The 1,135,283-nt window shown below is 39.7% G+C and overlaps 10 protein-coding genes and 5 long non-coding RNA genes across 41 annotated transcripts; 7 read left to right on the forward strand and 8 right to left on the reverse strand.

Annotated features, from left to right (window-relative positions):
• The first annotated feature begins 1,464 nt into the window (after positions 1-1,464).
• On the forward strand, positions 1,465-58,976 carry LOC309699461 (ras/Rap GTPase-activating protein SynGAP-like). 4 transcript variants are annotated; one of them, XM_082522474.1, is made up of 20 exons: positions 1,465-2,625; positions 8,010-8,116; positions 19,958-20,046; positions 20,212-20,333; positions 25,013-25,166; positions 26,763-26,861; positions 26,981-27,241; positions 27,338-27,673; positions 31,023-31,167; positions 31,962-32,106; positions 32,493-32,729; positions 36,000-36,201; positions 37,032-37,222; positions 39,299-39,503; positions 39,901-40,479; positions 43,857-44,375; positions 44,470-44,631; positions 47,511-47,722; positions 52,268-52,340; positions 55,210-58,976. In XM_082522474.1, exons 2-20 carry the CDS (start codon positions 8,014-8,016, stop codon positions 55,234-55,236), a joined length of 3,861 nt encoding a protein of 1,286 aa, XP_082378600.1. In that variant the 5' UTR covers positions 1,465-2,625; positions 8,010-8,013; the 3' UTR covers positions 55,237-58,976. The 4 variants fall into 4 exon arrangements, with proteins under 4 accessions (XP_082378600.1, XP_082378601.1, XP_082378602.1 ...); XM_082522475.1 differs by having other exon boundaries at positions 27,002-27,241; XM_082522476.1 differs by lacking the exon at positions 52,268-52,340.
• A 5,764-nt stretch (positions 58,977-64,740) lies between these two features.
• Positions 64,741-68,995, reverse strand: LOC309699588 (relaxin-3 receptor 1-like). The gene is made up of 2 exons (XM_082522669.1): positions 68,902-68,995; positions 64,741-66,845 (listed from the first exon to the last, which is right to left on the reverse strand). Exon 2 carries the CDS (start codon positions 66,716-66,718, stop codon positions 65,513-65,515), a length of 1,206 nt encoding a protein of 401 aa, XP_082378795.1. The 5' UTR covers positions 66,719-66,845; positions 68,902-68,995; the 3' UTR covers positions 64,741-65,512.
• A 3,925-nt stretch (positions 68,996-72,920) lies between these two features.
• On the reverse strand, positions 72,921-74,434 carry LOC309698222 (uncharacterized protein; the record flags this gene model as incomplete). The annotated part of the gene is made up of 4 exons (XM_082520521.1): positions 72,921-73,634; positions 73,739-73,818; positions 73,935-74,024; positions 74,335-74,434. Coding segments are annotated over 4 exons (567 nt in total), but the record flags the coding sequence as incomplete, so codon positions are not given.
• A 226-nt stretch (positions 74,435-74,660) lies between these two features.
• Positions 74,661-76,477, reverse strand: LOC309698798. The gene is made up of 3 exons (XR_014274185.1): positions 75,985-76,477; positions 74,851-75,046; positions 74,661-74,681 (listed from the first exon to the last, which is right to left on the reverse strand). It is a non-coding gene; the product is annotated as an uncharacterized lncRNA (long non-coding RNA).
• Positions 76,478-79,766: 3,289 nt separating this feature from the next.
• Positions 79,767-103,646, forward strand: LOC309699016 (zinc finger protein 516-like). 8 transcript variants are annotated; one of them, XM_082521832.1, is made up of 6 exons: positions 79,767-80,224; positions 87,770-87,810; positions 94,948-96,460; positions 97,352-98,641; positions 99,022-99,086; positions 100,513-103,646. In XM_082521832.1, exons 3-6 carry the CDS (start codon positions 95,128-95,130, stop codon positions 100,561-100,563), a joined length of 2,739 nt encoding a protein of 912 aa, XP_082377958.1. In that variant the 5' UTR covers positions 79,767-80,224; positions 87,770-87,810; positions 94,948-95,127; the 3' UTR covers positions 100,564-103,646. The 8 variants fall into 8 exon arrangements, with proteins under 8 accessions (XP_082377958.1, XP_082377957.1, XP_082377959.1 ...); XM_082521833.1 differs by lacking the exon at positions 79,767-80,224 and adding an exon at positions 80,231-80,564; XM_082521834.1 differs by lacking the exon at positions 79,767-80,224 and adding an exon at positions 80,580-80,712.
• Positions 103,647-162,111: 58,465 nt separating this feature from the next.
• On the reverse strand, positions 162,112-212,366 carry LOC309698081 (teashirt homolog 1-like). 3 transcript variants are annotated; one of them, XM_082520355.1, is made up of 3 exons: positions 212,350-212,366; positions 192,670-193,277; positions 162,112-166,694 (listed from the first exon to the last, which is right to left on the reverse strand). In XM_082520355.1, the coding sequence occupies exons 2-3, from the start codon at positions 192,707-192,709 to the stop codon at positions 163,345-163,347; spliced, it is 3,390 nt and encodes a 1,129-aa protein (XP_082376481.1). In that variant the 5' UTR covers positions 192,710-193,277; positions 212,350-212,366; the 3' UTR covers positions 162,112-163,344. The 3 variants fall into 3 exon arrangements, with proteins under 3 accessions (XP_082376481.1, XP_082376479.1, XP_082376480.1); XM_082520353.1 differs by lacking the exon at positions 212,350-212,366 and adding an exon at positions 193,447-194,127; XM_082520354.1 differs by lacking the exon at positions 212,350-212,366 and adding an exon at positions 193,777-194,126.
• LOC309698082 lies at positions 194,277-210,261 on the forward strand. Its single transcript, XR_014274008.1, has 3 exons — positions 194,277-194,971; positions 196,536-196,619; positions 210,048-210,261. It is a non-coding gene; the product is annotated as an uncharacterized lncRNA (long non-coding RNA).
• Positions 212,367-241,308: 28,942 nt separating the features above from the next.
• Positions 241,309-337,603, reverse strand: LOC309699465. 2 transcript variants are annotated; one of them, XR_014274358.1, is made up of 3 exons: positions 337,539-337,603; positions 333,353-333,429; positions 241,309-241,393 (listed from the first exon to the last, which is right to left on the reverse strand). It is a non-coding gene; the product is annotated as an uncharacterized lncRNA (long non-coding RNA). The 2 variants fall into 2 exon arrangements; XR_014274359.1 differs by lacking the exon at positions 337,539-337,603 and adding an exon at positions 333,619-333,685.
• An 831-nt stretch (positions 337,604-338,434) lies between these two features.
• On the forward strand, positions 338,435-376,423 carry LOC309699464. Of its 2 annotated transcripts, none has more exons than XR_014274356.1 (4): positions 338,435-339,348; positions 340,264-340,350; positions 342,237-342,328; positions 376,335-376,423. It is a non-coding gene; the product is annotated as an uncharacterized lncRNA (long non-coding RNA). The 2 variants fall into 2 exon arrangements; XR_014274357.1 differs by lacking the exon at positions 340,264-340,350 and adding an exon at positions 362,043-362,248 and having other exon boundaries at positions 376,335-376,388.
• csmd3b (CUB and Sushi multiple domains 3b) lies at positions 342,547-747,073 on the reverse strand. 4 transcript variants are annotated; one of them, XM_082522479.1, is made up of 72 exons: positions 745,619-747,073; positions 660,556-660,778; positions 623,463-623,575; positions 586,247-586,444; positions 528,504-528,711; positions 504,068-504,180; positions 487,921-487,998; positions 483,945-484,032; positions 483,673-483,797; positions 469,050-469,171; positions 460,015-460,118; positions 458,979-459,091; positions 441,197-441,379; positions 440,568-440,894; positions 437,984-438,178; positions 435,539-435,677; positions 434,957-435,144; positions 433,830-434,018; positions 429,280-429,396; positions 428,690-428,905; positions 425,547-425,735; positions 418,405-418,505; positions 418,154-418,222; positions 417,856-418,012; positions 415,928-416,119; positions 413,623-413,749; positions 413,310-413,512; positions 412,793-412,984; positions 412,316-412,454; positions 411,542-411,729; positions 408,663-408,781; positions 408,387-408,462; positions 408,164-408,280; positions 404,891-405,004; positions 404,700-404,795; positions 404,217-404,420; positions 403,767-403,891; positions 403,124-403,220; positions 399,601-399,705; positions 399,404-399,522; positions 398,855-398,924; positions 398,176-398,292; positions 397,762-397,971; positions 396,031-396,219; positions 395,127-395,304; positions 391,925-392,070; positions 388,055-388,135; positions 386,482-386,595; positions 386,166-386,354; positions 385,800-385,958; positions 383,426-383,614; positions 380,974-381,159; positions 380,612-380,806; positions 379,760-379,933; positions 376,327-376,500; positions 369,796-369,969; positions 368,822-369,007; positions 368,324-368,497; positions 364,143-364,325; positions 363,818-363,994; positions 361,986-362,165; positions 358,956-359,129; positions 358,617-358,790; positions 354,451-354,524; positions 353,393-353,504; positions 353,117-353,296; positions 351,824-351,883; positions 350,761-350,919; positions 349,601-349,737; positions 349,016-349,103; positions 348,388-348,523; positions 342,547-347,739 (listed from the first exon to the last, which is right to left on the reverse strand). In XM_082522479.1, the coding sequence occupies exons 1-72, from the start codon at positions 745,866-745,868 to the stop codon at positions 347,580-347,582; spliced, it is 10,917 nt and encodes a 3,638-aa protein (XP_082378605.1). In that variant the 5' UTR covers positions 745,869-747,073; the 3' UTR covers positions 342,547-347,579. The 4 variants fall into 4 exon arrangements, with proteins under 4 accessions (XP_082378605.1, XP_082378604.1, XP_082378606.1 ...); XM_082522478.1 differs by having other exon boundaries at positions 369,784-369,969; XM_082522480.1 differs by lacking the exon at positions 487,921-487,998 and having other exon boundaries at positions 369,784-369,969.
• Positions 580,711-583,590, forward strand: LOC309699463 (uncharacterized protein). 4 transcript variants are annotated; one of them, XM_082522483.1, is made up of 4 exons: positions 580,711-581,011; positions 581,839-581,889; positions 582,148-582,243; positions 582,810-583,590. In XM_082522483.1, exons 1-4 carry the CDS (start codon positions 580,913-580,915, stop codon positions 583,125-583,127), a joined length of 564 nt encoding a protein of 187 aa, XP_082378609.1. In that variant the 5' UTR covers positions 580,711-580,912; the 3' UTR covers positions 583,128-583,590. The 4 variants fall into 4 exon arrangements, 2 of the variants coding, with proteins under 2 accessions (XP_082378609.1, XP_082378608.1); XR_014274354.1 differs by having other exon boundaries at positions 580,713-581,011; positions 581,839-581,893; XM_082522482.1 differs by lacking the exon at positions 580,711-581,011 and adding an exon at positions 581,109-581,375.
• A 14,344-nt stretch (positions 747,074-761,417) lies between the features above and the next one.
• Positions 761,418-763,382, forward strand: LOC309698437 (uncharacterized protein). The gene is made up of 2 exons (XM_082520886.1): positions 761,418-761,926; positions 762,816-763,382. The coding sequence occupies exons 1-2, from the start codon at positions 761,667-761,669 to the stop codon at positions 763,084-763,086; spliced, it is 531 nt and encodes a 176-aa protein (XP_082377012.1). The 5' UTR covers positions 761,418-761,666; the 3' UTR covers positions 763,087-763,382.
• Positions 763,383-763,425: 43 nt separating this feature from the next.
• On the reverse strand, positions 763,426-765,026 carry LOC309698439. The gene is made up of 2 exons (XR_014274102.1): positions 764,529-765,026; positions 763,426-763,690 (listed from the first exon to the last, which is right to left on the reverse strand). It is a non-coding gene; the product is annotated as an uncharacterized lncRNA (long non-coding RNA).
• A 103,325-nt stretch (positions 765,027-868,351) lies between these two features.
• On the forward strand, positions 868,352-873,393 carry LOC309698083 (uncharacterized protein; the record flags this gene model as incomplete). The annotated part of the gene is made up of 2 exons (XM_082520356.1): positions 868,352-870,374; positions 870,405-873,393. The coding sequence occupies 2 exons, from the start codon at positions 868,352-868,354 to the stop codon at positions 872,531-872,533; spliced, it is 4,152 nt and encodes a 1,383-aa protein (XP_082376482.1). The 3' UTR covers positions 872,534-873,393.
• A 66,925-nt stretch (positions 873,394-940,318) lies between these two features.
• Positions 940,319-1,065,491, reverse strand: trps1 (trichorhinophalangeal syndrome I). 7 transcript variants are annotated; one of them, XM_082520884.1, is made up of 12 exons: positions 1,064,496-1,064,975; positions 1,044,317-1,044,843; positions 1,034,132-1,034,169; positions 1,012,397-1,013,113; positions 1,011,920-1,012,035; positions 1,005,816-1,006,428; positions 1,005,366-1,005,580; positions 1,004,683-1,004,893; positions 1,004,316-1,004,556; positions 997,111-997,900; positions 951,760-951,882; positions 940,319-947,741 (listed from the first exon to the last, which is right to left on the reverse strand). In XM_082520884.1, the coding sequence occupies exons 4-12, from the start codon at positions 1,013,109-1,013,111 to the stop codon at positions 946,128-946,130; spliced, it is 4,638 nt and encodes a 1,545-aa protein (XP_082377010.1). In that variant the 5' UTR covers positions 1,013,112-1,013,113; positions 1,034,132-1,034,169; positions 1,044,317-1,044,843; positions 1,064,496-1,064,975; the 3' UTR covers positions 940,319-946,127. The 7 variants fall into 7 exon arrangements, with proteins under 7 accessions (XP_082377010.1, XP_082377007.1, XP_082377008.1 ...); XM_082520881.1 differs by lacking the exons at positions 1,034,132-1,034,169; positions 1,064,496-1,064,975 and adding an exon at positions 1,065,027-1,065,491; XM_082520882.1 differs by lacking the exon at positions 1,034,132-1,034,169 and having other exon boundaries at positions 1,064,621-1,064,975.
• Positions 1,065,492-1,135,283: the final 69,792 nt, after the last annotated feature.

Genomic DNA, 1,135,283 nt, shown 5'->3' on the forward strand with positions numbered 1-1,135,283 from the left:
GCCATGTCATTGGCTTATTAGATGTTTGCTTTGACAAGCAGTTGAGTAGATGTAACTAATGAGTCTATATTGTAAGTTTCTGGATGTGAAACAAGTCAATACAAATTTAAGAAGCTGGGGACAAAATCAACAAACCTCACCCAGTCCCCATCTTTCTGCTGTCCAGTGGTTAGCAGTTAAACAGCCCAAATTTACACTCTCTGTACACGAAGAAGAAAAAAAAGACTGAATTGAGTTGCTAAAACTCCTCTCCATTTCAGTGATGAACCATTGTCTGGACACTGAGCTACTAAAAAAAAAATCAAACACTGGAAAATACCACCTTTATTTGGCTAACTGAATCCTAAAATTTGGCATAAACAGGCACTGAGCTGCTCAGCTTATCTGTCCTGTGGAGTGCTCCTCAGCCTGTGGAGGCTATTGCATAATTTGTTGAGACTATTTGTGAAGCTTTCCAATTTTGGGAAAATAATGCTGTAATCAGGATTCTCTACATTTTAGATTTTAGCCTGATGTCTTAACATCTTAACTCTGCATGTCCTCCTTCACTACATGAACATCCTTTGAGGTCTTCCTCTTTTCCTCCTGCCTGGCAGCTCCAGAGTGAACATCCTTTGACTAATATATCCACCATCCCTCCTCTGTATATGATCAAACCATCTCAGCCTCGCCTCTCTAACTTTGTCCCTGAGCTGGCATGTGAGCATTGTTAAAGGCTTCTTAAAATTCAAACCTCTCCTTTTAATATGTTGCTTCTTTGAGCAGACACCTCCGTGCTATGTGAATCATCAGTAGCCAGATTAACACTGGGTTACAGGTTAATTTGGGAATGTGTTGTGTTTAATTGCTGTTCAATTACATCTTTTTGGGGGGTTTCTGTAAAGATTGGACACTAATGCACCAAATCATCTAGTCAGTTGTTGTAGTGCTTACGCCAGATGCCACAGGTGAAATTAAGTTACCACAAACCAATTTCCACAGTCCCTGAGGGCTCTCTCAGTCTTTTTGCCTTCTGAGCTGCACCGATTCAGTAAAATGTTTTTTTACAGGACTCGTCACAGCAGCTATTAAAGCAAAAAATAAATAAATAAAATAAGTTCATTGAAACATTTTCAGATGCAAAAACTTGAAGTGCAGCATCCCTACTCTCGTGTGAGCCCCACTGCAAACACTAACTCTGCATATTCAAGAAGTAACTCCGCTGAACTTTCCAACTCGTACCGTTTTCGTCGATAACAGGCGGAACAGTGGGCTGCCGACCGTCATCGTTTCGTTGCGTTTTGTGGCGATTGCAAACTCCAGAGATGGTGCAGCGCAGGGCGGACTCTGCTGCCTCTGGAGGCGGTGGTTTCGCTGTATGCCTATCTTACGCTCTATCTCCGCCCTCTGGGGAGAGACTCCTCCGTTTACCGAGCACCTTTTTACGCGCACTGGCGTTAAATTACAATTAGGGGCTGACGGACTGCAGGAGCGCAAAGGACACCGCGTCAATTTGGTACCGGATTCCCCCTCATTTTTTCCTCCTCGTAATCAATTTCTGGATTATGGGGACGTCGCTGAGCCACGCAGGGTTATCTACAGACGCTTTCCAAGATTAGCTAGAAACATGGAGCACGCCAGAAACAATGTGCATGAATCAGACTTTGTTCCAGTGCTGCTACACATTTCAGTGATCTCGCCTGTAAATACGCCAGGATATTTATTTTAATGCTTCTGTGCGTTTCTTTTTCTTTTAGTGCGCGCAATGTGCAGCACCGTGGTTGTTGCTGCTGCTTAGAGTTGGCATAGCCCCACAGACATCAACCTTAATAATCATTCTTTTAAATGTAAGTGATGCGCAGACCTCCGTGGCTTTAACCGTAACCAATCCGCCGTTTTTAACGTAAATACAAGCGACAAATGATGAAATAATTGGCTGTGTTGATCGGTAGACACAAATGCGTTAACAGGAGTTCACGTTATCCACAGATTTGAAAAATAAAAAAAATAAAAAATTAAATAAAAGAAAAAACCGCGACGCAGGGGCTGTTTGGAGTCACATGCGCCCGGGACAAACAATTAAGATGACAAAAACGCTCCCCAGTAGAGATTGTCTTTATTGCCGAGGAAGCCGCATTCTTATCACATCACAGTTTCTGGATCGTAATAGAGTTGGAGGACAGGGAGCAGCAGAGGGAGAAGAGAGGGAGGAGAAGCAGATGAGAGCTGCCGAGCCGCACACCGGAGCCGCTGCTGAGGGGCAGGATTTGGCTTCAGTGGTGGACTGAGCTGAAGTTGAAGGGATCCCTATGACAGTCGGCTTCACGTTTCCCCCCGAAGCCTTCGCTCTGGACAGAAGCACGTATGGACACATTGCAGCACAGGTGAGGGACAAGAGGAGCTCTGCCAGTTGGCCTCATGATTAAAACACAACTCTCTCTCAAAGAGGACAGCATCGGGCTTTCATTTGGAAACCGTCTCTCAGGTCTGCACAAACTGATTCTACCTTCATCCCAAAAAGAAAGTAAACCTGCAACCTCAGCCTCCCGCTCCCCCACTCCCAAGTGCCCTGCAAAGCCCACCGGATACAGTCTGCATCCACAGATGTAACTAAGATTTCTTCTTAAGGAAGTCCTATAATTTTGGGTAAGTGTTATTCTCAAGTGTGGACAGATGGAAAATGTCATGTTGTGGAACTTAGGGATCTGTGTGAATGCACAGTATTTCATTGATCTCCCTGTGAAGTATTCACCTAGTGTTAGTGACAGCTGGTATGGTGATGCTAGCCCACCTCACAGCCTGCATATCTTCAGCAAAGACAGGAGGGTCTGCACCAGCTGTTCATACAGAAGTGAAACTCAGCAGACCTGCACACAGCAGGCAGGTGTCCTGGTTCAGCCTGTCTCACTGAACTCGTTTTTAAGGTCATGCTTTACAGGATGCGTGACCTGTGAAGGGTTCAGCCAAGGTGTGACATCACGCCTGATGTAAAACAGTTTTACACAAAACCTGGCGCTGTATATGTGTGTATTTTTGCTTTTTCAGTTTATTGTTAGAAATTCTTCTCAAAATATTAAAGCTGTTCAGGTGATTTTAAGTAAATGACTGTAAACTCCCCCCCCCCCCCCCCCCCCCAAAAAAAAAAAAACAAAAAACGTGCCACCCTCACCCTCTGGTTTGGATTAGAGAAAATTTGCAGAAAATTTTCCTATTTGTGGATTTTTTTTCATAGAGCATATCTAAAATATTCGCCAATTATTTTCATTAAGACGATAGCTTAAGGTATGTTTGGTGTTTTTAAGTGTTTTTGAGGGGGGTCTCAAGTATTTGCGTATTTCAGGTATTCAATGGCAGTTGTGGTCCCTAACCGCTGGTATTCACAGCGGTTAGGGACTACTCAAAGTATAAGCTAAGGCTAAAGCGCTACATGTAGTACACCACCTTCTAAATTAGCAACATGCTGTCAGTATCCCTAGTACCCACTTATTGTGCCACCACAGACTGTATATAAAAGCTCAGTGTTGCCTCCTGGTTGTTAGTGATCTGTCGCGATGCCTGAGCATTTTTGCCATCACTACCCTGGTGGTATGAACACGAGGAGTGAGCGGTGGATCTGGCTGAGAAATTGGAGAAACGCTCCATGCTAATTTGGTAGCAACTTGTCATTCACAAGCCCTAAGGCATGCGCTGCTTTATCCTCCATTCTAATAGAGGCATTGTTTGGAGCAGAAGAACATCATGTTTATTCATTAATAGGTAAAAGTCTTAACTGAGCCAGTGTGCTCATTGGAAAAATATTTACTGTAGTCAAAGATCAAGAGAGACAAAAGGTTCTATTCCCATTGACTTCTATATAACCAGATGTTCTTGCTGAGTCTCCCCCTGCTGGCTTCACTTCACAGACCCAGAGACTGTGTCCATCTTTTGTATACAGTCTATGGTTTGCACGTACAAACTTCTCAGTGTCTGCTATGTTGTTTGTAGGGAACAAGACTAAATATGACAGTAGTTTTGCCCAGGAAGCCTCCTGATTGGTAGAAAGAAAATCATTCATAACATGTAATGTAGAAAAAAAAACTATTCATAAGTGTTTAAATGTCATAGCTCATGTTTTTAGAGATTTTCCCCAGAGGCACTTTTTTTTTTCTTTTTGCAGTACTAATGCATCTCAGCTGCATTCAACACTTTGTGCCCCACGCTAAGAAAAACAAGATTCATTAATTTACTTTATTTTAAGGGGAACTTCCATCTTAATCAATGCACAAACCTGCTGCTCTCTCTTGGCAGTCAGCTACTTCAGAGTCAGCGAGACTTTGCTTGCACTAATTTCACTGACACCTGTAGTTTCTTAATGAGCTATCTGTGGGTGTTGCACATTGAACACCTGCATGGACTGTGGAGAGGATGCAGGTTATCCATAATGATAGTTTAAAGAGCTCAGTCTTTATTTTTTTAAAAGATAGAAAAAAACAAAATCATTTAACTGGGTTATTTTAGCCCTGTCAGGTAGTCAGTTTACTATGACAACAAGAACTTTGGCAAGGTTTCGTTTCGTTACATAACAGCACTGGTGTTAGTGAATATCTATTATTAGGCCAAAATGGCTTTTGCCAGCAAGTGTCCCAGTTTCACTGGACTTTGTACTGGGTTCAGTATGTGTAGTTGGGAGCAATAGATGATTTGCCAAACTACGCATGAGTGATTTCATTTATTGCTGGTATTCCTCCATCTCTACTGGCAACGGATTGATGTTGGGACAGTGAATGACCACCATCTTCATGGTCCATTATGTCACACCGTCTCTGCACTCAGTAGGCTCTTTTTAAACCGTTCCCCATCCTAACCAAAAAGCATACTGTAGTGGAGACAGCAGTGCTTCAGTTAATGAAATGTCTAAGGCTGCACACTTGATGGAACAAGATAAGTTTGGCTCAGTCTGACTCATTGTCCCTCGCAGGATTTCCTCATCCTCCTCCATATGAAATGGGTATCTTCATAAGAAACGCCTATCTCCTACATCTCCTCCAGAAATTATTTTGTTAGTTTAGCTGAAATAGAAAGGCGTGAATCACGGACGTCTATTAATCTTTCTCAATTTCTCATGAACTGTTGAGAATCTGGACTCCTTGCCACTCTGTCACAGTTGTCAGCTGGGAGCCCGGCAGCCGGCAAAGAGCTGATTCTGCTCCAGTACCAAGTTTCCGTCGTAATTCTGCTGTTCTTCAGCCATCTTCAATACAATGCACAGAGGGGGCTTCTTCTTGCTGCCAAGGACAGCAAGGCTTTGACAGTCTAGCTGAATGTTCTCTGAAAAAAAAAAGAAAAGTTGGGAGTCTTGTCAATGAGATCCTGTCCTGCAATTTTCTCAAATTGTTTTCTTTTGCCTCAGGCCATGGATTTATTTCTCATCCTCTTCTTTTTTTCAGCCAGCTAACAGAAAAAAGTGGAGATATTTTTGTAGTTCTGGTAATTCTTTCCTATCCTGAGCCTCTCCTCCAACTTAACACAGTCTGACAACGTAATACCTTATAATACTCATCAGTTTGCTCTCGCAGAGCTGCCCCTCAACTCTGTCCCCACATTTTTCTCCTCTTAATCTCTTCTCTTACAGCCACTGGAGGCATGCTATAGTCACACTAGGGGAAACAGTAGTTGGAAACTGCGACACGACAACTTATTGCAACCGTGTGCAATCGCCTGCAATATTGTTGCCTTTGCAATGGTTGCTCTGAAGACGTTGACCAGTCTGCGACCAGTCTTCAAAGTGACTTTGTTACATCAAGGGTGGGAAGGAAATAGCAATGAGATGGACTCAGTCTGCTTTCAATTTGCAGTTGAATGAGGTCAAGTTGGCAATTAAATGCAATCTGTTTGTGATAATGGGGTAATTAACTTGGTGAAGATTTGAAACAGACATGTAGAAATTCATGTAGAAACACATAAAGTAGCTGTGAACTGACACAGGTGCTCAGCAACATTGTGTTCTGGATATATTCCTATATAAAAACAATCAGCTGGCAACCAGTTTTGTCCCCTATTGCACAGCTGCTCATCGGCTCACACTGACTCACATTGATTGCAACACATTGCCAATCTATTCAAGTCATTTTTATTTATATAGCGCCAAATCACAACAGCAGTTGCCTTAAAGTGTTTTATATTGTGTGGTAGACCCTATAAATAGTACAGAGAAAACATAGAGAACCCCAACAATCATATGATCCCCTATAAACAAGCGCTTTGGCGACAGTGGGAAGGAAAAACTCCTTTTTAACAAGAAGAAAGCTCCAGCAGAACCAGGTTCAGGGAGCGGCGGCCATCTGCTGCGACCGGTTGGCGGTGAGGACGTGCTGTGGAAGAGAGCCAGAGATCAATAATAACTGATAATTAAATGCAGAGAGGTGTATAAACACAGTGAGTGAGAAAGGTCTGTGCTTATAGATTAAACGGTGATTATCTGCAAACGTTTGACAATCTGAGAGTGATTGCAGTCAGATCAAAATTATTCAGAAACAGGTTGCCTCACCTTGCAATCCAACGTGGTCACCCAGGGATCGAGGTTGTTGCACGGTGGTCCGTTAGTAACTGCAACTGCATGCAACTGGGTGCCGAATGTAGAAAAAATGCAACGCAATCACTAAAGAACCAGAGATTTATTTTTGGTTGCCATTCTGTTTTTGCTCTAGTGTGACTAAAGCCATAACCCACCTCAGATTTCTGTGGGTAGTCTCCCTTGTTAGCATCTCATACAGCTGTATTTTACGAATCAGTCAGATGCCCTGATTAGGACTCTCCTGATGTCATAGAATATTTATTTAAAGCTTTCAAAATGACTGCAAAAATCTCACCTGTAATGTGAGTTTTATTTTAAGAACCAGGAATTTAAAAAAAAAATTAAAAAAAAGTGTGCTAACCCCATCCACTCACTTTTTTTTTTTAATCTCTTGGATGACAAACTGTCACTGTACAGAAAAGTGTAGCTTCAGGGCTTTTTTTCTTTCACATCCATCTGCTTAAGGTGGGTTCGGCTAAAATTGTGTGTTTAAGCTTCTTTCTCTGTGTAATTTGGAGGTCAACCCTGCTCCGGTAAGCATCTTAAATTGAGTATAATGCGAAAATCTGAAGCCTTCATTTGTTAAATACTGAAAATATGATGTGTAATATCAAGTATTTTTTAACCTTTTAAACAAAACAAAAAAGCACATTAGCATATTCATTGATACTTGATTTTTTTTTTTAAGAGGCAGCTACCGTAAATGTCCTTTTAGGGAATTTAAAAGCAGGAAATTGAACTTTTTGTTGGAGAAATCATATCACAAACAAATCATCATTCAAAGCAGGATATTTTTATACTTCTTCCACCACACCTGGAGGGGATCCATGTCTGTAGGAACGCTTATCAATTAATCATGGAAGCTGCTTGTGGCTCTGCAGCATCGTGACATTTAGCTAGCAGATCTAAAAAAAAAGGGCAGATCTGATGGGGTGGATGAAGAAGAAGCTCATGCCGTGCTTTGCAGCCCAAAAACTGATATCTTTTTAATGACATGGACAAGTTTGTGTGTTCGCATGCTCCACAGCAGCCCCAGATGGTACCTCTCATATTACTGCATTTGAGTCATACAGCTAAACATCTGTTTCTTTTCTTTTTTTCCTGAAAGATAATTTCCCGCTGCTGTTTGTCTACAGCAACATTTTATCAACAGAAACCTCAAAGACATTCATACCATGCAGATGAAGAACGATTCCACCTACTGCACAGTAAAAAGTCATTTCAACTCCACGTTCAGCGCTGTTTACTACTATCTATAAAATTACATTTCTCTTTCATTTGATTTGTACAGTTTGACACATTCTCTCTATTAATGTTGCTTTACCGTTATTTTCAGGCACAATAACAGGTTCACGTTTTTTCCTCTGGTTGTTTTTAAAACTTTTTGTCATTGTTGTGTTTTTGGGGGTTGGGGGATTGTTAGTTCACTGATGTCAAAAACTAAAGGGAAAACTCTACTTGTGTCTGTGCCATATAGCTGCATGGACACATCTTCAAAGACGTGGCTGCCCCATCAGAGTCAGTTTGGGTTGGTTGGTCAAGCGGAGGCTTGCTGTGGTGGTGGACCTGGAGTTTTAACCCCAAGTGAGTCAGTTTAGCCGAGACCCAGTCAAAGTCTCCTTTTTTTCTCCGTCGTCAGCTTTGCGTATTGTCATTTCTTAGCCTCTTCTCCAGTCTGTCATGGTCCAGTAAGGTTTTTATCTGTTATATATGTTTTTCTATGTCCCCCCTCCTCCCCCTTAGTCTTCTGTTCTTTCTGAAATGCATCAACACTGCTGTTGCTAGTGGTTAATGAAGGGTTTAACATGCACTAGCCTCAGATATGCCGCCCTGCTTTTTTTTTTTTCCTTTTCCCTCCTCTGCCATGGTTTCCCAATCCTTTTCAGCATTATAAAGATTTACAAAAGTACCTCAGCACATTGATGATTTCATTTTTTATTTTTTTAAACCACTCGATCCTCCACTGGAGCGTCACTCACCGTCAGAGCCGCGCTCCGAGTTTTATTTTGACATCCTCTAGGTTTGATAGCGCCATTTGCCTTTTTACTCGGCTTTGATTCATTCCTCCTTCCTCCTCACTGTGCTCCCTTTACCTCCCCAGATGAAAGCAGTCATTTCTTTTCCCTTCAGGGACGGGGAGAGAAATCATTTTATTAGTCGGCGCAGTGTGTAAAGCTGTTGTCTTTGCTTTCGACATTAAGGCCTACAAAAAAACATGTTAGAAACAAAACAAACAAGGGGCGGTCAGAGGCGACTGTAGGGGGGATGGTTTTTGAGAATCGCCTCATTTTTGATGTGTGCTTTCACGAAATAATATAATATCTTAGCGGGGTCGATATCAAGAGCGGTATCCACATTGCTTCTTGATCTTCGTTCTCAGCTCTTTAATTTGGATCTGCTCATCTACAAGCATAGCATTAGAGCTTCTAAATACATTAGCAAAAACGGAGGTAGTTGGATAGAGAGCAGTGCACAAGCTGCGAACATGTTCCTATGGTAACTAGGCCACACTTCCCCTGGCTAGTACGTGTACACACACACACACACACACACACACACACACACACACACACACACACACACACACACACACAGGGAGGAACAAGGCAGGAGAGAGACAGAAAACACACACGTGATGGAGAGCAACTTTAGATTGTTTATTCGGGTTACTGTTCTTGTGTCTTCCTCCGCTCAGAGGCCATTTTTATACAGTACTGTCTTGGCCTTCAGAAGTAGCGGTTACACTGCAGAATACTCAGTGTTTCTCCAGAAATATCTGCCAGTTTTCAAGCCGATCGCAGGTTCTTCCCCGTGGCTCCCTCGCTCCCATACTGCCCCTGCTTCCTCAACCCCTCCACCCACCTCTCCTCTCTCATCCTGCAGCTCTTCTGTGCGTTTTACTTCTCCTTGATTACAGTGCTGCTTCTAAACTTAGAAGCAGAGTGGCTCCGAAGAGTCAGAGGTGTCGCTTTTCTACTTAGAATAAAGCCAGCTGTCCACATTTTTGTGAGGCGTGTTGAATTTAAAGCATCTCGGTCTTTTGGGTGTATGTGCTGGGCTCATGAAACCGAGCTAGTAAGACCGTCATCTTTGGGTCCTCGCTCAAAAGGGTTTTTAAGTCTCCTAAACAGCCCTAATGTTTTCTCACTTCAAATTTAAATGCAGCGGGCACTTCAGGACTTTATACTTTATCTGATTCTCTAAATGCCAGCAGTTTATACCTCTCTGCGCTCGCCATCTCCCGTGTCATTCTGTGTTTGGTAAATCACTGCTCACACTTAAACCGTGTCAAACCTCCTGGGGCAAGGCTGCCGGGCTGTCAAAGAGCCACGGAGTTGATGCTGCGAGGTTTTGCTTCTGTCAGTCATGCAGGATGATTGTTTGGACAGCTTGCTGTAAATGAATGGCCTTAACTTTCTACACTCATTACACCGTCTGCGTTTGCTTTTCAGCACCTGTGACGCTGCTCGAATTCACAATGGTGGATGAACCATGGGTCGTACTTGGCGTTTAGATGTTAAACTCTGGCTCTGAAGAGTCAGTTCATACAAATGAACACAAAATAAATTAAAATACATTAAAATACATTTCTCACTTGCTTCTTGTGTTAATGAGCCGTGCAAGCAGTTTTCTTATATTTCTCTATTTCTTCTTATAGATTATAGTGAATGCCTTTATGCCCATGGCCTATTCAGTTGCCTATTTTTTCTGGAAAAAGCCATAAATACTACTGGATTAAACACTATAGTCTGACACTTGAAACAAGAGTGTAATGAAGTGATTAAAAAAAACAAAGTGAAGTTTTTCTGCCATCATGAACAAAGTTGCGTTTACTTTCATCATACGGGCGCAGAGAGAATCTCAGATACATCAACACTTTGACTCGTTCTTAAATTACACACTTTAATGAGGCTGCATGTTTCAAATGTGATTTTAATCCTTTTTAGTTTATATTTGACCAGTTTACTAGTTTAAACAAAAAAAAATCGACATAATTGTATTAGAATGTTGTTTTCTCACTAGAATCACAAACCCTTGCCCTAAACTGTGATGTAGAGGGAGATGCATTTCACCAGTTGAACATTTGAATACACTTTTTAAAAAGTTTATTTTTAAAAACATCTCTAAAATCTTTCGTAACAAATTTCTAAGCGTTGTGGTATAAAGAACTTTTGTTCTGTTCTTAATCAAGATGGTCCCACACTGCTTCAATAATCCTGAGGTTCAGGCTCTGGGGAGATTTTGATCTGCATGTTGGATCAAAATCTGACAGCACTTTTTTGGGTGCCATCAATTTTAATAAGATCCCCAACACCGCTGGCTTAAATGCAGTCCCAAACCATGACAGAGCCTCCACCTTTTTACACAGGACTGTAGACACTCATTGTTGCGCCTTTTCTGAGCTCTTCTGTTTGTATTGATGTAGATTTGAACCACTCCATCAGACCTGTTCTCGTGGATTTTCAGTCCAGTTGTTGTCAAATTTGGCACACCTCAGCCTTTTTTCCTGGTTTCCCTTCTTTAAGAATGGATTCTTCACAGCCATCGTTTCACTGAGACCATGTCTGATGAGGCTTCGGTGAACAGTACATGGCTCAATTGGAAGGTCCAGATCTATGTCTCAGATCTGCTAAAGATTAGGGTTTTTTGTTTTTTTTTTAGGCCTGACAGTTCTTCTTTTGTCCTCTTTGTCCAGTTATCTGAATTGATTTATGGACACACTGCACACCATTCTGACACACACCAAGTTTTCAGATAATGGCTCTCTGAGAATCACCTTGTTGGTGAAAATTGATGCTTGTCAAACTTGACATTTTTCTTATATTCGCCTAAGACGTGTTTAAAAAGAAAAAAAAAGGCTAATTGTAACAAAGTGCGTAAAGATACAATTTAAAATAGGTTCTTTTAAGTTTGTTTCAACACAACATTGGTTCATTTCTTGAGTCAGATGCCTTCTAAACGCCAACAAAAAAATAATTAATCTGAAAATGGTCAGGTGTCAAAAGAGAAACTTTAAAAAAACTACGACAAAGTTAAAATGTAAAGAAATGAGGGATGGCTCAAGACTTATGCACTGTACTGAATATGCTTGTGTATGTGCAAATCTCACTGTAACCTGGATTAAAGGTTATCACTGATGTAGCTGGAAAATCCAATATGCATATAAATGTACGGGACATGCAACGACATCCAGACTGTTTCTTCCTTGGAGCCTGTCCCAGCTGTCATAGAGCCAGGATACTTCATGAAGGGCTAACTCAGAATGACAGGCAAGCGCACGCTCTCACATCCCCACCTACGGCCAGTACAGATTCACAAGTTCACCTGTCATGCATGTCTTAGGGAGGAGGCACCCACACAGGCGCAGGGAGAACATAGAAATGCCACACAGAAAGACCTCAGCCAATCAGCATGCTCACCCTGTAATAAAATACCAGCCAGCTGTTTCACTGAATTATGAAGTTGTGTATCATATTATAGACAATCTAAACCATTTCAGAGCTTATGATAGTGAAAGTCATGACCTGTCTAAAGGGTTAACTGTCAGACATTGTAAAACATATATTTGGTTATTATAAGTTATTAAATGTACAAAACTTCTATTCACTTGAACTTAATATCCAGTAGGGCTGCACGATTTTGCATAAAATGAGAATCACGATTTTTTTTTGGCTTAGAATTGAGATCACGATTCTCTCACGATTTTCTTTTCCAGTATAAATATTTGTTGCACTTATTAACTGCACATCAACTTCGTAACAGTTGAGACTGAACATAAAAACAATAAATAAACATAAAAACAACAAATGTCTCACGTTTTGTGGTTGCCGCAAAATGTTGTACTGCTTGAAATTCCGTCTCCACCGTTGCTCGACGCTGCGTGTATAGAGCAGGTAGTGCAACAATAGAAAAATAGTTGTGGGACGGCACTGTGTAGCGTTTGTCTAGGGTGTTGATCATTTTCCTAAATCCCTCGTTTTGCACAGTGTTGATGGGAGCCATATCTTTGGTCAGGTGATAAGTGATAGCCTCCGTAATTTCTTTGTGCCTGCGGGAGTTCGACGGGTATAGGGAAGCGCTGTATAAATTTCCCGTTATTGATGTTTGGGTGGTTGACCGGGACGGATTTTCTCCTGTCACTTTCTCGTCATCCCTGACGTGCTCTCCGTTGTTTTTTCCCTGCTAATTTTAGCATCACACGGCACAGCTTCTGTATCACGTGGTATAAGGCTCCGCCCTTGTCATTTGTCAAGCAGGAAGAGTGAGCGCTTGTTTTCATGCAGATTACGTCCCGGATCAAAATGCGGTGCAATCGTTGTCGTCGTCTTTTTTTTAAATCGTTGTCATTTGGAAATGAGATCGCACATAAGTATGAATCGAGATCGCGATTTTCTAACGATTAATCGTGCAGCCCGAATAGACAGTGATGAAATCTTAATCCATAGTTTGCTGAGCCTATTGTTACATTACCATTAGGGTAGGATTAACTGCCGCTACCTTGACAGTTTGGCTTACTTTATGGGTACTCGGAGCTGTCATAAAAAGAGCAACTTCCCATGGCATAATCACGGGTTGGTTGTTGACATGGCAGTATTTACTCGTTGGAATATGGCAATTACGGAGACTTCCATATGACATGAAAACAACATCTGCCCCAGCAGGCCTGGTCTGTGAGTCACCGGAGCCTCCTTGTTGTCATATGCTTCAGACCACACATAACGAGATTTGGTGCGTGTGAACTGGAAACACTGTCACTCCGGGACAAACCGGACGCCGACATCGTGGAAAGACGTAGGCCTCAAAGGCCGTCTAACATAGCAGCATGAATGTGGATTTTTATCCTGCTTGAAAATAGAGATGCAGTAACAAGAGAGAGAGAGCAACTCTCCCTGAAGGCCAAGAGCTATACTATTTTATGTTTTTATTACAGCATGCTCACCGTGGCCTGTTATGCTGATATTGTGACGTTGTAGGGCGTCATATTGAAAAAATAAAAAGTGTGTTGCACAGCTCTCTCCAAGCCCTTCCATATGACATATTACTTGATATGGTTTCAAGAAATGCTTTTTTTCAAGGTGACCTTCATTGGGTGCTAACAATGAAGGTCAAGCTTAGCCAACCTAGGTACTCGTGTCCCCTAAGACCTGGTATATTGTTGTGAAGTTAAAAAATTGCGGGGACTGCTAACAAACAAACAAACAGAAGCGATTATGTACTGTACTATGTCAGAGGGAGAAACTATGGAAAGGTGTTAAAAGTAAAAGCACTTTAATTGTCTTAAACTGATTTTTAAAAACTTTTATAACAAAGAGGACGCCGTTTTATAAACCTATTGACTTTATTTAACCTACATAAATCGAGCACAATATGTTTTCTGCATTGTGTTTACATTCGACTAAATAACCCTGAAACCTACATTTTCCTCTGCTATGGTCTGTGGGAATTTGAGCCATACTTTTACTTGTTTATTTATTTCTTTTTGAGTCATAGTTGTGCGCTTCAGAGACACAAACTCTAAAATAACATTATGAGCGAATAAAACTGCGAGGGGCTATTAACAGCTTTTATAATATGTGTGAAAACCTGCTCACGTTGAGTCTTAGGACTGTCTTTTTTTTTTCTTTTTTTGTTTGATTACAGCCAAAATCCAAGAACTAATTATGGTATTATTTTAGGTAAAGACTCAGTTTTTTGCTTGATACTGATTGAATACCTCATCTCAGGGTACCTGCAGATCTGATACCAGCCTTCAGCTAACATGCTAGCACTATGCCTCTCATTACACTGATTGCTGTGAAGATTTGAGCTCCACAGACTGTAATTACTGCAGCTGCCTTTGGTGATCCTCTGAATTTTCTTTTTTCTTCATCTAAGGGAAGTGACTACTAAACTCTGACAGTCCCCTAACTTTTCATGCAGGTATCATCATCAGAAATAGAAAGGTTTATGATCAAATACCTTTAAAACTAATGAGCTTCACTGTATATTGGAGTTAGCTCTAATTAGCAGCGAGTAAGTTGTGTGTGTGTCTGTGTGTATCCCATCCTCTATTTAGGCTAAAAGCAAGAAAACAGATTAAGTGAGGGGAAAACAGTTGTCTAGTGTCTAATTAGAGTTCTCATTATAGCTAATATTATCATCCTAGGATGCAAACATCTGACAAGATAGCATTGTCATTATGAGTGAAAGCGTGCTAATGTTAGTGTTTACCTCAAATCACCTTCTGTGGAGAATTAGAGGCTCTGGCATGGCTGCAGCCCCTCAGTCTTGTTGAGCACCAGTAATGCTACGGTCCAGTGTTTTTTGAAGTGTCCTATTATGTAAGGTGGCATGAGACGCAGGATTAGTGAGGTTGCCTGTTGTGACGGCATCATTGGTTCAGCTAATGCTTATTTGGTAGATTTGGTGAACTGGTGGGTTATTAGTGTTTTTTGTAGATTTCACAAGTGTGTTTTCTGGAATCAACAGAGTTTTGATCTTTTTTTTTTTTTTTTTTTGTAGACATCTGCAGAAAAATCATAATTGTTAAATTGCTGTCGTGATCAGTCAGTTTCAAGGATAACTCATTATTATATACATCAGCTTTCGCACCTGATTGAGGATGGGGGGGGGGGATTATTACCTGAAAATGATTTTATTCAAATGATTCTATAAAAGCAAAGTTTCCAGATATGTATTAATAGAGATATACATGCTAAAGGTTGAGTATGTTTCTCCAACACCCACTCACAGTCTTCCTCTTTCTGTTTTCTCTCTCTGTATCACAGTTAGCTAGAGGCTGTTGCCACCCACGCACTCAGTCCTGACAGCAATTTACATTCAGAATAGCCGATGCGAACGTATCCATGTGTTCTGATATGTCACGTTTCCTTAGATCACTGCATGCTGCAAGTGACTTTCTCAGTGGCAGGTGAAAATACAACCTAAATATTTGTCTGCTTGGTCATTTGATCCATTTGCTCTCGCGCTGAGACACGAGGCAGAGTTGGGATTCAGCCCCACAACGATCGAGGAAGATTTCCGCTCCCGCCCATCCCTCGTGGTCGGGCCGACAGGTCTGAGCATTTTTCTCACGCGTCTGTCGGGAGAAACAGATGCGTTGTGCTGCGTGTTGGTGTGTTTCATCATCTTTACTGTGCAGTTGTGTGCCCGTATCTTCTGCAGTTCAAGTAGAAGCCCTTGGAGTTGTTTCCATGGATACCAAACAATTAGCTGGGATTCAGAATAGAACCTGGAGAGTCGCCTATTTAGAGGCTTTGGGAGTGAGGAAATCATAGGATGACAGAGTGTCTTGATTCTGCATTGCAAAGGGAAGAAAAAAGGGCTCCCGTGGGTAATGGGTAACTTCTAAAGGAAAAATAAATAAATAAATAAAATGCTCCAGCAGATCAATCAGAGACAAAAATAGAACAGCAGAGCGACTGTGAACATGAAACACGATCACGTTTCCTTATGTGCTGTGAAACATATGGACGCTCTGAAGCTAGCTTAAAAGAATGCATGCATATAAAAGGGAATATGACCGTATTGCACAACCTGGGCTCACTTGCGGGCCGTATTGTAGCTTTTGACAGAGGTGGGACCAAGTCATTGTTTTGCAAGTCTCAAGTAAGTCTCAAGTCTTTATCCTCAAGTCTCAAGTCAAGTCTCAAGTAATGTCAGGCAAGTCAGAGTCGAGTCTCAAGTCACTGGTGTAAAAGTCCGAGTCAAGTCACAAGTCTGAAATTTTGAATTTCAAGTCCTTTCGAGTCTTTAAAAAAAACAAACGAAAAAATAATGTTGCAGTTATATGCTAAATGTAAATATTAGACCATGTAATTTTAAAATCTGTGTTTTTCTCAACACATACAAAATAGTGAACTTAGAAAATATACACAAATTGTGAAATTGCACCTCTTTAAAATGCAGCTCAATTAAACTTAGCTCCAAGAATAATTTTCACCGACAGTTCTGAGATACGCTGCATGTTATTCTTGGATGCGGTTGTAGGACCAGCTTTAAAATCGCATGACAAAAATATCATACACATTAAAAAAAACTGTATCACCAACGTAGCCTGGAAAACATTTGCTAGTTAGATGAAGTCAGCTATCTCATCTTAGCATATTTATATGCATATTTATAATCATACGGTTCTTGGAGTGAGTGCATACACTCATGAAGTTTAGTAACTTCAGGTCACTGCAACAAGCCCAGGTACAGTTTACCGACGGATGGGTGCAGGACCTTGAAATGCACCGTGTAGAACGAAAGACCATCGTACGTATCATAAGTTTACCAGTCTCACAAATCGTCTTCATAAATACACATTCATTAACCGTTTATTAATAGGACCTTTGAGCTCAACGGTAATTAATTAGTAGTGGAAATAATTTCTGGTAGCATCACAGAAATGTAGCAGTGACAATAATATTGTATGCTGTAATCGTACTGGGCAATTAGTGATACAAAAAACCTGTTTTATCCTGTGAATAAAAGTATATGTTTTTGTCAATGTACCATAATAACAGAAGCGAAACGCAATATTGTGTCAGGATAATTTACTATTTATGCACAATAAATAAAGGAGCATAGCGCGACCATTTCTGTTCAGCGCCAGACTTGCTTGTAACCTATATCACCAATTATGTTAAGAAAAATGACGCATTAACTACAACAGCAGACTGACCTTCGTGTAAATGCTTGGAGCAGACTAACCTGTGAGCTGGAGTGTTCTAGGACGTTATATTTGATCTTTGAATGGCTGCAATCCAGTCGCATCTTTGTTACTTTGGAAACATGGCTCGAACAATTTCTCTTCCACGACGTAATCCGATAACAACCGATCTCTTTACTCGTCGGCTTCCCGTGGCTGTCATGCGACCGGCTATTGCAGTTAATAATACAACAGCTTCTTGACATTTTTGTGTTTCTTTTTATCGCTGTGTGACTGATTTTAATTGAAAGCCTGCGTGCGCTAGTACCGCTTGCCACGAGTTCCCAGAATCCTTTGCGGTTCTACCCGTGAATGACGTCACATTTTCAATCTCTATATAATATGCATGTTAAATTTTATATTTGGGGTGAAATATCAAGTCTTTTCAAGTAAACCGGTTCAAGTCCAATTCAAGTCCCAAGTCATTGGTGTAAAAGTCCAAGTCAAGTCACAAGTCTTAGAACATTTTTTCAAGTCAAGTCTAAAGTCATAAAATTAATGACTCGAGTCTGACTCGAGTCCAAGTCATGTGACTCGAGTCCACACCTCTGGCTTTTGACATGGCACATTCCCACTTGTGAAAGGCTGAACAGTGTGTAGCTGAAAATGTGATTGCTTTTTAAAAAACAAAACTTTTTTTTAAGAAAAACCTTCATTCTTGGGGACATGAGGAAAGGCTAAATATAGATTGTGCTCCCATAGGTTTGCACATAAAGGTACACAAGCAGCCTATTATCTGAAGACATATATATAAAGTGATATCATATGTATGATGTGATTGTTGCAATAGCCAGGAGGTGATTAGCATCTGCTTGACTCAGAGAGAGGGAAACATGCTAGCTTTATTCTGCCTTAAAATAGCTTTGAAGATGTTAGCGAAGTTGGCGAAGGTACATTTGGGATCAGATTAACAAAATATAGATTAAGTAATTTGTTTACATTTTAAAAACTGAATGTTGTGGTTTCTATTGATGTTTATGTTCCAGAGTATTTGCTAGCTATGGCCTGTAACCTTAGACTAGAGCGACCTTGTTTTATTTCTTTTAGCTAAAGCTAAACAGTTATAGGCCATTGCCTGATATTTACTTACAGATAGGGCAGTCAAGACATTAGATTTTCTATGTATGATTACAGTGGCCAATGGAATTAAAGATGGTGACATTATCATGTTAACTATAGAAAATGTGTTACAGGAACAGCTAGGTACTAGCTAGGTTAGCTAGATGTAATTTGATTGAGATTCTGCAGTCAGTAAAAGAAAGAGCAAATAGAGGAAATATTGGAAAGTCTGGTTGTTCTTCATTGCCTCATTGCTTGGCTGTTTTTGTGCACAGCTGGGATTCTCGATCTGTGTCCTTGACTGGCTTTTTTTTTTTTTTTAATGCTGCATCACATTTTATGGTGGGTGGTAAGGTGTTATATCATTAATTATAATCTCTGGAGAGAGTGCATTTATTTGTGGTGCTAAAACCAATATCATATAGCTCCATATAGTCCTAATGGTAAACTGGTATTAGTTGGACATAAGTAAAGGAAAAAGTTGACGCATCTTAATTTAACCAGTTTAATCTGACCGTGTCAGCAAACACAGAAACATTTTGGCCTTGCGGTCTGATGAAATCCAACAAACTGGTTATTGATTTTGTGTTATGTGAGTGTTATCGTGAGATCAGTGTTCCAGTTTTTCCCACAGTTACTATTTTAACTTGGTGTTTGAGGAACTTGAACAGTTAATGAATACCTCTCTTAGATTTCTGTCGTTCATATTTAAAGATGGGGATAATGTGGGATGGATATATTCGTACTCTGTGACCCTCACGCTCCTCTGCGCTGGAATTGCCTTCCAGGTCACCACATAGACACACACACACACTCGTGCAGAGAAAGTCTCAAAGATAGATCCATCACCATGTTTACTCAGTTGCTACTAGCCTAAAGTCAAACCAAGACCATGGGTTTCAAGATGACTCATCAGAGTGTGGGTCTTCCTCCGAATATAGTTCTCACATCAGGGTTTCTTTTTCTTTTTTTGCGTCATTTTCCACTGGCATTAGATATAAAAAGTTTTCCCTTCTGATGACGAATATCTGTTTGGGCATGCAGTTTTTTTTCAGACACTGTGTTGTTATTTGTGTTTTTCTCGGGGGGCTGTAGATGTATGTTCTTGTTGCTGGTGTTCTTCAGCTTGAACTTCTCTGTGCTGGTATCTGGCCTGCTAATAATGTGTGTTCTGTCAGTGTTTTCTGATGATGTTTTCCTTTCTTGATGGGACTGAAGTGGCAGCTGCAAGGTAATGACGCAAGCTATGAGTAGGAAGTTTGTTGTGAAAGCAGTAAAACATTTCTAACTAATGGAAAACTAACTGTATTGTGACCTCAGAGAGAATGAAACAAAATGTAACAATAAAGAGCTGGCTGCCAGATTGTACTAGCTGGAGTTGCCTTAACATTGGTTGACATAAATATTGAACTGAATGTGTATGTAAATACAACCCAATTTAAAGACACAATAAGTGATAAATTTAAATGGCTTGAACTAAGTAGATGTAAGTTTAAAATTACAAAATTCTTACTGGTTTCAATCCCTGATATCCCCACAAAGTCTCAGCGTTTAATAATTATTGTGTTCGAGTTATGCTCCTGCATTTTTGAAGGTTTCAGTCTTTTCCATTTCTTATTTGTTTAACTCTGTTATTCTTGCTGCTTTTGTTTGGCACTTTTTCTTCATAGACCAATCTCGCAGGGCAAGTTTTGCCTCTGCAAGACAGTCAAGCATGGAAACTCCTCCCAATACGACCCCACAGCCTTTCAGACAGCCGGTAAGTACAATAAAACCATACAATGCACGCTCAAGTATGTGATGTAAGCTTTATGCTTGTGTAGAAAACCCCATAGGGTAGCTAGCTCCTCTGTAAACTTCCCACTGTAAAACCATAACTTATTTTCCTCCTGTTTTTTTTTTTTTTTTTTTTTTTAATTTTTAGAGCTTTCTCAATCGAAGGTTGAAGGGTTCCATCAAGAGGGCAAAAAGTCAGCCCAAACTTGACCGGACCAGCAGCTTCAGACAGATGATTTTGCCCCGGTTTCGTAGTGCTGACCAAGAAAGGTAAGTAATCATAATATATATTTCCAGTTTGTGATCTGTCCATTGCTCTCCATTCCAGATTTTAAATATTATTACCTCAGAGCGACGATGTGCTCACAGTTCATCCAATATTCATAATGAAAAGTCAGAGGAGGCCATGGCTGCAGTTTGAAAGAGAATTTTTGATATGGTAATGGTCTGTAATCCAGAGACAAAAGGCAACCTGGAAAGTTACTGCTTTGCCATTTCACTGATTTTATGACAAAAACAAAAGATAAAAAAAAAGATTAGAGCATGAATTTGAATGCTGAAGGAAGTTAAAGTATGCAGAAGATACACAGACAAACCGCAACTGAATATAAAGAACCAGAGGCTGTAAACATTAACATTGTTTTCTGCTAGCTGATGTAAGCTGGAAAAATTAGACTGCAGATATCGCCAGCAGGTGTGGAATTAGTAACGTCCTGGTTATAACGAGCTCAATTGTATCATAGCCATCACTAAGATAGTGGATACAGTCCATTTATGCACCGAGCTTGGGAGCTAAACCATCAGCAATCAGAATCTGTTCTTTCTTGGGTGTCTGACAATCCTGTTTTTGTGCACTGTGTGTTATTTCAGTGGCTACTTCACATCACAATGGCAAAACCTCTTAACTTTTTTCCTGAAAGCCGTGAGGTTTTTTTTCCCCTTCTTTTCATTGAGTTGCTAATGTCAGTAGAGTAGAGAGGCAATCAGTTAAGATTGCCTGTTACAAGCCGACTGACAAGCTGATTCATTTCAGTAAACTCAGGGATTTTGTTGTTACAGCCCTACTTACTCTGGTATGAATGACCAGTTGCCAAAATGTTAGCAAGCTCTGACCAACAGAAAATACATTTTATTGTCAGGCGCCTGGTCCGAACACTCATCCAGAACCATTCGTCTGTAAATGATTAATCTATACGGACCTTTTTTGCAGCAAACATCTGACTTATCACAGCTGGAGAAGTCGGTGTTATTTCCAGTAAGATTAACTTTGACTCTTTTCTATTCAAGTGTGCCACTTATTAATTTTCATTTTTTTGTATTTGCACTTTTCCAGCTGTGATGTCTGCTGTGAAAAAGGCCTATGGAGGACAACAGATCAATAAAAGAAAAAAGTAACGGGTCTGCACGCTGGCTTTAAAGCTTCCAAATATAGCTTAGGCAACATGGGTAAAAAAGGGACTGTTTTAACTTTAATGGTGACAAAAAGTGTATAAACACTGAACTGGCTACATCAATGCTGACATCATTATTTGGCTATTCTATGATAGGTCTCTATGCATGATAATATTAAATCCATTATCACTGATTGAAATGCTCTTTTCTTCTCTTAGGGCGTTTCTTTAAACGGTGTCTTTAAATCAACCGTACCTGCGCTTCGGATTATTACTCACATGTCATGCTCACATGCAATCATTAAGATTTGTGTTACCGTGATTAGAGATATGCATTAATCCTTTCATCACAAATCTATTTTGTGCTTTTAAAGGGACACGTTTGTCCTCAAGTGGCTCAAGCAGAATGTGTATGAATCTCCGAGGAGCTCATGACAGCCTTCGCTCCCACTGTAGCTCCTTATCAGCCACAAAAGCAGAGCCCCGTTGAAAGAAGGACGCTGCCTTTAGTGATACCGTCACAGATGGTTTTAGCCAGTGACGAAAGATCTTCATTTGAGTGATATTAATAGAAGAGCAGTCTATCCAATCATTGCAACGATGCTCTCTGAGCTGCGATTTATTACAGATGAACAGAAAATAAATAGGGGGTGAAGGCTTGTATTATCACAACACGGAAAAGGTTTGTTACTTCAGTTTGTTTTATGTCTGCACAAAAAGATTAAACAATAGCAGCTTAATTAGATGCACATTTATTTAAATATGTACTCATACTCATGTATTTTTTATTGAGATGTCTGTATGAGAAGCCTGCTCATATATACAATTAGAATCACTGGTTTTCATCAGCACAAAGTCAGGAAAATAGAGCTGAAATGAGTGTAGTGTTGAAATCCGTTGGGCATTGCAGTGGAGACACTAGTGTGATTTTTCTTGTCGGGATGCAATAGCTTGCAGCTCTAGAGGCTTTCACCGCAGCTTTTTCTTGTTTTGCATTCTGAACTGAGGTCACATCCCGATGGATTCTCGCTTGCATTGTGATCAAAATTTTATGCAGTCCTCACACAATCCAGTCACGATGCACATATGGGAAGTACAAAGATGTAGAGAGGGAGAAGGTAAAAATCTAATGCTGACACTACACTTTGCCCTCACTACAGGAGATGCTGTAACAGACGCATTTAGGGCAGGTGTGGCTGACCGATCCTGGAAGTAATCAGTGTGTCATTTTTGCAAAGCGCGTAGAAATCCTCTGTTGTAAAATTCAGATTGCCGGTTCAGATGTTAAAGCAAGTTTTGCATTAACCCGAGGGTTTCTGTGGGGGCAGCAGTGAAGGAGGAGGAGGTGGTGGCGGGAGCTAAACGGCGATGGGGTTAAAGTCTGCCTTGGTCGATCTGCCTTTCCCCTCTAACCACAGCCGTTCACCGCTGCCTCAGACAGCTGCCTTCACAGCCTGCTCCGCGTTCTGCCCACACACGCTTAATTCACTCAGTAGTGTTAAGTTGACTTTGCAATAAACCCACAGCATTCAACTTCACACTCTAGCTTTCCAACGCAGCTGCTCGGCCTTTGCTGCCAAGTCGGTTTACCATGTCCTGCGTTCTGCGATGGCACCGTCAGCTCCCTTAACATGATGATTCACTCGTCTTCTGATCAGTATTAAAATGCAGCCTTAAATTTCTCTTCTCCTTTTACTGCATCATTATCCATTCAGTCAGGACCAGGATAGTCAGAAGATTGTTACTTCCTGTTGCAGTAATTTATATTTATAGCAGCGTGATTCTGCTCTGGGATCATCATAAGGGTATATAATGTGCATGGACCAGTTACTGCTACTCCAGGCATCAGTTACTACAGATATGACATTGATTAGGCCAGATACAACATGAAAGAAAAGCTGGGATGTAGGTGGGTTGTAAAGTGGCTTGCAGATGTGTAGTAACTGCAATAACAGCTATCAAATGAAATGTGTGTGACCTGCGTAACTGATGCTGCGCTAAGTATGTGCATTCAAAGCACCACTACATGCTGAGTCATACTTTTGGTGCAATTAGACCCCATATTCTTTTGCTAATCGTACTTTAAAGTTAATTTTGAAAAGCTTCCATTGTGAGAAATTTGCTTGATCACTTTCTGACCAAGGTTTGTTCACAAATACATTATTTTTCCCCATTCTTTTTTAAAAGATCCCTGTCTACATCAAAATGCAAATGCCACAACAACATACTTGATGTGGCGATATAACCTTAACCGTACAGAAATGTTTATCAGTCAAAAGCCTACAAACAGTGACACAATACTACGATATCTAAGAGGAAAAAAAGGTGATAAAGGAACACACCTTTAAAAATCGCAAGACTAAATCTCAGTTTTCACTAGCTGGTTAACGTTGCTTTGGCTTGCAGGAACATCTAAAGCTCAAAAACATTCAAAATCACTGTATTTTTCTTATTTCTTGCATGGAGTATATAAAGGGTTAATGACCGAGCCTTCGAGGATTTTGTTTGTTAGGAGAACAGCTAGGTGTTTGCTTAATAAGATTTTATAAACACTGTATGTTCCTTTTTTTTCTTTCATTAAAGCCAGTTTTGGAAAACATTATAGGAATAGGCTGACATTTTGGGTAATCTATTTCCATATCTTTGGAATCAGCCGTTAATTCCAGTTCTCGTCTAACTAGAAAGCGAGGAGTGTTATTTTTAATTACAGAATTTAAAAATAAAATTTTTAACCATTCAGTCTAAACTGAGCCTCCAGTCGTGACTATAGAGCAGCCCATAGCCCTCTACATCTCTAATGTCTGTCTGCCAGCAAATCAATTTAATGGTTCTCATTCAGTCTCTGTTTGCTGCAGCCTGAAAAGCTACAGTTAAACCAAAAGGACAGGCGCCCACTCACTAGTTGAGATGGTAACACACACAGCAAGTTAAACAATAGTTTATATTTAGGTTTCCTCCTTTTCCCATTACTGTGAGCAACAAAATCCCTTTCCTTGCTCCATTTTTTCCCAGTTCTGTTGCCTGTTAAAGACAGCTTCTTTCACATTTCTGCGTTCAGTTCCACCACTTTTTCTGTTCTTTGACAGAGCTGCCCTCTTCAAAGGTTATTCCATGATCAAGCCATAATCCTCCCTGCGTTTTTATACCTGCACTAGAGTGCACACTGCTGAGCTGCTTCTCAGCACTTGAATTTACATTACTAGACGGTAATATCGACCTTTAAATTCAGTTTTTGTTACTGTAGTTTAGTTAAAGGTATATTTGCATTTTCAGACGACACCACGAGCTGGGCTGGTATAGGCCGTTTCCTAATACACATTATGAGTCACATGAGCAAAGTCAATACACCAAACTGAAAACGCAAGAACTGAAAATCTGGTGTGGTTTACTTTTTCCATAAACTCATTATAAAAGGATCACAACTAAAATAATTGTGTTGAAATTGCAGGAGTGACACATGAGGATGTTTGAGCTACAGTGACTCATATTGTGTGAAAACACCACCATAATCACATCTGAATTCTGAAAGTAAGTCAATATCTTCCTCTTCTTCTCTAGGACTCGCTTGATGCAGAGCTTCAAAGAATCCCACTCCCATGAGTCCCTCCTTTCTCCTAGCAGTGCCGCAGAGGCTTTGGACCTAGTTTTGGATGAAGACGCCATAATCAAACCCGTCCATTCTAGCATTTTAGGACAAGAGTACTGCTTTGAGGTGCGTTGCGGTTGTTTAACCTTTTCCCTCTCCGTGGTTTCACCTCCCTGCTGCTGGATTTGTTTTATCTCACTGTATTTATGTTGCAATTCAGGTGCCACTACAAAGCCACTTCACACCTCACTTGAAAAATAAATGAGGGGACCCAGTGGTTTATGGAATTAGTGCTTTAATAATTGAGTTAATTATATAAAATTGGAAACTGAGAATTGATAGAGTTTGGTCTGTTCGGAGTTACCAAAAAGCACAAAAAAAAGAAGTAATTTGAAGACACAGGACCAGATTTACTAACTGGACTAAGTACCTCGAGGCTGCAAAAATGTGCCAATGGAGTGTAAGGTTCTGCAAGTGATCTATAAGCATGGGCAGCAAATACTTTTCACAAGTGACCCGATGCGATATATGATGTAAGAGCAGCACAAATTAGTGAGTCAGAAATGATCAGATCTGCGCAAGTTTTTCTCTCCATCAACAGCATGCCAGTTCAGCTGCAGGAGAATCGATATGTTTTGATACGAGGGCTAACTTTACTATTAGAAAGTGATGGAGACTGTGTAAGATGTAGCATCTGTTTATGGATAAATCAGACAGCCTAGATGTTAGACCTCAGCTTAGATAGCAGAACGTACTCAGAGAAAAGACTGCTTCATTATAGACGTATAAACCTGAAATCAGCATATAGCAGCTGACCTTCGTGTAGAACCCGAACACATATTATTTACCTTATGGTCTTGGCCACTCTAGATGTTTATAAAGCTGCTAATAATGTGCAAGTAAGACCATGTGGGGGTGCAGCTATGTATTAAAAAGCCAAATATAGGCAGTTTTTGCAAAATCCCAAATTAGAATTAGTGAAACCTGATTGACATAGTTGTCTTTATTTCAGTTTGTTATGTAATAAAACTGTTACTAGAGAGAAGTAAAAAAAAAATAATATAAGAAAATGACACAAAAGTCCATTTGTGATGTTGCAGAGCTCAGTGTGTGCGCATGCAGAGACTTTTATGTACTTTGGGCTAATCTTAGTGTAGAAATGTGGCTAAAAACCTGAAACACTGAGAGGTAACTAGGCAGAACAACACAGCTGGCGTACTCAGGTGTCCCCTGTAGAGGTGGGATGCAGAGGAACTCTGGCCATGAGGTGAGCCACTTTTCTGAAGAGCATGAGGGGGATCAAGGACAGGCCTTCCAACAAGTTATCAAGTCACTCAGAGGCGACTGAGCAAAGCAGCAAAAGGCTTTGGAAGAAGAGGAAGGACTCTAACTGGGCTAAGAAATGTCTGCCATGGGGGGTAAAAGCAGAACGGGCATATACCTGGGGTGCCAGGTATTGCAGTTGAGCTTTCTGGTGGTGTCATGGCGCTGTCAGTGGAACACCAGTGAAAGAGGGTGCCCAACTGGTGGCCTTGACAATGTTTTTTGCCCCTTTCTCGATGACAAATACTGTTACAGATTCCAACAAAAAGTCCTATGAGCTGAACTAAGTTAATTGAAAAACACTAAAGATGATCAAAAATAAAAATCATTGTTAACTATAGTTTTCTAAGGAATCTTTCTTGATCATGAACGCAAAAAAGTGATATGTTTTATCCACAGGTAACGACTAGTTCAGGGACAAAATGTTTTGCCTGCCGTTCAGCTTCAGAAAGAGACAAATGGATCGAAAACCTGCAACGAGCTATCAAGCCCAACAAGGTAGATTCAGTAGAACAGATTATATTTCATCCTAGTATTACACTCTCACTGAAAAGGATCGACTACATTGCAACATTATGAGACAGTTTTAAGTAAGGACTGTTATAATGCAGTAACAGAACTCCTCGTTTCACTTCCAGGATAACAGCAGACGGGTGGATAATGTCCTCAAGTTGTGGATCATCGAAGCGCGAGACCTTCCAGCTAAGAAACGCTATTATTGTGAGCTGTGTCTGGATGACATGCTGTATGCACGCACCACCAGCAAGCCCCGCACCGACACCGTCTTCTGGGGCGAGCATTTTGAATTTAACAATTTGCCTACCATTCGTAGCCTTCGTTTGCACCTCTACAAGGAAACGGACAAAAAAAGACGCAAGGTAACGGAAGTGTCTCGTGAAGTCATTTTTAATGCTTTTCGCCTAAACATTTGCAATAAATACGTGAAATAAACATGTTTTTTCTTAAAAATCTAGGAAAAAAGCACATACATTGGCCTTGTTAGCATCCCCATATCCAGCATCACCGGCAGGCAGTTCGTCGAGCAGTGGTACCCGGTGATTCAGTCCAGTGTTCTGGCCAAAAGTGGCGGTGTTGGAAGTACCAAAGTTATCAACGCCTCACTACGCATCAAGTCTCGCTACCAGACAATGAACATCCTCCCGATGGAGCTGTACAAGGAGTTTGCGGAGTACATTACCAACAACTACCGAACACTGTGTGGGGTTCTGGAGCCTCTGTTGAGTGTGAAGAGCAAAGAGGAGGTGGCATTTGCACTGGTGCACATCCTTCAAAGCACGGGGAAGACAAAGGTAAAGAGAGGTCAAATTATGGCTTGTTGGTGTATCTTAAATAATTTATTTTCTTGTCTCCCTCTTTTCTGTTTGATTTGTGTTTTTTAATTTGCAAGAATTTTACAGAAGTACGGTTAGGTCCAAAGGTTTCTGGACAGTGGCACATTTTATTGTGTTTTTTCCTCTTTACAACAGCTCAGTGGATTTTAAATCAATCAACAATCAAGACTGCAGACTTCGAGCTTTAATTCAAGGGATTTTATAAAAAAAAAAGATTTAAATGAACAATTTAGGAATTACAGATATTACAGTGTGTTTGTGTGTACAGTGTCTATTTATGTCTGTCTCCACGTTGGGTGAGTGCTGAGTAAGTGCATATGAGAGCATGAGGGTGGGAATGGATGTCTGTATCTGTGTGTGCCTGTTGGTTTGTGTCTATGTGTTAGGTTGGGTATCAGACGCCACCTCTCTGGGGACATCTCAGGCCCTCCAAGGTATGGAGGCCTATCTCCCCCCACCACTTCCCCTGCCAGTTGCAGATGCCCTCAGACATCGGTGCATTGGTGGTTCTTTGTGTCCGGGGATGGGCGTCCAGGTACCCACCGGCTCACTCCTGGTGGCTGCTTGTCGGGGCCTGGAGCCTGGGGCTCGCTCTGGCTCCTTCGGGGGTGGGGTGCCCTCGGCCTCTCGGCCTGGGGCTCGGTCACTCTGGCACAGCTGGCTGCCGGCGGAGCTCACGGGCACGTCACTGCAACCCCCCCTGGCTTCTGCTCCGCGGTTGCTGAGCGACCCCTCATCTGGGGCTCTCCTCAGCTCTTTCCAGGATAGTGGCACGGTTGCCCCTCCCTTGGTCTCCTTTGCTCTTGGGGCCTCTGGATGTCTGGAGTCTTGATCTCCTCCATGCGTGCTTCATGCCCAGGAGGACGGGGCTGTGGCCCCCCACACCCTCTAGCAGATCATTACATGAAGGAACCTTTTAAATACAAGCGCGCTCATGCTCACAGGTGTACACACGGGTGCTCACACACACAAACTACACCCTTTTTGGCTCCTACCTCAAAGCACACTGTGCTTATTTACTTTAGTTGTTACGTGTGTTAGAAGCTCCAAAAATGAGCAAGCATAAGGATTTGAGCAAGTTTGACAAACTGTGGCCAAACTGTTTTGGCTAGATGAGTGGGTCAGAGCATTTCCAGAGCTGCAGCACTTGTGAGGTGTTCCTAGTCTGCAGTGGTCAATATCTACAGAAGTGGGCCAAGAAAGAACAGTGATGAACCAGCGGCAGGTTCATGGGCAGCCAAGGGTCAGTTATTTGTAATGTTAATGTTGATGTTGGTTCTGATAATACATTTCTAGGATACACTGTATAACCACAGACCAGTCAGGGTACCCATGCTGACCCCTGTCCACTGTTGAAACGCCAACAATGGGCATGTTAGCATCAGAACTCGACCACGGAGCAATGGAAGAGCGTGCCCTGGTCTGATGAGTCATGTGTTCTTTCACCTCATGTGTATGACCAGGTGCGTGTGGTCTTTTACCTGGCCAGCTGAAGCAATGTGATGCTTTAGGCCAGGGGTCAGCAACCAAAGAGCCATTTGGGCCCGGTTTCCACGCAAAACAAAACACTGGGAGCCGCAAATACTTTTTGACATCTAAAATGAAGATCCTGTATATATTGTTTTTTACCTTTATGCTTTGTGTGAACAAATAAAGAGTGTTGCTTATGAAATCTATGAAGTGCTAAAGAGAAAATTACATTTTATTTATGCAATGAACACATTTTGAACTCTTAAAGAAATATAATAAAAAGGAAAGACACCCAGCTGAACTAAAATGATCCATGTAGCAAAGAAAAACTTGTGTACTGCCACCCTTATATCGCCTTTGAGCTTTTGGAGCGTAGCAGAGCCTTGACCTCAATTAAAAAAATAATTGGTGTAAAGCACTCTGCTACTAAAAAATTGAAAAATAAATATTTGCAAAATTCTGCATAAATATTTATTTATTTACTTATATTTATTTTACATGGTAAATGTGTGTGGCGAGGCTTAGTTTGCAGTGCCGCTGCATGGGAGTCGGACGCACCTGAGCGGCACCCGCAATCACGCCTCGCCACCTTAAAGTCTGTGCTCTCTTTGCTGTTGTGTTGTTGGGCTGTGAGCTGAAAAGCTACAGCCGGCTTTATGCGTACAGCAACCGTGTGTGAAAAGTGGTCAATAAAGAGATGCTGAAAAGCATGTTCATGGAAACATCGTCGGGTCTGCCGTGATATGTTTACAATGGGACTTCTGCTCCTGAACCTCTGCGCACAGTGAAGTCACTTTCATCTTTACGCAGGACTGTAAGCTGTCATCTGTGAGGCGTGAGCGGTGTTTGTTTTTAACATAGTTCGCGGTGGAGCTGCTGACATAATGTGGATCCAAAGATCCATAATTGGCCTACCTGGGGTTGAAAGTCTCAGTAAATGCACAGCGTTTCGGCGGGTACACCGGCTTCCGCGAGTGTGACGCTTATTTTGAGCGACGAAAAATAATAAAATATAATTTTATTTTTATATTTCAGTATCACAATAATCTTCCAATTTAGAACTACACGTTTAAAAAGAACTAATACAAAAAATACACTTCAGCTAAATACTTGTCATTTATTTTCCCAAACCACGCGGAGCCGCAGTATAAGGACTAAAGAGCCGCAGGTTGCCGACCCCTGCTTTAGGCAATGTTCTGGTGGAAAACCTTGGGTCGTCCCATCCACGTGGATGTACCGCCTACCTAAGCATTGTTGCAGACCATGTACACTCTTTCAAGGAAATGGTATTTCTTGATGGCTCTTTCAGTAGGATGTGCACCCTGCCACAAAGCAACAATGGTTCAGGAATGGTTTGAGGTGTTCACCTAGCCTCAAAAGATCCAAGATCTGTGGGTGTGTGCTGGAGAAATAAGGACAATCCATGGAGGCCCCATCTCGCTACCTAAAGGACTGAAAGGATCTGTTGCTAATATCTTGGTGCCAGATTTCACAGCACACCTTTAGGGGTCTAGCGAAATCTATGCTTCAATGGGTTAAGGCAGTTTTGACAGTAAAATGGGGACCAACACAATATTAGGCAGGTGGTCATAATGTTATGCCTGCTTGGCATATGAGGCATTTTCAGAGCCTAAAAAGTAATTAGATCATTAATTGACAAGCAATACTTTTGTTAAACTCCTTGAATTAAAGCTTAATTTTCAATGCATGCACAGTATGATTGTTTGATTTCAGATCTGCTGTGGTGGTGTACAGAGGCAAAACTACGAAACAAAAGTGTCTTATAGACTTAACTGTATGTGTACTCAGCTGCACTGTAAGTGTAATCTCTTCTCAGGAGTTCCTGTCAGACATGGCGATGTGTGAGGTGGATCGATTCATGGAGCGAGAGCACTTGATCTTTCGGGAAAACACACTCGCTACAAAGGCCGTGGAAGAGTACCTCAAACTGATAGGTCACAGATACCTCAAGGAGGCTATAGGTAAGGCTGCTTTATCAGTGCCCTGCTGACTGAATGAAGGTGTGTGTGCTTGAAGCTCTAAGTAAATACCTTTTTACTTCTTACTAAAATAGGCCAAGTTCATGCATAAGTAGCATCTGGCATTTAGTGTAACCGATTGTGCCATTGTTTGATGTTGTGCTTGTTTTTGTGACATGCACAATTACTCCCGTTTGTCGTGGCTCAATTTCAGAAATGCAGTCTCTATGAAAAATAGTCTGTCGCATCAGCAGAGACAAATTATATTTTAATAGGATTTCTGTGGCACAACATTAAATGCAAATGTCTTTTTTGTTAGCTTACATCTCAAAATACAAATGAATGGGGTGTCCGGTGTAAGACAAGTGTAACTAATGCAAGTCTAGTTAGACTAGCTGATTTTCTTTTTATAAAAACTAGCTAAAATCAAACACATTTAGACATCTCCACTTTCATCCTATTTTTCATTATTTAAATGAAGAATGGTGAGAATTTAAGCTGTGCATCTCTGTGTGTGCGTGCAGCACCACTTTTATTAATCCTTGAAATAAAACAATCTGTAAAGTAAAAACTATGCATATTTTATATTTATGTTTTTAAGATTCAGCCATTATTAAAGCAGTGTTATATTCACAGTTTTACATTTATTTACTTTAGTTGCGCCATTTTCTAGGGAAAAGGAAACAAATGTACAGTATGTGCAGTTGTGTGCAGGTTCAGTTGTCATTGCGGCTTCTTTTTGTATATAGTTTTTTTTTTCCTATAAAAGTAAAGACTACGTAATCTACATTTTGTAGGTGACTTTATTCGAGCCTTATATGAGTCTGAGGAGAACTGCGAGGTGGACCCCATGCGTGTCCCACCATCAGTCCTCGCTGACCATCAAGCCAACCTTCGAATGTGCTGCGAGCTCCTACTCTGCAAGATTATCAACTCTCTCTGGTCAGTCTTGTGCCCTCAGAAAGCTCTGTATGTGCAGAACTGTTCTCATTGCATATTAATTGGTGCCTGAAAGTAACAGAGGACTGAAACTTTCAGTCTGCCGTACATTTTGCCCAGACGAGTCATGTTCTCAATTTCCTTGAAAGCTGCAGAATTAAGTAGAAGTCAGTTAAAAAGGATATTAAACATTTTTTAAACTGAGGAAAAGAAACTGAATTATTAAAATAAACCCTGAACAAATACATTGTTTTGAGCAAGGAAAACTGCTCTTTTCTGTATGTTTTAAGTCTCCTGACCTTGAATTCCCAAGGGTTTCGCATAAGCTATAGCATTTTGTCTTGCTGTTCTCCCTGACAGTGGGAAATAAAATCATGTTCTTGTTTCAGCATATTTCCCCGGGAGCTGAAAGAAGTTTTTGCCTCATGGAGAGCCAGATGTGCTGAGCGCGGAAGAGAGGATCTCGCTGACAGCCTCATCAGCTCCTCTCTGTTTCTTCGCTTCATGTGCCCAGCCATCATGTCACCCTCCCTGTTCAACTTAATGCAGGAGTATCCCGCTGAACGCACGTCCCGCACACTCACGCTCATAGCCAAGGTGATGCAGAACCTGGCCAGCTTCAGCAAGTGAGTGTCTGTATTCACCTGCCCTCTTACGCCAGCTGTGACGTTACACTCATTTGATTCAGTTCAGTTTTAAATCTGCAGGCGTCTGACACTTGTGCTAGGTGGGATGGGTGTCACAGACTGACATCACGCAAATAGAGATTTGCAGTTTTGACTGCCAGGTTATAAGCTGTTACTCACCGACGTTGAACTCTGAGCCACCGCTCTGCACTCAAAGAATTGTCTTGAACATCATAACGAATTCCCCTGGTGTAACTAGGCCCCTGTGATTAGGACATCAAAATCGCACACAGTGGTAATTTATTTGACGGCTTTAAAGAACTGTTTAGGATGTGCTCTCAAGGTCACACCTGTTATACCAAAAATAACTTTTAAGATGAAACTCAGGCTTATTCTTAATTATCCCTTCTAACAGTTACAGACCTGAAACAATTAACTGATTAAACTTAACCTTCTGGATGGGCACTTTTTTGTCAAACAAGTTACAGAAAAAAAATCTAAACAACACTCTGATAAAAGAGACTCACTTTGGTGACACTGAGATGATGAAAGTAATTTCTTCCAGTCATACTCTGAGTTTTTAACTCCACACGTACATATAATAAAACATCAAAAGTAGCCAATCACATTTTATATAAAAGAGTATCTTTGAAGAGACCTTAGTTATGAACTAATCCAGTACAAATATTTTCAGGTGAACTTGATCAGAAAATTGCAGGCCATTAATTTGGAGTGTCTTAAAGTGCACACTAGGATTCCTGTTATAAGTTTTTAAAGTGTGTGTGCAACATATTCATATAACAATAAAAATCCACCCTTTTCTCCTCCTCACTTGCCTCCATAATTTTCTTCAAAACTGCTTTGATCCTTCGCTCATACCGAGAGTGCTAGCTTGTGGCTGCCTTAGCTAAAGCTAATGCTCTGGATAGCATTAGCTTTAGCTGCTTTGCCTTCATTAGTGTCTTTAAGATGTCTAAGTTCACCGGGGGTTTGATTAGGTGTGTAATTATGTTTGTTGTTTTGAACATTTTTATGATGATCCCTCGCTGTTTACTTGCTTACTGAACTTCTCGCTCAGAGTGAAGAACGTGCTAATGGCTACAGCCAAACTGTAACAACACCTGGCTGCTTATAGCATGTGGCTGTGGGTGTGTGAGCGACTATTTGCCTGCTGTGCTTTGTTGTGCATCCATGAAACAGGCAGGCTCGTAATACGACATACGTAAGGCTGACCAGTCTGGACCGAGCGTACTGAAAATCAGACGATCAAGCAGAATATCTTCAGTTCTTGTACTTATTAAAATTTGATGCCAGCAACATGGTTTAAACAAAGCTGGATCAGAACACTTTTGTAATAAGATACAAAGTAAAATCATTTAACAGTAGTGTTTGTTGAGTTAAAATAAGAATTTAGGTATTTAATATGTCTACTGTATAAAATGTTTTAAAAGGTTCAGAGAAACAAGGGAAATCTCCTTCTGTGAGGTTTAAGGTCACCAACTAATGCAACATTAAAAACTGTGATTCTGTCACTACACTCAACAACCAGGGATGTCAAATTCATTTTATATCGTGCGCCACATACAGCACACTTTCATTCAAGACCAGTAAAACTCCCCTTTCTGTCAGTGTAATGAAGTTTAACTACAGATTTAATCCCTGATATATCTTGATATAAGAACAAGCACTGCAATTTCAACAGCACATCTCAGTTTTTCTACACGATAACGAGATGCTGCTGTAGTAAATTAAAATAAATCAGTATGCTTGTTTGGGCTTAAAATGTAAGAAATAAATATGAAAAATTACAGAAAAAGCTTTAGTAGTTAATTCCCCAGACTGCCCTATAATTATGAAACAGAAAATTTAAAAATCACTTAAAAGAAAAAAAAGTGGACACACTGTAAAATACAAAATAAAACAAAAGACCTCCGGGAAATTTTTTATTTAAATTTTTGGACTTTTCTCTCATTTAATTTTTTACCTCTACTAAATCACTCTGAGACCCTGGGATGGTCTCTATCAGTGGATAAAGCTGTAAAACCTATTAAAATACATGTAAAAGTCCAAAATTTATGCTTTCCTTGACATTTTCCATCAGTGCCCAGTGGGCTGGATTTCAGCCTGTGCTGGGCCAATTCTGGCCCTCGGGCCTTATGTTTGATACCCCTGCTCTAAACATCTATGCATCCACAAACACATGTTAGCTCTTTCCCGCTTGGTTGCCTATTAAGGGTAACCCTTTTTTTTCTTTCCTGAAGGGAGGGGTTTCCGGCCCACTTCCAGAACTTCCAGTTTACTTACTGAAGCTACGCTCGGAAAAACTCGGAACCAATTGCAATGGTCGTTAAACCACATCTTTATTGATACACATGTTGAGGTGTCTTAATCCGTCATTAACTGCACCAATTAAAGGGAAAACATAAATGAGACAAAGAAGAAAACTGTCATGTGGTCTGATTAAAAACTTTTTTTTGGAGACTATGAAAGAAGCCAAAAGAGAGAGTCTTGGTTTTGGTATAAAGTTAAAAAGCCAGCATCCGTGATGGTATGGGGGTGAAATAGTACACTTCTGTAAAAGCTTCCTGAATGCTACATGCAGCTTTTGGGAGCAAACCCATGCTACCATTCAGATATAATCTTTTTAGGGAAGGTCTAGTTTTTGTTTGTTTGAATATTATTAATTTTTTTTTTTTTACAATAAGACAATGACAAAACACATTAAGCATGTATTAGAGCATTAGAGCAGCATGGCTCTGTAGTACAAGAATCCAGTTGCAAAACCGGTGATTGCAGTCCAGACTCGTCACCCGCTGAGAACATTTGATGCATTTCAAAATGAAAAATGCTACAAAGGTGCTCTGACTTGCTGAGCAGCTGAATTCCTACATCAAGCAAGAATAGGAAAATGGTTAGCAAATGCTCACAGTGTGCCGTTATAAGAAAAAAGTGATGCAATGTAGTGGTAAACATACCCCTGTCCTGGCTCTTTTGACACATGTTGCAAACATAAAATACAACATTTGCATTTATTTAAACATTAGAGTTAAGTGATTTGCGCATTATTTGGTGCAGCGTGCTGTAACACACTCATAATATCAGAATTACAGAACAACAAGAAAGTCAACGAGCCTTTTGAGTGTATTTCATATAAAACTGTAACAGCTCAAACCCTACGCTTTAGATCCGCTAACAGAGCGCGCAGCGTGTTTCCAAATTCATCTCTTGTCTTCACGTGTCCTACAAATGTTGCCTGTGATGTGTGTGCAGATTTGGACCCAAGGAGGAATACATGTATTTCATGAATGAGTTCCTGGAAATGGAGTGGGGCTCCATGCAGCAGTTTCTCTATGAGATTTCCAATTTGGACACTGGAGGAAACGCAGGAGGGTTCGAGGGCTACATTGACCTCGGAAGAGAGTTATCCATGCTCCACAGCTTACTGTGGGAAGTCATGGGCCAGCTTAGCAAGGTAGGTGGAATAACTCGATGAGTTCAAATAAACATTTGGTGTCTGTTTGAAAGTTGTTGTTAGTGGAAAGTGAACCATAGTTTTCTGACAAACACAGGAGAGCAATCAGCTTTCTAAAAACTGAGATATAATTGGTTTTATAATTAAACTCCAACTTCCTCTCACAGTCCACAGACATGCATCGGGTTAAGTGAACTGGCCATATGTGTGAATATGAGCATGAATTGTTGTCTATCTTTGTGTGTTAGCCCTACAAGACTTGTCATCTGTCCACCTCTCGCCCTGTGGTGGCCCTCTGAATCCGTAAACATGTCAGGAATTCTGCAATGCTCAATTTCCTGATAGTTAGCTAGCTGAATGGAGCTGTCAATAAGACCCCTGAGTGAAAGGATGCAAGTTATAAATGAAAGCTGGAACACACGATTAAAAACCCCCAAAAGACTGATGTGATGTGTGGACTGACTGCATGTTTAATAAAGTAGAATATGAGTCAGTTTCATTGAATCTCTAATAAATATTTATTATAGCTTTAAGATATTTGTATGGCAATTTCCTGTCTCTGCGCCCTTTTTTAAAATCACTCCCTGTCAAGCCTTCACCAGCAGTATAATGAATTAAAACCTAGCTCATCAATACACAAGATAATTCCTTTTACCTTTTTATCTCGTCTTTTTTCCGGTTGGATCTTTCTCCCAGTTGGCAGTGCTGCTAAAACATGGTCAATAAAATAGCCTGCAGCGGGAAAATAAAAAAAGAGTGTGGGAACTGCTGTTTGCAACCATTTGAGCTTTTTGTCTATTCTTGATTTTGAAAACCTGTCCGTTCTGCAGGATGCTATACTCAAACTTGGACCCCTGCCTCGACTGCTGAACGACATCAGCGTCGCTCTGAGGAACCCGCAGCTTCACATGCCGACAAATCACCAGCCGGACCGACCGAAGGACAGACTCTTCTCCCGCCCGTCCTTCAATCGTCTTATGTCCTCTGATTTCCAAAGTCTTATGATGCGTGACTTAAACAGGTACCTTCTTGTGTTTGTGTTTTTTCTTGCCAGCGATTCTGGACATGAAAATATATTTGCATACACCCAAAGGGAACAAAGCCACAGCAGGATCAGTCCCCGCTGTGACTCTATCAAGACAATATATATTATGCTCACTCAACCCACATAAAGACAGTTTCACAAGGGTGTAATTAGCGACAACACATAAAAAGGCCAAGAATACATAATAAGAGAGTTTTTATTAGCTCAGGACTACACGGGTGTATTTCTAAGAGCCTCTAATGCTAATGCTAATGCACCTCTTCAGGCTTTTAAAGTATTTTATCAATCAGTAAATGTGGGCACCATCTGTTCCCAGACTCTCCTGCCTAAGCTTTTTTCCCTGTGTGCTTTCATTCATGCTAGCGCTGTCAGATTGTCAAGAGACTGTTGTGCCATGACTGCCTGTCTAAATGGCCCTTTAACGTGAATAACAGTGATTACATTTTGTGGCGCATATTTTGTGTTTGTTAAACGCAAAGTGCAGTCATGTGAAAAGAACATTTGCACATGACTGTGCAATAAGTACTGCTACTTACACAGGAGGGTAAGTAGCAGTCAGCTGCTGCTAATCAGAGGTACCTGATTGACTGATTATCAGCAAGTGTGATCAGCTTTATGAAAGTTTGTTGGTCTGGAGCATTCAGGTGTGTGTTAAACGCAATGCTGGAAACTTATTTTTAGTTTCTCTGCACAAAGAACAAAACAAAAAGTTACATCTTAGTGTCTACAGGCCTCAGTTAGCATGTCAAATGTTAAAATTCATGACAGTACAATTAGAAAAAGATTGAGCAAGAACAAGAAAATGTCCTTTTGACTGATGAGACCAGAATGAGATGTTTAAATGTAATGCACAGCCCCACATTTGGAGAAAACCAAACACAGCATCTCTGCAAAAAGAACCTCATACCAACTGTTAAGCACGACAGTGGAGTGGTGATGATTTGGGTTTGTCCTGTGGACACATGTCCTGGGCACCTTGCAGTCAGTGAATCAACCATGAACTCGTCTGTATACCAAAATATTCTAGATTTGAAAACGAAATTGGGTCATGCAACATAACAATGAACACTAAGCAGAGCAGTGAATCTCTAAGAGAGTCCAGACCTTAATCAGACTGAAATGCTGTGATGAGACCTTAAAAGAGCCGTGCATGAAGAAATGCCTGCAAACTTCAAAAGAGTGGGCCCAAATTCCTCCACAATGACTGCAATTAAATTCACCTTACCAAACATTTTATTTGTTAGGGACGAGACCAGAACTAAAACTGTAAAAATTCATTTAAAATCTGCTCATTGCAAATTTAAGAGGACAGTGATGAAACACCTGGAAAGTCAACATCAGGAATGACACACCTGCCGGCGTTAACTCCAAGAGGTATCACACTGACAGAAATCATTCGTCGGATTAGATAATTGTTTTTTTTTCTATAGTGTATACTGTACTCTCATAGTTGTAATGCATGACTTGCTACAAGGCCTCTAGTGTCTAGTAGGAAAATAAAATCAGTCCGCCAAAATCGAAAACTAAGACTTTTCCCATAAATACTCCCTACGTATACAGTTTTTATTTATTTATTTTTTTTGTACTTCAGATGGGGTGTGGAAATTATGGTTATAGAGTTCATTTTGTGTGTCACCCATTCTACCCTGCTGGATCACTCACTACTGAAAAACGCACTTTTATTTAGTTTCAAATGTGCGATTTCAAATTCGACTGCTACACTTTGGAAAAAATTTAAGCTATTTATCTGATTATTCAGATTTATTTATTTATATATATATATATATATATATATATATATATATATATATATATATATATATATATATATCTCAGTTTAAATCAATACAAGCAATAAACAGGGGTTACAATATTAAAATACCTCCTTTGTATCAAGGAAAAAAAATTGCCAGCTCTGCAGTTGCTGGACTGCTGAACTGCTCTACCACCTGAGCCAAAGCCACATGACAATCAAATGGGATAATCGAAGATAATGAGCAGAAATATCTTGATGGAGCTCTTTGGTAAGGTGTCTGTTTATTTTTTCTTTAGTTCAATAGACATCTCTCGCCTGCCGTCCCCCACTACTGGAGTGTCAGCTGTAGAATCCCTCACGTCTAACCTGAACATGAGGCGGCACGCTGAACGCGACCTTCGTTCGTCGAGGGAAGTGTTCTATGTGACCCGCCCACCCCTGGCTCGATCAAGCCCTGCGTACTGCACGAGCAGCTCGGACATCACAGAACCTGATCCGAAGGTACTGTGGGTCAGTCACCTTGCATGTGTGATAAATTTCAAAAATCTTTTTTTTCATGGATGCCAGACTGCCACACTTGTTCATACCACCCAGGATAAACAACAAACCACTAATGACTCTATTAGAGTCTGAGAAATTCAGACCCTGTTAACAGTCAGTGGCGTCCCATGTCGGACAACAAATTGGTTGGTTGTTCGTTATTTAAAAGGGACAGTCCACATTAGTAACCATATCTATGAGCTTCAGATTGGTCCCAGAGCTGTTTTTCCCATCTTGACAGATGGTCATCCTAAAAACAACATATAGGCATATATTTTCTTTGCCATGAGCCAAAAAAAGCTATTTATTAGTATCTATGCTTCTCTTTGGTGCTGTATTGTTTTCTTCTGTCTCTCAGGTCCACAGTGTAAACAAAAGTGTGTCTATGATGGACCTTCAGGACTCTCGTATGAACAGCATTTCCAACCTGAACTCCGTGGGAGACATGCTCACCTCCTCTCAGGCCTCCATCGCAGGTCTCGGCCACAGCTTTGGGAACCTCGGCGGTCCTCTTCGTATGGGCGGGCATTTGCCGAGTGGTTCAGCGGGCTCTGGTCTGAGAATAAGCCAGATGGGTCATGTAGGGGGCCCGACCGAATCCATCTCTCAGCAACAGCAGCAGGCAGCAGCAGCTATGCACTTCCCCCTGTCTTTCCAGAACCCACTATTCCATCTGGCCGCCCAGAACTCCCCGGCTCAGTCGGCCCAGCCTCCCCCTCCTCTTCTCCTCGCCCCTGAGCCTGAGAATGGCCATCACGACTACCCACCGGCCTTTGGCAACAGTGCTTTCTCTCGCAGCGAGGACTTGTCCGCCCTGCGGTCACAGAGCAGTCTGGTACAGCCGAGCATCGTCCACTCACACAGCTACAGTGATGATTTCACCCGGCAGAATCAGAGCAATGACTATGCCTGGCACCAGCTGTCGCTGCAGGTTCAGGTAGGAGTCTAATTTTTCCTGACACATAGAATAAGAAAGTTTGATGTTTCTTTGGGTTTCATAAATAACAGCAAAACATATACAGTTAGGCTCATATGTATAGGGACAGTGACTACATTTTTGCAGTTTGCTTCTGAAGACAGCTACAGTGGATTTTAAATTAAACAATCCATAATACGTGATTTAAGTCCAGAGTTTGGGCTTTAATTCAAGGGATTTAACAAATGTATGTCATTAACTGTTTAGGAATTTGCAGCCATTTCTATACATCAAAAAAATTAGACTGGAAAATTTTTAAATATGAGGATTTTTTTTGAGTTTTCAAAAATTATATGGTGGCTCATCTGATGCTTTTTGATTTTTCTGATCTCATATGAAGCAAATCTCTTAGAGGACTTACTATTTAAGCTGCTTTAGCCTGACAACAGTTGTATCTGCAAGCCACTTTGCAACCTCCTCCTTTCATGCCATCTTTATCTGTTGTCATCAGTGTTTTCATTGTTTTACATGCATGTTTTGCGTCTGCTCTCCTTGGAGATGTCAGAGTAGATTTAAAGCATTAAATAGTACTGCACCCCTTTGTTTCTTAAAATAATATATTAATTAAAAAAATTATATTATAAAAGTTATATAAACAATGCATTTATGCTGGCTATTTTTGTTAAAACGGGTATCATTTTGTGTTGTAATACAGCAATGTGCAAATGTCTGGAGTAACACTTTGTTTCTTTATATTTTTGCTTCCAAGGAGCCAGACTTTCATTTTTTTTTTCACTTTTTCTCAAAAATGGTCTTGAACGGTACTTCATCAGGCTTTCTTTGGACTTTGAAAATGGTCAGGTACAAGGACTGAACTGAAAATGAGTGAAAAAGAAACCGGAGGAGTGTTTTGTTTGGTTTTTGTGATTCACTTAACTCTAAACTATGAATCATTAAGGCATAAAAAGGCACCTTACTCAAGGGATAAACCAGTGTTTTCTACACACAACATATAACTTAGCAAAAAAATAATTTAAATGTTATATTTTGCCATTTTGTTACTTTGTTTTTATAGACACATCATTTGTTCCCTGTATTTAAATCAGTGAAAAATGCCAAAGATAACGCAATTTGTCAGGCCCAAAAGCAAAATATTTTTGCAACAACAAGGTGATTCCCAAAGACTGATTAGCTGTAACCTTGGCATATCTTAGCTTGGTGTGCAGTGCGTCCTTAAAAAAAATCTGAGGAAACTGAACAAGAGGACAACAGAAAAAGAAGCGGTAGGCCTAAAAAATTATTTGCAAAAAATGAACAGTATCTGAAGAAACGGGGAAAATATCCAGCAGAGAGCTAACACAGGACCTGAAGGAAGTATCTGGGCCTTCAGTTTAACTACTGTTCATCAGAAATAGTTTCAGTGGAAGGGTGACTGTGAAGAAGCCATTATTAAAGAAAGGAAACATGGAAAAAAGACTTCGGTATGCCAGATTACACAACTGGACTGAAAATCAATGACAACAGGTCCGATTGAGTAAAAAATTTGTAATTTTTTGGTTCAAGTTATCGTCATTATATATGGACGAGCTCAGGGGAGTGACAACCATGAGGGTCTACAGTCATCTGTAAAACATGGTGGAGGCTCTGTCATGGTTTGAGGCTACATTTCTGCCACTGGTGTTGCAGATTTGGTTAAAATTGATAGACATGCAATGTTATCTGGGAACCAGCCTTATTTTTCAGCATGATCCCAAATGCACTGCCAATGCAGTAAAAGCATACCTGGATAGAAAAACTCACAATGGCACACTGTCAGTCATGGATCTTGGCATAAAACAGAATAAAAGGCAGCAGATATCCAAAAAGAGCCGTGAATGTCCATCAAGAAACCTGGAGAACTATTCATGCCGATTACTTAAAGAAATTATAATAAAGCTTTGTCAGTTAGTTAAGGCTGCATTGAAGAATAACCATGGTCATACCGAACACTGACTTTTAAGCTCATTAGAATTATATAGCAGTTTTTACCTCATATATTGCATTTCCATGTATTTCCATGTTTGAATAAATGCTTCGCCAATTTCCCACTTTCCTAGCAAATATAGAGCAACAGGAGGTGATTCAGAACAGTTGCACAAGTTTTTTTGTTTTTTTTTTAATTCCCTAAATATATGATTTAAAATATCACTACTGCGTCTTTTGCATGTTGTGATGAGGACGGCCACAGCCAAGCTCTGTTAAAAAAGATCTGTATTGTTTTGGTTGTTTTTTTTGTAATTCCCAGCCAAATTGCCTAACATACTTGCCATTTATTCTTAGTGTGAGTTTAACACCTCGACTGAGTCACTGAATTCAGATTAGCAGTTGGAGTCCATTAGGTCCTCCTTGCACTTTTGTTTTCGCTGTGTTGAGACTGGTTGTCAGATTGCATATAAAGCTCAAATGTTTTTTTGTTTTGTTTTTTTAAATGGCCCTTTCCTGAGCTGCATGATATGCAAATGCGACAGAAACCTAAGGGTACTTGACAGGCTACAGACAACGCACTGAAGTATCATTCACTCGCCTGCTCTGCTGAACTTTATAGAGCGCTTGACATCCATCACACACTGTGTCCTCATTTCGACGAAGCTGGATACTCGCGGTCGGTCAATAGGGCAGGAAAAAGTGTTGAAATGCAGATACTACGCGGGTAGTTATTAATCAGTCTGTGTCGTAAGATTGAAAACTTGAGTTAAAGCAATTAAGTTAAACTGCCATTTGTTTAATAGAGTTTAGAGATTCTCGCATTTTACAAAAAATGTAAATGAAACGGCTTGTAGTGAACTTTTTGGCTTTTTGGGGCTGTTGATCCATCACAGTGACAAGTTTACTATGACATCTGTGTAAAATGATAGCGTTTAATGACGGTGTCATGTAGTTGAGCTATTTCTGTCCTGATGCGTGGGCTTTAATGGAACAAACATCACAAGCCTCCTGCGTATTAATGCAGATGGTGTAATCAGGAGAGTGCTTTATGAATTCATTACCTTTCCTTCTATCCATCTATCTGTTTATTCATATGCATACGTCTGATGTTTTAGCACTAAATGGCTATTCATGACCATCCACACCTCTCGGGTTAACTGGGGCGGGTGTGTTTATGTCTCCAGTGTCAGAACGAAACATCAGCTTTTGGTGGTTATATACTCACCTGAAGGCCGAACCCAGAAACCCTGGGTTTCAATTAATATGTGTGGCACTGAGGTAGTAGCCATTAAATACAGAGCAAAGTAAAGGTTAAAGACAGGCTGATGTCCAATCAGCTGCTTTTGTGTTTTCACATGCACCTCTGTTCAATAAGTCAGAAAGGTTGAGTGAGTATTATTAATTATTTGCCTTTAATTCTCCTCTTCTCTTAGGAGTCTCTTCAGCAGCAGCACCTGATGGGCGTCACATCTCAGACACCCACAGGCACAGGCACGCCTGCATCTTTGGCCACGCCTCCCACCACAGTCCATCCTGTCCGCCAGACATCCATCGCCGCCCAGCACCTCAAGTCCCAGCGGTCCATTAACACCCCGGCCACTTCCACGCCTCCAAAGGTCCGTCCTCAGAGCAGAAACCTCCTCCTTAACTCTTCTGAAACAAACTCGAGCGGCAGTCAGCCAAAATCCCGGCAGGCTCAGCAGCAGCCACAACAGCAGCAGCAGCAGACGCAGCAGCCGACGGTGCAGACGCAGCAGGACGGGCAGCTGTCGGTGACAGACAGTCCGGCTCCTGGGCTCCCGTACCAGACGAGCTCCGCCAAAGAGAACCAAGTCCCGCCGGCAGGCGCAGAGGAGGCAACGGACACGCCCACAAAAAGCACCAAGAAGCCTCAGCAGTCACAGCTGCAGCCGCCACAGCAGCATCTGCTCAAGCCAGTCGTCAATAAGCAGGTGAGTTTCAAAACAACAAAAATATACACAAGAATCACTGTTAAATGTCATGGGACAGAATCTAACTACTTAGACCAATACGTGCTTGTTTCAGGGTTCTCAGTCCACTTTGAACACCCCGTCCCTGAATGAGCGGACGGTTGCCTGGGTGTCCAACATGCCACATCTCTCTGCTGACATCGAGAGCCTGCGGCCGGACCGTGAGGGCCAACTCAAAGAGTACTCAAAGAGTATGGATGAGTCACGGCTGGAAAGGGTTAGCAATTTTTCCCCCCCCTACACCTCTTCAAATAATACACATAACGTTTGCACCTTTCGTCCACACGTAAATGGCGTTTTCGGTCACTGAAAACGGAGATTTTTAAAAACTCCGGCCAGGGTGGATATTTTTGAAAACTCAGTTTTTGCATTTACGTGTGGATGAGAAAAACAGAAAACGCAGCATCAAAGGTGTGCACCTTTTTTGACGTCACACTGTGCGCCACGTTATTGTTTTAGTGAAATGAATTTCTACAATACTGTTACTGTTAATTGTACTCTCTGCAGTTTTTAAATGCTTACATATACACACAGTTACTGTCCCTCCACACATACCACTCGGTTCTGCTTCTATGCTCCATCCTTGTTTACTATTTCCCACCGAGGCTTCTAGACTTCTGATTGGCCAACATTTCTACACGGTTAGGAATATATCACCACCTGTTGCTTTGGCATGTTCCTAGCAGCGTTTTCCTTCATTTCTGCGTTTACGTGTGGACGGGATTATTTTTTTAAAACGAAAACGGAAAATCTCCGTTTTCAAAAATACCCGTGTACGTGTGGACGTAGCCTCAGTTAATGCAATGTGTTTAGGCTCTGTGGCTGCAAACCAGCACAAATTATCACCCTTCCACCACTTGACAGCTGGTATGAGGTGTTTTGTGCTGGTGTTTGGTTCCTGCAAAACGTGGTGCTGGTCATTATGGCCAGACATCTGCACTTTGGTCTGGTCTGTCCAAAGGGTTTTGTTGTGAAAGTATTTTGGTTTATTCTTTCTAGAGAAAACAGGCTTTCTTCTGGCAACCCTTCCAAACAAACCGTACTTGTTCAGTCGTTTTCAAATTTTATTGTCATAAACTTTAACATCTAACAGGATAACTGCGGCCTGTAAAGTCTGAGATGTATCTCTCGGATTTTTTGTCATTTCACTGAGCATTTTGCCATTTGACCTTGGGATGAAATAGCTGGGACGTCCACTCGGAGGAAGATTGTGGCATTGTGTTTACTAATACCTGAATGCCCCAGACCAGCAAACTGCCAGAACTTCTGCTTTTCTAGAAGAGCTCACAGTTGTTGAAGATCAGTTAATCAAGTGCATTTGATTAGCAGCACCTGCCCTCTGCTTACCCTCTTAGTTCCTATAGAAGCTTTAAAGATGTACTTAGTTTTTTATAGGGCTGTAAAGGTGTCATCCTTGTGTAGCCATGAATCACTTTGATCACTGCTGTCACATTCTGACCACTTGTGCATCTGCGATGTGTGTTGGATCTCCTTCATTGTGTCTGATCAGGATCCTTTAACTGAAGTTTAATTTAGAAGAAGCAGCTGTGCAGATTCAAATTTCTTATAAAGAAATTTTGGGGCGACCGTGGCTCAGGGGGTTGGGAAGCGCATCTGTAACCGGAAGGTCACCGGGCTCTCTGTCCTGGTCGTTGTGTCCTTGGGCAAGACGCTTTACCCTACTGCCTACTGGTGTTGGCCAGAGGGGCTGATGGCGCGATATGGCAGCCTCGCTTCTGTTAGTCTGCCCCAGGGCAGCTGTGGCTACAACCGTAGCTTGCCTCCACCAGTGTGTGAATGCGAGAGTGAATGAATAGTGGCATTGTAAAGCGCTTTGGGTGCCTTGAAAAGCGCTATCCAATCCATTATTATTATTATCATTATTATTATTATAAAGCATGGTGATGACTGAATATTGTGTTGCTGTGTTTAAAAAATAAAACAAACACAAAAAATGCAAATTCTTTTTTTTTTAAAGTCAATGAATGCGGGAGGACTGTCGTATGCTGGCATCTGTCACAGCTGAGGTCGTCAACCAAATGTTCTCCCTCAGATGCCTCATAATGTTTAGGATACTGCGTTGACAGATTGGCCCTGAGGGTACAAATTGTACAATCAGAATCAGAATCAGAATACTTTATTGATCCCTGGGGGAAATTATTTTTTGTTACAGTGCTCCATTTTAAACCAACATTAAGACAAGACAGACAATACGCTAACTAAGAATAGTACAATATATACATATATATACATACATACATACATAAGTCACTTATAAATAAATATTTGGAAAAGAAACATGTGTAGTTGTAGCAGCAAACAGTGTGTTAAGTGGATGCGTTGTACAGGGAGATGGCCACAGGCAGGAATGATTTCCTGTGTCGTTCAGTGGTGCTTTTCAGTAATCTCAGTCTCTCACTGAACGAGCTCCTGTGACTGACCAACATGTCATGGAGTGGGTGGGAGGTGTTATCCAACATTGTCTTTATCTTGGACAGCATCCGCAACACAGTAAAAATCAACAAAAAGACAGACTGGTGTGTGAGGATCTTTCATTTCTGTGTGGATCAGTTGAATCAGACTGATGCAGAATTTGATATTTGCTCTGTGCACAAGTTTGAGTTCCCTTGTGAAATCACACATATGCACAAATGGTCAGAACAGGACTTGTAAAAATAGCAGCCACGCTGGAAGCAGCCCAGAGGTGCACAAGGAGATGACCTCAAATGGAAGATTGGCTAAATATAAAAAGAGTGCAGTTGATTTTTATACATATGCATGCTTCTCTTGCCTCCAGATTGGAGCTTTAACACAATTATGCAGGGGTATTGGCAGAAAGCATTTTGTATAATGAATAACTCCCACACTTGCGCCTATTTTAGAAACAATGCAGTGCTTAAGAGACTGAAACTGGTGCACATTAAAGCCCAACACTACTCCACTTCACATTTATCCCACTTGTTGCTCAGCATAAAAGAGAACTGAACAACAAAGTGTCGTCTCCATGGATAAAATCACTCATCATTCAGGATTTTTTTTTTTCGGAATACCAATAATGACATGAGTGAAGTGCAATTATTTCATTCATTCTTTCAGGTTAGAGAATACGAAGAAGAAATTCACTCGTTAAAGGAGCGACTGAAGATGTCTCATCGCAAACTTGAAGAATATGAGCAGCGACTTCTGTCGCAGGAACAACAGACCAACAAGATCCTGCAGCAGTATCAGAACCGCCTGGAAGACAGCGAGCGCCGCCTGAAGCAGCAGCAAATGGAGAAGGACTCTCAAATCAAAGGCATCATCAACAGGTGATTAGTGTGGCGTTCAAGCTCAGGCTGGTAGACGTGAGGCTGTGCCAGTTACTGCCGGGCTTCATCGTGCTAATGAGATTTATCACACTGATATACATTTTTTTTAGTTGGCTCGCACACCAAAACTTTAAGTCAACACTAAGTTTCAAAATAATGCCCAACATCACAATAAAATATCTAACTGTAAAGTGGAGTGCGATGAAACAGAAATGGTGCTTTTAGCATGGGTTACACTCAACACTCATGGGACCTGGTCAGATAAAGACTTCTGTCATTAGCAGTCCATTTTGTTTAAAAGCACTGCGAGCTGTAGACTGAAGCTCTAAAAGGTGGTTAAAAGATGGTCACCAGCTTCTCTAGGTTTCCAGAAATTGCCTCTAGCTGTTCTGAAGCTCAGAATAACACCGCTCGGCTGAGTGGAGGAAGCAGCATTAAATGCCATTCGAAACTAAACTCAAAGACCTTCACAAACTATGACTAAATATTAAGTACTGAAATGCAGCTTGCGTCATGCCACATGTATCATTGTTCAGCATTTTGGGAAACGTTCTCTTTCTTTCTTGCAGAGAGTTTAGAGAGAAGATTGGAGACAGTTAGCATTAGCTTAACCGTAGCGTTAGCATTAGTTTTTAGATTTCTGTTGGTTTTTTTTTTATAGGATTCAGAGGATTTCACTATGTATTTCTTACTTACTCACTTACTTTTGAAAACTCTTTACGCCAAGCTAAACGCCCCCTGCTTTGACTCTGTGGAATTTTTGTGTAAAATCAACTGATCGTCACCTTTTGTGTATTCATCCACCTATTTTTACGCATGTTACACAGCACATACAGTGGATACTGCACTGTGCAAATGTTTTGAGGCGCTGCTCATTTCTTTATATTTTGCCTGGAAAAATGGTAAATAGATGTAGCAATTAACAGAGTTAATATAATTTTAACCCCCCCGCCCCTTTATTCTTCAACACAGCCTGAACCCCTTGATGCAGCTTTCATGTCATTTCTTTAAGTAGTCTTCATGAATAGTTCTACAGTCTTCTTGAAGGACATTCAGAGCTCTTCTTTGGATGTTGGCTGCTTTTTTTGTTCTGTTTTCTGTCAACATGATCCCACACTGCTTTATAATGTTAAGGTCCAGGCTCTGGGGAGGCCCATCCATGACTGATAGCATTCCACTGTGTATTTTTCTATCCAGGTAGGCTTTTACTGCATTGGCAGTGTGTTTGGGATCATTGTCATGCTAATAAATGAAGCTGTTGCTGTTATGATGTCCAGATAGTATTGCATGGCACCTCAAAACTAATATTACCTATCTCAGTTTTCATGCGATCTCTAATAACACTATCTTAAATTCTGAATATTTATAGATGACTGTAAACATTTATCTCAAATTTGAAATTTACATTCATCACTCCTTAAGACCTGTTGCCATACCTCAGCCTTTTCTTCCTGCTTACCTTCCTTAAGAATGGCTTCTTGACAGCCACTCTTCTATTCAGATTATTTATGATGAGGCTTGAGTGAACAAACATCTCTCACTTCCTTTGTCAGTTTTTTGCTGGATTTTTTTTTCCGTATGTCTTAAGGATGAGACTTTCAGATACTGTTCATCTGCTGTAGATGTTTTTTAGGCCTGACGTCTCTTTTTTTTTGTCAAGGAGATATCAAGGAGAGATTTTCCTCAAAGCTCTTTTAGGAATCACCATTGTGGTTCAACGATAATATTCTATGCCTCTCAAACGGTGCAATCTTTGGCATTTTTCATAAATTCAACAGAAAAAAATGAGAACACACTGCTAGTAACAACGTTCCTGAAGAAACCATTTCAAATTGGTTCTTTGATAAGTTGTCTATGATGTGTAGACACAACACTCATTCATCCCTTGAGTTTCTATGTTTCAGTTATGCTTGAATAAAGATCACTTTTTAAAAAATCAAGAAAGTCGGCCTCCTTCAAAGCGAAAGATAAAGAAATGAGGGTTCACTCAAGCCTTATGCACAGTATGGTATAATCACAAGTATTCTTCTTTTAGCTGCTCCCATTAGGATTAGCCACAGTGGATCATCTGCCTCCATCTCATCCCAGCACTCTGCATGTCCTCCTCAGCTACATCCATGAACTTCCTCTGTGGTCTTCCTCTTTTCCTCCTGCCTGGCATCTCCATAGTCAGCGTCTCTTATCCGATGGATCTACAATCCTCCCTCTGCACATGTCCAACCATGTCAGTCTTGCCTCTTTGGAAAGCTCAACCCGAGCTATCCTTCTGAAGTAGTCATTTCCAATCTTGTCCATTCTGGTCCTTTCCAATGAAAATCTTATCTTCAGCTGTTCCACCTCCACCACTTGTCTTATAGTTAGTGCCACCAACTCCAAGCCTCCTCTCAGCCTAGCTTCAACAACTCTTTCCCATATCTTCATGGTATGGCTCATGAGCTTTATTCCACCCCCTGTAGTTATTACATCTCTTCTCATCGCCCTTGTTCTTTAAAACTGGTTCTAGTGCATGTCTTCTACATTCCTTAGACATCTCATGTGCTAAAATCGAGTTAACCACTCTGGTCACTCTTCATCCAACACTGTGCAGGATTCTTCCTTCTTCAACTTCCATCACTTAATCTTTGTCTTTACTCACTTCCTCTTCTCGATTGTGTGTCAACCTACACACTGCCATCCGATGCTCCCCTGACACCACCTTGCAGAGTTGTATCTGTTTCACATTGCACCTTCTGCATAAGATGTAGTCCACCTATGTACACGCCACTCTTATACATACATGCTGTATATTCACAAGTATGCAAGGCTGAAATTTTGGGAGCACTGCATGAAACAAAATGCATTAAAGAACGAAGGAAACAGATTTATTATAGATGTGCCACTAGTGCATTAGACTAAAACATCCCATCTGTGCGAGTGGTTAGACTTTAATGGTCCGTTCCCACCTAATGTGTCATTCGTCACAAAAACTGCAGGAAAATTAAAAAAACTAACAGCGAGGGAGACCGTTCATATTGGCTGTGCATAACCTGTAATCGGAGGTTTATTCACCAATCAGCAGCTGGCTCTATTTAATAAGTCCAAGAAAGGGTATGAAGAGTGTAGTGTAGTGTAGTACTTAAAAAAGAAAAAAATATATATGTAAAAATTACACACTTGTCCTGTGGGTGGCCTAGTATCTTTCAAGCTTTTATCCTCTACCAGAGGCCTGCGCAGTATCTTAGCTGTTCCTAGGACTGCGCTCTTCTGGACAGAGATCTCGGATGTTGTTCCTGGGATCTGCTGGAGCCACTCGCCCAGTTTGGGAGTCACTACACCGAGTGCTCCGATTACTACTAGGACCACTGTTACTTTCACCCTCCACATCTTCTCAAGCTCCTCTCTCAGCCCTTGGTATTTCTCAGGCTTCTCATGTTCCTTCTTCCTGATGTTGCTAACACTTAGTATGACTACATCTATCCGGCTGCTATATATCAGCAGTAAAAGACTGATGGGGTATTGGTGAATGCCATAACTTCAGAACGAGGTGACATTAGAGTTTAAAACTGAAACCATAGGTGCATCTACTAAAACTCATTATTATTCTGAGTTTGATTCTCAGTGTTCTCAAATTTAAGGACAGAGGTCAAGTTTTCTAATAATCTTGTGAGTTTGATGAAGAAAAAGGTAGGATTTTGAAATTGATATCATAATTGCATCTACCAGGGGGCTGAGGAGAAGCACTGAGAGCTGCCAGTATTTTCTTTAATTTTGTTTTTGCAGTTTTCCACCATTTGAGATGTGACTCGCATACACAGCATCATTATTGTTCTTGTTTTATTTTTGTTTTTCTCCTTTCTCCACATTGGTTAAATGGCATCAGACTTTTGTTTCCACAGGGTACCGTTTACTTGCTGAGTAGAGTCGAGATAATCTCAAACCTTCAAACACAAAGCAAATTAGGCATAATTCCCAAATGTGGTACATTTAAATATAACTAATGCCAGAAACTTCACACCCATTAAACTAGAATATCAATGTAAACACTTCTGGTGTGGTTATGTGTCAAGTTATTTAACACTCATTGATTTTACTGTAGTAAGTATTAAAAGGAGGAGGAAACCAGGCCAGAATAACAAAGATGATAGCTTTGGGGCAAATACTACTTGGAATGAAGTTGAGTTTATAACTAATGAGATGCTGGTGTACCACAATAAATTCCTTTCTGAAAGCTACATTTTTACAAAATGCACAAAGCTAACATGTCATCTCATTGGGTTGAAACCATATGAAAAGATGGGTGTACACTTAACCGTCTTAAACACACTCATTTCACAAATTCTCTATCTCCGCAGTTGAATGTGAACTTCCTCAGTAGCTGAATCAGAGCCTCCGGAGGCTCTGATTCAGCTTCAGGCAGCTCTGAGGATGGCTGAATGTGCCCACAAACATGTCAAGACCTTAATATCATCATATGGCCGCATAATCCTACAGTAAAAATGAAGAACACCGGCTTCATTATTCTATTTTTGTCAACCGGTATGTTTGTTTCTATTTCCCTGTTGTCAGACTCATGGCTGTGGAAGATGAGCTGAGAGGGGGTGCCATTCCTGATATTAAGCCTCGAATCCTCACAGACCAGGTTTGTGCCTGTGTCTACCTCTTTTATCATCCCTATTCGCTAATCCAGTCATGTCCTAAAACACTTTTGCTTCATTCTTGCATCACATCCAGAGCATTTGCCGCAAAGCCAGTGCAGGGGAAAAGTTTGCAGCTGTCATACACGCCGCTTATCCCCATCTTTCAAAAGTACATATGTCACATCTGAAATCACATCTTACCATTTACTGCACACGCCTGAAGGGGGAATGGCGCTGATTCTCAAAATCAACACCTGGGGTTTATGTACTGAGTGTGTCTATGTGAAGGAATAGCACGTCTTCAACACAGAAACCGAATGTTATTTACCACAAAAACACGCATTCATCATTAGAAAACCTTGACTGTGACTCACCAGCAGCATCACAGTAATCCTTCAGGGCTTGGTTTCATGAATGCACCATGTGGGCTGAATGGTGACGCAGGTGAAGAGGCTGCGCGCGGCTGCTGAGTTAGTGCCGAAATGTGCTGTACTTAAAAATATACTGTCACCTTCTTTTGAAGCTCTCGGTGTCAGGAGCAAACAGTAAAAATAGCCTCTCGAAAATACAGACCACACATAGAAATCTTCAATGGGCCTGCTGTGAGATTGTAAATGTTTTTACACCAGACTTCTCAAACAAATGTGAGTGAGTGATGAGGAAAAACAATCAAACCTTGCAACCAAATTTAGACCCTAGTAAAACAGTTTCATTTGGGCTAAGCGCTAAGTAGGATTAGTCTTTTAGCTCAAAGTGCTGTCATGGGGTAAATACTCACTGAAGAAGAATAAATGTGTTGAGAAATGTTATTCCTTCAGATCGGGGGAGTTGTGCTAATTACGATGAGCCTCCTCATGACCGAAACTGAAATTTAAACAAATGGTTTAAGACATGTTTGTCTGCCTTCTTCAAAGGAATTAGATGGAAAAAAAATCTTTATAGAAGATTTGAAACTGCTGCTAGCAAACGTTAGCTTAGCTTAACACCAAGACTGGAAACTGGGGGGAAAAAAGCTACTCTGGCCTTTTCCAAGGTGTCTTTCATGCACCTCAGAAGCCTCATTATTGATGTATTAACAGCAGATTTGGATTAAAGCTAATATCAAACTAAAAAAAAATCTATGAAACTGAGCCTGCATTGTTTTGGTTTACTCTAGATTAAAAGTGAATAGTAGGTTATGTGTTGGTCTGGAACCTCTGCTGGTTGTTTTGCAATAGTTGCTTTCAGTCCAAACCTCTCTGGTGGCTACAGTCTTGTGCAAAATCTTGAGTCACCCCTCAGTTCTTTATGAGGTTTTTTTTGACATACACAATTTGTGCCAATTTCTTCAGTTAAATCTACAAAAAATGGCAATGAAAACACAGTTTGATGGGCATAAAACAGTATTTTTATACCAACAAGGTGATTGCAAAAGAGCTATTAGCTGAAATCTTGGCATGATGTGTAGTGTGGAGGGGGAAAAAACAAGTGTCAGGCCTAAAAAAAAAACCTACCTACAGCAGATGAACAGTAAGTCATGTCTTGTAGAAACAGGAAAAATCCAGCAAAGACCTGACAAGACCTGAGAGATGCATCTGGCCCTTCAGCTGATTCATCAGGCATTTGAAGCCTTATTAGAAATGATGTCTATGGAAGGATGGCCACCCAAGAGGCCATTCTTAAGGAAGGGAAATGGGTAGAAAAGACTGAGGTATGACAAATTACACAAGAACTGGATTGAAAGTGATCATCAATGTTTACAGAGGCGGTCAGAAGAGAGGTACAACAGTCTGTGTCTACAGCTAGTTGTGTTGGGGATCTTTTCAAATTTGATGGAATCATTAGTGCAGAAAAATATTAATTTTGATCTACCGTGCAATATCATCTGGAAGTCATCTGATTGGCAGCGGCTTTATTTTTCAGCACTGCCAATGCAGTAAATTCATACCTGGATAGAACAACAATAAAACACCCTCAGTCACTGATTGGCCTCCACAGAGCTTGAACCTCAACATCACTGAAGCAATGTGAGATCATCTTGAAGATGAACAGAACAAAAGTCAGCCAACATCCCAAAAAGATCTTTGAATGTCCTTCACGCAGGCTGGAGAACAATTCCTGAAGACTACTTAAGAAACTACAAGATAGCTGACTACAAGAGTTCAGGCTGTGCTGAAAAATGAAGGTGGTCATTACCAAGTGTTGACTTTAAAGATCATTAGAACTGTACATTCTGTTTTTGGTTTATGTCCATTTAATAAGTTTAATAAGTTTGCACCTTTTCTCAATTTTTCTAGCAAAATATAAAGAAATGAATGGTGGCTCAAGATGTGTTTGCACAGTACTGCACCTGACTGTGACTGCCAACTGTGGAGTGCAACCTGTGAACTAAATAGCCTGGAAGTCTTTTTCCCTGTATTTGCATTCTCATCACTAATAGGAGGTCTGAAGTGCTGTATTGACCTGAGAGCAGCTGATACCATAACATAACCTCTTGTTATAGCAGATGGCCAGTAGCAAGTTAGGGGTAATTGCTAACCAACATTTTATATTTTGCTTTGGCAACTCTTGTGCATTAAATATAAGTACTTACTTTGTGTTAACGACCTAATAATAATCGAGTACATTGAGTTATAAAGACTGACAGTGACTCTGAAAAAGTCTCTGCACTGTGAAAGCACCTACTGCCTACCAGCTAACAGATTTTGACAGAACCACAGTAGCTGTTACCAGTCTTTGTGCTAAACAAAGCTAACCAGCTTTTTATATGCTATACAAACATGTGTGGTATCAGTTTTGTCATCTAACTCTCAGCTGGAAATCCTATTTCCCACCCTCATGAAGATTTAAATGAAGAAAAGTAGTAATTTGACCCTTTTTCTCTCCCTTTAGTCTATCAGCCAGGGATATGGATCCTGACTGCCAGTTCCAAAGTGACCAGAGTTCATGATGGTCACTTCAGTGTAAGAAGACTGACTCAGACCCTTCTCTAACAACCCCCATCAAGACAAAGCTCTGCAGTGGATCCAGCAGGACTACTGGAGGCGTCAACTCACATTCTTAAATAAATAATGACAAAAAAAAAAAATATTGCACATATTCAAACTTAGCCTGTACCAGAACTTGACAATCAGCTTAGCACGAGGACCAATGTGGGAAGTGAATCTTCTTATGAGCCAGTGCCACAACAATGGCAATACTATACCTACTGAGTTTCTTTATTTAATCGGGAAAAAAGTAAGAAGAGGTGTGCAAAACTCTGGGGGATAAAGATGTGCTCACGGTGTTCCCTCCTACACGCAGCACGGTTTCTTCTCGCTAAGGTGGCTGCAGACAAAATGTAAAATAGGCTTTTTATAAGCACAATATCCCTTCATGGTGACGCCTGTGACGAGCGACAGGCGTCGAATCATTTGCCAGCTGTTATCCTCTGATGCAGGGCCCAAGCAAAGACATATTTTACTATTTGGCTCTGGTGAAATCATATAGTAAAATATTGTCATTGCAAAAGTATTTTCACTAAAAAAAGAAAAAGAAAAGGTGGTTATCATGATTTTTTGCATCCTTTTTAGTCCATGCATTCCATCTAAAAAGATGCCAAACAAGTCCTACAGTCACCTTAAGTGTTTAAGTACAATCTGAATCTTCTCGTTGGTTTACTTTGTCCTGGCACGCAGTGTAAAGCCTTGACTTTCAGTGTACAGAAAAATTATTTCGTAAAGCTACTAAAATCTTTGCAATAACGGCGAATACTTTACAAAAATAAGCTTAAATTAACTTTATAGTATTATTAATAGTGATAATTGTGATAAACTACAGTAAATCTAACATTTCAAAACAGTGCTACAAAGTGTTTCAACGCAGCATTAAAGAAAAATTATGGGAGAATGTAAACATTTGGTTTAAAGATGCACTTCACCAGTTTTATACAGTGTGAGAGAACTAGTTAGCCTTCTTGGTGTGGCTGATCAGAGAAAGTGATCCTGTCAGTGATGCCATCTGTGCTTGAACCAAGTCCTGTGCTACGGAGCAAGTTAAGCATACCCAGGATATCTGGCTTCACTTACCCTAACATTTGCAGTCAGGCTCAGCGGTCACATCAAGGTGGTTATCAACTTAATAAGTTCACCCAGAGTTTATCCGTCTAGCTACGTTTACGTTAAAGGGGTGGCATTAGCAGCCATGAGACCACTAGCAGCAGAGCGACTGATTTTACAAAAGTAAGCAAAACTATAATATTAGAAAAATATGAAGAGCTAAACACAATACAGATGTAAAGCAACAGAGCTGCAGACAAAACAGTAGAAAGGCGCTGTAGAGTAGTGTTAAAAGCAGTGCATGAATGTGTGTACGCTTTAAGTGCTTTTTTTAGTGAGGCTGGAAAGACCTGCTGTATTTAGAAAGTTGAACCTATCTGAAGCAGTATCAGTGCTCTGTCACTGAGTCACAGGGAAATCTGATAGATACGCCATTAAATCAATATTGTTGCTTACAGGATGGTTTTAGCTTTTATTCCTGCAGCTGGTGTTCAAGGGTCTAAGAGCAACAAATATTAAAATATAATTTGGTATAAAGTCCACAAGTACAAATAGGTGCTCTGAGGGATCTTCCAGGAATAGTGAATTGGTTGATACTTTACTGATTTTGTATTTGTTGATCTCTGATCTCAAAGATAACCTGCTCTGGACTGCAGGTCAGCAGCAGAAGTTGCCAAGGTGATGTACACGGGTTAAAAGTCTAGCGCCTTTTGTAATAATGAAATCCAGGGCAAAGCCTCAAGTTACCTGGATGAGGCTAAATCCTGCTTTGAAACACAGGTCTTTGAAGACTCCCAGGGTTTGTGCTACAAACTGGGACTGGGGACATGACAGTTTTTCCTTCCTAATAACTACCTAACTCCCCTGGCCAAGGCCGATGCCTTAGTTTAACATTTTAAAGAAAGTGATCTATAACTTAATGGTCCAAAGGTTAACCTCTCCCCACGTTTAATAAAGACGGAAACAGCCTAAAGGTCTGGGACGTTTGTTGTGCTAACTTCCAGCAGATCCTAAGTCATGTTACTACTTAATTTCTTGTTGTTTATGATATGTTTTCAGAAATGTCTTGAAAAGATAACACTAACACAGCTCGTCACAGTTTTCCTGACCTCATAGGAACTTAATTGCTTACCTTAATTGCCTGTGTGCTCTTTTCAAGTAGAACTGCAATAATGAGCAATTCAGTGAACTAACAAAATTAACCAGCAACCGTTTTCATGATGAGATTATCAAACAGTGTTAGGCTGATGCTTCTCTTACAAAGTAAACTGGATTTATTTTGGGTTTTTCTTTTTGCTCTTAGCGATGCAAAATGTCCATTTGAAAGCATCACCTTAGGCTTTAGGAATATTTCATTGAGCATAGTGGTTCTAACTTGGCCTAAACCAGCCTATCATGCCTGGTATTTTTTTTTTATGTGTATCTTTTTTTTAATGTGGTTTTTTTGTGTTGATTTTGCTGCTTGACACTTTGTAACCCTGGTTTGAAAAGTGAAATATAAATAAAGAAAATTTAACAAACATGGTCTTAAAACGAGACGTGCACCCGGACGCAAATCTTATATAACAAGTAGTGAGTTACTCATCTGTTGTGTTTAATGTCTCTGAAGCATAGGTGTGCAACAGTTCTGCATGTGCTTTTTAAATGCAAGGACGAGCAAGTCGGTTTGCTGTCAGATATACTGATGTACAAAAAACAAAATTTACAAAAAAAGAAAACTACTTTGACACGGCTTTCTAATTGGAAGGCATCTTTTTTAATCCAACCTGCTGACTCTTCTGCTTTTTTCCAGAAGAGTGTGGCATTCAGCCTTTTGCATTATACAACATGGGAGTATAGTGAGAAATGGTCAGAAATCCGAGAAACGAGAGAGGACACAGTGAAACCAACTGAACAATAAGACGTTTACAAGCAGGGATATGTAGTATATGTGCATAGGATTTGACTGCCTTACAGTCTGTGCCACAGGGCCCAAAATAACAATGCCAATACAAAAAAGCTGTAAACTTTGTATATTAAATGTCTTTTTCTTTTTGTAGTCAGGTGATGAATTAATAAGCAGTGTGTTGGTTAACTCTGTATGTTAGAAACATTTACATTGCAAATTTCATGGTTGATATCATTTATCCTAACCTCTTTGCCTTTAAAAAGACATTTTATTTCAAGATAAATATCAATGATACAAAGTTAAATGTTTATGTTACCAGAACTGTATAAAATAGCTTCATGTATATCTATTCTTATATGTAAAATGTATTCGAATCAAGGGTAGGCCTTCAGGCATGTTGAAGTTGTGGTTTAAAAAAAGAATTTGATTCTTATATTATTCTAACTCTTAATGCTGCAATCCAGAAACTGCAGCGCTGCGGCTGCGTTCGTGGGACGACAGCTGATTAAGTTCATTTTTGCTCCAGATGAAATACGACAAGAGATTCGTCTTAATAGCTCGCCTACTTTGTGTAACCAAACTAGCAGTGGTGCTTTCAACAAATGCTGGATTGCAGTTTTAAGCAGTCTTCTTTTGGAAATATACGTTTATTTATCTGGCCTGCATTGCAATACAGTATTTTGAAATGTTATACTGCACTTCTGTTTTCACTTTACAAGAAGCTGCAATCCATAATCTGCGAAAAATGTTTTTAAAGAATATATATATATATATATATATATATATATATATATATATATATATATATATATATATATATATATAATGGTATACCCATGTATTATTGAAAACTTTCTCTGTATTAGCTGCAGTGGTACAGTGTGCTACCTCTGAAATCCTCCCCTCATCTCCCTTTGAAATTTAAGGTTGTTTTTCTGTTTCGTAACGTTACCTGAGAGGGTACTTTATTCCATTAAGCTAAAAATCCTCCTTTTATTTTAAAGCTACTGCTAACAAACTAGTTATAATTTTGCTTGTTTAATTGCTTAATTCTATTTTTGGATTTCCTGTATGAAACCGTTGCCATCGCAGGACCGTTTCTAAAGTCTGTCCTGTTTGCTATTGTATTTAAGTGCCATTAGCATTGCAGTCATACTAATGTTTTTTGAATCGTGGGATGAGATTGAGCGTGTTCCAGGTATTTGACTCTCAGGTGTTATGAGGAACACAGAGATTTGACGCACAGAATAGCGAACTACAAATTTCAACGCCGAAGCAACACAAAGTTCAAAGAGCGCATTAAATGAGGGGTTTGTGCTAACGCTAAAGCAACCGCTCTGCTTTTATCTGGGCTGGCTCTCTGCTCTCATCTCATTCTTACAAATAGTTTAATTTACACCTTCCCTTTTAGCGTTTGTTACATAAGAGGAAGAGGAGTTTATTTTCTTGGTCCAAATAAAAAAAATGTGACAAATGCCCCACTGTAACAAGACTTGATGAGGAATATTATATAAGATGCTACTGAAGAAGTGCTTTATCTTTACATAATCATGACATATTTTAGACGTCGTATGAACCTTTGTTGACCCAAGGGAGAATAACTGCCGCTTTGCTGCAGCTACACAAGATAATAAATGACAATAAATGAGATTATATATGTTGTATATTTTAAATAAGGGTACTTAACATCAACATATTTATGTTTCTAAAATGGATGTATAGCATTTTAGAATGAAGCAAAATATTTTTCTTGGCAGCTATTATTCTGCACAATTGACCTAATGTGTCACAAATATAGAGTCAGTGGGATTTCTGACTTGAATTAGGCCTAGTGGATGTAATACCTTAATTTACTTGACATTTCTTTTGAAATAAGCCATGCCCCATTGATAAGCCATACCCTCCAGTCCCCTGATGTTGTGTGGTGGATGTTTAATGTTGGTAGTTTTATTTATAATGGTAGTTATTGTAGGTATGATTGCGCTTGTAATTATTATTATTATTAGTGTAAGTATACTTGATTGATATGATTTGTTTTGTTTGAACAAAGGGAATGTATTCATTTTTCAGGTGATTTTTCTGAGTGATTTAAATAAATTATTAAATCCCTAATCAAGAATCTGTTATTTAAAGTACTTGAGTAAGTTACTTTTAAACTGAACTGTAACACGTTTGATCCCAACCATCTTAATGGGGAATCTTCTTAACACATGAAAGTTGCCCATGGAGTTCCACATGGTTCTATGCTGGGACCACTCCTTTTTACATTATGCATACATTCCTTAGGCAGTAATATCTGAAATGTTGCATATATTTTCTTTGCTAGCCAGATGATACCCAATTTTATTTATCTGTTAAGGCAGATAATGCAAATTGGTTAATTAAATTATGGTGTCTTGAAAATGTAAAGGCCTGGATGGCCACTAATTTCCTACTTCTAAATTTAGACAAAAACGAGGTTACGGTATTTGACCCTAAAAACTTCATAAACATGGTGGTTTATATACCACTGCTGCATGTCATTAAGCGGTATCTTCTCTGTGGATGTTTTATTCAGTCTCCCCGTGCTTTTTTTTTCTCTTCTCTTTTCCCTGAAACTGGTTCTACCAGAAGTTTCTTTCTGTTGATGAGTTTTTCTTTCCCACCGTCACCAAGTGTTTCTCCTAGGAGATTGTCTGATTTTTGGGGTTTTCTCTCCAAAACTGCAGTTTTTACTTTAGAAAATTTATTGAAGCAACTGTTGTTGTTGTTTGGTGCTACATAAAAAACCCCGAATTCACATCTGATATGTATACTGAAATTGACTGTGCGCTCAGTTTGGAGAATTGTAAGATTCAATATCTAAGAACCATAAAAGCACATTTGAAAAGACAGAAAAGTCACTGTGAGACTTTTATGGGGACAGCCTGGGGTACATTTTCTGAGCTTTTCAGTAAAGCAGTTGATTAAAAATCCACACGCACAGCCCCAGATCATTCTTAGTCTCCCACTCATTGTGGAGGAGGTGCCAGTCCTCTGTCTGAATCCATTTCTTGTCTTAAATAAGCAAAATTAAGATTCAGTAAATGAACTTGACAGCTGTACCAATCAATATTTCATAGTAAAAACAGTCGAAATGTCTAAGTGAAATGTGAAAGAGGTCATCCAGAAGGACAAACCCACAGAGAATATCAACCAATAGCTCTACTCTCTATTGAACAGCTTTACTGTTTTGGTTCACTCTCAGCAGCCGTGTTGCTTCTAAAAAGAGCCAAATATTTCACCAGGAGAGTCCAAACACAGAGTTACATGGAGAATTAATATAAACATAAGAAAAACGATATCAAACCCCTGATAATTTTGGATGCTGCTGAATGTGTGTGCTAAACATGTTTTTTGTGGCATCTTTAGAGGGCGATAAAATTCCAGATGGTTTCATCTTGTTTTGATGCCCTAAAGTAGTCAAGTAAGGAGCTAAATGAATAAACAAATGCTTCTCTTAAAGAAAAAGTGTTACAAATTAGGAAGCGCACTTATTCCGTTATTGGGAAAACTGGGTTCTCTTATACAACACAAAGACTGGTGGTGCCAGGCAATCAATGAAGTTCTAAAAAAATGAAAAATAGTATTGTACAAATGAATTTTTGTATGAATTAAACAAATATAACATATCAATTAGCTTTTCAGCTGAAGGAGGTACTAGGCAGACCCAGCTGCTGCTTTTTATTTTCAGTCTTTGTGCTAAGCCAACTGCCTGCAGCTGTGGTATGACACAGTATAAGATAATTACAATGAGAGTTCAGTGTTTTATTTGGTGCAATACCACAATAACAACATTTTAGTTTCGCATTCAGCAAAGTCATAAAATCTTCCAATGTTGACAAGCTTGGCCTCAAAGTCGATCTATATTTACTGATGCTACTCAAGCTGCTATAATACCTCCCAAATGTATACCTCTTAATGCTTTAAACTTTCAGATATACTGCCAGAAGCTTCGCCAGCTTCTTTGTCATTACAAAGGAATAAAGACCAAACTATTTTCAGTCAAAATGCACTACAACAGAACTTGTCCTCTGCAAACTCGCAGATTCCTTGTGTCACAACTAGGCTAATCATAATCCATCCCCTCAAGTAACAACCTGGCTTAGCATTTTCCCTTGTCATTTCAATGGCTGAGTGGGTAATGGGATGTCAGCTGCTCTCCATCAGAGATCTGCATGATGCCAAAGGACTGCAGATAACCAAATGTCTGGTACCCTGCAAGAAAATGAAGGTGAATCAGTTTCACAGCTTCTGCTGCTCTTTCGGTTTCCTCTCAGCAACTCCTTCACAAGTCCCGTTGGCTTGTAATATATTTATGCTAATTATTGCCACACTTATATGTCTGCAGAAGCCCACACCTTCATGGTGAATTGAGTCATGTTTTTCAATGTCAATAAAGCTCATTTAAATGTGAAAACACAGAGAGATCTCCTTTTTTTATGATGACTTCTCTATGCATCGTTAAAAACTGACAGAAATAATTCGTGCATAAGCTACTTATCGGGGTAAGTTGCTTTATAAAATACAATTAAAACCATGAGGATTTCTGAGGCCATTCTTGAGGATTAGCTAAATGCAGAAGGTAATGGACTCAATGTAGCATCTTAAGGGAATAGCTCGATATTTCAGTATTCTCCTGCTTTCTTGTCCTTACATTAAAATCACTCTCGTGTCTGTGTGTTAAACGTAAATCAGGAGAAAGTGGACAATTAGGAGGAGGAGAAATGCAGCTAGCCAGGCTCAGTCTGAAAGAAATAAAATCCACACCTCTAATGCCTCAGTCACATTAAAGTAAAAACAAAAAAAGGATGGTAACTTCCTCGCAACTGAGAGAAAAAATAAAGTGTTGGTTGCCTAGCGATTGCACATTTCACCTGGTGTCAGGCAACTTGTTTCCAAGGAATCGTGAAGTGAGGCCATGGTCCAACTCAGACTGACCAAAATCACTGTCAGACAGATTGACAAAGGTTTTCCAATAACTTCAATTCAGTTCAGTTTTATTTATATAGCACCAAATCCCAACAACAGTTGCCCCAAGGCATCTAAACAGGGTGCTCAACTCAGCTAGTTGCAGACTGGTGGTTTTCTGGTTATACTCCTATATAACAGCAAGGTTTCCCAGTGCCTATGCCATTTTGCTCTTAACTTGCCATCCTGTAACAACTAAGTCACTATTTGTGGAGGACATGTCTGTGCAGGTTCTCTGTCATCCAGGTCATAGTACTCTAAGGAGCTTGCGAAGACTTCTTTAACTTAAACAAGTCCAGTCACTTTCAATCCAAGCTCCCCCTTTGAGCTTGAAGGTCTGGCTCTGAGTGGCAGCAGTTAATGTGAATTTCTGTTAAAGGTAGATTTCGCTATGTAGACATCGACAGATGGCAACAGATTTCTGATTTTTGCAGATTTATCTCACTTAATCACCGCATTATCACAAACAGATTGCACGTAGATGCCAACTTGACCCCATTTGGCCCATTTAATTGCAAAGTGATATCAGACATGAATCGGTCTTACTACCCCCTTTATCAACATGTTGAACACCAAAGTTGCTTTAAAGAGCCAACTGTCTGCAACTGGTCATGCACCTAGTCCCCATCTTTGAAAGCAAGTACACTGCACATGGTTGCAAACATTGTTGTCATGCTGCATTGTTCAACTGCTGTCTTCCACAGAGTGACCGTAACACTATTACTGCATTATTCCTTACTTGTTTAATCAACACTTTTCTTCATTAGTAAAACAGGCCGTTACTTTTATTAAGCTAACCTGTTACATGTTAAAGAGACAAGACAGTAAATTAGCATATTTTCCTATCTTTGAAAAAAGTATTTTTTTAAAAATACTAAATTTATATTTTCACTGGATAACAGCCTCCTCTGAAATGTGAATGTTAGTATGCTGTGAGTTTGGGCCTCATCTGGTTTTAAAGATAAAACAATAGTGCCATCTAGTGGCGTACTCCAGTGTCAGACTGCTTTATGACCACTAATCACATATATTCATTTTTATCCTTCTTTCGAGAGAGTGAGGAAGTGAGACACAGAAATCAGCCATATTTGACAGGTGAACTGAAAAACAAAAGAGCAAATTTCTCCTGGGATATACACATTTCACCCAGAAACAAAGCACAGAATGTGCAAAAATGGCCAAGATGATTGGCCTACAAATTCCCCCACACTACAGTCAGTAGTGTGTCAGTTTTTGAGTATAGGATGTGCTGGAAAAACAAGCCTGCTCCCATCACCTTACAAGATCTGCCATGTGTGATTTCTTTGCATGTGTGGAATGGATGGGTTGTTACTGACATCTGGTGTGAATTTGATGTAAATCTCATATTTAGAAATATATTAGAAAACCTAGAAAACTGGTGATGTGCTCAATATTTTGTTTCCCCACCTCATCATTTGGACCACTTGAGTGAAGAGCAAACACACAATACAAACTCACGAGTTTAAGATTAAGATGGATTTTATTTTTTATTTGTATTCAAACAAATGACTCGCACAGTGTAAAACCAACACAGTCACAATTTTGACTAACTGTTCCAAATACATCTACACGTAAGATTTAAACTATTGTATAGTGTTTTAAGAAATAGTACAAGCAACTGGAAGATGCAAGTGAAAAGAAATTGGACAAGACACTAGAAAGAGCCATTCTTAGAGCAATTACCGTGTGATTGCTGAAAGCTGTTGCAGGTGGCGGTTTTACATGCTAAAAAAGGGCAAGAGTTGCTTGACATTTTAAGCGTGGAATCACGTCTCAACCCTATATGAGAGTGTAGTTGCATATACAGCTGAGCAGTTTTCATTTTAGTAGATTAAGCAATCAACCTGGCAAAGCAATGTAGGCAGTGGAAGGATCTCCTCCCTTTTTGCCTTAATTACATAGTGATAGTTACATGACAGGAAAGTGGGGAGACAGTACACAGGTTACAGGCTGCAAATGGTCTGGTGGCGGAAGCCGGGAAGGACCCAGCCCCCACACATGGGGCGTGCACTCTACCAGGACCTCTTTTAATTAGATTTATACTGAATTAGTGAATACATTTTTACAAAGTGTTACAGACTAAAGCACAAAGCTTCATGCAGACACAAAAGCTTCGGTGCAGCTTTAGTATCACAGCATATCTCAAATATGTATCTTGCACAATCTTAGATGGGAAACCTTCGTATTGCACACTGAAACCTCGGAAAGCATCCATCCTTGTTCCATCGTGTTTCATAAAGGTGTAAGTGTTTCTGTGACCTCACAGCGTGGAGGTTACAGTTGGCAGTGTTGACAGAGGGACGTATCTCCTCGTGTCAGTTTGGGACGTGTGGCTGAAAATGCTGTTGACTGGAATACCCAGCTGGCCTGCTTGCCCTGACCCCGCCTCAGAATTTATACCATAGGGCACCTTGGACGTAATGGCTAAACTTAATTTGAAAAGCACATTAAGGAGAGCCGCACGGTACTCTTTTCTAACCAGGCAGTAGATGATGGGGTTGAAGCAGCTGCTGGTGAAAGCCAGACAGTTGGCCAGAGGGAAAAAGTACGCTTGAGCCGAGTAGAACGAGGGGCTGATATCAACCACGTCAAAATGAATCAGGGCTCTCCAAACCGTGAGGATGTTGTATGGGAACCAGCAGGCCCAGAAGGAGAACACCACCACTGCCACCGACTTTGAAATATCAGTCTTTCGCCGAGAGTTGCCGCCTTTCAGTTTATGCCGACAGAGGAAGCGCATCAGAAGCAGGTAGGAGAGGATGATAATGGTGTAGGGCAGCAGAAATCCCAGCACAACTCGCAGGAGGTGGTTTACTTCGAGCCATGTTGTAACAGGGAAACGGAGCAGGCATATTGTGTCGTTGCCAAGGCCCACATTTTTCAGTTCTGCAAACACAGCTCGGGGTACGGCCAAAATGAGCGCTCCGGCCCAAATAAAAGCTGTGGCCAGCGGGAAAGTCCAGGATCTGCTGCAGAAGGAAGCGCCTGGTTTGAGAGCAGTTGCCACATAGCAGTAACGAGTCAAACTCATAGCTGTGAGGAAAAAGCAACTAGCAAACACATTCAGCCCAGTGAATAAGGACACGGCCTTACATGTGCCCAAGCCAAAGGGCCAGCTATAGTCCAGCGCAGTATCAACAGCCCAAAATGGTAACGCCAGCGAAAACATTAGCTGAGCCACAGCTAAGTTAAAAACAAAGAAATTGATATTGCCTGTGGTGATGGTGTGAGTAGAGTAGAGGAGGAACATTACTAACAAGTTCCCCAGTATTCCAGCTGTAGCCACAATAAAGTAGACCACAGAGATGACAATCCTTAGCCAGTGGGGAGGATTAGGAAACTCCAGCCAGTTGTAAATACTCATATTTTGAAAAATCAGCTCAGAGTTGTTACAGAATGTGCCTGAACCGCAACTGCTCATGATGCTTTTGTAGAGCTCAAGTCTGTGCAAGTCAATGTTTGACATTTTGTCAAAGTGAAGGTGAAGTTTGTCCTGAAGATGGCGAGATGTGTCCGCTTGTCCTCTTTTTAACTACAATAAATTAAAAATGTAAGTCTTGGCAGTCTGTTTATTAGATGACAATCATCGGTCCCTGCAAGGAAAGAGGAAGTTATTACTGCATAATAGGCGCTGGAGTTTATGAGCAAATAAGTAGATTAGCTCTGTCAGATAAACAAATTACACTAAAGTGTTAGCCACAGAGTTCAGAAAAGCCCCAGAATTAGTTTGTAATGGCGCAGTTATTCTTGTATGAAATAAAAGTTATTTTTGACAACAGCCAAATAGATTCACATTGCTTATATTCCCGATAAGTGCTCGATTTATTAGTAAATCACTTATCAGTTATCTTGGAGATAACAGATGTGTTGCAAGTGTTGCTTGATGAAGAAATATTCCTTTTGAATTTTACAAGTTTTAAGCTGCAGCATGAGATGACCTCAATATGTGAATATACTGGGACCCTGAGACGGTCAAAGCCGGAAAAGCCCCTCGGATGAACAAGGATTTCTTTTTAAACAAAAATAAGTTCTTATTTTTTTCAAGCGCAGTAATTTTTTTTCATTTCATTATGTAACAGATCAACAGATCTCCTGGAGACCTGTTATTTGTGAGCGAAAAGGAAAACATAAGAATCGAAATGTTTTTTTACATTAAAATACACTCCTGGATTTAATTTTTTGTTGTTGTTTAGTTTTAGAGTGAATTTCTTATCGCTTTAGAGGAATTAATTGTTCGAGTACTTTAATTACATAGACATATATACGAGTACATTATCATCTAAAAACATTTTCACTTGAAAAATCATGGCATCAACCTGCAGAGGTAAACTGTCTCGCATGCACAGGGGTTTTTTCCAAGTTCAGAAACGTATGTTCTGTGTAGCTTGATTTCACACTAATCTACAGGCTGTAGCATGTGATCTGTGTTGGCAAACCTTACAGAGCATCGCTATCAGTGTTATACGGGGTAAAATAAATATTTTCACATTTGCATCTAAACATTTTAAAAACGTAAGTTTATTAATTTTTTTTAAGTTTTCTTGATAACCAGAACATTTTTCACCACAGGGGACTTTAAAAACAAAAACATCTGCCATCTTTTAAACGGTCCCATTTACAAGCTGCGGGGCGAACACAACGTGTTTCTATGCTTTTTAAAACATTATCCTTTTTTTGTAATGTGTGTATTGCTACACGACATCTCTTCATTCTCCTCTTTCCATTTTTTGTCTGCCAACACCGGATTTCCAATCTTTCTATGTGTTTCATTCGATCTAATATGTTATATCAGGGTAGATAATCATATTGGTAAATAGTGTGAAGAATTAATGAAAGTGTTCGCTATATATATATATACAAAAAATTATTTTACTTACATTATAATCAACTTGGATTTGCTTTTTGTCGATTAAAATATGATCATTGAACTGTGAGTTTTAGTTGCTACAGTTTCTGTCGCCCTCTTGGCTAAATCTGTCTTTAAAAATAAACTTTTAATGTCAGTGAGACTTTTGATGGCTACATAAATAATATCTAACAGCCACTTTGCCCAGAAAAAGCTTTCACTTTTTGATAGGAATGGTCCTTCTTGCTCAAAATGACACGACATCATTCATAAGAGATTTGTTTGAAAGATTTTCGTTCAATCAAGCGTTTAAATTCATTAAGTTTTGGGGGGGAAATGCCGGGAAATACTTTTTGGCACAACACTGGAAGGTTGTCAAGTCGAAAACGAGGAAAAGTTAGTTACCTTACCGATAACTAACGTTTAACAGTGTGACTGTAGCTTCGGTCTTTCTCCATGAGCGTTGGTTTTACATGTGAACATAGCCGAAGCCACAGCACAGCCGTCCTTTAACGTGTGTGAACGGGGATTTGTAATCAGCTGGCTGATGTGAGTAAGCAGGAGAGAAGCAGACAGATGTAACGCGTTTCCCTGTTCTTGTGAGGACTTTACTTTTAAAGAAAAGTTAGAAACACTGGCACAGTGCCAAGCTTACATTTATATCCCACCTTGCAACTGAAAAGGGTATAATAAAACACAAAGACTGTGTCTTTGATTACGGTAATAATCCAGTTCAGCTTGTTATAAAGTTTTTTACCCACGACTTCATAAATAGAAATAAAATTTACATAATTATATCTTACCCGACTATCAAAAGGTGGCAGGTCTTCAGCGGGTTTTTGTAGCCTCTGTTGCATCGTGTCAGACAACAGCAAGAATGTCCATGCAACCCACTCTGAGTGCATGCAGCTCCACCCCATTCTGTCTTTCAGTTTGCATATTCAGAATCAGCTAAAAAGTTCGAAACACTAAGAAACGTCCCTTCCACGCGAAGTCACACTGCAGAAGCTCCACATATACCTAAATGGACATAAATTACCCTGATTCTAGGTGGAGCAAAGAATATTCTTTAAGATGATAGGATAAACCACTGAGTCTTCACCAACTTGCATATATATGCAAGTGTATCATAGTAGATACACTTACACTTTAGTATTTATAGTACTTACTTATTGAGTAATTGTTTTTTGACTGGTTTCAAAAGACATTGATTGTAAAGTAAAGAAGCAAGAACTGAGACATGCTTATAAACTTGAATTATTTTTTTCTTACACTGTCTTTTAATTTGTAAATTGATTTATTAATTTTACTACAAAAACTTCTGAATAACAGATTTTATAAAACATAAAATCCACATTTAGATTTCTTGAGGAAAAAAGTAATAACATTTCAATTATTCAGTTCTTGCTTTACTACATTTTAGCATTTAGACATTTGTTACTTGCTATTCTTTTCTAAAGCAACAGTATATAGACCATACGGTAGTTCTTGATTTAGCTCCAAAAGGCTACAGTTTTCCTGTAAATTTCTTCCACAGAATCCTATAACTTTGAATGATTAATCTTCCTCTAAGGATCTTTGCCAGGCGGCTACAGGTAACAATGTGTTTGACATATTGATTATGAGCACAAGATTATGAACACAAAAGTACAACAGCATTAATTTGTATTCTTGTTTTTTCTTCTATTTATATCCGAGTCATTGCTTGGAGATTAGATTGAGCAGCCGAGATGACTCTTTGTTACAAATTGTTGATAGTGGAAGGGACATCAGCAGTGACCTACGAAATGAGATTAGGTGGGAAAAAGCGGAAGAGTGGGGAAATTGATTTATGCTGCTCTGTCTAAGCTGAGGCATCGCCATAAACTGGCTGAACAAAACAAGCAGCTCTCAGTGTTCCTGTTTTTACTGCCAGCAACAGGTTTTCAGGAACTGCATGCTAGTTCCAGCCTGTGTACTTTCCTCAGTGACCGGTCTTTATCTTAATAGTGCGACAAAAGAAGAGGATTCTGAGCTGTGTGAGAACTTTGCAAACAATATTTTGAAAAAACTGAAATAGCAGATTAGTTATTGTCCAGGGCTTGTCTATAATAATCTCCAAAGCTGTGCAGTTATTATGTTCTGTGTTCTTATTAAACTGCATTAAACACAAATGTTGAAAACATTGGGTTATGGTTTTGTGAAAGATTATATGCTGTGCTATCATTTGAGCTTTAGCTGTTAGATGGTCTTTGTTAACATTTACCAGAGCCAGGCTAAAAGTTTCATCCTGTTTGCAGACATTGCACCAAGCTAAGCTTAAGCAATCCCCTGAAATTTCCGGATAATTTCCTGCAGATCTTGTATCATCGGAAGAATGTGAGTATTTCCAAATCTGAAAATATTTATCTAACTGAGTGTTTCAGGCGGGCCTCCAAAGCAGTAACTAAACATGGTAATAAATCACTCTTCCCAGTGTCAAACAAACAAAACAGATACCCAGATGTGATAAATACACTTAAATGTAGTTCAATGGGATTTACTTATTAATTCCCACAGTTGCCACAGTGGTGCCATAAATCTAGGACTATTTAAGTGTATGGATCCCACCTACACCACAATGGTGTGTCCATCTCTGAGCGTGCCAGCTGAGTTGCCTCAGGGAGCACAAAGGTCTGTGGGCAGAATGAGACATGGCTTTGTCGCCACCCTGTGTAAAAATGAGAAAACAGCAGATAACTTGAGTCTAAATGTAAATGAGAGCGTGATTGAGTGAGTCCCCTAGTGTCAAATGCCTGAGCCAGCAACATGCAGCCTGACCACATTTACTTTGAGGCTTCAATAGCCTGCAGATTTTGCAGATTATTACTTTTACTTGAGGTTGTTTTTCTATTTCTTTAGTATTTAATGAGATATAGTAATCCTATTGATGGCAATAAATGCAAAGTATACCAAGAAAAAAAAATCAAATTAAAAACGAAACTTGAGGTATTGTAGTGACCATAAAAAGTTGTTTTAGTGATCAGATAGTAGGATAAAAAAAAGGAATAAAAAGCACCATGTAAGGTAAGTGCAGTTTATTAACATTCAAATTCAGTGATACTAAATCAATACGTTTGAAAATGAAAGCAATGGGCAGCTTGGAGATTCTTACATAATTAAAATGAAATGCACACGGTATTCACTAAATTGTTGCTGTTCTACTGGGACCAGTGCATGTGGCTAAAACCTACAAAACAGCCCCAAAATAACTGCTTGTAAACAGTGGTGGTCCTATTTGGCGTCCTGGGCGAACACTCCCCTTTCCACGGGTTGTGTGTGAGACTTTAAATCATCAAACTTCTTATATATATTGTTTGTTTACTTGCACTGCTGTAACTGGAGCCTCGTCGTCTTGTCTCTATATACTGGACTGTATGTAGCGGAGATGACAATAAAGTTTACTTTGACTTCAGCAGCAAGCAGGCGCACCGAGGGCTCTCGCGCTCACTTTTCGTGTATAGAATTTCGAAAAAACATCGGTGCAAATTATAAGTCTGTATCACAATGTCTGGTGTTTTCGTGTTTGTTAGTTTGTTTTTATTTAGTTTTATTTTGGTTGGTTATAAGATGCTGCTCCAGCCGGTCTGAGAATCCACCGCCGCTCCGCCCTCTCCTCCCTGTGCCGCAAGCAGCAGGCGCACCTCGCAAACGGAGGGCGCCCTTACTCCCAGCAAATGGGCGGCAGAAAACCGATTGGTGCCTATACCATTCCCAATATGCGCTGGCAGGACATCGGGGCAGCATGGGTCCGAGCAATTTTTTTATTTTTATTTTTTGCCGATGCACGTGATTCCGCCCCCCACCACGATGCCGCCCCGGGCAACCGCCCGTGTCGCCCGTATCAAACACCGCTACTGCTTGTAAAGTTATGTTTCTGTTAAAACTGTTTGAAAAAGAGAAATCGATTCACCTTTATAGTAATGTTTGCAGTTGTATGTTGTGGTGACTATAACTCAGATAGTCTAGCCTATCACTGGGGAGCCTAGACTATGAGAAATGCCTCTGATAGTGTGAACAAAGTCGTGGAAAGACACATTATAGCATAAAAAACAAACTGAATATTTTACACCTTCCCATAGCTTAAGTTTTCATTTTTCATGTCTGTCAGTCACTCATATGAGCCATCCATTAATAATCAATGCCTATGTTAACATATATAGATGTACATATACTGCATAGTAGATTTACACAATATGAAATAAGTAGCAGTAGTAGTACTTTAAGCAACTTGATGACTGGAAATAAAAGCAGTCTTTTTGCACCCCCAAGTGGCCAAATGAAATAAGGTTGGGATGAAAACATCAAGGAGTTACTGAAATATGTCCTCACTTTCAGTATGACAGATATGCTGCAGAATATGGCCTCTGAAAATATGCTTCACTGCCATAGATCCCAATACTGCTGGAACTGGCATGACAGAGAGTTTGTTTCTTACGTCATCTATTTAAAGGATTTCAAAAGGTAACTCATTTGTGAAAATCTCTGACATTTGGCCCACATGTTCACACTCAGAAATTAAAGTACAGAAATGTACCTATAAGAGTACAATGGCTTGTCACTGGGGTGGTACCCTCTAAGGTACCGTTCTGTACCCTAAACTGTGGGTACTGATTTGTACCCTTGTAATTTGTACCTTTTACACGTCAAACCTGTACTTTAAAGGGCAAAGTTGTACCCTTAGTATAAAGTACAAAAAAGAACCCTTAAAAGGAGTACAAAAATGTCTTTCTAAAGGTTCAGTATCTACACACAGATTTCCTATATTTTTCCTCTCAAGATTTGAAAAATTGAAGATACAAAGTCAAAAATACTTGTCACATTTATTACCTTCTTAAATACATTGCTTAACTGTTACATACAAACTGTTATCAACACAGTATGTGTCATAAGCTGCAACATCAATTTCCTGTCCAGGTTTTAGCAACGTCCATTCACTATCAACTCTAACACTGTATGAATGAAAATGGTTGTCATATAACAGAGGAATGAGAATTTTTCCACAAAAGACCCACATTGTGTCAATATTAACACAACACCTGTTCTCTGTGTTTCCTATACACATGTCGTCTGAAAGATTCATATTTTTTGAAGGAAGAACAGCAGTCACTGAGTCCACAGGTTATATCAAAATTGGCATCACCTATGTGCTGAATAAGCTTTGTCAAACTAAAGGTTCTTCTGCCACATTTGGAGCACTGATATGGCTGAGGCATGGTGGTCAATACAGAAGATTTATTTGTCTGGTGACTGTGATTGGTAGAGGCCGGTCCTCACCCTCATCTATTTTCACAATGTACTTTTGGAGAAAAATCAGGGTGTTCTTCAGATGTTTTGGGTAAGCAAGGTTGAAGACAAAATACAAGCAGAAAGAAGAGATGATTGCTTCAAAAATACACGAGCTTCTGCACACTTCACTGCCATCCAACTTCACAATGTTTGGAGCGCTTCTGGAGAACACTGGTTTCCAGTCTTCATAAAGTAGCTGAACAGTTGGATAGGGGGTTTTAGGATAAACCTTTGAAGTCAAAAGAGAAGGTAGAGGAAAGCAATATCTTAGTCTCTTAACAAAAGATACATTTGTTTTCCTTTTATATAGACTAAATATTTTAATACACACACCTCTCCAAGTATGACAAAGAGATCCAGTTTCTCCTTGAAGACGTATGGCAGGAATAAAAGTGCAGCCCTTGTGTCAAGATCTGCCAAAAAAACAACAAAACACAAGATCACCCATGCATTTTATCTGGCATTTCCAGTTACCTATAAAAATTATATAAAATGGAAGCCTTGAAGTTAAAAAAAAAAAAGCAAATACCTGGTAGGTCATCAGTGAGAGCCTCCTCTCTTGCATCAAGGTAGAGCTGGTAGAGTGGGGTTTTCCCTCGTGTAACGTCAATCACCTTTGCTGCAACACATGAGAGCCCTTCACGAAATCGCTGGCTTACATTACCCGTTGTTGGTTAATTAATTTTCAGTACAAAATAACAGTGTATGAAAATGAAATAATCTAAAGTTGATATTAATTATGTATGGTGCTGCATAATTATTTTTTTATAGAATTTAACAACAATACTGTAAGAAGTTACATGAACATAAAAAAAAAAAGGAAAGAGGGACAGATGAAGAAAACAAGGTCAAGGGCAAATAAAATTTACTACTATAAACATGTTAAATGTGACAGCTATTTCCAAGTTCAATTCAGCTTTCTGACTTACACCAGTAGGCATCCCTAAGAAGGGGTACTTCTTCAACACATCCTCCACAGGCATACCATTTGCAATTTCTTTCTGCCGCCAAGCAAACGTTTGCTGCATATGGTTATGAACCACCATGGTATCTGGTTGCATCTTCTGATATTGGCACTGTAAGACCTTTAAGTGGGCGTCTATGGATAATAAATCCTCTCCTTGGACGCATGGTCCCTTGAAAGAAAGCAAGAGTGAGAAGAGAAAGTCAAAACAGATTAGAAACCCAACATAAGACTAAATATACAATTAGAGCTGACACGATCTGTGCATCACAAAGAACTCGTATCGGTTAAAGTCTCAAAGTATTTTCATTGCTGTGAAAACAGTTAAGTGTTTGTTTTTATTGCATGAATTGAAGTATAAAACACTACAGTAACAATACATATGGTAGAAACAATGATCATATTAACTAAATCCTAAAAGTGCATAACGGCCAACATGTATGTTTCAGACATACTAACTTCATTATAAATAAGAAAATACCTTATTGAAGTTGACGAAGTAGATGGTTGCCAGTCTTCTGGAGAGACAGTCTGTAGAGTCAGCGTCACTGAAGATTCCTTCATCCTTGACACAAATTGGTTGAATTTAACCTGCTTTTTGAAGGATCCTTGGAAAAGGTATGCAACCATAGTCTCAGTAAGACCGCAGTCAACTGTGTCACCATCAACCTCATTGTCTGCAAGATAAATGGTAGTACAAACTCTAAATTCCATGTAAGAATATTTATCACCACATTTTTACATGGGTAAAAACCGTATATCACACACATTAAAACCTTTTGTAATACTTCTTTCAGTTCAAAGAAATATTCATTAAAAAAAAAAAAGTAAATTAAATAAAATAAACCAAATCTTTAGAGTGAATCCTCTCGATATGCAAAGTTTTCATTTTTAAATTTAGATGTTTGTTTGGGACTACTGGACACAGGAGAGCAGAGTCTGAGCATGCTTTTGTGCCCTTTCAAGTTTGGAAGAAAAAAAAAGACTAGAATGCTGTAATTTGTTAATATTCACTACTAAGGTGACTCCTTTCTCCAGATTTCCGACAGTTTCTGCCGTCTGTTCTTTCAGACCGATTACTTATAGCGATAACACCCGGAGGACCGTATTACAAGCTCAGATTACATGCTGAAAAAGTTCCCACATTGCTTAAAACACGACTATCAAACCCCAGCTGCGACACCCTTGTTATATTTTAAACAAGTGCGGCGTCAAGATATTTCCTTTAGACGTTATATTCAGCCGCCCATGTGTGTTGATGGCCTTGGAATGGATGTAAAAACGTGATTTTATTAAACCATTAATACACTAACGGTAAACTGCATTCAGCTACCAGGGAATCAAATTTCGCGCCGTTCCGCTGCGCAGGGGTTACCGAACCTATAGACTGTGGCTGAACCACATATATAAGTTCAAACTTATACAAATACTATGTGTACACATTTTTCAGAACTGTGACCTCAACTTTACACATGAAACGTTTGTAAAAACGTTTGTAAAAAGACATAATTTGAGCTAAGAGAGTGCCGAAACTAGCTAAATTGCTAATATACGTTAAGCTAGGCTAAACCAATAATTAGTAATTATGCTACATTTTTCTTTAAATAAAACTTACCTCTGAAACGCTGAGCTTCAGCTTCGGTGACATCTAAGCCCCACTCTTGTATTTTTGTTAAGAGTTCCTCGGACAAGTTCGTAATTCATCTCCCTCCGTTGATAAAACAAAATGGCACCTGCTGCATTTACAGAAAGTTCTAGAATCCACCAGCTATTCGTTGAGTTTCTTCTTCTACTTTTTGTTTGATGTTGTGAGGATGGGCTCAACTCGCACTCCGAGTTCAATAAGGGTGCTTTTTTTTAAGGGTGCTTTTTGTCAAAAATAATAAAAATAAAAAAACTCTAATCAAAAAGTGCTTAATCAACCTGTACTTTATCTTTTGAAAGAATGGGTACAAATAAGTACTTTTCACAATTAAGGAACATGTATGTACCTTTCAGACACTAAAAAAGGTACAGATAGTTACCCCGAGGTCCAATATTTGTCCTTAGACTGTATTAATGTCATTTTTGTACCTTGGGGCACAGTAATGTACCCCTTCCGTACCCCTATTTCTGACTGTGTTCTAAACAAGCTGCTGTGCTGTACAGTCAAGGCATGGTAAAAATTTAGCAGACTTTCACTAAACAGTATGTCTAAATAAACACATTACTGTTCAGCTTATGGATTTGTCACATTCTTCTAGCAGAATAAAGAAGAAAAACATGCAATAATAAAGTTTTTGCCCCCAAAGTAGCACCTGCATCAACTGTCTGCCTCTATTAATTAGTAGGCCTACTCTTAATTTTACAGTGATCAAAACACCTGGATAAGTAGTAGGAAAGTAACGTGGTATGTTTACTCAAGTCCTTCACTAAAGTAGAGGTTCAAATTACTTTTATGTTGTGCTTCTCTCTGCTTCCCCACTGACATTTGCATTAACTCTATCATTAGAAACAGATTGATGATTTCCGATTGATGTTTCTTTCACGTCTTTTCACTCTGTGAGTCTATACACCATTGCTGTATTTAATCAAACTCAAAAAGACTGCTAGCTGCTAAAATCTCCAGTTGTTCACAGATGGCTCCTCCTCTCTGAGCCTGGTTCCTGTTAAAAGTGAGTTTTTCCTTCCCACAGTTGCCAAGTGCTTGCTCATAGGGGTTCGTGTAATTGTTGGGGTTTCTTTCTGGTGTTGTAGGGTCTTTACCTTACAATATAAAGTACATTAAGGTGGCTCGTGTTCTAAATTGGTGCTATGTAAATAAAATGTAATAGAACGACTGTATATGCAAATATTAGCATTTAAAATCTATACCATTTATTTGAGGAAGTTTTTAATTTATATGCTTCTAATATACTTTAAATCAGGGGCGATTTTAGCCCATTTTTGGGGGTGCTTCAGCATCCCCAAAATGAATCAAAGCACCCCAAAGATTTCTTACTTTTTTTGACAATATTTGTTGTTTGTGTGACACACTGCTAAAAATATAAAAAGCATACAGTACTTGGTTGAGACATAACATTTTAACAACAAAAGTATAGAACCCCCCTCCCAAAATGGTTTGTTCCAGCTCGCCTCTCCCCTACTCTGGCTCTAGCACCGTTGCTGCCAGAGCGATGGTGGTTGAGACGCTGCGGAGCGGAGGTGTTAGTGCCTGGCTTAAAACAGGACATATTAGCTGTATTTAACCTTCAGTTACTCTTTATATAGTTAGGTAGGAGTCAGAACATGTTTCTTTTTAGCTGAAAAACATTACACCCAGGTAACCTGGGTGTAAAAAAACTTGTTTTCAGGCGATGTTTGCTACCCTACAACAAGTCCTACACTGTAGTAAAATCAGCGACATTTGACCGTCCTGTTGCTCCCATTGAAATGTATGCAGGCTATTTAAAACCTAAAACTTAAAATTGTCCGTAGCCTACTGTTTTTACCACTGTCCTGTTTTAAATGGATACTAACTAGCTAACTGACCGAATGCCCATTAACCTTAGAACTCCTGTTGTGTGTGAATGTGTGTGTGAATGGGTGGATGACTGGATGTGTATTTATATCTTTTATTAGATGTTCACGTGGTTTGGTTATTTTCCTTTTGGTTGAAAGTAAACTGAGAGAGGACTTTTTGTTAGTGATCTTAATAGTATTTTTTCATATTAATGTAATTTTTCATCTAATTGAATACAATCTATTTGTGTATGATTTTCAGTCCAAAGAGGGAGAGAGGAAAGAGATGAATGTGAGGAGAAAGTACAAGGTCAGGAAGAACCAGGTAAGAAAACAGACAGGGAACAGTGACAGGCAAAACAGAAACTATTAAAATGGCCTGTATTTATATAGCGCTTTAGTAGTCCCTAAGGACCCCAAAGCGCTTTACATATTCAGTCATCCACCCATTCACACACTGGTGATGGTAAGCTACATTGTAGCCACAGCCACCCTGGGGCGCACTGACAGAGGCGAGGTTGCCGGACACTGGCGCCACCGGGCCCTCTGACCACCACCAGTAGGCAACTGGTGAAGTGTCTTGCCCAAGGACACAACGACCGAGACTGTCCAAGCTGGGGCTCGAACCGGCAACCTTCCGATTACAAGGCGAACTGCCAACTCTTGAGCCACGATCTGCCATTGCAAACTGACAAAGAGAAAAAACCTATATTAAAGCTGCTATACAGAATCTGCAAAACAAACTGGTTTGAAACATTTTTGACCCTCTTTAACAACATTCCAACATAACATTATAATTGATCGGGGAGATTAAAATTAATAATATATTTTTATGTGGTTCAGACACAACTCTACTAAAACCTCAGTCAGTAATGGGTAGACCAACTTTTGGACCGTCCAGTTGTCTGTATGACTGCCGCAGTACGTGCGCCACATTTGCACACTATCAGAAAGTGCCAAACGGTGCCCTGGTGGTGTGAGGAGCTGTAAAGAGAAGCAGAGTGCTCTGTTTATATTCTAAAAATGTTTCAAGCCAGCTTGTTTCAAAGATTCTGTACCGCAACTTTAAATGTTTTCCAAAAGCACACATACACTTATCAGTGTTTCTTAAACTTTTTACAGCGTGTACCACCTGATAAAAATGTCAAGCTCTCCCTAGTACCACTATGAAAGAATGAAACCCATAAATCTCACGACACAAAATTAGTATTATTAAATTAGTAAAATTAGTGTCTGCAGTAAAGATTTTTATTTGTAATAATTTATTCTGTTTTGGGAGTGTTTTTTTATGTATCTGTATTATATTATACATACACATTAAAAGTGAATCTCTGTCCAAAAAATGCACTCAGTTTGCTTTTTACTCACTATGTGCATAATTCATTATTCTCCCCCAGTAATTAAGGTTAGGATATGTATTTTTTTTTATTCCAATCCATTCTTCTTTTGCAGCATTTAAATAACCTTTATCAGATTTGATGGTTTTGTTACAGACTTTTCAAAAAAAGTGTTTTGCTTTTCTTTCACAAATGTGGGGATTAAATTGTGTTAAAATGTACAAAACAGTGATGTCATGTTTTGAGACGAGGACCCAGGGACAGGGAGACTTGATGAATTTAAGAATTATATGATTTATCTTGCCTGGCTGGGCAGCTCTCTGGGTGCTCAGCACCCCCCAAAGCTCTAATCCTAGAATCGCCTCTGCTTTAAATCATATAACGTGTGAACTAATAAGCCATTAAAATAGGATTTAAAGTTTTTTGCTTATATGAAAAGTCTATATATTATTTATTTTATTATTATTATTATTATTGCAACTATTGTTGCAAAACATCGCAAAACAATAATCCAAACCGTAAACTCCTCGTTTCTACTCAAGGTGGCATTAGTGAAGTGGCGGTGTGGGCACACTTTTACCTCCATTTGGGCCGCAAACACGAGCTCGACCTCACTCAATGTTCCGCACGCGCGCGCACCGGTCACCTCTCAGCAGTCAGGCTCAGCTGCAGTGAATGGAAGCGAGGCGCGCGCACGCAGAGATCACTCGCCCTTGCTTGTTATTAACGTTAATAACGTTATCTCTCGCGTCACTCATGTCCCCGGCGACGACGACGGCCGCCGCAGCAGCCGAGGAGCGGAACGGGAACCGCGGTTCAGGTGCACCGCTGTGATTGAAATACGCGGAAGTTTTGACACCACCGAGCAGAAAGGAGATGAGCACACCGCTCAAAGGATAGCCCCCCTCCGCCTCCCTCCTCCTCCGCTCCCCTCCCTTCGGTTTGTGGACAAGTGTTTATCCGCTGCGAGGCGAGAGCTCGGTCCGTGATGGGATTCCTTCAGGAGCGACCTGCCGCCTATCGTTAACCCCTCTGGAGGTAAGGAGTGAAGCCAAACGACGGTTAACTAACAAAAGAGACCCGGTGGGGTGTCGGACGGGAGCAGCTTATACGAGAAGTGCTCCGTTTTGAGTTTGTGCTGGCGAAAGTTGACTACAACATCCCCGTCGGTTAGTTGGCAACTAAATATGGATGTCAGTTATTTGTAACGCACTCGGGAGAAGTCGTGTGTCCCGTGAAGCGAGGCTGTTTCCTACATGTAGCGACTTGACACCCCCTCCCTGCCAGCTCCACACATTATCGCTTCTTTAACCATTACCATCATCTCCGGTGCTGTTCGGACACAGCTGTGAAGGCGGTCGACGCACGCAAACTTGTGGTGAGTAAGTGAACGCAAACGGGACAGACAACAAGGCTGCCATTGTACCGGATCAGCGGCGGATTAACGGAATTCCTTTTCTCTGCTCTGCACTGTCTGAATGGCCTCCAGCCTCTCTCTCAGCCTGCCCGCCTGCCTTCGTGTCACAGTGGGTCTAACATCTTGATTTCTAACCACTCTCACCCCTTGCACTTGTTAGAAACAGTGAGCTAAAACACCCACCGAGCCTCCACACCACAGAGGCCTCAGTGAAACATGTGGATGGGCCACTTAAACTGTATTGTTATCAGGAGAGGACTGATGAGTAGGGTCCAAAAGTCAAAAAAATGGTGTGTGTTTTGCTTCTTTTGTCTGACCATTAGTACCAAACAAAGCAAAAGAAACAAAAAATAGCGCATAATAATCTATAACAAAATATAATTGAAACTTTTAACCTTTTATAAAGATTGAGGCTGATTTAGCACTCAAACTGGATTTCAGCTGGGCTAAGCAGGAGGAGCGGTCCCAATTTTTGTCAGAAAGGGCTAGGAGGGTGTTGTTTGTCTACCCCTGCCTCAAAAAGCTCTTGTCTTATGACTGATCATGCACAGCATAGCACTGAATGATAAAGATTGTTATGTGGGTGCTTAAAAGTCTTATTTACATCCCACAGAGAGTAATATTGGTTTGTCTTTTATAGTACTCACAGGCAACAAACAAATCCAGGTCTAGATTTTAATTTTAATTTTTTAATATGTTTTACTCCCCCCCTCCCTCTTTGCACTTGCACATCATGCACCATCTCCAGCCCTCCCCTCCTCCCCTAGAGTAACCAGCCAACATGTGGGGAGGTAATCCCAGCTATTAGGGTAATCTCCTCAGCATGGCGATCAATAGGGGAGGGTGTGCGACAACTACCAGACAAGACTAGTGGGGGGGACAAAATTTGTGCTAAAGAAAAAATGATTTAATCATCTAGATTAGGTCAGGAGGCCGGGGGTCTGGACAGAGGCTTGTTGCTGGAAGGGGGAGGGGTGCAGACAGCGCAGGCAGGAGGATGTGAGGGGTCAGGCCATCTCCACTTTGGGCAGCACCCATTGTGATAGTGGGCTGAAAGTAGGGATGCAGTGATTGGGAAATTCTGTGTGGAAATTGTGTTGAAAATAAGACACTGCCCATGCTAATGTTTTTATGTAATAACCTGTTTTGTGGTTGCAAAACAAAGGCAATTGTTATTGTAAGTGAAAATAAGCACAAACACAAGTTTTAAAATGGGTGGTAATAATCATTTCAATTTCCTTTCTTTTTAGTGGGCAGCACTTTAATCTGGGGTGAATGTCAATGACCTCATCAAATGAAAATGAAGCTTCTTAGTCTTTAAATTATTTTTACAAACCTCAGTTTACAATAAAAAAAAATCCCTGAAACCATTAAACCGTTGTTCCCTGTGAATCCAGCATGAAGCAGTAAATACTCAGCATGTTTTCATGTTTCTGCTTTGTGTCTCAGTGACACCAAAAGAGAAATAAGATGACAACCTCCTCGAATCTACAAAAAAACAAACAACAAACTTCAGTTGTAGTTTTTGTTTGATTGTTTTTTTTTGCATTCAGCGACTGATTGAAGTGGCTGCGTTACCAGTTGGTCGCCCACAGGCTGAGTGTGCAACATCCTCAACCTCTGGGTGGCCACTTTCGATCATAAGGCTATTCCTGGAGACAGGCAACCCGTCTCCAATAATTTGCCGTCTAATTGCCAACACTGATGAGGGAAACTCCCATTCAACACGTGTCTTTGCAATAGGGCACCCGACGCAACTAGTTGTATTCAGGTTATAATTGTAATTTTTCAGATTGATCACAAACTGCCTACCTAACCCAGTCTTTGAAACAGCCATTTCAAAGGCAGTAAAATTCCAAGTTCACTGCACCTGGTCTCAGTACTTTTGGTCGTGCGGCAAACACTTCAACCAGTTTCCTGTAGCGTTGTTAAAAAAAAGTCATATTAACACAAATGGCCAAACATGAGCTGCAGTGCTGCTGTTGATCACAACCTCTGTTATCACTTACTGTTTTCATACAGACACTCTCCGCCCCAAATGTTTTAAGCAATCCAGATCATGCAGTCATGTAACCTTAAACCATCTTTGAAAGATTTCCTCGTCCCTGAGGGAAAAGTGGCTTTAGTCAATTTATTTCTCAGTGTAACATCTATAGTAGGTGTAACAATCTTTCAGTTATGTTTAACATACATGCAAATCACAGTGGAGTTAGTTTTTTCAGAATGAAACAACTAAAACCCCCTAAAAAAGAAAACAAGTTCTGAGTGGGTTAAATACAGGAAACTGAGCTTTACACTTAGACGTAAAAACATCTGCACTGTTCAGTGGGCCAAATGTCTGCAGCGGGTGAATCTGTGGCTAAAAGGCGTACGCGTTCTTGCTGAGTGTGCATCCTCTCTTTTGATGTGATTACCTAACAGCACATCATACAGATGGATCACATGCTGCATTCAGAGCATGTGGTGGTGGTCACATTACCTGGGCCTTATGTAAACAGATGAGAAACATCATCCTACAGAAAATCTTTAGGGACAAGCTTAAGCATTTAAAATTTAAGCAAGTAAATCTACTCAAATTGCTATTTTTTCCTAAACAAAAAAAGAGAATTATAAATGTAAAATATTTAAACATGCTTTTTCTTTTCTTTTCTAAAGTTCAAAGTTTTAACTTTTATAACGTGTTTGCTAATTTTTCGACACCAAATTAATTAATCAGGAAATTTGTCTTCTAATTACAAATGAAAAATATTCATATTTATGTTAAAAAAATTCTGAAAATGTAAATGTAAAACAAATTGAATTTTCTTTAGGAGCTTATTGTGATCAGTTCTTTGGGCAACACTAATTTAGCTACTGCGTCATTTTTTACAAAACCACAAAGCAGCGTTTCTTTATTTTAGCACAATTAAGAATTGAATGGGCGGAGAACATTTATAGTTTTTGATGATTCCTATAGGTTCCTCAATAAAGAAAAGAAAGAAGAACATGGCCTTTAAGTCTCCGGTGGAGGAACTGGAGTGCAGACACTGGCAGATGGAAGATGGGAGGGATGAGTAAGGCGTTCACAGATCCCTTCTGTTTGGTCCCATTGAGACCAATGAGACGAGATTGGATGGGTCTGGAGGAATCAGGTTACTATCGGCTCATTCTATTCCAAAGAAGTGGTGGTGTAAAAGATGCAATACCCCTATGGGAAACCTAATCCAGACCCTCCTGCCAGCTGTCATTCTTTTGCTCCAGGGTAAAATCGCTAAGCAGGTATCCCCTTACGCTTTTTCAATCCTTACCTTAATCATCAGGAAACGGGAAATTACACACACATGTCGTTACAAATCATTATCTACTACGTAACTTGAGAATTATGATCTTTTACGCAGATAGAGATCAACATTAGATGTCAGGAAAAAGCAAAACCAAAGCAACTTAAAGTACGTTTGATTAGAAATATCAGCTTTAGCATTTTGTATTTATTTTAGTTAAAATTATGTCAAATTTCTTTCTGATTTGCAGGGGAGTGATTCAGCCTCCTCAGCCTCTGATGCACTTTTTGCATGCAGACATTAATTCTGACTGCAAACCTGTCATAAAAATAATATTTACTGTACAGTTAAAGTGGCTGTGTCCATTATTTGGGCTCAATCTTCATTAGTCTGAGGATCAACTCAAGCTAAAGTTTATCTCCAATTTAAGATGCATAAGATTACAGTGACAGCCTCCTTTTTGATGAACCTATTAGTCAGTCACCAGAAAAATAACTAGAATATGATGATAATCATAAATAGGCTTAACAAAACAATAATACTTTTACATAATTTAAATCAACAAAACATTTTCTAATAAGTGTTCTGATTTACTGCTTCTCTTGGCCTTATTCTGTAGGCTTAATCTCCTTTAATCTGCTGTCATTTCTTTTACTTAGTGGCTTGACTCGCATTTAGGTGACAATGAAATCAGTGTCTTCGAATTTACACCTATGGACAGGAGGCCGAACGATGAGAGGAAGGCCGATAAAGTAAAACCAGAGTGATAGAGACATAAAGGGAGACAGTCGGAGTGAGTTTGAGTTGACCTTGCCATGATAATCTAATCCCTGTCGAGAGTGCTTTTTTTAGAGAGCAAGTTAATGCCAGCAGATTATACTCCAGTGTCTCCCACACTAGCCAATCCGAACCGAAAAGAGAGTGGGTACACAGTGGATCCTCAGGCCTACCATGGAGGATAAATCAACAGTAATAATAACCTATAGTAATTGAAAATAGCCCTAAAAATGACAACTCTTCATCTTTGCTTTTCTGCTCTTTAGTGGAGCTGCTCAGGTAGTTTCTGATGTCTGCATGAGACCACTGTGTATTTCTGCAGCAGGTAAAACCGCTGCCGTCTTTTCTCTGTCATGCCACGGATGCCCCCTTTTGTGCACAAAGGGGCATCCATGATAAAAGCCACTCATTGAGCAGCTCATCTCATGCAATGAAGAGTAATCCCTGTATATGTTGTGTAACCAAGTGGAGAGTTGCCCAAGGAGGGGGATGGGCACGAATGTGCGCAAGTTTGTCCGTGCTTGTGACTGTTGAGCTCATGGCTGTCTAATCTTTTAGGTACATTAGGCTGGTCGCCCACAGCGCCTTGCGGCCTCACTGTTTTTGTGCAATTAAGTCATTCTAGGAACGCCATAGGCCCTGAATAATAACAGGAGTTGCTTGTGAGCTGTAAAAGGATAATCCAGCTGTGGTGGGATGGAGAGTTGTCTGGAAGGACTGAGCTGTGTACTTTTATCAATGTGTGTTGATCTTGTTTTGCCAGTTTTTTCAAGACTTCACTCTAATGAGGTTGTTCTGTGGTCACTAGGTTATTCTAAGACCTCTACTGCTGCATTCAGGCCACGCTGGCAGGATGGGAAGAAGCATGCCTGTATTACTCTGAGAAAGTCATTGTTAGCTCTGCAGTCACACCACGCAAGTGGAAAAATATCTTGACATTTAACATTTTTATGATGACACATATTTCTTTATATTTTTATAGAAGGTATTTGACTGAAGGATAGAAGGAAGGCTTTTTTTTAAAACACACTGATATTTCTTTTGTTAACTGGACGAGTTTGTATTCAAGGCAATATATCTGATGTCCAGTTGCTGACTTGTATTGTATAGTTGCTACACATGAAGTCATGCTTGCACCTGGAGTTTGTGTTGAGCCCACAAAACCTGTAAGAAATTATCTTAAACTAACCAGAGAAAAAAATGGTGAATTGACGAGTCTAAAAGACAGAAGACACCCTGACACAAAACTGACATACACCTGCTTGTTTCATACATCAGAGTACTGCACAACAGCGCCGGTTAGCATGGCTATCATCTGTTTACTTGTTCCCCTTCTCAGAGAGCGAGAGAGAGAGAGAAACGGGTAGTGAACTGGGACCTGCTGTTGAACATTAATAAAATAAATAATACATTTAATCCACTAGTATTTCTGGCATTAACTTGGAAGGGCAGCAATATTTAAATGTCTACTCAACTATTTATTGTTTTTTAACATTGACATTCAAAGTAAAAAATTATTATATCAATTAACCAGAAGCTGGCCCTTTTTGCTTTGAAGAGTAGGTAATCATAAAAGATCGATAAAAGATGGGCGTAGCTGCTGTGACATCACCTGATCTAAAGCCTTGAGCGTTTCTGCTGTCGCTTTCTTGGTTGCAGAAACTAAGATGGCTCGAGAAGGGGCGGGTCTGACTGTGAGACCACATGCTCAATGACTTGTGATTGACAGCTGCGAGTGTGCGAGTGTGTGGTTTCATACTTCCATTTTGAACCATCGTATGATCAAGATCTACAAATTTTGTGAATTTGATTATTCAGTATATCCGACAGTGAGTGAGTGCATAAAAAGGGCAGGAAATTGTCTACAGAGGTCAAGTAAGAAATCCCCTTTCACGTAGATTTCTATGGGATTGAAGGCCATTAATTAAAAGTAAAGTGAGTAAAGTAATTAATCTTTACAGATCATTGAGTTTCAGTTGTGCCTACTATAGATATATCTATGCCAGAAATGTAAATGGTAAATGGTAAATGGCCTGCATTTGTATAGCGCTTTTCTAGTCCATAGGACCCCAAAGCGCTTTACACTACATTCAGTCATCCACCCATTCACACACACATTCACACACTGGCGATGTAGAAGTCAGTAGCAATACCAGTAGAATTACATGATTCCCGATACCCAACTCCTTTATTAAAAAAAACACTTGAACATTACAAAATTACATTATCTGTAAATAAAAGCAGTACAGAACAAGAAATGTTAAGATTTTACTTTGATAACAGGAAATGGACTGAAATGTGAGTAGCTTAACTTTAAAAGGTAAAATTAGTTAAATCATTAGCCATTATAGTTAACTTCACAACAGCAGTTCTTGCTTTTAAAAACAAAATGGTAATATGTATTTCAGGAGAACATGATACTTTGCATATTTAAATGCTGAACTGAAACTCGGTCGCCTTTCATTCTGTGAACTGGTCTAGATGTCGGGCTTTTAGGTTCTTCTCTTAACTATTTTCTTGCTTGTTCTAAAAATCACAGTAGCATCATTGAACATTGGCTTTTGTGAATCAATAATCACTCCCCGATCATCCTCCTTGCAAATGCAAAGTATTTCCATATCTGACTCTTGCTGCCTTTCTTTGCCTTTCTTATCATCGGGTTGGGGTGCAGCTATTGCAGCAGCTGCACGAGTCACCATCTTCCACATGTAGTGTTTGCTATGCTTGTGGGCGTCCTCCTTCTTCTTCAGCATGTAAGAATAGAACATTTTGTAGGTTTAAACCGCCCCACACTTTCAGAATTTTCGTAATGAAAGATGTGATAATTATCAGTTCTGAGGATATCTCTGGTCCACTAGGACTTGATGTGGCAAGCTCGACTTTGCTTTTAATTTGTTGTGAAATATCCCTTGTGCAACACTGTATTTCCTGTAATCCGCTAACAACTGACACAAGATTAATCATACTGTCAGGAATGACTGATGGGCAGAAAGGTTTTTCTTAAATTTATTGTACTGTCCATCTGGATAAGTTAAAGATGGGAACAATATGATAGAAAATATCCTGAATATAGACTCAGACTATATTTGCAGCAAAGATAACGTGTAATATTTTCATTTGTGTTTGCAGTTGGTGGACAGGATTACTGGACACAAAACGGTAGATGCAAGGTGAGGCTTAGCGAGTCACTGTGGCTTTGAACACTAGCATAAGGACAGTCACATGCCATCTCCAGTCAGGGGTATGTTGGCACAGGTTTGTGGATGTGAATATTTGGATGACTTCAGCACATGCACACACACACTTGCACTGTGTGCACATATGCATGCACACAGTCATGGGGTATACACACAGCAATGATTTTTCACATCTCTCACTAGTTTGCAAATACAGAAATGCGCAGACGTCAGCTGTTGTGGACACTTCTTTATTGCAAAAGGAAAAATTGGTATTTGAGGCTTTTTTAGGTGTTTTTAAAGATTAGATGGGAGACTTCCAGTCCACAGCAGCAACCGGGCACACAGTCAGTGCGCAAACATGCAACGCTGTGGATATTTTCATGCGAGTACACACGCACATCGCAGAACGCAGGCTCTCAGCATCAGTGCCCTGACCATAGGGAGTTTGTGCTGAGCTGGTTGGGACGTCAGGATGAATCAGTGTGCGGACAGCTGACTGGACGTGCCTATTCATCAGCCAGAGAAAAGAGAGTGAAAAATGGAGCGAGGGATTCTAAAAGAAATGAGTTAAGCCCCAGAGCAACATGTTTGGCTATCTGCATTACTTTACAGATCCTCCAATGGGCTTTGACTGTTGTATGGGATAAAGGCTGAAGAGGTGGAAAAGATAGCCGAGTACAGGAAGGAGAGGAGGGGGTAAGACAAGGGGAGTTTTCACGATTATTTTTGTTGTGTACACATGCAGTAGTAGGACACTGCAGATGCAAATATTAGCACTCACTAAGCAGATAGGCTGCTTTGACAAAGGCATAAGCTCATACTGTAGAGGCGGCTACCTCCTTTCTGATGGCCCGTTTATTCCCATCTGTTGCCCTCAGCTCTCTGACTTTATCCCCATTGTGTTAACTCATTACATTCGCCTTAACCATAACCCCTTAATTGCCACCTTCCAGTTTCTCTCCCATATCCTCCCCCCTCTTGGAGACAGTGTGCCACATTGCCCGTGCGTTAATCTGATAGCGTCTGCCTACCAAACACCTGCCATGTCCAGAAAAAACCCTCCTAAACTCCTCCAGATTCTGGGTTCAGCACCCATTGTAGCGTGAGCGGATCAGCACACATGATAGCAAGCAGGCAGGCACGCATTTAGACAGATGCAGATGCACATACAGCAGATAATTAGACGAACAACCTCACCTCCTGGAAATCATGCTGGAGTCAGTGTTTTTGCTTTAGCCTTTATGAGTATGTGTACCTATTTTTCCCCCTTGCATTCAAAGAAAGACGAGACAAACAAACGTTGTCTTTTGTCTCGCCTCTTCGCCCATTTGAAGACAGTGATGGGTAGGCCCAGGCCTCCTCGGTTTAACAATAACTCTCTCGACCCCCTAATGAGGGGTGGAGGGCCAGACATGAGGCGATGTGACAGTTCTGGTGCGGCTGACACAATAGCAGGTTTTTCTTTTGACTGCCTGGCTGAGCTAGAGTACCTTCTTTCACTAAAAACAGCCAAACAAATGGTCGTCGTTGCCTGAGGAACATGTTTAGCTACATCAGGCTGCCTCTGCCATGCACTGTTCGTTATGTAGAGCACCACAGCTGCTTGTATGTTTGTCATTTTTTGAGGTCTTGATAAGAAGTCTCTAAAGGAGCTTCTCACATCAAACTCATTTTCCTGGCAGACAAGATCATTTATCTCTAAAATGATGAAAGATTTATCGCTAGATTCCAATTTTCTTTAAGCAATTCTGATTTTTCTCTAAGCTTGACCTGCTGATAGAGACTTTTGTCAATTTGGTGTTTCTTTCTAAGAACTGTCAGCATATACAAGCAAAAACCTGGTTTTCTTCAATGCAGAATATCATATTTTGTAGTAAAATAAGACTGAATAAGGCTGAGAGGGAGCTAGCAGAGTTAAAGATGCACAAATTGCTTTTATAGGCAAAGTTAGAGAGGAAAGGTTGAGATGGTTTGAACTTGGGCATCCCCAAACCTCTCCAATAAACAACAGAAAGAGATACAAATAATTAAATGAGAATGAGTGGCTTTACAGGCACCTTTACCTGACATGTTTTACCCCACCAGCCAAAGCAGGTGCAGCAGATGTATATACAACAAAACAAATATCAGGTACATCATTTCCCAGTGTCTTTATAACTTCACCAGATGACACAAAAGGGCAGATGTCCTGTTTTTTTACCCATCTCCATAATTTTCCTGGTAACTACTTTGATTCTTGCTTTGGTGAACTTGATGACTATGATGAAATATATTCGCCTACATGTGCATTATGGAAAAAAACACTGAAGTTGTTCTAAAGTTTATGAGGTCAATTCATAGAACAACAAACTTATTTTTCCCCCCAGTGTTTCCCTGGAAGTGATCATGTTTTGTTTTGTTTGTTTTTTTTAAAAAGGGGAGAATCTTGTATCTCACGAGTTGGTCGTTCAGATAAAAAAGAAAAAAACAGTTCCCTATATGAGTAGAAAAAGAAACATGTTGCGAACATGAGCAGCTGACCTGTTCAAGATGAGTCTCAAAGCATATATTGGACAGGCTGTTCTAGAGCTGGGCGATATATCGAGTTTTTAAAAAATATCGATATATTTTTATACGAGATATAAGATGTGACAATATCCTTTATATCGATATAGTCTATGTTACGTTATAATTATACTTGTGGAGCCGCAAGTTTGCCTCTCTTTCGTCCACTTTTGTCTTTACGCAACGTTACTCGGCCTCGCCTCTCCTTCACTCAACACAACTCCCCCTCCTCCCCCATCGCTTCACCTGCAGGAAGCGACAAGATGGACACGGAAAATCTGCGTTAACGAGTTACTGCGCATCGCCCCGTGTGTGGGGCTGGACCGCGTCAACGTGTTAGCTAGCTAACCACGCTAACGAGCTAACCACGCTAACGCCCAGAGGGGCTGCACGGCCTAAAACCCTTTCATTCTCTCAAAAGTTGACAGCGCGCCTTTTGTATGAATTCTGGTTGTGCTTGATGGCTGCGAACCGATTTTATGTGGTACACGGCGCTCAGCAATCTGTCAAAATGTTTTAGTACGACTTTGGTAAGCTACGGAGCTGCACCGCTTGATGGATTGTCGGAGCATTACGGCTACCGAGGAGCTTCGCGGAGTGATACGTACTGTGCTTCAGCGTAATATTACCGTATTGTGTGTGTATAAGGACCATAAATGGCACCTGTTAAGAGACGTGGTTACGAAGCGGATTTCAAACTCCAGGCTATCAGTCACTAGGGTTGCCAACCGTCCCTTAAAATACGGAATCGTCCCGTATTTCGAAACAAAAGTACACGTCCCGTATTGAGCTAATAAGGGACGCACTTTGTCCCGTAATACAGTGAGAATCAAAAGTAGTCTATAAATGTTTATGGAATTAACACTTTGTTTGAAAACACAATTCCCAGCCCCTCTCCTGCTTTGTGACCAATGAGCTGACAGCACACTTATGAGAATTCGAGTATGACAATTCAGATTACCGCTCATCTCATTGGTCGAGGAAAGGTCGCTTGCGGAGAAAATACCGGAAGACAACAGATGACCACAACAAGAAGCATGGCCAACAGGGGAACAAACGCCGACACTGCGGTGCACGTCTCGGATGACAGTACACCTAAAGCTGGGCAGACACTGTGCGATTTTTTTCAGTCACGTTATTCAGCTCCTGCTCAAACTGCACGATTGACTCGCAGGGGTTAGAAGTTCGTATGCCACGATGTACTCTCACACTATACCGCCCGATGCTCTGATGCGACCTGAGTGCTCACACTGTGCCTCCATAACATGAAGGTTATAACAGAAAATCTGTCGCTCGCTCTCTCTGTCTTTCACTCACACAGACACACCACCACATCAACTTTGCTAAATTGCTAATGAAAAACATTGATCAGGCAGCTGTGATTGAGCAGCAGTGTAAATCCAACTATTTTCACGGTTGTTGTGGTCGTGATAATTTTGTGATGCCACATCGAAAAGGCTCGGATGAGCTTTCCAAAGTTGTGCCTCCATCGCTTGTGTCCAGATCACACGCTGCACAGCCGTGCTGCAACGTCTTTTTCACCAACGTTTACGTTTGCGCGTGAGCAGTGTGAGCGGCTGTGGTGAGACCCTCACGAGCGATTGATGATCGGGAGCTGGTCGTGAGGTGTTAATCACTTCTCGTTACCCCACGTATACTACACGACGCACGATGAAGGCCAAAATCGGTCCGATCACTCAAAAATCGGCTCAAAATGGGCCAAAAATCGCACAGTGTGAGCCCAGCGTTAGAGCAGCAATGTTTGTTCCCCTCAGAGAAAGGGAAGAATGGGAAAAGGAAAACACCTGGCTGGAAAAAGTTAATATGGGCATGTGCAATGAATATCAGCGCTATGTGGCCAGAAGTGTGATAATATAATTTATTTTGTGTAATAAACAACTGCAAGGATAGATGATTACAACAAATTGATGACTAATACATAAAAGTAATACATAGATGAATAATGATGATGAGTTAAGATGCGTAATCATGGGAACAAGCGGGTTTACAAACAGGAGCAGCTGATTAGCATTAGAAAAGCTGAAATAATACCTCAACTGAAGCCAATTGTACTAAATGCACTAAATGTGCACTGTTACAAGAATATTTTTCGTTCTATTGTTTTCTATTATTTTAAGTTAAGCAGGACAGAGTTCTTTTAAAGAAAGATTTACTTATATTCTCAAAAGTTAAGCATGACAGGCTTCTGTTTAAGAAAGAGACCTGTTTTACTGTGTTAATGTTGTCATTTTGAGCTAAAAATAAATGGCTAAATGATCATTTGTTTCCCATGTGTTCATATCACAAAGAATAGAATATGCATCTACTTAAATCAACTTCAAGTCAAATGGTTAAAAAAATAATTTCACACACAAAAAAAGAGCTAGAAAATTCACCACACTGGGAAGGGTGAAGACAACTGGGTCGCCCGGCCCTGGCCACGAGGTGTCCCTTATTTATTTTTCAGGGAGTTGGCAACCCTGTCAGTCACACAGGAGAAGTTGGGAACAGAGCAGCTGTGAAATCTGTCTATGTTATTATGCTCAGCGTCTTTTAGTTTACATTCTGACTGCACAATTGTGAGCTTTTTGTTATGCACAAAAACAACATTGTTTTCTTTTATTTATGGAGCATTATTATTTAATAAATGCTCATAATTTATTTTTGAGTAAATTTTATGTACATCTACTCTATGTTAATAAAAGTGCCTGTGTGACATCTGGGACACAGCTTTGACTAAGAACTCTCTTTTTGTTCTTACTTTATGGCTTAAAAAAAAAAATATCGAGATATATATCTTATATCGCCATCCAGCTAAAAAATATCGAGATATGAAATTTGGGTCATATCGCCCAGCCCGAGGCTGTTCCAAAAAAATGTGCTGCAAACATAAAAAGTTCAATTTTATGGTTATTTTATGTATTATATGATAATATTTAGCTAATGTGTTAAATTAACCCTTTTAAATACCATTTCCTATAACTTCACGGTCACCAACATTTCTATCTGCTACTGAATCTTGTTTGATTCACCACTAAATATATGATTATGAATCAGCATCGCAGGCCATGCAAAAATGACCCAGTATGTGCTGATTAGCCTTGTGTTCGTGTTGCCAAAGTTTTTTGGAGTTTTGATAAAACATTACTGTCCGAGGCAAGCTATTTTAAGATTAAAAAAAAAAAATCATCATCCTTGAAAAAAAAAAAAAAAAAGCCAAAAATATAGGTATAAACCAGGTCAGGGATCTGGACAAATGCTACATCACTATACCTGCAGTCTCAACAATGATTTGTGTGTAAAACCTTAAAGATTTAGATTATTTTGATACTAAAAGTTACAAATATACATTCTTACCTTTTTACTTACAATCTTGCATCAGCACTCAGCCCAGAATCCGTGCTCTGTATGTGCGAGTAAGTGAGTTTCTAAAATGAAGTTTGTTGATAATGGATTATTGATCGTGAATTAGAGTGGATGGCCCCTGGGGGCTCATCCTGGCCGGCCAGGAATGAATACATCTCTTCATGCTTCACCTCACACACTCAATTTCGGCATAAGCAACCAAAGGTCTGACAGACACACGCATGTTGAGACACTGACCCGTGGTCTAATAGGTACAGACAGCCGTCGTTCATCCAGTAAAGGACAAAGGTTATTCCAAAATCTCCGTGATGCAAATTGCCTCAGTGAGCTCTCACCCTCTCTTAGCACAGAGTAAAACAACCTTAATGTGAATCAACAACTGCTTGATCTTAAACAGTTTTTAAACCAAAATATTATTCAGTTATTCAGTCATCAGTTTATTCTATTTAAAGATATGAAATTAAACCAGGGGTGTCTACTCTCACTGCAGTGCTTTTTTATATGTTGCAAATCTCTTGTTGGTATAGATTGTTATACAATCTGGTTTATAAGATAGTGAGTCACAAATGCTGTGGCCACTGTCACATTCACTTTTAAGCTTTAATAGTTTTTCTGTGTGGCTTCTCAGTTCTGAAGAATTAAAGTTTTCCTTTTTTTCTTTTTGGACATCAGCTGCTTTTTCACTCATTTTCAGTCCTTGTACCTGACCATGTTTATTCATCTGTTAGGCCACTTAACACTGAGCTCACATAAAAACCAATGTTGTGTCAACTTGGACAAAAAAGCAACTATTGCATTAAATTGTATCTTTAGACACTTTGTTACCAGCAGCCTGTCATGGAATCATATGAAGTGTTCCTACTTCTTTAGTTGAATTTATGAAAAAAATACATAAAACGCTATTTTTGCACCATTTTGGTGATTTTGGAACGGCTATTACCCGAAAACCTGGCATGTCTCAGCATGCTGTGCAGTGCAGACCTCGAAAACTATCTACAGCAGAAGAATACTAAAGAATTAAGGTGGTCATACCAAGGATTAACTTCCAAGCTCGTTGTCTTTGTGCAATCTCTGTTTTTTCCTTAAATACTGTATTTTCATTTATGTTTTCATATTATTTTAAAGCCATTTGGACAGACTTTTTTTAACTGGCTTTTTTCTGAATTTTGGTAGTTAATTTAATTATCATGGGACTCATTTCAGTTTCTTTTTTTCCAGGTATCATAAAAACAGCATGCCATTTGATGAAGGAACTTCTCTTCAGAGATCGGGATTGGATACTAAAGCTGTGATGTTTGGCAAGTTTTTGTTACCTGTGCTGAGAACTCAATAAGTTTTGGAAGAATAACTTTTCTAGAGTTTCAAAGAGGATTTATTAAACAGCTGTGGTGATTCTTGATGACCGGTGGTCTTGGAAAAGTGATGGAGACAGAAGAAAGGGAGGATGTTTCACAAAAACACACAGCTAAAGTGGAGGCAGAGGATGAGGTAACCCCATGCCACACCTGCGGGGTGTGTGGTCGCAGTTTTCCACTTCTAAGCTCTCTATCTCAGCACATGAGAAGACACACTCGGGAGAAGCCTTACAAGTGTCCCTACTGTGAGCACAGGACAGCTCAGAAGGGCAGCCTAAAGGCCCATATTAGAAGCCATAAATTGGGCCTTTTGAGCCAAAACCTCAGTGACAGGGAGGGGGATGGAGATGAAGGGCAAAAAGAGGATGCTGATATAACTGACCCTCCTGAGCTCAGCAGCCCACCTGATAAAGCTCATAACATTAATGGAAAGGTCAAGAAGAAAACAACCAAGAAAAAGGTTAAAGATGGTGTCGAGGTTAGCGATGGAGGTGATGACGGACCTTTTTCCTGCACCATTTGTGGCCAGGTTTTCCCTCAGGTATTACTCCTCAAGTCCCACATGAAAAGGCACCGTGGCTCTCAGGATCACGGTTGCCGGATATGTGGACGACGCTTTCGCCAAGCGTGGTTCCTCCAAAGTCACATGCGCATTCATCGAGTGAAAGCCCAGCTAAGGGGCAGCAAAAGCAACGAACCGCCTGCCACCATCAACGGGGTTCCTCAGGACCCAGCATTACTGACGAATGAAGAGTGCCTCTATGAGCTCTGTGCAGGCTGCGGTAACTTCTTCAATGACCGCAGGACACTGCAGATACATGAAAAGTTGCATAAACTGAACCACACCCGCACTCAGATGCAGAATCCAACACAAGGAAATGTGGAGTCCTCCGAGGTGCAAGATGCTAAGAGGCAGTTTTTGGAAAGCCTGAACCTCATTTCTGCTGGACCCAGGGAAAGCCCTGCAGAAGTGAAGCCGGGCAGTCGAATTCCTGAGCTGGATCCAATTTGTAGTTACCAGTCATGGCAGTTAGCTACAAGAGGACGGCTAGTGGAGGCTACAGAAAAATGTCTGGGATGGGAGGAGAGATTAGCTGATGCGGAAGTGGCATATGACATAGAAAAAGGCGAGTACGTCCCCTTGAAGCAAGAGAAGAAGAGAAAGCCAAATGACACAGCCGGCTCCAATCTTAAGAAGAGGAAGGGTGACGCAGGCCTTGATCACAAAGGTGGTGACAAAAAGATTAGCCAGAAGGACTCTATTCTGCTGAATGGACTTGGTCAAGCATTTTATGAAGCACTACAGACTAAAAACGTTAAAGATGTTCACTCCTCATCTAAACAGACGAAGAACATCAAGAGCCTAGACCAGGAAGGTGAGCCGAATACACCACAACACACCATAATACATTATCCACGACAGAGCTTAGACAAGAGTTTATATTCGTTGATCAGACTTAGAACAGTTTTGTACTTTTACCATTTATAAGCATCAAAGCATCAATTAAGGGCTGTATTTTATACAAATTGATTTCTGAAAGGTAAATGAAACTACAACTCTAGTACAAAAATGAGTTAAATTGGCAATATATTGTGTAAAGGAGAGATCACTAGCGAATTTCTAAATGGATTACAGCAGCAGTAATTGCCCTTTTTTACACAAGAATGTCTGTAAACATACAAACGCAGTAAGGTTACCTTACCTAATATTTTTAAGGGACTCTTAATATATAAATCTCAGCATTAATAATTGTTTTATTGTCTTAACAAATCTTTAAAAAACTGTTTTGGTTGGATTTGTAGATTCAGATTTAGATTTATTAATTGTGTGTCAGGGGTGGGACAAAATATCAATATGGAAAATTTTATGTAACAGCTTCTATTTGTGTACAATATCTTTAGACTAATGACAAATTTCTTTATTACTATTAAAACGTGCTGATGCTATGTTCTACCAGTCTGACTTACCACAATGACTGTCAATACTCATCATGGCAGCACCAGTAATCATGAAATAAAGCTAATAGGGCCAATATTAGCTGTTTGCTAATATTTTGGCATCTGCATTTATAATGACCAATAAATAAACACAATTTACATTTAATAATAGCACAATACATAATTCTATCTTTTTGTCTAATTAGGGGTGTTTTTTCCTTCCTTAGCTAGATGTGTGATCCTTCTGTCTTTATTATACAGTCTTTTTGTATATGTAAAAAAAACTGACCTCATCTGTTATGAATGTCCCCTTCTGTTTTTACCTGCAGATAAAAAGAAATATTTCTGCGAGCACTGTGATTTCCACACTGTTGACACCGCGCTACTCAGGTCTCACCTGCACACGCAGCACCAGGACTTCCTGAGTTCCTACAGCAAACAGAGCACCAATTTGGACATAAGCAGAAGTGGTTCCAAAGCCTCAAGATACATGGACTACCTCAGAAGCAGGAGCATCCTGCTCAGTCAGCCATATTGGAATCCATATTCATGTTCTCCAAGCCAGGAGTTAGTAGAGTCAAACATTAAAATGGAAAAGACAAATGGCTCAGAGGTGAAAGAGCAGGGACATGCTACTGGCGATGCTAGCAGCCTCCTCAATCTTTCTTCTTTACCCATAACTGATGTTAGTTTTTCAGTAAAAACACAGGGCCTGGTGAGACATCAGTGCCCATACTGCTCCCACACCACCAACTACCCAGAAGTACTGTGGATCCATCAGCGTGTTGCCCACAGGGTGGATGGCAGCAGTACCATGGCACCCAAGTGGGCACCTAGCATTAATAGTCTCAAGAGTTTAAAGGCAGGTGCTTCTCAGTGGAGACGCACAGGGCCGCCACCCTTCCTCGAAGGCAAGGACTGTCCAGCTTTGCCTACTCCAAGAACGCAGCGCACACAGCCTCCCGGGGTCACAAACCATGGCAGCAGCAGCAGCAGCAATAAGCAGTCGTCCCACAAGAATCAATCAAGCACCCTGAAGTCCAAGCATCAGTCAAAGGACTCACGACCTTCAGATGCGACACAGTCTAGTGGCAAGGTTGGACTCCAAAATCAAAAGAAGGAGCATAACCGAACAGTGGGGGGTGGATCTAAAGGCTCCAGCACCCAAGCTACTTCGTCAAACAGCATTGTGAACAGCATTGTGAACAGCAAGAGTCTCCAGAGCTTGCAGCCTACCAGCAGCCCAAAACAAAGAGGCAACAGAGCCACTGTGGAGGGGAACTTCCCACAGGAGGGTTTGGGTTTTATGCTGGCAAGAAATCGCAGTGGGAATTCTTCTTCTTCCTCTAACACAGATAAGCTCCACTCTCGCAGGCATTCAAGTGACTTTTCTTCAGGTCCCAAAGGTTCTGATCTCTGGGCTGCCATGAATATGTGGGGGCTACACGGAAGCAAAGCATATTTAGATACACTCCGAATATCTCAGGGAAAGAGTGAATCAACAGGAGAAACGCCAACGGACATCGATATTTTAAGTATCCTGAAAAACTACAGTCCACATGATCTGGCAGCTCTCTATCAGCACTGGGGCTTTGTTGATCCCAGGCTTGTTTCACAGGGTAAGGAGGAAGCTTTGCTTTCTGCTTTATTTGCTGTAAATGATCAAAGAACTGAGTACTGTTTAGATCAGGGGTGGGGAGCTCCAGGCCTCAAGGGCCGGTGTCCTGCAGGTTTTAGATGTGTCCTTAATGCAACAGAGATAATTTAAATGGTTAAATTACCTCCTCAGTATGTCTTCATGTTCTCCAGAGGCCTGGTAATGAACTAATGATATCTAAAACCTGCAGGACACTGGCCCTTGAGGCCTGGAGTTCCCCCACCCCTGGTTTAGATGGAGGCCTAACGTTTTAGGAAATAGGATTTCTATTATAAAAATCTACTGCTTTCAGAATGAGAAACAGATGTTTCAATGCTCTTTCACTACTTTCTACTTTCACAGCAACGATGCAGTTAAATGGAAACTTTGGAAATGAAGTCCATTCCTCGTCTGAAGCTTCCAAACAGGTATGTTTTTGATTTTACTGATAATTTCTAGATTTGTATTTCAGGCAAAAAGAATTGTGAATTAAAATAATCTTTGCATCTTTCATTTTAAAATCTTTAAGACTTTTCGAATCATTGATGATCATAATCGGTTATACAACTAGGTTGGTGGATATATACTTATAAAGTATATAAATATGGTTTAAAAATGGAAAAAATAGCATTTTGTGCTCCAAACCAATTATATCTGAAAACATAAGCCTACCTTTACATCATTATTGATTAACTTTGTGTTTATGTTTTTAAAATCCTGTCAGTTATCTGCTGCAGGGCAGTGTTTCTCTTTATATTTGTATCACAGTTCAAAGCTTAACTACAGTTTCATCTTAAAGGTAACTCAAGCCAGTTAACCGTAGATCAGTTATCTCACTTTCCAGAGTGAAGTACAGCATAAAGTCCCTGCTCACCCCGTGTACAGTATGTCTTTACCAACTGCGTGTTCCTGCTCTGTGTCTGTACTTCGTCTGTGTCTGAGCACAGTCTGTCATTTCTGCGCACACGTGCGTCTGCGTATTGTCTTGTATCTACGTGCGTGGCTGTCAGCTCCCACAACCTGGCTGTCTCTTCCTTCTCGTTTCCGTAACAGAAGCTGACAGGGATGAGGCAAACAAATAATAAAAAAACATTGTTGTCCCCCTCAGGGTAAAATTCGCACAGCATCTCCATATGGTGTGTCATCAGCCTGTCAGTCAGGCCTACCCTGATGCTACCTACAACTGTTCTTGCTTTCTCCTATTCCCCCTAGAGTAATGTGTGGGCAACTTTTTGAACACGAGTGATGGGCACTGTCTGTCTTCAGGGTTGAGGATTTCTAAGCCAGACAACAGTTGTATGTGAGGTGTAAAACAATACTGGAGAAACATGACTTTGTGAAAGATTTTTAAAAATTTCTATTTCTCCATATCTTATACAGCGTTTGTGCATCGCTCATTTCCATCTTTGTGAGGACACTCATAGACCTTTGTCTTAACTAAAGGGCTAAAGCCGACCCACCGGTTCTCAAACTGTGGGTAAAGCTACTGCAGGGGTGAGGGGTGTGGGCAGAATTTAATGAAAATGAAGTTGAGATAATGAATGATTTATTGCAGGGACTATGGACTGGTTCCTATATAAAGCTTTTCTACTCTACCTGAGCATTTAAAGTGCTTTATACAACTTGCTTCATTCATTCAGGCACTTTTTTCCATGCTTAAGTGCTTTTTTACTAACATTCACACACATTCATACTCCATTGGAGGCATCAGAGTAACTTGGACCAGTCGCACCACCAACCTTCTGATCAGTAGTTGACCTGCTCTACCTCCTGAGCTACAGCCACCCTCAAAAACAAACCAGTTGAAAACCTGTGCCAGTGCTAACTAGTGTTACTCACACTTGTCTTCTGCAGATGAACAGCCACTCCACTTCATCCTCAGGGTCTCTGCATAAAGGAACGTAACGAAACATTGTGCTTCTCTTGGCTGCAAAGTTCTAACTGCTGAAAAAAGAGAGGCCTGCTGTTCTTCAAAGGAACTAGCCATAACTCCTGGAGAGCACAGAGGCTCTGGAATCTGCACAATATATGCAAAGCAATGCGGTGGACTTGTTTGATTTTGTATTATGACTGTTTGATTTGAAGTGTTAAGCATGTTACGAGTGTAGATATGATAGTTAAATAAACACATATGATGTGTTTTTGATTATTTTATTTGGTGAAAATGAGGCAAATGTTCAGGATTATTGTACAAAACAACAGGAAAGCATTGTAGAAGTACCACAGCCAGGTGGAAATTAAATGTAGAGCCACAACTATGTGGCTAAACAGATGTTCTCTTGGCTTTAGGCCCAGATATCTGCTTGTTTTTGGTTACAAAAAGTAGATCCTTGCAGAGCAATACAACATACCAAATCTTACAACTCATAATTCCACTAAAACAGCTGTGATGCAAATACATGTTTTTAACTGCTGTATATCAGTGTCGAGTTTAAGTTTGTTGTTTTGTTTCATGTACAAATGTCTTCTTTTTTAAGTTTTTAATTTTCTTGGTTGAGTATGTGATTTTTGTTGCAGATAACATGGTGTCACTTGTGTTTTCAGCCCACAATTTAAATAATAATAATAATAATAATAATAATAATAATTTAAAAACCGCAAACAGCTTTTGAGTCAACGTTTTGAGTTTGCCAGTTTTCATTTGGTCAAAAGTTATTTGTCACTATGCACCATCTCAAGAGTAGTCTGGGCAAATTCAAAGGACTCTCCTTTAAAATGCAAGTGTTGACCCAAGGCCTTAGTCACACAGGCCTAGAGACCCCTTTGCAAACCCCTGGCAGACTTTTGGTACCCTAACAGCTGGTGAGTCGTTCCTGGAGGTTGCTGAGTGAGATGTGTCGCGAGGAGGGTGCTGCACCAAAAATCTTCTTGTCATTGCTTTGGTCATTAGCATATTAATGCTATCACTCATTGTTTACACTGGAAATGTTGATTTGTATGCTAGCACTTGTCAACTTGTCACTTTAACCAAGACATTTCAGAAGGCACAACTCTTACTTTAAAGGTAAATGTTCTACATTGTCCAGTTTGCACTTTTTCCACTTCTCTTTTTTAAATATTTTTTGGCCTTTTTACAGCTTTCTTTGAAAGGGTACAGTGAAGAATGACAGGAAAGCAGAGGAGCGAGAGCAGGGAAGGCACAGGCCACAGGTCAGATTCAAACCCAGGCTGGCTGCTCTCAGCCATGCGGCATATGGGCACCTCACTACTCCCACTTTTCATTGTTTGACTGACACTCGACACAAGTAGTTGGCGACTGTTTGCAACATCTTCTGTATAAACTGCAGGGGATCACAGCAATCGAGAGACCAAAGCAATAACAAGGTTTTTGTTGCGGCACCTTTTTGATGACCAATATCAACAAGCAGCCACCCGCCTGGTGATGTGGACGCCAGTAAATGCGATACCTCGAGAATGAGGAGACGTAGGAGCTTCAAATTAATAACACACAGGTGTCTCTACTAAAAATCTCTGACAGGGTTAATCACTGCCTGGTCTTTAAGGCTCTGCTATTTTATTATATATGATTTTTTTTTTTTCAGTGTTCAAAACTTTATATTTTGAACCCTACCCAAACCTTTTCTCCAGTTTTACACATTCCTCATGTAGTTTCACCAGTCCAGTCCACTTAAAATCAAAGTGGGCTGTATGTGGCCCACAGTGTAAAAAGACTTTGACATCCCTGCTCTAAGGTTTTAGCAGATGTTTTCACAGAACAACAAGCAACCCATTTTTCCCTAGCAACTGATGGTTGAAAGGTGGTTGCCAAACGGTCGCTATCCCTGTGTGACCAGGGCCTAAGACAGAAATAGTGCTTTTTTTTCCTGTCAGTTTGGAATCAGTATTTCTCCTAAGGTCAGATATGTAATTCAGTTGCTTCAGGCACAGCAATGCCATCGAGTCCTCTAGCTCTGCTTCAGGTTAACAAACTGCTCCGTTGTAGTTTACAGTAACTTCAGCAGACCAGTGAAACAGCACAACCAGAAACGGTGCCCTAGTGTTTATCTTGTATTTTGTTAATGAAAAGTCGTTGGCCATTTTCCAAACTTTAGGTCCAGGATTGATGTGAAAAATGAGCACTCGCGCTCGTCATTGAAGCCAGTCTTCAAAAAGGGTCTCAGAACAACCAGTGAACAATGAAAAGTGCTGCCATGTTTTTATTTTTATTTTAAATCCAAGTTTAAAATTTAAATGCAACAATTTGCTCTTATGTTTTCAATTAGAGCGCAGACATCTGCACTTCTTTTGGCATTATTCTAGTGATGTAGCCATTTAATGCTGTGATTTATTTCTTTTAGAAGTAGAACTTTTAGCAATGAGCATTTCTACTGATCCAAAACTCACCTCAGTCTCCAGTTGTTTTCATGTGTTTCATTGTTTGCAGATTTTAGTATGTTTACATTTCAATTCCTCCTTCTCAGTGTATTCATATCCCATAGAGACGTAGTCTATGCATTTAACTAAAAGCCATCAACTTATGGATTCTTGGGCGATCTTAAGAATCCATAATTATGAAAGCACTGACTGTGTGGAGAGATTTTTCTTCTTTTTGATAAATATTGTAAATGATAGTTTTATTTAATGGTCTTTGTTTGTTTGCTATGAGTCGGATTTCAACAATTAAAAGTATTTGATATTTGTAGTAGCAGAACATGTTAAAAACATGTTGAATTTTCGTCACCTTTGAGGTCAGGGTCAGCGGGGTGTGATGCTCCCACAGCAGGTATCACTGAGCCTGTGTTTTGCAACGACCCTGTAACTGTAACTCCTGTTTGGCATAAAGAGGCAGGAAGCACTGAGAGAGGGATATTTACGCAAGTCTGAACTCTTATGCAAACCTCCAGCTTACAGTTGAGCTCTCGCTGGGTTCATTTTTGTGACTATGTAAACATGTTTCATAGTTATTATGTTGGTTCAGAATTTATATTTTCGACAGATCAACAATTTTTGTCTGACTGTAAAATTCAAATAAAGTTGGTTGATGCCGATCTGCGATGGCGTTGGATTTTTTTTCTCCATCACACATCATCTTCATTCAGAAGCCTCACGTCACTGTGTCACGTTCCTTCTCAGCAGTTTAACAGACTCAGCTCTCTTCTTCTAGTTTGCACAATATATATTCGAATAAAGTACAAAGCATTTCTTCTGCTCTAATAAACAAAATGACAAAACTAAATAAAAATTGGGGTCATTCTTGCTGCAGTGTATCACTTCTACCAGCAGGTGGCAGACAATGTCAACAAATGAAGGAGTTGAAAGCCGCTTTTGTTTACTCATGGCTCTTGGATAAGTGGCTTTATACCTTATTTCTTCTACACTGTTTAACAAGTAACTCTTTCTCCTATTTGCAGTGAGACTTCCTTTATATGCTGTCTGTGTGTACAACTCACAGCAAAGAAATCACGACGACCGCTGATGAATTAAACCTTTCTCCCCATCATCCACCTTTGTGGTCTTATAAAAACACAGTTACAGCAGATCTTTTAGATTTAAACTCAAACTCCTCGTGCAACTTTCAGCAGCTCTTCCTTTTTTGTGTGTCAATTATAAAAATTCACAAACGTACATCAAAGCATAATTTTTAAGTCGGGGCGTGTGTGCCGCTGACCTGGTCTGACAGAGGAGAAAATAACAACTGAATAAAGGCATTACTTGCACTGACTCTTGTGCAGCATATTGACGAGACATGAGCACAACTGTGCGTCTGCGTGTACACTGTGTGTGCCTGTGTGTCCTTGTCACAATGTGTTTGTCAGCGGGTCGTGTTGAATCTTGGTGCAGTGACAGCATCAGTTTGCTGCCTGAGAGACATCAGAGATCATGTTTGCAGAGCCACCAGCAAGGGGGCTGAGAGCTGGTGCCGGCCACAGGGACTGGGAGTAGATAATGTCAGGCAGCTCGGAGCAGGAGAAATGCAGTGGCATATGTTGTCTGACAGGGAAACGCCTGGATGTTGTCGGGCAGAGAGGGGGAGACGGTTTGGTGGCCAATGGGAGTGACAGCTGTCAGGAAGTGCTTTCTGTGTGTGTGAGAGCTACTGCTAAGAGAACCTAAGAGCTTTAGTCCTTCTAACTGAGTGTTTTCATTATAGGAAGTGCCTAAAAATGCTCTTTTGGGTGGATTAAAGGTCAGAATTTGCTCACTTGAATTTGGTTAGTTTGAAATTAAAGCTTGAAATCAGACTTGACGTCAGCTCTGTAGAAAAACATCACAATCTTGATATCATACGAAAGTTATGAGGCTTTGAGTTCTCTGATTTCATGAAGAAAAGTCTCACACATTATAATACATGAAAATAATTAAAACAATGATAAGCCACTGGGAGATTAGAGAAAAGATTCCTCTTCTATAAAATTGTAAAATTGGTAAGCAGATAATAAATACTGTCGTGAACTCCGCTGGCAAATGCTCTGCTTAAGGATAATAAAAGGTAAGATTTAATTAGTGTGTGAAAGGTGACAGCTGGGTGTGATTATTTAAACAATCAAAGTTTGATTTTAGGGTTTAAATTAAGTGCAATCAGTGTAAGCACAGAAGCAAGATGTTTCTTAAACATGCTGCTTTTTTTGGTTAGAAAATCTCAACCCTATACACACAAAGCCATAACCGGCTATTTTCAGTGATTGGACTTTAGGTCGCTAAACAGAAATTACAAACGTAATCTAAGGGGGTCACAAGATAATGTAGGACTTTAGGACTAATCCTTGGTCCCAAAATCTCCTGAAAGAGAAAATTAGGAAAGAAAGTTAGAGATGTAAAGCTAAGATGGTGTGGTGTGATGCGCAAGAGGAGGGATAGTGGACGTTGAAGATGGAGCTGTGAGGCAGGAGGAAGATCACAGAGAAGATCCACCTTTTCCTTTGACAGTAGTAAAGTGTTACACAGAAATTTAGCAAGCATTTTTAAAACTGTTATTTCAACTTTATTTTGTATTTAACAAAACCAAACCACAGTTTTACCTGTTCAAGCCTCTTAAATCACTAAAATTAAACAGCCACAGTTTTCTATTCATGCCACGGAAAATAAATAAATGAATGAGCAAAGAAATAAATAATATTTACAACCGCTGATCTCGGCCTTATGTCGCAAACGACAGACATGTTGCATTTTACACCGTTTTTGTCACATCTTCTGCCATCTATTTGATTTTGAAACCTTTGCATGCGCTTCATGAAGCTCTGCGTTGGCTTTCTGGTTGTGGATGTTGCCATATTTCCATATAAAAGCAGGTTTTAATTTGGCCTTACAGTGCATTGCTGTGCCTCAGTTTTACATACTGAGACCCCACTGTGACAGTAATGACTAGGCAGCGGGCTAAAATACTGAGCGCTGCCTCAGACAGGTGGACACTACCGATAAGGAGATTTCCCAGCAGCCTCAGCAGGTGGTTGTAAATGTTCTGTACACCCTGATTGTTAGATCATGTGACCCGGGTCAGATATGTGATTCCTACCTGAATGCGTGCAGTCCGACTCGGTTGACGAGAAGCATCCACTAAATTGTAATAAGAAAAAAAGAAATTAATAACACAGTTCTTTGTAAACTTCTTTCACATATTAAACATGTCCCAAATATTCAGAGAGAATCCAGTCAGTCAATGAAAAAAAAAAATGTAAATATGGAAAAAAAGGTGCATCAATTTCCATTAAGCTGGAAAGTGTTTTAAGGTAATCTACACCTTTATGAGTTTAGATTTGCAGATATGCATATGAGAAAAACTGCTTATAAGATGTAAGCTTGAAGTGAGGAGTGTAGAAGCTGCTCAGTTTATATATATATATATATATATAAAAACACCCAGCACGCCCCTGCGGGCGGTTTATCCTTCAAGCTCGGGTCCTCTACCAGAGGCCTGGGAGCTTGAGGGTCCTGCGCAGTATCTTAGCTGTTCCCAGGACTGCGCTCTTCTGGACAGAGATCTCCGATGTTGTTCCCGGGATCTGCTGGAGCCACTCGCCTAGCTTGGGAGTCACCGCACCTAGTGCTCCGATTACCACGGGGACCACTGTTACCTTCACCCTCCACATCCTCTCGAGCTCTTCTCTGAGCCCTTGGTATTTCTCCAGCTTCTCGTGTTCCTTCTTCCTGATATTGCTGTCATTCGGAACCGCTACATCGATCACTACGGCCGTCTTCTTCTGTTTGTCTACCACCACTATGTCCGGTTGGTTAGCCACCACCATTTTGTCCGTCTGTATCTGGAAGTCCCACAGGATCTTAGCTCGGTCATTCTCCACCACCCTTGGGGGCATCTCCCATTTTGACCTCGGGACTTCCAGGTTATACTCGGCACAGATGTTCCTGTACACTATGCCGGCCACTTGGTTATGGCGTTCCATGTATGCCTTGCCTGCTAGCATCTTGCACCCTGCTGTTATGTGCTGGATTGTCTCTGGGGCATCTTTACACAGCCTGCACCTGGGGTCTTGCCTGGTGTGATAGACCCCAGCCTCTATGGATCTTGTGCTCAGAGCTTGTTCTTGTGCTGCCATGATTAGTGCCTCTGTGCTGTCTTTCAGTCCAGCTTTGTCCAGCCACTGGTAGGATTTCTGGATATCAGTCACCTCCTCTATCTGCCGGTGGTACATATATATATATATATAAATTATTATTTTTTTATTTTTTTTAAAGTGAGGCGTAATAGCTAAACCAAAAGAAATCAATGAAGCAGTTAATATCTCAGCCTAGCATAAGAAAGTTGTGATGCATCAATGCAAAGGATGGCAGGACACACCAAGATGAAAGCTGTGTTGAGGCTGGCTGCTTTCTTTGTGCCTCCCAAGTTGGTATCTTACAGGATAATACAGAGGAGACTCAGTAATGACCCTGGTATTGGAGGTAAATCCACTACAGAATGACTTCAAACAAAGAAAATCTGCCTTTCAGTGTGGCCCAGTCAGAGCTAAGCACTTTAACCCAATAATGATGCTGTGCAGTGACCTCAAGATGTAGCCGTTTCCCCTGGAAGTCCTAAAATTATGGCTAAGCTCGAGCAGTTTGGTAAAGGAGGGTCTAAATCGGAGGGTTGGTTTTTTTTTTGCCACATAAGCTTTTAAATAAATACATATTACTATAATTTTTGGCTTGTTATTAGCTTAATTCTGTTGTGTTTCTTTCTTCATGACACTGACAAAGATTAGGTCATATGTTATGACCGTTTCATGCAGGAATCCTGGTGATTTTAAGTGGTTTGTTTACATCAGGAGGTTTTTACAGGAGTATGAACTTTAAGTTTACAGTGTTCTTAATCAACAAGGAAATCCTCAACTGTCTGCAAACACAAGACCTCAAATACAGTGAAATACAAGTTATTTGGGCCATGATATGAAGCTATTCTATATGTAGTAAAGACAGCGTGTGACAGGCCAGGTAGAGACACACAGGACAGAAGAAGGCATATCCATCAGATTAACACACAGTAATGTCTTCCTGGTCTGGCTCCCAGCATCAGTGATTTATCAATGCAAAGCTAATAGCATCAATATGAATCTAACTAAAAATCAATATTTCATTATCTAATTGTTAGTGGGAATGAAGAAGGATGATTGCAGGAGATGGCGTTTGAGAGCATCTGGAGTTCACAGAGACATCTGGAGGACAAACTCGAGCAGTAACTGCACACTTAGTTATGACACACTTCCAAAGGGTAGGGGGTGAAAAAAAAATGAATGTATGTGCCTTTAATGTAGTAAAACACTAACAACAAACAGGGAAAAATCCAATGATTTGTTGCAAAATGCTACCGCAAGGTTAAAACAGAGTCACCACCTTACATTTCATCAAACAGATCCCCGCCTCATCCCCACACATACACCCACAAGCTGCAGTCTGAACCATCCATTAAAAATACTGAAATCAAACCAACACAATCATCTCGGACCTCCTACATCCATCACTCCTGGCAAATGGGGGTGTGCTGGCAAAAGTCAATATGATGCAATTTGGTAACAAAGATGCATAAAATGAATCAGCTTAATCCTTTCAGTCACTCTGACACAAGGACGTCACATCTTTAAGACCACTGTTTCACTAACCTCATTAATTGCTTAAAATTGTTTCTGCTTGTTTCCACTAATCAGGTTCGATTTGCAAAGTGAGCACTGCAGTTACCATCTCAGAGGGTAAAGAGCATCCCAGCACCTTTAACTTACGATTACTGGAAAAACACTTTTTCACATTGTCACCTAATTTCATAAAAAAAAAAAAAGAAAATAAAGAAAGACCCAAACATCTACAGACACAAAATATAAATAGCTATTCTAGAACTGTTTGGAGGGTACACGCATGCATAGGAGGTGCCCACTATAAGGGCACCCCCTATGCATGCACGCACAACGCCTCAGAGTGTACACAAATGTCTCGGACCCTCGCATATTTGCCACTGGAGAAAGTAGACCACTGGCATAAGGCTGTCAGTTCCAGACCCCCAACACAGAGCAGTACCTCCTTACATGGTCCTGTTTTACTTTGAAAAAATAAACCTAATTCTTATGTGGTCCGGTGTACAAGCCTTTGTCAGGGAGTTTAGTGTTTAACTCTCTGTACATATACATTAATACACATTTTCGTGTTGTGTGATGGGGAATCATTTGTTGTTTTGCAGATCTTTAAACGATTCTCTTAAACGAAAAACATCCCTGAGTTTCTGGTTTTTGCCCTCCAGCTTCTCTTTTCATTTTTATTTCTCTGTGTCAACACGGGAAAAATAAAGAGAAACATTATCTAACCTGTGGCAGCGCTTTTGGGTTTTACCCATCAGAGCTACAGTCATTCGTCTGCAAGCATTTAGCTGCAGAGAAAGCGCGGCTAAAGATGAAACCCGGCAATGTATTTATTCTAAAGACGGGAACGAAAAAGAATCTGAGAAAAGGAAACAAATATGCATTTTTCTCTTCACCCTGTCCACAACCATGTCGTAAATGTAAGTGGTGCATTCGTGTGCCGTGAAACTGCTTTGGAAATTAATTCCATCGTGTTCTTGAACCGCAGTGCCATGTAATCCAGCATCTCGCAGTACATTTATGAATGTGCTTTCTTCAGCAGTAAGTGCAAAAGTATGAGGGTAAGATGCACTTTAAAGTCAGGGCCAAAAGAAAATTAAGGCAGAGTTGAGTGTTATGTGAGATACTGAAAGAAAGGAAGATTTCACATCTTTGCCCACACATACCAGAGATACAAATAAATAAATAGGACTTTAGGTTTGTGACAATATGTTGTTATTTTAGGGGAAAATGTCTGTAAGCTTCTTTTCATATTTTGCATAAAGAGCTAGGTTTAATAGCAGGACTTAGTGGTGGGCATATCGATCCAAATTATCGACAGTATCAATAACAATGCTGGTATTGGTATCGATTCAATCCCCGCTCGATAGCATCCACCCGAACATGCACAACATAGTACACATAAAAAATGTCTGGATTTTTTTTTTGTGTGTTGACTGTCACATCCACTTTATTTATAGCATACAGCACATTTAAACAACAGAAGCAGACCCAAAATGCTTTAGATAAAGGCATAGTTACATTCCAGCTCTCCTGTTTGAAAATGCATGAGAAGCTGACACGTGTGTTTTGTTGTGTTGACTAAGAAATTTGGAAAGAAAAAAAAAATCACAGTGTCATCAAAAAGTAGACAGAATTTGGCAAATTGATGATGATAAATAATGACACACTGCTATCCCCTACATAAGCTGCCTTTATGAGTTAAAGGTATCGGTACTGGTATTGTATTGTATTTACAGTATTTACAAATTTGCAGTATTGCACAGCATTAGCAGAAATACCAGAAAATTAAAAAGGTCATGATTCAGAGCGCGCACACAAACTTTCACTGGTCACATCCTTTAATGTTTCAGAACAGCAGACTATGGATTTCTCATACAACTTGGATGTGAAGATATTGTCAGGCTTTCTTTGGTTTTTCTCTTTTATGGATACTATTTACTACATCTGAGGTTTCTTTTTGAAAATGCCTAGTAAAGCTGCTCTGCCATCTCTGTCACCTCAAGAAATCCTGGAACAGTGCTGCATTGGCTGTGCATCATTTGGCCCCTTAAAGGAACAGTAGGAGGAGCAATAGCATCTGTCGCCAAATAAAGAGTAACCTGACTGTGTTATGAATATGAGAGCTGCATTATGCAAGACCTTGAAGATATCACAGCCATATACTGCAGTTGTTAAAAAGACCGAGAGGATATTATCTCCACGGTGCCAAAATAAATCTCTGAGCTAAAGGTATTATTTGTTATGTCAAAGAGCTCGCCGTGCGGCGACACTTGTTAATGCTTTGTAATTTATGAAATGGTTATTTACAGGCTTTGAATCTGTAGAGCAGAGTGAAAAGAGGGGTTTTGGTTTAATTGCTGTGGAGCGGAGTACATGACAAGGCCCAGGAACTGGAAAGAAGCCAGACCCCTCCACTGTCGGGCACTAATAACACATCACGATGACAGAGATGCGCCTCCTCACTACCTTGCTGTATCGATCTCCCATCTTGCTGTTAATAGTCCTGTTAAACACCAGCTCTCGGCTCTTTACTGTGTCCAAGCCCACTTAACAATGAAATTCCCCTTCTCCTTTTAAAATTCCTCAAAGGCAGAGAAACATCTGGGGGGCAGAACTGTTGGATTAGATGCAGAAAAACCTCCTTTTTATTTTTATTTTTAAATTAATCTGCATGATACAGATCAAGGAATAGAGCTGATGTGTCAATCAAACAGTTAAGACGCTGACCATAGTACTCAGAACTGAAAGGCAAATAGGCAGCACAACAGTGGATTGACAATGTCAGGTCGTGAAATGGTTGGTTGCTCATCCACTTTAATCCAGACTGAACATTAGACTGAAAACTATATATCTTAATGCCTTTACTGACTCTCTGACACCTAATTTAAATTTCTTGATTTCTTCATTTGGTTACTTGAGACTGACTCCAGAAGTCCACATTTTTGCACAGCACTGTGCTTTGTTGGCGATAGCTCCCTTTTTAAATACTAAATCTGACACGTGGCTCTGAAACATGCCCAGGCTTGTCTTGTTGTTGTTCACAGGGGGGAAGGAAAAACAAACAAACAAACAAAAAAAAACATAAACACATGGCGTTGCTATAGCAATGTGATATTGCACTTTTATATCACATAAAAAATTTATATTGTGGACAATATGATACGACAGAGCCCTACAGACCACGGTGACAGTCGTTAAGATGCTCTTCTAGGTCTGTTGTGCTACCATTTATGCGTTCAGCTGCTAGTGAGGGGAGGGGTCGAATGTCTGCAGTGACACTGAAGTTTTGTGCCAAGAGGAGGCAAAATAGCACACTGTTTTATTATTGCAAGTAGGTCTCTCATCAGATTTTAGACTCTTGTCATCAATTTTAGTTTTTTGACAATGCTAATATTCACTCTTTAAATTTTATTAAAGCTTAACATTCTGCATTAATAGAGGTTTAGCTGCTAGCTGTCTTCTATGCCTCCCTTTGGTTAATTTGACTGACCTAACTGGACCGTTTTATGAGGTGCTGGTGCCTTTTGGAGCGTTTCTAATGCAACAAAGTAACTCAAGATTGCATTGACAACCTGTTCGAGGAATTTGTGCATCCCCTTTACTTTGTGAAAACTACTAATACTCTACCTCCAACAAACCAAGGTGATGATGGTCATGGGTTCAAAAGCAGACATTTCATTTTCCAAACAGCATTAACTCTTTATTTAGCACCATCTAGCATGTTTTGTCTGAGCTTACAGTTGCCTCCTTGTTATAAATATTCAGAAAAAAAGAGGAAGTAATGGACCCTGATACTGTGCCAAGTGGAGCTTTAAATAAGTATCGCTACAGTTCTCTTATGGTAGGATTAAAAAAAGAAAAATCATCCAGGCAAGAATCTCTAATGTATGGTAAACGAACATGTTTAAGCAGTAAACAATGCATTAGGTAATTGCAGATGTGGGAAGAGATGGAGGAGTGAGTCAAGGCAAACAATTGCTCCCCATGTAGAGCAGACGTCCAGAGGGAGCCCGAGTCTTTAGTCAAGGACTTGTGTTTTATTAGTTGAATGATATAAAACATGACAAAATGCCTACTCAAAGACTATCAAAGATTTTCCACCCTTCCCTTGGGGACCATGTATATAGGGCAAGAGCTCCACGCATCTCTTTCAGTTTGCCTCTCTCGCTCACGTGTAGGCATCTTCGGAAACGCACAAAAAAACCTCTCCCGTCGACAACCAACATTCGCATTTGTAACAACGCGTGTGAGAAAACAACATTTTACAAAAGCTCATTCAGCAGGAGTCTGTCTAGTTTGTGGAAATGAGCTTTTTTGTAATATTACCTTAAAATTCTGTCCTTTTAAATGCAGTTATAATAATAACTCCCTTTAATCTCACTTTAACTAAACTATGCAAATAGCTCAGATCGTAATTCAAACTCAGTCACGATGGTGCCAACCACCAAAGAAGAGGTAAAAGCAATTTGTCACAGTTTGCCAACCCTTTGTCACAAACCCACATTAGACAAAAAAAAGGGAAAAAAGAAAAGAAAAACACAGTCTGCTCGTGTCTGCGGTGAACATGCTGAGATAAGAAAGACAAAAACTGATACAGTGAGCATACGTGTGTTTGAACTTTGAAACTTTCTTGATGGTTTGTTCTCTCTCCTGCTGTAGCACAACTCCAGTTTAGCAGAAGAAACAACATTTGAGTAACTAAACAGGAGCATAAGTGCGGTGTTTGTTGTTTTTGATTTCGCTGATGCCTCAGGAAGGAATTTCTAGCTTTGGTGGTGAAGCTTTGAAGAAGAGTTTTCTTAAAGGTGTGCAATGTTTTTCTTGTCTCCAAACAGCATTTGATTTTTATTTATCCTGCTAATGTCACGTATCCAAGACACACACACAAAATTTACCGCACACACTCAGAGACATAGTTAGACATCAGAGAAATATTATGTTTACTGGGCCAGGCTGTGGGATTATAAATGTTCGTATATTCATATAAAACAGATGGAAAAGTCGACTAAAACTGCTCTTTGGTGTATGTGTTTATCCTTTCATAGCCGTCAATATCTCAAAAAAACCTGGTACACCGATTTTAATGGTGATCACGAACAGAGACATCCTTGGTTTGAGTGTGGTCTCATTTCTCTGCTGTCAGTTGTGGAATAAAAGGAAATGCCCAAGAGAATTAAAAATGCTGTGTATACCAGCTGGATTATAATATTCAGATTTATTTAGTCGTCCGGGCTGATTTTAATTATATAATTTTCCTCAGAGGATGAGCATCTAGCAAGCATTCCACTGACCACAACCAAGAGACTCATCTTTACTTAATGAAAACTCATTAAGTAAATTCTGATTTAAGATCATTTTCTGATTGACTGGACCGAATCAGGAGCTTTTTAGAAATGGAGCTAGTGAAGAGTTTGCGAAACGCATTAACACCCATCACATATATCAGAAGGCCGGGTATATTAGCCAATATTAGCTATTTATCGATATCTGAAATTAAAAACGGGCTGATAAATGGAAACTTTTAAGAAGTAGAGATGGGAGGATCGCCCTTCAACCATGATATGAGTGTTGATGCTGCATCGTTTGTCTACAAGAAGCCAGTTAGGAACTTGGAGTGGCACAAACACAGCAATCAGCTGACCCAAGCAGAGTTGGGACTCGCGACATTAAAACCAGATATTTTTAAACTGTACTGCAATATTATGCTTATAACGACCCACACCCACACTAACAAACTATAGGGCAAATGGTCTTTGGTCGGTTAAATTCAGTTTGTTAAGTGTTAGTTGTGTGCGTTTCCTGTTTGCCATGATGGTACAGCTTAGTTTGTGACAAACTTGACTTTACTTCTGATACAGACCTAGTTTTGCCAGAGCCACAGTCAGTCATTTAGGTGTACGTAGCCACTGCGATGTGTCGATTATGAAGCCTTTAACTTTGAGTTTTTACTCTTGCCATCTTAGAACCTTTTCCGACCGAAATATTTTGTTTAGTGTGACTTTAAACAAGTGATTGAGCCTGTAAAGCATTAGGAAAGTGATTAATGAGGTCTTTCCCCCTCTGACTTTAAGAACTGGAAGTCTTGTGGCAGCCCCCTGGTGGCAAGAAAAAGAATGCAGCTTTAAGCTACTTCTGCACTGGCCGCACTGACATCTTTGATATACAGGGTGTGGATTAAAAATACAAGTGAACTGAGGAAAGTCTTAATCATTAATATTTGTTGTGGTATAAAAAGTGGTGCAATCATTTATTAATGCATCACGCAAGTTAAACAGATAAAAAAAAAATATAGACAAAGACAAATCATTATATAACTCTAAATTATTCTATTAAAAAAAACCCTAGAAGCAATTTGTAATGTCCATAATACAGAAAAACAAGCTTGTTTGGAAATTAAATGATAAATATGACTGTTAAAAAAAAAAGAGTCCACATATTGTGTGTGTTTACTACGTCGCCCGCAAAGGCAGCCTCTTGACTTTGCTATAAAAATGGTGCTGAACTTACCTTTTCAGAGTATTGCACAATAAAATGACATTTTTCCCGCCGATGTGCGTTATTCATCACCGAGGTGATTTCTGGCTGTAAAACTGGTGCTCTGACTCCGTTCATGTCGTGTTGCCAAATGATTCATAAACTGTGCTGAGCCTGCAATTTGCTGAAATGTGAACATTTTTCCTGCTGAAATGTTCAACATCATAGCTCTGTTCTGAATTATAGCATTCCTGAAGGTGGCAATCATGTTGTGACATTAGTCATCCTAATTTGACCACAAAAAAAAGAGAAAAAAGTGGGGGGAAAAGGAGAAAGGACAGAATGACGACACAAGTCTCTTACAAACATGAAGAAAAATTGTATTGTAGTTCCTGCAAACTTCTTTACAAATACACTTGCACTTTAAGCAAATAAAACACACATTTTTCTGCTTGTCTCATAAAAAGTAAACTCTCCCCGACTGCAACAAAAAAATCTTTATCTTTGGAGTAAAACTGCATTTCAATCAGTACCAAAGCTGCAGCAGGTGTAGATGATCTTTGTTTCTTTATTGAGTTATTTGAAAAGACTCAACGGAGAGATGAAAGATAAAGTGAAAAGAAGTGTTTCTCCCAGTGAGGGCCCCTGAGGCTCAGCACTCGGATCCCTCACCGCTACACAGGACTCGTCATGCTTGTCATGTCAATGTTCCTGAAGGTCGCTTCATCTAAAAGGCTGGGAGGGACTGAGGTGAAGAAATATTCACATGTGGAGCCCTCGCTGTAAGCTAGAGCCTTTCTTGTACAGTCATTATTTTGATCTTTTAAATAAACATTTGATTAGATGAGAGTGCGAGAACATGTTCCAAACATTACCGAATGAAGGCCGCTTCATCTAAACGCACAGTGGCCACTTCGGCAGCAAAAGCTGCAACTGTTGTCTCAGGTTGCCTTAACTGTAACTGTGACATTTTTAATTCACAGTTAGATTTCTTCATGTTGTCTGTAACTCTCCTCCAGGGCCATAGATACCAGAGTGGCAGAGACACCCTCTGGTGTGTCTATGGATGCTTCTATAAGTTTGTGTTTGGGAGAGAATGACAAAGAAAGAAGATGATTTTTATTATAGTGAAGTATTTTTAGAACATCTGTTTAGTGACCCATCCACACAAGTTTTTTGGGACTGACCGGTTCTTCCACAGATACGGTGGCTGTGAGAGATCAAACAGCAAACTGAAAAATGCAGCAAAAAGCACAACAAACACAACAAAATGTGAATAAAATCCATTTCCATTTTCTATTCCTGTTGTATTTCATTCAAAGTTTCTTGTTTCTAAGCATTTTTCTATTTCCTTTCTTAAGTGGCAGAGCATTTGACCTCTCAGGGCCACCGTACATCGAAACAATTTGCACACAATCAGACTATATGCACACATTGCAAATAATACAAATAATACATTAAAAAAATGTACCCTACAGAGCTCTATGGCTCAGTACAGAAACAACAAATACCAATTAGCACATTTATTCAGTCAAGAAAACATCAAAACATTAAAGGTTTTAAATCAAGCTAAAAGAAAAGTCAAACAGTAAAATGCGTTTTTCTACTGTGGTATCACAACCCATAGTGTTTTCATTAAAGTAGTTTACCAGAGCGTCAGGTTAGTAAGAACAGGTAAATCAGCAGATGGGCTTTCAGTGTTCCCTTCTTCCTAAATGGAGGAAGCTAATATCAGCTACTGTCTCTGTCACAGTGCTGTAAAAAAAGATTCTTTTTAAAATAATGTGTTGAGATATAGGCTTTATTGCAGATGTGTGTTTTGGGTTAACATATCCAAAACAAAGCAGTGTTTTGTGTTTTCCTTCTGTGTGATAATTCCATTTAGATATGCTCATCATCTCTCTTTGGAATAATTCACATGGATCTAACACTGAAGGAAATGTGTTCTCACATTGTTGCAGTTCCTGCTGGTCACCAACAGAGGCTGGTAAAGGTCACGGGTGGCTGAATGCCCTTCAGAGCACATACTGATACTGTTGAGCATATTAAGGTAATGTGATATTTACAGTCTGTTGTGTGTCCTGTGCTGGTTCCAGTCTCTCTTCATCTTTCCTTCAATTGTTTCCAAATTAATTGCTTTCCTGCCCCCTGAATACCCTTCTCTCTAGTCTGCCTCTCTGGCCTGTCTCTCTTTTCTTTTTCTTCTCAACCCCCCTACCCCGCCTTCTTCCCCATACGCATTTCCTCTGGCCCCGAGTCAGGCAGGGCAGCTGCAAAAGGCCTCACCAATGCAGGCTGATGAGAAGTGACAGCTCTCTGTATCACTCCCTGGCACTGACAACTGACAGATGGATACCACTCACACACACTGCAGGGGAAAAGAAAGAGAAAGACAGAGAGAGGGAGAGAGAACACAGAGGTCGAAGAAGAGGAAAGCACCAAGAAGGATGATTCTCCAATATTATTCTCTTTTCATGGAGCTGCTGTGTGATTGAGTGCTGGGTAGAATAACAAGCTTGTGCCATGCCAACCTGAAGCTCTTTTCCCCTTCCGGGCACAAACATAAACACGTCCACATGCATTCTCACACATGCAGTGAAATCATTAGAATAAAACTAAATAGACAATTTACTTCTACTGTACTTAAAAAAAAAAATACATTGATTTACGATTTGAAAATCATGAGAATGCTACTAAATGGAGGCGTTCCTGCGGTGCAGTCCTGCTATTTTATATTTATTCTGTTTGCTTCAGTTAAAAGAAAGAAGAAAAAAAAAGAAACCCTTTGTTTTCTCGATCGCTCGCATACCATATGTTTAACATGTTGCTTGATTGACGCCAACACATTGTGAATGTGAATATATACAGTTTCCCTTCCTGACACACTGAGGGAACTGTATGCATCCATCACAGCGTCGTACGTATCTGATGCCACAAACAAAAACAAGTTGCATGATGAGATTTTGAGCTGTTTGACACAAAACCCAGACAGAATTTTTATCCTCTGCATTGATGTTTCTTCAATTACAAACAAGAGTACAGAAAAAAAAGTGTTAGAAATTTGTGTGAATTATTATGTGCCAGAATGTAAGACACTGTAAATTAGCAGAATCAGCTTCTGTGCATACTGCATGGATAATGTCCTTTACATATTTAAATACAAGGAATTTAATATTTTATGTGTTATGTGTAGTATCAGTGAAAAATGTGTTGAGTATTCCATAGTTTCATAGAATTTTTACACTAAATGTTTCCACACTATACCAAGGGTTATTTTTTATGTATACTATAAGACTGTGAAGACAAAATGAGCTTCAGCAGCTTTAGAGGTAGAGTGAGGAGCTCATTCAGGAGAGGTTTAAAGAAGAGCTGCTACTCCTCCCAACAGAAAGGAGCTAGCTGAGGGGGATTCAGCTTTCCCAGCATGTCCAACTGGGAGGAGGCCCCGGGATAAATCCCGGACACTCAGGAGAGATTACAGCTCTTGGCTTGCTTGGGAACACCCTCGGTGTGCTTAGATTGCTGCCCCCTCGACCCAGACTGGGATAAGCATCAGAGGACGGGTGGATGGATGCTCATCTGTGACTATTTGCTGACCTTCTCTGCCTTACTTTTTACAAATCTCTTTTAAATTTTTCACTGTGGGTTTAAAGACGGAGAGTAGACTGTACATAAAAGATGGAGAAAGCCTCTGGGTCTGAAAGGGCCTGTTTTAACTACTTTCTGACCTGATTGTCGCACGATAACTCGCAAAATTAAAAAGGAAATTGATCAACAGTTGAATAAAAAAAAAAATATGTTAGTGAATTTCCTTCCCTTAAAAAAGGATTTTTAGTGATTTTAAGGGCAGTTGTACCTACGTGTCTGATTAGCGGCTGAATTGTTTTAAAAGAAGTCATACAGTCAAGTATAAACAGGATATCTGCTGTAAATAATGCTGCATGTGTTCAGTATGAAAATGTGAAAGTGGTATGTCCACTGCTGGGACGTAAACAAACAATCCTTTTCACAGTTTTCATGAAAAAAAGGCAGCGTGCTAGCAAAAGTTGCAAAACAAATCTATTTTCACCTCAGCTGTTGGGCTTGGTCCTATTCACAGGAGAATCAATAGCCAGGAAGTCGCCATGCTCGTGACTGACTCCACTGTGCAGAAAAGTAGAGAGTGAGAAAAGGATATGTTGCAGGAAAGGAAATCCCAGGGGAATTAAGCTAAGTAGGCACGCATCAAAATGGACAATGAAACTAGAAAATAACAACACGTAGAGAGCTGCTCGGCTGTATTTCCCGTGTCTGCTCTCGGCGACACGGTTTACCTTAAAAATCCAGCACGTTTCCTCAAACACCAGAGAGGCCTCCTCTCAGACGTGTCACTGCCGTAAATCACCTTCTTCTCTAAAATCAAATTTTACACTTGACTATAAGAGCCACGTGGAGAGATTTGGCGAAGTTGGGATTCAGCGTGCCCAGATTTGATTTTAAGTTGGCACATACTAAGCATCCGCTCTGAGTCTGATTGAACTAATAAGCTTGTGCCTGAAACCTTAAGTGACACTCTAAAATAGCAACAGTGTCAAAGTCTCAAACGGGCGACGCCACACCAAGGCGATGATGACACGAGCATTGTGTATAGGAGGTGAAGAGTATGGTAATGTTGTCAGTGCACCCCGAGGCTTCAGAGCCATCACGGAGCAAAACAAGAACCTCAGCGATACGCTGTCTCGTTACTGGCTGGCACATATTCTGTCAGTCTTCCTAACGCCAGACTGCTGCTCTGATTACTTCCTCTCCACTTCCTACATCTCTTGCAGGCTGTTTGACCTTTTGTAATTACGTAAAATGATATTTATTTTGCTTCTTCTGGAGGGTAAAATCTCCCATACACGAAAGCTTGTGATCATGATAGCTTGAGTCTCATGTGATCACCGTAACTGCAGTCTCCCATGAGCATGATTGCTAGTCTGCTGATAGCTGAAGGCAGCTTGTTTTCTTGGAAAGAGCGAGGCCTGATGAGTTTGATTGTCAGCCAGTAGAAGGACTTAAGAGCCAGGGGACTCTTTGGCTGTCTGGAAACCCCAAAAACATTCAAACAATATGCAGTCAGATTACTGCTTGAGTTTTTTTGCTCTTGTGTCGATGACAGAATTGTGCTCTTTCAGAGAATATTTTTTACATCCTGCCTGCCACATTGTAAAGTGGAGAGCGCCACAAATAACAACCAAAAAAAACTTTAAAAGCAAAGCACGATGTACAAGAACTGGAATAATAACGTGAACACATGGATGCTCTGTAGCCAACAGCAGCTTGTGAAACACTGTATTGTGTCAGAATAATGCATCAATCCAGCAACTTTGAAACCACAGTTGTTCTTCTCTTTTAAATTATTTGGCAATACAGCAGGAGGTTGTGTTGTCACAGCATTAAAACCACCGACAGGAGAAGCGGATAATGCCGATCGTCTTCAAGAATTCAGTTCTTGCAGGGAACCCTTTGGGTCTTGGCTTTCATGCGGACGTTCCTTTGACATGTTGCACACTAAGGCGCATCCCCTATGGCCTTGGATGCCCACGTCTCTGTGCCAGACACTACAAGCAACCCAAGAGGTCCTGTGTTCATGCAGCAATAGAGGCAGAGCTGTTCTGGCTGCGCGGAGGCATCAATACGATATTAAGCAGCTAGCTTTTAAACACTCGTGTGTCCCGCTTTTCTGGTTAAACGTTATTTAGTGGCAGCATCAAAATAATCCCAATCAGAATAAAAAGAAATCAACCCCTCCAGTAGATATCACAAGACCAAATGCAACTGCTGCCAGAAAGATTCTTTTTTTCCAGAATAGAGGTGGAGCTATGTTAAATTGTGTTAAAGCTGCAACCACATCTGTATTTGCCATCCAACTTGTAGCTACTCATGGGATATTTTCTCTTTTTCAGACATTCTCAGTAAACCCTAGAGGAGATGGCTGTGTGAGAAAATCTCAGTAAATCAGCAGCTCACCATGACCCTGTCTAAGAGTTGAAATTAGCCAATCAGATTGATCGGCTAATTAGATATTTGCTTAAGAAGCAGTTGAACAGATGTACCTAATAAAGTGGCCGTAGTCGCCCAGTGCTGCCTAATAAAAATGGCCACGTCCTTGCAAGAGTTATTGCATCAAGCCTGTAAGTTTTTCAAGAAGATTATGCATGCATAGAAACAAAGGAATCGAAATAAAGGTGTACAAGATTGCGCGGCGAGTCTGCTTTTTGATTTATGTACACTTGGTGAGTCAGAAAATAATAATAATGCAGACACTACTTTATTTTTCTCCATTAAGAAAAAATAATACAAGTATCCGCAGCAAAAACATTAAAATCTTGACATTTTTAGTCTCTCCCATACATTCACGCATACGTGTGAGAACAATGAAAAAAAAAATCTGCCATTAACTTAATCACAAAAGGTCACGTTGTTGAATGGGAAACAGATTAAATTAGCATAGTGTTAGATGTGGAAAATGATTTCCGGCAAATAAAACTGCAGCACAATTATAATATGTTAATTACTTATTTCATTAAGGAAGTTGATTGCAGTGCACAGAAGAAATCATGCGGGCAGAGACACCTGGAAAGAGGTGATGAAGCTTGAAACCAGCCTCTCTCGCTGCCTTGTCCCTCCACTCTGACTCCTCTCGTTTCCTGCCGCCATCCTTGTCATCAGCTCTCATCTATCCTCGCTTTGGCTTTTTACGCACGCATTAATTGCCTGAATGTGCCACACAAAAATGCTTCAAAGGGCACAGGACTTCTCATTTGTTCATCAAAGGGAAGATGATGAGTAGTGTGAGATCATATGACCTACCCACAATGCTCCTCAAGGGAAGCGGGCGGCAGATGCAGTGTGTGAGCCAGTGAAAACACGGGGAAAAAGGAAAGCAAGGGAAACATTTAGCAATCAGCCTTATAATAACAAGGAATTGTTTGTAGTAGCAGAGAATATGATCTGTGGCTTTGTGAGTATTGTCTAAACATAAAATGGGAAAATCAGAGCTGTAATTGAAGCCTTACGGAATTTTTGTGTTGTAAAAACTGTTTAATCTTGTAATCAAATTAGGGATTTATTACTGCTGTAACAACCTTTGTGCGAATTTAACGGGCGGCTGTCAGTGTTTGTTTTAACACTACAGATAACAATATAAATTGTACTTGAAAGGGGATTGTTGATGCCTACATAACATGTTGGAATAAATGAGGATTTCCGTTTTTGAGAGCAGTTCTCTATGATTGTTTCCTGGTACAGCTCAGCATAAGCACAGTAAAGTAAAGTTGGTGCATACTGAAGACTAGCCATAACAAAGCACTAGATGAAACATCAAGCCCCGGCATGTATTTTCTTTCTTTAAAACCCCAAATTTGGTAAACAAACCTACAAATGTAAGGCTAGCAAAAAAAACAACCCTTTTCTAAAGAAATTCAACTGAAATTCCAACAAATTTGATTAAAGTCAAACAGTTGAGTTAGTTTAGTTTTGCCACAACACCACAGTGGATTTGAAATCGAACAGTCGTGATGCTCACAGGCTCAAAAATAATATACATTTACATCACAGACAGAGAAGCAGTTTCATGGCCAGGTAATATTTCATGATTAATGAAGAAAGCAAAATATCTCAAGCTTACTCAAAGTGTTGAACTGGTATTTTATAGCTTTAATTTAACTGTAATTTTAAATATGAAACCCAAAGACAAGTGAAATTGAGGGAGAACATCGGGGTGGCAGAACTTTAAGAATGGCCCAATCAACAATCTTATAAAGAAGGAAAGCACGGGCCGGCTCTGCAACATAAAAAGGACTGAAAGACCACAGAAGACGACTTAAGTACCGGACAGAATTATTTCTCTGGTAACAAAAAAACTTAACAGCACCTAACCAAGTCAAGAACACTTTCAAGGAGGTAGGTGTGTCATTGACAATGTCAAGGTGTATAATCAAGAACAGATTGGACAGATGAAACCAAGGTGAACGTGTGGCCAAATGAAATGAAAGAAAAAAGTATGGAGAAGGACAAACAGCTCATGATCTAAAGCAGAGTGCATTAACATAGTGGAGGTAAGGTAATGGCCAGTCTTCCTGTTAAAAGGGAGTTTTTCCTTCCCACCGCTGCCAAAGCTCATAGGGGGTCATATGATTGCTGGTTTTTCTCTGTATATATTATTGTAGGGTCTACCTTAAAATATAAAGCACCTTGAGGCGACTGTTGTTGGGATTTGGCGCTGTACGAATAAAAGTGAATTGAATTGAAGTATGGCATGGGCATGTATGACTGTCAGTGGAACAAAGCCACGACTGTTTATCAGTGTTATGATGATTAAAGTGGGACGATCAATTATGAAGTGTACAGGGCTATACTCTCTGTTCAGACAGAAATCGGCTACATCAGATCAGATGGCACTTCAGTGCAAATGGATAATGACCCAAAGCATGCAAAAGTTTCTCAAAGCAAAGAAATGGGACTTAATGGCCAAGTCAGTCACGTGATCTCACCTCAGTACCTCAGCTTTTCAGTTAATGATGATAAAACTGAAAGCAGAGAAACCCACAAACAAGCAACAACTGAAGGCGGCGGCAGTAAAGGCTAGCAGAGCCTCTCACGGGAGGAAACGCAGCATCTGGTGATGTCTCTGGGTTCCAGACTTCAGGCAGTCACTGACTGCAAACAGTTTTTACTGAAGAATTAAAAACAGTCCTGATCATTAGAATTATGATGGCTTGTCCACTAATTGAGCCTCGTAAAAAGGAGTGTGTATAAAAATGACTGTAAGATTTTGTTAAAACCCTTGAAACTGAAAACTAGGCTGAAAGTCTGCACTTGGATCTCATGTTGATTGTTTGATTGAAAATCTACTGTAATGGTGTACAAAACAAACAAACAAAAAAGAAAAAAAAGTACAAAGTTGTGTAATTGTCCAACAAACTATGGACCCTACTGTACATCTATTAGTACCTGTAGTACTACTATAAATAATCGGCAACAGTTGTGTGTTTCTAACAAATATGGTCTGGTCCTTGGACATTGGCCCACTATAATTACCATACATACAAATGAAGGGAAATCATTATTGATAATTGTAATTGATATAGTGCACATCAGAAAGTCAGACACATTAGTATGCAGAAGATGACTAAAAGCTTGATGAGCTCTAAATAAGCAGCAGATGACCATAAGTACTTATAAAACTGAAGACAGCTGCAGCAGCAGTCTGAAGGATAAAACAGCTTGTCTGTTAGTTATTATGAATAATAAACAAACTGACTCATGACCTGTGTTTTGAGAATACTTTGCTAACTTCCCAGGAAACAAATACTAATGGAACATGATCACATACAGTTGTCTGCAATATTCATGTTCACATCCCCAAAGCTAGTATGCACTAAAAAGCCACATAAAATAAAGAAAAAGTTCCAAACAGCAGGGACAGATAGCTGTGTGCGCCACAAGAACATAATACAAACGCAAATATTACACACAGCGCACACAGACATCAAAGACAAACACATCCCATGTGCAGATCTTAAAGAGTGTACTGTACCTTTGTCACCAGCCCCAAAGCTTTATGTTACTGCAAACAAGCGCTATGTGACCGAGGCCTAGACATGACGTCACCAAGCAACAAACACGTACCTTGATGAGGAGAAGCAGTGCAGTAAATCCTGCAAGGTGATCTGACAAGATGAGATATCCCAATTTGCAGTAAAACTCTACATCCGGCATGAAGTGCTCACTGAGGCCATTGGGTGATTTCATAAATAGAAACCCAGAATAAACCTTAAGGCAGGGGTGTCAAACTCAAATACACAGTGGGCCAAAATTCAAAACTGGAACAAAGTCGCGGGCCAACGTTAATATTTATTGAAAAAAATCTTCCTCCAGATATAACAAGGAACCTTTTCTTAAAGACTCAAATAAGTTTTGCTGAAAAACTGAATATGGAATAAGCAACGCTTAATACTGAACGATATAGAACTTATATAAACATATATAACTTAATATTGCACACATGCAAAATTGAAATTCCAATTAAATAACATATCACTGGAATGCATTTCTTAAATAAAAATTGTATTTGCAGCCTTCTGATTTAAATTTTAGCAGTAAACTTTTTCCCCAGGCTAATAATAAATGTAAAAATAAAATAACAATAATAAACCACTTAACTAATAAAAATATCATTAAACGTGAAACCATTCAAGCCCATGTCTGGGAGTAGCAAGACAAATTGCACAAAGAAAATGGTAATTATAGCTCAGTTTGCTACACACTGATCTACTCTGATGCGTCCAAGCCAGATACCTGGCATCTCTTCTTGGATGCTAGTTCCTCAATGTCTGGGCTCAGGCTCTGAGCTGAGGAAATCCTCAGGATCGAGTGAAGGTGTTCATCGGTCAGACGTCTCCTGTGAGATGTTTTGGCCATCTTCATTGAGGAGAATAGTTGCTCACATAGGTAAGTGCTGCCGAACATGGAGAGCATCTGAGCAGCGTGGGTGCGGAGCCCAGGCATTGTGTCAGGGATGAAATGTGGAAATTGTGAAGCGCCCACAGCATCATACTTTGATTTCAGCGTGTCACTACACTGGAGTTCAATCAGCTCCATTTGGAGGTTTGTTGGTGCTTTTGCCACGTCAACTGCAAAAGGATTACTGAGCAGTTCAAATCGACATTTCTGGGCGTCAAAGTCGGCAAACCGCCGGGTAAACTCAGTACTGAGTACACAGAGTTTTTCAGCAAACTGTACGCATGGGAACACAGCAGTAGAGATTTGCATGTTCATCGTTTGGCAGCAGGGAAAATGGCCCAGGTTTCCTTGTAGCATCTGATTCTGCCACAGGCACAATTTCGTTTTAAAAGCCCTCACTGCAGCGTACATATCTGTGATGATACGCCCCCGTCCCTGAAGCTGCAGGTTCAGCGCATCGAGATGGCTCGTGATATCACACATAAAGGCCAGCTCACACAGAAACTCTTGCTCCCTGAGCTCAGCTGTGTCTTGCCCTTTGCTTTCCAGAAACTGAAATATTTCCTCGCGTAGCTCGAAACATCTGTTCAGTACTTTCCCTCGGCTTAACCACCTCATCTCCGTGTGATACGGCACGTCTTCCGAACCACACTCCTCAAGAAAAGATTTGAATTGGCGGTGATTCAGGCCTTTGGCTCTTATAAAGTTAATTACTCGTGTTACTGCGGTCATAACATGTTCCATCTTTAGGGCTTTGCCACAAAGTGATTCTTGATGTATGATGCAGTGATAAACAGTCAGCTCACCTGCACAGTTCTCCGCTCGCATCTTCTCCCGTACCCTGCCCACCAGTCCACTCCTTTGACCACACTGGTGCACCATCTGTCGTTAACCCCACAAGTTTTTCCCATGGCAACTTCATTTCAGTTAGACATTTGGAAACCTCTTCAAATATTTCCTTCCCTGTGGTTGTTCCATGCATTGATTTTAATCCTCAAAGTTCTTCCGTAACACAGAGAGTTGAGTCCACACCACGGATGAAGACTGAAAGCTGGGCAGTATCAGAGGCGTCGCTGCTCTCATCCACAGCGAGGGAGAATGCAACGAAACTGTTTCCCTTCTCCATCAGCTGGTTATTTAGATTGTTGGCAAGTTCACGTGTGATCGGCTACTGTGTTTCTGCTCAGGCTAACATTTGAAAATGCTTGCTTTTTCTCTGGGCACACAACGTCGCAAACTTTCATCATACAACTTTTCACAAACTCTCCCTCACTGAAGGGCCGGGCTGATTTTGCGATCTCTGCTGCCACAACAAAACTAGCCTTTACAGCAGCCTCACTTTGTGATATGGCTTTTTTGAACATAGTCTGTTGTGAAACAAAACTTCTTTTCATCTCTTCTGCTTTCCGGCGCCTTTGAGTCATGTCCAGGTCCTTGTACTTCTCTTGGTGTTTCGTTTCATAGTGTCGTCTAATGTTGTACTCCTTGGTTAAAGCCACATGAGCTCCACATACAAGACAAACAGGTCTGTCTTTTACATAGGTAAACAGATATTCTGTCTCCCACCTGTCCAGGAAGCTCCTGTTTTCGTTCTTTCTTTTCGCCATTTTGGGAGAGGTAGCGCGGCAGTATTCGCGCGGTTGCTATGACTACAGTCAACAGAGGAGAGGGCGTTAATTGGTCCTGTCCTGACTGACGCGCCAAAACGCCAACAGAGCATTCTGGGAGTTGTAGTATTAGCAGTACATGCGCTGCTTAAGACCGGCGGGCCAGCTCTAATAGTAATTTGGTATGGCCTCGCGGGCCAAATGTAATTAGGCTGCGGGCCAGAGTTCATCCTGTTTGGTGGTAGATTTGTTTAAGAGTGCTACATTTCAGATTCAGCACACACAGCAGTTTAGAAAGTGCACAAGGCAAAGGAGTGGGCGGAGCTTTGACATGGCAGCCAAAGGTGCGTTCAATATATGTTACAGCCTGGAGACATTGTCAGGTGATCAATCTAGTTGTCTACCTAACTGCACCGTAGCATTGATATGCTAATTTTTTCACGTTTCAACTAAATTCTTGTTGATGCTTCAATGTGAGCAGAAATGTTCAAATGTGGTCGGGTGTAAAGTGACAACGAATTCTCAAGTGCATCTTTGTTCTTGTTTGAATCTTTATCACCAACATTTCAGCTTGAATGTGACGTGAGTGAGCAGCACAGGGTTGATTATGCGATGGCCACCAGTGTTGGTCAAGTTACTTCAAGGAAGTTATTAGTTACTAATTACTGATTACTACTCCAAGAAAGTAATCCCGTTACTTTACTGATTACTTCTTTTCAAAAGTAATTAGTTACTTTATTACTTAGTTTCTTTTAAAAAAAACATGGTACACAACCTGAATACGTAATAAAGTAACAGACCTTTCAGCCCAATTCTATTTTTCTGCATAATCCATCATATAAACTGAATCAAATGGAAAAGTCTCTTATTAAAAATTGTTTTATTAGTTTGAATCTTTTAACTTTATTCACATTGCATCAAGCAAAAATTAAATTATATGCAACTGTCTTTAACTTGAAGAAATTTGTTTAACATTTAAACCTATTTTCTGTATATTCCAACACATAAAATAAAATAATTTTTTGTGTTTACACTCACTTTAACAAATAGATGCAAGTAAAACACAGCACAAAATAAATAAAATCAAAGATTCAGCAGCACTAAGTCCTGTCGATCTTAAGTCTATTTTCACCTATTTAGCAGGAGTGGGGCCGGTGGAGGTTCGCTCGGTGCCGCAGCGGTCATGTCAGTGAGGGGTTCTGGGGGTTTCTCTGTGAATTTCACATTCCTTTGGCAGCGTGCTCGGTGCTTGCTCAGATTTGAAGCGTAATTTTTCACTGTAGAAAGAAGTTTTCTTCCCACGCAGAGTGTACAGCGGACGCTAATGTTTTTGTCACTTTTACAGAATCAAACTCAAAGTAACGTCAGCACTTCCAAGCTTTAAACGCTGTATAGTCGTACTCTCTCCCGCACTCCATATTATCCATTGTTGATCTGCACACGTCTGTTGCTGCCATGGACATGCATGCGCTTAAGTCATTGTCATGAGACACTCTCACAAACAAAATCACAGTTTAGTAATGCAGCATGCTTACGGAAAAGCAAGGGTAATCTACTTACTTTTTTGCAATAGTAATCCCTTACTTTACTCGTGACTTAAAAAAAGTAATCGGATTATGATGGCCACATAGTGGTTGGAGACTGTGGCACAACCAAAATTATTGCAACGATGCGCAATGAAGTTGTAATCCTGTTGCTGGGATAAAGTTTACAACCATGCGTCGTCAGATATCGCCTTCTTTAGTGCATCAACATGGTGAAAAATGGCAGCTGGATGAAGTCAGTCTGCTAACAGTTTGTATGGTTGAATAAATTAAATCTATCTGAGGTGTGACAGGAACTATAATAAATCTTTGTGCAAATCTGTCACTGTCTACATGCACAGAAATTCCTATTTACAGCTTACATTCATAGTCCAGCTTGATCGTTGTAGATTTGAAACAGAAATTTAGAAATTCCTCCACAAAAATTGACGTAGTTGCTGCAGGATCGGAATTTAACTGCAAACCTTGCTTTAACACAGGAATATAACCAGAGTATAACCAGTCGGCAACCAGGAGAGTTGAGTCTTCTGAAAATAGATATACTGCAATGCGTTTATAAATTAGACAGTAATTATTCACTTTTGCCAATTTCTGGTCGCCTCCACCCAGGCAACCAGTGATCAAAAGTGGTGCTCAGAGGTTGCGTGTGGGCAATTGGTTGCCATGACTACTTGTAGTTGGCCTATGGCAGCAAAAAATTCACTGCAATCACTGGAAAAGCACAGATTTTTACTGCTTGCAAGTACGTTGCTGTGCAATTTTTACAACAGTTTGACTGAAGCTTTAAAAAAATACATTAAAAAGGTATAAAGATATTTTTCAGTTTTAAGGTTTTTTTAAAAAAAATAAGTGAAATATCTGAAAACCACACAATGCAATTTTAAAAAGCAGTATCCGTGGTTGTGTTACAAATCCACGCCGCATTGCTTGCAGTTTTAGATACCAAACTAACAGTAATGCAACTCTACAGCAGTCATGAGGTATAGGAAGCAGGGTGTAGAGTTTCATGGCTCCATCTGCCGTGTAGCCTGTAGCTGCTTATGATGTTTGGTCTTGGTTCTATACTTAATGCTGGGTGGACACATCCGCTGCTTCCACATAGCCCCTGGTCTATAAATCATTCTACAAAGCGCTTAAATTTTGCTAAATTGGATACATTTCTGGCATAATTTATTATCTAATCAGTGGCTAGAAAAGTTTAAGCTGATCTCAAAGCCCTTTGCTTGATTGAGAGACTGACACATCTTGTGTGAGTTACAGAAAGACTGGGAGAGGATGGCGACGCTAAAAGACACTTGCCTCTGACAAGTGGCAAATGGAGAGGATTAACATAAGCCAATGAGCTACAGAATGAATATATGTTCAAACCTCATTTGAAGTGGCATCTGTGACATTGGCATGCCAATTTAGAGAGAATTCAATCTTCTGGCATCAACTCTCCAAAAGTGTGATTGGACTTGTGAAGAGCCCAATTTGTTTCTAAATATGTGCAGTCAGGCCTCTTTGTGATTACGATACCATATCTGTATCTATTCTTGAGCTTCAGCTGTATTCTCAACTCCATCAGCACTCAAATTAGCCTTTCTTATCAAGTATTTGAGGGAAGATTAGAACATAATACAGTCTATCATTTTGAGAGGCAGGGTTAATGTTTGCCGGGATATTTGAGAGGTTATCAGCTGTCAGTACAAATTGCTAGAAAGTTGATGAAGTCTGTGTTTCATTTGTGACCAGCAGCTAATCCAATGTACCAGACTTGTATTCTGGGATGAATTATTTTTGATGAGGCTGCCATTCCTTTTTTTTGTCAATTTCATGCATGTTTATACAGTCCATAATGTAACTGTCACTGCGCAAGTTTTTCCGACTTGTCCTGAAGGGTTCTGCTTGAGAGTTTTCTTCCAAACGTTTACAGCACGTTATCCTCATCATTGATGCTAAACACCATCGTAATTTTGTTACACGTTTGATTTGGTAATCTCCTTTTTCTTGCCAGGAGTTTGTTTAAATAAATTTATATTTACAATTTATTAGGTACACCTGTTTACAGTAACGGCACGTTTAATGCAAATTTCTAATCGGTTGATCGTTTAATAGCAACTCATTTAAGTATGTAGATTTAACCAAACTATGATGAAATATAGCATCATCCTTCCCATTAATGGTCAAAATGAATGGGGAAGAAAGGTGATTTAAGTGGCTGCGGTTTCTGGATGGTGCCAATATTTCAGAAACTGATGATGTTCTGGAATTTTCCTGCCCTCTTGAGGTTTTTCCAAAACTGACAAACAGAAAATATCCAGTGAGCGGCAAAGGGCCTTGTTGACCCATATGGAAAAGATATATATATAAATCTTATAAAGTTTGTATCTGTCTTGTGTGAAACTTGTATGAAAAGCATATAAGAGTGAAAACAGATATAAGATCCCTTGAAAAATTATATAATGAAACTTGTATGTTTTGGATACTTACTAAAACAATGTATGAAAGTAATGAGAAAGTGGCCACTTTCATGAGAAAATCATGTAAGCCTTATATGATTTACTCATGAAAGTGGCCACTTTCATGAGTAATCACATATAAGTTTTTACTATTTCTTTTCCATATGGGGGATCTCAGAGGTCATGGGTGAATGGTCAGACTGCTTCATGCTCAAAGGAGTAACAGTAACTCTAATAACCATGACTTTAAAACAGATGGTCTCCAGCAGCAGAAGACCACACCAGGACCACACCACTGCCATCGGCTAAGAACAGGAAGCTGAGGCTAAAATTCACAAAGTTGGACAAGAGAAGACTTGATTCATTTTACCTGGTCTGATCTGATTACAATGGTAGTTAGAATTTGCTGTGGAGAACATGAATATATGGATCCATCCTGCCTTATATCAATACTTCTGGTTGAGTGGAATGCTGGGGGTGGAATAGTGTGGCCATATTCACTTGGCACAAATTTCCACCTTTGGGATGTGGCGAAACGGAAGATTCAAATCATGAATGTGTAGCCGACAAATCTGCAGCAACGGTGTGATGCTATCGTGCCAATATGCACCAAAATCTCAGAGGAATGTTTCCAGCACCTTGCTGAATCTATGCCACAAAGTTTTGAGGCAGTTCTGAAGGCAAAACTGGATTCAACTGAGTAAGCAATAAAACAACTGCCTCCACTGGCATAGAAAATGTGTTTCCCATTATTTCTAACTATAGTCTTTATGTGATCTGCATAAATAGAATTTAACCACATACTTGGGTTTTAGAAGATGTTCAAGACTATTGGAAGCTCTTGGACGGTTTCTGCTTATGCCTTAGAAATCATCTGCACATTTTTAGTCACCTTTACCAGTTTTTACCCAGTATTTCAAAAAGCAAAATGACAGTCTTTTATGAGACAGATCTTCAGCATCCCCTAATTTTAAGCAAGAAAGTAAATAAGTCTACTTCCCAGAAGGTCAGACTGCTCCTTCAACAAATATGGCTTCACACTGGTTCTTAAAGGCACCTCTCAAAAAAGAATAATATCAGCTAAACAAAAAACAGAAAACATAATAAGTAATATTTCTTTAGAACTATAATTAAAAATCTGTGTGGTGCTATTAAGGTTTATTGCATTATAATGTGAGGTGTTTCTATTATTTAGCCTTCTCTCATTAATACATAAATGGTGCTCAATATGCTCAAAAGAAGAAAAACCTCACAGGCGATATCGTCTATTCGAAAGCATTTTCTAATTAGGGGAATGAGTTAAAATCGTATAAATCACTTCATTTCAAATTCTCTAACCGGCCATCTGCTGTTTGCCTGAACCTTCTCCTGTTTCAAAGCACCAGTTTTACGACTCAGATATTTTAGGAAGCCGCTGAAGATCCTGCGCGTGCCTCACGGTTTGATTATTGTGATGAATGATTATCATCTGTCTTGTTCTCACAGGGCAGCAGAGTATAGGAATGACCAGTTTCTTAGACTATTATCTTTCATCTGTTTGTGCAAATGGCCCTTTAATGCTTCAGAGACGTGTCTGAATAAAATTAGAATAACTGGATGTGAAAGAGGAGGTTCACTCTGGTGAGGCCTGCTGCTTAAAACAAATTGCGTGTGTGTGTGTGTGACTGTAGACGGGACTCATGTGTGTGTGTGTTATGTGTGCAGGGGAGCTTGTGTATGCCCTGTCGCATGATAAATGTTCTCTCTCTTATAATCTATGTGCTTCAAAATATGATGTATGTGAGGATGAACTTTGAATTATAACCTAAAGAGTGACTCATTAATCTTCTGACTTTGGTGGGGAGTGGACCAGAGGAATCCATTTTGCGTGTTTATGTTTTATGAATAATGCAATATTGCAGCTGGCCAGTTGGATCTAGGCAATGACGTTCAGACACATAGAAGTCGACGTGGAGGCAAACAGCTCTGTTTGCTGGAATGAAAAGGAGGTGAGTGCACGTTAGCATTCAGGAGGAAGGTCAACAGATCCTGTTGGGGTTTTACTCTGTGTGATACATGATCCACGTCTCCTGGAGATATAGTTACAACCAGCCTGCCCATTCTATCCGCGTCTACTTCCATCTAATTTGTTTTGTTACGTTTTTAATCTTTTTCTAGTTTATTTCCCCACTTTTTTGTTCTTTTGGTGGTTTTCATATATGAAGGCACTGTTGAACTTGAAGTAAACAGCTTGTTATTCTCAGTATCTTCCTCCAAAGAGACTCCACTATACCAGCACTGCAGGAAAACGACTAAAGAGTTTGATGAGAATAAGTGAGGATTGTGGATCAGAAGTACCTGGCTGAGAGCCTTAACGTTAACATTCCCAGGATGGGCATGTCCAGTAAGTTTTAAATCAGTTAAAATTATGGGATTTATAAACGTCGGGGAATTTCAGCTTATAACTGGCTTTAGGTGTTAAATTAGATCCAAAAGGTTTGTCTACAAGCCACATCACATCTTTTAAGGCAGACTTTAGCATTTTCATCATATTTTTTTCTTAAATGTACATACATGCATAAACATAATAATAATGAATACTAAACTTTAAACGAGAAATCAAGATGAAAGGAACAAAGAATCAGTCAATGAGAAAAACAGTTAATGTGCTAGTTGAGAAAAAATCATGACTCAAGAGTCGTCGCATGCTTTTAAATGCTGCTGCTGTCCTTTAGATCATGTAGGTTTTTCCAGTGTAACTCAAGCTTTGCTATGTCACTTTTTTCCATCATACCATCTTCCTGGCCTGCAGGAGTTCAAGTTAAGTAGAGCGAAAGGTTTAAGCTAACAGTTAAAATTCACACTTACAGTTTTTGAGGTAATCTGAACAAAAGGCTTCCAGTATTTCACCAGTTTTCGAGCAGCACCTTTACCTTTAAAGATTCAGTTTTATTGCAGTGAAAAGGTTGCTGTTAGCTACTTGTATTGTAACAGCTTTATTTATCTGTAATTTTGTGGATTTAAGTAAAAAAAACAAAAACATTACGTGATCTGAAGATTGAAAGGATCAAGACTGAAGCATAGAGCTGTAAACATTTCCTTCCTTCATTTTTTTTCCTTCCCACAGCTACTGATTTGTCATTTAGCTTGACGTGCACGATGGCTGATCTCCACCTTTGTCAATAATCTGTTCTTCACTTATCACCAGAAACTCCTCAGACTTATTCACACAACGAGACAGGAAAAGGAACCTGTGGAAAAAACAATAACAATTTAAGAAATGTATTAAATCTGATTAAGATCAGTTGAAATTTGCAACCTAGATATTTTTAAGTCAATCAAAATAAGTATTTAATGTGTCAGATTTGAGAAAATAGTGAAAAATGGGGGAGATTATATTAAAGGATGCTCAGTTTACTGATATTTGACAAGTCCTGAGAACTCAGAGGTTGTCAGTGTCGCATATTTTATAATTTTTGATTTAAAATGTTAAATGATGATTAGTACAGCCACGGCACTTTGGCACAGGCGGTAACTGCGATTTTGCAGATTTTTTTTTCAGTGAGCACTTCCAGCCTAACTGTACAATGAAATAGTACTCTGCTGAGATCATTTTTAACAGAAATACGCCTTGTTAGAATTTCCACAGCCATTTATGCATCTTCTGGGTCAATTATTGTTTTCCATAGGGATGCAGGATTGTCCGTGCTGCTATTCCAGATAGTCATTTAGGTCCCGAGTCCCTCGTGGTGTTCTCAACCGCAGTGACAAAATCCTTTTCACAAGGAAATGTAAAAACCCAACAACTTATCAGGTGAACCCAGACACAATGTAAGAGGTGATTTAGTCTGAGCAGGCTACATGTCACCAGGGCTTTCTTTGTTTCCCTGAGGTCTGATTTGAACTTAAATTGCTTCTGTGAAGACCTGGCTTGGCTTCTCATTATGTTGCCCCTCCTACTGCTCTAACATTAGGGAGCCCCATGTGCTGCGGTGTACTGTGTTCTCAAATGGTAATGCCCTCATTCTTTACCGCCATTACTACTGTATAACCATCTGTCAAACTGCTGTGGAGGGTTTTTAAAGTCTTATTTTCCAAGTAACAAACACACAAGAAAGAAGAGAGAAACTCAGTTCTTTATAACTGAAAACATGTTATTGCATATGTTAGAAACATTTTACACAATTAAAAATAAGAATAAGCTAAATGTAATGTAGGTCATTTTTCCCACCCTATAATAAAGACCTATCCACAGACACGGTCGAACGCTGCCTCTTAGGATAAAAAAAATATATTTAGATTTTTAATAATTAAATATTACAGTTTAAATGTCAAATATTAAAATATGATGCCTATATTAATATTATATTTAAAAATATTAAACCCTTTAATTTAATATATAACATTTTGATAAATATGCTTATACCATTTACAGTTTCTTCCCATGAATTCGATCAGATCAATATCATTCATATCTGTCTGCTTAATATGTTGATTAATTAAAAATCAACATCTGGAGAAAACTGATAAACACCCTGACTCTGTCCAAAGCTAATAAAATCACCTACCAGAAATTAATACTGAAAAGACTATAATTATATTATATAATTTTTGTGTTTTCTGCAAACGATTCCTCAGAATGATGCTACTGACCCAAGTGACACAGGCTAATAAAATAATTAGGACTACTATTTTGGATGAAAAATGCAGTAATATGGTGTTTTTCAGCTGCTGTAGGCATGACTGATGAAAGTCAATGGACGCTCTAAAATTTGTTGGTTTTCCGAAATTTGAACAGCTAGGAAGCTTGCACAAATAAAAAAGTTGCTGCCCGGCTGGAGCAGCAGTGCACACTATGCAATATCATAGCATAAAACATGGATGTGGTTTCTGGGTTGGAAAAACTGAGCCAATATGGAAGCACCTTAAATTTGCATTCTGTCTGAAGTCCAACAGACGTCGATAGCTATAGTTGCAAAATGACTTACACTCCTGTGTAGACTTCTACAAACACTTTCGTGCTGAATTTATGTGTTCAGTCACTTATTCGGGGTCATAAACAACAACAACAAAATTAAGTATATGTTGTAAATCTTCAATTCAATATTTATATAGCGCCAAATCACAACAACAGTCATCTCAAGGCGCTTTATATTATAGACCTTACAAAAATACATACAGAGGAAAACCCCCAAAATCAAATGACCCCCTATGAGCAAGTACTTTGGCGATAGTGGGAAGGAGAAACTCCCTTTTAACAGGAAGAAAGCTCCAGCAGAACCAGGCTCAGGGAAGGGCGGCCATCTGCTGTGACCGGTTGGGGTGAGAGACACAGATAAAAGACATGCTGTGGAAATCTTGGTCCTACTATGTAATAAAATTCTCCAGTCATCGTGTAATTGACAAGGTGGTTAGCCAATGAGCACAGGTTTTCACCTTCAGACCCGTCCAAATGCCAATCTCAATGCTCATAGAAAATGAAACCAGCGAGCTTCTATCAGCATTATCCATATATAAGTGAACACAAACATGTAACTGCTTAATTGCTACTTGTGTTGACACAAGTAGCAATTAAGTAACATAATCATTTTACATTACATTGTTTAACTTTGTTAAACTTTGGAATATTTATTTTACTGTATTACAGTTCATATTTTTCTAAATTTCACATTCATACTGTATTGCTTTTTAAAAGTCATATTTATACTTTTTTGTATTTTTGTATTAATAATGTACTCTGAATCTGATTCTGAAAAGTTTTAAATGAACACATTTTCCACGTGCTGACTTTTCCTTGGATAGAAACGGAAGTTGGTCCACCTGAAAAGCACATAAACCACTATGTTAAATATTGTATTTAATAAAATGTAATGGAGCTCTGGGAGTGCATCCTCTGCCCATTAACCACACCCGCGGTTACATTTAATGTTGTTTTTTCTTTGCTTAGGCTCTGCCAAGTTTCATAAAACCCAGCTTGCTATTTCCTCTTTAGTCTTGCTGACAGACAAACAGCACCTATCACATATCTCCACCTTGGTTCGTGCCTTGGGGAAGGAAAAAAGAAAGTAAGTAGGTATCCAAGGGAAATCATTTAATGCATGCATGTTAACTTTTCTCTGGACTTGATTCTCTGCCTCTCATTTGTCTGTGAAAAGAATGACCACTGCTCCTATTATAGAGCTTAAATTCTTTTTGTGTGCCTGTGATAATATCCGCACACCTGTACACACATATGATGAAGAGCTGTGCAGCTGGCTGACCCATCACAGCCATCTGAAACAAGATAGAGAAGGATATAGCAGGCAGAGGAGCATACAGTAACAAACTCGTAACTGCTGGCAGAGTGCCTCTCACCCTTCTTGTGAGCAGCCAGGCAGCAATAACCAGATGCATCAAGCACACATTACATCCCTGTACCCTGTGTATTTACTCTGCCATCCAGCCAGAAAGATTAGTTTAGCTGGAGAGTTGATTTATGGACGACAGAAAGTAATCCCTTCTCGTCCTGCGCGCTATAGTCGTGCCTCCTTCTTTGCCTCTGCGCTGAGCTTACACAGTCTGAAAGCCCTTGATACCGTGTTCACCCTAAGGTGTAATGTTTGATAATATAACTACTGCTTCTGTCACCCAGAACCCCCCAACCCCATCCACACCCACAGCAGAGCCTCCACCCCCCACAAATATATTACAGCCCCACAATGCTTTGAGATTTATGAGGGAGTTGTGGCACAGGAGCGAGAGAGAGGGAGATAGAGAAAGAGAAAGGAGGAGGAGAGAGAATATGCATTGATTGAAAGCCCGAGATAGTCCCATCCAATCCTGCCCCAAAGAACATCAGTTATTTTGCATCCTGACACAGCGATTGATAACTCGTAAATGTGTGTGGGGATGACAAATGCAGATGGAAACTGACTCTGACAAAAATGATAACAGCATTGGTCTCGAGGGGGTGATGGAGGTGGAGGTGGGATGCTTCTTAAAATATTTAATAATTGATACGGAGGCAGTGAGATGCTGTTTGACCCTGGAGGAGTGTGAATGTCATCAAAAAATTGCCAAGACTTTGAAGTGAAATACATTAATGATCTCTCTGTGTGTGTGTGTGTGTGTGTGTGTGTGTGTGTGTGTGTGTGTGTGTGTGTGTGTGTGTGTGTGTGTGTGTGTGTTTCCGTGATGTGCATTTGTATCTATATGCATTTACAGAAGAGGGTTACAGGTTTAGGCCTGTATGGCCACTGAACTGTATAATATTTGTATATGAAGCAATAATATTTCCCCTGAATCTGACTAAATCCACAGACTCTGTCTCATGTAGAAAATTTTACTTTTAAAAAAAGGAAAAAAAGGCCGTGAACATAACACAGGTACTGTTTATCCATCCAAGCCATCTTATCCAGTCCAGGGTCTCTGGAGGACTAAAGGCTATCCCAGCTGTCATAGGGCAACAGGCAGGGTACACCTTAGGCTTAACCTGAGGGCTAACATAACAAGCCAGACAACCATCCACTCTCACAGTCAACTGTGAATCACCACTTAACCTAAACCTATGCATGTCTTTGGACTGTGGGAGGCACAGATTATGTTCCTCATTAAAAAATAATTAAGAAAACCACTCAATAGCGATGTACAGTCATGATAAAGGGAAACTACAGACTCTTTTAATTCTAAGGTAATAAAAAAATCTTATGAGGAACAAAACCTAAACCAAAGGAGGAGTGTGTAAAAAATTAAGTACACCCTATGATTCGATAGCATGTAGAACCATCTTCAGGAGCAATCCGGTTGTTCAGTGATGACACGACGAATCCTACTTCCGGGCCTAAAGTAGTCTGTGTTTAATATGGCTTTTGTGTTGTTAACATGTTTAATGTTTTGTACTTTCTCTTATTTGATCTCAAAAAGCTCCTAAAACAGTCAGTGATCCCTGTTGACCTCCCTTGGCTTTTATTACCGCTAATCATTTATTTAAGCTCAGTTTTTAAAACCTTAGGATGTAACTACAGCCCAGCCCATGCAGCAGTATATGAATGACTAACCTCGTATTGTGGATGGATTATCTCAGTTGTTCTCCTGGCTGAAGTTTGGTCCTTTTACAGCATCCTGCCATGCGATTACAGTTCCTGACGACCGAGAACACTCACGTTAACTTTTATCGAGTGGAAAAAAGTTAGCTTGTTTATATTATGCTAACATAGCCGTGTCGCTAGCGGTCACGTAGCACATCATTATATACCAGCTAGCCCAACTTCAGTAACCCTACAAACGTCACTGCTGTTTAGTTTCCTGTCTTCATTTATGCTGGAAGTGATAGCAGAGCTGTACGTTTTAATTTGTTTCCAAAACCCCGCAGTCAGGACATGCTATATTGTATTTAGATAGAAGCTAGCGAGCTAACTTCCTGCTAACTTCTAACTCCGTTAAATGTCATAAATTCCGTTTTCATGGATGCCTGGATGTTAAACTCAATTGTTACACCTGGTAGAGCAGAACGCTGATCATTTTATTAAAGATGAAAGACTTTAGACAGTTTTTCAACTCTCAGTAATGCCATAGTGATCGTTTGATATATGGACCTGCAGCGGAGTTTAGACCCAGACACGGCTAGTGACGTCAGACTGAACAACCGGATAACTTCTGTAATGGTTTTCTCTATATCTTTGTCAGTCTCTCACACCATTACGGAGGAATTTTGGACACTATTCTTTACAATGGCCTCATATGTGACTCTACTCTGGTATACAGAGGAGTTAATGGTTGACACGGTGACTACAAGGTGCCCAGGTAAAAAAAAAAAAAAACCCAGTCCAAATCATCACTCCTCCTGGTAATCCTTTCAAACAAGCCATACCTGTTCAGTCTTTTTCTAACTGTTCTGTCATGAACTGGAACATTTAACATGATAACTCAGGTCTGTGGAGTCTGAGAAGTAGCTCTTGGGCTGATTTTCGCAATATTTCATTGCACCGTCTGACCTTGGGTTGGATTTGCTGGGACGTCCACTCCTGGGAAGATCGGTAACTGACTTGAATGTCCCACTTGTGAATAATCTTTCTCACTGTAGAATAATGGACTTTAAATGATTTGGAAATGACCAGATAACCCTTCTTTGACTGACAGACAGCAATGATTTCTTTTCTCAGATTATTCCAAATGTTCCTGCTTGGCATTTTCTTAACACACACATGAATACTCCAGACCAGGAAAGAAACAACACTGACGATCAGGTTATCGAGTACATTTGATTAGCAGCTACTTACCATCTCAACTCCTGTGGAAGCAGTAAGGGCGTTTTTTACACAATGCTTCCACGTTTTGACTTAATTTTTGTCCATGTAAGAACCAGATGATTCTTTTCTAATATGTTAAACCTTACGTATAATTGAAAGAGGATTTATGGCCTTGTTTATGATTTCAGTGTTGCCTAATTTTCGAGGTATTTTAAAATTAAGGGCCTTTAAATTACTGACGCTTAGAGGAGGAGCGCTTTATGGTCAGCATAAAATTAAAACTCACACACAGCTCAGAGTAATTGGTGAAAAAAAAAACACGATCTACTGCTTGCGGCTATGGATTCTTTTATTACAACATATATTACGATATAAAAAATGTACCGTGCTTTGGATCAGAGCCAAACCTGAATGTCTCAGGACCATATGGTAAGTTGCAAACCCCTGTGGTGGACACAGTGGGAAGCAGAGCGGTTTCGTCAACATCAACCTTGTTCCCACTGTTCTAAACAAGCCTAAAAATCTTTCTCATGTCTCATTTGGTATTAAGACAAATCAGTCTCAAAGGAAGAGTATGTGAAGCATTTCAATCCTCTTACACTAGTCTGATGTCTGAAAAGAAACAGACAGTTAAGAGGTTCCAATTAACAAAGTGCATGAGATTAAGGATCGCTCTTGGTAAAGTCTGTTATACAGACTCAGTGATGAAAGAGACATGGATAAATAACATCATAGGTTTATTTATTTTAGCTTATTAATGCAAGAGAAGATACCTGAAAAGAGAAAACGAATGTGGCTGTTTAGGCTTCATTTAGAACTTTCAGCCAGATTGATGAACTGCTAAGCGGGACCACTGGGAAAGGCCAAAGGACCAAAGTAGTCAAAACCCATTTGCAAAATCACACAGTAAGAGACTGCAAACAAAATTACCACAAAGAAATGTAAGACACAGATCCATCCATCCGTGGACAAGAAAAAGATAAATGGTAGCAATAGGCAGGCAATAAAGCCAGAGAGGACACAAAAAAGCCACATCTTTGCATCGGTTTTACACCAGTATGAGTCGTGCACAGCATCTTGCCTAGTTTAGGGGATGTTAGTGGGGTTCATGCAATACTGTACACACCATCCACTAATGGACGAGAAGTCACTGGGTCCGCCCCCCCCCCCGGGAATGCAGGTATTGAGCACTTTCCTCCAAATGCCATCACTTTATTAAATGAACTTCTCTAAAAAGCCGCACTAACATTCTGATTAAGGTTGGACTGATGTTCCTCAGAAGTTAGTTCAAGCTCCCTCTTTTTTTCTTTTTTTTTTTTAAATACGTTTGACAACGCCTACCTCCTGAAAGAGGGGTGAGGAGCCCGGAGAAGCAAAGGAGAAGGAGACGACAGGAGCAGAATGTGAAGAGACATTAAAACATTTCAAATGAAAGGTGCGTCAGAAGAGCTTGTCAGTGCATTACCTCCAAGATTAAAGGGGTCTCGGTGTCTTCTGTCGGGTTCAAGGGAGACTGCATAAGGATTTGGCTCAGACTCTTAAATACCTCTGTCGACTAAGATTCAAACAAACACTTCCACAATAATTACATGTTGACTTTTCTTCGTTTCCAGCAGAGAAGGTAAAACATTTTAAAATGAAACTCCTACATTGTCAGCATAAGCACTCGCTGGTGTTTATTCAAGCTGAGAATTTTTAACGCTATTATTCACTGATTAGGGCACATGGCAGAGAAAATCGTAAAATAATGCCATCACAGTTAGAAGCCTTCTGAGAGTTCAGGAGGAATAAGTCATTTAGTTCAGGTATTAGTTAGGAAATGAATGTGCCATTGGTTGTCATCAGGAAACAGGCAGCCATGCCAAAACTCTTTCTTGACGGTATCCTCGAGGGTTGACATTTTGCGCTCATATGGAATTTTTCTTTTAGCTCTTTTATGGTTTAATACATGCACAAATGTCCTAGAAGTTACTTATACTGAACTATACACCCAAAGAAGCTGTCACGCTGCTGTTTCTTGCCTCTTGTCTCAAACCAAAGCCTTCATCTGGCCATTACCTCCGACATTCAGCTGGAAATTAGTAAACGAACACTTTAAAATCTGTGGCATTTTAAAGCAAAACACATTCACCCTGTGTTCTCTAAACCAGCGAGGAGCCCGACTGGAAGCCGTGGACTGCTGGTGTTCTTAATAGCAGTAGCTGTCAACACAGACAGGGTGGCTGAACTCTAGATGTGCCTGTCAGACATTCAAGCAGCTGTGACCGGTGCTGCTGAATGCAAACATGAGTGGCCATTTGTATGAATTTGGCAGGCTGAGATGTGACTGTCAAAACTGTGTGTAGACACATGTGGTACCTGTCTTACCAGTGGAGGAAAGTTCTTTGTACAGAAATGCTAAGAAATCCTGATTGAATGTCAAAATATTTTGACAGTGTCTCGACCCTCGAAACGGGAGTTTGACAAAGCGGTATGAACCCGGTGTCCATTTGCTCGCTTGATCTAGAGCCTTCAACCACATTACATCCTGAGCAAACTGAATACAACTATGCGACGCCACTGAAGCTTCGAAACACGTTAATGAGCAGATGTTTGTTTCTGAGGCGAGCCTCTCTCGAAAATACATTTGTAGTGTTGTTATGCACAGCTAAATTCTTTCTCAGCTATGATTCCATAGTAAAATATTGACTTGCTGGATTTCTTTAACCGATTTTAGAGTGTCACATTTATGACAGTCAGTAAACAAAGCACAGAGCAAGGTTTACATCCAGAATCTGTGACTGTAACAGCACTTTAGGAAAGGTTCAAGAAACCTGGCTTTGAGTTGGTATTGAGTATTAAGTTCATGCATTGTGGACCGTATCCGACTAAACTGCACGATACTCTCCCTCCAACCATTCAGTTCAGTTTGAATCCATTTTATTTATATAGCACCCATTCATAACAACAACTAGCTCAAGGCGCTAAACATTGCAAGGTATAATCTCTGCAATATTAGAAGAAAAAAAAAAGAAAATCTGCAGATCCCCTTTGAGCAAGTGGTTGGCGATGGTAGTGAAGAAAAACTCCCTTTTACCAGGAGGTGGCCTCCAGCATCTCTCTGGAAATGGGAAAGAGAAAACAAGACGGAGGAGCAAACACAAACTATGTGAGATAAAGGGAAAATTTGCTGTTGTCATTATAAGCACATAGGGGAAGAAAAGAACATTTCATAGGAAGTCCTGCAGCAGACTGAGCTTATTCAGGGCCATCTGATCCAGCTGTAACTACAAGTTTTATCAAAAAGGAAAGCTTCTTAAAAGCAGAGACTGTCTCCCAATCTAAACTGGGAGCTGGTTTCACAGGAAAAAAGCTGAAGTCTTGTAAGCTACCAAACATCACCCAAAAAGCAAAACATGCAACATAGCCAACGCACAGCCTTTGCAGACAGTGGCGTCGATTAAGAAAAAACTGGTAGGAAAATAAATTCTTACGAATGTTAGTTCAGTATTTATTTGGAAAGCCAGACTTAAAAGAATGCAGTTCTGACTTGCAGTGACTTACATCTGATTTCGAAAACACGTTCCTCTTTCTTTGAGCAAATATCCACTGCCTAGATTGTTGCTATGGCAATCATAAAGTGCATATTGGGCAGCTTTTACCACTGCCTGCCACAACACAAAGTCTCCTCTTTCATGTAACTTTCTTGCACACAATAATTTGTTGTAATCTTACACTTCCAATACTATAATTCAAATTCTTCTGACACATCTGGAACAGAGCTGCTATGTGGCCTCGGCAGATCACTCACAGCCCATACAGGTTTAAAAACAATTACTCAACCTCTAATGCAGATGGCACATTGCTGCCTGCAATGCCTAGCTGTGAGAAGCCGTTGAATTATATTTGCTTTGACTTTCTTGTCAGCCACAAGTACAAACACACTCCTGTTGTGTTTGAGGTTAATAAAACAGAGTGCTCTATGCGAATAAAGCCCCAAAACAATTCACGGGAGACATTAATTTAAATGCTTTAATAAGAAAGACAACAGAATATTCCAAATGTCAAGGTTTTGGAAAAACCTTCCAGAACAAATGGACATATCTCTCCTACAGTAATGAAAAATGGCAGCATATAATAACCCAGAGTAAAGCTAAGCTACTTAATGTAAATTCTGCCCTGGAGAAGGAAACAGTGCTCTCTCTAGTTGACCGCTGCAAGGACGTACGTACACGCATCACAATGAAGACAAAGAGAAAGGCAGAATTAGTATGAAAAACTGTGAAGACTGAAAGAGAAATGGCTGAAAATTGATTTCAAGTTCTGTCAGTGACGGCGAAGAAAACCGTGCGCGGAAAAAACAACATCTCTCACCAACTGCCTTGAGAAAACAAAACTGTGCCATTAAAAATATAATAGGATTATCGTTTCTGTTTGTTTGTCACGGTGGATCAGGAAAATTAGAGTTAAGAGAAGAGCTTAGAGCCACATTGTTATCACCACTTCAGAAAACGAGGCGCAGACACAGACCATTTGCATATTCATTTACTGCTTTTGAAATTCACCTTTTTAATTAGTCTGTGTGTAACAATCACTTAATATCTGCAAACACCTTGACACGGAGAGCCACCGCAAACAACGTCCTCAGCTGCCGAGCGCTTAACGCGGGATCATCAAACAGCGGGCTGGTGTCTGTTCGAGTGATGCCTGAGTGGGAGGAAAAGAAATGAAAAAGAGAGGAAAAAATAAAAGTCAATGAGATGAAGGCTAACAGTCACTCTCAAGGTTGTGGGAGCTGTGCTTGTTTGTTTTGCTGTTTAACTTAAAAACAAAAAGAAGAAGAAGGAGTGAGAGAAAAAGCTTCTGAACAGAAAGTTGTACCGAGAGCACCGAGTCAAATCAGCCGAGTGTGTTGTCTTGTTGGTTGTTATTTTTGTTGGTTTTCCAGCAGGCAGGGTCTTCAGAGGATGACACAGAGAACCTTCTTATGCGTGCGCCTGCCACACCGCTGCTGTCTTTGGTTCCCTCTTGTCATAATTACCTGGAGAACAATGAGGGTGCGACTCTGAGAACTGACCATTGTGTGCAGATATTTCTAATTATGTGAAGATGACATGAAGAATTTTTTATTTTATTTTTTTCCATCACGATGCTCGATCACAGCTAAAGGAAAAAACAAGCAAGAAAATGTGTGAGACTGAACAATCGTATGATGCCTTCAAATGGCAAAGTGAAAATGTAAAAGAAGTTAGTTTTTTAAAGATCTGAGCTTTCAAATATCTCTTAAGTAATGCTAAGAGGTATGAGAGGGTCAAGTTTCCCTTTAAGAAGCATATTAATGTCTGCATGCATTCATGTATTCTTCCCCTTGCTTCTTGAATGTGTCTGTTGGATTAAAGCAGACACATTAACTCTTCACTCTGCACCTGTTCTTCTTATAGAAAATTAAGTCACACTTTGATTTTTATGCAAAAGCCCAACGCAAACACTTAAACAAATCTACTTACATTAAAAGAAAACTTGAATAGCAAACTCATTATTCCTATTTGCTTCCATTTGTTCTCATTTACTTTTAAAACTGTTAACCTCTGCACAAAATTTACTCTCTATTTAATTTCACTTTTATCCTTCATTGAATGAAGACTTGGAAGAAGAGGCAGAGGTCAAAAGAGATACTATAATAACATTTAAATCTATAAAAAGATCAAAAACTGTAAGATTATTGAAGCCTTCATAGTTATTGAACTTTATTAGCAACAAAGATCAGGTGAGAATGTGAGCATAAATGGTTGTTTGTCTCAATGTGTTAGCAACAGATTGGTGATCTGTCCAGGTATCCTTCCTCTCACCCGATGACTGTTGGGGTAGGCTTCAACCCCAATGAGACCCTGAATTGGATAAGTGGAAGACGATGATCGATGTTGTAATCGTATCATCAGATCCGTCTTCTGGACAGTTGGGTGAAAAGAGGTACTGAGCTGTCAACTGATCACCACCTGGTGGAACGCCTGGCAGAGGCCCCAGTCCGCAAGATCTTCAGCTCCTACCGTCAGCAGAGTTTCAACAGCATTTCGAAGGAAACTTGGACATTGTTGCATGGATATCAGGACCTCTGGATTGGCAGACCGTGGTGGTGGTTCCCATCTTCAAGAAGAGGGACCGGAGGATGTTCTTTCTATTATAATATTTATTGGGTTTTTTTTCCCACATTTACCCAAACCCTAAGTGCTTACTCAGCAAGCTTATGAGCACACAGTGTCCTCACTTGTTCAAAATTCTGTTGTATTTAAAGGAGACAGCTGTTCAGTGTTTCTGCTAAGGCCTTAGCCTTTAGTTTGCACAAAAGACCAAATAGCTTTGAGAAAAATGAGACAAACCAGAGAATGTAAAAGCCGTGTAATGTGAATTGTGTTTGTTGTGGGAGTAAGTCACAACTTTAACGCTGAAGATGAACACTCGATGTTTCTTGTTTGCATTTTTTCACATTTCACCATCACTCGGTGAGCAGTTGGTTAATGCGGCAGACAAGTTGGTCAAGTTGGTGTCGTCCATACAAACTGCAGGCGGCCACACAAAACTGGTGGTGACCTAAACAATCACAGAGGTTTCTGGAGCAGAATAGAGTCTCCAGGAGGGTGGCTGACAAGTCTCAGGACCTGCCACATTTAGTTTTGAGTCTGTTTTTAACCAGTCAGAAGTAGCATCAGTAATAGATGCACTTTGGAGATAAGATAAACTAACTTATCTGCTCTACCCTTGTGTCCAAATACGGTCATGTGTGAGTAAAAAAAAGTGAAAAACAACAGCTGATATCCAGGTGAATACACATGTAATTTAGCAACATAATCAATTTGACTGTTGGCTCAATCAATGAATAAATAAAACTATAAAGGTAAAAGATTTACACACTAAATCTAGTGCATCATCATCATCAGTGAATCCACTGCACTGTAGAAGAAGCTGGCGTTAACATTTACTTTCAGTCATTGTGAAGCTGACAGCTGCCAGTCAAGCCTCTCTGATGTCTCTCAGTACTGCAGCTTTAGTGGCTGTTGGCGTTCTGCTGATCATAAGCAGTAACAGATGTACAGCTAATGAATGGGGTGTTCGGACAGACTCTCTCTTGATGTTAAACAAAGCTCTGTAATGTGATGCCGGACTCGTCGCAAATTGATACCCGCCGCTAAACTGGCAAAGAAAGGCAAGTTAGGCAGGCTCACAGCCAAATGCAGCTGGGCAGCGACTGTGTTCAAAACGAATCTTTAAGGCACTTCCTTCATTCTCAGTTGCGGCAAACTTTCCTCCCAAAGGCAAAAAACCTTTTTGATCTTTAAGAAACAACATATAATCAAGAGTAGCTCCCATGCTGTATATGCACTATTACACCTCTTAGCATGATTGTGGTTAGCTCATATTTCAGTCTGCGTTCTGCATTTTTCAGAGAGGTTTAGGAACAAATAAGTAAGAATCCAGTTAGATTGTCTTTTGGTCCACATTTAATTCTTTACAAACAAAAACACATTACATTCGTATTAAATATTTGAAATCTTAGATAAAACGATCTCTGACTAAAACTTAAAAATATATCTGGGACAACAGTGAACAGAAATCCAAAATCACATTTCCTTAAAACAAGTGAGACATTGTCCTCTCACTTTGTGTCTTTAAATAATTCAAAATGAAAAATGAAAAACGATTTGAGATCACTTTCCTTTCCCATCACTCACACAGATGGCAGCCTGGCTTCCCTGACTGGCAGATGACATGACAGATGTTATTTCATTTCTCTGCTTCTGTTTGGACAGAGAATAATAATTGGATCTGTTTAATGGCACTCTCTCAATTTTTCTCCGTTATAGCTCCATTTTGTTTTCAAACTGCTGCCGATTTCTTGCTTTTTAGCAGTAAACACTACGCCGCTGGCAGGAGGCGGACTACTTTAACAAGCGACTTAAATGTTTCAATGTAATTTACTCTCACTTTAATATTTCTACAGAAGGACGACGCAGCTAAAAAGATGGATAGGGCCCGAGTGTTTGTCAGAACTTTACCTGTGCGCCGTTCAGTGCTGAAATTATTTAACTAGCTGAGGAAGGAAAAAAAAGGCAACAAAAAAAACTTTTCCTTCCCCAGCTGTCACTGTGGAAAGACACAGTGTGGCATCACGTTGGGTTTTCTGGACATCCCTGCGGCACTGGCAGAGCGCAGCCACTTCACTCTACGCTCGGTAACCAAACCTGTTTTATTCTTAGGGTACCTAGCACTTTCTGACACATTTGATGTGTTTGCATGTCTCTGTATGATGTGTGTGTACATAAATAACACAACTCTGAATATCTGTGTGCAGTAAGGAGGGCTGTGGGGAGGAGGTGGGGTGGTGGGGGGCATGTGGATGTTCCTTCTGCAGTGCTGTCTTGTTGCCGCATTTCTTGCTGACAGGTCTGATCAGAACGTGATGACAGCCTATGATTGTCAAAATGCCTGTCGCTGAGTGGCAGATCGGCTTTGGCTCTGCCTTATTTCCCACTTCCCTTCCCCCTGGTTTTGTCACATCTCTTTCCCAGCACTGGGGTTGGCTTAACTCAGAGTGAAGGTAAGAAGAGTTGCGTACAGGCAGCATGAGGAACTCAATCTCTGCGTGTTGTGTTAGGGCCATTGTAGATGTCATACGTTAATACTCCCACGGCGGTGGAGAAGGAAGCCAGATACCTGACAGTGTGGGAGTTAAACCAGGAGTTGGAGAGCAGAGTTTGGTGAGTATCTTGACAAACAAAGCAGAGCTGCTCCGTGCATTGTGTCTTGGACAGGTGTGACAAGAGCAATAACTGTAGTTTCCCCAAGAAGAATGCTTGAAACCGCACTCTTCAAATTATGCACCAGCAGATACAATTTTTAATAACCTTCATATTTTAGTTAGAAGATAAGACAAGATGAATCTCCAAAATGAAAACCCACAAAAGTAACAGGACTTTATCTTGCATGCAGCAAGACTTTGGTTTCGTTTTAAGAACAAGAATTTGTTTGTCTGTGTTACACAGAGCGTAATTCCTGAACACTGAATTGAAATAATGTTTGCATTATGCATAAAGGCAAAGTTCAAGTGAGAATCGATCAGTTTCAAAACAGTGTGGGTCTCGTATTAGATCAAAAAGCTTTGAATTAAGCTTTTTGGTAAATCTAAGGTTAATAATTTTCATTCAGCAAAATAACATTTTCCACAGTGCATGAGGCTGAGCAGGAGTCATGTTTGAGAAGCTGAGTGAAATAAAAAAGAACGGCTCATGACTGCAGCTGACTTGACTGGAAGCAACAACACACAATAGTCCTATTATACCAACAAATTATTAAAATAAAATAAAATAAAAAGATTTATTCACAGGTAAGTATACAGATAGCGTATCAGTTACACCTGCATTCATTTTGATAAAAGTGCAAGATTCACTTTTTATTGTATTAACTGAGCACTGATCATTAAATGTGTTAAAATTATAATTATATATATATATATATATATATATATATATATATATATATATATATCTGTATCAGGAGCAGTGTTGGTCAAGTTACTTGAAAAAAGTAATCAGTAACTAATTACTGATTACTTCCCCCCAAATGTAATCCCGTTACTTTACTGATGACTTATTTTCAGAAGTAATTAGTTACTTAGTTACTTTTTAAAGCATGATTTATCCCCTAAATTTGTTTAACATTTAAACCTATTTTCTGCACATTCCAGCACATAAAATAAAACAGCTTTTTGTGTTTACACTCAGTCTTTCAAATAAATGCAAGTGAAACACAGCAGAAAATAAATAAAATCAAAGATTCAGCGGTCCTGTTGCTCTATTTTCACCTGTATAGCAGGAGTGTGGCAGGCGGAGGTGTACCCTGGTGCAGGTGTGCCGTGGTCAGTGGAAGAATCCGCGAGTTTCTCTGTGAATTTTTCCCATTATGTGGCAGCGCACTCTGTGCTTGCTCGGAAGTTTTGGGGGAGTTTTCGCTGTAAAAAGAAGTTTTCTTCCCACGCAGTGAACAGCGGACGCTAATGTTTTTGTCACTTTTTACGAAATCAAACTCAAAGTAAGGTCAGGTACTTCCAGGCATTAAACGCTGCACAGTCATATGCTCTCCCGCACTCGATATATTATCCATTGTTAATCTGCACACAGCTGTTGCCATGAACGTCGCACTCGCTTACGTCACAGTAACGCAGTAACGCAGCGTGCTTACGGGAAAGTAACAGTAATCTAATTACCTTTTTTGCAATAGTAATCCCTTACTTTACTCTTTACTTGAAAAAAGTAATTGGCCCATCTCTGATCAGGAGTGGTTGAAGGCAATGTGGATCTTCCACTTACTGCAAATGCCTCTTAAGGTTCCACAGTCCTCTGTTAATGTGGCTAACTCTGGAGTATTAATAAAAAAAGAGATCTGATCCACAAAACTGTATTATGTTATGCATCATTACATGAAATCTGTAGTAATTTGGCAATTATTTGTGATGAAAAAATTGCAAATGTGCTGATGTGTACGTGCACACAAATTCACATTTATACTTACATTCAGAGTCCGGCCAGAACCTCATAGAAATTACTCCACAAATAGTGACGTAGTTGCTGCAAAATGGCATTGACTACGACTTTTCTACTATAACTGACCACTCAGGGGACTTTTTAACTACAAGCCTCATTCCTCATTCACACACACTTTTGTGCGAGCACTTTATTCTACATATAAACACTTTGACTAACATTCGCTCGCTTGCACTCTGATGGATGCTTTGGGAGGAACTCGGGGTTCAGTATCTTACCTCCGTTCAGTATCTGACCTTCCGATTGGTGGATGACCCACTCTACCACCTGAGCCACAGCTTCCCCAAATAAAGCAGAAAACAACAAGTTGAGAGGAGTCCGCTATTGCAAAGACACGCACTGTAGAAGATTGGTGCTCTGAATGTGATGTGTTGGCTGTCTGTCTCCATTTATAATTGGAAGTTTTTGCAATAATTTGCAAACCTTCGCCAATCTGTCTGATTGTGATTACAGTCAATCAGAGCACGATTGTGTGGAGACATCCCGCCAGATGACCAGTGCAAGCACCTTGTGGTCACCTAGTGGTGACAAAAAGGTTGAGGGCGAGGCAAGCTCAACCTCAACCAACTAGTTAGTTACCTCGACCACTTGTAGCTGGTCCCTGAATGCAAGAAATTGAATAAAATCGCAGAGCAACCACTGATTTGTGATAGCTGTGAGGAGGTTGCCATCCTGTTCATTTTCTATTGTGACAACTCCACAGATCTGATTATATTATTTATCTCTGTCTCTCTTCTACAGCGTGTCTTTCGTTCTGTCTTCCTTCTCTCACACCCAACTGGCCGCAGCAGATGGCTGCCCCTCCCTAAGCCCGGTTTCTTCCTGTTATAAGAAAGTTTTTCCTTCCCACTGTTGCCAAGTGCTTGCTCAAAGGGGTCTGTCTGATTGTTGGGGTTTTCTCTGTAGTGTTGTAGGACATTTACCTTAAATTATAAAGGCCTTGAGGTGACTGCTGTTGTGATTAGGTGCTATATAAATAAAGCAGAATTAAACCAAATGTAGAATGAAATAGCGAGGCATTTATATTGTCCTTCTCTACTAACTACTTAAAGTGCTTCCCTCTCCAGGCCAAATTCAAGCACTCACAAAAAATAGAAAAAACAAGGTGGTGACGGCTGAAATGCCAAACACACGTCTTTAGTCCACAAACCAATAGGTGATGTTACAATGGTTACATCTTGTGGAGGCTATTGTTGCATAGAAACCACTAAAAAATAAGAAGCAAAAATAAATGGTGTGAGAGTCAAACACATCAACAGTTAAGCTAATCACTTAATTTGATTTAAACGAGGTAAAAGCAAGCCATGAGACTGCAAACTCGCTTAAAAATGGAAACCACACTGATATGTTTACAGTCACAGTGTCCCCAGATTGCAGCAGTGCTGTTTATAGAGTTCATATCACATGATAGACATCTCAAATTCGATCTCTCGTTTGACTTATAATGGCCTCAGATTAAATCTGCCCTTATGCAGCCAGTCCTCTTTGCTAAAACAGCTATGTGGGTGTGCTCAGCTCCCCAAACTAGCTCATCGTATAATTCAGTTTAGTGCAATGTCCACGCTCGTCACCGCTCTTCCACCGCCCACCCCCTCCCTTCAGTTCCCTGTCACTCTCATTTCTGCTGCGATCATGGTTGTTGGATAACTGTTAATTAAAGAGATGTCAAACACTTGCCAGTGATAGCAACTTAATTTGGGGCTAGAAAATAAAAACAGAGATATAACATATGTAGTGCCTTTAAAAGAGTAAAAGAGAGAATGGGGGAGGCCTGGTTTGACTTTGCAGGAAGTTGGTTGTGTTGCGGATCCAGGACATGAGTTACCCTCGGTGGAGATGTTAGGCAAGGCAAAAGTGACAGGCCAACATCCATCCGCCTCCTCAACTTGTCTATTTATATGTATATTCATATTCATGAGCTATTGGACCATGCGCTGTTGGCGATGCATTTAGCTTTATTGGAAAAACTGAATCTCAGTCCTTCCCCCTGGCAACTGACAGAGAAAGATTGCAGTGCCCAAGTGACAAAGGACTGGCAGGGCCTGGTACTAAATCATGATATTGACGTGGGCAATGAAAGCAGAATCTCAACTGTGGACTTGCAAAAATGCCTCAATATCACTTTGGGCATTAAGTGGATTGTTACTTATTCTATTAACACATCTTCTAAAGACTTGTAAGTCTTTGGGCAGCGTTTTGAAGACAGGGGAGAGGAACACAGATGACATGATAATTTATTATGACCCCTGTGCTTCAAGACTCTTTCAAACTTTTACCTCTGTGTCGCTACAGACAGGAGCAGTCTGTCTTGAGAACAGAGTGCATATTCATCTGATGAGATGACTGTTAACCTTTAAGTCAGCCAATAATTTTAAAACACAGCAAAACTAAGACTTTCAAATTATCAGTGTCTGCTGGAATAAAAGGCAGCCTGACATCTGTAACACAGAGGAAATGCTAAAGCTGCGTTTGAAGCACCAACTCAGCTGTACCCAGTCAAGAGGAAGATAGGAAGAAAAAAAACTAAATATAGTTGTTGCTTTTAAAATAGAAAGGACTATTAGGAGAAAAAGACTGCAGTAACATTTGAAAAATACAAAAAATAAATATATATGTATATTCAGCTCAGTGTTATAAGGTTTATGTGTCAAGACGTGATAAATAAAAATCCTCTGGTCACCCCATAATTCAGTAGCTTGCACCACCTTTAGCAGCAATAACTTGAACTAAAGTTTTCTGTATGACTTGAATGAAATGTTGACCAACTCTTCTCTACAACTTTGCTTTGGTTCATTCAGGTTTGTGGGGATTCGTTAATGCATATCTGACTTTCAATCAGGTTGAGGTCTGGACTCTGACTGGGTCACTGGAAAACCTCAAATCGCTTTTTTTCAGCGTTTCTGTTGTAGATTTGCTGCTGTCCTTGGGATCACTGTCGTGTGTCACGACTTTGCTTTAGCCCTCAGAAAGAATGCCTCACATTTGATTCCAGACTCAATGATGGGAAGGTGCCCAGGTCGGGTGGCAACAAAAAAACCCAAGAAAAAAACCAACATAAAATGCCCAAATCATCACCACTCCACCACCATGCTTGACAGTTGACTGTTTGGTTTTCTGCAGACGTTGCCGTGTGCATTATCACCAAACATCCCCACTTTGGTCCCATCCGTTCAAAGGACCTTGTTCCCGAAGTCTTGTAGTTTGTATCGATGAAGCTTTGCAAACCCAAACTGTGCTGCCATGTTCTTTTTAGTGAGAAGAGGCTTCCCCTTAACAACCTTTCAAAAGAAGCTCTGCTTGTTCAGTCTCTTTCTAATTGTACTTTCATGAACGTTAACAGTTGACATGCTAACTGAGGCCTGTAGAGTCTGAGATGTATGTCTTGGGTTTTTTGCAGTTTTTCTGAGCATTGGACATTCTGACCCTGAGGTGACTTTGCTGCGACAGCTACTGGGATAATTGACAGCTGTCCTGAATGTTTTCCACCATAATTTTTTGCAGTGATGAATGATGGACTTTAAATTGTTTGTAAATAATGACTCCCAGATAGATGGGTAACAATTGCTTTTCTGCAATCACTGAGAAGTTCTTTTCTCCTTGGCATTGTGTTAAAAGATATAATACAAATAAAATAATCTACTTTTATAGAGATGCACACTCTTCAAGTGCATTTGATAGCAGGACCTTGCTACTATCCTAATGTTTCACAAATTACTTCTGCATTTTGACTTAATTTTTGTTAATTAAATAGTGTCATGGTATAACGTGTCCAATATAAGATTGTTTATCTGATCTTATATTTACATCATTTTAAGACCTGGCATGGACTGGATGATTCTTCTTCTTATGTTCTGACACATAAAACGATTGTAGATACATCAAACTAACTCCCCCAAATATACCAATAACAACAACTTCGAGGTTTTCCAGTGACTGAGCAGAGCAGGCGTCACTGAGTCAGTGACAATAGCACTCCAGCACTCCAGAACGTGATCAGTGCTGACACACGCCCTACTGTGTCTCTAACTTGAAAGCAGTCCAGCTCAGAGTGAGTCATTAAAATGCCAGAGGGCACAGGTAAAAAAACACTGTTATTTTTGATAAAAATGCTCAAACAAATCTCACATGATGATGCAGTCAAATCATAATCTTACTTACTTAAAGCAAGGGAACCTCTTTTTCATTTACATGTATGTTTTTGAACATTCCCGAAACACAAATATCCTTCGCTTTGTAATTTTATGCAAAAAGAATATTTAATTTGCATGCAAAACATGAAAGATTATCTTTTTTTGTCTGAGAAAGATGACTTTGAAGCTCATAATCATTACTTGAAGCTGATTCTTGCACTTCTCTTATTGATTTGTGGCTTCTCTCTCTCCCCAGATCTGCGCCTCCCCTCTCTCTTCCCCCAGTTTCCTGCACTTCCTCCCTCAGTTCTTCAAGCCTCTGACAGTAGCGCTGCACATATAGACACTGCTGCCTTTGCATAATGTGGATGCATCGTCTGTAGGTCGAATGAAGCTCCTTCGACATGTGTCAGAAGCTTACCGTGTACGCTTGGACTAATGATGGCACAACGGCCAGCCCACTGCCCCCCAGCATATGCCCACTCTCACTTGTGTGTTTGAGTGTGCGTGCGCGCAGGGGGTGGCAGGGTTCGTCATGCTGATTAAAAGCAACCCCCCCCTCACAAAGCTCCTCAGAAAAAGACAGCAGGGAACATGAACCACTGTCAGGTTGGCCCAGATGAGGACACAGGATCCATGTCACCTGAATTTACCGGCCTAATATGACAGCCAAGTTGTGATCCCTTGTCTGGGACATGTCACGTTTGCAGAGTTTGCTCTTATTCTCATGCAAATGATGTCAGGTTTGGACAGAATGTGAATGAGACTCGTCACACTGTCCAAGGGTCTAAACCCAACCGCATGACAGTGGTTTCCCGCTCAACTCAAGATGAAATAAATACGACATTTGACATTCAAACCTGGCAACCCAACCCAGGAATAGTTCAAAATAATGAGGAATTTGTGAGAGCAACCACAGCACCGCGAGTGTAACCTATTTACTTTTTCTGAGGTGCTAAATGGCACATATTTAAATTCCAGCACAAACACGCGCACAATCTGCTGCCTCAAGATTTCTCTGAGAAAAACACTTACACAGATTCACCCTTTATTCACATACGTTGGCACAGACTCAGGTCTTTAATTACATAATATAAAGTAATTTTTAATATGCTGAAAGAACTGACACTGTAATAAATATAAAGCAGGTAGACGCGCACTATCTCTGGTCACAAAGACATCTCAAAAACTGGAAAGTTCCTGTGGAGCACTCGCTCAAAAATTAAACTATGGAGTGGAGAAATGATAGGATTCCCCCTTAGTGACACACCTATATATAAATATCTTTAGCGATGGTGCGGTGCATCACACCTGTGGGCTTTACATCACTGGAAAAAAAGCTTTGATAGATCCTAAAAGACACTCCATCCATTCAGAACGCTGGCAGCCGTCATTATTCTCAAAAGAATCGACTTTGTCACTTCTCCATTCTTCAAGAGCCTCTCGCTCGGCCTGATGAATTATGTCGTCTGTATCTTCCAAAACAAGGCTCATTCCTGACAGGTACACAACACTTTACAAGATGCTTTTGACTGCCTGCAGAACTCAGCGGGGACAAACTTGTCAACAAGCAATCAAGATTCAACTCTCTGTCCATGATGAGATGTCTCTGGTGATTTTAAACCTTCAGCTTCACTTCAAATTTGGCATCGAGACTTAATGTTTTTACAAAAATTTAAGGTGCTATATTGTTCTGCTGTCAGGATAGCTGCGGCGGAAAGAAATAAGTCTGACACCTCAGGTGTATGTATTTGTTACTTGAGAAAAATAGTTTGGTTTTGATTGACATCTTACAACTTTCAAGTTGAGTTTGGTTCATCGCTTAGGCTGTAAGTAATACATTTTTAGGCTACTAAGATAGAGTGCAACACCTGAAACGACTTTAACAAACAATATTTTTAAGGGACACTCTGCAATTTAAAGGGTGGCTCAGTGTGTATTTATGAGTACAGTTTTTTAGGGGCTGGATTGACAGGAATGATCAAATACTTATTGATCCATTACCAATATTTATCATTTTTACCAACGAGAAGGAAAAACTATAAGAAAAAAACATACTTAGCTGCAAGGTAACCAAATTGGTTTCTGTATTTAATAAATATATTAGTAATGAATTATAAAAAGTTACATGAACTGTTTCAACTTCTCATTAAAAACTCTTTAAACACGGTCACCTTCAAATGTTATCCAAAAATGGGACATGCTAGTATAGGTCTCCTTTAATTATTACAGCATTTAGGAGCACAGGCAGAATAAACTTGATGGATTTTCTCTCCTCTTTGTGTGCTTTTAATTAAGATATTATAAGTTGTTATATATATATGTAATGAATGAATATATATATATATATATATATATATATATATATATATATATATATATATATATATATATATATACACACACATATAAAAACACCCAGCACGCCCCTGCGGGCGGTTTATCCTTCAAGCTCGGGTCCTCTACCAGAGGCCTGGGAGCTTGAGGGTCCTGCGCAGTATCTTAGCTGTTCCCAGGACTGCGCTCTTCTGGACAGAGATCTCCGATGTTGTTCCCGGGATCTGCTGGAGCCACTCGCCTAGCTTGGGAGTCACCGCACCTAGTGCTCCGATTACCACGGGGACCACCGTTACCTTCACCCTCCACATCCTCTCGAGCTCTTCTCTGAGCCCTTGGTATTTCTCCAGCTTCTCGTGTTCCTTCTTCCTGATATTGCTGTCATTCGGAACCGCTACATCGATCACTACGGCCGCCTTCTTCTGTTTGTCTACCACCACTATGTCCGGTTGGTTAGCCACCACTATTTTGTCCGTCTGTATCTGGAATATATATATATATATATATATGAAATAAAACAAAACTACTGCTGTTTATAATCCTAAAATTAAAGAAAATAAAAAATCATGTGGTTTTACTAACTGTAGCCTCACAGCAGAAACTGCTTAAATGAAAGCACATTGTCCGCTTTGCCACGGTGCTGTAGCAGAGAGATTTTCACCCCTATGTTTCATTATAGCGAGCGTGCATTTTGAAAGCGAGGTGCTGCTGTACAGGTTGCTCAGGGAGCACCGAGAGGGGATGGAAGAGGACGAGGTTAATTCGCCAAACCCTCGCTGTCGGCACGAGTACACATGTATGCGTGTCACAAGGATTCAAAGGCCGCCCGCGCCGTCGCTCCCTGACATGTAATTCTTCATGGATGTACAGATGTTGCTACTCAGTACCAGAACAGCTTACTGCGACTTGAAGCGTTCTGTTTCGATTATTATAAATGGATAACAGCCTGCATCATGACGCCTGTTGTCATAAACAGCCTTTTGTTTAACATCAGATTTGCGCTGCTGTCTTGTGAGCCTCTGTTCGTCTGATAATGGTGATGACACGGAGCCAATTTATTTTGTGTCTTTTTTTTTTTAAGCAAACAAGAGTCATGCAAGAACAAACAGAACACTGACTGCCTGACAAAGTCATACGTGGAGCTTTTGTATAAGTTGTGACAAGAGAAAGACGGTTTGTGTGAGAGGACATATACGAAGCGACATGTCAGAGCTGTATGTTGACAACATAATAATGAATGTACCGAGTGAGTGATGCTGGAGAGGACAGTTTTCACAAGTTGCTCTACTACTGATCTCCTAAGGAAGTTTAGATTAAAATTATGGAAGCATAGTGTGTATTTTATTTATAATTATACAATGTAACTATCATTTCACAAATCTCTTAATGAGTTATATATGCATATGTAGCTTTAAAAGGATTTCATTCTCTGAGTTACATAAAAGAAGAGACAGATTTTTTTACACCTATTCATCTGCTTTTATTTATTATAATTATTCTGTGGCGTTCAATAATACAATATTTGTGATTGAAGTTCATCAGGCATCATATCAGCTCTCTGTAGGTCCATCTGTTGTAAACTATCAAATGTATTATGTACAGATATACAGATATAACTAATCATTCTGACACGGTGATCTCCCTTTAAAAAAAATGCAGTGTTTGATTGACTCATCCATCCACCCCAACCTCCTCCTCTTCTTAAACTTAATTTAGACTTCCCTGTTGAATCTAGAGTTCACAATGTAGCTTATGCAAGTGGTCGACACTGTTGCCAGCATTTAAACCTGTGCAAGCTGTAATGACATTTCAAGGGTAGGACATGTCAGGTAATAGCATTTCAGAGTGTTTGTGTTTATGATGCAACTATGGCACAGATTGAACGCAGAAGCATAAATTCACTGTTATGCAGACTTTTTTGCTTTAAATGTCGTCACTACAAACAGAAGACATCTTTGTCACTGGTAACAGTTCACGTTACAATTAAACATTAAGCTATTATTTGATATAAGCTGCTTGAACAAATGACACATGGGATTGTTTCTTGTGTTGCAGGATTTGTCAAATAGTAACAGTGAAATATTTAACAAGTAATTTTTTCTCTTTTTTGAAATATTTACTTTTTTTTTTTTAACCCAGAGGAAACTTCAGTGCATAAAGTTTCCTGGACATTTCTGTCGAGTCAGTCGTATCTACGCACATTAGCTGATCTTTTGAGAATTGTACTTCAGCACATTGCTGTTACGTGAGACTTTATTGCTTGTGACTCTGCTCCGTATTTATCACTGCTGCGTCTTATGTTTCCTTGCCACACAGAACACGCTGCAAGGCACTGGAACGCTATTGTTTCTTGGGAGAAATGCCTCGGGCTAGTGTTCAAGAGCAGCGCAGGGTGGGAGCGTGTCGACTTAAATACCTTCAGTGAAGACATGTCATGGCCTCTTTTATCAGGTGTCTCACTAGCTGAACTATAAAGCTCGGCTCTGTGTTAAACCATTAAGTTAAATCCTGTTTTCTATGACAATGTTTTGTTCACTTGCTTGTGAAAAGGATTATTCTGTTTGAAATTGCTCATAGACATTTACTGACTAGAATTGAAAAACCTTACATCAATTTAATCCTATATGAAGTATACCATCGTAACAAGGCATGTATTAAATTTGTATGCAAGTTTTTATTCAGTGGCTTTTTGGACCAACAGTGTGTAAAGTGGTAAACAATATATTTTTCTTCAGTGACAAACAAGATTTTCATTTACATTTGGTTTAATTCTCTGAACAGCTGCTTGTATATACGGTAATGGATGGGCTCAACAAGAATATGAAACGTTACGTTAGAGGAGAAGTTCGGTCATTATTGACACAGAATGTTAGAAACCTGTTTTTTTGTTGTTATAGTAGTTCTAAGTTAACCGAAACAATGCCCAAAGGTTACAAAAAACTAACTTAAACACACTTTTGAAGATTTGTCAAAAAATGTATCACTGGAAAAAAAAAATGTGGCTCACTTTCTTCAGTTTGAATCAGCAGCGGACAAAACCTACACTGCTTACCCAATTCAGTCTGGCCCCATCTTTAAAAATCAGGAACTGAGCATAAAAAAAATATTGACCCTGCAACATGACTGATAACACTGCATCCTTGAAACCTGTTGTAGAGAGCTTAAGATGTCTGGAGCAAGATTTCAGAAGTCTTATAAGTTTATTGTAAGCCACACTGTGCGACACAGCCCTACGACATGTCTAACTTATCTCCTCCTTAACAGGAGAGCCAATCTGAATAAAACGTATAGACATATAGATGTTAATAATTCCTGTATGTGTGACAGTGCATGTATAAAACAGATTTATTATAAATTCCACTTTTTTCAATTCTCATTTTCATTCCCCGGGGATCACGTTTAAGTGTCAATGTGAAAAAAAAATGGTGGGTTTTTATTAGTTTTTTCAATAAAAGAAATGAACCAGACTACAGGACACTGTAGTTTGGTTCATTTGGTTCATTTCACTGAGCTTCTTTCACTGACAAAAAATGAAAATGCAATTCTGTGCAACTGGAAAGAAGTATAAATAATTAAATGAAAATGAGTTGCTGTACACCCGCCTTTACTATAGGTGACATATTTTACCCTTACAAACAAAAACCAGATGGAAAATATTTATATAACAAAATAACTGGTTTGATCAGTGGCTCATTCCAAACAGCTGGCTCTGAGCTCTGTACAGCTTCAGCCTTGGTTAGCATCTTTAAAATGTCCACGTTTAGCTTAGTTAAGTATATGAGTAGGTCTGTTGTTACAAATATTCCCTACATTTTACATTGATGAACTATTTGTTAACATAATTATTAGCTTTCGCCACTGTTTCCAGCTTGTAACAGGAAATGATCCAGGCCTAAATACTAAAAATGACCCATTTCCAGTCCCTGGACTTTACTTTAGCTTTTGCTAACTCACCACAACTAGATTTTCATTTTTGTTGGAATCACCAATATTTTTTTTAATTTCCATCTATTCATCTATTTCGATTTTAAACAATTGCTGTTTTTGAGCTGCTTTGCTGCATTTGTATTGGTTGGTGAGAATATGTAAGCCATAACACCAGTCGTACTACTTTTAGACACCGCGGTTAGAATTTTGTTCCTGGCTATCTTTGGTTGCAAGTCTGTTACAAAAGCCAACTGTCAACCTCTCTCATCAAAGAGCTATTATTTTGAAGCCATCCCATATGGAAAAGATATATATAAATCTTATAAAGTTTGTATCTGTCTTGTGTGAAATTTGTATGAAAAGCATACAAGAGTGAAAACACATAAGATCCCTTGAAAAATTATATAATGAAACTTGTTTGTTTTGGATACTTACTAAAACAATATATGAAAGCAATGAGAAAGTGGCCACTTTCATGAGTAAATCATATAAGTTTTTACTATTTCTTTTCCATATGGGATAACAAAGGTCTTATTTGGATTTTGTCCTGCTCGAAATTCCCTGGACAAACACGGATGTGTTTTGATGAGCATATTAGGTTTAAAAATTAAATTGATGGAACTTCAATGTATAAGTTCAGCAAAAATAGTGAAAAAATGTTTGTAGAGTCATGTTTATCTGTGTTATACTCTTCTGAAAATCACTCAGACAACACTGCATCTTATTCCAGGACATGGAATTTATTTTACAACTGAGAATAAAAGAATGCCATTCTGAATAACTGGGTTGATGACAAAACCTGGAAATTAGTCACTGAAGAATGTTTTTTTTAAATGTTATATACATTTCCAAGCATCAGAACAGATGCCAGTAAGTTCTGTCACGTTATGTAGACCACACCTAGGGACTTACTGGTTACTGAAAAAAGGACGTCGTGGTCCAACACGATCCTGTAGCTTTATACAGCCTCCCTCCCTCACATTTGTGTAGAAAATAACATTGTAAAAATGCACACAGTACAAATAATGCAGAACTTTAAAGAGCAAGATATGCTGACATACATGTATACATACTTGCTGATTATTTATACAGTAAGTTTTAAACTTCATTAACTTTACAACTGTAGCTTCACAATGATAAAATTGGTAGCCTTCAAAAGCAAATACTGTACACGTTGAAACAACCAGGAAATGATATTTTACTAGATAAACAAATATCCTAAATATTTTGCAAAACTTACTGTGATTTGATGGCAAACCGAACAATTTTATGATCAGCTCCCCAAAATGTTTGTCGAGGGCATAAAAACTAAAAAGAGTAATGTGTTGTCCTTTTTACTCGTACAATTCTTCATCAGTTGACACTTAAAGTGCTGAAATCACCTTAACATTTTAAAACACTCTTATTCTTTCCCAATATACCTTTACATAAACAGCTGTATCCAAAATTTGCTAAACGGGTATTTCAGTTTTGTTGTCATGACTGAAATTTTCATAAGACATAATACACTCACTGGTTTACATGAAAACATGCACAAACTGTCTCATAAATAATATGCAAGTCGTGTTGAAATATATTTATCTTAGAAAATGATTCTGAAACAGTGATCGAAATAAGAGCATGGTTTAGTTGTAAAACAACAGGTGGACCATTTTTAAAGGCTCAGATAAGATGCAGTGCATTAGGAAAGCAACAATCTGTCAGTGACTATGTAGTGCCATTGCTACTTTAATTTGTCACCCAAAAAATTCACTGTTTACTGTATGGCCTAGAGCCTCTGTAGTGCAGGCTCCTGCCATGTTTTATTAGCTGAAAAATTACCGTGTGCGGTATTAAAGCTCCTGCGATTTTCATGTGTTGTAAAAATACAGCTTTGGCACTATCTGTTACGACAGATTGTAGCTTAGAGTCATAGTGCAACAGTTATCTATCATGCTATCGGCTTTATTTGACTTCATTGTTTATCGAACTTTTCCAGCTCTTTCACGAAGATGAGATGAGCCTCTGGTGATTTTCCGTGTGTTTTGCAAAGATGCAATTTGATTGCATGTTTGCTCACAAATGTCCGATTGCAAAGTTTGCACTGATATATTGAGGCAGTGTCCTCTTCTGTGAGTCCAGGTGAACTAAAAGTCTTGTCCTCTATTCTGCTGACGGCCTGCTGCTCTATTAAGTCTATGGAGAGCTTCGAAAGGTCTTTTAGGGTAAAACCAAGGTGGGACTCCAAATGGTGAATATAGGACGAAGGAGTCCTGAATTGGGAAGCACAGTCACTGCACAAAAACAGAGGCTGGCCAGAGTCCATGTTTTTTAGGAACTTTGTTCCCCCTGTCCGCTTTAACTGGTATTTTACATTGGCCAGCCAATGTGAGATAGTAGTCATTGAGAGACCAGTGAATTTACAGATGTGGACCCGTTCCTGGGGTCCTAAGTCACTAATTACAAACTTTCCTTCCGGGGTTTCTCTAAGACTGGAGGCAAACTGGGCCTGAAGAATCAGGAGGTGTTGGGGATTCCAGTTTGACTGTCTGCCTTTCCGTCTTTGAATGGGAGATAGCTCTTCCATGCCATCCTCCAAAGTACAGCCATCGATATCGGATTTATCTGAGATGGAAGATGGGGTTGTAGACTTTGGTGTTAAACGACCCGTCAGATTTTTCACCATGTCTGAAATGTCCATCAAAGCATTTTCTCTTAGAGGTGGCGATGATGTCTGAGAGAAATCTTTGAAGACCGGCCTGGTGTTGTTTACATTGCTGTTAGGTGTCGCAAGAGTCCCCTTAGCTGTGCTTCCATTGCTGTTTTTGGATTTTGTCAAGTCGATGGGCTGATCATCATTGACGTCGTCATCATTGTGGTAGTGACTCATAGGATCTGTTTGCTTAATCTGGGCAGAGTTGTTGATCTTATAAAGCATTGCAAATGGGTCTACAAAGGGTGTGGACACTTTTGCCGCTTTCCCCAAGTGGTTGTTCATGACGGACTGCAAAGCACTAAGAGGGTTAACAAGGGATTGTTCTGGTGAATGATCAGTGATGATGCTCAGGTTACTGCAGCCATTGCTTACTGTCTTTTTGGGCGAATCCGCTTCAGTTTTTATTTTTATATTTATTTTACTCTCTGTTTGCTCTCTTTCTTTGCCCTTTAGCTCATTCCGATCCTCCAATTCACTGTCCTTCAGTATCTTTGAGAGGTTTTCAGGATATGGTGAAGCCTGTTTGTCCTTAGGATTTAGCACTGGTGACTTTGCAGATCTACACTTATTCTCTACAGGTTTTTCCTCTTTCTCATTCTTCACTAAGCTTTTCCCTGTAACTTTTTCCACTAGCTCTTCCATGGCCAGCACATTGCTCTTGTGACTTGGGGGTGGAGAGGGGCTATTTGGGGAATGGATCAGAGAGCCTAACTCAGAGGACATTACCTTCAAACTAGTGCTACTGAACAAAGGTTGAACCTGTGCACATGAGGGCAAAGGCTTCAGAGATCCATGGAGCTGATAGGCAGCGTGAATGCTGGGGTATCCACCCCAGGTTGGTGTACCTGTTTGGGCCTTACTGATAGCACTTGAAACTGTGTTCTCTAAAGACTTCAGGATGTCCAGCCCACCTTTAGGTGTTTCTTCTAAATCTTCTTCTGTAAGGTACTGGTATGACCTGGCCCTTTCAGGTTTGTCTGTTTTTTCAGGGAGGTCTTCTTTTTCTTCTTTTATTTGTCTCTCTGGTTCCCTAACTTCAGTTTTCTCGTCCTCTGTATCTTCATCTTTCTTTTCTTCGTTTTTCTCCTCAGGGCTGGAGGGCTGCAATGGGGAGTCAGGGTGTGGCTTACCATTGGGCGGCGGGAGCCGTGTGGTAGTGGGAGGCAAGGGAATCGACTGTATTTTCTCTTCAATCACAGGATCAAAAACTAGCTGCTTCCCCTTTTTAGATGCTGTATTTGTGACTTTAAGAAAGTGTCCCGTGACCATCATGTGGGCTGTCAGTTGTTGCAAGGTGTCATGCGAACTGCCACATTCCATGCATTTGAGAATTTGTGCCTTTCGTGCCTCAAACTGCCAAGTATAACTAGCACCATTTTGGTAACCGTATCGATTATTAGGAGTGACATAAGGATTGGCCAGTTTTTGGTCTTTTGGAGATTCTCCCAGGTGTATGCCAGATGAGACGGACTCTGGTGAGCTCGGCGACATCAAGTCTTGAAACGCTCTTTTTTTGGTTGGGGGGACCAGTTTTGAGGTGAGGGCTGGCATTGGTTCTTTTAGAGGCACTTTTTGATAGTGTTTTGTTTTGATCATGTGAACACTAAGGTCTTGCAGTGATTCAAAAGAGTGGCCACAGTACATGCATTTCAGAACTTTCTGGGCATCTTCTTTGCCTTCCATCTCCAGCAAGGAACGTTTTCGTGGCTTGGACCACTTCTTGCTTCGATCATCCTCTGCATCTTTGTTGTCATCTCGGTAGTGGCCAGTCTCGTTCATATGTACAGTTAGGCCTACCAAAGTATCATAGGCAGCACTACAGTCCTTACACCTAAACTTGCTAGCTCCAGTAAACACTGGGCCATACAGCTTGTTGTTTTGCCTATAAAGCTGCACGGTGCTGAAAAGGCTGGGCTCAGGAAGGAGTTGATACGGATTATACTGCAAAGTTTTAGCCAAGGCTGCTTGATGCCAATCATATGCTACTCCTGTACTGCCAGAGCTTACACTGATGCCACTGTTGCCGTTACTCGACACTGTTCTTGCAATGGTACTGCTGGTGGTAATATTTGTTGTTACTGAAGTGTTGTTACTGCTACATCTGTTCTTTACATGGACATTTCCCGGGCTATGACTGTTCAGGAATCCATTGCTCCCTTTGTGATTGCTCCCACTGCCATTGCTTGCTGAAATACTGTTTCCTTGTTTATTTTTAAGCATGTCCAGAGCAACATTGGACCAAGAGGCATCCGAGATCAGGTTTGCATAGACGGCTTTCATCTTTTCCAGACTGTCCTGTAGTGAAAGGCCATTGATGGATTCACTACCTTCCCCCAGCTTCTCCTCCACCCTGTCCGGATCACCTAAGGAGGGGGTAGTCTTAAGGTCCACCAGCTGATCACTGGTAGTGCTGAGGGGAGAAGCATACCCAGCATCTGGGTTAGTGCCATTGCTGAGTGGAGAGTTCTGGCAGCTATAACGATCTCTTGCGTCTTCCTCATCATTGAAAAAATAGTCTGCATCTTGACCATCCAGGGAAAGGCCATCATCCAGAAGATGTTCCTCTTCATCGGCTTTGCCACCCTTGAATTCATCTTCAGGTCCATAAGCTGGAAAACAAAGCAAGGAGGAAAACCGAGATTAGATACAAATGTCTTAGCAAATCAATACACTTGAACACAAGAATACACCTCTGGCCCTCCCTATATGCAGGTGGTGAATGCAATAATCCTTAAGAGATTTTTGTCAATAGTCCCTGTAGAGGACAAAGATATAATAAAGTGGCAAACATCCATGTCTTGACAATGACAGATAGTCCTCTTCACTGCACTGCCAAATGGAACTGTTGAACACTACAACCTATCTTGGGCAAGGAGCAGACATGACTCAAGAAATTTATCCACCAAGTTTAAAAAAAGCAAAAACATAGAAAAGAAATTGAATTAGGCAGAGAAGATTATATATATTCTGTGGTAGTACTCCACAATGGAAAAGACACGCTTTTGCTAATCATATAACAAACGAAAGGAAAAAGTGTGCAAGGCCTCACAGTTTAAGATTTAAAGTATTCTGTTCTTTTCTTTATTATATGTCTTACATAAACACACACTGGAACAATGGTGGCTAATCATACCAAACATGAACAAAGTTTACAATGACGAGGTGCATATAATAAGAAGTAACACCTGAGAGCTGAAGCTTCAGAGGGCTTTAAATGCTCTGCTGCAGACAGCTTTTATACTCCTAGCTCTGCATGACATCAAAAAGGGGGTGTATCCCTAATAAGGTCATCTCAGCCACACAGTTGATTTTGAGTAATAGTACCGAGTCATAGTAACATAGAACCTTGAGGTGACTCTTGTGATTTGGCACTATATAAATACATATATATACACTTCTGTTTGTGAGTGGCAGCCAATAATAAGAAAGCTTGCTTAAAGAGGGTGGGGAAAGGAGCCAATATCACTTATTTTAGAGAGCGAATCAAAACAGGGTGTGCACCAAAGTTAGTCTAGCACGGTTAAAAGAAAATATGTGAGGGAAAAACTGAGCAAAGAGGCGGAGAATCTCGACTGTGCATAAAAACAGCCAAGCAACGATGCAATCAAAAACAATCAGAAATTCCAATATTTCCAATGTTTTGATCTGATTTTTATTTATAAAAGTCCACAACAAATTATTTTTGATCCTTTTCCAGTAAACCTCTCCGTTTGAGAGGGGAATACTCCAGGTCAGTGCAGTCACACGAGTAGGGGAACAACCTGGTCCATCATTTATTTGCTACAATGACAATGAATTATGGAAATGATCTATTTCCATAATTACAAAACCACAGTAATCCAATGAATGGAGAGAGTCTGACATATTCAAGTTTAAAACAAAACAAAACAGGGAAAATAAACTAAGATAGATAAATGACTTTTTAGTGAATGTTCATTTAGAAGTTCTTTTTAAAAAACATTACAGCATTCGTGCAAATATTACAGCTTATCCACTTAATTTAGATGCCAAACAGCACAAAGCCCACAGCAACATAGTCTTCATTGTCTATTTTGTTGCTGTTCAGCAACCACAGATCTATTCCTGACTTTAATTTGTTCAGTTCTTCCAACATGCCGCACATACTATGGATTCACAAGTAAGAGATAGTGGAGTAAAATGCCAGCTGCATCAGCCTTGCCAAGCCATGGTTGGCTGAAGTCAACTTGGCATCGGCTGTGGAAGTCCTCACAGCGTGATGCTAGGAAATGGCCAGTGGACATGACAAGCCGTGTTGTTACTGCCTGTGCTCCCTGAGTACTCACAGCATCAAGTGTGCCATTTTAAAAGAGGAAAGAAAAAATTATAGTATCAATGGAAATGGCTGCCTTCTCCCGCCAAATAACTGCCCATAACTCAGCTTGGAGGGAAAAAAGTGATATGTGAATTAAAATTCACTTTTTATTGTCTTTGTCTAAAAAAATAATAAGGAAAAACAGGGAGGTAGATTAAAAGGGGAACATTACACCGAGGCAGGGAAGAATCTAGGGTTAAATATGCTAAGGCACCTTTTCCAATCCATCCCTCGTAAGATGCTTGTCTGAGATGCCAGAATCAGTCTCCAGTGAGGAGGCAGATGTGCTGTCAGCTTCAAACAGCGTGTAGCTCTCTATCCCATAATCGGAATGGACATAATACCTGATGTTTGTGAGGTGCCAGTTACTGCTGTCTGGGAAAAGCTGGAGGTCCTACAGCTGCCCGGTGTGTGTGTGTGTGAGAAACAGTGCATGATCAAAATACATTCTTCCTCTTGCTCCCAACTGTGTGCTCTTAATTGTCCACAGGATATACTGAAGTATTTTTTTTCATTTAATCACTAAAAGAAGAATTAAACATTTTCCCAAAGCAGCTGCACAGACTTCTTTGAACTCTTCCTTTTCTCCCTAACAAGCTGCAGCCTGCTGCATTGAAATAAATGCAAAAGTGAACCCATTCAAAGTTGTGAAAGTAGTTAAAGACAAATCAGCAGACCAAGTGAGAGAAACCTGACAGCAGTACACACACACACACACACACACACACACACACACACACACACACACATAGAAGGCACACCACCACTAAATTCTTCCCTTTCCCTGCTATCCTCCGTATGTTGCCTTGACAGGCATCAGTGTCAGGAGTGTGTCAGTGTCAGCCTGAGGTGTCAGTGTCCACACAAACAAGCCTGAGAAGAGGTGGGAGGGGAAAGTAACAACAACAAACACAAGTCAGCCACATTTTTTTTCTCCCCCCCCCCCCCTTTGCTCAAGCCTGCTCCTTCACCATCTGTGTCAGTAAAGCTGCGGGTGCCACCGCCGGCTAATAAGGCAATCAGAGATGGAAAAGATGCTGACATGGCGGCTTTCGAGCGTCACTCAGAACAAAAGAGGAAACGGGGAGGGAGGGAGGGAGAGAGGGATAGGGAGGGGATTAAAACGGGGGGGTGGGGGGGAGGGGAGGGGAAGGGGGGGGGGGGGGGGAGTGTCTGTTGTGGTTGTCAGTCAAAAACGTAAGCCCACTTTGTGCTGTCAGTGAGGATAGGGAAAAGAGGGGAAGTTTTGAAAAGAGAGGAGAAAAAAAAAGATGTGTTTAGGCCAGCGAACAAGAGGTGTGTGTGTGTGTGTATGTGTACGTGCATTTATGCGTGTGCATATCTGACAGGGGAAAAAAATGACAGCGAAACAAGTTAACAGCAAAGCAGATAGGTGAGAGAGGTGTGAGAAATCAGCTTCTGCCATTTCTGTCATTGTGTGTGCGTGTTTGCCTAAGCTAGGTGTGGCTGATCAGTTTTATGTGTGCACGCGTGTTTGTGTGTGTCACAAGTGTCACAGTGTGTCAGGTGCAAGCAGAGATGCAATGTGGCTAGTGGGGGGAAAGCGAAGCCATCTGTGTCTGGAGAGGAGCCTGTCACTATTGTTGTGCCCGAAGTCCAGGATTTCCTGCTGTAGACAGGTGACACCACAGTAGGACATCCCCCAGTCTCACAAACACACACACACACACACACAATGCAAACCTGCACTCCTCTGCCAAAACTACATGCCTGCCTAAAGCCAATACGCTCGTGTGAGGTCCACAATTGAAAAACCTCATATTTTTTAATGCAAGTTTGAAACACAAAGTTATAACAAGGCTGAATAAACACTTAAGTATAGTTTTGGTGACCGTTGCCATGTTTGGATACATCACTCAAATATATCTAAAACCCAAGACTGTGCACACATAAGCATTACAGCTATGGCTAAAGAAGCTTCATGCTAAAAGTTAAACAATTTTGATATTACACTTAACGTAGTCTTACTTTTTACTCTTCTTTAACTTAACCTCATAGTTTAAAAACATCTTTTTATCTTTTTATCAATCTATAATAAAACTAACTCCCTAACCGGCTGTTAAGTAACTTGAGTGCGACACAACACTGCCACAGCCAGCGTAGCTCTTCTTTCCCTCCTCAGTCAGTTGTACATACACACAACACACGCTGCACACACTTTCCCTTTAAACCTTCTTCATTTATTCATGTTGTCTCAGAGAAGAGGGCAATCCCGGCTCTCATTTGCAGTGCTAATGTCCAATTCCGCCAGCTTTCAGCCTCCTGATTTACCCTACGTGGCGGAGTGCTGCACTCGCAGCAGGGCGGCCGCCGAGGCTCCCTCACAGCGTCTAGCGGCCCTTCAAAACAGGAGCTCTGGCGTGGCAGTCTTATTTCTCTCTCCCGTTTCGCTTTGTCACCGGCCCCTCCATTCCCTGCCACTCACCTCTGATGGCTTTGGACAGGCCTGATCAGTGTGTGTCATTGACCTGTACGTTGTGCATGAGTGTGTGCGTGTTTCAGCAGAGAGAAGGCTGTAAATAAAATGACATTATTATTTCCTCTGTCCTATCATGTAGAAAAGCCAATTATGGTAATGCTTAGTATGTCAGGCAATCTCTGTCTCTCTCTCGGCTCTCTCCCATCCTTGTTCATTCCTGAGATTTTTTTTCTGTCTGGGGTAGCTGCCGCTGTGGTTTCATAGGACCTGACACTCTCTGTGGACTAGCCTGCGGACAATGCTGTGGTAAACTCACACAGACCAAAAGTCTCTCTCAGCCCAACTTGGTTTCTGTCAACGTACTTAAATTTCTTTATACAATTTTCACAAAAAGGTGGAACCCAAAAACGAGTTGATCGTCACTACATTAACTTTCTGCGTAGTAACCTGTTTCTCTCTGATTATTATATCTCCTTTGTACATGTGATAAAGGAAACTTCACTGGGTTAAACTCAAGGGCATGTTTGACATTACAGCCAGTTCGTGACACCAGGTCCAGGCGCGAGCTGTAATATAACCCACAGCTTCCTCGGCCAGGCACGTAAAAAGCTTACCTAACAGCACCCCTCGGTTCCACCCTCCCCTAACCCACATAGAATAGTCCACCATATGGCACAATAGCTCAGGGGCTTCTAATAGCTCATGTGTTGTACAAATCCACCTTCTCAGCTTCCACAGCTCTGCTGGTTGGGGAAAACAAAGCAACCCATCCGGTCTGCTCTTCACGCTGATGGCCGTATGGGCAAACGGCAATTGTTGTGGTTGTCAGCCACAGCAATATCAGATGAGCTACAGTCCTGAAAAAATAAATGAACACTTCTGGCTTGGCTTTCACATGTCTCAAAAGATTTAAGCCTGAATGGATGCTTTCAAAAATGATGCCCCGCGTATTTTTCTTGGCCACTAACTTTCCCAAAAAAGGTAATAACTAAATTAAATCAGTGCTTCGTTTTCAGGGTATGCTGAACCCAGGATCACAAAGAACTTGCCACTTTGCTTCTGTAGATACAGGCGAGCTTCTGTCTTCTGTTTCTCTTAATGTAATCTGAGACCAACACAGTGATGTTGAGATCAGCTTCTACAGGGGCCAGACCATCTGTTGCAGGTGTCTGCGCTCTTCTTGCAGTTATGGATGTTTTTGGGGGGGTCACCACTTCTGCAGCATGACTAGTCGACTGATAAGACGGCTGCCTGACCCTGCATGATGAACCTAACCCTTTCCAAACAGTTTGCAGTTACTCACGATGCTAAAAGCCTTTTTAAATCATAGCCAGTGCCTTTTAACTAGAGTTTTACTCATTTGACATAATAGATCAGTGATGGATTAAAAGAAAAAAAAAAAAAGAAACAAATGTGAAGAACAACATTGCCAGTTTTCTTGAATTTCTACACCCGTCTTTGTTTTCATTTTGTGCTCCTTATTTGTTCAGCTTTTCCGAGAGCCAGTTTTTTGACGTGCCGCGACACCGACTGTGGTCTATAAATCACCTTTTCCTCGGACTGTCAGTGCCTGCTTGTTCTAAGAGGAAACAACAGCCATTAGATCATTGCCGCCACAGATTAAAGCCCTCTGTGCTCAAGTTTTCTGCCAACCCCCTCCCTCCAAACCCTACACACACCTAACCATCGAACACTGCTCCGGTGCTACACACACATTTCGAACCATCTGGTTTGTTTTCAGGCAAAGTACGGATAAAGCATTACTAATGCTAATTAAAGATGATGTGAGTGAGATTTACTCCACGTATGCCAAGAACCGTTTTAATGTAGGCTGTATCAGACAGATGCCGTTTGCTAAACAGACTCTTTTTGAGAAAACATTATCAATTCCTCTACCGTTTTTTTCCCCTCTGCCATTTTTATTCTCTTCACATAAACAAGCTTCATTTTAAATTGTAACCTCGTGAAAATGAAAATACCTGTATTGTCTTAATCTTCTGTTGCAGTGCACACCTCTGGGGAACGCGCAATATCTTTAATCTCCTGCAGGTGTTCAATTTTTGTTTAATCGGGGGTGGCCGCTGCTTTGACAAAGAGGCGTTCTGTTTAAATCTAAAACGAAGGAATGAAGCACAAAACCAACAGGCTCGTGAAATAACAGAGCTCCGTCTTTTCCTCATAGATGCCGTCTTTTGAATTCACCTGCATTGCCCCTGACAGCAAAGCTTCCCCCGACTAAACAACAGCTGCTACCATTGCCTAGCAACAACCAGTTGATGGATGACCCCAAAGATGGATAATTACCATAAATCACTATGGTTGTGTGGAGAACAGAGGCAGAAAATCACTGCAGGAAAAAAACAGGATGAAACACAGTTTAAAGTAGTGTGCCCAGTGTTTAGGTTAACTCTCCTAAATTTGTCAAACAAGGTTGTTGATGAGCTCTTCTGCGGGCAAGAACTGGTTGGCGACTGGGAAGTTTCACCAAATCAGAGGCAGCACTGGCTCCGGTGTGCTTCTTAAAAGTTTTTTTTTTTTGACAGAGAATATATGAATAAGGGCTGTAAAATGAACCCTGACGATATGACTCATGGGACAAAACCTGTCCTGAAAGAGCGCTGACAAACAAAGTGGGCTGAGGAAGGAAGAAAGGAAACAGCGGACAAAGAATGATAGCAACGGCGAGTTTAAGTGCAACAATGAAGATGAGGGGAGCTCGAGGAGAAGAAGCAACAGGAAGAAGTCTTTATTTATGTATTCTGTATATCTGAGTGTGTGTGCAAGTGACAGAGGTAGACAGTGAGGCACAGGGAGAGGGAGAAAAACAGCTAGAATTTAAAAAAAAAAATGAAAGAAACCAAAAGGGCACAGGGCCAAAACAGGGTCACCACCTAACCAGTTTGGTCTAGCTGAGTCCGGTTGCACAATATGCCATCAATCAACCTTCGCTGTGCTGTCAGCCCTCCCCTCAATTTACAGAGGCCATCCACTTTGTACACTGCTAAGAAACAAAACACGAAGAAGGAACAGAAACACAGAGGAAAAAATGCACACACACTTCCATGAATCTGATCTTTCAGTCTCTGCAGAGAATAAAGGAGAAGAAGCACCCTAATGGCTCAGTAACACAAAAACATGTTCTCAAAGATATGTAGGGAAGTGACAAACCTGCAGGGGTAGTTGGTGATTTAATGTAGCCAATAAGCTAACCTTACACAGGTAGCACACTGCTAACATGCTAGCACTTATTTCACAATTACTCTAGCCTCTGTACTGGGCTACTTTACTGCATCCCTTGCATTTTATTTGCTAAAATGTTCGCAATTTCATTAAAACAAGACACTCTTGCTAAAGAGACAAAATGCCCAAGCAGTTTATTTGAAATATAAAGTATCTGTACCATTGACGGGTGTCTAACAGTGCATTCATTTACTCTTTGGATGGTTCTGAGTTGGGATGTTATGGATTCAAGAAAGAAGATCAACACATAAAAGCTATAATGGGTACATGATAAACAAACATATTTTGTATAATCTATGTAAAGGTGCGTGAACAGCAGAAAAGGGGCTAAGCTAAGGCCGGTAGATTAGAATTGATTAGAAATTAAATGTTAGCAAAAGAACGCACGTGCTGTATGTGAATTTGCACAATTAATCTAAAGCTTGTAATTTATAAGTGAGATCCTAGCAAGTCATGCACCAATTTTTTATTTGTTTAACTACATGACTTAACAGAGAATTCACATGAAATTTCCTAATTGGGAACTTTTTAGCATTATTTGAATTCCAAATGAATGCATTTAAAGATGCACCACTTGATTGGTCAGTGACTTCTCAGCCAGGACCGGTGATAACCTTTCATATGTCCGATTATGAGCTGGTCTGATTCATGCTGGTTGACATGGGTTTTGTTCTATAAATGTGTTGCACCTGCTTTGGTTTGATAAGGTGAAATGTGTCAGATAAAGGTGGCGCACAGCGACTAATTTTCAGTTAATCGTCTGTACCTCTTTCCAGCTGCAGAGCACTTTTTTTCCCAGTTTCCCTAACAGGAGATCCTGCACCTTAGTGTAGTTTAGGGCGATTTGTAAAGTTTATTAATTTAGTTGATTTTTGATTGCGTATGCTGTTTATATCTGAGAAAGAAAATCTAGTTGAGCAAAAATCAATAATAGCAATTCAGATAAAACAGAATCTGTACATCTCTAAAATCTAAAATTCTCATTGTGTTTGATGCATAAAGTAAAATTGGACACAGAAATAGTAGAAAGAAAACCCCCCTAATTGTGACCAATATATTGAAAATAACTCAATTTGTCTTTTATAGTGCTGTGTGAGCTGAGCTTGAAACTTTTTAACAGTCTAGTATAAGACAGTGAGGCGACTCACACAGATTTTATTTTGTCTGCCTGCATCACAATATTTCATCAGCTCTTTTCTGCCCTTGTCTACGTCTCTGCAACGCGCTCAGAACACAATAATGCAGAGGGCTTTGTAAGAACCAGACCTAAGAGACCTACATATAGACTTACATATCCCTTCCCAACATGCGAACAGACAGACAAAGAAATTATAACTTTAAAAACCCCTAAAGTCACTTTAGGGAATTTAATTAGGACGGCAAACCCTCAGGGCAGGAGGCTGCTCAGGACAGCCAAATGTCCCCAAACATTTTAGTGCTTTTAACTGCATGTGTCACCAGGGAAATTCCAGCAATTGTGCACCATCAAAACCGTTATCCTTTATGCATCGCCACATTTTTTTCTTCGTTCTGTCTGCTCGAGTGACGAGTTCTTAGCTGAAGTCTGGCGCTCCATTAAACAAAGTTCCACTGTTTCATTTCAACACTAGTTTAGGACTTAAGCATGATGAATAGCATAGACGCGTAACAAAAAATATATAACAAAAGAAAAAGCTGAAGCACACAGCAGTTTACAGGGTGTATGTGTGGACCCCCCCCACTTCCTGATGACCATAGCAATAAAGCGAGAAAAGACAAAATGATATGGGGGGGGGGGCAGAGAAAGGGTCCCTGGAGAAAGTCAGTAAATTATGTAGTGGGCTTTCAAAGTGGACTAGTATTAGTGGCCATCTCACCCTAATTGTGCCTGTGCGAGTATGCATGCATGCCCGTGTGTGTGTGTGTATGTGTGTGTGTACAATGGTTATGAACGGCTTCACAGTCCGAGAGAGAGAAGCAGGAAGAGAGGAAGCAATCCTTCAACAGAGCACAATATCAGACTGCGGACAGACAACGAACGGCTGGAAGGTTCTGGAAAGGAGAGAAAAGCCTGCCTCCCTCGCATTTCAGCTCCCAGCGCCGCCTCCCAAAGTGCCCTCCATCTAACACTAACACACTCATACACACACACATAAATGGCACCATAACTCTATATCCGCAATCAATCTCCGCTATGAAGACGCATCCATCTTCAGTAATGTTAATGGGAGGGTTTTGGGGGTTGGAGGGGGTGGAGGACAGGGGTAAAACAGAGGGTATGTGACTGCAGAGCTTACCTCAGAGCAGCGTGAGGTAATATGGCCTGTGTTTGTGTGTCTGTATGTGTGTGTGTGTAATAGAGACAGGGCAAATGAAAAAAAAGTGAGAAAAGAGCTGTGCATTTGCGCATAGTGTATTTGTCTGCGTGTCAGGAGGTCAGGTGTGTGCGTCAGTATGTGTGGGAGAGTGACTGATGGCTGTCAGCTTGCATCTGGCAGAGAAAATAAATTAGGCTTATGAAGACAAATGAACAGGCTATGGAAAGAGTAAAAGGAGGTGGAGGGGGGATCAGGACAGATAGAGAGAGAGAGAGGGAAGGGAAAAGGGAAGGAGTGGAGAGGGAGACATAATGAAGGAGAAAAAATGGGTTATTGTGTGTATGCGGTGGCACAGATATGAAAGGAAGGAGATGAAGCTGCATTGCCAGCTAAGAGAGTTCCTTTCGGCAGCCAATGAGCGTTCATTAAGAAGAACGGGTCTGCTGCTGGCAACAGGAGAAGCTTTGGCTGGGGCTTCTTTGGCTGCGAGGAAAACATATATGTGGGTGTATGTGTGGGTATGTGTGTTTGTACATTCGCTTCCAAACACGTTATAAAATATAGATTCTCCCCCCCCCTCTTTTAGTTGTGTTTTCAAAGTCTTGTCGTTCTTTAAACACGACCAAACAATGTGTTTATAATCCACAAAGCAGCTTGAGTATAATATGCGATCAGTGGGTTTGCATCTGAGCTGGAAGTGCCTCTCAGTGTGCGTTTCCTCCGCTTGCGTGTTGGTGTCAGCATGCATCCATGTGTGTTCTATCTCCGTAGATTTGTCAGTGTCTACCCCATGACACACTCCCCTCGTTGCGAGTGGAGGAGAGCTCTTGGGGGGGCTTTGTCATGAGGCGGTCTGTTCTTTTCCTGAGGTCTGGCGCCCCTCGTTTGATAAATGACACATGTCATTCTGTCAGCCCCTGCCATCCGGGCTGGGAGGCCCCAAGCTGATGTATGGCCGCCTAGGCTAAAGGAAATCAGAGTGTTTTGGCAGCACCCTGAGAACACGGCCTCTTATACTGAGTCTACTTTTGTGTCTGTGCGAGTGTGTTTATGTGTGTTTGTGCCTGTCTGTCTGTGATACTGAAAGCATGTTTAATTGTATGTGTGTGTGTGCACGCCTAATAGTGTGTGCATGCTCTCAACCTGTCAGGAGGACGGGTAGAAGGAGACAAATCATCGGCATGGCCGCCCCAGCTGTTCCCCAAATTTGGTGTGAGGAGGAGAGCGAGGGAGAGGGGGAAAAAAATCCTGCCATTTGAGTTTTAAACGGCTGATGCTTCCCAGAAACGGGAATGAGTGAGAGGACAAGTGGAGCTAAGCGCACATACACACACACACGCCCAACACACAAACTGAATCAAAACTCAAGCCGGTCCCAGCAGGAAGCGGCAGACAGTCAAGAGAGGCTTCTGGTGCAAACAAACATGCCCATATACACACATATAAACACACGAAGACAAACTTTGCACAAGGCATTTGCGACTGTCGGGCAAGCAAAAAATCGGAATTTCACTCCAGTTCTCGGTTTTTAAAGTAAAGCATCCTTAACTTTCACTGTAATTCCCCGTCCGTCTAGATTTTATCCTCAAAATGTCTTCGGATCCAGAGATAATCTTCGAAACTACGCACTAGGTGGTCACACAGGCACGCAAACGTTTCCCTGGAGGAGGAGGACGGTCCCACCTGGAGGTTGTGAACTCTGTATGACCCTGTTTGATAGGGTGCGGGCCAAACTCTGTCCTCCCCCTCTCTCCCACAGAAAAGAAGCGGGAGGAGAAGAAGAAGGAGAAGAGAAAAAAAAAACTGCGTCATTAAGCAGTGAGTGATGAGTGGCAGCCATGGGTGACATCCTCCCCTCTTTCTCTCCCCTCCGCTACCCAACTGCTTTCACTGTCTCTCCGACTCTGTTTTTTCTTCTTCATTGCCTTGATACTTTTCTCTCTCGCTTTATTCACCTCTCTCCATCCCTCAACCCCTCAAGTCATTTCTCTTTCACTCCTCTGTTGCTTTGCCTCCTCTTTTTCCACTCCCTCATATCCCTCCCCCCTCTTTCCTCTCTGGTTCTTTTTTGTCTACTGTCAGTCTCCTTTTCTCCTCTTTTTTTTTCACCCCTTTATGCCCCTCCTGCTATTGCTTCTTTTTCTGTCCCCCCTCCCTTTCCCTTCACACACACAGACACACAAGCACATGCACAATAGTGCCTCGCTCTGTCCTGTCTAGCTCTCTGGCCATGGTCTTGTAGACACTCAGCTCCTCCATACATAATAGATCCCAAATATCCAGAGGAGGGGTGCACATTTCCACCCGCTCAGGATTGTGCCATCAGAAGTGCTTCAAAAGTAGGTCTACTGTGTGGCATTGTAAAGCTAATGCTATCTTTTTAAAGCACAGTTTAAAGCATGAATACAAATATTGTTTTAAGCTAACTTCTCCAAAGACAGGCTTCCCTCTCAAAGTGAAAGTTTAGACATACGATAACCAGCACGAGCGTCACGTCATGTATTGTTGCTATGATGCCAGGTCTCTCTTGGAAATGAGATTTTTAATCTCAATGAGATTTTTTACCTGGATAAATAAAGGATTAATAAAATTAAATGCGCTCCTGCAACTGCTGTGATGTTTTAACAGTAGATTTCACTCCGAAATAGACATGGACACATGCTACCTCGACATGACTTTCACCTTTTTATTTTGTTTTTATGAAATCAGCAGAGACTGGTGTGTTGCTCAGTAAAAGTCTGAGCTCACTGAAGATCAGTGAAAATGGGTTTCACAAATGCACTATGTTCTCTTTAAAAAAAAAAAAACAGGGAGTCAGTATCCAAGTACAAATCTCCTTAACTGAAATTCAGTGGTTTCCCCAACAGCCAGCTAATCACGTCTGTCTGGCTGGCTGGCTGACTATATAAATACTGAGGGGAGGGGAGAGTCTAATGAGGTAACGGGGTAATTGACTGACCTTGATGTACGTGATGTTAATCAGCTCAGGCCATTCTGCTCCATGATCCTGTTTAGTTTGAGGAAGTTTAATTAAACATCCCGGACACGCACAGTACCGCACTCTACTAAGAAGAGAGGTTTCTATTCTCTCGACTGGCACAAAAAAAAGCATCTAATGTTTAAGTTTTACACCAACTGCACTGTGGTCATTTCACCTTTGCAGTCTTGAGTAACGTATTTCAGACTCATACAACCAAAAGAAGTACACATTTGCTCCAGTATTGCTGTTTTAGTGCTTTTTATGCAGTGATAAGAGATTTTAAAAATTCATCCCTTTTTCCTTTTTGGACTTGGAAAGGACATTTTTGCGCCGACTGACAAAGAAACTAAAGGCCAAATTAATCAATACTGAAAATCTGAGTGTGCAGCGTACTGAATCCAAATTTTCCATTTCTCAACCCAAATTCAATTTAGCTTCTAGTATTAGATTTACAATGTGCTACATTTTCAGCAATCAAGTATTCTGGTTTGTGAAGTATATTTAAGCTGATGGCTGCCGTCCACTCAGATGTCTTATTGTTGGGACTTTGATCCCAGTTAATACGACGGTATTTTCTTACAGCGCTCGGTCTATTTTCAGCTCAGTTCAGAAAAAAATGGAAGGTGCAAAATATGAGGAATGGAGTGATAGACTTAGAAGATGGAGAGGAAAAAAGTGTGTCACATTTACCTAGAAATGACTCACACTCACAGACACTATAAAACTGGGAATGTGGCCATTCTTGGACTTTTGGATTCGAGCGCCAAAAATACTGTAATTATTCAGGAAGATGACAGCTATATTACACAGACCTTCACAAAGGTGAAACAGCAGGCAGCAGCCAAATCATACGGTAAGACGGAAGACAGGATTTGATTCTGTTAAATCAAATTAACTTACATATTAATTAAAAGGCAAAGAACAAACTTTAAATTGCCATGTGGCAAACATATTACACTTGTGTAAGCAGCTACTACGTCCAAAAAGCCTAAATATGCTTTTATGAAAATTTGAAATACTCAGGAAAAATCCCAGATAAATTTATTATGTTACCAAATTCCAGCAAATAAAAAACTTTCAGTCAGTTACAAGGTGAATAATGTGCAGACATCCAGGAGTTTTGAGTTTGCACCCAGGCTTATGGATATTAGCTAAAATGTTATGTTCAAACATTAAGTTAGCCCCCCTCTGTACTCACAGGTAACTTTGTAACACATCAGTAAACCCACAAAACACTGAGGAAAAAACATCCAGCATGCCACACACACACAGCTAACCAGATGTGTTACTCGAGGGTAAAAAAAAAAAAAGTTAGTCGCGACATCGTTCCAGCCTAAAAGTTCTGAAGAGTTAGTCCAAATGTGTGTGAGGGGACATTTTGTGGTTGAGAGAAAGACTTTGACTTATTTTTAAAAAATTGGGAACAAAACTAACCTCACTTATAATTCAGTCTGTGTGTCTGCAACAAACGCACTAGCAAATAAACACGCAATATTTATTTATATAACACGATTTACAGGTTAATGCCAGAAAGAGCTTCACAGAAGGAATACACAGCCTGTAACAGTGGAAGCAAAAATAACAGCAATGATATTAAAATAAGAGTAAAATCAGAGTCATGCAAAAATTTAAGAGGCAAAAAATTTTTTATTGAAACTTTTGTTGATGGAATCCAATAGTCTCTGTTATTTTTTATTTTCTCATAAGTTTCACAGTTTTTATATTTATGCACTCCTGGTGTGAGATTTATTTATTCCCCAGTCAAGAAAATATATATTTATATATATATATATTAAAAAACAACAACAAAATGGGGTAAAGGGGAAGTCAGCCTGGCGTACCTGATAAAAAAAAAAATGGAAACATCTTCCCATAACATTCAATAAAGTAACATTATATAATCCTCATGTTCGGCGCCTCGGGTTAGTACTTCATAAATAAGTTTCAGAAGCAACTCCAGCAGACAGCACGTCGGTCATTTTTCTGTGTTTATGCCAAAGTTCAGTGTCGGTGCAGACGCACCACGCAAGCGTTGCTCAATGTCAACATGTTCTCTGGCTTGTTACTCTGACATAGCGGCAAGTCCTGTCATCGTGCACCATCGTGACGAGAGAGACGAGAGGCAGATGGACCAGAGGCAGACAGGTAAACAGGTCATCGCTGGGATCATCGCTCGAGCAGGCTCGCGCGCGGAGACGGGTGATCAGAAACAGATGCTTGGGTGGACATCCAGCCAGTGAGCTAGACAGACAGTCGGTCTGGCGCGTGAGGGAGTGACTGACGAAAGAGACACAGTGACACGGGAGGCTGTGCGAGAGGCCTCCCGCTGTTCTTTTTGAGACAGACGACTTAGAGGGACAGCTTATACCCCCTGCGACTGTCACCGTCTGAGACAGCACAGCGGCACTGGGGAGGAATTTTCTGGAGGTAACATGTGGTGTTGTTGAATCGACCGGGATACTGAAACATTATATCCCCTTTCAACTGCCCGTCAAGTGTTGCGCTGAAGCTGATGACTGTTAAGCGATTACTTTGCGTGACCCCAAGCAATTTGTGGTCACTGGGATCCTTTTAAATGAAAGGAGCAGATAAAAACGAATCGTACCAAACCAACAAAATACGCTTTGATTTTTTTTCCCCTTCTTCCCTGAACAACATGCTTTATGGAAAGACTGTCTGCTTAATAGGAACTGCTCTTGGAAAATATGTGATAGTCATGTGTTTAGACTTCAAAGAACATGACACAAGTCTTCACTGCCCTGTGACTTTTGGATTTTTGTAACTCACAAGTGTGACTGCAGGATGTTGCTGAAATTAGAATGTTGAGAAGAAGACGTATAAAAAAAACAGCCTCTTGAAATATGAGAACAAGGCCAGCGGGCCTGAAAGAGGAAAGTATTACACTCTCCTTTTCAGATGTCGAGTTCATGTTCTTGTAACCAGTTCACTGACTCTTGAGCATCCGGTGAGAGAGAGCGATAGATGAGGGCGAGAGACAGGGAGGAAGATGAAAGAAAATATGAGCGGGGTAGAGGAGAATTGAGTCAGTAAGATAGAGATTGATGACAGATAGGAAGATGAGAAAAGGCTTATAGGGAGAGAGAGAAGAGGGCCAGGAACCCCCCCCCCCCTTCCCCCCCAAAAAACCAAAAAAAAAGTCCCACACAGCAGATAGACGGAAAGACGGAGGGAGTAGCTGAGATAAAGATGAAGGGGTAAAGGGGAGGAAAGAGGGATGGCAGTGACACCACACAAGGCTACGGCGTGACCTTCCTCAGCGCCCGCTCTCAAGGACAAAGTGTCATCTGTTAACTGTATCCTTACCCAGATAGCTTATCTGCAGTAAACTAGTGTCCAAAAAAAAATCATATTCATTGCTTCTCAACCCACGTTATCAGTTACATAAACTCTCCTTGGGGGGATAGAAATTTCCACCCCCTGACTGTTGTCCACTTGCACTGGCTGCCGCTTGGACATGCTGAGGCCAGTGTTTATCAACTGCTATAAAAACAAGTAACCTGCCTTCTGGTGATATACAGCACTGGGTCTTGCCAGCTTTACTCTACCTGACAGAGGAAACGAGAAACCTAACCACAAGCTTGTGCGCATATGTTTATTTGATGTAGTGATTTTTACAGGGGGGTCTGATTATGCTCCCACTCCTGACCAATCTTCTGCCGGCCTTTATTGTTCGCTTTGAAGAACTGATTCCACTACGCTTTGCAGCTGTGGTTGCATTTTTGCTTTACAGACTCACATGGAGTTTTCTTTGCCTTTCCTGGAATGGCTAACACCTTGAAACATACTGATATAGCCGGTGCTAACAGCACCCTCTGAAACAGCAGCACACTGCTGTGTGGCAAAGTTAAACAGCAAGATGGAAATATAACTCACTATTATTATTTTGTTGGCTTCAAATGTCTGTAAATACCACAATGTATTTACTTTACAGTTATATATCAAAGAGAGGAGGCACAAGTGCTCCCACTGTGCCGGAGCAGGATATGTTTAGTATTTTTACTACACCCTGGGGTATCTGAGAACAAAGCAGTTTTCTATCATTCTCATATTAGGACTCTTGAAATACTTTTAGACTAAAAACAGCTTCACCAGAGAGAAAGTCATTTATGAAAAGAACAGTGAATTACGTTTGCAGTAAGGTTTTATTCATGTGCTTTCTTTCCAAATTGAGCTAGAATGATGGAAAAGCCATGCAGCCAACTTCATGCAACTATTGCAAAGGCAGGACTGCCACTTGCATTACGCTAATAAATTGATATATTTTGTTATTTCCAACTGAATGTTGCTTTTGAACCTTCTCATGTCCCAGAGCTCTCTTTAGTTAGTAAATGCCCGTCTGAGGTTCAGTCTTTTCTGTGTTTAGCTTCTGCTTATTGTCCCTGTCCCTTGTCACCTCCGTCGCTTCCCTGCCAAAAAGACTCTTTTTCCCCGTTTTAGCTGTAGTCAAGCCCCCAAGTTGTTTCATATGCAGTGAAAGACATTGAGACTGATGAGCAACCAACCAAAGTGCCGATGGTGTCATCGCTCTATCAGCCATAAACCAAAACCGTGCTCATTGCCCATCCATAAGAAGGCAACGCAAGCACAGTTATACTGACCTGCTAAATTATCTTGAAATACGTGAAGGGAGTAAAAGCATTCGTTTGTCTATTTTATTCTTAAACGCGTACTTGCCTCTAAGGTTAAAATGCATCTGCCTAACAGCAGCAGAGAACGCGTATGTGCTGACGTGCATGTCTTGCAGTATAGTGGAGGCACATATAATCAGCAGCTAATAACAACACATTGGGAGTCGCTGCCCCAACATAAATCAATGTGCAAAATAATTGCTAATACACTGGGTATTGATTAGAGTGCCAGCCAATGCATTCATTTTCTGGGGCGACTGTGGCTAAGCGCTAACGCAGTGACAAGGGTAAAGCGCTATTTCTCAAAAAGGCGCACAGACGGACAGCCGGGCAGGAAAAAAATGACTACAGGGCCTCTGCAGTAATTCTTAATTGACACCTGTCAGAGCGATGGCAGCAGTCACAGCTGCTGCTGCAGGAGAGCGTCTCCCCAAGTCTTGTTCATCTGTCACTTTTAATACCTTTTCTTCAGACCCTCTGTTGTCTTCTTCCCCTCTCCCACCCGCCCCTCTTAAACCCAGATGTTCAAGGCTGCTTAACAGAAGCAACTCTACTTCAAGGCCACACAGCGCAGCCGTCCGGTGGTCGCTCTCTCACCTAAACACTGTTGTTTTTATTGAATGTTGCGACTCAGACAAAGCCCTTACAGAAGCTAGCCTTGGCAGTAGGGCTGCACGATTTTGCATAAAATGAGAATCACGATTTTTTGGCTTAGAATTGAGATCACGATTCTCTCACGATTTTCTTTTCCAGTATAAATATTTGTTGCACTTATTAACTGCACATCAACTTCGTAACAGTTGAGACTGAACATAAAAACAATAAATAAACATAAAAACAACAAATGTCTCACGTTTTGTGGTTGCCGCAAAATGTTGTACTGCTTGAAAACTGCTTGAAATTCCGTGTCCACCGTTGCTCGACGCTGCGTGTATAGAGCAGGTGGTGCAACAATAGGAAAATAGTTGCGGGACGGCACTGTGTAGCGTTTGTCTAGGGTGTTGATCATTTCCCTAAATCCCTCTTTTTGCACAGTGTTGATGGGAGCCATATCTTTGGTCAGGTGATAAGTGATAGCCTCCGTAATTTCTTTGTGCCTGCGGGAGTTCGACGGGTATAGGGAAGCGCTGTATAAGGTTCCCGTTATTGATGTTTGGGTGGTTGACCGGGACGGATTTTCTCCTGTCACTTTCTCGTCATCCCTGACGTGCTCTCCGTTGTTTTTTTCCCTGCTAATGTTAGCATCACACGGCACAGCTTCTGTATCACGTGGTATAAGGCTCCGCCCTTGTCATTTGTCAAGCAGGAAGAGTGAGCGCTTGTTTTCATGCAGATTACGTCCCGGATCAAAATGCGGTGCAATCGTCGTCGTCTTTTGGAAATGAGATCGCACATAAGTATGAATCGAGATCGCGATTTTCTAACGATTAATCGTGCAGCCCTACTTGGCAGCCATATTGAAACTCTTCGGGACAGTTATTTTGATTACCTTTCATTTTAGTGGTTACAGAGACATAAAACTGCCTGCATAGAATCACCCCCAAAACATCTTGTACTGTGCTATTGTCAAATTCTCTTATAAGATCTCTGGATCACATCAGTTTTTCACTCTTACCACAGCTGACTGAGTACTAAGAATAGTTTTCACTGCGGTCATGTATCTCCAGTTTTATCTCTCGCGCGATCGCCTAATTACAGCAACAGGCACCGCCATCGTGGCAATTTCCAGTATATTAAGGAGAGATGAAAGGAAAACGTTGTTGCAAAGCAATTTCCAAGATCGCCGTAGCAAAATGCAAAAGACGAATCAGATCTATAAAGCCTCGTCACTCCAGTGTTCCAGCAAGCATTATCAATCAATCACTGATGCAACATGCGTTCATGCTAAAGCAGTTCTGCTTTGAGCTAGAAAATATGAGGAAACAGAGAAACAGACACACAAAGCACACAAATCACAATGTGTATACTATAGTGGAGGCAGACAGGTGCTCCCCAGAGTCCACACTGACCTCTGAGTGTACCCTGGACCTCCCATCGTCCTGTATTTAGTCACGACTGGCCATTTTTCTTTCAGTTTTTTTGTTTCGCATCCATTTTGCGTCGTCTACGCTCGGCCTAATAATTCTTTTTGCCTGCTTCTTTAATTATCAGCGTTATTGGAGGTAGTGACAGAGCACAACTGAGTTTGGTGTTTGTGTAGAACAAAGTAAGTGCAGCTGGCCTCTCTCTGGGGGTTTGACAACCCACCAGTTCTTCAGTGCTGTGCTGTGGTTATTTTCAGTTGGCCTCAGTTACATTTACTAACTGGATCTCCTAGTTTCTTAAAGTAAATGTGCAAATAAAAGAACCGATTGTGTCAAATGAATAAATTAGGGAATGATTTTAATTTCAAACAAATGCAAAATAAAAAAGTTGTTTTCAGTCGCTGGTGGTGGATTTTCTTTCTGATACACGAGAGTTCACTGAATGTTCTGCATTGCTGATTGAATAAATGTACCAGAAGATGTAATCTTGAAATTATACTGACTATTTTCTGAGAGAAAATTAGTAACAGGGGAAAGAAAATAGTGGGCAATAAGAGCAATTCAAGTAAGTTGCAGCTCTGTCCATAAATCCTGATTGTCACAGTGAAGCAGAGGTTATGAACGGCCTGGAGATTTCTTGCGATGGTTTGAAAAAGCGGCTGTGAAGTCTCTGAACTGAAAGATGGCAGTGTCATCACTGTAATATTTAGCAGCCAATCATGTATAGACGGGATGGGAATGACACCCTGATAAACAAGAGTTAACTTGGTAAAAGGCTAGATTCATCCGGATAGGTTTGATTTCCTAAACCAAGCGACCAAAGGAAGAAAAATATTAATAGTCACACCTATTCTCTTGTGTGAAAGTCATATGTTTGATCTGTGCCTCCAGGACTCCCATCTTGCATCAGCTGTTTTTGGATTCACTGGTTGCTTCTGAGGATATACACAGACGTTATCTCTGCTTGTCCACTCGCTCAGCTTTTTTCCCTTTTTCTCAGTTAGCAGGAAAACGCTTCCTTCATATGTATGCTTCACAATAATTAGCAACCGGCGCCCTAAAACCCCCTCGGGTCCAGTCATGTGAACGGATTCCTTCTTATTATTCCTCTTCCTAATGTTTTATATCCCCACTGTAAATTGTGGCTTTTTGTTTTGCAGCTGTTTTGAATCGTAGCCAAGGTATCTTTACGAATCCAAAACAGGCGCCGAAACAACAAATAAGCGCAGGATGTGTTTCGGCGAGGCAGAGGGGGTTTCATTCTTGTAACGACGACCTTGTTTTCCTTTTATTTCTTTGTCACGGCTCCTCGTGTTTGCGCTTGAGCGAGAACCCAGGTTTTCCTGCTTCCTCTGAACCTCATTAAGCTCGGGGATAGTTTTACCTCGCGCCCGCGGCTCTGAATGCCTTTACGTCTTCACTCGGTTGGCGAGGCTAATTCCCACATATTTTCAATTCAACCCTCTTTTCCATAAGAGCAGTCATCGATCTTCATTTGTCACTTAACCTCCACGAAGATGAGGACAGAGAGCGGAGTTGTGTGAGTGTGCGTATTAGTGTGTGTCTTTGATTTCCTGACACCACATGCAAATGAAACTAGAGTGCGGGATAGCAAATATATCCAGCGACTCCTTCAGTCAATGTCACCTGTTAATGACACTTTACCTACACTGCATTATCACAGGATCTGAATATTTCACACACACACACACACACACACACACACACACACACACACACACAGGGCTGAGCAAACTCCTCATCTTGCCCAGTGATGCAGATTGGTTCACACACACATTCACAGCAAGAAACACACTTTTCACTCCACATATGTTTTTCCCCCTCTCAGCACTGCTTCAAACCCTGACAAATGTCATTAAATCCATTATCAGAAGCATCCCGATAAAACTAACATAAGGTTCTAATAGTCATCATTTTGTGCTTGTTTCTCAGCTGACAGACGCCGTGAGCTAAATTCCTGCAGAGGAATACAATGCCAAGTAGCAACAACAAAATGTATTAACGCTGCTCGGCTAGGAACTTTGTTCCTGCTCTGTCAAACAAACCAAAAGGCTGTTAGCAGAAAGATCAGAGGGAAAGGCAGAGCATTAAGAAAATCTTCTCACACTCGCGGAAAGCCGCATTCACGTTAAACTATTAAAAGGCCTCTAACGCCTACCGCATGGCTACTTGAGTCGAGTTACCCACGATCAGAGCAACGGCTTCTTTGTCACCGGCGCGTTTTTGATTGTCACGTGATGCTCCAGGCAAACTCGGAGCCACCTCAGCTGTTGTTGAGTTTACACTTGAACAACTGAGGTGGGCACATGAGAAGCGGGTGATTCCGAGTTGATTTTTATCAAGGCAGCTTGCAGACTTGACACCTTGCTGAATTTGTCAGCAGTAATCGGTGGACCTGTCACTGATCTGTCAGCTACCTGGATAATTAGGGACCACAGCTAACGATGCCGTCAAGGAGAAGAGAAGCCCCACCCCCCACCCCCCGAGTCATAATTAAGAGACTCCTTTTGAGGCAGAGATAGTGGCAGCATAGGGCAATCTATTTAGGAGAGAAGAAGGCAGCCGCTGATGTCAGTGAAGACGCTCACAGGGCTAGGCAATGTGTGTGCATCTTGGCTTGTTGTGGCTTCGGTGTAGCTGAATGCTGCACGGTGCTTTAATTAAACATGTGTAGAGCTAAGCTACAAAGAAATCATTAAAATGTAGCAGTGAAGTTAGTTTACAGCGCACGTCGAATGATGCATATTTAAAAAAAGGAAAGAAAAAAAAAAGAACAGCATCCACAGTCTGTGATTATAACCTGAGTGATTTATGTTTAGAGTGCTAAACTTCTAATTAGCTACACAGTCAAACCTACTCAGTTACCTTACAAATTTATCAGGAGAGCAAGAAAGGAAAACCAATTACTGTCTTCTGAAAGGGCCACGCAGCCATGTTTAACAGCGTAGCAGCATCTTTCTCTCTCATCGTGACCTGCACTAATTCTGTCAGCACAGGAACTGATCGCTCGGCTGTCAGAGGAGATGAGGATCAGGATCAGGATCAAATCTTTCGAAACTTGGGCTTTTAACTGCGAACAGGAACTGAAAACAGGGCACGCGTGAGTATATAGACATTTATGGAGCTGCATCCTGCTCAGCTCACAGTGGATTGGTCACTTCACAGTGTGCTCCCTCTTCCTCTTTCTCTTTTACTTCAGCCAGTAAAAGTGAGCGTGGTGCGGGGTACGTAATCAAGACGATCCTTTCGTCCTTATTTTTTTCTTTTCTTGAAGCTAGACCTTTTTAAATCCCGAGGAATACATCTAACACGGTGTCACACTGTAATCACGCTCACGTGTTGAATGATTGGTTGACAGATTCATTACTTAGAGTGACAGTGTTTGATTTAAGATATCGCGGTTGGCAAACTAGAAGCAGGATGAGACATGCGGCAATACCATTAATTTTCAAGCAGCAATCAAACCTGTGACCTCTGCATCGAGGCAAATCTGGAGTTATGGCTTCTCTGTAAATGTTATATAAAGTATCGCCTATCTGCTAATTAAACTAAACGCTGGTTATCTTGGTCTAGTATATAGAACGTGCTGTCATTTTTGAAGACAACCTTGCTACTAAACAGTCTAAGAGGTCCTTTTCTTTAAAGAGTGGCACGAGCTTAAGTTAATGTCAGAGTCTGTAGCATTGATTGTGTGCTTTTAAACCTTTTATGGTTTAGCTAACCATCTCGACTCATCGGTTAATCTGCAAAATGTCCAAAAATACAAAGGAAAATGCGACCAAACGAGGCAAAACCCAAAGATGTTGGATTTCCTGTGATAAACAAGAGTCAAGATCCGGTCAGTGTTGGATATTTTTCTTGTTTGATAAGCAACTAAACTCGCTGGTGACGTTTAAATTGTTGGGTAATGGTTTCAGGCCCGACTTTAATTGCACTTAAATTAAAGCAACACTGGCACAATGGCAACACATGCACTCTTTGCAGCTGTTTTACCTTAAGCTAGCATGGGCAAAGTCAGCAAACTGTTCGTATAAAGATTTAAAAAGAAAAACCACACAGGTTGCTCTTTTAGTGTGGTTTATTTTTACAAATCAATCTCTCACCACACTTGTTTATTCTCATCCTTGATTATTGTTACTTCACATCGCTGCATTGTTTAGCTTCCATTAATTACTCAAGGAATGCATGTACATAGCTGCACTTTGGTGAAAGGAGATGGAAAAAAGAAAAGGGAAAAAGAAAGAAAGAAAGAATGAAAATGACGACAAATGACTGCAGCAAAAGTCTCTACTGCTCAAATTGCTCTGCACTGAACTCAACTGCCAAAACTAACAGATGCAGTAATGCGGTTCCAAATGAAAGAACACTGATGTATTGTCACTGGTCATAAACTAGATAGGGTACAGCGCCATTACAGGGTCTAAAATCATCACTGTGACTGATGAAACAGAGCCCATTTGAAATGGCATACAAAGAGCTATTGAAACCCTGTCTCCCGCTCTCTCTCTCTGAGGAGCATATGCAACATTTTGTTTCAGTGCAACTCTAAAGTGACAAATCTGGGTTGTGGAAATATCTGGTAATGCATTATAAAAATAGCCTGTGTTTATAGGTGTGTACACCGTTTTACTGAGGAAACAGTCTCACGCAGGCACACGCACATCAGCGGAGGTGTTAAAAGTTTTTGGATTGACCATATGTCAAGTACTGGAAATAATGTCGAGACAAAGCCTGCCAAGTTAGGATTGACCATTACTGCCTGTGATGTATGTGTCTGTCAGAAAAAGCAGACAATCGAATCAATATTCAAAAGCTGAGCAGGAATGGGGCCACTTCAGAGCTCAGCCAAATGACCAGAAGAGTCTGGAAAAGACAAAACATAACCCCCCCCCCCCATGTTTTCTGCTCTCCTATGGGGGGTTTTCGCTAGCAAAGCTGTGGCAGAGGTATATAAACCGCCACTATTCATTTTCACCATGCAGGCTTGTTCTTCAAACACATTTCTCTCTATCATCACTAAAGCCTCGCGTCAATTAGAAATTACAGCCCCACCGAGTTCAAAGTCTTCCCGTCACAACCTTGATTAAGTCTGCTTAACCTCACATTTCCACTGCCTGCTTAACATTCTACAGCTGTTTTATTCGGCTTTGGTCATTACTGCATGAACTTCAAAGGCTCCTCTTTCCCCCGTCATTTGGAAATGCATGTCAATCACAGCCGTCTCTCGCAGGGACATCAAATGGAATCAGGCAAACATGCGACTCTCTCGCAGAGCAGCTCACGTCTGGTCAACTTAATGACAACACGTAGGCCGGACTGTCAAAAGCCAGGCTGTTAAAGTGGAATTTACTTCACTGATCTTTCCCTTTTCTCAAATGAAAACAGGACTTTTGGCACTTCACAGTACACCTTCCTCTAAATCACATTAAGCTATGTTTATAGAGTGCGATTACAGTTTTCCATCTCATATTTAGGAAGCTAATACACAGCCTGCCAAAACTGGAAAAGTTAATTAGCAATTGTTAGTTTGATTATACTAAACTTGCATTTTTATACCACACTGAATCAATCAGATTCCTCTGATGACTTCCAGAACAACTTCTCCTCACTTTTCTATCCATGCTTAATATCAGATGCACTCAAGTTAAACAGCATTTCCTGTTTCTGCAGGATGAACACGAGGTCAGGTCTGAAGTGACCATAGGAGTTCACCCTGTGATCTTGCTACGCCCCAGCACCCCTCCTCCCTTGTTCCCTCCCCCTTGGGGTATTAAACGCAAAGTATTTATCCCGCTTGAGAACTTTTCTTTCAATTTGTCTTTTCTTTGCTCCTCTGCGGGGGCCAAAAAGTTATCCTTTGAGGGAGTCCAGCTGCCGGGCGCATGCGTGTCTCTATGGTGAATGATTTACTGATGTTTATCAGGAATGAATAGATCAAAGGCAGTCGCATGACAGGCGATCAATCAAGCATCAAATCAAGGATGGCAATCCCAGAGCGGAACACAAGCTGAAAATACGCTACTTTCCCTTTCCCCCCTCTTTCTTTCTTTTTCTTTTCTTTCTTGTTTTTTTTTTTCTGACACTAACGCATCAAGCACGTAAGCCTGTAAAAATGAGATAAGATGAGCTTTTGTTTGGAGAACTTGGATGCTGGCAACCTAGTGGAGGATCAGATTTAAAGCTTGAAACTAAAGTGCAGCTCAGCGCATTTGCTTCTAACGGGAAAAGTTGGCACTGAATAATGGCTGCTTAAACTAAGGACACGCTACCGTTCCCAATAGAGATCGGAGATTACGCTCTAGGTTATTTAAATAAACTTTATTTTGGGTTGAGTGTTGAAAACTGCGCAGATTAAACTTCACATTTGTTTTGCTTCACTCTGAGCTACAATTCACCGATAAGCCACGGACGTCAGGTCTTTGAGCGCTTATATCGTGTCCTGCATCAGGCCTTTGGAGCTACTGCGTGAACTTGTCCGGGGTACACACATCTGTGCCGATCCCTGGCTTTGTATCCTACCCGGGGAGGGAGCGAAGTGTGCGTGCTGGAGCCTTTCTGATGTGGGGGGTGGGAGTGTTCGGTTGCAGAGCCGGGGCTTACCTGCTGACCGCCGCGGTGCTTGCTGCTTTCTCCTCGGCATGCTGCTGCGAGACTTTCCGCTGGACTTTTCATGCAGAGATCAAAATAGCGGACGAGCTGGAGAGGAAACCGGCGCAAGGCGACGAAATCAGAGCCAGCAGCGGTTCATTGGGCTCTTCGGCTGGGGACGATGCTGAAGAAATGTTTCTGAGATTTATTTTGATCGTTGTTATTATCGGGCTGTCCGGCGAGGAAAACGATGCGGATCGTTTAGAGAAGAAAAAAGAAAAAAGAAAGAAAATCAAAAGGAAAAAATGGGGGCTCGTCCTTTAACTTCTGCCAGAAGAACTCATCGCAGGCTGGCGTGCTGAAAACTAGCAGAAAGCTCCGTGCGGATCTCAGTCTGTCGGGCAGGGATTATATGGGAGAGCTGCCTGAAGCCAGTCGCCTCGTTTCCATCAAAAATACGTTCGCCCCGCTGGCTGGACAATTTCATCCCCCAGTAAACAACAAGAGTGAAGAAAACGGAGATCCGGCTCGTGCGTATTAACTCACACTCCGCGGTGAAGATGAGTCCAAAACTGCGATCTCTCCCTCCGTCCAGGTGCCACAGCTCCGGTCTCCTCCAGCTACAGGAGGAAATCAGGAGGGGAGAAAAAAGGAGAGGAAAGAGTGACACGTTAGGCGGGCTGGGTGTATGTCAATCAGTCAAGTGTGAGCGTGTGGAAACCCCGGAGCAATCAACTCACATCCCATCTCCCTGAAAGCACCCACTGGATAAAGAAACAGGCTACTCACATACGCTTACCGCCCGACTGTCAACACGGACACTTGACGAATTTGTCACAAAGTCATCACAGAAAAAAAAAAGATAGAAAGAGGAAAAAAGCGAGCAGATTCCGGGTCTCAGCTGTTATTATTCCCTGATTTTTATTTATTGTTATTATTTATTTTAAAGGCGCAAGGAGGAGCGTCCCCGGATATTTCTCCGCAGTGAAATGTGCGCACATTGGTGATGCGTGGTGCGTTCCGACAGCTCCCACTGATAGACAGACACATCCAGCTGCCTTTCCGGCCTCTCCTTTACTCCACCCCTCCACAAGCGTCACCCTGACAGTCAGAGCCCACCTGTCAATCTGCGGCTGTTAATTGTTCACTGGGACGGCTTTCATTTCAACGCCCTGCTGTCCCCAAGAAAGGTGCGTCCTGTTCCTGGACACACGAGGAGGCGATGTGCAACCTCGTTTCCAGACAATAGAAATGAGAGGTGCCTGGAAAAGTAAGAAAAGTGTGTGTGTGTGTGTGTGTGTGTGTGTGTGTGTGTGTGTGTGTGTGTGTGTGTGTGTGTGTGTGTGTATGTTTGTGTGAGAGAGATATTTGATGTAACAGTCACTGCTACACAAACTTACAGCCAAATAAAGTTTTAAGTGAAATGAGGACTCGGGGCATATCTTTTACCTACAGAAAATACATTTGTTGATTATTTTTGAAGCACCAGGCAGATGTTATTGATCCTACATAATAAAGAAGATATTTGCCAGGCCAGGCTAACCGTTAGATTTGCAACTTCAAGCATCAAACACACAATAATTCAACTACAAGCTGCTTGGAATCTGGAGGGTTTTTTTTCTAATAATGTATAAGAATATAAATTTCTTTCAACGTTTTACTTGGAGAACAGGAAAAAATAATGTTTGCACTTGAGTTTTCAGCTAGATAAGATGCTGCTGCAGCATTTCCTTTGTCAGTTTTTGGTCTCAAAGTTTTGCAAAAACAAAACCAAAAAAATGTGGATATTTTTGGTGACCTCTTTAGGGGGACAAAGAAGGCTGAAGATCGATTCGTTACACCTTTTTAAAGTGGGGCTTCTGGTGAGGGAAGGGGAGGGGCTCTGAATCCGCAAGAGGCTCCATTAATAGCCTACACTCCATCCTAACTATTATCCACCATAAAGTGTTTATAAAGAGCACACAATCTCGGCTAGTGTTATTTCTAATGAGGCATCATGGTATAGCCGACTGATGCGGCAAGCGCCGAGGAGCACGGTGAAGGAGAGGAGGAAAAGTCTGAAATTTGCTTTACACTGAGCCCGATAGAGGGTGCGGTGATAATCACAGCATAACTTGGATGCCATGAAATCTGGCACAGACTGTGTGCGCTCCGTCTGCAGCCAGGCGTCGGACTTATTATTCATCCAGCTACACCGGCTTCAGTTCAGGCTGTAAAGCAGAGGGTTTGGACCGGATCAAGGAAGAAACTGGATTTAAAAAAAACCCCAAAACAAATCTCCCAGCCGTTCCACTCCCGCTTTGACTAATTCCGGGTGAGTTTCCTAATTTATCCTTCAGGTAATTTGGCGTTTTCACAGTGACCGGGTAGTAAGTATGGATCACGAACAGCAGAGAAGTTTTCTGCTTCTCGACTGACGAGTTTATTTTGGAGCAAGCCTCCTATCTGTCTGCAGAACTCCTAATCTGCGCAGGGAACACGTCTGAGGTGGCTTATTATATGGTAAAAGAAATACCAAGTACCGCCCCAACATCTGTCTGTCCCTGCCTGGCTGCTGATTGATGGAACAGACTTACGTCACTAATATTTCCATCTCAGAGTCTGCGGACAGACAGGAGAGCTGCTTTTCTCCATCTTATGGTGCTTTTCATATAAAGCTAACACAGCTGTGGAATATAAATACACACACACACACACACATTTCTGTTTATTTAGACTGATTAGTAGGTTTCATTTCCTACATTTTTGAACGTGAACACACATTTACTGGAAAACAAATGTAATGATTTAATATCTATTGTTTTGTAGTATATGTTATCCTCATTATAATAATTCTGATTGTTGCCATTAACTAACTAGTAAACATCTTACCTTTGCTTATTCTTATATATGTTTATGCTGCATTGCTGTGTTTTGTGATGAAGCTATTAATGCAGTAATATAGAACCAGTTTGGCTGCATAGCCACCGCCACAAACTAATCCACTGCTAAAAAACAGTAATAAGCATCAATACTAGTATAATGAAAAACAAAAGTTTGATCAGTTTTACATTTTCAGATATATGCTGAACTTTAAAATGCTACAAAGAGGTCACGGAAATCTAATCTGAATTGAGTCAATAATGATGAAATATGAAATAGAAAGAATGTAATAGTTGTTTAAAAATTTTTTTTAATAGATTAATTGACATTAACTTTTGATCTTTTGCATCTGTAAGAATTTTGCGGAGGGGCAGCAAAAGGCTTAGAGAGGAGACGGCCGTGCAAGAGCTGATCTGAGGCCGGGGTGGGGACGTGTGGTTCAGGGAAAAGGGCACAGAGCCATCTCAGCACTTAAAACATCCCTGCACATGCACTGAGACGCTGCAGTATTGTTTCTTTTCCCATCTTTTTCTCTTATTCCCTCATCTTGTTTGAGGACGCGTATACGTTAGTGACCTTGGAGCTGAATTTCAACAGCCTGTTGAAACACACACACGCGCGTTTTAATAAATGCCCCTCTCCGTGTAACCTCTCACCTAACATATAGGGCGTTAGGTGTACAAGTGAAAGTCGGTGTCTTGCGATTTGGAGATTGTGATCCAAACTGCTCGCTATAGTAGATCCTCTAACTGTGATTCAGCCACTCGTGTCCATGTGTGCGAACGAGAATTGCCAAACACAGAAACAGTTGTTTCCCGCCTCCCACCCCCAACTTGTACACACAAAGCACCTTCCTCCACTTAACTACAGCTCACTGACAGCACGATGACATGTCACGCGTTTTCTGCATGGAGATAGCCTCTCAGAGCTGTGAGAACATCCATGCAGCCTCTGTGTATATCTACATACGTTATAGTTTTTGCTTCCTTTTGTCTCCTTCCTTTTCCTCTTTCTAGGTCTGACATGATGATGCAAAGCAAAGCTGTTTATACAGTCTAGCGGATCACAATGCAAACAAGTCCTGCGGGTTGTCAAATCAGGTGAGGCACTTTGAAAACACTGATAGTCTCAGATGACCAAATAATGCCAAACGCAATTATTTTGCCGAGCGAATGCTGTTACTTTTAATAACGACTGTGTTGTTGCTCTAGCTGCAGTCAAAAGTAATCTGTGAATTATATGCCGGACTGGCGTATACATAAAGAACACTGAGGAAAAAGTAGGAAATTATATGTGTATTTGTTTACTGTTTCCAGGCAGTGTAATGGTCATTTTTAAATTCAGTTTATACTATTGATAAGAGAGCTCAACAGCAGGGCTCTGTTACTATTTAGACCTAGTTTTGTACGCCGTCTAATACATTTTTGTAGAATCTAAAGTTGTTAAAAAAGTGAATAAATCCACTTATGCCTTGAGGTTTGTTCTTTCACATTTTGATCAAATTTGTGCACAGTACCCTCGTACTTGGCACTCAAACACACAACACAGTAAACATCCATTCATCCATCCATTGTCTTCCACTTATCCTCTTAGTTTCTCCCTCTTTCATCTTTTCCTTCAGTACTATTTCAACTCTTGTGCTCCATTTGTTATCATCTTTGTCATCGTAGTCAGCATCTTAGAGAGCATTGTTGGGGGAAAAAAATCGAAATGAAATAAATAAATAAAAATATGTGTTTAGGCCACACACGGTTTGTTTACTTTTACTTTGGGGAGGGTGGGCAGTGTCAGTTTGTATTTGCGTAGGCAAACTGTGCCACTTTAGTTTACAGTTTGTTTGATTTTTGTTTTAAATGGGAAACTTTATACAAAAAAAAAAACTTTATACAAAAAGTATAACTTTTATATATCTGAGAGATAAAAAATTTTTTTGTAAATGTCTTTAGTACTTCAAGAAGGAATTGTTGTAATTTTTTCCCATTTGATGAATTACACAATGGACCACACCAACCGTTAGTTTAATAATAAGCTAAATGATAGTTAACACACCAGAACTATAAATGTATATCAGCGGATAAATTATTAATACTAAAAAGGTTTTGAGACTAACATAATCTGCAGGATTGCTTTATTCACATTTTAGAAACATATCTGTTACCCTTAGGCATTCATTTGTGCTTTTATTCTGAAAAATCTATGCTTATCATTTCAGTTTAAGGATCTATTTTATGTAATCATGCTAATGGCAAAGATTATTGGAAAAAAAAAATCCTGCTGGAAAAAAGCATGAATTTAATGCCTTCCTCTTAATATTTATAAATAATTAATGTGGCGTTGCATATTTTTGGCCTGTGGCTAACCGTTCAAGCTTTTTGCAGCCAAAGACCTCTGATGTCAAAAGGTTTGGGCTCTGCTGGCATACAAGTATGATAAGTGCACTGCAGATTTGCTGTTGGGGGTGTTGTTACTGTCTGCAGGGCACACTGCTGGACTCATAAACGCATTTATAGTGGACTGAAATAGGGTGTAATCTTTGCTTTTAGAATCGTTCAAATAAGTTAAGATTTCGAATGTTGAAAGCTCACGGCTTATGATAATACCTCTCCTCATAATCTTGAATAATCTTCAATCAATGAAGGGTCCTATCAGATTCCCGACAATCATTGACAGCCCGAATATAAGAATATATAATAAAAAATTAATAAAGAACAGGCTCTAACTTTGACACGAGATATATCTCCACATCTATCAGATAAGACTGCATAATTAAAATGCCAAGTGTGAGTATGGAGTGAAGGAGAGGGTTTTTTTTTTTTATATTTTTGATATAGAGATTTACTTTTTCCATGACTTGTTTAAAGTGAAGAGTTTAAAAAAATGTGTTGCTGTAGTTTTGACAATGCAATTAAAGGTTTGTAATCCCCACCTGGGCTTTTTTTTTTTTTGATTCTGTCAGTTTGGACGAAGAACGTGATGAAGTGCGGTGCAGCGGTGACAGATGCAAGTTTATTAAAGGATTGGAGTCTCGGAGGGATTCGAGGTGTTATTTTACAGCATGCAGAACCTGAACTGAGCCGCTTCAGGGTGTTTACATTAGCTGTGGCGGAAACAAAGTATGAGCAAAGTAAATGCAGAGCATCAGGATGCCCCCCCCCCAAAAAAAAAGAAAAAAAAAACCCTATTTAAACGCTACACACCACCACGGGTCAAACGTTACTCAGGCAAACGGTGTAAACGACGAGATTTCCCACTTCCTCAAACAACCTTGCTAAAAATCCGTCCCAACTTGGCTGAATAAAGTGACATATTTCACATTTCAAAATACCAGCCTCTCTGACACGCACATTCCTTCCCTCTCCTCCTCCCTTGCCTTTTGTTTTCCTTGACACGTGCGCGCCAATTAGCATTTTTCAGCCATTAAGGAGGAAAGAGAAGCAGCCAAATGTTTGTCTCTCCCAGCTCTTTTTCCGACAAGAGTTTTCGAATGTCAGTGAGGGAGGGGGGAGAAAAAAGAACATTCAGACAGAATGTGGAATATTATCCTCAGTGTTAACATTATCTTCTTCACATAACAATTACCAGTAGCTTTGTCTGGGAAACTGGTGTGACAACGCAACCAATTGGATTTACGAGAGCAGTCGTCAGTCCACATTTAGAGCAATTTAAAATGATTTTCAGCGAGAGTACACAAGCAGTCGGGATTACTTTCATCTCCAGTGACGTCATGTAAACCTGTATAACATTTCGTTTTGTGAATTTTTTTATATTTTGACTTCTAAGCACAATGAGCTCCTTTCAACCGCGTGCGGTAAAACGTAAAGCAGTCTGCAAGAACTACATCTTAATGCTAACTCGGGCAGTAAGACGATAGATAGATAGAAATCGAGCATTTTTGTCATCAGGTCCTCTCGTGTGTCAAATTAGGGCGTCCTAATCTTTTCCTTTTACTCTTGAATTTAAATCTGCAAATCTCATATTGCACACATCCCTCGCTGCGGGGCTTTCGGCTGCTAAAATCTGTCACCGCAGCTGGTGTGTCGTACATTAAGGGAGAAAATGCTCTTAAAAAGGTGCTTTTCTGACATTAACATGACTTGTGTGCATAGCGCCGGTCGATCTGTGTAGTTTGAGGCATATATTTATGAATAGGAACCTTTAATTAGGGCTTGTGTTTCCTCCCTAGTCACATTGAGGGATGGTCCTCGCCGACATTCATTAATGATAATCACCAAGAGCGATGGCATAGCTACAGGCCAAGTCTCAGGGGAGCCGACACTTGAAAAGAAGCATTAAATTACACAGAGGGACTCTTTAATTGCAAAAAGGAAAATATATAGCCATCATTGTTAAATATGATCTTTTGTAAGCCTTTACTGGTTCAAGGATTTGTCCCAGGGTTTTCTTATCCTCACATTCGTTTAAACGAATCTAGGGCCACAGTTTAGCCGTAATACGTCACAGAACCTTCGCGCATCGAGATGTTTGCCTCGGTTTTATGTATCGCAAACAAAGCACCAGCTGTAAATAAATCTACAGCAAAACCTGAAATCTCAGCAAACCTGCACGTGGAGACGTACAAATCTCAAAGATGATTAATGCAAAAACATCTACGTTGTGTTTTTGAAAGTGCCTGAAATTGTACATGGGCTTTCGCTACTTAAACGTGTCTGCGATTCAAGCGGAGCGTGTGAGCAGTGGAAACCGGCTGTCAGGGAGGCAAATAAAGGAGAAAAAGTGTTTCTGTTCCCAGATTCTGTCGTTTGGCAATAAAATGGTCTTGATATAAATAAATAAATAAAAGTTATGCATGAACACACACACACACACGCATACTCATACACACCCAAACTCCTGACCTAATTGCTCAGTCTCATTCAACTAATTAATCACAGCTGACTTAACATGGTGACAAGGTTAGGTAGGTGACATTCTCCAAAAAATCCTGTCTTTCTGTCTCCTCTGTTGCTTTTTTCCTTTTTACCCTTATTTATTAACCATTTCACCCCTTCTCTCAGATTTTTTTAAACAGGTCCATCTTTTTAAATTTTTTTGTCCTTTTCACTTCTATCCTTCTTTCCATCTTCCTGCCCTTTGTGTAGTTTTTGTCTCTTTCTGTCCTTCCTATCTCTGCCCCCCCTCACCATCAAATCATGTCTAGTAAAGGAGTAAATGGGAGAGCATAACTTGGCCCACATCTATTTTTACCTGTTATTGAAGGTGGATGTGTGGGGGGCCCTAGCAGAGGTGAGAGTGGGCATGCTCGGGAAAGAGGCGTGTGTGAGTGTGTGTGTGTTGGTGGTGGTGGGGGGTTAGGGGCGGGGTCACAATGCTCCATTAATCAAAAAGAATGACACTCATGTCGTCCGTGACAACCATCCTGCCACCCGTACGTCTCTTCCCCTCCTCCTCCATCCCACTCAAACAGGACAACTTTAGTAATGGGGAGGGCGAGAAAGAAGAAGTAGAAGAAGAAGAGAATGAGAGGGGGGGCTGGGGTGGGCAAACTTTATTAATCAAGCATCTCAGATTAATTGTTATGAAGTGTCACCCATAAATTCTCCATTTGGATTTAATAATCTTGGAGGTAGACTTAACAATCTCTGTCGTGATTTGAGTTTTATTGAAGAGGCTGCAGAGAGAGAGAGGGGGAGAGACAGAGCGAGAGAGAGAGATGCAGTGACACAAATAGCTTCTCAGCGGACAGTCCCTCTCCGCATGACAGTTATGAAATACAATTATCAGCAAGATCTGCTTAAGAATTCATCAACTGCACCCTGCCTTCCAAGGAGAGAAGGGGAAAAAATATCCTACATACAAAGCAAGTCTTAACTGATAAGTCTTCTCTTTTCCCTGCAGCCCTTAAACTATCATTTCAATTCCTCTGTCTCAGACATGTTAAGTCACTGTAAAGGTATGGTACACGTGTGTCTTTGAAAGCTCCCCGAGCCTTATATAAAGCATAAATCACCAGGTAATCAGGGACTACGGTAAATGACACACCGCACGCAAACCGGCATGATAGCGAGCATCTCGTTTGAAATGTACAACCCGTTGGTTTGCGTCAGGGTCAATATTAGCAGTTAATCTGTGCGTGCGGTGAAAACATACTGTCAGTGAATTGTACAACACACTGTCAGCTCTCAAAAGTAACGGAATCATAAAAAGGCAAATGATTTCAATCAGCTGTCGTCTAATTGCAGTCGCATCTTTTGAAACGGATGAAGAACGGCCACTATGTAGGTTGACAGTATGCATAAAATTAGCATAGCTTTGCATATTGCAATTCCATTAGTGGTAGTGTTATTGGAGGCTTGGGCTTTCCTTCTTATTGCACAGTGGCATTGTCTTAAAGGGACACGGGCAGGATGATAGTAAAAGATAAGAATCATTAGGACTCAAAGCGGAGCTAATTTCTACATCAAAGAGCAGAATCTCGCATGATAACGTCGTCCGATACGAGGAAGGTGTTTTATAAGAAAAGCGCTCTGACAAAAGACAGATCTGAGAAATGGAAAGGGGCTCTGTCTTTGCTCAGAATATTAATGGTAAGTCTTTCTGTGACCGTTTTTGGAAAATGCCGGTGAAGCTTGTTAAACATGTGCCTTTAACTACACTTTCCCCTGCGCGAGATATCGTCCTGATCAATGATGCCTCGCCCGTGTGAAAAATGACTATAGCTGGATTCACGGTAAATGTTTTAGCTATCAACACTCCTTCATGGCCAATCCCTCACTGACACTACATCCTGGCGGCAGCCTGGTTAAATCCAAGCCCGTCTTCTCCCATCAGTGATTGCAGTCGTCAGCCGGTGATGTGTGGCTCCTGAGCGATGGCGTCGCTTCTGGCTCATCGGTTTCGGTGAGTTGCGAGCGCTAATTCAGCGAGGTGGCAGAGAAATTTTCTAATAATTTTGTGACACTGGAGCACCGCAAGAGGCCAGACCACAGACAGTTTGTTTACACTCACTTCGATAATGTAATTAAGACCAGAGTAAAGCAACACAAATTACTACAACTACCATGTGAACTTTTTTTAATTATATGAATTAAAGTCATAATCAGGGAGCATCAAACTCAATTAAGAGAGCTCGATTGCATGTCAGTCTCTTCCATCACTCATGTCAGTTTAAGTCTTTATTAAGCCAAGGAAAGCAGTTTGTTTAAAGCGATGCAAGGATTCTTGAGGAAAGAGCCAACATTTTGCTTCTTGAGCTTAGCAATCTGACAATTCACAGACTAGCCATATTGTTCTGCAGAGACGTACAGTGGCCGTGCATTAGTCACTGATATATGTGTAAATATACTGCTTGTTTAAAACTGCAGCTACTGTAGGCACAACCAGGTGGGTACCATTAAGCACACCCAGCTCTTTAATGTGCATTTAACCCTAAAAGAAAGGAAATGCCACAAATGCACACCAAGAAAACAAATACTGTCACGGCTGGCGGAGTGAGCCGTGTGGTGTGGAGGAAAGGGAGGACCCAAAATGCAGCAGTGACTGATGATACGAGTGATGTTTATTTACAAAGTGACAATGGCAGAAACAGGCAGTGAGGCATGACAAAACAACTGAAGAAACCTAAACTGGGAGAACTAAATGACAAACCTGAGACCATACAAAAGGGGTGCGGGGCAGAGAGACGCAGAGACAGGAACACCATAGAACGCAGACGAGCCGACAATGAACACAGACCGACACCCACTAAATATACACACACACAAGGTAATCAGGTAATCACACACAGGAGGGAAGAACAGCTGAACCTAATACACATGAGGACCGGAGGACACAAGCTGAACACAATGACAACAGACACAGACCTTCAAAATAGAACAGGAAATCCAGAACATGAGCCTTCAAAGTAAAGCAGGAACACACAGACTGATTTACAACACAACACGGGGACATGAACAGAGCACCAAGGACAGACACAGGTAGGGCTGAATACACACACACCAAACTACAGGTTCAACCCTAAACCAATACAAAATCAGAATAAACACAAAGCACAAAAATGAACTTCAAGGAAACACAAAACGCTGGGCCAAAATGACCCAGGACCATGACAAATACAATGTGTCTTTTATACAATTAAATGATTGAATACAATTTTTCTGCATGCAAAACCTTAATGCTGTTCATGTCCATGCAGTTCATGCGTCTTCCACTCAAGCAGAAAGCCCCAAACATGCCATTAGGGCTGGGCCATATCATACCATTCACGGTAATACCGGTATAATGTTGGGTAATGGTAAGAAAATGAAATATCGCAATAGAATATGGGTAAAACACGCATGCGCAGTGCCTTTGTTTTCATACGCACATGGCGGAAAAAGCATGGCGGTGACAGAGAATGAGAAGGGCGAAAGCGGATCGTTGGATGAACCAGAATTGGTTTGTAAAAATGCTGCAAGTTCAGTGGTGTGGAGCTGGTTTAGCTATCGTCCGTATGATACACAATAAAGCAATATTTTTGGTAGAGCATGCTAGCAGGCCGTCGTTATTACCGTGTTTTTTGGAAAATACGGCACACTTAAAATCAATCTTTTGATTTTTCTGAAAATCAACAATGCCCCTTATAATCAGGGGTGCACATAAGTGGTCGCTGTCAAAAAAAAAAAGACGCGCACCAGATAAGAAGGTGCAACGCGCGTTTGCGTACATAAGATTTTCTGGAGGAGGACAGACATTTGTTTAGAACTCTTAAAGATGTCGAAGCAAGCTCCTTTAAGCAATTACTTTGGTGTTCCTCCACCTCCAAAGAAATGTCAGAAGGAGTCCGAACCGCGAAAGAAGTGCGTATTCTCGGAAAAGTGGTTGCAGCATGTGAGCTGGCTTCAAACAAATGATGAACGCACAGAGATGTGGTGCAGAATATGCTGTGAAAATCCCACTCTAGCGGACAACAACAGTGCCTTTTATATGTACGGAAACGCGCATTGCAACTTCTTATCTGGTGCGCGTCTTTTATTTTGACAGCGAATGCGCACCTGCGGACCACTTATGTGCAGCCCTGCTTATAATCCCGTGTTGTTTATGTATGAATTCTGGTTGTGTTTACTGACCTCGAAACGATTTTATGTGGTACACGGCGCTCAAAAATCTGTCAAATGTTTCAGTACGACTTTGCTAAGCTACGAACCCGCACCGCTTGATGGACTGTCGGAGCATTACAGCTATCGTAGGCAGGAGTCTCGCGGAGTGATACGTACTGTGCGTCAACATAATATTACTGTATTGTGTGTGTATAACCTCTTTTTAAGTTTTGTGGATATTATACATGGTTATGCTGAGGATATGTCGGCCGATTTCCACCGGAAATGCCTTTTGGTTAAACTGTCAGCGAGAAATTTGCATTTGCACTGTTAAATTTTTATATAACTTTAATCCACATAAAAACAGCTGCTTGTTTAAGTGAAAATACATTGATGGGTTTTTTTGCACTAATAAAGTTGAGGAGTTGTAAAGTATTTTGTCTAGTGTCAATTATATCATCAGTTATATCGTTATCGCAAATTTTCAAATGTATATCGTGATAAATATTTTTGGTCATATTGCCCTGCTCTAGATGCCATGGTGGTATTTTTTTCACTTAAAACAAACATTTTGAGAAATTAATATATAACAAGCTTTGTTTTCATTTACAAATACCTTTTTTTGGTCAAATTTGAGATTTCTAAGACAGCGGTCCCCAATCTGTTTTGCGCCACGGACTGGTTTATGTCATTTAAGCATTTAAGGTGCTTAAATACAAATACAAAAAAATAAAACCAGTACCGGTACCAAAAAAAAAAAAAGATTTATTCAGAAAACGGGAAAAGATCCAGGGAAACTGAGTTAATGATAAAAATAATAAATAAATAAAGATAAAAACTGATAAAAATCCCAAAAACCATAAATTTCACACCCGAGCCTCAACTCTCGCGGCCCGGTACCAAACGAATCACAGATCAGTACCTGTCCGTGGCCCGGGGGTTGGGGACCACTGTTCTAAGATCTTGATTGGCTGGTGCTTTGACTCATTGTGTGCTGGAGCATACTGTATACTGGTTTCACATGTGCTCGTGTGGTGTGACGTCGTAGGTGCTGGCCCTGGCACTTCATGCATGCAGTATGCAGGTCTCCCAAGACAAATAGCAGGATCCTGTGATGTTGGCATGGGCCCAAACTTTATTAAATATATACATTAATATATTATATAATAATATATTCCTTTTCTGAGCAAAGCATAAACCTGGTTTATGTTATAGAAAAGGTGTGCGGCAATCCGTTTCACCATCTTTTCCTAAAACTGTAAAAACTGCAAATACAATCAAAGGCTTTGCTTGCTACCATTAGCATTTGTGTTTCTGATTAAAATAACAATGTCTGTGAATGCTTACTGAAGTAGTCATGCTAATCCAAAACAGCGCTTTTCCCGTTTCACTACATGCTCTTTTTGTTTTGTTTTAACCCAAACCCCGAATTCCAGGTTGTTTTTGTGTACAAACTGTAAACCAAACCTCAGCTACTGCACTGCCAAAGGAAAAGGGCTGTCATCAGATCAGAAAATGCTTTGATGTGTGATTTGTTCTGTATTTTCTGTGTGTTTTCCACCATTTCCTCTTTGGTATGTTTACCAATCAGCTATTAAAGCGTTGAACTTTGTCACGTTTTGTGTTTTGCCCACAGTTTTTGAAATCATTTAATGTTTTCTCCCACCTGGAAATCACTCATAAAATCGGATCGTGAGATACACTTCCTAGTGAATAAAAAATTAAATAAAGGATCAAGTCTCCTCTTCTATGCCTACTTTCTTCATTGCGTCTGCCCCGGTGGTCAAGGACACCCGTATCAGTGGACGCCAGGGTAGGCCCCATCCATCAGAGAGCTACGTGTAATGGAATCAACCGGTGACAATGATCATCAGCACTGCAAACAATGGCCCATAAACATCAACTGACAAGTGGTCAAATGTGAGAAAAGCGAGATGGGGGGGCTGGGCGAGTGTTTGAAGGTTTGTATATGTGTGCGCACCCACACATGTGAGTCTTTCAGACACACACACACAGACAAGGAGAGATGGAGAGGGACTGTAACATAAGGTGAGGCTACTGTAGAGTAGCAGAGAAATGGTGAGGAGGAGAATTCCCCCAGGGGATGATGTGGCGGACCAACCCACTACCTCTGAAAACAAGAGTCCCCCCTTGGGTGGGAGTTCAAACATTTCTCTACCTACTTCCTACTTTCTCTTTATTTTTCTTCTCTCTTCTTTAAGATTAGTTTTCCTGGGAGTTTTATCAGATTGCTTGCAGCGGTGAGGGTCAGGAGAAGAGAGATGGCTCTACTATACACGTTTTTTTGTTTTCTTTAATGACAATTCTCAAAAATACTTCCAGCCAAAGGCTTAAAAATCGCCTGTTCTTAATACGTGGCAAATCATTACTTTCCTTTCTCCCTCAGTCAGCGTTAAATAAAACCCAATTAGAGAGGCAGAGGATTTCAAAGAAAGCAGAATGTTTTCTTTTTTTTTTACTCTATTCATCTTAAGTTTCCATCACAAAAAAAAGTAGTTGCTTTTGTCAGACGGGGTGTTTCGTCACTCCTTTTTTTTGTCAGCTGGTTTCTCACTCTGTAATACTCTCTCTCTCTCACACACACACACACACACACCACTTTAATTAGCCACCATTTGTCTCAGCTTTCCCTCTTTTTCTCTGTTTATTCAAACGTCAGGAATGACACTGGCCAATTAACGCAGTATGAAATAGTTTAGCCCTCTGCAACACTTGGAACAGTACAAACCAAGTGAGATATTTGCACCGAGCTCAAGGACTGGTGCGCTGTGAGAGCTGAGGTGTAAGGAGGGGGATCGCTACAGTCGCATTTGGCAAAGACATTTTTGTTGTTTTTCTTTTTATAATCTAGCAGGAGGGTCATTATTGTTTGTATAATTTTATTTCAGACTTTCAAAACAAAAGACGACTTTGTTATTGGCACAAAGCGCGTGCAAAGTTTGAAAGCGTGGATCACTATTTCGTGTTTTGTCATTAGCGGCAGGCTAAATTGACCCTGAGATTGCCTCACTCTTCAAAAAAACCCAACAAAATCCTGAAATCTAGGGCAACAGCTGGATAATGGGTGCTGCAGTGATTTACTAATTGTCTTCCGGACTCAGATTAATAATTGGCAAAGCTTTAGCTGAAGTGCACATCTAAGTAGTCTTGTACTTGTATCTTCAGAAAAAAAAAAAAGCACAAAAGGCAGCTGAGACGATATCATTACCGCTCTTTCCAAATTGAAACAGTCATCGAGAGCGTCTTTAAAATGTCTCCGGAAGCTTTCTTTTTCTTTTTTTTTGTCGAGTGCAAATGACATCTCGCTCATTTTGCTGTTGGCTACATGACTGATGTGTTGAATAAGACAGTCCGTTTTGATGCTTTTGAAGGATCCCGGTTTGAAGTATATGATTCTGAAGTGCCAGCATATGCTTAGCGAGATAAGTAATTTGACACACAGACATCACAGCCCGCAAATCTTTCGTCTGGCTGCCTTGAGTGTCCACGTCGGGCGCTTTTTCAAGAACACTTTACAACTGTCACAACTGACTGTCACCGTGCAAACGACACACGCAAACGAACTCATTTTGAACACAGATTAAGACAGCTGTCATATCAAAAAAAAAAAAGTATAAATCCGAGCTAAAAATAACATTAATTTGATCTCTAGCGGTTTTTAAAAATTAATTTGCTATTTAGGAACCAAAGCTTCCTCCTTTTTAGCATCAGTTTGTTCATTAAAGTAATTAAATTAACTACTTATCCTCGGGATTGATGCTAGATATAAGGCGGCAGTCATTGAAAGCAACACAGCAATAACACAGCCACTCAGATAGTCTTCCCCTGCTGCTTTTCCTTTCTCTCTCTCTCTTTTAGAATAAGACACATTTGACAGAGTCACCTACCCTAACATAAATAGACAAACACTGAATACTACTAGACACAGCACATAGCATGCATACACATAAACATGTGCACATTCATGCACACGCCAGCCGGTGGGGTCAGAGCTGCAAACGGAGTAGCTGACATTGTGGCACATCTTTGGCAGCGTTGTGCAGGTGTCGTCTGCACACAGGCTTCTGAATAAATGGATTTGAAATGATTTACCGAGGGTATCTGCCACCTGAGCACAGTCACACACACCCATGCACGGCTCCCCACATATACACCTGCTGCTACACACACACACAGCACAAACTTCTAGCCTCTCTCACTGTTCATATGGAGACGCTGACGCAAAGGCGCAAACCAAAACCAAGAGGGGAAACGAGAGAAATCTGGCACAGTGGCATCCTTTTGTATCCTTACTCACTGAATATCTGAGGCGTGTGGATATGTTAAGATGCAGTTTGCTTTCATTTGCTTTCAGACGTGATGGAAACTGTTGCTGAGGTCACACTGACAATAGCCAATCCCCCGACCACTTGCTCAACTAGCGCCATCAGCAAAATTAGCAGGTGAAATGCCCGCTTACATTCTAACAGGAAGAGACGCTCCTACAGAAGAAGCAGCGTGTAGGATGAATGGCTTAGGGCGAAACATCTGGATCACAGCAGCTGTTCTCACCTACAAACCGCTTGCAGTCGCCCGGGAGAAAAGAACACCTCTTTGTTTTGGGGATAAAATGCAGTTCATGTAAGTTCATGAATACACGGTGTGAGCATCCTGTGGGCATGTAAAGTACTAAGCCTGTGCATGGCATAATGCAGTGGTTCCCAAACTATTGCTAGGCCCCCTTTGTTTTACAAGAAAAATGTTCGCGCCCCCCCCCCCCCCCCCCCGTGCGCACACGCACGCACAAACACATCCTCCAACCACACACACCCATATTTTGCTCCACTGCAGTTTATTTCACACCTCAAACATTTAGTAAACAATTAAGTAAATAAGTAAATAGAAGTAATCTGCAATAAATTACAGGTAGTAAGAAAATAAACTACTAACTCTTTTACGCTACGTCTGCACCTACACGGGTGTTTTTGAAAACGCAGCTGTTTCGTCCACACGTAAACGCACACAACGTCAAAGGTACGTCACGCTGTGCGCCACGTTATTGTTTACATGAGATGAATTGCATAATGGCAGATATTCAGATTAACAGTGACAGTATTTTGTCTCTATCAACAAGTTTTACACGCACTCAGTTACTATTTAGAGTGTCAGAATGGGTAAGAACACCTCTTCCACCCTTGTGGTCAACACCGGTGCCCCTCAGGGGTGTGTTCTGAGCCCTCTGCTATACACTCTCTTCACCCATGACTGTATTTCCTCCTGCGCGTCCAATCTCATTGTTAAGTTTGCAGATGACACTACAGTGCTCGGACTTATATCCAACAATGATGAGACAAACTATAGGACAGAGGTGCAAAAACTAGAGTCATGGTGCCACGACAATAACTTGGTCTTAAACACCAAAAAGACCAAGGAGATCATTGTAGATTTCCGGAAGAGGGGTCATAACAACCATCTGCCTCTCTTCATTGGCAGTGAGGCGGTGGAGAGGGTGAGCAGTTTTAAATTCTTGGGGGTAACTGTGACCGAGGACCTGTCCTGGGGCAACCATATCACCTCAGTTGTACGGAAGGCCCAACAGCGCCTCTACTACCTGAGGAGACTGCGGAGCGCACACATTCCCAGATCTCTGATGTTGAACTTCTACAACTGTGCCATCAGCAGCGTTCTGACGTATGGATTTCTAGTGTGGTTCCCCAGCTGCACCAAGGCCGATCAGCAAGCACTCCAGCGGGTGGTGAAAGAAGCTGGCAGAATTATTGGAACAAGTCTGCCAGAGATCAGTAATATCTTCCCCACTCGCTGTCTGAGGAGGGTGCACAGTATCCTGCGGGACCAACATCACCCTGCGCGCCACCTTTTCCATCTGCTGCCCTCAGGGAGAAGGTACAGGTCTATACAGGCCAGAACATCCAGACTGGCCAACAGCCTGTATCCACAGGCTGTGAGGCTCCTGAACTCTCTGCCCCCCTCTCACGGACAATAACCATATCCAACTTCTTAATAGCAATGAACTGGTCTGCATTGGTGCATCATATCTTTATTCTCTTCCCCCTCCTGCCCCCTCCCCCCTCTTTCTTAAATAGATAACTATCATATCTGATATCATATCTCACAGTACAATAATATTGAATGGGTTGCATTGTTGTATTTTGTCATGTTTCTCAGGTCTTTGTCTGAATTTCTACGAACATTATTGCTAAGGATTGTCTTATTGCATTGGAGTCACACTGGGTTAAATATGTACACTTGGGTTTTAAGGGGTATTTATTATTTTCTTCTTTTTTTTGGGTTGTATGGAAGCCCCAAACGCAATTTCATTGTTCTTGACAATGACAATAAATAAATAAATAAATACTATTTAGAAAGGCAGAGAAGTCACGGTGTAATTATTTTACGTGTAGTTGTTCTTTTCCTGTGTAATAATATTTAACATTGCTATCAATACATTTCTTAAAAAATGCCTCTCTGTGCAAAATGGGTTCAAAAACATAAACAGCTGTCGGATACTGTTTGTCCGGGATTTGAACCGAGGGAACAAATCGTGGCAGGATCAGCCTGATGTTATTTGTATCCCGCTGTAACTTTACTGTATAAAGAGCTAACATCTCCAACATGTCAGGAGTAGTTAGTCTTTACGAGAAGTTTTTGTGAACTAAAAATCAAGAATGTGGGACACTGTTTGTCTGTGATTTGAACAGCCCAGTGCTGCTCCCGACACAGGGAAAACCAAATCTGCAGGGGAGACCTACCTTGGCACTTGTGCAGGTTAAGCCAAAGGGAAAATTTGCTTCACCATATTTTCTAGTCTTTGGCTTAGAATGAAGTTGGTTTGGAAACATATTCAGCGATGCTTCATCGCATGCTTTGCGTTTGTGTGGGCACCCTGTCAAAAACCTGTCCATTATGCTAGCAGTGTCCAAGCGTTGTTTTTCTTTTTCTTCCCCCTTTTCATACCCCCCCCCCCCCCCTGCAATGGCTCTGTGCCCCCCCTAGGCGGGCCCCACACTTTGGGAAGGTCTGGCATAATGGATAAACTATAACCACATACCTAGCTCCAAACCTGGCATTAAAAGATGAAAATCTTTGCGCTGCTGTATTCAGTCTATTCAGTATCCAGTCTATTCAATAAAAAATTAAATATAGCAATCAAAATTTTAATTCTCTACCCTGTGAAAATCAAAAAAATCCCTTTCCGATTGTGGATTACACATCTGTCATTTGGGGGTAAGCAGCAATCCAACACTAACGCCTACGTGACACAGTATTTGGTCTGCTGTGTGGAGGTGAGTGAGATTTGAACTGTGTCCTTGACCATTAAATTATAGACCTACATGTATATATTCATATAATTCTATCGTTTAAATTCTAAAAACGCAGCCTGTTTCTAATTCAGTGAATAAATAACGTGAATGAAAAGAGACAAAATACCTGTGCAAGCCCAACCACTGGGCTAGCATCCCAAACAGCCTTTCATTACCATGTGTAGACCAAGTTTTCTCCGGTAGAAAACTAATACAAAGGATGTCACATGTTAGAAAAAAATGCAGTTAGGTTATTTTAACATTTTGCTAAAACATTTTTTGACAATATGCAAAGAAAAGTCTGTCTAAGATATGTGAAAAATTATATCTCTATTTTCACATGAAACACGTGAGACATCTAGTAAGACATTAACCACATAGCAACGGTTAAGTGACTACTTTGTTTTTGTACAACTAGCCTCTGAAACATATGAAAAAAAAATGCTACAAGAACTATTGTGTGTCAGACAAACCAACAGGTGTAGTAGGTGAAGCAGGCGTTGAATCCACCAAGTCTCTTTTCGGTTTGTTACTTGCAGACGATACAAAGCAATGCTCTGTTGCAGGCACGCAGACGGTTAACATTCTAGATGTCCAGCTCTGATGGGAGACGCGTCCCCAACAGATGGGCAAAAAGAGTAAAGAGAAAAACAACAAAGTCAAGAGGGTAAAAACGGAGACATCAGAGAGATACATCATCATCCCACCTCTCTGACACTCTGTAGGGCTTGACCTTACCAGGCTGCTGGGTTGTCAGAGTGGCCTAATCAAGTAGTAGGCAGGGCCGCCAGACCTGCCCTGGTCGGAGAACACGCACAACCCTGACTTGATGAGTCCAGTCTGTGATACATGCGTGAGGGAGCATTTAAAAGTGGCGTTTTTACCTTTTTTCATTTTCACACAAACATCACAGCTGAGATGTAGGTCAAACAGCAACAGCATACACATCCAGAGTGACAGTAAAGTACTACAGAGTATTAAATACAATACTTGATGTGCCAGAGAGCCACTTGATAAATAAAGAGTTCTGCCTTTACAGATTGTGTTATACTGTTTTTGCTACATTTCACTCTGAGAAAAAAAACTGCAGGGCTGAGCGAAATCAAACTCTCTCTAACGCAAAAGTGCATGCAGTATTTTTTAACCCATAAGCCTTTATCTATCTATCCATATATATGTCTACTCAGTTATATCTTGATAATGGCAACGTATTTTACACAGACGCACATAACTTCAGATTTTTTTTAGACGGTGGAATTAATTCCATTGCTCCTCACAAAATCTAATTTAAAGGTGATGACTAAGAACATGAATATCATTAGAGGCGTATTAAAAAATATTATTGACCTTTCTGCGGCTGTGCGAGTGGACATCAAACCCAACTTTTTAACATCTCTCCCAAGCAGAGTGTTATTATCATATGCCGGTCTTAATAAATTATTTCTGTCACACTGTAAAATAAGTAAAAAAAAAAAATTAAGCACAACTCTACAGTTTTATGAGCCTGTAAAGGTGAAGGCCATGCATATTAAGTTTTTCATGCACCGTGAACTTTGGAGGTATGCTACAATAGGTTACATAATTAATTTCTGCAGGAAAGCTTGAGCCATATATTTCAACATTTTTTCCCCTTATGCTTAAAGGGTGATGCTGCCACAGACGGGGGATACTGTAAAACTGGGAGAATCACCGTGGTCGTCATGTATCGAGGTTCAAAGTTCAGTTTTGCTGACTCCTATGCAGAAAATTACCACAGAAAAAGACAAACGAACAGATATAAGATGAATAAGTTTACGATAAAGTATTTAAAGACGCTGTGAAAAACAAATGGTGCTAAAGTTTTCATTTCTTTTCATATCAAGAGCTTGTTTTCACCATGAGAGATTTTTAACGCATTCATAAACATCAAGTTACACTCACCATCCTTACAAATGTGCACCTGCACACACTATTTGTACTCAGTTGTAAACCGTACAACCACATGATGAATCCACCTCAGTCGGTGCAGAAGGTGATTGTTGGCTCTGAGCGCTTGTCACTTTGTGGTTGTGCGGTTGTACTAATGCAATCATCTGGTTTACTGATGGGGTAAATTTCCACCTTCGTGACATCCGCTGAAATCATTTTGCTTCATTTCTCGTGATAATTGCTTTGTGGTGCACTTTTTCCTATTAGCAGCACCTGCTTTTACTCATTTATTCCTCGCTAAGATTTCCACTTGAGGAATGACAATGTCAGGCTTTAAGAGCCATGCGAGGTGTTTAACAAGCTCTAAATATCAGTTAACATATGAAATGCTGAATATGACTATCGTTCTAGATTAGTTTGGTGCTACTATAATATATACACTCAGAAAAAGCCTTTGATGATGTGGCCAAACGCACAGTGCAACAAAGGCCATAAATACGACCTTTTATTGGCTAAATTTCACTGAACTAGGAAAGCCTAAGTAATCAGTTTTATATCGGTTCAATTTGAGGTTCGCAGCAGATGAGAAATTGCTTTAGACCAGCAAAGACTTTTATGAGAGCAAAGTAATTTATTTAAGAACTTCAACCTGAAAAAAAAAAATCACAATAATAAGTCAACGCTTTGGTCCAGTATACTTGTTACTTGCATATTTCAAACAATACCATTCTCACAGTTTGTAACCATCATGGTTTCCACACTGAATCACACAAAAGCGTCCAGTTTAGTTTCGCTGAACAGCGTACAGAGCCGAGGCTTTGGGGCTCTAAGCACCGGCATCCTGTTGTGATTTTCATTTGAGTCACAGTGTGGCAGATTGGTTAATTTGATAAGCTCACGCTCGCTCCCTCAATCACTCTCTCGCATATATTTCCCGTTTTAAACTTCATCAATGAATGCCACACTGATGCTTGTCTTATCTACATCATTAGTAAATTCTTTTAGATCCAGCTGTTTTGTGACTGCTTGTGTTCGACTTTTTTAATCTTGCCGTTTTTAAATTGATCAGTATAATTCAAAAGTGCAATTTATTATTTATTTAAAAGTAAAGTTCAGATGTTTTCGGTTGTTTGCTTTATTGAACCATATTGCTAAAATGAGACGCAGGTATTTTTCAGGCCTTTCACTCTTTGACTCTTAACCACTGGTTCCAAAATACTTTCTCTAAACTCCTGGTCCACTTGATCATGTAACAGCACTGTAGGTTCATCTCCAGGTCATTGCTTTTAATTATTGCACCCTTATTTCTTTTTTCTTTTTTTAATTTCTCATACTTTTTATTGCCAGCTGTTGTGACAAACTGTTCTACATACTGCTATACCCATGAGCCTCTGCAGGCACTTCTATATGCCCAGGACACCTGTCATAGTAGCAAATCAAAGCAAATTCATACACTCTTTCATTGGTCCTGGGAACAAACCACCTGCACAAGCTCCAAAAAACCATCTTTAAGTAACCATCAGTCCACAGGAGAACTGTTGCAGGCTGCCTTGTATACAGTCAGGTTGCACAAACACAGCAACTTTTGATTTTGCAAAGAGGCAGGCTTAAAGTGTTGTCACAAAAAAGCTTGCTTTTACATATAAACAGGATAGTTGTCATTAAAGTTTGATTTTTATATAGTCAGGATTTCTCAAATTTATCAGAGGACCCACATACAGTGAATCTTCATTTCTTAAATTTAAGATGTCTCATCAACTCCCTCGACCACTCGAGTCCAACATGGTGAGATCTGCCAATTTAGGAGACTCAATCCCTGCGCTAAAAATGTGTTATTTTCAGCTTAATTCCAGTGATATTATAATTTTGTTTATTTTTCCAAATTATTCTTTCTGTATTTAGTGAGGAGTCAAACAAAATTCTGCTGCAGTGACTGTTAAGTGATGTATGGGTGACATACATTAAGTGTGATACAATGGAAATGGAAACCGTAAAAAACCGTTTAAAAAAAATCAAAAGAACTAGGATTTAAATTCTTTTTTAAAAAGATGCTAATAATTGCTGGACGGATGATGACGTTCCTGCACAGTTTCATGCAGACTGACCCGCCTGGAGGAGACAACATACCTATAGATATACAGTGGGGCAAAAAAGTATTTAGTCAGCCACCGATTGTACAAGTTCCCCCACTTAAAATGATGACAGAGGTCAGTAATTTGCACCAGAGGTACACTACTGTGAGAGACAGAATGTGAAAAAAAAAAAATCCATGAATCCACATGGTAGGATTTGTAAAGAATTTATTTGTAAATCAGGGTGGAAAATAAGTATTTGGTCAATAACAAAAATACAACTACTATATTACTATATTACTTTGTAACATAACCTTTGTTGGCAATAACAGAGGTCAAACGTTTACTATAGGTCTTTACCAGGTTTGCACACACAGTAGCTGGTATTTTGGCCCATTCCTCCATGCAGATCTTCTCGAGAGCAGTGATGTTTTGGGGCTGTCGCTGAGCAACACGGACTTTCAACTCCCACCACAGATTTTCTATGGGGTTGAGGTCTGGAGACTGGCTAGGCCACTCCAGGACTTTCAAATGCTTCTTACGGAGCCACTCCTTTGTTGCCCGGGCGGTGTGTTTTGGATCATTGTCATGTTGGAAGACCCAGCCTCGTTTCATCTTCAAAGTTCTCACTGATGGAAGGAGGTTTTGGCTCAAAATCTCACGATACATGGCCCCATTCATTCTGTCCTTAACACGGATCAGTCGTCCTGTCCCCTTGGCAGAAAAACAGCCCCATAGCATGATGTTTCCACCCCCATGCTTCACAGTAGGTATGGTGTTCTTGGGATGCAACTCAGTATTCTCCTTCCTCCAAACACGACGAGTTGAGTTTATACCAAAAAGTTCTACTTTGGTTTCATCTGACCACATGACTTTCTCCCAATCCTCTGCTGTATCATCCATGTGCTCTCTGGCAAACTTCAGACGGGCCTGGACATGCACTGGCTTCAGCAGCGGAACACGTCTGGCACTGCGGGATTTGATTCCCTGCCGTTGTAGTGTGTTACTGATGGTGACCTTTGTTACTTTGGTCCCAGCTCTCTGCAGGTCATTCACCAGGTCCCCCCGTGTGGTTCTGGGATCTTTGCTCACCGTTCTCATGATCATTTTGACCCCACGGGATGAGATCTTGCGTGGAGCCCCAGATCGAGGGAGATTATCAGTGGTCTTGTATGTCTTCCATTTTCTGATGATTGCTCCCACAGTTGATTTTTTTCACACCAAGCTGCTTGCCTATTGTAGATTCACTCTTCCCAGTCTGGTGCAGGTCTACAATACTTTTCCTGGTGTCCTTCGAAAGCTCTTTGGTCTTGGCCATGGTGGAGTTTGGAGTCTGACTGTTTGAGGCTGTGGACAGGTGTCTTTCATACAGATGATGAGTTCAAACAGGTGCCATTCATACAGGTAACGAGTGGGGGACAGAAAAGCTTCTTACAGGAGACGTTACAGGTCTGTGAGAGCCAGAGATTTTCCTTGTTTGAGGTGACCAAATACTTATTTTCCACCCTAATTTACGAATAAATTCTTTACAAATCCTACCATGTGGATTCATGGATTTTTTTTTCACATTCTGTCTCTCACAGTTGAAGTGTACCTCTGGTGCAAATTACTGACCTCTGTCATCATTTTAAGTGGGGGAACTTGCACAATCGGTGGCTGACTAAATACTTTTTTGCCCCACTGTACATGCATACATACACGGTGATCCTTATCATGAGGTAGGTGTTGTAAGAAGTCAGTTGACGGTTATACTGAATCCCAGTAAAACTGGCAAATCAGGGCAATGTCAGAAAGAATGAGGCTGGAGTCAGTTTGTATGTATCACACACTGGATCTTCACCTTTTAGAGACTTTACTGTTGGAAAACGTGAGAAGCTTCCAGAGATTCTTTCCATTGCTTTGTTGCAACGGTCATTTCCAAATCCCTTTCCTGAGTAGATTTTAGAAACAGATTGATTCTGCTTACCAAGTAACTGATTATTAAAAAAAGGAGATTAAGGAGATTCTCAAAGGCTTAGAATGAAACATACTTTGTAAAGAAAGGTGACTCTTCAGGTAAATTTTAAAGGAGGGTGTGTTGTGCTAAAGTCACACTAGAGAAGTGGTTGGAGACATCGGCCTAACCAAAATTATTGTGACCCTGTGCATTGAATTCTCACTGCTTTAAAGATGGAGAACAGGTCTACAAAATTCTTCTAAAATAATGACACAGTTGCTACAGGACAGTAAACTGCAATAAGAGCTCAGCAGCCTTACATTTATATAGGAAAATAACCACAATACAACCAGTTGAGTTCAGTCCCCTTTTGGAAAGAGGTGTCCTAGACAAGTTCAGCTTATTGGCGCATGCTGACTCAAAGTGATTGCAAAATGTTGGCAATGGAGAAAGACAACATGACTGCAGTCAGTCTTAATTGGATCATCCCATATGGAAAAGAAATAGTAAAAACTTATCAAAGACTTGCATAAGATGTGGCCTACTTCATATAGTGAATCATATACTGTAAGGCTTATATGATTTACTCATGGAAGTGGCCACTTTCTCATTACTTTCATATATTGTTTTAGTAAAGTATGCAAAACATACAAGTTTCATTTATATAACTTTTCAAGGATCTTATATGTGTTTTTACTCTTGTATGCTTTTCATACAAGTTTCACACAAGACAGATACAAATTTTATAAGATTTATATATATCTTTTCCATATGGGATGATTCGTTGAATCTGTTTGTTTGGAGACGGGTTGCCTCCCACCAGGCAACCTGTGTGCTCACAAAGAGAGTGTTGCATGATCAACCTCAGGGCAACTATTTGCAATTGTTTGCTGAATGCAAAAATGCTATTTTTACTATGTTATTTTACCCATTAGTTTTAGCAAAGCTACTAACCTGGAAAAATCAGGGTAAAAATGTGACTGTGGCAAATTCCCTTTATTTTATAGTAAAGGAAATATTTTATTCACAAAAAGAGCTTTTATGTTACTTATACAATTCTGTTTCTCAACATCAAAAGCACCATCCAAAATGGACTTAGGACTGAATGGTTGGGACAAACTGGAAAAAGAAGAACGGTTTCTTGCCATTAATGCCATTTCCTTTCAGAATTCCATGTTCTTCACAGACTTAGTCGCTCTTTAAAAGAGAACTGGTGCCTCTCATCACTAAATATTGCAGCAGCTAGTTCATGAAGACACCTTTTCCAAAGGACACCCTGTGTGCAGCTCTGTGATGACAGAGAAAATGGCAGCATTTGATGCTTCCATGGAAGAACTGCAAGCACACCGGCTACTGATCACCTAAAACTGTCTAAGGTATCAAATATCAGATATGACTGTGTGGACAAGACTGTAATCATAATGGAAATCTTATGGGTCCAGGTTTACTCGAGCGTCTTACAGAAGAACATTTATTTCAGAAAGCTCGACCACAGAGAAAGTCTGCACACACTGTCCGCTCTGAAAGCCATAACAAGCCATTCATGTGTATTGTACATTAATCTCCATTCAACTACAATCACTATAACAGGCAAAAACTGTTTTTAATATTATGTTGGACAAATAAGTAATCCCTGTTTGTTACAATGACACGTTTTCACTCGCTGGGCATTGAGAAAGCTAGTTATTCTCACCCACCTCTGAGTGTCTCAGGTGTGAAGTTTTACAATAGTCGTATATTTCAAATGCCTCAGCCTACTATCATCAGCTCTGCAATACAGACAATGCTGGAAACAGGCACTGCTGCTCTATGGAATCAGCCTCGACAGCTGAATGACGTCAATACGAGAAGCCAGCATTTCTCTGTACTTGACCCCTTACCAGCTAGTGTGAGCCGACACCAATATTGCTCGCTGTTGCCACTCAACTCATGACAGCTGAATGGACACAGAGGGAAAGTTTGGTTCTGTTTCTCGCTCTTCCTTATCTGCCTCTTACAACAGAAAAAACAAGCAAATCCCATGCACTTGGGGAGAAAACGACACGCAACAATGGCATCCACCAATAGCGCTGTCAAACAACGCCATCTCTCTCGGATGTTAAAAGCTTTAAGAGCTGAGGCCTCTGTGACATCCATAGCCTCGGGATGTCAAAGATGGTTGAAGACTTGAGAGCAGGCCTCTTTTTTAAAAATACTGTGTGTGGGTGTGTGAGTGTGCACGTCTCCGAGCAGCAAAAGTGACATTTGAGGGGCACTTTACAGAAGCCAGCGGTTGCTAGGGATCTTCTGTATCACCTAAAGAGCCTTTGTCAGTCATTGGAAAGCTGTCACCTTTCGGGGGGCCGATACGGTAGGGGGAGCCGGCTGACAGGTAGGAATTAATGAGAGGTGTATGACAGCAGACCTCGGTGCTCTGGTGTATGTGTGTGTCTGTGTGTGTCCACATGTGTGTGACTGAGGTCCTTTGTCTCAAGAGGATGAACCACCGTCTTTGTCATCCTGATAGAGAAAGAGGGGAGAGAGGATGTTCAAGAGAGACAAAAAGAAGATTCAAAAGATGCTGTTGATATTTCCAGATGGATAAACATGTAATCCCGTTTCAATAGCCGCTCACTAACACACATACTGATGCGGGAGTCTCATAATAAACACCTGTGTACAAGTTCAAACTGTGCATGGAAGGAGTGGCCCAGCACGTTGGCACCTTTGGTCACTTCTGCCTCCACGGCTACACGTACGACTACAAGTTCACATCCTCGCAGAACAATTTAAGATGCTCTTCAAACGTGGTGCCAAATTACATTCACTTTTACAACCATGTGTATCTGTCTGCTGTTGTGTGTGTGCGGGTTGATGTAATAATCTGTGTTCCTTTCCACATTACACAGTTCTCCATCGCAGTAAATGAGTTCTGTCAATGTTTCTGCATCTCAATTACACAACTGAAATAATAGGCAGCGGTGTGGCTAAGGAGGAGGAGGAGTGCAGGGGCAGCTCATCCACAGAGCTGAGAGATCAAACGCTCTCTTGATGACACTTGGTGACTTCCTCTTGCTTAGCAAGATGCAACATGGCCATTACTATTTATAAATCACTGGTATTTTTAAAATCACAGAGAATAAATGTGTGTTGATACAGCGACTAGGCACAACTCAGTGATAAAGTGAGCAATGACAGATGCTGAAAGCCAGTGATAAGTCACTGTCCACGAGCTAGTGCATGTGTCTGGTTATGTGTTAAGATGTATCTTGAATGTATCTTGAATAAAAATCAACAACCCATGCAAATCACTGTATTTGAGTCAAATAACTATTTTAAATCAGAATATGAAGCGGTAATGGTAAGTATAGCAAAAATGCAGTTTTACACTCAGTGTAGACTATTTGATCACAGCCCACAAGCTATTCTTGAAAGCTGCTTGCAATAGCTTGTTTTACCTTTTAGAAGTTTTTTCTTTTTAATCTTTAATTTTGGTTGGCAAATAGCCTTTAAGTTTCATTCGTAGCACACATGAGTAAAATAACACAAACTGTTTCTTTTTTCATATGTTTTTATATCTGGATGGGAAAAAACATCACACACAGGTAATATTTCATTAGAGTCAATTTAGCTGTGGTGATGCCATGCATTTGCTGTGGCATCATTTTGATAAGCTTATGCAGCGTCACAAACTTTAAGTTTCGCCAAAATCTCCCAGTGTTCATTTTGGACTGCTTCTCCAGCACATCCTAAAGATGCTCAGAGGGGTTAAGGTCTGGACCACAGGCAAATAAAACATCGACATCTTTTAGTAGGTCAGAAAGAATAAAGTCAATGCAGAAGAGCCTTAAACCTGCAGTCTTTCTGTAATGGCCGCCAGATGGCAATAGCTGTGGTTGCAAAAAAAACCCAAAAACCTCCTGGTCCTATGAAAGTGTATGGTAACATTTTTGTATATAGTGTCAGAATAAACTGAATTTTTATACCAAAGCTAGATGAAATCACGTTCTACAACAGCTGCTGTTGCTAGCACTGCTAAGGTTAGCCAGAATGAAAGCTAATGTGACGTCAGCATGTTTGCAGTGTTACGCATGATACAAAGTAGCGCACATTTCAGTAAGTAACATGTTTAACAGTTTTATATAACTCTTTAAAAACGCAAACAAAAATATTTGTTTGCCAGTCTGTAACTTGGTCCATTAGCATATGCTAAGTTAATGCTAAGTTGCTAAGTAATAATACGTTTTTAATGTTGTTTTTAGCGTTTTGGCTTAGCTCAGTGTATACATCTATTTCTTTTTTTTTTTTACCAAAGCAAGTGTGTTATAGTCCCATCAGTTTTGAGTATTAAATACTTTTTGTATCTAATATTTAGTAAGATCACAACTGAACATCAGCAAAATACTAATGACAAGAAGCGTCCATGAGCTTGTCTGACTCAATCTTAAAAAATCCGCAAAACTAAAAACAGAACCTTTATTACACTGAAATTTGGGTTCATAATAATTTTCATTTGTGTTTTAAACTATTTTAACATTCTTTAGTGATGAAAGCAAAAGCCAGTCTGAAACATGTCAAGGACGGAGTATAATTATCTTGCTACAAGGCCCGACTGAACTTGAGCAGCTAAAGAAAACATCAAATTTATTTGAACTCTCAGACATTTGACTAAAGAAGAGGATGTGTGAAATCAACTGAGACTGAGAAATAAACATTTTGAGACCGATCTTTGTATTGGAAATCTGACAACCAAAGTCAGCAGGCCAGAGAGACGAGCCCAAGGACACCTGAAAGTGAATAAAAAGAAAGATATGTGTGTTAATGTGTATGTGTTTTCATGTGAGCCAGAAAATTCTGATAGGAAGATGTTGATTTAAATAACTGACTCTCTGAGGATCTGACATAAAACTGCAAAAAGAAGAAAGCAATGGGGAAAAAAGTGAAAAAGATGGGGGGGGCAGCCTTCACCAAGTGAGTTTATCAGCTTGGCACCTGCTACTGGAACATTCTTGATGAACCAAAGGTTGTCTTCATTAAGCACATTAATATTCATGACGCATGGTAATTTTGACACAGAAAAGGTCTTGGTAACCTTTTCGCGTGTGAAGAAATTTTTTTACTTCTCAAGGAAATTACAGTCCGGCAATGACTTAATTAACGCTCGCTTTCTTGGCCACGGTTTGAGGGCCTGTCAGTTTGGTGCAGCGCTGGCTGTCAGGCATGCCGAGGGCTCGGGGAGAGAAGGATTGAAGGAGAGGAAAAGACAGGGAAGGAGAAGAGAGAGGAGAAAAAGAGCAGACAGATGAAGTCAACATGCACTCATCTTGCCCACAGAACATGGTAATAGGTTTGCTTGTTGCCTTCAGATTTACTTTTTCCCCTCTCTTTATCTTGCCTATCCTGACTTTTGGACTTGCTGATATACGACAACCAGGACTTGACCAAAATAGATGAGACAAAAAAAGAAACACATACAAACGTGTGAACTATTTGAAACTGAGATTAAACAATCCGAAAACAGTAGTGCTGCCATTTGTAAATGAGATTAATCTATCACTCTTGATTTTTCCTTTAATTAAAACCAGCCGTGCAAGACTCGTGCACCTCTTTGCTGTTATGACTGACACGACAATCAAACTATAGAACTGCCTAATGGCTGACAATTTTACAGCCATATTAATGCTCATTTTCTCTCTTTCTTTCCCACCCACCAATCCACCAACGCAGCGACACACACACACCTTACAAAGTACACAAACTACTTTCCAATATAGTGAATCATTGCATGTCCTGCTCTAACATCGGGGCAGTAAAAAATGTGAACATAAGGTAGCATTTCCTTTATCATGTCCCATAAAAATAGCAATTTGCCCAAGCCCTTGTAGCACAATATGGAAGGCGGTGTGTTTGGCTGATAATGTTGAGATGACAGATCGTTCCATACAGGGAGGTTTCTCTGCTGTCTGCCTGCCCTGCGCAATAAATCGCATGGCGGGACCAAAAGAGGGAGAGCGAGGGAGAGCGCATTTGGAAATGAAAGAAGAGCGCGGGAGGGGTGTGGAGGGTGGCGACAATGAGAGGCGATGAGCTGGGTCAGGGATGTTGCGGAGGGTAAACAGCAACAGTACAGAGACATTCTTTAAAAATTAAATGTTTGTGGGATTTTCCTCCTCCTTTCCCGTTATCTATCGCCAGCAACGTCATCATCTGACCTTCCCGGCGCTGACTAACTAAAGACACTGATGTTCATTACTGGTTCATTGACCAGCAATTGAGATTGGAATGAAAAAATAAATAATTAAATCACACAAGCAAGCTTTACATGCATATTTTATAAGATCCACAGTCAAACACAGTAACAGCTTATCACATGCGTTGTTTAGATGACAATGAATCATCTCAACGATGAATTTATTGTCACTCTGCACATACTTCATGCATCACTTAATATATTAATCTATTTCAAATAAATGCCCAGGGCTCCTGTGTGCATTTGTGGATGTGACAGTTTGTTGAATATGTAAATGCTGTTGAGTCAGATCCTGGGACTGATAAAGTAGCTCTGTCAATGTGTGTGTGAGTTACACTTTTTTTTTTTTTTGCTCAAGATATGTGGATGTGTGTGTCTCTTCTGCTGTACTTTGTTGCTTTGATCATGCTCACTCAGCTCATTGCTCACAGCAGACGTTGCCTTAAGGTGTGTGTGCTTGTGTAAACAACTGTGTCCTAACTACGTCCTCTCCCCCCTTCCAAGTTCAGTTTATTTGTGGCAGCGCTAAAAAGTACATCTCCCTACCTAACCTGCTGCGGTCTCTACAAGACTGACACAGTGTTCATGTATATCATTTGATTTGTGCACATAGATTCAAAAGAATACAAACGTATTAAAAAAATGTATTCTGATGGATGTCATTTTTGCAGACTCTAATCAGTCAAACTGCCCAGTCAACAGACCTTAATTAAAATAAATGAATTTAATTCATGTTGTTATAGCTTCTTTTTCTGCTGCTTCAGTTTCCACTCAAACCGGATCAATCGAGGCCCAGGTTGACAATGACATGTTAGTCATTGTCAACCTGGGCCCCTATTGGTCTGGTATGGAAATCTCTTTGTTGATAATATTATATTTGGCAAAGAACACAGGATTCCCTTCCTGACGCAACCATTCATTCGGATCTTGGCTATGGCTGGTATGGGAAACAAGCAGTTAGCAGTAGCGGGTCCATTCCACTGCAGGGCAACCTGAACGTGGCAAATAAAGCTGATGACTGACTGATGACTTTATAGTCAGTTTACTTATTTATAGATATTAAATATATTTTAGCCAATTTTTGTTGTCTATGTTAATCCAATCCACACATATTCACATTTTGAATTTAACAGCAACAAAATGTTTCTTTGTCTCTCTAGGGATAAGTCCACACCCCTCCCTCTCAGAACTGGTATATGTGTAGATGTATTATGACTCATATATTTGGGTAATGTTCAGGCCTGATATGCTGAACCAAGGAGTTGTAGCTGATAGCTGTCTGCTAGGCCCCGCCTCCTGAAATTCAAGCAACTAAAATGAATCTCTCGACTGTGCTTGCTGGTTCCTTTTGGAGTCTTTTAATTGAATTATCTGACAAATAATGTGATTTGTTGTGTGGTACAGACAACCCAAGAAGTTTGTGCTTCAGTTTTTGTGAAAGAAATTCAAGTATTATTAGTCTGATAGCACAGGTAGTTACTAAGTAGCGGACTTAGCAACGATCTGTGGTTGTTTGCTATATGACAGGCGTGGGGTGAATGGTCAACATTTTAAACCACTAGACCATTTAGAATCACTAAAAACATTCATTTATTTTCCTTTTTGGAAACTAGCAACCTGTGTGTAGTAACATCCTCAAAGTTGACATGATGTAAAGTGCTCTAAGAAAAATTAGCCATCCATTGCTAGCTTATGTTGGTGTGCCGGATTTTGCAAAAAATTACTTGCAGGTAATTGAGGTAAAGCATCAGCCTCAACCGTGCACTCGAACATACAACATCAACTGCTACGGCTGTTCCTAAACAGAATGGTCTGCAGACATTTGCTGTTTGTGGGACGGATACAGTACATTAGTTTAAGGGTTACTAGCCTATGAAGACAAATAACACAGAACAACAAGTGCAGTATCTGCCTTTGTGCCTTTTTCAAATGTGATACTCAACCTTTCATCTGTCCTGCATGCTGTCTTCCTCCTTCTTCATCCCTCCTTCCCTCTCTCTCCGCCTTGTATCTGTCTGCCATTAGGCAGATAGTTGCCGGTCTCATCTGTATCATGTCTCCGACCGTCCCCATAGGAGTACCACACAGTTGCTTGCTTAAGGATTCAGGAGCCACAGCCCCGTCCCACTCACCGATCCCATGGATCAAACTGACACTTGGTCAGCATCAGCACATTATGAACTATGGCCACCTGCCACCGCAGACACATTGTTCCCTCTGTAGTAATGTGAAGAATATAGAGGGGACTGGTGAACTCGGCCTGCTGACAGCTTATTCTCTCTCTTATCTCCTCTGCGGTGTGTGTCTGTGAAAAGTGGACGGTAGGACTGCATTGAAATGTGAGGGTGTGGATCATCCTGTAGGCATGAGTTACCTTTCTTGCATACTGACATTTAGCCAGAATTCAAATGTTTAAACTGGGGCGTAAGTGAGTTTTACTTGCGCTGCCTTTCAAAAAAACAAAGCAGATGATCTCTTAACATCATAGCTGGTCATTTTTAACAAAATCCAGGGTATTTAGATCTCTTCTGCAGAAACTAGGGCTTAAATTTGCACGGTTGACCCAGGTTAACAAAACACATAAAGCAAAGAAACTGAAGGTACAGATTTCTACTTCAGGTTCTTTGGATTTTGATCATAATGATGTTACACTGACACAGATCCAATGCTTTTCTTGTATTTATTATCTTTTTTTTTTTTTTTTTTTTTTTTTTTAAAAAAGGCACACATAGTCGCCCAGCAAAACAAACGTATTCCTGCTTCTGCTGAAAATTAAAAAGGTTTCAGTGTACCAAACTCTCCATGGCTCCCTGTTAGGTATGTCTCACCCTTCTTCAGACTCCAGATCCCATTGACACCCTTCATGTATGACCAGGTGGCACCCATCCACTGAATAATGAAAAAGGTGATTAAAGTGACTGATGTCTGGCCATCCATTCTCCCAAGTCTCCTCTTTAATGCAGCCATTACGCCCTTGTGTCCAAACTTAGCTCATCAAATGGCCTCATTTATGGTGAACTGAAAGTGTGCAGTATATTGAACCAAGACTGAGGAGCACTTGACATCATCTACACATGGTTTTACTTTACACTTTAGAATTAATCTGACAGTGACACTGCGAACATGCAGTCAGATGCTGGAGAATTACAAGGATCATATATTTTTGTGTAACACCTGAACTTAGACTTAATTTTTTAAATCACAGATACTGCATATACTCTCCTAGCATGTTGTTATCTGTTGCTGGTATTCATATTTGGCATCTTCTGACTTTTCCACTTCTTGCCATGCAGGTGTTAAAAATAACTAGATTTAGCATTTAATTTATTATGCCTATAACCTGTGCTAATGATAACAATAAGCACAGAAAACAGTTTCCATGGTTTATGTGCCAAGTGTACTGTTTAGTTCCCACTGAGGGTGATTTGAGGTTTTTTGCTCCTGATCTGCTCTGGTTTTCTCGTGCAGCACTCTCACTACTCTCTGCACGATTCTTGGGATGAATCCTGTTTTGAGTGATGGATCATCAGGTTGTGATCAGATGAAACCTTCACATATTGCCTGTTTGATGTTCAGACTCCCTCATTAGAGGGGAACAAACTGCTGCAGTGCCTGATCAAAATGTGCCTGTTTGGAATGGGCCAAATGAAGCTTGCAGCTGTGTGAAAGTCGCTAAAATAGACCAAATAAAATGATGGCCCAAACGCAGCCGGGTCTAGACTTAAAATGCCATCAGACCTGTGTAAATTTTGTCTTGAGTTATGGCCACAAACAGCTGCTTTACGAAGTCTTTAACCCCTATATTCTAATCACTTCATTTCTGAGTGCAAGTAAACAAAAAAGTCCAGTACTAAATAGTACTGTGCAAAAATCTAGTCACCCCAGATTTCTTTATATTGTGCTTCCAAGGAGTTGGAAGCCTGGCTGGGTGAGTGGTGTGGACACCTGATTTTATGAACATGATAACTGGAGAACTCTTGATGTGAAGCTCTATGAAAAGGGCTGCACATAAGTGGTCTGCAGGAGCGCATTCGCTGTCAAAATAAAAGACGCGCACCAGATAAGAAGTTGCAACGCGTGTTTGCATACATAAGATTTTCAGGAGGACAGACATTCGTTTAGAACTCTTAAAGATGTCGAAGAAGCAAGCTCCTTTAAGCAGTTACTTAGGTGTTCCTCCACCTCCAAAGAATTGTCAGAGGAGTCCAAACCGCAAAAGAAGCGCGTATTCTCGGAAAAGTGGTTGCAGGAGGTGAGCTGGCTTCAAACAAATGATGAACGCACAGAGATGTGGTGCAGAATATGCCATGAAAATCCCACTCTAGCGGACAAAACCAGTGCCTTTTATATGTATGCAAACGCGCGTTGCAACTTCTTATCTGGTGCGCGTCTTTTATTTTGACAGCGAATGCGCACCTGCGGACCACTTATGTGCACCCCTGTCTATAAACATCTTGTGACTTTAATAACTTAAGAAGGAAGTAGGGATTTTCAAATTTATCCCCTAGGTACATCTAGATGCTGAGGTGTAGCAATGGCAGCAATCGGTCCAGAGAAAGGAGTCCAGAGAACGCTTGAGCAAAAGTTCTCCAAGCTTTCTGAAGGTCTTAAAAAATGTTTTTCTTTGGATTTTTTTAGTCCTATTCTTATACCTGACCATTTACAAAGAATTTATTCATTTTTGTTATACCACAGACATTATTCAAGCAAAAAAAAAAAAAAACAGAACTCATCGGATGAACCAGTGTTGTGTCTACAGATAAAAGACAATTCAGCAGATAACCAATTTTAAATGACATCTTTAGCTACTTTATTTCCTGCTTGTAGATGCACTTGTCTGTTTAAGGCTTTGTCACATGTTAATAGTGAACATCTCAATTATCCATTTACACATTGCTTTCTCTATTAAGTATTCTGTACTAGTTCGAATATTTAATTTCATTCATTAATTTAGTTTTCTTCCTGCAGAGTCACTCAAGCCATGAGACGACCAGCAGTGTGATTGTAAGATTATATTATGTAATTTAATTATTTATCTAAAACTTTAACTGCTCTCAGTTTACTGCAGCTTTCTGTGTCAACAAGAGCTGAATATCATTGTTTTGGAGTGGATGGGTTTATGGGATAGATTTCAGATGTTACTTCAAAGCGGGGTTCCTTATGTTCTTTTGCAGGAATCTATTGTTTGTGTCCTCCTTGATTGCTTAGAGCTTCCTCTGTTTTCTCAACTTTTAGTATTTGCTTGCATCCCCTTTGTGTAGACTTGTGCACACCTGCCCTCACTTTCTCTTTTATCTCTCTTAAAAAAAAAAAAAAGTATTCTGTTGTGAAGTAAGGCACCTTTTTCTTCTTTTGGTGTGGATATTTCTTTTAACCGCATTGCCCAAGATTTGACTAAACTTGACGTCAGAGATCCCAGAAACATCCAGCTGGGTTTCTGGGATGGGATGTACAAGAAAGTCACCATTGCTGCTCAAAGGCTAGACAGCAGACTGCAGTTTGGGCCCAGTGTCTTCTGTCACCTCTTCTTTTTTTAATTCCATTAAGTTTTCTTTTTCATTTTTTTCACTATTCTGTGTTGTGAAGTAAGGCATGTGTGTAGATTTCTTTTTACCTTATACCCAAAGTTATAACAACAATCAAGCAGCTTGGGAAGGGGGACGTTGCCAGATCTGTTGGTGTCGTGGTGTGGCACAGGCTTTGGCTCTTGCCAAATTAATTTATCAAACTTATATGCACAAATGGCCTACATGCATTAATCATGACCATTATCAACATTACATTTAATGGTGACGTCCTCTGCATTTAATTATACCATGTTGTGTGCGTTTCCACTGTTTCCTTTAAGAATATCAGATTGCAGCATTAAATCTAGCTACAGTTTAACTTAACACGTGCTTAAATAAAGTGTGTCCTTGGAGTTGGTAGCTTAATAAACAAAAAAAGGAAGAAATTGTTTGTTCACAGGTCAATGTATAGTACTTCACACAGGCGTCTAACATTTGGGCATTTACTGATTCATTACAGCAGCAGGATACAGTTAAAGTTTAGACTCAGACTACGTGCACACTAGTGCGTTTTTATTTGAAAATGCATCGCTTTCTCTCCGTTTTGGCCTCCCACCCACACTGAGACGGAGTTTTCGCTGAAGGAAAACGCAGCGTTTTGGAAACGCTCTCGAAAGCGCCTACATTTCAAAACGGTGCTTTCGCGTCGCAGTGTGGACAGCGAAAACGGAGACTTTCTAAAACGATGATACGTGTTAGTCATATGATGCAGTCATGTGACCAATTAAAATAAGATAGCAGAGGGCATGATACAGCAGTGTTTTGTTTGCTTTGAATTTTGACAGCCATATTAAAGATTAATATCAGTACATGCTCCAGATAGCTTTCCTTCAAATTCTTTAACTCTCACTCGCTTTTGCAACTTTGTACTTTTGTGTTACTCGCAACAACAACTCCACCCCATTGTTAGTCCATTTATAAAACTCGGTCCTTTTCCTCAACATTTTGCCGCAACGTTTCAAAGAGCCGGAAAGTAAATAAGCGGCAAACAGAAATGAGGCAGATCAAATCTTCTTGCGTTTCACACATTCACAGGACTGGAACGTAAGCGTTTCGGCTGTTTCAATGTGGACGCGCAACTCTGTGAAAACGACTGAAAACGTTAGTGTGGACAATTTTGCAAAGAGGAGTGGGCCAAATATCACAAAAGCTTGATTGCACCTCTTATTGCCAAAGGTGGCACAACCAGTTTGGTTTAAGGACAATTACTTTTTCACACAGGGCCAGGCAGGTTTGGATAGACTGACTGAATGAAAAACTGAATTTTGTACATGCTCGGGTTATCTTTGTCTAATTATAATATTAGTGTGAAGATCTGAAACACGTGAATGTGACAAATATCCAAAAGATATAAAATCAGTAAGACAGCTATTACTTTAGTCTTGTGCATGTAATTTCTCACACATCGTGCCTACTTACGTTTCTCAGTGCTATACTGTATGAATGCATTTTAACTTCCCATTTGCTCTTGTTGGAAACATAACTCACAAATATGTTTTTTACTTAAAAGATTTTTTACTAAACAGCAGCCAGTAGTGTCTTTTTAGGAATTATTTTTAGTGGCTAACGTTGCACTTTAGTAAATATTTTTATAGCAACAGAACGGTGTATAAGGAATTAGCTTAAAATATGCTCTAGAACCAATGTGCTTTGTAATCTGTGTGGCTCATTTGTTCATTTTTAACAGCTCTCGGTCAGTATAAATACACTACACAGGCTTTGGTCTTTTCATGGGATTTTATGTCAACAAGAAAAATGCTCGCTACCACACAGTAGTATTACTGTCATCTGGCATGTCAGTCCTGTCTGTCAAAAGTAGTGCCTAAGTGGAAGGGGGACCCAAACGTGTCACTAACACTCGGGCATTACAGACAGCTAAATGCGCTAATGGCCTAGCTAATGCAGTGGTATTCACCAGTGGGTTGACCACGTACACACTTCATGCATATACACAAGGAGACCATATGCATGAAGTGATCCCTCACTCACTCTCACCCCTTCTGTCATTCAGTCACAGCGCAGGTACACGGATATTCACTCAGACATTAACACTCAAAAAGGAAAACGGTCAAAAGCACCCACATAGGGCATGTCCTCTCAGCAATTCTGTCACTCACAAAAAGCAGTATAAGGTGGGACATTAAGAGGTGAGTGAGTCTGCAGCATTTTGTCAAATAGTTATTCGGGCTTCTTCTTTAGTCGTCTTTTATGTTCTGAAAGATTTAAAGGAGAGAGAGAGGAGCTGCCCACTTACAGTATGTGAAGCTGGAGCTGTGTACCTGCTGTTTACACGCTTACTCAGATCTCACTTTGATTTGGAAACTGATTTTCAGAAAACCTGAAAGAAAAAATCAAAAGACTAATGAGGAAACAAATGATTGGGACTGTAGTTACTGAAGTATTGTTTACAATGAACTTTTCTAAATGTGTGACAGATCATTTTAGCGTCGTGTTAAAGATTAAGGTTTAAGTTTACATACAGCTTTTTTCCCCTCCCAACAAAAATAATTCAGGAACCAGAGTGATCCTAAAGCAGATGGTCTGAAATCTGTCTTTTAGTCCTGCTGCCACTGTAATGTTAGTGAACTTCAACTAGTTCAGTGGAGGAATTAATATACACAAAATCTCCCAGACTCTTCTGTGTAACTCTTTGGACACAGAAGAGTAAGGTCAAATCGTACCCTGTTGTTATGGCAGTGCAACAGCACAACTGACTGAACAGGTTTCCTGGTTTGGCTATTACATTGGAGATAACTGGTTTTTGGTGGACAGAGGTGGGGCACGTATTATATAGCCACTATCTTTGGTGTTGCAGAATTCAAATGATGAATCTTTCCCTTACAATGTCTCTGACCCTTATCTGTTCTCTGCTTCCCCATAGGAAGCTCGTTACTGAGAGACTCGGTATTCCCTGTCATGCTTGTTAGCCCTACATTACGAGTGAAAGGAGCAGGGACAGGAAGCCTCTGCTATAACTGATACATATACCCGTGAATAAACACACACTCAAAATCACATTCAAAGCTAAGATTTATAACTTGCCCAAAATTAGGGGAAGCCTGCCACACATGCAGACGACTCAGTCGTAAGTTCTGCCATTTAACAGTTACCTGTCGCTGCTGCTGCTCTAAATACAGCTCGCTCTCGGTCAGCTTGCCTGGTTAAGTGAAGATGAAGAGAACTTCCCTGCCAGGTACTGCAGATCAAGACTTGACATCTATGTATTTGTAACAAGGTTCTACCTACATCATCTCTCTGTGGGACACTGTACACTCTCGTAGAAAGACGGTAACACTGATGCAAGGCTTTGAAAGCAGCAATTAGCACTCTTGGTGGTCCGCACTGTTTTTCTTTTTTCCCTTCTTACCTTACCCATTCTCTTCTTTAACTTCCCCTGGGAATTGCTGTTAAGGGATACAATTAATTTTTTGACACAAATATGAAAGTGTTAATTCACCTGTGATAATTAGAGCTATTCTTACCGCATGTTGATGAATGTAAAAATGCAGTGTTTATTTATTAATTAATTTCCGCCCCGCCGTCAGAATGAGAGCTCTCATAATTGTGTGATCTTGACTTAAGAAGGAAGTCTCAAAGGAAATAGATTATAGACCTGCCCAGCAGTAATGAAACATTGTCAAAAAAATGCTCAGAAAAGTTACAGCATCTTCACTTTGATGTTCCTTTTTTAATATCTGTCTGAAGAGCGTTTGATGGTAAGGCTTGTCTTGACGTATCGTGGCTCTCATGAATTCTGTGGAGCACAGCGGTGAGGTGTATGACTAACAGCTATAACATCTTTAGTTTTCTCCTCGAGAACATGTTACGGTATCAGTATGTTACCATTACCTCGTTAGGCGAGGTAGTCGTAAAATTACACATGCTTTCACGGTGTGCAAAGTGCATAAGACTTGCAAAAGAATGCTAATTACATTAATCAAATTAATCACATCACAAAGTATTTCTACTTTTATTCTCAAATCAAGGTCCAGGCAGCCTGTGGTGCAGTGACTCTTAAGGGTCAACAGAACAGAAATGAATCCTAAAACTGCATTAAGTGCAAATACACTCCGCTGATATTCTGTTAGACACACCTTGCTAGTCAGACACCATTTAACCTTCAGAACTGCTTTAATGTTATGTGGCACAGATTCAACAGGGTGCTGAAAACAATGTCATGATGGCATAACGCAGTTGCTGCAGATTTGCTGGAAGCAATCATCAGAAGATGGGTACACTGTGGTCATAAGAGGATGGACACAGTCAGCAACTATGCTCAGGTAGACTTTAGCATTGTTTCCTGTTACGCGAGTAAATTTATGGAATAACAACAGTAATGTTTTGAAGTTAAATGGAACTTTCATCATGTTCAAATGTTAATTAAGAAGTTTATTGATATTTCACTTATTTGAAATTAAAGTAATTATGAAATACTATGTTCTGTTGTATTGTCAATTTGTGGTTGGCGAAAAATATATTATTAGTATGAGAGGTAGGGGTGTATAAGCTGCCTACACCCTTTCTGCCTGAAATAAATCAACTGAATGTCGCAGTAGAAATCTTGACGCATCACACCAGGTAAGATTTGTCTGTTGTCCAACTTTGGTGAGTTGTAGCCTCAGTTTCCTGTTCATAGCTGACAGCTGAGTGGCACCCAGTGTGGTCCTCTGCTGCTGTAGGCCTTCTGGTTAGACGTGTTGGGCATTCAGAGATGCTCTTCTGCATATTTTCGTTGTAATAAGTGGTTTTTTTGACTTACTGTTGTCTTCCTATAAGCTTGAAGCAGTCTGGGTATTCTCCTCTTACCCTCCGACATTAACGAGGCATTTTTACTCACAGAACTGCAGGTCACTCACATTTTCTCTTTTCTCACTACTCTCTGATGGTTGTAGAGAAGCGGTCTCCAACCTTTTTTGCGCCACGGACCAGTTTATGCCCGACAATATTTTCACGGACCGGCCTTTAATGTGTCGTGGATAAATACAACAAAATAAAACTAGTACCGGTACTGAAAAAAAGAAGATTTATTCATAACACACGTGAAAAGACCCAGGAAAACCGAGTTAACGATCAAAACGATAACAAAATAACACTGAAAACCGATAAAACCCCTGAAAACCATACATTTCACACCTGAGCCTCAATTCTCGCGGCCCGGTACCAAACGACTCACGGACCGGTACTGGTCCGAGGCCCGGGGTTGGCTTTGTAGCTGGTTAACTGGTGAGAAGGACAAAACATTCAGTCCACATCAGTGAGCGACACTGAGCCTTAACCTGCTGAATCAGTGTTGGGATTATGAGGTGGCTCCTGGAAATGTTTCTCCCTCACAAGGTTTGGTGTTCTGTTGCTATGTTTAGATTATTTTATTGAAAAAAAAAATCATCATAAGTTGTCACTTGTGGTCACTCATGACCCGAATCTTCAACGGCAACGTGGCAAAAGTGTTTTATTTTGGTTTTCTCTCTTCATCAAATCAGTTTACTGTGGCAGCAATTTCCTTTGGTATTGCTTCTGGATTTTATTACTGATCCTCCTTCAAAACGTCGTTTTTTCTACACAGTTGACAGCTGTTAAGTTGATGCATCAAGTGTTCAACCAAAATAATCATCTGATGCTGTAGGATGAGCTAAGTCAGCATCACTAATTAAGATTTTGTAAGCAAAACAGCACAAAATCACTCACTTTACAGTTTGATTCACATGAGCTTCAAGTTGAAAGTAGTTTGCAAACGCAGAAAAGATTTTGACTGAAGGAAAATCACAGATGTAGCTTAAAACCTTAATGATGGCTGAAATTCCACGTCGCCTTCTCAGTTTCAGGGTCACGAGATTTCCATTCGGCTGCGACTTTTGGGGACACGTCGACAGATGAGCTTTTTTAGTAGCATCCCTGCTTTTTCTGCTAAGAGAAATGGCAGTGAATGTAATGCCTGCATGACCTCACAAACTGAGCTAATCAATGTGTTGACCTAGCCCAGCTATGAGCAGGAACATCACAGTCTGGCTACTACCAGACCATAAGATTGCAGATCCAAGGGGTTAATCTATGCTTTGAGGGAGGAGTGGAAATCCATATAATTACTGGATTGTATGCTATAGCTAAAGCATGTCACACTGTGCTACTTTATTTATCCAAGTAAAAAAAAAAGAAAAGAAATCTCACCGAGATTAAAAGTCTCTCCTTCAAGAGAGACCTGACTAACTGGATAAAGGATACTTTATCTGGCTGGCTGCTGGATAAAGAAAATGAATCTCCTCAACATATCAGCCCACATCGCTGTATCCCACTTGATATACGGTCATATTCACACGAAAAGAACACGCCATTTTTTTTTCTTGATCACATAATTTGGGCCTACAATTTGGGCCTACAAAAGGCTGGGAGAAAAACATACGCGGTAACTTATCACCCTCAACAAAGGGTGATCTTAAGCATTTTTGGCTCAGTCAGTCAAGACAATCACTGTCCAGCCGGGCCCGTCCCGCTCCATCTTGCCTGGCAGACACATAAAGGCAGCCATCTTAAATCACGTCTCACGGCGCACATCTAATGACTACTGAGCCCCTGCATATTTCAACATTAATTCATTAGAGGCGGGGATTGGGGGGGAGGGAGGGAGGAGGGGGTGGAATCAGCAGCAGCAGGGAGAATCCTCGGCGCACTCTGATTAAGGCCGTTATGTTTTATAGAAGCCATTTTTCAATGCCTCCTCTGACAGCACTTGAGGTTATTAAATTGTGGGCTTCAACGAAGGAGTGAGAGAGGGAAGGAGTAAGTGGGAAGGAGAAGGAGGAGAGCGAGAGAGATCATGGGAGGAAGAAAAGGGGGAAAGACAGATGGAGGCTGGAGAGAGAGAGAAAGAACGATTAACAATAGCACGGAGACAGGTTGCCAGGTCTCCTTTGGCTGCTGATAAAGTGAACTTCTCGTGATTTGTTTGTGTGTTACCTGTGGTTTCTGGGGTTATCTATATCTCATAGCGACTAGATTACCGAGTGTGTGTTGTACTGTACATAGAACGTGGCTATTTTCTCTCTGTCAGATGTGATACAGGGATTGGATGAAGATAAGCTACATATGGAGGAAGCTGTTATGTCCACTGAATGACCTTGAAACAGTTCTCAGTGGAGTCTATGATAGGTTTACATACTTTAGTGTTTTTTGCTTGGAGTCAATAATGTAGATGTACATACACTCACCTTATCAGTTATATTTAGCAGGTGCTGGGTTGGACTCTGCCTTCAGAAGTGCTTTGATTCTTCGTGGCATAGATTCGACAAGGTACCTGAAATATTCCTCAGAGATTTTGGTCCATGTTGACATGATAGCATCACCCAGTTGATACAGATTCCTTGGATGAAAATCCATGATATGAATCCCCCGTTTCACCACATCGCAAAGGTGCGCCATCGGATTGAGATCTGGTAACCGTGGAGACCATTTGAGTGCAGGGAACTCATTGACATGTTCATGGAACCAGTTTGAGATAATTTGTGCCAATGATGTGTTATCCAGCCATCAGATGATCGGTATAAAAAAGCATGGTCATGGTCAGCAACAATATTCAACTAGGCCATGGCATTTAAACAATGCTTGGTTGTTTCAAAGAAGCCCAAAGAGTGCCATGAAAACACCCCCACATGTCACAAAAGCAGCAGCTCCATGCTTGCTCGTTCTTTACACCAAGTTCTAACGCTACCATCTGAAAGTCACAGCGGAAACAGACTCATTGAACCAGGCGATATTTTTCAAATCTTCTGTTGTCCAATTTCGGTGAACCCGTGCAAATTGTTTCCAATTCTTGGCAGATGTGAGTCTGCTGCTGAAGCCCATATGGATCGAAGTGCTGTACATTCATAGACGCTTTTCTGGATACTGTGGTAACAGGTAGTTATTTGAGATACTGTTGTCTTCCTATCAGCTGAAAGCAGCCAGACCATTCTCCTCTGACCTCAAACAAAGAATTTCCACCCAGACCATTCTCAATCATGCCATGCTCAAAGTAGAGTACTTATTTCCTTATTCTAAGCAGGTTGCCTTGACCGTGTTTACATACCTAAATGCATTGAGGTGCTGCCATGTGATTGGCTAAGTAGATATCTGTGTTAACAAACAGCTGAAGGACAGTGATATACATGACAGTGGGTACACCATTTCTGGAGAAGAACAATCTAAGGAGCTAGTCATTTGTTTTACACGTCACATTTTAACTAACAGAATTTGTTCCGCCGCCAAAAGTTTAAGATAATCAAGGAAGGCTGTAGGTGAAAATACTGCTGTGGGAAAACTGACAAACAAATGGTGCTTTTATTTAATTACCCCAAAAAACACCGTAGCAAAACAAAGAAACAATGGAGCAATAGAATATTATCTCTGTTAGATTTCTACATTCAAGCTAGCAAAGACTTTTTTTGTGCGACCTCTTCTTCCCACACGCCCTCCCCTTGCTCAAATTAATAGGCAGTTGCAGTTCCTCATCAGCCAGTATCTCCTTCAGTTTTTCCAAATAGCTGCTCAGTGCCAGGGTTGTCAAGAAATTGAGTCATCACATCCTGGCAGCTGCTGCTTTCCTCTCGCACACTCGCTTATACAAAGGACATGTATGAATGTATTACATAAGCACTGATATAAAACAAGATGTACAGGGACATAAAGTACGCCATTTTTATAGTATGATAAACAAATAGTCCTTTCTGGATGTTAGCAGTTTATTTTTAGTGATAATGGAACAGTGTTGTAGAAACACAGACCCAGAGACAAAGCACGTCATTAGACACAAAGTCTAATGAAGACATAGGCATCTGCTCAGAAGAGCCCACAAAGTTCCCCCTGAAAATTAAACGAGTAGCTTATGACTTACTCTATCATTTATGCCCTTCAAACGTTGAAAGTTAAGGTAAATTTGATGTGAATTCTCGATTAAAATGTCTCTAAATCCTCTTCAAACTACCTCCACACATCAATGCAATGGCATTTATTTGTGCTCTGCTCACTCTTAACTTACCAGACAATAATAATCCTTTTTCTCCCTTTTTCTTGTAAAAAAAAAAAAAAGTATTGGACAGTTGAGAAAGATTATTGTTCATATATTAAAAGAAAAATCCCCCAATTCAATTCACTCAGTCTTTGTGCACATAGTGTTCGGTGAGTACAGAAGCACAAACAGCAAGTGTGCTTGTTTAAATCTTTATTGTCCCTGTGCGCATTATTGTACAACTCTGGGACTGTGCAGTAAAAAGACAGTCTTATCTGCGGTACTCTATGCAGTCACTCTCATAAGTAGAGGCGTATAAACGCTTACAATGACACACATACGCACAGCGGCACCATGTTACAGTACTATGTCCTTATCCCTGCTTTATCCCTGTCATCTGTGACAGTTAAACAATGTATCTGCTTGGGGCCCACCAGCAAGGATATAAATGGTTTCATTCCCAAAACACAGGGCTGTGAATTGTAAAGGGAGCAAATGGTCCAATATGATCTCGAAATGAAAGTGCACTCACTCAGAAGCGTTTCATTACACCGCTAAAATCGAACTCAACAACTCCATCACTTCTAATTCTTAAAAAATAGTATCACTGTAAAATAAATGGGCTAGTGTTCCATTACTATAGCATTTAATCTGAAATCTTATTATGAAATCTGGCTAGAAAGCAGGGTGACACTTAAAGTTGGTCTTTTTTTGATTTCGATCCCTGTAAATGAGGACAGTGTAGTAAGAGAGATGGATATGAGTTTAGTGAGAAGGCTGAAGAGGATGAGGACAGTCAGGAAGGTAGGAAGTGTTATATGGTGCAATTAGAGGGAAGACGATTAAAGACGCGGCGTGAAGAAGCGGACAGAGATTATATTCAGATTTCTGCCTTCTCATAAAATAGATGCATTGCGAGCCAATTTTATAAAATTAAAAAAACAGTGAAAATAAACACAGACAGAGCTGTATACTGTACATCAGCGTCCAGTAAAGCGCAAAAGATTAAAAACTCATCAAAAACAGTGGGCTGGAAAGTGAGGAGGCTGAGGGAAGAATGAATGAGACCACCTAATGAGATTGAATGTTTGTACAGCTGGGAGGCAGAGAGGATAGCGAGAGTAGAAGAGAGGGGGGGAAATAAAAGGCAATACAGAGTGTCAGGGAAAGAAAAAGGCTCTTACAGGCTAAATGACGCCTGATTCCCTGGATATTTGGGCTCCCTCTGGGGAACATATAGTTGTTGCCTGGCACTGACAATTTGAGAGGCTTCAGAAGGAAACAAAAAAAGACACTGAATAAGGTAGATGAACATACAGGCTTTTCTCAGTGGTGCAGACTGAGTGACAGCCCTAAAAACCATCATTTAAACACAATCCCATAAAATCACCATTTTCAGTTTGCAGGCTGCTGATGCAGAAAGCAAACTGTTGCAGTCCTGAAATATATTAAATTCGCAAATATTCACATGGAAAAAAAAAAAGTTTCTCAACACAGAGAAATATCGGTCCAACTCAAAAACCAACGCCGGGCACCCAAAAGCAGCAGAACAGGCAAAAATTGTTGGACAGGACCAATTTGAACACATGTAAGCTTTTAATAAACGACAATGCCAGATTTTCAACGGAGATAGCCAAAATTTATAAAGGACAGAATTTCAAATCTATCTTCAGTTTGGTGTTTGCCAGAAAGCCTGGTTGGAAATCTGCCTGTCACAATCCTGCTGGAATTGTCATCTGAAGTAAGAAAACAAATAAAAAAACCAATATGTACTACCTACTGTGCAGATTTTACTTTAGATTTCAGCAAATAAAAAGATGGAACGTGAAACTGGAGCTCTTTTTTTCTTCTTCTTTTTTTTTTTTTTTTTTTCACAAAAGCCACAAACATCTAACATCTTCAAGTGATGTATTTCCAAGACACATTGGTGGCGATGAGGATCAAAAGAAAGAGTCGAACCGAGTGACATACACGTGCGGCATAATAAAAATTCATTGAATCTACTCCACAGGCCGAAATGGATGGTGGCAGCGAGGCCATATTGCATCTGTGCAGATGGGGTCAGGGGTCATGTAAAGTTGTTTGAGAAGGCACTGCGCTTTCATGCATCATGTAGCAGATAAAGATTTTGGGGGCTGAGAGCGAGCCAGTGGAGGGTGGGGCCGGCTCACTGCAAACAACAGCAAACACTCTGCTTCCCTGAATTCACTACCAGCCTGTGTTTATGCTCAGGTTTCCAAACAGTAATTTGAGAGTTTGATAGATTTCATTTTTTAAAATAGGAATTTTTGTTATTTTATCACAATTGTGAGAATCTCATATGCAGCATTAATCCGCCTGCTTGTGAAAAGAGCTTTAGCAAACAAGGCGGAACCCCAAATCTTCAGCATTAGGATTGCAGTCAAATCATGTTCTATAATTTAATCAGCCTTTTTTAAAATGATATGATATAATATTATATTTTATTTTAGCCATGGTAGCACTATAGCTCTATTTAAATTCAGTGTTTGCCTTGCAGTCACTTGGCTATCCTGGACCAAACTGAAATATCTATTTAAAGTGCTTCATATGAAAGTAGTGTATGGACTTACTTTCCCAGGTAAGTACCCAGGACCAAGACTTGTTGAGGTCCTGGGTATCATTCACCTGTCTCTCCTCTCATGGATGGACTCCAGCTTCACTGTTTACTTCAGCTCTGTAGTCTCTGTGAGCTCAGCAGTGGTACACAACCCAGCTGTCCGTGTGCAGGTTCTGGTTGTAGGTGATGCAAGGGGATCCTCCAGCTGTAGCCTGAGATGGGGAAGCTGAGTTCTATCCACGGGAAGAACCTGAGATAAGATGGAGAAACGAGTTAGCCACTGGTTTTAGCTAGTGGATCAGTCGTTCTTCACAAGTACAAAAAAAAATAACAACTGTATTTCTATTTGATGGTTTCCCTGGGCATTCACGGTGCCCAAGGAATGAACCCCATTCGGTACATTTATGTTCCCCAAATGACTTCAGTAATTACAGTGAAAGCATTAATCACATTTTCACTTTGGTTTTTTGTACATATTGTCAAAATTAAGTACTTTCCCTCCAGTCTCTTAAGCCTTGACAGTAACAAAGATATATACAGTAAAATAAATACTATAACTGCTGAATAAAAAGCATATTGCTGTTCCAGACAAACCTCCACTGATGCTTTGATGCAAGGTTTCTGAAAGGCTTGAATATAGAAATACAAAAAATGGTAGCAGTTTATATGTTGACCAATTAAAGGACACAAATAATGTTTAATTAAAATATAACTTACATATACCAGTAATATATCAATATATATTTATATTTTGACTGAAGCTGTTCAGGGTAACTGTGAAAGAAAAACTATGCCACTGCTTTTTACTATTTTGAGAATGAAGCCTACTGCATTTACGCAGGAAAGGAGTGAGACAGAGAACCACTGGCATCTCAAGCTGCAAAGCCATTCGTTTGACTTCCTCACTTTTTTATTCAAATGGCCCTGACCTATTTGTTGTTTGATGCCAGCCCTTATTTCATATGATCAACCAACAAGCCGAGAGCGATTGTTCCAGCACAAATGGCATGGACTTGACATGGGCCCAAAAGCGTTCATATACCTCTCTGGCCTGAGGCCACAGTTTGTCATAACACAGGGAATTATGTATTATGCCTGCGCCTGGTGATGACATCACAATAGCAGGATGAAATATAAGCTCTGATATGGCCAGCTGATTGTGGAGAGCTGCGAGGGCTTTCATTAAAAACAGCATATCGCTCATAAAAAGATTAGAGCTGGACAGCTGTTTCCTGATAGTATGAGACTTCTGTAGTGGCTTCATCATAAGCAGGCACACCTGAAAAATATAAAATGCTCCAACGCTGTGCGCACTATGTTGTTCTGCTGTGCAAACAAACAACAGCATAGACTAAGTAAGACGGAACATTTTTGAAATATCAATTATACTTTTAAGAAACATTTACCAGCACTGTCATGCTTGAAAATTACAGTATTAAATACAGAGTTCTGTCATTTAATAAGGATGTAAAATATAATCAGTGGCGAATGCAAACTACATTTATGTAAGTACTGAATGCCAAATTTATGTTCTATATGCATTTAGTCTTATATATCTAGGGGCCAATATTAAACCTTTTATTGTTTAATATTGTTTTGACAAGACTTAGAATACAAAAAAGACTATCATATGCATTTCACTGAATATAAATATGATAATTATGTCATGTTATGAAAAAATTAAAGTTTCTCATTCCATAATGGCTAAACATTATAGTTCATATCTATATGAAATACTGAAAAGGGCTTAAGTTGACACATATTAGTTAAACTTTGGTATCATCGCTCTAATTTAAATGTATCCACTTGGTCAATTATATCATAATTAAACTGGCCGTGTGATGGACAGTGGTCTGTCTACAGTGTGCCCGCCTCTCACACTGTGACAGCTGGTCATCGACACATCCACCCAGCACCCAGAGGTGGGTAAGTGGTTGGCTCTTATATACTTAGAATGTTTCCTTAAAGCGACTCAAAACACACATAAATAAAAATATTGATGCTGCCCTATGTTGCAAGGTTGCCCACCACTGCTTTTAATAGACAGAGTGTTTAGCAATAACCCATTTTTATGTTTTGTGTTCTGAGTGCCAGCTAATATTAATGAATATTGATCACTATAGATCTCTGAAGCATTATTTGAGGATTAATCATCCTGTTATCAAAGTCAGACAGGCTGTTTATGCATGAATAGATCAGTGGTACCAAATTTGATAGTGAAACTTATTATAAGGGATTTTTGGGGGGCTAGAATTCCTGAGCTAAGATAAAGGTCAAATTTGACCCAGAATATTTCCCACTATTATTTATATTTAGCCAGAAGCTAAATATGAAAAGAAAAGAGAAGAAAAGAGACAGACGAATGTTTGTCCCATACTTGCTTTTAACGTGGTTCTCTTTTTGCCACTGCTTAATTCTGTACAACCTCCACGGTGAGCTGTACATAATAGAACAAATATGTTATGTGGCAATGCAGCAGACAAACAAGAGGAAAACAGCGAACGCTGATTGTTTAAGAATAAGGGAGGTGTACAGGTGCCATTTCTAATTTGGTGGGAGAAGTCGTAGGAGGACGGCCTTGAGGAGCACAAAGCAGCTGGAATCAGCCTCATAAACTCACACTACATCAAAGGCTTTTCTGCTTGCTTCATCAAAGGTGTCTTCGTTGCTTGGCTCTCACTGTCTGCGAGCACACTGAGTGTGTCACTCTTGGTATGAGTTTCAGGAAATCTTGGCATGAAAGAAAAATTTACTCTTGCATCTTAGAAAAATGATATTCCTCTAACACAACAATGTTTACATAAGGAAATGAAAAATGAAAGAAGGCAGTCACATACTCATCCACGCTCCTGTGTTTTATTTTTCTTATGGATAAAGAAGAAATATCTCTGACTTTGTCAGGGGGAATGCAGTGGAATATGACATTTAAACATGAACGTGAGCAGTCAGTTCAGTCTCTGACAAGTGTGTTAGACATGAATGTAAATCACCTTCACATACGTTTTCCTTGTGCATGCAATAACAGGGTAACAAAAAGTACGCAGTGCGATAACAGCATCGCAGACACCACCTCAGATGAGCGCCGGTGGAGGTAAAGTACATTCTTTTACATTCTGGAGACAAAAATAAATCAGCTGGTTTCATCACAATGATCAAAACACTGTCCAGTTTAAAGTATGTCACAGTCAGCCAGCATTTTGAGTGGCTAAAGCACAACAAATATATTACCGGTATATGCAAGCTTTGTTTCACAATTTCCCCACTCTGGATAATGTCAGAACAATCAGCCATTGTCTGAAATTAGCCTTTGTAACATACTGCAAACCATAGGGAGTAGTCTGGTTCAGTCATACTGCTGAAAATAATCAGTTTTGTGTAGATATGGGCAGAGCATGCAAGAGGCAGGACATCTATTTCAGTTAATTCTAACCAACATGCTAGAATTGATCAACTTGTAAATATGCTGTACTGTATGTACGATTTTTCAGAGTGAGCTCTATCTCGTGATAATTTCTTATCCCAAGTGTGTACACAACAAAACTACTGCACAATGAAGGTGTTAATAGATGCATAAACTTCCTGTTTTTAGGTAAACATTGACTATTAACACTTCAATCAGCGTTTGTAACCTTTTTGTCCTAGCAGGTTTGGGCATCAAACAACCACAATTACAAAGATAAACTGAGAAAATGCGTCGGAAGAGAAGAATAAATTGCCTGTGCAGATAGTAGGAGACTGACCAAAACTGAGAACAATGATAAGGCATACAAAGTCAGAAGCCAGAGATGTGGCCATTACAGGTGTGCTCATCAGTGAGGGTAGCACATGTCGAATAGAGAAAAGAAAGTTCCCTCTGGAAGACAATGGCTTTGGACAGGCACACAATAGCTTCATTAGAGGGTTCACATTATCAGGTCATGGGAGATAAAGGGGAAATATCAGAGCAGACACATTCGAATGATGCCCGCCGCCAAAGCCTGCCAACTTGGCGCGTGTGAGCCTCAGCTGTGACGAAGGCTGATTTTTTTGTTTGTAATTTGATGCTCCTGAAGTTGGCAGTGATGGGGAAATGGTCAAATGAGTAGAGTGTGAAGGGGGAAAAAGGGGAGCGGATTAATGGTTACTCTATGGCGTTGTTACATTCCATCGTAATACCATCCTCCTTCATTGTCCTTTTATCAACTTCCTCTCACAGCCCTGATGGAAGGTTACAGGTTGTAAACAGCATAGCTGAAAACAGACCAGTTTGCGAAGGGGACAAAAGTTGCATTAACAAAACCAATTCCCCAGAACAAACAACCTTTTTTTATGTAATTTAGGGGAAATTTTATCTCTCTGATGAGTCCAAGTGCCATTTTTTACCCATAAGCGACAAAAAAAGACAAACAGCGAAGGATTACCAGCTGTCAGTGCCTTCGAAAATAATTAGACCAGGTGGAAACCCGCAAACATCACCATTAGCAGCCAACGTGAACCTTTTCTGTATTTGCACTAACCGCTAGCTATCGATCCCACAGATCAATCACTGCTGCTGGTGACCAGGCTCTTTGTCAGACTTGTTCACCAGTATCAAGGGAGCCGAGCTGTCATACAACGCTTACAATCAATTAACAAAATAAGCCTCTTGACCCCCAGGAAGCGCTCCGCGAGCAGTGTGAAGGAAAGCAATCTGACCCCTGCGGAGGAGGTGAGAGAGGAAACATCTCCAAAGATTGTCGCTTTTATTTTGTAGAAACCTGCGAGGGAGTAAAAAGAGTGGAAACGTGAAAGAGTGTGAAAAGATTTCCTGGCTCGGCTGCAAAAGAGTAGGTACGCAAAGCATGTCACCTCAAAATATATCGCCGTTATCTCTTACAGATCACTTCTCAAGGGAAAGATTTTACTACCTCGTAAACAATTTGCAGCAACTATATTTTGTCTTCTATTAGTATGATATGTTAAGTGCAACCTATGGGCATCATGACCAATGATGGACAACTCTCAGCCAGTTTTTGTGCATTAGTAGCTCAGCAATGCTACCACTTTAGCCCTTTCAGCACTTACTAATCAAAGGACAAAAAGACACTTTAGTAGTGAAATTCTTAAGATTGCTTTGGACTGATTTGTATGTCTAACCCAGGAACATTAAATCAAGCAAGGCTAGCGTATTAATGTTACTGCTACATTGCACTGGAAATTTAGTTTGCCAGGTTCTGAAGGTGACACCGTTAAGCAGATAAAACACCCCAACTGTGAATTCAGGCCAGTGGAGATACATCAGTGAAGTGTCCCCTAAACTCTGCCCAAGAATATCCCTAATTCCCCAGCTCACCTGCATTTCCACATTCTGACTTTTTCTCTTACGGGTTTTCGCTTCTTCTATATACTATATATGTCTGCATACAGTATCCTTCAGAGCACGCACACACACTCACAGGTGCCTTTCCCTTGAGCAGGAAACAGCCTACAAGGTTGCAGCCCCTCCATGGATGTGCCCATGTCATGGACAAAACGTATTCTAATTTCAGCCAAGTTCGCTGTCACCTGTGTGGTGGTAATAAATCTTGTCTGGTGACAAAAATAGATGCCCATTTTAAGTAGAAATTGACATTAAACAAAATCAGCAGATGAAGAAAGAATACCTTTTCTAAAAAGAATAGTGTGAGATGTTGAAAATTAGAATTAAGCAAATCAGGATCACAAGAAAAGGTGTGCCACAAGTCGTTAAGGAGGCAACAGTGCCTTTTAGGTTTGATGATTTTAACAGTGCCAGAGGTGGTTGGAGGTGGCAGGAATTTGCACAAAGCCTCTGCGCCAATGCCCTTAGAAAATCAGGCTCAATAAAAATAAACCGAGGCACGAGCGGTCTCCTGTGAAGTAACGGTCCTGAGATTGTCGGCAAAGTTTGACACATTACTTTCCAAACCGGTAATCTCCGATCGAGCAGGTCATGCTGCAGCTCTAAATTAGCTTTCACCTCAAACTGAGATCACACCAAAAGTCTCAACTCTGCAACATTTCTTTGTTTGAAGCTTTGTTATCATTCATGTGTATCCTTATTGGAGGTAATGTGCAACGGATAGCAGCGTTTTAGTGTGATAACAATACATAAATGGAGTATGACAGTCCCATCTTCAAACTTTGCGAGACACACTCCATGCAAATGAGCCTTTAGTCATGTGTTATTTCAACTCTAAATTTTCAAGACAAATCTAGTTCTTGTTTTACATCACGTTTGACTTGGATAAAAAAAATATGTTTAGCAGCTATTCCTAGTGTGTTTCATCATCAAAGACTCCTTGTTGGGCTTTCTTCTTACCTCTTACCATTTCTACTAGACTTGCAACTATTCATCATTCACTCATTATACTGTATTTTATTCTGTAACATCTGTAATTTTTGCTATCTGTGGTCTGAGCCCAATCCCAAATTTTTACAGCTGGTACAAATATAAAACTTAACAATTTGTCCGTTAAAAGGAAATCCTGGAAGGAAACCGCTCCTCCTGATTTATTTATTATTTATGATTATACCTCAGTGGTCCTAACCGTTGAGTTGCCAGATTGTATGACACATTTATATACATGTGGAGGAAATTCTGAACTTATTCAAGGCCAACATGTTATCTCAGTCCTTTGGCTTCTTTTAATTGATCTTCAACTGGCATGTTATGTTGTCTCGTTTATAGTTTCTGATAACGATCTGATAGTGAAGTTCTTATTTCAGGCTTTTCATGGAATTGATTTTTATACATTCGAAATGATGCCTTTACATTTTTACCTTATATGCAGACGAGTTTCCAGCAAACATGTTTGTCTCGTCCCAGTGTCGCTTTGAACTCCAAAGCCATCTTTTTGCCCTTTTACTAACAGCGAGACACAGGTCCTCTCGCGTTGACTGAGTTATTACACCGCGAGCTACTTAGGAGGCGTGTGTGAAACAGCTACAAGTCAGTCTTAAGTGAAACCCCTCGAATGGTTCAATCAGTCGAGTTTATCATTCAGACAGCCTAATGCAGCAAGCCTTTCGCCATTTACTGTATTTGTCATCTATGATATTCATCTGGTTATAAATGGAGCTGTCATGATAATGCTATGAAGGATCACGCTAACCCCCATTTACCAATCTCTTCGTCAAATCCCAAAGGGTGGAGCTTTGATTACTCCAGCAATTAGCGATGTCAGCCTCCTCTATGAATTAAGTATTCAGGTTTGTGTTTTCAAACCAATTAGCCTACTCTCTTGCTATGACTTGTTGATTAATTATAGATATTTAGTTAGGAAAGGAGACATTAATTATTAATCAAAATTGAATTATGTGGCATAATTAACCACAAAAACTTTTCTATTTTTTTCCCCCCCACCCATCTCCATATGCTTTTATTTATATAATCTCAGACTGTTTGTGACGCGTGACAAAACTGAAAAGGCTATGTGACCTTGGCTTATGTGAAAAGGCGCTGAAAGCATTAACAAGGTGCTAATAGCTTTTGTGGGAGTGTTTGCTGTACTGTCAGCAAGTTGGTGTAAGTGCTCAGCGTTAACGCTCACTTTCAAATCCAAAATCAATGGGCTCTTAGAAACCTGTTGTACTGATGCACTGGAAGACTCTATTCATCACCCGTTTATGGCTACATGCTATGAAGTGAGGTAATGGCATTTATGGGTATTTACAGGTGACATGTTGAGTCCTTAAATGTTATTTATTGTGTCTGTCACTCTGCTGCTATTGTAGCCCGTGTCCTTGCGCAGATGATATAACAAATATCTGCTCATATTGAAGTAAAGGTGTAATTTATTGCAAGGTCATCAGGGTCACTGCTGTGCTTTACTAGCAAACAACAGAATGTATCACAACCTTTTGTTGGAACAACAGGCCAGAGTTACTTCACCATGTAATTAGCACTGACTGACAGGCTATTAAATATGAAGTTTGTGACTGAAATGCTGTGAAATATTGATGTTGACCTGTTTGTTGCCGGGCAGATCTGCTGTTGTTGTCTTCATCACGCAATACCGGGAATGACCGACTCTGAACAAAGGGCTCCTTCGGTTGGTGAAACGTGACCTGCAAGTCTTTGTCAAATCTGATGCCGTATGGAAAGGTACGGCAACCAGCTGGTAAAACAAGTGTGAAACAAGGCTTCCACATTTCTTTTGCATCTGCGAAAAATAACTGCACCGGTAACTGCACTTTTAGCAGATTTCCAACTTTGTGATTGATGTAGTTGGTGTAGTTCCACACCATCAGCATAACGCTGTAAGGAGAACATAAGGAAGAAAGACTGTGGCATTAGTTGCAGTTTTGCTCAATTTCTGTGTGTATTGATGCATTTCATAGCACATTTCAGTAACCAAAGAGACTGTGATGAGATAAGGAGATTACTGCACTTATCATAATCACCACTGAACGCCTCTGAATTTGCATGAACATACAGTTTATTGCTTTGGGATAAGGCTTACAATAGCAGCAGCATATTTGTTCATAACCACAGGTAAATCTGAATGACAGCTGTAAAATGTAGCAGTTAATGGAATGCTAAATTCACTCACAATGCCTCAGGAAATGCAGATTCACCAAGCTTCTTTAGTTAATAAATTAAACGGATATCTGATAAAGCTTAGAGCACATGCACAAAAAACAACATTAAAGCACCTACATTCATATGGACCATAATGGAACAAAGCGATCGCTAATATGGATGTACTACATTTACATACACACACAGTCCTGTGATAGACTGTTGGCCTGTACAGGGTGGAGAACTTGAGACCCTGAATTGGATGAGCAGATGAAAATGGATGGACATACTCAAGATAACCTACAGAAATGGAGAAGAAAGGTTATTTAAGTGATTTTGATTGTGACGTGGCTGTTTGGGACAGACAGTGGTCTGAGTATTTCCCAAACTGCTGATCTACTGGGATTTTCTCTCATAACCATCTCAAGGATTTACAGAGGTTGCTGTGTAAAGTTCCTACTGGAACATTCAGGAGTTGGAAACAGAATTTGGCATAAACAACATGAAAACTAACTCCATCATGACTTGCATCAATGGTTCAAGTTGCTGCTGGTGGTGTAATGGTGTGGCTGTTGTTCCTACCTCTTGTTGCTGACCATGTCCATCCTGTTCATGACCACAGTGTGCCCATCTTATGATGGTTGATCCCAGCAGAATAACACACTATGTCACAAAGCTCATTAAGAGGAGACCTTTAGTGCAATCTGCAGCTGCGATGCTACCAAAACCTCAGCTCGTTTATGAATGTGTGATCAAAAATTAAAGCAGTTTCTGTGTATATAAACTTCGTAGAAAAAGTGAGAACATTTGTGTTTGTTCAGGGATTTCTTTGTTGTAACAGTGCCTCTTGTAATAAATCTTAAACTGTTGGAAAGCCTGTTTATTTCCCCCTAAATGGTTCCACATTAGAAAGGAAAACGCATTTGTAGGTTGAGCAGGCAGGTAGGCAGAGTTGAATATATGGGCTGGAGCAATGAAAACCTTGACAAATCTGGTCTGGAACTGAAAACTATCCTCCAAGATGACAATGCTCGCCACACAGAGTCTGGTTTCACAGAGACTATCTGCAAAATCTGGGAGTGGAGAGGATGGACTGACTTCAACCACGCTGAACATTGTGGGATCAGTTTGCCAGGTGACCCACACATCCACATTGGCTGACTTGTGACGAATACTGTTTGAAGAATAGGATTCCATCCCACAACAGTCTACGACCAAGATGGTGACAAACATGAGGAGAAGGTGCTCTCTCTCCATATGCGTGTGTCTGTGTTGTCAGGCTAGAATACATTGAAATTAAAACTTCTTTTTTTTTACTATATAACATCAGACAGCTAAATTAACTGACTAGAAGTGCCTCCATTACTGCAAATCTTGGTAATGAAAGATATTGCATTTATCCATTCATATCTTTCTGTTTTTTATGCATAAAGTAGCTACAAATCACCCACGCTGCCATACTCCCATAAAGCACAATATTTCCTGAAAAGACCAAGTTTTGTCTTTGAAACTGTCTGAGATAGATATACCCTCTCTGTAATGAAAATGTTCGGTCAAGCCAATTAAAGCCAAGCCATTTTGTCTTTGTGTCTTCCCTTCCTCCACAATTAATTAAACATGGTCATAAAAGGAATATTCTCGTGGTCTGAATAGCTGAAACAGGCCTCCAGTGGTCATGCACTAAGGTTGAATTACTATGTTGTCAATGGGCCTATTATGTGAGAATAAGGTTTGAGCTTGTTCCCTTTTGCAAATGTCTTTGTGCGATAAAATTATGAATGCTGCATGAAAATGACTGACTCCAGTGAATGTTACAAGACGTGGATATGAATAGTACTGAAACCTTTTCAGTGTTTTCCCATTTTAATAATCGGATCTTGCTGCACATTCTAACAGAGATGTGCCTTTTTCTCCGTCTCATTCATTAATCACATATTTCTGTTTAACTTTTTGTTCTTTTATTCTGTTGTATTTTGTTGTTACTGGACTGTGCAGGTAATGTGGGGTAGCATATTATAGTTTACTTTTTTAATTGCCACAAGAAAAGGAGGTTAAAATACAAAAATTAATCTCCCACGTCAAATAACAGCATTTAACTAATACCATTATTTCTAGATTATTTACGCTGAAACTACATTGCAATATTCTGAATGTGCCAATAAAATAGGATGAGCTTTGTTATAAACTACATGACAGAACATAGCCCTATAAAGTATTATTGTGATATATCACTTAAACTACTCTGAATGTGAGCAATCTTATCAAAAACTCCTAAAGATGCACAATTAAGTGGTACTGTGTGCGTGTGTAAATCCAATATTTGGGATCTACAACAAAACTAGATGGAAACTCTGAACTTTTTTTAGGTGCCACCTATTTAGTATAGCTCATTGTTTAACACTATGACATGGGTTTAACTAATGGCAAACCCACATGAGATTTCAGGATACCCGAGTAATGCATTTTTCATGATTGAGGATATAAGAAGTGTCCTTGAATGTGGATGTGTCACACTAAGGGCTGAGTTAGTCATCCCGCCCAATGAGCCAGAGCATCTACTGATGGATCGGTGATATTTTTGGCTTTTGTCACAAAGTCTGTCTTTTGAAATTGTACCCATCTTTAATTTAAACATCTGACACAACTCATATAACCTACAGTGGTACTTAGTTATAACAGTAATAGCATAATGCCTTGAAATGAAGTAGAAACATTAAAAAAAAAAAAAGAGCATTCATCTTATGTAGGAACCCGAGTCCCATTGTTAAGCTTTTGATGCCTTTTGCATTTCTAGATAGAGCAGTGCAGACGCTAACTTATCACCTTTTAATTTTAATAATAAGCATCAGGTGCCCTACGTGGACAGCAGTGCAGACCTCCTAGTTTCACCACAGGGCTACTTATTATTATTAACATCATTTGTCTCGATCTCTTGCTGGTTCAACAGACACTGTGAGGATGACATGTTAATAAATGACCCTGGGTACCTCTTTGGCATAGGTCTGTTCCTCACCTGCCCCTTCAGCCTCATCAGCAATACACATGCGCACGTGCATAGACAGTAGACTCACAAACATTCAATCCCCAACGGGAAGAGCGGGTGGTGATTTGTTTTCCTGAAGGTCCCTACTCTGTCTATTGTTGTTTGTAGTGAAGGGGACAAATTCAATTCATTCTTATGACAAGAACGCTGTGATACACAAGGATAAAGAGAGAGAAGGGGGGTAAAGGTAGGAAGATGTGACTGTCCAGGTGGAAACAAAAAAAGAAAATGGGGAAAAACACAAATATTTCCAGCAAAACAAAGTAGAGCACAATAGTTGAGCAGTTGTACTTGTGAGATGTGATGTGAAAAAATGGTGCATCTGCTTTTTTTCTGCCTTTCTGATTTAAACTTTCAACAATCAATACCACCATTTAGATTAAACTTGATTGTCAACCTCTCCCGCAATTTCTAGCAATCGAGCATAGACTTTACTACTACGACTGACTTCAAAGCACAGAAATCTAAATTTGCCCTGACAATTGTTAAATGTGATACTTATATAGAACCTTTTCTACTCTAATTGAATAGTTTCTACTACAAACTTAAATATTTTCATGAGATTAATTTCTTGTTATTGCTTTTGTCTACAATCTTGCCTCAAAAGGCAGCAGTTGCTTTCAATGTAATGTTTATATCTGTAGCTAGCACTAGCTAGCTCTGCCAACTGCTAACTAAGCTCTCAATACCTCAAAAAGTTGAATCTGTTCATCCGGACGTAGCGTTTTCAATGGGAGAAACGTTTTGTCACTCATCCAAGTCCCCTCACAGCTATTGTTCATTCAGTGGGCTGGTTTCAGTTATTGTGCAACTGTATTGTTTATGAGGTCGGGGAAACCTGCAGTCCGCTGAGGCTGTAGAAGTGACTTGGATGAGTGACGAAACATTTCTCCCATTGAAAATGCTGTGACCAGATGAACAGAATCAACCTCTTAGGATTTACTTACCTGGACAATTGAGCATGCATCAAGACTGTCAGGGTCCTGGGTCTCCTGACCCAGCGTTTTAGTTCTTTGTGATTTTTGTATTATTGTACTTGGTGTGAGTTTCTAGTTTCGATCCCTTGCCCTTCATGTTTCTCTATGTCCCCTCTGTTCTGTGTAAGTCTGTGTCTGCATGTTTGAGTTCCCCTCTGTGCCTCTCGGTTCTTAGAGTCCTCTGCCTTATGGTTTATGTCTCTGTGTTTCTTAGTTGCTGTCTCCACTGTGTCAAGTTCGCGTCTCTGTGTGATCCTTCCTGTTTTACTTTGAAGGTCCGTGTCTTATGTGAATGTGTCCTGCCTTGCTTGTCTCGTCAGTTCTAATTTCCCCCAGCTGTGCTCTCCTTCTGTGTCTCATTCTCCTCGTTACTTCCCAGTGTATTTAGACCCTGTGTTTCTCTGTGTCAGTGTTGCGTCGTACCCTCAACAAGCTGTGTGTGTTTTGCCTCCGTGTTACCAGTGTTTTGTTTCCAGTTCCAGTTCAGTGTTTTCTGCTTCAGTGTTTTAGTCCACCAGCGTTTTTGTTTGTCTTTTGATGCCTTTAGTTAGTAAGAGGGTTTCCAGCAATAAAGCTGCGCTTTAAGTTGAACTTCTGTGTCTGATAGTGATGGGTCGTTCGCGAACGAAATGGCTCTTAGAGCCGGCTCTTTGACGTGAACGACGCGAGCCGGCTCCTTATCGCGAGCCGTCACGTGTTTTTTTTTTTCTCTCAGCCTCTCTCTCGCACTTTTTTTCCGCTTCACTCTGCACGCGAGCCTTGTGCTTTATGCTGGGCAGAGGGGGGAGGGGCGGTAGTTACACTCAGTAGCACAGGAACAGAGCCAGAGAGAGAGAAAGAGAGGCAGGGACAACAACATTAGAAAGGTATAGTAATCATCCACAACTATTTTCAGTTGCAGATGATAAAGGATTGAGAAAGTTTATTCATGCAGGTCCATATGACAGAGAATATGCATGTTCTTTTAGTTTTCATATTATAATTTATATTTAATTGTGTTGTGGTTTGCAGTGTTTTGTGTTCTTTTCACTTTAAATTTGTGAAAGGAAAAAGCTGAAAATTTAAATAGTTAAAACTTGAAATGTGAATAGTTGATTTTTGTATTATATGATTTATTTATTACATTTTATGTGGAGTGAATAAATAAAAGTATATTTACGGTGGCCCCTAGAGACAAAGCACATACAAACTTCAAATCACGTACGAACTCTGAAGCATGTACAAACTCCAAAACACGTAAAAACACGTACAAACTCCAAAACACGTAAAAACACGTACAAACTCCGAAGCACGTAAAAACTCAGAAGCACATAAAAACTCAAAACACGTACAAAAGACAACAGAAGTGCTCCAGGATGCTGGGCGCAGTGTTGAGCCTTTGTTATCTTGTGGCTACACAAGCCAGCAAGTACCAACGACCGGATTTGGTGTGTGGTAATAACAGGTAAATGAACTTTTTTTTAAATTATTTGAATATATATATGAGTGCCTGTGTATAAATACACAAACAATACACACATGCTTTCAATTGTGTAATTTAAGTGATCTAGTAGCTCGGCTTTGGAAGTTCAGTTCATGCTAGAAATGTGTTTTGGAGTTTGTACGTGTTTTGTCTCTAGGGGCCACCGCATATATTTATATATAAACATATATAAATAAAACCACTTGTTTTTATGTTAGTAATTCCTTTTGTGCATAATTTTATATTATTGTTAATAATAAATTAATTAAAGCAACAAAACAACCTGAAGAGCCGGTTCGGAGCCGAAAGAGCCGGCTCTTTTTAGTGAGCCGAACCGAAAGAGCCGGATCTCTAAAAAGAGCCGGAAATCCCATCACTAGTGTCTGAGTCCTGCATTTTGGATCCACCACTCCTGCTTGCACGCCTGCCACACAGCCAACCATGACAAAGACATAAGCTCTCAAGAATTTGAATGTTTCTGAATACGTTGTTTTACACCACAGGCAGCGGACATATTTTAAAACCATTAAATAGTTGGGGAAACATTCACTTTGTCTGAATAAAGGATGCCAAAAGTTAAAACAAAACAAAAAATAGAGCATCAAATTTTCAGTTGTACTTAAAGTAGATGTAAACTCTCAGGGTGGGTTTTGGATTGCGCAGCTTGAAATTTCCTGGACTAGTCTGGATGAGTAATCTTACATTAAAAGACAGATATACAACAAAATATTAAAGGTCTGCCATGGCAGAAAGTAAAAAACTTGGCCCTTGAAGTGGCTCATCATTCGCTGTTTAGACTTTGGATTTAATACATGTTCACTAAGAAGGAATCACATGCACTTATACAGACATCTGAAAACACATCACAAACTGCAATACAATGATTGCATGAAGGCCAGGAAAAACAGTGCAGTGGTTGCTAAGCTGAATCATCCAACAACAACTTAGATGTCCATAAAAACAAGCCTGTACAGCTGCTCACTGTATGCATGCAGTTCACAAAGACGCACTGAAGTTGCCAACACAATTGTATTCCACTTGGCCAAAGATAAATATAAAATAAACACACTGAGTAATGAAGGCCTGAAGAAACACACTGGACAAAAGATCTGGTCTACCCTTTTTATCTAAAGTGACAAAACCTGAGCTGTACACAAGACATTGCAGGGGAAAGGTAGGGGGTGATTCAGTACTTGGCTAAAGTTTTCATCACATCCATCATGCAGGTACAATGAATAATGTGAAAGACTTTTATTTAGCTGAAAAAACATATTTTTCTGCAAGTGAATTTTAATTAACAGAAATGAAGCACATTGCAAAGGTGAAAGCAGTCCCCTGTGAATTAAATTTTGTGTCACATTTTGGTGCAACTTTTCAATTAAAAATCTTTTCAGATTTTCCTAAATTAATTTATTACGGAGCACCTATTTTATTTCTCTACAAATATTTGTGCATTAGTGGGAATGGTACACAACATAGATGTGAATCCAGTGTTATGTATACGTAAAAGTGGGCCGACAACATTTTATCAGTACAACGAAAAAAATAATCGTGACAAAAAATTGGGATCTCAATACTGATTGAATTTTGGCCATGCAGCACTGTAAATGACGATGATTAAGCTGTATGCTCGTTTATATCATGTAAGTTGCCAAACCGAAGCGGTGTGGGCAGCTAATCTCTGCGCAGACACACTAGTTCGATGCTGAATTAGCTGATCTAACTTCAGCTCTCCTTTCTGCAAAGACACTATAAAGAGCAAAACCTTAAAAACACACAAGAATAAATAACAGATCGCAAACTCTTCAGTTGTGAATATTGGAGAGTCGTTGTCTTTGGTGGACATGATAGTTGTTTCAAATGGTCTGTGATTGGAAAGAGGTGCTGGAGAACAAATGTGCATGCACCATCTACAGAGTGCAAGAATGTAAAAACTAACCTAGTAAAAACACAAAGCAGTGTCACTAAAATCATTTCACACTTTACTGCTTTCATGTTGGTTATTATAAAAAGTTAGTTAAGAAAATAACTTTACTGTCATCAAACTTATTTCACACATCAGCATTGTGATGAATATACACTAATTAGACTGGGAAAAAGCACCTCACATCCCATCCCGCCCCCAAGTAACTAGATTAACAAATAAGTTATTAATTCTTTTAAAAAAAAAAACAAACCAGATTTTGAAAGCCAAGTGTTGGCAGGTGTGAAAGTCTTTCAAGTCGTACCTATGAAAAACTCTTCCGATGCCTTCCTTGTGAACTGTTACATTAATAACCCTGCACTCGTATTCAAATGTTCTGTCAAGACCTAAAGAAAGATTGAGTGCCTTTGCCATTGTGAGGCTAAGATTGAAGACATGTCCCACTGACATTGTTAAAAGTTTATGAAAATATATGAATCCTCAAATGTCACTGGCTGCTAGAGCTCCCAACTTCTACATAGTTTTAGTACAGAATCAGTCTTTTAATCAAAATGATGGAATACTAGTGGGGTGGATTCAGGGATGTGAATAAAACAAGTAGTCGAGGGTCGATGTAGAGTGTGTGCCTGTTTCTCTTGATAGCGGTGCGGGTCAAACAATAGATCTTACTACACACACACACACAATACAAAGAGATGTCTGATTCTGCTCGTGGCTTATGTGCATATGTAGGGACCAGATTTTCAAATTAGCATGATATGGTTCTGACAGAGCGTCAACCCTCTGTCAAATAAAGACATATGGTGTCACATCTGCATGCAAAGCCTTGCATATGCTGCACACATCACATCCCTTTAACCTGTGAGCATAAACATGAGGGTAACTAAATGGTAACGTCTACGGCGTTTGCATTCACAGTGAGTAAACACTTTGAATTCCTATTATTCAGCAAATCTCATCATAAAGGATTAAAATGAAAAATAAGGATTTAGGAGGTTTATCTAATTATTTAAAAAGATAAATTCCTATTAGTTATCAGCTCTGTGTTCTGACTTTTATAACGGATGCAGGCTTATCGAACTTTTGTGATAAATCCAGGTACAACCTAAGGGTGGGAAAACAAATTGTACCATTTATACATAAATTATTTTTAAGGACCATTGATTTAATAAAGTCCCACAAACTGCTTTAGATACAGTGAGTTTAAATCTGCAGGATTACACCCTTTGTTTAAACGCTTTTGAGGTAAATGGCTAAGCTAAACTCTGTATCTTGTGTCTCACTGAGCGAACACACATTCTCTCCCTATAATAAGCAAAACACAGGAGAGCCTTTACCCACAGGATCCAAAGGAGTCTGATGCCAACCATCACCGGAGAGCCCAAAAGTTCGCCTGCTCTTTCCAAGCCTGAAGGGTGAGCTGCTTTGGCAGCACAAGGGCAACCTGCACAATATTGGGCAGGTGGTTTTAATGTTGATTAGCATAAGTACACAATTACATTGGGATGAAGTTTATGTTGTGTGTTGTATCCCAATGAGATCATATTCGAGCTTCACTGAGTTTTACAGATTTTTGATGGGGATATAGTGAGGAATGTAGCTTTAAGGCATCTTATTTTTAAATCCTATGACTTGCTGATGATACAACTAAAATAGTGAGGTTGTTTACACTAAGCATTGAGTGGGTACACAACTTCAATCTCTGGAGACATACAGAAGGAGTAGAAGTGAATCTAAAACCCAAAGTTACCAGGTGGACGTATTGTGGCTCGCAGTCTGTTGGGAGCTCGTGATATGGAGCTCTATTGTTGGACTGGGAGAATGATTGAGTGCCGCGGGCCTACAGCAGTTGTCCTGTCTGTTCTGTTGCCACTCTATTCCATCATAGGCACTTTTGGCCTTAAGGGAGTCTCCAGAGAAAATGGGTGCTGACCTTGTGCACCTGTGCTTTCCTTGATCCTGTGGGAGGCTCACTAACCCAGGAGTTTGCAGTTTCTGTCCTCTACTTGTTTCTTTTAATTCAGATTGTAATTGAGAGCAAGGACAAAGCGTTTTTATAGAGAGCTCGCTCCACTTTTAGAAATGAAGAGAGGGGGCTTTCCAGGGGGGATGCAAATCCAGGCACGTTAAAAAGCTGACGCGTCTTTCTTAAGCTTCATTGTGACTGCGAATAAATCTAGTGTTTCATCACATCCTTTTTCAAGCTTTCATTATAGTGTGGGTGTTCTTGATGAGTTGCAAACTGGAAATTATCCAGAGTCGGAGCATCACCATGAAATGTCAGTCCATTATGGCCTGTCACTCAGTGCAGACAGATAAATTACTTTGCTGTCAATCTGGCCATCAAATTAAACAAACTGTAAGTTTAATCAATCGCAAACCGGAAGATGGTAAATAAATAAATAAATAAAAATAATAAAAAGTCTTTGATTTTTTTTTGCCAGGGTCTGAGAACATCAGATGTTTGATGCATTTTTTTTAACACTCAGCTCCTTTATAACTGCCCTCATTTGCATGCAATGGTACTCAACCATCCCAATTAGAGCGACAAAGAAGGGAGTAATTGCAGATTAAAAACTAGAATGCTATATGTAATCACATGGATCAAAACACAATTAGAACTTCATCTCAACCTGTTATAGCACGCTGACGAGCACCCCCCCCCCCCCCATCCTTTGCTCATCTTAATACTTTAAATCATATAAGGGACGGTCGTTTGCCGACGGACAGATGAAAACACCTCTTGCGCCCAACAGTAAATTAATCGCACTAATTATTCACCACGAGGAGACATTTAATGCAAGCCTTTGGAGAAACGAAAGCTGGGCACTCAAATCCTCTCATTTGTAATTGGCTGTCTACTTCAATAATTGATTGGAACAAATGTGAAATGGATGAGAGGGTCTAAGTGTTCTCCATCACATGCTTTCTGGTTCAGCGAGTTCACAGGCGACTGCTTAAAAAGGAGTCCCACTGCACAGATTTACCTGATTTTTTTTTCCTTTTTGATTTTTTTATGATCTGATTCAGCATGTAAGTGGAGGTAGCAGCAACGAGTCCTTTGCTTAATAAAGGCTTTCAAAAGACAGTTTGCCCTGATGTACGCGGGTAATGCTGTAGGCACTGAAGTCAAATGCCATCAATACAGAGACAATAAAACAGTCTATTATTGTAGCGCTAGACTAGACATTAAGGCTCTCATTTTCACAAGCTTGTCGTAAGCTACTCTCCCACATCCCCACATACCTTATCAACTACAATTGACTCTGTGCACCTTTGAAGCAATAAAATCACCTTAAAATATGCAAATTACTCATCTTATTTCTTTTATTGTTTCTGGAAAACAGAGAAAGCAATTAGCAAGAATAACCTTGCTAATGTTTTGTATAATCAGTAGCATCCTGATGCTATTTTAGGGTACTATACAATCATAGGTGGTTAGCACTGTGGCCTCCCAGCAAGAATGTCCTGGGTTTGAAAGCACCAGTCCAGCTGGGGCTTCTCTGTATGGAGTTCTCCCCATGTGGGTGTGCTTTCAGAGTACTCCTGTTTCCTCCAGCAGTTCAAAGATTAGGTTAAAATTGGTGATTTATGGCCATAGATGTGAATGGTCGTCTGTCTCTTTCTGTTAGCCATGTGATATATCAACAATCTGTCCCTCGACAGTCTCGCCCTATGATAGCTGAGATGGGCTCCAGCGCCCGCAAACCCTGAATTGCACAAGCGGATGGATGGATGGCAATCAAAAAAGGGTTACTCCCCCTTATTTAGAGGTGTTAATGCATAAATACTTTCAGCAGGAATAGCAGAGCTACCCTACACGAATGCTCGGCTGCGGAGCCTTGAATAAACTCTTAGTTGGTGAGATTAGATTCCTATTTGCTACACCCATTTTTGTGTGTATGTGCCTGCGTGTCTGTTTTTTCCATTTGTGTCAAGACGTCTTTACGACCATGGAAGATGAAGACATGAAATGAAATCCAACATGCCCAGTGGGGCCCTGAGGCAGAAAAATGAATCAATGACGCTAAGCAACAACGCTTAAGGGGGCATGTGGGATGTTGTTCTCCTTTCACTGTCTTGTTGAAGACAACAAAAACACATTGCTACAATGTGCAGCAAAAACACGAGCAGATTCGCATAATATGCATTTGCATAGTTTAATTGCAGTAATACGCAAAAAATATGGGGAGTTTGATATAATAATTTAACATTGTGAAATTAGGAAAAAAAGAAAACATGCTTTTATTTTGGGAGTAACATTTTTGGTAGGTAGGTGACATTTTTATTTATTAACAACATTGGGTCATAACTTTTCTGCTTCGTGTATCTTAAAAACAAAGCGGTATCTACTATTAAACATTAGTCATTAGATTAATATGATTTATATTAATCAACTGTTAAATTTCTGATTAATCTTATAGGACTTATATATATATATATATATAATTTAGTTTAGTATTTTTTCATAATGCTCCTGTTTTCTTTACTGCAGTGGATTTTCATCCCTTTCGAGCTCAAACTCACTCCATATTCATGTCAATAATTAAAAGAGAGCCTGTGGTCAAAAAGATCCAGTTAGAGGAAGTAAAAGTTCTAAAAAGGCTTCTTTAGATGTACCTACAGGGAGTTGGCCCTCCATCATTCTCCCCATGGCTTTCATGATGGTTTATCCGAGGCACTTCACTTCACTGCCATCTACAACACCTCTTGCCACCCCTGTCTGCACCCACAGACCTTCCGTGTTTGGGGCTGTTGCTTATCCTTGTAAGATGGTGAATTCATAGTGAAATAAACCCGTTCTGTGGCTTGACCCTTTATTTCCCACCATATTGAAGAGTTCAGTAATTCACATACATCCAACGAATACATGATGTCTCCGAAGTTAACGAGTAATCATGTTATATAACTGTATTATTGCGATTAGGGCTTTTGCAATAACTGTGAATGATTACCATCTCCTATCAGTTGTCCCGTGACCTCAAATTATTTCTGTGACCTTTATGTAGTCCTTACTCGGTGTCCAAAAACACAGATTTCAATTTTGAATAACGCAGACTGACTTCTTCCGGGCCAAAGACTATCTTGCACATGTCGTCTTAGTTCTATTTCTGCTCTCGCTCGCCTCTCACTGTACAAGAGGACAAGATCCTGTCACAATAAAACCTGATGGGAAAGAGAAAGCAGGTGCTGAAATGATCCCCTTTCATGTTGAATAATTACACCAACACCCATCCACCTCCCACCACCAGTTCCTCAGCAAATCCTCCCCACAAACCTCTGCTGTTGCTTGCTGTAGTGGGTCCCATCCACCTGCCAAGGGCTAAACACTAGTCCATCCATCACTGCACCACTTGACAAATACATTCCATAATAGAAGTTTATTTTTTATGGGAGGCTGAATCAGAGGCCTTCCCATGCATACAAAAATGTGTCAAAGTTATTTATGGGACCTGCTGAGAGGCACAATATGTCATATCAAACTCCTATTTTCCCTTTCCTACCACCACAACGCCTGTCAATATCACTGCAGCTATCAATAATGTGGAACACCGGCAGAGATAAAGCCCCATGGAGCTGCGGGTCAGATGGAAGAACATCCTCCCCTGCTGCTTAAGGAACACACACATGCACGTGTTGTGGCAAAGTCGCACGAAGATGGCAGATTTCTTTGAACGTGCTAAATTCACTCATACAGAGCATGTGAACTGCACACACTGACTGCTATGATGTTACCAACTGAAACCAAAAAACTATAAAAGTGAGATAATCTGATTCGGTGTAATTAATGGATTAAAGGTTAAAGTCAGCACGCTAAACACGATTAGTGAGCAGGTTTGAATCACAAATAAGAGCAATAATTCTCCAGACTTTGGATTTGACAGCAGACTGGACCAAGGATTTAAAACAGGTAGATTTTAAATTTCGAAAGCGAGATTTATCATTAATGATGTAATGTGTACATATAGAAAAGCAAAAGAAACAAAAAAATTAACATTATTATATTGCTTACACTACATTACTTCATCTTGAAGTTATATAAAAATATGTTTTTAATTAATTTAAAGAACATTTTATTGTAGTTTTGTATTTTCTAATACCTTTCTGTAGAATTTCTTGTTTCACTTTAGCATTTATCATTTGAAAACATTTAGTTTTAGTTTAATTTTTACTACTTTCACTGTTAGTTTTAGTCCTTTTTTTATTAATATTGTATGGAGGGCATATGAAAGAATAAGTAAAATCAGTACAGCTATTGCAAAAAAACACAGAACATTTTAAAAGCAGTTTACTCACAGTCCTGTAGACATTCAGAGTCTCAATAAATATACTCATCAATGCCTCATCAAAACAGTTGTAATGAAGATTTTACCAGTCTAACAAATACTAAATCTAATAAGTTTTTAGTTTTCATTTTTACTTTAGTTGGCGGTTTTTTTTTAATATCTAGTTTTAGTTGTTAGTTTAGTTTAATTAACTATAACAACCATGGTTCAGACTAAACTAACATCACTGCAGCATTTTAAAACTTTGTTTAACTCTCTGTCAGCATGCTCTGAATAAAATGTTTTTTTTATTTTTATTTACTGACAACAGACAATAATTTAAACTTTGGAGCATCTTTTACTTTTCATACAGTCGGGTGTAGTCATAGCATTTCCTGCAATCGCAAAGACAAATCCTTCCCTATTCCTTGTAAATGTGACCACAGGGCTTATAACAACCATAATAATTAATCACACGTGGACTAATCTTAACAAGGTAAAACTAACTATTTAGATCCAACGTGTGCAAGAATATTAGCCTTAGATCAAAAGTTACACAAATAATGGCAGCTGGCAGAGCTGCAAAGAGCCACATTTGCCAAGAACACAATGGAATTCAATGCATTGACAACCTCATCTGTCTCAAGGTGTCCAAGTAAATTCATCCGCTAATGCACGCTCCAATTGCATTCCCAATTCAAGTTGAGCAACGTATTAATTGAAATCGAACACTGTGTACCATTTCACCTTGGACGCTTTATGTTAACAGCAAGGTCCAATAGTGTCACTATGTTAATGATACTACTAGATCACTAATGAACAGCTTTGCTGAGCTTGGTGGAACAGGGAACAGGCTTAAGGGAGTAAAACAGGAAACGGTGGGAGATCCATATGTTTTTGTTTACCGCCAAAACGTTAGCAGGAATAATAAATCGGTGTAGAAATCACAGAGTTAACTGGTGATGCTGCAATATCACAATATGTTGCCCTCGGTAACAACTACATCACAATGCTGTGATTCTTTCAACATAATGAACCATCACATCTTTATAACTGAGGTAACATTAACCAAGAAAGGCAATAAAGCAGGCATTATATATTTGTTTATTGCACTTTGGTGTCAGCGAGTGTGTGTACGTGTGTGTGTTAATTCATTAATTAATTCAATATTATTAACATGTCAATGCAGTTAATTAGATCTCTCATTTACTCTTTTTCTGAAATTTCAAAACGGTGGGGAAATCCATCGACAATGTAATTCATATTGACCATGTAGGAAGCTAAACGATATGCTGCCACATTCATTTTTTCCCCATCTTCAATATTGGATACACAGTGAGGGAAATCCTACCGATATTATGTGCTGCACATTCGCAGGTGTCTCTTCTTGTATTAAGCAGGACACATTTTCTCATATGGTGCTATGGAGTAATGAATTTAAAGATGATTAAATGATTTTAACATTGTCCTGAAATATTATTTAATTAATGTAACACTGTTATGGGTCCCTAAAGAAGATGATCAAGGAATAAGAGGTATGTGACTCATTCTCTAAGCTTTTACATGTTACATGTTGCTCTGCTTTGTTGCTGCAGAAAAATTCTTCTTTAAAAAAAATATAAAACTACAAAATACCAGGATGCTATATGTTAACACGGTATAAGCAAAAACAAAATGCAATTGTTGTTCCTTCTGATTTACTCAAATATTTTCCTAAATTCACATACAGCCCCTTTTGGCAAACAACTGTGCATCATTTGACATACGGTTGGGTTTGATTTTCACTCTATTCTAGTGGAAAGTTGCGGAGTGAGCTTCTGGGAATGACTGCTTTTCCACACAGGGCCTGAGGCCTGTCAGTCATCTTGACAGACATGTCCTTTCATTGTGGAAAAAAAAAAACCCCAAATAGGGTCCCCAGATAAAAGCTGACAAACCAATCAAAAACATACAGAAATCAGACTCTTCAACTTGAGAACTGTCAGTCACAGTGATTGGCAAGCTTTACAGGTGACTCCTTGCCAGCCAGCAAAAGGAATGTCTGCTTCAGATCATAATTCCTGAGAAAGAAAAAGCAACTGGTTTTCTCTTCTGATGTTTTTAATGACTCATTTTCAGTTAAAAGTTTAAGATGTGCAGAAGTTTAAATTTAAATTTGCGGACCCTACTGTGGTCATGAATAAAATCACGTGCATAATCACCTTAATTAATGCAACCACTGCGTCTTCACTCTAAAAAAAACTATGTAGATAAAAGCACTTAAGATGTGAAGGGAACTAAGGAGTTAGCCCTATGGGCAGTGAGCCAACATAATCCACTGTGAAAATGTTGAACTGCTAGTCAAAAGAAGATAACATTAGTTTCCAAATTAAAAGCTCACCTGAAGTTCAATTCTTACACCTTACAGAAGTGTGAATGAGCTATGGCCTTTGTGACGCTTTCTCTCTGTAATAACATCCGAGTGGCTTACATGGCATATTAATTAGATCACTGGGAGTTAAATGTAGATCTCTTTGTACATACTGCTTAAACATACTTCTTTAAACTGCCCGGACTAATTTCTTTCTGCACTTTGATCCCTAACAACTTGTAGGACGTGCCGAAGGATATCTAATAGGAGTGCAGAGATACTAGGTATGTTTCTGAATGTGGTTCCATGCTTCTGTGTCTCTATGATGAAAAATATGTGACGTAATTAAAGTTATGTTATTACAACCTAAAACCCAGCCTCACTGCAGAGCAGAAATATTGTAGATTACCCAATTAAAACATTGCTTTCATAATAGTAGTGTTTCTAAACACAAACCTATCTTTTCAGGCTAGACACAAGTAACTAAAGTGAGCTGCTTGAGGTACACATTTGAAAGAAAAGGTCACACAGCTTTTGAGGTATCAGATATACTGCAAAAGACCTTGGAATTTATCAGTCCACAGGAAGTAAAACTTCTTCAAATATAGGAAAATGCATGGCCATGCAAAAATCTCTGCGACTAATGAAATGTGTTATCCATGTTTTCAGATATGTTTTACAGATAAATGACACAAAATTTGAACTCTGGCAGATATCCAGAACATTACGTTTGTAGGAATAAAAGGCACCTCATACCAACACTGAAACTTCATCTAAACTGTGAAACGTGCAGGAGGGAGTGTCATGATCTGGTCTCCAGGACACATGGCAATGAAAAATGAATTCAAACTTGTATCAAGGAATTTTAGACGATGATGTCAGGGCTGCAGTTCGTGACTTGAAGCATAGGAAGGGCTGGGTGAGGCAGAGAGACGATGACCCAAAACTCACTAATTCAACAAATGGGTGGCTGAAAAAGAAGAAAATTCATCTTTTGGAATTGAAGAGTCCTAACCTTAACCCTGCAGAGATGCTGTGGCATCACATGCACTGTCTATTTTAATGTGGGTACAGATTTGGACTAGAAACCGAATATTTTCCAAACATTCCTATTATAGACATCAGCAGGCTAATGGGCAATTTTATATAGAAATAAAAAAATTCGCAAAGAATAAAAAAAAAAACAAAAAACGACATTGCTGTTCTGTCCCCCTTTTTGCTGCATTTTCACTTTAAATAAGTTCAAATAACAGTCCCACTTAACAGTTAAGTGGGACTGTTAAGTAGTGTGCCCCAATGCAGGGAGGCTAAAGAGTTAAACAAGGCAGGCAAAATGGGGTGAATCAAAGAGTCACACTGTTAATGATAAAAGACGGCTGCTAACGATAAAATGTTAAACATCAGATGACAAAACTTTTTCAGCCCCCTGATGAAGTTCCCTGGTAGGGGGGCTCAGCTTTTTCCCTGAAGCCTCATGTTAGCAAGCAGCTCGTATAATGATCCACAAATCCCCCCACAGTGATCGTGACAGACCACGGCCTTCACTTGCTTTTATGTGCTAATCCTTAAAACATGCTTGAAAGAAACAAAACATCTGATGATGGGGCCGAGTCAACTTTTCCACTGATTATCCGGGCAAGGATGTGTGCGGAGTTGGTCTGTAACAGCTTGACACGAGCTGGGTTGCAGCGAAGCTGGAGTCACAGTATAAAATGAAGTCATGCTGAAGGAAGAGAAGTGCACGTCAAGCTCATTTTGCTCTCCGTCTAATGCTGTCTGGGCCTATGTAGTGTGCAGTGACACTCAAACAGCTTTAAATGAGCAGTGAAGCCTTGAGTGTTGATGTGTTATGCCATTTGCCGTTTGCTTCATTTATAACTTATGATATTACTCTTGGTAATGGCGCAGGCCCCTTTGCCAAACATAATGAAACGTGATCAGTAAAAAGAACCTCAAAGTTGGCTGTCGTTTCTGTCTCTGTAAATAAATTTAAGGAAGTTGCAGGAAATCAGATGCTTAAATTTCTTGATCTTACTGCAAATGTGTAACTTTTTCTGAGGCAAATTTCCAAACGGCTAAGTGGAATCTAGCTTTAAAACATTAATCAATAAACTTCAATTAGCATCAGCTGAACATTACAGTATCTGCTACTTTGCAGAGGGCAGACTGTCGGGTAACAGCTTGGTAAATAAAGCCTCTTCCGATAAGTTTCTCTCCTCGTGTTGTTGCGCATAAATCAACACCAAAAATACAGCCAGTTAAAGTGATGCGTTCGAGCCATTTAAGGAGGGGAAATTGATATATATTTTTTAAAAAAACATAATAGTGAGACAGACGTCTTAATAGCCACACAGATATGTTACTTTTTTATATATATGATCAACTTTACACTATGAGGACAAATGGAAATGCAGGGTCACCTGCAGTTTGATCATGCTGTACACTGTACAAAAAAATGCAAATTTACTTTTTATTTACATTTTTTTGCTTTGGCCACTACTTCTTACGATGACACCGAATATATGTGGAAACTCTCCACTGTAAACTTGATCGGCAAAATAAAAACAAGCATCTGTCGCAGCAAGTAGAAATGTCCAACATTTTAATTTTCTGTTGAGATTGTATCTATTAAAAATGTATTTTCCAATAAATTGTACTTAAATGTGTCAAACTGTTGCCATTGCTTGAATTGCTGTTGTTTATTAATGATAAATACTCACTTGTAGTGCATTTGTAAATGAGTAAACCTCTGTAAGTTATCGCCACAGGTTAAAAGCAGATAAGTTGCCAGCATCACCAAGACTAACCAGGTCACATCCCTGTGTGTGGCTGCTGCTTTGCCCTCATAGCTGAGAGGTCAAAAACTTCAATACATTTTTTTTGACAAGGTTTTGAGAGATACTTACATAGAGTGAAGTTAAGATAACAAACACTGGAAACATTGGAAAGTGGTCGCTCCTGATCGTGCCATTACTGGGCTGTTTTTGGAGGGACAAGCAATGACATTAATATTTTGTCTGGCTTTTCTTTAGTGTTCAACTGTTTAAGGAAACAATGATTCATTGCTTGCTCCACTCTTCTGTGCTGCTTTGTGAGTGATCTTTGCAGTAATATGAAGCATCAGGCACAATTTGTGGGCCACTTTCAACAGTAAATGTTTGCGTAACTATTAAATCATGAAAACAGGGATTTAAGTAATGAACTGAATACCAAAGGCCTGCTAAGGTTCTGTGTAATTCCTCTGTTGTACTGCCACCACACATCTTTAAGTGGTACTGTACAGCAGCAGGTGCAATGCAAAGCTATTTTGTCCTGAAGCATTAAGCTGTATTTCATTGCTCATACAGCATTACAATTACTTTGATGTTGACCTCATTGCAGCTGTTTATGTTTACAAGCTTTTTCACGAACACAGTTTTACAACACACTTTATTTACTGCAGCTACAGCGGGTTTAATGTATGTTGTCTCATAAAAAACACACAATAAAAGTAGCAGCACATTTACTATTACTCTCTGGTGACTACTCAGTCTTGTCACACATACAGAAGCCCACACAACAAAGAGCTGTTTATATTAAGGCAATGTGTGTTTAGCGGTGATATGTGAATTTATTCTTCACTGCACCAGAGCGATGCAAATGGGGTTTTTGTACAATTTTGTGCGCTTTGAAATCAAAATAAAGAAGGACTTACAACAACCTGAGCAATTTTAGAAAACTGCATGCATTTTTTTGTTTGTTAGTTTTGCTTGAAATACTTTGATACATAATTGTAGGATCGCAGCTTCGCCAAATAGAATACCTCACTCAAATCCATATGTGTTTTATCAGTTCAACTAATGCTCATAAAATCCCTAAAAAGACAATTGTCATCACTATTTTATCTGCCTGGAAAAAAAATGTCAAACATCAGCACTATTGGGAAAGCAAGCAGAGTGAAAATCCTGAGTCCTTTGCTAATCAGAATTTCCATTTCCTATCATTTGGGAGTTCTTGATGCAGGATAGCCTATGCTTTTATCCCAGGTGGAGGTTTAATTTGAAGTGAGGCATGGAAATTAAAAAGCCAGCTTATGTCTGCCTGTCAATCAATCGTTATTTCATATGGGAAGCTCTTTCGCTTAGGCGCTGACAAGAGTGAGCCTATTTGATCTGGGCTTTAAAGAGAGGAAAAAGCCCGGATAGCCATCAGAAATCATTTGCTTCTCAGCAGGACGTTCGAGTGCTATCTTGACAGGACACAATCATACTTGGCTTAATGCAGCATCTATCTTGTTAATCTTTTTTACCATTATAACTCATTTTTGAGTTCAGATTTTTTTCAATCAAAACTTGTTAAAGAGCTTTAAGTTTTTGCTTAAATGAGAGAAGTTTAAGACTCTAGTAGTAGCCAAACCTAAATGTGCGACATAATTAAAGTTATAGCAGTTTTATATTCATTCAATCAGCCCTAAATGCATTGAAGATACACTTATAGGCATAGGTTAAAGTGAACCAGAATGATGTTTCAGCACTTTCAAAAAAGGAGTAATTAAATCCAACAGGCAGATTAATACTTTAAAATCAGCTAATTTTTCATGTGCTACAGACTGGCTCTGCTTCTAGCTCAATACATGGAGATACTTGGTCAGCGAAAAGTAAATGACATCCTGGACCCTCTTACATCCTCAACACATCCCTTTTTTCCATTCAAATCCTTTTGAACAAATGTAAAGCTGGAGTGCTAGCTAGTTAGCATTGCGTCTAGCATCTCGCTAGCTAGCTAGCTAATGAAAAAGATTTAAGATAAACAACTTGCCTGAAATTGTTATTAAAATGGAAAACAATTTCAAATACAACTATTCAAGTATCTAAAGTATCAACAAAGACAAAGTGGCTGTTTTCAGGAGAAGAAGAAAATGTTCTTTCAATTATATATAAAATGATTGAAAGAAAGACAGGACACACAAGGAAGATGAGAGATTATATTTAAGCGTAATGACTGCTTAAGCTTCTTTCCAAGTAGTGAAACATCTTGCAAAATAAACTGAAGTGTAATAATTTTGTGTTGTTCAAAGGGTTCAATTTAATACAGGTAAAACTGGTGAGTTTGCAATACTGTCCTAAAGTTTACAAAAAGTTGGTGCTGTTAGGGTATATCAGGAGTAGTGGGTATCAATGTATATTCAAGGTGATTGTAGAAAAGTAAATCTAGCTTTTATACTATCAAGGGATTGTAGACCAGCTGCTCTAATATCAGCTTGAATTCAACTGGCTAAATTCACAAAGAGCAGCGAACATTAGAGCAGCAGCATTACAGGTCAGCTGATCACAGCTTGTACACAAAGAAAAATCTACTGGAGCTCATACTGGTTTTTATGTGACTTCATTTTAAGTGATTCATCACCTCACGCTCCACCGCTACACCAGATCTTGGGTTCCCCCACCTGCCAAATACCAGAACCCTGCCAAATCCCACTTTATGCCTGGCTTATAGGTGTGCAGCCGTGTTATTCAAGCTTGTCTTATCCCAAAGCATGCCGCCTTGACACACTCAATATTGGACACACCACTAAGGACAGGCTCTGGGGGCTGAGCTAGAGAAAGTGACTTTTACTTCATTGTGTTTCTAACGTGATATCGTTTCCACAGTTCTCCAAGGGTCAAATATTAAATTTGGTTTCATGATACAAATACAATGTACTTGATTTTTTTTTCCAGTCCTGGCATTTTAAAATAAAAATGACTTTAAATTTGTCTTAAAAGCCAGTCTTCAAACCCTGTTGTTAGGATCGTTTGTCTTTACAAGTCATCCTGTGACATCCGTCCATTCTTCCATTTTCTTAACCATTTACCCACTTCAGGGAAAGGGGTCATGTGAGGCCATACAAGTCAAATTAAAACTCAAGTAACTGCTATATGTCATTATTAATATAAAATAAAAATATTCACCCTGCTCTGAATCTACATAGCTCATCTGTAGTGGTGAAAAAACCCCACACCGAAAACAGTCAAATATTTTAAATGTTCATCTGTACTTAAGTGTCATGCTGAGGTCAAGTCTGAAAAGATGGGAAGAAGTACACATCCTTTGAGATCACTAGCACACAACTGCCTCAGAAATGGAATTGCCATAATCGTCATCCACATAAAACATGCATTAAAGAGTATTTAAGAGTCAGCCTACGTCAGTATCATAAAGAGCAAATCCACTTTGAAATATTACTTTGGTCAAGTAAGTGCACTACATCTACAACCAAGAAGAGGATAGGAAATCATTTGAGCAAAAATTGCGATCCCCCCCCCCAACAAAAAAAAAAGAGACAGTTTTAAATCCAGTATTTGTACAGGAAAAGTTTTTCACTTGCAGAGCATAATATATGTACAGAGAAAGGATGAGCAAATTGTACTTGTAATTATTGTATACTACAATGCTCGAGCACATTTAGAGCTCTCATGTGAACTAACAGGCGCCTGCATGATTGGGAATGATGTATGGCTCAAATTAATTATTCGGATTAGATTGTTAAGTCTATACCAGTGAACGTTCACTAACGTCTGTCGCATGAACAAACAAGAGACTGTCTTTCCCCTTAAATGTTCCTTGTCATATGTCGCAGTCAAGTGAAGCAGCATGACTCAGGCTTGTAGACAGACTTGTTTTATATCTAAACCAAATTCACAAAAGAGTAGAGGAAAAATATTTTGAGCTCATTTTCATATTAAATATTGAAGGCACGACACAGTTAGTCAAATAGCACTGAGTAGAAGAAAGAGTTAAACCGTGTCCGTTAAACCTTTTGTATTCTTATGTTTGATTAGCTCCCCTGCAGACTTCTGATTGGAAATATTAAGCATATTAATTTAATTAAAAATATGCTATAGTAGTCTTGTAAAAGCTGCAGTTAGTTAATAATATTCCTAATTTTTCAATAATAGTTCATAATTATCATATAATATCCCTGCTATTCTTTTCAGAAATCACACCCTGCACACAACCTGTAAGGCTGAACAACTTACTGTTTACAGAATTTCTACCTTTTAAGAAATCACAATACCTGCCTGCCTGTCTTTGCAGTATACACAGTCTTTACTTCACAGAAGCAGTGTCCAAACTCGTGGATGCATTTTTCACGCTCATCTATTTACATTAAAAATTCAGAAGATTAACATTGATTTAAAAGAGAAAAAAAATAATAAAGCAAACAGGACTTGCTATGGATCATTACATTGAAATAATTATAAATCTTCCTGGACTTTTTTCGTTCTAAACTACCCATGGTAGCACTACATTAGCTAATTCAGAACAGCTGTTTAGCTCTTCAGCAAGGACATCTTGTAACAATTTGTCATTTTTATTTCAGTCATTTCTTTATATTCTTTTATTCTTCTCTACAATGCAATGCATCATCTATTGCCAATCCTTTGTGTGTTGCCAAGGTTGCATCTTAATCCCAGGTTACAGACCAAGCGGTGGCCACACCTCTAAAAGGTATATGTCGGCTAAAAGATGACGCTCCATTTAAAAATCACAACAGCGTCATTCCATTTAAACTCAGTTTAATTGCTGGACAGGTACTTAAACGAGATTTAAATGAACGCAGACAGATTAACAGGGACGCTAATGATGTGATGAGGGCTTTTGTCCTTTCTACCCATGTTAAATTTTTCCTTGCATGGGAAGCGCGATGCACAGTTGCAACATGGGAAACTGACAGTACTCTCTGGTACCAGCTGCGATCTACTCCACAGTGCCCTGGGCTACAAAAATGTTAATTGGGCTTCTAATGTGCAATTTTGCAGGCCATAATCTGTAAATATCGCTTAACATCAGTGAAATAAATAAATCAAGCAGAACGACATCTACAACCTCTCTGCCCCAGTTGTCCTTAATAGGCATAGTACTGGTTGCTCCTTGTGCACATTTGCTAAAAAAAGGAATAAAAACTTCTGTTATTATCAAATCATAAAAACAGTTTTTCCTAAACCAATAAATAATATTCACAATGCAACTAAAATAACTACATGTATTTAACTTCTAAAAAAACATATAAACTGTTTTAACCTATTGGAAATACACTAAAGAAAACCCAGACAAATCAAACCAATGTTTGGAAAACCTACAGCTTTTCACAGTCGCTTAAGTGACATTAATGGTACACTCAATAATCATTATTTATTAGTTTAAAAGGAAAATCCATGCACACAAAAAACAGTCTTCTTGTAATTATCCAAAGTTAAGGGTAATAGAGCCTTGGAATATATGCAGACAGACATGCATTATTTTGACAGTAATGCACTAAAATGGCCTATCAACAGCAACAACTGTTCATCTCCCGGAGACAACCTATGCGGCTTATTGCTGTACATTAGGACCTTAAAACACTTCCAGAATCCCATTAATACATCTCATTGCATGAAATTTCCATTTGATTTGTATTCAGAATTTTAGATGACCAGTAGAGCACCAGAAAACCCTCATTATTTCATATTCAATCAATCACTCATCGGCGAGCGCCCGTATTATGCCAGTTTTGGCAGTGTGTGGTTTCATCTTGATTATGGAGATTGGCATTAAAATCAGAGGAACAATGCGGCCTCCTCGCGCATGGCCGTTCTTGAACATGTCACAATTTCATTACTATTGACAAGCTGCATTATAATGTACTTATGTGTCTTGTGCATCTTTATCGGGTTTGAGTCAAATGCTCGAGGCACTTTGAGTCTTCTCATATGTCACCTTATCATGAATGCTGAAGATTCTTCAGTGGCTTTCAAAAACATGCAAAAATAACTGGCAATAGAGAAAGACTTTTAAAAATGTATTAATTTAACCCTTGGAGGAACAATTTAAAATATGATTTTACTTTTTTTTTTTTTTTTCCTCTTCTTAATGCCGCCATTTATACCCTTGAATGTGGATGAAAAGTGAGAACAGTAACAAAGAATTAATATGAATATGACAGTTCTTCAGGTCCGGATTCGTCAGGTTCTTTGATGTCTTCTATAGGGAGAACCAACACTGTTGCTTGGGTTGCTCGGTAAAAAAAAGATAAAACTATATAGGCTATATAGCACTCTGTATCTACTGTGACTGTGTGACTAAGGTCTTAGAAACAACCATCTAAGTTATCGTCTCCTTCTTCAGATTGGTGCATTTCCTAGGTGCTTTAATTGTTGTTTGTAAAAAAGACATTCAGCGTCGCTCGAAAGACGTCATTTAAACTCTTTGCCATGTTACAGCTGTTCCCAAACAGCTGGATCCGCACTTGAACTTTGAATGGAGTGACTGATGAATCAGACGTGCGACAATAAAGGTTATCGTAGTGAACAGTGTCGGTACCGGAAACAACACATCACCATACCGAAAGCGCCGCTGTCACACCGCAGGAATCTTGGCGTGGAGGTGGTGGGGAATGGGTTGCCTTCGTGGTCACAAACTTTTTCAATTTCACTGTCAATTTCCTGGGTAATTACTGGTGCTTTTGATGGACTTTTTATGACACCGGCTCCCCTCCTGCGAGACGCTGTACGTGCTCAGCCGCAACAGGAAGAGGGGGGGAGAAATTTCCCACTTTTGACACCAATTTCCACCTCCCATAAGTGGACCTCGTCACCCCTGATGACCCCTGTAGCAGCAGAATGAATCTGGCCAGTGATGCCAGCTGCACTTTATCTGCACCACTAGGCTGAGCACGGGGTCGACCGGGTTGACCTCGGTGTGCATGCGTTGTTGTGTGTTGCTGTGCGTTTTTCAGTGCAAGGGCTAAGTTTGGGAACTCACACAGCAGTTTTATGTGAACTAAATGTTAAAGTGTTCCAAACTGTACGGCTGGTCAGTAAAAAAACAGAAAAAGAAAGTCCACTGATAATATCTATGATGTATAAATAACAGATAAAAAGGAGCACTTAAACGACTATTTCCTCTTAATCTTTCCAGATCAGCAAGCTTGACAAATCAGCCAACAAGAAAAGGGGGCCAGCACTGAGGGCTTATTGGCCAACACTGTCTAGATGGCACTCCGTCTAAGGAGATCAGAACACCAAGCACATCTCCCGCGAGATCGACGGGCCGACAAACAGATGAGCCCACAGGCCGAGGGTCACAGATCATTAAAAGCCATCTATCAGCGGCTTTCAAGGCCCCTAATTCCCCCAAATCGAATATTTCCATGTAAATATGTCAAAACAGGAATGAAATTAGCGTGGTAGTTTATTGACTGTGATAAAATCTGAAAAGCACCACTGCACATAATTACATACTTGTCAGAGCCATAAAAATTAGCTTTATTATCAATGGAATGGTTTTGTACAACTTCATTTAGGTCCGATATCTTCCAGATGGGGCTGCTCTCTGCACTTCAGCAGTTTTAATGCACCCCACTCACACACACAGACACACAGTCCCACACACACTCGCTCACGCCATCGTCTTTTTCATCCTTTTATTCCCATGCCGAAGGAATGGGGGAAAAAAAGGAAGTGAAAGAGGAGCTAATGTCTGAGGCAGAGTTGAAGGCCACATCAGCTGTGTTTGATAGCACAAGTTTTTGATCTCATTAATGATACTGGCCTCCATTCTGAACCTAATCGCACGCAAATCAAAAAATTACTGATGTTTAAGATGCCGAGGGTAAAAGGGCGTCTCTTTCATTCCATTTGAGAGATGAAGGCCTTCAACAAGAGGGAGTATTTCAACATATTCTCTCATTGTGCAACTTGTGAATTGCACTGGTACTCCGAGTGTCTCGGGCAGTCTGTTTCTCCTGCGTTTTACTTCTTGCACCCCCACGGCTGGCTCAGTAAAGTTTCTCTAGCGTGTCAGTCTGCTCCACTAACAATTTTAACCCCATCTTTTATTTAGCTTTTCATTATTATTTGTTGCCATTGTCCCGTCTTCTCCTAACTCCATTATCATATCAATTATCATCTCAGTCACACATCCCGATTTCCACTCATATCACATTTACATCAAGTCGATAATGCATCCCTCTTGCTAAATTATTTAGTTAACAACTTGAACTAGAAGCGGGTGATTTATATTTTAAACAGACACCTATTCTTAATGGCAGCTTCTGTTTAATCCTTTAGTAGAGTTGACTTGCTGCAATTTTGTCTCTCTCGACGTGCACATTTTTTCTCTCTCTCAGAGAGCGAACCATTTGCCATTTAGTCAGAAGGCACACACACAGCTACTCATCGAGGTCAAATATACAACGCCTTTTTAAAAAAGTTTCCTATTTATTTACACATATTGTAGCAAATCAAAGGACAGAACTTGTCCACACCAAGTGAGTCATTGTCATTTAGAGAAAGAGTGTTTCGTGCAAAGTAGGGTAAACCTATACTCACTGGCTATGTTGCTAGGTACACCTGTTTAAATTGAGACCAAATGGAGCATCAGAATGGGGAATAAAGTTAATTTAAGCGACTCTGAATGTGGTATGGATGTGGTACGGGCTAATGGGAAGGCGACAGTAACTCAAATAACCACTCAATACAACCAACAGCCTAGTGCGTCATGTCGCTCAAATCTTCCTGAGCTGGTTTCTTGAACATGACCATGAGTTTAATATACTCAGTTAAGGGGATTTGGGATGTTTTAACAGGTGATTCACAGCCAAAAAAATCTGCAGCAACTGTGTGATGCTAACATATCAACACATATCAATCATGCTTTATCTGTGCCATGAAGAATTAAGACCGTTCTGTAGGTAAAAAGGGGCTCCAATCTCTTAACAGAAAAGTGTACGAATAAAGCAATCACTGAGTGCATGCGTCTGGTAAGGCTTCATGTTTTCATGTAATTGTAAGTCCAGTGTCAGAATTTTAAAAGCAAACAGGGAAAAATGTTATGTTTCGGATTTCAGACCCAAAAGCAAGACACAGAAAACAAGCTAGTGAGATAAAGAACAATTGAACACTAGCTAGTAAACCAACAGAAGAAAATCCAACAAGCAAACAAAGCAAAAAACCCCAAAAGGTAGCAAAAATATACAAACAAATACAGACACATGAGGAGGCAAGCTGTGAAGGAAGATGGAGCAAGTGTTGGTGAACAGGTAGGATGACAGAGTGACTGACAACTGACACTGGAGAAAGAAAGGACTATAAATACATGAGTTGCTGGTGATGAATCTGGACAGGTGAACATACTTTTCATCCATTTCTAACAATTTCTATTTTAATAATGTTCAATCTTCACCCAACATGTTCATAAAAAACATATAAAATGTTATATAAATATGTAAATATTATAAAATAAAGTATGCAAAGTTGTGTTTAAGCTCAAATAAGGAGCAACCGTGTACATCCTATAGGTACTTACTACTTGGTTGAATTACAGCTTCCTCTTTCTTAACTCCTCCGAAGCGCAAAGATGCATACAGCTTACATACAAACACAAGACACACTTGTCTTGTTTGTGCATGTTTCGCTGCTAAAAACAACCCCATCAGAATATCACCTCTCTGAGATATTAAGTGGCCCAAGTGCTGATACAACTGTTAAGGAAATCACCCTTATGTCGAGCTCCTTTGAGAAATAGCGCCTTTGCACGGGGAATTCGTTTGATGGAGGTATCTCATTACCTTTTTAAAAGATAGAAAAAAAGCCCAGCAACCTAGAAATAGTGATTATTAGACGTTAATGCGTCTCCCTGGTTGCGTATCCCTGGCATTCAAAATTCAATAGCTTAACCTCGTCCTAATGAATGTATTAATGATGTTTGTGCTCTTGAGAGTGACTTTCCAGGTTGTTTGCAGACACAAGAGTGTTTTAAAATGAATTCTCCATTCTAATATACTTTTGTTAATGCCTCTCCTGTGTGCTGTGATAACTTCTTTAAAGCCTCTCAAATTGCTACAAGTAATGTAGCAGAACTTTCACAGGAAGTGCGACATTTAAAGGTCAGGCTTTAAGTTTAAGAATCTAATGGTAATATAAATGCTCAGACTTTTATGATCAGCCTACTTAATATATTTAGGTTTTCGGAAAAGCTCTAGTCACATCTAAATTACACATCTAAATTAGGCATGCAAACTAATGTATTACAGCTGATGATCACAATTACATGATTAATAAAGTCATTTTTATTAATGGGGTTACTGTTGTTTTATTGCTCTCAGCCTGTATTTTCCTTACACGTCCAATAAATATCAGTGATCACGATCCTTTGCACAAAAACACCCTAACCCTGAGTGTAGAGCATTTTTGGTTTTTTTGCTTAGTGGTCCCCCAACAATCTGAAAACTGAAAATAATTAACTTTAAAATACTGCATCACTTGTCAGTGTCTCTTCCTCAAAATGTGGGCGTTACCATATCAATGGTATCAATAATGAAGGAGAACCAAACTCTGAAGAAGCTGGTTAATCTAACCTGGCGACAAAAAGCTTCTTAGCAGCACTTTAACAATGAGATGGTAAATGGCCTGTATTTGTATAGCGCTTTTACTTCGTCCCTAAGGACCCCAAAGCGCTTTACACTACATTCAGTCATCCACACACTGGTGATGGCAGCTACATTGTAGCCACAGCCACCCTGGGGCGCACTGACAGAGGCGAGGCTGCTGGACACTGGTGCCACCTCTGACCACAACCAGTAGGCAACGGGTGAAGTGACTTGCCCAAGGACACAACGACGAGACTGTCGGAGCCGAGGCTCGAACCGGCAACCTTCTGATTACAAGACGAACTGCCAACTCTTGAGCCACGATCGCCCATCAGATCAGACATTAATATTGAAGTCATGTGTATGTGGCTTTAGGATCCCTGAAGAGTTTCAGTTTTTGTCTCGTCTGGACACAAGGGTCTTTTACAATTTTTTAAAATATCATTTTTTAAGGATATCCTAACTAATTTATTAAAGAGGAATAGCCAATAAGAGTGTTGGCTAAAGGGAGGCCTTGGTCACAGAAACCTAGAGACTGGCTGGAGACCCCCTGGCAACCTCTGGTCATTAGGGAATAAAGTGTATTGGCAGACTGGTTGGCTAGTAGTTGCTGGATAATGCTGGGCAAACTTGGGTAAAACTTGAGCACAGTGTGGATCAAACTGAAACTGAAGAATATTTGCTTGCAAAGTAAAAGCTGTTCCTTAATGCAATGCAGTCCAGTGCATTTTTCTGTTTGTACCACACTTTTCACAATTCGACCACTGCTTGGTGAGCAGTATGCAAATGTTTGCAGGCATGTCAGTATCTACCATGCAAACTGTTGGACACCATAGCAACCTGCTAGCAACCAAAACAACGACATGGATGGGGTTTTTCCCGGGGATTGACTGGGGGTCTGTTCACTTTTCAGTCTTGAACTGAGGAGATACATCAATGACTAGTGCTAGATAAATATGACTTTTTTGAACTGTAAAGTTGCAGAAGAATGTCCCCCCTAAACTGTGCAATAATGCTATATATGTAGTAGTGCTTTTAGTATTATGCACTACCCTGCTTACTTTGCATAAAGCCCATAGAAAAGGTTATCATACGTGGAAACAGTTTTCAGAGTACAAAACTGGCTCATGATAATTGCAGGTGCCCAGTTATTTATACTCTACAGGATCTTCTTCACTGACCGAGGGGCCCCAGAGATTACGATTTGCATTCTCTTTGGGACAATGAAATATATTAAATCTAAACTTTAAAAATAAAAAGAGAGAGAAAGAGAACATTTAAATGTAAACCCAGTGTAAATATACCACCTATCTCAGTCATATACAGCGTCTGTTGCTGATAACAAGCACAACGTTGATGGTACAATAACAAGGCTTGACGTGAATGTCGAACCTTTCATGGAACACATCTCTCCAGCTTCTGGGAATAACAGCATGGAAGTAACCTCCTAATAAACCTCCCTTTCTCCTGTAGACAACAATCACAACAACATCTATCTCTAATTTATGCCACTTCTACGAGAGTCAAGTAACCAGAAACTATACGCATCAAAGTCATACAGTAGCAGAAATCATTAGACGAGGAAACACTGGAGATAATTTTAGTCTCTGCTTTATATAGTAAGCAATGAGAAGCCAGCATGCCTCTACAGTCATTAGTCACAGAGGAGGGGGATTACTAATACTATCACTTGATTTGACTAATGTTCCTATTTGAAAGGGTTCTTCCACTTGTTTGTCCTTCGCAACAGTGACAGAGAGCTGAAACAAACATCTATCCACTGCGCTGTTTCTGTAGTCACCCTCTATTTCAGATGACCATTTCCCCAGATCCTTCTGCTCCCACTTGTCTAATTACCATAGAAGTATTTTTTCAAACACCCCCTCCATCTTTCCCGAAGGAGACCACATGCAACTATAATTGCCTCCCTCATTAGTTATGTTTTCACAAGACGGGATAGGGGGCAATTAATTTTATCACTTAATTTTGTCACCGTTATTTCCACCGCCTTAGTACTGATGTGTCCACCGCGGCCGGAGCCATTTTTCAGGAAAATTAATTGACGAAGCAGTAAAATTTATCAACATATCACCAGATTAGGCGACAAATTGATGCAATGAGGGAATCAATTGTGTTTCTGTCATCGGGGTAAAACAGCACAACCCAGAGCAGAGCTGGACCAGCTAGACCACTGTGAGAGTGACTTCTGTGGCAGGTGCTGTGATTTATGTTTTTATTTAGACAGGGGGCATAAATCAGAATGAGTTACAAGTATGTGCTACCTCCCCCTGATAATCGCACAACCCGCTGCACAAAGCACATGCAGCACATACAAAGTTGAGACGCAGACACCGACACGAGAGCGAACAAAGATAAAATCAAAGACATCCACAAAAAACAACAGAAAAAAATCAATAAGAAAGAATAAGGCAAAGAATGCTGAATAGATCAACAGCAGCAAAAACAAATACTAGTGAAGGATGAAAAATGTGTATTAGGGAACATTTTGGAATGAAGAATAAAGAATGGCTGCTATTAGCGTTGTCGCCACTCTGGAATTTTTAACTTAAAAAATATTGATGCCATTGGGTAAAAAAAAAAAAAAAAGAATTGCCACAACACCCGGGGGTATGAATTGTCCTCGATAAAAGATAAAGACAGTGCTGTAACATGACATGTGATGAGAAGCAGGCACACTGCGTGAGTGACCCACTGAATGAGAGGAGGCCGGGCTCTCTGGGCAGTGCGTTGTTCGAGTCAACTTGACAGAAAGCACGGCTTGTCACAGTAATGATGCAAGTTAAAAAGTTTCAAATACTCTAAGATCAATATGTTTGGATCAATGGACAACCCTGCCACAATTATTCTTCTTTGAAAACAGATGCATTATTGGCACTCGATCTAGGCTACAATTAATTCTTATTTTCTTCATTAATTAAGACAAATGGTGAAAGCACCCTTCGCGATGGCCAGGAAATGTAAGAAGTCATGTTTTAAAGGCTTGTTTTGTCTGATCAACAGTTCGAAACGTGGTTCATGTGTCCATCATCTGAATACAGAGAGTCACATGCACACCATTCCTAATGCCTCAGCTCTGTGCTTTGTCCTAAAAGAGAAAAGAGCATAAAAGCAGGTAGTAAGGAATATTTTTAAGGTAGATCAAGGTCATGAAACCTATGCTCATTAGGGTAAATAAAAGGAATAAAGAAGAATATCTGAAGCATTTAAACATTTTCAAGTCCACTGTGCGACCCTGTCTCTACATGTCTGTAAAACGCTTTTGGGGTTGTGACCCTCCAGTTGAGAAACAGTATCCTGCTGTAGCACGTGGCCCCACGGTGTGCTCTGTATTTAATCAGCGAAACATCAATGAAACTGTTTTTGTGACAGTTAGTCTATCAAAAACATTCAGCTGATCTCATTCAATACATCAGCATGCGGAGAGAACAATTTGAGGACAAAATGAGCAGAGCGGCATCACCTACTGTTCCGTCCTCTCAGGAGTGCACACATTTTGTCCTCAGCAGAGGAAAGAGCACGACACATGAGAGAGAGAGGAGAAGATAAAAAAAAAAAAACAGTATAACACAGCGTCTAGAGGAGCAAGCATGAGAATTGCTTGGGCGCCGGGACTGTCATGTCTGTATAAACAGGCATTGATTTTTCTGTCCAGCCCTGGCACCTTAGCCATTTATTCTCAGCTTTGTGGCTGGGGCCCAGCGGGGGTGGAGAAATTCTGTTACAGTCCAGTTGGGCCCTTGAGGCCTGTGTGTGAGAATAGATTTCACCTGTAAACGAGGAGAGGGACTGGAGCCACTTAACAAGGGCAGCTTGTGTCACCAGAGGGCAGGATGGGTGAAGTCACACTGGGTGGATAATGCTGCAGAGAGACAGCGAGAATGAAAGGCAAAAAGAAAGCAGAAAGAAGGACGTGATTGATACTGCTGAAGACGAAGAAAGAGGAAAAGGTGTTTTTATAGAAGAAGAGAAAGAAAAAGGATAAATAAGTGAAGATATTTACAAAGGACAAACATGATTTTACATCAAATTTTCCACGTGACATGATAAATAAAAGCCATCTCTATCCTGCAGGGTGCAGTTCTCAATAATACTTCAGTGAGGGAATAAGACGCTTGTTATCCAAGTCAGCACAATTTTTAATTATTCTATCTCATTATTAAATATATTGTTTCATTTGTATAGTATGGCAATACTTGCTTCTGGCTCTTTCTCTACTATCCAGACCAATTCAGTTCTATTTATAGCTGCAGCTCACCAAAACAATCATCTCTCAATGTAAAGGTTTTTATTAGTGCTGACTTTTATTTTCTTTTTAGGGGTGATATTCAACAATAAAGAAGACGTCTTTGTTAGTTTCTTTTTGTAACTTACTGGAATGTTGACATTCATTGGGCTATAGATGAATTTCACAATGTTTTTTTGAGTTTTTACTACCCAGTCCAATTCACTTTGAAAAACTGCAGCCCTAGATACAGCATCATACCCTGATTGCATACATCCCCCAAACATTACAACCCAGTCCTCTACATTCATTGAAAGAAACCACGCTGACTTAACACATTTATTTCATCCACCTTTTGATTTACCACCTGCTCGGAGAGTCCAACTTACACGAGCTGGGACGCTGAATTTATTTTATGTGTTCTGCCTTTTTTCCAACTTGGAGTGCATGTGGGAATTGTGGTGCAAACTTGTTAGGCAGGGAGCCACATAAGAAAAATGAAAGTACTTTTGTATACCTGGCAGTTCTGCAGAAGTCAAGAAAGAGCAAAAATCCAGGACACTGAGTTTGCTACATTTAGGAAAAAGGTCACTTACTTTGTAACTTTAGATGTTAAGGGATTTAATACAGATTTTATTTTCCAAAAATGACTAACACAGTCAAATACATGGATTAACCTCAGTTTCATGGGGTTATTTTGACTAAATACATCAGACTGTCTTTTATGGATAAATGGATACATGTTGGGTACAATATATACAGGTCTTGCATTCCTGATTGTTTTCGTTGTTCTCTCAGTTCACGTTTATGCGTTTTGTGTGAGAGGACATCTGTCATGTGTTATGCCAATATTCCTGGCCTTTGACTCATATTAGCAGGTTGCAATGCAGTATATTTTCAATTAGGATTTAAGCTTGATAAAGTACTATTGACAAGAGTGAATTGATTTTGTTGTAACTCTCTCCTTTCACCATTGTCCGATTGATTAACTTGTTTTGATGTCGGACAGCACCGTATACCTCTGCTCTCCAATTGCTGCTACATCTGTACTGTTATCTGCACAAAACTGAAGAATAAACCAACAAAAGAAGAAGGAAGCTAAATATTACACCAGGAAGAACATGCTGAGGCAGGAGGAAGTGATAACAGCTTTAAAACATTACGTTTTGTTATATGAAAAGTTATCATGTTTTCCTCAAAATTGAATCGTGATGCAAAGTACGTGCTATCATTGGGATCGCCGCTTGAATTGAAACAAATTCCTTTGACTCATTCAGGCTTTTCAAAATGTACCTGTCGGCATAGTTTCACATTTATAACAAAAACTCAAAAAAAGTCCTGCATTCGTTTTTGCGTTAGTGGAAACAGGCAGCTTCAACATCACGGGAACCTGTAATTGAGAGGAATTAAAGACAAACAGTGAGTTTTAACTCTCGTGTAGGCCCGCACACACACATCAGCTGCTCTGTGAAGTTTCAGCAGAGAGTGACAGTAATGATAGTGTGTGAAGGTTAACTCCAAGAGAAACCGAAGCGCTCCCGCTGAATGGGAAGGAGAGGGGCAGATTTGAAAAGTACTTATTAGTCAAACTGGGTAACGCCGCCGCCTGCAAAGTATAATCAAATCAGTCTATACACCTAGTTCCAACATAGCATCTGAGATGCAACCGGCTCTGCAACCTTGACAGGAGGGTTATTTTTACTGATATGTTGCCTGCCTATTGTCTTGTGCATGTATTGAAAATGGCGGCGTCAACAAAAGGAAATAAATACAATGAAGGATGAATGCGCTCAGGAGGGTGTCGCTGGGAAGGAGGGATACAAGAAGCAATTATGAACATGCGTTCCTTGTGTTTTTATTTCTCTGCCCTCGAGTTAAGCACCCAATTGTTTGTGGAATACATAGACTGCCATGCAATTTTAATGACCCCCAGCACGCGTATATTTCCTGATTCACTTCTCATCGGCCCCCGATTTTTATTTAGAACCAAAAAATACTCCCGACTTGTCTCCTTTGTGATCAATACGTGGTGTCTTGGAATGAGGCAACCGGTTTTAATATGATTTTATGAGATCAGATAGCTCCCTTTGATCCCCGCCACGATTCGTCTGATCTCCTATATCCGACAGGCTCCAGTGTTCATATGCATATTACATCTAGGAACACGGGGAATGGAGAAGAAATATGTGATAGGAAAAACAACACTGTGTTTTCAAGGATGTGTTTGTTAACCAGAATTAATAGAAAAACCTCCAGGTGTTATTGTTGTTGTTGGTTGGTGCTGGTGTTTTGTTTTAGCTGGCACTGCTGCTTGTGAGAAGTGCACATCAAGCAAATTAACACTTGCAGCTTTGTCCTTAATTGCACATATGAGAAAAGCAGTGGCTTAGGGAATGTTGTATGTAAATAAGGTTTTATTTTGTTTTGTTTGCTGCTGGTGTTTCATCAAAAAAAGAAGTAAAAAAACAAAACAACAACAACAAAACCACTTAGTTCCTGTATTTAATAATTTTGGGTATTCAGTGTATAATAGGACATTAAAACCTGACCAGCACTCATACTTCACAAGGAAACTTTATAAACAAAAGATCAATGACTACGTTTAATTGAATTATTTGATGAACAGCATTGTTCATATTTTGCAAGATACAATTAAAACACACAGATCCACAGCACTGATAATGGCTTTGTGTGTATCCATTAAACTAGGGATGTCTAACCTGAACCTAATGTGAATTATACTACGAGTCCTAGTACAAATACTACAGCTCAAGGTCCTAATAGCATATTCAAAAAAGCTCTTTAAACCACATGAAACGGCTCATTTAAGCCATTAATCCCAATACAATCCAGTACAGAAATCAGTATCCCAGGATATGTGGTGCATACAGTAGCGACTAACAAATGTTACCACAGCCCCCCCAAAAATCAACTCATAATAATCCATCGAGGTGACTGTAGCTCAGGTGGTAGAGCAGGTCAACTACTAATTGGAAGGTTGGTGGTTCAATTCCTGTCTGCTCCAGTTTGCATTCCATATATCTTTGAGCAACCCCACAAATGTGACAATATGTTAGTGTTTGTGTGAATAAGCCGAGCGCTTTGAGTGCTCAGACAGAGTACAAAAGTACTATATAAGAACCAGTCCATTTACCACACCAACAGAACTACATGTCTCCAGTCTTGTGTGTCTTTTCTAGTTCAGCGTTACCAGCAACTCTGCACACAGATCAGAATTTATTCACGGCGATGAACTGGAACGTACATTCACAGCCACTTTATTAGGGACACCAGGTCAATCACCAATCTGATGCAGGTCTAACACAGAGAGACAGACACACTCACATTCACACCTGTGGGCAAGTTATTATTGTAGGGTCTTTATCATACCTTCACACCTTAAAGTGAGGTGACTGTTGTTGTGATTTGGTGCTATATAAATAAAATGTAATTTACTTTGGAATTAACCTAACCCCAGTAACTGCATATCATGCAAACATGGAAAGGACCCAGCCAGATGGTGAAGTCCAACTCACGAGCTTCTCAGAGTGAGGTAGAACCTCACCGCTGTGCTGCCCCTGCAATATTCAATAGCTGTGAACAATATGAAAGCACGGCTCCATGGTTCAGGCTGATTCCGGCTACGCACACATCATGTCACAAATGACAAAGGGTGGCCTCCACAGTCACCAGATCTCAACCCAACAGAACACCTTTGGGATGTGGTGGAACAGGAGATTTCCTTTTGTAATCTTTTATAACACATCCCCTCAAATTTTGCTCATAAACAACTTTTGCCTATTGACCATAAAATATATGTTTCCAAAAAGGTTATACCATTATTTAATAATCGCAATTCAGGAGTGAAAATGACAGCCTTTCGGTCTGTCATTAAGTGCATTCACTGAACGATGTATCATTTCTGTGTTCACACAAATGCACATGTTTAACTTCAGGAAAGGCTGTGTGGGAAACTGCTAGTGGTAATAAGGAGGTGATAGCATCAAAGCTTGCCACACTTAAAAAAAACACTACAATGAAGAAATAGTAAATATCCCTCGGCCACATAGTTCAGATACTTAATTGCCTTCCCAAGCTCGAGTGCAGTAAATAATTAAATTTTAATTTCTGCTCTCGCCATTGTATTTCCCTAGCTCGTGTTCAGGTGAATATCTGGATTATTTGTTCATTATAATCACTTATTGTCTCAGAGGTTTGCAATTACGTTGAAGGTGCAAACCAGATCCGTCATCGTCACAAATACCTCCGAGCAAGATCTCAAATCATGTCACCAAATGAAACAGATACATAAAATTTACTAATTTTACATAAATCCATAAACTGCGACCTCTTGTGTTACCCATATTTAATGATGTGTGCACAGGAGTGACGTGGACTATCATTACCAGGTTATGAAACCTGTCGTATGCACCGAGGCAGTTTTATGAATGTATACGATAGCTGTCGTTAAATGTCATTTGTTATTTTGTTCAGGTTTAATGTGAGGTTTCAGATGTGTCTTTTTTATGATAGCTTGACATTTGAAGTTTGAAATGTGGATGCATTTTGCTTTTTTGTAAGAGAGCCTTGATCAAAGATGTGCACCCTGTCTCCAGTACAAGCAGAGAGAAAAACATTTTACGACCACTACTGAACGCTTTATTATGAATGGACCTTAACTTGTACCTAATTCATCAACTGGGTCATCAGATGTGTTCATTTGTCTTGTTAACAGCTTGGCAATAATATAAAATGAAGTAACAGACACACGCTCTGTGGATCTGAATCAACCTCACTCTATGTATTGTGGCCACAACTCTTTGAATTGAGGTGTTTTCAGTCCCAGTGCCACAGGTGTATAACATCAAGCACCTAGCCATGCAGTCTGCCTTTACAAATATTTGTGAAAGAATGGGTCGTCTTTAAGAGCTGACTTAAGGTGTTTTATGATTTAACATAAACCCTGGTGAAATTCTTTCAGCGTTACAATACTTTAAACAGTACCATGATGCACCGTATGAATTTTCACATTGTTATTATCTATAGTAAAGCAACGTTTGGATTTTTACAAAGAAAAAATTTGGACTCACTGAGTAAATATAAACCTTTCCACATGATGGGGGAAATGACATTTCTTTCATCAATCATATTTTCACTAGTTGTTATGTTTCATGTTATTACAGATGGGATCTGTCATCAACACCTCCTCGTCTAACCAGATGACTAATGTAGATATTCAAGTGTTGTGTTAAATGTCTTTGCCACTACAGTTGGCTTACATTTGTTGGATAATGTAAGTAAGTTGGATCAGGAATTTCTACCTATGATCTCTGTTAATAAAACAGTGTCCATGTTAATTATATAAACATTCTAACAAACCAGTACTTCTAAAGTAGTAGACACAGTGGAAGCCATGATGCAGTGTTTACATGAAGCATAATTCACAACGCGTCACACGATTTATTAACTGAATTTCAGACTACTGTGCTTTATGTCATGTCCGCTGTCATATCATCATCAACATTATGTTTGAAATAGACTGACCAACTAGGGAACACATCTTCCCCTCTCCTTTTCTATTAGCGCTAGCAAAATTTGAAATGAAGAGTCATTCATCTAGATCCAGCAGCAAACAAAATCAAATAAATCAACACTTTGCCCAAATATAAAAATATTTGTGCTGTGGGCAGATAATTAATGACCACAGCTGCTCTAATTAAAAGCCATCTGAGTTCCATTAATCTTGGTTGTTCGGTCCCGTCGTTTCTCAAAGTGGACAGCCACGCCTTTCCTAAGCAATGCCCATTGTCCTTGGACTTATTTTTCAGGTGATATGGAAGGCCATTGTTGCTTTATTAGGATCACGAAGAAACATGAAAGCATAATCATTTATGGATTCCGAAGTGGGCACAAAGAAAATCTCGCTTATCTCCCTCCAGTTTGGATTTAATATCGTGTGGAAACTGAGCATTGTAGGGACTAAAGCGTTGCTTCAAATAAGACAAATTTAAAGAAAAAGATTTTTCTTTTCTTGTGGACAGGTTAAAAAAAAGGTTAAAAAAAAAAGAACTGATCAATTAGTAAATATAATTGATCTTCATCTCACTCAGATCTACTGTCAGCATGAACACTGTATCCATGAAAATGCTCATAAATACTTCTGGAAACATAAACAGCATGGCACACAGGATAACTTAAGCCTCTACCTGTTTTGAACGGTGAAACTTTGGTAGAGGTCGATGGATATATGTTGAGATTCAATGACATTCAAGTGATTCAAGTAGCATTTATTTCTGAAAGCGTTAATAGATCAGTTCAACTGCAGAAAATCCTTTAACTAATATAAAGCCTAAAAATTATGTTAATACCGAATATTTAAGTCATACGTACCTCCTACAGAGGAACAATGTTTTATTGAAATTCAGCTAATTTGTTTCCCCAGTTAGCAGTTCATTACCTTTCCGGAGTGAAAAAAGGGAAATTTGCCAACAGATTACTATAACTCTGCAAGACAAACACTTTGGAGAGAAGGACTGTGGATTTGTCCCTCAGCACCTCGACTTAAATTGACTTGAAGTCAATGGGATGTGGAAGGAAAACCTGTCTGCAGCGTTAGAGTGCACCTGGACAATATTTCAAAAACATAATTTAAGTTAACTATAGGACAAAAGTGCGACTGAATGCTTGCTGATAGTGCCGTTGATCCTAGAATTCTGCACTACTGTTTGAACAAATCCAGACTGGATTCTAGCTTGTGCAACAGTAACGTTTCAGCTCTAATAAGTTTTCCTTTTTAAATCTAGGATTCGCCTCGCCAATAAAAGGTGCAAAATTACACTTTAAAAAAAAATTGAGTGATTTTAAATATAACCCATATGATTATACAGCAGTTATATGTTTAAGTTAAATGTTAGGTGTGTAATCACAGCTGAAAAATGTTCAATTTCTTGAGTCATATATATAAGATACCGTCATGCGGTCACTGGGAACAAGGCTGTCTGAAGTACACCGCTTCACTTTACCTACCACACACACTGTTCTTAAAAAACAACCCAATATTATCTGTGTTATTGCTTCTTTCAAACTCTTTCCCCCCCCCCTCCATCCTTAATTATTCATTTGCTCATATGCTTTGTGCAGTACATAAAATTGTTGATGGTAATCACAGGGGCAATGGCCATTAAGCCCTAATGTGGCTAATGTTTGCCTAATCAAAGTTTTATGGACGGCAATAACTTTGAAAGAACATTTTTTTAATTATCCTTTAATTTGAGACATGATATTGGTGCAATTTCTCATTGCTACAAAGACCAAAACAATAACAACCCCCAGGGGAAACATTATTGTTCTACACATTAAAGGTATGAAGGCAGGGGAAAGCACAAGACCCTTTTTTTTTCTTTTACTTTTTTTTTTTTTAAGCGAACATTCTTCAGCACTTGCAGGAAAATTCATCTGCAGCTCAATTAGCATTGGTAATTGAAAAAACACTGGAAAAGACTGATTCATCATGATGATGGATTTTTTTTAGGTCTCGCGCTATATTTTAATTTAGTGTAATCTCTTAGAATTGACTTTCATTAATGCTGTGACATTTAGAAACACCAAAGGAGAGGAGTCACGATGACAAGTGTTTTCAACGAGGTTTTTTGTGCATATTCTGCTATTGTGATTTGAAAAACCGTCTTTGAATTGATGGGTAAAACGCTTGTGAAGTGTGAAGGGTGAAAATGTAATTTTTGTCACAATGAAGAAGTCTACATCTTGTTATCTTGCTTCTACCTCCCTAAAATCCCTTTTCTCCCCACTTTCTTTGTGGAGCATACAGTATTTACTTTTTTTTGCAGCCCTCGCCACCCAAGTACAGACATTTGAGTGAGTTTATTAGTTCAAAAGGATTATTATTCTAATGTGAAAATGGAACTAATGGTGTGCCAGATGCTTTTTGCACAATTATCTGAGAAAACAAGTCTCAAGACAAGTCATGTGTTATTATTTGGTCATTTCTCAGAGACCCTTCAAAATTGCCCAATTATGTTCTATTAAGGCAAGGCCAACCCTGTCAATCAATGAAGCAGCATTTGCCCCTGCCTTCAAAGACAGTCCACTCAACATTTAATGGCTCTCAGAAGTTTGCAGTGCAGCTACATGAAAATGTTGCTCAGACCAATAAAGTTTGTTTTTCTCCAACAGGCCAGAATGTGTTGCTCTGGTTATTGGCATAGATTTTCTTGCTTTATTTTCTTTTGAAAAGGAGACAAAAGGACATTGAACAACTGGTTTCTATTCATACACATGCCTATGAATGAAATGAAAAAAAGCCCTTTGTGGAAAAAAACCCCTTTGCTACATAATGTACACTAAGAACGCCAACATTAATAGTCATGTGAAAATGACAGTTTACATAGGTTTCTTTGTCCTGTGAAAAACAAAGTGCGTCCCATGATTCATTCGCTTATAGAACCATCTTTAGCAACCATAACATTAATAATCAATAACAATAGCAATTAATGATCATTAGTAATTGCTATGTATGACTTTACCAAGTTTCCACAGCACTGTGGGGGAATTCTGGGCACTTCTTTATGCACCGCTCTTATAAGAGCTTTCAGTGACGTTGAGGTCTAGACCTTGTAACAACGTTATTCTTTTATTTTTCAGCCATCGTGGTTTTTATTTGCTGGGGATCAAAGTCCTGTTAAATTTAAGCCAAGCTTTAGCTGTCGGGCAGATCGCCTCACATGTGACTTTTGAATAGTTTCAACTGAACTTACAGACTGAAAAGTGCCCTGTGGCAAGCCTAAAGCATCATCCCATCATGCTGATATGCTACGTTTGGTTTTCACCAAACATGGCACTGCACATTCTGGCAAAACGACTCCACTTGTCTTGTGTCTTTTTCAGATGCATATTTGCGGCCATGTTTTTTAGAGATAAGAGTTTCTTATGGTAACTGTTACAAAAAGACTCTGAGCATTAGTCTCACCTTCGTATGAGGACGTTCTAGCCTTTCAATTGTGTGGACATTATGTTAACAAACGTAATATTGTACACAAGAAAAGGTGGACAAACTTTGGCGTTTATAGAGGTGGTTCAGTTAATCAAGTGCATTTGATACCCAGCACTTGGCTGTTACTTACCTTCTTACTTGTACTTTGTTTTTCACAGGACTAAATAGACCTTTTTCACAAGGTAGCATTTTTAACTACAAACTGGATTAAAGTGAAGTTTTTGTCACAAAAAAAAAAAGAATTATGCTGTAAACATTTAACAGAGACATTCTAGTGGGCTACGTGGAATAATTGCATGAAACTGGATGCTTGCTCTCTTCTAATAATGAATTACATATGAAACATTTTGTCATGATTTGAGCAACTAACAATTTTCTGGTGTCTGTGTTGTATTTTCCTATGCATGTATAGAATATGAATCAAATGAGACACTGTGATGCTAAACATACACACCACTCTCCACAGATACGCAAGAAGGTGGGATCACAGTAAAACCGGGCTCAACCACTCAACTGTGGGACGATAGGTCGGCGAGAAAAAAAAAAAAAAAGAGGCCCTACCAGTCTCTGAAAGTGCAATGCAAAGATGTTTCACTTTAATGATTGCAATGATTCGTTCTTACTAATATTTTTGTACTCCATCATCATCATGGCTCAGTCATTAACTACTGTGTCTTTTATATATTCCATGCATCAATCCCTCAGCACGACGTACATCTCCCGTCAAACCAAGACTGGTAGACTGCACCACCTACAGTTTCTAATTAAGCAGCTAAGAGACAGACTACTCTGGGATGAGTCATGAATTAGGTGTATGTTGTTGAAACTCAGCAATAAGACACCATATAAAATAAAGCTTCAGCTATTTTTGGTTTGGCTTAAATTTTTGATGTCCTGCCACTGTTGTGCCCAAAAGTCTCATCATCCCCTGCTGTTCCCAGTTTGCTAAAACTTGTGCTAGGTCAGCTCCAAACACATGCACCGCCACTGGGAATTTCTGGCAATCCGCTTGTCACATTTGAGCAAAACATCTGTTGTTTTACTGGCCTGGCCAAACCCATTCTGTCGGAGCGAATTAGGGAAATGGGAAACAGTGTCACCCATGAATCTGACACCATTGCCGTATTGGCTTTTAGCACGCATGCAGAATAGACTCGATTGGAGTTGAGAATACGACACGCTCAAACAGTGCACTTAACATTTTTTCCAATTTCCATCACAACTAGCATTCTAAAAATACCAGGTGAATAGCGGGGAGGTTGGGATACGATAAATAAAGCTTCTGTGACGTGGCCCAGCGCTGCAATCAATCTCATCTCCCAGCATCCCCTTCTCTCCGTTTCTCTCTTTGTTTTCATATCTCAGTGTCCCTCCCTCTTCGTCCTACATCTCCCTCCTCTCTGTCTAACTCTATCTTGCTTGAGAGCTAGCATATGTCTCCAATCATTTCCTCCCAGCCCCCCACCCCTTTGCCTCTGCCTTCCCCCTAGATTTCCTCTCTTCCCCTCCGTTTCTTCCCCAGTTACTCCTTCATCTCTCCCAGTTTGACTCGAGCGGTGACTGGTGCAGTTATCAATCACGGAAGCCAAGCCTTGTCAGTGACGACTGAACCCAGAGGCGCCCCTCTCCCCTCACTCTCTCTCCCTCTCTTTATCTGTCTCGGTCTCCTTCCTTTAACAAATTTGTTCCAGTTAATAAGCCCTCCCAAATGACCCCCTCTTCCTAATTAAGCACAGGCAGCATGTAGGGAAATATGATACTTAATTAATGATGAGATAAACTCTCTCCCAAGGCCCTGTCAGAAAACCATGACACCATGTTTGGCGGTTTGAAATCAAATTAATATGCCGAAAGACAGAGAAGAATAACTGATGAGAGATTTCACTCTACCTTTTCCAATTCTTCATCACCATTCATTCATCCAAATTCCAAGCAAGAAAATTCCACGCATCCAACCAAGTAATTCCACAGTGTGTTATTAGGTACACTCAACATTTTTATCAGTGCTTTTTTTGTTTTGTTTTTTTGTAGCTGTAAAGCAAACTGCTCAAAGCAGTTTTTTTTAAAGCTATATCAGCTCAGGTTTAGAGGAGCAAGTGGAGCAGTTTAAATCTTTGAGTAAAAAAATGCACAGTTAAATTCAAAAGTTGTGTTCATGCACTACGTGTTGACATCTGTGGAGAAGATACATGTAAGGGGAAAACCTTGTTTTTTTAAAGTACCATACAGTAGGCAACATGCATATATGTATCCATATGGCTACAAGTGTTCTACTCTGTCCTTAGACGCTAAAGAAAAAGAAGAAAACCCACAAGCAAAGGAGAAACTACACTTGGAAGATGGTGACTAGTGCAGCAGGTGTGTTAGCTCTGCAGTAACTTCTAGATAAGAAAGGTAGTATGGAAGTGCTTTGCACTGTTATCCATTAATACACATGACCTTTAGATTTTTTTGTGAGAGAGCCAGGTCCATACTTTAAAATTGGCTAAGATTGCGACAATGCTTAAGCTAGCATAATTTAACAGATGTCATACCTAATAGTAAGTTTTGTAGGCCACTTAAGTCTGTCCTTCTAGCAAAATACAGTGTTAATATTTTACATGAAACAGACTTTTACCACCATGTTAGTGACTCAAAATTAAATGTAATTAAATGTTTGTAATAATGGAGTTTAAATGTATATAGGTTAATAATTTTGTATATGAGTGGGTTGGTTTTGTTGCTATTTTTTTATTATTTTTATGATGGCATTAAGTTGTTATTGTAAATTGTGTAACTTTACCGGTATTGGTGCAAAATCTATGATGTTGTGGTCTCCCGAACCTTTATTTTTGTTCTAATTAGTAAATTACGCTGCACTATAAACATAGTGAGTAATTTTCCCTTTCTGCCCTCAGATTTTAATGCCTTCTCAGGTCACTTATTAATGAACTCCGTTTCCCACCTTTCTCTCTTCCTGTCTTTGTATTCCACCTGTCCTGTGCATGTCTACTTATAAGCTTCATTTGGTCATAATTAAAATCAGTCAACGGCTACTGCCTGCTAGGTGTGTTTCTGCATTTGGGCCCTTGATCCTGTTCCCCTTCATTCTGCAACACGGTAACTTGGAGAATATGATGAGATAGTGCATAACAAAGAGAGACGTCAGCATACGTCTGTTAAGGGTGCCCTCAACATTCAGACACAGACATCATAGTCATACAGCACCATCGTGAGCTTTTACATGCCAGAACGTTTAATATACAAACTATTCAAATATTCAAATTAGTTACAACAAAGACTCCTTCAATCAGAAGTAGCTCGCTCGCCAGTGCCAACAAAGAATGTAAAAGACACTGACTGACAATAATTTATTCTCTTATCTCATTGCTCTTTATATGATTTCAGCAAACTACAGTTTCTTTAATCATGTCCAACATCTCATTGTTTTATTGTGTTTTCACAAGCTTTAATTAATGGCTGACAGAAAATCGCTTTTAATAATGCACGGATAATATGTGTCCAGAACATATGGGATACTTTATTCATATTCAACATAAATTGTCAAATTCTGTCTGTCTTGCAGAAGTAGGCCATTCTGATGTAGAAGCAAAGACGAACAAAGTTCTTTTTCAATTTCTGTCAAATATTTAAAGACTCATTTATAACTTTCAAGGGAATAACACGTGCTCTCAGAAAGGCTTATTACCACAGGCGGATGCAAGTCAGGTTATAGATGGCTTTTCTGTACTTATATTAATAAAAACTATAAAATAATTAAATAGCATAGCATGACGAATATACTTGTCCTGTTACCTGTTGCCAGATAAAAATTCCTGTTTCATCGAAACACATCGAATGTGTCCTCTTTGCTATTTACACGGGTTGCTTTCTATAACCAAAAATCTTGTCCCGAACCTAAAGACTCTGTGTTTTCATAATTTGAGGTTATTTTGCTAACTGACTAACATTGAAACGTCTGTGGCTACTACCAAGGGAAAGACGGTTACACTTGCTGCCAAGAGGTTGCTGGCAGTTGTAAAACTGGTGTCAGATTGCTACAATTTCATTAATTGGCATGCAAAATGCTGACTTGTCTACACACTTGTCACTGAGGAGTTGTGACAAACCGGAAATTAAGCAATCACCATCACAGAAATAGTTGCAGTAGCAAAACCTTTACAATGAAGCCAAACATTACTCATGCTGGCACGTTTACCACTCAGCAAGTAGTTGGCAAATATTTGCAGACAAATTGCCATCTTCCATGCAAATCTTTTAGTGCAACAGCCTCTTAATGACTAATTTCACCTAGCAACAGTGAAAAAACATCCAATTCAATTCAGTTTTATTTATACAGCGCCAAATCACAACAACAGCCGCCATAGGTGCTTTATATTTATTATTTATTATTATTATTTATTTATATTGGAAGGAAAAACTCACTTTAAACAGGAAGAAACCGCCGGCAGAACCAGGCTCAAGGAGTGGCGACCGGTTGGGGTCCAGCAACCGCTTGGCAACCAGTCAGTGAATCTGCATTTTTCCCTAGTGACTGGACTTTCTGTGACTGAGGCTTTAAAATGTTCGGTTTACTATATTTTGTTATAGTGCTTGTAGCATTCTGAAAAATAGTGTACATAAAGCAGGAAATCCTAAGAACATGGCAGTGGGATGGATTAGATGTACAAAAGCTCTGGGCTTGGCCATTTGGGACCCAGTTCAGTGTTTCAGTTTTGAAGAGAAAAATGTTGGTCTTCTACTTGTTATAACTCATCCATCATACTGATTCTGTCTTGAAAGGTAGTGTATTAAATTACAGGACCTAGACACAACTTAAATGTATTTTCCTTCTCATATTGCAACACAGCTCCAAAGCTTTAGAAGAGAATACGGATCCGGTAAACTCATGACTGTCTGCCTGTTCTCCTGCTGCGGGCTCACATACTGAGGATATCTTCATGGAATCAAGACGGTCTTATGAAATCTAGCAAGCACGGGTCACTCGGGTCAACAAATCTGGTCCAGATTATATTACCAAAGCTCCACTAAAATGCACAACTATTCTTTTAAATAACTCATAACAGTAGGAAAATTTGTTTGGCAGTTGTTCTACTTAAATGTAGCAAGCAAAATGCATAATTCTTACACATTTTGCTGACATGATGATTATTAAAGAGACTAGCGAAGATGTAAACTATCTTAACCAAGTCGGGCGCTGTGATTGTCTTGCCACTGGAGCTTCTCGTTGTGGAAATGTGTCTCGACAATGACAACTACATTTTAGCTCTTGTTTCCCCTGATCTTCAAATCAAATTTACACTGACTTCTTTGATATGTGCAGAGTGAGCATTTATATCCCTGTGGACTGTGAGAAAAATAAATAAACCAAAACTATCACATCCACAAACAACTAACAACAAATCTGACATATTTACCATAACAGCCGTTCTGAACTTTGGTCTAAATGAAACACATCCATAAAATAAGTGTTTGTTCTGCACCGTCCTTTGAAGTTGGATTTGTTTTTGCTCTTTAATGATTTCTTTCTTCTGATGATGATGGAAGCCGTGCTGACACCTTCTTTTGCTTCATCAAGTTCCGCTGCACAATTACATGAATTTACTTTCAATAAATTACCATCTTTGCATACATCAGTCAAATCATCCAGCTGAGGCATTCGCAAACAATATGCATTATTAATTTCATTGTCAGTGTTTATTTGGTTAACTTGTAACCGACTTGGACAGCCCATTGCCTTGATGATGTATTTAAAAGCATCAGGGTCGGTTTTTTAAAAGGAAATCAGGGGATGACATGCTTCCACACACCACTTCGCTCCCCGCTGAGGCCACTGAGGGAAAAAGACTGAACTCCAGTGAAAGACCAATCAAAAACTCAAAAGATGCATCGTGAGCTGCTGCAGTCAAAACAACAGAATCAGGAAGATCATCCACATCACAGCGATTCTCAGTGAGTGGTTGTTAGCACTGATTGACTATATTTCAATTTAACAAGTTTCTTCTGTCTACAACAGTTAATTGAATGAATATATTGTATTCATAAAAGCGAGCAAAAACAAAAACAAGAGCAAAGAAGCTGAGTTGGGAACCATCTCTCGTTAAGGATTTAAGAGTTCAGTGATTTCAAGCATGTCAGTCATCGATCTAAATAAGAATGAGGAGCTATTGTACTAACTTTCAAACCGCTAATACTGAACACAGTAACTACGGTCAATGATTACCCTTAATGTCAGTTTGCTGTAGTTAGACTATGAATACTATGCCGTATCTTTGAGGTTAGTGCAAAGCTGGGACACAGAAAGTTTAAAAGAGTGATGCATTCCAAATAGACATGTCTGCTAATGCCGGGGAAAACACAGCTAGTGAAGACAAATCAGAGTGAAGAAGCACCCTCTGAAAGTGCCATGTTGCAGCCATCCATTTAGCCCTGAGGGCACCTGGAGGGTGCTGCAATGGCACCTCTCATCTGCCATCAAACTATCATCCCAGATGACAGCTCTTAGGTACACTTCCAGCGAAATTCCAATCTCTTGCACCATCTTACATGGAAGAAAAAACAAGAGCAGACGAAGGTGGGTGGGGTGTACCATCTTGCAAACATTTCACATAATTAGATTACAGCAGTCCTAATTAAAATAGGATCAAGTGGTTTTGTAAAATGCTGATAAGTTGGAACACGACTGAAGGGTGTTTCAAGAAATAATATAATTTCATCCATTTGATTAAAGCACAAACAATGCAACTGATACAGGGTGTCAACATACACTGTTTAATTCATGTAGTTTTATAACAAAACTCCCAAAATGTTCAGTCTACTTTAATATAAAACGTAATTTCCAATGAAGAAGCAAGATCAAGCTCCGTTTTGACACAGTGGCCAAAAATAAGTCAATTATTTCTCAAAGTCTTCAGCTCTAAAGGCATATACATAGCCTGTACTCCACTGCACTTTTTGTTTTTAAGTTGTGTAATTGGCTTTTCTTCTTCTTTCCAATGTCATGTTTTATGTCATGGCACAAACGCTTGATTCTAGAGTGGATGAGTGCCTGGCAACAACAGAGCCACACAGCTTTATCTGCGACACCTAATGATGGCATCCACCTGCTGTTTTATGGTCACAGCTGGAGCAGTGCAGCTCCCATTTGGCCCAAGTGCACAATCTCTCTTTCTCTCCTCCTGTCTCCCTGTGCCATATACTTATCTTCCTTCTTCTTATTCTATCCTTTGCTCTCATCAGGCTCTCGCATTTTCATCTTTAGGTGTACCCAATTTACCCTTGATTCCCTCTCTTTTCCCCCACCTTCATCCACCTCTGTATTCTACACTTTCCCTTCTTTTCTTTGTGCCTCATTGCCCTGATGTTCTTTTTATGGTCAACAGCCATGAGCTCCTCATCTGAGCTAGTCTGGCCTCATGTGCTTCCGGAAGGGATGAGTAGATGTGGGGGTGAAGGCCCACGAGGTGCCCAAAGAGCCAAATATCAGACCAATATGTCACCCAGCTGCCTGATGACCTCGACCATTCAACCTTGCAGGGCTCTGACTGTGCATCTTCATCCTGAGGGTAACTGCGACATGATGGCAATATGTCTTTTTCATACTGCACAAATGTCCCATTTCATTATCAGACGATTGACACACCATGAAGCCACGTTCTTCTATCGAAAGGGTTGTAGATTTTTGTAGATGAGATAACGTAAAAGTACATTTAAAACTAATTAACAACATGTTCTCTTTTTCCCATACAATCACTTTTAGATTAAAATCACCACTAGTCATATCTTTACATGAACAAAGAAAGGAAATTTGTTAAATGACTATCGTGGTGGTGAAACTTAATCACTTAACTCTGACTTGTTCCTTTGGCTCTGTGGCGCACGTTAGCATCTGTCAGTCCATTGTTTTGGTTCAGATCAGTCCTACCAACCTTGCCAGCCTAATTTTCGGTGACAAAGTTAGGTTGAATCACTTACACGAGCTGAGAAGCTAACAGCGAGACATGTTTCCCTTCAGGTTGAACAATCTTGATAAATACATAGGAAAGGATTTAATCTGTAATACTGCCACGTAGCACAGGTTTAAATGTGAAATTATTGAGCTACTGTGTGTAAAAACTTAACCTTGCTAGAACAACAAGCCAAAATGTGCCCAACAGCTCCAATCGAGTTGAAAGATCAATAGAATATAATAATTAACAGAAGTATATGCCATCTAGACATTGGTACAGCCAGTGTTTGACATGAGGCATCAAGGAAAAAAGCAGAACTAGAAGTAGACAGATGTAGTATTAAATGTGCAATCCCAACCACTGATGTTCCAGAACATCATTGAATGACTGAATGACAAAGGTATTCTAAATAGCAGCTTGAGTTCCTCGAGGAACGGCTGCCTGTATTTTGACTGATAACCTAATTTCTGGGCCTAACGTTTCAAAGCCTTGTCGGACATGTTCAGTCTGCTTTGCTATTCTCCAAGACAGATCCACGGAGGATACTCGATATCCACCTACAGGAGAAAGACAAGGACTCCACTAATAGATCACTAAACAGCACAAAATCTTTCAACAATCTTCCAGTCAGATTTTAAAACAACAACAAGTCTCACCTTACTTTCCTCTTTACCCCAATAATCATAATTCTCATTTCTAGCTCAAATAAACCCTCAATTGACCAGATTGCAGACAGGTGATCTCCAAGGATGCTCATAGCAGGTGTTTCTAGACAACTTCTGACTGAGTTGACTGAGGAAGATAGGAATTTGGACTAAAAATAGGAGAATCAAATCATTTCTAGGAGACAAGCTGAAATTACTCAACAGCAGAAGGGGAAAAAAATCATGATCGCAGCTCAGGGCCGTCAACAACCCAAGATGTCCTTAGAGAGAGGCTCTGGCTTGACAACATGTCAATATCACTTTGAGTGCTTCTCTGCGAACATAGCTCTTTGGGAAATCTCATTTACTTCAGCAGCTTTACACAGACACACACAAAAAAGACAGTGAACATTTGACGAACGCAAGTAAAAAAAAGAGAGGCGAGCAGTTGATCTTTGAGACCGAAGACGATTTTTAAAAACAGAAAAAGAAAAAGGTAAGACAACACTTCTTTGTTGATCACTGTCAATGCGTTTACTGGACCAGACGGTGTTGTCTAACTTTCGGCAGCTAACACCCATCTGTCTGAGATCTTACGTTGACTGGAAAGAAATCGCTCTCCTTGAATTTAGCCCCCAGTTCGTCTTCCTCTTAAATCTGTCACTCACGTACCTCTCAGAAGCTGACAGGATGATTGAATACAAACCCACATTAACAGTGACAACTTCAGCCGCAGTTAAGCAAACCTGAGCAAACAGAGCATTGTGGTAGGCAGGCACAAAACACAGACACGGCTCTCAGTCACTCTGCGGGTATATGGGCAAAACAGAAAAGCATGAAATTTAACAAAGACACGAGTTGGAGATTCTTTTATACTCATTCCTCAGATATCAATAGCTTCAAATCTGCACAGCTGTATTTGTAAATAGTGGACAGTACAGTTTACAATGTGGACAAGGAGCTCCTTTTATTATGAAGAACTGTACAATAGTGAATATGCATATTGTAGCATGTCTTGCAATTTCCATATTTAGCTCCACACCCTTAGGTGTTTCGCTCAGTCTCCAGGGGCGACAGCCGTTCTTGAGCGTGATTTGTCCCAGAGGCTGTTACACCTGCTGAATAAACATGAGGCTAATCCTCCTTCCGCTACACTTGTAAGGGGTCAAAGTTCGTATTTACAAGAACAGCAAATCCACTTACAATCAAAACCTGTTTTGGGAGTATCCCTTCTTACGCACCTACAAGTCAGATTTCCCCATGTATGCATCACATGGCAGAAATCAGGTTATCTGCTTATCCCCCCCCCTCCCCCCACTAATCAGTATTTTTCCATTAAGACATCAGTTGCCATTTTTTTGTCATTATTATTTTTTCCTCAGAATAACTGGACCTTTTATTTCTTTAATCTTTGAGTGCGCTTGTCAAAATGTATATCAAATATTTTCCATCAGAGAATATTTTCATTTCCTGTTCTCTGTCATGCTGTGTTCTAAAACACACTTTCCCCCCCCCCCATCTACTGAGTATAAGTAACAAAACTGAACAAAAAGAAACTGTTCAGAGTTCATGGACTCTGGATATTTGAACAAATACTTGTTTCATTGGAAAACAAACGCGTAACAGTTTGTGGTCTGATTTTCAGTTTGTTTTAAAATGTGCACTTCAGTGTAACAAATGAGTGGCTTTTTTGGTTAGCATCATCAACCCCCCCCCCCCAAAAAAAAAATCCCACTGACTTATCTAAATAGAATTTGTAACTGTTCATGTTAAGATGGTAACTAATCAATTTTTTATGCAGAAGTTGAGCGCACAAAACTTTAAGATCTAGGATTTAACATTTGCTGATTAGCTGTGTTGTGGTTGACATTTAAATAACATTTATTTAAAATGAAAAGAAGCCCAAAAAACCCTACTCGGTAATATTTGGGAAATAATTCCCCCAATTTCCACTAAAAAACAGACTATCAGCGGTAGTGATTAAAGACAAGCAGAACACTAAATATGGCCACTTAATTAGGTATACTTGTTCAGATGCTTGTTAAAATGTTTAACCAGTCACATGGCAGCAACTCGGTGCACTTAGGTATGTAGACATGGTCAAGATGACCTGCTAAAGTTAAGCCAAGCATCAGAACAGGGCAGAAAGGTGATTTAAATTTTAAATGTGTCATGGCTTTTGGTTCCAGACAGGCTGGTCTGAGTATTTCTTTAACTGTTGTGTTACTGCAAGTTTCCCACAAAACCATCCCTTTGTTGCCTTTGAGACTAACACAGAGTCATCTCAAAATGCACAATCTAGCTTTAAGAGTTGTTACAACTGGGCTAAAGACAACGGGGATAAAAAGTAAACTTCCCTTTTATTCACAGTCAAAAACCTGCGTTACAAAGAACTGAAACACAGGTAAAAGCCAAATGTGAGGGTGTGCATCCATCCTCAACCAGCTGCAATCCATTTACTTTCAAACCAGCTAGTTCTTGATAATGTTTCTATTTCACTGAGATGGCAAGCCACACATGCTAAGCTCCACACCTCACCACTAGTTTGCTTCACTACTTTAAATATATTTTACCTATTGTCTAATCACACTTTAGAGTGTTTATAGGGAGTGCACACATATCAACATTGCAAGGCCAAAATCCTCTTTTATGTTATATAAATACATCTTTCTTTGTTTGAGTTACCTGGGGTTTGACTTCTACTTCCTGGTTGGCAAAGGGCTTGTGGATCTGAAGTACTGCTGACAGCCTCATTGGACTGAACCACATGCTTCATTGCCTGGGTGGGTGCTTGGAGTTAACTGTTTTGTGTTAGTTGCTTATATGGCAGCCGTTATGTTTTCCCCTTGTGTGTCATATGGTTTAGCTAAACCAGTATTTACGTTTCCTCATGTGTCATTTCAGCAGGTCAGTTTGTCTTCTGTTTGTTTGAGGTTTTGTTAGTTGATACTTGAGTTGACGTCTTTTAATGGTCTGCCTATTTAAGTTTTTGGCTTTGTTAATTATCTTTAATATTTTTGGGTCAATAAAATCCCATTTTTTAAATTAAACACCTGTGTCCTCTATGCCTTACTGACATTCATCGAGATGACCATGGCAAAAAATGTTCAAATAGACTCGTAAAAATCTACAAGCTCTCCTTAAATATTAATTTATAAGAGGTAAATATGAGGTTTTACCAAATGTAAAGTGCAACAGCCCTCCAGTGCTGTAGATGTCTTCAGCTCCACGTTACTGATAGCAGCACATCCACTTATTGGTGCTGATACGATACAAAATAACAGTATTATAGTGCATTTCGTCTTATTCAAAACATGAAATTCTTGTACCCATTTAGAATACCCCTGTCAGAAGAGGACAATAAAGGTTTCTTATCTCTTTAAAAATAAACATTTTATCCTTGAGACCATTAAAAAGACATGTTATGATTCCCTGCTGCATTTTTTTGTCTAATTGTGAAGCATGCAGCACCAGTACAGTGAGCAACACACTATTAATTGTCATTTTCTTATTGCAAAACTACCTCCTTCCTCCTCTCACCAATTAGGGAATAAAAAGAGAATTCGTCTCTAGACTTTCTCTCAGTATGTGCTCCATCTCCCTACTAAATCATTCAACAGCACTGTGCTTCTCATTAGCCTGCTTAGCAAAACTTCCTCAAAAATCACATAAATCAGCGCCTGGGAATAGAAATTAAACTCCTTCTTGCAAGCTCTTGGGAATTTGCTTTTTACCCCTCCTTTCAAAAAAGGCCGGCGTTCAAGATTTAGAGCACGGTAGTCCCGAAAGCGGGCTTAGCTTCACCCTTAAGTATTGCTGTACTGAAATAAAAGCTGAATGGTAGTGTTAAGGCAGTGCTTTACTGTCCTTGTAGTAAGACCGGTATTGGTATTACTTACTTGTTCAACCAACTATGTGCTCTCCTTTGAAAATAAAAAAGAGGTGCAAAATGAATGGCCACCATTATATTCCATGTGTTAGAGGAGAAACACGGCTGTCAATGTAACTGCAGCAACAGTTTCAATCTGACTGCTTCTAAGCCAACCAGCCATTGTCTTTTATCTTAGAAGTAGAGTAGGACAACCTAAATGCTCTTTTGGCAATTCTGCCTAAAATAGCCTTTCGTAATGTTTTATTCAGCAGGATTGTTTTATAGTAATGCATTTATGCTCATTTTGGTCTGTTTACATCAATAAAATTATGCCTTTGATATTCTGTTAAGTGAATAAGGCAAAAACACAAAACAGACCTTTGGTTACTTCAGCTATGAACTGTTTCTCAGTATATGAACTTACAGTACAATACTACAATACAATAAAGAAAGAAACTGGTAAAAAGAAAGTACACAATCTTTAAACTTTAACGTTTAGATATCAGAATGCAATAAAAAAAATAATCTGGTCCTTAGCAGGACTTACAACTAGGTAAATACATCCTTAGACGAATAATAAAACATGAAATTTTACACTGTGTTATTAATTATTTAAAGGGCAAATCAGCCAAAATGCAGTGAAAGTGTAGAAAACTTGAAGCGAGCGCTGTTAAAGTCGTCATTATACAACATTAAGAAGGTAAACAACAACAGCCAGGAAGTAAAACTGCGGGAAATGCATGCGAGAGAAAGTAAAAGAAGGGATAAGTAGAAACAAAACACAAGTGAATTTAACCTAGGGCAAAGAGATGCAGGGAGAAGCTGAAGGATCAAATAAACTCTAATACAAAAAGAAGCCGAAACTCGAGAACTAAAGAAACAAAACACTAAGAAAATGCTGAAGAAATCCATGAAGATGAATTAAAGTAATAAACGAACCCTCAGCTACACCTCAGACTCTACAGCCTTCAGTTAGCATGTTAAATGTTAAAATGCAAAAGTTTCAACATTATTAGTAGAATTAGAAAAAGATAAACCTGGCAGTACAGCTTAGTTTTGCAGCGTTGCATCTGAGCAAACCCCAAGACTTCTGGAACAATGTCCACAGAGCACCGTGTTTGGAGAAAACAAAACTCAGCAAATTAGCACAAACACCTCAGACGAACTGTCAAACACAGTGGTGGAGGGGTGATGACTAGGCTTGTTTTGCAGCAACGGGATCTGAGCACCTTGCAATTATTATATCAGCTATAAACTCGTCTCATGCAGAATGAATGAAAGAATTAAGAATCAAGGTGTTGTAATGACAAGTAGGAACAAGCAGGACCTTAAGAGAGCTGTGCATGAACAAATGCCTGCAAACCTCAATCAATGGAAGCAATGTTCTGAAGAAGGGTGTTCCTCCACAACAACACACGCTGTTTTTCATCTCATGTTATATTTGCCTAATAAAATCTGGTAAGGATTAGATGTATTTTTTGCTTATATTCTGATAAGCAGACTCTTAGAATTCCAAGATGGTATGCTTTCCTTTAACCATGGCTGCATATGTGACCACGGGATGAAGCCAATAATGGGATCAAGCCAACTGTCAGTCTATGTCATCTAATGTTCAGCATGCATTAGTGCTAAATAATAAATATTTGCACCCAACAGATTTCCTCTGCTAAATCAAACAATAAAGGCTGGAAGAAAAAAAGTCTACCCGTAAATGCAGAAAGAGAAGAGAGTGATACGGCATCAGTGTGTCTGCAAATTCAGTTTAACCTATCACCGGCAATCTGATTTTTAAAAAGGGAAAAACGAAGTCTCTTGAGATTTTTTTTTTTTTAGCTTCACTTCATGAGCTCTTGATTTATTTTTTTGAGTTTGTTTATTTCTCCCTCAGTTGCCACCCGCCTCCCTTCACAGAACGACCATCGTTTAAATGCAAGCCAACATCTGACGTTGTTTGGGCTCGGTGTGTTTATGGAGGGTGATGGCTAGCCGCTGAGATGCAGGACTCACTTGGGACTGGACCAGTCAAATCTCGTCAGGCCCTGGATGACTAGATGAAACAGCTGTTCGAGGCCCATCCGCACAGGTTTGCGTTCAAAAGCAGCATGGCATGAGGTCTGGGAGATGCAACTGCCCATGGGTCCATTTATAAAAAAAAAAATATATATATATATATATATATATATATATAAAAGAGAGGGGCTAACAGAGAGCTGTGAGGAATGGAAAAGGAAAAAAAATTATTTATTTAGTATGTTTACTGTTTATTTTTTCCTGGAGAGCAAATGAATTTTTTAAACAAAAAAAAATCCCCAATGTGGATTATTTACCATCAACACTGATCACCTGTGAAAGAGGCAGACTTTGATATATTTCACCTTTATGATGATGTCGAAGCTTTCTCTGGTGCTCGCTATTTAGCAAATAGTTTTCTCATCAAAGAGTCAGAGAAGAGGTTGGGTTTCGAGGTGGTAATTGAGGCTCCTCTGATGATTACAGAGTGAATAACTCAATCAGGTTTAATTAGGCCTCACCGAGGAATGTGACTACTAAAGGCGTAATTGTATAGCTTTGACTTATATTTTGAATTCTGTGATTTAACATGTATTGCGGTCCAAAACTGCAAAGGTTTAGCAGGTCACCATTTTGCCAGTTTCAGCAGCAACTGTCACTGGCCTGTTCTTGTTTTGAGCTGTAGCAAATTAATTTAATCATTTAACAGGGCACTGTCTATACTGATATCGCTCATCCAACAGTGCTTACATTGGACTTGTGCGTCTCGTGGACCGGTTCTTTGTGTGCTTTGATTAGAAGTAGGTTAGTTGTTTTGAGCCTTTTTATAATAGGACATAATATCACAGCATCTCGAGCTTTGCAGAGTCAACAACAGACAAAGCACAGCCGACAGCATCCAGTCTTTGGTTTGTAATCAATAACAACTATAGGATCCTTACTTAATGTTGCCATCAGGCTGTCAATGACATTGCCCGCCCCCCCGCACAGTGAGTCCCAACTTCCGAAATTCGTGTACTTCAGGTTATTTAACCTCCATTCATCTGATAAGCACCACCATGAGGAGCTATAGTAGAGTAAAAGTAGTAGAGACAAGTAAGTCAAAGCGGCTGGGGAACTCATTTAGAGAGCTTTGAACTTTATGTTTAAAAAATTATTGACATTTTGGACGAGTGCATTATTTTAGACTTAATTTTCTATAATGAGATATCAATATTTTTTCTACCACGTTACATTTGTAAAGGCTGAGCATGACGATTGTTTTGATCAGTTTTGAGATCATGATTATTTATTGCATTGATAGAAGCAAAATATGGTTTTTCACTGCATTGCATGTGCATGCATGAAAGATGTGACCTTGTAACAAAATACTCCATAGCTGTGAGATCCCGCTATAATTTGTGTCATTTTGCATACACAGTGCAGGTATTGGCACCTTGGAAAAATAACTGTGTGAAGGATGTTTGTCCAGTATGCTGAGCTTTTCGGGGGTCTTCACTACACACTGTGTTTATTGGATAGTTCTCTTTGGCCAAATGCAACTGTGTTGGTGATTACGGTGTGTGTGCGTTTGAGGGACACATTGACGCACTGTACAGGCTGATTTTTAAGTTGATATTTGATAATTCACATGAGGAACCATTGCATTATTTTCGTAGTTTTCATTACACTTCCATTTGTGATGTGTTTCCTGGTGGTTGAACGAGTTAGTGAAGATGCTCTGCATTGTAGACACAATTGTGTTTGACTCTATTTCAAAACAACAGATGATGATCGACTTCTATTAACAAGCTCTTCCCCTTCTGCAGTGTCAGACATTTGATTTTTAACACGGTGTTACTGATCCAGACTACATCCAGCAAACTTAAACCTGCATGGCAGGGACCGCTGTGATTAGTGCATGCAGAAGCGGTGATTTTAGGAGCCCTTCATTTGCTTTTGTTTTGTGTTTTATTGGCTAACATGCATTTTCAATATCAGTTGATCACATTAATTTAATTGCGGGAAGGCAAAAGTTATGAATGAGATTGAAATTCAATTAATACCACATACTGTGTAGTGTGCTCACCTTAATCCTTATATCATTCATTTGAGATTCCTAAAACTCCTGCTATCCCAAGCCTCGTGTAAGTATATGAAACAAAAGAGGAAAACCTTTTATCTCTTGTGATGAAAAGCAGACTTCTACTTTATGCAGTATCGGCTCTTCATTTAATCAACTTGCAATTAACACCTTTTCTTCACATTAAAGTTTTTGGTTGTACTCATCACAACTTTTTTCTCTCCTTCACAGCCTCACTAACACCGTCAGATGTAGACTATTTAAATTGCAGAAGACTAGCAGAGGTCCCTCATGAGGACACTGGAATAACAATAAGTGTCCACCATTAAGAGACTTAATAAATATATATTTAAATATATATATATATATAAATAAAATGGCACTGATGCAAATGAGGGTTACGATGAGACTACTTTGAGGCGACTTTGTGATGCAGCAGCTATTCATCACTGCGACTCAAGATGCACTCTTTGCTGTCCTTAGCTTTATCTAATGAAGCCCTAATATGCAAATGAGACTGCCCTTTTTGCTTGATTTCTTTCTCTGCTGTGTTCATAGCTGAATGTGAGAAAGTGGGCGTTTCAATAGACAGAAATGTTACAGCGTACGCACTATAAATTCACAGGATAATGTATGTATGGAGGACACAATGTATATTAAGAATCACATTTACTTTTGCTGATAGCTCTGCATGCATTTGCACACAACACACTCCTGCGACACCCGCTGAGCTGTGACTGTTCTTTCTTGTAGTAGTAGTGCTCTGAAGCTTTTCCCAAAGACCCCACTATGAAAAACATTTTGTGTCACTTTTAAATCCTGGGTTGAGTTCGACATACTGACAGAGGAGAACTGACAGCAATCAAGAACAGACAAATACTAATACTGTTGAGTCGCATCCATGCAACAAGCAACCGGCATGATTTAAATAAATCAATGAAAATCAATATATCAAATAAAATTTAAGGACTGGTTGGAGTCATTAGAAGGCAACTAATTTCAAACCTTTTGTAAAGCACAGCATCATTGTTGAAATATTAGGATGAAAGGTGCTGTGACCCACAGCGGTAACATACAGATGGATGGTCATGACATGCTAGTCCACAGTACAGCAAACCAACAAAAGACAAAACATGCTCATCAACACAAGCCAGTCAACAATGAATGCAATCTCTTTACAATTTTATTGTTATACCTGGAGACACAATAAACATAATAACAATTAAGAAAAAATGTAATTAGTTACAGTTGCTACCGGACTATGTATTTTTGTAAACACGACAGCAAACATTCTGTAAAACTTAGCGCATTCTTTGCTTATGATCAGACTAAATATTAGGAAAAAAACACCATCTAATATGAAAAAGAAGACACACAAATTTTTTTTTGAAAACGTACTTTAACCTCCTCGGACCTGGCGTCCACATATGTGGACATCACGTTTTAGGTTGTCTAGACCAAAATACTAAATTTTGCTCTAGAGGGCCTGATATCTACTTACGGGGACATTATACTGCCACTGTTCTATCAAAATTGAAAGAGAATGTCCTCACATGTGGATCTCAGTTTTCTCAGGAACAAAATCAGGTAAAAAAAAAAACCCAAATCAGGTGATTCTTTGTTTTTACATTTATCAGGTCCCAATCAGCCCAAATAGCAAAGAGAAATTGAAAATACATGCCATGAAAGACTTTGAGTCTTAGGAGGTTAAAAGCCTAATGCAACTATTTTCATACATTCGAAAACACTTGAATACGAAACAAAAAAATAAATCTATTGGCCTTAATGAAACAGCAAAAAATGCATTAAATAAATAAATATGAATAGATACTAAAACTTACTAGTGGATTAGCCATCGTTTGCTGCAGCATCAAACCAACAGTGCTGTCTTCGCCTCTTACAGTTCACACACAACTTCACAGTCCCTCCCCTCACTGACAGCTGAAGTTTAACGCTGAACAATATTTTTGAGGAATTTCAAAAGGTAAGTAAAGCTCTTCTTTCAGCAAAACTTAAGTATTAATATTAAATTGCCACAGGTTAATGTTAGCCATTTAACTATTAGCAACTGCCCAATATAAACATTAGCCATCTGTTAAGTTATCATTGAGGTATGGCTAATAAAACAACCATCTCATTAATAAGAGATATAAGCAGCAAACATTATCAGTTATTTGTGTGTAAAAAGTGCTAAAGTGATAGAACTGTGCATTGTAAATATTAGTTGTAATACCTTATTATACATTGAAAAATAACATCATCGTGCATTTTTAAATGGATCGTATAGTCAATTTGTTTAAATGAGGATAAGCACAATATTTTATAGAAACTGTTAATGATCCTTCACAGGTATGACACATAGTGCTGGGACCGTATTCATCATATCACTGGACATAATGAGCAAGGGTGTTTCTTACTTACTTAGAAATGGAGGAACACTGCACACTCATACTTAGTCACTATGTAAATGTCAAATGGACCGGTAGTGCTTTCCTACTCAGTGTGAGCACTCCAAGTGTTACACCCCTGAAGGGGAGAAATAATCACAAAAGTGGTGAGTTGGTGTTTCGACACTGAGAATTTTTACAGGAATGAAATATTTTTAAAAATATACACAATCTGCAATTAACTCTGTGCAATTAGTTTATGTTTGCACACATGAAAATACACAAAACGGCAGCAGGACTCCACTATGGCACTACCATAGACAACTGGCTGCACTTTGCTCACACACACACACACACACACACACACACGCGACCACACACACTGCAAAGCTTTCCAGCTTATGCACATTATTTTAACACGCAGAATAGTATTAACATCCCCTTTTTTCCCTACAACACTTCTTAGTGACATCAAACACTGTAACACCTGAAGGGGGGAAATGATCACAAAAGTGACGAGCTGGTGTTTCCTCACTGAGAACTTTTATTTAAATGAGGATAATACCAAGATCTCCCCCAGGTAAGCGGGTGGAGATACAAGCAGTCGATCTCAGGTGACCCAGTTCACACCACTTTGTAGATCCCTGATGGTACTTTTTTTTTTCTTTTTTCTTTTTTAAATAAAGAATGATATAAACAAATCAGTTGTTGTCTTTTAAGGTTCAACCCTCTTATTTTGAAATAATGACATCTTATAAAATACATCTCATACATACGTGTGATCTCTTTAAATAAATCAAAGAATCTCAATACTACAAACCACAAGTTTCCTTTTAAAAATTAGCTTTTTTTTCTATACCTAATCACTTTTAACCTAACATTTACACAATCCCACTGTAACTTGGGGTTTAGTATTTTCCCCAAGAATGTGACATACAGGCTGAAGGAGCCAGCAGTTGAACCACTTTCTGATTAGAAGACAACCCACTTAATTCCTGAGCTACAGCCACCCCTGGCACACCAGCTTAGCATAGCATAGACTCCAATCTATAGTTTACAACATAAATATCTTTTTTTTTTATTTAGGAAAATGTCAAAGTAGACATTGAGACTGTTAATGCATCCAAAAAAAGTGTTTACTGAGGTCATCATCCAAGTCAGTGGGTTGTTAACCCTGACTAAACAAGTAGCCCCCTAATGGCCATTGGAAAGAGTGCAGATTTAAGTCACTTCCACACTAGCTTCACTATACAGTCTATGCTATGCTGACCTGATCACTCAGTGAAAACAAACCTTCGTCTTAGATTTATTACTTCCCAGTTAAACATCAAGAAATTCTCAGTAATTCTTGCAAAGTCAGCACTGGAGAAAAAAGAACAGCAGCGAGGGGGAGATGAGCATTCGGCTGTGGAGTGTCTTCATAGCGTTATATAATTTTTAACACAAAGGGCAAATAAGTAAAAGCTCTGTAATGAAGAGGGAGCTGAACAGTCGGATAACATATTGCCAGACAGCAGCCATTAGCTGGAGAGCTGCAAAAGCACATCAGGGGAAAACTCAGAAAGATAGAGCGGCAACAAAGAAAGACAAGGGGAAGAGAGAGTGAGGGGTTGGAGGCAGAAATGTGAAAGGAGCGAGGCAACGAGAGCAGAGTGGAGTGTGGAGACTGATTGCCGTTGATCTTCACAATAAGCAGGGCCGACAAGCGGCAAGCACGCCTCTGCTCCGACACTAATTGCCCGTGAAAGGTGACCCGCGGTGAGGCGGAGGCGCTCAGCTCCGATCGTCCTCGCCGCGCGACGTCCGCCCTGATCGCACGCGACACCAGACAGCCGAGCCGTCACACCGGCCACCAGCCCCACCAGCTCAGCAGCCGGAACCCATCCAGAGACGGAGAGAGACAGACAGAGGGGGTGAAAGAGAGCGGGAGTGAGGAGGATGGAGGATTGAGAGAGTAAGGGGAAATGGAAACAGGACAAGGGTCAGGAAGAATAAACCCTGATGGAGTGAGAAATAAAGGGGGTGAGAGCAGGATGTAAAGGAGGAAAAGAGGATCTGACAAGGGGGGAACACCAGTTAGCCAAAAAGGAGAAACGAAATGGATCATCATTGTGATCACTATAAATTCAGTGTCTGTGAAGGATAGTCAAAGAACAAGAGGGTTAACAAAGGCTACCATCCCCCAAATTTGATATATACTGTATCAAAGAAGCAGATGCATTGTAACTTAAGTATAATTCTGAGTGCATGTGTGTATGAACGAAAAAAAATGTAATATATCAGTCGAGGTTTCTGGAGTGTTAAAATCTCTGATATTGTGTTTTATATGTTTATAAAAATGGGCTTAAAACAACTGGTAACATTTTCCCCCTTTATCAGTTAATCTTCCAGTCATTTTCTTTCAGTCAGATTAATTGATTCATAAATTTCCTTCTTAAAATGTCAGATAATAATGAAGAAATGTTTCATGTGATTTTCCTGAAGCCAAAAGATGTGTCTGCCAATAGTGTGGAAACAGCAAATGAATTTCAGTTTTAGGGGGAAAAAAACAGGATAAGAAAAAAATGAATGAAAAATCAAGTTTTCCGAATTTGGAAACAATGCCTGTCTCTTTGCTTTGTACATTTGTTCATATTATCAAATAAACAAGTGCAAAGAGGAGGTAAATCCAATCAAAGTCTAATCCAGTCAAGAAAAAGAGAGAAATCAAGTAGGTCGAAGATCTACTTGGGTGGCAGGCAGGGTGGTGACAGGGCCACAGACAACCTAAAAGTCAGGAGAAGATGGAAAACGCAGGAAAACAGCATAATGGTTACAGATCATCGGATGAAGGGGTTATTGCCACAGGATATAAGAGGGAAAAGGAGGCTGTACTGTGAGTACTGAGAGAATAAAATGGCTGGTTGGAGTTTTGCCACACATGACAGCTCTCCAATAAGCGGACTGTGTGAGAAGCTGCAGGCCCTCCTCCTCCTCCGCTACTTCAACACTCCGTCTTCTATCCAGGACACACAATCAGATGCTGCCCTGATTTCTTCTGCTATAGTTTGCTTTAGTTGAATTCATTTACTAGGTTTCCAGCTCTTGTGTAGAAAAATCCTAGTCCAAACATGGAAGTTACTGAACTGGGAGTAATTGGGGAAAATATACTTTTTCCTCCCATCCTCACAGCAGATATCTTGAGTTTAAAGAAAAATCACAATGAAAGTAAATTTGCTTAGTGTCCCAGAAAAGCGTGTCATATCAGGACCCTGGAATGAGTTAATGTAAAGTGTTTTAAAGTGTCCCCCTGAAAATAATTGTGCATGTAACTTAATCATGCGATTCCTCTTAAATGCACTTTTCACCTGAAGATAAAGAATAATTGATAAATGCATTTTATTGTAAATGCATTTCTGTAACAACTAGTTGGAAACTTACAGAAGCTTTTTTATTATTGATTTCCTCTCTTTCTCCTTGGTCTTAAGAGGTTAGGAGAGGATAAAGAAGAGACACAAGCCTGGATCTTTTTACACAGTGGAGCCAGACAGTTGGAGCCCAGTGTGGGGGAAGAGTGCGGGCAGGCTACAGACTATTTTCCCAGCACAGACACGGAGGTATTGGAACGCAGTGGCCATTAATAACAACTCAGTTGTCATCTGCACAGTCATTGACCCCCCAGACTGGTCAATATGTGTGGAGTGAGTAAGAAAGAGTGTGTTCTCATACTTATGTCTATACATATGTGTGTATTTGTAAAACTGTGTTGCCAGCCCATGTACGTCATTATCAGACAATACGTATAACAAGGGCATAAAGGGGAGTAAATATATATTTTATTGTTACTATGTATCAAGTGTGTCTTAATCTTAACTTTCAAATTGTGTAGATTAATTTAGTTTGTGGTTAGCACCACCCTTTGGTAGTCAACTGCATTGTGTTTTGGCAACTCTGGCACTTGTGGTTCGTGTTAATTAACCTTCTTGCGTGAACACTGCATGAATTATAAAATAATTTCAGGTGTTGGTGGAAACATTCATGTAACGATATGCGGCAGCAGGTCAAACATCTTAAACAGGAATAATTATGTACTGATGAGGCACAATGAAAATATTCATCGCTGATTTGATTGCATTAAACATTAAGTTAATATTAAGGTAAGAGTACCGACTCCGTTCCTCAAGGAAAGGATGGAGGAGAGGGAAAAAAATACACTTTATTCAGAGAATTGTCAAGACGTATTACACTTGTAATGAAACCTCAGACACCATAGATGGGTATCAGATAAAATATTTGAGGCAGGGGAAATAAAAGAGACAGCTGAGGCAGTCTAAGACTGAAAGTCGTCAGAGAGGATTAGCTAAGCAAATAAAGTGAAGTGACCAAAATAACGGCACTGGTAGGGAGGAAAAAAATCATCTATCCCAGTTATTCTCTCTATTGGATAAATGTGCCTTTTGTGTAACAGTAATCATCATACTTTCATGCTGTCACTTTCTATCTAATTGCTTGCCTCGGAAACATGCTTTCTTGCAACACAGCAGCACTGTCCTATACTGAGAACACACTGAAAAGACAGACACACACCAATTAAAGAGACTGCAGTGTTAGTTTTAGTCACAGGTCCCAGGAGAAACTGACAAGTTAATTCTTTGCAATCGACTCATTTATCAAGAAATCAACATTATAAAACCCTGCACGTGAATATTAACAATTACGCTCGTTAACGTCAGGTGAAGAAAATGAGGTGGCAACAAAGTGCTCCAACAAGATGTTCAGTTGTTGTCTGTCAAAGACTGGACGTTGGTGTGTACTGCTAGCTGTGAGGAGTGCAAATCTGGGTTTGATTTCTCTTTTGCAAGGCAGCTTTATTCACAGCTATATGACAAATTATTATTCTATAATCAAACTTAAGGCTGACATCAGGTCATGTTTTATTTTTATTTGTTAAAGACCTCAAAAAATGAATTAAACAAATGCTGCTAATTTATTTATCCGTTTTTTCGTTATTGGGTATTTGAATGTTTGAAGAGCGTCCTGGTTGTAAGATCTTTCACTGATTTTGTAATGAATACTAATATCAGTTACTAATTGATGTTTTAGAAATAGCAATCTTACATTAGTGGCTGGAAATGATACAAAGAGCAATTTCAATGTCTTATATTTGATTTGTTACACAAGTCATAGCACATCTCTTTTTTCATCTTCTACATTTTGAATAAAATATTGTTTTTCAACTTAACACTCGAATCTGATCTTCTAAGCAAAATATTACACCAAATTTTCTGTGTTTCAAGAGTTTCTAAAAGTTTATATTTTTGCTTAAAAAGAACTTTATCCACATTTGCGCAGTGATAAAAATGCTTGAAAAGATTTTTCCTTTTTCAAAATAACGATCTTACATATTTACATGGACGAATGAACTTGTGACTGAAACTTGTTTACTTCCTTCAACTGTGAATTCATCGAGCCGCAGCTTTGATAGAGGGATTATTAACCTGAGTGTCAAATTTCAGAAAAGAATCTGTGGCTAGAAATGATAATCAAGTTTCTTAAGTTCTCTAGAATTGCTACATTTCTACAAGATATCCAAGGGACTTTCTAATTAAGAACTTACCGCTTAGGCACATTTTTTTTTAAAGCTGTTAAAAAAAGTTCCTTAACTTCCCCCGGTCCTGTACACTTTGTAGTGCTGAAGCACTAACTCTCAAAGTCAAGGAGCTTTGCTAGTTTTCCCCTGGAGACCATCTCAGAGAGTTCCCTTTATACATTTCTGCAAGACTACTGAGAGTGGCGAGTGATAACGTGGTTTACGATGCTAACACCTCACCATTAACATGTGGCCAGTCCTAGCGCCCTCTCATCAGCGCCCCAAGGGTTTCTTCCTCTGAAATGCTCTTTTAGCAGCTCCCTGACAGGCGAGCGCTTGGCTTTCTACTTAATTAAAGGGAAAAACATGGCCTTAACTGGTGCATGGTCGCGCCCAGCCTGCATAATGGGACGTAATTAACTTCCCCTCATCGTTACTTCACTTCAAAGGGTCGGTTTTGAGTCAGCCATGCAGACACACACACACGGACGCACACACATGAATATAAGATGTGTATTTATTACTGCTTCTGCACACAGATAGGCCCAGAGAAACAGATCCCTATAAGTCTCCTTGGGGAGTTACGTACAAGAGCCTGAACCGTCGGACAGATCCTGGAAAAAAACCCTGCTTCTGCTAACTTATGAGCATGAGTGTTGTGTTGCTTCAGCTTCACTAATGTACTCAACCACCCCCTCTCCTTCCATATGACAAAGATGTATCAGTCCTAACAGAGGGAAACTATTAATGTACTGCTTTTGAGCTATAAATCCTAGTTCTTTAGTCTAAGGGTGAACTGTAGAGCCTGATGGATATAAAATGTTTAGTACTCAAAGGTTTTTTTACTTCGGGCTACAGCATAGGATTAATCTTTTATTAGGACCAACTTATTTGACTTATTTTGTGAAATGTCAGCAAATTAGGGAAAAATGGATTGATATTTGATTTGTTGTTTTGTCATTTTAAAAACAGCTTTCTTCTTGTTATTATATAATTTTGTCTTTTGTGACCTCCTCCAAAGCTAGAAAACTATCCACCATACGAACCAACACACACACGCACACACACATACGCCAGCACCTCCTTTTCTTCTTGCAGTGCAATACAAGGAGGAAAAAACCCCTGAATGCTGACGTGTGCTACATGTATTTGGCTCCTACTGACACTGAGGTGAGTCCAGTTTTCAGACTCCCCCCCCCCACCCTCAACCAAACCAAGTTACCGTGAATTTCCCAGCTGTGAGTGAACAAGCGGCGACAAGCCTTGGCCAAATCGGACTGATGGCTCGGCTCTGTTTGCCTTTTGCTGTTATTTATTCATGTGTTTATTCTTCCTGTCGTTATCCCCTCCGATCCAGCGTCCCTCCATCCTTTCCTGTCCCTCTTCCCGCAGGCCAACGAGGAAACAATGTCTTGTTACATCAGGTGTGATATGCACCCACCATATCCTCAGTATGTGTGTTTGTGTGTGTTTCCAATAGAAAAGAATACTAATTATATTAAGATAAATATAATTTGTTGTCTGATTAGAATTTAAAATAATACCAAAATCTGTAAAATTATAGTAAATTTGTAAAATAGGCATTACAATTGTTGGACATAATTAATTTAGCTAATATTTACTCTTTAAACAATCTGTGTGTTCATTGTGACATATCGTAGGCTGAAATGAGCAGGATGGCTAGTGGTGATGATGGTCAAATGGTTACTGGCACTTGGGAGGGGGCAGCACAAGCATGCGACAAAAAGGTCTGGCCATGAGTCGTGCTTTTCTAGTGGTGGACAGCTCTCTTACACTAGTATAATCCTTGAACCACACTCACAAAGTAACCCCTTCACATCATGAGCAGGCTGCTGTGCTGCAGTTGGTTTTTCCCTGGATGTGCTCCACAGTTACTCTGAATTTACATGTGTGCTAATTAGACTGGAAGAAATGATTGGCTGCTCACAACATCGCAGTAAAGAGGGCCCAGATGCATACACACACACACACACGCTCGCCTGCACATACGGACACATATAGGCGCCTGCATAGTCAAAACCTTGCTGGACAGTAATGCATTAGAGCGCGCCCCATCACACTGTGTCAAGAGACACACCTCGGCTGAGTTTGGGCTCTGTCACATGTGATTTACTCGCCGTGAGACGACCTCACACCCCTCCCTTCTTAGTGTTCAAATCTATCTCCCTCCAAGCCCTCCGCGTGCATACGTTTGTGTATATGTTACTATTAGATTGGAAATTCTCACAACAACACAGCACATGTTGTGAGAATTCACTTTTTCTTACAAATGTACGCCAGGGAAGTCGATATGTAAATGACACACATTCTGCTCACATGCACGATCGTGTGTACATGCATCATGGTGGTTAGCACTGAAACCCCCAAAGAGCTTCTCCATAATAGTCCTAAATCAGCCTTGTAATAATAACACCTCACTCTGTGTTATTCCTCCTTCAAGCCTATGTGCTTAGCCCCCCAAGCTTCTGCCAAATAGCCCCTTTTGATGTTTCCACTGCTGGCAGGACACAGTGGGCCCTCTGCTATGAGCTTCACATAGTCATACAGTGTGAGGGGGGGGCATATAGAGAGTAAGAGGCAATTATATGCATAAAGCTGCAAGGTTTATCAGATATACAGAGAAAATCCAATTTCTTTTCAAGTGGGTTTTTGCTTTCCCCTGAAATTATCTCAGCATCTAAAGAGATCTAAAGAGTAAACCTTTCTTTTTACCGGGTAAATATATAGTAAATTATAGTACACTGGGTAATAAAAACCAAAGTTTATATTGGTAACAGTGCAAGTTAAAAAATTAAGATTTAAGAAGAAAGCACTTTCCAATAAATCACTTTCTTATAAAGCCAGCATCTGTAGCTACACCCTTTTATGATTTATTAAGTTTACTTCAGAATCTCTGGAATTCCTTTTAAGATGAAAAAATGGCATCACTATCTCTTAACAACCTCAGCAGGGGACACTGCCCTCTAGTGTCACTGTAAATGTTCTCAACTACATGGTACGTTCTTGAAGATTTTTTTAAAAAACACACCTTTTACCACAAGCACTAAATAGCTGTTAAAGAAAACTGTGATGTCAGTGCAGTGCCAGCACCATCCCAGCCTTGTAGAGTTTGGTTGCTTCCTTAAATGCTCTTTGAAAGCTGAAACACACAACCCATTCAGCTAGTTCATCCAACTGCGATAAATTAAGGCAATGACAGCCTGCTAACTGGTAAAAGTGCCCACCTGCTGGGCATATTCTGGACGTGAAAGCAACTGATGATGGCCTTTTAACAGGCTTATTAATATCTGCAAACAGGTAAGTAAGTTGAAACCATGCTTTTTTAAAATTTTTGCATTTACATTTTGATTTAACTGTAGTATAAATCAGTAGTATAAAAGAGAGTTTTTCTTCCCACTGTCGCAAAGTGCATTTTTATTGGGGGTCATCGGATTGGTAGATTCTCTGTGTATTATTACAATAATAATACAACTTGTAGTGACTGTTGTGATTTGGCATTATATAATTAAACTGAACTGAATTAAATTGAAGGTGAGCATAGGTACAGTGATATTATCCACAGATTTCCGAAGGCTCCACGTGAATGTTTTCACTGTTGCCATCTTGGTAAAAAACAAAACAAAACAGTGACTGTAAAACTGGAGACTGAAAGTCTTTTTGAAACCACAGCTATTTAGCTTTTTAGTCACTTATTATTTTCATTTTTCTGATCTCAAAGCTACATCCCTCTTTTATACTGACAATAAATGTTACCCAAAAGAAGCAAATCCATTCGTACACCAGCTAGCTGGCAAGCTAACATTGCTAATGTTAGCCAGATAAAGCTAGGTAAGCATTAGCATCCAAGCTATAGCATGTCATGAACTCAACCCTTCTTGGGTTGTTTCTGAGCCAGCTTGTTAAAATTAGGTATTGTAAATATTACTTAGTTTAACTAAATTATATGCTGCTTTAAAGTTGGTGAAGCAACACTGACATAATGAGTTAATATTCACACCAATAGAGTTAGGGTTTTTGTACCCATGGGGTGAACAGCCTGCAGAACATAAAGGGTGTTGATTTGTGTTGATTTGATATGCTAGTATTTCAACTTCAAAGGCATTAGTGTTACACTCAAACAAAAAGCTTCTGTCGTCTTCAGTGTTGTTTTTTTTTCCACAGCCAATCTGAATGTCATTGAGCAGTGTTTTTCAGCTGGTGAGCTGAGACCCTAAAAGTGGGTCATGAGTTCTGCCAGAGCCTCACTTAGAGGAATGTTATTCACTGGACCGTCAATTCATAGACAAGGTCAAATTGGATTACTCAGTTCAGAACCTCTGTGTTCTTTATTATTAGTCTCACACCAGTGCAGAACACTGTCTGCTTCTATTCGGCCTCAGCGTTTTAATCTAAAAACATTACACAAGGTCAGTTGTTCACAAGTCCTTTCGATGTGTATGTGTGTGAAACACAGGGACCCACATCTAGTAACAACGGCTCGAACAACTCCATGCAGCACAATTTAAATATTGCTGAGACACCACTACTTGATTTAGTGAGACAAGAAGGAAAAGTCCTCCAGCGCTGTCTCGAATCTTTTGCTCTCGTCCCTCCTGGCTTTCATTTTGCCACACATTCCTTTCTTTTCCTGTTTTCCCATTTTATTTATTTTTACATATGAAGATCAGAAACACATCAATTTGTGTGCTAACCAGAAAAAAAAATTCTATTCAAAATCCTGTTAAATATTTTGATGATTTATGTAGGTGCTAAAGCATTTGTTCACCTATATTTTAAATGTTTATGTACATTTCTTGCATTGTGTATTTTAAACTATCTGTGCTGCAAGTGTTTCTGTTGACAATCCACTACATTTCTGTGATATATCTTTAATTGTTTTCGGTCTTTTTGTAAGACATTAAAAGCAATAAAACATATTTCCATCAAGATGTATGGATTGCATTATTATTATGTTATGATTGACTTTAAGGATTATATCATGTCTTACAAGATGGTCTGCAAATGACAACTGAAAGCAATCATTTGTTCAGTCATTTAAAGAGCCCAGGACTAATGCGCAAAAATACTGAAGAATAAGTCATTATAAAGTCATTTTTGTAGCAAAATAAACACTGCTGGGTACATTTGTTCATAGGAAATGTTTGATTTTTAGGGGGATTAAAACAAATCTGAATTCTTGAATTCTTTGTATGCTTAATGGAAAAGAAGAGAATGCTTAAAGAAATTGACTTTATATACATAACCACACAGTACAACTGCGACTGTTACTGTATATACTCCATGAAAAGGTAATTTATATGTAATGACATTTTCAAGTAAAAAAAAAACAAAGAAAAATCTTTCATACTGGCAAAAATCTGGAGGTTAAAACAGCAGAAAAAGAGAGAGACAGGGAGAGAAGTTGTAATCACGAAAAAATACAACACAACAGTAATAATGTTTCTCTTTTAATCAGATCAGACCTTAAAGGAAGTGCAAGACAGTGCGGCAGAAAAAGAAGAACATGAGCAGTAACACATTTCAAATGGAAGAAAAACTGTTTTCAATTTGCCCAACCCCACCACCCCCACCCCTAAAAGGTTCTGAGGTATCTATCATCCCTCCAGAAAAAAAAAGGAAATCATCCAATTTACTAAAAGAGGGACGAGCGAGTGAAGAATTTGAAGCCCCAATTACAAGTAATTACCACTTTTCGCTCTCAACATGGTGAAATGATTTGATGCCTTTCAGAAGGTAGTCTGGTTTAGCTCAACACAGACGTCTCCTCCTGCATTGTGTTAGTCTTTGGCAGTGGTTAATACGATCATTTGGTAGAGATAAAAGAAGGGGCGTTTAAAAATGATGGCGCTGGAGTCGGATCTGCTGGCTATAAATTACACTAGGTGGTACTGAGATGAAGCAAAGGTACGTGCCATGGCAGCCTTTCGCTGTGACCAAGACTAGAAATAATAAAATGAATGCACATCTGATGTGCTCATAAGGCGGTAAGCTGCGTGGGTGTGTCAAAACTTTAGTCGGTGTCAGTGCTTTGCAGCAGGCTTTGCAGAAGAGGAAAGATGTCCACTAGGTCATCCTTTTTCACCCATTCACACACCGGTTTAGATTAGACTGCAAGTTTGGGGAATTACACGAGTAATATTCTCCTAATACGGAGTCGTTAAGTATGAGATCTTTATGCCTGATGTCACTGCTAATGAGTAAAATCATTCAGTGTAGTGTCAGGCAGAAATGGCCTCTATTAATACTTTAAAGTACCAATATTTAGTGACATCATACATCGCTACATAATTTTTTTTCTCTAGAGAAAAAAAATTATATCCACCCACCCACCCATCAATCCATTCATTAAACACATTTACATAGGCCTGCCCACCTTAACATTTAACTATTTCCTTGATGATTACACAAAGCGCAACAGTATTGTCAATTTTGTCCCAAAAGTTTGTGTCCATGTGGTTAAAAACCACATGGACACAATATCATATATCATATATGTAATGTCTCATATACTGGAGACTAACAATTATATATACTCACACAATACAAAAGAAAAACAGGCAACAAAAACAGAGACAAAAGAGCATTTCTTCACCTGTGGAGAGACTATAAAATGAAAAGCAAACTTGTTTGGAGGGTGATATGACCCCTCTTACACCTCAAATCACAGCAAAAGCCTCTGGAGACAAGAAGAGAACGTCTGTCTATCTCAGAAAGCCTGGTCCTCTTAGGAAGCTGCAACACACACACACACACACACACACACACACACACACACACACACACACACACACACACACACACAGGCTGGTGTATGTGATAGAGGCACTGCATTTACACACACTCTAACCAACACCTCCTGCCTGTATTGCATCTCAACATCGACGTAAGGCAAGTACAGTTCCAATCCACCTGGTCGTTTGATGCCTCAAACACTCACACATGACAATGCATTGATTCCCCCCCCCCCCCTCCCTCTCTCCTAGCTCTGCTGGGCGTGCAGACAGAGCAGTGTGGAGAAATCCATTAAGCCGACACTTCTCGTTTCCATTGACTGACAGGCCTTGACGGGCTCGGGCTTTTGGCCCACCCGCTTGACTGGCAGCTCGACAGTTAAACAAGCCCTCCAGTTGCTATAATAGTTTAAAACACTTTCAATTACCCGAGTCAAACAAATCCAGCAGACGAGCGCTCGGGTGCTTCCCTATAAGCAATCCCACACCCCAGCAGGTCCTTCTCCAGCTATCCTTTTGCTTTATCTGGATGCTACGATGAAGGGGTTTGTTTTAGGACAAAGAATGCAGGAAGTCAGTGAGGGGAAATTGGAGGGTACAAACTGCAAGCTACCTCGAAGGAAGCGATGATTTTAAGGTTTCAAAAGTCTTCACTTCCTGCTCTTGTAGATGCACCCCTACATAAGCCCAACCCTTGGACCATATAGCATGTCTATATATGCGCATGTGACTGCAAGATTTATAACAAATCTAATTAAACATTAGGTAAATCAGTTCTGACCAACCTTTGGACTTCTTCTGTGCAAATCACACAATAAGTGGGGGGTAGGAACTTTCCACAAATCAATGAAATCTCACAGTAATAAGCCAGACTCATAAATCACTTGTTAACAAGCACTTCACAGCAGCTCAGCAGCATCATCAGCTCACTCTCAGGTTGAAATGCTCCTTACAGCATGCACAACCATAATTGCCAGAGAAATTTGAAGAATGTATTTAATTAATTATTTGTTTTTTTGCCCAAAATGTCAACCCTGAAGCGCGCTCATCATATTCACTCATATTTTCTCATCTGCTACCCTTTGTCACGGAGTAGAACACACTGATTTTTTTTAAAACTAATTTTATATCTACATATGTTACAACCAATTAACTGATATTATACTGAGAACAGTACATTAAAAAAAAAAAAAACCCGTTAAAAATATTTGACTTTCACGTCATGTGTTGTTTTTTTCAATCATTAATATTGTTTTAATGTTATATAGAAAATACATTTCAATGAATAAGGCCATTTTGGTTTAAAAAAAAGAAAAAGCATGTGACCATGTACAAAGCTTTGTAAGTGAAAACATACAAAAGGCAACCAATTCATTCATTTGGATGTATGATCGATAATATGAAACTGCTCCCAGTCAGTAACCGATATGAAAAAATTTTTTCTTCTTCCTGTTGGTTCACTTCTAACATGGCCAGAGAGCCTTGGCAGCACACCTTTTCTGAAGATTCGTTTGTTTATGCATAATTATCTGGCACCACCAGCAGCACCCACAGCTCTTTCTGCAGTAATAATCTCCTTGTTGCCCCAGAAACACAAGACATACACCAGCAAAACAGTGAAGTCATTCCCTCTTTGTCCTTGAGTAGCTGAGAGTCACGCAGTCGAGAGAGTGTGAGGTGTGTACAGCTAAGAGAGAGCAAAATACACAGTGGGAAGGAGTCGATATTTCCACTGTTTTGTCAGCAGTGACTAAAACACAATGAAATGGGATAAAATCATTCAAGTTATAGTAAAGGCAGTTGGTAAATAATTAATGTAAGCCAGGTTTTTGGTAACAAAAAAATCCAGTGTGGTGAAATGTTACTGCTGCATTCACCCATGTCATTTTCTATTATTTGTGAATTAGAAAAAAAACAAACAAAGAAAAAAAAACAAAGAAATTCGCCGCAATACATCAATAATTGAGAAATTCTAACCAATAAAAAAAGTATACAACTCACTGGGTTTTAAAACTCACACATGCAGTTTGGAATAAATGTCAATTTAAGTTAAGGTGAAAGCATTTTGTTGACTTTCTTTTCCAGAAGCACAGCTAAAAATGTTTTTAGTTTCTTTTGGATTTATGATCTATGATTCCTTACTACTACTACTACTACTAATAAAATAATTTTAAACCACTGACTTCAGATTAAGTTTGAGGTGCATTCAAACTTTTGTTTTGACAGCCAATAAGAAGATACATATTTTCACAGAAGATAAAACACTGGTGCATCACCTGACGTCCAAACACAGTCAAGGCAAGAAAAAAAATCGACATGAAATTTACATATAAGTACATAATAAAAATTTCTACTCTTCACCGTATCTTAAAATTTGGTAACTAGAACCTGTGAATGATGAATAACAACAGGTGAGATACTGTACTGTGTCAATATTTATTTCATAAAAACTTAATCACTGTGCAGAAGAGAAGAAGAAAAACCTAAATACAATCTTATCACTTGATTAACTGATTTTCGACAAGTGTGAGCACCTCTATAAGAGCAGCAATTTTGGCCGTTTGCTGGTCTGGAGCGTTCAGGTGTGTTTCAACTCAATGCCAAGGAGGAAGGACATCAGCAATTATGTTAGAAAAGCAATTTCTGCTACTCATCAGTGTTGTAAGAGTTATGGGACAGTTTCCAAACAATTTGAAGTCCATCATTCTATCCTGAGAAAGATTAATGACTAGTGAGAACAGGACAGCTACCAATCTTCTCAGGAGTGGACGTTCCAGCAAATTCACCTGAAGGTCAGACCGTGCAATGCTCAGAAAAACTGCAAAATAACCCGAGAGCGACATCTCAGGTTCTACAGGCATCGGTTATTGTACTGAATGTTCATGAGAGCACAATTAAGAAAAGACTGAACAAGTAAAGCTTATTTGGAAGGGCTGCCAGAAGAAGGTGCCTTCTTTCTTAAAAGAACATGGCGGCATGGATCAGGATTTCAAAGTTGCATCTGAAGGACTTTGCATTCTAGCTAGCCTAGCAACACTTGTTGAGCATGTTGTTGGACAGATGAGACCAAACCGAAGATGTTTTGACATAATGCAGAGAGCCAGATTTAGCAACAATTAAATAGCATATTAGCACTCTCAAGCACGGTGGTGAAGGGGAGATGATTTGTGGTTGTTTTGTAGTTTGGATCTTTCCACCTAGCATCATTGAATCAACCATGAACTCATCTGTATACCAAAGTATTCTAGTACAGTAAAATGTGAGGCTATCTGTCTAACAGGTGAAGCTTTACTTTGATTGTTTCATGCACGGGAACCAAAGCACAGCAGCAAATCTGCAACAGAATGGCTGAAAAAGTAGGAATCAAGGTGTATAAAACTGGGCATAAACTAATGCCCACAAACCTCAGTGAACTGAAGCAATATGGGTAAGAATACATGATTACTTCAAGTTATTGGTGCTAACAGTAGTTCTACAAGCTACTGAATACTGGGCTTTAGTTTTTTACAGCTTGTATGCGATTTTGGCAAAGTCTTTGTTAAATAAATCATTACACAGTATAAAACATGTAAAATGTGTTATTGTTCATCTGAGGTTACATTTAAAAATAGTAGAACCTGCCAAGGACCAAATGATTTTTTTAAATTATTATGGCTTTGAACTGAAACAAGCTGTACTTTTGTTTTTTTTATAGGACACCTAAGAAAATCTGCTACAGCTGATGTCAGACATCTTTTATTGCGCTACCATCGGTGGAGTAAACAAAGCTAAAACCGTATTATTTTCAGAAGCTTACTTTCTGCCTAAATCAGTTAAACAGCAATGTTTCAAGCATGAACAGAAAACTGCGGTCCTGCATCAAGTGTACGTTCATCTTTGTTTTACTGCACTTTTTATTTTATTTTTTTAAAGTTAATGCTGTCATTCTAAAATATGTTCTCCAACTTCCTGAACAGATCTGAGCATAGTAATTGTAAAACTGGCACTACTTACTTAGTTATTAGTTTAACAACAAGTAACTGGCACGTATATAAGCACAGATTCACTTTTAAACAAAGATGGCAAATGTTGGCAGAGCATTCGAAGCTTTTGCATGAAACATAGAACAGGATAGTAATGTTTCAGGTGGTTCTTAGACTAAACTGGATATTTGAAAGCATCACCCTTTCATTATGAGAAATTTATAGACAAATGTACAATAAAAAAAATATTATAACAATGATAATAAAGACAATGGTTAGCTGCAGTCCCGTACAGTAAAGTATTGTCTACAAAACAATGTTGATGTTTTTTTCTGTTTATTTTGCTAGCACCTAATTAGTGCTTCCAAGCTAGCAGACTCTACTGGCTGAAATGACACAATATTATGACAGGCAGGACCAGTACAGTACAGTTACTGCACATGACTTGTTTCTTCAAAACACTGTAGCTGACAGAGTCTGTCTTCACACATGCCAGGCCAACGGTGTCACTGTGGTCTGGCAGGGCTCAGAAGGTATTTACCTACCTTAGAGCCATTAAGGCAGGAAACCAAAAGCACTTCACAGATGATCAGATCAGCTTCTAACAGGCTAAGATATGGTTTGTACTCTTCTTCATGTGGTCTTGGTCATGAACCTTTACTGCAAACAACTTAATCCCATTTCTACTCAAAAGAAAGCAAAAAATTCAAGAAAGAAAAATAAAAGATAAGATAATTATATAGAAGCACTGAGAAAAAAAATAAATTAAAGAAATCACCATCAAGCACCACTCAAAGAACTGAGGAAAGGTGCAGAATACTTGTGATATTCTAGCTTTACTTTTACAGCACATACTGGATATCATTTTTGTTTATTTTTCTTAAAGCGCTACCCACAGTAACGGTCGTTGACTTTTTTGGTGTAGTTTGTAGTTGACAGTCCATGCTTCTTCGTTTTTTTTAAACATTGATCTGCATTTTTGGTTGTCACATCTAAAGACTGGCAAAAGGAAGGGAGCTTTTTGCTTTGGGGAGCATAGCTGAGCTGTTAAAGATGTCATTAGTTTATATTACAGTCCATGAAAATACATATTTTAAGAAAAATATTTTTAACGTATTTTTGAAAATTATGACTATGCATAACAAAAACATTTCCCTCTTCAGTCAGCTCTGCTTTATTTTAGACAGAGGCATTATTTTGATTGATCCTAAACATTGTGCATTGATGCTAGACTGTTAAGAGCGAGACCTACCAAAGTCTTAAACTTTCACAAACTACAGACTACACCACTCTGCATTTAATCAGGAGTTATAATTCGTCTCTGGCTCTGTTCTACAGTGTATCTTTTGTCTTGCCACCAGAGGTGTGGACTCGAGTCACATGACTTGGACTCGAGTCAGACTCGAGTCATTAATTTTATGACTTTAGACTTGACTTGAAAAAATGTTCTAAGACTTGTGACTTGACTTGGACTTTTACACCAATGACTTGGGACTTGAATTGGACTTGAACCGGTTTACTTGAAAAGACTTGATATTTTACCCCAAATATAAAATTTAACATGCATATTATATAGAGATTGAAAATGTGACGTCATTCACGGGTAGAACCGCAAAGGATTCTGGGAACTCGTGGCAAGCGGTACTAGCGCACGCAGGCTTTCAATTAAAATCAGTTATACAGCGATAAAAAGAAACACAAAAATGTCAAGAAGCTGTTGTATTATTAACTGCAATAGCCGGTCGCACGACAGCCACGGGAAGCCGACGGGTAAAGAGATCGGTTGTTATCGGATTACGTTGTTGAAGAGAAATTGTTCGAGCCATGTTTCCGAAGTAACAAAGAGGCGACTGGATTGCAGCCATTCAAAGACCAAATATAACGTCCCAGAACACTCCAGCTCACAGGTTAGTCTGCTCCAAGCATTTCCACAAAGGTCAGTCTGCTGTTGTAGTTAATGCGTCACTTTTCTTAACATAATTGGTGATATAGGTTACAAGCAAGTCTGGCGCTGAACAGAAATTGTCGCGCTATGCTCCTTTATTTATTGTGCATAAATAGTGAATTGTCCTGACACAATATTGCGTTTCGCTTCTGTTATTATGGTACATTGACAAAAACATATAGTTTTATTCACAGGATAAAACAGGTTTTTTGTATCACTAATTGTCCAGTACGATTACAGCATACAATATTATTGTCACTGCTACATTTCTGTAACGCTACCAGAAATTATTTCCACTGCTAATTAATTACCGTTGAGCTCAAAGGTTATATTAATAAACGGTTAAGGAATGTGTATTTATGACGACGATTTGTGAGACTGGTAAACTTATGATACGTACGATGGTCTTTCGTTCTACACGGTGCATTTCAAGGTCCTGTACCCATCCGTCGGTAAACTGTACCTGGGCTTGTTGCAGTGACCGGAAGTTACTAAACTTCATGAGTGTATGCACTCACTCCAAGAACCGTATAATTATAAATATGCATATAAATATGCTACGATGAGATAGCTGACTTCATCTAACTAGCAAATGTTTTCCAGGCTACGTTGGTGATGCAGTTTTTTTTAATATGTATGATATTTTTGTCATGCGATTTTAAAGCCGGTCCTACAACCGCATCCAAGAATAACATGCAGCGTATCTCAGAACTGTCGGTGAAAATTATTCTTGGAGCTAGGTTTAATTGAGGTGCATTTTAAAGAGGTGCAATTTCACAATTTGTGTATATTTTCTAAGTTCACTATTTTGTCATGTGTTGAGAAAAACACAGATTTAAAAATTACATGGTCTAATATTTACATTTAGCATATAACTGCAACATGCTTTTTTTCGTTTGTTTTTTTTAAAGACTCGAAAGGACTTGAAATTCAAAATTTCAGACTTGTGACTTGACTCGGACTTTTACACCAGTGACTTGAGACTCGACTCTGACTTGCCTGACATTACTTGAGACTTGACTTGAGACTTGAGGATAAAGACTTGAGACTTACTTGAGACTTGCAAAACAATGACTTGGTCCCACCTCTGCTTGCCACCCTCCCCTCACCCCCAACCGGTCGAGGCAGATGGCCACCCTTCCCTAAACCTGGTCCTGCTGGAGGTTTCTTCCTGTGAAATGGGAGTTTTTCCTTCCCACTGTTGCCAAATGCTTGCTCATAGGGGGTCGCCTGATTGTTGGGGTTTTCTCTGTATTATTGTAGGGTCAATATCTTTTTTATAGGTCATATCATGAAAAAGAAAATGGCAAAAGAAAATGAGGTTTTTGCTTTTGGGGGAGCATAGTTGGGCTGTGGCATACTTCAGGAATACTCCCATGATTTCTTGAGATACGGTCCATAGAAAAAGGAAGAAAACTTGTGACAGTGGGACAATTCGCCAACCTCTTCACTTGAAGTGAGATGAGATAGCTGAACTTTTCTGAGGCAAGGAGATGTTGCCTAGCTGTCTTGAGCATACCTCTGTGAAACAGCAAGGAGATCAGAGACACTGGCTATGGACTAGCAGACTGGGTAAGTAGTTCAGCTTCTCTTTAAGGAGGTAAAACAAAGGGTGCGTTCCAACTTCAGTCGATTGCATTCCTTAGCTTGCCTCATAAAGTCTATGCCAGGGTGCCGCAGAGAACAATTCTTTATGTGAGGTTTAAGTCAGATTCAACAGAAACGATCCATCTTTTCTCATTGTCGTCTCTATCCTTTTAAAGATATGAGAGTTTGTTTAACCAATGTGGACTCGGTGGGAAAAGGCATCATTAGCTGCGTTGTCTTGTGTGCAGTGCTTCGAGTGTGGCGTGCTGGACCTTGGTTATGATCCACTCAGTCTCTGTCTAACAGAGGTGAGAGCTCAGTCCTTATTTGCACATCTATTCTTCAGATTTATTGTTTAATTCATTGATATTTATCCCACATACAGATCAGATTTCATTGTGTTTGATTTTGCAAGATTTGTCTGTAAGATGATGTCCAAATCTTGAATAATACGGCGCAGACTTATTCTCTTTACTTCTTTTTCCTCTAAAGGCCTTTTCTAAAACTTCCTCATTTTTTGTCATGTTGAACTACAGTGCACACGCAAACAAACACATCTTGGCAAATCATCATCCTTTGCAGTTTATTTTGACTGCATGTGGCTGGCTGGAAAACATTAACATAATGTGAAGCCTAAATCTAAATAAATATAAAACAAGAAGTAGATGACTTGTGTGGAAATTTGTGCAAACACAGGAGAGTCTTGGCTCCGTCGAGAGGCGATTACTACTAAGAAAGCCCAAGCCAGAGAAGCACAGTGACAAATTCTCCTGCTAATCCTTACCCAGGCTTCCTATCCAGGTCAATACACGCAGGCGCCACAGTGTAAACAGCCCAGGACACACCATGTAAAGTGACTCTACTATCCTCCATCCCCCACCCTTCCCGTCGGACGCTACTCGCCCTTAACAACAACCATTGATTTTTTTTCCCTGATGAGGATCTAGCCGGCATTTAATCTAACACTGCAGCCTCTCGATGTAGGACATGGCTGAGCATGTCATGCTAATCAATTGGTAAATACAGCCAGTGTAGGGTGAACACATATCTTTACTCGTGCTTGGGAAAAGGAAACGGCTGTAACCGAGCGTATGTTCGAAAAACAAGCATCCAACCACATAGAATGTATAGAGTTTGGTTAATAACTTAAATTTCTAATATCTTTAGGATAGTAGAATCAGGATTTAAAGCCTTAAAGAGTTATTCACAACAGCTACAGATTTCCAGAGATCTGACTTGACCCATGGTGCTGCCACAAAAACACAGGTGAGTGTCGGACCCATATCCCATTCTCTGGCTGTTCCTAATCCATTTTTGGGAAAGACACAATAAAAACTGCTGCATGGAAAATTATGCTTCTGACTCACTAAACTCTTATTTTAACATTCATATGCATTCAATAATAACAAGGGGAGAGTGTAGAAATTTATCTATCCGTGAAATAATTTCTAATAATTGCAAAAAATGTGGAATTTCTTTTGTTCCGTCCTTACCTGTTAAAGTAGGAGTAATTAGGGCTCGTTCACAATAATGAACGTTATCACTGTGGTCAGCTTCAATTAGAGCATTTACATGAAACTTGTGTAGTTTAACAGAACGGATAGATGCAAAATATACAAATAAAGCACGTTTCATGTTTGTTTACAATAATTCTGGCAATAATCACGGACTGTAAAACTTTAAGCAGCATACAAACATTTCATCTAGGTCTCCTACACTCACACTACCTCCATCACTACATGAATATATAAGCAACATATATGGACCGCATCCCGACTGTATATCAAACGCACTCCAGATTATATGTGACAAGGCTGGCAATTAACAATTTCGCTCACTATGAATTCAAACCATAAAAAAAGATGATCAAGGCTAGCTGATATCTGCCGCCTATGCATAATTTATGTGGCTAGTACAAAATACCGTTCTGTTGCAGTTCTGTTCATTCACTCGACTAATTCATTGAAATAAAGCGTCCCAGAGGGGTATCCGTGTAATCAAGCTTAATCCCAGATTGATTTGAGAGGAGTCGAAGACAGAAAGCTGGAGAAAATCAGGGAAAGCTCTGCGTCAGAAGACTGCAGGAAGCCCGGAGATCAGAAGAAAGTGCAGTTTCAAATGAGAGTATAATAAAAATAAAAAGCAGACGATTGACAAAAGAATGAAAGCTGGTTTTTGTTTGATTATTATTAAAAATTGTGGTTTTCAAAGGTTTAGAATTGTTTATAAAAAGTACTACAAATTGCTCAGTTTCTATATTTTTTTAATAATATCTTCTTAATGCTTCCGTTAACCCTTTATGACGCCTCACCACCAAACTGAATTACCTTATGATCTGTATGTGTTTTCCTAGTGATGAAACTGTATCCCGTCTCAAATCTCCAACAGGGAAGCTGCAGGATGGCTGAAAACAAAAGGAAATATAATTTAAATTAAAAGGGTAAAATCAAACATGCTAAACGTAGATAACTGCATCTGCACCTGGTCCCAAACAACCTTTTCCTTTCATTAATGGATCAGTAGGGACAAATTATGATCTCTGTCTTTGACTTTGTTCCAATTACCCTCTCAACACTCTCTGCTCTCTACTCACATGGGTGCAAAAGGGCTTCATACACCAAAGGACTTCTCGAGGAGCTTCACTGCATCATTATCCTTTCCCCTGGACCCTGCAGCCTCGGCTTGTCCCACTTAGAGTAATACACAGCGTCTCCGCCAGAGAGGGCATAATTAAAAAGTATTTAAAATAGGAAAGTGTTAAAGGAAAGTGCTACTGAATTTCAAGACGGCGAAAGACAGTTTTTGGAGGAATTTATTTTATGCAATCTGTGTCAGGAAGAAATATACAGCAACTGTTTGAACTGCTCACAATTAGTCCATCTGTAAAGTTAAGCAGCATATCTGATATGTTTTATGCTTTTGACTTAGGTACAAGAATTAAGTACCAAAGGTCACAAAGCTCCATCCACTGATGACACACAGTCTATAAAACCAAGTGCAAATGCACACATCAAACCATGACATCATATTTTGCAGTACTGGGCAGTATTACTGTTTAAAGGTGATAAACCTCGAGAAACACTTCAGCAGTCATAATTAAAGCATCCCCATTCCCTTAGCCTGCTATGTAAAAGCATACATTTTAACCGAGCTGAGCCTTTTTCTTCAATGTTCACCCTTTGTATGCTAGTAGCTCACAGCGAACAAGTCACACATTCATATTTTTTGTTCTTTTCACGACACCTGTGACTAAGTTTGTCATAATGAGGCGCAGGTTTATTTTATTATGAGATAATTCAACATCCACACGTTTTTTGGTTGATTCATCAGTACCACTATTCTGCAGCTGATTGCTGCCAACACAGAGCTGTTCCACAGATACGACTGTGGAGGCATTTAGAGGTAAGATGGCGCCATCTGCTGCTTTTCCGTGGTAAATGCAAACACAATTACTGGCAGAAAGCAGCCAGCTTAGTAGGGATGTAGAGAAAATGGGCATAAATAAATAAATAAAATAATAGTGTTAAAAAAAATCTAATCTTAATTTGTGTAATTATATTTCTCTTATTGCTGTTTTGTCTACTGTGGACTGATGTGAAGTGGGAAGATCTGATTGCTTTTTCCAGTCACAGTGTGTTTATGGGACTGGAGGGATATTTACATATAAATGCTGCAAAGCCTGAAGAAAAATTGTGTATTTTTGTTAAGATATAGCAAACCACAGTTTGACTGATAAACAGCATTCTGGAATTTTCCATCTAATTCTGTGTAATTATGTGCAAAGTGTGCTTTTAATACTCCATGAGAGCACTGACTGCCTAATGGCATATTCCTGGATTTTATAAATATATAAACAGACGACGTATTGGCAGCACATTGTAAAGGCTGGCAGTCTTTGCAGAAGGCACTTTCTCAGGTCACCTGGCTCCATCTACCGACAGCACAGCGAAGCTGAAGAAAATCAAGGGCAACTGCACACATCAAACATACTTTATTTTCTACTTTGTTCTTCAAATATTTTTTTTTCCCTTTTGCTCAGATTTGGAGCACAGATAGCTGAACAAATTCCAGATTGCTGCAACTTGATTAACAGACGTGAAGAGTTCTGATCTGCATCCAGGCTTTGGAACAACTTTTACATCAAAGGGTTTCAGGAAACTTAAAAAAAACGTCTAAAATCTAGGCCATGCTTTCTGAATAAAAAATTGGTTTCCCGCTGATGTTGTCTCAAGTTAGTTTAACTTCTTTTCGCATCATTGTCTCTGATCAGCTGACATAAGGTATGATGTAGGAAACACAGACATAGGGAACTGTTCAAAACAAAGTTACAGAGCTTACCTGGCACCATCTAGTGGATGCATTAGGTAAATAAAATAAGAAGCAAATGGTACCCTACACACTTCTCTTATAAAACTGTCAGCAACACAATCAAGCGTCTCTGCTAACATTGAGTATTCACCAGTTTACAAATACACATTTCATCTGTCACCATGTAGCACAAGACGTGAAACCTGTTCAGATAAATTATTTGATGATCTCGGTCTTCAATGTTTGCACTGACAAACATACGAATGAGAAAAACCAGAAAAAAAACATACAAAACAGGATGCTGAAAGAACATAAAAGTGTCTACGTAGATTTTATTTATGTTTTTTTATTTTTCTGTATCTGAAAGTACAATTTCAACCACAGTAGATCCCACCTTCCTGAATTCTTTATTTGATTTTGTTTCAGATGTCTACCAAGCACCAGTGGTGTCAGTGTCTGCCAATCAAACCAGCCACACTTAAGTCAGGTATCGAGGTGGATGAGCCATAAAAAATAATGCAAATGGAGTTTATGAGAAGTGAGAACTTATCTTTCGCAGGAAAAGCCAACTGTTACACCAGGCTGTAAACATGCTTTTTTAATGCCATAAAGTTGGAGCTCATGGGATTTACTCACTTTTACAGGCAGTATCAAGTGGCCACTAGTAAAAATGTAGTTTGTTACTGGTGTGTAGGAGATTTCCATGGCCGAGCAGCTGACTCATGTTCTTTGGAGGGACAAATCATGCTTCTCCGCCTGACATCCTATAAACTAGTCTGGGTTTGATGGCTGCCAGGAGTTACCAACAGTACTTGTCCAGTAAAAGGAACTCTTAAAGCTGCAGCATACCAAGACATTTTGAACAATTTCATGCTCCCAACTTTGTGCAGTTGGGGATGGCCCCACTGGTGTGCAACATGACTGCACACCAGTGGATAAAGCAAGGTCCATAAAGACCTGGATGAGTGAGTTTGGTGTGGAAGAACTTAACTGGCCTGAGTCTTGACCTCAACCAAAAAGAAAACCTTTGGGATGAATTAGACCAGAGACTGTGAGCCATTTAGTTATTTTAGTTACATCTCCTTAACAACTAGTTTCCCTCAGAGCAACATTTAACCAAACGAAAAGCTGGTGGTTGCAGTTTCAGAGCTGTAGAGGCATCGTTCTCATCTTCAGCTGAAGTAGAGGTCCCTGGCAGCTGACAGACATTACAGATTATTACCAATACAGATGATTACTCATCTGACCAACAGTAATTTACTTAACTATCAACAGATGGAGTTGCCCAGCTAAGGTTTTGTCCACATCGATATGTGGCGCGATATGGCAGCCTCGCTTCTGTCAGTCTGCCCCAGGGCAGCTGTGGCTACAACCGTAGCTTGCCTCCACCAGTGTGTGAATGCGAGAGTGAATGAATAGTGACACTGTAAAGCGCTTTGGGTGCCTTGAAAAGTGCTATATAAATCCAATCCATTATTATTATTATTATTATTATTATTACATCTACACTGACATTTTGAAAAATTTAGCTAAATGTTGTGTTACACTGTTGAAATGATGGGCCAACTCATCTCCCGTGCAACATATTTATTTTTACAGAAAACTGTAAAAACAGAAAAATAAGACAATCAGTTCTCTTTGGCGCGCAGGCCGTATGCTGCCTCTTCACCACTGACACTACTTCTTCTAGTGTAGCTGACATTACTTTATACAAGTAACTTATACAGTTTCATATTCACATGCACCACCTTTGTAAACTGGTTAAATCACACAAATACATTTTACTATACACATGAACAACATAGTGAACTCATTACAGTTTTATCTTGTTTTTACTACTGTTTTAATCTATTTATGAACCTGTCTTCTTAACTGTATTTAATAAACTAGATCCCTTTCAAATAAATGTTTTTCTTAACATATTTCTATAGCATTCACTCTTCATGAACTAAACATAAAACAATTCACACTTTCTCTTATTGTGCAAAATATAGATCTTGTGGCTTTAACCCAAAAATACACCTGCACCGAGCTCACAGTTTCGGTACAGTCTAACACTTGGATCGGCACAGGCTAACAACTGGACCAACTTGGAAATTAGCTCTTTAGCTTAACATTCGCCACACACAAGACATTTATCATTAATCGCCACTGCTGTCTGTCACTTTTATAACATCTGTTTATATTATCAACCACCCAGCTTACCTATAAAAACAGAAAAATAAGACAATCAGTTCTCTTTGGCGCGCAGGCCGTACGCTGCCTCTTCGCCACTGACACTACTTCTTCTAGTGTAGCGTCAGCTAGCGATGCGTACAGGACCGAGCGCCCTCTGCTGGCGGAACTTATACAACAGTAAAACTTACATTGCAGTGGCCTTACTAAAAGAAAATGTCTCTGAGCATCAAATAAAATGGGGGGCTACTATTTTCATGTCTCTGCCTTTAACATAGTGCCACAGTAGCCAACAAATTTTATTTTCTTTGGCCTTTTATTCACATATGAAAATTTAACTTTATTTATTTATTTTGCATTCTCGGTTAATTAATAAAACAACCACAACGTTCAGTTTTCAGGCAATTTGAAACTTTTTTTTTGGACACCTTAAATGTCTTTAACCCTTTAAGGCCTACTGGAGTGGGAACGCTCAGTTTTGCATAACTATTTTTAAATCCCGGTAGAAGTGCATCCACATAAACTAACGCAATTTTTAAAATTTTTTTTTATTTTTTTGCATAGGAAACTTGAAGAGTTATACTTGCATCTTATGCATTCAGCTTGTCCTAGGTCACGTTTTCCTTCCACATATGGCTTTGCAAAAATTGCATAAAAAGCGCTTGCAGCAACAGAAAAATTATATTCCTGACTTTGCCGATCTGATCAGCTGTTCATAACACTTCCTAAGTTGGACATCAGCAGGAACGATCGCATGTCCGCCATCCGATCATTCAGTCTGACATAACTAGCCGTGTCTGAGCCTAAACTCCGCTGCAGGTCCATATATCAAATGATCACTGTGGCATTACTGAGAGTTAAAACACTGTCTTAAGTCTTTCATCTTTAATAAAATTATCAGCGTTGTTCAGGTGTAACAACTGAGTTTAACATCCAGGCATCCATGAAAACGGAATTTATGACATTTAACGGAGTTAGAAGTTAGCAGGGAGTTAGCTCGCTAGCTTCCATCTAAATACAATATAGCATGTCCTGACTGCGGGGTTTTGGAAACAAATGAAAACGTACAGCTCTGTTATCACTTCCAGCATGAATGAAGACAAGAAACTAAACAGCAGTGACGTTTGCAGGGTTACTGAAGTTGGGCTAGCTGGTATCATAGCTGGACTGGCCATCGGGCATACCGGGCATTTGCCCGGTGGGCCGCTGGCGATTTTTTGTTTTTATGGGCCGATGGATTTTTTTTTTTTTTTTTTTTTTTTAGGAAGGGTATATATAATGAAAGGTGTTGGATTGGCCAATTGGTCATGATCGACTCTGGGCTGGACCAATTACAGCCGAGGAGGCCGAATGCACCCGCCCCCTTGTTTAGCAATCACGTGATTTTCGCGCATTGCATGCCGGGAACTCGTGGCAAAACAATCCAAGTACCGCATCAAACGCAAGCATTTGCAGCACCGCAAAACGTTCATTCTCCGGTTCCAATACCTTCTTGTTTTTCTTTGCCACACAAAAAAGGAATGTACAAAACGAAGGAGAACAATGCCGGTCCGTACAAAGACAGACTCGACGAAAAGACAAAGAAAAGATACGAGGAAAAATCAAACCAGTGAAAGGGTTAGACCCTTACGAGCACACAGAGGGACAAAATACCTTAGCGTGCTGCCCAACTTTCACCACGCTCATATTTGTAATTACACGGTTCTTGGAGTGAGTGCATACACTCATGAAGTTTAGTAACTTCAGGTCACTGCAACAAGCCCAGGAACAGTTTACTGATGGATGGGTGCAGGACCTTGAAATGCACCGTGTAGAACGAAAGACCATCGTACGAACAAAGGTAAGTTTACCAGTCTCACAAATCGTCTTCATAGATACACATTCGTTAACTGTTTATTAATAGGACCTTTGAGCTCAACGGTAATTAATTAGTAGTGGAAATAATTTCTGGTAGGCATTACAGAAATGTAGCAGTGACAATAATACTGTATGCTGTAATAACACTGGACAATTAGTGATACAAAAAACTGTTTTATCCTGTGAATAAACGTATATGTTTTTGTCAATGTACCATAATAACAGAAGCGAAACGCAATATCGTGTCAGGACAATTCACTATTTATGCACAATAAATAAAGGAGCATAGCGACAATTTCTGTTCAGCGCCAGACTTGCTTGTAACCTATATCACCAATTATGTTAAGAAAAATGACGTATTAACGACTAAAAACTCTGACCTTTGTGGGAATGCTTGGAGCAGACTAACATGTGAACTGGAGTGTTCTGGGACGTTATATTTGGTATATCCAGACCATCCGTAGGCTCTTACTTCGGAAACATGGCTTAAAACATTTCTCTTCAACAACGTAATCCGATTTAAAAAAAACGATCGGCTTCCCGTGGCTGTCATGCGACCGGCTGTTGCAGTTAATAATACAACAGCTTCTTGCCATTTTTTGTGTTTCTTTTTATCGCTGTGTAACTGAGTTCAATTGAAAGCCTGCGTGCGCTAGTACCTCTTGCCACAAGTTCCCAGAATCCTTTGCAGTTTTACCCCTGAATGATGTCACATTTTCAATCTTTATCCTGGTGGGCCGGTCTCTAGTCAAAATGCCCGGGGCGATTTTTTTGTCCCAGTCCAGCCTTGGCTGGTATATAATGATGTGCTACGTGACCGCTAGCGACACAGCTATGTTAGCATAATATAAACAAGCTAACTTTTTTTCCACTCGATAAAAGTTAACGTGGTGGTCAGGAACAAATGTAATCGCATGGCAGGATGCTGTAAAAGGACCAAACTTCAGCCAGGAGAACAACTGAGATAATCCATCCACAATACGAGGTCAGTCATTCATATACTGCTGCATGGGCTGGGTTGGGAATCGCATCTGTAACCGGAAGGTCACCGGTTCGATCCCTGGGCTCTCTGTCCTGGTCGTTGTGTCCTTGGGCAAGACACTTTACCCTACTTGCCTACTGGTGTTGGCCAGAGGGGCCGATGGCGCGATATGGCAGCCTCGCTTCTGTCAGTCTGCCCCAGGGCATCTGTGGCTACAACTGTAGCTTGCCTCCACCAGTGTATGAATGTGAGAGTGAATGAATAGTGGTATTGTAAAGCGCTTTGGGTGCCTAGAAAAGCGCTATATAAATCCAATCCATTATTATTATTTTAAAAACTGAGCTTAAATAAATGATTAGCGGTAATAAAAGCCGAGAGAGGTCAACGGTGATCACTGACTTTTTTTTAGGAGCTTTTGAGATTAAATAGAAGAAAATACATAACATTAAACACGTTAACAACACAAAAGCCATATTAAACGCAGACTACTTTAGGCCCGGAAGTAGGATTCGTCACATCATCACTTAATAATCGGATTACCTGCCAAAACCGGAAGTGACGTTATATCTCGTGGGGAAACGTAGTTTTTTTCCCCTTCGGGCATTAATAAAGCTATACAGGTGTTTTTAAAAGTCATGTTTGACTTCATGCTTTTCTGTATAGTTACTGGGATGCTTAGAACTCAAATGACACTGTTGGAAATAGTTTATTCTGATGCACATGCTAAATTTGCATTATAATATTTATTTCGTTTATTTCGTTTTTCCTGCACTATATATAAAAAAAATGATGTATCTCAAAAAGAAAACTATGAAGACACTTAAAATGTAAATTAAATTTCCTGTGGTTGGAAACTATTTTGTGCAACTTTTTGCATTTACAGTTTTGAGAGATATACCTCTGAAATTTCTCTAACTAGAAATATGTGTAAAAAACAAAAAGAAAACAAAAACGATTTTCAATTTTTTTGTAGTTTTTTGCACTTTTATTTTCTGTTTTTTGCAATTTATGTAGTTACCATGGCCTTAATACATATTAGGGATGGGCCAATCCGATATACAGTATCGGTCCAATCCTGACCTAAATTACTGGATCGGATATCGAGGAGAAAAAAAATGTAATCTGATCCATTAAGTATCACAAAAGCACCTCAAAAAACTTGCGACATGGCATAACCCAGGTAGTGACCTTAGCAGTCGGAGCAGTATGCGTCAAGTGATAAAATGGCTGTTGTGTGCGAGACCTGTCGGCGGTCTGGAGTTGACGCTGAAAGCATCTGGAGCCTGGTTTGAAAACTTTTTTTCATATTTGTTTTAAGTTTTGTATAGAAATTACACAAAATTCAGTCTCAGGTTAAATGTGACATCCATCTTGATAAAAGATGAGTGTCATGAGAAGCCGAGTTTACATTTATTTGCACTGCTTTCCACTCTGGGTGTCTATTTATGTTAAAGCACTTTGAGTCAACTTCTGTTTTTTAAATGTATAAGATATAAATACACCACACGTGACAGTCAACACAAAACTTTTATTTCTAAAAAATTAATTAATTTAACACTATTCAACAAGCTACATACTAAACTTAGCGAATAGAAGCAAAGTATCGATCCAATTGTGCTAGTATCGATTCAATACCAATACCAGCGCAGGTATCGATGCTCTTGATATGCCTTAAATGAATATGCTTAAGTATGTCGGGGTCTTCTTCACCTGTAAAGGGAATATTAGCCAGATGCAGATTCTGCTATATCGTAACATGAAGTGGCTCTTCTAATTTCCTATTGTTACTGCATATACCTGAACAAATGTGTGCATGCCTTTGCTTAACTACCTTTTGACCAGTGAAAACTGCGCTGTCTCCTCTTCCCTATTTCTTGCTTCTTTTCCAGCAAGGTGCAGCAGCAAATAATAATGTTGGATTTCCAGTGATAAGAACTTCCACGGTTCTTGAATGGAAGAAGTTTAGGGAGCTCATCTCAAGGTGAGATACTGTAGCGACGCTGTATTTATATTCATTTCAGTACACATTGCGCCTGCTGTATTTCCCCTGCAAGGGATTTCCTGACTTTGAAAACTAGTTTTCAAGTCACATTTGCACCTAAAGCAACATTTAAATTTCACATCAATTTACACTGCAACACTTAATCTCACATATTTTAAGCTGTAGCCTCAACGCTGCTTTCCTCATAAAGAGAAATATGTTCAGGTGTTTGCTAGGCATAACTCAGCTAAAGTGGTTACAATTTCCAGTTTTCAGAAAGTCATTAAAAGTAACGAGACAATAATGAAAAACACACTTTCTTTTTTTACAAAAGCAATTAGCCTTTTTTAATTTTACATTGCATTGAAAATTTACATAATAGAGTCATACATTTTACAAATTATTTCATCATAAAAATATATTTCTGTACAAAACACTTTTTTATTCTATATTTCATCTTTTTTTTTTCTCAAATGGTGAATATTTCCAATGTCCCCCAGGCAGGAACGGCTTTAAGTCTTTCAAATCACAAGGGTCTTATTGCAGTCAGTCAGTAGGAAAAGCTTGTGGCAAAATAGACTGAAGCTTAGAAAAAAATGACCTCTGATGATGAGTGAGGGGAGCAGAGGGCGCTGGAGCAGGTGTGTGTGTTTGTATGTATGCATGTGTGCGTGCGTGTGAGACAGAGTGAAAGGGAGGGTCTCGTGGTTTTTGGTAGGCACTGTGTCAGATTCATACTGAAGAAACGGCAACAAAAGCAACAACAACAACCACAAGAGCGGTAACAATCAATCCGACCTGTAATAAGAAACGATGTCATGATAGCGATGAAGTGCGGCACAGTCACAGCATGGATAAACAAGGAAGCCGCAGCTACCTTTGCCTTTAAATCAGTAACGACTTTAAAAGGAGTTTTCTTGTCAGCTGGATGTGGTTGGCGCCTGTGGTCACAGCAGCGGGGGTTCTTAAAACAAAGTGGATGTTTTTGTTCACCCTGGCACCCAGACTCATTAAAAAGTCTAGTTATCCATCATGTGTGGGACCCCAAAACTAACAAAATTCAGCCTCTCGTTCGTGAAACCAGATTCTTCAAAAAGAAAACAACAAAAACAAACACTTTTATTCAATGAGCAACAAAGCTGCAAAACAATGACTAATGCTGATTGATACTTCTATTTCTGCCTCCTGTTAAGACCAATTAATATGGTTTACTACCAGGCCCTTCCCTCGTGATAGTTGATTTACTCTGAAAGGTTTCATACAAAAACTCAAACATCTACTCATCTCTCAGCAGTGGTTCATTTATGGTACATGAAATCATTAGAAAGGCTGATATCAAGTGCAACAACAGTGGCAGATAGGGGCAAAATATAGAAAACGTTGCAGAGTGTTTATCAAAAGGTGGCAGATCACACTGGAACAACAACAATCACAACAAAAAATAAATAAATATATAAAATTGAGATCATATGGCTGCTTTTATGCAATATGCATGAAATAAGAAAAAGAACAAAACAAGCGTTGGCTTCAAATAGTCGAGCATTATGATAAATGGGTCAGTTCATGATTATAAATAGATTATAAGATTTGACATTCACTGAACACAGACATGCGTGTCATTAAAATCTGTCTGTTGTTGAGCAACACTCATGTTGGAGACTTGTAGTGCCAAAGATAATGCAAACCTTTAAACCTAAAGAGTCAAATGGGGTCTACTGATTTAACATGATGTGGATGTTAGAAAACGGGCAAAATAGATTGTAAGATCACCTAAAGACGATCAGGTCTGTCTGTGGTGTGATTCTGATTCACACTGAAGGCATCCTGAGTAAGATACTGAGACACGAAAGAAATCCATACGTAGGGTTCAGATGCCATGTGTGCTGTGAGCTGAATATATTTTTTAATAGTAGCTTTGCTGCATCACTTTACAAGAAGGCCATCAAGTTGTCTATTTAATCATATTTTCCTCATATATTGTCCTTAAAACATGTTTTGGGCTTAACAAAAAGCATCATCTATTTGTTGGTGCACCAACTATCAAACAACATCTACTAATAATATGTAATTTAAGTAGTCTTTAATTTATACACACTTTATGTGGCAACAGACACATTTAGCTGCCACAAGTGAGATATAACATCCTGGTTCCTGCAGATTAAACTGTGTATGTTTTGCAACTAAATAAAATTTATTTAAAAATTGTCATAATTCTGAAATGTATTGAAAAACAGATCCTAAGTATTGCAAGTATTTGTTAATCTCTTTTATGTTTGTCCCGTTTCCTTATATAAAATATATAATAGAAACACAATATGACATGTTATGTAACTCAAATTTGATCAATATATCTATTTAAAAACTCAATTTTGGGCAATTTTATCAGTTTTCATTGTTAATAAGCACTTCAGCCCAATTGTATGTTTTCTTTTATTGTGGCCTTGTACTGTAAGAGATGATAAAAATATCCAGAGACGGAGCTGGATGAGAGTTTGTCTATCAAACAAATGGGCTCCATTAAAAGCTCGATTTTCTGTGTTGCCATGATGACAGAAAGGTTTGAAGTATACTAGTAATCTATTATAGATTTAAAACATAACTAAATAAACAGCTATTTTTAAAAGTACAAGAGTTTTAATTCACTATTTTCTGTGTCCTCACTGCGCCAGCTAGTTCAGAAATCCCAGCTGTTACGCTGTCTTTAGCTTCACCCTTAAAATGTTGTTGGTGTGTCAGTGGAGATAATTACATATTTTTATTGTCCAACATCTCCAGTGCAGGATTCGGAAAAATGGCAAACAAGTACAAACTCTAACAGGTTTTGGAAATCTGCCACCTGTGATAAATGTAGACTAAAACCCATTTAAAAAGCATAATTGTTGCTGGCAAACCTTGCATCTCAACAGTAACGACAACAACAATACCACTGATGCTCATAATTGCCCCAGTGGGAAAGACGGTGCATGTGTGAGGGTCTTCAAAATACAGAACGAATTCAAATAAACCAGCTTAATGTTACAAAGAAACCAAAATACTGCTTGTGACTTCTGTGAATAGCACGTAATTATAATGTCTTTTATTCCGATGTTTCTTTCTTTTTTTCTAAAAACTCTGCTATAATCTGTCTTTACCCTTTAGCCCCTCCCCTGTGGTAAATATATAGCACAAAAATATAGGTGGTGAATGCTCCCGAATATATATATGCAATAGATTTACAGATCAGAAGATTCTGCAGCAGTAAGAAAGAAAGAAGATAAGCACTCTCAGAGTGCAGAATTACAGTGGAACAGTGTCCACAATTGTAGGGTTACAACCTTGTTGCCTTTCTTTTAGCCTGTCTATCAGTTCATGTCTGTCTCTGCCTCCTGTCTGTCCTTCTGTAAGCCTGTAAATCTGTGTTTAAACTGTCTGTGAAGTGGAGACATGGATGGAGCCTGCAACAGTCCGAGACCAGGCTCATCTTCTTTGAACCTGTCTGTCTCATTGCATGACTGTTAATACCACTTGTCTCTACCTGACTCTCCAGATTTTGTATGTGTACCTGTCATCATTTGTGTCTGTCATTCACCCTGTCAGTAACCTTTCCGTCCCTATGCTAGTCCATCTCTCAGCGGGCAGACAGGTAGTGTTCCCATGAAATGTGCTTTAGTGCCAGAGCTTTCTCTGTTTGTCAAAGTCTTTCTCTTTGTTAGTCCATCAGAGTCCTCTGTATCCATTTAGTGTCTTTCTGGTCAAAATCCATTTAAATTCGCAGGATCAGGAACATCTTACCTCATATTCTGTCTGATCTGATTCATTATGTAGAGGGAGGGCTGACCTCTCCCAGTAAATGATTTCAGGTTAGACAGGCTCTGATTGGCTGGGTTACAATTTCAAAATCTTCTTTTTTCTCTTAATGACTCCCTTAGTCTACTTCCAGTTCAGTTAGGGTCTGTCTCCATCTCCTTAGCCTCCTCTCTTATCCATTGGATGGGAAGAGGCAGTTTATCCTTTAGATGAGACAGTCTCTCATCCGTTCTCTAAGTGCTAGCTCCCCTTTAGACTCCTTTTAGTTTTGCTGTGCTCTAATCCCAGTTCAGTTAGGATTACAGCTCCATCTCCAAGGATGCCCTTATCCTTCGCTTAGGAGTTAGTCTCTTTTCAAAGCAACTTTCGCAACTGTCTGCTAACATTAGCCACCTTAGATCCCATTTCAATAGAAAAAAAGACAAATACTGGCTGGTAATACCAGCCTCTGGTTGTAATGGAGACAGGAGGTTGTCCTGTCTGGCTGTTAGGGTGTTGTATTCCATGGTTGTTTCAGACATAGTTTCCTCTTCACAAAGCATTAGTCCGGTTTACTGATGGTCTGCTGGTGACAGTGTTCTCTTTGTACTGTCAGTGTTGAAACCAAATAGATAGAAACAGTTTTCTTAACATCACAGTGTCTTTTATGACATCATCTTCATGTCATATCTCCCCATCTGTGGTCATTGTGATTACGTTTGTTCTTTTTTTTTCCATATTTAAGGACCTGTTTAATACAGTCAGTTTGACAACATGTTACATATGAAAAATATTTTTTAGCGGATTATCTCTTTGATTTCCAACTACAGCTGGGCTCTGATGATGTGCGCTCTCTTTCTCCAGGCACAAGTGATCATAGATCCCACTCTGGGTCCTCTTCACAACTTTGCGTGACATACAAAATTTGGCATTGGGTTGTGATAACATGTCATGATGTCCAACTAGCAGGTCATGGCTTAATCATTAGTACTCATATTATAGATAGTGAGAGAGGTTAAATAAGAGGTTAGAGTATAATGGATGTATCTGGTTTGGAATCCAATTATAAAGAATCCGTGACCCGCTGAGTCTTGGGGTTAGAGACAGATAATAGCCAGTATGGTTTTCCATTCAGTAGTATCCCTTTCCATCTCTTGATGTTACATCTCCCATTGAGTTCACACTGGCTGCTTGCTTCTATCAAAGGCAGCAGACCTTTTGTGTTCATACTTGTTCAAATTTCATTTGCGGATACAAAATGCTTTCAGTGACGGAAACCAATGCTGGGTTTTGGTTTCAGCTGGAGAGCTGGGTTCGATTAGGTTTCTGGACTGGGAATGAAGATCTTTTGTAATCAGTGTGCAGACCATGTCGTTCATGGTGAAGTTTGCATCGAAGCACGGAGCTTTTGTCTTTCGTCGTCTCTTACCGGCCGTGGTCCCATTGGATATCTGCGTCATTAAATTCAAGTAAGGTCAGTCGATCCTCAAACCATGGTGCATACGGTGTTTAGATTTGGATCAAACCTAACAGCCTTCCCCTCCACAGCCTTGGCGTTGGTGTTGTACATGGGGTTCTCAAAGGCGGCCTGGCCGTTGTTGTTTTCATGGACTGAGCATCCTGTGTATTGTGTTTTTGGTGTGGTTCTGTGAAAAAAACAACAAAGAAAACCACACACATAAAGAAATCATAAATACACCATTGAAGAAGCAGAAATGCTCTAATTGCCTATTCATGTTAACATTACTGAGCAGCCAGTGGACAATACAGAATGCAGTCTTGAGAGTAGAAGCATTGTAAACAAGCCTTAAGAAGGATTAGAGAGCGTGTTGCACTTTTTAGGAAGCCTAGTGAGATTCCAATCAGCTCATCCAAAACTAATTCCTTCAGCAAGCCTTTTTTTTTTTAGATATTAACAGCAGAACAGAAGTTATTTGCATCTGTTAACAATGCGAACACAAGTCATTTGTGCTTAAACCATATCTCTGAAAAATCCAATTTATCACCTCCTAAACAGAGTTGTTTTGCGGCACAGTTTGCAACAGACAAAGAAGACAGTGACTTAACTGTCTTTGAGCACTGCAACAACCAAACCATTGAGTAAGGCATTGTTATCACGAATTAGACAGCTTCTTAAAATGTTAACAATGCCTTTTTACTTTTTGCACGTTGTTAATGGAAAACACAAATGAAACCACGATGCAATGACAGGAATGTATTCCTTTCAGCTGCTGAAATGCAGCTGAATGACACTTCAAAGGGATACGTGCAGGTTTACTTTTTTCAACAAATACCTTTGTTTGTAGAGATAAAAGCCAAAACCGGTAAAGATCAGAGCAAAGAAAGGCACCAGGATGGCGATAGCCACAGAGCTGCTGTTGGTACCAAGCTGGGGGGGTGGCGAGTTTTGACTCTCCGACATATTCAGACCTGCGACAAACCAGGAAATACACTGTCATCAAAGTGATTTGATACAACAAGAAATATTGTTGCGGGTTTGGAACAAAAGGCTTTCAAGCTAAGTTGTTCAGCAAATAACCAACCAAATTTTTATTAGTTGTAACTATGATAATTAAGGTAGGGGCTCTGGTAATTGGAAGTGGACGTGGATGCTACCAGATAATGATTATTATCTGCTTAGCATCTTGCAGGCGACTTGCAGCTCACATTGGACTCGGGAGCTTGTAGTCTTCTTGCACAGCTCCAACCTTTTAAGTCTAAAGAGCAGCTTTTCCTCTTGTTGAGAATGCACTGCATGGCTGTCCCTGTTGCAGCAATAAAGTCCCTAGAAGCTCCAAGATTACTTACTGAATTAGTTTGAAGCAGTCTGCCTGATTTTACTATCAATTGTAGTCATTCATTGCTGAATTCCAAAGGAGCCAGTATTATTTGGTGCTGCTGGCAAAATCGAAAGAGAATTACCCAATCTTTGCAGTCCAAACTGTCCATAGTCTTTTCCCTGAATAGAACCCTGGAATACGTAACTAGAGCCATCGGGCTCTGCTGATACCTGTAGATTAAAAAGAAAGAGCGGTTGAGAAATTGTTCAGGCGGGAGAGGAAAGGAAAACAACTGTGAAGAGAAAAACAGAGGGACAAAGAATGGTTATCTTCTGGTTCCATGTCAACACTACAGAGCAAATGAATCGAAGATGATGTTTGGGTTTTGCTGAAATCTTTGTATAAGGTGTATTTTCAGGGAGCCTTGTTTATTTTCTTTTTCCTCCTTTGGCAAGATTTCACAAAAACTACCAAAGCGAATGTCGTGAAACCTGGTGATGAGGTGGTGCATGGGCAGGCAAAGGGACACATTAAATGTTGGCTCCGATCTGGAGGGCTGTGTTTAAAATTGCAAGAAAGAACATTGGCCTTGGCAGAGATGGTAGTCTCTGATAGCTGGTGTAGTTTAAATATTTCACTGACTTATATTTACACAAAGTCAAATGGCTTCAATGTAAATCCAGCTCAACTGAATATGGTTAGGTTGATTTTATCGGCTGGGACTTACAAATCCATCCATGGTCCAGGAATCATCTATAATCTTGGCGGGAGAGATGGCTGAATCTTTTAGTTGGTTTCCCTGGTTCACATAATTCACCTGATACATCAGCAGCAACAGCCTGGCCTCGGACGCCTTGTACACTCCTAGAGGGTGAAGAATAAACACGTGATTTATACTTGGTTTGCACATGGTACATGGTTTAATGGCTTGCTCACTATAGTTCATTAGATCCTACAGCACGTGTTTCTACTTTGTCTGGTGCACCAGCAAAATACATGTCGTTAGTTCTGACATTTTATCGGGATACAAAGAAGACAGCAAACTGAATGGAGCTGCAAAATAAAGAAAATGTTTATTTTAAAAAATGGATGATTTTTTTTTAAAGAGAAAACCAGGAAACTGAAGTTAAGCGAAGAAATTCAATTCATGAACTCATAAAAAGGTGAGAGCGACGGCTGTTTTTCATGTCTCCAATCTAATACAAATATAGCTAACTGATATATTCTTCCAGCTTCACTTTTGGAAATAAAATACAAAGTATGCACATTTCCCAAAACACCAAACCCCTGCTGCCTTTCAAAATATTCCCTGGGTAAAGAAAACTTGACATCTTAAACAGAAAAAAACATGCAAGTTTTATGTAACTGGCCACTGGCCTTTCTGTGACTGTGTGAGTGCAGCTTTAGCTGTTATTGATCTAAAGCTGCTCCTTTAAGCCAGAAGACGAATGTCTGATAGCGGCGCGGTTTTGTGATATGGTGTTTGTGCACTCTGCGACTCCAGGAAGCAATTCTAGCTTCAACAGGATTTGTGTTTTAATAGGGTCTTAACCCCCTGCTGACGCTATTGTGCAACCCTGGGAGGTATGTGTGTGAGTAAGTGTCTGTCTGAGTGAGTGAATGTGTGTGTACAACAATGCTGCAAAGAAGCATAGTAAAAAGAAATGAATTTCAATCATTAACAAAAAGCAACAATAAAGAATAAAAGTGCTCTCAATTCTGTTTGGTTGCTTGCTTACAGTTTTGCCAATGGATCAATACAGCATATTTTAGTATTATAGCTACATTTTATTACAACGATGGCCTGTCATGTCACAGCACTTATGTGGTAATCTACTCAAAGTGCTTTCAGTAGATTACTGAACAATTAAACCTAGCGTAACATGCCTGACAGGAGCAGTTCCATGTTGCCGTTGCTAAGGGTAACATTGACTCTCCCCGTTGTGGAGTTAAAGCTGGTGATGCTCAGTGTTATAGGCTGCTTCCTCCCACGGTAATTATAGGAACCCTTCCATATGTAGTTGGGAGCAAAGACATCATCTGGAACTACGAAAAAGAAGAGAATATGAATTAGATTACGGTCCGCTCCAATCTTTAAAAAACAAAATGAGAAGAACTGCCTGCACCAATCAGCATTAAACAGCATTAACCCCTATGATGGTACTGTCCTCCTGTGCTGACTCATCATTTTCTCTCTCTGTTTGTCTCCCTCTCTCTTTCTGTCTTGCATGAATCAGTTTTGTGTGTGTCATTAATCTGGCCTTGTGGGGTGTGACTTGTCTGGGGTTCCTGCCACTCACCTGTGTGGAGTCTGCTGTTACTACTTAAGGTGATGATCTGTCTTCAGTTTTCGCTGCATTGTTGACCTCAACATAGTTAGCTAAACTGGCTCTCTTCTTTGCCGTTTTGCCCTGCCTTCATCCCTTTATCTATGCTACTTACATTTTTATTGCTCTCTGCAGGGCGTCCTGGTGGTTGGATAGAGAGAGTGAGCTAAGCCTTCTTTTACTGGGCTCCTTGCCTTTGCTTTATTAACTCTTTCTGTTAAACTTTTCGCCAGGCAACAGGCAGGTGGTTTTAATGTTGTAGCAAACTGGTGTATATAACTGCTCAGCATGTGTGCATTTTATGCAGATAAGTGCACACAGTATGGCAGAAAAAGACAAGCATAAAGAAGAGCAGAATTTCACAGTAGTTAATTTACCTTTCTCTGTGTAGTGAGGAAAAATAAATTATTTAGAACTACCATAGAAAGCAGTAAAGTGCAACAAAATCGACAAGAGCATAAGAAAAACAAGAGCAGCACTGTGGAGCAGAACGTAGCAGAGTGAAAAGGAGCTGAGCTGAATTTATCGAACGACAGATTAAGCCAGACTAAAACGGAATAGATAAGTCAACAATAGACAAGGAATGAAAAGACTGGAATAGGAAAGATAGTAGTAGAACTGACCGTTTAGTTTGGGGCTGGGGGTTCCTGTTACTGGCTTCACAGGTTTTTTCTTCTCTCCGGCTACACACACAGCCAGAGAAAGAGAAAAAGAAGATAATGTCATATCAAAACTCCTGAGCAGGGCAGCAGGGGCACAGCACGAAATATTTTAAAATGCTTTAGTTTGCAGCCAACCTCCCTAATCAACCATGTTATCCAGGGGAGAGTGCAATTCATACTAACAAGTAACCACATTAAAATGCAGCGGCAGTCACTCTTGGTCACAATGATGAGTGAGAAGTGGGCCGAAAAAGGGTCGAGCAAGACAAACCTATTTACTGGTTACTTGTAGATTGAAATGCAAATAAGGTTAATGATCAATGACCAATAACTGCTGTGTATATTAGATCCTTTTAAAACCGGCTTCAAGACACTTTTTCTATTCACCATCAGCAGCTTGTACTATCACGTCAAGATGCAGCTATTGTTGGCAACAAATACATGCAAGCCAGGAACAGGTTATTTGTCCGAGAACCTTAAATTGGATTTAGAAGTGCTCCAATTTTGAAGACTACTCCAGGGCAGCTGGGTGGTAGCCGTGGTGGAAGGTTTCAGAAAAGACAGTGTGTGAGCATGTGTCAATACTAAGTAAAAGATTTTAAAGAGTGCCAACTATATATTTATAGCAGAGATGATGCTGATTTCTTCTATATGATCAAAGCACCTACCAAATTGACCTTTTTGTGAGATTTGAAGAGTGGACTTTAAACTTTTTGGCTCAAATGTTCAGTGTTTCCATCATTTTTCATAATTTGTGAGACAATACGAAGAGATAATTGTAGCATTGTTTGCTAGGCAGTGTATTGTTATTGATATTGATATTTTACAGTATTAACTATGTACAGTACGGGATGGTTATGTTGCAATTCTTTCATTTCTTCTGCGATGGCTCACAAGGTTGTAGTTTGAGCTTGATAAAGCAGGATTAATGCATGACTTCACCTTTATGGTCCTGCCTGGTAAATCTAGCAAAGGGACAAAACACCATGGGACATTTTTGATCTGTTTTGCCTTTGAACCACCAGGCTCACCACCAATCCAAAGGCTGATCAACCCAACAGGAAATCTCCCCCTACTCCAGATGGCTTGTCTGTCCCTGTGTGTGAAGTGACAAAGTCTCCTTGGGCTAAACATGCTCAAACACTGCTATCTGGTCACTTAAGCTAAAATGCTCCAGATAAGATAATCAAAAAAAGATACACTTAAAGGAAATGTGAACAATGGAAATGACTGTAGCAGGACAGAAGTACTTACCCCGACATATCGGCATCTTTCCAGTCCAAGTGCTGTCACTCTTGCAGACCCTGTGTTCAGAACCCCCCGCCAGGAAGTAGCCATGCTGACAGCTGTACACCAAGGTGTAGCCAAACCCAGGAAGATCCATCCCTACCACGTCCACATGGAGTGGGCTCTCCGGCTGCTTGCAGGCGTGGGCTGCGGGGTTTAGACAGATACATTGTTACACTTCAGTGAGAGTCTGAAGGGATGAAAGGGTGAGCGGCTGACAAATTGAAACAGTGTGTTTCGTACGTATGCACTCGGGTTGCGTCCCACTCCATGTTAGATCAGGCTGACAGGTTCTGGAGGAAGATCCCTGAATCAAATGACCAGGCTGGCACTGAAATGACACCACACTCCCAACCTAGGCATAAGGACACAGACAGAAGTGCACACAGAAGCCATTAGAGACATTGTAACAGATCTGATTGGTAAAGAGGAGTCTGAATATCTTCAGAGGAGCATCATAGTGTTGTACTGCTAGGATAAATGCTACTCGTATTTCAACAGGTGAATTCGTGTGGATAAAGACCAGTATTTTAATATGAAGTACATTAAAATAGATGTTTAGTTGTGGTTGTGGCATGTCAATGCAAATGCACAAGCATCCATTGTATTCCTTAAAATATTAGAAGTATAAAATCAACTTGCATTCCCCGTTCATCAGGACTTAATTTGAGACAAATCAAAAGTCAAACATATAATGAAGTTTGCTACCTGGCAATGCTGTAATATTTATCAACCATTAGATATTTTCCCTCCTGTGCGGTAGCAGGTAGCAATCCTTATAAAATATCTTACTTGCTTTCTTCCTGCCAAATAACAAATTAACAGTGAATTATTAGTTATTTGGTTGAAATGACTATAATTTTTTGGTAATAGGTAAGCAGGTTGTTCTCCAAGAATCTTGAAGCATTTCCTATAGTTCTTGGGTTTGGGAATTCAAGTAGTTTCAGAAGCATCCCACACTGTTTGAGATCAGCACTCTGTGGGTGGCAAATCATCTGTTGCAGGACTCCTTGCTCCTGTTGTCACTGAATATGCTTCTTTATGACTCTGGCTGTATGTCTGGAGCCATTACCATACTGCAAGTGGTTTAGGACTGACAAGATGCTTCCCTGATGGCATTGCACGGTGGATAAGAATCTTAAAGCGCTGCATTGGAATGTCTTAACATTTTATTTTCTTTCTGACTCCCTCTACTGCCTTTCGTTCTTTCCTCTCTCTTTCATTTGCAACAGCTGCTATTAGTTACTGGGTTCACTTCTTGGGTAGAAAGACACGGCACTAGTCTGAGAGTGCAGATTTACCTTGAAACCATAGGTCCGATTCAAGGAGCCGTAGCGTGGTGTTCCCGGGTTATCGCAGCTGGTTTTGGTTGGTTCTGAAAAGATCAGCACACGAGTGGAAGTAATTACACACAAAAAATAGGAGAAAGATAAATTAGCAGCAGCGTTATACATCCCTCTCAAGTTCCCTTTCCTCCCTTTTGTTGTCATGGTAACAGTGGATTATATATGCCATCAGGACAGCAGGGGGCAGTAGCACTTTGTCAGAAAACGAAGCAGGGCCCACTCTAAGTGTGTGTGTGTGTGTGTGTGTACGTATGTGAGTTTGTGTGTGCGCATGTGGAAGGGTCATCAGCATGTAGAGCACATCCTGACGCAGAGCTCAATTCAATACAGCTTCTGAAATGACAGATTCACTCTCCACCTCTCTCTCTCTCCTTCCCTCACTTCCTGTACCTATCTGTCTGCCCTCTTCCTCTCTTTCACTGTTGTCTTCTTCTACCTCGCTGTACAACTGCTCTTTTCCCCTCTTTTTCTGTCTTTCCATGTCACCAGACCTCCGTTTGCCAACTGCTTCTTCCCTCATCTGTCTGATTTAAAGAGCAGGCTGCTTTAGGTCAAAACTCATTCTGTTTCAGTCACATAGTAATACACATCAGACACTAACATCACAAACTAATAAATCAACCAAAACACACACACACTTCAGATCACTTTGCCCATAAAAACACACCGAGAGTCACTTTGTGGTTGCGTGTGTTTAACAGTCTCAGTCTACAAGCGCTTTGGGGTCCTTAGGGACTAGAAAAGCGCTATATAAATACAGGCCATTTACCATTTACCATTTACAAAAGCAATTATGATACAGAACAGAAAGATCTCCCTTCAGCGGCAGCAGCAGCAAACTGAAACTAGTTCTTATTGCAGCAGTTATAGATGAAGTCTTTATATCAGATGGGGTAACAATTTAAAGACAGCCCGTTGTTTTCAGATAGTCTGTTTCCCATGTGAGCAGCTGTAAAAGTAGTGGCTGTATCCCTTATTGAGTGCTGCAAAGTAAGAAAAAAAAGGTCTTTGTTGGCATTTACAATAGCTCTCATTTATTAAAATTCATTACCATGCACCTGCTCTGAATCAGACACGCCAAGTGTTGCTCTAAACATTGCATGGGCTGGTAAATTGACTCACAGGGACCATTTGTAAAGTGTGCCGAATATCCCTTCTCATTTTCTTCTTAATCCCCAGATAGCAGCCGTTTGTTTGAAGTTGGATGTGGATGTCTGCTTCTTGAAGGCATTTACTAAATACTGTAAGTTACAGCATGTGCTGGTGTTAACTCAACTTCTGAGCAAGCACTTTTGCTGTAAGTTCCAAAACAGGTTTTATAGCCCTACTTTTAAATTCTGAATTTTATCTAATATGTTGCTAATTGAACTTTGACCACTAGCAATCAGATCTCAGAGACAAGGAATTCGATATTCAATATATGCAGTATACAGTATTACATCATATATTTTTAAAGTTGACTTTATGTCTAGTATAATACACACAGCATACAATACTGTGCAAAAGTCTCAAGCCACCCCTCATTTTTAGATTTTGCTTCCACAGAGCAAAACTTTCTTATAATTTTTAAAGCATAAGGAAGTCACTCACTTAAACTCCCTTAACACTGACCCAAGGATAGTTATAGCATAAAAAGACTCTTAACTCAAGGGAATAAACCAGTGCTGTGTCTACATGTAACAAAAAACTAAAGAACCACTTGTGTTTTTAGGCTCTTTGTTATGATCAGCCGATCGCAAAGCACACATAATTTGTTTCACTTTCTTTGGTTGAATCTATGAAAAATTTAAAAGATAACACAATTTGACAGGAATAAAACAGTGTTTTTGCAAAAACAAACGAATTCCCAAAGAGCTATTAGCCAAAAGCTTGGGACACTCCACGGTGTGCAGAGTGCTCCTAAAAAGTTTGAGGAAACTTTTTTTTTTTGAGGAAAAAATCTACAGCAGATGAACAACGTCTGCAAGTTATGTCCTTATGAAATAGAAAAAGAAATACAGCCAAGACCTGAGCGGAACTGAAGAGCACCTTCAGCTGATCCATCTACTGTTCACTGAAGCCTCATCACAAATGGTCTCAGTGGAAGGGTGACACTCAAGGCTGATGTATGAGTGGAAAACAGGTCTTATATAGTGATTGTCTACAATGTCTGTAGAAGAAAGTGGATGGTCTGTCCTGGAACAGAAGGCAGCCAACATCCAAAAAAGAGCTTTGAATGTCCTTCAAGAAGCCTGGAAAACTATTCCTGGAGACTATTTAAAGAAATGACAAGGAAGCTTGCCTAAGAGAGGTCAGGTTGTGTTGAAGAATAAAAAGGTGGTCAAACCTAATATTGACTTTCAAGCTTATCAGTACTGTTCAATCTCTGTTTTGACACATAAACTTTACTTCCCTGTATTCTTGTAAATATTTCAATAAAACACTGCACCCATTTCCAGGAAAATATAAAGAAATGAGAGGTGGCTCGAGACTTTTGCACAGTGCTGTAGTTTTGTAATATAAATGAGTTTTCATTGTTACAGTCCAACAGAGAAAACATATGGGAATATGTTTGCATGGTATGCTTGCAAATGGCCTTTGGGAGAGAGTCCGCTGGAAGGAACAATATTTTCACTTATATCCAAGTTCTCCTTTCAGGTACTCTTGCCCTTCCATTTATTAAGATTGTCTCAAATGAGTCACTATTCATTGCTATTCCAATAAGTTGATGTAACACTAACTTTTAAAGAACAGCAGTTGCTCGGCACAGAATACTCATGAGTAAACAAAAATGAGGCTGTCAGGTTCATAATTTTGGGTCATTAACTGTCATGATCATTAGGCAGGGGGCTATCAGACGAACACTAGAATAGCCAGCAAATGAAAAAAAGTAACATCAAGTCATTATATTAATGATTATTATTAATCAAAAAGGAAACGTATGTATCGCAAAGGGGCCACATTAAAAACAAGTCTGTAATATTACACTTTGATATGTTATTTAAAAAGACGATATGCATTTTACTAGAGTGACCTCTTGAGAAATCTCACTCAGAAGTTTGGAAGCTCTGTTGGCTAAACCAACACCGCCTTTTAATTTTAACCCTGACTTTGAAGTGGGTAAGACACCCCTGCCTGGGGATGCTAGGCTGTGCTCCAGCTCATGTGGGGATAAATGATTGATGATGAAGTCAGGAACTGTTAAAAAGCAATCAGTAAAATTTTATATAAACTTCTGGCAGAGGTTATAGGCCTTGGTATTGTATTTTAAACATGTTGAAGACTTAGTTGGCACAGTAACACTGGTGATTTTTTTATGAACTTGTACATTTATTAAGAAACACAGTGTAGAGCATTCTATGGGTCTCAGCATTGCATCTCTCTGTAGACCTTTTCGATAGAGACCAAGTTTCAGTTTAAATATTAAAACCTTAAAGCAGAAGTGGCTTTCCTAGCCTCCCTGTTTACTTACTCATTCATAAGGTTGATCTTTATTTAAAAGCAAAATTGTGCCAATTAGAGGCTATAATCTAACAATAGCCAGTTCTAACCAAGACCTAAAGTCATTTTGCTACCTTATGGCAATTAAAACTGAGTGATCACATTATTATGGAAAATCAAAGGAGCATAAAAGTAAATATTTAACACCCTGTTATAGAGTTCACATATCAGCCAAGTGCATGAAGTTTAGCAGGCCTATAAATTTCTCTAAACTAAAATAATTAACAAGAGCAGATGGATTCCAGGAAATGTCAGGTCAGGACATTGCCTGAAGCCACTCTTTGCCACATGTAGCTCAGAAAAGGAGTTAAACATGTCGCTGACTTCTCACTACTGAAAATACTGTTTGTTTTTGGCTAGAGAGCTGCCTTGCAGGAGGAGGTAGCACAGATGACGGCCGCTCTCTCGCTGTGAAATCTATCAAATGCTCTCTTCTCATGTGCACACAATTGGATGTCACACAGACTCTGTATGAGGAAGCTGGGAGGTTAAAGACTGAACGGACCTTCTACAGCTCTGCCGAGTGATGTGTAGAAAAGTTCAGAGCACCACGTCTTCTCATGAGCTAATGTCTTCCTAATTACCATTTTTCAATGAGCTGAATGTTTTGTATGGTTGTCAAGTGAATACGAATGGATTACCGATACAGCGCGGCTGCGTTCCACTCCAGGTGCCATCGCTTTCACAAAGTCTAGTTGCTGTGCCGACCAGTATGAGAGGCGGAGCACAGCTGAAGGACACTTCTGATTGATAGATGAAACTTCGTCCCTCTCTGAAACCACCTACTGGAGTCCCCGGGTCACCACAAAATTTGGCTGCAAACACGGAGACAAACACACAAAGTCCCATTTCAATTGTGGTGCTAGAAATGGTGAATGTGCTCAATTTTATGGAAGTTCAAGGACAAAAGTAGATTTTGCTCCATTTGTGATGGGTGTAATTGATGTGTCCTTACAACCAAAGTTCAATGTGATGCTTACGTAAGCACTGCGGGAGCATGCCGCTCCAGGTGCCATTGGCGACACAGGTCAGAACAGCTGGAAATGAGAGCTCATATCCAGGTGAACAACTATAGCTCACGCTGCTGCCCCATTCAAAGTCACTGCCCTGCAGTACCCCATTACTGATGGCAGGTGGAGCCGAGCAGGTCACAGCTGGGGGAAAAAGAGGGGGAAGGGTTGGGAAAGAGAGTGAAGCGGGAAAAGTGTTGTTTAGAACAGCTGCAGTTGATGCTCTTTTTTAGTTTACATGACTGCACTGTAAAATCACGTGAGAAAATAAGACTTAAGGTTTTAGTAGTCGATTAACCACTGATTTAAAAATAAGTTTATGGTTTTAGTAAAAAGTGAACATAAACATCTTCTTATCTTGGACTTCCCAGACTTTCAGTTACATCCAGTAACTGCTTACATTCAATTCAGTTTAAATGTATCATGTGAGACTTGTGTACATTAACAGCTGTATTAGAGGTGACAGTGATGTGACTGCTTGCATTTGTTATTTCTTTTCCTAGAGGCATTAACTACAAACTTAGCAGAATCTGCTGTCAATACAGAGAAAACTGGGGTTAGACATAGTTTAAGGTGTACTTGGAGCTCACTTAAAGTAGGATTTTTCTGTAGCAGAACCTCCTCTCTATAGCAATATTGTTTGATTGTTTTATGGCATACAAAAAAAACACAATCTTCTACAAATGCCCCAAAATAGCTATGTTCAAGAAACACTCTGTTTAAATCCCTATTCATCCAAGCCTGACCACAGGTCTATGGTACTATCATCAAATGATAAAACAGTCATACTGTTGAGTACTGGTGAGTGATTGTCTGATAACCACTGTTTGCTACACTGTAATCTGTATGTAAGTCTATTCTGTGACTGGTTGGCAAGTGGTTGCTGACAGTCACTAGCATGAAATTAGTATATGGTGCTGCACTGCAAACATCCCTGTTTCTTCTTTGCGTAAAACTTTTTACAGCTTCACTACGACTTGATGAGTGGAACTTATCTAAGTTTAACTACAGCTTTGTTTGACAGTAAAATAGATCTAACAGCGGGTATACAGTAAAGCACAACTTTTGCATCTGTCCACTGCTATTAAACAAACATATGTCGTATAATGATGAACAAATCTGTTGGATTTAAATAAGAATAAAAATATAAATAAAAATAAAAACAACATAAAGATTAGGGCTGAACGATTATGGAAAATAATCTAATTGCGATTTTTTGCCCCAATATTGCGATTGCGATGCGATATGCGATTATTTTTTAAGGTCTTTGTCTTCTGTATTATTAAACAAAGACAAGCAATACATCATATAGTATGGCCAATACTATATTACATTAATTTTAAACTGTTCTTTCCTGGAAGACAGACCTCTGTTATGATGACATGAGGTGATGCATGAATTGATGACTGACATTTTTATTTAACTTCTTCAATCACAACAGTATATTTGAACATACACAATAGTTTATTTTTAGCTTACAAACATCTGAGCATAAAGTGCTGACAAGGAACCCTGGTGTAAACATTAAAATGAAAGTCAGTACAATGTGCAGATTGCAGAAATATACATAAACAAAATCAGTGGCTTTACCACACTCAGTTTTTCGACATCTGTGAACTACTAGACAGTCATTCAATTAAAAAATAATATTAAATAAATAAAACTAATAAATAAAAAATACACACATCTTACTGATCTTTGCAGTCAGTAACATTACACATAAAATGCAAACATAATAGTAATTGTATAAACACACACACAAACACGCCTTTAAAATTTAAAGGCGTGAAATTGGACGGTCTAGTTCTGATTAGCGTCACCGCTGTCTCGGTGGAGTTTAATAAACTCGGCCGTCTGCTTCTTGCTATCTAAAATATAACCAGACACTGGTGTAAATTCTCGACTGTCTCATACTTCTGTTTAATAAGTTTTCTGTTTGACGTTTAGTCAGCTGTGTGAAAACCAAGGAGGAACCCACCCGGGGGATTAATAAAGTTTTATTTTATCTAATCTAATAACTTTAATCTCAGCCAAACCGATTTACTCACGAACAAACAAAACACTGAAAAAAGCCCAACAATAACATTTTTAGGTTGTCTAAGTGACTTATATATTACGTTTAACCCGAGCAGCGAAACTCCGCGGTGATCTGAAAATGATGTGCCGGGAGTTGTGCCGTTCTCGGCCGCATCAGTAACCCTCGAGCTCCCGGCTAGCTGTCGAGCTGGTGGGTAGCAGACGCCTCTGAAAACGTCGAAGCACTTTTGCAAATATGGGATATCTTGATAAACCGAGCAGATATTTGATGTTTACACAACTACTTTCTCGCCTGAAAATATGTTAAAAGTTTATTTTGTGACCCAGAAAGATTAGTATGAGTAATTTTAAAACTTAGTAGCGGCCGCCATTGTTGGAAACTGGAGTTTGGCTGGGCCGCGCTATGAATTCTGGGATATGGTAGTAATTTGGACAGCCTTCGGCGCGTCGCTGTGACGTAATCGGTCTACAAATGCGGCCTCAGGAGGATGCAGCCCATGAATTTGGACATGTCCAGAGTATAATCGCAGCCTTTGCGGTTAGAAAATTGCACTTGATCATGTCGCGATATTATCGCAAATGCGATATATCGTTCAGCCCTAATAAAGATGTATTTAACTGCATCAGTGTGTTCACTCTAAGGTTTATAGTTATATGCAGAGCACTGCAACTACCTACAACATTACTGCAAAGCACAAATAAAGGGACCACCAAACAATTTTTATATACTTTAGCCTTTATAGCAATGCCAATGCTAGCTAGCGAGCTAGCTTTATGTGTTGATATTATTAGGTTCTGCATGTGTGTTTTTGTTTGCCAGAACAGAGCTAATAGGATGTTTAGTAATGGGAGTATCTGAAGTGGAACAGAGCAATTTAAAGGGTCTGTTTTGCTACTGTGTAATAGCAGTATAAGTACTGTTTAAGGGTTGAACAGAGTTAAGAGTTTGAATGTATAATTTACCTGTACATAGTGGCATATTTCCATTCCAAGTCCCATTTTGTGTGCACATCCTCACAGGCGACCCATCCTCCTCCATTCTATATCCCGGTTGGCACTGGAATGAAACATTCTGACCAATGGTGAAGTCTTCTCCATAGCGAAGCCCATTAGCTGGCACGCCAGGGTCGCCACAGTTTATCACTATGGAGACGGACAAGTGGGGTTAAAGTGGACAACATGAGATAGAGATCAAAATTACTTTATAGGTCATACTATGGCACAAGGTAAATTTAATTTTGTTTCTATTCATTAATCTAGACTCTATCCATATAGGTAATTTAATAATAAAAAGTGAAAGAAAGAGGACACCAAAGGTGACAGATGTAATAAACTAACAGATAAAGAAAGAGGAAAGGTAAGTTAGGGTGCAAAGAAGGTGAAGTGTGAAAAATATTCAGGCCCTAAAGTACAGATCAGATTAAATCTAGATGAAAATATCAGAAAATGATACCTCAGGAATCTTAGTTTTAAAACTGCTATATTAGAGTAGAAGGAAAACATTAAGTAATTATCTCCAATAAAGCTTCTTCTCTTGAAAGTGGTGAGTTTGCAGTCGATAGCAAATTCCTGATCAGACTGTGTGATCTCATCACATTTCTGTGTGGGTTTCACTTCTCATGAATGAAACAACAATGATATTAAAAATGGCCGAGGTTGTCCTGGGACTCTTTTAAGGAGCATTAGGATTCCCCAGACTGTACTTTTTAGGCACTGTCCTTCATAGTCTAATAGGCAGCTTAAATGCTTCTAAACCCACCCCAGATAGTGTCATGCCTGTTAATAGATGTGGAGTAGTCTACTGTAAAAGCCATTTCCTTTAAATCAGGTATTCTTATATACTTTTTCAATCTGGGAACCGATATCGAAGAATTTATAGCATTTCTGATTTAAGCTATTTTTTCATGCTACTGCATATCTGGATACTGGAAAGCATTAATATAATCTGGGAATTCTCTGTGATGTCCTATTATCAAGAAGTACTTTTGGACACAGTATATAGATATATGTTAGAGGCATTTTCTTTTAATACATTATTGTTTTTTGCTATTTTTTGAGTCATTTTTTACATTTCAGCAAAATACTGTCTTTCCTTTGGCAAATTAACTCAGTGGCTTTTTGTTGAATCGTCAACATTTTAGAGTAAAACAGTCAATTTCTTAGACGTTACTTACCACCGTTGGGTGGAACCACTTGACATAACTTTTTAAAGTAAACCTCCAAAGCATTTTTTGGAGTGCACAGTATTTAATTGAAATAAGACAAATTATTCAAATAAACTTAAAAAAACAACTTATCTGTTAAGTAAATTCCACTTGCTCAACTATGACTTTGCTTATATCTCATATGGTAACAGAAGGTTACGTTTTATGGCTATTTACGCTTGGAGACTTTTCCCACAGATTCAATAAGCAAAATTAACTCAAGTAAACGATGATCAAGGTTATATAAGTCACTCTGTTGTCTGCAATAAAAATATAAAGATTTGAGGCTTATTTCTTTACTCCTATACTGTGGCATCATAATTTAAAAGAGGACATAAAACAGCGTCGCCTGTGCTTTCTAATCTCACACCCAGAATTTGGTGATATTTATTGGTTGCAAACTTTCATGGTATTACAAGAGATTTAATACACCAATTACATATATAGAGTGTAATTATTGCATACAGTTGAAAACTCTTCAAAGTCACCTCATGATTGCATGGACAAAATATTGAAAATACACCAACAAATGTACTAGACAGTACTTATATATGTATCAACCTATTGGTCAAATCAAAGCAGATAACTTACTAGTACAGTTGGGCTGTGTGCCTGACCAGGTACCATTGGCTTGACACTGCCTGGTGGTGGGACCAGTGAGCAGATAGCCATCCATGCACGAGTAGATGACAGAGTGAGAAAATGTTGTTCCATCCAAACGAAATACTTTGCCGTTACTGGGAGTGCCAGGGTTACCACACTGAACAGCTGCAGGACAGAGAAATGGAAAAGACCTCAGCAAGTGTCACCTCTAAGACAGTGGAAACACTGAAACACGTGTGGGTTCATAATAATTGAATAATTGACAAGGTACCATTTCAGGATAGATTTAAATCAATTAGAAATATCCCCGTACGTTTACAAAAGGGTTGCGTGCCTGACCAGGTCCCGTTCGGGAAACACATCCTCTCTGAAGAACCTATAAGTTCATATCCCTCTGAGCAGGAAAAGTAGACCTTAGAACGGATCCTGAAATCTGTTTGTTCTCTTGAACCATGAGAGGGAATGCCAGGGTCCCCACATGAACCAGTAGTGTCACCTACATGGAAACAAAAAAGGATACAGACTTAGGTCCCTCACAGGTTTCTTACTGGTTTGTACCGAATTAAGGATTACACTTAAAGATGCTAATCCTTGAGTCAGTACACACTGTCTGTATAATGAGCTGTGTTTCAAAAATGACTCCAACTTATCAAAGCAAAGAAATGGAGAAATAAACAACTTTGGTTCATTATTTGTAGGGTGAGGAAAACAAAACTGCAAACCGGACAAAGGATTTTAAAAGAAACATCTAATGGCTGCTTCTAAATATCATACAGATTGTGCATATGCATGTGTGTGCATGTGTGCTGATGAGTAAATAGGCAGCGGTGCATGTGTTTGTCTTTGTGAGTGTGTGCGAGAGATCCTAGCTCTGTCCTTCTAGAGCTGCCTGGTCAGCAAATTGTGTCTGACAAGCAGAGCACACTCCTGGGAACACACACTTTCACACACAAAAAAGCTCACATCATCACACAAATACCAAGGCCTGGACTAATATATTTCTGCACAAACATTTCAGATCAGTACTGCCTATTTTGTTAACGGTCTAAAAATTGCACCGGATTATGTGTGAGTGTGAATAATATCATAACTTGATTCATGTTTGTTAGATTTGGATTGCTAATTATGTTTTCAATTTGTTGCCTCCATTCACATTTATTGTTGACAATTAATTCAAAGTGTACAAGTATCTGCTTGCGTTTTTGTGTTTTTGACTCATACTTCTGAAAAAAATAACCTTAATTCACATTGGCTCTGTTTGTATTATAGTACAAATATCTAGAGGCTTGCTGCTAAATTGAGCTTACGCGTAGCAGAGACACAACATTTAATGATATAACATCTTTTGTAATGCCTTAGGATTTTAAACTCGGTTTCTCAGATGTAAATAAATAATATTCTACTCAATAAGTCTCTCTTATTTGTCTCAGAAACTTGAAAAAATAGCAGGTAAGAATGTAAAAACAGGAGGGAAAGAGCATATGTAGATGCTCTTACACATCTATATAAACTTACCCTACTAACCTGAACAAATGAAACCAAAAAAGATTTAAATAAAATTCATCTTTTTATAATCTTTAACCCTTTAAACTCTAACCTAATTTACCCTTTAAACCCGGGGTAGGCAACTCCAGGCCTCCTGCAGGTTTTAGATGTGTCTTTGATCCAACACATCTGATTTAAATGGATAAATTACCTCCTCAACATGTCTTGAAGGTCTCCAGAGGCCTGGTAATGAACTAATCATTTGATTCAGGTATGTTGACACAGGGTGATATCTAAAACCTGCAGGACAACGGCCCTTGAGGTCTGGAGTTCCCCACCCCTGCTTTAAAGGGTTAAGAAGAGAATTTCCAGGTGGAGCCAAGCAGTTGAAGGCTTCCATTTGGTAGCCTCGAGATCTCATCTCTGCTGTTGCAGATGTTGTGGTTCTCTTGGCTTCATCAGATGGTAGGTCACGTTGGAAGGGTTCGCAGGTAAGTGTAAAGCAGCTGGAGAACTAGCACCTCGAAGTCTGAGACCACGGTTCACAGCTGGAAAAATGGTTGCTTGCACACTCAAGGTCTTGTTCACAAGTCAGGGAAGCAGGAGATTGAAACGGGCCACATGTGCAGTCATGTGGATGCTATACTGGTCAGTTGTGGTTTACCAGTCAATCTACATCCCCTCCCTGACCTATCGTACCAAGCTCTGGATAGTGAGCAAAAGAATGAGACTGCGGATACAATTGGGCAAAAGAAGCGTTTAGATATAGGGTGAAAGGTTCAGTCGTTCTGGGGGGACTTGGAGTAGAGCTGCTATTCCTCCACATCAAAAAGTGTGGTTCATTCATCTGACTCTTGGGTGAGATATTGTCCTACTGGGAGGAATGCTCAGGGTTAGACTCAGGACATGGTGGATAGATTATTACTCTTGGCTAGTTTGGGAATCCTAGGTGTTCCCCTGGAGGAGTTGCCTACGGAGAAGGAGGTCTAGTCCCCTGTGACCTGGCCCTGCATAATTGGCAGAAGCTGGATGGATGAATTGTTGGATGGATGGATGAAGGTACTTAGTTTTCCAGTAAGCACAGATTAAGGAATAGCTCAACATTTTGGAAAATGCATTTTTTTGCTTTGCACTCTTCTTTACAGCTTTCAGCTAATACCTTAGCATTAGGACTCCGGATACACAGGATAAACATTGGCCTGGCTCTGGCCAAATGTAATGAAATCCATCCAACGCTTTGAAAGAGGAATTAATACAGCATTTCATTTGTTCAATGTGAAAAAGGATTTAAGAGTAAAAGTGACTATTTGTGACCTACTGAAGTGGCACACTCAGTGTCCTGTGAAATCACACCTTTCTTTTACTTGAGGTTTTTGTTCGGATCAAGCAAACAGTAGAGGGCATAGAGTTTTTTAGGTTTTGGAGGTTAGAGGCTTGTTTAACCTTTGAAGGGAGAAAAGCTGTTTCACCAGCCTTCCCAGTTATAGCTTCATTTTTAATGGACAAACCTGTGAGTGGTTTAAAAAAATCTCGTGTAGCTCTCAGCATGACAGGACGTAAGTGTAAAAATCCTAAGATGTTCAGGTATTGCTTAAAGCTTCTGCAGATGGTAGACAACTACAGTTTGGCTCAGTTATGAAACCCAAGTCATGTTCAATTATACAAATTCAGCCAACTCTGAACTGTTAATAAATAAATTCCAAACAGGCTGAAACTCTCCCTGGCATGCTGATTATTAGAATACCATAGGCTGTTTGAATACTTTTGTTAGAAACTGTGGCATAACAACTTGTTATTTTCAGCATGGCAAAAGCCAAGGTCTTTCATTTCATAGGCCTAATAAATAAATATTCAAGATAAGTGGCAAGGTCGGCTTGTGAATTGAATTTGCAAATCTAAGATCTTTGAGAGCCAAGTCTCAAGTAGCTCTACGCTCACAGCCTGAAAATATCATCAAATATCACAAACAGCATCACTTCATATATGCGTTATCTCATCAGCTATCATCAGGCAGAATAACAGAACAAGCTGTGCTGCTGTTGGACTGAACTCTCATGTCTGCAGATCTTTGGTATGGACCTGCCAGGTGAAAACATGAATCACCGCTTCTTAAACTATTACCCTGCCTCACTCCCCAAGTCTCCCTGGGCAATTGCTGTAAATAACAATGTATTCTTAGTCAACTCGTCTGGAATGCATTTTCACTCAGTTTGTTATATAAGCGGCAGCTGGGAGCCTCTCAGTCTGGAGAGCCACAATCATGCCCCCAGCAGGCCAACTGAGTGTCACATAACTTAGATGGTTTGTTTACACATGAGGGAAGGTAAGGAGGCTTTCTGTCTGGAGAGACGGTCTAGCCCAGTGAGTAGTGAGATATGCATATACAGCAAATACAGCAGAGACTGAAAGCTTGTGTAAAGCACTTTACAGAACAATGAGTGTTGCAGCTACACTCCACAACATTGTAATAAAATCCACTCACTGTAGAAAAGGAAACACAGCTAATACTTGAGAAAATGCAAAACTACAAATTAGCTGAAATATTTCAGTATTTGAACATGTACTTTAAGAACCTACTTACTTTACTACACTGTATCGATCATATCATAGAATCCCTCATAAAAGCAGGTTAAACATTTCTGAAACACAGTGAAACTGGCTCATGGTTAGTTGACCAGAAGAGAAATGCACATGGTTAAGAGTCCACGACTGAGGTGACTGTAAGTGTGGGGTAAAGTTAATCTCCGGAGCCCTTTTAACAGACAGATACTGATATACTCTCTTTTCTAGTGCCAAGTCTTCCTTCCATATGTTCACCCATCCCTTCCATTATCCCTGACTGAAAGGTTCAGGAAAGTGTCTGCTGGATATAAAAGCATGAAGCTCTCCGCACTTCAGTCTGCATGTTTAGACGTTTCGATTTTCATCTACAACTGCTATCTATATATTCGTCTTTCTGATAGGGTGGACGTTAAAGTCTGTGTATTCAACAGAGGTTAAAATGGTTACCAGAGCAGAATGGCATGGGGGCACTCCACATCCCATTGAGCTGACAAGTCCGGGATGATTCTCCTTTCAGCTGTCTTCCGCCCAGACAAGAATACCGAACCGTTGAACCAAATGTAAACTTATCTCCGCTCAGCACACCGTTTGGGGGAGAGCCGGGATGACCACAGTCTACGACTAGAGAGCCACAGAGGAGAGAAATGAAGAAAACAATGGATGACTCGTTTTGACTCAGCAAAGCTCTGTGAGAGGAGGTGCAGCTACTTCTGTCAAGAACTAAGGACAGATTAAAAATATATGCAAGGATTAAGGATTAAAAAGCTGACATGACACTGCTTGCTAGGCTTTAAGGGAATCTTAAGAGTAACATATAAAAAGAAACAAAATGAAAAAGAAACAAAATGAAAAAAAAATGCAAGAATCATTTCAATAAATTCCAAACCCAGTCTTGCTAAAATACTGTCTTTCCAAAGATTGTGAGGAAGAGAGAACGATACTAACCTATGCATTCAGGTAGCGGTTTGTCCCATTGTCCAGTAGGTTGACAGGTCAGTACAGGTGATCCAAACAGGTAATACCCAGGATTGCAGTCATAGAAAACCACTGTGCCAAAGGTAAAGTTGCCATGCTCTATTTTGCTCTGCCGGATTGAGTTGGCTGGGATACCTGGATCAGAGCAGTTGACCACTATACACAGGGACACACGCAGAGACACACAAGCACAAACAGACACAGAGACAGAAAAGCATGTGTTATTTGGCATGAACCAGAGAGGGCAATCTCTCTTCCCCCTCTTCATTTTCCCTATTTGGAAAGCGGTTTTGCAGAGTAGTATAAGGCAGACCAAGGAGGACATGGTGAAGAAGGAACAAAATATCAGACGTGGAGTTTAGGAGGGTTAATGCAGTAGATGCTAAGGGATGAAAGGGTGGTCAGGCAGGTTTGTCTGTAATGGATCCAGAACTCAAGCAGGGTTATGGCTTGTTATCAATGTGCTGCATTTTAATTTTACCCAATTCACTGGCACTTTATTCTGTAAACTGGGCAGAAGGCCGGTAGCCTGTGTACAAACTCGTGCGAGTGAAGCAATTTGAGTTGCTCTGACTGTTATTTGGACAATCAGGGTATGAGATTCATAGCTTACTGAAAAAAAGTTTTTATTCTTGAGACTGGAGCCATGAACAGGTTAGACATATGTTGAGCTCTAAATCTACCTCGAAACTTCATCGAAATTAAGGGAAAAAAGATGTATTTTTATCAAGAAATGTAAGTTTTCTGTTACGATGGTAATAATAGAGGAGATTAAGCTGAACAAAGTTAGAGGTAGAGTTGAGGTGGATACAAATGATGGGGATAAATGAGGATGGTTGCTACTGGAGAAGGCACTAACTGTAAATAAAGAAAGAGACTAAGGTGGTATTAAAGGTTGGGGATAAATAAGGTTAGGGGTGAATACACTTAACTTTTCTCCCCACCTTTACACGTTGGGGGTGGGTGGCTCCATTGGCGGTTAGCCTGGCACTGAGCACGTGCAGGCCCCTCCATTTCATAACCCCGATTACAAACAAAGCTGACCACATCGTTGAGATTGAAGCCGTTTCCCACCGTGCGGCCATATATGGGGCTTCCTGGATGGCCGCAGCTGATCGCTAAGGGAAAAAGTGTAAGACAAGAACACGTTTATTTGCACGCAGATTTGTTTCTACAGAGTGACACCATTCTGTTGTTTTTCATGTTGATGTGTAATCCCATGATAGGTTTTTTTCAATGAGATAATTAAATCCTTAAAAAAAACATATGCTGAGATCTATGATTTGGTGTTATTTACTAAAATAGTTGAAATATTTAGTTTGTAGCAAGCAATTATTGAACAGAAGTAATCAGTGCATTTGCTTGGGACTGTCTTCACTCTTGATAAGCCACATTTAGTGTACTTACAGCTCTGCCAGTAACACCGATGACTGTTTTGTTAATTTTTCATCTTGTTAATTGAGTCATTGTATGCTATGAGAAAAGAAGGAGGCCAAGGACTAGTTAGTGTCAGAGCCACTGTCCACAATGAGATGACGGACATCAGCAAGATGGCCACAACCGACTGTATGCTTAGTGAATAGCTCAAGCAGCAGAAACCCAAGAAAGAGGAGGAAGGAGAAGAACCATCATGGAAGGACAGGCCCTGCATGGTATGTACCACAGGCAGATAGAGGAAGTGGCTGACATCTAGAAATTACACCAGTTTAGACAAAGCTGAACTGAAAGACAGCACAGAGGCACTAATTATGGCTGCACAGGAACATGCTGTAAGTTCAAGATCCATAGAGGCTGGGGTCTACCACACCAGGTAAGACCCCAGGTGCAGGCTGTGTAAAGACGCCCCTGAGACAATCTTGCACATAACAGCAGGGTGCAAGATGCTAGCAGGCAGGGTATACATGGAACACCATAACCAAGCAGCCGGCATAGTTTATAGCAACATCTGTGCTGAGTATGGCCTGGAAGTCCTTAAGTCAAAATGGGAGATGCCCCCCTAGGGTGACTGAGCTAATTTCCTGTGGGACTTCCAGATACAGCCAGATAAACTGGTGATGGCTAACCAACCAGACTTTGTAGTGATGGAAAGGCAGAGGAAGACGGCCATAGTGACAGACGTAGTGATACTGAATGACAGCAACATCAGTAAGTAGGAACACCAAAAGCTGGAGAAGTACCAAAGGCTCAGAGAAGAGCTCGAGAAGATGTGGAGAGTGAAGGCACCAGTGGTCCCAGTGGTAATCGAAGCACTAGGTGCAGTGACTCCCAATCCCAATCCTGGGCCATTTGACCTCAGTACATCACATGATAGAATGGGGCTAGGTTTCACAATGGGTTCACCCGAAACCTTGGCTGATTATGACCCACACCCGTTTTCACACCTTGGCTCGTGTGATTAGGTAGAGGATCAATAGGGAGTCCATGACACTCTTAGGGACACTCCCATAGGGCTTAAAATCTGGGACTCTCCACCAGTTGCTCTTAGAACTGAAAAAGCTTCTCGGATGAGAGATGAAAAGTCTTCAAGGAAACTTAAAGAAGTCCAGATGCTTTTCTTTCCAAGCTCCTTAGACTCTCTTAGGCAAACTTTCATCACTTTTTCAGAATGAGATCATTGCCCTTCTGAAAATTGAAGCTGTTGCTAACAGACTCTTTTCATATGATACTGGGTGGTGGATCAAAATTTGTTTTTACATTGTTCATAATTACATCAGTTTTGACAAGTTCTCAAACATCACTGAATAAAATACAACCCCAAACCATGATATAGCCTCAACCATGGTTTACAGATAGCCGTAGATACTGTTGTGATTTTCCTGACCTACTCCATAAATACTGATGACGATTTAAACAAAAGTTTAAAATTTCTTTCTTCTCCTTTTAACAAACAGCTACCCCACCCCCACCCCACCTGCCCAAAATCACCAACTGTCATCCAAAAATCATCAGACATAATGACAGGACTGAAAATGAGAAACTGAAAAAGAGAAACTTTGAAAGACTTTCACAAAGCCCGGAGCACTTTTGCTTTAGACCACTTAAAAAGCTGAAAGAAACTCTGGCGCCTAGGAGATATGAGGAGTGGCTCAAGACCTCTGCACTTGTAGCTTATACAATACATCCCAATTGTAGCTTACCCACTAATGTCATTCACATACATAACTTTATACTGCAAAACCATTTCGTACCACTTGTGTGTCATTCTCTTACTAAATTGCAAAAATCCAATCATGTAAAATGTACTTTAAGACATCAAAGCTACAGAAAGATATAATCTAAACCAGACATGAAGATCAGAAGATTTGTATTTCTGGCTCGAAAACCACATCAAGTGCAGATTTGGGCCAAATATGTATGCCTTTCCTACAGTCATTCATAAATATTTATGAAAATGTCAGATGACTGAGAAGGCAAAGCTGGGATCCTAATTTAGGGTCATTATTTTGGAGATATTAGGTCTCACCATCTTCTGTGTCAGAACTGAGTGTGCACTGTTTGCAATCGTGCATCATAATTGTTCTTCTTGTTTCATCCACTGAGCCTTCTCGGCGTTCATGTGATGTTTGCGTAAACAGGCACTTTAGTGTTACTGCCAGTCACTCTCTTATCTACCTCGCAAACTACAAACCTTTAAATTATTTGGAGAGGAGAGGAGTCTAACCAATGTAAAAGAAAAGGAGTTGGTGGTAAAACACGGTGAAGGAGAAAGTCAGGGAACAGAGAGTAAGAGGACACTAAAGGATGAGAAGACAACAGGGAGAAAGAACAGCTAAGGTGAGGAGAGCAGAGCAGAGCAGAAATAATGAAGACAAGAGTAGACGAGAGAGGCAGGAGGCAAAGCACTTGATCAGGAAGAATCAGAAGTTTGTTTGCATGCCTAAGATACAAATTTATCTGACACCATCAGCATGCCCTGCAGCCACACACACACACACACACACACACCATAGTCTCATTACCATTCTGTGTTTGTGTCTCTAAACAAGAGCCTCTCATCTCCATAATTACAGTATAATTTGGCTGTAAAATTATTTCCCTCAATAACTCCTGCATGAATAACCTCAATAAAAACAGCATAGCACTCCGAGATATGCAGAATGATACAGACACTATCTGGACCACATAGACACAGATGAACGCAAAGAAAAGCATATAATAAAGGCCCTATTTTGTACATTGTTTGTTGTTTTATGAGTAATAATGAAAAACAAATGCTCCGTCTACTCTCGAATCATCAACACTGTGACACCACCTCCGTTTTGTAAAGACTGTCTTAATTTAGGGAACAAATGGGCTGCCTCTTTCAGGAAAAGGTGCCCTTAATTGGCTTCATCATCACCACCTCAAATGTGCCCTGTGTGATGCCTAAAAACCTTCACTATGCTCACAGCAAGTAACCAATTTTAGATTTTCACAGTAGCCTGGGCAAGTTAGGCCACTCTGTTTTATTCTTAAACCCAACTACTTATCTCATTTAAGGCATACTAGCATTTTTAACCCTCTGGCCCGATAAGATTTCTGGTGAGAAGCCACAGTTACTCAAGTCTACTCTGTGAATACTTCGAATGAGGATAGCTCTCAAACAATATTTATGTACTGGCTGTAGTAAAAATAAAAGTAAGAAAAAAGTCCCAAATATCTATATTTCTTTTTAAAATTTGATCTTACTGACAAAAACTAGTAGCGACGTTGGTGGTGCATTCGTACACAGTGTTAGAGGTAATGCCACTGCTGGTCATGATTACTGAAATATTCATTTTGCTTTTACGCCATCTTTAACTCAAACATGCATCTACTGTTTGAAACTACAGTACAGTTTCTTAACACTTAGAGTGTTAACTGTTAGCTGACAAATATACTGCTCAGATAAATTAAAAGAACACTTAGAAAACACATCAAATCTCAATGGGAAAAAAATAATGCTGGATATCTATACTGATATAGACTGGGTAATATCTGGGGGGGAAAGGATGCCACCTTGCTTGAAAGAAATGAAAATTATCAACCTACGAGGGGTTGAATTTAAAGACACCCCAAAAATTTAAGTCAAAAAATGATGTGAAGTTTATTAAAGCACCTACACTACAAACCCAGTGGTTTGTATGGGGCCCAAGTGCTTGAAGGCTTGCCCGACAATGTTGGGCCTCCTAATGAGATGATGGAAGGTGTCCTGGGGGATTTCCCCCGACATCAGCAGCGGGGCACCACTGAGCTCCTGGACAGTCTGAGGTACAACCTGGCACCTTCGGATGGACTGAAACATAATGTCCCAGAGATGTTGTGTTGAATTTAAGTAAGGCAAACATCCTCCAGGAACTGTTCACATAGTTCAAGAGGACATGCATTGTCGTGCACCAGGAGGAGCCTGAGACGCACTCCACCAGCACAGTGTGTCTAAGGATTTCATCCCGACACTTATACCCGATACCTGGCAGTCAGGAAAGATAAAGGTCTGTGCATCCTTTCATAGACATGCCTCCCCATAACTGACCCACAACCAAATAGCATAATGTTCTCGAGGGCTTCTCCACACCCTTTCATGTCTGTCATATATGCTCAGGGTGAACCTGCTCTCATCTGTGAAAAGCACAACGTGCCAGGGGTAACTGCTAACTGGGCTCCATGGTGCCGGGCCTTGAGCACAGGGCCCACTAGAGGACATCGTTCTCTCAGACCACCCTTATGAAGTCTGTTTCTGACTGTTTGGTCAGCGACATCCACACCATTCAGTGGCCTCCACCTGTAAAACTATTCCTGTTTTGGGGGTTGTCTCATTGTTAACAAGCCCCTCTGCTACTTAACTGACCAGATCAATATCCCTGAAGTTTTACTGACTTCATTCTATATGCTGATTAAAAAATGTTCCTTTTATCTTTTTTTAGGATCTGAAGCTTTATAGAAAAAGACTCTCTCTGATAGTTGGGACAAAAGTGAGTTTAATCCTGTGCATAATGTTCTTCTTCATCTTTCCCACTGAACAAAACCTACAGTTGTTTTCAGCATTAAGGCTTCACTTAATGCTGAAAACCATATAGCCATACGTAGCCATGTCGCTACATGTCTGCTCTGCTGCTTTAAGGGCAAATTTAAAGAGCTTAAATTTGAGGTAATTGTGTTTCATCTGAAAACAAAGAAAAAGATCTCAAACTATATTTCAAAAAAGGAAAAGTCTGATTCGACCAAATTCCACTTACTTAAAATTTGAATGATTTACTTGGTGATCTGGATTTCGCCGTATTGGGATTGCTCCCACATCATCATAACTAATGTTAACTAATACTTCAGGTTAACTGCAACTCTTCAGCTTCCCTTTTATGCTGTCATAAGTTTGCAGCTCAGAAGAATAACACTGAAAAACTATGATGATGAGATATGTTTTCCTTCAGTGCTTTCTGAAAAGATTTTAAACAGATGGAGAATTTTGTTCATTTTGGGTGTTTTTAACCAGGAGTACTGACATTACCCCCAAACAGTGAAGTGTATGTAAGTAAGTTTATGTTTCATATCTAATTCTTATAAGATCTGTATGACAAAAATCCAAAATTGGGTTGTCTGAGTATAAAATTCCACATGGTGATCCGGCTGTTAGCACTGTTGCCTCACAACAAGAGAGTCCTGAGTCTGAATACACCATGTGGTCAGGGTCTTTCTGTGCAGAAATGCATGTTCTCCCAATGTCTGCGTAGGTACAAGCAGTGGGGTTAAGATAGGTGTGAATCTGAGTGCAAATGGTTGTCTGGACTGGAAACCTCTCCAGGGTACAGTAGGTACAATTATAATAATGAAAAGGAGATCATCATGATATAAAATTATGTCATCAGTAGTTTTTACTTTCACATGGGACACATCCCCATAAAAATCCCGTGTTTGCTTCCCTTTTGGACTACCTTGCCTGACTTCTTAAAACCAGTCTTTTCCAGTCAGTTTCACAGAATCGCTAAGGTATGACATCAAAATTCAGCAGTTGCACTGATGACCCAAGAAAAATATCAATCATAATCTAGAAACAGATAGATCATTCATCACATTTACCAAGACAATTTGCATGTTTTTCTTTGGCGTTCTACTGCAATACCTTACAAATGTTGTCTCACATAGAAGATCTTAATTTGTCAAACACGAGGCCTTTTTCATTGGTGTGCCTCCAAAGTGATTTCTAAGATGTATGATATTGATTCTTCAACTCCACAGGCAAGCAAAACATCCAAAATTTAAATGAACTGCTGAGCTCTTTATCAAACCCTTCCTCCAAATTGCCTCTATTTGACTTCATTTTTTTTGTTATCTGTAGTAGCAAACAGCCAAATTCGTCATAATTTTCCTGATCATGCCTCGGTGCTAAAAAAAAAGGTTTTTATAAGGAGTTAAAGTAATAACCACGGTAACCACTATAGACGTTAGTGGTTACCGTGGTGTATTGTGTGACAAATACGTGTCAGAATCTTTTTCAGAGGTGAGCTCATGTGTTTTCTTACGTATGCAGATGGGTAGCTGTCCAGACCACTGGTTGTCTTGGAGACAGATACGGACTGATGAGCCTATTAGTCGGAACCCAGGGAGACACTGATAAACGACCGTATCACGGTAACCAAAGTTTTCCCCGATAACCTGGCCGTTCACAATGCCTTCTGGGATTCCACAGTGACCAGCTGCAAGAGAGAGATTGTGGGAGGGGTCAGACTGCACACACTAAAACAACTTCATTCATTTGCACTTTTAGTATCTAAAATTTGATTCCTGGTTGTCAACATTTCCACAAATGTGTCTTTTGTCTTTTATTGCGTTGTATTTACTTATTGTTGTTGTGAGCAGGTGCTATAGTGGGTGGCTGTTCGGCAGATATTCAGATAGTTAAAAATTTAATATACCCGTTTTATTTCATCCATAAAATGTCTCTTGGGGTTATATAACAGCTTGGCTTAAGGGCTTGCACACCGAATCAGTTTCATTGTGTGATTCTAAGCAAACACAGCAAATTGGATCAGTTTCTGCGCTATGATCAAGGCTCAGCTGCTCTGTTCCCACTTCAACATTTTCACAACTGTATTACTGCCCTTTCTAACACTTTCAGTGTTCAAATGAAGGCATCTTTGTGCTTTTAAACAATCAAACTTGGTAAAAACTTAACAAGCGACGTGTGGGGCCCTCTTTTCTCCTTGATCAGATTCATTCACGGAGGTCTGATTGATGCACGGAGCTACCCCAAAATGCTTTAAAAGGCGTTCCACAAAGTTAAAAGAGAATGTGTATTTTCTGCTCTCAGGGATTTTGAATTGAGTATTGATTTTGTTCTTTACAGTAGATAAAACCTGCACCGTGTCCCTGGTGTCAGCAAATGCCAACGATTTAAACACAGCCAGGGAAGTGGAACAGAGGAGAAATGAACGGGCTGCCTGATAATAACTTGCCATTTCAAATTCTGTTTGAGGTGTAGATTACAGAGGTTAAAGGGCACTATTCAAGCGGGTTACACGTTTTACTTTCCTGACTATGTTGCTGAAAACTGTGTGTTGGCAAATAGGAAATCAGTTTAAATTTACAAACAAAATTACAAAGTTAGAGCAGACAGAAATCATTTCATTTCAAGTAATGTATCACACAACAACACACCTAAAAAAGAAAGCAGCTTAAATGTGGGTTTTTTGGTGTGTGTGTGTGTGTGTGTGTGGGGGGGGGGGGGGGGGGGGGGGATTATGGGAAGGAAATAAAGTTCACATTTTTTGCTTTTTAGCCTTAACTACTAAAAATGGCATAAATAACTACAGTTGTGCATTTTTAATTTGCAAAATATGCACAGTGAAGGCAAATCAAGGCTAATAAGAAAAGTCATTGAAGGAAAATGCTGTTTATAGCACTTTTCAGGACTTGGTTTATTTATTTCTTGACAGAATCATGCCTCCTCATCAGTTTAGGTTAAGTTTCATTGAATCATTCCTTTATAAATTGCATCTCATATCCCCCCTCAGCCTGTGAAGTATTCTGGGAAGCGCTGCCTCTACTGAGGTTTCACGAAGAAGTGACAACATCGTGTGGTAACATCTGTTACCTCTGGCTGGCACGCTGACAGAAGAAAGCTGCGGGGTTGGCTTTTTTTCTCTGGATTATATAAAAAGAGAAAATTCAAAATGAATTTATAGTGAGTGCACAGCAGCAGCTTGCTCCTGATAGTTTTGCCTGTGTGGTGGACCAGGTCAGAGAGAAGCAGCTGTGCAGCCACACATGAGGAGGAAGGCACATACCTACAGTCGATACCTGCTCTCATTAGATTGACTTGAAAAATCACATCTTTGCAGCTCCGTCTCTACTGGAGGTGTTTCATTGTGTGTGCGAGTATGTATGTAGTGTATTCTGTAAGCCCAAGGCTGAATATTAGTGTCTAGATATACAGGGTGGGCCATTTATATGAATACACTGTAATAACATGGGAATGGTTGGTGATACTAAAGTCCTGTTTGTGGCACATTAGATATGTGAGGGGCAAACTCCTCAAGATGGGTGGTGACCATGGTGGCCATTTAGAAGTCGGCCATCTTGGATACAACTTTTGTTTTTCCAATAGGAAGAGGGCCATGTGACACATCAAACTTATTGGTAATGTCACAAAAAAAACAATGGTGTGCTTGGTTTCAACGTGACTTTATTCTTTCATGAGTTATTTACAAGTTTCTCTTTATTCACAGCCATTGACATGTCGAAGAGGTTAACACGTGAGAAGCGGATCGAAATTGTGTTGATATCTGGTGAACGCAGTAACCGGGTCATTGCAGCAGATTTCAATGCAAGACACCCTACGAGACCACCCATCTCCCATGCTACAGTTAGCAAACTGCTTGCTAAGTTTTGTGAAACTGGTTCAGTGTTGGATTTGCCAAAATGTGGACGCAAGAAAACTGTCACTAATGAAGAACCATCAGTGGCTATCCTAGCTTCATTCAGCAAGAGCCCACAGCGTAGCCACTCGCCGCATGTCACTGGAGAGTGGCATTAGTCGAACATCCCTTCGGCGGATATTAGCTACTCACAAATGGCACCCTTACAAGCTCCAGCTACTGCAGCATTTCAACGAGGATGACCCAGATTGGCACACAGAATTTGCAGAATGGGCAAAACAAAAATTGGAACAGGACCCTCAGTTCACGCAGAAGATTTTGTTCAGTGATGAGGCAAACTTTTATGTGAATGGTGAAGTTAACAAACAAAACCACCGCTATTGGTCTGACACTAACCCGCATTGGATGGATCCCTCCAAGACTGTTGGAACAACAAAAGTGATGGTTTGGTGTGGTATATGGGGTACAACCATAGTGGGTCCATTCTTCATCAATGGAAACCTCAAGGCCACTGGATATTTGAAATTGCTACATGATGATGTGTTTCCCTCTTTATGCACTGAAGCTGGCACGCTCCCTGAGTTTTTGTGCAGCACCTGAAACTACGGATACTGGATGCCTGTGCTGGCATTTCTCCTGCGGTGTTGCTATCAGTGTGTGAAGAGTGGGAGAAGAGGGTTGCATTGACAATCCAACACAATGGGCAGGACATTGAACACATTTTATAAGTGGTCAGAAACTTGTAAATAACTCATGAAAGAATAAAGTCACGTTGAAACCAAGCATACCATCGTTTTTCTTGTGACATTACCAATAAGTTTGATGTGTCACATGGCCCTCTTCCTATTGGAAAAACAAAAGTTGTATCCAAGATGGCCGACTTCTAAATGGCCACCACGGTCACCACCCATCTTGAGGAGTTTTCCCCCTCACATATGCTAATGTGCCACAAACAGGACTTTAATATCACCAACCATTCCCATGTTATTACGGTGTATCCATATAAATGGCCCACCCTGTACTATAATTTATATTATAGTATATCTTTCAGCACACTCCTGGAGCTGTTGGTACATACCTAAACATCGTGTTTCAGTTCCACTCCAAAGCCCAGATGACAGGCACTCTCTGACAGCTGACCCCACCAGCATGAAGCCAGCATCGCAGGTAAAAATGGCTGTAGCACCGAATGTTGTCTGAGTACCAATCTTCTTTCCATTGGGTGGGGATGGCAGCTCACCGCAGGAGATAACTGAAACACACGGTCAGGCACAAGCAATTTAAAAGCAGTTGTGCACCAGTTTAGCACCAAGTTAATTTGTGTAGCTGCTAGAGCTCATTGGCTTCAGTGAGAAATGCTACCAATGCTGGCAAGCTGTTTATCAGGTAAATTTGGTGCCAATAGTGTTTTTCTCTCTTTTTTTTTCCTTTTCGTCCTCACACATCGAAAGGCCTGGCAAGGAAAATAATAGCAAATCTCAGAATGTCACAGAATTCTTTAAAGGAAAATGACATTGACTCAAAATGTCACAGAATCCCCACAGAAGAAATAATAGATCATATTCAGTTTAGAAATGTCACTGTGACTCTTCTGAGTTAGATAAATTCAAAGCATACAAGTTTTCTTTGTAAATAACCGTCGTCACATTAGTAGAAATAAGACAAAATATATTTTAAATCCATTTAAACTTTGTAAAACGGCTCTGTTCTTGGCAGAAATTTTGAACAAAATCGTCAAAACAAGTATGAATGTGAGTGAATGAATAGTGGTATTGTAAAGCGCTTTGGGTGCCTTGAAAAGCGCTATATAAATCCAATCCATTATTATTATTATTATACCTCTTCTTGTTTGAATTCAGGTGTTTTCAGACCCATTGCTACAGGTCAGTTTGTGAAATTTCTTCCCTCCTTGATTATCTTTGTCGCTTACCCTGACAGTGCGGCCTTTCATTCCTCCAGCTCCAAACTCCGTTGGATAAGCACTCGATGTGGGCGGGGCCTAGCCTGTAGTATCCCGGATCACAGGTGAACACAATACGTGTCTTGTATTCGTAGTGTGACCCATTGACAATCCTCCAGCGGCCATGCTCTAGAGAGAACGACCCGATGCTGGGACATACTACCACTGCAGAGTCAGACAGTATGAAGAGGAAAATAAACCATCATGAAATCTGAATGAAGAACACATATTTTCTGTCGGTTTGCTATATTCATATATGCTTACATTTGCGATGATACTCAGATTTGGCATTCATTTTGTTGATATTCTGCCGGTACGTGGGTGTTACTAACCAGAACATCGTGGCATCTTGTTGTGGTTGCTCCATGTTCCATCAGGCTGACAGATGGCTGACGTCAGTTCTTTACTGGAGAGTCTGTACCCATCGTTACAAAAATAGGAAACTCTTGTTCCGACGGAGTAGTCAGATGTTAAAACGCCGCCGTTTATAGGAGCCTTGGGTACCCCGCATGAGACAGCTAAGGGAGGATGGATGCACACTTGTAAGATGACAACAAGCACACAGGCACAGAAAAACTCAAATGCACAGTTATGCCTGTCATATAGGCAGGTTTGATGTCTACCTTTGAAATGTTTATTCGGAATCAAAAACCAGCAAATGTTTTGTATATCTGTAAATCAGCTCCAAGATGTACTTTTATTAAGTTATTAAAGTAAAAATAAAAAATAATAATCTAATTAATTTTCACCAAACATCCATCTTGCAGAACTTTCCATATCGTGGCTTTAAATACACCGTTTTGTAGAGCACTGTGACATTACTCAGATTCCACAATATGCTATACATCCTTCATTTGACTCTCTATTGATGGCAGCTTTGAGCTGTGCCTTCCAATTATTGTTTGAAGCATGATGATATTGTCTACAATATCGCTGGAAACAAAGATGGCACCAATTTTTAGATATGGTTTAGTAAATTCTGAGAATACAAACAAAAACGAGAGAAAAAGAAAGTAAAAAAAAAAAAATGATTAGCTGCAATTACAAGTTGTCTTCTACATGTATAGCTTATAGATGTAGAAGACAACTTTTTAAAAACATCTTTAAAAGGTTTCCCTTTTTATTAAATTAAAATGAAAAAAAAAAACCCCACTGCTATTATATTTACTTGGTCAGTCTATCAATCTCTAAATAACAACAAATTAAAGGGTTTGTGATTTTGTGTTGAGATGTGACACCTAAGCTATATCTGTTTATCCACGTCCATACAAAATTGGAAACTGTGCAAGTGCAATAGCTGTGTTTCAGTGTAATATGGGTATGGATTAGAGATGCCACGATACCACTTTTTTATGTCCGATACCGATATCATAAATTTTGATATCTGCCGATACCGATATGAATCCGATATAGTGTGTTTTAATCAATAAAACTGTTTTTTAAATATCTTGCTGCATTTTGTATAAGTTCATACTCAAGTTTAAATAAACAACAACACTAAAGCTATTCTGTTATACCTGTATGTAAAAAATACAAAAAATATTTCATAGTTCAACAATACTGATCAATCTAATAAACTTAAACCTACTCCATCCCCCCTATTCTGGTATTTTAAAGAGTAGCAGAAATATTAAGCAACCTAACAAATAGGGTTGCAAACTCCCAGCAACAAAAAAAAATAGGGAACCAACACCCACCTCATGATGCTTAATTGACATAATCAACTTTAATTTGATGCAGTGTGAAAAAAAAATGCACAGAAATAAATTATTTTTCAAGAATAATTAAATAGATTCAACATCTTTCTTCTACAGAATTGCAGACTGCACAGATGGTACTTTCCCAAAGGAAAAGGTACTATAGCTTACTAGGGTATATTAGACTTAACAGTTACTATATACAGTAATGGACTTCTATATATTTTACACAAGATTAAAACTGGGTGTAAGATTCAGATAATTATTTATTAAAAGCTAGACATTTTAAAATAAGAATAAGAAAGAAAAGTATGTCTTTGTGCCCCCTTTTTCCTGTTAATGCCCTATCGGCCCCCCTGGCTAAACTATGCTAGATCCGCCCCTGCACAGTTACCAGCTGTCAGCTACGTAGAAAAAGATCCTCGAGTAGAAAGTAATATTAAATAAATTCTAACAACAGCTTATCAAGCTTAAACGTGCTGCTGCTGTTCAGCCGCTGGTTTCCTCTTTCTGGTGCAAAGTGGACCAAAAACAAAGAAAAGAGATGGATTCCCGACAGAAAAGCCGATCAGCTGATCATTGATCAGTTTCACGATTGAAGTAGCAACAGGAGAGGGAGGGAGAGAGAAGAGGCACTCGCTCCATATATCGGTTGTTAACCTTAATATGGAAATGCTTTACAAACATTCAGAGATGAACTTTTACACTTGCTTTACTTCTCTGTTCTATCACGTGAGCACACTGCTCCAACGTGCTACGGTTATGAGCCGAGTTACGCCGTGTCGTAAGTTTTGTGAGGTGCTTTTTTGATATTTAATGGATCGAATTACATTTTTTATTTCTCTCCAATATCCGATCCAGTAATTTACGTCAGTATCAGATCGATACCGATACGTAATATCGGAACGGTCCATCTCTAGTATGGATCAGAGTCAAAACAAATAGTCTATTTCAGGATTTTTGCATTATTTTTGAGTATCCATTTCATTTCATTCAATGGAATTTACTAATGCTTTTATTCCAGATACTAAATTCTTCAGCACAGTTGTATCATTTCTGCGCACTTTCCTCACAGAGACAAACACACCTTGGCACGCAGGTACAGGAGAATCCCACGCATGGTAGCCAAGTGATGTGCGGCGGCAGGTTGCTGTGGCGTTGCCTATGAGACGGTATCCACGGTCGCAAGCCCACCTCACCACGCTGTTAACGTGACCGCCGCTCTGTGAGGAGATGGAGCCGTGGAGCGGGGAGTCTGGGGTGGAGCAGTACAGAGCTGCAGTGGAAAAAAGCACATTTGAAAAACAAGGATTTGAAATTGCTACAGACCGGGAGGGTTACTGTCATCAACAAAGAAACTTGCACAATAAACACAAAAGAGGTAAAGCTCATTCAGTAGATAGTGCTGCACTATATCTGCATGCAGGTATGCACCATTATAAAGGTTAGCAGTAATAATAGATTCACTAGCAGAGATTCTCACATGTCTGCTATTATGAAATTACAAAGGTTGAGATAATTTCCTGAAACTTGTATTAATGTGAGTCACTACTTATTTATAATACAACAGGATGTCGAGCAAAAGAAGACTAATGGACTTTGATTTTTCCAAAATGATCATGTACAAGACGTGCTTTGTGATTTGAAGAGCTCGATGCTTTTCCTCAATGAGCCATGAATTAGAGAAAGGAGTCTAATTAAAGATATTGATGGTCATGTTCCTAACAGGTCTCATACCTTTCCAGGCGATCTTAAAAGAAAGTTTTTCACCCAATTAGGAGCCATGTGACAACTATATGAATGTCAATTATAATTACACATAGTCGCTCTTGGCAGAGCCCTCTCACTGAACAACCAGCGAGTGCAGTTACAACGGACATGAGACATTACTGGACACACCGGCCGCAAAGTCATTGATTGCTATAGGTAGCTTTATTAAATATTCTTAATAAAGGGAAACATTAATCCTCTACGACAGACATTAATGGCATCTGGAGGGACTCGTGCTGCAACTGCCAAAAACCTGTCAATTTTAAGTGGACCTATTAGGCTCATTTCCACCTCCACTTTCAGTAAGTATCTTTATATGATTCACACATCTTTTTATGTCTGTCTATATATATATATATATATATATATATATACACACACACACGCACTATTCTTGGTCTTATTATATCAATATTACCCAGACCTTGGTCCACAATGCATGGTCTGTAATTCTCCAAACTGGGCAAGAACCCCACAACAACATCTTAACTTGTCTTATGTATTAGTGATAAGCCTGTTTTGTCCCTCTAGTATGCTACTGCCCCAGTATCTGTGTGGTTGGGTTTTGAACCAAAATAGTCTGAGACCACTTAAGAGTTGTGAGGGTTTTTTGTTCACCCCTTTTTTCTTGGGGTAGAATCAGTGCCAGGGAAGTTTTGTACAGTTTTGTACAGTGATTTCTAAGTAAGCATGTCTGACACAGTTTATTTCTAAAAGCACTGAAAGTTTAATCAGCATATAGCAAAGCAGCCAGTTGACAATATCTCATCAGATGGTTCTTCCCCTGTACTAGTTTTAAGATTGATGGCATTAAACTGCTGATTTTAATCTCACATGGATGTTTTTTATAATGACAATAATATGTTGAGAAAATTTTACTTTACTACCTGACAAGAGGACTAAATTTTCTCATTGTAATTAAAATTTCATCACATTATGTTTTCTCAAAGGAGGAAGTACACTCACCGTCATGCACTGGCTTGATTTTCCAAGTTAAAAACATAGCCGAAGTTGAACCCCGGTATTAGTAGGCTTACAGCATATGTTTAACATTTCTTGCAGATGCTCACATTAATCACCGCCACCAAAGAAGGTTACCGAGTGTGAGCGCGTTTAGCTTTTTTTTCCTGTTATTTTTCTGCGCATAATTCATCATACAGTGCAGTGGTGTTTCAAAGGTTAAAGAAACAACCTCCTGGCTAGAGTACATGGAGTGAATAAGCAAACTAAACTGGTAAAATTGTCTCCTCCCCTTTAACTGTCAAAAATGTCCTTGAATAAGGCACTCAAGCCTCATTACCCAACAGTCTAAAGCTACTCAGCAGGCCCAGGTGCGAGATTGCCTAAATGCAAAGCTTGCTGTAAAACAGCATCTGTGCTCATCAAGATGTCTTCACACAGATAAAACTTAAGAACTAACCTATAACGCATTTCAGTAAAGTGCTTCAGGAGGCAGACAGAAGTTTGCTAGAAACATATGTTAAAGATAGAGAAATAAGGTACAGCGAGATATTGTGATTTTTTTTTTCACGAACTTTCTTCCCATAAGCTCTCAAACTTTCACATCTTTAAATATTTATTGTGCAAATTAAATGGTACAAACAGCTCCTTCTGTCTGCCTCTGTCTGCTGTTGTCCTTATTTTCATGCATTATATTAAAAGTAGTAGTAAAATAAAGTTGGGATACATACTTTGGTACTCACCAACATAGCGAATTTTGAAGCCTTTCTTGTTTGTGCCATGGTCTGAAGACCAGCGGACTAGGAACTGGTGTCCAGAGGTTGTGAGGTTAAAGGGTGTTGGCAGGTCACCACTAAGTGTCGCCAAGGTGGGGCTGTTGGATGTGGGACCTGACAGGGATTAAGATAAAGTGAAAGAGATGGAATAATGGAGAGAGAGACAGGGAAAGAAAGACAGCAATAATAGAAGGAATGAGACATGAGAATACAGTGACATTTGGTATAATACAGCGGTGTGCATTCTTTCAAAAATGTGTCTATGAGTGTGATGTGTGGCTCTCTGATGTTGAAATCTGCGTTCCTTTTTGTGTTTTTTACCATCAAAAATCTCCAACACGTCAAACTCTCTCTCGGTGTGAAAACTTTCAAAGGTTATTGTGACATTGTATCCTTTCTCCACTGTAACACTCCACGAACACATTTGGAGGTTAGGGTAGCTTTCTGGCCAGCCAGGGCTTAAGATGACACCTGAGGAGTCGTATCGCACATCATGTGCAGGGCACTGAACTGTAAGTAAAAAATAAATAGCAAAGCCAATTGTTATATTGAATGACTACACAGCTTGATGGGTTTTTTTGACGGTGTCAAGCTGAAAATAGTAACTTAAACTGGTTTTGTACTGGCATCCACTGACCTTGGCATGTTGGGGGTGGTGAATCCATCTGCAGCCTCTCTCCTAAGCGACAGGTAAGAATCTCACTGCCAACCAATGAAAATCCAGGATGACATCTGTACCTGATGATGTCGCCTGGAGACACAAAATCAGTGTGTCTATAGAAAACAGAGCTGGTGCTAGCATAGCTTAGAGTGGTAAACTCTAAGTACATTTGAGTGCTTGATTTCAACACATTTCCAAGAAAGTCTTTACATTACAGCCTATGTACTCTAATGACTTTAGAATTAAACGTTTCAATAGAAAGCATCTTATCAACTTGTTGAGATGATGAATTGTTATAAATTGCTACAAATTTAACTCATACAAACTTCAGCTTGATGATTGGCAATAAAAACATGAAATATTATCACATGCCAGGAGCAATTTTTACTCGAGCCACATCTTCAGTACAGGACTTTTATTTGTATACACAGTACACCCATGCTCCACTTTATTGGTTATAATATGTTATTACTGAATGTGACCTTGTTTTGTCTTCAGAACCTTCTTAACTCTTTGTGGTATAGACTCAACAAGGTGCTGGAAACATCCCCCCGAAGAGTTTGCTCCACACTGACATGATAGCATCAAACTGTTGCTGCAGATTTGTCAGTTGGGCCTCCATTGTTGTTCCAGCACATTCCAAATGGGCTCTACGGGATAGAGTTCTGATGACTGTGGAGGCCATTTGAGTACAGTGAACCCATTGTCATATTCAAGAAACCCGTTTGAGATGATCTGAGATTTGTGATCCAAGAAACCATCACCAACAGCATTACAACACCAGCACCAGCTTAAATCACTGAATGAAGGCAGGGTGGATCCATGTTTTTATTTTGTTTATGTCAAATTTTTTACCCTATTCTGAATATTGCAGCAAAAACATCAGATGACATTTTTCCAATCTACTATTGTACAATTTGAGTGAGCTTGTGTGAACTGTAGCCTCAGTTTGCTGTTCCTAGCTGTCAAAAGTGGCACCTGGTATCATCTTTTACTGTTGTATCCCATCTGCTTCAAGGTTTAATGTGTTGTGTGACATGCTCTTGTGGATACCTTGGTAGTAAAGAGCAGTTATTTGAGTTACTGTTGTTTTCTTATCAATTTGAAGCAGTCTGGCCATCCTTCTTCACTGACCTCTGGCATCACCAAAGCCTTGTCACGAAGCAAACCGCTCCTCACTGGATATTTTCTCTAGACCCTACATATGATTGTATTGGAAAATCTGCCATCCTGATGCTTAGTTTAAAGTCCAGCAGCTTGTCCTAATGCCTCAATGCCTAAATGCATTCAGTTATTGCCAGTTATGTGACTGGCAAATTAGATATTTGTCTTAATGCACAACTGAACAGGTGTACCTAATGAAGAGGCCAGTGAGTGTATATGATTGGATTAGTGCGTGTCTTAAACCAATAAAAAATGAATTACAGAATATATATACACAATATAACACCAATCATCCTTGATTTAAGTCTTCATTCGTGTTATCGTGTGCTTTTTATCCATCAAAGTGACACATCTGTGAGCAATGGCAGGCAGACAGACAGCTCACCTATCTCAAGCTCGCCATCCTCCATCAGCATGTCAGCACTGGGAACTTCTGGAGGAGGCTGGCAAACCCTTAATTGGTAGGCTGGGAGATACAGAAACGGAGAGGAGACAGAAAAAGGAACAATGTATAAAAAATGTGTTCAAGGATCCCGTGTTAAAATTTAAATGTAATTTTTTTCCAAGTGCAATGAAAGGACAGAATAGTGTGACATTCAATCTTGGTCGCATCGGTTTAACTGAACTTTTTAAGTTCAAATGGTGGGCAAAGTATGGAATCAAGAACAGATCAGCTACACAGACACAGCACTGTCTTGAATCATAAAGAGGAACTAACTTCACAGCCACTGAGCTGAAGGCTGTAATCAATATTACTGCATGACTGTAGATCACTTGCTAACAGAGAGAGAGAGAAAGAGTGAAAAGAGAGAGCGAGTTAGAGAATAGAGGCAGACACAGACAGGAAAAAGGGAGGACAAGAAGCGAGCGAAGGAGAGAGGGCTAAGGGCTGTAAGTCAAGATGAAATTGACTATGAAAATGAGACCTGCCAATAGCTTCTGATGCTCTAATGCATATCAAAGCCCTGTGGTCTATGAGTGCGCGCCAGGATGTGTGTAAATGTTTGAGCAAGTGCATGTCTATGTTTGTGTGTGCAGCAAGCTCTGTGCTTCTACGCGCGATGAAAGGATCACTGTTAGCAGTCATCGATTTCGCTTAGCTCTGAGACCATTTTTATAGCTACTTCCACATGCGTGTCACATACACTGGCTCTCTCAGCCTCGTGTTCATGATGCTAGTCACCCGTGCGTGGCCCTCGTCTGTGTATGGAAGCTCCACACCTTTGAATTCAACCACTCCACTGAGTTGACTGATGAAAATGAAGAATAACAAGTATGTAATCCCGCCAACGATGGGAGCGCTGAAGTAGATGAATATCCTCAAACGGTGGCTTGATCCTTCTTTTGGCGCTTATTTGGCATTTCAAACTAAATTTTCTCTTTAGTAGCTGTCTCAGATTCAAACTAGGGCATTCTGAATTTCTTTACAGGTCACTGAAGGACACTCAAAAGAAAACTTAAGAACAATACTTTATAGTGACAAGTTTCTGCTTAAGAAAACGTCAGTGCAGCGAATCATGAAAGGTTCCCATTCTTCTGGTAATTATTATGCAACAATTTAAGTTCTGTACGGATGATCAAATAGGCTGCTCTGCTCTCATCTTTCTTTCATTCTCGCTGTCTTTCTTGTTTTCTTCTAATATTGTCTCGAAAAGAGACGCGACCAAATAATGCTAACTACTACTGCCATACATGTCACCCCCTTTCCATTTTATCCATCTTCCCTGTCACTTTTTGCTGTTCATCGTCCAATAAAGCAGAAATTGAAAGTAAACTTGAATCCATCAGATGGTGCTGTTCCTGTGTGAGTGTGACAACTGACAGTTAAAACCTGCCAACAAAAATTCATTAACAATGTGTCATCTGTCTGAAAAAGGGAAGCCTGTTCAAAAACAACTTGACATATTTTCACTAAAGAGCACTGAACAGAAACTTTTGAGAAGTAGGAAACAGGCTTCGGGGGGGAAAATAAAGAGGCGTGGGTACATCTGTGAGAGAGAATGCGGGAGAACCAATGAGAAACTGTGTTGTGACGGATGAAACGAGTGCAAAAAAGTGACTCATTTGAAGCTTTCAAATTTTTCAGGAACCAAAACTATCCTGACATAAAAAAAAACAAGCAGCCATCTTTACAGTGTAGTGACGTTCTTGTTATTCCAAAATATTAGGTTTTATTTTGAAAAATAGCATCATCTTCAGCTTGGTGACAATTCATTATGACGGCTGTCAAGAGCTCATGAGGTTCTTTAAACATTATTTTGTCATCTTTAAAAAAGCCTGTCATCTTTTAGTTAAAGTAAAACCATTGTGGAATTAACTTTTGTGTCATAATGACACATACCAGAAACATTAGTCAGTAAAAATATAGATTCACCCATTAAATGAAATTTAAAAAGACAATAGATGATAATTAAATGTAATATAAAAAAAAGAGTTTGGCATTTCCCTGCTTCTAAACATTTTGATGATTTCTTATGTACTTTAATGTACAGTATGCTATGTGTAGGAATCTTTAGATGAATGGAGTGGTTTTCACCATAAGCAGTATTTGAAAACAAAAAGAAATACAGAGGCACCAAAGGACCACAGCACAGATTAAGGTGAGATGAAAACCTAAATGGCACAGACAGTGCAGGAATGGAGAAAGAGCAGCTAAGGACCAGGACAAATACTCCAAAAGTCTGTGAAGGGAAAATGACTGTTTTTTTTAAAAAGGTGTAAGACAGATAGAAAACACTTCTTTCTACTAACAGGGTGCAAAAGACAAACACTCAATAGCTGATTTTTGTGAACCAATGCAACACACATTTTTATGAGTAAATTGCAGGTTTGCTGCTTTGTTTTTTTTTCTACTGTATGAGATAAAGAGATAAAGCTATCAACGTGCTTTTTAATCTGACAGCGTCTAAGAACACAGGAAACCATCATTTAATTGGAAGTTTAACAAAAACAAGATTAATGAGCTTTTCAGTTGCTAAAAAAGTTCCATCCCTTGCAGTGCTACCTTTAGTAGAACCACAGTAAACAGCATCAAACAAACAAGCCTATTAGGCTACATTAAACCTCTACTAAGCAATCTTATTCCTGTATTAAGATTAGCACTACTTTATTAGACATTTATTAGTTAATGGTGCATTTATTAATATCTGCATCACACACACATATATATACTTATATATATATATATATACACACACACACACACACACACAACTATGCCTTAAAATCCCATTTCCTTAATTAGTTTTATACAATTATTTAGCAAGCATTCCATTTTTGATATAAAACATGACTTCATTGGTTATTGTGTAGAATTATATAATGTAATATTGATGCCATACATAAACATCACCATCACCGCATACTCAGACATGAGTATATTCACTGTTTGCAAAAACAGAAGTTAATGTTGAAAAATTAAAATAGTATACTTTTATAATGAGCAGCAGGGGTTATTTTGCCAAGCAACATGATGATGTCATAATATCTATAGATACGTAAAGATGTACCTGTGCTCGAATGTTGGTTGTTTCATGGACAAACAAACAAAAATACAGATTGTATTGTCTATTTATGGTAAGATCATTCTAAAAAAAATTATCATAAAGCATTACCAAGTGTTTTTTTAACACATTTGGAAATGTTACCAACTGGTTTAATAATCTCTTCTTCGAGCAGCCGAGACCTCAAAAGCTTTTCAGTGTCGCCCCAAAGTGAATCACACATCACAAACTTTGTATTAACATTTTTTTGGAGTCATTTTTAAGCATCATTTAAAAATAACTGGGTAGTAACAGTGGGCGGGATAGTGGTATAGTGAAACTCCTCAGTAGTCCGCACTCAAAGATAAAGTCGGAAAGACGAAAGCTTGAAAATGACGAGTTTAGTCATTTCAAAGAGAATGTTTCTACAGTGTTGCTATTATCAACTCGGTTCATAACATTAAGAATATTAATTACTAATCACTGTGATAGGATGTGGCAAAGAGAGGAAGATCAATTTCAAATGAGTCAGAATGAGTCAAAGGAAGTAGATCTGACTGTGAAGTTAAAGAGAGTTCAGTTCAACAAAAAACTATTGGAGCTAGAACTAATGATTGCGCTACACTGTTGCCATACCTCAGGACAACAAAGACAACTACAGAGAAAAGCGCTAATGAGAGCATCATCTGTAACTGCGCAGACAATCAAGTAACATGCTTCTACGGCAGGCTGATATTATCATTATCTCTGTGATAATGTGGTCTCTTTCTTACCATGATAACTTAAGACAAAAAAGCCGGCTCCAGAGAAGTCCGAGTGGAATTTGATGAGGATGATGTTGGACGTTGAATAGACGGACTCCAAAGCTGTGTTTCCGCTGAACTGTCCAATCTGAGGAGAAGACTGATCTGGACCATCCCTGTGGTAAAAAACCCCAGAATGAAACACAAAGAAAACATACACAAAACCTGTGTGACCAAGAAGACAGCGAGAGAATAAAGGCCCATAAACGAGTGGACTTGATCTTTCTTTATAGAACAATGGGCTTGAACGTCCACCTAAGATATAATTTGAATAAGTTATTGCAGTCATCGGTGACAGTTAGATGGCTATTTATGTTCAGGAAATGGTTGCTCCAAGGCTAGAAACAAAGACAGAAGAGACTTGACGATTTTTTATGAGACCTGCTCCATTAACTGCAAATGCAGATGGACATTGTGTGACAAAGTGCTGGCTCCAACAGCGATTGTGCATGGCTATGGGCTCATCTTCTTTCTCAAAACAATACAAACCACAATGTCAAAAAGCTCATTTAGATAAGAAATGCTCTGAAATTTAGATTCAAATTCTCTGACAAAGTAACAGCTCTTGATAACACCACAACCCACAAATGGCTCTCTTGTTCTTGCTTGGGGATGAGTTCATAAATATTGACTGAACTGTTGACAGATCATAAGAATAACAAATGTTAGTCCTGGTGTAGACTTGGCTTCACTGTTCCCACTAATATGGGCCTGGCATTCGCAAAAAGTCACACAATTACCCGAGAAGGCAGGCAGGAGGTTATCCATCAAATGGCAGGTCATGCTCTCAGTGAACATATTTCACCTTTAATGACAGCACCAGCTGTCAGACTGGAACTAACCAATATCAGACTCATTATCTGTGATTAAAAAGCATAATCATGAAGTTAAATTAAATGATTATTTCCTGGTGTTAAGTGTTTTTGGAAGAGACTAATTATACCTGCCAGGTTATGAACAGAATCATCCCCTTCTCTGATTCGCATTGGGTGGCTCAGAGTCATCAGAGCAGTTGCACTTATTGCCTTCCACTGCTTGATTACAGCTGATGCACTCGCTCGCTAACATTTATTAGTATGTCAACGCAACACTTTCAGTACAGAATAGGCTTTAAAGATAAGGTTGCACAATATATAGAAACATCTGTGACATATATGGAAACTTTTGCAGTGGATCGCTGTAGCAAGCCTCCCAGTTTGAGACCAATTAGCAGACTAAGCGACTGTCAGGTCGGCTGGCTCTGGACTGAAGAGACCGCTGTGAAAATCACACCTCTACCACTGACACCGCGCTCTCTATGGGGAGCCAGCATGATTGCGTGACTAAGATCGGGAATTTTTACCGCATTCTTGTGTCGTCTTTGCTTCAGTCCGTCCACTTTTCTGACAGACCAAAGGGTCAGAAACACGCTGTGCGACCAATTCATGGAATTCACACAATCAGCTGTGGGTGGGCGGCACATGCTTCAACTGTGTCGTGGTGTGGGAAAGACAGGCTGGATATCGCACAACTATAGACTAAAACTAGAGCTAAACAAGTCACACACCAACTGCTGAAGAAAACAAGCTGCTTTTTTCAGTGGATAGCTGCTAAAGAGGAAGGTCTGCAATGTCATGTTTGTGTAGAAGCCAAACAATACCATAAAGCAATAAGTGTGAAATTACAGATTTGCTTGATATAACTGAGCTATACACCATCCTGTAGCACTCTGAGGAGTGAAGCAATGGATCAAATGAATTAGTAAGCTGCAGCAATTTTGCTAACAAGTTAAACATTACAGTCAAGGAACTGCTGTTTTTCTATTCCTAAATGTCTTATTCCTGCTTTTCTGACATTTTACAGCCAAATCAAATCACCAACTGAGCTTGAAAACTTGATTTATTCCTAGAAAGTTAGGTTAATGAGTTAGATTTGATATTGGAGTGAGAAACAGTTGACAGAGTTGCAATCCTGTGAGGCTTCTTCTCAAGTCTGAGGAAAAACGGAACTGTAAAAGCAGTTTTGACAGCATGGCAAGCGCGGAGCTAATCATATCTATAATTTCATGACTTCTACAGACAATAAAGGCATCTTGGAATATCAGGTGGTGAATGTTGTGAGAAAAATACCTTTTATATTTAAATCTGAGCTAAATTAAAATCTAATTTTCATTATATTTTCTGCTGACCTAAAAAGTTGAGAGTTCTCAGACTTTCTAAAGAGGAGAGAAAGTTTCTTGTTAGAACAATTTTACAGTTTCCGTGTGGCTAAAGAAACAGCCAGACCTGGACATCTGGAAGGTTGGCAGTGCTTACAGAAAGACAGGATAACAACAGAACAAGCCAGACATTCGGTCCTTCTGTGCTGGTCTAAAAATACACGATTTGCAAGGAAATGTATCAGCAGCAAACCACGTCTTGTCCTGCTGTTGTGTTCTTTTTGCTCAGCCCTGCCTCAAATGCCTATGCGGCTACATCGCACCCTGTTGTCTTTTTATAGGAAACAGGAGTAGGTGGAGGGACTCTGGAGAAAGGGGCAGCATCATGGCACCCGTAGCAATAAACGATGCAACGTATTTATGGTTCTGCTACCACCTTGTACCTGCAGATATCTATGTAGCGTGGTATCTAAGCACCATTTAAGCACCTGCATTGACAAAATGTCTAGTGTTGCCAATGGCTGTTTTCCTCAAGAAGAATAATGAAGAGAGAAGTCAAGGCTGGTTAGCTGGGAAGCGAACGATGTATTGTATATAACATATAAGGCTGGCCGAGCATTAAAGATAGTGTAAGGGACAGGCCAAAGAAGAGAAAGACCTATGGCTAAAAACAAAAATGGGTAAACCGTGACAAGAAGAAAATTATATCAGAGTGACTTTATATGCATGACATGGTGTCTGCAGTCATAGTAACCTTGCAGGAATTTAGCCAATTAGTGGTTAGCTCTGAAAAGATTTTAAAGAGCGTAGCATCCGGCTAGAGAGAGAGAAAAGAAAGTGTGTGTGAACAGAAAGTTATGTGGTACAAATTAAATAGTTATTCAGTCAAATAAAACATTTCTTACTTAAACTCACTTGAAGCAGCGAGAAGAAGGGATAGCATTATAATAATAGCACATAATGAGCATGAATACTGTCAGTTAAGAAGTAGAGCAAATATAAAATGTGCTAATTGAAAAAGTAAATAGCACCTACCAGACAGTAATGTAGTCATATATGGGCTCTGTGCTCAGTACAGTAAAGTTGATATAAATCCCGTGTCCAGGAGGAACTCGAACGCTCCACACACAGTCCTGGAAATTTGGGTATTCCTCAGGATGGCCGGGAGAGTAAATGGTTCCGTTTAATGACGTGATGTTACCACCGCAGAGTGCTGCAAGTGAGAATATTAACAGAATTGCCCTTAATAAATTACCCGCAAATTAGAACTGCCATTGTGAAGCTTCAATAATTGTCGGGATCGCTGTGAAAGAAAATGTCTCTATCACTCATGTAATGACCACTGGATAACACCTTAACACCTTTAATAAATTGTCATTACATTTTTATTTCTGTCCCATAGCTCAGCTGACTCTCAGCTGTGCTGATGTTAGAACAATATGGCTCAATATGAAATGTTATCATCTTGAAATTAGAACGATTTCTTTCATGTGTGGAGTAAACAAAACAATAAGAGTAAGATAATTTATAGTGAGAATGAGATTATTAATCTTTACAACAGTAATAATATCTGTCCCTATATATATGTATATTGTGTTTATATCATTAAGAGACTATATTGTTATGATAGCACCACATATCCTCCAAAAAAGGCATCTTTGAGAGTGAAAGTTGATGAAAGCACATGTATGTCTAACAAATTAAGGAATTTATTATAAAAAGAATTCATAGAGAAACTTCTTCATACTTCTTTTGGAATTTGTAAACCCGTGCATTATGATTTATTATGTGGTGATACATTATTATTAAGTGCCCTGTAAGCCTGTATGAGAGGACAACAAAAAGATGCAGGAGACTCAATTGAAATCCAGCTAAAATGATCAATCGCCTTTGATCAAAGAAAAAGATGAGTAGGCATAAGAATAATCACGTAATTTACCTTCACATCGTGGTAATGGGTGATTCCAGTTCCTGCTAATTCCATGCAAACATGTGAGCGAGGCTTCTCCAATCAGAGAGTATCCGGGCAGACACTCAAACGACACCGTCATCCCAACACTGAAATCTGTGCCAATCACGATGCCATTTCGAAACGGTCGAGGGTCTGGGCAACTCTGGAGCTGGTAGGCTGCAGAGATAATAACATAAATTATTCAAGAAAAAAATCAACGAGGCAGAAACGATTTGTTAATTTAGTCCTGTAATGTGCAACTCATGACTACGAGCCACAGTATGAACTGCAGCTTCAACTGTGAACAGTCAGTTGGTTGAAAAAACTAAAATCAAGCAAAATAAATATATACAGCAAATCGATCCTTTCTAACTCTGCATAATGAATCATCATTCAGCACAAAAAAAGTGGAACAGGATACAGCCAACCATACAACCATACGAAGCTCAAAGGAGAATTACTCTCAGTTAGTGTTGCTGGTAAATTGTATACATTTCAGATTACATGTTAATAGTGTAATCTGAGTATCCTAAAGTACCCTGAATGTGTTTAAAAAAGGAAAAAATCTTAATCATCCTATTTAAAAGCTGCTTGTCCAAAAAGTTAGTTAAAAAACACTCATCATCTTTGTGACTTGTTTTGCTGTCAAGTCATTATTAACAGGCATGTCAGTGACAGCCAAGGTAAGCGTCTCATCTGTTATGATTGACAGCTTCGATACCATCAGTCCCGCCTCTCCTTGATTCTGGTTGGTTAATGAGAGAGAGAAGCGACACTGGCGAGAGCACTACTTTTCTCCATGTTAAACTATTTCCACCCAAGAGCGTCAGTACGAGGGAATAAAGCTCAGAGCTGAGGGTGATTTTTGCACGCCGATGAGCTTCATAGGCTGTTTGCGGAGACAAATGCTAAATGATCTTTACTTTGTAATTAAAGGATAAGTTAATTTAAAAGAAAAAATGACTACTGTAACTCTGTATTCCTCTGGCTTGCTTAAAAAAATCTGCAATCTTCAGCTAGAATTTAAAATTGTCACAGAAAAAAAAGAAAGATGCGGCCATCCTGCATCAAAAAAGATAGTTCTCGTTTTTAACACGATGCCAAAATATTCTCAAATCACATCCGCCAGCTTGAAGTTAAAACATAATTGTTGCATAATTGTCCGCAGCCGGTGCTACAATAGCCAGGGCTTGGAAGGAAAACATGTCACTGAGACAGACAAACACTGGGAGAAATAATGGTAATGGGTAAAATGAAATTGAGGGTATTCATATTTTCCCCGTTTTAAAACACTGTGGCAGTGCTGCTGTCAAGAGATAAAAGGTATTATTCATCAGCCACTGTAATATTCACATTAATGGAATTAGGCGAAACATATTTAGGCTATCTACAAGATTTGTCATAATAAATATAAGACTACTCAAACCATTTTAGTGCCAGACAGAATAAATATAAAACTCCTCTCATCATTGAAATTAATCCAAATTGAGGACCTGCATGCACCCAGTAATCTTTTTGGCAAGCTGCTTCTGTAGTCAAGAAACATTTTTATCCCAGTAGATGAATTCGTTGTTATGGTAATCGCTCCTGAGAAATCAAGTCACAGTGAGACAGTTGTTTCCACGTCGGCAACAGTCGTGGTCTGCTCTTGTTGTCTCTCTTAGGAAATGATCGCTGTAAACAAGATGTCGGAGAGGTGCTTTTAGAAGCAACGTTTACCTTGATACGTGATGTGGAACCCGGGTTTGTTCTGTGAATAGTCACTGTGGAAAAAAAAGCTGGTTTGGTGGGTGGTGCTGAACAGAGGTTTGGGCATGACTGGGCCGCTGAATCGGTCAATGACAGAGCCCGTCTCCAGCGTTCCGCTACGGATCTCCAAGTAATCGTGGATTGCTTCAGTGGAGAAGTTCAAAAATTGGAGATGGATGCCTGGGAAAGAAAAAAGCAATACGACGTGTGACGTTATACGGATAAAGTCTCTTGAAAAATATTTGCACTTTATCTCATCACCAAAACCAAAAGCAAACAGAGAAACAAGAAAGAAGTGCTACAGACAGAGAAAACAGATTCTCACACAAACTCAAAGAAAACACTTGTTTTAAACTCTACTCAAAAGTTGACAGTGTTTCTTACCAAAGCCGACAGGTAAGTTCACCATCCATGTGCAGTCTAATCCACTGGGGTAGTTGCCGGGGTAACCAGGACTTAGAATCACTCCACTTACATCTGTCATAGACCCACCACAATGGGCTATACACCCAAACACACACATAAATAACACAGAAAGAAGGAAAAAAGGAAAAGAGTGTTTCAGCGTTGAAAGCAACACATCAAAAGCAGGAGGCTGACCTCACAGGAGGAAGCAAACATGCTTCTCTTTTCAAAAGACACCGCTACTGACTCGAGATTTTATATCTATAACCTGATATTTTGCAAGTTTAAATAAAAAGTTGACTTTAATTAATGCACACGCTAAACATGTTAGCGTTGTTTGAGCTGAAATGTGTCCAGGGCTTGTTTGTGCAGACTTTGCCTCTGTGCATGTTGACGCTTTGGTTCGCTCTGCATGTTTATGGCAGGGTCTGATTTAGCTTTGGGTCAGTAGTATTCTGCACAGAATACCAAATAATCAGCTCATCACAGGAGAGTAAATTGATCAAACAGCTTATTTCCCAGAGAGCCAGTGAAGGCGGTGGAGGCTGATTGCATCATTTCTGCAGCACTGAAGTTTTGCATGTTTCCCAGCACATCCAGGCTTGAATGCATATGTGTATGTGTGTGTGGATGGGTGTAATGTTGAGGAAACACCTACCGATACACAGCGGTACAGGATAGTTCCATCTCCTAACAGGTCCGGGCATACAGGTTATATGGGCATTGCCCTAAAATGATAAAAGCAACCACAATCTTTTCTTAGAAACGACTAAAGAAATCCCTGCCAGTGACTGCACTGATTTAAACATGCTGTTTTACATTTTTTCCATTAATCACTGTGCATTTACATTAATAGTACAGATCTGTATATTAAGCAGAACTTGACAGAATACTGTACAAAAATTGGGCAGACCACACCAGAGACATGCATTATTCAGGAGTTATGCAAACCACATCAGAGTTGTATGTTTAGCAAGAGCTGTGTAAACCACTTGAGAGTGGGGTTTCCTTTTGACTCTTTTAAATAATTTTTGGTTTATGCAGCCAGTGGATAAAAAGAATGAATGGTGGCAAAGCTGAACATGCTTTTACATTAAAAAACCTAGATATCTGGAAATCAGTTTGCATTAAACAACTAGCAGTATTTGTGATTTATGTTCATCTGCCACTTAATATGAAAAGAAGGACCAACGTGTGGATTTTTTACCTGAAGAGAGTATCCTTGTTCGCACGAAAATTGCACAACATCCCCCACCATGAACCTGTCTCCTTGTCTAATTCCATAGTTTGGAGTCTGAGGTTCTGGACATGACTCCAGACCAATAGCTAATAAGAAAAAATAACATGATTATTTGGAAATACTGCATGCCTCTGATAAAAAATGCTTTAAAGATATAGATGTACCTGTATATTCCAGGTGAAATCCAGCAGCTGAGACACTAATATCAGAGCTGAAGCTGAGATAGAGGTTGTTAGATGTACTATTCAGGAGAGGGGGGATAGTAGTGCCTGAAAGCAGGGAGAAAAGGAGAAGAGGAACAGAGGGCCATGATCACATTTTTTTCCTCATTTTTCAACTAAGGCCTTTAAAGCACATGATCTTAGTTATCTGACAGCAAAGGAGACAACAAAGGCCTCCCAAACCTACATTTTTACTTTTTTTTGTTAGTGAAGTGCTCTCGAAGGAGGGAGAAGGGAATTACTTTTATTTGAGACATCTGTTTTATTTGAAACCACTTTTCAAATGTTGGTTTGACCTACTTAGCGTGGCAGGGGAGAGTACAAAGTTAAAAAAGAAAATGGGGATGCAATACTGAAGCAAAGCTGGCACAGCACGTCAGTATAATCACGACCCTTCAAAATAACGTATTAGATGATCTTTTATGCAAAGGAATATGAGCATACTCCAGTCTCCTTATTAGCAGAAATGCCATTTATTTTTCTTGGCATGCTTCAAGATGCAACAGTGGTAACAACATTTCCTGATATAAGCTACTTGTGGATTTATATTTCGCAATCACCACTTCAGAATAAAAAAAGGCTCGATTTGCATTGTGTTGTGCTCGCTGGCAGGTGTGCCAGAAACAGAGACAGATCAGCAGTGAAACGGGTCAGTAGATGTTATTGGTTGCCTGTTGTGAGGGAAAATAATTAGCACATTGCTGAATAGTCTGCAGCCCCCCTGTTGTTGTTTTTACATTATCATTCATTATCATGACGGAAAATAAAAAGTGCTTTTTCCCCATAATAATAATTCCTGATTGATGCCAAAATAATTAACTGCATTGATTTAACTATCGCAGTTATTTGAGGATGGATGACAGTATTAATTAAGAGTTGTAATTAACCCTAATAAAAAAAAGATCCATCTCTTCCCAACAAAGATTTATTCATTAATTATATTTTTACATGAAATCCAGATAGAATAATGTTATTCTAATTGTGTTCCATATAATCTCTAAACTAGCTTACTATAAAGATGTCAAGTCCTCTCATAGATTATTTAATACAACTAGGAGGTACCCAGATGACTTTGCTTCCCTAAAAGCAGTATAGGTTTCCTGAGGAGATTATGACTTCTCCTTTGGGCAGTGGTCTGAATTATATGAAAAAGTAAATCTGGAATACAGGTTAAATCCAAACTGAACAGACATTTTGGTTGGACATGAGGTGCTGGGAAATTGTAGGGAATTTCCATTTTATGGCTTAGTCACACTAGAGTGAAAATAGGACAGCAACCTTCTTGCAGGTACGAAAAACTGGTACTTCCCAGGGATTGCACTGAAAATGCATTTCTTTGCACTTGCAAGTGGTTCCTTCAAAGAATCGTCACCCAGAGTTTGAGAATGTTGCATCCAAAACTTGGTGGCCACTTCTGATTGCAAGGTGATTGCACAGGTCATCTGGTGGAGCGCAACCTGTGTGGTCTGACTCAGATGCCATTTATCTGTTTGTTACAGAAGTCTCAACTCAGCTGCTGACTGGTTGTATTCTGCTTATGTTCCTATATAAATGTCACTCTGGATTTAATCATTGTTATTCTTAATCTCTGGCTCTCCTCCACACCCTAACTTTGTCTTGTCTTCCTCCCCTCACCTCTAACCAGTGCGCCTCCCTGAGCTTGGCTATTCCAAAGGTTTCTTCCAGTTAAAAGGGAGTTTTTCCTTCCCACTCTCAGCAAAGCACTTTATTATTGAAGGGTCTTTACCTTAAAACATGCCTTGAGAAAACTGTTGTTGTGATTTGGTGCTATATAAGTAAATATAAATTGAAATGAACTGAATAAAATGCGGGTTGTTGTGCACCTGTGTCATTCTGCAGTTAAATCGCTGTCCTCCAGCAACTGCGTCACTATTTGTGGGGCAATTTCTGAATTTCTGTTTTGAAACTATGAGGTTCTGTCAGGACCCTGAATGTAAGCAGTGACTGGGAATTTTTTTTTTAACGCAGGATGTCTGCGAATAACTTACACAGCTTATTGCTTTCTTGTCTTTCTGTCCATTTTGACACAACTGACAGCAAGTGTTCGCAGAGCTGGTCCCCGTGTTTAAAGCAGCCATTTTAAAAGCAACAAGATCGCAAGTTCATTGGACACAGTTACAATAATTTGACGTTTTGCAGTCTCTAGCCACAGTTTCCTCTGGTATGCATGTAGCATGAGGCAATGTAGAGCAGCTGCATTGGACCCGCTTACTGTTTCAGGTAATTATATGGCAGGTACAAGTGAAAATCAACAATTTTGTATAAAACACAAATACTGAGAGCAATAAGTTTGTAAATCCTCCTGAGAACTGAGGAAAAGGGAATTTTCCCATTGAACTTCTTGTGTGATTTCCTTCCTCTTTGCAGCTAAAAGAAGCCACCCAAACACATGAGATATCAATGGAAAGCCCAGCGTTCCCTCTATTTAGCACATCAGGACTTAGTAGCAGCTTAAATAAGTCAAAAGATATAGACCAAAAACAAATATCCAACACAGAGGAGTTCTGCAAGCCCCAAAAACAGATTTATGACTCACATAACACTGTTGCTTTTCACTGAAGCAGAAAAACAAATATCATCATTTAGACAAGATAAGAAAATCATTAGTGCAGAAAAGTTATCTTAAAGGTTTCGCTAACAACACAGTGCAGTAAATTTTGGGACCAATAACAAATATGAATAATTCCACTACTGAGTTTGACAGATCATCTTTACTCCTAACAGGAAATTTGGCTGTAAGAGGATCAATTAGTTTTGCAAAAGATATTTTTTACATATCTTTCAAAGGAGATTTTTGACACAGGCCTTACTGGGTATGTAACTCAGCTCCTGCTGAGACGCTAAATGCATCCAGCTTAACTCAAATTGCAGGGAGCCACATGAGCAGATTTCACATTTTATTTATTTAACTGTCAAGACTGGCTGTGATCAGCCTAAAATACAATCCACTTCTTATTGTTTAGTTATCAGTGGAATGAAAAGCTTCCTGAAATTATCTGAAGCATTTGATAAACAGCATAACAATCTCTAATTGAAAACTCAATTGCTTGGTATCAGACTTACTTCCATAAGAGCAGTATAAACCTTAATATATAATGCCTTAGTAATCATTTCCCAGCCCACTATAGATCTTCAATGATGCAAAACTGGGAATCAGAAATAGGTTGTTTGATGGTTACTGGTGTACTGTGCTAGAAAATGCAGTATTGTTATCCACTAAATATATACAAATTCAATAAATCTCACACAAGATGGACTGCACTCCTTTTAGACTAAATAGCGTAACTGTGGGCTCTCGTGCATGTACCTTGTACATTATTGTAATCTTAAATTCCCATATTTTCTTCGAGTATGTCACTTCTAGTGCATTTAATATTGAACTATTCCCAGCACTATAGAGTTCTACTTGAGTAACACCATAAAAAAATGATGGAAAAAAGTTTACCAGAGTAGCTTCCCAGTCTTGGTGCATGGTTGTCAGCACCGTCGTAAAAATCCAAAGAGTCCCAGTTATGCTCAGTGGCAAAACTCACGACTTGTATCTGGAGAGAGAGAAAAAAAGAAAACACAAGTGATTCTTAGATTTTTTTTGTCTGTCTTTAGTAAAATTCCCCAGATTGCTATGAAACTGCATTTGGTACAATGTTCAACAGTTTATTAAGCTTAAATTGACAGAATTAAAACCCACACATACTGTTTTTAATCTAAATGTTTCACAAAACAATCTATTGAGACGGAGCAGCTTCAAAAACAATTATCATTCTACTTTTAAATCAAAGGCTGGAAGGAAAGGAATCAAAGGGATATACAAACACTTTGAGGTGCCTGTCGTTTCAAGGGACTGCACCTTGTGTAAAAGGCATCTTTGCCTTTGTATTTGTCCGTGATAGCAGTTTAGCTTACATGCAATCAGGCCTTATCTTTCATGATTAGATCCTATCTAGTTATCTCTGGATGGCCCCTCTCTCAGAAACCATCCATCCATTCATCCTTCTAATAATATCTTATCTTCCCTGAGATCCTGCCTGCTCAGCTTTTAAGCCAATGATACATAGGTCAGCCAGGAAGCAGCATGTGACAGTTACTACCTGTATTCCAGCTCCTTCTGGGACAGAGACCTTCCAAACACAATTCTGGTTGTTGTCATATGGCTCTGGGTAGCCAGGCGACAGGATAGTCCCGCGGCGAGAGGTCAATACGCCCCCACAGGGAACTGGGAGAGAGAGGAGTGAGTGCACAGAGCATAGTAGAGGAGAAAGGAGAGAAAAAAACCAGAGGTTAAACAACACTTTGTAGACAAATTACAGGAAAGCAAGACAAAGTGAGCCATTCCAACCATGCCCTTAACAGAAAGAGATACCAAAGAGCCTATCTGGATAACATATATGACTAGAGTGCATATGGATTGCAGTTGTTTGTATTTGTTTTAAATTGTTTTTCAGTTATGAGCGTCTACTGTGCAATCATGCTGATACTGCATTCAGAAATAGATAAACAAACTCTTCTGTCCTGTGTCTGATTTTCAGATTCATATTTACCTATACATGTTGGCAAAGTGTCATTCCATTGCGCCAGGTTGTCCGGTACACTCTCACAGCGAATGGCAGTAGAGCCATGCAATGTGTAACCGGGGTTGCACTCAAATTGCACCAAGGCGCCGACTGCAAAGTCATTACCAAGACGTTTCCCGAAGCGTGGCTCGGGGACTGAACTGCACTGGGTGGAGCTAGTCCGGGGTACAGCTAAAGGAGAAAAAAAAGAAAGTGCCCCAGTGAATAAACTGAAGTGTATCACTGTCACTGCATATGGGAAACATGTTTAAAATTTCAAATTAAAATTTTCTTTAAATAAATGTAACAAAGGGCGAGAAAACGCATACTCAAGATGATGTGTACAATCAAAATGTTCTGTTTAACTGAAAAAGTAGCAAACAATGCAGTAATGCATGGTAATAAATGCATAGTAATAAAAAAAATGCTCATCATTATAATAGAAATGGCAATAATAATATCAATAATGACCTTGGTAGACAAAATGAAATCCCTTAGCGGTTTCTGGTCCAACTGTGGTGAACTTTATTGTAATCTGGTTTCCTGAACTCAGAGGGAGAGATTCACCTAGAGATGAAGTGGAAGCAACAACACGTTATGAGGCTGAGGCTGAGTGACTGTCATCTGTTCAACTATCCACAATTAAAATCAACCATCCTTACCAGAGTGTGACCCAGAGAGAGAAGACAGGAGCGTGTTTTGTTGAGTGGGTCCGTCATAGATCTCCACCACGTCATTAAGAGACGTCTGGAACAACACAAACTGGCCGAAGAGAACTGGAGGTAAAAATGGGGGAGAAAAGAGAGAAAGAGATGAATTAACTGCAACTGAATGGCAGCAACTTATTATTCCATGCCACTGTCTGCTGCTGACCTTCCAATGATAAAATTAACCTGTAATACCTAATTTAAATGTTATTAAGCTGCAGTGTCACCTTCTATTTGAGGCCAACTATTGGTATAAAATTATATAACACTTATTAGTCAAAACGCTACCTTGCCTTCATCATGCTGTAGTCAACACCACCACCCCGCCACCCACACCCTTCTCCTCATCAATTGGCAACAGTGTATCAGTGTTGTCAGCTAGCGGGAGATGCTAATCTTGCAAAGACCGACTTGGATTTGGTAACGTACGCTAGCAGAGCAAGACGCTTTTCTGTCCTTTCTTCTGTATTGCAAGTTTGAGTGAAAGCCATATAACAAAGGCAGTAACCTGTCAACTCTGAAGTGCCACTCACACACTGAAACTGATCCAATCACGTTTCCTTGCGAAGAACACCTGCAGGGACTTGGCAATTAATGACATGCTACCGCTGGAAGACAGATGTGTAGGAAAGGAGGAAGGAAATACACCCAATACTTCCATACAGTAACAAAAGATTAAATTTCAGAGTGCAGCTGTACGGGCAGGTAGCATTAGACAGTCCCGGAGGTATTTTCTCAAACAGGTACAATTTGCTCTGTCTCGAATGATCACTGTACCATCAAACCAATCATTAGTAACCTGAAGATGTAAATTGGTAGGTGTAGTTTTATTGTTCGAAGCACATGTCCTATCTAAAAAAAAAGTCCTCTGGGATAAATTACACCGATCTGGAGCTTTCTCTTCCACTCACTGCACACATGCACATATATATCACCTCCACACCCCGCCTTGCTCTCACTTTGGCCCCAAAGGCTGAGGTGTTAAGGATTAAATCTGAACATTGCCAAGGATATGCTGGTATAAGAAGGTCACTGGTCAATTTATACAAGGCTGCCTCTCTCTGAGGATCTCTTTTAAGGTTTCAGTCACATTTTGCGGAAACATAGCTCTGGCTCACAAACGATCCTCTGTGCTTTCGTGAAAATTCTCATGTTGTTTTATTGACAAGCAAAGCAGGACGGAAACGATGGATTTTCAGTCGCCACCGAATTTTTCCCACAGTCAAAAAGGGGATTAAAACAAATCATTAAGAAAGCGTTTAGCTTTATATGGTAAACTACCCTCTTATTGTCATGTTTTATTGGCCTGTCATGGTTTCTGCCTGCCTGCAGACATCGCTGCCCACTATGTAAGGATTTTTAGGAAATCAGAGCGATTAGTTTCCCTCATTCCTTGCTGTGATATTGACATACTGCACAGCAGGCGGAGGAGTTCACACCTGAAACTGTTTCAAAATACAGTACACATTCGTCAACATTTGCACACAGATTCATGAATTTATAAAGTATGATGGTACACAGGGAATAGCTAACACACCTCAGCGGTACTAATAAAAAAGCCCACACAAAGTCACAGACATTCACAGACACAAAGGAATTAATGATCACAGCAGTGTTGTCCTTTGCTATGTTAACCTCATCGCTCTCTGTTAGAGAAACGCCTCTGCATGTAAAATCATATAGACCCTAGAGATCGGGTCAGCCATCTAGTTCTTAGAGTCCACCAAAGTCTGAACTGATCCACTGAATTTAAAATCAGGTGATTTTAAATGTTTGACTGTTCATTTGAAAGGTCTCTTTACTTCCTAACATCAGTTGGAGAGAAAACTGGGCGCTGATCCCTGTGGAGCTCCCGTGCCTACTGATGAGTTGCCTGAGTGGGTGTCCTCTGCCACGTAATCATCCAACAGGAGGTATAGCATCTCCAACGGGACATATGCCCAGGGTTTTCCCTACGTGCTGGTAAAACTGAAAGAGGCATTTGCACGAAGGGAGAAACCTCATTGACCATTAACCAGCCGAGTTTTTTTCGATTCCTACATCTCTGATCGCCTGACAGTTCAAACAGCAGGACTGCTGCAACCTCCAGCCTGGACCATTCAATTGCTGTAATTAAAAACAAGATATTTTACACAAGAATGACAGCTGCTTAAAAATTATGGGCAGTGCTGCAACTTAACAAAACAATCTGTCTTTTCACTCTGTGTGGGAGTTTTGGGAAGGCTCTCTCTGTGTGTCTTATACAACACGCAGACCAACCAAATGTTAGCTCCTCTCACTCAGAATTTCTACATGGAGGTGAAAATCCAAAAGCGCAAATATAATGAGACATCAACCATCCATGGCCTTAGGGAGAGCTGAGATTTATTCATAACACCACCAGGGCATAATTGGACATAACCCACCAATTACTGATTGTTTATTAAAGCTTAATTCACATTCAATGAGCAAATAGTTCTAATAATCAGTCAACAATGTTGTTCATTTATGATGTTGTAACTGATATTGTAGGCACAAATATAAGTTGTCCATCTCCACATTGATGGCATTCTTAGTTCGACAACACAAATCTAACTTGGTGTCCACTTGCAGGCTCTCTCCAGAGCTGTTAAATACAGTGATGCTCCACTCACACGTGTAGATTAGAGTCGCACTAGAATACATTAAAATGCAATTCTGTATTCAGCTTGAATTTTGAGTGATATGAATATACCAAAATATTCCAGACAAAACTCCTAACAGCTGTGGCAAAAATAAGGAATTATTTACAGGTTATTTTCCAGCAGAAGCCTTTTACCCCCCCTAATGATCACCCTCTCAGCACAGCCTCACTGTAACATGAAGAATCTGCTATAATATTCATATCCTTATTTATGTCTGGCTTTGAGACCACCACTCAAATGTGGCAGTCTCATCTCTAAATGTCACTACAATTATGAAACTCAGGCCTAGAGACAAATTAATGGCTAGAAAGCACATTTTTTATCACTTGTAATATAACTGATGTTTCTGCGTGTTTTCAAAACACTGAGGAAGCTTTTCAGAGGGCGCCACAAGATTCCCGCAATAAATCTGAAAAGATTTAATGCTGCTCTTTTTTTTCAGCGTAAAAAAAAAAGCAATACAATAATTATTTGAAAAGAAACTTGTGGCCACATGTTTAACTTTCAAAGCTGAACACAGCTGCATGTCTGTACTACGATGTACTGCATAGGTTGTTGAGCTCACCAAACTCTCTTGGTACGGATATAGAGTAGATGCAGGTCTGTCCGGAGGTGTAGTTTCTCGGGAAATTTGGAGATAAAACAGTCCCTTCTGATCCCGTAGAACGACTTCCGCACGGGGCTGGAGATTCAGACGTGTGCACAAACAGATAGCAGTGACAATGAATTCCATACAAGTAAATTCTACTTAAATAGAGTGAGTGACATATATGGTTTTTTTTTTTTACCTTGACAGCTAGGTAATGCCCTGTTCCATCCAGGTCTGCCATCATCACCCATACTGCATGTCAGAGTAGAATAACCCTGTAAACAGACAAAAAGGAAAATGTAAGAAAACCAGTCCACGTAACTAATTAACCAGCCAACCAACACCGTTTAAAAATTTCTACCCGCCCAGCCATTCAACAAACCAATGAACAATCCATCCAGCAACCTAAGAAACAGCTACTCAAATCCCCAAATCCCAAATTCAGTCAACCCCTCAGTCATCCAAGTGGCTGTACCTGCAGTACATATCCTGCTTCACAGTAGAAGGTGACCGTCGAGCCCAGCTTATAATCAGATCCCAGCCTGGTCCCATTCAGAACCACACCTGGGTCGAAACAAGATTCCCTCAGCTTGGCTAGATGGAGTAAAGAAAAAACAAGTGTGAGTTAGAGAGAACATGAGGCAAAGGAAAAGTGACAGGCACACATGAATAATAGGGCAAATTAATAATAACTAAGTCTCTTGCAATAATCAAATGAGGCAGGCATTCCGTTGGCCTTTGTAACAGTCTGTTTGACTTAGCTGTCTTTGCCAAGATGGAGCAAGAACGATAACTTCATCCCCCGGCTTTTGTGTGCTACATGAACCTTGTAAATTATGGCCTTGGCCCCCCTCCCAAAAGATTAGTGGCCACCAGCATCAACTTAAGACTTAATTTCTCAGTCCATGGAAAGTCAGTGTTGACTCTTTTGTGCAAATGAATCAAACTCGCACCTCCTTGACAGACTATTTCAACAGACACTGATTCAACGGGCACTTTATGCAGAGAGCAATAATTCTCTTTCATCCTGAATTTAGCATGGTACACATGTATATACACCAACGTGTGAGTGGTCTTAGTGTGAGGTAAAAGAAAATATTGTTGTTATATTCTGCTGAAATTGTGTCATCATGAGTTTCTATTATGTTTACTGTGGAAATCTTGAAGTAATTTCCCAAATGGCTTTCTTTAAGAAAAACACAAATGACAGAAAACAACATCAAGCAGAGGTGATTTAAAGATTCGAAATTATTTTTCAACAATCAATGGCTATAAAAAAAACCTTGCGGTTGAAATGTTTCAACTTTCCTTGTTTGTATCCTTAAAACAGAAAAGAACATAATAACTTAAGACTGACTCTCATGTAGTGGCCATATATATAGTGATATATAGTTAGGTAAATGTACTGTAGTGTGCCACTTCCATTTTTGTATATTTTTCTATGAAAATTGGATATTGGTGCATGAAAACATGGAAACACGGTTTGTACGATTCTAACAAGCTTGAAAGTCAAATTTTGACGTGACCCCAACTATTCTTCAACACAGCCCCGAATCTCGTAGGGAAGCTTTTGTCACGGTCCTGGGTCTTATGACCCAGTGTTTTGAGTTTTAGTTCATTTTGATGTTTATAGTTTATGTTAAGCCCTTCAGGTTTTCTAAGTTCATTTGTTACCATGCCTAGGTGATTTTAGTTCTTATTAATTCCCCCTCGTGTTTCCAACCCATGTTAAGTCTCCCCTGCTCTTCATGTGTTTCATGTCTGTGTCTTACGTTGTCAAGTTCTGGTTGTCATGTCTGCGTTTCATTATGTTTCCTGTTTTATTTTGGAAGGAGTCGTGTGTTCTTGGTTCTTTGTATTTAGCTTCACTGCTCCTGTCATTAGGTTCATGTTAGTCAGCTGTTTCCTCATGTGTCTCCACTTCCCCTGATCACCTCATGTGTGTATTTAAGTCCTCTGTTTTTGCATGTCATTTGTCAGGTCGTCTGCTCATCCATACCCTCACTTCAGCATTCTATGTCAGTTCACCCCGTTTAAGGTTTTTCATGTTTAGCTTTAGTTCACCCAGTTTAGGCTATGGTTTAGTGTTCACCTGTGTCCTGCTGTTTGTACTCCCCTTTTGCTGGCCTCAATAAACGGCTTATTTTCTGTTAAATCTACGCCACGTTCAGTTTATGGAGTTGCGTTTGAGTCCTTTTTGCCAACACCTACAGTCTGCCCTCGCCAGACTGTGACAACTTTCTTGTAATTTCTTTGAGTTGTTCTGAGGAATCCCATATGGAAAAGAAATAGTAAAAACTTATATGTGATTACTCATGAAAATGGCCACTTTCATGAGTAAATCATATAAGGCTTACATGATTTACTCATGAAAGTGACCACTTTCTCATTACTTTCATACATTGTTTTAGTAAGTATCCAAAACATACAAGTTTCATTATATAATTTTTCAAGGGATCTTATATCTGTTTTCACTCTTGTATGCTTTTCATACAAGTTTCACACAAGAAAGATACAAACTTTACAAGATTTATATATATCTTTTCCATATGGGATAGTACTCTTGAAGGACACCTGCCTTCTGCAGGTGTTGTCAAACTTTTGTTCTCTCCAAGATTTTCCCACTCTGCCTCAATATTGTTGAGGTCTGAGCTCAACCCATGGCTGAAATGCAGCTCCAAACCATGACATAACCTCCACTGTGTTTTACAGATGACTCTAGGCACTCACTGTTGTATCTTTTTTCTTAGCCTGTCAGCACACATTGATGCAAATCAAAAATTCACAATAAGACCTGTTGCCACTGATTTTCAGTGTAGGTCTGACATACGCTTGACAGCCACCCTTCCACTGAGACCATTTCTGATCATGCTTTGGCCAGTAGGAGACAGACTGAAGGGCCAGATGCATCTCTCAGGTTCTGTTTCAGGCCTTTGTCCACTTTCCTCAATTTTTAAGGACACAATACAAGACATGTCAAGTTTTCATCAAACAGCCCTTTGAGAATCACCTAGCTGGTGCAAAAATACTATTTTATGCCTGTCAAACTATGTTATCTTTGACATTTTTCATAGATTTACCTAAATAAAAGTAAAATACAAAGAAATGAGAGGTGACCCAAGACTATTGCACGGTATTATAAACTATTAAATGTTGCAGGAAAAAAATGCACTCCTTTCTCTTCTTTAAATGTGATTATACTTCAAATTTCTTTGCCTATTAAACTTTATCAAAATTTGCCTGTGTTATTAATATGACCTCTGTGAGAATGCAAAGTGTAGTTTTAGGTGCTGCCTGATTCAGTAAGAATTCAATTTAAATGAGAGATGTGGTACAGTTAGCAGACCATTATACCTTTGTATTCCAGGTGAAATCCAGTGTAAGAAACCGATCCATCACTACGGAACGCTAAAAGCATTGTATTTGAACTGCTCTCTATCCGCTCTGGGAGTTTGCTGTCCTGGAAGCTACCAATGAGCGGACTGTTGCTATCCGGACCGTCGTAGATGTACAGGAAATCATAGTTTGGCTCAATGTTGAAACTAAAGGTAGAGGAAGACAGAGACAAACAAGGAAGAGAAAGAAAGTCAACAAAAATTCAAGGACAAAGTATCTACCATGAATTCAGTGGTTTTTAGAGTTGTTTTGTTTGTGATTCGTACCACAAAGCAAGCACAGCTTTTGAAAGTGGTGAAAGGTCAATAGATTTCCAAAGCACATAAATGCAAAAGTTCCCACTTCTTGAAAAAAAGTCATAATTTTACATGGTTTTCAATCTTGCACAAAGCAAAAATGAGGTTGATTATTTCACTTTACTCTCGTTTACCTGCAGGAAAAATACCCTAAAAATTGTAATTTTCACCAACCCATTACAAAAGAGTCTTTTGGTCTGTTGCTCCAACACTTTGTCCAAATTGAAATGATTGCCAGAAAATTTAGTATTAGAACTTACTGCCAGCAAAAAAGGATATCCAGGTTTTCAGTCTTCAAATGGAGCCAGCTCAGCTTGGACAGGCTTTTAGTCTACTGTCATTCCATTTCACATTTCACTCGGCAGTAACATTTGTCTAGTAAAGAGGTTTTAAAAAGCTCAATCGAGCTGAACTGGAAAGTAGCATTGTAGGTTACCTGATGAAGGCCAGTGACAGGACGTAGTCTGGGTTGACAGCAATGAGCCAGTCACAATCTTTTGAGTGAGGGTAAGGATGCGGGTAGTTCGGAGAGAGTATAAATCCATTGGAGCCTGTTAGATTTCCTCCACAAGGAGCTAAAGTGGGAACACAGGTCAAGATTGACATTCATTTTGACAAAGCCTTGAAATGTCATAACATTTAAATATTCTCTCAAGCTCAACCATACAGAAAAAAAAAACAAAACCCTTTGTGTACCATGCAACAGAGTGTGGAGAAAACTGCTACTGAATGAAAAGCTTCATTAAATAGCAGAAGAATGAAAATATGTGAATAGAATAAAGCGTGCCCTTTTTATACAGCTCTCCTTTAAGTCAAAGACACATGTGTCCTTGAGTGAGACAATACCTCCAGCTGTATATGCAGTACATTTATTGTGCGTCCCTATAGAATATATGAAAGTTGGAGTGTTCACCTATGCAGACAGGTGGGCTGGGCTGCCAGTAGTATCTGTTATCCACTTGTATACAGGTTATTTTGTCGTCCCCCTGGAGCTCGTATCCTGGGTCACACTGAAAGGACACTGAATCCCCCGGCTCACGGCCATCTCCACTACGACTGCCATTCATCGGTACTCCTGGGTCCCTGCAGGCTGTAGCTACTGAGCCTGGACAGATAGGGGATAGGAACAAAGCAGGGAATAGAGGAGAAAGAGGGGAACAATTACAGAAAACTGTGTCACACCAGGTATCTAATGCTTTAACCCAACGCATAAAAACAGCACCACTTCCACTAACTAATGGGTCCTACGTAAGTTAATTTTGTTCCAGTTAGGTGAAGGTCTTTGAAGCAGCATAATTATATAGCTTTTTATTCCCTTTATTATTGATGGAACTACCCATTGAAGAGCATAGACACAACAACAGTAGTCTAAATGATACCTATCTGTTATATTTGATATCTTTCTGGTTAGATTTAATTTCATCACTTACTAGAAAACTGTATGGCAAATCCAGACTTGCTGATGTAAAAGTCAGTCTCAAACTGAACCGTCACTGTGTTCAGGGTCGAGTGGATTCCTTCAGGGAGCAGAGACCCACTGAGCTCTGCCAAAGACATTTCATTCTCAGGTGGCCCATCCCAAACCTTCAGCATGTCATGGCTGGCTTCAGTGTCAAAGGCCAGAAACTGGAGGCTGTAAAATAAGAATAAAGTTTAATTAAAGCAAGAATATGTTTCACTTCACACATGAGTTTACACTATGCTTAACGTATCGATCAAAAGCCTTAATGCGATCATCTGTACCTCACAATATTTCCCGAGTCCACCTCGATGGTCCAGGTGCAGCGAAGGTTATTGTCGTATGGGAAAGGGTATCCGGGGGAAAGGATCCTCCCTGACGACTCACCCTTAAAACGACCCCCACACTCCGCTACAGGGATAAATAACGTCACACACACTTATTTTAAAACAAACTGTAAACATCTCTTTGATTAGCGCCTTTGTGACAACATTACAAATCACCGCGGCCCAACCGATGGCCAGTTGATGTGTGTGTATGTGCGCTGTCACAAGCCAACCATTTATCTGTCTGTGGCAATTGTTTGTCAAGGCAATCAGATCCAGTAGGTGCACCTCAGAGGCCACTGATTAAACGATCACCAAGGAGACAAATGGATAAAGAAAGAAGCTAACTCTTATCCGCTGAGTCTCTCTGCCTTTCTCACTCTATATCACACGCAGGAGATGAAGAGAAGAGGAGAAAAGAGGAGGAAGAAGACACAAAGTGCTGATCTTGCATTCCTCCCTAAAGAAATCACAGCACATTATATAACAGAAAATAATTCCCCCTTCTCTCTTTGTCTCTCTCGGTTATATATTTTCACAATCTTCATCCACTCTCTGCTTTTCCTCCCTCTCCATGTTCCCCCTCCCTCAGGCTCTCCTCCCTTCATCACTGGAATATATTATCTCGGGTAATCTGAGCGATATTAAGAGTTTGGAAGGAAAAAAGACGGAGAAAGAGAGAGGGAGAGGGAAAGAGGGAGAGAAAAGGAGAGAACCAAGGGGGTAAAGAAGGAAAACCTGTGAGTAATAAGAAGAAGAAATATAATATTAAGACTGGAGGTTAGATGAGGTCACAGCGTGTCACTGTTAAAATATAAAGTCAGAGCATTTCAGCCAGTAGTTTTATGAGTCTTTCATTATTGATAGTGTGAAGGAGGGAGACTTATTAGTCTGAATCCAAAATCAGAAAGTTCAGAGGCAGCAGTGAAGGGAAAAAAAATGGTCCTAAAACACTGGACTGACTGTTATGCTTATAGCTCCCATGCAAAGCAGCAACAGCAGCCATTCTATTTGTCACTTTAAATAAGCCTAACATTTGTTTGGGTTTAATTAGAGGATGCAATCATTCAACCATGTGCTAACTGGAAGGAATAACAACACATCCGAATTAAGTTCAAATAATATTCAAATCACAGCGTTTTAGGTATTTCATTCCAGTACACTGATAAATATGTGAGTGTGTGTTTATTTTCCAAGCGAGAGAAGCCCGAAACTGCACAGCCAGTGAAAGACTACGGTCGACTTCTCGATATCAATACTTCGGACGGTCGCTTTGCATCAGTTTGAAACCTTGGAAAATGAATTAAAAAGGCGACGATGGCATAATTGAGTATTAAGCAATGTGTCGATACTAAGTGGGGAGTTTGCTCCACAGAATGCTTTTAAACAAAGCCAAATCAAATTGAATAAAATGAGTTTATGAAGAAATTCTCAACAGAGTGTTTGTCGCTTAGCTCTTCGTGTGCTGAGAGTTGCCTGGAGGTTATGTGTGCTTTATGTCGGGGCATGTCTGAGTACATAACACAGCACTGGGAGAATATAAGGGCAGGTGCCAGGAACAGAAAGAAAATCTGCCACCGCAGAAGAGGTAGTGCATCAGTTGGGCCGAGGGATTCCAGGTGGTATAATGCCGAATAAATAGGCTTTTCATTGGGACTTTAAAACTACAACAGCGTGTGATATCCAGGGAAAATCAAGAAAGGTGATTCTACAGGAAATTGGCCCCCATCTGTTTTCCTTCCAGATAACTGAATTAACATCCTGCAATCAAATGTTGCATAAAGCTGCAAGTCACTTTCTAATCTATTACAGAGCAAACCTTGTATAATTATGCTTCCTGATACCTAAAGGTGTGTGTGTGTTAGCTGAATTCTAGATAAATAGCCATCCCAGCTAAAGAACACAATACACAGACGTAAAGAATTTATAATTACATTGACGTTCATTCACTGGAAAGATCCTGCTCTGATTTTTTATTGAAATGATACCAACACACTTTTCAGCTATCGCGTAACTCTGAATCTATTCAAGTAAGTGCTGTGGAACACACACTATACAGCATTAAATGCAACAAGATCAATTTAAATCTTAGAAATAAAATTACCTCTCCCTCCCAAGCTTATTAAAGAATGTTATTCAAGGTCGGAAACACAATGCATCTGTGGAGGACTCTGCATGCCTTCAAAAATCTCTGTGTGTGTTTGTGTGTTTTCATCAGACCTTCTTTCACAGTGTTATTGGCTTCAGATACTAAAGGACGTACCTATACAAGAAGGCAGAGGGTTATCCCAGGCTCTCCTTTCACCCGTCATACACTTCAGCGTAGAAGCCCCATGTAGAGTGTAACCAGGCTCACATCTATATGTGATACTGCTCCCAGAAAAATGACCTTGGTCGTTGACCTTGAAGCCAAACTGAGGCACGCCTGGGTCTTCACAATGAGACAACTCAAAACCTAGAAAGAGTCATAAAAAAGAAAAAAGAGCTTCACAGTACGTACTTTTTAAAAAACTCACTAAGGGAAATCCAAAGCCCACAAGAGAAACAGAATTAGTTTTATTTAGATGCGCAGCAATATTCCCTTAATATCTGGCTCACTCAAGGATTCTGTTTATGACCATGCTGGTATCACAGATCCTGTTAAGCTCTCATCCCGTTTTAATAACGAAACTGAAAAAGATACATGAGACATACCATTATTAGGAATGATACTGGAGCGTGTATACACCTTATCCAATTTAATGTTGTTTTTCACAGTCAGTGTAAGCTCAGTTTCCATGGTAATATTCGGAAAATTTGTTCGCAGTTTTGGAGAGCGAGATATGAATAGGTATATAAATAGCTTATCCTTATAAGACCATAACCGGGATTTGATCTACGGCATTACCTGGAAGACGAGGTGCACCGGGACTTGAGTTATCTCCTGGCAGACTGCTGTAGGTGCATGTCTAAATCCTTAAAAAAAATGGCTATTTGGAAAGCTATACTTACTATTGAGCAACAATTGCACATTTGTCATCATCCTGACATGAAGTGTGAACAGTTTTCCTATCTAAAATTGTTCTCTCTTTGCTAGATATGTATAAGGAAGCAAACCACCATGCATTATTCATTCGACCACATCTCGGGAGTTTTATTGAATTACAGCCTCTATATCAAATGTAACACCAAACAAACAGAGGCAAAGTACTACAATCTCAAAATTGCTGCTGCTAATGTGCTTTGTTTTACATGGCAAAATAACTTCTACCTGGAAAAGTATGAAAACAGCAAAGGTCTAAGTAAGCCATCCTCTGCGCCAACACAGTACAGAGACAACACAACTTCAAAGCGAATAATACTAAGCTATCACCCTTCATGACACCATTTAAACAATTAGAATTCCAACTGTGCGTCTAAGAGGGCACTGCCAAATGTGGGTGTGCTTTGGTGAACATCAAAACACACCTTTACCACTTCGTCCTACGCTGAAAGCTTTGTTAATCAAACGCGACATGTTTCTTCTGATCGTTTCAGTGGGAAAATTCACATTTACTTCTGTGATCCATCCAACCGTTTAGAGTTAAACTGTTCTAGTGAGCCTGTTAGATTTATCAGAAATCAGCAGTTGTCATGAGGCATCTAACTGGTTAATAATTTGAGACATACGGCTAAAATGTATTTACATCTGCCCAAGATAATCCAAAAAAAATCAAAGATTAGACAAAGATACTGGCAGAGTCAATACAAAATGTGCTTTTTAAATGATGACTAATTTATTTATTAAGCAAAGATTTTCAAACCTGCCTGGCCCTGTGTGAAAATGTAATTGTCTGCTAAACCTAATAAGTTAATAACTGGTTATATCACCTGTGGCAGCATCATGTACAATAAGGCATTTGTGATAACTGGCAGTGAGCCTTGAAACTTTGTCCCGCTCCTCTTTGCAGAATTGTTTTAATTCAGATACGAGCATGAACAGCCTGTTTATGGTCATGTCAAAGAATCTCAATCTGACTTAAGTCTTATGCCACTCTAAAACTCCCATTTCATGAACTCTGACCTTAACTGAGGCAAGTGGAACATGAAGTTCTTTACATGTTGTTCTTTTGGGTTCTTTTGTCACCTCCTGAATGAATCTTCAAAGAAGTCTTGGAGAAACAGATTAGGCCTTAGCTCTATACTAAACAGCGGTGTTCACTGCTAACTTACTTGAGTACACCAATTTGAATCCTTCTCCTGTGTTTTCCGCATTGCTGTAGAATTCCAACCAGAGGTGGTTTGAAGTGGAAATGAGCGTCAGCCCCAACATGGATGATCCAGTAAATGCTCCGAGAACATGGGCTGTGTTGTCTTTACCGTCATAAATCTGTAAGAACAGCAAAATGCACACCGGATGCATCACATGCAGCATGAACTAATTTAATTCGTTTATTTTTGCTGATCTGTGTTTGACACTGATATCTGGCAAGAGCAATGACCACATATGCGTATGTGTGAGTGAGTTTACTTTGAGTATATCGCCTTGGGCAAGATGAAAGGTTCTTGCAGAGATGTTGATTCCTTTCCCAGCTTGAACCTGAGGTCAACATCAAATCAAAATGAGCACTAATGACCCACATAGCAGGTGACAAACCCTCACAAAGGTTTGAAGACTGGTAATACATTTGTCATCTCTTAAACACAGGCAATGATCAATACCATTATTTTTCTCAATAAAAACTCATGTCATGTATATCCTGAAACGTTAAGATCTGTGACCTGGATGCTGTAGATGCACTCGTGGTTGTTATCGTAGTTCATTGGGTAGTTTGGAGAGAGCAGTATCCCTTCATTATTCATGACTGAAGAACCACACTCCGCTGAAGACAGAGGACAGAAAGGGGACAATTAAAAAATGCACAATATTGAGACATTGGTTTAATTCTTAAGAGGCTTATAATGATGTGGAGTGGTCATGTGAACAAGCTTTTGTTGTGCCGCAAATTGACCTGCATTTAAAGCTTTAATGATAAACAAAAGCTATGTTTTGCAGCTTACTAAAGAGGCTTGTGGCTTTTTAAAGCCGTTTGGTCCTACCAGATAAAAGTTTTTGCCCATTTTCTGTGCAGCTAGGGGGAACGCAGGCTGTGCTCAGAGTAATAATCAGTCAAATTCCTTTCTTCTTAATATAAATGAAAAAATATTTTAACTAAAGGCTGTAGGAATTTTTTAAAAATCCCCATATATCAGTTAATGCGAATGATGAGATTGCAAACTTCACCTGAAGTTGCCTATTCTTTGCACTTCTTACTCGTGCCCTCCATGTACAGTATCTATGTCCCTTTCCTCTCTTTTTCATTCCCTCTCCCTCTCTGTGTCTCCACTAGTGTAATGGTCGTATTACAGCTGCCATATCGTCAATAAATCACACCGCTATAGTTTCCATTTAGAAAATTACCTCTTCACCCTCTCTCTCTCTTTCCTCTTTAACTTCCTCCCTCTTGCGCTCTCTCTACTCTATGAATAGTGCCTCCTTTGCTCCCCTTTACTTCAATCAACTTTCCTTTTCCACTTCTCCTGAGTTTTCATTCTCTTCCATCTCTTGTTTCCTCTTTTTATTTTTTCCTCCCGCTTCTGATGGCATCCAGAAATAATAAAAAAGTAGAAAAAAAAAACAAGACAAAAGAACATTGGATTTCTCAAACTGCAAAGAAACATCTCTGGAAGCTCTCCAACTCTTTCATGGGGGGAAAAAAAATGCTGTAAAGAATTAAAAAGAGCCACTTGTTAAAACACAAACACAGACCACCAAAGTTATACTTCATGCCTGCACAGCATATCCCTCAGTTAATTAAAATAACAAAAGACCCACCCTAACTAAAAAGTTATTTTATAGCCAAAACATAAGAAAAACCTATTGTTGGTCCTCTAATCTTTCCTTCTTCCTCCGTTCTTCAACTGTGATGTGTACCATCATGCAGCAATGCAACACAATACGCAGAAACTAAATATAGCAAACTGCACTACACCCCAGAACAGCAGCACACAACATCACTCCCACCTTTCTGCATTATAAGTCTTGTCACGCCGATGAAAGAACGAAGGAACCAAAGCCGTGTATAATGGCGCTGAGAACATCATGCAAAGCTGAAAATTAGATTGTAGAGTAAAATCTACTCACATGTAGCCTAAAATTAAAAAGTCGTATAGTGTTGCTGCTTTTTACTAGAATTGGATTGGTCTGGCTTTCTTTGTAATTTCTCAAAAATATTATGTGTAAGATAACTAATTCTATGAGCAAGTGCAGAAATGCAGAGTCTCTTTCGCTATGTGCTTTTACTGCTGTCACTTGTAGATACTACTAACTGTACCCAAATCAAATCTTACTTTACACACTTCTCACCTGAATTCCCTGAGGTTAACTGTACATGATAATGATTCCCACTGATAAACTTGTGCTTTAAATTAGACTTATCCTATCTATTTAAGAGCAGGCGGTAGTAATTCTCTGGAGTAAAGGTAGCAATTGAGAGGAAAGTGCCTTGATCAAAGACAATCTCCTGAGTATTCCTTATACACCCAGAATAGCTCAAAACCGACACAGACAGGCAAAAAGCATGATATTTCAGTATTTCTTCTTCTTTTTAATCAGTGTGATTGCTTTCATCTTCCATTATTAGCCCAAACAAATTAGATTTAAATGCATTTTCCTTGACAAAAAATGTGCATGTGTGGCATCCAAGATATGAACTGCTTGTTTTTATTCTATGTTTTTAAAACCTAGTGAGGAACTTATTATTTTGTCCTTTAAACCAATTGCTCATTTGTGCATTGATTAATTATTAAAAAAAATTATACAGCCTTGCATAGAAACACATTTTCCAGTCCACAGGTGAAGGACTTTTTATTCGAATAGGCATATTTTTAGTGCAATCTGTGCCACTCTGAGTATACATTTTAATAATAAAACCACCATCCTTGTTTTTTCATGCATTCAAACACTGGGCTTTTACTTCACATTGTAGTACATGCTACTTTTTGTTTGCTGTGTGTGTTACTGGCATAGTGCTACAGTTACACTGAGTTGGATTAGTGTTCAATATGGTGCATAAACCTACTGTAAATCTGATTGCATGTTTATCACATCGTAAAAGCCTTTCTCAGTCTGTGTTCTGACTTCGAAGATGTTTGTCTCAAATCTCTTGTCTCAAAGATTTTATATAGTGTGTATATCTTAATATTGTTTTCTGTCTAGCTTTATGACTTCAGTTTATTGAACAAGTATTAAAGTATCGGGGGGGAATTACAACTTTTTCCATGTTTCTCAGGTCTTTGTCTGAATTTCTACGAACATTATTGCTAAGGATTGTCTTATTGCATTGGAGTCACACTGGGTTAAATATGTACACTTGGGTTTTAAGGGGTATTTATTATTTTCTTCTTTTTTTTGGGTTGTATGGAAGCCCCAAACGCAATTTCATTGTTCTTGACAATGACAATAAATAAATAAATACTAAATACTAAATACAGTATAAAAAAAAAAATCTGTATTATTTCAGATAATGTCCTTGCCAGTAAATTTCAAAATTATAAAAGGTGATAAAGCAATGTGAACAGGACATAAATGTCAGCCTGCTAGGGACTCCTGAAGAAATATTTCTGGCATTTTCTGCTCATCCACTAATTGGAAATTGGCTGATACAAACGCTGTTCTCTGAAGTACCATTAAGTTTGGACTGACCGTTTAATATTTATTTTTTGGAACAGTTGAACATTAAGGATGTTTCTGTAGCTACAGCCAGAGGTCAATTATAATTTTCACTTCATAGGTGGAAGAACAACCTTTTCAAAAGACCTGAGCCTTGTGTTGGTTTATGGGTAAGGAAATAAATTATATTGATTATATCAAGGGAAGCTGAGTTACTTTTTAACTGTAATCACTATTTACTTCTTCATCTATCCATCCATCCATCTGTCCTGCCCGGACCTCATCCTTCCTGGGGGCACACTAAGATATTCCCAAGACAGCTAAGAGATACAGTCTCTCTATCACCTTCTAGATCTTCCCCAGGGCCTCCTTTCAGTGGGACATACCCCAAGCACCTCACTTAGGATGCCTCACCCATGGGTCGTCCAAGTCAGACACCCAAACCATCTCAATGAGGCTCTGCCCTGAGCTGCTTCTGACTGGGTAAGGCTCTTGTAGAAATGTTAATTTGGTTGCTGAATTATAGCTGACAATGGAAATCCTACTCTCGCTACAGCTATAGAAGACTGAATAGTTTGCAGGAATGAGCCAGACACTCCTGATTCTTGCTGCACTCCCCACAGGGCAGCATGAGGGACGTGGCTGTATGCCCTTTCTGACACATTTGGCCAACTCTCACATATCCTTAAGAATATGTGAGAGCTGACTGATGTTTCATGAACTCCAGAACCTGAGGCTTGACTAGCAGTCAGACTCATCTTTCCAGTACTCTATATTCCCTCTTGTGGGTAGAAAGGTCATATGGATCTTTCAGACTGGGTACAGCATAGCCCCAAGGGTTAAGACCAAAGCACCAAGCACTTCCCTTCAAGCCCTAGGCTTGGCTCCAGGGTTTGCACAAGTTACCCTGTTATGGGAAGGGTTACTTGGTCCCTTGCTCCCCTGATCTCACAGTGGGTGTTCTGCTAGTTATTTCTATTTGATTTCCATCGGTTTAAGAGTTTGAATTTATGTAATTATTGAGACATTTTATAAAACTATATAAAGACATGACTTGTTTTTGTTTTATTTTAAGCACCACTGGACTAAACTGTTCACTGCGACTTTTTTATTACTGGATCTTATGTATTAGATACATATATATGTGTTTGGTTTTTACTAGAGATGGCACGATACCACTTTTTTATGTCCGATACCGATACCGATATCATAAATTTGGATATCTGCCGATACCGATATGAATCCGATATAGTGTTTTTTAAATCAACAAAACTGTTTTTTAAAATATCTTGCTGCATTTTGCAAGTCTGCAAGTTCATACTCAAGTTTAAAACAACAACTACACTAAAGCTATTCTGTTATACCTGTGTACAAAAAAAATATTTCATAGTTCAGCAATACTGATCAATCTAATAAACTTAAACCTACACCATCCTCACTATTCTGGTATTTTAAAGAGTACTTAGCGTAAATATTAAGCAACCTAACTAATAGGGTTCCAACTCCCAGCAACAACAAAAATAAACTAGAAAGTGCATTTTCTGAAGAAACTGCAGTGTGAATGCTTGAATCTGAATGTATGCACTGAAATGAATTAATTGCTGAATTTTGAGTTAAAAATATTGAATGAGATAAAAAAAACAAAACAAAAAAAACCCGAATTTAACCTGAAAACAAAGGTGCTGAACTGCTAAAAGCTGAACGTTACACAGAAGAAGAAGTTGGAAAAAAACTGAAAATGTTTTAAATGTAAATTAGAAAACCCTAAGAAATGAGAAAAGAACATTTAGAGTCAGAAAACATCTGAATGAATATTAAAAGGTCATATTCTTTGAATCACTGAATGACTCAAATGTGATCCCTCCACTTTGATCCACACAGTTTAAAAAGTTTAAATGCCTGAGCTTTGAAAGACACGGTGTTGGAAAGAGAACAATAATGGCGACAATTTGAGGGTAAAATGATGGCTGTAACACTGTGGACACAGCAGCAGTTGAAAGAGAAGTGCTTAAGATGAATCTTGGTACAGTGGCAGGCAGAGCTCGTTAAGCAGGCAGGTGTGAGCCTGGTTGTTATAGTGACCGCACCCAATGGCTCCATACACACGTACACAGACATGCGCCTCACTTTTGCTGCTTAAAATGAACAGAAAAGTCAGGCCGAAACAAATCGTTCCCAAATGAAAAGTAAAAGTCGTATTGACAAAATTCTTTCACCGTGAGTGACAGCAATGTCTAGTCTACTGAATTCTCAGTTTTCATGCCTGTGGAGTTTATTATATGGACGTGGTGACAGTGGAAAGACACCATGCTCTTCTGATTTTCAAACGAACCTTCTGAGCCATTTTAACATTAGAGTCTATGGAAGAGTTGGAGGGAGGAGGCTGTGCATTGGTGACATTTACGAAAGAACCATAACACCTAGGACAATAGTAAACACATTGGATGAAAGAGGACAGCGATGGCTACGTTTTGAGGGTAAAATCATACCTTTAGAGCAAACGCTGCGGACACAGCAGCAGTTTTAAAAAAGATTTTAAGATTAATTTTTTTGCTCCTCTCACTCTAGCAGTTGAGCTGTCTCACTCTAGCCCCAACATTCCGTCCCATACACACCCATTATAAACTCTGAAACGGGTGAAAAAACATCATGAAACTTAAACTGGAACTGAAGAAAAAGTATAATAGATATTGAAAAGATAAATACAAGTTCAATAGTTGAATGTCTTGTCTTCGTTTTAAAGTTTGAATGGAGGCTCTATGTGAACGTATGTTGAAGTAGATACAGTTTAAAGAGGAGGAATTTGAATGAGAATTTGAAGGGTCTCTCCATTGAAATACATTATAAATTTTTGTTAAATAAAGTTGAATAAAATTAAAAATATAAATGTTAGAAATGAGAAAAATAGAAGCAGTCATGTCCAAAAGAATAGGAATCTAACGGTGTTTGAATGGTTTTTCTAAGTTGAACGGTTTTGAAGGAGATAGATTACAAAAAACGTACGGAATACAGAATAATAAATAAAATAGAATAAAGATTAGAAGAACAATACTGTGAATGCTTTTCAAGCATTCACACTAATAAATAAAAAATAGGGAACCACCCCTCACGCTCCACCTCATGATGCTTAATCGACGTAATCAACCTTAATTTGATGAAGTGTGAAAAAAAAATGCACAGAAATCAATTATTTTTCAAGAAATATTAAATAGATTCAACATCTTTCTTCAACAAAATTGCAGACTGCACAGATGGTACCTTCCCAAAGTAAAAAGTACTATAGCTTACTAGGGTATATATATTAGACTTAATAGTCACTATGTACAGTAATTGACTTCTATTCATTTTACATCAAATTAAAACTTTGGGTGTCAGATAATTATTTATTAAAAGCTAGACATTTTAAATGAGAATAAGAAAGAAAAGTATGTCTTTGTGCCCCCTTTTCCCTGTTAATGCCCTATCGGCCCCCCTGGCTAAACTTTGCTAGATCCGCCCCTGCACAGTTACCAGCGTCAGCTACGTCAGCTATGTAGAAAAAGATCCTGGAGTAGAAAGTAATATTAAATACATTCTAACAACAGCTTATCAAGCTTAAACGTTCTGCTGTTGTTCAGCCGCTGGTTTCCTCTTTCTGGTGCAAAGTGGGCCAAAAACAAACAAGAGACACCGACTCGCAACAGAAAAGCCGATCAGCTGATCATTAAGCAGTTTCATGATTGAAGTAGCAGCCGGAGAGCGAGAGGCAGTCGCTTGTTAAGCTTAACGCAGGAATGCTTTACAAACATTCAGAGATGGACTTACACACTTGCTTTACTTCTCTCGGGGATAACTTTGTCGGAGATGAAATGCCGGGTTGCTAGCGAAGCTCCACATGCTATCCAGACCACCGACAGGTCCCGCATGCCACAGCCGCTCTATCACGTGATGCATACTGCTCCGACGTGCTAACGTTCTGAGGTGAGTTACGGCGTGTTGCAAGTTTTGTGAGGTGCTTTCGTGATATTTAATGGATCGGATTACATTTTTTATTTTTCTCCGATATCCGATCCAGTAATTTAGGTCAGTATCGGACCGATACCGATACGTAATATCGGATCGGTCCATCTCTAGTTTTTACTTTTATTTATTTATGATATTTGAAACAACTAGACACCCACAAACAAACAACTAGACACCCACGACACCTGACCAGTAACAATTAAACACGTACCGACACATCTAGGTAAAGGGGCGCTCCACATTCTTCGCCCGCCTCCCAGACAGATTAACTCTGGTGAACCCTCCAGGCGGTATCCCATATTACAGGAAAAAGACAAAGTGTCTCCAACACCAAAACTGTAGCCATTTCTCCTGCCGAAACGAGGCATGCCGGGGTCCTCACATGGCTCCAAAGTATATTCTGCAGAAAAAATAATAATTGAATGACACTGAACACATTACTATAAACTAACAGACAGCAGGTCAAAAGGTAAAATAACTTTTCTTTACTTCTGACTAAAAAGCCATAACCAGACACATATGTTACACATACTATCTGTAGGAGATATGACATAATTTCTGCAAGTAAATACATAAAATGTTAATGTTATTTATAGAATTCTGGAACAAGTGCATGATAATATTTGTGATTACGCAAGCAATATGAAAGAATTAGCTAAGCTAATAATGTAAATACTTACAATGAGGCCAAGATCTTGGGCTAATCTTAAATAACAATTTCGGATTAGCCAAAGGATGAATGCATGCATACATTCATGGGCATGAAGTCTCTCCCTCTCACTGGACAAGCCCTTTTAATTAATTCAGTAATTCTTGTGAAACTCTTGAATATGTAGTCTATTAAAATATAATCCTTGCATGACTGTAGGAATGAACAAGAAGGGCACGATTTCTCGATCTGAGTCGACTCCAGCACGCCCTGAGCTGAACTTGTTGAGTTTGTGTTTAGCAAGATAGAGACTCAAAGCTATTTTCAGTTGGCTAAGACTGATGATGTGATGTGTTTTTTAGGGTGTACTGCTGAAAGAAAGTGCGTGTTGAGAATTTTAACACTGCCAAGTCAAATCTCCCATGACACCTCCCATGTGTTGCACTCTGAGAGTCAGCTTATGCCATCTGGGTGGCAGTAAAATATCACTCAGTGTAGTCAGGCCACTGCTCCTTTATTACAGAGTCAGTGAGAGGGTACTGAAAGGACAGTTAGGCACAAGACCCAATCCTTTTTTTTAATCTACTTCTGGTTCTGCATGATATCATTGATGTAGGATGTTCCTAATATGATCATTATAGGTACTGTGGGCATAAAAGCCCCACCGAGCTGCTCTTCAAACCTTCTCTTTGCCACTGAGCAACAGCAAATCAGAAGACAGCATGATTGGAGGGTGGCATTAAAGAGAAAAGAGCTAAAACAGCATGTTTCTGACCTCTGATGAGGTTAGGGGCTCCTGTCTTCATCTTGTTCTTTCCCTTTCCTCACATACCATCATTTAATAGTGGATTGCTCTCAGATTAATATTGTGTAGCCATCTGCTTTTTTCTGTAGTAATTTATAAGATTACAGACGTAGTCCTCAATTTATGGAGTAAGATGTCAGTTTAGATAGTGAAAACTAAAAAACCCCATCAGAACAACAACAACAGAGTACAGCAAAACTGTTTTTTGTATTATTCATAATATTCTGTGTTTTGTAGCTCGGCACCTTTCGCACTCTTAAGTAATTTAGAGTTGAGCACACCAGTTCGTTGGTTGAGTTATTCACGTGTGGCCCAAGAAGACACATTTTTTAAAAAGTCAATAACAGCAGAAGACACAACTGAATGTTAAGATGTAAAAAGCTGGCATGAAAATAATTATCTGTTTATCTACTTGTGGGAAAACAAACAAAAAAGAAACTTTTTCAGCCCCCAAAGTATTCTGGAGGCCAATTTCTAAAACAGTTTTCAAAACCAAAGTTTATAAAATAAGTTGTTTAAGATTTTGGATACATATATTATTTTTGGCAATTTTCAGTCTGTTGTTGTAGATGATTATACATGGATAATGCTTCGTCACTGCAGATGTTACTTGACTGAGAGAATTATGTAGGCAGTGGGTGAACACGTCCAGGTCGGCCTTGCTTCTTTTTCTATGATTATGACTTGTAGAGATCTGCAAGGTTCAGTTTGAATCCCTTTTTGTTTCTTCTTCAGGAAATCTTTAGAGCTAAGTAAATCGACACTTTGGAGCAAAAGCATATCTGAACTAGCCACTAAATAGTAAGTTGGTTCAGTGGTTTTACAGCAAGGTTGTGAGATATGAAGCCAATGCAACAACGCAACTGCCATAAAACTGCATTTCCTTGAAGGTCACTTGACTCCAATGACTTCTATTGTAAAATGTTGAATTTTACACCAGACATAAATGCTAAATGCACAGTCTACTAACTGTGGTGTTGGTGTGAAGCGTTCCAAAATAATTAGCGTATAAATAACTAGGCTTTATGTGCGTTTTATCGTCGGTTTTTCTAAGATGTTTGTGCTCTTTGGTGAATCATTTTGTAGGATTTTATTTGTAGATTATTTAGCACTAATTAACTGGGTCTTCTCAGCTACTGCATGTAGTCATGGTAACCATGCCCATCTTTTATATGTAGTCTGTAGTTTAAAGAAGGCTCATTGTTCTCAATATTAAACTTGTGGCCAGACAAAGCATGGTACAATGTTTGACATGGGCTGAAGAAGCACATGCAGTCTTTAAAATTAGGTAATGATCATATTCATTCATAACATATAAAATATCCAGCACTCACACTTCATCTTAAGCTTTAAACTAAAGACGTTTGTGCTTTTGTGGCTGTGAGTATGTCAGAAATTCGATCCTATGAACACTGAATATCCATTTTTATTATTTAGAAGCACTCTGTGATAAGTTGCCACATAAATGAACTTAATGGCATTTCTTTAGTGACTTTACAACCTGGCATAAGGCTGCGACTTATAATTTACAACATTCATTTTAAGAGGCAGTAATTGTCTTTTCTGGTATAAATGTTGCTCTGCTCACTTCTCTTTAAAGAGAAGCCATAATTTCACAGTGGTGTCTGCATGAATTTCTAGGGTGAACCTGGCAAAAGTCCAGCTTGACTATTTTATTTTATTTTATTTTACTGGCACAATTCACACAGCAAGCTGTTACATGACTGTTTTGCATTTAGTTATGTTTCATAATCTCAAACATTTCAACATTTGCAACATTACAGCATTGTTCCAGTGAGCAAATTAAGACAAACAGAAACCCTTGAAGTGACTAAACTGAGGGTAAAACTGAATGTAGACTCGCTGGATTGAAATGAAAAACTCCAGTAAGGAAAGTTACCCGAGAAAGTTATGTTGAAGCCCTCATATGAAATGGAAAAGTCAGAGATGAATCGCAACTGGGCTTTGAAGTTGCCATAGAGACCAGCATTGATGTTGCTAGGCAACTCGTTGCCGGTCAGACGAGCCAGAGGTTGCAGGAAACTCCCATTCTCCGTAACCAAGAGGTAGTCATGTTGGTCCTCCAGGTGAAAAGAACTGAACTGAAACTGGACTCCTGTTAGAGACACAAGCACAGACGAGTCAGAAGACAGACAAAGTTTGCTTTATCCTCAGATGGTTCATGCACCTCGACTTATAATATGTATCAGTCATTATACTGGGACAGCAGCATATTCAAACTTTAATCAGTGACGATTTATTTTTGAGATCATTATTTTATTTGACTTTATTTTGGCAACATTTTACTTTTGACATTGCTTTCACCAAATTGCCTCCAAATGGCGCCTGAATATTTTATAAGCCACAGAAAACAATGTATGTTTGTGGATGTAGCATAGCAGCAACTGAACCACTGAGCTTGCTGTACTGTGTCACACTCTGTCTGTCTCTATTAAGGAGTGTGGATCTCTGTGTATGTGTGTCTCTTGCCTTTCCCGTGGCTGACTTCAACGGTCCAGGTACAGTTGAGAGATGAAGGGTAGCTGTCTGGATAGCCGGGACTAAGGATGGTGCCCCAGGGACCTCTAACATCCCCACCACATAGAGCTGGATAGATTGAGAGAGACAGAGTGGGGGGAGAGAGGCAGAGGGAGGGAGATGAGCAGAGACAGGGGATGGAGGCAGAGAGAAGGTTAGCATCAGATTGTTGATAGCTAAAACAGATAATGTTTCCCTGTGGACCTTTAATACCACTTCTATAGTACGTACACACAAGCATACCCACACGCAAATGCTGCAAGAGGGGCAGAGGAAGACGGAGCAAAGGGGAGAGAGGGAGCATGAGAGAGAGACGGGGAGACATTTTCTCAGAAGTGGGTAGCAAGGTCTGCATGCAGTGTGAGCTCCAAACGTGTGTGCTTTCACACGTTGGGGAGTAGGAAAACACTGTTTCACTGTGTATTCCCTTACAACTTTCCTTTAAATGTTGAAGTCATATTTTTCAGATTTATTCCTCCCACTGTTGCACAGACATAAAATAATGAAATAAATAATGTAAAATCTGCCACACACTGCACTGGAATGATAAATAATGCATCATTTGTTGTTTTTGTGGTATATTTTAATGTTCTTGAAACAAACCAACGCCTAACAATGATTAGCGACACAGATGACTGTTATTCCTTAAAAAGGTGAATAACACCAGTGACAAAAGCTATGTGGGGTTTTTTTTCCTGTTTACAGAAATGGTGAGTTGAACTGTATGCCATTTATGCAAATTTGGTGATCTCTTCAATTTGTAGATTGTCTGCCAGGTACGGTGACTGTGACCACAATGCTCTGCATAGTACAAAAAGTGGCATGCTCACCAGACTGTAGCAGGTCTTGCATAAATATGGGAGGATTCTTGGTAGCCTGGATTCAGACAGGCTTTCTATGGACCTCGACATGCTCACATGCAGGTCCACTTGTGTGTCTGTAGTTTTTATGCACTAAATGATAGTTATTTCTAGCAGAACAGCAAATGCACATCTGTTTTGTTCAGTAACAACCTCCAGCTTCAAGATCCATATGGCTAACTTGATATTGCTGCAGTGATTAACCACAACCTCACAATCATACTGTGTTTCATTGCCTTTTTGCAAAGACAAGTTCAGATGTTCAGACTAGTTTCGCTGAATATTACATACATCAATCATCTGATATAGTTAGAGCTACTACCTAAAAGGCAAGGTTTATTGTTATATAACTAGTGGCCATCTGAACAATAACTGTGTGGAGGAGAAATCTGAAATATATTTGCAAGATTTTGTCGCTTTGCAATTCAGTGTCAGGAAACTGAGACATAAGCCGAAGAAAAACAAGGCTGGAATAATTTTTTATGTTACGTTTCCACAACATTAATGCTGCGTAATAGGTACATTGATTGTGTGCAAGAACTGTAAAATGTCCTTTGTCTGAAATATTTTTTCGGTTGAGTTTTATTCCAAGTGATTCAAGTCAGTGGTATTCGATGCAGTGAAGCAGGACAAATGTTTCCTGGAGACTACTTAAAACATTCAGAATCTCACAGCATGGCCACACTATGACCCGTGCTTGTGCCGAGATGCAGAGTTCAGACCAGGTCCAGAAAAGATTGGAAATGGCCGTAGCTCACTCTATGCATACTAATGCACGCAGACAGTATGTTGCCAGGTGCTCAATTTTTTGTTGCTCCACTTGCTTCATCTTACACTGGCCTGGCCGAACAGTCATTTTCTTTCACAATGCAGCTATAAAATGCCGTAAAAGGAGTAAAAGAAGCAGGCAGAGGGTCAATCCTGAAAGTTCTGCTGAAATTTCTGTGAACAGGACATTTTACCAGGAATTGTAGTGTGGAGCAGAAAACCACCAAATCTGACAACTACACCCCAGCTCAAATCTGTACAAACCCTTCCTTTGCTTCCTTTCTTGCTCACTCTTGCTGTAACTGCTACAACATATCAGGAATTGAAAATGTGCTCAAATCACAACAGGGGATCACTAACTTTACACTGAGCCACTGTGGTTTTAACACCAGCACCGAAAACAAGAGGAATGAGAAGTCAGGAGTGAGAATATTTCCAAACTAAACAAACACATAGATTCAAGCATACACTCGCACACATATAGAGCGCTATTAATTATTAACATTTTCTGCCACAAGTTGTTTATTTTGAAGGCTGGCCTGTGTGAGAAATTTGAAACACCGCATCAGATTTTTCTTTTTCCCCATTCACTTCATTCTTTCGCCCTCTGCCTTTTAGATCTGCCTTCAAATGCCTGGTCAAATACAGTATGTACTGCACTGCTGCAGAGGTCTGCAATGGTGAATACTTGCATCAAACAAATCTTTCAGCTAATAAGGTTAACATATATACAAGTAACCTCTGTGACCCCAAAGCCTACCCTTCAGAATTCTCAAAATGCTCAGTTTAAGAAAGTTTTTTCTTTTCCGCTTCTAATGTCGGTATGATATGATTATAACAGTCATGTCAAAGGCACTGCTCTCACCGTCAATGCATACAGACCTATTTTTCTTGTTTTCTTCAGCAGCCATTTAGAATCAGAATCAGAATCAGAATACTTTATTGATCCCTGGGGGAAATTATTTTTTGTTACAGTGCTCCATTTTAAACCAACATTAAGACAAGACAGACAATACGCTAACTAAGAATAGTACAATATATACATATATATACATACATACATACATAAGTCACTTATAAATAAATATTTGGAAAAGAAACATGTGTAGTTGTAGCGAAGAAAGCTGGCTCAAAGGGAAGGGCAGAGGGGCAGTAATGGCTTTTATCAGTAACGCAGGCTCAGAGACTTTACAAAGGTCTTGTGCGAAATAAATTATTTGAACTGTGAATCGTGTAAAACTACTCCAATGGACCCTAAGAATAAAAAACATGGACCTGGAAATGGGCATAATAGGTCCTATTCAAGTATAAATAGCACATATATGTTCCCTTCAAAAACTAAGCCATTGTGCTCGGCTGGCTGGGGTGATATTACTGTTATGTCTTCCATATTACATTATATACTTACTTGCCCTCATCTCTTCAAATGTAGAGTATGACGAACATTTGGTTTCTTGAAAAGCTTTCAAGGCTGAGTCGGCTGCCTTTGGTGATGTCTTGCTTGAATTTAATGTGCACTAGTTGTCAGTCATCACTCTATCCCATTTCTTACCAACCGCAGAAGCAAATAGTTCGTACACTTGTATGGGCACATATTGTGTAAACACCGTCTAATGGCTTTCAGTCTGCAAATTCCAGGCAGCCTGCTTGATGTTTGTATGCTCAAACTGCCTCCTAGGAGGAAACTGCTGCCAGTCCCAGGAACAGTGCAATTCAAATGTGGTTCACAAGTGAATGAGCCAATAAGCCGAACCAAGCGAGCCAACGCATAACCGATGCAGCAGTGTTGCATCTTTCTCTTCACCCACCCCTCCTGCTCCACCATCGGAATACGAGAAAGAGTGAGACAGTCACTGAGAAAGAGGGAGAGACAGGTTTCCCTACTCTCCCTACCTAACCCCACCCCCAACCCCCACCAACCTCACCCCTCCCAATTCATTTGAGAGAGAAGAGAGAGGATGTGACAGCCAACACAGGCTCTCGTCAACCTTACCTCAAACATTCCTGTGTTCGTGGTTCAGGCAGGAGAGGAGGTGACAGGAGGCACATGGATAAAAGCGCCGCACACACACAAGCGCACACACACGTACACAGTGCACATGCGTGCGCACACAGACACGAACACATGCACAGTACTTGCCCACAGATCTCTAATCTTCTCCTCAAATCATCTCCTATCAGCCACAGCAGCCTTCACTGCAAATTGTTCCTGCGTGTGTGTGTGTGTCTATGTGATCAACCAGTGGTGTGACTCAGCTCCCCAAACAGCGATGGTGGCTCAACTTCTCCCCTTTTACACACACCTCATCCACTTTGTGTCTTTTGTAATGGATAAGGCAGATAATCTGCTTTTGTCTGAAAAATGTTTTGGTCTATAGAAGTGATTATGACTTCGGTGGACTGTCTGATCATTCATGAGCAGTGGATACTTATACTGTAAAATATCCTTACCAGGACAGCAGCAAAGCTGACCTTGTGCTGCATTGTGAATGTGCTACCACAGAGCAGACTGCGCATATTGTCCAGTGTCTATATAACACTATGTCCAGCATTAAGACAAATGCTTCCCTTTTATTTAATGAACCTTATTATTGAATTAGATGTAAAATATAGTGCTGTTATAATAATAATGCACAATAAAACAAAGCAAATCATTTTATCCTGTGAGTGTATCTAGCAGGGAATAGCTGCCCATTCCTACATAAGATACTAATACCGTCAATGCCAAATAAAAGGAAACAATCTTCTTTTTCTGAGTGAGCAGAGAATCAGCTTTTGCTCTAATGGAGAAGAACATTTAACAAACTTGCATGAGGTGTAACATTTTCCACAGTACACTCTGTTCTGAATTAGAAGCTCTTTTGAAATATTTACCATCACATGTAGGTAAGGGGTGGCTCCACCAGTGGTTCTTCTCGCACACTAGCGGCTCCTCATGACTGAGTCTATAACCAGAGTCACAACCAAACGACACCGTGGAGCCGATGGAAAAATCCTGTCCGTACCGAATACCGTTGACAGGGATGCCGGGGTCCAGACACGAGTAGCTGTCCACTGTGACGCCTGACAAAAAGAGTCACTTTGTTTGATTCAAAAATCATTTGAACATTACATGTTACATTAGATAAACAAAAATACAAAAATATGCAGTGCAAGGTAGACTGTTTGTTGTTTGATTATCATCATGGTAGTCCTGGTGACAGCCACTGAGGTGAGAACCACAACAGAAGTGGTTTTGTTTACCTTCTCAAGTGTTTACATGCCATCTGCTGTCAAATTGAACATGCACTTCAGATAAAAATGAAGGTGGAGTTTGAAGATGCTGGCGGTCTACGCCATTAGTACTGAGTAAATGGAAGAAAAACAAGGGGGTGGATGGGTGGGTGGTTTGGGGTCTTCTTGCTTTTAACTCAGAGTTTAAAGTATATCTATCTTCTGTACAAACAATTAATGCTTTCATGTTTTGTTGAAAAATTCAGTTCAGGTGCCTGGGCACCTTACTTTGGAGATTTTCTGGTCACACCCAACTGGGAGGAGACGCTGGGGTAGACTCTGAACCCAGTGGAGAGACTGCACATATCTCATCTGGCCTGGGAACACTTTGGAGTCCTCCAGGAGGAACTGGGGAGCCTGTGGCTTGAATACCCTGCTCATGCCAGTGCCAGCAACACCCAAATTCAATTTCTTTGTGGTCTAATATCTCATATGCATTACAGCTGGTGTGAACCAAACAGAGGATGATGTCTAATTTTTAGTAGTGTGATATTGTGAGATCATGGAGACCTAGTGTGAATGTGGTCAGAAGCATACTTTTAAGAATTTGTCTAAAAATACACAATATACTGTAAAATATATTTAACAAAGTATCTTCATATGAATGGATCAGTTTTAAATGCACGTGTATTTTTCATTTTTTTGTGTAAAATTTGCAGCTATAAATGCATATGCACATGTGCACATACTATATGTGCATAGATATATAGTGTATGCATCTAACTTACTTTCATAGAGTATTCTGAAGCCAGCATTTGACCGGCTGTTATCAGTGGTAAACAGCAGATAAAGAAAGTTGCTGCTGCTGAAAAGGAACTGGGGGACTTGGGTGCCATTGAAGGAGCCAACCAGAGGAGACAGGAGGTTTGGACCATCATGGATCTCCAAGAAGTCATAACCCAGTTCTGTCTGGAACCTGTGAAGATAAAATGTCAGGACATTATATTATAGCTGATTGTGATTTAAAAACACTGATGAGATAATGAAAAGTTCTTTAAAGGTTTCACATCATTTACAGGTTTTGGAGCCAATTTTTTCACCATAAATACACTTTACAATTCGTAAACAACAGTCTATGTCTCGGCTCTACCAGCAGTTCACAGCCCAGAGAAAACATCATTTGAACAAAAATATTGCCTGCCTTCCTAGTCAAAAGACAGCTTTGTCAAAAATTTACAGCCTAGAGAATTATGAGTCATGTGATATTGTAGGCGAATGTCCATAAACTTTAAATCTTGTAAATCTTCATTCTTGCTTGTTCAAAGCTCTTTCTAATATTCAGAATCAAAGAGTTACTGTATGCCACCCACCTGTCAAATGTGATTTTGATGGCACGTCCAGGTTCTGCTTCAATCACCCACTCACAGTTAAGGGAGTCTTTGTAATAACCAGGCCACCCAGGAGATAATATCACTCCACTTGGAGCCGAATAGTGGCCTCCACATGGGGCTGTGAGGGGAGAATAAAGAGGCAAGTGAGAGAAGAAGTACAGGACACCCAATGTGTCAAAGTACAAATTAATGTATAACAAAAGAAATTACAATACTGTGCAAAAGATTTGAGTCACTGCTCACTTGCAGTAATACACTGAAACATGTAAATGATAGAAGTCCAGTGTATAAGGCAAAAACAGAGTGTGTACAATTCTAATAAAGTAGAAAGTCAATATTTGATCATCTTCATTCATCAGCACAACCTGAACTGACTTAGTCAAGCTTTATTGTAATTTCTTACAGTGGTCATTTAGAAGTAGACATTCAACCCCACACTGCTTGAATAATGTTGAGGTCCAGGCTCTGGGGAGACCAATACATGACTGATACTAAAATGCAGCCCTAAACCACGACAGAGCCTCCACTGTGGGTGTGACACTTTCATCTGACCTCCTCTGGATATATTGATGCGTCATTCAAGTCCTGTTTCAGGTCTTTATTGGATTTATTTCATATTTCTTCAGGACATGACTTTAAATCATCTAATGTAGATCATTTTTAGTCACTTCAGTTTTTGTCCTCCACTTGTCCAGTTTCCTCAGTTTTTTTAAGGGCAGACTGTACACCATGCTATGCCAAGTTTTTAGCTAATAGTGCTTTTTGAATCATCTCGCTGATGTCAAAATGCTATTTTGTGCTGGTCAGTTGTGTTGTCTTTTGTTGGGGTTTTTTTGGGGTTTTTTTAAGATTCAATTAATAAATGATGGGTGAGTGTTGCACAGTACTGTATATTTAGTCAAGTTTAGCAAATCAGGCCCACCTGCTACTAATAAGTAGGTATTTTTATATTTATATTTACATTTTTATCGTTTTTCTTTTTTACATTGGAGTTGTGCAAAAGCATAACTTCAATTTTACTATTTATTTTGAAGACAGTGGACTTCTGTGGACTTCATAATCTTGGGTCAAAAGGAAACACGATTTCCACACTTCTTTTTTCTTTGAGCTGCAAAAAAGTTCTATTATGTTCACCAGCTGGACACTAACACTGTTGGCTTTTGGCTGACAGCAAGCTGAAAAATGAAAAATCTGCTAAAATATTTATTGAAAATGAGGGAAAGAGAAGAGAACAGTTTTATGCATATAAGTTAACTTGTCAGTGCGATTAACATTTTCCACACTAGACACGGGTATTTGATGCTTTGGCCAAATAGCATATACATAGCATATTGTAGGTTTAATTACCATTTAAATACTCCAAAAAACATGCAACAGATTCAGATTCTTGCCCTTGACAGAGATTCTGATGAAGCAACCCACAGCTTTGAATATTTAATAAAAATAAAGATAAATTGTGTGCTCAGAAATATGTCTACAGTACATGATGCAAGGCTAACATAAATTATTCATATTATGTAAATATACACGAACACTTAAAAGGAACATGAACAATCACTCAACAGTTATTACAATGTAGTATTAGCCTAGAGCCATTCTGCTGCACTCTTTTTTTCCAAGTTTATTTAAACTTTAACTAAGTGTCTCAAGTCAATTTGTTCTAGTCTGTACCTCCTGAATACAAGTAAGTGGATTTTCTATCCAAGTGGTTATAGACACACATTAGATACAATGGATCTTGGGACTTTAAATGACCTGGAGCATAATTAACACAACCCTTCTTTGTACTATCAAAGGCTCTGTCACCAATAGCTGTGTTGAAAATATCTTGAGCTAATTATATTTACCACTGGAGCAATCTCAAAAGCACTTGTGCTCTAGCGAACATCTCTTCATTCCGTTTGAGAATCGCAGGTCAACTTCGCATTTTACTTTTCTGTACTCAACAACTTTTACAGAAGCTGTTGATTACACTCTGAACTTATGCGACTTTACTTTAAGGTAATAATATAATCGAATAATATAAATAACTTCAGGCAAAGTGCTGCGCCGCGACTTTACTTGACATTTAAAGAAGTCACAGTTATGTTTAACACATTCACATAGTGTCCAGTGTCTTTACTTTCACTTTTAGCTGCCGATCATCTCTGCTGCACTCCTTCCACACAGAGAGAATTTTAAATTGCCAAGTACTTCTACAGACAGAATGTTGGTAAGCTATTAGCTATTTGTGTGGCAGCAGTTTATTAACAGTTATTTCCCTGGGTGTTTAGGTTAACTGGCCACCTCCATATTTTTCCTTCTGTTGAACTGACAGGATATAATTTCTGCCTCCACAGAGTTTTTACAGCATTAATGATGAGATCTTGGATAGCATATTGTTCCCTAGTTAATAGTTTAAGCAGCAATCCAGCCAATATTTACCTTCACATTTAGGAATAGGCCCACTCCACATGACTTTTCCTCTTTCTAACTGACAGGAGATGGTCTCAGTTCCTTGGGTTTTGATAAAACCGTCCTCACAAACCACAGAGATGGAGCTGCCAAGCTGGAAGCTATCTCCAAAGCGGCGAGCGTTGATGGGAATGCCAGGGTCTGGGCACTCATTATGGCCAAATGCTGTGGTAAAAAAGTTACAAGGAGACACAGATATGATGAGGGAGATATTGGAGACTAGCGCTTCACATAGAGAGACAGACACACACACGAGAAATGTTATTAAAGAATATGAGACCTATACTTTACAGCCATTCACAGGCTATTTTGCTCATCATTTTGATGAAATATTTCAGAAGTGATGATGCAGATCTATATGCTGCTACTTGAAGTCTTCTGCTGTTCGGTCCTTGCCAGCATAATATCTAAAAAATTTTTTGTCTGTTTTATGCTCCCGTCATGTTGTTTGCACATATGATCATTGCTCATAATACAGTATGTTTGCTTGATGCTTTATATGCATCTGCTCCTGATAAAAGGCAAAGTCCAGCCTATGAATGCTCATGTTTTGCCAGTTGAAGCAGCTTGGTGTTTTTAGTTGATAAAGAATTAAAGATGCAGTCATAGAAAAAAAAATAAAGTCATATACACAAAATGATGTGAGATGATATCGCAAATAGAGTGTGAGAAAACTCGTGGACAGAACACTTTGGCAGATATGTTTGCCGTCAAACCCAGCCTGATGCAAAGATCAATATCAATTTCCATTTCTGTTGCCCGGGATCCAGACGTGTTTTGCCTAAATTAGCTCAAAGACTGCAAGCGGGGGCAAGATCTTTTTTGGTGTACATGCTGTATCCTGATGTCTTATAAGCTAGTCAACAACGCATCACATAGATTTTGATCAGCTCCAAAGATTTGCACAGATGACAACAATGTAAGGGAGACGGAGCTTCTAACTGCGGGTAAAATTCTAATGTCTATTCTAATGCAGGTTAAAGAGTCACGATATGATGTTTAAAAAAAGACCATTTATGAATTTTTGGAGGATTAATTTTTTTTCACTTTTGACGGAAATAGGCTGACTGTTTCCTCTTGTTTCAAGTCTTTCAAGCCTAAATACATCCTGGACCTCTCTATGTACTGGACGCACAGAGATGAAAATGGTATCCATCTTGTCATCTGAGTCTACGTTTGACAACAAACAAGCAAAAAATTGCCCAAAAATGTTCCTTTAAAGCTTCTCTTGCCTTTGCAAGTACTTTGTTCTGCAACCTACACCTCTATTCTTAGCTGCTATAATAATCACAGGACCTCTCTTCTATAACCCGTTGTCTTCAGCGCTACTGAAACTTCTAGTTGGGAGTGAATTAAAAGAGCTTTATCTAAATCAAACTGAAATATTTACTACATGGTTTTCAACATCTTGGTTAGAAGTTATGCCAAGATTTACATGGAGCTCTTTGCAGATGTCTTGAGCCACCCCTCATTTACGTTGCTAGGAAAATAGGGAATATGTACAGCGATTTACTGTAAAGTGCAAACATACATCCAAATGAAGCATATAAAGCAAAACCACACTTGTTTGTACAATCCTAATGGGCCTGGAAGTCAAAATTTGGTATGGTCACCAACACAAGTAAGCAAACTAGTTTTCTAGGCTTCTTGAAGGACATTTAAGGCTCTTCTTTGGATGTTGGCTGCTTTTTGTTCTGTTCTCTGTCAAGATGATGCCACAATGCTTCAACAATTTTTAGGTCAGGTCTCTGGGGAGGCTGATCCATGACTGATAGAGTTCCACTGTCTCTTTTTTCCAGGTATTATTTTACTGCATTGGGATTGTATTTGGGACCACTGTCATGGTGAAAAATGAAGCTGTTACAGGTGTTCAGATCATTTCCAGATGGTACTGAATAGTGATGGTGCTTTTCTGCATTCATAATACCAATAATTTTGATAAGATCCCCAACATCACTGGATGAAATGAAGCCCCAAACCATGAGGTTTGCGTTACGTCGGTTCATCATTTGAGTTAGTGCTTTTTTATGCTTGAATTATTTATCGGTCAGTCTCGAGTAACTTTCCTCTGATAATGGCCAAGTACAAGGATAGGAGTGAAAATGAATGAAAGAAACACAGCCTATTGTCCAAAGGAAAACCTTGAAAGACCTTCAGAAAGCCTGGAGAACTAATGCTCAAGATCACTTTAAAGATCACTTTACAAGAAAGTCTGACTCCTTGGAAGCAAAATATAATGAAATGAGTGATGGCCCAAGAGTTCTGCAGAGTACTGTGTAAAGTGTATATATATATATATATATATATATATATATATATATATATATATATAGCACTATATTGCTTCAAAATTAACAGTGCCTTTATTTCTGTGTTTCTGGGGTTTGACCTTTGCAAATGAAAAAAAATATGACTATAAATTAAATTTCAGATTTCAAGCTTAACTTGGATTTCGTTCATGTGAAGCATTTTATGATAATTCTATTTTTAGCAGAGAAAACAAAGTTGCTCATTTGCCTAGATTTAGGCCAAAGAAAGAGGATGGAATACATACTACTGTATGTGATATTAAATCCTCTTCCTGACATAGAGTGATCAGCCTGAAACTCCAGCCTCAGTGTGTTGGTATTAGACGTCAGATGGGAGGGACTCTCAGCTCCAGAGAACCTCCCAATGACCGTGGCATCATTTGTCTCGCCATCTTTCACTGTTAGGGAATCATAAGGTGCCTCAAGGTCAAAGTCATTAAATGCCAAGTGTATTCTGGAGCCCGGATCTGATTGGATGAGCCAAACACAGTTCATGTTGTTCCCATAGCCTTCTGGGTAATCCGGTGAGAGGACGGTTCCTGAGGGAGCAGTGAAGTTGGACATGCAGGGGACTGTGGGAGGAAGAGAAGTACAAAATCACAGACAGTAACAGACAGAGAGACAGACAATTTTCAGAAAGCATATGAGGGAGGGGAAAGGCATACAGGGAGAGAAATTTTCTGTTAAATATTCATCTCCACAGCGTCATCGGTCATCATGCGCCCCAGGCCATAATAAACTCTGTACTGTCGCCTCAGTGACAGGTCACAATGAAATTTATCAACATCACAGCAGTGCACATGCCACATTTTTTTAGTTCAATCCAATGCTGTCATATACCTGAAAATCAATTACAAATAATTCTAACACTTACATATGCATATAGGGATATTTGCAGACCACTGATTGTTGTCTTGGCAGGAGATCGTTTTTTCTCCAATCAGCTCAAACCCAAACTGGCATTCAAATCTCAGGATTCCTCCATTTGAAAAGTTGTCACCTTCTCTTATTCCATAGAGAGGAGTTCCAGGGTCTCCACAACTCTCTTTGTCTATTTCTGGAATGACACAGATTCAAAAGAAGACATGAACAGCAGCATGGTCCCCAAAGACGGCTATAAACAGTCCATGTTGACAGGAATCCTAACCTAAACCGTTACGATCATATGCTATACACTTCAGTCACTGTGAAAAAACAACCCATAAAAAGATAACATGAAAAATGGCAAAAAAAATCCAGCTGCCAAGTAGATGAAACATAAAGTAATTTGATCATTCAGCATGAAAAGAAGAAAAAGAGTAGCACATACCAAAGGAAAACTGAAGAAAGAGCTGGGACTGACATAAAGTGCTCACTACATACAGCCCAGCAATAGAAAACAACTTTACTGAGACAATTTGTGAGTACTGCAGTCACAGAGGTTGCCAAACTTGGTCAAAGTGTTGGGAAAAGTTAGTGAAACTAGCTACTTGTTTACAATCATTACTTGATTCTTATTTGCATTATTTACATATCACTTTTGTAATACTTCTATCATCATTTGTTTTTTTTTACAAGATCTTGCCTGTAACCCATGACTGTACAATCTGACAGCAGTAGAGCAGCGGTCCCCAACCTCTGGGCCACGGACCAGTACTGATCTGTGAGTCGTTTGGTACTGGGCTGTGAGAGGTGAGGCTTGGGCGTGAAATTTATGGTTTTCGGGGGTTTTATTGTTATTTTTAAATCGTTTTTATTGTTAACTCAGTTTCCCTGGGTTTTTTCCAATGTGCTATGAATAAATCATCTTTTTTGGCATTGGTTTTATTTTGTTGTATTTATCCGCGACACCTTAAAGGCCGGTCCGTGAAAATATTGTCGGACATAAACCGGTCCGTGGCACAAAAAAGGTTAGGGACCGCGGCAGTAGAGGACACCTTGGGTCACGTGGACGGTACTTTTGAAGTAGTTTTTGGTGTTATGAAGAAACTCAAGGGTGACAAGACACTGTAAACTTTAGACCTTATATCTGCAACTCAGCTTTACACCTGTTACTTCAGTTTTGTCACTTAAGCTAAATTATAAATTAACTGTTTTTGACAGTCAGCACACCGAGTGTTTCTTCCCAGAGTCTGGCCTTAACAACATTTGTGCAACCATGCAGTGCTATCAGTCTCAAATCCTCCGTGGTTATCTTACTGTGTTGTGCAACACTATGTCATGCTACAAGAGCTCATCATCCATTTTGAACAGAAACACACTGCCAACTGAATCTAGTCTTACTCGAAGGTGATTGGCTCTTGTTTCGCTGAGTCAGGCGAATTTCTGAAATGCGTCTGCTTCTCAGTTCATGTAGCCTGGAGCAGATTTTGTATCCCTCTCTTTCTGTTTCCTCCTTCCCCTGAGTTTGCAAGTATTCATGACACATCTTTTTTTTAACATTGACTCTGACCATAAGGTTGGACAGATCCTTCTTCTGATTCTACATAACGGCTCCACTGTGTCACCATAACTCTTTATAATATGTTGTATACGGGATATCAGGAAACATACTTTCTATTTTCCCAGCCTTCCTCTCCTTTAATCCCCTGCTCTGCTTTCCTGTTTTCAGCATTATTTACAGGAGTGGCCCATGGCACGAAGCAAAGGTGTGTGTCTTTTTGAGTGTGTGCGCATTTCTGTGTGTTTCACTGTTGCTGCGAATGTGTGTCTCGGTGTGCGTGCTTGTGATGTATTGCATTAATTTCCATCATGACATCGTCTTTATGAGACCCACAGACTCAACCAATCACAGCCTGCCTAACACACTTGCTTGCACGTGACACACACACACACACACACACACACACACACACACACACACACACGCAAAGACACCTAGCGAAGGAATTGAGAACAAATTACTTTGGAGAGAAAGCGGCACGCTGTCGGAACATTCCTGTATTGCTACTGCTTTTCTTCCTCACATGCACGCACGCACACACACACACACACACACACACGCACACAGTACAGTACATGCATGCAACACACAGAGACTTAAACAAACCCAATCCCCCATATGCAGTCAGTGTCTTCCTTTGCATCATACACACCGATACACACACACACACACAATCATATTGTGCTTGTAACAACAAGGCTGACAGATTCACAAAGGGGATTAGACTCCTCAAAGAGTATCTAAGAGTGTGAGTGAATATGTAACTTCTACATTATGTCTGGATTGCACATTTAGCTAAATTCCAATTCACACCATATTGTCCACAAAAATACATACCCTGATGAGGTACAACAATAAAACCAGTGGCAAAAAAGAGTGAATAACACAGATCAAACCTTTCGTCCAGGCATTTACTGTAGGTTGATGTTAACTGTACAAGTAACTCCCATCTAAACACATGCCTGCAGCCAGCAAAACACCATAAAAAAGATCCATAGGTGTTACTCAGGTTCTGTAAGAACACGAGTCCCATCCCTAGAGGTCCTGTATCCATGACCTTGTGGGTCAGAGTCATTTTGGTGTGACAAGTATGACCTACACAGTATTAAGCAGGTGGTTTCCATCTTCTTTGGTAAATACAGGCACGTACAGACACACAGGCACACATAAAAGGGTAGTGTGCAAAATACACTACCTATTCCATATCTGAAAGAATAAGCTAATAGATTTTGGAAGGGATAATGAGACTGAGGGAAAAACTTTATTGGCTGTTTCTCTTTTGTGACAACTGTAAAATGTGCTTTAAGGCTTTGTTGCTAATGGTGAATGAATGCGTAATGTATCATATGCATAATCTAATCTCTGCAAACTGTTTCTTTCAACTGGAGGCTGCCGCTGTTCTGCTATAACAGAGGTCACAAAATAAGAGCATTAAACCCATTAAACCACAAATAATAATCCAAGGCAGCTTTTATAGCAACGGAAAAGAGAGGTATTGAATGGAAAGTCTATTAGTACTCTCAAACAGGTTTGCAATGTGAAGAAGAAATGAGAAATTCAGCCCGTCTAATTAGCGTGTACTTGTCTGATTCTGTGACCTAAAGGGAGTGGCTCAAATTGACTTGTTCACACTGTAGACATCAGCGAGGATGCTCTGTTGAATAAAAATGATCTCATTTATTACACTCACAATACTGACATTCTTTTCCGCCTCTCTCAGGTTCCAAACCAGGCCACCGAGGAGCTTTTGAGGATTGATTTGATGGGAGATGTGTATAAGAAAGACATCAATTTTCTGTTCTCATTAAAACACACAATCTATGTCAGCGCTTCTTACACAACGTGCACAAAATGTTTCCTATTCAATTGTGTAACTTTCAAATACCAGTAAATCTCACTAAATTGGACTTCAGGATGACAAATAACAACTGGGGTGCATTCTTTGATCTTAACACATTATGGTGCAGAAATGTATCACTTCAGCCCGCTGTAAAAACGCCTCGGCAACCCACCCACATCCTGCCTCATGACCTTGTAATGATCATCAGTGAGCTTCAGAAAGACTCCTGCAATCATCTATGTAGAAAAAAAAAATACAGACCACTGAACGAGACATGTTGCACATATTGCAGAGGCATTTTTGTCAATAATGCTTTAGAGATGTTTGGTTACTTCTCTCCATCTGGAAACATCATCCCACAAAGTCTAAAAGAACAAATCTGAACAGCAAAATAATAAATAATAATAATAAATGAATAAATAATAATAAAATAAAAGTGAACGCGCAACAGCCGTCAAGTACACAGTATCAAATCAAACCAGAAGTGCAAACCAAGGCTGCCGAGTCTATAAAGCACCGTTTTCTAAATCTCGCTTCTGTTTAAAGTAAAAGCAAAGAGCTTAATGAGCTCTAAAAACCATCTGGAGCTCCTCCTCAATCAGTTACTTCATGACCAGCGAGGGCCAAAATTACATCTTGTAAGTAAACATTGCAAAATCAGTCTGTGTCTGTTTATTCTAACTTAGCATTTAGAGAATCCTGTGGACAGGGAAACTGACATCTGAAACCACCATCAAGCAAAACAACTCTTCGCTCATTGTGCCTGCTCAGTTACCCAATGCCATGCCTAATTTGAAATATATATAATTTATTAAGTCTTAATGTGAGAAACAATTAAATGCCTTGTAAATTTGGATGGAATGATCAGCATATGTAGCATTTCAATGCCACTGCCTGGACTGAAGATTACATGAGTCAATAATTCATGAATAGAAAATGAAATACGCTTTACAGAGTCGTGATTAGGTAAGCCCTGCCCTTCACGAGTTACCTCGGGAATGCATACGCTTACAAAAAAAGAAAAAAGTAAAAAATGCATCTAGCTTTGACTCACTACTCCAATACTCAGCTTACTGACTGTAAAATTGAACCACGTTTCTGGTTATGTTGCAAATAAATATTTCATGAATTTGTATTTTATGGTCCCTCTGCCGCTCTCAATGAATGCTGTTTCATCCGGTATGATCAAGAGGGTCCTTCTCAATACCTGAACTATGTACAGTGGAATTGAAATACAACAGGCTCTGCAAGATCCAGTGTAGCTTTTGTTATTCTTGGAAATACTGTGTCCACCAGTAAACAATATCCATAAGATAATTCGGTTTATCTGTCAGGCATCGTTGCAAAGTCCCTCCCTCTTTCTCACTCTCCATTTAGAATAACTGTGCAATCTGATTAGTCCATAAACAGTTCTCATGCATCTATCCAGGTTGCACAGAAAAAAAAAAAACCCAGACTGCTTCAAGCTGAAGAGAAAAAGATGAAGAGGACTTGGCAAAGCATGGCAGGGTTAACACAGGAAATGTATTATAGATAGAGGTAAAGAGTAGTGTATTAGACAAACCTGCTGTCACACTTAAAAATGCATGGAAGCACAAAGACAGACAGAGATGAATTCATCACTGACAGCCATACATTGCTGTCTCTCTGTCTCTCTCAGCACACACATACATTAAGGATCCGACGAATCAAGGGTCATTGTGCCATAAAAATCCACCTTGACATCCTTCCCTCCAATAAAGCACATCACATATTAAAAACCATAAAGAGCAGATGAAAAAGCTAAAATAAAAACCTCAAAAGTAACGGCTGACATTATGGCTCAGTGATGAGATTGTGTTTAAGGCAGAATAGAGCAGAAAAACAGCAGCCTGTACACTCAAAGTCAAGTATGGGAATATCAGCGTTGATGTTTTTAGTCTTTCCTGTGCAGTATTAGCAGATAAGCTAATAGCGCACTGCGATAAACCTGGCAACACCTAACTACAGTAGAGAAAAAAAACAAAACATTTGTCATGACTAACACCATTTCACCCTTTTTTTCAGCTGGCCACGAAGCAGGCACTTGATGTTTATGCTGCACTTCTCAAGTCTGCTAGATCGGTATTATATAACACAGGATGATGGGATAATGCGAGAATGATGCATTTAAAAAAGCTTGAGCTGGGGGGGGATGACTCATCGCTGGAAACTAATTCTCAAAATCACCATTCAGACGTGTTTGTATGAAAAATGATTCAAATATTTGCACTTTTTGTTCTTTTAAGGTCACCATACATTTAAAAAAATCCATACACACAGATTTCTGTACTGTGTTTATGGACACAAAACTGGTAATACAGATTACTTGCTCAAAATTAATACACAGTCCAAATCAGAGTTTTCCTGGCTCAGAATTCATTGTTAGAAGTGAATACTGGTGATTACAAAGGCATAACACACCTGGTAATCAATTTAATAGTCACATTCCTTATCAAAACACTCATTTAGTGAGTTGAAGGCAAGCAAGAGCCAATACCTTTTTTCAAATGGTAAGAATCAGCGAGTACTCCAAAGCGGACCAGAGGGTATCCTCTGTGTGGAGTGTTGACTGCTGCATCAATCCAATTGGCATCTGGTGGGTTTAAATTATAGAAAGCAATGCTGGTACTCTCAAATCTCATTCAGTACTTAAAAGCTCAAAACTAAGATGAAGTGGTGGTGACGCTTGAATGGTGAAGCCCCTCTGCTGTCATACAAAGAATCTTAAAAGGCTTTGCAGCCAAAGCCGGTCGGAGCGGGCACGCTCCGTTTTGCGTAACTATTTTTAAATCCAGTAGCACTGCAACCACGTAAGCTAGCGCAATAATTTTCTTTGCATATGAAACCAGAGGAGTTGCACTTACATCTTATGCCATCAGCTTGTCCTAGGTCACAGTTTCCTTCCACATATGGCTTTGCAAAAATTGCATAAAAAGCACTTGCAGCAACAAAAACATAATATTCCAGAAACACGCTTTGCCGATCCGATCAGCTGTTCGTAACACTTCCTATGTCCATCAGCCCGAACTATCGCATGTCCACCATGACCCGCCGAAGCCGGAAGTGACGTCATTTTGCAGAAATGTAGTTTTTTACCATCAGGGCCTTATGAGCCTGTACTGGTGTTTTTAAAAGTTATGTTTGACTTTATGACTTTCTGTGTCATTTCTGGTATGGTTAGGACTCATATTGCACAGCTGGAAATAGTTTATTTTGATGCACATGCTGGTTTTTTTTTGCAAATTTGCACTATAATATTTATTTTCCATCTCATGAAGCCAAGAAGATAATTCAGTACAGTTTTTTTCTTCTGTGTTGTGGTAATTCTATTTGGAAAAAAACACATTCATATTTTCAATATTAGTCAGACAGTTGAAACAATATGATTTATTCATCAGTCTTATCCACCAAAAAGAAGAAACTCATCAACACTGCCGAAAGTAATGAACTTCAGTGACATTCAATTTTTAATCCATAGAGTTTAAGGTTTAATGTGATTGTCCCACCCTTTGCAGGTATAACATCTTCAACTCATGGATTTTCACAAGGTGTAGGACTGTATTTATGGGAACTTTTGACCATTTTTCCAAAGGTGTATTACTGAGGCTAGACACTGATGTTGGCAAAAGGCCTGGCTTGCAATCTGTGCTCTAATTCATCAAAAGATGTTCTGTCATGTTGAGGTCAGGACTCTGTACAAGCCAGTCAAGTTCTTCCACACCAAACTCACTCATCCATGTCTTTATGGACCTTGCTTTTTGCACTGATACAATCATGTTGCAAGAGAAAAAGGGCCAACTGTTCCCACAAAATTGGGAGCATGAAATAGTCCAAAATGAGGAATGTTTGAGGCACATTGATCTTTCAGAAGCAACTTTTTCTGCCAATCAAACTAGGAAGGGTTATGAGGGCATTTCCAAATGATTTGAAGTCTATCATTCCACAATGAGAAAGATTACTGAGAAGTAGAAAACATTGCAGATAACTGCCAATCTTCTTGGGAGTGACTGTCCCAGCAAATTCACCCCAAGGTCAGATTGTGCAGCGCTCAGAGAAATTGCCAAAAATGTAAAGCATAGACTTTACAGGCCTAGGATGGTAAATCTTAAAGTTCGTGAGAGAACAATTAGAAAAAGACTGAACACACCCTCTTAGATGAACCTTGGCTAGATGTAGAACAAGCACTCTGCAATAATCTAGAGATCTCAGACCTACCATTTATCAGCTCAAACATCCAACGACATGAATGCTTTAAAAGCATCAACATCAGCTCTTCTCTGACAGCATGGTGGGAGTTTCTAAAATTGACGGCGTCTTCATTAATCCCATGCAAACGTACACCTATCTGGAACAACCCTGACATATTACAAAACAATAATATGATAAACTTTTCAGATTGGAGTGATAAAGGAATCAAATATTTAGAACATATACTAGAAGGAACAGAATTTATTTCATTTGACGGACTAGTTACACAATATGGGATCAACAAGAAAAGATTTTTAGAATATCAACAAATTAAATCCATAGTAAAAAAGAAATTTAAACCGGGTCAAGTTGAACTACAAACACCACCAAGTGTGGTTCAATTTCTTACTCTTAAACCCCCCAAATTACTATCCAAAATATACAGAATGCTTTCTAAAACAGATGAATCAATATCACTTCCTATTGCAAAATGGGAAGCGGATTTATCAGTTAACTTAGACATAAACTTCTGGTCTCAGATTTGCTTAAAAACCTTTCATCTAATTAGAAATCCCAGTCTTCAATTAATTCAATACAAAATATTACATAGAGTGCACTATACAGGTCATCGGATGTTCAAGATGGGCTTTACGTCTACCAACAACTGCTCACACTGCCAAACCAATTCACCGGACAATTATATCCACGCTCTTTGGTTCTGTCCACCAGTTCAGAAGTTTTGGCGCGAGATATGTGAAGACTTATCGAAGTGTCTGAAATGTAACATTCCAACTTCCCCCTTAGTGTGTTTGTTGGGCAGCTTAGATAATGTCACTTCAGAAAAGAATATCGCCCATATGGTTTTCACTGCCCTATGCATAGCCAAGAAAACTGTCCTCATGAACTGGAAAAATAAAAATAATCTTAATTCTAACCAATATAGAAATTATCTATTAGATTACATTAGTCTTGATACAGCCTCTGCCACCACATCAGATCAATTGCTCTGGGCTCCTTTGATCAGCTCCATCACCTAGTGGGGGTGGGGGGTCATAGTTTGGTCCCGCCTTCACTGTTGTGATTGGTGTGGGGGTAGGGACAGGCTTAGGGCGTCGGGGGGTTCCCCAGAGGCATCTTCCTTGGGGGGCTCAACCCGGGGTAGCGGTCATGTCCGGTTAGGGGCTCTGTTGGCTCTCAGGTGACTGTTTCCTCGCGGCTGCGTGCAGCGGGGCTAGGGGAGGGTCTGTGCTGACGGACGTGGGTTACTGACCTGGTAGCCTGGCTGCCCCTGGGTGGGTCCGGGATGGGCGTGAGGTTCTGGGGGCGCTCCGTCTCTGGGCTGGGACCCGGACCGGGCCTCGGGGGCTTGGGTCCTGGTTGGTGTGTTGCCGGGGTTGTGGGCGGGTGGGTGCATGGGGGCCCGGCCCTGGAGCAGGGTGCCGCCGGTGCATCGAGCCACCTGGGGGGGCTCTTCAACTGGTGGGGGAGATTGTCACATCTTACAGGAGCTTTCCTCTCCTCAGGAGCTCCCTCTGCAGGAGGGGGAGATACAGGAGAGGTGGAGGAAGATCTCAGCCTGGGTGTTTATTGTCTTATGTAGTCTGGAAGATGAGTGGATGGTGGGGTGGGTGCAGTTTTCTCTGTGTTGGGGTTGGGTGGACTGTCCCGGGCTCTGTGGGGCCGGGCGGCGCTGCTGCACTGGGGGCCGGGCGGCGCTGCTGCACTGGGCCCCGGTCTGGATGGGCCTGGGCCCCCTTTCCCTGGCGGGTCGCGGAGTGTGGGGGTGCCTACTGGGGTCAGCGGGGGAGCTGGCCCCAGGGAGGGGTCACTTGCCCCTCCCGTCCTTCCCTCCCCATCTCCAGCTGCCTCCCTCTTCCCGCTCCACCACAACCACCCACACATGCAGGGCCTTGGAGTAGGGGTATGTCACCAGGGTGCAGAGGAGGCTACCCCCCCCCCCCTGTCTCAATTTTATCCCACAACTTAGACATTCACATTACTCACACTCTCATTACACATACATATAGGATCTTGGGGGTGGGCACGATACACGGAGTCCAAAGTACCATCAGGGTGTACACCCCACCCCTGGCATCGTTGCCCACCTCTCAATTTTAAATACACGTAGACATTGAGGGCTAGCAGGAGGGACCATGCGCTTACCTGCTGCTCTCTGGCAGGTAGCTCCATGCCCTCCTGGGTTTTAAATGCACCTTAAAACACACATGCATCAACATTACAATGAGCGGGTGGAGGGAGGTTCGGAGTCTTCTCTCACCCCCGTTCTCTGCGACCTGCTGGAGCAGGGGGGCTAGGAGGAGGAGTTGGCCGTCCGACTGCGGTCTGGAGTGTGGAGCCTTCCTGCTGCTGCGGAGTCGGGGCGGTCTGCCTCCCCCCACCGCAGGGAAAAGGGAAACACCACCTGGGTCTGGGTGCAGTTCCCCCCTCCAGGGGCGGGGGCACCTAGACCCGGTTTGTAGAGTACGCTTGGGGAGTGTGATCGTGTGTACAACGTCTTTTTATGTCTGTCTCCACGTTGGTTGAGTGTGGAGTAAGTGCATATGAGAGCATGAGGGTGGGAATGGATGTTTGTATCTGTGTGTGCCTGTATGTCTGTGTCTATATGTCAGGTTGGGTGTCAGGCGCCACCTCTCTGGGGACATCTCAGGCCCTCCAAGGTTTGGAGGCCTATCTCCCCCTACCACCACTTCCCCTGCCAGTGGCGGACCCCCTCAGACATCGGTGCGTTGGTGGTTCTTTGTGTCCGGGGGTGGGCGTCCAGGTACACACCGGCTCACTCCTTGGCGGCCGCTTATCGGGGCCTGGAGCCTGGGGCTCGCTCGGGCCACTTCGGAGGTGGGGTGCCCCCGGCCTCTCGGCCTGGGGCTCGGTCACTCAGGTGCAGCTGGCTGCCGGCGGAGCTCACGGGCGCGTCACTGCAACTCCCCCTGGCTTCTGCTCCGCGGCTGCTGAGTGAGCCCTCATCTGGGACTCTCCTCAGCTCTTTCCGGGACAGTGGCGCAGCTGCCCCTCTGTTGGTCTTCCTTGGTCTCTTGTGTTCTGGGGGCCTCTGGATGTCTGGAGTTTTGATCTCCTCCACACCTGCTTCATGCCCTGGAGGACGGGGCTGTGGCCCCCCCACACCCTCTAGCAGATTATTACATGAAGGAACCTTTTAAAAAACAAAAAACAAGCGCGTCCATGCTCACAGGTGTACACACGGGTGATCACACCCACAAACTACACCCTTTTTGGCTCCTACCTCAAAGCACACTGTGTTCTGTTGATCTTATGTGCTGCACAATAATGTTTAACATTTAGTATTTACTGTCATATTCCCATATATCATTGTGATGTTGTTTATTCTATTACTCTTGTTCTCTTCTGCTTGCTTTCTTTTTTCTTTCTCAGCAGGTGACCCAGGTGATTGATATATGCATTTTTTTTTCTCTGCCCGTTCTGTTGGTTTTTGTCTTTTGCCCTTCTCCCCCGTCCCTCTTCTCAGCTGTTTCTCTTTCCCTCTTTCTTTCTCCCCTTCTTTCCCCCAGTCAAGTCTGTCCCGTATTCAGTAAGTGAAAATAAAATAAACAATAAAAGGTGAATCAAATGGACCATTACGGCAAGGCTGGGATGGTCAGTTTGGTAAAGTAAATCCGTTGGGCATCTTTCTTTGCCTTTAGACAACAATTCTGATGGCAAAAGAGCCAAACGGGACAGGCCAAAAAGAAAAAAAAAAAAAAAGAAAAAAAAAAAAGAAAAAGACTGAACAAATATGGCTTGTTTGGAAGTTAGAAAGCCTTTCTCTAGAAAGAAAACGGCAGCACCGCTTAGGTTTGCAAAGTTGCACACAGCATATCAGCACAAACTCCTCATCAACTGTCAAGCACCGCGGTGTAGGGGTGATGATTTCAGCTTGTTTTGCAGCCACAGGACTTGAGGACCTTGCAATCATTGAGCACAAATTCCTTGGTATACCAAATTATCAAGAGTTAAACGTGAGACCATCTATCTGACAGCTAAAGCTCTGCCAAAACCAGGTTATGAACAACACAATGATCCCAAGCACAGCACCAAATCTACAGCATAACTGAAAATGAAAAGAATCAATACATTGCAATGGCTCAGTTAGCGTCCAGATCGCAACATGGATGAAATGCCGGGGTGGGACCTTAACACTGTGTGCTTTCTTTTTACCATGACTGTGTATCAATTGCCCTACTGAAACAAATACATAAATATGCCAATACATTATATCCTCAACCCAATTTTCACTGTTATGCCGATGACACCCAGCTCTACCTTTCTTCTAAACCCAATTCATCCCTCTCACCTACCTCCCTCTCAAACTGTCTTATTGAAATTAGATCCTGGTTCTCCTCCAATTTTCTCAAACTTAACAGTAAGTAAAACTGAAGTTTCACTTGTTGGTACACCATCTATCTTAACCAAATCCCACAGTTTTTCCATTAACATGTTAAGAGTTTGGGTGTCATACTTGATAATACTCTTTCATTCCAGTCTCACATTAATTACATAACCCGGTCTGCTTACTTCCACTTACGTAATATTAACCGACTCCGTCCCTTACTTACTCCCCATGCTGCTGCCATCCTTGTCCATAGTCTTATTACGTCCCGTATTGATTACTGTACCGGTAATTCCCTCCTATTTGGTCTCCCTAAAAGGTCCCTTCATAAACTCCAACTTCTTCAAAATTCTGCAGCTCGGGTCATAACTTGCACTCTGTTAAGAGCTCATATTACCCCAGTTCTTCAGCCGCTTCACTGGTTGTCCATAGAAGCCAGGATAAATTTTAAAATCTTACTTCTAACATACAAGTGTATCCATAAATCTGATCCTTCATATTTGTGTGACCTGCTCCATATCACCACTGTTTCCCGCCCTCTCAGATCATCAGCTGCTATTCAGCTCATGATAAATGTATATATCCACAGAGCAGACAGGAACTCATTGAAACGTTAATGTGAACAATGTCGATAATGTCGCAATGCTGCCTTAAATCAATAGCTGTGACATGCCATAGTTTATAATTGACTGAAAGACTGGTGTAAAGTCAGGCTTAACTTCTAAATGTGGGGGACATAACTGCGTTCTCACTGTCATGCTGCAGGGACTCGCAAAAAGCAGGGTGAGGTTAGGTAAATCATAAAATTTTAGGTTGAACACTTGGTTTAAGGTTAGAGTATAGTAAACTGGAGTAATGGTTAGTGTCAGTCTCCAGGGGTTTATGTAAGTAAATACAACGTCCAATAGTGGTGTGAAGTGATGGGAACTCAGCTGTGTGTGTGAGTTTGTACGTGTGTGTGATTTGTATGCTCTGCAGTAGGAGTGGAGTCAAAGTGTTCCCAGGTCGGTGACCTTGGCTTTAATAATAGATGAATGGTGACAAGAAAAAGAGAGGGACACAGGCAGAGACCACGAGAAAGAGAAAAGCAGAAACACAGAGATAGACAGGGAGGGAATGAGTGCAAAAGAAAAAAAGATGCAGGGCTGGTCATTTGACAGACAACAGAGCAGAGAAGGGGTGTCTGATACAGGAAATGGGAGAAGCAAAAAGAGCAGAAAGGAGGAGAAGCAGGGAAACTAAACAACAGTGCATTAGAGAACAACTGACAGAGAAAATGTTGTGATTTCAAAAAGAAGGGAATGAGAGGATGGTGGATAGATAGATGGCTAATAAGGAAAAATGAGACAGAGGGAAAAGGGGAAGAGAGGGAGAATGTGAGGAGCGAGAGGGGTGAGTGACTTGCTGGTAGAGCTTCGTTGGCTTACTGATGGAGGACCTGTCTGACACACACACACACACACTAACAGAAACCCACATACACGCATTGTTAGTGTGGCTTTACAGAAAGGCTGGAGTTACTGATAATGTTTATATTTCATAGCCAAGGTCTACGGGATATGTCTATGTACTCTACAAACACACACACAGTGTGCCCCTTTTTTTTTCTTTTTTTTTTACATCTCAGGCAAGTACCCACCTTTATATTAAATCTTGTGGGTGATGGAGCCGGCACTCTGAGACAAACACATTTATCTTGTACTGAGAATTGGCGCTTTTCATGGTTTGGGGGTTTGAGCAAAAAAAAGAAAGAAAAAAAAGTAATATTTAAAGTACTTTTTTGTAGGTTTTGACAATCTAAGAATGTCAAACACATTTACATAAGTATGATGTAGATGTAATTAAAGGGGGCACACTTAAAAGTCTAATAACAGTACAGTAGATGTTGAGCAGCAAGCAGTCCTTTCTTACATAATATGCTGAGGATTCTTTAAATTGTACATTTATGCTATTTTTTTAAGCTGAACTATAAAAAGTAAACTTGGCATCACTCCCTGGTAAGCAAACAAAGTGACTAAATAGCTAACATAGTTTAACAAAGACACCCCCCCCCCCCAAAAAAAAAGAAAAAAAGAAAAAAACCCTCAAATATTTAAAGAAAAATCCTTCAAGCTAAAAATTATATCATTTATTAGGCAAATAACAAACTGAATTTGTGTTTTATACCCAAATTTGAGCTCACACACTGGACTTCAATGAGAAGTCCGAAATTAATCAAGCATAACACTCAACCACTAAAACCAATTTTTGTGTTAAGGACTGCAAGTAAATAACTGTAATTTGGCATCTCAATCAAAAAAATAATAACGAGCTTCATTTTTCTTTTTTTTTTCAGCTTTTTAATAAAACAGTAAATTTTAAACTTGATGGATAACAGCATTAATTATATTTTAGCATTAAAAATACTACCTTGATTAAAGAGCTTGTGCACACTGGTGAATTAGCCAATACAGAAACATAAAAATGATTTTGATAATTATGAGGAATTTTAATTGGAGTAGCAGTGTCATAAACCTTACACCGGGTGGTATGGTCCCCACAGCGCACACAGTCTCTTATTGCTTTTCAAAGAACATAAAAGCCAACATAGCTGTGATAAGGTCATTGTGACACAAAATAACAAAACCTGATAACATCAAAATACAAATGCATGGCTTTTGACAGTGAATACGCTCTAACAACACTGCATTGGTCTTCCACGTATTGTGCAGAATAATCTTGCTGTGTACTACTGGGTACAGATTAAGAAAGAAAATCCAGCTCTCATGCCAATGCAATGAAGCAATATTATATGCATGGGTGCATTTAGATGGTGGCTCTCTCCATTAGCTTTTCTATTGATCTCTATGGTGAAATCACTCAGGAGAAATTAATGGGCATATGCACAATTATCATTGAGACAGGAACCTTATGTCCTTCATAAAGGTGATATGATTTCAAGTTAGTTTTTAAACTTTTTAATATTACCTGCGCATTGTATTATTTGCTTAAAAAATTGCCACCAATACATTTGTTATTTGCAGAGTTACTTTAAGAAAGACAGATCTGCAGTATTTCATTATTTTCTATTTTAATCATTTTGATGTTATGTCTTTTTAATCACTGTGTTTTCAGTATATCATTTGAACTACACAATGAAACTCAAGGAGCATAAAGGGCAGAGATATATCAAAACAAGTGTCATTGTCACACCCCTTTTGGAACTTGCTGCATTACCAGACTCAGCACTGTGACCTCATTATGACAATAAATCCGCAGATGATGACACCTAAATGAGGTACACAAAGTTCATTTCTGCAGCAAAGCTCCCCTCTCTATGTTTCATGTACTGTGATCAAATGAAAACTACATCCATCACACAGGAAACTTTGGAAAGGTTAATATTTTTAGTTTGGCAGGAGCTGATTCGACAGAACAGAAAAACACTTTGTTCCTAACTGATATTAAGAAGAAGGTCATGCGTTGCTAGACAAGCATTTATTTTTAAAGCAGACCAATGCATCTACAAAGATGTTCTGTTTGATCAAGATAAGTCATCGCTTAAAGGGATTAACAATGAGACATCTCAAGAAGCCAAACTTTTCAACTTTTTTGGAATTTTGACAGAAATAAAATTTCCACTGCACAGCGTAGTGAAAAATGAAGACAAAACTCCCACAGAAATCTAACCTGATATCATCCCGGGATGTTTGAAGCATCAGGATCATCCTCAGACTATAATACCCTCAAAACTTGGATGATAATGTTGAGAGCTAAGACGCACTCAGACTACTTTTGAAGCCATCCACAAATACACAAGTCATCTGTCGACTGATTTAAGATCCCCTCATTAGGTATTTGTTAGCTTATCAAAACACAAGCTGCTGAGCAGTAAAACCCCTGGGTGTACTGAATGAGTGAGAAATTCTAGGATTTATTGCCAATGAATTTAAATTTCAATTGCAAAATAAACTGTTATTCCTTTGTTCAGTCATACAAGTCAAGATTGAACACATAAGACACATAAGAACCGTTAGTTAGTGCCTAGAAAAGCAAAAATAAAATGCATTTAAAATTAAGTGGAAACCTATAAGAACATTCTTCAACTTGTACATTAACGACATCTGTAAAGTGTCCAAAGTATTAAAAATGGTTCTCTTTGCTGACGATACAAACATTTTTTGCTCTGGTGATGATCTGCAGAATTTATTGGAGGATATGACTAATGAAATAAGTAAAGTAAAGTTCTGGCTTGATAAAAACAAATTATCATTAAATTTGAATAAATCTAAACTTATGTTATTTGGAAATAGTAGTTTAAATACAAATGCAAAGATTCAAATAAATGGTGTTGATATTGAAAGAGTCAGTGAAAATAAATTTCTGGGGGTAATAATAGATGAAAAACTTAACTGGAGAGCTCACGTAAGATATATTCATTCCAAAGTATCACGAAGCATTGCAGTACTAAACAAGGCAAAACAGGTATTCGACAGAACATCACTTCATATTCTCTACTGTTCACTGGTTTCACCATACTTAAGCTATTGTGCAGAGGTCTGGGGCAATAACTATAAAACCACATTACATTCACTTTTTACTCTTCAAAAGAAAGCAATTCGAATCATCCACAATGCAGGTTATAGGGAACATACAAACTCACTATTTTTGCAGTCTGAAATATTGAAAATTGACGATATAGTGAAATTCCAAACAGCACAAATTCTATTCAAAGCAAAAAATAAAGAACTGCCAGGTAATATTCAGAGTATGTTTTTTTTGAAAGAAGGAAGTTATAATTTAAGGGGTTTTTGTAACTTCAAAACAATGAAGGTACGTACTACAAGAAAAGGCTTTTGTGTTTCTGTTCAAGGAGTGAAACTATGGAACAAACTGAATATGGAATTAAAGCAATGTCCAAACATAAAACTGTTCAAAAAGAGTTATAAAAATATGATCTTCTCGATCTATAAAGAAAAGGAAAATATTTAAATTAAGTGAATGTCTCTATTTAAAAACAAACAAACAAAAAATTCATGATGTGATATTATAGTATATAGTATATCAGAAATCTGTTCACTATTTTTATTACAAATTATATCAGTAAGGAAGCTGACTAAATATTCACTGATAATTTATGGGACAGGGGTGGGATTAAATAAGTGTATACTTCTTCCCACTCCCTTTCAACATGTAAATTAATCAGAATGTTTTTTTGTATGTAATTTGTATAGTATATTTTTTTTCCTCTCATTTCTTTTCTAAATGTACTTGTATATTGTTCACATGTTGAAATAAATTACCAATCAATCAATCAATCAAAAACAAAATCCAAGTACATTAGATGTGTATATCAAATAAGTAGAATCAGACAGATATAGACAGGTAATCTAACAGTAATAGAGTCGATGCAAGTGATGAGATATCAAAATTACTTGCAAAGTCACACTGTGTTACATGCAACATATCCAATGCAAAATGCTATTGAGCCATAAAAAGAGCAATGCCAGGGCAAAATGTACAACCCACAGATTTATAATGGTTACTAGTTTATCAACTTGATATCATCTTCATATTTTTTTAATGTGACCAACAACATGTGATTAAAAAGGGTGCCACCCTGTGTTTTACTGTTTGATGTGGAGCAGGTGTGCTCAACATTACCAATATAAAATAAATCGGTAAAAACTGAGGGTTTTTTTGCCATCTCATCCTTGGTATACAAACACATAGTCTGACAAGTTTGAAAATGTCTTCACAAGTTATTTAAAGGCATCTAATTCACACAATTTCCTTCTCTTTTTCTCTCCTACAAAAACAAACACATGCTCATTACTTACCTTTATAGTTGATTTTAAAGCCAATAGAGCCGACACTCTCATCTGACTGTAGGTGGAGCCACATCTGGTGAGTCATGCTGACTATCAGGTCAGGAACAAAGCTACCTGATAGGCTGGAGCACAAAACGCACTGCTATTAAATCACTGTCACCATAATTACTACTATAAAAAAGTATCATTTTCATCATTGCAATCATAGCTATAATCAAATTCTCAAGTGATTCTCTGAACAAATTGCTGGAACATACTGCACTGGAGCTCAGTGCTTTGCTTTGGTTTTGCAGAATCCTGCCTGAGTATGGCAAATTGCTTTGAGTACTCTGATGCTATGCAACCTTTTTTCAGAGTGCCAGTCCTGTTTATAATCAAAAGCTAACAGTGACCATCTACAAAGTGAACCACAATCACCCACTTTGTAAAAGGTCTGGCACTGTTATCTTTGTGGGCACTACATTTTACAAATTCAAGAACAGTGGTAGATAATGCTGATTTCTGTTATATAATCAAATTATTTTATGCCAAAGAGATAGACCTTTCTGAGTTAGGTGGACGCTGACGCTTTGCATCAAGCCCAGAATAAAAAATGACAAAGCAAAAGACAAAAAGTACCTTTCTCATTGATTATTCTCATAGAGCACTGCTGCTTATCTGCACAGCTGGTCTCTGTATCGCTACATATCAGTGACATTTACTTATAATATAGATATATTGTAGAAAGATTTCAAAGATGTTTTATCTTTAGCTAGTAAAATGGGAACTAGGTGCAGTGATTTATTGAAACATGTGCAAACATACATGGGAATGCAGTACACAAGGTACAAACAGAAAGCAAATATTTGGCATGAGCAACTTTATTGCTCAGCAAAGCCTGAACTGTCTTAGCCAAGCTTTCATGTAATTTCTTCAGGGATAGCTTCAGAAAGCCTGGACGACCACTGTTCACTTAAAATTACAAAAAAGTACTGTAATATACACTGATCTCTGGATATGTCGAAAGCAAGTGCAAAAGTATGTCAGTTTATAGTATAATACTTACACCTGTAGAATAGTCGTAGGATCTCCTACCTCCCCTCCATCTCCAATAGTTAGCGTATCATAGGCAATCTCTAAGTCAAACTCTTCAAAGTTGATCTGGATGACCTAAAGTTGACATGCATGAAAAAAACAAGCATATTCACATTCATGTGAGTTATTATTCCAACACAAGTCAAGCAGTAATATATAACTTTATTTTTTAAAATCAGGGCTACTCAATCAACAATAAGAAGAAGAAAAAGAAGCAAAGTTCAGAAATCTCAGCACCCAGTAAGGAACGTGGTTATTGATTCCAGTTTGGAGGTCATCGCACTGAGCTGTGTTTCCTAAAATTTCAGTTTTATACCAGAAAAACCTTTGGCTCAAAAAATTCCACAATCATTTTGAAAATGGTGGATTTGATCTTGATCTGGTTATAATTGCATTAAAAAATATAATCTACACTCTTGTAGTCCTAAAACTAGCGTGAGCTCAATCATGTTGCAAAAGGTTACATATTGTATCTTGTCATGTTAAGACTTTTACCTGTGATGACATTAAAGTCATCTCAGTCTCTGAGTTATACCTGAGCATACTGTACATGAATCATTAGAATTCATTCATGCATCACACAATGAGGCATGATTTCATTCAGTATCGCACAATGAGGAGGGAAGACTGCAAGTAACACCTCTGCTGTACACTTGAAGCAGTGAGTAGCAGCACACAGCTCAAAACTCTGATCGGGAATTATTAAACCAACACTTTCTGTTTCATCTAAGACCAGAGAGAAGCACATTTGGCAAAAGAGAAGAGAGAATGGAGGGAGGGTTGATAGAGAGAATGAAGAAGATGGAGGCAGATGGAAGAGGAGAGGACAGAGGAAGAGAGGAAATGGGGGTAATAATGAGCACATCTTTGATGCTAGCAAAGTACAGTGGTGGAATATTTCAAACTAAAATTCTGACTTGACCCTCAGGGGAAGACTGAAACCTCAGTCTGCCTCCGCCCTGCTCTTCTTCTCTCCTTATGAGGAATTTCCAGATTTCCAGAATGAATATTCTGCTGGAGCACTTCAAAGGCAACCAAATGCATCGCACAGATCTTATTTTCCTGTATGCTGGTATATTAGCACTAAGCATATTTGCATGCATATTGGCACGCTCAACAACTCTGTATATTTATTACGTTTAGCTAAGACGTCAATACAGTTCTCTTTTTCCCTTCACTACACAATTTAAGCACCAGAAACATGACACCACTACTGTGCATGCTGAATGGATACAGTTCATTTTTTATGCAACTTTAGCCTATGAATTTATGAAAAGGGAGAGAGCATAAACAGTGGCTATTCCTTTAGTGTCACCTGATTTGTTTTAGTTTATGGGGTTCATTTTTTTGCCATTTAATACTTGCTTTACCTCTTCTGCCACAAGCAAGTAAAGTTATCTTTTGACTGACAACAACTAATGTAGACATACCCAAATATACCAAAAAAACTGGGAAAGCATAACAGCACCATCACCCGATTTCACCGGAAATGGAATAAACAAGAGTGTATACAAAGATGAAGCAACAATCTGCCCACTGCTCAAGGTGCTGACTCAGTCTTATCAGTATGTGAGGCAGCAGATTGGATTAAAGCATTACCTACAAACCTGTTAAAATCTCTCTGGAAAGCATGCACACAGACACACGGAAACAGACAGGCACAGGCTTTGTGGAGATTACTGTATCTATTGCTCTGATTACACAGTTGCCATATTCACACACACTTATCGCTGTATTCTCATGAACTCAAAGCAGGTTCTCAGCACAGCAGCAAATCTGAGAAGTAACAGCCGCATTTATAAGACTGTTTTTACAGATTTTATAGAAAGACAACATCAGATCGTGCTTTTACAAGGATAATCATGATGATCACAATACTTAAAAGTCACGTTGTGCACTTTTAACATCGCAAATGGTTGCTGACATAGCTGAATGACTTTCCATAAGTGAAACACTGTTCAAGAGCTTACAAACTTTATGGAAAAAGGTTTTTTATTTCCTTTTTCCTTTGCACCTGCAATAACGTGTGGATGCCATTCTAGTGCAGTGTTGAAAGTATAGAGGATGGGCACTGGAGACGATTAATTTGACAGCGGGTCTATCAAATGCAAATGGTGGAAAAATAATGGAAGCGCTTCATAGATATATTTTGAGTTAAATGATCAGAGATTACCAAAAGCTTTCCACAGCAGGTTTGAGATAAAAAGGAAAAATCTTGAAACTTACTAGGCACAGCAAAGAAACACATCCAAATGTGCATAGAGAATTCAAAGTGAGTGGGTTTCACTTGTTCAGTGCATGCCAGAAAGAAGTGAAAATGAAATCGTGGTTGCAGTGCTCCACACACAACATTCACAGATTGATAGCTCATGAAGTAAGCTGGGAGCAGTCATTACTGTATTGTCTTTCACGCTATATTTCTGTGTGTGTGTGCCTCCAATTTTTATAGTGCTTACAGTCAAAAAAAGTGAATGATGAGACTATACTACCAAATAATTGGTATAGTGAGTGGGTTTAAACAATCCTTCTATCCCAAGTAGGTGAAATAACTATGAATCGGGCCAACAAGCAGATACAAAAAGTTTGAAGGCTGAGGACAACAAGGGCATCGATATGCAGAAACACTAGAAATGATGCCTTTTGCTTAGTTTGCTGTAGGTAACAAAGCTTTGCTTCTGAAAATACCTCATTCTGAAATGGACTCTATAAGGAGTATTCCATTAGAGTTGTTCTGTCTTGTTGTATATGTCCTTTACAGAATGTCCTAATGACACATCAGCACAGTTCACACAGCATTAAACACAGCTAAGCCATAAGCACATTGCACTGAATCCATGCATGCACTTACGTTTATGCATCTATGAATGCTGCACTGAAGTCGGCTTCGACTGGAACCTCATTAGTGGGAATGTGAGGGTCAGTGTTTATGTGTGTGTTCCTTTTTACATTTAGTGTGCTCAGTTTGTGTTTATGATAGATGAAGCTGAAAACTCCACATATTTCCCCTCTCTTCTAATTGGTTGGTGTTCATGCAAACATCCATCTCTCTGTCGATCTCTTTTCACTAGCTATCTCTCCCGCTTTTCTCTTTCTCTCTCTCTCTACCACCCTCTCTATCTCTCTCTAATTGGCTGCTGCATGTCTTCCTTCTATCCGTCTATGGCCTCTAGCCAATGAGGCGACAGAATTGGATTTCTGCTTGATAAAGCACTTCCTTTGGTTGTCGTGGAGACAATGAGGTGAGCGAAGCTCCTCCCTACTTATACCATAAAAGATCTTAAGATACTTTGAAGATATAGTTACACTAGGAATATGTGAAACACCTGGTGAGTGACACAGCCGGTGATGTAAAGCGGGCATTGACAGGGCTGGGGGATAAAAGATTGTCTGTGACAGCATTACCATAAACCCCGATCAACACGCTCCCCTTGAATGTGCTTCTCCAGTATAAATCGTGCCATTGTGATGAGACCTGGGATGCAGCTGATGAAGACTGATGGTTAAAGTCCGAGACTACTCAGTGTTTTGCCCCTTACTTATACTTTTTTCAGCTTGGACTGCCAGGTGCATCCTTTCCAGATACCAACTCTGAACAGGAACTAGTGGGAAAGGCTGTGCCTGCCCCTCACTGTTGCTATGCAACTACTGAACTATAGAAAGCATTAGAATCACTGTTCTCCTATGATAAATGTTTAACATTTTTAACCTGAGCCCTTAAAAGTGCTATGCTGTTCATCCCGTCAGGAAGATGCAGAAGCATACCATTTCTTTAATGACAGAAAACCAGTGGAGTGTTTTCTTTTTCTCTTTGCCTACTAGCTTCAGTGTATGTCTGATTTTTTCTTAAGCCTGCAGGGCATTTCTGAATTTAATGCCTACAGTATTAATGGAAAATCTACCTAAAACAATTCCTTCCTGTCTTTGAATTGAATGCCCTTGCATGCACTACCTTTGTGTTTATCATAGGGGTGCTAACTAAATATTCATCATCGCAGCGCTGCAGTAGTCATCTTGTATCCATGTGTTATGCATTAGACTGTGCATGCAAATGTGAATCGGGCCACAGAAACCTAGCACACACTTTATAATGTAAAAGGCTACTGTTTTAGGTGTGTGTCCAGCTGTCATGAAAAGACTAAAAGATAGCTAAGCACCTACAGTATGTAAAGACTTTTATCCAATCTCCTGTATCATGACCAAACGATAGTAAGAAAGAAGTGTTTTGATTTGCTCATATCGCAGAACATGGAAATTCAAGGAGAAGGAGAAACCAAATGATGGAGAAAATACAGAAAAGGAGAAGAGAAGAGAAGAGAAGAGAAGAGAAGAGAAGAGAAGAGAAGAGAAGAGAAGAGAAGAGAAGAGAAGAAGTGAAGTGAAGTCTAGTAATGGGCATGCTGTCCTACCATCCCCAAGGTTAAATGAGAACAGGAGAGAATGAATTGGCTCTAAAGGCTCATTCTGCCAAAACTAAATGAAGCAATAACATCAGAGAGCTATAGAACCCCATTAACACTTAACCTGAGAGAGAGAGGGTGGTGTATAGGCAGAGAAGGATGGAGGGAATGGGGCTTGCAAAGATCGGGAGAGAAGAAGAGTGGGAGAGCTTTGGAAACTATGTCTCTTTAAATTCAGAGTATGAGAAGGCACCTCTGTGAGAATCTGTGTGAATTTGCGCAATGGAGAAAGAGATAGGAGGGAAACAGTGAAAAACAGATTTTTCCCCTCAAGTGCTCTCCTCACTCGCTGTATTCTCTCTTTCTCAGTAGTAATTTGATGGTTTCAGCTTGAGCTCTTTAATGAAGAATCTGGGTAATTCTGAGGACAGTGCCTCTGGGAGTCAAGGAGGAGGAGAGTGGGCAGTGTAAAAAAGAGACAAAGAGAAGGAAGAGGCAGGATGAATGAGAGAAAGAGTACAAGTTGAAACAGGCAGAGATGTATAGAAGTAATAAAAAAAAAAAAAAGATCTTCTTGCTGTAGAGACAGGACTATTCCCTTGTTTGGAACGTGTTATGCAGGCTACACCCTCTTGCTCTTGTGATTCTCAGACTGCCTCTCTTTTAAGGAGTTTGGGGTTCTTTTGTTGCCTTCCCTCATACTGAGATCAACCTACTACTGTCCTGTTTGCTAAGTTGCCCCTCGTTGCCACATCAGCTCCCTAATTGAGAACAGATTTTTACTGCCAGTACACCAGATCATCACTGCTTCCATTCTGTCACAGTCATTTTTGCCCATTACCTGTTGTTTACCTGCCAGTTCCCAACTGTGCACTTGCCTCTGCCACCTGCCCAACATATGTAAGCCTGCTTTTGGACTGGTAAATTACCTTTTACTCAACGAGATGCTTCTCTGGATCTGCAATTTCCTGTTGTCACTAAACATCTGAAGCATGCAGAATGTGAATTCCTAAACCAACGGGAACTTATAAACACTAACTGAAATGTGCTCAACACCAACTGTGAGTGCAGCCTTAACTAGAGAAAGTGACTGCAGTAATTGCAGATCAATATCCTGTGCACTGTGGTAGTGTGTTTTACTTATTGTATTTTTTAACATAATGTTTAAAGTAGATTATTACCAACTTTCTTGACAGTGAGATACAGTATACACCCTTTTTTTGTGAAATACCAAAACATTATATTATAATATCTAAATCCAATAGTCAAGATGTGATTGAAGCAGAGACTTTCAGCTTTAATGGCCAAATGATATAATAATAATAATTATTATTATTCCATGACAAATTAAGCAGATAAAATATCTGAAGTTGAACTTGTATCTGTAGCTTTACACTGGAAGTCTTCGAACGAGCTCCAAAAAGATTTGGGGCCAAACAAACCCATCAGAGACAAAGGAAAAAAATGTAAGAAGTGGCCAAATTAACAGTCTAGTACATTTCTACAAAGAAGAAGTGCACCTGCCCATTCAGCAACATTCAAATCCCTGAAAGACCACAGAAGGCAACTAAAGTCAATGACTGTAGAATTCTCTAAGCCTGTCCTGGGCTGAAACCACCTCCCCCCAAAAACAACTTTAGACATGTGAAACCAAGATCACTCTGTAAACTGCATCTATGATTATAAAAAGAAAAAAATGGTGGAGAAGGAATGAAAACGCTAATAACAGAAACCACACAACAATACATGTCAAACATGGTGGAGGCTACATTATAGTATGGGCTTGCATAGCTGCTAATGATACATGCTACACTCTCTACTCTGATTCAGCCAAAATCTGCTGAACGGTCCAGACAGCGTTCCACAGTACTGACTCAAGAGCTTTCAAGGAAGAAGCTCTTGGGCTGATCTCAACCCGATAAAGCATGCTTTTCGGTTCTTAAATACAAAACTGAAGGCAGAGAGACCCACAGGCCCCATAAACCATAAGCAGCAGTGGAAGATTGCTGCAGTAAAGGTCTAGAAGAGCATCTTAGAGGAGGAAACATCACATTTGGTGAAGTTCATGGGCTGTAGGCTTCACACAGCCACTGACTAGCAATGATTTTAATCCAAGTATTAAAATAATCCTTATATTTTAAATTTTGCTAGTTTCTCCAATTAATTTTGAGCCTCTGAAAATAGGGGGCAATGTCTAATTTTGTAAGAACCCTTAAATTGAAGCCTGCTTTTATTTGGCAAAACAAATCTTCTAGACCTTGTTGTATTTTTAAAAAAATTCTAAATGCCTTTGAAATTGATCTACCGGATTAACCGATGCTATTATTTTTGTTTTTATTTTCAAAACATACTTCAGAGCGGTGACAATGAAAAGCAATGACAGTTATCTGATAGCATTAAAAAAAGTTTGACAAGATATTAATCCACAACCGAGAGTTTTTTTCATATTAATAATTTGAATCCTATTAGCTTTACATGTCCACACAATTCACCAAGGCAGATGAAAAATAAATGAAGGTGAGAGAAGAGTTGTGGGCAGACAAGGATTTGTCAGTCTTTGCCAGGCCGATTTCTTTCTCTCTGGCTTTGCTATCTGGACCTAACAAGTCTCTACTGTATGTACTGTATTAGACAAATTCAAAGACAGGTAGGACCTGTGGTTGTATAAAGAAATATATATATATAAAGAAATATAACCTTAGATTTCAAAAACTATGGATAACTGGTAGACTGCAATATGAGGAAGTCAATTTCAGGCTCAGTTCATGTTTTAAAGTTGTTTTTGGGATGAGATACCAGCAGTTTGTACTATGATCTGAAGGCTCTTCAGCTTTAGAATCATTTAAATTGCTCTGCTATGCAGTATTGTTATACAGTATTTACCTATAATATTTAATATTCCTTGGGGCAAAAGGAAAACTTTTTTTTTTACCAGGAATGTGGTCTGTGTGGTATACGTCTCGATGCACAAACAAACATTGGGTTTGTTCTGAATGGATGTCTGTCTCTTCATGGCACGTACTGTATAAATATATAATCCCCTGAAGACCTCTGGTGTGATGTAGTGTCATAAAAAAAACATGTGTACCTTGTGGTTCTGTGTGGTCTGTGATTCAGTATGGCATATAGCAGATATGATGTAGTGGGATAAAAGACGTCATACATGTTTAGGATGGTGCATGGCTTGTATGTGATGTGGCGTGGAACACTACAATACATTACGAGGCACGGCCTGTGAAGTCCTTTGAGATAAAGGGCTACAAAATGTTTTTCTGCTTCATCTCGTCTTCATTTAGGTTTATGTGTTTGGCAATATCCATTATCATTTATCAGACAATAGATATACAGTAATTTTCACCCCTCTAACATGTGTCGCACATTTACACACACACACCTGAAACACAAAGGGTCCAAATGGCCTTAGTGTTGTAGCCTTCAACTGTCACCTACACAGTATAGCCTTCAACAGAGAATGTATTGCTTTAGACCATAAACCAGAGGCCTTGGGCAGTGACAGAGAGCACTGTGTGTGAGAGCAGGGGGGAGAGAGAGAGACAGAAAGGTTCTGAGCACCAACAAAGTGACTGCGTGTGTGTGTGTGTGTGTGTGTCCGTCTCAAAAACAATATGCAGTGTGTGTTTGAGCAGTTATATATGTAAGTGTGTGTGTGCACACGCTTGTATGTGTTTGTTCGTCCCTATTGTGCTGACGCAGGTGTTGCCATTGACGACAGAGTGGTCACAACAGAGCCCCGAGTCGAATAAGGGTGCATGTCTGAATACCAATCAGATTTCTCGTGGGACATAAAGCGGCCAATGGCAGATATCCATCTAACCTCCAACCTATCGTCTGCCCCTTTGCGGGATTAACCAATCACACAGAATCAAATGCGGACATGCTTTGACTGGCATATAATTTACAACACCTCCTACGTGAATTATTATCAACCCATTTCAATTATGCAAAAATGCTTCTTAACCAACTTTGTAAATGCTTGTAAGAACTGCTGATTTATATCAATTAAAATTAAAGCGAATGCATGAAATTCAAATGGAGCGAAACCTTCAAGCTGGTTCAGGAAGGAAACTTGGGCTGTGCTGCTAGGCTGCAATACTCCACATACTTCTGCATAGCGCTAATTCTTTACAGCAAGGCAGAATTTCAGCTCACATGCACTTATCACTCCTGGCTGTGTTGGTGCTTCTGTTGCTTGTTTAACATTTCATAAGCCCCCATTACACCAAACCTGGAGGTTTCAAGTTCCACTTTTGTAACTTGACGGGTTTTCCCCAATTTTAGCTTGGGTATGCAGAGAGAAAAACAGCATCAATACTAAGTATTGCTTCTTCACATAATAATAATGTATTGCAAGTGTGCTTGCTGATTTAAACTGCTTTATAATGAACTCTACAATTAGAAAGTAGGAACTATTTTACTTATTACTTGTTCTATAACTACATGTACAGGCAATATGTCTCTATGGTTAAAGTGAGTTTGTGTATTACCAGTGATGCACTTTGATATATGTGTTTTGGAATTAATTGATCTCTCTTCACACTAAATTTGAATTTGAGAATTTGACAGCGATAGAATCAAAATGAAGACTTACCTTATTGGGATTTGAGGCAGTAATTATCCACACACACTGTGCATTGTTCTCATATTGAATTGGGAAGTTGGGAGATGAAAAGGTTCCTGATGGCCCCTGAAGATTACTGCCACAAGTCTTCACTGTGGAGAGAAAACAAAGCAAAACAAAATAAAACATAATGTCATTGTTTTAAAAGCAACCGAAGCATTAATATTGGTTTTAGCAACAGTAATTGTAGGCTGTTGAGTCACCACACAACAAAAGAGTGACAATTAGCTTTATAATTAAACCATTTAGGTGATGTTTAGCCAGACATATTCAGGATACAGCCTGCAGCAAAAGTGTAACAACTGTGGGTAACAGCTCAAGTTTAGAGGAGAACAATTAAAGTGGATTTAGCACAGCTGAGAGATGCAAGGAAGAAGTACTGTGACAGAAAGGAAAGAGAAGAACAGAAAGGGGAAAGAAGAAATGAGTCAAGTGCAGACAGGTACAGAAAGAGGAACAGAAGGTCACATAGATGGTATTGATATTGCCAGCAACATCTCTCTGGATAACAGTGCTTAATTGGAAGCTATTGGGTGTGAAATACCACAGGATTAGCTAGAACTGTAGTATTGAGTGACAGATACATTCACCTGCAATTTGCTGAAAGTCAACAACTTCGCTTTACTACAGGTGTTATAATTACAGTCTGTCTTAAAAAAACAGAAACTAAAAAAAAAAAGAGGTGAAAAAAGTCAACCAGAGGTATGAAAGTGTAAAGTGGAGATTCTCTCTGCTGAGCCATAGAAATTTACTTCTTATTTTAGTCAGTGCCTGTGCTGGAACCCCTTACAAACTCAAACACTAATGCTGAAGTTACACTTAGTGAAGTGTTGAAAATGACACATGCTAGGTGTTCGATAAACCCACTAAGCCTTTATTAGGCTTTGTGTTCTGACTAGATGTGATAGAGAACCTGCCTGTCTGTCCTTGGGTCGTCCTGTTAGAATTGGGAGGTAATTTTCTGGTTGGTTTGAAGCACCGTTTGTTCCATAATTAGTTTGTTCAGTGGCAGGCCATAAGAATACGTACAGTTAACAGCCACACAAACACAAACACACACACGCACACACGTGCTCACAAACCCCTAAAACAAAAGAATAAGCATCAACGCTTAAATGTGACGGTCTCATTTTAGAAGCGGGCGACAAATGTACGTATTCAGTCGAGCTTATATTGACACGCACTGCACAAGAGACAAATGCACCTAGCATTGCAAAATAATTGAGTATATATATAGATAATATAGATCCTTACAAATGGAAACTTTCAAATACTCTCAGACAAAAGCCCACTCCCGACTTTAACTCGGTGGTCAGAATGAAGGAAAGGGACAAATAAAAGAATAAGAGCCACAACATGTTTGTCTACGGGTCTTTTTGTGCTTGTGTGTGTGTGTGTGTGTGTGTAATGGACTGCAACCGTGAAGTGCTGTAAGAGAGTGTCAGAACAAGTACAACACCCCTTAGAGACAACCTTATATAGTTCTTTTCTGTTTCTATGTTTCTCTGTCTTACTGTCTTTGCAAGAGTCCCGCCTGACCATACCCAGTTGTTTCGTGTTTCCCTAATTCTCATAGCATCCTCAGCTGACCTGCTCTAGTGTTTAGCTCACAGCGGTTTATACACCGATAGATATGTAGAGATAAAGTGTGTGTTTGTGAACATGTGTGCACGCTAGGGTTGCGCGTGAGAAATGATTTAACTGAATGTCTCAAGACTTGTGTGTAAGCTCGTGTTTGCGAGTGCACTGACAGCTCAATCAGCGTGTCCTGAACGAATGGCCAGCCCATCACCGTGCCCACAGCAAAACGGGCATGATGTTGCTATAGCAATAGCGCACAGAGAGACTTATCACCAGAATTACCAGAGGAGCTAACATCGCATAACTTACGCTGAACTCCATCTGTCTCTCAGCCTGCATCTGTCTGTCTTTCGCTCAGTCTGTCTCTCCAGGTCTTTTATTTTCATGTCTTAGTCCCCTTATGAGCCATTGAATGTAGCTCATGGTTTACATAACGCTCTATCATTTGTTCTCAGTGTCTCTTCATTACCTTTCATACCTATTTTTCTTGCTTTCTCTTCCTGTGTCTTTTGGACGTTTCACCTGGCAGTGGGGCGCTGTGCTGATATATATTTCCATTTAATACTACTTTGTACTACTTGTCAGAGGCAACTGTTATATTTTCTACTGCACTAAACTCTTGTAAAGGTCTCATCACGTGTTAAGTTCCTAGTAAATAATTGAAATATGGCCCATATGATGATCACATACATTTTACATGCTGTTGTAGATAAAACTATTTTCCAGTGTTGAGCTTAAAGCAATTAAAATTACACCTCCTCCCCGATTTTTAACTCGCTACAACAACAAACCCATACTGTTACTCACAAAAACTCACTTACAGTATTTTTTCAAGAACTAAAATTGATATTTGACATAATTTCTTCACAATACCTGAATTAAGAAAATTCCTGTACATTTAACATACTAACTCAGCAAACTGTTACTTAACTGTGCTTGCACATCAACACAATCCTGAATTTCGATGACCTTAACTGTGTTTGCTCTCTTCCTCATACTTCCCTAACAGCAGGGAAAGATATGGTTCTTTCTTTGCCATAAAGTCTGTGTGACAGAACCCAAAGTCCATAAAAATCAATCTGATAAGCCTGTTTTAAAGCAGCCATTTTTGCATGGAATAGTAGGTAAACACAGATGTTGCTAATGACATTAATTAAAACTGTGTACCACAATACAAATGACCTTTCGTTATTACAATTACTAACACCTGTGTTTACCTGCTATTTTGTGCCAGAATGGCTGCTTTGATGTAGGTCTGCACCCAGAGTTTTGGATTCACAGGTGAGAAATGGGCGGTGGAAACCATTGCAGCATATGTGTGTATGAGGTTGGCATCTTAGCTTTCGGATCTGGAGTCAGTTTTGTAGAATATAGGTGTGAAAAATCATTTTATTTTAAATACAAATTTCTATTTATACATATTCATATATTTTTATGCAAAACAGTTTTACCAAGCCATCAGAAATCTAATTAAATTCCTGGCAAACAGAAACCATATCACCCGCCAGTGTGTCTGAGCTTAAGGTGGCTAAAACCTTGTGAAGTTACAGAACTGGTTTCTAGAGATATCTGGGTTTTTAATTTCAAATGTTTCATTATTTAGAAAACATATATGTCATTTGACCCACTGTTAACATACACACAGTATGCTGGATTGAAGACATTTGACATGTATTTATAATAGCACAATTGTAATGCCTGTCAGTGTGTGTAAGTTGAACGTCTGTCTCTGTGTTTCTCTGTATCGCTTTCTCTTCCTCTCATAATTATTTATGTTGGCACACAGTATACAGGGTTTAAAGCCAAAAGAGCCACACTATCATTGAAGCGATAATGAACTGCAGATCAAATTAAAAAGAAGAAAAAAGTGATGATAAATACATATTGCTGAAATCAAGAGCGTGGTTAAGTAAATGCTTTAGGCAGGAATAGTACGGAGTGTGTGTGTGTAACAACATATACACTTTGTTTTTATATTTTCAGATCAAGCAGAATCCCCCAGGACTCTCCCTCTCTTTTTCTGTCTCTCACTCTATCACACTTAGACAAACACGCTTACCCACATAAACCACTGGGATGTGAACCAAAATTAAATGGTGTTCCAGGCAAGAAACACATTGCCAAAGTCCATAGTGTAGCTCCAACGCCCTTGCAAACATCTCCCCAAAGTTTTGTTTTATAGATTCAGAGCATAACTGACGCACCCCATAAGCACTGGGAACATTGCTCTGAGAATGTTTTTGAATTTTAATACTGTTTAGCGTCACAATAGAGTCCCTGGGGGGGGTGCTGGAAGGTGCTCCACCTGGAGACTCTGTTGTCCTACTGGGAGACTTCAATGCTCACGTGGGTAACGACAGCGAGACCTGGAGGGGCGTGATTGGGAGGAACGGCCTCCCTGATCTGAACCCGAGCGGTGCTTTGTTATTGGACTTCTGTGCTAATCACAGTTTGGCCATAACGAACACCCTGTTCGAACATAAGAGTGTCCATAAGTGCACGTGGCACCAGGATGCTCTAGGCCGTAGGTCGATGATCGATTTTGTAATCGTATCACCAGACCTGCGACCATATGTTCTGGACACTCGGGTAAAGAGAGGGGTTGAGCTGTCAACTGATCACCACCTGGTGGTGAGTTGGATCAGGTGGCGGGGGAGGACGCTGGACAGACCTGGTGCACCTAAACGCGTAGTGAGGGTGTGCTGGGAACGTCTAGCAGAGGCCCCAGTCCGCGAGATCTTCAACGCACACCTCCGGCAGAGCTTCAACAGCATTCCGAGGGAGACTGGGGACATTGAGTCCGAATGGACCATGTTCAGCGTCTCCATTGCCGAAGCTGCTGCATTGAGCTGCGGCCGCAAGGTGGTTGGTGCCTGCCGTGGTGGTAATCCCCGAACCAAATGGTGGACACCAGAGGTGAAGGGAGCCACCAGGCTGAAGAAGGAGACCTATCGGGCTTGGTTAGCCTGTGGGACTCCGGAGGCAGCCGACAGGTATCGACAGGCCAAGCGGAATGCGGCTCGGGCAGTGGCTGAAGCAAAAACTCGGGTGTGGGAGGAGTTCGGAGAGGCCATGGAAAAAGACTTTCGGACTGCCTCGAAGAGATTCTGGCAAACCGTCAGGCGTCTCAGGAGGAAAGCGGTGCTCTACCTGCACTGTGTATAGTGCTGGCGGAGCGCTGTTGACGTCGACTGAGAAAATTGTCGGGCGGTGGAAGGAATACTTCGAGGACCTCCTTAATCCCACTGACACGTCTTCCGGGGAGGAAGCAGAGTCTGGGGATGAGGGGTGTGACCCACCGATTTCCGGGGGCGAGGTCACTGAGGCAGTTAAACAACTCCTTGGTGGCAGAGCCCCTGGTGTCGATGAGGTCCGCCCCGAGTTCCTGAAGGCTCTGGACGTTGTAGGGCTGTCTTGGTTGACACGTCTCTGCAATGTTGCGTGGAGATCAGGGGCAGTACCTGTGGACTGGCAGACCGGGGTGGTGGTCCCCATCTTCAAGAAGGGGGACCGGAGGGTGTGTTCCAACTACAGGGGGATCACACTCCTCAGCCTCCCCGGGAAAGTCTATGCCAGGGTGCTGGAGAGGAGGGTTCGTCCGCTAGTCGAACCTCGGATACAGGAGGAACAATGCGGTTTTCGTCCTGGTCGCGGAACACTGGACCAGCTCTTTGTCCTCTCGAGGATACTTGAGGGTACATGGGAGTTTGCCCAACCAGTCTACATGTGTTTTGTGGACCTGGAGAAGGCATTCGACCGTGTCCCTCGGGGCGTCCTGTGGGAGGTGTTGCGCGAGTATGGGGTGTCTGGCCCATTGCTACGGGCCATTCAATCCCTATACAACCGTTGCAAGAGCTTGGTTCGCATTGCCGGCAATAAGTCGGACTCGTTCCCGGTGGGTGATGGGCTCCGCCAGGGCTGCCCTTTGTCTCCGGTTCTGTTCATAATTTTTATGGACAGGATTTCTAGGCGCAGCCAAGTGGCGGAGGGCTTTCGCTTTGGTGGCCTCAGAATCTCATCTCTGATTTTTGCGGATGATGTGGTTCTGTTGGCTTCATCGGGTGAGGGCCTCCAGCTCGCACTGGAGCGGTTCGCAGCCGAGTGTAACGCAGCGGGAATGAGGATCAGCACCTCCAAATCTGAGGCCATGGTTCTCAGCCGGAAAAGGGTGGAGTGCCCACTCCGGGTCGGGGATGAGTTCCTGCCCCAAGTGGAGGAGTTTAAGTATCTCGGGGTCTTGTTCGCGAGTGATGGGAGAAGGGAGCTGGAGATCGACAGACGGATTGGGGCTGCGGCTGCAGTAATGCGGACGCTGCACCGGTCAGTCGTGGTGAAGAGGGAGCTGAGTGTAAAAGCGAAGCTCTCAATTTACCGGTCGATCTACGTCCCTACCCTCACCTATGGCCACGAGCTGTGGGTAGTGACCGAAAGAACGAGATCGCGGATACAAGCGGCGGAAATGAGCTTCCTCCGAAGGGTGGCTGGCCTCTCCCTTAGAGATAGGGTGAGAAGTTCGGCCATCCGGGAGGGGCTTAGAGTAGAGCAGCTGCTGCTCCACATCGAAAGGAGCCAGCTGAGGTGGTTCGGGCATCTGGCAAGGATGCCCCCTGGGCGCCTCCTGGGCGAGGTGTTCCAGGCATGTCCCACCGGGAGGAGGCCCCGGGGCAGACCCAGGACACGCTGGAGAGATTATATCTCTCGGCTGGCCTGGGAACGCCTTGGTATTCCCCCGGACAAGCTGGAGGAGGTGGCTGGGGAGAGGGAGGTCTGGACCTCTTTGCTTAGGCTGCTACCCCCGCGACCCGACCTCGGATAAGCGGATGAAGATGGATGGATGGATGGATAGCGTCACAATATTTTGGCTTCCTCCAGACTGATTTGCCTTACACTCAAGGTCTATAACTCTGCTTTCTCAGCAGGGTGGCCTTTGTGGTTAGTGAATCGTCCCCACAGTGGAAGCTTAGCTTCAATCATCCATACTGCTATACCTGCTGAAGCATACCAAGGACACGTAACCCTTAAGAGTTCCAAATTATCTGCCTGGCCCTCTACCTCACTGCCCCTCAGACAGCATAAAGAGCAGTGGATGTTAGGATGCCTGGGTCGTTGACCCAGGGTTTTTGAGTCTATTATATTATTTATCATTTCTAGTCTTTGGTTTCTTTGTTAGAGTTCTGTCTTATGGTTTATGTCTCTGTGTAATCCTTAGTTGCTGTCTCCCCTGTCGGCTATATCTCCGTGTCTGTGTCTGCCCTGGTCCCACGTCTCTGTTCCCTCTGTAGTGCCTGCCTGTGAGTCTGTCTGTAAGTTCAGTCCCTGTTATGTTTCCTGTTTTACTTTGAAAGTCCATGTCTCATGTAAATGCGTCTGGTTGTGCTTCCTTTGTCTCGTTAGGCCTGATTTGCCCCAGCTGTGTTTCCCTCCTGTTACCCATTCCCTGATTGCTCCTCTGTGTATTTAAGCCCTGTGTTTCTCTGTGTCCGTGTTGCAATCTACCCCTATCTTGCGGTGTGTTCTGTCTGTGTAAGTGTATTTTGTATTCCTAGTTTTGGTGCCCTTTTGAGTTCACGTCTGTCTCCGGAGTCTGCACTTTGGGTCCTTTTCCTGCCTGCACACAGCCGTTTCATAACAGTGGATGAGAGACAAGTCACACAGAAAATACAATCAGATATCAAATCAGATTTTTTTTTTTTTTACAATTATACCTTTACCATTAAATTTCTATTAGTTTGCCTTACATATTGTGCACAGGCAGTTTAAAGTAAACTTTTTGCTATGGAGTACCAAAGGACACTGAGCTTTGATCTCAGGAACCAGTCGCTGTCCATCATAAATTGCTTACGAGCGTCTTACCTGTGTTCTACCTGTGAGCTATTGCGGCTGCCTCAAGACTTGTTGTCAGTAAAAAGACAGTATCCCCATGACATCAGCTGCCTGCAGCATTAAACATTTAACAAGTCATTAAGTGAAGGTTGCGATGCTGTTGTCAGTCTTTGTAGGTCCCTTTAATCTCGACAAGCAAAGAATGCAAAGAGTGAACAAAAAGAGGTAATACTGAAAAACTTGTGATTACTTTGGTTGCTGGCAGATTTAAATGGTTGCCTGTAGTTTACATTAAAATATATCTAACTGTCTGTAAACACATGCCAATGGTTGTGGAGAGACATTAAAACTATAGCTAGTGCAAAATAGAGATTTTGAAACATGCTGGTTGCAGCGGTAAGGCACAAGTTTTACTATGGAAGTGAACTGGTTCGTGTAACACTTTTTCAGGATTCACTAATGCTCATCAAGTAGTTAGCGAATCGTTACTGACAAGTTGGCCCCTTCCATGCAAAACATGACAAAACATAACTGCAGGAATCTGTTAGTGTCCAAAGCAATGGCATGGTAGTTTTTGGTGCATTGCACTCTTGTGACCAGTTTCACCTATCGGCAGCCAGCAACCTCCAACAACCATTTGCCAACCAAATGGACAATACACATTTGTCCAAGGTCATTGACTGTTATCTAGGCCTAAAATCCAAATTACCAGTGCCAGTATTTGATACTGAGCTAAGCATGTTAAGAAAAGCTGAACAGATTCAAGACAGTTCAATTTTTCCTAATAATGAGGTAAAGATTACAACTTAGATTATGATAACTGAGGAAACATCCTGACTAAAGTTAATTTCTTGGTAAATAAATGTGACTTGATTAATTGTTGACATAGTTGACCAAGGACAGGTAATCTAAAACAAACTTCTAAATTGTTTTTCATGGAAAGAATCAGGGCCATTTTCTTATTGAAAAAAGGGAAAAACTTTTTTTACTCAACTAAGAAATCTATCAAGTTTGAGTATAAATTCGATTTTTTTAAAAGCTGTATCTGTATCAGGTTTGTGTCAGATTGGAGATCAGAAGTTTCTGCAGGATGGTCAAACTGACTCTTTTAACAGGCTGTCTACAGGAGCAGATAGATTGACCAATGGACACAGACAATGATTGATGACATCATTAAGCTGGAACACAGTGTTCCACTGGCCCTCGTTCTGGTTGGAGCTTTAATGGGTACACACACAAAAAATTGGGTAGACACACAGACACTAACGCACACGGAAAAAAACACACACACATACAGAGCAATGCCTGCGCATTACGGTTTCTCCCCTTTTCTTCTCTATTATTGGAAATCAACATATGCGCATGTGAGTCTGTGTCTATCCAGCTGATATATAGCACCCTTCATTGAGTCAGTATATTCAGGCAGATCAACTGAACACCCCTGGAGTTCACACACACAGAGACAGAGAGAAAGAGCTGGCTCAGTGGCCTTGCCATCTGTCCATTAATCAAGGTGCCACATGGACCGACTCCCTCTTTCTCTCAGTCTTTCTCTCTCTTTCTCTCATAAAGTGGTGGACAGAGGGACATTGCAGTTTGATGGCTTATTTTATACTTTTTTTTATTTGGTTTTGTATTTGTTCTGTTGTATCTAATAAACTGATTACTGTTCTGTGTCCATCTTGCAGTTGTTGTTTTTCTAAAAATATATATCTATCAACCTCTTTCTGGTGGTTATACTGTTGGTATACTGAGAGCAGATTTCTGCAACCACTTTATTTTCCACATAATGTTCCAAAAGAGACATTTAGCTGTATTTAAGTGTTTGACAGGAGTGACCCTTTACAGTTTTTCTCAAATGTTAAAACACAAAAGCCAATCCTGTAACCCAAATGACCAGTAGTCTAAACACATTTACTAAATGTAGCCACCATATTCCAGTACCATAAACACATGTCACATGAAGACACAATTCACAAAACACAACCCTCTGTACTCATAAATCTAAACACATTTTTCCTTGCTAAAACACATGTTGCAAAACAACTCTGCTCATATCCTCAAATGAAAGCCCATGTGATGCAAAATGCTTGCCACAGTCACCAATCTTTGAACACAGGGAACACACCTGGCGTCATTCACTACACACAATGACTCAAAATTGAAGACACTTGTTGCTAATGCTGTACCCACATGTAAAAGCAAGTTCAGAGTGCACAGTATGCTGAAGGTTCCAAACAAACACAATGGATGAAGGCAGAGTCAGGGGAAGAGGAATTTGATGCAGAGGAGGGAGAAGAGCTGGCCCTGGAAGAAGAGGAGCAGGCCAATGAGGAAGAGGAGTTCAAATGAGAGGAGGAAGAGGAGCGACCAACGAGGAAGAGGAGAAGGCCAACATGGGAGAGGAGAAGGTCCAGGAGGGAGAGCAAGACAACCTCGCACCATCATTACGGACGAGATGCGAGCAACAGCTCAGCGACATGATGCCGCACAGTGATTGTGGTGTGTGTGTGGTGTGAATAACGTAAATAAAAAAACTTCACACCCTGTTCATGTTTTCAAGATTACTGTTGTGTGCAATAGATTCTGTTTTTGCATTGAGTTGTGTTACAGTAGTGTACGTACATGCAGGATTTTCTATAGATTTATACTACTCATATGAAACTCACAAATCTAAATGCCTAATCCTCTGCAGAGATCTACGACGATCCGTTACTGTATAGTTTCTAAAATATGCATTGGCAGTTATGAAACAAAGAACCTTCTCACAAATTGAGCATTGTGTTTTCAATTGTTTTGCTGTAGTGTGTAATGCTGTGTATAGTGTTTATAGTTTTGACAGCTTCGAGCTGCTCTCTTGGTGTGGGAGTTTGAGTTTTGCAGTGGGAAGGTGTGGTTGTGTTTGGACATTGGGGGACCTGGTGGTAACGTTTGTGAAATGTGTTTTAGCATTTGAGAAAAACTGTAATAAGTCAGCTGGCTTGATGCTTCCTGACAGATTGCCTCTCTCAATGTTATTCATGAGTTTCCACTTTAGCTATTGGCTGGTTGGCTGTAAAGGTCAAATCTGAGCTGTGTTCAGTTAAACACGGCCCTTATCTCACACCGTTTTGTTCAACACAATGAAATAAAGTAACCTAAAGAGGGACACTTTTCTCCGTGAGGTTCAAATGTTTACTTGCTTACCTGTTGAACTCTCCTTTGCCAGCGGAGGTGCAAACAGAGGCATAGGGCCATTTTCATTGGGATCAAGTACAAATTTTTGCGCCTGCATCTGTTTCATAATTGTGTGGATTAAAATGAATGCACTGGCGCCAAAGTGGAGAGCAGTGCAGGGTGGTGTTTATATATTTGGAGCCTGATTTTTTGGTTGGCTTGTGCATTTTTTAATAATATTTAATTGGAATTTCCACCACCTCAGAGAATCTCTTCAAACACTGTTGGTAACCTAACAGATTAATTTGTTTATCAGAATATGAACTCAATTTTCGATGATTTTCTGCTGGAGTTGTAACTCACACAAATTGCATGTTTACACAGTTGTTTGGAGTATTCACTTTACTACAGACAAATATAGTCCACTTAGGCGCAATGTAGTAAAAACAAGATTGTTATTTCCATCTGCAGTAGTTTATATTTAGCTGGATGGCTCTGTTCTGGGACCTCCTTGCCATTCTACGCACATATTTACAAAGCTGGATGCAGCGAGAGCAGCAGAAAGATCTCCTGGTCCGTAACAGAGCAGATGTGACACTCATTAAGACAGATTCAAGACTGAAATGAGTGGTTCTGGTGGATGTGGGTTGCAAAGTGGCTTGCTAATGCCACAGGCGGTGAAATCAGCTGTAATCAGCTGGGCTGTGCTTGACTTTGTGGCCAGCCCGTACTATCCTCAATTTGATTGGCTGCAATAAAAAACATTGTTCATTGTATAATGTTACTGAAGTTGTAACACTGTAACAATTTTTTTCTCACCACGAAGGATAAAGAATTTCAATTACAATTAGAAACAAATGATACACAAAATAAAGTAAGCTGATTGTCCATAGCTTGACCACCATCACCTAAAAAACACATCATCACTACAGCTGTTGTCATAGTAGCCCTTTTATTAACGCATGCAGACCCACTCGAGCTCCTCCTCCTGATCCTCTTGCCACTTTGTAATTTATATAGCACCAACAACAGCTGCCTCAAGGTGCTTTGTATTGTGAGGTAAGACCCTACAATAACACAGAGAAAACCCCAACAATCATATGTCCACCTATGACCAGGTCATTGGCAGCCGTGGGAAGAAAAAATTCCCTTTTAAGAGGAAGAAACCTCAGGAAGAAACAGGCCTAGACAGGGGCAGCCATCTGGTTGGAGGTGAAGACAGGGAGAAAACATTTCCACCAGAACTAAAACTGAACCAAAATGAAGCAGTCACACATGAACTTGTATTCAGTGTAACAGGCCCGAAGAATCCCCGTATTCTTTGATATAGCACCTACTGCTGCACTGCTACTGACTGTTAAAAAAGGAGTTTTCCAAAGGTAGAAAAGAAAAAGGCATCAAATGATGATGATAGTTCAGACCACTTCTAGACAACAGAAAAGGCGATTCTGCTCTCAGTCTATTAGCTCAAGATGAACCTGCCTTCGCCTTTAAGGCAAGCGAGAAAGGTTCAGAATTTCAATATTAGATTTTCGTCTGTGAGGGATTCTTTTTTGAATAGCTTTATAGATGGAGCAGAAGTCTCTACATTCTTCTGCCTGCTTTTCAGCTAAGCCATCAAAAGCTTTTAATGTATATGTACCATGTTTACAGTTGCAGAGTATTGTGGTTAGTGTTTTCTGGTTTTTATTTCCTGTGATCCTGGCATATAGCTCAAAATAAGCCTCAGCATTGTTGTCAGAAAGATGTGATTCTCGTATTACACGCACTTTGTCCTTCAAACAACCTCGCTGTGGGTTTTTCTCGGATTTACGGAACTTTTGAAGATGGACGCCTTTCTGTTTCACTGCTTCAGCAATGCCGGAGAGACACACGCTGGATAACAGTTACGCACAGCGGTACTGGGAGGAGTAGTGTCACAGAAAAGTTCTGCCACCCATTTTTAACAATATTACAGTCACAATCAGCACAGGTAGTGGGTCATTCAGTATCACCTATGATTAATAAAGGTACATTTGTCAGACATAATGTACAGAATGGTGAACATTAAATATAACTGTTCCTATTGTTGGCCTCTGAACATAAGGTGGCAAGAACTGCTTTTAAACAGCTTATAGGTGGGGACAATGTTGGAGTAACAGTGCCCTCCATTGTGAAACACTTAAAACAACAAAGATCAGCTGGCAAAAAAAAAGACTAGTTACTTAGCAACAGCAACGAAACAGGATGGTGCACTCTGTCACGGCTTTGTCAAAAAGTTGTTCATGGTTTTGATTTTTTCTGTATTTCTTTTCTTCTTCTTCTTTTTTTACTGTGTATTATACCCACCAGAGCTTTAACAATGCACACCTGCTGCTCTGAAGTTACAGCAGCTCTGCGGAAATGTCTCACTCTGCCCACACGCTTTTCCTGCAAATATCCCTGCTGACGAATGGCTCTGTTTCCCAGTGATAGAGGTCATCCCATTTAACCACTCACTGCTCCGAGGCACAACACCAGTGACTTAAATGTCATTGGCAGTCATCCTTTGGGGAGACTTTAGCCCCTCATCACATCCAGGTAAATGTAAGGCTTGATTGGCTTAATGTCAGTAGCTGTATTTAATTGCTCATTATAAAATATTTAGTGATAATGACTCCCTGTTAGCTATTAATGATGATAAAGAGCCAATCAAAAGGTATTAGCACTGTAATATCTCTAAAAATGGGTTAGATGGTAATAAGGCTGATTGGTGGGAACCAACAAGTTATACATGATATATTCTACCTGCTTAAAAAGGATCTGTGCTCACACAGTACCAAAAACCTTAATGATGGTCACTTCCCGTGTTTGGTTCACAAGAGAAACCTGAGGCTAAAGTCGAGGCACGAGGTCATATGGTGACCAGCGGGCAAGAGACCACGACCAACAGCTGGCTAACACCTGGAGGTCCTGCTCAGGTATCTCTGAGCAAGACACTTCATCCCTCCTGAACGCTACAGTGCAACTCACCTTTTGCCCAAAATGTAACTGTTGTTCATATGTTGCTTTTTATGTTGGATTCAGTCAGTTTTAATTCCAGCGAGACTGTGATTTCAGCCTAAAGTAGGTGTGACATTTTCCAGCGTCTCTCTACCCTCTTTCTTCACTTTTTCGATTTCTCTGCCCCCACTTCTTAGTTCCTTTTGTGTCTGTATGTTAGTAATTATTAGTTAGAGGTTCAAATATTCCACTCTCACACACACATGCATGCCCACGCACAGCCGCACACACACACGGACCCATTCCCAGAGAATATTGGTTTTTATGTTAAAGTATGTGTCTCCAGCCACGGACTGAAGCCAAGTGAAGGAAGACATGACAAACGACTTTGGCATTTAACATGACAGACGCCCTCTCTCTCTGTCTCCCTCGTTCCGTCTTTGTGTGCGCGCGTGTGTGTGTGTGTTGTAAGTATGAATCTATAACAGTAGCAAATGTTAAAAAAAAATCCAGAAAAAGAAAATCAAACATTCTCAATGAGGTCAATGATTAAAGTCTGTAGTCACTTATGTAACCATATGCAGAGTGATTGCATAACTTGTGTCACCTAAAAATAAATTGTAGTGGTAATTGTGTTTTTTCATTTGTGTGCTATTTTAATTAAGATCAAATCTGGTGCTTGTGTAGAGGAGTGTTTACACCCTACTGTGTTTACTTCATTTGAGGTCCTAAACAATCACTATCATAGCTCCCCTGATGAAAGCATACAGCCGTAGCATGTTACTGAGTCGCTACACTGCAAACATTGGATTATACTTTGTTTTGTTTCGTAATTTTATAGCTAACGGCTTGAAACAGTAATGGGATTTTCGTTCCACTGTAAACTCAGCCCTGTTCAACTCAAACTGATGATAAGCCAAGGTAACTGACTGACCACAGTTACACATGCACATGGAGTCACCCATGGACAGTTAGCAGGTTTCATATTTCATATTTGTGATTACAGCAGATTTCTGTATGTGTGCCTGTGATGTATATGCTGGTGTGGGTACACAAGGAAGGCATTTCTTACCTTTGCAGACAGGTCTGTGGTCACTCCATGCTGCAAACACTTCTGCTACTCTCTGGCAGCTGATACTTTTGCTGCCCTGTAGAACATAGTCTTCTCCGCAGCTAAAGTGCACCACACTCCCAAAGCTATGCAAAATGGAAAAAAAATAATAACATAGTGTAAGAAAAAAAAGAAACACAGGTATAAAATGTTTATGCTGCAAAGATTCTGTACAGATGTGCATTTGTGCATTTCTGTTAAAAAGCAACTACGCCAGTGTTTTTCAATTGTACCTGAAGTCATTGCCATGGCGTTTTCCATTCTCTGGCTCTCCTGGGTCTGGGCAGGAGTTAGAAGCCTGTCTCACACCGCCTTCATTTACTACACAGAGAGACAGACAGGTGGAGAGCCGAGGAAACACGGTTTAGATGAAGACAGACAGAAGAAGTATTTGGTTCACTGGATTCCACGAGCAATCTTTCTCTGAAGGTTTAGTTTTCTGACTGCTATACATTATGAAACTCATTTTTATGCTCACATAAATACACTGTAATTCGAAATTTACCATCAAATCAACATGGTACTGCTTCAATGCGCCCTCGCATCTGTCATTCCTCTGAATGACAGATGTGAGGGTGCCTTTAGTTTTAGCTTAGGAAATCTGCCTGCTTTATCACTCATTCGCTTTACAATCAGCAGTGAAAGAAAAAAAAAGTTCGACCAGGAGATAGCCTAACAGACAGGCTAGATGGTGGGGTGGGCTGTAAAGGATGACACAGCACTCCAGACACGATCTTAATTCTCTCACAGACGAGCTAATCTTGACAGTAACCCTCCAAACATCACAGAGGTAGAACAGAGACAACAGACAGGACTGCACAAACACTTTCAGACTGCAACATCAGGACAAACGTGGATCTGACAGGATGAATCTTTACTCAGTATCTCTCTTTAATTATAAGACTGCTGTTGTACTGTTTTTCTTCTGTTTTTTTAATCATTTTCCTTTTGTCTTTCGGTCTGTCCCCTTTGCCCCCATCTATGAATAAAATAACCTCATAGCAGACCGTTTAGACCTTCTTCTTTGTGCAGCAACAGTTTTACTTTTTTTAAATGAAACACTGCTGCTTTTTCTGTCCCAAAATAAGGGACGCACCACGTGCCACAGAGCTGTTTCTGGTACATCGCAGCAAAGCAAAAAGTATTAGTAGTAATACGGTATCTTAATGAGCTGCATTCCATTGATGTTCTATTTCGACCCACGTGAGAGGATATTTCCTTAATGAGATCAGGGTGAGGGTAAACTTATTTAATTTACCCTCGAGTTTCTCACAGTTTTTCATTCAGACCAGTGAATACAGAATTAGGCCCCTCTGAGGATTTTTGAGTTTTTTTCTTCTGCTTCTTCCCAGTCTGTCATCCTTTCCTAATGTCTAGTGTCAGCAGAATATTACTAGAGGCAGAAATCAGCCTGGTGTGCTTATTTATTTCGGCTATAGAGCAAATAAAACAGCCCGTGGTGTATTTTGATATTCAAATGCAAGGAGTGATATTCAATTTAGAGGGAATAATAGTTTAGTGTGGTATAATAATCAGTTTATTTTTAAAGCATAGAGTAGACAACAGTGCGGCACTGTTCTCTTGATTACTAATTTCATTAGGATGATTAAATTACGAGTGGAAGAACATAATTCTATTTGTGTTATTTGGATGATGAATATAATATCAAAATGATTATCTTTTTTTAACTTTGCATGTTTTGGTTTTGTATTTTATTTATGTGTATAGGTTTTGCTGCTCTAATTAGTCAGCGTCCCCCTCATCTAAAGAAAGGCTCTTTGCAATGAACACGGGTTAAAAAAAAGAAAACGTCCTGAATTTGCAAGAAATTTAAACAAGTTTTTTTTACTCAAGAACGCTTACGAAGTCAACTAGTCTCACTGTTTTGAAATTAAAACTCCCTTGCCACGTTGTTTAAGATACTTTCTGGTTTTTTTTAGTGTTCTGCACTGACTCTTGTTGTAAGACAATTGCTGGTGAAAACTGATAAAAAAACAAAAAAACAAACTTTTCTCTTATCTTAACCCCCCCGCAAAAGCCAGACAACCCAATTAGGTGTGACAAACACTGGCCAAGTGATAATACTGCCCATTTCTGTTTTCACATAAACACCTTCCCACCCAGGCTGTCTGGGCTATCTGGCTAACATGTATGTACATGTGTAGTCTGTATCAACAAACCCAGCAGGTGGTTGGTGTGCAGCTCTGTGTGTGTGGATTTGTTAGAGTAGATACTTTGTTGCTTTGTTGGAGCGGCTAATTTGACCATCTGGACTATTAACAGTACAACAGAGGGACTGGTTACAGTATCAGTTCTGTGTACACACAGACAAACACACAAAGCCCACAAAAGTGAACCCACAAACATATACATACATGCACATATACAGAACCACATCTAAGCGCACACGCATGGGCACAGACTGACACACAGACAGGCTTTATGCTTCACTGACGAGTTAAACCAGTTAGAGAAGAACAAATTAGCATCTGAACCAGTCAGAGCCAGACTAATTAACATACAGTACACATTCATATGTGTAGAATCAAACCTCGACCATGGCTCTCCAACCTGTCAAGGAAACTGATGGATCCGCGATGTGCCGAGCCACCACGCTGCGCCTAGCTCAGAACATCGCCTCCCCATCAGCTCATACAGTATTTAAGGCAATTACACACAAACATACAATCACATAAACGCAAGCAAATAAGGAAAACGAGCAAAAAAAAATCAGTGATGTTTAAAAATTCATAATTATCACTCATGCAAACTAATTAACAAGAAGCAAGGCCATCATCTTGGTGTTTTTGCACGTACGGTATTAGTCTCTCGCTCTCGTATTAACACTTATGTGCACTTATCTTCTCATGTCCTTATAGTGTGCAAAAAAATGCATGACTTTGAACCTTCATCTGCATATTTGTGAGTCCATGTGGGGTGTTTAGACTAGGTGGCAAACATAAAAGTATATAACCATCAACACCATTATAGCACACAGATAACTAACCTTCAAAGAGTTGCATAATGTCTGTGCGTACGTGTGTGATGTGAGATGACCGAATAGAGACGCTATAGTAAAGAAGTGTGAAAGAAAGTTGGACTTACATAAAAAATAATGTATGTATCAAGTTAAATGTTGAAAAGTGAGCTCTATTTGCTGGTAATAGCTCTGCTTTTTGTGCATATTCATAGAATGTTGAAAGTTATAATTGTAGAGAAAAATGTAATCATGTAGCCAAATCGGTATTACAGTGGATGAAATGACAAAGGAACCATAGTTCCCTTCGGGATGCCTATTGTGTTAGTTTCCAAGGTGACTTATTCTTATATGTGGGTATTTCAAGTCAGAAGGAACTGTGGTTGCCCACCAAACAAGTGCACTACATTAACAGGGAAGCTCTTATACTTATTATGAGTGCATCCTTGTTATTTTGGAAAGGTTCTAGATATAGACTGCAATATGTAATGGCAGTTTACCTTTCTACCAAATCATCACACATCATGACATAATATATTTTATAAAGTGCAGAAATACATGAAATTGTCTTGGGAGATTTTTTATAAACCCAACAATGGGCTTGAGACCTCAATGATTCATTTATAAAGGTTTGCAGGCTGTGAGAGAAGAGAAGAGAAGAGAAGAGAAGAGAAGAGAAGAGAAGAGAAGAGAAGAGAAGAGAAGAGAAGAGAAGGCAGGAGTGGGCGGTAAACAATATTAACTACAGCTGATTCACATTCCTTGAGCCTAAAGCAAGACCAAAACAAACCATGATTAAACTTATCAGAACAAGCAATGATTAACTATATCAAAGCAAGCAATGAAGAAGTGGGACAGCATGACCAAAATGCATATACAAAATATCAAACAACAAAAACACGCAGCAGTCACAAAAGCATGGCTCTCGTAAAGGCTTTCCAACACATTTGTGAGTTTAAAAAGATCTCATTTTCACATCAGGGGTCAATTTCAGCATTATGCTTTTGTAAATTGTTGCAATCAAATGTCATTTAATAAATAAGAAACACCATTAATTTTGTATTACGAATAATAAGAAGCACAAATGTGTTGAACATAATAGCCCTTATTAAGAGACAAACTTAACAAAAGTAAAACCAAATTAAAAAACAAACATAAAAAAGCCAGTCCAAGCTAACCAAGCCATTGCAAGTTAGTTCATTAGCCAAAGGGACATTAAGATGTGAACTCACATATTGAAAACTTGTTGGTGGAGTCTTTGCCAGGGAATAATTTAACGCCCCGCGATTTAAAATCTACTGATCGCTTCACTGCAGAGGAGAACAGAAAACAGAAAAGAGAAGGAAAATCAGAACAGATTGGATAAAGTGGGGAAAAAAAAATTTGACCTAAAAAAGGATTTTTTTCTTTCTTTTAAATGGCAGATTCTTCTCCCTCACAAAACTGAGAGAGAGAAGAGCAGAGCAGAAAAGAAAGTTACAAATGCAAAGTAAACTTGAAAAAATGGTGGAAACACACAGCTAAGGGGGCAAGAGAAGGCGAGAAGCCGAAAGGGGAAAGAAAGTTGGAGAAATGGGTTTAACAAAAGCACCATTCAGGATTTTTTGTTCATAAGAAGCTTAATCTTTCTCTCTCTCTCTGTCACTCAGACACACACATCAGAAGTGAGGTTGTTTTTGCCGGAAGCCCCATCATATTTTGAACAAAAGCTGGTAAAGGAAAATTGCAGCTTTAATCAAAAGGACAATGATGCAGCTCTGTAATCAAAGCATTCCGATAATGGCATGTTACAAAATAGATGGTTCCTTTAATCAGAGTAACTCCCAGACAAGAAGGAACAAACTGAGGGATCCCTGTCGGCATGAGCTCTGTTTTCTAACACTGGTGACATCATTCGATTGCAAGGTTGGCGATGTTGTGCATGTGCATTAGTACAGTTTAGAACATATGATTACAAGGTATAGATGCAAAATTAATGGGTTAATAATTGATTTTATAAAATAGTAAAAAAAAATCAAAACACTACGCTAATCTAATTTTGTTAAAATAAATGAACACATTATCAACATAAATAATGAAAACACAAATATATCTTGTCCTGAATGACAAAGTACAGTGACAAATCACTTTAATGAATGTCTGATAGAGCGGCTGACAGATATTGCTGTCATTAAGACTTGACTAATCCACTGAAGGATGACAAATGGCGAATGAGTTAATGTTCAACAATTATCCGAATGCTATACTGTACAACGATTACACATACGCACATATATCACTGCTATTATATTAAAAGCAGTTCTATCACATCATGTGTATTTTATGTCAGCAATAACCCCAACATTATTCTCTATGTAGATACATGAACATATCATGCGTCAGTGATACATGCCTGTGTTGTCCATACTGATTAATGCTCCAGGGGTGTAATATTGTGTTACCGTACCAGTAGGTCAATTTCAAGTGCTCCAAATGATAGTGTTGTATCCACGCCAAGAGTCAGAGATATCAATCCTTATTTGCAATCAATGCTAAGCACTTACTTAATCTTAAAATATGGATAATATGGTCAATACATTCTCTAAGCTGGGTAAAAATAATACTGTATTCATGCCATTAACACATTATTACTCTAAGTCTAAACACCAGCAGACAAAAATATGGGCTAGATGAAATGGCTTAAAATAATTGTTTAACTTAAACATCTGCCACACACAGGCCTTAAGACCAGTCAGGGATCCCCATGTAACCACTGGTTGCTAGAGAAAAGTATGTAGTTGGCAACTGGTTGGCAAGAGGTTGCTGGAGGACAGACTTTTAAATTATGTATCAATATGTCAAACTGATCACGAACAAATGTCCGTTTTCCCTTAAATTTTAGAACACTTTGTGCCATAAATTCTCTCGTTAATGAGACTTCTCCAAGCAAATGATGTCTCAGAGCTGCCTAGGGCTGCATCTGTGCACCGCACATACATAAATGCAAAAACACTGACTTCACAGCAATCCACCTACACAAAGAGTTTCATTTATTATTCCTGACAGCAGATTCATAGCTGTTTAAGATGGGGGTGGGGTGGGGGGAGGGAGGGGGTTCTTGATATCTGATATAATAGCAGCTATCACTTAGATAAAAAAGCAGATTTTATAGTTTTTATTTATATAATATAATCAGCAGTGTTTTCATGAAACCCCCCATCTTCCTAATATTTCAAAGTCATTATTTTTTTTATAAATATTCTGGAACAACAGCTGTATTTTATGATGAGAGTGAAGTGAATAAATTTTCCATTCCACTGCATACAGACATGACATCAAAGATTTAATGACTTTTTCTGACATTGGGTGGCTTATTTGATGCAGAAAAGTCGTATAAACAGTATAAAACACAAAAGGGATAAGAAACAATAAAAGTGCAGAGTTGGCGTTACTGCCTTCATATAAAACTGAGGTTTGAAAATGTCCTGGTTGTCATAAATTAAGAACATTAACTGGCAAACTCGTGCTGCTTTTGACAACTGGGGAAGTTGCAAAACAGATCAAAGTCTTACAATCAGGCTTGAAATGCATCCTCTTCGGTTTGGCAGCCGAATATGGGAGTCTGGGCCAAAAATAGTTAAAAGTCAAATTTGTTTTTGCCTATGTAGATTCATTCAGTGTATCAAGCCCTGTTAATATGCATCATAAAACCTGTCCTGTGTGACTATGTATCAAAGTTAAATACGCCCATGTTAATATTCTAGCCTAAAAGCAGCAGCTCTACTGCAAACAACAGATGGAAGGGGCAGATGCATTTATGTAAACCATATTTATGAAGTAAAGTATTTCATATATGGAAAACTATATTCAACAAGCAAAAGCACAACCAAGAGCTCAGCTTAAGTTTCACAGCAATAAATTAGATGCTGAAGCTACATATACAAAAAAGAGAAGGAAAAAAATCAACCGAACCATGTTGTGTGGGTGTGATGTAGGCCTGATGCTTTTCAGACCCAAGTTAAAATCTTTTTTTTATTCCTTGAGCACAACAAAAATAAATACGAAAAGCTACAGCTACCTTGTGCAGAATCCAGATCAATGAGTCACCATTTTTTTTTTAACATTACCAGTCTGTTACCTACAACACTGTTTGTTTTTCCTACAGTAGTTCTTAAAACTGGTAGTGTGGAGCAGAGAGAGTCTCTGTGCCAATGATTCAGACAGATAGGCATCGAGCACTTTGAATTTACCAGCTTTGGACTAGATGCTCATCTCGGGTATTTTAATGTACCTGCATGGGAAAGCAAACATTTACCGTTGTCTAGACTGAAAGCTAGGATTTATAACATAGATGTATCTGTGCTTGTTTCTCTACTCAAACGTTCCCATGGTTAATGTGAGAGTGAATGAGGAATTTTAAATAAAACTCACTGAATAAAAAGTCAAATAGGAGGTGATGTAGCTGACATGTACAAATGACCAATAAATAAAAAAGACCAGGTAGGCCGAACCTCTCAGTCTTTAGCGCCAAGGCTTTGGAATAGTCTCCAACTCCAACTACGCTTTGCTGACTCTGAGGAGTCCTTTAAAAAGCAGTGAAAATAATTTTTTTTAATAAAACTTTCTGTTTTCTTTTCTGTATCTTGCATTTGTGTTGCTATTAAGTATATTTTTAAGTTATAATATTACCCTTTGTTATTCTGTGTTGCTGTACAGAGCTTTGCGCTTGTGAAAAGCACAGCAAATAAACTTTATGGTGCAAGACAGATTGAAGTAGTACCTATTGTAATTAGAAATTGTTAGATTTAATGATGCACTTCATAAGATTTTTAAGTGCTGAATTTTCATATATGTGAAGAACATTTATTTGAATTCATATGTTTAATAACAATAGCAATTGCACAGTAAGTAAAATAGGTGGCCTGAGTGTTTGCCTGTATTAGCTGGGCACAAGGAAATAATCGAAATATTGATTTGGCAGAGTTGGTTGGTAATGCTGATTATATTCTTCTCCCTACACCTAGTTAATAATAATTTGAATATGCTCAATTAAGGAGCGTAATTAGAAGGCGTGAATAATTATCAGTACTGTAGAATTGCTATTTTGTAACCACAGATGAGCAATACTATTACATCACCAAAGTGAGTCTACGCAAACAACTGACATTAATTCAACAAAGTACATTCCTAGCTAGCCTTACAGTAATGACCCCAGTGCTAACAGCTCCTTTGATACAGGAACAGCAGAACACCAACTCAATAATGAAAGCCAGCACTGGTAAAATGCAAGCTCCCACAATAATATAAAAGATGATTAAGGAGTAGTTCATAGATTTATGAGCTCATATGATCCCCCTGAGGCCAGCAGTGTCTCTGTACTCAGTTTGACTAATGGTTCTTAAGCTAAGGCTGACAAGAAAAAGGATTTGGGGATTTATTTACACAAAAACCAAATTGTACGCTTTACATGTGCTAAATGCTCTCCTCTTCCTTGGCTGTAATTATGCAGAGCACTTAGAATTTCAAGATGTGTGCACTTGATTACGAGCAGGTTTGAGACACTGCAAGAGTCATATCAAAGGTACCATGCAGTCAACAATATCAAATATGTCAACCTCCCTGAGGGGTATACTGTTTCACTGCTAGAGTTGACTAATGTTTCTGCACCACGGGCTGACTGGAGTTTCTTTTGTACTGATTGACTTATTTTGTTGTCATAGCACTGGCTGACTGATAATGCCGTCAGTTGTTCATTAAGGGCCAATCACAGCCCTGCAGACACAGAAACTCATGAATACGTAATGAAGAGAGATGATGGGGGGATGTGATTGGTGGGCTGTGCCGTGGGGAAGGAAACAGATTGCTCGTACCTGACACGTGCATAGACAACGGGCAAACAGGCGTGCACACAAACATATGCTTAAATCTAAGCAGACGCGCAAACTGCCACGAGACATCGTCATACAACAGACAGATCTGTCAGCTTAAGCTGGACATTTGTACAAACAGGAACGCACACTGGTAAATCCAAAGAATTGCATACAGAGCAGAGGACAACAGAAATGGTGAGAATCCACACACACACATGCACACGCAGAAACCAGACGCACATTTATACTCTTAGCACACACACAGTGACACACATATTCTCAGCCAGGTGTTGAAGGTGTAAGGTTAGACATTAAAGCACAGAGCCGTGCAGAGAAGAATGTCAACCGAATACTTAATTAATAATTTAACACTTCAATATTTGTTAAACATCACCTATGCTTGAGGCCTTACTTTCCCTATTGGATTGGGACAGCTTTAATATAGAAAGACTGAACAAAGAATCATAAAGAGTTATAAAACAACAGCAAATAATGGAGGGGAAATGCGGGTAAAATAGCGCACATCTTGTGCTCCAACAACAAAATTAAACATTTCCAGTAAGCAAAAAGGCAATGAAGTGTATGCCTTGCCACAGTATATTGGAATTACGGTGCTGTTTCTAAGCAAGTACAGAGACACAATCTCTCTACAGCACAGTACAAACAGGAGGAGGGAGGATAGCTCAAAATTCCTCATTCACTTTACAGGCTAATCGCAAGAAACCAAATAAATAACTATGGTAGATGCACCTTTGCAGAGTTTTCTCAGATTTAATTGGAATTGAACTGGGTTACAATTACATTTCAATTCAAGAGGGATCCTGCTAAAATGGATAGCCTTTCTTTATTTTTTGTAGCAAAAAAAAAAAAAACTGTCACAGGTTGGGGTTGGACTTAAAATCCCAATAAAGTGCAGAAACAGGAAGATTGTGTGACATTTTCATTATGCTGATGCAGGAGTTAAAAATGCTTTCTAAACATTAAAATTTTGGATGCAGAATCAGCCTATTGATTTAGAGGTGCTACCTAGAATTCAAACAGCCAGGGAAGGTCAAAGAGAGCAGTCACGCAAACACTCTCCCTCCGTTATGTCTTGAGGATTCATCTTCATGGATTACTCACGTTATACCTTAAACAAGCTAAACTGGCTAATTCCCCAAAACTTAGGCACAACATTTCCTGCAGACTACAAAGTGGGGTAGTCTCTTGTGTTTTGCCATGAATATAGGGGTCTTACTGTTACTGAAAGCTGCACAAGTTCAGAATTAGAGCTGATTAGAGCTTCTAAACCAAATTAACCTTCTACAGACTTTACTGTGGCATCGTGGTTTGCCTCCAACAAATATCTCTAGTCTTGGTTAGGCTTTTTCATTCGTCTCATTACTAAATAGAGCATCTCGAGGAACAAAGAAAATAAACACACCTAGCCATAGTTTGGCAGAAGTGTATGGAAAGCCAGGTTGTCTGGAAGCCTTTTTATGATTGTTTGGAATCTGTCATTACAAAAATTTGAAAATGCACCAATTAACAGTGTGATACCCTTGGACTCATAGTCAATTTTATTCTGGCAAAACAGAAAGTACCATGTGCAATGATGAAAAGAGGGGAAAGAGACTCAAATTCAGAATCGGGGCAGGTGCGAGCATGTCAAAGCAAAATTAGCAGGAACAATGAAAATTCATGTATGCAGCACATTTAGAAATGATGGTATGGTATGGACTCTCAGATCACCTTCCCCATGAATCAGACCATTTTAGTAATAATTAGCTTCGCCTCTGTTTTGTGTGTACCTACCCATTTTCCTAATATTGTGAACACATTTTCTTATATGTTTAAGATATTTTAAAACGGGAGCTACTGCAGCATTGTCAGGATCCTTCCACCCTCGCTTTCTAAAATGTTAATGCTCATTAATAAGAGTCAGGCATTACTTCTCACTGTTCAGACTGAAATTTGTACAGTAAATGGAAACCCTGGCAAGTATTCAATTCACTCGATGGCTTGCCGACGGGCTTGTGATTGGCTGACCGCCGACAACATTAAACATATGATTAACTGGATATGGATAACTTTGTGAATGACAATTAGTCTACTTGAATCTAGCTAGTTTCTATATTGTGGAAATATAATATAATAATTTGTTTCAATGGGCTAACTGAAGGGCTCCCAGGACTCTTATATGTTTTATAAGTTCTTGCTGCTGTTGGAATTTATTAAGATGAAATTATAAAATCATAAAAATGTTGAATGAGAGTAAATGTCCTGAAAATAGAGTAACTAAACAGAACTGCTTTGGCTGCAAAGCCAGTAACAATAGGTAGCCTACTTTCCTTCGTTTCCTTAATGTGTCTGTCACACTTGTCACACAGACGGCTTTTGAATGAATGAAGACAAAATACATTCACCTGTTTGTGAAGAGTGGGTGAGTCAGGAGTCTGTACTTTTTTGCTGCATTTCTTTCCTTTTCTTGCATGTCAACTCCCTTGCTTTGTATAGATTGCCTTGGAGTAGCTCGGTACTCCAAGGCAATCGTTTGAATGGATTACTGAAGCATGTAAATAAATGATCAAATGCAGCTGTACCTGGAAGCTGGATCATTTGTTTTTCTAGGAGTGAGCCAACTGCGCAGTCCCCTAGCTTAGCCTCTCAGTGGCTGAAATGGCACAAAGTCATTATGGTGCCTATTTTGCATATTAGCAAGAAATAAAGAAAACAAAATAAAAATAAAACCAATAAATAAATAAAAAGCAAAAAAACAAAACAAAAAACCTTGGCTTGTCTATGCCATGGTGAGTTGGTAGACTACATACAGGAATGTATAATAAAATTATGAAACACGTAAAGGTTGATGTAGAGGTGTGCAATGAGTGACTGCTATTATAAAACATTAATTGCACAGGTTTATTAGACAATGTTAATAACTCTGTCAGCTGGATTTTAAGCCCCGTTTGGGCCTGAAATCCTCAACACCCATGTCAACTCCCTTGCTTATACTTTTAATTTCTATAATGTGTAGAAATTAAGGAGAACTTGTGCATAAATTAGGCAGATGTACAGTTTTGAGTAATTACAGTTTAATTATTTTAGCCTGCTGAGAAAATGCAACATTTAGAAAAGACAACTTTGCAAGAAACAGGGCTCAAATTTTTCATATTTGGGTAGAGGAAGAACCTTTTAACTTAAATTCACCAAGTGGCAAGGAAATATGAAGTGGACTAATATGTTAGCTGAGTGGAGATCCATCATGTTACTAAGCCCTGTTACTGTGGTACAGTCCAAACTAGTCCCTGCTGGTCATTCATTCATTACATTATATTGTGCAGTAATAAGTTTTAGATGACAAGACCATTTGCTTTACAGTAAGTTAACACCATGACTTTTCCCAGCTTTTCTTTCAAATTGCAATCAAGTACAAAACTTAGATGTTAGAAATTAAAGGGCAGCATTGTCATCGTTATTGTTATGTAAATATAGAACTTGTTAGACTTAACACTTTATGTCTATAGACATGTAAAAAGGTAGAACTAGCTGCTGTCTTTGACAAACTCTTTGAGCACTGTCTTAACTAAGCAGTTATTATAAGCTCCATATTTTTGTATTTGATGCATTTGTTTGTGGCTGACTGACTGTACCTTAGTGGCTGCATTGCTGAGTAGAAATATGACTCACAGGTTGACTGAAACCATATGTGGCATCTGGCTCACAAGATGCCCCCATTTTTTTTTTTACCTTATTATACTGTGAATGTTTTTCTTCAAAACACGTGGTCCTGAAAATTCTTAAAGTTAATCTATTTAAAGCCTAAATTCCCTGTAACACTGTTTGGTTGTTGCAGTTTCTCTTTGGCCACTGACAACTGAGGGTTTAATTGACAACCTGATCCACTCGTTTCTAGCTTTGAGGGAGAAGAGCTGCTCATGTTCTCTTTTTATTTAACAGGGAAGATGACTTTGAGCTTCCTATTTTCAGCTTTAGCCTCGGGTGTATTTCTAGGGGGTAAGAACATACTGCAATGCACTCAGTCACATCTAGAAGATGGCATGTTCAACCATAGTCACAATACATAACAGTGGAACAGCTGGGTTTCAGAAAAGTTCTTCGACTTAGTCACTAATGCAAACTTGGTTACTCTTCCTCTCAGCAGTAGTCTATTTTCAAAGAAGAAGAAAAAGAGTTCTCTTATTTATTATTTCTTGTGTGAATTTGAGCGTTTTGTTGTCGTAGAGTTGCCACAGTGGTGCAGTGGTTGGGACTGCATCAGCAATCTGGTTAAGCAAGAAGGTCTGGGAGTAGGCTATGAGACCCCTGCAATGAAGGGATGTCCAGGGATGTGAATGTTTGTCTTTGCCAGTTTCTAGGTATTGTTGTTTTTTGCTTTTTAATTAATTAAATATGCTGTATATGGGGAATAAATGAGACACTGCAAGAAGTTAATAACTCTACTTAAAATCTGCTTAAAAAAACTCCACCTTGATTACTTTGTTCACTGTAACTGTCTTAAGGTTTGAAACTGTAATTGCAGAATTGAGCAAATCTCCTCCCATTTTATCACCATCTATTATGGTTTCACCTCACATATTACCCACTGTCTTGAGGGTTAATTAAACACAAATACGTTTTGATTACTAAAATGTAAAATATTTGCTTGAGTCCCAAGATGACATGTGACATGACATTGGATGCACTTCCCCTCATGGGCAAAAAACTATTACATTTTATGTCGTCTTCTACAGTACAAAAGTCCTACATTTGGATTGTCCAGCATGTTTAAAACGAATGCCAAAATTGCAAATTAGTTTTCTTTATTAGGGGAACTAAATCTCTAAAGGCAGTTTGGTCCTGAGGTAAATAGCATTCACATTTACCCAGGGACGCTGTCATAGCTGAATAATTACCAAAGTTCAATTAAACATGCTAATGGATACTTAATATGCTTGTATTTAGCTGTGAAGGAGACAGTAAGGAGCACACAGATAAACCATGACATAAGCTGTTTTCACTCAGGCACTCGCAGCTATGAACTCTTCCTGATAGTACAGAATATAACTGTATGACTGAGCAGAAATTTAGACTAAATTTGGTTGGACATTACATCGTCTTTAGATTGCAAGCGAGAACAGGTGAGCTGAACTCACAGGTAGAAGGTTGATATATATCAAATATTAAAGTACTTTATTTAGTATTTCCAAATATTTCCTGCTTTGAGCTACATCACAAGGACAACTGCAAATGTGTAAATACTAAATGGAATGAAAAAAAAAATTAAAGTAAGAACCTATAAAAAATATATATTAAAGTAAGAACCTATTAAAAAAATGCAAATTATTTTAATAGAAGTGATTTTTCCCTTTAACACGAAGACTCTCTACTGTGAGATATGTGAATTGAAATGGTTCATTCCTTTAATTTAGGTCTATCAACATAAAGCCTATGGCACGTTTCAAAACCTTGCCACTGTGAATCATTCTGAAGCATCAATTAAGCATTTAAATGGGTAATTAACTTGGTGCATTTGGTTAAGCCATGCACTGGAGCTGCAGGCTTTGCGTATCTAAATACACTAATTTATGAATGGGCTTTTCCATTGTCCAAGAAGCATGAACAAAGCGATCCACACACACACACACACACACACACACACACACACACACACACACACACACAATCAAGCACACATGCACTCACACGTACTTCCTCCCTCTGAAGTGGTCTACAATAGCCAGTTATGGCATTATGATATAAAATATTCTTAATTTTAATATTTATACATATTTGATATTTAGCCCCACTGTAATTCCAGACTTTTCCCCTTAAACCTCCAATTACCCATCACTCTGTTTCTCTTCTACCTGCCAATTTGTTTTAATAACACCTCTGGATTTCCTTACTGTTTTACCATCCTCACTCTCTGACTTCCTCTTTTCTTCCTTTGTAATGTCTGTTGTTGTTGGTGCCTCTCTAACCCTTCTGCCCCTTTTCTGCAAAGTTGGATATAAATCATTAGGAGATTATTATTAATTCAGAACCTCATAATTTGGCCGCAGCAGAAGGAGAATGCTTCTGTGAGCAGAGTTTCTGACCTTACAGACACACAAACATTCTGTCCAACTGGCTGGCGGCACCCAGAGCCAAATGAGGACCTCTGAGGTCTCATAGCAGCGTCTTGTAAACTAAACAAAACCCTGCAAAAGCATATTTGTTGATTAAGTCGTTTAGTTTGGGGCAGGGATAGCTCAGTAGGTAAAGTGGTCGCCCCATGATCGGAAGGTCGGCGGTTCGAATCCACTTAACGGCTACCCTGAGGTACCCCTGAGCAAGGTACCGTCCCTACACACTGCTCCCCGGGCGCCTGCTTAGTGGGCTGCCCACTGCTTCACTGAGTGAATGGGTCAAATGCAGAGAAAAACAAGTAATTTCCCCATGGGGATCAATAAAGTATCCATTATTATTATTATTATCATTAGTGTAATGTTGAACTGCTTTCATCCTGTGTTTGCCACTACACTAAACTAACCGTGCCCAAGGGTCTCATAATGTATTCTCCAGGAGAAAAGCTGATTTTTGTAGACCTGAAAAACATCTCATTTGGAACGCTCTGCAGAGTTAAGTAAAAAGACGAAAAATATAATAGCATAAAAATATGAGTTGGTAACCACCCCAGGAGTAAATTTAACAACAGCAGAGAAAAATAAATGCAGGAAAAAACAGGAAAAAAACACTACACTATACAAGAAACAAAACAAAATTGCTGAATCAAATAATCTACAATCAATTATTGCAGTGATATACATAAATATTTTTGCAAGTACTTCCACAAGACTGTAATCCAACTGGAGGTCATCACTATTGTAGCATTGCCAATCGTTGCCTTTGGCAATGTTGCATTCTCAATATTGGCCTATCTTCATTATCTAGTGAATATAGGCCAGCAAAATAAATTAACATACAAAGTCAATAATGTGATCAATGCTTTATCATTTCTTTCTACATGGAGAAATAATATTCTCTATTTCAAAGAAAGAAAAGCCTCATGTGGACAGCCTGTGAAGTAAATCTGCCAGTGCTTTAGGAACATTGCGTGACTTTAGGTGACTTAACAGTTTCAGCCACCCAACCCGTCCTTCTGCTAATATGTTAGAAGCAACAAAGTAATGGGTATGACTGGCAGCTGACAGAGAGTAGCCAATCAATCATAATCTTGTTAAAAAGTCCACTAATTAATCAACTCGTTTATCACACTGACACCCCTCATTAACATGTTGATTAACCTTTTCAACTAATTAGGATCAATTAAACCAATTATAGGTAAATCTCAAGTGGAGTGGTCAGGTTGTCAATCAGTCAGTCAAGTAATATGGAAAGAAAACCGATGGATAAGAACGGAAAGAGAAGAGAAGATTCAGGAAGAAACGTGGCAAAAGAGATGTTTTACAGAGAAAGGGGTGATAATTACTTGTACTTACTCTATTTAATACCTTGTTATACAATACTTTTATAATTTAAGAATTTTTAGTTAAATCTTAATGTCTGTTTAAATATACCATCGTCTTTTCTCTTTTTGGCATTTAACCATGTTTGAATTGTTGACTGAGAGGAGGGGCGGGGGGTCGGGGGATAACCACGATGACCCACAGTTTGTACAAAATCACAAACATGCCCCCACCTCTGTCCCACAGTATTAACCATTTTAAAACTCAAATACAAGCCACATTTGCAGTAAAGTATCATCTGGGGTCATATGCAACTTAATGAGCTCATCATACCCACAGATTGCGGATTAATTGATAATTCAGTTTCACTTTACTCGGTTTAGTTGGCCAGCTGTTAGTTGGGTCTTGCAAATCTTGCAAGTGACCAATACACTACATCAGCCATTCCGTTCAAGTCAAAGGTGCTGCAGTCCCCTTAAAAACCAGAAACTCCCATGAGGCCCACTCAATCCTAAATTAAATCTTCACTCTAATCAAAACATAAGAGAACGTGATGGATTTTCTTTGAAAATTGCATTAAAACTGTAATAATGTAATAATAACTTCATAATGAGCAATAGTAATGTGTAGTAACAAAATAACCACCTATTATAAATGTTACTACATTTTTTATATAAATAAATAATGTATACAAATATGTCACTTAAAATAGATGTGCGTAATTTCAAACTGAACTACTTACTTAATTACTGCGACACAGCTGCAGTACTGTTACAGCCCACCAGGGGGCCCCATCCCACACTTTGGGAATCACTGCACTACAAAATTCATGCGGTTGTCAGAAATTTAAAAACATTTGTTTTCTTAGATTTAATGTCCAAAAGTAAAGTAGTAAATTATTCACTCCCTTGGCATTAAAAGCTAAAATGAATTACGATCCTATATTAATTTTGAAGAAAACACAGTAAAATCCATTCAGCAGCCACCTGTATGCACAGACATGCATCTATTTTATATTAATCATGCTTTGAGCTGATTTGATTAATGTAACATTACAACCTTTTAACCAAGAGTGCTACACTGCCCATGTGGAAAAGAAATAGTAAAAACATATATGATTTACTCATGAAAATGGCCACTTTCATGAGTAAATCATATATAAATCATATAAGGCTTACATGATTTACTCATGAAAGTGGCCACTTTCTCATTACTCTGCTTCTTAATTCAGATAAAACTGAGGTTATTGTACTCGGCCCTGAAAATCTTAGAAATATGGTATCTAATCAGATTCTTACTCTGGATGGCATTACCTTGGCCTCCAGTAACGCGGTGAGGAACCTTGGAGTCATTTTTGACCAGGACATGTCCTTCAACGCACATATTAAACAAATATGTAAGACTGCTTTCTTCCATTTGCGCAACATCTCTAAAATTAGAAATATCCTGTCTCAGAGTGACGCTGAAAAACTAGTTCATGCATTTATTACTTCCAGGCTGGACTACTGTAATTCATTATTATCAGGATGTCCAAAAAACTCACTGAAAAGCCTTCAGCTAATCCAAAATGCTGCAGCAAGAGTACTGACAGGGACTAGAAAGAGAGAGCATATTTCTCCTGTTTTGGCTTCCCTTCATTGGCTTCCTGTTAAATCCAGAATTGAATTCAAAATCCTGCTCCTCACATACAAGGTCTTAAATAATCAGGCCCCATCTTATCTTAATGACCTTGTAGTACCATATCACCCTATTAGAGCGCTCCGCTCTCGCTCTGCAGGCCTACTTGTTGTTCCTAGAGTATTTAAAAGTAGAATGGGAGGGAGAGCCTTCAGTTTTCAGGCCCCTCTTCTGTGGAACCAGCTTCCAGTTTGGATTCGGGAGACAGACACTATCTCTACTTTCAAGATTAGGCTTAAAACTTTCCTTTTTTCTAAAGCATATAGTTAGGGCTGGACCAGGTGACCCTGAATCCTCCCTTTGTTATGCTGCAATAGATGTAGGCTGCCGGGGGATTCCCATGATGCATTGAGTTTTTCCTTTCCAGTCACCTTTCTCACTCACTATGTATTAATAGACCTCTCTGCATTGAATCATATCTGTTATTAACCTCTGTCTCTCTTCCACAGCATGTCTTTATCCTGTCTTCCTTCTCTCACCCCAACCGGTCGCAGCAGATGGCCGCCCCTCCCTGAGCCTGGTTCTGCCGGAGGTTTCTTCCTGTTAAAAGGGAGTTTTTCCTTCCCACTGTCGCCAAAGTGCTTGCTCATAGGGGGTCATATGATTGTTGGGTTTTTCTCTGTATCTATGAAGCGCCTTGAGGCGACTTTTGTTGTGATTTGGCGCTATATAAATAAAATTGAATTGAATTGAATTGAATTACTTTCATATATTTTTTTAGTAAGTATCCAAAACATACAAGTTTCATTATATCATTTTTCAAGGGATCTTATATGTGTTTTCACTCTTGTATGCTTTTCATACAAGTTTCACACAAGACAGATACAAACTTTATAAGATTTATATATATCTTTTCCATATGGGTGGGCTGGCTTATGCCACTCTCCAAACACTTTGCTAAACGTCATGCCAGGAAGCGTGCACAGGGAGAGCAGAACAAACTCTACATTATCCAAAGACAGACAAATACTCGTTCAAAATCATTCAGAAGGTCACCGGGATGCTATTCGGAGAAACTGCTGTGTTTATCACTGTGTCTGAAAAAAACACAGTTGACTGTGGAAAAATGGTGACAAAAATGGTGGGAGGGGAGCGAGGCAGACACATTCGCATTGTGTCATTGAGTGCGTACGAGTGTGTCAATTCAGACACATGCTGATTTTTTTTTTTGTTACTTCTCGCGGCATGATCATAAACACAGTTTCTCCTCTACAAACAAACTCTACAAACACGATCCAGTTAGTATACGGAGCAAGCGCTACTCCTGAGAGCTGGCATTTTGGTTAGGCGCACACCTTCTCTTTTCTTGCCTGAGTGTGCTTGGTATTTTGGGGGCTTGTTCTCAACTTGTGCTGAGGAAAGACGCGAGTAGGCAGTGTGTCAGTAATAATCCGGTGTCAAGCATGACCAAGATTTATGCGTGTGCTGGCTGCCCACTCAGATCAGGGCAATGACGCACGGACAAACTATAATGCCACCGTGCGATTAGCTTAAAGTAGTTAAACTTTGCACATAAAACATGTAAATACAACAAAATATGTAAATATCACAAAATATAATTACGTTTCTCAACATTATGGTTGAAATGCATTATTATTAAATTGAAACCAAACTGAAACAAGTACTGTTTTGTAATTGTACCACATGTGCACAAAAAAAAAAGATAAAATACCAAAGTCTGTGTATCTTTTGATGTCGAATGGACTCTTTTGAAAACGGACTAGCAATTTGAATGCACAAAACACCTTTTTTTTTTTTTTTTTTTTTTGTAAAAGTAGTAGAGGCAATCCAAGACTACAACAGAAGGCTGGAAAGTAAGGAAAGCAATTTTACATTTAGAAAAAGAAAAGAAAAAACACTATCTCCTCCAACCTATGTGTGCAGTTGTTCCACACATTCGACTCTCATTATCACTGTTGGGGGACATGGACTATGCCAAATGAATTTCCAAGTGCTTTCCACCAGTTAGGGTTTTTGTGTCAAAGAAATCTAGCTGTGCACTTATCTTGAATAGTTACCCAAGAGGGGAAAAAACAGAAAAGAGCAAGCGATACAGGGAAGAGTGAGAGAAAGGCAGTAAGATTGAGACAGTGAGAGAAAATGTAACAGAGAAAAGGCGAGACGTTTGGAGTCAACAAACGTAATTAGAGGGAATCTGAGGGAGGGATGATGGGGACCAACTGTCAGAGAGAAACACAAAGACAAAAATGCCAAAAAAAAAAAAAGGCAAAAGAGGCCAAATCAGAACCTTGAAAATAGCTGTTATTAAAGGCAGAGATATGCACACACTGTACATCCTATTTCATTTTTCAGAAATGAACACGCTGTGCATATACTGTATCTCCATGTGCATGCGTGTGTGCGTGCAAGCGTGCATTTAAATAATCATCTCCGTGAAGATAATCAGATTTCACCCGTCTTACCTTGATAATGTGCGCTGAATCCACGGTAACGGTGGTTGCCATCAGTCACGAAATGCAGCCGAAGCCAGTTTTTGTTGCTGACGATAGGAGAAGGGACGTTAGTGCCCGACAACCTAAAAAGGAAGACAGAATGAAAATGCTTAATGAAATAAAACATGGATCCATACAAAGACACATTTATAATACCTTAGCCTTCACCTAATCCTATAATACACAGAATGATTGTATGACTGAAATTTAAATGGTCATTTTTTTAGGGAAGAAGTGCAGACACGTGCTTAGCAGTGCATGCACTCTACACAGGAGTTGACTAGGATCAAACCTCTAAGCCTGCGGTCAGTGGAAAACCCACTTTATCACCTGAGCCACGCCTGCTATAGGTTAAACACCATGCTTCACCTGGTTTAGCTTTGTGCCCCCATATTTTGCTGCAGTATAACTGTAATACCAGTGCTTGGCTTTAAGAAAAGGACAAATGTCTGGCCACAGCTGTAGGGTACGAAACCTAATATTTGCCAAGTCTAGTCCACTGTTGGAGCGGATTTGAAAACACAGCCCTTCTCCTCCCCATTCTCCCGGCACGAACACCAAACACAGCTTATGCAGAAGATCAGATCAGCTTGATGCTGGACTTAGTGAGCTTTATACTCGCTCATCTGAAAGAACCTGTAATTGTCTACAGTCCCCTGGAAAAACCTGGAAACAGAGCATACCTGAGACACAGAGATCACTGTGATTTCTGTTTAGTCCAATAACACGAATAGATTACTGCTTCCACCGGCTTTCTTTTCTTTTCTTTTTCTGTAAATGCATGCATATATTTGCTGCATTTATCTGATACTGATTATGGCAATTAGTGGAAATGTAGCGTTATGTTGCTATTCAATGTTAAACACAATAAACTTGGGCGGATGACACATTATTGGAATTGGCACTCTACATCAAAGCTTTACAACTTCTCATTTTGTTAAAGAAAGACCGTTAAGATCTTAAGAATAAAGCTTTTAAGATGTGGTTATATTGTGAGTGGTTGAATGCGATAATATGAGGCATTTCACTCCAAATATTATGTTTCCAGTATAATATTAAGGGAACAGAAAATACATGCAGTCTGCAACTTCAATTGCAGTGAATGGAAACTGGATGGCCAGTCAGCTCCAAAATAGAAAATCTCATCTGAGAGGATGGAGCTCTGATCTCCAAATAAACACTGCTGCACACCCAAAGCTGATCCAAAACCAGACTGATGATAGTTTCAGAAGGCTGTAAAACCTTCACATTTTTAGTAAATTAACAATTAGCTAATAACCGAAGGAACTGTGCTTTAGACTGCACTTCCACAGGATCACGAATATTCTAAAATTCATTCAGTGTTTATAAAGGTCGTGTATGTGTTGCTGCTGTCTTGGATTAAGTGAGAACAAAGCCTATGGTGAGTGTAATGATGCAGAATGAATTACACACAGTCTCTTGCAGAATTTTAAGGGTACCTCGCTCGCTCTTAATTAACTGTTCACTGTCTAATTCCCAGGAGGTAGCTGGTGGATATAATGTATGAAAGTCTTGAATCACCCCTAATTTTTTATATTATGCTTCCAAGGATGCAGACGTTCTTGTATTTTCTTGCATAAATGGTCCTGAGCAATAATTCTCCAGACTTTCTGAAGGTCTTTTCTTTCTTTGGACATTGGCTGCTTTTTCACTCATTTTCAGTTCCGTCCTGTAGCTGACCATTTTCAGAAGAATATTTCATGTTGCTTGTTAAGCCATCTTAACACTGGCCTATAAATTATTCATCATTCAAGCTTAAAAAAAAGCAATATACAATTTATATGATATTTTTGTGCACTACGTTAACAGCAGCCAGTTCAAAAACACGTCATGTGTTCTCATTTCGTTCATTCAATATGTATAAAATGTATAAAAATGTACAAACACAGAGTTATCACAAGTGGCTCATGGAGTGATGAATCCAAATTTAAAGTTTTCGTTTTAAACTGTCATCCGTATGTACAGATGAAGTCAAGTGAGGCAACAGTGAGTGTCTACAGCCATCTGTAAAAGACGATGAAGGCTCTGTCATGGTTTGGGGCTGCATTTCAAACAGTGGTGTTGGCGATCTTGCCAAAATGGATGAAATTATGAATAGATCAGATTTTGATCCCGCCCTGCGATATCTTGAAAGTGTCTGATTGGCAACAGCTTCCCAAACACGCTGTCAGTCAAGCAAAAACATGCCTGGCTAGAAGAAACTCACAATGGAAATGCTATCAGTTATGGACCAGCCTCCGCAGAGCTCGAATCTCAACATTATTGAAGCAGTGACAAAGAATGGAATAAAGTCATCCAAAGAAGAGCTTGGAACATCTTTCAAGAAGCCTGAAGGATTATTCATAAGGACTGCTTAAAGAAATAGTAAGAAAACGTAAACAGTTGAGTTCAGGCTGTGTAGAAGCAAGCATAGCAAGTACAGACTTGTTAGAATGGTACAAATGTTGTTTTTGCCTAATACACTTTGTTTCCATCTATGCATGTACAGGTTTTATTAAATGATTGCACCTGTTTCCGATTTTTTTTTCAGCAAAATATAAATAAAGGGTGAGAATGTAATTCAAAAAGTCAGTCATCATGACACTTCCTGAAACTGAAGTTGGTAGTTGCTATTGTACTGGTTCTGCACATTGATTGCTATAAGGATGGCAATTATTTGTCTTTTTTTCCTCCTAAGATTTATATACAGTCTACCTAACTGACTCATAGTATATGCAAATTCAGATCGTCAAATGTCAGACTTCAATGAACCACTTTTAAAAATATTAGCTTTTTTGCATTTAAGCAAGCTGAATCAAGGCTTTCAGGGTACATAGCGCTACCAGATGGGACCCAATTTGCAACACTTTCATCAAGTGGTGAGAATAAGACCACTTAATTGGTTGAGAAGGTGAAGAAGGCTCTTGTGGTTGGCAAAGTGAAGTGTGTTAGGTCACTACTGCATTAGAGGAACTGAATGCTTTTGCAGTTCAGAATAAAACACCCTTGATTCTGTATGGCTTTAAATATCTAAACCTCAAATAAAATCTCTGCTGGCAATTTACCACCTTCGATGCACCAGTTCTTTGATTTATGGCGCTTTCATCTTGTAGTGTCAAGCAACAGGTGCTGTCTTTCTTTCATTGCATTTTCATTTTTTGAGATATTTTTAGTACTATCACCTTGGCTGTTAGATTTAAGACACAGGTATACACACACACACACACACACACACACACACACACACACACACACACACACACACACACACACGAATGGTCTTGAAAGAGAAGTGGACCGTCCTCTCTCATGTTCACTTGTCCCCTTCTGGAAACCGACGCACTCCATTAATGTCAACACACACACGCACAAAGGCATGAATAGGAGCATTATATTGTATGCACTATTATCCAGTGCCAATACACTCTAATAACAGTGGTAAAAAGTGGAACACAAGAGTGCTGAGGAGGTGCTTTAGAAGGTGTATCTCTGCGTGTGTGTGTGTGTGTGTGTGTGTGTGTGTGTTAACAAAGAGAGGGTCACCTTGTGCCCTAGATCAGTAGGATTCCATGATGTTGGCTATTAGTCACATACACACAAAAAGGTGGTCTACAAAGCCACGTGTGAAGTACCAGCTTTTCATGCATGCTGGCACAACGATACAGTAACAGAGCTGAGGAGGATGTTAACAGTGGTCCCAGTCCTCCAGATAATCAAGCCCTACACAAACGTTTCACCGAAAAGTCAAAACCATGACAAAACCCACGACTCGTCTTTAGATTTCATCATCAACATGTGGTGTGACCCTTACATAGCTCTGATCCACACATCCCTGATTTAGTCTGGCCTTAGATGACTAGAAGAGCAGCTAAAGGTTAAACCCACTTGGACCAAGTTAAAAGCAGCCTGTTCAGACTGTAACCTCTGAGGGGTGGGATAGTCTCCAGGCCCTGTGTAATCGTGTGGGTAGATGGATTTTTTTTTTTCTTTTGAATGCAACCTCACTTTACATTTAGTAGCACATTTAGACAGTAATGTTTAATATGTCCGCAGCTAAATGGACTTCACTTCAGGGAAAAGTAACTCCTGCTACTACTGCACGTTATTTAAACTATGCATGTGAGGACTTTGCTTGGATGCATCTGTTTTACACTTGCTGAATTGCATATCTCATGCTTTTGATTCTTTTCTGCAACTGTTCATGCATCCTAGTCAGCTGCAAAGATTTGTGACTTCTCTAAGAGCCGCCACTGCAACTAATGCTTACTCGTGATATCTTTTCAGCATCTCTGACAAGACATACAGACATGCCCTTAGTAGGTTGCTACCACCTCATTAAATAGTTGTGCTGGCATAGCTCATGCATATATTAAGGTTTCTAGAAATAGATATAAAGTATAGGTTAAGCAGTGGTAAGATTGGTGGCAACTAATATCCCTGATCCTCAGGAGAGTTTTGTCTTTTAATCTGAATTGTGTAGGTTATCTTAGTTAGGCTTTGGGAAGGACGTGTTGCTTGGGTAAAATTTTACAGACAAAACATTACTTTTGGTGCCTGACGTGGTATCTTGTAGTGGAATTATGCACTATGAGACTTTTTTAGCTTTTATCCATAAAACCAGAGGAGGATATGTGGTGTAGCATAAATTAGGACTTTTTGTTAACCAGTAATTCTTCTTTAAACCTTGTACCCTAATAGTGGTTGGAGCGTTAATATTATTGAAAGCATTACAGCATATAGGTTACTTTTTATTATTAATAAATAATACTTGTATGTATTCTTAGTTATTATTTATTAAATAAATATAGTTATATGGTCACTGGACACTGTGAACATCCACGGTCACCACTTCATGCATAATAGACCTTCCATGTGTATGGACATGTGCAGGTATATATGTATGTATATGTATACATATGTATATTTAGTGTGTACATGTGTGTGTGTACATGTCTATAAATAGGAATAGTAGTGGTACAATAGTTATGTCAAGCTATATAGTTTATGTCTTCCATATTTCCAACCATATCCATAATCACATACTGCGTATATACTACCATTGAATATAGTGTATTATCTTATTTTTTTTTTCATTGATTGTACTTATTTGTATTTTTGTATTTCCTTCTGATATCGGTACCTGAGCTGATGTAACGCAAAATTTCCCCGTTGTGGGATCAATAAAGTTTTATCTTATCTTATCTTATCTTATCTTATTTGACCATAAGAACTCTTCACACTCCTCTATGTGTCCTCTTCATGTTTACAGCTGTTTACAGCTTTTCGGTCTCTTGTTCCCATGACATCATAGCACAGTGTGTGTATTCTCATTGTTTCATATTAAAACAGGAATTGAATTAGAGCAAGCCCATGTGTGTGACATTAAACCATTTAATCAAATGCTCAAGAGTCACTTAACAACTCCAAGCTGAGATTAAGCCATAATTAGAAAAACTCTTTCTGCAGCAGTGAATGGGATCTTAAAAAGGTCATTGTATCCCCACAACAGCAGGAAGCACCTCCTCCTACCAGTGCTTTTGAGATGCATTACTGCTGCTCCATAGGTCCCGAGCATGACTGTATGTGAAAAATGAAAAACGACCATGTGTGCTCACCAACTACTTACATGCATAATTAAAGGTTAAGACATAGCTTGTAGCAAAAGCCTAACACATGAATAAATAAATATATGAAACACGTCAGCTGAGAAGCTAGCTGATCTGATCTTCCCCATGTGGACAATTTGTAATGCATTATTAAACCATTCATCTATCGAGATGGATTATGTCTGTGACTATTAAGTGTTCTCCCAAGATATCTGCTATAAAAGTACTTCAGAGCAGCCCTGAGTTATTACAGACCACCTTCTTTAAATATCGCGGTCTGACAGGGTATCCCAGTCAGTGATTTGACAGTGATGTGGGAGTAAAATCCACAGGATAAATACAGGCTTGTTACAAAGGTCTACTGCCATTTTCAAAAGCATAAGAGTAGTTGTGTGATAACATTTTAAGTTGCATAAAGATCAAAAGGCATCACCAAATCTTTTCATTTATGAAACAGACATATAGAAACACAGTTAAAGAAGTCTAAACCCGCACACTCACTATTGTATAAAGGTCAGAACGCAGATTACTGTGACAAATGTTTCCAAACACTGGATGTTAAACTCAAAGAGTTAGTGTGAGATAGTCCCTTATTTCTCTTTTAAAATCAAGTCGTCTGTGAAAGAAAATCGGTAACTTAAAAGAATTACTCCTTCTGCCTGCTAGTAGTATTTTATTCATGTATGACATTTCTGTGTAAGCAATAACAGATCAAAAATGTAGCAGCATGTTTTACAATTAGTCCTATATATTATTGGTCAAAAACATAATATAATTGTGCGTATAATTTGTTGATATCTCATTTCTTTACATTGATAAACTTAGAGTGTAGGTTGCTTTGGCAGTATACTGTTGTTGGGGTCCTTATCAATTTGCACTGTTAACCTCTGTCTTTACAGAGTATAACCCTGCACCCTGCTACTTCTATCAGCAGTCAACAGGTAAGCATAGATTCCCATACCATGAAATCTCCTCTGTCATGACTGACAGTTATGTTTCAGATCATGAGCTCTTTCGGTGCTTCTCTATATGTTTTTCTGTCCATCAGTCTAATAGAAGTTAATTTATGTTTTATCTGTCCAAACATTTTTTGGTGTGTTTAAGTGTGCAAGCTACTTTTACACATCTTCCAGTAAATTCTAATCATGTTCTTGAGCGTAATGAGTGGTTTGCACCTCGTTGTAAATCACAGTTAACCCTTTCATGAATTATGACAACCTCAATCAGGATTTTTTTTCTTAAGTATTTTTATTCATATTTAGGCATGGAAAAAAAAGATATCTGAATTTAATTTTTTTTAAACATGTACTTTTCAAAGAGTTTTTTTACATGTCTGCTCGGACACTTCCTATCCATCAGTGTCCAATGCTGTGGTTTATGTGCAAGTATACCATCAACACTGACACAAATACAAGACCGGACTTTTTCTGTTGGAGCAGGTGAAGGATTATGACATGCCTACCTTCTCAAGAGTGTTTTTAACTTGGTTAGGTATTATATTAAATACAGCAACAAAAAAAAACAATGTCAACACTTTGAACTTCAGATATTAAGACTGCTTCATTTGTTGTGAGATCCCAAGGCAACAGGGTTCACCCGGCCATAAAAGCGCTCTGAAAACCTCTGAAAATTGAGGAGTATGCATAAAACTAGCTGTAATTCATAAAAATATAATGCAAAATGTTTGTTAAAAAAACCTTGAAATAAAGCTAAAGCTCTAAATGTCAATTATATATTGATTGTATGATTTAAAATCCACTAACTATGTAACCCAAAAAATATGGCACTAACTATATTTGATTTTGAAAGTGATCTATCTTGCCAAGTAGGCATACTAAAAAAAATAGGACACATGTTTGTGTTTGAGCTCTAATCACTGTAGGTACAAATTTTTAAAAAGAAAAAAATATACTGGGATAGTAAGAGTCAGTATGTGACCGCTTATGCAGTTTTGAGTGTGTGTGTGTGTGTGTGTGTGTCTGCAAGAGAGAAAATATCAAGTGGAGAGTTGCCAGAGGGAGCGAGAGAACATAATTGATTAAATACACCAGACCAAAAGAGCATCTCTCCCTCTCTACATCTCAGGGTCTACCATCGTCCCATCCATCCTCTGTGCCTCCTTCCTCAACAAAAACACCAACCAGCTATTCCGCTCACAGTATGGCAATGAAAGAGAGGGAGAGGGAGGAAATAAAGAAGCACTGGGTGGAAAGAGGGCGGAAAGAGGCTAAGATCGATGGCCGAAAGACAGAAAGACAGTGAGTCAGAGAGAGGGAGTGGAAGAGAGAGGGAGACAGCGAGAACAATAGAAGAAGGGAGGAGAGGGAGAAGGAACCCACAGGCTCACAAATGAATGATGTTAGATTTAAAATGATTCATCTTCACATTTAAAAGTAATCACAAAAAAAAGAATTTATGTAGAGCAGATCATAAGGGTAATGTAGAATAAAGTAGAAAACAAATAAAAAATACAAATACAACAAATACTTATTTGTTACTAATATTATAAATAACATAAAATACTTATTTTTCTGCCATGTTAAACACACACTTTAATCAAATAAAGAGTGGGATACTTCTGCACTTCAGAGGTTCATTTTGGAAATTGCAGCTACTAATCTACACCAAGTGAACCTGTTTTCAGACTACCCAAAAAAGTGTGAAGTGCAAAATAGAGCAACATTGTTTTCATTTGCACATATTTGCCATGCTCAATCATAAGAATTAAGACCTTTCTTTTATTCATTTTCTTTCAAATACACTGTTAAATTGAGCTACTTTGTTGCTACCTGTTGTGATGTACTGTACTGACACAAAGTTTAATATGGAGACGAGATTTTAATAGATTGAAATAAAATTAATCCTTAACTAATGGACCCTTTCACTGTAGGGTTTATTTCAGCTACTCTGGGACAGAATTGAGTTTTATATATACATTGGCACCTTAATGTGTGATGTAACTAACACACATTGAAAGATCATTGGCCATTTAAGTTACAGTTTGTGTTTCCATATACAATATATGTGCTTGTACCCATGTGAGTGTGATTATTGATCAGATAGAAGGGGAGTGCTACTTAATCAGACTAGCCGTCTCAATAGGCTCCCCCAATTAGGACACACGAAATCTCAAATACATATGAGCTTTCTGGGAGAGTGAAAATGCACTTTCACACATATAATGCAGAAATTTGGGGATGGATGGGATTTTGGCGAAGTCATCATCAATCAGCGCACAGATGCAGAGAAGTTCTCGTTGTGCACAAGATTGTTTATATACATTGTGTATTTATGCTTCTGTGCATGCGCGTGTGTGGGTGTGTAGGGGTTCGTGCTTGTGCGAGCACGCCTGCTGTGTCGCTCTTCATCACTTTCAAGTGGGCAGAGAGTAATCAGTGTTCACAACAGGACCCTGCTCTGTCTCTCCCTCCCTTTCCTTTATCTCATCTAAATTTTTCTCCTCCTCCTTGCTCCCCACTTCACGGAGCAGCAAGGTGTTTGTTAAATTGGCTCGTTCAAGTAAAGAGTGGAGGGCTGAAAAAAAAAAAAAACAGAGAGTGGGTGGCTCTGCACCATATTGCAAAATCCGCTGTTAGTTTTATTATTTATCCATTTAGCAAGTAGGAGCTAAACTGTGAGAGTGTTAAAGTGATAAAATCACTTGTTGAGAACACTTTTGAGGATGGTTTCATTGCTTGGTTTATGCCCCTTATCTCCTGAAAGAGGATTTTAATACAGCAGCATGTAATTATTATGCTCCAAATTTGTGGCACCAATTTGGGTGAGCTACTTCAGTCAGCATCGACTTTGGAGCTGAGGAAAAGCCTCGACCTTAGCGCCATCAAACCCATTTTGGATAAACCGGAACATCGATGACAAGCCACGTGTCAGCACTCAAAAGCGGCAGCAGCACTTTCTTGCAGCCAGGCTCATAAATCTTGTGAAAAGCCTTCCCGAAAGTGGTGTAATAACAGATTAATAACTATAAAATTTTCAAATATAGAGCCGGTATCCATGTGTCGACACGCTTCTGTCATGTACTGCACCTCAAAAGTACCCCTAAATACACAAACAAATGTCTTTGTACTTCTCAAAATTATGTAAATAATTATATTAAGTGACTGACAGAGCCACTTATAACAGTTGATAACCACCTGACTGCAAACTACATATAATCTTACCTAAACAATTTTATCTTTGTTGGCACAAATAGCTGAGATTTGTTTCGAGTAAAGCGCAGGGTGTAAAATAGTTTATACCATCTGCCGGATAAGTTATGCCTGTGTTGGCAGTGTGAGCAGGCTGCAAATCTAGGTAGCTTCTTTTGTTTGTTGATGTGGTTTAAAACACAAAATCAAACACAGTCCTACCCCAAATAAAATGAGTGAAGATTTGGGGGTTTTTGTTGTTTTTTGTTCTGTGTAACTGCCGTCTGCCGTTTTTAAAAAAAACATGATCACTTCATCTATTTTTCCCCCTCTGTTTGTCTTACCATGTTGGATATGTAGCCCTTGTATCTACAACTTAAAAACTGAATCCACCAGGCATTTTAAAAGGACAACTAGGAAATGGATGAAAAGCCCGGAATACCCATTAAATTAAATTAAATTAATTTCTTTATCATCCCCCTCCTTCTACCCTCTGCTCTTCTGTCCCTCGCCTCTTTTCTTCCTCTTGTTCTCACCAGAGTTTGTGTCATTTTGTGTGTTCCCTCCTTTCTTTAAGCCCAGACTTTTCCCAGAGGCCATTGCAATCTTGGGCTTCTGCCTCTTTTCAAACTCTGTGTGTGCTTGTGTGTGTGTGTGTGTGTGTGTGTGTGTGTGTAGCCTGCAGGACACCACAGTAATCAGAGCAGAGACACACAATGAGAAAAAGGGGGACAGAGACAAGGAGTTGGTGTCATTATCTTATTATAATTTTAGCTCTGAAACTACTAGTGGCTATTCAGCCGCTGACTATCCAGCGCACAGCACTTCCAGACACACACGCCAAGCTACAGCAATGAATAACACTGATCGTATCGCTAATGTTTCTTGAAATGACATTCATCTGGATGTTTTTTGACTACAAACTACAAAATGAAGCATTACTGTGGGCTAATCACACCTCTCCACAGTAACAATCTTCCACATAATGTCTTGAAACACCACAGAAACTACTCAAGAGCATCTAGAAAACCTCAACAAAGACCTCAAAGCACTGACCTAAGTTTCAAATCCAGAGATGCCAATCTAATTGAGAATCCTAATTGATATAGGATCCCAACTCCTGCAAACCAAAAGAGTCAAATAGTCTGACAGCATAACAGGACAGATGTCTCGTGGCCATGCCCCAAAGAATCACAGCTATTATTAAGCAGATGGGTTTTATGTTATGCCAATTAAAAACAAGCACAATCAAGTAAGGACATAAATATGTTCTCATCAGCACAGACTGGCAGACTGTGCTGATGATGGTAGAATTAAAAAGTATTCATGATAGAATTAATTTGCAGTGTCCTGGCCCAGTTATACATCACGCTCCAGTGGTCCTCGACCTCTGGTCTGCTCCCTTGAGTTTGGCTTCACAATACCTGAAAAGGTTACTTGCTGTGGAAATGGTAAATGTCAGGCGTTTGCCGGCTAGTATTGCTGGAAAAAACCAACAAAAACAAAAAACTGTCCCTGCTCTGATGACGCATGTTTGTTGTATTTAATGTCCGACCAATTTTTAATATTAACTTCATTTCTTATTTCGTGGTGCAAATGAAGCTGCGCTCAAGGACAAGGGCAAGCTGCAATGTTAGCCTTTCCTTTGCTAGAGTTACCAAAGGCAGATGGAGCTAGATGCATTAAAAAAATTTAACACATCACTCTATTTTGTGCATTTGTTATATTTTAATATTAAAAACTGAATGAAAAGTTAACCAAGAACATGGAAGGGTTCAGCTGTTTCTCCAGAGAAGTGTATTTTAAAATATCTGCCAGCCATAGGCAAAACCTGAAGGATGACTGGAAAAAAACACACCAAAGCATTGTTTAAGTTAAACTTGTACCAAGCAATCTTAAGAAACATATTAGACAGCCAATGGACAGAGAAATGTGCCAAACTGTAGGTAATCCATGTGGGTGGCAATTAGTTAATCAGGCGATATGAGCAGTGAATCCCCCTCAACTCTGTGAGTAAAACAGTACCTGAATCCCAAAGTACAGTTTGTGCCAGTGGTGGTGGCTTATAAACCCAGGCAGCAGGAACTAATGGCCAGCAAAAATGATGTGACCTTGTGTTGCTCCTGTGGATGGTATATGGGATTAGTGTAGCTGTGTGCTTGATGCTGTATTTCAGTATTGTCAGTTCTGTAGAAGCTCTACTGATGCTGCATGCAATTTTTCCCTGTGTAATTTTCTGCTATGACCTAATACCTATCATGACGCACAATGCCTTCAATCGCATATAAAAAATACACTCACCAGCCACTATTTAGGTACACCATTTCAACTGTTCATTAACACGAATAACTAATAAGCCATTCGCAGCAGATCCTGGCATGTAGAAATTGTCACGATGACCTGCTGAGGTTCAAATTGGGCAGAAAGGGGGTTTAAGTGATTTTGAATGTTGGTTGTTGAAGTCAGAGGACAGCAGCTGCATTTCTCTGAGGTACATATGAAGCAACTGACAAAACAACACCAATAATCACTCGTTACAACCAAGGTAGCCAGAAGAGTATTGCTGAATGGGCAATCAAAACCCTAACCTTTAATTAGATGGCCTATAGCAGCAGAAGACCACACCAGCTGCTACTCCTCTCAGGTCAAACCAGGAAACTAAAGGTACAGTTCATAAAAGCTCAGTAAAGTTGGAAGAACGCTGAATGGTCTTTTAAGTCTCAATTTCTGCTGAAACATTCAGCTACCACGGTCAGAATTTGGCATGAATAACATTACAGCATGGATCATGCTCAAATCATCTCAAACTTATTTCTTGAACATGACAGTGAGTTCACTGCACTCAAATGGCCTCCGCAGTCACTAGATCTCAATCCAACAGAGCACGTTTGGGATGTGGTGGAACGGGGGATTCACATCACGGATGAGCAGCTGACAAATCTGCAGCAACTGTGTTACGTTATCATGTCAAAATAGACCAAAATCTCTGAATAACTTTTCCAGTACATTATCGAATATATGACATGAAGAACTAATGACATTCTGAGGTCAAAGGGAGTACAACCCAGCACGAATATTGTCAGGGTCCTGGGTCTGTGCGACCCAGGGTCCCTGAGCAATTATGGACATGTGTGTTTTTGGTGTACTGTCCCTCGTTCTCCCTGCTTGCAGGTATATGTGTGTTTATGTGTGTGTGTGGATGCCGGTGTTTCTGAGAGCACCTGTTTACAGGCACCTTCAGGCCTGGTGGGTGTGGCCACACCCGAAGACCATCACACACCTGTAGCTGATCAAGCTTCGTCGGAGGAGCTACTTGAGAGTGTGGCTGAGCTCTCTCCGACGCTGGATCATGGTAAATGGCCTGTATTTATATAGCGCTTTTACTAGTCCCTAAGGACCCCAAAGCGCTTTACATATCCAGTCATCCACTCATTCACACACTGGTGATGGCAAGCTACATTGTAGCCACAGCTACCCTGGGGCGCACTGACAGAGGCGAGGCTGCCGGACACTGGCGCCACCGGGCCCTCTGACCACCACCAGTAGGCAACGGGTGAAGTGTCTTGCCCAAGGACACAACGACCGAGACTGTCCAAGCCGGGGCTCGAACCGGCAACCTTCCGATTACAAGGCGAACGCCCAACTCTTGAGCCACGATCGCCCCACATCATTGCGTGACTTCACGTTAGTCTCTCGGCCAGTCAGTATGGTTAGTCTGCCGCATTGTGTGTGTCTTACGGCTGCCTCTTTGTTTTTTCCCCAGGAGAAGCGTGAAGACGAGAGGGCAGCGAGCGCGGGGTGCTCAGACACTGAGGAGCGGAGACAAGGAACACTAGCACTGGGAAGAGGACACGTCACGGGAGTCGGGAACACACTGAGGATTTATTGTTATTGTCCGCGCCTGGGTCCTCCTTTTCCTCATATCCCCACGGTTGTCAACCGTGACATATATATGTTATATGTGTTGTTAAATCAGTCCATTACGTCTCCATTACTTTTTAGCATAGCTGTAAAATGCTTGTTATAAATAATAAAATAAATCCAAACAGAAAAAAAACCTTCAACATTTGGATCTGTCATGATCTGTATAACAAAGTGTGAAAGTTGAAGATGCCTCTGAGCCCTGGAGAGGAAATGACCTATTTTGAGTGTTTCTTAATCCTGCGTGAATGTGTATAACGTGACTTTGTTTGCATAAACACTATAATCTAATTATCATACACTAATCTAATTATAGACCTTACTTTGATTCTAAGAGTAATTTGATTAAGCTGTTTACATGCACAGCAGAGGAAGATTTATCTTAATATCTTATCTTGACTGAATTACTTTTCCCTTGTCAACTTTCAGAAATTCACAAACTGCCCTCACAAAATGGCAAATGTATGTCTCATTGGCTGGCTTTTTCTCCAGCTACTATATAAGAGTCCTGCAGTTTGTCCCGATTTTGAGACACTATGAAAAAAAACGACAGCAACTCTAAAAATTTATGCCTCCATATAGTCTGCACACTGCACAGATTGGCAGAACTCAGATGGACAGATTTAGTCGGCGTATGGTGTTTACGTCTCTGAATAATCCTCCTATAATGAAATTAATTTCACAGCTCCACACACATTTTAATCCCACGGTGAACCTGCTGCACATGACCCAAGTCAAAGAAACCAGCGACTCTTGCTTTGCTAGCCTTAGTTAAATTGCACTACTCTCATGATCATATTTGGTTTTATATACAGGCAGCAACTGTCATATGAATTTAGTTTTTACACGTCTTCCTCCGTCTGTCCTTTTCTGTCTCTCTCAGCCCCGCTTGGTGTCCATCTCTTTCTGACTACAACCTCTTTCCTCCCCCATGAGCCCCTCTGATGGCTTTATCTTCCTGTGTCTCCCCCTCCATTCCTCTTATTCTTCTTTCCACCTCTCTTCTCCTGTCAACTCTCATCTCCCCACTCCTTGTCCCTGATTCTGCACCTATGCTTTTGTCTCCTCTCTACCTCACCTTCTTACCTTTCATCTCCACTCCTTCTCTCCTGGCTCTTCATGTCACCCCAATTGCCCTTTTTGACTCCTCTTTTCTACCAATTCGTCTCTTGTCTCCTGTCTCTTTTCCTTTCTTGTCTTCTTCTACGTGACCTGACACCGCCTCACTAAAACACCATGACAAGTCCCTCACTCTACTCCGTTTTTTGTTTTTTTTTTTGCATCTCCTCTATTCTTCTTCTGTGCGGGTCCAACAAATAAGACGGTGTTTTCCCAAAAGATTTCGGTAATTTGTTTCAAAGCCCATCAAAGGTGTGGGTTAATAATGGAGTGAATTTGCCTTGACATGCCTAGACAATAGCCTTGTAGACCTAAATTATGCTTTGGGCCACCAGAAATTGGATTTAAAAATTGATGCCCTCAGAGGAAGAGTGTGAAGGTCACTACTATAACCTATAAGCCCTGTTGCAAATAGATTCAGTGGAAAATAGTCTACATCATGAACTTATTTACCAGCTCTCCAAGAGAGTGATTTTGGTGCATGAATTTGGATGATAATGGACTCTTTAAAATAAGTTGCTGATGTGATTTCAGATCATTTTGGGCAAGAAAAAAAAACCCAAACAAATATGGAGATGCACCAATCCAGGGCTGAATTATTATTATTATTTTTTTACTTTTTTTGTTGTTATTTTTTTTCACGTTACAAATGCATCTTGGTTTTCTGAGTCATAGTCATTACAGACAGCACGGGGCTAATCTGAAATACTGAACTCTGTCAACACAGGCTTGTGGAATTTGATTCAAACACCTGGAACCAGACTAGCATGGCTCCCTGTTCGTCTGTATTGATATGCTTGTGTGTTCCTGTATCTTTAGATACATATTTGGAAAGATCTGATATGTGTGTTTGTTTGCTGAGTGTGTGAAAAAAACAGAGAAGGTGTGTGTTTGTGTTCAAGGTCACTGTTCCATTTCCGATTCGGGATGCTGCCGCTATCCCAGCATCCTCTCTGCCAGGAGCATTGATTAGCACTCGGCAAGCATAACATCACTCACACACTCACACACATTCTCACAGAGCTTCTTTTTCTATATTTCAAACGAATGCTAATGCTATGAGAACAGCAGACCCCTCCTGTAACATGTGATGTGCTACGACGACTACGAACAGACAGAACGATATAAGGCTGAGCCATGTAGAAGAACAGAGCAATTTCATCACTGTACATTATGAGTAAATTTGGACTGATGATGTCTGTGACTAACCTGGACTTGTTCCAGTCACACAGTGCTTAGCTGTTACTCTCCATTAAATCAAACATTGTCAGCAGGTTGGCCCTATTTGCCAGAGTAAAGCCTGTAAAAGCTATTTCTGTTATATTAAAAAAATGTCATCACAGGCAACAATGAAGCATAACAAGCACGTTATAAACTCCTGGGTTATGGTGTGTGGATCTTGGATGTATATGGTTTTTAATGGCTTTTGTTATCAGCGAGCAAAGCTGATGCCGCCCTTGTTGATCTAACTACGCAAAGTTAAAAATGTATAAGATGCAACTATTTACTATTAAAATATGCAACAACAACATGTATAACTTCAAATGCTATAAAGAAAAAATGAACTGTATTCCAATATAGGCAAAACAAGTGACTAATGAGAACAAGAACAAGAAAACAATGTTTACTTTGGTGATTTTCACCTAACACCCCTATAATCTAGTGGGCACATCATGCACTTCTGAGATGCTCTGACTTTACAGACAATCACTAAGGTCTGTTTTTGCAGTTGTGAAGTTCAATGCATACTGCCCCATTAAACGTGTTGCTGTTTCAGATGTGATCATAGGGCACAGAGTACCGTTACATCGGGTTATGAGGGCTGATTGCAAACTGAAGTTTGTTTTTTAATGTCGTAGTGTTAGCTGTTCAAAAACAAGCACACACTGAAATGAAAGCTTCTATAACAGAAAGTATTGTGAATTTGCATAGCGATGTGGAGCAGCTGTTTTTTGTACATCTGTATACTGTGTGTGTGAATTGCAAAATGAATATTAGGCATATTGTATAATGGCTGTGTGAGAATATCTGTATCATACTATGGTGTCAGAGCACAATTAACTGTCTGTTAAATCAACCTGCCTGCAGTGATATGACGCCAAGCACTTGGCAACAGGGTTTCGACTCCATCTCGAAGCTGACAAAAATTAAGTTTTAGTGGCCCTAAAAAGTGTTTCTAGACAAGCAGGGAATTGATAAATGACAGAGTTTGAATAGCCGAGTCCACCATTACCATGGATTTTGTGACGAGCTGTCAAGTAGGTGTACCTAAGTGCACTAAACAGTGTGCCATTTTCTGTAGTCAGGTAGACAGATATGAAAGAATGGAGTGACAGAAAGAGAGAGACCGAGAGAGAAAGAAGAAGCAAGGCAGAGAGAGAGAAAGAGATCCTTCTATTTAAGATGCTCTACTTGGTTTCAAGGGCAACTGACTCTGAAACAACAAAAAATAATAAGTGTGTGCTTGTGTGTATGAGTGTGTAGTGTTAGGCTAGGATTACAGGCATTTAGTTTGCAGTGATATACTTCTCTCATAGGCACAAGCAAACCTCTGCATACTGATTAGACACAAGTGTCTGAAAAGGAGAGGGTCTCGGTGGATGTGCACGTTTGCGAATGCGTGTGAGAAGTGACAGTGTGTATAAACATGGATGTAGGCTGTATCTGAGTACGGCGGTGTGAGTGTGAAAACGCTGCTGATAGCCCCAAAGCAACTGATAAACACATAGCAAATTATTCCAAGCGCTCACTATTACTGGAAAATTAGCCATTAGCTTTCTGTTCTAATTGCAATGAAAAATAGCATTTTAGCTATTAGCTTCTTGCCTAAATTGTCTATGGAAATTAGTATATTAGTACTTGGTGTTGTGAGTCAATTTTTGAGGAAATCAGGTATCAAGTGCTGGCATTTACAAGAACTATCATGCAGCAAAAGAGTCAATAGCTTACATTTTGCCACTGCTAATGATGTCATTTAAAGTGAACTACGCCTTTGCTTGTACATGCCAAATGTTTATTTAATAACTTCTAGAGAAAAAGTAGCACCTATCAAGCCAACTTTGATGATAATTTTTTACCAGTTTAGAGATGCAAAAACACCTACACTGTTACTGATATCTGTTAGATACCCAAATATCGTTTGAACCTATTTTAAAAGCACACTCCCTTTGATGTCAAATCAGCTGGTTGTTTATTTTGCCCACAGTAAATAATAAGGATCTCATTTGCACCCTTCCAAGTCCCGGGACTTTCCAGGGACACTCTGATTAGTTAAGACACCTTCCAATGTATCTGTAACTTGGCTTCTGGATATTTACCCGTCTTAAATTGTTTCATCATAGAACTGTGTTATGGTTGTACGGACGTGACATTAAATTCAGTCGGTGTATCATAATAACAAAAAAGCACTATAGCTGAACAAAACCTCAAATTGAAGAAAAAGATAGATTTCTAATAATCCAGGCCTATTTTTTTTTCTTTTTAAAGCAATGGTAATAACAATAATGGTGATTCCAAGAATTGAAGAAAAAGGAAGCAAAAGGTGCATTTCAGCTATGAAACAAATGAGAAATGTGCACATAGAAACACAATTTTATACAATCCTAGAAAATAGGACACGTCTATTTGTAACAGCTCCAAGAGCCAATTACATATAATAGGTCAGCTCTTAAAGGGACTGCAACCTTTTTTCAACACGGGTATATATATATATATATTAGGGGTGCAACAATACTCGTATCGATATTGAACCGTTCGATACAGTGCTTTCGGTTCGGTACGCATATGTCGAACAATGCAAAATTTTTAATTTATTTTATGAACTTTTCTTCTGACGATGCTGTCTGTGTTGAGAGGTCAGTGGATCTGCGCTCGACAGTGCAGCCTAGGCGGAGTAGTCGAACGCAGATTCACTGAGCGCAGGGCAAGCTAGCGAGACAGAAGCTAAGCTCTCGTTGCAACATGGCAAATTGAACCTCCCCCACCCTCATTCAGATCTGGCGTTTGGAACTATTTTGGTTTTCATGTGACGTATGACCCTGAAGGTAAGCGCGTCATGGACAAAAGTAAAACAGTATGTCGGATGTGCCACGCAATGCTCAATTACATTGGTGGGAACTAGTGTGTTAGCGCAGTTAGCTCATTAACGTGTTGGCCGTCCAGCCCTACGCACGGGGCGAGCCGCGGTAGCTCGTTAACGGAGATTTGCCGTGTTGTGGCGTTAACGTCATTTCAGATTAACGCTGACAGCACTAGTGGGAACAAAATGAATATGACTGCACATTTAAGCTGACATCATCCTAGTGCAAAGACAAGTGGAAGCAGACAAAAACAACAAGCACGCATGCTACAAACTTTACCCGAGTCATTTAGACAGCCGTTAGCACATGATTCTTCTTATGGGGACCTGGTATGTTTAATATGCTGCTGAGAATATAGCCCAGAAGAAGCGTATAGTATAGCTTTTATTTTGGAAAGAGCCATTTCTCTGTAATAAACTCTCTTTTCCAAACATGAGTGATTTCTCGATCAGATAGATTTATTATTTTATCCCTTTGTTGTTTCAGCAACATTAAATTTAAAAACTGTATGTTTGAGTCAAAATATATATTTATAAATTTAAAGCATGAACATTTTCTTGTATCGAAAAAACATCGAACCGTGACACCAAAGTATCGAACCGAACTGTGAATTTTGTGTATCGTTGCACCCCTAATATATATATATATATATATATATATATATATATAATGAAAAAAAGAAACTATTTCAGATCCAAATAGCAGTAATACAGTGAGTGATAATACAAGCCTCTTCAGAGTAACAAAATCTAATAAATTCTTGTCACTGGCTTTAACCACTGCTGTATGAATTCAAAAGCGAGCTAAAGTAATGCCTTTTTTTATTTTTACAAAGCATCTGGGCATGTTTTGCAATCTGGATGTCTTACCTCAAATAGGCTTTGGGAAAAAAACATTTACAAAGAAAAAACAACTGTCAACAGGCTCCTGTCAATTTAACCAGAAACAGCTGGCCTGATTTTCCTTCTGCTGAATGCTAACGGTGCTAATGGCATTGACATTGTCAAGATCACTTCAAAAGAATGTCTGTGTAATCCGTTCCCACAAATGCTCTGATAAGATCGGCTTCTTTGGACTCCTAATGCAGTGCATAAACAGAAATCTCTTATAACAGAAATTGCCTTTAGGTGTTGCTGACTTCAAATATAAAGCATGCTACCTGCTCAACTGTTTTAATGTTATTTTAATGTGTTCCTCCCTTCCATAATTATAATCATTCTGATAAGACAGTGTTTACAGAGTGGGGGCATGGGAACAGTGTTGTTGACAGAGTGACTTTTTGTCAATATCAAGTTTCAAGAATTTCTATGAGGACAGAGAGGACAGTCAATGAAAAAATAATCTACTCGCATGCAAACCAGCATGGATATTTAAACAAAAAACAAAACACAAACACATGAATGGATGTGATTTGTATCTGTTCTTTGAATTGAAGCTAACTGGAAAATCTAATTTGTTTGGGCTCAATAACTTATTGGAAAAATAACTTTGCATTTAAAAAAAAGATCAAAGTGACAAAGTGAAATTGTTATTTCGTCAAGCCACGAGGCAATCAATGTTAGACGGGAAGACTTATACGTATAGAACTCTGCAAAAGTCTTGAATCACCAATTAATTCTTTGTATTTTGCTTCCAAGAGGAATACTTTCCTGCCTTTTAAGTGTTCTTTGATGGTCTTTCAGAGGTTTTCTTTGGACATTGGTTGCTTTTTGACTCATGTTCACTCCAGTCCTTGTACCTGACAATTTTCACTGTATCTTTAGGCTATTTGTTACTAGCAGCCTGTCACCAAAACACACAATAAGATTACATTTTTAGAGCTGAATCTATGGAAAATAAAATACAACACAGATTGACAGGCTTAAAATAATATTTTTGCAACAATAAAATTATTCCCAAAGAGTTATTCGTCACAAAATTAGCATTTATCAGCATGGTCTATCTCACCGTTTCCCAACCAGTGTGCCGCAGCACATAGGTGTGCTGTGAGAAAAGGTCAGGTTTGCCTTGGAAGATTATCTGGTTCCACCTGATTAGTACACAAAGGCTACGTTCACACTGCAGGCGAAAGCGCATCAAATCCGATTTTTTTGACCCTATGCGACCCATATCTGATCATGGTATGACAGTGTGAATGACACAAATCCGATATTTTCAAATCCGATCTGGGTCACTTTCATATGTGGTACTGAATCCGATACATATCCGATGTTTTAGAAAGCGACTGCTGTTTGAATGGTCAAGTCGCATTAAATCCGTCTTTTACGTCACTGACACAAGACAGATGCCAATTATCAGCTCCGGAGAAGCGCCCAATAAGACATCGCGAACGCTTCCTGGCCATCCAGTGTAGATGTCAGTGAAATTGTTGGGAAGACAACGTTGGAGAAACGTGAACATTTTATTTGTACTGTGTAATCTGCAGATTCTGACAGAAATCTGCAACTATCCTTTGAAGCACCGCTCCTCTCTAAAACAGCAATAAGGATAATTATTAGGTTATCTACATTATTATGTAAATAACAAAATAACTTAAAGCAAAAATTGGGAAACGTAAAGTCCGAAGTCTTTATATTAAGGGCCATCAGTCAAACAATATTGTTTGCTCTGGGTCTAAACAGAGTGCGTTGTGTGTGACGTCTTCTTTTGCACATGCGGGCCGCTTTGAGCGTTCACACTAGAGCGTGTTTGCTGTCGCATTTTATTTGTAGTGTGAACAAGCAGACAAAATAATCAGATTTGATCAAAAAATCGGAATTGAGCATTAAAACCTGCAGTGTGAACGTAGCCTAAGCGACCGGCCTGAGTAACAGCAAGAACAATTACATTCTCTTCCACTAGAGGGCAGTACAACTACCTGCTCTAATTAAATGGGTTGCCAACTGAAAGTAAAGCAGAAGAAGACAAAGAAGAAATTACATAATAGTCATGCTGCGAGTGAGACAACCCAGCGTGTAATAGCAATCGATAAATATTTGAAAAGAAAAAGTTGTCAGTCTGACCTGGGTCCTGGAGAAAATTCCGATCCAGATGAAGGCCCTAGCATGAGTAGTGGTCAGAAGAAAGCAAGGCCTAAAAAATAATCTAAAGCAGATGAACAGAAGCTGAAAGCAATGTCAAAGGCCTGGGAGATGCATCTGCCCTTTCAGTTGATCCATCTACTCTTCACTGAAGCCTTATCAGAAATGGTCTCAGTGGAAGGGTGGCTCTCAAGAAGCCATTCATAAGGAAGGAAACCAGGGAGAAAGATAGTTTTTTTTTTTGTTTGTTTGTTTTTAGCATGACAATGATCCCAAACACATCACCAATGCACTAAAAGTATACTGGATAGAAAACCCCCCAGAGCCTAGACCCCAATATTATTGAAGCATTGTGGGGTCATCTTGACAGAGAGCAGAACAAAAGGCCACCAACATCCAAAGAGAATTGAAATGTCCTCCAAGAAGCTTGGAGAACTATTCCTGAAGACTACTTCAAGAAATTACAAGAAAGCTACCTAAGAGAGTTCCGGCTGTGCTGAAGAATAAATAAAATAAATAAATGTGCTGCACCTGTTTCCCATTTTCAAGGCAAAAAATAAAGAAATAAGGGGTGCCTCAAGACTTTGCACAGCAATGTATGATACTTTTTTTGAAATGCAGACCTAGAACCGACATGCTAAGTCCCTCCTGGTTTTCAGCTATACATTTATCCACCGGACTGACAGATATTTTTAAACATGTGCTAAATGTAATGCATCAAAACTTGTTGGGCTGTCAGAAAACACTGACCTCAAAGAAAACCTCAACTGTAAATGTTTAGCAGGTGCTTCTATTGGCATCGGGACAGGTTGGTAACAGTTTTGTTCCAGGCTGTACACCAGATTGTCTCTGTTTTCCTCTCAGTAGAAAACTATAACCGCATGACCAACCCGACTGCCAGAGAAGACCCATGATATGAGAAAATCAACCTATGCAGCGACCTTAGTATGTGACTCCAGAGTTAATTCAGCAAGTAAATAACTAAACAGTAATATATTACGTGAGCCAAGACAGCAGTCAGACTAAATCACACACTACCAGCCAGCACCACATTTTCCCCCAAAGGCCAACAAGCTAACTGAGCCATAAATAGTGGTTGTAAATATTCTTAGAAGGTGAGTTTTTACAGCAGTAAGGTTTTGTATTTGCCTCTGGTTTAAAGTGAAAGCAAGATACAAATTACCTAAATGGCTTTATGCTTGCTGAAAATTTGTTACAAATTATTTAATTGTATTTGAAAATATTAGTGTTCTTTTTTTTCCTCACTGTGAATTTGTGGCCATCGGGCATGATAACATAAGTACATCAATGCATATTTCATTCTATAGTACAAGAAAGTAAACTGGCAGAACACATCACTGGAGACTTCTTATGGCTTTTGTAAAGCTAGTTTTTACAGGCTAATATTTGTATGTTGTTCTTTTGCTTTTAATGCATTCTCCTAAATATGTAAATATTAGTTTTAATGTGTCATCTTAAAAGTTATATATATAGCGACTATCACAATTTGGGATATGTGTGAAATGTGACCAGCATAGCTTGACTTCATTTAACATAATTCCAAGTATCACACAAGTGAGCGCCTGTCTAGATACACCTACACTTTCCTAAAAGCAGGTAGCTGGCTATTATTACTTCCTTCCAACAACACAGGCATGCCTACACTCCAATTCGAAGGCATGATTAGATTCAAATTGGTTACAGCAAAGGCAATGGTTGATCAATACTCTAATTTAACAACAATCAATAAACAGCCAGAGCGATAAAATATTGTTATGAGTGAACCATCTGAAAACATGGGGTTATAAAACTAGCACAGATCGGTTAATTCCTGTGAGGTACACAAGTATCATGCACAAATATTGTACATGAAACTGTTGCCCACACACTTACACAGGTCACAGGTCAAAACTGTTATACCTCCAAAACAAGCCATAAAAACTGTACTTTTATATCTATAATAATGTTTTCTTTTTATTACCTGTTCTTACTTGAGTTCTAGCTTATTTTTATTACCCATTCTAACTTTTTATTACCGTACTCCAAGTGTGGTTGAATTGAACCATAAACTCAGCAACTATGTGTCTACACCTGCTTTTGCAGAAATGTCAGATCTCAAATGTCAACCAAATAGGTTTTTTTAAAGTTAAATTTTTAACCAGCACCACTTTTTATACAAGACAACAAATATACCAGGAACTTGTAACCGCTATACTCTTTATTTTACTGGCCAGCTGCAGGTTCTATGAAGCTCTACTGGTAAGTGTTTGAGCCACCATTTACTGCTTGTCATAAAAGGCATTTTTTGCAATAAGAGCATCTACAGCTTGCTTTCATTTTGCTCACAGGACTGATTGCATGCACCTCTTTTTCTCCCAATTTAACACTAAATTGTAGGTCGTTTTCATTCTGCAATTAACGACTGCAACTTAAGAAGTCAGCAATTCTTTTTCCCAGCAATACCTTGATGGGGACATAAACACATGCATGGCAAAGTGAATACAACGACTCACCAAATGGTTGGTGGTTCAGATCCCTCCACTTCCAGATAGTCATACTTTTCCTCTGTCTGGAAGTCTGTAAAGATGACAGAGATGGTGTCTCCAGGTTCGGCCAATAGGATCCAAGTACAGTCGGCTTGGTTACCATAGTTGCCGGGGTAACCGGGACTGGTCACCACCCCACTGCCGCCCCTCACAGTGCCCCCACATGTGTCCTCAGCTGTCAATCAAATCAGAGTGACAAATAGAAAACCTGGATTAGGGAGAGGAGGAGGGACCGAGGGGCGGACTTTTTTTTTTTTTTTAAATTGAATTTCTTGCTTTTGGAATAAATTGTTTTAATTTTCACAGCTATATTAGACTGGGTGAGACAATCGACAATTTAGTATAATCGATTCTGTCTGTTTACCAAATTAGCAATTAAGATCTCATTCTCAATATAGCTAACATTATTTCTTAATCAGTCTTACAGATTAAAGTTCAGCCAGCCCAACTCCCCAACTCTCTCCCTCTAAGAAGTGATTTTTCTCAGTCACTGTAATTTTTAGTCTTACAGGTTCACTCTTTTCTCTACAGTGTGATTGTTATGCTGTGTCTGGATTGTTAGAGATGGATAACTTTCTCATGACACATCAACTGTAAAGTCATGTTAAAACCATATTTTGGAAATATGGAGCTCTCACATTGCATTTCAGATATGAAAATTAGCACGTACAGTAGATACTCTGAACAGCCCTTTATGGACTATAAGTTATCTGCCTTTAAGTCTGTACATGTCATAGAAAATTATTGCTTTTTTTAGCCAGTTAGAATTAGAAGTGGGGTTTAAGGGTTAGGCTGCAGTTCCTGTCACACCCAGAGCTGCTGTCCTCTCCTCCAATAATAGGGTAAGTTTCCAGTTTCTCCAATTCCTGAGCGCCGCTCTCTTCTCCTCCAATCACCACCTAGGAACTTTAGATTCAAATGTTTCCCAATTGGCTTTTTTAAAGTTAATCTTTCAATTAAACCTTGATTTGGTTCAAAACATATGGAACAGATGTGAAAATCGATTTGCCTGATTTTCTTTAATTGGTGATCACATCTGATTTCGAGCATTGTCAAATTGACAGTAGTACTGATTATTGTATAACAGATAAAGACACATGGATTGCGCTGTGCACACGGCATAAATTATACACATATAATTTATACAGATACACTCAGTGAGAAAAAAACATACTACATTGGACCTTGTTCTGTCACTGGGACATTGGCTGTATGGGAGCTTATTTCAGAAGAGTGTGCTCAATTCACTTTTTCAAAATACTTTTATCTACACATATGTTTTAAATACCCAATTCATTTCAGGATATTACAAAGAAAATGCTTATTTTTTGCATTTTAAACAGTATTTATCAAAAGCAAATTGAGCCTTGCCAGTATCACAGTGAGAAAAGATACAATGTTGAACCTTTTTTTCGGAGAGCGTCAAACTTTAAACATGGTATAAATTATACCTGTATAATTTATAGTTATATACATAAAAGAGGCAATACTGCATGTAGCACACTCTTAAAGCAGACATGCGTTTTCGTACATACCAGCAAGTGCAATTTGGGATGACACTCAATTAAATGGAATTCCCATGTTGACATAGTTCAGTTTCAGACACGACAGAGGAATACCAAATGCGCGTCCCTTAAACTGCACTCACTGATATAGTGAAAAAGACATATCCTTTACAAGAGTGTAGACAGGCACTGTCAGGTATACATGCACGCTTTTTCTGGCTCATCCAGGCAGTGCTGCCCCGGGGGGGATGCATGTACAGATGACAGAGATAAGGTAGGGACCAAACCACGCTCCACCCACAGGATGGGTGAAGAGAATAACTTTGGTCAAAGACTCACAGACTCTAGCAACAGATGGTGACCCATAGAAATGAATAGAAACGTTACTAAAAGATACTAGAAATCGGACAGAACACTGAGTAGAGACAGGAAATACAAAGAGGCTAACAGGGGAACATAAATAGATAGGAACAAATAGAGACAAACAGAAATATAGTGAAACAAACAAGCAAACAAAAATAGAGATCAGATTGAATTAGGCAAAGTGTTGGTGCAAACAGCACCAGATAGGAAATGAGAAACAGAATGAATCAAATAAGTGGTTAAAATGAATTTTAAAATAGACCCAGACTCCTTTTTTTAATAGATCAGAGTATGAAGTTAGGAACAATACACATTTCCACTGATTCTGTGTCATTAGTAATGGTGCCTGTGTCAAAACATTAAGCGGTGTTCCACATTTGCTGAGATGGAAATAAAATGTTGTGCATTGTCCCGAACTACAGGTGCTGATGTGCTGAGAATGAAGCACAGACATGCATTATTAATTTGTTAACAATTTATTAATTTAACACAATTCACACAGGCCCTTGAACCTGTCAGTCATACAAATAGACAGAAAGACAGACAAGCAGGCAGGCAGGCAGGGCAGGCACTGACAGACAGACCATTCAGTTATCCAGGCAGACTCTCATTCCTCAGCTCGACAGGTAAGGAGATTTGTGTAAATGACCCAACACACCGAACCAAGACCTGCTGAGACCCCATCACATTTGCAGGAGTGCAATGAACAGTGATCTGTTTGTGTATGCGTATGCTTGTGTAATTGTATGTGTGTGTGTGTGTGTGTGTGCGTGTGCCTGTTTCCACACCATGGGAATGAGCTGCTTGCAGGATGACAGCTGTCACTGGTTTATCATGACAACAGCAGGGCGTCCACGAGCACCAGTGGACACACACCTGCAGCCACGCACACATACAGGCAGACGTGCACGCCCACGCACACACCTCCACCAGCCCTCCGGCTTAGTGATGTGACGGCTGACAGACAGGTGGAATATCCTCAAGGTGCACTGATGTGTGTTTTATTGAGCAAAAGGAAATTAACTTGTAAAAGGAAAAAAAAGAAGCTTGCATTGATCTGCAGAATATAAAATTGTGTGCTTTAATATAAATGCTCGATTTAAATGAATGCAGTAAATGTTACTAAACTAGGATGTAGCAACTATATTTGTCCGATGTGTCTGACTTCCTTAAAAAATAATAAAAATTTGGATATTAAAGAACAATTGTTTTAAGATAGCAAAACAGCATTTTCCTGTTTGTGTCCCCTGTGTATGAGTCGCACAGCCTCCCTTATTAGTATCTCCTGAGCTTATTATTAGGCATCCAGAAGTAGCTCGCTGGCCAGTTTCAGTACCGAAGCAATGTAAGATACATCAAACATCTACAGTTTGCAAAACATATCCCACACCCCTGTATACTCGAAGTAGCGAAAACTTTATAACTCACTTTTAAAAGCGACACCTTGTCAAAACAAAGATAAATGGCACTCGCAGTCACAGTAAAGGAAGGTGCACAAGCAGTCAATTTAAGACCAGTAACAACAACGCTAGTCTCCAGAGCACATGAGCTGATAACTCCACAGAGTCAAATGCAATAACCAAAACCATAAGTTATCTTATTTGCAAGAACATGTGTCCATATAGAGATGTTAAAAACGTAGGATTCAGACAAATTAAACTGAATCTAGAATTGATGAGTTTGCAGCACTCCCTGAAAAACATCCCAGCAGTGTGCTGTGTGATGATTGGAGGCAGCAGCTCACATCAAATAAAGTTTTGCTGCTGCAGCACTTCACAAACCACAGACAAGAAAGTGATTTAAAAGAGCTGGAAGCTGTCTGCCAGTTAGCATCCGAACGAAAACTATAGTATTATTGACTACATATAACAAAAGACAGTGTTATTTCATACAGTGCTGTGGTGCATTTTCTGTATATTTATCACACTTTCACATTTCAGATCATCCAAGCAACTAATTTTCATATTGAACAAAGATATCCAGAGTAAATACAAATTGCAATTTGTAAATTATGATTTCTCAGATGGGAAACGGTTATCCAAACCTAACTGGCCCAATGTAAAAAAGTAATTGCCCCCTAAACCTAATGACTGATTGTGCTACACATGGCTGGAAAAACTGCAATCAAGCTTCTGTGGTAGCTGGCAATACGTCTTTCACATTGTTATGGAGAATTTTTGTCCCACTCTTCTTTGCAGAATTGTTATAATTAAGCCACACTGGGGGGTTTTCAAGCATGGCCGAACTGTTTAAAGTCATACCAAACCATCTCGATCTGATTTAATTCTGGATTTTGAGTACGACACTTCAAAACCTTCATTTTGTTTATTTTAAGACACTCAAAGGTCGAGTTGCTGATGTTTTTTGCCAAATGTGAGACAACCCTTTGTGTTCTTTTTGGTCCAACTCTCCCATGGATGCCATTTATGCCGAGTCTCTTTCTTATTGTTGAACCGTGAACTCTGACCTTAACTGAGGCAAGTGAGGCCTAAAGTTCTTTAGATGTTGTTCTGGGGTCTTTTGGGACATCTTGGATGAGCCATTGATTCACTGTTGGAGTAATTTTGCAAGGCTGGCCGCTCCTGGGAAGGTTCACCAGTTTCCTCCATGTGTTAATAATGCCTCTCAGTGTGATTCAGTAGAGTCCCAAAGACTTAGAAATTGCTCTGGATAGTGCATTATGTGTTCCTTTTTGAGCTCTTTTAGGCTACTTCACTTTGTCAGACAGTTTCTGTTTAAGTGGTTTCTTGATTAAACAAGTCTGGCAGTAATCAGACCTGGGAGTGGCTCATGATGCTGGACTCAGTTTTTTTCAAAACATGTGTCTCATCACAGTTAATTCATGATTGAACAACCAAGGACAATTACTTTTTCCCACAGCAGAATAGAAAAACTGCACATCTTTGTCTAATATCATTTTTTTGATGATCTGAAACATGTAAGTGCGACAAATAAGAAATCAGAGAGGGGCAAACACATTTTTCAGAGCACTGTATATACTATGAATATTATATTGTTTATTGTCAAAGCTTGCTGTTAGATGCTTTGACAAAAGCCTTTTTACAAATTTATCATTATTGTATGAAAATATGGAGCCTGTAACTCATTATGAAAGCCATCATTTTAGCTGACACATGATGCATTTAGGATCCTCACTAATTCTGTTGTGTGTCATCTAGTAATGGCAGGCCTGGTCAGAGACCGCTTCAGGAGCAGCTGCTCTAATAAAAAGAGACATTTGTTGCGTGTTCACAGGGGAGGGTGTGACACCTATAGCCAACTCTGATTACCTTCTGTTAGTGTGCAGCAGACATGGCATGAAACTAGTCAGATTTCCTTGTTGCACCTGCTAATTTTGGATACTGCTTGCTCCTGCCTGATCAATCATAATGACACATCTGTGTGACAGTGTTAAATATTACCGTGCCTAACCTTACATCTCCTACCGCTCCCTGGTCTATCTCAGCTGCAGTATAAAAGGAATGCAGCATAATTAATGTAAGTTTTTCTCATTTTAACCCTTTAACTAACTAAAAAAAATGCCCGATTCGTTAATCTGCTTTACCCACTGAGCTGTCTTGGCCTGCTCTCCTTATTTCCCTTTAAGCTCCAACAGTAGCTCAACACTCCTGTGGTCCAGATTATAGTGAGACACTGGCTCAAACTGTATTTCCTTAATTATAAACAAGCACAAAACTCCCAAAATCCTTGATCACGTCTTCTCAGATAAAGGTTGCATATAATTATTTTCACTTTCAGAAATTACATAATGTTCTTCAAAGACCTGCAATGATTCATTTATCTCTTTCAATACGCCGGTCAAAAAAAGTTTAACATCATTCGATCACATTTTTTTTCCTATAACTGCAGGCTCAACACTTTGTCATGAAACGTTATCAAACGTTTCTATTTCCCCTCATCAAACAGCTCTCTTGAGAATGTTAAGCCTTAAAGGTTGTACTTCAGGAGTATGTGATGCAATCTAGCACATCAATCCTCCGACACTGACCAAGACAAAAGATGCCTTGGAACAACACCTTTGGGTGACTACACCAGACAGCACTTGGGATCTCATTATTAGCTGCCAGAGCGTCTCTCCTCCGTTTGCATTTGCCTTGGCTTACTGCAGTTAAAAGTTACTCATCGCCTCTATTGTACTGCTGCGAAATTGTCAAAAAATGTTCTTGACCTTCGCGCCAGCTGATGATACGAGCGGCTGTGTCATCAATCACCAGTGATAAAGGGCCATATGTTCTGGTTAGGCAACTCTGTTCTGTACAATGCCCAAAACTAACTAGCTTTATTATTTCATTTTGAGCCAACAACTTCAGTGAGATCGAAAATAGAATTTTATTACAAATGAGTCTGATCAAGATTGTAAATCAGTTAAGCTTTTAATTTAATATTTCCTGATAATGAAGGAACACAGAGATTGCTGCACCTACAGGCAACACATAAGCTCACTTGAACACAAAAAATAAATGTGGTTGATTATTACATTATTAGTAGAAGTGACTGATAATGATTATTTTTTAAATATCAATTAAAAACGCTGTTAAGATTGAACCAACACCTGTCTGTAACAGTCAGCCTAAAGCTATTATATCAAGAGCTATGGTTATTTCCAGATCATATCTTATCTATCCATCCATTTTCTTCTGCTTATCTAAACCAGGGTCACAGGAGCCTATTCCAGCTGTCATGGGGCGAGAGGTAGAGTACACCCTGGACAGGTCATCAGTCTGTTGCAGGGTTAACACAGACAAATAGCCATCCACGCTCACTTTCACACCTATGGTCAATTTAGAATCACCTACAATCACCTACAGAAAGACCCCAGGCTGGATTTGAACCCCTTGCTGTGAGGCAACAGCAGTAACTACTGTGGGGAAGGCTGTGGCTCAGGAGGTAGTACAGGTTAGTGGATCAATTCTCCAGGTTCTCCAGTCGAAGTATCCTCGGGCAAGATCCTGAACCCCCAGTTGCCTCCAATCATTTAGTGTGCGTGTGAATGTTAGACAAAAGGCTTATGTATAGAAAAAAAGTGCAAATGACGATTGTAGTAAAAAGTGTTTTGAGTGCTCATCTAAATTACATAAGCACCATCTAAGTACACATTTAAGACTGTGCCACCATGCTGCTCACTTATCTAAAGAAAAATAAATGGATGAATCAGCATCCATGAACAGATCTGCATATAGCTAATAATTAGCAATAGGTGTTTAATTTGATGCATTTTGCACATCACGAGTATATCATGACACTGGTTTTGTTTTAGGTGCTGTGTACACAACAACATTCAGACCCATGGAGGGTAGAAATAAGATCCACATAAAATCATCAACTCCATTAACCTGTGCTAACACAACAGTAAGGCCCCAAGATTGTGGTTGGGTGCATATTTTAGCCTGTTGTGCTTTTAGACATCTGATGTTTGATTGATTAACACTTGCTGGTGAACTTTGTTTCAAATGACAAACTACAGGTGAGAGTAGAGCTGGGCGATATGAGATTTTTTCATATCACGATATGTTTTTTTCATTTCAGGTGATAACGATATCTATCACGATATAAGCCAAATAACTATATTTGTAAGATTTAAATGTGCCGTTGCTCACAAGTAAAATGTGAAATAATCAGCAGCTTGTTTTGATTTAAATATTTATTTCCCATAATAAGTTCAACAGGGTAGATGTACTTAAGGAACATGAGACTTTTTCAGATAAATAAAGGCAAATATTGCAAACTACACAAAAGGCAGCCGCTAAAGCGTTTAAGTTTCAAAATAGAACAAACAAAACAGACTAAATTGTCAATTCCACTTAGAAACAAAATATTAATTCTAAAAATAAATCTTAGTTTGTTTTACAGAAGAACAGACAAAACTGACTAACTTTTGTCAATATCAAATAAACTGAGAACTAAAAGGAAATTCTCAATCTCTCCTTGTTGTACAGCTTAGCTTTTCAAACAGTTTTAACAGTTACTTTAGTCTGACAAAAGCCGAATGACGAATTAGCGCTTCCAGTCAGAGACTGAGGCTACGTCCACACGTACACGGGTATTTTTGAAAACGGAGATTTTCCGTTTTCGTTTTAAAAAATAATCCCGTCCACACATAAAGGCAGAAATGAAGGAAAACGCTGCTATGAACATGCCAAAGCAGCAGGTGGCGCTAGATTCCTAACCGTGCAGAAATGTTGGCCAATCAGAAGTCTAGAAGCCTCGGTGGGAAAAAGTAAACAAAGCTGGGGCATAGAAGCAGAACCGAGTCGTATGTGTGGACGGACAGTAACTGTGTGTATATGTAAGCATTTAAACACTGCAGAGACTAGAATTAACAGTAACAGTATTGTAGAAATTCATTTCACCGAAACAATAACGTGGCGCACAGTGTGACACATGCACCAGTTTATTGTATTTCCAGACTTGCTTTCGGCACAATTTGCAGTGCACGCTACTCTGTTTTTTGTCAGACTTGAAATAGCCGAAATACCTTCACACTACGGAACTTCTATCACTCTTCCATTCGACAATCTCTCCGGCATTGGAACCATCATCTGTTTTCTCTTCGGTCACGCTCGGTTGATTTTTCTAGTCGGCACACTCATTTCCTCCATTACCCGCTGGCTGCTTCCCAAACAAACACACGCGCGGCTTGGCACTTGTGCTGTACGTAACAAGTCACGCGACGTGACGCTGCGGCTGTGATTGGTTCGGCTCTGCGCTACTTAATTTGGATTGGCTGACCTTTTTTTTGGGGTGGGGGGGGTGGGGGACAAGAGCGGCGGGGTCTATCGCGATAGCTCAATTTCTCTATCGAGTAAAAGTTATATCGCGATACATATCGTTATCGTTCTATCGCCCAGCTCTAGGTGAGAGATTCACAAAGAACCATGAAGAAATGTCTTATGATCCCATCACGGAGGATCAACCTAAATAAATCTATAGGCAGAGACTGCTTTGCTGTCTGTGTGCACTGCTGTGATCTCTTCTCCGCTTTTATTTCAGACAGTAACCTGGGGAGGCGCAACAGATACTCATGCCCCAGTGCACTGACCCACAGGAGGAGGGAGTGTGTGCGTGTGTGTGTGTATGGAAGAGGGTGCTTTATGTGTTAGCGTGTGAGAGGGAAAGAGAGGTAGTGTTTGCCATGTTGCCTTCATTTCTTATCACATCAGTGAGTTGGTACTGGCCTTTTCTTTGCCTTTCCGCCTCTCGCTCCCTCTCTGGTTGTTGTTGTAACACCATCTCTCTTTTCTTCCCTACTGGTCTCCGCTTGCTATACACCCCTCCTCTTCCCTTTGCTGCATGAAGATTATTTTTCGTAGTAAAACAGTGCATGTCCTCCACTGCCCTCGGCTCATTTAAGCTGTTTCTCCCACGCGCTGCAGTCCCAAACTTGTCCAGACATTACACATCAGCAGTGCATGTGAGAACACAAATGTCTAACGCGGTCAGATCAGATATTCAACAGTCTTTAACTGTCGAGCTCTCTAGTGTGATGTCCAATAGTGTGAGAACAGCACAAGTAATGTCCGATGAATTTACAGCTAGCGAGTGTTCAGTCTGTGTCCTTCAAGGACCAAACCAGTACAGTAACACATCAGAAGGTTTGTGAGAAAGGACATTTTCAGACAATGTCCCAACCTGATTTTCCAGTTCGTATGTGAAAACAGCTTAAGCCCCCACCCACCAACACCGACACACGCACACGCACACACTTTATACTTCATTCTCTTTTTCAAATTCATCCCCACTCACTCTACCATCTCCTTCCTCATCATCCCCCTCACCCTCCAACTCTCCATCTCACTCTCTCTCACTCCTTCTCTCACATGGCCCGGGGTGCTTTGATCACTCGTTCTTAGCCTCCTTATCCTGCTTCCCTCTCTCCCATGCGTTCATCCCGTCTTCCCTACTGTGCTGTCATCAATATCGCAGTCATCTGAGGATTCCTTCTTTATCCCTCTCTGTCTCCCTGTGTCTTTCTTTAAGATCTTACTCCCTTTGCTTTTCACTCTCCATCTCTTACTCTCTCGCGCTGTCTTTCTGCTGATTGATTTTACGTTTAATGGCTTTTCTGGCCTCATCTCTTCCTCTCCCCTCCTTTCACTGTCTATCCCACCTCCCCCACCCCCCGCAACCCCTCCACCCCCTTTCCTTCCTTCTGTCCCATAACTCCATCTCCTTTCCTGCATCACTTTGATAGGCAGATCACTATCACCATCAGATTTGCGCACAGACACACACACACACACACACACTCACACAGACTTCAATCACAGAAGACCCCGTGTGCTGTCAGCCTCTAAGGATTATGGGCCATCTACATCATCCTCTCTTTCCCTCTGTCTTCAGGCTGTATCCATCCATCCCTTCTGCTCTCTTATCTACATCCATCCACCCATCCATCAACCTCTTGCCCCCACCCTTGTACTGTAAAGTCGAATATATAGCCACCCTTCTTTCTCTCTCACCACCCCTACTATACCTTTCATACCTAAGCTTACCTACTATAAATGACCGAATACACATGAAATATACAGGTATACGTCCACATAAATGGGTTAGGGTTAGGTAGTTATGTATAAGTAATTAGCCTCTGCTCTGAAACATTACCACATGATCTTCATCACACAGCTGTACTCTGTGTGCCTTGTTGCCTAACTATACAGAGGACGCAATTTCACTCGCGGTCTCAATGTCACTTTCACAATTCAGTCATGCCAGAGCCCGTTAAGTGGATATGGATGTATAAGAATAAGACCTCACAGGCAATGCCATTGCGTCTGCCAAACTAAGAGAAACTTTGGCATTGTGAACAGAATTCAACTTTGCTTTTGGATAGAGTCCAGCATCATTGAGCATATAAGCTTTACAATGAAAATAACTACATAAATGCAACTTTAAACTCACACAATCTCATTTGGAAATAAAAAAAATAAACATTCCAATGCAACCTATTTTTACTGAGGATCTACAAAATAAAATGCAACTTGCCCCCTCCCTTTATTTTAAGCACAAAGTCTCACATTCAGTTTTCCACCTAAATCCATCACAAATTGCCGTTGCAAAGATAAAACAGTTTTATAATCTATACATAACTAAATTAGCTAAGGATGGGCTAAAAACAGTATTTTGAAAAGGTTGAGGCCAGGTGTCTGTAGAGGTGTGCAGGTGGCATTATTATAACCACCATTTGTGGTTTTGATGCAGTATCCCATTTCCTCCCTCTCTTCATTACACCCTTAGCACCCTCAACAAACCATGTTTTGGATCAATCAGTAAACAGGACTATTGTTCATCTACTTAGAAAAGCCAGTGTGTCTCAGTCCACCTCAAATGACTGACCTTGTCCCCCTCTCCCAGGTTAAGTGGTTTAGAGATCATTGCCCCTTTACTTACAGCCTTCTTTAGACAAAAGCTTTGCTGATTGCCGTCCTGTGTTACTTACTTAGCAAATCCTCTGTGAGAAAGTTGCTTTTTTATCTCCATTTATTGATTAAATAGATTGATTGTACTGCTTTAACTGCCCAATTTCGCTTGCCTGAATATGCTTGGGATACAACTGATCCAGTGATTCCGCTGACATATACCTCTTAAAATCCTTTAGTTTAGCAGACAGTCTATAATTAATGTAACATGTGACTTCTGACGTTTTAATTTCTCGTTCTAGTTTTTAAGTAATGTTCTGTGGAAACCTGGGGAACAGCCAAATTTAACAATGAACAATGGCTGCAAGCTGATTAACTTTATAATTCTGCAGTAGATCTAATCTATCTAAGTGCCATTTGAATATGTGCTTCAGTAGAAGTGATACAACTCAAGGGACTATGACTTCCAGTGCAAAAAAGGTTAACAATCACAGTGCCACATATTTGCTTATGTTTGATTTTCTGTGTTTACCTGTTGCAGGATCTTAACCATTTGTTCATTTCACATAACAGAGCTGATTATTTTTCAGGCTTACCTACAAACGGAGCAGATGTTCTATGTTTGCACTTTTTGTTTCATTCTTGTTTTCTTTTCTCTCGACAAGAAGTATGACCATCATTTCCCTTTGATGATGCTTCAGCATTGCAGCATGTGTAATAGGATACAGGATTATTCTTAAAGGGTAACCTTCAGTTCACTGAAGCACAAAGGAACCCGATATTAACCTTTAAAACTTCCAGGAACAATGCCTGTCTTAATGTACTCTTTGAGTAAATTATGTTTGCGCTGATTTGTAAGTGCATATGGAAAGTGATGCATAAAAAAAGAAAAGCGTTTGCACCATCTGGCCACATGTTATTTGGCAGCTATTCTGCAATGCAGCAAACATGTGGACTAAAGTCATTTTATTTTTGTCAAAGGCAAAACATCCTGGTTTTTTTTCTTATTTAGAGAATTTATCCTGCTCACACCTAGAATCTACCATTGTGTCATAGAAACACCAGCTTTGCTTTTGAGACGGTCACTAAGATATTGAATCATTTCTTTACTTATGTTCTAGGAGAGGTTTTGGGGGATTTACATTTATCTTGCTTTAATTCTGTTTGATTCTGTATAAGTTGAAGCTTGCGACCACGAGGTGCAGGAGTTTCTTTAACCTCCTAAGACGGCATGCATTTTTAATTCCTCTTTGATATTTGGGCATATTGGGACCCGATGAATGTAAAAACAGAATCACCAGATTTTTATTTTTATCCGATTTTTGTTTCTAAGAAAAATTAGCACCACATATGAAAACATTCGTTTTAAATTTTGATAAAACAGAGGCAGTATAATGTCCTCGTAAGTGGATATCAGGCCCCTGTACAGCAAAACTTTGTATTTTGGTCTAGACAACCCAAAATGTGATGCCCACATATGTGCCAGGTCCTAGCACTCAGGTAAAATTATGTTTATGTCTACATTCAGCTTTGTATGACTAATAGCAAGCAGCTTTCTTTGTAACTTGACTTCAGTAACTTCAAATTCAGTCCTTTGTATGTGTGGGTTCCACTACTCCTTTTTACACCCGCTTACGTCTGTCATATTTTTCTGTAACCCTTCAAAAACTTGTTGTAAACATATTGGTTGCTTTGCTCTTCTTGGCAGCATTACATTTTCGATGAATAGTTACAGCGATTAGGTCGCACACCCACCCACACACAACTAATAACCACGCTGACCTTCAACTCCTCCCACCATCTGTCCACAAATCAGAGAACAGATGCTGTCTGCCAGTCAACTAACACCCTGACATTTAGACCAATTAGGGCAGAAGAGTGATAAAACGGTAAATCAACAGATTGAGACATAAAGAGAGACGGCACAGATTGATAGATAGATTGCTATCATAATTATCATTCTTACAGTCATCGTGTGACCCTGACTTACTGAATCATATTTGGAGTCCTGGTAACAAATAGCAAGTTAACTCATTATTTTGTGATTACCTCCTCCTGTAAATGTTACTCTTTGACCCCTGTTACTTACCCCACTTAGCTTCTACCTCAGATTGATGATATCGCATAACTTGGCTTTTGCTGAATATACGTGAGCATTTTTCACTCCAAGAACCAAGCAGATGAAGTTAAAATGATATTCCGACAAAATGACAATGATAAATGACAGCATCGCCTACATTTCAGTGTTTTACTGAGGAACGCTTCACGAGGACTTTTGGGGAGCTTAGAAGTCTGAATAAAAGCAAAATGCAAGGTCACAGAAGTTAAAGATTTGTTGAAGTAAATGACAACAGCGTGGGTGAACAAAAAGAGTGAGACTGGATGATACTTCACAGCAGAATTGAGATGGATGAATCTGTCTTATCCATTTTCTCATCCGGTAATTAAACAGAGTTTATAAATTATTAACTGTAATGACAAACTCCTAAAGTTTTGACGTATTCGGTATTACCACTCAATCATTCACATCCTATTTCTTTCGCTCTGTTATTTCCTATACTACTCAGAAATACTCCTATTTCTGAGTTTCTTTTATCTATTGTTTTTTTTTAACACAGTTAAACACACAGCCTAATTATGACTAAATGACTCATATGTATTGATGATTAGCAGTTTAATAGTCGTGCTGAAAATGTATGGTAAGCCAAGGGTGCTTCTTGCTTTAGCGTCATGCTAAAAGGTACTCGCAAAACTTGTTAGTGTTGTTAACGCTGTCATCGAGTGTCGTTGTTCAGCTTTATATATGATACAGAGAGAGAGATTTGATGCAAGTTTCTTTGCACTGAGATGGAGGACAATAATGCAAATGTGTACAGTACTTTAGCCAAAGTTGCATCAAAAACATTATAATTGGTGAAAACATATTATTGTGGGCTGAATCAAAGTAGAAACAAATGCAATCATTACAGCTTAATTAAATAATAATATCAGGAAGGGTTGCAGTTTGGCAATAAGCTGACTGGCATCACATTTAGAATTCACCCACTTGCATGAATGTGCTTGGATTCATACAAGATAACTTTATAAGTTACCTTTAAACTTTCAGTGGGTGAACAAAAATAGTCTCTAAGATAATGGATGGATTAGAGAGGACATATACAAGTATGAAACACATAAAACCATAAAATGAAATAAAAATGACAAACTATGAAAAGTGATGTGTCTTTCTAAAAAGACTTATTAGATTACTGTCACCAACTATAGTCACTGTAATAAGGTACTGTCACAAGGAATTTGATAGCAAAATGCCACATGTCTCTAGTGTTGACAGTCTCTCAAAAATGCTTATGAGACAAAACCTCAAATGGCCACTTCCAAATAGTTTCTGACAGTCCGTCTATAGTCTAAACAGGCTTTAACGAAAAGGTGACTGCAACATGTCCTTTTATAGATCTATCACATCCATAAAGGCTCAGCGGACTACCCTAAAGTTGATACTTAGCCCTATGTAATCAATACATACACGCATCATATGTAAGGACTACCAGTAAATCATATCAATAATTCTCAATGTGTTTCTGACCTTTTTTGGTTCACTGCTAATGGATCTTACTCATTACAGAAATACTGACCTACCACGCAAAATGTAAGCTCTTTTTGTTTCTGTTCAATTATTATGACTAGTGAGAGCTATCCTTCACTCACCTGCCTTTTCAAACTCCCACTTGTTGAGCTTTTGAACCCATACGGTCGTTAAGTGATGACGTGACGAATCCTACTTCCGGGCCTAAAGTAGTCTGCGTTTAATATGGCTTTTGTGTTGTTAACATGTTTAATGTTATGTATTGTCTTCTATTTAATCTCAAAAAGCTCCTAAAACAGTCAGTGATCCCTGTTGACCTCCCTCGGCTTTTATTATCGCTAATCATTTATTTAAGCTCAGTTTTTAAAACCTTAGGATGTAACTACAGCCCAGCCCATGCAGCAGTATATGAATGACTAACCTCGTATTGTGGATAGATTATCTCAGTTGTTCTCCTGGCTGAAGTTTGGTCCTTTTAAGCATCCTGCCATGCGATTACATTTGTTCCTGACCACCGAGAACACTCACGTTAACTTTTATCGAGTGGAAAAAAAGTTAGCTTGTTTATATTATGCTAACATAGCTGTGTCGCTAGCGGTTATGTAGCACATCATTATATACCAGCTAGCCAAACTTCAGTAACCCTACAAACGTCACTGCTGTTTAGTTTTCTGTCTTCATTTATGTTGGAAGTGATAACAGAGCTGTACGTTTTAATTTGTTTCCAAAACCCCACAGTCAGGACATGCTATATTAGATGTAGACATGTAGACTTAACGACCGGATAGGCTGTGTTACACAGTATTATCATACTGTATTGTATTACAGCAACCAGTATATCTGATAAGAAGCCTCTTTGATTACAAGATTACTGTATACATGCAATCAGCAAGATGGATAGAAAAGGTGAAGTATAAACCGACTAATGAAAAAAAAGATATAACCATAAATTTCCAGTTGGTGAGATTTTGAAAGACAGTAGTTGTGTGTGTGTGTGTGTGTGTGTGTGTGTGTGTTTGAAGAAACACAAGAAACATCAAGTGTTTCATCAAAAAGCAAAAGGAAAAGAAGAAACTAGAGAAAGGTCAAAGACTGATCAGAAGAGATAAAGATAGACAAAGATAGGAAGCAAAGACAAGAGGAGAGTGAAAAGTCTAGCATCTAAGCTTTGACATTTTCACTCAGTAAATATTTGACTGGTATAAATGGAATGAAATCCCTGTGGTTTGTCTGTGAACGTTTAGCTTTTACGTGCATTTATGTATTTATTTGGTTTCTTTTTAAACCAGGCTCATCAGGCTCTTTATTCAGTTTCAGGAACTCAGTTTATTTAACCAGAACCACTAGGAAGAAACTCAAATGGCAAATACACACATTATGATTTGATATGATTTATATAAATTTATAATAATGTGATGAGTCGTTAACCCACGGTTTGGAGTTTTTGTTGTGGACTCATGATGTATTTTTTTTTTTCATTTAAGGCACAATTTCTGTTCAAGTCCTATATTTAGTCCTCTTGGTATGATTGTATTTCTTAGTGTTTCTAAGTCTGTCATCTTTGGTTGTAGCTCTTGGTAAGATGATGTTAATTCTCGTCAGTGTCCAGTCTATCTCAGTCTTGTCTGTGTTTTGTCCTTAGCGTTAAATCAGTCTTGTCTCTGGGAAAGGCAGCCTAGTCTATGTGTCAAGTATGTTAGTCCAAGTCAGTGTTAGTCATTTCCTGTTTTATTTTGGTGACCTCTTGTCGCCTGTGCTTTCCCCTACCTATTTATCTGTGATTAGCTTCAGCTAGGCAGCACGGTGGAACAGTGGTTAGCACTGTTGCTGCACAAAAAGAAGGTCCTGAGTTCAATTCCACCATCAGGTCAGCAGGGTCTTTCTGTGTGGGGTTTGCGTGGGTTCTCCCCGGGTACTCTGCAGACCGTCTGCAGGCTTTATTTAATGGAAAACTTCCACAACAGTGTGAATGCGGGACCGAATGTGAGTGTGAATGGTTGTCTGTCCCTGTGTGTTAGCCCTGTGACAGACTGGCGTCCTGTCCAGGATGTACCCTGCCTCTCGCCCTATGACAGCTGGGATAGGCTCCAGCGCCCCCCGCGACCCTGAAAAAGGATAAGCGGAAGCGAATGGATGGATAGTTTCAGCTATCCTTGCACCTGTTACCTGTTCCCTTGCCCTGTATTGTGTCCTCCCTCTTAGCTTTGTCCCTTCTAGTTATGTCTCTTCTGTGAATAGTTACTTTTTTGGATTTTTTTCCTCTGGTCCAGCTTATCTTCGTATATTTGTTGGAGTTTAGCAATAGAGCATTTTTTTGAGTTGTACTCCTGGTCTTCTGAGTCCTGCACTGGGTCACACACTGCCTGACACACAGTTCACACTGACACAATACAGTGATTTGCAAATCTCAAAAAGCCATATTTTATTCAAAATAAAATACAGAAACTGAAAGTCAATTTCATGGCAAAAATGTTAGGACAGGGCCAAAGAAACAGCTGGAGAAACATGTTACAACTAATTAGGTTGACTGGCAACCAAGGCTGGACTGGGACAAAAAATCGCCCCGGGCATTTTGACTAGAGACCGGCCCACCAGGATAAAGATTGAAAATGTGACGTCATTCAGGGGTAAAACTGCAAAGGATTCTGGGAACTTGTGGCAAGAGGTACTAGCGCACGCAGGCTTTCAATTGAACTCAGTTACACAGCGATAAAAAGAAACACAAAAAATGGCAAGAAGCTGTTGTATTATTAACTGCAACAGCCGGTCGCATGACAGCCACGGGAAGCCGATCGTTTTTTTTAAATCGGATTACGTTGTTGAAGAGAAATGTTTTAAGCCATGTTTCCGAAGTAAGAGCCTACGGATGGTCTGGATATACCAAATATAACGTCCCAGAACACTCCAGTTCACATGTTAGTCTGCTCCAAGCATTCCCACAAAGGTCAGAGTTTTTAGTCGTTAATACGTCATTTTTCTTAACATAATTGGTGATATAGGTTACAAGCAAGTCTGGCGCTGAACAGAAATTGTCGCTATGCTCCTTTATTTATTGTGCATAAATAGTGAATTGTCCTGACACGATATTGCGTTTCGCTTCTGTTATTATGGTACATTGACAAAAACATATACGTTTATTCACAGGATAAAACAGTTTTTTGTATCACTAATTGTCCAGTGTGATTACAGCATACAGTATTATTGTCACTGCTACATTTCTGTAATGCCTACCAGAAATTATTTCCACTACTAATTAATTACCGTTGAGCTCAAAGGTCCTATTAATAAACGGTTAACGAATGTGTATCTATGAAGACGATTTGTGAGACTGGTAAACTTACCTTTGTTCGTACGATGGTCTTTCGTTCTACACGGTGCATTTCAAGGTCCTGCACCCATCCGTCGGTAAACTGTACCTGGGCTTGTTGCAGTGACCTGAAGTTACTAAACTTCATGAGTGTATGCACTCACTCCAAGAACCGTGTAATTACAAATATGAGCGTGGTGAAAGTTGGGCAGTACGCTAACGTATTTTGTCCCTCTGTGTGCTTGTAAGGGTCTAACCCTTTCACTGGTTTGATTTTTCCTCGTATCTTTTCTTTGTCTTTTCGTCGAGTCTGTCTTTGTACGGACCGGCATTGTTCTCCTTCGTTTTGTACATTCCTTTTTTGTGCGGCAAAGAAAAACAAGAAGGTATTGGAACCGGAGAATGAACGTTTTGCGGTGCTGCAAATGCTTGCGTTTGATGCGGTACTTGGATTGTTTTGCCACGAGTTCCCGGCATGCAATGCGCGAAAATCACGTGATTGCTAAACAAGGGGGCGGGTGCATTCGGCCTCCTCGGCTGTAATTGGTCCAGCCCAGAGTCGATCATGACCAATTGGCCAATCCAACACCTTTCATTATATATATACCCTTCCTAAAAAAAAAAAAAAAAAAAAATCCATCGGCCCATAAAAACAAAAAATCGCCAGCGGCCCACCGGGCAAATGCCCGGTACGCCCGATGGCCAGTCCAGCTATGCTGGCAACAGGGCAGTGAAATGATTAGTAATACAATGAGCATCTTGGAGTGGCACGGTTTCTGATAAGATGGTCAGAGGTTCACCTATTTGAAAAAAACAAAGATTTCTGAAGATATCTACGGTATATAATTTGATCTAAATATTCTCCAATACTGAAGAAATCTCTGTGCACATTGGACAATGATGAAAATCAATATTGGTTGCTTGGGATCTTCAGGACCTTAGGCATCGGCGAATCAAAAACAGGCATGAACCTGTCATGGAAATCATTGCATGGGCTGAGGAACACTTACAGAAATCACTGTGGACACAATTCACCGTGCCATCCACAAATGAAAGTCAAAGCTCTAACATATAAAGAAAAAGCCATATAATAACATCACTAGGGTTCTCATGGCCAAAGCTCATTTAAAAGTGATTGAAGTGAATTGGAAAGCTCTTTTGTTGTGAGACGAAATAGAACTTGAAATTTGTTATTGAAAATGTGGACAGCGGTCCTCCGGACAAAAGAGCTGAGGGATGATCCAGCTTGTTCAAAAGCTTGGATCTCTGTTATTATGGAGGTGCATCAATGTTTATGGAACTGGAAGCTTGCACATCTGAAAAGGCGCCATCAAAGCTGAACAGTGGAGACAAATGTTAAAGCAACATGTGCTCCCATCTTTTTGAGGGAAGGCCTTGCAAGAACCCACATATTGCATCTATTACAACAGCATAGCTTCAAAGTAGAAGAGTCTGGGTACCTGGCTCCCGTCCAGACTCTTCGCCAACTAAAAACATTTGGTGTATCATGAAATGAAGAAGTTAGAAGCTTATATCAAACAAGAAGGGGGAAACATTCTTCTCCAAAAAGTCCAGAAGCTGGTCTTGAGTTTTTACATGATGAACATGATGAAGTCTTAATATGTCATGCATAATTCAGATTTTGTGGTTAGAAATTGTTATTGTTGATGTTACTGCCATTAAGTTCAAATGATACAATGCATTGATAAGGTGTTTTAAGTGTATATATGATAGAAATTGGTCACTTGAGCTCATTGGTAGGTGGTTGAAACAAGATGACATTGACATATCTGATACAGATACCTGTAGGAACTTCAAGGGGCCTAAAATGGACCTGAACCTCAACTCCTAATCGTGTAGGAGCAGTTGGCAGACAGACTGATTTTGTGTGTTACAGCAGGATGTATGTTTAAACACACTGAAACAGCTGTTGGAGTGATGTAAATAAAACAATTTAAGAAATATGAGGCCCTGATAAGAACAGAGTATGCCATAAGAGAGTTGGAGAGTTCTCTAATGGAGTTAGAGAGTAACAACATTCTCATCTATCCGCATCACCAGATAATGCAGAAGAAACAATAGAGCTTTTTCAGGACAGACAAATCTATATAGATGCATTAAGTTACATTTGAGATGTAGTATCTATCAAACAGCTGTCATGAAATTCTGATGAGTCTCGATAAAGGCGTGAGAGGCAGAGGGTGAGTGTGATAGCGAGATAGAGAGAGAGAGAGATGTTAGCTGAGGGAAAGACAGATCACAGACATAACCATGATGATGACAGATTATTTAATGAAGAACTGACTGGCTGGAAGGAAAGAAAACCAATTAGAAGACACGACATGAGCACTGGGTGCAGGAGAAAGAGATGGAAAGAAAGAAAGATAGATGAATATTGGATAGAAGAGATGGATCAAGACAACGGTTGAGAGCATTAGTGATAACAATGGTGAGATAAGCAGAAAGATAGAGAAATATGAATACAGATAATGGCCAAAGACAGAGGTAGAGATGTGCAGAAAGACAAAACTGTTAAGCAGACAGAGTCAGGAAAGGAGGAAAAATGATCGACACAGAGAATGATTTATAGGAATAAGAATTTTTGATTACATTACTGGGAGACATAGAGCGATTTGAGTGTTACTGTGTGTTAGTGATGGATGTGGGCAGGGAACTCTTAAGGACTAAAAGATGAGGAAATGTCTTTCAAGGATAGAACTTAAAGGAAACCTTAAAACTGGGGACATTCTTCCAGTGCTTACTTTGCTAAGAAGGAAGTTTTTGTCTGGGGAATAATGATATCCCTTACCGAAAATAACTGACACAGCTGCAAAATTTGTGACAGAATGCGGCATTAGCATTCAAAAATGAAGAGGAGCATATATAATGGAAACCCAAGGATTAAGTGTGTGAAATTGTAGGTCTGCCTCTGTATGCATTTGTGCATGTGTGTATCTGGTTGATACCCCATTTTGAAATCTTCCTCACTTGTGGTTTTGTCTCATTCTGTCTCTCTTCAATGTTTAATGGAAGGAGGGAGAACAAAGTGCTGGAAGCCTTCTTTCCACAGCTGCCTGAAGCACCTTGTTTTTCTGATTTCCCATGACTTTTCGCGGTTTTGTTTTTCCTCCCTGTTTTTGCCTTCTCTGACCATGAATTTTACCCCGAATCAGTGTAGTTTCTCACACGAATATTGCAAGTTCGCCTTTCTACTTTACAACCTTTTCTGCTCATTCCTCCTTTTGTTTTCTGTCTCTATCACTTTTTTTCCCCAACCGTTGATTACTAATCCACCCTCTTACAGGAACAATACCTTTCAAGCAGTTTAAATAACCAGTGATCAATACAGGAAGTGCATTTTGTTTGTGTGTGTATGTGTGCGTGGGTGTGTGCACGCAAAACCCTGCATGGGCAAGTGCATCTGTGCTGTTAGTGGGTAGTGTGCATTCATGAGAGACTGTGTTATTGTGAATTATTTATGAGGCTAAAGTTCTCCTCTGGGAGAAACGCAATGCAACATGCTTCTAATACCTTATTCACAACATGTCTGTCTGTGTTTAAAACATGCATTGCCTCAGGAAGTTCACGTTTTCAACCCCTCCAGTAAAAGAGATAAAGAATACAGACACTTGATATATCCAGCATATAGCCCACTGCTACATATATGTGTCAGCATATGAACTCAGTCTATCATTTGCAGTGCTGCACATACAATTTGAATAGCCTCTTAAGCCACTTCAGGTGCAATGCATGCATTAGTGCCATTCATTGCTAAATGTTAAGTACAGCTATTAATTCAATTTCAACAATATATGTGACATTCTATGTTACAGAAGAATCACTTGTCCGTATGTTTGGTTACTAGCGTAACCCCCGTTTTCTGACTATGGAAGGTGCCATCTATTGAGACGAATTACAGAAGTTCTACTACCACTACATCTGTTTAACACAGATCAGTTCCTTCAAGGACACAGGTACCCTGACCCCCTTTATAATACCCCCCGGCCCCACACCAGGTGTTCTCGCTCTCAGCTTCTCAGTAGCCGAGAATTATCCATTCATATGTAATATAAAAGAATCATGCGTCTGCTGTCTGTATCTATATCCACGTCGGTACTGGAGTTTATCTGGTCAGATAATGACCTAGTAAACATGATTAACAGCATTAAAAAAATAACATCTATGAAACACCGAGAAACAGTTTACTGTATGTGTATGGAGATGCAAGCCATAAAGAAGAGCTATATATATTGTTGGCATTACAACAAAACATAGCAAAAGGTAAATGAATAAACAGAGACAGGTGGCAAGGCAATCCTGATGTAAGCATTCTTAACACTTTCCCTGCCAGAGTGCTGTTTTGAACTTACCACTGACTAATGAATCACTAGTTTTTTTTTAAAGATCTACCAAAATATTTTTGTTTTGTTCAAAAGAAAGAGCAGAAAGATAGACCTTTAACACTATTGCATGATATGAAAGCACTGATTGCTGGAATATTTCATCATTGGCGGGGATAGTGTTAACCATGTGTGTCATCTAGCCTCGTTTGCGTAGCATTGTTTTATTTGTATGCGTGCAATTATTTGATCTGATGTCCTTTTTGTAAATACAGGCAGTTGCGAGCATTTGTGTGCATTAAATTGCATTTCTGCGAGCATGAGTGCGGCTGCAATTGTGACTTTGTTTTATAAACACACAGCTGTATTTGTATGGAAAATAATGTATGTGTATATGTGTGTGACAGAGGGCGTGTATCTCAGAGTCATGCATAGGTGAACAGCCTGATTGAGAATGAGCCAGTCATGCATGTTGACTACTGATACAAATACCCGAACCCAGTGTGCAGTTGTGTGTATATATCTAAGAGACATACAGCAGTAACTGTGTGCTTATATGCTCTTGTACAGGCATGTAAATGCGTGTTCTTGTGTAACAGCATGATTGTGCATATCTACCACATTTTTGTGAGTATAAACAGGACTGTGGAAAAGTTGCAGGCATTATGGTTGTTTAAATTCTTCTCCATCACAGAATACCACTGGGAAGGCATCTGATTTGTCCAAAATACTGCATGCATATGTCTCCCAAACATACAACCAGAGCGCTATCTTTAGGGACAACAAGAACACAGAGTTTTGCAGCAGATGGTATGGCCCCCTTTGGAGCCACGATTTTGACATCATGGAGTCAATCTGGGATTTATGTACATAAAGTGACTGAAGCAACTGAAACACCCTGAGTCCAAGATCTAAGGCAAGATTGCCAAGATGCTTACAAACAAACAACCTGCCAAATCTCTTGAAAACTGTGCATAAATGCACCTAGGAGAATTGATTGTGTTTTACAATAAAATGGTAAAAGTTGAGAAATGCTGCCTTTGATGCTCTTTGCATGACATTAAGGTATAAATGAAATGGTCATTTTAATACTTTTCGTAACACCTGCACAGACCACATAGTAAGCAGATGCTGATGTGCCTGGCAGTTGTCTTGAAGGTACATTAAATAAGGAAATATTGAATGTATAGTAAATGGACAGTCTTAATTACCACTGAAAGTGCTTTTTACACTGCAAGCCACATTTACCCACACACAAAGATTCTCGAGAATGAATGTGCAGTTCAGTGTTTGGCCCAAAGACAGTTTGACACAGAGCCACAGCTCCCCATAGAAGCATATCCCTAGGTGTTATTTTTCTGTGTGATCTATATGCAGCACATTTATACCTAATTGGCAGAATAGGTCAACTGCCAATGAGCCTCCAGTAAGGCAGCACAAGACCACGTTTAAACCAACAGATGGAGCTTGATATCCTATGTTAGAAAAACTGCTTTTAGATGTAGATCACTTTGGATTTTTTTTTTTTTAACTTTTATCTACAATTGCTTTGATTCTGTCTAAATATTAAACAACCAGTGATGTTGCCTACTTGGGCTCACATTTGAGTTGCTGTTGGTCTTTTAACTTGGCAGCTGACCCAGGAGGTGAGACGTAACAATATTATGTATAACTTTCAGATATATGATCTTTACTTCAGAGCTTCTTTTTATGGTAGGTTTTTACTGTTACACCCGACAAAACAGCCTCGTTAGTTTAGGTTTAGAACACTTGAGGGACGTAGTTATTTTAATTCATTGCCTGACTTCCCAATATTAAACCAATACAAACTTAAATGGAGGAACAATAACATATAAAAAGCAATCCTATTGGCGCATCCATCACCGGTGCTTAACATACATGAAGAGATCACAGAGGCTCATTCATTTTACAGAGTTTCTTTTTTGTAGTTTTTTGGAACAATAAACAATGTTATAGGTTATATAAAGAAAACATAGCAAACATCAAGTTAAATTTAAACTGATGATGCTGATTAGATTCACTCCCTGAATTCCACCTGTATACTAGTTTTATGCTGTCTAGCTGTTGGAAATCATCCATGACAGCTCATCTGACATCAGCTTATATCTCCATGAACTTTCTTTCTCCCTACACAGTACCGCTACAACCAATCTCAGGGCTCCTACACTACCATACCCCACTTCAACCCCTTATTACACCCATTTTTCTACTTATTCATGGAGGTATAGTCACCCATCTACAATGTAGACAACAGCTAATACAGCTATTTTTCTGCTTTTGTTTTTCATTCACTTTGTTTTTCCTCTGCGTGTGTTTTGCAAAACAGACGTTCGAGCTGAGTACACTGATAAAGTTAGAATTTAGGTTGAAATGAAGCTTGCATTCCCATTTATTTATGTTATTTTATTGTTATTTTAATGGGGCTACTATGGCTTAACGTCATTCAAAGACTTTTGTATTCTTAGTACATTCTTTTAAAGAAGTTGCATCAACAGGTCAACTTAATGAGAGGATATCTGTACTTCTGCTTAAAAGAAGAATGCATGTTCTTTAGCCTTTTCTGTCTGACCCTGAGGAAACAGAACTTGTTAACATACACAAAGAGCTTTATTATAGAAAAGTGAAACAATGTTAAAAGCAATTAAACTGCCCACTGCAGCTGTTGTCTATGCTTCTTATTCATGCTTTTTTTGTTCGCTGACATTTTCCCCTCCGCTCCTCAGTGAACCGGGGATCTTCCTGCTCTTTTTGACCGACAAATGGAGTCATAATAATAACTTTTTGAGGGCAGCACAGAAGTGCTTCCGTAACTCCTGCAGTGGTTGAGTTCCCATTATCGCTCTCTCTGCAGAGCGACAATGAAGCGAGAAAATGAACACAAATTTGGGATAATAAGTACGGCTTTATGAGCCAAACTTTCCCCAGGTTTCTCATGCCACGGTGAATCCTGCTAAGTCTGTGGTGACACAGACACATTTTACATGCAGTTACTCACATAACCACAAGAGGTCATATACTAGTACTAGTAGATAATTCACATGTGTAGCTGGGAATAAAGAGTGCTTTTGGAGCAAAACATAATGAAACAACATCATTCACCTCACAATATATATAATTTGTAGGTTTTTGTGATATTCTACAAATGCACACTGTGTACCCATAACTAAAAAAAAAAGAACCTCACTCATACTTTAAATAATCTGAAAGAGAAGGAACAATGGTTCTGTTTTTAGTAAGCATAAGCACAGCCCTGAGAAGTGCTTGTAAGTTTTTTTTGGGGGGGAAACACATTCCAACACATCTCATGCCTCTGAACCCACCAGGGGTCGGATCTTTTTCTATGCTTTCACTGTAAAACTAAAAACTTTGTGACAGAACTTCTGCAGATGAAGGTGTTAAAACTTCAGCACTGCAGGTGCAGGATAGTTAAAGTTGTATAATTCAATAGTACAAACTCTTTCATCTTTATCAGAGGACGTGAACTGTTTTTAACACCGACTCGCCCATCTCCCTGTCAGCCTGTGTTATCTCTCTATCTATCTATCTCTAGCTTCATCCAGCCCAAAAAACCCTATTCCCATTTATTGTGTAATCCTTGAGAAAACTGTGATTGTAAATGTTTACAGCGTATGTGTTACACCAGCTACAAGGAGCAAACTCTGCCAGTTAAGTTATTTTTGGTTACCATAGCGCCTGTTCTCTATCTTTCTGTCAGCTACAGCATCTCTTCATGCTAAAACTATATTATGCATGCAGATAGAATGCCTAAACAGTGGTCTCCGTGGTAACCCAAAACACATCCATCATCATCACCATGACAACCACGGATAGAACTGTCAGTCAGCACCGCACTGTCCCAAGGGGAGCTGTGATAAGCCCCACATCTGCACAGACAAATACAGGTGAACAAACACACCTGCAGACATGCACGCGCAGACAAATGCCCCCGGAATGACGCACATATACATATAGGATCTATGTTGTCTGGGTATTTACCATCACACTCAATGAGCTGTGAGATTATACACAACTTTGTGCACACGCTCACACATTGTCACACCCAGGGCATGGGCAGATCCATCATAAACTGACATAAAGCAGGCTGGTGTACAAGGGCCTTTTACCACCAGATGTCCCCTGAGCAGATGGCTTAAAAAACAAAGACAGGGACATACTCACAATCAAAGAGCATGCACGTTATATTAAACCTAACATTCTTCTAACTTTCTAAGCTGAGTGCGTGATTATTTAGCTGGTTCCACATCGAGTACATTTGGAAAGTATTTACAGCACTTCAATTATTCCACGTTTTGCCATCTTTCAGTCTTATTCCAAAATGCGTTGATTTTTCACCCAAAAATATACACACAGTACTCCATAATGAAAAAGTAAAAAAAAAAGTTTGTGTGAAATTGTCACCAATTTCATAAAGTTAAAACAAAAATATGACATGAGAAAAAGTTTTCTGCCAATACCATCCCCTCCAGGGAAGCACGGTAGTGGCAGCATCATGATGTGGGGATGTTCTTCGGAGAGAAGTCAGAATCAAGGATAAGATGAATGAAGCAATGCTTCAACAAATTATCATGGCAAGGCTTTGAATATTTACAGTATGTATACATTATATACATATATATATTAAATTTAATACATTTGCGAGAATTTCGAGCAAAAATTCTGTCATTAGGGATGATATTCAAGAACTGGTTCTTTTAGAAAACTGTGGTTCCCAGTGGTCCAATTCCTTGGAATTGTTAGTCTGCCTGCCTATCGATACTGCTTAGCGGTTGTTGCACTCACGCTACAATTGGCTCATAAGAGGAGGAAAATAGTGATGCAGTCTCGAGCATGAATAAAGACACTGATTTTTAATTGCGCAAAAGGACGACCTAAATGGTGGAATTACTCTGGTTCTTTGCAAACATCTGCAAAGACAGCACGCTAACGCTAAGCCAGCCAACAATCCCGAGTGAAAGCTGAGACAATGCTGACCTCAGCAATCAGACCCTTAACATAACAAGCAGATGAGCTCTCAGGGCACAGCTTTCCTTTCTACATGTTCACATTTCTAAAGCAGAATCACTGTGGCTGTTGCTTCTTTGTGCTGGTTTTCATCTTTGCTGTGTGTGGTCAGCTTTCTATTTTACTAAGAGAAAGATCTTAGAGATGTGTGTCCTCATCGGGGATTTGTGTCAGTGTGTGGGTTTGTGATTACGACACAGTGTGTTTCTACAGTTTTACAAAGTAACATGACAATAATATAACAAGTAGTATAGCAAATTACTTTTCCCGGGAGGAATTTAGTAACATACTGCATTACTTTTAAGAAAGGTGTTCTGCATCATATGTGCAATAATGAGCTCGTTGAGTAACGACTCCAACACTGATTGCAACAAAGAGGGGAAATGCCTTAACAAACATACACAAACATTTGACCCACAGGATGCAATTAATTTGCATGAATAGAATTTCTTTATTGCTGCTTAGCAACGGTGGTTACTCAATGAAAATCGATAAGAGAATCAACAAGGAATCTTAATCACTAAATTCTTATCAATTCCTCATCCCTATCTGTCATCAAAAGTTGAGATAAAAAAAAAAGTGGAACAAGTGAATGCATTCTGGATGCACTGTAGTACTTAGACTATACAATATGAACTCATAACCCTAATTTGTGAATTATGCTCCCAATAAAATGCCGACAGAAGCAAAACTTTTTCTAACTTCTTGACACTCATTTTCTCTTTTTCCCACTCCCTCCATGTTTCTCACAGAGATGTCCTGACCATAACCTTTACCCCCGCTTGTCTCTCTTCTGCTTACTCTATCTGTCAGCATCTCCCTCTCCCTCTTTCTTTCTCACCAACCGCCCTTCCCTCTCAGATTAAACTGTCTATCCCGCTGTCCCCCTTGAAATCCCCTGTTACACATCACCTCAGGCTGTGTGCGTGCATGTGTGTGCGCGCATAAGCCAGATATGCTAGCTGAGCATTAACCTGTCAAAGTATCTAGAGACAGAAGGAGAAAAAAAAGGCAACAAAGAAAAAGATGGGGAGGGTAGTGACGGAGAGAGGGGGGGGGGGGGGGGGGGGAGGGGAAAGAAGTGGGAATTGATCAGCAGATCCAGAACTTTACATGTTGCTTGATAGCGAAGGTCTGTATTCTGTCTCACACACAAACTACTAAACATACACAAAACGGCTTGGTTGTCTACAATGCAGACCTCCATGTAGTTTGAAAATAAATACTTCCTACAATTATTATAATTAAGTAATGCACCAGGACAACAAGTTTTCCAGAATATTAGGCAACTTTTCCCCCTGGAAAATTAAGCTTAGTTAAACCTTTCAATTTCTCTAGGCTTGTACCAATTCATAATTACTGAGAATGAGTTAATAGCATCTTTCACTGTCGTACAATAGCAGAAATGAGAGAAAATATGAAAAGCCAAGAAATACGGCTACCATGTGTCAGTGTCTTAAAAAACGATTCAGATCACTTTCAAAGCCTGAGAGGAGAAAATATGAATGTGACAAATAGATTTTTGTATCACTGTTTTTCATGTTTTCAGGTTTTACTGACATGCTTTCTCTCCCTTTCCGTCTTCCTTGGGTCAATTAAAATTATCAGGGAAACTTTACCTACAGTAAAAGACTAGAGCCTCTTCTACCCGCTCTTGTCTCACGGTTAGGGTCATCGTAGATTCATATCAATGTTATACTACAAAAAGACCACTAATATATATATAAATATGTAGGCAGAATTTGCCATATTTCATTAAATGTCCTTTTTAAAAAAAAAAAAAATATTGAATGGCTCCAGCAAATCTCTCCCTTCGTGACAATAAAATCTCTGAAAATGCCAGTATAAACAGCAGCTTTTTTGTGTCACTGTGACAACCGTGATTATTGTCCTATTGTCCGTGCAAAGAGACTGTTTCGCTTGTCACAGCAGCCATGAGTATGTTATGTATCTTACAAAGCAGCCATGACTAATCGTAATTCTCTTTAACCATCACTGAAGTATATACACACAGGTTCATCCATAACCTAACACACATTTACTATAGGTCAGAAATACTGCGACTCTGGAGGACCTCGGATGTCGGACCCTCTGGCTTGAGTTTTTCTGAGAGTTTTTGTTCTTTGAGGTTTTGAGAAGCATAAATAAATGGGAATGCAAGCTTCATTTCAACCTAAATTCTAACTTTATCAGTGTACTCAGCTCGAACGTCTGTTTTGCTCTCTGTCCTGGTCGTTGTGTCCTTGGGCAAGACACTTTACCCTACTTGCCTACTGGTGTTGGCCAGAGGGGCCGATGGCGCGATATGGCAGCCTCGCTTCTGTCAGTCTGCCCCAGGGCAGCTGTGGCTACAACCGTAGCTTGCCTCCACCAGTGTGTGAATGTGAGAGTGAATGAATAGTGGTATTGTAAAGCGCTTTGGGTGCCTTGAAAAGCGCTATATAAATCCAATCCATTATCATTATTATTATAAAAATAAAATGAAAATAATTAGCAAATATTTTAGATGTGCTCTACGAAAAACTGGTTCCACAGAAAAATCCACGAATAGTGGAATCTGCAAATACTGAACCACGAAGAGCTATCGCCATCTGGTGGCCTTCCGATGAAAAAACAGGTTTACGCCACTTCAACACTGGCTTGATTTTTCTGACCTGGAAGGTTTGTCCATTTTTTATACTGTCTGTAGTTGGCTGATAATATTAGCTATGAATATATCTGGGATTATAAACAAAACAAGCAAATGAAACTGTCTTTAATTTGAAAAGAAATGTTAGCAATTGCATGTTGCATAACCCTTTTAGCCAATAAAGAGATAAAGCTGTAGCAAACAAAGCCAATACTGAAGGTGCAGTGAAGAAGCTGATCAAAATACTCACAATTGCTGTAGCCAACTTCTTTGAGGGAAAAAGAAAAACAGTAAAAGAAAATCTAGGAGATTCCTATATGGGTTCACATGCTAGCAACCAAAACTGTTAAATCAAAGCTGTCTGGAGGTGTGGAGCAAAAGTGCTTTCAAAGTTGCAAATTCATTATTCCTTACTTGCTAAAACACTGATTGTTGTTGCTAACCATTCTTACATTCTTACCAAAAAGTAATATAATGGTAAACCAGTGTTACTAGTACATGTCCATTTTACTGTGCTGTTTGAAAAAAAAAAAAAAAGCTTATATACTAAAGACAAGTCATTTTTGACCTCTTGATTGCTAGTTGGTTGAATTGTGTGATGCATAATTCATGACAGTATGCTTTTAAAAAGTGTTGCAGGTACTTAAATGCTAAAAACAGGCAATTTTAACAGACCAAAGGTGTTTGGTAAATGTTTGCTAGGCAACACTATGATCCTACATGGATCTCACATGTACCCCTGGGCCAAGTTTGGTTGCTCAACTTCTGATATTTCATGTATTAGAGCAGTGGTTCCAAAACTTTTTTTGCTGGGCCCCCCTTTGTTTTACAAGAAAAATGTTCGCCCCCCCCTCCCGCGCGTGCACGCACACCTCAAACATTTAGCAAACAATTAAGCAAATACAAGTAATTTACAAAAAAATACAGATAGTAATAAAGTAAACTACTAACTCTTTTACGCTACGTCCGCACCTACACGGGTATTTTTGAAAACGCAGCTGTTTCGTCCACACGTAAACGCCGTTTCAAATCACAGAAAACTGAGATTTTTTAAAACTCCTTTTCTGTGTTTTCCTGTGGACGAGGAATACAGAGTTCCTCACGCAATGTCAAAGGTATGTGCCTTTGTTCACGTCACCCTGTGTGCACGTTATTGTTTACATGAGATGAATTGCAGAATGACAGATAGAGACAAAATACTGTTAATCTGACTATCTGCAGGTTTTACACGCTTACATATACACACGCAGTTACTGTCCCTCCATTTAGAAAGGCAGAGGCGTCACGTTGTAATTATTTTACGTGTAGTTGTTTTTTTCCTGTGTAATAATGTTCAACATTGCTATCAACACATTTTTCAAAAAATGCCTCTCTGTGCAAAATGGGTTTAAAAACATAAACAGCTGTGGGATACTGTTTGTCCGTGATTTGAACCGAGGCAACAAACTGTGGCAGGATCAGCCTGATATTATTTGTATCCCGCTGTAACTTTACTGTATAAAGAGCTAACATCTCCAACATGTCAGGAGTAGTTAGTCTTTACAAGAAGTTTTTGTGAACTAAAAATCAAGAATGCGGGATACTGTTTGTCAGTGATTTGAACAGCCCACCGCTGCTCCTGATGCAGGGAAAACCAAATCTGCAGGGGAGACCTACCTTGGCACTTGTGCAGGTGAAGCCAAAGGGAAGATTTGCTTCACCATATTTTCTAGAATGAAGTCGGTTTGGAAACATATTCAGCGATGCTTCATCTCCTGCTTTGCGTTTCTGTGGCCGCCCTGTGCTAGCAGTGTCCAAGCGTTTTGTTTCCACCCCCCCCTTTCATACGGCGCCCCCCCTGCAATGGCTCTGCGCCCCACACGGGCCCACACCTTGGGAAGGTCTGTATTAGAGGAAGATACTGTTGCACTGGATGGCATAATTGTTTTTGATGAGATTTCAGGCCATGTGCACTGGAGTCTGGCATTACTTTTACACTTTGGCTTCTGTTCATTATTAGTGCAACTGGGAAATCTGGAAGAAAAGCATGACAGGACTTTACCGTATTACATTTAAATCATTAGTGAATAATTGCTGTGACTGGTGCACAGACTTTTTAATGTAATTTTTGGGCTTTTATAGCCTCTCCTGCGATAATATAGTGGAGAGAACACAGGACAGCTCAGAGAAAGACCAGAGGGAAGACACGCAGTGAAGGGCTTTAGGGCAGATTCAAATCCAGGCCTCTGCATTATCCTTACACCATTTAGGTCACCTTCTCAATCCAGTGAGCTAAACTGGCACCCGCATATTTTTGTTGAGAAGAAAATGTGAAGGCATATTTGATCATGCATAAATTATGTTTCTCCATTGCATGTTTTGTTTTTGTTTTTTTTATAATGCTCACATTTGTTCAGAGATCAGCTACTTTGTACCTTTTAGGCAATGACATAATTTTCCTCCAGCTAAATTTAAATGCTTTTACAGCTAAGATATTGTGCAGGAGTGTCATTGTTCTAAAAGCATCTGTAGTGCCTTATGGTTAAATAAATACCCGATAAGGTTAAGTTGGGGTACTTAAGTGCGGTCAAATGTAAAAACTAGTGATCAAACACACAAAATATGTCACATGTACAGCATGTGAAAGAGAACTTGCATAATAGAAAGATTAAAAACACAAAGAGAAAAAAGGACGTGACAGAAAGCAAAAGAGCCACTGCACTCACTGCAGTCTTGCTTGTGAAAATGTCAGCAAAGCAGAGTACTTGCATATGACCTGCAAGAGAGGGCTCATATGTCATTGTTAACCCAAGTTTAGGTAGCACCCATCATCTGCATCAATGAGAGGAGGGAAGTGGCAGGGAGGAAAAAGAGGGGGGAGAGAGAAGTGGAGGGGTGAAGAGAGGTACCAAGAACTGAGTAGGTCTGCAGAGGAGAGATAAGAGTACTTCAAGTGTCACTACAAGACTGGTACATTGATCTGTGAGAGAGAGGCAGAGCGGTGCAGAGGGAGAGTTTTATTGCTGCGAACAGTGTTTTGAATATAATTTCAAATGTCAAAATATGATGCCATAAATAAAACAGACCTTTAACTACTTGCAACATAAAAATGTTAATATACCAAGAGTCTATATTTCTTCATAATTTGCATTTTGGGGCTTCTAGAAATCATCGGCCTTAATGTCTGGCCCGAAGTGAAAAGTCTTGAAAATGAGCAAAAACTTCTAAAAAACGAAATCAAATTCTGTGAGCCAAACGCTCCGCCTGTGTCCAGAACCAATTTTTAAAATCAATCACTCTTTTGGCAAAACCTTAAACAGTTTTCACCTAGTTAGATGCAATTTGTAGATCTCATTTCCTCTGCAAAGAACTGTAAACGGGCTTTTACGAAGGAAACACATTTTCTGTGTGAAGCACTTGTGATGATTAATGGTAACCACAGCTGGCATTTAAAGCCAGTCCACTTACTCAGTGCGGCGAACTGAATGCATGTTTTTTGGTTTACACTTATTTTCTAATTACAACTTTTGCAAATCACCCCCCCCCCCCCAAAAAAAAACAAAACAAAAAAAACAAAAACCTGCTGCTTTACACTCACATATGGCGATAAATTTCACTCTGCCCACTTAAAAAGAACCCCGCAAGTGACATGAATGAAGTCTTGCAGCCTCACACTCAGAAATTATATTTTAACAAGACTCTCCTTCCATCACAAAACTAAGTACATATCCATACTGTACACATTTGGTAAGTTTGTGTAAGTCTGTCTACTACATGTTTGGCAACATTTCGTTGCATATTAAAAAAAAAGCAAAAGCAAGCAGTGTTATACAGTATACCCTTGCAAAGCCGCGGTTCAAAATTAGCGACCTCAGTCGTTCTCTGATTTTTCCTTAGAACCTTACTAATAAATGTTTAAGGAAATTCCTGCAATTTTGCAGAAACCTCAAATATCCTTCGCAACCACTTTTTTTGAGGAAAACACGGCTCAGATGTACTCAGATGTGGGAGGTTTGAACTTAGTCAGTGTTATTCATCTCTTCTTATTGCATCTCGGGCTATCTATCCATCTATCTATACTGACTGGTGACTAGTTTTTGTGACCAACTGGTCTCTGAGATCGTGAATGTACAATACCCTCAATCTCTAGATGTCCACTTTCAATCGCAAGGTGACTGCATATGGGAGTCACATAGTAGTGATGTGCGGATTGATCCTGAAATATCGATTCCTCCGATACCAATCATTTATGTTCTAGAATCAATTCTCACATTAAAATATCGATATTTTAGTAATTTAGAGTAAATTTGTAGTTTATCATTAACAGGAACACAGTGGAAAGAAACTAGAACATTCGGATTATCTACATTCAAAGGAACTACTTCCTCTTCCGCCTTTCATAGTCATGTGCGAAATACAGCGGCATAAATGTCTCGCAGCCCCTTGGCGTGCGCACTCACAATTGCTGATTGTAATTGTACGGACGTATTTTACCTTCACAAACAGCTGAGACGTGGTTTGCCATACATGCGGCAAAAAAGTGCTCCAAGAGTGAGGTGTTGTGGCCGTGCTAGGGAGACATTCAAAAGAGCTGTTGGGGGGGTGATAAATACATTTTACAGGGTTTATTTATCGGATAAAATACGTTAAATGTCACCGTTATTATTGGCCGGCCCGGAAGCAGCTGGGGTGTCCAAATTCAGAGGCTGCTTCCACCTGAGGACTCGGCCTTCGTGGTCTAAAGAAAGCCGGGTAGTGCGATCGTGGCTCAAGAGTTGGGAGTTCGCCTTGTAATCGGAAGGTTGCCGGTTCGAGCCCCGGCTCGGACAGTCTCGGTCGTTGTGTCCTTGGGCAAGACACTTCACCTACCGCCTACTGGTGTTGGCCAGAAGGCATGAAAGCAGATGGCACGATATGGCAGCCTCGCTTCTGTCAGTCTGCCCCAGGGCAGCTGTGGCCACAACTGTAGCTTGCCTCCACCAGTGTGTGAATGGGTGGATGACTGGATGGATGACTGGGTGTGTAAAGCGCTTTGGGGTCCCTAGGGGGGACTAGTAAAAGTGCTATACAAATACAGGCCATTTACCATAGTACGTCATGAGCTCCCTCGGTGGAGTGAAACGCTGCCGTCTGCTCCTTGTTATCTAAAATATAACCGGGCACTGACGTAAACTCTTCTGTTTAATCATTTTCTGTTTGACGTTTATTCAGCTGTGTGAAAACCCCGGAGGAACCCGGGGTTAAATTTAATCTAATCTAATCTAATCTAATAACTTTAATCTCAGCCAAACCAATTTACTCACTAACAAATAAAACACTGAAAAAGCCAAACAATAACATTTTTAAGTTATCAAAGTGACTTATATATATATATTAACCCGAGACCGAAAGACCGTGGGGGTTTGAAAACGATGTGTCGATCGGCTCAGATATTTGAAGTTTACATCGCTACATTCTCACCTGAAAATATGTTAAAAGTTTTTTTGCGACCCAGAAAGAGAAATAAGAGTAATATTAAAACTAAGTCGCTGCCGCCATTGTTGGAAACTGGAATTGGCTGGGCCGCGCTATGAATTCTGCAATATGGTTTTTCAATTTTGTTGTCCGGGTGGAAAATCTGGAAAAATTTGGGAGAATGGTGGCTCCGGGAGATTTTCGGGAGGGGCACTGAAATTCGGTATTCTCCCAGTAAAATCGGGAGGGTTGGCATGTATGGTTGTGGCAACATCAGTAACCTTGTCAAACACCTCAGAGTAAATCATATCACAGAATATGACGAGCGTATGTTGAGGTGAACTGAAGAGGAGGACAGGGACAGGTGCTGCTAGGGCGAGACAGACGTCTCTCACGGAGTCCTTTAGTGCTGCAGGCAGGCAAGGTGTTCAAATAGCGCACAACTTCAGGTTTTTTATTTCTATATGATGAACTCTGCATTATTAAGTGATAAGAACAAGTAATCTGATGTCCTGTAATCATTATGATGCTATAATTTCAGATACAATAAATAAAATAAGTTTTTGTACAAAGTATCGGTATCAGATCAGTATCGTCGATACCACCCTGAATATTACTTGGTATCGGATCGGAAAGGAAATCAGTGGTATCGCACATCACTATCACATAGTGGGAAGCAGCCTGTCCCCAAAAAAATCGTGATCCAATGATGAAGGTTTGCAAAAACTTAAATGGAGACAGATTGCCAACGCGCTGCAATCAATTGGAGTCAATTTGCACAGATGAGAGCAACGCATCTCTTTGCAAAAGAGGAACTGGCTCAGACAGCCGGTTGTATTCTGGTTATATTCCTATATACAGTAAAAGCAACATTGCAAAGTTCCTATGTCATTTTGGTGTCTCCAACAATGCTTTCCTTAGTGCATAAGAAATCTTTAAAGCGATTACTTGAATTTTCCTGAACAATTTGCAGTTTCAAGTTGCAACTTTTAGAAATTGCAAATAACAACATGTAGTTAAGTGGGTATCATAACCAGGACGACTGTAATTAATTAAAAAGCCTCCATTTTTTTAAAGTTTGGAAATTGTTGCATATTGGGATGTAAAAAATGGCAATACATTTTGAGAAATGAATCCCCTCTGGTGCTTAAGATCCTGCTGTGTCTGCAAAGTGTTTTGCAACAGACTTCCAAGCTTTTCATGTTCCTTTTCATGTTTCTGATTCAATCATTGTCATCTCTGTAGTCAGTGATGTCTGCTCTGATCTGTATTGGGGGTCTGGATGCTGCTGGGTGGGTAGGTCCAGAAAACAAAACCAGACTGCCATGGCTGCAAATGAAATGAACTTTTTCTTTTTGATTAAAATAGTCCTGACTGAACTTTTTTTGAAGAAAAAACTAGCTATGGGGCACTCTACTTAAGTTTTAAGAAATTAAATGTAAAATGTGCCCACAGAGTTTAGGCCAATTTATTAGTCTGTAAATTGCTGTTTCAGTACTTTAGGATATACAGTATCAGTACAGGACATATTACAGAATTAAATCCCCATACTTCCACAGAGATGGATTAGCACTATGGTCAAAATGAATCTGTTTGTGTGTGGTGAGAGGTAAGGAAGGGCATTAAATTATTAAATGTGTCAAATTTTTTGCACTGCTGGGTACATATGGTCCTGGATTAACTTACTCTCTACCTGGGCATGCACAATATACAATGGGCATGTGTGTCTGCTTGGCATATGTGTGTGTGTGTGTGCGTCTCCAGCTGCTTGGATCAGCAGAGCTTTACATCCACAGGGAACCATTAGCAAGATAATAATGAGACCATGGAGAAGCTGAAAGAGATGTGTGTGTCTGTGTGTGTGCGCGCGCATGTGTGTGTGTGTGTGTGTGTGTGTGCATGGGTATATGAGTGTGAAAGAAAGGGACAGAGAGACAGGAAGAAGGAGAAACAAACATGTTCCAAGTCAATGATGTAAACATCGTGAGCAAAGGATTTTTTCCAGGTTTGTTTTATTCTGCTTAGTTAGCCATTAGAGTTCTTGTCACAATCAAAACTAAACTGTGTCAGGATGTGTGAAAAAGTTAAATATGCCTTTATTTCTTCAGATACTGTCTCTTGGTCACTGCTTTTTTATTTGATTTCTTAATTTTTGGAAAGATAATGTCTTTAATTTGGGACTTATATGCAAACTCATCTATACCCACCTCTAGGATAGTCATTTATTTTCAGTGTTATATCGACTCACCTTCCAGATACATGAAACTGGCTTCATAAATTCTAATTTATGTTTTCAATGCACTTATAAATAAGTGTGCTTTGAAATAACTAGCTGGAGAGACAAGAATGTTGACCAGACGCTTAACAGACACTGATCCAGCTGTAACATGGAAACCATTGCTCTGATCATTTCTCTAAGTCTCCCTTATGCAGCCAGAAGAGCTCTAACCTATTGGGGCATGGGCATGGGACCTCTGTCCTGTGGTGTCTGGCACAATATGTTGGCAGCAGATGCTTAGGGCCCTGTGGGCCACAGTGTTTGGCCTCTGTGGATCAGGCCTGCTCCAGTACATCCCAGGAATGCTTGTTTGAATTGGAATGTAGGGAGTTAGGAGGCTGGCTGAATGCCTCGAGCTCTTTTCATGTTCCTCAAGTTGTTGCTGAGCAGAGTCTGCAGGCTGCACTGTCCTAACAGGGGAGGCGCCTCTGATATTGGAAAGAGCCGTTGCCATGGAGGTGGGGGCGGGAGTGTGAAATTAGCACCAACATGAATATTAGGATCCAAAGTTTCCCAAAAGACCACTGATGCAACAAGATTATTGATTAGGTTAATCATGTCTGTGGCTTTAATTTGAGCTAATTAGAGCTAGAATTAGTATTAGACTTGATTATCTTAATTATATTGGGTTTCATACTTTGACTATTACTTTTTCAGCTGAAACCTTCTCCTTGTCATTGGTTATGTTCACCACAATGTCATTCTTTTGCCACTTTACTGGTTCTTCGTAGGGAAAACCACATGTTCTTTCTTTAAAGTTTGTGGAAGTTCTACTTGTTAGGGAAAGCGATATTTCTAGAACTTTTTAGAACTTTTAGATATTCCACAGTATAGAGATGTAGCACAATTATAGACACACAAACACCAGTGTGCAGAATGCAATACGTCTCAGTGAGTGTGTGCGTATGTTTGAATCCATATGACAGCTCAGCTTGAAGCGTCTGTGCTGGAAGGGGGAGTCTGAATGTGCCCGAGTGAATTTAAATCTGTGTCTTAGGCTGGAGAAAACTACCTGTGTAAACACTGTAATTTTTTTAACTTGTTCATGCTAGCTAGTGAACATGCACATAGAATTATACGGTGCAGGGTTGAATCATCCTTTATCTCCTGCTCTGAGATGAGATTTTTCACAGGTGGAAACAAAGACAAACAGCAAAGGATTAAGAGAAAAGTAAATTTTCTTAAATATTAGAACAATGAATAAATCATCAACACAACTATTTATCCAGCTATATCTATATAATACAGTTACATTTCTTTTACCCTTTAACAGATATGTTATATGTCCAACCAATCCCAGTCTAAGTCTTGGATCTATACAATAAACCGTACTTGAAAGCACTTCATCTATTACATTGCTGGATAACAAAGCCAATTCTCATTGCTAAGCTCAGAATTTGTGTCAGACTGCTATGTGGCACGAAGAGAAACTAAATAAGAAGAGAGAGAGCAAGGAAAAGAAAGAAAATGAAAAAAAGAGGGAGAAAGCATAAAAACATGCTACCTAGGAGCTAACACTGTAATGAAGATGGCAGTACTACTGTGACAGTGTAACCACTTAACAACAATTCGAGTAAGCCTTGAGCAAACCACACACACACACGCACACACACACACACACGCAGACAGTATACACTCAATAGCACAAACACTGAGATGCACGCTGTGGCAAGCAGTCACACTTTGTCCCACTCTGACACAAGCCACCACACCGAAAGTCAGAGAAAGTTTATGTGGAAGTCAAACAACCAACTTCAGCAGAGTTTAATTCTGTAATTCATCTGTGCAGTAAACACTGTGAGACTTGTTTAGCTAATTTTGTGTCTGGGTGTTGTGTCTATCTGTACATATGGAAACTAACCCACCTAGAATTTCAGCAACTTCAGAAAGAATTATGTTGCTGATTTCTTTTTAACTTGCAAACCCTCATTCTCTCCCAGACACATGTTAAATGATGGCCAGTGTTATCACACCTGATGTCCTTGTCGTGGTCTTTTAGGCCTGGTATTCTGCTGACTGTTTATGTCAGTAATATATCTAAAGGTTTTATAACTATAGCTGAGTAGTAGACTGTAGCTTTCATGTGATGCTTTTGGTTTGATCTATTGGTTTCATTTTATGCTTTAAGACCATGATTCTGTGGGTCAAATTGAAATTTCTCCCCTGTGCTTCTGTTGTCCAGTTTGAGGCCACAGTAAGTACCTTCAGTGATTGCTGTTGCTTGAGCACTATCTTTGAAACTATAGGCTATTTTTTTGCAATGATGACTGTAAAATTCCCACATCAATCTAGCAAAACAACAACAACAACACAAAGAAACCTCTGTGTAATTTTCACCAAAATGCCTAAAATGACAAAAAATACAGATCCGAAAAAACCCATAAAAACCAAAAAAAAAAAAACCTGCAAAACACAGTTTCAGTTCAAATGCTGGTTAGAAATAAGGAAATAAGGTCTGAAAAACTACTTGTGTATGTAAAGGGGGTTGTTGAGGTTGTTTTGCTTTGAATCACTATGCCATTTTCTAGTGCTTTTAAATGATCTGATTCCTGAATGGCACAAAACTAATTCCTCATCATCAGTAGTCTTATTTGCAGAGCTCTTGTCATTAAAAACACTCCAGTGTCAAAGAAAAGCTAAAGCGTTTGTTCTTCTTCTCTCACTTAAAATGCTGCTCTGCACTAAACCTCTAATTCAGCTGGAAAACCATTATGTTAACAAAAAAATACACCCGGCAGACACATTACTATATCATTATGTGTGGTTTAGTCTTTGTTGCACTGCCAGCATAAAGTAAAGAAAGTAAAGAAACACTTTTAAACAGAGTATAACATCATCTCAGTTGAACCTCTGGGGTATTGTTCTGGTCAGTTAAGTAACAGAAGGGATGTTAATCAGGTTTTTTGGTGCTTTGTTATCAATGAAATTAACAACAGGTACACTAGAGGGGCAACAACAAGACAGCCCCCAAAACAGTAGTTTTACGGGTTTAGGCCACTGTTTTTTCCCCCTGCTCATTTTCTGACTGTTTTTCCAATAGTTTTGCGTTTGTCTAGGGTAGGAACCTACCTGGACCTGACAGAGGTTGCACAGGTATCCTCCAAGATGGCACATCAACATGTTCTATTGCCAGATGATTTGCTGTGTCTCCTCAGCACAGTCTCAGGAGTATGGAGGAATATTGTAGGAGACAGCCAGTTACTCTAGGAGAGTTGGACAGGGCTGTAGAAGGTCCTTAACCCATCACCAGGACCAATATTTGGTCCTTTGTGCAAGGAGGAGCAGGATAAACACTGCCAGAGCTACAAAATGACCTTCAACAGGCCACCAATGTGAATGTCTCTGACCAAACAATCAGAAACAGACTTCATGAGGGTGGCCCAAGGGCCGAAAGTCCTCTAGTGGGCCCTGTGCTCATTGCTTAGCATCAGAGAGCCAGATTGGCATTTGCCATAGAATACCAGAATTGGCAGGTCCAAGCCGTTATGCTGCCTGCAGCATTGTTCAGCATAACTGGTTTGGCGGTGGGTCAGTGATGGTCTGGGGAAGAATATCTACAGAGACCTTTAAAGGCTGGTATAGACTGCCATTAGGCATCAAAATGAAATACCTGGACCCGTGCAACCTCATAAATAACCTTTAGATTGTGTCTGAACACACCATAGAGGCACAGAGTAAAGCTAAAGACTAACCACTGAATTCATTTTCCTTGGTGAACATTCATTTTTATTTCCCTTCACAAGGAAAAACAAGTACCTGATCAGACTTCAGCAGAATTACTACTATGAGCTCAACCAGTAATCAGCGCTCTCCTGTTAGCACACAAAACATGGACACAAGCTGTAGCAACAGCAGCAGCAGCACTAGCAGCATCAGTCTCGTTATGCTGACTGCACACACTCACAAACAAACACACTCCCCCCCACACACTCATTTCATTTCCGTTTCTCAGCCAGTCTAATTTCAAGTTTTGTCACATTATTACTTTTTCAATTCCAACAACAACCCCCTACTTCCGTTCCTTCTGGCTCTTTCCTTCTGCTTTGCCCTCTCTGTCTCTCACTCTCTCTCTCACTCTGTGTGTGTGTATACATGTGTGTCTAAGTTATACTTGCAGACATTGCACCACCATGGAAAACATGCACAGGACCAATTTCTCTTAAATTCCCACATTTTCACCACAGAGAATCTTTGTAACATCGAGGTATACCCTCTTCTCACTGATGATCTTTCACGTAAACCACCCCCACAAGAGACAAACAATTTCCCAAAATGTGAATATTCATACACATTTTCTTTTTTTTTTTTTACTGTGAGATCATGATTAAATTTTCTCTTGGGCAGCTTTGCTCATGTGTATATGTGTGTGTTTGTGTGAAGGTGTATGCCTTGGATGCCCATGGATGCTTCTGTCCTCTAAATAATTCTACACAAACAAAGCATGCATACTGACAAAGCATAAATGCACATATGAACTCAAATGCCCCAACACTTGCAATGGCACACATAGAATATAACCTTACATGCTGTTCTACAGTGTGTGTTAACAATACTATGACTGAGCAATATATTGTTATATTTTTGTTCAACTAACATAGCCTCTGTACATTAAAAGTGCATTATGAGAAGGAATAAGGATGTACTTCTACACTTCTTATTCAGCATAAGTGTTATAGTTGAGTTCATGCAACTATGAAATGTACTAATATTACTAATGTAAAAGCATATAACGGTTGCGGTTCTTGACACCGTAAACTGAGACCAACTGACAATTGGATGTTGAACCCCCACCCTTTGATGGGTTAAACTCCAGCTATGGCAGCTGGGATTGGCTACAGGGATTGTACAGCCTTTAGTAGTACAGTGGAAGGAGATGGATGGATGAGATTTGGTGTTATTTTAAGTATTTATGACTTCTGAATGTCACTTGTCTGTCTGGAACTTGAATTCCCAAAGGACCCTCTTGCTCTAAACCGCCTTCGTAAGTATTACCTGTTGGGACTTGGGGACTTCTAATCCATATGCAGCACAGATGTTCCTGTACACGATGCCAACCACTTGGTTGTACCGGTCAGTGTTGACTGCCCTAACTTGCACATTGCATCTTGCTATAATGTGCTGGACTATCTCCGGGGCACCTTTGCAAAGTTTACAACTTGGATCCTGTCAATAGTTGTAGACTCCTGCTTCTATGGAGCTGGTGCTTAGGGCCTGATTTTATGCTCCCATGATCAGAGCCTCTGAGCTGTCATTCAGCCTGGTCTTTTCGAGCCACAGGTAGTATTTCTTGATATCAACCACTTCCTCTGTGTGTTGTTGATAGCATGTATACACACACACACACACACACACACACACACACACATATATGTATATATATATATATATATATATATATATATATATATATATATATATATATATTAGGGGTGCAACGATATTCGTATCGATATTGAACCGTTCGATACAGTGCTTTCGGTTCGGTACGCATATGTATCGAACAATACAACATTTGTAATTTATTTTATCAATTTTCCTTCTGACGATGCTGTCTGTGTTGAGCGCTCAGTGAATCTGCATTCGACTACTCCGCCTAGGCTTGACAGTGCAGCCTAGGCGGAGTAGTCGAATGCAGATTCACTGAGCGCTCAACACAGACAGCATAGTCAGAAGGAAGAGCGCAGGGCAAGCTAGCGAGACAGAAGTTAAGCTCTCCTTGTAACAGGCAAATTGAACCTCATTCAGATCTGGCGTTTGGAATTATTTTGGTTTTCATGTGACGTATGACCCTGAAGGTAAGCGAGTCATGGACTAAAGTAAAACAGTATGTTGGATGTGCCATGCAATGCTCAATTACATTGGTGTGAACTAGTGTGTGCACGGAGCAATCGGCGGTAGCTCGTTAACGGAGATTTGCCGTGTTGTGGCGTTAAGGTCATTTCAACGAGATTAACCTGAAAGCACTAGTGGGAACACAACGAATATGACATCATCCTAGTGCAAAGACAAATACAACAAGCATGCTACTAACTTTAGCCGAGTCATTTAGACAGCTGTTAGCACATGATTCTCCTTATGCTGCTGAGAATATAGCCCAGAAGAAGCGGATAGTATAGCTTTTATTTTGGAAAGAGACATTTCTCTGTAATAAACTCTCTTTTCCAAAGATGAGTGATTCCTCAATCAGATACAGGGCTCGCAATATCGCTAGCCCGACGTCCCGGAGCTAGCGATCTTTCCAGTCGGGCTACCAAAATCTATCTCTTCCCTGCCCGTCGGGCTACTGTAGGAAAAATATATGTCAATGCTTTTGCATTCTTTCAGAAATGTAGCTGGGTAATTATGTCATTGGCATCGGTGAGCCACTGTCAATATGTGACATATTGAAATCGCGTTTGAATTTGCGCTTGTTTTTTTGCTTTCACTTTGCAATCGTGCGAACTGTGTATAGAGAGCGACAGCATTGATCTGTGAGTGATGATAATTTGTGCACCAATTCCTCTGACATCGTCTTATTAATCGTTAGCTTACTATGCAAACATGACAAGTGAAATCTCCCGCAGCAAGCTTAAACATGTGAGAGGTTGATCGCGCAGAGAATCGCTGAGCTTATGTGAGTGTGTGTGTAAAAGCATTTCAGTTCTGCTGAGCCAAATAAGACAGGTCAGGGTGAAGAAGTGACAGCCAAAGAAAAGCTTACCACAAAACGGAGAAGTTATGACAAATCAGACTATAAGACAAAAAGAAAGTGCAGCTTTATGGTTTCATGGACAAAAGAATTTCTGTGGCTGCAATATGATGAGCTAAATAACCAGGGCTGCACATAAGTGGTCCGCAGGTGCGCATTCGCTGTCAAAATAAAAAACACGCACAAGGGTTAGGGTTAAATTTAAAAACTGTACTTTTGAGTTAAAATATATATTTATAATTTTAATAAATGACAAATAAAAAATGCATGAACATTTTTTTTGTATCGAAAAAATATCGAACCGTGACACCAAAGTATCGAACCGAACCGAACCGTGAATTTTGTGTATCGTTGCACCCCTAATATATATATATATATATATATATATATATACACATACACATACACACACACACATACACTGTGCAGTACATACTAGCTAGTGTAAATTGGAGTTATGTTAGGAAGGACATCCAGCACTAAATCTTAGCCATGTACATCATTCAGAATGAGATTTTAGTACCAGATTAGTCAGAGCACATGTTAATAACAAGTGCCTCCAATGCAATTGGCACACAGGGTACAGTTGCAAACTGTGCTAATGGTGCCTGGATAGAATAGAAGATGGGAGAGGCAGGAATGTCTGGTAAAGGCAATGAGCTGGTTGATATGAAGGACAGTAAAAAGGTAGATATATTATGTGTGCAGGAGACCAGGTGAAAGGGAAACAAAGTCAAGCACACTGGAGGTGGATTCAAGCTGTTCTATCACAGTGTAGATAGGAAAACTAATGGAGCAGGAGTCTTAAAGGAAGAGCATGTGAGCAATCTTGTGGAGAATGACAATTGTCAGACAGATTCGTGATTTTGTAGCTGGAAATCGAAGAGGTGATGCTGAATGTTGGTGACGCATATACCCCACAAATTGGATGGATCCTCAGTTAGAAGAGAAAGACATGCTTTGGGTGGTAGGGAGGAGTTACCAGATGACTGGGACAGTGCAGCTGAAGTGATCAGAGAACTGAGGAGATGACTTGCTGGTGGAATGAGAATGCACACACAGACACAGAATGATAGCAACAATAGTGAAAGGGAAGGTTTACAAGATGGTAGTGAGACCTGCTATGATGTGTGGTTTGGAGGGGTTGGTAGGGGGGTGTAGGCATGTATGTATGTATGTGTGTGTGAGAGAGAGAGGTAAAGAAGTATAAGCTAAAAGCAGAGCTGTATAGTTGTGTATCTGTGTGCTTCAAACTTGGTGTGAACATATTAATAGCTTAGCTCCTCTTAGCCTCACTGACAGAGTGACAGAGACATTACTAATCCAGCAATGACAAGTTACTATTCCCCTGCTTCCCTCTCACTCCCTTCCTATCTATGCTTCCTTCTTCCCCAAGACTCAAATCATAGTTTACTGTGCACTGAGGTACGTTGTGCAGCAATTCAGCACATTGTTGGATGTATTTGACTTGCTTTGATGGTGGGTAGAGCACAAAGGCAGTGCTAATCTGGAAAATTGCACAAACATGACACGTCTTTGCAATGCTCCATTCTTAAACGGATGGTACATGTTTATTTATTTATTTATTTATTTTGTGTCCATTATATCATAAATACAGATGTTGGGCATTAAAAGTTTAAGAACGAAGCCAACTAAATTGCTATTGAATGATTATATGACAATCTTATGAAAGTTATTAAAGACCACCATGTTCTTATTATAATGAATCATCTCAGAGCTGGAAAGGCGACATGTTTCTTGTAGCTGGTGTAAATATAGTCTGACAGTGCTTTGTTTCTGCTTTACTTGATGGTAATTACTCTATTAGTCTTTTTAATGAGTTTCTTAAATGTTTCTGCTGTAAAAAAATAGCATGTAAACCTGTTGTAAGGAATGTTTTATTCCTTCAGTATATGCGTTGATTAAAATTTAATAAACTCAACTTTTCTATCCTATCATCTCTTTTCGAAGAATATATTTACTTTTGCAAATGCACAAACCTACAACTACATAATCAACTTATCATCATTATTAAATCATTTTCTACTTCATGACTCCCTGAAGTCTAGAACCCACAAACAAAATATGTGTGCATATTTCTGTTTTCAGTTTTGACTTAGTTTCAGTAGGTAAACATCACGTCATGTTGGCTTCGATCAGGTGACCGACTTGGTGATTGAAGAATATCAAATTTCTTCGCCTTGAGAAACTTTATGGTTGCTTTTGTAGTACGCTTACGGTCATTATCTATTTGGACAGTGAACTGCTGTCGGACCTGTTTTGCACCATTTGGCTGAATCTGAGTAGAATTCATTATGCTACACCTATTAGCAGTCACCAACAGTATCAAGCATCATCATCAGTAAACACTAGTGACCCAGTTCCACTTGTAGCCATACATGCCCCCTGCCATAATGTTGCCTCCACTATGTGGTAGATGTCCCAATCCTGACCTGCGTCTCTGTTTTTCTATGCTTTTTTCTTCCCATCATTCTAATACATGCTCATCTTGGTTTCATATTCTAAACGAATTGTCTTCAGAATTGTGCAGCCTCTTTAAGATGTTATCTGGCCACCTAGCCTTCCTGTTCATGAGTGTAATCAGAATTTAGCACCTTCTTTTAAACCCTTTCCATTAATTCATAAAGGTGCCAGTTAATTAAAGACATGTAGACAATGATACACCTACCTCGTTGGGAGTGTTCTTGGTTAGATGTTAGAAAATGAATTCTCTTAATCATAGAAATAATTCTGCGATCATCCACTTCAGTTGTCTTCTGTGGTCTTTCAGGGTTTTTGGTGTTTCTGAGCTGGCCAGTGTATACCGTATCAGATGTACCAGATTGTAGATTTTTAGACTATTGTAATTCCTTGTTTACTTGCTTAAGTAATGCCTCCCTGGAACGACTGCAGGGTGTTCAGAATGCTGCTGCTAGGCTTCTGATAAAGCATCACAAATACTCCCATGCCACTCCCCTGCTAATTCAGCTGCATTGGCTCCCTGTCAAGTTCAGGGTCCAATTTAAGATCATAATCATGACTTATAGGGCCCTGCACGGTGGAGCTCCAACTTACTTAAGTGATCTTCTTCTTTCTTATCACCCCAGCAGGTCCCTAAGGTCTTGTGACCAGGTGTTGCTGGTTGTCCCGCATACAAGGTTAAAAACAAAAGGTGACAGAGCGTTTGTATCAGTGGCTCCCAGACTCTGGAACTCGCTCCATTTGAGTTTGAGATCTGTGGACTCAGTCATGTCTTTTAAAAAGCAGTTAAAAACGTATCTGTTTAAACCCGCTTTTGGTTGATTTTGTTTTGTTTTAGATTTTAATGTCTGTTTTCTGCCTCTGTAAAGCACTTTGTGATTTTATCTTGAAAGGTGCTATATAAATAAACTTTTATTTTACTTTTACTTTACTGACATTACTTCACTGAAAGCTTAAATCCCACACTTCAATCACATCTTAACAGATTACTTAAAATGCACTGTAGCAGTGTACATAGTAAAAACTACAGAAGTTGTGGTCAAAGGAGCTTGCAAAGAAAAGCGTCTGGACTTCTTTAAGTTACTTGAAGACGTTTCACCTCTCATCCGAGAAGCTTCTTCAGTTCTAAGGTCAAATGGTGGAGAGTCCCAGATATAAACCTAGTGGGAGTATCCCCCCACAGAGGGACAAAGGACCCCCTGATGATCCTCTAATCGCCTGAGCCAAGGTGTGAAACTGGGTGTGGGTTCCAATCAGCCAGAATTTCGGGTGTGTTCATTGTGAAACCTGGCCCCACCTTATCATGCGAATTCCTGAGGTCAGATGGCCCAGGATGTGAGTGGGCGTTAAGGCGTCTGGGAAGGGATCTCAAAACCCACACCCAGTTTCACACCTTGGCTCAGGCGATTAGAGGATCATCAGGGGGTCCTTTTGTCCCTCTGTGGGGGGATACTCCCACTAGGTTTATATCTGGGACTCTCCACCATTTGACCTTAGAACTGAAGAAGCTTCTCGGATGAGAGGTGAAACGTCTTCAAGTAACTTAAAGAAGTCCAGACGCTTTTCTTTGCAAGCTCCTTTGACTACGATGACCTGGATGACTGAGAACCTTCACAGACATACAGAAGTTGTGTCTTTGTCCAACAATGCCATATAAGGAAATACATTTTTTAATTATGTTTTTGGAGGATGTTTACATATCATATAACAGAATGGATTGATCCAGGCTCCAAACCTTGATAATGGTATACCTTCTGTTCTTTTAGTGCTTCTAAGTAACTACTTGCCTTCTTTCCTTGTAGCGCACGGTGGTACAACCTTTATCTCACCTAGTTTGTATTGTGGCTGCATAAAGAGATATTTTACCATGAACTGATAGTTATTTGTGCTGAACACGGTGAACCCACCCACTTTCTCATGGGAGGATGATGATGTCTGGGTCCTTCATGAGAAGTGTAAGCGATTTCTCCTATGGTTTCTTCTTATGGATGACTGACTCTGTATTGCTTATCAGATCTACAACCAGAAAGCTTTCAGGTGGAACAGCAAAGTTCAGTTTTATAATTAAGTTTGCGCCTGTGGAAGTTCAGGTCACCGATGTCACTTGGCAGTCATGAGTATTATTGGACTAGATTGAACACAGAAGAAGGTGTAGAGTCACTGATTAAACAGCTTGAAATGAACTGAAATGAACTTTACTTTTTAGAAATTAAGTTCATGGTAGAGCTGTATTTATGGGGAAATCCCAGTACTATCTCTGTGTATATCAAAGTGAAATTTATTTCTACAGTTAATTTAAAAGTGGCAAAGGCTGGAAAGCAAAACTGCTTTACAGAGCCAGAAAATTAGAAGACACTTAAACTAGTCAAAACAATGCAATGACCAAATAAAACAATGGCATAATGAGAGAAACAATATCAATAAAAGGAGTAAATAAGTAGATAAAATTGCAACATAAACATACATGAAATGCAGAGACTAAAAAGAAAAAAGAAAAAGTCATTAAATAAAATGCTCTCTCTGATATATTTATGAGGATTATTAGAAAGGGAGAAAAAACCTTTAGAAAAAACTCCTGATGCCTTTGGATTTTAACAGTACAGAAGAGTGACTAGTCAGCACAAGTAATAGATGTGAAAGTGGAATAATGGATCATTTCAGAGATGTCACCTGCTGCTAGTTTTCTGAGCAACTTAAAAAATAATATAAAAGAACCTTAAAATTATCTCTGTATATTAGAAGAATTAAACCCAGTAACATGGGAGGGCATGTCTTCCCTGCACTACTAGTGAAGGGTGTTTCTGCTGCACTTTAAACCACTACAGGCAACTAACTGATTCATAAACAGACAGAACTGAACTAGTCAAAGGACACAAAACAAAACCAAAATCTAAGCCTTTAAGTCTTTAACAGTGGCTAAAATGTTTAATGTGTAATTGGTCTAAGGAAGTCAGAGCTAGACTAAAACAGAGCAGATTTGTTCATTGCAGTAAGATAATGCTGACATTCCCTGGATTGTTTTTAAAATTCAGTCGCAGGGGGTTGGCTGCATTGATTGCATCTACTGGGTGTTCTTGCCAATTGAAAAGAGCATTAATTTTTTAAAAATATAACTTACCTCTGACAAATTAACCATGCACATAAGGCTACACTGTAAGGTACAACAATGTACAATATGACTTAAATGTCAGATAATCATAACAGTATTATCTCCCTATAATTAAGTTGACAAACTGAATGTTTCCTCTCGTGAAAAATCAAAAAAGCATGACATTAAGACTGGACTATATGGAAAATACAGGTCATAAGCCCTTGACTGAGGATTATATCTGTCAGTTGTCTATCAAAATAAAAACTGTATAATTGTAATCATTTTCTTTTTTTTAAAAAAGAAGCCTGATGAAAACTGGAGATATATTATCTGATTGGATAAAACCAATATTAGTAGTAGTACCACAGTGAATGCATACTTTCAACAGTGAAGGAAAGAGAAAGTGTGATGATGCTGGGCTGTGTGAATGCAAAACATTTTGAAATATATAGCGAAATATAACTCCTCCGTTGCAGCTAAATCTCTGAAAAATGACAGGTCTTTCTGGATTATACCTGTCACTGAAAATATAGGGGCCTATATAGAGTTTGAAAATGAACAAATAATAGATTTTAATCTCAGTAATGAAAGGTGGAGTGACTTTTACTCCAGTGAGTTACTGTTGTGCCTACATTACCCTGATGTTCAACTTCAAAAAAATTTATATTTTCTGCAAAGAAGACTATTACAAAGCAATGGTTCTGTCCTGACATTTGTATGGAATCATTCTGGAGACTATGTCTATCCGTGTTATTGGTTTTGAACATACCACAGCAAAATTAAATAAAGCTCGACCCACGACTGTTGACGCTTGGAAAATCTTCTCATCCAGAGTTATCTCCTGGAAGAGGCAATAATTGGTTTTAACTTTGTGTTTTTGTGTCTTTTCTTTGCTGTCCCTATGCCTTGTTTGCTAATGTTTGCTTTGCTACTGCAGTTTACAGTTGTGCTGTATATGTCTGTACCCCCCCCCCCAAACCCCGTTTTAAATCAATAAAATGTTGATCACAAAAAAAAAAGAAAATGTATATTTTATTAAAACGTTGTCAGGGTTCCTGGGTTGTTGACCCAGTGTTTTCAGTTCTTACTTTGTCACGGTTTAGTTTTCACGTTTCCTGCTTTATTATGTTAGCATTATGCATTATGTTCTGTTCAGTTCAGCTGTGTTCTCACGTGTCTCTTATCATCATCATTAGCCAGTGTATTTAAACCCTCAGTTTCTCGCAGTTCACTGTCTTGTCATCGTCAATTGTGTGTGTGAGTTTTTCATTTCAGTTCACTTCAGCCCAGCCAGCCATTCAGCCCGTCCGTCCGCCCGTCTCATGTTATGTTCACCATACATTTATAATAAACACCATCCACATCCTCAATCTGCCTGCGAGGCCTGTGTTTGGGTTCTCTTTCCACACCACAACGCCCTCACAAAAGTAAGTGGCCTTATACTTACTTTTATACTTATACTTACGTATTCGTGTACCCAATTAACCAATATCTAAATATTATATAGATAAAATAACTTAGTTTCATGCCTGTGCCTGGGTCCTTTAAAATGAGTGACAGAGTGCCCCTGCCTAAATGATGGTGTGTGATATTTTTAATTAGGACCCACGGCAAATATGAACTCAGTAGATAACTCCAGCAATAAATGACACAAACAGAGTGCTTTTGATTCAGGTCTCCTAAGGCTGCACATATATGGAAACATCTTTGAACTGTCAATTGTACCTCAGATATACTATTGCCTTAGTTCCTCAAACTGCCAAGAAAAGTGTGTCTATGTTGCCTTTTCCATGAACTTTCAACACAAAGTTTTATAAATGAGGGACAACAAGAGCCATTGGGACTCAACAACATTGATTGGCAAAGTAAAATAATGAGCTGTCAGCAGCTAGGGATCTGCAGGTTCTACACAATTTACAGCAACAGTGTCCACTGTACATTTAAGGAGGGACAAAGAACACTGAGTAACATGGGAACTTCCGGTAATGGCGTTTACTGCACTGTAATCCCTAACAGTTGTCCTAGCTCATAACTAATAAGCTCATAACACTCAAATGTCGTTTTGTAGTTGAGCAAACTATAAAGTATTGAGCTCTGTTGGCTTTTATGCAGCTTTAATTGAATAGGGCTCAATATTTTTTAGCTAATTTTTTTGGAACGCTCAAAAAGTTTAAGAAGCATATATTAGTGACGTTCTGGTGGGTGGAGTCTTGTTGCTCCCTCAGGAAAGCTGAGTCAGCCCTCTTGAATTTACCTTGATGCAGGGAAGATTTGGCCAGCCCTGTGGATTAAGAGTCCCCAACTTCAACCCTCCACGACCACCACCTTATTTTTTTTCATCAACTGCCCTAAATTTGGTAAGTCTAACGTGTTTTTGTTTTGTTTAAATTTAATTTCGATAAACATTCTTTTTTTATTTTTTACTGGAAATATATTCGTACTTTGTGCACAGTGAATATTTATTATAAATGAATTCGAATCCAAGTAATTGTAATTTTAGAAGTTTTCGAATGTGACAAATACGTAATGTTATTTCAAATTAGAATGGTGTAACGTTTTGGCGGTTTTCCGTGGGGGACAACATTTCCCATAATGCATTGTATTCTTGCCCGGGAGGTTGACGGTGGCAGTTCTAGCTCCATGCGTTTGAACTTTCTACTAAAACTTTCTACTGTCCGTTTCTACCGGTTGTCGTATTCGCCGGTAATGCACGTGCGTATTGTGAGTATACTTATTTCAATAATTGTCCGTGTTACACAGTCAGTAGTTTACGCTGTTGAGCTGTGTGTGTGTGTGTGTGTGTGTGTGCGCGCTAGCATGAAGCGAACAATAATAAACAACATGAGTGTGTTATCATTATTATTATTTCAAGTTTGTTATTTAAGTTATTAAGCTTAGCAACACACCTATCAACATTAGTTTGAAACGGTTAACATTAACAGACTGAACTGGACTTAATAACAGGAGTGCATATAATCTTAGTAAATTATTGTGGTGAGTATCAGCTGCGCTGGGTATGTAAATCGGGCCATCCAGCTGCGGTGCTGATTCGACGTCACACAAATGTCACTTGATCAAGGAGCAGATCTGCATCAGATGAGATCAGCTGACTACGTGTGTGTGTGCTGTGCAAAAAATGTTTTTGAATATTAATAAGTCATCTTTGTGCACATATTGTTTACAGATATCAGACTGCAAAGAGTACTACAGAGAGTCAACATTTCACCAGTTGTCAGTGGGTGAGTTTTATAATTTGTCCTAATTTAAATAAAAAAATAAATACAAAGAAACTAGAGAATTTTGCCCTGAATTATTCAAAATTTTTAGATTTTTTTGGGTTACCCTTCTAGATTGACAAGTTTAGCCCGTTACACAAAAAGTTTGGACACCCCTGATCTATAACAATGACAATCAGAACATGGCTATCCAACACTTTGTTTTTACTCTGCATTTGTGTAAATACTATTCTAATAGATATTGTATGTTCATCTAGGAACAGCATGATGTAAATACAAGACGGGCCCTCGTCCTTCGTGCACTTCCTGTGTACCTGCGTGAAGATGCCTCCACGTTATTCAGGACTTGTGATGTAAGTGTACTGGCCTCAGCATCAACCCCTTTGCCTAGCTGTTCAGTCAAACATATGACATCACTCAGAACTCAAGGAGAACCAGGGTGTATATCAGGAAGGAGGTTCAACACAGTCCTCATCTGACTTGTTTTCTCCCATATATCAACTATTGTTGAATAAGATTGCAAGAAGATTGTTACGCATAAACCAGAAAACATGAAAATAGTTGAAAGATTATTAAACAAAAACAAATCCACAGATAAAAACTCTCCCTTTTAAAATTCAAGTGTTCTATTTTTTTGGAGGTGCCATGTTGTGGTCAGAGAAATGTTTGGTAAATAACAAAAACAAATATCTTGGCATATATTTATTATTGAAAACATTTATTTAAACATATGTTTTGAAACCAAACCCAAATTAAGATTATTGTAATGCATCATGATGTATCGCAATATCAAATTAAATCGTTGACATTATAATCCTAAAAGAAACGTGTGACTTATGAAGATTCACACCTCTAATCAGTAGCATGATTTGTGTCCTTGTGGGGCTGAACTCATTCTTGTATTATTTTTGTTTTGCAGTCAGCAGATGGTCCAGACCCTACTGACACTCCTGTGGCTCTGCTGACAGTTGTCACGGATGACACTACTGATTCGGCCCTCTTCAGTCCCGAAAGCATCTGCATTGTCGTTGAGGATGAAATACTTGTGAATGGTCCCACAAATCTGGCTGAGTCATTTCTCCTGCTCTTTGGGTACATCTATGCACTAGACCTACAATACCCAAAGAAACTTGAGCTTACATTCACATTTATCCAGAAGGTTGTGATGTGCCTTGAGGACAACAAACCACTGAAAGGGCGTCTACTGATGCTGAAGAATGATTTGTTCAATGAGTGAATCACTCAGAATGGACTACTTGTTGAGCTGAGTATTGAGGAAGCTTTTTTTTGTTTGTTTTTTTCCTAATCATTTGCCTCTCCTACCTCACATTTAAGATGAATGACTGTTCAGTTCATGCACTATTCATGTTTAATGTTCTGTTGCCTAATACGTAAATGCACTGCCTTGATGTTTGTTCCCTATAAGTACAGCAGTGGAAACAGTACTGTTTTTTTATGTATTTTTAAAAAAGAAAGTGAGCTGCAGCTGTCAAGGTACAGTAAGTGTTAAATGCCTCAATGTTCTAATAGCTGCAATTGCTGTTAATACTGAAAATGTTATTGAATTTTAGAATTGAGATGGAGACCCTTGGAGTCTTTTTCTCTTGTTTTATTTATGAAGCACTTTTTTATGAGTGAGCTCTGTTGTTTGTGCCTTTTTAAAAGCACATTGTGTTTAATAAAAAGTTGTTAAATTGTTAGTGTTGTTACTTTCATGTTTTCTAACACTTTTAGCTGATTATAATTTACTGGGCAAACAGTTTAGAATTATTTGTAAGTGTATTTCCCACAGTATTTTAAAAATATTGAAGATTTTAAGTGTTATTTCCCATATTATAAGTTAGAAAATATGAAAAAGTTTGAGTTTATTTCCCACATCGTATGAGTTGCAATATGTAAAATATTTTGAGTGTATTTCCCACCTTAATTAAGTTGAAAAATATTGAACATTTTGAGTTTATTACTCCCTAATTATAAGTTGAGGAATATCAACATTTATGAGTTAACATTGAGGTAATTTAAGGCAACTGCAACTATAATTTTTATTTTAGTTAAACTTAAAACTTTTAAAAACATCACTAAAAAATTGTTGTGTAATCTGTTACACAACAATTTTTGAGTTCTGTGAACTTATTAGGTTTTACAGTGTGGGTAGACGTGTTTTAGGTCCGCTCCGCTACTCGGCTCAGCATTTACCTAACGAACCTACTTCTTTGAGATTTTGATTCCCAGTTTTGGATGTCTTTTGCCTTTGTCGATTACTGAAGATCCAAAGAATGTCAAAGTCAAAGGGCAAACAAGACCGAGACCGAGAAACCTCGACATCTGCGGCACCTGTAACTGCAGCCGAGATTAGCTTAATGCTTGAGGAGCATAGAGCTGCATTGCTAGCGGACTTTAAGTCATTCTTTGAGGACTTGTCCTTTGTATGATTTGCCCTCATACCATTTGTTCCACTACTTTCAAATAAGACACTGTGCATCTTCTATCTTGCTAGAGTTTTCAAGTCAGCCTCTCAAGCCTTGGTGGGAAGACTTATTCCAGTTGAAGCCTCACAGTAAGGCTCTAATATCACAAATATATACTTTAATTATGGCATCAAGCAATTACTCAACCAAGAAAATTGCTTCGAGTTGGGAACAGGAACTGGGTCTTCAGTTTGTTGAAGGTTACTGGGACAAAGTAATTGACAAAATTCATTCCTCAGCCTCATGTGCAAGACTCGCCCTTATTCAGTTTAAGACGGTATACAGATTACACTTCTCAAGATTTAGACTATCTAAAATATACCCCGGCATTCCTGACCTGTGCAACAGATGCAACACCTCCCCCTGTGATTTAACTCGTATGTTTTTTGCCTGCCCATCACTTCAATTATACTGGACTTTTTACTTTGACGTGCTCTCTCATGTTTTGAGCGTTACTCTCAAACCATGCCCACTAGTTGCCATTTTTGGTGTTTCTGAAGATGCCACCCTAAACCTTAGTCGTAAGCAACTGGATATTATATATATATATATTCACTTCACTGCTGGCACGACGCCGAATTTTGCTGTCTTGGAAAGCTCCTCACACTCCAGCCCGATCACGTTGGCTGGAAGATGTTATGTTCTCTTTAAAATGGAGAAAATAAAATTCAGACTCAGAGGAAATGTTAATAAGTTCTCACAGATGTGGCAGCCTTTTAGCATTTACTTTAACTCATTGAAAACACTTGTATCATGGGGTTCCCTTTTGTTCTGGTTTTGGGGGGGTGGGGTTGTTTTGGTTTTTTGGGGTTTTTTGTTGTTGTTTTCTGTGTGTGGGTTGTTGTTTTTTGTTTTTCTTCCTTTTCCCCTTTTTTTCTTCTTTTTCTTTTTTCTGTTTTATTGTTATCATCCGAATTCTAATGGCACAATCTCTCTTGATATATATCTTTGTATCGGTTGGTACTTGCTGTATTGGGCCTGATATGTCAAATTACATGTGCAAAACTTTATAAATAAAAAAAAAAAGGGGGGGGGGGGGGGGGAAGAACACTGAGTAACATAAAAACCTGGATCATGTTAGTGTGCCAGATGTAGCCAAACATGCTCTTCCTGGAATCCCTGGCAGGTTAACATAGATATTATTACCTCCCTATATGATTTGATCAAGTTTAAAACAATCTGAGATGTTTAATTATAAATTGGACCTTAAAGGAAATATTCAAAATCTTTTTTGGACATGCATTGTGTCATTTCCTGAGTCAACCAAAGTCATCAAGAGGATTGCATTAAAAAAAAATCACACCTAAACTCCAAACTCAGGTTTTTCCAGTTGTTCACTTAATTTCTTATGTTTAAAGCAAACTGTGCATGTCTGCTATAAATTCACATAAATGCTGCAGTGTGGCATACAGCAATAATTAAAACATTTTAAAAACTTCTACTTCAGTAAACTTCCACACACTGATCTGACACACACACACACGCACTATATGCACACTTTACACACTCTTGCCTGCGTCACTCTGTGCCTGCACACATGCATGCACACAAGCCTTGTTCTGCCCACATGCAGTCTGTCTGTTTTCCTGTTTCTCTCAGGGACACTTAAACACAGTACACATAAATATATGAAGAGCTTTTTTCCCCATAAAATTCCACATAGAGGTCAACATTTCTGTTATCTTGAAGATTGCTTGAGTCTTTTTGAACATTTTCAGCTTTTTTTTTTTTCCATTTCATTTGACACATGTATAGTAGTAAGATCTTGAAAATAGAGGTCGATTTTGAATTTATTTTCAAATTGGACAAAAACTCTTCACATCTAGTCATGCACACACATAAACACGCGCCTGCACACGCACAACACAAAAACACGTGGAGTCCGTACCTCGACAAATGGGAGCGGGAAAGTCCCAGACGGCGGCATTTCCGGCATTGGTGATGCATGTGAGTGTCGCATGACCATCTAAGACATAACCAGGGACACAGCTGTACCGCACACTGTCTCCCACTGCAAATCTTCCTCCACCACTTAGCACCGCTTTGGGTGGGACACCAGGGTTTCCACAAGATGAACTGTGCAGTTCTGCAAAAGATAACAGAAAAAGAGAAAGATGAAGGCTTTTATCAGTTTTGTTTTGGGATTAATTTGATTAAAATATTGAAATATACATTTTTCTATCTCAGCCATCACTCAGATAATATGCTCAGCCACTTTTTTATATGGCCTGTATTTGTATAGCGCTTTTCTAGTCCCTAAGGACCCCAAAGCGCTTTACACAACCTGTCATCCACCCATTCACACACACATTCACACACTGGTGATGGGAAGCTACAATGTAGCCACAGCCATAGTGATGCATGTAATTCAGTCTGTCAGATCACACACACATCTAACTAAACAGACGATCAATTTCAATCAGTCCAGGTGAACCTTTCAGTTATGCTTACCCCCATAATCCAAACAGTTTTTTTCTGCTTCTAGTTCCCGTATATTACACACACACACACACACACACACGGTCTCACCAATGGTTATTTTATTTTATGTTGTGCTCTGAGGGCTTTCAAAACACAGGTGACCCACAGCTCAATACTGTGACTGAATCAGAGCTGCTGCTGCTCTGCTAATGTGCAGCTCACACTGTGTCTTCTGTGTAGACATGGTGTTACAGCCCGGTCCCATTGCGTCTGTCATTAAAAACAGTTCTGGGGTCTGAAAAGCAAGACACTTGCATTGTGGTGATGCAGTTTAAATACCTCCATTACAGCCTATTCCAGAGTATTGCTCCAAGCACAGACATAGCTGGGAGCCTACTGGTCTTTACAAATACATACTGCCGAGCACGATGGCTGTAAATGGGCAGTTGGATTGCCTTTGCAATCAAAGAAGAGAAAATTCAGCCTCGGAGAAAGGGCGGAAATGCTAAAGTTTCTTTTCAATCCCCCCTCTTCCCGCTAGCTTAATTTGCAGTTCTGTGCCAAAGACGTATGCACAATTATAGGCTTATAAACATCCGCCAACACAGACGCACAAACAAGCGCGAGAGGGAGTGAGAGAGCGAGACAGGGGGAGAAGGGGTATTACAAGCCATAAAACAGGAAGTAGATGGGCGCACAGGGAGCAACTCTGGTCTTATTGTTTGAACTTGATTGATACAACTATGAAACAGTTCAGACAGATGTGGGGTTAGGGAGGGGGAGCAGGAACTAGACAGATAGGGGTGAGAGGGAACTGTGGATTGGTGAGGGTGGTGGGGCAGAGAGGGAAAGGAGCAGGATGCCCAGCATGATAGATAGAACTATGAAATTACTAAGACACGGAGAGCAAAAAAGGTAAGAAAGCAAAATGTTAAAGGAAGAGAGAAAAGATTAGAAAAACAGAAATCAACAGCAGTGGTGAGGAAGACTATGCTCCCAAATGAGAGGTGGCAGTATAGCAACACGTATTCTTTAAATGTCACGAGAAACTCTGGAAATCTTTCACTTTACTCCTCGAACTGCAAAAATACCCAAAATAAGTTTGTAAAAAGCTCTAGTACAGCAGCAGGGAGCTCTCTGTCATACTAACTGCAATAATTTGTAATTACTATTCACAAAGCAGGTAGAGGAGATTTAACGTCAGTAAATGAACGGATGATATGACTCTTGAATTGGCCGGCTGATAGATTCATTTATAAAATGACTTTACTGTCACACCTTTTCAATTACATCCCATTCCTTCCCCTTTAGCCACAGTGCGGGTGATTATGTGGACATTTATATTTGGAATTTTTATGTGGCCACAATCAACCTGTCTTTTCATTTTCCTTTAAAATAAACCTGTCAGCTTTCTTTTTGTTATTATCATATCTCTTAAATGCGTATATGCATGTGTACATGTCATTAAGTCTGCCTGCCAGCTCCCTGACACACACACCTCTAATTGCCATTCTCCTTATCTCCACACACACAGTGACAGGGAAACACACACTAACAAGACACACTTGGACATTAGCGCACATGCGCACACACACACACAACCATGGTCATCCATCACTGTGGCGAACCCCTGTGCTGTACTGTGATTGGATGTCAGGTTGGCCTAGTGTTGCGACCCGTTGGCCTATCGATTTTACCAGTCAGCATGGCCCCACTTGGTGTCAGGATGTTTGTTGTTGTTGAGCATCCTATCAGGCACACATTTACTCTCATCCAAACACACACACAAACATTAACATTGGTGGTCCAGAGTGCAATCCAGGGCACACGCTAACAAACAGTTTCCCATTTTAGCTACTTGGAGCTTGACTGGTATCTCCATCACTTTTTCCATTTATCTATCTTTTTGCACTGTTTCCCCCTTTGCCATTTTCACTATTACTATTTTCTGTCCAGCTTCTTTACTCCATCTGTTTCTGCTGTCTTGTTAGGCTTTCATTCCCACTTCTGTTGTTTTTACCCCTCTCCTTCTCTGCACCTCCATCCATCGATTCCCCCCTTCTCTTCCCTTACTACCTTATCCTCAACAAAAAACCTTTGACAACACCTCCCTCCTTTCTATTTCTCCCTTGTTTTATCCATACTAATATATCAACCCTTATGTCCATCTCCCTGTTCCTCCTTTCATTCTTTCCTACCTAGTTTATTGTGAACATCACACACTTTCATTACACTAGTTTATTCAGTAGCCAGCAGCTATGCCACGCTCTTCACAGTGGTTTATTGCTGCCTGCCCTCTCTTATTTATTCTCTCATACCCACACTTCTTCTTCCTCTCATTTCTCTCTCTTTAGCTATCTCTGCTTCTCTTTCGCTATCTCAGTCTCTCCCCAGTTTACCATAACCATGATTTCAGTCTCAGTTGCTTCATTACAAGCTGCTGCTTTTATGGGCCATCTGTAGAACTATCTGCATTTGTCACACACACACGCACACGCACACATGCACGCGCACACGCACACACACACATTCAAAGGCCTGCATGTAAAGGACTATACAGTTTCTCTCTTTCTACCACACATACACATTCTCACACATGTAACCATTTACCTGGCTTTTATTTCTCCCTAGATAAGCAATTACAGCCGAGTCCAAGTACAGAGAGCACAAGAAAGAGGGGAAGAGGTGGGGAGGAAAGAACTGAGCAGAGGGTAAAAAGCACGAGAGAATGCTGCCATGCTTTTAGACTTTTTAGTGAGACAAATGGCACTGCAGACTGGAAGACTGGTGAGGGGGAGTGAAGGACAGTGAAGTGGGCGAGGGGGACAGAGAGCAAGACAGGAAAACAGAGGCACAGAGACGGGGGGGTGATTCATGGAGTTCAGAGGTTTTACACCTCAGTCAGCAGTAATTTTTTTTACAAGATGAACTGAGTTTCAGACCTGAACAGAGTACAGTAGAAGGTAAAATGCTTGAATGCAAAACATAGAATATGTGGTAAGAAATCATATACATAGATTAAAGGGCAAAAAATAAAAAATAAACCAAAAATGTGATTTTGAAGTTTTTTTTAAGATGTATAACACAAAAAGATTTTGTTTTTAGAGAGTTCTGTAACAATCAGGTGTCTCTTCTGGGGCACTTAGATTTACCGCCTGTCAACTTCCGAGTCAGTTGCCTGTCAGTTTGATTCATTTATCACTGTGACCAACTCTTTTTATAGACTTGTGAAGGACTTGTATCATAAAACACTTTTTGTCTAATAAGTTAACACCACTTTACAGCCTTAGTTGTACATCATAAACCATACTGTATGATACAGTGTGCCTCTCCTGACAGTGTAATCATGCTGCCACTTTACACAACAAACACATTTTATCTGTTTAATCTGTTTCTCTAATCCAAGCAGAGGCACTATTAAGCAATCATGAATAAATAAAAAAAACACAAGAAAATAGTTTTATATAACAGGCCCAGAATATACATGTTGTTACTACTTTTAAAGATCAGCGTGAATGTTTTGCACATTTATTTTCCAAACCTTTATTTTGCACAAGGTGACGTTCTGAATACATCCTTTTCTTCATGTCAAATTTTCTGTAACGTGCACGTGAGGCGTACATTAGCATTCTGATACAGCTTGGCAAAATGTGATTGGCAGTTTCCTGTCTGCAGCAATAGGTTGCCATTACCAAATAAATGAGACGGGTTTAGAATTGCTGGAGTTAAATGTCATTGCCGGGGCAAGCCGTGTGGAATATTTAGGACCAGGACGCGGCAGCTCTGGTGCAGGTGAGTATTTATTAACGAAGGGAAAAACAAACAACAAAGGCACTGGGAACATGAAACTGGAACCTAAACTGGGTAAAACTAACAAAACAAACCACAAACGAAGATGCAAGGAGGTCCGGGGAAATACACAAGGAGAGATGCAGGGAGACCGAGGGGAAACAACACAGACGAACCAGCAACTACTATGACAGAAGACACAACTTAAATACACTCAGAGAACACAGGGAGATTACACACAGGTGGGGAACACAGCTGGGAGTGATTAACGTGACGAGACTAGGGAGGCAAACTGAAAACACTCACATAAGACGCAGACCTTCACAATAAAACAGGAACTACGCATGAAAGGACACAAACTAAAAAACACGGACTAGATACAGGAACACACGGGCAGAACAGAGTACACAAACGCTGGGTCAAAAGGACCCAGGATCATGACAGATAACCCTTCTGTGAAACTGCCCTTGCTACTGAAGGAAGAGGATTTGAAAATAAAAAAAAAAAAAAAAAAAATTATGTTATATTGTACTACACTTGTTATCCATTCAATTTTAGATTATTTTATAATCTACAATAGCATGCAAAGATCACGAGTCATCCCTCGTTTTTATATATTTGATTCACATAATCATTGTCAGTATGTACAGAGGAGGCCAGTAGAGAGGTACATCAGTGATACGGTCATCTGTAAAACACAGCGGAGGCTCTGTCAAGGTTTGGTGCTGTATTTCAGTATATTGTGTTGGGGATTTTATCAAAATTATGGAATTATGAACACAGAAACATACAGTTAGATTTTAATACCATGTAATACTATCTGAAAAGCATCTAATTGGCAACAGCTTCATTTTTCAACATTTATCCCAAACACAGTGCCAATGCAATAAAAGTGTACCTGGACACAAATTTTAAAAAAGCGCACAATGGAAAACTCTCAATGGACTGACCTCGACAGAGCTTGGACCTCAACGTTACTGAAGCAGAGCAGGATCATGTTGACAGAGAATGGAACAAGAGGCAGCCAACATCCAAAACATCGTTTTAGAGCTTTGCATGTTCTCCAAGAAGCCTGGAGAACTATTCCTAAAGGTTGCTCAAACAGATTGTAAGAAACCTTGCTTAACAGAGATCAGGCTGTGTACACACTATGTTTTCATAAATTGCTGCACTTTATATAGAAATGACGGGTTGCTCAAGACTTTTGACAGCACTCCATGTACATCTGTCTGGATTAATTAAACGATTATAATCTTAATTCTAAAATAAAATGCTGCTTGTGGTAGCATGCATCAGAGTCGCAAGCAGGTATGTGATTGAAATTGTTAATGTGTCCTTGATTGTACAAACAAAAACTTTAAGGGGTTATGTGGTAGTTTTGGAAATAATCCAATGTTGTGGTTGAAAAATGTCAGACGTGTTTTTGCCCATTTTGTTCAAAAATAATACATCCATATATTTATAATATTGACAGTGGAACCTTTCCCACCAAACAATCCCTGTATGTCAAGTAACTGTCATACTAGGATTCGAGTTATTTTCTGAAATTCTAACTATGACAGCTTAACAATCACGAATGGGATAATGTGAAATTATTCTACATGGCTTTGTGCTTTTTAATATGAAAAGATTAATGCCAAGATGAGATATCCACCATTTGAAAAATGTGACACCTTTCTCTATAAAAGCATTAAAAGAATGAAAAAAAAGCAGTTAAAAGAATCGTGCTGAGCAGAAGCTGAGCAAATACAAAGAGTGATGGGATGAATGGTAAAAGTTTTCTCCTTGATGTGGTTATACACCAAGAAGAAAGCTTTTCTGTTTATGTGACTATATGTATATGTAGGTATCAACTACATTTATTTCTATACAGTGTATATGTGTGTGTTAAAGCAGTTAAAGAAGAACATTGGAGCTGCTATGTAGGTCCTTGTAATAAAATCTTACAGCGTGTGATAAACAAAAGGAGCTAAAGTGAAGTTCACAGCTGGGCACTGTTTTAAAAGAGTAGTTAAGGTAACCCCCTCACCTCCACCCCCCACCACACACACTTCTATATAACGTTTGTGATGGCGAAGAGAAGAGAGTTGACATGATATATGATAATGGAAATGGAACAACAAGTACCAGCAGTTCTGGCCTCTTCCAGCTATTACCAGCCACAGTCCAAAGTGAGGAACAGCAGGGGGTAGGACTAAGATCTTTTCCAGACAAATTCCCTTTTCAGCCTCAAACTGACTCTCGGTGGCGAACCGCTAGCAACAAAACGAGCCATTCATTTTCACATTCATTGGTAAATGGTAAATGGTAAATGGCCTGTATTTATATGTATTTCACTTCCTGGTCAAAATGACAAGCTGTGAGACTAGATTGTCTGAACCCTCTCGGGTCCAACTCATCATTGGTGATAACCCTAATCCTAAATTATGTCCTAAAAATATGTAATTTTTTATCTTTGTTTAAAACTGTTCTCCACAGTCTTGGCAATAAGGTGACAAAGAAAGCAATCTGACTGTGTCAAAATAAATAGGCTTGGGGTTGATGATGACCTAGACCTTAATAAAAACATACATTTTACATTCAGAGAAGTATGTGTGGTGGTAAGAGATGCCATCTACAGATACAGCCATTTAAAATTGACCAGCAAGTCTATGGCAGATTTTTTTTTAAATTTATTTATTATCATTATTGTTTACTTTTAATCACATATTCGCTTATATTTTGGTAATTTAATAAAAGAAATCAGATTTATATATATATATATATATATATATATATTTTAAACCTCTCAGTAATAGGAACTGGAGTCTAGCTCTGCAGTGTTTGTGTAAGGGTAATGGCCATTTTCACCTTTATCCTGCAGCAATCATCCACTTGAGTTGTGATTACATGACCACTTAATATTGAAAGTGTCATAAGTACTCCGCAGCTCTGCATTTGGTGAAACTGACAACCTGATGATGTTGGCACTATTTGTCTGTTCTAATCATGTTGCAAAAGTACATTGGTAGCTTAATTGCCTCCTAAGGGACTAAGACAGAGCCATGTTTGGAAAGCAATCCAGCAAAATTGAAAATACAACTGAGAAAGAGCTAGAAAGATTTTCTTTAATGTTTTGTATGGGTAGGCCATTAGACTTTACACCAGAGACCTTCATTTGTGGTTTCTCTCTAACATGAGCAGTTCAGTACCCAACATAGAGTTTTCTGAGCCAGAACTGGCATTTTGGCTGTTTGAATGTGCACTGATATCAAACGCCAGCCTGGCATGCAAATACTTATAAAATAGAGAGAGTAAATAGAAAGCAAATTTGGTTTATATCTCCATTGGATCTGCGAATCAGCCATTCTGTTAGGTAGTCCCGGCTTTTGCCTTCAGAACTTTCCTAATTCTTCATGGCTTAAATTCAACAAGATGATGACACCTTGATTTTCGTCCATACATGACAGGGTAGCACAAACCTGCTCCAGATTTGTCAGCTGCACATCCATGATGCATATGTCCTGTTCCATTGTATCCCAAAAGTGCTCTACTGGATCTACTCTGAGCTTTGTTCTGCTGGAGGTTTCTTTTTTATGTTAAGAGAGTTTTTCCTTCCCACTGTTCCCAAGTGCTTGCTCATAGGGGGTCATCTGGTTCTTTTCTTCTGTATTATTGTAGGATCCTTACCTTACAATATAAGGCACCTTGAGGCGACTATTACTTGCGCTGTATAAATCAAACAAAATTGAATTTAATTGAAACTGATGTGCTGTGTATTCATAGCTATACTTCTGCCCACCTTGGCGCTAACAAATGGATGAGTTATTCTGGCCTTCCTATCAGCTCCAAGCAGCCTGGCCATTCTCCTCTGACCCTTGGCATCAAATAGGCATTTTCATTTCATTTTTTTCCTTTCACTTACTGAGTAAGCACTGCTTACTGAATATTTTTCAGACCATTCTCTATAAATCCTAGCGATGAAAAATCCCTGTAGATCAACAGCTCCTGAAGACCAAGCTGTCTGTCACCAACAACAACGCTGCATTTAAATTCACTTGAATCACCTTTCTTCTCCAAGTATGTTTGTTTTGAACTTCAGCAGGTGATCTCACGAAGCCTGCATGCCTAAAAGCACTAAGCTGCTGCCATATGGTTGACTGATTAGCTGTTTGCTATATAGAACAGTTGAACAGATGCACTTAATGAAACAGAGGGCAAGTATGTAAGCCAAGCATGAAATAAAAAAGGCTACATTTCAGTAGATGCCCTACATACTCTTTCATTGTACTCTAACAATTAAAACAGACACAATACACAGGATAATTAGTTGTTCTAATATTGTTAGTAACTAACATGGTTGATATAATGTCAGAGTAAGAGTAAGCAAAAATATGTGTTAACAAATCATTTAATGTCTTCTGTAATGTCACTGTTGCATATAATAGAGAAGACTAGGGCACTAGCAAGCTTTAAGGCAGGTCATGTGTGTTAAAAGATGAACTGCTTGGTTTTAACTGGGTGATGAGATGGCCACAATGGTCTTCCAAACTATGAGTTACAACGCTAAAACAAGGAAGACAGCACTTAAGTTACACATCAGATCTTGAAGATTCAAGTTGAAAAGCTTTACTGACATACATTGTGTAATTTGAGTGTATAAGGAAAAACACACAAACACACACACACACACACAATTTGTGCTAAGGGCTTTCTTGCACCAGCGCTGTCAACACTAAGCTTCATTTCACAAATTGTATAGAACAGATGACAAGAGTGCAAAGTGCATGCTGCCTGGGGATACACATGCTACCTCTTTTCTTTTCTATGTGTTTTTAATGTAACCTTTTTTTGATCCTATTTGTACAGCCTAATAATGGTCTAAAATATACAATCCAAGGCTGTTGCGCTTTAATAATTTCAGCTAGTACTCAAACCCCATCACATTACATAATTCTTATCTAATACATAACACTAACGGCTTAGGCAGTGAAGAAAATGAATGGCTCTACGAACTGAATTGACAAAATATAGGGCTTAGGATTCAGGATAGTCATCTTTCAATTGAAAGCGTCCTACAAATAATGACTTCATAAATGTACTAGGCCTGCTGCTATCTCAAATATTACCTTAATAGATAATAGTAAGATCTTTTTAAAAAGCTAAGATTTTCTTTTCATTTTAAATTTACTTTTGGGTTGTGTGAGTGCACTTCACAACAAATGTGTAAAATAGCCCAAGTTTGATTACTTCTGAAAACATTTATCGTGGGGCAAAGTGGTAGCAGAACGTGTGTGTGTGTGTGTGTGCGCGCGCATGTCAGAGGGAGACAGAGAGACTGTGAGGCAGAGTTAAAGCGGGAAAAATGGAGAGCTCTCAGATAAACTAACAGTTGTTCAAAGCTTTAGCTCATCTGGCAGCTGTGAAGATCAGTTAATACACACAACTGTGTTGCTAATGATTGTAACTTCTAGTGTAGATCAGAGATTATGGACTCAGAGCAACAGACCACTAATGTCTCTCTGGGTTTATTACACCCCAGAACACAAACAATCAAGCACACACCCCACTCTCCCTAAAGGTAAAAGCTGCTGTGAGGGTTGCGATAGTGGTGCCTTGATGTTCAGGCTGAACAATAATTATCTGTGTTCATTGAGATCATGAAGTAGCTTCCAGCAGCCAGTGTCAGTGTATACTGTCTGACCATAAATGTTGCATATGCTGGCCTGCATAAATGCTGTTCTGATACAGAATTTACCATAACCTGATTATTTGGCAATTAAAATATCACAGTAATGATGATATATTACTGGAGTGGATGGCGGTGTGAAAACTTTGGGTTCTCCAGTAGTTAGGCTTAAATTAATGCCTCCTTCTTCGTCTACTTTTTACGATACTGCTCAGTAAATATCACATATATATCACTAAAGGGGCCGCTGTAGATGCAATTATTGGACATAATATTTAATCAACACTACTAAGAAGAACCCGCATTCATAATAAGCAGATATAGTGAGTAGCCTGGTTTTCCTTTGAAATATATTGCAGCTGACTACAAATTTCCATATGCCAGAATTAGACCCATCCAAGGGAGGATGCAATTTAATGTGGCAGGGTAAAACAAGTTATTCATTTTGAGGGTAGACAATAACCCTGTCCAACACAATTACCTCATTTTTGTGGATGGAGTATCCATCTAAAAATGTTAGTTGAAAAGATGTGCTTAGGTTTTTTTCCAGGCTTGCAATTTCCCTGTATGTAATTGAATGAGCAGATAATGACAGCAGTCTGACTGCTCACAAAGAAACATGGGGATGTCAATTATAAGCTCTTTACCTCCACTTCACCGGTGTGTGTGTGTGTGTGGTCGTTCACGTGCACTCTAGCGTGAGTGTTTGTGTGTGGGCCTCTTGCGTGCATGTCACCGCACGTGCATATACAAGGATTGGTGTGTGTGTTTTGAGTCCATGTGGGTGTAACTCCTTGATGCTGTGATCAATGTTTCTCTGAGGTTTGGTTCAATAAACCATTAGATATCTCCCTAAAGACATCCTGCCAACAGAACTTCATTAGACTGACACACATACATATAAAGAAAAAAGAAAACATGCCACACACACACCTGTTACCTCAAAATGTATCCTGTTTTAACAGGCTGTGGGCGTCGGAAATGAACATAATCCAGTTCTAGTTTGTTTGCGGTTGCTTCTTTTGTTTCTTTTTTCTTTTACTAAAGCAGTACTCTGCAGCATCAGCTATCATTTGATCTGACCTAAAAGGGCTGACTCTGACTGGAACAAATATGCTCGAGCAGACTTGATCAAACAAAATAGTAAACCGTCCAGTGACACAGGCAACACAAGAAACGGACACGTTTTCTTTTATTGAAGTGACTTACTGTAGATGATGGTGATACATTGCTAAAGGAACACACTGTGTGTTATGAGGATTTCTTTGATATGCTTTTTGCTGAGAAGTATAGCTGGTGGATTATCTTCGTGTCCAGCACAGTGATTATTTACTTCACTGCAGTTAAAAGAAATATGTTACACAGACTGAACTGCATCAAGTACCACACAAAATAGCAAACACAGAGAAGCAAAAGTAATAACAATTTTCTCAGTGCATGAAGAAAAGCTTGTGTGTATTACTAAAAATCAGTAAACCATTAAGCTCCGTCTTAGCCTTAGCTCTTATGTCAGAGTCCTGCACTGATTTTAGTAAGAGTACTGATCAGCTTTCTACTTCCTGTAGTTTTCTTCTCTGTTTCACACATTCATCTTTCACTTCTACCTCTGTCCCTTTCTTCCTCTCTTATCTCTTCTCACAGCCACCCCTCTTCTTACTGTTAATTAAAAGTCTGTATCTGTGTGTGTGTGTGTGTGTGTGTGTGTGTGTGTGTGTGTGTGTGTGAGTGAGAGAGAGAGAGAGAGAGTTTGCTTGTGTGCAAACATCAGGCTTCAGTATTAATTAAAGGTGTGAATGCTAATTGGTCAGATCAATAACGGGTCGTTAGGCCTCGGGGGCTGCGAGCCAATAGGAAATCATTATGTGTCTGACATCACTGTCACTCTGCTAAACTTGCACTGCACAGTGACACCATGCATACGCAGACATGTACGTCTGCACTTGCACACAGAGATTTGCACTTGCACTGCTGTCATCTGGAAAGATAGGTTTACTTCAAACACTGTGACAGAGAGAAAAGAGCGAGAGTAAAGAAACAGAAGCTGTTATCTGAACAGAAGAAGCAAATTGGCACAAAATGTAAGCAAAGAAAGAAATTGCAGCATGTACCCAAAACAAAATCAATATCTATTAAGGAAAACAAGAGATAGCGTGAGAGAGAAGATTTTCAGAAACAAAATAGATGCAAAGCCAACATTGGGAGGAACTACATAGAGCGGATCATCTCAGAAGGCCTTTTTGTACTGATCAATACCACAGCAGCCTTTGTCTCTATGGCATTTATGACACTACTACTGCTTTCTCTTTCTTTGCAAATCTCAATATGCACCTTTCAGTATTATTTTATCTACTACAGCCTTTTATGTGCCTTACATACATATAAATACATTTTGTTGATATTTAAAAAAAAAAAAACAAGAAAAGAGACGAGGATAGTATTTGATGAACTGTACAGGACTGGTGGCTTCTCTGATGGGATAAAGATAGCAGACAGTCAGCTCAATTTGCCATTTCAAACCAGCTTGCCTAGTACACTGACAGCTTCATGCCCCAAGTAACATCCACTGTCACATTTCCACAATATAAGCTTGTTTTTATATTAAACTGTCCTCTTCAACACCTTCTACCTCTACTCTTTATACAGCTTCACAGGCTGAAGCTGAGACAGAGCCTTAGATTTAACAGTGTAAGCACTACTTCATGCTATACAGTAAATGACTTTTTGCCACTGGATTTATCAACTGGTATTCTTGCTCTGAAATCTGATTTAAATTTCAGATCCTCAGAAATCATCTGGTTAACAATATTTCTGGTGGCTGTGCTACTAGATGAAAATGCGATACAGTGAAGTTTGCTGTCTCCAGGGGTCACTAACCATGTTGTCACTTGTCACTGAGACAGTATATATTTAATTCTGTCAGACAAACCTTTCACTTGTCCACAAACAAAAAAGCAATATGCGAGAAGACAGCAAATTAGAGGTATGCAGGGGTAATGCTGTTAAATTGTATAGCAAACACAAACTGTTGCCTGCAGAGGCAAATATTACCAATTTGTATGTGTATGTACGTGCTGATCAAATATGTATGTGCGTTTCTGCTCAGTTGAGACAGGCTAGCTAACTATCTTTTGTGTGATATCTAGTAGATGTGCTTACTAAAGTATAACATAGGACTGCACGATTAATCGTTAGAAAATCACAATCTCGATTCATACTTATGTGCGATCTCATTTCCAAATGACAACGATTTAAAAAAAAAAAAAAAAAAGACGACAACGATTGCACCGCATTTTGATCCGGGACGTAATCTGCATGAAAACAAGCGCTCACTCTTCCTGCTTGACAAATGACAAGGGCGGAGCCTTATACCACGTGATACAGAAGCTGTGCCGTGTGATGCTAAAATTGGCAGGAAAAAACAACGGAGAGCACGTCAGGGATGACGAGAAAGTGACAGGAGAAAATCCGTCCCGGTCAACCACCCAAACATCAATAACGGGAACCTTATACAGCGCTTCCCTATACACGTCGAACTCCCGCAGGCACAAAGAAATTACGGAGGCTATCACTTATCACCTGACCAAAGATATGGTCCCATCAACACTGTGCAAAACGAGGGATTTAGGAAAATGATCAACACCCTAGACAAACGCTACGCAGTGCCGTCCCGCAACTATTTTTCTATTGTTGCACTACCTGCTCTATACACGCAGTGTCGAGCAACGGTGGAGACGGAATTTCAAGCAGTACAACATTTTGCGGCAACAACAAAACGTGAGACATTTGTTGTTTTTATGTTTATTTATTGTTTTTATGTTCAGTCTCAACTGTTAAGAAGTTGATGTGCAGTTAATAAGTGCAATAAATATTTATATTGGAAAAGAAAATTGTGAGAGAATCGTGATCTCAATTCTAAGCCAAAAGATCGTGATTCTCATTTTATGCAAAATCGTGCAGCCCTAGTATAACATATTAAATTTAACATCTTAAGATACCCTGGAAGTGACTGACAGATACTAGGACACATGTACCCACACACAAATGTAAACAAATCTCACCTTAACTGTGTACCTACTAAATGATGCAGTCTCACTGAAAAGTTGCTTTGAGTTGTTAGCTCCCATGGATACAACAAGCAGTCACCCTCCTGTACCTACAAGCCTGCCAGTAGTGAAATCAGCGATTAATTAAAAATGACTCAGGATACCTCTATAGTGTCTGTGTCTTTAAGTATATCTCTGTTCTAACTTGCTGTTGTTAACATTGTAAAAATATTTTATTTTTTAGTATTTAATTAGGTCTGGTGCCTTAAACTAAACAGACTTCCTCTATTTCTATATTTTTTTTTGTTTTCAAGTAGACAATTGGAAAATGAAGTGGGCTCAGCAATACAATACACACAACATAATATGGGTTGATAAATGCGCAGTAAACTTACGGGTTGGTGGAGGATTTGAACTAATGGCAATATACGATATATGATGTAATAATTTCAGATGCTAACAGACATTCAGTGGAATGGTAACTTCCAAAAAGTTGAACTACAAAGCCCACCCACGGACACACAGGCATTAATAACACTACGTACATTGTATATCCCTTCGAGGTGGTCTTTTGATGTTAAGTAGTTTTTCACTTTTCTACAATAAAAGCTTAAAGAATGTCATAAATACACATTTCCAGAAAACGAGCAAACAAAAAGCTATATTATTACCAAATCGATGGTACTACAATGCACACAGCTGGCTTGTTATTGAATTTAAACTATTACTGTTAATGACTGCTTCTGGGAAAATCAACAGGTTCAGGTTCAGAAAAAAAGCCTAAGGCTTCACAAAAACATGGATTCATGGACTACAAGCCATATTTATATATGACAAGCTACTAATGCAGTTTTCATTGAATGGTTCACACACCAGATGTAAGTCCTGATCCAGAAGCTTACCAATGGAAGCATTCATATTGGCTTTTAAAACTAAAGTTGAACATTGAAGTGATATCAGAATGTGTAGTTTGGTGCCAGCTTTTATTTTGAAGTGCACTTCACAACACCTCAACATTAAAGCTCTTTCAACCTGTATCAGTGTTGTCCCTTTTAATCTCCTCTCCTTTCATCTCTCTTCTCGCCATAATACTCTCCTCTATCACTAGTCTTTGTAACAATTGTGTAGTATCGTCTAACACCAAACACAACCCAACAAGTGGTCCTTGTGTAACTTAAATAATTTCCCTGCCAGTACATGATGGAAACATGTTCGTGTGTGCACAATTTGTCTCTGGTGTGCAATATCACCAAGGAATCAATCAAGGAGTAAAAGTTGTTTTCATCATAAAACAGAACCTAAATTATTACAGATACTATCTGCTATGACAGAAACGTTGTCTCTGAGTGAAGGACTTATTTTATTGAGTTAAAAACATAAATATATAGATGTACACTAAATGACTGGTTTATTACATACACCTACCGGTATGAAATTGGACACCTTTTTCTTTTCAGAGCTACCTTAATCCTTCATGACACGGATTCAAAAAGGTGCTGGAAACATTCCTCAGTGATGTTCGTCCATATAGATATGACAGCACCACACAGAACTGTAACTGCAGATCTGTCAGCTGCACATCTCAGGCTTGTTACATCGTGCATTATCTTGCAGGAAACAGCCATGAGAAACTTGGCATACAGCACGAATACTCAGGTAGGCTGCTAAACAATTCTAATTTGGTACTAAAGGGCCCTAAGAAAATATCCCCCACACTATTAGACCACCACCTGCAGAATCTGGTAGGTGCAGTACACTGGTATAGCCCCTGTACTACGAGCGGCTATACCACATTCACTTAAATCACTTTTTCTCCCCATTGCCTAAATACATGTGGCTGCCATGTGATTGGCTGATTAGCGTTAACCAGCAATTTGTTTTAACAAGCAGTTGAACAGATATACCTAATAAAGCAGCAGGTGAGTCATGGCAGATGACAGCCCCTCCCTGAGCCTGGTTCTGCCGGAGGGTTCTTCCTGTTAAAAGGGAGTTTTTCCTTCCCACTGTCGCCAAAGTGCTTGCTCATAAGGGGTCATATGATTGTTGGGTTTTCCCCTGTAACGCATTATTGCAGGGTCTACCTTACAACATAAAGCGCCTCGAGGTGACTGTTGTTGTGATTTGGTTCTGTATAAATGAGATTGAATTGAAAGTGAGTGTATCTATTTGTATTAATCTCAATGCTGACAGTACTGATAGAGAAATCAATTTGAAATGACCTTTAAGTCAGAGTTTCTCTTATACTGACGACTATTTTTAACCCTTCATTTTATCTTGAAAGCTTTTAGCAGGAATGTTTGTTGACTAAATCAGCCCATACTTCACAGCAAGTAGTCAAATAAGTAGAAATGGTTTGATCAGCAATCTTGTGTTCTTTATCACAAGGTCCATTATATTGCTAATGTTAACATTTTCCCTGAAAAGACTTCCCCAAGCTGCTAATTACCAAAAGAATCAAATGCTCAGGCATCAGTTTTAGTGGGGAAAAAGCCAAAACTCAATGTGGCAGATGTTCTCACACTAAACTAAGAGTGCTGTGTTGCTATACTTTCCAATGTAATACTGCTGTTCACTTTATTAAGAAACAGTAGTTGAGATATTAAAAGCAGTGGGGTAGTTAAATAACAAAATCTGCTGAACAAAAAGCAGAGCACAGTGGCTGGAGAATACAGGGCTGATAGTCATGTTAGCAATTAATTGGATGATTAAATATTGAGTGAAAAACCCAGTGGAATGCCCTTAAATAATGAAATCTGCTGATGAGAGGCCACTGAAAGAGGTTAGAGACCAGTCTGCTGATGTTCCTTATCACATTTTTTGGGATGGTTATACATTTGGTGAAAATCCTAACTGGCTGACAGCATTAAGGGATCTGTTTTGTGTAAATGCTGCCTCTGAGTTCTGTCTAACTCACGGCATTAAGAACTGCTCTGTCAGCATGACCCTGTTCATTTTTGCCGTTATGCTAATCAGGTGACATTCCTTCTTGCTTGGCAGAAGGAGCTGATTGGATGGGCCGAGGTGGAGACCCTGAAGGGAGGCCGTTTGATTGGTTGGCTCATATAAAGCTGAATGATGGACTGACATTGGCCAGGTGGCCATATTATTATCAAACCACACACGCACTCACACACAGACACACAGAACTGCACACCTATATTAACTCTGTACCAGGATATATTTTAGTCAGGTGGCCAGTGGTTGTCTGACAGACCTGAATATCAAATCAATATATCATTCGATGTAATTTCTATCCTGTCCAGCACAGAGGGGTTTGGCAGCTATTCCATATATTTTCATCATAAAGGTGTTTAATATAATTCAGATATGAGGTCAATATATCATTTGCTGGACTGCTTTTAGTGAGAAACCTCTTCCTTGCCAATTCAAGTGCTGAAAGACTTTTATTTAATAGTATTAATCAGATGTCACAGTAATGGCTCGTTTGTGGACAAGCTTTGAAGATGGACATCTATCCTTTCTATGCAATAAAACACTTGGAACCTTCTTAATATAAATACATCACAGAATTGGTTAGTTTTATCCAGGTATCACATTAAATTGTCACTTTCTGGAATTTGATAATTAGAGGAAACTATAGTATACTTCATAGCAGGAAAGTGAGATGTCTGGCAGCAATTTAATGTAATTATATCATCCAGACATCAAACTGATACATTGTGCGGAAATTCAGTGAAGGGTTGACACTGAGAGATTTAAAAGTTATTTTGTACTTTACCATTATATAATTACATGCAGTAATCAAGATAATGACCTAATACCACTTGATTTTAACAATGATATGACGAGTACCACTTCTTACATAAAATATCTATATATTAATGATAAAACCAGTGAGCTCTATCAAAACCTTTGCAACCTTGTTGTTGAAAACATATGGATGGCATTGGTTACAAAAAAATTTCTCAACTGCTTTGGATGACAGGTAGTCATTGGCATGGATAAAAGAGAAGCCATATATATATATATGTTTATCCTTCAAGCTCGGGTCCTCTACCAGAGGCCTGGGAGCTTGAGGGTCCTGCGCAGTATCTTCTGGACAGAGATCTCCTATGTTGTTCCCAGGATCTGCTGGAGCCACTCGCCTAGCTTGGGAGTCACCGCACCTAGTGCTCCGATTACCATGGGGACCACTGTTACCTTCACCCTCCACATCCTCTCGAGCTCTTCTCTGAGCCCTTGGTATTTCGCCAGCTTCTCGTGTTCCTTCTTTCTGATGTTGCTGTCATTCGGGACCGCTACATCGATCACTACGGCCGTCTTCTTCTGTTTGTCTACCACCACTATGTCCGGTTGGTTAACCACCACCATTTTGTCCGTCTGTATTTGGAAGTCCCACAGGATCTTAGCTCGGTCATTCTCCACCACCCTTGGGGGCATCTCCCATTTTGACCTTGGGACTTCCAGGTTATATTCGGCACAGATGTTTCTGTATATGTTTCCATATATATACATATACATATACATATATACATATATATATGTGTATATACATATACATATACTGTAAGTATTTGGTCACCTCAAACATGGAAAATCTCTGGCTCTCACAGACCTGTAACGTCTTCTGTAAGAAGCTTTTCTGTCCCCCACTTGTTACCTGTATGAATGGCACCTGTTTGAACTCATCATCTGTATAAAAGACACCTGTCCACAGCCTCAAACAGTCAGACTCCAAGCTCCACCATGGCCAAGACCAAAGAGCTTTCGAAGGACACCAGGAAAAGTATTGTAGACCTGCACCAGACTGGGAAGAGTGAATCTACAGTACGCAAGCAGCTTGGTGTGAAAAAATCAACTGTGGGAGCAACCATCAGAAAATGGAAGACATACAAGACCACTGATAATCTCCCACGATCTGGGGCTCCACGCAAGATCTCATCCCGTGGGGTCAAAATGATCATGAGAACGGTGAGCAAAGATCCCAGAACCACACGGGGGGACCTGGTGAATGACCTGCAGAGAGCTGGGACCAAAGTAACAAAGGTCACCATCAGTAACACACTACAACGGCAGGGAATCAAATCCCGCAGTGCCAGACGTGTTCCGCTGCTGAAGCCAGTGCATGTCCAGGCCCGTCTGAAGTTTGCCAGAGAGCACATGGATGATACAGCAGAGGATTGGGAGAATGTCATGTGGTCAGATGAAACCAAAGTAGAACTTTTTGGTATAAACTCAACTCGTCGTGTTTGGAGGACGAAGAATACTGAGTTGCATCCCAAGAACACCATACCTACTGTGAAGCATGGGGGTGGAAACATCATGCTATGGGGCTGTTTTTCTGCCAAGGGGACAGGACGACTGATCCGTGTTAAGGACAGAATGAATGGGGCCATGTATCGTAAGATTTTGAGCCAAAACCTCCTTCCAACTTTGAAGATGAAACGCGGCTGGGTCTTCCAACATGACAATGATCCAAAACACACCGCCCGGGCAACAAAGGAGTGGCTCCGTAAGAAGCATTTGAAAGTCCTGGAGTGGCCTAGCCAGTCTCCAGACCTCAACCCCATAGAAAATCTGTGGCGGGAGTTGAAAGTCTGTGTTGCTCGGCGACAGCCCCAAAACATCACTGCTCTCGAGAAGATCTGCATGGAGGAATGGGCCAAAATACCAGCTACTGTGTGTGCAAACCTGGTAAAGACCTATAGTAAACGTTTGACCTCTGTTATTGCCAACAAAGGTTATGTTACAAAGTATTGAGTTGTATTTTTGTTATTGACCAAATACTTATTTTCCACCCTGATTTACGAATAAATTCTTTACAAATCCTACCATGTGAATTCATGGATTTTTTTTTCACATTCTGTCTCTCACAGTTGAAGTGTACCTCTGGTGCAAATTACTGACCTCTGTCATCATTTTAGGTGGGGGAACTTGCACAATCGGTGGCTGACTAAATACTTTTTTGCCCCACTGTATACATATACATATATATACACATATATATATACATATATATACACATGTATATATATATATATATATATATATATATATATATACACATGTATATATATATATATATATATATATATATATATATATATATACACACACACACATATATATATATATATATATATATATATATATATATATATATATATATATATAGTGACTATACATTTACGTAAGTGGGTATGTGTAATTGTCTCAGCTGATGCCACTTTACTGAAGATGACCTTGCAGAAGTTGTAACAGTGAGGAGCTGAATGCACACTCTAGATCAGGGGTGTCAAACTCAAATACACAGTGGGCCAAAATTCAAAACTAGAACAAGGTCGCGGGCTAACATTAATATTTATTGAAAAATATCTTCCTCCAGATTTAAGAATGAATCTCTTCTCATGGACTCAAACAAGTTTTGCTGAAAAACTTTGGAACAAGCAAAGCTTAATACTAAACAATGTATATATTAGCTGTATAATACCAGTAGGCCAGCTCTAATAGTAATTTGGTATGGCTTCGCGGGCCAAATGTAATTAGGCTGCGGGCCAAATTTGGCCCGCGGGCCAGAGTTTGACACCTATGCTCTAGATGGTGATCACAAAGACACACACAGGAAACATTGATTTCTCCTGTTCACCTAGAAAGCATAGAGCACATTACATTGTTAGACTCAGCTCCTCTTCCTTCCCTGTAGCCTCTCTATTTCGCTTTTTCCGATCTCAAGGTACATATTTGCTTTTCTCATTTTATTCTTCTCTCATTTTTTCTCCCAGTTTTTTCCCCCCTTTTCTTCAGTTTCATTATTTCAGTTTTCCATTCCTTCCACTCTGCCTTTTGGTACTCTTACATGTTGCATGGTCCTCATTCATCTTACTCCTTTTGTCACCCCTTGTATAAACAACAACTCGCTGCTATGGGAATATGTAGGACACTTACACTGTACATTGTACTCACACATACACATGCATGTACTAAGACACACAAATACAGCGTACCTCAGTACATGACTATGAAACATAATTTTTTTTTCATGGGACTGAGCTGATATATTGGTTCTCATTTTAAATGTATGAACTGAGCCACAGTTGTGTACAAATGCGGGCACAACCACATGCTTACTTGTGTGCAATGTGTGTTAAATATATGTGTTAAACCATGCACGATCTGTGGGAGAAAATTACTAAAATATAAGAACATACACAGAGAGATTAAGAAAATGAAAGAAAGGCAAAAGGATGGTTGAGTAGTGACTATTCATATTGTGATTAGCTAGAATTGAAGTCAGTGACAGGCGCTGTCTATAGCCTTTACTCCTAGTCTGGAGCTGCTTTGGCAGCATCAGGACAAAAAAAATAACAAAAAAGCCCCACAGGTGTTCACAGGAAACCACTTCAAGAAAGTGCAGAAGAAGGAGTCCAAGCTCCCCTCCTGTTGCTTCATAAAAAAACTACATCTGGGTTTTTTTTTTGTATTTGTAAAGTATCTGTAAATTAAAATACAGGTTAAAAAGTTTAACATATTGCTAAGGTGGAAATTATACACTGACTTTATATTTTACCAATCACTTGAAGAGCTTTACATTACAAGCTGCATTCATCTTTTGACACATTCATAGGTGACGGTGTCACGCCTTCAATCAACCTCCACTGCTAGGGTCACCTTCTCCTTTCCATGATGCTATTACCTGACCTGGATTCAATGAATTGAGTTGAACTAAACTGAAATAAAATGAATGAAGAGAGCAAAAGACTGAATGACAAAAAATGAGAAGGCAAAGAGACAGGCAGATGGAGGGATGATAGATAGAGGAGTGGGTATTGTCAGTCCCCTCAGGTCTCTTTGATAAAGATCAGAGCAGCCACAGCCAGAACCTCAATCACATACGCATGCATGCGTGCGTGCACACACACACACACACACACACACACACACACACACACACACACACACACACACACACACACCAAAAAACATGAACACTAATCACATTTCTGGAAGATACACTATTAATTCACCCTCTCACTCAAACACATACCAAACACACACTTGTATTTGACTTCTACACTCAGATCATGTTCAAGTTAAAGAGGCTGGAGTCAAAATCAATCAATCAAGTGCTTATAAGGGATCAAAGACCAAGAGGAACAAATGGTAGAATGCTCCATAAGCCGGTGCCTCTAGACATTGCTGCAAATGGTTTTAACAAAAATTTGAAGTGACTTTCCAGTGTTTAGGTTTTACTAGAACTGTATCCACAAGCTGGACAATCATCAAAAATTCATATTTCATATTTAAGGGGTTTCCTCTGAGGATCTGGTTTCAGTGGCAGTGCATCTGGCAGTCTGATCAGACTCATCAGTCTGCTAACTGAATGTTATTGGCTTGGGCTTACTGCTGTGAATGGTAAATAGTTATAAATGCTAAGATATTACTGATGCGGGAGATGAAACATTTTGTAAATGTGATTCAAAGATGTTTTTGATCACTGAATTATAATGTGGGAAACAATTAGATGGTGTTCTAACTAAAATTTCATGCAGGGAGGAAGGAGTTAAGAGACCAGAAAAGCAACAGGCCTAGATGATATGAGATCTAGACTGTTCAGAGGCTGTGCAGATCAGCTCTGTGTGTGGTGGTCATGCACAATTGTAATCTGAGCCTTAGTCTGGGGAAGGTCCTTATCCTGTGGAAGTCTTCCTGTGTGGTTCCAGTGCCAAATTCTGTACAGCTCAGGGAGGTTAAACAGTTTGGACTTATGGTCTTAACTACTAACTTAAAACCTGAAAAACACCCTGATGAGAATAATCATCAATAACCTGCAACCCCTGGTAGCACACTACTGGAACCTCTGCACTTTGCTTACTGTCCTGTTATTGGGAAAGATGATGCTAACATTTATCTCCTCCACCAATCACTGTCACACCTGGAGAAGGTCTGTGAGGGTCATTTGTTTTTGACTTTTCCAGTGCTTTCAATAAAGTTCAACCCACACTGCTGAGGAAGAAGCTGCAATGTGGTATGCATAATGTGGCCCATTATGACAGTGCTCTCTCCGTTACCCTTCCGCTCTACACATCGGTCTTCAGATTCAACATCCCTAACTGTCACCTCCAGATGTTTTCTGATGATACAGCCATTGTTGGATGTGCATCTCATAAGGGAATGATCTGGAAAAATGGGAAGGCCATCACTGACTTTATCGTCATGGTCTAAAGTCAACATCAACACCAGTAAGACGAAAGAGATAGAGGTTTTATCTTTTAAAGCTATTTTCTGCTGGGAAGGTGGCACAAGAAACGGCTTGATAGACTGGTGAAGAAGACCAGTTCTGTGATTGGCCAAGACAGGCAAGATGAGGGTGTTAGCCAAGCTTATGCCCATTATGGACAACACCACTCCCCCCTTGCATGAGACTATATATCCCTTTAAATCCGGTAATAAAAATGTATTCATCTTGAGTAAACAAATGGAGAATATTGACATCCTAATAACTAAATGAGGAAAAAATTGATACAACATAATATTGCGATACTAATATTGTATTCATCCAGCGACACTCAATGTCGATATTTTATTATAAAAATTGCAAATATAAATTGAATTGTTTTTTAGTACTAGATAAAATGGTAAAATCGCAGAAGGAAGTTACAGACAAGAAGAAGAAGAAATCTGAAAAGCTCCATTTACATTTAAATCAAAAATAGAGACATTTGGGATTTTTACCAAGGATGGTAAAAAAGATTGATTTGACATGTGGAATTTGCAAGGAGTGTCATATGAAAGTAAAATATTTGGGGAATGTTACAAACATAAGAGATCATCTGATGCACAAACGTCTTGCGGTAATGTTAGCCAATGACAGCAAAGTTAACCTTAACTTAGATTAACTGACAAAGCAGCCAGCACCGGACACGTCTAGTTTGACTGACCTACCTCCAAGTACCTCCAAGTATAACGACGATGCCCATACAGTACAACACTGTTGAAAATGAGTGCTTTCATTATAGGTTGAGACACTGCAACTGCAGAAAAGGGTTGCACGCTTTGATTATCTGAAAGCTCATTATCTCGTAAAGGTCATTTAATACATTAAAAGTATAGAAATTCTTGAATGTTGCATTTGGGATGTAATTTACATTCAAATAAGTGAGTATAAACTCAAAATTTATGACAGACTTTTAATCACAGGAGTCTGTCTAGAATAGAACAAAAAGATCCAAATAGTTTAAAAAATGTGTTCATCCAATTAATTTTATTTCCCACTTATATTACGTGTTTGTGTTTGTGTCTGCACTTATTAGTTTGAGGCTTTGATCTGACTGAAATACTCACTCAAAGGTAATTAAAAATGTGAAAACGTCTGTTCACAAAAGGTGTAATCTTTTTTCCTAAATCAATGTCACACTTAACAGTCAGAAGCTATCAAAAAGCACACAGGACAAATGAATCCAATTAGCAGCTCTGAAATCAAAGTCACATATTTCATACAGTAAAAAGCCAGAGTAGTCAATATTAAAAAGCTGCATTCATTTTTAGTTTCTCACAAAAAACTGTTTCTTTTTTAAACCCCTTGCAATGTACACCAAGCATTTGATAAACAATACATACTAAATGAGGAAGCTTTAGTAAACTCTTCTTCTAAAACAAAAAGTTGAATCCTTGTTCATACGTCATAATGATGGAACAGTAGGTCCAGAAAATTAGTGCATGACCAGAGGGTCAGTCAGTTGGCAGCAGACCTATGGTAGCAATGTGGAACTGATGGATAAATGCCCAGATGGACTCATTGGTGCTTCTGACATCTGGCCAGTTAGAGTTCCCAAAGTACCTAACCATCTGGCACCAACTGTCCAGGTGGGGGGCTCTCTTCTTTTCTCAAATAAAAAATAATTGTCATCTTACAAAATAATTTAGCCTGATATAGCTGTTTAACCGTTATTACTCTGATACTGGACTTCTTGGATAACTTTCTGAGTGTGCCTGAAATAAAATCATTTTATGATCTGATGATCTGATGTTTCTGAACTATTTAATGTTTTGTGGTATAAAAATGTTTTAGTTTGTAAAAAAAAAATAGAAATAAAAACTAGCATTGGAAAATTGTGGTGCTATAGTTAACAACACCAGTCAAAGGTTATAGAAACTTTTGTCATTCAGGCATTTTTGGTTGGTTTTACCCCTGAAGAGATGTAACTCGTCTTAATCCAAGAATGCTACAAAAAGCAATGTAAAATTAATTTTATACGGCTTAAAGTCCAACTCAGAGACTCGATTAATGAAGGCTGTTTCTATTATAATGACTCTCTTCACCAGACTGCCACCATGGGTGCACATTCAACGGGCACGTTAAATTACCAAGCAGAGCCTCTCCTGTTAGTAAATTACCAACTGAATATCATCCCTTTAGTTCGTGACTGTATCTATTCTCTCTGAGGTAAAGGTATAAGAAATATGTTACATCTTAGTAAGTTAAAACACAGGCAGTGTAGACACGATAAAGCAAAGGCTTTGAGGAGAAAACAGCAGTAGTAAAGAGAGCGAAGAGGGGAGTGAAATGAAATCTCTGCTGACTTATTAGCTGCATAGTAGCATGTTCTAGGATGAAAAACATGCTCTCTCTCCCATGTTCTCAAAACAATGATTACATCAGACATCAGGGAACTGTGTTTAGAGTTAGGTGAGTTGTCCTCAGATTTTCTTTTGGAGTTTTCAGTCAAAAAAAAAAAAAAAATAATAATAATACATATATATATATATATACACATATATATATATATATATATACACACATATATACACACATATATATATACACATATATATATATATATATATATATATATATATATACACACACACACACATACATACGTGACGAATCCTACTTCCGGGCCTAAAGTAGTCTGCGTTTAATATGGCTTTTGTGTTGTTAACATGTTTAATGTTATGTATTTTCTTCTATTTAATCTCAAAAAGCTCCTAAAACAGTCAGTGATCACTGTTGACCTACCTCAGCTTTTATTACCGCTAATCATTTATTTAAGCTAAGTTTTTAAAACCTTAGGATGTAACTACAGCCCAGCCCATGCAGCAGTATATGAATGACTAACCTCGTATTGTGGATGGATTATCTCAGTTGTTCTCCTGGCTGAAGTTTGGTCCTTTTACAGCATCCTGCCATGCGATTACATTTGTTCCTGACCACCGAGAACACTCACGTTAACTTTTATCCAGTGGAAAAAAAGTTAGCTTGTTTATATTATGCTAACATAGCTGTGTCGCTAGCGGTCACGTAGCACATCTTTATATACCAGCTAGCCCAACTTCAGCAACCCTACAAATGTCACTGCTGTTTAGTTTTCTGTCTTCATTTATGCTGGAAGTGATAACAGAGCTGTACGTTTTAATTTGTTTCCAAAACCCCGCAGTCAGGACATGCTATATTGTATTTAGATGGAAGCTAGCGAGCTAACTCCCTGCTAACTTCTAACTCCGTTAAATGTCATAAATTCCATTTTCATGGATGCCTGGATGTTAAACTCAATTGTTACACCTGGTAGAGCAGAACGCTGATCATTTTATTAAAGATGAAAGACTTTAGACAGTTTTTCTACTCTCAGTAATGCCATAGTGATCGTTTGATATATGGACCTGCAGCGGAGTTTAGGTCCAGACACTGCTAGTGATGTCAGACTGAACAACCAGATTGTTCCTACTAATTTTTCCTTACCTTAATGTGAAAGGTAATATGAAAAGCAAAAAACAAATCTAAACATATTAACCTCACAGGACACCAGCACTTGTTTAAAATACAGTTTTAATCTTTTTGTAACTATTCGGGATTTATGTGTTTTATGTGTTTTTGTAAGTATGGAAACTGTTATTCTTAAACAAAACGTTTTTCTAAAAGTACAAAAAAATTTATGGAAGTGTATGAGCGCTAGTTTAGCAAGAGTTTATTTTACACAATAACACAATAAAGTCCCCATTGTGTAAAAAACAAACTAACAAAAACCTATAAAATACTTTAGTGAGCAAAATTAGGTTTAATGTGTAGAAAAGCCTAGATTGAATGCCCCCATATGAGACCACATGGTCTTTAGAGGTCAAAAGAGGAATTAAAATGGGTGACAGAGGATGAAAACGCACAAGGTGGCTCAGTAGACGATGGAGAAATAAGAATAAGAAGGGAAAAAATGATATCAACACCGATCATGCTGGGAAAGAACAGGGTGTAAGTGTGCGTATGTGCGTGTCTAAGTGCTCTGATAATCTGTGATTCCGTCTCATCAGCACAATATCAAACTGCCTCCGACATCATGCTAAATAATACATCACTGTCTTTCTCTCTGTCTTGCACGCGCACATATACACACTGTATGGTATGTGCTAAAGCATGAATTAGTTATGACCTGACAGCCTTCAGAGGAAGAAATGTTCAAGGAGTCCAACAATCACATCAAAGTGTACCCCACCAAGCAGGCAGGCTGCCAAGGCTAAAGCAGCCCTACTGTATCTTTGCCATGCTGAACGCAAAATTCGTCCTATACAGCAATCTGCTTTATAAAGTGGGCATAATCATGCTGCTTTATTACAATTTATGTCATGGGTACACAGTTACACAGTATATTAACTGATCTATCAATTCAATATTATCCATTCACCCGTATCCACAATACACTGAAGCAACAGGCAGGGCAGTTAAGTTCAGACATTCTTGTCATCATACGCATTCTCCAATTTCTCTTGCACACCTGATTGAAGAGTTCCAAGGCATTTTGAGGCCAGATGGGATTTAAAAAAAAATCCCTGAAGTAAACAATCAATATTTCAACCTAGGGCTGTTCGATATAACGATATATATCGGATGACGATATAAAAATGTCTATCGTTTCATTTTATGCTATCGTTTGTTTCGTGGTGTCGCAAAATAAACTGTTTACGGCAATATTTTTTCATCGTTTTGATGGTCACTGTAGTGGTTATATTAATTTCTTAAAGTTCTCTCTGTGGCGGAGGCGTGGCCCCGGGCGCAGCTGCAGGGGAGGAGTGGAGCGGAAGGCTCAACGGGGCGGCGCCGCGAGGCTGGTAAGAACAGCTGATATTGTTTATGGACTAATGATGGTCTCCTCCGCTGTGTTTATAGTGAGACGAGGAGGAGCGGCCAAGAGAGATCAGCTGGGCTCGAGCTGTCAGACGGTGCGACTGAGTCAGCTGTCAAAATACAAATATATCAATAAACGTGGAAGTTGGCTATACCTGCCTGTGTGTGCGTGTGTCTGTGCTGGGTGTACTCTACAAGTGGTGCCGAAACCCAGGACGTGTGCCGGTGGGGAAATGTCCGACCCACAGGCCACGCCACCCGCCCAGCCTCTGCAATTCTTGGCGCAGATGCTGGCGGAGATGGCGACGATGAGCCGGGATCAGGCGGCCGACCAGCGTGCCCACCTGGCCGCGCTGCGGGAGCAGACGGACCGACAGACGCAAGTTCTGGAACGGCTGGTCGGGGCCGCTGCCACGCCGAAGCCCTTGCCACTGTCGGTGTCGGTGCCCCGGATGGGGGACGGGGACGACCCACAAGTTTTTTTGGAGACCTTCCGGGCCACGGCGGAGGCTTGCCAATGGCCGCGGGAGGAGTGGGCTCCGCGGCTGCTCCCCCTGCTGTCTGGGGAGGCACAAACAGCGGCCCTGAGTCTGCCTCCGGCGTCGAGGAGCAGCTTCCCGGACGTGAGCCGGGCGGTGGTGGACAGGCTGGGGCTCACCGCCGAAGACCATCGCCGGCGGTTCCGGGCCTGTCGGCTGGCCACAACAGACCGACCATTCGCCTGGGCCCGGCAGCTGCGCGACGCGGCGGTTCGCTGGCTGCAACCGGGAACATCGGAGGGCGAGACGAAGCTGGTGGACAAGGTGGTGCTGGAACAGTTCACGGAGGGATTGCCAGCGGAGACGGCGAGATGGGTCCGGTGCCACCGGCCCGCAAGCCTGGAGGTAGCGGTGACGCTAGCGGAAGACCACCTTGCCGCTGGAGCAGGGGAACCCGGGGACGCCGGACGGAGGCCGAACAGACAGGCCCCAGTGCCGGCCCCGAGACGCCGTGTGCCGGCACCAGGGCAGGCAGAGCGGCTGCCGGCGCTGAGCCCCACTAACCCTTTCGCGGCGTTGGTGCCGTCCAGGGCAGCCGAGCCAAGTGGAGCCGCCCCCGAGCCACGGAGAGCAGCACAGACGCCGGGGCCGGAGTGCTGGAAGTGCGGGCAGCCGGGGCACCTGAGGAGGGATTGTCCGCTTATGGAAGTGGGGCAGGTGTTTCGTGTTGCTGGCGCCCCAGCACCCTCCCCCGGTCCAGGAGGGACATACAGTATTCCGGTAAGGACTCGAGGGGGTATACGCCAGGCGTTGGTGGACACGGGCTGCACGCAGACCCTCGTACACCAAAGCTTGGTTCGCCCCGGGGCATTGCTGGAGGCGGAATGGGTGGAGGTGAGGTGTGTGCATGGTGACGTTCACAGGTATCCCATTGTGCCGCTGTTATTAAAGTATAAGGGCAAAACGCATAGAGTAACGGCGGCGGTTAGCCCGCGCCTGTCGCACCCCCTGATTCTGGGTACCAATTGGCCGGGGTTTCATCAGCTACTGGGGCAGTACGCGGGGGTGCGATCACGACCGGAAGCGGGGTGTAGCGTGTGCGCGGCATTCAGCGGTGACGCGGGGTCGTCCGACACCGACTCCGGGGGGGAGGAGCTGGCGGGTCCCTCACGGGACGTCCCGCCGGCCCCGGAAGTGTCCCCCATGGGCGATTTCCCACTGGAGCAGTCTCGTGACGGCACCCTACGCTCAGCCTTTGACCAAGTGATGGCTATTGATGGTCACGTGGTGCGCCCTGAGGCCGCGCAGACCTACCCGCGTTTCGTCTTATTAAACGACCGATTATATCGAGTGAGTCGTGACACTCAGACAGAGGAAACACACACCCAGTTGTTGGTGCCGCAGGGCCGCCGGGAAACGCTTTTCCAGGCGGCCCACTATAACCCCATGGCAGGGCATATGGGCTATGAGAAAACTCTGGAGCGAATAACGGCCCGATTTTATTGGCCGGGCATCCGAGCGGATGTGCGCCGCTGGTGCGCGTCCTGCCCGGACTGCCAACTTGTTAACCAGCCGGCCATACCGAAGGCGCCGCTGCGCCCTCTCCCCCTCATTGAGGTCCCGTTTGAGCGCATCGGCATGGACCTCATCGGGCCGTTTCACCGGAGTGCACGCGGCTACCGCTTTGTGTTAGTCCTGGTGGATTACGCAACGCGGTACCCGGAAGCAGTTACGCTGCGCACCATCTCTGCAAAGAGTGTGGCGCAGGCACTGTTTCAGGTCATCTCCCGAGTCGGAATCCCGAAAGAGATACTGACTGACCAGGGCACGTCGTTTATGTCTCGTACACTGCGGGAACTGTACGAATTACTGGGCATTAAATCTATTCGGACCAGCGTCTACCACCCTCAGACTGATGGGCTGGTGGAGCGGCTGAATAAGACTTTAAAGTCCATGATTCGGAAGTTCATTAACGAGGATGAACGCAATTGGGATCACTGGCTAGACCCTCTGTTATTCGCAGTGCGGGAGGTGCCCCAGGCCTCCACGGGATTTTCTCCCTTTGAACTGCTGTTCGGCAGGAGGCCACGTGGGGTGCTCGACCTGATTAAAGAAAGCTGGGAGGACGGTCCGAGCCCCGCCAAAAATGAGATTCAGTACGTGTTGGACCTGAGAGCAAAACTCCACACTTTGGGGAGGTTGTCACGGGAGAATTTGCTCCAGGCTCAGCAGCGTCAGCAACGCCTGTATGACAGAGGGGCTAGGCTCAGGCAATTTTCACCGGGAGATAAAGTGCTTGTGTTACTCCCTACCTCCAGCTCGAAGTTGCTCGCCAAGTGGCAAGGACCCTTTGTGGTCACACGGCGAGTCGGGGACGTGGACTATGAGGTCGCTCGGTCGGACAGGGGAGGAGCCACGCAGATTTATCACCTCAATCTCCTCAAACTGTGGCGAGAGGTTGAAACCGCTTCTCTGGTGAGCTTGGTGAAGGAGAGAGATGAGTTGGGGCCGGAGGTGCCAAATTCTATTGTTCCCGCCTCCCTCCCTTGTGATGACCATCTCACACATGCCCAGAGAGCGGATGTTGTCGCGTTGCAACAGTGTTTTGCGGACGTGTTCTCCCCCCTGCCCGGCCGGACGTCCCTCATCGAGCACCATTTCGTGACGCAGCCTGGCGTGACGGTGCGTTCACGGCCCTACAGGCTCCCGGAGCACAAGCGAAAAATCGTGCAGAGGGAATTGGCGGAAATGCTGAGGATGGGAGTAATAGAAGAGTCGCACAGCGCCTGGTGTAGCCCCATCGTTCTGGTGGCGAAGAAGGATGGGTCTATACGGTTCTGTGTCGACTATCGCAGGGTGAACGAAGTGTCACGCTTTGATGCCTACCCCATGCCTCGGGTCGACGAGCTCCTGGACCGGTTAGGCACGGCCCGCTTTTTCACGACACTGGACTTAACCAAGGGCTATTGGCAGATTCCCTTGTCTGCCGAGGCCAGGGAGAAAACGGCCTTCTCCACTCCGTACGGTTTGTACCAGTTCGTGACACTTCCGTTCGGCCTGTTCGGGGCCCCGGCCACTTTCCAGCGTCTCATGGACCGGGTACTGTGTCCGCACGCAGCGTATGCTGCCGCCTACCTGGATGACGTGATCATCCACAGCGACACCTGGGCGGAGCATGTGCTGCGGGTGGCCGCGGTCCTGGAGTCCCTGAGGGGGGCGGGGCTCACGGCCAATCCGAAGAAGTGCGCGGTTGGACGGAGGGAGGTGCAGTATCTGGGGTACCACCTGGGGGGCGGGCAGGTGCGTCCACAGGTGGAGAAGACGGCGGCTATCGCATCCTGCCCGCGCCCCAGGACGAAAAAGGAGGTGAGACGGTTCTTGGGGTTGGCGGGTTACTATCGTCGCTTTGTGCCGGGGTTTGCGCAGCTAACCAGCCCCCCCTGACCGATCTCACTCGAAAGGGTGCCCCGGATCTGGTCCAGTGGACGGGGCCGTGCCAGGCGGCGTTTGTGCAGGTGAAAAAGGCTCTCTGTGGGGAGCCGCTGCTTCACACTCCTAACTTTTCCCTCCCTTTTGTTCTGCAGACTGACGCCTCGGACAGAGGGCTGGGAGCCGTTTTGTCCCAGCAGGTAAGGGGGGCCGACCGCCCTGTCCTATACATCAGCCGGAAGCTGGCAGAGCGCGAGCGCCGGTACAGCACCGTGGAGAAGGAGTGCCTGGCCATCCGGTGGGCGGTCGGCTCCCTGCGCTATTACCTCCTGGGACGCTCATTCACCCTCTGTTCGGACCACGCCCCGCTGCAGTGGCTCCACCGCATGAAGGATGCCAACGCCCGGATCACCCGGTGGTATCTGGCGTTGCAGCCCTTTAAGTTCAAGGTGATCCATAGGCCGGGGGCGCAGATGGCAGTGGCCGATTTCCTCTCTCGCTCGCGGGGGGGGGAGTTGGCTCGGCCGGACGGCTCCCCGGCCTCGAACGGGCGGTGGGGGTGTGTGGCGGAGGCGTGGCCCCGGGCGCAGCTGCAGGGGAGGAGTGGAGCGGAAGGCTCAACGGGGCGGCGCCGCGAGGCTGGTAAGAACAGCTGATATTGTTTATGGACTAATGATGGTCTCCTCCGCTGTGTTTATAGTGAGACGAGGAGGAGCGGCCAAGAGAGATCAGCTGGGCTCGAGCTGTCAGACGGTGCGACTGAGTCAGCTGTCAAAATACAAATATATCAATAAACGTGGAAGTTGGCTATACCTGCCTGTGTGTGCGTGTGTCTGTGCTGGGTGTACTCTACACTCTCTTTCTCTTATATTTTATATAACCACACTACGGACGGACAAGCGCCTGTTTTTATGCCTTGTGGTTAGCAACAACCAACAACAGTAGCACCATCGCGTGTCTGCTTGTTTATGTTCCACATAAACCTTTCACAATAAAGCTCAAGATCCTGTTGAGACTTTTCAAAATAAACTGAATCACGTGAAAGAGCAGATTATTCACGGATGAGAAGTAAAAAAGAGCCGCCAGGTGCTAAAAAATAAACCTTAGACTCAAACGTTAGAACAGGCTTTTCCCCGCAGCACACCGTGCAATAAATGCTCACAAAGAAAACGGCGGCCGTTATAACTTATGTCTAAAAATGTATAGTTTCATGCATCGGTTAAAACACTCGACTCCAGCTACATGACGCGCAGCAGGAAACACTTCCCGCAAGTCGAGCTGCCCGAGATTCACAGAATTTACAAAAAATGTTACATTTTTGTGGTTTATATCGTTATCGGGACGATAGATGTCTTATATCGGGATATGAGATTTTGGTCATATCGCACAGCCCTATTTCAACCAACTAAAAACACTCAGCTGTGAAACCATTGAGTTCTGGGACCATCTTCAAACTCGTCTTTGTGTTGATCTGAACTGTGCACCTGTAACGTTGTGAAAATGCATCTTTCATGCTATAGTGTTGACAAAAATGCATTCACAAACAGCCTATTTTTAAACACCTGCCAAATTATTTAAATCTGCCTCTGCGAAGTGCCTGCTTCAGGATGATACTGCCATGATGAACTCACTTTCATGGCTTGTAATAAAGATAATGAGCAGGTATTTTTTGCTCATTGTTTTTCTGTAAGCATAAAGTCAGTACCTGCAAAAATCAAAACTCTGCGATGGCTCCAGAAACAGATTAGGCGGAAGGATTACATGGACTGTGAATGACTTGCCAAAAACTGTCCAAACTTGGGTGGATAATTCCTTCAGAGAAAATCTTCTACTTGCTGTATAAATATACAGCCTAGGTGTCTGCTGTGGACAGTCTAAAAAGTTCAAATTCAATAGAAGAGCGACCAGAAGTAAGTTTAATATTGCAATGTGGTCTGCTGTTAAAACCCCCTTATTCACACAGAGCAAGTCAAACATCTGAATGTATCAACAGCAGGGGCTCTTCAGCTAAGTCCCATGGATGCTCTCACTGAGAGCAAACTCCTTCTGTATCACAGCTACACACACATGCCCGCATAAACATCAACACAGAAACACACTATCACGCAGGATGAACGCGGGCCAAGTAGCAAGTAAAAATTTGTGCCAGTGAATAAATCTGGGACAACTGCTTCGACACACAAGTGGCACCGGCACACACATAAACACGCACACAGCATGTGTGGAGATTTAGATCCAGACACTTTGCAATCAGTGATATTGTCATCTTGCAGCACACCAGACACACATATAAATAAGATATACGCCAATCAGCTATTGTACCTACACAGAGAAGGCCCACCAAAGAATGCACAAAGACGAACATAGGCAGTTGAAGAGTGTATACTTTTGAACAGCAAACAGCTGTGACAAACATATTTATGCATTTAGCCATCTATATTTGTGAGGACCAGTTTAGACCTCGGAAGAGGATATTTTTTGGAAAGTGGGGAGGACATCTGGATGGTTTTATGTTGGGACGTACTTTCCAGCGGACTGGGAGTTAAGGCTTGAGTTTCGGTTAGTGGTTTAGGTTGGACCAAAGGTTAGATCTAGATAAAAACAGGCCTTTATTTGTGTGCGTCAAGCTTATGACAAGGAGCTAGGTATTTGATGATCATAATAAGGTGTGTTTGAGGTGCATGTACAGATTTACACAAACGTAGTTTAGATTGACAAGTTAAAGGTTTACAGGTAACACTGCCTGTGTGGCTACTGTACAGAGGCATGGTGAATCATGGAGTTGGTGGTGGTCTTTTTTTTCCTCTGGTAAGTGACTTTAATCCATTTTGGAGCACATATGTAGGCCATTTTTTAACCTTGTTTCGAGTAATAAAACAGCTGAAATTACCCACTAATTAATTTTAAAGCGTGGAGACGAGTGTCTTCATCATCAACTTCTAACAACTTGTCAATCTCCTAATGAGCGTATCCTGGATATTCATCCTTTCTAATGACAAAAACATACTAATTAATCAGTGTTTTATTCACTATGAGTTAAATGTGTGACTGAGCCCATAAAGGCATCCAGGGAGTGTTTACTGAGGCCAAATGTGAGGGCCGCTTTCAAAGAGACTTCTATTTTTGACACCGCAGCTATTGCCCTCAGTGGCCATTAAAGAAATACTGGCTTAAGGCACTTCTGTGTCAATCCTTTATGCCAGGTGTGGACAACAAATTTTAAAATTCATTGCCCACATCTGCTTTATGCTTTTCATGCATGAACTAAATGCAGTGTGTGTCTGACTACACGAGGTCCCATCTTTACTAACACTGACACTATTAGAAAGTATCCTAAGTATTCCAAGTCATTTATAAATAGCTTCATATACAAAAAGTAAAAGCAGGTATTTTGATCTGACCAAAGTGCTTTTTTAATAACACTCCAGGTTTCAGAGGGATTTGGGGAGACAGCATTCAGACATAGAATCAGATAAATGGAATTCATGCAACATTAACCATGTTATTATTTTTACCTGTTCCTATGAAATAGTATCCAAATTGCCATTAATCACAACCACCACTATTTCAGGAACTAATTTGTAAGACTTGCTGTTGTAAGGGCAGCACAGCATTTCTTCAGAGGCTATATTCACACTAAATAGTATTAAAAAGTAGTATGAATGACTATAACTTACACTCTATATAATGTTTTTGGCATTTTACTTTCACTGAACATTTGTAGCCACTTTGTGATAAATGGTGGAAAAGAAAGCAGAGGTATAAAATACAACAAAGAAGCTCATTCAAAGGTATAGCTGCTGAGGCATTTTTGCCCAAGTGTTGTGCATCATCACCACCTATAACAAACACATTATGATAAAGACAACAGGTTTAATTGTAAATTATGTTAATTGTTCTTGAATTATGTTAAACACCTTCTTCTCACATTCTCTTCTCTACAGTATTTTTGCATTGTTAACTGATACATTGCAAATGATTATGTTACCGACTCGTGTCTAATTTATGTCTACCTAAATGACACCTTGTGTCGATGATCTTTTAGAGGGCATTTGGGGTTACATATTGGGACTATAGTGTTGCCATGCAATCTGTTAGCATGTCAAGAAACTATTCAGTCAATAAGAATCAAGTAATAAGTGTTGCTAGTTTTCCCAGTGTAATGTGGTTGCCTCAGTTTGATGCTTTATGCTTTGTTACTCACTGAATTGTTGAGGACATCAAAGTTTTTCTTATCTGAATCTCATCTCAAATCTTTAATGCTCCCAGCATATGGTGTTGATTCACAGTGAGCGCTAAATTTAATTAACAAGCAAACTTTTACCTCTCCTTATGTATGACTATGGCACCACAGTGTTTATTTGGGCCCTAAGGGAAGGGGGCAAAAGCAGTTCCCCTCGCGATGACTCCACTCCTCCACAGCATGATCAGAACGCTGCATTTTTCAACTGGTAAATTCTTCCACCATATTAAAGTGGTTATGTAAAAAGGACAGATTGACTTGTCTGTTTTTGTTTAAGTTAAAAAACATAAATGTATGAGAAAGATTTTAGCGCCCAAACATCTGGGCTCTGCTCTTCCACGTCTACATTATATAATCTTTAGTAAGCTCACATTTTTGTCATTTTTGTTTATCTATGCTTTCCTCTCTCTCATAACAGCCTACTTTTTTTAAAAAAAAAGGTATGAACTTGTCACCCACTAGGGAGTCTCTTCCTGTGCTGAGTGGGAGGGAGTCAGAAAATGCATATTGAATTCAGGGCATAGCAGTCCTTCTTGGAAACTTTCTGCATCTGGATGGCTCTCAGTGGGACTGACTTAAAATCATGTACTGAGTGAAGACACGAGGACGTAAAAACCTTACGTGTGGTATTTTAAGAGTACACTATGTCTAACAAATAAACAGGGATTGCTTGGGGTAGACAACACACAGTGGACCACTTCATTTACTTCTTGATTGAAAAACAAGGGCTCACTCAAGGTCGAGTGTTTGTTGCGAGTGTCCATCTTTCCTACACGCCTCAGTACATACCCACAACGAGATGTGTCCTATGGAATTTGACCTGATATTTAGTACTCAGAGTGGGTCTCGGCTTATGCTATTAATTTACCAGATATATAAAGGTCAGCAGTGAAGCATAGCATATTTATGCTTTACATACCAGCCAGACACGCAAACACAAACACAGACACTTTCTGACCTTCATAGTTGAGTTTGAAGCCATGTGCAGAAACCGCAAAGTCACTGGTCAGTCTCAACGAGAAGACATTTCCTGTGCTGGTGACCGGAGGTGGAACCTGGAAACCTGTTAACCTGTATAAACAGAGAAGATAATATACTGACATGATCAACACATTACACATCAAGTATGAGAAAAACAAGCCACTTGCTTTTGTGGAATAAATAAAAGCCTTGGTGATAGTAACCTGCAGTGACAAGGAAAATATCAGGGAATGCATAAATCAGCAGAAGATTAACAAGAACCCATCTTGTACTTACAGGAGAGAGGAAAAAACATTTTTAACAGCCTTGACCGTTGCCCATTTAGCAATGAATGGCTTTTATGTAATAAAAAACTTTTCATACACTCTGTGTTTAAGTACGTTGATAGATGTTTTTTAGGATTCAGAAAGAGGAATTCATTTTGCTGAAGTCAGTACCACAGTGACAGAGAAGACAAATGGAAAACAGTAAAGACAGTATAAAACCTCTTCTCAGTCCTCACCAACACCACTGCCTGGCATCGAGCCTCTTAGACAGAGCACAAAAACCCTCTCCATTTTCCTCTAAAAAACATCTACTTTAATGGGGGCTTTCAAATAAGTCAAGGCATCAGATCAAAGTGTGCTATGAAATCTGGTCAGCCAGCTAGTAATACTGAAATGGATCTGTGTGCAGATCAGTAAGCAATAAAAAAAAAAAAAAAGAGTCAAGTAGGAAGCCAAGGCCCCCTTTAATGTGCACTCAACATGTTTGAGTCTGACCTCGAAAAATACGCTTACCCACTACCGCTCGTAGGTGGGCCTTTAGCTCTCAGAATTCCTTGAAATAAACAGGGAGGAAGCGAAGAGGAGGAATGGAAGGCCAGCGCTTTTTCAGGTAGGGAAAAGAGCCAAACCGCCTTGCTGCCACTGCGACACATTTTTCTCGTGTCCTGCAGCTACCATTCTTCCTTCCATTTCCTCCCTTCCTCTTTCCTTCGCCTCCTCCTTCTCTTCCCCTTGCCTACATCTACTCATACCATCCTCTCCTCTAGCATTAAGTCACCAAACTCATATTTTTTGCCTTTTGCCTTCACTCCCCTCCCTATGTAGTTTCTCATCTCCTCCATCCACTTCCTTCTGTGGCATTTATCCACCTAAATCTCTTTTGTTACCCTTCCTCTTCAGTTCTGCTAATCTCTTTTTCCTGGCCTTCTTTTGTATATAGATATATTCCCTCTCTTTTGTCTCACCATCTTTTTTTTTATTTTTTTAAATATAATCTTTCCTTTGTATCTATATTTCCTTTAGCCATACTTACCACTTACTCTCTCCCCTTCCTAACAATCAGGACACAGCTTATTACTTAACTGTGTTTTATTCTTCCCCACTCTTTCTGCACACATAAACACGACACTTGAAGCATGTCAGAATACACCTGCTATAACACAGAAGACAAGTTCAGTGTAGCCACTTTTGTACCTGTGAGCTGTTCAAAGTAATCTGCTTCATGTTACTGCAACAAGAGAAACGATGTCTGACTGTGACCTCTAACTAGTATTGAGACTTTAGCATAACACGCTTCCCCAGTTATGACAAAGTGCTTTTACATTTTTAAAACATTCACAGCACGCAGAGACTTGCTTTAATTTTGTATTCTCCTGCTACATCCCTGCACTCATCCTTCTTCTCAATATGTCTTCCCGTTTTTCTTTCTGTCTCCACATATTAATTTATTAAGCTTTCTATCAGCAAAAACAACCACAGTTAAGTCTAGAATCCTTCCCTCAATCTATTCTTCCTCTCTGCCCTTCTTTCATTTTCTTCTTCTGCCACCTACCTTGCTTTTATGCTCCATTATGAGTTTGCTTTTTTTTTTTTTTACCTCTCATCTTTTAATCTCCCTATCCTACTTCTTTTACCCTCTCACATCCTCCTTGTCATATTTATTCATTGTCTGCTGTCTCCTCTGCTTTCTTCTCATCTTTCTTTACCTCCATCTCACCTCCATTTTCCTCCCTGTTTTAATCCCCAATGCTCCACTTTTTTCAGTTGTTAGTTCAGATTTGTTCCCCTTCTGTAAATTCACTCTTCACTAATCATTCTCCCTCCACTTCTTTCTGCTCAAGCCGACTGTCCTGCACCAGCTTCCATCTCCTCCGTCAGCTTGCTTTCCATTGCTGTTCACCCCCCCCGAATCGTTTTAACTCATCCAGGCTCACATGTTGATTCTCATTTCTCAACTGACTTACTCCCTTTCTATTTCTTTGTTCTCTCCCTTCTAATCCAAAACCACTCAAAGTGCAAATGGCCACCTTTTTAAAAGTACCCAACCATCTCTTTAATCTTCCTCTCCATTCCTAATCTATTTCTCATCTATGCATTTCTGCCTCAACTTCATTTCTATTTTTGGGCTTTTTCTGATCTCATCTCCAGTCAGTAAATCTCTGTCTTCCTCTCTCTCAGTTCTTCTTCTATTTGTTTTGTTTTTTTCTTCTCAGCATTATTAAGCTGCCCTTTTTTGGCCTCACTTCCCTCTCCATTTTATCTGTCTTTACAGTAAACGCAATGCTGTTTATGCATGTGTGCATGCAAAGTTTGTAAAAGGAAAAAGCCGTAAAACACAAAGTTTAGGCAGTAGTCACAGGAACCTTAGTAATATCAAGTTATTACTGTGTAACGTGATTCTGTACGTCTAGATGTCATCTGAGTGACGTCTTCCTCCAAGTGACGAAATGTTTCTCCCACTGAAAACGGGGATTACTGTGCAACAATCAACATATCATTAGCAAACTGAGTGCATGCTGAGTGCACACATGACATAGGTTTTAGGTTTTTGATCACTCTAGTAAACAATATATATAATTTAGTTGATTAATTAGCAACGTCTTGTATAATTAACTGTTTTTTAAGCACAAAATGTCCAAGTGGCTCAGCACTTAATGGTTTTTCTACTGTTACTTGTCACTCAAAGTGCTCTTTACACTATAAACCACATTCATCCATCCACACAATGCTTTATTCTTGGCATTAAATTACCTCCATTACACACTAATGGAGGTAATTTGAGGATCCGTATCTTGACCAGAGACACTTTCACACAGAAACTAGAGGTGCTGTAATTGAACCACTGGCCTTATGATCTGCTAACTACCCGCTCTACCCCCTAATCCACAGATGCCCCCCTTGAATTATCTGTGTGTGTGATTTTTTTTTTTAAATATGAAAAATAACAGTTTCCCTGGATGAAGCACCTTAAGTCATATTTCAGTTTAACACAATCTGCTATTACAGAAAGAATTCTACACCACAACAATAACAACATTTTATATGCTCTTGAGACAAAGAAAATAAAATCTCTGACCACTCCTCCTCCTCCGTCCCATTTCTAGGCTTCTAATATCTTACTTGTAATGCATCACATCTTTCAGAAACAATCCATCAATACACATATGTGTATATACCCCCAGTACTCTATTTTATGATGAAAGTAATATCTGGACTCCAGAGCTGAACCAAATGTCATGGTAATAAATACACAGCAGTACACACACACACACACACACACACACACACACACACACACACACACACACACACACACACACACACACACAGAAACAAAAAACCCCTGCCTTTTAAATATGAGATTATTCATTTGTGATGTGGCTGATACTTTGGTGTGTCATCTTACATTACCAGCGCTCATAGTGCTGAGAGTTACAGAGTTTGGCCATGTGACAGTTATAAGAGATCACAACAGGAAAATGATTAAAAAGTTGATTATTATGAATAAGTTGAAAAAATTAGAAAAGGCGATGCCGAAAAAAATTCTCTCAGATCTGCCAATTTAGGAAACATGTAACTGAGCAAAGAATATGCATGCATCACTCTTGGTTAGCATATTGACTGCATCTGTTCAGAGCACAATGGTTGTTGGTGCAAGTTTATTAACTGTGGCTACTGTATTCTTCCTTAATCAGAATCAGAATCAGAATACTTTATTGATCCCTGGGGGAAATTATTTTTTGTTACAGTGCTCCATTTTAAACCAACATTAAGACAAGACAGACAATACACTAACTAAGAATAGTACAATATATACATATATATACATACATACATACATAAGTCACTTATAAATAAATATTTGGAAAAGAAACATGTGTAGTTGTAGCAGCAAACAGTGTGTTAAGTGGATGCGTTGTACAGGGAGATGGCCACAGGCAGGAATGATTTCCTGTGTCGTTCAGTGGTGCTTTTCGGTAATCTCAGTCTCTCACTGAACGAGCTCCTGTGACTGACCAACATGTCATGGAGTGGGTGGGAGGTGTTATCCAACATTGTCTTTATCTTGGACAGCATCCGCCTCTCCGACACCACCTTGAGGGAGTCCAGCTCCATCCCCACAACATTGCTGGCCTTACGGATCAGTTTATTAAGTCTGTTGGCATCTGCGACCCTCAGCCTGCTCCCCCAGCATGCAACAGCATAGAGGATCGCACTGGCCACAACAGACTCATAGAAAATCCTCAGCATTTTCTGGCAGATGTTGAAGGACCTCAGTCGCCTCAAAAAATAGAGACGACTCTGGCCCTTCCTGTAAAGTGCTGTGGTGTTTTTAGCCCAGTCCAGTTTATTGTCAATGTGTACTCCAAGGTATTTATAGTCCTCCACAATGTCAACACTGACCCCCTGAATTGAAACAGGGGTCAAGTGTTTCCTGGTCTTCCTGAAGTCCACGATCAGTTCCTTGGTCTTTGCCACGTTGAGCTGCAGATGATTCTGCTCACACCACGTGACAAAGGAGTCGACCACAGCCCGGTACTCTGTCTCATCATCCCTGCTGATGCATCCGACCACCGCAGAGTCATCAGAAAACTTCTGAAGATGGCAGGTCTCTGTGCAGTGGCTGAAGTCTGTGGTGTAGAGGGTGAAGAGGAAGGGGGAGAGGACAGTCCCCTGTGGTGCCCCTGTGTTGCTAATCACCTTGTCAGACACACACTGTGGGAGACGTACATATTGTGGTCTTCCTGTCAGGTAATCAACAATCCAGGACACCAGAGAAGCATCCACCTGCATCGCTGCTAACTTATCACCCAGGAGGGTCGGCCTGATGGTGTTGAAAGCACTGGAAAAGTCAAAAAACATGACCCTCACAGTGCTCGCCGGCTGGTCCAGATGGGTGTAGACACGATTGAGCAGGTAGATGATGGCGTCCTCTGTTCCGAGACGAGGCTGATAAGCGAACTGAAGGGGATCCAGATGTGGTCTTACTATGGGTCGCAGCTGGTCCAGGATGAGCCTTTCCAGGGTCTTCATGATGTGGGAGGTCAATGCCACGGGCCTGTAATCCTGGGGGCCACTGGGACGAGGCGTCTTTGGTACAGGGACGAGGCATGATGTCTTCCACATCACCGGGACCCTCTGCAGACTCAGACTCAGCATAAACAGTTTATGAAAGACTCCACACAGCTGGGGGGCACAGGCCTTGAGGACAAGGGGACTCACTCCGTCTGGTCCAGCAGACTTGCCTGAGTGAAGTCTCCTCATTTGCATCTCAACCTGGTATTGAGTGAAGGTGATGGGTGGGGGAGGGGTGTCAGGAATCTCACAGGAGGCAACATGTGAAGAGAGAGGCTGGCACAGTGGTGTGGCTCTGGATTCCAGGCTGACTGCAGGTGAGGTTGTGGGGGTGGGAGCAGACACTGTGGTGTCGAATCTATTGAAAAACAGATTCAACTCGTCGGCTCTATTCTCACCTCCCTCAGCTCCCCTGCTGTTGGTTGGCCTGAATCCAGTGATGGTCTTCATGCCCCTCCACACCTCTCTCATGCTGTTCTGCTGGAGTTTCCACTCCAGCTTCCTCCTGTAATTGTCCTTAGCCTCTCTGATCTTGTCCTTTAGTAACACCTGGACCTTCCTCACCTCCTCTTTGTTGCCCCCTCTGAAAGCCCTCTTCTTGTTAACAGCTGTAGCCCGCCATGATGGATAAAACATAACAGCTGAAAGTGCAAACAAACACTCCCTTGGTTTTGTTCCTGACTGTTCTATTAAAATATTATGTAAATTACATCAAAGACTAAAGTCGCCATTACCTTTTTTCTTATTATTTATTCATTCCAAGACCTATTGTCACTGATTTTCAGTCCAGTACCTGTGTAAACCTCAGCCTTTTCTCGCTGTTTCCCATCCTTATGAGCGGCATCTTAGCCATAGATAGATTAATAGCTGAGAGACTGTTTTCTTAAGCATATCTTTCACAGATTCAGATAAAAAAATGGGGAAAATTAGACAACAGACTGCTGCTAGCAAATTGTAGAAAGTTACTATTTAAAACCGGTTCTTTGCCAAGTTGACTGTTATGTGTAGACACAACACTGATTCATCCCTTGAGTTAGGTACCTGTCTTATACTCGAATGATTCATAGGTCAGTGTTAAGTGGCTTAGCGAACCAAAAATAATCGGGGGGTGGCTGTAGCTCAGGAGGTAGGTGGTTCGATCCCTGGCTGTTCAAGTCTGCATGCCAAATATCCTCGGGCAAGATACTAACCCCAAATTGCTCTCTGATGCAGCCATCGGAGTATGAATCTTAGATAGAAAGCACTTGCATGGAAAAAGTGTTTGTGTGAATGAGGCAAGTTGTGTAAAGCTCAGAAAGAGTAGCTAAGAGCTACATAAGAACCAGTCCATTTACCAGGTAAAAGGGCTAAACTGAAAATGAGTGAAAAAGAAGCCTAAAGAAACACTTTGAATGACCTTCAGAAAGCCTGGAGAACTACTGCTCAAGACTGCTAAAAATTATAAGACAATCTGGCTCCTTCCTAATTTAAAGAACACAGTAGTTGCTCATAACCTTTGGACTGTATTGTATATATGGAGCACAAATTGAGAGTTCTGGTTCCAGAGAAAACTATAAGCCAAATCACCTGAAAACATGTAAGTAATAGCTTTGCCATCTGGAGAATGTGACCTGCATATTTAACAAAGCAGACTTCCAGATTTGGCTCTCAGATTATTGAAGGTGCATCCCCTGCCCTGTTTTCCACCCACCCCCCGTCCTCAGCTGAATCTTTCAATATGCGGGACAGCACAGCGACAGCATTTATGTGTTCTCAGATTTATGAGGTAAAACCAAAATTCTCTCACAGAAACTGAACGAAAGATGGAGCAGTGGGCGACTGGCACTCAAGGTCTATTCCCATGGGACCGTGTGTAGTAGCGTATGCCCATGAGTGTGTGTGTGTTTTGTGTGTAGCAAAATCACATTAGCGAGTGAGTGAATGAAGCTAATATCAGCAGAGTGCCTTCTCTGTGCTGTCACACACAAATACAAAAACTGAAGGGTAAGAGAAAACACACACCGTTTGCTTTAGTTTCTGAAAAAGAAGCAACAACGCAGTATGGCTAATGTGATTGGCAGAGTCCCTCCTCCTGTTACCCGTTTCATTACCATCACGGCCATGAAGAAAAGAGAGAGAATGGGAAAGAAAAACTGTAAATATTAAAACAAAAGGGGCTTTATGGAGTAAGTAATAGTCAGCTAAAATTTTGTGTTGTGTGAAATTGTTTCTGAGGTGAAGTCATTAATGATGTAAATGTCATCATTCATCATATCAATAACTTATCTGATGTCTATCATGGGTAGAGATTCACATGTGTGAATTTAAAAATCCTATGTCACCTTCTTCTCAAGTTATCCCATTCATATGAATTGTTTTAAAAGACCTTAACCTCTGTTCTTAAGGTCAAGGGCACTGAGATTCAAACTTGTCTGAGATTTTTAGTAGTATGGTATCAGTTTGAAACTCCTACATTACTTTGTTCTTGAGTTATTTCACTCATAAACTTGGATGTCCATGTTGCCACGGGTGATGACAATACCCGGTCAGCCTGTTACAGTTGAGGGGTAATAAAAAGGGTTGCTGTACATCATCTGGCGGGTAAATATCACTTGCGGACCACAGTGCAAGACTGATTGAGGTGTTAGTTATGTTTACAGTTTGTTTTGATGATTTTTTTGTGACACAATGGCGCATCGACATTATCTCAGTAGATTCTCATCTGACTAGCTAAGCATAAACATCACAACAACATGACCCAATCAGTAACCTAATTTTATGGGTCAAAGACACTTATTTGCCTTCTAGCAACCCAAGCATCAAACCACAAGCTCAAAGAGAGTGAAATAGACCTGCAGAGGAGCCCACTGGGATGAAAATAAAACACAGTACTTTACAAAACAGTGGAAATCTGGACTGATCTGACATAGACCTGTCAGCCAAAGACACTAAGTTTTATATCAGATCATACTTAGAGCAGTCTAGTGGTAAAAAAATAAATAAATACAAAATTTTAGGGCAAAAACATTTATTTAATGGAAAACAGTACACTATGCCAAGTTACAGGGGTTTAGGTTCCAAGATAGAAGTCTAAAATTACTCATGGTTGAACCTCAAATAAAGAGAATTACCCTGCAAATATTGGGCATGCCATAAGTGTCAGGTTTGTTTTTCACAGCAATCTGTTTTATTTTGACCCACAGAGCCTTAGAAAATGATAGTATACTGAGGATGCTGTTCTGTTTTCAATATTGTTAGTTAAAGTCCAAAATGAAGTCAATGTGTAAAGAGAATAATTTAAAAGCCACGAAGCATTATTCATTGAAATTAGAGATGCCACTTTCTATTTTTACATGACTTTAATCAAACCTCCCCAGTATTGTTTTTGAAGGGCGCATTTACTTTATTCCTTGACGATCGGTTTCTTGTATTTCAGTGTTGTGTCATCATGCAGTCTTTAGTTGATATTTATGTGATCATCACACAAGCTCGCTCTCTTACACAAATGCACACAAAGGTCTAGTACCCATGAAGCTTATTCAGTCCATTAAATGTATATTATTTTATGAAAGTTTTTTTTTATTCCATTTGCAAATGACAAATGACACTCAATTAATTTGCAAAAGTAAAGTAATTATCACATTAAGCTACAGAATTTGATGGCACTGCAATTTTTTTATGAATATGTTTGCACGTGCTTGCTGTGTGAGTGTTCCTGAGTGGAGTACCAGTGGAAATAGACAAAAACCTAAATATTTTTACCAGGCTTAGTTCATTCACTGAAGGTCAGTAATCAAATGAATAGTTCGGTCTGATAGAGCAGAAGACAAGAAAATCCTAATCAAATAGGCAGACAGGTGTATACTAGGGAACAATTTGAAACAGGTAGGAACAAAAAATACAGAAGAGAAATAAAAACCTAAACAAGATAAAACTGCGAACATAAAGAATGACTGCAAAGCCTGATTATGTGGAGATAAAAGAAGAACAAAGACAAGTGAGGAAATATGTGAGAAATAAGAAAGTTAGAGGGAAACTGAAAGAACAAAGAGAGAAATTACAAACTTAAAACATAAAACAATTAAAAAAAATAATCTTAATGATCAGAATGTGAGACACGACACGAGTTTAACACATTAAATTTAAATAACCTTTAAATAACCTTTTTTGATAAAATAAAGTGAAGACAGTACATCACATTTTTGTGATATTTATTTCTACTATTTTGAACCTAGAACATTTATCAAGGTTTAAAGTTGAAAATATATTTAGAATAGATTAGAATAGAATAGAATTCAACTTTATTGTCATTGCACATGCACAGGTACAGGGCAACGAAATGCAGTTTGCATCCATCCAGAAGTTAGTGATATAGATATATTACAATATATATTAGCAATAATATATGTAAGTATATTACAGAATGGGTCTATTATGGTATGTTATAATGTACACGGTATGAAGTATGTTGTGAATATTCTATAACTATAAGTATGTAGGCTGTAGTGAGTACAAGCTATGTACAGGCTATGAACAGGATATAAATATGAAAAACTATACAGAATATGAAATAAATAACTTTACAGAAATCTGAGATATACAGCTATACAGAAATGGGAACTATGCAAGTTGTAAACAGTTGTAGGGTTAAAAATTATCGAATGTACAGAATGATTATTACAGAGCTATACAGTAGTGCAGTTAAGATAAGTGAGATATGTGGATAATTTCTACAGAGGCTATATAAAGTGCTAGTGGTTGTGAGTGGTGGTTCAGTCCATGTTATTATTGTGTGTTTGAGGGTACAGTTGTCCATTGTGGGTGTGTGTATGTTCAGTCCATGTGTTAACGTGGGTCAGGAGGCGGAGTTCAGGAGTCTGACAGCTGTGGGGAAGAAGCTGTTCCGGTACCTGGTGGTCTTAGTCCGGAGGCTCCTGTAGCGCCTCCCAGAGGGCAGGAGGGTGAAGAGTCCATGTGATGGGTGGCTGGGGTCTCTGATGATTTTCCCAGCCCTTTTCAGACACCGCTTCCTGTAGATGTCTTTTATGGCAGGAAGTGGTGCTCCGGCGATGCGCTGGGCAGTTTTCACGACCCTCTGCAACGCCTTCCGGTCCGAGGCAGAGCAGTTCCCGTACCAGACTGTTATACAGTTGGTCAGGATGCTCTCGATGGTGCAACGATAGAAGTTCACCAGGATGTCTGAGGACAGGTGGTTCTTCCTCAGAGTCCTCAAGAAGAAGAGGTGCTGGTGAGCCTTCTTGACCAGTTTGGAGCAGTTGGTCGTCCAGGTGAGATCCTCGGAGATGTTTTTGCATTTGCATTTTAATTAACAGTAGTGACAGTATATCATGTTTTTTAAATAATGTATTTCTGTTGATATATTTTTATTGGATATTCTGATTTTTTCTAAGGAAATCTGAACACTGTCATGCTTTGCTCTGCATTTTGCTGCTCTTTTAATGAGATAAACCTGAGGAAAATCTCCAAAATGCAGCTCAGTACAATAAAATAATGTATATAAACTGACAGATTACAATAAATTCAATGTTTAATTACAAAAAATAAAAATATTAACAAAACTGAACATACTGATCCATTATTAAGAACTCTAATGATTTGCCGTTACAAGCTTTTTATCAGGTTTTTTTTTTTTTGTATTTGAGAGGCATTTGCAAATTTGTAATTTTAGTGTACAGAAAGTTATTGTTAAACTTACGTTTTTGAACACTAGAGATAAAAATGTATGATTTGCTGTTGTGACTTAAAAGAACAAATTACAAAGCTATTTTGGAAAAATGAATGACCTTATCAACTAAATAACAAAATCAGCCTCTTCTGCTAAAAGTAAAAGCAAAACTAAACAAAACAAAAATATATCCCCCCCCCCCACCTTTTTCACCTTCATTCCCCACTCCTCCACTTCTTGTCTAGTAGATTTATTTCTTTTACTAGTGTTCAAAGTTCAGGGTCTGTGGTGAGTGATTGATTAGCAACACTTGCCTTTGTGACACACACACAGCCATTTTTCAGGTTAGAGTACATGTGGTCAATAGTTGCTGGCGTGTCTTGTAAATCAGTCATCCTCTACCCGCCCCGAACTGTGTGTGCATTTTGGTGTACCCATTTGATTGTGTATTAGCAGGTTGCATATGCAAGCCAATAAAATTAGCCTCATATAAGTAAGTTCACACATGGACAACCACATACACAAAAGCACATAGTAAAGTCCCCCCTGGTCAGGTTACGTTTCACCGTTTCCATTCATCACAAAGAGAAAGTGAAGAGAAAGGATGCAGTGAAAGAGAGTAGTCAGCATACAGAAAGGTGTCCTCTGAGTTAATCTGCAAACCCGTGAATAAAAATAATAAACCTTGTTAACCTTTTCCAACAAACAAGGACTTCCTGTTCAATATTTTGACAACTTCTCTTTTAAAGCAAACTTTAAACGGACTTAGCATTTGCCAGTAGTCTAATATTAACCAAAGGTCACTGTTAAAATTTTAATGACATTGCAGTACAAACCTGAATCACTGAATGAAGAAAGCTTTGGCTAATTGCTATTTGCAAATACACGCATTGCTTTGTACAAAAAACATTCATTTATTTTCTTCTCTGTTTTCCTTGTGTGACATCCTAGACAATAATTACATAACTAAACCGAACATGGCTCCTTCACAGGGTTCACAGGGTAGTTCTAGACCTCAGGCTGTACGGCACTGTACAGCCTGAGGTCTAGTCCATGTTCATGCTCTCTAATAAACATCACTTAAAGCTAAAAACAGGCAGAAACCTGCATGTACAGTCTCTCTTTTTTATCTTCTCTCATGCCACCTCCATGTGTCTGCTCATGCGTATCTCATCACATCTGTGAGACTCTCTTTGTCACATTTATTGGCATCCAGCAGTGCAAACATTCACTCTTTCCATTCTCTTCCAGCATTGCAGTGATGTCCTGGGATGATAAATCCTTTTGTGTTGCAGAGGCAGGGGGTTCTCGTCTTTGGAGGTGACAGGGGCCATCAGCGCTCTGTGTGCACCCCCAAGGAAAGACACTCTGACTGGGGTTGAATAGTGGATTAACCTTCCTGTCAGCGCCGGAGGTTCCTAGACAAACATGCTGAGACTCACACTGATAATAATTGTGAAGTGGAAATCTGCTTCCTCTAGCTGTTTAATAATTTTTTATTTTTTTTATGAGCGTCAGTATTTCGTGCATGTTGAGTGTAGAATGGCTGGCTAATAATTAGAATTTCATAACAGCATTGCAACATATTAAACTTAAACTTATTCTTGTTGGCTTTGTGTTCTTACATCTCCAAATTGATTTAACTGGAAGGGCACTCCGAGTGCAATCTTCTGCCAAGGCCAATGCCCTATCACAATTTTAAGAAAAGTGATCTGCACTTTTTTTTTGTTCTTCTTTTGCACGTTTCACCTCTCCAGCAAGTTTAATCAAATTCACACTGACAGTTTTTGCATAAACTTGCCAACAGACAAACAGAAATAACTACAGAGAAAGGGGGAAATGAAAAACATTTTGCTTACATAATTTAAGGCTCTGTTTAAGAACTGCTTTTAGAAATAATGCCAGTAGAGTACTGTCGTGATACAATAGATAACATATGCAAAGGATATTCACTTGCCACCTTCATACTAAGCAGCAAGAAGAAGGGCTTTTAAAGAGGAATTGCTTACAATTACTTACACTTAAAAGTCTTAGTTTCCCTCATGAGTCCTTTCCCTAACAGTAACCAGCATCCTTGCAGTGTTACAAAGTTTCAAAGGAGATGCTGCTTCCACTATTAAATGATAAAGCTCCACCCACCACACACACTTCTCACCTCCTCTCACACACAAATATTTCCTCTGTTTGCCTCATTCTTTCTCTTTTTCAGACAGCTAGACAGATAGTGAGTGCTGCCCCCGTGAGCTAAAGCTTGTTTAGGCTGCTGGCTACACCATCGCTTACCATTAAACCTGACTCGCATACACAGAAAAGGGCAAACAAACACATGAATGCATATAATGGAAGGGGCACACATTAACACACACACACAAAGAGTTTGTGTGCTTGCAAATGCATACACCTGTATTTTGTAGATAGGTAGAGACAGATTGCAGGTGTCTGCTGGCATTTAAAGGGGAGGTGTCATGACTGACAGCACCTTAAAGGGACAGTCGTTAGAGAGATATATGGATGGAGGGAGACAAAAGGAAAGACGGGATGAGATGGGATGTGAGAGAGAGAGAGAGAGAGAGAGGGAATGTAGAAGAAGAAATATGACGGCAGAGGAAACACGTGTACATAACATTCTTCAGTGGACTCGTAAATTCATTTCCACTAACTTTAAAGCATAACCAGTAAAGCTAGTCCTAACGTTAACCTAAATATAAACTTAGGCTGAATCTTTTTACTACAGTAACCTAACATAACATTAGGAGTAAAAGTGGTAATTAACATCTTCAATCACTTTGATGTTGTTTTGCTGCCTTGATGCCATCGAGCTGTTTTTTTCAGTAAGTCTACTCCACTCCAATCCCACATCTTGTAGAGACAGATGGAATAGTGTGATGGCTTCCTTCTTCTGCTATGCAGCCTTAGTGAGTTTGATAAGGTGTAGTATGTAAACCACCTCCCAGTCAAGTTCTGGCAGCATCGGTCTTCCAACCCACTGCTGCACTGATGTCTATAATGGGACAGGAGAGTCATGGGAAAGGTAGCTGAATATCAAAGATACTGTAGTTACTTAGTGTAGGTGCACGTAGGGAAAAACGAGATGGTACAGGGGAGGCTAGGTTGGTTGGTTTCAGAATGAAACACTTAAATTTAGTTCCATTAATGACAAATCTGTAAAATTCCTGATCAGCGACAATATCAGATCATTAGATCACTCGCTGCTAATAGGTAAAATGTAGCTATCTATATTTGTATTTCTATTGCAACTGTTGGGAACGTATGCAGATACTTTTATTCAGTTTTGACAATCATGCCATCCTGTCAGATGAATTAAGATCTCCTCTCGCTCTGCTTTTAAATGCAAAGCTTGTTTACTAACACAATAATTGTGCAGCAATGTGAATCCACAATTCTTAAAATATACTAAACTAAGAAGAGAGTGCAAAAGAGGCATTTCAGCTGGAAATAACTGAGATAATAAAATGTGTTTTTCTTTTTAGTGTTGGATTGTAGAGGCCAGCTTATGGTGATCTTAGCAATTTTTCAGGTTTCACTGCAACAAACAGCCTCATATTCCTTTGTGTGTGGTCTGTCTGTACTGAGGTGTATAACCTTGTCTGTGGTAATAACTATCTTTTTCACTTGTTGGAGACAACAAAAAGCTACACAACACAGAGTGTCACAAATTCAAACAGTCGACCTACGCAGTGAACAGTGTTGGGAAGGTTACTTTTAAAATGTATTCCATTACAGAATACAGAATACATGCCCCAAAATGTATTCTGTAAAGTATTCCGTTACGTTACTCAATGACAGTAACGTATTCTGAATACTTTGGATTACTTAATATATTATCATGCTTTTTACAACAACGTGAATGTGTGATTTATTACTATTACTGAAGGTCCGCGACTCCGAACTGTAGTAAAGGGACCTCTGACTAATACGGCGGGGTCCCTTTCGGCTCGTAGCCGAAAAATAGCTTTACTTTGTTGTGTGGGTCAACTTTTCTTGCGAGAGACAGAGAGAGGCGTTGAAAGGCTGCTCCAACGGAACTTGTTGTTTTCGGAGGAAAACACGAACACGGTGTACAGTCGAGTCTTAATAGCTTACTTACAACTGGGCTTGTCAGGCACTCTTCTTGGCTGCAGTGGTTATTATTATATTTACATGCTTCCAGCTCCTGTTTTTGCTCGATGACAACTCGTACCTTTCCACTCCCCTTTTTCTCCCTCCTCGCGCTCACAGACACTTAACGTGTATGGCAGTCCATTCTCCCTGCAGCACGGACTACACTGCCCATGATGCTACATTCTTTAGAGCTATGCTTGTAGCATTCTGCCTGTTAGCTTAGCACAACAACAACAACAACAACAACGAAATGCGCTCTCTCACCCAGGAAACACACAGTTGCAGAGAGAGAGAGAGAGCATCGCCCTGTAACCATGGCAACAGTAACGCTGCCGCCTGGAACAAAAGAACGTAGCTGTCAAACAAAACCCAAACAGTCCTGACCTGCGACAATATGAAACAGGAAAGTACCCCAGTGTATTCCATTTATTTCAACAAAGTAACTGTATTCTGAATACCACCTTTTTAAACGGGAACTGTAACGGAATACAGTTACTCATATTTTGTATTTTAAATACGTAACGGCGGTACATGTATTCCGTTACTCCCCAACACTGGCAGTGGACACACAATAAAAAAATAATAATAAATTAACACACACACTTGGCAAACACTTGGATGTACAGGTGTCTAATGATGAGGGGTTCATTGTTATCGCAGCTTCTTGCCTGAAGGCTTTTGGCCCTTTTTGGTTGATTATAAGAACTTTTATAAAAATTCCAAATTTAAAAAGTGATTTTGTGTGTTTCATTTTTCCAATACATTTTAAATTTAAAGTACTACATAAGGTACCTTGGTTTAAGTATGAGGCCACCGTGCTGGTTTTTCGGATGTCTTTTACTGTAGGCTGTGGCTTTATTCTACTTTTTGAGGTGTCTCAACCACCAAGCACACAATACTGAAGTTTATTCCAGACATACTGAAAAATCATGTTAAAAGTTTACCCTGTGGTTAAATTTCTGTGCTTGTGAGTCCAGAGTGTCAGTGTCAGTATGTAAATATAAATGTATCAGTGGGCTGGCTGCGTTTTTACTGCATTAGTACGACTTGAGCAATAACCTGTAATAGGAGCAACCATTTTTCTCTTTTTAATATATATAGCGTATCAACAAAGGTATTGGGGCTTATCTTTATAATCTTTGAATTCAGGTGCTTTCGGTTAAATTGCAACAGCTGTATAACAGGTAGAGCAAGGAGTGAGGTTGCAAGAATGCTGGGGCACATAGTGCATAAAAATCACCAACACTTTGCTGACTCAATAACAACAGAGATCCAAAACTCCTCTGGCATTAACATCAGCACAAAAACGATGTGTTTAATGGCATGAGTTTCCATGGTTAAGCAGCTCCTGTGGGTGTAATCTGTAGGTGGCCCAGTACTTTCGTCCATATAGTGTACTACTTACAGGGAGTGCAGAATTATTAGGCAAGTTGTATTTTGGAGGAATAATTTTATTATTGAACAACAACCATGTTCTCAATGAACCCAAAAAACTCATTAATATCAAAGCTGAATGTTTTTGGAAGTAGTTTTTAGTTTGTTTTTAGTTTTAGCTATTTTAGGGGGATATCTGTGTGTGCAGGTGACTATTACTGTGCATAATTATTAGGCAACTTAACAAAAAACAAATATATACCCATTTCAATTATTTATTTTTACCAGTGACACCAATATAACCTCTCCACATTCACAAATATACATTTCTGACATTCAAAAACAAAACAAAAACAAATCAGCGACCAATATAGCCACCTTTCTTTGCAAGGACACTCAAAAGCCTGCCATCCATGGATTCTGTCAGTGTTTTGATCTGTTCACCATCAACATTGCGTGCAGCAGCAACCACAGCCTCCCAGACACTGTTCAGAGAGGTGTACTGTTTTCCCTCCTTGTAAATCTCACATTTGATGATGGACCACAGGTTCTCAATGGGGTTCAGATCAGGTGAACAAGGAGGCCATGTCATTAGTTTTTCTTCTTTTATACCCTTTCTTGCCAGCCACGCTATGGAGTACTTGGACGCGTGTGATGGAGCATTGTCCTGCATGAAAATCATGTTTTTCTTGAAGGATGCAGACTTCTTCCTGTACCACTGCTTGAAGAAGGTGTCTTCCAGAAACTGGTAGTAGGACTGGGAGTTGAGCTTGACTCCATCCTCAACCCGAAAAGGCCCCACAAGCTCATCATTGATGATACCAGCCCAAACCAGTACTCCACCTCCACCTTGCTGGCGTCTGAGTCGGACTGGAGCTCTCTGCCCTTTACCAATCCAGCCACGGGCCCATCCATCTGGCCCATCAAGACTCACTCTCATTTCATCAGTCCATAAAACCTTAGAAAAATCAGTCTTGAGATATTTCTTAGCCCAGTCTTGACGTTTCAGCTTGTGTGTCTTGTTCAGTGGTGGTCGTCTTTCAGCCTTTCTTACCTTGGCCATGTCTCTGAGTATTGCACACCTTGTGCTTTTGGGCACTCCAGTGATGTTGCAGCTCTGAAATATGGCCAAACTGGTGGCAAGTGGCATCTTGGCAGCTGCACGCTTGACTTTTCTCAGTTCATGGGCAGTTATTTTGCGCCTTGGTTTTTCCACACGCTTCTTGCGACCCTGTTGACTATTTTGAATGAAACGCTTGATTGTTCGATGATCACGCTTCAGAAGCTTTGCAATTTTGAGACTGCTGCATCCCTCTGCAAGATATCTCACTATTTTTGACTTTTCTGAGCCTGTCAAGTCCTTCTTTTGACCCATTTTGCCAAAGGAAAGGACGTTGCCTAATAATTATGCACACCTGATATAGGGTGTTGATGTCATTAGACCACACCCCTTCTCATTACAGAGATGCACATCACCTAATATGCTTAATTGGTAGTAGGCTTTCGAGCCTATACAGCTTGGAGTAAGACAACATGCATGAAGAGGATGCTGTGGACAAAATACTCATTTGCCTAATAATTCTGCACTCCCTGTACAGAAATAGTTGCTTAACTTTATTGTAAAAGTAACAAGGGAAAAAGAAACACTAAATTAGATGCCTAACTTACACAAGACCCATCTAAATCTGCAGGTTGAAGTGCAGAATTGATACAGCAAACCCTTGAGTGCAATGTTAAATTTCACATATCAACAGTGTTGGGGAGTAACGGAATACATGTACCGCCGTTACGTATTTAGAATACAAAATATGAGTAACTGTATTCCGTTACAGTTACCGTTTAAAAAGGTGGTATTCAGAATACAGTTACTTTGTTGAAATAAATGGAATACACTGGGGTACTTTCCTGTTTCATTTTGTCGCGGGTCAGAACTGTTTGGGTTTTGTTTGACAGCTACGTTCTTTTGTTCCAGGCGGCAGCGTTACGGTTGCCATGGTTACAGGGCGACGCTCTCTCTCTCTGCGACTGTGTGTTTCCTGGGTGAGAGAGCGCCTTTTCGTTGTTGTTGTTGTTGTGCTAAGCTAACAGGCAGAATGCTACAAGCATAGCTCTAAAGAATGTAGCATCATGTTCAGTGTAGTCCGTGCTGCAGGGAGAATGGACTGCCATACACGTTATGTGTCTGTGAGCGCTAGGAGGGAGAAAAAGGGGAGTGGAAAGGTACGAGCAGTCATCGAGCAAAAACGGGAGCTGGAAGCATGTAAATATAATAATAACCACTGCAGCCAAGAAGAGTGCCTGACGAGCCCAGTTGTAAGTAAGCTATTAAGACTCGACTGTACACTGTGTTCGTGTTTTCCTCCGAAAACAACAAGTTCCGTTGGAGCAGCCTTTCAACGCCTCTCTCTGTCTGTCGCAAGAAAAGTTGACCCACACAACAAAGTAGAGCTATTTTTCGGCTACCAGCCGACAGGGACCCCGCCGTATTATGCTGGGCTTACACTGTGCGATTTTTTCAGTCGCGCGATTCAGCTCCTGCTCAAACTGTACGATTGACTCGCAGGGGTTAGAAGTTCATAGGTCACGATGCAGGGTCTCACACTATACGGCCCGATGCTCTGATGCGACCTGAGTGCTCACACTGTGCGTCCATAAAAATGAAGGTTATAACAGAAATTCTGTCGCTCGCTCTCCCTCTCCGTCTTTCACTCACACAGACACACCACCACCATCAACTTTGCTAAATTGCTAATGAAAAACATTGGTCAGGCAGCTGTGATTGAGCAGCAGTGTCGATCCAACTATTTTCACGGTTGTTGTGGTCGTGATAATTTTGTGAGGCCACATCGAAAGGGCTCGGATGGTTCTACAGGTTGTGCCTCCATCGCTTGTGTCCAGATCACACGCTGCACTGCCGTGCTACGCCGTCTTTTTCGCTGACATTTGTGTTTGCGCGTGCGCAGTGTGGCAAACTGCGGTGACACCCTCACGACCAAGCGATTGATGATCGGGAGCTGGTCGTGAGGTGTCAATCGCTTCTCGTTACCCCACGTATACTACACGATGCACGACGCACGATGAAGGCCAAAATCGGGCCGATCGCCAAAACGATCGCACGACTCAAAAATCGGCTCAAAATGGGCCAAAAATCGCACAGTGTGAGCCCAGCATTAGTCAGAGGTCCCTTTACTACAGTTCGGAGTCGCGGACCTTCAGTAATAGTAATAAATCACACAGCAATAGTACATTCACGTTGTTGTAAAAAGCATGATAATATTGTAGCGGGTCAGGGCTGTTCGGGGTTCTGCTTGTACAGTTATGTTTTGTGTATGTTGCCATGGTGACGGGTGACGCCCTCTCGCTGCGACGGTGTGTCCTTCCGGGGTCAGAGGGCGCCCTATGTGTGTTGTGGTTGCCGCGCTGAGCAGTTAGCTAGTGGCAGTGTGTTCTTCTGCAAATGTAATAAACGGCTGTGCTCCCTGGCTAGCTCACGGGAAGCAAGACCAAACGATACCTCCGTCTCCTCCTTGTCTGAACTCGCCACAATATATTAAGTAATCCAAAGTATTCAGAATACGTTACTGTCATTGAGTAACGTAACGGAATAGGTTACAGAATACATTTTGGGGCATGTATTCTGTATTCTGTAATGGAATACATTTTAAAAGTAACCTTCCCAACACTGCATATCAACAACTTGGCTCAACTTCTTGCTCAGCTCCCACCTACTTGTGACAGATGGCTCATCAGTTAGTTTTAATATCCAAATGCACTTTCTTTTTCGAAAGGGTTGTGAATCAGAAAATGTAACTTCTGTCCATAAAAATCCCCCTTGGCTGCTCTAAACCGCATAGTCTCATTAGTTTTGGTAGAGTTTTGGACAAGTACAAATATTGCTGTTACAGGGCTGAATAAATTCATTAAGATTTACAGCATATATGTGGGCATGGGTATAATCTATTAAACATAAAATGTGAATAAAAGCATTTGCATTCAGTGTAGCATGCTAAATAAATGAGACTGTTTATTTAATTTATCCTAACAAAAGTGGAATAGGTATCTGGCGCAAAGCCAGTGAAAGTCTTCAGGTCCTGTGCAGACCATGACATCAATAGCAATGGGCCAACCAGAGTCTGTGACTTTAATTCACAGCAGTGTGAAAATAAATAGCGTTCTTCAGTCAAAATAGCAATTTTAAGAATCCACAATAAAATGACTTTAGCCTTCGATGGAAATTGAAATAGACATCGAGAGCATATGTCTTCAGGGTTGACGGTGTGAATGTGTTTGTGTGTCTCTGATTGTGTCAGTTTAATGTTTAGCTTTTTGTGTTAGTTTGAGCCCCAGGACTCAGGCCATACTCAGTCATTTCATTTCAATGCCTAATAACATGAGGCAAGTACAGAACAGCAGTGCATACTAATGAATCAACACACACACACACACACACACACACACACACACACACACACACACACACACACACACACACACACACACACACACACACACACTATTAAAGGGCCTGTTGGCACAAACATTATTTTAAGGGTTGGGAATAACAATGGTCATTATAGAGTGGAAGGACATCTTACACACATGGACATGCATGCGCACACACAAACGTTGTAGATATATATAAAATTCTCATGGCCTAGTGAGGATACATAGTCTATAATAAGTCAGGTGACAGACAGTGATTAATTGATACATCAACACTGTGTGTGTTCACGTGTGTGTGTGTGTGTGTGTTAAGGTCAGTACATGGTCTTTTAATTGAATTCTTGTATTTCTGTCTGAAGGATAATGGAGAGCGCAGCAGAGCAGACAGAAAAGCATTGTTCTCAGCCTTTCAGTGTCTGGGCGTTTATGTATCCTTATATCTGCCCGTCTCTGATCTATTCTGCAATCCCCTCTCTGGGGTGGAGATTGAAATTATTACCAGAACATTACTTGTAAGCTTTAAACATGTCCTACTGCATGTCCATGTATGCATACAAGCAGTTACCCAAACAACTAAATGAAATGTCAAACTGGTTTCAGTGCATATAGTGTTGACTGGAAATGTCAAATTCATTTTGCATTGTAAGCCACATAAGCCACTTTTCCATTAGTACCTACTCAGATCGACTCGCCACGGATCGCCATAGCTCAACTCGGATCGACTGGTTTTTCATTACAACCCAGTACTACCTTGTATGCGTGCTTGTCATCATAGCAATGCATCTGCGCGTCCCATGACATAATTAATATGCAACAGGAACGCTATACAGCAAAGGTGGACATCAAAGCAACAATACACCAGCTGTTCGATCTGTGGCTTTTGGCCCGATTCGGGAAACAAAAACGGTGGTTTAGATTTTCGTGAATGAGAGGCTCCCATGACTCATTGAGTGACTCTATTGACCAGCCAATTGGTGGCCTGCAGTCTGATGACATCACATTTTAGTACCTGCTTCTATCCCTTGGAACCCCGGGCAAGTAGGTACTAAAAAAGTATCCAGTACCAGGTACTATTACCAAATGGAAAACCCTAAAAGGCTGTGGCGAAAGGGGCTTTATAGCCCATTTTGATCTTATGTGAGCAGAACCAGTGAAACTCCCCTTTCTGTCAGAGTAAAGAAATTTAAACACACATTTAATATCTGAGATATAATATAAAACAAGACAAGTGCAATTTCAACACTATATATTAGTTTTTCTGTATGATAAAGAATTGCTGCCGTAACAAATGAAGGACAACCAAAGAGTGAGAGAGATGCTCAAAGAATAACCGTGACTCTCTGGGAACAAATTCTAAGAAATAAATGTATAAAATTATAGAATTTCTTGTAGCTCATTGCCCAGATTTTTTTTCTTTAACTGTTTCTATGACAGATAATAAAAGAGAGAATAGCTTTTATGTCATTTCTTTGTTAACTACTTAATTATTTTTGTGTAGAATGAATGGCCATGGGGAGGTCAGCAATTATTAATATCTATGTTTTCCAATTCCTTTGAGTTTTATATATGTTAATGTTAATATTAATATATTAATATTTTAATATATGTTAATTTCGCAATTCCCTTGCAAATGCAATGTTACGTTATCCATTTGTGTTTTACTCCAGGATCAAACAGATAAATTAACTGTACATGTCGGTGCCATACATGAGTGAAGCAAAAAAGGAAGCAGGCCTGGCAAAAAAAATGCTCATATGGGTTTTTGCTGACAAAGAATAACTGATGAAACACTGATAACTTCAAATTAAAAGGAAAGTGTACCCAGGTGGTGCAGTTTCACAAGTATTCTGTTAAATCAAATTAAAAAGATACTGTACATGTAGCTTTAGGGACCAGGCAACCATGGACAATGTCTGCTTATTGATGTATAGAAAAATCACCACATTTATGAAATGGTCAGTCTGAGACACTTAGACACCCCAAGGAAAGAAGTAATGAATCTCTTTGGGAAAAAAAAAAGATGATTGATTTTCCTTTGTATGCGTTTTGCTTTTGCTTGAGTTCACTATTGATTATTATGTCACATCATAAAGATCAAAGGAAATGACAGAAGGAAACAATGGCAAGGATAGAAAATGAGAAAAAAACTACTGTTTACCTTTCAGCAAACACTGAGACTGAGGTAACGTGATGCTGTCATGGACAGCTGATATACAGTGTGTGTCTGCTGCAACATAATTGGATTCCTATTTTCCAAACAAATGTTTGGCTTCTATGGCACAATGTAATTAACTTTATGGTATTTAGCTCATTTGCACCAATCATAGGAGCGATAAAGTCAAATTTCACCTAAGAGCTTAATAAGTTAATTTCCAACTGAATGCTTTATAAGTGAAATTACTTACTTCGCTTGGGTCTTTTATTAGCATAGAAACTCTCAAGTGGCTACGTAGCCCTGTGCAAAAAACAATGTATAAGTAGGTGGAATAATGTACCATAACTATTTATTCATTATTGTAGCACAAGAATGATTTGGTCCTTAGAAGTCTGCTCCTGTAACACAGAAAATACAGTCATTGTGAAAATAAAGTAACACCTCTTTAAATTCTTAGGTTTTAGGTATTAGGACATAATTGTTGTTCAGAAGCAACTTTGCAAACCTAGGCCATGTAGCTATCTTGTTTTTTTTTTTTTTTAGAGAGAAGAAGCTTTGCCCTCTAATTCCTTCCAAACAAGCCATACTTTTTCAGTGTTTATCTAACTGTAATGTCATGAAATTTAAAATTTAATATGCTAAACAAAACCTATAGAATCTGAGTCGTAGCTCTTGCATTACTTTCATTTTCTGTGAGCACGGCATCTCTGATCTTGCTGTGAATTTGCCAGGAATTTTCTAAGCCTTCTCAGATTGATGGGCAGCAGCAGCTGCTGTCTGTCTGTGATCACTGCTTTATGTCTCTCCTCCATGTCATTTTGTCAACACACAGCCAAATACCCCAGACCAACATCAAAACTGCACTTTGCAGCTTTTTCTGTTATTTCTTTAGTAGTTCACAGCTTTTTTAATTCACTGACTGCCAACGTGTTTTTTTTTTTTAGGCCTTTTTGTTCATCTTCTGAACCTGCTATGAAAATTAATGATCCAAAACATTAAGACCACTGACTGTAGTTATACAGTGAATTATGATGATTGTCTCAAAATGTAGTGCATGCGAGATCTTGAAATCAATGTGAGTCTAATGATCATGGCCAGATGATTGGCTCAGAGCACCCCAACTACCCCTGCAGTGTCAAGTGTAATGGTGCAATCTAGTCAGCGGTGATGGGTGCACCTAGCAACAGTGCTAACTCAAAGTCTAAGCATTCAAGTGACATTCACTAAGCATCACAGCATGGCCTCTTTCAACAGAACAATGTGTCCTACCACACTGCCCACAGTGTCCTCAGTAGAAGGAAACTGCGGAACTGACAAAATATTTAAAACGGTGGCTTGGCCTCCAAATTCCACAGATCTCAACTCAATGGAACGATTGCAACAGAAGTTTAAACATCTTTGTCTTCAGTAATTTCACCAAACCCCAATTGAAGCTGAGTGTCTGGACTAGACCAGTTGCAGGACGACTAAGGATGACTAAATAAAGAAAATCTCAATCACTGTCTACACACAAACACTATAACTCTACTCTAGAGGAAAGCTGTTAGGGGCCAAGCACTGTTTTATAGGTTGTACTATTCAACCCATGCTGTAGTGAAATGGGTTTATGTAACTGGATTTAGACTGAAGAATCCAAAATAAAGAAAAGAACCTTTATACTAAAATTCCTTAAAAAGAAGTAACAGACAGAAAAACAATTTAGAAAATCCATATTTCATTTTATTGGAACTGCTAGTATCTTGGTGACCACAAATTATCAAGTAGGAGCTATTTTTATGACACAAGGAGGAAAATATTAGGCAGACGGTCAAAATGTTTTGGCTTATTAGTGTATGTTAAAAGAAGGAAAAGAGGAAATACTACAGACACAGAAGCCCTAACTAAACACAGAGGAAATTCAAATTAGGCAATGCTGAGCCAAGTGAGAACACCACTTCTAAGATTTTGCCTAGAAATGATGTTGGAGACAGGAGTGCAAACAGAAACAGCATCCCTGCTTTCTGAGTCTTAGTTCCTGTGTCCTACTGTTTCTGTTATGTGACATACTAAAGGGAACAATTCTTCTGTCGTCCCACATCAGCGTGGACTAGTGATATGTTCAGCGTTCAAACTGAATGACTCATAATAGTAGAGCTTTAATGAGGAAAAACATGCTTCTTCCTGCCCACATGGCTCAGTGCTGAACTCCAAAGAGATGGTGGGTGTCTATGGGATTCCATCAAGGCAGTGTTTTCTCACCATATGTCGCATACCTATAAAAAAGTTTCCCGAAATGCACAAGTTGTCTTGCTTTATCAATGACAAGCACACAGGTAAAACTGTGAGTTGTTTTTTTTTGTTTGTTTCTTTTTACAGATTCCAAGGGCCATGAGTGTCCACACACTGATTATCACAAGCTCCTGTGGGAGGAATTGATAGAGCAAAGACAGTGTTTCCACAAAGGCATTATGCTTTTCAAAAAGTCCATTTGTGGCGTAGGTGAACCACCAGTTTGAGGATACTAACTCAAAGGAAATGTTGCTGTAGAGATCACCTGATGTCATTTCAGAGATAGAAACAACATCAGGGCAAACACAGAAATGGAAAAGAAATGCTCTACACAAGACAAAAAAAAATCCAGCCATAACAGAAATCTGGTGTTCTTGTCCTGATAGCGGAGGGGGGAGTATTTCAAAGCTTCAAAATCTCTAGATAAGATAGCATTTGATGCAGAGGCCAGTCCAGTAAGCAGAAACACACAGAAAAATAACTTTTCCTTTTAATTCTTTGTCTTTGCTTGTTCCCTTTGCCAATCATCTAAATCTGATTTCCCTCTGACATCCCCTTTTCTGTCTCTCTCTTCATCTCTTGCTCGCCTTTTGTCTCCCTCTCTTTAATCTGTATGTATTGCCAGCCACTGTCTCCATTCCTTCTCCAGGGGCAGTGGGCCAGCTCTGTGGCTGATCATAGTGATCCCTCCCTGAGGAATAGTCTGTCTGACACCTGGGTGACTGCCCTGGAGGTAGAGTCTGTCTGTGTGTGTCTGTGGGCGTGTGTGTCTGTATATGTCTGTGTCAAGGGGCTAATGGGCAGCTTGAGGGGATTACCAGCTTAGCCACTGGGATTACTGGAACTTCATGCACACACACACACACACACACACACACACACACACACACACACACACACACACACACACAGAACAGTCATGTTTTCTGAAGCCATTACACTGACTTCCATCTATTTCCTGGAAATCTAACCTTAACCATACGTACTACTGTACCTTCCTTATCAGGCTAAACTGATTTACCATATGAGATACTATATGATACTCCCCGTCCCTTCTCCATAGTAAAGACACATCCCAACATCTAAGTCCCAAAACATGAGTAAGACTCGAGCACATAAACAGAAAAGGCGTGCACGCACATGTGTGACCAAGCACTCAAGCTCGCAAAACAGTCAATATTATCAGACAGGCTGACTTGTTTCATAGCCTCGGGTCTCATCGGTTTGCCATCCAAATCAAACAAAGTTAAGAGGACTGAACCATGACCAAGGCAAAATGGGTTTCACCAGGACCTTGAACAGCTCAACAGGTTTAGCACACAGAATAAAAATCTATTTTGAGTTTGAGTTGTCCATGGGCAGTGTCAGTCTCATGGATGGAATAAACTAACGCAATAATGACAAAAAGTCTGTCGCTCTAAAGTATAGTGGTTACCACATTTGCCTAACATGCATAAAATCCATGGTCTAAGACACAAGATTTAGGATTTAAGTGGCTGAGTATCCGACTTAAAAATCTGCCAAATCACACATGTGGATCCGTCTACTGTGACCACCCCTTGTGTAAAAGGGAGCAGCTGAAAAAACGAGGAAAAATAAGCCAAAACTGTAAAATTTAGACATACAATAAACCCATACTGCACAAATGCGTTTATTATGTTGCCACTGCTGAGAAAGCTTCCAAAAAAGACTTCCAAGTAAACACATTTGCATTGCTCTGAGTATTGAAACACTCACATTTGCATTGTCAGGCAAACATGTTTTTACAGCGCTGATTGTATTTAAAGACTCCTATGACTTTTTATGGCTGCAAGTTCTAATTGTTCTTCTTTCACGTAACTGATCAAACTGTCAAGAAAAGGCAACCTGATATCAGGCTATAGAAATGTAAAGTTCAGTACACAAAGTATGCAATAGACACACATTTCTCACTTACATTATTCTATCAGTTATTTCAATCATCAATCCACGTTTCTATTTGTTCGGTCACCCTTTTATGATGTTAAGATTTAAAGGCTCTGGTAAGAGTTGTGGTGGATATGTTTTTGTTAATGTTTTAAATTAATTATAATTTTAATAAGCTCTACAATAAAAGAACCAGATGTGAATAAGCACACAGGTCACTGATCTGGCAGTTTCTGAAGTATTGCCCTCATCAAGCACTGGCAGGTAGCCTTGTTAGTATTTAAATGTAGTTATTGTAATGGAGATTTTATTGCACATGACTGATGAAACCGCACCTATTTTCTCTCATAAGACCGAACACACCATTCAGAAAAGGACGGGGAGGAATCAATTAACACCAACCCCAGGTGTAATAAACGCACACAGACATAATCTCAACAGACTACAGTGTCCACAGGATGACACAAAGAACAGGAGCTCCAAAGCCTCAAGAGAGCTCAATCACCAGGGGATTTGACTCCTGAATATTGTATTGCACTGTTAACGTTACTGTAATGATTCTAATTATAATATGTGCCAGACTGAGCTGAAAGAACAGAGCTGGTTATCAGTGCCGAATTAATGACATTTATTGGAAGAATTGAGAGAGAAACAGATTAGGTGGGGAGTGGTGGAGTCGAATTGTGAAAAGAGAGAGACACAGAGGACAGTTTAGAAACAGATATTAAGTAAAAGAGAGATGAAGTAGTGAATTACATCTATTCAATAAAAGGCAGGCTTAAGACAGAGACAGATTGTGAGAATGAGAAAAGATAAAAGTGAAGGTATATCAAGAGAGGAGTTCAGAGACACAGACAGTCACTGATATGAAGTAAAAATGAGAAATGCTTGGAATTATATCAATTTTAAGTAAAAACATACTGATTGTTGAGGTAAATTCTAGCTCAATGTGTATTTTAATGGACTTGGGACACCCTTCTTTCCCTGAGTTTCCTTTGTATAACAGTAACTTTTGTCATGTAAAACTATAAAAAAAAAACTTTTTGAATCATACTTTGCAAAAATAAATGAGAGAAATTAACAAAAAAAGTAAGAGACACAGATGTAAACATGCAGTGATGTAATTGCTTCAAACAGAAATGTTTCTGATTTCTGAAATCTGTGTAACTTTCAATGAAAGGATACCTCGATGAAGCACAAACGCACTCACATCAAAAAGTGTCTTCCTGCACATTGTGCAAGGCCCAGCAATTATGCACAAATCAAAGCAAGGCCTCACAACAGTTTTGCTCAAGTTTTCTTGCAGTGATCGTTTACCCCAAATTGGCTACCTGATGGACACCCACAGTGCCAAAATGTTGTTTACTGCAGTAAAAGTTGGAACAGTTCTCCTGAGAAGGTTTATTTGTTTTGTTGCAGGTTTTGGTTTGTCTAAAGAGACTCTCGCTGTTGAGACTGTGGCTATTATTCCTATGTGTTCATTTAGAAGAATACAGAAGAATTTCTTCTGCACAAAATCACTTTAGTATTGCATGTTTGCCACTACAGCCTCCTGTAGTGACCATACAGAGGTCCTGCTGTGTTCTTGTTTAAGTTAGTTTTTCATGTTTAAATCCTCAACAATCTCTGTCAAACAGCAGGCTGGCAACAATGAACCAATTCAAATTGTCAAGCAACAAAAAGTGGCATACACAAGGGCATGCAGGGAGAACAACCTTGGCAAAAAAAGACATGCTAAGAAAAAGACTTCCTTTTCTGTTCCTTCCTGTCTTTTTAACCTGAGCAAAGCTATTTGGATCTTCTAACACACACACACACACACACACACACACACACATATACACGCACACACACACGCCTCTTACCCCCTACGGGGCAGAACTGATGCAGGAAGAGATGAAATACCACTACCTCAGGGATAAACACACCTCAGTTCACACTCACACAAAACCTCTCACTCACTCACACGCTAAAGCACACACACACATACCTGTGCATCTACATATACACTTCTCGCTGTCTTCCCCCAAAAATGTGAACTCGGTTTTGCTCAGGAATATTGTCCCGACATCAAAGGCCGTATTTGTTTCTTTTCACACCAATCACACATTGCTGTTTCCCATGGCCTTTGTGTTTGTTTGCCTTCTGCGCCTGTGTGCAGCAGGTGCATGTCTTGCTGTATGGCTGTGTATTTACGTTGCCTGTGTACGTTTACTTTGTGGCAGCGACCATGTGTCTCTCAGTTTCCGTGGATGTGTCTTGTGTGTTTAGGGAGTGGGTGGGTGTGACTTAGCCAGGTGTAAAATTGGTGCTGTAAAGGATTGAAGATACAAACTGGGTCAGAGTACAAATAGGAAGCAGGGAATAAAGTAGCCAGTATATCGCAACCTAAAAGGGGTAAAAATAGAGTTAACAGACACATCCAAGCTTTTCCTCTCGTGACATTCAGCAATGTTTTTTTTCTCTGAATGTGTGTGTGTCACAGTAATGTGGCTCCAAGCATACGTCACATTACATCACAGATTTATGAATATATTTTGTAATGTCAAGATCAGTTCTTGCTCAAGAAATGAGATCAAATATATTTGGGAGTTACGTGATCAGATGACCATCATAATAAAAACATTTTTTTTGTGCTCTGTATTCGGACTACAGCACTGCTACTAGTTAATTTGCTGCATGTCTGCATTTGTATGTGCCAAGGTACACTAACATGAGCAAAAAAAAGGCAACAGTGGGAAGGAAAAACTTCATTTTAACAGGAAGAAACCTCCAGCAGAACTAGGCTCAAGGAGGAGTGTCCATCTGGGTGAGGGGAGGAAGACAGGACAAAGACACACTGTGGAAGTGAGTCAGAGATTAAGGAAATATAGGAATATAAGGAAAAAACAGAGTTTCTGTAGTTTTAAGTAGCTTAAAATTCAATTATTTTTCAACACAGCCTGCACTCTTTTAGGCAAGCTTTCTTGCATTTTCTTTAAATCTCAGGAATAATTCACCAGGTTTTTTGAAGGACATTTAAAGCTCTTCTTTGGATGTTGGCTCCCTTTTGTTCTGTTCTCTGTCAAGATGATCCCACATTGCTTTAATAATGTTAAGGCCTGTTAGTGTTCTATTTAGTGCTTTTCTACTCAGGTATAGTTTTACTGCATTTGGCATGTGTGTGGGATCATTGTCTGGCTGAAAAATGAAGCTACTGTGGTGTGTTGAGTGTAGATATAACACTGGTTCATTCCTTGAGCTAAAGGGGTTTTTTTTATGCTTGAGTGATTCATAGGTCAGTGTTAAATGGCTTAACAAACAAACAAACAATCCTAAAAATGGTCAGCAGTAAATCCAAGGTCTGGACTGAAAATGAGTAAAAATGTGGCATCAATAATAAAACGAATGACACTCATTACACAACCTCCTTCCCGTTTTTTTTTATTTCAGAGCAAGACAGTCAGTAACCTGGGTTACAAGGTCATTAATTACCACCAGAGGAAAAATTACAAAAAAAATTACACATTTACTAAATTCAAAATGAAAGTTTTCAATTAAAAATTAAAAATGTGAAACATTTTTCCAAGTGTTTTTAGAAATTTGAAATCCAGTGTAATAAGTAATAATGGTAACGCATGCGTGACTTTGATCAGAAATGTTATAGATTCAAGCTCCATAAAGACTATTAATATTTTCAAGCTGTTGCTGATAGTCTGCCATTGAATCTGTCTGATATCACAAATAGTCTGTGAAGGTTCTCAGTCATCCAGGTCATCGTAGTCAAAGGAGCTTGCAAAGAAAAGCGTCTGGACTTCTTTAAGTTGCTTGAAGACGTTTCACCTCTCATCCGAGAAGCTTCTTCAGTTCTAAGGTCAAATGGTGGAGAGTCCCAGATATAAACCTAGTGGGAGTGACCCCCCACAGAGGGACAAAAGGACCCCCTGATGATCCTCTAATCGCCTGAGCCAAGGTGTGAAATTGGGTGTGGGACCCAATCAACCCAATCAGTTTCGGATGTGTTCATTGTGAAACCTGGCCCCACCTTATCATGCGAATTCCTGAGGTCAGATGGCCCAGGATGTGAGTGGGCGTTAAGGCGTCTGGGAAGGGATCTCAAAACTGAATTATAGATGGCAGAGAGTTTGTGTCGTAAACCCCCGCCTCTGTTCAAAGATGGTCGCTGAACCAGAAACTGGTTCACCCGAAAGACAAAGCGCCAAAACACAAACTTAACAACGTGGTGTATGCTGTACAGTGCAGCGAGGAATGCTCAGACCTCTACATTGGAGAGACCAAACAGCCACTTCACAAGCGCATGGCACAACACAGAAGAGCCACCTCCACAGGACAAGACTCAGCAGTCCATCTGCATCTTAAGGACAAAGGTCACTCTTTCGAGGATGCCAATGTTCACATTTTGGACAGAGAGGACAGATGGTTTGAAAGAGGAGTGAAAGAAGCCATCTATGTCCACTGTGAGCGACCATCTTTGAACAGAGGCGGGGGTTTACGACACCAACTCTCTGCCATCTATAATCCAGTTTTGAGATCCCTTCCCAGACGCCTTAACGCCCACTCACATCCTGGGCCATCTGACCTCAGGAATTCGCATGATAAGGTGGGGCCAGGTTTCACAATGAACACACCCGAAACCCTGGCTGATTGGGACCCACACCCAATTTCACACCTTGGCTCAGGCGATTAGAGGATCATCAGGGGGTCCTTTTGTCCCTCTGTGGGGGGTCACTCCCACTAGGTTTATATCTGGGACTCTCCACCATTTGACCTTAGAACTGAAGAAGCTTCTCGGATGAGAGGTGAAACGTCTTCAAGCAACTTAAAGAAGTCCAGACGCCTTTCTTTGCAAGCTCCTTTGATATCACAAATACTATGTTTAGGTTTCCTCTTGTGGCTTTTATTGTTGAAATGCATCTGCACAAACCTAGTTTACTTGAGTAAATGGCTTGAAAACAGATTTGCTTGCACACAACAAATCTAGCCACAGGATGAAATGGACAGACTGACAGATTGCACTGATCAAATATTCATGCAGTGACCTGCTACAACCCCACATTTCTTTTTTTCATTTTGTGAACATGACTGTGCACTTACTTGATGGAAAACACAATTGTATCTGCATTTTGCACATGTAAAGCTACCATGGTATCTGAACCAGCACAAAAGTCCAAGCGAGTTGAATGAAAGCCACTAAGTCATCTGCCAGGATCCTACAGATAAAATATACACACATCAACAGTTTTGACTGGACATTCGGATGAAGAAAGGATAACACGAAGAGGGGGAAAAATCAAACAATTTAAAAATGAATCACAGAAGAATTCATGTATAATGTAAACGTTTACATTGAATCTGAGTAACTGTAAGAACCATGTAGTCACACCACAGCGATCAAATCCTAAATCTGGTAATTTCGCAATTTAATCCTGAAAGTCTGGTGACGGAAACCCCTTACTGTGTCTTCCATCATTTAATACTTGTATTTTATCCATCTATCCATGCATGGCCAAAAACTCTCAGATGCTCTCTTGGCGCTCACACATGATTAATTTTCAGACAGCTGGTAAAGTCTCTGAAGTCCCAGTCACGTCTTCTACTCCAACAGTTTATGTGCCACCTGATACCTTACCATGGTTTCAATTCAAAAAAAAAAAAAAAAAAATTCAGTCACAGAAACTTGTGACCCAGTATCCAAAGCTATGCACAGTGGGAAAACTGGTATACAAATATTGTGCTAACCCACGTCCTCAATGACAGAGATGTTAACAACATGCACCATGGGTGGCCACTACCCTGTCTGTGCACTGCACTGTCCAGTGCTTTAAATGTATTGTTCAGCTGAGCAGATTCAAAGGGAAGCATTTGGAAGGAATGTTGAGCATGACCCATGTTGCTCTTGATGATGACCCACTGCTCTTAGTTGCATTAAGTAAAGCAGATTTTTGACTTTGGTTTATTTGATTATCTGGCCTAGAAAGTCTGAAAACCAAGGGTATTTGGCATGAACTGCATGTTGCATGAATAATTGGAGTACTGTGTTGTTCATGCAGCATTCCTTGAAATAAATCAAAACACAGACCAACTAAAACTGAGAAACATGTTAAAGTACTGTTTCCACTGACTGCCCATGAAGTTGTAGGTAGTCATGTAAAAAACAAAAAAGAAAACAAACAAAAAAACCCTCACACCTTTTTTTCAGAGAAATAACATGATTCATAGTGTATTAGAAAACGTCTGTTTCTCTACCAGAAAAAGACTATATGGACGAAAGTACAGTGACACCTACACCTCAGCACTCAGCGACCCCACTCTGTAAATTTACATGGTCTGTAACTTTATGGCTGAGTTGCTGTGTTTCCTAAATGGTTTTGATTTGCAATAACACTACTTCACTTTGTCAAGACACTGTGGATCATTTGTGAATTAGAGTATTTTTTAAAAAAAAATAAGTTATGCAGAAATTCCAGCCTGAAAGCCTGATTTGAGCCAGTTACTAATTGCATAAAAATGTCTTGAATGTGCTAGTCACAGTGTGTGATCCCCAGATGTTTCCTGGCTTATATGAACTCCATTCATCATATCTATTTGTTGCACCAAGATCAAGAAGAGAACAGGCAGGTGAGACCATCCCAAAGTTCAAAACCCAGTTTATCACAGTCAATAATTTTAACTTCCAGCTAGAGTCAATAAATAATCGACTGGGGCAGAGAGGAACTGTTATTTCAAAGTTGCACTGGGGCTTTTTTTTATCATGCAGAAATCAGGGAAGGTGACCTTTACTCACTGATGGCAACTTGCAGTGGGAAAAATGTTTTTATACCTTGATTAATGTGATTGTAGAAGAAATTCACAAATAGATTTAATTTCCAGTTGATAGACAGCATCACCTTTGATGTTGTCAATAATAATAGTTATTTAAAAAGAACAGATATTTACTGTTAAAAAAATGCTTTTACTTTCAGATACTAGTCAAGGTGAGACAGGTGGTGACAAAAATGTAAAAATGTCATTTCAACTTTACCACAAAGAAACCCAAGAATTTAAGGCTTTTTAACTGAAAAAGAAAAAAAGAACGGTGACAGTTTTAATGCATTTTTTAAAAAAAAGATTACTTTTACAGCAACGGTCAAGCTTGAACCATGAAACCCCAAATAACTGCTTTTAGGCTAAAAACTATTAAAAAGTTGAATATTTTAATATTCATATTTTCAATAACACAAATTCTTCTTATTTTTTATGTATCGATTGTGACACCATACCTATATAGCTGAGATGCAGTGCAGGGCATTTTACTTTTTTTTCCAGTTCTCAAATTGTAAAGGATTTGGAAAAAATATGAAAAAAACCAAAACAAAAAGAAGGAATAGAGAAATGTGTCTTTTTCTAAGCTCATCGAATATTTTTCTATCCAATTTAGGGTCGCAGGAGCCTAAACTGTGTCACAGGGTGAGAGGCAGGAAACACCCTTTACTGGTTGGCTGTCTATTACAGGGCTAACGCAGAGAGACAGACAACCTTTCACACTCACAGCCAATTTAGAATCACCAATTAACTTAACAAGCATGTCTATGGACGGAAGCCAGAGCACCAGGAGAGACCGCCACACAGAAAGGCCTCAGTCAGCTGGAGGACCTTACTGTGAGGAGACAGTGATAACTACTGCACCACTGCGCCACCCCATAAAATATGTTTTTACTGAGCAAGGTCAAATATTTGCATGTGTGTGAGTGGGAACAAATGACTTGCAGCGAATCGTGCAGTCTTCTCCAGTGTATTTAATCACTTAAATTTGTATTATGTTGACAATGAAATTACAATTTGTTGCTATGTGTCTATGTCTGTTTTAAGTAATGAAAGAGTGAAAAATAAGCCACAGGTTTGGCTTACGTAGCAAGGCGACTGGAATTATGCATGCCATAAATCTTCCCCACAGGCACACACATACACACACAGACAAGCACAGACAAACCTATGGACATGAATGCATTCACACAACACATTATCTTCTGTTATCTTAGATAAGCAAAGAATCCTAATCAGCCAATAAGAGCACAGAGGGCATCTCTGACTTTCTCCCAGCTCCAGTTTCTTTAGACTGGAGTCGGGAGAAAGTCTCTTTGTCTTTGTGGAAACAAGAATTTTATATAACCTGGCAAAAATCACCTAGTCACCTTATTTCCTTTTGTATTCTCTTCTGTTTTGTTCCATTCTTTTCCTCTCTTGTTTAATTAACTCTGTATGGCAATTTGGGCCCTAAACGCCGCGTCCGAGAAAGGTTGATTAGTGCAGCTCGCTGATTAGAAATTATGCCTGTTGAAGCTAATGAAAACAGTTCATTCCCCATGACAAGTATCAAGGCGACTCATTTCATTTCTACATGACCCAAATCCTTTTTCCTCAACTGAACCAAACCAGATTTTCTCTCCTGGCACTATATTGTTGGTAGTTGCCTCACACGTGCCTGATGTAATTAAAGTAATCTTTCCATCAACAGTGGAAGCTTCTGTTCATAATTTTTCTGATGAGATATGCAAAACAAGGTTGTGACATCAGACCTTATATTATATGATATGCGGATTATCTGATTTGAACGAAAACTAGAAACTGCTTTGTTGGGACTGTGGGGCTGTGTGGTTTGATCAGACTTCACTATAAGCCTTTTAGAAACCAAGCTTAGCCAACTTCAAATCCATTACAAAGTGAAGAAAAAACACAAAGAAAGAACAAAATATTGGGAATTTTCTTTCGTGTGGTTGCTTACCTTGCTTTAGCTTGGATAGTCTTCACTGAAAAAAAAAAAAGTCGTCCCACATGGATGACCAAATCCACACAAAAAAATAAAATAAAATTCACTTTCTGAGTCACAGTTGGTTTCTATTTTTGCTTGTTTATTTAATTTGAATAACTGATGTGACCAAGACATAGAAAACTTAGTGAAGCATCAAACAAAACAGTTAATAACAGCTATGCTCTATAAACAATGTCTTTCTTCCAATACTAAATTGGTTGCAATGTTTGTTGTCTTTTATTACTTTGATTATTTTCACTCACCAGATTTGGACGTGAGATGTTATTGATTAGCTGGCTTATAACAATAAGTCCATCTTTAAGGGATGATTTTGTGTGAATGAACCACAAAAAAAATTTATTTGCATTTATGTAATTGAGTTACTTTTTGTGAACCAACATCCTAAACACTTTGTACAGTGTGCTTTGTACAGTTAATAAAATAACAAAAAAAATTCATTTCAGGGTTAAAGGAACATGTTGAATGTGAATAGAGTCACAGACAGATGTTATTAAGCTCCACTGATTGACTGATAAAATCATACAAGTAGAGTTTAATAGCTTATCTAAAACAAGATTCTTTCAGGGTATTGTGTTTCTTGCAAGAAGAGCTCAATAAACTAATTCAATAACTAAAGGAAGCCGCAGTGGCAGTGATTGCTGCCGCAAACCAAATGTGGATCACCCTGTTGCTATCAAAGGTCATTTAACACCATGTGAACATTGCTTAAAAGAATTCGGGCAACATCCGTAGTGTCAGTATCTGTTAGAAGGACGTTTTCTTTTACTTAAGCAATTTGTATTGATATTAAAACTCAAAATGTGAGACGGATCTCTGCATTTTTTAGTTTATTCAATGCTTCATTTTTAATGAGATTATAGGATGAGAACAGTTTGAAGCTTTAAATGTTTTCATATTTCTCTCCTTTGACAAAATGAACGCTTGCTTTAAAAAAAAGAAAATGAAAAAAGAAAAATTGAAAAGAATAACACATAAAAACTGCCCTACCTGGTCCTGAAGTTAGCAGGGTGGGGATGTCCGTCGTACAACGACAGGAAGTCATACTCTTCTTCTATGGCAAATGACAAGAAGATGAGCTGGATTCTACTTCCTTCCTCTCCAACAATGACCCAGGTGCAGTTTGCTCCATTTGGGTAGCCATAGGGAAAGCCAGGAGATTCTATACTGCCATTTCGACCTTTCAGTGTACCCCCGCATGTGTAGATAAAACCTGAAAGAGAAAAGAGATTTGAGCACATCTTAAGTTAGAGGAAGAAAACATAAAGGTGCCAAACTGAAGTTGTGACCTTAAGACATTATAATAAATCAAGATAATTGAACTCTCAAAATGTTTAATGTTCATTATTCAATATTTTAAAACGTGAAAGAGTGATGATTGTGACAAAAGGATTTCGTAACTGTCGCAAAACTATTTATTGTAAGTGCAGCCATGAGTCTTCCTCAGCACGTGCAGTTGCAACAGCATCAGTGTGTAACTGCCAGTGTATTAAAGCTGGTTCAGTTGTCATTATGACAGAGTAGTAACTGCATAGCACATTCAAACTGTACACAAAACCACACATACGCACACTAACAAGTACTTATTACTGCCTTTTTTAAACACAACCATTAGAAGTGACAGTCAATTATTCATTATTATTTTATGTAAGACCACTAAAAAGTCAAAAGAAAAAAATATATACAAAACATTGCTTTTAATGAATGAACCAAGAAGCAACGAGTCAGCATGAGTGATATTAAGTAGGTCAGCTTCGTTTTGATATATCCTGGTCTTTGATGCTGATCTATGATTACGTATTAATAGAAATATATGAAGATCATAGAAGTAAGTACTTCCCAGAACTTCTTCTAGGGTAGCGCTGCTTATCTATAGTTTGTGATGCACTCCTTCACAGTGAGGGCATGGGGCAGGGGCAGGACTTCAGAACAGCACCCCAGGAAGTGGTATTCACATTCAGCATGGGGTGCTTGAACTCGGGTCCCCCGAGTGACTGGAAACTCTTTTGCCACTGAGCAACCTTTCCAGCTCACTTAAAAGGTGAAATCAATGAGAGACCGGTGCATTCTCCTGGATTCATCCTATGGGCATCTGCAAGATCAAAAGCTGGCAATTCCTTTGTTTGCTGCTAATCAATTACTGACATGTTAAAATGCACAACAAGCAAAGGGGTGTGTCAGTCAGCGGCAGTGCCTTTGAACATGACTCGGCAATTTATAGCTGTACAGAATAACCATTTGCTTTGTTTTGTTGAGACATCCATCTACAACAACTGAAAATGAAAAACGACACCGATTACGCTCTTGCTCGCACCATACAACATCAAAAACAGTTAATGAATTCTTCAGGGATGGAGAAGATAAATACTACTTGATCTTAATGAGCTCCTATAGGCTCTTTAAATGACTTTGTTTATGTGGTGGCAGGCTGGTAGCAGGAGGAGACAAAGAAAGTGGGTTTAGGGGGGTGGAGGGGTGCAAACCTGACATCTAAATCAACTACAGCACAAAATATTGGTGCAAAATATGGGTCTAGAGGGACAGGTGCAAAACTAACTTCTAACATCAACTACAACAAAAAATCTATATTTTTTGTGACAACAGTAAATATGCTTTTCTTGCTTCCCAATGCTTTTTTCCCTGTGAGTAAAGCACTGGATAATCAAGCAATTGTGAATGATATTAGTGCAGTATTAGACTTAAACTATGGTCAGTCATTCAGAACTCTGTTAGAAGTTATTAAAGTTCAGGTTTCGAGTTAAGTAGTCATAAAGGATGACGCGTTGTTGCTAAGAAGCACTGCTTGTGGTATTCTACTAAAACAGTAAAACTACGAGAAGTGTAATTCCTGCAGACATTTTCTAATGATATGGCAATAAGTTGAAAGAAAGGTTTAATACAGCAACAGTGATCCTTTGCACTTTCTTTTATAAGGTTCATGTACTGATAAATTAGAAGTGAAGCTAATCCTGCTGCTGTACTTATTTTAAATCTCTCCAGGTTACAGCACCTGCTAAATGCCTAAATTATAAAATGTAAATGTAATTGATCTCCTTGGACTTTACAGTTCACATCAGTATCATTATCTTCTCCCTTTGATCTTAATGATCCTTTTATATCAAATACACTACAGGTGCTAGATGAAAACCTTGGAGTGTCCAGGACTGAAGTCGGTCCAGGCTACTGCTTGCAATGCTCTATCGATCCCCGAAGGAGAAACTGTTCACTTCTTGTACTTCACAGGGAGGTGAGATTGCAGAGTAAGCTCACAGAGGAGAAACCATTGTACCTGGTAAGGATTTAACATTATTCTGTTGAAGGACACTACAGCAAAGACGCTTGCTGTTATAAATGCATGTCTTCTTGCCAAGAAAAAATATTACAAATTGCTAAACATTTATGCCTGTTTTAAATAATTTTCCCATTAACCTATAAAGGTGTTGTTAGTCTTGTTTTTTAACCATGTACAATCAGCAAACATTCAAATGAACAGAATAAAGAGAAAAAAAGCTTTAAAATAGTTTTCAAGAGCCTTTAATGCCACAGTTGTTTGGCTTTGCTGTGGTGTTATAGCTATAAATGAAAGTGTTTTGCTGAAAAATGCTATTATTGGATGTTCAAAGTCCTTTAAACTTCTAGGCTTTCATCAATCTCATCTGAGTGCAAAGCTCAAATCAGGATGATCATCCCCCTGACTTTCATGTTTATGAGCCTTGTTATTTACCATGGCAGCCAGGGCCACGGGGACAGCAGGGACGATCCCGCTGGATGCTTTTCGAACCAATTATCCAAGACAGCATCCCAACCAAAATGATGTGTGTCTGTCTGTGCGCGTGTGTGTGCGCGCGTGCATCTGTGTGTGCTGATGTCTGTGCGTGTGTGGTGTTTGTCCAACCCTCATTTACCCAGACTATTCCAAGGCTATCACAGTGACAGATGTAATCACCAATGGCAGCCTTGGCTCCAATTAAGGGCTGGTATCTCTATCCCTTCACAACCAATCAGAGATGAGATGTTGGGCAACCGGGAGGGACAAGCTAAGCCATATGAGGGGATACCTGTGCACAAACACGCATACCTACAAACCTAACATGCCGCTGGTCACCCTGTCTACATATTTTTAATGAGGTCAAAGGAGTGAAGAAGAAAAGGGAAGAAAACAACAACAATAAAGAAGAAGATTTTGCAAGGTACAGCAAGAAAACAAGATACTTATCTGCCATTTTCCCAGTTCAAAACTAGAAGGCCCATGTGGTTCTTAACCATCATACAATGAAATGTTTCAAGGAGAGTTTAACAGAAACCACAATTCATAAAGGGAAAAGATATGAACACAAATACAAAGAGCAAATGTCTTTGATTTCTTTGAGTCTAATCAAGTGATAACTGATTCAAATGACTTTTGGATAGTACTTGAATTTGGATTTGTCTGTTTTTTAGACTTATTTGCTTGGTGTAGCTTATTTTGCTTTTGTTTCTAAACAAAATTGAACATTGAATGTGAAGTCATCACAATATGCAAATATGACTTACAATTCTGTGTGTACTTACAAATCTAAGGGTATCTTTGCCTAGATTAGGCAACTTCATTATACAGAAAACCGAGGACACAAGGTGGGGTGAATAAAGAGCGAAAAAGAGACAGAGGGACAGAGATGGAGAGCTGAATAAACAAAGAGAAAAGGACAGATTTCCCCCTCGTTCATCACTGCGCAAGAATGAAAGGATGATTTAAAACTCATCACTCAGAGGGTGCGAGAGAGTGTAGGAGGAGGAAAGAGGTAGAGAAAGAATTGAAAATATCGAAACAGAGAAAAGGGAGAAGTAAAAGGAGAAGAAGGCTAGACTCAGCGGAGGAGAGAGAGCGAGAGAAAGGGAAAAGCAAGCAGGAGACAGGGGTAAAAGAGAGACTTCTAATTATGGTGACTACCAGACCGAAACTGACAGCCCCTCTACACACATGCACACACGCAGATGCAGGCATAGAGTCACAGACAGACAAGCATACATGAACACACACGTAAACACATAGCTTCACATGCACGGGGCAATTCCGAGGAATATACACACAAATCCATGCATCATTCACACAGCTTATTGAATATGCTTGCCATTTAAACCTTTTACACGTTATTCCATTTACTTTGTTCACAATTCTTAGCTTACTCCCCTCTTGCCCCCTACTCCCCTCACACACAGCACACATGAAGCGTCCTCTCAAACCCTAACCTTGCTAGTTAACCACACACATTATCTATAATGACATCCTGAAGTAGCATTTATGCTCATCTGACTAATTGTCTGTTTGGTTTTAGTAACTATATTGGGTTTATGTACTCCCATAGCTAGATCAGGCCAAGTTTGTTTTTGTTTATAGCAGACTTATTGCTGGATAAGTCGGTGAAGCAGACAGGAAAGGAGGGAAAGAGAGCAGGGGGAATGACACGAAGGAAATGGCTCGGGGCAGAATGAAACCCGGGCCTCTGCAGTGGCCTTGCGGCGTATGGGTCGCCTACTTAACCCAGTGAGCGAAACTGGCACCCGATTAGGCTGATTTTGACCCATAGCAGAGGAGGTTAAAAGAAGTAGCGAGACACACCGAATTGAGTCAGATTTTGGCAAACACTGTGAAGATGAAGTGTATTTTTTGCCTTGAAAGTGTGTCATAACTGGACCTATTTGTTGTGCAAAGTCATTATATCCAATATAACCATGTCTGTGGAGTGACACTGCCCTCCACAAACAATTTAGCACATGCAAACTTTGCTTATAGTCAAATACAGGCCAGGTGTGTTTAATTCTTAAAGGGATTTTGAGTAGGAATTCATTTAAAGGAACACATATCCCCCTGAAGACTTAAAACGAGATGCTAATTGGCAAACAGTAAAAGATTTGTGGCTGGACTGGGTAGCTCCCAGGTGTGAGTATCTGCGCTGGTGCTAATGAGGAACAGGGTTTAGCTGGAAAAGAGCATGCGTGCTCAGCAAAACCTTCCCTGGATAAAGAAAGCTTAAAGACAAAGAAGAAAATCTGCTTCGTGAATTGAGTGGATTTAATGAACCCTGGTCTACAATATAAGCTTGATCTCTTTTCTCAAAGCAATATCTCATCTTGAATGTCTAAGATAACACTCCAGGAAAAAAAGGAAATGTGAGATTAACAAGTGACTTACCCCAGCACTTGTCACACCATTGTGAGAGAAGTCCAGTTTTATGGACAGCTAATTAAAGATATAGTGTAAATTTTGGACTTTAAATAACATATCAGCAAATATTTTGAGAAGTCTAATTCAATTCAGTTCTGTTCAATTCAACTCAGCCCCACAATAGCACAGAGACCCCAAAACTCAGACGACCCCATGTGAGAAAGTATTTGGCGACAGTGGGGAAAAGAAAAACTCCCATTAAATAGGAAGAAACCTCCAGGAGAACATTTCTCCTGGGGGGTTAATCATTTAACTAATGATTAAATGCAAACTGTTTGCAAAGCCCCCAGCAGCCTAGTCCTATTCAACATAACCAAGGCAGTGTTTAGGGTAAAGTGATCCAGCCATAACTATACGCTTTACCAAAGATTTTACGTCTGAGCCAGTAGTCTGAGAGCAAAGTGCTCTATTTCTTTTCAAAAATAAAATTGTTCTGAATAGCCAGTGAATGTGAATACGATTGTTTGCGTGCATGCACCCTCTGATGTTAAAGATATTTCCCAAATTACATTGGGCAGAAATTCTGTTTCAGTTTTTTAGGCTCAAAAGCTTTGTTGACACTCTTATGTTGTTGCAAGATTAATCTGTGGTGTGGGAAAACTTCTAGGTTCATAATAGGCTGGACCATGTACCACTGAGCAATGATTTGTGATGGAAGAGTAAATTTGTGCAGTCGCTAAGACATTCAAAATTGAAAAATAATGCCTCAAATGATTGTACACTTGACTATGGCGTCTTTGAGCTTGCAAAATAGACTTCTGCTTCGCACTTTATTTTCTCAAGAGTATCAGTAGCAACGCCCACACACGCCCTGGTCCGGAAAACTAGTGCAGGCTGAAAGAATCCTTGAGCCTTTAAAGTCAGTGAGAAAAGCATCATCATGAAGCTAGGGAAATGATATTAGTCAAACTGAATATATAAATTAATAAAAATCTGCCATTGCCATTCAGTAAGATAATTTGACTTTACACGTTCTGAAATAAGCTTGATGATTCTGAAGGGGTGAAATCAATTACTAGGCTTGTCATTTTGCAAAGGGAACCCTATGATCACTATAGCTATTTCCACATGGTTCTGACTGCTAAATGAAGAAAATGTGAAATTATCCTATTTTTCATTTGAATGCAATCTGCACTACCCCCTTAAGGTTTCTGGGCATCCCCATTTCCTGCTAGGGGGTGGCAGCAATGTCTCCATATGAGACATATCTGTGTGGGTGTGCACACATACTGTAAAATAAAATATTAGCCATATCCTGAGCAGTGCAGTGAAATTACACAAATCCATCCCTGAAGAATTTTTTTCTAAAGTTTAAATTCCTTTCCACCTCTATGCCATGCTCTGTCTGTCTCTCCTTCTCCTTCTTATTGATCTCTTTCTCTCTCTTTCTCCCTTCATGTCTCTCAGGACCTCTGTGGTACCAGATTCGCTTAAAGGGATACTTCGTCTAATCTCACACACACTCATTTATGATTAAAGAATGGATTTCCCAATGGAGCAAACTGACCAAAAAAAATAAAAAATCCTTGCAGACATACCAATCATTCAGTGAGTATTCAGATCACAACTGCACTCAAAGCACCAGAGGACAAAATATAATGCATGTATTGGTGTGCACACGTGTGCATGAGTCCAACGTTAGTTAATTTAAATGAGCTGTGCATGGCTCTGGAAAATGATTGTATCTGTAATTGTCTTGTGGTGGTTTGGGATGATTGAGTGAAAGAAAGATGAAGAAAATTAAGGAGCGGTGGCAGAAAGGTAGATAAACTGAGAAAAAAAAACGATGACAGAATGAAGAGTGGAGTGCACAGGAAGGGAAAATGTGAGGAAAATGAGAGAGAGCAAAGAAAAAAAATTGCAACAGAGAGAGACATAGCCAAAGAGAGTAAGCATGTTTGAAACGTCCCATTGGTTCCTGCTGTCAGGAATGCTTGTCAGCCAAGAATTAGACTGCTCCACACTGCCACTGACTGACAGTCGGCCTGCGGTCTAGACTATACCCTGGAGTGGTAGAGGCTAAATAAGGGAAATGCCTAGAGAGAGACAGAAGGAACACACCGGGCTGAAAATCAATTTATAACACTGTCAGTCAGGGGAAGGAGGGGGGGGGGGCGATGGAGTAGAGATAAAGAGAGAGAAAAAGAGAACAACAAGAATGAGACACACATAAAAGTAAAGACAAAGACAAGATTTGAGAGAACAGTAAACAAATGGGACTGATGGAGAAAAGATGAGAACAGAGGGGACTCTTGCTGCGTTAAGGGAATCAGAAAGAAAGAGATGATGAAGCGGTAAAGAGGAGAGGTACATGGAGAAATATACAGACGCGTGGTACTCTGCTTTTATGCAGCCACTTCAGGAGGCAGAACCTCTTTATATAATACAGCGCTGTGGGGACATAATCAGCCTAAGATAATTTAATCACTACTGTTCCAAAAAAAGGAAAACAGCACTTGAATGCTGTGACTGCAGAGTCAGCATACATTTGTTTAGCTATTTCCTGGTGATAAATTTTGATAATGTCGTTATAATTATCTATCTGATCCAAAAACATCCTAAACGCTGGCTTGTTACCACTAAATTCACTACACAACACTGCATTCTGTTACTTTAAACGGAAGATATTAAAGGAGAAATTTTTATTATCCCAACTTGTCCATAATATACGCAAGTATTAGATATTACTATGAGTCCAGAGATGAGCAGTTTTACTGTCTCCTCACTAGAGCAACAACTTCAACCAGAACCAAGGTTTAAACTTTAAATGACAGCAGAAATTATCAGACTAAGGTCCTGTAAAACTGCTGTAAGCATTTGTAAGGAAGCGTGAGGCAAAGCTGCACTATACCGGTAAGTCATATTTTAAGATCGTAAATATAGGTTACTGAAGAAATGAAGAAAACTGAGGTATGATTTATTCAGCAGGGTCAGCCCTTCCATCATTGCCTTGGTATAAGGTAAAATGGTGTGAAAGCTAACAAGTCTGCTGTCCCATGTGGCTTTTGTTGTCTAGAGTTATTTTGAGGATGAGCACTGTCTGGTGAGATGTGAGTTAAGCAAAAGCCTGTGTGCAGGTGTGATGCCAGGGCGGTGGAAGGGACAGAAGATGAGACAGAAGACGAGATCAGGCCACGATATACCACTGATCTTTGTGGGTGGTTACAATTTTCAACAAAATAGGGACTTTCTAAGATAGTGTAAAACATATTTCCGCTCACCTATTTGGAATAAAAATTAAAACCTGCTTGCTGCAGTGTGTGGGCACCCATTGTAGTTTAAAAGCACAAAGTATGGTTACATCACTCCCTTTGTAGTGATAAAGGAAGCACTTTGTAATGGTTATTATATATCTAAAAAATCTAAGCAGAATGAAAATCTGAAATAAACCAGAAAAATACAGAATGACTGTTGAATATTTCTCGAATGTATTAAAAAGCTTCACCTGTCAATCAAGACATCTTCAGCAATCCTGTAGCCTACTTTACACCATTGAGCTCAAGAAAGCCAGTCTTTATCAGACTCAAAACTGGCCAAACGAATGATGGAATGGTTGAATGGAAACCATTAGTGCTGTTGGTGACTTGTAGAAACACAGATTTACTGTTGAGGCCATTTAAAACTGTGAAGGGCTTTTATGCCCTCCTAGAAGATTATATGTAAATGCAATAAATAATCCAACACCATCTCAATTCATTGTTACTTTCATCTTTATGCTTTCACATTTTGAATGTGATTAGCCTTCCATAGTCAAAATGCATCTTCACAACCGACTTGTTCCTTTAAGGCGTCTTCCACATCTTCTGAATGTTGATGGCAAATGACAGCATGTTTTTAACATACTAGTGGAGTGATTGAAAATCCCCAGCATAGTCCTGAAGTAAGTGATGCAGGGTAGGGTTTTTATTGCTTCTATCACCTTTTTGTAGTTCCTACATTAGCTAAACAGTTTTCACTGGTGTGAAAACTCATGCCAGGAAAACGTCATCATTAAGAATTTTAAATTATAGATCAGTGTCAGGTCTCCTGACATGAAAATATCATGCAGGTTTTGTTGCACATCTTCTACTGGAGCCGATTCATCTGTTGCATTTGTTTCAAATTGCTCCAATAACCAGCAACGACTGTGTGACAAAGTGGCTAGGACTGAATTCGTTTACCATTTGTCACTTGCATATATTGTTATTTTGTGTTCTGTTATCTTATAGTCAATCATAATGCTTTAATGTAAACACAGCACATGTAACTTTGCCTCTGCATACTATCCCGGGTCTGTTTGTGGTAGCATTGGTTCCATTCATTACATCTGTGCAAATGTTCTTAAAGCTAAATGTCACTTCATCAGTAGTTGATTTGAATCTTTCGTTTGTTTATACTTACCATTGTGTGTTCCTTTGTGCAGGTCCTATATGAACAGGAAGGGCCGCCCCAGTACTTCCTGTTTTTATAGGACATGATATCATTGCTCATGTCAATTGGGTGTAACCAAATGAAGGGGTGTTTCTTTTGTGTAAAATTGTTTATTTCCTTTAAAATAACCTCATGAGTCAGAGAATGAGTTTGTTAAGTGGAAGAATGATTATATTCCTTTTTCTTTGTCTAGACTGTGTTATTTAGTCTACCCTGTTTTCTCAATGGTAGAGGTTAATGAGGTTGAGATGTGAATGGAATTCTGTATAAAGCAGGTGAGATTTTGACTGCCAGGTTCTTCTGTTTCGTGGAATAACTGTTGAAAGGCAACGCCAGAAAATAAAGAACACTTAAAAGAAACTTGAACAGTCTGCAGATGCTGTCTCTCTATCACTTTCCATGCTGCTTATGTTATGCTACCTCACAGACTGTACAACAGACTTTTTTCGAAAGCGGAAATGTACAAACGTTCAGTGGTGTTTTCTTAAAATGTGATGCTGGATATAGTCAAAGTCCTTCTAGAAGCAAATCTGACCCTCTTCTTTTTTCAGCTGGTGCTTTTAGGGGTCGCTACAGTGGATATTCTGCCTCCATTTCATCCTATCCCTGACCTCCTCTGCATGAACTCTCTCACTCATCCATGACTCTTCTCTGTGATTTTCCTCCTGCCTGGCAGCACCATATTCAGCATCCTTTATGCGATATATGCACTATACCTCCTCTGCACATGCCCAAACCATTTCAACCTTCCAGTTAAGTACTTCAAAAGCTGCATTCTTTTTAATGGCCATCAGGGGGAAATACTTGTGGGTTCTTTTCCTACAGAAGTCTATATGAAAAACGCCACTAGAACTCTGTAAGGACCCAATCAGTTTATGGTCTCTGTTACCAGTGTACCAAATAAAACATTAACTCCATTTGGCAATTTATGTGTCAGGCAGGAGAGTTACGCAGGATAATCGGTTTCACAGTCAAATCCAACGCTTGCAAATCACATATGGGTTCAAAACACCAAGATAGCGATGGGAAAAACACCCATTGTGATGCTTCAAAACAGGAACCCAAAGACCAAATTGGTCATGTAATGATAGCTACAGCCATCTTTTATATCATCTATGGTTTAGAATGACCAATAACCCCCCCCCCCCCCCCCCCCCCCACACACACACACACACAACCAGCTTAAAACGTTTTTCACAACAAGCTTTTAAAAAGCTTCTTTCTCAGCCTGGAAGTTATACTACTACCATTATTTTGCAAATTCACCTATTTCAATTTATGATTCCTTGACTGTCATCTCTCTTTTTGGTAACATCAGAATCTAAGTAAAAGTAAAATCAAGTAAAAATTGTAACAACTATGAATAGGAATATCAATTCTGTTTTATTCTATTCTACTCTATTCTATGAAAAGAAATTACAGCCGTGCACTGGAAATGAACATTAGTATTATGCAAAAGCACAGTGATAAGCCATGATATTTGAAAGGTATGTTTCTGACTGCAGCATGCTGACTTTTATGGCGGCTGGCGAAATAGCAGCTTAGAGACACTCTGGCACTCTGGGGTAAGGGAAGGGGAAAGGCACAGTAAGCAGTGAGGACAGGAGGTGGTGGGAATACGCAAACACTCACATTCCCTGATAAATTAAAAAAAAACCTCTTTCTAAGAAAGTGGGTCAAAGAGAGCAGGGAAAGAATTTTAAGCAAAGAAGAGTTTTTGGTAAATACAACCTTGAGTGTGTGCTTCTGAGCAGTGAGGCAGGGAGGGAGTAAAGCAGCAAGACACTGAATGACTACTTGGCTTTGCCCCTGTAAAGATTAATACTGTACTTATTGAGTTAGTCCCTGTGTTTTAAAAATCTGAAAAGGAGAAAAATGGTAGTACTACTGGAAAATCTAAATTACTGACTGCTGATTACAGCAGTCAGTTGTTCTATTGACCCTACTGCATGCATGTAGAGAAATGCAAACATACAGACATCATATTATGGGGTTTCATAAAACCTTTACTGAAAGGTAGGTAGATAAAAGCACAAAGAGTTAATGAGACAGAAAGAAATGGGGATGAAAGGCTGTCTTAGGGGTTTACTATTGATTTGTGTCTGCTAAGTGTCATCACCTCCAATGTGACTAATGAGGTCGCCCATGCAAACCCACACTGAGAGTACAGTCTTCTCTCCCACACTTCCTTCTTAATACAACGTTGCTGAAGTTCCTGAAAACATTTCAAAAACAAATCAACAGAATTTTTTCCCTCCCTTTTCCTATCCATCATCTTCCATACACCAACAGCTGGAAAATTAACATGAAGCTACTGCTGGAGTCACAACAGCCATTTTCAGACATACAATACATAACACTGATGGCTTTAGGGATGATATTCATACTTTCATAACAACTTTTTGCAAATCCTTTTTCAAATATTTTCACAGCCCATATGCTGAAAAAACTAGTAGCACTGGTAGCAACCAACATTTTCAGCATCAACTAAAGTGTAGTGTGAACAGCTTGTTTTTTCAGACATGAAGATGGCACATTCAGATGCCATCACAATAATGGAAAGGAGTGCATGTCTGAAAGGGGCATAGGGGCCACTTAGGGGATTCACTCCCAGGATTATAATTTCATTTTCAGCTGTCAATAAATTTTGAGTATACAGAGAGGTGAAGCAGAATGGGCAAACATGGCAGCAGGTCAAACATTTCCTACTATTCTATTTATTTTCCTCATATAATTCTTATTTATTTGACATTTGATATAAAACGAACAAAAAAAAAAGAAAAAGAAAATTGTTATAAGTTTACTCCTTATAGCAAAACCACACTCCTCCTATATTATACCTTAGCATTTTCTACTGCATATAACTAAAAGTATATATTTGTAAAAAGGAAAAAAAAAAGTAGAATAGCTGCTGACAAACTTTGCTTCAAATAGCAAAAACAGTTTCAATGCACAACTGAGTCAGAAACACAGCTATCAGCCTCCCTCTTTGTGGGATTTGTTACAAACATAAACATGTGGTCCTGAGGAAAATAGTCATTAAAAATGATTACTCTCATCTTTGTTTCTGTGCATATGACTTCCTTATCAGGTAAACATTAGCCTGATTTTCTTCTATGCAATTCAACTAACACAGAGGGTTAGGGTTAGCTAACTGTAGCTTTTAATATTTTAATTTTACTATGAATGTATGAAAGCCGATACTTCATGTTAGGGTGCCTGGGCCATCAACCCAGTGTTTTGTGTTTTTGGCTCTTTGATTTTGTTTATTTCATTATGTTCTAGTTTTCTTTGTCTAGTGGGTTAAAAGAATATTCTCAGTTTAGGTTCTCTGAGTGGTTTATGTTAGGTTGTTTATTCCTTGCTGTTAGTGATTATGTTTTACCTCCCTCTGTGTCTAGCAATGCCTTGCGTTTTGTGAATCTTGTCTCTGTTTTCATTTCTCCATCCGTAGTGTTAAGCGCACGTGTTTTGAGTTCAGTTTGTGTGTTTCTTGTTTTATTTTAATAGTCCTTGTCCTTTGTCAGCATGGTCTGCTTTGCTTCCTGTGTCTCGTTAGCTCTGATTTGTCCAGGCTGTGTTACCACCTGTTCCCCATCTTCTCGTTATCCCTCTGAGTATTTAAGCCCTGTGTTTTCCTTTGTCTGTGTTGTGAGCTCCCTCACATCTAGCTGTGTGTGCTGTCTGTTTAGCTACCTGTTTAGTTTAATGTATATTTCCAGTTAATTTTTGTATTTCCTCGCTGCCAGCGATAAAGCTTCGAGTTTTTGAGTTTATCTTTGGCTCCTGGAGTCTGCATATTGGGTCTTCCATTCTTGCCTGCCACACAGTTCATGACACTTCAAGAGGTAATTGGACTCTAAATTATAGTGGAAATTTGAGACATGGTAGGACTTCTTGTGGAATGTATCATCATCTATAGTGCAAACATATCAAAAGATTCATAGAATGTGGAGAAATCTCTGTGCGTAAGTGACAAAACTAAAAATATGGGTGCTGTACTGGCTTGCCTGCAGTCCACATCTTTCACCAAGGGGAAAACATGAAATGAAACGAAAAATTCAACAGGACCCAAGAGAGCCAGGACTGTGGGGCAGCAAGAATCATATATCAGACTTGAGTGGGACAATGGGGTGGTAAACAACTTACCACCATAAAATTAAAAAGGAGACTATTTTTTTTTTCATCAAATACTGAAATGTTTCTGTTTAAACATTTGATATGTTTTCTATTGTAAACTAATAATGGATTTATGAGATTTGCAAATGCTTGCATTCTGTGTGTTTATCAACATTTTACACAGTGCCCTAACTTCTTTGGACCTGAGGTTGTATATGTTGAGTGCAGTGTGGTAAAGTGAAAAAAATCAAAAACAATAATGTAGACGGTGAATGTCACCTGTATCACAAATGTAACGGTGTATATTCTAAGATTTATGCTAGGCTTATAGAAGACAACGATGAAGTTAACACATGGGCCAGCTTCTGAAGACCCTCCCATGTCTGCAGTTACCCTCCAGAGTAGGATGGGGTTCCCTCCGAGACAATGAGAGGGTTGACACAGTTCTGTTCACATGAAGGCTGGAGCTGTTGAGACTGGCAACCTGGGGTTAAATTCACACTGTTTTCCTCACACTCTCATTCACACGCACACTTATCGTTCTCACTATGCTGTTGTGAAACAAAGCATTGCTAAGTGAAAAGAGGCTCAATTTGTAGTTGAGTAATCATCAGTTATATAAGCGAGGACGTTCAGGCATGCATTTAACACAGGACTGATGTGTGAATGTAGTAGTAAATGTAACGAACTTAAGGTACATACAATGAGTTAGAAAGGTCATTTAAAAGGCTGGAGTGCTGTACAGTCACTGATTCATAAGGCTAAAACTTGACTTATATGAGACTGCTACTACAAGCAGTATCATTTGGATTCACCCAGTCAACTCTCAACAGCAAAAGTGCATCGCAAATCACAGCAAGGACTTATTCACATGACTGTTCAGCAAACACCTCTTATCAAAATGAGGGCTTGTGACTTTTTTTTTTTTTTTTTGTAAAAGTGTGTGTGGTGGTGGGGGGGCTGCTGACAACTGAGGATTCAATAAGTTAGGTCTCATTATTAGTTAGGTCTCATCCCCCTAGGGATGAATAAAGTATTCTGATTCTGAGGATTTAAAATAAAAGTAAATGGGTAAACAAATGATCACATTCAACAACAGAGTACAGAGTGACAGGGCACAAGTGCTACACATGTGCCTTTACTCATCTGTTCCTGGTTTTGTGTGTGTTTTTGTTTTTTTGTGTAGTAGTTAAAATCTTTTATAGTCCATCCTGGGGCAAGCACATAGTATACCAACTTCATGATTCCTGATTTTTAATGATGCCAGCATCATGGGACATGTTGTGGATTGAGGCCAATAAGAACATTTCTGCCTCTTTATACCTGTTCTATCTGCTGTTTCAGCGCTTGTTGAGTTATTGACATTGTTAAGGAGGCATATATTTTATTTTTTGGTGTTCTGATAACATAAATTTACAACCCCAAGACTTTGCTGATTGATTAGTAACAACCCAGTTTCTCTCTTTTTTAGGATCAATCAATAAAAGAGTTCAATACCAGCACTGGAAACCCTAAAATAAGTTTTCAAAAATGTAAAACAGCCATAAAGTCAATCTTGTATTTTATGTGCCTAAGTGTACAGTGCCTTATTATATGCCCTCGTGCTATTTTTTTCATATTATCAGGTTATTGAATCGTGTCATCTCTTTTGATCTCAACACAAGAGTTATATAATAAACTGTTTACTGTGACCTTTTATTAGATATATTTTTACAGTCTTCAGATGTTTAAATGATTGACACAAATTGCAGTTATAAGAGTTTTTCAAAACCCAAGTGGGCTAACTCAACTCACACAAGCAGAAATGCTTATTCACATGCAATAGACATAACTTAATCAAAATATGTAATATTTGACATCTTTCAGGCTATAATATTTATTTCAGAAAACTCAAAACAAAAAAATTCCTTTATATAGACAAGATTAGGCTATGATCACAGGATAGCTTTGTCTAGACATTAATACATTCTTTGAAGTAAAAGCATCCGTGTTCCCATTGCCAATAAGTGCTACCTCAGATTTCTTTAGTAAAATATTAAAGTCTAATACGGCCATGGCGAGACGTGGAATCTCATTCAACCACTAAAACTTTTAAGTCATACGTTGAAAAGATGAGGGAAGGAAAGAGTAGCTCCCTTTTAATTCTGCAGAGATGCTAAATGTATTATTCAACTGTCATGCATTAAAGTGAGGCAAAAGTAGTGTAGGATCTAGAGTTAATATAAATCCTGTGCATTGTGCCATTTTAATAAAATTGGGAGACAGGGAATAGTGGCTCAACATAATGTTTAATGCATACTTGGAAGTGCTAAAGCATGTCGCCTGGCATTTGAGGGGCACACTTTACTTCTTCCAGGCAGTGTCCATAAGATTCACAGGACACCTCCCAATCTCACCTGTCAGGAGACTTATAACTAGCTGTGTCATTAGTGAGTGTAGTCTTATCTGCAAACACGCTGATTGCAGTCAGCAAAATATGTTCTCAGGGAGGCTGGAGAATATGTTCATTTTTTACCGTATCCAATTTAACTTCTCAGTTAATACCATTCTAGATAATAACTGTTCAGATGCTAGTTAGACTAGCAACTACCAATAATCCTGTGCTTGAAACAATGAACACTACTTTGGAAAAATTAAAGGTATGCTCAATTAAGAGTTGCATACAGTATGGTGTAACAATATGGCTTGGATGTTAGGCAAGTAACTACAAGGATTCAAGTATGTAGATAATTGTTCTTTTAAATATGAATGGACAGACAAAAACCCTTACCATCATTCCATGACAGCAGTTTAATGCATTTAGGCATGTAGACATGGTCGAGAGAAATTGCTGAAAGTCAACTAAGCATCAGAAGGTTGAAGAAAGGTGACCTTTAACATGGCATGGGTGTTGGTGACAGATGGGCTGGTCTGAATATTTCAGAAACTGCTGATCTACAGGAATTTTCCCGCATAGTCATTTCAGAGTGGTCCAAAAATGACAAAATATCCATAGTCTGATGAGTCTCAAGTGCTGTTGCATCAGAGTTTAGTCTAAATAACATGAAATCACGAGTCTCACCTTTTATCCAGACTTCAGGCTGCTGGTGGTGGTTTAGTGGTAGTCTATAAGATATTTTGACACACTTTGACCCCTTAAGTGCCCAAAGCATCATTTAAACACCACAAGCTACCTGCGTACGGTTGCTGACAATGTCCAACCTATTTTTTGAGAACAGTGTACACATCTTCTGATGGCTGCTGCTTTCAGTAGGATAACGCACCATAGTTAGCAGATTTCAATCCAGTAGAATTGTAGGTTGTCAATATGGATGTGCAGCTGACAAATCTGTAGCAACTGTGTGATGCTATCATGTCAATATTGACAAAGTCTCTGAGGAATGTTTCCAGCACCTTGTTGAATCTGTGCCATGAATAATTAAGGCAGTTCTGTAGACAAAAGAGGTGCTCACTGGCCACTTCATTAGTTACACCCTGTACCAGCATGGTGTAACTAATGAAGAGTCTATGTCATCACCCTCTCTGGTGCCACTGACAGAAAAAATGTCCCATAGCAAGCGTCTTTCCCCCCCCCATCCTCAGGCAATTTTGTACCCGTTGGCTGACAGAATTGCAAAATGAAGGCAATGCCTATAACAAACCAGTCTAAATGATGTCATTATTCCATAACGTTCATTTGAAGCAAAACTTCAGATGAACATGTTTGTTTTTTTATTTAAGAAAATGCTATTTTTACTGTTCCAAGTTCTTTTGAAGACAGACAGAAGGATTCAAGGAGCTTTATTTGTCATTCGCATCACATGTTAACATGAGGTGGAACGAAATTATGTACACACAGTGCGGAGTGAAAAGAAAGAAAAATAATGAAGAAACAGAATTTTTTCCTTAAAGTTATAATAAAGTTTTGCAGTGGAACATTACATTACTGTCAGGTACTGTATCTGAATTGTTGGTCCAATGTTTTGTCTTTGTGGGCTCACAATATTTATATTTTATAACTCGAGAGATCACAGCCAAATAAGTTCATCTGTAGGGCTTACAGCTTAGACGTCTTCTAATAAGTGTGGCAAAATTACGACTAGTGCCGTGACAGTGTCTTGGGACATATCATTATCTACTCTCCGCGGACGAATTTCTTTAACCATTTATCTGTGGTCGGCATCATCTCCACATCCTGAACCCACTGTTCAGCTTAAGAAGAAACTCACAAATTCAATTATGCTGTGAAATACTACAGAAATAAGACATCTGACTGACACTTTAACCAACGTGTTGCATCTGAATAAAATAAAATACTGCAAATTAATAAACAATGACAGAAGATTCAACACAACTAATGTGCGCCTTCTACTAATGTAAGTTGCTTTTATCTATTTAAATTAAAAAGCCCTCGTTAACATAACAATGGGAGAATATGGACGTGATTGAGGTGCAAAAATGCTAAAAATAAAAAAAAAATCAACAAACGTCATCAATAATCAAGGACAGTAACATATCTTTGCATACAGAACGCTGGTAGAAGACTGAGGTTAGGAAACTCTTCACTTTGTACTTAACAAAGACAAAGACATTTGATGCCAAACTAACAACAGTGAACATCTGCTGCCATTAAAAAACACTGCAGCAAATGATACAAGAGTGTTTCTGACAGACATGATCCTCTGTAATGTAACTATTGTCCAATTACCTCTTAGATTGTCTTTTGGGAGGCGAAAAGGCATACACATCTACGGCCACAGTGTGTTATATGAAGCTGGCATTGAAGTGAAACTAAGCAGTCAGGAATAAGGAGTCAGTGTTGCTCTACAGGGAGCTTCAGCAGGGTCCATGGATGCTCTAACTGAGATATAAATCCCTACCATACCTAAAATCTGCCTCGATTCCAGGAATATGGAGGAAAATATTTTTTTGTAATCCTCAACCTCTTTCCAGCAGTTGCTTTTTGAGACAGACATTTCCATTATCTTCTAATATTTGGGTCTATTTCTGAGTAATCTTTCTTGGCAATTTAAAAGTGTAATTAGGCCACATTACTGCTTTCCGTAATCTATTTCTTTTTTTTTTCCCCCACCCTCGGGGTTTATATTTGGTGTTCATGCTCAAACCTGGCAACGATCTGAAAGCCCTAAAAAGAATGTCTGAGGTTTCCAAATTTGTGAAAGTATTTCCAGCAGGATTGCCATGTTGGAAAGAAGCACAATTATGACATTTTGAAGACTTGAAAAAAAATTAAAAAGCGGCTTTCAGTTTAAATGTCATAATAGCTCTCTGAGCACAAATTTAACCCAATTTTATCATTTTCTCTCTCTTTTTTCTGCCTGATTATTTTATCTAAACTAATAAAGCAGGTAGGCTATAAAAATATTCAGTAATAAACATAAAAATACATCAGTTGTTGTCCATTATGGGTTTAACATAGAAATCTTCACTGTGATCTCTGAGGCACAAATTCAGTCCTGCCAATCTTTTTTAAGTACATCCCTACTGTACTCTAACAGCTGACATACTGACCTTATACTTGAAGCCTACATTTCTATAAATCACTTCTTTGGGCTAACAAGATGAGAACTGAGCTCTGGTTCCAGTCAGCAACAGTACTTTTAATTAGAGGGGGCCATCTGTTAAGACTGCATCGGAACCAGTCACATACTGTACATGGGTAAACCAAGTCACTGATTGATCAAAACCAGTCGAGACTTAAAATTGATTGTTTCAGGCAATGATTAATTCACAGGACTGAACCCCATCAACAGCTCGGGCTGTGCTGTCACAGTGATATGGTTAATGAGTAGAGTGCAGTGACACAAAATGAACAATTCAGCGGTGTGGATCAAATTTAGTTACCTCAGGAACCTCTGCTTTGGGAAGCTCATTACGAACTCAGAGAAGTATTCGACAATATTGATCTCTGTTGGGAAATTATGTATTTACTTCAAACCCTCCGGTGTGGAAAAATAGATGCATTCAGGGAGCAATGCTAACCAGTTCAGTTATTTTGAACTCAAGATTCACATCAGTGCTGCCCCAAACACCTGAGGACTGTGGAAAGTTTCGACGTTGCATGCTCGCTTTAAAGTGCTAATCCAAGGATTTGTCAGTGCACTTCAATTAAGATTGATTCACACTGTAGTATCAGGGGGAAGGATACCTTCATTTTTAAGAATGGGAGGTTTAAAAATGATCCTAGATTTCACATACCTATTACGGTCTTTTATTAAACCTATTCTGCCCTGCAAACACAGGCTTTATATTACTATTTGTAGTCACTGATTTCAGTGTGAAATAGCCCCTATCAATTTAATTCAATAATCAATAATTTAAAAAAAAAACATTGTTTTAGACATTTTTAACTGGCTCACTTGTAAGGGGAGCATCATGTTTAAAATGATTGAACAGGTGCTTTTAAGTAAAGGAGTTTTCTACTTTGTGGATAGACTTTTCTCTAACTGTCACTGAACTGATAGTTTTGAGGTTGAAGTATATTAAAGTCTATTCCTCTGCTGAGCCTGAGTCAAACCAAACATTGCTTATATAACACAGAATTGTCTGCATACAAATAAAAATGAAACACAAATGCCAAACCTGTATATAGTGTACATGGAAACATGGAAAGAGCTAAAACAATTAGGTGATACTTGGCTAAGAGAAAATGAATACACCATTTACAGTGCTTAACAAATTTAACAAATGCATCAATGTATTAAAAACAAGAAAACACAAATAGTTTAGAAATCTGTCAATAATAATAATAATGGATTGGATTTTATATAGTGCTTTTCAAGGCACCCAAAGCGCTTTACAATACCACTATTCATTCACTCTCGCATTCACACACTGGTGGAGGCAAGCTACAGTTGTAGCCACAGCTGCCCTGGGGCAGACTGACAGAAGCGAGGCTGCCATATCGCGCCATCGGCCCCTCTGGCCAACACCAGTAGGCAAGTAGGGTAAAGTGTCTTGCCCAAGGACACAATGACCAGGACAGAGAGCCCAGGGATCGAACCGGCGACCTTCCGGTTACAGATGCGATTCCCAACCCCCTGAGCCACGGTCACGTCAAAACCTTGTTTGTAACTAAAAATGATATTGCTAAATATTAGGCAGATAATAAATTAAGCTTCATATCTTTATACCCAAATTTGAGCCAACACACTGGATTTCTGTGAGAAATCAGTAATTAATCAACCAGAGCATTCAACCACTGAAACTAATTGTTCTGTTGAGAAAGGCAAGTAAACAACTGTAACAATAACTGGCTTCTTAATGAAAAAAAATCATGTGCTTCGCAATTCTTGTCTGCTTTTTTGCAAAACAAAATTTAAAAGTTCATGGATTTCAACAATAATGATATTGCAGCATTAAAAACTATAATTCCGGTTAACAAGCTTGGGCATGCTAGTGGATTAACCATAACAGAAACATAAAAAATTACTCTGGTAATTGCTAATTTAGGACAGCTTTAAACCTGTATTGGGTGGTGGTCTAATAAACTCAGGTCTTTTAGAGCAAAGATGCCAGGTATTTGTGTGTTTTATCTCCTCTAATTCCAAAGCTAAAAAGTGATAACAAAAAAAAGGGATCCTGCTTGACACTCAATTAATTGAACAAATCAAGCGATTGTGAAGAACAAATTCAGGACCTTGGACAGCAACCATCCCCTAGTTTGCAGTATTACTTCTTTTACTGCCCACTACAAAAAATCCACTAATGCTGTTTTGGCAACTTTTCAGCAACATACAAAAAGAAAACAACTCAACTGGACTTGCATTTAATGATGCGGTTTTACCGTTTGCTCAAGAAAGGAAAAACCACAAAGACAGGAATCTAAAAAAGCTAAGCAAATGAACGCATTAAAGTTTATTCAGGGCACAGTGAGCTCTCTCTATTCTTTTAAACACTGGCTCAGTGTCTTTTCTAAAACAGTTAAGTTTGAGCGTTTGTTACTTTAACTGTCATGATTGTTTAATCTAAATAGAAAGAATGAGCCCACGCTGTGACACACACACACACACACACACACACACACACACACACACACACACACACACACATATAGTGTCTCTCATCACTCTCTCTTCTTCCAAGTTTCCTTGCATACTTTACCTCCCTCCTTACTGTCTGGTAACCTTAGCAACTGGCAGAGAGGTGGGCTGCCAATAGGAGTGCAAAGAAAGCTAAGCGATGCAAACACTTGGGAAACACTTGGGGGGTGGGGGGTGGGGGGGGGGGGGTAAATAAACAGTCAACATGAAACATGAAACTATAAAAGACATCATGCAGGAGTATCAGAGTAAGGTTTGAGAAAGACCGTAGGTCAATAGCTTTTTCAAAGACATTGGGGAGGACAGCGTTCTATAAACTGAAGCAATAATTATTTTTGCTCTTATTAAGCTATAATACCGACGTGGCTCTGTTTGCCAGGAGTCCAAGTTAAACATTTCTCCACCATGCAGTCTTTCCTCTTCTGTACTCACTTCACATGGGTCCTAAGAAGATACAGGCAACAAATGAACAGGCAAAAAGTTTCCAGTGTTTTCTCTCATTGGTTTTCTTGTTCTCAGCTTGAATGCACTTTGTATCCATAACAAGTGTATCATTTAGAATTAAACTTTTATAGTTTTTGGGACACCACATCATGAAAATTTCATGGCAGTGCTTTCATGCACAATGAAGCAAATGCAAAGTGATTTCTATCTGCTCTTGGTGTTGTTTGTGGACGGGAGGTTCCAACAATAGCACCATATTCCAAGTTCAGTCAGATTCTTTCTGACATTTCTAACCACTATTTTGAAGGTAGAAGCATGCAAAAACTAGAAAAATGAGAAGTAGTAAGTAACATAAATGATTTAATGGCTTCCACATTGCAGGGATCCACTTTTAAGTAATAATTGCAGGGCAAAGAATATGACATCCACCAGCTGGGGCCCTTTTTTGTGTCGTCTGTGTGCATGTTCTTCCTGTGCCTGCTACAGTCCAAAATACGGGCTTATTAGGTTAACCAGTGACTCTAAATTGGCTGTAGGTGTGAATGTGATGATGAATGGTTGTCGGTTTATGTTAGGCCTGCAATAGACTGCCGACCTGTACAGAGTGCACCCTGTTTCTTTCCCTGTGAGAGCTTGGACAAGCTGAGCTGGAAGGAAATGGATGGATGGAGAATAGGACATTTCAAGAACCATTGGTATTTTTCACAGTGCAAGTCGAAGACATTTATTTGAAAAATGATTACCCTAAGTCTACAACTCATGGTAAGATTAGAACTTTTTAAGCTATCAGAAGTGCGAGGCATAAAAACCAGGGAATTGTGCGTGTTTGAGGAGGAAGGGGCATAATTTCTTTGATAATATTTCATAAACAAAGAAAAAACCAAAATATATGCAATCCTGATTTTTGTCATCCCTCCAAACTAAAAGTCTGCTAGTTAATTGCGTCCCTCACATCTTAATCTCCATCAGTTCCATATTTAACTGCAGAAATCTTTTTCTGGGCATAACTTTTGCGCACTTGGTTGAGTTTCTTTTCTTTTGTGATCATCATCTATGTCTGTCGGTGCCTTTGCATATGTTTGATTCAGATTGTGAGTCTTCTGTGTGTGCGTGCGTGTGTGTGTCTATCCCCCTTTATGTGTGTGAGTTCAGTAAAAGAAGGTTGCCGCTGATATTGGTAACGTGGCACTTTGCCAATCTCATTAGCTTAGCATGCAGTGGGCAGCCTGCCCGGATAGACACTGTGTGTGTGTGTGTGTGTGTACGCGTGTGCACTTGCGTGTTTGTGTGTGTCTGTGTCTGGAAGCATCGGGGCCAGTAAATGCCACCACTCTGGCTGATGGTTCTAATAATGGTATTAGAGAAAGAGAGAAAGTGAGAGCAAGAAAACAGTGTGTAAGACAGCGCGTATGCATGTGTGTGTGAGAGAGAGAGATATAGTGGATAAAAAAGTATAGACACTTTGTTGACAGAAGCATAAAGAAAGAAGGTTTTTTTCTTAAAGGGGCAACATCTGAGCAATATGTATGCAGGGATTAATTTCCTCTTTGACCCTCAGTGAGAGTGTGCGCTTTTTTCTGAGCACTGATGTGCAATACAAAAAGCTTATAGGTAATTACCATATTGTAAAGCTTGTAGTTGATGTGACTGATAAACCAAAGTGCCTGACATTACAACCCCTGTGTGTACCTGAGGATCCATGTGTTTGTGGATGGTATGGCATCTATAAAGTCGAGAAAAAGAGAGAGGAAGAGGATAAAAAGTGAGTGTGTGATTTTTGGTTTGACATTAGCTGTTTATATGACTCAGAGAAGGATGGATGAATGTGTGTGTGTGTGTACGTCATACAAGCCGGGCTGAAGCATTAAAAACACTGCTTGTGACTGTACTGGATGGCTAATGGTCTATGGGTCAAACAGGCTTTTTTGACACTTGCTGTGTTCTGTTTTTTATGTCTCTGTTGGCTTGACTATAAAAGCTTGGACAGAAAACTGCTATTTGAACCATTTTTAGTCATCTTGAGAAGTGGAGGGTTGGATAATTTTCAGAGTCACTACAGTTGATGTTCACAAAGCCAGGGGCATTTTAATTAACCTAAAAATGGCAGAGAATGGGAGATGTGACATCAAAAGAGAGTAAAGGTTAGGAAATCTGCCTGCTGATGTGCACATGGAATATTTCAATGAACAGGCCCAGGATTTCTGGCTTTCATGAAAAGTTAACTCCTCCCTCTGTTTTATTCATCTCTTCATTCTTTCATCTCTCCATTCAAGAGTTTAACATTGCAGTCTCTACACGCATCCATCATTCTACCCTTCATTTTATTTAATAATTGATCCATCCATTCATGCATCCAGGAGACAGATGCATTCATTCAAATCATTTGAAACCAAGGAGGACTTGGACAGAGGCCGAGCAAAGTGCAATGAAGGTAATGGCATGTGGGAGGGGATGATGGGATAATTGATTGTTTCGTTAACCAATTAATGTAATTAACTTCATTAAGTCACAAACTACACCTGTGTGGAAAACACCTGCCTGGAGTACATCCAGCATCCTGCCCCAGACACACTGCCTGTACAGGAAAAGCTGCTGAAACAGCATTTTAAATATAATATCTTAGTGGAGTAAAATTCAGTACTTAGGTAATTATATTAGTCAATCATAACAGGTAACAGGATACCAGGTGGATGGAAACTGTCTGAATGCATACAACCCAGTCATTTCAAAATTGTTTGCTATGGGAAAGACAACATTAGGAAATTAGAATTAGGAAACAAAATAGGATTAATATTATAAAAAATAATATTAAAAACACACACACACATCCACAAATGAGCAGCTGTTGACTGGTTGTAATTTTCAGTTGTTCATTTAATGCCTAAATGCCCCTCTGAAGCCACTACAGTCGAAGCAATTAAATGCAGCATTTACACAAAGTAAAACTCCCCATTAAAAGGAATCCTAATGAAATTCTTTCAAATAGCGCTCGTGCTAGAATATCTGTTACTAAGGCCTTCACTTAGAGACATGTTTATAAAACAGCTAAACACTTTTTTTTTAAATCAATTCCAATATTAATTATATAATTCCATAATAACAAATTCCTGCATCACAGTGAAACTAATACTAATGAATTACACCACACTGGTTTTTGCACCTCCTGACACTAAACATGCTGAACAAAACATTTTTAAGAGAATAAAGTTAATGAAGACAACTGTTTTGAAATAAGCTCTTAGGCCACCATAAATATGGTAACACTTTGGTGCCTGCTTAACAATGTACACAAGGAGGGTTGGTTATAAAGGATGAGTGCATGCATATTACATCAACTGCACAGGTACAACATTAAACAGAACAACAAAAAAAGGTAAGATAAGCTAATTTTGTAGAAAATGTTTGTTTAACTAGGTTACAGAAATAATTAGATTAGTATAAATATTCAGTCAGTCCTGTGTTATTGGTGACAGAACCACTACCTAGCAGAGGTCACACTGGCCTGTGTAAAATTTCTATTCCAATTAATTCTGTTAGTTTGTGGTTCTCTTCCACAGCATGCCTTTAACCTGTCTTCCTTCTCTCACCCCAACCGGTCGCAGCAGATGGCCCCGCCCCTCCCTGAGCCTGGCTCTGCTGGAGGTTTCTTCCTGTTAAAAGGGAGTTTTTCCTTCCCACTGTCGCCAAAGTGCTTGTTCATAGGGGGTCATATGATTGTTGGGTTTTTCTCTGCATGTGTTATTGTAGGGTGTCCCTTACAATATAAAGCGCCTTGAGGAGACTGTTGTTGTGATTTGGCGCTGGATAAATAAAATTGAATTGAGTTGAATTAAGAGTAACACTTTGGTCCAAAAGTCTTTGGATGATGACACAAATTTTATACTTTAGCCTACACCACCAAAATCATACAATTTGGCTGGTGCCCAGGGGGCACTCTGCAATTTCCTTGTTAGCAGCACATGTTTTTGGAACGCAACAAACATCTGAGCAGATCCGGTTTTAAACAATCAGTTGTAACAGGCTCATATTGCCCTTTATTCTATCATTGCAGCATTTTTTATATTGCACACGTTACATCATAACCAGTTTTTGAGTTCACATCTTGACCTTTTGGTTGGTAGATGACCGATTCTATTTCCTGAGCCACAGACACCCTAAATTATGCTTATTTAAATACACAGTAATACACTATAATTATTTTCTGTAGCTAAGGATTCACATGACCAGCTTAAGAAGCTAAACATACTGCACTGGATAATTTAACTGTTGCTGGCACATATACACACCAATTGTGCTGGTGTTGATTTATAAAAATTAAAAAGTCTTTCCCTCCTATTCTGTGTAGACATCATGTTGTCAAAGAAGCTGCAGCCTATGCCCACAAATGCATGAACTTGCACACAGAAATGCACTCTTCCTTAGCCCCAAATACAGACACACATGAACATCGCCTGCAGCAGCGCAGGGTGCCAGACATGAAAACAGCTTCAATTGACTGGAAGGAAGCTTTGACTCTGGAGGGCTGAGAGAGAAGACGAAAGAGAAGGCAAGAGAGAGAGGCCACGAAAAAGACATTTTACATGGGCACACACCCTAACCCTAACCCAGTGACAGTAAGAGATAAAGACTCTACTTCTACCTCTATCTTAAAAGTCAATATGTATTCTAAGGGCAAAATCAAAATCGCAGCTGTTAACTTTTCCTTGGACCCAGGTATCACTTTATTCTCTGACCTCAATTTCACAGTTTCTTTTAAAGTGAAACTTATAAGGCTCAACACGCGTGCCCTTACACAGCAAATCCCTGCTTCGTTTTAATATGGCTAAACATATTCAGACCTGGGGGTTGCCCAGTAGAACCACCAGTTTTCCACACTTGTAATTGGTGTGCATTGCAATCTTTCACTGAAGCGTTTGGTGGTAAAGTGTTTTGCTTACGGGCAAATTGAAGGTAGTTGTTTGGTGGGGCTGGGAGGGGGAAGTGTCTTACCGGCACTTTTCACATACCAATTTTACCACCTTCCTTGAGATTTGACACATATTTCCTCACTGTCTGTTGAACCCACTCACCACTCCCACACACATACACACCCTGTGATATCAGACCATGGTTTACATGTATTGTATCATTCGAATGCTTAGGATTATACACTGCAGCCCTTAGACCGATTATATTACATTTTTCTTTATTCTCAAATTTAATTTGCTTGATTATTGTTACAAATATGAAGTGTTGTTAATAATTAAACTGAAAGTAGTCTTAAATGGCCCTTAATGACCATTTCACTGCAAGATTATAACATTAACGTGTAAAAACATCCATAAGATGCATACATCCAACTTAAGGTTTCTCCATCTACACATTAATTTATCAGAATACACAATTAACACAATGCTGATAGGAGGTGATTACATGCTCGTGTACTATGCAATATGTAAAAGATGTGATACTCGAAAAAAGGGAGAGAGAGAGTGCATGCCTTTTCTTCTGCAGATTGCGTGCAATGACTGACTTATGTTCTTGCTGAAACAATCATCAACAATCTCATATGATCTGCCCTAAAGGCATGCACGAGTATGTTTGTGTGGGGGTGTATGCACTGTATAAATCCCACTATTGTGGTTGTATGTGGGGGCATGTCAAATATGTTTTAAAAAATGGGATTAAAATGGTAAGATAATCTTTATTTGATGCTGGACACACACACATATACACACACACACCCACACACACACACACACCCACCCACACACACACACCCACACACACACACAAACAGTTGGTCTGTATCCTTAAAGCTCAGGTCCAAACTCAGCCTGGGACCTTGAGGGTCCTGCACAGTATCTTTCCTAGTACTGCTCCTCCTCCAGGATGTCATTCTTGGGATCTACTGGAGCCACTTGCCTGGTTTGGGGGTTACTCCCCGAGTACTCTGAGATAGATGTTTTTTGTCATATATCACTTCCTGGGATTTCACAGAAAAAAATGGCGATATGCCAGGAAAAAAAAATGTACACATGCAAATATTTACACATAAGAGAAAACACACATAATGTCCTATACCCTGCAGGACCATCCCCAACAAGTCAAAACAATGTGCCAGAGCTGACAGCTCATATTAGACCACAAGGCCTTAAAAAGACCAAATGTGTGTGCATGTATGTGTGTTTGTGTGTGTGTGTGAGTGTGTTTACTGTGACTCACTCTTACAGATAAATGTCAAGGGTTAGTATAAAGTCAATGTCTTAAGAGTTGCCCAAAGCTTGCAGCTCTATTCAGCAATGATTTTAGATCCTAAGTCACAAAAAAAAGAAAGTAGATAAGTGAACAGTACAATACTGTTAGATTATTCTTATTAGTGGTTTATTAGTGATTCAGATTCCATTATTGATTCTCTTATCGATTTGGGTTCACATTTGCTCTGTTTTGAGACTAACCTCCGTTGCTAAGCAGCAATAAAGAAATTCCCTTCATGCAAATTAGTTGCATGCTGTGGGTCAAATGTTTGTGGATGTTTATTTAAGTATTTCCCTTCGTATTTTGTGATCAGTGTTTACCCAAAAAAGTCATTATTACATGTATTACACAGAACACTTTTCTTAAACATAATGCAGTATGTTACTTTATTCCTCCAAAGATAAAGTAACTCCTTATTAGAGCTGGGTGATAGAACGATAACGATATGTATTGCGAAATAACTTTTTCTCGATAGAAAAACTAAACTATTGCGATAGGCCTCACCGCTCTTGTTCTCTTAAAAAAAAAAAAGAACAGCCAATCCAAATTAAGTAGCGCAGAGTCGAACCAATCACAGCCGCAGCGTCACGTCACGTGACTTGTTACGTACAGCACAAGTGCCAAGCTGCACATTTGTATTTGTTTGGGAAGCAGCCAGCCACCGTGCCGCTCGGGTAATGGAGGAAATGAGTGTGGTGATGGTTCCAACGCCGGAGAGATTGTTCCATAGTGTGAAGGTATTTCGGCTATTTCAAGTCTGACAAAAAACAGAGTAGCGCGCACTGTAAATTGTGCCGAAAGCAAGTCTGGAAATACAATAAACTGGTGCATGCTCAATCTCTGACTGGAAGCGCTAATTCGTCATTCGGCTTTTGTCAGACTAAAGTACCTGTTAAAACTGTTTGAAAAGCTAAGCTGTACAACAAGGAGAGATTGAGAATTTCCTTTTAGTTCTCAGTTTATTTGATATTGACAAAAGTTAGTCAGTTTTGTCTGTTCTTCTGTAAAACAAACTAAGATTTATTTTTAGAATTAATATTTTGTTTCTAAGTGGAATTGACAATTTAGTCTGTTTTGTTTGTTCTATTTTGAAACTTAAACGCTTTAGCGGCTGCCTTTTGTGTAGTTTGCAATATTTGCCTTTATTTATCTGAAAAAGTCTTGGCTAGCTTAGCATGAGCATACTGTCTGTGCAGATGCTTGCAAAGAACCAAAGTTGTGTTAGCAGAATAATGCAGTTGTTTCTTTCCTGGATGCAGTTTTCCACTTTACCATTAATCCCACTCTTTTGTGCAATAAAAATAAATATCCATATCCAAGCTTTAGACTGCTGATTGTAGTGCGAGTACAAGAACCGATAAGTGGGCTCAACAGGCAGGCAGACTTACAATTCCAAGGAAATGAACAACCAGTTCACAGTTTTCTACAAGAACCAGTTATCGATTCCCATCCCTAGCCTAGCAGCAGTAGTAATAATATTTGACTGTTTTAAAAAAGTTTGAATTTGCATTACTTATTCAGTAAAAGGACTAGATGTTATAGTCCATGATACTGCATTGCTTTAAATGGAGAGAATCTTGAAGGATGGCTGTTATGAGGAAAGGCAGCCCAGAAACTTTACCAGCAGCACACATCGTTGTGTGCCTCAGCTTTCGTTCTTTTACCCAAGATAATCTACCATTTTTTGGGGGATTAGACATCTGATCTGGATTATCATATTAAGATTTGGGACACATCGGCACTAGTGGATCTTGGATTCATCGGGTGTTTCGGCCATTATCACTAGACACCCTCATCCTAGGAGGCCCTGCCAGGGTTGATCAGGCCCCGGAGTGTGTCACTGGTTTATGTTAATTTTTTATTTCTCTTCTTCTTCTTCTTCTTCTTCTTCTTCTTCTTCTTCTTTTATTTCTCTTCTTCCATTCTGGTGGATGACTGTGTATAGTGTAAAGCGCTTTGGGGTCCTTAGGACCAAGTAAAGTGCTATACAAATAGAATAGAATAGAATAGAATAGAATTCAACTTTATTGTCATTGCACATGCACAGGTACAGGGCAGACCATTTACCATTTTTACCATTCAAAGTCATAATTGAGAAAAATTGCATGGTTTTGCAAATATCCAGGCACTTTTTTCTTAATGGGAACGAAATTCATCAGCTACATCATTGTGATACAAAGCCCTGCCATTTGCACTCTTCCTAGAAAATGTTTTCATTGGAACTTCTGTACAAAGTCTGTCTAATTATGTTCAATTCATATATAAGCAACAAAATTACAAGAAAAAAGACTGCAAATGCTCACTGTCAACCTCATTCAATATAAGGTCAGTTCATGAACCACCGCTGGAAACAGGGTGACTTATAATAATTATTGTACTTCCCGCTCTGCTCATCATCCATTATTATTTACTGTATAATCATAATTATCGGTAAAAAAAGAATCAAAGAAAACTGGAGAAACCAGAAATTTACTGTATACCAATAGACACAAATATTATTTGTTTGTTAATCTTGAGTTTTTCTTTCCAAAAATAAATTAAGTGACCAAAGGACATTTGCTTTTTATGTAGTTTTGATTTTTGTGAAAGCAGGAAGGGTCTTTAAAGTTTTAAATAAAGCTCAGCCAGGCAAAGGGATAACAAAGAGCAATTTAGTCTTTCTTTATCTAACCCTAATTCACAGAGTACTTAAAAAATGTCAATTAAAAATAATTGTGAAAGCAATTTCCACCATTTTCTTTAACACATTTATCATAAATATGTTGGAGAATACCTATTTTTTGTTTGTTGAATTGGTAAATATTACAGTGCCATAGGTGGTAGCCTATAAATAAATATGTCTTGGATTTAGCCAACAAGGTTACAAACTAATTTCACGGTTTCATTGTGATTTAGTATTCTTCCTTAGTGACTGAATCTTACACAAGTTCACTCACATCTTTGTTTTCTTCTTTACTTTCATCAGATGTTTTATTTGTTTTCTATAGGGCTTTGATTACCACTGTGTATCAAAGATCCACAAGGACAAAGAAAGAAACACTTACATTCTTTGATGTCACTCAGAGAGAAAAAAAACAAAAAACCTGCTGAATATATTGATCAAACAGCCTCGAGTTGTGATTAATCTTCAACTTTGTTGATGTAAAAATTAGCTAATAGAAAAATAGTACCCCCTAACTCTTATTCTGTGTTTTAACTTGCATTGTAGGTGAGGTCCTACTGTGGAACACGTTTTTTTTAATCTATGTATGTGATGTTTGATGTTTGTTGTGGTTGTTTTTGGAATTTTCTACTTTGCCCTCAATTTTTAGCAAATCAATTAATTACACTTTTTTATTTATTTTTTTTTTTTTACAAAACCTAACTTCCCTGCGTTGCACTTAATTACTGAAATGCAGGCAAAACTTTCCCCAAGTTACAAATAGCTGGTAAAAGAAATAAAAGCCATTTTCTTGAAATGGCACATGATGTGGAAAGCTATGTTTTGTAGCAATGGAGCAGTCCATTCGCTTCTGTTTATCAGGTGGTAGCAGGAATAATAAGCATATAACTCAAGAGACTATGAAAAGCCCATCAAGTCAGATCACTGTATGCCATGTTCTCAGAATGCAGTAGATAGTACCTTCCAAAAATGGTCTAAGAAAAAAACCAGTGAACCATCAATAGGGTCACTGGTGCCAGAAGCTCACTAATGCATGTATAATGGACTATGTGGTCCACCTGCACAGAAGAACTACTGTGGCATAAACTGCTCAAAAAATAACACTGGCTATGACAGAAAGATGTCAGAACTCATGTGCATCCCAGCTTGCTGCTTATGGACCAGATAGAGTACATAACCTTTATCCACAACCAATTCACAGCGCAGCGGAAGAAGGTGGTTTGGTGTGACGAATTATGTTTTCTGTAATGCGATGTGGACAACCCGATATGTGTGCCTCATTTAACTGGGGAAGAGATGGCAGCTGGATAGACTGGTCAGCCAGCAGAGGCAATGCTCAGGGGGAATATTCTGCTGGGTAACCTCAGTTCTTGGCACGTGGAGGAGATTTTGATACATAGCTGAATATTGTTGCAGTTTGATGCAATGGTATTTGTTAGGGCTAGTCGGTAAGTTCAGCAGGGTAATGCACACTATTATGCTGCGTACTAAGTTGGCTGGTCGCTTTATTAACTGTTTTGATCATCTTTTATAGCAATCAGTCACAAATCAATGCAGTTCAATTCAATATAATTTAGTCTACAAAGTAGAGCCTAATCCAAAGCTGCAGATGTGAAAATTATTAACTAGCAAATATGATTTTTATTGCTGTGTCATTTTCCAACTACATTTGAGTCCATGGGAACATATTATATTATATACCTGTAATAAATTTTCCCATATTCTTTTTTTTTTTTTTTATAAAAATGTCCCATGTGATAAACTGACATTTCAAAGCCTAGCCAGTTAGTCAGTTACTGGGCTTTCGTGAAATGTAGTCAAAATTTCTATCTGATATCTCCATTGAGGCAATCCTTTAAGACCTTGTGACATTTTCTCAGCTAATTTGGCATTTAAAGACTGTCAGCATTTTCTGAAAATACTCTTCTCTTTAAATCAGTATTACTGCAAACTCTCTCAAATTTGCTCCATTTCTTATTTCTGTAATTCCATTTTCTAAACTTTTTTCATTTTCAGTAGCTCTCAGCTCTGCTTGTTTTTCTCTGCTCTCCTCCTTCCTCCCCCTTTCTTTCACCTAGTTCCCCTCTTTCTTTCTATGAATAGTAATGTTGCCTTCTACGGTTTTTAAGTTGTATTAAAAACTTAATTAGGAAGGGAGTGAGGACGATAGGCGAGGAATGTCGGCCCCTATAGCTTTACCAAGGGTATTAAAAGCTCAGTGCTCAGCCACATGCTGATCCTAAAGAGATATGCCTTAAAAGGCTGTGTACACACTTTAGGGCACGCAGACAAATGGCTGACTTGCACACAGACACATTCTAGTGTGTACTCTCATGCACAACGAGAATATATTGATCAAGGACATTGTTATCTGATGGCCAATGCTAACGGTGCTCCCCAAAGTCATCAAGAAAGTTGGGGCTGAGAAAGATGGAAACGAACAACAAACGGATAGAAGAGAGCACAGACAGGATCAAAGAAAGGTGCTCAATTATGTTAGATACACAGCAAAATAGAAAAAAATGGAGTGGAAGCTACGTGCCTGATTTTTCGGTGTGAAAGAGAGGAGCAAGTAAGGCAAGCAGAAAATAAAGACCATTATTCAAGGCAGGTTGACATCTCAAGGGTTTGTCTGCTGTCAATCAAGACTTTACAACGTGGCTGATTGTGAAGGACTTAAAAATTCCAAATCACTTTGAGATTGACAACTAAGACATTGCGGGAATTGCCCTGCAAGAAGCTTTGAAGGGTACGGAAATGTTTTCACTGAAAGTTACACATGCCCACTCCTGGGAAATGCTAAATACAAAAGATAGTATTTTTCAGTTGGCTGTTGAGGACTTAGCTTGGGAAAGTTTCCTTTTACATAGAAACCATTATGAACAAGTTTCACTTTGGCAATAAAACTGAACGTCCAGATGATGAAGCTCTTTCTTTAACCTCAAATCTACTGCCACTAATGTGGTTCATTGTCCTTGGAAAGGCCTGATTACTCATTGCTAGCGGCTCTGGCAGATGTGTTGTGCAACCAGTTAACTGGCTATGTTGCTCAAAAATGAAATCTCAAACAAAATCAAATCTAGTCACTCCTGGATCTACCCACAAAACCTGTTCACATCAAATTGTCCTTATGACTTAAAACCCTCATTAACTTGCAAGTGATGCGTTGAAGTTCTTAGTAAAACATATTTCCTATATTTTGTACATTCAAAAGTTAGAGTAGTAGTCTTGTTTTTATTCTTATGGTGGTTTTGGACCCTGGCAAGTATTGGAAACTATGCCTGACCATTCAGCTTCCACTCTCATATGTCTACAAGCTAGCTTTTGGTTGTTGCCTGTTTTGCTAAATGAGGGCTAAGGGCTTAAGAGGTTTTTTTTTAAAAAGAGCTGCTTCCTGCTACTTAAATACCAAAGCGATCCTAAGGTGAACGCTAAATGATGCTGAAATGCTTTGCAGGGCTGAGGGGAGCTCCTTTGAAGTCATGGAGATCTGTTCCCTTTAAGATGCTGTTTGAATATTAGAAGACTTCACTGGAGGCTCAGGCTCATTGCCTAGATCACGGATATAGTGGAAAACTTCAAATTTTATGTCAAGTTCCCTCAACGTCTGGTTAAATTGTGCATGTAAACTGCAGGGTTAAATTTGAGTTTAACACAGCATTGAGACTACCAAAATCTGGCAGACGTGTCAACTTGGCTAGTAAATGCCTAAAAGTTGCCAAAGCATTTTGGCAATCAGTCACTACGCTCACAATGCAGTGCCTAAAATTGATTTTAAATTTGTTAAATATTTTCAGCCTAAGACTACCATCCTCCAAACAAGGCGTTCCAATTACTACAAACATGCAAGCATGTTTAACACTAATTTAAAATAAATTAGAAGCTTTCATGAAATTATACAAAAAATATACAAGTTTCTTTCTGAATTAATTGAAGGAGCTTTCACTGCATCAGCAGGAAGATCTTTAAATGACTTTACAACATAAAGTATCAACTTTTTATCTAATTAGAGAAACCAAAGCATACGATTCCATTAGGGATGGCAGCTCTGACTCCAATCACACATATTCAGTGAATAAGCTAACAGTACCCAGTTCTGTCACCTCTATATGTAGCGAAGTAGGTAATTACTATTTCTTTCTTACTATGCTGAGGCAATTTTGTGGCTTGCATCATCTGCAGATTTTCTGTTTGGGAATGAAAATAGTGTCTGTGAAAGGAGGTTATAATGGCTTACACATTATTTTCTGTGTATAAAGTTTTTATCAGGCTGCATATTTTTATTCTCGCGTCATTATGGCATGAAACTGAGAGAAGTAAATTAATCTTCCCACAAAACAAAATGAATTGTAGACCCTAATGCTGGGAACATATATCTATTAGCTAGTTACTCTGATAGTTGTTATGTGGGCCAGTTTCTTAGCATCCACCTGCCTCTGCTTCAATCTCCCGCCTTCTTTCTATCTCTCAATTCAATATTAATTCAATTTAATCTTCTATTTAATTCAGGAACTCTCTCTGGAGTCTCCTTTTTCTTTGATCGTCTCCTTGCTTTTCCCTCCCACTCTTCTTCACTGCCCCGTCCCCCCTTCAATCCATCCTTTTCAGGTTTCTATTCTCTTTTCAATCTCATATTGCCTTCAATTGCTCTACCTCTCCCCTGCATTTCCAGGAGAGACAGGGAGAGAAGTAAAGCGAAGTGTAAGGAAAGGGGAGAAAGTAGTGAGGAATAGAAAAGCTTTATGAAGTAAGAGATGAAAGAACAAAAGAAGATGAATGCAAAAAGGACCGACTAAGCAGAATACGTTTAAAATGATAGAAGAGAGTGTATTTGAGGATAAACAGATGTGATGAGGACTGAGAGAAGGGGGAAATGATGGGGAGGAGAGAAAAGGGACTGAGAGCCTTGAGAGGCACAGAGGGGAGGGAGAAACAAGAAGATGATAAGATAGGAAAGAGGGGGAGGAAGAGACAGCAGCTTTACCGGATTGCTGATATTTCTCTGGGTTACATCATTTACAATGCCCCCCTGTCAGCCCAGTGGCGAATGTGCATTAACCCCTTGCCAAGGGAAAACCAATTAATCTCAGTGGCCCCTGCTTTCCACCATCCAATGAAATACCTGAGTACAAATATTTAGTGAATTACTTTATTTGGTAACCATAGTCACCAACACTGTTTATCTTATCTTACATACTTATCTTAATTATGAAAATTTATAAAAATGACAGATGGCGGATTGTTCTTTTACAAATAAATACCCTTGCATAAATATCACATGCTAACACATGCACACTCACAACCACATGCTAACATGCCTTTAGCATGGAAGCTCTTCACTGGGAATGAAGACACAAAGCACATCAAAGTAAACACTGGGGGACCATCATGAAAATGTTTGTAACTAATCAGACACTTCCCCCATCACCCAATTTAATGAGTTGAACTTTTAAAAGGAGTCAACAAAGGTAAAGCTGCTAAAGCTATGCATAGTTCAGAGCCAGCCACAAGTTAGTGGCCTCCGTACAAAACAAAAGAACCAAAGGAGTTAGGAGGAAAATTATGGATGAATAAATGTGGATCACTTGTCATGTCATGAATTTACATTGTGAATTCATAAACACATTGGGAAATTATTAAGTAACTGACATTTGATTTGTTATATAAATCTGTTGTATCTGCTTTTTGGTTGGTAATTTAAATGCAGCTCATGTTAGTTTGATTATCTGTAGCTCTTTTGAGCAGCAGAGCACTTTATTTTCAGTTGTTTAGAGACTTTCATTAAGAGAACATTTATTAAGAGAGCTTTAAAGCTTAATTATTTATTCTATTTATGATATTTTGTATTAAAAAATGTTGATTTGTGTTTTGTTTGTGCTAGCACATTTACAGAAAAGAATTGGTATTGGCAGGCCACAGCCAAGAAAGCTGCAATTCTTACATCTGTGCTTTAAAGCCAGTGTAGTGATAACCATTTTTATGCTATATGTTCAGTCACGTAATCTTTGGTATATTCCTTCTTTCTCTTCCAATTCTACTTTTTCACCCTCCATGAATACAAATCTTGTCTATTAGCATCGCTAGTGCCTTTTTTCAGCATGGATGCTTGGTGGTTACCTTAGTAACTGTCAGATATACATTTAGCCATTTTCAGTATAGCTATCTGTGAAAGCATAAAAGCAAGCCATAACACTGTGCTGTGATATACCAGGATGTATATAGAGCTTTACTGAGAGCACTTTAGACTACAAGCCATATTTAACCATGTATTCACACAGTGCTTTATTTTACACACTTCTCTTATTCATAACCAATTTGGAATAACCAATTAATATAACATGCATCCAGAGTTCCCAAAGGAAAATCACACCACTGTAGCAAAAACATGCGAACTTCACAAAGAAAGGTCAGGATATTTAAACCAGGCAAAGCGACACTGCTAACTACTGTGCCACTACGACACCCATTCTCACTCCCAACTTGTGACATATGCTGAATGAACAATTTAAAACAGTTTTTTTCCAAGTGTGATGTAGTTGGAAAGACTTCATCAGGTCACTGTGTCTGAAAAGATTAAATGAGACTTCAGGTAAATGTGCTCTGCTAGTATTGTCACTGTTGAGAGATGCATAACTGTGGTTACCAAGAAAAGCCAGCTTGCTGTGAGTTGTAACACCTGTATAATATTGTGAATTGACTGACTTAATCCAAACTAGATAGTTTTGGAGCTTAAACCTAACCAAACAGCGACAGAAAAGTAAAAGTCAAAAAGTAAAGTAAAGAAAAATGTTTGTCCAGCATGAGCAGCATTCCCTGATTACGCTCAAACGTCTGTTTCCTGGTGTGAGGTTGTGTGACTTTGTGTGTGTGTCTTCTAGTAGGGATACACGCTGTGTTAAAATGTGATGTGAAGGGACGTATGCAATTTGAATGAAAATAACTTTCAAAATCCCCGGATTCATAATCCAATTGTCAAAGCCAAATGACACATCTGATGACTGGAAACTGTCCAATCACAAGTGGATTTTCTTTTCTGTCCCGCAAGTCTAACATAACCTATGAGGAATTTCCCTTTTACATATCACACTGAATAAATGAATTATGATTGCAGCCATTGGGGCACCATTCCACAGACTTACTTGGAGCCTCAGTACTAATTTTCTTTTCCATCAGTAGACTCCATTACATTCCCTTCTCACAAGTCTTTGCTGTGTTTGATGTGTCTGCCCGAGGGAATCTCTTAAGATATGGAGGGAAATTGAGCACAAGAACCTCCCATACTAGGCCAAATAAAGCCAGGAAGGAGATCATTTGATTAACGCAATCAGTTTTTTGCTTTTTCTTTTTTTACATTTTCTTTTGCACCACTAGGGTGCTAGTTGCCAGTGAGTATTTCAGAGGAGCAAGGACAGCAGGGAAGGAGTGGCCCACATCTCCTTCACAATTAAGATCATAAGTACAGACAGAGACCCTCTTAGCACACACACACAGACGAGGTATGTTTTTATTTTATTTTTGTTACATTTCTTTACGATGTAAGGATTTTACTGTTATTGCCTTGATTGCAGTTTATTTTATTTCCCCTCCAGTTTTACTGCAAGAACTAGGGCACCCTCCCTCTCGCTCACTCTCTCTCTTTATCGCTGTCTCTTGCACACATACATTAGCCTAAAGCTGAAAACAAAATATACCTGGTGAGAGAGAAACATGCATGTGGTGAAAATAAAAGAGAAAAAGAAGAGGGAGAGGAAAAAGAAAAGGAATGGCTGCCAGGAAATTGAGGCCAGAGAGGAGGAGAGAGGAACAAACACACATACTAAAAACATGCTTCATAAAGCACACACGCGCACACACACACACACATAGACGCTGCCGCTCACACACATTAGCCTGAAGCTCAGCACAGCTACACCTGGCAAGAGACGGAGATAGAGACACAGAGAGGCAATAGATGTGAGCTTGCCTGTGAATTGAGGTCATGCAGAGAGAGACACAGGTAATGACAATAGGGGGTAGAACAAGTTAAGGAGCAGTGATGGTGCACGGGAACTTTGCAGCATGGGGAAGAGGGGGAGGGAAAGGAGGCAAATGCAGTAAAGCTTCTTCAAAGGTAGAAGGTAGATTTCTAGCAAAAGGCTGCTGGGAACAACTGAAAAATGTTATGCAGCCAAATAGATGCTTAGAAGAAAAGCAAAATATCGGTTGGTCATAATGTTATGAAGTGAAGATAATGAGAAAGCATTCAGAGAGCTAGAGAAACAAAAGTTTAAAAAAAAGAAGCTCACAAACAACTAAAGATGCTTTAAAAAAAAAAAACCTCCTTGCACAACCGAAAATATTCTGTGTGCAGTCACGCTGACAGGAGTGGGATCAAAGTTTTGCGCAAGAATGTCGGAGGCGTAAGAGAGCAGAGTGTCACAAAAATTAAGAGTCTATTCTCAAAAGCAGTATAAAAGGAAAGAAGTGAGATGCAGAATAATGGGATAAAAGATTTCCATGTTGTCTAACAGAAACTGGAATCACACAACAGAAAACAACTTCAAATCTTTGGCTAACACGAGCAATTCAAAGCCAGTGATTTATAATTTACCGATGACCTGAATTGGTTCACCTAAAAATCATTGTGTCAGTGCCCTGATGTGTGAGCATATGTAAGCATACATATGAATGAATGCAAGTGTAACATCCCGGGAGCATCCCATCACCATGTTTTCTCTTTGCTCATCCCCTTTTCTCCCATTCTTTCCAATGCCAATGTTCCAACAGAGCCTCTATGAATACTGGTTCTAGCTTTTAATATACACGGAGACGTTATTATCAATCGTTTAGCCTCTAGGTATTGTTTAACTTGATTTCCAGTGTGGAATCTCTGAGTCGCTGGAGACTAAGTCATGAAAACAGAAGCAATGTTGCAAGATCTTCTCTTGACTCTCTGAAACATGTTGACAGCACCTTGATGCTTTTCCCCCTGAAGATTATTATTAATGTTTAAATGTGTAAAACTTCCTCATTTTCTTCCCCACTGTCTCATTCTCATGAGTGTACCGTACTGTGGTCTCCCTTTTGTACCTCCATATTTTCCTCCTCTGTCTCGAGTACACTGCACTGTGATCTGCTCGCTGTTTGTCTTTCTCCCAGTCTTCTCCAGTCTCTCTCAGCCAGGAGTGCCCACAGCTTGCTTCTCTTATTCCTTCCTTTTGCTTTGGTTTATTTATTGAGCATAATTACATCGTAAAGCCCTCACTTGTATCTGTCATGGTGAAGTTTACTCTGCACTCTTTCTTTCTCTAGTGCTCAGATGCACAAACGTGCATAATGAGGGAGCAGCTTTTTACCTTGAAGACACAAAGAGGGGGAACATAGTGACACAGACAGAAAGAAGGCTGGCAGTGGGCCTGAAGCATACAGTGGGATTGTGGGAGACAGAGCTAGATGAATATCTATCTTCCATCTCTTTTCTACTTTCATCACAGCTGCAGTTTTCAAAACCCTGAAAGGGAAATACACACAAACACTAGCGCATACACACAAATACTATGCACACACAGGGACTTACATACAAAAGACATGGATCAAAATTTTCCTTTTTTTTCTAGAAAATGTGCTAAAAATAATTTTAAAGATTTCAAAAAAAAACTTCACTGTACAGCTCTACATTACAAACAGCTTTAAACATTTCCCTTAGCTAAAGTGAACTCGGAACAGCAAAAGAACAATAAAGTTAGATGGCATTATTTTAATACTACACCATTTTCTAGGAAAATATTACAATTTAATGACTCATAAAAAATTCACAGCAAAAAAAAGGAGGTGCATTGAAACTAAGGAATCACACGCACTTGGTAATAAAGGCACATTTGATTCTTGCCGTTCTGGCAAAAAAGAATTTGATTGCAATGAAATGGAAAATTAGTAGAACTCTTCAGTCTCCACTCATTAGCAAACTTGCCTCTGAGAATGAAAAAATATTATTCACTGTTTCCAACAGATTATAAGAGACAGAAATGTGAAGGAGGGCTTATTGAAAAACAAGTTCAGCTAAAGTTAAATAAGATAGAAGAAGAGAACTTTCACTTATTAGGTGCTGTTTGTGAAATGAAATACCTCTTCCCTGTCACGTCTTAAGAAAGCCTAGCGGCACCTGTCCTCCTCACTTTTACAAAGGTGCAAAGTCCTCCTGAAAGTTCTTAAAGTGCTGAGTCATTGCTGTGACCCTATAGGACCCATCAACCAAAAACCAAACATGCACACAGAGTAAAAAAAAATCATACTTGTAAACCCCAAGACACAACCAAAACTTAAAACTCAGGCATGCACACATATTAGATGAAAGGAAAACAACTCATCTGGTCAGCACAACTTTGGCCCTCAGGTATGATGCTATCTCAATGTTTGTGTGTGTTCACATGACACCTTAAACTAGGCTAGCTAATACCTGGGGCTTTAACACTGACACACACACACACACACACACACACACACACACACACACACACACACACACCCAAATGCATACATATACTTGCAGGGTGATGATTTGTTCCTTTTCCAGAGCTTTAAATTGTAATGTTGACTTTGGAATTCAATATTCTCCTGCACTCCACATGTCATATGTACGTATAGCAAATAGCTTTTGCATGTTTTTCTGTGCTTATTTGGATTTCTTCACAAGCTTAAAGCAAATGTGGGCATTTTGATCTGTGCCAGTCACTCATGTATATCTTATAAAGTCCTAGGCTAAATGAACGATCAGTACATCATACAAGAAACCGTCCAACGCATCTCACTCAGCATCACAGATGGAGGTTTTGAGCAGTGTCTTTTATAAACAAGCAAAACACCATATGAGTTTGCTGCTGTCGCTAAATAAAGCAAACATGTGTTGTTACTTGGATTCCAAACTTCATACATTTGATATTAGTACTGAGCAGGGAGTTAGAACATACGTAACATTAAATCTATTTAGAATCTGGCATAATCAGCTACTCATCAGTTCACTCATTGAAATGGCAACAATGAATTTATGTTAAAGACACCCACATAAAACCATACACAGCAGCCCCCTGCAGCAAGTTAATACTTTTAGCAAACTTGATATTACCCCTGCCCTTAATGCTGGTTTTGCCAGTAACTTCATAATAATGCTAGACATTGTAGAGCATGGCTGTCATGCACAGTTTGATCGTCATCATAGCCACTGTCAAACTGAAGTAGCTGTCTGCAGTTTGTCGCACTGTTAGTCATGCACTTACATAAAGTCAGGACTTTCTAGGTGCTGTTTACTTTTTATGGCTGCTTCATACATAAAAACATTGTTTTGCATAATGGGCTAGTTTGGAGAGCTTTATATTGGAAAGAAAAGTCACACAGTGCCATTTTAGAAAGCTCTGACATCCTTTAGAAGGCAGTTTGGACTAAATATGCAGTCACGATACACAGAATGTTCAAACTATGTCATCTGCTCTAAGGTTTTCCATATCAGAACATAAAGCCAAAAAGTTTGGCTTAGTTCTATTGTAGATTTGCTGTTGTGCTTGAGATCATTTTTCTGTTGCATGACCCAGTTTCAGCGAAGCTTTAGCTGTCAGACAAATGACCTCATATTTGATTTTAGAATACTTAGGTATATAGAGGAGGACACGGTGAACTCAATGACTGCAACATGCTAAGGTTTTGTGGCTGCAAAATAAGCCCAAATCATATTTGGCTTTCACCAAATGTGATTCCAACATCTCCACTTTGGAATTGTCTATCCAAAGGACATTGTTCCAGAACTCTTGTGGTTTGTTCAGATGCAACTTTGCAAACCTCAGCCATGCTGCCATGTTCTTTTTAGAGAGAAGAGGCTTCCTCCTGGCAAATGTCCAAACAAGCCATACTTGCTCAGTCTCTTTCTAATTGTGCTGTCATGAACTCTAACATTTAACAACTGAGGTCTGTAGGGTCTGAGATGCAGCGCTTTTTTTATGAGCATCGAATTTGCTTTGACATCAATTCCTGGGAAGATCGGTCTTGAATGTCCCACTTGTGAATTAGATTGAAAGACAGCAACAATTGCTTCTTTTAAGATCATTGCTGGTATCTTTCATTCTTGGCATTGTGTCAACACCCACCTGAATGCTACAGATCAGTAAACTGGTAAAACCTCTGCTTTCATAGAGGTGTTCACACTTACTATCAGCACCTGGCTGCTACTTACCTTCCTAATTCCTGTGGAAACAGTAAACATGTACTCAGTTTTCCACATATTGCATTTGGATTTTGGCTGAATTTTTGTTAAATTAACTAATTTTACAACATGTTAACAACCATGATTTTTTTCATCATGTCCTAATTGGTAAAATCTTAGAATTATAAATGGTGTAAATTCTTTTTACCATGATTTTACCCAGAGTTGTGTGTTATTTTGTTTGCAATCATCTATGCTCATCCTTTACTCTTCACTTTGCCCTCACCTGCCAACAGATTGAGGCAGATGGCTGCCCTCCCTGAACCTGATTTTAAAAAAGTATTATTACTGGTGTAAGTGTGCTTTTTTTTTCTCCCCACTGTTGTCAAGTACAGGCTCATGGCGGATGTTTGGATCATCGGGGTTCTCTCTTTAATAAAACAGACACAAACAAACCCATGCAAATACACAGCCAGGAAGCCACAAGCAGAGGCAAACACATCTGCACTAATATGTACTGTCACGTGTGCACACATAAATAGACACTCATACGCTGTCATCATAAAACGCAAAAAAATTTTACTTCGTGATTTTTATGAGAGAAGCAAAGTGGAGCAGGGCGGTTTAAAGAGGGGAAGGAGAGCCATGGGAGCGTCAGTTGAGTGTGGCAGATTGGATAGAAGAGCCAACATAATGAGAAGGTTCAGTTCCCAGTATTACCAAAGTGCCCTTGAGCAGTGACACGTAACACCAGTTTCCATATAGTGTGTGCCAATTTGATATAAGCACATGGACACTCAATATAAACTCAATATGTTCATGTTGTCTTTCGTCTGTTAGATTATGGTCACACTACGTAGGGGCATAAAGAAAAAATTAGACAAAAAAATAAAATTAAGCAAACAAGCGCCAATTGCAGAGACTGTAAATAAATTGGTTTTTAAAATGTTTTAAAATTGCTACGTTTGGACATAGCTGAAAAAAATGTTCTTTTCGCAGGTGACTGCTTACTTCAGAACATGGGTAGAGAACTAGGACAAATTAGTGCTCTTTAACATTCAAAGTAGTCAAACGACGTGGACCAGATATGGTAATAACCTCCTTCCTGAATTTCCCTCAGGTGGACTTAAAACACAGTGGAGGGCTTATTCCAAATACTGTGTCTAATTTGGCTTGGGGATGCTTTAGGTTGCCTTGGAAAGAGCTAGAGGACACATCTGGGGATAGAGACATTCGGGCGTTGTGTAGTGGTTTAGGAGGAAGGTTGATTCAACCACAGGGTTTGTGGTTTTCATCCCCAAGGGAGGCTTGAGTGCCATCGATGTGCTACTATCATAATTACTGTCAAATTTCTCTTTCTACAGATGGAGCCATTTGCCTTTTACTTAGACTACTAACATCGCAGCTTGTCATCCAAAACATAAATTTTAAGGTAAGAACCCAACGTGTGTAATGCTACACTACTTTATTAGATAGTTTTGTGCACAAATCCATTATTTAAGTCAAACTAGCAGTCTGCTAAATGTACTTAAGAGTCCTTAGCTCCTTTGCACCCATAAAGAAAAGCCTGTAGCTCTGGAGCTGAACAGCATAATCCAACAATAATGGAGACTCCTAATTAGCTTTGTGTGTGTGCGTGCGTGTGTGTGTATGTGTGTGTGTGTGTATTGATGTGAGCTCGTCAAGAAGCGGGTGGTATGATTCCAGTTGTCGGGGGGTAAGTGAGTGTGAATCAACCCTGCTGACATCAAATACGCTCAGACACAAAGACACGCGCACACACCAAAGCCCAAGTTAAGCTGTACATGCCACTCATTGCACTATTCATTGTTCTGTGTGCCATGAGCCATATTGTGTGCGGAAAAAGGAAGAAATGTGTATGTGTGCGTGTGTATATGTATGCGTGTGCGTGCACTCGAGTGTGTTTGTGTGGGAGAGAGAGACAAAGAGAAGGAGCAAGAGGGGGAGGATGTCTGAAAGTTTGTAGAGTAACACGCTGAAAATATTTATGCGTCTGTGTCTTGTTTTTGTGCATCGTTTGTGTGGGTGTGAAGACACATGAGCATGTGAGCGTAGGTGTGCGTCAGGTTGCTGAGGATCGCTGAGTCATCTGGCCCATTTTAATTTACTCCGTCTCTTCAGGAAACACCTGCTATGACATGGTAACCTTGAGTAAACTCTATTGGCTGGCGCTACCGTTTAAAAGAGCACAAATAGCCAATGAGAACTGACAGTAGAATAAACTTCATGTGTTAAAACCAAATGGGCTCTCGAGAATGAACAGAGGCAGGCGATAATATGGAGACAAACATATGTAACCTGGGATGTTCACATAACAATGATCGGTGTAATCAATGTGGTCTATGGGAAACAAGAGTGCGATAGCAGTTTATCATTACTGCTCAACCCATCGGCAGTTATTTTTCACCTTACATAATTATTTGCAAAGGGAGGCATTTAAAAAAATCACATCACTCTGTTAAAACAAAACCCCATCATCTAATATTTCATGACTCATCTTAAAATGGATTGATTCATCATATAATGAATTTTGGGATGTGTGGGATAAAAAGAAAAAACAAGCACTCATATCTATAATCACAAATCAGTCCCACAGAAATCTTGTTCAGCATTCACACCATGCCTGGCTGCCAAGCCACGTTTATTGTTTACAGTATCTGAGTATTTTGATATGAATTATAACACGAAACAGAGGTAGCTAAATGTGACTGATATATTATTTAAGGCACTGTTAAAAGAAGAACAATTACTGCAGCATTGAACAGTTCATGAATGGGATGCTGGGCATGTGTGATGTATGGAGAACTGGGTAGGTTGCTGGCTGTGCAGAGCAAACCAACCCAATGGGTAATCGTGGTTGAACTGAGCAGAGTCCATAGTGTGGAGAATTCATCTGAGCAAATAAAGAATGAAATCCAGACCAGAGCACCCAAATCAGATCGGCTTCAGGCCTGAGGAGCAGAGCTGAGGAGCGCTGCAGGGTGGGTGAAGTGAAGGCAGACATGGATGAGATGATGTACTTTAAATGTTCTAGTTTTTTTCTCTGCCATTTGTGTGATGAATTTTCAAATTTAGTCAATGACAATTTCAATTTGTTTCACAGCCATTTAGATAGGTAACTTTTGGTGTGTTCTTTGCTTGCAGGATTTTTTTTTGTTTGTTTCACAAAGATTTATGTCAATAGTCTGAAAATACCACAAAATACCACAAAAAAGAAAATCTATTTCTCATTTTTAACAATTAAATTATAGTGGATGGCATTTGCAAATAGTAAGTAGAAAATTAGATCCACTCCTTTTCCCCACATGTTGTTACATGTCTCGTTATATTTACTATAAGATCCTGATGTGATACCAATCTGTGTATCAATGCAACCCTGTATCCTTATGCTAAAAAAAGCCAAGTGGAATAAATGATACTCTACTAGAATGTGTACACTATCTTCATCCTTGAAACTCCATCTATCTGAGATTTTTCTTTGCTTCTTTGTTTCACAACTGATGTAAGTATATCTACAGTTTAAGGGTAGCATTACATTTTCAGAGCGCCATTAGCAGTTGCTTGTATAAGCTGTTTTGCTCTCAATCTAATGAGTTTTTATCTCATATTACAAAATTGAATAGGATTTCAAAGAGTGCTGTGCTGTCCAAGAATTCTAAGACACACACTATGTAAACATAATTTTTTTTCTGTTCTACAGCAGGTGGCTTTACACCAATGCAGTAATTTAAACCGACTGATTAGACTTACCAACTCTGTCATTCAAGTATAACAGAAACAAAGCACAAAAATTCAGCCATCAGTAGAGTGTTCTTCAGGAGTTTGGAGAGGTACACATTTGGCTGAGACACAGTCAAGATTAACTAGAACAGTTACAATCTTCACATAGTAAGGAAGATGCATCATTTGAATTGTGGTAGTGATCACACTGACAAGCTGCTGATTGTCCCGCTGCAGGCTTGATTTGATCCAGCAATTTTCTACCCACAGACGAAATTATCACAGTCAACATAAATTGAGTCATTTTTGAGGCAAGTTATTCAGTAAATGATGCTTTTTGTACTCGAATGCTGAGAAAGAAATGCATGAAATTTTTCAAATTTGTCTTCTTTAAACAAAGTTGTCTGAAATCTAGCTGAATATATGTTCTTATAGTCGCATTTACTGCGACAAGGGTTGCCTATGGGACTGGGAAACATCTCACTTTAAAGTTGATGGTCTTACAGTTTGGACTATACTAACATGTATACATGCCCTCCCTGTTTCCCATTGCACCCTCACCTTACCAACCCCCTACACAAACCTTTAAAAATATGGTACATCAGTATATTACTAAACTAAATTTACTTCAAACGATAACTCAACCCTTCCTTCAAGCTGATTTTGACATCGCTGACACTACTAAAGTCTGGAAATAATGGTACCTCTGCCAAAAAAACCAATGCACAGTGTAAATATTCATCCACACTTTGATATGTGAACTTGATTTTGATGCATTTATCGTGGTTTCTCTAAAGTACAGGAAAAGTGTTTTCTTTACATCTTCAGAAGACTCTTCTTCTCTTTTTTAAATTCTCTGGATACTGTATGACCATCAGCTACATTGCTGTTATTCTCCAGTTTCGGTGTAACAATACATTAAAATGCTTTGTTCTAATAAAGCAAAGAATTCAACTAGAAACACAACTTAGATAATTTCCAAAATATGTTGTTATGGAGCTTAAAGCTGCCACAAGTCAAAATCAATTTCAAAGCATGGATTCTAGACATCCACTGTACTGAGTTCAGGGAAAACATCAAATACAGTATTTTGCAAAGGTTTTGAATTACAACTCATTTTGTTTTTTTAGAGGAATGATTCTTTTTTCTTTAAGTCATTTAATACCGATGAATGAATCATTTAAGCATAAAAATGAACTTAACTCAAAGATTGAGCTGATGTTGTTTCCACGCAAACAATTTTAAAGTGTATCTTTTGGCACTTTGTTATTTTTGTATATTCATCTTCTGTTTACCAAAGCCTCATCAGCAATTGTCTCAGTACAATGGAAAAAAAACGGGAAGAAAAGGCTTAGGTATCTCAAATTTCACAAGACCTGGACTGGGGCTCTGTGGTGATTTTTCAGCCAGTGGTGTTAAGATGTTGCCAAAATCGATTGAATTATGAATGCAGAAAAGTGCTGTCAGAATTTGATTCAAACTTCAATCTGGAAACTTCATTTTTCAATATGACGATGACCTCAAAGCCTACCTGATAGAAAAGCACACAGTGGAATGAATTCATGGATTGGCCTCCCCAGAGCCCAGATCAAGCATTATTGATTTAGTTTGAGGTCATCTTGACAGGGAACAGAATAAAAGGCAGCCAACATTTAAAGAAGAACTTTGAATGTCATTCAAAAGAGTTCAGGATATGTTGACAAATAAAGATGGTCAGCCAATCCATTCATTCACTTCCGCTTATCCTTATCAGAGTCACAGGGGGGCTATAGCCAATCCCAGCTACCATAAGGTGAGAGGCAGGGCACACTCTGGACAGGTCGCAGAGCTAAGACATAGAGACAGACAACCATTTACACTCTCATTCACACAATTTACAATCACCAATTAACCAAACCCCACGAATTTCATGTTTTTGGACAGTGGTAGGAAGCCAGAGTACCCGGAGAGAACCTGCAAGAGTTTTGCACAGTACTTTATGTATGACTGTAATAGTTATAAGTTATAATGTGTTTTCTTGTGAGCAAAGAACGACCAGGATACCAAGTGAACTGGCAAATAACCAGCATGATTTGAAATAGAAGGTAAAAATAGTGGGGAGCAAGGCATATAAATATGGAAAGACAAGACAAAGAATAGTAGAACCAGATGGACCAAAACAGCACAGAATGGAAAAAGACAGAGAAAAGCAAGAGAGACAAAGAAAATCGGAGAGACATGGAGAGTGAGACAGAGACGGCCTTATCAGTGTATTGCAGGAGGCATAAGATGTAACTGGGGAGTCTGTGTGTGAGTATGTGTGTGCGTGTTTGTGTTATTGAAGTGACTTTGGTCAAGTTACAAACTGGAAAGTCCAGTCGACAGATGGACAGTGAGAAAAACAGGAACATGAACTGTGTATTTATGGCTCTGCTAAATTAGAAAATTCAAGATTATGCAGCGTAAATCTTAGATATATTTATAATCCTTCTTGAAATATTTAATAATACCATTCAGTGGGCTCGCAGTGATTCAACATTCAAAATAGATGTCTGTTTTACTCCAGAGGTAAGAAACTTGACAAAGTCAGAGGTTACACTGCCTCAAAATCAATGAGAACCACTCTCAAAAGACTTTCCTGTTGTTCCCTGCGTCAAATGAGACAATCGATTTAAAGACAATCCAATCAGTCAAAAGGTAAACAAAGCTGGGAGAGGAGTGGCAGTATTTTAAAGGTTGTTTTTGTGGCATTTAAATATGAGGCTTTATTTCTATTTCAAACTGCTGTCGCTCTCTCTCTCTCTCCCTCCATCAGCTTTAAATTATTAAACAACAGATCAAATCATATTATTCATGGTGGCTCAGAGGATAGCTCACCATTGCCTCACAGCAAGACCGTCTGGAATCTGAACCTGACCCAGATGGTGCCTTTTTGTCTGTAGTCTGCTTGATGGTCCTGGGGCTGTTGCTTTGGCATTAGCCTTTCTACGTTTAAAGGTTTAATATGGGTTCAAAGTTGCGTTGTCTAGAAAGCCATTGTACAGTTTAGATCAGTATGTGCTACAGAATAATTCTGCGAGTGCCAGTGGTGTCAGGGATCCTTGCTAGCTTTTTGTTTGTCTGTTTGTTTTTCCTAATTTGAAGTCCGCTAGAGGTGACATTGAAAATCCCATGCATGTTGCATAATAGAAAAGCCATGCATTGACAAGCATCAAACTTGCATATACTTACATATCTGATGTGCTTTAACTGGTGTTGGATCACACCTGAATTCCTTAGCTCTAGCATAAACATTAACACATTAACATTTGCGTAACAAGACCCTCAACTGCAAAGATGAGATTAGAATTCATAATTCAAAGCACTTTTCATGAACACCTGAAACTCCAACACCTGCTTCTGCATAAGGGTGAGCGACATAGCCTTAAAATTATACCACAATATTTCAATACAATTTGAAATTATAATTATAATTATATATAATTATATTTATGACAATATACAAAATGTTATACTGATGCTTGCAGCTTTCGGGCAGCAACATTCGTAAGTGTGTGTGAATGAGGGGTATTTATATGACATACTACCTCATTTGCAGTGTAGTATATTGCATCAGGCTGCCAACAGCAGCATTGTAGTGCAAAAGTAGTGACCCAGCATTATACACAGTGACCCAGCATAAGTTAAATGTGAGCACAAAAGTAGCCTCGGCAGTGCTTGCCATGGAAAATTTAAGTTTAAGTGTAACAAAACTCAACACTTTATTTTAAAAGTTTCCTGCGCAACATTGTCATAGAACATAAATAAAATATTTTCTAAATGGGAACTTGTATCTGGAGTCGAGCTTTTTAACCAGCTGGTAAAGCATTGGTTTTCTACCATGTAACCTTAATAGTAGTTTCCATCCACAATTTCATTTAAGTGGTGAGGTTTATTGCTTCCATATTTAATGATAACAGGGTTTTTTTTGTTTTGTTCCATATTTTGCCAAATGTTGTGTTTTGACAGGGGTTGTTAAAATAGTTGCCTTTTAAAGTATCATCAGAAGTTGATCGCTCTTAATGTAAATGCATTGTCATAATTTTATTGCATTGTGACAGTTTTGCGTGACGTAAACATTTTTAAAATATCGGTATTATCACAGAAGATATGATATGGCACAGCCATACTTTGGAAGGAAAAAGGCTTTTTTGAGAGGAAAGACTAGAAACGACTTTCAAACTGCTGCTGTTAACAAAGTTTCTCTGAGATAAGACTAAAAGAGCTCTCATTACTGAAAGCCTTTTCTATGCCTCTAATGAAACATGAAATGCAGTAATATGTGCAACCCACACATGGACTTTCCATCACACAAATTCACACTCTCTCCTATCAGACTCTTGGAAGTAGTTACAGTTTTTTCTGATTGCTTAAGCACATTTTTTGTAACTATTGGCTAATTTTGCAAAACTCTTCACACAAATAAGAAAACCTGTCACCCAATCATCAAAACATTGTAGTTCTCTTGCAAAAGCAAACACAGCTAGATTAACTCTTCACACCTTCGTAAAAATGGTGTTTCCGTATCAAACAGTACACACAAGCCATCATCTACTAAGCACACAATGCGCCAACTGCACACTGATGGTATGAATACAAAACACATCTGGCTTTTGCTTTCTCTGTGCACAAGGTAGGCTATGTCAGTTTGAGCTCATACTTCTGTCATAGATCCATAAGCATAGAGGGATCCAAACTTCAAGTACTGGTGTTTATTCAAACACATCAAAACAAACACAAGTGTTTATTTCCAAGTATAGGATTATTTGCAACCGCCATAATGACTATATGGGTTACTTGGTCTGCAGTGAACATGCTTCCTCTGCCCCCAGCATCTGGTCATCTAGCAATTCTGTAAAGTAACAATTTCAGTATTTTTACATCAGTGGTATTGGTGTGTTTCTCATTGGCATACGGCAGTGCTACAAATCTTTGTGCGAAGTGACTGTACTAACCGATTCTCATTTCAAGATGTCCTTATGGTACTTGCTACAGTGTAGCGGCTCGAGTTAGGCTGAACCCGTTGGCCAGCTACCCTCAGGGTCATTCCACGGTTGATTACATGGTCCACTATTGTAGCTCTGATGTCATCAGCAATTCTATTTCTTACTCTTCCTACCCTTCCTATCCCCCCTCCTCATCTTCCTCTCCCCCCTCCTCGTCTTCCTCTTGCTCCTCCTTGTCCTTGTCGTCCTCTTCATCCTACTTCTTCACCTCCACGTCCTCTTCCTCGGCCTCCTCTACTTCTCACTCTTTCTGCTCCCTCCATTGTACTCCGCACACACAGCTTACCTGTATTATAGTGCTTAGGCTGATTGCAAAGTGAACTAATTATCTAAGAAAGTTTTGACATGTGAAAGTGTGCCAGACAGTTGGCAAATTAGTGTTAATGATAGCCATACATGTGTATACTTTTGCTAGGAGTGTGTTGGAAATTTGGTAATTGAGTGTTGTGCAGTGAATTGTGCCTACAGTTTTGCAAAGTGTGTGTTACAAAATTGCAAACTGAGTGCAAAGCAGTTTTTGTGCTTTTAGTTTTGCAAACTCAGTGAGTGGTTTTGCTATAAGTCTGAATAGTTTTAGGAATTGTGCTACAGGAATCACAGTTAGGGTTTAAGCATTCAGAAAAAACTGTAACCGATTCTCATTTCAAGATGTCCTTATGGTACTTGCTACAGTGTAGCGGCTCGAGTTAGGCTGGACCCGTTGGCCAGCTACCCTCAGGGTCATTCTACGGTTGATTACATGGTCCACTATTGTAGCTCTGATGTCATCAGCAATTCTATTTCTTACTCTTCCTACCCTTCCTCTCCCCCCTCCTCATCTTCCTCTCCCCCCTCCTCGTCTTCCTCTTGCTCCTCCTTGTCCTTGTCGTCCTCTTCATCCTACTTCTTCACCTCCACGTCCTCTTCCTCGGCCTCCTCTACTTCTCACTCTTTCTGCTCCCTCCATTGTACTCCGCACACACAGCTTACCTGTATTATAGTGCTTAGGCTGATTGCAAAGTGAACTAATTATCTAAGAAAGTTTTGACATGTGAAAGTGTGCCAGACAGTTGGCAAATTAGTGTTAATGATAGCCATACATGTGTATACTTTTGCTAGGAGTGTGTTGGAAATTTGGTAATTGAGTGTTGTGCAGTGAATTGTGCCTACAGTTTTGCAAAGTGTGTGTTACAAAATTGCAAACTGAGTGCAAAGCAGTTTTTGTGCTTTTAGTTTTGCAAACTCAGTGAGTGGTTTTGCTATAAGTCTGAATAGTTTTAGAGATTGTGCTACAGGAATCACAGTTAGGGTTTAAGCATTCAGAAAAAACTGTAAAATAATTTTCTTTGACAGTTAGTATTTTTCCAGAATGTGTTCTTGATCTGTTCATCCATGACAGCCATGATTCTTGGCTGGGTAAGGTTTCTTACATATTCATCTTGGTAAAGACATCAGAACAGGAAAAAAATGTAGTTTATAGTTTTTTGTGGTTAATTTTCTCCATGGCGCTGTGCAGAATAACCTGGCCTAAATGAACACCACTGTGGGTTTTCCTGTACTTTTGCATTCCAGGTAAAGCGGCACGTCCAGATTTGAAATTACAGAATAATTCTCTGATAATCTGATAAAGTAAAAATAATACATAAATTTAAAAAACAACTAAAAGCACAATTATATATAGTTTTTTGCTTAATGTTCAGCCATAAGCTAAAATGATAGAAAGTTTGAATGATTTCCCTGCTACTACTGACTGGCATTGCAAAAATAAAAAATAAAAATAAAAATATTAAGGGAATTAAAAAGGAGTCTAAGATATGGGAATACCTAAAGGAAATCTCTGTGGATTAGGTTTAAAACAAACCATTTTCCATCCAAATCAAACTATTTAATTGATCCTGTTTTCCACATGAATCATTGGAAGTGATTAAATAGAGGGCCAGCATAAAACCATATATTTTTTTATATAATACTAAATATGAACTTGAAGGAAAATTCAGATGTCAGACAGAGTGACTACACACTCGCTTTCTTTGGCTCAGATACTTTTCTCCTCGCTGATAACCAGTCAACCTGCATTCTTATCTGCTATGTTTGGTGTTTGTATCTCCTGAGCAGCTTCACAGCCATCACACAAATATAACCTTCTGTCTCGCTGCTTTAATGACGCACGTACACACCTCTGTGTCTGTCTCGCGTTCTTCAACTTTGTGTCTCTCTTTTAAGTTAAAGTTATCTATTTTCTCCGTGTCCGTTTGTCTTACTCGCCGAGTGCTTTTGTGTCTCTGTGTGTGCGCGTGTGTCGGTTAAAGTGCCAGTGTTTCATTCAGGGTGGTTGTTTGTGTGTCTGCCTGTGTTCAAGAAGCAGAGTGAAAACAAATCACTTCAAAATCCCCAAGCTGGGTTTTTTGTGTGCATGTGCGTTTATAAGTATGTGTCTCCCGGGACAATTTACATTGATGCTGTTGTCAGATTGGAAAAAGAGCATTAGAGCTCTTTAAACATCAGGTGTCTGCAACAATGAAAACACTCCAAAAAACACACAGACACACAGAAACAGCGATGTGTTGTCACATTTCGAAACACACATTTAGAAAACACTGTTTGTCTCTTGATTAAATATAGTCCCCTGTCATACCAAACGACTTTTTGGATTTACGTGCATATGTTTCCCTCAGCACTTATGGATACTTTCACTCGGAAAACAGCTTCCCTTGTAGCTGTTTTGATATCAGACACGCACCTCATCAAACACACCAACACTGAGATAAAATTCGCCACAAAGAAACACAAAGAAGGAGGAAGCTATCTTTTATGCATCACAAACATCCTCTATGAAACACATTCAGCTAGACAATCAGCAAGCTGCTTTGTTTCACTTCCAGCCAGTCCTCTACTGCAACACTCAGCCAGTTGGTCAGCCAGAAGGTAAAAAGCTTGTATGTTGCTCATTCACTCAGTAATCCACTGACTCATTCAGTCAGTAAATGAATAATTTAAGGAATCCTCTCTGCACTCACGCTGCTCCCTCACACCTGTACTGCCCCCTCTAAAGCCCTTTTTTACTCTGGCCGTTAAAAGACATCCGGCTAATTGCTGCGATAAAGGGCTTAGTGTAGGGATCACTATATATTAGCAGTGCTTTTTGTATAGATACCAGGATAGGTCCTTCGGATCCCTTTACTGCTGTCAGAAAGCCAATGAATGAAGACAGCAATAGATGTTTAGTCTATGACCATATTTTAGCTGCAGCTTTTAAGCGGATTACAAGGAGTAGTGAAGCAATCGTCATCAATTTTAAGCAAGTTTACGTTTTTCTTGACTTAAATTTAATCAATAATCAACATGACCCTTTACAATTAAATGTGCTATATCCTTACTTCCTTTGACTAAAGGCTGACCACCTCAGTTTTTGTAGTATGCTAGATTCTAACTAGCTAAGGGTGTCAACAGTACAAGCTAACTAAATCCCAAAGCTCTTCTTTGGATGTTGGATGCCTTTTGTTCCCATCTGTCAAAATGATCCCACATCAATAATGCTGAGGTGTCTTTTGCCCTTCTCCCCCGTCCCTCTTCTCAGCTGTTTCTCTTTCCCTCTTTCTTTCTCCCCTTCTTTCCCCCAGTCAAGTCTGTCCCGTATTCAGTAAGTGAAAATAAAATAAACAATAAAAGGTGAATCAAATGGACCATTACGGCAAGGCTGGGATGGTCAGTTTGGTAAAGTAAATCCGTTGGGCATCTTTCTTTGCCTTTAGACAACAATTCTGATGGCAAAAGAGCCAAACGGGACAGGCCAAAAAAAATAATAATAATAAAAAAAAAATAAAATAATGCTGAGGTACAGGTTCTGAGGCCAGTCCATGACTGAAAGTGCTCCAGTGTGTGTTCTTTTATCCAGGTATCCAGGTGCATTTGCAGTTTGTCTGGTATCAAAAAATGTAAGTAAGGAAAGAAAGCCGAGTGAAAAGCAGTCCAATGTCCACAGAGTCTAGGTTATTGGAAGCCAGACATTTTGAGATTAATATGGCTTGTGATGAAGAACTTTCTGAACCATGAACAGAACCATGACAGTAAAAAGACCCTTACTTTAGTTAAATTTGCCCAATCTCACATGGTTGGCCATCTTTTTGGGCATGTCTAGATAGCTTCCACAGCTCTTATTTTTAAACCACCCCTTGGAAGTGCCAACAACTTCTTGTGTGTGCCCCAGAATGTTTACCATGGACCTTAAACTTCACCTTTTCTTTCAAATGAAAAGCATGTGACGGATCTTTGCTGAGCATTAGAGCTGAGTGTCTGTGATATAGTTCTATATCAGCTGAAGAGGCGACAGTTTGAGGAGACAAATTTGAAGCATTCGTGTTAGACTTTTTCCAAGATTTACCAGATTATAGACTCTGAACTGTTTTCTAGGGCGGGGCGTCAATGTGGACTTCTATGTAATATCCATCTGATGGAAAACATTCAGAGGAAAAAATCAAAGTTGCAGGTGTGCCAGCTCACTGCATTTACCAAAAATAAAAGTTAAGTTGAAGGAGCACTGTTTTGAGACACTGGAGGAGAATCGGTGCACATCACATAGGCTCATATTTAAGGGGACAAAGCTGGACTTCCACGAAGAGATCTAAAAATAGCAGCAACACTGAAAACAGTCTAGAGGTGAATGAAACAATGACCTTGAATGTGAAATCACCCAAATTACATAAGGCTGTAATATAATAATAATAATAATAACTTTATTTATAAAGCGCTTTCAAACAAAGTGCTGTACAACTATTTGAAACTAAAAAGATAAAAAAATAAAATAAAAGCGATACATAGCAATACAGGTAAAAGACACAATACAAGTTAAAAACAGTAAAAATTTCAAAACTAAAAGCCATAGAATTAAGACATGTAAGATAGGGTGAACAAATGTGTCTTCAGCTTAGTTTTAAAAACCTCCACAGAGCATGCCTGCCTGATATCTTGAGGGAGGTTGTTCCACAGAAACGGGGCATGAAAAGAAAAAGCACTCTCCAATTGTCTTTTTTCTGGCTCTAGGAACCTTTAGAAGGCCAGAGTCCTGAGATCAGAGAGCACGGTGCCAGTCCGTTTAAAGCCTTGTAGGTGAGCAGCAGGACCTTAAAATCTGCTCGAACCTGACAAGGTAGCCAATGAAGAGAGTTCAGTACAGGGCTAATGTGCTCAAATTTCCCAGTTCTTGTTAAAATGCGAGCAGCTGCATTTTGCACCATCTGTAGACCTCTAAAACTTTTCTTTGGTAGCCCTGAAAGAAGAGCGTTACAATAATCAATGCGTGAGGACACAAATGCATGGACAAGAACCTCTGCAGTGTCGCTTGACAAAACTTGTCTGATTCTGGCTATGTTCCTCAAATGATAAAAGGCGGTCTTTGTTATCTCTTTTACATGAGACTCGAAAGAGAGCACCATGTCAAACCACACGCCCAAGTTTTTTACCTTGTCCCTACAATTTATGACACTGTCATCAATTCTCAAGATGAAATTTTGGGACAAGTGCTGAAATTTGTGTGGCCCAATGACCATCAACTCTGTTTTATCAGTATTTAGGAGCAAGGAATTATCCGATAACCAGCCCTTAATTGCAGATAGACAAGATTCTAGTTTAGAGACTTCAGCACAATTTCCAATGGTTAAAATAACATAAAGCTGCAGGTCATCAGCGTAACAATTAAAGGTTACATTAAAGAATGTAACAGAACACCAAGAGGCAGCAGGTACATAGAAAACGGCAATGGTCCAAGTACAGAGCCCTGAGGGACTCCATGCCTAACTGCCAGTGTTGGTCAAGTTACTTGAAAAAAGTAATCAGTAACTAATTACTGATTACTTCCCCAAAAAAGTAATCCCGTTACTTTACTGATTACTTATTTTCAAAAGTAATTAATTACTTAGTTACTTTATAAAAACACGATTTACAACCTGAAGAGGTGATAAAGCGATAGATCTTTCAGCCCAATTCTACTTTTTCTACATAATCCATCATACAAAATGTAATCTAATGGAAAAGTCTCTTTTTTTTAACTTGTTTTATCAGTTTTAATCTTTTAACTTTATGCATCAAGCAAAAATTTAATTATATGCAACATTCTCTGAGTTGAATAAATTAGTTTAACATTTAAAGCTATTTTCTGCACATTCCAGCACATAAAATAAAATATTTTTTGTGTTTACACTCACTCTTTCAAATAGATGCAAGTAAAACACAGCAGAAAATAAATAAAGTCAAAGACTCAGCGGTCCTGTTGCTCTATTTTCACCTGTAAAGCAGGACTACGGTAGGCGGAGGTTTACCATGGTGCAGGTGTGCCGCGGTCAGTTGAAGAATCCGCGACTTTCTCTGTGAGTTTCCCATTACGTCATTGCGCACTCGGTGCTTGCTTGGAAGTTTAGGGGGTTTTTTTGCTGTAAAAAGAAGTTTTCTTCCCACGCACAACGGACACTAATGTTTTTGTCACTTTTTATGGAATCAAACTCAAAGTAAGGTCAGTACTTCCACGCTTTAAACGCTGCACGCTCATACTCTCTCCCACAATCGATATGTGATCCATTGTTGATCTGCACACAGCTGTTGTCACTAACGGCGCACTTGCTTACGTCACTGTCGTGAGACATTCTCGCAGAAAATCACGGTTTTAGTAACGCAGTAACGCAGCGTTCCTACTGGAAAGTAACGGTAATCTAATTACCGTTTTTGCAATAGTAATCCCTTACTTTACTCGTTACTTGAAAAAAGTAATCAGATTACAGCAACGCGTTACTTCTGCTCACTGCGCAGGTCTCAGAGAGATCATTTTTAAAACTAACAGTCTGAGACCTCCCAGACAGGTAAGATCTCAGCCACGATAAAACATTTCCTGTAATTCCAATAAAATGTTCAAGCCTATCTAATAAAATGCAGTGATCCACAGTGTCAAACGTAGCACTTAGTTCCAGCATTAATAAAACTGTATGCACCTGTTCTCAAAAGCTTTTGGCCACACCTTATATATTACAGACTGACATTTCCAATTAAGTATAAAGAGAGGTGAGAGTAATGTGTATGAGCTACTGAAGACATGCGGTTAGCATAAGATTTTGTTGTCAGTCCTTTCAGAATTTAAGTTTTCGTTGATGCTCACCAATCACACAAATGAAAGCACTTGAACTATTAATCTGTTGATATTAAAATTCTCAGATGTGAAGGTAATTCTGCTGAGACAGTAAGTTGTAAGCTGTGGGACTTTTTGTCTTGACCAGAGACAAAAAAAAAGTCTTTCAATCTGTTGCTACAGCTCTCTCCACCTACAGGTATAATGCTCAGCTGAGCAGAAGAAGTTCCCTCCTATTGTCTAGGGACTGCTGAAAGGCATTCTGTGTAGTCAGTCACTAAGTGAGAGAAAGTAGTTGAGGCTGTCAAAAGGAAAGAAGGTTCCCGTGAAAGTAAATTACAACATTTCATCACAAAAGAACTCCTGAAATGCACTGGAAGTACAAAAGTAGGAGACTGGTGGCGCCGGGGATGTCATCCTTAGAGACAATGAGCAGAGGATCAACTCATTGGACTCTGTGACAGCAGATCAAGTCCTACTACTTTGCAGTGACGGAGTAGCTCCTACAACCACCTTTCACTGGAAACAGAACAACATAAGCCGGAGAGTGATATACTTTACAACGTGATCGCTATATACAGTGGTATGGCACAACTTTGATAGGTGAACACTATTTGTTCATTTGAGGGTTTTTTTTATGGTGATCTTGGCCTGCATAATGATTAGGACTCATAATGAGCATATGCAGTGTAATGATTATGCAAAAGCTGTCACTGGCTCCATTTCCAGACTGCATATTCACAATATTTCAGTCCATATGCGCAGGTGTAGGAAATAGCTGACCGGTAAAGAGTGTGAGTGGCAGCCACCACAGAGTCTACAGCGTGCTCAGCATGCATAATAGCACAGTCATGCTCACCGCAGAGATTTCACACACAAAAAATAAATAAAAACTAACACTGTACTTGGAAACTTACGCACATTATCAGAAGACTGGAAACTATTCTGCATGTTTAATGCTGTTTGTTGCTATGTTGGATTTTCCATAACTAACGGTGATCATTTCATTGGTCCTGGCTGATTTCGGCTTAAATTATATCACTTGTGATTTAGCCGGAAACTCCTTTTATTGCATTGATCCCACGTTTATTTACTTTCCTTGAGACATGCACATACGTGGAAAGCTATGTCGAAGGATTAAAAGAGGTTTTCAGTCATCTCATGAGTTACAATGTATTTCCTGGACAAGTCTGAATCAGGCATTTGACCTCACAGGGTTAAAGCAGACCTTGATATTTTTTTATGTAACATTTTTACGGTCTGAATGAATCTGTTTATCTTTTCCCTGAATTTACCTAGATGGCTTCTCTTGTATTAACAAATAAAGTTTAAGTTGTTTAAGAAAGAAAAGGCCACATTACGTGCTTAAATGGCTACAACAGAGTGTGACAGATTCCATCTGTCATTACTTACATGACTGCAAAGTTTTGAACACGGTTGCTCATTTTTGTTTTGGAACTGTCTTAATTCGGTAGTTTCTGCAACTCTCTTGTGACAGTACAGAGTCCGCTTGCAAAATGGTGTGGAGGAGGATTTTTGGCGTTTCATTTACCTCACTGTTTATGCGTGTTGATATCTGCAAGCTCGGGTAAAGGAACAATTAAACAGCTGTAAGCCTGGAAGAACAAAAACAACCAAAAAGAAGAGTACAAGAACTGTTCTGGGCGAGAAATCGCAGCCACAGACAGACACAGACACAAGCATACATACACAAACAGCAACAGAATGGGAAGTAATGGAGTGAGAAGCGAACGCTGCTGTCTGACATGAAAATCAACATTGCGTGACATGACCATTATGCACACACACACACTCACATACACACAGATCAATAGCCAACTGCTTAGACCTCAAGCAAATCATTTGGAAAAAAAATCTACACAGAGACATATCCAGCATACATGACATCACTGATCACCGATTTACAGATACCACACATGTGCAGGCAGATCGTGACTGTTAGGTTAACCTAGGCACTGGCATCTTTATGTAAGTTTCAGCCTTTTGACACATGTATTTTCTATATATAAGTATATAAATTTTATATCAGTGAAAACCCAAGAGTTATTTGAAATTCAAGAAAAGGATGTCACTCTTTTAAGAAAAAGCTTGCTTTTGTGAACAAGAGATTGCATTACTGTGCAATATGCTGTCACTGAAATGTGACATGTGTGTCGATCAGACCGAGATGAACCAATCTGAGGATACATTAGTGAGACTTAGTCATGTAATACTGTAATATAACTACATGAGTGCATGCATACGAGTTTCCACATGTGAGATTTGCTTACTGCAAGATGGTCTCTCGTTTTCCAGGTCAGTAATCTGTGTGTGTGTGTGTGTGTGTGTGTGTGTGTGTGTGTCTTAACTGATCTACTTGACCTTTCAAGGTAGCGTTTAAAACTCTTTCTCCAGCACGGAAATAGAGCCAGTGAGACATAAAACATGACATTATATGTTCATCACAACCTTATATAAAAACACACATACATACACAATGAAAGCTAGCAATACTTTCTGAGTGATGAAAACAATGTGGCAGCACTGACATTTAACTGAGTGAGTAACAACAATAATCTATGTTCATACAGGTTTTTCTCTGTATTTGAAGCGCCTCTGTTTTCTTCTTCTATCTATCCTACCATTGCTCTTGTCTACTTGCCTTTTTTTTTTTATATCAGTGTATTTTGATTCTAGGCACATTTGTATAACTGCACTTAACTGGATAGTTTGCCATCATAAAAATACTCATTGGATGTAATCATGATTGAATCTCTTAAATTTGCCATTTTCTCAGTCAATCATTTCACTGTTCTTAAAACTGCAGACTGCGTAAAAAAGGAAACTGTGGGTAGCTACATGAACAAAGAACCAAGCTCATTTTCATTAGGATAGAAACTGTATCTGTGCAGATTTATATGGGATATATCTGTATACTCTATCCATGTTAGTCTACTTAAAACAAAAATGATGGCTTATATTTTACTAATGTTGATGTTGAAAAAACATGACTGCTCTCCTATAGTGCTTGAGGGGAAATCACTGTACAACATCTTTCTTATGCAAACGCTGCAAGACTTCTAGGCAGAAGAACATTTAAACAAGAGGGGGCTTAAGGTCATGATAACCATCCCAGGGATGGCAGCAGTATTCAGTTAATACCTTGTGCACCACACTAGTTTAAAGTTTCATATCCAGAGAATTAATGAAAGTAATTTTTGTGGCTGGTATTTTTTCACCGTGTTCCTACTCGAGCACACTGTGACAGCTCTTTAAGTGAGCTGACACTGAAGAAATATTTGCCTATGTAAACGATCCTCCTCAAGGTTTCTATCTTTCTGTCTCTCTCCCTCTCTCTCTTTCTCACACACACTCCCTGTCAGCTATAGTAGGCCAGTTAACAGTAATTATGAGGTTCCTCGTTAATTAGCGAAGAGCACCCAGCTGTTTCAGCCCCACAAGACAAAAGGCCTTCAGCACATACTCGAACACACATGCACACACAGACATAGACACTAGCTCATGCGCACACCTGGGGGAGTCTTGGTAAAATGTCAGGGCTGTTCAGATTGTAATTACAGGGAGATTTGCTGCCTCTCTCACAAAGCTGAGATAAACCACCTGACTGACACACAAACAGATATCCACACGTTCACACAAACGCACAAGTAGCCACACACTCAACTTATACAGAAAATCAATACTAAACTCTGTCTTTGACATCCACCACATTAGGGGTGACAGAGTAACAACTAGTACTACTGAGTTCATTTTTCAGTCTTTAATCATTTAAGCTACATGATTTTTTCCAAATATAAAAAAAAATAATGATTAAAATGTACAAAACCTAAAGAAAGCCTAAACCTTTTTATAGCTTGGTTTTTCTTTTGCTTTTAGGCATCTTCAACTATAGAGTAGAATCAATATGTAGGTCTTCTGCAATTAACACAACAGATTTGAATGGTTAATGTACATGTCTTTTCATAAACAAATGTATTTAGTAATCCAGTACATTGATGACTGACTGTATGTGAGCCACTGTGATGATGATCAAGTTTTATAGCCTGGTTTAACCTATCATCAACAGACCAGACAAGCTGATGTCCTAAATGTCCAAGGTGACCTGAAGGCCAAAGTGTGAAGAGACTGACAGAGTAAGAAGATGTCAGGAAAAGGTAGATTTAACACTATGCAGAGTTCTACAGCTTCGACATTACTGGAGATCCAAAAGTACTGCGTAGGCAAGAATTCACAAAAGAAGATGACTTCCCAATATTACAAGAAGTTGAGACAGCAATGAGAAAGCTGTAAAAGGGGACAACTGCAGGTTTTGGCAATGTTCCCGCAGAACCTTTAAGAAATGGAGGAGAAGTAGTGATTAACATTCTCACTGTTGTGTGCAATAAAATCTGGCAGATAGGAGAATAGAGGACATCCTGGGTTCAGTCCATCATCATTACTCTGCGTAAGAAAGGGAACCTCCTACAGTGTGGACATTACAGCACCATAAGTCTTATCAGCCACACAAAGAAAGTGATGTTGAAGATCCTTCTCAACAGGCTGAAACTGTGGGCCAAAGAAATCCTTGAGATAAAAAGCAGGGATTGTTCAAAAAAGGAAAAAACACCATATACCAAAGTTTCAGCATTAATGGTCTACATGAGAAAAATCTATAGCACCAACAAGAACTTTTCCACATCGCAAACTTCCAGCCATTTGAAAGGGTTTGGTATGGGGCCCTGTGAGACACAATGAAGAAGTACAACATGAGCGATAGTCTGATTACCATCATTCAACAGTTCTACAGCAAGCCCACCAACTAAGTCCTTGTGGAAGTCACCGCAGGGGACTTGTTCCTTACCTCAGCTGGTGTCCTACAGAGCACCTACACTATTCAACATCTTCCTAGAACAGCAATATGAGAAAACCTGGAAAATCTAATGGCGACCATCAGCACTGCAGGTCAAACAATCACCAATGGATAACATGCTGATGACACTGTTAGAATGGTTGGAAAAGAGCTGGAAGAACTGTTTCTGTTTCTGGTGAAAATAAGTGCAGAAAACAAAAGATAAACAAATACTAAATACTTCGAGGTAGGGCTGTAACTGTAAATGGCAGTGATTTTAAACCTGTTGTTGTTGATTGGAGAGCCAAAGCTCTAGCTATTGTCTTCTACATTTTTCTGATGAATGGACAAGGCTTTACATCCTTGAAAATATGATTTGGTTACAAATGGTGGTTCAGACAGTGAGAAGACAGAAATTAGTATGCATGCATGCATGTGCTTACAGAAGTCTAGGAAATTTTGGCAACAGCTGTATTAGTTTTTTACAGACGCTAGGACACATTTCTCAATACTTAGGTCACTTTTGCAAAACTCTTCACACAATCCTCCTAACTGACCGTCAGCTTGGCAAAGCAGTTCATTTCACATTCAAAATGCACTACAACTACCAAAACACTTCATTCAGGTCTCAAATAACCTCATTCTTCCAGAACACTAGCAAAGGTTGACAGCCGACAAACACACTTTGTCACCCACAAAACAATGACCTAAAAAACACTAACAACATGTAGCATTACACAGTGTTTTCTTGTGTAAAACAAGGACACATCTCTGTTTATAATTTCAATATATGTTACTGGAATGAATCAGACATCATGCAGAATTCGTTAATATTTGTTTATGTATTTTTTATTTTTTTGCACTAAGTAATCCCAAAATACAAGAATTTGTATACACACCATCCACTGATACACATACAATAGTAATGCTAATCTACTCGGTCTTCTCCATTTGGCCACAGGTTCTCATCCACATCACATCTCATGTCATCTAGGGCAATACACCTAGGACAGAATCTTCTGGCTGCCAGAATTGAAGGAGTTGAAAAATTGAAGGAGTAACACCTGTGTAGATGTTCATCTACAATGAGAATCAGCTGTGGCTGGTTAAACTGCATTTTTAGATTTAAAATATGTTTCAATAAAATATTGTTGTTGAATTTTGCTGTCTTTTCAAGTTTTGCATTGTGTTATTGTTTTGGCCATAAGTTTAACAGTTTTGAAAACAGTATGTAAGCACATGCAAAATGTCCTGTCCGTACAAAGATTTTTGGCAGTTGTTGTGTCTGAGTGAGAAGATAATTCATGAAATTTGAGAGATGTAGTCATTGAATGCATTTTGTGCCAAAACAATGATAACTGGTCCTCAGTTTAGCCCACATAGACTTCTGTTGTGCTCACTGTGTGAGGAGTTTTGCAAACGTGACCTAAGTATTGAGAAATGTGTCCTAGCGTCTGTAAAAAACTGTATTGCATAAATAAAATGAATTTCCTTCTGCAATGCTAAATAACATTAAAAAGTATAACATGTTGACTTCCATTTGCAATATGGAATCAAACTGCAAAAGACACTTGACTAATGTCTACAAACTGAACAGTCATATCGCTTTATTAGGACCTCTGTGCTTGTGTTTGTGTGTGTGTGTGTGTGTGTGTGTGTGTGTGTGTGTGTGTGTGTGTGTGTGTGTGTGTGTGTGTGTATTTATACAGACTGACTATCAGCTGCTTTCTACATGGGTGTTTGAGTTTCTGTCTATGTGTGTGTAGTAAATGTTATCTTTGCAGGTTCCTGAAAGCCCACTGAGCTGTGAAGAGGAGGTGCGATTATAATTTCAGCTTCACGCTGTTTCCACCGTAGTTACATCAGTACTAAGTACTTCCTACACCTATTTCCCCTGGTGTTCCTTTTCATAACTCTTGCCTCCAAGGGCACAGACAACAACAAACAGGAAGTACTATCCATTCACTTCTTTTCTTTTCACTGAAATCTTAAAATGACATTTGCAAAATTATTATAAGCTTTTGTAAAATGATATTAAAGTTTCATCTACCCCTACCTCTGCAATCAACATGTTTACATTTCCGCTTTTGCATGATTTAGACTTTTCGTGTACATATGTACTCATGTGATATCTGGTTTTAATAGTTGTGCTAAGCAATAAGCAAATACCATAGGAATGTGCTGTATATAGAACAATCTCAGAGCGGATTTCAAAAATTTTTAGTTATTTCTGTGGGGCTTCACACAATTTTCAATCAAAACAAAAACAAAAGTGTACTATCACTCAATCAAATAAACCATCAGTGGAAGACATTCATTAAAAAGGCTATGTGTGAGCTTCTCTCACTTTAATGGACTAAAAATATTGGACTAAAAATGTAGTTGGTTTTATGAAAAACTACCTGTGATTTACTGTTTCATTCTCAGTATTCCAGGAGAATAAGCATGCATAGCATGTTCTGAAATAGTGAAGAAGATGCACCTGCGGCTCATCTACTGTGGATATGGTTGTCAATCAGAATTCTAAACGAGATTACACTTTTTATGAGGCACTAAATTAAGGCCAATCAATTTTCTGTGTGTTGTAACCTGTCCAGCACGATGATAAAAATGCTGCGTTTGCCAACAGATTCTCAGAAGTTTGCAGTTCAAGCAGAGATAGTCCAGAGCTCAAGCTCACTTGACACTCCATCATTGTGCATTAAGCAGAGTGACCGCACATCCACAGCAACATAACATTTCCAAAAGCAATAAAAAACACATTCTCTGTAAAACCAAATGTGACAGCTGGTTCCCACTATTGCTCAAGGCCCACAAGACAGCAAGACAACCTTTCAAAATGCCATCTCTAACACCAAGTTCACCCAGTGTTTAAATTCCTCTTAAAAAAAAGATCATCCCATTATCAATATTGTTGCTGACATCACTGTATTTTCACATGAAGTTTTAATGAATTAATTATTTCACAGTTCCTGTGCTGCAGTGCATTATGAATTTATTCTGTCTGTTAGCCTCACCCATCGAACACGGAAAGGCTAACGCTAGCATAATCAAAACCACTGCTTTGTTCTGGAGTTGATTCTTTCAGTAGCTGTTCCTCAACACCAAGTACACAATCTTTGTTCCAATTCAGGGCTTTCACCCTTCAAAGGCCATATTTAAAGGTTGATTATATCACAAGTAGGTTCCTCCAAACATGACCCACAAATGCATTCTAGGATTTGGTTTACCTGGGATATGAACAAGGCACTGGGTGGATTCTTCCCAGCCCACCCTGTGCCAAGATTCATTGAACACCAGTGTTGGTGGAACCCAAGTAAAGCAACTGAGGAATAAGCTTTAACAAGATGTACTGGGTTTTTTCTCACTCTAGTAATTTAACTGTTATAATAATCTTAAAAATCACTAAACTTGAGCAAAGTTACATGACAATAGTGATGCAAGTGTCTGTGAGGCCCCGCATCCTTTAAAAGCCAGTACTTCAAAAGTTGAAGTGCTTTTATAATACCTGAGCCTGTCACCTTTGCTGTGAATACCAACATCTCTGCAGGATTTTGCATCTGTCCTGTTTCCCCTTTGTCTAATTTCCATAGGTAGAATACATGGCCTGTACTCTCTATTCAAGGGACTGCTAGTAACTGCTAATAATATTTGTCTGAGATTTTGCAGAGCAGAAGAAGGCGATACAAGGTGTATTTAATATGTTGATATGTTTATTGTGGGCTCTATTATGTTATTTATATCATATTGTCCAGGTAATAATAAACTGTACCCCAGATCACTCTTAAAAACATTGCACATGCAATCCTCATCAAAGAAAACAACAGACTAGATGTTATATTTTTTTTATTATTTTAGGAGACTTTCAAAATCATCATAATTGTTAATGTTGATTTTATTGAATAAAAGCTGCTATAACTAACATGTATGAAACATCTGAACATCAAAAAATAAAAATGAGAGACTAATTCAGCTCAAATTTAATTGAGAGCACTAATTAATTAATTATTTAATGGTGGATTTATTTATTTATTTTATTATGGCAGCCCTCCCCCTCCATAAAAAAGTTCATTAGATTTGGTACTCACTGCCTGTGCAAAAGTTTTGGGGCCACTCCTCATTTATATTTCTCTAGGAAAATGGGAAATAGGTCCAGCATATTATTGAAACATGCAAACATAGACGGAAGTACATAAAGCAAAAACAGAATCTCTATAATTCCAACACACTTGAAAGTCAGTATTTGGTACAACCATGTTTTCTTCAACAACTCTCTTGGTTTAACACAATTTAACCCATGGCACACATTTCCACGTAATTAAATTCTTAAGTAAAATAACTCATTCTTTATCATGTCAAACGAACACATTTACATAAAACAAACAAGAAATAATGATTTAAAAACATAAACACAATGCGTACATGTTAAATAAACACATTTTTTATGTGCGCCATGATTAAATTGCGTTCATTCGAGTATCATTAATTTTATACTCCTTTAAATGCAGAACCAACTGTAATGGCAAATGGAGGGGTTCTTACATAGCGCTTCTCTACTCTGAGCACTTAAAACGCTTTACGCAATTTGACTAATTCCCCCATCCAAAGCCATTCATACACGCACTTTTTGCTATGCTTTTTCCATGTAACTGCTTTCTGTCTAACATTCACAGACATTCATCCTCCAATGGATGCATCGGAGAGCAGCTTGGGGTTAGTATCTCGCCCAAGGATATTTGGCATGCAGACTGGAGCAGCAATTTGGTGTCTATATTGTTTCTTTCACTGTATTACAAAACACATTTTACACAATAAAAAATATAATGAAAATATAAAAAAGCTATAGTTTTAAACATATATTAACATGTTTAAATATCTACATATCTGCTCTCCATCGGAAGAGATGATAGGAGATGCAGGTATGATAACATCTGAAACTGAATTGCTCTATACAAATCCTTACAACTCTCTCAAGGTAATATTTACATCATTAATTTGAGTTACTGCCCCTCATGACCATAGTGGGCAGATTAGTGCGAACTACATGGCCAACACATAAATCCACATACTTCGCCTTTTTATGGCAATACCAGACCTCTTATTCAGTGTATGAACAAAAATAATTTCTTTTTGTATCTAAAACACATTATCAGTCCAAATGACAGAGCACCAGTAACAAATGTGACGTTGGTTTGATCTGTAGCTTTTCTATTAGATCGGCTTGTCTAAACGGTGAGGCCTATCGTGCTTCCAAAATTCATCAAACTCCAATTAAGAATGTCTTACACACATCTGTAGGACAAATGAACAAATTAATGGATGTTATCCATATAATCCATAATCCTATTCAATTTCATTATGTGGGGAAACAACTGGCTTGTATATTCAACCATAATTGAAAACATAAAATGAACTGCAGAGTAAGGTTAATGGCTTAACCAGACTAGCATGAAGGCTTAAGGGAACAGTCATTTAAGTGAAACACTACATGCACATGCAAAGGGCATCAAATTAATTATATTAAATAAACTTTTCTGTGGTTTTCTTTACATTTTAAATATCTGAACACTTAATCAGAGCGACCTTTGTTTTATTTTGTGACACTGCAATATCTACTGCAAAACGCTTGAAAATTGCAAATAAAAGTAAATGGAACTTTTATTTAGTGTGTTTACTCCTTTAATTTAGAGTTAAAGTGGCTTTGAGATCAGAACAAATTGCTCAGCTGGCTTGCCCATGCAGGCAGGATTTACTCACGTTTGACTTTTAGCAAACGTTGCCTCCAAACCTTGATGTCAGCCAGCATGCATAACAAGTAGTCCATACAGCCTAGTCTCATAAATAACAAATGAACAGATAAGGAACATAAAAGAAATTCCAACAACCTTTGAGCTGGTTTTGTATCCCGGTGTCATCACCTCTTTTCCCATTATCTCGGTTAACTCCAACAGAAAAATAAATCATGAAATAAGTGGCAAACTACACACATGGCAAACACTTTTACTTCAGATATACAACTGAGCAGAGATCCTTTGTGGAGGCAGGCTTTGATTACTTCTGTGGCGCGGCCGGGGAAAAAAAAGAAGAAGAAATTTTGGTGAAACTGAACCTGATCAGTTGTGTGAAGTAGAGCGAAACATCTTTTGAACACGCTGACCTCCATGACATATGTGGAGTCCAACGTTCCTTGTGGTCGAATGGATTTTAATTCTGTTGATTTCAGTTCTACAAAGGTGTGATCCTGATCCAGTGACTCAATTCCTTTTATCTTTCAAACCCTTTTATCCTTTTATCGTTCTATTTCTTTTGATCTCAGAAACTAATTTCAGCTCAACCTCTACCAGGCATTTGGACATAGACTACTCCTTAGAATAGCCTTTTCCTTCCTTTGTTTGCTGGAAGATATACAGTAAATTACCTCTGACAGACTTTATGGAAAGGCTGGGAGTTGCTGTGAGACCAAATTACCAGTACTACTGAGTTTTTCTTTATCTTTTAAATATATTCTTATGTTAAGTAATTGCTGTTCAAGTCCACATTGAAAGGTCTTTAAAAGAAGATTAAATCATATCATATGTTGCCATATTATTCTATTATTTTCTTAAGTTAAAACATTTATTAGCACATAATGTAACATAATAGATAAAATGTAATTTTATAATATGTAGTTGCCAGCATTTAACTTTTGACTTTTTTGTGTATGTTTTTTCAAATGTAAGTGTGAATAAAAACATACTGCAATGTTTTGCAAATCTTATAAATCCACATTTTGCTGAGGGTACAACATGTACCACTTTAACTAAAAAATGGCAATGTCTCAAAATAGTTGGTATGGGACCATGTTTACCACCATGTAGCATCCTGTCTTCTTTTAGAAACAGTCTGTAAACGTCTAGGAGGCGAGGAGACCAGCTGTTAGACTGTTTGGAGAAGAATGTTCCACTCTTGTCTGATACAGGATTGTAGTTGTTCAGCAGTCCTGGATCTTCCTTGTCATGATACATCAAATATTTTCAGTTGAGGCAAAGTCTGAATGCTGGCCAGTTTAGCACCCAGACCTTTCTATTATGAAGAGATGCTGTTATAATAGGTGCAGTATGCTAAATTATACAAGGTAAAGCATGTTGTCTGATGGGAGCATATATTGCTTTAAAATCTGTATATACTTTTTTGCATTCATAGTATCAGATGTGCAAGTAACTAATTCCATAGGCACTAATGCACACCCATACAATCAGAGAGGCAAGATTTTGTAATGAGCACTGACAACAAAACAGATGGGTCATGTACTCTTTAGTCCAGAGGATCCAGTTTCCATGTTTTCCAAAAAAAAAAAAAAAAAAAAACAATCCAGATTTTTATTTGTCTAGTCACAGAATGTTTTACATTTGCCTCAGTCCATTTTAAATGAGCTTTGGTCCAGGAAAGATGGCTGTGGATCATGTGGCTTCTTTTTTGAATGAAAGACCTTTAACCTGCATTTTTGATGGCACAGTGAATTCTGTGATTTCTGTAAGGGTTCCAGTGATTTCCAGAACAGACTTTTTAACGCAGTGCTGCAGGACCATCATGGGCATACAATACTGATTTTTGTCCTTATATCTAGCGCACAAATATTTCCGGATTCACAGAATCTTGTGATGATTTTATGCACTGTAAATAATGAAATGTTCAAAGTCCTCACAGTTTCATGTTGAGAAACCATTTTACGTTATCCTTAGTTCCACAATTTCTTGATTCAGAGTTGTGAACCTCCACCAACCATAACATCAAAAAACATTTATATCCATACTCAAATTATTGATATTTTTCACATAAACCTGATTAGTTTTCAGATGTTCCTGAAGCTGTTTCTAGCAAACTGTTGTTGTGTTTCCAACTTTCATTAAAATAATAAAATACCTCAGTTTAAACATTTTATAGATTTTCTGTCTTCAGTTATGAATAAAATATGAGTTTATGAGTGTTGCAAACGATTGCATTCTTTTTTATTTATATTTTACACAGTGAATTTTTTTCAGAATTGGTATAACCTCCTAAGACCCGAACTCTTCCACAGCATGCATTTTTAATTTCTCTTTGATATTTGGGCATATTGGGGCCCAATGAATGTAAAAACAAAGAATTAACAGATTTTTTTTTTACCTCATTTTTGTTTTTATGAAAAAAAAGAGCCACATATGAGGATATTCGTTTAAAATTTTGATAGAACAGTAGTAAGTGGATATCAGGCCCTTGTAGAGCAAAATTGAGTATTTTGGTCTAAATAACTCAAAATGTGATGTCGACATATGTGGACGCCAGGTCCTAGGAGGATAAAAACAATGTGCTCAAAAATGTCATAGTGCAAAGAAACCCGAATGTGTTATGAAGAACACACTTTTTGATAAAGGAGAGGTATGATGTTTCAACCAAAATTATGGTTATTGTTTTCTATTAGCAACAAAATTGTGATTAAATTGCTTTCTATGACTTTCAAGCCAAGGAGGCACTTAACTACATCCTCATTTTTTGTAAAACCACATAAAATCTAGGGGAACATTGGCAGCAAATACAACAGCAACAAAGTGTATCACAGGAAGCTTGCCAAAGAAAAAAAGACATTTTTAGCTTATTGAATATCTATAGCACTTGCTGTATGCTGTAGTGTTACACGAGCCTGTCTTTTCCAAAACCAATGCAAAGATTGAAATTATACAAAGAATTATCGATGTTTATGTGGAAAGTAATTGTAACAGGAGTTCCACATCTATAAAACCTACAAGACACGATATGTGTTTTATATTGTTTGCTAAGTTTAGAAATATAAAATCGTTTTGCAAAAGTGAATAAATGCACCGTGTCTCAAGTTTCCATGAGTTTTCCTTTCACTAAAGCAGATCATGAGCTTACCAACCACAACCAAGTCCTGTGATCACAATCAAAATGCATTATACTGTGCTTAATCCAACCAGTTTTCCTTCCTATTTGTTTGACTGCAAATTCAAAAAAGGGACAAAGACATGAAAAAAAAAACTTTCAGGGAGTCACATACATTTAACACAGACAGGTGCCAGAATGGGAGTAAGCGTGGTGCGGTGTCAGGTTTGGTTGTGGTCATGCAGTTAAGCATCTGTTCTCTGTCTGACCCAGTAACCCTGAAAGAAAGCGGGAAGAAGACAGTGAGACAGAGAGAGGGGTAGGGTTAGGAAGAAAAAGAAACAGACGGCAAGGGTCAAAGTTCAAATCATTTACTGCTCTCCACTTCAACACCCTGCTAAGCTTTTGTCTGGACAAAAGCTCTCTGCGCATACACCTTAATTTAGCTGATTTTGCTCTTGATTAGACAGATGTCAGAAGTTTAGAAGTTAAGGTTTCATGCATGTACAGTATATATGGCTCATGTATGTCCCTGTGGAGTATTGACACACATGAGCAGCAAGTGAAGCTTTTTTTGGTTTCTGTCTCTACAGAAAGCTATTTTAGAATAGGCTTGCACTAAATACTGCTCTAAAAATACAACTCCTGGACTCACAGTGCAAACATTAGGGTTTGAAGTCTCTTTGGAGTAATTTTATTGCCTATTTTAAGGGACCAAATTACCTTCAATTTAGCTGCTTTGTAAAAAGTTGCACCACAGTGAATCTGAGTGTTGCATGGGGATGCATAGTTCACTGATATTATGACTGACATGAGGGTAAGCAATAAAAAACTGAGGAGAGGAGAGGAGAAGAGAGGAGAGATGTTAGGTAAGCAGGTGACAGCAGTTGGCTCCAGCGGTGAACCGAGTGCGCCCAGAAACAGCCTGACAGGGCCTGCTGGGGAAATGAGTCTTCTCTGGGAATAAATCCGACAAGCACACACTTGCATTTGCACACACACACACACACATACATACACACACAAACATGCATGCACACGCACATACAAAGGACTCCTGTACACAGGGGAAAATACACATACATAGACAGAATGAACAAGAGTACAAAAAGGCTCCCAAGGCGCAAGACTCAGACAGGAAATACATCATCACTCAAGAAGAAATGCATCACCTGCAGAGGTCTGAGACTCCTAGCTTAAAAGACTGCAGGATAAGGTGATAGTGCTAACGCATGCAAATGCAGCTTAATGATGATAATAAAGATAATAATCCATGAGCTATATTTCTTGCTCATTTTGTGCAATGTTGCATCAGGATACAAAATCCTGTAGGATTATTTACGAACAGAGGAGTTAATAACCATAATTCTATAGTAAAAACACAATCTTCATGAGCATAACAGTATGAGGTGTTGAGGGAGGGAGATTGTGTGCTTGTTTAGATAAGGTTTGCGTGTATGATCTTTGCTGACAGCCTGCTTCTATGAGCACTGTCATCACATGCCAGGCCTAAATGGGAAAAAAGCCATTCATTTCCATTCTCTGTCTCCAATTTCCCGTGTGTATCCATTTATATATTTTTAATACAAGATAAAAGTATTCTTTTACATGATAATTGTCAAATGCTTCCCACAGAATCAATTAAGCTAAGTGCCACACTTTCTGTCTTTAAAAAAAAGAAATAAATGTAAAACTTGCATGAAATATTGAAGGGTTGGATTAGCTCCAATTTAGGGCAAAAATGTAGCTGGGTTCACAGACCACTTCTTTGTCTGCTGTACACTCATCAATTTGCAATTTCACTTTTTTAATATCAATAATTTAGATTAAAATAAGATTTATTGGGTTAAAAATTGATTTAAAAAATAATAAATTAAATTGATTGAGTGTTCTATAATCTGACTGTACATATTTTACAGTCGGAATAACAGAAGAAAGACAACCGCAGTAATTGTTTAGTACCAAGTTCTTTAAGGTACTAAGTTAAGGTGATAATTGGTAAACATCCACGTCAATTGTTAAGTTTTCTCACACCTAAACTGGAACAAGTTATGTTGAACATTTATGTATTTGCATTTATTAAAAATAGCTCCATTTACCTCCGGAGCAAAACGAGAAGCTTAGCAACTAGACACTGGGCTTGTCACGATACTAGAATTTCAAACTCAATGCCAATACTCGAGAAAATATTTAACACTCAATACCATACTCAATATCACAGAACAATTCTGCACATGTATTTGACACCGCCCTGTTTATTTCCTGTGCTTCTGGTGATCTGGTACCATCTCTTCTGATAAACAGAGTTGGTAAGTTGGCTGTCACTGTTTCTGCCAAGCTGACTTTTCTCTGCTTTAACCTGAGACTTTAAGAGAAACATTTTTAGACACAAATAATTGTGTTATCCTGTTATATTAACACTGTATATTAACAAGCAAGACTGATATCGTTTGCTGCCTAGATCCAAAATTACATTATTGTTTTATTATTTAGCAATAGCTGCTAGCTGCTACCTTAATGATAATTTAACAGACAGCTAATGTGGCCACTGGGTAATTGCTAATAGTTATACAGCTAACATTAGTGTGTGCACCAGTCAGGTTACAATTTAAAACTTTAATGTTGTTGAAACACAGGCTTTGGTGACCTCATGAAACTGCTTGTACATACTGGAGTGTGAAGTTGTGTTAGCTGGAGGAGGTGAAGAAGGTTGCAATTGTGTATCTAATATGATGGTAATTTTTAGTTTCCATTAGTATCTTACTACAGATTTTTTAAGAATATTATTTACATCACGACTATCTAAAATGTGATATATATAACAGTGAATTGATGAGTTAGTTAAAAAAAAGATAGAAAATTAGTTAGAAAAAGCAAGGCACAGAACCATACAGAATTAAGTACTTTAGAATTAAGTAAGTTAGAAAATTTCTAACTACAGCAGAGAAATAAATATTTCTATTATATTTTGTGACTCTAAAAGAAAAGATCACTGTGAGCAAATTAAATTCTAAATAATTCTCACTAACTTATGTTAGTTTAAGCTTTGCGTTATATTTATCAGTAACATGTTTTACACCTACAACAGTGTTCCTTGAGTAGACATGACGTATATCCAATTATTAGGACCTAACAACTAGGACAGGCCTGCTTCAGCTGAAGATATACCATAAAATAGGATGAATGATAAATTCTTAATCAAAATTGCATTCAAGTTTAATATCCTCTTTCAAGGATTTTCAAGTAGATTTTGAGGCTCTTTGACAGAAAAAAGAGCTTGATCGCCCCCACCATTTTTACCTGGAAGATCAGCAACCTACAAGCCTGTGAAGAAGACTGCAGAGCTTCTTTCTAAACAGTAATGAGCAACCATCCCACTTGTGTCTTTTCAGTTCTTCATTGTTGTGGTTGCCTGCGTCCAGACATTCAAATGTGTCCACTCCACCAAATTGACTCATTGACATAGTAGCATTTCATGGCATAAGTCTAATAAGTGCCCCAGGAAGCCTAACGATTAGCCAATCAGTGCCATCAGCGAGATTAATGCCTCTGACAACCACTGTAAGCGATGCGTTATGACAGGGGTGTTTTAAACAGCCAGTGCTTGCATGTTTTTGGTAGCTATGAGACATGACTACTGTACAACAAATGCAGGAGCATGCAAAAATATATTTTCTTTACCCTTAAAACCTTAAGACAACCAATATGTTGGCATGGCTACACATCAGTGTCAAATTAAAGTTTATTACATGTAGATTTTAGATTCTAGCAATATACACAACAACGTATAAAGTTAGTTTTTTAATAACTTAATTTAAAAAAGTAAATGTTCATTTATTGTATATCCACTACATGCACAGTGAAAACCTTTCAGGACTTTTTTGTTTTGTTTTATTTTTGGTAACAGCTCATTGTAGCTCATGAAAATCAAAATCCAGTATCTTAAATTATTAGAATATTTCATTTTAAGTTTAAGCAAATTACTGTTTAAACAGTATAAAACTTGTTTCAATACATGCAACTTACATCAAGACCGCTGATTCAGCATTTGTCCAAATGATGAGGGTTAGCAACAGAAGGTCATTAATGAAAAGGGTGGCTATTCACAGAGTATTGTATTATCTAAGCATATCAATGGAAGGTTGACTAGAAAGAAAAATATTGGTGGGAAAAGGTAGACAAGCAACAAGGAAGACTGCAGCCTTGAGATGATTGCCAAAAAAGTTGATTCAAGAACTTGAAGAACTTCACAAGGAGTATACTGAGGCAGGTGTCAGTGCATCAAAAGCAGAAAAGGGGCTACAACTGTTGCATTCCTAATATCAGCCACTCCTGAGACAACATCAGAAGTTTCTCACCTGGGCTAAGGAGAAAAAGAACTGGACTGTTGCTCAGTGGCCCAAAGTCCTCTTTTCAGATGAAAGTAAATTGTGCATTTCATTTGGAAATCAAGGTCCTAGAGTCTGACAGAAAAGAGGAAAGGCATAGAATCCAAGTTGTTTGAAGTACAGTGTGAAGTTTCCACAGCCTGTGATGATTTGGTGTGCCATGTCATTGGCTGGTGTTGGTGATAGTTGGTTACTGTGTTGTATCAAGTCCAAAGTCAGAAACCTTCTACCGGGAGACTTTAGAGTTCTTCATGTTTCCATCTGCTGACAAGCTTTATGGAGATGCCGACTTTCTTTTTCAGCAGGACTTAGCAACTGCTCACAGTGCCAAAAGGACTACCAAATAGTTTGCTGACCATGTTATTACTGTGTTTGATTGGTCATCCAACTTGTCTGACCTAAATCCCACAACTATCATCAAGAGGAAGATCAGAGACACTCAATCCAAAAATACAAATGAGCTTAAAGCCATTATCAAAGCAACTTGGGCTTTAATATCACCTCAGCAGTGCTTTACTTATTGGAAAGTACTGTAGTCCAAATCAGTACTGATTATATCAACATATTAAAAAACGAATAATTTGAGATACTGAATTTCTATTCTCAATAAATATTTCACTTTACATGTCATTAATTTTTTTCACGGTATTCCATTTTTTTAAAGATACAATATTACTGATTAACAGAGAAAATTTAAATCTGCCCATCTATGGAAATTTGTTAGAGTAGATGCAATATCTGTGAAGACAGAAACAAAACGGACTATTTTTTCTTGTTGTAATTTCATGTCAGCTATTGTATGTACTTTCTACAGAGAGAACAGTCATTAAGGGAATCAGTTTCCTCCTCAAGGACTGTCTGAGAGGGGCACACTCTGGTTGTCACCAAGGACTGAACCTTTGACCGACTTTGCTGTTTATGCATCCACACGTCTATCCTTCTCCAATGCCATTTCCCATGTTCCTTCAAGCATCCATCTTTAATGAAATATGTCCTCCTACCATACCAATATTGCATGTTTCTTTACATAGATTAAAGCAGATCACACAGACACACACACACACACACACCAAGAAGGAGCACCAGCTGGATCTGAGACTGTCTGTCTTTGTTAATTTCTCATCTGCCTTTCTCGTAACGCATCAGAGTGTGTGTGTGTGTGTGTGCGCATGTGTCTACCTCCTATGCCTGCGTGTCCCTGCGTGTGTGCACTTGTGTGTTTGCAGTTACCCTTAGGGTAACACATGCTATCTCGGTGTGCCCAATATTTTTTTGTGTATTTATAAGTTCCTGTGTATGTGTGTATGCGTGCCTGCTCTAGCCTCCTCAACATGTTCATGTCATGTCTACTTCGAGTCATCTCTTAAATAATGAAGAGGCTACAGTGTGTGTGTCTGTGCCAGGTTTGTGTGGGAATCTCATATCTTCTGAACCTCCTCCGTTAATTATTAGAGAAGCAGAGATTTCTCCAATTTGATTGCCCTTTAATCGTATTTTTTTTTCTAATTTGAAAAAAAGTAAAACTCTCAGGTAAATTAAAAACACACTTCCTAGACTATTTCTTTTGATGGTTTGTTAACATTATATTCACTGATCACTACTATAGGAAGCTGCCATACCTTTCAGTTTAATTACAGTGAATTATGATTGAACTTGTCACACTTGTGTCAATGAGTATTCATAACAGACCTTGGAGGACAGCTAACCAGAGTGCAGTCTCCCTTTTTATTCCAATTTGCATGGCAAAATTATCACTTCTTTCAATTTAACAAGCCTGTTGATAGCAGAGACAGCTCAATATGTGCAATCTGACATTTTTAAAAGCATACCAGGCAGAGATCTGTAAATACATGAACAGATTTGGCTCCAGCAATTAAAAGAAAACACAAAATTTGGGTGGCAATTTGTGTTGCAGGGAATAAAACGTGTTCCCAGCTAGAAGGAAAAAAATGCAAGAGATTAACACAGCTGTACCATGTGTGTGCCCAGATAATATAATCAACACTTATAACAAATTCAAAAAGAATAGAGGTTCGGGTAGGAGGGGAAAAGGAGAAGAGAAGGTAAGATGAATGGACAAGAGAAAAGAGAAGGAAGGGGGATGAAGGAGGTAAGAGGAGAGATGCCAGATGTGGGAGATGAAAGAAAGGTGGCCATTACAAATTCAGCATGGGTGGAGGTCAGTAGGAGGATGCAGGAGGAAGGAATAATGGGTTAGCAGGAAAGGCAGGGTTTGGATGGAGAGAAAAATGCAATTGAATATGGATCAGTCAATATAGAGAAAAAATGTTCTTGGTGACCACTCAAAAAGTAGGTTTCACTAAACTGGTTTATTCAGAAGTATGCATAAGCCAGGGAAGTATAGTTTTCAGTAAATGCTACAAAATTAACTAAAAGGGACAACTAAATAATACTGCCTACAGATCTAGTTTGTTTGGTTTGTTTTTTGGCTTCAATTGGGTCACGATTTTTGGGTTCAATTCAAAATTACATCCACACGGGTGCCAAACTGTTTTCAGACAGCTATGGTGATAACATAAAAGTATGCAGGTTGTAAAGGAATCGGAGGGGAAAGAGAACAGGCGAGAGCACAATTTACATCACAAGTAGCGAAAGTGATACCTCTAACTGAAAGTTCAGTTCCCTCTGTTATCAAAGGTAAAATATCAAAGGTACACAAATCTCACATATGTTCATGGGTTTAGGGGTGACAGTTATCACAAGATTACATTCATGAGAAAGTAACTTACATTATAAAAATAAACTTTCTGGGGAAATCAATGCTTCCTGTTTGACCATCAGGTATAACATAAATGAAAAAAAATCTCAAGAGAATGTTCACAACACATTTAGCACCTTAAAGCTGGGTGATATAACAGCAAAACATTGTGATACTTTGGTGTTAAAAATGGTGAAGGCCAGTGTTCCACACCCTGAAGGCACAGTGTGCATGTCAGCATTTTGTCATTTTCTCTCCCATGTTTTCTTTACCTTTGAATTGACAAGACGTGGCTGAAAGTACAAGTACCTATGTCAACTGTCAACAGCAAAAACGACGGACGTATGGAGTAATTTTCTTTCACAGTCGACAGTGACAGACAGCCAGGAGACACTACAAGTCCGTTCTTTAACACAAAAAACTTGGCAAAGCATCGGAAAAGCACATTTATACTACCTATACATCTTTGCACCCAGTAGAGCACAAACCTCTGCCAAGGAGATGTACGGAGTCCTACCGCCGTTTAATAAGTGAGAACTACTTCAAATTTAGAGTTAACTACGAAAGAAATCACATAAATTCAGGTGTAGATGGCAGCAGCAAAAAACACTTAATAGAACATAAATAAGAGGGTTACTGGGCATGAAATAAAGCAAACATAAATGGCAATGACAGCACGTCTGGCACTTCAGGGTAATAAAAAAACCAAGTGAGGATTATTAGCCTGCACACAAGTGCATTAAAGTAGACTGGGTACAAATGACTCTCTACCTGCTTGGTGGAGGTCTACACTCTACTGAGCACATTTTCTTTTTTCATTTTGTCAAACTAGATTCCCACAGGATCGTTAACAAAAACTGGATCTTGGATGTTTTAATTATTAAAACTGAAACATTTCAAGCTCCTCGTCACTTACTTTTCTTGGTGCTTTAGGTTTAGTCATGTTTCAAAATAGGCACTGAAATATTTCTATAGGTAAGGCTCAAACAGATGAAGAAACAATAAGCACAACAGTTTAAAAAAGGTGGTTAGAAGTAGTAAAGGACACAAAAGACACCAGCACAAAGGTTGAGAATGATCAAGATTAAACAGTAGGAAAGGGTGAGATAAGAAGTGGGACAATCTGAGCCCAGGTTTTTGTTAAAGAAACCAAAATTGGTAATTGCCTTACATGCTTACCGTTGAACCTCGCCTCATCTTCTCCTTTCTCTGTCTCTGCAAGCCAAAACTATTTATACGATCAAGAGGCTGACTCTACGACAGACACATCTTCCTCCCTGAGAAACCAGCCATGAGCCACAGGATTAAATGTGTGTTAGAAAGTCTTTGGTGTGTGAGTATGCTGCTCTGGCTCATTATGAACACAGTGTTCTAATAGTCCAAATGTACAATGTGTCTAGCAGAGACAAAAGGTTCCCTCTGTGAGTTTCAGCAATAAGACATAGTATCAATTGTAGATAGAATATCAAGTGATTTTTGCCCCCTAACACACACAGATAAATGATCAGTTGGGGCATATTAATAGACAACATCAATCAATGACTTATAATCAGCATCAGGGTTGTGGACTGCTCCAATCATTCTTTGATATGCAGAGATGAGCTGTAAAGCCTGGGTGGTGGACCGTTTCCCCGTGCCTTAGAGCCTTTGCAATTTAACACTGATGACCAGCATTAAATTACTAGATGCTACCAGAGGATGTCTGATAAATTTCAATTTCTTCATGTTGCAAGAACAAAGTACTACATGGCTAATCAATATAAATTAAATTAGCTATTTTTAGCCTTATGGGTTAATTGCATGGTCACATGCCTGATTCTAGCTATCAGCAGAAATAGTATGTAATTCTACACCCTACTGATGACTGGAAGACAATGACCCGACTATCTAATTGATAATTGGTCGTATTCAACTAGTCAGCGTTGGTCCTTTAAATTGGGTGCTGATGAGATCTATAGTGTCATTAAAAAAATCTCTAAGGTTATATCTCTGGTGGCACTGCTGAAAAACAGCTCAAATCCATATTTGCTGCGCACATGCAGGTTGAGAGGTTGGACACAGCTCTCGTTTTGATTCTGACAAGTTGAATGTAGCCCAGATTACATTTAGGTCTGGGAGACGGTGAAAAATGTGTGTGGGTTTTTCCTTGCGTGCATGTGCACATGTGCAATTTAGTATGTTTGGTGAGTAAATTAAGCCTCTGGAGCCACAGGACAAATCTGACAGATGAAATGAAGAGAGGGAGCCTAGAGGATAGCTGAGAGCACAGAAGAAATGCTGAGCGGAGGAGAGAAAAATAGAGGAGCAGGCGACAGGAGAAGGGGTGAGAGGAGAGGTAGAGATGAGCTGAGGAGAGCAGAGCAGCAGGGAGGAGGAGGAGAGCTGAACAGATGAAACGGAGAAAGGACAAGTGGCGAGAAGAAGAGCAGAGTACGACTACAGCAATTTTTTCAAGATATACTGTTAAGAAAAACTTAATTTTAAACATAACGAAAGAGTAGCACTTTTATAATCACCTCTCAGATACACAGAGTCCAAAGAAATTAGGAGTATTGAAACCTTTCATCAGCTCTCTCCATGAATGACCTCTTTAAAGTCCTTTCATTGCACAAAGACTTTGAGGAACACCGACTCCTCAATTAAAGTCCCGCATCATGACAAAAGATGCTACTTCTCCAGAAATGGTACTGTATCTTTGTGTCAAATGTGTTAAGCAAGTTGAGAAATTAATGTTTTTGTCCACTGGCTACAGCAGCGTGTGAATCCATTACTGCCTTGTTCATTACTTTACCTTCCAGATTGCTTTTTAGAATAGAATTGCAGGTCCATACAATGATTGGTTACCTGCCAATGGCCAGTGGAGTAGACTAATTTGCCAGCCACAGCCAAAATGTAACAGCGTTTGGCTGGTGGCTGCTTTTAATTTTCCAGCTTCTTTTTAAAGCCTTGGTCCTGAAAATGTCAGCATGGATCAAGGGGACATTTAATTACACATTTATTTACTTTTTATTCCAGCCTCTGTACGTTTAAAGAAGGCTTTATTTGCCCGCTTACTTTGCCAGCTTCTATACCTTTGACATTCGATTGATCCTAATAAGAATTAGCATTTCTCTAAAGATACTCTTTAGACTGCTTTAAATAAAACAGCTATCCCAAGAAGTATTTTTAAAAATATCTGCTGCTATGAGGTCTATCACAGGCTTGACAGCTGCGAGGAGATCAGTGCCAGGATCTGTGCCCCCGAGGGTTTAAAATTAGATCTTCTGCGCCTGAGGAAATCCTACCTTTCTTGCCTTTGTTCAGTTGGCACCCTACAAATCACAATCTCTCATCTGTCCATCAAAGTGAACCATAACAAAAAAAAAGTATTTTTGAAATCGGCAACAAAAAAAGTCTGGAGTTTCCTGGGTGTTATTTTTTTTAGCGTTAAACTACAACACTGCATGCTGTGATGGTGCAAAACCGCACGTCTAGACTGTCCCTGTGTCGATTCGCTTAATCGCTGTAGAAATCCATAGTATTTCTGTTCAGTCAGCCTACACACAATCTCCCCGCACTGGAGGATGATACAGACTTTGCAATGACAATGACAAACGGTTCTCAGTAGCTTCCACTGGAGCTGGATTTTTGAGGTTTCCTTTTCCTTCTTGTGCAATTTTCAGGCTTAGTCTATCCCCTTATGAAGCCATATTTTCTTATGAAACTACCTTGGCTGGGTGTTATCAGAAGCCCATAGAAGGGGCAGGCTCAGTTAGAAACCTGGTCCTGCTCGAGTCTCTAAACTTGTTCTGTCTTCTTCCTATCGTGTTATTTCTCCCTCTCTCTGTCACTCAGCTCACCTCCCTCTTCCCACATCCCTACTTCCTCTACTTCTTCTCTATCCATCTTTTCCCTCTTCTACACCATCCTTTCCTCTAGATGCGATGATTAAGACTCGGTTACTCTAAACACCACAAAAGCCTCACCTGACGCAGCAGTGACTGCGTTTGCCTGGGTGTGTGAGCTCACTCAAATGTGCGCGTTCATACGACATTTTTGAAAAGGATCAGAAAGACAGAACTAAAAATGGAAAGCAGGGAAAGACAGACAAAGAAGGCAGGAGAGGGGGTGCCACGCTGTGAATATTTTAACATTTTATTTCACTCAAGAAAGGAAAGAGTGGGAGCAAGTGAAACAAGGAGGAGAGAGGGAGGGGGAAGAGAAAGAGCAAGGACAAGGACAGAAAGTGTCTAAGATAGAAAAGAAAAAGAGGTGGTGGGGGGGACACCAGAATTATATAACATCTTTTGACTGAAATGCAGTTTCAGAAAAAAAAAGAAGAAGAAGAAGAAATGGTCATGGTGGAGGAGGTTTGGGAATAAAATGCTGTGTAAGGCTTGGGCCTCATCACTAGAAGCAACTCACGTTCACACTCATGCACACACACACACAGACAAACACACTCCCGCACACACTTTGGTATAAGCAACTCACGTTCACACTCATGCACACACACACACACACTTTGGTATAAGCAACTCACGTTCGCTGCCACAGCCCAAGAGCTACCGCAAGAATATTTATTGGCTACCAGCTCAATGGCTGTATTGAAGAGAAGGATGAGAGAGAGAGAGAGAGAGAGAGAGAGAGAGAGAGAGAGAGAGAGAGAGAGAGAGCAAACTGAAGCAACCAGAAAACGAGGAAAGAGGGAGAGAAGCTGTTGCCTGTTCCACTCATCTCTCCCTCTTTCCCTTCATCCTACCTGTATGCCAATTCCCTTTTCTCTGCTTTGCCCCGCAACACACCATACATCCACGCATACATCCCCAACCCCTTCTCACTCACACTCTTGCACTGACACCTCGCAGACATCCTCGCGCGCACGCAGACACCTCTGGCACACTAGCAGAAGCACACCCACACTTTCCTCTTTACAAACGCGCGCGCGCTTGACTGCATCAGTAAAGAAAAAGAAGAAAAAATTAAAAGAAGAAGAAGAAAAAATGTACTGCCGGCCATTCTCACTCAAACCGTGTGACTGCGTGTGGGTTCGCTTATTAACTGTCTGTGTATGCGCGTGTGTGTCTGTGTGTTTGCGGGTGTCGCATCCCCTTACCTTGGGCGCGCGATGAGAGCGAGCAGAGAACGAGACTCCACAGAAAACAGCGCATCGCCGTCATTCCTCCGTCCCTCATCCTCTCGTTCGTCCCCCTCATCCTCCTCTTCGTCGTCACCCTCTTCATCCTCCTCGTAGCCGACGAGAGGTGCGTGAGACAGCGTTCCGTGCCGCTATTAGTAATATTATTAGCATCAATACATCTTCCGTGAGCCGAGCTCGAGCCCTCTAAGCTCTCACCGGGCCGCATGCTGCTTCACATCCAGAAAACGGAGGGAGAGAGAAAGAGAGAGAGTGGGAGAGATAGAGAGAGAAAGAGAGAGGGGGAGAGAAACCGGAGACGCGTGCGTTTTCTTTGCCGCCTCCTTCTAACATAGACTAGATAAATCCTTCATATCCGAAAAAAAAATCTAATAAATTCAGTCAACATCCACCGAGGGAGAGAAAAAAAAAGCCCAGAGAAGCAGAGGGGTGGAAGGGACGGGCGCACAGGTTGCCTCTCTGTCTTTAAATCCACTCTCCGCTAGGTTTTAGCGGTGCTTGTCGTCAGTACCTCTCTATTCCGTCCCGTTCCATTGCAGAAAAGTGATAGAGAGGGAGGGAGAGCTTCAAATCCACACTTCCCCTCAGCTGCATCTCCTCTTCAGTCGGAAAATATTAGGCTCTGTGGCGTTTTCCCTTCTTATATGCCTCTCCTCCTGTGCTCTTATGTATACTGCGCGTTCCCTCTTTTTCTGTCTTTTAAAAAATATGTATATCCCCTTGACTTTTTTTTCTTACCGCTGAATATCTCAAAAATGAACAGGGATATCTGTTTTTAATAGGGTATCTGTTCGGAAAATCTTCCTCTCTTCCGTGCGTGTGTCAAAGCTTCTTTTTCTTTCCCTTCTCTGCACCTCCTTTCGCTTTCTTTCTATCTTTCTTAATTTCGTTCTTTCTTCACAAACAATTGCGCTGAAAAAAATGTACCTTTACCTCCCCAAATAAGAGAAATTGATCTCACCGTTTCTCATTCATTCGACTTCTTTTCAAAAAAGCGTCACAGTCACTGCGTCTCATTATCCTCACCAAACAAGTCAAACCAGAGCTCGCTCGTGATGTTGAGCCAGTCCTTAAGTTCTCTTGGGAAAACCAAACGAGGAAAGGATAGTGAAAATCCCTCTTGTCAGAACCCCTAGGAGACGTGCATCGTTCTCTCTGCTCGGTGTGCTGTGGTCTTCTCTCCTGGTGTACTGGTTGGTGCGTCTCTTCCCTCTGCGCTGATACAGGGATGCTGCTTTCAAGAGCTCATCGTAAGCTCCCGCTTCTATTCACGTGCGTTTGGTCGGAAATAATAGCCTAAAATTGACTCGGTGTCACTCTTTGCCACTGCAGCTCTGTAAAAAGGACAGTGTTCATTGGTTTACACCGGTGTCAGGGAATGGTTTCTTACCAAAACTGAACGTCTAGTCAAAATTTATTATAAACGGGGGAAAAAATAACAAATACTCAAAAGGTACATCTTAAAGCAAATGGTAATTAAACTCATAATTAGTAACATGGGCCAACTAATGATCAACTAACAGTCATCACTCAATTACTCCATTTGTCTTTTGAAATAAAATCAATACAAGGAGGAAAACGTGGGAATTTGGCGGTAAATGGTAGACAGAAATGTTTGAGTGTATCTAATGCCGACTGAAGTGCACTGCTGATCCCTTGAAGGCATCTAAAATACTTTAAGCTAATGCTTTGAATATGTTTAGAGGCAATGCCCTATTTTGGTATATTTGCAGAGCTCCTTGCCTCCACTTTATATTAACAAAGTCCACAGGGGAAATGTGTAAATGCACCAAGTCATTACCAAAGAATGATAACCTCATAATAGTTTGCAAGTGGGTATAAATAGCATGCCACTTCAGGCACATTTAGCTTACCACATCTATGCAGTAAATGTATCTTTTTTTTGTTTTTCCTCCCCCCAAAAGGGTAGGAAAGAAGGGTAAGAAATAATGGACTAAATACAAAGTAACATGGAGGCAAGGCCAAGAGGTTACAATGACTAAACACCCAACAGGTCAGGTCCCTCCAGTGTGCAGTTTTGGAGTTTATGTATTGATTTATTTAGATTCATTTCTTGCTTTTTTATATGCTGAAGGGAAACAATTGGCATAGGAAAAAACACATCACTGTGTCATGACTTTTATCTGTTAAAGCCTGGATTAAAATCAGAAATGTCCAAAAAAGAAAAAAAGTCTATATATGGTTCTATGATTTTTGTTACAGCCTTATGTTCATACTTAGCAGGCTTAAAGAGGCTATGTGGGTGGATGAAGACCTTGATGAGCCAATGCTGCTTGCTCCATTGACGCCGAATCCAAATAATCTTTAAGCCTGGTGTCTATATTAAAAGAATCCAATTTCTCCACCTTCCAATTAACAAGCATTGTCCATTTCACTGAAAGGAAGGTTAATCCCATTGAGTGTCGTTAACCCACTGTTGGACATAATGGGGAATTTAGAATGAATATTTCTGCAAAAAGTTCATTTTCATTAGTCTTTGTTAGGTTAAATTCCCATCTGTGCATTTCTGGGTTTTTCAGTTTCATGTAATGGTTTGATTTAAGACAAGATACCAACCTGATTATTTCCGTAAGGAATTATAATATTTCCAACTTACTCACAGCAAGAAGGTCCTGGGTTAAAATCCAGGTATCCAGGCATGTCTGTGTGGAATTTGTATATTCTTGCAAGGGTCCACAGTGGGTACTTCAGGTTGCCCCAGTAGTCAAATCCATAGTGTTTGGTTAAGTGGTGACAGCTGTGACAGGCATCTGCAACCCTGAATTGCACAGAGAGAAGAAAATGGATAATTATGCATTGTTTTTCTTTAAACAGTTTGTGTTGTCACTTTTGATATCACAACTTTCCAGCAATCCTCAAAATTTCTTGGATTAAACTTTTGTGTCTTTATTCAGTTGAAATTTGCAGGCAGCACAAAAAGAGAAGAAGAGTATATGTTGGCTTGTTGTCCACTCTTGTTAGTCAACATTCACTGTGTAACAAATCCCAATGGTCAAATTGTTGTTGATGCCAAACTAACAAAAAGTCTACATTTAAAATGTGCTACAAATATTCAAATGTACAAAACATTTGTGCAAACAAGTTGGGAAATTGATACTGGCTTCATTAAATGAATTCTGTCAGCCAATTATCCAGCTTAAAAGTTTGTGCAAGTTGATTTGTATTCAAAACACAAACAAAGAGACAGAAAATTGTATACTGGCATCAGTGATTCTACACTAAATCATGACATCTGATGTAAAAGTTGTTCTAAAATTGATTTTAACGACCAAGTGTACTCTGTGGCTATCCATTTTTCACGTACATCCATTTTTTTATTCACCCTTTAGAGGAAGGAATCTCCAATCACCCGTTACCTCATGGTTTCCCTTCAAGGTTAAGTTGTATTCAGACTTGAGATTTCTGTGAGATCTAGTTCTTGAAGCCATACCAGCTGACATAATTTGAGCTTGTAGCTGAAGTTTTTTGAATGGTTGAGTGTAGCTGTATGTACTGTAGATGGGGTTACTTACTTAGATAACTACCAAAAATGAAATGTTAATCACACCATTCTTTACAATATAAAGTATCAATGAAAAACAACACTAGAAGTTGCTGAATATGAGCAGTAAAAGCTACCAAACCCAATCTCCAATCCACAGTTCTGTTTTCTGTTAACTTTTGTGTCAGTTAGTCTTCTGACATACTCCTTATCTTAAAATTTCTTTTCCTTATCTTCATTTTTTATGTTGTTTATCTTTATCTGATAATCAAATGTTATTAGATCCAGTAAAACTTAGTTGCAACAACTCCAAGCTGAGATGTGCACACACACATCCAATCCAGGGCTCAAAAAGTCTTTCAAAGCATCTAACTGTAAAAACAATTATCCTTTGCCAGACAATATTTAACACTTACACTTCCTAGATGGCACTACTCTTAAAATATATAAAATATAAATAAATTTAGTTCATTAAGTGTTATTATATAGAGGCTCAAGTGCTAATATGCTACCCCCATTTGGGAAGCCATAATTTTTGGTCTGTTTTACTCCCATGTCATTAGTAGAGACCATCTTGCAATGGGTTTATGTTAGTCACGACTACTACATCTGTCTGTCAATAGGGAGTTAAAACAAGCATGTGGGACGTGCACTTCTGTCACCACTTACTCAGTACAACAGTGTTAGACCACACCCATCTTCAAACTCAGCCTTCATTGTAATCTAAACTACTTTTCTGTAAGTTAATCCTGCCATGATCATATCTGTGCATTGCAATCCTGCAGTATATCCACCCATCTACGTGGGATTCATTCCTGCTACGGTTGGTGTTTGGCACAAACACATACACACACAAATAGAAAAAAAAAAACAATACAAGCCATTCTCTCTCAGTAGGTAATTAATAGTATTAAATTAGTAACGGTGCTTTTGATTTCCTGATCATTGATTCTCAGTTTGAGTGCAGCTCTGGTGTAATTTACAGCATCTGAGTGTGCGGAGAAGAGGCGAGTAAACGGGGCATGTGTGCTTTTCTGTTCTGAAATGATTTTAAGAAACGTTTATGTGGTGGAGGAATATCCAACACTGGTGAAATTGTGTACATGCATCTATGTGAGAGTTAGCAGGAATATGTGACAGCGAACTGGCTTGCATGCCTGAATGTATGTGTGTGTTTGTGAAACCTGCTCCCAAATGCTCCCTTGAAGCACTCTTCTGCCATCTACAGGCACCGTTTCTCCCCCTTCTTCTCTCTCACTTTCTCCCAAACAAAAACTTGTGTTAATCATTTTGGCATCATTTCAATATTCAGTGCAAAACTGCTGTTTCTTGGAGTCTGCGTGCGTATCTAGTCCATATGCATGTACATGGATGTCTTGAATCCTCCGTGTGCACAATTTCTGGGCCCTACATTAGCTGTCTGTTGCTTTCAGAAATCAATAAGGCAAGCGTGAGGTTCATGTCTGGAGAGAGAAAGAGAGAAAGGAGAGTAGAATGGAAGTAAGAGTGGGATGTAAAAAGGGAGAGAATGGAGGGAAAGGTGTTAGGTGGGAGATATGTAGGGGTGTGAAAAGGAGAGGAGCAGAAGGCAAGAATGCACTAAAAGATGCAAAGAGGAAAAAGAAGGCTGTACAACAAAAGAAGAGCCAAAAGGAGCAGAGGAGAAGAAATGAGAAAAGGAAAGTGGGTGAAAAGGCAAAAAGGAAGAAGACAGGAAGGAAAGACAAAAAAATTATGGTAAAAAACACTCAGGTTAGAGAAATGCAGATAAAGTCCAGGGAAGGAGGGAGACAAGAGGAGGTCCATCCCCCTCTTGTCTCCCTCTGTGGTTCTGTGGCTAACGAATAAAATGGGTTGGTGGGGGGGGGGGGGGGGGGGGGGGGGGGGGTCATGGAGGGGGAGAATGCTAGAGAGACTTTCATGAGTAATTCACTATTCACAGTGGTTCTTTGCAATTGCCCCAAAAACTAGACATACACAGCAGACAGATGTAATGTATTCCAGCATGTCCTAGAAACCCAAGAAACTAAGATTCACTTTACATACTTTCCTTATTCTGCTGCATACTAAGCTTCATCTAGAAGAGCTTATATATTGCGAGCAGGTAGAGGCATCACTGTCTTGTTCAAAGCAACGTTGTTGACAGACCTGAACCTGATTTATCTCTGTAGGCTTTCCTACAGAGTGGTACCAATGGTTCAAATGATATGGCATATATCACTGCTGCATTTCAAAATCCTATTTGTTTGTATCCATTACTTTGCTATTGTTGTGAACAGTCAAAGTTTGTTTTTGATGATTAGAGGCGACACATCCAGTCTATTTGGATCCAGAAGCCAACAGCTGGCATCAGATTATATCAATTGTCAATTTTCTTCTCTGTTTACAGGCCTTATTATGGGAATTGTGAATAGGACAATGGAACATCCTAGGTTGTTTTTTTTTAAACGGCCCTTTTTATACAAATTATGTTGTATTGTGTTTGTCATGTCTGAATTATCCTGAAGCAATAGCGCATAGAAGCAAGTAAAGCTGAAAAAAAAGGCAATTCATTAGTAACCTGGGAGAGACCACACCACTGTCCTTCTGTTCTCATGCAATAATCATTTTCAAACTCACATACATGGCCCAAACTCTGCATTTTGACTATATTCTAACTGTTTGTGTCTCTCATTTTTACAGTAAAGCAAAGTGTCAGCGTGGTATACGGCTGTTCCATGCTGTAAAAGTGTACTCAATATGGTCATTCAGAAAATCACTAAACTTCAAGTGTCAGGTTATACAAATTCTTTTAGCCTGAGCACAGATTCAGCAATAATTTGCTATTTCAAAGATCAATTGTCCTTTTAACAGTAAAGTATTAAAGCCAACAGATGAGCGGTAAACAACACCGAGTTCCCTATTACCAGATCCTTTCATCTGTACATTCACACAGGTGTTGAAAAATCATCTTTGTTTATTTGTCTTTTCTATTCATTGACCCTACCCAAGAGACGGATAAACTGTATAATGACTAGACTGAGCCTGACAGTCATGTAGCAGTGACAGGTTTGATTTAAATGTCTTTAATATGGAGAGGAATCTCACTGAATGTAATTGATATGCTCAAGAACAGCAGGACGCCCCGGTGCTAGGAGCATTACGCTGCCAGATGTGCATTCTGACTATTTGACTTGAGCCCTTGCGGGACTAGCAAAAACCGGTCATGTCAGTAAATGAGCAGACGGCTTAACTGCAAATGTGGGACATAGGAATCCCATATGTAAGGAATCTTGTGAAGAAAAGCATCCAAGCAAAACAAAAGGATGGATTTATTTATTTATTTTTGTCACTGGAGCATGATCCCTCAATGGGACATGCGCTAATGAGGTAATTGACTAACGAGATATCCAATCAGGAGCCACAGTGCCGGAGGGCGGGAAGGCGGCTGCTGTCGACACGATCGAGTTATTCCCGTTTTGCAAACACACACACACACACATGCACAGTTATGCAGGCAATAATGCCCACACACCCCACAACAGAGAGAATATTTTTTCATCACCAGCTGCCTGTATACAAGCAATGTTGCTCGTGGGGTGTGTATGGAGGGAGACAGATTGTATGAGAGTGTGTGAATGTGTGTGTGTGTGTGTGTCTGTCTGTGTGCAACGGGGTAGTGTACAACAAGAAGCAGCATCATTGACTTTACAACAAGGTGCCAGTGGCTATTGCAAGCACACACACACACACACACACACACACACACACACACACACACACACACACACACACACACACACACACACACCAGGTTTTGGCTCTGATTAGTTTCACACATGGCAGACAATATCAAGAGTGTTACCCCTGGTTATTGGGAGGACAGATACAGAGGCCATCTGATTGAAAAAAGTAAGCGGGGAGGAATAGTGTTACTGTCAGTGTTTAGCAGAAACCTCGTACAGTGGGGCAAAAAAGTATTTAGTCAGCCATCGATTGTGCAAGTTCCCCCACTTAAAACGATGACAGAGGTCAGTAATTTGCACCAGAGGTACACTTCAACTGTGAGAGACAGAATGTGAAAAAAAAATCCATGAATCCACATGGTAGGATTTGTAAAGAATTTATTCGTAAATCAGGGTGGAAAATAAGTATTTGGTCAATAACAAAAATACAACTCAATACTTTGTAACATAACCTTTGTTGGCAATAACAGAGGTCAAACGTTTACTATAGGTCTTTACCAGGTTTGCACACACAGTAGCTGGTATTTTGGCCCATTCCTCCATGCAGATCTTCTCGAGAGCAGTGATGTTTTGGGGCTGTCGCCGAGCAACACGGACTTTCAACTCCCGCCACAGATTTTCTATGGGGTTGAGGTCTGGAGACTGGCTAGGCCACTCCAGGACTTTCAAATGCTTCTTACGGAGCCACTCCTTTGTTGCCCGGGCGGTGTGTTTTGGATCATTGTCATGTTGGAAGACCCAGCCTCGTTTCATCTTCAAAGTTCTCACTGATGGAAGGAGGTTTTGGCTCAAAATCTCACGATACATGGCCCCATTCATTCTGTCCTTAACACGGATCAGTCGTCCTGTCCCCTTGGCAGAAAAACAGCCCCATAGCATGATGTTTCCACCCCCATGCTTCACAGTAGGTATGGTGTTCTTGGGATGCAACTCAGTATTCTTCTTCCTCCAAACACGACGAGTTGAGTTTATACCAAAAAGTTCTACTTTGGTTTCATCTGACCACATGACATTCTCCCAATCCTCTGCTGTATCATCCATGTGCTCTCTGGCAAACTTCAGACGGGCCTGGACATGCACTGGCTTCAGCAGCGGAACACGTCTGGCACTGCGGGATTTGATTCCCTGCCGTTGTAGTGTGTTACTGATGGTGACCTTTGTTACTTTGGTCCCAGCTCTCTGCAGGTCATTCACCAGGTCCCCCCGTGTGGTTCTGGGATCTTTGCTCACCGTTCTCATGATCATTTTGACCCCACGGGATGAGATCTTGCGTGGAGCCCCAGATCGAGGGAGATTATCAGTGGTCTTGTATGTCTTCCATTTTCTGATGATTGCTCCCACAGTTGATTTTTTCACACCAAGCTGCTTTCCTATTGTAGATTCACTCTTCCCAGTCTGGTGCAGGTCTACAATACTTTTCCTGGTGTCCTTCGAAAGCTCTTTGGTCTTGGCCATGGCGGAGTTTGGAGTCTGACTGTTTGAGGCTGTGGACAGGTGTCTTTTATACAGATGATGAGTTCAAACAGGTGCCATTCATACAGGTAACGAGTGGGGGACAGAAAAGCTTCTTACAGAAGACGTTACAGGTCTGTGAGAGCCAGAGATTTTCCTTGTTTGAGGTGACCAAATACTTATTTTCCACCCTAATTTACGAATAAATTCTTTACAAATCCTACCATGTGAATTCATGGATTTTTTTTTCACATTCTGTCTCTCACAGTTGAAGTGTACCTCTGGTGCAAATTACTGACCTCTGTCATCATTTTAAGTGGGGGAACTTGCACAATCGGTGGCTGACTAAATACTTTTTTGCCCCACTGTATGTGCAACATTCAGTCACTGTTCGTATGAGGTTTCACAGACACCCTGACATTTTGTTTATTGTGTTCACGCAGAGTTGAAGGCTATCACAATGCTTTGTTTGCTGAGTAAGTCCAGTGACTAGAGTATAGATATAAATACCACCCAGTTTCTTTTTATTCTTAAAAACTTGACTTTGGTCATTTCACAACAGTTCACCCACCCACATGTAAAGTGGCATCCTTGGATGTGAAAACAGAAATTGAGTAAAACATATGGCTGCTGCACAAAAGCATTGTTTTGTTTAGGCATTCAAGCATTTTCAATACATTAGAGACAGTGTACATTCTTACATAAAAAGGAAGCTACCTATAGAATTTAAACATAGCCTGGATATAAAAGATGGACAGAGCCACTTCCTGTTCAATAGCTTCTTTCTGATCATAATTTTTGACCCAATTTTGAGTTTTTGAAAGCAGACGTGACTCACACTTTGTTTTTTTATTCAAATGGTGGCTTTCTTCATTTCTATTGTAATCTCTCTCTACGCCTCATATTTAGACTTCCAGTGAATGGGTAACAATTTAAAGATAAACACTTGGAATCAACTCCAGATCATTTATCTGCTTAATTTGTCATGAAATACTGAGGGAGCAGGTGTTGTGTGACTATTACGCTGTCCAATTACTTCTGAGCCTGTGAAAATGAGGGACTGTGTTTAAAAAATGGTTATAATTGTAAAATAGTGTACAAAGCCAACGTGTGAAAAATTGTGTTATTATCCAAGTACTTTTTTCTGCGGTTGTAAGACTTGAAAATAGTGACTGAGATCATAAATTCATCATTAAACTTTTTGTTAATATAATTTTTTATATATAATAAGTATATTATGTTCATATAGCCTGGTATGCAATCAGACTTATTTTTGCAACCAGGGTAGATGCCCTCTGCTGGCCATTAGAAAGAATGCAGGTTTAAGGCACATGAGCGTCACGTTTCACTTTGCCCATCTTTTCTATACAGTCTATGATTTTACCCCATGGTAAAAATGTTCTTTTGCTCTGAGAGATAACACCCACTTTACTGCTGTTTATGCACACTGGCATCTCCGTCAAGCAGCATTTATCTTTAAGTCTTTCAGCTGATAAAACAAACCTTTAAACGAGTCTGAGAGCAATCCTCTTAGTATTATTGCGCCCTGAAATAAGATATTGAAATGCCGTCTGGTTTTTAAGGGGTGTACTGGACATGGCCCTCAGCCACCGGCTCCCATTACTTTCAGATGGCAGTGATTTGGATGAAATCTACTGCACTCAACTGAGCCGTGTGTGTCTATGTGTTTGTGTGTATTCTCTAATAAAGCAGTGATAGATTGTGGTCTGGAGCCATTTTGAGTGAGATGGACTGAATCTAAGTATTGTAGTGCCTGCTTTTATACTCCCTCTTTCAATCTGTATCTACCTCTCTGTGTGTCTCTCTCACACACACACACACACTACTTTACCCTTTCTTCAGGCACACTGCCTGCAGGAAAGGAGAAATCTTCTGAAGTGGTTATTTATCTACATCTCATTCCCTCTTTTCACAACGTCTTTCCTCTCTACACTATCAGAGCAGGACACAACCACATCCTCAATCACAGAAACTTGCACACACAGGCAGGGCATTTTAGAGTTGTAAATCCAGCACCAACCGAGAAGCTGTCACTAGCCACACCAGATAAATAAGGAGCAATTGGGAGTGTGCGCGCGTGTGTCACTATGCAAACTGTGTGTGTGTGTGTTTGGGATGAGAAAAATTGAATTTACAGCTTTCAGTCTAATGAAGTAAACAATGAGGTCACATTTAGAAACATCATCAAAAGAGAGAAAGTGGAGTACAGTGGTTTTCAGACCTGTCAAAAAAAAAAATGCATTCATCCAATCTTTCTGTTTATCTCCATTAAAATTGCCTCAATTGAATTAAAAACTGTTAGAAGAAGAAAAAAAAAGAAAATTTTCCTTAATGATATTATTTTTTAAACAAATTAAACTTTGATTTTATGTATTTCAGCTGCGTTTAATCATATTTATTGAGGGTTTGCAGCAAAGTTTGGTGTAAAGCACATATAGAAGAGTCTACATATTCAGATGTATTGATGAGTTTCCATTAAATGATTCTTCATTTTTCACATTGCAGTGATTTTGAAAGTAGGCACTGTACACATTAAAAGTTTAGGGAGCCTGTTCTGGAGTTAGACAAGAGGTGTAAGTGACTCAGCTTCAGACTTGCAGTTGTATCAGAAATTGGAGGAGCTTTTAAACGTGTAGGAGTGGATAGAAAGGCTCAGTGTGCAATGATATGTCCAAATTACATGAATTAATTAGTCATTTTGTTAATTGAAAATGTTAAGTTTGGTAAATTTATTGACACATCCATTCACCTCAATCTCCTCCCTGTGTGGTGCTCTTATGGTACTTTCCTTCCCAAGGTGCAAGGAGTCCTTTGTGTGACACAGATATGAGTAAATGATGCTGTTGTTTTCCCTGTGAGGTCAAACCTAAGAGGAATTACTCAAACTATTTAGAAACAAATTATTTTTAATGAAAAACTAGACCAGTCACGGTATTATGATAATAAACCAGCACAGCCTGTTCCATGTTGCATTTATGTCTGTTACCTCTTCCTCTTCTCCCCTATGTGTCTCCATAAATGTCTTACTAAGCTGCATTCACTGACTTTTGTTTATGCATTGCTTGTACTTTACATTTCACTCTGTGTCATGCTTCTGCAGAATATATTATCACAGATCTAATGGAAGAAAATAAATCTGAAATGTACTTGAAGCACAACAAGAGGATGGACATCAGTGTTTTCTTGATTGGAATGAAGTGGATAATCTATGTCGCCAATGTGTGAATGTGTAGGTTTTCTGGAACACCTCTGCAGTGGAAGCAATCAAAACGTGCCACACGCATGCCAATTAAAGAAATAGCTCAACATATTGGGAAATGAGTCTATTTCTTGCCAAGAATTAGTTGAGAAAATCCCTTCTGCTCACATGTTTTTTTGTAGTGGTTTTTTTTATTACTTTAAATATTAAGCCAGCTTGGTGTAAGGATTTGTCATGCTCAAATGAAGGATTCTGATTTACTTGAGTCAGATCAAATTTGTTAAAAAAAATGAAAAAAAAATCATAGAATTCACGTACAATAAAGAATTAGCTGTCATGAAAAAGTATTCACATCACAGTAATAACACAAATAAACCTTCATTCTGGCCAAAAAAGAGAGGTCAGAGACTTAGTGTTGTTCAAAAAAGATTATAATTTCATACAATGTCAATATTTTCCACTAATCCTATTTGCTGTTTGAGACATCATCCATATTCAGGTTAAGTAACTGAGATGTGAGTAAAAGAAAGCACAATCGGGTTCAAAGGCTTATGAGATAAATATGGATTGTTTTGAACTGCAAGAGATGCAAAGCTCCTCTGCTAGAGTCCAAATTAGTTCTCCTTTCAAGACAAAATGATGACAAAAAAACGAAGAAAAACATTATTTCTCCTTGCTCTTCATGCAAATGGAAGTATGAGTGCATGCTGTGCCGCAAGTGTTGGTTGTTTTTGCTGTTACTGCCTGGTGCTTTGTGTTGGTTTGGTGATGACCTATCTCAGTTCTTTGGTTTTTTATAGTATTTAAGTAAAAGTTGGAGCCTCAGGGGAGGATGCATCTGTCCGTGTCCCAGATAGATGGCTATGCTGGAAATATGAGGGGTTTTTTTGTAACCCTTGGTGACAGGTCACTGAGAGAGACATGTATTAGACTCATGCAGATGTGTTGTTGGCCAGGATTTCTGGCGGTGGGGGAAAACTTTTGTTCCTTGAATTATTTGCTTATGCACTGTTTTACCCTTCTATGTCACTGTTATGCTCCAAATTATTTGGAACATACTTGGCAATAAATGTTGATTCTGATTCTGGGTCAACTTTGTGCTTGTTGACTCACAGCAGTCTCAAAAGCCAAATGTATGTGCATGTTACAGGCTTATGATCACAATACTTTGCCCCAACAGAAGAACTCAGCATGGTTTAAACTGATCCAGTTCCATTCCATACATATCAAACTATCTGTAGACTGAGGAAGCTTATGTAGCCTGGTCTCAAATATCTATTTTAGACACTACAGGTTAAGAGGATATAAATATTGTCATGTAAAAACTTTATTGTAAATATTTCATATGTGTTTAAAAAACAAAAAAAAAGATCAAATGCATTAAAAACGTGTTTAAAATCACAATAAATAGAAGTCAATTATAATTTAAGTGTTCATGGAGTTAAAGTTACAAGAAACCCAAAGGTTTGTTATCTAATGTAAAACAAGGAAAACTTTGTATTTGCTTCAAGTTGTTTGACAACCCAAAATGAGCTTGTAAATCTTGTATTTGTTCTTATCCCATTGGTTGATGTAAACCTATTGTCCAATCAGACGTAAGGGAGGCGGGATCTAAGTGAGGCGAAGAAAAGAAAAACTAAGCTAGTGAGAGTCGGCAGCAGCACGTTACCGGAGGAGGTTGTGTACCAGAGCTAACGGGAGAATAGTCAAAACAATAGCCGTGGATGCAGAGTCTACGTTCCTGTTATGGACTGTTTTGCCCTGTGATGAGTGAGTACTGAATGTGGAGTTAGCATTGAGCTTAAACGGGATGTATAAGTACTTAAACTGTATGATGTTAATCGCGAGTTAGCATGTTAGCATTTTAGAGTCTGTATTAGCTATGTATGCTGAGTATGTAAGCTACAGATTACTCTATGGAACTAAATAGTAATCTCTAATGCACAGTGGACCGAGAGGAATTCTCTGGACCCTTCTGCTGTGGATAGGATTTCCGTGGGTTTGTCCCAGTGTGCTCAGCAGCCCATGTATGCCGCTAATTCCGACCACGTTGCCGAGTGGAGGCCGCATGGTCACAAACCGAGCCTGCCCCTCAGCTTGTCCTCGCACTTAGCCCAAAGGATTTGTGAGTAGCCACGAGCACGTGCGTTTTGTTTTCTGCTTGTTTATCAAGCGAAGCGGCCATTTGTGTGTTTTTTCTGGCCCAACGAGCCCGAGCAACGATCAGGCCTGCAACGGTTTCAGTAAAGGAGCTCTAAAAGGTTACAAATTTGAACTGAACTTGAAAGGGGAATATCTTGGATAAATGTGTTGTTTCTAAACATTGACTGTGAATTGTGAAGAGGGAAAAACCATCCAATTGAATTGTAAGGAAACACTTCAGAACTTGGAATATTGTTTTTTTTTATTTAAATCATACTTTGGTTTGACTAAATCTTACATTTTGAATTTAAAGTTTTGTGTTGTGTCATATTTATGATTTGCAGAGTTTATAAGTGATAAGGGTTATTAAAAAGGTAAAAGAGAGGTTTAGCATGTTAGATAAATTCATTATTCTTAGTGAAGATTAAACAGAACTCCTTATTTTCACTAAGTGGAGGCACCGCCAACATTAAGATTTATAAGTACAAAGGTTAAAACTGGTTAGCTATCGTTTCTCCTGTTTACCAATAAAATAAGTAACGTACCCAGGGCCCCACTCAGAGTACTATCACCATCTTAACCGAGGGTTAATCCAGAGCTACTTGAGTTGGGTGCTACACATTGGAGGCACCGCTGGGATTGTTTTGTTGTATTATATAACTTTTAACTTGCCACTAAATCTGCTGTAACCTTAAAGTGACTAAGAGTCACACTGGTCCTAAAAAGTAATTTTAATTTATTTCTTGTCTTCCCCCTACAAAGTAAGTTGTTAAAACTATGGCCACTAAAAGTAATGTTTCACAACCAAATCTTGCAAATTGGTGCAGAGGTGAAGGGCTTGATCAGGCACATGCCATCCTAGTTCTTGGAGTGTCTGAAGAGGAAGAAATATCCACAGTAGAAGAAACACTCGAACAAGTAAAAACCTTGGGCAAGGTAAGAGTAAGAGGAAAAATGTTTGATGCCAATAATCAAACCCTGACCATGTTATGTGAATGCCGTCAAGAAGTCGATCCTACCAAAGTTCCACCAGAGGTGATTTCCTTTAGAGAAGGAGGTAAATGGAAAATAGTTGTTGCGGAACAAGAAACAAACTCTGACCTATTCACAGAGAAGTTGGACAGATTTCTACATGATGAAGGGAAAACATTGGAGGATGTTAAAAGACTATGTGATCCTAGCACCTCATGGAACAGCAACCCTGAGTCAATCATTCGGGCGGTAGGAGATGTTTTGCAGTCCAAGCCAAATGAAAGCCAGTCATACCGTCGGTTTAGAATCTTCTCTGGAGTCCACCCTACTCCACCTGGTGAAGACAATTTAGACAGCTGGTTAGAACAAGTAAAGTTCATGACTGATGAGTATGAGTGCTCAGATAAGGAGAAACGCAGAAGGATTATTGAGAGTCTCAAAGGGCCAGCGCTGGAGATCATTCAAGCAGTGCGCATGTCTAATCCCATGGCAAACCATATGGATTACTTACAGGCATTGGAAAGTACCTTTGGAACCTCAGAATCCGGTGAGGAATTGTATCTCACATTCAGAGCTATGCATCAAAGACAAGGTGAGTGCTTGTCTAACTTCTTGCTGAGACTGGAAAGATTACTGAACAAAGTAGTGCAAAAAGGAGGCCTACAGGTAGATGAAGCCAACAGAGCAAGACTTGAGCAACTCATTAAAGGTGCCACTGAATCAGACTTCATGCTGCTTCAGCTAGGTCTAACGGTGTGTTCACACCGAACGCGATGGACGCGAATAAAACGCCCCAAACGCCCCTAATTTGACGCGTGTACATTCGCGTCTCAACGCGTGTCCAAGAAAAATCCATCGCGCGTCAAAATATGATATTTTGACGCGCGTGAACCGGAAATGTGGGAGGAATGTGGGAGGGAGTTGTGCCAGACCGGTATCTTTGCAAGATGGCAGCTATCGAGCTAGCGCTTGAAGAGAGAGTCTCCCTTCTCTATGTACTGTGGAGAGCAGAGCAGCAGCGTAAAAGACGTCCTCGCCGTACCTGGGTCCATCAGGTCCTCCAGAGGCATGAGCAGTTTGGTGAGTTTCACCACTTGCTCCAGGAGCTGCGCCTGGATGACGGCCGATTCCAGCGCTATCACCGTCGGCCAGTTTGAGGACCTGCTTTCCCTCGTCGGTCCCAGCATTGCCCGCCTAGACACCAACTACAGACGCTCAATCCCACCTGCAGAGCGCCTGTCCGTCTGCCTGAGGTTAGTAAAACTATTTAATACGGTAGTCCTTTATTGATATCTGTGCTAATATGCTAATCCATCCAGTTATACACTGCTAACATGGATGTGCTATGCTAACAGTGAATGCTGTCGGTGTTTACTGAAAGCAAACTGTGGTACAGAGACGACTCTTTATAATATTTCTAGTGATACTCAGAAGCTCTCATCAAGTCCCGATTTAATTCGATTTATGCTGTTATCAGTGTTTGAATGATAGCATGGCTGTGGTGTCACATCAATGTATGCGCTCGGTGTTTGCTGATATCAAACTGTAGCATTAGGACCACTGAGTTAACCTTGTAGTGATACTCACTCCTTTTTATTTAGACCTGGTTTAATTCTGGGATAGTTGAATATTTGTATATAATCCCTGCAGCTGTCAGACTCTATAGCAGGGGTCACAGCCTTTATTAAAACAGAGTTAGATAAAACTGTGAACAGTTTGGTTCATCTCTAGTTACATGGTTCTATCTTGATAAGCTATGTCTTATCACAGATTAATTTTTCAAAAATATTAATGATTTAAGCAAGGAAAGGGCTACATGTCAACATACAACTCTTTATTTCTATTAATGTCTCACTTCATTCCTACCTGATTGACATGTTTAGGAATTGTGAGTGATTGGCTCACTGTAGTTGTGAAAGTTGCTACCAATCAAATTATGATATGTTAAAGTTAAAACAAAACACAACTGTTTTAGATATTATCTAATATACATTTTGTAATTATCCTTATAATTACAAAAGGTTTTATGTAAGATTCATGTTTTGTGATTTAAATCTGACATCACAAAAGTATTTTGGAATTTGAATAATGTATTTTGTAACTGCAGTACACATAATACTGATTTTGAACAATTTTGTCCAGGTTCCTTGTCACCGGGGACTCCTTCAGGACCATCGCGTTCAGTTTCAGAGTCGGTGTGTCCACGGTGAGCCAGATCACCCCCCAGGCAGCGACGGCCATCTGGGACTGTCTAGTGGACGACTTCATGGCTGTGCCTTCACCTGGAGACTGGCGCTCCATCACAGAGGGATTCCAGGAGCGCTGGAACTTTCCTCTGTGCTGTGCAGCTCTGGATGGGAAGCACATCCAGACAAAGGCACCCCATATATCATATAGGAGACACACACATTGATATACACTAAATATTCATTTCATTTCTTTTTTGTGGTGCCCAAATTGATGCACCTGCTTGATTTTGTTTAAACAATTATTGCACACTTTCTGTAAATCCAGTAAACTTCTTTTCACTTCTCAAATATCACTGTGTGTGTCTCCTGTATGATATTTAACTGACATTTTTTATTGTAACAACCAACAATTTATACAGGAAAATAATGTCTATTAACAAGGTTGCCCAAACTTCTGCATCCCACTGTATTAGTATATTTTGTCATTAGTATAATATGAAATAAATTCTACATGTGTCAAGTTGTGTGCCAACATTTGCTGTGTAGTAGAACTGAGACATTAGTCATTATAAACATTTATTTGAAATAATATTAAAAGTCTCAAACAGAAAAACATTAAACATAAATATATAAAATATAAGAATTTACAGAGAGACAGGAATAAAAAGGACCAGCTGCTCTCCAGAGCAGGAACAAGGCTGAGGAGGAAATGCTCCATTGGAGACTGGTGTGGCCTCTTCAGGGACTCCAGGATGGCCAGCTCCACCGCCGATGGACCGTCCTGGGACCCGTCCCTCATCTGCCTCGGAGCCGTCCTCCTCTGTGGGCCTGTAAAACAGCACAAAACACAAAGAAATGAGAAGGCTGCTACTAGATTTTAATTTCAACATTGGAGAAAAAAAAAAAAAACAATAACAGGATATAATCAGATTGGTTGTAGATATTTAGTAAAGGTGATCACAAGGGAATCCCACCGACTAAAAAGGTATCAGTGCTTGCTGTACATATCTGTGGGTGCAGCAGCAGGAGCTCAGGGACTGGGGATGCTCTGCTGCAGAATCAGTTGGTTCTATCAATACAGTATTAAATGTTAACAGGTTCGATATAATAATCGTAGAGTAGACAGTGGTCCCTCATTTATTGCAGGGGTTCTCAGAATAACTAGCCCCTGGTCACAGTTCTCACAATTGATTCTCAAAGTGCAAACCTTTGTAGATTGCAAAACGTAAAAGTATTATTATGCCGCATTTTGTCTTCATCTGCCCGCCACTTTCGTGCGCCTTTTTCCCTCGCGGTGCAGGTGTCTATTTCCGAATGAGGCTCATAGTTATGGGTGTTTTTGTGCTGTTTTTTCTATTGGACGCGATGGTTATCAAAACCAAACGTGATAAATTTGGCAAGCGCAGGAGATTTGTCAATCAGGCTGCAGAATGCAATGCTGTACTGTGCAATAAAAAATCAGCGAAAAAGCAAAGCAGTGACGGATGAACAGCGGGACCACTGTGTGCTGTTTATTAATAAACAATAAAATATATTCCTAAATGATAACATGCATAAAAGCAGAACGGTATTTGTACGTCAGTGGGAAAATAGCGGTGGCTTGCTAGCTTTTGTGCGGCTTCCCCGGGTCAGTGAAAACTTTCAAAAGAGAAATGAATGAACTTACCAGGTTGCCCGATCTCTTCACATATCTTCCTCCAAGCTCGGTCCTTTTTATTCCTGTCTCGGTACTGAAAGCAGCTGGTGTTGTACAGCTCCGAGTTGTTTGCTACCGCATTGATTAGCCTTCCCCTCCATTGAAGTATGAAAGGCTTTGGCTGGATCTGCCCCTTTGACCTAGGTAACAGCCACATCACCAGGCTCCTGATTGGTTGTCGCGGCGCGATTTGACGCTGGAGTTCAGATTTTTCCAACTCGAGCGGTAGACGCGAAACGTGCGTATGCACAAAGTGCAACACAAAAACTCACGCGCGTGGTTTTATTCGCGCGTCAAACGCGCCAGACGCGCTACACTGACGCGCGTTTCACGCGTTTTGGCGTTTTCGCGACGCAAATCTGCTTCCGAATTTTCGCGGGACCCGCAATCGCGCGTCATCGCGCCTTTCCATTGACTTTACATGTAAACCTGACGCTCTATTCGCGTCCATCGCGTTCGGTGTGAACACACCGTAAGAGATAAGCGAAATGATCCCCCGACATTTTTAAGCCTACTCAAAGAAATTCGAGAAGAAGAGGAGCGTGAAGCTGCAAGACAAAAACTCAAAAAACCAGCACAGAGACCGCATGTGCATGCAGTGCAAGTAGCAAGTGAAACAGACTCTAAAGGCTGTCAGCAACATGATTTTCAGTCCGAAATTCAGGAGCTAAAAGAAAAGCTGAAAGAGCTCAACAAGCAGTCTCATTCTACCGAGTCAAGCCACAAAAAGATGTCCAGAGAAAAGAAAAAAGAGAAATCAGACACAAGCAGTGAAGTGCAACAGTTAAGAAAAGAAGTCAAAGAGCTGAAAACACAGTTAAGTGTAATGTCAGTAAAGCCACACTATTATGCAAAAGAGAGAGGCCATTATTCTAAGTCCAAAGGAGACTTTAATCCAAAGTCATCTACCTTTAAGCCAAAGAGTAGTAAAGAGTCAGATAATTTCTGCTACAGATGTGGAGAAAATGGCCATTTTGCAAACAAATGTACAGCTCCGGAGAATGCTCAAAAGGTAATCAAAAAGCTTATTCATCAAGTGCATGGGAGCCCACATGGACAAAGTCAAAGTACAGACGCTCAAGATCAGTGTGTTGCCCGAGTTAATACTACCAATGTTCCAACTCAAAGTGTCAACATACCGGAAGGTCTTATCGGTCCATCATCCATAGCTCCTATTAAGGTCAATAACATCTCATGCCATGGTCTCATGGATTCAGGGTCAACAGTGACCATTATCTTTGAGGATTGGTATAGAGCCAACATACCAACAGTCCCTATACAGCCCATTTCCAATCTAGCCATCTGGGGCCTATCAGCTGAGTCCTATCCCTACCATGGGTATGTAGTAGTAGAGATAGAGTTCCCTGAGGATGTAGCAGGTGTCAAGGGTCCCCTTAACGTCCTCGCTCTCGTCTGTCCTGAGCCCCCACAAGGTCATGAAACCCCTGTAGTGGTTGGTACCAACGCTTTTCTGTTCAGCCGCCTATTTCAGCTGTGCAGAGATAGCGGTAGTGAGAACAAAGTCAGCTCCATGAGGATACAGGCAGTTTATGACAAAATCCAAACTCAGTCCCTAGGACCTCATGCAGCCGACGATCCCATAGGGCAAGTGACATGGCAAGGTCCAGGGCCACTTACCATTGCTCCGGGAAAAAAATGTTATGCCACGTGTAAAGTAGAGCAGAAAAGAACTAAACCCCAAGATGTTGTTTTGGTCGAAGCACCTGCCATGCCCCAACTCCCATCCGGCGTGTTGGTCCAGCCAGGTGTTCTCCGTGAAAGTGACATGGATGAGAACAGTTTCATCGTTCTATTACAGAATGAGTCAGAAAAACCCACCTCTATCCAAGTCGGCACAGTTATTGCCGAGATGCATGCAGTGGACGTAGTCACCGACCCTAAAGTTTTAGAACCTGAAGCTAGTACCGTAGCTCCCGAACTCTTTGATTTTGGTGACTCTCCTGCCCCTGCAGAATGGAAGGAAAGACTACGGCAAAAGCTAGCGCAGAGACGTAATGTTTTCTCTCTTGATGAATGGGATGTGGGGTTAGCTAAAGACGTAGAACATAATATCCGCCTTAGCAATTCTACCCCCTTCAGAGAGCGTTCACGTCGTTTAGCTCCGGCTGATATTCATGATGTACGACAACACCTACAGCAGCTGTTAGCTGCAGGCATTATCAAAGAGTCTCGAAGCCCATTCGCATCACCTATTGTTGTAGTGCGAAAAAAGAATGGCTCCATCAGAATCTGCATCGACTACAGAACTTTGAACAGTCGTACTATCCCCGACCAGTATACCATCCCTCGTATTGATGACGCCTTAGATTGTCTTACAGGCAGCAAATGGTTCTCAGTCCTCGATCTTAGGAGTGGGTACTACCAAATTGCCATGTCCGAGCAAGATAAGGAAAAGACTGCATTTATCTGCCCCCTGGGGTTCTATCAATTTGAACGAATGCCACAAGGCATCACAGGAGCCCCAGCCACTTTTCAGCGGCTCATGGAGAAGGCAGTGGGTGATATGCACCTTCTTCAAGTCCTAGTGTACCTTGACGACATAATCGTCTTTGGTAGAACACTCGAAGAGCATGAGCAACGTCTCCTCAAAGTCTTAGATCGCCTTGAGGAGTTTGGTCTGAAATTGTCACTTGACAAATGTCAGTTCTGTCAGTCCCAAGTCAAATATGTTGGTCATATTGTCTCAAAAGATGGTATAGCCACGGATCCAGAAAAAGTAGAGGTTGTCAGGAACTGGCCAGAGCCAACAGATCTGAAAACCCTTCGCTCATTCCTTGGTTTCTGTGGGTATTATCGCAGATTTATTGCAAATTATTCAAGCATAGTCCGCCCATTAACTGAGCTTACCAAAGGTTATCCACCTACTCAGAAAAACAAGCGATCTCAAACCAAATACCCAACCAAAACGTACCTCAAACCTTCTGAGCCATTCAAAGAGCGATGGGACCACTCCTGTCAAGCCGCATTCAGAAAAATCATTGAATGTCTGACCAATGCCCCTGTTTTGGCATTTGCAGACGCCACTAAACCTTATGTCCTACATGTGGATGCTAGCCTGAACGGGTTAGGTGCCGTGCTAAATCAAGAGTACCCCGAGGGCCTTAAGCCTGTTGCTTTTGCTAGCCGAAAGATCAGTGAGTCAGAACGAAACTATCCGGTCCATCAACTGGAGTTCTTAGCACTTAAGTGGGCGGTCGTGGATAAATTTCATGACTATCTTTATGGAGCTAAGTTCACGGTTAGAACCGACAACAATCCCCTAACCTACGTGTTGACCACCGCAAAGCTAAATGCTGTTGGACATCGTTGGCTTGCAGCTTTAGCCACGTACGATTTCAACATCCAATATCGTCCTGGTCGTCACAACATAGACGCAGATCTATTGTCCCGACAACACACCAATGACACTGAATGGACAGATGTTCCACAGTCTGCAATAAAAGCTATCTGTAAAAAGGAATCTATCTATGAAGCTACTAAGTCCCCTGTCAGGCTAGTAGACCAGCTGGGAGTTCCTACATCCGTGATTCCAGAAGCTTATGTCCTTCCAGTAAGCCTAAAAGCAACTTTGGAAAATCAGTTGACTCCTACAGACTTACAAGTTGCTCAAGATCTGGACCCAGTCATTGGACCAGTCAAACAAGCCATCCAGACTGGAAAGCAACTTATCACATCCAAAAATTCACCACCTGACATGTCTTTGTTAAGTCGTGAGAGCAGAAAACTTGAACTGAGAGACAAAATACTATATCGACAGAGAAAACTGGACAATGGCACAGTTCACAAACAACTGGTTTTACCAGATCGATACAGAACAAGTGTAATGAGATCACTACATGATGAATGTGGACATCTAGGAGTCGAGAAGACAACAGAACTCCTCAAAGACCGTTTCTATTGGCCACGCATGAATGCTGATGTGGACCAGTACATCAAAACATGTGGACGTTGTGTCTCTCGCAAAACTCTCCCACAACGGTCATCGCCACTCAGTCAAATCACTAGCAAAGGTCCTTTAGATCTAGTCTGTATTGACTTTCTTCAGATTGAACCAGATAACAAAGGAGTTGCTAATGTATTAGTGGTGACTGATCATTACACAAGGTAGGCACAGGCATTCCCTACAAAAGACCAAAAGTCAGTCACAGTTGCAAAAGTATTATGGGAGAAGTACTTTGTGCATTACGGATTACCTGCCCGGATACACTCAGATAAAATGGAGCACTGTAACAAAAAATAATTTCCCCCAGGGATCAATAAAGTATTCTGATTCTGATGATTCTGATTCTGATCAAGGTTGAGACTTTGAAAGTCGCCTTATCAAAGAGCTCTTGTCTATGCTAGGTATCCGAAAATCACGTACCTCACCATATCATCCGTAAGGAGATGCTCAGCCAGAACGTTTCAACAGAACCTTGCTGTCAATGCTTGGAACTCTTGAACATGTACAGAAACAAAACTGGAGTCAGCACATCAGCCAGTTAGTACATGCCTATAACTGCTCAAAGAATGAGTCTACTGGATATTCTCCATACTATCTAATGTTTGGATGTAATGCCAGATTACCCATTGACATTTGCTTTGGCGCTGTTCTTGAAGATGACGCGGAGATGACTCACCTGCAGTACGTCGACAAAATTAGGAAAGAACTCAAACAAGCATACCATCTAGCTACCGAGAATGCAACAAAGAACCATTTGAGGAACAAGTCACGTTATGACCAAAGAGTAAGAGACCAACCTTTACAAGAGGGAGACAGAGTTCTGATAAGAAACGTTGGCCTTACTGGTAAACACAAACTGCAAGACCGATGGAAGTCAATACCTTACATTGTCATCACACAGCTGCCAAACCTACCTGTGTACAAGGTAAAACCGGAACAAGGATCTGGAGGTGTCAAAACTCTACACAGAGACCATCTGCTACCAATCGGTTATCTTGTCAGAATCGCAGATAACTCAGTTTCACCTGAAAGAGTAAGAACACCAGTTACTAGAAGACGTCATGCCAACAGACGTCAGATACGGGACCAAGAAGACCGATTATCTGATGTCTTGCCAGACACAGAATCTGAGAATGAGTATGTCTACCAGTACTCCACCATTTCCAGTGACCATATTCAGGGACATGAATTCAGGTCAGACAGACCTAACACAGAATCTCTTCACTCTGATAATTCCCCCTCATCTGAGAGTGAACCGGAATTGGAGGAAGGACCTTCTGAAAGTTCTCATGAAGAGGAATGTCAGCCATCAAATGTGGAAGGAGACACCAGTGATACGGCTGCAGACACCGAAGCGGAGTTGAGGACTCCTGCAAGACCTAAAACTCTAAAGTCAAAGCGAGAGGTGAAACCAGTAATCCGTTTGACCTATGACAAACCTGGAACGCAGTCTGAGGAACCTGTGACTATTGTACACCAAGGCATGGTTATACAGTTGAACCTCAGTAGCACCAGAGATAAAAACCATCATGTAAAACACTCTAAACACCCAAGGCATTACTCTGAGCCCAAGTCTAAAATCCGGCGTTAGATGAGGACATCTAAATATTTTAGACGGGGAGGGTGTAGCCTGGTCTCAAATATCTATTTTAGACACTACAGGTTAAGAGGATATAAATATTGTCATGTAAAAACTTTATTGTAAATATTTCATATGTGTTTAAAAAACAAAAAAAGAGATCAAATGCATTAAAAACGTGTTTAAAATCACAATAAATAGAAGTCAATTATAATTTAAGTGTTCATGGAGTTAAAGTTACAAGAAACCCAAAGGTTTGTTATCTAATGTAAAACAAGGAAAACTTTGTATTTGCTTCAAGTTGTTTGACAACCCAAAATGAGCTTGTAAATCTTGTATTTGTTCTTATCCCATTGGTTGATGTAAACCTATTGTCCAATCAGACGTAAGGGAGGCGGGATCTAAGTGAGGCGAAGAAAAGAAAAACTAAGCTAGTGAGAGTCGGCAGCAGCACGTTACCGGAGGAGGTTGTGTACCAGAGCTAACGGGAGAATAGTCAAAACAATAGCCGTGGATGCAGAGTCAATTAATTGAAACTGTAATTTTTTTGTTTTCGCTTACAATTTTTTTTTTTTTCGGTTTCAATCCATTTTTCGGTTTCAAACCATTTTTCAGTTTCAATCTGCTGGCACTGTTTTGGCCTCCGGGGGCGCGCTGGGGGGGCGGGGTTTCCGGCCCGCATGTATTTGCATATATTATAGAGGCCACTAGTGCTGACCAAGCTGCCATCTTTCTCTCTTCCCGTCTTTCAATGGCTGCTTCAATTTCAGCTTGAACCTCCAAACCGCAAGTAAGTAATCATTTTTTGTCATCTTTTCTTGCTGTCCCACTGGGCTGGACATTAGTTTAGTTTTTTTAGCTACATCTGGTGAAGTTGTGGTAAAATGCTGGTATTAGCCTATTCGTCGTAGCAAGCTAGCCTGAAGCTAATATTTGCTAAATTTAGGGACACCCGTGTCTCTTCAGGAGTTGGAGGCTGGTGTTCTAGGAGCGGATCTCAGGATCTCAACAGGCAGTGTTGGGCAGTAACATAATACATGCACCGGCGTTACGTATTTAAAATACAAAATATGAGTAAATGTATCCGTTACAATTACTGTTCAATAGGTGATATTGAGAATACAGTTAGTTTGTTGAAATAAATGGATTACATGGCGGTATTTACCTGTTTCATATGTTAGGCTATGGTCTCTCTATTTTTTGGTAATTCCACGCCGGTGGAAACTCAAACAAAACACGCAATAAGAGCCTCTAAAAATTATTATACAAAAATTATTTAATATGAAGGCAATAGCAGAGTGTTACAGGCATCGCCCTAAACAATGTAGCCTCATGGGCAGTGTAGTCCGTGCTGCAGGGAGAATGGACTGCCATACCCGTTATGTGTCTGTGAGCGAGGGAGGGAGAGAAAGGAGAAGTACAGCTGTCACGGAGCAGAAACGGGAGCTGGAAGCATGTAAATATAATAATAACCACTAAAGCCAAAAAGAGTGCCTGACGAGCCCAGCTGCAAGTAAGCTGTTAAGACTCGACTGTACACCGTGTTCTTGTTTTCCTCCGAAACAATAAGCAGCGTTTCAACGCCTCTCTCTGTCTCTCGCTAGCAAACTTGACCCAGACAACAAAGTAAAGCTAGTTTTCAGCTATGAGCCCAACACGAACCGGACGTATTAGCCAGAGGTCCCTTTACTACGGTTCGGAGCCGCTGACCTGTTTTATATACGCGCTGAATAGTTTTCTACACGAGATCGCTGCAGCCTTACCTAATGTCCACCTACTGTTACTCATTTATATTAAGATTTTAACATCTAGTTGGTGTTGGTATGGCGAGTAGCCTTCAGTAATAGTAATAAATCACACAGCAATAGCACATTCATGTAGTTGTAAAGTATTCAGAATACATTACTTCTATAATCTTTGGTGGAATACATTTTAAAATTAACCTTCCCAACACTGTCAACAGGTTAGCACCTCATACCACAGTGCATCAAAGCAGTCTCATGAGCGCTGGGAAGGAGGAGCCCAGAGCCCAAAACAGACAGTGCAGGAGATGACAAGGTTAGTAATTGTATGGTGAAAATTATACTTTATCTTGATTGGCAAAAGAAAAGTAAATACAAAATCTGCTTCTCACACATAGGGCATTTCCAAAACTTCAATTTCTTTCATTACAGCTGTCCTGTGCCAGAAGTTCTGTTGACCCACAGTGAGAGGCATCATTTCAGAAACACCAGGAAGACTGAAACTCATCGCCGGGATCAAGCAGGGCTCGTGATCTTCACCAGCAGCTCCCTCACAAGAAGGATAAACCCAGCATTTCATGAACACTGATGGAGACCTTTGCTTTGTGTAATGTTAGAAGTACTCAGATAATCCTCAGAGGGTCTGGACTTTTAATAGAATAGAATTCATCTTTGTTGTCATTGCACATGCACAGGTACAGGGCAACGAAATGCAGTTTGCATCCATCCAGAAGTGCTTTAGCCATGATATAGATATATTACAATATATATTAGCAATAATATAGATATGTAAGTATATTACAGAAATGGGTCTATTATGGTATGTTATAATGTACACGGTATGAAGTATGTTGTGAATATTCTATAACTATAAGTATGTACAGGCTGTAGTGAGTACAAACTATGTACAGGCTATGAACAGGATATAAATATGAAAAACTACAGAAATCTGAGATATACAGTTATACAGAAATGTGAACTATGCAAATTATAAACAGTTGTAGGATTAAAAATCATATGTACAGAATGATTATTTACACAGAACTATACAGTAGTGCAGTTAAGTAATAGCTATAGCTATAAGCTATAGTAATAGCTTTAAGTCCTGTAGAAAGTTAAATATATGTTGTGCTCACTGGTTACTCTGGTATGAATGACTCTGAATTACTTTATGATAAATAACACACTATTGTCAAAAAACAGTGAAAGAATTCCAGATCACAAGTTTTTAGTTCAAATACAAGTAACAACCTTTGACTTTTAATCAGGTTTTATTTAATTGTGTCAGAAAACATCACGTGCTCTTCATGTAGCTGAGTACATTCAGTGTTTAAAACAGAAGTTGTGCAGGTCTGAGATCAGCAGTTTTCTGAAACACCAAACTGAGGTACTGTTAATGCTGATGTATAGTGACACAGTTACAGGGGTGATTAATCCTTTTGACTTTTTGTCTTTAAATTTATCAATAAAACAGCTGCAGCTTTCACTGACAGCACATGTGGTACTTTAACCTTTGTACTGTTTTCTTCAGTTAATTTTGGAGTTACTACAAAGATTGAAGATATAGGATGATCTGTCTGCTGTCACTGGGTGGTGCTGAGGTCTGAATCTGAGGACGGCTCCTGTAATCACAAACAGAACAGAATCATCACAAACTGAAATATAAAGTTTATCTCTCAAATCTGAAATGGAGCAGATCCTTCTCCGTCCTCACACACTCGGGATCTGAAGTTGTTCAGTCCTACAGTTCTGCCGACAGCTGTTTATTTTTTTATTTGTTTTAAAGGCCTTACTAACACTTTTTCTAATATCATGTTTACCTTTGAGTTGTTGATGCTTTATAAATGGACATCTGCAAAGATGAGATGATGGAGCAGGTTTCAGTCGAGGTTCAGTCTGCTGCTGCATCCTGGTCACAACATACAGAGGTGTTATCAGCTCAGTATTGAACAAGAAATATTAATGTTTCAAATTATTTGTCCTAAAGGATGCAAGCTGTACAGAGTACTGAACATGTGACTTTGTGAACATAATTCATTAAAAATAATTTGGACAGTTTTTTAACCTGAATATTTGTAACAAACTCAGTTAAAAAAAAAAAAAAAAAAAGCTAAAAAAAATAATCAGGGGAAAAATGTAACATTTTAAGTTAAGCTGACAAGCGGAAGTAGTTGGTTTCAGTACATAAGTATCGGGCTTTGCTATTTAATCCGTAGCTATTGACTAATGAGGGGAATTTAAAAGTTGGCTTTAATGTCCTTCCACATGTGGAAAGCGACAGAAAACATGCTGCTGTTTGCACATATTTAATAATCAGCTCTGCACAGGAGCAGAAGCAGAGTCCAGCCCGTTGCTCTTACAGTATAATACTCATAATAAAAGTACAGTAACCGTGGTTAGTCACTGAGCAGCCTGGTGCGTTTCTCTTGATTTCTTTAGTCAGGGTAAATCAATTCACCTGCACGGGGTAGCTAAACGAACTTTACAAAACATGTTTCCCCGACAGCCGAGTGCTCATCTTAGCTAGCTAGGTCCTTAGGTAGCTAGCTAAGGACCTAAATTACGGATTAGCTTACAAACACATTTAACTTACCAAAAATAATGCGGTGGGGCCTCAGATCCTCCTGTCCGGTAGTCCAATTTACTGAAGAACACCTCAGGCTGTCACTTTGAAATAGTCGGTAATGTAAACGCTGGACCTCTCGGCATCTGCCATTCCCGAACAGACACGTGCGAGTTTGTCCGTGACCGCAGCCGCGTCGTCAGTGTTTTCTCCAGTCATTGGTCAGCATTATAATATATGCAAATACATGCGGGTCGGAATCCCCGCCCCCCAGCGCACCCCCGTACGCCAAAACAGTGCCAGCAGAGTGAAACTGAAAAATGGTTTGAAACCGAAAAATGGATTGAAACCGAAAAAAAAAAAATTGTAAGCGAAAACAAAAAAATTACAGTTTCAATTAATTGTTTTTCACTATCAAATTTTTTTTCGGTTTCAATACAAGATTTTTCAGTACATTTATTTCAGTTACAATATTTTTTTTCGGTTTCAATCCATTTTTCGGTTTCGTTTCAAGGTGGCATCGTTCTGATTCCATAGCCCCTCAGCTTGTCCTCGCACTTAGCCCAAAGGATTTGTGAGTAGCCACGAGCACGTGCGTTTTGTTTTCTGCTTGTTTATCAAGCGAAGCGGCCATTTGTGTGTGTTTTCTGGCCCAACGAGCCCGAGCAACGATCAGGCCTGCAACGGTTTCAGTAAAGGAGCTCTAAAAGGTTACAAATTTGAACTGAACTTGAAAGGGGAATATCTTGGATAAATGTGTTGTTTCTAAACATTGACTGTGAATTGTGAAGAGGGAAAAACCATCCAATTGAATTGTAAGGAAACACTTCAGAACTTGGAATATTGTTTTTTTTATTTAAATCATACTTTGGTTTGACTAAATCTTACATTTTGAATTTAAAGTTTTGTGTTGTGTCATATTTATGATTTGCAGAGTTTATAAGTGATAAGGGTTATTAAAAAGGTAAAAGAGAGGTTTAGCATGTTAGATAAATTCATTATTCTTAGTGAAGATTAAACAGAACTCCTTATTTTCACTAAGTGGAGGCACCGCCAACATTAAGATTTATAAGTACAAAGGTTAAAACTGGTTAGCTATCGTTTCTCCTGTTTACCAATAAAATAAGTAACGTACCCAGGGCCCCACTCAGAGTACTATCACCATCTTAACCGAGGGTTAATCCAGAGCTACTTGAGTTGGGTGCTACACTTATTATAGGTGCTCGGAAACTAATCAGCAGTAGGTTTCTTTGCTTTGGCGTCCTTGAATCTGTCCTGCAGCAGATCTGTAAATTAGGCTCATTGTGGTACTGGAAACAAATATCCATTCTGTTCTCCCAAGAAGCTATCTTTTTGAGCATGTAGCAACAATCTCAAGGACATCACCATATAGAGATAACCTGCATTTGAAAGAGCAACAGGCAAAGGACAAGAAGTTACCTAGCAACAGCCATGGTGAAAGTTGGAATCAAAGTGCAGCTAATGACAACTGGAAAGCACTTTATCAACAGCTTGGGAGTGGATAGAGTCACAGAGTTTGCCAGATGGGTCCCCGTTTTTTTTTTTTTTTTTTTTTTTTTTCCTTTTTTTTTAGACCCAATAATTCAGTAAAAAAAAAAAAAAAAGGTTTTGTAGTTATCTTTTGCATAGTATAAGTTGTACAGTATAGGTATCAGGCCAGTGAACATATTACATGTATTTGGTAAGACACTACTGACGCACAAAGTTCCACTGATTCATATTCCATACCTGCATGGTTTTTCTCAATTTGACCTAGGTCTATGAACCAATAATAATAATTGTCCATAACAAATTTTGAACGATGAATTTGGAAAGCATAAATAGCCTGTTTGGCTTATTAATCCTTAATGAATGTTTCAGAAAGCAAGGAGGGAGTATGTTTAGATTTTACAACACACATTTTTTGGAGAAAAACATTTATAATCACACAAGATTGTGTTCTTTTTTTATGTAACACATGAACACAAAACAGTCATAAATGATTTAAACATATTTCACTGAGGCACCAGCATTCTGTAGCTCTTTCTCATAAGAAATCCCCATAGCTACCATTGAAATTTAGCAACATTAACTCACTATTAATTAACAATTAGAACACTTGTTTATTCCAAACAAGTCTGGTCATTCAAAACAGTGGTAGGAAACCTTGTGTGTGTTCCAGACATGTTTGTTACAGTGCTTTGTTCTATATACTTCAAGGACTTTCCCTACCTCACATACATGGCCCATTTAGCATCACCAATTAACCTAACATGTATGTCTTGGGACTGTGGGAGGATGCCCACTCCAGATTTTATGGAAACCTCACACAGAAAGGTTCCAGTCAGGATTTGGCCTGGCCAGGTTTGGAGCCTTTTTTATTGTGAGGAAACAATGTTAACTACCCCACTACTGTGCCACTCTATTTCAGATCTTGTTTCGATGTCATGGCACCATCTCTCAAGACATTCTCTGACCTCTGCATAACCTCTGTTCTTTATGAGCACCATATTTGATCACTACTTTGCTGTTTTACTTTTTCACAGTTCAAAGATTCCCCCATGATCTTTCAAAGACCAGCAAATGTCTCTCTGCGGGAACCTGGGCAAATGTGACGGAAACCCAGACAGTGCTCATAACAATGTCAAAGTTCCCATTGACCTCTATCACACCACCATAATAAAAGCACATGGAGACAGCATGTACAGTTTCACAGTTTTAGGATTCCCTAAAACCACGATTGTCTTTGATTTGATTCACACTGGTGGAAACCAAAATTTATCTAAAAAAAATACAGATCGAATTTGACCCAGAACAGCTTCAAGGTACAAACATTTGTAGCTCTTGTAGTTGAACTCCATAAATTGCTACAATATTTAAGTTTTTGTTTATTTCTGGTCACTTTAGGCAAAGTCAAAATTATTCTAAAAGAATTAAATTGAGGTATTTACGTTAATGAAGCGATGCTTTGAAATCTACCTCCATTCGCACAGATTGCATTTTATTCCATGTTTTGTATTCTTGGAAAACGCATCATCATTTGAAGGATGGCAGGCTTGAAATTGTTCTTCATTAAGAATGCTGTGTTTGAGTGTCTGAGTCAGGGACTTATGAGAATTATCTGGAGACAGAGAGAGAGAAGAGAAAAAGTGGTGAAGTAACATTGTGATAGACATAAAAGGAACAGCCAGGCAAAAGAAAAATAGAGTCAGTGAGAGACCATAAAAAAGTGTGATGTAGTGTTGGGTTGTCTGCTCATGTGCTGTCATGATGGAGACAAAGGTCCCTTTTCACAGCAGGTATTAATATGTATCTTAGATAATTTGAAGTAGACATGAGGACACCTTTAAGTATGTCAGTTCCCAATAGTTATTTCAGGTACGCCAGTCCAGCCGTAAGCACAAAAGCCTCACTCACATGCTTCTCGAACCTTATGTTTGTGCGGGGTAGCCGGTCAAGCAAGGGTGATGAGCTAAAACAGCTTTTTTCAGACACTACATAAACTACACTCGGCTGCACTGAATCCGAGTGTAAGATAGAGAATGTTTCATTTGAGCACTGCAACTTTCCTTTTCTGCTTTTATGTTTTTTACCTTGGTATTTTTCCTCATTATGATGTAACAAACAACTTGGCAAATGCTTGGCAGTAAAGGGCAACTATAATTCCGTTGTTTCAACATTGTTCGTCATTAGGCTGTGTCTCTCTGTGCATCTTAGGTGAGCACTTGGTGAATCTGATCTAATGTCCCTGCTTTTTCTGTATGTAAACAAATGCTTTCTTAAACAAATTTCTATTTGTGCTGTTTCTGAATGGAAATGAAATAAAAAACAAAATATCTGGGTAGCACTTTCTATTACAGCTCAGTAATAAAGGGGTAATGGGAGGGTAACAAGGGAAACAAGAGCGTAATAATGTGGTAATTTCTAAGTTATTACCATGCAATTACCAATTTTCAGCAGAATCAAAATTATGTATCTTTATTAATCTGTGCTTTTTTAATATACTATTATCTTTGCAACTATTCACTTGCTGTCAAAGGGACTTTTAATGAACTCAGAAAAAACTGTTAGGTAGGAATGACAGGTTCAACCAGAGAATAGAAGGAAAAGCACTACCTTGCTGTTTTGGTGTTGTAGATGTCTTGGCTGGACCCAGATGGTAGAACTATGTTGGTGCATGGTTGCCTGACACCTTATCACACAGGACTAAATCCTAATATGAATGACACACTGTTCGGATTTCTCTAGCCTTACATATCTCACAACATTTAAACCAGACATTGAGGTTTTATTTCTATTTTTCTTTTGGAAGACTAAATACAACAACAGAAAATAATTTCCCATTATGTAAAATTGGGAGAATTGTCCCATGGGCAGAAAATGTACATTGATTAATTAATATTTTTTTTAGTTTTTAGGGTTTTTTTGTTTGTTTGTTTGTTTGTTTTTTGTATGTTCTGCAAATGTTTTGAGCCTAACACTTAGGAAAATAGCCTGAAGTCTCCTAAACAACCTTTTTTGTAATTTCTTTAAGTAGTCTTCAAGAAAGTTGTCCAGGCTCCTTTCAAGGACATTCAAAGCTCTTTATTAGATATTGGCTGTCTTTTGTTCCATTTTCTGTCAATTCACCACTGAATTGGCCTCCATTTTTTTTTTTTTTTTTTTTTTTTTTATCACATAATTTCATTAATTTTGACAAGCTCCCCAACATCACTGGCTGAAATGGAACCCTAAACATGATATATCCTCCACAGTGTTTTGGAGATGCTGTAGACACTCAGTTTTCAAACTCTCTTGAATTCCTCTGTATATATTGATGATTTGAAACAAAAATTCATATTTAAATTCATCACTGCTGAAGACCTGCCCTTGAGTTTCATTACAGTTCCTGTGGAAGTTAAACCTCAGGGTTTTCTCTCAGTTTCCCATTCTTAAGAATGTCTTCGTGCAATAACTTCCAAATTAACACATTAATGACATTGCATTTTTCATTAACACAGTAATGCAATGAGTTAGTGTATCAAATGTTCACATCACATTTAAATTTGTTACTTGCATGACAAACGTTCTTCATTTATTTGCACATTAGGTGGATGGAGCAAAAAAAAAAAAAAAACTTCAGTTTTTGAGGATTGGGGATCTGGGCTTTTATTCTATTTCCACAAAAGATCCTAAGTCTGATGATAACATGCAAACTGGATCCAGGACAGAAATAACTGCATACTATTATTATAACAAGCATCTGCGCAGACAGCATGCTAATGCAAATCTAGCTAAAAACCCAGAGTCATGTTGAGAAATGAAAGCTGAGTACATGCAGACCCCAGCTCAGCAGCCAGAGCCTAATTTTCAAAAGGTAACAAAAAAAAAAAAAGATGGCCAATCGGGCTTGTAACATTTCTACCTGTTGACAATTATATGGCAGACTTGCTACAGTTGTCAATTTAAAGACACTTTGGACATATTTAAACAGTAAAAGCTGAGATTAGTGTGTGAGTGAGTGAGATTTTTCAGATTTGCTTCCCTGTTTCTTGTCTTAATCTTGTAAGACATCGTTTACAGTCCATTTTCTTGAAACTTTGAAGTCACCACCTGCCAGTGTTGTGCTACAGCCAAAGACTAAGAACAATAATCACATGCATAATAATTTAAGTTCAATTTTAGATATGTGCATTTTAAAACTGTCTGTTCGTGACGACACTCCTGGGAACCAGGTTGAGAGGCCCTAAGCCACTCTTCTATAGTGTTTGCAAATACCTTAAATAGCAAGGTCAAAGTCAAAAGAAGCTAAAGAGGAAACTGACCAGATAAAAATCTATCACTGATATGTTATCCTGTAGTTCAGTACATATTATTTAGCAAAGGAGATCTCAAGGCACGAGACAGAGGTCTAAAGTTTCAATGAGTACGACAATCGCATGGGCAAGGTGACCTAGTGGTTTGAGATACCATCCAATTACTTAAAGGTCACAGGTGTGATCACAGAAAAAGCCACTGTCTGTCTATCAGCAACCATGTATCATGTCAAATGGTCCTTGAGGTAGACACTGAATATCAGGCTCCTTACTCAGTTCAAGTTCATCAGTGGTAAACATGACAGTATACTCTGTCAAAATTAAAATCAGGGACAACTTTTATTATAGAAGTAAAAAGGTCAAGAACATACAAAATACAGGTTTAATCTAAAAGTGTGAACTAATCCATTTGGAATTATTGCCATTTCTGAAACATGGATCAATGCGGAGAAAGGAATGGACTTTGGACTGGAGGGATATGAAGTGAATTTTGTAAATAGAAGGAACAAGAGTGGAGGGGGAGTAGCTGTGTATGTGGATAAAAACCTAAACTACAAGGTGGTAGAAAGTATGACAACTGTAATTGATAATTTACTAGAATGTATAACAATTGAAATTTATAAGGAAAAAGAAAAAAATGTAATAATTAGCTGTATATATAGAACACCTGGCTCTAGTATTCAAGTATTTAATGACTTCATAGAGGAAATATTCTCTAAAACAAATCAAAAAGTTATGTTTATCTGTGATGATTTTAATATTGACCTGTTGAATCCAAAAAAGCATAAAATGAGCGACGAATTCCTAAACACTATGTACAGTTTGAGTTTACATCCTAAAATAACCAGGCCTAGCAGAATTACACCACATTGTGCCACCTTACTTGACAATATTTTCACTAACAATATGGAAAACAACATTGTGAGCGGATTATTAATTAATGACATCAGTGATCACCTACCAGTTTTTGCAGTTTATGACACTAATTATAAGAAAAATCAGCATGAAGAACAACTGAGATACAGACGTGTAAGGACGGAAGAAACTATGACTGCATTTAAGAACGATCTATTAAATCAGGACTGGGACAATGTGTACAAAGAAGCTGATATTGATATTGCATATGGCATATTTTTAAGAATATTCATGGAGTTGTACGATAAAAACTGTCCAACAATAAAATACAACAGAAAGCACAAATATTCAGATAGACCATGGCTCACTAAGGGTTTACAAAATGCATGTAAAAAGAAAAATACACTCTATAGGGAATACCTAAAACAAAGAACAAAAGATGCTGAAAATAAATATAAAAAATACAAAAATAAGTTGACCAATATTATACGTGTATGTAGAAAGGAGTATTATAGTAAAATATTGAACAACAATAAACATAATATGAAAGGAATATGGGATGTTTTAAACGGTATCATTAAAAATAATTCTGGACAACAAAGTTATCCACAATACTTTATCGATAATGGCAATATTATGGAAAACACTGCTGATAAGGTCAACAGCTTTAATCATTATTTTGTAAATATTGGACCAAAACTGGCAGAACAAATTCCTGAGTCACTGCCATCAGTAGACTGTAGTGAAAACCTGATTGATAGGAACCCTAACTCAATGTTCCTCACATCAGTGGAGGAAAAAGAAATAATTGACATTGTACACATGTGTAAATATAAAACATCTACTGATTGTAATGATATTGACATGAAAATCGTCAAGAAGGTCATTGAAGGAATTGTAGGACCTCTAACATATATTTGCAACTTATCATTTCAGACGGGAAAAGTGCCAAACAAAATGAAAATAGCTAAAGTTGTGCCGCTGTATAAAACCGGGGATAGACGCCACTTCACAAATTACAGGCCTGTTTCTTTACTACCACAATTCTCCAAAATCCTAGAAAACCTGTTTAATAAACGATTAGACAAATTCTTAGATAAATATAAATTACTCTCTGACAGTCAATATGGATTCAGATCAAAAAGATCAACATCTCTGGCATTAATCGAATCAATTGAGGAGATTACGAATGCTATTGATCAGAAACAGTATGCAGCTGGAGTATTTCTGGATCTCAAGAAAGCATTCGACACAATCAATCATGACATATTAATTAATAAACTGGAACAGTATGGGATTAGGGGGGTTGTACTGCAATGGGTGAAAAATTATTTAAGTGACCGGAAACAATTTGTGAAGCTGGGTGTCCATTCCTCATCATGCTTGGACATTGCTTGTGGTGTTCCACAAGGCTCTGTACTGGGTCCAAAATTATTTATTATTTATATAAATGATATTTGTAAGGCATCTGATATATTAAAATTAGTATTATTTGCAGATGACACAAATATTTTTTGTTCTGGGGGGAATCTAAAGGAGCTGCTGGATACAATTACTTCAGAAATGTGCAAAATTTAAAAATGGTTTAACAGGAACAAACTATCGCTAAATCTAAGTAAAACTAAAATTATCTTATTTGGGAATTCCCTTAGAAATGCACAAGTGCAGATTCATGTAGATGGTGTGGAAATTGAAAGAGTACTTGAACATAAGTTTCTTGGTGTGATTATAGATGATAAATTAAACTGGAAGTCTCATATAAATCATATACATAACAAAATTTCAAGAAGTGTCTCAATCTTGAGTAAAGTAAAACACATTCTGGACCACAAATCACTCCACATTCTCTATTGTTCCCTGATTGCACCGTATTTGAATTACTGTGCAGAGGTTTGGGGCAATACTTACAAATGTTCGCTATCATCAATCTTTATATTACAAAAAAGGGCCATAAGGATAATCCATAAAACTGGTTACAGAGATCATACAAATCCACTATTCTTAAAATCAAAAATTCTAAAATTCACAGATCTGGTTCATTTTCTCACAGCACAAATTATATATAAAGCAATAAATAACCTGCTTCCTGACAATATTCTAAAAATGTTTTCTAAAAGGGAACGGGGATACAATTTGAGGGGGGAATTAAATTTAAAACATCCTCGTATCCGTACAACATTAAAAAGTTTTTGCATCTCTGTGTGTGGAGTGAAGCTGTGGAACAGACTAAGTAAAGATATGAAGCAATGTCCAAGCATGGCGCAGTTTAAAAAGCGGTTTAAGGATATGGTTTTTACAGGGTACAGGGAAAAGGTAGAGATTTGATAGGGTATTCTTGTCTAATATTTTCATGTGTGTGCGCACGCACGGGTTTGTTGGTATGGGTATATATATATATACATATATATATTAGGGGTGCAACGATACACAAAATTCACGGTTCGGTTCGGTTCGATACTTTGGTGTCACGGTTCGATATTTTTTCGATACAAAAAATGTTCATGCATTTTTAATTTGTCATTTATTAAAATTATAAATATATATTTTAACTCAAAAGTACAGTTTTTAAATTTAACCCTAACCCTTGTGCGTGTTTTTTATTTTGACAGCGAATGCGCACCTGCGGACCACTTATGTGCAGCCCTGGTTATTTAGCTCATCATATCGCAGCCACAGAAATTCTTTTGTCCATGAAACCATAAAGCTGCACTTTCTTTTTGCCTTATAGTCTGATTTGTCATAACTTCTCCGTTTTGTGGTAAGCTTTTCTTTGGCTGTCACTTCTTCACCCTGACCTGTCTTATTTGGCTCAGCAGAACTGAAATGCTTTTACACGCTCACTCACATAAGCTCAGCGATTCTCTGCGCGATCAACCTCTCACATGTGTAAGCTGCGGGAGATTTCACTTGTCATGTTTGCATAGTAAGCTAACGATTAATAAGACGATGTCAGAGGAATTGGTGCACAAATTATCATCACTCACAGATCAGTGCTGTCGCTCTCTATACACAGTTCGCACGATTGCAAAGTGAAAGCAAAAAAACAAGCGCAAATTCAAACGTGACTTCAATATGTCACATATTGACAGTGGCTCACCGATGCCAATGACATAATTACCCAGCTACATTTCTGAAAGAATGCAAAAGCATTGACATATATTTTTCCTACAATAGCCCGACGGGCAGGGAAGAGAAAGATTTTGGTAGCCCGACTGAAAAAAATCGCTAGCTCCAGGACGTCGGGCAAGCGATATTGCAAGCCCTGTATCTGATTGAGGAATCACTCATCTTTGGAAAAGAGAGTTTATTACAGAGAAATGGCTCTTTCCAAAATAAAAGCTATACTATCCGCTTCTTCTGGGCTATATTCTCAGCAGCATAAGGAGAATCATGTGCTAACAGCTGTCTAAATGACTCGGCTAAAGTTAGTAGCATGCTTGCTTTTTTTTGTCTGCTTCCACTTGTCTTTGCACTACGATGATGTCGGCGTAAATGTGCAGTCATATTCGTTGTGTTCCCACTAGTGCTTTCAGGTTAATCTCGTTGAAATGACCTTAACGCCACAACACGGCAAATCTCCGTTAACGAGCTACCGCCGATCGCTCCGTGCATGGGGCTAGACGGCCAACACGTTAACGAGCTAACTGCGCTAACACACTAGTTCACACCAATGTAATTGAGCATTGCATGGCACATCCAACATACTGTTTTACTTTAGTCCATGACTCGCTTACCTTCAGGGTCATACGTCACATGAAAACCAAAATAATTCCAAACGCCAGATCTGAATGAGGTTCAATTTGCCTGTTGCAAGTAGAGCTTAACTTCTGTCTCGCTAGCTTGCCCTGCGCTCTTCCTTCTGACTATGCTGTCTGTGTTGAGCGCTCAGTGGATCTGCGCTCGACAGTGCAGCCTAGGCGGAGTAGTCGAACACAGATTCACTGAGCGCTCAACACAGACAGCATCGTCAGAAGGAAAATTGATAAAATAAATTACAAATGTTGTATTGTTCGATACATATGCGTACCGAACCGAAAGCACTGTATCGAGCGGTTCAATATCGATACGAATATCGTTGCACCCCTAATATATATATATATATATATATATATATATATATATATAATTGTAGGCTGTGTATCCTTGAGGTGTTAATGGGGTTATTGAAAATGTGTATATGTGCGTATGTGTGTATATACGTATGTATGGATAGATAGAAACGTATATGTGTATATATTTAAAAAAAAAAAAAAAATTACACATAACATATAATGTAATTGCAAGGAGGTATTTCTGTAGTCTATTGATACTAGATAGTGGAAAAGGGGTGGGATTAAATAAGCTTATGCTTCTTCCTGCTCCTTTTTGAACATGGACGTTATTTGGAGTTGTGGTTGCTCGTTTTCCTTTTGTTTGCTTTGTTCATTTGTCTCTTTTAATTCTATTTTTTTTTATACTTTTTCAACATGTTCAAAATAAAGATTCAATCAATCAATCAAAAAGTGTGAACATATTCAATCCTGAATATGTCAAAAAAGAGGTAACCCTTAGGTGAGGCTATAAGGATTTACTAGTTCACTTTCTTTTCCCTCTTTAAACTTTGTGCTTGCTCACATATCTATGCCGAGAGATGCTTCTTATTTAAAATGTGTCTGTGTTAAATGCAGCCTCCTATAGTAATCAAATATGGCTAAATGTGCAAGAAAGAGTGTTTGATGTCTCACTACAGAACTAGAGGGCATGCTAATGTTAAGGACACATATTAGATATCCTAACTGGCAAGCACAGCAGTAATGTGTTGCACAGCAAGAACCACTTTTACGGCTTATTTAATAATGAAAACTTCTCAGTTATAGTTAGGATAATTTAGTCAAATCAGAGAAATCATATTTTAACCATCATAGTAGCAAGACAAAATTTATTGGGGTCTGAGAATATAGAAATAAGAGCAAATTATCTGTATCATTACATCGGGTGCTTTCTTTTCCTTAAACGTGGCGCAATAAATATGATAAAGTGTAGACACTGATAAACAGCAGGCTTTCTACTAGTCATTTGAATGCAGAACTGGTACACATCTAAATTTGAACTGCTTTACATTTAGAGTGCCACTGTTAATTAAAGGAAATGATTGGCTTTACTATTATCTAATTTTTCTATCTACACAACAGTCTCCATCTTTTTTTCTCTAGGTCAGAAATCAAAGAACTTCATTTGAAAATGAAAGCTTGTAGAATATCTAAAAAGCAAATAATAGCTTAATGTCTGGATTGTTGAAATTCCCTTATACTAACTACAAGGCACCAAATTTGGATTTCTTTTTTACAAAGAGAAACTAATGCACATTTTATGCCAAACTGCCATCATTGCCCCAGTGATGCCAGCAACTCTTTTGTCCTAAAATATTTTAATCAATTACAACTAGTTCAGAATTCTGTATCTGCAATGCTTACTTGAACTGGCTGCCTCTCAGTCCCCATATATATCTTAGAATCATTGTACAAAATAATTGTTTTGGAATGTAAAGTGCGACTTTTACTTTGAAGCTGAACAATCTCCATTTCCACATCACACTGTCAGTTTGACCACCGCTTGGAAAGTAGTTTGCAAATGTTTGCAGTCAAGTCAGTGTCTTCATTGAAAACTAGTTTTGATGTCAGCAAGGCTTTTGGTGCAGCAGCAAATACCTCTTTATGACCATTTTCACACTAGAGACTGCCAGCAACCTCCAGCAACCACTTGCCAACTGGTTGCAGAATATGCACTTTTACGAGCTGACTGGGGGTTATCAGAGGGGGTCACTGTATGATTTCTAGGCCTGGGTGAATGAGGCTTTAGCAAGATATTTCACAGTGACTGACAGCTACTTTCAGGAACTACTTGGAGCTGGTTTGGCTAGTCACCAACAGGTCTCTGGGTGCTAGATGACTTACCAGAACTGTTTAGGTGTGGTACAACAAAAAGAATGAATGGCCAGGTAAAGGCACATGAAAATGAACAGAACACAGATATACCAGCTGAAAAAAATAGAAAAGGGTATGTGTCTTGCCTGGATTTAGAAAAAAAAATTCTCATTGTTGTTGAATTTCTAACACAATAGAAGTGACTGGTTCCCATGATGCTATAGAGGGGATAGGTGAATACTATTAATAATCTGGCAGCATAATAATTATGGTACCAGCTGGCTGTTTTAAACTAGTACTCTACTGCAAAGCCATCAGAGAAAACCTCTAAAAGAGGCAGCACTGATTTAACAAAGCAGCATTACACCTGCCAACACATGTGTCAGGCCAAAGGTTGGTGCACCAGAGACAATGCAACTGACTATTATATTCCAGACAGCCTTACTGCAATGTCAGAAAGTGTCTGACAATGATTGAAAAGGAACAGTGCTTTAAAGCAATTGTAGATATAGTAAAACATTCAATAATGTTCGTATTTGGCATATTATTGGTAGTCTACCTATTATTTTTAATTAGACTGCCAAAAACATTTGATTTTCAGACAGATTTACTAATTTTAATTTGTTGTCACACCACATCATTCAACGATAAACTGATCATCTATTTTCTTCTTTGTGTTTTCTTTTGTTTTGTTGTTTTTACTGAGGCATTTTTATGGTTTAGAGATATATGCACAATATACAAACCTTGTCACTCACATTAAACAAGTAAAAAATCTCTTAGATTATGAGGGGATGAAGAATTGACTAACAAATCCCAATAGCTTTTTCTTCTAATTCTTCTCCAAATGTAAGTTTTGTCCAAGAATCCCACATTTTCCGAAGATACAGTAAAACACCTACTCATTGTATGAAAAGAGTGTTGGACTAACACAATAAATGAATTTTTTATACTGTCTCTTTGTACGGACGAGTTGCCATATATAAAAATGGACAAAATAGAACTCAATTGTGACACATGCTGCTTTGCTAAAACCCTTACATGCTATAGAATCCTGAGCTGGAAGGTTGAGTTGCTAGCTTTCATAACCCCGATCTCTGTTCAAGGCTGGCTTTTGGCATTGGTTATAAATTGCCTCCTTGATCTTTCTCCAGCCATCTTCTGATTCATGACCTCTTTCCTCTCACTAGTAAAAGATGTGCTCACTTTTGGCCTGGAGTTTGCAACAAATATTATCTGCTTCCAGTGTTTGTGCCATATTTTGCTCAAGGTGGCAATTTTACAAATGTAGCTTTATATTGCTCATTGCATGCTTGAATACTTCAAAGATGCTTTGAAAGTTCAGTCACATAAGAAAATCACACCAAGCCCTTTATAGTGGAAATTCAAAAATACTACTGTACTGTTATTTTCCACATATAAAACCTAAACCGATTAAGGCATCACCTCACAAAGTGTCAGGCCAGTACACAAGTTGTGATATTTTTGATATATTCATCCAGTTGAGTTTGCTCACTTGATCTCTCCATGGCCTATTGAAATATTCTTAATTGTATAAATTAGCTATACAAAACTCTGAAGTAGTCAACAAAAGCCTTATGAAAACGTATGAAATGAAAACAGAGGTTGAGGTTGTGCTAATGTGTGATTGGTGGGGGTAAAGCTCAACCCTGCGCAGAGCTGGTGCAGACCACATCATAAAAAGAAAGCATTTCTCTTCAGACAAATGACTAAAAAGTGTGTCTGATACTGATCTGGAAGAAACAAAGCCTGAAGGGCGTGAAGAGTTGTTTGCTGCAGTGGTCAAAAACTTCACTACAGTATTCAAGAGCCTCGAGATTTGTGATCAGTGGCAGCTGTTTGCCACAGAGTGGGCAGACAGATTTTATAAGGCCTGTGTAAGAAACAAGTGATCCACCGGGGAATATTATTGACTCTAGCTTCCTATTGCTGTTTTCAGATTTTTTTTTTTTTTTAACACAACATTAAACCACCCATTCATCAGTCTTTTTTCCCCTTTATCCAATTCATGGTTATGGGGGAATGCTTTTCCCAGCTGTCATAGGGCAAAAGATATGAAAAATTACCTAACCCTTATTTGTAGTACTGCATGAAGTTTGATGTTCAGTTTGTCTCCACAAACAAAGAGAGGGAACAAAAACATGTAAAATTACAGAACCAAATGCCACTTTATGTTTTTTCAATGTGTGGTATAATGGAGCTTCTAGCTCTTTTAATATATATTTTTAATTAAATATCTGCTGAATTTTATAAAACGTTCCATTATTAGCCATTCATGTAAGTATACTGTGGTGAACAAGTAGCTCTTGAGATTATTATGCTTTCTTTGTCAGTGAATAGAAAGTGACTACGGAGGAGAAAAGTGCACACACGTTTACACAGAGTCATTTGTGCAGGTTGCAGTGGGACACCCCAAATGTGTCTGCAGCAGAAACCGAAAGAATTTTTGTCATTTATTGGCATGAAAAAATTATACATTTCACTTTGCCTAAAATGGCCTCTTGGCATTAGGATCATGTCTCATCCAAATCAAAGGCACACAGCTGCAGGCACCGCTAACGGCAAGCTTGTGGGCCAAGCAAATTGGAATAAAAACACTAAGATCACAACCTGACGATGAGAAACAATGTCACTTTTACTTGCTTCTTTATATATATCCGAGTGAAAGTTTCTGAATAAGAGCACAGAGATGGAAAATTTAAATGTTACATGATTACTCCTTAGATTTTGAATTTGATTATTAATATAGACTTGCCTCTGCAGTGTGCAAGGTCCCTACTCCCTTATGGTGTATTCACTAGCCAGCAACTCTGACTGGTCGCAGATACTAATCAGCATAGATACCATCAATGCCACATTTAGCTGTTGCTTACCTGCCTCCACTGACACTTAAATATCTTACTACACTTAAATCTGCATTTAATCTGAAGGCCACCAGATGGCAATAGCTGTGATTTAGAAAAAGGCTTCTGGCCCTGTAAAAATCTATGGCAAAGCAAATTTCTGTCTTGACCTGGGCTTAGTCACTCATGCAGGCGGTCTATCCTTCAAGCACGGGTCCTCTACCATAGGCCTGGGAGCTTGAGGGTCCTGCGCAGTATCTTAGCTGTTCCTAGGACTGCACTCTTCTGAGATCTCAGATGTTGTTCCTGGGATCTGCTAGAACCACTTGCCTAGCTTGAGAGGAGTGACTATACCTAGTTGTGTGTGTGTGTGTGTGTATATATATATATATATATATATATATATATATATATATATATGTATATATATATATGTGTGTGTGTGTATATGTATATATGTGTGTATATATATATATATATATATATATTTTCCCCAGGGTATCAGTATCAAGTCTGAAATTCTAGTAATGTGACAACCCTGACTCTGACTAACAAAGCTTAACCCTAACCTAGCCTAACCTCAGTCATGACTTAGCGTAATTTCACTGACCTTCTGACCGTAATGCTAAAACATTGCCTCGAACCATTTTCAAAAATAATGCACAAATTATCTTCATGAAAACAACAGCTAAAACAGAATAGTTAAGGATATAAAAGCAGAATTTCTCTTCAACTTTTCCCCTCCACAACTTTTTATTTCACATCTGCATAAGTATGATCTGAAATGTCTGTTTCTGTTCCCATTTTTATGTTTGTAGACTAATAAAAGATATTAAAACAGAAAAGCACATAAAGAATTGTAAGGAAGGTCAGGAAGCTCACATTAAGTGAAGCAAACAATGATCATATTCATACAGAATGAATATTCTTTCACTTGGGGAAAATGTCAACTGACATGCTGGCTGACATGCCTTTCTCTCCATTTGATAAGATTAAGATGGATCGTTTTTGATTTCGCTGTTACTATATTTCTGAGGGATGACAGCAGCATAGTGACACAGGTTAAGAACAAAAAAGGTGTGTCCTTAAACAAAGCACAACCTGACTATTGTAACAATGCTAAAGCCCTACCATGTGATGTCATGGATTTGTACTCCTGGATTCTGAATATTATGCATTATTTGTGTTTGCGGTTCAGTTTTGAATAATGCAATGCAATGATCTGTGGGAATCCACCCTCCGCAAAACATTGCATTACAAACTCACATAACAATCAATCCATCTCTGCGTTTCCTTTAGGCTCCTGTATGGTTTTGAATAAAACATTGCTTAGGTCCCAGCTTGTATAAAAGCTGCAAAATTTTGTGTGATGGTTTGAATAATTTGTATGTGTGGTTTCAGGGGTGTGTATGTGTCTTTTGTGTACAAATCTATTGGAATTCATTGCTCCAGGCTGCATGTCCTCTACTTGTTATCGCACGCAAGCACACATTCACATACAAACACACATACTCAGAGTGGCTTTGAACGTGACCTAGCATATCAGCTAGTATGTCAAACCAAGGGACCTATGCGTGTTTCCAAGAATTACGTGTTTGGCATGGCATCTACACTTTTTAAACATTTAAAGACTGTCAAAAGACCAGTGATACCCCTACAAGTAAGTATGCTCTTTCCTGGTGCAGTTACATTTGTTTAACAAAAGCACTCTGGTTAAATGTAACATATTCTCCTGAGTGGAGGTGGATAAGATTCTTTTACTAATTTTGCAATCATTACAACAAAGCTTTAATTTTCAAGAACGTGCATTTTTATGAGTGTAAATTTGTGCTAGATTTTCTTTTTCTTTTTTTTTAAAATCAGGACATAAAAAATAATCTGATCTTCATCAGCTTCAAAAATAATTTAAATATAATGTCAGATCAACAACAAAACATGACATATGACACTGTGACACTATTTAATTGTCAAAAAACTGAGCCAAAATGCAGATGTGTGAAAAACTAAGGACACCTCAGTAGCAATACCTTGAAGTAATTGTTTTCTATATGACTTTATCAGTCTCTGACATCATTGTGGACACATTTGTTCCACTCTTGTTTAAAGAGCGGCTTCAGTTCAATGATGTCTGCAGAGATTTGTATATGCACAACTATCTTAAGGTCTACAAAATTTCAACTAGGTTAAGATCTAGATTTTGACTGGGCCAATGCAACACCTTGATTCTTTTTCTTGACAGTTGGCAAGGATATGCTCTGTTTGTTTTTTGGCAAAGACGGCGCTGTACATTATGACCAAACATCTCCACTTGACTTGTCGTCCAAAGGACATTGTTCCAGACGTCTTGTGGTTTCTCACTGTAGAATGATGGATCTTATAACCCTTCCCTGACTGAAAAGCAGCAAGAATGCCAAGCAAAGGCCAAAACTTTTGCTACATAGAGGTGCTCACCCTTGTTGATGATCAGCTAAGTGCATTTAACACTCAGCACCCGGCTGGAATGTACCCTCTATGGAAACAGTAAGAATGGAAAATTCTCCCATGCAGTGCTTTGACATTTTTAGCTTAGTTTTTTAAAAATAAATAATGACAGTTTGATATCTCATATATTGTTGTTCATCCACGGTTGTACAATAATTAAGTAATGGTAAAGACCAGGTCATTTTATTATTATGGCCTGATGCATAAATCCTCAGTAGATTGTCTCCCAGAAAGTTGACTCAGTTTGTCTGTACATAGCATTTTCAGTGGCTCTTACCCAAGTTTCTCCCACTGAATATGTCCAGATGAACAGAGTTAACTTTCTGGGATTCCCTTATCTGGATGACTGAGCATGCATCAAGAAGGTGAGTGTACTTCCTATTGTTTTTTTCACCATAACTGCAGTTCCATCTCGGTTTTTAAAGCACCTTAAATCAGAAAAGAAAAGAGCAGGCTTCCTGAGGAGCTAAACTTAATGAAACACAGCTGTATGGAAGAGACCTCATTTAGAGAAACAAGAAGTCAAAATGCATTTCTATAGCACATTAAAAACAACTTCGGTTGATCAAAGGGCTGTACATGCAATTCAAAATACACAAAATCGTTATAAACACTATAAATATAAAATACGAATCCAATATATAAAAACATCAAATAAAAAAATGATGAAACCAGTGAAAATAGTCTATATAAAGACTGTGGTGAGCAGCAACCACCATCTGACCAAACTAAACGCTGTAGACTAAAAACCAAACAAAAACCTGGTAGCTTTCATTTTTGCTGAAAAAGCCAAATCTCTTCCAATAGCTGAGTTTGCTGAAGATTGAGACTCGCTACAATCTTAAACATGCTGTTTTTGACTCTTGCTTTTTCATCGGCTGTCTTTCATACCATCCGTTCCACAATTTAATAATTTATTTGTGCCCTGAAGGTTATGAGATGTCCACCCAGTTGTACAAAGCACTTTTACACTATAAATAGCATGTGAAATCATCAGAATCAGAATCAGAATACTTTATTGATCCCTGGGGGAAATTATTTTTTGTTACAGTGCTCCATTTTAAACCAACATTAAGACAAGACAGACAATACGCTAACTAAGAATAGTACAATATATACATATATATACATACATACATAAGTCACTTATAAATAAATATTTGGAAAAGAAACATATGTAGTTGTAGCAGCAAACAGTGTGTTAAGTGGATGCGTTGTACAGGGAGATGGCCACAGGCAGGAATGATTTCCTGTGTCGTTCAGTGGTGCTTTTCGGTAATCTCAGTCTCTCACTGAACGAGCTCCTGTGACTGACCAACATGTCATGGAGTGGGTGGGAGGTGTTATCCAACATTGTCTTGATATGTATGATACATACAAAAGCCCCACGTATCACACTGTTATATAGGATCAAGGCAGATATTTCATCACAAGATAAGGTTGATTTTGATGATCACATCCCTCCATGTATATATTTTTATTTTTTTACTTTGTGCAGCACTTCTGTCAACCTGTGTTATTTGTAAATGTGTTTATTGATAAACTGACTGATTAATCGATTCTTGTGAACATACAGTCGTCCAGACATTTTAATTTACTTTGCTGTAAGGATGAAAACGTGTCATTTGATTAAACAGCACCTTACTCTTATAATTATTTCCTTGATTGATGGTATTTAATTATGTCATTAAAATACTTTAAAATACTTCTCCAATAATTTATCCACATTACTTCTTTGAAAAAACAAGAATCTGATGCAAACCGGGGAGGAACATTTTTAAGGTAATTACTAATACATGCATTCATGATTTATTAACAAGCATTTGGTTATTCATAATTTTAAGATTTAATACTTTACACTCACTCCTCTCTACTCTTGTTGGCTAAGTGCAGTGAGAACCTGTATGCCCCATGTTTATGAGCACACAAGGCCAGTCGGGTCAAACCTACGAGGTCAATACATATAATTCCCGTTTGATGTCTTTTGAATGAAAACCTTTTTTTTTTATCCTACATGTAATAAATGAATGAACAAAGAAAATGCACTGACAGGCAGTGGATTCCCCATCTTACCTCCTTTCCTCCTCTTAAGCCTTCCTCCAAGAGCACTTTAAGCTCAGTGATGTGTATGAGATGGATTGAGGCAGACTACAGCACAAGGTCTACCCTGAATTTTGTTTCAATTGGGAAGCAAAGCCTTGGCCTCAGTGAGCCACTGCCTACCAGTTGTGTGCCCCAATAAGCCATCTTTTGCGCTTGCTGTGGCCAGTGTGCCTTAACCCTCACCATCCACGACAGTACCAAAAAAAAGGAGGAGGACATAGAAGATGCAAAAAATTCCCATAAAATACTAAATCATAATACTATATATTTTATTCTGTGTTATTGTTCTGTTGTTTTTTTAAATCTATCATATTCCACAAAGACTGTTCAGTTTAGTTGTAAATGAGTTTCTAATATAAAAAGTGAAACACTAGGTATTTGTTACAGTACCTTAACACTGGAGTCATCAAGGACATTAGTGTCATCCATGGAGTTTCACTTGCTTCATCTCCTGTCTCGCAGGGTTTAGGCACACAAGGTAATAAAACTAATATTAGAGTTTGAAATGGAGCACATATATTGTGACTTAAAATAAGATTTCTCCATTTTCCAACGGTCTTCACATTGATATCTTTGGGAAAAAGCTTCCCCCAGCTGAGAGCAATTTCGCTGGACACTGTGTATACTTGTCTAAGAGATTTTATGTAAACCTGACTAAAATTACAAAAAAAAATCAAAGTGTAAAAGTTTAAGGTGAGAATGTTTGATAGAGAGTTGCATTTACACTACAAATAGATTAAATAGCAAATAGGCTCATCTCCTTTAGGACGCTCTTTTGTCTTAACTTCTAAAATATATTGTTGTGAATTTTCTATCACATTGCTGCAGCCAGTGTCCTTTTTGTGCTATTGTCTAATATGCAGGGTTGGCAACATCAACTCAGGGGACAGGAGGTCTGCAAAAGGCTTCAGTAGCTCTGAGCCTGGGCTTACTGGCACTGTTAGAGGAAAGGATGTTAGCAAAACTCTGTGATATAATGGCCAATGACCTCCACCCCTCTCCATGACATGCTATCAGTCTAGTAAAGGACCTTCAGTCACACACTTGACATGCTATGCCAGAGAACCCGGCAGGTGCACAGTATGCCAGCTACCAACAAACCCTCCTCCCAAGGCGAAAACATCATCAGCAGTAGCTATTGCCAACTGGGATGGTGTTCAGAGATATTATGAATCCAAATCTAACTCACAGCTTCCCCCTTTATATAGCCACTGTTTTATCCATTGCTGTTATATAAACAATGAAACAGACAGTAAAACAGGTACAATATGAGCACTGATGTCAATTTTGTAACATTATCATTTTATTACTGCATTACATGAAGTTTTACTCATGCTGTCTCAAATGTAGAGTAGTTTTAAAATGAAAGCGTAAAATATAGGAGATTAATTCATCATTCAGGAGATTGGGTTTGAATTGTTTTTCTGTTGCATGAACAAGCCTGAAATTATTTTGGGTAGATGAGTTTATAGTAAATGAGAACACTTCAATGATCAGCAAAATGTTTCCAAAACAAGGTATGAGATTGTTTCAAATAACGATCTTGTGAAAGCTTCTGAAAGTGCAAGGCCTCAGTTGCACAAGCCTAGGGAGTGGTTGGTGACTTACAGTTGCTAGGGGAAAATATTCCCGGTTTTCTCCAATGGGTTGTGGCTGGAGGTTGTTCCCTGTTGTGAGGGGGAATCATAGAGGGTATTATACAAAAAACCTTCCTGTCAAAACGAACAACCACACATATAGGTATATGGGTATATGCATTTTTTCCTTGAGGCCTGTGCTTGCCAGGGGAACACTGACCAATCTCTAGGCCTGTGTGTCCGGGGCTTTAGCAACCAATTTTACAGATAGTTAGCAACCTCCTGCAACTGCTTGCCCATAGGTCAGGAATACAAATTTTCCCTAGAGAAAAATGAATTACCAGGAGGTCACTAACCAGTCAGTTTGAGTGATCATTAAAAAACAGTTGCCAAAATTTTATTTGGAAGGTGTTTAGAGTGGCTTCTTTTAATCTGTTGAACATTTTCTCTTTCTTATTCTGAGAAGACAAGCTTTTCTAGTTCTTAAAACTCCCCTTTAACTGTGCTTAAGGTGGAGACAGAGACTTTTATTACCTGAAATCCCATTTTCCAGCAAGACACAAACAAACATCATTATTTTGTATACAGTAGAAAAAAAATGCTGAAAAGGCAGTCGAAGTTTGGTTTATGGGTGAAGGAGATGAGATGGAAAGAGATTAATAGAAAGAAAATGGGTGACAAAAAACAGAAGCGAAAAGGGATTTAAGATGTGAGACAGACAAAGCGGAAACAGCCTGAAAAGAGGAAATTGATAGTAAAAAGATGGAAGGGAGAGGAAATGAGGAGATAAGGAGATTGTATTTCCATCATGGTCACATTCTTTCCAGTCTTTTCCAGTTCTTTTATTGTCTGCTTCTAATAGCCACACATTAAGATTTGTATTATGTAAATATCTCAGTGTGTGGGAGTATGTGTGGTGTTTTTCTTTAGTTTTTTCAGTTGATTTATATACTGGATGAAGGTTTCTTAGTGGTTAACATTTAAAAGTTCACATTCAATATCTGTTTCTATTTGTCACCATTGTTTATTTTTCGTATCCATTTTTACCTTCGTGCCTTTCATTCTTCTAAACTTGTCACCTAGTATTTTTATGAAGCAGCAGTATTTGAATTTTTATTACTAGCATGAAACAACATGGTGTTATTCGAAGTTTTATTCTACCGAATAAAATGGACCATTCTGCTATTTATAGCTGTTGACAGAATAAGTGTCACACATGGGTAAGAAGGACCCAAAATACAGGACTCGCAGATCAACATGCAAAAACAGAAATTCCACCTTCATTAAGTGGAAATTTAGAAATCCATAACAGAGAACTAACAGCAGAAACTCGCTAACAAAACCAAGTCAACCACAAAATAAGTTTAAATGGCATGCTAACATGGAACAAACACAAGGTCGGTACTATTTATGCTTAAAGACACACTGAGGGCAAAGGAAGAGGACAAGCAACAGCTGAAACTAATCAAGAAAAACGATACATAGGAACTCAAATTAAATACAAAACAAAGGAGACAAATAACTGTCAAAATAAAGCAGGACACAGAAGGATGGCATGGATGGAATTTCAAAAGAAACTAAAAATCAAGGACGAGCAGCAACTACAACTAACATAGATTAAAAATCAAATGCATACAGATAAAAATAGAAACAATAAGCATGCCAAACAGAAAATATTTAACAAACAGAAATTAAAAGTTGAGAAACTTAAAACTTAAAGTGACATCCATCCATCGTCCGTCTTAGAAAAATAAAATACACATCTTTAAAATTAACTACCACCATATATTATTATTATTTTTATTATTATGTTTTTTATTTTATCTATGTCGTCTGTTATGTGTCGACACAAACCTGGTTCATCCCTTGTGTTAGGTGCCTTTTTTATGCTTGACTGAGTCATAGGCAGTGTAGGAACTAACGCGTTATCAAGTAACGCGTTACAGTAACTACGTTATTATTGTGGTAACGAGCACGGTAACTAGTTATTATGCCAAAATCAGGAACGCGTTTATCGTTACTGGGATTTAGATAGGGTCGTTATTCATTACTTCGTGTGTTGCGTTCGACTTACCTCGGAAATCGGAACACGGACCTGGGAATAATGTCACACTCGAGCGTTCTGGTTAGTCTCGTCAGAGAAGTCAGGATTCCAATATGGCGAGCTTGAAAACGGTTGTTTTGCTAGCCCTCTAAAAAAACAAATTACTACTAAACACATATGGAGCTCATCTGCAGTCTGGAGTTACCTACATCTTACTACTCGGAAGGCAAGCTAGAAGACTGGCATCCTTGCTGGGTATCCAGTTAGGGAAGCAACACATTAACAAGAGAATTCTGAGTAAAACCAAAGTTACTTTTCCTAGTAACTAGTTGCTTTGAAAGTAACAAGTAACTTGAAGTAACTGAGTTACTTTTGATAGAAGTAACTAGTAATGTAACTAAGTTACTAATTTAAAGTAACTAAGTTACTAATTTAAAGTAACGTACCCAACACTGGTCATAGGTGAGGGTAAAGTGGATTAACAAATAAAAACATTCCTCTGAAAATGATCAGGTATGAGAACAGCATGAAATTTGTGAAAAAAGAGACATTTGAAAGACCGCTCCTGCACCTTGGAAACAGTTTTGCTCTTTTTTATATGATTTATTTTAAAAAAGATTGTCCCCATGTAATTTTTGTCCACAATGAGACACAAGCAACTGCAGTGAAAAGGTGTCCGCAGTGTGAACTCCTGAACTGGTAAGAGAGGATCACAGACACACAGGCAGGCAGACAGAAAATATAGTAGGACACAGTAAGTTTGTCATGTTTAAATGAATTAGTGTAACTAAGGAATTTCCTAACTGGCATAAATTCAGCACATCTTATCTCATTTAATGTTATCTATAATTTGGGCTAACAAACTAGATTTATTGAATGGTCTATGCCACAAAGCAAGCCATTATATTTTGTCAAGATAAGTCCATTAAAAATGCTCTACACATTGTGTGCTACCATGGTGGAGAGGTCCAGTTTGGGGACTCTAATTAGTGGATGGGAATCCCAGCAGAAACCTACTGGCTATAGCTGTTTGTGTCTGGACACCTGTCAATCAAGTGTAACTCCAAATAAATAAGTTATATAACAACAACAACAACAAAAAAGAAAGAAAAAAAACCCCCACCCAATACACAGTTGTTATGATGAGGCAAACTATCCATAGAGGGCAAAACAGCTTGTTTGTACCAGGATGTAAACATGCTTTCTCAAGCTGTAAAGTCGAACATTTTAACATATGGGGATTGACTAGCTTTTGAAGCCAGTCTCAAATGACTGTTAGAGAAACTACAGTTTTTTTGTTTTGTTTTTTTGTTTTCATTTTGTACTTCCTTATTGATTTCATTTTTCAGCTCTTAATGTTGCTGCTTGTTTATAACACCTTAGGACTCCAGTTTAGTTGCACTGGCATGTTCAAGTGTTACAAAACTAAGACTGCACATCTATTTTTTTTGCTTCATCACTACTTATATACACAGCCTTAAAGGAAACTAAAAATAAAACATATATGACACTATCATTTTATCTGTTTTGTTTTTCAGGTATTAGGACATGTTAGGTTCATGCAACCATCCTTATCTAAAATGTAGTGGATGAGATTGAGTTTGAAGTTCTCTATTCATAACTTTCTGCTTTTATCTGTTTTTTTCTCTTAATCTTCAACTTTCTTGGTGTTTCTTTCTTTCTCTGTATATGCACATTTTCGTTAAAGTCAGCCGCTTAACTAAGTTGTGGACCACTGCCAGCCCGCAACCAGATCAAGAGAAGCAGCGACGGACTTAGATAAACTAAGGGACACAAAGTAAAGGGTTGAGAAAAGAGATGCTCAAGAGAGAAAGAAGAGTAAAAAAAAAAACCCAGCACACAACAGCAGAAGGAGAAATTGATGTAAATGAAACTTAATGACTATTAATGTATTTTTCCTGTGGCAGCTGTGTGTGTCATATTGGAAGGTCACATCACTGTCAAGATGTCATATGACGTTAAAAGTTTGTGTGAGTGGGTGCTATGAAGAATTTGACTTCTACCGTATATGGCGTATTTAAAAAAGAGCCAGTGAATCAGAATCAGAATCAGAATCAGAATGGGTTTATTGCCAGATGTTGAGGTTTACAACATTAGGAAATTGCTGCGGTGCTTCAGTGCAGACAATAAGAAGTAAAGTGCTATGTAGAAAGAAAGATATGTGCATGAGATATACATGAGATATATACATGAGAATAAGAATTATGAGTGCTACGTAGAAAGATATATACATGAGTGCAGGTGGTGATCAGTGCCAAACATGAAATGAAGCAGTGACACAGCGTAGGGTCATGTGTTAATGGCGGGGACAATCATGTGGTTATTGTTCATGTGTCCAACAGCAGAGGGGAAGAAACTGTTCTTGTGGCGAGAGGTTCTGGTGCGAATGGACCGGAGCCTCCTGCCTGAGGGAAGCAGGTCAAACAGACTGTGTCCAGGGAAACATCTGCTAAATTCAGAAAGTATAGCTCAACAAAGGGTTCGCTCCATTTCTACTAACTGAGATACATAAGATTTCATCACTCTTTACCATTTATCACAATTTATTCACCATTTTTACATCAACAGATTTTTCACAAAAACATCAGCCTGCAGCTTTATACTATATATAACCGTTACATTGTAGCAGAAACTGTTGGTGGTTTCCAGTACTTATTTTTCACATTGTTCCTCATATAGCCAAAGCTTAATTACATGCACAGAAACATAATGTTTGATCCACAACCTGAAAAACTGAATAGGCACACCAGAGTTTTTAAGGTCAGTAATTCAAAATACAGTCAGTTTACAGCCTGATGTCATGTACAGACGTATGAGTCCAAAATAGATGCCAGATAATTCTGGAAACGCATCAAACGGGGGAAAGGTTAATAATATTGAACGTTGATGAAGTACGTCTTTCTTTGTGGCAGTGAGGTGTGGGCCACATATCAAAAATTAGTAAAGCCCCACTAGAGCAGATGTGAAAGCACATTTTGGTCTCCACCTGTGGCTTTTCTCACTTGGCATTTAAAGCAGAGCTTCACATGACAGTGAGAAACATCTGATTTCTCTGTCTTATTGTTAAAAAAAAAACATTTAAAGGATTTTGTATCATTTAGATCTCAGCTTCAATACAGCCCTCTATTCTATTCCTTTTTAAAATGTTGCATTTACCTGTTTTCTTCCTTTTCTTTTTTTAAATTTTTTTTAACAGATTGTAAGAGGCAGTATGTTTGATCTCGGTTAGTTAAGAAAAGGTGAATACTCTTTGGTATTTAAAAAAAGGACTGTCAGGATTTTATTAACAGTATATGGACACATCTGGCTTCATGATGTACAGTAGCTGTTAACACCTCTGCATTCTATGCATGTGGCTAGGGAGAAGACAAACCTGGCCTCAAGGGGTCACAAGCTAATGTACTCATTCACTCATCTTGTTTCCCCGAGGATGGTGACAAATCAAATATGGAGGTCTATCCACTTATTTGTAGGGTTTTTTTTTTTTCTTTTTTCTTTAAGAGCTTAGAATTTGGGGACGAGTGTGTTTCAATAAACATCATGTAAATTAGACTTTAATTTAAAATTGGAAAAAAAGCACGTCTTAGTTGAAAGAATATCAGAAGGAAGAAGAGAGTGGACATCCAATACAAGATGTTCAAGTCTATGGATGCAAAGGGTGGATTGCTTGTTGTTATATGATTTCTTAACAGCGTGAAACACAAAGCTCTGAAACATCACCAGTAAATTCAATTTAAACAAAAATTGCTTTTTTGGGGTTTAAAAAGTAAAATTTTTTAAAATGTTTTTCATATCCAAGTTAAAGCACACTGGACAGATCTATAAAATTAGAAATTAATCCACCTTGATATTCAACCACTAAAAAGTTTTTCTTTAGCAATTTATAAATTACAGCTATTTACGAATTCAAATAAGCAGCTGTAATTTGGCATCTTAGTCCAAAAATAACAATCTGTTTGACTACTTCTAATTTGAAAATTCATGTAAAGCAACAGTTATATTTTAGCCCTAAAAAATTTTTTTGATTAAAGAACTTTCATATACTGGTGGATTAACCATTGCAGAATCAATTTCCAATACTGTTAATTTGGGGCAGCTGTGCAAAAACCTTACACCAGGTGATATTTTAATTAATTTGTTGAGCACTGTATATACTGAAATGAAATAACGTACTAAACTGAAAAGAATATAGATTGATATAGATGTGTATCTATTTGTGACAGAAAAAGCAGGTGACAGAAGGTATTTTCTGTGAATATTACCATACCAACTGGTGCTCCCTCGGGAACGATAGGCGAACTATGAGTAAGTACGTGTGTCACTGAGCGCATGAATTAAAATGCAAGCGAGATCAGTAAATCAGAAAAAGTACCCAGGTGTGGGTGGAAAGGTTTTCACACACCAACACTCAAACGTGTGCTTTGGTCTAAGCATTTTGAAACCTTTAGTTTTAGGTTGCTCAACAGCTGTGACTCATACAGTGGTTACAGGAAATGCCGCAAACTCAAACGTACCTTTCGGGCCAAATTAGAAAGCAGCAGCTATTTAAATAGGCCAAAATGCATAACATGGCCAACAAGTTAACTTGTTGGTGGTGAACTGGCATGTATTCCAGGCAGATATGGCAGACATGCATGGTGCATCCAATCAAGTACCAGGCAGCAAAATTGCTTTTTAGGGCCAACTCTGCCTGTCTGATAGAACAGTGTCTGCAGGGTAGTTAGCAACTACTTTGCAGCATTCTGATCTGTGCCTAGTTTAGGTTTCTAAACTGGGATTTCTCAACTGTCTCTAAGTTAGTGTATGTGTGCATTTGTGGTGTGTGTGTGAGTGGGTGAGAGAGAGGGGGGGGAGAGATGAGGGGTCGGCAGGTTGCCAGCACCCTTGTTTGACGCAGTGAGACACTGACAGGTCTCAAGGTCTGCCAACATACACACACTCACACACGCACACACACACATGCACAAACACACTGAAAGCCAACCACACAAGGTCTGCCAACTCACATCTGTAAAACTTTTCATGGCCAGAGGCTGCTTTTGGGGGTGTGGGGTGTGAGGATAGAAGGGAAATAGTGAGGGATGAGGGAAGAGAGGAGACAAGATAGAGAGCATGAGAGACAGACAGCTGAACGTGTATACACACAGGAGGAGCTCTAATAAGGCTTTAAGGGTAAAACTAAAAAGCTAAGGGGATTTCGGAGGGATGGATGAATGAATAGACTGACAAAAAGAGAGAGGGTACAAAGGTTTCAGAGAACAAGAGCAGGATGCACAGGAAAATCCAACTCAATAAAGCCTGCTTCAAAAGCTTTAGAAATTAGAAGAGTCAATTCTCATTTTATAAACAACTATAAAGAGATGCACAAGTGCTAGACTTTGATTGAGTGGTCTGAAAAATAAAGCAGCTAAGTACTTAGAGAGGCTTAGAGAGGAATGTGAAGATGATACTGAAGGGAGAATTGGCCATTTTTAATCAACGTATTATCTTTGCTTTATATGAATCCCTAAATTTTGGGTTTCTGCACTTTCTTACACATAAAAATGTTAGTAGATGTGTCATTTTCGAAGTAGAAGAAATGCATCAAATGAATACAAAGACTAACACATTCAGTTGTTTCTATTAGGAAAAGGATTTCAGTGGTCAATGAATACAGATAAATGGATACTGAAGTCGTTTTTGCTTTGTCTTGTGTGTGCACATGCACTGTGGAAGGCTTATGTATGAAAACAGCATTCTATATGTAACTTCAAGTGTGGCTGTGTGCATTAATGTACAGTGACTCTCCCTTTATAAAGGGCCTCATTTGAGCTATAATGCTTAACGAGCAGTTCCTAAATGTCAGCATGGCCCCTGTAGGGCTTAACTTCCTGGTACTGAAGGATTATGGGAAAAATGTCAGGGAGAATCTGAAGCACTGATGAGAGCAAATGAGTATGAAATAGAGAGAAATAGAGAGAGCGACAGAGAGGGAGATAAAAAGCCAAATGCAGAGAAAGGGTTTGGGGAATATGGGTGTGAATGACAGGAATTAATCATCAGACATACATTTGCATGGGGCGCACACATTTACACACTCCAACGCATGCATACACAAACAGACAGACAAACACAAAGACGCATGCATGCAGGTGGCACATTACATAGCCCCTGGCAAAATGACTCATTGAAAGACCAATGTGGATGTTATCTGTTTCTGGGACATTGTGTGTGCGTGCATGTGTGTGTGTTTAATATATCACGTGCATCGTATTCTGTGAGTTACAGAGTGAGTATCTGTTTAGCAGACCCAACGGTCAGGCTAGATCAATAAACAAGTGATCAGGGGACAAACAGCACACAGAAGCCAAAAGAGGAAAGCTGCAAATAAGACGAAGACGTAAAATTAGCAATCAATGTGTACTGAACATGACAACCTCTTAAGAGACTTTATTTAGCTGGAGGGTGTATTACCGCTGTGCCTTTATTTAGACATGGTACTGTAGCAAAGAGACAAGTCTACTTTAAATCTTGGATGGCCTGCTTGAGGCGCTCTTAGATTAAAGCTTTCTTAACAGGGATGTAGAGAGAGACAGAAAAAGTTGCTTTATGTTGATTTGTGAAAAAAATCCCAAGTAAACTTTACACTGTACGTGGTAGTTGCAAAATAGCAGTACAGACACATTAGGCAATGACAATAAAAAAAAATGATGCGTGAATGTGAGCCAACATCTACAGAAGCCAGGACAGCACTTGAATCTACTGCCAGGTAGAAACATAGTGTCAGATAGGACGTCAGCCAGCGCTAACATCTGTGGAAGATATGAGATTGATCCACGGTCATCTAGAACTGCTTTATTGCTGGGAATGAGAAAACACAGACACATATTCAATTCAATTCAATTCAATCCAATTGTATTTATATAGCGCCAAATCACAACAGCAGTCGCCTGAAGGCGCTTTATATTGTACAGTGGATCGTGCAATAATAGATACAGAGAAAAACCCAAAAATCATATGACCCCCTATGAGCAAGCGCTGTGGCGACAGTGGGAAGAAAAAAAGGAATATACTTAGAGGGTATACACAGCATATGGATGTAGGAAAAAGAAAACACAGAAAAGACATACCGTGCTAATGGTTGTGAAGCTCTATAGAGTATATTTAATTTCCAAATTCCATCATGTGTAGAAGAGAGACATAACTTTCTTGAGAACAGTAACTGATTCCTTTGAATGAGAATCAGCTACTGTTACTTTTCCTCAAAGTTTTCCAGAACCAAGAAGAAAAAGGGACTATAGAGCTGTTTACGTATTCACAAACCTCCATGCTACTGAAAAAAATTCAATCACTCTAGTTACAAAGATCCCTCCTAAGAAAATGGAATAAATCAATATTAATTCGAGAACCACAGAGGACCAGCCATAAGTCAACTGCTTCTAGTAATTTAAATCTCCCACTCCCACAGTAGTGACATGACTCAGATTATGGTCACCCTTTTTCTGTTTCTTCCTTGTCATACCCTGAAGTGACCACATTTTTAGCTTCTTGCTCTGAAACTGCCAACACTTTTGCTCTGATGCTCACTCCAGCGCTACAAAAGCTTTTTGATCAATGTGATTAGGAGGTGATTGTCATGCCCTAAATTGACTGAAGGACTGAAAACATATCAAACTCATGATGCGGGAACATTTTCAAAATACTTTCAAAGCTAGTAAGGGCTCTTTTTGTATTCTTCACTCTAGCTTTTCCATCATTAGGAATACTCAAACTCAAAAGTTTAAATAACAAAAAAACAAAAACCCCCACCAAATAAAAAACTTTGAACTTTTTGTACTGTGAGAAAGATCCTTCGCTGGACTATTTAATCGTTCTTAACATCAACCAAAATTCAAGACAGCTGCCAAACCTACTGTCTGCATCAAAATGACCATTTAGGCCTGATTAGAAAGTAAAAGGAGCAATTAGGTCCTACTAATCACAACACAAATGTGCAGGCTGCATACTAGAACTGTGCAGGCTTAAAACCAGAACCACTGACTGTGTCAGTATAATCAGTGTAACTAATGTGTAAGTTGTCTGTGAAGGTTCTCAGTCATCCAGGTCATTGTAGTCAAAGGAGCTTGCAAAGAAAAGCGTCTGGACTTCTTTAAGTTGCTTGAAGATGTTTCACCTCTCATCTGAGAAGCTTCTTCAGTTCTAAGGTCAAATGGTGGAGAGTCCCAGATTTAAACCCAGTGGGACTATCCCCCCCAAAGAGGGACAAAAGGACCCCCTGATGATCCTCTTATCACCTGAGCCAAGGTGTGAAACTGGGTGTGGATCCCAATCAGCCAGGGTTTCGGGTGAGCTCATTGTGAAACCTGGCCCCACCTTATCATGTGATTTCCTGAGGTCAGATGGCCCAGGATGTGAGTGGGCGTTAAGGCGTCTGGGAAGGGAACTCAAAACTGGATTATAGATGGCAGAGAGTTGGTGTCGTAAACCACCGCCTCTGTTCAAAGATGGTCGCTCACAGTGGACATAGATGGCTTCTTTCACTCCTCTTTCAAACCATCTGTCCTCTCTGTCCAAAATGTGAACATTGGCATCCTCGAAAGAGTGACCTTTATCCTTTAGATGCAGATGGACTGCTGAGTCTTGTCCTGTGGAGGTGGCTCTTCTATGTTGTGCCATGCGCTTGTGAAGTGGCTGTTTGGTCTCTCCAATGTAGCGGTCTGGACATTCCTCGCTGCACTGTACAGCATACACCACGTTGTTAAGTCTGTGTTTTGGAGTTTTGTCTTTCGGGTGAGCCAGTTTTTGTCTGAGTGTGTTGCTGGGTCTGAAATGCACCGGGATGTCATGCTTGGAGAAAACTCCTGAGTTTTTCTGATACACCGGCTACATAGGGGATGACAATGTTGTTGCGTAAATCTGGGACTCTCCACCATTTGACCTTAGAACTGAAGAAGCTTCTCGGATGAGAGGTGAAACATCTTCAAGCAACTTAAAGAAGTCCAGACACTTTTCTTTACAAGCTCCTTTGACTAATGTGTAAGTTACATAAAAAACAAAAAGATAACCCACATCACCTGATTCCCTTCTGGCAAATCTCATATAATTTGATGTGCACTAATGAAGTTTCTTTACCCTGCCTACAGAATCTGTAAGCTGTTTTGCAACCCATCTCCATCCCCCTGTTCCTCAGTTCATGCTGTGTCTGTGTTAATCAGCGTCATATCCGTTGTCCTTTGTGACTGCTCCGTTCTGTAAGAGGGTGTTGCTGTTGCTCTGATTCCCTCAAACTTTCCACATATGCACATAAATGGATAGGAAGGTCCCTAAAGAGGGTTATACTTTATATTCAAAATACTGCATTTAGAAAAAAACTGTATTTACTTTAATGGTCATGAACTTTATTTTCCATTTTGCCAACAAGAAAACAATGTCAAAGGGCTGAGACATGATGTGACATACTATATGTAACGTCTTTACAGAGAGACGCTAACATTGAAGGTTTTTAAACAATGTCCGTTGCAGACAGCAAAGAGTTATGACCCAAGTCACTTTACTCACGTACGCTTGCCTCAGGGAGTGGAAAAATTATTAATTCTTTAGGAATAGATCTCTAGGAAATACCAAAATTCCCATTGAAGTTTATATTTTTACTAAACATCCATCCATCCATCCATCCATCCATTTTCATCCGCTTTGTCCGGGGCCGGGTCGCGGGGGCAGCAGCCTAAGCAAAGAGGCCCAGACCTCCCTCTCCCCAGCCACCTCCTCCAGCTTATCTGGGGGAATACCAAGGCGTTCCCAGGCCAGCCGAGAGATATAATCTCTCCAGCGTGTCCTGGGTCTGCCCCGGGGCCTCCTCCCGGTGGGACATGCCTGGAACACCTCACCCAGGAGGCGCCCAGGGGGCATCCTTGTCAGATGCCCGAACCACCTCAGCTGGCTCCTTTCGATGTGGAGCAGCAGCTGCTCTACTCTGAGCCCCTCCCGGATGGCCGAACTTCTCACCCTATCTCTAAGGGAGAGGCCAGCCACCCTTCGGAGGAAGCTCATTTCTGCCGCTTGTATCCGCGATCTCGTTCTTTCGGTCACTACCCACAGCTCGTGGCCATAGGTGAGGTTTTTACTAAACATTTGGAAAGAAATTGAAATGAATGAAAGTGTGGTTTATTGTTATGTGCAATTATCGACTGAGAAAGGATAAGCCTAGTATAAAATTTTGTATTTGTGCAAAAAAAAGAAGATTCAGATTCAGTCATACCTAAAAATGCTTCTGCAATTTAATGCAGAGATAAAATAATGCTACATCAATATAAGTACACTAAAAGTTTTATTTACCATGAAGTAACATTTTTAAAAGTCTTACCCCAATTGATATAATATTTAATTTTAGCCATAGGAACTAGGATTTAAATTATATACAGTTATACATAGTTAATATAATTATCTGCATAGGGAATATCATCTGCATAGTGGGCTATTACAATTAGCAGACATCTGTTTACATTTCCCTGCAGTAATATACGACGCATGCTATTTTATAATTTTGTAATTGAATACTATAATTACCATTCCCAGTGGCAACAGAGGCAAGCATTATATTTCTGTCTCTTTTTTTTATTCATGCAATATGGAAATCTTTTCATTTCAGTGTAGCATCAATCAAAGATTCTTTATCAGCCAGACTGTGGAACATTTCTCCTCATTAACAGTATATGACACATAGCAAAGTCTGTGACACACAGTATACTGTGAGTAATACTAAAAAAGCAGCATGAAGCTTTTTAGTATATCTCATTCATTCTACAATACCCTAACCTTTTCAGATGATCACTTGATTCCTGTGCAGCCAGCTTGATATAAAAAAATAGCATATGAGCATTTTTGTATGCTTTATTTGCATTTTTTTAACAATTCATTTCTTTGATCATTGACTATGCACTGTAAAAAATTTAAAATGTCCTCATTATTTTCTGCCAGTATGTAATGTTTTATTTGTTAGTTTGTTTTCAGCGGAAACCTTTGGCCTTTTCCTTTAAATGGTAAATGAAAATGTAAAAATACAGAAAAAAGTATGTTGTACTGTATTTTTACATTTTCATTTATTCGTTGTTTTTCAGAGTAAATGTAGATGCCTGAAGTATTGTGTTATTTATATTCAGTTCCCTGATGTCCTGATATGTACGCTATATATGTACGATATATATGCTGATGGTTAAAAGAAAAGAAAACATAAACTGCAGACATTTATGTCTTACAAAACACATTTCAAAGTGTGTAGGGGAAAATCTCCCAGTCCATTGGTATTCAGGTTAGCTTTAGGTGATGCAACGTTGGCATCTGACGTGTTCCTAATGCTAACTATGGTGAGGTTTAGAGAGAGGATGTGGGTTATTTCAGTATAACTTGTGTTGTTGTTAATTTATAGATCGGAATTTCTTTTCTATATTTTGTGAGCTTTTCACTTTTAATATTTTACTCCTGTATGTGGTCTTTCTCTCGCATTCTCCCTCAGTATATATGTGGGTCCAAAGAAAAACCCACTGGCTACCACTAACCTCAGTCACTATCACTGTCTTTCAGCACTAGATTCAACTTTTTCCCCCCTTCTTTTTTGAAATATCAGCGTTTCTTGTACTAATCCAATAACTATTACAAATTGAGTTTGAGCCAGTATCTTTTGTTCTTTAATATTTCACTAAGGTGTTATCCAGAATTCCAGGATTTTCCTTTCATCAAATTTCCCTAAAATGACTTATTTTATGTTTTCACTTTTTTCACTTTGACTCATTTGTATTGAAATTCTGAAAAAAGAACCAATGCTAAGACCCTTATCAAGTACCATCAACCCAGTGCCAAAACGTGCAGGTTTTTGAAACTATGCATTGTAAGTGTGTGTATGTCTCAGTGCGCTGTACATTTGTGTGTGTCCCATTGTCTCAAAGTGGTGGACCATCCATCACCATTAGGCTGAAGCGAAGAGCCTGACTCACACTCAGGAACAATCTAATTCCACTAAAAACACCTCTCTCCAGCACTCTCTTCTTCACTTTCTCTATTGTCGGGTTTCTCCGCTTCACCTTCTTGTTTTCTCCCCTTCCCTATCTCTCTGCAGGATTTAGGGAACAGACTTCAGCAGATGAAAACCTCCCAAGCATGTCTGCAGTAATACCTCAGACACACACTTGCTGTGCCGCACACACACAGAGGACACAGTCTTGCTGTCAGTATATTGTTCTAACTCGGCTTTTTGTGTGTGTATGCGCGTGTGTTTGTGTATATGTGTGTGTGGTTATCATTCTGTTAGAGGAGCCAAATGTGAGACAAGATCCTCTTCAACTTTTTTTTTTTTGGTCTTAGACCCAAGGAGAGGAAACCATGCTGCAGTAAACTGAAGCTTTCCATAACACTATAGGATTTTGGGCTTAAAATTGGGCTGGAACAGTTTTGGAATCACAATTACTTAAAGTTTGTTCTCACTGCATAACATATACCTGCGTAAACTTAGATGCCCACAGACTGATGAAGAAGATCAAGATTTAGATAGGTTTAATGCATATCGGCTGAGAAAGTGAGCACATCCAATGCAAAAATCATCAAGTTTTATTTCATTTATTATTTTATTCATTTATTTTCTTTTAAAAGAAAAGAAACAACATCGCTGCAAACAATGTGACATGCTCATCAAAAAGGGCAGACACTTTAACTGGCCTTTTGATTGATCAAAAGAAGAGCTTTTGTTACGATTTAAACAGTTATCTACAGTTCCAGTCACAATAACAACCACTCCTTTCCTCCGGGTTAAACTGGCCTGCGGAAAGTCCTAGACGCTGATTCATTACCAAAAGGGTAATGTAATAGTCTTACAGACAACACCATGCGCAATTTAATAAACGCCAGCTCTATAAATGATTGAGAGTCAGAGCTGGGTAAACAGAAGCAGTGACAAGATCACAGTTTTTTTGCTGTTACACACTAAACTTTAGATCAATAATAGCTCTGCCAGGGTAGAAAGGAATATACACTTTCCAAGTCAGTGAACAACATTACACGGCTTCAGTAACAATTGTCTAATTAACCCCACCCCCCCACCACCCATAAAAAAAACCCAAGTGTTTGTGACCTACTCTTCAAACTCAGAGCTTAAATCTTTTATGAATCGGAAACACCAAAACAAAATGTTTACAGTCTATGCTGTGAAAATCTGCATTAGAGGATGTATACCTACTGGTCATGCAGATGGATGCAAATTTAGTAACAGATGGAAGCTAGCTGGGGCATTTGCACAGTAACTTCTGGCCTGTGCATATGTGTAGCAGATGTGCTCAAATAGTTTGGTTCCAGTAATGTCAGTGAGGTTATGAAGAGAGCTTATCCTTCTACGGATATTTTGTCCTACCACAGATATCTTCTTAAATTAAGCCCATTATACACGTGGCTAAGGAGTGATTCCAGCATGGGTGCACCACACCTTTGACAGCTACTCTAATCAGCCTGTGCTCATGACTGGACTGATCTGTATTATTCTGGAAAGACCAGGGCATGCTGGTCAAATAGCGATTTCCCTGCCTGTATGCCAGTAATTCGTACTCTAGGAGTATTACTTAAAGCTCAAGGTTCACGAGGGGGTTTTAGCCTCGAGCTGTTTTTCTAATCAATACAAATAGTTGATCTGAGTAAGCGCACTGAATGTCATGACAAGCTATGTTTGCATTAAAAGAATATATTGGATGAAGTTAAAAATTCAATTTGTATTTATCTTTTTAAGTAACTCCAACACTTGCATACACTTTTTTATAATTAAAGCAGTCAAATACATGTTGCCCTGACCTTTAAAAGCTTGAATAAAAGTGGGACAACTTAATTTCAATTCTGAAGTTTTTACCACAAGTTTCCAATTTACCTTATTTACAATGTTATAAATAAATGAAATTTTTTTTCTTCCATTTGCACTATATATTTCTACTTCTATTTTATTTCTAAGAATGTTTACATTTCACTTTAGAATAGATAGAGCACAGCATTCCAATTTTTACATTAAAGATAGATTTTCATAACCACTGCTAAAAAAATCACATTAAATTCAAGCTCCAAATATGTTTAATTATCAACATTTAACATCTGTTAAAGGTTTACTTCGGCTCAAACAGCCTACTTGCTGACAAAAATGCATAAGCTTTGATTTAGAAAGAGTAAAACACTTGTTTTATTATATCTGCTGTATTAAATGGTCAGTGCCAGTTAATGTAACCACAAACTAAAATTAAAAAAAGAAAATACCAATTAGTTTTAGCCAGCTAAGAGTTTTTTTAAATTTACAACCAGTGAATTAGTTTAGAACAATATGTAATTTCACTTTTAGTGTTAAGAATATTTACTGCAGTGAGTGTGCTGACTTCAATATTTCATGCTCCTGCTTCTTTCATTTCTCCCTCTCTTTTCTTCTGTTGCTACAATTAAGTCGCAATAATTTGGTGCTCCTGTGAAGACATTATTTTTTTATTAAACCTGCTAAATTCTTCAGATAAATCCTGGTTACACCGGGTAGAGTGATTTAACTCCTATGCAAAGGGCATGTAAAACCTTCCCTGAAGACACAAAAGCAGGGTGGAGGTGCATAGGATGGCCTCTTATCTATGTCGAGGAAAAGGAAAAGAACAGGAGGGAGTCATTTATTTTTCGTCACTCTTCTCGCATGATTAGTTCTTCTTAGAGCATGCTGTAACTTTGTGTAGGTTGTGCCCAATTTCAGAGATGACAAAGATGCTGGGAAGAGGTAAAAGTCTCTTTATATATGAGTCAGCAGGACAACCAATACAAAACAACAAAACACAGCTTGCAACACAACAAGAGCTAGGCGAACAGTTACTGTGGACGAGGGAAAGGCACCAAAAACAGGACTGTACCAAACAACTGAACTACTACTGCCTTCCACTACATAAAGAGAAACTGGCTTGACCGGTGTTATCTGGTGTAGCTGAGCCCAACACTGAGCAATTTGTGACACACTGCAGGGAAAAAAGGGGACTGTGAAATGACAGGCAAATTGTTTGGCAATGTACTCCAATGTGCAACATTTCTGCCTGCTGGCATTAACAAAGGCTAGCACCTTGGACAGCTCCTCACTGACAGTTCCTGGATCAGCGCTCCAGGATGGCAACAATGAGGAATCAAGAAACCTTTCGAAGTTACATGTGACACCAGTGTTAAATGACAAAGTGGTTAAAAAATTGAAAAAAAAAGCATGTAGTGACATGCGAGAAATTTCAATTTACATCTAAAAGTGATGGCATTTAAACTGTTTTTGCTCCATATAACTTCTGTTTGCGGTCAAACAATATCTTAAGCTCTGTTATTTTCCTTGCTCTGCACCTTCTCTGTGTCTAAAGCCTTTTTAAAATTCAGAGGGCGAACAGGTGTCTCAGCAGAGCCCAAAAACTGGTCAGATATTGCTGTAACCATCAACCCAGTCTAACTTTGCCTTGATCCAGCTTTCACAAGATGTGACAAAAAAGGCTGAGAGGCATGTGACAAAATCTTTTTTCTTTTACTTTCAAAAATACACAGTGTTAACATAGACTAAATGTACGTACTGTAGCATCAGTAAAAACCTATTGCTGACTTGGATTTCTGATATTTTAATAATGCAGTGTTTGTTTCTCAGCTAGTAAAAGTGATTCTGTGAGGAGTTAATCTGAAAGTCATTTCTCCACAATACTTGAGATAGGGTCTGTGCTTATGTGTATGTGTGTGTGTGTGTGTGTGTGTGTGTGTGTGTGTGTGTGTGTGTGTGTGTGTGTGTGTGAGAGAGAGAGAGAGAGAGAGAGAGAGACAAAGGAGGAGTAAAAAAGAAAGAGACCGCATGTCCGTGTGTGTGATGTAGAGTAAGGCCAACAAAACACTTCAACTCTAAATTCACTTCGTACTCCTTGGCTCTTTCTTTTCTCTCTTTCCACCAAGTAGTGCCTAAGAGGCAGTGGTGCTGGATTAGTATGGGTGTGTGTGTGTGTGTGTGTGTGTGTGTGTGTGTGTGTGTGTGTGTGTGTGTGTGTGTATTTCTTACCATGCGTGTAGAATTAGATTTTGAGTACAGGTGCTTGAGCATGTCTGGGCTTCATAAAAATGAATCATCTATCTATCTATCTATCTATCTATCTATCTATCTATCTATCTATCTATCTATCTATCTATCTATCTATCTATAAGATAAGATAAGATAAGATAACCTTTATTAGTCCCACACGTGGGAAATTTGTTTTGTCACAGCAGGAAGTGGACAGTGCAAAAGTTATGACGCAAAAATTAGAATACAATAAGAATAAATACAGTACACAGCTGTACAGAATAAAATAATATACTATATACAGTAGAATAAAATAGAATAAAAATATACAATAAGATAAAAATAGAATACGAATGCTATATACAACTGAGTAAAAATACAACGATGCCAGAAAAGATTATTGCACTTAGTGTTATTGCACATGTGTGGATGTGTGTGTTTGTTCAGTTAAAGTCTTTGTTGTGGAGTCTGACAGCAGTGGGGAGGAAAGACCTGCGAAATCTCTCCGTCCCACACCATGGGTGCCGCAGTCTCCCACTGAAGGAGCTGCTCAGTGCTGTCACAGTCTGCTGCATGGGGTGGGAGACGTTGTCCAACAGGGATGACAGCTTAGCCGCCATTCTCCTGTCACTCACCACCTCCACTGGGTCCAGAGGGCATCCTAGAACAGAGCTGGCCCTTCGGATCAGCTTGTTCAGTCTCTTCCTGTCCCCAGCAGAGATGCTGCCGCCCCAGCAGACCACACCATAAAAGATAGCAGAAGCCACCACAGAGTCATAGAAGGTCTTCAGGAGTGGGCCCTCCACCCCAAACGACCTGAGTCTCCGCAGCAGGTACAGCCTGCTCTGCCCTTTCCTGTAGAGGGCGTCTGAGTTATGAGTCCAGTCCAGTCTGTTGTTCAGATGAACACCAAGGTACCTGTAGCTGTCCACAGCCTCAATGTCCATACCCTGGATGTTCAGTGGTTGCAGTGGAGAATGCTTGTGCCTGCGGAAGTCTACCACCAGCTCCTTGGTTTTACTGGCATTGATCTGGAGGTAGTTCAGCTGGCACCAGTTCACAAAGTCTTGAGTCAGTCCTCTGTACTCCTTGTCGTCCCCATCAGTGATGAGGCCGACTATTGCAGAGTCATCAGAGAACTTCTGCAGGAAGCACTGGGTGGAATTGTGGGAGAAGTCTGCAGTGTAGATGGTGAAGAGGAACGGAGCCAGAACCGTTCCCTGTGGGGCCCCCGTACTGCAGACGACCCTGTCCGACACACAGCCCTGAGTCCTCACATACTGTGGTCGGTCGGTGAGGTAGTCCAGGATCCAGGTAGTGAGGTGATGGTCCACTCCAGAGTTCTCCAGCTTGTCTATCTATCCATCCATCCATCCATCCATCCATCCATCCATCAGAGATAGATAGATAGAAACCTGCAGCAGACAACTCAGCAAACTGGCCACTAAAAATATAATAATGGACTGGTAAACTTCTCTTGCCATGCACCATGGCCATTAAACCATGAGGTCTGTTTTATGGCTCACATACTACCCTGAGGACCTAAACACTCATATAAAGCCACGTACACACATTGTTATCAGGTGCAGTTGTGGCCCATGTAAGCCATGTGTCTAAATAAAGACACAACAAAACGCTTCGGTGTTTAGATTCAGCCAAGCTATGCAGCAGGAGCGTGTGTGTGTATGTGTGCCTTTTGAGCAAAGTGTGTGGTGTAGCTCTCTATGGACGTTTTTCTGACAGTGCATGTATGTGTGTTTGCATGTGTGTCTTTAAAGCTATTGTCTTGCTTCTCCTCTCAGCTGAAGCCAATTAACTTTGCTGCTCTGCTGGTGATAACACACACATGCATGTGTTGGTACGAGCATGCACACGAGCTAAGATCAGAGCACACATACACTCACAGATGAATGTTTGGAAAGAGGAAGTTGTTTATAGAGCACCGCTAATGTGAGGAAACAACATTTAAGGGTTTATACAGAGGTAGGGAACACAGCTAAGAAATGGCAGAACAATCTGTTGCTAGGTTACAATAACAGGAAGTCTTGTAGGTTACCATAGTGGAACAATTAGCCTTAAGACTTTTCTGATTAATCAGAAAACAGGTTATATGACTTGAAAGATTGTGCTATTTATACCTTCTCCACCTTCTCCACCTTTCCATTATCTACCCACTCCGCAACAAATAAATAAATAAATAAATTACAAAATGGGGCTGTAGTGTATGACATCATTGACTGAGTGACAGTAGTAAGCAATCAGCTGTAGACATGAAAAAAATGAGTCAGAGTGAATCATGAGTGAAGCAGCTAAAGGAACCCAGGCAAACATAACTCACGGTATGTTTTAATTATTACAGTTCTTCACATGTAGGTCAGGAGACAGTAATGTACCTACGGCCAGTCTGGTCAGAAATTCTTTTTATCTCTATACTGTATGGTGTAAAAGTCCTCATTTCATTACATTTTGGTAGAAAAATAGTAAATGGTTCACAGCATTTTTTTAATACTTGCACACGTATACAGAAATACAGTATATAATGAAAAATAATGTCTGTACAATACTAGTAACCGTGGCAACTGATATTCTTCTACGCACTGTCAAGATGGTCCCACACTTATTCAGTCATGTTGCAGTCCAGGCTCTGAGAACACCAATTCATGATAGTTTTCCATTGTGTGTTTTTCTATCAAGGTACGCTTTTACTGAACTGGATCATTGTCATGCTGTAAAATGATGATGCTGCTGCCAGTCATACGGTTTCCAGATGGTGTTGCATGGATTTATCACTCCATAAGACCTGTTCCCACTGATTTGTAGTGCAGTTCTTTATGTAATTTGGCAAATCTTCACCTTTTCTCACCATTTCCTTTCCTTAACAATGACTTCTTGACAGCCACCCTTGTACTGAGACCGTTTCTGATGAGGCTTCTAATACAGTAGATCAGGGGTGGGCAACTCCAGGCCTCAAGGGCCGGTGTCCTGCAGGTTTTAAATCTCAACCTGGGTCAGCACACCGGAATCAAATGTTTAGTTCATTACCTGGCCTCTGGAGAACTTCAATTAATATTTAGGAGGCCATTTAGCCATTTGAATTAGCTGTGTTGGATCAAGGACACATCTAAAAACCTGTGGGACACTGGCCCTCAAGGCCTGGAGTTGCCTACCCCTGCAGGAGATGGATCAACAGAAGGTACTAATGCATTGTTTTGGTCCTGTGTCAGAACTTTTGTATTTTTTCCCCTATTTCTTAAGGCTATGACTTTGAGAGTACTCATCTACTGTTGATAGTTTTTTTCATTATATGTTTTTGCAAGTAGTAAATGCAAAAAAAGAAGTTGTTTGATATCTATATATATCTATATCGTTTACCAGTCCATTATTATATTTTTAGTGGCCAGTTTGCTGAGTTGTCTACTGCAGGTTTCTATCTATCTATGGATGGATGGATGGATGGATAGATGGATGGATGGATAACTATATATTTCACATAAGTTATTATTATGTTAAATTCGATGAATTCAAATTCTCGATTTTGCAAATAAATAAATCATATTGTTTGTGTTTGTGGGCATAGTCTGTGTAAGAATGAGAACAAGGTGGATGTTGCTGTTGTTGAAGTAGTCTTTGAGCACCAGCAGGATAAGAGGGTACGAGAAAAAAGTCAACAGATGATAATTGCAATAAATGAAAAAGGTATGCTGGAAACTTTTCCAGTTATTGTCATCTTACATTCACAGGCATCAAACTGTAGTCTGTGTATAAAACTAGCAGCAACTACTGGAGCAAAAATAAATTAAGGCAACAGAGAAGTGCCAAAAGCTTCCTGAAATACCCATTTGAGGCTCGCTACAAAAGTGAGTCAAACCTAAAGACTCCCATGTTGAAACGCTTGACTAAACAGAACTGAAAAGCATCTTTACGACCTGGAACAAAAACAGGTTGGCCTCTATGGATAGTTTCCCCCTTCATAACAACTTTATAGTGGTGGACATTTTTATAACTTGTAATCCTGTTAAGACTGAATCATGAGAACCAGGCTTCTTTGAATGACTGGCATCCTGAGTGCAATTGTGCTCTTTGTGTCATTCTGAGCATTTTTAGTGAATTGCATGACACATAATATTCCTTACTGTGTGGTACTTCCTGTTCAAAACATTTGTGCTTTGGTTTCAATGAGGGAGATCATAATATCTCTGTTCTATTGTGTTGCCCTGTTTATTCTATGGATACAGCCTAGTCATTAAGAAGCAGCACTAGCAATCCAATCAACTTCTGACACATTTTATCAATCTACTGCCTTTGGTTTATCCACAAGTGCAGTGTATAGGGACATTCAGTATATAAAATATTTTGTGAGAAACATATCACACACATGTTGGGACACACAGAGTCACAACCAGTCATCACTGTACAAAAGGAGTCCAAAGTTGACAAGAGTGTGACAGCTTATCTCAGTGGTTATTGTGGGGTCACACTGTTTATGTCTCAGTAAAAGCAAACACAGTGTAGGACTATTGATTCTACCTCTCTGTTGATGTCTTCTGTGGATGCAACACAGCTGTACACCCCTGCCTACCTTTTCTTCTCTTTTCTGTCACTCACTTCAAATGCTTTTTGGACCATAGTACAATTACCTTTCTCTTCACCAGCCAGACAGGTGTGATTCCACTTGTTACACTGCACTTGAAGAAAACAGAGAAAATACAATGTCAAGGACTGCAGAATTCAGAAGTGGTTTTAAATGGCAAAAAAAAAAAAATGTTTTTAAGGGTTCCATGAGAGAGATTCAGAATCAATGGATATTGTAAAATGACCAAAACAGTTCTACAGGCACTTTCATTTATGATCAGAGGCAAAAGAGAAACAGAAATAACAAATATGAAAAAGCACAGACATCAGCACACCCTAATTATTTTTCCTTTGTCAGGCTAAAGGTGTAGCATTTCGGCTGTCGTTGTCTTAGATCACAAAGATTTCCTGACCCTCTGGCCTCAGTCAGTCTGACTTGACTCCCAACTCTCCTCCTGCAGGCCTGTCTCTCAGCCACCTACACCCTGTACAACTATGACTGAAACCAACCCATCCAACCAACGTCATTGTCAAGTACTGTATGCCAATGACACCAAGTTGGTTGGGCTCATCACTGATGGATATGAGACAGCATGCAGGGCTGAGGTAGAGAAGTTGTCCTGCTGTTGTGCAGAAAATAACCTGAAGCTGAATGTGCTTAAAACACAAGAAATCATCAGGAGACACAGACAGGTCCACTCCCTTCTCATTGGAAATGGAGAATGGATAGAATCTGTCTCCACCTTCAGGATTTTGGGCACCCAGCGATCGCTTGGACCCACAACACCAATGCCCTGGTAAAGAAAGCCCATCAGCGGCTGCACTTCCTCCATGTGCTGTGGAAGAATAACCTGGACCAGAAGTCGCTGCTGGTCTTCTACCAGTCCTCAGTGGATAGCGTGCTTTTCTACCTGGGTGTTTCATATACAGGGGCCACAAGTGAGAACAGGAGGGCTGTGCAGAGAGGGATTAACACTGCCACAGGTAGCTCCTTCCATCTCAGGAAAACCAGGGCCATCATAGGTGACCCCTCACACCCCCTCACTACCTGTTTGAACCCCCACCCCACTACTTCCAAACATTTGTTCTGAACTTGCAACTTGTTCTCTAATGTGTGCCTTCTATTCTTTTGTATATATTCCTCTTGATTGTATATATTTCTATTGTTTGCTATTCATTCCTGCTGTCTACTATTACTGTTTAATTATAGCACAGCTGGTGTCTATTCTATTCTATTCTATTTATGAATGCTAGCTTGGTTATCAAACTACATTTGTAGTTCAATTTAAATAGGATGCTACAGCTTACAAATACAAGCTCAAAACAAACACTAAAAACAACCAGTAAAAATCTTCACAATTTTTCTTTTAGGACAGCTGAAAGCTAGCTATAGTGAATAAAACAGCACACTGGTGTCAATCACTTTCCAGAATAAAATATCTATATCGTTTAAGGACCATGGTCCTTAAAAGGAAATGCCATCCAGGAAACCAGATAATCATACTGCCTCACCTTTCTAATTCTCTTGTCACTTAACCAAGTTGTCGTGTGTTTGAATCAATCCCCATCTCCAGTCGATTCAATGGTCTATGGCGTCTTTAATACTTCATCTTTCAGCCTTTTGATCTGCACAAATTGTATATTAAGTGATCAAAATTTTACAGAGTAACTGGATGTTTTGTATAGCAGTGCCACCATGCTTGCTTTCCTTTTCTGTGCAACGAATTTAGCTTTGCGTTTTTTAGCCACAGCCCAAAAATCTGTCTCTCTTGTTGTCTTATCAGTCTAGGGACTTTGAGCATTTAGCATTTTATATATACTATAGTCAGTGAAAGAGAGATGTAAGAATAGAAACTATTTGGAAAGACAGAGACATTTGATAATATATGCATTCGCACATGAGAAAAGTGTGAATGTGTGAAACAAGGGGGAAGGAACCCAGAGAGGCGAAGAGGCTGTGTGTACGTAAGAGAGACATTTCTGTGACCTTCTGCGTCGCAAAGCCCCATCTGACTAAGAAATGAGCAGGGGTGGAGTGATGGGGGAAGGAGAGAGGAGACTGCTAATGAGTGGGGAATGGGATGAAGAGGGGAAGGGATGGAGAAAGGGAAGGATGGGATTTGACTGTAAGTACTGAATATTTGACATTTATCCAAATGATAACACAATCCCCAGCCTTTTAAAATTGCTGCTTTACACAGAGAGGCAGAAAAGACACACAGTGGACTAAACTGAGGAGCCCAACATCTAACGTATCATTCAGACAAACACTGCCAAACACCATAAGCATCGTTTTACATATTAAAACACTTGAGTGCATTTGATTTGAATGCCAGAACCATCAGACTGATATTAACGCACTGCTGAGGCTGAAATGTAGTTTGCAGATCACATACTGTAGCGCACAGGAAATGTTAAGCTCCCACATACTTTTTTTCCTGAGGGGCAGAACTAATTATGAACCCACAACTTATATGGCTTCATTAACCACAAGCTCATCTGACAGATGCTAAAGTAACATGTTTTAAAGTGCTTTTACTTAACCTGACCAACTAACAATAAAGCTTTATCCCAGGTGACTGATTAAAAGCAAAAAATAAGAGAACAAAACATATCTTCATTTACAGTTATAATCAGCAGCACTTCTGTATTAATGTTTTTTTCCTTTCCAAAGACATTACATCTGTTCATTAAAGGTTTCACAATAATGTTCTGAACACCCACATTGGTAGGTGAAAAAGCTCTTTATAAACAGAGAGTGATCTGGGTATTTAAAGTGGGCTGAAATTCATTCACTGCTTGGTAAATCTGATTTCTGAATCAGTATCAAAAAATGTTTTGTTTGACAAGATCTATCAAAATACACAGTTCTACAGTAAAGCATAACATAGCGTGAAAACGCTAAACGGTCTGGTTTTCACAAGCTTGGTTTTAGTTTAAGGGTTGGCTTGTTGTAATGATAGTTGGCCAGAGGGCTGGTTGTACTGTAGTCTGCTATGTTGTGGTGGAGAGCTAAAAATAATAGATAATAGGCAATTTGTGCCGGACAAAGCCCAGATCTACAGCTATATTATGATTGTCATCATTATTCCCAATTGCTAGTCTCATTAGCCGGGGATCAGTCCGCCAGTCTCCTCCCCTCGCTGGTGCCCAGCACACCCCCAACCCCTACGGCACCGCCTGCAGGGGGTGGGTCTACAGGGAGGAGGCTAATTTCCCTTTTTCGCGACTACCACTTGCCCCGGGCATCCTTCCCACATGTGGCTCCAGGGCAAGGCTTCGGTAGCCACATCACAGGTAGGTTTTTGAATGGCTCTTTGTCTGGTCCCTCACCTAGAACCAATTTGCCCTACCTATAAAAAGTAGTATAATGTATTGTAATAAAGATAGTTTTATATATCTATATCTATAGATATATAAAAAAAACAAAAACACCCAGCACGCCCCTGCGGGCAGTTTATCCTTCAAGCTCGGGTCCTCTACCAGAGGCCTGGGAGCTTGAGGGTCCTGCGCAGTATCTTAGCTGTTCCCAGGACTGCGCTCTTCTGGACAGAGATCTCCGATGTTATTCCCGGGATCTGCTGGAGCCACTCGCCTAGCTTGGGAGTCACCGCACCAAGTGCTCCGATTACCACGGGGACCAGCGTTACCTTCACCCTCCACATCCTCTCGAGCTCTTCTCTGAGCCCTTGGTATTTCTCCAGCTTCTCGTGTTCCTTCTTCCTGATATTGCTGTCATTCGGAACCGCTACATCGATCACTACGGCCGTCTTCTTCTGTTTGTCTACCACCACTATGTCCGGTTGGTTAGCTACCACCATTTTTTCCGTCTGTATCTGGAAGTCCCACAGAATCTTAGCTCGGTCATTCTCCACCACCATCTCCCATTTTGAACTCGGAACTTCCATATATATACATATATATATATACACAGTTATAGTTAATTGTTAGAAAATAACAATTGCCTCTAAATTGCCTCAAAATTTAAAGCGTGTCTGTAAGTGTGTGCATTACTTATTGTGTTGTTCTGAGTTCATAGTTGTCGATCCCTCTGCTGCTCAAACAACTGGTTAAACAATCTAAGACATTGTTTTTTGGCGAATTGGGCAGGTTTGGTTGGGCTGAGTCTAGCTATAGTTAAACCAACAACCTTGGCTGTCCAGCCTAGAGTGTTAAACAAGTGCAGAACTGATTTGAAGGTTTGCAGCTTTAAACTAAAATGCTGGCCTCTCATTTTTTGACTGAAAAAATAAAATAAAAGTGAAACCACAAATTGAACAGTGATGTGTTCAACTCCATACATAAGTCTGAGTGGCATGTCTGTTTAATATTGAGACTGTGTGTGTAGTCAAGGCAGAAAGACTTTATTCAGTGTGGCAGAAGGTTCAGGCTGCTTCAGAATTGCTTCAGACAGAAAGGAGGTGGTGTGCAGTGGTGTTCCTTGAGCAGATAGGTTTGACTTGACTGTCCCTAAAGCAGGAGCTGTCACGATTCTGGGTTTTTGACACAGTATTTTGAGTTTTGTTCTGGACTTGATGTTTATTTCAAGTCTTCCCAGTCATGTCATGTCTCCATGTGTGTTCATCGTGTGTTCAGTGTGTGCTGCTTCTGATTTTATATTGTTAGTCCCCTGTCTTGCACGCATATATTCAGTTTTGCTTCCCTTGTCCTGTTAGTGAGATTTAGTTCACCTGTGTTCCCTGGTATATTCCATCTCCCAGCTTAAATTGTGTCATTTAAGCTCTTGGTTTTCTTCAGTTCCTCATCATGAGCTCCCTCGTGTTGTGTTTTCTTGTCTGTCAGTGTTTAGTTTTTTGTTTTTTTCTTCAGTCAGTTTGCTCCAGCTTGACTATGCCTTATCTTTTGCTCTATCAGCCATTTGCCAGCTAATAAAGCTGTGTTTTAAGTTGAAGTTTGTCTTCCTGCATTTGGTTCCACCCTTTGCTTGTCACACGACCAATATATGACAGGAGCAGACTTGTACTTCAACAGCATATATTCACTTCAGTAAAGGAAGTGTTCTTTGATGTGCATATGGTCTGACCTCTAAGGGTGTTAAGGTAGCTAATGACACTGTCCAACAGAGGTTTTATTTGTAAAGTCAGTGAAAAACCTTCTAGAAGAAAAGATGTGACAATATTTTACTTCTCTGTAATTTAACAGCTATGTTTTGGTTTGTGTTTACATTAGGGGCCAGATGTGTAAATGATGTGAAATGATCCATTACAAGAGCATGGGAGTTTGAAGATTATCTAGCTGACAATCCAAAACACCAACTTTGGTATCACAGTCAGTAAATACCTCATCAACTATTTTTTCTGCTGCCTCTCTCCCCATCTCACACATCATCCAACTAATAATGGATCACTTATCACTTATTAAAAGAAATAAAACAAAATGCAGACAGAAATATTTTTTTATTTACTATGAACACATTTAATCAAACAAACACAAAAAATATGTTTACATGTAAATTAAATTAGTGATATGCATTAGTATAGTTCTCTTGCTGGAATACGTTACTATGTAACACAGCGTGTTTATGGAAGAGAATGGATGTAGATTACAAAAGGTTGAGGATGTTTATATGCAGTTCCCCCAAGAAAAAAAATAACTTATGTAATAGACAGAAGTTGAGCTATGAATACACACACTTATACATACATTTCTAGTTATAGTTGTCACACTTCTATGTTTCAAACTCATTTTAACATTAAATAGTAAAAGGAAGAAGTTTTCAATGATTATTTCATATATTAAGGGTTAAAAGCAATGCGACCATATCTGTGAAAAAGCATTAAATGAACATTTTTTTAGAAATCTAAGTTCAGCTGGTAGACCTGTTGAATCAAGAAATCACTTCAAGACAAACTGTCTGAAGAGTGAAGTAGGCTATAGGATCTCAAAGCTCACTTCATGCCACGATCTAATAAAACTCAAAGAAATAAAAATGAGAAACAAAGTCATTGTCTGGAAAGAGCTGCAAAGCCATTTCTAAGGCTTTACCAAAACCATTAAGAGCCATTATCTACTAATGAATAGAGAGAGAAACTTGGAAGAGTGGTAAACATTTCCAGGAGTTGCTGGCTCACTAAAAATTACTCCAGGAGCAGATTAGCACCTCACAAAAGGACTCAGAACAACTGCTAAAGAACTTCACGTCTCATTTGTCTTAGTTAACCCATAAGAATCCACAACCCCTTTACACACTGAGGACAGTTCCTGTAAAGTTTTAACACTGATTCTCCCAAATTTTTCCTAAAAGTAAAAATGGGTGTGGACTCTTATGTGTTAAGGTCAGAGTTCGTGATTCATCATCATACGAAAGAGACTGGGGAAAAATGGGATCCTTGGCAGAACTCCAAGTTGAAAACCACTGTGGACCTAAAAGAACACAAAGGCTTGTCTCACATTTCCCAGAAAAAACATAATAAAAGTATTCTGTGGACTGATGAGACAAAGTTGAACTTTTAGAAGATTTGGGTCTCATTACATCTGATGTAAAACTAACAGAGCATTTCCTAACAAGAAAAGTTTTCCAACAGTGAAACATAGATGTAGTAGCGTGATCTACCGGGGCTGCTAATTGATGGAACCATTAATTCTGTTTTCTCCAAGAAAATCCAGCAGTATAATGTCGGACCACGAGTTTTGTTTTTGCTCTTGAAACTCAGTAGTACTTGGGTTATGCAGCAGATTTAATAATGATTCAAACATACCAGCAGGTTGATCGCTGAAAGGTTAAAAAAGGAGCAAAATGAAGGTTTTAGAGTGGTCTAGTCAAACTCTGGACTTAAATCTAATTGAAATGCTTTGGCATGAGGAAGCAATTAATTTTTCACAAAGGGTGGGTGGGTTTGGATAATGTTTTCCCTTAATAAATTAAATAATCATTTAAAAACTGCATTTTGCATTAACCTTGGTGATCTTTGTCCAGCATTCAAATTCATTTGATGTTCTAGAATATCTGAGGGTGCAAAAAAATGGAAAAATGACAGATATTTGTTCACACCACTATATCTTACATGTCAAGCCAGAGAGGCCCTATATACAACCATCAAAATTGGATGCTTGCAAAGATGCTACTGAATCGTGATTAATTATCCCAAAGGTTTATGTACTTATTAAGACAGATTGCTATAACTTCATCAAAGCAGATAATTGCCAGCCTTTTTTTAGAATAAATAAAAGCGAAGACCTATTTAATGCATTGCAGCTGTTTATTTCTGCCTGGCTTCACCCCGAGGTAAAGATGGCAGAGTTTAAATTGCGACTGCAAGTCACTCAAAAGGTAGGGTCACTGAAAAAAAGTATCTACTGTCAGATAAGTATATGGAGTTAAATGGAGCTGACTAGTCTCAGTGTGTGTGTGGGCGTATGCAGTGATGAGGCCGCTGCCATGACCGGTAAACAGATTAATGCTGCTTATCATGCTGAAAACTCAGAAAGAAAGTCAGATAAAACTGACAAACTGTGCAAGCGCCACACAGCCCACTCCTCCCGCTAAAAAGGCTATCCATAAACATTATGCTCTGTGCTTCTGTCTCTTGCGTTCTCCATCTGTCTCATTTAAACCTCCATTTTGGTCATAAAGTATTCCAAAAAAAAAAAAAAAGAAGCAGAATGCAGTAACCTTAATAACTGGGCTCCATCTGACTTGCAAATAAATAGCTAGAGAGTGGCAGCCTTTAGCAAGCTGCATGCTACATGGCTTAATGTTCAAGTCAGTGTCATGGCAGGGGGTGCAGCTATCAGACTTGTTGCAGAGCTGATTAACAAGTAACCCTGCTGTTTCACTAGTCACAGAGGACACTGTGGATGAAAAGTAAGCTTGTTTGCTTTCCACAGGGTTAGCCACCATTTAGCTGAATGGGGTAATCCTGATGTTTGTTCAAAATATAACTATGCAGGTTTTCAAAAATGAATAGCTAAGCCTACAGAGCCTTTTTTGGTAAATAGAAGGCAGTTTAACATATAAATATCATGTGGGTCAGGCTTGCTGTTCACTTTTCTTTAAAAGAGGCCTATTATGCTAATTTCTGACCCGATATTTTGAGAATCAACTTTGCATGAAACAGTCAGTTCATCCAATGTTTTAAACAAGGCATTTTAGGTCTATTTCCCTTCCATTAAGCCCCAAATAGTAAACAGAAGATTTGAACAGTGCTAGGCTGGGCCTCTATGCTCATATTTAGAGTTGGGAAGCTTACATCATACATGGCCAATAGAGGAAAAAGCTGTCTGAAACCCAGCATTCAGAACAGCCTGAAGCTTGACCTGTGGGCTCATAGGGGCAACTCATACACTGCCCTTGTTATTTGCAATGTTGACCATGTTTAATAGAAACATCCACATTTTATATTAAAGTATAAACACTCACTAGACACTTTATTGGTTATACCCACTAGCAAGTCAGTGCATTCAGTGATGTTAAAACTGAGGATCAAAATAGGGGATGTGATTAAAGCATATGTGATACTATTATGTCAAAATGGACCAGGAATCTCTGAGGAATGTTTCCAGCACCCTGTTGAATCTATGCCATGGACAATTAAGAGACTTCTAAAGGGGAGGAGGCCCCGGGGCAGACCCAGGACACGCTGGAGAGATTATATCTCTCGGCTGGCCTGGGAACGCCTTGGTATTCCCCCGGATAAGCTGGAGGAGGTGGCTGGGGAGAGGGAGGTCTGGGCCTCTTTGCTTAGGCTGCTGCCCCCGCGACCCGGCCCCGGATAAAGCGGATGAAGATGGATGGATGGATGGATGGATGGATGGATAAAGGTAAAACAACCAGAAAACAGGGACATGCATGATGAGTCTTAAAATTCATAGAGAAAATCTTACTAGGTCAGATTTGGTGTTTTTGGAAATTTTCCACTACAACAAAAATGTCGTTGTATACATTTTACTGTATAATCAAGTCACACAAAGGATTTGTGTAAAACTGATAAGGATATTCATCAAACATAAACAGAAGAATCACATATCAGAATCTAGAAATATATATCATCTACTACTTTGAATCTCTGTTTTTAGTCCATTTTAGAATATAAATAACTGAGCCAAGCCATGCACCATTTATTGCCTTTGTAGAGGGAACAAAAAAGCTGGGCTTGTTTCTTTTTTCTTTTTTCATGTTTATACTGTGGCAGAAAAAAGGAAGCTGAATCAGAACACATTTCTATTTTACTGAGCAAAGTCATTTAACACATTCTTACTCAAAACAGCCGACTTGCAACAGAGCACACAGCAGTAGAAAGAGGGGAAAAAAATTCAATTGAACCTGCAGATGCCACATACATACACAGAAATATGCACACACAATGAATCATAAGTCCAACAATCAGCATGAACATGCACCAGTGCTAAGAATACATGCATGTGGACGTGGGTGTGCGCTTTCTTGAGTTGTGGCTGTGTCAACTCTCAACAGGGAACCTTGACAGCTGTCCCTGTGTGTGTGCGCGCGCGTATGTACATACACACATGTGTGGGTCTCCCAGGGGCATCATGACACTTCATCATTTGTTAATTAGCCAGTTAAGTCACCTAATTAACATGCCAACTCTTTTATTCTCTGTCAGACTTTCTTGCCTGCTTTGTCACCATGTGTTTGACAAACGGTAGGTGAAGTAAAACATACAGACTTAAGCAGAAACAAAATCTGTTTGGTTTCAAATGCACATCTTCAGTATTTGCCAACTGCTTGAAAATCGTATTTTGTATGTATTAAATGATTTCTAAAATAAATTGTGCAGTTACTGATATTACAGCCACACCCCTGTTAAGCAAAGTATAACACACAATTAATTTCCATCGTGTCAGAACAGTATGCAACACTGTGCCACAATGACACTGATAAATCCCTTATTAACATCTTTCTGCCTATTAAAAACACACATTCCCTCTGCCACACATGACTACATGAGCGAAACATTAATATATGTGACATTAAGACCATTATAACGTGCCACTGTGTGTATGTGTGTGTGTGACTCACAAATACAACAACAGTAATTAAGAAATCATCTCGGTGAGTTGATGGCAATCAGTTATGCATGGCCTACAGGGCAGTGCACCATTTGTGTCACCATATTTTAAGCTGCCTTTTTGTGTGTGTGCAACACAGAGAAAGAAAGAGAGAATTATATGAGCATATTTTGATGCAATGTATAAGTTATGACTATTTATCCTTTTAAGGCTTATAATACATACTTAAATGGAACATGGACAATGGACATATTAATACATAAGAAGTCAGTTAAATAACACTTAAAAGTTGCTCATATTCAAGTTAGCTTTATCAACAGTAGGAAGGTAACTATATCTTTAGTCAGACCAAGTGAGCCCAGTTTAGTGTGACACTCACTTTGTCTTGTATGCACTCTGGATAAAGCAAATAGTTTTTAAACACATGTCTACATCCACACTTTCTTTGTTCTCACTACGAAGGTTTTGACAATACAAGAGTTGATGCTTCTAGGTGTACCAGAAGGGTTGGTCCTTAACATTTCTAGCTGTAAATCCTAATATAACTAGTTTATAAGTGGTTGGTGTGAATTTAAAGTGCCAAACACAAATGGCAGTTCCTTTTGATCTACTGTACATAAAAACCAAAACTGGACGTTGGTGGTCTGAAAAAAAATGTATAGTAGAATAGTTTAAGTGAAATTTTTGTCTCTAAAAGCTCATTGAACATATCAAGTCTAGGGTCACTTCAAAGTGTTTCCTGTTAACACATTCTTATTCACAGATGTTCACATACTTACACTGGTCAGGGCCATTTCTCACAATTCATTGCACTGGCTACTTCTTCAGTGACAGTGTCCAGCGCACTCCAGAATAAGATATTGCTTTGTGAGAACATCCATTGAGGGGGGCAGGGGTTGTTGACATACATTACCTTCAAAACATGAATTTAAATCCGATTTAAATTACTATTATTTGCTTTCTTTTCCTGGTTGCATTTTCTTTTCATTTCGGTGCCACAAATAAGCGATCATGGTGAGGGTTAAATTGCACTCTTTCATAAATGTTAGAGGGCAAACTCCCATTTCTCTTTTCAGTTGTCTTCATTATAAGCATCAAAACAGTGATTGAAAATATTCAGTGGAAAATATTTTGCTATAGTTTCAATGTGGATAGACTGAGATTAGCTGAGATTAAAAAGTAGTGCAATCTTAAAAACATGTTACTACAAAGCAATGTTCCTCCATCAGCTGATGCAGAAGTCATCCGAATGACTATGACTGGGGTAAGGAGCTATGGATAATTAATGGATGCTAACACCCCTCTGCACTGGACATGTGGCTGAACACAGGGAAATGCATAATGACTCAGCTCTGGAAGCATAAGAAAAGATACAGAAATTCTTTACCACTGTACACCACAATAACTGCATTTGTGTTAGATTTACTATAAGCTCCTTATTGTGTCATATTTAGATTGGGATTTATTGAGTTATTTGATTATGTTGTATTTTCTGTTTAGCTGAGCTCCTTCTCCAGTAGTATTATCTCCAGTATTTTTTTTTCTCACCTTTCCTGATGTTGTTTTTATTTTATCGAGCTCAGTTGTTTTTCATGTTTTGGCTCTTCTAACACAGTAATTTCCCAACTTTGGGGATAAATAAAGTATTTCTTATCTTATTCTGTTGAAGTCCTTTCTACAACCCTGGAAGCTGAAAAATATCACTGAAGTAGCCTGTATTGCAAAGAAACACAGAGGGATGTCATATGACTATGTGATGGCTTGGCTTTGTAACCACCCTGTTACTTTAGCATTTAATTTAGCGATATTAATCATACCAAAGCATTAACTCTATCTAATGTGAGGGGTGTTTAGCATTTTAAATAACTATAATCAGCAATAGTTATGCATGTGCCAGTACAATAGTAACTGCACTTTCCTAAAATGCAGCCAAAAAATTCATGTCATTTCTGCTGAAAGGATCCATGGGGAATGCAGAGGCCACCTCAACTGCACACCAGACCGACCTCATCGTAATTTCTACCTCTAAGTATCACAGCCAGGGCTGTACTGCTGGCCCACTCTTCATGTCCGTGGAGAGACACTAGGCTGCTTTGCTCCAGCTCATGAAGTGGTACTGTGACACCGGAGCGGAAAGGCTGATTATGTTTCCAAGATGGTTTGTGTTTTTTAAAAGGAAGGAAACCTTCCTCAAAGCAGGCAGAGCAGTGGAGCCGCCGAGGGAAAAGCACACGATACAAAAACTGTAGAATTAAAAATATAATTTATTATATTTAAATAGTTAAAAAGGTAAAATGAATTAAAACAACCTTGGCCAAGGGAAGACACAATAAAAATCAATAACACACAACATTAAAAGTCCAGTGGGATCCACCACGGCCTAAAAGTCACAGAAAACTAAGAAATCCAGCGTAGTAGTCAAAGAGGGAAACCCAGCGGAGTCCTCGCCTTCCTCCCCGCATTCCACGTCCCGGTGCACTGAAGGAAGGGAGGGAGCGGCAGTCACTATTCCTTTGACAGTTTACTTTATAAAAAGGATAAGTCAAAGACTTACCCGGGTGGGCAGAGCTCTCAACTCCGCCCGCCGCTTCCTTAAACTGGAATCGGTACCACTGTCTCACTGCTCCTGTTCTCTCGCAGTACACAAGCTGGCTCTTATCGTTATTGCCGTCCGACTGCCACTGTCTCGTCCCCAGTCGCTGGTCATCTTTTGCTCCCCAAGCGCTGGTAATCTCTTTCTCCTCAGTCGCTGGACATCTGCTCCTCTCCAGTCGCTGATTGTCTTCCTCTCATCGTCTCTCTCTTTCTGATCATCTCCCCTCCGATCATGTCTCTTCCTCTGTCTGTGTTGCTCGCATTCTTCTCGCATTCCCTGTCCGTGTCCCTTGTGAACACCGGCTACAACCCTTTTATGTGTCATTGAGCACTCTGTAAATTACCTTTCCTTTCCTCTCAGGTGTGTCCAATTAGTAAAAACGGGGGAAAAGGCGGAGTCTCTCCAGGACAATTTGCCGGCAACTAAAAACATGCAAACTAAATAAAACACTGCACAAAATACATGCAGTATAAAAAATAAATATATACACTTCACATAAAAATACAGCACAGCAAAACAACGTCCGTCTTCCCTGGATGACAGTACCATACATGCCAATTGTACTGCATTTTCCTGGACTGCAACATACTTACATAGTGGAAGATTCTCCACAAATATCTCAAGAATTTTAAAAGAAAATTGAAAAATGCAGACTCACTTTAAAATAATCTTGGCTGAGGCTGATGAATAAAGCAGGAAACATGTAAAAAAAAAAATGGATATACGTAATGTCTGCATTTAGCAACATGCACAGTCACGCATCCTGCATTTAGTCCAGCTAATCTGATCAGTCAGTGCTGTCTGCTTATTGAAAGTGCATGTAGACAGACTGATGCTTTACAGTTTCTGACAAAGCATTAAGTCCACCATTTTATAAAGGCTAGCACATACTCGTGATTATATATATATGTATGTATATATGTTTATAGACAGATACATCTATAGATAGAAAAAGGTTAACAAAGTCTGGTTTTGTTGTTTGGAGTGGATCTATATCACCAGTCATCATGTGTGTCTGGCATGGTCAATTCCTCTTCCAAATGACCTTTCTCTAAAGGTCAGACTGTGACACCACTCACATGCTCAATAGTATCACGATGGCTCAGAGACACAGAGTTGCAGGCAGGCTCAAACCTTGGCACAACATTAGAACTGTTATTCCATGCAGCTCCCCAAGCCTTTTTAACCTTTTCACAAGTGAATTTTAAATTTTCTAAATTTAGCACTTACACTGCGTGCGTCACACACGATGGTCTTTAAACGTATGACCTCAATTTTACAAGAGTGTTAATACTGCATTTAATGCAAATAATAACTCTTATTTGTGACGAGATCCTTTATGTTTTTTCCTGACTGGACCTCACGTGAAAGTGTAGAAATTCTTGATTACTCTTGTTGATCTGCTTGTCATCATGACCTACGAACATAATTAAATATATTTTCATCTGCATGAAGCAAATTCCCTTCTGCTTTTCTTCAAGGTCACCGTGTTTGTGTCTTATAGAGTGGTGCTGCCTCACTGTATTTCAAAAAGGTAACAGACATTTTTCAGCTAAAATAGCAGCTCTGGATGTGTTCGGCCCACTTCATATCGGAATGCATTTTTTATATTGTAAAATAAAAATAAATGCAGAATGTGGAAAATAAGACCTTTCATCGCAGGGCAAGGTAGTGGTGTATGGTGGTTCAGTTATAAAATGCATGGACATATTTCCTGAGACTTAAGTATCACATCCATTAAACATGAGGTAATGTGTAGGGCTGAGCCAACAGCATTTAGGCAGTAATAATGAATGAAACATTAGCCTTATAGGGAATCCTGAAATTGACTAATGTGTGATATCTTTTATCAAGGAAGCTGCAGAGGTGGGTGAATGGGCTTCACATTAAATATCTGCAACCCCCACCTCCTCCTCCAAAAAAAAAAAAAAGCGCTGTTGAAACAGGTGGTTGCCTGGCTGTGCAGGGCGATGCGGTCCTTCCTGCCCTTTTACTCACCCTTCAGGAAGGGTGCCTGCCAACCAATCAGCTGCCCAGCAGGATAAACAAGTTGGACCTCGTCCTTGTAAATGGAGGAGGCAGAGGAGACGCAGACTGCAACATAGTGTCAGGTTGCATTTGAAGGTTGATATGTTGATGTGACAGCTGCTGCAGCACACAGCCCACTACTTAGCTATTCTTAATTATAAGCAGAGGTGTTCACATCTCACTTTCAAGCGCTGGTAATTGGGACAATGAAACTGAGTTTTATAGTGTGATTTAGCTGTATTTACAAAGGGATGATTGGCTCACCAACAGACAAAGGTAGCAAGGAGGTCAGACTATCACTTCTGTCAGAAAAAGCTGCAGAAATCTGTTCTCAGGAATAAGTAAAAGAATACCTGCCCATCCCTTCACTTTTGCTTTGTCAGTAACATCTAACTCAATAAATAATTTCCACTCATCATGTAAATTATCAGCCACTCACTGAAGATCTTTTTTGTTGAACTGTTGTTGTTGTCATCATCGTTGTTTTTCCTAAGAGCAGCAATATTCATTGAATAAATTATATTTATTCAACAGCATGGAGATGGAAAACCTAATCGGATTTTTGATGAGGTGCACTTCTTTTCGGAGGTGTTGTTTTGCACAATGTTCCATAATTGACATCTTGTTTAGGATGTAGGTGTAAGACACAGAAAAAAATTAAAATAGGTTTGATTTCTGAAATTGATGGATGCGGATTTGTTTCCTTCCACTTTTATCCATCTGAAGTAGTAAAATGATGCAACAAATAAATGAAACTACATATTTTTTTATATTCATTTGCATGCTATGTGCATTTTCCAACTTTGTATTTGTGTTTCCATGCACAAATCAGGTCTTGCTGTCTTTGAAATCCTGTCTAGCTCCTCTGTCTCTTAATGACGGATTAGGGTTCTCATAGTATGACTGCTCATCCAGCAATAATCCGCACAGACTCTGAGCTTGAGAAAGCAGTAGGCTAGACAGGAAAGAGGTAGAGGCAGAAAGGGAGAAGAAAATGTAAGTGCAAGCAAATGATTAACTCATGAAGAATGATTGCGAACAAGTCCATGAAGACAGAAATGGCAAAAGTGCATCATCAGTCTCTCATCCCCTAAAATTCTCCATTCCTTGACATTTTCTTTTACTTTGTAGTTCCATATAACAATGTTTTATGTAACGTTTTACTTTGACATTCCTTCTGGTGTTTCCATGTTGACTGCAACATGATTTGCATAAGCAATTGAGGACCAGAATTGCGCTACTTTTCCTCACTTTCCCAAGGTTAGCAATGGTGATCCTTTGAACCCAGACTCTGTCACTACGGGGTTTGGTTTTTCTGTGAAGTTTTTCAACTAGGAACATTAAAGTTCAGAGTGCTATTACTGTTTCATGGCGTTCCACAGAATAAGCAATGACTATGAAATTTACACAATTTTGATTTTCAGAGAATGAATCCTAATAAACACCTAATGAAAACCAACACTCTTGCATGTAAACTGGGGTTTCTGACAAAACTTTTCAAAGCTTTCTCTTGACAACTCAAAGTTATTCATTACTATATAACTACATTTCAGTCGCATCATTTAGAAGAACTGAACTTGAACTTGATTTATCCAGATAAAGAAATCAGTTAAGCTATTTGGTGAACAGACTCCAATGACCCATCATAGAAAAGTAGAGTATGGACGGTGGTGGTAAAAATGAAGATGAGGCTTGGATGGAGTTCTGAGTGACCAGGGTGAGGTGGAGATGAGGAGGAGACAGGTTGCATGAATGAAAGTCAGAATGACAGAAGAATATAAATAACACACAGAATTAAGGTTCATTCACTCGGAGAAGGAGGGCAAGAAGATGACTGAACCTTAGAGCAATGATTTCAGCATTGCTTATTCTGTGAAACATCACATGGTTTTGAGAAGGTACATACTGTCTGACGTCAAGTACAACGTGCTTCAATAAAACATATGTGTGTTGTACAGTATTGTTGAATGAATTATTGAATTTTATCTTTCAGAAAATCAGTTCAAATACCACATATCTTTTTTTAAACATCTGCAACTGTGACAGTATGTTAATGAGCGGTCAAGGCATGGTAAAAGCTGTAATCTTTTGTAGCTCATTACTTACAATAATAAAGTTTACTTTTTGTTCATGGTGCATGAACAACATGATAAGGTGTTAACATCTTTGGTAAACAGACTGGTCCATCTCGCTCTAAATAAATGTCAAGATATCAGCAAAATTTGTGGCCCAGCAACTGAGGTATTAACTATGCCTCTGGAAAATTGATAAACCCCCAATACCCAGTATTTGAATATCTAAGCACATCTTAGGTGATCAACGTGAAATGTCCATTTTAAACAAACTAATAATGCCACAACTTTATTCTTCAAAGGCAAAGAGGACATACATACTGAAAACAAAAGTGTGTATCTATACACTTCAGTTTCACCACAGTAAACAAGACCAGTTAAAACTTGTACATCCATTCAAGTTTTACTAACAGTCAGTGTGGTTGAGTGCTGCTCAGACAAGTGCAAAGTGCATGTGGATTCACTGACAAGGAGGTGCACATCCCCTTATCTACAGGGTTTCCTCATGGGAAAATTAGTCTTCTGTAGCAGAAACTCAAAAATGCTTGTTATGTTACAGCTTTGAAAAAACATATTAGAACAAGTATAGGGCGATGTTAGATGAAATGAGAAGCTTTGCTTGTCGTCAAAGCAAATCTTAATTTTTGAGATAAACTTTATGAAAACTTTACTGAGCTCATCACTTGCTAGATGTTGTTTTTGTGGTGTGTTATTGTCATTAGCTTTTAATAAACTCTCATCGTCATGCTAAATTTCAGTTAAATACAGGCTACGTCCACACATACACAAGTATTTTTAAAAATGCCAATTTTTTTATACGTCTGGGCCTTTCGTCCACACCTAAATGGTGTTTTGGGTCACCTAAAACAGAGATTTTTAAAAACTCCTGCCAGGGTGGAGATTTTTGAAAACTCAGTTTTTGTGTTTATGTGTGGACGAGGAAACCGGAGATTTACTCACGCAACTTCAAAGGTGTGCGTTGTTTTTGACGTCACGCTGTGCGCCATGTTATTGTTTCCATAAGATGAATTTCTACAATGGCGGATATAGACAAAATAATGTTGCTGTTAATCTTGCTATCTGCAGTTTTAACATGCTTACATATACAAATGCAGTTACTGTCCCTCCATTTAGAAAGACAGAGGTGTCAGAGTGAACTTTGGACGTGGCTTCTACATTCAACACAGACGTTCTCACAACCCAAATCCCGACTTATGTTTGGAATAAATTTCATTTTTTTAAATGAAATTTATGTATGCTGCATGCTGTATTTTTGAGTTAATAACATTAACATTTGAAATGATGACAGTAATTGAAAAGTAACACAAAATTAGCTGCCTTTCCAGAAAAACACAAAAACTTTTCACAAGTCCTTTTTTTGTGCGGGCACAAAACCCTGTTTATTCTTTCCCTCCCGGGATTCTAGACTTATGATTGGCTAGCATTTCTACACGGTTAGGATTTGGCATATTCTTGACAGGGTTTTTAGTATTTACTTGTGAATGGAGATATTTTTTCCAAACTGCACGTGTGGACAGGATTTTATTTTTTTTAAGTGAAAACGGAAAATCTCCGTTTTCAAAAATACCCATGTACGTGTGGACATAGCCACTGTGCATTGTCTTTGCAAGATTAATGACTTTGCCTTCAGCCTGACCTGAACTTATTCCCCTTGTAAGAATGTCAGCATGCTAAACTAAAATCCTGATCATCATCAACACTGTAAATGTTGTATCTACTTCAAACATTCAGGCCAATGTTCGCATGTTAATCCCGCATGAAGCCCAAAGCACAGCTGTGTATAAGTATACTCTCACACAGCCGTTAGCATGGCTGTAGGCGCTTAGTCTTTCTGAGTCTAATTCACCAAGAGGAAAGAAAGGGATTTGTCGTAACCATTAAAACACTTCTCTTCAAACACCTCGGGCTTACATCCAGGCCACATGCACAAGTGGATGAACAGCACACACACATAGTCATGCTTTGTTGACCAAGTGTGAAAAACAGGAAGCTTGCTGTCCCTTTGAGATAGTCATAGATGTTGCACAGAGCTACACACTAGGAAAAAGAAAACATGTATCATTTATCCACAAAAACAGCGGTAATGTCTCAAATATACTGAAACCTACCCAAGAATGACATAGAGACATAAGTGCAACTACACAGTGAGTCACAGACACATGGGTCCGGAGACGATTGCCTCTGTACCTTCTTTGTAATCAACTCTGATCTGATTTCAGTGACACAACAAAACCAGCAACTTTGGAAGTAGATTTTTTACTAAAAATAAGGGGGTGAAAAAGTGACAATGATGCCTAAAAGATGCTCCCTTACACCGTTGGCTGAAATACAGTATCAAGGCATCTGCCGTAATTATCAGCGCAGCTGAAACTGAGCCATGCTAGAGCAATTAAAAAGTCTTTATTCTGATTCATAATTATTTCAGGGGGTTTATAAAATATGGACCTCTCAAGTCCGCTTCATCCAAATTGGGTTTAGTGACTCATCTGGCAAATGAGTTAACTTCTAAAAAGCCTGGAGAATTACTTTTGAAATTGCTCTCAGACAGAGGGCTGAAATGTGCCAGCTCCAATGAAAAAGTTACCACTTTCCTTTACACAAATGGCATGCTGCAGACATTTGCGAGTTACTTTAAAGACAGATGGGCAGGCACACTGCTAGATATTCAGACACTGACACTGGAGGGAGAATCTAAGATGAAGAGCAATCTAGTTTTCTTTGGGTATTGTGCGGTGACTTTGCGCAACCTTTCTTTTAAGCTCCAGGGGCCAGTATTGGTGTAACCCTGGTAACAGCACAAAACAACCCACTAGCTCCTATTGAAGTCTACATCACACATAAACAAATCTTATACACACCTAAATATCATCCTGGATTTCATCTTCCCAGACAGAAGCCCACACTTTTGCTGTCTTTTAAGTCTGGCTTCTTAGGTAATGCAGGTCTAATGGAAGCAGTTTCACACCCATATTTGTGGAAATTATTTCCTGGAAATTTGGTGGATAAACAGGTATTGAGCCAAAGAATATTTTGACAGATTTTTCCAGGATTTGCCCCATCAAGTCATTCCATTTTTAGCAACAGCTGTGGAACTAACAGGGATTTGTTTCCAAATACCAAGGTGGGTGTTTTCAGAGCCAATTTATCAGTGAGTGTGTGATAGGAATTTAATGGATGAGTGGTGTTCGGGTCTATTATAGAAAACTGAAATTCTTAATATAGGATCTATCTATACCTATACCTACACACAGCCAGCAGCTTATTGTTTTGTATAAAATTAAAATGAGCAACATTATAAATAAGTATATCATTAAATAAGAAAATTAAGAGTTGATTCTGAGAGGGAGAGAGTGTGTTTTCCTACTAAGCGTGGATTTATGAATCATAAAGGAAAAGAAAGACAGCTCGGTTCACTCGTGGTATATGCCGCCTACTTACGTGCCAGTTTCTTTTCTTTTTTGACATATTGCTGATAATATTTACTTTTCCTAGTGCGTGCACCCAGTAGCTTATTCAAATGGGCTCACAAATGCTCAGAGTATTGTCAGCACCACTGAATTGTGCAATTATTTCCCAATTGCGGGCCCACTGGCTTCAATTTCCAGCACTGCACTGTGTGTCACTGCAATGGCATCTCCATCTTCATTTATCTGTGTCTTCCCATAATACTTTACTGTCATTTTCCCCCCTCTTTTGAGTGTAACATCTTTCACGTCCAGTCATTCCTCACCTGTCCACAAGGTGTCCTCTGAGTGTTTCCCTGCTCTGCACACCTGCTGCTCATCTTATCACCAGCCCTTGTGCTCTGGACATCTGTTTCCACAGCTGGTTCGTATTATCTCATTACGTTCTGTGTAAGTAATTATACTGCAGTGGCTATGGCTGTTTCCTCTTTTATTACTTTATTATTATATATGGAATTCTAAATAAGACTAGACTGTGCCAGGAAAGGAAATCAGACAAAACAACTTAATGGCCATACTAAAAACAGATCTGTCTACATCATGTTAATTGAATGAGGCTGTCTGCACCACATTTTTACCAGGTGCAAGAGCACGACTGGTATTGTTCTCACCCTCTGAGTCTGTATGTTTGTTTGTCTCACCATGGTAAAATGTGATCCTGGAGACACCTACTGTAGCAGGAAGTGCCTCAAAGATGGTTTTCAGTGTTCCAAATGCTGTCTGCGTCTCCGTTTAGATGTCGGTGCACAGATTTTGTGATACGGAATCCCTTCTCAGCATGTTTTCTAGATTATTTACTGTTTTTCCTTAGGTGTATGCCTAGTAGAATAGCACTGAATCCTGTTTACACCAAGTGGGACAAACAATGCCACGTGACTCCTGTATTCTGAGCATGCTTTTGAATTCTTTTCCTCATTTGTAAACTGAGTTTGTGTGTGCTTTTACTTTGGGCCAAGTGCTTTTGTGTTTTGCATCTAGATCCAATGTGACTGGGTTCCAATAATATAGTTAGATCTACAACAGATTGTATGGCTTTACCAAAAGCTGCTCTGTTTTCTGAATCTGTAAAGCTTAGAAAAATTAAAATGTCAGACATTATTATTAGGCTAGTCAAATTTCTAATTTCCACAGTCATTCTCTTTTTCCTCATTCTCTTATCATTCCTGCAGCTCTCTCAATCTCTCATTCTTTAATTTCTGTCTTATTTCATGTGAATAACATTTCATATTCATGAATGATAAAGCACTGCCTTTGCTGAAGAAATATTTTTGTGTTTGAAATGCATCCAGAGTAAAAAGCTTCCACCTAGAGCTGCATGTGCCTATGCATGCTTGAGAATAATGCCTTTTTACACATCATGCATATTTAGGTGTCTGTATACCTGTACAAATGCTAATGTGGATTCCCAAAGAGCAAAACAACAATAAGAACTAAACCCATACAAAAAAATGAGTATTAGTACATTTCTGCTCAGATGCAGTACTTTGAAATCACAAAAGAGCTAATTAACCATCAGAAGCTTTTCAGCTTATTAACAAAACATGACTTTTTTTGTATCATAAGACTGCTGTCTGACAGGTACTTTATACCATATGTGATCTATAAGTATGTTTAAAATTTCTCCTTTTCTTTTACTAATTTCTCTTTCTTTATCTTTCACCTATAGCTGTGTGCTAAAGCATATGCTTTAAATGCACTGATTTGACCAAAACTGGCTTGCACCTAATTTTCTTTTGATTTTGGAAATGCTATTTTTCATTAGTCTGTCGTTTCTTTCTAGGTAGGTTTGTTCATCACGCCAGCATCCACTGAAGAGTAGGTGGGCACATTAATGAATAAAGTGAATAATGTGAAACCTACTCAGGCCCCTAAAACACTGTTGTCCCTTCATCATAGTTAATTAAAATATTATGAAAAGTTGTGTAACAACATGTCGACTGATTAATGGTAACCAAAAAAATATGTGTGTCAGGAAACACAAATGCTCTGGATTGGGAGGGAATACCCCCCATAACAAAGTTAAAGCTGTGTATTTAAATGCACTTTGATAATGCAAGCAATATTCTTTTCCTTTTCTTTTTTTTATATGACCAAACGTCTTTTATTGCATTTGATGATAGGGAACAGCCCATTAACAGTAACCTCAATAATTACAACTAGCACCTACCTGAATTACTGCTGTCAGTTAGTCAGCAGTGTATACCTGGTGTTATTCTTCACTAAAAAAATTTGAGAAATCTTATAACGCCTAAGTCCTCCTAAGTCCTAATGTTAAATTAGGACTCAATAATGTACACATGCTTCTGGTATAGTGCACTACAAATATTATGGGTCACTACTTAGTGGGGCAATTAAGTGGAAACAAGAAGGTAATAGTATGAACATAGCAAGTTACTAACGCCTTAACTACCAAAGTAATATCTAAGTAATAACCAAGTAATAGCATAGATTAAAGATGATTATACTTGAATAATATTGTTTTACTAATGGAGTACTATGAGGCAAGACATTAGGTGCAATAGTGCGGAAACCAAAAAAACAAACAAACAATTTGTAACACATTTGGTCACAGTTTGATTAGAAGATACTGATAACAGTATAGTTGTAATAGTGCTTGATGCTTTACATAGGATGCCATCTATACATCTACCTTTTGTCCCCAGCCTTCTTCAGTGTTTGAAGGTAACTGTGTACATATTATGTTGCTGTGGCCTATTACCTTGAAAGATTTGCAGCATTTTCTGTAGAATAACAAGGAAACAGGGCTGAAATGTCAAGCTATATATTTCTGCTAAACTCCATAGGTTGGCAATAGAAGACCTATATCCAGAAAAATTTGCAAAATGTAAAATGCTCATTTTCTACATAAAATACACAGGCACACACAAGGTTTGTTTGTTTGTTTTTTTGTTTTTTGTTTTTGTTAGCTCAGGGGGCAAAAGATCAGGCTGTACATAGGTCAGTTTGTGTGAGTATACGTGTTGATTTTGTGCATGTTTTAAAAGGTTAACGATCAAGTCAAATATACTTAAGGGCAAAGCAGGGTAGTCTTGGTTGTTATAGCAACATGTTAAATAACTACAAAAAGACAGGGAAACAATAAATGGAAGATGATGACGTCAGGTAGCTCAGGCAGGAGTAATGTAAAGTATGCAAAAAGAGAAATGGTTATTTATAAATGCATTTTGAGGATACCCTCCTTCCCCTATCTTCATCATTTAACATCTCCAAAAGGATCAAATCATTCAGATCTCTTGACATCTCATGTGGTTGAAGAAGAAACCATAGATTAAAACTCTGAAATCTAATCAACAAACTTTATGGGTTCTATGTGACTGCATGACAAAGTGCTCAGAAAGTTTGAATACTTTTGTCTCAGATATGTTAATTTTACACACTACAGCATATTGTGTGTTTGCTGTATATTCATTTACTGTGATTTTGTCATAACTAGCAAAACACTGCAACAATTGTTTGTTCCTTTGTTCATATACTTACAATTAATTGCTCATTTGTTCCGAGCCTCCATGGAGGTCTAGTGTTGGGAAATTGCCCACTCAGCATTTCCTGCTATTAGCATTAGTGATGTCATGTCTTTTTGGGCCCTACAACCAAATTGTACATAGCACATCATTGTTCTTTCTCTCTCTGTCTCTCTCTCTCCGTCTCAGACTAACTGGATAGCTCATGGATATCCTCATTCACCATCATTTCCAGTGGACCAGCTTCTAAATAAATCACAGATATAAGTAGTAACAATGTTTCAATCTTTTACAAAAGCACAAATAGCTCACCAGTTGGAGCTTATCTTTTGGGAATTGCACTTATCAAAGCTACAGATAACACCGCTAAAATCCAAGTCCCAGCGGTATAGTCATCTTCTTTTCTTCTGTCCTTTTTGAGCTCTATTTTTGTTTTTCTTTCTTTCTTTCTTTTTGCTTTGGCTTGCTAAATATCTTTTTTTTTAGTGTGCCAAAAAAATTATTCACTGAGTATTCACTGAGCACTCGGTCAGTTGGGGCCATCTTCCCAATGTATTCTTGGGGGCATCTCCCATTTTGACCTCGGGACTTCCAGGTTATACTCGGCACAGATGTTCCTGTACACTATGCCGGCCACTTGGTTATGGCGTTCCATGTATGCCTTGCCTGCTAGCATCTTGCACCCTGCTGTTATGTGCTGGATTGTCTCTGGGGAATCTTTACACAGCCTGCACCTGGGGTCTTGCCTGGTGTGATAGACCCCAGCCTCTATGGATCTTGTACTCAGAGCTTGTTCTTGTGTTGCCATGATTAGTGCCTCTGTGCTGTCTTTCAGCAGCTATCCAGCTGCTCCAGCTGGATAGCGTAGTGGTTAGACTACACACCTTTGGAACAGAGGATCGCAAGTTCGATTCCTGCCTGGGGCGTCTGTATCCAGTAAGGGTCCTAAGGCTAGACCCCCTATGCTAAGCAAGCCTACCGCAGACATGAGCGAGACAGATAAATATGAAGGCATGCCGGCTCGGACGTCGCCCGGATCAACAAGGTCCGCGTCAGGTGTTGAGGAACCAGGGCACCCTGACGAAAAGTGGGCTACTGGAACAAGAAGGCATCGGTGGGCAAGAGACGATGTGCTCAGTGAATACGATGTGCTCAGTGAATACCTCAGGCAGCAGAAACCCAAGAAAGAGGAGGGAGCCGAGGAACCATCATGGAAGGACAGGCCCCTGCATGGTATGTACCACCGGCAGATAGAGGAGGTGGCTGATATCCAGAAATCCTACCAGTGGCTGGACAAAGCTGGACTGAAAGACAGCACAGAGGCACTAATCATGGCAGCACAAGAACAAGCTCTGAGTACAAGATCCATAGAGGCTGGGGTCTATCACACCAGGCAAGACCCCAGGTGCAGGCTGTGTAAAGATGCCCCAGAGACAATCCAGCACATAACAGCAGGGTGCAAGATGCTAGCAGGCAAGGCATACATGGAACGCCATAACCAAGTGGCCGGCATAGTGTACAGGAACATCTGTGCCGAGTATAACCTGGAAGTCCCGAGGTCAAAATGGGAGATGCCCCCAAGGGTGGTGGAGAATGACCGAGCTAAGATCCTGTGGGACTTCCAGATACAGACGGACAAAATGGTGGTGGCTAACCAACCGGACATAGTGGTGGTAGACAAACAGAAGAAGACGGCCGTAGTGATCGATGTAGCGGTTCCGAATGACAGCAATATCAGGAAGAAGGAACACGAGAAGCTGGAGAAATACCAAGGGCTCAGAGAAGAGCTCGAGAGGATGTGGAGGGTGAAGGTAACGGTGGTCCCCGTGGTAATCGGAGCACTAGGTGCGGTGACTCCCAAGCTAGGCGAGTGGCTCCAGCAGATCCCGGGAATAACATCGGAGATCTCTGTCCAGAAGAGCGCAGTCCTGGGAACAGCTAAGATACTGCGCAGGACCCTCAAGCTCCCAGGCCTCTGGTAGAGGACCCGAGCTTGAAGGATAAAACCGCCCGCAGGGGCGTGCTGGGTGTTATATATTAACAAAGCAAAAACATTTACACGATTTTAATTCACACAGTAAATCTGTTAAACCGAAGTAATCACTTGGAGTGCTTATCTAAATGTGAAACAGCTATCACAATTGAAGTAGATTTTTCCATGGGGGATTAGAAACCCCAAAATTTGAATTATATAAAACACTTCCTTAAATGGCTCAATTACTCCCACCACGGCTCAGCACCGATGATGACTTTTGGATTCAAATTTGCAATAATATCTTCAAAAGCATCAAAAACACATATTTACAACAGATGCTAAATAAAATCATTCATAGAAGACACTATACTAGTGAAAAATTACATCAAATGCGATTTTGCAAATAAGATAATTACACACACAGCATGCAGAACACCTCACCTCTCTGGCACTGCACCTCAGTTAGAGACGTTTGGGTCCAAATCACAGATCACCTTTCACACTTACTTGGCTGCCACATCCAACTGTGCACCTAAGTGAGTTTTCAATTTTGCAACTGCATAGTCCACTGCTAGTATTCGCCTTACAGTCGCAACTTTCACCAAGAATGTTGTCACACTTCAATGTTAACCAGGGTGAAGGTCCAGATGTAAATGATTTCATTTTTATTATTAACCACGCAGGTATGGTTGGTACTCTTATTTCTCTTAAATGTCTATAATATGTCCAAATTCTAGAAAACAATTTGAGTGTGTAATTTAACATATATATATAATATATACTCTATTACTAGATCCAGGTGTGTTTTTAAAAAGTATTCTAATTTGCTCAAATGTCAACACCCACATCAATGCCTGCCGAGCACATTTACCTCCATGCTCCTCTCATGCTAAAATATGAAATAGTTATGAAAAAGCAGACTGTTCAGTTCTTCACATGGACACGAAATTGTCCCTTTTTTTTCATTACATTCACATGACTTTGAAGATTGACTCTGCTCTGCCTGTGTCTGACCTCCTTCTATTCCATCTGCTCCGTGTAGCTTGATTTGGCTTCCATCAAAAATAAATGGAACGTATGCCACACATTTTTAGCAGAGTGGAGCACAGAGCCACTTCTGGGATGCTTCTGAAAGGTACCGAGGCACATCTGGTGGACACACAAGTACTGTCTTAAACGCCTGCAATCAGCTTCAGTGGCTGCCATGGGCACTTCCTAGATTCAAATTGATTTTCTTTAAGGTACTCTTTAAAGGGCTGTATATACACGTACACTTAAATAAGTTAAGTAAAATAAATAAATAAAAATCCAAGACGCAATCTTTAAAAAAAATAAAGAAAACGCATGTATTCACAATATTCTACAAGTCAGGGTGTCAGAAGATAAAATTTATTTAAAAAATTGTGACATTTAAAAGTAAATGTCACATCAGTCATATCTATGTTTTGTTACATTCCAGTGATATTAAATTACGCAATAACAGATTATACAGATTCTGTATTTTTTATCCATTTATTGATTGATTGTTAAGTAAAGTATGGTTTAGCCATTCTTTATTTTACTTAAAAGACCATTAAATTATAGGTAAAATTGACTGACATGTTTCTTGGACATAGGCTGGGCCTACATGGTGCAGTTTAAATCATCTGTGCCGAATTCAAGCCAGTAAGTAAGGTACGGTGCAAAGTTTTTTAGGTCAACATATTTCTTGTGGTTTCTGTTATCCTTTTTCTCTGTTCTTTCACTTAAATTACAATGGATTACTGTAATAATAAATAGATATGATGTTTTTGCAATTAATGTTTGCTTTGTTTATAATCTGTGTCTCTTGTTGGGTCTCATCAGAGAGGGCAAAAGTTTGAGGGAGTCGCCAAAAACTAAAGACTTTCTTAATCTGCACATTGAGATCCACTGGAGCTTGTAGGCATGAAGAAATAGTGGTTCACTTTTAAAGAGAATTACATTGTTAGCAGGCAGTGGTTTGTATGTGTTGATTTCTTTTTCTTTTAGTGTAGATCAGGTTTGTTACCATGACGATGTACCTGGGTAAGAAGTGCAGCACATTTCTAATTGGGACTGCTGAAAATCCAAGGTTAAGTTATCTCACTAAGCCCCAAATCCTGTTTCATAGAACATTCCTTTCAACTCCTGATTAACCTTGAGATCAAAAACAAAGTTTTGAGTTCAGCTGATCAAACTTCCTTCAATCAGCCTTTGCGTATGTTAACTCTTACTTCAGCATGTGCATGAAGATGATAAGTCATTATCAATGGACCTGCGACAATGATTCACCATGGAAAGTGTTTTACTTCACCATGCTCGTTATTTTGGCACAAGAATGGAACACACAAAAATACAGAGAACAAAGGAAAGAAAAAACACTAGAATACTTCAAGAAAAGAATAACTTAGGCCATCATGAAAAAGAGTTAATTAACCAGCAAATGTCAACAAAATGAGATATTCATTGAGTGTCAGGCTAAGTTTGTGTTGTGTTTTCCTAGTTGCCAGTAGAGGTGTTATACAATCTCATCAAAAGGGGCCAAAAACTGACAAAGAAGTAGTATAATTGGAGAGCCAGATTAGAAGGATAAAGCTTTAAATTGAGTTACTAGAACACTAGTTAAGATAAGATAACCTTTATTAGTCCCACACGTGGGAAATTTGTTTTGTCACAGCAGGAAGTGGACAGTGCAAAAGTTATAAGTAGGTTTGCTGCATTTGTATTTTTAAGAACAAAATAATGAAATTAGTTATCTTTATTTGACTGCTGCGAATGTTGTTTGCTTAATATGTGAACTGATTCCAGAAAATTGTGTCCTGGACATCTTTTCCATTCTGGAAATCTCCAAGTTGGATTACATAGTGTTCTTCAAGCTCTTTCATGTGTCCTGCTCTCATCTAATTGTGGCAATATAATGAAGAACAACACGTGCTGCAACAAAGTTACATGCCCTCTGGAGTCATGCTGACTGCACAGCCATTATACTGACATTATTTGAGTGTGCCTTTGTCATCTTAACCTGTGGTGGGGACCAGTTGTTTCCACAGAGGAACACTGAGGGTAGCTAAGGGTCTAGATAAGGAGTAAGATAGTCTGTGGTTACCATGCAGATTGTTATAACTTTCCTGAAAATATAAAGTGGATATATTTTAAATGTGTTAAAGAAAGAATACATTTTTCCTTTATGCAGCTGTTATCAAGTCTTTCAGCCACTGAAAGCTCTTTGGTGACATTAGTGTCCTTCAGCAAATGAAGAAGAATTGATATTGATATGAGTCATGAATACAACTTATTACATTGGGAAACTGCAAAAAAAGAAGAAAAAAGAGGGACTCTAGTTTAGTATAAAAGTATAGTATATACATATATAGAATAGGAATTACAACTAAAGGATTTCAGGAGTTCTCCGTCCGTAGAGGTTTGTGCTCAGGGAACACTACGTAATTATGATCTGGACATTTTAGGATACTTTTATTACATCTGTATGAACAGTTTCGCAAAAAAAAAAGGAAAGGAAAAAGGAAACTGTGGTTGGAGAACATTTTTCTAGTAAATGATGGATTGTGACAGAAAAACCATAAAGTTCACATCTGTAGTCATCAAGAAATGAAAGTACAGGAAATGCAAAGTCTATGCAAATTAATTAATTCAGAATTGATTGTCCGATGTCCGACATTATTAATGTCTGACACCTGCTTCAGTCTCTGCTAGAAACTCAGGGAGAGTAAGTGTTACAGCGGGGTGGCCAGAGCAGGTGAATGGACCCAAATGCAGACACAGAATGGAGGCACTGGTTCAGATGTTAAAAGAAAACTTTATTTACCAATAAGGACTTTGACTATCAGATTGGCACTGTGAACTATGAAGTCAAAACATGAGCTATTAACTATGATGTCAAACGGAGGCTGTGAACTATGAAGGGGGATAAACATAAAGTGGCATAAGGGGGAACTCAAGGAGAGGGTTGTGGCAATGGTGGTGGGGATCAGTGTCATTGGAACACAGAGAGAGAAAGTGAGATGTCAGGAAAGTGGGTGCGACTGGTTAGGCAAGTAGGAGTGTTTTAACTTTGAGCATCTTACTGGTTTTACAGGTGGAAGCCAACATGGCAGTAAGCCAGTCGAAGTGGTCCGGGTGAGCGTCCAGAAACATATAATCCGGGTGGAGCGTTTCAGAGATTTCTTTTGCTGTGGCAGTGAGGCAGGCAGGTGGAGCAGATAATGAACAGGGCTCGAGCTGTGACCGTGATTGCTGTGAATACCAGCGTCCTGAAATGGGTGAGTATTGCCCTGTGTGGAAGTGATGAACAAGAGAATTCCTGGGAACCACAGGGAGAAAACACCAGGTAAGCATCAGCAGAAACTATGACTGAACGTGAAAGACCGTCATGGTCATCGTTACTCTTGTTCAAAGATAATAAGTTGTTAGGTTTGTAGTTCAGTTGCACAAGCTGAGTTTACCCTCATATTATATTAGTGAAACTGTGACCTAAGGAATGCAGTCAGTGGAGTCTGCTGAGATGATGACAAGATAGCTCTTTTTTTGCTTAAGAAAGTGCTGTGAACCAGATCTCTGCCATTTCGCTGTTCTCTTTTGAATGAGACGATGAATTTCATAATAGCTGCATGCAAAAGTAGTAAGCATACCATTTAAAGTTCAGTAACCTTTTCATTTCATTTGAAAAAAAGATAACTGATTGCATAACATGCCTGTGTAATGGTTCACCTACAGAACAGCACAGTATTAAGCAACATGTAGTTATACACGTGATTTAGGTGTGGGTCTCTCATTCTGTCATGACTGAGATGTTTGTTCAATTTAGGGATGAACATTCAGTCCCACTTGGTTTCTGGCCACTTACTCGAAGCTCTTACAGGCATCAGTGGTTCCTGATAATCTGGTACAATGTGAACAGCACAGGAAGCTGAAGCAAAAAGATGAAGTGACTTCAGTAAGAATTCATAAAATGTTTTAAAACGTTTCTTCTGTCACTCCAGCTCTCCCTTTTATCAGTGTGGATTCCTTTGAGTTATGAATCAGTCTCTTTCCCTCTCCAGAAACCCTTTCTTTCCTGTGTGTTCTCACCCGCCCCCCCACCCCCAACACTTGTCCCCTAGTTGAACTTTTGTACCGATTATACACATAAAGGAGACTATACAATTCATTTAGACATACAGTGATACATACAATTACTTCTATGTGCGACATGAGTTTGTATTCTGTGAGTTTGATATCTATGAGTATTAGCCACCAGCACCATCATGAAAACAGCGTAATTTTCTCTGGGCATAGCACAGATTGGAAGGCAAGTCACACCTCTTCAGTGAATATTTCAGCATAAATTAAAAATAATCCATTTTATTGTACTTATCAAACAATGCGTGCAACAATTTACTGATAATATAGCAAAATCAGCTGTATTTAAAGAGAGTATAAGAGACGATTGAAATGTCTGAAATGTTCTAAAATGGGGCGATCAGGTGCACAGTCTTCTAAACTAAACACTAAACTTTTTCATCTAACGTTTTGTGGACCTTGCTTTGCGTTGTGAAGAACAATTATGTTGGAACATCATAATCGGAGTGCTCGGTGCAGTGACCCCCGAGGTAGTGGGTCTAGCAGATCCTAGGAATAACATCCAAAATCTCTGTCCAGAAGAGCGCAGTTCTAGGAACAGGACAGCAAAGATACTGTGCAGGACACTCAAGCTATATGTATATAGATGTTATCATTATGTAAACAAGGTTTTCACATATCTCATCAATGTTGCACAAAATCTCGGGAGAATACTGATCCACGTCTACGAGATGTTATATTTTAGGGTTGGCATGGATTGGTCCCACACAGGACCCCATATCCCTAGTGGCACCCTGAGCTGTCATTGCTTTTCTCATCACATTTTCTTCTGTTTTCCCCACTTGCATGCTTTCTCCTCTTCTCTCCTATCTAATCAATGGCTTCTCCTCCGATTTCCATTATATATGACCAGTCTAATCTGCTTTTGTGGTGCCAGTGTTGAAAATCCTCGTTTTCTCTTCATCCTGTGATCACATCGGCCCCCTTTTCTTTTCAAATCTATGAAGCCACATCAGTGTTTCTTCTCTCCTTCCGCATTCATCATTCAATGCTTTCCTTTATCCTCTTTCACCAGCTTTAAAATCACTACAGGTTTGCCAATCAGCGAACAGCAGTCTGGATTACAATGGGTTTTGGCAAGTTTGAGATGGGTTTATGTTAACACAGTAGTGAACCTGTTCTGGCTTATGTTAAGAAGTAAGTTCTGCAAGCGATCACATGTAACCATTGCCGTTAAAGCGACACTTGCACCTAGATTTTCTTCAGCTCAGTCTTAATTTGATATTCAGTAGACATATTTGTTGTACCTTGAAAGAGATTTTTGTAATTTCTCAGTCGAAACAAACATGCACCCTTTGACTGATAAAACACATCAACCCTGTCTTCTCCATCCTCACATTACAACAGGGCTTCACTATTTTATTTATTAATTTCTCTGGATTCTTTTCTCGAACAAGAATTTATCACCTTATCTTGTACAGTACATCTCCTCCCCTGAACTTCTCCACCCTTGTCTTGTTCATCAGTTTTTCCCCTTCATGTTTCTGGTCTTCTTCTTTTTGCTCCTCCTCTGGTTCCTGTGTCCTCTTCACAACCCGTTACCTCCTCGCCTCAGGTAGTTATTCCCACTTTTGTTCTCTCAGGCAAACTCGTCCCACCCTTCGTTATTGTCTTATTTACCTCTTGCGTTCTTTCAGTTCCTTGCACTTCTAATCTTGCCTCCCTGACCTATTTTTAAACTCTTCTTTTACTGTATCTCCACATTCCCCTTGTCTTATATTCCTTTACAGTCTCATTCATATCTCATGCTGTTTCTCTTCATGTCTTTGTCACCACTGCTGCTGCATTGTTCACTTTCAGAAAGTACTCAAGCTGTTCCTCTCATCTTAATTAACATTACAAATCCCCTTTCCTCTTTCCTGTTGCCTGGATTCAACCGCATGAATCATTTGTCTTTTCCACAGCTCATTCTTAACCATGGATATTTTGCATTTTCAGATTCATATTACTACAATATCTTTCTTAGGGGGATGTTTCCTTGACTTCATCATCTGCTAGGGCATTTATATCAAGTTCACAGCATAAACAGCTCCCAACCAATCATGGAAAGAAAGGTCTGCTTTACTCATATGTTTAATGTGAGTAAAGCAGGTTTGTCCAGTTAGAGAGACTGCATATTCAAGCTGCTGTCACAGAGGATCCTGTTAAAACAAAAAAAAGAAAATACAATTATTAAGGTCAGTGAGTAAATAGGTGTAAGTTGAGGATCTTGATTCACCCAGCTGATTTTTGACCTGTTTATTTTAAAACATCAGTTCCAGAAGAAGTTGGGATGCTATGTAGAATGTAAATACAAGAAGGAATGCAAATCTTTACATTTTTGTAAAGCCATATTTTAATCACAGTAAAATACAGAAAACATCAAATGCTTCAACTGAGAAAACGTACCATTCAAAGAATAATATTATCTCGTTTTAAATTTGATGACAGCACCTCAGAAAGTTGGGACACAGTCATGTTTACCACTTGTAGCATCCCCTCTTCTATTAACAACAGGCCATATATGTCTGAGGACTGCGCATAGCTACTGGGTTTTAAGACTTTTGGGTTCATCCCATTCATATCTGATATGGGATTCAAGCTCTTCAACAGTCCCTGGACTTCTTTGTTGTATTTCTTTGTTACATAATGTGCCAAATGTTTCCATCTGGTGAAAGGTCTGGACTGCTGGTAGGCCAGTTCAACACCCAGACTCTTCTACAAAGCCATGCTATTGTAATACATGCAGCATATGGTTTAGCATTGTCTTACTGAAATATGCAAGGCCTTCCCTGAAAAGAAGGCCTTGCATATTTCTTTCTTAGCACTGTTGATTTTCCACCTGTCCAAGCTGCCACTTCCATTGGATAATTTGATCTCCATAGTTGCATAGTTGAAGCCCCATACGATCGGCGATGCAGACTTCTGAGTGCTGATAGCATGGTAGTTCCTCCCTTCTTTGGTTTTCTTTTCTTTGGGTTTCCATTTTGGCTCAGTCCATTTTTAGTGAACAGAACACTTACACATACAGTTTCTTCTTTGCGTGACAGAGCTTTATTCGCCTTCCCCCCTTCCTTGCCCATGCAGTGATTTTCATTACAGAATTATGTCTATTTCTAATATGGTGTCCCAAATAACACTACTGATTTTTGTTCTTGATTTTATTTCCCTTGTGCACAGAGATTTCTCCAAATTCTCTAATTCTGTTTTGATTATATTATGTACTGTAGATGATGAGATATTAAAAGACAATTTTACATGAAAGAACATTGTGAAATTTGCAGATGCGGTTTTTGCAGATCTTTACATTTGAGAAACTCTGCCTTTCTAAGATGCTCTTTTTACAGCCTGTCATGTTATTGACCTGCTGCCAATAAATGTAATTAGTTGCAATATGTTTCTTCAGGTGTTACTTGTTATGTTTCTACCCTCCTGACTTTTGCTGTCAAATTCAAAATAAGAAAATAATTTTCTTAAATTAGTACATATGATATGTTTTCTGTGTTGCACTGTCAACATTTTCAAATCACTGCATTCTGTTTTTATTCTTTCATATTTTCCCAACTTTCTTAGAACTGTGGTTGCATTTCCATCCCCACTTTCAATCTTTAGCACTCTTCAAAGAAATTGGGTGAAATGTGACTTTCAGCTAATTTACTGTATCTGAAGGTCTATTTTCTTCCAAAGTTTGTGTGTTCAAACCATGTACTTTATCCAGTTTAAAATGGTTTTGCTTTTATAATTTTGTTTTTAGCAACTTAGCATGACCAAAGAGTCTCTGTATCTTTTATATATATATATGGGTAAAATCATTTAATCATGGTTTTAAAAAAGACGGTTTAATCAGAACACTGGCAATAATGATATTGCTATAATATGCAGATCATATTCCATCCAATCTACTGTGGAATTGAATAGAACTGTGAATTGACATATCACTCATAAAGAGAAAAAGCACCGTGCTTCAATCCATGTTGTACAAAATAACACATTGGCACATACACACAACAGTAAATCTAACAGCATACATATGCAACTGCACTCCATAATGTATGTGCACTCTCACACTCACAAAGGCTTTTATGCATACATTCGTGTTTGCGGGCAAGTTTCTACACACACTCACGCACATCTATACGTGCTGCCAAATGACCTGTTGGTGAACTGAGGCTGATTGTAGTCATCTGTCTGTTAACTGCACTTTCTATAAGCGGATGGCACAGTGATTAATGAAAGATGGAGAGAGGCAGACATGGAAATAAATTAAAGATGGGGATGGGGGGGGGGGCACCATGAAGAGCTAACCATTGACTGAGAGGGAAAAAAGAAAGTGAGGCAGGAACAGAATGAGAGCGAGAGATAATCAAGGAGGGAGAGTGTGGGAAAGATAATCATGATGAGAGAAGGCGCAAAGAAAGACAGAGATAATCATCCCACTTTCCACTTACAGTGTTAGATGCTGATTGGTTGAATGACCTCTGGGCCAACCCTCTCTTGGCGCTATTAGCAACAGGATGACTGATGGGGAAAATATAGTCCAGCGAAGGCCAAAAGAATTTGGATGATGAGATGGTGTTCCTGCTCACTTATGGACAACTCTGAGTCTCATTTCTGAGACCGCAGGTCAAGACCAAAAATGTTTTTGAGTCTGTTATGTTCAAAGTCTATTTTCTAACATGAAAAAGCTGTAATATGCTTTAACGAGCCTTGATTCTAGAATAGCAGAATACTTGTGCTTATTGTGGGATCTCTCATGGCGCGTTGTATATTACACCAACTCACTCTGGGGCTCAAACGCTTTGAGTACTTTTTTTTAACCCTTTACAGCCGATCAGAGCGGGCACGCTCTGTTTTGCGTAACTATTTTTAAATCCCAGTAGCTCTGCAACCACGTAAGCTAGCGCAAAATTTTTTTTTGCATATGAAACCGGAGGAGTTGTACTCACATCTTATGCCATTAGCTTGTCCTAGGTCACGGTTTCCTTCCACATAAAGCTTTGCAAAAACTGCATAAAAAGCGCTTGCAGGAACAAAAACATAATATTCCAGAAACACGCTTTGTGATCCGATCAGCTGTTTGTAACACTTCCTACGTTTGAATAGACGTCAGCGCGAACTTTTGCATTTCCGCCATTACCTGCCCGAAACCGGAAGTGACGTCATTTTCGCGGAAATGTAGTCTTTTTTACTATCAGGCCCTCAGAGCCTATACTCGTCTTTTTAAAAGTTTTCTTTGACTTTATGACTTTCTGTGTCGTTTCTGGGATGCTTACGACTCATATTGCACTGCTGGAAATAGTTTATTTTGATGCATATGCTGCTTTTTTGCAAATTTGCACTATAATACTTATTTTCGTTTTTCCTGCAGTATATAAAAATTGGTGTATTTCAAAAATAAAACTATGAAGACACTCAAAATAAATTTCCTGTGGTGGGAAACTATTTTGTGCAACTTTTTTGTATTTACAGTTTTGAGGGATAAGCCTCTTAAATTTCTCTAACTAGAAATATATGTTAAAAAACTAAAACGATTTTCAATTTTTTTTGTAGTTTATTGCACTTTTTTGCAATTTATGTAATTACTATGCACTTAATGAATACATATTATTAAAATCTGGGCTATAATGGTTGTATTGATGTATAGCAACTTGAAATGCTCCCCAAAATGGCTCCACAGCAGGTAAAAATATGATATAAGCTCTGGCAGACTTGGTTCTATGGTAGGTCTTAAAGGGTTAAAAATAGAAACCTTGGAAAATAATACTAAATCACTCACTGAGCTTACAGGTACTAAGCTGACTACTTATGAAGGATCTCCACAGCTTTTTTGGAGCTTTTGTTTAAACACGTTTGGCTCACTTTTGCTTATTTTCTGTCATTATCTACTGCTTTAGTTGAGGATCCTCATGTAAAATATAGCCACAATTACAAAAAATGACCTCAGATTATGTACAAGTAAATCATGTGAGCAAACGTTCAGGCTTCAAACTGCTCCAAAGGGTTTTTAATTCTTCTTTTCACTGTATGCCATTGCAGGGAGATACTCTTCATATGTTCATCAAAGGTGCACAGCTTTGGCTGTGATCACAGCAGCCCCACCCACCACAGTTCAAACTGTTTTCAAGTGGGAGCCAGCTAGAAGAAACTTGCCTTAAAGGGAGAGTGGCCTTAAAAAGAGGTGTTGGAACATAAGAATTTCTTTTGTCAGTCCATCAAAGCTACTCCAGTAGAGCCGAATTTTTAAAATACAGAGTTTAAATGAGCGTGACAGATCCTCTTAAAATTTAAAGTGTAGTTAACAATAGATTTTTCAATTACAAGCAGTCAGATCTGAGATAATTCCAAAATTACAGCCTTATTGCTTTTCTAGTATTGCTATGACTGATACGAGGGAGTGAAGTGTTACTCTGAAGAAGTCAGTTCGATTCAATTTTATTTCTATAGCACCAAATCACAACAACATTCGCCTCAAGGTGTTTTATATTGTAAGGTAAAGACCCTACCATAATAGAGAGAAAAATAAGACATTGTAAGCTGAGAGTTAGCAGGTTTCTTTTTCTAAGAAAAAGCAAGCAGAAATGTGTGATAAGACTGAGGAGGAGCTTTCATTCTGTTAAGACCAATTTTACTTCTGAAGGTGTGCGACGGAGTGCAGACCTGAATGTAGCTTTAATTTATTATTAGATTTTGATAAATAATGAGTATTATGTTCAGTGTCTCATTATTATTATGGGGACAGAGTCACAAACTCATTTACACATTTATGACTTTATTTTGATTTACTACTGTGCACTTTATTCACATTATGTGCCCAACCCAACACATTTTTGTCACATATTGGCCTGTGACATTTTTTACTGTCTTGTTTTGTAACCAAAATAATAATAATAATATTAATAATAATAATAATAATAATAATAATAATAATAATAATAATAATAATAATATTAGTTGTTATACTATCATCCCACAGTGTGCATGAATATGTAAAGGAGGGAATGTGTGATGTCCTTACCATTCACAGATTTCAGGCTTATTATTTTAACAGCGGTGTGCTTTTTTTTCTAGCAAGGATCTGCTAATCTTTTTTGGGGCCTAGCAACACAGTCTTGCTAAAAAGCCTTTAAATCAAGGATGAAGATCAAGGACTGAAATCTGGCCACAAAATGCTATGGTAACCACCAGTGACTCATGTCAACTGCTTTCACATCCTTTCTTTTTCTTCCAGATGTAGTGACACATACCTCTTTAATCTGCGACAACAAGTTTAACTACAAATGAGAGATATCTCACAGAACAAAACACACCATGCAATAAAAGGTATACTATGCTGACAGACAATGACAGCCTTTGAAATTTTAACTATATAGGGAGTGCAGAATTATTAGGCAAGTTGTATTTTTGAGGAATAATGTTATTATTGAACAACAACCATGTTCTCAATGAACCCAAAAAACTCATTAATATCAAAGCTGAATGTTTTTGGAAGTAGTTTTTAGTTTGTTTTTAGTTTTAGCTATTTTAGGGGGATATCTGTGTGTGCAGGTGACTATTACTGTGCATAATTATTAGGGAACTTAACAAAAAACAAATATATACCCATTTCAATTATTTATTTTTTACCAGTGAAACCAATATAACATCTCCACATTCACAAATATACATTTCTGACATTCAAAAACAAAACAAAAACAAATCAGCGACCAATATAGCCACCTTTCTTTGCAAGGACACTCAAAAGCCTGCCATCCATGGATTCTGTCAGTGTTTTGATCTGTTCACCATCAACATTGCGTGCAGCAGCAACCACAGCCTCCCAGACACTGTTCAGAGAGGTGTACTGTTTTCCCTCCTTGTAAATCTCACATTTGATGATGGACCACAGGTTCTCAATGGGGTTCAGATCAGGTGAACAAGGTGGCCATGTCATTAGTTTTTCTTCTTTTATACCCTTTCTTGCCAGCCACGCTGTGGAGTACTTGGACGCGTGTGATGGAGCATTGTCCTGCATGAAAATCATGTTTTTCTTGAAGGATGCAGACTTCTTCCTGTACCACTGCTTGAAGAAGGTGTCTTCCAGAAACTGGCAGTAGGACTGGGAGTTGAGCTTGACTCCATCCTCAACCCGAAAAGGCCCCACAAGCTCATCTTTGATGATACCAGCCCAAACCAGTACTCCACCTCCACCTTGCTGGCGTCTGAGTCGGACTGGAGCTCTCTGCCCTTTACCAATCCAGCCACGGGCCCATCCATCTGGCCCATCAAGACTCACTCTCATTTCATCAGTCCATAAAACCTTAGAAAAACCAGTCTTGAGATATTTCTTGGCCCAGTCTTGACGTTTCAGCTTGTGTGTCTTGTTCAGTGGTGGTCGTCTTTCAGCCTTTCTTACCTTGGCCATGTCTCTGAGTATTGCACACCTTGTGCTTTTGGGCACTCCAGTGATGTTGCAGCTCTGAAATATGGCCAAACTGGTGGCAAGTGGCATCTTGGCAGCTGCACGCTTGACTTTTCTCAGTTCATGGGCAGTTATTTTGCGCCTTGGTTTTTCCACACGCTTCTTGCGACCCTGTTGACTATTTTGAATGAAAAGCTTGATTGTTCGATGATCACGCTTCAGAAGCTTTGCAATTTTGAGACTGCTGCATCCCTCTGCAAGATATCTCACTATTTTTGACTTTTCTGAGCCTGTCAAGTCCTTCTTTTGACCCATTTTGCCAAAGGAAAGGACGTTGCCTAATAATTATGCACACCTGATATAGGGTGTTGATGTCATTAGACCACACCCCTTCTCATTACAGAGATGCACATCACCTAATATGCTTAATTGGTAGTAGGCTTTCGAGTCTATACAGCTTGGAGTAAGACAACATGCATGAAGAGGATGATGTGGACAAAATACTCATTTGCCTAATAGTTCTGCACTCCCTGTACAATACTATTTGATATGTGCTACTTTCCAGCCTGATACTGCAGCTAACAACTTCTGGTTTGCACTTATTGGCCTATTGACCAGCATGTATACTTAATTAACCATGTTTTTTAAAGTTTTCTTTTACGTCATGTTTACTGTGCATAATGTAATGACATGAATATTTCACCGGATTACTTGGGGAAAACATTTTATAAACTAAGAAACTTTGAGAGAGAACAACCCTTTCACGGGACACACGCTCATCCACACAAAAGGCACACACTAACTAAAGGATAGCACAGTTTTTGCATTAAACTTTATACGTATCACAACTACTGTTTCACATCATTACAGTGGCTAACAATATTTAATATCATTTGGATTATGTTTTTCTTTGCCACTGGTCCATGCTTTAGATTTAAAACTAGATGATTTTTTCCCACCCTGTGTTTTCTGATAGCCTCAACAACAAATGAGCTGAAACCCACCAAATCACCCTGAGTTTAAATTAAGTGTTTTTTATTGCTTAGCCTTTTTATTGCATATACTTATTGATTTATATGGATTTCTTATGTGTCACAGATTGCTTATTTCTTAATTTATTATTTGTATTTTGTCTCCCTGTATTTATTTTTTCCAAACTTACTTACGCTTATTGCAATGGCAAGGCACCCATTTGGTGTAACTAATGTTTAATTAATCTTTGCTCCTCGTCCGATCCCCTGAAACTTATACACACACAGCTGACATGTTATGGTGTATAATGTGTCTTGGGTCAATGTCCTTAATTGGCCCTATCTTGCAGGAGACATTCTTAGAAGTCATAGATCCAAATCTACGATATCGATTGATGCTGTCCAGTAACTGCCCAGTTTGTCAACAGCTTCAATCAAAAATAGAGGTTGGTTTAAGAGGAGAGTCTTTGAAAAGCTGGAGTTTGAGTATAGCTAGGGAATTGAAGTATCATCATATTTCTTGGATGTATACCAAACTAAGCTTCAGATAAACTATATTATTAACTATATCCTTTGTTCTTGCTGCATTGGGATGTTTACGATATCACTAATTTCACCTGTGTTCGATTTTTTCATCTGCTTTGTTTGGCCAGTTGCATGTCTTTGAGATGCAGAGGAAAAGAAAAAGTCAACACAATAATCACAGTGATGCATTGAAAATAAGACTTTGTATGATAGTCATACGCAGTTGATTTCTTTCATTAGAGCTTCCAGAAACACTACACAAGATGGATCTCACGCACCAGAATGTGCATCTGCTGAGTATGTTGTGTATTATCTGTATATGTTTTTGATGTAAACTGTCATATGTTGAAAAAATAGCAGTATTCATATTTTCCATTTATTGGACCTTCATACACAGTTTGCACCTTGTAGACAATGGAAAAGCAAATGCTATCTACTAAGTGTCAGCAACCAAACACCACACCTGACATGAAAATAGTAAAAAATACCTGTACTAACAACGTGAATAAATTATGCACCTCTTATATATCTATGTAGTGTGCCTCAAGGGTCGGTTCTAGGCCCTGTACTTTTTAATTTGTATATGTTGCCTCTTGGCAGTGTCATCAGGAGGCATGGAGTGAACTTCCACAGTTACGCTGATGACACGCAGCTGTACATCTCCGTGTCTCCTGATGACACCAGACAAATGGATGCCCTCTTTAACTGTATCTTGGATATAAGATCTTGGATGGCAGAAAACTTTTTACAACTTAACCAGGACAAAACTGAAGTTTTAATTGTCGGTCCTGAGGCTCAGAGAGAGAAACTCTTGTCTAAATTAGAGGCATTTTCACTATGTCCTTCGCTACAAGTGAAAAACCTGGGTGTTATTTTTGACTCTGAGCTTGGTTTTATCCCACATATTAAACATGTAACTAAAATTGGATTTTATCATCTAAAAAATATAGCCAGAGTCCGCCCTATTCTCTCTCGGGCCAACACGGAGATGCTGATGCATGCTTTTATTACCAGTCGCATTGATTACTGTAATGCCCTGCTCTCTGGTCTTCCTAAGAAGAATATTTCAACTTTACAACTCTTGCAAAACTCGGCAGCTCGTGTGCTGACGAAGACCAGAGGGCGGGCCCACATTACACCGGTTTTAGAATCGCTGCACTGGCTCCCCGTGTGTTTCAGGATCGATTTTAAAGTTCTTTTATTGGTTTTTAAATGTCTTAATGGTCTTGGGCCTTCCTATCTCTCAGATCTGCTTTTACCATACGAACCCTCGCGGACCCTGAGGTCCTCTGGTACTGGCCTTTTGATTGTCCCTAAAGTCAGGACACATACTCACGGAGAGGCAGCGTTTCAGTGGTATGGTCCTCGTCTGTGGAACAGCCTGCCGGAGGAGCTCAGGGCCGCAGAGAACGTACATGTTTTCAAGAACAGGCTCAAGACCCACCTTTTTAATTTAGCTTTTACTTAGCGTTTATTTATTTTATGCTTATTTATTCTATCCTGTTATTCTATTATTAATTTAGGATTTACCTAATATTTGTTTGATTTTATTCTTATTCATTTTTTAATCTTCTTATTCTATTTATATTTATATTGTATCCTGTTCTTATTTATTTTATCATTTTACCCTATATATATTGTATTGCGTCATATCTCCAGTGTTTCCTCGGAGGGCGCTCTCTGCACCGGGGCTGTTATTGACCGTGGCTGCTGGGTCTCTGGGGTCCTCTCAGCCTGGCTGGGGGGCTCCTTTGCCTCCCTCCTGCTGTGTGCCCAGCCTGGAGGCTGCGGTCTGTGACCGGCTCCCGGTGCAGACGGCTCCCTGTTATAGTGTTTCCTCACTTGGCTCATGCGAGCCCAGCCCAATTTTTACTCTTTAAGTGTGCGCGTGTGTGTATGTGTGTGTGGGTGGGGGGATATATGTGTATTGAGAGTGTGGGGAGTGAGTTGGAGGGTGGGGTGGGCTGCTTTTAACTATGTAAAGCACTTTGTGCTACATTTTCTCTGTATGAAAAGTGCTTTATAAATAAAGATTGATTGATTGATATATAGAGTATTAAGACTAATAAAAACCTGGAATAATAATAAAACCTGGTAAACGGCTACCAAAAACTCAAGGTAATGTCCTAGGAAAACATTTGTATTGTGCAGGAACTTTGTTCTTCTCTCTGTCTGAGTGGAAAACCTCTTGTTGACCTTGTTCTTAAAAGTCTCTGTCGAGTTTCTTCTCCATGGAGAGCATAACCAGAGCATTAAGACAATCCTGTGTCATGGTGATTCTCAGCAAAGTTTTGATCCTTTACAAAGTAGAAAAGCACCTCTCATATTCAGCTGTTGTGTGGTGGGTGTGGTGAGGAAGACCTTGAGAAGACGAACGGCCTCTGTGGAAGATGTCTGTAGGTTGTTGATACAGAGGCATGACACCACTGTCACTCTTGAACTCACTGTTCTCATAAATGAATGGCATTTCTGTTTTTGAGCATTTGCCTTGTTCAGCACAAAGTATTCTTTCACCGTTGTTTCATCAGGGAACTTCGCACTGTGTTGTGGGAACAACTCACCATGTAAGAGTGTTACACTGATGAGGTGCTTAGGGAACAAGAACTACTCCTTGGCTTACTTCAGGAATGTACTACACACCTGTAAAAGATAGACCATTAGCTTAAATTTTCAATAAAGCTGGTTGGATGGAAGTGATTCTGAATGAACACATGCCCATGTCTAAGTGAAGGTTATGAGTGTTAAAGTTTGAACACCATTGTCCCTAATAGCAATTTGCAGTATATTTTCAGTAAACAGTTAGTTCATTAAGTAAACAATTTTTCTGTTAAATGTTATGTGGGATATAATAAAGATAGCTATCTCAACCATATCATTTTTTGATCATCTCCACAAACTGGACAGAAATCCTGTCTCCTGAGTGTGAACTCCACCGAATGAACAAGAACAAGCAAGTATTACTTGCAGACGCTTTGTTGCATCATGAGCTCTAACATTTTTTTCCCTGGCTAAATACCACCAGACCTTAAAACATTTACAGGGAGACACTGACCACATCACAGCATCACGCTTTACAATATTACACAGTCTCTATGGTTCTCCCAGTGCTATCATTCTTATTCATATTAATTTTCTCTTACACATTTACACTGGATGCAACACAATTTTGGTCTTGTGCATAGTTGTCTGAGTTATCCTGAATTTTACAATCTCAAATCTTCTAGAAGTTATGAGCTGAGCTTCTCACCTGACCTTAAGTCCTTTACCTGTGTTCTTGTGTCATGATCCTGGGTCTGATTGTGGGGCTTTGTGGTGGAACCTTTTTTTTCTGAACTGTTTTTGGTATTTTGGAGTCTTAGTTCTTCATGTGACTGAGTCCTAGCTTTAGATTTTAGTTTGTTTCCTCTGTGTTTTCAACCCTCTTGTGTCAACTCGACTACAGACACATAAAGTCCATTCATGTGTCTGTGTTTTCCCCATTTGGGTCTCACTTCTATTTTTATTTTGAAAGTTACTTGGTACAAAATCCGCACACTAAGCCAAGACTATGTAGTTCCAGGTGTCTCTGAAGGACTGGAAAGCAGTTCAATTGTAGCAGTTCAATTTCAACTCAGTTTTATTTGCAAAGGGCCAAATCACAACAGCAGATATCATTATATTGTAAGGTATAAAGCAAGAAAGTCTTTGGCTTGAATCTTTGGGCCAGTTAGGCTTTTTCTATGTGGAGATTTCATGCTCATCCTGTGCATGCGTGGGTTCCCTCCGGATATTCTGGTGTCCTCCCACAGTCCAAAGATATGCATGGGTTATGTTAACTGGCAATTTTCAGCCATACATAGTTGTGAATGGTTGTCTGTCTCTCTGTGTTAGCCATGCAACAGAATAGAAGAAGCACCTTAAGACATTTTATGGTTTTCAAAGATGGTCAAAATCAACCAGTTGGACTGCATGCTGTCTCTTTTAAATCACTCCAGTCCTCAGGAAATGTAGAATATTGATATTATCACCATGCAAGCAGATGAGAATAATGACATTTCCACTGACTCATAGCTGGCACTTGTGTTACATTAGAGTGTTTTTTTTAGTTAATAATCATCCAGAGTGCAAGTACCAGGACCATCTCTACAGCACTGCTGCTGAGTACAACACTCCCAAATGAGTACAAGGCCAAACATATCAGCCAAGATTATAACGGGGTGGCTTTAACGAGAGGAGCTGCCAATGGGCTGCAGCTTAAGATAACAGATGTCTACAAAGATGCTCACTACAGTCACCACTATGTAGATCAGCTGAACCTCCACCTCTCCGTTCTTGTCTTGGCCACCCACAGGAACTGCTGTGCTTGACCAGGTAGTTGCCTGGAGACTCCTCAAAGTAAACACTGTGAATAAGGACATTCATGATCTGCTATCACCCCCACCCAGATGGCTGCCCCGTCCTAAGCTTGATTCTGCTGGAGGTTTCCTGTTAAAACTGAGTTTTTCCTTCCCACTTTTGCCAAGTGCTTACTCAAAAGTGATTATTTGATTGTTGGGTTTTTCCTGTATTATTGGTGCCCTTATTAACATGACTTTGGATATTAATAATGTATTAGTTTTTGTTGTTGTGCTTAAGGAAGCAGCACCTTACCAGTGACTCACTACAGTCAGACCATAATTGTACAGCCTTTTCTTTCGCTCTATCATGAACCCTTGAATGAGATTAAGAAAAAGAAGAGCGTGTATTAAAGCCCACAACAAGCACTTAGTGATCTCCCTGGAGGATCCAACCAGCTAGGTTCAACTTTGCTGATTCCCTCTTTTAATGTGTCCATTTTATGTTACAGTAAGCTACTTTGAACCCTGTATGTTTGTAAGTATACTGTGTTGAAAGGGTCTGCACAAAACAGTGTTATACTCATATACAGGCACAGATACAGTACAGAGGCATGCACACATTTACACACTTTGTAACGTTTATTGGCTCAAAAAGCTTGTGATGGGTTTTCAAATGCTCATGCACAGGCACACAAACATACACACGCAGATGCATGCTTACTGTGTTTGATGTGAAACAGCAGAAAGATTACACTTTATTGCGCACAGTCTCCCTCATACACACACACATGCCTTGATGAAGGACAAGAAAGATGAGATACAGATGCAATATTAAACTATCGATATTTCGAACAGGAGATAAGTCAGTTTTTCAGACCCAACATAAAAACTTTTTCCCAGGGATAAATCCTTAGGTGCCAAAACCTTCTTCCACTTACTCTTTTATTTCTTTTACTGAACTTTTTTCCTCTTTATAGAAACACAGCAACACATCTAAAAACAGTACACCTACACATGGACAGAGCCTTGCTGATGATGTGGTTCATAATTATGGTGTTCCAGATACATGCAGAAGATTTATTAATTGCATATTAGTTGCATTCCACATATTAATTATTAATATCCATTCATATCTGTTGATCTGTTAAATGTTGTGCAGTCATGTGGTTTTAGTCACTTGCCAGATATTTGCTATCTATTTTTCTATACATATGCATACACACATGGATGATGGATGGGTGTCTCATTGCAGACTAATTTCAATCAAGCGAAATCAGCCCCTCGCAACAATATACTTCAAAAAGGTTTAATTAGACAACACTATAAAAACACCTTTGTTTCTGTAGTGCACATAAGTAGCTGATCAGAGGTATTAAATTAGCAAACAATCAGAAATCAGCTTTTCTAATTAAAATTAATTTGGTATGTGAGAGGACAACAGGCTTTAAAAAGTTGTCTCACTAAGCCAAAGTTTTAAACTCATGCAAAATCGTTTACGCCAGACCTTCCCAAAGTGTGGGGCCCACCCCCTGGGGGGGGCGCAGAGCCATTGTAGGGGGGGCGCGGTATGAAAAGGGGGAAAAAAACAAAAAAACAACGCTTAGATACTGTTAGCATAATGGACAGGTTTTTTGACGGGGCTCCCACACAAACGCAAAGCAGGAGATGAAGCATCGCTGACTGTTTCCAAACCAACTTCATTCTAAGCCAAAGACTAGAAAATATGATGAAGCATATCTTCCCTTTGGTTTCACCTACACAAGTGCCAAGGTAGGTCTCCCCTGCAGAATTGGTTTTCCCTGCATCAGGAGCAGCGCTGGGCTGTTTAAATCACGGACAAACAGTATCCCACATTCTTGATTTTTAGTTCACAAACACTTGTTGTAAAGACTAACTACTCCTGACATGTTGGAGATGTTAGCTCTTTATACAGTAAAGTTACAGTGGGATACAAATAATATCAGGCTGATCCTGCCACGATTTGTTCCCCCGGTTCAAATCCTGGACAAACAGTATCCCACAGCTGTTTATGTTTTTGAACCCATTTTGCACAGAGAGGCATTTTTTGAAAAATGTATTGATAGCAATGTTGAATATTATTACACAGGAAAAAAACAACTACATGTAAAATAATCAAACCGTGACGCCTCTGCCTTTGTAAATGGAGGGACAGTAACTGCGTGTGTGTATGTAAGTGTGTAAAACCTGCAGATAGAGATGAAATACTGTGTGGGAGCCAAGTTAAGATAGTTCATATGTTTTAGTATTTATATTTCGCTGTTGTTAAGCTTGTTTGTGTAATTAATAATTTTAGGAAATAGATGCATGTTTATGGTGGAACTAGGTTACGTAGTACCATGAATACATGTGCCTTAAAGACTCGTGTTTATAGTAAAATCCGGGCATCACGGATGTATGCAAATTAGTGCATGCGGTGCGGGAGGGGGGAGAGAGAGAGAAAAGGAGTTAACACGGCATAAGCTATACGGGGCAGCAGGGTAGAACAGAGCCACACGGTTTTCCTACCGTAGTAGGTTATTTTGTTGAGGACAAGTTAAACCTGACCACTCCTGTAAGATGCAAAAACTGTGGAATAAATTTTTTGTTACATCTTTTCACATCGGAGTCCCGTGGAGTTCTTTTTCCTCTTCAAACTGACGTACGCGAGTGAATCACGGGAAAACTGGTCTCAAGGCTTACACATTTTGTAGGAAAACCCGCTCGTTGTGGAGTAATTGACGCGACTAAAGAAGGAAAAAACCCGAGCTGCTGCAGCGACAACAAACGTGAGTAAGTGGAGCTAATTCACGAGGAAAAATTGCTGAGTCATGGTGGATGCTGAACTGTGTGGTAGCCAACCTGCATGATTTTTGGATGATAAAATAAGGATTTTGGTGTTGCTATTCGGGAAATTAATAGCATGAACAACGAAGAAGAAGACACAGTAGCAGAATTGGAAGCTAGGGCGGTGAAAATCACACCTAAAGCTATGGAGGAAAGGCTGCAACGTATTATCAATTTACGGAAGGCCAAGCTAGCCAAATTAACAGGCACAGTGAAACAAGTGCGCCAGCTGATGGAAAATGAATGTGATACCAGCCTAACAGAAGTAACACAGTTAATGAAGGATTTTAATGAGCGGTTTGGAGAGTTTTGTGGTTTGAACACAAATGTTAAAGAGGTGCTCCAGCAAATGCCGGAGGAGGATTTAACTAAAGACCAGGAAAATTGGTTTGAACCTAAGGCTGATTCCTTTAAGGCTTTTGCTGAGACAGCTTCGGCTTGGATTGACAAGATGGCCATGCGCGCTGTGGAGGCTGAAAAATGCAATGAAGATGTGGATCCATCTGACAGCATATCTAATGCATCTGTCTCAAAACGCAGTGATAAGGCATTGTCAGAACGCGGCTCCTGCGCTTCGTCATTGGTGTCGTCCACACGCATGAAGGCAGAGGTGGAGCGAGCTACCTTATTGATTAAGGCATCGTCTTTAAGACAGAAACGCTTGCTGGAGGAAAGGGAGGCTAAGCTCCAAGCTGAAAAGGAGGAGCTAGAAATACAAACAGCTCTTGCAGCAAATGAGGCAAAGATCAAGATCTTATCGGAATACGAAAGTCGTGCATCCAAGGCATCCAGTCGCGTATCCACTCGGGATGGAATGAACTCCTACGTGGCATCGCATAAGGCTGGAGATTTATTTACTTCACAGCAGTCAAATAGCCCATCCCCCACGCGAGAAAGACAAGCGCAGAAGAAGAACATTCTCCAAAACGCACAGCAAACACACACTGTTACCTCCCAGCCATCGCAGACACCAAGTGCTCTACAGGATGTGGTCGAAGCGCTAACTAAGCAACAGAAGTTAGCTACGTTGCCCCCGCAGAACATTTCTGTGTTTAAAGGGGACCCATTAGAGTATCGGCTGTTCATGCGAGCTTTTGAACATGGTGTGCAGGACAGAACAGAGAGCGACAAGGATCGATTGTACTACATGGAACAATACACAAGTGGGCAACCACGAGAATTGATACGGAGTTGTCTTCATATGGAACCTACACATGGATATCAAACGGCTAAGAGACTGTTGGAAGAGCACTTTGGAAATGCCTACAAGATATCAGTGGCATACATTCACAAGGCTCTTAACTGGCCAACCATCAAGTCAGATGATGGAGAGGCTCTGCATGCTTTCGGCCTCTATCTTACTGGATGTCGTAATGCAATGATGGATGTGGAGTACATGGAGGAGTTGGATAACACGGCCAACATGCGTGCTATCGTTTCCAAGCTTCCGTACAAGCTGAGAGAAAGGTGGAGAACATATGCTTGTGGGGTCTTAGACAAGGCAAAACGCAGAGTCACATTTGCAGATCTGGTGGAGTTTGTCAATAAGCAGGCCAAAGAAGTTTTGCATCCATTGTTCGGTGATATAAAGGACAGCACATTAAAGGTCCAAGTTAAAGGGCAAGTGGATGAGAGGTTGCAAAGGAGAAGTGGAAACAGAAAAGGATTCACTGCAGCTGCAACTATCACCACTACACAGGACGTACCCTCTAAAGAAAAGAACAAGGTCAGCGGGAAGCAGGTGTGTGCATTTTCCAAACCCTGTCTTTTCTGTCGTGGTGAAGAGCACACCATGGAACAGTGCAAGAGGATGAAGAAGTCACTTCATAAGGAAAAGATTGACTTCATGTGAACTAAAGGACTATGCTTCAGCTGTCTTAAACAGGGACACATGAGTGGTTCGTGCCAAGAAAAGGCAAGTTGTCAGGTTTGTGCACAACCGCACCCCACAGTGTTACACATGAAGACTAAGCCCAGTGCTACAAGCAAAAGGGTAGCTTCTGAAGTGGAATCATTAGAAAGAGAAGACCAAACAGAGTCAATCGTGAATGGATTTGTTGAAATGGAAGCACCTGCTCACGCTGCAGAGAAAACAGAGCACATTTTGGCAATAGTTCCAGTACAAGTGACACCTAAAAGAGGACAAAAGGTGACACACACTTATGCTTTTCTGGACCCTGGCAGTACTGCCTGCTTTTGTACTGAAGAGTTAATGCATGAGCTTAACTTGTCTGGCAGAAAGACAAAGATTTTGCTGAAAACAATGGGAGAGGAAAAGGTCGTCAGTAGCCACATTGTGTCTGGGTTGGAAATAAGCAGCTTAGACAGCAATGACTTCTTTGAGTTGCCAGAAATGTACAGTCACAGTGACATTCCTGCTTCTGCCGACAATGCTCCTTCTCAAGACTACGTGAACAGGTGGACCTACCTTCAGCAGGTGTCTATACCTAGGATTGAAGCAAAAATTGGACTGCTAATCGGGGCTAATGCACCTAAAGCTGTTGAACCTTGGCAAGTTATAGCCAGCGAGAATGGCGGTCCATATGCTGTGAAGACAAGGCTCGGTTGGACCATCAGCGAACCCCTCCAAGGAAGCAGTTCACAAAAGGCACCATGCGGACTGATTCAGGTTGCAGCAAACCGAATATCAGTTAGCAAACTGGATGAACTCTGGGACCAGCAGTTTAAAAGTGACTTCCCTGAGCGTGAAAGAAATGAGAAACAGGAAATGTCAAGAGAGGATTTGCAGTTTCTGGAGATAGCGACAGAGTCAGCTACTATTGTGGACGGACACTACAGCATCGCTCTGCCATTGCGGAACAAGCGCATTAAGATGCCCAACAACCGCAAAGTGGCTGAGCAACGTGCGTTACACCTAAAGCGGAAGTTGGAGAGGAATACTTCATTCCACGCAAAGTACTCGGCTTTCATGAGTAACGTCATAACCAACGGTTACGCAGTGAAAGTGCCAGAACAGGACCTTGATCGTGACGATGGAAAGGTTTGGTACCTACCGCACCACGGAGTTTACCATCCCAAGAAACACAAGCTTCGAGTGGTCTTTGACTGTGGAGCATCGTACAAAGGCACCACCTTAAATGATCAGCTGTTACAAGGACCAAATCTTACCAGTACCCTTCTTGGGGTAATTATCCGGTTCAGACAAGAGGAAGTGGTCATCATGGCAGATGTGGAAGCAATGTTCCACCAAGTAAAGGTGCCTGATGAGGATTCTGACCTTCTTCGGTTCCTGTGGTGGACATCTGGTGACATTACTCAGAATATGGTGGAGTACAAGATGGTGGTTCACATTTTTGGTGCAACTTCGTCACCAAGCTGCGCCAGCTTTGCTCTGCGCAAATGTGCTGAAGACAACCGAGATCCAGCCAACAGCCAAGCGGTTGACACAGTCCTGCACAACTTCTATGTGGACGACTGTTTGAAGGCTGTGAGCTCAGAAGAGGAAGCCATACAGTTATACCACACTCTTAGAGCTGTATGTCAGAGGGGTGGATTCAGGCTCACAAAATGGATAAGCAATAGCAGAGCAGTTCTGTCTGCTATTCCAGAAGAAGAAAGGGCATCGGAGGTTAAAGATCTCGATCTGGATCAGGACACACTCCCCATTGAGAGAGCGCTGGGAGTCCAATGGTGTATTCAATCTGACAGCTTCAGGTTCAAGATTGTAATGCCAGACAAGGCACCCACTCGGAGGAACCTTCTGTCCACTGTGAGTTCTGTCTACGACCCACTGGGTATCTTGTCACCAGTCACGCTTCAAGCAAAGAAGATTCTGCAAGAGCTTTGCAGGAGAAAGATTGGCTGGGATGTCATCATACCTGCAGACCTAGCTCACAAGTGGCACAAGTGGAAGACCCAGCTCCGCCAGCTAGGGAACATAAGCGTTCCAAGATGTTTTAAACCTGTGGGCTTTGGAGAGTCAGTATACAATCAGCTGCAACACTTTGCTGATGCCAGTGAAGAGGGCTACGGTACAGTAAGCTACTTGCTACAGAGGAACAGCCGTAACGAAGTCCACTGCGCATTCATGTTGGGAAAGGCAAGAGTGGCCCCACTTAAGCCCATTACAGTTCCCCGCATGGAACTTACCGCAGCAACCATGGCAGCACGCATAGACAGGGTTCTGACATCTGAATTGCAGCTTCCGCTCCAACCATCTGTATTTTGGTCAGATAGTACCACGGTACTCAAGTATATCAGCAATCAAACAAGTAGATTCCGTACCTTTGTTGCTAACCGTGTGGATGCAATCTTGAAATGCTCCAGTCCAGAGCAATGGAGGTATATCAACACCTCACTGAATCCTGCCGACTTTGCATCAAGGGGGCTCCGAGCAGAGAGCTTCATGCAATCCCACACATGGTTACAGGGGCCGGATTTTCTCACCAAACCCATGGAAGAGTGGCCAGAAGAGGTGCACCCAGTTGAAGGCCTGACTACAGATGACCCAGAGGTAAAGGGTAACCTGGTGTGTGCTAGTACAATCAAGGAATGTGAAGATGTAGTGCTGGAGTTCCTGCACTACTTCTCATCCTGGTTTAAACTTAAAAGGGCAGTGGCATGGATGCTTAAAGTCAAGAGCATTCTGCTGCAATTGTGTCGCAAAAGGAAGGAGTTGTGTGCTGTTAAAACACAACCTGAAGTCGAGAGGGATATGGAAGGTTTCAAGGACAGCCTGTTTCAAGGGGACACCAACAAGCTAACGGTAGAGAACCTTGCGAAGGCTGAAGAAGCAATCATTCGCTACTGTCAGAGAAAGACATTTCCTAAGGAGATCAGCGCACTTTCTAAAGGTCAGGGGGTGAAGAGGACTAGTAGTCTTTTCAAACTGAGTCCAGTACTTGAACAAGGCATCCTTAGGGTCGGAGGGCGACTCAGCAGAGCAGCACTACCCGAGGAGGCTAAGCGGCCAGCAATCCTGAGCAAGGATCTTCACGTCACGAAGCTTATCCTCAGAGAAATACATGAGAACTTGGCTCATAGTGGTCGCAATCATGTTATCTCCAAGTTGAGAACAAAGTTTTGGGTACCCGGTGCCAACTCTGCAGTACGAAAAATACTCGCTACGTGTATTGCCTGTCGGCGTGAGCATGGAGTTGCAGGACAGCAGCAAATGGCCGACCTACCCCGAGACAGAGTTCTGCCAGATGACCCTCCATTTACTAACTGCGGAGTGGACTACTTTGGTCCGTTCGAGATCAAACGTGGTCGAAGTACGGTGAAGAGGTATGGAGTCATTTTCACCTGCCTAACCACTCGTGCAATACACTTGGAGATGGCAGCCTCGCTGGACACAGATTCCTGCATCCATGCTCTCCGTCGCTTCATAGCCAGACGAGGCCAGATAAAGACCCTTCGTTCTGACAATGGAACTAACTTCATTGGTGCAGAGCGTGAACTTAAAAGAGCCATTGCTGAATGGAATGTGTCCAAAATTGAAGACCACCTAAAACAACAAGGCATTCAGTGGATGTTCAACCCTCCCTCAGGACCCCATCATGGAGGGGTCTGGGAGAGATTGATCAAGTCAGTGAAGAAAATCCTAAACGTTACCTTGAGGCTGCAGACACTGGATGAAGAGAGCCTGCATACACTTCTGTGTGAGGCGGAGGCCATTATTAACAGTCGGCCAATAACCAAAGCGTCCAGTGATCCAAATGATCTGGAAGTACTCACTCCCAATCACCTGTTGCTGCTCAGGAACAAACCATCTCTTCCTCCCGGACTGTTCAACAGGCAAGATCTCTACGCAAGAAGAAGATGGAGGCAAGTGCAATACATGTCGGAAATATTCTGGAAACGATGGGCAAGGGAATATTTACCACAACTTCAAGAGAGCCAAAGGTGGACCCGTCCATCTCGCAACTTTTTGGTTGGAGACATTGTGCTTATTGTTGACGATACAGCCCCACGCAACTCTTGGATTACAGGGAAAGTAATCCATGCTATCTCAGACAAGGCAGGAATGGTGCGGCAGGTTAGGATCAAAACCAAGACGAGTGTACTGGACAGGCCCATTACGAAGATTTGCCTTCTGCAGGAATCGGACTGAAGTAATCAACTGCAGAGACTGAAGTTTGTGTACCTTGGCTCCACAAGTGTAATTTGGTAATTGTGTAATAGGGTCACAATTAGGGGCCGGTATGTGGGAGCCAAGTTAAGATAGTTCATATGTTTTAGTATTTATATTTCGCTGTTGTTAAGCTTGTTTGTGTAATTAATAATTTTAGGAAATAGATGCATGTTTATGGTGGAACTAGGTTACGTAGTACCATGAATACATGTGCTTTAAAGACTCGTGTTTATAGTAAAATCCGGGCATCACGGATGTATGCAAATTAGTGCATGCGGTGCGGGAGGGGGGAGAGAGAGAGAAAAGGAGTTAACACGGCATAAGCTATACGGGGCAGCAGGGTAGAACAGAGCCACACGGTTTTCCTACCGTAGTAGGTTATTTTGTTGAGGACAAGTTAAACCTGACCACTCCTGTAAGATGCAAAAACTGTGGAATAAATTTTTTGTTACATCTTTTCACATCGGAGTCCCGTGGAGTTCTTTTTCCTCTTCAAACTGACGTACGCGAGTGAATCACGGGAAAACTGGTCTCAAGGCTTACACATACTGTTAATCTGAATATCTGCCATTCTGCAATTCATCTCATGTAAACAATAACGTGGCGCACAGCGTGACGTGAAAAAAGGCACATACCTTTGACATTGCGTGATGAACTCTATATTCCTCGTCCACACGTAAATGCAGAAAAGGAGTTTTAAAAATCTCCGTTTTCGGTGACTCCAAACGCCGTTTACATGTGGACGAAACAGCTGCGTTTTCAAAAATACCAGTGTAGGAGCGGACGTAGCGTAAAGGGGTTAGTAGTTTACTTTCTTACTACCTGTAATTTATTGCAGATCACTTGTATTTGGTTAATTGTTTACTAAATGTTTGAGGTGTGAAATAAACCGCAATGGAGCAAAATATGGGTGTGTGTGGTTGGAGGATGTGTTTGTGCGTGTGCGCGCGTGGGGAGGGGGGGGTTTCGAACATTTTTCTTGTAAAACAAAGGGGGGCCCAGCAAAAAAAGTTTGGGAACCACTGGTTTACGCGATAAGAGTGTCCACTCTGTTTCACTACCGTGCAACTCAAAGTGGAATGTCGCAAAAATAAATAAATAAACAAATATATATGTGTGTGTGTTTGTGTGTGTATATACATATATATACAGGATATTTACAGGATATGTCATGTATTTCCTGTGTCATCCATAAAATATTTACAAGATTTGACAAGGGCTTCAGCCAGCTGGCAGAACTGTGAACTGCCATGTTGTCCAAGGACAATGAGAATAGCAAAACAACACCAAAAAACCCCAAACAAACTAAAAGTACTACACATGGAAAATGTTATAATATTGCTGTAGGTGTGTGTGGCAGTACTCTGCACTTAATTCTAAGCAGTAACCACTTATGTGTTTGACAAAATTAAGACACTTTTTAGCCAGTAATTTAAATTTATAGTAAGATGCCTGAGGATTCAGTAGCTTGTAAAACCACCTTGAACAGCAATAACTTGAAGTAATCATTTTCTTTATAACTTTATCAGTGTCTCACAGTCATTGTGGATTTTTGTTTATGCACCACTCTATTAATGTCCTGCCACAGCATTTCAGGCAGGTTAAGCTCTGGACTTTGACAGGATGACAGGACTATTGCAACACCTTTATTTTTTTTATTTTTTTATTGTGTCAACCATTCTGTTGTAGATTTGCTTCTGTGCTGTGAAGCATCATTGTCCTGTTGCATGAATTTCAACCAAGCTTTAACTGTCAGACAGATGGCTTCACATTTGACTAGAAAACCTCGGTGTACAGAGGTGTTTACGGACAACACAATGATTGCAAGGTGCTCAGGTCCTGTGGCTACAAAGCAAGCTCACCCCTCCAGTACCATGCGCAACAACAGGTATGAGGTGTTTGTGCTGAAATACTGTGTTTGGTTTTCTCCAAAAAGTAATGTTGTTTACAATTTTCAGTCATCTTCATTTTGGTCTTTTCTGTCCAAAGGACATTGTTGCAGAAATCTTGTGTTTATTATGATGCAACTTTGCAGTCTGATCTCATGGTAAATTTGCTGCTGGGTTGTATCTTTTAATGCACACCTGAATGTTTCAGACAAGTTATCTTATCATATAGAATCCTGTGATTTTTTTTATTTTTTAATAATATAACTGTATAAGTGCTAAAAAACTGTTTGTGTAAATGGTAGATTCTGGTTATGTGAGGAGATATGGTGTTACTGTTTTACAAAAGAAAACAATGTGTCATCAGGAACACTAAGAATATCATAAATACAGTGATTTATTCCAAATCAGCTCCACTGAATAACTATTTGATTTTATTATTTATTGAAACATTTTGTCATTTAATAAATTCTGAACCAATACAAATTTAGATATTCAAGATAATCAGATGTATTTATCTTCCACATCCAATATAATTATGTTAATTGTTAACAATTATTAACATATCCTTATAACAAATACTTCTCAAATTACTGAAAATTTAGGTTTTACAGTTAGTTAAGCTTTCATCTAAAAAGGTTTTGAATTATTTTAAAGGTAGATTGTCTTTATAGTCAAAGTATTTGACATCTAAAATGCAGCTGAAATGAAATGTTTTGCATTGGGAGTATAACCCACATTGCAATTATTTCTACAGATAAATAATTTTTCATCCAACTCTAGGTCAGGCCAACCTGGCACCAAATGAAAAGTTAGTATAACAAAGCATGAAGCTCATAGTGAAACATGATAGAAATATTCAGGTGCGCAGATGCTCTGCCTTTTCAGGAACTGGAGACAAGATGAACTACACACTGACAAGAAAGGAGTTCCACTCCATTCTTCAGTGGCATGCCATCCCCTCTGGCTTGAAATTGTCTGAAAAAAATGATTCATTTTGCAGCCGGACAATTGGCCTAGACATACAGTGACACTGTGCCATGCCTGTTTGAAGTCCTGGGAAGGCAAAGAGTACTGACATGCGTGGCTTTCCCCTCACAGTCAGTAGACATCAGGCTCACCAAACATCTTTGGGAATATTTCAGAAGGCAATAACTAAAAGCTACTCAAATCTGACTTCCACTCAAATGAGCTTGAACTATTTGGATTCCTATTTTCAGAAACTTGTATAATCAACCAGTCTGCTAGGAAAGAGTATTTTAGTGTTATACAGTACTGAGGGATTCAGAATTTTTTGAAAAAGTGAAAGGTTTTTGGAATATTAGAAAAAAAAATCTTTTATTCACTGAATATTTAGATCATTTAAAAAAAGTTAGGCAATCGGTAAAACTCCAACAGATGTAGCAAAACTGCAGACATTCTGTACTTAAGTAAAAGTACAGATACAAGAATTAAAAAATACTAATAAAGTACAGTGGCCCGCAAAAGTATTCGGCCCCCTTGAACTTTCCAGCATTTTGTCACATTACAGCCACAAACATGAATTTTACTGGAATTCCACATGAAAGACCGATACAAAGTGGTGTACACGTGAGAAGTGGAACGAAAATCCTACATGATTCCAAACATTTTTTACAAATAAATAGCTGAAAAGTGGGGTGTGTGTAATTATTCAGCCCCCTGAGTCAATACTTTGTAGAACCACCTTTTGCTGCAATTACAGCTGCCAGTCTTTTAGGGTCTGTCTCTACCAGCTTTGCACATCTACAGACTGAAATCCTTGCCCATTCTTCTTTGCAAAACAGCTCCAGCTCAGTCAGATTAGATGGACAGCGTTTGTGAACAGCAGTTTCCAGATCTTGCCACAGATTCTCGATTGGATTTAGATCTGGACTTTGCTGCAGTTGATATTCTTAATGTATAGGCCTAGATCAGCTGACCTGTGCTGCTACTGGTCTCAGGTTTACTGTTACATACAGATTTACAAAACTGTATTTAAGAAGATGTAAACAGATGTTTCATAAGTTGTCCTGGTTGATTTCCATGCTGTTTTAATACTACACTGCATAATGTAGGTATGATGGTGAAATTCAACAAATGAATGTAAGCATCATCAGCTTAGCTTCAAACTCATCTCTCATGTCATTTACTTGATGTAACCTAACTGAAGCACCACAGCCACTGTGCACCAGTAACACACTGTTCTTTACTTTCACTGTACAGCAAACTAACCTGCACTAATTTGCATAGTATTTCATGGAGCATGTAAATAACACACTATAGGGGTTTTTTTTGCAGCATATTTCACAACATGAAAAACATAATGTCACATGTACAGACCCAACATCTGATCTAACAAATGAGGACTTACATGTAAGCTTTAAATTTCCAGTTAATCAAATACCACAGAGCAGTCCATAACTCTCTTCTATAACCTCTCTTCTTGCTTTCCTCTTATCTTGCGCTCCCTTTATGTCAGCTCCTCTTTTATAAGGCTGCTAGATGCTAAAGTACAGTGACCGCAACCTATGGACATCTGCCGTTCTAGTGTTATGTCAAAAATCAAACAACTTAACTCCTGACTATAACACGTGGTTTTGACTCTTTCATCTCTTTGTATGCCATAACCCCTAGTGATTAATACACAAACAGATTGTCTTTCATGTGTTACTGTTTAGGCTCAAATCGGTTTGAAGTTTGAAGGCCCACAGTGATGTCAAATAATAACTCCCTTCAAATGCGTGAAGCCAAAGGTTTTTAAAGATATAAGGAGTCGAAAGTATAGATACTTTTTTCTCTGTTTTTAATAATTCAGCTCATCCGCATAATGGCCCTTCATATCTCACTTTTGTATTTTTAATGAGACACCAAACAATATTTTGGAGGCTATCAACATGCTAAAAACCTGGTGTACACTAGAATCTTGCTAATTCTTTTAACACATTCATCATTTTGATTTGCACAACTGCAAGTGAATGACGGTGTTGCACTAGGACATCCTTGTTAACATGATAATTATATTCCATTAAAATTCCTCATGCATAAACACAACATAAACACGCTTAAGCAAGCTTACCCCACTTGACAGACAACAAATGTCACTTTGTATATTGTCACGTACAATAATGAGTCACTGCATCACAACTATACTTTTTAATACTGCGTGTGTGTCACCCTCTGGCCACCAAAATAGTTCTGACATGTCAAAGCATGGACTTCACAAGACCTCTGAAGGTGTCCTGTGCTATCAGTCACAAAGATGTTAGCAGCGGATACTTTAAGTAGCAATCTGGGATCACCATGGATTGGACTTGCTTTTACAGCAAATTCCACAAATGCTCAACTGGATTGAAATATAAGGAATTTGGAGGTCAAGTGAACACCCTGAAGGTTCTGTCAGGTTTGTGGAACTTTTCCTAAATAAGGCTTAAAGTGTCTCTGGGGACATTAGACACCAGTGCCATTAGGGAATATCATTGCCATGAAGTGGACAATATGGTCTGCAACAATGAATAATGGACATGGAGGTGATCACTACAAGTAACATGAATGCAGGACCCCTCATTTCCTAGCAGAATAATTGCTCAGACTAGAGCTCAGAGGTGTCCTGTTTCTGTTTTGTTGTTGTTTTTTAACAGTGCCTCCTGCTGCCATTTTTCCCCATTTTAAAGGACATACCAGCACCCTGCCATGCACATGATGCAAAAGAAAATGTGATCCAACGGAATAAGCTGCTTTCATGGCCGTTTTAGTTACTTGGTCAGTGGGAAGGTGTCAACATGAGCATTTTGGATGGTCCGTGGCTATGTAACGCTAGGTGCAGCAATCTAATACAAATACAAACAATCTAATATCTTTCTATTGTTGCCAGTTCACTGGTCATCCTTTCTTAGACCTTTCAGCACTAACCACAGCATACCAAGAACATTTCACAAGACACATTATCTTGGAGATACTTTATTCACTTAAAGGATATCAAAAGATACCCATGCAATCAATGATACCTGCTCTGCCTGCCTTACTGTAGTGGTTCTAATGTTGTTTACGTGTTTTATGTCATTTCTTAAAATGCCACAATGTAGCGTTCACAACTTCCATATTCTATTTCACTGGTTGAAATGTGGGTAAATGTTAACAAATATTTGCTTTTGGGAACAATGATATGTCATATCAGACCCTCCCCTTACTATTCATCCTATTAGATTTAAGCTGATTTGGGAACACCTGCATATGTCACAGCCCTGTGTTGTTGTTGTTTTTTGTTTGTTTGTTTTTGTTTTCTGGAGGTTTTGTCGTTATTGGTTTTTTTGTTGGTCAGGTGATTTGAAGACTGTGAATATTTTTGAGTTTGCATGTTTCGGATCTACTGTTATTCAAGATTTTGAAGTTGTCATGAACCGAAGTTCAGTACACAAGCTGGACCCAGAAGCAGAGACAACATGCACAGGAGTACGAAAAATAAACTTTATTTCAACTAAAGGTGTCCCGGAAGGGTCAAAGGAAAACACGCGAGGAACTAGAAAAACCAAGGGACCGGGGGATGATTTACGCAGGAACGCAGTAATCGGGACTGTGGGAGGCTGCAACAGAAAGAGGAAGAGAGTTACTGGGGAGCGGGGAAATAGCAGCATACGTGGGGGAGAGTATGAGTCTTACAGTCAAAGCGGGGCCGTGGGAGCCGGAGGGAGGGGTGAGGGTCCGCGGGGGAGCTCCAGGAAAGTAGAGGTGATTGGTACCGGAGGCGATCCAAACTCCAGACGGGCAGGTGGACAGGCAGGTGGCTCAAAAACACGCCGAGCTGTTACCTGAGCGCAAAGGAAAAGATTAGCATTTGTTCAGGTAAATGAGGGTTTTCACAACCGCCTTCCCGTGGGTGTACGTTACCACTGTGAGACGACTAACGGACTGGCGTGGAGCAGCTGGCTGGGCTGGATCAAATAGTCCACCTGATAATCGCCTGATAATCACCTGAGATGGGATGCAGGTGTGGAGTTAACAGCCACACCCGTGGGCATCCCATCAGCTCCTCGGACACCGGGCCGCGGACCATGACAGTAGTTTAGTTTTCTGTTTGTTTGTTTTTTAATCTTGGAATTCCTGTTTAGAGTCAGTTCATGCGATTTTGTGTCTGTGATTTTTTTTTTATTTTACTCTATGCTTATTTTATTAATGGATTTTACTTTTGGCGTTCCAGTTCATCTTTTGCCTTTTATTAAATCTAAAATCCAAATCCAATTTATTTATATAGCACAATTAAAAACAGAAGCCAAAGTGCTGTACAGAAACAAAAGGGTAAAACACAAGATAAAACCACTGACACTCACATTAAAACATAATAATACACATAATAAACATTAATATTAGTTTCAGTTCCCTCAGTGTTTCCCCATCCACTCCTACCACTGTCGCATCTTTCTGTGTTTTGTCTTCCCTTGTCTCTATCCATGTTCATTGTGAGATGTCTTGTCTCATGCTTCTTCAGAGTGTGTTACCATTATAGTTATCATCATATTAATCTCATTTTGTTATTTGCTTTTTTTGTTTTAGTTTTGTTCTTTTCCCTTTGCATCAGCTTTTCTTTCTTAACTCCCAAATGAGTCTTGTTTCTTTAAGTAGTCCAGTCTTTCCCTTAGTCTTTGTTGTAAAGTATGTTTTCTACGTTTTTCTTTTCCCTTCATAAGTATCCCTGTGTCTTTGGACTTTGTTTAAATGGGATTTATTTCAGCATTAAAAGAAACATTTTTGCTTCAGCTTTAAGCCTCCTTGGTTGAGGTCCTAGCCTCTACACTCTACACATCTTCACAGTATATGGCTCTGCGCAGAGCTTAAGTAGTCCTGAGGGGTGCACTATGAGGCACGATGAATGGGTTAGCGAGCTATTTCGACCTTAAAGTCAGAGCTTTCTGTGTCATGAAAGTGGCGCTTTTTTTCACCTGGCTAAATCAGCCTGGTAACTTATAACCTGGCCAGGAGCAAGTTATGTTCAGATGATCAGTTTTAAAATGTCTACAAATGTCTGTAATTTCAGTATAGATTCTCTGCTGGGGAAAACCCCCAAAACAAAACAAAACAAAACAAAAAACAGAGCTAATTTGGAATCACCATTTCACCTAACCCCACTAACTGCATGGCAAAAGAGAGGGTGGGTTCAAAACCAGGACCTTGAAATCACAAAACAAACAAAGCCAACCTTCCTGAGCTGCATCGGCCACAATAGTTTAATACATTACCAAGATAAAATGACCTTTTTTGTAAGAAATGACTGCTCACAGTACACCAGAACCAGATATTTTTTCAACTGAAAGGCTCTGCTTACCAGGAAAACTATGTCAAGGTCAGTGTTGCATTCATATTAACCTGAACTGAGAACAAATTCACTCATCTGCAATTTAACTGAAAGCCATAATATCACACATAGATTGTGTTTTAGCTTAAAGTTAGTTAGGCAAAAATAAATAGCCACCCTCTCTCTGTGACACACGTGCATAAGCTCAAGGGTGTAATAGATTTTTCCCATCACATCTGTAGAAAATATTCTGGACATACATGCACATCTTTGATAGGTGATTATTCAACACATATCAGGAGAAAGAGAGTTAGTGCAGATCAGTAAACACCCAAAAAGGGCTGAAGAGGGGAAATAGAAGGACAGAGAAAAAGCAAGGCAGAAATGGAGAATAGGAGAAGATGATTATGAGGTTGTACTGGCAAATGGATATTGTGAGAATCATTCAGTAAATGACAGAGAGACTGGGTAATATTTACCAAACAGTTCAATGATAGATATGCTGAATTATTCAACAAATGGTGTAGTGATGCAGAGCGATGGGAGTGCAGAGTGATCATATAAAGACAAGAAGGGGAGTAGAAGACAGAGCTATTTACAAAATGGTCAAAGGCACGTACAGCAGATGTGTCAAAAATAAGAGGAGCGAGGGCAAGCGAAGAGGAGGAGGAGAGGAAACAGGAGGAGGAGGACTGTGGGGAGGTGTGAGTAAAGGAGACGAGATGGTAATTGGGCCATCATGACTGTCACTGAAAGCAAATAAGCAAAGCCGTAATCGCAACGCACACTTGGAGACAAATTTTGTTCCTCTGCAGCAGTGCTCCTGTGGGTGTGTGGAGGGTATTATTCTCTACCTGTTTATCAATTACAGTTTCTGCTGTGTCATCAAAAGAGTATATAATGGTTTCTTTTTGTCTTTTCACTGTGTGTTTGTGTAGGCTTTTGTGTACAAGTGTGTGTGCACCTTATTGTTGCATACATATTTGCAGCTGAGTATCATACTCTTCTTTTTTGCAATTATATATATTACATAAATTACAGTGGGATGCAAAAGTTTGGGCAACCTTGTTAATAGTCATTGTTTTCCTGTATAAATCGTTGGTTGTTACAATAAAAAATGTCAGTTAAATATATCATATAGGAGACACACACAGTGATATTTGAGAAGTGAAATGAAGTTTATTGGATTTACAGAAAGTGTGCAATAATTGTTTAAACAAAATCAGGCAGGTGCAGAAATTTGGGCACTGTTGTCAGACCAAGAAAAATCTCGGATAGAAAAAAGCGACGAATGGTGAGAACAGTCAGAGTCAACCCACAGACCAGCACCAAAGACCTACAACATCATCTTGCAGCAGATGGAGTCACTGTGCATCGTTCAACCATTCGGCGCACTTTACACAAGGAGATTCTGTATGCGAGAGTGATGCAGAGGAAGCCTTTTCTCCGCCCACAGCACAAACAGAGCCACTTGTGGACTAATGAAACTAAAATTGAGTTACCTGGGCATAACAAGGGGCGTTATGCATGGAGGAAAAAGAACACAGCATTCCAAGAAAAACACCTGCTACCTACAGAAAAATATGGTGGTGGTTCCATCATGCTGTGGGGCTGTGTGGGCAGTGCAGGGACTGGGAATCTTGTCTCATTGTTGAGGGACACATGGATTCCTCTCAGTATCAGCAGATTCTGGAGACCAATGTCCAGGAATCAGTGACAAAGCTGAAGCTGCGCCGGGGCTGGATCTTTCAACAAGACAACGCCCCGAAACACTGCTCAAAATCCACTAAGGCATCATGCAGAGGAACAAGTACAACGTTCTGGAATGGCCATCTCAATCCCCAGACCTGAATATTATTGTAAATCTGTGGTGTGAGTTAAAGAGAGCTGTCCATGCTCAGAAGCCATCAAACCTGAATGAACTAGAGATATTTTGTAAAGAGCAATGGTCCAAAATACCTTCAACCACAATCCAGACTCTCATTGGAACCTACAGGAAGCGTTTAGAGGCTGTAATTTCTGCAAAAGGTGGATCTACTAAATATTGATTTCATTTCTTTTTTTGTGGTGCCCAAATTTCTGCACCTGCCCGATTTTGTTTAAACAAATATTGCACACTTTGTATAAATCCAATAAACTTCATTTCACTTCTTAAATATCACCGTGTGTGTCTCCTATATGATATATTTAACTGACATTTTTTATTGTAACAACCAACGATTTATACAGGAAAATAATGACTATTAACAAGGTTGCCCAAACTTTTGCATCCCACTGTATATTTAAAAAATATATACAGTAAATATATTATAGTTCCCAAGAAGTAAGAAAAGCATTTAGTATTAGAAACAAAATTCAAGCCACTAAAATGAACTCATTATTAGAGCCCTCTGGGGCCAAGTTAAGAAGAATCATTTTTTCCAAGTGTAATCGTTATTTCTTGTACAGTCACTTAGGGTCAAAAAGTATATACTTCATGCAAATCTGCACCAACTTACACTGGAATTTATCCAAAAATACATAAAATTCTTAATTTAAAGTATGTGCAGCATAATGAACATTACTGGGCCTCAAACCTGTTTGATCTCCAACAATTTTGTTTCCTTTTGAGTGTGGAGCAGGGAAATTATTTTACTGCTATTGGTAAATAATCATCATCATTACCATTGCATTAATAATATAATTTACAGCATTGATATTGTATTCAGAGGTTTAAACAGTGTGTTTGTCTTTCAGAAAGACTAAGTGCAGCAGTTGACAGGAAGTTGCAGAAGTGAAAGCAGAGTCTAAGTTATTCTGAGTAGCAGGTTAGACGAGGCTATTTGAATTACTCAACCCGTTCTCACTCCCAAAGCGTAACATTTTACGCTAGGTGACAAATCGTCACCATATTACGTTTTCGGCTACCCACCACGTTTCTAAATGACGACCTCGGAAAAAGAGGAAATATGAGAACCGTCTGGACTGAACCTACACATGTTCGCTCTTTTTCTTCAAATCGCTTAGAAACACGCTATTTAACATCATTAAAGTCCTGGTTAAGGTCAGGAATAAGGTTATGGTCAGGGCTAGGGATAAGGTTAGGTTTAGGGCTGGAATACAGGGCTGGAACGTCTACTCCCGCGGGAGCGTCATTGCACTGGATTCCAGCCATAACCCACCGCGTACCATAAGAACGCCGAAGGTCTCCTTTCGCGTTCCTCAGGAACGCCGCGGGACGTGACAAAACGTCGCCATGTTACGCCTCGGGAGTGAGAATTACTAGGTTATTCAAATTGTCTGTTATACTTTTATATTCTTTTACTAAGCTCTTAGTAGAGGTTCTTGATTAAAACATTTATTCAACATAGTACATGTAGTTTCAGTTAGGATATTACACATAAGGATGAGCCTCTGGTCTGGTAAAAGGTCAGAAGTGCAACGGGTGAGATGAGAGAGCATGTAAGGTCAACACATACACACACACACTAGTTAGACTCATTTATAGGTGAGAAGTTGGTCATGTTTGTCTCTGGAAAGAGGAACAGCGTCTGGCAGGATGTGGGGCTCGTGTTCCAGACGAGATAGAAGACAACGTTCTTTTAAACTGTGTTAAAAGTCATTGTGGTTTTGATTTGACGTATGTATGTATTCTGTCTGTGACGTATGAAGGGGCGTCGTTAATTCAAACCCTGATGCTATAAAAATCTGTGTATGCTTTGATTAAGTCGAAGATCAAGTGCTGTCTGCGTACATTGGTCTTCCCACGCGTGTATTCATTAAAATCAATTGTTTGACCAAGATCTTCTGGACCTGGTTGTTTGTACTCTCCTTCCTCAATTATGTGAACCTTAACATTAATTATGGAGTTCCACAGGGTTCAGTGCTAGGACCAATTCTGTTTACATTATACATGCTTCCCTTAGGCAGTATCATTAGAAGACATAGCATACATTTTCACTGCTATGCAGATGACACCCAGCTCTATCTGTCCATGAAGCCAGATAACACACACCAATTAGTTAAACTGCAGGAATGTCTTAAAGACATAAAGACCTGGATGGCCGCTAACTTTCTGCTTCTTAATTCAGATAAAACTGAGGTTATTGTACTCGGCCCTGAAAATCTTAGAAATATGGTATCTAATCAGATTCTTACTCTGGATGGCATTACCTTGGCCTCCAGTAACGCGGTGAGGAACCTTGGAGTCATTTTTGACCAGGACATGTCCTTCAACGCACATATTAAACAAATATGTAAGACTGCTTTCTTCCATTTGCGCAACATCTCTAAAATTAGAAATATCCTGTCTCAGAGTGACGCTGAAAAACTAGTTCATGCATTTATTACTTCCAGGCTGGACTACTGTAATTCATTATTATCAGGATGTCCAAAAAGCTCACTGAAAAGCCTTCAGCTAATCCAAAATGCTGCAGCAAGAGTCCTGACAGGGACTAGAAAGAGAGAGCATATTTCTCCTGTTTTGGCTTCCCTTCATTGGCTTCCTGTTAAATCCAGAATTGAATTCAAAATCCTGCTCCTCACATACAAGGTCTTAAATAATCAGGCCCCATCTTATCTTAATGACCTTGTAGTACCATATCACCCTATTAGAGCGCTCCGCTCTCGCTCTGCAGGCCTACTTGTTGTTCCTAGAGTATTTAAAAGTAGAATGGGAGGGAGAGCCTTCAGTTTTCAGGCCCCTCTTCTGTGGAACCAGCTTCCAGTTTGGATTCGGGAGACAGACACTATCTCTACTTTTAAGATTAGGCTTAAAACTTTCCTTTTTCTAAAGCATATAGTTAGGGCTGGACCAGGTGACCCTGAATCCTCCCTTTGTTATGCTGCAATAGATGTAGGCTGCCGGGGGATTCCCATGATGCATTGAGTTTTTCCTTTCCAGTCACCTTTCTCACTCACTATGTATTAATAGACCTCTCTGCATTGAATCATATCTGTTATTAACCTCTGTCTCTCTTCCACAGCATGTCTTTATCCTGTCTTCCTTCTCTCACCCCAACCGGTCGCAGCAGATGGCCGCCCCTCCCTGAGCCTGGTTCTGCCGGAGGTTTCTTCCTGTTAAAAGGGAGTTTTTCCTTCCCACTGTCGCCAAAGTGCTTGCTCATAGGGGGTCATATGATTGTTGGGTTTTTCTCTGTACCTATGAAGCGCCTTGAGGCGACTTTTGTTGTGATTTGGCGCTATATAAATAAAATTGAATTGAATTGAATTGAATTAACATGAGCAATGTGGTTTCTTCTAAATCCGCCTACATTGTAAATAAATGTGTTAATAACCTGCCTTGATGTACAGGGACTGAGGTGGATTTGCAAAGCGAGGCTTTTCTGGAACAAAATGGTAACAAAGAAAGGCGACACTTATGTGTGCAAACATACACTCACAAACACCTTGCTGTTACTAAGTGGAAGTCAGTTCTCTAATTATGTTTCCTCTCTCTGTCTGTCTGATTACCAAAATAACAATTTCAAGATTGAAGCGGTATGCGAATAATGCAGAATGTGTATCTGTGAGTATTTCTGTAATTGTATTTCTGTGTGTGAGAGAGAGATAATCAGATGCCAACCGAGCTGTGAAAGTGATTGCCGTGGAGCACAGTGTAAGAGAGGCAACAATCAAAGAAACACAGTACTTATCACACTCACACATCCACGCGAGCGCAACATACAGTTAGTTAATACAGCAGTTTTGGATCCAAGATTGCAATTTAGGATGTAATTATGATTTAGTCTTTTTCTGGTTTTCAGATGATTATCGGATTTACTTTTATCTTTGAAGAAAAAATATCAACAGCATTATTTAAAAATAGATCACAAGCAGTGACGTCATATTGTGCAATTTAGTCATACTAGAAACAAGCTAAAAAAAAGTGCTAGGCAGTTGAAAAGGTGTCAAGTTCGCATACTGTTCTGTGTTCATATACAGTGTGCTTAACCAGATGGTGTTTCATCATTCATAGTCATTCTTTCATAAAGGTGTGCCAGCATATGCCAACCGCGATACTAACAAAAAAAGTTTAGTAAAATTTAAAAACCTTTGCAAGAATTTCCTCAGGATTTGCTACCTTGAGAATCAGTGGGTAATAGAGCATTGTAGATAGAAATAGACGAATAGGAATTGGTTTCATCTCACAAACTAAAACTACAGCAACCAAAGCGGATTTTAATCTTTGTATTTTATGATATCCTATGCCAGTGTTTACTTGTAATGCAGGAACAAAAGATTTGTTTGTCAGCTCCTTAGCTAATATGGGGTAAAGTCTCTACTTGGTGGCTTTTTGCCTCTTCAACAACATTTAAAGAAAATAGTCACAGATAAAGATGCTTGAAAATAGGTACTTCATCTATATTTCCCAAGCAGTCGCAACAGCAGATCAATCCTCTTGTTTGATTTTGCACACATTTTATGTGGGATTACCTTCTGAATCCAGCCGTCCCTGCCCCCTAGGCTGGGTTTGTGTCTCCTCCCAGTCCTAAACTAGGAGAGCTAGACTAAATTCAAACTTCTCCTTTATAACCTTGTTACTTTTATACAATCTGCAACACACAGCATGTCACGGTCTGGCTGGCAGACCGTGGGGATGTGGGGAAAGGAGGACCCAGGCGCGGAGCTCTGAATAAAGACAGTGCGTTTATTTACAGTGAAGGTAAATATTGATGCACAATTAATCCCCGTGCTCCCCAAGACTCCCGTGTGTGTCTTCCAGTGGCGTTCGTGTTCGTGCTCCCCGCTGTCGTGACTGTGCACACCCTGTGCGTGCTGTCCTTCCTCTCCACGCTCCTCCTGCAGGGAAAACAATGGAAGCAGCCGTTAGACACTGACCCCTGCGGGAAAACACGATCAGTACTTCCTGGACTAACACTGACTTGGGAGTCTAACTCAATGATCCCACACCGGTAGGAGCTCCAAGACTCTCCTAAGTAGCTCCTCCGACGAGCCCTGATCAGCAGCAGGTATGTGGCTTCGGGTGTGGCCAGTCCCCTAGCAGGGCCACACCCACCAGCCCTGAAAGCGCCTGTAAACAAGTGTTCAGACACACCTGCACCCATACACACACACACCAACACTCATATCTACAAACACGGAGAAGAGGGGCAGCAACACCAAAAATACATATAATATAACAAGTCCATAACTGGATCAGGGACCGCTCAGACCCAGGACGCTGACACAGCAAGCACACAGCCCATAGCAGAGGCCTCCATTGTGTTGTTTTGGCTGTATTTTTAGCCAGCTGTTTGTTATTTTAGTGTTTTCTCCTGGTGGTGCAAATGCAACAAGATAAAAATCTCTTCTCTTCCCTCAAGCACCTGTTGAGCTGCACATTGAAACTAACTCTCTGACCGATTGTTTCACATGTAAATGTAGCTGAAAATGCAGTTCAACTGTTGCCAAATTATTGGGTGTGGTGAATGACCCAATAATAAAGGATGTTTGTAAAATGTTGGTTACCAGTGTAATTTTAATGGGTACTATTCGGTCAGTATTTCATACTCAATCAATGAATTGATAACCGACAAAAGACAACATTTTTATTGGAAATAAAGAAACAAATGTAAAGGGCTTACACTCAACACATCTGCAAAATGGAGGAAGACACAGTTTTGTACATTTTAATAAAAATGCTTGTACAGGATACACTGTGTAGCCACAAGTATTCACTCACCTATCCAAATGATTGAATGTAGGTGGTCCAATCACTTCCATGGCCACAGGTTTATAAAATCAAGCATCTAAGCATGCAGACTCCTTCTTCAAACATTTCTGAAAGAATGGATCGCTCTCAGGAACTCAGTGAATTCAGGTACTGCGATAGAATGTCAACAAAATATATTACATTAATTAATTCACAGTGAGCTGTTAGTGGTATTTATTAGAACGTGAAAGGAATTGGAAACAACAGCAACTCTGCCATGAAGTGGTAGGCCACGCAACTCACCGAGGGGATCAGTGGATGCTGAGGCGCACAGTGCCCAGTGCCCAAGGTCACCAACTTTCAGCAGAGTCAATATCTACAGACCTCGAAACTTCATGTGGTCTTCAGTGCATAGAGCTTTTCATGGAATGGGTTTCCATGCCTGCCTGAGGCAGTTAAACAACTCCTTGGTGGCAGAGCCCCTGGTGTTGATGAGGTCCGCCCCGAGTTCCTGAAGGCTCTGGACGTTGTAGGGCTGTCCTGGTTGACACGCCTCTGCAATGTTGCGTGGAGATCAGGGGCAGTACCTGTGGACTGGCAGACCGGGGTGGTGGTCCCCATCTTTAAGAAGGGGGACCGGAGGGTGTGTTCCAACTACAGGGGGATCACACTCCTCAGCCTCCCTGGGAAAGTCTATGCCAGGGTGCTGGAAAGGAGAGTTCATCCGCTAGTCGAACCTCGGATACAGGAGGAACAATGCGGTTTTCGTCCTGGTCGCGGAACACTGGACCAGCTTTTTATCCTCTCGAGGATACTTGAGGGTGCATGGGAGTTTGCCCAACCAGTCTACATGTGTTTTGTGGACTTGGAGAAGGGATTCGACCGTGTCCCTCGGGGTGTCCTGTGGGAGGTGTTGCGGGAGTATGGGGTGCCTGGCTCATTGCTACGGGCCATTCGATCCCTATACAACCGTTGCAAGAGCTTGGTTCGCATTGCCGGCAATAAGTCGGACTCGTTCCCGGTGGGTGATGGGCTCCGCCAGGGCTGCCCTTTGTCTCCGGTTCTGTTCATAATTTTTATGGACAGGATTTCTAGGCGCAGCCAAGTGGCGGAGGGCTTTCGCTTTGGTGGCCTCAGAATCTCATCTCTGATTTTTGCGGATGATGTGGTTCTGTTGGCTTCATCGGGTGAGGGCCTCCAGCTCGCACTGGAACGGTTCGCAGCCGAGTGTGAAGCAGCGGGAATGAGCATCAGCACCTCCAAATCTGAGGCCATAGTTCTCAGCCGGAAAAGGGTGGAGTGCCCACTCCGGGTCGGGAATGAGTTCCTGCCCCAAGTGGAGGAGTTCAAGTATCTCGGGGTCCTGTTCGCGATGATGGGAGAAGGGAGCCGGAGATCGACAGACGGATTGGGGCTGCAGCTGCAGTAATGCAGACGCTGCACCGGTCCGTCGTGGTGAAGAGGGAGCTGAGTGTAAAAGCGAAGCTCCCAATTTACCGGTCGATCTACGTCCCCACCCTCACCTATGGCCACGAGCTGTGGGTAGTGACCGAAAGAACGAGATCGCGGATACAAGCGGCAGAAATGAGCTTCCTCCGAAGGGTGGCTGGCCTCTCCCTTAGAGATAGGGTGAGAAGTTCAGCCATCCGGGAGGGGCTCAGAGTAGAGCAGCTGCTGCTCCACATCGAAAGGAGCCAGCTGAGGTGGTTCGGGCATCTGACAAGGATGCCCCCTGGGCGCCTCCTGGGTGAGGTGTTCCAGGCATGTCCCACCGGGAGGAGGCCCCGGGGCAGACCCAGGACACGCTGGAGAGATTATATCTCTCGGCTGGCCTGGGAACGCCTTTGTATTCCCCCGGATAAGCTGGAGGAGGTGGCTGGGGAGAGGGAGGTCTGGGCCTCTTTGCTTAGGCTGCTGCCCCCGCGACCCGGCCTCGGATAAAGCGGATGAAGATGGATGGATGGGTTTCCATGCCTGAGCAGCTAGATGCAAGCCTTACATCACCAAGCACAATGCAAAGCATTGAATGTATTGCAATCAGAATCTCCCATCGGGAGCACCCAATGCAGCAACCCCTATTTTGTGGGCTTGTTTTTCGAGACCTGGGTTCGACCACTTAGTTCCACTGAAAGGAACTCTTAATGTAATATCAAGACATTTTTGGACAACTTTGTGCACCCAACTTTGTGGGAACAGTTGGGCTTCTTCCTGTTCAAACATGACTGTGCACCAGAGCGCAAAGCAAGATCCTTAAAGACATGAACGAGTGAGTTTGATGTGGAAGAACTTGGCTGGCCTGCTCAGAGTCCTGACCTCAACCTGACAAAACACATCTGGGATTAATTAAACTGGAGACTTCAAGTCAAACCTTCTCATCCAACATCAGTGTCTGACCTCACAAATGTGCTTCTGGAAGAATGGTCAATAATCCCCATAAACACACTCCTAAACCTTGTGGAAAGTATTCCCAGAAGAGTGGAAGTTTTTATACCTCCAAAGGGTAGGCTGACATCAAACTAAACCCTGTGGATTAAGAATGTAATGCCACTGAAGATTACCTTTGGCAATCGTCACATCAGTCAAAAATACCTAGGCATATTTTTTTTGTCCATATCACCCAACCCAGTTAAGAATATACCATGATTTACATTCCTGCCTGTAAAAATATTAAAGGTTAGGGTAGAGTTCTGTAACTGTTGAGCAGAAGAAACTTTGTTATCATGTAAATCAAAGACAGCCATGTAAATATTTGTGAGTTAGTTTTGTTTTCATCCTTTTCCTGTGTCTTTTCCTTTGTGTTCCATTTAGCCGAATATGTCGTTTTGCTTTTTATTGGGTTTATTGGTACAGTGAAAAACAGTTTCACATAGTTTTCTACTCTCTGTTTCTTTCTCTTTTTCTTCTTTTGTTCTAATTCTGCCCTAGGCAATATGACCTTTTATTTCCTGCCTTTGACAAGGAAAGCTCTGATTTGACCTTGTGCTCAAATGCACATATGACTGTGCAGTAGGTGTGTCTGTGCTACTACTATGCATTACTATGTGTGTTCTCTTTGTCCTGCTCATTTTCTGTGTGTGTGTGTGTGTGTGTGTGTGTGTGCGCGTGTGTGTGTGTGCGCGCGCGCGTGCGTGTGTGTGTGTGTGTGCGTGTGTGCATGTGTCTCTGTCCGTGATCACTTGACACCCCCCAGGGAGCTGGGAGTCAAAGGTCACATCCCTAACACTTCTCCTCTGTTCTTTCTTCCCCTCCTCGTTAAACACTGGTTAAGAGGTCGTCAATTTAGAGGAGATAATGAGCACAGGTCAATTAAGAGGGGAGATAACAAGGCAAAGTGTGATAGGGGACAACACCTGGGGGCTCCTTCACACATTAATGAGATGAGACCGCACAGAGAGCAAGCAGTTGAGAGATGGGAGGGGGGTATTTTAGTTAGAGACTCTAACCTTCTTCAGTACAATTGCTATATATAAAAAGGAAGCTCAGATTTGACAAGGAGATTCAGTTTTTACCATGTTCGTAAATTGTTACATGAATGCAGAATATCTAAAGGTCTGGCAATCTGACATCTAGCCCCTGAACTTGTCAATTGCAAAAGATCCACCAGCACAAACGAGCTGAATGTTGAATTATACAAATGGATGCTGTGGTAATAGTGGAGCTTATGAGATGCAACTTGAAAACCCACAGCAGTGTAATAGTAAGCATGTCAGAGCAAATGGGTCATGAGTGCATGAAGATTTGTAGAAATGGCTGCTGCAAAGAGGGATTGGTGTACATGGGTAACAACCCCCTTTTTTAAAACAATGACAACAGCTATTTCTGTCAGTTAATTTTTGTCTTTTGGACCATGCAGACAGACACAAAAGACATATATAATTAGACAGGAAGGAAAAATTGTAGTGACATGTATCTTAACCCCATACTTATTTTGTACAATCTCCCTTCTCATGCAAAACCTTTCCCATGAGAGTTGATGGCCTTCTGATGTTACGCCTTGTTATGCCTGTACTGTGGTGGGGTTTAACATGGTATTTAACGTGGCAGAAAACATGGCATTGAAATGGTTACATTTAACAACTTTGACCTTTAAAATAAATAATATATTTTCCTTTTTTAAAATCACAATAAAAAATCTTGAGTATTTAAAATAAATACATTAATTTAGTTATCTATTATCATCAAGTAAAAACTACCACAAGAATGGTGGTGGCAAACATGACAGGCTGATGACTAACACAAGACAAAAACATCAACTTACTTTAACCTACTATTCAATCAGAGTTAAATTTATCATTTCTGGGGTTGATAAAAGCTGAAGGTAAACATACAGATGAATCAGTGAATTGGAAAAAGAGGTGATTTTTGACTCGTATTGCGATTTAATATTGTGTGCAGATATGATGAAGTTTTACATATGTGTGATGAAAGCTCCCACAACAGAAACAAGTCATTTTTCCACTGTTAACCTATATTCTTAACAATCTGTATCACATATCATTCAGTTTTGCTCAAAAACTGTCCTCACATCGTGACATAAATATCACTTTTTAAACTTTTGCTTTACTGACCTTTCAGATATCCATGCTTTCTCCCACTGTGTTAAATGATAGCTTTTCCTATCTTAGAGATGCATGAAAAAAGCAGCATTTGAATACAACGATCCAGCGTAACAGTCTCTGATGCAAAATCTCCCTGTCAACTGTCTTTTCACGGAAACCTATCAAAGACCGAACATTGTGCACAAGATATTCACCGCAGCTGTCAAGATCTTGATCAGACTTACTCCGATTTTAAATACATTGAAATCTAAACATTTCTGTCATTTTTAAGCATAATAGCTGAATATCAAGACACTGCATGACCAATCAGCACTGCATTTTAAGTAGCTATTAGGGCTGCTCCTCTACTGTGTGCCAAGTTTAGGAAAACTGGCAGTATAATTTTGTCTAAACTCCAATACCCTCATGTTGTTATTCATTCCTAAAGTGTAGGGCTGGCACCATCACATTGTTGTAGATAGAGGATCCAGCAGAGTAATGGTACTGCTTTTTATCCATACCGAAACAGTGGGTGTTTTTTAAATTGTGTTTTGTATTATTCAAAAATCTTGTTTGAGGGGGCTAGGAAGTACTGTGTTTCATACTGGCACCTCTTCACATTTGGTGGGCATGTTTTCTTATATGTAGGCAGTATGTTGGGAACACTGTAATGATGGTATAAAGTGTAAAAGACCAACCAGTGAATAATGAAAGATCAGCTTTATATCAGGCAGTAGTTTTGAGTTTGCTTTTAATGAAATGGGGAACCTCATTTTCAGTCATTTTCTTGTTTGACATTCTCAAGCCTTGTAATTCATAAAACTAGAGTAGACCAATTTGCAAATCTTTGTGTATCACAAATTGTACTGAAATGGGATATGCACTGTAGGAAATTTCATCATTATTATCTCACTTGGGCTAAAAGGATTCAAAGTCATGTAGTTAGAAATGGAATTGAATTTTTCTAAAAGGTTTGTGCCAGTCTATGAGTTTCTACTGACATCAGAGGTGTGGACTCGAGTCACATGACTTGGACTCGAGTCAGACTCGAGTCATTAATTTTATGACTTTAGACTTGACTTGAAAAAATGTTCTAAGACTTGTGACTTGACTTGGACTTTTACACCAATGACTTGGGACTTGAATTGGACTTGAACCGGTTTACTTGAAAAGACTTGATATTTTACCCCAAATATAAAATTTAACACGCATATTATATGGAGATTGAAAATGTGACGTCATTCACGGGTAGAACCGCAAAGGATTCTGGGAACTCGTGGCAAGCGGTACTAGCGCACGCAGGCTTTCAATTAAAATCAGTCACACAGCGATAAAAAGAAACACAAAAATGTCAAGAAGCTGTTGTATTATTAACTGCAATAGCCGGTCGCATGACAGCCACGGAAAGCCGACGGGTAAAGAGATCGGTTGTTATCGGATTACGTCGTGGAAGAGAAATTGTTCGAGCCATGTTTCCGAAGTAACAAAGAGGCGACTGGATTGCAGCCATTCAAAGATCAAATATAACGTCCTAGAACACTCCAGCTCACAGGTTAGTCTGCTCCAAGCATTTACACAAAGGTCAGTCTGCTGTTGTAGTTAATGCGTCATTTTTCTTAACATAATTGGTGATATAGGTTACAAGCAAGTCTGGCGCTGAACAGAAATTGTCGCGCTATGCTCCTTTATTTATTGTGCATAAATAGTAAATTGTCCTGACACAATATTGCGTTTCGCTTCTGTTATTATGGTACACTGACAAAAACACATACTTTTATTCACAGGATAAAACAGGTTTTTTGTATCACTAATTGCCCAGTACGATTACAGCATACAATATTATTGTCACTGCTACATTTCTGTGATGGGTACCAGAAATTATTTCTACTACTAATTAATTACCGTTGAGCTCAAAGGTCCTATTAATAAACGGTTAACGAATGTGTATTTATGAAGACGATTTGTGAGACTGGTAAACTTATGATACGTACGATGGTCTTTCGTTCTACACGGTGCATTTCAAGGTCCTGCACCCATCCGTCGGTAAACTGTACCTGGGCTTGTTGCAGTGACCGGAAGTTACTAAACTTCATGAGTGTATGCACTCACTCCAAGAACCGTATAATTATAAATATGCATATAAATATGCTAGGATGAGATAGCTGACTTCATCCAACTAGCAAATGTTTTCCAGGCTACGTTGGTGATACAGTTTTTTTTAATGTGTATGATATTTTTGTCATGCGATTTTAAAGCTGGTCCTACAACCGCATCCAAGAATAACATGCAGCGTATCTCAGAACTGTCGGTGAAAATTATTCTTGGAGCTAAGTTTAATTGAGCTGCATTTTAAAGAGGTGCAATTTCACAATTTGTGTATATTTTCTAAGTTCACTATTTTGTATGTGTTGAGAAAAACACAGATTTTAAAATTACATGGTCTAATATTTACATTTAGCATATAACTGCAACATTATTTTTTCGTTTGTTTTTTTTAAAGACTCGAAAGGACTTGAAATTCAAAGTTTCAGACTTGTGACTTGACTCGGACTTTTACACCAGTGACTTGAGACTCGACTCTGACTTGCCTGACATTACTTGAGACTTGACTTGAGACTTGAGGATAAAGACTTGAGACTTACTTGAGACTTGCAAAACAATGACTTGGTCCCACCTCTGACTGACATACTGACCTTTCTTCAATGGTGTTCATCAGGGCAAGCAAGGCAAGCATTGCTTGTCCGGTGGAATCTAAAAACAAGCCATTAATTAAGACTTACCAAAGTAAATCACAGTGTTCTGTCATAAAGTTTGATTTTTTTTTTCAATGTAGAACAGATGCCAGCTTCTGCCATGTACAACTAAAAAAAACAGGCAAGTTGACACAACCAACATTTGCAGATTAGCTTCTATGAGAAAATGCCTATTCTAATTTTGACACCACACATCCATCCCAGGATAGCTACTGCAAACATAATTTTATAATATATGCATTACTGTAGCTCAAACAGATAAATGCAACTTTAAACATTTGTGGCAATGATATTGCAGTATAGCAGTGGAGAGGACCATTTTTCTGCAAAATAATTACTCCTACTTCTGATTATTTGAGGTGTTTTGATAGTGTTTTACTCCAAGTACGCTAAAGAAAAAAAAACCGTAAACACTCACCATTATCAGCGGATTGTAAATATTTTGATGATAACTATAGAATTTGTAATATTTTATAATTCATTAGCTATAAAGGAGTCCTAAAAGGTAAAATTATAGTTCTGCCCTCTCAGGTCCTGATCCACCTTCTCTTTAGGTAACTGTACCTAAAGAGAAGTCTTCCCAGATGCATGCTTGGCTGCCTTCATTTCCATTTGCACATCTTATTCCACTGGTATGTCACTTCGGTCGCTTCTCCATTCTTTGCTGGATTGTTGGCTACATTGAGTGGTAGTGAGATCTAGACCTGGTAGTAGTAGAAGTACGTTTTCTCCTCTTCAGTCGCAGAATTTATCTTGATATCTCGCGCTGACTTTGTACTCCCAAAGTTAGGCAGGGACCTAACCTGTCAGATCTAAATATTCGACCGTGACTAAAACCCATTTTGGATCCTAAGCTGTTGTTTTGGATTTTTGTCAGCTGTTTCTTCCAGGGGCCAAAGCTCCATCTCAAACTATCCCTTGCATCATCTTTTGTCACACCAGCCTATATCCTATATATCCATAAACTCTGTCTAAGGTTCTCTTTTCCAGCCTGGTAGCTCCATATTCAACATCTTTTCTCTAATACATCAACTATTCTTCCTCTTCACATGTGCAAACCTAAACCTTGCCTTTTTAACTTTGTCTGGTGTACTTTTATATTGTCATCTTGGCCATCCTGGTCACTTCCAATGAAAATCCAACCATCTTCAACTGTGCCACCTCAGCCTTCTAGGTATTTGTCAATACATATATCTGGATGATGAAGACATCATTGCAAATCTCACTACCATCTTGTAAACTTTTTTGCTATCCTTTTGTCACGATAGGCAGTTGTTTCCACCCAATCCACACTGCCCACTTCACCTCTTCCGAGCACTGTTATTGCTTTGAATGGTTAACACAGCTATTTAAACTGACCTACCTTTATTATCTCTACTCCTCAATTCTTCACTATTACACCTGCTTCCTCTCATTCACACACATGTAACTTGTCTTGATTTTTCAAATTCCATTCCTCTTCTCTCCAGTTCATACCTCCACCTCTCCTAACTCTTTTCAACCTTCTCCCTACTCTCACTAAAGATCACAGTGTCATCTGCAAACATCATAGTCCACAGACACTCCTGCTTGATCTCTTCTGGCCACCTGTCCATTGCAGTCACAAACAAAAATCATAATCCCACCCACATCTTGAACCCATCTGCCACTCCATCCACAAACCTCACCACTGTCTTACCGTCCTAGCACATCCTCTGCACCCCCCTCACATACTTCTCTGTCACTCCTGAATTCCTCATGTAGAACCAAAGTTTTTCTCTTAGTTCCCTATCATATGCTTTATTTAATTTCTCAAAGACACAGTGAAACAACTTTTGACTTTCTGTATGCTTCTTTATCAACACTCTAAGCAAACCTCATCTCCCTGACTATCCCATTTTTTCTTTGCTAAGCTGTTACTTTGAATACATTCCTATACTTCTTCTTTCCAACACCAAGTCTTGTTCTGTGTCCTTTGTTTAGATGATACACACTAAACAGCTTCTTGGCAGTTTCCCCCAGAATTCCTTCTTCAGTTTCCACCACTAAATTGCCTCTGCTTTCAATCACTTCCTCTTCTTGATGTCCAAAGTTATCCTGGAGACTACCATCCAATACTGTCTAGCTACCTTCTGACACCACCTTGCAGTCTCCATGTTGGTGTTCAAACTGCACCTTCTCCACTCTTATTTCCCTTTGTTGCTTCTTCTTCTTAAACATCTGTTCATCATAGATATTACCATCCTTGTTTTTTTTCTGTAATCCATCACTATCAGTCCTGCATTTCTCTCCTTAACACCAAACCTTAGCAACACCACCTTGTCACCTCTGTTCCCTTCACCTACATGTCCATTAAAGTCTGCATCAGTAACCAGTTACTCCCTCCTGGTGATCCTATATAATTTCATCCAAGAATTCCTCTTTCTGATACTCTTCCAAGTGGCATACACACTAACAACATTGAACACCACCCCTTCAGTTCCCAAGTTGAACTTATCTAAACCTTCAGTTCCACTACACTTTTTTTATTACTAACCTGTCCAACTATCTTTTGGTTTCACAATCCCATCGAGAGACGATACAAAGTCTGGGAATTCTTTATTTGATTGATTTCTGTTACAGTTTTAACAAATCCAAGTCTCATTTTATTCAATAAAATCTTTGCACCTTTTCCAGGACATCTTGCGATTTGAGTCCTTTTTTGTAAATAATGACAGAAAATGTCAAGGAATAGCATTTCAGCATATATTCAAGAATAAAATTAGGAAATTAGTTAGTTTGTTTTTTATAAATGGGGAGTTTGGGGTGGGGTCTTTTCTGTAAAAATCCTGGCACATCACTGCTTTATTTCTAGTGCCAAGCTGCTGAAGTTGATGGAATTACCATAACATACTAATGTGGAAATGTGGAAGAAAACAAGAAAGAAACAATACTTATTGATGATAACAGTAGTCACAACAATAATATACTTCAAACTAAGATCAAGTATGTGTTAACTGTCTGCTTTTTTATGTGCAGCCACAAAAACCTCTCCATCTGTCCTCTAAAGCACTTTGGTGTTATCAGTTTCATATTCAAATGTTCACAGGGTTTATGAAACCAACTAGCGTTAGACGGCTAATACATCAGAAACAGTGAATTTCAGACCTCATTATCTCTGCCGTTTCAAAAAGGCCATTTCACAGGTCTTCTCATGCCCACTGAGCTGTTCAGATATCACGAATCCCTGAAATAATTAATATTCAGATTTAAGCCCTTTTAATTGCTCTAACAGCTCAATTTCCACTGTTCAGAGTTCCAAGTCAGAGCCAAAACATCAGGGTGTGGTTTCTAAGTCCTTCTAGAGTCATTTATTTCTGGGGTTTTACACTTTTCACGATTTCATGCTTAATTACCTTGAAACTAGGCTGAACATTTGAGAGGCATTCTACTAGGAAAACAGGCGATGACAGAGAACTGCGCTGCAGTTCTGAGACTCACTAAAGGGAAGCCACTGTTATACTGTGAAAGCACATACACATGCACATAAACACACACACATACAAGTGTTAAGGGACTGAGATTTCTCTACCAACTATTAAAAAAACATTTTTGTGTGCAAGTGTGTCACTGATTTAGATCTTGATGACATGTATAAGAAAGGGAATGCATGTGTGTGTGCCTCTTTGTGTGTTATTGCTCCCTGAGATATTTGATATTTAATGAGGGCAGGGAAAAGGGGGAAAGAAAGGACCATCTAGGCTTGAAGTGGTTGTTTTCTCAGTGCATTCCTGAGTATGAAATGTTTAAGGTGATGTTCTCTTTCCCTTGTGTGTGTGTTTGTTTGTTTTGAGTGGAAAGTTATGTAACCGTTTGCTTGTTTGTGACTATAATTTTGTATTATCTGTAGTCATGGGGGCTTAAATGGCTAAATACTTGTGATTTTGGTGGTGCTACTGTAACACGTTTTTTATGTTTCAGGTTAGCACACTTGTGGCGAGGCCATAAAATGACAAGTTGGAGGACATAGTTGTATTCTTGGTTGCTTTTTGTCATGGGATGTTTGCAGTAGAATTATCTTGTTGCACCATCTAATGGCTTAGAGGGAAAAAAAGCTAGTGAATTGGGGAAAAGATTCACCTTGTAAGTCATTTTAAATTCATGAGCAACTAGAGTGTTAAAAAACTGTAATAAAAATGAATAGTTTTTATAGATTCCAATATAATTGTATTCGATTTATATTCTAAACCACTGACAAGCAACAAACCCAATTAACAAATAGCGTCAAGCAAACGAGAAAACATGTCATTTTGCACTTTGCCTGATTCAGTCACTGTCCTATATTAAAAGACTCGAGTTCTTTAGCAGTTATGAAGCTTCACATGTTCACATATTCAGAGACAATATTCAGCTTAAATCAGATCGACGCAAGCATATATACTGGCACAAAGATCATTTTCACACCTACAGTGGACTTATTTACTCTGATCTGAATCAGTGGATGAGTTTGAAAACTTGTAGCTTTTTCTCATGATTTGATTTTTTTTTTTTTGATTTGATTTTCTTTTTCCAAATAGAAAACTCCAAGCAAACCAAAACGTGTCACTACAAATCATATGAGAAAGTTCTATTTGCCTATTGACTGCAGCAGGAGCAATAAAGCTAAATAAAGGCCAAAGATGCTGTGTTGTAGACTACTGGATAACATGAATTTAAATTCATTTTACAGATAATTCCTGCACTTTGTTTATTTGGCATGTCTGTTGCACTTTGTTTCATTCCAGAATGAAAAAGCATACCCCCAACAGGAAGGTGTTAAGCTCAAACATGCAGTGTACAAATGGGAGTGGAGTCAGATCGAGGATCACGTTGGACTACGGTAAATTAACCATGCTGCGGTTTGTTTGAAACTACACCTAGACCACCCACCACAGTACATATGGGGAACCAGACTGCAATTACCTTGTTCACATCTGCACAGACAAACCAACTACACATCAGTGCTACTGGCTTGCCAAACAGAGGGGTGGTGCCTCTCTTGAAGCTGTCAGTTGCTTTCAGGGCTGGTATTTTGCACCAGTTGTTCACCAATGGTTGACATACTCCACTATGACAATATCTTTTGGGTTGTACTGTCTTTTTGAGCCTCATCTTTGACCTTTCTGTATCACTGTTATTGGCCCTTCTGGGAGCTAATTTCCAAATGGCAACACAAGAGTTTTTACTCTCTTATGTTTTCACCAGAAAACAAGATTGTGCTTTATATGATATTGTGTTTCTATATGACAAATTGATATATACTTTTTTCTAACATATACACTGAAAACTATAGTTTGTATGCACATGTGCAAGCATATTAACTATTGCTATGTAAAGCAACTACCAGTATAGTTGCTTTATATAGTAGAGATCTTTGCTGTCAGGTGTGCTTGGCTCACAGTGCACTTAGCTGTCATTCTAGATCCATCACAGCGATACACGCGAAAACAAAGCAAGAGGGAAAAAGTGACCCAGTGTACAGGCTGATAGAAACACATCACAAACATATTTTAGAACGAGAGAGTGCAATATTTTTCCATTTTGTTTCTTCTTTTGTAAGAGGGGGAAAAGCATACACAGAAATGTGTAAACCACTATATAAGAAGACCAGCCAGACAGGGAGCACACAAATAAGGTCTGAAACAGTTGTAAATGTCCTTTTGTGGGATATATACCTACAACCAACCAAAAAACCTATTCAGAAGTGTTTCAGATTGGCCCAAAGCACCAAAAACATGCACCATGGTGTACTGAACCACTTTCTTAGATTTACATTTAGAAAAATTAAACAATAAACTAAGGTGGGGCCAGGTTTCACAATGAGCTCACCCGAAACCCTGGCTGATTGGGACCCACACCCATTTTCACACCTTGGTTCAGGTGATTAGAGGATCATCAGGGGTCCTTTTGTCCCTCTGTGGGGGAATACTCCCACTGGGTTTAAATCTGGGACCCTCCACCATTTGACCTTAGAACTGAAGAAGCTTCTCGGATGAGAGATGAAATGTCTTCAAGCAACAAGAAGTCTTCAAGAAGTCCAGACGCTTTTCTTTCCAAGCTCCTTAGACTACAATGACCTGGATGACTGAGAACCTACACAGACATGAACAATAAACTGTTTCAGCCTGGTATATCTGTTGTTACCTAACAAACATATGGCCAGCTCTATGGTGCTATAGCATCTGTATTATCTATGATATTTTTTCTATAATATAATACAGTTCTATGGAAAAGTCTTGCCCTTAATGTCTTCATATTTTGTAAGGAAAATAAGAACTACAGTAGATGCCGTGATTTATTGAAACGTGCAAATATACATAGAAATGTCTGTGAGGGTTCTCAGTCATCCAGGACATCGTAGTCTAAGGAGCTTGGAAAGAAAAAAGCGTCTGGACTTCTTTAAGTTGCTTGAACACATTTCACCTCTCATCTGAGAAGCTTCTTCTAGCCAAGGTGTGAAAACGGGTGTGGGTCACAATGAGCCAAGGTTTCGGGTGAGCTCATTGTGAAACCTAGCCCGAGCAATCATGCGATTTCCTGTGGTCAGATGGCCCAGGATGTGAGTGGGCGTTAAGGCGTCTGGGAAGGGATCTCAAAACTGGATTATAGATGGAAGACAGTTGGCGTCGTAAACCACGTAAAACACCATCTCTGTTCAAAGATGGCCTTTCACAGTGGACATAGATGGCTTCTTTCACGCTTCTTTCACTTCACTTCACCTTTTGAAAGGAGTGAAAGAAGCTGAGGTGGTGGTTTACGTGGTCAAAAGAAACAAAAAATGAGGGATAAAAGAGACTGAATGATAAAAAAAGACTTGATTCTTAAGGTCAAGTGAGTTCAGACATATTATAAATCAGAATTCATAAAGCTTTAAGTAAACTTGTATTATGCCTGACATCAGATTCAGTTCAAAACTCAAAGTCAGTGACTAAGATGAGTCTTCAGCATTGGACATATCAAAGCCCTGACCAAATAACATCCTATTTTATTCCACAGAATTTGCAAATTTGGCTGCTTACTCGCCACGATCGCATACATTTGAATTTAACAGTTCAATCTTTCAAATAACGGACAAATATTTGTGAAATTATGATACATTTGTGAATGTATTTTAACAATCTAAATATGCATATGTACAGACAGATACATTTAAAAAACAAAAAAAATTATGTTTTATTACACTTATAGTGATTTTACATTAATTTACATTTGAAATGTAAAATCAGTCTATTTATGTGAATTTAATGATATTCTAGAAGAATAGCACAAAACTGTAAAATACACAGTAAAATAATTTTATATTACAATTTTTTTACAGTGTACAGAACATCACTTGGTTGTATTAAATGGTTGCAGACAACATATCACAAGAGTATCACACACAAATAAATATTACTGGAAAAGACGTGGGCATAGCTATTATCCTACTGGACTTAATTTGAATTCAACTATCACATACCACACACTGTTCCAAAAAATAGTAATGTCAAATAATTTTACTGTGTATTTTACAGTTGTGTACTGTTTTTCTAGAATATCATTACATTTACATAAGTAGACTGTGATCTGACACGTCAAATGTAAAATAACTTAACATCACTGTAAATGTAATAAAACACAATTTACCTGTTTTTTTAATATATTTTTTGTACATATGAATATTTAGATTGTAAAAATACATCCAGAAATGTAGCATAATTTCACGAATATTTGTCTGTTATGTGAGAGAATGATCTGTTAAATTCAAATGTAATACTATGGAAAAATATATAAAATGATCGAAAATTAATGAGAATAATCAATCATTAAAGGAGTATTTGAATTATAATTTTGCTGAAAATTTCATGTCACCTAGGTCTGATTCAATAATTCAGAGGTAACAAGTGAAAATATAATTAATAGGAATAAAAACTAAAAAAAAACATATTGTGGCGTGTTGGGGGAACAGCTAGTTCTCTCCCATCATGCATTGGGACATGTGCTGCTGTTTAGATGTTCTTGTTTTATTGTTTATGGTTACGTTACTTTTAACTGTTATTTTCAATGTTGTGTTTATGCCGTGGTGCAGCGTCACTGACAGTTGTTGTTTTGTAGAGAGAGTGCTGTACCATGAGTGACTTCTGTTGTGCTGTTGTTGAAGCTTGAGGCACATTGTAGCACTGGCAAGTGTTTAGATAAGGAGCTCCCCCTACCAGCTTGGAGTTGAATAACAAGCTCAATCTTTCTCTGTGAGCTTCTTTGTTAAGATTCCTTTGCATGGCCACACTGTGCTAATTATATATTTTGAAAAAGAAATGTAGAAGTAGGCATTGCAATTAATATAAATAACATGACGCTAAGTATCGGCCAATGAATGTGAACTAACAACAATAAGGTCGCGGGTATGGCTGCGACTGTAGGAAGAAACCCTAATATGAAGGTATTTTACTGTGCATTTTACAGTAATGTTCTGTTCTTCTAGAATATCATTAAAGTTACGTAAATAGACTTTGACTTCACATTTTGAATGTAAATTAACGTAAAATCACTGTAATGTAATACAAGATAATTTTCATGATTATTAAATGTATCTGTCTGTACATATGCATATTTAGATTGTTAAAATACATTCACAAATGTATCATGATTTCACAAATATCTGTCTATTATTTGAAAGATTGAACTGTTGAATTCAAATGTAATGCTATGGAAAAGCATATAACATGATCCCTATGAGCTTGTGTTACATCACATAAGTATTATTATCATTGCTGGTTAAGGTGATCGTGGCTCAAGAGTTGGCAGTTTACCTTGTGATCAGAAGGTTGCCGGTTCGCGCCCCGGCTCGGACACTCTCCGTCGTTGTGTCTGTGATGAAGACTCTTCACCTACCTCCTACTAGTGATGGCCAAAGGGGCTGATGGTGTGATATGGCAGCCTCGCCTCTGTCAGTCTGTCCCAGGGCATGCAATCCATTATTATTTAAACCAATTGTTAACTGTATATTTCTGTACATTTACGTATTATGATTCATATTGCCACATTCATTGACCTTGTTTATAGGTAATTTCATTGTTTGATCAAGTTAAAATGTTCCTAATTTAATGTCTAAAAGCACTTGGAAAAGGCAGAATCCCATGTAAAATTAGCGCAACAAACTCTATTTTCATTAGTGAAAATGACCGTATTTTTATGGGACAGTTATTTTCTGTTATTTTACGGTCGTATTTTGGCGCCCCAGCTGCCGGAATATTACCGTTTTTTTAAGATGTTTTTTTTTTCCTATTTATAGATGATTTCATTGTTTAATGACATTAACATGTTCCTAATTTAATGTTTAGCGGCACTTGAAGAAGGCGAGATTCCATGTCAAATTAGCGCAACTAATTGTATTTTCATTACTGGAAATAACCGTATTTTTATGGGACAGTTATTTTCTGTAATTATACGGTCGTATTTTGGCGCCCCAGCTGCCGGGATATCACCGTTTTTTCAAGATGCATTTTCTAACAGTGCACATGTGCATAGTGAACAAGAAATGAGTACAAGCAGAGCACAGAGACCACATATATTGTGAACTCACTCTGCAGTTCTGCCTGAAAGACTTTTAACTTCTTTTTTTTTTGAGCAAACAGTATCATTAGGTCAGCACCTCTACCCCAATTATGGTGTATGTGATATCAGTGAAACCTTGTAGGACAACAAATACCTCAGTAAAGCTCTGCAATTTGTACCCAACACTTACATGACAACCACAAAAGACCAGTTTGAGCTATCTGGAGAAATCCAAGCACTTTTTTCTCCCCCGTGATGATTTTTTTTCCTAGTGTGTACCTGAGTTGTACAAGCAGTGTTCTTTCACCTGGAGTAACCTCACACGCTCCTTTACAACTTTCTCAACCATTGAGATGAGTCCTGCTGTAGACTGTAAATTTCACACTGTGACTCAGAAAAGGAGTAGTAATTATGTGGGATGTTATTTCACTACTTAAACTGGCAGCAGACAACTTTTTATTCTTATTAAGACTCTTAACATTATTATCTTAATATGTGACGATCATTTAGATAAGTTCCTTATAAGCATTGCTTGCACTGTGCAATTTCTACCATTAAGTATGAAATCTTCTAAGAAAATGAAAAAATATTCCAATGTGCAACCAAAGCATGATGGGATTTTTTTTTTTCCACTGTAGTAATTTGTAGCTTTCTGCAAAAGGTCAAAATAGCTGATTGTGGAACAACTGGAGTGACTGTGGGGATTCTAGGCAGCAAATGATTAGATTCCTGTTTACAGAGGAGGTGAAGAAAAATAAAAACACACAGGGTTCAAAAGCAACATTCAGTTGCTATTTTCCTACTCAAACAGCTAGTAATAAAATCTGCCCACTCATTAGTGCAATGGAACAAGAAGGTTTGGTCGTTTTAGAACAAAAGGTGATTGGGTACATAGAAAAAGTAAGAACATACCACAAAACAGCCAATAAATGTCAGTATGGATTTGTAGTATTCACAATGTAAATACTCAATGCATGAGTAAATTCTGTAAATGTATTTATTTTAAATGGTCCAAAGCATGTTTAATTTTGTATTTGACACTCTGAAAGGTATAAATATTTGCAATTTAAAAATCTGAGAGGATATGAAAATTCTCACTCAATTATCCTTTAAGATAAAATGGAAGCGCATTAACAATGGGTTTGCTAGTATTGATACACATTGATGTGCCCTTAAGCGAGACAATTAACCCCAAACTGCTTTGGTCACTTGACATTAAAAGACTCTGCAGGGCAGGTCTCTGAGGTTCATGCTGGTATTTGAAGGGCCAATAAGGGCAGAGCTGAAAAGAAAAATAGAAAAGCATGGATGGCTTGATAATAATCCCTGGATTAATAAATGTGGACAACACACACACACACACACACACACACACACACACACACACACACACACGGCTGTCCAGTACCACTAGAGCAGACCTCCTTAACCCCGAGCACTTATTAACACTGTACTGAGCAAGATCTGGACAATGCATATCATCAATTCTAGTAACCCAGCCTTTGGCTCATGCAGCCACAAAATATGCTCTCATTAAAACTGTTCAGCGTTGGCTTCTCTGTGCTGTTGTTATGGCGAACTTAGGTCAGAGGAGAAATAAGAAAGTGAAAACAAAGACCTATATTTTGAGATAAAATGTTTCATTATTCCGTTTATTCATATGAGGCACAGGCTTTTAAAAAAAAAAATCCTTTTATCTGCACAGTTTTTTGCAAGACTTTGAAATCTGAAACAACACAAATATCACAAAAGAAATGCAATTAGGTCAGTGTTAAATGAGGCATACCGCATGTTCTAACAATATATTGCCATTACCTGAATAAACAAAGACAACAAAAATGCAACTCATGTCACATAATGACATAAGGCGGCTATTAGAAGCAGCTCTCATGTGTATAAGTTTTTGTTCAGAAGTTTATATTTCATTGCATAACATTTCTGAATTTCAGTATTGTTAAAACCCCAATAAGCTGTGTTTTCTCACTCTCTTCTCGCACCAACATCTTGTTGACTCACAGCAGGATCGTGCATTCTCTTGCCCTCTCACAGTGCTTTTAATGATTGTTTTTGTCAATAGGCTTGTTTTCTTCTTCTTTTTATTAATTCTGAATATGTTATGTCCTCAGTATTGTCTTATAAAATTGGTGTATTCAAGGGCATTGTAGTAAAGATTGAATTCCCTTTACTGTGACAAGATTTGCAGATATATATGCAACTTGTTATTGCGGTGTTATTTAATGTAATATAAGTGCACTGACTGAAGAATTTGCATCCATTTAAAACTCTGTATAACAAGTTAAATTAAAATTTTCTTTAAAATTACTTTTAAAGACAGCTTTGAATCCAATTAGAGACCTATTTGGCATCCATTTTTTTGTCTCAATTTTTTGCATAAAATAACTCTCATCTTAGCATTTTCAGCTGTCTCTAATTTTATTTTTTGTGGTGGTGATTACAATATTTGAGCTTGATAGAAATTAAAAGACCCGATGATTATAATCCTGCCTCCCTACAATATTAAATGCTTGTGACCAAACCAGGAACCTGCATAAATGAGCCGACAGATGACTTCCTCTCCTTGCATGAGTGTTTGAACTATGTGTTTGAATTATGTAAGAACAGGAGGTAGATGCATAATCAAAACTCTGAAGGCATGCAATACATTTTATTCAAAAAGACTTTAATGCACATACACATGCATATGTATGCATGCATGTCACACACTCAGACAACTACTGAAGCCTTGGCACTAGCACTGAAGATAAAGGATATTTATGGACATGGAAAGCGTATTGGTTTTGTAATTTATGGCACGTTATGACTGAAAAATATTAAATATATAACGTATTTCACATCAAAGCTTCTTCCAAGTAATCCCGCATGACATTCTACTTGGGACTGATAATAATACAAATATTATTATTACTAATCATTGACTTTCACCGTCACATTGCATGGAAAAAAATCTGTTTTAAAAAAATGAGATGAACCATCATTACAATAGCTTAGAGAAATCTGCTCTGTGTTATATGCTATGCACAGGCCTTTGTTAATATTAAAAAGTACAACTAAACTGATCTCGTTCACTAACAGACTATGATTCTGCCTATTTGTTCTTCTCCTAAGACTGCATGATTTTGTTTACTTCGTGCAGAAGACAATGTTCTTTGGGTTTGAAAATCTTTGAAAACTTCATGCAATTTTGCACAGATAGCAGGTTGATTGTCTAGCAGACAGGTGTCGAACTCCAGGCCTCGCGGGCCAGTGTCCTGCAGGTTTTAGTTGTGTCCTTGATCCAACACAGCTGATTTAAATGGCTAAATTGCCTCCTCAAAGTCTCTTGCAGTTCTCCAGAAGCCTGGTAATGAACTAATCATTTCATTCAGGTGTGTTGACCCAGGGTAATACCTAAAACCTGCAGGACACGGCCCTCAAGGCCTGGAGTTCGACACCCCTCATTGGAGTTATATATATATATATATATATATTTATATATATATGGTCATAATTTATGCTGAATTGTGCGTGGCTGCATCTTTTCTGAGTGGCATTTTATTTCTTTATTTTTTTAATTTGTAACCGAGTCAACTAAGTCATGCTCCAGAAATAATCTTTTTTCCCCCTAATACTTTGATCCATCATGGGTTTATAAGCTCTGTAGTCTTATTTTGACTTCAAACAGAAAAGGGAAGGAAGTCAAGTTAGATGAGAGGAAAAGAAATCCATAGTGAAGCTTGATTCATGCTTCTCAACATTAAACCTAGCCCTCATCCTTTCTGCAACATTGTGTTTGTGAAGTAAGTACACCTATATGTCTTTTTTTGCTACCAATGCATTTGAAACTACATCTATTTGTTTCCACTTCGAAGAAAAACTGTATGCTTGTCTTCCTTTATAAGAAAGCATTGTTGCAGAATGATTTTCTGTCAATCAGTTTCTCAATTTTTTGACGAACTCTAATACCGTATATCTTATTCTAGTGTTTGACACAGTCTTCCAGGCTGGAACAATTAACCACAAAAAAAATTAATCTGAGAAGGCCATAGATTAACAACATTCTTGTTTCAGCAGGCACAGATTCAAAAATGAACACTTTTCCATGGATTGTCTACTCAACTAAATCAAACAAATCAATCAAACTTCAAATCCAAAACAAGCCACAGAGTTAAACTAAACACAGTCTTGTAAATACATATATACATGCATATATACAATAATACGGGGCTATGATTTTTCTTACTGGTTTGTGAATCATGTTCACAGTTTACAAGCTTATTTGCATTCCAAAGTTATCAGGGGTTTTTTTTTTAGCATCTTTCTTTTTCTAGGATACTGACATCTGAGGCAGCAACATATGCAAGAGTTGACATGACTGACATCATCACATGCTGACAGAAACAGCATGTGATGATATGAAATCCTCACCTGACTTGTTGGTTTCTTCTTATCCCACCGTTCTAAAGAGATGCACTGGAAGTTTTTATTCCTCCACCTTTGTACTTGAAATCCAGCTAACCTTTCCTCAAAATACTTTTAACTCTCTTCTAGAAAATGCATATTATAAAATCTATGAGCTCCTAAGTTTACATGCACCTACTTGGCAGTTCTTTTCAAGCAGTAAAAACCAAGATAAGAGCTAAGACCCAAGGAAAAGGACAGCATAATCCTATTTATTGATCTGCTTTAAAACAAAATTGAAGTAGCAGATCTCAAGATGACTGATCCATGTATGTGGCATGACTACAGAGTTTTAAGGCTTTGTTTTTATCTGTTGTCAGTGGAAGTTCAGTATTCTGATAAGTGTTTGATTTCTTTTGGCTTCTCGAGGGTAAACTGGAGATTTTATTTGTATGTGTGTATGTGTGGAGTGAAACCCTGTAAATGTTGGTGTGGATGCTAATTTGCAAACTCAGCAGAAAGAAACAAAAGAGTGGGGTGGGAAAACAAAGGTGGAGATTGGCTTTAGGCAATGTTATAGTTTATATGGCCAGTGAAGTCCAACTGCATTGCAGTGTGTCTGTGAGAGCTTGAGTGGAAGTGAACTATTTTAGCACCACACAGAGATGAAGCAAGCTTGCAAGAGAAACAAAACTATATTTGTCTGTGATTTTCTATCGCAGTTTTAACTCCAATATTAGAAACTGGCTAATTGCAGCTTATGTGCCTTCTCAGGTCCTTAACTTTTCATTGAGTTGGCTGCCTTTGTATTAAAATGATTTTAAAAAACTCAACTAAATTATATAAAACTATATTACATATAATCTGTTCATCCCACATGCTGACATGTTAACTCAACAGACTAGAAAAGCATCTATCCTTTTAGCACCACATCTCTGCTCAGCTCCTGCTTTCGCTTAAAAGGCCTATAACTGGTGTTTAGTCAGCAAATGCAAAAAAGGGTCAAAATATATTTAACTGTTGGTCGTTTCAAAGTTACTTAGTACCAGTGTGTAACATCTGGTGTCGATTCACAATAATCTGCACTTGGCAGGAGGCTGAAGTCCTAAAAAGAGATCGCTCGACCATGAGGATGCAGAAATCGTCAGACTGGACACTGCCTCATAACCTAAAGTCATGTGACAAAGAAGGTGCGTCCTCATGGATTTCTAAGGTTTTATGTATCAGGAAATAATAATAATAATAATAATAATAATAATAATAATAATAATAATAAATAAATATATTCCTCACCAGGATCTGAAATAAAAACAAAGATATAAGCAAACAAAATCCCAGATGAACAATGGCACATCACATAGTATTACTGTGATTAATTATTTGTTAATAAACAATAAACTACAAAATGCAGAAACAACGTGAAAAAACAAGCACATCCAGTGATTATTTAAGTTGTAGATCCACCTTAATGAGCAGTAACACACTACCCTACTCTTCTTTACACTGTTGCAGTTCATTAAGATTTACAGCTATTCGTTCATGCACAACTTTCTTAAAGTCCTGTCCCGGCATTTCAATCACGTTGAGGTCTGGACTTTGATCACTGTCCTGCTGCATGACCCAATTTAGACCAAGTTTTAGCTGTGAGATAGATGGCCTCACATTTGACTCTAGAATATTAACAGATGAGTTCATGGTCAACTCATTGACCGCAAGGTGTTTAGGTTCTATGGATGCCAAACAAGCCCAAGTCTCCCTCTACCACCATGGCTGACGTTTAGCAATAACTGCGCTAATATACTGAATTTGGTCAAAGTACATTGCTCCAAATATCTTTTAATTTGTTCAGATGCAACTTTGCCAAACTTTCCCGTCTGCCATGTTCTTTTTTACAAATGAGACACTTTCTCCTGGCAACACTTCCAAACAAGCCATACTTATTCAGCCTTTTTTATTCTACTGTCATGAATTTTAACATTTAACATGCTAACAGAGGCCTGTAGAGTCTGGTCACACTTACTGATGATCAGTTGATCAGGTGCATTTGATTAGCAAGACCTAGCTGCTTTTTTAAATTCCTATAGAAACAGTGAGAATGGATATAATCGTTCTCACACTGCTTCTTGATGTTGTTTTGTTATTTTAGTACATAGTGACACAGTATAGTTGTTTATCTCCAGTTATATTTACCCAACTTTAAGTCCTGCTAACAACGAGGTTATATTTTATCACATTATACATACTCTTGCATGTCTTTAATAAACTGATATTTTTCACTTTCCCTTTCCTTACAAACAATAGAAATCATATCTGAACAGACTGAACAGCCCTAGTGTACTGTAGTTGGAAAAAAAAATGTGCAGTGGAGCTTTAAAAACAATGCCATCAAGGGCGTGTTTGGTATGTCATTCAAATTTCATTGCTGTTCAAGGCACATGTCAACACATCAAACATCTCAGATGAGGTTTGTGCAGTGTTCAGGTATGGTGCTGAATGCCTCTGTGACAAGCCCCCTGACAGCAGAGTGATTATTCCAATCACGCCCTGTCTGTAATCAATGACAGAAGGTCACACACACGCCTGAAACACACACATTCACAGACAGATTGATACACAACACGTCCAACCATACACATGCATCAAGAGTCGTGTAGTGCGTCACACCATCAGTCACACACATACATTCTGATGCAAAACAGATACAAAACAACACACAAAGACTCACACACACTGTTGGATCGATACATTAGGTCATAGCCTCAGAGATAAACCATATGGAACATCAATAGGCACATCAATCACACAATCAGAGAAAATGGCAGGGTCACTGAGGGTATGTGTGTGTATTTGAGAAAAAAAAATAGAGTTTTTCTCTTGTGTGTGTTGCACTGTATTGCATGTGAGTTCATTTTTAAATGTTATAAAATAAAACTCTGCACAACAGCTGAATCTACAGGCTAATCCCAATAAAACTGTGCCATTTAAGGTGTGTAATTGTGTGACTGCCCTTGATTGTCTTGAATGAGTTGCATCGGCATGTTGGCCCATATTTAAAACTTATGAATAGTTATCAGTTATTGACTATTTGTCTAAGTTGGGGTTTTTGCATACACCTGCAGCTGCTTTCTGATTGTGTGTTTATTTGTTCACAGGTCAGGTATTGGAACGTAATTATTATTTTGACCACTGAAGTAAAGGACCTGTCAAAGTATTTTAACTCTGCAGTTTTAATACAAAGTGGTAGGATATCTTTTGCATGTGACTTCAGAGGTTACTGGTGGAATGCTGAGAAGCAAACAAATCTTTCAGATCCATAAATCGAGGTGTGAAGGTATCTTTGGCAGGTGCCAAGAATACATATTCCTTCTTGATCCATATTTATAGCTCATAGCCCCATGTCTTTGCATTTTGAAGTGTTCTGTGATGGAGAATGAGTCATAACCGAACTTTGAGAAAAGAAAAAAACAATCAACTTGAATAAACTTATCTTCAGATCACCTTTTAGTTTCCAGTGTAACTAATTAATTAGGGATGCACTGATTGCTATTTTCGTCACGGATTCCAGATGTTTTGTGGCTTGACACCACCATTTTGTTCCAATTCTAACTTTCTTTCTAAGAACTAAAATTGGCAGCATATACAAAGAAAGATCAACTTTTCTTCAATGCAACTCCTGAAACAGAGTTTCAGGAGTTTTCTTTTTTAAAGAATTCTGAAACATCCACCTGACATATTTTACCTTTCTAAACAAAAGTAAGATCAACAGATGTATATAACAAAACAACTATGAGGTACTTACATAATTGTCCGGTATGTTTATAGCTTCACAGATAATAGGACTTTTTACTTGCCTTTATTAGCTTCTTCAAACTGGGCATGTTTAGCTGGGAGTTGGTAATTTAAGTTTCTTATTTCTTATTGTTGTTATGAATCTTTTTGTGATTGTTGCCCTACGGTTTATTTTGTGTCCTCCACACAAACAGTAAAGAACAGACTTATAGTGACAGCCACAAGCTAACTGGCTGTGATTCAGATAAAACTGAGGTTACTGTACTACTTGTAAATCTTAGAAATGTGGTATCTAACCAGATGCTTACTAGGGATGGCAATACCTTGGCCTCCAGTAACACTGTGAGGAATCTTGAAGTTGTTCTTGACCAGGATATGTAATTCAATGCGCATATTAAAAAAATACCTAGGACTGCTTTCTTCCAATATCTCCAAAATTAGAAACATCCTGTCTCAGAGTGACGCTGAAAAACCAGTTTGTGCATTTACTTGAACAGTCAGCGACTGGACTGACACGCAAACACATACCGTCATACATGTCACTACCTCAAGCACTTATCTGCACAATCTCATACACACACACACACACTGGTGTTGGTCTGTTGTTGCACTTAACCGGTTACGGCAGATGGCTGCTCCTCCCTGCCTGAGCCTGGTTCTGCTGGAGGTTTCTTCTTCTTAAAAGGGAGTTTGTCCTTGCCACTGTCACCAAAGTGCTTGCTCATGGGGGGCCATGTCATTGTTGGGGCTTTCTCTGTTTTCTTTGCATTATTGTAGAGTCTTCCACGATTCTGAATAGGTTTTTTTATTTTTATTTATCTATTTATTTTTGAGGTATGTACAGTGGCCTGGGAGGCCAAATGGTCTGTAACTTAAGAAGACACCGGCAATGAAAAAAACGCTGCAAAAGCACACAAAACACAACGGAAATAGGAAAAACGGAACCAGAAATAGGAAAAAACAGATTTCCAAAAGCACAAGGGAAGTCTTTCCGGGGAGACAATAACCCAACGGACCAGTTGCAGGAACCAAAATATGCTAAGAATTGCGCTGGGAGACACTTAAAAGAAGTGGAGGATCTATCGGTTTTGTGAGGAAAGAAAAGATGAGCGGTAAGTGTGTTAGCCTAACTATTAGCCTAAAACTCTGTCATCAGTATTATATGAATCATGATAAAACACGCCTAGCTGGGTTCCTGCAACTGGTCCGTCGGGTTATTGTCTCCCCAGAAACACTTCCGTTGTGTTTTTTCCTATTTCTGTTTTCTTTTTTCCTATTTCCATTGTGTTTTGTGTGCTTTTGCAGCATTTTTCTTATTGCTGGTGTTTTCTTAAGTTGCAGTCCGTTTGGCCTCTCAGGCCACCGTAGGTATTGCCTCTTATATGCCAATCCACTGAACATTTAAATGGTTTCCATTCCGTGGAAGAAGTACATAGAACCATGGTTCTATTTTCTTTGATTTTTATTTTAATAATGTTGTGTTGTGTTAAGCTCATGAGACAAAAAATAACGCACTATAAATTTAAACCCAGCGTACCCTAAGGAGATGGAAGGACAGCCGTCATGTATTCGGATGTCACAGTTCTCATCCTCACAGTAAGAGGTGTAGAATCTGTTGTTTCCCACATCTGTCACATAGTTTCACTTGCTTCATTTCTGTTTGTCCTCCCCACTTCCTCTTGATGACTCAATCACTTTCCCCCCTTTTTGCCTTGGTCTGTATCTCACAAACATCTGGGAAACACTCAAGCATATCACATACATCCTTGATGTGGCACGCACACGTTCTGCCCATTGATATCTCCTTTGAACAAACACACTCTTGCTCACACAGTGATCATCCATTTCCCACTGAGACCCTGCGGCCGAGCCACAGTGCATGTTGCCATGGTAACTAAGTACTCTTCAAATGATGAGTTGTCTGGTAATACCACTTCCTAGGGAAAATTCATTGAATGTTTGTATATATGTATGTACTCATGTCCTGATTATGAGCACAGGTGCATCAGGGATATGTTCGCACTTCCCCTACTCTGTGCTCCTCACAGAAATGATTGCCCCTCCTGTGGCCCCTCTGTCAAAGCACTCAAACTCACTGGTGACACCACACCGGCATCAATGCAAGCTGGGTCAGCCGGCTGTCATCGTCTATAGCAGACAAACAAATTGGAACTTAATGTGCAGAAAACTGAGAATCAGGTCCCACACTTTCATAGACTCTCGCCTACTCATGCCCTCCTGGATATTATAGACAGCTGGGTGGACTTGCTATTATAGAGACATCAGTCAAAGAGAAGGATCTGTTTTTCAACCCCAGGCTCTGACCTGAACAGAAGGACCCCATTCTGATCAGTAAAGCATCACATTATAATAAACTAATGTGTGCAGTAGTGAGCATTGGAGCTGTCTTCAGTGCTCAGAATACCCAACTTTAGATAACAGAAATATATAGCCCTATATTTCTCTGTCACTAACAAATACCTAACAAATCCACAGAAATGTTTTTGCATAAATCATCAAAACAATAACCAGTCTGTTTTTCACCTGTTATCTGCTAATCCTCAGAAATCTGTTTTATCTGTCATGCTGATAGGGTCAGTTGTTTCTCTCTATTAAAGACCTGCAGTGTCAGAAAGCTGCAGCAGATTTTCCCATGACTTTTCTCACCTAGCCAAAGACCTGGTTGAGACAGCATCCCTTGGGCAGAAACTACATGTTCTTAACCACTACCACAAAAAAATGTTTCCTAAAGAAAAGTTATCTACTCTTTAAAAGCTTCCTCCAGCTTCCTGCAGCCTATTTTCAGTTTTTATGTGGCAACCAATCTCCACTATTTCTTCATTGTCCATTTTCCATGTGTCATCTTGCATTCACAGTAATTAGACAAGAAATTTAAATGCTATTTTTTCTCTACTCTAGTTCCTTTCTCATCAACAGGGCATAAGGCACTTCTTTGAACATTTAGAAACACTCTGTAAATATCTTTACTTTTGGTCCATTTCCCACTGTAAATCATATCATGGACCACTTCACTGACTATTGATTCTCTTGTCTACAGTATCCATATAGCAAAGATAATACTACTGTGTTAACAGCGTCCCGATGATCTTAATCAAATGCACTTGATTAACTAATCAGCAGCAAGTGTATGCACCTCTATAAACGCAGAGATCTGTCAGCTGCTTTGGAGCATTCAGGTGTGTGTTAACACGATACCAAAAAGGAAAAGACATCAGCAGTGATCTTCTGGAAGCAATTGTTGCTGCCCACCAATCTTGGAAGGGTTATAAGGCCATTTTCAACCAATCTGAAGTCCATCATTCTACAGTGAGAAAGATAATTCAAAAGTAGAAAGCATTCAAGACAGCTCCCAGTCTTCCCAGGAATCAATACCCCAGCAAATTCACCCCAAGATCAGAAAAACTTCAAAAAGAGCTACATCTCAGATTCTACAAGTCTCACTTTAAGGTATTAAATATTAAAGTACATGACAGGACAATTAGAAAAACACTGAACAAGAATGGCAGTATGGCTTATTTGGAAGGGGTGCCAGGAGAAAGTCTTCTCTTTAAAATGAACATGGCAACACAGCTCAGGTTTGCAAACCACAATAATTTTGATGATTATGGCTTGTTTTGTAGCTATCTGGCACCTTGCAGTCACTAAGTTGGCCATGAACTCCTCTGTATACCAAAGCATTGTGGAGCCAAATGTGAGGCTGGGTCATGCAACGGGACATGATCCCAAACATCACAGCATCAAATTTTCAACAGAGTGACTGAAAAAGAATCAAGGTGTTGTAATGTCCCAGTCAAAGCTCAGAACTCAACCCGAATGAAATGCTGTAATGGGACCTTAAAGGCACCAGTATACCCTCTGCATTGGTCACTTCAGCTCTGCAGCAACAACAGATGATCACTTCTACTTATGCCCAAGAAGCAGCTGCAGTATTTTCCTGAATATAGGTGTTGCTACTCAGATGATACTGTCACATAAGTGCTGATATAGTATGAAAATAAGTCCAAATCAGAACCAAAGACTTTGCCAAGTGTTTTTTTACGAAGTGTTTCTTCTACAAAGTCCCTAGTATTCAAATAGTTTTCCAAATCTTCCTCTGAATATCTGTATATCTCTGACCCTATGTACTGGAATGTCATTAAAATGGCAGTAAGAACCGACACGATCACACATTTGATTGTACATAGAATTCAATCAAATTCAAATTATTTCTGCTAAAGGTAGTTAAATGAGCAGTTGAGTCCACAACCAATAATGATTTTTTTATATGTCAGTACAGATGAACAATGCATCTTTTTTTCAATAGGGGACTCGACTCTAAAAGGTAGTCAAATTGTTATGTTCTGATTATATCTCTTTTTTTAGGAATTTCTGTTTCATTTCCACGAGGTTCTGCCTGGACTCTCAATGTAAGTTAATGTAAATTCTGTGTAGGTAGATGACAAGAGATTTGAGATTTTTACCAGTTTATCAACTTAAATGTCATATTATCACAAACAGTTTTCATGTAATTGCCAACCTGACCCCATTCAATTGCAAACTGATGGCAGACTGACTCCATTTTATTGCCATTTTATCGCTGTCTGTCGTTGGTCTTGATGTACTAGACTCACTTTGAGGGTGCAAGCTGATTAAAAGGCATAGTGCCCATCTTTGAAGCAACCATTTCAAAGGCAACGAGATTGCAAGTTTATTACACACGATTGCAATCACTTTGGTCATGCTGTGTTATCCCACCACTGTTGGGAATGTTATATCATGCTCCCAGAATTATCACACCTGGATTGACCACCACAGAGTTTGGATCTTAACCCCACTGAGAATCTCTGGAGATTTGCTGGAGATTATTTAGTGGTCCAGCTCTCCCATTACCAATCCAAAACCTGCTGAGAAATACAGGCAAGTTTAGATAGCAATACATGTTATGCATAAGCTTATATGTCATCACATTAAAGTTGAATTGTGCTGCCTGGTATATGTATTCTCAGTGTGTTTTTTGCTTTTGCGACCCTATGGAAAGCAAATCCATATAGTCCAGTTACAGGACCATTAAAGAACAGAAAGCCACTGATTTGTTACTTAAAGGTTACTCAAATAAATTAAAATCACATTTCAGTTACTGAAAATCAATTAAAAAATTATACAATAAAACATATTTTAGTCTTATTAAGCTTCATACCAAAACAAATTTTGCAGAACATCACATTCAGTTTTTACTAAAGATTCTTTTCTTTTTTTTGACAACATAAAGTCAACGCATTAGTGATTCATTCCTGCAGCATAAGTCAAGAAACATGGGTGTCATTACAGTGCATTTCAGCATGTGTTTTGCTTTTGAAGCTGTGTAAGCCATAATCTATCTGTCTACACTTAGTAAAGCTGATACCTTCAGTCTTCTTATTTCACGCCCATTTGGCTGAGAAGTGTCACAATTCACTTTAAACACTGGGGGGTAAAAGGAAGCAGTAAGACATCAAGAGAGCTTAGAGCTGTTAAACAATTGTAAATAATAACTGATACAAAGCTCATGCAGACAGATGACATGATGAGCAACGACATACACACAGGACAAACAACAGCAAAGTGAGCAGCATGTGTGCATGAGAGAACATGATAAATGCAGGAAAGGAGGAATAAGAGCCACCACAACTTCCTGAGCTATTTGAGCTATTTGCAATGAATAATGACAATAAGTTATTCAGAGTAACCGACCAGCAAAGACTTCATCGTGTGTAGAGCCGAGGCAGGAAATAAACATCACACCAGGATCACAGAACATTGTAAAGAAGAAAAGAGAAAGGATGGCGGACCATAACAGAGGACTGAGGTGAACACAGAGGCGAGCTGGGGAGAGTGACTCATCCATCCATCTGTCTGTGTTTCTATTCCATATGTGTATCTTTTCTTCATTTTTCAGTCCGGTCTCTTTGTCTCCATCTTCCTCTTCTCACCTTCTGCCTTTCACCGGTTCACTAGTTGTCTCTTTATTTATGTCTGTGGAACTGCTTGGGTGATATTCAAATATGGAGTTCCTAAAACTGCCAAACACACAGACACACACACACACATGCCAAACGCAGCACTGCAGACATTGAGGACAGCTACCATTCCTTGCAACTCCCACAGGCAAATGGGAACCACAATGAGGCCACTAGGAAAGCCGCAACCACCAAATACCTGCCGAGATTAAGGCAAGTCCTCAGGAGTCCACTGAATGGAAACAAGAAGATTCAGGCAATTAACACCTATGCCCTGCTGGTGATCAGATATCTTGCTGGGACAATAAGCTGGCCAAAGGAGCAGATAGAAGCCACTGGCATCGAGACAAAGGAGCTCTTTACCATGCATGGAGGTTTTCACCCCAAATCCAGCACCCTGAGACTGCACGCTAAGCAGAATGATGGAGGTCAAGGACTTGTGAGTGTCAAAACCATTGTGCAGGATGACACAATGAGCATTCATTAGTGCATCAGGAAGATGGCCCCAACCGACCGTGTGCTTAGTGAATACCTCAGGCACCAGAAACCCAAGAAAGAAGAGGAACCAAGAACCATCATGGATGCACCACCAGCAGATAGAGGAAGTGGCTGACATCCAGAAGTCCTACCAGTGGCTGGACAAAGCTGGACTGGATGACAGCACAGAAGCACTAATCATGGCAGCTCAGGAACAAGCTCTGAGTACAAGATCCATAGAGAGTCTACCACAGCAGGCTGTGTAAAGATGCCCCTGAGACAATCCAGGGGCATCTTTACACAGATACCAGATACAGATGGACAAACTGGTGATGGCTAACCAACCGGACATAGTAGTGGTGGACAAGGAGAGAAAGACGGCTGTAGTGATAGATGTAGCGACACCGAATGACAGCAACATCAGGAAGAAGGAACATAAGAGGCTTGAAAAGTACCAACGGCTGAGAGAAGAACTCGAGAAGATGTGGAGAGTTAAGGAAACAATGGTCGTAGTGGTAATTGGAGCGTTCAGTGCAGTGACGCCCATGGTAGGTGAGCAGCAGATCCCAGGAACAACATCTGCGATTTCTGTCAAGAAGAGCTCAATCCTAGGAACAGCACACACAGTTACCCATTTGTTCACCAAACACACATACCCTTGAGCACATGCACATACAGGTATTCACAGTTTGAGTCACTTGCAGGAGGGACTAATTCTCTCATCATGGGCAAACTTCTCCTCTTTTTTCATCCTCTTTTTTTTCTCCACTTCTGTCTTTAGTTCTAGTACTGTACTGTCAAATCCCCCCCCCCCCTGTAGTCCTCTTTCACAATGTTCTTTTTGTTTTTCCTCCATCTTTCTTCTGGTCTTTCCTCTTCTCCTTCTATTTGTATTTTTCCTCACCTACGTCTGTATGATATTTTCTTGCATGTCCACATTCTCCTTTTGTCTGGCATGGCTGGAGAAAAACAAATACACATAGACACCTTAGGGATGAGAACAGTACGTGTTAGCCAACTCAGTGTAATTATTTTTTAATGAGAGATCACAGTTAAATTGGACACTGTTGAAACTGACTGCAAAGCAGCAGGAGCTGATATGGTCGGTTTTACTTTTCCAAATTTCAGCCATGCTGTCAAGTTCGTCAAACCAGATGTGACAACAATGTGAAACTTATGATTTCAAGTTTTGGAAAATTTTCAAACAGATTTGGCAGATTGTGTGCTCAATGTTCTTTTCTCAGGTTTATCTAACACTGCAAAGGTTAAGAGCCAACAAAATGCTGCTCCGCACAGTGTGCTTGTTTCAGTGCTATCAACAACCCTATGAAACACTCAGATTTTTCAAACACAGTACTTCTGCAGAAAACCAGTTAGTGAGCTTGCCAGGTTTCCTGAACTACAAAAGAAAGAAATTATTTGAAATGTAGCTGTAATTATTGAGGACATTAAGGTTAACGTTACTTATAAATTTTTTTAATCATATCTCTTTTGAAGGTTGATGGAACAATGAAAATGGGGGGAGGGAGTTATTAACATACAGACCATAAGGGGTCTTAATATGAGAGGGACATCCATAATTAGTTGGGTAAGGAGAGGTGGTAGGCAAATTTACCTTCTTCAATTGTCAGAAGGTATCCAGAGTGATTGCATCAAACTGAGAGAGTATGCTGGTGGACTGGAGGGCAACAGAGCCTCAGCAGGCAACAAAACAATAACCTCTTTTGTGATATGGTCACTGGTGTGATTAAAGACCTTTGACACCTTGCAGAGGCTTCAGCAGTGAATACAGATCAGCTGACAGAACCAGCAATAGCTTCTGAATCGGCTACTGCAAACATGGTACATTATTAACATACAGACAAGCAAGTTACATTAGAGACAGAGCTCAGAGTCACACTGAGGGCACTGCTCGCTCTCTGTTGTGCACAAAAGTAGTATCTGGTGGTGTTGTAAGTTATGTGAAACTTCTACCAAAGTGCAGTGTAGTACAGTCACAAGAAAAATTATTTGGAAGGCGATCAGAGGATTGAAATAACCACGTTATTCCTTGCCAAGAATATACAAGTTGTTTGACCAAGAATATTGTTCTTCAAAATCCTGGAACTAGAAATCCTGCACAGATTTCTGAACTACATTCACACTAATTGCTTGCAGCAGATGAAATGAAAATCTCTGACTTAAGCTGGACAAAAAAAATAGCTGGTTGACATCAAAGCATGCAGCAACATTTAGTACTACATAGATGTTGGTGTGTGTGCGTGTGTGTGTCTGGACCCCACATGTTGAAAGAACTTTTTCTGGCTCAAAACATGGTTTTAGTGTCAGGTTTACAGTTAGGTTATGATTATCGGTTTAGGCTAAGGGTTAGGATTAAGATATAAAAGGCAAGTGTGTGTGCGTGTGTGTGTGTGTGTGTCAGCTCCTGATTTATTGACCTCCAACAAATCTACCAGCAAACAGAAAAGGGGCTGCAAACATACCTTTTCAAATGATTTTTCATTGGTTTCTCTCAAATATTAAACAGCTCTTCTTGATTGGCAGCTTGTGATAAAATGTTCAAAATTGCCATCTCCTTCATAATAACTGAGGCATCTTTTTGTGCCAGCTGCAGGAAAACTGCTACAAATCTGAGCAGACGTGTTGTATTTTCCTTTTATTTTTACCTGAAGCCATGATGCATTTCACATTACCTGATACAGTATGGGTCATATAGCCTATCGTTGTGCAATAATTTTAAAACAAGGTGTTTACTCCTATTCGATTTGACTATTCCATTCATTCACACTGGAGGAAAGCCTCACAGCTTGCCTGTTTGATAATCACACTAGAAGTTGATTGTGTTGTTAGCTAGTGCTGTGATGGATGGTGTAGATGTCTAGTGTTCTGTTTTTGGTAGAAAGACAGGAAATGAAACATGACACACATAAAAATAAAGAATAAAAACTAGGAAAACGACAATGTCATGTCAGGTAAACCTATTCAGAAAACTGTGGGAAGGCAACTCTGAGGGTTCCTGCTGAGGAGCTCAAGACAGGAAAGTGACGTTTTAAAAGAAATTTGGTAATTAATTAATCACACATATGCACACAAGGGACTCACAAAAGACGTCACTTTGCACAGGTGGGTGTATCTCATGTCTTTATAAGAATGCTATAAATTTTAGTGTTAAAGTGTGTAATGAATTCTTTTTAAATGAAATACAGTGTCTTGTCGTCAGATCTTCAGATTCCATTTATTGCAGTATGTTCAATGTAAAATCAATAAATGATATTAGACACAGTGCTCAGTTCTGGTCAGATGTGTAGGTTGCCGTTTGCAACAGTGCCATCTCGGGTCTTGGTTAACTTAATTTGTGTTTTATTTTCAACAGCAGGGATAAAGCACTGAGCAAAAAAAAAAGGTTCGTAATGTTAACGAAGTAGTCATATTCTAAATTTTATGTTGCCAATGCTTTGTTCAGTTTTAAACAAATGGACCCACATTGTTCGCTGCTATTATGCAACAAGAGCTCATTTAAACCCTGAAAAAAATATTCTAAGTGTCTCATCTGTTGATCTGATATTCTTCTCTTCCTCGCCTCTCCAGGAACTGTTTTATGTGCCATCTCTGTTTCTCACACTTGTTATTTCTTTTGCTCTGTCTTGTCTAGCTCACGGAAAGGAGGCAATTGGCAAATTTTTGGATGTGATGATTAATTTATAAACCCAGTTTATTTATCCATTTAGTTTATAGATACAAAAACCTCTCCACTTACTGGTACACATGAACAGATGTTCCTTTGAAATGACTAAATTATTATTGCTATTTACTTTTTGTTTATTATGCTATAATTAACATATTACTTGCAATTAGTTGTTTCCAGTAATGCTGTGCATCATGACAAAATGTATTTGAAGACAACAAGTAAAGAGACTAGTGCTTGTAGATGAAGCAGTCAGAGGCTAATGTTGAGCGTTTTTGCATGCAGGAAAAATATTTTCTATTTTCAAAAGTTTTTATGAAAAACTGGCAAAATGGGCCTTAAGCAGTGCACATGTTGTATTTGTGTTCACTTAATCTCAGTTACTAACAGCAGAGCAACTGCTATGTTAGCTGCAGTTGTAAAAATACAGTCCAAACATAGCTTCATACCATACATGTGCAAACGTGTCATGTGTGATGTGCTGCTTATGCCAACAAGGCTTGCAGAGCTAATATTGCATTGGCTAATGACTTTGTGCAAAACAGTCTTGTAATATTTAAAGACTGTTCCACCAAGGTCTCAGTCACTCAGGCCAAGGAACCAGTCGGTGATCAACTACAAGCAACTTTGCAGCCATTCGGTGAATGCTCCACCAACCAGTCTCTAACGGTGTGTAACTGGACCCTAAAGAATAAACTTTATTCTCATATAGAATAAACTGGGTCAAAATTAAAGAACCTTCTTAATAGAAACATGGTAATGTGTATAAAATAATATATTAATGAGTGTTTGTCTTTCCGTAAGCTTATTAACCTGCTATGCACAACTTGTAAACATGTAATAGAGTAGAGTTGTGGTAGAGTAGGAATAGCTCCCATGATGAAAGAAGGACTAAAGACAACAAAAGGAAAGCAAGTGATGGAAAGTGTAAGGCAGGAAAAGGGAAGCTCTTGAATGACATCATGACAGTGAGTGATAAAGTATGAGAAAATGAGAAAGGAAGTGGGACGAGGCAAGAAAGACCTCCACCTTTCTATCTCTGTTGTCATCTTGTACTCACCATTCATTTCCCTCTGTTTCCTCTTTCTCTGACACTCCCCTCATCCGTCACTCTCCCTATCTCCGCCAATTGCTCCTTCCTAATACTCTCCCCCTTAACTCCTCAAGGATCATTATCATTCCCTGCTTTCTCTTCCTGCTTCATTTATTCACTCTTTAACTCCCTCCGATGCATTTGTTTCCCATTTCTCTCGCCCTGACACCCTTCCCCTCCCGCTCTCACCACCTCTCTTTGATTCATTTATTCATTCTCCCGTCCTCTCCTTGTTCACCACTTGGCCTCTCTCTCTCTCTGCTGTATCTCCCACACTCGCTGAAGACATTGAGTAGTTTATTCATATCACTTGGTGGGAGCTTTCATTTTCTTTACAATTCATGTTCTTCCCTCTTTGTCATGCAAGATTTTCTTTTCATTTAATAATTTATGCTCCTCTTTCATTGTCAGCCTCATCTCACCTCTGGACTTTCTTTGCTTTCCACTTTTTGATGTTGAATCTCCTTTTCTTCTTGCTCTCGCTTGCTTTTTTTTTCCATGTTAACTCCTCCTTAATTGGCCATTCACTCCATAACTGGAGTCCATTGAATGTTATCTCACTTTACACTACCTTTATAACACTCTAAGTGTTGTTATTCAAGGCCTTGAACTGTAACAGCATTCTGATTCTCCGTCCCAGAGAGATTATCTAATCATCCATCTGCTGAGTTGAGTTTTTTAAATTCTTTTTCTCCTGATGCCAATACTCTTTCAAGCGTGTTTAGAATTATTTATTGCATGATCTGAAAGTCTTTTCACAGAAGACAAATATCAAATGGGAATTTATGATGTTGTTTCACGTTTTGCTATGTGCTCTTTTTTTAAATTTTCCTTTTTATTTGGAGCCACTTTGTTGTATTCCAGTTGCTTTTATTGCCATTTGTTTTGTTTCACATCCGTTTTGAATACCCACTGTGTTCAATCATGCAGTCAGTTCAGGTAGTTTATTTGCCACACTGTTACTCTCTGGAGCCAAGCATTCAAGTCTGTTTGTTTGTGTTGTCAGGTTTCTCATTAGATTCTGTGTGTGTGATTTTTACTTTGACTTTTAGCTTGATTGTGTGATTTTGTGTTTTTGAACTATTTCTCTTTTGCTTTGTTTTTGTTTTTGTTTTTTTTGTTTTTTTGCCTTTCAGCTCTAATTGCCTGACTGTCAACTTGTGTTTGGCCCTTGCTGTTTTCACCTTGGCTTTACCTGACCCTCGTGTCCTGTATATCAGTACATCTCCTCTTTTAACCTCATGTATACTGAAAAAACCTCATGGTTACCTGAATGTAAAGTTTGGCACTGCAGTAACGGAAGTAGTTACAATTACTCGCAACCTCTCATAGTCATTGACTCCAAGCTTCTTTTTTCATTTGCCAATGTCCACAGTTATGCAGTCCTGTGTCACTCAGCTTTGACAGATATCTAAAATCCACTCATTCTTGTCTTGGCCCAATTTAGAAAAGGTCAGTCCTGCTTTTATTTCCCCCAGACTTGACCACTACATCGCACTTTACTCCAGCATCAGTCATCGTAACATGCACAGGCCACAATTAATTCAAAATGCTGCTGCCAGGCTTTTAACACATAGCAAAAGGAGCAGCCGCATAACACCGGTCCTTGCAGCTGTTCACTGGCTGGTTAGTTTTAGAATTGAATTTCAGATTTTATTCTTTCTTTTTAAAGCCCTGCACTGTCAGGCTCCTGCCTACAACTCTAAACTGTGAATTCTCTATACGCTTGGACATTACCTCAGCCCATCTAACATGGCCTTTTTAGTGGCCCCAAAGACTCGTCTGGTCACTAAAAGTGTTTGAGCTTTTGTAGTTCGGGCCCCACAGCTCCCTGCCAGCATATCTCAGTCAGGCTAACTCTGAATCTTGTTTTAAATCTCTTTTTAAACCCTGCTTTTTTATCATTTGGCTTTTTCAATTCATTAATGCTTACTTATGCTTTGTGTTTAATTAATTCCATTGCTTTAGGTGAATTTGGAACAGCTTTTAATTAAAAAAATTTTAAGTTAGTAAGTTTTTTTAAGTTTTTATTCTTAAGTTTTTATTCTTTTGCACTTGAACTTTTTGATTTTGAAAGGTTTTAGATAAATACAAAAATATAAATGGCCTGTATTTGTATAGCGCTTTACCCCAAAGGACCCCAAAGCGCTTTACACATCCAGTCATCCACCCACTGGTGATGGCAAGCTACATTGTAGCCACAGCCACCCTGGGGCGCACTGACAGAGGCGAGGCTGCCAGACACTGGCACCACCGGGCCCCTGTGACCACCACCAGTAGGCAACGGGTGAAGTATCTCGCCCAAGGATACAACAATAGAGACTGTCCAAGCCGGGGCTCGAACTAGCAACCTTCTGATTACAAGGCAAACTCCCAACTCTTGAGCCACGACATACAAGTAAATATGATATGCATATGTGTGACATCTGCAAATATCTAAAATCTTAGCAGCACATTCATGTAGAACAGCAGAGAAAAATGGACCAAAACTTAGTTGGAGCTTCACAGACCTGCAGTGTTGCGTTACTAGGCCTAAGTTACTTGATTAACAGTAGTACAGTTAGTCTGTAGGAACCCATCTGCGGATATAATATATAAGGCCTCCCTATCAATATTGTTGTGCTCCCTTGAAATAATAAATTAATTGAATAATCCTCAGAAGAAATAATAAATGAATGAATAAACAAATTGAAAAATTAAAACATGGAAATGGAAAGTAAATGAGGGGAAATAATACAATGATAAATCAATACAGAAGAAAATTAAAACGTAAAAAAATCAACATCAGATTTAACAAACCAATGTCATTTTAAAAAATATTTTTATGCAATTTATTTCATATCCAGTTGTTTATCATTTACTTTCCATTTACTTTTGTTTGAGTTTGTTAGTTTGCATCACAGACCATGGATGGGGTCAAGGTGAGGTGAAATGCTGACATCACATATTCTCCATCACCTTGATTTCTGTAGACCGATTCAGCTCAATCTTGTATGGTAACTTTGCTTTAGTATGCAGAAGATAAAAGATGGAAGAAAGACTTATGAGAAATTTGCTGCACAAATCTTGCAGAAATGAAAATGTAGGTACACACATACAGGCTGACTCCATACTTAAATGAAAAAAAATTAAAGTGGCCATTGTTGAATAAAATCTGACACTTTCTGTTCATATGTCTTTTTAAATTTCTTGCTTGTTTCGCTTTGCCCTGACTGTGTAGACAGAGAAAGAAAAAGAAGAGGCCAGCAAGTGATAAAGAACTTTTATTTGATGAAACAGTAATTAATTGATTAGTTTATTAAATTAAAAACCATTTAAAATGTTTACATCTGTGTGCATATGCCTATAATCAACCCTCCTTAATCAAAAAAAAAGGGGGGGGGGGGAAGAAGAAAAAAGAATTTATAAAAGTTTGACATTTCACAGTAAGGTCTCTCATCCCAGAGGTCATTTCTGGTGAATATGAAAGGGTGACAGTCAGAGAGATGGAGAAAGGAAAGCTACAGAGTGGGGAGCTGGAGTGGAAGCTGCTGAATATGAGGAGGAGATGGGAAAGATGTCAAGAAGACACTGAGAGTTTGACCTGAAGGTATACTGAATAATGTATGGATGAGGTGGAGGGGAGAGGTAGGAGTTGGCATCACTTCATCCCCACTCTTGTGCTTTTCTTTGTCTCTGCTCATTTACTTTTTGTCCCCCTCTTATTTTTTCCTTTTCCTCTTTTCGTCTCATCAATACCACAAAGCACTATTATTAACAGTTTTTTTAAGTATATTCTTATTAAAATAATCAAGCTAAAATCTTCTGATACCTGCCATAAATAACACACATTTTTATGCATATAATATTGATGAGATTTTACCACAGGAAATAGTTTTTTTGAATGAAATAAACTTTAACTGAACTAATCAAAACATTGCCTGCAGCTAATAACTTCACTGAAATATTGCTAAACATACACAGCACTGTGGTCTTGCACCACCTCTCATTTCTTTATGTATCTCTAAGAAAATTGGTGATAGATTCAGCGATTTATCGAAATGCACAGACTTTGAAGTACAGCATATAAGGCAAAAACAGAGTTTCTATAAATCAATATTTCCATAATTCAATATTTGACCTTCTTTATTCTTCGACACAGCCTGGAATCTCTTCGGAAAACTTTCTTTAAACGTTTTTAAGTAGTCTTTAGGAATAGTTCTCCAGGCGTCTTGAAGTCTCAAAGCTCTTCTTTGGGTGTTGCCTGCTTGTTGTTCTGTTCTCTGTTAAGATGATGCCGCACTGCTTCGATAATGTTGAGGTTTAGGCACCTTAGATATTGCTTTACAAAGAAAACTGGGTGCTGGTGGGAACAAGTTTTGTCTGTTTCCCACTGTTTAGTGTGTTTCTAAAAGCAGGGTAAAGGACTGTTACTCAAAAGCGTATTAAATAACATGCTACATAACCTACATAACAATGTGTCTTTTAAGGTAAGTGAAAATGATGAAATGATTTATGGGGCAAGAAACCCACCACCAACCTTTTTTTATTTTTCTTTCTTTTTTATTTTTTGGAAATCTTCCCTTATCGTTGTTGTCGGCCTGTAAACCATTAAATAATTATAGCTCATCAGGCCTGTCAAAAATACTTCATTACAACATTGTGTGAAGAGAAAATTAGGCTGATTTGGGCACAGCTTGTTAGCATGTAGATTCAACCTTTGATGAGAAGCCACAGGTAGAACTATCTTCATTTTAAGAGATCAAATATAATCATTTATTCTGATTGAAATAACAGATTTTGAAGCCTCAAACAGGCTTTGTCTCCGTTTTCTTGTCCAAATTCCATTTTTATAAAGTGACGATTGATGTAAATCATTTATCAGCTAACTAAATGTAAAGCGTAATAATCCTGATTTTCAAGGTAACTTTGGTAGAACTTCTACCAAAGTTACCTCAGTTTTGTTTTTACTCAAATTTCAGTACAGCTTTGGTGATGCATAGGGATGAACCTTTGCCTGGAGCAGGCTGCCCCATTCACATCATTTGGTTTCAACCTTTTGGTTTCCAGAGGTTTATGCTATCAGTAAGTAGATCTCCCTATTTTTCCTCTAACCTAACTTGAATACATTTGAAATATTTGCTGTAAAACTAGTTGTGGATGTGAAATGTCAATAGCATGAATCTAAGTTAAGATGAATTATCATAAAGGAAGTTAGTGAGTCATGAAGTGAAATTGCCCTCGGCTCTAATTTTTAAACCAGCATTTTTTTCTGTCAGTGCAGTTAGAAGTCTGATAAGCATGAATAGCAGATTAAATAACCCAATAAGTCACTCATTACAGTATTTTGTGGGCTATAGCGGTGCTGTGGAAGGTACACAAGCTCCAATTGTGCTGTTAGAGGAAAGGTTTTACTTACCATATTAATGAACACCCAGGGAGAAACACAAACGAGAGAAAACATTTGAGCTAATCTGACTAAATTTCTTCACTAAACTATCATAAGGTTATGTCTTAGACTTCATAATCATAAATAAATAACAGTAACCGACTGTTGAGCCATAAAAACAAGTACTTGGTGTGTAAAGATTTGTATTTGTGTTTTATATGTTATTTGTAATTGGCCCAGAAGACATTTTACTTGGCCTTACTTGAGTCTTAAAGCAGTTCTCTGTTAATGCTACAGTCAGGTCCGTAATTTCTTAACTAAAAAAGTTTTAGTAGTTTTGCCTCTGCACACCACCACAGTGGGTTTTAAATCAAACAATCAAGATGTGATTGAAGTGCAGACTTTCAGCTTTAATTCGAGGGGTTTAACAAAAGTTTTTGCCTTTAGCTGTTTAATGATTGAATTGTGGTGTTTTTATACACAGTCCCACATTGTCCTAAGCTCAAACTAATTAGACAATTATTTGAATTTTATCCAATCGAATTGTTTTTGGTGGATGAAAATATTTTGCAATCAATGACTGCCTGAAGTGTAGGATCCACAGACATCACCAGATGTAATGTTTCCTCCCTGCAGATGCTATGCCAGGCCTTTACTGCAACCACTTCAGTTTGCGTGTCCCTCTGCCTTCAGTTTTATCTTCAAAAACCGAAAGCATGCTGTCATGGGTTAAGACGGACTGGGCCATTGAAGAATCTTTGCTTTGAGATATTCTTGGTTTGCTTTCGCAGAATTTTGGGGTCATTATCCATTTGGACTGTGAGGGACTGACGAATCAGGTTGGCTGTGTTTGACTAACACTGAGCAGAATTGGTACTACTTCTATCAGTATTAACATCATCAATAAATGCTCATGGCTTGGTTCCACTGGCAGTCAAACATAACCATATCGTAACATTGCCTCCAATTTCTTTGACAGACGATGTGATTATGGTTTAGATCATGCCTGGTTTCTCTCCTTGTCCACACATTTATCTTCCCATCATTCTGGTACCAGTCTCTTTGGTTCTTTTAGATATTTTCTGACAAAGTCTAATCTGGCTTCTATTTTCTTGAGTTTAACCAGTAGTTTGCACCTCACCCTTGAGAGGTGATATCCTTTGATTGGATGTTGTAAAATTGACTTGGTTATGGTTGTGTAATTGTTTTTCTTAACAATGGAAATAATTTTGTCATTGTGCTCTTCAGTGTCCTCCTGTGGTCTGGCAGGCCTTTAGGCACTGCTGAGCTTTGACCACTCCAAAAGTTTTTGCTATTGCTCTTATGGTTTCATTTTATCCTAATGATGGCTTCCTTGACTTGAACTGACCCTATAGGCCTGATATTTCAAATTTACATTGAAAGGCTATGAAATAAAAATTAATCACTTTAAGATGCTATGCCTAATTAATTTGGCATGAAATCGCAGAGTTATAGGGCTTATCTGACCAGGAAACTGCCTAAATCCATCTTTATCGCTCTGAATTGGTTAGCTATAACCTTTAGTTATGGTAATACAAGATTTTACTTGTTACTTACTGTAAACACAGCCTGAATAGGCAGAGTAACATTTTTTATGCATTTTCTTTTAGAACATTTTGAATGTATCCTTCCACCTTGACTTTAGCTTCAACTTTCAAATTTCAAAAACAAGTTATTCCTTCTAAAAGTGCACTATGACTACTAATAAAAAATCTACAACGCACAGTATTAAAAGGGCAAGAAATGCATGAAGCATCCTGTTTGGAAATGTGTCTTAAGAATAGTTTAGGGTCTCTTTTAGGGTTGCTAGAAACCAGTGGTAAGATACATTCATCTCACAAATTGAATCAAGGTCCAATTATTTGGGAGACAGTGCACAATGAGCACATGGGTGATTGCAAAGAAAGAGATTGCAGGAGGCAATAAAGTAGACGGGAGGAGAAGTGTACTCACTGTGTGAGTGTACATCAGAGGTTTCTGCACTGAGAACAAAGGATAATGTGCTAACTGTGACTTAAGAAGATGCAAGACATATCTAACTTTAAGTGTAATAACAATAATGATAATAGTAATTGTACCTAGGGGTGCGCTACACTTAAAGGGTAGAAAACACCTGGTTCAGACTGTGAGTTTCCCTCCAGCTTAATTCTGTTTCTCTTGATAGATAAAGAGAAAGAAATATTATTAATGTTTAAACATCACACACAGTCTGTGCACACACTGAGTTTTTCTTTGATAAAACGCATACACGCACAACACAGATAAACATTCCCATACACTCCAAGAACCCTATTAAAGTTTAATATACAATGCAGAGTCATAAGAAGAAACTTTACAGGCTGAAAATATAATCAGAATAACTCAATGAAAAAAGAATAAAGATACCGATAAATACAGACAGAATTACAGCAAACGAAAATCTACCAGACAAAACAGAGAGAAGCTTTTCTTGTGAATTGTTCCGACTGCTTGTCCTGATGTCCTCTCATGTGCTCGGGAGAAAATTAAAATGCTTTCCATTAGAAAAGTGGGGGGGAAGGTTATACGGTGGGGGTGTTGTGGGCTGCAGGTAAGGCTACAGAGCAAAAATCTTATCTGACTTATTCACAGAAATAGAAATAGTCTTTTGAGGACACAAAAACACACACTCACAGCCGCATACCATTATCATTGTTATTGTGGTGAGATATTATTAAGGGAATTATTATTAAAGAACTCCAGAGCCTTTATGTGAAGGACGGGGCAAGGAAAAGCTGTGTGTTTATGATGCAATGTGTGAATAATTGTGTGTGTGTGTGTGTGTGTGTGTGTGTGTGTGTGTGTGTGTGTGTGTGTGTGTGTGTGTGTGTGTGTGTGTAGATGCATAGTTCTATACATCTCCCCTAAAGATTACTTCTACAGAAAAACTGTGTATTTGCATCCTCTATATATACATGTATGTACAGCTAGGTTTTGGTGATAGGTGTAGGTGTTTTGTCCTCATGAAGTCTACTTTGTTCATGTGGGATATAAAAAAGAAGTGGAGGATACCTTTTAGTCTTTTCAGCTCTGACAGTAAGCTTTGAAGAGGAAAGGGCAAATGAACGTCAAAACCAAGAGTTCTCTGTCAAACCTCACTCAGTATTTCAGTAAGGAAAGAGCCTTCTGGCCTAATCACTCACGGAACCTCCATAACCGCTACATCTGTCGAGTCCAGACCAGTCATCTGACCATCTATATAACTGCTGGATGCCCCATATCAGGTATTCTCAGTGTCTTCTTGCATGAAGATCTCCTGAAATTCTCAGCTGCCCTAAAGCTAGCTTAGCCATTTAACTATATACTGACTGGGCCATGGAGATAATCACTGAACTTTGAATATCTCCTGTTAAAATTTGCTTTTGCTAATTCTAGCAGGATAAAAATCACTTATGTCATGTTGGGGCCATTTTTTCTATCAATTCTATTACCATCAAGCTAGAACATCAAAGCAACTGTAGTGTCAATATTAAAAGCCGCCCTTTATCTCTCTGAGCTAGACTCAGGTAGCTCTTACTCACTGAATATGATGGAAAACCCACAGTTGCCATTTCAAGGAAACTTCTAGATCCTGAGTGGGAGCTTGGAATCCAAACGATGCAAAGGAACTGTTCAATGGAAATCCCACTGTGCAACCCTCAGGACCCAAAGGATAAAGATATCCCTGCACCAGACTTCACAGAACATCCCCAGAGGTCTGTGCTGTACAGGTCAGAGCTATTTAGATGTCCTTTACATTATTAATGTTGAGGGTGGGTATTTGCCATGTTTTTGTGAGTATATCTACAAAGTAGGAGGGGTATACATAAACCAGCAGGTGGGTAAATTCTCTGTGACTTTACACAGGCTGACCTATAGCCTTATTATGTGGAGCAGTAAGCGCCTGTCATTATACACAGTGCACCTAAGCTGAGGTGCATTTGTCTGAGGGGAAGCCACTGCTCAACGAGAAAAGATATATCTCCAAAGTATTTCACCAGCTGTGGGAGAAGAAAGCCTCTACACATTTTTTTATGATGGCTAGTGCTGTGTTTGAGAGATGTTGTGCACACAGGAACACCATTTCTTTTAAGTGCTCTGTCCCACTTCTGGTTCTTGCAGAATTTGCCAGAGAGTGGTAAGATATTTTCCACTATGAAGGCATGCATGGCTGTAATTTGGGCCTGTTGTGTATGCTTTAGTAATATGCCAATAGGTTAGGAATTCATAATAAAGAGGCTTATTAAGGGAGATCATCAGTTGCACCCTGCATCTGAGTCTTTCAAGCCCTTAGAGTGAGCTTACTTCAAGTTATTCACTGAAAAATAAGTGAATAACATGTTTAATCTGTGCGTGTGTCCTGTCTGCAGTTTTGCCCAGAATACAGGAATGGGAAGTTGCATCCTGATCCTAACATAGTGAGTCTTCTAACAGCTACTCTGTGCTGGAGTAGAGTGCACATTTATTGTGAGCAGTACAGGTTTCATCCATCTATTTTCACAGTACTATGACTTGGAAATGGTTACCAGTAGTTTTTCTATTAAAATCTTTCTCATAGTTGCTCCACCAGCATCTGTAAAGGATCTCTGTGTAGTTTATGAGCATATTTTCCCAATTTAATTAGGTTTGACGACCGGACATGACCTCTATCAAGAGCTAGAAGTTTAATAAAGAGAACATTTGGTTATAGGGATAACCCTGGTTCTCTGAAAATAGACAAACAAATAGGCAATAGAGTTAGGGAGAGAAAGAAGAAGAAAGATGAGAGATCCTTTTCTCAGATAGACTGCTCTGCTAGTGACATTTGCTAGACTAGAAAGTGCAATTAAATTAATTACATTTTATGTATATAGCACTAAATCACAACAGTCACCTCAACCCAGTTTATATTGTAAGGTATAAAGCGTACAACAATACAGAGAAAGAAAAAATCAAATGACCCCTTTCAAGCAAGCACTTGGTGACAGTGGGAAGGAAAAACGTCCGTTTTGAAAAACAAAACCTCTGACACAGCCAGGTTTAGGGAGCGCCCATCTGCCTCAAGCAGTTAGGAGTGATGGGAGTTTAAAGATTACAATTATAAAAAAGATGTTGGATATGTAGTGCATGAGGTGTTGCGCAAGTTATCTGTATATTATATATACTGTAAACAAATTGAAGGATAATAATACCGTGTTGATCAAAGTTTATAGATGTTGAACTGGTCCAGGGCAGAAAGTGGTATTCTTGGCCATTACTAGGTTAGGTAGCAGCAGATAAACACTTTTCTGAACTATGAGAGAATTATGTAACAATGAAGTGTAACTTCTATTATTTGTACGCAAAGTCAGCAAACCTTTAGACAAATTTGATTATATTTGACTTACTGTTGACTTAATATATGTCCTGATGACCACTAATATTGAAGTTAATTTAGACAATGTTTGACAATAACAAAAAAGTGCTTAGATATGTTTTAATATGGCTGCTGAGTAACAGGACTTGTTTCAGTAAGGTCTCATCAATCTGAATTTAAGGTCATGAAAGAACACTTATGAAATTGCGCCACTTTACTAACTTTATAATGGCTAAGGGATGGAAAACGACCATAATGGCTAATTTACCATGGGTTCACATTAGAGCTGCTAACGCCGAACGGCGCGATACGTGCTAACTCGCCAACGGAGATTTGCCGCGTTAATGCGGTTATGGCGTTAACGTCATTTTAACGAGATTAACGCTGAGAGCACTAGTTCATAAGAAATATTATAAAATGAAGCTAAATGGCAAAATACACAAAGACCCTCAGAACCACCGGCAGGAAAACTCAGCATATCACAGCCTGGAAAAATCTACTGGAAATCACAACAACATTTTATGGGACTTATTTCTAAGTAAGAAATTTTCCCCAACTGCCCCACCATACTGGTTCCTTCACCTGCCACATGACACTTTAACCTGCTTACAATGACGTTCTTACAACATACATAGTGTCCGTTTTTCACCAATTATAGAGTGGAAGAGAAGAGAAGAGAAGGTGTGCAGATAGTGTAGCTTTTAGACTAGTAAAGAGAAGATTACACAGTAAAACCCTGCGAAGCTGATGATATACAGACGACATACTGAGATGATGCAAAGCAGTAATTATGACTTCACTGAGGACTGGTTAGTTTTTGCTCTTATTGGAGCTGCTCAGATGAGTGGTTTAAGGAATTTCTACCTCTTTTCTATCTGTCTATCCATCCCAGCATAAAATCTAATCTCTCATAAAATGTCAGGTATCAGGTAACATCTCAATCAATGCTTATGACAACATGACATGAATAACAAAAATGCAGGATGATACATAGGCACCTGTACATCAACACACACACACACATGCAATAGTCTGTTGCAGCCAAGCCTTCTCTCAGTGGTGTAGGTTACTCATACATAAACATGAATTACAATAAACAGAAATGATGTTTGCAAGACGTTTAAACAGGGAGACAGCAAGCTGACAGACAGACCTGCAGGGGCAGACGTTGCATACAGAGGAGATATGCAAGCATGGTGCTGAAAAATAGAAAATTTGAGTGGGTACAGGCATAAATCTTTCATTTGATGCATCTGTCCTCATACTACAGGCAGGTGACGAATTAAAGAAAAACCTCAAACCTGAAAAGAGAGGAATAATAAGAGGAAATAATGATGACATCTCAGAATTTTACAGCCTTTTTTGTCTTGTTTACTGTGAGGGTGTGTTGTTAGAAGGGAGGGTTTCTGCAAATCAGCGCATAATTGTTCAACTTTTTTTGTCTTTTGTTGAGTACTCTACTATGAAAATAACATGATTCATGCTATGGTCTCTTACCAGATCTCAGCCCAGTTCAGACTAACATTCTGTAGAGTAAGAGTGTAAAATAACACTGCTTTGTCAAAGCTGCCTCAGTTTGTGATGATGGAGAAGTCATTCCCCACTCACTCCATGTATTTTAATTCAAACAGCAATGGTGATAGCCAGGCTGACAGTTGAGGGCAGGGAGGAGTCTCCGTGGAATATGAAGTTTGCAGACAACATAATGATCTGGAGGTATGCTGTGGAGAGAAGAAGAAAGAAAGAAACACAGTAGAAGCAAGACTGAATACAGGTGTGTGAATGGGAGAGAGGAAAATAGTCAAGATGCAAGGACTAAAGGTAGTGAAGGTGGATTTAAATTCCTGGGGTCAACCATCCAAAGCAACAGACTGAACAAAGGAGGTAAAGAAGAGAGTGAAGGCAGGCTGGAGTGGATGGGGATGAGTGTCCGGGGTGATTTGTTACAGAAGGAAAGCAACAAGAGTGAAAAAGATTGTAGGTAAACCTGCTGTGATGTATGGTTTGGAAACGGCAGCAATGACAAAAATACAGGAGACAAAGCTGGACGCGACAGAATTGAAAATGATACGATTTTCAATGGAAAACACAGTGGACCAGAAAACACAGAATAAGAAATGAGTACATCAGAGGGACAGCTCAGGCCTGTCCCCATAAGCAGATGAGGATGGATGGATGAGTGGATGGATGGAGAGGCAGTGTTTAAATGGTTCCAAAATTTGCAGTGGAAATACAGTGGATATATTGGAGAAAGGATTCTGAATATGGAGCTGTCGGCAGGAGGAAAAGAGGAAGTCCTCAGAGAAGATTCACGGATGTAGTGAGGGAGTGGAAAAAAACCCCAACGTGCATAACACAAAGGGCCAAATGTAGCGCAAACTGAGGTCTCCTGGCTGAAAAAAAGTGACTAATCCAGCTTCTTAATCTAGATTTGATAGCTTACCAAAATAATCAGTTATCTCTCTTGCTCATGTGTCAAAGCAACGTCAACTGACACCTAGTGTGTAGGGTATGGGAAGATGTAGGCAGTATCTGACGAAGCTGCATTATGCGATGCCCCGGGATCAGAACACATTCGTTACGCAGCGCTCTCCACCGCCATCATCAAAGGACTGCATAGGGGAATATCTTTTGGAAGTAGAATGACTGGAGTTCAAGAGACACGGAGAAATGATGCCAAGGCACATCGAAACCCGACATCTCGTAACACAATTCGTGTCAGTTTTTTCCTTTCATCGGTAGGTAAATATGTCTGTAAGTTGTTACATTTCTTCTGTTTTACTGTTTATGATCTTATTGCATCTGTTTTGCCTTGAAAAGCTTTATAATTATTTCGTGTTGAGTGTGTCCATGTCTTGACCTATTCGGTAAACATCATGATGTTTAGCATTCTAGTCTGATACAGACTTTTTGTGGCCAATCAGCTCACACTTGTACACACACACACACACACACGCACGCACGCACACACACACACACACACACACACACACACACATTTAAATGGTGCCCCACTACTACATAATTTCACTGCAGGCTCAAAGGCAGAGTTAATCGGCTCTTATCGATGTTCTCATTATAAACAGAAAGATAAATTGATAATGCTAAACATAGCATAGACCAAAGATTAGAAGCCTTTGTCTTCTGACATATTGCACTACTACACTGATTAAAGCTGTCAAACTTCGTGACCCAGGGGAGGGTTGTGAAAAGATTAAAAAAAGGTTCTAAAATAATATTAGTGTGGCGCATGTAGGTGAGAAATAAGCCTCTGGCTTTGTTGCCAATCAGTCTCTTTGATCTTTACAGTGAAATAACAGTAAATTAATTGTTAGTGTCACAAGAACAAAAGATGCAGTGTTCATTATACAAATAATTTTCCTCTAAAATCAGTTAAATTAGTACATGCCATGCCCATGGGGGACATGTTTGTCTGAAAAAGAGACGATAGGAGACACGAGACCATATGTTCCTTATTAGTGTCTTTACCATCACTTATTGGGCCTATTGAAGTGGTAATGAAAATGGAAGAGGAGTTGGTTGCAGTTAAAAGAAGTTGACCAAATCACAACAACAGTTGCCTCAAGGCACTTTATATTGTAAGGTAAAGACCCTACAATAATACATAAAAAACAGAGAAAACCCCAACAATCAGATGTCCCCCTACAAGCATGCGCTTTGGCGACAGTGGGAAGGAAAAACTCCCTTGTAATAGGACGAAACCTCCAGCAGAACCAGGCTCAGGGCTAAGCAGTCATGGTTGGTCAGGGAGGGAAGATAGGACACAGACACAATGTGGAAGAGCACCAGAGACTAATAGTAAGTCATGATTAGAGGTTTATAGACACATCGTGAGTGAGAAAGGTCCCTGAAGAAGAAACACTCATACACTGCACACTGCATCATGGGAATCCACCAGCAGCCAAGACCTATTGTAATGTAACTAAGGGAGGATTCAGGGTCACCTGATCCAGCCCTAACTATATGCTTTATTAAAAAGGAAAGTTTTAAGCTTAATCTTAAAAAGAGAGAGAATGTCTGTGTCCCGAATCCAAAGCTGGTTCCACTGAAGAGGGGCCTCTTCCAACCCAAGCTATGCTGACTAATAAACTGAATCCATCCATTAACCTACTGTCCCCTCTGCTGATCCAATCTAGCAACGACCACTTATGTAGATTTTTCTGTTTTTAACTTGCACACTGACACTATAGGGTTCCCCAGTGTGTTAAAATGTGATGGCTCAGGATCATCCAGCCATTAATATTACAATTTTATATTTCAGATCTGGTAATAAAATCTTCACTTTTATGAGGAGCTTGTCAGTGGGCTCCAAACCAGTAAAAAAATGTATCCTTTTAGGATCATTCACAGCAAATTTTATTAAAGACTTCAGCCATTAGGCTTCAGCATGCTGACCTGTTCAATGTCCAAATCATTAATCCAGCAGAAATCTTGTCATTTGTGTAGCAGAAAATTAAATTATTGGGAATCGACCTTTGGAGAACAGAGTCTTGCACTGTGATGAAATCTTCACTAGCGTATGTTTTGCAAAAGAAAACAGTAAAGTAAGTCTGACACTTAACGGAAAATGGAAAACAAGTTTGGAAAACACAGGAAGACTGCATGAAGAGCAGATCAGGAGAGAAATAAGGACGATATGAGGCTCCTGGCCACAGTCTTGAGAGCGCAGCAGGAGGTAGGTTTGCAGGTTTTATTTTTACCTTCCCCGAAACAAATTCGCCTGACTGGGTATGAAAGCTTTATGTTTAAAAAATTATATCTCAATATCTGTACCCTCCACAGCTGCTCCTTAAGTCCCCAGCTTGTGTAGGATAAGAACACATTCATCTAAAACATAATGACAGGCATTTACATCCTGCAGGAAGGCCACAGATAGGCTGTTTTCTCGAGGGAGGATTTATACACAATATAGGTTTCCTCTTCTTCACTGTTTATTAAATAAACACCCAAATGTCCATTTTGAGTACTGTTTGTTATTACTTTTATTAATTATTATCATCATTATCAACATTATTCTTCAAGTTTAGCTGTGTAACAAACTTTTCTTGGCTGTCAAAATATGTTGTTGAAATATGATTTTGCATGAAATAAAACCTAAAAACAATAACGTACAGAAAGGTAGCAGAATAAAATACAACATGAGAGAGAACATAACCTAAAAAAAAAAAATCCCATTTCTTTTCTATAAAAAGCCATTCAACTGAACAGAGACAAAAATCTACTAAAATATACTGATTAAATGTACATACTTGCTGTGTGTATGCATGCGTGTGTGTGTGTGTGTGTGTGTGTGTGTGGCCAAAAATAAACTGGCCTATGTTAACACTGTACACCCCAAAATGTACACTCGATCCGTACCGCTGTTTGTGTGTTTCTTATGTGTGTGGGTGTGTGTTGTCCCTTCCTTGGCAATAAGAACATAATAAATGGAGTGCAAGCAACAGCGTCATTTGTTTCTATAACAAATTCTGACAAAGGCAAAAACATGAAAGCACTTGTTAAGGCCTCCCATTGTAAACGCTGATTTGAAATGCCATCAAACCTAAAACATAAAGTCATTGCTGAAGTAACCCAAGGCCATGTCATGCGTGTCCCGCTTCGATTGATCGGGTTAAAAGTTCCCCCGAGATTCCTCTCACCCCAACATGAACATCTATTTATAATTTAGTTATAAATGTATAAACTCTCAAATGAACAACAGAACAGATATCTGCGGCATACTTAGAGTACAGAAAGTATGAATGAACAAATTTCAATAAAGGTTTCTTTATTTCAACTTAAAAAGAACCCAAGGATTTCACTTCAAAGGAATTAGTGAAACATTATGGCATCTGAAAATACATTTGTCTCCAGTCTACTGAGAAATCCTTTTGAGTCAGATGACATGTAAAGAGAGGTAAGTGAGGAATCCCATGACAATGTTGAGAACCTTTACCAAAGATTTTCTGACTTTCTCAAAGAGTATTTAAACATTTTCTTTTAACCAACCAGAGGCCGATTTAATTTAAAGAAGCTTAACCTAAATAAAGTCTAAATAAACATGTAGATCAGCCTTTTAATGTGTGGGGTAACTGAGTTTAGCTCAGCTTTTGGGGTGCAACATTCCGTAATACAAACGCTTAACTCCCGTTTAAAACCTCCGTATTCTCTTTGTCTACTGAGAACATCTTTGTACATTCATCAAATGATGGGATGCAGGAAAAATGGAGGAGATGCTAGAGTTGTAGCAGGTGAACAAAGAAAAACAAAGGTGGGATGGAGAGGTACAGTGAATAATACATTAAAAAATAATAGATGAGAAGGAAAGAAATAAAGTTGAAGGGAGGTAAAGAGACAATATAGAGGGGATGAATCATCCACTTTAGCCTCATTTGAACTCATCCTCCCTTTATTCATCCACTTCTCTCCACATATTCTTCAAAGGCACCCATCCATCCCTCCCAGCAGGCATCCATCCCTCCTTTTCTTGTGTCTTTTAAGAATGGTGAAGCGTCCTTTCTATTTTTTTCTTTCTTTTTTTTTTTGCTACATTTATTAATGTAAACATTTTTTTCATTGTTTTTTTTATCAGCAGCCGATAAAAAAAAGTAACCAAAGAATTCATTCTAAAAAGTTTTAAAAAGCACAAACATAGTTCTGAAAATAACAACAATTAGAACAATCTTTCTGAAAACAAAACAAAAACAATAAACCCCCAGATTCATCAACCACTACCTTTTTGAACTGACCCAACTGGCACGTACAGTAATATGTTAAGACCTGGTCACCGAATGAAAGGCAAACATCAGAACGAGAGATTCATTAGACTTTGTAACTTAAGGAGTTACGATGTTTTCACTTGACACGTGTTATTGGAGAAGTTAAGCAAACCCTTCTTATGCATTATCGTACAGATGATCCACTGGCAGTTTGACTGTAAAATGCAGCATACAGTGCTTAACAAATTTAGAAAAAAAAAATGACCTTACACTACCTAATGTAAAGTTAATGCCACAGCTGTCCTATATTAACAGTGCTGATAATTACCAATGGTTAACCACCGGTACGTGAAAGCTCTTTAATAAAAATATTTTAATGCTAAAATATAATTATTGTTTTTAATCTATAATTTTCAAATGTACTGCTTTAAAAAAAAAAGCAGAAAAAAATAATAAAACACATTATTGTTGCAATGCAAAATTACAGTTATTTACCTGCTTTCTTAAAAAGAAAAAAGGTTTTGTGGTTGAATGATTTGCTTAATTAACTCATTCACTGCCAGCCATTGGCAGTGAATGAGTTAAACCCATTGACTCATTCACTGCAATTGACGGCTATAGACGTCAATGGCAGTGAATGAGTTAATTAATTTCCGACCACTAAGAAGTCTAGTATGTCTGCTTAATAAAAACACAAATTCCTTTTATTTACCAGAAAATTTATGTAATTCTTAACTCTAAACAAGTTTTGCAAAGATTTCCAAAATATTTCCGTTTCTTGTTTGAAAGGTGGACTGATAAATTTGTTAAGTGCTGTATGCAGTTTTTTAAAAGTTAAAATACTGCTTCAAAATGAATTACTGAAGTATTAAAATTAGCCAAAAGTTCAGCTATTTCTTTTTGAGTTTTAAATAGAGAAGAGAATGAATTTTACTTTATAATTCTAAGCCTTACTTTTGGTTTAATTGGATGAGCAATGCTTAGGCTGTTAGCATCCTAGAAACCTATTAGCAGTATACTATCTCTGAAAACTTCAAAATAAAAATAAGTGAACAATTGTAATTCCAAACCAGTGATGGGAATTTTCTGAGGCAATCCACTTGGTAAAAAGAGCTACAACAAGCTACTGACAATGGTTGCAAATGCTCCGACATTCGCATCAAAATAAAATCCAACCTTAATAGCAATCCAATGTAATTTTACAGGGGGAACTATACGTGGTTCTAGTTTTACTTGGCAATGGACTGTTACCAATGCAGTAGAATTAAAAAAAAAAAAAGCTAATTTAAACTGTTTATCTGGCATAAATGCAAAGTTAGCTGTAATGCTAACCGTCTTAGAATAATGTGTGAATAATTAACATTGCATCCACCATGATATGGGACCTGGTGACATGGCCGTGTCTCTGTTTCAATCTCCAAATTAGGTCCTTTTCTTGGCATTGTGTCTCTCATACAAGTAACTGAGGCATATGGCTCAACATTCTACAAAGTAGTGTAAATATATGCACAAAAATGAAAGTTTAGCACAGCAAGCAAACATGAAAAGTTTGAACAAACACCCGACCGATCGGTCAGGCAGAAATCGTAATCGATGACTCAGATGACTTGGTGGTGTGAGTGCATGGAAAGGAATATATCAGTTTGCTTTCCCACCTTCTGTTCTACACGACTCATTGCTTACATAACATTTTTAATGCAGACAACAAAACATATTGATTTGAAAAGTGGTACAAGTTACCAGGCACTAGGTGGAATATTCGTCATTCATGTCTTTTTGGATAAGCATAGAAAAATAGCTTCCCCCCCCCCTCACATTCTTTAGCTCGTTCCTTCCTGTCTTTTATTTTTATATTGACATATTATGTCCTTCAACAGAGTCCGTTGGTGTTTTCTTCTTTTGTCGCTGTTGTTTTCTAGCAACTAAGGCAACACGGCTAGAGAAGTCATCCCATCTTTATCAAAAATAAACAAGATGGCCACCACTTTGATATAACAGCGGGACTTTCAAGGACATGACTGTTAGAAGTTTCTCACTGATGAAATTTGGTTTAAACTAAGACTCAGTTATGGAAACTGTTCCAAAAAAACAGCAACGAAATCACTGATGATGGCGTAATGTGCGATGGGTCAAATGGAGTTGCAAGCCACGTGAAACTTTTACTTCATTGAATTATTAAAACATAACTTTGCAATGTCATCTCGTGTTCTTTCAGTATTATTTAGGTCTTTCATGTAACACCTCACACCTTTAGGAAAAAAAAGCAACTTATTTTGTAGATTTCGCAGGTGCTAACATGCTACATAGAGGTAACCTAAGTTGTACCAAACTCTCAGTAATATGACATCAAACACTGTAGGCAAAAACATCTGTAGACTCAGTACAGAACAAAGGTTTATACAGTTAACTCAAAACAGTTGTTCCTTTTGATAAGATTTGGGGTTTTACTCCCTAAGTTCCTAAGTCTTTCTGTAAAACTGTGCGACCTAACAATTCTTAGACATAGAAAAAAAAAGTTACATACTGAGACCATGTTGACTTATTAACACATAAAAACACAACAAGAACATATATAAGAGAGCATAAGAGAACAATATGTGACATGCTAACACAATTAGGCCATGTACTGTAAAACTGATGTGTCACATGCTATGAAACAGGTGGGTTGGTGTGCAACATGTGTGACCCCTGAGGACTGAAAAACCAACTGCAAGCCTTCATTATGTTTACATCATCATTTGGGGACGGACACATCCTTTGATCCTTACGCGTAGAAATGCAATTACACAAATGCACACATGCACACACACCCCTCCCCCTCCCTCCCTTGTTGTACCATTTCTACTAGGCGGCTGTTATAAATGTAACAAGTCTCATTAAGAAGCTCAAAAACAAGAGAAAAAAACTCACATAGGCTAATTTTTATAGTACCATTTCCTGCAAAAAGCATTTTCCTTTACAAAATACCATATTATATATGAAAGTGTAGCAAATTGCATTTTTTTTGTACGATAGCATCATCATCATCATTATTATTACCGTTATTATTATTATTATTAATATAAATGTTAAGCGGGTACTAGATGGTTGTTGGGCAGGCAGCCAGGCACATAGCTAGTATCATGGCACAGAGGAAGGTAGAAAATAATGTCACTTGGTTTAATCCAAACGGATAGAGAAAACACTTCGGCCCGGAGTTTAACCGGTTTTATCAAGTCAAACTGGCTCAGCAGTTCGAAAAAGTCCCAGCTGACTCAAAACCCGAGAACCAAGAACTTGATCAGTTTCAGAAAAAAACTGGCTAAGTGAAAGAAATCAACTGATCACTTTTTACCGAGGTAACACCAACTCAACTGCAGCCCAGCATAAACTGGTTTCAAACTAACCAGCTTTAATTAGTCAAAAAAAAAGAAAAGAATTTTGGTTTTAGATCTATTTGCACAGAGAAAAAAAACAGTCAAAAACATGCTCTGGGCAAGAACAAAGCAATCCTAACCAGATCACATCTGGCTGTACCAAAATAAAACCGTCTTAATGATACATTAGACTAGTTTGGACCAGCTTTTTTTTAGTATGGTGCATAAGTAATCAGCCCAGCTCAGTTCAGTTCAGGTTAATTATTTTGCTTCTAGTTTCTTTTTTTTTTTTGCTCTCCTTTATGGTGGCCATGCAAGTGCTGAGCTCCCAAAAGTTATCCAAAATATAACCAGTTCAACTTTTAGCCCAGCTTCCAATGCCCTTATGTGGAAATCGCATGAAGTGGCTGCTTATTAAAGGTGATTTCAACTCCATGCCTGTTGTTGAATGCCTGCCACAGAGCTGTCAAGTGGCAGTCACTCAGCAGAGGATTCGGGCAATTTCTTCAACTGCCCCTGCTATAGTTCAGCTGGATCCTACAATGATTTCTGACCATTTGACAGCCGGGTGCTTCCAGCATAAGGATGTGTTCCTTTTAGTGCCCAGGATAGGCCCATTTTGACATGAGCTAGCCTCCAGAAACATGAAGGCATACAGCTTATTCATCCAAGAACAACGCTCTTAAAGGTTTGCATGAGTCAAAGAGATCGATTAATTCCCATCTGTGTTCTCATCTAATATTTTAGAGCCAGCAACACTTGTGACCTCTGAGCTTCTCGTGACGTCATCGCTGATGTGCGACACCTTTTTGCCTCCCAAGTCCTGGTTTGTCGCGGCATTGTCCTCTCCTTTTGCTTCTTTTTCAGTCTCCGTTTCATTGTCAGTGCCATCGCTGCCTGTGTGTTGTTTTGCTTGGTTGTCATGACACGATTCTACTACATCACCTTCGCCGGTGGTCTCATAATGACCGTCTTCATCGCGTTCCTCCTCTGTCGCATTTTGACACTCGTGCTCCGACATTCCCGCAGCGTTCTGAATGTTGCCGTCTTGCATTTGACATCTCTGTTGCGTCGTTTTGTCTGTGTACCTGTGTAAGCCTCTCTGTATGTGCGTGGTGAAATCGTATCGATCCGCGCACACGTGGAGGCAAAAACTGCACTGGTATGGTCCTTTGTCACCGTGGCAACTCATGTGCAGGGCATACATCACCTCATCTATGAAGTAGATCCCACAGTGGACACAGCGATTGGTCAGGTCATCCTGTGTGGCTACCTCCACCATTTTGCGATTAGACGGGACACTTGACTGACATGTTGACAAACATTCTTTTTCTTCCTTCCCTATCTCCTCACCTGGATTCCCTCCTTCGTCTGTCCTCTCCTCCTCCTCTTTCTCTCCTTTCCAGTTACCTCTTAGCCTGTCAGTTAGCGGCGACTCCTGCCTTCGCCTTTCGGCACCATTTGTGGACACGTGCGCGTTTACAGCACTTGTATCTCTTTGTCTTATTGCGAGATCCAAAGGAGCATCGTTTTCTAATGATGATGAAGTAGGGGTTTGGACGTGAAGAGGAGGAGGAGGATAGTGAGTAGGAGCTGGAGGTGGAGGAAGAGGAGAGTAGGGAGAGGCGCAGTAAGGCACCGTGTAGCTTTGCTGATGATGTTGTACTGGAGTCACCATCGCGCTAAGATAATGAGCGTTATTTCCAAGGCTCCCGGGGCTGCTTAGATTACTGATGCTACCAGGAACCCCAGAGGCGGCTGCCATCTTATACTTGGTCCAGAACCTGAGCCAATCTGACTCCGGGGTCAACTCGGGTGAAATGGTTAATGGAAGGGGTAAGGAGAAAAGAGGGTACTGATATTTTTCAATGGGTGAACCTGGAGGTGAATAACTAGACGGTTTGGACGGACGCATGTACTTTTCAATTGGACTGCCTCTTTCCGATCCCCCTCCTCCTTTACCCCCCTCTGCTTTCGATGTTATACCTCCCTCTGTGATACCGCCATTGCCCTCCGCTCCCACTGAGGGGGCATGTGAGGGGAGGAGAAGAGGAGGCATACGCCTGTGGATCTCCAATGTTTGATTGGCCAAGAAGGCTTGCGTGGACCGCGGTGAGCGTGAGCGAGGGGAAGGCTGCTGGTTTTTGACTGACGCACAGCTCCTGTCTGTTTCCTCCCCGTTCATGCGCTCTTCGCTGGTGATGCGTTGTTGCTTGGGGGCAGGGTTTTCAGACGAAAGCGAATCGGGGTTGAGGCGTTTTCGGGTTCGACGGCGGATGATTTGCTCACCGTTGTTCTGCTTGATGATGTTTAGAGGTCTGGGTGTCTGCAAGGCAAAGGAAACACAGAAGAATGAGCAAGAGGGAAGGGAGTTAGACAGTTAGCAATATATGAAGCGGTAATTCGACTTCATCATGCTGATAACTTTGCTGAACTAATTAATAAATGTCAAGCACACTTGACTATGATAAAATTCCTACTTAATGCATAGGTGGTCTCAGAGATTAAATAACCATTGAGTATGCCTTTGGTGCAATCGACTGTGGATAAAAAATAAAGCTCTCTCTACTTTGACTAATCAGCCGAGTATAACAATTATTTAATCATAAAGCTATCATAAGCATATTTGGTGAGACATAGAAAGCAATACGCACCACAGTCAAGATCTAAAACAGTAGCTACTGGTTTTAGGTTCCCCAAAGTTCCCTAAAAAGCCCTTTGTGGCAGATTACAGTCTGACAGTCTTTCTTCTTTAATATAGATTTGAAGTATAACTAAATGCATCGCGATGAAAGAAAGACTGATGAGGTAACATATCCTCCAGATGACTGTGGTTTTTGCCCTCGCCACAAGGGGGTGCGGGCGGACTTACATCTGTTGAAAGTGCAACCCTCTCGCACTTACAGTGCACTCATCTCTTTAATCGAGTCCTATAATATGCTTTGTTTCAGCGTGAAACACTTACTGAAATGTTTTTTTTAATAAAACAGGAAAGCTAGAAACACTACAACCAATTACTAAAGCAGGTTGTGAGCTTCAAAGAAGGCTGTGTTCTGGTTACAAGTGTTTTGGTTAAAAAAAGGCAAAAGTCATGCATAATTCCAAAGAATAAAAACTGCTCATTTGCATCTAAAACACCAGATTTCTAAAACACCCCCCACTTATTTAATTCCCCACTGGGTTTAATAGTGTGAGTATAAAAAAAAATCTGAATGATGATGAAACTTTTTTTTTGATGGTGATGCTAAACACATGCCAAAAACACACACACGCACACACGCACACAGCTTGTCTAATACATTTCCAAACAAATCACTGAAAGGCTGTCTTTGCTCCTAGTAAAATAAACCGTTCAATTTAAACTGTCTTATAAGGTGCCCAATCAAAATAAATGTGTCGCTAACCCGCCATTATTCAAGAAAGACATTCACATTATGAGCAGTGACCTCTGCACAGCAATGTCAAATTCAGTTAGCATACAGGACATGGCTTTTCAAAGCTTCAAAAACAGGTTTGCAGAAATTTGTCTTTGTACTGTGTAACTGTGTTCGTATCTCCAGGTATACTTTTACATATTTAGAAAGAAACTTGTGTGTATACCAATGATGTAGGACCTTGAAATACAAAGTGCATATTTGCGGATGCAAGCCATCCACAGAAGACCGAGCAAGATATTGAGATGGATAGACACTTGGGTACAGAAAAAAAACTCCAATGCCTTCAAAATGTGTCCTGTGCCTATGCTGGGAAACTCTTGGGTGATTTCCAGTAGCCTTTTGTGTATGGAAATGTATTCTTATGTTCGTGTTGATAGCCTGTGACCGAATGTGTGTCTGTCAGAGTATGTGCATTAAGTATGCTTGTGTGGGTGTGCATGTGTGCACGCCAGTGTGTGGGTGAAAAGGGCAAAGACAATGTAATTTTCAGCGTGGAGTTTATCAGTCACTGTAGAGCAGCTACCGAAAATATTTAAGAGCAGAACAGTCACTTCTATTGCAATTTTAATATTATTATAATGATTCGGGGATACTGTGCTGTGCTTATGTAAACATATAATTAGCGCATTAATGTTAACAAGCAAAAACAATCAAATACGCTTATATAAGCAAACTCAGAAGGGCAAAACTCAGATTCAGGGACCTATTAATGCACATGCATTTCAGCGAAGTGTTTTCAGTCCTTCGTTTGGCAAGCTGGTAAAAGTTAATGAGAGAGTTGTCTCGCTGAAACTTCTTGACATATGGATCAATATCAAAAACAAGATTCCATCATTTGGCAGAGTGGCACTCGCAAAATATAGCAGCGAAATCCACAAACATTTCTCTTTTTCTGGCTTTAGAATTTGTGTTTCTAAAGACCGACTGGTGCACAGAAGGACGGATAAAGGGAAGGGGGTGTGAAATAAAGAGGGAATGGAAGACGGAAGCACGAGACACAGTGATTCAGAGCATGATTTAAATCCATTCACACTGAGAGAACCACTGAATAAACTATAAAGATGAGGAAAAGCCTTAATTTCGGAGTGGGATACTCATAATCACATTTATCTCACAATGCAAGACACAAAGCAAAAAAAAAAAACAACAACAACAAGCAGCACAAGTTTTTGCTACTTCTTCTCACTCAGTCACTCACTGTTTTGTTTTTTTTGCTTCTGTTTTAGCAAGAATTTGACTCGATCTTCCTCCCTGTCCATTCCCTAATTATCCTTTCCTCCTCTTTACTTTGTTTACTTTGTATTGCCAGTGTCTTCTCACAGCAGGTGTGACCACATGGTGTTTTGCCTGTTTTAGATTGGAAAATGAAATCATATGCTTTCCTTTTAAAACTTCCTAGAAAAGCTTTTTATATATCTGTGTTGTATCTTTTCAATTACATGAGCTGTCACCTAAGTAACTGCAGAAAGTGATGCTTATTTATAGGGTTTTAATGTGTCTACAATCCTGTGGGTGCAAGTAACTCAAACAAACAGTGAGACACACACATGGCTGCTGTAATTTTGTGCACTTTTATGGTTGTAGGGGTGGCTTGGTAGAATACCTGGGCTGTGGTTGCTGCTAGCACACATCACATAAATCTGCCTTTCTGTCTGTTCCCTCCTTCTTCCTAAATGTTGCTTCTGCATTCTCTTCTAATCTCTCCCATCTTCCTCCATCTCTCACTCTTCATTCACACCCTGACCCTTCATTATCCCCGTCCTCCTTCTTACCTTAATCTTTTTCCCTTTCTTTGTCTTCCCCCCTTCCTTTTTTTCCCTCCACTTTTTTTCCTGCCCCGTTATTCATAACTCTCCCTTCCCCTCTCTCACTCTCAAGTGTTTTACTAGCTGCTATCCTCTCTAATAATGTGTGTAGAGCATATAAAACTTTTATTATGGGATATAAAATATGGCCGTCGTGAAGATTGCCAAGAGTAGAGGGAGCCGGGACGTGATTGGAGCAGCAGATGAGATGAACGGGTTGAACCAAGGACATCTGCAGGGGCAGGAAGCAGTAAACTTCAATAGCTTGTCATCCTCCGAAAGGTCTTTAAAGCGCCATTGGATAATGGCAGCATATAGCTCAGGGTTGCAACACGGTCAGTCCACTAATGCATTTATTATCACTGTGATCGATCACACAGAAACGTCCGCACTGAACTTTCGCACACTGGAAGCAGGGTTCGGCATATACAGCGACGCTCTGAAGTTGCTTTATGTTGTTAGTATTAGCAAACCGCTGCGATTAATGAGTATGCTGAAGTGTGTAATTGGCTTAAACACCTTAAGAACATATCTGAGGTGAATAATCTTGATATTCTGAAGTCAACTAAATTCCAGGAAAGTTTTTATCTCATCTGTAATTCATGCAGTCTAATTAAATTTGGGATTTCCATAGACTTTCCCTAGGCTTAGATGGTAAAGTTGATTCATTCCATCATATTTCTCACTCCATGGATCTGGCTCCCTGTGACTGCTGAAACGGTCTGTAACTCCCACCAAATCAAATATGCTTTCTCCAAAATATTACACTTTCACAGCAGGACCCACAGAATATATACAAGAATCTACCCGCGGTGTGCAGCATTTTATTTGCTCCGTATGCTAATTGGCCAGACAGGAGGAATGATAATTAGTGGTCAGAACCACCCCCGTGGATGTAGTATAAAAAGACACCAGCAGGACCTTTATGAGGAAACGTGTATATATAGGAAGTGGATATAAGTTTGGCCATTAAGAGCATATTAACTTCTGTATAACAGGACACTTGTAGGCATTTGCCTACATTTTATTTCCTCTGCTTGCATTGTTTTTTAAAATGTAAGAGTGCAGCTGGTGAAGACAGAAACACCTGTGTGCGACTTACTGAATGTAGTTTTTGGTATAAACCACATGCGTTGCAGACGTAGCCTCCATTGGCATTTTTCCTCCACAGCGATGTCTTGGTGGTCAGACAGTTAGCGCAGAAAACTCCACTACCTCTGCGCCGCTATAGAGGAAGAAGGAGAGAGACATGTTAGAGAGTGAAAATAAAAACATGGTGTAATGAAGAAATTTGGTGAGGATAAGAAAGATGGCAAATCGCTGGAGGGAAAAAAAAGTGGGTGGGGGGGGGACAAAAATGAACTTTTTGATTCCTTTGTAATTTTCATGCCACTCAAGTGCAATAGGCTGGTAGTTAGGGTGGGAGACAGAGGGAGAGAACAGATTGGCTTGGTGGCAGAGAGATGATGGACTCTCATTTATCACACCTAATGGGAAATCCTATTGAGAACATTATTCTTCTCTACAGTGTTTTCCCTGCATAGAACAAGGTTAATAAAAAAAAAAAACTACCTCAGTGAAAAGAAAATGATGTAGTCGAGATGACTAAGTTGTTTTCGAATATTCGATAAGATCGAACATGGACTTATCTAAGAAAGACATGAGGCACTGCGGTAATTTTGTCACTTGAAAGACGTGGGAAGAGATGAGTTATGCTTTCACCTTGTAGCATAAAGCGTTTTAGTGTTTATCTGAACTGCAGCAGGTACTTTACAGGCAGGCGTTTGACTTTTACTGTATTAGTGTGCAAGTTCTCATATACACACCTCTGCAGTTCACAGCGCAGTGGTGCATAGAAAAGTAGTGTGTGCAAGGAGGGGTGGGGGGGTGAAAAGGCCAATTGTCGTGGCAACGTGCTCCATCACAGTAATGAGCCAATCACAACGTTTCTCCATCCCATTAAGCCTCTGGCCCCATTCACCACCTTTATGACCCTGAGAGGACAGCATACCTCATCTTTCTCCAGCAGAACTCCTCTGTCAGTTTCTCCCTCTGTCTGCCTATCTATCCTTTCCTGAAACATCCCATAATTATTCCGCTGCGATCTCCGCTCTGATCTCTTTAGCCTTTAAAGTGCTCACTATTCCAGGGTTCTCCTTTTCAGCTTCTTTTTAACTGATCATTTTTAGTTATAAAATTCTTAACTACTTGGAGTTTTCATCGCCTGCAGTACCATATCAAAAAATAATCAAATTATCCTAAAACTGGATATGATTCTGTAGAAGAAATCACAACAGGGCCTCAGGAACACTTCTGAAAACACATGGAGCATGCTGCCATCCGGACGACAACACCAAACAACACTGTGTTCTAAATGAATGTCTCTGTGGTAAAAGAGTCCTTATACTGAATGGGCCCGCCTCATGTCCAGACATGTCACCTGTGAAAAATGTCAGAGGTTTGACGATGCAACAAAGGATGTCCCACAATGCCACCAAGAAAGATGAAGAAATAATTTGGCTTTCAAAACTAGAGCAGCTGCTCTCCTCTGTTTTAAAATGTTTGCAAAGTGTTGTTATATGGAAAGGTGATGTAACACATTGGTAAGCATGGCCCGCTTACAACTTTGTTTGAAATGTGTTTCTGGCATCAAATTCAAAAGTAGCATTTAGCACAATAACATTTCACAGTTTCACAGTCTGACATGTTCACTCTGTGAAATTAAATGTAGGCTTTTAAGGATTTACAAGTCATACAAGCGTGCGGTATGAATGTTGGTAAAATCTGTATATGCAGTTTGTGTATCTAGTCTGCCATCTTCCTCTTGCTGTTGTGTTACTCCGTGTTCCCTCCAACATCATGGGGCTATGGTCCACTGGGACCTTCTCTCTGCTGTTTTGTTTTATGTTTATGACAGTGCTGAGAGCTTAGCATTTTTTATTTTTAGTTTTTGGGCTCAGAGCATCCACTGTTCGAAGTTAAAGACATTTCAAGTTCTCACAAAAGAGTGCCACACTTCAATCAGGCTTTCTGTAGTCTCAGAGCTGCAGATGGAGGCACTACTGGCACTTCCACCGAGCATCTGTTTTTGAGCTACGAGCTAAAAGCAGAAGAGCCCAGTGGGCACAGCACTGTTCAGTTTATTTTGCAATCTAATGCACCGGAAAGATCACAGCACAATTAACCACTTAACATAACTTTGGGAACAGACGTTACACACTGAATGTGCATGGAGCATTCAGCCTGAGCAATCCAGTGCAAATACTGCACATTTGAATAGAATCATTTGACATGTTAGTGTAGGTGTGTTAAGAGCTATTGTCATAAGGAATATTCCCATTGTTATCCCCAGCAAGAACATGAGATATTCTTTGAAATCCAAGGAAAATATTTAAATCTATTTGCTTTGCTGCAAATTTAAATGCAAAAAAGTCGGATTTTTGCCAATTTGTTTTAGAAGTTTGCAGTTTTAGCTGATAAACACTAATTTATGATGATGTTCTTCATAGTATCTGGATCACACTGGAGAAACATTGTCTCTCAGTTTCAATATGTGTACAAGAATCTTGCTTCCAATGTTTCTGCATGTATTAAACACCTGAGCTAAAACTACCAGTCTTTAGGGTACACGTGTTTTCATCCATCTGACATTAGACAGCACAACACTTACATTAGCAAATCCTCTCAGCGGCACACTGAGCTTGAGTGTGTATGCCTATTCGAGTGTGGTGCACACACCATACGGTCACCACATGTAGAGAGACGGAGCCAGGTGATTGATTGATGTATGCTTCCTCTGTGGATGTGTGTGTGTGTGCGTACGCGTGTGTGTATGTGTGTATAGTGTTGCAAGCCAAACAGTGCGTCTGTCATCAGAATTCAGTTTCCCTCTGAGCGCTCAAATCACTCACATATGGCCCCACAGCTGCCCCTGAGAGCAGCACACACACCTGAAAATATTGGCTTCCATTGACTAATGAAGCTAGATTTGGATGAGAAGCGGCAAGAAGTGTATGTGTGTGTGTTGGGGATATTTTGGCTACACCAATAGTAGACTACAATAATACTGCATGGTGTGTGTCTGTGTGTTTGTGTGTGTGTGTGTGTGAATGAGAGGTTCAAGTGTCAATTACACAGGAAACTACAGAAATAGCCCGCACCACCGTCCAAAATGTGCACGTGCATGCACGAATGCTCTCTCAAAATGTGGCTCCTGATATCCAACTTCCTTTTCAATCATCAGCTAGTTGGCTTGACATTTGTGGAAATGTGCAAGCTCACATGCATCATCAACACATCAAACGTACATACACACATTTCTATAAACATACTATACTGTATATATATATCACATACTGCGAATACTTTGTCTGAATTTGTCTTGTTTTTCTCGGACAACTAGTTTTGTGAGCAGGGTAAATTAGTGTGTACCTACAGTGTGGGTGTGCACTTTTTCTGATTCATTACAGATACCTGGCCTCTTCCGCTCACCTCACCCTGCAGAGAAGGGCCGGCTGTAATTAGGGATCGGGGTCTTAATGACATCTATTTATCTGCGGCCTATAACAGCGTTCAATCAGCACCGCAAACAACGCCCTCTGACGCGCACACAGGCAGACAGTGCTCGTCAGAGGATCAGCGGGCCAGGAAATTAAACTCTTTATCGAGTTCTTCCTAATCAAGCCAAATTCAAACCAACAAATGCATTTCAAATTTATTTATTAACCTTTAAGGATATGTTATGGGAGAGTGCCCCGGGCCCAGATAGGATATGAAATGTTGCTATTCTTATGAACCTATAAAGACAGTTGGGACAAATACCTCTCATTAATTAATCGCCCGAGGATAAGGTCACTATAAACAGCAAGTATACATTATAATCTAGCAATGAGAAGTTGACAATATGTTCAGATTTTATCAGTCTCCTGATGCTTGTAAAAAGAAAAAAACTAAAGAAATTAAGAGTACAATCTACTCAGGGAAGGCTGCATATAAAACAACATTTATTGGTTTAATAACTTCCACAATGAGTTCGGTCAGTCAGCGCTCGAATGCACAAGCAGCTCTAGCGGAAAGCTTTTGTCTGGCATTAGAATTAATGCAAGAATGCATAAACGAGGGTACGCGATCCGGCTGCTGTTTGTTTGGGGAAACATACAACATCTCACCGTAACATGTATATCATGACTTTAATATGTTTGCGATGCCACACCAGCTTCTCATTCAAGAGTTCGAAGTGGCTGCTTTTAAACTCAAATAGAAGTTGGCCGTTTTCATTGCCTTTTTTGGTGACTTTACTCATAAAACGGCCTAGTGAATTATAACTTAATTTTCGAGAATCTGATGTTGTACTCAACATCAAACATATGGTGTAACCACGCTGTGGCTGAGTGCTTCAGCTTTGGCTTCGAGTCCACTCTGATTTTCTCCTGAAGCCATAAATTTACAGATGTTATACCAACTGTTTACATTGCACAGTCTTTTAAATCTTTATGGAAGAAGTAGCCTGAATAGATAAGCATCCAAAGGTTTGGGTCTCATCGCAATACTGAGGCCCTCAGATTTAGTTTAGCATCTGCAACCAATGTGCACCAGCATTTTAAAACTCTGGTGGTGTAGCTTCAGTTGAAGGAATTTGGCGAGGCCAACTGGTGGCCTTCACATGGGCTGCTGTTTAAAAATTCAACGTTTGTCATCTCTCAGCATTTTTCTGTAATTTCTTCATTTTAAACATTGAGCACGGTGAAGTAAAGGTAAACACGCAAAACATTTTAAATGGTCCTTGACGAAATGTGGCGAAACAGAGAGCCACACAAGAGAGGAGACTGGGGAGAGAGAGAAGAAAGGCATCCATTTAGGCGCCCTGTGGTCTAAAATGTATTTAAAAAGAGGGCTTTCCAAACAAAGTCTTTCAAAATGACATTACATTTAATTCACTTAAGTAGTAAGTCGGCCTTGCTTTTAACACACAGATGCACACACAAAAGGAGGCGCGTGCACGCACGCACACTTACACTGACTTGCATTAAATCAGTGATTATTTAATCAAGCCAGAAGACCAGCTGGAGGAATTAACTAAATTCCATACTGCCAAGACCAATATCCTATACACTGAATCAGAGAGATACGCATGCACTCGAACACACACGCAAGTTCTTACATAAAAAGGGGAAGAAATAGTCCTTTGGATGAGGATGCAACGATAGTCTCAGATAAAGATTAGCTAAAATTTATCCTCCAGTCACACACAAACTCACTGAAAAGCATCTGGGTCCAATCTAAGAGAACCCCGTGCAGGTTCTACCCACCATTATCTGTTTGTGTGTGCAGGTCTCAGTACGTCGTTTGCATATGGCTGCAAAAGTCCATCTGTGTGGTTTTGTCTGAAACTACTGTGCCGTAAATGGGTTCTTCTAATAGAATAACTGAATTTAAGTCAAATAAATTTAACTTGGATTTAATGACTTAAATTTTGTTAGTTTATTCTTACTGAACAACGAGAAACAATAAAATGAACAAAGCACATATTTGTGGACATGCACGCTTTCTTAAATATTTATTAAAATAATTCTTTTGCCCCTCAGCAAATATTTTATCAGTTAAGACAGATGAATAACTGAGCAATGTAATTAACTGCCTCTTCACTGAGTCTCATTCTTTGCACGGGTTCCAGTTACACAGTTTCAGACTGCCGCTTGCAATCGTAGCCCTTGTTCTGCTCCACAGCCTCTGTGATCTTGGTGTGGCAGCGCATGAAGCAGTTCTCCTCCAGCTGCAGGTTCAAGGCAGTGGAGTTGGAGTATGTTAAACCAGCAGCTGAGAATCTCTGAAGAAGCAGCTCAATGATATTGTAGATCGCCACAATAGCAATATACTGATATCTTTCATGTTTACTTCTTTTTCTTTCAGCTGCTCATCATCCTCCATCTCAGCCTACCTCTAACATCCTGTTTTATCTCACAAACTCTCTACACGCTCTCCTTCAATACATCCTGAGGTTTTCCTCTTTTTCTCCTGCCTGGCAGCGTCATCTTCAACATCCTTTGTCCAGTATATCCAATCTGCACATGTGCCCTCTCAGCCTTGCCTCTCTAACTTGGTTTCCAAACTGATCAACATGAGCTGTCCCTCTGATGTACTAATTTCTAATCTTGTCCATTCTGCTCTCTCCCAATGAAAATCATCATCTTCATCTTCAACTCTGCCTCCAGCTCCACCTTCTGTCTTTTTGTCAGTGCCACCTTTTCCAAACCATACATCATAGCAGGTCTTACTACGATCTTGTAAACCTTCCTTTTCACTCTCGCTGCTTTCCTTCTGTCACAAATCACTCCTGACACTCATCACCACCCACTCCACTCTGCCTGCACTCCCTTCTTCACCTCTCTTGTGCCCTGTCCATTGCTTTGAATGGCTGAACCCAGGTATTTAAACTCATCTACCCTCAGTGCCTATCCTTCTTGCATGTTCACCTGTCCACCTGTCTCCCTCTCATTCACACATGTATTCTGACTTGCTATATCTTCAGTGTTTTACCAAGCTCTAACTATATTTTAAGGAAATCAACATGTCAACCTGTGGCCACCAAGAGACAGAAAAACAACTACATCAAAGGGAGTAAATTTACTAACCGAGTCAGACTCCAATGAGCAAAAGCACTTTTAAAAGGACAGCTGTCCAGTAGGAGTCTCAGAGGACGTGCTAGGATTTCAAAGAGGATGAAGTCCTATGATAGTGACAGTGCATCAAACCCCTAGTGAAATATGCTGGTGGGAAAATTCAAATCTGGTTGAACACACGTACAGACCTGACTTCTCTCTGACCAAAAAGAAGAAGCAGGTTCAAAGACAACCTCCACCCCCTGGTTTGCATCTATGTGGAGAAGGATTCGTTCAGCATGAGGATAATATCCCCAAACACACCTCAAAAGTGATGCAAGAACTACTTTAAGATCAAAGAAGACCAAGGAGTGATGACTTTCATGGACTTGGGTCCACCTGACCTCAACCCCAACAAACACCTGCAGTGCCACTGAAAAAAGCCACAGATTCCTGACATCACAAGAAGCACTTTGGATCATTGTCAAATAATGTCAGGATAATGAGGGTTGTAAGTTTAAACAAAGTTGTGAGGCATTAAGGTAGAGGGAGATGCAAATAGGGACATTCAATATCTTACAAACACATTAGAATATGACTAACATTTTAAGCGTATGTGTTCATTCTTAAGTCTTTAGCACAAAGTCGATTAAACTGTTTAAAAATCAGTTAATCTTATTCAAGTCAGATGAAATGAGAGAGATTCACACTACCAGCAATCTTTGATTCATTGCTTAAACAAACTAATTACAAGCCAAAGCCTGAGAATGTATTTTTAAGCAGGGAACAAGTTTTTTTCTTAACTTCTTAAGTGAAACCTCCTACATTTTCTGCTGATTATCTGCTCACATGATATTAGCAAGGAGGAAGAAATAGTACAGCATTAAACTTCCAAAAATGCCCTACCCCAGTAGCTCTGTGAAAGGGTACAATCGAAGGACTAATTACCCCTTGAGGAATCAAGAGACCTTTTTAAAAAAAGGATAATGATGACACACTGTAGAAAAACATTATAGTCTGTGGAGTACTTTGCCTTGACTCAGTACCTATAAGCCTGAGAGCCTGAAAGCAACAGGTTTTGCAAGTACACAGTTATGGAGCATTTGAGCAGTTTGCAATTCTAAAAGTACTTATTAAACGAGTTGTACGTGTCACTAAAGCAGCGCGAACTAATGAGGAAAGTTGAGAGGAGAAAGGAATTTGAAAGAAACTGTTGCTAGAATCAAAATTGTCTGTTTCTTATCACAATACCCACTGTTCTGTCACAGTGAGTGTGACCTTGAGCTTCCAAGCACAGCCTGTACCAATAATACGATCATCTGCTTCAGCAGCCCTCAGACACCCACCCCATTCTCCATTATCTCCCCTCTTTAAAAGCATCACCAACAGAACTTAAAGAAAATCAAATTTCAGAGCAAAAGCGCTCAGCAGTGAGCCTACTGTGGCACTGTTTATGAGCAGAGGTTGGCAGTTAGGATGACTCGCAAGTGAAATTTCCAAATAAAACACATCCTCAGACATTAGCTATGTAGGGAGAGCGGGACCAGAATATTAACATCCTGTTTTTGTAAATATCTAGCGAGATAATGCCAGAGAGGGCACCCCTTGCTGTGAATAAATACATACGGCATGATGACAGCGTTTGAGGCAAAGCCCAGAACTGGCTGACACTAAAGCATTTTCTTTAAAAGGAATGCAAGTGACTGCTTACAATATAGCTATGTGTGGAGATCAAAATCTAAACAGCTGTCATATATCAGACCACACAAGTCACATTCTCACTCCTGCCAAGAAGATTAGGCATAACAAGCCCTTTATCCCCGCTGCCTTAGGCCTCTACGTGACGGTATAAACAGAAGGAAGGCGATGATTGCTTGTCATTGATTGGTATTTATGGCTTTGCAAATTGTGATAATGATGACAATGGTGATTCGTCTCATGGTTGTCGCCTGAAAGTCTGTATCAGCACCTTATACTGGTGACTTTCAGTTTCATGCAAGAAACTATCAATACCCGCCAAAGTGGCAGTGGCCCACCAGCACAAAAATAAGCTTGAAACATATTCTTAGTAACTTTGTTACATGACAGGTTGCGATAGTGGTGAAACTGCAAATACGCATGCGGATGCAACCGCAGAATAAATATTTTAAAAACAGTCTGGACAGCTGAGGTGCTGAATAAGAGTGAAGAAATGACAACCAAGATCCTTTGTTAGTAAGAAATGTCAATACACATACAGTACACGTTCGACTTTGTGTGACAGTGAAATAAAAGGTGTCAGCTTACACAGCCAGTCTTTTATTCTAGGCCCGCATATCTCTCTATGTGTGTGTGTGTGTGTGTGTGTGTGTTTGTGCTGAAGCCAGACGTAAGTGTCTAAAGCAAAAGCAGGGGAGAAGAAAACACCGGAACACGATGACATCACCATTACACGCACACCTACGCAAACACATCTCCAACCGTCAGACGAGAAGAGTGAGGTCAATGCATCTCTCTCTCTCTCACAGACACACACAAACACACACACGCCAGATATGGGTCACACACTGTGGCCCACTTCCCTCATTTCATTCATTCAGCCTTTGCGATCACTCCTTTCCGGATCCTTTTCTCCTTCCCGGCTCTGGTCTATTCATCCTCCCTCCTTTCAGTTAATACGGCACGTTGTTACCTTTGTTACGCTGCAGCGAGACTCTCGATTCCTGTGAAATGTGCAAAAACTGGCCTGTGCACAAACACAGGGCAGGCAACATTTTGGCGAAATCCTACTTCCATTGATCTAATTTTGATAAACGATCTCAGTTGCACTGACTTCACAGTTATGTGTTTCGGGTAAAAGTGTGATAACCGGTGGAGTGTATGAGAGGGAGAGAGAGAAAGATAGAGCGCAAGAGATGCAAAGGGAAGAAAGGGAAATCATTCTGCGTTGATCTAATTTTGATAAACAGCCTGAATGTATGCAGACCTGGAGTCCGTAGACCCGGAGATCGGGGCTGTGTGTTTGTGTATCTGTATGAGGTGAGTTTCCATCTGGACTACTGATGAATATCAAGTTCTTTGTACTTCTGTTTATCAAGCAACTCGTTTTATGAAGCTAAAACTCACCGTTTTGATAAGATAGCGTGAGATAGACTGTGTGCATTTTCTTGTATTCCTGATTTAACCTTGGACTTTCTCTGTATGGTGATAGAGGAAGAAAAAAACAAAAAAACAAACAAAAAACAATTCTCTATGTTGTGCTTTTTATCTTGGGAAATACTTCACACTGCCACCTCCTTAAGCATTCCAATTTATTCATTTTAAACAATCTAAGAGTAGAAATAAACATTAAAAAAACTACATTTTGTTCAACTCAAATCAAACCAAGGGGTTTGCATTTTTTGCCATAATCGACCACTTGCATGTTTTTAATCTGGCAATGTGCAAGACGCTCTCGATTATAAAGCCACACGTGCATTTCCTTATCTAAAATTACATTTTAATTTCCTCCTTTTAAAGCAGAGCACTTCATGACCCACTTCACACTGACCGGTATTCGACGTGTGTGTGAGCAGGATGTATACAAATGAAAGTCGGTGTCTGTGTGTGAATGACTGGGGAGCAAAAGAAAGAGAAAGAGAAAGAAGTGCGTGTGTGTGTGTGTGTGTGTGTGTGTGTGTGTGTGTGTGTGTGTGTGTGTGCGCGTGTGTGTGGCGTCATGGGAAGGCCCTGTAGGTTGACATAAATACACATGCACGTGTACACGCACACAACACACACACACACACGGGCAATGTGCACATAATCTGGTGTGGAAACCAGGGCACTGAAACCTTAACTCACCCCAAAACGGAAAGAGAGAGGCCTAGAGAGAAAGAGAGAGCGAGAGAGAGATGGAAATATACAAAAGAGCCTCATTATAATGGTCATCCATAATACTTGTTGTTTTATCCACTGGTATTAAGTGTCTTATTAACTGTCTTTAGACTGTTTTTACTGTTTACCTGAGAATAGTTCAGGGGGCTGATTCCCACACAACAAAAAGACCCACCTGATCCACTCAGGTGGTGGACTTTTGCTTTGTAAATTAAGTGAAAGTGTCTGTTTGAGGTGCTGAAAAGCTACACAGCCGGAGTAGTGCCAGCAGCTGATCAGTGCTGTATGTTCGGCTGATCTGCTAGCTTCAGTTTTGTCCGCAATGGACGATGTCCTGTTATCCAGTAGTCATGCAATTGTATAGATATGAATGAGGAGCAAAAAACAACGTAATTTATGTGTGAATAGGTTCAACTCCCATGCACATATAAAGCAATTTACTTGTCATGCATCACTTAGCTGGTTGTTGTAATGGCTATTCTATGCTCCGGGCAGTCAACTGTAAGCTGCGGTTGGTTGCCGCTTCAACCGGTTGCCTCAAATGAGTTTAACTCAGTAATTGCACACAGTGACTCTTCCTGTCATTGCTACAAGACCCTGAATATCACTGGCAATTCAACATAGGTCCTAGTCTTCCTATGAGTACGGCCATGGCTACTCTCAGTAGTTGTTCTTTCAAACTTGTAACCAAAGGCTTCAATCTTTAAGCACATGCATATTGTAACCAGATTTGGACACCCAAAGCTCTGATGTTGTATAGCCGGAAAACTGAGTACATATTCCCATCAGTCACAACATTAAAAGCACCTGCCTAATACTGTCACTAAAAACAGCTCTGACTCCAGTGGGAATGGACACGTGACCTCAGAGATCAGGTAAATCTCAGCACTCGGGTTGTAAAACCACAGTGCCTTGTGGGAAGTCATGCATGGATTAAACTTCTCAGGAAAGCACATTTCTCTCTATTAACAGAGACAGGAAAAGTTTTCTCAGTCCCTAAATGTTCATTTTGAACTGATGAGAATAGCTGTGATGCTAATTGTTTAATACTGTTTTAATTTAAACAAGTTAAAGATGGGCACGAGTGTAAACTTGCACACAGACACACACACAGGCGCTACACATTACAACTTAATTGCTAAACAACCCTGGACAGGCAAGATTTCCCTAAATGACAAGAGCAGAAAGATTAAAAAAAAAAAAAAAAAAAAGACTGAAGAACAAAATACGACTGAGAAGAAAAGGAAAAAGAAGCGAGAGAAGACTCAACCATGCTGCACAGAGCAGCGTATTACACCTCTAAACGACCTCACACAATGCCCTGCACACACACATATTCTTGGCAGAATGACTATCTTCCCAATTAGCTGTAGAGGGGAAGTGTAAAAAAGGGGAGAAGAAGAGGAGGAGGAGGAGGAGGAGGCCGGGCTTGAAAAGAGAGAATAGTGAATTGACTAGAAAAGAGGGAAATTTTCACATCATTGTCATTTCTAGTATTGTTAACTCCACAGCGCTAAGTTCTCTTCTTGACAGGTTTTAATTTATGTTCTAACACGGATAAATGAACTATTGTGGTGCACCGCTACATTTACCAATCACTTTCTCTACCAGTCATCCAGTTTAGCCATATGTGTCAACTCCTCACCCACCTGGCCACACGCCTGTCTCTTTCTCTACGCCCTGTCAATCTACTAAGCAAATGCTGCAATTATGAGCACAGAAAAAGAGCAGACGGGAGGAAAAGATAGAGGTTGAGCAAGGTTCAAGACTTTGCTGAAGCTGAAGATTTTCAGATTCTCCTCAAGCTTCAACCTGATTGTAAATAGTGTGTTTTTTTTCTGCTGTGTGTGAGCATCTGCACATGTATTTTAGTGGCAGAGGCCACGGCAGTGGGAAATGAGCAACACAGAGTGGGCACAGAGGTCAAGGTGATGCCTGGGAAGCACAGGTAGTATACAAAACACACACGCACACACACACACACAGGATTCAGTAACACAAGCTTTAGACACAGTGCACAGATACAAACCCACAACAACAGAGTAATAGAGGTAGTGAAATATAGGCAAGCAAAAGAATGGCTTTTCTCTGTGAAGTGTTAATCGGCTAAAGTTGTGATAACTTTTACAGAGCATTAATTGTTTCAATCCCTGTGTTTACTGCAGCGGTACTCTAATAAATTTTAAGCATAATGTATAAAAGTATTAAAAGGTCAAGTTAAAAGAAAAAAGTCAACAGTTTATAACCAAATCTGTTTAAAAAACATAAAAACAATGCTGGAAAAAGTGCAAAAAAAAAAAGATTTGTAACACTATATGCTCTGAAGCCCAGTTTGCAGTTCATCAACTTTACCCATCAAACTGAAGCCAAAAGGACAAATAATAAGCTCAGTCAGCTCATTAAGGTCCACTCATAAAAATTCGAAAGCCATACTGGAGTCAAAGCAAACAAAAGAACACCACTTCAACAACCTAATGAGAGCTGAGCCAGGTTTTAAATGTGCATATAAAAAACGAGTTTTAAAGAAGATGATGAAATTGAATCTCAATACATCTGCCTGTCTCTATCTATCCAACCAGTTTTTGCTCTGCATTCAGTCACTTGTGGAAGCAATTCACACCAAGAGCTCTACCGCCTGCAATAACGAGTGCCTGAAATTAATGACATTGATTTCTTTGAACCATCATTACTGTGGAAGTGACGGCACTTTATAATTTCTTTATGCTCGTCTCGGTATGAGGTAACTGTTAGCTACTCTTAAACACGCTGCAGTGTTGACGACTGTATGCCGACATTAATGATGGAGAAGACAGTGGGCTGATAAGGTACTGCTGTGTCTGGTCTATTTAAGACAATGTCTGCCATGCCAAAGCTAAGGATTTATTATTATTTATGCAGAGGGACTTAGAGATGGCGAAGTATCTATGCTTGTTACTGCGAAAGAGACGGCTCGGAAAAATGTCCACAGTTTTGGTGCCTGTATACACAGACGCACAGAGAAAGCAGAGAGCATATCTAGAGTAGTTTACTATGCTCCCGTATGAAAGACACTCATTTAAATTTGGCTTTTTATTCTGAATTTGAATAGAATTTGCATTCAGATTGATTGTAGACTTGAATTTTTCATAGGGTGTCATCCAGCAACATATTAATCACTAACCATGTGTTGCAGATGAATCATCTCACATGTTCTCTCGACTGACATTTAGCCCATTTTCAGCATGTTCTTCCCGCCATTTGTCTCTGCCCTCACATTAACTTTTATTGAGGGGGAATAAAGCTAACCCTTCTCCTGGTCGGTAGCCACCAGGTAGTCCAACTTCAATAACGATACAAACATTGTTGCTGTTTAGTTTTCTGTCTTGATTTATGTCCAAAGTGATAGCAGGGCTTTATTTTATTGTGACACTGGAAACAATTGTACATCCACAGTGTTTGTTTGACTTTGTGACCCAAAGTAGAGTTTGTACCCGAGAATGGCTAATGACGTCAGACTCAGGAAGTGGGTGGGCAAACTGCAATCGGGAAATAAGAGGCAGCCTAACTGGACCTAATGCTACTCAGCATTTTAACACAGGGCAGCTGAGTATGGATGGGAAAATAACTGTGCAGGTATAAACCACAATTGTAGACCACTAAAGCCTCCATGTTTTTTTTCCCTGCCAGTTCACTCAAGAGTCATTAAGAACATTTTCAAGGAAAAAACCATCAGGGGGTTATCAAACCCATAAGAATGAATCCTCTGGGCATCATGAATACTCGCCTTGAAATTTATGTTGATACTACATACAGTTACAATCAACATAGTTCAATTCAGATCATCTGCCCCACAGAGTCATTTCTATACCTATTATGCTAGTGTGGCGCAGTCTAGTGAAAACCGCATATCACTCAGCAATCTGCATGCTTTGGGGTGCACCATTTGCATGCTACAGCATCCCTGTGTTTAGTATGCAAATGAGTATGAGATGCAAATGCTCTCTTGTGTATGTGTTGATGCATCTGCACATTCACGTGGAAGCGATTGTGCCAGGTTATTCTAAATATCTCCGTATTTTAATGTATTCACTTATTCTATGACACCACTGAGGCTCCAGCGATGCTAAATGGTGTGATCATCTCAGGGCCCATTTGACATTTTCCACCAAGACAGGCCCTCAGGGTGGAGTTAGAGACTAAAACATCAATATCTGAATTACTCTAACCCCTTCACCAGCCCTTCCTCCCTTCACTCCTCTCTGTTTCCCAAAGTCCTTTTGCTGCATTGGGGCCACACACAAACACTTGTTTAAAGAAAAAGACACACGCACACACACTCGGGGTGTTGATGGCCATGCTCTAGCTGTCAAGAGGAACGGAAGAGATCAGCTATCCTCCAAGTAGTGTGCGCGTGTGTGTGTAATCGATGTCTCATCTTTGTTCCATTTGCTCCAGACAGAGCCATGTATGATAACCCTTGTTATCGGAGAGCAAGAGAAAGACAGGGCTGCTCGGGGACTATCACCTGACACCCTATTTGTTGAGAGATTTTCATACTGTTTTCACACAGTCCTCCATCTGTCGAGAAAACAGCGTTAACGTGCAGAGGTGTCCTAGCTGACTTAAAGAATTTGATGTCACCTATGGGGCTTTAATTGGACTTGGTGTCTTTTCACACATGGCTCGCAGCCGCTGCCAAAAGTCGGATCTAGCAACAGGTTTGAAACCTGGCTTCAAATCCAACTTGGCTCTGACACCTTCATAGTTAGTGACTACAGCTACATCAAGAGCAGAACTGAAGATATAGATAAGCTTAATTTAGAAGAACTTCACTATTTATGCTCAGTGTATTTCTGCAATCTGTACGTTTCTGCTGACGGAATAAACTCATGTAATTCTGCAGTTAGAATCTCTTTTCAACAACAACAACAACAACAACCTTTATTTATAGAGCACATTAAAAGCCTAGGCATACCAAAGTGCTTTACAAAAAAAACAATAAAATAATACAGTTAAGAGCATTAATATCAAATATAATAAGAACAGCAGACAATGTTCACAGTAGAAAGCCACTAATAAAATGGACTGCAGCACATAGATTATAGCAGACCCAGTGCCGCATGATAGAGAACGCCAAGAATGAAGGAATAGTAAAAATTTAATGCAATAGGTCGCAGTTAACAGTCAGCATTTAACGGGTAGAAAAGGCAAGTTCAAAAAGATAAGTTTTAAGGCGTGCTTTAAAAGAAAAAATAGAATCAGACTCCCGAATGCCAATCGGGAGGCTGTTCCATAACTCAGGTGCAGCAAAGGCAAACGATCGATCGCCTCTAGATTTCAACCGAGATCTGGGCTGAACTAACAATAACTGCGAGGATGACCTTAAAGCCCTGGCAGGGACATAAGGGTTTAAAAGTTCCTTAAGATAGGTTGGTGCAGTATTATTGATAATTTTAAAAGTAAGCAGCAAAATTTTAAATTGAATACGGTATTTGATAGGCAGCCAATGCAGCTCAGCAAGAACCGGAGTAATATGGTCAAACTTCTTGGTTTTAGTTAGAATACGTGCCGCAGCATTCTGAACTGTCTGTAATCTATGTAGAAGGGTAACATGGAGACCAGAATAGAGTGAGTTACAGTAATCTAGTCTTGACGTTACAAAAGCATGAATGAGCTTTTCTAAGTCATTATACGGGATATAGTGTCTGGCCCTGGAGATGAGACGAAGCTGATAAAAACTAGATCTGACAACAGCAGACACCTGTTTATCAAGTTTAAAGGAGCTGTCAAACAAGACACCCAGATTCCTGACAGTATCAGAGAAAGAACTAGTAAGAAAGCCAAAGGCATCTTGAAGTTTGGCGCGAAGGGCATTACTGCCAAAAATCATGATTTCAGTCTTTTTTTCATTGAGAATAAGAGTATTTGCCAACAGCCATTTCTTGACCTCACTCATGCACTCACGAAAGTTATTTAAAGATAAAGCGAGATCATCATGTAACTCAAAATAAATCTGGATGTCATCCGCATAATAGTGAAAAGCAATGTGGTATTTCTCAAAGATAGCGCTTAAAGGAAGCATATACAGTGAGAAAAGGGTCGGGCCTAACACAGAACCCTGGGGGACACCACAACAAACAGGTACAGGGGAAGAGGAAGATGAGGCCAAATGTACCGAAGAAAGCCGATTGGAGAGGTAAGATTTGAACCAGTCCAAGGCAGTGCCCTTAATGCCAACAGAGTGCTCTAATCTTGCGACTAGGATGTTATGGTCAACCATATCAAATGCAGATGAAAGATCCAATAGAACTAAAACAGAAGGACGACCATTATCAGCCATAAGTAAAAGATCATTAAAAACACGAAGCAGCGCTGATTCAGTGCTATGATGTTGTTTAAAGGCTGATTGGAATTTATCATTTATATTATTCTCGTCCAGGTAGGTCTGCAGTTGAAGTAGAACCACCTTCTCAAGGATTTTAGCCAAGAAAGGAAGCTTGGAAATCGGTCTATAGTTGGCAAAATCACTATGATCCAGGTTATTTTTCTTTAAAACGGGTTGAATAAAAGCATGTTTAAGAACTGAAGGTACATAACCAGAGAACAAGGAGAGGTTCAATATAGACAATAGACAGGGTCCAATTACATTAAAACAATCCTTGACTATACGAGATGGAAGAACATCATGTACACAATTAGTATTGTTTAGTTTCTCAGTTATACGCTTCAGAGTGGGAAGTGAAATTAATTCAAATTGATGTAAGGCAGCAGAACAGTCAGGATTAGACATACTGTCAGCCACCAAAGGAAGCGTAGATCTAAGAGATAAAACTTTATCTAGAAAATAGTTTGAAAATTTTTCACAGAGACCTGGGGAGCACGAGAGGGGCATAGAGGGACGAGGATTCACCACTGAGTTAAAAATTTTAAATAGGATGCGAGGATTGTCACCATTAGACGTAATAATCTTAGCGAAGAAGGCTGCTTTAGCCATTCTGGCAGCAGATTGGAATTTCGAGTGGCTAATACGTAAAATGTCATATGATGACTGGAGTCTATCATTCCTCCACCTCCTCTCATCGCGCCTGCACAAACGCCGTAGAACACGGACAGAGTCGTTTAACCAGCATTGCGAGTAGGTTCTGGGGCGTTTGTGTTTGATAGGTGCAATAGTGTTAAGAATCGAGGAACATGTAGTTAAAAAAGTATTGGTAAAATTCTCAAGTGTGTGTGGGATAAAACAATCCGACATATTAAATGAAGAATTAACAAAAGATGTAGAGAAGTTGACCACAGTATCACAATATCAGTTTCAAGTCCTTGTTTATTTTTTTATCATTTCGCATCCCTTTAAATTCCTCTTCTTATTTGTTTTTTTGTGGGAGGGGTACTAGCTAGGCAGCCTGGTGGTGCAGTGGTTAGCACTCATGGCTCACAGCAAGAAGTTCCTGGGTTTGAATTCAGTGGCTGGCTGGGGTTTTCTGTGTGGAGTTTACATGCTCTCCCCATGCTTGTGTGGGTTTTTTCTGGGTACTCCGGCTTCCTTCCACAGCCCAAAAGACATGAATGGGTTATGTTAACTGCCAATTCTAAATTGGCCTTAGGGGTGAATAGTTTCTCTCTCTCAGTGTAAGCTCTGTGATTGGCTGGCGACCTGTCCAGGGTGTACCCTGCCTTTTGCCCTATGACAGTCGAGACAGGCTCCAGTTTCTCAGATGCCTGAATTGAATAAGTGAAAGAAAATGGATAGAAGGTATTTTATCCTATTTTGACAGGACAGTGCAGAGAGCAGACAGGAAAAGGGGAGGGAATAGTTTGGACTAGAAACAAGGTCTCTGCAGCGAGAGCTCTAGCCTTCAGTACATCAGGTCATCAAATTAACCAGGTGATCAGTAGTGGTGCCATATTTTTGCATAATTAAAGTGTTTGAAGTCAGTTCAATGAACTAGCTATAGATGCTACAACAAGTCAGGCTTTTATGTGGGAATGTTTTTTAGGCTACTAAATGTGCTGACTGGAAATTGGTAAAAGAACACAAGGTGCTAATTTAGAAATTTAGCATCTAATACACAATACCTATTTGCAGTAATCAATATCCTGGAAAAGGTACAGAGAAGCAGGATAAAACTGAGCAAAAATTGACCACATTACAAAAAAAACTCCCAACAAAAATCCCTGAAATCAAACCAGTGGTTAGAAAGAACAGTGAAGAGGATTCTTCGTTTACAGCGAGAAATGCAACTGGGTCAGTCAAGGACAAGGAATCTCAATTTTTCTCTCTGTCTCAGCTTCTATACCACCCCTGCAGAAAACAATCTGTTTGAGAAAGAAGCAAAAGAGAGAGAGGGATACAGTGTGGGAGAATAAGAAGGAAACAGAGAGAGAAAAAGAAGGAAAGGGAGTGAGCAAATTACTACTTGTGAATAAAATTTTGTACTAACAGCTTGATATCATCCAACATAGCCACATACACACAGTCACACACACTATCATTCAGCCGGATACAGCCTGAAGGCTGACTTATTCTCCTCAGAGTGCTTCATGCACTCTCATAATGAGACACACACACACAAACACTCTTGTAGACTCACTAAAGACACCTACAGCTAGCAAATACCAAGACCTTCAAAGTGATGGTTAGCACTTAGTCATTACTGAGCGATACAAAGAAACAGGGAAAGAGGAATGGGATGAGATAAACTGAGGGAGGTGAGCGTGTGTGTTTTTGAGAGGGAAGTGGAGAGAACAAAAAATATCGAGAAACATTCACAAAAAGAAAGAAAGATCCAAAAACCTGATTTCTCTTCTTTTTTTATTTTATCTTCTGGTACATCTTTTGTCTCATCTCATCACAGCGAAAGAACAAATAACAAAAAAAAGACACCCCACAGGTTGGAGAGGAGTAAACAGGAGGGGAGGAGAAAGAATCACTTCCAACAGTAGCTATAACAACACCAGGAAAATGTGCTTTTACTGTAACTGATACAGAGAGCAGTCGGTCGAGCTCTTGCTCTGCACGTCCGTTGTTTATTAGAGTAAACGCAGAGCCGAATGGACAAGCAATGTCAGTAAAAAACCTATCATCTTACATCACTCATTACTCTCTCTCTTTCTGAATACACACAGAATACCGAATAATCCTTTAGTTTTACTGTGCAGAGAGCCAAAATTCAATGCTCCCTCTAGTGGTTCAAAACTTTACTTGCAGATTCATTTTCATGCGTTAAGTGCCAATTTCTCAGTGGGGCTAAACCTGCAAGTCTGTGACAAGCCTACACTGAGATGATTGTCATCAACAAACAAACAGATCTACGATGAAATTTAGGCAAACTCGTTTTGGAAGGATTATTTCCTGGCAAAGACTTTTTTCCTCCTGTGGGCGTCATGTGTCGGGTCACTGACAGTAAGCAGAGTTGTGGAAGTTAGTTTTTTTTTCCTTTCACATCTCAGCAGAAACTGAAACAAAACCACATTAAGGCTACGTGTGATGGATTATTTGCCATAACAAGTTGTTTATCATAATGTTCATGAGCGTAAAAAGCAAACAGCTTCATCTGCGAGCAAGCAAATGAATCGCTGTAGCGCCTAATTTGCTGACAGCAGGTATAGATATATTGATTCAAACCAGCAATATAATGAAATCTTGAAAGAAGACAGCAATTACACCCTTCAGTGTGGCTTTTTGTGCTGTGCATTGTGTAGTTTGTACAGCAAAAGAGTTGTAAATTATTAAATTAAATTAAAAATAATCAAACTATAATAATTATTAGTTAAAATATGAGTGTTTGTTATTAAAAGCCCGCTTTAGCTCGTTTTTTAAGCTGTAAGGAAAAAAAATACATCAATAAACAACATTTATAGTTCAACAATATTTAGCTGCAATCGTGATAATCAGGAGTTATGATAACTGTCAACAGCTAATAATAACTGATTATCAACCGCACACAGTTTAAACCTTAAAGGGCTGACATCATCTTCACAAACTGACAGGACCAAACGTAGCACAGTCTCACTCAGAGCTTTTAGGTGGTAGGCATAACAGTGATCATTTGCTCAAAAGTTTAAGTAAAATTGTAACGTTTCTGCGCAAGGGGGATTCGGCTTTTTGAGACTTTAACTACTCAAACCATCATCTGTCATTTATCGCCCACAGCTGCCAACTTACTCAAACTGCTTCTACCTGCCTGAGAGGAATTTAAGGGGATTTCACAGATTATGTGTAAAAGGACTCGACACTATGTGTTTATGTAGAGCAAAAAGACTCATACAAAACATATCGTTCTCTAAATGTCAAAAAAATTATAGTACTGGCAGAGTATCGCTTCTCTTTAGACACTCTTTATCAAAATGCCACATCAAATTTACGAGTTTCACCAGCTAACGGAGTGTATGAATTACACAGAGGTTCAATGTTTTTATCTAAAGACTGCCATCGCAGCAGGCAGACCAACATGTTCTCGTCCTAGGGCATTGAATACTGCCTATTTCTCAGACGTGGCAGGCATCAAGCAAATCCCTGATGCATTGACTGCAGCAACACTGGATGCAGTGGGCTAACTGCCTGCTTTTGAGGAGCAACAGCGATCTCATCATGAGTCATGAGGGGTAGCCGTGACTTTAAGAGAACTGCATGACCGTATGCCTATCCTACGCAGAGCTTAGCAACTTCTAAGGCAAAAAAACCCACCTTTGTAGTGAAGTCAAAGTGAGAAAAACAAAATTACCGCCATTGTGAGCACTGTGTTCTGCACTTCTGTTGTCATTTACTGACAGCTTTTGTGCTTACTTGCGTTTTACTGTTGCCCTCACCTGCTGCTTTGTTAGGTGTAGGAAACGAAAGTACTCAGTCATATTAACGAGTTATGATGTTTAATTTTTTGGTTTTGTTTTTTTCCACACTAACCCCACATATTGGAAAACAATCATGATGCTCAAGGCTACCCAGTGGGTGTTCCAAATTATAATCAAAATCACACTGAACATTGCGCTCTTACAAACCGCTATAGTACACTCTATTTTGACTCTGTGACAGGGCAATCAGACAAAAGACTGTTTGCTATTAATTCCAAATTACTGCCAGCAAGCTAAAAGATACCACCCCAGATGAACAAATAACAGGAGGTGCACATCCTGGACACAGATGGGAGTAAAGAGCGTGTAAATACATGGTGGAGCCAATTACACTGCAGACAATTGACTCTCATGGTTGCTCTTACAGTGTATGCCCATGTGAAGTGTGTGCCTGCATGTGAGAGAGTGTCCTTGTGTTGGCTCTCCATCAGCTTGTAAATAAAGTGTTAGGACAAAGACAGGAAGCAGCGCACAGTAACACCAACCAAGCCGTCTCACACATACACATACACACACACACACACGCACGCACACACGGTAAGCAACAATGTTATGACAATAACTCTGAGTTTTACGGCCCACTGTAGCTGCACATCTGGATAGCATCAGGACACACAGGCGCAGATAAAGACGCACACACACATACGGACACACAAGCAGAGTAAGCGAGAAGCACAGAGATGATGTCGGAGAAGAGAGATGGCCAAAAAAAGACGCACACACTGCCAAGAAAAAGGCAGAAACTGTGTTGCTGCTCTCTCCTGCTCTCGCCGTCTCCCTTCCTTCAACTCATTTTATCCCTCTTTCTATCTGCTTTCCCCCCTTCGTTCTCCCTCTCTCTCTCCTTCCGTCTGTTCTCGTCTCTCCTCTAATCCTATACGACAGAGACACAGAACACAAATCTCCCTGTTGGCAGTGGAAGAACAGCATGTTTCAACTGAGAGAGTCAGAGAGAGAGGGAGCGAGAGAGAATGGAAAAGAGAGAATGGGAGAGAGAGAGACAGAGATTGACTGTTGAACACCAGTTGAGGTGATTTATGAGGCTGGAATCTGTGCTGGAACATATGTAGACACTCCTTGTCTTTTCCTTCGTTCTTTCTAGCTCACACACACACACACACACACACACACACAAACACACACAGCTAAAACTCTTTAGCCAAACTGAGAGTGTCTGGCAAGTAGGAGGTTGTTAGCTGGTGTACAGTAGACAGATACACATTGTGCAGTCACACACTACATCTTCTGTAAGTTAACTTGGAGCCTCTGCGTATGAACCCCACACAAACCCATACACACATGTGCGGAAGCATTCGAAGGCAGTTACATTGGGAATCTCAGGGGAGCCACATGTCTTAATCATTTGAGGTGTGATCCAAAAACCTTAGCTAGAAAAGCATCCAACCTTTCAGCATCCAAATTATCGTAACGAGAAAAATCAATCAAGACCGTGTTTTTGTTCCAAACGCACCTCGACTCCCTTGCAAAGCTGTTGGTAATTTATGACGGCGCTAATATTTTTTAATAATAAATGAACAGAAAATATTAGATAAGCAGAATTGTTGCTTCTGCTGTAGCAAATGAAATATCAGCAGAGGAGACATAGAAATATAGATTTTTTTTATGTATTTATATGATTTTATCTTACATGATCAATGTAAAAGAAAAAAAATAATAACAAGAGGTACACTGATCAGATGATATTGGTAGAGTATAGATATGTCTGCATCAATGTTCGCATTATTAGATGTGACAGCATATATATGAGAAAAAATACATTTTAAGGCAATTAAATATTAGATTATGCACTATGATCATAAAGCTGCTTGAATGTACATGTTGTAACATAGCCTGTAAGTATAAACTGTCAATTTGATGGTTAAAATTGGAAGACAATGGGAGAAAGTTGAACTTTGCGAGTCATCAAAGCTTATCAAGTTAGCAGGTATGTCAGTGTTGTTAGCCCAAGTTCACAAAAGGACTGCTCAGGGGTGACTGACAGTGATGAAGCAGAAATGCTGGCAAAACTAGACGAGGTACAGAGGAAAGTTGGCTGTGCTGTTTGAGTTCTCTTTTACAGTAAAAAGGTAAAGGATTGTGGACTGGATTCAACTTTTCCCTGTTGCCTAGGAAGACTGGCCTTTTCCCAAATGATCAGGATGTTAGGTATTAACTCAGGGTAACACAGTGACACCCAATCAGCCTGTCATTTATGACCAATAAATCAGAATCAGAACCGTCTGGGAGTTGGACTTTAACAACTCGATCACTGACTTCATTTCCAGGAACACCAGAAGAAAGTTGGTGCTGTGAGTAGAACATTTTTCACCACGGCTCTGTTTAGATTATAGTGTGTGTTTGACTACTTTAGGTATATATATTGCGCTGTACAAAGCAGGTATTGAGCGGATGTGCCTCAGGAGGTAAAGTGCCTCCTCCACTAATCAGAAGGTCAGCAGTTATTGCCAGGTTTGACTGTGAAGTGATAGGTGCAACGCATTTAAAGTTTCAGAATAAAATGTGCTGTGTGAATGTGTGTTTGGATGAGTGAATGTGGACTGTGTTGTAAGAGCATTTTGAGTGCTCAGTAAGAGCAGAAAAACACTATATAATTTCCAGTCCATTTGCCAGTCCAAGGTAACAGAATAGTCATGATTTAATATGGGGCTAATGCACGCTTATATTTTTAAGTTGCCTAGTTTTATAAAGTGACCAAACTAAATAAGTGGTAGCATGCGTAAGTCCTAACAAGTAATAGTAATGATCCTCATAAGTACTAGCCCCCAAAGTATAATTTAGACACTACTAAGGGCAGGGATAGCTCAGTAGGTAGAGTGGTGGCCCCATGATCGGAAGGTCGGGGGTTCGATTCCCCTGAACAGCTACCCTGAGGTACCCCTGAGCAAGATACCGTCCTTATACACTGCTCCCCGGGCGCCCAATGGCTGCCCACTGCTTCACTGAGTGAATGGGTTAAATGCAGAGAGGAATTTCCCCACGAGGATCAATAAAGTACACTTTCTACTTCCTATTGTGAAGTACTTGTACGGCATCATTTCAATCGGGATTTTTCTCTCTCCTTGGAATGAATCAACACCAGAGCTTTATGAACTAGTAAGAATGCATGGTAACATCTGGAGGCAAAACAACATCGACAAAAGCTGCATTAGCAAGACAAACAAACGTCTTTCATATGACACATGAAGAAACTGCCCACAGAATAAATCTACATATGATGCTGACGACAAGAGCTGAAACAGCGATTCAGTTAATCAGTTATTTAACAGAAATGAATATTCTACAATTCGACTGAGCAAATATTTATGGTGTCATTTATCAAGCTAAAAGGTCAAATTTCACCATTTATCTTTGTCATATTGCTGAAAAAAATATGCTTAGATTTGCAGTTTTTGATTGTAAAGTTGAGTGTTACAATGAGCCTTTTGACCGATCGGTGGATCATCGGCTGCTCACCCTCTAAACTGAATGCTTCCATTTTATTATACTAAAGCAAAAAAGCAAAACAGTTCTGATATATCTAACTTCTATACTTCATCAGATACAGAACACTATCAACCAATTTGGTGGTAAAAAATGATAAAAGACACATATTTGAAGATTCTACAATAGACTGTAAGAAATGGTGACAGGCAACTAAATATCAGTCTTCTTACTGTGACCTGAGATTGTAGGGAACTAAAGGAAACTACAGGGAACTGGAGTGGGTATTTCATTTATGATGCTCAAAACAAGAACCCCACCTATTTAGTAGCAAGCCAAAATAATCAGCCAATCTGAGCTTTTTGCTAATCTATCAGTATTAGCCTTTATAAGAGCTGGGAGAAACACCCTTCAACCATGTTATGAGTGTTGGTGCCGCAAATTTTGTCCACCAGAGGGCAACGCCTGTTTGAAACGGCGCAGACTGTAGCAGCGTTGTGCAAAGCCTAAAGAAGTAAATCAATGACCACATATAGCAAATTTTAGGGAAATCAGTTTTGGTCTTAAAGTCTTATATCAGTGGGTTTTTACTTAAAACCGATATTAATCAAGAATAATAAAATAACCAATAACAAAAATAATTGTTAGCTGCAGGAATTAAGTCATTTTATGCTTATGATTAAAAAAACAAATAGAGTGCAAATAAACACCAGAAAATGTAACCAGGGGCAATATTGCAAAGGAGTTGGTGGGGGAGCAGTAATGATCCCATAATGGAAATAGTGACGACACTGATAAGAAAATGAAGAAAAGAGTAGGCACATATAGGAGAGCATGGCCAGAAAAAGAAGAAAAACATGAGCAATGACTGAAGAGACTAAGGAGAGACTGAAAAAACAGATAAAAGAAAATAAAAGCGACAGAAATCCCAAACAAACACATACTTTCAGTCTTTGTAAGAATGATTCTGTAATATGACTTTGTCTGTTTTACTTCCCTATCAGTCGCCCTCCCAGGTTCCCATAGTAATCATTCAAACCTGATTGAATTCTATTTGTCATTAAATACGACACACACACGCCAGACACACATTACCACGCATGGGCACCCATACACACCAAGAGACAGAAACAAATGCCATTTAATCAAATTGTATAAATAAATAAAAGGTTTTTATTTCCCATAAGTCCATCTGGTCCCCTGCTTCTCATCACACACAGCCTTCATCTGCTGGTCAATAAAGCTCACACATATACACAAAAATACACACTCTCTAAATCAAAGGCACGGATGACCACACACATTGGCCGGTGAATCTAAATGTAGATGAGTTCAGTCTGCCAGAACGACTGGTGGCAAGAAGAAACCTTTATCAAGCAAATCTATTTGTTTTCTGTTATTTCGCTCACTGCAGTTGACCATCCTATCAATCGGTTTAACAAAATGTTATCGACACGTGTTTCTTCACTTTAATTTCACAGCAATCTGCGATTTGGTTCAAATGTGACTACAGTTGTGATCCAGAGCTTCCACATGACTAACACACGACTGTCAAATGGCAGCGAATAAAAATAAAGCCAAACTTCGCTACCAGACTAAACCCATGCAGGTGGTTAACCAAAGCCAGACACTGTGTTTGAGCTGCTGTTTCTTTTTGTTCTTTTTCTTTTTCAACTTTGTTCCACAGTTAGGGTTAGGCAATAGGGTTAGTACGTACGGACTATTTTACTGTGTATTTCCAGGTATCAAGAAGGAAAACTCGGGAACTTTTTATCAAATTGTCTCCCAAAACAGGAAATATCAGTAGAAGTGCTGAAATACTGGATTAAAAGGGGTTAAAAAGGAAGAACTTAGGAAGAACATCACTGAAGAACTTATACATTTAAAAAAAAACAGCCTTGAAGGTCAATGACAGAATAACTCACCTGTCTACTGATCCCAAATAATTCACAAGTTAGTGTAATGTATTAAGTACAGAAAGACAGTTAGAAAACTATAAACAAGAGGCAACTGGACTTCTTTAACTCTGAAGACATTACACCTCTCATTCAAGAGGCTTCTTCAGCCTCCTCAGCCAACTGAAGAAGCCTCTTGAATGCGAGACATAATGTTTTCAAAGACTTAAAGAAGTTCAGTTGCCTCTTGTTTCAAGATCTCTAGACTACCATGACTTGGATGACTGAGAACCTCTACAGAACCTCTACTTCCATTGTGAAGCCGTGGAGGCTCACAAACATTCATAGCATGGGGGAAAAAATTACATCTGACCAATACTCAAGTGTTTCTTGTGAAAATGGAAAAGTGCAAAAAAGGCAAATGTGTATGGAAGCTTGTTGACACCAATGAAAAAAAAGAAAGAAAAATGCCAAGAATAGCTAAGTCAAACGTTCAAGTTACTGTATTTTTCAGACCATAAGGCACACCGGATTATACGGTGCATCAAGGGAAACAAAACTTTACTCAACTCAAACTTCAGTAACCCTACAAAAGTCACTGCTGTTTAGTTTTCTGTCTTCATTTTTGTTGGAAGTGATAACAGAGCTGTACGTTTGAATTTTTTCACAAATCTCTCAGTAAGAACATGCTATATCATGTTTAGGTGGAAACCAGCGAGCTAACTTCCAGGTAACTTCTAACTCCATTAAATTTAATAAATTCTGTTGTCATGGATGCCTGGATGTTAAACTTAGTTGTTACACCTGGTAAAGATGAAAGAATTTAGACAGTGTTTAACTCTCAGTGATGCCGCAGTGTTCGTTTGACTTTGGGACATGAAGGAGACCGAGGTTTGGACCCAGATTACTCAGTGTCCGCGAGGCTCCTGACTACAGTAGCCGTAATGCTCCAACAATTTATCAAATGATGTGGCTTTGCAGCTTACCAAAGTTATACTAAAACATTTTTTGACAGATTTTTGAGCGCCGTGTACCACATAAAATCGGTTCGAGGTCAGTAAGAACAACCAGAGTCCATACATAAGGCGCACCAGATTATAAGGCGCACTGTCGATTTTTGACAAAATTAAAGGATTTTAAGTGCGCTTTATAGTGTGGAAAATACGGTATTATTTTTAAAAAATTTATATTATATAGCTCAAAATTTCGAGTTATTTCTGTTATTTCAGTTGAAATTTCAAGATACTAACCCAAAATTTCAATTTATTTCGAACAAACATTTGTCAGTGGCGGAAACAAACTTCCATAAATATGACCCTGCCTTTAATGAAGACCCTTTCATTGATCACTGTGTGAAGGTTCCATAAAAATCTGACCAATGATTGGAAAAGGCAGGCAACGTCTCATTGGTTCATCAGTCAGATGAGCCAAAAACTTGAGTTCTGATGTTAATAATGCGTGACTCTACATACAGAATACAGAAAATGTGATTAGTCATACGCTGTCTATCCCACCATTGTTTTCCTAAAAAGAAAGTTTGAGCATTTTGATAAATTAGAAAACGAGGACCCATTAAACAAGCTGCATTTTTTAACAGTACTCCAGCTACACTTTGCGGAGCCTTTATGTCTCACTTGTTATTAACACTGAGCAGCCCTGATAAGAACCTGTCACATCCTAAGGTTTGGAGATCCTTTTAAGGCCACCGTTCATCCCGATATCCCTACTGATGGTTTTTGTTCACTAGTGCAAAGTTCAGCATCGCAAAGTTCACGGCTCTAGTTCCTAAATTATCTGGAAGTACTATTCAGTGCACCCAGAGAAGATGAAACAGTGGTAGGGGAACTAAATTTCCTCAAAAAGTTCCCCGAGATAGTTAATACTGTAAAAACAGCTTTTAATATCTGGTTTTATTACAAACTTTTATGGGGCCAGCCTAGAGAAATACAAGCTATGCCTAATACTGATCTCCAAATCAAAAATGAAAATAATGGCTCATTAAAGCAGAGCATTAATGAGTCTTCATACTCTGTAACCTTTTACTACACATAAGAACCAATGTGATCTGAAGCAAATATTAAAAGGATAGAAAAAACTTTAGCCAGTTAGCACAGCACTGGGTTTTGTCTTTTTCTTTTTTATGCTTTTGTTGTCGGAGGGAAGGAGGGGTGGGTGAGCTTAGCTTGAATGGTTTGATTAATTCTGATGGGAGATATTGAAAAGTTCTCTCAACCTGCATTTCCTAAACACATATCAAGGCAAGCACGCAAACACACACGCAGGCATGCGCTCACACACTACGCCCGCTACACACACCAACTCCACCCCCTGCTCTTGTCTCTGAATGAATCGTTCCTTGTCTCTGAACTGATGGAGCGATAAAGTTGGTTTAAACAGCCGTAGACACACCGGCACACACTGTCGAGGCAGGAACATGTGTTTTACATCAAGAGCTCCCAGCTATACAAGAGCTAATGTTACCGTCTGCATGCGTGCGCGCGCGTGTGTTTCAGAACAAGAGTGCAACATGTCTTTGCAATCTCCTATCAGCTTTTAATCTCCCTTCAGCAGAGAAGGGGCGACTGAGTGAAGGAGAGAGAGAGGACTACAGCGAGAGAGAGAGAGAAGGCACTCAGTGAGAGAAAGTGATAACCACTCAGTGAATGGCGCGGGGGAGGGGCCTGAAGTTATCCCCTATCTCTCCTTCCTCCCATTACTCACTTTGTTTCGCACGGCTTCTTTACTTTTCCCTGCCTCTGGGGGAGAGGGAGCGTGCGAGCATAAGTTGCCCGCTCTGGTTTAGATGCGCGTGTGTGTGTGTGTGGGTGGGTGTGTACGCGTGATTTAATTTCTATTGTCTGAATACTGTGAAAGATGATGATATTCATTTTATCTTGTCGGGTTATTTAGGGCGCCTGCGTTGCAGGCAGCAACGTCAACGTTCATTCCTCACTTTGAGCTGACGAGAGCCTCAACAGTTATTATTTAGCTTGGAATGGTTGACTTGCTGAGTTTGTTCAGGCCATCCACAGTATTGGTGCTGTCCAATTTGCAAAGCGGTAGACTTTGTGAAGTTTGTGTTTGTTTAATACTTGTCTTGACGAGTCGTCTACTCGAGGAGACAGCGAGTGGATGAAAACATGGAAGTCAGGCGTGTAATTCCCTGGCCCATGGACTCACCGTACTAGTTTAGCTAAATATAAAGACTGGATCTTTACCAAAACCCGATCGTTCTTTGTCCAATAACCTTCTGCACAATTTTTAAACAGCTGCACTAAACACACAACTACAGAGTGAGCGAAAGAGTAACCTGCAGCTTGCATGTTATAACATTAACACTTTAAAAAGAGATTAAGAACACTCCAATAAGACTGACTCACTAAGAAATGAAGCTCCAAACTAGATCACAACTTATTGCCAAGGTGAGAGATTGTGATTTGCACCCAATTATGGGGCAGATACAGCACGGTTTTCAGTGCGCTAATGTTTAAATAGATTGGAGATGCTTTACAGGGGCTTGTCCTCTAGCTGTTTCAGGAGATAACTAAAGAATGCCCTAGCAGTTTCTTCTTTAATTGAATTCAGAAAGTACACTATATTACTCAAGTATGTGCACTTGAGTGAGGTCCCATTCTTAATTCATAGAGTTTAATATGATGTCAGGTGTCCGCTCATGGTCTCTGCTCTAATTTGTCCCAAAGGTCAGGCCAGTCAAGTTCTTCTACACCAAACTTGCTCATGTCTTTATGTACCTTGCTTTGTGCACTGGTGCCTAGTCATGTTGGAACAGGAAGCGACCATCACCAAACTGTTCCCACAAAGCTGAAATTGTCCAAAATGTCTTGGTACTCTGACACATTAAGAATTCTTTTTACAGGAACTAAGAAGCCGAATCCAACTCCTGAAAACAACCCCACACCTTAATCTCCCCTAGACCAAACTTCACACGTGGCACAATGCAATCAGACGCATACTATTCTCCTGGCAACCAACAAACCTAGTCTCATCCATTGGACTGCCAGACAGAGAAACGTGGGTTACTTTGATAGACAGGTTGGAGGACCCACGAATCCAACCAAGCCTTCTGCCACAGCCTCTCCGGTAAAAAATTATTTAAAAAAATTAAATAATAATACTCGCTATTACCTTTTAATTGAGTGAATTTATGTGAAATTGGCATTACAACCATGAGAAATTTGTTTTGTTTCAACTGGTTAGCTCAACTAATGCCTAAACAACATAAAGGGAACATTTAATCTCAAACCCTTGCGTTTAATGACAGCCATGAGTCATTGCTTTTATTCCTGGAAAAGTTCCCACTATATGATGCATTGCAGACGGAAGCTCTCGCGTTGCAAGTTTTCAGGTTGAAGAGTTTTATAAGAGCCATATAAGACACCAAATTACAGCACAACTAGTCTAATGCGGCACAAAATATAGACAACAGGCCACACACGCTGCTGGCAGGGAAGGAAAGCGATTGCAATCTCGAGCTCAAGTGTGGCTTGATAGATAGCAGGTGAACGCGGCGAAATCAGCAGACAGGATACCTGCTCGTGTTGCAACACATCCTGTGGCCATCAATGTGTGAATAAACTCATAACAATTTTCACTCTTATTATTGCCTCCGCAGGTCTCCTATTATAGCAAAGCAAAGTGCTTTCGTAGTCTTACATTTCCACAAATTCCCCTAAAAGACCCCCATGAATATTAAATGCTATGTGGTTTTTTTTTTGTTTGTTTGTTTGTTTGTTTTTTTTGTTAGAGGGACGTAACAGTTAGAAAAGACACATGACAACCCGTGTAAATCTACTCGACTTGTAAATGAGCCTACCACAAAAATAGCTTCAAAAATCATGTAGTGTAAGGTCAGCAGAAGAAAACTCCTCCGCAAGATTTCAACATTATGCATCACAACAGCATTCAGCGTCGGAGGCTCTGGGGGCAGATGTGATTTACTGCTTGCTGTTGCTTACTGCAGAAACACAGATTTTGAACACAGGCCAAGTCTGTGTGTATGTGTGTGTCTGCGTGCACACTTTCAGACCTTATTAGGTTGTTCTTGTGGTGATGCTTAACCCCACTCAGAGTTTGGCAGCTGCTCCCCTTTCTCTCTCTGTCTGCCTTTATTTTTTTCCCTCATTCTCCCCGCGTCTTCTGTCTCCTCCTCATATATTTTTTTTTTATTATTTTTGCCTCTCACTGCTCTTCCTCTCTCTCTCTCGCTCTCTGACTCTTACTCTCGTGTCCCTTGGTGCTCAATTTCTTTTTCTGCTGCTCACTCAGTGGTCCTGATGTAATGAAACGCTTCTTTCCTGGTTAATCTGAAAATAGCGGGCTTTACATAATACTAATCATTTACAAATGTTTGCAAGGTGTGTGGGAGCGTGCATGTTTCTGTGACGTGTTTGTACGCTTCATTCATATTTATATATAAGGTTCAGCTTTTTTGCAGCATAAAGCATGACACAACAGAAATTCCATTCCTATTTTGGTTGTAAAATGGACATAAAAAAACACAATGACACTAAGTGGAAGGACTAATGTTTCAATAAAAAAAGAGAAAAAATTAGACAAGATCACACTGAGAAAAAAATATATTGACAATTTAGACAGTATATCTAACCAGCCAACTTTGAGGCAATAAAAATATGCAGATTTTTTTTTTCTACAACTGCTGATTGCACAGGGACTGTCTGCTGCAAAACTCTGCCTGTAGACTGTGAAAGAAAACACATGCAAACCTGCAGCTACCGTTTTACCAAGCATCTGTGCCTTTTCCTCTTCAAAGGTGTGACTTTTTTAAAAATGCATCACTTTAGTCTGACTGCTCATATTTCTTGAACTGTCTGACTTTTCAGCAAGTAACACGGTGGGAAAATGCTGTGCTATTATTACTACATTAATGTGGAATAAAATCCAATTAGTGGGAAAACCAAAGTTTTGAAGACTAAAAAAATACATAAATTGCAGTTGTTTTTATGCGATTTTTTTTGGCGCATTAAAGCTCTGACTACCAGGCTCGTGGCTATGAGAGAGAGAGAGCTGTGTTAGATCAAAGCAATAACAAGGATCCGCTTTCAGAAAGGACTTTCCCTCAAAAATGGGTTTATCCAAGTGACCTAACCCAAAATACACGAATAAATGCTGGTCTGGAAGTGAATCCTATCAGACTTGGCTTAAACATAAGAAAAAAAAAACCATTCTGTTACAGTTGGAAAGATGAATTATAGTTCCAAGATTTCTGAGACGGGGAGATAACAGTGTTGTAATTGTGTTGATCTAGTGGGAAAAGACATATGAGACCAGTCTCTAAGTTTTCCCTCTAATGGGTAACATAAACACAGACTGCAGATACAACCAGATGCTATCTGAGTCAAAGTGTGTCTGCTTCGGGACATTGATTTTAGTGAAGCGATATATCCTCCTTAGATGTTCATAAAGTCTACTTATAAAGACAACTTTGAAAAATAAAAACATTCAAGGACATGTGAGCACATTGGTAACGTACAGTGACACAAAGACGCACACACACACAAACGGGGCATGCGTCCACACACCCATTGTTTGGCTGCACCTGGTCTATTAAGGAACAGGATAGATGGGACTAGGGGACTGTGTGAATGTTTGTGTCAGCATGCACGTGTGTGTGTGTGTGTGTATTCATTTGTGACTGTGCACAAGCTCAGAAGCCAAACATCTGCAACAATGACGCATCTTTGAATAAGAGTATACACACGCACACACACAGCATGCATATTATTAAAATGATGTCTCACATTGCGTCTACTTCTTGATTCCTTCACTTTATCTTTATGTGTGCCTTTTAAAGAAAATTACAATTAATTAATTCTTAATGGCATTACCTGACATATAATATGGGGGCTAATTAATGCAATTCAATTTCATTCATTTTATTTATACAGCACCAAATCACAACAACAGTCACCTCGAGGCGCATTATATTGAAAGGTAGACCCTACAATAATACATAGAGAGGAAAATCCCAACAACTCATATGATCTAATATGAGCAAGCACTTTGGCAACAGTGGGAAGGAAAAACTCCCTTTTAACAGGAAGAAACCTCCAGCAGAACCAGGCTCAGCGAGGGGCGGCCAAGTGGTTTAAATCACAGACACTGTGGTGGCAGACTGTTTTATTTAAAACGTTAATAATGTATATTACTGACAGGACACAGAGCGAAATGTTAGGCTTTTTGCTGTGTCACCCGCTTATGTTACTACAAGGTAATTAGCAGGCTAAGAATTATATGTTACCCACTCCATGCATTTGATTTCACAATGGCAATGGTAGCTGCCTCACAAAAACACAATGCTAACATGTATTTCAGAATAACAACAAGAATTTCTACACCCAACTCTTTGGGTTTGTATTGAAAAGTTCAATGTTCTTAACATTGCAAAAAAAATACTAAGAATGCAAACACAGTTAAATCAAGCAGAAAGATTCCAAGTGACTCAAAAAAAACCCACAAAACAAAACCAAAAAACCCATTCATGAATTAATTAACACAAAACCTCAGTGACAAGAGGTTTCAAATTTTTGATTAGAAGACTTGAAAATTTCCTGAGGCTCTATGAATTGATACATTCTAAGCATTTTTGCTCCCTCTGTGTCTGCATTTTTCATCCACTGCAACAGTTCTACACATCCGTTATACAGAGGTGTGAATACCATGCTGATGATGTTCACACTATCATTTCAGTGGCCATTTAGTGCACAGAGAATGACTGAAAATGAAGCCCCAAACATCTGTTCAAGCTGGACAGGAAGTGTCTCATCTGTTTCATATGGAAAAAAAAAACCAGTGAAGGTCTGCAGCCACAGATGCACCGAAGACCAAACTCAGTCAGCTCTCACTAAAACTTCTTAGCTGTAAAGACAAGCAATACAGACAACACAACAGTGTCTTTAGCTTTGGCTCTATCCACTGAGCTACACAGGACAACAAGAACACAATATGAGTCAATATATATATATATATATACACTCTAGGAGCAAACAAGTCTGGAACAGTTGAAGCTGTGCTGAGTTGTGTCAGGCCCTGTTGTCTTGTACAGCCAGATAGTGATAAAGGGAGAGAGAGTGAGAAGGAGAACAAAAGAGAAACGTTCTTAAGGGAAATTGAGTGTACAAGATGCATCATGCCAGTGGAGCAGAATTCATAAACGAACTAGCACACAGACACACACACACACAAACATGCACACACTAGTGGAGAATTCCTAATGAGTGAAGACCTCACATGGGACACAATGGGGGAGGCAGAAAGAAGAGGGAGGAGCAAAGGCTGAAAGAGAGAGGGAAAGAGACGGTGAGCGGGAAGGAGAAGAAGTGATGTATCTTTCTCTAGCTTTTACTCCTTATCAAGTATGCATGCCACTGAGCGAGTGTGTATTATAACTTCAGGGGCGGATGTGAGTTTCCACCGAGACGAGTTAAAAGTGAAAATCTCTGCATTCTGCTCGCACACGCACACACTCACACCTTTTTTTTTTGGTGGGGGGGGGGAGAATCGGCGGCCGCACGCACACATGCCCTGGGCGATCTTGCTACCTCGCCAAGAGGTCCTTGGGCCGCCAAGGTTGCCATGGCATTACTTGCCCACAAACACACACATACACACACACATCCACTTCCGCACTCTCTCCCTCTCACTTTCCCTCTCACGCACACCAGAGCAGGGTGTGACTCCATGTCCTTAAGTGAAGTGGATTAAAGTGTCAAGATGACTAGTCGAGCCAGAGTGTGATGGTGCGTACTGTATATTTTTGATTGTGTGTGGACCTGTGTGGTGTGAATATGAATATGGGTGCTGCACTTTTAAATTCTTCTCTAAATCTACTTTTTCCACTTGCTTTCTCGCAGTGAATTAGGTGCGGCACTGTGATGACGATTTCCGTGTTTAAACACGAGATGTACTTAAAGCGTTTGGGCGCGTCACAGCGAAGTGGTAATTGGCGCACGTCAGCAAAGATGTAGGTGGGAATGAACTCTTATCTTATTTTTTTTTATTACCTTTTGGGTTTGGCAGGATATCTGTACTGCACTTCTTTTCAAATTTTAAAATGTTCTCTCCTTCTTTTTAACATAGGCGGTTATTTCGTAATGTTCCCTCACCCTGTCTGAACGCTAGAAGAGACACATCCTTTTGTTACAATGCATGGGCGAAGTGTCTCCCCTGGGCAACTCACATGTTAGGCAGAGATCAGAATAAGCCTTGCAAAACACTGAAAAACTGAAGAACTAAAGTTAAAAAAAACTAATACAACTAATACTACATGTTAATTTATTGCTCCTTACTCCGTGTTTGTGGAAAGACATGCTTTTATTAATGAGCTCAGATACTTGGGTGGATAAAAAGAGAAAAAGTCATTAGTGGTCATTTGTCAATCAACTTTAAGTCATTTACTGGAAGCACTTTTGGTCAAACTATTTACCGTAATTTTCTCGAGCTTCTTTTTCTCCTATTTGTCAAATTGCATCACTCACTATTATCCAGACAAGGGCCGATTGTGTGGAAGAACTTGTGATTTAAAGAAGAGATGGGGAAAGGAAAGCAGAGGCAAGGCAACAGAGCCAAGAGACAGAGGAGAAGGGGAAGGCAGGCAGGGTTTTCAAATTAACTATTGGTCAGGGGTCAGATGGACATTTAATCTAACCAATCAGCTTCCTAATTACAGAAGTGCTGCCAGATTGGTGTATCCTATGCATTGGTGCGTATGTGTGTGTGTGTGTGTATGTAGCTGGCTAGAGTTGCGTGTAGAGGTCTTGTTGTAGCAAAATGAACATCTGGCCTTAATATTGGTTCCATGTGTGAACACACACACGTGTGTGTGTCTATGTCCGTGCACATATGTGCACACACACTTAGCCTGCGGTGAATTGCTCCTGCCTTACACCAAAAATGAGAGAGCGAGTGCGGAAGGAAAAGAAAGAGAGAGAGAGAGAGAGAGAGAAAGAGAGCCCCACAAAGAGAAACACACAAGGACCAATGGGCTAGATGTGCAAGCCATGGCAGAAAAACACAGAAATAGAAAAGGACACACATAGCCACACATGCATGCGCACATACACACACTTCCAGTAGTGTGTATGTAAGTTGATTGTAACAGTAATTGATGTAAACGTCTAAATTACAGCTAGGAGCTAAAATAACCACTGTGTTTTACCGTTGCCATGTCGACATGATGAAAAACACCTGGTTGGTTCTCTGCTGGGGTGGGTGGAACACATGTTTCACTGGCGCCCAGCTAAACCAATGAAAACGCTCAATGTGTAAGTGACATGCGCCTGAACGAATAATATGCTCCCAACAGCGAGAGGCCATCTGAACAGACGGCATGAATATATTATACACATATAAGATATTATAAGATATTTGTATAGTTCTGCTTTATCAGCAAAAAATATATAAATAAAGAAACAAATCAATCGAAATCTACACTAAAATTATCCAAATTGTTTTAATGGCTTTCCTAAAGCTGTGCCAGAGGGGTGTGGTTTGTAATAAATAGGACAATTCACTGAGTGCCAGTAAAGTTCATACAATCACAGGAAAGTGTTTCTTAATACCCCAGAAGGATCAGTGCCTTATCTCGCTGCTTCCCCTTAACAGGAAGTTCAGCTACATATGGCAGCCCTGGAGCAAATAATAATTCAATGTCAAGGACACTTCAGCAAATGAGACATGTCAGGCACATGGGATGGAGGCTGAATGTCATATTTGAGGAAGCTCTGACTAATCTAAAGTCTAAACCTTGCTGCCAAATCCTGTGATTATAAAGTCAATTATGCGTCCTTTTCTAGGGCTGCTGACTGATTTTACGCTTTTGGAAATGGTGTGATGTGGCAAGCAGGTTGAGAAGAAACATTTCAGATTTTTTTTTCCCTTCTAACCCAAGTCAGACTTAGTCAATCAGACAATTCAAAACAGTCCTAAACAGAGGATTACCATTCGAACACGAGCCAACACCGAGTCAAGGCAAATTCTTGATTTACGCGAGCCAAAAATGCCAAGCTGTCACCTTCGAACTGCGCATGTTGTCAGCTGTAATGTGCGTGTGCGAGCGTGACATGTGTGGAAAACCCAAAATGGGTCTAAATGTGGTTAAAATGGTGTAATTTGTTTTTCAAGCTAAATGTAATATTCCTAGCAGACAATGAGACCGCTGTGAACTGTCACACAGCATAAAGCCGCACACTGGTTTTAACTGTGACACGCACGAACATTCCCATCAGCGGACGGGCGCGCAGCTCACACATGAGGGACGCGCACATGCTCACACATGAGCGTAAAGGCCACTGTTTCCACAGACAGACACATAAACACACGCAGGTAAAAATTATAGCAAACAGGTTGTCCGATTATGTTTCTGTTACGCCAAACACAGCCTGGGTTTTATACACTAGGCACATTACCTCACACACACACACACACACACACACACACACACACACACACACACACACACACACACACACAAAGACGGAAACTCAGACACTTGTGTTTTTTTTCTTTCCAACATGGCCTGTGTTTATTTGAGTCTGTGTCCTGATGGGAAATGTGACTGCTACACAAACAAACCGAGCAGCCCAGAAGAGACAACTTGGTGTGAGGGTGTATAAGAGCGAGAGGGAGAGAGAGGGCAAGAGAGAGAATGGATGAATATTAGTATGTCTTCCTTTTTCCTACACGCACACACATCTGCACACAACGCACACAAACTGCAGCAAGACACGGCGAACGCAGCTCTTTTAACCCTTCCAATAATAGAGTACCGTAATTGTCGGGCTATAAGCCGCTACTTTTTCCACAAGCTTTGAACCCTGCGGCTTTTAGTCAGGTGCGGCTTTTCTATGGATTGTCCATGATTTTTGTCATATCGTAAGACGATTTGTTTTGTTTGTTCCGCTGTTGTACGGCACTACGTTGCCTGGCGGAAGGGCATGTGATCAGACACACAGTATCGGGGTTCAAGAGTGGTGTGTTGGTCACGTGTCCATCCGCCAGACAACATAGTGCCGTACAAGTAGCGCGAAAAACAATGCGAAAAGCAAGTTATGCTCAACTCCACCGGTGGAATCTGACAGCGTGGAAAAGTGTGAAAACATCAATGATCACCAACGGATTTCGAAGGGCTGAATGCTGCATGATGGAGAGGAGGACACCGCCACGGCCCTTCTGAGGGTGTTCGACTCTGACACTGACAATGAGGATTTCTTTGGTTTTGAAAGTGACAACGAAGGAAAGAAGCTGAGAGTGGATGACGAAGCCATCCTGAGCCTGTTTGTATCCGACACTGGAGAAGAGGACTTTGGTGGTTTTAGTGGGCAGGAAGATGGTGGTGAATGACTGACTTTTCTTCTTGTTAAAGCCGTGTCACTGCACCTGAGCCTAAAAGGTAGTCCGAATCTATTTTTCTGGTGTGCTGTAGGTTATTGTTATGTAATACATTTGTTACTTATTTATGAAGCACAGTACATGTTTCCTACTTGTAATTACCGCTACTTGTACATATACCTAAAAGGTTATGCAAATATGTACCCATAACTTGTTTTTCAAAATATTAATAAAAGGGGTGTGTCTCCAAACAGCCATCTCTTTCCTGACAATTCCCTTTGTGCATATTCTCTTACATATGATAAGTCAACATTGAAACGCCTGCGGCCTTTAGTCAGGTGCGGCTAATGTATGTACAAAACAGGATTTTCCCCTGATTTTAGCTTGTGTGGCTAATATTCGGGTGCGCTCTGTAGTCCGGGAAATACGGTATATAGGATGCTAAAAGCGTGCACAAGAGCAGCCTCGTCTATGAGGTGAATTTTGTTAGGATGTCTGTAGGAAAAAAAAATGTGCCTTTGAGCTTAGACCCCTCTCAACTGCTGTATTGATGTTTAATGGCTGTTGGACCTGTCGATAGTCAGCCGGTACTGAAGCAGTGGGTCGGATATGCAGTTTGCTGCCTCAGCAATGGCCGAATGCGTCGATAAATGAAGAAATCAACTAACCAACATCAAAAGGGTTCTTTCTGTACACTAAATATTGCCTACTGTACACTGCCAGGATTATGAAATAATTTGAAAAGATCAGAGCAGGAATCTGAACCATACTGACCTATATACAGTACTGTGCTGTGTGTCTTGAGTAACAATTCATTGAAATATGTGCAAACATCTATGAAAATATAGTACATAAGGTAAAAACAGTTGTTTGATTCTAACAGCTTGAATGTGACTGTCTGAACTCTCTGAACTCGCTTAAGCAGCTTTCTTGTCATTTCTCTAAGTATTACAAGAAAGTATAGTTCTTGAAGCTTCTTGAAGGACATTTATAGCTTTTCTTTGAATGTTAGTCCTTTTTATTCTGTCAAGATGATCCCACACTGCTTTAATAACATTGAGGTTTGGGCTCTGGGAATGGTTTTGTTGCATTTATCGCCATGGTGTTGCATGGTGGATCGAAATCTGATGATACTTTTCTGCGTTCATAACAAGATCCCCAACACGACTGATTGAAATGCAGCCCCAAGCCGTCACAGAACCTCCACTGTGCTTTACAGGTGGCTGTAGACACTTTTGGTTACGACGGCTTCTGTACATATTTATGACGATCCAAAGATTTCAACCTTGGATTCATCACACAAGACCTGTTGCCACTGGCATTTCTCAGCTTTTCCTTAAAAATGGCTTCTTGACAGCCACCCTTCGACTTGGACTTTACGGCTTTTGGTAACAGCTGAGGGATCACCTGAAGTACCAGATGCATCGCTCAAAAAAACATTCTTCAAAAAATGTTCAGGTGCAAGGACTAGAAAAGCAACTAATGTGCTGCTTTCACAGAAAAACTTTGAAAGATTCTCAGAAATGTTGGAGAACTACTGTTCAAGACTTTAAAAAAACGAAAAGAGAAGATGACTCCTTGGAAGCGAAATATAAAAAAAGAGTGGGCGTCTCAAGACTTTTTGCAGAGTTCTGTACTTTACATAAACATGTGATAGAAACCGAGATATGTAAAACTTGTCAGTGGCTGTTAGCCTCAAACACGTTCCTTTTTCTAACCTTTGGTGAAATTTGTTGATAATTAGGTGGCGTAAACACAGGAAGAGAGGAGAAGCGATGTGCGTGCAAAAACCATCGTCTGTCGGTGAAATTCAGGAACTTGTGGTGCGGCACAAGTGAAGGGGTACCTTCATGTTAACTACTGTGAGCTTTGAGGTGAGCAATTGCAGCAACAACCACTGGCCACAAGATACACTGTTTATTGACATATAACAGGGAGGGAAATATACAAAAGGGTTATGCACACAACCAGAATGTCCACTAGCATCCAGCTAGAAAACAATGGGCAATGACTGGATAGGTTTATAACTAAACAGGGTTGTTCAGGTGTTTCTCACCTCCTAGACAAGTTTTCCAGCTTTAAAATGAAACCACTTTTTAAAGTACTTTTCTCGACTCTCAAGGGATGTTCCATGAGGTAAACAAAGGTACACAAGTTCTCGAGAAGGAACGGTAAAGTATATCTTTATATCAAAGGCAATTTGAAGTTCACTCTGAGGGGTATTTGTAGAGAGCGAAAAGCACAGTGACAAAAAAAGCTCTAAAACAAAGATAATATTCAGATAACACAGATAAGTCAAAGAACACAATTTTTACTCAGTTTTTGATTTTAAAAAGCATTAAGAATACAAACGCACAGGCTCAGACAAACACACAGTTTCTCTCACACACACACACTGACTCAAACATAAGCTCTATAATTTCCTGTAGTGGATATAAAGGGATGCTAAATTATCAGCAAAGAAAATAAGTTAAATTCACGCTTTAATTTCCTCGCAAAACACACACGCCCACACACAAGTGCTCGGAATGCAAATGGAGACACAATGCACGTAATTAAGTACACAAGCAGGGGTAAGCACGCAGACACACGTGTACACCGAAATGTACGCGGAAGGAAAGAAACAGAAAGAAAGGATAAAAGAAAATTGAAAGCCAAGTAATGAGAACTTTATGGAATTACAGCTCTGTGTCTGTGTGTGTGTCTAGTCTGTGTGTGTGCGCGAGCGCGTGTGAGCGTGTGCGTCCTTTAAACATAATTAGCTCCATCGGGCAGAAATGTAAACGAGAGAAACTTTAATGAAACTCTTCTCTGATCTGCTGAAAGCACACATTCCCATTTATCTCTCTCAGTTCGGTCTCTCTATTTTCTCTCTCTGTCTCTCACATGGAATTGAATGTCACGCATGGGACTTTTAAAACCTCAAATGCCCGTGTTTCAATACTGCAATATGACCACACTGTGTTTGTAAGGCCAAATCCACACTTTCTTTTGCTTATGTGCATTTATGCAGTCCGTGTCGTCCTTGAGGTGGAATTCCCCTCGGAAACACAAGCTGGAATTTATTAGATGATGTACGTTTTGGACAGAGTCACACATGTTCGGGTATATCTACATATGTTCACATATGTTTGGCTCGGAGGCAAACCTTTCTCAGCCCTACTTAACTGGAAAAACCGCCATTACTCAAAGTCTGCCTCGTTCCATTTATAAACTCAAACATCAACCGAGCTTTTAGCTTAATTTCATCTCTAAACCTCATTCGCTTTCTATCCTTGTCTCATACAGTCAGTAAAACAGCTAGAAAATAACATTTCAGACTGAGAAAATGTCTTCAATGTAATAAATCACTATGAAAACAAAGCCAATAGTGGGCCAATGTCTCAACAAGGCAATGCTGTGCGGCAATTATAGATCAGGGCTTTCAAAAGAAAATATTCTCTCCCCTCCACCGAGCAAAAAGCCTCACAAAACCGGAATACTAAGAACTGTGGGTTCTTTATGTGTATGTGTGAGTGCACACCTGCGTGGGAGCGTTTGTGCACGTCTGATGGCTTTTGTGTGCGTGAGGTGTGTATCGATCCCCGCGTATTGGGCGAGCTGTCCTTTGAGGAAAAGAAGGGAAATGAAAGAAAAAGAACGAGAGGAAAAAGGAGGAGGAAGACAGATCGATGCAGCGGACAGTAGAAAGAACAAGTAAGGATGAGGGAAACATACAAAAACCACAGAACCACATGCACACACTCTCACAAACGCACACAGGTTGGGATGAAATATGACTGGCCATTTGTTTCCATATTTGCCGGGTTTTAATCATATACTTCCTCCCTACTAAATCACTCCCTGCATCCCTCCATCACTGCCTTCCGCCTCCTCTTGAACTATTTGGATTTTGGATGGATTTTTAACAGACTCTGCCCTCTTGAGTCCACATGCCACATTTAAATTACACCAAAAGTTTGTTTTTGTGTGTGTTCAAAGCTATTTGATTCTTTTTTTTTTTTTTTTGCATTAGTGCCCCTCCCTCACCCCGCCCAGTGATGAGTCAACTCCAGCCCATGTGTCTATGTGTGCCGGGCATATTTATGTTGTGTCAGTGCAAGCCATGGAAACTGAGAATAATTACTGTGCAGTGAGAAGAGGAAGAAGAAAAGGCCATACCTTATGAAGCTACTTAAGCAACAAGTCGTGTTCAGCTTCGTCTCTAATAAACTGCTTGTTTCTCATCTCCTTTTATTCTTTTTTTAGTTGTTTTCATCTTCAAAGATTCACTCTGGGTCTTTGTCTGTTTATGTAAACATCTGCTCTTTTCTTTAGGCTCTCATAGGCAGCACAGATGCAAATGGAACAGTCAGAGATGGCTCATACGAAACTTGGTCTTCACAAAACATAGAAGATATTTAAAATGAGCTGCTACCCTTACTGGCCTGCTGATGGGTCGGCCATTGCAAACCTGAAGCAGCCAAATCGTTTTTTAAGTGAGCGGTTCGCAGACGTTTTCAGGCCTGGAAATGGACTGACATTTATACAGCTCTTTTCTGGTCTTACTGACCACTTAACGCACTTTAAGCCACAGGCCACATTTGCCCATACAGAGCTTTAAGCACTTTATCTGCCTCACATCCACAGCAGCGACTCTATTCGCCACGAGCGACATCACCCCCACAGTTTGAGAACTACTGGTTTACATCTAGAGACAGACAACAATTCACGCTCACATTCACACCTCTGAGTAATTTAGAATCACCAGTTAACATAGTCCCACTAACTGCACGTCTCTAAAGCCAGAGTACTTGAAGAGAACCGATGCAGACGCGGGGAGAACATGGAAACTCTCGACAGAAAGGCCCTAGCGAGATGGTGGATTCAAACCCAAGATCTTCTTACTGTGGGGCAACAGTGCTAACCACTGTTCCACCACAATGCCCTCCTCTGAATGTGAATGTGAATGGTTGTGTGTCTCTCAGTGATGGCCCTGCAGTCACAGGGTCCAGGGTGGACCCCCCTCTAAATGAATGGATGAATGGTTTATATCCATAGCTTTGGAGGAAATGTGTATACAATAATGGAAAAAAGAGATAATATTCATCCTGATGGAACGATGATGATTTAAAAAGCCTCAAATGTGAATATTTGACTCTGCAAAAACATTTCATAATATTAGTGAATATCTAAAATAAGCATACATGTCAAACTGTCAGACTGTTAAGAATAACACTGAGTGAGAGTGAAAGTGAAAAACGTGCTCGCCAAATTTACAAATCTGTATTGACCAGTCTCCTTTTGTTCTGTACATTTATAATTTTGAAAAGATTTTCTTGACTAGCTGCTCTTTCCATAAAGAGCAAGCAAGAAAGGGGTGAGTGATTTGTTATACTCTTATCTCCGTCTGACTTTTCCCGTCTACGTCTTTTTATCTTAATCTTCCACTGTTCTCTCTCACGCATGCACGCATGTTCTCTCTATCTGTGCCTCCTTCTTTCAGTCTTAGCCTCCCACTCTCTCACAGAGACACACTGCCCCACCCACGATAATGAGTAAACCTCTTGCTGCCCCACCCTGCCCAGCCTGCCAAGTTACTGCCAACACCTCACACAGACAAACACACATTCACACACATCCAAAAGGCCAAACCCCAAGTCCTACAAAGGGCCCATGGACTCGAATCACACAGCAGCATATCCGTACACACACTAAGAACACAACTTTAACACTCACTACTACTATTTACGCAGCCCCAAGTCAAACCCTGACACCACACACACTCGTACACACACACACTAACTCATACTTATATATATACAGAGAGAGAGAGAAAGTTCAGTCTATTCTGATCTAATGTGATCATAGCCAATAAGCTCTGTGGTGCAGGCAAACCACAGTTTGTTACTGCCAGTCAATGACATCACTGTGAAGTCAAAAGCATTGTGGTCCACAAAGTAGGGTGAGGGAGCTGACTGACACGTGGTAGCCATGGGAACTGTCAGTTTTCCTCCCCGTTTCCATAGCAGCGGGTGGTTTTCTCACTGTTGTGAGTTCAATTTTTTTAAAGAAGATGAATGCCGCCTATGGGAAAGGAAATGATGTCATGGAATCATATGCACAGGGACAGATATGAACACACGCAAGCATTTGGGTACACACTCTGCTAGCCAACCCAAATCTGCTTAAGCCCTCAAAATATGATGGAAGAATAAAAGATTACAGTGTATGGGCTCAATGCATGAGATCTAATCCTCACATCTGAGTGAAAGGAAAGATGAGTTTAAGATGAAAGTGTATTAATAGAAGGTCCCTGATAACTAAGGCTTCTCAGCAGGCAGGATCTGGCTACAGAGGCCTAGCTACAAAGGCTCCCATTCAGAGAGCTACACGCAAAAGTCAGGGTGTAAATGAGACAAAGAAAAAGGATTTTCATCTCATTAGAATGAGATGAAAAGCAGGGGGTTTTTGCATGTTCCACCTTACCCTTAGCAAGGACTGGGATTCCTCTTTATTGGCTCCTCCTTTCCCTTCCTGTCCTCCGCCACCACCACCAGTACTTCCTCCTCCTGTGTACTGCTGGGGGGTCATCTGGCTCTGCTTCTCGCCAGCTCCAGCCCCACCTGAAGCGGTTGATCCTGGTCTCCCTCCTCCATACTTGGCATCTGCCAAAAAGGACTTTGTATCTCCCAAAAATGACTTGGTGTCTCCCAGGTAAACCATGCTAGGTGAGGCCACGCCTCTTTTCTGCTGTGAGACTTCGTGATTGGCTGGGACAAAAGACAGCGACAGTGGGGAGGTGAAAAGAGATGGGCTCCCACTTCCTGCACCTCTTTCAGGTCCCATTCGCTCCTTAGGCACCCAAAGTAAGCCGTGGGCCTGCTCACCCCCTCTTTCCCCCAGTCCTCTTGTCTCACCAAGAACCCAGCCCTTTTCCCGTTCTCTTTCTTTCTCCTCAACACCCTCACTTTTTACCAGCCCGCCTGCCTCTTCTCTGCCACCTTCGGCCAACCGTCCCTCAGGCGGCGCCAGGGAGTAGAGGAGGCGGATATCCCCTTTGCTCTCTTCTTTAATGGCTAAAGTAGAAGGCGCTGAGCAGCCATTGGCCAAGAGTGTTAGGGAAGGAGTCAGTGAGGTGGGCAAGGAGGTTGTCGTGAATGAGCCTAACGAGGGAGAGGAGTCGTGACAGTGAGCTGAGTTGAAATGGTCGAGGAGGGCTGATGAATCTGGAGCCGTGAAGTCGCAACGTCGACAGCGACAACACGCGTGGACACGCCTGCCGAGAGAAAAGAGCAGGGTGTAAATTACTCATGAATACAAAACGGACCTTCAGAAGGAACAAAATATTCAGCATTAAAATACACACTAGTACATATTGTTTGCTTTTATGTTAACCATAAAGTAATACTGCTAATTGCAAAAATAAGCAGTTTATTCTTGAGTTGCTCAAACCTTCTCTGAACAAATGCATTGCAAGTCACATCGGAGACGTGATTTTTTTTGTCACGGTCTGCGGAGGCAGACCGTGCGGAAATGTGTGTGGTGGACCCAGGAGCGAACACAAGCGAGGATGCAGGAGTGGAGTTAAACAAAAGCGAGCCTTTTATTCTGGCTGATGAAAGGAACAAAACAGAGTGAGGGCAGCATAAGAGTAATAGTTCAAACAGAAACCTAAACTGGACATAAACTAAGGAAAAGCTATGGCTGGAGATCCGGAACACAGGGGGTGGTAACACAGACGACGCGACACAGACTACATGAAACACAGAGACTAAATACACAAGAGGGATGATCAGGGGAAGTGGCCACACATGGGAACACAGCTGACACAGATAAACATAACAAGACATGGCAGGAGTAAACAACACTGACGGGAGACTGTCAAAGTAAAACAGGAAGTACACAGGTGCAAACAGGAGGAGAGAGAGAGCGCGGGCATAGTGGGCTGGGGAAACATGAAATGAAACAAGGAGGGGAGATGAGGGCTCACAGATACATAGAGGGGCACACAGGGGATAAAAGTCACAAGGGGAAGTCAAATAAGGAACAACACAACAGGACAACTTAGGAAACATGGCCTAAATAAGGAACGAAATACAAAAATATAAGAAACTAAGAATACTGGGCCCACATGGCCCAGGACCATGACATTTTTGAAAAGGAGATCCCGTCATCAGTGGTTATCTTCACCGTGCATGAGTCACAGTGAAGTCAAAGTAACACTAATAAGGCTGAACGTAAGAGGAAAGACTTAAGTAACTAGTTTTGTTACTGGCAACAAGAAAGTCAGTTCATGTTTGAATCTATTGCTCTAAAATGTAAATACAATTAATTCCAATAGGATTTTCATCACTCACAGTTTGAAGAAAATCCACCCCCTGTACTGACTAAATCTAAAGTGCATTTGCCCCTGCCTAAATTCCCCCAAACACTCAGGTAGAGTTTCACAGAGCTCGAGGCCAACAAAGTGACTCAGTGCCCCACTAAATCACAGTGAATTACTTCAAAATCGTGAGGACCATAAATGAATCTGAATGACATGTACTGGATCGCCCATCAATAAACCACCTTCATTTCCTGCTGGCGAGGGCGACCAGCGATATATCTGATACACAGCGTCAAGATTTTTTCCTGGCACACACAACAGCCGTGATGCTTCTTGTGCAGGCCAACAAGCAAAGCATTAAACCATCTAGAACAAGAACTTGTGTGTTGTTTACAGTGGACCTTGGCAGGCTCGGTTTGCCCCGCAGCTGTCACAGACAGATATACCAACACATGAATAAATGTTTCACAGAATAATGAAGCTGTTCATTTTGTCTGCACTTGGATTATGTAATTGTTTTGCTGGTATATTTATTAATGATGGTAGGCCACAGTTTAACAATTGGTATCTTGTAGTTATTCATATTCCTTTGTCAATATCGTCATTTACCACATAATTCACTTAAATCCAAAATTACACTTGCTTAATTGCTTCACTCAGATGTCATAAGAAAACACCGCTTTTCCCAACACTGCCTGTTTTATTCTTTTAGGCTTTTCCCACCAGTAGGTTATTATCGCTGCATATTACAGCAGAGTGAGGGTTTTACAATAGCAGACAATAAACACGGACCAAAAGTCACTGAAAACAGGGGAAAAAAAGCATATCCAGAGTCATTTTTCTCCATTTTGCGACTCGCATCCTCTGGTTTCTGCTTTGAACCCTACCATAATATTTCCTCATCCAGGAAAAAACAAAAACAAAACATTTAAGGCGTGAATTTGAAAACAATGAGAAGATATTGCAGATCCAGACCCACACAAACATTTACAATACGTCCCGATATATAACCTCTCAGAATACTCTATGTATTCCTCTTTGCTGTCTTGTACGTCTGATGCATGATTTCTATACAACAGCAAGTGAAAATACAGAAATAAATATATACTTCTGACATAAACTTATCTTATTCATCATCCTGCCTCATATTCTCTTTCTCCCTTTATTAGCTGTTGAAGAATATATAAAAGGTCTGCACCTCTAGCAGATCACAGAGGCTGAAATATTTGCAGAAATCTGTGAGAACGTGTGAATGAAAAAGCATATAGTGTGTCCATTAGACTTATGTCTCCAGATGCTGAACGACACAGCAGCCTTGATTTATCATCAGCATCCACACGTGGACTGGCATACCTACTGATTTCATCATTTACTGGGTCTGTCACTGTTAACACTACTTTCCTACGGGAAATGTTGAAGCAGACATAAAAAATATGCTTCTTCTATCTGTATTTTAATAATAATTTATCCATTTGTAATAAACAGTTTCTAGTTTGCACTAGAATCATGTCCTAAAGCTTGTTTTGATAAATCTGGCACTGTGAATCCGTGGACTGAGCCTGACCAGTGCTGTGCATGTGGCTAATTTGGGGAGTTATAGTGAGTTAATACACAACAGAGCCAGCACAGATTCAAAGTTTTATAGTTTTGCTAATGTTTACGCTCAATGCCGCCATCTTGGATTGTTAACTCTTACTTACTGGGGCCCCTCAGTCTGAGTTCCAGATTCAAATTCTGACTTGGAACTCTGAAATTCCGATTTCTGACTCCTTTAGGATGGCAGCATTGTTCCATCAGTAGGGTAAAGAAACAGCGAGACAGTGGGAAAAAAAGTCTCTTTTTTTCTCCAAATATTTTATTATAGCAATGCACTCTGCAGCATCCGGAAGCACAATTTGTGTTTTGTAGACTCACTAGCCACTTCATTAGGTTCAGCTGTTCAACTGCTTGTTTATGCAAATGTCTAATCAGCCAATGATCAAGTTCAAACGGAACAAAAATGGGGAAGGAAGGTGATTTAAGAGTGTCTAAATGTGGCACGGTTGTTGAGACACATAGGCTAGTCTGAGTATTTCAGAAACTGCTGATCTGCAGGGACTTTCCCACACAACCATCTCTAGGGTTTACAGAGAGTGGTCTGAAAAAATGTAAAATATCCCATCAGTGGCAGTGCTGTAGGTGAAAATGCCAGACTGCTTCAAAATGATAGGAAGGCAAAAGTAACTCAAATAACCACTTGTTACAACCAAGGTATACAGAAGAGCATCTCTGAATGCACTCCTGCAGGCTAAAAGCAGGTGACCTAGGTGACAATTCACCTGGGCTTACCAAAATTGGACAAGAGAAAATTGGAAAAATGTTGCCTCGTCTGATGAGTTTCAATTTCTACTGCAACATTCGGATGGAAAGCATGGCTCTTGTAGCAATGGTTCAGGCTGGCCATCACGTTATAACCACAGTGTACCCATCTTCTGATGGCTCCTTTGAGCAGGATAACCCATCGTATCAATGCTCAAATCCTCTCAAACTTGAAAATTACAATAAATCTTCTCTACTCAAATGGCTTCTTTGGGATGTATTGAAAGAGGAGATTCGGATCACAGGATGTGCAGTCGACTGAGGAATGTTTCCACACCGGAATTTAGGCTGTTTTAAAGGCAAAAGGAAGTCCAAAGTGGTACTAGCAAGGTGTAACTAATAAAAATGACCGGTGAGTGTAGTCCACTGCGGCTTTACCATTGGTTGGCTCCCCATTTGTGGACAAAATCCTTTTTACTGTGACTGGCTCTACCCGGACCAATACATATATATCTGATATGTGGGTAAAGAACCTGTGTGACTGGCTGCTATGGGTGTAATTTTAACATGACCACTGTCAGCCATCAGATTGTACTTAAGGTGTATATTAGCAGCTAGGTGAGAGTTTATCTATAAAACTTATGGATTGATTGGCTTCCCTCAGCTGACAATCTTTTTTGCATTACACAGCAGCATCCTTTGATCTGAACACCCTATAATTACATGCTGCTTTTTGTTTTCTAAGACTTGGCCTTCAGATTAAAAAAAAAAAAAATGGTTGTTTTTAGATGCAGCATAAAACTTTCTGGCTTTATTTCACTTTTATTTGATTTGAGCGCCAAGATTCAGGGCTTAGATTTTGTTAAGGACGTGAATGAACTGTTAAATCCCCTGCAAACTCTGCTTTGTCACGCTTCTCTCTGAATTTCTCTCTCTGTATTTCATTCACCTTCCCTCTTACATTCCTTCTTCTAACCTTCTTTCTTCCCTTCCCGTCTTTCGGTCCTTGCCATCTGCTGTTCTCATCAGGCTGTCAAAAGAGAAAAGTTCTCGAGCCGCAAACTGCGACAGCATTGTTTTTGACTGAGGAAAGGCTCATCTCTGAATGTGCTCCCGATGTGCGTGCTCTAAAACCCTAACTGAGAACCGTTCAGATACTCCTGTGAACATTTGCGCTTGAATTTATGAATCCATCCGTAGCTTAACACACAGGGTGCGCTTTATCATCAATCCAATTTCGTGTAATTAAGTTATCTCAGTGTGTGGGCTCTACGCTCACACACTGAGTATCCATAACATACCTGAGGCAACGACAGAAAAACTAACAGCTAGGCAGACGAAAACTGAATTCCTCTGCATTTAATATCTTCGCATATTGCTTGTGTTTCTGCCCTCGCATGGAAAGAAATTGTCTTTGGCATCACTTCTCGTGAGGAGCAACCACATTTAAAAAGAGTTTGAGGCCCTGTGCCTGTGTGTGCTGCATGGTGCTGCAGTTAAAGGGAGTGACAGCTGCCTCTGCCCCAGGCACACAGGCTCAGAGAGGAGGATCTCCATTCTTCATGGGAATAAAGAAAGTGCAGCATATTGTTTTAAAACCCTGACAGCAGAAACAATCACAGCTTATCGATACTTTGTTCTTTGATAATTTAGCCTGATTTAGATACCAATGCCAAGTGACAACATATAATAAAACATTCCGATCAGTAGTGTAGATTAGTAACTGCAAATCTCCACACAACTATCTCCAGTTTTTTGTGTCTTTGGGCCCAGCTTTCCCACGCCACTCCACTTTTTCCCACCCCACCCCACCCCAACTCATCCTTTCATCTTTTTCTGTCACTAAATCTGAATCTAGAAGACAGGATTGGCTCTGGAGTCCAGTCTAGCCTCTACAGCCTGTAAAAGTGAGTTTTTGGTATTTTTTAGAAAATATACATATAAATTTAGTGTATACATTTACCTGTGCAAATAAAAAGAGAAAATTCCCACCTTCAGGGAAACTTAAATCCTTCTTGCACTTGTCAGTGTGAGACAAATGTAATATTTTTGAAACCTAGATTTCATTTTTTGATTAAGACCTTGTTACTTTATTTTTTCACGTAGTGCAAGACAAACTCAATAGGACCTTTCTGACCACTCACTTTCAGACAGTGAGCAGACGTGGGTGAAATGTCAAAGACTGTAAAGCTTGTTGCAATATTGGGGTTTTGGCTTCACAGGCATCCAAGGTGCATTTAAAGAGGAATGCGTCTTAAGTCGTCTAATCTCCAGCAATGTACGACATGGAGTAACTTTAATGTGAACGTAAGGCCAAAGCCTTTTGCCCCTCGAGAAAACAGCCCATAAGCCACAACATGGTGCTTTCATAGATATTCGACTCATGGACTTCATCACAGACGGGTGTGTGTAATATCAGTTTGAAAATCTGCAACACGGGCTATAAATATGTGATCATATCTGTGCAGCTTCCAGGTGAGAATGTCAACATGGTGTCTGCGAGTAACTTAAGCGTACAATTTTCTTTCTTTTTTTCCTCTCACTGAACATTTACTTGATAAGTGAGTGTAAGAAGGAAGAATCGCAGGGGTCTGAAACAAAACACAGGAATTTGCACCTAACTTGAACAAAATTTTTCAGATTCTTGCCTTTTTTTTCCCCATGATGAATTCAATCAAAGTAAATACTCGATCTGTATGAGATTCTATGTCTTAAAAAGTTAACTGACTGCATGCACGGCAAAAAAAAAGCACAGATTTTTGAAAAAGATGGAAAACTGAATGGCTCAACCCTTGCAGAAAAAAACACTACATAATGTAAAAAAACATCATCAAGAAGCTACCTTTGGCTGCTCTCTTATTTACAAGGGCCACAGGGGGTAGCTTTGCATGTTTGATTGAATTGGCAGATTTCTTTTAAGTCAGATGCCCCCCCTACCATGACCCCAAAGGGATTTGTGTCTCCTCCCGGGATCAACTGGGGCACTGTTAGCTTATTAGCTTATTAGGCAGGGGGAAGAAAATACATCCTATCAAATAACACAATTATAATGACCATGCAATCTCACCTGTAGTGTCTAAAAATCTCTTCTTCCACTTCTGTAATGAAGTGACACTTTGTACATGAGTACTCCCTCTCTCCTGCGCCTCCTCGCCCTCCTTCCTTGTCTCCCGCAGCTTCTTCCTCAGCTTTGACATGTGGGGGAGCCCCCTTTAGGTTGATCAGGTTGTGGCAGCTTTCATAGTGTTGCAGCAACACGTCAATGTCAGTGGTAGCAAATGCACACTGGTCACACAAGTGGGTGACGCCTACGACAGGAAAGCGGGACCAATCAGAAGCAAGAAGCGAAGAATTTAGGGTCATGCTGGAAAAGCTCCAGAATCAGGCTTCCGATAAATGTTATATATATATAAATAACATATGCCTCCAAATACCTTGTGTGACAACAGGATGGGCGGGGTTTGAGGGGTGAAAAGTAGAACCAGAAATCCCACTGTGGTCGCCTCTAGGATTAGGAGGAGTCACGCTGGGTGAGGTGGTGACAGCAGGTTTTGAACCAATGGCGTCCTGCTGTTTGGCGAGTTGAGGGAACTTTGAACAGCATTTGGGGCAGGTGGGCTTCCGACAAGCGAATGGGTGGGATACCTGTTGAAACAAATTAGAAAAAAAGGTAAGAGCAAAAGTGGTTTGAACCTTCAAATTCTTTACTGATTACTGCCGATATAAGAAGAATCTCGTTTTGATGCTGTGGCGTAGCCGTGTATTTTCTATGAATCTAATAAAGAAGTGGAAGCCAGCAGTACCAGTATGAATGTGCATTATTAAGTAAATGATGCCACCCTCAATTTTGGATGTTAACCATCCTTTTTGCATTTTTAACAGCTGCAACAGAACTGCTGGCAGCTGGCACAAAAGGAGGGAGGGGAGAATGCGTGGGTAGACTGAGGAAAGCAAGGGAATTTTAACTAGGCAGGAAATTGGAACAATTAACTTTACACTTGTTCCTATATTACATTTTATTTTTCCTTTGCTTGCAAAACAGCTCTTTTTTTCCTTCTAATTAACAAGCAGGCAGCAAAACAAGCAAATAAATATTTCAATATTTTATTTATCTCACCTCCCCTAGGTGTTTTTGTGGCTGACAGAGACCCTGTGGACAATACATGCAGTGTTGAATGCTGCAGCGGTGGATGGAGTGGTTATGCTGGTAGTGCAGTAGTAATGGTGCTACTACGATCACATCCGCACTGTGGGCCATGGAGTACCGGAAATCACACAACTGACAGTTATAACTGGTCACAACTGCTTCTGAATCACTGCTGTTTGGGTCTCCTAGGAGCAAAAAGCAGAACAAAAGTAAATAAAACCTGGGCAGAAATTCAAATATCATCACGTATAATTTCTATTATGATAATCAAGGCAAACAAACATGAGGTGACAAGCACCACAAACAATAATAGAAGACTCATTTATTGAGGGCGATCATTTATCTTCGCTTTAAGCAGATACAATCTACCAGCAGTAACGAACATCATCTTACTGCCACGCTCCAATACATCTTCATTACCTTGGCTGGTGCTGGAGAGGTTGGATGGCTGATCTTTGCGGCCTTTTGATACCATTTGGTCTCTCTCTCCTCCATCTCTCCTTCCTCCTCTTTCTCGCTCTCTGTCGATCCCACCAGGATTAGAGTTGTTGGGGCTCGTAGTACCACCGGTGTTCATTTTGTGTCTTTGCTCATAGTGCTCTAAAAGCCTTGCAGAACCCCCCGACCACTCGCAACTCCAGCTGCAGGATTTACACCAATAATACGTCTGCACGGCGCCTCGACCAACCTCCCCCACCCAGCCCGATGAATCCGAACAAGACCTAACTGGGATGAAGTACCCGACCAAAGAGTCGTCCTCTGCGCGCACCGCAACTCGTTCGGCCCCGTCTAAGGCTTGACTCCGTCCCTTCAGCTGGTTGTCGTGCGTTGCCAGGTTATTTGTGGTCAGCAGGGGTGTGGTTGGCGGTGTTTTGACTTTGTTTGGGTGCGAGGAAAGGAAATGTTGTTCAAGTTCCAAGGAATTACTGCCCATGTACGTGAAGTTGCAGAATTTGCAGCGAAAGTACTTTGTGTTTCCTTGGCAATCCGAGGTCTTCCGACCGATTCCAATGAGCGTGCCACCCAACGTCACCTGTTGATAGGCAGAAAAGAAAAAGACAATAAAGAAGGAATAAAAATATATATTTAATACATAAACAGTTTGATTAAGAGGCAGTCTGCTTGCTTGTTATTGCTTCATGCAAATAAAAGATGTTTTTATTTATTGTCCATTTTCCATTTCCAGATGTCTGCATTTCCTAAAATTGCTGCTGCAAATGAATAACTACATATCAGACTCTTAATCTTGTGAAATAAAGAGCAATGCGGGAATTTCTTTATAATTCTTTAAATAGTTAAAGTTAATGCTAACTTTACATTTATTAAAGTACTTTACAGGATTCAGAGAAGGGAAAAAAAAAGACAATGACTGGTTATACTGCCTTTTCCTTCAAACAGACAAACATGAAATAAATTAGATACAAGGCAGTTATTTTTGTGTTCCTAAGCAGCAGATATTTAAAGGACACATGGCACAAGCCACCGATCGTAGAGCTGTGCAGGATAATTATGCCTTAGCTACTCAAACCCACAATGAACATAATCCATCATTTTCCGTATGTAACTGTAGACAATTAAAAGGCAACTCTAAGTCTAACTAACCAACCAATAACAAAACTACTAGGCTCTACTGTAGTGTTTAGGGTCGAGGCCAAGGTTTTATATAACTAAGTCAGCAACCTGGCACTGTTTTTTTTTAATTAAGTTAGCCTCTAGACAGTACGTGATTACACTGTGCTCATCGTTATGATAGTAATGAGGCAATCTGGCATGCCATACAGTGGCAATGGACTCCCTACTGTACAATATAGATTTGTCTCTAAATCTGAGGTTTTAAGATAACTATGGGCAGTGTGGTAACAGAGCTGCATGCTGCATGTGACATGAGCAAAGATGCAAAGCTCCATAGATAACAGAACGCCAAACAGATGCAATGCTCTTGTTTTTCGTTTCAATACTAGGAATTAGATCTCAGAATCAGCGAATGTGCAGCATGGCAGTTACGTCAATTGGTGTCAAGAACAGATTAGCGGGGAATGTTCTGTTCAGCTTTTATGTCATGTTTCCTAGTATAATGGATTGCTAGCATGCGGGGTTTTTTGTGTGAGTTTGACAGGTTCTATATGTTTAGACATTTTTCATACTTGGATTTTTTTTAAAATAACAAGAGATACAAGTTTGTGTCTATGTTATACAAATACTGTCTGTTGTTTGGGATTTTTTCCCAAAATCTAACACAGAAATTAGTTTTTAAGACACGCAAAACTATTTAAATTATTTATTTGCCTAGTTTTATGCTTATGGTTAAACTGTATTGGGATTAAAAGTGGGAGTGAAGTTAAGATAAAGGGAAATTTGTAGTTTTTTTTATGATGGTACAAGGACATTTTTGAAGATGAAAGGTGTAAAAGATTTTTTTCTCTCTGTGTGTTTGTTTGTTTTGTTTTTTAAAGAAACTACAATCAGTTCATAGGACAGCTGAAAATCTGAACTTTCCTCTTTTCATAAACAACAAGAGTGACAGTGAGGCAATCATTTTGCCAAAAAGGGTGGAAAAAGTAATATTTGTACAAAGAATTAAGCGTGAGATGGTATACGTCAACTCAGCTAAAGAAAATAAATGTTAAAGTCTAAATGAGAGTCATTACTGTACGTGATCTCACGACAGAAATTCAACAATTATCTCATCCAACAGACCCTGCCCAGACAATTAGCAAAGAGCAAAGCATCAAGTAATTTCACCAGGCAGAATGTGCAGGAAGACATGACCGAGAATATGAGACAGGGACAGAGTGAAAGAAAAGAGGCAAAGGGCGAATGGGACAAGATGAAAGAAAAAATTGTAAGTTGAAGAACAGAGCTGCAGAAAAAGAAAGAGGCGAAAGAGAGCCGGGAAGCAAATTGAGAAGTTGGAAAAATGGATTAGATAAAGTAATAGAGACTAAGAAAGACAAATCAAAGAAAGAGGGCAGAGCAGAGGAGAAGGTGAAGGAGAGACAAAGACTTGATAAGAGAGACAAATGGAGAAGCAGGAGAGAAGAAGACAGCTAAATATGTCTGACAGCTGTTTCATTACACTCCCTAACAGCCGATTATAACTACTGGTTCTCCGTCTGCCTCTGTCACTACCTTCTCTCCTTTCCTCCTCCATCTCGAGCACTCTCACTCATTCCTTCTCCCTTTTCTCCACTATGACTTTTTTGGGGGGGGTCTGGAATCTCATTGGTTGACATGGAATCTTGTCTTAGCAAATGACAACATGGAATTTTCCAAACGTGGGCAGGAGAGGGAGAAAAAGTGAGTGAGGGATGGAGAGAATAGAGACCCCTTTCATTCGTTTTTTTTTTTTAAGTATATATATACTTTCACTTTTTCTTCATAATGACGACTTAAGCCCACTGGATTTTCTATTTCTGATTCGGTGTGCGTATGTGTGTGTGTGTGTGTGTCTGCACGCGTATGTGTATTACTGTGTCCATTACGTGACTTTAGATCATTACAGGCTGCTGGTTTAAATGAAACTAAACTCCTTCACTATTCTTGACACACACACGCACGTTTGTTGAATCATCCCACTAAATCTTTCACACAAAAACATCACAGTTCATGAATACTCGAAATCCTAATCCTTGACAGTTATTGCCAAAAATGAGCTTATATTTACAGCATATTGTAAACATTTGACGATTAAAAAATTTTTTCCAAGCGAACCTGTAGGTTATTACTGAAAATACTGCTAAACTGATAGGTGATTAGATATCACTGATCTGATTTAAGATCTCATTTAAACTTCGTAGCTCTTGAGGTAAAAATAGCAGACACATGAGCAGTTAGTCTGATGCTTTAATGTTCAGTACTAACATGCACCGCAAATCAATACTGGCGCTGCTGATTTCACTGATTATGGACGCCTGGTAACACAAAGAACAAAATTATTGAAAACTACTTTTATCCTCCGATTGATTCGGTTCTGTTCTGTTCAATCTGTTGATGTCAGGTACAAAACACATCTCTTTTTTAAAAAATGTTTTTTGATTATTTATGATTAGAAGTTTGAGTACAGCGTCCTAGTATATCTACGACATTCACCTCGTAGAAGGAATTTTTAGTTGCAACTGCAAGTTTGCAGCATCCCCTTCATTCGCCTAGTTTTATAAAATGAGACCTCAATATGGGGATGAGCATTGATTTTATTGAATTATTTAACAGCTATAATCATGCATATGGTGCACATGCGAGCATTTGTCTATGCACGCATTCCCTGCAAAAGATTTGGGAAGTCGACACTATGGCTTTTGTGCGTGCGCGCGCACGTACGCTTGACTATGCATACCCCCATATGCACGACTTGTCTGCCAGGTGCCCCGGTTGTCTCCCTTTCTGTGTCTATCCATCTGTCAGTCTATAAAATTTTATAACTTGCAGCACAATGCCTCCCTGTCCAAATAAGGCACACCCTATGTTACAAATCAGTTGCAGATTGCTCTACCCAATAAATTATTCCATTCAGTTATGAGCCTAACTTTGCAGATTTATTACAACTGTGATTACAGCGAACTGTTAACTAAATCAGTGTTACTTGTATTGGATCAAAGTTTCTAACTATGATTACATAAAATGTTTCATATACAGTATGTCGCACTTCTTCGAGTTATTATGACATACAAATTTAATAACTGGAACTTTGATGTAAATGAAATGAATGCAACATTTTTGAGTTTTCTTTTAGAACTTTACGCCAGTTTTACTAGTGCATGTTGGTGCACACAATGATGCGCATTAAACATATGCAAACAAGACTGAGACTGCATTGCATCCATAAGTGCATATTTCTGATGTTACTGTTTTACCACAAAATAAAAGAAAATTGTTGTATAATTAATTATAAGATTATATCAAATGTGCCGGAGCCCTGCCATAATCTCTAACACCAGTTCTAGTCGAGGCATAAGTGCGTCAACTTGTGTTTGTTATCTTAAAAAAAATCTGTTTCCAAGGTAACCCACGTGGAAAAGAAATACAACAACAACTTTAAAAAGTTTCAGATGATGTCAACGTGGCCACTTTCACATTTTTCTCACACTACATAAAGTTTACTGGATTTATACCTGATCCGCATAAATACGTGGCATGTGCAAAATAAAAGTATATTTAAATAACATCATTTGTACGTGTGTAATAACAGCATTATTATAAGCCTAACAGGAAATACACATCAGAAATACATGTTTCTTTACTATTTCTTTGTGTGGAGCTCACACCCTGATCCTTGTCATTGTTTCTCTACATTTCCACTGCGGTAAAGAAAAGACCAGGCCCATCACTTTAGCTGTTTTAACGTGTGGGATGTCTGAAAAAGTTTAGATGACGTTCCATCGTGCCTCTTTTCCGTGCACATACACACACAGACAGAGCATCCACGGCGGACAGGCTGAAGCCTCCCTTTTGGTTATAAAAAAAAATCTAACCACGCACCTTCCCGTAGGGTTGTGAAACAATATAAGCCTGTTTATCACTACTTCAGAACGCAACCACTGAGAAACAACCAGAAAATAAAGTTTGGTTTGTCTGATTCACGGGTTTGTTCACATTCACTTTCTAGCATGCTTGACCACAACTGCTCAGTCTCTCTCATTCCCTCTCTCGTTCTTGCGCTCTGAATCAGACATGAAGGCCCGAGTTACAATGTGGTATTTACAAGCAATACTCAACAAATTCTGCGGAATACCTTGAAGTAAAAAACCATCTCAAATGACTGTGAGATGAGACAAAACGCTGCAGTTAGGCTACTTGACAAATGGAAATATATTGAGTCCCTCCAAAAGTTTCTAGACCCTGGGAAAAGTTCCTGTGGTGGAAAAACGGCTTATGAGAGCTTCCACGCTGCAGGAACTAACTCCAGGGGCTATTAACAGTTAACAATTTCTACTGTGGGGAAATTATTTTACCCCTGAACAAAAGAAAAGAAAAAAAAACTCCCCGGGAGATTAATACTTTTCAATAGGTACAGAAATTTCTGGGTGAGGCTTGCAGCACTTAACATTTTTGATCGCACACACACGACATTTCAAGGGTTGGAAATATAGACAGTCAACCGTCTGAAGCATGTCTGGATGGCGTGAGAGAAAAATCCTTGGGAGTTAAATTTCCTGGTACTTTGAGCGGAAGCTCTAAATTAATGGGAAAAGAAATGCCTTTTGCAGTCTGGCATGCTGGCAGGATGAGAGTCACCAAATCTGAGAACATACTGTGGAAAATGGGCCACAGATACCAAAATTGGCAAACTTCAAGAAAAATAGTACTTTGGAATACCACACTGACTTTTATGAAAGCCAATCAGCTCCAAAAATTAAGGCTTTCTGTGGGACTGAGGAGGTTTTTATTTTATTTTATTTTTAACCCCTTTTAAAATTCCTTAAAAGGGCTACTACAGCACATAGTTTGTTTGTTTTTTAAATATATTCAGTTATTAAAGTATGGAGTATTTTAAACACTTTTATGAGTATTTCACACCCAGGACTTACCTGTACGTCATATGTGCCATTCATCATAACTGTCCTATGCTGCTGACTCTGTATCTCTGGTCTTGTCTTCCCCAAGTCTTTGGCTTGGCTCCTCTGCCCTTGTCCCGCCTGTATGTCTGACATGAGAAATGCAAGAAGGGGTCAGACTGGTAGAAACAGATAAACAAAGAGGGCTCAAGCTGCTTGAGGCAAAAAAAAATGTGAGAACTAGCCTGACATCTGGGAAGAAGGAAAACTAGACTCAGAATCAACATGCTGTTTTTCTAAGTAACTGCTATGTCCTTACTGGAAGACAAGTTCAAAGTATATATATGTATATATATATAAAATAGATGAACTCATATGTATTTTTTGGCAGTTTTCTCCTGTACTGGTTCATATTTGCTATGACTGTCCAGGTCTTTAGGGTCATACATTTCATTCTCCATTATAAACTCATTTCTATAATAAGCGCTGGACAGAGAAAGCTGAAGTTACCAATAGGTGTGTGTTGGGGAGCCATGTTGTGGAGTGCCAGGATGTGTGTGTCCAGAGCAGCATCCTGCCGTGTGCGGTTGTGCAGGCCCAGGTGATACTTCCGAAAGTGCTTCACCAGGTCAGCCGGGTCGTTGCCATAGTAACCGTAGCCACACACATTGCACTTGAAGTCCTGGAGTTTAGGAGAGGGGCTGGAGGAAAGCGGAGGGGTATCGGTCGTGGTCTCCTCCCCTCCTTCCTGTCTTGGGAGGAGGTGCGGGGCAGAGAGGAGAGGAGGGGTGAGATGATCTGCCTCCCCCCTTTCTCTGTCGCTTCTCTCCCCTTCTTCTACCGCTCTGTCCCCGTCCTCAGGCTCCGACTGGCTCTCCGGCCTGTCCGTCAGCGCTGCTCCTCCTTGCTTTGCCCTTCCCCTGCCTCCTCCTCTCCTCCCCCCTCGCTCCTCATTACCGTAGCGATCGCCAACAGACGAGGGAGAGACAGACGAGGAAATGCACTCGCTCTCTCCCCCCTCCTCCTCCTCCTGCTGCTCCTCATCTCCTCTGACCCGCTCGGAGGATTCCGGCTCGGAGGGTCGGTTTATTCGTTCGGCCTCTGCTCCCACTCTCCCTTCCTCCTCGCCTTCTTCTTCCTCTTCTCCCGCTGGCCTCTTCCCTTCTTCTTCCTCTTCCTCCTCGCCTCCCACACTCCGGATAGGGGGATTCTTCTTCCTCACCATTTCTACAAACATAAAAATAGAAGAAAAAGAAAATTATGATTTGTTACCATGTATTAAGGGAGGAAGAAGAAGGAGCTTGGGGATAAAAAACAGCAAGCTGACTTCCCTCGAGACACTAAAAGATACAGAGCCTTTCAAACTCCAGTAATATTCTGCATATAACGCCACACATGCACACAAATACAATTATCTGACAATGATGTACAGTATGTGCGCAAAATAGCTTTGATTTAATTTACAGACTTCTTTGAACACCAAAATCTGCGACAATCCTCGACCACAAACCTCGTCAAAGAAAAACAGGCGCAACAAATCAGAAACATCTCAGCTGCGAGAGATTTTTTTTTTTCTTTTTCAGGATTTTTTTTTTTTTGGAGGGCGGGTACTTGCTGAAATGTGACGGCCACCCCCCCACCAAAAAAAAGCACCCATTGAACAACTTTTTTTTTTTTCCTTTTTCAACCCAACTGGGGAGTGAATCTTTTTATCGTTATGGAAACCATCCGTGAGAATCTTCCAACACGTGACCACATCAAGAACCCAAACCATATCAGAGAGACGGGAGAGACAGCGAGGGGGGAGGAGGGTGAGGCACGGAGAGAAACGGGGGAGACAGATGAAGGAGAGAAGACGGGGAGAATGGCCAACGCACAACCACATCAAACCGAACGCCCCATATCAGAAAGATGGATGAGGGAGACGGCAGACTCCAATTCATTCCCTCAAGCGCTCCAAATTTCTCCTTCCCATTTTGCTCCTCTGGTTTTTTGCTTTTTTTGGTTGTTTTTTTAACCTTTCATTCATTTTCTGGCTTGCAAATTCTCATTTTCTCATTTCTCACTGTCTCTCACACTTATCTGCATCACCTCCTTCGGTTTCCTCTTTTGATTGCCTACTTTTTTCCCCCCATGTCACATTTTGCTTTTGTCCCGCCCCACTCATCCTCTTTCTCTCTCTCGACCTTTCACCTTTTTCCTGCTTGCGCATCCTTGTGTAAAACACAAATATCAAAGAAATGAAGTGCCAAGTCATTTTTTTATTCTGTGTTGCCCTCTTTCACATGCAAGAATAATTGCAACAATAACTTAAGTAATTCCATCATTAAATGTTTTCTTTCTGTTCCTGCCCTCCCCCCCTCCCCTCCTTCCCTTATAATCACTGTACAAATCCATCAAATAACCAAACATGTGTTTTATGTTAAACCATAATCTTTCTTTTGTTCAAAAGGGGAACAATTGTGGTTGTAGCGTTCACAACAGTCGTGACAGGGAGATGCTGCATGCGTTTTGTTTTTTTGCTCTTTTTTTTGTCTTCCTTGCACAAGTGTGTGCGTGCGTGCGCATACGCGCGCATCTGTGTTTATTTGTGGTCATTCGGTTCATATTCGGGGGTGCACAGTCAACCCGGAGAGCCCGTACACCCATTTCTTTTGGTCATAAACAAAGTCAAACCCAACCGACGCCTGATTGACGCCAAAACTGATCACTTTTAGATCAATGCAATATGAGGGGGGAAGACACTGGTTGTCTTTGAGGGTTTTATGTGTGAGTAATGCATTATTTGATGACAAACCCAGAAAGCATGTGCACCACCCTGTGACCATCTGTGAGAGACAAAAGCTTGTTGTTATTTACTGATAGCAACCTGCAAACAGTTAAAGCGTGAGAGAACTCACACACACACACACACACACACACACACACACACACAGACATACACTGCTAAAGAAAATATGAGAATACGTTTGAATATCCATAATCGGGTGATGATGCACAGTGACAATACCCATATTTGGGCAGCGTTCTGTTGTTATCTAGAGGATTAGAAAATACTTAATAAACAGAGATAGAGAGGAGAGCAAAACAGAAAATGAGAGAGGGGTGCTGTTTTTGTTGAATCCAATCTCTCCGTGGCCTTTGTAGTATTTGCCTTTTTTCTCCCACTCTCTCTCTCTGCCATACAACTATTAAAATAAAGCATTTATGTCTGCAAGGGCCCACGCCTAGACCAGCCCTGGCACTCGCCCTGTGCGTGTGTGTGTGTGTGTGTGTGTGTGTGTGTGTGTGTGTGTGTGTGTGTGTGTGTGTGTGTGTGTAGGGAAAGAGAGGGAGCGGGAGAGTGTGAGTGAGTGCAGGGAGCAGGGGAAAATCTCATCTGATGTCGACCACACCCAGTCAGAATTCATCATTTACACACACACACACACACACACACACAGTGGAAAACTACAGATCGTTGTGGTAAAGCAATGAAGCTGAAACCCCAACCTAAGAAGCACTGACTGACCTAAACTATGTTTCCGTATGCCCTGTATGATCCATCCGACTGGTGACTTAGTAAGTTCACCGGTGATGACAATTCTTGCATTAACACAGCAGCAAGTAGAAGGAATTATTCTGTAGCCTTTATTTATTTATGCTGGAATCATTTCGTCTTATGCATACTTCAGTGCCACTTTTATTGGATGCGGGCAGGAAGCAGAGGTGTGTCTTTAAAGGCCCGACTGTGTGTTTTTTGGGTGTAAGCATCTGTATATATGTGTGTGTGTGTGTGTCTCTCAATGTCGCAGCAGAGCTTTTGTCTGCTCCAGGCTGTATACACAGACTGGAACCATTACTATCAACTACAATTAGGTACAACCCACCACAACATACCGCATAACAACTACTGCTACTAGCTACAATTAGCCCTTATACACCACACTGGCCTCAATACCTCAGCAAAGATAAATGTGACAGCTAATCATTTCCATCAACTACAATTAGTCCCAACACCAGTGAGGCTTTTATCTAAAATTGCCAATAATCATCCAACGACAACTGCTGAAAGACGCAGCAACAGGAGTATGGTAAGTTTCAGACGCATGTGGCAGACGGAGGACCATGTTGGGGAACTTTGTTGTGAAACTTACTCTTTTGCTACATCTCAGCGTTTCTTTGTGTGGCTCGCTCGTGTTTTCCAGAGAAGCGCTATAAATCAACTTCAAAAATTTCATCGTATTCGAGCAGTTCAAACTCAAACCAGCAGGTATTTTCAACCAAGCGCTCGCATGCACGCTAAACAGCATTTGCTTTTACGTCAGTTATTTACAAGAAGACTTTTCCAGAATCAGAGCTGACGTGTTCAAATTTCTTGTTTTGCCTTCTCATCAGTCAAAAATCCAAAGATATCTGCAACAAACCCTCATATTTGAGGGGCTGTAATCAACAAAGGTTTGTCAATTCTGCTTGTTCACTTACTCCAGTGATTAATTGTCAGCAATTAATTTGGCCATTCATACAATCTTTGTCACAAAAAGAACAAATTAATCAGCTTGTTTTAACGCTACGAACGACAACGGAGGTCACTCCTGTCGTTTGTCATGCGTTTTGTAGGGGTCTAACACATGTTGCTTTAATTAGGTTATATAAACAATATCTTACTCCATTTCAACCACATCATGTTTACGGCATCTTAGTGCACCGCCAGCCTGGCAATGAATTTTCATGCGACTCATAAGAAATCAAAAGAGGCCTTTGTCATTCAGAGAACAAAGTTAGATCTCTCTAATGGAGGAAAACAGATTACGAGTACATCTCAACCATTTTACACAGTGACTCCAAGCTAATTCTCTAAATGCATATTATTGAGTCACGGTAATGGATGGGTTTGATACCGAATCTCAACACATCCACATATCCCTGCTGCCTCCAGATATCTGTGCTCTCTCCCTCCCCGTGGGACAGCTGTAGCTGGCATCTCCATCTTTCATAAACAAAGGATTAATGTGCAACATATGAAGAAATAAAGCTAAAGGCAAGGTCTTATTACAAAGACAGACTTCTCTCTGGCTTTTCTTTCTCTTTCTTGATGCGCTGCTTTCTGGCTCTTCGTGTCATCCTCTCCCCCTCTTTGTCCCTATCTCTCCTGCTCCTCATTATCTGTCCTCGCTTTCTTCTCGCGGTGCCATCTCTGTTCCTCTCTTCTGATTTACTGGAACTTTGTGAGATTTGGAAAAGATAGAACAACTTACAGGTAAGTAAGGTGCACATGAAGGAGAGGTACGAGTCAGGGAGAAAGAAACGCACGAGGGAGATGGTGGGTAAGGACTTTTAATTGGAATAAGAATCCTGGCACTGTGAAAGGGAAGTAAAAGGAAGGAGCGTAGACGTTTGGAGGGGATGAGAGGTTTTAGACGGGAACACAAATGTGTTTTCTTCTTTTAAGAAGGAAAAAATGCTGATTGTCTTGGGAAATGGATAGACAGGAGCAAAGAAAGGGAGAATAGGAGGAGAGAAAAAGGAAAGAGGCAAGGAGCAGATAAGCTCCACATACTAACAAGACACCCCCCCCCCCAACACACACACACACACACATATAAAAAAAAAAAAAACAGTAGATGATTTGAATATAAAGCTTCCTGTGATGTCCAAAACAAGTTCACATTCTGCATGTGGAAAATCAGTGTTTATCATCACTTCATAGGTATATTTCATAAACCACCTTTTATCATCCTTCAAAGTCACTGCATACCCACAAAAGCAAACTCATTACTGAATGCTTTAAAGAAATTCTACCACATTTCGGGCCTATTTTGAACACTGAAGATCGAGTCATGCTACAGGTCAGGCTTCCCGCTGGGCACCCCTCGTACAGCCTGCAATATAATGACTATGGGGTTTAAAACAATTCTGCAACCCGCAATTTGAACTCAGGTTTATTTTGACTAATTTAGCAAAACAATAGCCTCCCAAATATCTTGGTCTGAGTCTGTGTGTGGAAGTTTAGCTGAGAAAACCACAGACAATGACTGACTTTGCAGAAATGTGAGAGCAGGCTCCTCTGAGCTTCCTCATTAGAGCTGCTGGACTATTCATACATCTTGTGGCTATCAGACACTTGCATTTCCAGCTTCATATCTGAGACTGGATCCGGTATGGCTCATGTATGCATCACACATGGGTGGTTTTAAAGACGTGCTCACTTTCGGGTCCATTACGCAGCAAGGGTTCACACTAAGTCAACATTTCAGAAATTTCCTTTTTAAAACTGCCACTTTGTGTCAGTGTAGAAATGTTTTTTCTTTCAGTAAAAAATTGAAAATAACACGATCACCTTATCATGATGTGCTACTGCCCAAAAGAGCAACTCTAACTTCTTAAATAAAAGAATACAAGAAAAATAAAATATGTTAATCGCTTCAATTTTATGTTCAAAAAATGTTGCTGCATTTGTTAAGGCTCTCACGAATGTCTTGTATCACTCAGCAGTCATTTATTTAGACAATTATTTCTTCTAGGAAGTCCACCGATGCACAAAATGGCAGTCACGCTGCAGTGCCTTGTAGCTTTAGGTTATGTGCCAGTGAATGAAAGCAGGTGAAGACAATATTAATGAAAGCGTGCAAGTAAACGGTTTAGTACCCACTGAGACGAAACAGATCAGTCCCCGTGAAACCGAGCCTGTTTAGAGCGGCGGAGCAATAATAGGAAATGGTCGCGAGCGCACGATGCTGCGCTGCGCTCTGTTCGCGTCCTGGATGGGAGGGCGGGCGTGTCTGGCCTCTTCGAGAAACACGGGGATAAGGGAGAGAAAGTTGGCCAAGGAGAGGATTTCTTTTTTCGGGAGAACCAGTAACAGCTGGGAATTGATTTTGCAGAGGCAGGAGTCTAATTGAAAGTAGGGAGGGGGGTTCGAGAGTCAAACAGAAATAGGGAGAAAGAGGAGGACAACATAAAACCACCGCGAGACAGAGTCCACCTGCCATTTTAAGACTAAAAGCTTTCAGCTGACTACCAGGTCCCTAATCAATGCCAGAATCTTTACTTACACACACATTCTCTCTTCGTCTGCTGTGTAGCAGGGGCCCAATTCTTTCCTGCCAAGCAAATCACACACACGTAGACTCAGTTGCAGACCCACTCTACCACAGTGTAGGACTCATTTGTAATGGGGTAACAGCATGCAAAATATGTCATCTTAAATGTCAAACTTAATCAGAGGTTCACGTTTCAATACCTTTCTCTCATTATGAGCCTCCCGTTCTCTGTTTCTACCTCTTCTTCACTCTCTAAATGGCTCCCCTCTTACTCCTAGCTATATGGGTCCAATTCTCACTCACGCACACACAAACACACCTCACTTCTCCTCCTCCTCTCCCTATCTATCCATCTTTCAGTCACCATTCTCTCAATTAATCTCTTATCCATTTCCCACCCCCTGCCTGTCGTTCCCTCAATCTCTTTTTCGCTCCTCCCCTCGCTCCTGGCCTATCCTTACGTGAACCTTGATGTGTTGATGTGTTTGTACATGTGCGTGCGTGTAAAGGTGTAATTCTCTAGAGCACAGCAATCCCTTTACGTGACTGACAGGCAGATAGCTATCATTAAATGTAGGAAGATTTTTTTTTGTTGTTTTTTTAAATAAAAGAAGTAGGCACTGTATCCCTCGCTGTTCTTTCTGTGCTTGCTATGCACATCTAACTAATCCTTCAAAGATACTTGCTCACTCCACCTTGATTTTGTCTCAAAAACTTTAGATGCAAAACACTTCCAAAAACGGTCCACTGATACGTTAATTGATTAATCCACCCATCATTAATTAGTTTTCTGCCACTTATTCAGCAGTCTCAGCAGCCCAGATTCCAGATTAAAGCAGAGCAAGATGTTGAAATCCAGGCAAAGGTTAGACTGGGGAGGTAGATCAGTCAGTAAATTGTCACTCCAGTTTGTCAATCTCCCTCATTACCTTTCCTCTACTTGTCAACAAAATCCCAACTTCCTTCGCCTTGGATCCAGCAAAGCAACCCAGGCTTCTTTCATTGAAACCAAACGCCTCTGGATTGGAGGTGCCAACTGTCACTCATGCCACTTTGAACCAGCTCAGTGCAAGCTGGAGGTTATCAGTCAGTGAAGCAAACTAGACCACACGGTCGGCAAAATGCAGAGACTTCTAACACCTCTAAAACCAGCACCCTCTATCTTGGCTGTTCCAAGAAATTGTCTCCATAACTAATTTACTGACAGGCTGCTGTTTACACCTTTTGAGCATTTCTGCCTGGCTACCTGATCGCGCTTCTAAACATTATTAGCACGATCTGTACCAAAGGGCACCCCTGGTAAAGTCCAATGCCTACCGGGTACAAGTCCAAGCTCTCGCTACAGTTGCACAGGGGCCATTACAATGAGCCCCTTAGAACAGCCTCGGGGTGCGGTTGTTTCGGAAACGGATTAATTATTGATTGATTATGTATTATGCCATTAACATTAGTCACATGTCTAGGTTGGGTTGACCCATTAAGATCCAGGATACTCATAATACTAATAGTGCCTTCTAGGGCTGTTCGATATAACGATATATATCGGATGACGATATAAAAACGTTATCGTTTGTTTCGTGGTGTCGCAAAATAAACTGTTTACTGCAATATTTTTTCATGGTTTTGATGGTCACAGTAGTGGCTATATTAATTTCTTAAAGTTCTCTCTTTCTCTTATATTTTATATAACCACACTACGGACGGACAAGCGCCTGTTTTTATGCGTTGTGGCTAGCAACGACGACGGTAACAGCATCGCGTGTCCGCTTGTTTATGTTCCCCATAAACCTTTCACAATAAAGCTCAAGATCCTGTTGAGACTTTTCGAAATAAACTGAATCACGTGAAAGAGCAGGTTATTTACGGATGAGAAGTAAAAAAGAGCCGCCAGGTGCTAAAAAAATAAACCTTAGACTCAAACGTTAGAACAGGCTTTCCCCGGCAGCACGCCGTGTAATAAATACTCACAAAGAAAACGGCGGCCGTTACAACTTATTTCTAAAAATGTAGAGTTTCATGCATCGGTTAAAACACTCGACTCCAGCTACATGACGCGCAGCTGGAAACACTTCCCGCAAGACGAGCTGCCCGAGATTCACAGAATTTACAGAAAATGTTACATTTTTGTGGTTTATATCGTTATCGGGACGATAGATGTCTTATATCGGGATATGAGATTTTGGTCATATCGCACAGCCCTAGTGCCTTCTTATCACAACTATCACTGACACTTTTATAGTTTTCTGACAAGTATTCAAATGATATGTCGAGACATCCCAGTTACTGCTATTATAAAATTAATTGTAAAATAAATCTTCTATTATCAAATAAACCAATACTGTTAGGCTGAATTTACCCTGTTATATATTGTGCTAAAACCATCCGCCAGACACAGACTCCAGACGCTCAAATACGACTGTGTCTATCCTGTACACACACAAACAACAGCCCCCCTCCCCTCAACACCCCCCTCCCCCCCAACACAAACTTTATTAAAAGTCTATTAGAGGAGTCTGACCTTGAATAACTACATGGGATTACTGCACCACACAGGGTCTGGGAAACACTGTACTGTGTGTGCTATGTGTATGTGCGTCTGTGTCTAATACTCGGTAGGAGGGCTACCTAACCCTTTGGGGAGGAAAGGCAGAACACTGCTTAACACCACATGCAGACATACAAAAATAACTGGCAGCTGTCCAGTGCAAGCACTATCCTTTGGCTACAAAGCTTTTTGGGATTCAAACCACTGTTCTAGCAGAGAAAATTCAACAAACAAGATTCTTTTAAGTGATCTGTTAATTGAAAAGAGTTACATTTCTGTCTTCGTGCTCAGCACGCACAAATATTACAAGTCACAGAAATTCTCACTTATGACTCCTGACAGTAAGTCACAGGTGACACACTCTTTTGGTCCATATAAACATTATTTTGAAGTGAACACCAGAAGCCACAGGTGGGTGAAAAAACAGGTTACTCACTTCTTCTAAAGAATGTAAACTGTTTCCTACCGAGATTACTGGAGATTAGGCCTGTGTGCCTCAGTCACACAGACCCAGTCCAGCAACCCCCAAGAGCTTGGTTACGAGGGGAAAAGCTGTAATCCTCAACTTCTTAGTGAGTGGGGCTTGCTTTAGGTTGCTGTCTGTCACTGGGTGAAATTGGTCGCCAAGCGGGTGCTGCACCAAAAACCTAGGAATAGTTTGCTACTAACTAACCACCCAGCGGTACTGAAACTCGAAACAGAGACTATTTGTTTTCAAAGTGAAACCAGCACCTTTTGGAAGATGTTTCTCTGTTTGAGTCACACTTTTCAAAGCTTCTGAACTAATTATTGAGTAGTTGGCAAGTGTTCGGAGACAAGTCATCATCTGCCATGCAAACTACTATTTCGACACGTTCTCACTCCCAAAACGTAATATTTTACGCTAGGTGACAAATCGTCAACATATTACGCTTCCGGGCACCCGACACGTCCCTAAATGACGAGATCGGAAAAAAATGAGGAAACATGAGAACCGTTTGGAATCAATCTACACATGTTCATTCATTTTACTTACATCACTTTGGAAAACACTATTTAACGTCATTAAAGTGCTGGTTAAGGTTAGGGATAAGGTTATGGTTAGGATTATTCTACTGTATTTCACCCATAATGCTAGCACGTAGCATAAGAACGCGGAAGGTCAACTTTTGTGTTCCTCAGGAACGCCGCGGGACGTGACGCTGACTATTTGCCTAAGGTGTTTTTCAGTACAACACCGGATACTTTTTTGCGACCAATTTCGCCTCACAACAGAACCTGGCTAAACAACTTACCAACTGGTCAGGGAACACCAGTGGTTACCAGGTGGTCACTGACCAGTCTCTAGGACTGTGTAACTGAAGCTCAGCAATCGATATCACAGCGAATGACAGCATCCACTACAACTGGTTCGGAAATACGTGTTTTTCCCTAGCAACCAGTGGCTGCCAGGTGGTTGCATGTGGTGCCTAACGCTGTCTGCCTGGGGCCTTAGTAAATCAAACTAAAGTATATTTTGTTAGACTTCCCAACACAAAAAGACATCAAGTGTTATACTACTATAAAAGGTTACCTCCCAGGGCATTGCTGTAAAGTTTTCAGTGCAAGTTTAAATAACACTGAAATAAATCAGTATGACAGCACGGACACACACAAAGATAGAAGATGCATAAACACATACATATCTGCATCCAAATCTTTCTTGCACATCTGCATTATTTCATTATGTCACAGCCATTACCATTCACTTTCACATGTGTTTGGATTTCTGGTTCTTATAAAACAATTTGTGCAGTTTTAGTAAAATAGTGAAACAGAAGGCACACACACAGGCACAGACTATATATCTCTTCTGCTATTTCAATAATCTGTGACCTGAGAGTTTATAAGACTCAATAGTCTGGCCGTTGGAATGGCTGTCTGGATTTTAACTTTATATACACACATACACACTCATATACAGACACGGCTCCCCTGCTATGGTCCTCGGAGCATACTCTGTCTGCGAGCGAATGTGTGTGAGGAGCATACCATGTGTGTGTGGTCACGTCTAAGAAAGCCGCTTTAAAAATGGATCTCTCTCCGTCTCTTTCCCATTACCACTGACGATGTCACCTTTGCCATTTTTTTGTGATGTGCAAATGATGGACTAAAGCTATTTGCTGTGTGTTTCTCTCATTTGTGAATATAAGAATATGTCATACACCTGTCATGAGAGGGAGAGAGAGAGAGCGTGGTTTCAAACATGCAGCAGCATGGAAACCGCCAGCTCACAAGGAGTGCGTGTAATCAATTGTTGCTAACTGGCTGGCAGGAGAAACAGGCTGGCAATGAGACAGACAAAAATGCAAACGCGCAGAAAGGGAAAACACATGTCAACATAGTTAATCACACTTTTGAATTCATCTTCAAAGGGAAAATGTCTCGCAGAGTTTGAAAACTAAAAGATATAAAAGGAAAAGAAACTTTTCAATCGAAGAAACACAATAAATGCACGTTCACACAGCCCTCCAACAGACTGATCAAATGAACAATTACATCTCGCTGAATACGGGATGGCTGTAAATAATCATAAAAAACGATTGTTTTATATCTGCTTAAAAAGATGAGTTCCATCATTTGGCTCTAACATTTACATCATTTAAAAATAATCCAACTTCATTAAAAACTCATTCATATTCTCCCAACGCATCAACTGAACACCACGCACTCCATCCTCCAGTTTAAAATCTAAAGTTAGTAGATAGCGAAAGATTAATATTCTCTAGCGGAATGCATTTAAAACGAATTTTTGAATGCCAATGAAAGGTATGTTACACTGGGATTGATTGGTTTGATTGATTGGTAATTTATTTCAACATGTGAACAATATACAAGTACATTTAGAAAAGAAATGAGAGAAAAAAAAAATATACTATACAAATTACATACAAAAAAACATTCTGATTAATTTACATGTTGAAAGGGAGTGGGAAGAAGTAAACACTTATTTAATCCCACCCCTGTCCCATAAATTATCAGTGAATATTTAGTCAGCTTCCTTACTGATATAATTTGTAATAAAAATAGTGAACAGATTTCTGATATACTATATACTATAATATCACATCATGAATTTTTTGTTTGTTTGTTTTTAAATAGAGACATTCACTTAATTTAAATATTTTCCTTTTCTTTATAGATCGAGAAGATCATATTTTTATAACTCTTTTTGAACAGTTTTATGTTTGGACATTGCTTTAATTCCATATTCAGTTTGTTCCATAGTTTCACTCCTTGAACAGAAACACAAAAGCCTTTTCTTGTAGTACGTACCTTCATTGTTTTGAAGTTACAAAAACCCCTTAAATTATAACTTCCTTCTTTCAAAAAAAACATACTCTGAATATTACCTGGCAGTTCTTTATTTTTTGCTTTGAATAGAATTTGTGCTGTTTGGAATTTCACTATATCGTCAATTTTCAATATTTCAGACTGCAAAAATAGTGAGTTTGTATGTTCCCTATAACCTGCATTGTGGATGATTCGAATTGCTTTCTTTTGAAGAGTAAAAAGTGAATGTAATGTGGTTTTATAGTTATTGCCCCAGACCTCTGCACAATAGCTTAAGTATGGTGAAACCAGTGAACAGTAGAGAATATGAAGTGATGTTCTGTCGAATACCTGTTTTGCCTTGTTTAGTACTGCAATGCTTCGTGATACTTTGGAATGAATATATCTTACGTGAGCTCTCCAGTTAAGTTTTTCATCTATTATTACCCCCAGAAATTTATTTTCACTGACTCTTTCAATATCAACACCATTTATTTGAATCTTTGCATTTGTATTTAAACTACTATTTCCAAATAACATAAGTTTAGATTTATTCAAATTTAATGATAATTTGTTTTTATCAAGCCAGAACTTCACTTTACTTATTTCATTAGTCATATCCTCCAATAAATTCTGCAGATCATCACCAGAGCAAAAAATGTTTGTATCGTCAGCAAAGAGAACCATTTTTAATACTTTGGACACTTTACAGATGTCGTTAATGTACAAGTTGAAGAATTTTGGACCCAAAACTGACCCTTGGGGTACACCACAAGCAATGTCCATACATAAGGAGCAACCACCATTTATTAAAAACATAAATACCTAAGCCTCAATGTCTAATGAAGCACACACATCAAAAGCAGTGTCTGAAAACTAATTAAAGGGCACCCTCGATAGCAAACTCAACTGAAGGGCATCCTCCACATCCTGCAAAACAAAACCAAAAAAAGTTTTCTGCACTGAAAAGACCTTTTAAAGGAAATGTGAAAAAAAAACGTGCCCTATGAAAAGAGGAGTGAGAAAAAAAGAAATAGTCAATGAGGATGCCTCATGTCAAAACCACAACCCTGTGAAATATGAATACTAATCAAAGACCAAACCACAATATCACGCTACACCAGTGCCACGAATTGCCTTAATAATACATATTTTATGCCCAAATATCTATTTCACTTGCGCTCACAAATGTGCATATTTGAAAGGCCCACAATTTAGGCTGCATCTCTTGAAGTGTTTCAAAAGTTTCGAAGCAGGAACTCTAGCTTTCTACGCTTGCTTGAAAGACAGAAAAATTGAGTGATATTGATATTGATTTACTGTGAAACTATCAGAAACAGTTTAACTTCACACAGTGAAGGCACACACATCTAACAAACACCAAATGTAGCAGTCGAAAAGCCAAAAAAACACAGTTTGGCTTCCTACGCCGAGGGGACCCACTGCACTGTTCCAAAGCTACACTAAAAGGCAGCATTCGATGCCTGTGGTGTGGGTTCTCCTGCCATCAGCTGCTAGATTTCTTTTTTTACATTTCAAATAACCTGCAGTTGTGCTTTAAACTTTATGCGTCTTAATGATTTCGATTGTGGGGATGAGCTCTTTGACACATGACTGTCACGTTTTCCTGTCGCGGTCTTTGTCATGTGATACCCATAAACACCAATAGAAATGTGAAGTACGTGGCCACAGATTTCTGTAAGCTTCTCTACTTCTCCGGGGTCCTTAACGAGGCTTCTAAGAGCAGCCGATGAATGAAATGCATTCTTTTAGTTTGCTAAGGAGTGCTGCTCTTCACCCTTTCATTCACTCCCCACTACCATTTCTTGTAGAAGTGTGAAAGCGTGGGAGGAGGCAGAGGTATGTATGCGCGTGTGTGTGTAGCGGAGAACCGACAACTTCCTCTAATCTTCCTGCGATCATAGCTCAGAGGTTGCTGGGGGACAAACCAGGAAATTACACGCATTCTCACACATACACACAGGATATGGGTCAGTTTAAATGGACACCAAATAAACGTGTAAAAAGTGAATACAGGTAAGTCACACAAAGCAAATATAGCGCTCATGTTATCCCCTGTAGAGTATATATAAGAGAGCCCAACATTGCATCCACTGTATGTACAAACAGAAAGATAGAAATAGATGAAGAACATACAGGGAGACTTTGGGTAAGTATTACAAAGGGCACCATTATTAAAGTCAACACCTCTGATAAGCTCTGACTTGTGATGCGTTATTGCTATTCCCAACCCAGACGAGAGGTCTCTTTCTGTGAAAGTGTGAGGGGTGGGGGCAGCTTATCTCTCATATGCTGCACTGGCACACACAAACAAAGAGGCATGCTGCACTTAAGCTGACAAAACCTAAAAGCAGAAAAGTGTGGTTACATTTCACTGAAATGGGCGCTGACACTGCCTGTTGTCTCAAGTCTTTTGCAAGTTAGGATGGCCTGCACGAGCAGCCTGTCAAAACATCGAGCGAAAGCGCACCACATAAAATAAGAGAAATGCATAGACTTGAACTTTCCAAGCTCGTAAGCCTTTTTTGCACCAGTTGTCTTTATCTGCACCGTCAGCTTAGAGCCCAAACATATCATATAGTTGACAAAATTACAGCTCATTGTAATAAATATCATGCATTTATTATATATATCTCTATCTATATATATCTATATATATCTATATATATATATATCTCTATATCTCTATATCTATATATCTCTATATCTATCTATATCTATATATCTATATCTATATCTATCTATATCTATCTATATCTATATATATATATATATATATATATATATATATATATATATATGTATAAAATTAACATGTTTAGATTACAATTGAAATCATGATTTTATATATATACAGTAACATTGTGAATAATTCAATTACTTTACACTATCTTACTCTTAAAATATACAAAAATTTAATTTAAACATGTGTTTTAGCTTTCATTTTTATATTCAGGCCAGTTAACATATAGACACACTAATTACCAAATTGTCACTGTGATTTCTATCCAGTAACTGACTAAACTGTAATGTAATCTGACTCAACTCTATGTAATGGTGCATTTATAAATTCTATCTGAAATGGTCTGAGGTGCCATCATCTTAACTGTCACCCAGGAAGTCACAGTTTCAGTTTCAGGCCCCCCGGAGCAGAACGGCTTTAGTTAAAGGCTTAAAAAAAAATGCTGTTGCACTTTGTTGCTCTATATGTAAACCTGTGTTCTTTCTGCCACGTTCCTGTCATTTACAACAACGAGGATCGATGCGCGGTATTAGTAAAAGTAGAAGCACAGTTCAAATGTTAATGACACCCCTGCAAAGAGCAAAAAAGAGGAAGGAGGTAGCAGCTATGGCCACTATTTCACAATTATAACTGAGATTCATTCACTTCCGTACACTATGTGTGCATCTCTGCATATTTGATTGCATGTAGGGACATGTAGCTGTGTGTGTGTGATGTCAGTATTTGAGTCTAACAAAAGGAGACAAAGAGACAACATGAGTGTATTCTTTTTTTTTTTTTTTGTAAGGACACTAACACAGAGACACACAGTCACAGACAAAAACCCAATGCAAAAGACACTGGGGCAGTTTGAAAAGGCTTGGGGCTAAGTCTGAGCTTTCATTTCCTCTATCCTGCATCACAACTGACAGATACACACACATGCACGTAAGCGCACGGATATATAGAGACAGAAGGAGAGTGCATCATTACGAGACTTTTGGCCTGCCCAGAGCAATCGCAGAGGTAGACAGCTCTAAAAGAAATGACTACACAAACCTGCTCTATAGTTAAACATTCAGCTTTTTTCGACAAGTAGAGTCGTTTGGTCCGGAATGAAAAATTACTTGAAAAAAATCAGTGAAAACAAAATTCCAACTTTTTTTTAACAATAAAAACAAATCTGCACATTTACTGCTACAGCGATTATATGAGAAAATGAGATGTAATCTTAAAGCGGATGCCGCAAAAAGGCAGACGATAAGTTAATGTAAAGATAAATGTAAGTTTAAGATATTTCTTTTGTTAGCCACAAAGTTCTTGTTTGCTACACTCCATCACACATGCACACGACTACACACACTCAGGAACACAACTGATGTTATGTAAAGTTTTCCAAAAATTCAGTTGATATAGTGTTCCCGGCAGTAATATAAATAAACATGACCAACTTGCTTAACCCTAAGACTAACCTTTACACTACTCTTATCTCAATTCTATTTGTAGCCTAAAGATAGAACCACGTCTACTTTTTAAAATATTATGTTTTACATCACGGGGACTTGCTTGTTGTCCCCACAAGTGAGGTGGTCCCCTCAATCTCACTGTGTGAAGAGATTTGTGTCCCCACAAGATCAGTAAAACGAGTACAGACACACACAGACAAATGTGCAGACTGTTAGCCTTCCTGTGCTAGGGGAAGTTGCAGGTTGTTGCGACATCAGCGCTTGAGATAAAAGCTCTATCACTCTCTCATACACACACACACACACACATAAACACACAACATGGACTCAGTGGGAAATTTGCTTAGATTTATCATAAATTTGGCTTTTAGGAGAAAAGAAATCAGTGTTTAGCCATCGCCCTATCACAGTTCAAAAGAACTTTATTTTCATTTTAAAAGAGCCGTTACCAGCAGAGCACATTATGAAGTGAACCGGTTTTTATGACTGTGATGCTGCGACTTCACTCGCATGTCAATAGATTGCAATGCAGTCATGCGGTTGCCTACATAAACTGTGAGAGATGTTGAGTAAACCCATCACAATCATGAATTTAAATAATGACTTCTCAAACCACTGATATGCACTGAGTTTCAGCCATCATTACACATCACCACAGGGAAAAGAGCACTGTCTTCCTCGGTATTAAATTAAATGTTCGGACAAGATTTCATTTCATGTTTGAAAATTATGTGGAACAAAAAATAAGACTTGAAATAATGAATTCTCAGTATTTTGAGGGTAACTAAGTTTGAAAATTTTGAAATGATTCAATGTTGTTAGAGAATTTTTAAATATATCTTGTCATTTAAAACTGCTATTCAATTTAATTCGGTTTTATTAAGGTACTTTATGTTGGTAAGGTAAAGACCCTACAGTAATAATGAGAAAACCCCAACAATCGAACAGCCCCCCCTTTGACCAAGCACTTGGCAACAGTGGGAAGGAAAAACTCCCTTTTAACAGAAAGAAACTGTCAACAGAATCAGGCTCAGGGAGGGGCAGCCATCTGCCGCGACTAGCTGGGGGTGAAGGGAGGAAGACAGGACAAAAGACATGCTGTGGAAGAGAGCACAGATCAATAAAAACCTACACATAGTGAGTGAAGAGGAAACACTCAGTGCATTAAACGTCCAGCATCCTACATCTACTGCAGCATATTCCAACCTGTCTAGCATCCGCTAAGCATACCAGGTTAAACTAGAATAACTTTATTGCTCCAGCTTTCACATCAAACTGCACAGCTCATACATACCGAGGATGTCACCCTAATGTACGCGGACCCGATTTGATCTAATTCTGCATTCTCAACATGATAAACTGAAATCGATCAACTGTGATTATGTGTCTCAGCGTGCTCTGGATGATTTTATGGAGGAGGGTGAAGCAGAGGCTTTGTGAGCGGGATGAAGGTGGCGATTATTCCAGGAGGGTCATCTTGACTCAAGTCCTCTGGCTGCAATATCGACAGAATGGTATCGACCATTAATCGTGTATTGTGGAGCTAGCGCCAGCATCCCACCTGCAATGCACTTTGGATAATAAGTTATGTAGAAAAAAAAAGAGAGAAAGAAGTGAATGTAAACAGAGCCTCCTGTAAACACCTGCTAAGGAAATTCACTCTGACCTTAGGGCGGGTTTTCATCATATTCTGGACCTGAGGGTAAATACAGCATTACGCTCGGTCTTGTCTAAAATATGTTTGCCATTTAGAAACTGGCACTGTGAACGGATACAGGGCTCTGATCATTCTGACATCTGGCATCAAAAAGGAGAGGCTACGAGGTAAACTTTCAATATTCCTGTGCATTTATTTTGCATGTCAATTAAAGTGACTACAAAAGACAGCAGTATGCAATGGCTGTCAGCTACAATACCCAAACTCCAAGAAGGCATATTTTGTCACCTACAGCATTGAGCAAACTCTACCCGTGATTACAAAACACTGTCAGAATTCAACAAGGGAGGACTGTTTTCTGAGGGAGTGATTCCAACGCGGTTTAGCTATCAGCTCGCATGGCCTCAAACTAATGACATGATCACATTTGAAAAAGAAGAGCTTAACACACCCTATCCTACCTGTTCTGCCAGAACTTATCAGCCTCTTTCGTGTGTGTGTGTTGAGGTCGTGTGTTCTCAACTAGATTAGGACACCTTAAATAGGTCAGAGATTTACAAGAGATTCGGGTGGATCAGTAATAAGAGCACAGGTATGTAATGTTTAGTTCTCACACCCATCTAACTGCTGGTACACCCCTAAAAAATTCCACATGCATACACACAAATACAAGCATGGACGCGCACCAAGCGAAGAGTTCAGCGCCTAAACCTATTTAGCTGATACTACACCCTAAATCCTTTCATCTCTTATTTTATACCCAGCCCCTCCCTCTGTCTTCCCTTCTGTTCGTCTCTTTTTGTTCTCCTCTCTAATCTCTCTGATCTATGATGAATGGCATTAAAAAATGGCGTACCCTTGGTGTGCTGCTGAAAATCTCTTCCTTTTATTTTTTAATATGTTCAATTTTTACTACAATTGGCAGCCTAAGCTGTTCTCCCGATGTTAAAGACTGTCCCATAGACCTGGAGCAACACAACAGGTATAAAATTATCAAATACACATTGGTAGTATCAGGGAAATTGGCAAGCCGAACAGCTATCGGTTACCCTCTATCTGCACCTTTTAGCTAACTTCCTCTCAATATTACCTGTTGTCAGCATTTAATATTTGTACTTGCGCCATTTCGTCCCAGTTACGCATGAGTCAAACATAACAAACCACAAGTCTGGCAAGGACTTAAAAAAGTGAAGGCATGCAAAACTGAAATCGCTGAAAATGCTTTGCCATTCACAATTGTTTATCCTCTGGGGTTGATTAACCCAAAAAATAAATCACAAGGCTGTTTGGCAGCTGATCTGAAGGTCTCTGACATCAGATCCTTGCACCTCCTAAGACTAATCAACTTGTATTTTGTAAGATGACCTTCTGATGAGAAGACCTACTGACGTTAGAAAAAAAAGGTAGGGAGACTGAGAAAGAGAGCTTTAGAAAGACAGCCTGAAAAGGAAGAGACAGGGAACCAGAAAGAGGATGAAATGTGAATTCATTGCCTTAAAAGCAGCTCTGAGTAAAACAGTTTGATAAGAATCAGACTGCACATGCACATGTGCAAACACACACACACACACACACACACACACACACACACACAACCATTTACTCTGAACCTCTTTGGACAGATACGCAGATAAGATGTGTTCAATTAGTGTTCAATTATGGTGCGTGTGCGTGTGTGTGTGTGTGTGTGTGTGTGTGTGCAAGAAAAGAAAGCCAGCTTGAGACAGAAGCAGGGATAAGATTCTTTCCACCTATGTGTCATTTCCTCTCTCCCTCTCTTTCTCCCTCTCTCACCAGCTCTATGTGTGCATTACATTATTCCTATCTAACGAGGCTTTCGATCACTCCCTCTCCTTCTCCGCAAGCCTTTCCTTATCATCCCGCGATTCATGGCACATCTCCCTGAAGCAATAATTCAACTATCCTCCAAAAAAAAAGACTTAAAAAAAACACCAAAAAAACTACGCTGTCAATTTCTAGCCATGTGACAGTGTGTCACTAGATGATCACATGAAAAGGAGTCTTGTGTGATGTGATACTCAACTGATCCCTGTAATAAAATTGTCTTTTCTCTTGTCTGGGTTTAACGGGAGGGGTTGGGGGATCAGGATCAGCTGTGAGCTATGCTTCAGAAACTGGCATGTACTCTTTGACCTACTTCAAGTTATGTTAGAAACTGAAAACTTTAAAACAATGGTTCCCAATGTAGGAATTCCAACAAAGAACAGCAGAATAAATCTGGTCCTTGCAAACTTGTGTGTAATGTTCTGTCTTCTAAATGTCAAATAACTCTGACTTGGAATATTATCAATCTAAACTGTTTAAAGTGCTTACACTGTGCTCATTTCCTTTTGTTTTAAGAGTAGCTTTGTATGATTGTCAGATCAAAATAATCCTGAAATGCAAAGCTGTTTTAGGCCTCAGGAAAACAGACCTATAGACTATATGACTAGATTGTACTATATAAACTGGCAAAAAAACTAGTTGCTAGGAAAAAAAAATTACTATTTCGCTGAGTAGTTGTGTGTGGTTTTAAGAGGATTCTTACTGTTGGTAAAATTTGTTGCAAAGAAGTAAACAATGCTGTACTGAAAGTAGGGTGCTGCTGTTGCTAGACGTTTGTAAGGAAGATGCCAACTTGTCTGCAAACACTCATTAACTGCTCGCTAACAGTATTGAAAGCTTAAAAGACGCAAACTGGAAGCGAAATGGCACAACTTACACACTTTTTCATGTTTCACTGCCTTTCAGTGGTTAGTTAAGAACTGTTTGTTTGCAGTGAGTATCTTCCACGCCAATGGCAATTTGCTAAACAGCAAAAACTTGCCAACTGGTCGGGAAATACACAATGTTTCCTAGTGACAGGGTCATTGACCAGCATGTGTGACTGAGGTCTTAGCTCTATTCGTTATTCTACCATCATAGACAGAAGCAGGCATGTCAAGCTTCTGTGCTAGTAGGCAGAGATGTGTGCTGAGTTGACCATATCAGGGATATCCACTGTCTTTGACTTCATACAGAGGCAAGAGTAGAAAAAAAACTGTCTGCATCCTTTCATTTAGAGCAGTGTGAAACCCGAGGGGCTCCTTGCACATATGCTAAACTCATTATTTGAAACCTTGGCTACCTTTAATATAAGCTTCCACCGTTAAGCCGGGAATTAGAGAAAAGCATAATAAGTCAAATTTTTTAAAACCTTTTTATCATATCTATCCATTTGGTTTTCTGAAAATTTGAGAATTCCTGCTTTAAAATTCTAAGCTGTGCAGTAACAGCGTGCAGTCCTTTTCAATCCGTCCCTGCTGAGTGCAGCACAAAGGTGTTTTTTTCCATGCTGGAAATTTGTCAAGAGTTTATCAAGATAGGGCAGCGTTCAAGCATACAAGCCAAGGGTAGCGGGGAAGGGTGGCAGAGTGACTCAAGAGTAAAGCATCCTTCAACCAGAAGGCTAAGTTATCTCCCTCGTGACTGTGAAAATCCAACCTGCTAAAGTGTCCTTGAGCAAGACACCAAATGCCTACCAGTCCCAGGGGTGCTGTTCTGTAGCGGAGGTTGCAATCTACAGGGGGAGATGAAAAGAGACGATTTCACTACTGGGGATCACTGGAGTATCACAAAAAAGCCTGTGAGCTAAAGTCACCAGTTCCACGCCTCACCTCACCACAAAACACTCTGGTGGCAAATTATCTGCCTCCCCCTCTTTCTGTCTATGTGGCACTCTTTTCTCTTACTGCCTTCCTCTTTCTCTCTCCTCCTGTCCTATTATGGACATAGCAACAGTTTTGCTGTCAGGACGACTAAAGATTTGATTCAGTGTCTGTCCCTGTCTGAATGTGTGTCTGTGTGTGTGTTGTGTGCATGATAGCAGATAAGAGCCATATATAAACAGCACTTAAAAGCAGAAATGTAAATGTTTAGAAGTCACTGCAGAACACAGACCATATCAAGATACCAGAGAGAGCAAGAAAGAGAGAGAAAGGAAGATTAAAGCAGAGTTCACACCGGGAGAACTAGCAGACTACAGTTGAGACTCAAGTTGGATTCCAGTCATCGAGAAGACTTGGTGGAATTTCACATCTCAAAGCATCCAAACTGTTTAATCTGCTGCTGAAAGTGAAGGAAGTTTTGAAAAACTGACCAGGATGCATTTGCACCTGTGTAGCCTGTTCAATTCAAGGCATCATATTCATAGGTAAAATAGTACAGAAGCCACGCTGGAGTGTCCGGGCAAACAGGAGTATAGGCACGTATCTTTTACAGAGGAGGTTTCTGTATAGGCATAATGCATCAAACGCTTAAAAAATATCCAAAACGTCATTTAAGACAACTCTTTGATTATTTTATAGACATTTTTAGAAACTACTGCAATGACATAATGACTGAAAAGCCACATAAAGAGCAATTAACCTCAGCAGTTTCACTCATCAGAGAGGGGAAACTATCGTTTTATGCCGTCAATCAAAATTTTAAGCTATGAGACTTAATAGTGACCTAATTTTGAGTGAGTCACACAGGTCTCGAGATGGGTCGGTGGCTCTCTAGCAACCATCGTCAACAGGGAAAATTTTCGTTTCCGCAGCTGGTTGGTGAGTGGTCAGTAGAGGTTGCTGGCCATCGCTAGATAAAATTAGTATACAGAAATGAAGAGGTATACGGTTTGCTTTGGTTGCTAGTAGATTGCTGTGGTTGCCCATAGTTACATTTCAACAGCCTTTGTAGTCTACATCTTGGGCAAGATGGTGAACCCCAAGTTGCTCTCTGATGTGTTCCTCGGACCATGAATGTTGAATAGAGAGCTCTTCAGCATAAGGAAAAGTGCTTATACACATAAGTGAATGAGGCATGTTCTATAAAGTGCTTTGTGTGCGTTAGATGAGAACCAGTCCACTACCACTTGGTGAATAGTTGGCGAGTGTTTGCAGGCATGTTGGCATCTTTCATGTGAGTGAGAAAAGCAATAACAACAGACACCTTCAGATAGCGAACAAATTCTACAAACAGCTTCACATCAGAAACGTTGGGAGTTTCTCTTTAATTTCTATTTAACTTTTCTACTTAGAGACAGTGATATATGAGCATTTCTCAACACATCTGACAAAAACCCAACACAAATTATTTATTGAAACATGGCCCTTTAGACTGATTGGCCTTTTTGCTTACAAATTCACTGTAACTTTGGATCCAACACTCGAACCGAAGCTGTAAAGAACTTCATGAATCAAACATGACATGTTTCTTTACCATAATATAAAAGCTTGCACATTTTGTGAAAGGCTGCTGCAGATGAGGCTTCAGTGTGCGAATCCTCGAAGGAACAAGCAGGAACAAGTCCATTTTCACATATATATGTGATCTAAATGTACTTATTGTGCTTGGTTGAGAGTTTGTGTTTGGTTACACAAGTGTGTGGCTGCGCAAGCAAGTGAGTGATTGTTAGCAGAAGCTCGTTAACCTCAGAAGTCATTACCACAGCCTCGAGGTTTACGGCAATTAGACAAAATAAACGGCAAACGAAAAACAAAAAAAAGGATAAATGAAAAACAAGAGGAGAGAAGAAAGTGATTACTGGAGAAAAAATTAAAGTGATTATTTTCACCAATTTGAGAAAACAATAACCCTCCCCCCTCAGCTCTATCCCCCATGAGAGCGGCTAAACACAATTGCTGAAAAGAAAGTAATAATTGGAGAAAAATAGAAAGCGATCATTAGAGTTAAGAAGAAAAAAAACACATTCGTTTTGATAATTTCTAATATAGCTAATGCGAAAGAGGAAAAAAAAAGGCAAATGTTGTAATTTATGAGAGACGAAAAAGGAAGTGCAGTGAATACGCATGTATGTGTGTGTGAGTCGGAGGAAAAGGGGTAGTAGTTGACATCACTGCTCCTATGTAGACTTCTTTTTTTCTCTTTTCTCAAGACGTTTTTGTTTTTACAGCTTCACTCTGGGCAGACCAGACCGTTGTACACACGTTCATGCGCACAAACACACACACCCTCGCTCGCTCTCCCTCTATCTCTCTCTCGCTCACATACACACATGCACACTCCCATACATATTCCCATACGCACAGACCCCTAAAGGGGCCTTTTTTCCACATTGGACCATATGGTGCAGACAGGCGCACGGAAACAATTCTCTAAAAACAACACACATTCTACACTTAGAAACCTACCACACACACACACACACAGGCTCATAGATTTTCCCTCTCGCTCTCTCTCTTTCAAACACACACACATACACATGCACACACCAGACAGTTAAATCTGCTGAATGAATTGCTGCCTTGTTCAGCAGTGCACTAATGGCAAGAACCTGCTATGGCGATTACCGCACACACACACACACACACACACACACACACACACACACACACACACACACACACACACACACACACACACACACACACCAGGGCTTAGCATTAGGCATTCTAGGGCACTTATCCATTAGAGAGGTTAGTTATTTTCCTCACTCCAAATGTAGGTATTCAGCTTAATATTCCAACAGCGGTGGTTGTAAATCTGCTCGGTTAAGGAGCTGGGGCAGATCTCTCCGAAAAGCTGGATCTCCTTAGTACACCAGGATGGAGCTCAACCAATTATACAAGCTAATAAAAAGGCTGATATTTTACTTGTTTTTATTTTTATTTTACTATAAAAACCTGACGGTGAAGCCTTGAAATCTTTATTTTAAAAAAAGTTGTAATTATGATGTATTCAGTTGCGTATCCTCGTAGCTTTCTTTCTGTTTCAGTAAGTCTTGCTTACCATTTCCATTAGCTTACTCTACTTAAAAAATCTTCCCACATATCCTCTAGGTCACAGTTTTGTTTTCTCTCACAGTCGGTAAATCCACTTTTCTGCCAGTCTCTCTAGTTCCCTTTTTCTCTCGTGTAATCAAAGACGCAGCAGGTTCTCCATTATTCTTTAAATTTGGCACTTTTCATCTTTCATTTCAGAGTCAAATTTAACAGTGTTTGTTATTGCAGTCAAATGTATCCGATGGACTCAAAGCAGCTGGAGACAAGAATGCCCAATTTTTCAGCTCCACTTACTCAGCATTGATTTGTTAAGACTGAAAAAAGTGACTTCTGTAATGCGCGATGCCGAGAAAGAGAGCACTGAGTCATCTCACTCAGAGGGAAACTTCCTTTCATACTAATGGGGAAGAAACTGCACATAATAAAGAAACGTTTCCATAATGTAAAAGTTAGGGTTACAAACATTACTGTCACAATTATTTTCATTCTTAGTCATTTGCTATTTTATCCTGTGATTGTTTATTTCTAAGTAATACCATTAACTGCTATTAACAGCTTTGTGTTTTCAGCTGAACAGAACCAATGTCAAACCTACTTTGTCAAAAAAAAACAAGAGATTTTGCATGAAAATACTTAAAAGGCCACCCCCAAAGACACCAAAACTAAAGCAAGGCAGAGGCTGTTTAAGCATAAGGCAAGTATGTCTTGCATAAGTAATAATCAACAACGCACTGCTCGACATAGACTAGCAAATCTAGGATACCCCACGTTGTAATGTTTTTAGAAATGCCATGTTAGACCCATAAAAGTTCCTGAAAAGTTCCTGCAGCTGATTTAAACCACACCTTTACACGTTTAGTTCTCTCTAGCATTGTCACTATGAGCAAGGACTATGCGTGTGCATCAGTCTGTGTGCTCTGCAGTGATTGACAGCTGCCGTTGCCGATGCTATACATCCTTCATGAGAGCACTCTGTCTTCTGGATCAAGGAAGCGAGATAATGCATCATGGACAAATGTCTTAATCTCACTTAATCTTACTTGACATTGTCCACTTTTTTGGGGGGGGGGCACAAGTGAGAGCCACTGCACAGTTGTAATTTTGTCACACAGACTTTTGTTGTAAATGACACATTAATGTTATCAGAACATAAAAAGGTGTCTGGGGTGCTTTTTTAGTCACAAAGCATCATGTTCAGATGCCATCAAGCTAGTATTAAAAAAAAGGATTTGAGGTTGAAAGTGGCTTTAGTCAGTTTATCTTTAATGACAATTTTGCTCCTGCATTGTTCCACACAACAGCAAGCAGTCCCTCACCACTTGCACTGGCATTCCAGTCAAACAAACACAGCCATGTGCTGTGAAACTCATTGCATCGTGGTGACTGTCTGGGTTGCATTTGGCTTCAGTGAGCACCTGAAAAAACTACCGTTTGGAACTATCTGTCAGCCCCCAGCTACTCTGTTTTTATTGTTCTGGCAACTTGTTCTGCTGCTGCCAGGCACCCTGGCTCCTTTGGATGGCTGTGCTGGCTGCTAGTTTTAGCATCACCACCAGCAACTGGCCTGTCAGCTCCCAGCAACTCTGTCTTTATCGTCCTGGGTAAGGGTTCTGGTGCTGCCGGCCTGGCAGGAGTACTATCAGCAGCAGCCTGAGCTTCTGTCTTCCCCTTTGTTGTTCCTCATCAGTGGACTCTCTACAGAGTCTGTCAACAGTTGAAAATTTGATGTAATTCACAAAATCAACTCCGTATTAAAAAAACGAGTGTGGTCGTTAATTTTGTCCAAACTTCCAATACGATGTCATGTTATATAAATGAGTGGGTCAAAGCTGCTACAGAGCACTGCGGTGATAAAACATTTACAAGCAATGCCAGTAAAGACACAGCATTCCTACGACTAATACATGGGTGGAAAAAACTGAATATCAGCAACATTTGATTACAGAAAAAAATGACAGTATGCAGTATTTTGGGGGAGAAACTTCATTCAAGCTGACTTCAAACTTTCTGCAACTCCGTCAAGGCTGCAACTGCAGAGATTTTTCCTTCCAGACATACTGGGGCAGCACGCAGCTGTATAGTTCACCAGCATATGGATTAAATAAATACAGTCTGCACAGAGCTTGTTAACACTTGTTCACTTGGATCCAGCACAAGTTTTAGGCAAACCCAACAAAAAAAACATGCACTCACATCTGTGCACACCCAGACCAAAGCGTACATGTAACTTATATGCACACAAAGAAGTATGACACACACATGCAAACATCCTTAAAGGAGTAAATGTGTAGGTAAGTATTGTGAATCCACACATAAATATATAGAGAAACTGGAGGGAACCTTTTGATAAATACTAAGTAGCATGTTAGTGATTAGCAAAAACTCCATTTACCACACTAAGGCAAGTCTGTTTGTATGTCTGAATCCAATTTAACCAGTTTTCGAATCAGCATAAATTAACTGTATGGGAGTTTCATCTAATCATACACTTGGTTGGATATAAAAAGAATAAATTGTACATTTTAGCTGAATCTTTTATCTTTTACATGCGCACTAACATCTTACGTGTATCCAACAGTTACTTGGAAGTGCTTCAGTTGAGATAGCACAACTCTCTCTCACACACACACGCAAAACTGTTGGTTGGGGTCTGATCTACTTCTGGCTATGTAGTCAGTTGCTAACAAAATCTGATTAATGGATTTCAACTCAGTCTCTCCAACAAACACAGAAGCAGACTGAGAGGAAGATGAATTGGTACAAGCTTTGAAAACTAGGTTGGGTCCACTGCCTCAGCTTTGCCTAGTTACCGTTCTTAATCTGATTAATCAAATTTTTTTCCTCCTAGAAAGGCTTTGGAAAGTGAGCGCACCAAGCACCGAATGCTAGTCAGGTTTTGCTGTGTGAATCTGACCCTCCAAACAATTTGGATACGAGGAGAAACAAACATGAACTGTGCCATGCGTGCCTGCATTAATGATAACATTTCTTCAAGCCTTCAACTTGTTCCAGCATCAGTTTATGTCGTAAGATATACGATATGCCATCTCGATCCAAATGTTAACCAGGCTTATAGGCCTACCCCAAATCTAGGCATATTATGCCTAGATTTGGGGGTTGCAAGCCTGCTGGCATCTGGGCTGCAATGCGGTAGTATGGACAGCTCTGGGCACAGTTATATAAGCTAATGAACCATCTTAAGAGCCATTGGAGAATTTTTTGTAAACCAAATGCTACATTTATAAACTAACAGCCAATATACAGTACACTGTTGGTCGAGTTTTATCAATATATTACAGACAATGCAATCAATTCCTAAACAGCAACTATTATTGGCCAACTATGTCCTGCCTTGTACTTTGATTGCTCAGAAAGCAAACTCAGAATAAACAGGTCAAAACAGCTGCACCATAAAAAGATAATTATTCAGTGTGACAATGCAATCAGGTCTGCTTTCTCAATGTAGTTACAAACAGAGTTACTGCAAGCATGCAAACAGACCATAATTGAGATAAAACAGACTTATGCAAAGAATTAACACGCATCTGTCACCCTGATCTTTGATTGATTCGGTGTCCTTTAAAGTAGTCGATCATTAACAAACTGACAAATTAAGCCATTAATAGCAATGACACCTGGTGACACCTCCTTTATTAATCTTTGCCTGGCTAAATAATAAGTCTTAATTGGAATCTATTAGAATGAATTGTTAGTTGGGATGTCAGGGACAAAGAAAAAGACTTGTGTGCATGAGTTTGTCCATGTACGTCTTTGCGAGAAGATAAAGGTTTAATGCCCTCTCTACTTATTGATGAATGGGTATGTCTCGACGTCCTACACACACATACGCACACGGAAACACTGAAAAGGAAAAAAAAAACGCGCATATGTGTGTGTATGTGTGGAAAACTAACAGCGGCAGAGCGCGCTGTAAAGCTGCGAGAAGATGAGATCATCACACACACTGAGCTACCTTCTGACCCATTTTGGCAACAGTCAACAGGTAGTTTACACGCGGATGTTCAAACGTTTTCTAAACCAGGCTCTGCTCTGACTTTTGCTGTTTGAGGCCGACACACACAGACAGTAAGAGGGTGACGCAAAAAGAGAGAGAAAGATCTGCTGACAGACAATGGGGAAGGAACACATCAGGAATCACCACCTCAGAGGAGCGAAACTCTTTTGTGGGCTACTATGTCACAGAAACAAAAAAAAAGTCTTTATATGTGCACACTGCGCTGTGTGTTGCGTGCAGGATCAAATTCAAATGGCTCTAACTCTACTCAACATTGCTCAGTTTTTTTAAAGCCTCAAGAAAAAAACAAAAAAAACCTGGCACATGTGACTAACATATCAAAGACTAGGAGATAACCCAACATGCACGCACACCACTGCATCTATGAGAACATTTGTATATACATATTTGAAGGCATGCAATCATGCACATGCATACACACAATTGAATAGACACACACACACATGACCACAGCTAAAAGCATCAAGCAGCTCAAAGTAATCCGCCCTGTTGAATAACATCACCAAGCAAAGCCACCGCACCGCATAATGAAAAACATGCTAACACACACACAGATGCTCGCACACTGTGCAAAAGGACATACGCAAATTTGCATATCCATTATCATTCACTATGGTGCATGCAAAATAGCTACGTAGAAAGATATTCATAAAGACGCACCAAAAGTACAGAGACAGTCTCAAAGACACTCTGCAATGATCGTGCATTTACAGTTAAAGGGTCATTTCACCAAAAAAGACCTGCGTTTTTTAGCCTTCCAGGCTGCTTGGAGTTCACTTTAAAGAGATTTCAACAAAGCTGCTAGTACTCATATACTGAGCTATACAAATAAAGAGGATTCATACACTTCCTAAAAAAATCAACTTATCTTACATAACAATGTATAAGAAACCTTGTTCTGGAGAGTTTTGAACGGTTGAAGCAGTTCCCAATAAAAACTGTTGAGACAGCAGAAAGAGCACGAGAGTGTGTGAGAGAAAGAGAAAGGAAGCAGACGTCGAGAGCTTCAGCGTGCGTTGTGACACAGGTAAAGGAGGATACACAGCAGCTGTTTGTGCACCTTTGTTTGTGTGTCTTTGTGTGTGCTCAGCACAGCTGATGGCTGGTGAAAAATGGAAATAAATAAATTCACAAATTTAAAGCGTGTCAGTTCTTGCAGCTTGTTAGTAACACAAAAGCCCCGATAAGGCAAAATACAGTGCGGTTAAATTACCGTATGTTAGCGTCACAATGCATACAAATGTACACGCCCACATATATACATATATACACACACATCTAGACGAGAATAATTCTCTATTTACATGGCATAATTCAACAATATGGTTGTATGTACCGTATGTGAAAAATATTTCTTGATTTGCGAGCGTTTGGATAAAGGCAGACAGTTCGGCACATACGGTATTTAAACCGAAATAAAAGAATACAGCACTGCTATAATTATAATGTATGCTACACCACAAACCACTGCAGCTTTTTGCACATGCTTACATAATAACCTCAGCTGTAAATATATGTACTTCCTGCAGTACAATAACCTGTGCAGTGCCATTACGTTCTAGGATCCATGAATGCACATAGCAAAAGGAAAAAGTAACCTTTTCAGTTCAAACACTCTCATATCTGAACAAACAGATCATGTTTTGGTGTTGTACAAAACTCAGCATTTAATTGAACAGGCACTCTTATTCATATGTTACCATCCCCTAATTGCAGGCTCACCATTAACGGTCTCTATGTAGCATGTGGGCTTCTGTAAAGCCTTGGAGATCACTGGTACTAATCGACATTGCTAGTAGTTTGCTGTGGTGGTGCTGGAGTCGACGTTTGAAAGCATATTTATGGGATCTGAAGAGCGAAATTAAAGCAGCGGTGTCAGAAATCTCTTGTTAACAGACATCCCTGGTAACAATTGCATATTTTGGAAGCAAACCAATCAAACAGTAGATCAAGTTGCTCCCTCTAAACTTTACAAAGTGTGAGGAACTAATGAGCTCTGCTAATGAGGTCTACTGAACCAGAATACAGCAGATGCTTACTGGAAGAGCAGGTAATGTTTCGCTATGAGTAAACTGCTCCACTGCTTGATGGCAAAAACAATCTTTTAACTTTTATTTCTGCATAGGAATCATTTGAAACAGCGCAGTATTCGAGCAATATTTAAACAGTTTTCCACCCTCACTGGGTGCCACCAGGCAAACATTAAATACCACAGCGTATGGAGGAGCGATTCAAGGCAACGTGCACAGTCACTTCCTCCACAAGTGATGACTAAGAGCAGTTTTTCATAATACTTCGTTGTTCTGCGTGTACGCCATTTTATCTGCAGTCGCTTAGTAAACTACCCCCCTGTACCCGCTTTGGCTTGAGGTGGTTACATCAGACCCACAAACTGGCCGAGCTCTGAGAACGACGGATGCCTGTTAAAGCTTTTATTTTTTTATTTCTCGTGAAATTGTTTGCTTTCATAGTTTAAAGCAAGACTTGCTGTGCACACACACACCACAAAAACACGCTGAGTTACTGCAGAAAAAGTATATTAATTTTTTTTTTTCAAGGAATGAACGCTGATGCTGCAGAAAAAAAGTGAATTATTGTTTTATTTCTAATGAAAAATAATTCATAAACAATTATTAGCACTTTAATTTAATGTAAAAAAATAAATCCCATTAACATTTGTATTAATATTGTATTAAAGATTAGTGTCTAATTAAAAAGTGTATAATATACATTTAATTATTAAATGTTACACTTGATAAACTGACTTTGTAAATATTCACGGTAGTTTTGTCAGAACATGTAGGACAGAAAGCAGCAGAATCCTGAATATCAGCAGTAAAAACATTAAGTTTAAAGTTGTTCACTTTCCTATTGAGGGATTGAAAGTGAAAACATATATGTCCTACCTCTGCTGATCATCGGGTTATATAAACATCATGGCTGGCTCCTGGCTTTGGCATCGGTTTTGATGAAATGGCTCGGTTTAACCCTACGCCGCAGCGGTCCGTCCAGCAGCGCAGTTCGGCTACTGGCCTTCTGTACTCCACAGCGTAATGGAAAGCAGAAACCAGGTGTCAGACCAGAGCTAGTATCCTTCCATTTCTTAATCAGGTCCACACAACTCCTCGCAGGTCCGTGAGCATCCGCGCTGAAATTCTTCGGCTTCTTTGACTTTTGCTTGTGAAGGTCTTCAACTGTAAGTCGCATCAGCTACTTTTAGTCCACGGCTGCTGCCCCCCCCCCCCCTCTCGTACCCTTAACAGCTGGCCATTACAGCTTTGAGTTTGATCAAGTGTGTGTTCTGCGTAAGAGCTGTTATGCAAGCTGTCACGTTTGCTGTCCGGTCCTTTATTTTTTGTTTTGTTTTTTCGTAATTCAATTCTGGTTAAGGTCCTCAGTCATGGTTGTCAGAGTCCACTATCATCTTAACAACCTGCAAAAAGACAGAAAGACAAATACTGTTAGAAATGGGCACATGCTGCAGAAGTTAATGAAACCTATTGGAGCCAGATTTCAGACATTTTTTCCATACTTTACGTTTACGGGAAACAATTTTGCCTGGACTTTAGACGTCTACATTAAAATGGTTGATCAAAGGTGCACAATAGCCAAGAAAACATTCAGTGCCCTGCTCAGACCCCGGCCGGTTTGAGGGTTTTTTTCTTTTCTTTTCCCATATGTGACAGCTGACAATGCCTTTCACATGTGAAGTCAGTTTTGAGGTCTTTTTAAAGTCGGGGCCACGGGTAATTTACAGTACAATTTAAAAAATAAAATAATAATAATAATAATAAATGTGATTCTTTCACAGTGAGCATCGTCAGCTTTCCGTGAACTGAGAAAAAAAAGTTCAATTTTCAACCAAAATCTACAATTAACAAACATGTCTGTGTTTGACAACTGTAAACTCGTTGCTTTTTTGCTTTTTCATGTCAAATTATATTTTCTTTGTACCACCACAGAAGGACGTGAAGCACAACAAACAGCCCGGACATTAACAGTCAGGTAAATAATGAGAAAAGACTGTGCAGGCGCAAAACTACTGGGGGAAAAAAAAGGTCACTAATAATATCCCAAGGATATAATTAACAGTAGAACCCAGCATCTCGCTGTCTTCTTCTTCAAGTATGATTTGCTCACTTTCAATTGTGATTGCTTAATGAATCACAACAAGGCCGTCATTGATGAATAACTTCCAGGAATCAATAAAATAAATGATCACATATTGGATTTCCAGCGGCTGTGCCCGCTGACGAGTCTATTTTTCTTCATTCTGTAATTCTAACTGTTACAAGTTACACTCTAGTTCTCAGTTCCCCCTTTTGTTGCCCCAACCACAAAAATAACCCCACCCTCTGTGTCAGTAACACTCCTCTCCCGCTCTCTTTTTTTTTTTTCATTCTCACTCTGCCACCCTGTCTCCTTCTTTCCATCCATCTCGGCTCTCTCTACCTCGTCCCGCAAATCAAAATGTTAGTCTGTATTTATAATAAACCGTTTTCCTCCAGTGCCTGCATCAACAGTGGATAAAGATTCAATACCTGTTCAGCGGTCTTGACCACTTCCACAGACAGTTCTAACTTTGTTTGGGCTATAGATAGAAAGTTAGCACACCAGAACTGGAGGCTATCATTATCTGAAAATGGATATCTGCTGTTTCGCAAGAAAAAAAATTGCTGGCAATAAAAGCCAAGAACATTATGAGTCATTACTGAAATTATGAGTCATTTTAAAGACCCTCCCATCTTAAAACAGTGCTGTTTTTCAGGATTAAAAACAAACTTCTCAGAAAAAAACACGATGATTTCCAGGTAGGCACTTGGAAAAAAGTTGTCCATAGGTAACCTTGTGAAAGTGTCCACACCACAAAAAAACAAACAAAAAACAAACAAACAAAGAACACAACAAACAAACAAAAAAAGAAGGTGAGAACTCCAGTATCACATCAAGCAGACATGCTTCCGGTTATTACATGATCGACCACATCATGTAATAACAGCGTTATAACGAAGAGGACGAATGTTCTTTTCAAAGCAGAAAAAGAGAAATCTAAGAATCAACTTATTCATTAGCAGTTCTCACAAAAGGAAAAGAAAAGAGGAAAGAAAAGTTTTCTTTATCTTAAGAGTGAGTATAGCTTTAAATTTTTTTTTCCTGTGGAACTCTGACTCAGTCAGCCCCTGCTTACTCATTTTCTCAATCACTGTTTTTTGCTTCTTTGGTGTTTTTCTCTGTATTCTCTGTTTCTTTTTCTTCCTTTCTTTTTTTTTTAACTTCCACTATGACTTTTCTTGTTTTCTTGCATTCATTCATCTCTTTTTCTAGTATAACTTCCATTTCCCAAGCTCACGTCCATCAACTTCACGTTTTTCTCCCTCTCTCCGTTCCATGTCTCTCTCCCATCAATTCATCACTGAGCTCGCTGTCACATTAATGTGTTTCTTCTGACTGTTTTTCCAACTGTCATTGTGGCTGAGATACCCCCCACCTCCCAACCACCGCCACAGCCCCCCCATCCCTTCTGCGCTCACTCCCGCAGCCCCCCACCCCCCCATACACACACACTTTGTGAATGCGTGTGGTCCAGTCCGGCCATAGACTGTTACATTGTCCCAGACAGGTTGGACTGCGCCACTAGCCAGCAGACGAGGGGGGGATGGGGGGAGGTGGAAAGCGGGGGTTCCTAGGCAATGTTTGTTTTTCTGTTTCCAATTTGGTCCAGCCTGAGGAACTCCACACTCCGCTCTGTCTCAAACACACCATTCATGACGGCCTGACGTACATGATTACACACACATGCCCACTCGCCAGCTCTCCGCTTGCTCCGAAGCACGCACACACATGCAAACAGACGCACACACGCGTTACATGCTCTCACTGCCTCCAACAGACGCACAGACTTAGTGTAAATCCACGACGACAAACATAGCACTCGAGTTCATTTACAATCATTTTTGTCACGAAACACAAGACCCTCAATTTATCTTTGTCCTCATCTTTTATTGTTTTCTGATTTGTTATTGCTAATGCCGGCTCAAATGACATGGTGGTCAAACTAATTACACTCGTTTCTTCCTCATCTTTCGGCAATTTTTTTTCCTCTGCTGTCCCAAGGAAAATAATTGTCTTTGAAGGGCCGTTTTGATGTGTCTTGTTGCCTTTTCAGATCTTATGTAGGCAGAGTTATGCTCCATGTTTCACCAATTAGAGCACAGAGAGTACATTGTTTGATATTCAGCTCAACTCAACCGTTCCAGCTTAAATGGATTATTGTGGTCATTTTTGCTGTTAGGATTTTAAATACACTAACTAAAGATCTTTCTATGTACTAGTAAAATCGTTATCTTGGATCAATACAGACAAACTGTGCTGACAGGTAGTTATCAGTCTTTTCAGATGTCATGGAATTATCGTCCCCCTGTTTGGTTTAAGCATCAACGATGTACAAGCAGGCACTGTATGCAAATGAGGTTTACTATGATTCAGTGCTCTCCGGCCGGTTCCCTGCAGATCATACCAAAAAAGCAGTGCAAAAGCAGCAAGAGCTGCACGCAGAGCTTTGCCGTTCTATCCGCGGCATAAAACGTACTGAGTAGCAGGTGCAAAACCATAAAGCTGGATGTGGAGCTTTCCAATTTTACTGTCAGGTAAACAAAGGAAACTATTAAACTACTCTGGAGATTCTCATAATAATTTGTTTAGTGATTGCAAACAGCTTGTCAATCAAAGAAAGTTGTCTTCTTCCAAAATCGTAAATTAAATTAATATTAGGAGAAGAGACGAAGCAAGTGTTAATCAAAGCAGTCAATGCCCCAACAGAGCAGATCATACAAAGTGCAGACAATCTTGTACAGTGACGAGACAATGATTGGCCTATGGAGAACATCAAATAACCTTAACCATAAGGTCCTGATGGAACAAAAAATGAACTCCATTAAGATCAGGTAAAATACAGCCAGACACTTTTGTGTTGGCATGCATGACAAAAACAATGTTCTGATGACTACGTCTAAGGTAACAAAAAGAATATTTCCATGTTCCTAACAGATCACTAAAATTCACACTGTTAAATAAAAGCAGAGCTGAAAAAGTCAATTATCTGATAAGCTGATCACCGCAGTGTGTGACCATTCAAACGTTCCAATTCCTTGGTTCCCCCTTCCCTAATCTGAGAATTGATTTTTTTTTCCACAGTGAATTGAATATTTAGGTGGATTGACTAACAAATCAAGAAAAGTGACGGCAGATTAACTAAAATAATAGTTAATAGATAGATAGATAGGAACATCATCCTATCAAGCATGCACATGTTCAACCACACCAAAGAACACAATTAAAACTTCTGCTCTACATTTTGCATTGATCTGACCGTCTGCACGGCAAGCGAGCAAACACACTGTGCCAGTGCTTCTGCTCTCTTGTGAATCACACCACTAAGTGACCTTGATCAACCAGATCTTTCAGCTGCTGAGGTTAAAGCTGAGGGAGTGGCTTACCTATTCATTACTGTATGCAACACCCACAGCTTTTAGACTTTTCTCTGACACATATGCACGTGCAAGTTGCTGACATAGCACAGCTTTCCTGTGATACATAGGTTCCCCCTGAGTGGATAAATAAACAGTTGTAGGACTGATATTAGTCCACTTCTTCCTGTGGGGTTTGGAAATTAGTCTAAAACAGCATCACCGTTGCCACCAGTAACACTATTAATATAAAGAAAACTATACTTTACTACATAGTGTTACAAGTGGTTTTGAAACTGCTGAGCAAATTAATCTGCTACATCTTAGAAAACAAGAAAAGAGAAAGCTCAACTAATTACTAGTTAACTGCAGTTGAGGCTGGTAGAGGAGACAAACTTACCAACCACAGTCAAATGAGTATCCACATTTGCCTCGTGGACAGTGCTAATGTCCCGCCTTGATGTACGATAGTAGCAGGAAACCGGGAGATGCATAAATCAACAGGGGACTGTTGATTCTGACCTTGCTCTCCACAGCTAAGACTCTCATACATCAAAAATAATGGAGAACAAACTCTGCTTCAGTGGTAGTTGTAGGCGTAATGGAAGGAACTAGTAGCTGCATAAATCAACAAGTTGATTGTTGACTCTTGCCTAGCTGTCTTTTCCCCCAAAATACGGAAAACAAACTACAGCTCTGCCAGAAACACACACGCATTACACACATGCATTCCACGAGCCTGCCGAAGTCTGCCAGACATATCTGATGATTTTGAGTACACGCCCACACCCATGCATGCTTGTGTTTGTGTGTGTGTGCCTTGGTTTGGTTTGTCTGTCTGGGTAGGCTCAAACATTACATCAGTCATACACACTCACATCCACAAACTGAAACAGACAAATACACTAGATCATGCACGCACTGCGCCACATTCGCTATTCAACACTCTGTCTCTCAGGAATACACACACATGCACACAAAGACAACCACACACACACACAATATTTCCACTGCTGGAGAATCGGACGTTTCCTGCAAGCGGCCGGGAAAAATGTCTGGACAAACTTAAGACGCACACACGTACACACAACGGAACATTTTCAACCCACAATGTTGACATTATATTCCTTTCCAGAGCCCTTCTATCTACAAGCTGGCCAAGTGAAGCAGCGTTTCTCCATTGAGCAGTATCGGGAAGCAAGACTGGAAGACTGTCAGTGATGTCAATCCAGGGCTGGGCTCAATTAAAAGAAAAAAAGGGCTTTAATCAAATCTCAAAAACAAGTATAATCAACTTCTCATAATGGCTTGCTGTAATTTTTTATACGGGATAATTTTCACTGCAGTAAAAACATCTTTAATGAATCTTTTTTTCAGTGTCTCAATCAAAGATATTACTAGTGCCTAAGAGATGCTGTATTAACTTACCTTTGATATCATGCGTGTATGAGGGTGCAAAAACTGATCTCCACTGAAGGCCAAAGCATCTTTCATTTTCTTAGACTGCAGCAAGGTTACATTTTCAGTGATGCAGTGTTCATTTGCAAAGAGATAGAAAAAGTGACGTACTGCCTTAGAGTCATATCATCGCCTTACATAGCTGAGGTTAACAATTCAGATTCAGCAAACCACATTTAAAAAGCACTTGGTAAAAATTTTAAACATACTAATAAGAGTGCCCCTCTTTTTACCATCTTTTCCTCACAACACATTAATCAACTCAGCTGGTCGTTATCAATTTAGTCACATTAAAGTTATCTGCATAAACTCTAGTAAACTGTTGTTATCACTGAAAAACTGCAGTTGTCCCTGGTCGTGCAATGTGTTAGAGGTGGAATCGGTCTAAAGGACAATGATAAATACATACCTATAAGCCAAATGAGCAATCAGACCAGTTCTGTTAATGTGCATGACTGCTCAAATATATTAAAAGCAAGCTAGCATTAGCTGACACAAGCTATAAATTCTGTATTGATCCCCAAAGCAAAGGTTCCTAGTTTTCCCCAAATTTTGGTAAAATTCCAGTTTGAATAAACAGACTTCACTGTTTAAAACTGACTTTATTTTGAGTGTTCTCTAAGGCATAAATTGGCTAAGCTGGCTAAGCCCCATCCCTTCCTTGCCAATGCTCTTGATCACAAAGTTGAAAAAAATTATAATTTTCTTTTACCTTATATGGAGTTTGTTTTGAAGCCTGTATTACTTGTTTATGCTGACAGCAAGATTAATGGGCTTTCCAAGATAATATTAGCTAGTGCCTCTTACTGGTGGCGCTATGGTGGAGCAGAAGATTGGCACTGACATAGACACTCAGGACATAGCACAAATATATCATTGCTATAATTGTCACAGAAAATTCCACCCTTGACAAAGAAAATCACACAGGCCTACAGGACGGTTGGCAGCCCTCTGGCAACAATGTGTTGCAAGGGAAAAAGATGTATATCTCAAAGGTTAGCAAGCGGTTGTTGACAGTCGCTACTTGAAACAGGTCACAGAGTGGTACGCAGTGCTACACAAAAACCTGCTTGGGATTGCTTTAGCCACTCGCATATTGCCACAGTGGCGGTAGTTTGTGTGAAAAATCCTGACATGTCTGCAAACAGTTGCTAACTAGTCTAGGAACAATGGTGCCACTGTGAAAAGTGCAACACAAAATGGAAATGGAGACCGTTTGCCTTCAAAGTAAAATCTGTGCCTTTTGAAACTCACCCGCAAATGGCGAGGCACTTTCAAAGGCAAACACTTTCCGTTAGCGTCACACTTTTTCAAGTTTCACCAATCTTTGGCAGGTTCTTGGATGAAAATTTGCAAATGACAGCTATCTGCTAGCGACCAAAGCAATCCCAAGGAGGTTTTTGGCATCACACATCACCCCAACTTCCAGGAGCCAACACCGGGAGTATACAATTTTCCCTGTCAACCGTGGGTTGCTGACTGTTTTCTAGACTGAGCTCTAACAGACTATAAAAGACAACATTTATGATGACATTATTAAGTTATGTTACCATCTGTTTTAAAGCATGAAAAATGCTACAGACAGATTCTTTTAACCACAACAGGTGTGACACCAAACAGGTAACCCAAACCAGCACTAACTAGTACAGCAGGGAGGTTCATGTACAACAGGCAAACTTTTCTCATCATTTAACAGAAACTATTCAAAAGGATTTTCTCAGTGCACAAATGGCTGTACTTTCCTGTGGTGCCGATATTCGACACATCTTCAAAGATGATCTCTAATGAGTTTCAACATCATTGCAATGCTCCTAACTTCTCTCTGCTGTTCTATCACCTCCTAGTCCTCATGCTGGTTTTCTCAATTCTCTTTGCTTTCTCTATCTCCTCCATAATAATCTGTAAATCAGACACTGTCACAGTTGCCTCCTTCCTAAGTGTTATTCAGAAGGGACATTTTAAATCTCTGTAACTCCTTGCTTTATCATCTTATATTTTAAGTGAAGCTGTCAGTCCATGGTGTAAATCCACTCGACTGCAACAAGAATATATTTAGGAAACAAATCAAGAGAACTTTGTTTTATGTTAACCTTTATAACATGGCTTCAGTGTTTAAGCTGATTTACGTACCTCTAAAGATAAGGTACATTTTTACTATTTAAAAAAAAAAAAATCTTTATCATAATGTAGAACAGACAAAAAAAACTGGGGTGTTGGGTAATCTGACACATCAAATGGATATCAAGTATCAGAAAGAGCAAGTTTTACACAGGTGTTAACTGAAAGAATACATAGCAGCGAAGGGAGTGGCCACTTGAAGAGATTACAAATCTCTCATCGCCCAACATTCATCCTGATTTTGTAAACCTCCTCCCAAAGAAGGTAGTTCACGCATTAAACTGACATTTTTTTTTATGTGGCACATGGGAATCTGATCATTTCACTGACTCACTGACTTTTCTAAAAGAGCAAAAGGGAGGGGCGAAAAAGAGCGAAAGAGAGAGTGGAGGCGAGAGAGAGATTCTCACAGCTAGATGAAATCAGCCTGTAAAGAAAAGGGAGAGGACAACTTGTGTGTGAAGCACTAAAAAGCCCAAAAGCCATGTTTCAGAACAAACGCCATGCCCCCCACTGTGCTTTTCCACCCACCGCAACTCACACACATTGGCCTGAAGAAAATTTAACTGTCAGCCGTAAAGTTTTCAACCACAGTAAGTGATCTTTTGCCCCCTTTCTCGCCCCACTTTTCCCCCTTCCTCCTCCTGCCTATGCAAAACAGTCCCCATCTATCTTTCTGTTGTTCATCCTTCTTTCCTCCTTTCCATTTCTCTTCTTATTCTATCTCTATTCTATTGTTGCTGTACATATTGAGCTTCATCTCCTTCTCTATTAATGTCCATCGCAGCCTCCTTTTATTTCCTTTCCTTTCGCCATCAGTGTGTCCATTCATCCATCCATCATTCTATGAGGACCAAACCACTGTCCAACACAGACAGGCAGACACCCTCGCTATCCTATTTTCCTTATAAACTCTTTCCTACCACAAAAAATGAGAAACTATCCCTTTCTCTGTCCATTCTTTATCACACCAACCCCCCACTTACTGCATCCACACATATATCCACACACTTCTGACTGTGGGCCTCTGACACCCACCTCTTCGTCTCCCTTCACAAAAGTCTCAAAGACCCCCAGATGTGTGCCCCCTTAATTTCCATTTCAAAAAAGAACCACCTCCCTCCCTCCATCATCCATCTATCCGTTCATCCACTTCTTCAAACACACTGCAGATACTTCAAAAACACACTATTACACACAGCTTATCAATGACAAGCCTTTTTTTAAAGAAACAAAGAAAAAGAAAAAGCTGCCAATGAAAAATATCAGATCTTTGAAAGGGGAGTACAGGAATGTTGCAGATACAGACATATATGTTTATGCTGACCATCACAAATACCATTTATCCATAAGGAGAAACATGCTGATGGTAACAAATTCTCTTTGCATTTCAAATACTTGTTTGGGACCCAAAGGTGAGCCCTGAGAAAACAATCCATTTAGGTTACTTCCACAGTAAACGCAATAATCTTGCATTTGAGCACAGGTTCATCGTTAGGTGACGTTAATTAAACTGATAACCTTTTTCTTCTTTAACAATACGACTTGCTATTTGCATTCACAATAACTTTTACTGAATTTTTTCTGCACTCAAGGTAACAGTATAATTTAATAGTGAAACTGCAGGCACTAAGGTTATTTCATTTTGCTGGGGGGGGGGTTTCATTTTTTTAGTTGTTGTTTGTTCGACGGAAACGATGAAAACTGTGTTATAGAAAGTCACTGAACTGTTTCAAGTTTTTTTATATTCACAGCCAATTTATAGGTATACATTTAAAAAAAAAAATTAAAACAATACTTGTGCAGTACTGCAAATTTATTCATCTAATTCCCTGTTTATTTTCTACACTTCTGGTGACTCGGCACTAGAGCAGGGCGATATGGCCAAAAATATTTATCACGATATATATTTGAAAATTTGCGATAACGATATAACCGACGATATAATTGATGCGAGACAAAATACAACTCCACAACATTACTAGCGCAAAAAGACAACCTTCCATTTATTTTCACTTAAACAAGAAGCTGGTTTTTATGTACATTAAAGCTTTATAAAAATGTAACAGTGCAAATGCAAATTCCTTGCTGAAAGTTTAACCAAAAGGCATTTCCAGTAGAAATGGGCTGACATATCCTGAGCATAACCATGTATAATATCCACTGAAGTTAAAAAGAGGTGCTTTGCAACATTAAACTGCAGTGTGCAGTACGCATTTTTCGGACCATAAGGTGCACGGGATTATAAGCGAAACAAAGCAGTCAGATAAATCAAACTTTATTAAACTCATTCTTCTTGCTTCCTCCACTTCTGTACCATTGATTCATTAATGTTGAATTCTCTGGCAGCTGCTCTATTCCCATGTTGTTGCAGTATATTAATGACTAACCTCGTATTGTGGATGGATTATCTCAGTTGTTCTCCTGACTGAAGTTTGGTCCGTTTACAGTATCCTGCCATGCGATTGCATTTGTCTCTAACCATGAAGAACCTTCACGTTAACTTTTATAAGTGGAAAAGTGTTAGTGTTCGTCCTCCAGCTTCACTGTTTATGTTATGCTAACATAGCTGTGTCGCTAGCGATCACGTAGCACATCATTATATACCAGCTAGCCCAACTTCAGTAACCCTACAAACGTCAATGCTGTTTAGTTTCCTGTCTTCATTTATGTTGGAAGTGATAGCAGAGCTGCACGTTTGATTTTTTTCAGAAATCTCTCCGTCAGAACATGCTATATCATGCTTAGGTAACTAGCGAAACTAGCGAGCTAACTTCCGCTAGCTTCCTGCTAACTTCTAACTCCGTTAAATGTAATAACTTTTGTTTTCATGGATGCCTGGAAGTTAAACTTTATAGTTACACCTGGTAAAGCAGCAATGCTGATCGTTTTATTAAAGATGAAAGAATTTAGACAGTTTTTAACTCTAAGTGATGCTGCAGTGTTGTTTGACCTGAAGCATACGGAGTTTAGGACCCAGATTACTCCCAGATTTAAGAGCATCTTAGTCCGACAAATATGACAATAACAACGGCCGCTTGCATGTTCTGCAAAAAAATGTGCTTTGTCGTGTATCTGACGGACAAACACCAAACCAGTTCCACATCACTGAAGTTGCACCATTTTTACAAACCAATTCTGGTTCATCTGTTTCACTCAACAATTGGCCATGTGCGTATGAAAACAAAGGCACTGCGCATGCGCGTTTTACTCCCATTCTATCGCGATATTTCATTTTCCTATCGTTGCCTAACATTATACCGGTATTACCGTGAACGGTATAATATGGCCCAGCCCTACTCGGCACCATATTTCTGTTGCTAACTTACCAAATACAATTGCTAAGTTCAGCTACCGCGTTCCTGTTTAGCTGCTAGTAGACTTTTCTCATCTTCGGCCTACTGAACTATGAATAGTTGCGTTATCCTGTTAAATGAATACTGTCTGTCCACATTACAGACAGGCAGGAGTGATAACACTTGTTACCTAGCTCAGAATTTCATCATTTTAATAATTAGCCACTGCCACCAGATGCTACATTAATAATAAATTAGCAGATGGCTAATGTTGTTATCAGGCAATTGCTAATAGCTAAATAGCTAAATTTAGTATTCATTAGTATTTTTATACATTTTTTTCAAAATTCTATTCAGTACTTACATTGACTATGGTACTTACAGTCAAAAAAAAATACTGTTACATTTTTAGAATTTTAGAATTTTGGTATCAATAAAGAGTGCTAACTATCCATTCCATTACTATCCAAAATAGTAATAGCTGGTACCAATCCCTATTGCATGATACACGATACCCAATTTTACATCAGCCCGAAATCCCTTTAAAACAATATTATTCTTAGATCACATCATTTAAAGCCATTAACCACAAAGCATGTTCAATGGCTATATCTAACCATTAACCATTCAACATTGTCAAACAGCCACAAGACAACCCTGCTACCCCACAGATATAAAATTCCAAATGGAGGGAGGGAGTACCTCAGCCAAAAGGTTGTGGCTTGGTGCCCAAAGTCAAGTGTTTCATTTTAACTCAAACAATTTACTGCATTAGATTTCATACATTTAAAAAGTCCTTGTACCAGAACAAGCTACAACACCTTCAAATGTGCTGATTAAGCACTCTTCACTGCTGGGAGAGAAGATTAGTCCCTGCCTTTTCAACGTTTATGTGGCTTGAAGAGAAGCCCTGAGGGCATCTGCTCTAACTGTCTGCAGGGGTGTACCCTCTAAAGCCCAAAGCTGCTATCGCACAATTACTTTACAATATCAAAAACCAAGCCCAGCACCATCCTGCAGAGAACAGGTGAGGCAGTTAGCTATGTCTAACTTCATTTTTCTGCTTCTTTCAGAAATGTCAAGCCAGACCAGAAGCAAGTTGAAAGGGTGTCATATCTCCCTGTGCTTCTTGCTGCCTTCTGTTATAGGGCAACCAGCCAGGGATACATGAATAAAATAACACATCAGGCCAGGCTAGACTGGCCCTTCATGAAATACAGTTACAGCAGAATTACAGTTCCACTCCTAATCCGTATTCCCTCATCTTTATTTTCTACAGACTAAATAGTCCACACGGCCACAGGCAGAAGAAAAGAACGAGAAAAAATAAATCAGGAGAAGCAACGTGTGGCTATGTGCTTTAATGAAAAAAACAATGTTAGTCGCTTAAATCATAGTTTTAATTTGACGGGACGCCATAAAAAGTCTGCCCCTTCTAACACACAACCACGCAGAGAAAAGCGCACAGTGAGAGACACACGCATACATGCACCAGAGTGAGGACAAAGACTACTTTGAAAAGTTACTCAGCCACCAGATGTTTTAGTCTGATCCCAGACTACAATACTAATGGGGCTGTACGCGCGCGTGTGTGTGTGTGTGTGTGTGTGTGTGTGTGTGCAGAGAGGAGAGGGGAGAGAGACAAGCCGATAGTTTTAAGACAGTAGAAGTAAAGTTTGTTCCTCAGCAGGTCTATAGTAGTAACAAGGACATGCAAACACTTTCAAGGTAAACGAACTGCTTGGCTGCAGATAATCACAGAAGAGAAACTACAGATTCACATATAACAAAATGGCAATTTTTATATTGGACAGACTTGAAACTGTAAGCATATGTCAATGCAATGAGAGCTTAAGAGTGCATCACACATACAATTACACCCATCCATAAAATAAACAGGCATTAGGCAGCAGTACTGTTGTATGACTACAAGACAAGCACTGGATCGAGCGTCAAACGCTGCCACAGAAAAGTGTGCCTCATCAAACCTCAAAAGAATCACGATTGCGAATGAGAGAGCGCACAAGAGCAAACAAATGTCAGCTGAAGTGAAAGTTAAACGCAATCTTCAAGCAAGTAAATTAAGTGTTTTGACAGTGATTACAGGATGATTGGGCACACATGACACTAACAGTCCTTCTTGTCTTGCATTACAGTAAAAATAGGAGGCAGAGATTTGGAGATAATGAAACAGAAAGAGGCACTTCAAGAGCTAAGAAATCTAAGCTGTGCGTACATGTTGTGCAGGTTCTTGATTTGACTGTTGACAGAGCAGACAGTTAACCTTCAGTGTAGAAATAAACAATCAGTGAGTCAATTCAATCATAGCCATGCAGCGAATGAGATAGATCTGACCTCAAGAGGAGAAGATAAGCGCCAGTGGGCTCCTACAATAACTGATAGCTATCTATCAACAACGCTGAACTGTCTGGAGATGAATGTTTATTGATACTGCAGGCCAAGCATGCGAAGATGTGCAAAGATATGCTGCAGGAACGGATGCCATATTAAAACTATATAGTGAACAGTAAACAGTCAACAACCACATCAAAAATACTGTAGTTATCACGCAGAAAATTATCTGTCGAATTAGCCCAGATTGTACTAAACTAAAAACTGATGAGACATGAAATACAGTTATTGTAACACAAATGTGCCGCCCACTTTAGAACTTGTTAAGAGAAAGCAAATCTCCAACCCTGAACACTGGAAAAAGCTTGATCTTACAATTTCTTACTACAAAACAGGTGGATTTTGTTCTTATTTACAGCCATGAAAAAATATATAGAATGACTTCTCATTCACAATCAATCTTTCCTCCCTTCGGAGCAAGATAACTCGTTTCCAAGCAGCTTCCTTGATTTAAAAAAAAAGACACTTCTTCTACTTGAGAAAAGTCTCACTGAATTACGCATACAGTACTTGAGAAAAATGGTACAGCACCCTCCATCTGCGTGTTGCACAGCCGCTTCAGCTTCAACACAAAGAAGCTTACAACATAAATCACATTCAGATTCCTGCCACTTATGCCACTGTCACAATTTCCATAGTTAATTTTCGCTGTCTGCCTGCTGGGTGCTGTGTGAAAACGGCAAGAAATTACAGACGGAGCCATGCTCGTTACTTAAGACAGTTAAGAAAAACAGTAAAGAAACGCACTCGTAATGTTGTATTTGTGATGTTTGCAATTGAAGTTTGCAACGATCAAAATCATCCAGCAAAGTAAGTCTAAATGCAGACAACATGTACTTACTTTTTGAAATTAAATTGATGTTTACATTTAAATCAGTGTATTACAGTATGGATGTCTCTACTCTGTCCCTTATACAATGGTGACTGTTTGAGGTATACTTAACTTTACATTTTTATACAGAAATTAAGGATTTTATAGAAATGCACTATTTTACGTGAAGCATGTGAGTTTCCACATTTTAAGTGATTAGACCGTATCCTCTCTTCCTGATCTCTCTGTTAGTGTCAAGATACAGACTAGCAGCAAAGCTTTACATAATGTGTCCTCTAATATGTGCATACAATGAGATAAACCTAAAAACACCTACAAACGCCTCAACCTGCACGTTTCCTGTGATGGATCGTCTCGCTCTTGACCCTATGTCAAATCGGCCCGGGTTGCTTTTTCCACATTGCGCGCTAATAAATCAAGTTAGCAAAAGAAAATGACGAATGTAAATGAAATGCAATGACAGCAGCAAGTATCGTAGAGCCACTACAGTAAGAGCCAAGGAGAAACTGGTTTTGCAAGGGACATCTCACTGATGATTCACTGCAATTACAACTTTTATTCTTTGTTGATTGCAACAGGTAATTGTCACCTTTCACCCTTTCTGGACTTTTATGCAACTTTCACATGTGAAACTATTTGGTTGCTTTCTCAAGGAAACTACAAAAATCTACCATATTAACTTTTAACACAAGAGTGTACATAGCTTGATGGAATATGCAAGTCCCAATAAAAGACATTTTGCTCCTATCTTGTTTTGCAGAGTTATCAAAGGTCTTTGAGGGACCAAGATTTAAAACACATTAAGGTCTTTTTCATTCAAGTAAACCTGATCAGACTTCCAGGCTCTTTACTTATTCTCCAGAGCATCACTGACAGCTGTTTATAGGCTACAATTCTCTCTTAATGACATATGGCTGTCAACTTTTTTTTTCTTCAAACCAATGGGAGCGCCTGCTGTAAACCTCGAGAAAAGGTAGAAGTCGAGGCAGCATTTTCAAGCCACACAATGACTGTCTGTATGAGTAAAGCATAAGGTCAAATCTCTCCAACATCTGAAATGTTCAACAACTTTTGTGGAATAAAATTAACAATGTTCCATACTTGATGTACATATTTTATAGAGCAGCATGTGAGCTCTTTGTTTTTTAACTTGGAACTTGTTTAGAACTTCATTTATCAAAGGGTTGGATCAAATGTTCCACAGCGTTTTGCACAACTTTGACGCTCAAATGAAATGTGATTGATATCTGAACGCACGGGTGTATGGGAGGCATCAGTGTGATACTGCTGAGTCAAAGCAGGCAGGGCTCGCCACTCACTCAACCTGTAGGTTTCATTTACCAACTGCCCTGACACAACTAACAAGCCAAAGATGGGTTTCGTAATTAAAGTCTGATCATGGGAAAGACAGATTTAGAACAACTGCTGTCTACGGCACAGTTGAGACATTTAAGTGATGCACGGGAATTCGCATGGTGTCGGTGAGTTTAAAAGTTACGCGTCTTTTGGAAACAGGAAAGCCTTTATAACCACAGGGCTGTACTGCTGCTTTATCACTACTTTCGGCGGGTACACGTCTTAATCTTCTGCCCCACTACTTCATCGGTCTTTACAGTAACGTGGCAGAAGGATTTTTATTATCTTAGATCAAAGGAAGGCAAAAATGCCCCATATTTAGGATTCGTATCCCCCCTCCACCCCACCCCCAAATAAATCTAAATACTAAGAGAGAAAAAAAGAATCATTTCACCCTAAACCAAGACCATGTGCTCGTTATCTGAAGCAGGCGGTCTAAAAAGACAGACTTAAAAGTCTAAAATAGACCAAAGACATTAGAGACAAAGTCAAGCCTAAACAAGACTGCAGTAACCACAGACAGAGTGGGGATGACATTTTGGGCATTTAGCAGACACTCTTTTCCAGACTGACTTCCAGTAAATGCAATGAGAGAATAAGAGAATATAACCAATGCTGCAAGCACTGAATATAAGCAATAATAGACCCAAAATATGCACACACAGTAAAATAATTTAAAAACAATTGTGTCCTGAGGATATGAGCAAAACAGAAGACTTGTTAATAAAAAAAAAACAAAACAAAAAAAATGTGCTAGCTAGAGAACTCTGAGCCAAAGAGCCAGAAGCCTTACAGAAAGCCTTGTTTTTCTTTAAGTAAACTATCAGTGACAAATGGATGTTTCCTTTAAATGAACTGCAGGCAGGCTCGAGATGAATAACGACTGAATCTCTAATAGATGCTATCTTTTCCTGCTATTGGAAACAGTGAATGTTGGGAGTAGTTCAACATTTGCCATAAAGTATTTAAGAAAGAGTTTCCTTATTTTTTTAAAATTTGCAAAAAGTGAAAGAAAAAGTGTTCTCACAGACTGATTCGTAGTGGTCAACAGGTCAACATCTATTTTTTAAACTATTCAATATTAAAACAAAACTACAATTACAATTACAAATTACTACAATCAGCTCTTTGTTAGTTATGATGTACAGTTTAACAAAATGCCGCAAAAGCTCGGAGAAAGGACGCACATCAGTCCGGACCAGAAGGAGAGAGACAGCAACAACGGATTAGAGGTCAAATTATTACACTGCATTCCCTTTAGTAGTGTTAGACCTCAGCGTTAGGCAAACATACTTTACTTCCCCCCGAAAAGCTTTTACTGTAGAGGAGAAACAGCGGGGGCTTCGCTGAAAGTTTTACAAACTTGCATCAATCCTGTTAACGTTTTTTAGGGTAGGCAAGATTGTCGATTTTACTTTGGAAAATTCACAGCCGCGTCAGGTTTGTACAGCTTCCCTGGATCAACAAAATCAATCACACGTCTACCAGTTTAATCACTACTTCAAAAAAACCCACTTGCTCTAAGTTAAAGTCTCCCTTTACACTCCATTTCGCACTGGCCTTTTTTCCCCCCCATGTAATGCGGCACCGCTTTGAAACGACCAAAGACAAATGCATGGCAGCCCACAAAATCACTACAGTTGTTCCTCATGTCTTACAGAACATCAAACCATCAATAAAACACAGGAGATACATTCCAGCTAGTTGAACAGGACATTTCTGACTTCCCTCGCTCCATGTGTGCTCTCTCTCTCTCCCTCTCTCTCCCCGTCTCTACAAACTTTCTCTGTTGCGAGTTCCACCACAGAGAGACTTCACATATTGCAGCCATATGAGCGAAGCCACGGCTGTCTCCACAGCACATACAGACGCACAGGAAAAAGTGCTGCGCTGTCTCCCGCTCTGTCTCACACACACACACGGGAATGAGTTTTACAAGCAGGGGGGGTTCTCTTTAGGAAGTTCTCAACTGTTTTGACATTTAATAGCGGCTATGAACAAAGCTGTACGATACAATAATATCCAGTGTCTGGAGAGCGGAAAATGTTTTAACGTTACGGAGCTGGATTGACACATCGGCGGATAAAGTGTTTTAACTAATTTTACAGAACATTGGTTGAAGTTATAAAAAGTTTGACAGGGACTCATTACATGCACGATGTCTTCGGTTATAGGAACACGTTTTTTGTTTTTCTTTTTTGGTGAGGGGGGGGTTTGGACTGTCTGCAGCGACTAGACCCAAAGCTGAAGTGTAGCGGATCTAAAGCAAAAAAGATATAGTGACACAATATGGCATAAAAATGTTACCTTCATCTTTAAAAAAGATTTAAAGTAGGATTTCTTTTCTGATAAAAATCACTTCATCCAAGTTTATTTATGTGCTGTGATAAAACTAACTGAATCGTCCCATTCAGACTTTTTCACTATAATAAAGAGCAGAAGACAAACTTGATTGCGCATACTGGAATTTGTGGAACTGTTAAAAAAAAACACCAATGTTATGCATGCATGCATTGGAAAGCAGATGTGAAAGCACTGCTAGAAAATGTTACCCATGAAGCTGATTAAATCACATTAATGTACTTTTTTTCCCCCCAAAGTAAAAATAATCTGTCATAATCCCATATCTTACAGAATACGTGTGACTTACGATGCTGCCAATCGCTCGTGCATGAAGGAACGGCTTTTCTGCTGAAGAAGTCCAAACAAATGCTCAATATTCGAAGTTTCAGAATCAGCCGTGTGTCAGACTGCTGCGGGAAATGCAAACTAAACCTTAAAAGTTTCACAAGTTGTATTATTTTACTTTTTTCCCCCTCAAACGGTCCACACAGTTTTGAGTTGAAGGGAAACGACTGTGAAACTTTTCCACCGTGTCGTGGCCAAGAAGTTGGGCATTTAAGATACAAATAAAAACTCAAGATATCAACTTGAAATTGCTTTTTAAAGTCTTTGCAGTGGCTTTTAAGCATTTTCTGCTTAACGCTGAAATGCCATGGAGCTACATTTAAAGGGCTGTGGGACAATTTTGAAAGGGCCCAATGAATAAATTAATTGCTTCATAAAAAACAAAGTGTAACCTCAGACAGCTGTGAACAAGTGTCACAGTTAAGTCTCAGGGTCTTGCTTTTCTTTAAGGAAAAAGAAGTGGGGGGGGGTGAAAAAAAAAAGCCCACTGAGGTTATCTGCTGAATAAAAGTTGCTCCACGCATAAGGGGTTCTTTGGGGGCCAGAACTGGAGAACTCTGCTGAAGGACTATGTAAAAAGCTTCCTTGCAGTGTGTGCCTCATTGTGCTGGCTTCACATACTCTGCTCTCCCCACAGAGTTGTCATGCCTACCCAGCTCCCCTTATCTCAAAGGAACATCACAGTTTCTTACGACCGAAGAGCGAGAGAGAAAGAGAGGGGGGGAAACTTTTTCAAAGTTAAGTGGAAATGCAACTCATGCCTTCCCGGCATCACTCGTGAAACGTCCAACAGCGAGGAAACCAATAAATTCGCAAAGATTTGAGCTAAGAGGCACTTGTTTTCTTCAAAAGTTGATAAGAGAGAGGATGATCGGGGAGGGGGGGGGGGGTTAGAGGAGGAGGAGGAGTGGGGGGGGGGGGGGTATCCTTTACGACAATTCACATCCACCATGCGCTCGCGAGTTTCCTAACAATGAAAGAGGTGCAAAACAAACAACATAAGAACAAACAAACAAACAAACAGCGCCAAACGGTCTTTGAACCGGTTGATAAACGCAATCTCTGTGATGTGGACTCACGCTTCTTTCCGCTTTAAGTCCAGAAAACAACAAGCAAGTTAACTGCGTTCATCTTTCGGGCTTCAAAACCCCCTTTTCCCCCCTCTCTCTGTCCGTCTCTGTGTCTCTGCGACGTGCGTCATTCAGAGAAGCAAGAAATCTGAACTTGAGTATCAAGTTTGCAGTCAGAATAGCAATGAAAAAAAAAAGTTATCAATGAAAATAACCAAGAGGTAAGCGTGCAGTTTTACAAGAGTTACCCTGTGCTGACACAAAAATAAATAAATCACTCCAAGTCACTGGCTTCTAGGAAATCGGTGTCATTTAACGTGACTTGACGCGACATACGTAAATAAATAAAAATCAAGAAACAAAACTTTGAGAAAGGAGAATACACAAACCTACTTGAGGCGACTAAGTCACTCCACGTCCCCTTGTTGCTGGCTTCAAACTCAGTCTTAAAATCAGAGCGGTTCCCCCAGTAGCCCCCCCAATTTGTATTTGTGTGGCGTTTGGGTGTCCTAACCTAAATGTAAATTGCCATGTGAATTCAAAGCGGTGCTGCTCTTTTCCCTCTCTCTCATTCAGCAGATCCCTCTTTCCTTACCGACGCCGCTCAGGCCGTTAGTTACATAAGACGCAAACCGACTGCTGCCCGTCGTAAAACTACCAACAGCTAACAGAGCGATATTTCGCCTCCTAATCGCACACGGCTTCCCTTTTAAGACGAACACGTTACATCTTCCCACTTGTCCGAGAGCATGCATTTCGCCGTGTACAACTCCAAAGCGTTCATCGCCGATGCATTTTTTTGCTTTCCCTCACTCTCTCTCTCTTCTTCTTTTGCCGTTTACAATGCCTCTGCACCAACAGAGAGGGCTGTATGCATGGTGTGCATTTGTGCTGGAAGTGTTTCTTTTGGTGCTGCTTACCTGTTGATCAAAAATAAGCATTAGCCTCTGTTCTCTCTGTGTGTGTCTCTTTCAGCAGCCTGTTAAGATGGTGGCTGGCTGGCTGGCTGGCTGCTTGGCTGGCTGCTTCGTCTCTTTGTGGGGTTTTTGTTTGTTGATGATGTCGGACGGGGTGACTGTGTCTTGGCTGTCTCTCTCTTTCTTTTCTTTTTTTTCCTCTTTGGTCTGAGAGGGAAAGAGAGATAGTTAAGGCTTCGCGGTAGCACATGAAACTAGGCTAATACCGACTCATTACTGAGTGAGTTTGGCTCAGGTATTGCAATATTCCGAAGGTATAGTTATGTTATTCAGCCGTGGATGGGTTTGCTGGGCACAGCAAACAAAAGTAGATAAGCTGAAAAATCTGTAATTTTTTTTCAGACTAGTGTTATCGCTTTGCTGTGACAGGACCTCTCTGCCTGTCTCTCTGTAGGCTGTGGGCATTACGTCAGAGGAGGAAGACACAGCAGCTCTATTAATATCAAGAAGCCATCCGAAGACTGACTCTTAAAGTGACACACACTGTAATCACACTTATTTACACAGTTAGTACCAAACTGAATGTACTACTCGAGCGAAATCAAAAACACAGATTCTTAAAGCGAAAGTTTGCTGTAATCTCAGGATTGCATTTACACAGTAAACCCAAGTAACCGCTCGGTCGACATCATGAAACCCGTCGTAAAACGATATACTGTAATGTCACTTGTTTGGTTATTGGGAAACTGACATAAGATCACATGAAAATGGAACAAAGCGACTTTAACAGTTAATCTGTTCAAGCAGAAATCATAAAACTGCTAAAGGAAAATCCAAATACTAAAGTCGAGGTGAATGGCACAAACTCCAGTGTGTGTAGTAAAAATGTATTCTGGTATTTTTCATATCATTTCTGGCATTTATTTCAGTTGAGTTTTAACCAATGTTTCTTTTTTTTGAAATTATGTTTAATGCATTTCAATGTTTTAATATCTACATTGTAATCTACATTTCTTATTATTTTTGTATGCATTTCTTTCTTTATATGGCTTATAAATTTGCATGACTATACTCTCTGCATTAACCATAGAAACTATTTGTGTCACAACGACCAGTTTTTAAATGCATTGTTCTACAGCGCCTCTAGTGGTGAAATCTCCACAAGGAAGCTTTAAGTCTCCATTAGAAAAGTAATTAAACTGACCCTATTAACGCAGAATTTTACAGAATTTTAACGAAGTACAAAAATACAATATTAAAATATCCCATGATGGGATATAATGTAATAATCCAATAATCACTGCAGTTATTACAGATGGCCAAAGCAGGTGTGACCAGTTTTAAAGAGAGTGTTCTACAGCGCCTCTAGTGGTTAAATCTCCACAAGTTAGCGTGAAGTCTTCATTGCAAAAGTAATTCGATTGAGGCTATTGAGACTGATGAAGATTTGCATTCTTTAATTAAGAATAAAAGAAAGAATGCAATATTTAAATACTCAATTTGGCTTAAAATTTGCATGTAATAATCCAAATTTTTAAAAAGCCGTTTCTAGACAGCTTGTTTGCAATCTTTACAGATGATTTTGTAACATCATGCACTTGATATGTCTAATTTCTAAGTTTAAGGAGAGTTTGTTAAATGAGACAACTGCAGGTGAGTTATTAATTATTTTATTACTCAGCTGAATGACAGCTTTAGCTGACTAGATACAATGTTTTTTTTCCTTACATCTAAACACAACAGCCAAAAGAAAATCTATTCACACTAAGATCTTGCATAGTTTTATTTATTTATATAATCAACAAATGTAACAAACTCCCAAAATAAGTCAGGTACAAATATTCTGCATCTACCACATTCACTAGTATTGAAAATTTAAATATATCATTCACAGTCTCAAAATACATGAAAAACTTGAGCATTCATGAGCAGTCCAAAGTCATATTTTAAATTAAAAAAAACCTTGGGCAATTTAACATTTGAGGGAAATTGTATTTCATCATAACCAAATTTGATGTGGTTTCCTTCTACACTGTAAGATCCCAAGTGTAATAGCTGTTATCTGGTACCACTACCTATTCAACCAGGGGGCAAATGAAACACTTGCCAGTATGATCAAAATCTTCATCAGTAAATGCACAGATAAGATGATAATTAAGCTTGTCAAGGGAACAGTGCATCTACTGAGGACCACTGCATATCCGGTTTAGGCAATGCAACAGATTTTAAATCTCATCCTTCGTTGTCTACTCTTTAATAAAAAAGAGAGCGCTGGCATTTTATTATGCAAGCAGCTTTTCTCTGTCATGAGTGCATGCACATGTTTAGTGTGGGTGGTGACATGGATACTAGGAAACATAAAGACAAGATGAATGTTTGTTTCTGTGGGATTTAATATCGGATTTTCAGTAATGCTTTAGATTTGTTATTGTGGCAAATAATCAAAGAATTGTTTACGAGGATGTTATGGGAGTGACATATATAATGAATTTGCCCTCGTGTGAAGTCCCTCACCATTCTTTTCAGTCCTTCTCCCGCCATCTCATAAATAAGCGGAAGAGACTGTGAACTTTTTAGTTTCTTTTTCAAACGCTGTCCTTAAAAAGCCAAAGGTAAGGATTTTTTACTAAGAAAAGCAATACTGTAGCCTCCAGGCAAACACATTTCTATATCCACCTCCTCCAGAGCAGTGTGGGCTTTTTCATAGACCACAGAGAAAAAGTCTGGAGAAATAATACATCTGCTACCTGCCATAAGTCTACTACATAAAGCTGCCATTGCTTTCTTTTTGAAATTTCATTTTTCCCCCTACCTTCCTCTGCTGTTTTTCTGTTTTCAACTTGTTTGCTAAGAGAGTGTATATTTTTTATCCTCTAGTCTAAGATCTGCCACAGACATCATCTTTTGTACTGTGTTAGAAAATCCCAATAATTTGTGTTATCACTGTTTGAATTCTTTTTCTCACAAACTTCATGGTGGTGGCTGACGTATATTTTAGTCTGACTGATTATCACTTTGTCAAATGTTACTTAAACACTCGCGTCCATTTGCACAAATGCTGATTTTTCAAGTGAATTACAATTCAGAAGTGTATTGTTTGGCGTTCATAGTAGTAATTTAGTCATTGCCTCTCATTCGTCTCTACTGTTAGAGGAGAACTGTTCTAATCATCAGCATCAAGTGGCAGGGGTATATTTATTTTAGTGCAACAGTCCAAATTTAGAACAGTGGCTTTTTTCATCTGTTATATTCATCAACATGACAGTTTATTGATTTGAAAATTAAAAAAAGACTTAGCATTGGTATCAGATCACTTCCAGATATCACCACACACCCCAAACTGTGGTGTCGAATCAGTCAAAAATGTATACATACATAATTATGTAGGTGTAATTGTTCACTAAGTAACCACTTTGCTCGGGTTTAATGTTCCCAAACACTAAAAAAATTAGTTTAATTAAATAACGAAGTTTTTTTAAAATTTTTTATATATATATATGAGATTTTTTAAGGGCTCGAGTACATTTCAATACTTTATTTATTGAAGACTGAAGCCAAAGGCTGATACTTGATCACAAAAAAATACAGTCTGAGGATGAAGTATGATAAAGTTATTAGTCAGTCTTAGATCAATGCTGCTTTTATCCTTGCTGCCAAGTTTTGGCTCTAGGCGACCTTAATCAGAGAGGACAATGAAGTGTGTATATACATAACAACTAACCATATCCCAGTAATCAGCAATAGGGATAATCCCTGTGAGAACAAGAGCCCCTGAGTCAGCGTATTTCAAAAATGGCATTTGTTTAGTCCATAATCTTTAAATACTTTATCAAATTTCCAAATAAACCTTAAATATATCCAAAGCAAGCAATAGCTAACACTCTTGTTCTAAAACACAGGAAATTGTGAATAAAAATATATGAAAAATAAAGAAACTTCAGTGGAATTTGATTTGTATTTGCTTTAGCAAAGGGTAGCAGATATCACGTTCATACTCTGTGTGTGCCCAATTTTGTGTATGCCATTATTTAATGTCTGTTTGGGATTTTTTTGTGTGTCATCATTAGTAAATGCTGTGTTATAATGTCTTTACTTATAACTTTAATCTTATAAGAATAAACCTTATAATCTGGAAAACCTGATTAAACCACAATGACATACAAGACAAAAGTTTATTTTCAGCGTCACCAGCCTTTCATATTTAGTCCTTAGTGCTGCTTTTATATCGCCTATGCAAAGACACTGAAGGGCATACCCACACGGATAGACCATCAAACAGACAGAAGTGTCAGCAAGCTAGTTCCCAGGTGTTTAAGTATCTCTTTTTGTATGTGTGTGTGTGTGTATATATATATATATATATATATATATATATATATATATATATATATATATAACTAGAGCGTACCTTGTTGTTCTTAGTCTCTTACATTACTTGACTTTTTTTGTTCTCGCTCTTTCCACAGTTTGTCTGGAGGCAGCTTGCTGATTTTTTCCAGTTGGTCAGTGTGGCTCACTGGGAGACTTGTGGACATGCACTTACTTAAACAAAATGCTGCTTTCAGCCACTTTTCTTATGCAACACCCTGGTGATTTAGAGTGCTTTTCATAACGGCTTTATCCATTTTCACTTATTTATTTATTGTAATTTAAATGTTAATAGGCACACTTTGCTTTCTGGATAGTCTGATAGTTTGATAGTCTGGGAATACCAAAGTTACAACATTGGTCTTCAAAATGGTTGAAACTTTAAACTACTGAGTCCCCATCCCATTTATTTAATATTTTCCACATTAGACTTTGTTTGTTGTTGGACTTTCTCAGATCGCTGTTTGCCAAAATAAATTTGTTTTAAAAACTTATTCATAACTCTAACATATTCCTATCCATGACCCTCATATTCCCACTGTTAAAAGGATAATTAATTCTGACAATAATAGTAGTGTAATCTTTAACCTTGGCAACAGAAACAGCAAGCAGAATAATGAGCTGTGAAAACATTTAAGTAAAAGCTGAAGACTACCATGTGTGACATAATGTGCAATCCTTTTGCAACTCTGAAATACTGGAATGATGATTTGAGTATAATTCAATTAATAGTCAAGCGACACTGTTGTTTCAAGATAGAAAAACTTCATTATATTAGTCATAAAGTCATTCTTGCAGTGCAAAACAGAGGGGCTGCAGAGTCGAGCTATCAGCCACAACAACTGTCAGCCAGACTGCAAGTTTTACCATGGTTTCTGAGAGCAAGATACGCTTTCATGTTCAGTTCTTGCCAAGTGCTTTATCTGCAAGCTGGGTTGCGCCCACAGAGGCTAAAAAAATAGATTACTATTCCCCGTGGTGGTCCAGCTAAGCGACTGTAGACAGGATCATAACCACAACCATCATTATCAGTGGAAGGAATGAGCCAAAATCCGTGGTTACCATTTCAATGTAATTGTTCCTTATCACCACAGAAAAGAAGGGCATTATGTGTTCAAAGTCTTTCTTTCTGTGTTTTCTTCATTCCTGCTCAGATGAAACAAGCCAGCATGAGAGAAAAGGCAAGGAAAGGAAAGTCTGAAATGTTTTATGTCAAAGCTGAATCTGCCTGTAAGTCAACAAGATAACAACTAAGGACTCTCTCAAAAATCGACGTTTTTATCTCTGAAGTGTTTGACCTTCTATCTAATATCCAAGGGGAGCTCTATCTTGTTGTCAACTGACCTTGAGTAAAGGATGCTCTTTGTGAACAGGATTACATCAACAGTGAGCACAAAGCCTGAGCCGCACTCAAGTCAGCCTTCGTTAAATGTGACGGGTAGCTATTTCTGCAGAACTTCCAGAAAGGTGTTTTCTTCCTTCATCATGAAGTCATTGAATAGTTTCCAGCTTTGCTGATTAAGTTCCACTTAAAAAAAAAAAAAGAACATGAGTGGACTCTCACCCCGTTGCGTAAGAAGCCACTAATGCAACGACTGTACCACTGCAACTTGACAAGACTGTTACCGGGCCAGTAATCCAAGGAATTATGTTTACACTGGGTGATTATGCAGGGCACTGTTTACATCTACATGCTCACATTCAGTGACAGTGCAAGAAGTAGAGTACTCTTTATGTAGTTTAAAACAAAAAGTCAGTATGAGTCAGTGAAGAAAAACAATCCCAGGCCAGGGGTATGAATAAGCATATCCACCGACACGTAATTCCCACTCTGATTAAACAGAACCATTCCTTATGTAAAATATAGTTTTGAAATAGTGAATATATCACTTATTGTCCTGTTGGGGGCTTGCAAAGTTGTCCATTCTTCTACTGTGTCTTGATAGTATGTTAGATGCTCAGTGAGATGGTATGGATCACCTGTCCTGTGCAAGAAACTACAGCAGAATCTGTTTTTAAGTCTTCCCCGTGTTCTTGTGTTGTGATTTGGAGTTCAGTTTCACAGAGGAATACTTACTATGAGCAAGTTAGAAAAATTGCGATCAAATTGCAAATATGTTTCTCGCCATATTGGTTGGTGAAGATTCATAAGCTGTTCAGGTGTACTACTTTATTTCGCTGTGTATTTGTTCTGTCAGACTCGGTTAAGACGGATGACTAAAAAACGTAGCCGAAACACTTTCTCTGTGTGCATAGCTCGAGTGTAGTGCTTCACTGGAGATGCAGCTCTGTAATGAGTAACTTTCATTCTGCTAGCCACTGAAAAACTTTGGTGTTGTCCCTGTAAAGAGCAGCTCCTTTAATGTTGAACACCATCATCTTGGCTGGATGTCTGGGCAAATACATACCAATTTTAGTGCAGTTAAAGAGACTTGCTTTTCCTGCCATACGCTTTGAAGGCAGATTTGGAACTGCAGAAGTCTATCGCCACTCGCTAAAACTCTCTCACAGCATCAGAGATGAGCCCTACTCCTGTGGAGATGAGAGCAGTGGGAAAACATTTGGATTATATTCCTTGGGTCAGTATTGCACTGGAAATGGAAGTGGCCAAGAGGACTGATGTATCTATGCTGCAGGTGGTCCAACTACTACAAAATGATGACATTTGACAGTGAGACCAGTCACCTGATGGAACTGAACATCCTCCCTGAGGTTAACATAATGAGCCTGCCCAAACTCAGCGTGGCTTCTACCAACGACTGTGTGGTGTGACAGGATGTTAAAGAGGATCTAGCAGCAAAGGTAGGTGAAAGGTTTTAGGGACATCCTCATATGGCCTCTCTTCTCATCATCAGTGGCAAAAAAAAGCTGTTTATTTATTCATTTATTTATTTTTTAACATTTAAATAAATAAATACGCTTCCTTTCATATCTGAATATTTGAAATGTAATCACATATTTTGATACATTTTCTATGAGCTGATTATTCCACTGACTTCTTTAAATGCCACCATGTAATGAAAGACACTTATGACTAAAGCACAGCAATAGATGCAAATGCACAATGTTACTCACATTATTATGTGTTTCATCAGATCAGATGTATTGTGAAGTGTAGTCATACATTTGTTGAACTCTCCCGTGAAAGGCTTTTATGAGCTTCTTCTTCACTGGACTGTGGTAGTTTGAATATTTTTAGATAGCCCCGTTGACTTACTGTTGTGACCACTTTGATTTCACATCTGGACCTCAGACTTGCACAGAAAGCAAAAATCAACTCAGGCCAACTGCAACCAACCTTTACAATGAGGACCATCACTGGTAATGAGCGTCAGGCCTTTGTCCAATAGAAATTTGCCACCCAGTGTGAGTCAGTTAACTCAAAGCTCTGCTGTAACACCCTGAATGTTTGACACAAATCACCCAAACTGTGGTTATGCCATCACACCATTGTGCCATCATTTGCTAGCACATAATACACCGAAAACAACACTATTTACCTGATCGGTAGTTCTGAAAAAGTTGAGATACTTTATAGATTCTCCTTTTGTACCCAATCATCTTAATCACCAGTCACCAACTAACCCAATTGTTTCTTTATTATTACCTTTATTTCTTTCACAGTCTCTTTTACAAGAGACACCTGGCCAAAGTAGCAACCATACAACCCAAATATCTCAAATACAACATAAAATATAAATCCACAACAGAATACACAATATAAAAATACCTTTAACATAAAACATTAAAACATTAAGTGGCTTCTCAAAACAACAACAACTATCAATTCTCCTTCACTGTATTCCTCATTATCTTTTCAGTAGCACTTACTTTTGCAGCCTTCTGTTGACCCTGTCACAACTTTTTGGAAGGTGTGTTGCTGCCATTAAATTCTTCAGAATGAGCTAATATTTTTCCTAAAATGTTACCTCCTCCCTGTGACCTTATGTTCTGCCCCAAATAGAAATCTGAGTTGCAGAGTTTCCCTTTTAGCACACTGGAGGAGTTCCATTGCACTTTGCAGAGGTACGTGTGTAACAGGTCAGAATTGGACTTGGCAGTGCTGCCCTAGTAGTCTACCTTGAAGGGGAGAAGAGCCTATTTAAATTTGATGTTTGACTTTTCTGAGCAAAGCTGAAGAACCGTACAGTCACATGTTGTACCTAATTCAAAGGTGAATCAAAAACTTTGAGGAATTGGCTTCATTTTTTTGATAACCTCACAAAGTCATCTAAAATGTATCTGTTCATTATCAAGAAATCAGGACACTGTACTCGGGTGGCAGCAAGGTTGTCATTTACTCCCTTGTAAACATTAGCCGCTTGAATTCACAGCGGTTACATTAAATATAGTCTATGGTACAGTTCAAAACAAAATAATAATAACAGGTAAGGCATTTCACTTTCTATTGTGCAATAAACGTCTGCCTGTGCAGAAGCTTTGTGGCTTTGCAATAAGCAAATGCATTGAGGGGAAAAGTATTTGCACCACAGGGTGCGTCTTGTAAAAAGGCCTTGATCATTATGACCATGCAGAGCACTCATATAGTGTAATGACTCTCATGAGGTGGTCTCCGTGCTGTGACAAATCTACCATTATGCCAAACAATGTTGCAGATACTTGTTTCACAGCATCTTTCCTCCCACCAGAATCTAAATCCAACTACAAAAGGGTGAAAGAGCAAAAAAAGGTTACGTTTTTTTTTTCTTCCCCCCACTGCTCAAAAGTCCAGGTGGTCTCTTTATGTGATGCAAATGTGCGCGCTTGTTCCTTAATGCAATTTGTCTACAGCTTTGCTAAGCCCAAGTTCTGTTTATACAGTATGTGTCAGTCAGTGAGCTTCATAATGCTTTTACCCTGTGCTTTTTGTTACGTGATGACACGGGTGTGTTTTCAGTCGTGATTGATCGTGGTTACACGATCATTCTATAGGGTAGTCGTGTAGAAATACAAACCAGTAGCTTAGGGTTGAACTTATTTTAGAGACTAATTTGCACAGAACTGTTTGCTGACAATGCATTTTATTTGTTTTCTGCGCAAATATGGAATCTTTTAATGCAATATCAGCTCATAAAGACCACAGTACTTGTTGTTTATACATGCCGGCGGGATTTGGTTCAGGAGAGATTGTGGTTTTGAATGCAAAAAGAAAAAAAAAGTCAACACACATTAAAATGGTTAACAGTTAACAGAATCCATGAGCTCTATCGAGCCTTAAACAGAAAGCTTTTTGGTGCCTTAATCCTTGACTTCACCTCTGGACACAACCCAGGCTGCAAAGCATTTAGCAAATTGTATATTTAGTAAGTTGTCTTGAATGCTCTGGTATTTTGTTGTCAACCGATTTGTGATATTTGTCCTGAAAGGTGCTATAGAAGTAAAAATTTACTTACTTAATTAGAAAAAGAGACCCAGATATATGGTATGGTAACATTTGTAGTGTATATGAACATGCACAAAAAGATGTTTCATAAATATTTAAATGCATGCTACATGTAGAAATACATAAATGGTATTTTATTTTCTTTAACATAATTGCTCTCATATCAAAATCCTGCTGTATTACTTATGCATGAAACACTGCAAATCTCTATTTAAATTTATGCTTTACTGTACTCACACTGCAGCACAGAAACTGGTCTGCTTAATTACCTAGTTGGAGCTCTCATACAAATTAAATTAAAGGGATTTATGTACCTAGAATATATGTCAGCTTATATTTTGAAGCTTTTTGCTGCTCTCTGGCCTCACAAAGAGAGCAGCTCGGGTTTGAATGACAGCAGCTGGGATGACTGTTTGATTTGTAACAAACTGGATGTAACTTAGAAAAGAGAACTGGAAGAAATGTAATCTCCCAAGCATAAACATGTTTCAGTTCAGTTTGGTGATACCAAATAAAGATGTGTTCTCTTGTATTTTGAATTAATTTGAGAGAAGAGGAAAGAACAAACTTCCCCCTTTATGTTTTAATAATCAAAGATTATCATGTATAGGCTAGCTATATTAATATTCTAAATCTAAGGAATTTTTTATTAATACACTTAGTGTCTGTGGGTATTCTGTATCTTCTGAAAATAAATTAGCGTAATACAATAAATATTTATTCACACATTATATTGTTAACGATACTTTTTTCGAAAGGCACTTAGCCGTGAGAGGTTTCAGTTTCACACTCATCCATCATAAAAGGCCCAATCAAATAACACCCATCCCACAGAGTGTGATAATATCAGAATATTTGTTCATCTGCAGTAAAATAAAGAGTTTCTCAATAATATCACCGAAACTGAGAACAGAACAATTTCCATAAAACAAATTCATACACTGGAGTTAATAAAGGTTTTAGTAGATTTCAGATAAAAAGGGGAGATGGACAGAGGAATAACGTGAGATGCTATTTAATGGCGAGCATAACTTCTGGTTTCAGTTTACATGCTGCCTGGCTGCTGGTCCTCCCATATGTCACTGTAACATTTATAGATTTTACATACACACTTCTGGTCACAAATCATCAGCCTGCCTGTCTTTTTCTCCCTCCTCTGTCTGTTTTTCCTTCTCTTCAGTGCCGTACTCCTCTTCAATTTGTTCATTGTGTCCTCTAGCTTTTACACACAAGGGGGCCGCACAAACACGCGCACGCACACACATACAGACTCTAAGTCTGAATTAGGATGAGATTATAAAGAGTTGCTTTAAAAATTTGAAGCTATTAGTAAAAGTATTGATCTAAATCTATCTTGGTCCCACTGTGACACCGAGAGTTAACAAGACAGAGACATAGAAGCTCCTGTCTGAAAATCCCAGTTTTATCCCAGTTGCTCGAGTTACCCAGTTTGGTGCTGTTGCCGGTCACATGCACGACTCCTCTGCATGTAATGCGGCAACCCTCCACCTGCATGCGCCAGTCACAGAATGTACACAAAGAATTATCTGTTTAAACTTGGATTCTTATGTTACCTGCCTTTGGACATACATCGGTAACACAAGTCTCTCAGAATAAGCCAGTTAAGACCATTATAAGATTATTAGAAAGCAAGTGGGCATGCTTGACTGTCACTTTTAATCAGTTTAATAAATAGACATTTCTTTTTTGCTGTTAGTTCAAATGTAAACATTATCCACTTTCATTACATTTGCTTCCTTTGTGTAAGTTTGTTGGCACAGTCCAGGTTGGTGGGGTTGAGACTGGCAGACTTTCTTTTTTTCCTGTTGTTGCTGTTATTCGATTACTACAGTTATTCGATTACTACATTGATGTGGCAAAAGAATAGGCCTGCAAGTTGTGACTCCATACACATCTATCTATCTATCTATCTATCTATCTATCTATCTATCTATCTATCTATCTATCTATCTCTCTCTCTCTCTCTCTCTCTCTCTCTCTCTCCATATATATATATATATATATATATATATATATATATATATATATATATATAAGTAAAAACCCTCCTCTGACTTTTACTTCCCACCACTGGGATCATCACTGTTTTCCACTGTATTATGAGTTGCCTCCTGCTCAGTCAGAGAGGGGAGCTGGCAGACCCATCTTCTTTAGAGACATTTGTTCTGGCAGCCTGGCTCTCGGAGAGCAGGACACCACAGCTGGACTGGAATATTCAGTTTACAGGTTTATTCATGGTGACAGGCAAGCGCAATGGCGTGGTATTAAAGGTGCACGAAAACAGCGAATGCCAAGTGAAGAGAGTTTTTCCACTCAGTTTCAGTCCAGAAAGGGTAATCATCACACAGGAGGCATGATTACACTGTATATTAGCACATAAACTATCCAAGTTTTATTTCATTAGAAGAAGAAAAACTGCTTTTGAATATGGTGTTTATATTTCTGTCAGGCGGGCTTAAACTGTGAGCGCAAAAGAATCACACCTGCAGGATTAAAGATCATATCTCATAGTCTGTCAGCATGTTAAATTCAGTGTATTTGAAACATCACCATCATCATCATCACTATCATCAACGCTGTTACGATTTCCCAGGAGTCATTATGTTTTCTGTCTCATATTAATGTTCAGTCTAGCTCCGTGGTTATTTACACAGGCACACATGCACTAGAATTTACTAGTGCTTCATGACGATCATGACAACAACACAGCTGCATGTTGGTGTGTGTGCGTGTGCGTACGTGCGCGTGTGTGTCTCTTGTGCTCAGTCTCTGGTAGACTCAGACAAAAGGACAGTTATACTGGTGAAACCACCAACTCACCCCCGGCCTGCTCCTCACATTTTCCATCTCGGTATATTCATTTGGTTTGCTCCTTCTTCCCCTCGTCTTCGCTTTCTGCTCAAGGGAGTGAGAGAGCATTCGTTTATACAGAACTGAGCTGCGAATCTAGTTCTTTCTTTCTTTCTTTCTTTCTTTCTTTCTTTCATAAAACCCACTATTTCTGACAATATCAAAAAAACTGATTGGCAAGATATTTTCTTACATTTATGCCAGTAACATGCTGTTCTCATTTTTCTAAAATATAGTTGGTTGTTCTAAAAGAGAAAAAACCAAAAACAATAAAATAAACATTAAAAATCTGGAGGCTGCCCAAGCGTCCTGGGTTTATAAAACTTAATACACTTATTGTAATTGGTCTTCAGAAATGATTTTTTATTGTGTGGCATTTAAGATTTGTTTATTGTTTTGTCCAAATACTGGATGTGCTCAAGTTAGAGACTATTGTGTAACTAATCACTCATGGCTCCTTTGATTGTGTTTTATCTGCCCTGCAGCCTCATTTATAAAAGCATCGCATAAACAAATTTAATGAAACCAATATACACAGAGTATCAAAGTATTTCTCTTTTTTCCTCTGAAGTCGACGCAGTAGGAGTCGGTGCACACACACGGATCCAAGACGTTTGGGACTGGAAGAAGTTCAGCGTATGGAGGCAAAACCTAAAATGACTCTACTGTACTGGTAGCTTTTTTAAATTGAGAATAACTGGAAATAATCCCTCTAACTGAAAGCTGCTCTCTAACAGTATGAATCTGTCAATAACGTACAACAAGGTTTTATTAAAGTTAAATCTTTATTAGAGTCTGTAGAAAAAGAAGAAATGAACAGCAGTGCTAAATCTGTTTCCAGACCTTGATAGACACATCCAAACATTTGTTCAGAAAAGATCCACCCTTTTTGTAATTAGGTAAACAAGGAATGGAATTGTGTAAGTAGTTTTTATACATATATATATTTCTGGCTGGCCGCTTTAGTGAAATTGATTTAACTGATTGTGATGTTTTTTAAAAAAAAAAAGCTGCACTGAGACCTTTTTATCTCAAAGTGTCTTCGATAGCCAAACTCAGTCCTACACTACAGAAATGAACTATGAAACAATTTGCAAACTCCTGCGATTAAAAAGTTTTATTCTGAATTTGCTTTTGTTTAGAAAACACCTTATGGTCTCAGACACATAAAGACTGGTTGGCAACCCCAGGCAGCCTCTGGTCACTAGAGAAAAATGGATAGTCCCCAAGTAGTTGTTAGAGTTTGCTGCTAGCTACTGGGTGAAAAAAGAGGGTGGAGCACCAAAACCTTCTTTGAGATTGCTTTGGTTGCCAGTACACTGCTGCAGCTGCCTGTAGTTTGCATGGAATAATGCGGTCTTGCCTGTTAACACTTGCTAACTGCTAGCTTAGCAGTAGTAGAATCTGAAAAAGTGTGACGCAAACTGGAAGTGTCCCCCTGCATACACATTGCACATGTTGAAGCCAGCACATTTCAAAAGGCACAACTTTTACTTTAAAAGTAAACATTCTCAGTTTCCAGGTTGCGTTGCACTTTTCAGTTTCACTGCCCCTGGCGAAATCGTTGACGAGTGTCTGCATCTTCTTTGCAAATAACCTGCTGGTGACAAAAGTACCCTCTTCCAGTTCCCTCAACCGATTTCGCATGCATTTCCCGAATGCACATTTTTCCCTAGCACATTATGGACCGACCGATCTGTATGTCTGCATGACTGAAGCTTTAGTAATCAGCCTCCAGCAACCACTTTCCTGCTCATTGAGGAATAGCTATTTCTCCCTCGTGACTGGGGGTTCCCAGATGGTCACCAACTGGTCTCTAGGCCTGTGTCATTGGGGCCTTAATTCCTTATAATAGAATTGTCCATATCTTAAACAAAATCATCTTTTCTTCGTGTTCCACAATTTGCAACTATTCAAATGTGGTATAAATGAGACACATGCCTCTCTGGAAATTCTCCAGGAGGTCAATAAAACACCAAAGCCACACTTCCTTGGATACACCCAGCCCTGTAAGATTACTGCTTGCTTCCTGCCCTCTCAGTAAAGACTTTGATACCATACCGGGTCTACTTGAGAAAAGTGTTATTTATTGGACTTAGAATCAATAAATAATTATCCAACATATCAGTCTGACTTTTCTGAATAAACAGAACTCACTGAGTAAATGTGAAAAAACACATCTTTACGACATCCTCCTGTGTCTTAAACGTTGTTTGATCAGTTCGCATCACTTAAAGAAAATGTTGAAATTCTGTGTTGATATCGCCTGTGTTAGGTGCCAACTGAACCCTGCCACATATTTTGAGACTGAAGATAGATTTTTTTTTAAAAATTTGTTTGTTTTGGGGTTGTATTTTTGAAACCTTTAGACATAGTATATGAGTACTGAACCAAACCCAATTACTGCTGTTTCTGCAGTTCCAAGTTAAAGCACGACATCATGAAACCCTCAGCTAACTTTATGGTATTTGCTTCATTTGAGCCCCAGGGACCTGCTGGAAGTCTGACAAATTGCTTCAAAGTGGTCTCCTTCGTTCCATTAGAAAGAAAATCAGATGAAACAGATGCAAGCTCTGTCAGAAAATTGAAAAAAGCTTGATGCAGTCTATTGATTTCAACTTTTCTGTAAATAGTCTAATAGATTTACACCCTCCAAATTAAGTACCATTTTTATCTTTTATTCTTTTTATTTGTTCTTTGTGTCGAGCTAGTGAGTGGTTCCAACTGTAGCAAATCATTTATTTCATGCAAGTTTATAATTTTATTTATTAATTATCTAATTTTTTACTATCATATAAAATTAGATGAAAAGCAAGAAGGAATAGATTGAATTGGAATTTTTATAGAAACACTCAGGCAGTTATTTGTAGTTACAGTTTTATTATGGTAATATCTGGGCTTGGAAGTATAATATTTTTAGAAGTGCATTTAAAAAGATAGTAACATATTTTTTTGTAGTGTGTCAGTAGGCTAAAGAATCAATATGTATGCTGTCTTTTACTCCTCTTCATGATTGAAGTGGATCTGGGAGGTGAAATCAATACAAGAGCCAGAGCTTTAACCTCCGTCCTCCACCAGGTCAGTGCAGCTATGTGAAACAAGCAGCAGGTCTTTTATATGTTGTCCACTCAGTTAATGACGCCAAGCAACAGTTTGGTTACTATTTCCTCAACAACAATTTAGTTTGCAATTCCAGGAATCCAACCAACTAAATCACAAGAAGATTAATAAATCCAGACCTCCTCAAAAATAACTTTATACACGGAGCACAGCAAGGTTGGTCGAGTGTGCAATAAACAAAGTTGATGAGGGGAACAATGGCATAATTCATAATTGCACTCACACACACACGTACTGGCAAGATCATATACCCACTTTAACATGTAATGCCCCAGTCCTCCGTAGTGAACGCACGCACACACACATGCACATACACACTCATTCATATTCCAACTTATCTAAACACAGCCCAATGTAGTCCTGTGCACTATGGAAATGTATATGCGGAACAAATTTGATTCATAAATGGGCAGGTTTCAATTTGAATCCTAAGCCACTCTCATATGGCTGGCTGCTAAAATAGAGCTCAGCCCGTGGAACTGGAGAGAGTGAAGGAGGGAAGGGGAGACAGACAGACAGACGGAGAGGGGGAGAGAGAGAATCCCCATTCAAGGTGATTTGAACGATAGTTTCTGTGTGGCACTACAAGGCTGGTTGAGTGAATATGAGCAGCCAGCCAGCGAAGCCAATTTTATACATGGCTAGGTTTTCTCTTATACTATGTACCTGAGTGCCCATACACTCACATACACAAACACACAGACACACACACACACACACACACATTCAAAACACACACACACACACACAGACAATTTACATATGTACAAACAGACACACACAGATTTTTTATTTTTTACTTTGCATGACCCAAGCCTTGCTCTTTTTTTATCCTCGTGATGACCACCGCGGCAAAAATTTAAATACACACACACACACACACACACACACACACACACACACACACACACACACACACACACATACATGCACCAAAACTCGTCATCTTTTAATGGTTTGTACTGGCAGGTGTCCTCGTCCAATGATTACACGCAGTAAAGGGAAAAGAACCAATGGGCATATAGAATTTATTAGGTACACCTGTTCAATTGCTCGTTATGAAATGATTGAATCAGTCAACCACATGGCAGCAGCTCGATGTATTTAGGCATGTAGGCATGGTCAAGATGACCTACTGAAGTTCAAACTGAGCAACTGCTGATCTCTTGGGATTGTGCCCAAACAACCATCTCTAAGGTTTACAGAGGATGATCTGAAAACGATAAAAATCCAGTGAGTGGGAGTTCTCTGTGTGAAAATGCCCCATTGGTGTCAGAGGTCAAAAGAGAGTGGCTACAGTTCTCACAGGGTCACCGAAATTGGACAATGGAAGACTTGAAAAATATTGTCTGGTCTGATGAGTCTCAATTTCAGCTGCAATGTGGTGTAAACATGAAAGCATGGATCCATCCTGCCTTGTATCAGTGGTTCAACGGCTACTAGTGGTGGTGTAATGTGGTTAGTAGGGAGCATCACTAAAACACCACAACCACCCCTTTATGACCATAGTGTCCTCTCATGGCTGCTTTCAGCAGGATCATGTCACAAAGGTTCAATCACCTTGAAATGTTGAGTTCACTGTACTCAAATGGTCTCCACGGTCACCGTATCCCAATCTAACACAGCACCTTTGGGATGTGCTGGCGTGGGAGATTCGTATCATGGATGTGCAGGAGACAAATCTGCACCAACTGTGTGATACCATCATGTCAATGTGGACCAAAACCTCTGATGAATGTTTCCAGCACCTTGTTGAATCTGTGCCATGAGGAATTAAGACACTTCTGAAGGAAAACGTGGGTCCAAACTGGTCCTAGCAAGGTGTACCTAACAAAGTGGCTGCTGGTGTAAATGTAATTGGGTTTTCCAACTACATGTGGAGACAGTCAGATCCCCTTATATGTGACTGCTGGCTGTGTAAACATCTACAAACATGCATACTCTACATGTGTTTAATTTTTTATCCTTATTTAACCTAAATGAGGCAGAAGCCACTATAAATTAGTTTTGGACAAAGGAAACCACACCAGCATCAAAAATGAAATACAGTATTTATTGCAAAAAAAATGTGCATGAGACGTAATAATAACAGAGAAAACTATTTCTGAACTTGACAGCTGAACAAAAAGCAGGCGCTTATGTGAGTGTGGAACTCACTGCTTGCTGGTACTCTAGGTTCAGCTTGTTCAACTATGACTGTGACTGTTTTTCTTTTACCACTAATCTAATGTGGAAGTAAAACAGAAATGGGAAAAAAAATCCATATTTAGGGTGCAGATAAATGGTATTTGCCAAGGAGTGCCCTGTACTCTCTCCTTGTTTCAGTAAGGGTGTGGTTCGACAGACAGGAAACAGTCCCCTCTGCTTTTAGCTGGGGCCCTACACAGGGTGCACGTGTACGTCTGTGTGTTTGTTTGTGTGGGTCCCTGCGTGTGCGTGTCTGGGAGTAGTGTGCCCACTCGAACACGTCAATAAGTAAAGAAATACTCTTTCGTCAGTGTGAAGCGAAGCCTTCAGTGTGTTTGTGTTTCCGAGCTTCAGCCCTATCTAAGCGTTTCCTAAAACTGAGATTTATCTCGATATATTTCGTGTTTACTGTGAAGAAAGCACACAGCTGGCTAGAATGCAAGCATGAATAGAAACAGCCTTAAAAAAAACTGTGTTTTGTGCTCACCGAACCAACTGTTTCAAAAAACTTCTTTAATCATTGTGAAATTATGAAATATAAAACACAGGGACGAAATTAATATTTTACTCCGCTCCACAAGCTCTATTCGGCTCTATTCTACTATTTGTGTGTGTTTGTGTGCATGTGTGTGTCCAGACGGACGTCAAAGTGGTCAGTTCATCTTGGCTATGTTGCCAAGGGCTGGACCACTGTGGTTTTGTTTGAGCTCGGTGCCAATACGCTGTGCATGTGTGTCTGTGTGTGTGTGTGTAGAGTTGACTTGTCCTCGGGCTAAAATGAGCACCAACCACAACAGACAAACAGATCGACTGATAGACAAAAAGAAGGAAAGAAATTGAGGGACTGACCACAGAAAAGAGAAAGGGCCTCCCTGTAAAATCTAGTTTCCAAACACAACAACTCCCTCACACACAGAGCTTTTTAAACATAAAGGCCGGAGCTCTGCTCTGCTGCGCCAGCTCTGCCAGGAGATTCTGAGGTGTACGGATTTCTTTTGTTATTTTGTTAGGTGAATGTTAATGGGGTTATAGCAGCAGTATGCTTGGCTTAGCCACTCTTCAATATGTCTGTTAAATCTGAATTTAATGTGAACAAGAGGTCCCAGAGCAGAACACGTGACCTTATTTGACTTGCAACAGATAAAGCGTAAGAGCTGAGATCCCTGTCGAGGGCACTTTTTAGGTGGCATGTGAAGGACGATTTCTGGGTTTTTTCTATAGCTGAGGTGGTTTTGAATCACCGTGGTAACAGAAGAAAGCAAATGAGAGGAAAGAGGGAAAGTTCAGATTTACAGCTGTGCAAAAGTATTAAGTCATTTCTTTATATTTATCTAGGAACATGGGAAATAAGTGCAGTGACTTATTGAAGCATACATGGAAATACAGTATTTAAGGCAAAAACAGAATATATTATTTTAACAAGCATGAAAGTTAATATTTCCTATGAGCTTTGATCAATCAGTACAGCCTGAACTCTCTTAATCAAGCTTTCTTGATTAATAATTCATGTCATTTTTTTAGTACTCTTCAGGAACAGTTCTCCAGGTTTCCTGAAGGACATTCAGAGCTCTTATTTGGATGTTGGCTGCTTTTTGTTCTGTTCTCTGTCAAGATGATCCCACACTGCTGCTGTAATGTTGATGTTTGGAATATGGGGAGGCCAATCCATGTCTGATAGTTTTCCATTGTCCGTTTGATTTTACTGCATTGGCAATATGTTTGGGATCACTGTCATGCTGAAAAAGGAAGCTGTTGCCAGCCAAAAATTTAAAATCTGGATTCATCACTCCAAAAGGCCTGTTGTCGCTCATTTTCTGTCCAATTCCTGTGCAAATTGGCATACCTCAGCCCTATAACTCATCAAATACTCATTTAAACTTTTTCCAAATCCGGATACTTCTATTAGTGCTCTTACACACCGAGCAACATCCACAGTGTGAATTTTGACAGTGTAGTGGGTCCCAAACAGAGATGGGCAGTAACGCGTTACTTGTAACGCATTACTTTAATCTGATTACTTTTTCAGGTAACGAGTACCGTAAAGTAAGGGATTACTACTATTGCAAAAATGGTAATTAGATTACCGTTACTTTCTCGTAGGAATGCTGCGTTACTGCGTTACTAAAACCGTGATTTTTTTGCGAGAATGTCTCATGACAGTGACCTAAGCGAGTGCGACGTTCGTGACAACAGCTGTGTGCAGATCAACAGTGGATCATCGAGTGCGGGAGAGAGTATGAGCGTGCAGCGTTTAAAGCGTGGAAGTACTGACCTTATTTTGAGTTTGATTCCATAAAAAGTGACAAAAACATTAGTGTCCGCTGTGCGTGGGAAGAAAACTTCTTTTTACAGCGAAAAAAACCCCCTAAACTTCCAAGCAAGCACTGGGAGTGTGCTACCACATAATGGGAAACTCACAGAGACACTCGCGGATTCTTCAACTGACCGCTGCGGCACACCTGCACCAGGGTAAACCTCCGCCTAACCCACTCCTGCTTTATAGGTGAAAATAGAGCAACAGGACTGCTAGTCTTTTATTTTATTTATTTTCTGCTGTGTTTTACTTGCATCTATTTGAAAGAGTGCGTGTAAACACAAAAAAATATATTTTATGTGCTGGAATGTGCAGAAAATACTTTTCCTTTTCCATTTGATTACATTTTGTATGATGGATTATGCAGAAAAAGTAGAATTGGGCTGAAAGATCTATCGCTTTATCACCTATTCAGGTTGTAAATCGTGTTTTTAAAAAGTAACTAAGTAACTAATTACTTTTGAAAATAAGTAATCAGTAAAGTAACATGATTACTTTTTTGGGGAAGTAATCGGTAATTAGTTACTGATTACTTTTTTCAAGTAACTTGACCAACACTGGTCCCAAACACACTACTTTGCATTTCAGCAGGCCATCAATGATGTTTTGGGGACTTTTTCACCTTCAAAGTTTACTTGGACTATAACATCCAAGTGTGTCTGAAGGAGAAAACTTTAATTTCAGACAAGTATCTACATATTTTACTTTAATTAAATTTTTTATTTTCAATTATGAAAATTTCACTTGTAATTGGGGCCATGGACTGGAGATGACTTAGACAAAAGTGTCGTATATAACTGAGATGATTTGCATTTTCATGCCTCAGAACCGGCTCGCCACTATCATAGCTTTTGGCTTCAGAGCTTCCCGACCGCAGGACCAAAGTCCAACCAGTCCTCTGCCCTGCTAAAGACATTATCGCTTAGAATAACCCTTTTCTGAGTGTGTCGGGATCGGCATGCATGCATGGATGTGTGTGTGTGAGTGCATATGCATGTGTAGTTGTTTTGACCAGCAGTTAAAGTTCTGAACATGCAATCGGCTCTCTGTGGTAAAGTTCCCTCTTTTTCTTTTTAACTTTTTTTTTGTTGTTGTTTTCATGCCGGCCTCCGCCCCTTCCTCCCTCCCTCTGTCTGATTCTTTTTTGCTTCATGTCTTCATAAAACTGTTTTTAAACTTTGTATATCCTTTTTTCCCCACTTTTTTTTGATGAGGTTTTATCCTCCCTTCTGTCTCTGTGCCCTTCTGTTGTCTGTTTTTACTCTTATTCTCATCTGACTCTCTCTTTGTCTGTGCTTTTTGACAATGAACCTTTGTGACCTCATAGACTGGTCTTATTTTATAGGAATACCACTCAGCTTAAAACCTGGAATAGCTTTTGCATCCTGCAGAAGATTTGTTTTCATCAGTGGACCACAATGGCTTAACTGCTCTTCCAAGGTCAAGCAACACCATTAGAACACAGTAACAGCTTTCAGTTCTTCTTAACACCCTACTGTAACAAATTACAACAAAGACATTTCTGTCACACTGCCACTCACTTAATATTCCTGCAAAATAAAGGGAAAAAGCCTTAGAATTTAGCATGCCTTGCATGTCATTCTAAAGCACTGCTCATCAATAGACTTAAAAGCGATTTACCCCCCATGTGCCTTTTGTGCCACACATTCACACGGGATAAACTAAGTCTATGTTTCACTCAGACTTACAAAGCAAATCCCAAGGATTATCTCTGGATACAATTGAAATACTGTGAGATGAGCCTTTTTAATTTGCACCCAAAATACTCTATTTTTAACCCCCCACAAAGCAATGAGAAGCCTGAAACCAAGACCGCAAATGCAAAAAACTCAAGTTACAGAGGTTCCTTCAAGTTGTGTGACACTATTAGATGGACAAAACTGTAGTAATACTACATTTGCATGGGATTAACAATGCAAACAACTTCTATAACCATCCCAAATCAAATCAATAGCAGTAAATTGCTACACATAGGCCTGGAGAAAAGCTTTCCTGTCTAGGGATATCAGTTAACACCAAATACCAGCTAATCGCTACGCTTGGTCCATGTTCTTATGTTGCAGTTCTGTCAGCTAGACCCACTCTCTCTGCTGTAAAGCTCTCATTATGCTGATAATAGGGGTACTAATAGGACATAGAGACGCTGTAAAAGTTAAGTGCAGCAACCCAGTGTCTGAATGTACACACAGACAGCCATGGCAGTTAGCTACATTTCATCAATATAGCTAATGTAGCTGGTGCGTTAGCCAAACTTAGCGGTGGAATACACAGTCAGCTTAAGCTTCTTTTTAAATATATATATCGTGTTATATATTTTAAATGCATATTGTAACTGAATTAGTCAGAAATACAAATGCCAGTTTTGTAAACACAAATAAATGCTCAAATAATGCCCGAACAGTAACAGAGCTAGTTTTTTTCACGATACAGTAAAAGAAAAATAGGTATGAACTGAAGTTGTAATATATAAAGCTTTTATAAAAACCATTTTTCTAACTCTCCTCTGCACCTTGGAATCGTTCTATAATCGATCAACCGAAACATTTGAAGTAACAGTGAGTTCAAACGACAAATGTCTTGAGCCTAACGATTTGACAGAATTGATAAATAATTGTTATTTTGTGGATTTGTTTGAAAAGTCTAGTTTATTGAAGAGTTAAAAACACAACACAATACACACGATACAATAACACACTAAAAACACAACCAGTTTGAGGTAATTCTAGTCGTATTGGCACAAAAAAAGGACCATTCCGTTAGGTTTTTGGTGAAATGTATTGCTGGAATATCTAACTGTACACTCACTTAAGACTTTATTAGATACAGCTTGCTAGTGTTGGGTTTCACTCCTCTTTTGCCCTCAGAACTGTCTTAATATTTCGTGGCATAGATTCAATAAGGTGCTTGAAAGATTCCTAAGAGATTTTGGCTCATATTGACATGATATCATCACACAGTTGCTGCAGATTCTCAATCCAATAAAGAACATCCATGATGTGGATCCATGCTGTGGTTTATTAGATTGAGACTGTGGAGGCCATCTGAGTACAGTGAAGTCAAGAAACCAGTTCGAGATGATTTGAGCTTTGTGACAGCAGCCATCAGAAGATGTTAATCCATATTGTGACTCTACCATCTAAATATCACAGCAGAAATGGTAAATGGCCTGTATTTGTATAGCGCTTTACTAGTCCCTAAGGACCCCAAAGCGCTTTACACATCCAGTCACCCACCCATTCACACACACATTCACACACTGGTGATGGCAAGCTACATTGTAGCCACAGCCACCCTGGGGCGCACTGACAGAGGCAAGGCTGCCTGACACTGGCGCCACCGGGCCCTCTGACCACCACCAGTAGGCAACGGGTAAAGTGTCTTGCCCAAGGACATAACGACTGAGACTGTTCAAGCCGGGGCTCGAACCGGCAACCTTCCGCTTACAAGGCGAACTCCCAACTCTTGAAATCAGGACTCATCAGACAACTACATTTTTCTGATCTTCTATTATCCAAGTTTGGTCTGCATATGTGAATTATAGCCTCAGTTTCCTTTTCTTAGCTGACAGGAGAGTCCTGCTGTAGCCCGTGTGCTTCAAGGTTCAGCAAATTGTGATGCTCTTCTGCATACCTTGATTTTAACACGTGATTATTTTAGTTACTGTTGCCGCCAAAAAGCAGTCTAACGGCTCTGTTCTGATCACTGTGCTGCTTATTGGATATTTTATCTTTTTCAGCCCATTCTCTGTAAACTCTAGAAGTGCTTGTATGGGAAAAACCTTGTAGATCAGCAGTTTCTGAAATCCTCAGATCAGTCATCAACTTGCACCAACAACGATGCCACATTCAAAGTCACTTAAATCACTTTTTTCCTCATTCTGACAACCTCAGTTTGAACCTCAGCAGTTAACCATGTCTACATGCCTAAGTATTAAGTTGCTGTCATGTGACTGGCTGATTAACTGCTATAAAAAGCAACAGTATCTAATCAAGTGTATGGTGAGTATATATCACATATAGAGATGAGAGAGAAAATAAGAGATGAGAAGAGCTGAGAAGTCACCTTTGTGTTATTGCCAGCCACCAATTGGGTGTTGTTACTCGAATTCGAGTGAGATGTTGGCAGCCAGGTCTTAATCCAATGGTCCATAAGACATCCACTGTTAAGGGCTTATGAACAGCTGAGTAAGCCTGTGTACCACTTGCAAACACAAGGAATGTTGCATTCAGTGAAAAGGAGATGAAGTCATCAAGTGGCTTAATGAAAACGGAGATCAAGGTCATACTCCCAGATGTGGACAAGATGAGGTGGAGAGAATAGCTGATTACAGATGACAGCGGTGGCCTTTTAGAGTGAGGAACATAAAAAGAGAGGAAGAAAAGATGGAAATGGAAGCATAACACTGGTGGTGAGATGAGAAAAGTTGGAGGAAGCAAGTAAATATGCAGAAGGTAATAAATAAAAGCAGAAAGAAGGGCCGTTTGTCTTTCTAATTGGAAATCAAAGAACAAAGACAATTTTCTCGCACACGAAAAGATTGAAGAACGCCGGGCAAGTGAAAACACACACACGCATGCACACACACAGACACACAAAGAAACACAACAGCTGGGAAATGACCCAGAGGGAAATCAGAGCTCTGATTGACATGCCGACCAATCAATTAAAACTTTTGCATCATTGTGTGTGTATGTGTGTACACAGGTGTGCATCCACGTATGAGAGTGTTTGTAGACACCAGGAAGGCAAGATAACAGAGAAAGGAAAAGAAATTAAGGAAAAGGTTCTGAACATTAGAATTCACGGTTTGGCCAGGAGAGATTCTGATTGCCTCCTGGTTAAGTGGGAGAACAGAGTTTACTATTATTTTTGCTCTTTTCTCTTTCTGTTTTTACCACAAGACAGGGGTAGGCATAATAATGAGAGCGTTGCTCGCTATCCCAAAAGAGATTCAAATTCAAGCTTTTCTTCCATTTCATATGCATTAGCAGAGACTGAATGAAACAGAGACAGAGCGAGAAAACAAAGGGGAGACAAGCGTATCAGTGAAACCGTGCTAGAGTTTGTAATTATGATCCACACATTTACTGTATGCATGCATGTAAATGAGAGGGATCATTGAGTAGAAAGCTGTAATATCCACATTTAAGAATCTTGATATTGTTTAAGATTTGCTGTATTTTCCATAATTTACCATATTCACGGTGACTTTTCCATAATTGTATGTGTGTGATTCATGCCAGATGATCAAACTCAAGAGTGACAGTGCAAACAAGCCTGATTCAGAGATCATGCTACACAAAAGCACTGTTAATATGATTGACAGGTTTCAGGCAACAGTGCACGGACTGAACACAGAAGGAGAAAACTCTGAATTTTTCTCTCAGCAGCCTCAGACGAAGCCCGGGGTAACAATTCTTTTTGGTGTTGAACCTATTATTACAGCCTTGAGGACAAGTCAAAGTCATGTTTTTGTGGAACGTGTTGACAGATTTATCTGTTCTATCGGCAGACAATGTGGAGACTGAATTAGTCAGCAAAAGCCTGAATTTGGTTTTGTTTTCTTCTTTTGTTTGTGTTTCTATTGTCAATCACCACGGCAGATCATCTTCCTTCATCTCAACTTATCTCTAACATCCTCTGCTGTCACATGTGGGGTTGCTGTAGTTCTGGACGTAGAGCAGATCATCTACTAATTGAAAGGTTGGTGCTGCTCCAGTCTTAAAGTTTAAGTATGCAGGGGCAATCCCCCCCCCCCCCTCCCCCCGAGTATGAATGTGCGCAAATGTTAGCTAGAATGCACTTAGGTGTAGAAAGAAGTGCTTGCATGACTGGGTGTGAGTGGGTGAGTGCTCAAGCTGAGTAGAAAAGTGATATATAGGAGCCAATCTATTTAGCATTTACCATTTATGAACCCTCTGCATGTGGTCCATCAACATCATTTGTCCAAAATATCCACCACCCCTTCTCTGCACATGGCCTTTCTAACTTTGTCTTCAAAATACTCAACCTGAGCTGTCCTTCTGATGTACTTATTTCTAATCTTGTCCATTCATTCAGGTCATTCCCAATGACAATCTTTAATTAAGTCTTCCATCTCCCGACATCCTGTTTTTTGTTTGTTGTTTTGTTGTTTTTTGTTCTTCAAACCATCTATCACAGCAGGTCTCACTATCATCTTGCAGACCTTCCCTTTCACTACTTAAGGCTAAAGTAACAGAACCCCCCTATATTCCCCCTCCTAACAGGGAACACTGCTCTCTGCACTGACATTAAACATTGGCAAATAATTAAAAACTATCCTCAAAGAATATGAATATAAGGGTAGTAACCATACAGGGGGAGAATTCCACTCGAAATCTAATAGTTATGAATAGTTAGTTATGAAAACTGACCGTCTTTAATCTTTTTTCTTGCATTATGTGTTTATTGTTCAAGTTAGATACCAGCTTATGTTGCAGCTCAAACCTTCATGGTATTTGTTATGTGTTCAGGAAAGATCTTCACTTTACTGACTTGAAAATAAGGGAAATGGGACTCTGTGGTTTTTGATCTGCTGAGGAAAGCGATTTCATTTCTCAGTAATGCAACCTTACTAAACATCTAACATCTGAGCATATTCCTGTCTTGAGGCTTTCACATCCTTGCCTTCACTACTTTGTAGGCAAAGCGAGCGATTAAAAGGCACGTTATGAGTAAAAGATTTGGTGCTATTGAGTTGAAAAGGGAAGAAATGGGTGAGTGCCATACCGACTGCTCTTACTAGATAGTTTTGCTCAGTGCCACTCACACCCAAACATGTAATACATTTTACTCATCTTAACCGTTCATGATGAAGGCATGTGAGGCTGTATGTTACAGATTGTTGGACTCAGCAGTGAAGATGTGCTTCCTGAAAAGCGTGTGAGTGTTTTCAAAAGAGCACATATTTCTGCAGGTATCGTTTTGATTTGGAGATGTCCTCCATTTTCTAATAATCTGCCGAGATGCCATTACTTTCACATTCACAGATACAAGCTCACTAAACAGACTGCATGGTTAGAAAGTTTCAGAGCTCCTCTGTTACCTCGGTGGCTGCTGAGCTGCTGGCATTGATCATCGACTTTCGCAGGTCTCCCCACTCATAAATTACGTCCATTTGGTGCAAAGAGCCATTGAAATATTACTGATTGCACCTTTAACATCAGCTTCCAGCAATCATTAGCATGCCCGTGGCATAAATCCCATTAGGACAGTATGGCATCATTTAGCATTTTTGCATCACCTAACCTGAGACACTGTGTAGCACATTAGAATGAGCTAGGCTGGAGGAAGGATGAGAAAATAATGACAGAGATGAAAGATTAGTACGTGTTTGTGTGGGGGAATGCGTGTGTTGTCTGTTTATATTTGAGTTACATTGCAGTTTATTTAAGTTGAGTTTGCTGGGCAGGTGTTTATGTGAGTACATAAAATCTGTGTGTGTGTGTGTTTGTGCGATCTGCCCAAAGACAGCAAGTGTCTTGTAGCAGAGCTTTTTTATTTTCCAGAGATTCTGTTGTCAGAATTACGACGAGCCACTGCAGGACAAATATCTGATTAATAATTTGTTTGTGTGTGTGTGTCTCTGTGTGTGTGTATGTTTGCATGTGTGCCACTATAAATCATATCTGATTATCGTGATCAGGCAGGCAGAGAAGTGAGCTATGAGAAGGAGTAGGAAAAGAAGACTTAAACAGGGGAGGAGAGAGAGACACACACACACATTTAAATGAGAAGAAAACTAGATGGAGGGAGGATGGAGGGAAAACAGAGAGTGGTAGATGGATGGCGTTACAGAGGTCATAATTCATAACTACAAACTTCTGCACTCCACTGAAAAATGATGACGCTTCGATAGCATTAAGTTACTAATCACTCATCTACACAGATGTGCATGTGTGTGTGTTTACATGCATTTGCTTTTAAAGACTATGCATACATTAGACTTCCAATAATGTGTGTGTGTGTGTGTGTGTGTGTGTGTGTGTGTGTGTGTGTGTGTCCATATATGTTTGTCTGTGCTTGCTTGCCCAAACTGTAGGCCAAAGAACGGGAGAGAGGGGCCGCTGTTTTGCTGACTTTGGAACGTTTTCACATGAGGACTCATTTATCTATGTTAATTAAGGATGGTAGTTCTGACTTCATACAGTATACAGCATCGGTGTGTGTAACTGCAAAGCTCAGATACATAAGCAGGAAGAAATGCATAAGCATAAACAGAAAATGGCATATGAATTTTTTAAGTCAGTAAGTAAGTTATGGTATTGAAAAATGCTCTTGATACATTATTACAAAAATATTAACATATTTTTACAATTGCCAAAAGGAAGGTAATATAAAATGTATCAGATTACACTCAATAATGTTTACACTTTCAGAAACGCATGTACACAAACCATTGACATATACTTGTCACACCTGGCCCTTAGGTGACACATTATAACATACCATAATAGACCCATTTCTGTAATATACTCACATATCTATATTATTGCTAATATATATTGTAATATATCTATATAACTAAAGCACTTCTGGATGGATGCAAACTGCATTTCGTTGCCCTGTACCTGTGCATGTGCAATGACAATAAAGTTGAATTCTATTCTATTCTATTTTGACCTACATTTTTGAGATGGACATTCCGTGTGATACCACTATTTCCTTTAAAAATAAACTATTAGGTTTTCACGGCTTCGTTGTTTACAGAAGTCACGTGCACATAAAAGTGCCTCCAGAAGCAAGAAAGCTTCTTTTGGCTACTCATTTATTCGTAAGGTTTCACCACAGAAGTTGGACTGGAATCTGATTTGGTACAGATTTCCAGCTCTGATCTCTTTCCTGAAACAGCCCTCAGAGATTTGTGTCTCTTCCCAGTCTGGAACCTGATATCTTGTGTGCGTCGGGTGAATGTGTTAACCATCAAGTTAATGTTTTTGTTAAAATGGCTACAATAATATAACATGACCTGCATGCTATTATTACAAAAGAACACATTAAGAGACAGAAAACAAAAACCTTCCTCTTACCCAAGTCCAGGTTGATACATTTTAAGTTGTTCTTAAAATAACGAATCTCTTTACAGTTAAGGTGAGCTTAAAAAGTGAAATGTCCTAAAAGTGTCACGTTTTTTTATGCTTTTACATAATGCTGCTTTATGGAAAACGCCTTTGTTAGCTTCATTATTTAGCCCCTCACTTTGTAGCTTGACATACCTACTACTCTATGATAATGTGAGGAATCTTCCCATGTTAATGAACACTATTACAGTAAAACAAATGTAAAACACCAAACGTTGTTAAATTATTCAAAAATCTGTGGTAGAATCTCCCAGATGGATGCACTTCCATATTTTCTAATATCCTCCAGCTGAGGCATTTTATTACCGCTATTATTTTTGTTGATTTTCTTTTTATCAATCAAGACATAACAATGACATTTTTAATTGCCCAAAGATGAAGCCTTTGAATATGCCTCAGCTAAATACACAATAAGTTGTGTTTTTCACTCTTATATAACACAGAGTCAAAGAACCAACAAAAGCTGAGCTCTGCCAGCTTGAGTCTCTCATGCAGCTGTCTCCAAACCCTGGAAGCTAATGGCTTTACTGTGGCTAATGTAATTTCAAAAGGCTCTCCTCTGGCAAACATTACTTGCCAGATTTACAAAAATATTCATAGCATCTCACATTAAATGTAATGGTTGAGAAAATATTCCCTAACACAAAGTCAGCAGTCTTTAGCTCAGCCCTTAAGATATTTTCTAGAGTTTCCTAGAGAATCAGAATCAAGAATTGAGCCTTTTTCCTTCTTTCTCGATGGAGACTAAAAAGGTTAAGATCTAAAAAACTGACACCAGAAGCTTTGGAAAGGACAGCCTGTCTTACCTGCTCAGGTAAAATGAGAATCACTTTGTGTCACTGTCCTGAAAAGAGTCCTGTAAGAAATCTTTGCTGATAAAATCATTTAATGTTTCACATAAATAACATAAAGCTTATGTTGTAAGCTGATATTTTTTGAATTACGATGAAGTTCTGCATTCATATCTTCATCTGTGGGACACTATGTCAGATATTATTCTGTGAATATTATTTATATACTAAAAAACAGAACAAAACGTGCCTTCAGTTCTGTGTTGCTTGTTTTTCTGACCAAAAAGCTGTGCCCGTGAGCAAAATACTCATGGTCTACAGCTCCAGGGGAGCAGTTTTTTAGCCGACCCTGCGGTTTGACCTTCCTGTTGAGGAGGCAAGCGCAGAGATGAATTAGCCCTTTGGGGATCAATAGAGAAAATAAGAAAGAAGGAAAGCAAGGTTGTCTGTGTCCAAAAGACAAAACCCAAAGTAGCTGTAAAACATAGTGGGATGTGTTGCCATTAACACATGTTGAATCCTTCAAACCGGGCCTGAGTCTGCAGCATTTCATTTTTTCAAAAATCATCTCGTGGCTTTGCGTGCACGTGGGCGTGCGTGTCAGCCTGCATCTGTGCTTGATGACCATAGCCATCTGCACAAAGGCAGATGACTACAGACATACTCACCTGCTTACAGCTGTGGCGCGCATCCTACATGTATGCGCTGTGTGTTGTCAATGACAGCTGCTGATCACTAACCTGTGTGTTGATTGCAGACTAATAGTCTGCAAGAGAGATGTCGAGAGAGCATATGTGTGTTGATTGCAAGGTGTGTGTATGCGTGTGCCCGTCTGTGTCTGCTGATTGCAGAGTAATGCAGATCAGATGAAGCAAGAAATCGGCTTTTTGGCTCCATCAATCATCTCTCGCTTTCTTTCCTCTCTCCCTTCCCTTCTTCTCTGGTTCACCCATTTTCTGTCTGTCTGTCTTTTCTCTTTCTCTTATGCTCTCTTCATCGCCCGTTTTTCTTTCTCGCACACGCTTTATTTCCTCCTTTGAATTTGCCACTGAACCGTTGAATTTCACACACAACACAGTTATGCCTCACAGTTCCAGGTGACATTTTGTACTTTTTCCTTCTCTCTCTCTCTCTCTCTCTCTCTCTCTCTCTCTCTCTCTCTCTCTCTCTCTCTCTTTTGAGAGTCAAACACAAATTCAGAGGTAAATGAAAGACATTTTGAATTCATTAAAATCACTTTTGATTGATTTTTGTTGCTAGGTTAGCCATTAGTACACTAAAGCCATGTTTGGATTAAAGTATAACATAAATAGTTACACTTCAGTCTTTGTTCGCTGAGTGCAACACTGTTCCATCATGCATTGGAGAATTGGGCAAATGACAAAAAAAGAACACATAAGTGGGTTAAACTGTACAGACTAGCTAGATTGTATATATTAAATCATGAAAAACACATCAAACAGCTTTTGCCTTTTGATCCCACATTGGTTACACAGACTTTAACCCAAAGGGGTAATGCCAGGAGACAAAAAGCGACACATTAGACACGTTGGAAGTAAGTTTGCTCTGCTCTGCAGTACCCAGATCTGTCAGCAGGAATCATTAGGTATTAACTGCAAGTCAAAGCTGGGATTGCCTTTTAGCATTTGGTGTACGCGCATGGAGATTCATGTGGAAGTTCACAGGATGCTTGCCGGACTGTCTTTTCAATATTCTGGATGAGTCGCGAAAGGGGTTCCTTTGTATTCATCCAGAGTTATTTAAATGGAATTAGTCATTTGCTGTGGTCTAAATCGATAAAGAGACAGCCATAGAGGGTCAAAGAGAGAGGGGGTGAGGAAAAATGCATTCCACACACCTGAAGATAATGATGCACACAGACAAGAGAAGCATTCCTGCTTCTAAAAGAGAAGCAAGAATGCCTCTCCTTCAGATCAGCGAATTTTATAATCCTGTTATCTTGCTCTGATGGGTTTATATGATCCAATTTAATTTTTTTTTTGCTGATCCTGAATACATCCTGTTTCTTGTGTCAGTGTAACTGATTGTTGATTTTATGATTTGCCTTTTTGAAAAAGAAAAATATACTAATGTGGCATCTGCTCTGGTGAAGGTTTTGTGTTAAATGCTTTAGCGGATTTGTCCATTGATGCATTGTTAATGCAGGGTTTTTTTATCAGAAGGTTTTTTTTGGGTGGTGGTGGTGATCAAATTAGCTTAAAATACCTTATAGTTAACCAAAGAGTATGTAGGAAGGTCCTAAATGTCAGAACATCACTGGAAGATGAGAAGTTAATGAACTGGAAGTAAGCAAAATAAGATCAGCATCAAACGGCATCCAAATGGGGAAGAAAAGTGACTTTCAATGTGGCATAATTGTTGGTGCAAAATGGGCTGGTCTGAGTATTTCAGAAACTGACGATCTACTGGGAGTTTCCCACACAATCATCTCGACGCTTTATAGCAAATGGTATAAAAACAGAAAACATCCAGTGAGCAACAGTTCTCTGGGTGAAAAACGACTGGTTAATGGCAGCAGTAAGATGAAAATGACCAGATTTCTAAGAAACATGGTACGCAGAAGAGCGTTTCTGAACATGTCGAACCATGAAGCAGATGGGCTACGGCAGCAGACATCTGTCAGAAAAGGAAGTGGAAGTTAATAAATTGCATGGCTTCCAAAATCTGACAACAAGTGTTGCTTTGTCTGATGAGCCTCGATTTCTTCTGCTATATTCAAATTGTAGGGTCAAAGTGGCATAAAAACTATGAAAGCAGGGATTAAACCAGACTTATATCAACAATTCAGGCTGATAGCAGTGTAATAGGTGATATTTTCTTGGCACACTTTGTTCCCCTTAGTACTAAATGAACGTGTTTAACTGCCTCAGCGCCACCTGAGTATTGCTTCTGACCGTATCCATCCCTTTATAGCCACAGTGTACCCGTCTTCTGATGGCCTCTTCCAGTAGGCAAGCACACCATGTCATAAAGAAAGCGTGAAACAAAAACAGAGAAAGAGATACAAATGAATGATTTAGAGCACTGTGCAAAAGTTTGGTTTTAATGACACCAAAAAGAGTTTCTAAAGTGCAATTTTTGTTGTGATCAGGTACACATGCGCACCGTTTTCGAGGTACATGGCAGGTGGGTTGTTTCCAGTACCTTGGAGTTTATTGTGGATTTAGTCTGTCTCTTCGTGTGATCACAGACTGTCTCCGATAGGCTGAGATCATGCCATCTGTTGCAGGACTCCTTGTTCTTCTTGTCGCAAAGTATCATGCTGCATAATGAATTTTGGAGCCCAGTCAGATGCCTCCCTCGCGATACTATGCGCTGGATAAGAATCAATGAATCAACAGTGCCTAAAATTTTTACACAGTACTGCATCTAGTGGGCTCGCACGTACGCGCAATACAAAGACACGCGACTCTGTCTCTGCACAAGCAGCAGAGATAAGGACAGTGTAATGGAAGATAAACAAGGGCAGGAGGAATAATTAGAAACATAAATGTTTGGTATTTGTGATGGTGATATGATGATATACGAGTTCTGCTGCCTGCTGGCCCTTCCGAGGAGTTCACAGAGGTCATTTCGGAACGTTCTAGAACATTCCACCGCATTCTGATGGGAATCCCAGATCTGCCAGTGTAGCTGTCAATTATATCCAGATTTTCAACTTTACTGGGGCCTCAATGCCACATCAATACTGCAATACCATCCCTTCATCTATCTCTGTCCCTCCTCCCTTCTTTCCACACTGGCACAATAGCAAGAACAATGCCAGGGTGCCACCACATCAAACACCGACGGGAGAGCGAGAGAGAGCTAGAGGGACAGACAGGGAGAGACAGAGAATTACAGTGTGGGTCGAAATCTGATTGTGCATCAAAGCAAAACTGAGGGGAAAAACTTCCTCTTAAACTGATTATATATCCATGAGAAGAAAAACCACAATGTCTCTCTCTCTTCTCTCTCTCTCAATGTGTTGCTCTTTCTCTGTGTCTTTGTCTGTCTCATGGTGCCGATTGTCTACACGCTACCAGTGTCTACTTTTACACATTGCTATCAAAGCCATTTCTGTGGGATTGAATCCAGCGTTCCATACGGTTTTTCACTCGCCTTGCTTTTTCTTCATTAGTACTTTTGATGCTGCATTTTCTAGCATGCTCTGAGCCAGTGAAAATGTTTAGATTCCGCATTCAGAAAGCGACGCAGTTAGCAGTTTTAAAGGGTTAATACACTCTAAAGGAAACTTGACATGCTTTCCTTAATCTCTGACAGCTTATTTCATATTTGAGGACATCAGCCGTGTCAGTTTTGGGGGATAAGGACATATTTTCCTCATTAGAACAGTTGGCAAAGCTGTGAATTACATTTTAGATTCATGGAAAAGCACAAACAGGCTTTTTTTTCCATCCAAAAAGTTGATCATCGTCGACGATTCGCGAGAGAACTGGTGATGCTCAGATAAAGCTCAGCCTGTGTGCATTAAATTTTAAGAGACATGCACGAGAAGCAAAAAATATGTATTTTGTGCATTAAATGTGTTTGTTTGGTACAATAAAAGCATGAGAAGTGACAAGATACAATACAACAGAACAACAAAAGCAAATAAGAAATAACATTACCTTCTTATTGATTAATAATATCATACTAATGACATTTTTACAGTTTAATAAGGTTTCAAATTGCCTCAAGGACAGATTAAAAAAAGGCTTTAGACTGTGCATTTATATCAGCAGGTTAGTGATCAAAATCACTATTATGAAGGAGTCAGAAGTTTAGAAGAAGAAGTTTGTCAATTTAATATAAGATTTATTTGTTGTAAGAACTCCTATTTCATTTCTGAAAGTATTTTTTTTTTTTTGTGAGGCTGTGGAGGAGCATTGTGAAGACAGTGAGTCATCCTTTGATAGGGTTAGTTCTGACCAGTAGTTAGCACAGTCACCCCACAGCAGGAAGTTTCCTGGTTCAAATCCTGACTGAGCTGTTATGTGTGCCTGCGTGGGCTTCCCAGAGTCCAAAGACCTGCATGTGTGATAGATAAAGTGGTTAACTTATTCACTATATACTAAAACACTGTTTGAATGTACAGTTATATGGGGCTTGCAATCTTCTGGTGGTGTCTAGTCATACGGAGTGGTCAGTCTGCAAGTCTGTAATTAGTGCTAATGTAATGAACCAGAATTTTACTCACTAAAATGGAAGCACAGCGGGTTGTACTACACAGGCAGGACACATTATTTAGTTTGATAATTGCTATAATTGCTTCAAATGGCACCAACACCACAAATATAGATGTGAGTTTGAGTTTCTCATAGTAGTGGACACGAGGCCAGCAGACAGTGATCAGCTCAAGCTGCCTGTATTGGTACGTCTATGATTCAAAAACCCTTCACTTTAACCCTCAACCAAATCAAAAGGAATGACTGGTTATATTAGTCACTCACTCTTACCCTCTGGAAAGGCCCATGCAGATTTCCTAAAAGAGAACATTAAACATTAAGGCACTGAAAAAGGAGGCAAATAGCGTAGTCGCTTTAAGCGTTTAAGGGTGCCACAGCTTCTTGATTGGAAGGAAAATATGCTTTGCTTTAAAGTATACAGGTTAGAAAGCTCATTTTTCTAGCTTACTTCTGTGCCATTTTCCAACCCGACTAATGGTGAGTGCAGCAGTTCACATTTTGAATGCACCTATTCAATCTCCAGAGGTCACATAACTTAAAATGTAATTATAGGTAGTAATAAGAAATTTCATAAACAACCTATGTTGTCATTTTCCGGGGTAGGACTATCTCACATAACTGTAAAAAACACACAGCCACTCATGCGCTCTTACAGACCAACAACACCCTCTCTAGCAGCTCCAGCCTGAAGCAGTGTCCTTGACTGTGAGGGCTGTTATAAATCCTCCAAAGGGGTTGTATATTCCTTGCAAATCACATTCAAGTTTTGGCTACAACTAGCTACCAATCATCTATCGCTGTGCACAACAGGTTGAGAAGAAATTTGTCCGCACAAGACCAGGTCCCCTGACTTCTACCTCACCACTGTAACTGTTTTAATCTGGATTCACAGGTGAGAATCAGTGATATTTACAGAAAGCTCCCCCATTCCCCCCTTTGGCAATAAGCTCACGATATGACTTTTCACCATTACTATTTTTTGTTTTAGCTCGTGAAGTTTTTTTTTAAAATATTGCCATTCATTGTTCTGATCTGATTTACATATCTAAGGACGTGACATCACAGTAACAGATTCATTCAAGGAAAACAGAAACACAGACACAACACAAACATGGGGGATATTGACAAATCACTTCCTTCTCCAACCTGCTTTATTCCTCAATGATGCCAATCACATCAAAAAACAGGAAATAAAGATTTATGCTTAATGTTTAATTAATGCATAATGGTATGAGTTATCTTTATAACTCTATATCGCCTAAAGTATTGCCTCACCTGCCTACACACACACACACACACACAGTCCTCAGTGACATACCATTCTTAATCCACAGGGTTTAAAATGATGACTGTGCAGGCCAGTCAAGTTCTTCCACATCAAACTTGCTCCTTTGTGTCTTTATGGATCTTGCTTTGTGCACTGGTGCACAGTCATGTTGGAACAGGAAGGGAGCATCCCCAAACATGAAATTCTCCAGAACATCTTTCTATGCTGGAGCATTAAGAGCTGCTTTCACTGGAACTAATAACAACCCTTCTACCAAACTTTGCACTTGCCACAATGCAGTCAGACAAATACTGTTCTCCTGGCAAACACCAAACCTAGACTCGTCTGTTGGCTTGCCAGACGTACACGTATGATTCGTCACTCCAGAGAACATCTCCAGTACTTGACCCAGTGGCAGCATGCTTTATATCACTGCCACTAATGCTTTGCATTGCGCTTGTTGACGTACGACTTAGATACTCGCCTCTGTCAGTGCGCCCCAGGGCAGCTGTGGCTAGTGTAGCTTGCCATCACCAGTGTGTGAACGTGTGTGTGAATGTGTGTGTGATTGGGTGGATGACTGAATGTAGTGTAAAGCGCTTTGGGGTCCTTAGGGACTAAGTAAAGCGCTATACAAATACAGGCCATTTACCATTTGTCTCAGAACTAAATTGGGTTAATTCTGGTTGGATACAAATATATAACACATATATAACATAATAGAAATAAATATATCTTATTTAAACTAACAAGACCACACAAACTGTGATAATCTTTGTGATTTTGCAATGTATGAAATAATTTTGACCACTGTTAATTTGGTTAGTTTTGTTGCATTTAGTTTCTCCTGTCACCTGTGTTCCCAAGTATTTATTGCAATGTTTGTTTTCCTCTAGTTTCCTTCTAGTGGAATTTTCTCCCTCATCCTCTTTACCTTCACCTGTTTTGTTTGCTTTCACCTGGATCTTTTCTCCCAAATGTTTATTTGGGGGGAAGATTTTATTTTTTTTGTTCATTTTTTAAACTTAAATTTCACATTTTACACCGTCAGTTGTGTTCGTTGTCTGTATTTGGGTCACCTCTGAACTTTTCATAACATCTATAACAATAGCAGGGTTTATGTGTGTAACCGTTAAAAAAACAAAGCAGACTTCAAATCCATAAAAACAAAAATTATACATATTTGCACGCTCACAAGCCAGAAACGCACAAGTTGTTCTGCTTTAGTCGGTTTCACACAGACATAAGCAAACACACATACAAAGACTTATTTTTGCCTATAAACCGCGCTCATCCATCATCTTAGCTAATGTCACATGGGTAAACTGTCTATGACGACACATGATGTTAATTTATCATTCCTCCCTCAGTGTGTGTGTGTAGTGTACTCTATTCTTCTCTCATCTTCTCTCTTTGTATCTCTGGGAGCTCTGTCTTTCCATTTATATGACATTAAATCACACGTATACATAAACAAGAAAGATTTGGTGTGGTCTGGGTTCATCTCATTGCTGTGGTCCGACTAGATGTGTGTGTTCACATGTATATGTATTTAATAACTGAAAATAAAATTCCAGTTTTCATTCAGAAAGCACGTAACAAGACAGCTTTTAAAGACGCAGTTCTAAAATTGTTTTATAAAATTTCTCTTATATTCAGAAGCAAACAAAAAAAGCCAACTTGAACGCAGCAATAATTCAAAACAAGCCAACAACAGCTTCTTCTTTTTTTACCTTCGCAGATATTTACAGGAAGAAAAGATCAATCTTAGTGAAACTGAACTGTTCTTTTCCTCCTCAACAAAAGTCACTGAAAACATTTTGTGTGAACTATCGTAATTCTGTCCATTTCGTGCACTTTATCTTTTCTTTCTGCTTGAAAGAAGCTCTCGTCCTCTGACTTTATGACATAAATAAATGTCATCGAAAGGGAAAATTGAATAGCGCGAGACAGATCTACTTCAATTAATTCAAGGTTAATCAAATGTAATATCGTCTGCTCCTTTGCATCCATAAAATGCTCCATGAATCCCTTCATTTGCCTTTTGTTGTGGGAAAATGATTAAGACCTTGGCTGACAACATTTTGACACATTAACAGGATCCTTCATTGTAATAATAATAATGAGAATTTCCTCACAGTGGAAATTACACATTTCGTTTTTGGCACGAGGATGTTATTTCTCCAATCTGCGTCATTTCTTTTTTCGAAAGTAAATTTTTATAATTTAGCAAGCCTGCTATTCATGTCATTGTCATTATCGATGCTTTTTTTCTTCTCTTTGTTTGTACTATGTGTTAAAGCAGTTTATTTTTACACATGTGGTGAAACTTGGTCAAAGTACTTGAAGATACAGTGTTACACTAATGTGCAAAAGTCCTGAGCCATCCCTTGTGTCTTTATATTTTGTTTCCAAGGAGACAGACTTGCAGTTTTTTCATGTGGTCTTGAGCAACAGTTCTCCAGGCTTTCTGACTGTCTTGCAGAGTTTTTCTTTGGACAATGAGTTCTTTTTCCACTCATTTTCAGTCCAGACCTTGTGCCTGTTTTTAGATGCATGTTATGTATTTATTTTTTGTTAAGCGACTGAACCAGAGAAGAAACCAGCGTTATGCCTACACATTACAGACAACTTAGCAAAGAACCAATTTTAAATGGTATCTTTATGTACTTTGTTAATAGTAAACTGTTGCAAAACTGTGGGGTGTTCAGTGTGTCCTTAAAAAATAAGAAAAAACTGGATAAATGGAGAACAAGTCAAAGTCAGCTTTATTGTCAAAAACCATATTTACAGGTCATACACAGGAATTTGAAATTGCAGTGCTCCCACGGCCCTCAGTGTACACTAAAACAGCGGTCCCCAACCCTCGGGCCACGTTTGCTACCGCACTGCGAGAGTTGAGGCTCGGGTGTCAAATTCATGGTTTTTAGGGTTTTTAGTGTTATTTTTTTAAATCGTTTTTATCGTTTACTTGGTTTCCCTGAGTCTTTTCCCGTGTGTTATGAATAAATAGATCTGTGGTGCAAAAAAAGTTGGGGACCGCTGCACTAAAACAATATAAAGATAAAAAGATAAAAATAAAACAAAATAAAAGTCTTACGTACAACACAATACAACACAAAATCTTACATAGACAACAACAGTGTCCAACAACATCCGAGTGCTTGTGGGCAAGAGTTTGTGTGGAAGTGGGGTGGGGGAGTCAGTGACAATATCAGTATCTCAAAGTTATGTGCCGTCAAAATAGGAAAAAGATCCAGCGAAGACCTAAAATAGGACCTGAAAAATGCATCTGGACCTTGAGTTGATCTGTCTATCAGAAATGGTCTCAGTGGCTGTTAAGATGCCATTCTTAACCTCCTGAGACCCGAACTCTTTCATGGCATGCATTTTTAATTTTTCTTTGCTATTTGGGCTGACTGGGACCTGATGAATGTAAAAAAGAATTACCAGATTTTTATTTTTACCTAATTTTTGTTTCTGAGAAAAATAAGATCAACATATGTTTTAAATTTTGATAGAACAGTGGCAGTATAATGTCCTCGTAACTGGATATCAGGCCCTTGTAGAGTAAGATTAGGTATTTTGATCTAGACAACCCAAAATGTGATGTTCACATATGTGGACGCCAGGTCCTAGGAGGTTAAGAAAGGGAACCGGGGAGAAAAGGTGAACAACTGCACAAGAACCGGATTGAAAATCATTGGCAACAGGCCTTACGAAGGAATGAATCAATGCAAATTTGAAAATCAAAATCTCATCCTTACCTGCAGAAGAGCTCAGGAGAGATGTACAACAGTGAGACGCGGTGGAGGCTCTGTCATGGTTTGGGCCTGTATTTCAGCCATCAGATTTTGAGCCACTATACAATATCAAGCATACACACAGTCATAGATTGGCCTCAGCAGAGTCTGGAACTCAACATTATTGAAGCAGTGTGGGATCATGTTGACTGATAACACAACAAATGTTGATGAATAAAGACTGTCATATCAAATATTGACTTTCAAGATCATTAGAACTACACACTGTTGCCTTATATACTTGTATTTTTATGCACGTTTACACGTTTCAATAAATTCCTGCATCTATTTCCCATTTTCCACCCAAAATCTAAAGAAATGACGTGTGGTTCAATTGTCACAGCACTGTATGTGTATATAAAGTGGTGAGTGGATCACTCTCCCTTTCCTCTCCATCACTGTCTCTTTTCTTCTTCCCCTTCTTTCTACTTCAACCCACCCAAATGTTATCATCCTCTCTATTGGTCAGAAGCAGTGACACCGATACGCAGGCTGGGCTTTTGCATGTCAATAGAAATGTATATTTGTGTGTGTGTGTGTGTGTGTGTGTGTGTGTGTGTGTGTGTGTGTGTGTGTGTGTGTGTGTGTGTGTGTGTGTGTGAGAGAGAGAGAGAGAGAAAAGGGTGATGATGATGATGAATAAGGCTCAGGAGAGGAGAGAGAGAATTACCTCTGAGCATGAGGGAGTGAAATATAGATGGAAAATAGGCAGGGGGAAAAAAGACACTGAACTGGAGAGAGAAGAAGTGATAACACGAAGTGAGTTGAGTGAGAAGGAAAAATGAATTAAAAGGGAATGGAAGGGAGGCGAAAAAAGAGGGCGGGGTATGGCGAGAGAAACAGGAGACAAGACAGAGAGAAAGAGAAGTACTTCAGTCTGAGGTGTGAGCACGTTTCATGATTCCCAAGTTGTTTTGGATAGCGAGACAGAAGAATGGAAAGAGAGATGGATAGGCTATAATCGCATTTTCTGTGGTGTCTGCACGTTTCATGAATCCCATGTTGCTTTTTGGCTCTGGGCAACAAATTGAGGGTAAAACTAGCAGCAGAGATGAGGAATGAAAAATTTAAGATAATATTCAGAGCTGCTCCCCACGGAAACCTATTCTGATTCGCAGCATATGCAGACACAGGGAAGGAGGGTGAGAGAGTGAAACACTGGAGAGGAGGAGTGAGGCATGGCTAGATGGAGAGAGGCTCGTATGGAGAAAGACAAAGACGGGGAAGAAGAAAGATGAGGACGATGGGACGCGAGGGACCTGGAAAGATTTGAAGGGAGTGAATGAGAAGGTAAGACAGAATGGGGCATGAAGCAAAGAGAATAATAAAAGAAGGAAGCAAATGGAGTGAAGCGTACAAAAAGTTTCACCTTTAGCACATTCTCTACAGCTTCTTCCAAAACCATCACCTGAGCGCAGCAACATATCTGATTACCTGGTGAGTCTTCACAGATACGCCAGCTTTCACACACTTGTCTCAATCACAAGCCCTGCGAAAGACCTCATACACGAAATTCTATCCTACGCTCGAATAAAATGGGTGAAATGCTTGCCAGGAGGCACACAAAATGGCTGCCTTAAAAATGGCTCCAGATGGAGTTGTGACATCAAACCGAATATGGTGAGGGACAAGTTTCTCAACTTGAGGGGCTTGTGGGGATGCTGGCCAGGTCTCCATTAGACTGTAATGAGTCCCAACGGCCTCTGCTCTTCTCATAAATTATTCATGTGCAGGAAGGCGGTCAGGTTGTGATGTATTCTGTGCTAATGTCAAGTCAGCCTTTGCACCAAAACTTTGAGAACTTTTACACACCTGTATAACAGGCCTGCTATACTGGTCCACTCAAGCACTGAGTAATGTTTGAGTATCCAGTGCATACAGAGCATGTAAATAAATGGAATCCTCTCTAAAGCCACCTTTTTATAACTATGCAAAGATGCTCTAATCTGTGGGCTAGTTTGGATGCCTTCTCTAGCACCACCAGGGCAAGAAGCAAGGACTGAGAAATACTTCTCTGCACTCATTGCATGCTGTTGGGTTGTGCTTGACTGGCATCAAAGACTCAGTGAATTTGTTTTCACCTGTCATGAGTTTTTCTTTCTCTCTTCCTGCTTCTGAACTCTTCAGGCCTTTAGTCTCCTTCACTGGAAAGTGCTGTTTTCTTTCTGGAAAACAGCCAGAGAGCCAACTCACCTCACTAGTGATGATCAGCGAAATAAAGGTTGGGTCAGTTTGACCCAGTATTTGATGTTTGCTCTCTATGTAAGGCAGTGGTGTGCAGTGATTTTTACAGTAAAGCCAGCAGAGTCGATGACCCCCAACCCCCGGCCTGTCTTTTCCATGCTGAGAGTCTCTTCCCAGCATCTCTCTGCTCTCTGCTTTTACCTTTCTGCACTTCCTGACTCAAGAAGTGTCAGAATTAGTTTTGCCACAATGTCCAGTAGTGGAAGGTTCGCCATAATGGAAAGTGTTATTATAGTATTGTTACCATATTTTACAAAATAAAAGTATTTACTCAGGTAGAAGTATCTATTCTGCAGGTTTTAGTATCCACTGTCAGTGGTGTATTCATATGTAAAAGCCTTGAGTAAAGTGTGGCAGGGTCTGAGTAATCACATTACTGTACTAACGTAGAGTCATCAAATTACAAAGTTACCATAACACTAAATCACACCCATTGTCACCTCGAGGTGGTTTATATTGTACGGTAAAGACCCTTCAATAATACCACCCCACAACTGTTTACCACACTGTGCCTCTCTGTTATTTAATAATGCATAGGATGAGAACTTGGGCAGTGAAAAATCTATTTCATATTCAACACATAGTTTTACTCAACCAGAAAGAGATATGAAGTGATGTGGCACTACATCTACAATTATTTTGAGACTCTTCCTCCTCTGCCTCCTGAAAATTAAATTCAACAGTGCAGAATAAATAAACTCTTCAGTCTTTTTCCTCTCACATTTCTGGGATCATCTGTCTCCATGAACCACAAATAAAACTCCTAACTCCTTCTGACTCACACGGTGACTGTGACCGACCACGGTCATCTTTAGTCACGTTGCATGGTTGTCATGGTTCTAGGTCAGTTGTTGGTCAGAGGTGGGTGGATGACAGGTTGTGTAAAGCGCTTTGGGGTCCTTAGGGACTAGAAAAGCGCTATACAAATACAGGCCATTTACCATTTAGTAGTCGCTGGTCCGTCTGTGTTTCTACCATGTGCCATTCGTGTGTTCTCCCTGCTGGCAACATCATATACCATCGTCTACCTTCCTTCATGTTCTGGTTCGTGTCAGTAGTTAGTTGTTCCCAGTATAGTTTAGTTCATTCTCCGTTTGTCTATTTTTATTTTGTGTTTAATAAACCACCTTCACAAAAGCCTGCGTTTGGATCCTCCTTTATTACTCCCACACGGCTCATCTCACTCGCCGTGACAATGGTTTCCTTCAACATTTCATCAGTCTCAGCAGAGAGGGACCCAGAGTGCAACCCTGGAAAAACTTCTCTTACTTTTAAAAGTAACTTCACCAAAATCTGTGATTTAGCTCTGTTTTCACCTTAAGTTTTGTGTGCCCGTCCATGGGTGACACCAAACGTGTTACAGAACTGCTGGCTCATGAGAGGATCCAAGAACTGCTGAGTCATCGCATGATATGGCTCATTTACTGCTAACAATATTCTTTATAGCCCAATTATGACTTTGCATTTTCGATTCTCCTTTCCACCCCTCTCGGTTTCTTTCTCTTTTCTCTGGAGCATTGTGATTACTGCTCTGTTCCTTCAGAATTATAAGACAAATCTATGGTGATGATAATAAAGATTTATGTGGAGCATAGATGGTGACGTGATATTTTACTTGATGTGCTGGCATAAATGGCTTCTCCCTGACCTACAGGCAAGTGTCACAATCCTTGTTGTAAGGATAGCACAAGAGTAAGAAGGTGAGCATTTCATTCTCTTTTCTTTATATGATTTTTATACAATTATGCAGGACATTCTGAGGTTTTTAATAAAAATGCAGAGAAAAACTTTTTTTTTTGCCAACAAAGTTTCCATCCTATATAAACCTACAAACGGCCCATTCGAAGACTTTTAGCAGATTTTTAGTAGATGCGATGTTTTTAATCGTATTATTAGTCTATGTGATAATGTTGGTGCTGTACCTTCACCAAGTATGCTCTGTGTGCTCAGCTGTTATGGAGCAGTTTGAGCTTGTTTCCTTGAGTGAATTATGGTAGTTCATCGTCCCAGATCATCACACTACCCGTCAAATTGTCTTACCCCCAGTCTGCTAAAAATATTTTGATACTCCTGGCCCTTTTATCCAGACGTTAATTAACACTTCCCTTGTTACAGGATGCGTCCCATCATGTTTTAAACAGGCTATAGTTCAAGAGCCCCTTAAAAAACACAGTCTGGGCCCAACTTTTGTGGCTAATTACAGGCCAATTTTAAAGCTTTCTTTCAAAAGATTTTGAGAAAACGGTTTACTCACAGTTGAAGGCCCATCTTGATCTTCATGAGATCTTTGTTAAGTTTCAATCTGCTTTTAAATCACTACATAGCATGGACACAGTACTTTTAAGGGTTTTCAGTGATATTCATTTAACTCTGGACTCTTGTTAAGCCCTGCTGCCTTCTTGTTGTTTGATATCCTCCTATCATGCTCCTGCTTATCTGGAAGGACCTTTATTTGTGATCCTGGGCCCCTACAGCTCGAAAATAGCTCGTCTTAGTTATGTTGTGCCTCAAGGCGCAATTTTGGTTCCCGCCTTGCTTGCACTGTATGTGCATGTTGCCAGTGGGGTTGGTATAACTTTTTCTTTCGCTGTTTTGCAGATAAATTGAAAATTCATTTGCCTTTAAAAGCCGGGACAGTCTCATTTCAGCTGTTTTTGCTTTAGATGTTAGTGGTATCACTAACATCTAAAGTGGATATCAGTGGATATCCTTTTATTTTTTAAAACTAAATGAAAACAAAACAGACATTTTCATTTCTGGCAACTCTGTTAGTAAACAGTGCTCTGGGCCCTTTATCCGCTCATTGTAAGACAAATGTTAAAACCACAATGTGTATGTTGATGGTTCCCTTAAACTGTGTAGGCAGGTTGGTGCAGTAGTCCAATCTAGCTTTTTCCATCTGAGACAGATAGTCAAGGTAAAGCCATGGATTCCAGGTAATGTCTTTGAACATGTTATTCATCTGTTTATTACTTGCAGATTCTCTGTAATGTGGTTTGGACTAGTCCTGTATTTATCATCTCCAGTTGGTCCAAAATACAGCTACTTGTTTGCTTACTGGTACGAAATGGAAGGAGCATAAAACCCCAGTGTTGGCCTCTTTACACAGTCTTCCCATTACCTACAGAATCCGATTTAAAATGTTGCTTTTTGTTTTTAAATCACTAAATGGCCAAGCCCTTTCTTACCTATACCTATTTTTCTGGACTGGGTTTTTGCACATGTTGACTTAAACCTTTTTTTTTTTTTTTTTTACCCCTCAGTCATTGTTGTTCTTAGTTTTTTTATTGTCTTATCTTGTAGTTCTATTTTCTTTACATTTTTATTCCACCACTGTTGTGCATTTTCCTTGTTTAACTCCATTTTAGGTTGTTTGGCATTTTGTACAGCATGAGCTGTTGAAAACTGACATTGACCTTTAAGGTGAAGGGGTGATGGTTTGGGCGTGTTTACAGCCACAAGACCTGCAAGACTGCAGTCCTTGAGTTGATCAAGAACTCCACCATAGTCCAGAATCAAGCGTGAGACCATCTGTCTGAGAGCTAATGCTCGGCTGAAATTCCATTATGCAACAGGACAATGATCCCAAAGCAGCAAAGCAGCAAATCTGCAACAGAATGGCTGAAAAAGAAAAAAGTCCAGACCTCAACCCATCAGAAATGCTGTGACTGGACCTTAAGGAACTGAAGCAACATTGCAAAGAAGAGATGACCAAAATTCTTCCAGAGCAATGTGAGAAACACATAATAATGTAGTCCTGTCAAAACTCTATTTTTCAGATGGCTGTATGTGGAATGTCAGGCATTGGTCATGATAACTAGAAATAACTCCTTTAATATACTGATATGGGTTAGCTAATATTTAAAGAGACACGATGACTGATTACTAGAAGATCTGTACACACAGTCCTCCAAACCAGTGTCTCTTACATAAGGTGTGTTCTGTCTAGCATCAGAACATCTATGACAAAGTGCTGTATAGCAGAAAAACATCGCAGTTCATTCCTTAAGGTTGCAAAAGGGCATTTCTCATAAACATAATCCCAATATGTTATATTGTCATGGTGAAAGACTGAACACAAAGCTAGGACAGATATGCAGACGTTTGTAAATCACACAGCCTTGTCTGTCTGCTTTACACTGGCTCTCTTGAGTCCTCTGATGTCTAAAAGTTATATTGAATTTTCTCTATTAAATGAGTGTCTGTCTGTGTGTGTTTGTGTGTCAGAGTAAAGCACTGATATTGGATCTGTCCTCTTTATCAGCAGACACAGAGGAGGTCTGAGTAAAAATGACTTTACTCATTCTGCAACATTATCTTGTTATTGCCATAATATAGTTACAGGGAGAAAGAGTGGATATAAAAGCTTTGTGGGTTGCTGGTCTAAAGATCAGACTATGTGGTTGTGACACTCTAGGGGTTGAATTTGTATCAGGACTTTTGTCACATGCCCTCTTGTCTCATATCTTTCCGGCTCTCCTCTGTAAACACTAATTATTAACTTCTTGAAGGAACATTTTAATCCAATTACATCTGCATCTGGACAAATGTGCTTCCTCTGCTGACTCGGTTTTGATTTCCTGTAACCACACAAGTATTTAGACTATCATGTCTAGACAAAAAAAGGCCTTTTTCCCTCCCTGCGTGGAGAGTTGGTAAATATGGCCACATCCCTCAGACCAAAAGTGTTTCTGGGGTGAGACAGCTTCAGTAAATGAGCTGAAATGTTTCTTCAGAAATCATGAGTCAATCTTGTAACCTAGAAACTTTTAGAGTTGAATTACAAGGTGGCTAAAAAGCTCTGCTTTACAAGCTAATGTTGTTCCTATGGGGTCCTCTGGACTTCAGGACTTGGACCATTTTTATAGATTGGCTTTTATATATTTTAGAGACAACTAATGATGAACTAGGTGATGAATTATTAGAAGAAATGGATCAATGTTCATGGTGAGATCCTTCAGTTAGATTTGCTGTTGGGAGCTGAGCAAGTGATTCATCAATAGAACCAAACTTAACTGTTTAACTTGTAGGCACACAGTTCTCACTCCTTATATCAATAATTCTAACTTGTTTCTGAAATAGCATAAACCATGAAGTCCTCAAGTCAGCTGAAGCTCCCCATTCTCATTTGGGGTCAGCAGTTTTTACCCCTGATTAAAAAAATAATGGAGACATGGAAAGAAAAAAAAGAAGAAATTCAAGTCTTCTGTGAGGCACCAGTAAAAATGAAGGAAGAAAAGCCCATTTCTGATGGCCCTTTTCAAAAGTGTCCCATTAGCAGCAGAAACCCAATATTCCAGTCTTTCCCCCTTTCTCTGCGAGGTTAAGAGGTTCACAGAAAAGCATGATTGGAGAATAGAGAAATGAGGATTGAAACGAGACAGAGAATGAGAGAAAGAAAATTTGTGCAAGGCCTGGAGGTAAAAGAGCTTTATATTACCACATCTTTCTTATTATATAAGACCTCCCACGCGACAATATCTTGACAACCTATCACCACTCAAACCGCAGCTGTATGATGGACTAGCATCGCCCCTTTGCTTTTTACCGATTTGCCACTGAGAATCATGAATTACAGTTAAATATATATGGACAAACTTGCAAGCAACAAGCAACTTGTCTTGTGAATAATGTGTTTATGCTGATTCTGCATGTAAGCCTCTTCCCACCTTTTTGAATTTGGGGATTTCATCATCCAGTGTACGTGATATCTTTTAAAAGAAATTCAGAGAATCCAGAGAGAAATCACTGTGCCTAAGGGACAAAGTCTAAAACCAGCATTTGCATTAAAAACAGACACAGTTCTGTAATCACTGCTAGGATTGTCATAATACTAGAATTCCAAAACTGATACCTAAGAGAAATGTTTAAAAAGTACTGCATTTTTTAAATTTTGGTGGAGAGAAGTAGCATAAGTATTGGTTCTGGTGCCATCGCTAATCACTGTATATGCTCTGAAAGCAATGGGTAACTTACACATCTGGCACCATTAGAACTGAGCATCATATTCAGGTTTTTACTGCCAGCATATCCACCATCCAACAGATGTCTTCTTGTTTTTTCAAGGCTTAACATTGGTCTTGATTATGTTTTCTGTGTCTTCTCGTCCACTTGGGGTTGAGTGGCTTCAATTTTGGCATAAAAAAATTGAATACCTGCCAGTATTTGTATTAGTATAGTACAGACTTTATTTCACTGGTGCACCATCTACACATGCGCCACAGGTGTCTGACTTTCAAAGGAATATAACAGCAAAGACCAGTCAGTCTTGGTGTCTCCAGCTGTGTCCATGTCCACAGAAGAGCGCTTGTAAAATGAGCAGTGGGCCCATTTTACTAGCTCTCTTTAATGACCTTAATTCTGTTACTGTTTGTTCAAGAGATGAAATTCAAATGGTTCAGGAAAGAAGACATTATGGGGATATTTGGTATTTACGGGAGCACAAAGCATTCATAAAGTACTGGTGTCTGAACAAAGACAGAAAAATTCATTCATTTTACCATGTACGCCTAAAATTACAATAACTCCTCAACCATTTTAGGCTAGAGAGAATATTCAAATGGTCCCTGAAAGATGAGAATTATTTTGTAATTTTACTATCAAAATTGCAAATCAAGTAAAATACTTTTTACAATACAAGGTTGGGTGCTAAACTGTTCTCCCTGCAGTTCAGACGTGTCATTCTTTTTAAAAGGAAAAGGTTTTATTTGTTTCATTCATAATGATTTTATAACTCTACATAGGAGCTGTCTTGGAGCCAAAATCTTAGCAAGAATGCGAAAACACTGGTCTCCTCACGTGTTGTAGAAAAAGGATAATAAAAATCTAATAAAAATATCAATATTTCAACAAATGACATGTTGTCTTTGTCTGTTCAGCCATTTTTGTAGTCACTTATCCATCTTAGGGCAACAGCAATTTTTAAGTCATATGGTTTGATGTATGGAGTTTAAACAAAAGCAAGGCTTTAATGCTTAATTAAATGCATAAATAAAAATAAAAATCCAAGGGTGTCTACAAAAATCCAAAGAAGCACAGGCGATGAGGGAAAAGCCCCTGTGCTGCACGTGAGGATCAAACGCAGGAAACATAACAGACACTTTAGCCAAAGATGAAAAACAGCCTTATTTATACACAGTGGGGTGATTAGGTAACGATCAAGAAATACTCAGCCTGGAGACAAGAGGCAAAGAGACACTGGAGGACAAATAGAAACAAAGAATTCACAGCTACTTCTATAGCAGCTAATCATCAACAGTCATCCACAACTCTATGAACATTATTCAGGAACCACAACTCCACTAATACAATAAGGCTACAACTCAGCATACTAACTGTTAAATCATGAATGAAAGCGCGCAATAACCAAACAGAAACGTCTTCGTTTGAGAACCCTGCTGTAAAGACAGAAATCAAAGACCCAATAAAATCACAAGGAATCAGACTCACAATTATTAAAAGACAAAAGAACAGAAATCTAAAACTCAGAAAACTTCAGACAGCTGAAATAATAATATAATTTCAACAGAAGCCCAAAATCAATTCAATTCATAAATAATTGGAAAAAAAACCCAGAAAAACTTGTTCTGTTCATTCTGTTTTTGTTTACATTTCATGCATAAGCACCTTTAAAAAAGTGGGTGGATGCAGTGATGTAACTCTAGTCAGTAAATCAAATGTTTATCGCATGCAGAAGTACTGCTTAAAACTCGTGAACAGGCTTTGATGTGTAAAAATTCATTTGGCATTTATTCAGCTATTTACATGCAACAAAAGAAAACACGCTGCAACCTTACAACATCAATAAACTTTAATAAATAAGTGCCTAGATTAATAAAACAGATAAAAACATAAAAGCTTTGATCCCTGCATCTACTCCCGCTTGGCTTTAGGAACACAGTTACAACATCTTTCATATGTATGTGTCATGTATATCTACTTAGATGTAAAACAAAACTTTTACATTTAAAAAAAAACCAAGTTGCATTAATTCCGCCACTGAAATTTTTTGCTCTGCAAAAACAACTTTTTTGTGTGTGTGTGTGAACACGGCATCTGAGAACATCAGTGAATTTATATTCATAATTAGTCTGAGTGCTTTTAGACCACTAATGGATTCTCAATGGAAGTTTCTCTAAGTGCAGCAAAGAGCAGAATCCTAATGTTTGTGTTTGTGTGTATATGACGTGTCTGGCTACACAGACAACATTATCTGAAGCAGAAAGTATTGAACAAGGCAGAGTGGAGAAACAGCAGCAAGGGAAGGAGAGATGCTGTAATTGCAGAATGCAGTTGTTCATCCTAAACGACTGGAACATCATAATCACTTATCACTAATTACACTTCTCCCTGTCTGTCTTACTGGCTGGCTGTTTTTGGCCAGTAGGCTGAGTAGATAATTTATTATTTGGCTTGCTGGCAACTGTTTGGCTGGATGTTTTGCTGGATAACTGACTGGTTGGCACATGGAGCAAATACATAAATGGATGACTAGCTGGCTTTCAGCCTAGCTGTCTGACTTGCTGACTGACTTATTGACTTGCTAGATAACAGACACTTTCATTAAAATGATATTTATAGAGTGCAAAGGGGAATTTGAATTGCACTCACCTCACTATGTATTTAGTAATACCTTGCTCGCTGTTGAGAGGGAGCGAATCACACTCTTGTTCTGACAACTGAATGGATGGATGTGAAGGGTGTAATGGGTGTAGCTGTGCAATAATAAGTAGAAATGCAATGGGGAAATGGAAATGGAAGATTTGATTACCTGCAGTAGTGGTGCAAGTGAGAATAGCATAATGTGCATTATCAATAACGTCAGAGAGCCTAACAGCAACAGCAATGAGGTAATGTAGGTTAGGAAGTAGGTTAAAAGGTGTAATTAGTGTAAATGGAAAGAACACTAATATATATTAATCGCTGCAGACTGTTGATGTGGGTAACAGCAGGAGACAATGACCACATGACCATCAGTGGACAATCAAATCTGATGTAGATTTAAAATACATTACCGAAGATTTGCTGTAAAATGAGATTACACTGTAAACAGTTACTTTAGTTGGCGTCTGTATTTTTGCTAATGTCAGCGAATCACAGAAAAAGTTCACAGAAAAGAAAAAAAAGACAATTCATTTGTCCTGCCAACTTGAACTGGGTATGTGTCCACAGTCTAATTCAGCTTATTACTCCCTACTATAGAGTTAAAAAAGATATTAAGGGCACATTATTGCACTACACTGTGGCACCAGTGTGACTGATACACCATATGGACAAAAGAGCTGAACCATGTACATAGAAGCTGCTTAGCCATGGTTCCTAAATGGCTCCAGCATTTTGCAATGACAATGACTTCAAGCAAAATATGTGAAATAACTGCTGGCAAGCCAATTTTGAGGCAAGAAATTGATGCCCATACCAATTAGAGCACAGGATACCACTAATAGTAAGTAAGAGTGTTGGTGAGCAGCAATAACTAAAGAATTGATGCATGATTAGTGGATGGGTTGTAGTCCATAACTGTACCAAACAACTAAGAGTATAGGTCATTCAATGAATGGTGTTATTATACTGTAATGATGTAACTCTTTGAAGTAACTGTGCAAAGGAAATAGGTTCGTAACTGATAGAGTTATGTACATATGTATGTATTTTAATTCTTTAAGCTAAGGTTTATTAACAACAGCTCTGCACAAAAAGCGCTGAAAGTGACAAACAAGGAACAAGAACAGCAACTGCAGGATCCAGAACCTATGCATAATCACTAGATCCAGACAATCAAAGAAGCAATCATAAGACAAAAAAAAGCACTTTTTTTGATCTTAAAATACAGTGGGTGTGTTACACATATACACGTGCAAACAGGCACAAACACACACATGCACAGAGACTGATGTTCAGGAACTTAGATTGATGCAGTGTTTGAAGGAGTCCAGATGGTGTGTGTGTTAAACAGTACTCCCCGCAGAGAGACATCCTCTCAAATATGCACACGCTAACACACACAGTAAACAAACATTATCATATATCGTTGTTCAGTTGACTGCAAATTAGCTCCTTAAGGACTTCATTCAGATGGTTTGCAAAATGATATTTTTCTACACATCCTACAAGGGTCCGCTATATTTATGTGGTTAGCGTCAGCACATTGTAATTAAAGGAAAAGCTTCAAAATCCAATGCAAATTTAATCTCTTTAAAAGTGTGTTTTACAAATGTTGAGTTATAACAGGTTGTGAATACACATATTTGTGTAAAAATCACCAGAGGATCTAAAGTTTTTACAGCAATACACAGACCGCAGGTCCCAAATCATCAGTTTAATGAATAATTAGCAACACATTTTAGAAAGTTAATTAAAGTTCTCTAAGTCATCATTCACTGAATAAACAAATCAGTTATTTTTTCTGAAATTAATCATTTTTTTCTGAACTAAGGATACTTGGAAGAGTTTGACAACAGCAACAAAAGCACATGGGTGTATTTGAAATATGTAAAAAGGTCAGAGATAGCACAAGGTGGTATCTAAAGTAGTCAGGCTGTCTTTCATGAGCCACTGCAGTTTTAAGAAAATTTACACCTGGTTTATGCTCACCGTTGCTGCCCTCGTGAACTCTGGTATAAATCGAAAGTGGTGCAGACCAAAAGTGACATCACAGCTGCTGGTGCACACTATACTTTGGTGTCACCTCTGCCTGTTGTGAACATGATGATTTGCCATATTGAACAAACTACTGTATGATACGTTGGAAAGGTCGTGAAAAACAGTTGCATGGAAAGTTCTGGTGAAAGTTAAAATAAGAAAAAAAATTAATGGTTGCACTTTCTTGGTAATAAAGGGGAAACAAGAAGGTAATAATGTGGTAAAAGTTATTACTATGCAATTACCAAAGTAATAACCATGTAATATCCAGGTGATATCATGGTAGCAATAGGGGTAACAGTTGCGTAATATTACCCTGAAATTTATGTAACTGCATAATAAAAGCCCTCCTAATGCGGGTAATAATATTAAAATACAGCTCTGAAATAAAGTGGTAATAGCAGCGTCACAAGGATGATACAAGAACATAATAAAGTGGTAATTTCTAAGTTATTACCACTTAATTAGCCATGGTAGTTTATGTGTAAAAAACAGAAAACAGAGCTTCAAAATGTAGACATGCCTGTTTCTCTTTATTAAAATAGGAATTTTATATATATTATTACCGAGCTGTAATAGAAAGTGCTTTTTTTTAAATGATTTGGACCTTTTCTTTTATAGAAATTGATGCAGAGGGTTTGTTTTTTCTGAGTGAGGAGTCCTATCATTCAGGAACAAGGCTGCAGCATGTTTGAAACTGTGGTGACATCACACAACGGATGTGGTCACCATAAACCAGGTATTAGTGACACCATGTTACTGGTTTCCTTATGAGATTTAAAAAGAAAATAACCATTTCACCCAGTGAATAGTTTTTATTTATTCTGGGAGTTTTGTTTCTGTGGCCTATGCATAGTCATTGTATTATCTACAATAGGCTGCTGTATTTATGACATTTAGAATAGCTCTTTTTGTTAGGAAACAGGAACTATATGAGCATTACAATGGATTCTTCAATGCTTCATTTTTTATCTCACAGATAATGGAAGTTCCATATTTCATATTTATTCCTCAATTAGTTTGCTGTTGCTTTTGTGTGACTTTGGGTGTTTTATAAGGTTATACTGAATTTATAGTCCCTGGTGTCCACTGGTGAAGATCTTTGTCTAAAAAAGGAGAGACATTGTGAGAATAGAACCAGAATGTTTGCAGAAAATCAATGCAGAATGGGAGATCCAGTGCTCCAAAAGGCCAATAGTGTGTAGCCCAACATGTTACATTATGTAGTTCAGAACGCAAAAGAAAAAGCATGAAAAGAACTTCAAAGGTCAAAAAACATGCACGAGAAGCCCAGACAAAGGCTGAAAGAGAGAAGTCAAGACACTGTTTTTAGGAGATTCTTGACTTCTGCCAAACTCGACTTCTATCTTCTCCACAACTGGATTTACGCTAAAGGACCACCAGCAGTTCCAGCCTTAACAAGATTAGCTGACATTACTAATGTTGCACATAAGTGCTGCCAAATGCTGATAGTACACATTTACAATATGTACAGTACTTTGAGTTGCAGTGAAAGCCAGCATGGTGCCATGACCTTCTTTGACCCTCTGTTTATTTCTAATGTATGCAAAGTCGAGCACCACTAATTCTTATGCTTGACTGTTGCTCTGCTGTTTGATTAAAATTAGATGATTGAAGTACGTATGAGACATTTCTGATCAGTGATACTAAAGATTTTACAGTCAAGTAATACACACGATGTTTTGCTAACAGCTTGCTCAAGGCCTCTATAAAAATAAAGGCTCTATATAACTCTATGCTAACTTAAATAAATAAATACGTCCGGTTAACCGAATTTGCATCCATCAGATCAGATGCCTTTTTTTCTTCCAGCAACTCTTTACTGTTCAAACTGGACTTTAATCTTAGATAGGTTTTTATATTAGGATGCGTGCCCATTTTAAAGTACAAAAATTGGACTTCACAGATTTCACCCTCCAGCTGTGTGAATTTCTAAATATGCAGACTGTGTGTTGGACTCCTGCTGAGAAACTCTGCCTATGTGTGTCAGTACAAATTACACTCAAGTTAAGCACAGACTTATTTTGTCACAGATTTATTATGCTTTTTATTTATAGTTTATTTTCAAACTTAAAATTGAAAGAACAAAAGAAAACAGAGCAGGGTTATGACATGTATCCTGGCTAGGAATTGAACTGGGAACTCACTGCTTATGTGGTCACCGGTAGCTGGAAACTCGACAGCTAAGAGGTCATTCCTATTATACGTAGTTGGTGCATTGTAATATAAATTCTCCATGTACAAGTCCACATGGTCACTAAGAACAGTCTGTAGATGTCCCCATTGACCCTCATACTCACTGTCTTTGCGTGGAAGACCCCAACTTGCATGCAAACACTTGCCAGGTGCTCACCAATTAAGTAGAGCAATTGTGAAAGGTGCAAAGAAAACCAATAATTAAGAGTGTTCAAGTAAAACTTGTTCCTTTTAAACTGGGTTGGATGCAGCTGTAAAACACAACCTTTACTTAAAGGATAACCATATCAGTTTCCAGTTAGCATCACACTTCAGGTTTGACTACAGCTGTCTTATGCAAACTACAGGTGACTGTGCTTGAGACCAAAACAGTCACCTGTAGTTTGTTGGCACAGATTGAATTTCACCAGGAGTCAACCATTAATCAATTGGTCGTCGACCGATCTCTAGGCCTGTGTGACTGAGGCCTTAATGAGCAGGTCAACACATAATCAGGGTTTTACTGATCCATGAGTGTGTGAGAAAGTCAATAATAACCCCTGCCTTTTCTCACAAAAGAAAGGAGGACAGAAAAAAACTGTGCAAGAACATATTTCACGTATATATATCAAATATATATATATACTGAAACGCAGGAACAATTATAGCCATAAAAAAATAATGAAAAGGGTAAAATTGCAGAGAAACAAAAAAAACAAGCAAAGCAGGAAATCTTATTTTAAGAAGAGGAAAAGCAAGATGTAATCAAAATTGCCCTTTAGAATCAACGCTGCCTCTTAGACATGCATCAGTGCTGACTGCGTGTGTTTGCAATTTAGCAATGTGCATGCAAATTACTTCAAGGTGTATTACTACAGCGCTGATATCTTTGATTCTCCAGTTAGAGTTAGAGTAATGGGACCCGCATTGTTTTACTGGAACCAAATCGAGCCCAAGTAGGAATTTATTTGATTTAATATCAAAAAAGGCTGTCCGGTTACGAATGGTTTTCATGTGAGGGTGAAAACATTCGAATAGTTATTTAAGAAAGGCATTGGCTCTGGTAAAACTTAAAAGTATTTCCCCATATTATCCATTTGAAACAACTGCTTATAGTGCATAGGACATATCACCGATTTAAACATAGTAACAAGCCCTGCGCTGTCTACACACATGCACACAAACACACCTGTTGCTTAAGGAAATAATCTTGTACAGTCGTTCATTACTAGATTAAATCAACGTATGCCTGCGTGTGTGTTTAGAAACACAATAACTTCAACAGATATAATATGAGAGTTTAATCACAAAGCATTAGAAAGATAAGCATATTTCAGTGAGATACTGTTTTTACACAACTAGCCATTTATGTATACTGAGCTAAACTATATTTTCAAATCCAGCTATCAGAATCTATGATTAGTATATGTGCTCACTGCACTAATGATAGAAAGCAAATGCTCTTCCTCGCTTAAGGGTGAACAGGTAACAAATCATTCATGATTAGCAGTTCATATCAATACATTAACAGGTCTAATGTTAATGTCTACAGTGTATGTAAATTTACATTAATGTCTGATTTTCGGATTTTATGCCCGTGTGGGTACATTTAGCATATGACGCCGGATGACTGTTTTCCATTATCAGCTCCGTCCTACACTCCATCCCAGCGGTCCCCTACAAAAAAAAAAAAAGGTTTTACTCTCAAGCCACTAATTTGTTACAAACAAACACACACACACACATGCACACATAAAGTCAGTTTGCCATCACATGTGATTTGAGCGCAGTAAAAACTCACTGGCCTTGTAAATCGAAAACGACTACTTAACACAGAGGGAGAGCGAGGGCGCGAGAGAGATTACGGAATAACTTAAACTGCCAATCAAATCGCAGGAAGAAAAAAAAAAGCTCATAAAAATTCAATGTAACAGCATGCATGTGTGCACGCTGGTCTGAACGAGACCATCAGATGTCACGGCTACTGGCTGGCAAAGCGTCTCAGAAGAATGAAAATGAGTGAACTTGTTACACTGCGGCTGTTTAATCCTTTTCCTTTCTTCTGATGCCTAAATGGCTTTTGAAGAGGGCCTGGGAGATGTTTAAATATCAAGGAGCTTTGAAACCAGGACATAAGTTTCTTTTTAAGTACAAGCGGGGAGGTGGGGACACGCTGCTGCAGCTGCTGCTAAAGCCACTGCTAAAGTCTCAGTCCTCTTTGTGCGGCATGTGTTATATTTTCTTTAACACTTCTCCCTTCAGACTTGCTTTATGCTCACGGTGATAGTGGGTACTCAACCTTGAACCTGTTAGCAAGAGACTTGACCCGCCGAGCTGCAAAGTCACCAGAAGCCACCCTTTGTTGCTGATGTCACCCACATAAAAATTGCACTTACCGTCCTGCAAGGTGTGCCGGATAAAACCTCTCACCTCTTTACCGGTCAGTTCGGCAGATTGGGACAGGGACCAGGTAATTTGGCCGCTGACTAATGGTGGTTAATGGTGTCATTCCAGTGTGAAATCAGGGAAACAAGAGACACAATCTTTAAAAATGGAAATTCCAGCCACATTCTTCCATTCCCCTTTGGATATTGTAAAGCTTTAAGACATGACGTTTTTTTATGACCCCTGTAATAGCTTTTAATGAGTATTTGTTGCTTTTAGTTGTCTGACTCTATATGGGTTGTTTTCCGTATGTGGTTGTGTGACTGTGACTGCTTTTGTTCTCAGGTCTTGCTTGTCCAAAAAAAAAACTTTATCTCAGTGGGAGTATCTGATTAAATAAAGCTGCTAATGGAAAGTTTTATTTATTTATTTGCCTGGATAAACCTAAAAACAGGCTTCCATTTAGAGTGTTTTTTTTTAAAACCTCAAGTGCATTCATTCGATTGAAACACCAAAGATCCTTAAACAAATCTTTAAAATGCCTTCATGTGTAAATGTAATTTTTTTTTAAAAGTTTTTTTCTTTTCCTCCCCCCCGTAGTTGATTGCATACAATTATATGTGCTAGAAATAAAGCCAGTAAAGCTACAATATACACGCCTACATGCTAAGACTGTAATACAGTCTGAATCAAAGATCAGTTATTTAAAAATGTCACCAGTTTAGTATCTGATCATATGTGAGGCATAGTCATAGTTACGGTACTGACGAGTGGCCAGAAACGTGTTTTTGCATAACATTTTAATGTCACGGTGACCTTTAACTTTGACCAACCACCAACATCTAAACAGTTCCTCCTTTAGTGCACGGACAGACGGATGACAACATTATACGCCTGCAGGCATGTTGCAGAACAAAAACCCAGCCGTCCACCTAACGGCATACAAATGCGTGCCGCTTTGGGAAAAACCTTCAGATGTCATGGGTACTAGTTGGCAAACTGTCTCAAAAGGAAAACGAGTGAAGTTTTATTTTAGGCATTAATTAGAGACATGATGAATCTTTGATTTTCTTTTCAAAACTAATTTAAAAAATGGGAAAGTATGTCTCAAGAAAACGTACATATGAATCCATGTCAACGTTGAAGGCATTCAGTGCAAATTTAAAGATTATGAAGCGCAGCAGCCAGTCTGGATAAATGCTTTCTGTCATTCAACTGAGTGATTGTTAGACTTTTCAGCTTTCGTAGCAAATCAGCTACGACTGAAGAAATGAAAATGACATTATTTTATGAGATTTTTCAGGAGTCTTTTGGCGGTAATTTAACTATCGCTTCATCTTCTATCCACTCATCTCTCCTCCATCTTTCCATCCCTCAATCAGAAGACTGAGAGAGAGAATTTTCCTCCATTTCACAGTAAAAGCCCTCTGAACAAAAACTTGACTGTACAGGTCATTAAGTTAAACCACGCACATACACAAACGCAAAATTTGGGCCAGACCAGTTACCGCTCGTTAGTTGAGGTAATGTTTATATAGCATTATGCCCCCCCACCCCCACCCGTTCTACACACTCGCACACACTTACTCACATAAGCAGACACACAAATGGTTATACACGACTCCAACATGAGTGCTCAACAGTAAGAAAGGCAGGGTAAGAAGGAAAAGAGGGGAGATCGAGTAAGATGCAGACACACAGCGAGAGAGAGAGAGCGAGAGACCAAGATGTAAAGTTATATTTGAGTCAGATGTAATAGCTGTAATTATATTGCCGATATGGAAGGCCTGAGTCTGGGTCTGCAGCGAGTGTGTGTGTGTGTGTGTGTGTGTGCGTCTGTATTCGAACAAAGGGCCGCTTGTGTCAGGGGCCTGCTCACTGCAGCTCTTACCGTAATGATATTCCAACGCTTGCTGGGTGTGTGTGTATGTGTGTGTATCTGCATGATGTTGAGTCTAGAAGGGAAATGACTACGTTGCCGTGCCAGAACACACCACCCCCTACCACACACACACGCACACAGCCACACCCCATGCTCCAGTCTTACACACACACACACACACACATAGAGGATTAGCTGTACCTGCATAAAATAGTTTGATATTTATGTATGAGAGGGGGAAATGGGATCAGGGTGGTCATATACAGACTGATTAGGTGTGTGCGTGCGTGCAACGTCGGACTCACAAGCCTTTCGTGCCATCTTTGGCTTCAGTCATCTGTCTTTCTTTACATCTATCTGATTCCCTTCTTCTCCTCTTTTATCTTTTTCTTCTTGTCATTTTCTCATCTTCCTTCTTTCTTACCCGATTTCCCTCCGCTCTGGTTCAGCGAGTTTAGTCTGTGCAACTTTTACTTCCAACTTGGAAACAAAACTAAAACGCTTCTGCATGGTGTGTGTGTGTGACATCATTAGGTGTGTGTGTGTTAGCCAGATGGATTTTCCACAGTGCTCTGCTTGACGGGTGGGTCATAGAGGTGGACGAGGTAGCATGCCAGCTTGCTTGCTTTCACACGTGCATGCATACGCACACACACACACACACACACACACACACACACACACACAGACTACTGTTTTTTTTTTTTCCCCTTAATTCCTGGACATATGATTCCCTTCATGGTGTTTTGAGTCAAGGAGAAATATTTATCCTCCATCTGTAACCATCATCTATCTGTTTCTTTGCTACTTAATAAGTGTCTGCTCCTTTTGTACGGCCTTTGTAGATTAAAAACAACTTTTAAAAACATATTCTTACAGTTTTATGTATTAAAATGATCTGAATTTTATTCAGTAACATAACTGCTCACCAACATCTATATTTAGCTGAGGTTTTACGTTACTCCAATATTTGTACTTTGAAATTTGAAATTACCATTTATTATTTTAGTCATTATGCGCAGTTAATATTTCAGGTTGTCTAAATGTTTTTTTTCCTCACACTGAGTGTTTGCTAATGCACTTTAATGCAGAATATCACACTTTTTTCTTTTTTTGCTGATGTAACCAGAAAAGTTAGCAGAGAAATCCTCTCATTACCTGCAGAAAATTCATACCTATTACCATAAATGCTGTAAATAAAGAAAGGACAGATGCAACCAAATTTAGAAGACAACCTGAGAAGGACACAAAACCTTCACAAATACAGAGATTTAAAGGTTGGGAGAAATTAGGGAAAAACAAATTTACAGAACGCTGAGAGGGAAAAGAAGAAAATAGAGCCCAGTGTGGTCGATCCTTTTAGACTCTTTTAATGCTCTCCTTTCCCGTAAAAAGATGTTTTCCTCTGTGTGGTTTACATGTTGTCAATATTCTGTCTCCAATTTAAATGGTTTCAATTCTCTCTCACTACACAAGATGTAACTCAGAGCTTCAGTAGCCTTCCAGCAAAGTACAAACACACAGATGGATCCAGCACGGAGATAAAATCTCTTTCTTAGATCTTATCTGGTCAAAAATATAAACAGCACTTTATTTGGCGTAGATTCCACAGTTTTCTAATATTTTTAGGTCAAAGTGTTGACATTTTAACAAATTGTCCTTTCTAACTCTGCTTACTTTTACGCATGCAAATGGTAATGGTTATTCTTCGCTGTAAAAATGTTTTTTTTTTAAATAGTACGGGGCCGTTATTACACTCCGTGATACGTAAACATTGCTGTGCATACAGAGAGGATAATCTCGAGGATTTTTTTAATTAATCTTTTTTAAAGAAGAAATAAAAAGGACTTGGATTAATTCTCTTGTGGCCAGCTCAATGCAGAACAGAACTTTTAGCATGAACTGCAGAGCTCCCAATCCTAATGGATACAAAAAATAAATAAATAAAAATACAATGAACAATTTAATGAATTAAATATTAACCTTACATACCGGTCTGCTAGATCCACAGCAGTGTTTGGCTTCTATCAAAACAGGTGGTTAACTTCATTTACCTGCTGTGATGCATTTGACTCATTTCTGGATTCACTGACTCAAATGAAAACCAGCAGGACACCCAATTCCTGAGGAGCAGCATCAAAAACTACTGAACTAATTCAAGGTCACTGTCCAGTGCTTAGTATGTTTAAAAATATGCAAAGTGAAGCGTAACCTCTATATTTTAAAATTAATGTATATTACGATATACATAATGTGGTATTAGCAAGACAGGCAAGATGAAAAACTGAAGGTATTTCTTGAAAAGTATTAAAAGCAGTATATATTTGAAAAAAAAAAAAAACTAAACAAAAGGAAAAAGACAATAGGTGCCATAAGTTTTGATTGCAAAAATGATGACACTTTTCCAAACTGCAGCCCCTAAATTTAAGAGATATTGAATGATGGTCATAACTTTTTGTCTCTCCCAAAATACCTGAAATGTACTTTCCAGTCACAGAGGAGAAGGCCTCAGACTGCAAATCATGCAAACAGTCAACTTGAAGCAGATAACGCTATTTTTCCTGACACTGGGCGTGAATGGTACTTACCTGAAAAGATTGCTACCGGATGTTACCATGGTAATCAATCATCACTCCACCTACCTCTGTGCTGTGGTTGGTTTGTTGACAGACAACCACCCTGAAATCAATCCCAGGTTCCGTTGCTGCAGCATCCATCAGATCAGAGAACATCTTTCTTTCTTAGTTTACGTTCATGTGTTTGTTTCGTTCTTGTTCAATTTCCCTCTTCAACTTTTACTTTTCCCTTTGCTGTTTTTTTTTCTCTCTTGCTCCCAGTTTTACACTTGTTTCAAATGAATAACTTCACTGGATGTCAAAAATAGTTTGCATAAAGCAGACACACAGTTTGAAATTATAAAAACCAACAAAGAACTGTTCATATATTGATACTGACACAGTTAAGCGTGTGGATCAAATCTCAGATATTTTCTCTGTAAGTCTTGAGAACAAGTTTTAAAATAGATGCTTCCCATGAACCATCCATGCCTTTTTTATGACTACAATAGAAGAATCACAGTGGAGGATACCAACTTTTTCTTGTTGCATTCAAGGATACTGAGCACTTAATCCCATCTGCACTGACACATCTTGAATATTGCATAACACGCAGTACAGTAGTAAATTTGAGGCACTAAAAGTACAGTGAAGATGCATTAAAAAATAATGTCACGAATGAATGCATACTAGTTATTTCACTGCCTCGGTTGCTTCTGCATCTTTATGAATCATGACTCCTTGTGCTTCTTGTTGCTGAAGACAGTTTTTTATCACTCTTGCATTACATTTGAATGACTTTGGGATCAGTCAGACACCTCCCTGATGGTACTGTGTCACAAATAAAAACATGAATGCATAAATTATGATGGGCTGCATTGAATGATCTTTCAAGCAGTTGTTGAATAAAATAAAATAAAAAAATGCCTTTGACAATTTCCAAGAGCCTAAATTTATGTCTGAAAAACAGTCTAAAATCCACATATGTTAGGTTTGCATAGGAAAAAGAAATCCTCATACTCGTCAAGCCAGAATTGCTATTTATCCTTAAAGAAATTGCGATTGTTAAAAAAAAGTCATTTAATTTTCTGTTGGCCAGATACTTAATAAACTAATTTAAGTCTAATTTGTTTCCCTTCAAACAAAATTGTGCCAAAGACTCCAACAGTCTGAAGCTGCTGGAGATCGTAAACATTACAAAACAGGCTTTTGTCAACTCATTGCTCCAGCTAGCACCATCAAAAGGTGCAAATACATAAAAATAATGAACAATGAACAGTGCCTGTCCCCACTGGCTGCTCTGCATGAATGCTGGCGTTAATGTCATGTCAACAACTTAATTTTAACACGTTTTCGTAGCATTTATTGGAAAGTACAGTGATTCTAATCACATCTGAATAGGAACATGAAAGCAGCGTCGCCCATTGTTAGCAATTATATCTCAGACATGGTTCAGGAAACTAAGCCCAACCAAAGAGGGCTTTTTGTCTCTTTCACATTCTGTCTCTGTCTCCCTTTCACCCCACTTCAAGAACACCAAATGAAGACCATATTAGCAGTGATGTATGCGCTGATGCATGATGTCATCATTCATGCAGTGATGTTAAGGGAACAATACAGCTCATAATGATCATGATTGATAACGAGTGGGTGAGGTTTGTGTGTGTGTGTGCGTGAGTGATCGTACGTGTGACGAAGTAGGATTAAAAGTCAAAGAGAGGCAAGACGGAGACAAGGCGGTGGAAAAGGCAGAGGTATGGTGCGAGTAGAGAGCGGGACTACGGAGATTTAGGGTGAGAGTACACAAGGAAGTAAGATTAAGAGACAGAGAGGGGGCGAACAAGGGAATAAAAGAGAAAAACAGTGAGGGAATGAGAGAATGAGACAGAGTTGTCCGGCACTCTATCACACCAAACAAGAGTAATGTTAAGGCCTTAAGGATCTTTCACACACTTGATGGATGATTTTGTGTGTGTCAGTGAGAGTGCGCATGTGTCTCTGTGAGGCAGAGAGAGAGAGAGAGGGAGAAAGGGAGGAGGCGTGTCTGTGTGTGAGCCACTGCTGCCTCCAGTGGCAGAAGATGAAGAGAACAATGACTGTCTGCTGCATATCCTTCAGTTCATTACACACAAACACACACAGTTGTGTATACCTGACCTCAAAAAACATCTACATTATTTTTTGTAAACCTTAGTTTAACCTTAAAATACGTCTTCACCTTAAGAATTCATGATTTACTTCATGATTGCTTCCTCTGTGTGTTCATAAGGAAGACACATCTCTTTATAATGTAACTGTGTAACACACAATCACGCCCAAGTCAGAAGCAAATGCACCATGAAATCATGAAATGCACACGCTATCCTGTCTGCACAGTCTTTTCGTAGTATGTGTATCATTGCACCTTTCTTTTTTTTTCTTTAACATGGCATGACTCAATAAATAATTAAGTTTTATTTCCTTTCACAAACTCTTAAAAGCTTTCCATTGTACTGAGAGGCAAAGCACAAGGTCTTTAATAATCACCCAAAAAACACATTAGAAAATAAAGTTGTTGTTTTTTTTTAAATGAAACATTATCATACAAATAAATGTGAAATTCACTATCATCTTTTTTAACTTGGAAAAATTTGAACTGACACACTTAAGCGTGTGGATCAAATCTCAGATATTTTCTCTGTAAGTCTTGAGAATAAGTTTTAAAATAGATGTTTCCCATGAACCATCCATGCCTTTTTTAAGGAAAATAGCAAAAAGAATCGTGACAGTTGTACTTCCATTTAAAAAAAAAAAAAGGGTTGTTTGGGTTTTTTTTTAGAATTTCAATATATGTAGATACTGATGCCCAATAAAATACTCAATATTCAAAAGCACTTTCAGTACCCTGAGGGGAAAAAGACTAAATCAAGCGGTAAAATTTGTTTGAAATAAAAATTAAAAGTATACTGGACTGTGCAAATGTATTCTGGTCTAAAGTCCTGTGTTTCCTGTGCTTCTGGTGACTTGCCACCATATTTTTATTGCTGATCAAAGGGGGTAATGTGGATTGCTACAATTTCTGTCTGGGTGCTGGTACTCTTTCCTCGGCTTCAGTCATTTACTTTAACACTATTTTAGATACCTGAACAGATGTAGATTAACCCTATTAAGTTTACAGACAGGCAGAGCTGATAAGGTTTGCTGTTCAGTGCTGATGTTAATGTTATCATTTTACTAGCTATTACTGCTAGCCTGCTACCTGCTAAACCTGCTAATGACAACTTAACACAAAGCTAATATGGACAATTGCAAATAGTTAAAAAACTAGCATAAACACATGTGCCAGTGAGGTTGCAGCTATGCTGTGTGAAGTTGTGTCACCTGGAGGAGGCCGAGACAGCACTGAAGGTATTCTATAGTACTCAAATATCTTTTTTGTACCTACTCAGTACATATGCTATGCTACTGGTACTATATATACAGCACATGAATTTAAAACGAATGCCCGTTTGAGAGAAGCCATTTAGGCATGTCTAGTTTGTTTAAAAAAATCACCAAATATATGTCTGACCTCTCCTGTAAACTTAGTGTACTTCAAATTCAAATTCAAATTGGATGCAGTGTAGTAATACTACCGTACAGCATATCTTTAGGTTTTAAAGTAGCTAATGTCACCATTTCTATGTAATCTATATTTTGCACACTTACTTATTCCTTTTCAGTGAATATGTTACAGTGCTAGTCAACACACTTTTCTACTCTGCTTGTTAAGTAATGATGTATAGATCTGCTGATAACAGTCTTTCTGGCTCTGTGACTTTCCTGCTTTCCCCGAGGCTCCTGTTTTTTCACCTGAATCAGTGTTGTGCCATTTGGGTTTTGAATAGGCATGTCAAAACTCTCTGTGTGTACTAATGGCATCCAGAGTCACAGTATTCCGGACACCAAGACTTCAAGGCTTGAGAAGTTAATGTAATGTAATGCTAATGTAATGTTATATATGGGATAATTTCACACTACATTAGACACTCAATGACTGACCCTCAATTATAGGTCCCAACTTTTAAAACACACTGTCTTTATTTACTGCCAAAGCTATAGCAGTGCTGGAGATTTGTTAAGTAAAACTTATAAAATATCACAGCATAGCAGCTTTAAACTTAACTAGCTAGTTAGCCTTCTGCTAACCTTCAACTTCATTTAACCTTTAAAATGTACTTTTTCGTGGTTAGCTCGGCTCCAAGCTTTAATGCCTGAATGAGCACACACTCTGGTCACTACAGAGAACATAAAATGAGTTCAGCTGTCATTATTAGGTCAGTTTTTATAAATTAAAACTAATAAGATTCCAGCCAAGCTCAGCTGTGCTAACTGGTAACAGATAGCACAGCTAAAACGTATTATCAATTAGCTTATTTGCATGAAGGATATTTAAAGAAAGAGACATGACAGTCATCGGGTGAATCCTATGTAGGAAACACTTTTTAAAAAAAAAAAACCTATTTCAAAAAAGGTCAGAAAACTTTTAAGTGACTCACTCGGTTTACTTTATACTCCACTACATTTATTCTCTTCTCTTTCACACATTTTTATGCATTTACATTCATCCATTTTGGTGCCATCAAAACTTTCCAAAGCAGAAAAAAACAAAAGTAATGTCAATGATGTCAATGCACATGGAGAGCAATGAATAACCTATTATTTATGTTAAATATATTGCAAATTTATCATGTGACCGATTTTACTGATAATAAAAAAAATTATGGTAATTCCTAAATGTCCATAAATTTAGCGAGCAGTAAAGGATTCTAGTCAGCTGAATTCAAGGTCTCTCTTTCTCTTGTGCAAGTGTGAAGTTGTTTAGAAGTCTATAATTTTCTGGCTTAGTTGTACTGCCACTGGCCCAAAACTCTGCTCATTCATCAAAATGTCTCTTTTAAACAACCCTCTCTGTCTTTCCCTCTCCGTCTCTCTTTCTCTCTCTTTGTGTTTTGTTCTCTCATCTTGTTTCTCTCCTGTAAGCTGCTCTTATTTTATTTTTTATTTTTTGGCTTAGTGTGTACTAATAAGAGTTTCTTAATTTTCGCATCAAAGATGGTTTCTGATACCATTGTAAGAAAAACTTTAATTTCCTAAGCTGTTTTGATTGCAGTGTAGTTTTATATTCAAATATGAAGAACTAAAGGACGAAACTGAATACGTCATTCATTAAAAATAAATTTTTTGTCTGTTTTCAGCTTTTGGTAAAACTTTTTTTGTAATTGGACTAAATTAAACCACGATGGCTTGATATCTTGCAGCACAGCTATCTAATATTAGTCACATAACAAGAATTTAATGTTTTTCTCATTCTCGCTGCAATTTTATTTATATATTTATTCATTTTGTCACACGAGTTAAATCTCGAACTATCTGTATTCTCTTTGCCTGTTTCCCTCTCTTCAGCTGTGGCAGGAATTTGTAATTATTTTTCCTTCGAAACTCATAAAACATGTTCGGCTTCAGCCCTTGTGACATAAACACATACACACACATATAAGTCTTGTCCTGTTTGTAATTATCAATCCATTGGGGGATTTGAGGATTTTCTCTGTAAAACTTAAAGGCTTGTTTTTCTGTTGAACAAAACCACATCAGAAAGCATGCGCACATAAGAAGGCACACACGCACGATGACACACACACAAAAACTTCATTGTCTTGCATGGAAATCATATGCAGAAGCTCACGCACTTAACCCACACACATTAACGCACACAGGCGCCACAAGAATCTCCAGGGAGTGGAAGCCACAGCGTTTGAAGATAAGGATTTTTCCTCTTCTTCTTCTTCTCCTTCTTCTTCTTCTTCTTCTTGTATGCCTGTTTGTATCTGCATGTGGCTCTTGGGCATATGAAATATGACATTTGAGGAATTTAACTTCACAAAACATGTTTGTCACAAATTGGCGCACTGCAGGAACTTATTCTTGCTTATCATTTTACTGTTGCACATGATGGATACACTCTCGTGTACAACAGCTCATACACACATTTTTAAGTGGAAAGTGCATTTTTCAGGTAAATAAAAGTTCAGTGATTAAAAACACATTGCATAGCTGATCATGATTCTTTAGAGATTGGGCTCAACACTAATTTTAGCGTTTCACTGAATTACCTAGAGTGAAATATATATAAAAACAAATGCGTAAAATTGATGGGCTGTTTCTTATGTGTGTGTTTGTGTGTTTTTTTATATGTTTTAAAGCTTGACGTGACATTGACAAAAGGCTGCTGTGATAGGCGATCAACTAAGCCTGGTACAAGGTACCATCCAGAAATCTCTTATCAGTATGAGTTAACACAAAGGGTGACCATAGTGAACAAAAGTTCAATGACTAAAATTAGCAGACATAACCTTTAGCTTAACACTATTTAATTAGGCATGTTGCATAAAACTTTTTACTCTATATGATTCTTATAGGAAACATGATTAGTAGCTTTCTGAGAGAACAGGAATCTTCTGAAAACAAAAGTGGTAACAATTAAATGTTTATGTAAAATTTTAAAATATTGGGGTGTCCCCAGAAGAATAGTTTGTCTGCATCACCTGACATTATAGTGACAGGAAGATAATGCTCCCTTTTATAATTTTAATTTTGGTAAACTTAATGTCCTGCATTTATCTGAAGGTAACTGAAAACAGCATTGCAGCATACTGTAGCTGTGAACACACTCAAACACTCACAGCGTTGGCCTCTAGACACATAAAAACAATGTCCAATTGGCGTGCACATGTGTCAGTGTGAGTTTCCAAAACCATTTGTCAACCGTGTTCCATGTTTCCCCCCAAAAAATGACATCCGGAGCACCCCAGGGTTTTCGTCCATATAGTGGCATGAATACACAGTACACTCAACACGCACAAAAAAGAAACAAAAAGGTTTCCAAATGTAAATGAACACATATAAGTGTGTGTGTGTGTGTGTGTGTGTGCGTGTGTGTATAAGTTCTGCTCCAACTAATATAGCAGAAGCTGTAATTTCCAGCAAATAGGTGGCAAATTTCTTGCGGTAGGCCCCACCATAGCCTCTGATGTCAGTGGTTACGAATTTGGGAGCAGTAATTTTGCAGAGACTTGTCAGTGCCAGCTTTTTGTCACTTTTTTTCAGTGGAAATTTATAGATTTGGTTTCTAAACCAGGTGCTGGGATCCATGTCCATGTAGCTTGCCTTTAATAAATAACTTCTAGGCATATAGATTCTCTTATCCACAATAATTTCTGATAGAATAATATTATTAACAGGAAACACATCCAGTAAATAAAAAGGTAAAGTAAACAGTCTGCTACCTTAATCTGAAACTCTTCTCCTTCTTAGACAGAAATATTATTCCTTTTGCATAGTCAGTGGCTCTACATGGGTCACAGGGTGATACTGCAAAGTTTCTACATGACACAAGTGCCATTACAATTTAATGAGACTGAGTCCCACGGTGAGAGACCACATTTGCTCATCTAAGCTCTAATGCTGAGAACTGAAACTCTTTCTCAAATGATTTCTTCACTGGCTGAGTCAGCTCACTATTGATAGAACAGAAAGCTCCTGTTTGTATATATACAGTATATATTCAAAAGGAAGAAACCAAAGACAGATCTGTCAGTATTATTTTTGATAAAAACTTCACAGTGTCAAGTTCTAGTTCATCTCCAATCACAAAAGCCTCATTTCCTGACTAAAGACTGATGAATTCATATCATATTAGAACATTTAGGCCAGATAAGCCATATATTCCCAGGTCACTGAAGAGAAACTCATTTATCACTGTAATTGCTGAAAGCAATTTTAATAATATGAGACCAGTGGCAACTCTTATTTGACACTACGGGGCACCATTCCACAGAGTTCATCGAGTTTCACTACGTAAACCATCAACCAGTGGTAATTATGTAATTTTAGCCCTTTAGTGTCATTGTACTTGTACAAC

The sequence above is a fragment of the Aulonocara stuartgranti genome (genome assembly GCF_965226115.1).
Source record: "Aulonocara stuartgranti genome assembly, chromosome: 22".
In the NCBI taxonomy this organism is placed as follows: domain Eukaryota; kingdom Metazoa; phylum Chordata; class Actinopteri; order Cichliformes; family Cichlidae; genus Aulonocara; species Aulonocara stuartgranti.

Bases quoted from the DNA above. Each gene is read 5' to 3' on its own strand.
- LOC309699461 (XM_082522474.1), top strand. From the start codon at position 8,014: ATGGACACATCTTCAAAGACGTGGCTGCCCCATCAGAGTCAGTTTGGG. The intron at 20,047-20,211 runs GTAAGTACAATA...TTTAATTTTTAG, and splicing joins CACAGCCTTTCAGACAGCCG to AGCTTTCTCAATCGAAGGTT. The intron at 25,167-26,762 runs GTGCGTTGCGGT...TTTTATCCACAG, and splicing joins GACAAGAGTACTGCTTTGAG to GTAACGACTAGTTCAGGGAC.
- LOC309699588 (XM_082522669.1), bottom strand. From the start codon at position 66,718: ATGTCAAACATTGACTTGCACAGACTTGAGCTCTACAAAAGCATCATG.
- LOC309699016 (XM_082521832.1), top strand. From the start codon at position 95,128: ATGACCGGTGGTCTTGGAAAAGTGATGGAGACAGAAGAAAGGGAGGAT. The intron at 98,642-99,021 runs GTAAGGAGGAAG...CTACTTTCACAG, and splicing joins TCCCAGGCTTGTTTCACAGG to CAACGATGCAGTTAAATGGA. The intron at 99,087-100,512 runs GTATGTTTTTGA...TGTCTTCTGCAG, and splicing joins CGTCTGAAGCTTCCAAACAG to ATGAACAGCCACTCCACTTC.
- LOC309698081 (XM_082520355.1), bottom strand. From the start codon at position 192,709: ATGCCGAGGAGAAAGCAGCAAGCACCGCGGCGGTCAGCAG. The intron at 166,695-192,669 runs GTAAGCCCCGGC...TTTGTTTTCCAG, and splicing joins AGCACCGCGGCGGTCAGCAG to CTTATGGACCTGAAGATGAA.
- LOC309699463 (XM_082522482.1), top strand. From the start codon at position 581,247: ATGCATTGTATTCTTGCCCGGGAGGTTGACGGTGGCAGTTCTAGCTCC. The intron at 581,376-581,838 runs GTGAGTATACTT...TATTGTTTACAG, and splicing joins CGGTAATGCACGTGCGTATT to ATATCAGACTGCAAAGAGTA. The intron at 581,890-582,147 runs GTGGGTGAGTTT...ATGTTCATCTAG, and splicing joins CAACATTTCACCAGTTGTCA to GAACAGCATGATGTAAATAC.
- csmd3b (XM_082522478.1), bottom strand. From the start codon at position 745,868: ATGCGGCCCGGTGAGAGCTTAGAGGGCTCGAGCTCGGCTCACGGAAGA. The intron at 460,119-469,049 runs GTAAGTCTTCAT...TGTCAACTTTAG, and splicing joins CTGCCTCAAATCCCAATAAG to GTCATCCAGATCAACTTTGA. The intron at 425,736-428,689 runs GTAACTTTCCTT...TTTTTTCTGCAG, and splicing joins CTTCAACATAACTTTCTCGG to AATATACTTTGGAGCCATGT.
- LOC309698437 (XM_082520886.1), top strand. From the start codon at position 761,667: ATGTACTGTGGAGAGCAGAGCAGCAGCGTAAAAGACGTCCTCGCCGTA. The intron at 761,927-762,815 runs GTTAGTAAAACT...AATTTTGTCCAG, and splicing joins CGCCTGTCCGTCTGCCTGAG to GTTCCTTGTCACCGGGGACT.
- trps1 (XM_082520881.1), bottom strand. The intron at 1,006,429-1,011,919 runs GTAAGTCCTGGG...GCCTATCAACAG, and splicing joins ATGGCACATATGACGTACAG to GTGACGTTGGGTGGCACGCT. The intron at 1,004,894-1,005,365 runs GTGAGATAAATA...TTGTTTCAACAG, and splicing joins CACAAAAACACCTAGGGGAG to GTATCCCACCCATTCGCTTG.